Source organism: Anarhichas minor, unplaced genomic scaffold, assembly GCF_050575085.1.
Source record: "Anarhichas minor isolate MPS153535 unplaced genomic scaffold, ASM5057508v1 ptg000040l, whole genome shotgun sequence".
Classification (NCBI taxonomy): domain Eukaryota; kingdom Metazoa; phylum Chordata; class Actinopteri; order Perciformes; family Anarhichadidae; genus Anarhichas; species Anarhichas minor.
Window position 1 is genome coordinate 2,245,271 of NW_027466486.1, and position 1,147,899 is coordinate 3,393,169.

At 42.5% G+C, this 1,147,899-nt stretch overlaps 54 protein-coding genes, 2 long non-coding RNA genes, 1 pseudogene and 3 gene segments (V, D, J or C); 36 read left to right on the forward strand and 24 right to left on the reverse strand.

The window, feature by feature from the left end:
* The first annotated feature begins 5,519 nt into the window (after positions 1-5,519).
* actn1 (actinin, alpha 1) lies at positions 5,520-55,290 on the forward strand. 3 transcript variants are annotated; one of them, XM_076107776.1, is made up of 22 exons: positions 5,520-5,960; positions 29,536-29,650; positions 30,447-30,566; positions 33,322-33,408; positions 34,072-34,159; positions 37,643-37,721; positions 38,040-38,121; positions 38,923-39,008; positions 44,023-44,115; positions 44,980-45,210; positions 45,840-45,987; positions 46,227-46,377; positions 46,851-46,959; positions 47,228-47,368; positions 48,114-48,296; positions 49,107-49,241; positions 49,658-49,837; positions 50,683-50,829; positions 53,202-53,282; positions 53,597-53,662; positions 54,017-54,175; positions 54,696-55,290. In XM_076107776.1, the coding sequence occupies exons 1-22, from the start codon at positions 5,850-5,852 to the stop codon at positions 54,852-54,854; spliced, it is 2,751 nt and encodes a 916-aa protein (XP_075963891.1). In that variant the 5' UTR covers positions 5,520-5,849; the 3' UTR covers positions 54,855-55,290. The 3 variants fall into 3 exon arrangements, with proteins under 3 accessions (XP_075963891.1, XP_075963889.1, XP_075963890.1); XM_076107774.1 differs by lacking the exon at positions 53,597-53,662; XM_076107775.1 differs by lacking the exon at positions 53,202-53,282 and having other exon boundaries at positions 5,522-5,960.
* A 1,126-nt stretch (positions 55,291-56,416) lies between these two features.
* cox16 (cytochrome c oxidase assembly factor COX16) lies at positions 56,417-60,672 on the forward strand. The gene is made up of 4 exons (XM_076107919.1): positions 56,417-56,562; positions 57,913-57,990; positions 59,620-59,688; positions 60,110-60,672. The coding sequence occupies exons 1-4, from the start codon at positions 56,503-56,505 to the stop codon at positions 60,221-60,223; spliced, it is 321 nt and encodes a 106-aa protein (XP_075964034.1). The 5' UTR covers positions 56,417-56,502; the 3' UTR covers positions 60,224-60,672.
* Positions 60,673-76,667: 15,995 nt separating this feature from the next.
* On the forward strand, positions 76,668-167,116 carry slc8a3 (solute carrier family 8 member 3). Of its 11 annotated transcripts, none has more exons than XM_076108524.1 (10): positions 76,668-78,262; positions 135,140-135,251; positions 135,765-135,769; positions 144,909-144,935; positions 148,324-148,352; positions 160,090-160,130; positions 162,764-162,871; positions 163,247-163,364; positions 165,642-165,914; positions 166,740-167,116. In XM_076108524.1, exons 1-10 carry the CDS (start codon positions 76,683-76,685, stop codon positions 167,114-167,116), a joined length of 2,670 nt encoding a protein of 889 aa, XP_075964639.1. In that variant the 5' UTR covers positions 76,668-76,682. The 11 variants fall into 11 exon arrangements, with proteins under 11 accessions (XP_075964639.1, XP_075964635.1, XP_075964636.1 ...); XM_076108520.1 differs by lacking the exons at positions 135,765-135,769; positions 148,324-148,352; positions 160,090-160,130 and adding exons at positions 155,902-155,918; positions 160,489-160,513; positions 160,960-160,976 and having other exon boundaries at positions 144,868-144,935; positions 162,756-162,871; positions 163,247-163,346; XM_076108521.1 differs by lacking the exon at positions 135,765-135,769 and adding an exon at positions 137,716-137,740 and having other exon boundaries at positions 135,140-135,246.
* Positions 167,117-173,784: 6,668 nt separating this feature from the next.
* On the forward strand, positions 173,785-189,168 carry map3k9 (mitogen-activated protein kinase kinase kinase 9). Its single transcript, XM_076107979.1, has 11 exons — positions 173,785-174,175; positions 175,406-175,819; positions 179,925-180,105; positions 181,966-182,114; positions 182,456-182,631; positions 182,749-182,989; positions 184,199-184,321; positions 184,507-184,648; positions 184,853-184,965; positions 185,373-186,122; positions 186,323-189,168. Exons 1-11 carry the CDS (start codon positions 173,785-173,787, stop codon positions 186,772-186,774), a joined length of 3,132 nt encoding a protein of 1,043 aa, XP_075964094.1. The 3' UTR covers positions 186,775-189,168.
* A 1,681-nt stretch (positions 189,169-190,849) lies between these two features.
* On the reverse strand, positions 190,850-195,248 carry ttc9 (tetratricopeptide repeat domain 9). The gene is made up of 3 exons (XM_076108487.1): positions 194,753-195,248; positions 194,169-194,351; positions 190,850-191,705 (listed from the first exon to the last, which is right to left on the reverse strand). Exons 1-3 carry the CDS (start codon positions 195,246-195,248, stop codon positions 191,623-191,625), a joined length of 762 nt encoding a protein of 253 aa, XP_075964602.1. The 3' UTR covers positions 190,850-191,622.
* Positions 195,249-196,997: 1,749 nt separating this feature from the next.
* Positions 196,998-200,483, forward strand: med6 (mediator complex subunit 6). Its single transcript, XM_076108299.1, has 8 exons — positions 196,998-197,064; positions 197,880-198,039; positions 198,283-198,374; positions 198,683-198,765; positions 198,872-198,980; positions 199,185-199,300; positions 199,431-199,458; positions 199,763-200,483. The coding sequence occupies exons 1-8, from the start codon at positions 197,043-197,045 to the stop codon at positions 199,891-199,893; spliced, it is 741 nt and encodes a 246-aa protein (XP_075964414.1). The 5' UTR covers positions 196,998-197,042; the 3' UTR covers positions 199,894-200,483.
* Positions 200,484-201,389: 906 nt separating this feature from the next.
* On the forward strand, positions 201,390-233,173 carry pcnx1 (pecanex 1). Of its 5 annotated transcripts, none has more exons than XM_076107640.1 (36): positions 201,390-201,737; positions 203,161-203,387; positions 205,299-205,404; positions 206,797-206,833; positions 207,702-207,767; positions 207,873-209,603; positions 211,873-212,002; positions 213,472-213,665; positions 215,470-215,563; positions 216,173-216,230; positions 216,915-217,147; positions 217,878-218,031; positions 218,220-218,252; positions 219,260-219,431; positions 220,399-220,509; positions 220,725-220,816; positions 222,014-222,123; positions 222,471-222,576; positions 222,742-222,834; positions 223,522-223,672; positions 223,948-224,089; positions 224,709-224,886; positions 225,087-225,195; positions 225,565-225,694; positions 225,791-225,849; positions 226,075-226,290; positions 227,353-227,606; positions 227,696-227,926; positions 228,159-228,259; positions 228,545-228,695; positions 228,795-229,025; positions 229,109-229,383; positions 229,550-229,728; positions 230,143-230,564; positions 231,516-231,656; positions 231,914-233,173. In XM_076107640.1, exons 1-36 carry the CDS (start codon positions 201,585-201,587, stop codon positions 232,052-232,054), a joined length of 7,011 nt encoding a protein of 2,336 aa, XP_075963755.1. In that variant the 5' UTR covers positions 201,390-201,584; the 3' UTR covers positions 232,055-233,173. The 5 variants fall into 5 exon arrangements, with proteins under 5 accessions (XP_075963755.1, XP_075963756.1, XP_075963757.1 ...); XM_076107641.1 differs by having other exon boundaries at positions 216,930-217,147; XM_076107642.1 differs by having other exon boundaries at positions 201,390-201,646.
* LOC142967972 (uncharacterized) lies at positions 219,494-234,958 on the reverse strand. Of its 2 annotated transcripts, XR_012959004.1 has the most exons (7): positions 234,656-234,958; positions 231,836-231,982; positions 225,782-231,634; positions 225,526-225,688; positions 222,763-222,828; positions 221,497-221,581; positions 219,494-220,810 (listed from the first exon to the last, which is right to left on the reverse strand). It is a non-coding gene; the product is annotated as an uncharacterized LOC142967972 (long non-coding RNA). The 2 variants fall into 2 exon arrangements; XR_012959005.1 differs by lacking the exon at positions 222,763-222,828.
* On the forward strand, positions 234,301-241,878 carry lgmn (legumain). Its single transcript, XM_076107645.1, has 14 exons — positions 234,301-234,456; positions 234,771-234,922; positions 235,095-235,192; positions 236,883-236,964; positions 237,082-237,164; positions 237,270-237,345; positions 237,695-237,757; positions 238,177-238,243; positions 238,907-239,025; positions 239,974-240,063; positions 240,190-240,399; positions 240,521-240,691; positions 241,056-241,123; positions 241,309-241,878. The coding sequence occupies exons 2-14, from the start codon at positions 234,782-234,784 to the stop codon at positions 241,349-241,351; spliced, it is 1,311 nt and encodes a 436-aa protein (XP_075963760.1). The 5' UTR covers positions 234,301-234,456; positions 234,771-234,781; the 3' UTR covers positions 241,352-241,878.
* A 1,686-nt stretch (positions 241,879-243,564) lies between these two features.
* On the forward strand, positions 243,565-249,022 carry chp1 (calcineurin-like EF-hand protein 1). The gene is made up of 7 exons (XM_076108251.1): positions 243,565-243,964; positions 244,296-244,368; positions 245,431-245,511; positions 246,089-246,216; positions 246,345-246,406; positions 247,033-247,155; positions 247,504-249,022. Exons 1-7 carry the CDS (start codon positions 243,898-243,900, stop codon positions 247,555-247,557), a joined length of 588 nt encoding a protein of 195 aa, XP_075964366.1. The 5' UTR covers positions 243,565-243,897; the 3' UTR covers positions 247,558-249,022.
* A 786-nt stretch (positions 249,023-249,808) lies between these two features.
* On the forward strand, positions 249,809-254,048 carry LOC142968098 (uncharacterized). The gene is made up of 2 exons (XR_012959018.1): positions 249,809-250,126; positions 250,509-254,048. It is a non-coding gene; the product is annotated as an uncharacterized LOC142968098 (long non-coding RNA).
* Positions 254,049-254,592: 544 nt separating this feature from the next.
* oip5 (opa interacting protein 5) lies at positions 254,593-257,328 on the reverse strand. Of its 2 annotated transcripts, XM_076107847.1 has the most exons (5): positions 256,369-257,328; positions 256,018-256,084; positions 255,508-255,630; positions 255,209-255,290; positions 254,593-254,815 (listed from the first exon to the last, which is right to left on the reverse strand). In XM_076107847.1, exons 1-5 carry the CDS (start codon positions 256,529-256,531, stop codon positions 254,723-254,725), a joined length of 528 nt encoding a protein of 175 aa, XP_075963962.1. In that variant the 5' UTR covers positions 256,532-257,328; the 3' UTR covers positions 254,593-254,722. The 2 variants fall into 2 exon arrangements, with proteins under 2 accessions (XP_075963962.1, XP_075963961.1); XM_076107846.1 differs by having other exon boundaries at positions 254,593-255,290.
* On the forward strand, positions 256,761-260,565 carry nusap1 (nucleolar and spindle associated protein 1). The gene is made up of 12 exons (XM_076107842.1): positions 256,761-257,152; positions 257,325-257,393; positions 257,501-257,716; positions 257,924-258,095; positions 258,244-258,336; positions 258,470-258,582; positions 258,692-258,742; positions 258,825-258,997; positions 259,241-259,404; positions 259,500-259,616; positions 259,696-259,801; positions 259,894-260,565. Exons 1-12 carry the CDS (start codon positions 257,033-257,035, stop codon positions 259,979-259,981), a joined length of 1,482 nt encoding a protein of 493 aa, XP_075963957.1. The 5' UTR covers positions 256,761-257,032; the 3' UTR covers positions 259,982-260,565.
* Positions 260,394-263,593, reverse strand: ndufaf1 (NADH:ubiquinone oxidoreductase complex assembly factor 1). 3 transcript variants are annotated; one of them, XM_076107845.1, is made up of 6 exons: positions 263,249-263,580; positions 262,503-262,640; positions 262,101-262,346; positions 261,371-261,556; positions 261,098-261,172; positions 260,394-260,939 (listed from the first exon to the last, which is right to left on the reverse strand). In XM_076107845.1, the coding sequence occupies exons 2-6, from the start codon at positions 262,611-262,613 to the stop codon at positions 260,799-260,801; spliced, it is 759 nt and encodes a 252-aa protein (XP_075963960.1). In that variant the 5' UTR covers positions 262,614-262,640; positions 263,249-263,580; the 3' UTR covers positions 260,394-260,798. The 3 variants fall into 3 exon arrangements, with proteins under 3 accessions (XP_075963960.1, XP_075963959.1, XP_075963958.1); XM_076107844.1 differs by having other exon boundaries at positions 262,101-262,637; positions 263,249-263,593; XM_076107843.1 differs by having other exon boundaries at positions 262,101-262,640.
* Positions 263,594-263,735: 142 nt separating this feature from the next.
* Positions 263,736-272,158, forward strand: rtf1 (RTF1 homolog, Paf1/RNA polymerase II complex component). The gene is made up of 18 exons (XM_076107840.1): positions 263,736-263,896; positions 265,546-265,656; positions 265,761-265,911; positions 266,598-266,799; positions 266,964-267,081; positions 267,367-267,478; positions 267,563-267,701; positions 267,794-267,971; positions 268,124-268,206; positions 268,306-268,393; positions 268,546-268,653; positions 268,746-268,823; positions 268,942-269,063; positions 269,378-269,435; positions 269,968-270,048; positions 270,163-270,264; positions 270,498-270,612; positions 271,084-272,158. The coding sequence occupies exons 1-18, from the start codon at positions 263,813-263,815 to the stop codon at positions 271,188-271,190; spliced, it is 2,037 nt and encodes a 678-aa protein (XP_075963955.1). The 5' UTR covers positions 263,736-263,812; the 3' UTR covers positions 271,191-272,158.
* A 465-nt stretch (positions 272,159-272,623) lies between these two features.
* On the forward strand, positions 272,624-277,878 carry golga5 (golgin A5). 2 transcript variants are annotated; one of them, XM_076107838.1, is made up of 13 exons: positions 272,624-272,819; positions 273,387-274,034; positions 274,312-274,575; positions 274,664-274,883; positions 274,975-275,098; positions 275,198-275,401; positions 275,500-275,670; positions 275,910-276,038; positions 276,195-276,293; positions 276,387-276,609; positions 277,042-277,141; positions 277,262-277,325; positions 277,401-277,878. In XM_076107838.1, exons 2-13 carry the CDS (start codon positions 273,395-273,397, stop codon positions 277,479-277,481), a joined length of 2,319 nt encoding a protein of 772 aa, XP_075963953.1. In that variant the 5' UTR covers positions 272,624-272,819; positions 273,387-273,394; the 3' UTR covers positions 277,482-277,878. The 2 variants fall into 2 exon arrangements, with proteins under 2 accessions (XP_075963953.1, XP_075963954.1); XM_076107839.1 differs by having other exon boundaries at positions 274,366-274,575.
* A 1,274-nt stretch (positions 277,879-279,152) lies between these two features.
* trip11 (thyroid hormone receptor interactor 11) lies at positions 279,153-297,833 on the forward strand. The gene is made up of 21 exons (XM_076107837.1): positions 279,153-279,778; positions 282,386-282,462; positions 282,686-282,796; positions 283,424-283,726; positions 284,238-284,306; positions 284,516-284,681; positions 284,891-285,217; positions 285,396-285,436; positions 285,532-285,630; positions 285,893-286,096; positions 286,661-289,690; positions 290,148-290,288; positions 290,544-290,737; positions 291,307-291,470; positions 291,612-291,715; positions 291,882-291,981; positions 293,088-293,169; positions 293,554-293,668; positions 294,636-294,758; positions 296,124-296,268; positions 296,362-297,833. Exons 1-21 carry the CDS (start codon positions 279,640-279,642, stop codon positions 296,574-296,576), a joined length of 5,949 nt encoding a protein of 1,982 aa, XP_075963952.1. The 5' UTR covers positions 279,153-279,639; the 3' UTR covers positions 296,577-297,833.
* Positions 297,834-298,207: 374 nt separating this feature from the next.
* Positions 298,208-308,210, forward strand: fbln5 (fibulin 5). Its single transcript, XM_076107848.1, has 10 exons — positions 298,208-298,634; positions 298,836-298,884; positions 299,063-299,332; positions 303,177-303,299; positions 304,677-304,793; positions 304,979-305,095; positions 305,607-305,729; positions 306,266-306,392; positions 306,494-306,689; positions 308,025-308,210. The coding sequence occupies exons 1-10, from the start codon at positions 298,557-298,559 to the stop codon at positions 308,184-308,186; spliced, it is 1,362 nt and encodes a 453-aa protein (XP_075963963.1). The 5' UTR covers positions 298,208-298,556; the 3' UTR covers positions 308,187-308,210.
* A 2,572-nt stretch (positions 308,211-310,782) lies between these two features.
* Positions 310,783-320,849, forward strand: tc2n (tandem C2 domains, nuclear). Its single transcript, XM_076108453.1, has 11 exons — positions 310,783-310,849; positions 310,940-311,134; positions 312,325-312,495; positions 313,110-313,189; positions 314,770-314,839; positions 315,771-315,871; positions 316,601-316,717; positions 316,955-317,146; positions 320,121-320,235; positions 320,341-320,540; positions 320,739-320,849. The coding sequence occupies exons 1-11, from the start codon at positions 310,783-310,785 to the stop codon at positions 320,847-320,849; spliced, it is 1,419 nt and encodes a 472-aa protein (XP_075964568.1).
* A 4,932-nt stretch (positions 320,850-325,781) lies between these two features.
* Positions 325,782-329,536, forward strand: plek2 (pleckstrin 2). Its single transcript, XM_076107579.1, has 9 exons — positions 325,782-325,835; positions 325,953-326,117; positions 326,813-326,997; positions 327,116-327,207; positions 327,357-327,544; positions 327,710-327,811; positions 328,313-328,396; positions 328,651-328,729; positions 329,409-329,536. The coding sequence occupies exons 1-9, from the start codon at positions 325,782-325,784 to the stop codon at positions 329,534-329,536; spliced, it is 1,077 nt and encodes a 358-aa protein (XP_075963694.1).
* A 2,045-nt stretch (positions 329,537-331,581) lies between these two features.
* LOC142968625 (galectin-related protein B) lies at positions 331,582-334,778 on the reverse strand. Its single transcript, XM_076108597.1, has 4 exons — positions 334,722-334,778; positions 334,325-334,410; positions 332,789-332,969; positions 331,582-331,725 (listed from the first exon to the last, which is right to left on the reverse strand). The coding sequence occupies exons 1-4, from the start codon at positions 334,746-334,748 to the stop codon at positions 331,582-331,584; spliced, it is 438 nt and encodes a 145-aa protein (XP_075964712.1). The 5' UTR covers positions 334,749-334,778.
* Positions 334,779-335,557: 779 nt separating this feature from the next.
* zfyve26 (zinc finger, FYVE domain containing 26) lies at positions 335,558-359,442 on the forward strand. Of its 2 annotated transcripts, none has more exons than XM_076108747.1 (43): positions 335,558-335,687; positions 336,605-336,892; positions 337,039-337,114; positions 337,386-337,472; positions 337,654-337,806; positions 338,023-338,362; positions 339,289-339,413; positions 339,583-339,747; positions 339,833-339,921; positions 340,009-340,160; positions 340,256-340,474; positions 341,440-342,048; positions 342,253-342,417; positions 342,538-342,683; positions 342,908-343,151; positions 343,507-343,770; positions 343,963-344,082; positions 344,234-344,404; positions 344,532-344,765; positions 345,071-345,176; positions 345,419-346,260; positions 346,737-346,936; positions 347,294-347,398; positions 347,511-347,633; positions 347,898-348,074; positions 349,265-349,514; positions 349,867-349,965; positions 350,223-350,410; positions 350,597-350,736; positions 350,915-350,943; positions 351,136-351,272; positions 351,528-351,748; positions 352,906-353,053; positions 353,396-353,605; positions 353,773-353,988; positions 355,070-355,267; positions 355,528-355,608; positions 355,686-355,813; positions 355,962-356,136; positions 356,477-356,536; positions 356,719-356,901; positions 357,064-357,114; positions 357,300-359,442. In XM_076108747.1, the coding sequence occupies exons 2-43, from the start codon at positions 336,702-336,704 to the stop codon at positions 357,510-357,512; spliced, it is 7,830 nt and encodes a 2,609-aa protein (XP_075964862.1). In that variant the 5' UTR covers positions 335,558-335,687; positions 336,605-336,701; the 3' UTR covers positions 357,513-359,442. The 2 variants fall into 2 exon arrangements, with proteins under 2 accessions (XP_075964862.1, XP_075964863.1); XM_076108748.1 differs by having other exon boundaries at positions 337,657-337,806.
* A 140-nt stretch (positions 359,443-359,582) lies between these two features.
* On the forward strand, positions 359,583-370,694 carry vti1b (vesicle transport through interaction with t-SNAREs 1B). The gene is made up of 7 exons (XM_076108757.1): positions 359,583-363,971; positions 364,070-367,339; positions 367,441-367,499; positions 368,151-368,348; positions 368,744-368,917; positions 369,198-369,259; positions 369,885-370,694. The coding sequence occupies exons 2-7, from the start codon at positions 367,243-367,245 to the stop codon at positions 369,976-369,978; spliced, it is 684 nt and encodes a 227-aa protein (XP_075964872.1). The 5' UTR covers positions 359,583-363,971; positions 364,070-367,242; the 3' UTR covers positions 369,979-370,694.
* Positions 359,999-366,749, reverse strand: rdh12 (retinol dehydrogenase 12). The gene is made up of 7 exons (XM_076108755.1): positions 366,221-366,749; positions 365,479-365,597; positions 364,227-364,382; positions 364,017-364,121; positions 363,706-363,915; positions 362,408-362,597; positions 359,999-360,967 (listed from the first exon to the last, which is right to left on the reverse strand). The coding sequence occupies exons 1-7, from the start codon at positions 366,295-366,297 to the stop codon at positions 360,865-360,867; spliced, it is 960 nt and encodes a 319-aa protein (XP_075964870.1). The 5' UTR covers positions 366,298-366,749; the 3' UTR covers positions 359,999-360,864.
* Positions 370,695-371,683: 989 nt separating the features above from the next.
* arg2 (arginase 2) lies at positions 371,684-379,145 on the reverse strand. Its single transcript, XM_076108754.1, has 8 exons — positions 378,076-379,145; positions 377,883-377,955; positions 374,272-374,446; positions 373,918-374,077; positions 373,216-373,310; positions 373,004-373,108; positions 372,703-372,839; positions 371,684-372,582 (listed from the first exon to the last, which is right to left on the reverse strand). Exons 1-8 carry the CDS (start codon positions 378,187-378,189, stop codon positions 372,392-372,394), a joined length of 1,050 nt encoding a protein of 349 aa, XP_075964869.1. The 5' UTR covers positions 378,190-379,145; the 3' UTR covers positions 371,684-372,391.
* On the forward strand, positions 372,832-391,258 carry rbm25a (RNA binding motif protein 25a). 4 transcript variants are annotated; one of them, XM_076108750.1, is made up of 19 exons: positions 372,832-372,848; positions 373,930-374,031; positions 381,329-381,452; positions 381,936-381,985; positions 382,233-382,400; positions 382,811-382,868; positions 383,091-383,251; positions 383,354-383,548; positions 383,650-383,733; positions 387,077-387,351; positions 387,783-387,894; positions 388,017-388,106; positions 388,238-388,311; positions 388,388-388,538; positions 388,867-389,272; positions 389,362-389,666; positions 389,843-389,941; positions 390,091-390,138; positions 390,779-391,258. In XM_076108750.1, exons 2-19 carry the CDS (start codon positions 374,005-374,007, stop codon positions 390,869-390,871), a joined length of 2,520 nt encoding a protein of 839 aa, XP_075964865.1. In that variant the 5' UTR covers positions 372,832-372,848; positions 373,930-374,004; the 3' UTR covers positions 390,872-391,258. The 4 variants fall into 4 exon arrangements, with proteins under 4 accessions (XP_075964865.1, XP_075964866.1, XP_075964868.1 ...); XM_076108751.1 differs by lacking the exon at positions 372,832-372,848 and having other exon boundaries at positions 383,653-383,733; XM_076108753.1 differs by lacking the exons at positions 372,832-372,848; positions 373,930-374,031 and adding an exon at positions 380,876-381,032.
* An 823-nt stretch (positions 391,259-392,081) lies between these two features.
* On the forward strand, positions 392,082-398,661 carry slc39a9 (solute carrier family 39 member 9). Its single transcript, XM_076108756.1, has 7 exons — positions 392,082-392,679; positions 392,903-393,011; positions 394,279-394,482; positions 394,757-394,831; positions 395,224-395,309; positions 395,594-395,728; positions 395,926-398,661. Exons 1-7 carry the CDS (start codon positions 392,584-392,586, stop codon positions 396,160-396,162), a joined length of 942 nt encoding a protein of 313 aa, XP_075964871.1. The 5' UTR covers positions 392,082-392,583; the 3' UTR covers positions 396,163-398,661.
* An 862-nt stretch (positions 398,662-399,523) lies between these two features.
* plekhd1 (pleckstrin homology domain containing, family D (with coiled-coil domains) member 1) lies at positions 399,524-409,971 on the forward strand. The gene is made up of 13 exons (XM_076108758.1): positions 399,524-399,810; positions 401,620-401,713; positions 401,922-402,011; positions 402,403-402,479; positions 403,342-403,433; positions 403,517-403,569; positions 404,186-404,280; positions 404,380-404,473; positions 404,857-405,059; positions 406,859-406,991; positions 407,100-407,244; positions 408,387-408,530; positions 408,990-409,971. Exons 1-13 carry the CDS (start codon positions 399,656-399,658, stop codon positions 409,145-409,147), a joined length of 1,533 nt encoding a protein of 510 aa, XP_075964873.1. The 5' UTR covers positions 399,524-399,655; the 3' UTR covers positions 409,148-409,971.
* On the reverse strand, positions 409,437-415,354 carry ccdc177 (coiled-coil domain containing 177). Of its 2 annotated transcripts, none has more exons than XR_012959070.1 (2): positions 414,811-415,354; positions 409,437-410,001 (listed from the first exon to the last, which is right to left on the reverse strand). XR_012959070.1 is itself a non-coding variant. In XM_076108749.1 (2 exons), the coding sequence occupies exon 1, from the start codon at positions 414,073-414,075 to the stop codon at positions 411,547-411,549; it is 2,529 nt and encodes an 842-aa protein (XP_075964864.1). In that variant the 3' UTR covers positions 409,437-410,001; positions 410,722-411,546. The 2 variants fall into 2 exon arrangements, 1 of the variants encoding a protein (XP_075964864.1); XM_076108749.1 differs by lacking the exon at positions 414,811-415,354 and adding an exon at positions 410,722-414,075.
* A 9,261-nt stretch (positions 415,355-424,615) lies between these two features.
* smoc1 (SPARC related modular calcium binding 1) lies at positions 424,616-465,405 on the forward strand. Its single transcript, XM_076108007.1, is given in 17 exon segments — positions 424,616-425,101; positions 438,100-438,265; positions 438,750-438,833; positions 440,609-440,721; positions 440,934-441,033; positions 442,832-442,882; positions 443,396-443,443; positions 444,011-444,059; positions 444,339-444,370; positions 446,494-446,550; positions 447,010-447,090; positions 452,632-452,824; positions 455,209-455,291; positions 458,208-458,313; positions 458,884-459,128; positions 459,966-459,999; positions 464,607-465,405. Coding segments are annotated over 17 exon segments (1,584 nt in total). The 5' UTR covers positions 424,616-424,999; the 3' UTR covers positions 464,647-465,405.
* Positions 465,406-473,121: 7,716 nt separating this feature from the next.
* Positions 473,122-477,749, forward strand: slc2a1c (solute carrier family 2 member 1c). The gene is made up of 10 exons (XM_076108165.1): positions 473,122-473,136; positions 473,518-473,616; positions 474,386-474,546; positions 474,627-474,867; positions 475,341-475,503; positions 475,686-475,870; positions 476,159-476,260; positions 476,432-476,533; positions 476,886-477,089; positions 477,570-477,749. The coding sequence occupies exons 1-10, from the start codon at positions 473,122-473,124 to the stop codon at positions 477,747-477,749; spliced, it is 1,452 nt and encodes a 483-aa protein (XP_075964280.1).
* A 1,742-nt stretch (positions 477,750-479,491) lies between these two features.
* Positions 479,492-481,307, forward strand: LOC142968013 (T cell receptor beta variable 29-1-like). The segment is given in 3 exon segments: positions 479,492-479,594; positions 479,727-480,022; positions 480,955-481,307. Coding segments are annotated over 3 exon segments (408 nt in total).
* A 24-nt stretch (positions 481,308-481,331) lies between these two features.
* On the forward strand, positions 481,332-482,735 carry LOC142968234 (T cell receptor beta variable 24-1-like). The segment is given in 3 exon segments: positions 481,332-481,398; positions 482,303-482,607; positions 482,703-482,735. Coding segments are annotated over 3 exon segments (405 nt in total).
* Positions 482,736-495,333: 12,598 nt separating this feature from the next.
* LOC142968012 (T-cell receptor beta-2 chain C region-like) lies at positions 495,334-519,007 on the forward strand. The segment is given in 8 exon segments: positions 495,334-495,382; positions 495,531-495,825; positions 497,310-497,319; positions 514,981-515,023; positions 517,809-518,171; positions 518,275-518,298; positions 518,404-518,510; positions 518,694-519,007. Coding segments are annotated over 8 exon segments (918 nt in total).
* On the forward strand, positions 505,638-507,571 carry LOC142968208 (uncharacterized; annotated as a pseudogene).
* Positions 519,008-539,988: 20,981 nt separating the features above from the next.
* Positions 539,989-547,772, forward strand: LOC142968239 (M1-specific T cell receptor beta chain-like). The gene is made up of 8 exons (XM_076108039.1): positions 539,989-540,025; positions 540,120-540,500; positions 541,903-541,927; positions 542,656-542,720; positions 546,708-547,034; positions 547,138-547,161; positions 547,267-547,373; positions 547,474-547,772. Exons 1-8 carry the CDS (start codon positions 539,989-539,991, stop codon positions 547,498-547,500), a joined length of 993 nt encoding a protein of 330 aa, XP_075964154.1. The 3' UTR covers positions 547,501-547,772.
* A 4,036-nt stretch (positions 547,773-551,808) lies between these two features.
* Positions 551,809-571,027, reverse strand: paplna (papilin a, proteoglycan-like sulfated glycoprotein). The gene is made up of 26 exons (XM_076108186.1): positions 570,741-571,027; positions 570,382-570,485; positions 566,853-566,913; positions 566,620-566,722; positions 566,325-566,455; positions 564,543-564,666; positions 564,305-564,385; positions 564,011-564,183; positions 563,530-563,653; positions 563,273-563,399; positions 561,309-561,513; positions 560,678-560,854; positions 560,389-560,539; positions 559,937-560,017; positions 558,898-559,093; positions 558,592-558,676; positions 558,350-558,476; positions 557,211-557,682; positions 555,312-555,470; positions 555,100-555,227; positions 554,173-554,227; positions 553,853-553,999; positions 553,477-553,604; positions 553,170-553,278; positions 552,420-552,595; positions 551,809-551,976 (listed from the first exon to the last, which is right to left on the reverse strand). Exons 1-26 carry the CDS (start codon positions 570,795-570,797, stop codon positions 551,816-551,818), a joined length of 3,642 nt encoding a protein of 1,213 aa, XP_075964301.1. The 5' UTR covers positions 570,798-571,027; the 3' UTR covers positions 551,809-551,815.
* Positions 571,028-577,899: 6,872 nt separating this feature from the next.
* Positions 577,900-587,654, reverse strand: psen1 (presenilin 1). 2 transcript variants are annotated; one of them, XM_076107942.1, is made up of 11 exons: positions 587,537-587,654; positions 586,923-587,008; positions 584,477-584,838; positions 583,884-584,025; positions 583,134-583,201; positions 582,801-583,021; positions 582,216-582,314; positions 581,110-581,205; positions 580,851-581,021; positions 580,125-580,243; positions 577,900-579,896 (listed from the first exon to the last, which is right to left on the reverse strand). In XM_076107942.1, the coding sequence occupies exons 2-11, from the start codon at positions 586,956-586,958 to the stop codon at positions 579,741-579,743; spliced, it is 1,470 nt and encodes a 489-aa protein (XP_075964057.1). In that variant the 5' UTR covers positions 586,959-587,008; positions 587,537-587,654; the 3' UTR covers positions 577,900-579,740. The 2 variants fall into 2 exon arrangements, with proteins under 2 accessions (XP_075964057.1, XP_075964058.1); XM_076107943.1 differs by having other exon boundaries at positions 587,541-587,653.
* Positions 587,655-587,857: 203 nt separating this feature from the next.
* LOC142968462 (enhancer of rudimentary homolog) lies at positions 587,858-591,202 on the forward strand. Of its 2 annotated transcripts, XM_076108329.1 has the most exons (5): positions 587,875-587,967; positions 588,061-588,182; positions 589,215-589,302; positions 589,947-590,067; positions 590,927-591,202. In XM_076108329.1, the coding sequence occupies exons 2-5, from the start codon at positions 588,099-588,101 to the stop codon at positions 591,027-591,029; spliced, it is 396 nt and encodes a 131-aa protein (XP_075964444.1). In that variant the 5' UTR covers positions 587,875-587,967; positions 588,061-588,098; the 3' UTR covers positions 591,030-591,202. The 2 variants fall into 2 exon arrangements, with proteins under 2 accessions (XP_075964445.1, XP_075964444.1); XM_076108330.1 differs by lacking the exon at positions 588,061-588,182 and having other exon boundaries at positions 587,858-587,967.
* A 3,702-nt stretch (positions 591,203-594,904) lies between these two features.
* Positions 594,905-605,012, forward strand: LOC142968483 (BRD4-interacting chromatin-remodeling complex-associated protein). The gene is made up of 12 exons (XM_076108359.1): positions 594,905-594,945; positions 595,158-595,200; positions 595,411-595,476; positions 595,695-597,224; positions 598,219-598,452; positions 599,558-600,161; positions 600,288-600,421; positions 600,932-600,993; positions 602,394-602,542; positions 602,744-602,838; positions 602,974-603,076; positions 604,280-605,012. The coding sequence occupies exons 1-12, from the start codon at positions 594,905-594,907 to the stop codon at positions 604,999-605,001; spliced, it is 3,783 nt and encodes a 1,260-aa protein (XP_075964474.1). The 3' UTR covers positions 605,002-605,012.
* Positions 605,013-608,667: 3,655 nt separating this feature from the next.
* Positions 608,668-615,293, reverse strand: exd2 (exonuclease 3'-5' domain containing 2). Of its 2 annotated transcripts, none has more exons than XM_076107571.1 (10): positions 615,160-615,293; positions 614,346-614,415; positions 613,799-614,247; positions 613,235-613,491; positions 612,903-613,029; positions 612,219-612,529; positions 611,848-611,954; positions 611,512-611,647; positions 610,741-611,109; positions 608,668-610,053 (listed from the first exon to the last, which is right to left on the reverse strand). In XM_076107571.1, exons 3-10 carry the CDS (start codon positions 614,204-614,206, stop codon positions 609,837-609,839), a joined length of 1,932 nt encoding a protein of 643 aa, XP_075963686.1. In that variant the 5' UTR covers positions 614,207-614,247; positions 614,346-614,415; positions 615,160-615,293; the 3' UTR covers positions 608,668-609,836. The 2 variants fall into 2 exon arrangements, with proteins under 2 accessions (XP_075963686.1, XP_075963687.1); XM_076107572.1 differs by having other exon boundaries at positions 613,814-614,247; positions 615,160-615,292.
* A 538-nt stretch (positions 615,294-615,831) lies between these two features.
* On the reverse strand, positions 615,832-650,728 carry numb (NUMB endocytic adaptor protein). Of its 4 annotated transcripts, none has more exons than XM_076107574.1 (10): positions 650,592-650,728; positions 631,690-631,826; positions 627,385-627,459; positions 621,835-621,867; positions 621,112-621,186; positions 620,355-620,495; positions 620,045-620,249; positions 619,594-619,890; positions 619,300-619,443; positions 615,832-617,989 (listed from the first exon to the last, which is right to left on the reverse strand). In XM_076107574.1, exons 2-10 carry the CDS (start codon positions 631,813-631,815, stop codon positions 617,247-617,249), a joined length of 1,839 nt encoding a protein of 612 aa, XP_075963689.1. In that variant the 5' UTR covers positions 631,816-631,826; positions 650,592-650,728; the 3' UTR covers positions 615,832-617,246. The 4 variants fall into 4 exon arrangements, with proteins under 4 accessions (XP_075963689.1, XP_075963688.1, XP_075963693.1 ...); XM_076107573.1 differs by having other exon boundaries at positions 619,594-619,893; XM_076107578.1 differs by lacking the exon at positions 621,835-621,867.
* Positions 650,729-655,149: 4,421 nt separating this feature from the next.
* On the reverse strand, positions 655,150-686,114 carry galnt16 (UDP-N-acetyl-alpha-D-galactosamine:polypeptide N-acetylgalactosaminyltransferase 16). Its single transcript, XM_076108637.1, has 15 exons — positions 685,908-686,114; positions 677,499-677,680; positions 676,462-676,560; positions 676,305-676,372; positions 672,969-673,034; positions 669,528-669,649; positions 663,820-663,907; positions 663,609-663,693; positions 662,649-662,752; positions 661,575-661,701; positions 660,801-660,893; positions 659,864-659,947; positions 659,071-659,197; positions 658,087-658,203; positions 655,150-655,293 (listed from the first exon to the last, which is right to left on the reverse strand). Exons 1-15 carry the CDS (start codon positions 686,112-686,114, stop codon positions 655,150-655,152), a joined length of 1,713 nt encoding a protein of 570 aa, XP_075964752.1.
* An 8,361-nt stretch (positions 686,115-694,475) lies between these two features.
* Positions 694,476-717,075, reverse strand: vps39 (VPS39 subunit of HOPS complex). 3 transcript variants are annotated; one of them, XM_076107834.1, is made up of 24 exons: positions 716,496-717,075; positions 716,212-716,277; positions 716,060-716,124; positions 715,646-715,688; positions 715,424-715,518; positions 714,897-714,995; positions 714,688-714,780; positions 713,920-714,103; positions 711,604-711,724; positions 710,802-710,922; positions 710,371-710,497; positions 709,947-710,089; positions 709,588-709,728; positions 708,237-708,378; positions 705,846-705,932; positions 704,567-704,640; positions 704,165-704,381; positions 702,749-702,877; positions 702,314-702,416; positions 702,129-702,174; positions 701,527-701,676; positions 698,697-698,831; positions 697,038-697,129; positions 694,476-696,594 (listed from the first exon to the last, which is right to left on the reverse strand). In XM_076107834.1, the coding sequence occupies exons 1-24, from the start codon at positions 716,566-716,568 to the stop codon at positions 696,513-696,515; spliced, it is 2,628 nt and encodes an 875-aa protein (XP_075963949.1). In that variant the 5' UTR covers positions 716,569-717,075; the 3' UTR covers positions 694,476-696,512. The 3 variants fall into 3 exon arrangements, 2 of the variants coding, with proteins under 2 accessions (XP_075963949.1, XP_075963948.1); XM_076107833.1 differs by having other exon boundaries at positions 710,371-710,500; XR_012959017.1 differs by having other exon boundaries at positions 696,470-696,594; positions 701,462-701,676; positions 710,371-710,500.
* Positions 717,076-717,407: 332 nt separating this feature from the next.
* On the reverse strand, positions 717,408-728,785 carry LOC142968047 (transmembrane protein 87A-like). Of its 2 annotated transcripts, none has more exons than XM_076107767.1 (20): positions 728,665-728,785; positions 727,660-727,717; positions 726,513-726,610; positions 725,430-725,546; positions 725,258-725,305; positions 725,082-725,123; positions 724,557-724,683; positions 724,365-724,426; positions 723,768-723,951; positions 723,557-723,656; positions 723,329-723,422; positions 721,960-722,033; positions 721,710-721,816; positions 721,236-721,294; positions 720,990-721,093; positions 720,822-720,898; positions 719,850-719,914; positions 719,681-719,733; positions 719,370-719,400; positions 717,408-719,243 (listed from the first exon to the last, which is right to left on the reverse strand). In XM_076107767.1, the coding sequence occupies exons 1-20, from the start codon at positions 728,773-728,775 to the stop codon at positions 719,202-719,204; spliced, it is 1,653 nt and encodes a 550-aa protein (XP_075963882.1). In that variant the 5' UTR covers positions 728,776-728,785; the 3' UTR covers positions 717,408-719,201. The 2 variants fall into 2 exon arrangements, with proteins under 2 accessions (XP_075963882.1, XP_075963883.1); XM_076107768.1 differs by lacking the exon at positions 728,665-728,785 and adding an exon at positions 726,346-726,361 and having other exon boundaries at positions 727,660-727,720.
* Positions 728,786-729,296: 511 nt separating this feature from the next.
* On the reverse strand, positions 729,297-733,810 carry LOC142968530 (E3 ubiquitin-protein ligase TRIM21-like). Of its 2 annotated transcripts, none has more exons than XM_076108432.1 (2): positions 733,179-733,810; positions 729,297-731,367 (listed from the first exon to the last, which is right to left on the reverse strand). In XM_076108432.1, the coding sequence occupies exon 2, from the start codon at positions 731,356-731,358 to the stop codon at positions 729,715-729,717; it is 1,644 nt and encodes a 547-aa protein (XP_075964547.1). In that variant the 5' UTR covers positions 731,359-731,367; positions 733,179-733,810; the 3' UTR covers positions 729,297-729,714. The 2 variants fall into 2 exon arrangements, with proteins under 2 accessions (XP_075964547.1, XP_075964546.1); XM_076108431.1 differs by having other exon boundaries at positions 733,032-733,809.
* A 2,302-nt stretch (positions 733,811-736,112) lies between these two features.
* On the reverse strand, positions 736,113-761,010 carry mideasb (mitotic deacetylase associated SANT domain protein b). Of its 4 annotated transcripts, none has more exons than XM_076108542.1 (13): positions 760,538-761,010; positions 754,322-756,124; positions 752,444-752,713; positions 751,517-751,856; positions 751,274-751,340; positions 748,671-748,813; positions 747,866-747,969; positions 744,878-744,953; positions 743,750-743,838; positions 742,804-742,947; positions 742,098-742,220; positions 740,692-740,891; positions 736,113-739,402 (listed from the first exon to the last, which is right to left on the reverse strand). In XM_076108542.1, the coding sequence occupies exons 2-13, from the start codon at positions 755,858-755,860 to the stop codon at positions 739,162-739,164; spliced, it is 3,336 nt and encodes a 1,111-aa protein (XP_075964657.1). In that variant the 5' UTR covers positions 755,861-756,124; positions 760,538-761,010; the 3' UTR covers positions 736,113-739,161. The 4 variants fall into 4 exon arrangements, with proteins under 4 accessions (XP_075964657.1, XP_075964658.1, XP_075964656.1 ...); XM_076108543.1 differs by lacking the exon at positions 760,538-761,010 and adding an exon at positions 758,460-758,556; XM_076108541.1 differs by lacking the exon at positions 760,538-761,010 and adding an exon at positions 758,074-758,549.
* ptgr2 (prostaglandin reductase 2) lies at positions 757,852-766,641 on the forward strand. Of its 2 annotated transcripts, none has more exons than XM_076108548.1 (8): positions 757,852-761,466; positions 761,592-761,710; positions 761,989-762,180; positions 762,269-762,439; positions 762,776-762,985; positions 763,219-763,465; positions 763,571-763,610; positions 763,703-766,641. In XM_076108548.1, the coding sequence occupies exons 1-6, from the start codon at positions 761,430-761,432 to the stop codon at positions 763,459-763,461; spliced, it is 972 nt and encodes a 323-aa protein (XP_075964663.1). In that variant the 5' UTR covers positions 757,852-761,429; the 3' UTR covers positions 763,462-763,465; positions 763,571-763,610; positions 763,703-766,641. The 2 variants fall into 2 exon arrangements, with proteins under 2 accessions (XP_075964663.1, XP_075964662.1); XM_076108547.1 differs by having other exon boundaries at positions 757,859-761,466; positions 763,219-763,428.
* On the reverse strand, positions 765,265-773,752 carry tmem62 (transmembrane protein 62). The gene is made up of 14 exons (XM_076108545.1): positions 773,552-773,752; positions 773,182-773,424; positions 772,691-772,802; positions 772,454-772,591; positions 771,988-772,033; positions 771,402-771,543; positions 770,948-771,072; positions 770,550-770,672; positions 770,106-770,261; positions 769,476-769,635; positions 769,147-769,345; positions 768,939-769,034; positions 768,641-768,759; positions 765,265-767,774 (listed from the first exon to the last, which is right to left on the reverse strand). Exons 1-14 carry the CDS (start codon positions 773,567-773,569, stop codon positions 767,454-767,456), a joined length of 1,998 nt encoding a protein of 665 aa, XP_075964660.1. The 5' UTR covers positions 773,570-773,752; the 3' UTR covers positions 765,265-767,453.
* Positions 773,753-775,505: 1,753 nt separating this feature from the next.
* ttbk2a (tau tubulin kinase 2a) lies at positions 775,506-794,871 on the forward strand. Of its 2 annotated transcripts, XM_076108149.1 has the most exons (16): positions 775,506-775,867; positions 779,737-779,914; positions 781,259-781,406; positions 782,750-782,823; positions 783,318-783,458; positions 783,794-783,898; positions 784,154-784,219; positions 784,382-784,474; positions 784,578-784,703; positions 784,903-785,060; positions 785,218-785,425; positions 785,536-785,759; positions 785,862-786,402; positions 787,203-787,544; positions 788,350-789,335; positions 789,736-794,871. In XM_076108149.1, the coding sequence occupies exons 2-16, from the start codon at positions 779,846-779,848 to the stop codon at positions 790,181-790,183; spliced, it is 3,729 nt and encodes a 1,242-aa protein (XP_075964264.1). In that variant the 5' UTR covers positions 775,506-775,867; positions 779,737-779,845; the 3' UTR covers positions 790,184-794,871. The 2 variants fall into 2 exon arrangements, with proteins under 2 accessions (XP_075964264.1, XP_075964265.1); XM_076108150.1 differs by lacking the exon at positions 787,203-787,544.
* A 3,254-nt stretch (positions 794,872-798,125) lies between these two features.
* cdan1 (codanin 1) lies at positions 798,126-808,434 on the forward strand. Its single transcript, XM_076108015.1, has 29 exons — positions 798,126-798,231; positions 798,737-799,470; positions 799,554-799,754; positions 799,997-800,187; positions 800,296-800,412; positions 800,544-800,622; positions 800,745-800,865; positions 801,342-801,451; positions 801,571-801,660; positions 801,786-801,861; positions 802,009-802,214; positions 802,324-802,456; positions 802,615-802,758; positions 802,908-803,074; positions 803,248-803,329; positions 803,438-803,527; positions 803,617-803,671; positions 803,867-804,003; positions 804,097-804,200; positions 804,454-804,603; positions 804,759-804,822; positions 804,936-805,014; positions 805,938-806,167; positions 806,264-806,371; positions 806,472-806,535; positions 806,660-806,871; positions 807,230-807,337; positions 807,464-807,553; positions 807,853-808,434. The coding sequence occupies exons 1-29, from the start codon at positions 798,154-798,156 to the stop codon at positions 807,919-807,921; spliced, it is 4,089 nt and encodes a 1,362-aa protein (XP_075964130.1). The 5' UTR covers positions 798,126-798,153; the 3' UTR covers positions 807,922-808,434.
* A 474-nt stretch (positions 808,435-808,908) lies between these two features.
* On the forward strand, positions 808,909-834,119 carry LOC142968240 (stAR-related lipid transfer protein 9-like). The gene is made up of 24 exons (XM_076108040.1): positions 808,909-808,955; positions 811,035-811,104; positions 813,604-813,720; positions 822,608-822,724; positions 822,870-822,902; positions 823,012-823,073; positions 823,558-823,670; positions 825,213-825,355; positions 825,447-825,514; positions 825,704-825,801; positions 825,953-826,015; positions 826,055-826,183; positions 826,795-826,892; positions 826,983-827,060; positions 827,354-827,428; positions 828,324-828,503; positions 829,502-829,553; positions 829,934-830,059; positions 830,838-830,920; positions 831,148-831,185; positions 831,632-831,825; positions 831,954-832,434; positions 833,085-833,880; positions 834,012-834,119. Exons 1-24 carry the CDS (start codon positions 808,909-808,911, stop codon positions 834,117-834,119), a joined length of 3,369 nt encoding a protein of 1,122 aa, XP_075964155.1.
* Positions 834,120-836,445: 2,326 nt separating this feature from the next.
* On the forward strand, positions 836,446-845,799 carry LOC142968241 (stAR-related lipid transfer protein 9-like). The gene is made up of 11 exons (XM_076108042.1): positions 836,446-839,261; positions 839,542-839,745; positions 839,850-840,033; positions 840,304-840,444; positions 840,599-840,698; positions 841,129-841,289; positions 841,450-841,514; positions 841,659-841,861; positions 842,727-842,806; positions 843,227-843,385; positions 843,742-845,799. The coding sequence occupies exons 1-11, from the start codon at positions 836,446-836,448 to the stop codon at positions 843,865-843,867; spliced, it is 4,239 nt and encodes a 1,412-aa protein (XP_075964157.1). The 3' UTR covers positions 843,868-845,799.
* Positions 845,800-846,780: 981 nt separating this feature from the next.
* On the forward strand, positions 846,781-889,247 carry sptb (spectrin, beta, erythrocytic). Of its 2 annotated transcripts, XM_076107581.1 has the most exons (37): positions 846,781-847,095; positions 851,447-851,706; positions 862,187-862,338; positions 862,487-862,660; positions 865,088-865,185; positions 866,366-866,446; positions 866,604-866,719; positions 866,859-866,971; positions 867,062-867,249; positions 868,045-868,162; positions 869,000-869,158; positions 870,011-870,313; positions 870,403-870,553; positions 871,038-871,908; positions 872,118-872,255; positions 872,505-873,264; positions 873,490-873,692; positions 874,333-874,423; positions 874,837-874,983; positions 875,271-875,537; positions 875,953-876,177; positions 876,746-876,835; positions 877,416-877,706; positions 878,053-878,183; positions 878,439-878,643; positions 878,874-879,097; positions 879,394-879,544; positions 880,226-880,470; positions 880,784-880,922; positions 881,287-881,371; positions 882,042-882,238; positions 882,380-882,462; positions 883,319-883,382; positions 883,661-883,869; positions 885,030-885,203; positions 885,717-885,759; positions 886,272-889,247. In XM_076107581.1, the coding sequence occupies exons 2-37, from the start codon at positions 851,559-851,561 to the stop codon at positions 886,467-886,469; spliced, it is 7,032 nt and encodes a 2,343-aa protein (XP_075963696.1). In that variant the 5' UTR covers positions 846,781-847,095; positions 851,447-851,558; the 3' UTR covers positions 886,470-889,247. The 2 variants fall into 2 exon arrangements, with proteins under 2 accessions (XP_075963696.1, XP_075963697.1); XM_076107582.1 differs by lacking the exons at positions 846,781-847,095; positions 851,447-851,706; positions 862,187-862,338; ... (6 more) ...; positions 868,045-868,162; positions 869,000-869,158 and adding exons at positions 869,607-869,638; positions 869,823-869,916.
* Positions 889,248-889,384: 137 nt separating this feature from the next.
* Positions 889,385-901,689, reverse strand: snap23.1 (synaptosome associated protein 23.1). 2 transcript variants are annotated; one of them, XM_076107584.1, is made up of 8 exons: positions 901,532-901,689; positions 897,879-897,993; positions 895,279-895,320; positions 894,810-894,858; positions 893,830-893,947; positions 892,409-892,582; positions 892,160-892,304; positions 889,385-891,717 (listed from the first exon to the last, which is right to left on the reverse strand). In XM_076107584.1, the coding sequence occupies exons 2-8, from the start codon at positions 897,933-897,935 to the stop codon at positions 891,655-891,657; spliced, it is 648 nt and encodes a 215-aa protein (XP_075963699.1). In that variant the 5' UTR covers positions 897,936-897,993; positions 901,532-901,689; the 3' UTR covers positions 889,385-891,654. The 2 variants fall into 2 exon arrangements, with proteins under 2 accessions (XP_075963699.1, XP_075963698.1); XM_076107583.1 differs by lacking the exon at positions 901,532-901,689 and adding an exon at positions 901,348-901,506.
* A 5,625-nt stretch (positions 901,690-907,314) lies between these two features.
* efna2a (ephrin-A2a) lies at positions 907,315-980,313 on the reverse strand. Its single transcript, XM_076108048.1, has 4 exons — positions 975,317-980,313; positions 913,980-914,272; positions 908,934-908,999; positions 907,315-907,439 (listed from the first exon to the last, which is right to left on the reverse strand). Exons 1-4 carry the CDS (start codon positions 975,457-975,459, stop codon positions 907,315-907,317), a joined length of 627 nt encoding a protein of 208 aa, XP_075964163.1. The 5' UTR covers positions 975,460-980,313.
* Positions 980,314-980,442: 129 nt separating this feature from the next.
* Positions 980,443-994,625, reverse strand: LOC142968243 (polypyrimidine tract-binding protein 1-like). Of its 2 annotated transcripts, none has more exons than XM_076108044.1 (16): positions 994,554-994,625; positions 993,758-993,811; positions 993,533-993,563; positions 989,894-989,954; positions 989,540-989,712; positions 989,041-989,187; positions 988,670-988,849; positions 988,246-988,356; positions 987,888-988,068; positions 987,518-987,595; positions 987,150-987,307; positions 985,687-985,720; positions 984,563-984,655; positions 984,098-984,314; positions 983,734-983,811; positions 980,443-983,538 (listed from the first exon to the last, which is right to left on the reverse strand). In XM_076108044.1, the coding sequence occupies exons 1-16, from the start codon at positions 994,559-994,561 to the stop codon at positions 983,406-983,408; spliced, it is 1,737 nt and encodes a 578-aa protein (XP_075964159.1). In that variant the 5' UTR covers positions 994,562-994,625; the 3' UTR covers positions 980,443-983,405. The 2 variants fall into 2 exon arrangements, with proteins under 2 accessions (XP_075964159.1, XP_075964160.1); XM_076108045.1 differs by lacking the exon at positions 994,554-994,625 and adding an exon at positions 994,019-994,080.
* Positions 994,626-997,468: 2,843 nt separating this feature from the next.
* On the reverse strand, positions 997,469-1,020,647 carry palm1b (paralemmin 1b). Of its 2 annotated transcripts, none has more exons than XM_076108047.1 (6): positions 1,020,296-1,020,647; positions 1,007,201-1,007,243; positions 1,006,132-1,006,212; positions 1,001,808-1,001,945; positions 1,001,161-1,001,231; positions 997,469-1,000,910 (listed from the first exon to the last, which is right to left on the reverse strand). In XM_076108047.1, exons 3-6 carry the CDS (start codon positions 1,006,161-1,006,163, stop codon positions 1,000,531-1,000,533), a joined length of 621 nt encoding a protein of 206 aa, XP_075964162.1. In that variant the 5' UTR covers positions 1,006,164-1,006,212; positions 1,007,201-1,007,243; positions 1,020,296-1,020,647; the 3' UTR covers positions 997,469-1,000,530. The 2 variants fall into 2 exon arrangements, with proteins under 2 accessions (XP_075964162.1, XP_075964161.1); XM_076108046.1 differs by having other exon boundaries at positions 1,001,808-1,001,923; positions 1,020,296-1,020,646.
* A 10,897-nt stretch (positions 1,020,648-1,031,544) lies between these two features.
* LOC142968412 (phospholipid phosphatase-related protein type 3-like) lies at positions 1,031,545-1,042,855 on the reverse strand. Its single transcript, XM_076108268.1, is given in 9 exon segments — positions 1,031,545-1,032,525; positions 1,033,076-1,033,900; positions 1,034,765-1,034,938; positions 1,037,197-1,037,254; positions 1,039,046-1,039,241; positions 1,040,389-1,040,518; positions 1,042,191-1,042,313; positions 1,042,315-1,042,377; positions 1,042,775-1,042,855. Coding segments are annotated over 9 exon segments (2,631 nt in total).
* An 11,117-nt stretch (positions 1,042,856-1,053,972) lies between these two features.
* LOC142968507 (glutamate receptor ionotropic, NMDA 3B-like) lies at positions 1,053,973-1,118,053 on the reverse strand. Its single transcript, XM_076108395.1, has 12 exons — positions 1,117,056-1,118,053; positions 1,083,924-1,084,624; positions 1,078,036-1,078,532; positions 1,076,854-1,077,125; positions 1,075,915-1,076,151; positions 1,073,074-1,073,220; positions 1,072,589-1,072,734; positions 1,068,011-1,068,126; positions 1,059,872-1,060,023; positions 1,058,293-1,058,457; positions 1,056,759-1,056,826; positions 1,053,973-1,055,735 (listed from the first exon to the last, which is right to left on the reverse strand). Exons 1-12 carry the CDS (start codon positions 1,117,587-1,117,589, stop codon positions 1,054,760-1,054,762), a joined length of 4,011 nt encoding a protein of 1,336 aa, XP_075964510.1. The 5' UTR covers positions 1,117,590-1,118,053; the 3' UTR covers positions 1,053,973-1,054,759.
* Positions 1,118,054-1,147,899: the final 29,846 nt, after the last annotated feature.

The window sequence follows — 1,147,899 nt, forward strand, 5'->3', positions numbered from 1 at the left end:
CTATTGACCACAATGCTAAAGCACGCTGGTTACATTAGGAGAGAACCCATTAGTGAACTTACAATGGACTTTTTTATCTTTATTTATTCAGGGAAGGTTAACTGCTTCTGTGTGCTCTTTTGCAGCAACACCCTCCTAGATACAGTAGGTCACATTCACAGCTGGGAGGGGCCCAGCACAACCACAGACCTTGAGGACTTCCACCAGAGCGAGCGTGGGTTTAGTGGGTTTAGTCAAATGCACCATATTGGTTTGGGAGGAGACTCCCTAACTTTTTCAGTTTCTTAAAGGCCCCGAAAAACCCCATTTATCAATCGGCTTCTTACTATGAGTGTTGTGAACCTACACACATGCACTATTTTCTGCCTAAGTTACAGGAGTTTTGTTTGTTATGTTTGTGTTTTCGACCTTGCTTTTCACAGTTTGGTTTGTGGTGGTTGGGGCTCGGTTTGAAAAAAGGTGATAACATGTTTTTCCCTGCACCAATCAGGATTTAGCGATATTTAATGAAAATGTGATGGCAGTTGTAGCAGTTGCAATGAATTTAAAATTCCAAAATTGAACTTTTTGTGCATATTTAGTCATGAATATCTTTCGTTGCATAGACCTACTTCATAAAGAAATGTAGCATTGCACTCTTATAACATTGGCAGACTCACAATGGACAGTTAAAAAATGTATCAAAATGAATCCAGCAGAACCATAGATATCTTCTTCAAAACCCAGCGCCTACATTACCCACAAATCAACTCAACCATCAGTTCTGTCAAAGAGTCAGCTGTGTTATGCTAGTAGCGGCTAACGTAGCCTTGAGCTGCTAGCCTCCAGCAGAGATGAGGAGCGGGCTACGGAGGTCTGTTCAGCTCACTTCTTCCTAACGCTACACCAACAGATTGGATTTTTTTTTTAAACTTGTAGTTTTCAGCGCCAAGCCATGCTGACTCAAGTGACATCACTTGAGGCCATTTTTCCGATTTCAATCAGCTTCCTCTGTGGCCACAAAAAGCTTTCTACGCCTTTTTTTTTTTTTTTTTTACATATTCAGTAGCACTGTAGAGGCTGCTAACTGACTTTTAATACTTAAAATCTGTGGAGTTTCCCTTTAAGTTTTGAACTCCAGATTTCAGGGGCTTGAGGTCAGATCCTGTGTTTGACTCCAGCCCTCCCCCACTGCTGCATCATATTCAAAAGAAGGAGCAAAACTCTCCTTTTAGACTGAGTCCTCACATTCTTTATCCCGTGCCTACAGTATGCTCCCTTCGGCCCCAGATGGTGTTTGACCACAAACCCAAACACACGTACGACTCAATGGGATTATCCTGTTTGTTCCGCAGTATCCCATACATGGTTTAGCTTTAACAGCAACGACAGCTATTTAAGAATTCCCCACCCTACATGACTGGAATACCTTGGGAACTTGCCAGAGACCAGACAGAGCCCAGTGTACCGGCTCTTCACATGACCTGTGTGCCTCAGAACGAAGGCCCAGAAGTTTCTTTGCACCACTGACTCTTCACAAGATATTCTGGGATTCTGCTGAATAGTATTATGTTGACGTCAACGAGCTGGACCGGGGAGAAATTACTCCGGTCTCCCCAAACCAAACTGTGCGGCTCTGGAGTGTGCCACCGGAATAATTATACACATTTCAGTGGCTAATTATAATGAGTTAATTGATGCGTTAAATAAGTCACCATTTGCAGTGTTGAGAGGAAGAGACTATCAGCTGGCCAAGTAGAACTCCTGTTGCTGCTTCGTGGGTTGGACCTCTTTTTAGATTTTAGTGCGGTGTGCTGGCTGCGTTTAACTGACAGAATGGAAAAAACTCATTAGCAATTTAAATCCTAAAGTAACAATTAAAAGCTTTTTTTAGCCACGCTAGAGGCATGGCTCGATATGGCAGTTGGCTACTGACGTATCTCAACAACTATTTCATGCATCAACACGACATGGTGTCCACATTGACTTTGGACATCCTCTGAGTTTTCATCCAGTGCAGCCAGCAGCAGGTTGACATTTGTGGTTTTCAGCGAAATGTCTGAACTGTTGTATGCATCGCTTACTTTCACGTTCCCCTCTGGATGAATTGTAATAACTTGTGATCTCTTAAGTACTCCAACATTTTAGTGTTGTGCTTCCATGTAGTTGGGAACTCGCAGACGGATTTAAAAGATTGAAGCAGCAGGGGCCGAGATATCCTGACTTTTAGTCCCTTATATGGTCAAGCCCCCAAAACACTGAATCCTACATGTAAATAAACTCAATGGTGTCTTGTATTGGCTCCTAAATGCCCCATTCTTTCAAACCCCACACCTCCAACTTTCACTTACAAATGTCAAATCTCGAGTTCAAGCCCAGTTTTAAACTTGTTGATGTCATCGGGGTTATTTAAAAAATAAAATCTATTGAAAGCTTCATCAGAGCAACATATATTAACCTTGTTTTTTTTACCTGAACTAAGGCGATTTAGCACAACTGTTTTTAAGCTTTTAAAGAAGCTGTTATTAAGTTTTAGGCGAGAAAGTAACCATTTAGAATATCCGATCAGTTTATCTAAAATAAAGCCTGGAAATTGACGCGGATATTTTTGGAGCTGTGAGTAGCTGGCTGTGTGAAGAAGAAAGGGTCAGGTCACACAGGTCAGCGCTGCATGTTTAATACCCTAAAACCCCGTAAAGCTTCAACATTCAGAAGTGGGATATTCACTGTCGTATTTTATGTCGTAGAACAAAACGTTGAAATCTCCTAAGCTTGTGCCACAAACTTCAAACAAAAAACAAATGCTGACTCATTTACGCGTTTCAGGACTCATTCCTGCAGCACTATTTTATGAGCAAACACCTGAACTAATGACATTCCCATAAACCTCAGTTGTGCTCTGTTTAGTGCTAATTAGCCAATGTTAGCATGCTATCATACTAAACTGAGATGGTTAACATGGCGACCATTGCTATTTAACTCAAAGCACGGCTGTGCCTGAGTACAGCAGGAGCGTATCTACTCCCAGGGTCCTTTGCTCCCCGGCTCAATATCCTCTCAGTATGACACATTCAGGAGACCTTTCAAAGTGTTTTATGTTCTCAGCATGTTTCTTTTCCCCCTGGGCAAATGTTCAATATATGTTTCTCTGGGTCAATATGTTGAAATCACACTCTTCTCAATATGCCCTCAAATTTGCAGGCAAGACTTCTCTTGACTTCAGCGATATCTCCACAGTGATTAAACAGATTTTTACCTTTCAAAATGCATTTTAATCGACCGTCTCCCTTCGTTCTTTTGTGATTTGAACCCTTACTGATCACTTACATTGTTATTTATATGAAGAGACACACATGCCCTGATCCTAGTACAGCTGCTAACATGGCTGTAGACTCATGGTTCCAATGTTTTTTGCAAATCCATTTATAAGCTAATTAAATCATTCATTATTTAAAGCCACAATAATGAAATGGAACTACTAATTGGCACATATAATGAACATTGTATAATCTTTTAGCTAATAGTTTAATTTAAATGTAAAGTTGAATCACTTTGTTTTTCAAACGACTGTAGCTTAATTAGTTAATGGAGAGAAAAAAAGCAAGTGTATAATTATCTCCAGACTCCATTACGAACCTGCTGCAGTCAGCTACTTTTGGTTTTGTTCTGTGGCTGACTTTCATCACCACCACCAGGCTGCCGTTGGGACCTGGGCGGGCGGTGAGCTGGCAGTCGGCTCCCGGTCCGTGACATCACTTTCCCAAACATTCACCCTTGGAAGTTTGTCCATATATGGAAGAGCGCTCCACTTTCTCCGGACTGCCGGGGCTATCCCGTGTGTCTTTCCTGCTCTGTGCGAGTGTGTGTGTGTGTGTGTGTGTGTGTGTGTGTGTGTCAGACTGTGAATATGTGTGTGTGTGTGTGTGACAGACAGAGAGGGAGAGAGTCGGTTTACCTTACAAGGCAGACAGACCTGGCATTCCCTTCACATGGTTACAGGAGCCTCGTTGACTTACCTTTCTTTTCTGAATGACGGAGTCTGTTGTGAGCGTGTGCAGTGCAAATGCTGTATTTCACACAGGATTTGAAGAGCTCAATAATGGCCTGTATACATATAGAAATCAGTGGTGGAGGAAGTACTTCCATCATTTACTGAAGTACAAAAAGCAATGCCACTCAGTAAAAATAATATGTTACGAGTAGTTCAATATTTCATTATTTCAAAGTATTTACAGCAATATACTTAAAGGTACAGTGTGTAGCATTTTCCGGGATCTACTGGCAGAAATGGAATATAATCACCTGAAAATAAGAATCGTGTTTTCGTGACCTTAAAATGAGCCATTTATACCGACATATGGAACTGTTCTTCTTCACAGCGCGGCCAAACCAAACACTGGCTCTAGATGGGGCCTTTCGTGTTTTTCGTGTGGGCCACCGTAGTTCTCCTACTCGCTTGAAACTTGGAAGAAGTTTCAGTTGGTTGCAATCTGGAACCTCACCACTAGATGCTGCCGAATCCTTCACCTCCTCCTACTGCACCTTTAAAGTAAAAGTACTTGTTCGGCAGAATGGTCCTTTCTAAATAGTTTTATTATTATATATAGCATATCTGTGAAATGTTATTCCTGATTCTTCAACCCGTAAGTATAATATTAATGTTGTTTAACTATATACTGCTGGATAGTTTCATCACAGTATTTTATGTAAATGGATCATATGTTTTGTTTATCTGTAAAGTAACTCCAACTGTCAGATAAATGTAGTGGAGTAGTAAGTACAATATTTGCTTTTGACATTTAGTGTGGTATAAGTAGCATACTATTAAAATACTCAAATACATTCCAAGTATCTCAAAATTGTACGTAAGTGCACTTTGTGAGTAAATGTACTTCGTCACTTTCCAGAGATTTATCTGACCCCCAGTGTTGGAAAGAAACACAAGTACAATTTTGAAGTACTTGTACTTTACTTGAATACATTTTCTGCAACTTCTACTCCACTACATTTCAGATTACTCCAGTACCTTTATGTTATAGCTGTAGTTACTTGCAATATGTTTCGATTAATGGTACAAAATATAACAAATGTATGATGTAATATTTTAGATTAAGACAAAACTTCACTTCACCCAGCAGATGAAGGTATATCGGCTAAAGCAAAGTACACATTGATGCGTCAATAATTGTTACCCATAAATATAGCCTAGTATACATTACTCTCAACAGTAACCTACAGTACTTGAGTAAATGTTATTTTTACTAAAGTAAAGAACAACAACTCCTCAACTTAAAAAAAAACACCAAACATTAACATTATTTTTCTTTTTGTTTGTTCTTAAAAACTTTAAGAGATTTACTTACACCGCGTAAGTAACGCGTTACAGTATCCTCGGATCAGCCTAAGCAGGCAGCCTTGGATATTAAGCCTGCGCACTGACAGCCGAACCAGCCAATCCACGCATGGAAGGCGGTTCATGTGCGCCCGCGCGGCGTCCAATCAGATCCCTCGGTCGGTTATCGCTTCCATTTGTCTGAAGCAAAGTTTTTGCGTCCGTCGCTCCTCTCCGCTAGAACCTGCTTACCCACCGCGGAGCACTGCTGCTGGGCGAAAACTAGAGCAGATAGAGAGAGAAAAGAGGCAGAGTTGGAGGGTGAGAGAGAGAGAGAGAGAGAAAGAGAGCGAGAGCGAGCGAGAGGCCGGGGGTGGACCGTTAATTTCATCCACACACCGTCTTGAATGCGTGGCGGAGAGTAGACCGAGCTGATATACCGCTGCAAAACATCTCCGCGCCGAGGACCGGGTGGACACAGCTTAAAACAGAAGCAGAGAGCGTCTATATATATATTATATTAAAGCTTTAGAGATACATGTATAACATGGAGCAGTATGATGATGACGAAATTGATTACATGCACCAGGAAGATGCCTGGGATCGGGATCTCCTCCTGGATCCTGCATGGGAGAAGCAGCAGAGAAAGGTGAGACTGACTTCCTTCTACCTCCGGTGTAAAGGTGCGGAAGTGCGGCTGTTGCTTGCGATGCTGATACTAACGATGGAGCTGATTAATATTATTATCGTACATTGATTACAAGTGATCACTTTGGCCGCAGATTGATGAGTTCAGAGGCAGCAAACCGGCTGGTTCTTAGCTTTAATGATTCAGGTCATTATCGCTTTGGAGATCACCTGTTGGGGTTTCTCAGCTACTTTTTATCTGGTGAGCTCAAAACTTTTTCTCGCCCCCAGATCTCGCACTCATATCCTGTGTAGCGTTATGAAATAGCCTGCAGCAGGAGGGACAGAGGAGAATAAAGGGGGGGGGGGAGGTGTAACAAAAAAAAGAGGGGGTCAGAAAAACGACTAAAAACTGGACTGGACGCCCACCTTTTCCAGCGCAACAGATGTCAGCCATGCGCTTGACTGCATATGGTGTGGGACTGGCCCCTCCTGTCATCTGGCTCATGATGCGACGTGGATTAGGCCATGCTTCGCAACCGGGGGATTGGAGTGTGTGTTTGGGTGTGTGGGGAGGGGGTTAAACCCACAATAACTTATTTTACGTCTCCTTTATTTGGCTGTTTTGGCGCATTTACGCGCGGAGTCTGCATACATGTTTAATGTGTGTTTTTAATTTGGGAGGTTGTTTGATGTATCATGGCTACAGTCTGGAGTTAGTTGATTCTTCTTTAATCTCTGAACATATTACCGCGTTCATTTCCCCCACTGGATGAATACCAGCTCCATAACCCGGCGCGCCAACGGGTCATCTTTATAACAAAGCGCTGAAGGACATCCATACATTGTCCTTTACGAGCCCAAATCACCTACACGCGTCCAACAGCTGCTGCTCTTTTTGTGTGTTTCCAGACAGAGTATGAATGGTCTGTTTCGAGAAAGGGGTGTTACTTTTTCCCCTCCCTTGCTCTCCAAACGTTTGTCCTGCGCTTTTGAAAAACAAAAAAAAAAAAACGGGGAAGAAAAGCGCTGTGGAATCTGAGTATGCGCTGCGGTTTGGGCTGGGCTTGCATGGGAGCAAGCGTGCCCAAAAATGGTAATAATCAGCCCCTCTCGCTGCCGTTGGAAAACTTCCCCCCCCCTACAAATTTCTCCCTTTGCTCTGCAAGCTCTCAGCTCCTAGTTTCCTGGATTATGTCATCGGCAGGCTGCTACCGGTCGAAGGCGAACTGAAAGGAAATAAAGGGAAAGGTATGCAGCGCTGATGTCAGGTGTGGACAGCAGGCTGGGCAGTGCCTTAAACTCTTCATGCTGTGAAGAGAAAAGTGTGCACGTGACACCTGATAGTTTAGCTCACACTTCCCCTCCAGCCTGGATCACAGACCTTCCATCATGAGTGAAATACTTTCCTCTGATGACCCCCTTTGATCTCACCATCCTGCAGAGAGCGGGGGATGTTTTATTCATGTTTCTCTCCACAGAGAGCAGCGATAAGTGTTTATGTTGAGATCTGACGAGACAACACATTCAGAGTCTGAGAGGGAAGACACACACACACACACACACACACACACACACAGCCACAGGGCCAGTGGAGCTCTACACACACACTCGTCCATATGCCTCCAAGCATCAGCAATCAGCTTCTTGCTGCTGATGAGCAGATGACCTAGAAGCCTTTTCATGTTTGCTGATTGTTTCCAATCAAGAGAAGCATAATTATCATGTAGATATTTTAAATTCTGACATGTTTAAATGAATCAACCAGCTTCTTTGAGGCGCTTCCTTAGAGTCGGTTGGTTCGGTTGGCTTCTGTGTGTGTTGCTTTACTTGTAGCCTTAAGACTATTAGGTTGTTTGTCAAGAAGCAACCAAATATTTGATCACCAAAGTAAACCTGTTTTAACCAAGAGATGAACTAGACTGTCAAAGAATGAAAATAATGGGGAAAAAAGAAACTAACCGAGAAGTACAAATTGCACAGGTGAGGACTTTTTGCTTGGCTCCATTTTGCAATTCACTTTGACGCACGCAACCCCGGCATGTCAGAGGGTGTTTCAAATATTTTTGGTGCAAGTCTTAACCTGACCCCCAGGCATAGAGGCGCTGGCATCCTCTTATCTTGGAATCTGAATGTCTTTGCAGATCCAGGTGTCTCAGGTACACTCCGCCAGATGTTATGTAAAGCTGCAGCTCACACATAGTTCCACCGAAACAAACAGGGGATTTTGTTTATGTATTAGTCACATCACACCTCTGTTAAACAAACACACACGTAGTCTCTATACATTTCTTTCTGTTTTCACAGCTGGAAGGTGGAGTTCAGGTGTTAGCTGCCGTGGCTAGTTTGTCCAGGTTTGTCCTTATAAGGATATATGCTGCAGCACCTTCGATCAGGCCCTGCCTGTGAACCTCCCACTTCCCATCACACCCCAGCCCCTGTGTTCCCAAACACTCCCAACACACACCCACATTCCCCTGCTCAGACTGTGCGAGTCAGGTCACAGATAAGATCCACTCGCTCCTCATCAGTCTGATCATTTGTTGTTTTTTTTCCCCAAAAAACTTTTTGTCCCCCTTTTCGTGCCTTTGAGTCTCAAATGAATCAGTTGTGACAGACGTGGTCCGGACCTCTTTTCTGAGTCTCTCTCTGACACACTAAGTGGAGAAAAAAAATAAAAAAGAAGCAAAATTATGAAATAACAGTCATTTTTCTTTTATTGGAAACCAATCAAGGTCTGGGCCAACGCCCAGCAGAAGTGTGCTGGTCAATACATTTCAAGGAATTGTGACGCAAGACTAGAGAAGGCTGTGCAGGAACTTGTGTTTTTGTGTGACCGATGAGCAGGAAGTGTCCACTAAGCGACTCCGTCATCAGCCTTGTCAACACTTAACACTCCCCACTTTGACTAATCAGCGCTCCCTTTGGGCGGGGCTGTCTCTGGCCGCATGCGTCCAAACTGAGCATCCTGAGTGACCGACATCTAAAGTGAGAAAATACCACTTACTGTATCTGCGTACATATTCATATCCAGGAAGGAAGACAAACTGTTCGGAACCTTTTAACGACTCAACGCATGAACGAGTGTGTGACGGCAGCTGTTTACTGAATTGCATAATAGGATGTGTAATGTCAGCTCCTGCCACCTCACAAAATGCTTCCCGTCATCAGATTCCTCTGTTCCCATGATGCACCTTGTGCAGCTCTCTCTTAACAAAAGAAGAAGAGCGTCACAGAGCGGCTTTGACAAAGCAGGGAATGTGGAAAGAGTGAATCTCCCCTCTGTCTCTCTCTCTCCCCTCTGTCTCTCTCTCTCCCCTCTGTCTCTCTCTCTCTCTGTCTCTCTCTGTGTGTCTCTCTCTCTGTGTCTCTCTCTCTCTCTGTCTGTCTCTCTCTGTGTCTCTCTCTCTCTCTCTGTGTCTCTCTCTCTCTCTGTCTGTGTCTCTCTCTCTCTCTGTCTGTCTCTCTCTGTGTCTCTCTCTCTCTCTCTCTCTGTGTCTCTCTCTCTCTCTGTCTGTCTCTCTCTGTGGCAGGTGGCTCTGCTCTCCACCCTGATAAAGGCGTTATGTGCTGAAATGTTGCTTCTTTTCACTACATAAAACATGAGCGTGCGGAAGAGTGTGTCACCCCCCCCCCCCCCCATTTTCAATGAACTGTCTGGCTGTTTTTTCATGTGATGTTTTCCATTATTATCTTGAGCCCTTTATTAAACTCACATTATTTATTTTAAGTCACTAAAATTGAATCTTGGACATGTATTGATGATACAAGCAGTTTGGTGATCTGCAGGTCATCAGTTCAGATCTCCTGGGAATGTTGAGAAAAATGTTTAATGCGGCAGAAAACGCTTCCTCTTCCCTAATTTGCTGAAAACCCCCCTGACAATATTCAGAGATGTTTCTATTTAATATTACGTATTAGAGTTACAGTTTTGAAAAGACATCCTCAGTTTTAAGAGTTTAAACAGTGAAAACTTGGTGGGTCTAAAAACCCAAGACTTTCACCCAGGAGACAGCTGTACGTGTCCCGTGTGAAACCCCAAAGTAAATGTTGACTTAATTGTCACATAGTTTGTTGCCTATGATCGCCCGTGTTGCTGGACATTTGTAGGAAAACGTATTCGGAATAACAAAATCATTTTTGGTGTGATATCGTAGAAACCTTCAGTACGAGTATATGTTGCTGGCTGTGACCTTATATTCAGCGTACAATGTCTAACTCTCGACAGGAGAGTGAATGAGCGTATTTAAAAAAAAAAAGTCAACGTATTCCTTTAAGGAAAAGTGAGAACGTGAAGCAGCCTTGTGTCTCAGATGCCTCCTCTGTCTGAGCAAGACGCTTCAGGGAAATGAGAAACTTTCTGTCTGTGTCTCGGCCGGAGACGACTCGGTATTCATTTCTCACTCCTAGTCATCTGTCAGGGCGGCTGATGTTGTCTGTGAAATAGTAAGAAGTAAGAAAACTGAAAGATATCTTAATAGAAGTCTCGAGTGCTGATAATCCGGTGTCCGCTCGCTGTCGTGGTTAACGCAGCCGGGCTATAAATCCCAACAGGAGCTCCCTGGCGAACCGATCGTCCTGCCCCGGTCACGCTGTCAGGGCCCCGTCTCGTTTGTCCTGATTGATGGGGTCACGGGCTGACACCACAGCTGAGAGGGCCCAGGAGCATCCAGCCATCCACTCGTCCCATCAGAGGAAGTTTTATGCTTGTGCTCACAGCTCAGCCAAGGGAGGGAGGGAGGGGGGGGGGGATTAGAGTTGGAGTCCAACGATTTGAAATTCAGCAATCGTACAATGAAGATGCAGATTGTCTTAAATCAGCATTTAGTTGACACCGTTGTGGACTTAGACTAGCTTATAAAAGTTTGTAATCAACGATAAATGTTCATGTTTTGGATGGAAATGTATTATTTTATTAAACATGGAAGCCAAGTAAACTTTAAAATGAAATAACACCAATCAGAACTGAGCATTTTAACATGATTAATTAAGGATAAGCCCATCATCAAGACTCAAATTTAATGGCTGATGAAAATGGGGTGACCGGAGCACTTGAACGGGTTTTCCTTGCTACATTGGTCCCAGTTGGGATTCGAACCTGAGTCCAGCTCACTTTTCGAACCACTTTTGCCCTCATCCTATCCCTTCTTCGTTTTCTGTCCGTCAATAATTCAACCCTGCCTGAACACGACCGGGGTTCCGATCGAGCACGTTTCATTACTAACCGAAACATCTTGTTATGTGAGTGAGAAGCTTTCAATCGGGAGGAAACCGTCTCTTTATAGCCTGAAGCTCCTGGCTTGATGTATGGAGTCCCAGAAGATACTGACCTGTGTCTAATGACTCTTACCTTACACGACTCCACATCTCGGAGAGGGATAATGTCCTCCGCTGAGGGTTTCTAGTTTGAGAGCTGGTGGCAGTGTTTACTCAAGAAAAGTCAATGGGAAGGCAGCTTAGGATTTCCCAAAACACTTATCCTACAGGTTGTTTTTCATCTTTAGCAATTCAATAGTCGAGTGCAACAAGTTTCACATCCATGACACAAGTTTCCATTCTTGTTCTCTTTGAATATTGGTAAACTGCATCTCCTCAGAGTTTTGCGCCACCACTCTTTTTTGGGTTTAAATACTTGTTTCAGTGCCAATGACTAAGAAAGCAAGTCCCAGCTGTAACCTTAATGTCCGGAGAGAGAAGGTTGAACTCCTCATCCATTCTCGGTCTGGAAAGCATTTTCCCGCTTAAGTTACAGTTCTGAATAGTTTCCCCTTCTATTTGTTTGGGGAAGGTGAAAGCTAATTCTTCCTCATCAAGCTGCACAAAGCATCTGTTTTTTTTCTTTTTTAGAATTCGCGGTTTGAAAAGTTCTTGCATAGCTTATTTTCTCAGGCTCGAGCTCCAAATTTAGAAACGTATACAGAAATCAGCTCCCAGTTATAGGTCATTAAAGCAGGCCAATAGTGCGATGAAATTTAGTTCGGGGTTTGGATACGTTTGACTGCGTTGCATCATCGTCTCATAATGAACAATTCATCCTGCACACGCTGGAGTTTTATATTTGCTTGGTGGCAGATTTGAGACTCCAGAAGGGGAGGTTTTTTTTGGATTCTACATCCACCATGGGATTTGGGGTCAAGGTGCATTTCCTGTGGAGCAAAGAGTGTTGTGCAAAAAAAAAAAAACCTGCTTAATAATGCTCGAACATATCTGGAACCGCTACACACTTATGGTCACATGTCTTCAATCGCATACGACCCAGAGGGGGTTTATAGACGGATCTGTCTGCATGTTCCCAAGGAATTTTCCTGCACCACATGGGAAGGATGTAGCCGGGTCTTTCCTCCGCTAATGCTATTAATCAAGCCACATGCATTCTCAAGTGCATGCGCTCGCTGCGAAGCCTCTCTTTAAAGCCGGAGGGGGGGCTCGCTCTGTAGTCGGAGGGTCTATGAACATGTGAGTGTATTAGCTCTAAGCCTCCTCACAGGAGCAGCTGCGGCGCGTCTCATGTAGGTTTGAGTAAACGGATACGGGCAGGCAACAGGCACACCTTTCCATTCAGTAGCTGTGTGGGTGGAGCTCCGAGGAGGGAGAGGGAGAGAGGAGAGGGAGAGAGGAGAGAGGAGAGGGGCGAGAGGAGAGGGGAGAGGGGGCAGTGAGTGGAAGAAGAGGTTCAGACAGAGGAGCTTTCAGGTCGCTGCACAAAGAGAGCGTGTTCAGGAGGCCATCCTTTGTCACGTTGTCAACCGGGAGTCAATAATTTATCATCACCGAGCTATCGAATGACTCTTTACTCTAAAGTTGCTTCAGGGTGTTTCTCTCCTGCAACATACCTGCTCTGTTAACAATGTAATCCATTACTCTTGCATATTAAAAGTAATGACATAACTTTACTAATAGCCCAGTCAACAGAAACTTAAGGCATCCATACCAGTCTGTCTGTTAGATATAAGGCTAAAACCAGCAGCTGCTTAGCTTAGCTTAAAGGAAACAGAGGAAAACAGCTAGCCTAAACAGCTAATTGTTATTTTTACACTGATTAAGCAAACAACATATAATGTATTATTTAGTGAACTTAAGAGATGCTAGTAGTTTGATTTACTTTTTTTAGTTACCTTTGGATAGAGGTATGCTAGCTGCTTCCATCCGTTTTCAGTCTTTATGCTAAGCTAAGCTAACCTGCTGCTGGCTGCGGCTTCATATTCAACGAACAGATATGAGAGTGTTGTTGTTTTTATTATCTAAATCTCTGAGAGAAAGCAATTAAGCCCATTTCCCAAACATCAAAGGAAAAAGAAAACAAGACATTATGTTTCAACAAGAAGTGATGCCAACGTTTGGACATATTTATTTAGTGTCCGTCAGCGAGAGAGGACTTTTTTTAAAGTGGAAATCTGTGAGATCAAAATCCAAACAGTTTCTTGTATTTTCTCTTGATGAAGTTTGACTTCTCTTTGCCGTGGTGGTCGTCACCGCTCACACTAATTACCCAGCTCTTCTTCTGCTGTTTATCCAAAATCAGCCGCTGCTTATGCCGGAAACTTATCAATGCATCACTTCCCATGCGGCGCAGGAGTTCTTCCCCCTCCTCCGGACGAGTTAAGTCGACTCTTGGAGAGTGGAACTGTGAGAGCTTTCATGACACAGACTAAGTGGAGCTTAAAACGCTGTTATGTTATGTAAATTAGTGAAAAACATTAAGACCTGTTAAAACAAAAGTACTAAAAATGTTTCCTATGCCAGAGATTGTTCCTCTCTCATCAGTTTCCCCCCCACTCTTACCTTTCTTTTTGCTCTTTCTCTCCGTCTCTCTGCCCCCCGTCTGCCCAATGTGACTGAGTGGGCGGCGATGGATGTAAGGAAAAAGTGTTTTCCTTGCTTCAGCGTTGAAATCTCCCTCCAGCCTTATTAGGAAGCCGCCCGTCTTCCACTGCGCACAGTGTGGTGCGTCACTATTATTTGCTCAGTGTGTAATAAATAGGTAATTGCAGCATTTGAACAATAAAGACAGGATGGTTCTTGGGGTTTTTATTTAAACTGCAGGCAATTAAGTCTAATTCAGAGGGAGTTAAATTCAATGTGGTGAATCAGCTTCCTAGGTGGCCTATATTGCAGGCGAGGAGTGAGTAGAAGGACGATTAAAGCCACAGAGTGCACAGAAAGGAGATGCAGCCAAATGAATGATGATAATGTTGGAAATAGATCAATTTGTGTTGGTGAGTCCTTGAGTCCTTGTGTTCGGATGGACTCCGAGGCCAGAGGCTATTTGTTCTGCTGCACTCTTCCACTTTTCTAAAGTGGGACAAGTATTGAACGTCTGACTTTCAATCAGAGGCTGCTATCGATCGCCCGATTCCGTCTGCGCTCATGATCAGTTGGAGTCTGACTCCCTGAAGGCAAGTTGCATCGCGTGCCAATGGCTCCGTGCTGTTTGTGAGACGGTCCGCACAGTTCAACTCTGCAGAAGATGCTGACCTACATCTCTTTTCCTTTGCACTACTTTGTTTCATAGCTGCAGGATTAGTCAGCACGCTCCCGACGTCACTTGATTTGCGACGGTAAACAACAGCGTGAAGTGCTCGTGGCAGATCTCGTTACAAGTTGTAACAGACACCTCCCCTCGGACCGCCCCCAGCCCTGGTAACCCGGCACAAGGTGCAGAGGCGGCCTGCTGCTTGTTGTGGTGGAGAGCCCTTGGCAGAGCGGCGGGGTGGCCGAGTGGTTTGAGCTGTGTGAAGTGCTGGCAGGTGCTGCAGCTGGTGGACGGACACAAACTGGTGGGGTACAAACTGCAGCAATGCCAAAGCAGCCGGTTTAGCCGCTCGTTTGTAGCTGTGGTTCACTCAGAAAGGCTGCGATGAGCTCGACAGAGAGCTCTTCTTCTTCGATTCTTCATGACTTTGCCCAAGAGCTTCCTTCTCGCAAGTCTTAATTACAACCTCTGTGACCTTCCACTGAGCCAGCCCAGAGAAGCCAGAGAACAAACACAGATGCCTGCAAGATTTTTCTTCGCACAGCACAAAATACAGTTCCCCTTTCACAACCTTAAAAGTTATGTCACTATGTAGCTCAGATCATATTTGGGTGAAGCTGCAACTGTGCACCTTCGACACCCTGCAACATGGTCTCTATTGTTGATTAGCATGAATATTGGAATATTCCACTTACCTAAAATAGTCCAAGCTGCACAGGGTTTCCCCAAGGAAGCGGTCCAGCTGAGGTGGTTCTTCTTTCAGAAGAAAAGAAGTAATGTGCTGCTCCGACTAATTACTGCAACACAAACATTAGATCCATCGATCATTCATTCGCAGAGCTGAACTTGGACAGATCCTCCAGCATCTCTTCTCAATATCAATGTAAATGATGCTTTAAACAATGGTCTCGCCCATTAAATGGCCTTTGCTGTGTGAAAAAGCACCGCTGCTTGTTTTCCTTGAAAACGTTACTCCTGAATGTGATGGCACTCTAAAATATATTGAGACTCTGCATGAATCAGTTTGCACAAAAGCAACATACGATCATTTCTTCGTCAGAGTTTGATCTCTGCATCTAGACCATATTTCTAGAAGCAGAACAGCTTTTTGCTGCACTTTAACCAATCGGTTAGCAAATGCTGATTCAGGAGTTATTTTTCTATATTATTTTTCTATTTTTGGCTACAATTGTCTTTTCAAAGTGACTTTTGTGATCAGGTGCGCCAGATCAGAACTCAGCTGTGTCTTCATGTGTGTCCACACTTCAGTTTAACCTGATCGGATAGTGATCGGATATATTTTGGTGTCAAAGAAGTGGCTGTAAAACGGCAGATAAATACATTTAATTTCCTTTCGATTTTTCACAATAAAAGCCCCCCGTTATTTGTTAGGCTTAATTTCCTTCCTGCAGTATTGGTGTCTTATGGTATATTTCGTATTAGTATACTTGTTTTATTGAAGAATAGCCGCTAACAAAACTTCGCTAACTCGTTGATGAACATATTTATTTTCCTTTAAATTCTTCACCGTTTTTTTATTTTTTAAAAATGCTTTTATTGAATTAATGAAGCAGCTAAATCAGGAAATGTTGCGTTTTTTCATCAGCAGTCTAACACAACTCAGACAGTGGATCTCTAGAACAACCTCTACAGCTGTGTCGATCTTATCAATCTCATCCACGTTTGATTGTCACCACTCTTTGTGGATGCAGCTAGATACATAGCGGACTGTAGAAATATAGCATCCCTATTCTTAATCCTGCATACAAGGCTCTGATTGGTCTACTGTTTCTCTGTGTGTTGATATGGCCAGTGGTGTTGGGCATAGAGCATATGTAGTGACTCATTCAGTGTATTTCCAGTTCTCTTGCAGATCCTTTTTTTTTCTAGCAGGAAGTAGGAACACCATGATAATTCTGTGAAACTAATTTCACGTTGAGGTCAGAGGAAGTAAAATGGCCACGGTACCTCGTGATGAAGGTTTCAGTTGATGTGACACCTAGATGCTCGTCTCTCCTGAAAACCGACTTTCATGCGACGTTTATTTGCTGAACTGAAAATGTTACCGCTTCTCTCTTTGACTCGCATGTGGAACTGATGATCGGGAAGATGAATTTTTTTTGGTGTTTGGATCTCCACGTATAAGCAACTCTGAGGCCAAAGCAACAATCCCCAAAAGGTGCTCAGCTCACACGGGCTTACAAGGCACGGCAGACATAACGAGCTGGAGCAACAACATAATGATAGAGAGGGAGAACGAATACAATACACCTCCTCAAGAAAAGTCCAACAATGTCAACGCAAATATGAAAAACAATCCATTTTCTACATTTGAGCTAGAAAACATAGCTTAGGCACATAAAACGCCCTCCTACGCTGATGGTAACCATTTAACACAAACTGATGTGAAACACTTTGTCTGTAAACAGACTGCCAGAGACGAGATACCACATCTAAACTGGGCACCAACAGACCTCTGTGTTCTGGTCAGAATATAGAATGAGCTCCACCTTTTTAGCAGCTTCAACATTAAAGAAATGAACACATTAATTCATCAGTTATTATAATAAAATATGCATTCATCTGAAATGGGCCTTTCTGCGTCTGTTTTGACGGCAATTATTTTACTGAAGGAAGATTTGAATGCAGGATTTTACTTAGTATTTTCTTTTTTACACTTTTACTTCAGTAAAAGGTCCGAGTACTTGGATATAGAAAACGTAGAATATCTTTTCAGTAAGTTTATGGACACCATCAGAATTAATTATCTTTTTCCATGATACAGGAAGTGTATTTGTTTTTAACAGAAAATATTGCTTCTGTGCTCCTGATAATGTCTATCCTGGTGGATGGAAATGTAGCACATGCGTTAACAGTTGGTACACTCGGTGTGTAAATGTGTTGAAAGCGTGCTTTGTTCCAGGGCAGCGTCGCTCCTCCCAGCTCAGCATTTCTCTTGAGTCAGGTGACGGTCAGCAGTGAAAAAACGCTGCTCCGGCACAACGCGGCACCTCGACCGGGCCGCACACTTCCCATCACACGACCACTGTGGGCAAACCGAGCTGGCGCTGACTCATGACTACTGTGTTATGACTCGGGTGAATATGCCACTGTACTTCCCATCATACTGTTTAGATTGGCATCTGACTGTTTCATGACTCAGGAGTTACGGCTCTGCTGAGTCGCTTTATTCCAGTTAAGGGAAAAAATAAATTCCTTTTCTCTTTGTTTTGTGCAGATCCATCTGTCCATCTTTTTAAATAAGGTTCTGTTGTAAAGTTTCATTTATTACATCTAATAAACAACTTTCTAATCGACGTGCTGTCTTTAGAATTTACTTTACTTGATTTCCCTTGCAGCCAACAATCTACATTGGGCTGATAATATTGAAGTAGAACTTCAGGTCTATATAGTGCTCCATGTTTGTTAAGGACCATAAAGCCGAGCTGGAGCGTCGGTTTGGACACTTGCAGTACAGAGAACAGGGCTCTCTACAGACTGGCCTTTGTGCAGCGGGACACTCGCACTTTAAACCGGGGAGATACATGCTCACACTGGACTTTTAAATGACTTGTTCCTTGATGCCTGGGCTCTATTTGAATAATATCTGCACATGGATTTGCATCCACTTTGTGTGTTGTGAGATCAGCAGAAGTGCTTCATCTTCTTATTAACCTGTGTCATGTTCAGTTAGACATTTGCCACCAAATAAGGAAGCTTAACGGAGGAGATAAAACATGCTGAAGCTTGAAAATCCTCAGATGTGAGAAAAATAAAATGAAGAGTACTTTGTTTTCAGTGGTGGTGGATTCCTTGAAATGAAGTAATACAATGTAAAAAGTATTATCAAAATGTACTCGCAGCTAACGATGCTAACAGCGCTAACGGTGCAAACAGTGCTGACAGAGCTAACAGTGTTTTCCTGAGGGGGAACTGGAGGTTTGTGCTACTGTGTCCGCGCCGCCGCCGCCGCCGTGAGCGGAGACGGCGTTATTGGGTGTAACATTACTGTATGAGAGCCGTTACATACAAAACAAACAGTATGATCAGTTTAAAATATATGATTCATTATAATAGATTTAGGACAGTAAAGTAATATTTGCTTCAGTTAATCCATCAATAATATAATCTATAATAATATAACACTCTAAAAGGGGCTATTATGCATAACATGTACTTTAAATATTTAAGTAAATGTATTTAGTTACACACACAAGTCGAAATACCACAAACACATCCTTTTGAAAACCCAAACACGATGGATATTTGAATCAGCGGCCGTTTCAGAATGCTTTTAGTAACATTACTTGAACTACAGATCCTTGACTTCCACCAAACCCTCCCTTGAAAGTCGTTGAATTAAGCTCCGGGCGAGCTCTCACCGTCACAGACGTTTTCGTGGTAGTAAACTTGTGATGCGTGGGGTGTGTGTGTGTGTGAGAGCGCTTGGGGAGCCGTGTTCGTGGGTTTTTAAGAGCCAAGCTGTTTGTTTGCGGGTCTCTGGGCTTGTGTTGGTTGTCATAGCAACCGCCCAGTGTTGGGTGCTCTGCGGCATTTTCACAGACGAGCCGCTCTTTGTCAAATGAACTCTGCTGAGGAAAGAGCTACTACCACTCTTTGACTTCTCATTGCAACACACACACACACGCATGAATATGCATCAAGGCCACGAGAGAGTAAATATCAGTGCACTGATAACAATGGCTGCTATTCTTTGTCAATCTGCACTTTTTGGCCGTCTCGCATGCTCCGTCAGCACGAGCTCCAACTGTGGAGTGTGTGTCTGCATGCACGTGTGCAAGTGCACGTGATGGAAGTGTATTTGCTGCATGCAGACAAGCTGTATGTGTGTGTCTGTGTTAGCATATTTTATTCTCTGTGTTCACACTCCGGGGTGCATTTTCTTCCACACACTCGCCCTCGTGTGTGTGTGTGTGTGTGTGTGTGTGTGTGTGTGTGTGTGTGTGTGTGTGTGTGCGCTGAAGCAGCAGCAGCAGCCAAGGCGATAGATAAGTGTAATGGGATGGCTGTGCTGAGTCGGCAGTTTGCAGTAACAGCCTGTTTGAGTGCCTAGTTGGGTGGATGCTGCACCTGAGAGACTGTCGCACTTCATCATAACTGCAAGCTGGAGGAAAGAACGCTTCCACTTCTCTGGTGGGACTGTGTGTGGGTGTGGGGTGTCTGGTCTGAACTGAGATGAGGGCAACAACAATGCAAGAAAGAAAACAATATCAACAGCTTCATCAATTCAGCCATTTTTTTTTTGTGAATGAAATTGAAAATTCTAGATATTTTGTTTCCAATTTGATTAATATTAAATGTCGAGTCGGTGTGACATATTTGCTGTAGTTGGAAACCTTGAGATCGTCACTACAAATTCAAATTAAAGTCCTATGAGTTTGAAAAGTCCTTGAGTTGTTTACAGGGCCGCCAAAAAGTTCTGCGAGGTTCAGTAATTAATGAAGCATCTTACGACCCGTAAATACTGTAGAAAAGCTTGGTCACCTCTTTAGGCTTGTGTTCTTTCTTTTCTTTACAGTTACTTCCTGTTTTTAATGCTGATGCTTTGAGCAGTTTGTCAGAATTTGTTGAATTTTAAAAAAGGGTTGAAACTCGCTAATATAAACTAAAGTTTAAAAAAGTATATTTTTGTTTCATATCGACATGAATATCTAGAAAGTTCATCCAAATTCGTGGTGGAAACTGAGAGAAACATAAAAGCGAGTGAGACGTCCAGCTGAGCAACTCTGAATAAGGTGAGCCATAATTACACTGACGGTGTCAGTTCAACAAACCCGACCAGCTGCAGTGAGCCAGTACAACGGTCCGTCCTCCTCTGTATACACACACACACACACACACACACACACACACACACACACACACACACACACACACTAACACATTGGCCTGGCAGCCTCTTCTACTGTTTTTGGAGCCAGAGAAGTGTGTGTGTGTGTGTGTGTGGTCAGGCTGTACTCTCCAGTGAGCTTTAGAGGAAGGAGACGGAGGGGGATGAACAATGACCTTTGACCCTTTCAGCGCACTCCCCTTGCTAGTTGGCAGGTCCTCAGACTCCTGTCCTTCCTGTGAGAGAGAGACACAGAGAGAGAAAGAGAGACACACACACATAGGGACAGAGACACAGAGAAAGACACACAGACAGACTCCTGTCCTTCCTGTGAGAGAGAGACACACACGGAGAGAGAGACAGACAGAGAGAGAGAGACACACACACACACAGAGGGACAGAGACACAGACAGAGATAGAGAGACAGACACAGAGGGAGAGAGAGAGACATTTCCCCTTCATCCCTCCAGCAGGTTGAGGAGGCAGAAAGGTCACATTGTTGTGTCCATGACTCACTCTGAGCAGGATGGATGGAGCGGTGGTGTGCTGTTCGGGCTCGAGGTGTAAGCCTCTACATGTTGGGTTGTCTCCATGGCCTGTCTCAGGGCCACACGTTTATTCCCCCAAAAATACCATTGAAAAAAATCGAATATTCTGGTTTATTGCAACATCGGCCATCATTTTTCATCGCTTATGAAAATATTGAATGACAACTAACTCCATCAGGGCAGGAAACATGAGCGGCGAAACGATCCGGCCGGTTGTAAACAAGCCGGTGTGTAGGCAGATTATCTAAACCACTTTATTTTGAGGTAAACTGAAAGCAAAAAGCATATTTATTACAGATGGTGATGTGGTGGGTTTAATCTTAGTATTGCTGATAGGAGTGATGGCTGAAAATACAAAAATAAGTGGGTATACAATGCATTATTTCTGTCCGCTGTGAGCCACCGTAGGAGGTGATTCGTAGAAGACTCATACCATTGTTTCAGCAACGCATCAGTTTGTGGTCGAAAAAGAAAAAGCATGCGCAGCCAAATGGCAGTTTTGCGCCCTGTTGTTACCCGTTTTATGTGACGCTATATTATGATTTAGTCTCGGTCAGAAAATTGCACGACAAAACTCATTTGCGTCCTCACGAAACAGGCGATGGAAACATGGTGACGTAGTGACGACTTTTGCTCTCTTTCGCTTAACCAGACTATTAGACAACATTGTTAATTCAAGAAGCATATTTGTACCATCTCATGACTGACTGCAGTCCGTGCCACATCGCTCTTCAACTCCTGCACAACAGAGTTTCATGAAATCGGATGGTTCTCCGTTCGGCTCAAAAGTCAGTTCTGTTGAGACGGTTTGCAGTCGATTGCTCAGAATCACATGTCAGAGTTCACAGAAATAAGTGCTTATTTGCAAATAAAAAGTGCAAATATATGATATATAAGCTTAATAACGCTCAGATAATGCTGGGAAAACACTGCCTCAGAAATATCTATTATGTACAGTAGTTATGCCCTCTCAGACTTTGCATCATGCCTCTTTGCTCTCTCGCCTCCCACTCAACTGCTGATGTGGAATTTGCGTTTGGAGTCTCTCTGCTTGCCAGATGCACGGAGCCCCAGCACAGCGGTCTGCAGAGCATCCAGACAGCAGCTCACGTCCGCTCCGTCCACCGAAGGAAGCAGAATCCTCTTCTCTTCAGTCCGCCAGACTTTCAGTTTCAATTCTGATTCCCCCTCTCGGTTCTTTTTCTGGATGACAGTTTTTATTTTAGGATGTTACACATATCTACATCAGCTGTCACTGCTGTCAGAAATGCGAGCATCAACACATCTTCTTTTTTTTTTTTTCAACACCTGCACTTTTCTAGCTTGTTTTGAAAGTTTTTGTTTATGTTTATGTACCAAGTTGAGGCGTCACAAATCAAGTTATTCTGTTTCTGGCTCAGTGACGTTGCGGTAGGCGAACTTTAAGATTTACTTATTGTCATGGCAACACTGACAAACTCCAGATGACGAGTGGTATGTAGGTTGGACGCGTTGGATTACAAATGTGTATTCTGTGCTGCTTGGTTACAATTCTTCATATTTGTGCAGGTCTAAAGAGGCGGATTTTTGTTTTAGTGCGACTTCCAGGACTGTCTAAATATACCACCTGTCTATATACCAGCAAAGGGGGGGTCAACTAAAAGTAGGTGGTTCAGCACAGATAATAAGCTACAATAGCTTCCTCCATTGTAGAGACTCCTGCTCTCCATTCCCTTAAAAGTCAGCACTCCCAAGACGGCTTGCTATTGGTCAAGAGTGCAAATTTGTGTCGCATTTATCGCAAAAGATTTCTGCAAATACTTCCACGAGTAAATCCACAGATTGATTTTTATGGAAATATGTTGATTTTTTGCTGCATCATTTTTGCTGTTTTGAATGCTGGCATGACTACTGGCTACAGATCAAATCTCCAGAACAGTCTGGAAAGTCTTGGCAAGAATAAATGCCTGTATTGTTTACCATTGACGCCCATGAGCAAGGCATGCACAGCTCCCCCCTCCCTCCAGGAGGGCCATTTTATATCATCAACGCGATGCCCACGATCCATCACACATCAGGAAATCATCTGGGAGTCTGAGAGGGAGGAAGGTGCCGTAGCTGTTAGCAGCTCTGTTTTCCTGGCACCACAGAACTCTTTCCACCAGCACTTTTTCTGGCCCCCACGATCCCGAGTGAGACGAAGGCAGCCGAGATAGACTTAACAGCCGAGAAACGACAATCTCAGAGGCCCGTTTCCCTCATCAACTCATCCAGACAAGTTTTCAACCTTGCTCGAGCTGTGTGCGGCGTTAGGATTTCATGTTGTGGATTTGATTAAAGAGAAATGTTGTTTTTTTCCTCTTCAACCTCTGGAAAGATGTAGACGTTTTTCTTGCAATATATCTGCCTGTTTGTGGGGTTGCACCGGGACATGAGAGGTCCTCCGGTACCCTGAGCTGGAGACTCGGGCTGGAGAAACTGGCCGCGGTGTTGAAAACCGCCTTCCTGTGTCGGACGCTCTGCCAGCAGTATCTGCTTTTCCTCTCGGCCTTAGACTTGTCGGCCTGCCCGTGTGTTCGGATATGGCAGGGACTCGCACTCATGAGCTGGCTTGTTTCAGTTAAAGGATTGTACTAATATGGACCTGGCAGAGAAGGAGGAAATATTTTCCGAGCTGAGGTTGATTAATGGAGTGGGGAGGCTGGGAGCTGAGTGAGAGGTGGGGGAAAGGAACAGGAGAGTTTTAACAGAAGAAAACTGTATGTGATGGGTTTAAGGCTCCTTTTACGTGTCAGGAAGCTGTTTTCATTATCAGAATTTATTCAGATTAGGTGGTTCAGTACATGCAGAGAAAGTTTACTTTACCTATTTTTAATCTGTGTAATAACTTGTGCCGACAGTCAATGTTTAATTTCACGATTAGTTCACTTTCTAGCTATATCTTGGGTGTCACATGTCATGGTGGTTAAGATCAAGTTCAAATTTCAAAAACAAGCTGCTTTCCATTTAAAACAGAAAATCTAGAATATATGATACAAAATAACATATAAATATTAAGTTAACAGTGTATAAAAGATGTCACTGACATATAAGCTTAGTCGCCATTGTATTATCCACAGCACTATTAGTACTTCTGGTATGTGCAAAGCTGACAATCAAATCAACCTAGCAGCATCTCTAAATATCACTAATGAACATTTCATAAGTTGTTTGTTCAATTTGTACAAAAACAACGTGTTTGTGTGCAAGTTTTTAAGTTAAGATAACTGACTGCTGGCTCTAACTTCATATTCAGCACACAGACATGGGTGGTGATGGGTGGTATCTCATCGAACTCTGCAAGAAAATGAATAAGTGTATTTCCCGCAAAATGTTGAACTATTCTGTTAACTATATTGATAATTAAATAATGCCAAACAACCACAAGTTTCAGCTTCTCAAATGTTAAGACTTCTTGTGTTTTATATAATTGCATATTAAATATTTGGGTTTTGGACTCCATCACCTTGGCCTCTGGAACATTGTGATGGGAATTTGATAAACTAAATGGTATAATGATAATGTGTTAATAAATACATTATGGCAGTCTGACAAACCTGTCCATAGAAATGCAGTAAAACCCACTCGTTGTCTCTTCAGGTAGTTTGTTTGCTGAGCTTTGCGTCCGGTAGTTGCCATGGGAGAAATGCTGCCATAATGACGCTGACTGGCAACTTTCCCTAAACTTGATGCAGAGCAGATTCCTCTGCCTCTTGACCCCCGTTGTTTTTACAGCCCGCCTCGGCTCTGGGAGGCTGAGACGAGTGAAGGAGGAGGCAGACGAGAGCAGAGGAGAGCAGAGGGGCTCTCAACATTTACGACCCTCCGGCTCCTCCCGCAGACAGTCAGTCAGTCAGTCAGTCGTGCTTTCACTTTGCTCCGTTACGAGACGTGTTGTCCTGAAGCCGAAACAGACTGTGTTTACGTCACAGCTATGAGAATGATTCTCACTGGCACGTTGTTGATGAGCAGGAACTGGTCTCCGGGACTCTAGAGCAGACATTTTAACAGCTTACAGAGATTCACAGCACATACGGCTCAGACACAAATTTGTACGCGGAGAACACGATCACATAGAGTTCACAGGGATCGTACGGCACACACTACACACAGTAAAGTACTGTATTTATACAACAAAGAGTCTGTAAGCTGCTCTGATGCTTTCGAAAACACTTGCACACTATCAAACAGCTGTTCGTGATGTGCATCACATCCTGGCGTCTGTTTTGCTGTTTTAAAACTGGGTTCCATTCTTTTATAGTTGATCCAAGACAATATGTAAACGTTTAGTGGCAGTCCCCTTAAGAGCGGTTACGAAACCCGCCATTTTGCACCCACCTTTGAACACTTATACAGACAGAAATCTATTGAAAAAGAGGCAGAGAGATGGATTTCTCCGCCAACAGCAGCAATGCAGCTTCGAGACAACTTGGAAAAACACTCACTTGTGCTCTATAGGGGAGTCCTTTTATATCGCTAATACAAACCCACAATACTCACTTAATGCTGATTAAATATCAACATCTGCATCTGACACATTGAACAGCTGTAGACTTTTTAATCCGACACACCTTCTTCATCCAAATAGAGGAGGAGGTCCTGGTTCCAAGAGTTTATAAACTTAAATTATTGATATGATATGAATGGAAGTTTAATTGGGAGGTTCGAGATCCGCTAGAGAGAAGACGTTTCACTCTGTTGGAGTTATTGGAACTACAAACACAATTCCAAAATTGTACAGAAGTAGATAATCTGTCCGATTTAAGATAATAAACATCTTAAATGCAATAATTCTCACAGGTGATCGTTACTTACACTTTATCTGATGATACTGTTAGAGCAAATGATGACAAAGCTTCACTACATCTTTGTGATGATGCTACACATCTTGCCACCTCCTTTGGCGATAACTACTTTGGCCCTGCACACACAGGGAAAACCCAACGGCAGCAGCTTAATTGGAGCGATGGCAACCGATGACAACACAACTCGGGCGTTTTTCTCTGGTAGCTCCTTCAGCCGTTCATCACAACAATTATGTTGTGCTGAGTTACAAAGGCAAACTAGAGTCATGTGTAAAAGACTTGCCCAGTGGTCCTGTCGTCACTGTCCTTGTCCATCCCAAGCTAGTCATTAGCTAATGCTAAAAATATATTGCAAGTCGGTATTCCAGACTTCTGGTTTAAGTGTGTCCCAGTGCAGCTGCTCGGGAAAGCAGCAAGAAGACCAAACCATCTTTAAACTAACAATCCTGTGGGACCATATTTCTCATGCAAGTAGGCATCGCCTCAAAATGTAACACCTACCATGATTAACAATAAGAGTTTTTAAAGTAATTTTATGATCTTGAATTCAAAAAAATCAAATATAAGACATTTTAGGGATTTGCAAGAGCCCTGTTAAAAGAGACAAGAGGAGTAGGCTGTAGTACAGCGTGCTCCATGAGTTGGTTGAAAACGCATATTTTTTTTGTTTTTGTTTCCAGACAGAAGACTTGTTTTAAAACAAGTAGCCTGTAAAAAGATATTAAATATGGACTTCATGGCTACATGCGTGATAACATGCTAAAAGAATGAGGCTAAAGATGCATGTGCCAGACAAAAAGTCCTCTCCAGTCAATTATTCACGCAGAAATATCGGAAATAAAAACAGCATTTTATTTATCATAGGTTTGATAATGAAATACTGTTGGATCAGACAATTAAGTTGTTCTAACACTGTTTGGCAACTTTAGTGTAAGTCGTTTGGTTGTATTTTTGCACAGTATGTTTTCACCTTTAACCTTATTAAACAAAAGGCTTTTAGGAAGAGGACTAACCAATGTGTTTGGCATATTTAACTCTACTTGGGGTAACTTTGCTGGCATGAAAGTTAACTTCCCCAAATCAGATAAAAGAACCTAAAACTCTTTTTTTAATTTTTTTTATATATTCACACTTTTTTGCACAAAATGTCTAGATTTCTAGATTTAGTGAGATTAGACTGCTCATGCATTAATCTGCCGCTGCAACCAGTGGACCGGTAACTCAGCGTTGTGACCTGCCAAGAGCCCCAGAACACCTGAAGGGCCTGTGAGTGTTGACCAAAACACAGCCAGTGGGTCATGTGACGGTGCAGGTGGCTGCCAGCCTGCACTGTGAGCTGCTGTGCTGCCAAACTCCACAGTGACCCAGAGAGTCGGAGGAACTTGCAGGAGGGCCGGCTAATTCTTGTCAGGAGGAGGCCTGTCGCCCAGCCCCAGAGCAGCCAAACTTACCCTCCTTCCAGCACATTTAACAAGCTAACATTCCTTCTGTGAACTTTTAGTCGTTTTCACAACTGTGCTATTTATGGGTTGACTCAAAGCCTTTTTATCTTTTTCAGCTGTCTGGTCCTGTTGAGGCTTCACTAAGCAGGAGTTTTAAGTAAAAATGTGCTCATTTTATCTACTTAAAACACTATTGTATTACAGCGTCTCTTTGGCTGTGTGCGTTTTACTGATTACGTGTTAACAGGATATCAGTATATTAAAGGTCAGTTACCCCTTGCTGCCATTTGCAAAACTCCCTACCAGCACTTTGAGTTCCTCTTCTGTCATTCCTTGCAGGTGTTTGTGTTAAGTTAAGTGGTGGGAAAGTGAACCATAAAAGGGAAGGGAAAGAAAAGGGGCTGACACGTGTCAAAAAATGACATCCTGGATAACAAAAAAAAAAACCTTCAACATTGTGAGAATGTGAACCTGCAGAGCCAGCAAACATCCTTAACGTAACACTTTGATTAAATTATAGAGTACCCACGTTAGCTGCTGACACCACAGCCCTGCCTCAACAGTTTAAAACGGTTGGCAAGCCTCTAGTCTATTGATTAGGATTAAATGAAATATCTTAGTGCTTGTTGGAGCTTGACTTAAATCATGACTGAACTCGGAGGAATACAGTATCTTATAGTCTGCGGGCGTGTGTCTGCCCGTTGCACAGAAATCCTCAGAGCTGGTCTTTTCCTGTCAGTTCTACCCTTGGAGATAAAACAACATATAATCTGCGCTTCTCCCTCCACATCTTTCACAGTATCCTTTGGCTTTTTCATTGGCTGAAACTCCCACCGCATGCCAGCAAACTCGCACACATCTGAAAAACCGGCTCTCGAGTTTATTGATAGCCGTGTAAACCTCACGCCACTCCATTCTCAGAGTGATCTCATCGCGGAAGTTCCACGAGTGCTCCAAACCAGCTCACCAGTGACTTTTAAATGGCTTTTGTTCCCTCGTCCGTTGAAGGCAGGCCAGCGAAGGACAGTGCAGGCTTTCATAAACGCCTGGCTCTGCTCCTGCAGGTCCTCCTTCGGCTCTCTGGTGGAAACATGGTGGTTGCCATTTCGGGCCCTGGGTGTAATTAACCCAGGGAACTCATAAAGAAGTGTTCACAGCAGGGTGCATGGCGGGCCCACTCCTCATTTCCAGCTCCTGTTGGGCGGTTGAGATCCTGCTCCAGATGTTTTCCATTAGCGTGTTTGCATGCCAGCGATGCCAGAGAGTCCAAGGCCTGCTACACCTACTGTGTACAGTACACAATGCTCCAGTGTGCCGCGGCTCCAAGGAGAGAGTGCAGTACGTAAGCTTGTTAGCATCACAGTTCTCATGAAGGGGTGGTAGTGTGTGAAGGAAACTTATTTATTAGTCAGCAGGTCTGGTTCAGCTACAAAAAACACGCACATGGAGATTACAGATGGCTTAAACACAGATTTATTAGCAGCATTACTCAATGGATGGCCAATTGTTGGTTCGCCGGTCCAACACTTTGGTCCAGACAGAAATATCAACTTTTGGATGGATTATTATGAAATCTTCTAGACATTCATGGTTCTCAGAGGATAGACCCTACTGACGTTGGTGATCCCCTCACTCTTCATCTAGCGCCATCAAGATGTAGACATTTGTAGTTTTGATTGAAATATCTCAGGTTGGATTGCAATTAAATGTGGTTCAGACGTTCATGTTGCAATAACTTTAATCCCTTCACTTTTCCTCGAGCGCCATCGTCAAGAGTTTTACTTTGTCCAATGCTTTGGTTTGGTTTACGGCTAATTAGCATTGCTATCATGCGAACATGCTAAACTAAGATGGTGAACATGGTAAACATTAGACCTGATAAACATTAGCATTGACAATGTGAGCATGTTGCTATGCTAGCATTAGCCTTTAGCCTACAGCCTCACAGAGCCAGTTGGAGCCAGGGGGAGCGTTTTTTGAAACAAGTGACACGTCGCTAAGCATGTTCGCTGACGCACAGAGCGGGTTTGCACATCTTCATTGGGAAAAACTAAAACAATCTGATGTTCGCTTGTTTGCATCGCGTACAGTTAGGAAGAGGTGTTAGAGTTTTTCAACATTGAAGGACAGAACCTGCATCTTCCAGTTGGTAAAAAATCTCACTTCTTCATAGCCTGCTGCCGACCTAAATATTATCCTGCCTGTGACGATGTTAGCCCTGCAGGGTTTAATGCATTCGACTGGTGCCATTGTCAACAGATTGTAAAATGGTGCGAATTTAATAACAAACGTAAAGAAACTCCGGAGGCATCACAATCACAGTTGCTTACCCAGCAAACATCTGGGTGGCTCATGTGGACTCATGGACTGCTGGCTGCTGCAGAAACGGACAGTATATGATTATGGGTGTAGAAGTGCTGTGACTGATGATTTTGTTCTCGCTCTCTTCCATCTCTACAGACGTTTACAGCTTGGTGTAACTCTCACCTGAGGAAAGCAGGAACACAGATCGATAACATCGAGGAGGACTTCCGGGATGGACTGAAACTCATGCTGCTGCTCGAGGTCATCTCAGGTAAACAGCGTTTTACTTAACAGGATTACCTGACTGCAGACAGTTTGGACCGACCGCACTGTCACATGTTGAGTTTAGATATAAGGATCAGACTTAAAGGAAGAGTTTGACATTTTTGGGGACACATGCTTACTTGCTTTCTTGCTGAAAGTAAAAACAAGATTGATACGACTCTCTAATGTCTGTTTTATTAAAGTAACAGTAAAAAGTTAGAACATCTTTATATATTCATACGTGTGCAATCTTTACAGTCAAGAGTGATTTTATATGACGGGCAGAGTTAGATAGTTGTCCTAAACAATTGATTGGAGAAATGAATATACACGCGTCAGATTTAAAGATGTGTGCTCACATTTTTTACAACCAACAGCTGGTTGGCTTAGCTTAGCACAAAGACTGGAAACAGGGGGAAACACCTAGCATGGCTCTCCAAAGGTAAAAAAGATATGCCTTCCAGCACCTTTAAAACTCACTAACATGTTCTATCTAATCCACAAATGTGACAAATTTAAGAGTGGCTTCTCAGCTTACTCTCGGCAAGAAAGCGAATAAGAGTATTACCCAAAATGTCAAACAATTGATTTAAAAGTATAAGTAAAGTCACGAAATGTTGAAACACTTTTAGTTGTTGTGAGGAAATCTGTGCTCCAGAAAAGCTTTCAACCCCATGTGTTTGGCCCTGGCACAATCTCTCTTCAATTCTATGTTTTGTAGATTCCAGGACAAATAATTATTTATTTCAAATGAGAAACCAAACATTTCCATCTTCCTCGATCTGTCGTGTTTTCCCGTCTAGGCGAACGCTTGGCCAAACCAGAGAGAGGCAAGATGAGAGTCCACAAGATCTCCAACGTGAACAAAGCACTCGACTTCATCACCGGCAAAGGAGTGAAGCTGGTGTCGATCGGAGCCGAGGGTGAGTGATGCCGCATCTCTGTCTTATAACGACGTTTAAGCCAGAAGATGAAGGTCGGGTATTTCTCACTAAGTCCCCTGACCTTCTCCAAATCTGTTTACATCTCAGATTGTCACCAATTGGTTTTAATTAGACCATCAGCCAAATCAATAGCTACTATTCTGCCTGTTATGGCTAATGTAGTCTGTCTCTCTCTCTCTCTCTCTCGTTACCATGGCAGTGCTGCTGGCTGCTGTGCAGTTTAATGAGATCCTTATTCCAGAGTGTTCCGGCGGAGGTTGTGCTTCGCACTGCATTTTCTGAGTAGATCTCAGGATCAGCAATCCCCTCAGGGGCTGAGGCTGCTCATTGTTTGGCCCGAATAACTTGGGGATGTCCGTCCTCCTCCAGTCGGAGAGTAAACAACTCTTTAGCAGAGTAAACGCTCACTCTCTCACTATCTATCTCCCTCTTTCACAACCACACACACCCCTCTGGCGTTTTCTGGAATTGACAGAGTTTGCGCACGTGTGTTGTGAACTTAAACTACAAAATGTGTCCACTAAAAAAAAACAATACTTAAAGGCTCTTAAAAGGTCACATCAGTCAATATACATATTTTTCTACTTATTATGTAGATTGTATTATGCCGTTCAGATATTGTAGGTTTTGAGATATTCTTCTCGAGAACATACATTTTATTTTACAGGAACTTGTCTGTCCAGAAACAATATCCCGGTTGCTCTGGATCATACATAAACCTTACTGTCGACGGTTCCTGCTGGAACTACTTTTTACAGAAAGAATAGTCCTCATTAAAACTGTTGACAAATGTAATTTCCTCCCTGTGAACGCCCGTTGTATTGGGATGGCAACAGAGATTTCATAAAACCCAAACTTCCTGCATGGCCAGACGCCAGTAGGGATAATTGCGAAAAATATGTTATGTTGAAATTTTTGGTGAACTGACCCTTTAAAGAATATGATCCCTTGTAAATGAATCAAATCCATGTTAAACACACCTAAAAGGTTAACCTCTGACCTCTGTAACCCCAATGTTCAACCCTTTCTCCTCAGAAGCTTTTTCTGTGTCTTTCACTGTCTCACACAAACATGTTGAAATAACTAAATGTTTCATTAACAAACCCTAAACTGTAACTGAAAAAAAAATCAGCTGACTATTGCTTAATCCTGTTACATCTTCATGAAACGTGGATCGATAAAATAACGATTTCACATATTTTACCTCACTGTTCTCCCCCTGCCTGCTCTATGCAGTTGGGTTTAAACGCCCACACGGCACAAATATCTATCGATCAAGTCAATGTTGTCTGTTATTAAAGTTACTATGAGGAAGTGTTAACTGGTTAGAAAACAGTCTCAATTTAATACCGATGCCTCAATACGATGTACGTAAGTAAAAGAGCCCATCAGCGAGAAGATCCGGCTGCGCTGCCGCCTTCGACCTGCAGTCGGAAGCTCCAGCAAGAGGAGGAGAGCTCGGCACCCGGGAGCAGCAGCGTCTCCTCCTCCGACCAGCGCTTTGCCTCATTGCTCTGCAACTTAAAACAATATTATTTACTTTGATCATTTTGCCCATTTTAGACATTTAATTAAGGCAAAGTTCTTATAAGATAAGATAATCATTTTATTAGTCTTGTTTTAAGAAAACAAAATTATTTTGGCTCCAAAAAGGACAAAATGTTCTCGATAAGATGGAGATTTGTTTTGCAGTGCACAGAGGCCGGTATAAAAGCTCCTAAACCAGACCGGCATTCCAGACAGATTAGCCTCCTGGTGGAGCGGCCTAGCTCGCTGTGGTGTCAGGATGGGGCTAGTTGAAGGGTCAGATCCGTGCGACTCATCGGAGGGGGTTTGTTGTGGGTGAAGGATGAAGGAGCGGGGTTGGGGGGTTGCATTCAAAGGGAATTAACAGGATTTGTGTTCCTCCCCCATGTTGATCAGTCATGTTCATTAGGACTAATCTCAACATTTATCAGCGTGTGTCAGCTCGAACAACACAGCCCGACTTTTTCTGCCTCCCTAATTCGATCCGAGTCGTCTTTCACACTGCGTTACATGTGCATGCATCGGACTGACATCTCGCAGTCCGAGTTTGTCCGTCACAGTCGGGCGGCGGTGGAGCTCGTGCCCTGCTCCTTATTGGATTACAGGGAGAAATAAATGATTATTCAAGGAGGTCAAACAGGGTAACCTGTTGAGAGGGATTTTCATTATTGACAAAAAGGGCTGGACAGAGGCACTTCATTCACAGCCACCAACTGATTGACAGCCCCACAAGTCCAGGCTGTAATTATTGAACTAAATTGTCACAAGTTTCCTTCATTAGAGCTTCAGTGTTTCAGCTTTAAGAAGTACTGTGAGCTAATCTGAGCCTGTATGGAAAATAATATAATATATGATTGCAGGATATCATGTTGAGTTTCCTGACCTCAAAGGCCTGGGAAAGGTGTTCAAAAAAACACAGCATACTGTTTTAAAATACATAGCAGTCATTTTAGAAAAGATGGCCGACAGTCATTTGCTTTCCAAAGGTTGTTCCGTGGCCATTTTTGAGCATCAGCACGGACAAAATTCTTTCAACTTTCAACCATACTTGGCCCAGTTTCAACACATCTAGACAGCTTTTTACCTTGAAATGACCAAATCAATGCTTCTAGACATGTCGAGAAAGATGTGAAGAATATAGATTATGAGTGGATGCTAAATATGTAAATCCTGAAATATAATTGTTATTGCTTTGCCCTTCTTTCAGAGATCGTAGATGGCAACGCTAAGATGACCCTGGGAATGATCTGGACCATAATCCTCCGCTTCGCCATTCAAGACATTTCTGTGGAAGGTGTGTGTGTGTGTGTGTGTGTGTGTGTGTGTGTGTGTGTGTGTGTGTGTGTGTGTGTGTGTGTGTGTGTGTGTGTGGAACATTTCCACACGCTTCTTGTTCATTCACTTTATTGAAAAGAACTGCTCGCTGTCTTAATTTGCAATTGAAAACACTTCATTGACACAGTGTCTCAGGGTAAAGACCTTTGTCACGCATCTCACCGAGCTTTAAAAAAAACAAAACTGCACAATACCACTTATAGACTGGACGAGCTAATGCATGTGTATTAGAATATGAATGAGTCAGAGACTGCTCTTTCCCTATGGAGGCGGACACGTTCATGTTATGGTCCTCTCCTTGGTTAACATATATAATGCACTTAAAATGTAATCCAATTTAAATGTCAGAAGTGGTCAGCATTGATTTTGTTCAGCTTTAGATTCCAGGGCAGCGTGTTTTAAAGTATTTAATTTAACTGTTTTGGGATGACACAATAAACCAGACGCGTCTCGGTATCCACTGGAAACAAGAGAGCCCGAAACACCCGAGCAATCGCACATGATTCCCATTCACCTCACCTCTACTTAATCCACCGCTAAACAGGGATTAGTCGAGAGTTGGACAAAGTAAAAGCCTGAGAGTTTCTTGAACTTCACAATGATCCCTTCTCCCCGACCGCAGAGACATCTGCCAAAGAGGGCCTCCTGTTGTGGTGCCAGAGGAAGACTGCGCCCTACAAGAATGTCAACATCCAAAACTTTCACATCAGGTGAGGATCACACCGTAAGAAACATAAAAAAAGGTGTTTTACTCAAATACCGACATGTAGTAACAGGAAATCGGATGACGCAGATTCCCAGTGTCAAGCAGGGGAAATTAGGCCGAAATAATGTGAAAGAGCAGTGGTGCTATCATCTCACCTAAAGACAGGTTTGGTGTAAATTTGGTTCGTCACTTTGGTTAATTTTTTTTATTTGGCTCTTAAAAGATTAACACTGCCAAATTGTATCCGAGCCAGGGCTTGTAAACAAAAGTAAACCGTCCACAAGAGTTTTTGGTTACTTGTCGTACTTCAAGTTTAGAGATTTTGCTGAAATCCAGTTATACTGTAACTTAAGCTAAGCAGAGTTAGGACGTTGCCCACGCAATCTTTGCAGCAGTGTTCTATCGCCGGTGTTCATGAAGACGACACGAGGAAAGAGTTGAATGAGAGCCGACTGTGGTTTGTCCTCAGGTCATTGTTGTTCTAGGTTCAGGGCACTTCACATGTGAAGTTTGCAAAAGGTCAGAGGTCATAAACAATGCCATTAAAATACACCGACATAGTGTGTAAAAAAAAAAAAAAATAGAAAGTCAGTCAGAAAATCTGCTTGTAAAGCAGTAGCGAGTAATAACACAGTAATAACCAGGCGGCAACCTCCGGGTCTGAAAATTAAGCCAATGCCTTAAACTTGCATTCTCTCTAATGGCCGTCGGGGGGGAAATGACTCTACTTCTCACTTTATTTATTCCCTCAGTAAACATTGTAAACATGGGTTTATGGTCTCAATCTCTAGTTTCAAGTCTTCTTCAATACAGCATGATGTTCATTTAGTAAATTATGTTCCTATTTAGAGTAAAATAGAGCATAAAGCAGAGTATGTTTTAGGGCGGGGCTACCTTGTGATTGACAGGTCGCTACTACAGCGTTGTCAGGTCTGGGAGTTGCCCGTGTTTTTGTCTCAGAACTTTAACTTTTTCACAGCGTGTTTTCAGTTCATGAAAGTTAGTTGTAACCTTTCGGGCGCCTAAAAAAGTCTTATTTAACGATCTGTACTTGGCTCCACCCTCTCGTGTCAAAAAACAAGATGGCGACGACGAAAATGCCAAACCCAAGGTTTTAAGACCTTAGTCCACAAACCGATAGGTGACGTCACAGTGACCACGTTCACTTCTTATATAGTGGACTCAGATGAGTATTTTAACAATTTGATCAACTCGGCGCTTCTCCCTTCTGTATGTGGAGTTTTGTGAAATCTGTGTAAATTCAATGAAACATTTTTATCGTCTGGTTTTGGTTGTATTCCAGAACCTGCATTTTCTAGCATCTCTGAACAGATGAGAACTAAAAGCAGACAGATTTAACAGAGAACAGACCAGCAGACATGCTCTCATAAACCAGACCAACAGAGAGGGAGAGGATGTGCCAGTAATCAACCAATGTGTTTGAAATGATATCAAACTGCATAAAGAGTTAGCATCCTCTCCTAGCCTCCTGGTTTCATCCGTCTGTTCCTGACATGAGTGGGTTCGTTTAGGCCTCAGTCCACGTCACAGGATGCCTTCGCGCGTGTTGAATTATTGAAAGAAGACCACTGTGATCCTCAGATGTGGATGAAAGCCGAGGCAAAGAGAAAGGTGGAGGGAGGTTATTCCAGGAGAAGGTAAAGGGAGAGGCCTGATGATCCCGGAGCAGGGGCCTTTGATGTGGTTTCTCTGTGAGAGACGATAGCTGTACATGAGATGAGAGGCAGACGAGAGAGAGTACTGCTGCTTCAGGTACACAACGAGTCACCTTGTAAAAGCCGCTCTCGTACGTTACGGGCACTTAGTATGGCAGGTGATACATAAAATTACCCCATCTCGCTAATTTGTTACCCTGCGAGCAGAGAGCAGCAGTAAATCATCCAGAAGTCTTCTAGTGAGATTGCACTGCACCATCCCATCATACTGCATTTATATAGCCTGGCAACGTTCAATGAACCTCAGAGGGCCAAACTCAAAATATGTCTTCCAGCTAAGTGAACACATGATCATTGATTACAGGACGAAGATGTGATTCAACTATAGCAATTTAGCAGATTTGCACTTTTAAGTACTTTATTTATTGTGTCAGTGCATCTTTTTAACCTGCATGTCCGCAGATGGAAATCTTAAAGCTGCTCGAACAACAGTTTTTATATTAACAATAGATTAAATCACCGTGTGTGACGTGAAAGTTGTCACCCGACTCTGCAGTTCCTCTTAACTCAAACTATTTTAGCTCTTTTGGTTTGATGGTGCAAATCTTCAGTGTTTGGGTTCAGTCTCACCGCTCACAATGGGGCTTTTGTATGATTCCTTGTGGAGAAACTCAGTTTGTCGATTAAATCAACTAATCGATTCAATGACAAAATCGTTTGAGTGTTAGTCGAGGACAGCATGAGCACAAATGCTTCACTGAACACTACCTGCTAGCACCAAACGGACAGATTTAGGCAACTAGTTCCCTCAGGAATTGGTAGAGGCCGAAACAGAGCTTAAACAAGAGTGAAATATAACGCTAATGGAACGCGAATGCTGCTCTGTGAGGCAGCTGTTTGTTTTGTCATATCAGCTTTATAAGCTTTGGTTATCGGTGTTGTGGCCAAAAAAAAAAGCACTTTTGGCAAAATGGAGCTAATGATAGCGAATGAAAGCATTCATGTCTAACATGGACATGGTAAAACCATTATAAATAAACCAGGGAAATAAATGAATAAACTTGAAAGGCTTGATGAAAATGCTGCAGCTGCAGCATTCTGTAAAACTTCATCTTTAAGTCAAAGTGAGACCACTTGCTAAGAAAATTATTCTGGAAAAGTCAAGTAAAGCAGAACCAAAAGTGCCGTGTCTGTTCAGTGTATAAAAGTAACCGAGCAGGGGTTTATTTTTCTCTGAACTTGTTCCAGAATCTGTCCCTCTGATGCTAAATATAATGACTGCTATTAACAATTGTGTCCTTGAAAATCATTCGATGGGTCCCCACTTTCTGTTTTCTTCAGAGAGGCACATGACATCAGATACTTTCCAATGATTTTGTTCCAACACACTTTGCCTTATCCGACATTAGAATGAAATCTTAATTAATCTAAAACTCATAGTATGTCTTATAACGGTAGTTTTTCTTAAAATATAATAAATAAATCTATGGAGTGAGCAAAGTGTCTGTCCTAAAATAACGTCATGTAGGATCTCAAACTTCAGAAGCTGTGGTTCAGCTTTAATTGGAGACTTGGACCATGTGGTACATTAGATAATGTATCCTCCCTGTGTGGTCGGGTTTCTGCTGCGTTACAGTAACACACCGCGCTGCTGGGAGCATGAGGGTGTGTTACATGAAACGAATTAGGGAGTCCGATGGAGGGGAATGGTCTCCATCAAAGATTAAAGTCAAATTCCAGTGTTTTTTTCTTCAGCTTGTTATGTTTCACCTCACTTTCACCCTCATCTCAACTACTTCTCTCTGTTTCAGCTGGAAAGATGGTTTGGGTTTCTGTGCACTCATTCATCGACACCGTCCGGAGCTCATTGACTATGGAAAACTGCGCAAGGTGAGCGAGTGTTGTCTGACATTAATGTGACAAGAGAAGCCACTGAGAACATGAACCTCAAACATTAAAGTTCACCATATTTCAAATGTTTCTATGCAAAATAGACATAAGCACCGAGTGAAAGGAGACGAGACAAATTAAATTCTCATGATCAAAGCACATGAAGCATTAGTTGTACATTCTCAAAAGAAAAAAATATAATAATTTATCATCGATGTTTTTACATTGTAGATGCACATATCCTGGCGTTTTTTTAAGTAGTGATTGTTAGAAGTAATTGTAAAGGTCTTGATGGTCTGCTGTGTCTGCTGTTGTTAGGACGACCCCATGACCAACCTGAACACAGCCTTCGACGTGGCAGAGAAGTACCTGGACATCCCCAAGATGTTGGACGCAGAAGGTGAGCAGGCGGGGAGGAAAATAGTGAAATGATGATGAGGAGGACCGACTTTTTCCTGTGTTCAAAGACCAAAATATTCTCTCTCGGAAGTCTGAAAGTGACATAGACGGCGTCTGCACCACCCTTGTTTTTATAACTTCCTGAAGACCTACAATCCGACAGCGGGTCTGCAGAGGTGTGAAAAACTCCAACTGTTTTCTTCACATTCCTTTACAAGGATACTGCTGAATCGCATCCAGTTGCCTCTGTGCTGGCAGAGTTGAGAGTCAAAGCGCTTTTAGAAAAGAGAGAAGGGGAGAACCAAAAAGGACCAAAATCCGGGTGAAGTTCTGAACAGCGAGATGGACTCGTCCTTTTCCATCTCCTGTTTTTTGCAGCCGGGTTATTGATCTCTAGGGACCAATGTCTCTGAGAGAATTTATTTTGGCCTTAACACTCACACACGCAGCTGTGCACAAAGAAGGAGTCACGGATCCTCTTTTCTATTGAATGTGAAATATGCTCTACGCTCTACAAATATGTTAGACATCTTCAGATATGGTTTCTGTTTATTTATTTCTGCACCTGTAGACGTCTAAAATCTGTGTGTGTTGCTGTTTTTAAGACGGACGTTTAAATCAAATCCTCCCTGTTCAGCACATCTGGACAGTGACACCACATGTTTTTCTTTCCACTCTGGATGTTGTCCATGTGAAGAGCTGAACCCCAGCTCTACTTCCTGTTCCTTCATCATTCTGTGCTCTGTTTAACAACCTCACCTCCACCCTCCGTCCCCTCCCTGACCTCCTCTCTTCCCCGCAGACATCGTGGGCACTGCCCGTCCGGACGAGAAGGCCATCATGACCTACGTGTCTAGCTTCTACCACGCCTTCTCAGGCGCCCAGAAGGTATCCTGGATGCAGCGTCTCCTTCCTCTTCCTCCCTCCTCTCCTCCCTCCTTTCAACGTCCGCGTGTTTCTCCTAACAGTGCCCTTCTCTCTCTGCAGTGCACAACGCCCCTCCCCCCTGCAGGGGTCACTCTCCTTCACTTTCCGCATGGTTCACGCCACCAAATGCATGATGGGAAGACAACTCTGTTCTCAGAGGCAATAAGCATCTCCAGTCTACCTCGTTGGTTGCGGCGCCGCAGGTCGGCAAATTCGCCCCTAATTAGGGTTTTGTTTCGCTTAACAGAAGCCGAGCGGGGGTGGGAGGCGCGGCGAAGTTGGTCTGATAGATGATGATGATTGCCTGTGATAAAAGCCGCAGTTGCTGACGGAGAGAAACAGATTAGCCTGAAGTGTTGCATGGTGGGGGGAGACATAACCATTTAGAAGGATGGTTATGTTCAGGCTTGAGAGTGACGGCTTAAATGGAGGGTGGAGGAATGAATGAAATTTAAACTGGCACTTCAAAAGCGAGCAGCAAGCTGTCTTTTAATTTTAATGGATACGTCTGTTTCCTGGTGTCTCTGGGAGATGGAATTGTCGTATCGGACTTTTCCCTGTTGGGTAATGAATGATTGTCCGTTAGTTTGAGAGCTACCTTGAGGCACAACGGGGTCTCTGGGATTGTGCTGCGCCTCCTCTCAGACAGTCGGGGAGGAGCAGAGCATCAAAATGCTCAAGTTACATAAGAGTCAGGTTCATTTGAGAGGCCCGGCAGCAGAGAGGGCACTTCAACACAGCTGTGTTTAAGCAACTCGGGATAGAAAAAAAAAAAATGTCTGCGTTTATAAGTGGAGAGCGTGGAGAGGCGGAGTCTGCCTCACTGAGAGCAGTGAGACCACAGCTGGATTCTGAGAGGTGACCAGGCTGCTTCTTTAAATAAAACTTGACTAAGAAAGATAAAGTTTAAAAGTTGAGAAGGTTCCTCCCTCCATGCAAAGTTAACGTCACAAACTTTAACTTTGCTCTCTGTTTGACCGCCTTTATCCTCCATATTTTACAGTTATTGGCAGATGTTTGATACCAAATCTCTGCCTGTATTTCTGGATGATCTGCTCGAGGCATACTGCTTCAATGTGTTGATTCATTTAAACTGCATATTGAGCTGAGCCAGAGCTTCCCAGCAACTTTATTTTCACTTCGTCTGCTCACTTCCCACATCAAATTCAGTCATTTTCAGGTAGAAGTGAGATTCCCCTACAAACAAACCAACTTGAACCTTCTAGGTGGATTTGAGATGACTTAAGCTCCGGCTGTTGCCTCCTCTAGTGATTGCGCCCCCTGCTGGCCCTTTTTGTCTCAGCACTCTTTTACTCTTGTGCATTTTTCTCTCTTCTCTGTCCTCTCTCCCCTTCCTCCCTCTGTTCCCTGGGCAGATATCATTAGCACCTTGAGGCCAGATGAGAAAGCCGTCATGACTTATGTGTCGTGTTACTACCACGCGTTCTCAGGCAAGCAGAAGGTGAGAAATGAAATGGAAAAGGAATTCTCCAAACAATAACTGGATACCTGCCAAAGTGCCTGGCAGAGAATTAACAGTCATTTTTGCCAACGTTCTTTTGTTGGCAGCTTACATGTGACTCTAAAACACCGAATGACACCAAAAAAAACGACAATATGAGCGATTGCAATACCTTTTTTATTTAAAAAAGTAAAAAATGTTGGACCAACATTTATCAGGTGCACACAAACACGACTCCATATGAATGATGATGTTCCTCTGTAACTGCTGGATATGCAAATAAGCGATTGTATTTCTGGTCAATTCATCATTTTAAAACATTAAGCAGCCCGAGAAACTCAAATGTTCACATAGGTAACATTATATTGTGTGCCTTGAGCTGCTATGACTTCATACATTTTTGTTATAGTGGGCGGGAAACCAAACCCTCAGTTATTCAGCGCCTCCTTATCTGCCCTCTCTCAGCAGCGTATTGATCCTCGATAACCTTTCTGCGCTGCCAGCATGAAGTTCTTACGCTCCCGGTGGAATACATTATGCCAAAGACGAGCCAAATCCACTAGAGATCTCTGCGGAGAATAATAGAGACTTATCACACACACACACGATATCCGCTAAGTCTTCTGTACTTAAATTCTTTATTAGGATCCGCTTCTTAATGGAGCTGTTGAACCTCCCGAGGAGCAGGAGTCCGGAAACCACTGCAGGCTGGCACACAGTTTTACAGCGCTGGCATGGATCTCGCATAGAAACAGCGACTCCTCTTCCGTCTAACACCTCAGATTTTTCCCTCCAGGGCAGAATTTACCCATAAACACCTTCACTCTTATGTTTCCTTGTTGGCCAGACTTGGACATGAAAATCCTAACTTTGCCTTCTAAAAAATGAAGTGTTTTAGTTTTTAGATTTAGATTTTTTAGATTTAGATTTATTTTGCCCATGTTGTCTTTACAGTTTGTTTAAGCTGCCCCCAGGTGGCAAACACATCTGTTATTGCAGGTTTTAGTGCATAAATAAAATGTAAGAGAAATTACTTTTTAACTTTGTATCTGTGACACATAGATCAAGTCAGGAGATGTCACTTCTGTCGTCCATCTTGGTTTGGATTATAGAGTCAAAATTTGGTAAAGGAGTACATTTTAATGTGCAGTTGACAGAACTGAAAGTAATTTGAAAATAGATAAATAAAAAACGAAACATATTGACGATAATACATGAGAGAATCAGACTAGAGCTGCCGTCGGTCCACTTCGTCTTCACCGATCAACTGTGATAGTTTTTTTCCCCCTTAATCAATCCGTCCACTGTCCTCTCTCCTCCACCTCTGATGTCAGGACAAAGTTATTTCTTGAAAGAGGTCGTGGCTGTCAGTAAACAGAACCAGCGTGCAAACATTTGCTCACAGAAGCACGACCTGCACATCCTGGCTCTCCTTTTAAGGCAGCCCGCCCGCTGCTCCTGTTGGAGGCCCCCGCAGCATTTCTCCCGCCGAGCCAAGTTTCCCCCGTGATCTTTTGACAAAAGCAGACTGGAAGCAGTCCTCTGTGGGGAAAGCCAGTCTCTGAGTTATGAGAATGGGGGGGGGGGGGGGGATTCAAGCCCGTACGCTCTAAAAGGACACCGCCGCGAGGTTATACCCCCTTTTCAGTCAATTAATCTCCTTGTCAAGCTTTCTTTTTTTAGAGGGAAATCGATAATGGTGCAGTCTGGGTTGATTCATGACAGTTGCTCGTGGATTTATTTTGATTTTAACTTCAGCGCTTTAAAATACTGCAGGAAAGTTTTAGATCGAGCTGAATATGCAACTTTTCCCGAGCTCAAATCCACCGCATATCTTCCAGACTTTGTGCATGTTTTGCTTAAATTTTCTCTATTTCTTTTCTTTATGTTCTCAATGAACCTTCCCGACCACATCTACTCGTCTTGAACCCAACGGGTTAACGGACTACATGTTGTCATGGAAACTCTGCTTCGCTCATGCATTGCCAGGCCAGTGATGAAGACTGACAGGCCAATGTTAAGGAGGTGTTGTGTCATGGATGAGTCCGTCCTTATCCCCACGGGGAACCGTTTTTATTCTCAGAGGAGCCTCGCTCTCCTGCTGTATTCCCCCCGGCTCTCTGTATGTAGGCTGAGAGGCTGAAGTAACACACTGCACTCTATAAAAAGACTGCGCTGCCCCTTCACCTGACAACAGGTACAACATGATACAATCAGTCCTTGTCATCAGATGATTCATCTTAAGACATTTAGGTCACGTTCACACAATCCCAGACAGTTTTACATAAATAACATCAGAGTTTTTACTTGCTTGCAGCGTCGTTGCTGATCCATTGCTTCATTTCCAAAATGACTCCTGTGGGAAATCTCTTGTGCTTGTGTAGGCAGTGCAGATGGATGGATGTTGTTATAATGACGGAAATTAATGTAAATGTAAAAATAATGTCCTGCATTGAATGTTCTGCTTTAGTGAAAGTACAGAAGTACTAGCAGCAAAATGTACATAAAGTACCAGAAATAAGTCCTGTTACTGATATGTAATTTATTTGATATGACATTATTAGATCGTTGATTCTGATGGATAAATGGGTAAATAGCATTTTACTGTTGTAGCAGGTCAAAGGAGCTGCTGCTTCACATACAGCTGGTTAGTTCAAGCTGGCGGTCGAATCCCCTCACAGGGTCTCAAGAAAAAACACACGAGTTGTGAGATGATTGAATCAGTAGGAAAGAAGTTTTACCACACACTTGTGTAATTCTTTGGAAATTTAAGCTTTAGCGTTTTACTTCTTTGAGCTATACAATGTAAATTAAATAGAAGTATCTAAGAAGATAAACTTCTGAAACCTGACAATCAGCCCAAACTAGACGGTAATATATTTTTATTTCTGCCGTCACAAGCCATAAAGCTTGGGAGGCTGTCGTGGCAATTTAGTAATCCCACTCTGACAACAAGGAAAGCGACAAAAGTCTCTTCCAGTATTGTCACATTATTAATGCTCAGAACATGTTGGGGTTAGTTTTTAATATTTACACCGATGAGAAGCCGTTCTCTCTCTTCATACTGTGGCTTGGTCCTCCCCCTCTGATCGAGGTTGCTTCTTTAAGTTCGTATCCTTCATGCCTTTTGTTCTCATGGCCTCATTGTAACTCAAAGGTCAGGATCTTCTGGTGACATCCAGGTGGGCAACAAGGCCTTAGTTTAGGCAACCAGGCCAAGATTCAGTCAAAGGTTTCATAGCACAGGATTCAGCAAGTTTAAACACAAGGGAAGTTAATTATATGATCAAACGTAATCTCCCTCACAAGCTGTTTTAATCTATAACAATGTGCTATATTTTATTAGATCATGTGTTTTAAATATAAAAGATCTAAAAAGTAAATACAGCCGTCATATAAAACTAAAAACTACAATATTTAAGTAGAAGTATAAAGTAGCATAAAATGGAAAGCCCAGAACAGAAAGTGCCTTCACTCAGCTCTGCGTCTCACACCGTTTCCCTCATCTTCCAGGCAGAGACGGCGGCAAACAGGATCTGCAAGGTGCTGGCTGTCAACCAAGAGAATGAGCAGCTGATGGAGGACTATGAGAAGCTGGCCAGTGATGTGAGCACCCCCGATTGTTCCTATAATTGTCCTGCACCTCCTCTGCCCTTCTTTCTCCCCCGTTCTCCTTTTTAAGCCGCTCCCTTGCCTCCCAGCCCTCGGGGGGGGGGGGGGGGGGGGAGAAAGAGTGCTCAGTGCAGGTGCAGGGTCAGGACTGGAAACAAGGTCGATGGAGATAGAAAGGCAGCCGGGGAAACACTGTTGGTTTGAGGCTTAAGCGTAAAAGACAATCCTGCAACGAGTCTTCATAAGACTGTGTTTTTGCCCGTTTTAGCTCACTTATAACTGTAAAATGTCCCGTTCAAGACATAACTTGGTCACAATTCTTCAATAACCAAGTTTAACAGATCTATGTTAAGACTGTTTGTGTGATATGTTTATCCAAAATAAATTTGCTGATCGGATTTTTAAAAACACCTCAAAACCTCATATTGGTCAGGCTTTATTACTCTGACGGTAGTTTTGTGATTCTAAAAAGTTTAAGATGGAAAATGGTCAGCAGCATTAAAAATAACATATTTTAAATAAGATAAAACTTGCAAAAACACAAGTATGGTCCTTTTTGATTCAGACATAAAATGTTGTTCGGGTTACATTTAGTTGCGAGAAATGAACAGCAAACCAATTATCTCAATCTGTATTCTTTTTTCCCCTCGTTTCACACATTGATTACATCCACTACACATCATACACACATCACTACACATCATATATTTCCCCTTTTCCTTTTATCTGCACGGTTCTCCTTTGCATCTACATCTTCTTTCCCTTGACTGGTACTTGTTTTTCCTCCATCCCCTCTCTCTTATTCTCACCCTTCAACACACACACACACCACCACCCACACCACCATCAACACCCCAGCTGTTGGAGTGGATCCGTCGCACCATCCCCTGGCTGGAGAACCGCATGCCCGAGAACACCATGCAGGCCATGCAGCAGAAGCTGGAGGACTTCAGAGATTACCGCCGCCTCCACAAGCCGCCCAAAGTGCAGGAGAAGTGCCAGCTGGAGATCAACTTCAACACCCTGCAGACCAAGCTGAGGCTCAGCAACAGGCCCGCCTTCATGCCCTCGGAGGGGAAGATGGTCTCGGTAGGTCACACAAAACAAACACAGAACACGACTGTGATGGGCTTCAGTGGCCAAAGATTTACCTCAGCTTATATGAATCATGGAGGCACATGAAGCGAGGGAACATTTGATCCCATTATTAAACCCGTGTCTCACTTGGTTGCTTGTTTGCTTTAAAATGTCCATCTACAGTGCAGCCCAAATATAACCTAGAGTATCATGACCTCTATAGATGAATCTGTAGAAGGTGTGGCCTCCAAAACTCTTTTAATGACTTTAATCATACAAAGTCTCTCATCAGAACTCTGTTTTAGTTTCCATACATATGTGGATAATTGCAAAAAAAGCATACGATTTGCAGATATTTTTTTGTAGCTTCCATCCAATTTAAAGCTACGTTAATCAATATTTTGATGTGTATACAAGCAACTCTTTGCTGTCGAGTTCACAGTTCACAGCCTGTTTCCTGCTGCTCCCAAGTGGCCAAAAAATCTGTTAAAGCAGGTTGAACTTCAGCGATCGTGTGACGTATTAAAATGCACAGCATGAACTTGTACAATTAAAAAGTGAGAGAACAGATAAAAACACCAACAGGAAGGTTGATTTTTTGGGTTGCACTCTCATGATTGTTTCTCCTTTGCCTGGTGCAGGACATTAACAATGCGTGGGGAAATCTAGAGGGAGCCGAGAAGGGCTATGAAGAGTGGCTCCTCAATGAGATTCGCAGGCTGGAAAGACTCGACCACCTGGCGGAGAAATTCCGCCAGAAAGCAGCCATCCATGAAGCTTGGACTGAAGGTACTGAGAGGAGAAATACTCGCTGTCTGGATATAAAGATCCAGCTCCTGTGTTTTAGCCCCATGTGCCTCAACCCGGCTGCTAAAAGCCACAACAAAGTCAAATAGAAATAAAAGCCTTTATGTAATTGTCCTTTTGTTTTAGTATCACGAAACCAGCATTATAAACAGGTAAATGTCATTGATGATAGGATTGAGATGCATCTTTTTAGCTTTACTTTTTGATGTCTCCCCCTGCAGGTAAAGAGGAAATGCTGCAAAAGCACGACTACGAGACGGCCTCTCTGTCAGACATTAAGGCCCTGCTGAAGAAACACGAGGCCTTCGAGAGCGACCTGGCTGCCCATCAGGACCGAGTGGAGCAGATCGCTGCCATCGCTCAGGAGTTAAAGTAAGATGTGATAAACAGGTTTATGTTGAAAAGATTGCGCCGCTGCCTTCTGTTGATAAATACAAGATGAAGTAGAGTGAGTTAGGATGAGGTCTGTTCTTCCGTGGTTGAGTGATTGTTGTGTGTGGTGATCTTAAATGGTTTTCAGTCAATTATTATCTTCAGAATTTTCCTCGTAAACATCAAAAGTCACTCTCTTGATCTCCGGTTATGTAAATGATGAAACACTGCAAAAGTGAAACACACACCTGACGAGTGACTCAAAGAAATCCTTTAGGGGCTTATAGAAATGTTTAACACCATAAAAACAAAACACAAACAAAGACACAACAGGATCATAAAGGCATTCAAGTGCATCGAAGAAAGACAACGGCAGAAAACAACCAAAGCTTAAGTAAATTATGTAAATGGAAACCGAGGTGATGCAGGTAATGATAATGAATCTTTTGTTCCCTCGTCTGTTTGTGCTCCAGTGAGCTGGACTACTACGACTCCCCCAGTGTAAACGCTCGCTGCCAGCGGATCTGTGACCAGTGGGACGCACTGGGAGCTATGACCCAGAAACGCAGTGAGGCTTTGCAGGTGGGAATAAATTAGCTACTGAGTTTCTAACATCTAAAATCTCTTTGTTATCCCTGTTTTTAAGTTCCTTCTGTCCTTCTTGGTGCTGGTTAGAGCAGAAATAATAACACATTCTGAGATGAAAGTGTTCTCCCTCACAGTGAGAGGCTGCGAGGAGATTTGAATTTCAGGATTCGCTTTTCGCCTTGAAAATGCAGTGTGATGCTAAATCCATCTGTTTATGCCCCAATGAATTTGTGTGGTAACCTTGTGTTTTTACGCTCAACAGAGAACTGAGAAGCTGCTTGAAACCATTGACCAACTGTACCTTGAGTTTGCCAAAAGAGCGGCTCCGTTCAACAACTGGATGGAGGGCGCCATGGAGGACCTGCAGGATACCTTCATCGTCCACACCATCGAGGAAATCCAGGTGAGAACAGAAAGGACTCGCAGGGACCCCTAGCCGGCTAGCTGTTTCTCCCTGTTTCCAGTTTATGCTCAGCTAAGCTAACATTTACCTGACAGATATGAGAGTGATATCGATCTTTTCATTCAACTCAAATGTTCCCCAAAATGTCAAACTTTGGTTCAAGTTGAATGTAAAGCTTGGAAACATGGGAAAGACATACAGTATATTACTGACTTGTATGTAGCTGTTACATACATGTACTAGTCTCAGTATGACACCAAGGCAAAGCACTGTAGGTTTACAGGATTAAATACAGTGTATATAAGCGAATACAAGTAAGTAAATATAAACTATTGTTGCTAATGTGTAAATACATTATGTATAAGATGTGAAACAACAGAATAACAAAGAAAAGCTTCAGTAAATGTTTGAACAGCACCAAACTGAAGATTTAAATTATACATGAGCTTAGTCTCTTTTCCAAAACTTCCAGAAAATCGCTGTAATTATTATCTGGGCACAATATCCATACTGTACTATATAAACCGTACCGTTGTCCTTGTGATCTCTGGCACCGGATGCTGCAATAAGAGCAGAAACCAGACTCTCCCTCCCTCATGTTCTAGTTAATGTTTTCAAAAAGCACTACGTTTAAGTTCGGAAGACGGAGGAAGTAAATTGCTCTTTTAGAGAAATAACAAAGCCTTTATTGTTGATTTTGTGGTTTAGATTTTCATTTCCTGTGTTTGTGTGCGTTGTGCCTCAGGGGTTAAGCACAGCCCACGAGCAGTTCAAAGCCACGCTGCCAGAGGCCGACAAAGAGCGCCAGGCCATCCTGGGCATCCACAATGAGATTGCCAAAATTGTGCAAACCTATCATGTGAATATGGCTGGCACCAACCCCTACACCACCATCAACCCACAGGAGGTTAACGCCAAATGGGACAAGGTAATTAAAATCAGTCATGAGCAAGGAAAGACACACTTCACGATGGTTTTTAATCTTCATTTATCCGAAGAAGATCTAATGCAGCAGTTTCGAGTCTGCACATTGCAGACAGTTCTTTGGTTTGTTTGCCACAGGCATGACTGGTATTGATTCTCTCATCTAACTCTCGCCAAGAATAAGCGTATTTCACTAATATGCTATACCGTAAGATCTTACAGCCTTTAAAGGGACACATCATGAAAAAACCAAACATCTGCGTATTTCCACTCAAAGCTTGAGATCTACTTTTGCAAATGTGCACTGTATGTTTTTTGCAAGCCAATCAGAGCAGACAGGGCTTTTTTTTTAAGGAGGGTACCGGTATATTCAGACAGACAGTATGAGAAAAAGAGTGTTTTTTGAATATCAAAGCATATAAACATGTTCTAGTAGAAACCCGAAATACAGGTGGGAACATAAAAATGTCCCCTTTAATGTTTGTCGGAAAATTTGATATTTTTCACCCAGCTATAGTATTGTTAAAGGAAGCTGTCTCTGTCGTGGGTTTAAGCCACTCACGCTGGTCTATGTCGGGTCTTACAGTTACATTAAACGAGGCTCGCTGCTACAATCAAACCTGTTTCTGCCAGCCCAAACTTGGCTGTATTAACGGCACAAGAGTTTTGTTTTTATTTTTAAAACTTTAGCAAGATCCTGTTCTACTGTGGAGAGAAATTCAGTGAATGCATCATCCTCGTTTCAGTCTGCCCTCTTCATTAAAAGTCACATTAATAACACATTTGGGTTTTTTCATGACTCTGCCTGCTGTAGGTCCGGCAGCTGGTGCCTCAGCGCGACCAGGCTCTGATTGAGGAACACGCACGGCAGCAGAACAACGAGCGTCTGCGCCGACAGTTTGCCAACCAGGCCAATGTCATCGGGCCGTGGATCCAGGCCAAGATGGAGGTCAGTGCGAGCAGAGCCGACGGTCAAATGACCAGGTTAAGAGGTCACAGTGAGGCCGGCGTCAGTGCAGCCTGTGTGTAACTTAGTTAGTTTGTAAGTATCAGTGCATGTTAGTGCTGACTTTAGTCTTAAACTTACCTGTCTAAGTTTAAAGTAATGTGCTCACCGATCAAAATATTATATTTACGTGAATGAAATTCTTTTAAACACATGCGAAAACAAGGCTGTTAATACTCAAAGTGGCATCACAGGATTTGCACTGACTGCAGCTACATGTAACATACAGCATACAAGTAAAATACCATCATTAGATATGATAAGAATATGTCTATGACAGGTAAAGAGGTCAATCTTATCGTGTCCTCCACTTTGCAATGACTCATTCTTAATAAATAATCTGTATTTGTCTCTTGCAGGAAATCGGCCGCATCTCAATCGAGATGCACGGCACCCTGGAGGACCAGCTGACACACCTACGCCAGTACGAGAAGAGCATCGTCAACTACAAGCCAAAGATCGACCAGCTGGAGGGAGACCACCAGCTCATTCAGGAAGCCCTCATCTTTGACAACAAGCACACCAACTACACCATGGAGGTAAAAACCTGGAGCCAAGCTTTAAATACATCACCAAACATTTGAGATTGTTGTTGGTCTGTTTGACGTACTCATCTGACCCGACTGGTTTTGTGTTGTGTTGGTGTCAAATGGCCGCGGTTTGCCCCAAAGAACAAAGCAAAGGGTGGCAGAATGTTCAGACGACCACAGGACAACCTTTGAGAGTTTTAATGCTGAACTTTCCTGACGTTGCACTTTTCCATCCAGTCGCCAGTGCACGATATTAACTTCTTGGCTCATCAGCCAAGTGCTGGAAAACTGTAAACCCCTGCCTGTCTGCCAAGAATTATTTTTACTGGCCAATAATTCATATGAATCTTGCTATTGAAATTCTGCACATCAACTGACCCATTTGCAGAGCTATTATGTAGGTGTGCTTCTAGAATCAGCCTCTGTGCAGAGGGTTCGGTAACAAGAGCAGATTTAAAGTGTTAATACAGATTTTGTTCTTGTATTTATACAAATTATATATTTTTTTTGTCTGCATCTCGGTTTTTGCTGGCCATGTGCACCATTTAGGTTGTGGTTTAACCAGTGTAACTATAGTTATTCAGACAGAAGAAAAGCGGTAGTGATTCCCAACCTCCCATAAGGTACTTCTTAAATATGAATACATTTACATCGAACTGTTTGTGTGAATGTGAGCCCATTCAAGGGCTTATGTAATTGAAACTACATAAGAATGATATTCTTTAAGAAAAACTAAGACTAAACTGAAAAACATTTTATTTCCAACCTCTGTTTGACCCAGAACCAATGCCTCTGAGACTCTTTTACTATCTGTCTCCTCCTTAAACTTCTTGTTGCCTCTCACTCCTCTGCAGCACATCCGCGTGGGCTGGGAGCAGCTACTCACCACCATCGCCCGCACCATCAACGAAATCGAGAACCAGGTGTTGACGCGAGACGCCAAGGGCATCACCCAGGAACAGCTGAACGAGTACCGGGCTTCCTTCAACCACTTCGACAGGGTCAGTACTCGTCCTGAGTCACGGTGCAGACACAAAGCAGCAGGCGGGTGAGAGGTGCTGCAGGTCCTACGCTGCTCATTTACACAAGAAAGGTTTAGTGTTATTAAAAGAATAGTTGGACATTTGGGAAATATGTTTATTTGCATTATTGCTGGTAGTTGGATGAGCATATCGATCATATCTGTCTGTTACATATAAAGTTAAAGCCAGCAGGTTGTTAACTTTAAACAGCCAGCCTGGCTCTGTCTGTCCAAAGGTATTAAAGTTGACTTATCAGCACCTCCAAAACTCAGTAATTAACACGTTGTATTTTGTTTCTTTAGTCGTACAAAAACCAACGTGTAAAAACATAAATTTTCCATGTTACGGGGGTTTTGTTGCCAAAACTATTTCCTGGTCGGGAGCAGTGACTTCCTGGAGTCTGCTGATTTATCAGTGAGCCTTTTGAGTGCCAAGTGTTAAGCTAAACTAACCGTCTGCTGGCTCTAGCTTCATATTTAGCGCATGAGAGTAGCGTCAATCTTCTCATCTAACTCTCAGCAAATAAGTTTATTTCCCAAAATGTTGGACTTAAATGGGTTTGTCTCTTATGTATTTAGACTGCATCAACAAAGCAAAGACGTTCAGGTGAGAATACATCAGTTTGTCGTGTCGTGCTGCCAGACCAATCCTTTAACGACCCTTCAACCAGAAAACATTGAGTGTACAGTTTGAGTGTGTGAAGCATCAGGCTGTGTATCGACCTTACTGCTTGGTTGAAAAGGGACTTTCAGTTCGGTGACACAACATTCATCTTTAAAAGCTCGGGGGCTTTCAGGGAGATCAAGGACAGTGGCAGCCAGAATCAGCCTCATGCACCAGCGGAAATCTTTTTATTGTGTAATACAAGAAGGTTGGCAGTAAATCAAATCAAATGAAAACAGAGCAGGTAAAATAGGAATGGAGAATCTGTCCATTGAAGGCTGTTTCTATACAACCTGCTTTCTTTACCCCCCCCCCCCCCCCGCCTCCAGAACATAGTGTTTACACTGGGGCTCACCGTGTCAGAAACAGCACCAATTATGGTGGAGTTTTTATTTAGCTCCCCCTCCTCCTCTCCCTCTCCCTCTCCTCCTCCCAGCTCCCCTGCTGACTCCACCATTACCTCATGCATTTTTCCAGAGCTGGCCTATTGTTAATCAATACCTGAGGTTGAGGATCGGAGCCCACAGGAAGCCGACTGTGGACGTGAACTTGTGCTTTTGTTTCATATTTCATTAGGATTAATGCTTCCCTCTCCAAGGCTTTCAGCTTGACATTTGATGGTTGGTTGGAGTGAGGGGGAAGGTGTGTCGAGCTGCAGCACCAGATTAATCCGATGCATTGATTAGAAAAAGGACTGATTTTTTTACTTTAGTATGATGGGGGAAACATTTAGTCTGTACTATATTGGTTTATAGTCAGTGGCAGTGCTGAAACAATGTTTCAATTCATCCGTTAGTCCATCAATTAGAAAACAAATCAATTTTGAGTTTATCAAGCAAATGAATCAAACATTTGTTTATTTTAGCTTCTCAAATTCTAGGATTGGCTGTTTGTCACCTTAGTGCAACTTGAATACCTCTGGGTTTTGCACAAAGCAAGTTATTTGAACAGGTCTCGGCTTCCAGGGAGCTGGGACTGTTTTATCACATTTTATAGATTAAACAATGAGTAGAATAATCAGGAAGATAATCCACAGTGAGACATTTTTTAACGCCTTAACTTTGACTATTTGCTGACATCTTATCGGCCGTACAATTAAGAAATAAACTGAGAAAACAATCAGTAGATCAAATGATAAGGAAAATAATAATTAGTCGCAGCTCAAGTCTGTGTATTTACATTTACGTGATGTGAGTATGTGGTGAAATGAATTGTACATGTTAAAGGAAGCATTTTGCATTGATGCTGTATACAAAAAGGTAAAGAGATGTGATGTTCAGTATGCGTACCATCGGCGGTATGACTAACCTCACCACGGGGCCCCGTAGTCTGCCTGCCACACTGCACATTAACTCCTCTGAATGCCCTCGCCCAGCATGGCAGCACTGCTGCCACCGTGTGTTAACCTGCCACATCCTAATGAATATGCACTGTGTTCTCTGTTTTCTATCTTCATGCATGGCCCTCTCCCTTCACCCCCCCTCCCCCTTCACCCCCCTTACCTCCTTTTACCCCCACGTGCATGGTGCACTCCCTCCACCCTCCTCCTCCTCCTCCTCCCCCAACACCACCTCACCTACCTCCCCCTTCACCGTCACTGACACCGCTGTATGTGTTGCTGCATGGCCTGTGGCCCCCCCCCCCCCCCGACGCCTCGCCTCGCCTGGCACTGGCCTCCCACACCCCAGGACCACTCGGGCACTCTGGGTGCGGAGGAGTTCAAGGCCTGCCTGATCAGCCTGGGCTTCGATATCGCCAACGATGCACAGGTACTTCATTGTAGCCACGACCCCGCTGTGAGAGATTTAACTGGTTTCTTTTTTTTTTCTTTTTCTTTTTTTGTACCCCCCCTGTACTTCCTATTCTCCCTCTCTTCCCACCTTTACTCTTCATCCCTCCTGTCTAAATTTCCATTTTGATTTCCCACACCTTGCGACGTCCACGTTGTGGATTATTGCGGCTTTCCTCCTTAATTCTACTCTTTGTTCATCCTATTCTCTTCCAATCATTTCCCTCCGCTATCCCTGCCACTCTACATCTTTCTCTTCCTCCTGGTTTCCTTTGTCCATCGTTGACCTTGTAGAAGAGATCAGGAATCATGGACGCTGAAGACTTCAAAACCTGCCTTATCTCCGTTGGTTACAACCTGGTAAAGCCATGAGTGCTCCTCGAGAATGAAAGTTTGTTTGTGTGTGATTAATGAGAGCAGTTGGAAATGGTAATGGATGGACGGAACCTTAATTGTTTTTAGATTTTATTTTAGAATTTGATGGATGTTTTTATTTTTTTTTCATAGAGCTCTTAAATAAATGGAATATATTACAGAATATAATATAAATCATGGATAATTTAAATGAATTTAAAACTCACTTGTGTAATGTGTATTTGTGTTTTACAGTGAAGTCGTTAACAGAACCAAAGTTCTATCTCTGTATGTAGAATATATGCCCTTTGCTGTGTGTTTTTGTGACTGAGCTTCACAGTTCCTCTCTGTTGCCACCAGGGTGAGAACGAGTTCTCCCGCATCATGAGCATAGTGGATCCCAACCGGATGGGCATGGTCACCTTCCAGGCCTTCATCGACTTCATGTCCCGCGAGACGGCCGACACAGACACTGCCGACCAAGTCATGGCCTCCTTCAAAGTCCTGGCGGGGGACAAGGTACAGCCGTGTGTTGTAGTAGAAATTCCTAGTTTCAGCTCCATAACCACCAGAAAAAAAGGAGATCTTAAAGCCAGTGAACTCTTCAGCTACCAAATTATTCATTAAGTCATTGATATCCTACAAAAATGTATTTCCGACCACTAGAAAGAAATAAGAACCCAATTATACGTTCTGTTATGTTACACATCCAACAGAAATGGAGCAGCATGGACATCTCATTGCACTTGTTTCCTTGTTACCTTGAAATATCGAAGTCTCTTCGGCTTGCTAGATGTTTGAAATATGTTGAAAGTGGCTGAAAGCTGCAGACACATAACAGAGAGTCTTTTGAATTCCATGTCCACATATAAATATTCACGTATCAAAAGGAATTCTAAATCCAGACACTTGCTTTTTATATTAAGCTCATTTTATTTCCCTACGTTCTCACCATCTGCTACATCTGAATATAGAATGTATTGATTGCATAAAGCTGCTATTCTAACATAAACATTTCATTTTTCTCATCCTTTGACAGAACTACATTTTAGCCGACGAGCTGCTCCGGGAGCTGCCTCCAGACCAGGCGGAGTACTGCATGGCCCGCATGGCCCCCTACACCGGCCCCGACGCTGTGCCCGGAGCCCTCGACTACATGTCGTTCTCTACCGCTCTGTACGGAGAGAGCGACCTCTGAACACTCTGTCAGTCGTCCTGACTCGGGACCACCAGCCTACCTGCTCTGATCACCGCCACATCCTCCGCCTGCCCCTTCACCAAACTCCTGTCCTACTACGCTCATTTTTTGTATGTCTCTGGCCTTATCTTTTTGTCATTATCCTCTGTCTCCTCCTCCTCCTCTTCCTCCTCCCCCCCACCTCTCCTGCTTCCTCACTGCTCCCTCACACTCTGTCTCCGTTGTATTTGCTTCCCACGCAATGCAGCAGCTCTCCAGGTTTACAAAGAGGGAGAGAGAAAAAAAATGTTTTCTGTTTTTATTTCCTTGTCATTGTTTTACTTCATAAAATGAATAAAGTTAACATATTTTATTATACTGAACAAAAAAAAAGGTATTTTTCTTCACCTGATTGAAAATAAGATACAAAAATTGTAATAAAGAAAAAATTGCTATACTTTCTTTTCTTATTCTCTCTATACTACAGGGATCACTTATGGTTTTAATGGATGTACTTTGACAGTTTGTGCATTTAGCTGACTCTCTGAAAAGTAAATGCCTATATCATAAAACTGTAGGCAGTATGTGTATATCCCTATGTCCCTGGAGAAGCAAGCAAGAACAGAACCCACACTCATTAAAATGATTATGGTGGCCAAATACTCCCACATGAAGTTAGTTATTACCTGCGTGACGTGGACTTGAGGAAACTAGAACCCTGAGTATCGCGGTGGTGGTGTGTTGTACCCTTTTTTATTCCTTCTGAGTTAAATCTGTGGGGACATTTTCTTCAGTCCGGGACTTAATTCTGTTCAGGAGTTTATGATTATGCGAGTAAGGATTTGGTATGTGGTAACATACCACTGTCGTTTTCATTTTCTGCAGTCCAGATACGCAACATTACTTTACACTTTTGACCTTTTTTTTTTTAAACCAAACCTAAGGCTTTTTTTTTAAACTTTGGACTGTGGTAAATGTCTCATAGAAAAACAAGACTTTAACTTTGGGCCCCTCAAACAAATCTGAAATTAATTAAGGTACAAAAAACTAATTGTCACAGAGCCTGTGGTATGAGGGTCTCCTCACCAGAAGCAGTTTCCTACTTTGCTCAGTTGGTTTGCTCAGTTGGTCCACCCTTGGTTCCTTGGTAGTTCATGCACACACAAGTGCTGCAAGGCTCTACTCGGACAAATTAAGTGGAAACACCTGAATCGGTCAGCAGGAGTGTGGACTGAAACCAGTCGCTGCAGAGATGGTAGGGAAATATAAAAAATGTTATATGTCATGTGAAATAGTCGGCAGAGGTTTACAGTGTATGTGCTCGCAGAAAAACGTTAATGTATAAAGTTGAAGATGCAATTGTTCAAGAGATACTGCAAGTAACGAGAAGACGCAACGAACCGTGTGAAAAGAAAGCATCACAAGGAGAAATCCGCAACAACGAGAGGAGTTTTGATATTTATTAATATTTTCTGGTATTTCTTTCTTTATTTAATGAAAAAAAAATGCATTTCCCATCGCCATCACTGAGACCGACACACGCACGGGAACCTTCGGTCGCGTCTTCACAACTCTACGGACAATTTAGGGCGTCGGACCTATTCAGGAAGCGCGTCCTGGCTTTGACCTGCTCATCTGTAAAATGGACTTCTAGCTGGAAAGAAGAGTCATGTTTAGCCTAAAGGCATTGCAGAAAAACAAAACAGTCAAATATGGAGTCCCTATGCTCGTAAGTATCTTATATTCTACGTTTCAACATCTGTACTAGCGTTTTATAAGCTTGTTAGCTAACACTTTTGCTAGCTAGTTTCGTAATACATAACGCTGCTGTCAAACGTCAAGGCGACTTATTTTGCCCGTTTCCTGTTGATATTAAAGTCAAAATGATCCATAAAGTTAAATTATTTTGTACTTTTTAAATCCTTGTTTCAAAGCACAATGTGTCACTAGCTAGTGCTGTTCCTCACCTCATAACCAGCTTTTAGTATTGCAAATATTGATTGTCTTGTCTTAATGGAAGTTTAAGAGTATGTGCTAAAGGGTAAAGTAGAGGTTATCCAAACTGATAAGCACCAGGATTTATTTGTTGTGGCAACCTGTGAATGTGTAATAGCTTCAAAGCAATAGGAAGTTATCCATACACACGTTCAACTAAAACGGTTGCTGTCAAATATTCATAACAACCTTCCACGATGCTGACGCACGATGCTGAAGTTGACAATTTTGAGCGACCAATTCTCTGTTTTTTGGCACAACCTATTGTTATGAAAGGGTTGTAGACACCCTAGGTAAAGACTTTTAAAACAACTTTTAGATTTGTGAAACCTTTATTTGTGAAAGCAATAAAATGTAAGATTTCACAGCGTTTTCTCCACCCTGACAACAATAGACGAGGTCTATCCTACAAACCCAAACATGTGCACTGGTCAAACCTGAACGTGATAAACAACTCAAAGTAGAGTTGTTATTTGAGTAGACTCAAATAACTCATTAAAACACAGTTTCTGATTTAGAAAACCTTTATTCTACTCGTGAAAACTCTCCAAACTGTTACTGTGTCAGACCAGGTGTTTGTCAGACCTTGACTAGATTAACGAAGAGAAGCTAAAAACTGTTTAAATCAAAGTCTCAGAATTGAGATTGCACTTGTTATCTTAGGTAAAATAAAGGTTTCACAAATCTGAAAGTGTTTTTTAAGCAGCATGAAGGCTTTATCAAAGACGTCTAACACTCCTTTATAACAACAAGTGGTGCAAAAGGAATCGGTTGCTCACACTAGCCAATAAACCAACCGTCATTTATGAAATGTTCAGTTTTTGTATATTTTTTTTTCGATGGGTCATTTTTTTTCTGGACGGTAAATTGTGCTGCATATATTTGAGCTAAAGAATCTTGTTCTTGGATAAATAACGCTTGAATGACAATTTAGTAAAAAGTTCTCATGTTTAACTGAGTGTTACTGTGATGTCATGTCTTCTTACAAACTTCTTTGAATCAAGTGCTCTGCAATGCCCAAACATCAGTCACCAAAGTATTTTGGATTAAATGAACTCACCATATGTGCTCAATCTTTTTTCAGTTGCTCGTAGTTGGAGGTTCCTTCGGCCTGCGAGAGTTTACACAAATCCGATATGATGCCCAGAGGATCAGAAAAAGGGTTTGTAGTAAATTAACTCTTACATTACACATATTTGATGGAGAGTTTCTGTTGACTAATGTGACTGTAGATTAAGTTTCTCCCATTTCCACCATCACAAGAAACCAGTGGACAGTCACTTCAGTGATCAAAGGACACAGACTCTGTCCAGCCGGTGTGCAATGACTCCTCCCAGTGGTTACACACATAGTTGCACGTGAGGATCACGATTGTATCTGAGAGGAAAATGTAAAAATAGCACTCGTAGAGATGTTTGGGACTGCTGGGATTTCAAAGAGCTATGTGGTTTATTTTGGGTTATTCATCATCAGAATTAGATGCATTGTCTATCCATCATTTAACACACTGCAGGCACACAGGCTTTTCTAATGCATTTCGTGAGAACAAGCTCTAATAATTCATTAAATGACAGACACAATGCATTCGAATGACAGAAGACCAGCCCTTGATTAGAAGGCATCGCAATCTGATGAGCTGGCTGCGAGGGGAAGTAGCTGCTTTGTGCTATTTCACTCTGACAAACGCCGATGCACGTCATGTGGGTGGGAGCCAGATGGCAGGGGCATCTTTTCTTATTACTGTCCATGTGAGGCAGCACTAGACTGTGGCTGACGGCGGTGGAGGGAGGCAGCGTGCCGCTGGCAGCGAGCCTGTGCAGCTACCCCCACACGGCTCGCTCTCTTGTGACGGGCGGCCTGCGGCGGACCGAGCCTCTCTCCTCTCAGACCCCGTGGAGCAAAGATTCAACTCGGCCCAGCGTGTGTGCGCGTGTGTGTGTGTGTGTGTGCAATTTAATGCATGGAATATCTAAACGGTTGTCGGAATGCGCATGATTAAAACCACTCTTGCACGTCTTACTTGGAGCTGTTTGGAGCTTACTTGGAGCTGTCAGACGATTCCACTATTTTGTTCTCAAATATATTCACCCGTTTAAATCATTAAAAGCGCTGTCTGAGGGTTAAGTCACTGTATGATCCAATTAGTATTTTCTCTTCAACGATCTAATTTAGCCTGCAGGAAGAGATGAACTTCAAGGCCTTTTGTCCTCCCTGTCCAGGTTTGGATGCTCCCAGTTTGGTTTTGAGGTTCAGTCTTGTGGGAGTCGAAGAAAAGCTAATAACACCTCCATAGCAGGTATCACACTAATAACTAAGCTATAAATTCCCCCGTCTGAAGGCTGCAAAGTATTCTATATATTATTTATTTGCTGTAGTAATGTAGGTCTAATTAAAAATCAATCATGGAATTATGGAACTCATCAGTTACCCGAGTAACTGCGGCATTATTGCTGTGAAATATTAGAACTCATTAAAAGTAATGATTCAGAATGGGATTCATTTCAGTCCTATTCTCGGGCAAAATCAATTTGAATTGCAAAACCCAGATAGCACCATCGGACTCTCTCTCCCAAAACCCTTTGACACATCATTTCTGTCTTTAATTAAACTCAATTTATACATTAAAGAAATAACACATGAAGAAGAGGAGGGGGAGAAGCTGCTTCAGTCGAAAGTTGCAACGACACAAACCCCTCAAACTGTTTTATTATTCATAAATTCACACAGTGAATGCGTGACTTTCTATCAGAAAGCTCTGTATCATAACAGTCCTTCTCTCTCTCTCTCTCAGCTGGATCCTTCACTGGAGGCCAAAGTGGACATCCAGAAGCAGTCAGTCATGCTGGAGGAGGAGTACGAGGTAAGGAGACAGAAGGCCGGACGCCCTGAGGGAGAGTAGGTGAAGAAGACACTCTATCGTTTAAATACAGGGGAACTGCACGCAGTCTCTGCTGGATGTTGGATTGTCTGTTTCAGAAAGTTCTTCTCCGACTCAGTTCTACTAATCCAACGTCAGAAAGATTAAGATATTCCTCAATCTGAGGAGGCGTACTGGCTGCTTAATTCTTACCTCCTTTCCCCTGTGTGACCACACAGATGGTCAGAGTTCTCTACATCTGGACATTTCAGAGCACGTCTTGTGTTCATGCATGAGCACATGTTAATGTTTTCAGAGTTGGAAATCCTGTAGAGTTTAATCTTTGTCTGGTCCAATATTGAATTATTGCCGTCCTGAAGTTTAAACCTCATCTCCTGCTGTTGCATTTCTGTCCTTTCTGCAGAAGATGAAGCAGGTGAATATGGAGGAGTGGAAGAACATCCGTGGTCCTCGTCCCTGGGAGGACTCCAAGGAGTACCAGGAGCAGCAGCGCACCAGGCAGAATAAACAGGACTGAGGACCAGGCCCGGCAGGTGGAGCGGACTGAACGCACACCGCAGCAGGGCAGAGCAGAAAATAACGGGCGGAGTCTCGGGGCGAATGCCGCCGCTGAGACCCAATAAGCCCTGTCGCTGCAGCTTCAGGGCATGAACCCGACTCGTGTGGTCTTGGTTTGCGTTGAACTTTCGTACAAGTTGTGGTCCCTTCTGGTTCTAACACATTCAGAACTACAAGTGGTTAAAATGACAGCACATGAGCCCAAAACCTTCATATAGGTTCAAGGATGCATTGATCTCTATTGTGTTGTACTCACCTGTTGGTAGGTTATTCTCCAGTCTGGTGATCAGGAGTTTGTAATAATAACTACCAGTAGGTGGCACATCTGTGTGCTGCTGCACCTTACCTTTCACATGGAAAATATGTCTGTGTATGATCTCCATGTCTCAATAAATTATGTTCCATTGATCCAAATTGTTACTTTTACCTTTTTTATTTAGTTTCTGACAAAAGCTCGTAGTCTTTGTTTACACCAGTGTTGCATTGATTTACCAGTTGAAAGTATAAAAGAATAAATAACACAACAGTCCAGCCTCTCCTCAGGCTTTATAGGTCTCGACAGTAATCTGTTTCTCTGACAGTTATTATTTTGCAACGCGGTGGATTTATTACGTTTATAATGGAAATGGTATTACCTTTTTGCTTTTTTTTTTGTTCGACAAAGCAAAAGAACATGACTTTTGCTGCAAGTCTTGTAAGTAATGTGTGTGTGACTGACGGATAATGTATGTACTGCCTCGCCTCGTTCAGATTGGGAAATAGGACGTGATGAATATTCTTCAGGTGGAGAGGTCTGTATGAAAATGTCCTGGGATACATTTTCTGTAATCACATTTTTTATGTTCATGTTTTTTGAGTCACTTTAATACCCAGTGTTTCTCTGGAATTGACGGGACACAAACAACAGCTCGTATGTGAGGATTATTCTATTTTTCATGCACGGATTGTGCTGATGGAAATCTTCCTGCTTTGTCGTCGTGGTTGTTAAAGAGTTTCAGGCCGAGCTGCCGTGAAGCAGCCTCTAATCCACCAAACAAAGTTAATCAAGTAATTTGTCACAGAATCGGCTGATCAGATCTAACCTTTTGTCGTTCTGTGTTGATAGAAACGTGTGGTGTGTGTGTGCTTCTGTTTATGAAGAGGCCACTCTACAGTTGGAGTAGTCACATGTTGGTGCATCTGTAATCTTAGAGGTCAATCACACACTGATTCCAGACGCTCCACAGGCCTGCCCCCGGGCTGTTTGTGATTAGATCGGTACTGTCTGAAAATCAAAACTGCAGCCAAGACGCTGCTGTTTGTAACTGGGAAGTAGAAATACTGAAGCTGCATTCCAAATAGCATACTTTCTACTTTTAGTAAGTGCTGCAGCTGCCCTCACAAAGTACATACTGTAGCATGCAGTATGCATTCAACAAACTACTTCCTCAGAACATGGCACCTTGAACTTTGACTCTCTTACTCATATATCTGCTGCATTGGCTGCTGCATCCGTAGTAGAACATCTTGGTATTTTTGACATACTATGTATTGTGCAGGCTGGTCCAACAAACCGCCAGGAGAGTCGGCGTTTATTTATTCGTCACGTACCTTGCATACTTCAGTAATGGCACTAACGTAGTTACTTTAACTCAAACGGCGATATTTTCCTCAAAGTAACAAAGTAGTTTTGTTGCCTAATCCTAACAGTTGTTTCCTGTGAAGACGGAAGTTCATTTTAAAAAGATTGTAAGCATGTAATGAGCAAAAAATGTTCACGCGTTGCTGGCTTTTGTAGGAAAACGCACAAAAAATGTGTAACTTTTTGTGAGATATCCTACAAACGTACGTTGGCATTGGGACATACTGAATCTTTTCCTGGCACACTAAATGGTGTGGTAGTATGTTCATGGAACGCACAGTGAGTGTGATGATGGTCTAAGACTGACCTGAACTTTGGAGGATGTGGCTTCTGTCAGCTGCAGTGGTTGGACTTCTACATAATACCCAAACACTCATCTGCTCTCAAAGGGACTATTTCTTTCGTATAAAGTAGTTCCAATGAAAACGGTTGACAAGGTGGATGTTTATTTCTCTTTTGATGATTTGAGTGAACTGACCATTACGCTAGTTTTTCCATATTCTGCAGAGGATTTGGTGTGTAGAATTAGCTTATAGGATGGCTGTGTATTAAACTATAAACTAGCGTAACCTCCCTAGTTGTGCAAAGCCATACCGCCACACGGCTTCCCCAGTGAGCCTGCTTCAAATCAAGCATGTGAAGGAGACTTTAGAGCGCTGAAGCAGATGATATGTTACAGCGCACTGCGGTTCTTTTATGGAGATGCAGCACGGGTGTAGTCGTCAGAGGCCAAAATGGGTCAGTCCGGGGGGCTTTGCTATCGTAAGAGAGCTGTCGGGATGCATGATGAGCTCTAATTTGAGGAAGGTCCAACCCCTTCACGTGCTGCTAAATCTTTAATTTGAAAATGCAAGAAAACGCCATCAAATATTTATTGGACACGGCTAAGAAAAGAGGAAATCAAATTCAATATTTACTACTGCGTTCTACGAACGGGAGAACTAATGAGCTCTTAGAAACAAGAACCATGTAGCCAGTTGAAACACTGAATCACTATAATAATCCCTTGCATTTTTTCCAGGGCCCCCTTCTAGCTCCGGGGCCCCTGAATCAGTCAGATTTTCACTTCTAATTTGCGGCCCTGCGAGTCAGTTTTACTGCCGCCAGATCATCACAGCTCTGATGTGGAAACACTCGGCAGAAGAACCAGTCGGCTCTCAGTCTTTTTGGCCGTTGATGAATGAAAAGTTCTTCCTCCCAAACAAACTCTCTCACACACTCCAGATGAAGATTAATTACCACTAGTGTGGAAGATTACAGACATTATTATACAGTTCCATGAGAGAAATACAAAATCTTTGATTCTGTGAATGGACGGAGGATCCCCCAGTGAACCCTGACACCACGTTGATGATACCCAACGTATTTGGTATTTATTTAGTTAATTGTTCCTTTTGTAAACCTCTGGTTTGAGTGTTGCAGTTGGTTCTCAACTCCCACTATAAAAGTGTTCCCTGTTTGTAGCAGCTCTCTTGGTCCATACACAGTGTGAGGCACAACATGATGGAGTAACTTGTGTGTAGAATTACGATTTCAAGAGTTTACTACGAATGTGTGTTGTCAGTTATTTAGCACTGTACACCAATTAGTTGATTCACTTCACCGTCAAGTTTGATAGTACACCCAATCTGTCCAGTTTGATCATTTAGAATAATGTATTAATTGCTGGTTCCAGCTCCACAGATCTGCTGCTCTCTTCTGTTTAGATCATCGTAAATGGAATATCTTTGGTTTTTAAACTCTTAGTGAAGTTGAAGACGTCACATTGGAATTTGGGGAGTTGTGATGGTCATTTTTCGACATTATCTAAAATGTTATAGACTATGATGATTAATTGGGTAAACTAATTGGTCACTGAAGCTTTAACCTTCACTACATCTACTGACTCACGGAGAGCTGCACAATCAAACAACAAAAAATAGACTTCTTCTGCATGGAGGGAGGGAGGGAGGTGAGCGGTGAAATGGCCTCTGTGCTTTCTCTAGTCAGTCTCTCCCTCTCTCTCTCTCCTTCTCTCTCACTCACTCTCTCTCTCTCTCTTTCATTTCATTTCTATAAATAGACAGACGCTTGGCAGCTGAGGGGTAGTCCACGCAGAACAAATGCACCCCCTGGCTGTTTCACTTCATTCCCCACATAATGAGCCATACGGAACGCGCACAGATCGCCGCCGTCACTTCCACTTTCCCCAGGACCGAGGCAGGGGCCACACGTTGCCATGGAGACGTGGCTGTTGGGCAGTGCCCACCCCCCCCCCCCCCCCCTTCGAGCTGACCCCTCCGCCTCGATCTCTGTCTCATCCACGTCTTCCCCTACTTTTTGATTCTCTACCCTCCTTCCTCTCTTCCATTCAGCACCATAAGGCACGTGGGAGATGAGCAGATGAGTGTGGAGTCCAGTGTGCTACACTCGTCTTCTGCGTGTCTCTGATGTAATGGAGTCAGTGCGGGTATCCCTCTCTCGCACATCTTCCTCGGCGAATATATTCCGGACCAGTGAACCACTGAATGCTCAGCTCCAATGGCTGCAGCTGCAGAAGGGGCACTCTCCATAGACCGGCGATGCTATATGTGTGCAAATACTGGTCTCTATGGATCTCATTTGAGCTGAAGGCGCACGCAGTGTGAAAGCCTCACACCTATCTGCATTGCACTCTGTATATCTATAGCGTGTCAGGGTTTTATTTGAGGGGAGGATTTATTAGTGCAGGGTAGTCAAGGTTATTTGGCGTTATATGAAGAGTACCGAGCTCTTCTTCTTACATGATTATGTGTGCCTGTATGTCTAGATGATGGGATGACAGTGTTTGACTGGATACAACAAGCATAGTATTGTTTTCACCTTGTGAGTCTGTGTGAGTGTTTTTATATGTCTGTCTGTGTGTGATAGTGTAGCAAACGCGCAATCCCGACACTTTACAGGTGTGTTGTTGAGATCACAATGATGTTGGAAGATGTGTGTGGTCGGAAGTAGCGCCCTTGGCCTGGATTTGGCGCGTTGGTTGGTCTGATCCCATGTCCAGATGGTCTGTAGTTATTAATGCAGCGGCTCCCGGCCTTTTTGGCTTGTGGTCCTGTAAAGTGAAGCAACTACTTGCTTGACTTGTCTTGCTCAGGCTATTTGATTTTAAGGATTTTATGGAGTGATGAGGTAAACATATTCAATATTACAAAAGAAGTCAGAAAAAGTAAACATCATTTTGTGTGACATAATTATTTCTTTCCCTAACCATCCCTTCAGATTTAATTTAGGACCCTGTTCTGGGGTGCCTATCCCCATGGGGTCCACAGCTCTAGTGATCCACTGCTATGATGGTATCTAGTTTTATTTTCATTACCAGCCACGACAGCGACGCTGGTATTGTTTTCACCTTGTGAATCTGTGTGTGTGTGTGTGTGTGTGTGTGTGTGTGTCTGAAGTTGCCGGGTTGGAAGTGGGGATTTTTCCCATTTTGCTCCCTTTGCCCGATGGTGTGATCCCATCGCAAGATGGTCAGTTTGTTTTGATTTTATTCGTCCAGGTTTTGTGATATCTGTCTAAGATTTGTTGGCATCCCAACACTAGATAAAAGGAATCTCCTCTGTGGTCTTTGTAATGAAAAATAACATTTAATGCGATGCATGTTTTTCCAGAAACAATGTCCTAGTTGGCATTAGTTTACACTAAAGAAATTGTCCCTATGAAATCTGTTGACAGCATGTCATGGGGATTACTCGGAGCATTGTTACTCCCCAACTCATCCAAGCTGTGACAAGGAGTCGCAAGTACACATGGCTTTGTATAAACGGGTTTACAGACACAAAACTATTGCTCCAGAGTAACGGGGGACACCTTTTGAAAAGACATTTTGCTTTTGAGAATTGTGAGCTTCACAAATGAAATACCATTCACCTGCATCACAATGTCTCCAAACCTGGGCAAATAAAACCAAAACCCATATGCATGACCAGATAGCACCGGAGGTAATTGAGTTTTTCTTTTTTTGTAGTTTGGGTGAACTAACCCTTTTTAAAGAACGCAGCATTTTCATTTAACTTGCTGTGTCCCTACACACTCCATGCGTCGTTTAAAGCAAGTCCTCAAGGGGCTGTTGGTGCGTTGCTCTGTGTCTGACCCCCACCAACACACCACCGTCTAAACACACACATTCAGCGGTGATAGGAAGTGGCCCTCCAGCTCTGAGGTCTTTAGATCCTGATGCGAGGTGACGCTTTACCTTTCTCATTTCACAGCTTCACTGTTCATTACTGACCGTCATAAGCGGACGTCGCCCAGGGTTGGTGTCAGTGTTAAGTCCCCCGATGACCCTCCCCCCCCCCCCCCCCCCCCCCTCCCTCTTTCTCTCACCAGCCGGGCCCACTGTGTCACCGCCTTGCCTTTACTCCACTGAAGTTGTTGCAACTCCAGCCTACAAATTATCAGCATGTGCAGAGTGCCGAGCGCAGCGTTGAGAGACAAAATACAAATCACAAAGTGCAAAAGCAGCACTATTCTCTTGCGCTGTGCTGTATCGTTCCCTGCTCCAGATTCACTACTGCCGCATGCCAGACGTTTTGATGAAACGGATCTAGAGAGACGCGGCCGCCGTCATGTGAGCTGTGGCGAGAACAGGAAAGGAGGGAAATACAGGAAGGAGAGGTGACGTTGCTCTGCTCCCAGAGGATCAATGCAACCAGTCTGTTCCAGGGCCACGGCCATCAAGCCGCCCGCCCTTGTAAGTGCCGCTGCTCTCAGTGGGAAGCACAAGCAGGCCTGGTGTGTTGATTACGAGTATAATCCATTAATCATCACTGAACGCTTGGAGGACTTTGATGAGAGAGGCCAGAGCAGGCATTGAATTCCAATCATGTGATGCATGCTGGCTGCAGGTACACTGAAAGAGCTGGCGTGCACCAGTCTGTCCTGTGTGTTTCACCGCCTCCACCCTTTCTGCTGCAGATAAGAAAACTTCATTAAAACATCCAACCATATTCTCCATACTAATTACGGCATCACATCGAGAGGGAGTGGAGGATGGCGGACCGGAGTGGTGGGGGCCACCTGACCAGATTGGTCCGTCTCCTCCCTCCCGTCCATTTTGGGAAGCATTTTGTTTTTTAATTTCATATTTGAATTTAACAAGCATGGAAATCTGAACACGCTAATACGATTCTGTACCACAGTGCCGGACTATGTAATTAAAATGGGATCCAATTGATTTTTTTTTCTCCTGCTTTGCATACAGGCTCCATCCTTAAAGGAAAGGGACTCTGCATACTGCAATAAGATGTCTGCTCCGATCTATCCATGTTGTTTCTGCGTGGATTCATGATGATTCATTATTGATTAATCGCTAATCAGTTTTAAATACTTTGAAATACTTTACATATTTGACTTACAATTTGGTTTGCCCTGTGACTTTTAGGACTTACTTCCACAAAGCTTCAGGCTTGTATGATCCTGTAATCGGAGGTGGTAGCAGTGTCAACATCCTGCTTTGCTCCTGTCTCTGAGGCTTTGTGTGTCTCGTCAGCAGCGGTTATGGGTGATGGTGCTGCATCAAGGACTGTGAGCCCAGTGAAGCTTATTATCTACTGGCTAGTAATGCATCTAACTGGGGAAGAGCATTGGGTTGTGCAATGCAACTGCAAGAAGAGAGATGATAGCTGTGTACCAAATCTCACGCTATTTTTTATTTTGTTTTACTTTTAGGACGTACTGCAGCTGCCCCTTACAAGTACGTACTGTTGGTATCTGTCAATGAGCTGCCATCAGGCTGTCTGTCAGTCTGTGTTCTCCCTGCTCAGTCAATGAGATATATCTTCTGCTGCACTGAGGATTGTGGGTCAGAACAGCTAGAAAAGCATGCTGGCTTTCATACTGCAAAGTGCGACCGGATGCAGTATTCTTTATCCTAACATCCTGGTGGTTTTGGCATACTGCATTTGACATATTACGTATTGGGACAGTAAATACTTACTAATACATACAAATTATTTTTCTGGCATACTAAATAGTATGGTAGTATGGGTTTGGGAACGCACCCAAAGAAAGACGGGAGGGGAAGTGTGTTCAGTGACTCTGACTCTGGGGTTTAAAGGAATAGTTTGACATTTTGGGAAATACTAATTTGCTTACAGTTAGCTTAGCTTAGCACAAAGACTGGAAACTGGAGACAGGGCAATTTTACACATTAAACAAACAAGATATAACACGTCACTAAGTAAATTTAGAGGTGCTAAAGGGTGTGTTTTGTTTTTTTAACCTTTTGGACAGAGCCATGCTAGCTGTTACCCCATGTTTTAAGTCTTTGTGCTAAGCTAAGCTAACCGGCGACTGGCTCTAGTTATTTAATGGACAAACTGGAGAGTGGCATCTTATAACTCTGAGCCAGAAAACAAATGAGTGCATTTCTCAAAAATTGTCTTTTAAGTTTAGAGTGTGTAGCATTGAGGGGGAACAATTGGTAGAAATTGAATATTATAGTAGTATCTTTTTTTAAGTGTATAATCACAAAATATGAACCCTTGTGCTTCCATTACCTAACGAGATGTTTAGATCTACATACGATGTGGGTCCCCTTCATGGAGCATGCCGCCATGTTTCTTCATAGCTTATCCTACATGCTTGGCACTCGGGAGAAGTTTCAGTTGGTTGCAATGTGCAATCTCACCGCTAGATGCCGCCAAATCCTACACACTGCAGCTTTTTTAACGATGAATTGCAACACTCAGCCTTCTACTTATCATCTTTGTAGCATGATCAAGTTTTGCACCACAGCTTATAGCTTCATATGTCACATTTCTAACACTTGAAAGAGAGCTAACTTGGTGAATTGGCACTAGTGTCAGTATTACTTTGATATTATATTAGTGTTGTGAAATATGTCATAACTTCTTGAATGCAGCACTCATAAACTCCTGAGCTTGTGACTTTGCAGATGGTTACTGGTTCTGTGTCTGTGCATACACATATACATTTAATACAAATGTAATATAATATCATGCTTCTTCAAGCTGCAAACATGTTTTTTCTACTGCAATTATAAACCCATTTTTCTCATCTATTGTGTGTTTGGTATTTGTGGCTTGTGGCCAGAATAAAGGTCAGCGACTCAGTGATTCTCTTCCTGCTGTTGCTAGATTTTGTGTCATATATTAGCAGCACGTGACCAAAAGGGCAGACTCACTCACTCAGTTTGTAGAGGTAAATAAGTGGCTGATACTTTAACAATAAGCTTTTCCTGCTTCCTCCTCCTCACTTCTCCCTCCTGTTGTGAACCCTCGACATGGTGGGCTGTGGACCTGGGTGATATTCATGCTTTGTGGTGCAGGTTTCTTCTCTCAGCCTGTGGTGACGTATTTGCGCGCCTGTCGGTGTGACTTTTAAAGATGGGGGGCGGAGGGATGGGGGGCGCAACCATTTCACACCTCCACCGCGTGAGAATTAGCCCCTACAAATATGAATAATTATCTGCGAGGATGACAATGTGTGGATAAAGCTCGTCTCCAGCAACCAGCTCCAGAAACGAACTCGGCGCAGAGGAGAGACGCGCCGTGCTCATTCCGATGGTGCGCAAAGTCCATATGACAGCCTGGGTAACTTAAACGCACAGCCCGAGTGCGTTTCTAATGTAAGACGGTGGTTAATACTAATCGCAGTGGTCCGTTTCTGTAGAGAAGACAGCCGGGAATAAGGAGCTTCACGGCGGTGCCGATCTACAAGAGCGACATCATCACAGATTTCCTGCGCTATCGCAGCGGAGCGAGAGAGAGGGGGAGAGGAGGAGAGCGCTGATTCACGGCTTGCAGGAGGAGGGAGAGCCGTGCGGACGGGCTCTGAAGATCCATCTCTGATCTTAAAATACCGACTCCCCCCCCCCCCCCCCCCCCCCATCGCTCACTCCCCCCCTCCTCCGCCTCCTCCTCCCTCGTCATTGACAGCTCTGCGACCCGGTCAATCCGTCAGACAGGGAGGATCTGGGGAGGAGGGCGCCAAGGCAAGAGAGGACGAAAGGCGATCACCTCTGGCCGGTTTGATCCAATCCCCAAAACCGAGCGAGGCTGGGGACCTGCCTCTCCGTGCATGAGGACGACACAGTGGCTCCACCGGGGTTTTTTTTTTTTTTGGTCCGAGGAGCACGTTTGACTCAAGAGATCCAAACAGCGATGTTGCGCTGAGACTGTTGAGAGAGGGCGATCTGAACGGCGAAACAGCCATACAGGAGGTGGACAGGAGCTATTTCGCAGTTTCTACATAAAACTCCCGGAATACAAATCCAGGTAGGTTACAATGGATAACGCATGATGCAAACTCAGTGATGTTTCAATAACCAGTGTGTTACTGAGTGATGCAACCCGGTAAACCATCGTTGATAAACAGCAAGGCACAGGCGGGCACCTCTAGTTTAATACATGACAGCTTGTAGTAACCACGTTAGATGCAAAGCTGCAAATTCACTCGATAAGTGATGTGGTGTGATGTGGTCCGGCACTCCGGAGCGCTTCGTCTTGCCCGGGTTTTTAACCCGCCTATATGCTCCTCATCACCGTGCAGAGATGATCCATTGCAACGGGGCTGCAATGGATTCGTGATACCGTCTAATGGGTGTGCCAGTAGATTAATTGGCGTCTGTCAAAGCAAGTATCGGATAGCGGTTGTTACAGTCCTGCTGCTGTTTGGCTGAACACCTGGATATCCAGGTTTTTTTTAAATGTATGACTCTTTAGCTTGTGTTGTATTGTTGGCTTCTTCTACACGGCCCACCTCTGTTATGAGTTGATGGTGTTTCCTGAGGTCAGCAATGGGTATTAGTTTCAGAGAGAAGGGACATATAGCCTTTTATATCATCTATGCATCGTGCCACGTATAGGCCTGTACGCACCCTATAAGTTAGGGCCTCTGGGTGCTCCAGCAGGGGATTCCCCCCTCAGGTACCGACATAAGTGTAGTGCGCGAGTCTGCCTTCTGATGATTAATCAGCAACAGCTGGGGCTCTCCGTGTGTCTGCTGAGGCCATGTTTACGCACGTCTCAAATAGCCTCCTTAAACAAGACCCTCTTCCCAAAATAGGGAAAGCGACCTGAGAGCAGAGCAGCCGCTCTCCTCTCAGCAACTGTCTCACCCATAATGCATGTCTGCATCAGTCAGGGGATTAAACAGGGTAATCACTTAAAGATGCACGAAATCAAATGTTAATATTGAATCTACTCATTTAAATCCACTATTTTTGAGGTCAAGTATTATTTCATCAATTAGTTAATCGTTTGATCCATGACATTTCAGAAAATCATGAAAAATGCACACACAAAAAAGAAAAAAAATCACAATGCTAAATTAATAGTATTATATAGTCAGCACTTATAGTATGTTATTGTTCTACATTATAAATATTAAGACATTAAGTCTACTTTCTTTCTCTTGAGTTCATGTGCAGTTATTGTGAACAACTCTTTGTCTTTTCGGTGGATTCTTTTAATACTTTTTGGCGGCAGCTGAACAGTCTTGATTAAACTCCAGCGTCAGTCCTCCTCTACATTCACAATGTGAAATACAATCCTTAAAATGGTAATTAGTATGCAAATTGTTTTGTGTAGCTCCTAATTTTGGGGTCACAGCTGTAATGTTGGTACACAAAGAGAAATGGAATCGTTCACTCTGCAGCAGACAATACACTTTGTGCTGATAGAAAATCAATATTTAAAATGCAAAATCCTTGTGAGGTCATACACCTGAACCGTCTGAGAGCTTGAATGTAATCATTTTAATGAGTTCTACATTATTGCCTATGTAGCTACTATGTAGCTATGTAGCTGTGTGTCTTAAATGGGTTCTCAAACTAACCAATCAAATCAATGCATCCATATTGCCAGCATTTGTTTTGCAATATTAAGATTTTGTTAAAGGGACACTTATGAAGTTCAGTTTACTCGTCAAAGAGACTGTACATCCTGTGACAACAGTAGATGTCTTTTGTGCTTCTGGAGATGTGTAGTGGACATTTACCAGTCAGGGATAGACCAATACACCACATTATGGAGGTGCATTATGGGAATTGTTTCCAGCATTTTCAGAGCTTCGAGGGAATAAGACCCCATTTACAACTGACATTGACATGCGATCTGTGTGTCTGCAGAAGGAAAAAACAAACGGTAATTTAATGTCTAAATGCAGGCAGGACACATTGTGGTCAGAATGTGATCGATTGGCCACATCACATCTGGACATCTCTGGTGTTACTGCAATCCGTCCAACATAACCTCGTTCTTAAAAGAAAATCCACCCAGTAGCTTCAAAGGTCACCAAACTCCACCTCTTCCAGCTAGCTTAAGCTACCTGGCAAAAGCTACATGTAGTAGCAGTACCTGGGAGAGGACACTTACTAAAGGAATACTTCTCCCCAAAAAGACCATATTTATATCAATTATTCATTCCGTGTTACCTTGAATTCTTGAAGAAAACTATGTTTTTCTCGCATGCCTCCATGTCAAACGTGGAATGAAAAACCCTCATACAACTTGCGGCATATAATCCAAGTCTCATTTATCCAGTCGGTCAGTACTTCCCAAACACATACATCTGCGCTAAAACCTTACTATTTCAACTTCAGCATAAACGTAATAGCAGTCGTAGTAGTAGCAGTGGTATACTGGTGGAGGTGGTAGTTGGAAGCAGTTTCGTAGTGTTAGTGCTCCCTGTATAGTAATGCTTTTGGTAATAATATTAATAACAGTAGCAGTAGAGGAACTAGTAGTACTAGTAGCAATATTAAGGGCTTTACAAAGGTTAAAATTCAGGGATGAGGAATTAATTTAGAAATGCACAGAAACAAACAAAAAATAAAGTACTACTTAGAATAGCGCAAATATTTTACGTGTGTTTTGGGAGATGGGCAAAATATGGTTTACAATAATCTTTCTGACGTTATTCAGCTGGTGAAGTGCATATGTCTGATAGTAAAAGTCAGGAGGTAGTTAGCAGAAGCTGTCCGCTGTCACTGTATGACTTTTATATCTAATTCTCTGTGTCACTCTGGTAGTTTGCTCTTGGATTTATGGGTATTTGGCTTTTTGGCCATTTTGTTGCGCCTCCGTTTATCCAGGGTGGGCTGACTGAGCACATTCACTCTGTTTCATCACTTTCCTCCTTCCATACTCTTATAACACACATTCACACATACAGTAGAGACACCAGAGTCTCCAGCTGTCTGCATTAAAGCTACAGTGAAGCATTGAAAGGACGACACATTTCAGCTCATTTAAAGCTGCTGCAATCAGTATTTTTGTATTAACAATGGATCACATCACTATACCTGTTTGGGAAAGAGGTTGTTTGTCGTGATGAAACCACAGACAATTAATGTTTTAGATTTTTGGTCTGCATCTTTGCTGTTTTGGTTCACTCTCCCGGCTCTCATAGCGTTGTTTTGCACTGTAGCAGACACCTGTTTTTTAAGCCAAAAAAAAACTACACTACACTACATTCCCAGCACCAACCCTAGACGGTCAAAGTTAGCCAGCTAGTTAGCTTGCTAGCTGGTGAACATAATATAGCATTTAGCAGCTAAAGAGGCGGATATTTCCCTCAGGAGTTGGAGACCAAAACAGAGTTAATAATGGATTTACAGTCAATCATGTTGACAGAAACACGACTTAAATGAATGCTTATGTTGCTTTGTGCTGGATGTGTAAATATAGATACTTGTTTGCCATTACAGTAAGATTGTCATATCAACAATGGAGTAATCTTGAATCATGTTGCTTTTTTAAACGATTAGTTTAAAACAGTGAGATTGATCCAGGTTACAAATGATGATATAATCGTTGTAAGTGTAAAATATGTGAGTTGATTTTGACTCGACGCTTTGGATTCAGGATGCTCTTCCTCTTGTATATCACCTTACAATTAAATGGACAGTCATTCAATCATTCCCGTCCCTGCGTTGTAACATACTGCGAGTCTCTCTAGCCTTTAAATTCTGGATGCTCCGTCTGTTTCTGCCTCATTGCAGTTTCTGCCCATCCACCCCGGCGAGCCACCATGCAATAAAAAAGACGGGGCGAAGCTAGCGGGTCAGCAGTGCTGCTCTGATTCTAAAACAGGAAGAGGCCCTTCCTTCAGCCTCCTTTTAAAAACGTATCCCTGCTTTCACTTTTCCAATGCAGGTCATTTTCAGCACAGTTGAAAGAGGTTAATGACTGTAATCTAAGCATTGCACACATTTTCTCTCCTCCTAAAAGTTCTCTCTTGTAGGTGAGTTTCTGTGTTCAACTTTAAGACTGTTACAAAAGTCCAAACAACTGCAAAATCCATAGTTTTCAGATTCAACTTTTCTCTCATTAAGTTATAACTTTGTCACTCAATTATTTCCCCGTTGTTTTTGTTTGTGCTCAGCGCTGTCGGTTCTCGCAGGGATTGCATTGCTGGCTCCTGTCCATAGAAATGGCTCTGCTGATTCAGTTAAATTTAAAGTTCCTTGTCTCCCGCTTCTGCTGCCGTTTGCTGTCAACCCTCTTTCCCTCCTCCAGATCAGCGTGCTGCTCTGCAATCAACGTCTTTTTTTTCAACATGTGAGAAATGTCATTTCAAGCTGAGATATCCTGCATTTTTAAGTTTTATAACCCTGAAAAAAGCACTTCTGGAAAGCCATATCTTTCTGAATGTTATTGAGGTTATGATCCCTTATTAAAAGACATTATAATAATACTGATAGTGATGCAATTATTTCTATCTATGAACCATTACATTTGAAATATTAGGAATAATTTATTCCAGACTATATTAATAGGTTTTGCTAAAGCCGGAGTTTGAACTCAAGATGTTGATAGAAACTGACAGGTTTTTTTTGCAGACATTATGTGTGTTGTCACTGCTCAGGTTCCAGAGAGAATATTTGGCTTTTAAATTGGTGTGAGTGCTTCAAATATGCCAGCTCCTGTTTGAGTATCCGCACTTCCATTGAAAAATTTGTCAGCTATCCAAACTGGCCAGTGGTCCGTCTGGAAGATGGATATGACTTCCAAAAGTATCACCTCGGAGTTCAAGTTGGAGTTATTTTAAAAGTGTTCAGATCCAGTGTACTGCACAAGACTTAAATCAAATAAGAAATCTGCATTTCACAGCATAACATATGCCATTTAATGGATGCTTTTATCCAAAGTGCCTTTAAGTGCCATGAGTTCAAACTGTACACATTTTAGTGTGGGCGGCCCCAGAGGTAATCAGCCCTTTAACCAGGAATCAGAACACAAAAATGCACTTTAAGGTAGAAAATGTAGAAACATTCAAACTACATTTAGCTCAACAAAAGCAAAGGGAAACAAGTGTGACTGAAGAGCTAATTGTTATTCAGACGAGACTGTCACAGGCTTTCTCAGGGGCCCTAAAGGTGTGGTGAAGGCTGCAGAAGGGCCCCACCCATCCTTCTCAACCACAGAATAATCACTGAGAATAAGCCTTTATAATAAATCCCATGTGTTATGTCTTCAAAGTAGCTCACATCTTCTAAGTTTTGGCTGGTTCACTTTTCTTCCTGCTCCACCGGCCTCAGCATCAAAATAATTTTCATGTCCTATCTCATAAGAGCTGAAGAGGTGCATAAGATGCTTAGCCCGAGCTTTTATGAATTCGGACAAAGTCTGCATTGTTATTGTAACGCTGCTCTCTCTTGCGGAAGTGGTAAGTGTGCATTCGGAGCTCAGTATACAATGAATTTGGACGGGACATCTGTACCCTTTGTTTCGGTTTGCCTCTTGACGGTCTCCTGCCTCCCCTCTGCTGTTTTTTTGCCAATGCGACATTTCGGACAGTGCTTAGTTTGGCAACATTGCACGCCTGCTGAGCGAGCTGTTTGGTTCAGAGCTGTGTATTACCCCCGAGATCTCAGACAATCACGCTCAAATCCACATTATCGGGCGCACATATCCACATCAAAAACTGACTTTATGATTAGAAATGAGCCCACAGGCTATGATTTCATTAAACTAATGTTATCTACATTGTTCACATAGAGGTTTACAGATCTGAAAATCTCATGAATTCCTAAGCATGGAGAAGTATTTTCCAGCCTGCCTCTCATAAATAACATAAGGGTCTCATGACTGCTGTTTGTAAAGAAAGAGGGAGAAAGTCATTGAAGTTTTACAGAGGCATAGTGGGATCATTTGAATTCTTGCTTCAAAATCGGTGTGTTTTTCCATGTGAAATGCAAACACACACTTGTGCTAATACTGCACCTCAAACTTGGGATTTAAAACAATGTGAAAGTAGGTTTGATAACTCATCCATTATGTGATACAGTAATTACTGAGTTATTATGATTAATACATAATTAACAAGTATTATCAAGATGCTTTCATCTATCTAGTAAAAAGATGCAAACGAACATGAAGCAATTGTGTTACCATCGTTCTCCCTGTCTGAAACCTGTCTATCATCTGAGAGTAAACTCTTTGTGTCTTTTGTCTTTTAAAAAGTAAATATAAACAGTATAACATCAATACCATCTCTGTTGTTTCTCTGTTGTGTTCAGGTGGTGGGTGGAGAAAAAGCACAGCCCAGTGCTGGATCCCAGGGGGACTGTCAGTGTGGTAAGGACCCTTGAGACGAAGGAGGGTGCATGGAGGGTTCAAGGCCTGTAAAGCCGGGGTCGTCAGTCTGCCTCTGGTTGGGGCTGGTCTCTGTGGCTGTAGCCTTCCTTTGTACAGAGGCCCGGACCACTCCGAGCCCTCTGCTAACCCCCAGCAATGGCACCTGCGCGGGAAACTCCAAGTGTAAACCGGGGATCATCCTGCCCATCTGGTATCCCGAGGATCCCTCCATGGGAGACAAGATCGCACGGGTCATTGTGTATTTTGTTGCCATGATCTACATGTTTCTCGGAGTGTCCATCATTGCCGACCGCTTCATGGCGGCCATTGAGGTCATCACCTCCCAAGAGAGGGAACTTGTCATCAAAAGGCCCAATGGGGAAACAATCACCACCACGATTCGGGTGTGGAATGAAACGGTCTCGAACCTCACCCTCATGGCCTTGGGGTCGTCCGCCCCTGAGATTCTGCTCTCTTTGATTGAGGTTTGTGGACATGGATTCAAACCTGGCGTCCTCGGGCCCGCCACAATTGTCGGCAGCGCAGCCTTCAATATGTTTGTCATCATTGGCCTCTGTGTGTCTGTCATTCCCCAAGGAGAGGTACGCAAGATCAAACACCTCAGAGTGTTCTTTGTCACTGCGGGCTGGAGCGTCTTTGCTTACATCTGGCTCTACATGATTCTGGCTGTGTTTTCTCCCAATGTAGTCCAGGTCTGGGAGGGTCTAGTCACACTGGCCTTCTTCCCCATATGTGTATTTCTTGCGTGGATAGCAGACAGACGGCTGCTCTTCTACAAGTTCATGCACAAGAAGTATCGCACCGACAAACACAGAGGTGTCATCATCGAGACGGAGGGAGAGCGCTCCAAGGGGATTGAGATGGACGGCAAGATGGTCAACTCTCACTTCATGGACGGAGGAGCGGCAAGCAATCTTGTTGGTCTGATCGAGAGCAAAGAGGTGGACGAGTCCCGGCGCGACATGATCCGCATCTTGAAAGACCTGAAGCAGAAGCACCCTGAGAAAGAGTTGGATCAGCTGGTCGAGATGGCCAACTACTACGCTCTCTCGCACCAGCAAAAGAGCCGTGCCTTCTACCGCATCCAAGCTACACGCATGATGACAGGCGCTGGAAACATCCTGAAGAAACACGTCGCAGAGCAGGCGAAGAGGAGCGTCAGCGTGCAGGAGGTGCATGTGGAGGAGCCAGATGAGTACGTGTCTCGAATTGCATTTGAGCCTGCCGTCTACCAGTGCCTCGAGAACTGTGGCGCCGCCATTCTGAGCATCATCAGAAAGGGTGGCGACATCAACAAGACGATCTACGTGGATTATAAGACGGAGGACGGCTCGGCTAACGCTGGGGCAGACTACGAGTTCTCAGAGGGTACAGTCGTGTTCAAACCAGGAGAGATGATCAGGGAGATAAACATTGGCATCATAGACGACGACATCTTTGAAGAGGACGAGCACTTTTTCGTGCGGCTCAGTAATCTGCGTGTCCTGGAGACGGAGGACGAGGTGCTGTCCCCCAACAGTCTCCCGTACCCAAATGCGATGCTGGGCTTCCCCACTGTGGCCACCGTGACCATTCTGGACGACGATCATTCGGGCATCTTCACCTTTGAGAGCAACTCGGTGCACGTCAGTGAGAGCATGGGTATTATGGAGGTGAAGGTGCTGAGGACTTCTGGAGCAAGGGGGACGGTCATTGTGCCTTATCGCAGCTTGGAAGGACTCGCCAAAGGAGGAGGGGAGGACTTTGAAGACACCTACGGAGAGCTTGAATTCAAAAACGACGAGACTTGGTAAGACAGCTACTCTTTTCTTTTTTTCTCACGGTTGTTGCTGATTTATTATTGTCGAATTTTAATCAACCAAGGTTATTGCATCAGTAATACGTTATTTTCTTTGCATGATTATTTTTACATCCCATTGATTGTATTTTATTTTTTAATTGCACTTTGAAGTTGATAAACCTGTCAAGAAATGATAGCTACAGTATATGAGATATGAACGCTAGCTTCAAAGCTATTCAGTAATCTGCCAGACTTGCTCCTTATTCAGGGTTTTGCTTTTGATACAAATATCTCGTCTTCTTTGCCTCTTGACATTATTTAATTTAGAACATACTTTGGTAACCTATTCATGTGCTATTTGCACTCATCACTGTGAATTTTAAACGCTTCTTTTCTTCACATGGTTAGACAGCGTACCCTCTCATCTGAGCGTGCACTCTACATCCCCTTGTTTTCCTGTCGAGAGATTTTGCTCTCATCAGAGCGTTTTGGTAGCAGCTCTGTGTGCGTCGCATGCAATAGGGATTCAACTTTGGGATTTGTCACGCAACTGTGGAAACAGGAAGTCCTTAAGTAACACCTCCTTGCATCTGTAATCCCTGCCGCTTTTGTTTTGTGGAACTCTGAATTTTTGCTCTTTTTCTTGTTATTGTTTCTGTGTCGTGTCTGCTTCAATTGAAAGAAAGCAGCATGGAAGAATAGGAGCAGCGTAGCAAAGAGAGAGAGAGAGAACATTACAACAACAAAGGTCAAAGGCCAGGCTCAGTCCCATGTAATAATCAGTACATGGCAGTCTTTTACTGGAGATTTGATTCCTTGTGGGTGCAGTCGTGCTGACAAAGCTTTGGTAGTAAGCATCTATGAGAGTAATAGGGATGTTTCATGTGCATTGCGCTTGTTATGCAGCCTTGCCAGCTGTACCATCTGTGTACAAAACTGCACTACAAAACACAGGCTTACAACGGAGTGGGCATATTTGGCACAGTTGCAAAAACAGCTTCATACTGTATTGTAGCACAAAATAGCAACGGGGCCGTGTATTGAATGATACTACAGCTTTTTGTCCCGTGCATGTAAGGCAGTGCTCTGGGATACTGGAATGTGTGCCTGAGAAATATTGATTTGTTTATTTCACAGCTTGCATCCGCTTGCATCTCACACATTGGTCTGCAGGCACTGAATCAAAGTGACATGCCTCTGTGACATTCTCTTCCCCCACGGACCCTCTCAGCCGTGCTGTGGCTCACTGGCAGGGTCCGTGCTCCGGGGGTGCGGGTTCCTGAGGGCTGAGGCAGCCCAGGAGACCGGCAGCAGGGAGAATGAGTGTCGGGGTGATCAGCATGCTCTTGGGGCCCGCTGAGCTCTCAGGGTTTTGCTTGATTTATGTGAGAGATGCTTTATGGGCCAGGCCTGAAGGCTGCCAGGGGAGTAGAGGGGAGAGATGTGGAGACGGACTGTTATTATGAGACTGCGGTGATGTTGTTGGCATTGTGAGGGAATGCTGGTCTATCGATCTGCTCATTGTGTTGCGCATCGTGCTGCGAGTTAGATGTTCTTACAGTGCAGCACCGCTCACATGCTGTGAGCTGATGCATGCTCTTGGTGATCTGGGAGAAGAATCTGACTTCATGGTCAAATAGTTATCGCTTCAGAAAGTCTCAATAAAACCGGAAGAACTGCAGTTGAAGCGATCTGGGAGAAGAATCTGACTTTATGTGGCAATTAATAATTCAATAATTGCCTCAGAACATTCAATAGAAATGTTTTGCTGAATTGATAACATCAGCAATCAATCAATCAGAATGCATGTCGAAATAATAAGTGCTCTAAAAGAAAACTACCACTGTCATCAGTGGCATCAATCTCCTCGTCAAACTCTGAGCAAGAAAGCAAATCAGTGTATTTCCCAAAATATCAAACTATTCCTTTAAACCAACTCAAACCAGCAGCAGTATGCGGTAGACTTAGGCTGAGTATCATCTATATCCTTCTCTATAAACAAACCTCTCTCATGCATGACGGAGGTTAAAGGGCGAGCCGAAGGTCGTACTGTGTGCTCTTTGCTGCTATTTTTAGCAAGAGCTGAAATCATATTGTTTTTAAATCAGTTGTAAATGTAAACACTGACATTTTCAGGGACATTGCAAAGAAGAGGCCGTGTGCTTACAAAGAACAAAAAATATGATGACTGAATAATAAGTGTCAGAATCACCGCTTGTAGAATAAATGTCAAGGAAAGGGTCTCGTTGATGTACGGTATGTGCACACTGACACGCAGGGGGCACCAACGAGCAAGATGTGGAGGGAACTGCAGAGGGACGGCACAAGACATATTGTGGATATTAAGCTAAACTCACACAGTCAGCTCTGATTAATGCACTAACTATAGAGTAATGATAGATATATCTAAACATACAGGACATTATTCAGCAGTAAGCAGTTAAAACAATGGAAATTGTTCATATGCATGAACACGCTCGGGTATTAATATGAAAATCTTTCCATCCCCCTTCAGAGGCTTCTGGATCTTTTTGTAGAAACGGCAGACTGCTGTTACAGAACTCCCAACAAATCTCCAGAAATTTCCATAATTACACTCTGATAGTGATGAATTTGATTCTGTGTGCATCCATAAAAAAGACAAAGAGGAGCAGTGGAAGTGACAGCTTCATCCAGAAGCATACTAGAAGATTCATGAGAACATTTCCATACACAAAACAAAAGGGATGAATGTTTAGAATATTCGCTAAAAGGCATAATTACAATGATGTTTCTTCCGCTGCCTTGAAAGCTCTCCTCAGGGTCGTTTTCCTGCTCGCGACATGAAAAAATACAGAATTTATTTGCCTCCGTTGTTTTCACATTCATATTCCAACTGAAATTGACAATGGAAATGTTGTGTTTATTTCCATTTTGCATAAATGTTGAAATAACAGAAGGATTCCCTCCTCGGCACACGGTTGAAGCAGTTTTCCTTCCTGCTGCTAATTCAGCGATAATTGTGACGGCTAAATGAGGGCAGGGTGTGCTCCCTGTCTAAAGGGCAAGGGTTTTCTCTCATGTCCGTTAGGACAATTAGACCACATAATGCTTCAGCTCTCATGCTCTTCCTTTTCTCTCGCCATGTTTTACGAGGCATTGACTCTCAATCTCCTTTGACACACTTTGGGCCCATTGTTATCAACCAGAGATACTTAGCCAGACAATAGTTCTCAGCACGAAGCATGACGTTTAATAATTTTCTTGGTGGCACTGCCTCTGCTCTGAGCTAACGGATATGAACCTCATCACGCTTCTTAAATCTACACTTAGTGCTGGTCAAAACTATGCAGGGACACAAGTTAAAGAGTACTTACTTGTGCTGGTTTGGACCAGTATTTCTCTGTAGTAGTTTTTTTCTGGGGACAATTACTTGATTTCTATCGCTTAATGTGGCAATTATTCTTTTGGTTAACTTATTGTTTTAGAACATCAAAATGTCAGAAAACAGCGAAAAATGCTCCTAATAATTTCCCACAGCTCAAGGTGACGTATTCAAATAGCTTGTTTTGTCAGACCAACAGTCCAGAACCCAAAGCTATTTAATTTACAATAAAACAGTCAAAAACGGCAAATTCCTACATCTGAGAGGCTGAATTAAATGATGAATTGATGATCAAAATTGTTGCTGTTTATTTTTCGATCAAACGACTTATTGATGAATCGACTTGTGCTATCAGCATAACGTGAGTGATTGATTTGAAGACATTTTTTAAGGTTTCAAGTTTTGCAAATATCCAGTATTTGGTTTGTGTGAAAGAGTACTGAGGCTACAATTATGACTTGTTCAATCTATCAGTTGATCAACAGCTATTCTGACAATTGTTTTGGGTTATTAAAAAAAAGAAGGCAAGACTATCTGGTTGCAGCTTGCTGGTTTCCTTGGTCCACTATGGTTGTAAACTGAATGTCCCGGGGACTGTTGTTTGGACAAAATGAGACATATGAAGTCGTCATCATGGACATTTCTAACATTTTACAGAAAAAAAAGATTAATCTAGAAAATAGTCAGCAGATTAATCAGTAACAGAAATTATTTTTAGTCGCAGCCTAAAACGTCACTTATAAATAAACATTTTTAACCCTTCTTTGACCACTTAGATTTATATAGAGACCCTTTTAAGGGGTCCCGACCCCCCACGTTGGTAACCACAGGTATAGAGCCGGTTTGCTTCTGAGAATATTAAATGGCTTGAGGTTGCCGGCTGCTGTTTCCTTTTGACCCGGAGAAGATAACACAGCTGCTAGGTGGAGAAGCTCCATCCCTGGAGACGCTGGGTGTTTAACTAGGCGCTGATGGATTCATAAACAAATGAGTGGTGTGCAGCGGACAGACCGGAATCCGCTAAAGTAATTGCCACTGTGGTCACGCCTGTATGAGCATGACTCTCCTGTGCTTGTAAACCTGCCTTGTGTTTTTATAAATAGCATCACGCAGGGGGTTGCATTCTGCTCATGATACGATGCACGGATTTACCCTTTCCTCTGCTATCTGTGCCACACCTCCTCCAGCTCACACAGCCCTCATCCCGACCTTTTGCCTTAATATCTCTTGAATGTATAGCTGTCGCCCCTCTGGACGTCATGATTGACGGGGCACATGTCCACACTGGTCCTCATCCTGCTGACCACTCAGCTTTCCCCCTGCCAGCACTTCCCTTACTCCTCCCCCCCCCCCCCCCCCCTGCAGCCAGGACAATCTCAAGCTCAGCTAATCCTATTCAACGCTGCACTTGTTTTATTCATGCGAGCCTCGTACTTTCTGTTCTCTCAATAATTGGAATGCGTCTCTGTATTTTTTACTGTGCCTCAGGGTGCTTTGTTTTCTTTTTTTGTTTTGTAGTATTTTTGTATTTGCTTAATTACAGTTTACGTCAAGTTACAAGTAAACCAGGGCTTGTAAACAAAAGTCAAACTGACTCACACGTGGCTCTTTTTTTGGACAGTTTTGTGATGCGATCAGGTCTGAGATTTTGACAGACAATTGAATTAAAAACCAAATTATTCCAGTTGTTTCAACTTAAGAAAAGCACGACGTAATGATTTGGTGACTTGCAGACGTCAAAACATGTGTAGACGTCTTTGTTAAAACCTGGCAAAATATGGTCTACAAGTGAACATTTAGCTGACGTCTATGTTACATATTAACACAGTACACAGGCACAGCGGTGCACTTAGCTTAATGCTGACATCAGCATGTTAACACGCTCACAATGACGATGCTAACATGTTGACGTTCAGCAGGTGCAATATTGACCAAATTTACCATCTTAGTTTGCTAATTAGCATTAAACACAAAGTACAGCTAAACAAATCCATAAGATGGTGCACAATAAAGTCACAATTGTGGAGACTAGACCACAAAGTGATGTAGTCATATTTGGGGGGGGTAGTAATGGTTACCACGGTTACTACAGGAATACCCCCCCCCCCCCGATGGAGAGGAAAAGAGTTAAAGAGCGTTAGCTAAACATCTGGATGATGGGATGTGGAGCGGGACTTCGGATCAGCTGAGTGGAAGGAACGTTGAGCACTGAACTGTTTTTATTTTAAGTTTGACAGCCACGATATGATTGGCCCCTGGAGATTGTGGCAAAATCTGATTGGTTTAAGTTAGTAAAAGCATCCTTAGTAAGAATTACTGGCTGTAAAATGGCATGAAATAGCTTTCCGTACCACTAACGTCTTTCCCTCTGCTATGATATCAGACCAGTCTGTTATCACACTTAAAAACACAGGTCTAACACATCCACTGGAAGATTCATGAGAACATTTATTAGCAAACTCATTGTGGCTTTTGCACTTTAGCTCGTGGTTACAAATATTGTACAGAAATACATACACATCCACACACACACACACACACACACACACACTAACTCACACACCTGGGTTGAGTGGCAATAAATATGCTGGCCCTGCGTTTGTTCCTCCCAGTTGGGGGAATGCAATTAAGTTAAAGCTTATTTATAACAGGATTCAGTGCAGGGCGTGTCGCCAGCTCCGAGCCTCCCCCCGAGTGTTTGTGTGTAAATCTGACTGAGGATCATATATTCAGGCTTCCCAAACTTTTGACAGTGTCTCCAGCCTAATAGAGTTAAGGTGGAGGTAAGTGCATCAGTTTGACCCACTTGACTGTCGAAGCGTTTAGCAACAATGTTTTAACAAATAAACACGTCACAGTTTTATCATTCAGTTTTATTCCGAAGAAAAGATGGCGTGGGGCCTGTTCCTACACGATGAATGATGGAGCAAACTGTAAACACTTTTGTTTGTAAACTGAGTTAATTTAAGTGAATTATTTAAAATGGTTATACTTTCACAGACTGGATCCTCCAGAGATACTGAATGTTGCATTTTAGGGATCTTTTCCCCAAAATACATGCATCAGCATTTATAACATTCAAAACTGTATTCAGCTCCGGAGGATATTTCTGTTCATTTTCGAAAGGTTTAAACCCTATTTTCTTAATTTTGACCTGCTGATTGATTATTATCCTAAAGCTCTAATGCGAAACACAAACAAAACCCAGATCCTCCCAGAATTCATATTGAACACTGAACCAACTGCAGGGTAAAGGGAGCTGCTTCCAGCCTGAAACCTCAGTGGTATTAGATGCGTTTCTTTAATTAGTGTGAGCTGGTTTGTGAGTAGACGGCTCAAGTACTCTGATGCCGCCTTCAGTCATATCAGATGTGCTGTAAATAGGGACTCGTTGTCCTCCTGGAGGTGACGAGTAGGATAATGTGGGAACTTTTTATTGGCTGCGATGTCGATGTTGTATTACAAACTGGAGGTGTAGTGTTTGGAGGACATGGGTGCTTATCAGGCAGCAGATGCTTTCGAGTTGCATTGTGGGAAATGTAGGATTTAGCATTGTGGGAGCTTTACCGATACAAGGGAACTAACACCGAAAAAACACACCAGAGCAGCGACGAAGTGCGGCCTGCTGGGAGCTGTCATGCAACGTCTATGGAGACGTTTTGATTCTGTTTTGACTCCTGTGTCATTTTAACTTATGTTACAAGTAAGAATATTTTCACCTTTGCTGCTTTCATTTTGACTTAAAAAAAAAGAGGAAAGAAAATAGCAATTGTTAGTCCCCCAACACTTCTTCTTCAAGTAGCTTGTTTTATCTGATCAACAGTCCAAAACCTAAAGCTTCGGTTTATTTTTGTTTTGTTTCACTCAGTAAATTTCATTTTTTTTTCAGTTTACTTTTTTTACATATGGCAAAAAGCAGCAGATCTTTTACTATTTTTTCCAATAAATAACCTAAACCATCAAATCGACTATCAAAATAGTTGCAGATTATTTTTCTGTCAATAACCTCAACCTAATAATCAACTAATAGTCTCCGCTCTCATCGGGACTATCTCTCTACTACCTGCGTCTCCACACAGCAGTTCGCTCTGTTTGCACGTAGTTTTGGATGCACATGAAAGAGAGATGAAGAGTGGTGCGTTCAATACAGGTCGCTGCTCTCATTTCATCTCTGAAGGGGTGGACGGTCTGGGGTGCCAGTGGAGGTGCCCCTCGCTGCCCCTGCACCTACATCCAGCATCTGCATACTTTGATAAAGGTCAGTGCCGCTCCACAGCACCTTCCACCATGCACAGTGCAGCAGCGTCGAGACTAGTAATCGATACAGCTCACAGCGAGAGGAGCTAAGGTTGCACCGAAATGCACAGCGAGTGGGGTTTTAAAGGAGATGAGAGAAGCTGTCGGCTTTGTTTATTTATTTTTAAACCTGCCGTCGTCTTATTTTTCATGCCTGAAACAATAATAGAAAAGCATATGAGAGTGTGTTTGCTAATGTTCAAATGTAGAATGTGGGAATTCGGCTAACAGCACTTGATGTCTGACCGATATACGAAATGCTTCACTGAGCAACCCTGAAGGCTGAGAGTCAGTAAAGCTGAATGTATGAATTCGAATGAGGATCTTTTTAAAAAAAATAAATGAAAGTCTGCTTACTTTTCTATAAAATGATAATCTTCATCCTCCCCTTTCACTTATGGTGGTGGCATCTCTGGTGCTCACTGCTGATCGCCTGCCATTCAAACAGCATGACGGTACTGTGCCACCTTCTCCGTATGATTACTGGTTGTGACACGCTTCTCTTTTTCTTTGTTGACAGAAATTGTATCTGCAACAGTTTTGATGAACGATTGTCCCCGTAGCTCATTTATCAAGCAACAATGTGAAATATTTGCCGGTTCCAGCTTCTCAGATGTGAGGATTTCCAGCCTTTCTTGCCTATTTGATATCATTGAATTAGAAATGAATGATCTAGTATCACGGGCGATTTCATAATCAATTAACCATTTAAGTCATTTTTCAATCACAAATGTTTTGTAGTTCCAGCAAATGTGGAGATTTCCTGAATTCATGAAAAAAAAAGCATTTTCAACCTTTTATGTTTTGAGAACTTTTGTTTGACAATTCTTTTCCATTTTTTTGTACAGCCAACAATTAAATATATTAAATTAATTCAATTCAAAGTCATACAAGACCAAGAGAATAAGTAAATCCTTTCATTTAAGAAGCAATTGACTAATTGGTTAATCGAGTTCATTCAGCTGATTCAGCTCTGGATTAATCGATAATGAAAATGGTTGTTTGTCTCAGCACTGATTTGTTACCTTGAACTCATTGTTTTCTGAATCGGTAACAAAATAATCATTAGCATGTGCCTTCATTTGTGATTATTGTATGTTCCTTCATATGACTAACAGGCTAAGAAAAGGAGGGATGGAAGAGATGTTCTTCTAACCTTTATCCATCCTCTAGATAGAAAATACTTCTCTGTTTTTGTCAGTCCTGTCTAATCCATCACTGTTCTCATCTGGTCCAGTCAGTCAGTCAGTCGGTCGGTGACACACACATTAGTGCTGTGAACCCCTGACAGAGCTTCAGCTGACACCCTCCTCTATTTGCCCTTTGACTCCAGACAAGTGCTGTCCCGTCATGAGTTGGTGCATCCGTGCAGATTTCTAGCATTTAAGGATTTCTTTTTTTTTTTTCTGTTTTGTGGAATTGACAAAACCGTGGGTTCCCAAGTCCAAGAAGTCAGTGGCTCCTCGCGTAGTTCAGCTGTATATCACAAAGTGTTTTCTTCTTCTTTTCTTTCTCCCGTCCTTGATTATCAGGCTTGTAGCAGCCTCCTCTCTCCATCTCTGCAGTGGGGGTGTTCTTTCTGTCGAAACAGCCTGAACCGATTCTCGCTGTCGTTTTACTCTGTACACTCTCCAAAGTCCCAGGGCCTCTCCTCTCCTCTCCGCGTGTCAGGCCAGACCAGCATGCTCTGCGGGCAGCTCAGGGGACCTCCTTTAGGGGGGGGGGGACTCACTTCTCCATGTTTTTCCCAGGGTGCTGCAGCAAAAAATGCGCCAGAATGCATCAGTAGTTCCTCACTACTCTTCTCTATCCTCTTCCTGCACGTCACCCCCACCCTTCATCCCTTTTCCCATGCCCCCTCCTCCTCCTCCTCCTTTGTTTCTCAGTATTTTCCTGTTGGGGCAGCAGCTCTGTGGTGCAAAAGCAGACATGGATCTTAACATTCATGTATCAGCTGTTTTCAAAAATCGCTTGATTTGTGTTTCAGAGCTAAATTAACTTAGGCAGCGGCTCTCGCTTTGCAAGGACCTTTACAGAGCCAGCTACATTTCTGAGATGATCTTACTTTTATTTGCAATGTGGTTTTCTATATTTAGATGGGATGTCTGGTTTCAGATATCCATATCATGGATTCTGTGTATTTGCTGAGCAACATCTCCCGTCCTAGAAGCCGGTTGCTGATTAGTGGCGTTCATGGCGCTTTGGTGAGATTGTGTGATGGTGTGTCTTAGAGAGATAGAAGATGAATCTCAGTGCAGAAAGACTCGTAATCAGTCGAGGGAAATCCTTATTTTGCAACCCTCGACTTCTTCTTTTTCTCAGTCTGTCTCGACTTTGCTTCCCCCAGCGGAAAATTCAATCTCCGAGGCACGAGCTAGCCAAATGCTCGACACATATCGGATGCTTATGTGTGTGTGTGTGTGTGTGTGTGTGTGTTATTTCTCCCTGATGCATCTGTACCGGTGGGAGAAAAGGTTTCACCCAGGAGAGGAAATGGATCTTTTGTGTTCCTCCTAATCCTCCCTGTTGATACTCGAGTGGCAGACTTATTAGGCGACTTAGTGTACGCTCTGCAGCAGCGTGAGAGTCACTCTCCGGGCGTTCCGTGCTCTCCTGGATGATCATATTTACATCAAACTGGAAATGCTGGGTGCATAAGGAGGGGTCCTTTCATGCAGAGTGTGCCACATCCCTTAAGAGGTTGAGAAATGAATGTGGTAATAGCGCAGCAATCCCTCCCCATTTGCACTCACAGCGGGGGGAGTGCTGTCTGATAACTTCCAGCCCTGAGGATTTTGGCAGACAGCACAATACAAATAGTGGCAGGAGACGTTGAGCACGGGATGATGTTCATGGCATCTTGACAGGAAGACGTAAGCAGAAGCCACAGGGCGGCGTAAACAAGCTGAGGTTAAAGGTCAGCCGAGAGCTCTGCGGAACAGGAGGAGGATGCCCAAATCCAGGAAACTATTCTTGTCTTAGCCTTAGCTTTTATCAATATATTTAGTTGGATTTCTATTCATCTTATGGTTTTGTCATTTTGTTTTCCACCTACCATCTTTAAGTCTATTCTCTCTTTCATTTTATTTTATCTCAGTATTTCTGTACATAATTTAGTCTCAGGATCCTTATTTTGTTATAATAATATAATAATGCAAGTTTATCAACCTTTTTCCAATCGAAATCAACTTGTTTCAAGAATTTTCTAGAAAGTTTTGTATCTTTTAAAAGAAAAAAGTCATTGATTTACAGCCCTTCAAAATAGTTTGACTTCTTTCAGAAAAAAGGGTTTTTATTAAGCTGCACTAATCAATATTTATGGGTCAATGGACTTTGTGCAAAGTGTAAGTGTGCACTCATAGTTATGACCGCACAGACAATAATCACCCGACTCTGCAGTTCTCCACAGCTCCATAAAGAGTTTTAGCATTTTTCGGTTTTGATTGTTTCGAAACCCCCACCAGCGTCATTTCCAGCAGCAGACTTTCAGTGAAACATCTCAAAAATTCCACTATATGCTACCAGTTCAGCACCAAACAACAGACAGACAAAGTAAGTAACTAGCTCTGTAACTGCTGGATGTGCAGCTGTTTGCTATCATGTTCACCACAAAAGCTTTATAAGTTGAAAATATGTCGAAGTTGTGTTTACAACTTGTGTGCATCCAAGTGGCCAAAACAATCATCTAATGCAGCTAAGGACTCAAGAAGCCTTTAGTGCTTGAATATCAAATCTGTATATGTGGGTTGGTGTGTGTCCCTGTTTGTGACTTTAGCTGTAAATAACTATTAAATGACAGATTCTGGTACATTTATTGCACATTGTCAATGCAGTGGTTTTGATCTGGACCCGTGCTAGCTGCCGGCCAACCTTGGGCCCACGTGGATGTGAGAAGGCCAGATATGCCAGAGGCCTGGTGATGGAGGTGGAGGGTGGGTAGGGGGGGCATGTAGGGTCAGTTTGGCAAACAAATGTGCCCATGCTGCCCCTCTGGGGTCCTAGAGATGGGTAGAGCTGTCATGTTGAGGGAGCTGGCGAAAGATGAAGAGGTTACGCTGCTTGGATCACAGCTCTGCCAAGGCCTCCGGGACCTCTTTCTCTTTACAACACTCAACCTAATCTCCTCCACTATCGCCCCTTTCATTTCCCTCTCCTTTTCTTCTTTTCATGTTCTTCTGCCTCTTATCGTGTCGGGGGCCCTTGTTCCTGGCTCGCTTTCGCTCTTTTTTCCCCCCTCCCCGCATTTTTTTCCTCTTGGCTTTATCTCTCCCAGCCTATTTTCAAGCAACCTTTCTCGGATTTTTTTCCATTCTTTCTTTTTTCTCTCCATCCTCCTCCCCTTAATCTCAGACTTTTCATTTTAATGGTTCTAATATCATTTCATCTCTTTTCACCCCACCACTGTTCATATTTATTATTTAAACCCTCTGCAGTGCATCCGTATGTGCCTTCCCCTCTTTGTAGATGTTGGCCTACTTCTGTCTCAACCTGTAATTGTGATTTGGATTGAGAACTCTGAACTGACGTCCCTCAGAGTGCCACGGTGGCGACGGCTGAGGCGTCAAACCTGTTCCAACTGGTTATGTTCACGTAATGGAGTGCATCGTGATCACAGTAACATGCATATTCTGCTGAATATTTTATGGTTGACACTGATGTATCTGAAGTATTTTCAAGCTGCAGCTGTATGGATTAATATTCATTACGGAGTAATCTGTGTTTATACTTTTTGTCTTTGAAATGTCAGAAAACAATAGTTTCCATAGCCCAAGGTGACGTCTTAAAATGAGTTTCTCAATGATATACTGTATAACAGAGCAAGCAGCACATTTAAAAAACACGAATTGCTTAAATGATTAATCACAGGGCTGAACCAGTTCTATTTAATTGCAATTTTTCTGAAATAATAACAAGTTTGTACTTGTAGTCTAGTTACAAACAAAATAAGATTCAACCAAAGCTGTCAGTCAGAGAAAAGTTAACTTCAAAGTAAACTTGGTTAGTATTATATCGATCTAAACTGAAAAAGTGAACTGACATTTATTAGGACAACATACGTAACAGTTCTCTTTTAAATTTGTATAATGACTTTCTAAATGTCATATCTTCTGATAATGTCCGCAGGGTTAGTCCATGGATGTACAAAGAAAACTGAATAGAGCGCTCCATTCGTTCCTTTAAAAGATGCTAAGTGGCACATGAAGCAAAATAGGTTTGACTTCCAAGTGTAAAATTCAGATTGAATTACATGGACCTTCTGCCTTATGGGGCCCATAGAGCAAACGCACTAGCGTTTGCTCTATGGGCCCCGCCTCCCAGCCCTGAGTCCAGCCTTGGTCTCGAGCTCACTCGCATGAATGGAGGAAAGAAAATGACTCTGGATTCAGATACTAGTGCATTTTACATCTTTTAGGACCTATTTAAAGAAGGGCTATTCAAGTGTTCGTACTCAGGAGTTAATTTACGAAATCTCAGGAATGCTTGAAGGGAATTTCTTCAAATTTGGCACAAACGTTCATCTGGACACAAAAACACATGATTCGATTTTGGTGGTCAAAGGTCAATGTCACTGTGACCTCACAAAAAAGGACTTTAACGCAAGAAGTCATATGCTAATTATGACGATTCCATACAATTGTCTCATTGGACATGTTGGACAGACATGGTTGTAAATGTTGTTAGTCTTGTCTTGTATTTTCTGTCTTCTCATAAAATGTAAAAAAGGAAATAAAGCTGCTGACACGTGACGTGCCAGGACAAAGCCCAGGTAGTGCAGGCTGTTCCCATCATGCATTATTTTTTAGCCGCATGTATTTATATAGAATAAAACCTTTCTACCCGTCAGACCAATGTCAAAGGAAATGAGAGGGTGTCCTCAAGATGTAAACTCCCAAAAAAAACATTTGCCTCCCTGCTGCAGTTGTGGAACCTGTCATGTTAGATTTCATCCAACTCCGTGTAGCAGCGCTCTTCAGCATGCCACCAACCTAGGCTACAACAGGACAGCGGGGAGGAGGAGGAGGAGGAGGAGGTGGCGAAATGAAACATGCGGGGAGCGAGAGGAGATGGGAGACGGATAAAGAAGGAGGGAGACAGCTGAAGAGGGAGAGGAGACGGAGATGGTGAGGCAGAGAGGAACAGACGGCATCAGAGGGAAGAAGGTGCAAAAAGATAATGATGGAGACACAACATGAGAGTCTGAGAAAAACAGACGGAGAGAAAAGAAATGAATGTGGAAAGTGTGTTGAAAGAGAGGAAAACGTCAACCGGGACAGACGGGAGAAAATGAGAGGAATAGAGCAAGTGAGACGGATAAAGAAAGGTAGAAACAAGTGGAAGTGAATAGGTGAATAAAGTATTAGAAAGAAAATGAGAACCGAGCCCCCCAGACTTCTGTGTCTGTATAGTTGGCAGATTTGATGAGGCTTGACCAGGTGTGGAGAAGAGGAGGAAGGAAGGAAGGAAGGGGCCTGACTAGATGGGATTAAATTTCCTCACGACAAGCATTGATTATAGGAGCCAAGGCTGTGAAAACCTCCAGTCGTAGAGATAAGAGAAGGAAGTCAGGCCAGATCTATGAGAAATCACAAAGATAATGTGTGGGAGATAGTTTGAAACAAACTGAAAACAGATAAACAATACACTGAACACCAGACTGATGCGTGTTTATTCTGTAACTTCTGTCAGACTGTCAAACAGACTATAATAATATATCTTCTCTTCACCGACTCTAATATCATGACTCATGGAACTTTAAAACAAATTTGAGCACTTTATATGACATCAGTATCTTAATAAAGCCTTCGGTAACATTAAAACACATATTTACGGTGGCCCTGAGACACATGCAGATAGACAAAACACAAACAAAGCAAACCTAACATGACGCAACACGTCCACAGCATTTAGGAAAAGAAACGCTGCAAGTAGCGGCGACGACAACGGAAGCTAAAAAGTGATGAATTTCCATCCATCCACCACCTAAACTCCGTGGCCTCATCTCCCATCACCCTAAACTGCATGCTAGCCGTGTCTCCTCTAAATATATCCTTGCTGATTACATGCTTACACAAACAAACAGCTGTTTTTAAGGTTGACATTTTTATCCACAACACGTCGCTGCACCGTGAGTGCGTGCGTTCATTTGCACCACGAGTAGCTCCGGTGGGAAATGAATGCTGCTCGCTTTCCCATTGAACTAGGACCGTATATCTAAGTGGGTGTCAGAATGAGCCAGGTCTTTGAAACCAGCAACAGACAGGCGGCACGTGTCTTCTTCTCATTGTCGGAGACCTCAGGAAGAGAAGGCAGCGAGGCTTTAGACAGGCCTAATTAAAACTTCCAATGCTATGATTTCTCTTTGATCTCTCTATACAGTCCCAGTAGACGGGCCTCAGTGTCCCATTTCCCTTCTGTACTTCTATCCTATAACCCACTACTTCCTTTTGTTCTAGTCTTTTTGTTCCTTCATTGTCATTTTCGTCAGAACAATATTCACTTTACTGCGTTTCATGGGTATGCATGTGTGGAAGGTTGTTTTCCGGGGAAGAGATTTTATAGGAATGAGTTTTACATGCGTTAAAACTATTTATATTATTCTTTTACAGAGAACTGTATCACATTTTTTTACCAGTTTGAGGAAGACCCCTGGGGATACGTGCAACATCAAAGGGCCATTCACACTGTAGATCTGTTAACATTAGCTTATCATTTTTTTTTTCTTCTAACAAACTTTGTTGGATTGAGAGCCTGTGACTTAAGGCATTAGTTTGGCAATTTTGAAAATTGCTGATTCGCTTTCTGGCAGTCTCATATGTGTCTGTTAAATATGAAGCTATAGAGCCAGCAGACGTTAGCTTAGCTTAGCTTGACACAAAGACTGGAAAGATGACATAATCCACCAGCACCTTGGTTATTGTACGGATTAAACAACCAAGATATAACATGTTAATTATGGAGTTTTTTGGTGCTGGTGGATTTTGTTACCCTTGGACTGAGCCAGGCTAGCTGTTTCCCCCTGTGTCCAGTCTTTATGCTAAGCTAAGCTAACCAGCTGCTGGCTGTAGCTTCATATTCAATCGACAGATGTTACCAAACGTCTCATCTAACTCTGCACCAGAATGCAAAGCAGAGTATTTCCAAAAGTGATCTATTGCTTTTAAAGTAAAAATCTATTTTGAAGTTGTCAACGCCTTCGTTCTCAATAATGTCTTTATAGATTAACGATAATAATTACAACTTCAGGACTTTATGAGTAGATGGTCATTTACTTTCTAAACAGCAAACTGAACTGAGTCCTATCCTGCTTTATTGTAATGATGCTTATTTTCTTCTGTGCAAAATGGACATTTTAAACTCACTATGCAAATAGACTTCAAACTCTCTATATAATAAGTCTGAATACAAAATAGTTTTTGAAATAAATCTGAGAGATATTTTAATGGCTATTATTCAGGGATCCAATTTCTGCTTTATGATAGTGAGAGAGACGGACAGGAAAGAGAGGAGACGACATGCAGCAAGGAGCTGGACTCAAACCTGCGGCGAGGACTCGGCCTAATTGATACGCGCTCTAGTGAGCTACCAGGGCGCCGCTGTCAGGGATCACATTTGAGAAAAACAAATTGTTATTTCACTTCTAGATTAAAAACTGCAATTTCTGTTCTGACTTATAGATGTTGAAGATCAAAGTGAGCAGAAACACAGGCATCTCTCGCTTCCAACATGTTGGGGCGGGGGGTGGGGGGGGGCACGTCCCCCCCACCCCCCGCCCCTCCTTCATCCTTCATGTTCCCTCCCGCTCTGGTTTGCGAGTGTCAATCCTCTGAGATGTTTAAAAGAGCTCGTTTTGAAGCCTGCGTTGTTTTTCATCTATCCTCTTGTGAAAATCCGTCCTTTGATGTTTCTACATCCTCAAAATTCCTCTAATTCCCTTTGCCACTATTTATGAAACTGTTAATTTAGCAATTACTCCAGTGTCGATCTGTAAAAATTAGCAGTTGTAACGCTACACTGTTTATTTTTTCCTACCCTAAGTTTAAAGGGATCTGGAACCTCATTTGAGCGAACAACCAAGCGGACTCTGACAAGGTAATTTGGCGTCAAGATAAAGGCAGACGCAGACACTTTTAATCTTATGATGTTTGAAGTTTGGCCTGTTTCTGAGTCAGCCCTGATTAAAGATGGAGTGCAAGTCTGTGTGTGTGTGTGTGTGTGTGTGTGTGTGTGTGTGTGTGTGTGTGTGTGTGTGTGTGTGTGTGTGTGTGTGTGTGTGTGTGTGTGTGTGTGTGTGTGTGTGTGTGTGTGTGTGAGAGTGAGAGAGGAGACAGCTAAAGGTGGAGGTGCTCCTCCGTTGATGGGTCCTGGTTAAACATGGTATATCTTGTCTTCAGGAAGCAGCACACTGCATGGCAGCCCCGGCTAATGGGAATCTGCTGCCTGTCATCTATGGCCGGGCCATTTCATCAGAATGTCAATAAGGTGGGGGTGGGGGGTGGGGGGGGGGGAGAGAAAAAAGTAGTATAGAATTTCTGTTGCCTACTGATGAATGCAGCAATGGAGGAAGCAAAAAGGAGAACAGAACAAATGTGGTGCCCGAAGGGGAGGGAAGGCCAGCTCTCCGACTTGGGGGAGATATAGATTGATGAGGGATTGTTCGCCGGGAATAAGATTTCATAAGAAGCTGTAGATTTTCTCCCTCCAGCTGCAGATATGAAACAGAGTTGTGTCACAAGAGCAGTAATACAACCCCCCCCACCCACACACACACACACACACCTGATGTTTACCATTCAGCCACACCGACGGGGCTCGGCCACGGAGGAGGCTCAGACGTTTACTGGTTGTGTGTGTGTAGCTGATAGGGCTCTTTTGCCCATGACTAATAGATGAAAGCCTGAAAGAACTGCAGCTGAATAATTGAGGTCTTATGTAATGATAATTGCGGCCCATGAATAGGGATTCACCTTTGGCAGAGCGCAGACTCCATTTCCACGCCGTGTCCTCCCGATGTAAAGCTGAAGAAACTGTTTCCGAAAGAGATCTTTCTGGCTAGACTCTCCGTCTCTCCTTCAACTCCTCTTTATGTCTCTCTCTGGCTGTCTTCATGTCTTTCAGAGGTTTTTTTCTTTTGGTCTGTCTCGGTCTTTGTCAGTTACAGACAGACACACACACACACACACACACACACACAGTGGTGACAGTTTCAAAGCAGCGTCTTGTGGAGGAGCCGGTATTGAACAGGAGCCTTGGTGAGATTGGTTGCTTTAATTGCTGTCGGAGGAAAGATGGGAGTGGCAGTGAGCTGGAACAGCTGAAAGGTTTCCTTCCAAAACGGCGTTTTGTAAAAAAAAAAGTCTCGCCAACCTGAAACTCGCATGCGAAGCTTGAAAGCACAGGAGGAACGACTCCAAACTTCAGCATTAAATGGTTGATTCACCCGGAATACGATATATTTTCTCACATTATAGGGAAATCTAAAGGCCTTCACACACAAATAAGCATCATCGTGCTTTTTGTAATCATTTTGTAGCAGGAGATTTCACGCCTTGTTTTTTGGCCTCTCTTCGGCCACAGCAGGGCGGTTGTGTGTGACCGGACGCCTGACGGGTCACTGGGTCTTTACCCATCATGCCCCACTTTCTGGAGCTGCTTGGCTGTGTGGCAGGGATGCTCCTCCCAGCACTCACTTTCTCGCCAAAAAAATAGCAGAGACGGGGCCTTGATGAATGTCTGGTTCATAACGTTGATGTGACTGAGGGACGGGGGGTGGGGGGTCGGGGGGGGGGGGGTAATGATTTAATCATCGTATAATGGATGGAGGACATCATTCAGGCCTAGATTAGTGCAGGTGTTTGCCACCCCAAGAATACTCAGGCTGATGAATCTCATTGTCAGCGCTGAAAGTGATGGTGTGGTTTAATCCTCACTCTGAACTGCAAACACAAGCTATTTTTGAAGTGTCAACGATTCATTTCCAGCAGCAGATGCATGAGAATTAGCTCAAGTATTCATTTGTGGAAGCGTTTTGCTTTTGATTTTTGCTCGTATACACTCGACTCAAGATTTTTATTTCTTTCTTTCTATGGCTGCTGCGAGTAGCGATTATTTTCACTATTGATTCATCTGCCCAGTATTTTCTCATTTAATTGATTGATTGTTTCGGAAATGTCAAGCAGTAGTGGAAAAATGCCCATCACAGATTCAGAGAGCAGAAGGTGATGTTTCCAAAGGTCTTGTTTTGTCTGATCTCAAACACAAATACATTCAATGATATGCAACAGAGAAAACATCCCTTTTGAGATGCTGAAACCTGAAAATACTTGACATATTTGCTTGAAAAATGATGAACAAACACATACCCGATTAATGGACAATCATTTTTACTGTCTCAGTTGTGGGATGGAGTTGGGTAAACTAAGCTAATCTAAGAAAGGATCCACATTAAAACTAACTTTATGTTGAATTTCAATCAATTTATTAAAGGTTAAGATTAAAGATCGTATCTCTTTTCCAATAGTGCATCTGCAACCAAAACACAAACACATTATAAGGCCAAACGTGCAGAAAGAGGAGGCTAAAACCACCACATCCCCCAAATACTGAGGACGTGGCCTCACTGTCTTAAAAAAACAAAACAACTGATAAGATTATATAGAAATGAGAATAATCGTTAGTTGCAGCCCTATTAAACACACTAATTCAAGTGCCAGTATTTTCAAATTAATGAATGCAGTCTGCATTTATTTATTTGCGAGCAGGTATAATATAAACAACATAAACTCATCATTATTTTTGACATTCACACTTTTCAAAGATATTATACCATCCAGAAATTGGGATGATTTCCTTCTCATTTGAGGCATCCTGCAAAAAACAACAACAACAGTACAGTATAACATGCACTCTTTCTTTCTCTGAACACCCACTCGCTCTCCATCTCACACAGGAAAAAAGAAGAAGAAAATAAACATGTGAGACTCCCAGTCAATTCTCACGGGCCTCAGAGTCGTTTTGGATAAGAAATGAAGGGAAAATTAAAGTGTATAAAGTGCTCTTTGTCTGAGAGTCCGGTCTTTGAACGAGGCTATAATTGGAGAGCTCAACAAAAGGGAAGGAACGACAGGGAAGAGCTCGTGGGACTCTCGAGCCTCTTGATTTGGTTTGGAGACGGGCTTGTGTGACAGAGTGGGAAACACTGGGAGAGAGAGGGAGAGAGAGAGGGAGAGATAAAGATAAATACATGATGTGATAGATGCACACAGAGAGAAAAAACCTGCTGGTTTGGTACGAGCTTCCTCCTCAGCTTGAGGTTTCCATGCCAAATCAGGTATTTTTAGACCGTCTGCGCATAAAATCGAAGCATCTATTTTCTTTCTTTTTGTCAATCTGTCATGATGTCAGCCAAGCCACGTCAACGTATTCATAAATGGCTGCCTGCGCCGTTCACAGGCTGTGAAACAGTCTGAATGAACAGCTTTATTCTTTAGGAGGAGACGAGCTGTGTCCTAGATGGCCTGAGAGTATCCATGTCCGTGCCTACTGCCGTGGCAGCGTTTTACAGACTGGAGAAGTCACTTTGGGATGAGTAGTAAAATGTGTAGACGGCTGGCCATGTGAGAACGCCTTTGGGAGGCCGTCCAAGCCTTTGCTGGCCACAGGCGGTGATGAGGATTTTTTGCAAGGCGAGCTACACGGTTACAGTTACACGGTCTGTTCCTGTAAGAAGAGGATACGCGTGTGAACGCTTGTGCATATTTAGACGACGCTACAATGTGTTTGTCTGCATACCGTATCTCCATGCTTGCGTGTGCTTAAGTGAGGCCCGCAGGCTGAAGTAGTAAACTCAGCGCATTCCACAATGAAGCAGGGGCCGCCCTGGAGGCTATACGGTTACAAGCCGTCCAAAGCCGCCCCTCTGACCAAATGTGGACGAGTTCTCAGTGCGGTTTCTTGCCGAGACTTAATCGTGTCACCCGAGGATACATTATACACTACGACTATCATCTGCGCTATGCATTGAGGAGCTAAGAAGTGATGGTTTTTAAAAATAGCCTTCATATACTGCAGGCAAGGCTATATCACAAAATGCAGTGTTTTTCTTTATACAGTAGGGGGGGATTTCATATTCTGATGTAATGTCCCCTCTGGGGGCCACGATGGAGGGGTCCTGAGGTCTCGGGCAACTGTGACTGCGATTGTCAGATTGTGTTTCTGAACTGAAGATGTGGCTGTCTGAGAAAATAGTGTTTGACGTGGTTAATTTCTGTGCTGATTCAGCCGGAAGCTGATGATTTAGCTGCTCACACAACTGATCAGTGTTGATTTGATCATCTCACCCTGTTAGCCTTGTTAGCTAACTACCTAAGATCAACATTTATATTTTCTCCTCATCACCTGATTCACTAATATATCTAAATATTTGCAGTACCAAACACTCACCACCTGTATGGCGAAAGGTGGCTTCTAAAAGTTTGTATTTGGCTCTTTAACAGAAAACTTGCTTTTCTTGGACTAACAGCAGTTAGAACGGATCCTAAAAGTGAACTAAAGTTACTGCACAACAAAAGGTATCCAAGCACAAAGAAACCCCTGCAGCATAATCCTATTCTTTGCCATTGATCTGAATGTTCAGTATATTCTGTAAACACATGAATTCCTTGTCGCTTCCTCGGTGCTCTGAAGCTCCGCCAGAAGAGGCTTATTAGGAAAGTCCAGATTGTTTTCAACACACTGAACGTACAGATCAACAGCAGAGAAGTGGATTCTGCTGCAGAAGTGGTTTCTACGGACGTTTCGATGCTTTATTTGCTGCAAAACTTGGTCTCCTTTGAAATCGGTTGTACCGACTGTGAACCTATAAGACTACAGTTGCCGAACTCCCATAAAAAGCAAGCTACAAACTTTTCAAGCCTAAAATGGGTGAATATCCGACGCACAAGAGATTGTTGTGAGCAAGTCCCATGAAAAGACCAAAACCAGCAATGTGTTAGTCCGTCTCACAATAGCTTTAAGTCTGCTCAGTGGTTCTTTCTTCATGGCTCACAAATATATAGTTTATTTTGTTTAAATAGGCTTGGTTCTTTCTCAAAACAGCTGAGCACTGTAGTTTTTAGAAACTTTTACTCAAACAGGAGTAAATTGTGCATTTCTAGGGGACTATTCTCTGTTTGCTATTGAGTTTTTACTACAGCAGGATTGTGAGGGATGGAGTGAATAAACAGTGAAGGAACATGTCACAAGTGTGGTTCATTGATGTGTTTCTAATCATTTTTGGACGATGAAACTGTACATTTGATCATATCTGTGTTGTTGTTTTTTGTTTGACAGTAAAACAAAATAAGTAGAATATCGCTAGACTTTTCCTTTAATGGGTTTCTTTCCCATTAAATTATCTGACAAAGCCACAAAATGGTAAACAAAGCAGACTCAAACTACATCACAACAGTTATTTAGAGGCTTTATATATTTAGGCATTATTTAGCCAGTGGACCTCCAGGATAGCAGCAGCTGTTGCTAGGGAATCTGTGATGAAACTGCCAACTTTCTATAAAGCGAGTGTGTGTAAATATAGGCTGTGTGTGAGGAAAAAAAAAGAGTGTGTACAGTATACACTATTATTATTTTGGGGAATGCACATGCAGAACAGCACTTGTAGTGATGTGAATGTTAGCGTTTGTATGAAAGCCCTCGTTTTTGTTTTTGATATTACTTGAGCCCCGGCTAGTGTTTTGGTGGCTGCTCTTTCACCACAGCTCCAAATGTCAGCGGGATGGATCGCATTATTTCAGTAACAGTACCCTTCCCACGCAGCCTTTCCCTCCACGCGCCGTCGCGGTCCCCAGGCGGCGTCCTGATGGAAGTCGATGTGATGTGGTCCTCGGCCGCGAGGAGTGGCGCTGCTAAAACGGATGAAATCGGCTCTAAGAGGCCCTTGTTTCCTGCCTGCCAGGCACTTATAGAGATGGATGGAGGGGAGCACATCACGAGCAGCACATGAGGAGATTACTGATGAAGTTGTGGAGGGGATGAGCAGCAGCCTCAGCACCCTCATCCTCAGCAGAGCCAGCAAGGCCTCTTTGGAGGGCTGATGATGGGATTTATGAATAAGCGTTGGAAGAAAATAAGACGAACAAACCGCCGGTGAGGGCTGGGAGGAGGGAATTAGACCACAATGAGAAGAGAGGAGCAGAAAAAGGAGGGAACATGGAGAGTGAGGGGAAGGGCAGGGAGGATAGTGTGATGCATGCTGGTTGTGGGGAGCGCCTCTGCTCTGCTCTGCCTCTCCAGGAAGTGGTACCGCTTCTCCTCTCCCATCTGAAGGAGGCTACGCCGCCATGGCAACCACGGAGAAACCTGCGCCCGTCTCCCGGCCTGCCGGGCTGGGCTGTACATGTGCGTGCATGAATGTGTTCGGCTCATCGCCGTTGCATGTGTGCGCCTCGGCCTAATGCGTCACTGTCATTCGGTCGGTGTGTGGGTAAATGTGTGTTTTTTTTTTGGTTTTTTTTGTATGAGCGCCAAGTGCAGGCATGCGTGTGCGAGAGTGTGTGTACACACACACAGAGAGCCTCACATTCACAGTTTGTACTGCAGGCTTTATTTTTAGCACGTGGCACTTATATAATCAGGGTGACACTGGGGGGAAATAAAAGGAAGGGGAAAAAAACATCTCCTGCATTTTCTTTACTCTCGATCTGCTGCTTTCACGCTCTGTTTTTCCTCCTCTACATTTTCCTTCTCTTGCTTTCTATCTCTCCTCTGTTATGTTTTCTTGTTTCCACACCTGTCTTTTATCCTCTCCGGTCTCTGCCTCTTCTCCCCGTTGCTCCCTGCCTCATTATATATTTGACTCCACATCCTCTCTTCCCTTTCGCTGCTGCTCGCCTCGTGCATTTCTGTCCGTTCCCTCACCAGTCATCTGTCTTCCTCTTTTTTTTTCTAGCCTCACCTCTATCTCCCTCTTCGCTGTGACGCTCTGCAGCCATGGCAGCGAAAGAAAGAGAAGGAAAGAGGGAGGGCAGAAATACAGAGGAGGGAAATATGTAAAAGAATGGTGGGAGAAAGAATGAGAAAGAAATTTCGGAGCAGAGAAAAGACAGAGAGAGATAAGGGATAAGAGGTTGAAACACAGGAAGAGAAAGAGGGATGTGAAGAGTGCACAAGAGACAGAAACCCACAGCTCCTCTCTCCTGAAGAGGACACCAGGGATCCTCTCAGACAGGCTTCCTTGCTGCTTTTAAAGACCCAGATCCCCAAGTGGGCTGTGCTCCACACTCTCGCTCAGCCCCTCGTTTTCTTCTTCTTCTTCCTCTGTCTTGGCCCATTCTTCAAGGCAATTTGAGAACAGATGACATGTCAGGATTACTTAGTGGTATCAGTGCAGAGTGGGCTCTTGGAATCCCCGCTGCCAAGGCGGTGGGAATAACCCACTCGGCCTTTCTCCCTTTACATTCAGCAAAATCACAGCTTCACTTGTAAAAGGCCCCTCCGCGGATTAACGTCAGGCTTCGCTCTGGAAACAGCCGACACTTGCTGCGCAGTGTAGCCGAGGGGTGTTTGATGTGATCGAGTGCTACACAAGCTGAATGCCACATCTGAGGAGTCATCAGAAAGGAAATGGTTTCTACTGTATGTACAGCATCCTTCGTACCTTCTGTGGGAAATCGCTTGCGCTATCAGCTCCAATTACTTTTGCTTGACACACAGTGGTGCCAGTATCTCGCATGAAGTAACTCAAACACTGTAGCTGGGGAAACACTGTAAGCAGCTGCTGATGTGCAGCAATTTAAAACAGCTAAACTGCATACCAGTTGCATTTGGTAATGAAAGATCTCTTCACAAGTGATGTGGAGAGAGGTCTGCGCTTCTTGGACAGAGTTGCTGCGGGTCTAATCTGTCTGTGATCTCAAGTGTCTGCGTTTTGATCCGTAGTTAAAGAATCGAGCTGGCAATATTCTATATAGTTATTACAGTCAGCATGTCCCATAAAAAGACCACAACCAGCCATGCGGAAATCCACCACTTGATTCTTTCTGACTTCCCCAGCCGGTCTGTGCACAATGGTTTCCACTGAAGATGTACTGAGTCACAAATGTATTATGTCATCTTTTAAAAAGGCTCAGTCACTTTTAAAAACAGCCGGGCTCTGTAGCTTTCAGTGAACGTTACCCAAACAGGAGTAAATGCTGAATTTGTTGGGGACAGTTTCCATCTGCAGATTAATATTGAATTAATTGGTTCTCTCATAGTATTTATTAGCAGCAGGAAGGTGAACTGTATGTGGAATTGTTTCAAAATAAAGAGCGGTGTACCAGATATTGTTTGCTAAATAGTTTCCCACTTCTCATAAAATGTGACTTACTGTTCTTTCTAAACTCCTTCACTTGATTTTAAAGTAACTATGTTGAATGAAATTGATTCTGTAATTTCTCGAAATTCTTGAACAATGTTGTGCTGCATATGCACCTTGCAACCACAACTGATGACCCGCTTCCTACAGGCTGGAAATACCTGGGAAAACAGACATTAAATATCCTCCTGTGTGTGGTTGCAGTTGTGTATATCAGCCTGTGTGTGTGTCGACCCCTGTGTACATTCATGTTTGTGTTTGCGAGTGTGTTTGCGTGGGCTTTGTCCAGCACCTCACAGTTCTCAGACAGAAATGTGTCGGTACCTCAGGGAGCACGTTTCACTTCACTTCTTCAATGGCTGCCAGGCCCGGCCAAACGCTGCCAGGCGCAGAGGGAATCCTCCGCTACCTGCCGACCCCCATACAGCACAGTATCTGCAAGATGAGCAGTATGATGGACGTGAGAAAATCTGATCCAACTGAACGCAACAGAACACAGCCTTTACCCAATTCATAAATACGGTTCTCAACACAATGGCCTTGACTTTTAGAGTGGTTGCATTAAAGGTTATCGGCAATGGAAACAATGGTTGACACAGAATACAGCTTGAGATATTTAATATATAAAAATATGAATAGGCAATGACACCAGCCATATAACCTGCTTATATCATAAACTTTCATAACAGTTTAACATATTATTTACATATGTTTGTGTCCATATCAAATACACGGGACACAATGTGTTAATTACTAGACGTTAAGCTACAAGCTAAGCTAACCGCCTCCTGCCTGCAGCTCCGTGATGTACTTAACTCGCATACATGAAAGAGGTATCAACCCTCTCATCAATCCTCTCATCGAAAGCAAATATTATTATTATAAACCAAAATGTATTGCATGTAACTACACACTAAATTAGTGAAATTATAAAAATAGAACATATAGCCATTGCATATAAATGAATCTATCTAAGTTTGAAGCAAGTTTAGATAATCGTAGCTGTTGAGATAAAAACATACATTTTTCAATCGGAGTTTGGTCCACATTTATCTTCGACGTCTTCTTACCAAGTCAGTTGTGCCTCATGAAGCGCAGGAACACTTTGAATGCAGATCCTGCAGATAGTCCTGTTGTGCACTGGGCCTTTAGAGAGGTAAATAACACGTGTTCTGCTCCTTTGAACATTAATTCATTTTTCTGTTTTGAGTAAATTCAGTTTTAAGCTGGTTTAAAACCGCAGCCGGTGTAGTGATTGCCAAACTTCAGCATCGCTGGCTCGGAAACCTGCCTCTTTCATCATTGCTGTCTTGACCCTATCCAATGTACAAACCTTGCATGCATGTCCCAAGCTCTCCAATCTGATAATAGGGAAAACTATCTCAGGTCAATCAGGAAATTACATCTGGCACCCATCCAGGGATTACCATGGCAGGCGTGGACAAAGCAGCGTGGGTGTTATTGTTGATCTTGGATTACAGAGCGAGGCAGCAGAGCGACGACCTATCATGCTGTTGTTGATACAGCTTTTTTGGTAACGCCGGTCCTGCTCTGGCTTCTGTTGTACACACAGTTATTTCATCGGGCTCAGTCATTGTGTGAAGCCGGGTTTGATGTTCGCTGTTGCAGCGAAGTCGAGGGAAACCGCCAGTTAGCGGGCGTCATGGTGGGACTGCTCTGCTGCTCCACAGCGATGTTTGGTCACAGGCGGCTGCAGACGGGGGTTGTGTTTGTTTACATGCACAGGAGATTGAAACATTACTCATATGTGAGTTGAGTTTGCATTGTGAAAAGCCACGTGAAATGCATGAATGTGTACGTGTGTGTGTGTGTGTGTGTGTGTGTGTGTGTGTGTGTGCAGGTGTTGTGCAGCTCAGCCGTGTCTTTTTGGGGGGGACTGACAGCCACAGCGAGGGTTTTCCAGTGGTTGTAGTTTGGAGCCTGACAGCTCAGTGACACATCATTACATATTGCTCAAGGCAATGCAAGCTGCAGTGACCTTTTATGCTGCTGCTGAGTTCCCTGCACATGTGTTCTTGTGTTCATGTGTATGTGTGTGGGATATTGCTGTATGTGCTTATGTGCATCATGTGTTATGTACTATCTACTCTTTAATTAACTTTCCCGGTTCATACCTCCTCTGACATTCACCACTGTTTTGGTGGTGTGTATTATGAATGGTTTGTGCACACACACACCTACACACACACACACACACACCTACACACACACACACACACACACACACACTGTATATTTCCGAAGCAACTAAATCCTGAAGCCTTCTTGCCCTCCTTTACTTCTGTTTCTCTTCGTACTGCAATTCAAAGCTGCACATGTGGCTTTATAAGGTGTAAAATACAGTACCACTAGATAATTATGTTAATAACTGACAGATTCTTACCACAGTAGGCTGTCTGTCTTCTCTTTAACACAAAACTACACGACTAGCTCAACTAAAGATGGGTGACAAATTAAAATGTCTTGAGCTACCACGAGAACAGCTTCAGTGCTCTTTGTCAGAGATGTGACACCAATGTTCCAAAAGACATTCCCTTTTTGATGATTGTGGTGGAAAGCGGTGTCTAACATATTAGTACAAAATCTTCAAGGTATCCCAATAATAAAATGTTTTCAAAGTAATTTACAATTCATACTTTCCTCTTGATCCCAAATCCAGGTCAGTTTAGCCTGCTCAGCCTTTTTATACATGTCACAGAGCATGGCAGGATGTTAATTGCTTAATTGTATTATGCGCTACATCTGTATGGAGGCATCTGTGTTTGTTATGTTTCTCCAGTCATTTGTTCAGGTCTTAACTGGCTGCAGAGCTCCGAGGTCTAAAGAGGTCAACTAGCATCTGACTAACATTTCTGATGCTATAATTAAAGGAGCTGTTATCACCATTAGCTGTGAGCTGTTGAGAGACATTTAGAAGCAACCGGAATGCACCCAATCTCGTATCTTGCACCTTAAATAGGATTAATAAAGTTAACAGCAAGCAAATTCAACTCACTTTGTTGCCATAATGTAAACATGTTCTTAGCATGTTACATTTGGTCAATTGCTGGTTTAAACCTCAAACAATATGTAAAAAAAGGAAGATACTATAACACACAAAATCTCTTCCCTGAACCTAACAAGAGAAGTTACATATTTCATGAAATATGCTTATTAGCTTTCCTCAGAGAGCTACAAGACAAACACAATACCACTCTCATATCTGTAAGCTTAATATCAGGTGGCAACTTCTGAAAAATGAAGCCAATATGTTTGGTTGAGTTGGTTGTAGTATTTGGTTTTCGTCTTACAACTTTAACCCTTTCACAGTGTTTTCAGTTCATGAAAGACAATCGTCCCTGAAAAAATGTACTTGGCTCTATCCTCTTGTGTCACTTCTGGTTGCTAAAAACCAAGATGGCGACGACTAAAATTCCAAACTCAAGGCTTCAAATCCGTAGTCCACAAACCAATGGGTGATGTCAGGGTGACTACACCCACTCCTTATATACTGTCTATGGACAATATGACAGCAAAAGCTAGTTATTTTAGCAAAAATAATGGAAAAAGGGGCACATGAATCCCCAGTAAAAACACAATGTGTTGTTTTTACATTCATGTTTTTGTACATATTAGACAGACGAGATGTAACGAGTTAATTGGTTGGCTTTAGAGGTGCCTTAGAGGCTGATTTTGTTGCTTTCAGACAGAGCCAGATGTTTCCCCATGTTTGTAGTTTTTAATCTAACCCTAAGCTAACTGGCTGCTGACTGTAGCTTCATATTTACTGCACAGACATGAGAGTGGTATCAATCTCCTCATTTGACTCTCATAAAGTAATATATTTAGCATATTTCATAAAATATCAAACTTTTCCTTTGAAATACCACAAATTGATGCTTATGGCGGCCATGGGAGAAACAGCAGCACTTTCATACAGGTTTCTCTTTGCTCTCACAGGCTTTCTCTCAAGGACATTATTGTCTTTTTCTTTCCATCCTTTCATTCAAACAGGACTGTCCTAATATTTTGGACGCGACTGCTCTGGGACGGCGTCCTTTGTCAAAATTCAAAGCGCATATGTGTGTTTTTCCCCCCTTGTCATCTGGCTGCGGGGCGAGGCAATATCGAGAGAAGAAAGTGTCGATTTAGGGGAAAGGGAAAGTGTCAGATTAACAACGAAGACAGGCCATGAAAAATTAGACAGGGTGTCCTCCTAGTTCAGCCGTCTGAGGCGTGTGCCATGTATTTGCAATGTTGCAAGTTTAAATCAGGCTCATAGCTGTTTGTCATCCTGTGTCGCTCTTGTCTTTTTTCTCACTGTGTACTGTCTAATGAGAGAAAAAAGGCAGACATTTACATTTTTAATGACAAAGATGGTTCATGACAGGCAGTGGAGGAAGAGGAGAAATGAGACGGTGAACGAGTCCCTTGATGAGGTGAGAGGGAAGGAAGGGATTAAGGGAGAGAGGCAGGTGTGTTAGAGCTGCAACCAGTGAACATTTCCATTATTGATTAATCTGTCTGAAAGTATCAAAGTTCATTCACTACAGTACTACAGTTCTTAAGTACAAATTCCAGGTACACATACTTGATTTGAGTACTTCCATTTTCAGCCCAGTCGCCAGGAAAGAAACGTTTTGCATTGTACATTTCTGCAAACCACGGATACGTTGAATGTTGGCGTTTTTGTAGCGAGTGACATAGTATATAAAGTAACCTTTATTGAAAGTTATGTTGTATAATAACGGATATAACAAGCAATAAAGTCCCCTAGAGGCCGGTGTGAAGGGTGGTGGAAACAAACACATGACTTTCACTCAGGAGACTTCTGTTTGTGTCCCGTGAGAAAACAAAAGTAGACGTTGACTTTACGCTTGTTATATAACATTACACACAAAAGTCTGCTAAGGCCGGTTATTTATTTACGCTAGTTACGTTACATTACTACGTTATTATTTGAACACAAACCATGTCATATTTTACTAACCTTAACCAATTAGTTTTGATGCCTAGACCTAACCAATTGTTTCACAACCACGAGGCTGATATGAAACATATATATGAAACGTATTCCTGTGGATTACAATAACGTTAAATGCCAACATTTTTCTGGCGACTGGGTTGTCATTCTACAGTAAACTACTACATTTCACAGAGAAATAATGGACTTTATTTTGTTAATCTTTCAATATTTTAATCTATGTAATATTGAAAAAAAATATTCGGAAATATGGAAAATCTCCATCACAAGTTCCAAAGCAAGGTGACCTCTCTGAATTGCATGTTTTGTCCAACTAAACATCAAAAATCCAAAATTATGAATTGTACAATGATGTAAGAAATTCCTCACATTGAATAAACTGGAACAGTGGAATATTTGGCTTGATAAATTACTTATTATTATTATTAATAAATGATTTATTGTCCTTCAATCAATCAGCCAATCAACTAATCGTTTCAGCAGGATGGATAGAATGAATGTACAGAATAGAAGGACAGACGGAGCGGAAGACATGAAATAAAACAGCAAAGATGGGAGGGGGAGAGATACTCTATGGACTAAAAGGATACTGGGTGTGTGTGGGTGTGTGTGTGCGAGCATGTGTGTGAGGTTGAGGGGGTTTGAGGAGGGACTATGTGACACATACCATCAGACAGGATCCAGCAAAAGCAAATGAAGTACATGTCATCCCTCCTGCTTCCTGCGTTATGCTAATGAGCCTTCTAATGCTGCTGCTCCTCTCTGACTTCATGTCGTGAATGAGAGCACACACACACACACACACAAGAGTAAAAAGGTGTGCGAGTACATGCACGTGTATACTGGCAAAGATATATGTGCACGCACACACATGTTGGCCTAAGCAGGCAGTCTTATATAATCCTGCATGCACACGTTTCGCATGGTTGCACAGAGTTTGGGCAAAAGAAACAGCAGCCCACCTCCACTCCTCCACCCCCACCACTTCAGTCAGTTTTTATTTGGAAATGTCTCCACGTCCGATGATCAGATACGCACTCCATTACTCATGTTTGTTAATAGAAAAGTCATTGGCGGTGACATTATCCACCTCCTCCTCCTCTTCCTTCTCCTGCTCTTTACCATTTTGCTGTTGGTCACATGACATTGTGTCACTCTCTGAGTCAGGATGTGCAGTCCAGAGCCAGATTTGTTGCTGGTCAGAGGCCAAAAAAAAGATGCTGTTGCTTACTGTGATGCGTAACTTTAGCAGCAGGAAAAAGAGCAGCTTTAAAGTACAAAAACACAATATATTTATACTGTACAATAGGACTAATCTATAATTTGTACATGCTTTCCCTTAATTCACCTTGTCCACTGTACTTCTTCAATTAGTTTCCAATGATTTCTTACATTTTCCAGGGTGATCTTCAACAGCGTTCTGTGAAAACGGTATGTGACATGTTAGTGGAGTGAGCAGTACTAAGGGAAATGGCAGACGAGAGTGGAGAATTCATTTTGGCACCCATTTCGTTTGTTATCAGTCGATTGATTAGGTGCTATCAGTGGTTATCGCTTTTTTATTTTAAGCACTCAACTTTAGATTTAGCCATCAAAACTGCTTTGTTTGGGTTTAGATTGGGGTTTGAGTTGAAATAATTACTCTGCGTTTGTTACATCACTTAAGTATGTGGCGTTAGTTAAGTATGTAGGTTTTCGAACAAAACTACGGTAAAATAAGTCAATGTTGACTTTTGGGTTTCACATGAGACACGAACAGTGAACTCCTGGGTGAATGTCCAGCTGACTCACTTCTTTGCTCCCGTCATAATTACTACAGCCACGACAGGTCGGCGTCCTCGTCTTGTATTTGTATCAGTGATCAACGATGTGAATAGATGACGGACCTCTGAACTTCCAGTAGGTGCAGCAGCACCCTTTTAACCTGTGTCTGTGATGCTGTAACCCGCTGATAATTCCTATCCAATCGGCTGATAGCATTCGAAGCGGGTGATTTGCGGGTTGGCTGCAATTCTTGCCATTTAGCCTTTTTTTAAATTTTCTCGTTGAAGTTGAATTGTTTTCCTCCATTGTAACTCTTCTGGAAACATCTTTTTAACATGATGTCATCAGTATTTATCCATTTATTCGTGGGCAGAAAACTAGGTGCATTGGCCATGCTTGTTGACTCCTAGGTGGGTGGGAGGCCAGTGAGCTTGTACTATAACTCTTCCTGGTTGGTCGCGTCGCCTCTACAGAGGATGGTTGGGTAGCATGAGCCTCTGCAGCCCATTACATCCTCCTGGTCAATGCTCCCCACTGTTGCGTGAAGAGAAGCAGCTGGTGCGGCTGATACACACGACTCTGCCTAACCTCCTCAGGACAATGTGGAGAGTTAGCAGTGACGAGGACTGAGGCGAATTGGCCGATCCAGATAGGGAGAAAAACGGGGGTAAAAATAAATGTTTTAAGGTTGATTTTCCTTTGAAAGTAGAGTAATCACTCCTTTTATAAAGTGCATGGATAGACTTGAGGAGTCATAAAGTGGGTGAGCCAGATAGCAATAAAAGATTAAATGTTGGACAATTTGCAACATAAACTGTGGCATTTAGAAAGTTACTTTACTATGACTGACGATGTGTACTGTGCGCACACCCAGAATTACTTGTAAAGCGCTTTTACATACATTTACGCCCTACATTTTATCCAGACTTTATGAAGGCGCCGTTATTGAGATGCCGTTCTGTTTGTGGTTTCATGGAGGCCAGAGATTAGAGTGCTGGTGTGGTCATGGTGGTTTGCTCAGATCTTGGTCGTGTGGGCAGTAGCGTTTGTTCAGCTGTCAGAGGGAAGCTCCCAGTGAACGTTCATTCATATCTCGTTGGTCATATTAACAATTTATGCCAGGGCATTTTTTTTTTCTTTTGCTTTCTCAGGCAGAAAAAGGTTGACATGCATATTGACGATAGGAAATGTGTTGTGTGTCTGTGTGCACTAGAGAGAGAAAGAATTACCAGGCGTGTTTGAATGAATGAGTGGAGTCGTCCTACTGAAACGTGTGTGGATGTGCAGTGTTGTGTGAATGGAGCCGGCTGAACCTGCATCACAGCGGGAAGTAGAGAGAGCGGAGACCGGGCCCGGCCAATCACTGTGTCTTACAGCCAAAATATGGACGCTTTGGACAGCTCATCAATCACAACCAGGTTTGTACTTAAAAGTTTACCTCAATATCTAAAATACCTAGAATGTTAACTATTAACTCACAAAAAGAGTGATGCAAAGGATAGATTTCACAAATGTTGTCATTGTTCCTCTATTTTAGATAAAAAATGGGGCTTGTATGTCAGCAAGATTTTACAATAAAAGTGTAAAAATGTGTTATACATTTTGTTTTGAGCCTCTCTGATACCTTAACTCAAATATGAGCTTTGGATATTGTTTATGAAGATATATGTGTATAAATGACAATAACGTGATGCAAAATAACTTGATCTATCTTTTCAAAACAAACCACATGAATGACTTGACCCCATGTAATTGTCATTGACTTACACTCTGCCCTCAGACCCTCATCAAGTAAAAGTCCTTCAGGAAAACAGAAAGGTATATACAGCCCTGGACAATTCCACCAATCAAACATTTATATTTCCTGTTGTGACACGATAACTTGAACCTATTTGGTTAATCTTTTGACACTGTTTTGGGAGCGGGACAGTTCATTTCTATTCCAAATCAAAATCATTTTACCTTGTTTTAACTTTGTGTTACCAGGTTTAAAAAGTACTATAAGGTACACTGTTATAAAAATGATGTTAAGATAATTGGTTAATTAATTAATTATTCCTAAAAAATGGATTCCACTGTTATTTCCTTCGATAGATGTATTCAAGCCAATGTGTTAAAGGTCAGAGAGTTTGTTGAAGAGGTCATATATTTCCCTCATGCTAATTTCTCAGATGTTGCTAAGCTATTTGTTCGGTGTGTAGATTGGGTAGAAGGGTTGAGTAAACGGACTGATTATAGTGTTACAATCATAGACTGTATATAAGAAGTGGACGCAGTCATCGAGGCGTCACATATTGGTTTGTGGACTAAGGTTTCCTCGAGTTCAGCATTTTAGCAGCTGCCATCTTCTTTTTTGGCGGTCACCATCTTGTTTTATTTAGCTAAACTTACGTTTACAATGTTTACTGAGGTAATAAATCAAGTGAGAAGTAGAGTCATTTTCTCATAGACTTCTATACAATCATCATTTTTGCAACCCGAGGAGTCGCTGTTGAAGTGCTCTTGAGCAGGGCCGGGAGCATTTACCTCCTTCAGGGTGCCCTGCAACTGCCACATTAGTGTTAACGGTGCATGGGGAAAAGAATACATTTCCAGTCACACATGAGTAATACAAATAAGCAATGAATGTGTTTTTAGCAATGTGATATGTGTTTACCACACACTACAATACAATGCTACCATTGTCTGGGTTTGATTCCCAGCAGCCACAGTCATCAGCATCAGCCCGCTTCTTAAGTGCGTTTTTTCGGAAGAATTGTTCACTGAATAGACTCGACATGTTTGTTCAGAATCCATAGAGCTGTTGTGTCCGAGAGGTAAACAGGATTGAAGGACAAACTCTCCGCCCTGATCAGATGACACTCATTTAAAACATGTCAGCCAGCTCTTCCCTGCGGGCCACGTTTTTTAAAATTCTCATGTCGTTTCTTTCCTTCCTTGTCACACGTCATCCCTGTTTGTGTTGATTTGCATCAATCTATGTCTCGCGGCCTTCCTGCGCGGGAGACAAACAGATAACTCTAATGGTAAACTAACTAATGACGCCTGGCTCAAATTGAATGAACGAGGGTCCGTGTGCGACGAGTAGAAAATCCAAGCGGCCGCTGCATGCCAGACTGATATAACAGGCAGGCAGACCTCCCCGGCAGATTGGAAGAGGAGGAGGAGGTTTGGATGTGTGAACAGCTGGTGACTGAACAAAGAGGGGCTTGGGATGATGGGAAGGAAACAGTGTAGAGAGGAAGAGATGAGAATTCAGGAGAACTACGCAGTAGCCTCGAGACCAAATTATATTGGCCTGCTCTGTCTTGGACACAAGTCTAACATTCTTATGTCATCCCTTTTAAGTTTATTTTCCATTGAGGTAGTGATTAGCAATAACTGAGATAATAGACCTTGAAGCATCTGAGGTGTAGTCATGAGAACCGCTGGTCAGATTCAGAGAAAAGGTGCATTCTTTCCCACAATCTTTCTCCAGGCTCCTGCATCTTTCATGGCAGTATTGTTGTTGAGTTGATACTAGTTACTAGTAAAGCAAAAAAAAAAATCCTGACTTCTTTCTGTGAAGTTTGCGCGGGTCAGGACGGGTTGGGACTCTAAATTGCAAATGCCAGCCTGTGTTAGTTCTGTGCTGCACAATCTATCTGAAATTCCCACCTGCTTCTTAGTCTATGAAAAGGATCAAGCATGCAAAGAATTGCATTTGTACTTCTAACATGCTATTGGGATTTTCATATCTAATATGACATTGTTTTGGTTGCCTTACGCATATACTTTAACCATGATGCAACTGTAATGTCTGAGTATTGTAGGAATGATTCATTAACATCCACTTTGTGGTTCTGTACTCAGGCACAGTGGTGCTACGTCAGCATGCTAACATCTTCACAATGACTATAGAAACATGCAGATCTTTAGCAGGTAATGTTTACCACGTTCACCATCTTAAGGCCTTCACATACTATAAGTCTGTATCTTTCGTATGCCGTTTTAAAATCCGTCCTCCAATAAAAAACGCTCTGCACAGAAACTTACACGCTGAGTCTGATGCGTTTAATTATTCTATTTGTTGCCAACATTTGCTAATTTGACCCCAAGCTGCTCTGCAATCACCTGCCACAATCTATCTTTGAATTCTGAAGGAGGTAAATGCTCTCGGCCCTGCTCAAGAGCACTTCAACAGCGACTCCTCGGGTTGCAAAAATGACGCTTATATAGAAGTCTATGAGAAAACCTCCAAGATTATGCCTTTTAAATGTAGTCAATGGTTGTTTACATTCTGAATAATAAATGTAATGGGTGTGAAGGGTTTCATACATAATAGCAGCTTTAAATTGTCTGTTCAAGAATTCTAGTCAAGTCTAGTTTTGTCTTACGATTTCAGTGACAAAACCCAAATACACACCTTCGGTTCAGACTCTTGTCCTTGTTCCAGTGGCTCCGGCATTGACGCCTTTTTGATAGAAGTTAATCCCTCAAGCGTGCACACTGAATCAACCGTCTCCAGCTGAGTGGCAGGTCTCACTGTGGGGGGGGGGGGTGGGGGCAGCTGGAGGACGCCAACGTACTCTCCTCTTCTTCTCCCAACTACTTTATTCCTTCCCTTCTTCCTCGCTATCCCCCCCCCCCCCACACACACACACACCTCTGTGTTCGGCCCAGTCGGTACACCTAGGGGGGCTGTGAACAGGTGTTATTTCCCGCACTTTAAGGAGATAACGGGAATGAAGTTGGCATGGAAATGACTGGGAAATCAGGTCAGCATCCTCAACTCACACACACAAGCATAGCTGCACACCTCCAAGAGTGTCTAAATATAGCGATGTCACCGACGGGGGGGTGGACAGGAAAATAAAGTAAATGAAAGCAGAAGCATTTGCTGAAGTAGAAGATGTGATGAGCGCAAGGGTGGCCTGGAGAGAGACAGATATGGAGGTAGAAGATATACATAAAATGAGAGAGTGGAGGATGAGGAGTTGATGGGGAAAATAAGGCAGGGGATGAGGATGGAAAAGGAGAAGCTAGCTGGACGAGGCAAACCATATCCCCCATGATTGTTCCTGCCACACCTTGTTAAGGCGTCCTGCTGTGATCTCCCCACCCCGCCACTTTCCTCGGGTGCTGACACACTGTGTTCCTGACAACCACAGTAGGGGGGACATGGGGAAAAGCAGAGGAACAATCGGCTGCAGGAGGCTGCGCCGCATTGTTCTGGCTGAATTACACGGTCACGCAGGGTGGGCAAAGAAGGAACTCGGTGAACAAGAGAGGAAGGAAGACGACACATACTGTAAAGACGGATTAGCTCAAACAGAAGGGGAGGGGGATGAATATGAAACAGAGTCAGACCCGGGTCAGACGGTATTTGCAAAAACTTCTTAGAGTTTGCTTTAACTTGCCCAATGCGTGGGAGGCCGCTCAAATATTATGAGAATACATTTATGCAGAAAAGAGCAACATGAAGCTGTAACTGAAACAAAAAGAGGCTGACAACATTACGTTCCCAAACAACTAAACTGCATTCTCAATTAGATTTCGAGGGAAATTCTCTCCCAGATCACGGTTGTGGTTTTAAACACAGGATTAATGTCATGAATTGAATCAAAACTACCAAAATCAGCATTTAATTAAATTTTCTGCAACTGCGGAGGAGTGACATAGAGATGCCGTATATGGCGCTGGTCGCGGTAGTGACTTGTCACTCACAAGGTAGCTTGCGCTGAAGCATACAATGCCATATGGTCTATTTGACTCTAATGGAGCATCATTTAATAAAGGAACATCGTGCTGTATTGAAGAAGACTTGAAACTAGAGTTTGAGACCATAAACTCATGTTTACAATGTTTACTGAGGCATTAATTCAAGTAAGAAGTAGGGTCATTTTCTCATAGACTTCTATACAATCTGACTTTTTTTTTTGCCTCCAGAGAAGTCGCCCCCCGATGGCCATTAGAAAGAATGTAAATTTAAGGCACTTCAACATTGGCTTTACCTTTCAGAACCCGAGGATGTCCTTATGCACAACCACAAATAACAAAAGCAATACAATGATGCGGTTTTTATTTTGTATTTCACCGTATCCTCAGTTCCCTCCGATGTAGCCTTGTAGAAACGCAAACAGCTATGTACAAATGTGACTATTTGATAGAAAAGGGCCATGGGAAAGATGCGGGGATAGTGAGATGGAGATGGGGAAACGGAGCCGAATGAAAGCAAAAGATCAGCCAGGCATCTTAATTGAATAGGCATGTACAGCTGTAGAGCCCGTCCTCGGGAGGTTTTCAACAAATGTCACAGTGAATGAGGAGAGTGATGGAGGACGGGATCGATCGTTTTAGCTCCCACTGATTCTTCCACCTCTCCTGCCATCCGTGCATTCCCTTTCTGTACCAGAGGACTTAAATGCTCATCGACTGTGAAGCCAAAACGCCATCTGACTGACTGACTGACTGACTGACTGGCCAGATGATCTCGGTCTCCCCTCTTTCCCTCAGGCAGGGAGAGCAGCATTAGACCTCTTCACCACCCCTCACTTCCACCAGTCCCTGCCCTTTGCAAGTTCCTTCTCCATCTCCGACTGTTTTAGACACACCGCTGCACAGCTACTCTTTTAGTGCACTTTAGCAGCAGCAAAAGAGAGGTTGAATGGCTGAAATGATCAGAATTTTAGATGCAGGGCAACGGAACATAATATTGAGAGCGTGAGGAATGAGAAAATGTAACGTTTGTAGCTCAAGTTGCATAACAGACGTGCTTATTTTAACCCAAACCATGATCTACGTTAACCAACACACAAACCTTCTGCGCCAAGATACTATGCAAAGCTTCTGCAAAAGCAGCAAAATATGACGAGTAGATATAAGGTCACGTTGCTTATTACTTACAAATTGCTAAGCTACTGGCTGAAGTTATTTCTAGTCTAGTATAAAAATGATAAAAATGCAGAAATTTGCACGTTTTAGATTAAATAAACCACTACTAAATATACCTATTTGAGTGTATCGGACGCACGTTTTCTTATTTAAAGATTATATTGCACCCTTTGCTCAGATGAGACAATGCTCATGTGATTTATTTTGTCCAGAGGCTGATGGGTCTCAGTGGTGAAGTGAATTGTTACTAATTTGACATGGCGTCATGATAAGCCGTGATGATATCGGTAGCTTTATCAGCCCACGCAGCTCATTATTTTTTTAATCAGCCGGTAACGCTGATGTCTGTCAACTGCTCACACCTGCTGATAATGTTAAGCTACGAGGCCCCAGCCTTCCCTAAAGAGGTAAAATACCACAAAATCTCCTCCTCGCGGTCTGTGCTTAGTGGAGGGATTGTATGGCACCAGCGTCCAATCCGATATCCTGCACCGTTAGCTAATGGTAATGAGGATTCAGGAGGACGGATGATGGCAACACGCTCCATGGGATGGAATTAGCGCTGAGCATTTCAACTTTCCCTGTGAGGCAGTGGCCCTTTTATCCCGTCATTATTGGCGCAGACAATGATGTGGTTAATCTTTTTAAGACAACACAGCGGAGGGCCAGGAGGGAGGGAGGAGCCGTCCAATAATCTCATCAGAGACCAGAGGACATACACTGTGATGGAGGAGAGTTCCTCCCTTACATGTCGAATCATCCCCATGTGTGTGTGTGTGTGTGTGTGTGAGAGCAAGCTGGGAATACACCATGCAGCCATGTTTCCTCTGCCTGTGTTTGTGTGTGTGTTAGATAGCATCCTGTGTAATGTGTCGGGGGAGCTGTCAGATGTGCAGTGTATATGTAAGGTAAAAGTGTGAAGGGAATTGAAGATGTGTTGGTGCACAAACTTTTGGCCGTGATGCCCTGAAGGGAAGCCGGAGATCAGGATTGGGGCACATATACAGACGAAATAACCAGGAAACATATTCTCGATTCCAGAATAGTGTTCATGTGTGTACCGATCCATTCACATCTTTATCTTTGTTATATTAGTGTACACTATGAATAGCTGGTAGGTTTTCATGCCTCCGAGCTGGCAGCCGTTGTGGCCGGAGGCGTTATGTTTTCGGGTTGTTCGTGCGTCTGTCCGTCCGTCCCATTCCCGTTAACGTGATAACTCAGGAACGTCTTGAGGGAAATTTCTGCAAATTTGGCACAAACATCCACTTCGACTCAAGGATGCACTTAGTAGATTTTGGTGGTCACTGTGACCTCACAAAACACATTTTTGGCCATAACTCAATATTTAATTTGCTAATTGTGACAATTTCACAGTAATGTCTAATAGGATAAAATGATGAGGGACATTTTGGATAGACATGGATAAAAACGGCAACTTAACAGGTTGTCAGAGGCATACCTATCCTAGTTTGTTAATGGTACCTACAACAGCGTTTTCTGACTACAGAGGCCTTTATAACGCTATAAAAACGTTCTGCTTCTTCATAAAAATGGCAAAAAATGTGACCCTGACGTTCAAATTATTTAGCTTTGCACCTCACAAGTCAAGAGTCACAAAGTTTAAGAATAATGTTCAGAGTTGGAACAAACTCATACAATATATATTATATATGTGACACTAGCACACTGTGGATATTGTAAGATAATGAGTAAATGTATGGGAAAAGTTTAAGAGGTTAAACTGCACAACCTCTCATGCTCTCTCCCTCTTGGAAAATAGTCTTTGCTGCCTTTTTCGCTTAGCTTCCAACATGATTTCTTTTCTTCCTGCGGGTTCATGTCTCAGCACCTACTGGGACAAGAATATATATAATATGGAGAAGATTGATTCAGAGAAGGTTAACCTTGTTGTTAGCACCCCATTCCTCCACCCAATCCTCTACCCTGCCGACCCAACAGTCAATCTTGCACCTGCTCGCCACACTGGACTACAGTTTAAGGAGTGGACAGCAGGGGCGTAAATTAATGTAAAGCAGGAGTTCACAACCTTTGTTTTTGGCAATCAGCCCTGTGTGGAGGCCAGAACATTCCTCTGATCCCAATAACTATAGAGGAGATGTTTAGGTTGAGCCTTTACTCTACATGCAGCGTTTTAATCCTCCATAGGGCAGATAGGAAACTGCTCTCATAAGCCGGTCAGTGGGAATTCATTGGCAAGCCGTGTGACGTTTATAGCGCTTCTATGCAGCCCAAAGGCCATTGGAAGATGCTCCACAGTCATTTCTGTGTAATTAGGAATTTATCAAGGGACCCATTTTAACATCAGAAGACACTACATCGGTTGCCAGCCCGCAGGTTGGGCAACTGTGATGTACTGTAGAGAAGTGCAGCGTAAAACCCAGCCGTAGGCGTGATATGTTTGTGTGTCGTGGAGCATTATGTGCACGGGACCCCGGGCTAGTGATCGTAATTTCATGGTGTGTTTTCCAGTGTCTGTGTCAGTGTGTGCTAATGTGTGTGGCTGTATTATGTGTGTATATATGTAGCCATTAAATGTCAGAGAAGTCGAGGTCTCTGGCTGACACACACACACACACACACACACACACACACACACACACACACACACACACACACACACACACAGCCCCCTCCAGAGAAAATCCATGTCCCTGACTATTATTAGAGCTGTATGCCTCTTCCTTATGCCATCCACTTCTCTCTATCAGTGATGCCTTTCTGTCTCTGCAGCAAATCAAATGCACCCCCCATCGCCAACCAATCACGTACACAAATACACACACATTGACCCACACTTCCTAGACAGTTCTTGTAAGGACCCTGACTGACATAATGCATTTCCCAAATGTGGTTCCCAACCTTTTTTCCCTGTGACCATTTGATACAAAACAATGTTCTGTATGATTTATGTCGTGATTTTCTCCTGCCAGATCGTTTTTATCATTATTTGAGGCCTGCAGAGGTAAAACTATACAATATTTCACAAGATTAGAAAAATATGTCTATAAATTGAGCACAATTTTGCATATCAGAATTTTTGTTCGTCATGTCCGACCATTAGAATCATATTGAGAAAACGCATTCACAATCGTATTCATCTCTCAACCCTTGTGATGGTCCTAAACCCCAAGAGGGAAACCACTGACCCATAGCCATCGTTATATAATGTCTGTAATAATACCACGTTGAATCGGAAAATTGGGTCTGAACATTATGTTGCCAAGCGAATGGTGCACATATTTGAGTTTTGGCGAACACATTGCATTGCCAGATGATGTTGCAGCAAAAGTAGAGCTAGCTTCAACTTTTTTGTACCTTAATGGCATCAGGGAAATAAATGAGGATGCTGCGGTGGAGGAGTAGTGCTTATACTTGTCTAAAGATGGCCTGACGCCATAACCTGAACCCGAAAGCCAAGTACTGGGTTGAGATGATAACGGTGTCAAACAACTCAAGACAGTTTGAAGGTTTCAAATACAGTGTGTTGACTATAAGCAAACAAATGTAGGTTTAGTTACCTTATACAATGGACTTTGGCAGAAGTGAGGCAACCATGTTTGTTTGGTTTTCAGGCATTGGGTTGGCATTGAGAGTCAGATATTTGAGTTTGTTGTTGACATTAATGCTATTTAGTCGGCAGCTGGTAATTAACGAGGACCTGTCACAGGCCTTTGAACAATCACCAAACCAAAATATACTCACTCGAAATCCTCGCTTTCCAAAATGTCCTCAGTCTCAAGGTCTAAAACCCAAATGGTCCTCACAGAGATAGCAGTGTAATGGCTCACATGCGTACAGTAACACACTCCGACCCCTCCCCCACACCTGCTCCTTCCACTGTAACCGCTAAAAGTGGTGACATCCACAGAATGCACAAAAAGACATAACGCACAGGAACATTTGCACCAACTCACATACTCGCGCTCATGAATGTGCTCTCTGTTGCTTGATTAGAGACTCACTGAGGCGTGACACAGGGTTGTTGTTTTTTTCCGTATTCGTTTCCCTCCTACGTTCCTGTCTGCAAATGCAGAAATAATCGAAGCATGTGTAGTAACACTAATGTGCATGGCAGATGAAGGGCTGCCTAATGCGTGAAACATGGTCTGTGGGTGGGTCAGCTGCCCGCATCCACTGGAGAGCAAAGAAAAAGCCTCAGAGAGCCAAACGTTACAGACGGATGAAGAGATGATATTAGTGATATTAGTAAGCTCTAAATTAGACAGAATAGGTAGTAAATATACATTTTATTACAATGACAGGGAGACCAAGTAATCACAGAGAAGAATTTGAGGTTTTAAACTCATTGTTTTTATATTTTATTTTTTTTAAATCCTGAATTTTAGACCCGGTTACACCATGAAGGGGCAGCAAACTCCTGGGTGAAAGTCCTGTCTTTGTTTGACCCGTCGATCCAACCTGCTATGCCACTTGCTCTGCACGTCACTCGTTGTATTACATCCGTGGTTTGCAGAAACCTACAAGGCCAACAGTTCTTCCTGGTGTCTGGGATGTTTCATTCATACTGTGAATTGTCATCAGTGCCTTCTTGCAGCAGGAGGCACAACCTTGTGTGGACACACAATCTGGGTGAAAATGTAAACCTCTTTGGCAAAATCTGTCTATGTTTTGTGATAAAGTCGCAATAAAGTGTTTATCTGTAGCCGACCCTGCGCTGCGCTGTGACCTCCCTGGAGAGGAGGTGAAAAGAGTATTTCTGCACAGGCATCAATAATGTATCACATATGGCCCCTGTGGACTGTAACATGACCTTTTATGTTTGCTTTGTAAATTGTGGTTTGTGCAGTGGAGGTCAAACATATTGGTCCAGTGCTGTTTTATGGACATTTATAGTCCATTTCAATGAAGAATTGTGGTCCAGAATGAAGAATGAGACAATATTTTACCTTTTATCTGGTCCGACAACTTTGATGCTAACCGCAACAGTGTGGTGACGTGATTCTCAATCAAGTGGAATTGAGGCTCAATGGCCTTCAAATCTGTATTCCAACAAAACAAAACAGCAGCTCATTTAACTGATTACGACACCTTCAACCAGAAAAAAAGTAATTAATTTGTGAAACCAGCCACCGCACCATTTCGGTGGAGTGAACCTCCTCAGCCATGGTGGAACATGATGTTTGAGCATTTCTATATCTTAATCCATGGAACTAGCTGACGGGCTTCAAGGCGAATGAACAGTGAGACTAAGTTAAAGTTATTACTGTTCAAATATAGCTCGTAGGATAGCGAGACAGATATGTATATATATATATACGTGGGATGTGTGATTTAGAAGCAGAAGGCTCTAGACTTTAGACCTGCAGCCACATAAACGAAGAAATAAAGTTCTGAAGAAATAAAGTCTGAAAAGAGATATGCATGGAGCGAAACTACCAATGCCTTCCAGGAAAGTCTGTTCTCCGTAGTTTGAAAGACAAACCGTACTCCTTACTTCAGACGCATCTCATCAGTGAATGGAGTTTGTTTAGTAGTCATGTAAATACATACTTGCTCAATAAATCTGCTAAACATATAAGTGTTTCATAATGTATTCATATTATAAATACTTAAATCATATGCTTATAAGAATGTATTTTTAAATCATTCCACTGTCTTATATTATAGATGTATTAACTGTTTATTCTCCTGGATTTGGTTCCACCACTTTTTTGTAAATCCATCAGGTTTGTTGGTAAAAATCTTAGTGACTAGCTAGTTTCAAAATGAGTTCACAAAATCAGATTGCGCCGTGTATGTTAGTGTGTGTGTAAGCTCTCACGACGCCGCTCTTCACTGCAATCACGCTGCGTTTCACGTCATCTCAAAATCGTACTTCCACCCCTCAGGTTCCCACTTAGATAAACACTGCTTGTTCTGTCATCACCGCTGCCATTAATTGTAGCGTTTGAGCTGTTAGCAATGTGAGCTGCTGGACGCCGGCTTAGCCGTCGCCATGTTGAGAGCCGTGTGGAGGCAATCCCTAAATCATAGATATACCCTGAAGTTTTTAAAAAGTAAATTCCCACCCAATAAAGAATTAAAAAGGTTGTACTAACAGAACCTCCAACTGTCCATGTCGAACACGACACCCAGAGCCAGCTTTCTATTTCTGGAGCTTCAACAGTTTGCGTGTTTCTATGCATGACAAGAAGGCTTATGCTTTATTATTTCAGAGCACATAATGTCTCTGATTTACTGTTCCCTGATGCAAAGGGGGGCTTGTCGTTCTCCCCAGTCATTCATATATGATGGTGTTTGTCATTTGGCTGCAGGCGGTTTGACCTTGGCTGGCTCCGGCTCTCTAAGCTGTCACAGACCCACGTCCGACACCCAGAATAGCCCTCGTGCATTTCTTGCCCTCGGCCCAACCATACCCCCCCCCCCCCCCAATCACCACCACCAGCGTGCTGCTCCAGCTTTCGTTTCGGAGGCCCGACTGCATCCTCTATCCTCCATTACTTTCCTTCTCTTCTTCCTTTCCCTCTCTTGTCACCCCCTATCAGACACTTTCATCTCTTAGTGTTTTATTGCATTGTGTCCTTGTAGAGGAGGACCTTTGGGCCCGCTCCAGACATCCAAAAAAATATAGCTCACTTCCCCCCATCTCTTCCTGCTCGCCTTGCTCTTGGCTCAGAAAATATGGAGCATGGCTGTCTGTTTTTTCAATTGCTCCCACGTCCTCTCCCTTACCTTTGACTGTCCTCTCCATTTTTTCGTCTTTAGCTTTTGTCTTTTTCTCCTTCAGCACTGGCAGTCAGTATGTTTTTATGGAGACAGTGTTGCAAGGGTGCATGACAAGTGAAACCGACCAACTCCACTGCTCCTCCCCCCCAAAGCCAGGCCTCTGTTTCGATCACTGACAGTCTCCTGTCTCTCCAGAAAGTACATTTTATTCTCAGCGGTGTCCCCCATGTCCTCGGGATTCCTGGTTTCTCTGGGCTCTGTGATTCTCTACTTTATGCCCAAAATTCTTACTGTGACCTTCTTGAATTGTATTGAAAAATAATAATTGTTGTTGTGTGAATCAACGTATTTCATATCAGATGGGACGTATTTGCTACAGGACATGAGATTTCATTTTTCATGATTTAAGCGGCTTTTTCGAACCCCAAAAACAGAGGTTTTTGAAAACGCTGCTGACACTTACAAAGCTAAATGCTGTTCATTTACATCATTGATTAATCATTCAAGTTTGACTTACTCAATTGTTTGATCCATAAAAGGACATAAAATAATAATAAAAAGAAAAATTACAAACAAACTGCTTGTTTTGTCCAGAAATGATTCAATAATGCTAAAAATAAGAGACGAGCAGTAAATCCTCATATTTAACAAGCTCGAATGAATGAAATTTTGCTTGATAAATTACTTAAAAGATGACTTTATAATTCACACAAAACACAGCATGCCAATTGGGGGGTTGTGATCACTGCTCAACATGGTTTTTCTGTCCAAATCAAGTCATGAAGACATCCTCAGCCTCCCTTTGTGGTTCACTGTGTTCTCCGCCTTTGGGGTGAAAGGGATGTCCCTGCTGTAAAAGGAGAGAGTTACAGTTGCAGCACAAAGCCCTTTCTCTCCTGTTATTGGTGTGTTTGGACAATGGGTTTAAGGGCTGGAGTAGCAGCGTGTTATCTGAAGGGACACAGGAAGCGAGCTGCCACTGTGTGATCTCCTGCTCGTCCCTTCCTCCACCTGCATCAACTGCTGTGGTTCATGTGTGTGCGTGGCTTTGTCGGGGGAAGTGTGCAGATGGAGTAATAGACTGTGTGTCAGCAGACACAGTTAAACCTGTTGGGACTCTTTACTCCCTCCAGGGACAGTTTCATTGCACTGTTCAGCTCTGTGCAGCCGAATAGAATAGAAATGAATGGAAATGGTTAAAGTGTTTGTTTTTGTTTTTTTACCAAAAGTGGTCGCGTGTCATCATGTTGTCGCATTTAGAGAGGCAGCCCGGCTGGTGGAAGGTTTTTTTTGTGTCCATGGCAACGACTAGGAGAGAGCGAGAGCAGCAAATGGGAGCGGGTCCTTTCGATATTGGAGTCCTGAGAATGTGAGAGATGCGCGGGATCAGGGAGGTGTCTTGTCACCGAGGGGCACATTCGATCACGCTCCTCGTCTCCTAACGCGCTGTAACCCGACCCAGCTGAACCACTAGGTGAGCTCAATGAGGGATTTTTCAGGTTGGGTATAGGCCCGCGAGGCTATACGTCGAAGAAGGTGAGAGGGCTGAGGAGGGCCAGCTGCAGTCCTGCCTTGGCCTTTCGGATAATGTGCCTCCTTGTCCAGCTCCCCATGATTCCTCTCAGCAGCAGTAATAATAAACCGGGCCGGATCCTCGCTGTGAGCCCTCATCATGAGTTACACGTCCGTCAGTCGCAGGAGCGTGCACCTCACCGCGAGGCTTCGCCTTTCCATCTGGTTTTGTGTATCTGTGTGTGTGTGTGTGTGTCTTGTTATAACCCTGATGAGACATCCACCGCCTGTGTCCTCTAACTGATATTGTAGAGTCATATAATATTGTATTGATCATTCTGCTGCCGTGACCCCTCACCCTTCCTCCAGAGTCAAATACAGCTCTGTGTCCCCTTGAGCTCTAGTGATTTAAGGGTCGATTGCTCCGAAGCCGCTGACAGTAAATAATGGTGGACGAGGTGAATGGGACTTCAACCACTGGTTTCTAACTGGTTGTTTTGAAGCCAGCAGACGGCACAGTAGATATAGTGAATCCAGAGTGGACCTCAATGAAGGGCTAATGATTATTTTCATTGTCAGTTGTCAGAAAATAGTCAGAAATGGCAAGTCCAGAATGACTTTTATGTCTTATGTAAAGCTCTTTGAGTTGTCTTGTAATGTGCTTCATATGTAGCAAGGCAGAAATTAAGTGTAGCACATCTGACTTTAGTGCAGAGCTCGTCTCCTCTCAAAGACCTGCTATGAACATTATGAACGTTTTTATGAACCGTGACTACGATCCTTCCTTAACCTTGACATTGGACAACTAAATGTGTTTTAATTCTAATCTTACCATAACCATATTATATTTGGGACGTCTCAGTGTACACTCGTAACATGCATAGTGTCTTTTCAAAATAAATGTCTGTGTTCGCAGGAAGCTTACAGTTTCTTCTCAAAAGAAACTTCCAATGTGGCTTTACTTAGTTAGTTTAGGTTTACGTGCACAACAAAAATACTTGTTTAGGCAACAACAGCACTTAGTTAGGAAAAGATTTTGGTTTGGGTTAAAATAAGTCCATTTGTAAATGCAAAATAAGTTAACGTTACTTTGTGTCAAGTCTGTGTTTGTTTGACGCATCCATCCATCGTGGACTTGCTCGCTCTTAATGTCAGCTGCTCTGACTGTCTATTATTGATGCGTTTTTTTCATTAATGATTTATATATTTCAAAATGACTGGTAATTCATTTTAAACTAACTGATTGTTTCAGCATTAGGTCAATGGATAGGCAGTCAGGAAATGAATGTGTCTTTCTATGTCAGTGATTATAATGTCCAGTAGAAAATCACGTAATAGCTCCATACATATTTAATGAAAGTTTGGATGGTTTGTTTCTGTAACTCTCTGAATGCACAGACTTACAAGGAGTGAGATAATCCTAAAATGTGAACATTAAAACACTAGATTTTATGGTAATCGCTAACATCGCTAACATTTTTGATTTTTGATTAATCTTGCTTGCAAAGCACTCTCGAATCAACTCCACGCCTGCTGTTTTATTAATTTCAACTTCACTTTTTGCCACCATCAAGTGAATGTTTGCTATTTAGTTAAATTAATGTTAATGTCACTAATGAATCATCATTAACAGCAACTCAAAATCTGTCTTCCATTTGTATTATTCCTAAATCACCATGACTCCCATCTGTCGCCTGCTCCGATTGGACAGCAGATATAAAACAAGAGTGATTGTAAATTTATTCATTTCTTCAAAGTCTGGGCGCAGAAACGGCCCACAAATCAATCGATCTCTCTCTCTCTCTCTCTCTCTCTCTCTCTCTCTCTCTCTCTCTCTCTCTCTCTCAAAAAAAACCCCCTGCTTCCAAAAATTGCTTCCAATGTGATCGCACTCTTCATGAGCTGCTCAAGGACACTTCAGCAGGGAGGATGTTTGCCAAAACGAGGGCTTGAATTTGGGTCCTCTGGATGAAGGACGGTCTCTTTCGGCACAAGGCCACCCCGCCGCTTCAGCGAGATTGAACATAACAAGGTGTACTTCCATCAGGGCTTGTATATTGGTAAATTTGGGAATGCAGTGCGTGTATCTCTTATTTGATCTTTCTAGGTTGAGTGTCCAAACTGGGACTCACTTTGGCAGACATGTACAATTCAAACTAAATCTGGCACCGCTGCACTTACTCTCATGCTCTTGCCTTAAACGACTTGCAATCACAGCTATTGCATCTGGCTCAAGCTTGGCCAGAAAATGTGCAAGTGGCCAAGTGGAGAGTTTTTGTGTGATTGCGTGACTCATTTTGGTTTGGTTTATGTAATATTGATGCCTGACTTCAGCGGGCCGGTCGCCATTTGGAAGGGGATTTTACTTCCTTGTTTATAAAAGTTTTAGCTCTTTGTCAGCTGGTCAAGTATGCTTTGATTGGTTTGCCTCGCTGGGTGAAAAGAAATATAGGAGACGAGGATGAGGGGAGGATGGGACATGTACGGGGCCTTGTGGGTGTGGAATATTAAATCTGATGTGACTTTGTCTTCAGATTGGCAAGAAATCATTGACAAATGTGTTTACTGGCTTTTTTCTGTGATTGCTGGGGAAAAGCAATAATCAGGACTATAATGAGCGAGGCCCATAATCCCTGCGCTTGGTGACAGAAACCAGGCCTGCTTAATTAAGGCACTGATTTCCCATGAGGCACTGGGGCCTTTTTTCCCCTTGTCCTCTTCCCGTCTTTATTGGCTTGACTTTATTCAGGATTTTGAGTGGAGGCGTTGCGATGATCTGTCAAGGCTGAAATGGTGGTTCTAAACCTTGTTTTTTGATGATTTTCACTCGCGTTTCACGTCACGTTTTCTCGTCTGTGATTAATTTGCTTGCCTCTGTACAGGTCGGTTTACTCCTTGCAAGATGCACACGAGGGTTTCTACTTAAACTTTTGAGGAACAGAACTCCTCGTAATCCTGCCGCCATCGAGGCCTCCGTACTGCGGTGAAGTGAAAATAATGTGTGCTGTTTAAAAACCATGCTCCAGTCCCTCCACACGTGCGTTAGCAGTGGTTAAATGCAGTCTTGCGTAAGGGTGCAAAGCAACTGAAAAGCACTCAGTAGATTAAGGAGAGAGGTGGAGGCAGGGAAACTTGAGAACTTGGAAAGGTTGTGTTTAGTTCAAACCAGAAAGCCCTGGGCCGGGGTCAGAGGCAGCAGGTGTTTTATGCAGAGGACCAGGGAGAGAGAAAAAAGTTGTATTTAATTAAAGCACTTTTAGCTGCTGCTCCTTCTCTAGCCTGGAGTACATAAATCTTCCTAAATTTTCCTGAAAAAACAGACTTTGCAGAGTGAAAGCTGAGCGGTTCGAGGGTCAGTCCGCACTGACGGAGAAGGGGAGATTGGATATCACACACATCGCATATCACTTTCTGTTGATGTGGTACTCCACCACAGTGGTTTCACACTTCTAGCGGTTACACAGTATTATTTAGTGTTTGTGGAATGAGAGCCAGAGCGGAGAGCAGAAACAGTAAATCTGCTGTCGAAGAAGAGGCATTGGAGAGTGGAGAGGAGGCGGGCAGCGAGAGCAAATTTCAGCCGCAGTGTGGTTTTTGGCCGCAGAACTGAGGGAGAAAGAAACACTCTGCATCTGCCTCTCCATCGCTCTCTGGCTCCCTGCACCGCCTCCACTTTCATGTCTCACTCCCTTCACAGTTTTCACCTCGTCTTTCCCCTCCTCCATCTGCTTTGGACTCGGGGAAGGCAGAGGCCGCTGCCTGCAGGCGGCCCAGTGCAGCGGAGGTGTGAACCCTCTAATCGCCTGTCATTACCCAGTGGCACTTCCCACACTAATACTCAACTTAAGGGTGCTATATCTAGCATGTTAGCATCAATAAATCATTATCACATTAAGTTTGACACATTAGTGTAATTCAATTTAACAAATGAGATCACTGGTGAGAAGATTGACATACTTCATTGTTTTTTTAACTTTCCTGCAGGCCGGGTTCTGTGGGATTTTTCTAGTATTGGATTTTTCCACATCAGAAAGGGAGATTGCTTTTTGCCACAAAATATTGTAGTTTCATCAATATGTCCGCTTATTGTGTTGAATTTTATATTCTATCTTTTCGAATGAATTTTACCCTTCAAAGCAAGTACATTTACCAGAGAGGAAGAGACGAGAAGGAATGAATCGAGAAGTAATAATTAAAGCTTCTCAAAAAATGCAACACACAGCATCCACAAAGGAGCAGTTTGGGAAATACGCTATATTGACTTTCTTGCAGAGAGTCGAATGAGACGATGGATACCAATCTGGTGTCTCAGTGTTAAGTACGGAGCTGATGCAAAGAGATGATTTGGTTAGCATAGCTTAACATAAAGACTGGAAGCAGGGGGAAAGAGTTAGCCTGGCTCTGTCCATTCTCCCCATGTACTGTAATGCCTGCACTGTGCGTCAAGGGAAACATATTTTCTCCTGGATTATGTTTGTTTCAGACATTTTACAAGTGAGTTTCCAATCAATGCCCAACGTAGGGAAGAGATCTGAGTGATTGGGTGGGTCAAACTAACACAGAACTTTTATAATTTTGGTCCATAACATACCCTTTTTTGAGCCAAGCCTCGATGTTTTTACTAAAACATAACCGAGTAATTTTGTTGCCTAAAAATTACCAAGTCATTTTCTTACATTTTTGTTATGTTTTGTTTCAATTTACAACATTAACCATGTGTATAAAACGGACAATACACAATTAGAAGTTTACAGTTTAGTTGTATGTGATCGTGATTTTTTTAGTAGATAGGGTTGCTCATCCACAGTTCCCTCTTTACTCCAGAGCGGTCATGTTTGGCCCGGCTCCTGAAAGTGTTACACCTGTGAACCAATGCCACAGCAGCTCAGGGACAAAGGTACCATCAACATATCAGAACACTGTAAATAAAAACAGTGGAGACGTGTAAGCATGCAAACATATACCTGTGAGTCAGTGTGTGTGTGTGTGTGTGTGTGTGTGTGTGTGTGTGTGTACACGAGAACACCATCTGCAACGCACTGTCACACCCTCTGTGTCTTTTCTGCCAACACACCACAGTGTGACCATTTAAATGACGCCACCATCCACTGCACCGGCAGCAGGACAATCCCTGTAAACACTGCACTGTGATTTGTGTTTGTGTGCACAGCAGGTGTTTGATTGTATCACTTTCACTCTACACACACACACACACACACACACACACACACACACACGCTCCTGTTTCGTTCAGAGTGGCTTTTTGCAGCTTCCACAGCGGCTGATGCCAGATGTTTGAGATAGATGGATGAATTATTGATGATTGCCATAAACAAATGTAAATGCTGCTTAATGTTCCCCTCACGTGTGTGGCAGTAATTGGTGTGTGTGTGACTGTTTGTAAGAGGTTATGTGTATGAACAGTATTTCTTTTGCGGTCGCGTGTGTGTTTGGGTCGTCATTTTTGTCCGCTGTGAATCTGAAAAAAGGGTCAACTTATGGATGTATTTAAAACATATCATGATGAAGACTGATCATCTCTTCCTTATCTTTTCTCCCTTCCTGTTCCGCTAACTATTACAGTAGCAGTGGCGTAAGGTACGGCGGGCCCCAGTGCACGCTATTATGAGGGGCCCCTTAATCACTTACTGCCTCTTGGGTGTTTGAAAGGCATGACTGCTTGCTCGGTTTGCAGGTGTGCTCAGCTTGTCAGTCTCGACACATTTTACGCCAAAACTAGCCACCGCATTTTATAATGTCATCACATCACATGATCAAATAGAGATGTGACATTGGACAACATCAACAAAGATATTACCCAGCATTCATGACAAAAAAACAATGAAAATATCAATTTGCCCATTTAATTAAATAGTTTTATTAATAGCTTTTATCGTTTTTGTAGAATAAGCATATCAGATTTACTTACTAATTATTTTTTTTAAATGATAACCATTATGAAGATGGGTTTGCCTTTTTTAAGGCAATATACAATAAATAGCACCAAATGAAGTTGCATGTGATGAGTACTTCTTTGATCTCATGAGGTTTTGATCTCTCCATGCCCCCCCGTCAATATGTATGCCACTGTACAGTATCTTCCTTGTGTTTATGAATGACATGCTAGTGCAGGCTGTGTTTACGGCATATGGGAATATTTACTACAGCGTCACAATGGCTCAAAGCAACAACTTGAAAGTGTCATCTCAAACAAACAACGCAGGCGAAGCCTACGCTAGCTTGTCTGGATCTCAGTATTTCATTCTTAACACACATGAAATCAGATGTACTGAAAATCTAACTTTGCGGTGTCAAGTAGAAACAATCTACAACTACAGTCTGTCACATTCTATTCAAATTACAGAAACACTATAATTTCCACAGCAGCTCTGTTAACTTGCCGTATATCACGAGGACTGATAATTGCAGGTGCTGTAGCTCAGTCTGGGCGAAGTGGAACACCGGACTGTAAAATGTAGGTGACAAGTTAATTTATGTCGTCAAGCTCCAGAGAAATATCACACAGAGGTGCGATACGTTGGTGAGCTGTGCAGCTGCTCAAATATTTCCATGATGCAAACATGCCTATTGATTATTACATGATTGGTGTTTATTGATTTCCATAGGACCCGTGTCAAATTAGGGTTATACATCCAAACTACAGAATCAGATCTAATTGAGCTTAAAATGGTGTCAGATCTTTCGAAGGTGTTGATTATTCTCTCAGATATTGTTATTAAGTTAGTAAGCATGCAGCTGCCCAAGGATCCCAGAACGCTGCGTGTCAACTGGTTTGTGCTATAATTTAATTGACAGTTTATTGTCACTAAAGCACAATATCAGTCGACATGACTAAGGCCAGGTAGGCTCTGCTCTATTACTTAATCTTGAGGCTTGTCTTTTAGCTGCGCTAGTTCATATTTTGATATCAACAATGGTAGAAATGATGTATAATGTGAAAGGGATCAGTCGTAGTGACAAACCCACAGATAGTTATCAACCGACTGCAGTTCTCCTCAGCTCTACGTAGCGCTTTAGCATCTTTCAGCTCATTGTTTTGGTTTTCGGTTCATTACTTTACTCGGTTCACTGGTTCGCTGCTTCAATCGCATCAGCATCGTTTACAGATGCAGGAGGCTTTCGCTTTCTGCCAAAAGCTTTGATAAACTCCCCGTTTGCTCCCTGCCTAGCAACAAACTGCAGACAGACTAAGTAACTTGTAAAAATTGTGGAGAATTTAGCAGCTAAAGAACCAGATGTTTACCTCAGGAGTTAGTGGAGACCATGAACAGTACTAAAAGGACTGTGACTATTGCACAAACTCTACTTCAAATGATTGTTAATCTTGTATCTGTGGATGTGTAAAGATATTACTGCTTGCTAACTTGTTAGCCATATTAAAAGCCATATTGAGTATACTATGTAGCATTGTAGGTTGCTGTTTGTAAACACGCAGCATTTAGAGTTGGCCAGAGAGAGAGAGAGAGAGAGAACATAGATTTTCTATAGCAGCAAGATTGTTTATGAAGAAAGGGCGGGGACATTAGCGGGAAACAAGCTGTAAAACACACCCACAGCTCCACACAACCCTGTGGGAAGATGTCGGATTTTGAAGGAATGCAGCGGAAGCGCAGGTTTAATCCTGTAGCTGTGGCCAACCCATTGGTCGTCAGACGCCACTGCTTTATATCATAGATGCTGAAGGGTGCCTCGGTATCGGATGCGTGACAGTCGCCTTGGGATGGGAACGGGCTACACACCCTGTGCTCTTCACACCCATGTGGGGTCCAAAAGCTCTTTGCTGACGTCCAAAAACATCCCAACCACAGCAAAATAATAAGAAAAGAGAGAATACAGGCAGAGGGCAGGGTCTCTGCAAATACAGACACAACTACACACTTCTAGTCAAATGATTGTGATTGTATCAGTCAAGACATTGTTTCTCAAGAAAATGCTGCAAACAATACCTTAAGTAGCATACAATAAGGTGATTATATGTCAATGTTGTTTTTATGGTTTGCTGTGCTGCCCTATATTGGCCAAATACATTCCATTATTGCAGGTTTAAAGAGGGTGTGCAACAAAATGGTAGACCGTCAGTTTTAATCAAATTAGCACACAGCAAAAAAAAAAACTGCGCACTGCACAAAAAGGGAAAGGGGCAGCTTTATTTCCCCCTCAGGTTAATCGGCCATGTTGGTAAGCACGTGGCTGCTTGGTGGTGCAGTAATTTACAAGGCGACGTGTGTTGTCTCCGTGCCTGCGTGCATGTCAAGCCTGAGAGCTGTACCCAACCACAGCCAGGCGGCGTGTCTTTGCCAGATCCCACTTGTCCATTAGACTCCAGTGCTTCCTCCTCTCTCATTTCTGGTGAAAAAAAACAAGGCGCCTTTCCAGCACTGCAGACATCTCGCCCAGCAATCTGAGGAAAGCCCTGCCGCTGGGATATGAAGAGAGAGAAAGAGAGACAGATTGTTCTGCTGTCTGTAGTGTGCTAACAGGATCTTAAAGTAGCATGATTCACATCCACAACTACATGTACTCCGGCCAGAAAAAGGGATTTAACTATGCATTACTGCAGCTAAAGAAATGCGTTTTAATTCCTCTAGAGATGCTCGGATTAATGGTTTTATACACATGGTGTGTGCAGTGTGAGTGTGTTTGAGTTTGTGCGAGTGTATGACAGCAGACAGTTTGTGATGTGTGTGTGTGTGTGTGTGTGTGTGTGTGTGTGTGTGTGTGTGTGTGTGTGTGTGTGTGTGTGTGTGTCAGGGCTTTGACTGGCACAAGCCACGCTATATGTCACGGTGCTGGAAGCACATCAGCGGGATGTCAGAGAACGAGCTGCTTTTTGACTCTATACGTGATACACGAGCAGCTATCCATTATGAATGCTGCAGTGCCACTTATTTTATTAGCTGAACCCCTGCTTTCCAAATACTCTCCCTAAATAACATGCGTAGAAATTGCGTTTTTGCTTGGATGAGGAGGAAAAGAGTCCTCCCATGAGATGTCAGACACGTAACAAAGTATGTCATCCCTATTGCAGGGCTAGCTGCGCCGCTGTCGACTATTGTTGACTTGTCTGCTGCTTTCAGGGAATGCTTTCTGAGGCCTAAGAGAGCGGATGCAGCGAGTGTCATGACTTGTCTTGAGCATTGTCGGTTTGTTGTCATTTGCACGAGTCCAATTGAATTCAACACGGCTATTCCTCGAGGAGTTCCCGCTGTGATATGGCGAGGCACAGAGACATCTGGGTACCTACTGACCACTTAACTGCCTGCACTCTGTCAATAACTCTTTAAAAAGATCAATTAGGGCGATCAGTGGCGAGAGCGCCGCCGGGGCTGAGGTGCCATATTGAGCTGTTTCTGTGAAATGATGTCACACGCAGCTCTTTCCCAGAGAAAGAGCCTCACCCCTCCAGACATTTGACTTCATTAAAGGGGTGTTCTCCTCAAACCGGAGCAATAAACTCAGCAATAAGCTGCTTCTCTCTTATCTGCCTCGTCTGTGCCTCGAGAGGCGGGGAGTCCTCGCAGTGTCCAGCCAGCCGTCTCATTGAAAGTGTTCTGACTGAAACATCGAGCCATAAAAATCGATTTAGATAGCGACAGTTTCTTTCATTTATCGTTCGCTCACCTTTTTGCCCTTGTGAAATGTCCGTTTACACATTTTACAACCTGATTGATTACATGCTGCTGTTTTCAGTCCATTGTGTTCTTTTATCCTCACTGCCATCGAGTGCTTTTTCGCCCTCCGTGATAAATGCGGTTGTCATGATGCCCGTGGCAGCCAGTGAGCTCAGGCGGTGACGGACAGGCCCGGTCCACGGCAAGCTGACCTTTCACCTCCTAACCTTTCTTCCATGCTGATTATTAATCCTACTTACAGTGCACTTCCTGTGTCCCTCCATCGCAAATTAACCTTTCTCTTCTTGTCTCTCCCTTTTCCCCCTTCCTGTCCTTCTCTGTCCCTCTCCTTTCAACACCCCCTTCCTGTTTTCCCCCCCTCCTGTTATTCCTCCTGCAGCAAACTCATTCACGTGAAAATTATTGACGATGAGGAGTATGAGAAAAACAAGAACTTCTTCCTGGAGCTGGCCGAGCCTCGCATGGTAGACATGAGTCTGCAGAAAGGTGCGGTAACTGAACCTGTTTCTTCTTCTCTTATCACTTTCTCTGTCTCTCGCTCTCGCACGTTGTCAGTGTCTTTTCTCTCGCTGTTAGTAGCCTCCGTCCCTCCCCAGGCCTCTTTGTCTCGTCTTTGTCCACTTCTTTTACCTGAACTCTCACTCTGCTGTATCCACCACCGCCTCCCTCTACTTCCACACACACCGCCGTGCACCAAAGGACTCTCCGTCTCACCGCCACGCTTTCGCATTACACCTAAAACGTAAACCACAAATGCTCCATCACCATCATAATGACAGTCTCCCCAGACGACATCTTCATCTGCATAAAAAGAGAACAGAAAGTCTAGGAGCTGCTATCATTTACCATCTCCACGGAGCAAGTACAGCCATTATCATGTAAAGACACGTTTTACCTAAATGCAGAGTCTAGTAGCTATTTTTAAGTATGCGCCTGCTTGGGTGAAAAATACAAGCAAATTGCTGTTGGTGAAATGAGATTATTGATTTACTTTTCGCTATAAGACCGTGTAGCTCACAGGACTGTTTGAATTTAATAGTTTGTTTGAAAGTCTAACTTTCTGAACAAGCTCCTTTTCCTGATGGTATCTTGTGCGGCTCATATTGAGGTCATGTATTGTTACGATTGTATTCCACTGCACACCGAGCTTGTCTTTTGGCGTCTTTTTTTTGCAGCAAGGTGGATATAGAAATAAAAAAGTAGGACGCGGAGGTATTCAAATCAGAATGAGTTTTCATCATAAGTTTTGTTTGTTTTCTTGTTGTTAATGTCTGCTGAAAGACGCCAACAGGCTTTTTGCGCACCGTTATCTAATGCGGTGTTATCTAACCATGCTCAAGGCCAGGCGACGGGAGAGGCTCACAAGCTGGTGCGGAGGGTGCAGAATGTTATTGGGTCTGGCAACGCTGTCTGAGTCGCGCCGGCTCCCTGTGTTCTCAGAGTAAGAGTCATGATGAAGAGGAGTTACTATGCAGGTGTTTATGAGTGACAGCTGCATCACTCCAAACACCCCTCTGCTGCTCTATGATGCTTCTCGGTTTTCTTTTTTTTTAATTTTCTTCCTGCTTTGGTGCAGATTTTACCCACACACACACACACACTGGTAAACACACACGAAAGCTCTTTATAGCTGTTTGTAATATCAGTAAACTCGGATGTTAAACTTAGGTGTTTATTTCTCTGAACAGGAGCTAAACTAAATGTCTACAACGTAAAATTCAATGTCAACGGATGCATATATACTCAGACAAATGCACAATTGCATTCAAAATGTCCTATTATATTGGTTGGCATCTTCATTAACTATTTATTTCAAACAACAACATGTAACCTTAAAGCAAAGGCTAGCTGTTTCTCTTGTTTTCAGTGTTTGTGCTAAACTCAAAGACTGTATTTAAGAAGTCGATGTACTCACCGTGATGTCAGCCATTGTTTTTTTTGGCCTTTTGTCGTCTTGGCCGCCGCCATCTTGTTCATTTGCAACCAGAAGTGACACATAGGGTGGAGCTAAGTACAACCGGACACTTTAGGCGACCAAAAAGCTTTCGTGAACTGAAAACACGCTGTGAAAGGATTAAAGTTGTAAGACGAGAACCAGGACAACTCCCAGATGTCGTTATAGCAACCTGTCAATCAGAAGGTAGCCCCGCCCTAAAGCATACCCTGCTTTATCTATTTTACTCTTAATGGGAATATAATTTACGAAATGAACATCATTCTGTTTTGAAGAAGACTTGAAACTAGCGATTGAGAACATAAACTCATGTTTACAATGTTTACTGAGGTAATAAATCAAATGAGACGTATGGTGATTTTCTCACAGACTTCTATACAATCAGACTTCTTTTTGCAATTAGAGGAGTCGCCCCCTGCTGGTCAATAGAAAGAATGCAAGTTTAAGGCTCTTCCAAATTGGCTTCACCTTTCAGACCCCCGGTGGTTGCTGCCTTGACAAACTAAGCTACATAAGCTGTCTGCTAGCTGGAGCCTCATATTTAACATTCAGATATGAGAATGTAAGTGTGTTCTGAATTCTTCCAGGAGGAGATTTTCCTGCCCTTGTGAGAACATATATGCAGTGGTTACTGGTTGATTAGGCCTGCAGTCTCTCCCTAGTAACCCCGAAAATCCTCCAGAAATATTTTTCAGTCCACATTTAACGAGTGAAACAGTCATTCACAAAAAAAAAGAACCATACAATGCAAACACACATGCCATTCTTCATTCCTGGCAGCCGTCGCAGGTTTCTGCAGCGGGATTGTTGAGTTCAGTGCACCGAACACGAGTCAGGATTGTTACAGACAGAATAGGTGTAGAGGAAGCGTAGGAAGAGAGAGGTATCTGCTCCGACGGAGGGAGAGATGGAGATAGGTAACGACGGCTGGAGCTAAGGATGACACATGCCAATGGCCAGGTTTAGTCTGAAGAGATCAAAAACAAAGCTTCTTTGTTGAGGTCATACCCTGACGGGGAAAAGAAAGTGAAGCCTTGTGTGTGTGTGTGTGTGTGTGTGTGTGTGTGTGTGTGTGTGTGTGTGTGTGTGTGTTATTTCTGGCTCCAGGAGCTCAGAGCATCCTGGGATTCCTGCATATGTAGACACACGAAACACTGTATTTCAAACTACATCCAGTTGAGGTTGTTTTTTTCTGTCATCGTGGAGCGGGACACAGTGAAACACCTTTGCACCCGTTTCCTTGTCGTCGTATTTGTGCATATTTATTGCACAATCTGATCAGAATGTTTCTCACTCTGACACCAGAAAGATGACAACAGAACTGTGCCGCTAATGAAAGTGCAGACAGTGTTGACAATGAGTAATACGTGGACTTTCTTTTTTTAATGCAGGAGGTAGTGAATGTTTGATCAAGGGTAATAAATGTGTGATCCATATATGATGAGGAGGTAATGAAAAAGCTTTTCTGCATTATTTCCCAAGCAGGATCATCTTTTATGAATGTGCTCGTGCTGATGGAATTGCTTTGATTCGAAATAATAGAAAAGGCGAGCCGGTGTTTAGCAGAGGGGTTAAATATATTCTCCTGTTGCCACAGTAGGTGCTGCTGGATCGCAGTGATGTGAATGATATGATAATTTCTCACTTTTCATATATAATGTGGCGATTATATTGTTGTTCATAACCGCTGATGTGGGGCTGATTGGGTTTGTTTTTCTCCTTATTAAAGCCGGAGTGGAGGAGCAGAATTGATGAATATTCTATGAGAGTCTTTGTTTTATTTGGCTTTTCTTTTCATATTTAACAGCCTTGCTCCATTTTCCGTCGCAGCCTTTCCATCAACAGCACGATGCAACAAAAGACTTGTTTTTTTTTACAGATTATTTCTCTATTATAGATGACCGAAATAGAAGCACCAAAATAATTCTCAGATCTCACTTTAACTCTCTGATGTTTTTTTTTATGTATTACGAGCAGTTGCATCACTTATTGTAACTTTTTACAGATTTGTTGGGATGCTGATAGCAGAAGCTGGCAGATGTGAGCGGGTCCTAAGGCGACAGGTCTGACTTTGGACAGTGTGTGAGTAATGAAAGCAATCAAGCCAACAGTCACCCCGACCTGTCAGTCTGGAGTTGTTTACTGCCGGCTCCAGCTATGCCCTTCTCTAACATACTGAAGTGGTCAATACCATTAGCACCTCTGGTGAGGTGGCCACTCAACTACTGCTGCTGCTGCTGCAGCAACACATCACTGCAGAGCCAGAGTGAGAGGCACTTCCAAGTCTGCACATGGCAGTACAGGACTTTATTCTGGAGACATGTTGATGTCCCTGCCATGATGAGTTTGAAGAGTTTTATTCAAGCGGTGAGACATTTCTTTGATTCTTTTGGTTCATTTGGGCAGGTGCCAACATTTCCACTCTCACTTGACATCAGTCAGCTAAACAAAGACCCGTTTTCCACCAAAATGAACACGTATACACTTTTTTCTTTTCAAACAACGAAAAGACAGACACAAATAATCGATAGACTCCTTTCTCATTGGCAGCAGACGAGTATGCCTTTCGCTGGTGGGTCACGTTCGTCGTCACAAATGACCCAGAGAACAGAATGTTGCAGTGGTTATTTCTTATTTATATCTGTTACTCATTCAGTTTGTCTTTCAAACTCTCAAACTAGAGTTGGTGGTTGTTGGAACAGTATAGAGGCTAGCAAAAACGATTTTGATGAGTTATATTTTGTTTCTCTTGAGTTTGAGTCGTGTGTTTTACTCTCAGTGGAGTCTGTGAGGAGCACATATAACGGCGGTTCCTTTTCATATCTAACTCGGTGAATAAAAGGGTTTATTTAAACTAAACCAGAGTTGGTCATTCTTAGAAAAGCGCAAAGACTTTCAACGTGCGTCATATAGCATCACGACGGAAAAGGGGTGAAAATGAGCGTGTCCTCCCGGGTGTCATGTTTCCATCACTGCAGATCGAGGTGATAAATACCTGTGACTACTGCAGAGTCATTTGACCCTTCGCTTAGCCCCGCCCCAAGCTGTCAGAGCTACCGAGGAGCCCACACTATCACTAACTGCACTCCCTGAAGAAATATTATAACATACACTACAATATGTGTTTGACCCTGATTGGACAACTATCCTAAAAAGATTCACAAAACCCAAAAAGGATTCACTTGATAATAGTGTAATAGTGTAATAGTATGTCAGGACAAACCACAAATCCTCACATTTGAGAAGCTGAACGAAGTGAACGTTTGGCATTTCTGCTCGGTGCTGAATGACCCGTTACTTATTTTTGTAGTTTGTTCTGAGTAAGGGATATTAAGCAGAATAAGATGCAGTAAATAAATGATGAGTCTTCTTCCTGAGGCTGAATATTCTCATGGCAAGGTCTGAAGTACACACACTTGTGCTGAAAACGTGTCAAGAATGGACAGAATGCGGAAAAAAAAGAGGAGAGGGAGAACCGAGTGTCTAAAGAAATCAGTAGATCAGCGGAAGTGTTGGTTAGGCTCTGAAGTGTAGGACCTTCAAATGACACTGCAAAAAGTGTGCTACAAAGCAGTCGTTGGCAGCATCATCATTCTTGTATGTGCGTTAACATCGTGTTGTGAGGCCTCGTGCACCTCGGTGTGTTTCTATCCGCGTGTGCATGAAACTGAACGAGAAGCAACATGACAGTGAGAATTCTGGAAGTGTTTTATTAACACGTGCGCGTGTCCACATGTGTCAGTGTGTTAGTGCATGCGTGCGTGGCTGTAGGATTAATGCCCCCGCCCCGCGGTAATCCATCCCCCACCCTGCCACTTTCCATTCAAATCATGCCTAGCGTGGGGAAATGTGCCACCCGTCAGCCTCCTCGCTCAGAGTGAGCTTTCGTGGCATCTAAGGGCACTTCACATGCTGTTGTTTGAGCTTAGCTGGGTCCTTCTCACAGTCCTCATCTCACACACACACACACACACACACACATATATATCCATTACCTCCAAATGAGCTGTGAGTCATATTGTGGAGGGATGGTGAGCCAAAGCAACTCCAGTAGATGAAGTTTGTATGGATCACTTCAGACTTTATTGAAAACAAACTCTAAAGGCCTTTACACAGCGGGGGTGTTTTTTCCTTTTCTTTGTGTGATTAATTCGCACGTCAATATATCTTTTCAAATTGTAGTTTCTGGCATGTACTGTATACCTTCACACGGAATGCAAATTCAAGACTGTTCTGAAGAAGGTTGATTTTTCTGAGATTTTGCACCAGGAATAGAGGCATCAACCAATCACATTGCGCAGAAGGGATTGAGTTGCGTCGAGAGCGCTGCAGGATTGAGTCCTAAATCCTGAAATGAGTCAGCATTTTTGCAGTTCTGTTTCCCTCATCTCGAAGAAAATGGGTTTTTATGAATGTTTTTTTTGTTAGAAGCCTGAAATAAGGTCTGTGCTTAACAAGCTTAAAAGATTTTAATGAGTAAATGCCCCACGCAAATTTTGTAAGCTTCTACATGTCTTAAGAAAGGAGGTTGCTAACAAGTGGCTAAATGAGATTTCTAAACTTGACCACGCCGACTAGTCCAGCTCGCTGTGTTTATACTCACGCTCATGTGACCGTGGTGTAGGTCATTACATTACATTACAGTCATTTAGCAGACGCTTTTATCCAAAGTGACTTACAGTTCAGATTCTATCATACCGTAGGCTCAGCTACGGGAGCAATTTATGTAGTTCATATATAGCCTAGTGTTAGCTTTTTACTTCTGGTGATTGCCTTCATGATTCAAAAAACATAAAAGTGGTGTTCATTTGTGAAGATTATCTTGCTGAACAAAATGTAAAGGTATCATAAATGTTTATTTGCCACAAAGCTTATTTTCTGCAATGACCCAAAACCCAGATCAACTCCTTCTGTTCTTACCTTTCAGAATAAAAGCCCTGACATATGATATTTACAAGCGACTATTTCTTCGAATTGTATATTCGTAACGTTCCCGGTGTGTAAAGGCCTTTGATCTAAAATCCTCCTATAGAAAAGGAAGAGGTATTGGACCAGGTTTGTAACATTGTAAATGATTGTAGACCAAAATGACTTTCAATCATTTAGAGACACAACTGCAGACCTAAAATTTCAAAACACAACAACCTAAAAACGTCTTCTTAGACACCTTTCCGTACTCTCAGATCCTCTTGTGCTATTCAACTCACCTTCTGAACGCCTGACTACCATCATGGGGAACCTTCAGCTGCTCTGCTCCCCGTCTTCACCTTCACATCCCTTCTTAAAATCTGTCTCCAATGGCTACGACTACACTGAGCATTGATAAAGATGTTATAGTAATTTATATATTATTGTATATTACTGTTTTGTTTGATTTTATAATGTCTTGATACATTGCTGCTTCCTTTTAACTGTGCCTCTAAGGTGTCCTTGAGTGCCTTGAAAGGCACCTATAAATAAAACACATTATTATTAATAGAAGTAGCTGCTGCTATTGTTGGAATAAAGCAGAAGTCGTAGTTGTAGAGCAGCGGTAGCGGTGTTAGCAGCTATTCAGCCCCATGATAATTATCCAAATGGAAATGGTTATTTCTCACAGCTCATAAACATATGCAACCTGTGACTATGGGGGTTTTAAATAACGGTTGACAACCTGTTGCTACTGTTGAGATTAAATTATTTCTGCACTGCGTCTAGGTGTGATTTTATGAAGCTTCTCTTCTTGTTTGTGTTATGTTGCATGAGTACGTGTGTCTTTGTGTAGAGCAGGAGCTTCGCATGTAACACCATTATTAAATATTGATTACATTTTAAAGAAGCAGCGTCCCTCTGAGGTTTAGTTTACAATCACATGAAACCTGAAGTAACCACTTGAGGATTCACGCGTGCCTCCACACGAACCTCTTTTAACTCTTTAGCTTATGAATAAAGTCGGTCTTCTGCGTCGTGACGGAACCAGGCGAACACAGTACCACGGCTGAACTTAGAGTTCAGTACATTGCCTTTCACTGAGGTCACGTGCTGCATATATCTCTCTGACTCAGTGAGTTTCGTGAACCTGCCTTTTGTGTTGCTTTAAAAGTCAAGCTTATCATCCCTTTGTTAGCAGTCAACCCGGATTTGACCTCAAATGAATCTCTTCCTTTCAGCGTTGTCTCCGTGTTTAAGGGGAAAGTGTGATTTGCTTCCTCAGAACAGTGAAATGGAGAGCTAGAGGCGGCGTAGGATTAGCACCATGAGAAATGAAAGGCAGCGTCCACCACTGTTCATAGTACGACTCCTGTGGTTGAAAATAAAGCTTTTGTGCTTCATCGTAAAACCTAAAATGTGCGATAAAGTGTTTAAAATTAATTGGTTGGTTTTGTCGATAAATTTGCTGTCTGGAACTTTGTCTTTATTTTTAAATCACACTATATCAAAATTACAAAAACAATGTCACATGGGTGTGTTGAGCAGGTCGTCCTGTTGCCACAAGTTTGGCAGCTCAATCCCCGGCTCCTCGAACCATAACTCTCCTGGAAATTCACTTAATGGGGATGTCTGTTTTAGCTAATCTTGTGATTTAAACATAAGAAAAATCAGGAACATCATCATATTGATACAAACGTCCTGTAAATCCAATATGGCTGATTGTTTTTGGCCAGATAAAACCAGTCAATAGGATGATTAGAGCTGCAAAGATCAGTCAGTAAATAGGTTACCTGATTAACAAAAAACTAATCAGAAACTATTTTGATAATTATTTATAATTTTTTTAAGCAAAATCAAATATTCTCAGTTTGTGTCCACGTTGTGATGGGCATTTTTTTAAAACTATTTTTAGACATTTTATAGACCTAACAATGAATAGATTGATTTGGAAAATAGCCACTTTAACCGCTCTGAAAATGATACCTCAGTATACACACATATCACACTTATCATATTGCCTACACCAATAGGTTTGCTCGTTAATTTAAATCTGTTGTCCGGCTACAAAACTTTGTGACCATCAATAAATGTAAGATTTTTGGTCAGATTTATCCCTGATGTAATCTTTTACCTCATTAAGATTCTTTCCATACAGATTATAATCTACAGGCTTTGTGGGGTCGAACATACTCCCTCGCCTCTGGGGATCTCACGTCTGTTCAAAAGGCTCAAGTGCTCAATCCCGAGGCTGGAGGAACTCTAAATGACTGGTATTGAATCAATTAGCTGCCTAATTGGGCTGAGATAAAGAGCCCATTTTCTTATCGCCAGCCCACCAGTCATTACAGATGGCACTGGGGATCTCCCAGTGGATGTGCCAGTGGGTCATAGTGAAGCCGCCGATGGTTTTGGCAATCTCACTGTAATCCAAGTAGGAGGTAGTGTGTACTGTATGTGAAGTATACAGAAGTATACACTGGAAAACATCATATAGGGATTTAGTGGAATCAATCGTTTGTCACTAACTTCAATTTTTTACTAATTTCAAGAAAATTGCATTTAAAAATTCTAGTTTTTGTTATCAGATCACTTCAGAAGTTATGAACATAAATTGACTTAATGAGTTTTTAATTTTAATCAACTGATCGAATTGAGTTTCTAAATTAACATGACCAGCCATCAGCAGACTTCCCAGCATGCATTGTTTGAGTGTAAAAACTCTGAACCCACAATTCTTCATTGATTGAAACTTGGTGATTAGTACATAACACATATAGGTTAAGAAGTGTCATGGTTGTTTCTGATAATACAACTTTTAATTACATTCTTATCTTTAGTTCACATATTTTGAGCTCATGTAGGAAATTCACTTCACATTACGTCAGCATTCAATACATCAAATGCGGCGATTAAAATAAAGTTAAAAAGAATGAAGTCCGGTATCTGTGGCTGTCGCAGGACTTTAACAAGCACCGGCTAATTTATGTTGGTTATGATTAAGATTGTCTGGCTCGATTAAGCCACTTTTAAATGCTACTTTCATTGTTAAAGAGTTGGCAAAACTGGGCTGATTTAATTTGGTTGGATCCTTTTTGTAAATCTAGCCAACTCATGCTGGTTTCTCCAACGTTACCGACCCCAGCTTTAAGGCAGCAGGAAAAAAAATACTGCTTTCAGCTTCAAACATTTACAGTGCAGAAATGTTGAGGCAGCAAAGGACAACACAACAGACAGTGAATTAGATTGTTCAGCATCATTTTGACCTCAGTCAGTTTGTCTGGAGGACAGGACGGCCGGTCTGGAGGACAATGTCTACTTTAGCTTTTGCAGAAACGCTATCCCTCCTTTTTTGTGTTTTTATGTTCTGACTCTGATTACAAACCGAACCCTCGACTGTAGCAGCCGTTGTACTGTATAAGGGTGGGTGGGGTGGATTACACTGCCGTTTGCTTGATTGTACAGTGGAACCTCCCACAGCAATACCGGCATGTAAGGACACATCTGTTACCCTGAGTCCCCTGGGAAAGGTATGCAGAGTGAGTATTTTTTACCATTTGAACAGACAGGCTGAGAAGGAGCTGCTGCAATCTTCTCAATGACAGATAGGAAGCGATAATCTGAAAATCTGTGGATTAAATGCCATTTGCAGATCGAATGACACATTCTACGTGGGTCTGAATTAAATTTAATTCAGTAGGGCTTGTTTAATGAGGGTTTATACCTTCATATGCATCGTTGGCACAATGGAACCTCCCACAAAGCAGTTCATTATTACCTAAACTAATGACACACAGGAGCCAGTAATCTGCTAATACCTGCCGTTTTAACTATCTTCTGGTGCTTGTACCATCGGGTTTCCAGAGGCTCGCCGAGCTTTGCCCTCGTTTGGGCAACTGAAGCGGCAGAAGCGGTGAAATCTCGGTGAGTGAGCGATGGGGAACAGCTGTTGCTCCCTGCAGGGGCCGCAACCCCGCCACCTGTTGGCAGACGATTCAGGGACGTGACCCTGAAGACCTCGCTCTCGTTTTGTAAGCATAGCTCAGTTTAGGAAGAGCAGCAGAAGAAGAGGATGGTGGATGGATGGTGACAGTGGGTTGACTTTGAAAACTTCAGAAGATATCTAGAAAGTTAAGCAACATTTTACGCTGCAGCCAAAAGTGTCCATATTCATTTTCCCCCTCACATGACACAGATATCATGTTTTTCTACATGCCGTCATGTTTTCAGTTTAATGTGGACCAAGTAGATATGAAACCGATCCTAGAGGTGAGCTAGAGCCAGCTTGTTTTTGAATGTGCAATAGTTTGACATTTTGGGACAAACAAAAAAAGCAAGTCTCTGAGCTTCACAAGCATCTACATCGGAGCTACCACAGCGCCATTAGCCAAAATACGAGTTTTGAAGACATTTAATGACATTTCAAATTCTGAAATTTTAATTTAAGCATCCACAGTAAGCCTGTTAGAAGAGACGGGAGGAGCAGGCTCGTAGCCTATCGCATACAAATTGATGAAAAGCCAATTGTGCTTACAGTTTACTGTGTGTGCCGCCGTGTTGCTGTGACGTCAGCTTTCTTTATGGCGGTGACTCCAATGCGCTTTTCGTGTTGGAGGATGTTGTTTATCATAGTTTCAGAGTACAATGGGTTGCAGCACATTTCTGTCACGTCTTGGAGTCTGCTGGTTGCTTGTTTTCCAGTCTTTATGCTATGCTAAGCTAAGTTAACTGGTTGCTTTAAGCCATTTATTGCCACATTCGTTAGCAGGGAGAACAACGGATAAAACAATATACCATATAGCAAAAGCAAGATAAAACACAGAATTTTAGGTGGATATCTAAATTTAGTCAAAACAGAAGAACATACCATGAAATTAAGTTTAAAACAAGCTGCAGGCGGAGAAAAATGCCTCTCATCATTGTTGCTTTGTCTCTGTGTTTGTCTTTTGATCGTTAACGTGGTTCAAATTGATGTCAGATTTGACTTCAGATATGAATGAACATGAACAGTGCGTTCATTTAATGATTGTGAACCACAATTTGGAGTTACATATAAACACATCTGTGGCGTGAATGATGCCTGGAGTTGGTTGCTTGTTTTGAATGTGAAATATCTGCACACACAGCATTGATAGAAAACACAACTCACTTGGGTGCGGCGCGTAAATAGTGCTTCAAATTGAGTCAATTAGCATTGATGGCAATACAATTCAGTGCTTTGCATAGCGAGAATTTCTCGAAAAGACTACCTTGACATTTGAGATCAAGCTGTGAATATCTTTGATGCACTATATTTTCTCTCGTCCTAATTGCCGGGGATCTGTCTTGCACACCTGCCTCATGAACTTGCATCAGTCCTGGTGTGGGGGGTTGGCAGTTTGCTCCCAGTCAAAAATCTGTTCAATCCCTTTTCTGTTGTCAGCAAAGTGGACAGGTTCGTTCTCTGCTTATTTTAAAAAGTGCACAGGGCCCTCTTTGAATACAGATGACATAATTAATACTGAAATCTGAGAGGGATTACCTTAATATGTCAAGAGACTTCTGAAATTAGAGTGGTGTGACACTGATGCTATTCCCTATGCAAGAAATGGATTTAAGTAAAGATTATTATGTAACCGTAAAATGTGCCCCGAGGACTCTGAGTCACAGGTGACCTGCGGGATTCAGTCAGTGAGCCTGAGATGTGGTTACAGGTTTGTTTGCGTATGTGAGTCTGTGTTTGAGAATTGGAAAATCTAACAGGGGACATGTGTAAATGTCTGCAGACAAACACATCTGACTTTCACTGTATGCTTTTCTTTGAACTCTTATCTTTCTCAGTCCAGTCAAAGCCTACGTATTGCACTGGGTTTGGAATTGGTGGTAAGGGATATCGGCAGATGAGTGTTCACCTTCCCGCCTGCTCCGCCAGCCATGGCACAAATGTCACGACTCAGAGGGCCTTCGGTTGCCTCAGTACCACGGAGAAATCACACTGGCACGGATGAATAGATTTAATTCAAATGGGAGCCCGGCGCTATTCATGCATTCGCAGACCCCGACTTCATTAAAGCTCCACTTCTTTCTGAGGTCACGAGGAGGAATGTCAGAGGCAGGGTGGGACATGATAATGAAGGTTATGAAGTGTTAATGCACTTTCTACATTACTGGACTTCCTTTGATTGAAAAAAATAGTCATTTAAAAGTTGGGAAGTTGAGTTATTAAAGTTGTAATAGTAGAAGAAGACACTGGCATGTCTTTACAGTGCAGGCAAACAAACTCCATCCACTTTAATAAAGATGTCCGTCAATAATTGTCCCTTTTTCCGTCAGCTGTGGCCTGCTATCAGGTGGTTTTCTACGCGATAGCGGGAGAGAGTTGGTTAGCTTGCTGAGGATTTGGAGGTGTGAAGCTCACAGCTCAACTCTTGTTTCATTACTCTCTCCAATATTCAAAATGGATTCACTTTACGAGATATATGCTGAAAATCACCTTTTTTTGTGGATACATTTATGATGAACGATTGCAGTTAGCACTAACGCGGTCACGAATACATTGCGTTTCCTGTAGCTTCTTCACAATAAAAGTCACTTTTGTTGTGTTTTGCCACAGCAGCAGTAAGATGTTCCGTTGTTAGCATTTGCAAGAAATTATTACAGCTCTGCTGTGGTGTAAAGAAAAGTGCACTTTAAGACCGATGTCTGACGTCAATAAGATAAAGTTTTGCTGGATTACATGCTATACTTTCCTGTGAAGGCTATTTGAATCCAACACAAGAATGGCAATAAATAATGCATTTACATTAAATGGCTATTGCAGAAAGAATATCCTTAAAAATAGTTTCAAAAACTGGTTTTGATTTCATAAATATATTATGAATTTTGTGTTTAACCTTCAAAAAAGTTTTTTTAAATAACTTATGACCTCAACTATATTATGCGTGTTGGGCAACACTAGTTTTGCAGCATCATTCCATACAGAGAAGATATAGAGGATGCTTTTCCCCCTTTGCTAGCCCTGAGCTTCCTGTCAGAGCAGCATTGATTGTATCAACATGCAATTAAATGGTAATTCAGTGATGCAGTGTTATTGTGGGAAGCAGTGCATGAGCGGCCCCTTTCATTATCCCTGATTGTGATTATAACGTCGACGTGCGTCTTTATCTTTATGTGCATTGTTTGCCCAACTGTCCATGAATCAAGCCTGCGGTGTGTACGTACAGCACCGCCTCCTAACTGTGGAGGTCAGAGCTGACTTTCTCTGCTGTGATTGCTGTGGCGTTGTACAGTAGTTGGTGTGGGATGTGCGACGACGTGTTGGTGATTTACTGTGTCTGTAGTCTTTCTTCAAGGACAGAGCCTTAAGGCAGGGCTACTTCAGCCGCCTCTGCTGCTGCATTCTTATCCACATCCTGCTGGTGTCGTCGGTTGATAGGAGGGGTTACAGGGGCAGCTGTGCACAGGGAATGGCATTAGAAAGGTTGCCGTGTTGTTGTCAAATTAGAGTCATCCCTCTGCTTCTAATCGCCGTGATGCTGCTTTTAAACAAATACGTTTCATTCCTTCCGCCTCTTTCTGTCCCAGATTGGGGTCACAGTTGAGGGACGGAACCCGTTGCTCAGCAAGTGACACAAGCGTTTACGCCTTCAGCGCATCTCCCCGCCACCGGCGGCCTCGTCGTGGCTGCGGAGTCACAGATTGTTGTCTGGTAACGGTTACCATGGATGCCACGCTCTTGTCAGGGGCTTAAGTGTAATGGATTTAAATTGAACTGTTGAATTTGGAGCCGTGAGAGGCCGAGAGGGAAAGTGGGGGAGGCGGACTGCTGAGGGAGGAGAGAGCGACAGAAATAGTCTGAGCATTAAAAAAAAAAAAAAAAAAGACGGAGAGGTGGAGAGAGAGACAGACACAGTCAACCAAAGAGACAATGAGCCACAGATAGAGAAGAGGAGGGAGATGGGGGAGGGGGAGGGAGTCGCTCTTAAAGCCCTCGCCATCTGTGACGAGGAGCTGGAAGAGCGGTAATTGTTCCTGAGAGGTGTGTGGGGGCTGCTCTCAGCACGGAGATATGGATGAGCCGCGCTGCTACCTGCCGTGCCGGTGGCACACCACAGTGTCAGGAACGTCTTAACGCACGGGTGAGGGCCAGCCTTCTATGTGGGCTCTCATTAATGTCGATGTCGGTAATGACCTTCTCAAATTCCCCCCCCGAGTATAACTTTGTTCCACAATGACACACCTCATGCTCTAAGGTGCAAGTCATGTGCTTTGCATTTTTCTCACAGCGGTGAAAGTCCATCTCTTTGATGCCGAACAGCTCCCTGTGATGATCTGATTTATTTGGACCAGAATAGATTGTTGCTGGGTGGCTCAGCAGTCGCCTCAGAGTGTTTGTCCATGTTGCTGTGAACAGCCATGGATGGATAACTGAATGGGAGGCCAGAGCTCGCCAGAGCTCAGAGTTAGCATTTCACAGAGCTCAGTTAAAATTGGTGATGTCCTGATCACATTTGTCAAACAAAACAGGATTCCATGCAAGCCTCATATCCCACAAATCCTTTGTTCGTGAAGACAATTTTAATCCTGGATAGGAGTGGCGGACTCCGCCACTAACAATGAAACTAATGTATAGAGAGGTAATTACTGAATTTAAATACATTAAACCTAAATCCTAAAAATATGTGATTTGATGTCTAGAAAACCTTGAAGGTTCCAGACAGCTGTGGAGCTGTTTTTCTATAAGTGGGTCGCCATTTTTCTTTATCCATATGCCCAAATACTGCAAAACTAACATTCCCATCAGCCTTAGCTGTACTTTGTGTTTAGTGCTAACATGCTAAATTACAATGGTAAACAAACATTATCCTGCTTCCATCAACACGTTAGCATTGTCACGGTGAGCATGTTTGCATGCATACTGATGTTAGCATTTAGCTCTGTTTGGGTGTGTTGCTCCTTTGTAGGAGGGGCGAAGGGCATTCGTCTGTGCCAGGAGCTTGTTGTCTCATAATCCGTCGATATGACAGCACTAAGTGGGTAAAAGGATGAATGAATGAGTTTATTGCCCTTTATATTCTTTTTTTTTTTAGAGAACAGTCACATGAAGGTCATTGTTCAATATTTCCAGAATAAACCGCAGATGGTTAAGTTTTGAATGGGGTTATTATTGTGTCAACACAAGACTTGCATTACTTAATCATTTGTTTTAATTTTGTGTTAATTCTGGAGGATGTCCCATTTAGGAACAAGATTCTTTAAATACACATGATAAAATATTCATACGCAGGCTGTCTCATACCCAGAGGGCCAGACATGAAAGTATTAACAAAAAAAAGTTACTTCCACTGCTGCTCTCTGTGGAAAATGGATAATATTGTTGAAGTTATTAATGTTGCGTATGATAAGTGGATATTGAGGGCTTCAGAAGGATCCTTGGGGCTTCGCCTCTGTGAGAAGCCAGTGAGACGGCTCGGAGTCGGCCGTGGCTCCGTCGGTGCGCCCTCGGCTGAGCAGGGCAGTTAATCAGGGCTCAGGGTTACATCAGTGATGTCAGCACGGTGGGCTACGACCGAGAGACGCTTCCCTCCTTTGTGAACTCAGCACAGCGTCTCCAGAGAGCAAACCTGCATGTTTACTTGCGTGTCTGTGCGTGTCTGTATTTACACATATAAGAAGATATATCAGAAAATATCAAAAATAAAACTGGAAGACAAATGTAAGAAAAAGCTGCTACAATAAGGACATTCTTACTAGTGAAGCTTTGAAGAACTTTGGGGGGGGGGGCAGTTAAATTTCTTTCTGTTAAACAGTTAGACATTGGATTAAAGTTAGTGGAAGTCCTCACAAGTATAGTGATGCTAATAATCAGTGGAGGATGTAGCATTCAGATCCTTAAAGGGAACATTTGACACTTTTTATGTTGATGTCTAATCAGTGTTGATGGTAAATGTAGTCAATTAAAGCAATAATCCGCAGTGCGTGCTATATTGACAGAGAAAGCTGAGTTCTCCTACTTGGGAGCCGGGCCGACAGTACCTTCATTTACCAGGATGCATTGCTGCACACAAGCCTCTGACTCCCAGACTCCCCCGCCAGCCGCATCCTCCTGCTCATCCAGCCTCGCCCTCTCTCCCGACACACTGTAAAATGTATCCTCGTCCATAACATCCTCTGCCCTCATATGTTGGGATGACATTTTCGCAGCTGTGATAGTTTGCAACACAAGCAAAAAGAACACAGAAGTTCTGTTTTTTTAGCGGCATCTAGAGCATGCACCCCAGAGGCAGAGACCAGAAATGCAAGCTGAAAAAGCACCTGGAGTTCTTCCTTGCATCCAACTACGTCACTGTCACGTCAAATGACGGCGCTGGATTCAGGTTTGGACATCCACATAAAAGGTGGCGAATTTTCCCTTGAAGTAAAAGAACCACTTCAAAAATACATGCCGGGGCTGCATTTATGTACAAGTTTAAAATAATGTTTCACTCTCGTCCCTGTATTCATATTAAATAAAAGTTGGATGTGACTCTGTCAAACTGTGGTAATTATTTAATGAAAGTCAGTATGTAGTCAATTTTAGGTGAAATTAAGAAAATTAAGATGTTAATCTCGAATATTGCCTCATCTTTTATTAACTGCTCATGTGTTTTGAATGAAAAATCTCAATATGCAAACTAACTGCAGCAGTACTGAAGATTAGTTCCTAATTTCTTTCCCCCACCGCTAAAAGTGTTTGTGTGAGAAAACTCTCAACATGTTGTTGAGTAAGCAGTGAACTTGTGAACTGTGTAAATACGTGTCTTTATTTTGTTTGTGTGTGTCCACTGAGTGTGTGTTTGTGTGTGAGGCTTGGTCTGATGACATTATCAGGGTTGGTAATCTGCTCTGTAATTGCCTGCTGCTGACACGGCAGTGAGGCTGATATGGCTGCAGAATAAACAGACTGTTAACAAGTAGAGGGAGCTCGTCTCCACTTGATCCGCACGGCACAGCGTGACATCTGGACTGGACGAATCAGAGAGAGAGGAGAGAGATGCATAAAAAACAGCAATGTGGAGGCAGAGAGAAGAGGGGAGTAACGCTTGTGAAAGACGGAGAGAGATGTGGGAAAAGGAAACTAGGGCCGGTGGAGAGATCTAGAAATTTATTGTGTGAAGTTTCCCTCATTTGCTTTTTTACTCCATGTCAAAATATAATCATTCCACCAACTGCTGCTGTAAATGTATTTTTTTAATCACTCTGCTTTCTCCAAGCCTTTGTCAAATCACACAAATTAAACCAATTGCATTGAAACAGGAGCGAATTCGCAATAACTGCAGCCACCTACGCGCATGCATCCACACGTTCATGCATTCCCACAGACACAACCTCACAAACACTTGACGTCCGTGCCAAATTTCAGCCTCCTAGGGCGAAAAACTGTGGCCGCCAAAGGGTGGGGACATTTTTGTAGACGGACCAACCGACAGAGTGAGACCGCAGCTAAAACAACAAACACATTGAATGCCTTTCTATTAGTTCATTGTGTATCTGCGTGTGCTGTGAAGGAAGTCTCTTTCCAGAAGATGCACACAAATACACGCTACAAAGTATAGATGGTCCAATGCAATTTGTTTTTGTGTAAAACATGAACAAATACATACAGTACGGAGAAGGAATGCCATTAGCCAGTCTGACAGATTTTCCAGTGTAAAATATTGCCAAAATGATGACATTTTGCTAACTCTGGCTAATGTTTCACTCTCTGCTAGCACCAGAGATGAGAAATGTGCAACTCTCGTCTCTTGTTGAGAGATGAGTTGCACATGCCCACTACCTATCGGGCAGAATGTACAGATCGGGGAGCGAGTGACACATTTTGTTGTTGTTGTTGTTGTTGTTCCAGTGTAGCATGAATGAGCGGATAAATGAGTCGACCACCCAGTCAACCAAAGACGATGAACTTGCTGAAATGTTCACACATGTCAGTAATTGATTTGGGAATAACTAGTTCTTCTTCTGCTTCTGAAATTTGATAGACCAAACAACTAATCGATTAATCCAGAAATAAATCTGCAGATTAATTAAAACAATTGTTAATTGCAGTATTAGCTGACAAGCAGAACATTCATCTAAAATATCTTGGAGGTGATTCTTTTGGGACAATTTGAGGACAATACATTGCTATAAAACAGAAATGAACAGTACAGGAAAGTTTCAGATATTGTTTAATGCTGATATTTTGGTGCATTTTATAACTGTTATTAATAATTTGACAGCAGATAGATGGCAGGGAGAGAGAGACACACATTAGGGAATGAAACAGGAAACAACACAAAATAGAGGAATGAGTGGAGAAGTAGAAAGATATGTGAGAGATAGTGGCAAACAGAGACGGGGAGAGATAAAATAAATGAGACAGAGGCTGGGAAAGGATAAAGGGAGAGATTCAGAGTGAAACAAAAGGCCGTGGAGGGAGAACCACCAGAGATTCAGGGAGACATAGCGAGAGGAACGAGACTCTGGTTAATATGAGAACTGTCCCATGTGAAATGAAGCATATGGGCCGATTAGGAGCGTCTCTTGTGAGTCCAGAGGCAGGCTGTCTGGGGTTTCTGTGCTTTCCTAAACCAGCCGTCATCAGAGATACAGATTAAACCAAATATGGAACCTAATGGTGAAATGATTTGTTTTGGTCCTTCTTAAAGTAACAGTTTATTTTGGGAAATATGCGTCATTACTTTCTTACAGAGACTTTGATGAGAAGAACAATAACAAGCTCACGTCTGCACTGTAAATATGGAATGACAGGCAGCGTCCAAAGACCGAAATTGGGGGAAACGGCCAGCTTGGCTTCTTCCAAAGGTAACAAAACGTATACTTTTCACTATGTTACATCTTGTTTGTTTAATCCGGAATAAAAAGTGGTGCTTTCACAAGGGGTTATGTGGGGAAATTGGCCAGCGCAGGGTCATTCTTGCTAGCTGTTTCCCTGTTTTCAGTGTTTGTGCTAAGGTAAGCGAACTGACTGTAGCTTCATATATAACGGAGAGACATGTAAGGGGTATCAATCTTTTCATTGGACTCTTAGCAAAGCAGAAAGTAAGTTTTCCCAAAATAACAAATTATTCCTTTAACATAGAGGCCAAAAACAGAGAGAACAGCAGCAGAAAAGTCCTGAAAGAGAACAAGAAAACAAGTATTTAAAAGATCTGTCTGTCGTGTTGTGAAACATCACAAAGTAATTTTAAAGGTACTTTACTGAGAATAAAAAAGGCTAGACGGGATCAAGCTTTAGCTCCGTTTGTTCTGAAAGAAACAGATCTTATCCTGCTTTGTGCTGTAAACGTAGCACTCAGTCACATTATATAAAAATAAAGTGTTGTGACTGGTAGAAGCTGCCAATTTTCTTGGCAATGATTGTATTTGTTTACAGTAATCACCCTAATATCTCAAGATGAATGTGTCAGAGATTTATTGATGTCAAAATGCTACACGTAGCGACTTTAATTAGCTCAGCAAGATTAAAAACATGACTTTTCATCCGTGAAAGACGTCCATCAGGATGCTCGAGTGAAATCATCCAGCATTCAGTTAAATCATCAGTTCATTCAGTCTGGCAGCGCTGCCTCGGAAGATGAAGTATGGCGTGTACTTAGCATTTTGACTCCTTCCGATTCCATTGCCGTCAGAAACATGGATAGAGCATAACAAGATGATGGACGTGTTACACAGCCTGCATATTGAAAGATAATAAAGGCAGCTGAAGCATTCGTCTTTGTCATCTCGTTTCTCTCCGACATTGTGTGTGTGTGTGTGTGTTTGGTGCGAGTTGAGTAGCGGTGCAGACCGGCGACGCCTGAACCGTTATTGTTTAACACATCACTCTGAGCTGCAGGAAACACTCTGATTGGACACAGTCTGGGTGCCAATATGTCTGTAGGTGGATGTACAGCCTGTGTATAAATATCCTCATGCATTTATGTGTGTGTGCACATTGTGGACAGTGATGACTTATCATTGGTACAGTAGATTATGTCTTTGTAATGAAGCTCCATGATTGGACAGTTGAAGGAAACATCAGTCGTCCCTCCACGTCTACATGTCTGTACCTCTCCCATCCATTCAGTACTGCATGCATAAGTCAGTTCTTCCGTTTCCTCATTTACTATAACTACAATTCCTTTCATCCCCCTAACAATCCATCAGTCCATCCTTTCATCCATCTATCCTCCTACCCATTAATTCATTAATTTCTCTACTCCTCTACACCTTTTCTGTCATATTCCTTGCTTTGGTTGTGGCCATAGACTGTATATAAGAAGTGGACGTAGTCACCGTGACATCACCTATTGGTTTGTGGACAGCCGTTTTGAAGCCTTGAGTTCGGCATTTTGGGCATCGCCATCTTGGCTTTTTGCATACCCTGCTTTATGGTCTATATGACTCTGAATGAGACCATAATTTACTAAATGAACATCATTTTGTATTAGAGAAGACTTGAAACTAGCGATTGAGACCATAAACTCATGTCTACGATGTTTATTATGGTAATAAATCAAGAGAGAAGTAGGGTTTTCTCATATACTTCCATACAATCAGACTTCGTTTTGCAACTATGGAAGTCACCCCTGCTGGTCAATAGAAAGAATGCAGGTTTAAGGCACTTCCAACTTGGCTTCACTTTTCAGACCTGGAGGTCCTTGAGCAAAAAACTGAACCAAAACTCTTAGAAATAAAGGTGCTAACTAGAACCATGCAGGGTTCTTTTAACACCTATGCTTTTATCAATCATTAAAGAACTCTTTCTTCCAAAAAGGGTTCTTTGGATCTGAAGTAGTCTTACAAAGAACCCTTTCTTCAGAAGCAAATGGTTCTGGATAGAACCCCAGCCCTTCAGGAGGAACCCTTTTGGAACCCTTATTCCTAAGAGTGTACCGTCCACTGTAGCTCTGCTGCCTAACATGTGTGAATGTGTGAAGCTCTTGTCCAGAGCTCTATAACAGACGCCATTCCTCCATAACTCAGATTCCTTCTTTACCTCATGACGTTATTACTCCATCCCCTTCGATTCATCCTCTCCTTCCTCCACCAATATCTGCATCCTCCCCTCTCTCAATCAATCATCCATCCATGTTGCTATTCTTCTTTCCCTCCATAAATCCATTTATCATCGCTCCACTCTCCATCCCTCCACATCCCATCCCGTCTTTAATATTCCTCCTGTATTCTTGCTTCCTCTATACTTCTTCTGCTCTCATGTTTCTGACAATCCCCCCTGTCAGTCCATTCCTCTATCAATCCATAAATCCATTCACAAATTCATCATTCATCTTTCTTGCATCCCTCCATTACTTTTGCCATCCTTTCCATCCATTCCTTCTCTCCTTTGTCCACCAATCCATCCATCAGCCCGTTACTCCATCTCTCCAGAAATCCATTCTTCAATTTATGCCTTCACCTTTCCTGCATCCACCAGATTCTCCATTCTGCTGCACCTCTTACACCCATCTTTCCATCAATTCCTCCTTTCAAAATGTCATCAATACCTGCATCTCTGTCCTTCCTTAACTCCTCACATCTACCATTCGTTTCCTCCCTCTTTCCCTTGTTCCAATCTCCACAATCTCATCCTTTCATATCCCATCCATATTCCTCCTCTCCTTCCTCCACCAATCCCCCAATCCCCATATATTTCTATCCCTCTATCGCTCCATAAATCCATTAAGCCATCTCCTCATTCCTTCCTTCCTGCATCCACCAGATTCTCCCTTCTTCTGTACCTCTCTCCTCGCGTCACGAATACATGCAGCTCCAGGCGTAGGCCCAGATCCACCTCCGGGCCTCTCCAAAAACCAGAATAGCCCTGATAAGTCAAATGATGATTCTGTCTTAATGAGCTGTGGAGAGAGAAGGCGTACATTAGCGGCTGTATTGACGCTGTGACTCAGAGCCCGGCTGTGTGTGTGTGAGAGAGCCAGAAAAGGACTCACTCTTTTGTAACGAGACAGATCTGATTTGGCCGAGTGCGCAGGAGAACACGCTGATGATGACAACGGTTAAACACACACACCCCACCCCACCCCCCCCACCCCACCCACACTCTCACACACACATGCGGTCTTCCACCCTTCCAATTACATCCCTTTGGTTAATCTTCCCTATCGCAATTGTACTGCTGGCAAAATGACAACCTTCTGGGCTGTGAGCGTGATCGGTATTATGAGTCTGCTTTTGAAAACACCTCTGTTTGTGTGTTTCTTTATCAGCATCTTATGTGTTGTTTGTGTGCATGTGCAAGTCTGTACGTATTTGCACGTTTGCATCTGTGTGTGTGTGTGTGTTTGTGCTGTATGCAAGTCTGTTGTTTTTCTGTTGCGCTGAGATTATTAGTTCATTAATCGTTTAGTGATTTGATTCAAATTCAAGATTAACGGTACCCTGTGGAGTTTACTTGTACTCGGATATGTTTACGTTCTACATTCGGTCCCCTTGAGGCTCAACAAACATGTCAAATGCGTTTCCTTCCTGATAATTTAGCAAAGACTGACTTTTGGAGGCACACTGCTACAATTCTTAGCGTATAATGCTGCATACAGACAGACAGCAGCACTGCACACAGTATTTGTGAGTATATACCAGTATATGTTGTATGTGCTTATGTGGTTTGACTTTGTCTGCTGCTGTTTGTGCGTTTTATATGTATTTATCTGAATGTGTGTGTGTTTGCCGCTCCCTCACCGGCCTTTACTAAATGACACACTGTTATCACTGACTGGGGTACGGCCACTCAGACTCACCACAGCTGGGTTTTACGCCACACTTGGCTCCAGATCACCACGGCTCGGCTAGTACTAATGATAATGAAGCAAGTCGCCCACAGCAATTAATGCACTTAGCTACTTATGATGATTAACTGTGGACCGCATTGGATTGAGGAAGTTGATAAGCTGCCTCCGAACACAAACAGGTTAATTAGTATCTTCTCTCGGGTTGAAAGAGGTTTCAGAAGGAGTTCATGGAAGAAGTGAACAGCTTCATTTTGTCCTTCAAAGCCTCTGATCCCTTCAAGAGTGTGAACATTTGTCCTGGTTCTATGCATGTAAGGAGAAATTATGATGAAGACATCAAAATGAAGAGTTGTCAATGTGAATCTCTGGAGGCTGAAACGCACAGGAAGGCTTTCTCCTCTCTCTTCATCCACTTATGACGTATCCTGTCATGTAATTATCTGCCTCGCTGGATGACTTGTTGAGCCTCCTTTTATTCTTAATCATGTAATTTAGTTACGGTTTACACTTTCCCGAAGGCGTCTGAGCGCGATGTGCTGTGTCACTGATCTGCTCTGCAGCTACAGCATGCAGATAAACAATCAGGCAGAGCCGTAATCAAAGTGCTGAGAAAGGGGGCGTGGTAGTCCTGAGCATCTGCATGAGGCACCTTCATCATCAGCGTAGTTTGTTATACATTGTCTGGGTGTTTGTGGTTGGTTGTAACTGGATGATTAGCTGCCTCGTCCCTGAAGGATTCTACCAGAATACCAGATCTGACTGAGTGAGGGAATAGAAATGTGTTTCCTCGCTGAAGTGCATCTTTTATTCACAACCTCAGACTGTGTAGCTCAATACCACATGCAATGTCTTAACAGGCTTCTAATCTCTAAGATGACAAGAAGATCTTCTTAAAACCCCTGAGGACATGAGAAAAACTGTAAGAAACCTCACAGGGGAAATTCTAAATGAAAATAAAGAAACCCTAAACTCAACAGGGGGAAAGAATGGAATTTTAAAAAGTCCAATAATTATGTAGCAAGTCTAATATAAGAAATAGGATAAAAACAGAAAATAATTGGGGAATGGTTGAATATACAACAGCATGAAATCTCCCCAGATACTAAATACATAAAATAAAATAAAATCTTCGTCATCCTCAACCCCGCCATATTGACACTGTCACCATTTATATCCCACCAACTTTTATATTTCAATGTTTGTAAAGAAGAATAAGTTTCATGCACAGCAGCAATCTGGAGGACATGCAGACAAATCTTACTATTTAAATAGGTGTTAAAAATATTTCATTTTATAAAAGCAGGAACCAGAAAACAACAACTGTAAATGTTTGTTCACTAATTCTAGTCAGATAATTTCATCTTCTAAATCTCTCAAATCTTTTCAATTATTCATTGTTGAGTTTGGAAATGACCTAGAATCTATTAAGCTTATTATTAATAATAAATGTGTATTTAATCTACTTGAATTATCTGAGTAAGGTGATCCACTTTGTTTAAATTATTTATTTATTGCTTCTGACTTTTAGGGTTAAGTTTATTCAAATACGAGCATTATGTCTTTTTTTCTTTTTGTATTATGATAAGGATGCAATGCATGGGAATTCTAAGTTTTATATTATTATTGATAAAAGAGCAAGTTCAACACTATTTCATGCTAGTTAAATTAGAGTTAATAAGGGTGTCATCTGACAGCAGCTGGGAGTAATAAAGTTGTGAGTTAATGTGCTCATAGCTGGAGATCATGACGCAAAATATCCTGCCATTTTTTTTAATTAGTATTTCTCATGCACATTTTTTCCCTTAATAAACCTCGATTGTGCCTTTGTGGTCATAAAAAGATAGAAAATACCACATTCCTTCCGCTCCCTCAGCCAAGTGAATAATCAGTGCTGTATATATTACACCTCAGGGTCAATACCCAGCCATTCTCTGAGGTCATTACATTTCTCTCCTCCTTTCGTCCTGATGCAAGTTTCTTCCATTTCTGCTGCTCATCCTCTTTCTGTTTTCTCCATGCCTTCCTCCGTCCTCCTCCTCCTCCTCCTCCTCCTCCTCCTCCTCCTCCTCTTCTCTCCTCCACAGCCCTGTTGTTAGCGGACGGTAAGCTGCCCATAAGCATCTCCACTAACCATCTTCTCTCTGTGTGTGTGTGTGTGTGCTGTGGTTTAAACATCAGCCCTGAATTTTAGGGTCTCGGTTGCATGATGTGAAATCTCAGAGGACGACAGTTTAGATGGTTTATTTTGCTGCCGATGAAGATTTTGAGTCATTACTTAGAGAGGTTTGATATAAATAAACTGCATGCCGGCGCTGTTATCCTCCTCTACTGTCACCGTAACAAACAACACGCTCTTTTGCTGCTCTCTCCCGCACTTAATGATGGATTTTCACGCTAATCAGCGGATTTAATTAATCATAAATCCATAAATCATGTTCTCCAGTCAAGAGGAAGGTACAAACACCTGATAACCGTCAAGATAAAAAATCTGCAGGTCCAAAATTAGAAATGTAATTACCTTTGTGAGATTGTGTTATTATTTTTTTTCTCCTTCCTTGTCAAGGAATTTGTGTCATGTAGATGGTGCAGCACGGAGCAGGGGAATGGCTGGATAATACATTTTTAAACATGAGCAAAAGAAGTCCTGTCAGGACTTGAGGGTGCACACTGTCTTAGGTGTGTAATTGATTTAGCTTAAAAGTGTGTGTGTGCCGGAACTCATGCACTGGTATATTATGCATGCCTCTGCATGTGTGTGTGTGTGTGTGTGTGCGTGCTTGCGGACACTCGCTCCTATCAAGGGGACCGGGCTGTGATCTTTAATGGCAACGTTAATATTTAATGGTAAGCGTGTTGTCAGCAAAGAGCAGCAGGCTGGGACTCGGGGCTCGTATAAGAGATGACAAGGTCTCTGCACCAGGTGGCTCAGTGGGGGTGTCACACACACGGAGCGGGATGAGAGGCCCTTTGGATGCACAGACGCTCCTTCTTGATAGAGTTTGACAGCACAGAATTTATGTTGTGGCGCTCTTTGTAGTGTGCGGTGCACTCAGTAGCTCTGTGAAGCATTGTGGCTTCCTTCTACAGCAGAGCCACCCAGGACACGTCTGATAGGCAGAAAGAGGGACTGATCAGGTCTTAAAGAGTACTGACGTTGAATGGAAGGCCTTGAAAGTACTTGATTTGTAACTGTTGCTTCAGCTCCGTCATACAGTCAGCCCTTTACATCCTTGTTGTGAAACCTTATGATGAAGATTTTGTGTTGATATAGCATTTAAAGGGTCATTTCACCCAAATCACAAGAAGTAGTGGCACAAAAGTTCATTCGTGACCTTTGAAATAGTCCACTTACTGTTTCTTTTCCTGGAGCTTTTAACCACAGTTTGCTCAGTTGTCCTGGAGATGGATCTGTTGACATGAAAGCTCAACAGCTGATTCCCGTCAGCAGATCCAATGCTCATGACAACGGAGCAAAGTCCGTTCGCTGATGAAGACAGTGTGATAGAGTAGAAGGCTCCCGGGGAAAAAACTAGTAAGTGGACATTGACATTGAGACATATCCCCCCCCCCCCCCCGACCAATCAGAGTTTAGTTGGCGGGATTAGGGATGAGTCTTCTTACCTAGCTACAGTCATGAAAAGTACTGACAGAAAAATGCCGTGGATGAGATTTAAGTTGTTGTAAGTCATCTCACAGAAATAAAAACTCTTAAATCAACATACTTCTTTTATTAATGTAAAAGTATTCGCAAATAGTTTAATGTGAGAAACATTTTATAGCTTCTGTTTCCACTGAAAATGACGTCAGCGGGACGCTTCAGTCACTCACTGCTGATTGGTTGGGGCATAACAGAACAAGACAACCCCCCCGCCCTAAAAGAAGTCGGCTGACATGAACACAAAGTCATGAGGTTAGAGACGGGTATCTAAAAAAAATGGGAAAATTACTTTTAGAATTAAGTATTTCTTTACAAAGTCATATTTAATACAACCGCTGTTTAAACTCAAACACTTTTGGATAAAAGTAGAACAATGGGAAATGGTTAAGAATAAATAAAGTAATATTTGCCTTTGCAGTGTTTTTTTTTTTTTTTTTGATCAGGCATGAAAGTTTATCTAACCTTTAAATAACAAAGTTGGAAGACAACATTGCACTGATTGAGTGCGACAGACATGACTGCAGATAATACTCCATATAAAACAAATCTTGTCTCTCCGTTAAAGCCTGAAGTTTATAAAGGCTGAATACCCTCTGATGTTTTCTTTGTATGCTGCGAAGTACAACGCAACATGCTAATCAGCTGAGCATCCTCTTATTTTCATTGCCATCTTTCCCACTGTGATACCTTTTTTCATTTTTGCTCCCTCTGCGCTCAGATGTAACAGACAGGAAGATGACATCAGACGAGGAGGAAGCCAGGCGGATCGCAGAGATGGGAAAACCGGTGCTGGGGGAACACTCCAAGCTGGAAGTCATTATTGAGGAATCATACGAGTTTAAGGTGGGAAAGGTTGCTCGTCAAACGCAGCTCGATATGCCTGATTATTGCTGCTTGCACGAGTGTTTTCTATGCAGTCAAAACAGATAACAGATACATATTTCTAATTTTAGCAGTTGCTCTTTAGAGGCCTACCAACCCACAGTGATGCATTTCTGGAGATGTGGTTCATATGCATCCTCTAACCTCCCCAACCAAACGATATACCCACCATATTTGTTTCTGGCGTGTGGTTTAATCATGCATCAAACGGAGGTTTCTGCTGCCTGGGACTTGATGCCACTGCCATCATGTGGCGAAGCTCACGTATTCCTTTTGTTGAAGCAGCTTCTGAACATAAATTACAGATGGATTTCATTCTTGTATTGTTTCACACAGAGCACAGTGGACAAGCTGATCAAGAAGACCAACCTGGCACTGGTGGTGGGAACCAACTCCTGGAGAGACCAGTTCATGGAGGCCATTACAGTCAGTGCAGGTACTGTAGACACGCCGTGTTTCCTGTGTGAAAAGGATTCTATTTCATTTCATTTATTTATTCGATTTATTATACATTTTTGTAAACTACATTTATTCATCATTGAATTCAGTGTTTAACCTTTGCCTGATATTTAATGTAGGTGATGTGTATTTTTGCTTTCAAGAGCTGCTAATTATGACAAATTTCATTTGTGGAAGGTTTTAATATCCCACAGTCTAATTTGGAGACTCTTTAAAGGGGACGTGTTATGCAAAACTTGTGCACATATATTTGGGTATCTAAAGTACCTACTAACAATCATTCAACAAGCCATTCAGATTCCTCTCCCCTTCTTACGTCACAAGTAGGCTCATTAGAATATACCACTCACGGCTTGAGAACTTATTACATATTTTTCTGGCAAACCAGTCAGAGCAGACTGGGCTTTTTCATGGGTGGGCCTTAAAGAGACAGGCGACAAGAGAATACAGGTGTATTCAGATAGACAGTATGGAAAAATACTGGGTTTTTTTTACATTAAAGTATGTAAACATGTTCTAGTAGAAATCCAAAATACAAGAATGTCCTGAAAATTAGCATAATATGTCCCCTTTAAAGGAATCCTTTCCTTTTTGCTAAGCTAAGCTAACTTTCTACTGTCGGTAGCTTCATCTTTAACAGACGGATAGATGAGTGGTATCTAGTATCTTCTCATCTAACTCTCAGCATATTGAAAATCGTCGTCTCAAATCATCGGCTGCCACCGACATGCAGTCCAAAATAGTCGGTGTCAGTGTGAGCCTTCCGGAAAGCAAAGCTCTTGAAGCTCTGGAATAATCTCATGTGCGTTAAGAGAAAACTCATCCATCATGGCGGGCGACAGCAGCATCAGATCAGCCTGCAGTGCAGTCACAGCCACCGCGTAGTGGGCGCCGCGATGGCCTCGCTTCGTCACTTTGGAGCTGAAATATTAAATCCAGCGGTGCTCTTTATTTTTTGATGATCCACCCGTGGCTGAAAAATGCATGCGACTCACATGGCCTGACACTTTGAATCAGCACAGTGTCCCTCCTGTCCGAGTGAGTGTCCTGTGAGCTGCTGGGACACAGAGGACTCCCTGCTCCTCCCCCTGAGGAGGGGGACCACTTACATATTACATATTTAGCTGTTGCAAGATGACACTTTTATGAAGCGGGGCGCACAGGGAGCGCGGTTCACTTTGACAGAACAAATGGCTGGTGACCTGTGACCTTTAGGTTACGGGAAAGTCTCCCTTCAAACTCAGCCAGAAAGCCAGAATGAAATAGGTCCCAAATCTATGCTACATGCTAATTCTATACAGTAAACTATTATCATAGATACTGTTTTAGCAGTAAGTGTAAAAAACTATTATCTATACTATTTTAAACAAATACATACGTGCAGCGTCACACATTAATCACACTGCAACTGTCACTGCCAATTATGTTTTCCTAAGATTTAATACTTCTTTCACGGTGCTTAGTCATCACTTACCACTTTTTTTCCATCTGTTAGCAGCTCTTCCATTTCCTTTGTGCAGTGCATTGTGGGACTATTGTGTCCATCGACAGCGCTCTCTTAAATCAACCTTATTTATTATAGAATGCTGTCGGCCTTGAGTATACTTCATTATGTCACTTCTCCAGTGTGAACACACTACAAACTGAACAATGTATCTTGGATTTTTTTTTTACCCATAGAGTCGGTTAACAGAGATAAGTTTGGGAAATCAGCTTATTGACTCTGCATTATTAAATGAGGTAGAAATATTATGTCTGGGGTAAACTGCAGTCTGCAACCTACTAACTAAAGCAAAAGTAAAGCATATGTACAGACTGTGTACATTGTTTTTGTCCTTTGTTTTCTTATTATATACACAACAGTAACCTCAGGCTGAAATGACGCGACGTCTCACACTGAAAAATAAGTCAGTGTGCCATTTTAAGAGAATGTTGTTCTCTCCCCTCCCCCTCTCTGTCACCCCTTATCTCCTTTATCGATCCTTAATCTCGCCAACGTTTTCCAACTCTGGCTCTTTATCCTCCTCCTCCTCTTTGTGCTTCATCATCTGTCTTTCTTTTTTCTTTCCCTGTCCTATTTTCATCTTCTATCTCGTTTCTTCTTCTTTTTTTTGCTCTCTCCCTCTTCTCTTAATATTGACTTCCCCTCCTTCACCCCTCTCCCAAATATTCTGCTATGTCTTCATCCTTTCTGCTGCTTCACTCTCTCCTGTCCTCCCATTACACTTCAATCTACCCCCCCCCCCCCCCCCCCGGCCCCACTTCTCCCAAGCAGATGAGGATGAAGAGGACACAGGGGAAGAAAGGCTGCCGTCCTGTTTCGACTACGTCATGCACTTCCTCACCGTCTTCTGGAAGGTGTTGTTCGCCTGCGTTCCTCCCACAGACTACCTGAACGGCTGGGCCTGTTTCTTCGTCTCCATCGCCATCACCGGCCTGCTCACGGCCGTCATCGGCGACCTGGCGTCTCATTTCGGCTGCACCATTGGCCTCAAGGACTCAGTCACTGCTGTGGTGTTTGTGGCACTTGGTACATCTGTCCCAGGTGAAAAAATGATGACTTCTCTTTGTCAATATACAGTTTGTAATGTGAAAATCTGTCCTCTGAAGTTTTGTATATTTATGTCAGTTGATGGATTATAAGATTCTTTCATAGTTTGAGGAAAATCTGTGGCTTCGTGAGCTTTTGAGACTCTTTCCAAACATGCTTTGTCATCAAGATGGCTGATATTCTTATTTCCTCTAAACTGACATTTTCACCCGACAGAAACAATATGTCGCCAAAAACTTTGACTCTGTCAGCATATTTGTTATTAAAGGTCCTGTGTGCAGCATTAATAAATCATCACTGCATTCATTTTAAAAATAAAAAAATATATATATATGAATATGAACATTATAAACAAACAAAACCAATACAGAGAAGATTGCCAGCCTCCACTAGCCTCATTTTATATTTTGAGTGACAGGCGGATTTGGCAAGAAATTGAAGATTTGCTTCCAGCATGTTTATCTTCTTCAGGAAACTGAAAGGTCTCGGGGGAATGAGGTGCAAGGTAACGAGGAATTGTGGGAGATGTAGTCTTCATTTCTTTAAACACTGACAGACAGAACTAGATAGCACTAACGATAACATTGAATTAGACAAGAGTATTGTGGTGTTGAACGGCCTTGAAACCCTTTTTTTGAATCAGCTGTGAACGATGTATGTTCAGATATATAAAGTTTCATCAGTATTATATTATATGGTTATTTTAGATGAGACATTTCTGGGCTTTTTTTTGTTTTGTTTATACTTCCCTCTGTGGTTCAAAGTAGGCAGGACAACATTTGATTCAAAATATGATGACATCTCGCTCTCTCTCTGCAGACACCTTTGCCAGTAAGGTATCAGCAGTCCAGGACACCTACGCAGACGCCTCCATCGGGAATGTGACCGGCAGCAACGCCGTCAACGTCTTCCTGGGAATCGGCTTGGCGTGGTCGGTGGCGGCCATCTACTGGCACATGAAGGGGAAGCCGTTCGTGGTGGAAGCCGGCTCTCTGGCCTTCTCTGTCACTCTCTTCACCATCTTCGCCTTCCTGGCCATCTCGGTGCTGCTTTACCGGCGACGGGCCCACATCGGAGGAGAGCTGGGCGGGCCCCGGGGACACAGACTGGCCACGTCCGCCTTCCTTTTCGGCCTCTGGTTCCTTTACATCCTCTTCTCCAGTCTGGAGGCCTACTGTCATATAGAGGGCTTCTAAACAGAAAAAGACAAACATACAGGGGTTCAAAGTACAACTTCAGAGGTAAAAGAGTGAATTCTCACTGTGGAATTTGGGTCAGTCTTGTATGGTATGAAAGGACAGGAGAGGTAGACCCAGGGTTTTCCCAGACGCCTCCCTTCCTTCCTCTCTCTCTCTCTCTCTCTCTCTCTCTCTCTCTCTCTCTCTCTCTCTCCCTCAACCCCTTCTGTAAGGATGCTTGGAGGTGAGTATCCTGCCCTCTAGTGCCGACAGCTAAAGAAGAGCCGTCCTGAGCCTGTGCGAGTGTGCTTACAGTTGGGATTGGGTTTCCACCGAGTCCAGAAGATGCCGATGTCGGAGTGGTCCTGCATTCCACTGGAAGAGACTGCAGTCTAATACCCGGAGAGAGCTGAGTTAATCAGAGGTCTATATTTTTCTCAACATCTGACAAGAAACGACTTTTTAAAAAAAGTATTTTGGGGATAAAAATGAAGAAAAAAAAATAAACACATACACACACACACACACACACACACACACACAAAGAGGGAATAAAATAACTATTTTCTGATCTACGTTAAGGAATAGCAAAATATTATATCGTAAATGGGAATATGTTGTTGAGTGACAGTGGGATGGAGTCATAGTATTTATTTTTATTTGCATAGTTTCCTAAGGAGCACTGTAGAGTTATCAGAAATCACACAAAGAGGAAGAAGAAGAGGAGGAGGAGCGACAGTATACTGGCAGACGCATCACACTTCAAACAGGCGAGGTGGACACGGTCAAACTGCCCTGAACATTACTTCCGTACTCTATACGTACCTATATATAATATATTTCCATGTTTTCTGTATATTTTGAATATTTGTTTAAATGTGGTCACCTTCTGCTCTGACAGAGGATTGCTGTGGCTAAGTGGGAGGGGAGAGGGAGGGGGGGGGGGGGGGGTTAAACTATATACTGGAACGATGTCTTCACATTTCTAAGAGTTATGTATCTTGCCTAGGTAAAAGTATGACATTGTATTTTATTTATTTACTGATATCTTGCTCTCACTCGAGTTTTCACCTTTTCAATCAGAAAAAAAAGAAGAAAAAAAAACGTGTTGCTGCAGAGGTAAATTCAGAGGTATTTTTGTACTCTTCCTTCCATGCACTTTGCTGTATAGTTCTATTTATGGAGACTTCTACTTGTACACGTGCAAAAGGCCAATATTAAAGGTGTCACTATGGACTGAACAGAGTGCCTGTGGAGGGAGAGGCGTTGGCTGCAGCCGCCCACACTGACGAGCTCTTCGCTCAACTCAAGAGTTTCTTCCTAAAATGGTGCATAACCATTTTTAAAGCTGCATTAATAGATTTCTGGCCGCTTGGGGGCAGCTGAAACCTTATAGACCGGCATCACATCGATGTGTCAGGCGCCTTGATGTTTTGTGCCGGTGAGGTCTATAGAAACCTGAAGTCCTGATGCTGCTAGCTGTTGTTTCGCTAGCCCCTGTATCTCAGCACAAAATGTAGGGTTTCTCTCATCTGTATGTCTGAAAAAGGTTAATCATGTTCCTGGGTTCCACTTTTTGAAAATATATAAATGAGTATCTACAAAGTTCAACGCTTCACGATACCTTCAAATTAAACAATTCATTTGTTACAGAAAGCTATTGCCCCGACAAACATTTTCCTAACTTTCTGCCATAAACATGATATACACCAACACTATCTCATAATGTAATTTTTCCGACTATTTAGCTGTAATTTCTGCCGTCAAAAATCTGCTAACTTTAACCATTCGAGGTCAATGCTTAACCTCGACCATCTCGCGAGAGTTTCGCAAATCAAGGGTTACCATCTAGACAAAACCGTTCGGTGCTTTCTGACTACTATTGTTACAGCTAGCCGTTCGTCTCGCCTGCGGACTATAGCCTCATTCTGTCGACCTGGTGACATTTAACTTGCAATGGTCCGAGGTTTACGGAAGCATGTTAAATGCCACTGAAAACAGATTTATACTTTTTATTGTTATTATTGTTTACCTTAATTTCCTTGTGCTTATTTACACCTCCAGTAGACACACGTCAGTGTTAGCATTTATTTGGAGTCGTGTTTTTTAAAACCTGATGAATGTTAGTCCAATTTGACCTTTTAGCTTTGTTTTGTTGACTCCTGATGGAAATATCTGTCTCTTCAGCTGCTAAATGCTCCACTTTGGTCACAAGCTGGACGCTATCTTTGATTGATGTTTGGTGCTGTGAAGGTAGCGTAAACTGCTCAAAAAATTGGAACTGAGGAGAACTGGCAGACTTTGGGGTTTTTCAATTAGTGCAGCTTTAACAAAGAAAAATCTTAATTTTCTTGACATTACATAAAATCAAGGTTGTTCCTATATCAGATGTGTAGGTGTTTTGTTGGCAGCACTTCAAAGAAAATGACTCAAATTTGGCTTCATGTTTTTCCGTAACAACCTTTGCTCATTATGTAAAGAGTGGGTGTCAGTGCTGCTCATTTTGGATTGAAACTCTTCAGTGAAGAAGCAGGTGTGGGTGTCAGAGCAGCAGATAGCTCCAGGATGAATATGAAGGTAGCCTGATACTGAATGCTGTTTAACACACGACTGGTGCTTTTTTAATAACAAGAGTAAAAAAAAAAAAAAAAAACACAAATTACACTTTTAAAACTCCCAAGAAGCAGCAGAAAAATATGTTTATAACTTAATTTGAATAAAAGTGTATGTTAGTATATAGTAAATCGATTCTTGGCTAATTTAAAAATCACCCAAGAGATTACCAAAGAGGTGTGATGAAACATCTGTTTAAAAAAAATGAAATAAAATCAAAAGTAAACAAAAAAAAGAGTAACAGTAAGTGGCAGTAACACTGTATTTCCACGAGGGGGATGTCAATCTCCAGTCCCTGTGGTCATCCCTTCTTCTATTTCTCTACTAGCACTCTTCCTCCTCCTCTTCCTCCTCAGTGTTCTTCCTTTGTGGTGGGCAGTGTTGTAAATACGTCTCGTGGCTGAATCGGATGCCCCTTTTCCTGGCCCTGGACCACACCTGCTCACCCCACTCCGTCTCTATCTCTCTAACACATATATAAACACACACACACACATTAAGAGTAGAGTGAGGGGTCTACTGCTGCACAAGAGGGAGGACACTAGGCTGACTGTCCCATTCAGAGGCAACACAAAACCCACATTACATCATTTTCAGTGTATGTTTACATAGACACAGCATAGGTGTACAGGGGGGCATGTCAACACGACTCACATCTCATCTAACAGGATATCTGCAGTCGCTTCATCTCAGCCAGTGTCAGTGGAAGTGTGACGTTTTTATTATCTTCTTTTTGGGGCTCACTGTTTGCCCTTTCCCTTGTTCAAATCCTAAAATATTTTCAATCTCGAGTTCAGCAGGTATTCATGATGTCAAGGAATTGCCAGTGTTCTTAGTTTTATCTTCGCCTTTAACGGCTATTTGTATATTTCATTTGGTTGTATTTTTTTTATCTGTCGGGGATGTGTTGAGCTGAACGTCAACCAGTGTGTGATTGTGTGCTGTGTATGTCGCCAGGCTGTGCGTCCTCTTCGCACTCGTGTGTGTGTGTGTGTGTGTGTCTGTGGATGTGTGTAGGTGTGTGTGTATGTGTGCGTGTGTGTGTGCATGCACAGGTGGGGTTGTTCTTCACAGGGGCTCTAAATTGGTTATGTCATTGTGTCTTAAAAATACATGTCTTAATTCTGTAAAAGATGAAAAATATTTATCATTCACGTCACCTCTCAAGGCACCAGTCTACCTTTTCCTTTTGTTTCTCAGCCTGCGGGGTAGAAGTGAAATATCACCGTGTAGGAATTGGACGAATGAAGTTGTGAAACACTGAGGAAAGCTTAATTGATCGGGTGAATACTGTTCTTTTTAACTTCTTTGTTTTTTCTGGCCTGCGATGAGATGTCAAAATTTAAAAAAAGCAAATTTCCAAAGCTGACGGTGTTTTGAGATCAACCCGTTCTGTTTCTTCTACTGTGGAATAAAAGCAGCTTTCTGGTTCACAAGTAAACTCTAGTTGCACTGACTAAAATCTAAAAACTATTAATCGTATCGTCACTGTCCACAAATTATCTTTTCAGGAATGAATAATAGTTTTTTTGAGATTATATGTTTTAAAAGGTTTCCACAAACAAACCAAAATCCTCAAAACTCACGATAACAGTTAAAAAAAATCTCCAAAAAATGATGTTATTTGGAGTTTCACAAAACAATAGTAATGGGTTGCATCAGTGCATGCTGTTATTTAATTATGTGGCAGTGAAAAAGCACAAGCGTGTCGTCCCAAACTGGTCACATGGAGGTGTGGATTTCTTTTTGTGACACACGGTTCCTGGCATGGATTAAATGAAATATGTTTATTTGGAAATGGCACGTTTAATTTTGCTTTTCCCATCCATTCCAGACACTAAGTGAAACAAGTATTTTGTCCCATTAAAAACACATTGTTCTCATTTTGTAGATGCTCTTAGTTCATTTCTGTGAAACCAGTTCTCTGTCTATTATCTCATAACTTTATATCAATGCTCTCCATATCTGTTGGTTGCACTTCACTGCATATCTTAAATAAATTGAATTGAATATCTGCATCAAAATCCAGCAAAGCCTCCTGGTAGTGTTAAATCAGACCACATGTTGCCTGCTGTGGGAGGTTTTTGTGTTTTTCATAATGCTGTTAAAGTAGCTGAGAGCAGAACGGCAGAGGAACTTTGTTTACAATTTGCAAACTGCTAAATATTTAGTTGTTTTTTTTCACGGAGGCAATGGTCCTGTAAACTGCAGAAAAGTAACAGTGAGGTTTTTGTTCAAATCTGAAGTTTATTCTGGGATTTCCTGGTACATAAAAGCTCAAATAATTATCAAAGGGTCCTGTCTATCTCACTTTAATACACTCTGTCTTTCTCTCACCCTCACAAGATATAGCCTTAAAAATGCCCTCCATTGTGCCCGATATCTAATAAAAGAGCTTGATCTTAGAAGAAAAAATCTAAATGCAGAAGAAAGCTGTCACATGTATGGAAGAACATCTCCGCGAGAAAGAGAAAAAATATATATACAATAAAGATCATAATAAAACAAAACAAGTAAGAGATAAAAAGACAAAACTTTGACTTCTCTCATCATTTTTACTTAGTGAGCTAAAATGTAGAGTTGTATTGTACTTTTGACTCACTGTTTAAAAAATGTGACTGAGTTAGCAAGATTTGACTCATATCTGATAATTTTTACTATGTCATTATTTTATCTCACACTTTTGACTTATATTTCATAATTCTTACTTTGTAAATTAAAACTTTCCCTTTTTCTCATCATTTTGACTCATTGTTGGCTTTTCATAATTCTGATTCAGTATATCATCATTTTCATATAGTATGCATATTGACTGGCCAACAGTATTTTTATTTTTAATGTGACTAACTTTCCATCTGGTTTTTTTTCTTTCACTGGCACAAATGGGCTTCCATACATACGTTATCTTCTCTGTCACAATTTCCCCAAATACATTCTTGTTTTATTTACCACCTCTGTGTGACTACTCTGATGATATCCCGTATCCATAAATACAAACCCTAAAAGTGCAAAATCCTCATGAAATGTGTCAGGAAGTGGACTGAAGTTGAGTTGGATTCGTCACTCGTGCTCTTTGGCTCTTTGGCTCATTGATCCATTTTTGCAGACCAAACACTGAAACACTGTTATTGCATCTGCACTGTTCGTACAGGACAGGTTTACCTGAACTGTCCTCAAAGCTCAAAGAATATTCCTGATGTCTCACCACATCACATTTAGGGTTTATTTCCTTGTGTTGTTTCTCACGGACAGGATGGAATTTAATCAAGTAAAAAAAAGAAATTTGAGAATCTCTGAATCCTTTTTAAGAATCTGTTTCTAACAGGAGGGACTTTTGTTTGACTTTCAACTACACACACACACACACACACACACCTGATCCTGTCATCACATCACTGAAGTAGTTGGGATTGTTCATTTGACTGTTTGTTATGTTGACTGTTTTTTACTCCTTTCTATGGATTCTGTTTTTATTTCAGGGAATTATGCATGGAATTTAACATTAGTTGAGTATTTTGTTATGTTTTGGTAATTTTTGTTTTTTGAGGGGGGGGGGGTGTCAATAACTAAATAAAGGAGACAATTTGAAGAAAAGAAAACGCTTCCTTGTGTGTGTTTAATTGGCGTGCAGCCGGTTCACGCTGTGAGGAGAGAGGGGGACCAGCGTTTGACGCTGAAGAGGGCGGGAGCTAAACTGTTGCTGACGTGTCCGTGCACCAATAGGAAGCCGGGGATGACTCGCACGTTGGTACAATTGGCTTAAAAATAAAGACGACTGCGTCCGATGGGTTGCAGCGATGATTGGGTGAAGGATTGTGCATTGGAAACCATCAAGCTGGAGCTGCGTGTTTGTTAGCAGCCAGCGGCGACTGAAAGACAGACGATGCTGCAGAATGGTGCTTCTAGTTTCCTGCAGTGTTTGGGTGCGGGATTAGCCGCTACTTAGCGTGTGTGTGTGTGTGTGTGTGTGTGTGTGTGTGTGTGTGTGTGCAGACGCTGGGCGCCCCAGAGCTGCCAGCCGCGTCAGGTGGATGCGCCTGCAGTGATCCAGGTCGCCCCTATGGATCGCGTCCATGGATGTCTTCAAACCCGCTTTGGACAACAGTTTGAGTCCCAAGGCGTCCGTTTCCTCGTCGGAAGAAGCAGAGACAGATGTTTTTCGCTGGCCGAGACCGGATGATGGCATCAGCGCCGCGCCGGATGCGGTACCCGCAGCGCCGGGCTTCTGGACGGCCGTGTTCGACTACGAGGCGACCGCGGACGACGAGCTCAGCCTGCGGACGGGGGACCTGGTGGAGGTCCTGTCCAAAGACTCCCTGGTGTCCGGAGACGAGGGCTGGTGGACCGGTATGATAGCAGACCGGGTTGGCATTTTCCCATCCAATTATGTGAGCAACGGGAACGGCATACCGGAGGAAATACGGGACACCTCGGAGCAGCAGTACTCACTGCCTCCTCTGCACCGTGAGTATCCCATTGTGCTAAACTAGCACAGGGCTGCTGCTGCTGTGTGTCTCCCCCCCTTGTCTTCTGTCAGAGGGCCAGAGACACAAACCCACGTTGAGAGTGCTGTGTCATGGTAGGCGCAGTGCACTCTGGTTGGCCTAGAAACAGGCTGGCCCAGGCATCCTCACAGCTTCTGGGCCGTTATTCATCACACTGCCTGTCAGACCCAACAGCCAGCTGTGATGCACCCCACCTCAAATTGCAACGCACAATGTTGGTTGCATCCTCAGCAGAAGGATCATCTAACTGGACATGCAAGTCCTGTGCGTGCAATATTACCATTAGATATTGTATAAAGCTATTATTAGGCTCTCAAAGGAAATACACTGGCATGGTATGCATGCAATGTCACGGTGACTGGTGGTGTTTGCACCAAGATTGTGCTGCAAGAGAGAAAATGCTCCTGCAGCTAAATGTGCAGCCAAGGCCTCAGACAGATCCAGTAAGCAGAATCAAAAGCAAATAAAATGCACTGCACTGTGGGATCGAAAGTGAGAACCCTTTGGTGCCAGCTGTGTGCAAAAGGATGCTCTTCAGCAACAAAACCCCGCCACAGATGATTACAAATCTCATATCAGCTTGAACAGGCAAATAAAAGTTGCATTTTAAGGTTGAACACCATTTGTTTTGTCGGACCGGACCACACCGCCTCAGCTGTCTTTGTTGGCTTTCATCTCCTCATACTCTGCAGCAGCTGGCCTATTTTCACATCCCATCCCACCTGAAATATTCATCAAGGTCAGTCTGCTTAGTAGACTGTTAGGAATCCACAATATTGGAGTTTAAAGCCACAGACATAAAGGCTGCTGTTCACAACATCACACACACCTTTTCATTTAAACTCTTTCTTTCTTCCATCCTTCTCCTACCGTCCCAGCCAGACTTGAGGACAGATGCTCACACTTGTGTAATAGCAGGAGGGGTAGTTCCACCACATCCTGTATTTGGGGCAGCGGGGTGGCTTAGTGAAAGCATCCTTCAGCTGAATGACCTGGTTTTGAGGTCCTTGTTGGCAAACATTTGCCTTCCTCAAGAGTAAAACCGTGACCGACCCTGACCTTTTAATGTCATTGGAAAGGCTTGTGCAAAAAAAAAGTACCTGCCTTATAAAGACCAATGTTGAGTGATGAGATTGTAGTTGTTTTGTCTCTCTAAATCTTTGTCTTCTATTCCTGCATCCCTCCTCAGTCCTGGAGATTGATTTCTCGGAGCTGACCCTGGAGGAAATCATCGGCGTGGGCGGTTTTGGGAAAGTCTACCGCGCAGTGTGGCAGGGCTCAGAGGTGGCGGTGAAGGCGGCACGGCGGGACCCCGACGAGGACCCGGAGCAGACTCTGGAGAGCGTGCGTCAGGAGGCCAAACTCTTCGCCATGCTCAACCATCCCAACATCATGGGTCTGCTGGGGGTGTGTCTGCTGGAGCCCAACCTGTGTCTGGTCATGGAGTACGCCCGGGGCGGCCCCCTCAACCGGGCCCTCGCTGGGAAACGCATCCCTCCGTGCACGCTGGTGGACTGGGCAGTGCAGATCGCCCGGGGCATACTGTACCTCCACAGCCAGGCCATCGTCCCCATTATTCACCGGGACCTCAAGTCCAGCAACAGTAAGATTCCCTCTCTCTTGCCATCCCATGGTTGTTTCTGCTTTCTGTTGAGAATTTCTCCCAAAATTACGCATGATTTTAGAGCCAACAGAACATCAATTTTGATTATTTTAATAGGAATTGTTTGTAAGGTTTGGTGATTTAGTTTTCGGATTTCTTCTAAAAAAAGACAAACAAAACAATTCTAAATACAATTTCCTAAAGTCCAATGTGACGTCTTCACGTTGCTTATTTTGTCTGACCAACAGTCCAAAACTCAAATATTTAAAGTTTACAATTGTATAAAACAGGCAAGAGTGATATTCCCTCACATTTGAGAAGCTGGAACTAGAGAATGTTTAACATTTGTTTTTCTTTAGAATTTGCTTAAAATGATAAATCACTTCTCAAAACAGTTACTACAAATTATTACATCTTTTTTTTTTTTATTATGGGTTTTTAGTCAGAACCATCTTTGAAACACCACTGTGGGTTCTAGCAGCTTCTGTACCATTCAACGTTTTTGTCAAATGATAGGCTACACTAAAAACTGATCAATATGAATAATACTTGTTATTTACAGCACTAGTCCTTTGTGTCCTTAGTGTGTTTTTTGCATAGTTTCAGGGTGAAACTTTCATCAACTTGATGGGGAATCAAGAAATTGCAGTATCATCAGTCTTGTGGCAAAACCTACAGTATCCTGTAATATAATTATGGATACTCATGTTTCATCCATGCTTTCTGGTGCACGCTGTGATTTGCAGTGATAATAATCACTGTTTGGAAAAGAGAGCAGAAAAGCAAAAGGAGTTTGCATGTATGTTTGTGGAGCAGTTGTAATCTTGCATTTTACCCAACTGGATCCCCTAAATCCCAAGCCTATTACTGAGGATTTGTCCAGCGCTCGGCCCCAGCCTCCTCCCTATTGGTGGCTCCGACTGTACACACAACCAGCTTCTTGCCTGCCATTGGCCCTTTCTCTGATGATCAGCTCAGGCGCTTCACTTCCAATAGGCTGCTTTAAAGTGTTAAGTCAGGCTAACCAGTTGCCATCCTGGGCTCTCAGGGGAAAACCCATGCCCGCTTCACAACACAGGGCAGTGCATCATGCCAGTCCACTCTTTTACTTTTACTTTTAATCCTTGCAAGGGTCTAATCCAGAGTTTTTCTTTCCTTTCTTACCTATGAGATCACATTTAGGTTCTAAGAAGCAGTTTTTATGTGATTAAAAACCAGTATGTTATTCTTTTCGAGGGGTTTTCTGGAGCAAAGAAGGAGTTCTTTGTCCATTATATATACAATAAAATAGGATATATTAGGACATAACAGTTTAAGAAATCTACATATGACCTCATTTTCTTGTCAAGTGGGACCTTGTGTGGTCTAAACCACTGCGTTGAGAAACTCTAATCAGTGATTACAGAAGTTGCTCAGGATGTGGCACACTGAGACTCCACACTGACTCCACCCTGTGACGCATCCCTGTGGCGATGAAGTGGTTGGTGGCGATATGAAGCTCGGTCCCTAAAAAAAGACACAAAAGTAAACGTTTCTTTCCTGCAACTCTATAGCATTTTTGTTTTCTCCAAGGCTCATAAACTCTCTTTACAGCTTAATTTCCAGCCACATTAGCATTGTGGTTCCAGGGACGACAAAGACGGTCAGTCGGTCCACCAATTGTGTCCAGACTGAAGTATCTCAAGTATGGGATGGATTGTCATTGAATTCTCTACAGATACCCCAAATGAGTTTGGTGATCCCCAGACTTCCCTCTTGCATCATCATGAGGTTCCCTTTTTTTAAAGATAAATTTAACAGTGTAGAGACAAAGCCTGGAGATGGGGAGAGAGGGAGGGGTATGACAACTGGAATCGAACCTGTAACATTGTGGCATACGCTGTAACTGACTGTAACCACTATAAAGGCCCACTTTGGTGATTTTGAATAAAATGTCTCAACAACTAATTGATGAATTACCATTAAATGTGGTACACTTGTCCCACACAAAATTACTGGTCCAATACTTTGTTTAATGAACAAATATCTGCAAAACTATTTTTCATATAGTTTTCAAACATTCCAATCAGCCTGGGATATACTTAGTATTTAGTGCTACTTAGCAAATGTTAGCATGCTAACTAAGATGAAAACCATAATAAACATCAGCATGTTAGCTTAGTCATTGGAAGCATGTTGGCACGCTATCGTAAGCTTTCATCTCAAAGCATCCCGGTGCTGAAGTACAGCATCATGGTGCAGCTAGCATGGCTGTAGACGGTATTGATTTCACTATTTATGGAATACACCTAATATAAAAGCCTGGTTGTACACCACATCTTGGTGTTTCTTTTTCCACTCCTGGTGAAACAGCGGCGGTTGAGGTGCACCAGAGACCGCTCAGAAAGGAGACTGAGAGTCAGCTTCTTGTTTCTGTATCACATGGCTTTCTTTTATCAATTAACTCCAATGGTAGAAGTGAATATGTCCGATTCTTTTGCTTCATAGTCACCAAAAAAAAAAAATTGACCCATTTAGTACAAGCTACATATCTTCAGAACAGTCTGACACTGAAACAGGATTTTTCAGACATACATGTCCGGGGAAAATTGACTTTGTTCGAGACCTTTCTCTGTCTCAGCAACACAATCTCGTGTGATCTGACAACTAACGTTTGCGAACGCCCAAGCTAACTCATTTTGGTCATGCTAAATATGGCTGTTGGCTGTGTAAATATCTAATTTTAGCAAAAGAAAATATGAATACATTATGCAAATAGAACCCGATCTGCTTTTATCCATCCACACGACGTTCACAACTTTCCAAACGAGGTGTGGGGGATGAGGAGGCGAGGTGAGCACGCCATGGCCACGCCCACTTAGGAGACAGGAAGTGTAAATACCAATTCAAACCATTGGTGGAGCTTGTAAAGCTTTTGTATATAGAGCATCTGTGGGTGTGCTCTGTACATCTTTCCCTGACTTTAATTAATGTGATCAATATGTGACACCAGAGCATGGACATTATTCTTTCCATAAAAAAATCTTTTGGCAGCATCCAACAAACTCTACTTTTGCTGACGTGAACGTTTAAAACGCTAAATCTTGCAGCAAACCTTCAAAAACAAAAGGTGTGATAGCACCAAACACTACTTGTATTTTTATTTGTAAGCCACTCAGTAATTTGTCATTTAGCAGTCTTAATCACTTAATCCGCAACAATTTTGTTTGGTTTGTACCTTCAACCTTTCAACTATCTCTGCTGCCTCACACAACATGCCCTTTCGTAGATGCTCTTATCTAAAGCACTGTGCATTACAGTGAGTGCATATGTTTTGCCTCAGGGGGGGAGTCAGCCGTGTTTGTCTCATGTTCTGCCTCCTGAGCTGCACAGGAGCAGGATTTACTTAAGCCACACGTCTGGGTTTGGGTTTCTTTAGAAAGTGCCTCTGTAGCATCAGAGCCGCATGAGCAGCAGATGAAGGGGTGCTTGATGTGCACCGCAGCCTGCAGACACACCCTCTCCACTGGGCACAGCCACAGCAGATGGCCTGGCATTGTGGATCTGAATGGGGGAGAGAGAGAGAGAGAGAGAGCATGTGGTTAGGAGGAGTGCTGGTTTGTGCATAGTGGGTTGTTTTTTAGAGCCTATCAGAGCAGATGGGTGTGTCACAACAAGCTATTTCTGTAGTTTAACTGTAGTATTGTTGTTTGTTTGAAATGTCCTGTTACTCAGTGAGATCATTAGCATTGATCAAAGCCTGTTTTTTTTCTTTCTGCTGTTGTAGTGGCTCACTGTCTTTTCATTTCTCTTTTTCTCTACTCTGCTTTCATCCTTCCAATCCTTTCATCATGGCCTCTCACCAACCGCACCCTGTTTTTGTTCATCCACCATGTTTTTGCGTTCCCCCATGCGTTGTGTTTTCCCTTCCCCAACGTTACAATCCTTGTGATGATGACCTGAAACCTTTTTACTTTACCGTCAACCCACCTGCCAACTTGCATCCTCCCCCCCCCCCCCCCCCCCCCCCCCCCCCACCACCACCACATCCTCCCAACCCTCCTCCCCATCCTCCAAACAACATCCCCACATCATCCTCTCGCTCCACCGTCCCCGACCACCTCAGTCCTGATCCTTGAGAGGGTTGAGATGGAAGACCTCAGCAACAAGACTCTGAAGATCACAGACTTTGGGCTGGCTCGGGAGTGGCACCGCACCACCAAGATGAGCGCCGCCGGCACCTACGCTTGGATGGCTCCCGAAGTCATCCGCTCATCTACGTTCTCCAAGGGTAGCGACGTTTGGAGGTGGGCAGAGGAAGAGAAACAAGCTGCACCAGGTGGTAGAACTGGGCTGAGAAACGTCAGACCAAAGAGAGAAGCAGTTTATTCACCCTGCACAAGGAAAAGTTCAGCTCTGGCAGCAGTTGCTGTAGTAACAAAGCACAGATGAGGCTAAAGAGTACATGTAACTATAAATATGCATTCAACATTGACTTTATCCGTGCAGCACGAAAGTTCATCTTGTGTAGATTTATGTTAACACAGTCTGGTACAATACAGTGTGATATAGCACTGCATATTTCAATTCATCTTTTTCTTTTCTATTTGAAGATTTAAAGACTTATTTGTCACATGCTCGTACATTAAAAGCAGTGAAATGCAGGTTGGCATACTCTTGAGTCTGTGCTAAACGGGCTAGTATGCAATAAAGAAATCAAGAGTAAAGATGAGAATGAGGAAAATAAATATAAAGGATGAAAATTTCAAGATGACACATGTAATATCTAACGGTTGAGCTGTATGTTGGCTACGTAAAGGTGCTCTTTTAGTTGATCCAAAAGATCAATTATCGAAATAGTTTGATTCATTTCAAAATGATAATAATAAAAGTCGTATTTTGAGCAAAAATGCCAAAACCTTTAATGCCTTTAGCTTCTCAAATGTGAGACTTTCTCTAACATTGTATAAATCTTTGGGGTTTGGACTGCTGGGAGTACTAAACAATCAATTTAACGACATCACCCTGGACTCTGAGAAACTGACTTTTCTATGGAGCTAACGATTCATGGATTCAATTGAGAATACCAGCAGGTTAATAGATAACGTAAATAATAATGTCTCGGCTCGAACTGCAGGGTAAACCTGCTTTAGAACACTGGAGCTAATTGGCTTTTGCTCTGTATATGAACCTCATGATGTTTGGCAACTTTTGAAATGCAGTTCTTGCTATTGTAAGACCACAAAATCAAAGATGACGCAGCATACGTGAATATCCTAGTATGTGATTCATTGTCACAGTGCAGTGATGCTTTGGTGTTGTCTTTTTTTCAATACATTTTGAGTTTTGGACTTTACAACGCTCTGGAGTTATTGGAAATGTCTGGACCAAAAATCCAGAATTAACAAAGTGAATAGACAAGTAAAAAGAAAGAAGCAACATTTGAACAATGATTTAGAGTTTGAAGCTTCCTTCAGTACGTTGACATTCAGACTATTCCAGACAGCCCTAGCTTAAAGGCAAGTGTAGAATAAAAGTTGGTCAAATGATGATCCTAAATAATTTCAATGGTTTGTTTTGACTGGTTTAATCGTCACATGATGGTTTGCATTAGACAACACAGTCTGAAAGGTTCATTTCTTCAAATGCTACCGCTTGCGGTATTTCCAGGTATTATTTGATCCCTGTCTGATGTTCATTTGGGTTTATTGATTGATAACAGGACCAGTGACTCACTAGGTAACTAACAACAAATCCATAACTCTTATCTTAACACACTTCTTTCTGGTCTGTTTGATTTGTTACGGGTCTTTTTCTCACAGTGCATCAGTGTGTGGTTTTGGCAACAGTCTCACGGATCTGTTAGCTGCTGCGCTACTCTGTTGAGATTTTCTTATTTTGACCTTTTCTGTCTCGCCTTGGTATTTACATGAGTGAAAAATAGTGCCATTCTAATCCCCTTTTGACATTTATTTTCAAACGGCGTGCTTCGCTGTAGACTCTCACTATATTTCAGCAAACATCCTGCTTGACATTCATATATTCACCCACACATTTATTTTCAGAACCAGATTGTCAATTGTGCAATATTGAAATAGTATTTCTAAGTATTTACAGATTAATTCAGCACCTATATTTATGTTTTTCTCCCTTTTTTAACGGTAAAGTTTTGGCGTGCTGTTGTGGGAGCTGCTGACGGGAGAAGTTCCCTTCCGTGGTATCGATAGTCTTGCAGTGGCTTATGGCGTGGCAATGAACAAGCTGGCTTTGCCCATTCCCTTGACCTGTCCTGAGCCCTTTGCACGTCTTCTGGGAGGTAAGAGATACTAAGTACTTTTATGCTCAAAGCCAAGAATCCTCCTCCAAATAAGATGGAAATTATTTGAACTGTGTCCAAACATTTTGTACCGGAGAGCCACGGGCAAACATAAGTGTCTGTTTATGTGCCAGAAAGATACCGTTGAACATTTATTATTAAAGTAGTAAAGAAAAGTTAGTTCAACAACTGCAGCTAGAAAATCCTCTGAATTCTAACCGAGTAGCATCGTATAAACAGAATATTCGATCACTTTCTGGAACCATTTGAAGGTCCAAAATATTTTTTTGCTGAGGCAAATTTGGCTCACGGTTTTGAGACCGTTTCATCATGTGCCACAGAATGCTGGAGCTCAGACCCTCACTCCCGGCCGCAGTTCCCTTTAATTCTGGACCAGCTGACGGCCATCGAAGAGTCCGGCTTTTTTGAGATGCCAGCAGAGTCCTTCCACTCTCTGCAGGATGACTGGAAACTGGAGATCCAGGAGATGTTTGATCAGCTTAGGACCAAGGAGAAGGTAAAGATGAGACATTCTCTACTGACATACATGGTGGAATATATTTGCATTGGGACGTTTAAGGTTGGGAGTTCATTGCAGCTGTTTCACAGGTTCCATCGATTTTTGTTCCCTCAGGAGCTGCGATCGTGGGAGGAGGAGCTGACCCAAGCCGCGCTGCAGCAGAAATGCCAGGAGGAGGCGTTGAGGAGGCGCGAGCAAGAACTGGCCGAGCGGGAGATCCACATCCTGGAGCGAGAGCTCAACATCATCATTCACCAGCTCTACCAGGAGAAGCCCCACGTGGAGAGCCGGCAGGGCAAGTTCCGCCGCAACCGCCTTAAACTCAAGGATGGGAACAGGATCAGCTTACCTTCAGGTACTGCAGACAAACTGCAGTGTATGTCAACAGTATGCACAACATATCATCTGGAATATTGGTCATCATAATAATCAAGATTTTTTGAATTGTATAGACGTAAGCTATAGAGGCTATTACCTAGTTCATCATCTTCATATTAATAATACTTTTTATCTCATAAACATGTCACACCCACCTCCAGTTTGAGTTGAACTTATTTTATCAGTATCAGCACCCATACCTCAAATAGTGTGATGTCATCAATATCAAGGAAACTGTCAATCAAACATTGTGATATTTGAGCTTGTTGGTGTTGCCAAGCCTCGTCCCAACAGTTCACTTAATTTGATGAGCTTTCTGTCCAGCTTGTAGGCTGATTAGGTGACTCAATTGTAAAATGCACAAACAAAAAAATGTAGATAGTGTGAATGCAGGCAATTTGTCATTGTAGATGGGAAATTGACCTTTAGCTAAGCCCCGCCCCCTGCTGCTACTCCTTAAAGCTGTCAGAGCTGCCATGGAGCCCATACAGTCAATAACTTCACTCCCTGAATAAATATTGTCTAATATTTGGCAAAACTGAAAAACGATTTCAGAGAGAAGCAGATAGAAGGGTCTACAATAAACATACGACGGATATGTCCAGGATATCAAACTGATGTTAAAAAGACAAAGCTAGAAGCTAAAGCCTATAGAGGACCTAGAGGATCTGTCTGAAATTCCTCCAGTCTCCTTCCAACCTCTCCGGTCAACGAGTATCTCTCTAACACAACGTTTAACCATGACTGTCTTCAAATTATGCGATCGCTTGAGTCTATGGAGCAGATCCGGATCCGATGCTACGCTATGATTGGCCAGTCTGAGTTCGAGGGGCGGGACTGATGGACTGGTCAATGGACAATTAGATAGCAGATTAAAAAAAGGCTGGTTAGCCAACACTAGAGCACAACAGAAATGTTGATGAACATATGTTTAATGTCAGTACTGTATTTAGGCGTGTGATTAATGTTTAGCTGTGCTGTACCATCATTGCTTTGGTATATTGTTGCTATGACTTCCCTGCGTTGAGGATATCTGCCGAAATTTGAACAAATATAATATATGCAATTTGCTTATTGTTATTTAACTAGAAAGTTAAATACAGCATCTTTAGATATTGTTATTATTAGATTTTCATAGCATCATATTCCTTATTTAATGTGTTGTGTTTTTTTAATCCTTATTTAGATTTTCAGCACAAAATCACAGTGCAGGCGTCTCCCTCACACGATCGGCGGAGGAGTTTGCTCAGCAGCGGTTCCAGTCCACCGAGCAGCCCGCCGATGCTGTCCCGCCTGAGAGCCATCCAACGTAAGCGCCGTCACTGTCTTGTGTTTAAAATTGTATTTGATTTAATTGATAGTTATTACCATGGAGCACAGAATTTGTGTATTCTCCAATGATGTCTCAAATTAACGTGGTTTTCTCCGTTCAGTTATTCGTTACATTTAATGTTTGCCCTTGATATCCGTTCTCATAATGTTTTATTTTTCCAGTCACTCCAAGGGAGGGATACACAGCCCGGGGTTGCAACACAGGTTTCCATCAGGATGAAGACGAGGGTGAGAGGAAGGGCTCCAGGGAAAAGGGCAGAACCCGCGGGTGTGGCCCGTACAGGGAGCACAGCGCTGATGCCACGTGAGTCCAGAAATAGTCCCACCTTCTCCAGATAACCGTAATGTTTTCAGTTAATGTTTTTATGCCTCTGCGTCGATGACAGCTGTGGCAGGAGGCATCATGTTTTCAGGTTGTCCATCTGTCTGTCTGTCTGTCATCCCGTCAGGCTGTGTGTTTATTTGTAAACTACAAAAATATCTGTTTTCCATCCTTTTAACCTGACAGTGTGAAGCCTCCCCATGAAGGCAGCAGGCAGCGGTCCTGCAGTGCCCCAAACCTTCGCAGATCCCCGAGACACAGTCCAGCAGTGCCTGGAGTGCCAAGCCTTGTGGAGATGGGTAAGCAGGGCCATCTCCCTCTGTCTGACATACAGTTTGCACACTCCACATGATAACACAGCTGCAGTCTAAAGGTTAACGCAGTGGCTGACTGGCTGGGAAAACATGGAAGGAGGAAGCGAGAGATAGATAGTTCGCTCACACACGGCTCTTAGTGGTTGACCAAAGCTCACAGATGTGCATGTTTGTGGCTGTGTGACTGTAAACAAGCTGATCCCGAAAAAGCATCATGCACACTCGGCAAAACAAACTTGGATACGGAATTCAGGCCTTAAGATTTCCGTGGCTCGTCCACTGTGCAATATCAACGACATTCTCTCTGTGAATATATCTACAAATACTGGTTTCCTATGTATCTGCTTCAGTTTCCATGCTTTATAAGACAATATGAATGATCCTGTTTACAGAAAATGAAGACTGCTGCTTCACTACTGAGCCAGGAGCAGCACCTGATCAGTCCTACCTCTGCATCCCCTTCCACAAGGAGGGCCACACGGCTGCTGCTGCTGCTGACGGTGATGGAGATGAGTACTGCCCCAGCGGCCAGGTTCCAGGAACACCACCATGCAGGAAGAGTCCCGGTGGGGGCCGGCGGTCTGAGCTTGTCCTGCTGGGCTGTGGAGCTCTGCTGGCAGCCGTCGGACTGGGCTGCAACCTGCTGACTCTGGCCCAACCAGAGGAGAGCATCAAATCAAGATGGGAAGGTTTCTTCCACAGAACAGGGGGCCAGAGGCGGAGCACCAGCCCCCCGACTCGCAGACTGTTCCGGCGGGAAAGCCCGCTGAAACCTTCGGCGCCCTCGCTGCCCGAGCGAGGCTTGCCCTCCTCTTATACCCTGCTGTCCTTATCATCGGTGTCCGACTGCAACTCCACCCGCTCACTGCTGCGCTCTGACAGCGAGGAGCTGTTGGGCTGCCGCCCTGCCTCACCGCTCAGACAGCATCCGGCCGTCCAAACTCCGATCAACCCGCTGGTCAACACCCACCTCGAGAGCTTCAAGCGTAACCCCCGCCAGTCTCTCACGCCCACACATGTACCATCTGTCCCCAGTTCCGCACGTAGCCTGCGTCGAACACCATCAGACGGCGCCATCAAGAAGAGCTGCCCTTCTTATAATCTGGAACCATTGCCAGAAAAAACAGCATTAGAGAACGCAGGTAAAGTCTGGCGTCTTTTTTTAATTCTAACATGTGCAGTCATAGGAGTGTTTGTTATGTGACATTCAGTTCCCTCATAGGACAGCCTCAATCATACAGTATTATTGGCATGATAATAACCAACCAAAATATTGGTCGAACCCAAAAGAATTCAGTCTGGAAATATTGTTATTCTTCTCTCTTCCTCTTCACAACAACAGGCTTCAGAGGTTTAAAAGAAGACTGTCCAGAGGTCCCCCGGCTCCCCGATCCGAATCTTGTGTTCCCTCCAACTCCCCGTCGTCGCTGTGCTCCTGAACGCCCCAAAACCCTTGACTTTGTGGCCCGGCCTCGGCCGTCACCACGGGCGCACTGCGATAGGTTTTGGGCGGACGCGAGGCCCAGGGGAAACGGACAAAACCTGGGTAACGGCGAGTCCCCCGCCCACACCTCCAGCACAGAGACTCCTCCGACTGTGGAGTTTGGTAGGGACCCGGCGGTCCTGCCCACCCCCATGGAGGCCCCGACGCCCTACTCCCCCCGAAAGAAGGAAAACCTGTTGGATCGGCTGGATGAGGTACAGTGCCGGGATGGAACCGTACCACTCTGCAGACCGGAGATCAGCTTTCCCAAAGGCTCCCCATACCGCTACAGACCTGGATTCTGGTCCTAACTCTGCCCCGTACAGCCCTTCACCGGTCCAACACAAGGAGGGGACTGTCCCTGCTGTTAGCCTTTGGATTCCCACAGTTCTGGGTCAATTAGCAGTGACGGAATGAATCTGTTCTAGCTTTAATCAGGACTCAATGGGGGTGGCTCACCTGTCCACTTCTACAATATTGCTTTTAAATTACAGAAAGTCATTTACTGTGAATATTTTATCTCACACTTACTGCAATTTGTGATAATAATTCAGATACCCAGGTTTTGCATTAGAGTGACAGAACTTTCTTGATTTCTCTCACTTACACAGAAACCGTTCAAAATTATTTATTTAGGAATAAGCCAACTATTGGCTTTATGGCAGAACAGCATTGACAGTTTCATAAAGCTTTGCATACTTTTTTTTTTTTTTTTAATTTCAAGCTTGAGTTCCAGATTGTGCATTCAATGAAGTGCACTTTTGGAAAGCGTCATGAATGTAAAGCTTCAGGTTTCTTCCATCGTCAAAAAAACTCTGTCTCTGATTATCCGTAACTTGTCGGTAAACGCATCTTGTTATTTGAACTCCTATGTATAGTTCACTCTCCTGTGCCGGTGGCTGATGGATTTCGAGTACCTGTCATCACCAATCACTTGTACACAGCAATATCCCAGGAGATGGAGACGGGGGATGTTGTTGTATAATATCAGCACCTCCTTTAACCCGCCGTGTCAGTACAATAATGTCTGACACCGTCTCGAGCCCTGCACGGTGAACTTTACTATAAAGAAGAATGTCGCTGCTGCATCGGGTTTAAACTGGGACCGAAATGCTGTCAGGAAGTTACAACCAAATATATGAGAGAGTTAAATTCCCCGTTGAGTCCGTTCTTTGTTTGTGACCCTGTCGGAGCAGCTTGTTTGGGTCCCGAGCCACCAGTTGAGAAACATTTCTCCCAAACTAAAAAGGGAACGTTGTGTTTGTAACTCTGTAAATTGTCTGCCTCATAAGTTGTTGATGAAGATAGAATGAGGGATGTAAGTTAACGTATGAAAGTACTGTTGAATGGCACACAGGTGAAGCAGGCCCTGGTTGCGTGTGGAAGTTCATTCCTGATTATTTATATTTATTTAATTGTATTTATTGATTAATTATTTTGTATTTATTATACTTATTTATTTTTATAATTCATTGCATTTGCCTTGATTTTTGACACTTGTTAATGTCTATGAATGTTCTTAGAGTTAAATGTGGCTTCAAACGAGATGGAGCCACATTTTACTTGCTTCATATTGATTTGTCAGTTTCACGCATTTAAAATAATCGGGTTGTTGTTTTCAACATCTTTAACAAGGGTGCGACTAGCTTCAATCCTACTATAGAACTAAAGCTGACGCGATGAGTTGCTGAATCAATATTATGAAGCGAAAATATCAAACATTCCCGATTTCCAGCGTCTCAAATGTGAGAATTTGCTGTTTTTGTTCATGTTTTCTCTATTTTTCAGACTGTTATCCTGAGAAAACAAGCAATTTGATGACTACACGAGCTTACGTGAATTGTGAAGGGCAATTTTTAATTGAGAAAATAATCAACAGATTAGTCAATATCTAAAATAATCATTAGTTGTCGCTCCAAATACAAAAAACATCAATCAAATCAAAAAAGTTATTTAACTGAGCCTAATGCATTAAAACTGGTCTTTGCATTTGACTTGTGTTTGTCTGGACTAGACTGGGATTGTTTGAAGGGAATTCACAACACTGGAGGAATTTCCGGAAGTGCCAAGTTACTGATGCAGTCACGGGTGGGAAATCCCACCTGTCGACTGTCAAATGTGTCAGGAGCTAATTAATGATCAATTATTAGAAAATACAAACATGACTCTGGTCTTCACGCCTGTTTCTCTCTTTTCATTTTCAAATGTTAAGTGGCCTCTCAGCCTGGCGGACGGCATCCTCTGAGATTTGATCCGTCCTTATTCCCGAGAGTGACCCGATGTACGTGTAAACGCGAATGCTTTTTTTTGTTTTTTCTCTGAGGACTGTGCAGAATGTGAACATGCTCGATGTACAAACACAGTATTTCAACTAAGAGTGCTAGTTGAAACAAAGCTTTCTTGTCTGAGGTGTAGCCAAGGTGTCGTTATGTCTGAAATGTTACCACGAATAAGCTGATCTTGCTGTTGCTGATGGACATTGTTCAAGTTGGGAATAATACCGTTATTGACTGACTTGTATTTGCACTGGAACACACTGATTTGAGTAAAATCATAGTAAACAATCCAACTGGGTCACCTTTACTCTTATAAAGCTCTGTGTTTCCTCGTTGAATTAATGTGTATAAAATCTATATTTTTATAACATCAATGAATCACAAGAGAGAGCGATGTCTCCTATGAAAGAGGTCTTTCACAGCGATGAACCAATCACCTGACTCCCGTGTTAAAGCATCTTTCAGCTCATTGTTTTGATTTACTGGCCCGAAACGTTACTGTTTTGGTTCGCTCTCATTGAGTTGTTTGTCACAGGCAGCAGTTTTCAGAAGGAAAAAATAGCTACAAATGTCTCTGTACGCTACTTTCCCAGCACAGTGTAGCATTTATCAGCTAAGGAGCCGCATATTAACCTCAGGCGTTAGTGGAGAATAGCAACAGTTTGTTCTTATTATGCGTTAGCGTGAGATTTCAGTCACGGGGCCAAGCACAAAGATAGTTACCCGGTGTTTTGAAGAACCATGTAGGTTGTTTAACAAGACTTACTGCTGTCGTGGTGGTACTTCCAGAATCCTCAAAGACTCTTCTAACCATCTGGATGAATTTTTAAATCTGTTCTGTTTCCTATCCAGGTAACTAACACACATTGGAGATTGGCTTTCTGACATAAAGGGTTTATTTTAACCCAAACTACAATCTTTTCCAAAACCTAACCAAGGAGGGTTGATGGCTAAAATGAAGATTTCTGGCAAAACAATCCCTAAAGGCAAACTTCTCCCATGTGCATAACTGACTGGCTGCCATCTTTGTTTGGATCAGGAAACACAGGTTCAGGTTCAGGTTACTTTTATTGGTACCCGTAGGTAGACTTGGTTTGCAATAGAGGGCGAGGCATCCATCTCAACACACATTGCAATCAACACAGACAACAAGACAAATGTGATAAAAGTACACAAGGCTACAAATCAGTCAATCAACAAATAAAATAAATAAGTACACAAACGTTTCTGTAGCATCTGTGCACTGTTTGTTCACCTGAGTAGAAGCTGAAACGCCCTGTGCAAAGGGTGGGGGGAGTCCTTTAAAATGGAGCCGGTTATCCGTTGCAACTGTCTGGTGTTCAGGGACTCTGGGTTAAGCTGTGACTCACCATTTCACAATTTGATACAGAGAGTTTCTGTTCTTTAAAGATAGGTTTCCAAACCATGACACCAAAGAAAAAGATCAAATCGATTCAATAAAAGCACGATTAAAATAAGGTCATCATGGTGTTAATGTCAATGTGGAAATAGGAGAGTTTCCTCAAACAAAACTAACGCTGGTGCACCTTTTTGCACACGGCTACACAGTTTGCTTCAAAGTTCAGTTTTGAGTCAATAGTGTCCCAAGATATTTGTATGATTGCACAGATTTCTCTGTCTGACCCTTAATGGATATGTGTTCGTGTGTGGGCTCGTCTTCTAAAATCAATTGTCATGTCTTTGGTTTTAGATATGTTTCATTGAAGATAGGACTCCTCACTTCACAAAGTCGTCGATGACCGGGCCGTGGCTGGTCTCATTGTCCTGTAGCCGACTAACAATAACAGAGTCATCTGCATACTTTAAGATGGTCTTATTTTCATACCTGCTCTGACACATATTTGTAGACACGGTTAGTTCTGCATTGTGACACCACGCTTCATTGTGTCATTTTCTTGGAAAATCAACTCCATGACTCAACTTATTACTCGAGCCTCACCATGGCAGCTACCGAAGGTGAAAGGGTACAAAATCATTTCAGTCACTTTTGGTTCACTTATTTATTTACACATGTCGCCTTTCGGGAACATAGGAAATCCACTGCTTCATCACAACAACAAAAAGTACTTCAATCAATAAACACATTTATTACACGCAGACCTTTACAATAAACATACAGTATTTGTTGATATAGTAATGCTGTGAATGAAGTGCTTTGTTTTGGCATCAATAAACACAAATCGCTTGTCTCTCCATTATATTTTTCATGATTTATAGAAAGTAGCCTATTTACATGTTGTGATATGTCTCTTAAGTTCATACTGCAATTAGCACCCATGTGCTCTTGATGTTCTTGCCCACAGCTAGAAACCTACTTAATGAAAGCACCTTTACTTCAGATATAATTGAGAGTATCAAAAAAAGTGTCTTTTGTTGTACTTTCAAAGTCAAAGTGTGTAGGTGGTTGTTACTCATTTACTCTGTGCCATTCAAGAGACATCTTGTGCGAGGGCACGCGCTAATTGGCAGTTACACTCGCCTGCAGACATGCTGGACTCACTCTGTGGAACTTGTTGCTCCTGTCTTTATCACAAGTGTTGGCCTGTATGTGCAATGTTTGGACTGGCAGTGCATCAGTTGGTAATGGTTAAAAAAATGCTTGGGATGGATTCATACTCGATCAATTTGGCGGTTTGGAGACAGACACTCGGCATCAGGTGCGCAAAAAAAAAAAAAAAGAAATGCTTCAAGCACACAACAATGAAGTTCAATCACATAACTGGCAAACCGGATGTTGTGCAAGGCAAAAGCAAACAAATATATTTTCACACCAAGACCTCTGACTCATGGTGTGTAAGGTCTGGGTGGCACAGAATTGGGCTGAAATTAGTGACGGGTGAGAAGTCATCAGACAGCCAGTCCTTATGTCGCCTCTTTCTTTTCCCTTTGGGCATTCCGGCGAATCTTCATCTCTGTCAACTGGATGTAGCGGATGGCATTGGTGTCTGGAAAAACAAAGACAGGAAAAGGCTGATTTATTTCCCGCTCCGACAGGAAATGGCGCATCAATATGCACATAAATCCTCCATGAAGTGAACTCAGTGTGACATAGTAAAGTGGATGCAGGAAATAACTTGTGGAAATGTTTTTTCAGGAACTACGACTAAACATGTTTTTGTCTCCAGATACAAGGCCATGCTTTTTCTTCTAATTTATCCTGCGTGTTTTTAAAAGGGTCTCACAGAACCAATGCTGGCAAACAATTATGTTGTTTGCAAACAATTATGTTGTCAATCAAGTGCAGTTATTGATCAACAGTAAAGCGCTCAAATGCAGATGAACCATTTGAAGAAAACAAAAGTTGAATCTTGAGAATAATTTATCATAGATGTTTTCTCTAAGGTGATGAATCCCACCTTCACATTTAAAAATGATGTTAATTAGTCCTACTCTAATTCTCTGAACAGACGGATTAGTCTTTTGTTGATCTTATTCAATCTTGTGAATGGCTCATTGAATGGGTAGAACATGGTCTCAAAAAACAATATTTCACATGGCAATATGTATTTAAAATAACCAACATGCAGCGACAGTCATGGGACTTAATCAGGGTTTCTTTGATCATTTAAAAAACACATACATGTACTAGAGAACTACAAAAGAGACCACATCACAACGATATTTCTTTTATAATAATCAAATGGGACACTGTGAGGGAGACCAGCAAGAAGCTAAGTTTGCTTTGTTGTGTTTCTCATAGCTAAGGTTCCTGAAATGAGGCCTTGGGACCGCTGCAGGTCCCCGACAGGTTTCCAGGAGGTTCCCAGAATATTTTAACTTCTTTAATTTCTCTCCCTCGATGTTACAGTAGAAGAAGAGCATAATAAGTAACCCTGAGGAGTTTTTGGCCGCTTGTAGTGATATATGGTTACAAGCACGCAGATGACGCAATGTGCATACCTGCCAATGGTCTCACTTCATTCCACTATTGTTCAGGTGGCAGTAACACGCAAAGAAGCGTAGCAATGCACAAACAAAGGCAGGGAAGAAGCAGACTGCAAGCTAGACAAGAACGTAAACAGCGCAGATGAATCAGCTCCGTAGATGATCTTTGAAGACAGAAATGCATTCAACACCGTTTTTTAGACCTCAAAGATTCACACAATGTGTTTTGGTGAGTAAGACTGAAAGCAAACATGCATTTTGTTTGTTGACAACAAAACTCCACAGGGCACCTTTAATAAGAGGTTCCACTGTCACGGCTGCAAACAGCTCTTAATATTCTCTGAACATCATTTTTCCTGCCAGTCACCAGCTTGCTATTCCTCTCCTGTCCTGCAGTGGTGCCAAGTGTTTCCCACCGTCAGTCGTCACCTGACTTCCACACCCACCTGCACACCTGTTTCCAATCCCGTAATTAGCTCTCCAGCATATTTGGGCACAAAACCAATGTCCCCCCCCTTTTGGCCTTAAACCCTGAACCCTCAGGGACCTAACTGACATCGCCTGTTAAATGTTTGAGTGTGAGGCTTGAAATGGTATAAATACAAATGGGTCTGCACTTTGCTGTGACAAATCCCGTTACCATACCACCATCATAAAATGTCATGTATAATTGTGGGTATTTATTTCATATTTTTTACTACCTTATTTGAATGTCTTCCAGGCTTCTGCTTTATGAGATGAGCGGTAACTGTTAAATAATCTATTTGTTTTTGTCAAAACAGCTTCAATGACAAAATTAAATGGTTGATGAATAAATCTGTGTAATATAGTCTCTGCTTTAATGTGTTTTTATGTTCCATCTTTAACTCTTGATGTTTCTAAGTAAATGTAATATGCCAGGCTTACCACCCATGTGCCGTCCTCTTTGTTTATCTTTTTATCTTACATTTCCGGCTTCCATGCTTCCACTGGTAACCCTGTGTTTAAGGTCATATTGCTATGAATTGTGGGTAATTCCCTGAGGCAAAGTGAAGTGTTCATAAATAATGGCTGAATTCCATTTATCTGCTTCAGTTTCATGGTTCTGGTATTAGGCATGCTGGCTCACTGACATCTCTTCTTTTCCTACTACGACAAATTAAAATGTCTACTGTGAAAAAGGCCTATATACTATGCATTCTATTGAAGCTTTATTTTTATTATGACATTGCTGGATTGTTGTCCCTTAAGCAGCATTTTGATGTTGTCGTCAGGTTGTGCTAATTCTAACAACTTGATATACTGTTTGGCAGTTTAATCTATAACAATGCATGTTTTATTTGTTGATCCTATATTTTTGTGTAAAATCCTAATATGTAAAGTGACCAGTAACTACAGCTGTAAATAAATTCAGTGGAGTAAGAGGTACAGTATTCCACTCTGAAATGTAATGAAGGAGAAGGTGCCCGTAAACCAAATCAAATCCCCAGGTATGCACGTTTGTTATTAAGAACACCCCCATTGAGACGGCACTCAGTCCTGACCTGATGGTTCCTGTTTGTGTGACTCCTTCAGGTAGTGCAGGGCCTTCTGGAACTCTCCTAGGTGGTAGTAGGCCACACCGGATCGGTACAGAGCCTTGAAGTTCTTCCCTTCCTTGTAAAGCACCTTCAGACAGTATTCCTTCACTCGCTCGTAGTTCACCAGCTCCATTTGCAGCAGGCAGGCTGGCGTGGGGAAAGAAGAAAAGACAAGAGTAGTGAAAAAGTTACTGATAATAATGCACGAGCCAATGTTTGAATTTCATTATACAACAGAAGTGCTGCTGTGTGTTCTGTCAGGCAGCAAGCAAAGATGGGTTCTTTGGTTAATTCTTGAATGTATAACAAATATAATAACTGAATTTGCTGAGGGGTGAATAAATATACCATCAATATGAAGTGGATATCAAAGGAAAGTGAGGCGGATAGTGGGGTAAGCCTGAGAATGACTCATACTCATCATGAATCATTCATGAGCTCAGGACTATTCCCAGAATCTTTCTCTGTTGAAAATACAGCAGATACGTGTAGTGTGTGTGTGTGTGTGTCTGTGTGCGTGTCTGCGTGCGTGTGTGCGTGCGTCTTACCGGCCAAGCTGTTGTAACACTCCAGCTCTGCGTTCTCCATGTCTCCCTTCTGCTCATCCGTCAGCGTGGTGGACTTGCTCATGGTTGGCAGGAGGGGGGACGGGGGCTTGGAGCCGGTGTCCGGATCCCCCAGCACCCTGCACAGCCCCTTGATCTCCAGCAGAGCGCGGTGATACTTGCCGATCGCCTCTCGGTACTTCTTATCCTTGTAGCACTGGGTGCCTTGGCACTTGAAGTCCAGCGCTCGTCTCACGACGTCGGCTGGCTCGTTGAGCGACGGTTGTTTGAGCATGGACCCACCATGATGCCGCTGCTGCTGGAGCTGCTGCTGGTACCTGGCATCTTTGGTCCGGCTGCTGCTGCTGCTGCTGCTGCTGCTGCTGCTGCTGCTGCTGCTGCTGTTGGGAGGCTGAGCGCAGTGCTGCAGCCTCGGGGAGCCGCCGCCGTTGTCGGTGCGGCCGCCTCTGCCGTCGTGCCCGGGCTGGATCACGCTCATTGTCGTCGATTTTATTTTAAAACTGCCCTGGCGCCCGGCCGTTAAATTAGCTGAGGACTCTGGAAGCTCTTCTTCACTGCATCCTCTCGGCTGCGGCTACGTCTTCTCTGTGCTCAACCCTTGCGCGATGCGCGCTCCTCCGTTGCAGCCTGTCCTCGTATTTTTTTTTCTCCCCTCCGACGAGCCGATTGGTCGATAAATCTAAGCCAGTGGTCCTATGAGGGTCCTCCAGCAGGAAGAGGAGAGGGATTGATTTCATTATCAGTTTATTTGGAGATAATTCCATCATCAGTTTGTTTGCAACTGGACCCAATATCTTATTATTCTAAACCAGATTGACATTCTTTATAGATAATTGGAAATTCCAATCAGCCTTTTTTGTTCTGAATTGACACAAATCACATTTTTATCACAGAGTTATTATTTTTTAATTTATAATTATTTTCAGTGAAATAAGATTTGCTTAATATAACTTCATATATTTTATGTTCCTTATATTGTGTCTTGTATCGTTTTGTATTCATTATAGCCAAACAAAGGCCAAATAAAACCTTTTTTTATCGGAGAATGTAATTATGAATAATGGCTCATTTTATCAGATTTCTCTGAGCCAAGTTCCTTTTGAAATTACAATATTTCATCCCCCTCAAACTAAATACGATCTACAGTAAGAGGAGCATTAGAGGACCGTGAATAACAACCCCCTCCTTCCTTATACACTTAAATATCCCTTTCAGTCTCTCGCCCTTATCTCAAATCGGAGGAATGCAGTCATCTCCACTCAGATGAATCAGATCATCCAGCCTGTCGTCTCTCGCTCGAGCAGCCCGCAGCCCGCAGCCCGCCTCACCCAGACTGCTCGCATTCTGCGCAGCCGCTTTGAACACACTCTTGACAGACTCCAGCCCCTATAACGACAGGCTATGATGTCATTCAAACCGGGGTTTATTCGGGGTAATGTCGTTATGGGCCTATGTTATGAAGAGGGGAGCAAGGTGATGAGTACGGCCGTCCCTTTTGCCCTGACAAAAGAGCTTTTCATGTCGACTGCCATTTGATGAACAACACTCTGTTTGTGTGTCTGTGTGTGTTTGTTTGTGTGTGTGTGTGTGTGTGTGTGTGTGTGTGTGTGTGTGTGTGTGTGTGTGTGTGTGTGTGCGTGTGTGTGTGCGTGTGCGTGTAGTTCGTGTATTCACCATGCTTAAATCCATCTGTCCTGTCACAGTTACAGGGCAGTAAACTCAGCTGTCTGGGTGTGTCTCTGGAATTTCAGCTCTCTGGAAATGCTGCTGATCAGAAATAAAGACCACGAACCATGAAAGCTGTTACATTTGACTGATTGCGTAATGCTCAAACTGATGCTTGTTGTTGCAATATCACGCGCCTTTAATTGGGATCTATAGGCATGCAGTTGTTGTCGTGTAGGATGCACTCATGCACAAACCCTTTCTACGTCTCTAACACAATTGAATTTAAGGGTGTTTAAAAAAAAATAAAAGTTCAAACACAATATTGCTAAATTAGGCAAAAAAACTACAAATCATTCAGATTAATGATGAGATGTTTGCGTGTAGCCCATGGGGGTATACAATAATACTATAATAATAATAAACAAATAATAATAACAGTAGTGTCTCTTTCTAAATCATGTTCTTGTTCATTGAAATTAATTAGGGACACTTTATTCGTGCCCTTTTATTCCAATTTAACCAATTAAAACGTTAAGACGACGTCATCAAACTACGACCGGAAGCATAACAGAAGACGTCTTTTTTGTGAGACATTGTTTACATCATGGCGGCGTTGGATTTCAAAGGTAGCTAAAATCGGCGGTTTATTATTTGTCAGTTATCTTTGCAGTAGTGATATTTAATATAGCAGCAATATTCTGTTGAGATATGCTGCTGCGTAGATCTGCTGATGGCAGGTTCCAACTATATGTGTTAGTGCTAGAAGCTAACTTTAGCAACGATTAGCATCTCCTCCGCTTGTATTAGCATGTCGGCTAACTTAGCTAATGTTGACTGTCAACAATAACTGTCACTACAGCTTTTTAGTTAAGATAACTTAACTCGTAACGTTACTTAAGGGTTAAGCCGTTATTAGATAACAGGGGAGAAATCAACTGTTTGTATCTGTATGTTATACAATACTACATGGCATTCTATTCATTTTAATTTAATACTGGTATGAACTGAAATACTTCCAAACAACAGCAAAGGCAATCGGGACATTAGCTTTGACTTGATTTTGTTCCGTCATGCAACATAAAGATAACACAAAATATTCACAAAACAAAACAAAACAAAAAGCTTTTAAACCCTGAAGACCCAAAGAAATGTGTTGGTGATTAAGCTCTTCTGAGATGCTTACAGTCCTGATGGCAAATTCCTGATCAAAGCTGTTATTCATTATCCTCTTTAAAACAGAGCCGGACATTATAACCTGATGATGATGATGATGATGATGATGATGTTGTGTATAACATTAGTGCCTGCTCCGTCCATGCCTTAAAAGTGCTCAGCAAAATCCTGATATCATTTTGAACCTGACATATAACCAATGTAAAAAGATTGGACTGCCCTCAGCTTAGGACGTTAGTTACATTTTTTTTTTTGGTTCAATTTGCAGACAACCTTCTTGGGATTTCCTGGGTGGACAGCGGCTGGGTACCGATTCTTAACCCTGGAAATGTACTGGACTACTTCTCTGAGAGAAGTAACCCCTTCTATGACCGAACCTGTAATAATGAGGTAGTGAAGATGCAGCGGCTTACTCTGGAGCATCTGAAGTAAGTTTATATTACACAGTGCAATTTGGTGCTATAAATACATGTGAATAAAGTGTCACATTGATCTAGAGTGTTGATACTGAATGCATTGTAAGATTCATGCAAATAGACAACACCAACACAGATATTGCAGTTATTAATACTGTGATCTGTTTTAACGGTCAGAGAAATATTCACTACAGAGCTGCTAGTTGTAGTGATGAGTGTCAATAAAAATGCTAACATTGTTTGTCTTATTGTCAGTCAGATGGTGGGAGTGGAGTACATTCTGCTTCACGCTCAGGAGCCAATTCTTTATATAATCCGGAAACAACAGAGACAGTCGGCAACACAAGGTGAGCAGTGTAGCGTCTGATTGCTACTGATGCTCTACATAGTGCATGTATATTACTGTTTGATAATGATACAGTTACTCATAAGCAGCCTGGTGAATTGGAGTATCGATGATGCAGCTGACCACACGTGTCCTCCCTATCATTATTATCCAGCAGCAGAGTTTATATGTTTTTAATTTAAATGCCAGATTTGTGATTATATGAGCTAATACTCATGGCTGTCACACAAAAAATACACACAATTGTTTATTTTAGGCTCTTTTTTTAGGATATTATTGCCACTTCCACTTTATGTTTTCATCTTCCAGTGATTCCTTTGGCTGACTACTACATCATAGCAGGAGTGGTGTATCAGGCACCAGATCTGGGAACAGTAATCAGCTCCAGAGCGGTGAGATAGTTTGATCCTCTTAAATACACTTGGAGCGAAGTATTATAAATGTTGTTTATGGTAGGTTTATATAACACAAAAATCCTGTCACATGAATCTGTTTTAGCTGTCTGCTTCCCATGGAATCCAGTCTGCTTTTGATGAGGCCATGTCATATTGTCGCTACCACCCATCCAAAGGATACTGGTGGCACTTCAAGGACCAGGAGGAGAGAGGTTCGGTTTTTTGCAGTTCATTTAAATGTACATTTGACACATTGTCGTGGTAGTGTTATTCAAAGTGAGATAGTTCCTGTAAAGCAACAGGTAGTGAAGACTACAAGAGCCAAAGTTGTGGTGTCCTGCAATCCCAAGGTCTTAATAGTAGTGAGTTCAAGTTTAATATGAGCAAAAGCTGATTCACTTCTTCTTTTTTTTTAGAAAAAAACAAACCCAAGTCGAAGAAGAAAGAGGAACCGAGTTCCATGTTTCAGAGGCACCGTGTTGACACGCTCCTTTTAGACCTCAGGTCAAAGTTTCCACCAACATTCTACCAGGTACATGTTACACCGACTCACAACACTTATTCATGTCAAACTTTCTCCATCTTTTCTTTAGAAACATCCGGTCATACAATTATTTTTCAAATTATTGTCTCTAATAATGTTTTTCTTTCTGTGATTTCAGCCCAAGCCTGGTGAGAAGCCAATTCCAGGTAAGACCTTAAAATAGTTTGATTATATTCAGATCCTGAAGTTACTTAAAAAATAAACGCTGATAGAGCTGTAAATTGGGTTATATTATATGGTTTTGCATTTTTATTTTGTGCGGCGCTTGTGGTGGTATTATTATTAACCTTAAGTTTATGTATAACCGTCAGTTTAACATTGTCTCAACATTCAGAAATTTCACACGTGACATCTAAATTTCAAAGTAGACGTTCAGATTTTGATGATGTTGTGAAGATATATCCACAAACTCCACAACTTTTCCTCTGATCGTATGCTCTTGTATCGCAGTTGAGGTGAAGAAAGAGCCCGAACCCCCCGCAGAAGCTGTTAAACAAGAGGAAAGGGAACCAGCCACAAAGTCCTCCGCCCCAGCTCCGCCAAGCAAACCGCCTCCTGAGAAGAGAGCAAGGCTGCAGTGAGAAGAACAGTTATGCTTCTCACAGTCTTGGAAGATGGAGCAAGGAAACGTAGAGTCCTACAGCACTAACCAGCTTGGGAGTATTTCTGTTCTCTTGTCAAATTTGAAGATCGTCTGCCCCTCTGCTCATTCGATCAGTTTACAGGAGGCTAAGAATGAACTGGCACAAAATAATGCCAGTTGCTTGTCTCCGTGCCAGTACTACTTTTACATCGTAACCTAAGTCTTGTGCACGTGATTAGTTTGGCATCATGGACATTTCGGGCAGCTGTGCTACAAACAGGGCTTAACTGCTTGATGTCAGCAGACATTTAGCAGTATTCACAGAGGATGAGGGTTTTTTGATGATGAGCTGACATCAGCATCAGTGCCGGTTTACTGTCGACGTGAGCGTAATATTTGTGTTATAATCATTTCAGAGGACAGTTTAGTTCCCAGTGTGCTTTACAGGGTGATGTGTCAGAATGCATCATCTCATCTGTAAAGCACAAAGCTTCTTGACTTCAGCACCTCTTCAGTTACAAATACTTTCATCTGTTGTTTTGTAAGGACTATTTTTGTTTGTGTTTTTGTATTAAAATGTATCAGCTACTGTATGGTTTGGTTTTTGATTGTTGACAAGTAATCTCGCTTGATCAGTGTTCTGAACAGAAGATCTATTTCTCTCTCTCTCTGTCTTTATCTATCTATCTATATATATATACATACATTTCAGAGGCAAATATTGTACCTTTTACACCACTACATGTGTCTGACAGCTGGAGTTACTGGTTAATTTACGGATAAAGATTTTACATTAAAAGCATATAAAACACAATGCATTGTAAATAATTAATCCAGTGATTACCAACCTTTTAAACTGGTGACCCCTTAAAGAGAAGATCCGTGTCTAGTTGAGAACCGTGTCACTTTTTTTTAGATGTCTGAGTTGTTTGCAGTTCCACAAATTATGCTCAGATGGTTTCTTTCAAGGTACAAAGACACAATTATCAGTATTTCACAAAAAGGTAAAGATTAGGGAATGGAACAAATAAAAACAAATGTGTGAATTTATCTTGACTTTTAGGACCTTTCAGTATCAAACTACCAACCCTTGTTATGTTTATTTAGCTGTATTTGTAATTCCTGAGTGCTTCCATTACGTTTGGTTTTGGTTTATTCTCTAAAAATCAAAAAATGAGCAGCAAGTGAGATAGAAAATGGGAGAATGTGTCCAGCAGGTGTCACCATTTGGTCATATTTAGTCCGAGCTCCTAATTGCCCGATGATGCATTTGATTTCATGCATTTGTCTTTTTAGTCACTCAGGATATAATATTTCACCAATGGGAAAGAAAGAGGGCAACAAAAGATTTAAAAGCACAAAGCAAGGTGTATATTTTCTTTTAGCTGTTAAATAGCTGCTCCCATGCGTACTACCCATAGATTGTTGCGACTATCGCTACTACGTATTACGGAGGCCACGAAGAAGAAGTTTCTCGCAGGGCGTGGTGGGATAGCAGTCTCGTCACAGTGGAGGACTGAGAACAGTGCCCCAGCTGGCTGGCTAGCAGCAAAAGAAGAAGATGGCTGCAGAGGGGATTCTCAGGCCAGTGTCTGAAAACAACAGAGCACCGTTTGTCATGTTCAGCGACGACTAGCCAGCGTGTCACCCCGGTTCCGCCCGTATATTCGTCGGAGGGGACAAGACAACATGGGGTCGCAGACTCTACAGATCCTGAGGCAGGGGGTCTGGGCTTCAGTCACAGGCGGATGGTACTACGACCCCGATCAAAACACATTCGTCAACGCTTTGCATCTCTACATCTGGCTGTTTCTGCTATGTTTCCCCTTCACACTTTACATGGTGAGCCGTGCTGCGTTTGTTTGTTTTAACCCCTTTATAATCCCTTTGTTTATGTTTTTTTGTCTTGACTGTTGACACCGTTAAGTTACCGAGGCGAAGGGTCCGTTAAAGGTTAGCTGCCACGGGGATACTAACGGGTCGGTCCCTGTCTATTATCTGGAGCGGAGACAATGTAACGTCTCACCGAACTTAACGAAACGTCACGGAATATTTCCACGACACTCAAAAACGTTTCGTAAAACCAAAAAAGGTTGACGTAATTACACGCAGATAAAACCTTATTTTGCATGACACAAATGGCAAAAAATTATCTGTAAATGGCTGCTCCCCCCCCCTCCCCCTGAAGTGAACCGTCCACCACATAGATAGGACCAGAATGCGCTTTTGTGTTAATTTCTGTGGTGCAGTTCAGATCCGTGAGGATATGATCAGTGGATTCCACTGTGTCAGGCTGTAATCAGTGAATTTAACCCCCCCCCCCTCTTGTATCTGGTTGTTTTCCTCCTGTCGGTGGTGATTTGCGGTATCACCAGTACTCAGGAGCTCCCAGCTGTGAACTGCAAAGAGCACCAGCTGACCAGGATGTAACAGTAATCTGGCAACTTCAATGTCCAAGAAGCAGACTCCATTGACTGGCTGCTGGTTGCTCACTTCATTTGTCACAAGGTGTCTTTGTTTTTGTTTTAAAGGCACTGCTTTGTGTTTACTTTTGCACAGCAGTAGCTCGCCCTCTAAACTGTTTAAGGACCTGACACCTCCACATAAGTTATACTCCACTTGTGCCTGTTATTTATGGGCTGTTTGTCCAAATAGTTCAGACTCCAGTACAAGTGTAATGGCAGTGCACTTATTGTGTTTTTAACACAGCTTTTTTTTATTTTTTAAATGTACTCAGGTCAGGAAGTGGTTGTTTGCTACGCCTGCTAGCTTCTATATTGAGAAGCTGGTGTTTCAAAAAAGGTTTGTGGTTTCCGTTCTATTCCTGGAGTGGAAATGCGCTGGTCAGCTCTGTGGTTTCTGTCGAGCCACAGATCTGAGTGGTGCTTCACAGATGCAAGCGGTGGGATGTCTCAAGGACAGCAGAGATGCAGCTCAGGCACCTTGTGGTAAACGCACAGGTGTCTCCTTCCTGGGCAGCTTCACAACTCGAAAGAGACATTTAAAAGATGATTGAATGCTGTAGTTTTTTCTTAACAATTGGCTTAATGGTCGCGATAATGCATTCAATCATTCTCTCAGCTGTGGTTAGGGGAGCTAACTTGGATGCAGTAGTTGGTTACAGTTTCAAGATTATGAATCCTGTCGGCGCTTGATCTGTCTGCTGAGAGGAATAATTTAAGAGTAATATACAGTCAGCGTCATCCTATTCTTCCTACATTATCAGATACCTTAAATTAACTTCTACGTCTTTTTCTAATGCCAGGCACTGCAACCGAGCATGGTGATAGTGGGAATCTACTGTGGTGTTATTGCTGCCATGTTCCTGCTGCTGAAGACGGTGAATTTCCGCCTCCACCATGCCCTGGATGAGGGGGAGGTGGTGGAGCACCAGGCCAAGGAGAGTCAGGGCAGCAGAGGTGGCAGCAGAGGTGGCACCGAGGGGGCGAACGATGTCGGCGTCACCCGTCGGCAGGACAGCAATGGCCCGGGGTAAGTTCATGTCTCGCTCGGCCCAATGGGGGGACGCGATCTCTGGCGACGTAGGACAAAGACGCTCCAGGAGTGTGACTAAGCTGCTCGGATGATGAGGCAGAAACAATTAAGGCTGTGTAGGAGTTTTGGAAGATGTCATGCTTCCTGACCAATGATGGCGAAGAGTCACATGGAGTTATTTAAAGGCGATGTCATCTGGAGCTGAGGTGAAAGGTCTGGTGCTCCAGTGGTGAAAAGACACAGGTTAAATAAATCGAGCTCAGCTGTAACGGCAGAAAGGATTGCTACTTTTCACCGTTATTTAGTAGAATCACCTGCAGAAAGGGAGAGGTATTAAAGACAACAGACATTTCAATTTATTAGATGAGACACACCATGCGTGCTTGATCACCAGTGCATCCTGTGGGGAGTTTACGTCCAAAGTATTCAGTTATTCCCTTGTTCAGTCACTTTTAGATTTTAAAAAATGTGTGCTTTTTAGTGTGTTGTTGATTAAGCATACTTGAAGGTGCCCTGTGGAGTTTTCTTGGAAACAGTATTTCTTTTAACATTCAGTGTTAATGTTGCATTGTGGGATGTTTACGTTAGTGTTGTGGCCGGTGTCTCCAAAATGTAGTATGTCACTAGAAATAGTAAGCAGTTCAGCCATTGTTTGTCTTTGAGGCCTAACAAACATGTCGATGCGAATGCATTTCCTCCTCGATAAAACACTTTCAAAGCCAATTTTTTTTGTTTTTAAAATGTTTAAAACCTGCATGGTTTACATTCAGCTTTACTCATTTCTGCTGTGCCTCTTGTAGGCCACGTGTAGACCAGTGATATACCGTAGTGTGAAACAGTTGGCAGCAACGTGCATCACGTCACCCACATTTATGTCTGGGCCCACTCACAGAGCATCCCTCCATTTACCTTCATTTCAGTTGTAAGCATGCTCTTTTACCCAGGATGCAGCTGGTTTTTCATATATTCTCACTTTTTTTTTTATGCTCCGCTCCGATGCTATGGCACATGCGTTGTTAGAGTGGTATTCATGTGTCGTATGTATAGACGCATGAATACCGGCTCATAAAATGTCATACCTCTTATGCCACCGCTTCTTTTGGAGAGCAAATGATCTGACTAGATTTTTGGATCATCTTACTGCTTACATTGATATCTGATTGGGGACATGAATGAGCTCATAAGTATGAGGGTTATTAGAAAAGCCAGTGAGGTTCCGGCGTTTTACTGCTGGAGATGTGACTCATGTTCACATTCCAGAGGGAGTGCTTAGCGGGACGCTGAGAGAAGGGAAAGGCAGCGAGAAGAGTGAGAGCTCCCGACCACAGGGGCAGTCGCAGCTTTGCCCACACATCTGGAGTTACATTCCGGGTTGTTTGAGTTTACAGTGGAGCAGACGAGCCGAGCTGAAGTCGATTAAGGTGTTTTTTTTGCACCACCGCCCACCCATGTTCCCCTCACTGGTCCCTTTTTCTAGTCTCCGCTCATCCGCTCTGTGCGTTCTAGTTCATTACTTGTTTGTGTTGTGGTTTGACCCGTTATGAAATGTTTTTGGCAAATAGAAATGATTTATCGACCATCGCTGGCAAGTTGCTTGTTTCGACATACCGAATGGTTAAACAAGCACGTCCGGGCTAAAAATAGGGCGGGACAAAAAATCTACATGGATGCTTTCGTCTGTTTTTGCTCCTTCAGTTGATTTTCAAAACCCACATAACAGATGTAAAATACAGGCCTGTGTAATAAAGTTACACGATTTGTTCAGCTCTAAATTGAGTCAGGTGTGAGCCAACTGTACGTCATCCGAACAAGATGAATTGCACTCTTCAGTCTGTGCCGTCCATTCACACTGTGCCTGTACTGGTAATACCAATGTATACGTGTGTGTGTGTGTGTGTGTGTGTACAGGGACCCTGGTGGGGGTATTGAGATGTCAGACTTCATCAGGCAAGAGACTCCACCAGTGGACTGCAGCTCCAGGAACTCCTATATTGGATTGGAGTCTAACCAGCAGGTAAGCAGAGCACTGATCTGCTGCGTACCGAATACTGGGCTGAATATAAGATGATTGTGATTACAAGACCCACTGCTCTGCTCCTTCTTTTTAGGGAAGAGAAGATAAATATACATGAATATATATATATATATATATATTCATGTATATTTAATTGACGTAAACAAATTAAAGTATTTGCGTTTTGCGATTTGTAAAATGGTGCAATGGTGACTAAATGGATAATCGATACTCTTTAAACATAATCAACGGATTAATACATATTTAAAAAACAATAACTACTATATAGTGCACTATATTTACTGTCCACCATTTTATTTGAGTGTCCAAATTCTGAGTATGCACTTCACTGCCCTCAAAAAACTCCCTCAGTGAAATGAAGAAGTATCCTTGGCATGTAACGATCCTGCAATGCTTTGAATTGTGGGGTTGTTGATGTACAAATTGCAGTTGTACGACACTACAGCACGCTGTTGTAGAGGGAGTAATGACTGTGAACAAGGGAGACGAACTGTCTTTTGGAATACGATGTCAGCCCCAATTAAGCAGAACAAACATATACTTTGTGATTGTAACACACACAATTTAGAGTCCAAAAGTAGTAATTTAGTTTGAGACGTATATACATACTATTGTGTTTGCATTTAACAAAAATTGTGTCTACGTGTCAAACTGAACTACGTCTGACTCGTACGAAGCCAAAAGGAGCAGTTTATTCACAAAATGGTTGAATCACTGCTTGTGTTACAAGTGATAAATAATCAGTAAACTACTGCTACACGCTACAGGGAACACACTTTAATCTTCCCACAAACAAGCGTCATCTGCTGAGTCCTGACTGCTTTCAAACCTCCTCCCGTTGTACTGTGTTTACTGTAACTCATCCAAGATGCACAAAAACAGGCTAACTCAAGGAGTGCACGTTTAAGATAGACTTTTGTTATTGCTGGACAAGAGGAAGTTGCTGTGTGTGTGTGTGTGTGTGTGTGTGTGTGTGTGTGTGTTCATTAGGTATGATCCTCACGTAGCTTGCCGTCAGCTAATATTTCCATAAATATTCAAAGTTATTTTGCCGTTTTGTTCTGTGAGATATATTTAACCTCTGAATCCCCATGGGTGCTGTGCTCTACGTCTTTGTACCGCGTGTCCTTGAGTCGCTAATCAGCCCGCATGTTCTGCTCAGCTGCTGTGTACCGACTGTGGAGGGGACGCCAAAACTTTTCTTTGCGATGACAGTGAAGAAGCGCCGGCTGTTTGCATTACACAAGCTGTGTCTTCTATTGGATGTTGTGTTCTCGAATGATCACACGTCTCTGATGGACATTTAACTCCAGAAATTAGCTTTTGATATCCCGACAAAAGGCTTGACTTATCTTTTTACGCAAATTTCAGATTGCATCCACCCATGGAAGATCAACAGGAGCTAAAGGTGACTATGATTACCTTTTCATGTTTACTAAAAATCATTGTCCTTTCTGTCTATGTAAGAACTGACTTGTTACCAACATGTTACTTTGGTTTTACGGTCTTCTTTGTGACCCTGTGATGCATTTTCTTTTCTGCGGGATCACCACATCCCTGACCATGATCACCTCAGCTGCACGGGAGATGTGGTCTGACTCAGCGTTACTGTGACAGTCACACTTAGATGAGGCAGCTTCAGACAGGAACTGTAATACACTCTAATAACCAGCATGGGAGTCATTTTTCAGGAACTATTGGAAAGCTGAGAAGAAGACAATAAATATACTTGTAGCTTTGCTGTTGGGTCCAATGTACTGTGTTTGAGTGAGGCGGCTGTGTGTCGTCTGAATAATTCAGCGAGTCTGTTCGATGGCATTCTAATTAGCCGGCCGTTTGGGATGACAGGAAGTGGTTGTGAAGTGGGGACAATGGCTCTGCTGGGGTTTTGCTTTTTAATCTTCTTCCCTTCAAGGATTCCGTCCGCTCAGACTGTCTATCACAAACTCCCAGGAGGTATCACCGAAGAAAGACTTGCAGGATTTAAGGAGCAGTGTTTGCAAAGAACAGTTACATCTTTATTCAAACGTTATCTTGCAGAGCCATCAGGGCATTCAGGGGATCTATTCAGACGAGGTCGTGATATTTGGTTGTTCCAGGTATACAACTTGTAGCACCTCCCAGAAGTAGTGATTGTGAGAATAAGGCAGGGCTTTCTATTTCTTTATCCTCCTTTGACGGCAGTTATGTGTGGGTGCCCAGGGTTAGTGGTTGTGAATGTATAAATAATTGATTCAACTTGTCATCTCTTAATTGCTTTCTTCCCATCTTTGCAGGAGATGTGGGAAAGACTTCAGATGACATCAGTTTGACTCTTGTCGAGAGCTGCAGCCACGATCATGGTAAACACGCATGGCATTCGCATACAAACAAAAACCTTTCTCATGCTACTGGCTGTGGCATTTCAACATCGTCCTCAAATGTTTCTGTTCTTTCTGTCCGTTCAGATCTGCTATCGGACACAAAGATGTACTGCCTTGTTCCCAATGACTCCTTCGCGTCCTTGCAGCCGTCAACCTCCTTGTGTCCTTCGGAGCTGTCCAGGGAGCCTGCTGATCTCTGTAATTCTGCTGCTTATCACTTCAGCCTGTCACACTCCTCCTGTGACACCGAGGTGACCACTCATGCATCAATGCAATCTCAGAGCTATAGGAAGGAGCTCCGTTCTCGGGGCCTGCCCCGGACCTCTAGCTCGGCGGGTTCTGCTTTCCCTGACCCGTGTCTACCAGACTTCACTCTGTACCCTCCACCCAGGAGAGGTGGCCTTGACCCTGTGTGTGAGCTGGAGGCCGCCAGACCACACAGGCCAGGGGTGTGTGGCAGAGACGGGGCGGAGCGGCTGTACCAGCAGGACCAAGCTGTGCCCTCCACCTCGGGAATCGAGTGTTATAGGCACAAAGAACCACGCAGAGTAGCCCGCTCAGCCTCCAGGGAGGCCGGGGAGGGTAGCTCAGGACTCTACCAGGTGGAGGTGAGTGGTGGTGGGAAAGGTTCTGTTGGAGGAGGAAAGTCCCAGGGAGGGGAGCGCAGTGCTGATAGCCTGAGGAGTTTGAGTACTCGCAGTAGTGGCTCCACTGAGAGCTACTGCAGTGGCACAGACAGGGACACCAACAGCACTATCAGCAGTTTTCACAGTGAACAGACCAGCTCGACACATGTGGAGAGTCTGCTCTCACTTTCAGGGGATGAGCGCGTACGGGACAGAGGAGATGCCGCGTCTGCACCCGCAGACGGTAGGACTTCAAGCCTCGGCAGCAGTAGCTCTCGAGGTCTCAGCAACCTCCCCTCGAGGGAGGCCAATAAAAACCCTCATGCCAACGAGCTGACCGCTAAACAACCTGCTGACACGCCGTCGTCTGCAACCCAAGAGCTGGCGGAACCTGGCAGGTGCCAGGAAGAGCCTGGCATCAGGACCAATGCTGACGGCTCGACAGGTGTAGCTGCCCCCGAGCAGGAGCAGGTGAAAGATGACGGTCAGCCAGAGTCAGCCACCATTGTTCAGAGGACTTCCTCCCTGTCAACAGGGCGCAGTGGACGCCGGCGGACTGGCAAGAAAAGGGCCAGCAGCTTTGATGCCAGCCGTCACCGGGACTATATGTCCTTGCGTGGTATGGCCAAGCCTTGTAGTGCTGTGTTTACTGGGGGTGGAGAGGAGGACTCCAGTGACCAGAGCGAACTCAGTTATGCCTCCAGTCTCCACTCCACCCAGCACCTAAGCACAGACAGCTCGTCTAGCGCCACTTCCCGCTCCTGCCACTCACCAGAGGGCTGCTACAGGGCCCTGAAAGCCAAGCACACTGCAGCCAATGCAGCCGCATCCTCCTCCAAAGGAAAAGCCACGGCAGCGTCCGAGGCAGGGGTGCGAACCGAAGGGAAGCGGCGCAACTCCCGCCGTACCCCCAGCACGGGCAGTGCCAAAACGCATGCCAGAGTGTTGAGCTTGGACAGTGGTACGGCCGCCTGCCTTAATGATCCCAGCCGCCTCGGAGCTCCGGCTGGGCCCCGGCCCCTTACCACCTCCAAGTCGGACCTGGAAGCCAAAGAAGGGGAAGTCCTAGATGCGGCATCCCTGCTGGGTCGGGCCTCCCAGCTGGAGTCAGTGACCCGCTCCAGAAACAGTCTGCCCAATCAGGCAGCTTTCACTGAGCCTCAGGATGCCACTGCTGCTTCCCTGCGGGGTACGTACCACACACGGCGCTCTGACATACTGTACACATTGCATTCTGTCTGCTTTACTAGTAGCGTTTGATGACAAGTCCACATTACAGGTCTTCTCTGAAATGTATCACAAGAAATGTTTAACCCAAATCCACATTTAAAAGGCCCGATTACTACACTTGACATGCACTCTATTTTGTGAATTATCAGCAGAACTGTATCGTACTGAAATGACTCCAGACAGAATATAGTCACTATTAGCCTACGTTTGATATTTGTGCTTGCTTTGCCGATTCAGATTGTTTAAAGTGGTAACTGGATGATGCTTGTGTATTGAACATACTTAAACTTGAAACCATATATCCTGCTCACTTTACTGGAAAGCTGCTTTCTGACCTATTACCGGGAGCATACGCAGAGAACTGCCGAAATTGAGTGTTTTGGGTGTAGTCCCCCCAGACATTAGGCTTGCTTTATTATTGTGTGTGTGTGCGTGTGTGTGTGTGTGTGTGTGTGAGAGAGATGTTGTCTGCCTCTCTCATTCAATGTAACCATGGTGAGTTTCCATGGGGTCACAATTCTGACCCAAGTGTAGTCTTCCTTGTGTAGATCACTATTAGCATGACGGCACAGTGTGCGCTTTGTGCTGAGGTTAGACAAACGGCAGCTCTCTTATTAGTGTCATACACACCGAGTCACACATGGACACTTCTTCCCCCACATTCTTCGTTTCTTGGGTCTTGTTCTTTGGCTCCTGTGTATTGTGGACATTTTACACAACGTTGGTTGTTTCTTAGCTTTCTAGAGTTTGCACCTCCTGGGATATACAGTATGAGAGGCAGGATATGCCCGGGCATGCCAACTGTTGGTTGGAAAGATTTCATAATTAGTGATTCTTGCTGTCTGGATGTGTGGTTACCTGACTCTAATGGTAGAAACCAGCATTGGTTGTTTGGTTAAATCTTTCTTTGCCTTTACTTGAAGTCCTCAGTAGTGGTTATTGGTGGGAATTTGCTTTGCTTACTTGGTATTGTTATGCTTAAGAGTTAATTTATTGCCGAGAGCCTAACAATCTTTTCAGTGGATAAGTAATGCATTTTAAAGAAAAGTTAAATTTGTAAGTAAATTCACCCCTGCTCAGTTTAACACACTTGAGGGTTTTGCCACTAGAGCCTGACTTGTTGACGTAAACCCAGTCACTATTGTTAGCTAATTATAGCTAGACTAAGCTAACTTAAAGGACCCGTATTGTATAAAGTGAGATCTTCATGTATTCTTTCTATTATATAGCAGGTCTAGGTGCAATATAAATACAGTGAGTATCAAAACACTCAATCCACGGCCCGTATTCAGAAACTGTGCCTTTAAACGAGCCATCGGGATTTCTGTAAGGTTGTCACCGGTAGACGTGACGCTCCGTCTAGTTAACACACGAGAGCCCGGCTGCAGTGACGCTGTGAAGATGGCGACAATGCAGATGCAGAAGACCAGAAAACTGACCAATCTGGCCCTTTTTGGGGGGGGGGGCTTAAAGAGACGGGTGGTAAAACGGAGCGTTTCAGACAGAGGATGATTAACGCTGTATTCACATAGACGGGATGAGAAAGATCATTTCTATTTTGTACATTGAAGCCTTTTAAAACATTTTGTAGTAGAGAAGAGTTATTAAGTCAGCAGACTGACTCAGCAGTTATTGAGCAATATCTCTTTAAAGTTTGCTAACATTAGGCACCATGAGCTACTAGTCGTACCAGACCATGTACAGCGTTGGCAGCAAAACCCCCTGTGTGCAATGAATTGAGTGAGGCTGTGTTTTATTACGTTGTGAATTCAACTGTTGATTTGAAAGAGGAAGAACGTGTTATTTCATCATCCAAAAGTTACATTGTCTTGCTGTGAAGCAACTGACTCAAGAGGATCTTTGGGAAATGAAGTGTTTCATTATCTTTTATTCACCACTTGTGGCCTCAGTGGATCCGGTCCAGCAAAAGTTACGAGGCTGGCTTTGAGTGCTTACAGTACGTCCCGTTCCAGTGTTGTTCTGTCTACCGTGTTGTAGTGGATGTCTTGTTCTTAAATGGTTGCTCTCATTTCGGAGGACAACTCCTCCATTAGTCATCCAAAGTTCAAGCAGCAGGTTTTGTAATTGTTGTTGCTTTGTTTTTTAAAATGGACCTGAAATCCAGCATAAACTATGGAAGTATCACCTCATACTAGTGTCCACATTAAGCTCTCAAAAAAGGAAACGCATCCAAGCTGATTGGCCAATGATGTCTCTCACCATGACAGCCCCGGGGAGCGAGGAGACGGTCATATTTCGCCGTGAACGTAGCACATTTCGTCGGCAGGCTGTGCGGAGGCGACACAACGCAGGGAGTAACCCCACCCCACCCGCCTCTCTCATTGGATCTCCTCTCAGGTACGCCGTGCATGGAGCAGCGACTCGTTTCTGTCGCCGTGTTGCCTGGTATGAGCATGCTGCCAGGTGGCCGCTCTCTCTCCTGTCCCACATCAACACCAATGTGCGTCTGCTGCAGTGCATGACATCAAGCAAGATGTCATCTGTCATGGGATGGGTGTCTCCACTCTGCATGCGATGTCTCTCGTCCTCTTTTTCTCAAGACTCTTGTCACCCTGTTATAATATGCTCTATAATCTTTTAAGTTCCACATTTTGAGCATGGATCAAAAAGAAAAATGAAGTCCTTTTAAACTCAAAGGCACAATGCCTCAAGGCCTGACTAATCTACTTGACTGACGTGCCGTCTCTCTCGGTCGATAAGACACGTAGACGTCCCAACGGTATCGCATTGCTTTGCCCTTTTGAGAGACCTCTCCAAGGAGAGAGATGAAGATGTCAATCATTTTAAAACTCGAGGCTTTAAGTCTGTCCCCACCAACTGTTTATCTTGTTTTTAACTGTAAGAGCCCTTACAGAAGGTTTAGAACACCTTCTAAACCAGTTTTGCATACGTTTAGGAGAATTTTACTAAATTTTACTTTTTGTTATTTGCATCTGCCTCACTGCACCGTTTTAGTGTTGGGCGTGTGTCCCTTCCTGTCAAATTAGCAAAGAATAAAACCCCTCAGAGATATATCTCTAATAACCGACCGCATTACCGTATCTAAAGTGGCGGTTTTAGCGTTACAAACTAAGAACACGTAAAAGCTGAATGTTCATGTTCCACTTGTGCTGTGGATATACATCAGCTCCTGGGGTCCGTAGAAGTCTTTCAGTTCTGTTGTACGACTGCCAACAGCTATTCACACCTCTAGCCAAGACTCAGTATTTTCCTGCATCTTTCTCGCAAGGTCACATTTCGAAATGCTGAGCCTAGAAAAATGTTAAGCAAGGAAAACAAGTGTGCAGCCGGCCAGCGGTCAATAAACCTCCAAATGTAACATCGTTCCCTCTTCCACCGATCCCTCCACCTTCCTCTGTCCCTTCACTCCAAAACACTTCTACAAGTGGTGTAGTTAATCAGCATTACTGAGGATTATCTACAGCTTTATAGCTTTTAAAAGTCTTAGAAAAGGCTTTTGAAAACATTAAATATACACAAAGACGTCCATAGCTGGTACCATGATGGAGGTCCACCTGCAGTGTGAATGTGGAACATGAAAAAGAAAAATAAGCTTGTGTTGATAAAATCAGGTGTAAAAGATTATATATTTGTGGTCAAACATTCTTTAGACACCAAACTCAACACCTGGTGACGGCCATTTTTGCCCTTGACTTGGGGACCTCCACTATGACAAGCAGCATCTGCATCACATCACCTGAAATCCCTCTGTGTCCCCCCCCCCCCGATACCGCTGTATATCAACAGAACCCCTCCGGCCTCCATCACTTCTCATTTCCTCCCCTTCTCCCTTCTGCTCCCAACAGTCTTCAGGAGGCTCTCAGCCAGGCCTCCCAGCCTTCTGCTTCCCAGGTGAAAGGTCAGCCATCCAGAACCCCGTCCCAGGTGACCGTACTGAGCGCAAGCGCCTCCCTGCTGGCCAGGAATGGAAGCACACACCTGGAGGGTTCTCAGGACAAGGCCTCAACGGTTGGCGCTACCAGCTTGCAGGATGACTTGGGTAGGGAGCGCACGAGGACAGCCGAGATGTTAAGATAAAGGAATTTCTGATGGAAGAGAGTTGGATTGGTGGTTTGTGAGGAGGTGGATCCGTATGACAGATTTTTCGGGGGGGGTTTTCTGCTGTATTTTCCTGGTTTAATTGAAAGTGGCAGCGAGCACGGCTCCAAATATTCGACAATATCGGGTCCACAGAAGTGGCAAGGACCGAAGAAACAAAGGTCTTTTCTGTTTATTGTGGGCAAAAAACCCCAAATAGGTTTCACGTCGACGATGCCTTCTTGCTGAAATGGGTTTTGCCCTCAATAAACAAAAAAAAGACCCTTTATTTGTGAGTGACGGTGGTTTGTTTCTTCTTTTATTGTTCTGGTTTTCGGTGCTTTGGTTAGAAAAGTTGGCTTGGATGGTTTGGGATTGCTTGAAGAAAGCTGGTCACGGATGTGACTGTTGCAGTCAGTCACATCAGAGCACAATTATCCTCGGTCGTTGGATTGACGCAATTGGTCAAAGCCGGGGCGCAATTATCCGTGCTCCATTTATCACTGTCTGTGATATTGTCTGTCGCCAATACTTGACCTCACTTGGATGTTACCCACATGGCTGACAACAGAGTGTTACAGACTGCTGTCGCTGCCTATACATTGACATGTTTCACTGATATCCATATCAGGTCAATGATTGTTTGAAAAGGAAAGATGGAGGTTTTATAAGAGCTGTTTTCTGTCCTTCCTCTGAACCGGTGGTAAATCAATTACTGCTCCTCCTCATAATTTGACCCGGAGCAGATGGCTATTATGAGAGACTTGGTGGTCTGAGCGTCTGTGTCTGTGATCTCAGAGCAATAATAATTCTTGTCTAATTTCATATGAGGTCACTACTTTGACAATATCTGAATATATGTTACAAACCTTCAGCAGCATAAAGAAAATATGTAGACGTCGATGATTTGATGAGGAAAAAATGCATTGCACAAATTTAACTTGCGTCGTATCCTCATCAGATTTCCTTGAACAAATATATTTTTTATCCTGAAGCACATTTCAAAGCTTCAATCGATTCGTCGTAGTTCATTTTCAGTTGCACGGTCGTCATTCAAAATAAGAATATGCTTGATTTTTACTTGTGTTCTTGTCATATGTGTTGATTCACACTGAATCATTTTGGTTCATACTTCATGTATCGGCCTCATTCCAGCTCATCTTTCCTCTCATTATCATTCAGCATCTTTAACAAGCAAACTATTAAAAACAGGAACGGCACACAGAGTTGGGATTTGCAATTGAGTTTTCATTAACGTGAGCGGGAGCCGCGTTACCAAGGCAACTTTTCTATACTCCTCCTGGACTGGTGGGTATAATCATGCAGTATTTTAGGAATATATTTAAGGTATTTCTTGCAATACCCATAAGCGCAATAGATTGGAAAAAACATTGCAAGAGAAGCTCTATTCAACCCGGCAAAGGCTGTTAAAGTACGTTTGTTGTCATGGTTCTATGAGCTATATAGGTACTACATCTATATCCTGCTTTGATTCCTCATCACAGGATGAAGTACATAAAGCTCCACTGAAGCAACAGAAGAACATCGGGAACAACCTGACTGCTGTGAAGGAAATGACAGACTTGCTTATAGCCCCTTTGGGAGGAAACACATTCTCTCAATGATCCCATCAGCTTAGATGAACACAGTGAAATGACCAAAGTTATCTAATTCCCGGGAACAAGGGGCCGTGTAGTGCAATGAAATTATTCCCACAGACAAAGTCACTCTTTGCTTCTCTCTCTTGTTGTCGTTTCTTTTTCCAGGAAAGCTCACGCCCTCCTTGTATGAGGCCGGCGGGTGTGACATGTCCCTGGTCAATTTTGAACCTGCAACCAGACGAGCCTCCAATAACATATGGTGAGTGTCGAATTGATAATTCATCTAATTGTTTTAGTGGGATTTCAAATGAAATTTTTCTCACAATTTAGCTGTCGCCACAAAATGTAATCTGACTTCTGTATTGACTGGGAACAGATAACTGAATCGCTGATGCATGGCATTTTGTGTGGAGATAGTGACCAAGCATTCTTGGACTTCTGCCTTTTGAATGTGAATTTGAATCTGAGAAATGTCTGTTTTTTAAATTATACAAAGTGCAAGATGAGTCATTTGTGGATTTGGAGACCATACTTCATGTTTAAATGATGCTTGGTCAACGTGTTTTTAAATGTGCTCTATAAAAAGTTATTTCGTCATATCTTGTCCAGTAGTCGACCTGATCTTTGTCTGGAGTTTGGTGTTGCATATTTTGCCATTCTTTTGTGCAGTCACTTCTCCACTGGCTCCATTGGTGTCAACATGGCTCTAGCTTTTAAAAACAACATAACCGTACAGTACAAAAGCCAAGCAAATAGCCCATTGGCTATTTAGTTTGAGGTCACCGGGAAATGAATCATGATTTAATACAGTAAGTGCAGCAGATGCTTTTCTCTCATCACCGTGCTCATTTTGTCTAATGCCCTGCAGGGACACCGACTCCCACCTCTCCAGTTCTACCTCAGTTCGCTTCTACCCTCATGACCTGGTGAGTACCCAACCAGTAAGTGTGTGAGTGTGAGTGTGAGACAGGGAGAGAGCTAGACTTGCAGAGAGAGACAGAAGACTGACAAACTGAAACACACAACATACAGAGACAAAAACAAACTCTCTTCTGCATGTCTGTTTTGCATATTTCTGCATATTATTTTTAGCATTCATGGTTGTCAGTTGGAACAGTTATCTTGCTGTGCTGGCTGTTACTCCCCTCTCCTTCTTTCGGCCCTTTTCTTGTTACCTCAGTCCAAAGACATAATCTCATTACACCAATTTTGAAATCGCTGCCAGTTGGCTCCTGAACAAGATTTAGAAAATGTTTTATTGGATTTCAAAACCCTTTACAGTCTGGCACCTCCCTACTTCTTTGATGTGCTTGTTCTATATGAGCAAGAAAGGTGTCTTGATCATCTGTTGCTGGCTTTTTAACCATTTCTGCAACAAGAATCCAGATGGCTGGGAGTGGGTGTGGCGGTGGTGTAACAGCCAAAATCCAACACTCTCAGTGGTATTTAGAGAAAACATTTGACTTTAATACTTTTTGTATTTGTCACCGCTTAACTGTATTAACTATCTTTTGATACATCTGTGTAATGTTCTTATTTAAAATCACATTTGCGAAATACGTTGAGTTGTATCAATGCAGCATGAATAGGTTTTACTGACCGTGAGACAGATCTCCCTCCCTCAGATCCGTCTGAACCGTCTGCTGACGATGGACCCAGAGCTGCTGGAGCAGCAGGACGGAGATCTGAGCCCGGAGCTCCAGGACGCACCGCTGGGACAAGAGGACCCCGCAGCAACAGCTGCCGCCGGCAAAGCCAGGCAGTACTACCGCTTGTGGCTTCTGCCCTTCCTGTGGGTCGGCCTGCACTTTGACCGGCTCACCCTGCTGGCACTATTTGACAGGTAAGAAAAGTCATCGAATCTAACCTGAGACACTATAACCAACAAAAATCCATTTAATGCTAATTAGGTAATGAGAAAGTTATCAGATACCGTAGGGTACAACACTACTACTTTGCTGGAACCCCAATTTCTTAATTAGAATAATAACACAGGTGTATCTACAGATTAATATTCTGTCCATCACAGCGTTAAGCATGTATTTAATCAGGTCAGTCCCACTGAAAGTAAGGACAGTCCAAGATGGCTGCGTCACAGATTCCTACTGATAAAAAGCAAGAGAAGCAGAAGTCTGAGACAGCAGCGTAACGCCTAGAGCAATCAACTCCTAACAGACTAAACATGCTTTTAACTCGCAAATATGTTCACGTTCTTTAAATGTCACATTTCATAATATATCATCATTGTTTATGAAATTAAATGTCACAATTTATCTTGTAAATCGTTTTAGAAGGTGTGACTGGTTGCATTTATGTATAAATAGTCTAAAGATGTCACAATACAACCAAAATGTTTTCCTCTTGATTCGTCTGCTGTGGAATACCACAAGGTTCCACCCTGGGCCCTATTTGTATATATTATTCATATGTGTGTGTCTATATATACATTTATGTATATATATTTTTTACATTCACTATTTTCTTTTTTTTATTTCTCTTGGTGTTTATTAAACCTGGTTTGGGTATTACACATTAGGGCAGTTGAGTCTTTGGCTGACTTCTCTCCGTTCCAGGAACCGTGAGGTTTTAGAGAACGTGCTGGCCGTACTGCTGGCTGTTCTGGTGGCCTTCCTGGGTTCAGTGCTGCTGGTCCACGGCTTCTTCACTGACATCTGGGTCTTTCAGTTCTGCCTCGTCATTGCAAGTTGCCAGTATTCCTTACTGAAGGTGAATACTTGAGTTAACAGCACGTTGTGGTTGGACTTGACCTGAAAAAGTGAAACAAAGAACCATTGTTACAATTGATGCTCCAAAATTATTTGATGCTTAACTTACTCTGAACTATTTGTAATAAAGTAGTAATACTTGTAATACTTAAGCAGAGAATTCACCTCTTTCTCTTTCTTTATTGACAGAGTGTTCAACCAGACTCCTCTTCCCCTCGACATGTAAGTAATTATAACTCATAAATCATCCATGTATCCACATTTTGGGGAGTTTTGGGCTTAAAGGTGATGCTTGTATTCTGAGTGATGGTCATTGAAGTCCTGGATAGGGTTCACACAGTGAACACCCAAAGGTCAGAAGTTTAATGTAAATAAATAAATGGCTCTTAGACAACAGAAAATGAAATGGCCTTTACACCTTAATGGTGGTTGACAAATAGAGAATCAATTTCCTTTCATCTATAATATGACCTGTGGTTGTTAATCAGTATTTTTTCTGTTTCTAGTTCTTGAAAACGATGTTGTTTTTCCCCTGCGAGTCTGTGTGTTCCTCCCTCCCTTGCGTCAGTAGCCTGCTCTGAAACGGCGTCTTTTATTAATGCAGCTCCTTCTCGGCTGCAGGCACAAGCTTTAAATAGCCGGCCAGAGTTTAGACCACACTCTCTCACTCTTTGTCTGTACCTCCCTTCCTCTCCCTCTCTTCCCCCCTTCCTTCACCTTTTCTTTTCACCTCATCTCACCTCGTGGACTTCTGCCCTTCCGTTTTTCGCGACATCGTCGACACATTTTGAACAAACACGGCCTATTTAATCTGATTGTTGGTGCGTTGACTTCCTTCGGTGAAAAAGCAGGACAACTCGTAGCCTCTCGGGTTGAAACCTGCTCACTGCAGATGTACATTCTCCCTCTCTTGTGAAACCTAACACTTGATGCTATTTCTGTTTATACCTGTGTCACTGTCCCCATGGCTCATTTGACACAGATACTAACTGAATTCTTTCTCGTTGGAATGATTATTTATTTCAGTTTTGAAATGAGTTTTATTTGTTCTACGCTTTTATCCACAATTTTATCACAATGGCTCAAGTTTTCAATATTGTTTAGGGCATGGCTTCCTATTTAAAATGTACAAGGCTGCCTGTTCTGAATACTGAGCTGTGCGGGACTGTAATGGGAAAGCCCGGATCCTATAATGAACCATTTGTATCATCATACCCATGTCCCTGCAGGGCCATAATCGTATCATAGCATACAGCCGGCCTGTCTACTTCTGCCTGTGCTGTGGCCTCATTTGGTTGCTCCACCACGGCAGTCTGAGGACCACTTCATCCCGCTTCACCCTGTACGGAGTCGCACTCACCAACTCCCTGGTCCTCGCGTCTGCCAGGGACCTTGTCATTGGTAAGTACACACCCCTGTGGCATTAATCGACAGTAATATTACTAATAACAACAACCTTCGTTAGTATGGCTTTATTTCAGAAAGCCGTACATAACAGAAGAAATAACACGCCAAAACAATAAAATAACACAAATGTTTAGGACTATACAAGTAAGTTAAAAGTGAGTTGGGGCTGCTGGCAGAGTTTACGGTTTGGGTTCATATGCGCACAAATGCATGCGCGAGCTAGACTGTGACCTGCCTTAGAAGTAATGAGTAAAAACTTCAAATCAATTCTAAAATAAAACATGCAGCCAATGCAAACAGGTGAACAGAGAGTTACAATAATTCATTCTGGAAAAGATAAAAGCATGACTAATTTCATAGATGATATTAAATGATTTTAAAAAATGTAAACGATACAAAGTAGCTGTAGTACTTTATCAACACGACAATCAATCATCGTTATCATAATAAAAATAACTCGTACATTTCTGGTATTTGGCCTAATCACAGTTTAAACATGGCTGGAGATTTGTTGTTCCATATTTTCTGACTATCAGTAAAAAGTAGGAATTGTCTTAAAAACACACAGACATATAATGATACAGGAGAGAATTCACTGCTGCACTTTCATTGATTCCCCAACACAGGAGACAGATTGAGCTGTACCGAGATGAGGCACGCATCCACCAAAACATTTTGTGAAAGTGCAATTTGTGTATGAGCCTCAATCTCTCTTCTGAAAGCAATGTTTATTTGTTTCGAGAGTAATAAAGCCACCTTTCATCAAACAACAATCAACATTAATTGCTTGCCTTGGAGAAATGCCAATGTGCACCAATATGAACAAATGATATCTGTAGCTGACAGTCAGAGATGCAGAACAATAAACGTTATTATCATCTGCGTTATCTAAAGGAAAACTGCAATTTTAAGATGGAAAACGTGTAAAAGAATCAGTGTTTAATTCTGTGTCTCCCTGCAGTCTTCACTCTGTGTTTTCCCATCATCTTCTTCGTGGGGCTGCTGCCACAAGTCAACACGTTCGTCATGTATATCTTTGAGCAGCTGGACATCCATGTGTTCGGGGGCAATGGTGAGCGACTTGTAGATGCACAACTTGCATTGCAGGGGTGACTTTAACCTCTGCAGAATGAGACAACAGACACTCACACACCCTTGCCTTTTATATATTATGATATGGAAGGCTTCATTAGAGGCCAGAGTGCTGATTTGCATTCTGCCTGGCCTGCTGCCTGTCTGGTTGAGTGGCCTCATTGCTGACATCCTTCTCTGTGCTCTCTGCTGCAGCCTCCACAAGCCTTCTGTCAGCGCTGTACAGCATCCTGCGCAGCATCGTCACCGTCGCTCTTCTCTATGGCTTCTGCTACGGAGCTCTGAAGGTGAGAGCAAATCCAACTTAGCATTTAATCTAATCTAGATGCAATGTAATCAGCTGGAGAGCATCTAACTGTCATCTAAAATGAATCTAAGGACAGAAATCCAGTCTGAATGTACTTTAAAACGATGTCCTCTACAGCTAGTAAAAAGTACTGTATTTTAACCATCACTTTCAAATTAGACCTCAAATTATAGCAGCAAAAAAACTGTTGGTGTTTAAAGACTGTGAGAGAGAAGTGTCTTAGTATTACTGCTTTATTGATGCAGTAGAAACTTAATATTCTTGGCAAAGAATATATTTTTCTTTTACCTAACTTTGCTTGCTGTTTTGGACTGCTTCCAACAGTTTATTACTAAACACATTGCAGAGCCCTTATCATCTAAAACCAGTGGCATCTGCTAACCAGCAACAGCTGAATTAATTAAAATGTCTGTATTGCTCAGCTATTCAAACTGTAATATATTAAAAGGCATTTTAAACTCACTCTTTCAGTGCTTATGCACATACATTTGGGTATCTGGAGTGCCGACCAACCCACAATATGAAATAAGAAAACCCAGTCAGTTTTTTGTGGGCTGTCTAGATCACAAAACATGTGATTCAACAATACATTCAGATCTGGCTCATTAGAATATACAGATCCCCTTATCTGAGTATGTCCACCCACGGCTGGAGAACTACCTTTGCAAAGGTGCGCCATATTTTTCTCACAAGCCAATCAGAGCAGACTGGGCTTTTTCGGCACGGGGGCTTAAAGAGACAGGCGCTAAACCAGAGCGTTTCAGACAAAGAGAGAACACAGATTTAGTCGGACAGACGGTATGAGATAAATATTGTGGTTTTCTAACATCCAACGTTGTAAGGAAGTTCCAGTAGAAACACAAAATACAAGTATGAACTTCAAAATGAGCATAACGTGCCCCCTTTAATGTTCACTGTTCACAAGAACAAGAGTCGACAGTCATGCTAGCAGATCTATGAGTCTGTATTTAGGCACAGTGGTGCGTTAAGCTAAATGCAAACATCAGCATGCTAACATGCTCACAATGACAATGCTAACATGCTGAAGTGTATCAGTTAATGTTTACCATGTTCACCATTTTAGTTTAAACTCCTACATGTATCGGAGTTGGTGGAAAAATAGACAATATTGATATTTTTTAAATATATTAAAAGGTTGTCGTTTTCTGTGTTTTAGGAGACCTGGGAGCCTCATCACATCCCTGTGTTGTTCTCTGTGTTCTGCGGCCTCTTGGTGGCAGTGTCTTACCACCTGAGCCGGCAGAGCAGTGACCCTTCTGTCCTCATGTAAGTCCAAGTTAAAATATTTGTGTGTGTGTGTAAAAATTCTGGCACTGATGGTCATGGGTGGTGAACTCACCCATCTGGCACAAAAGCAGGCAAAAACAGATCAAAAGTATTTTCCATGAACCACTTGAAAGTGACTTTTCTACGCACACATATGCTGTGGATTATCTCAGATGAGGCTTTTCTACGCATTTCAAAAATGCTCAGTTCAAAAAGCCTGAAACTGCTTCACACAATGGTTGTAGTGTACGTGAGAGTGAATGATTATATATTCCCTCTGAGATGAATCACCCTCAGGAGATTCATGGTGTGCGAACCAGCTAATATTTTCTCTTTTTGCGTCATAGCTCGCTGATCCAGTCCAAGATTGTGCCCAATTTAAAAGATAAGAACCCAGAGGACCCTTTGTCAGAAGTACAGGACCCTCTCCCCGAGAAGCTCAGGGCCTCAGTGGTGAGTTGGCTTTCATCATTTATCTGATTAAAGATGGGACTGAAGCTAGGATTGTTGTTTGAAAATATCAGACATGCAATTCAATTTGTTGAAGCTGCTACGGTCTTTTAAAGGGTGGTTTTATTCTTTATTTCTAATCCACATTGTTTGTTATTGAATGCACAGAATGAGCGTCTGCAGTCTGACCTGATCGTCTGTGTGGTCATTGCTGTCCTTTACTTCGCCATCCATGTCAGCACAGTCTTTATTGCACTGCAGGTACAGTAAATATGTTCTTATCAATGAAAGGCTGACGCCAGTCTCATTCTTGATGATACTGAGGATTAGTAGTGGTGTAAAGGTACACAAAAGTCACGGGTCGGTTCACGATCCCAGTTTAGAATTCATGGTTCGGTGCGAAAACCAGTACAGTGGGATAAAAAAACAATGCAACAGGTCGCAAAAGACTATAAAACTGAAAAACATCTCTTATGCAATGAAACTGAAAATACAATATACATAGAATAATAAATTAAACTCAAAGCACCCAAACGTTTATCATCCGGGTGATCGGCACATGATGAATGAATGAGCATGTTGGATGTGTTTCCATTCACATCTCCTCAAACGGTGGAGCCCTCCTCGTCTTATACACAACTGTCTCTCCGTTGCTGTTGTAGCTGACCGGGAACCGTCGGCAGGTCTTCCAGCTGCGGCGTTTCATTTGCATTCGCCATAGTGTGACTGACTCGCACACCAATCCGCTCGTTGTGCTAACCTCGGCATAAGTGTTACAGCCTTATTAATGAGACAATTTGAAAACAAGAATATGTGATGTCTTCCGCTTTTGGGAACAAAAACGAGTTAATTACAAATAGTTGCATAGTTGTTTTTCTAAGGGCGGTCTTATGCGCACCGGCAGAGTGTGTATAAAGATTAATTTCTACTGTCTCTGTGCTCCCTCAGCCTTTCCTCAGTTATGTCCTGTATGCACTGCTGGGGACGGTGGGGTTGCTCACCCACTACCTGCTGCCTCAAGTCCGCAAGCAGCTGCCCTGGTACTGCTTCTCCCACCCTCTGCTCAAAACTAAGGAGTACTATCAGTTTGAAGTCAGGGGTAAGTACCCTGAAGGACATATAGCAACCAAAAACTGTTTCCAAATCATACCCTTCAGTAGTGATACCAGAAGTCTGTGTTTTGTCTTTGTCTCTTCAGCCATGGTGATTATCAACATATCACTATAATCCATTCATTTGATGTTGTGTGTCGGTTGATAATATCAACAAGGAAGATAGAAAACAACATTTTTCTTTTGTTTTTTTGATTCCTCCAGAGTTTGTCCTCTCAACTATGATGTTGACTAAAGAAACGTCCCCTGTCTCTTTCCTCAGATGCGGCTCATGTGATGTGGTTTGAAAAGCTTCACGTGTGGCTGCTGTTCGTGGAGAAGAATGTCCTCTATCCACTCGTCATCCTCAATGAGCTCAGTGGCAGCGCCAGAGAGCTCGCCAGTCCGAAGAGACTTGACACAGAGTGAGACTTCTTTCTATTTTACAACATCTTTGTCTCTCTCTCCTTTTTTCTCTTTGATTATCGTATTCTCTCTTATTTTATAACTTAATATAACCCTGAGTGGCGGATCATGTTCTCCACTAGCGTACTGCACTATACTTGTGCACGATTGATACATTAGCTTGAAAATCCAGAACCTGTAAAGCAAATTCATTTAATAACCTTTTAAAGATGAGAATCGGTTCACCTTGCAAACTTTTAAACGATAAGTCGACATTTTGACAAACACTTTTATTTGCTTTCTTGTAAAGAGTTGGCTGAGAGGAATGATGCCACTCTCATGACCGTACAGTAACTATGAATGCAGACCCATTAGCTTAGCTTAGCACAAAGAATGGAAACGGGGGGAAACAGCTAGCCTGGCTATGTGAAGGTTATAACCTGATGCTTACTGATAAACACTCATTTTTCCATACAAAAAGCAAATTGTAAAAACAAATTGGTTGCATGGTTTTGCTTTTGTTAACTTTGGACAAAATATTTAACTGTTCCTTTATTCTCTAGTATTTTTTTTAAAGCATGCTGGTTTCATCATGATTTAAGTGTCTACCATGTTTGACTTGTTTAAAATGTCCTCCAGGGTGGGCGCTCTGATGATCACAGTAGCTGGCCTGAAGCTGCTCCGTTCCTCCTACAGCTGTCCCACCTACCAGTATGTGACCATCCTCTTCACCGTCCTCTTCTTCACCTTTGACTACCGTCATCTGTCAGAGACGCTGCTGCTCGACCTCTTCCTCATGTCCATCGTTTTCAGCAAGGTGAGACGAATACATATGAGTTGTACGTCTTGCACCGTTCTGATTCGTTCTGAACAGACAATCTGCATGTATTTAATATCATCATGATTACATACAAACGATTCATTCTGCCCAGTGTTTTCTTTACTGGTCAGGACAAAGTATAGCAGTATTTTTATTATTAAATATTTTATTATAATGGGCCGCTTGTTTTTTTACAGATGTGGGAGCTGTTTTACAAGCTGCACTTTGTCTACACCTACATCGCCCCCTGGCAGATCACATGGGGCTCAGCATTCCACGCCTTTGCTCAGCCCTTTGCTGTGCCTCGTATCCTTTCGCTGCTGTCATTTATCACAACCTATACTGTACACCGTGTCACCAGTTTCTTAGGTAGAAACTGATAATAGATGGTAGCATTGACGGTGTTTCAGAGAGGTATTTGACTCAAATCTGTTGTCTTTTTTGAGGCCGTAGTTGTTGATGTTGAGATGTTTGTAATGTTGTGTTATTGTTCCCCTGATGTTTGGAAATGAAGGTGGGCAAAGCACTAGAAAGCCTTTTTTTGGCCAACTATTATCAGTGTATGTAACTATATGGTATTTCATCGAGCTCATTTTCATCACAGGGACAGCAGATGTTACATACAGCGAAGCTTACATATTTTTTTTGAGTGATCCTTGACCCGAGCCCCTCCAGACTCGGCCATGCTGTTTGTCCAGGCTTTGGTGTCAACAGTCTTCTCCACTCCCCTCAACCCCTTCCTGGGCAGCGCCATCTTCATCACATCCTACGTCCGTCCCGTCAAGTTCTGGGAGAGAGACTACAAGTAGGGAAAACATATCTAAAATACTATTCCATGTTCAAATACGATACTATTTCTGTGAATATGCGTCTGAAATGTGTGATTTTCAACCTTTTGCAGCACCAAGAGAGTGGATCACTCCAACACTCGGCTGGCCTCTCAGCTGGACAGAAATCCAGGTGAGGGCATAGCAATATAAAAAAAGAAAAGTTTGTTTTCCCTTAAAAGTTTATCACAACAGTTCTCCGCTCTGTTTAAGTTGAAATTCCCAGCAAGACATCCTCTTATCGAAGCCGTATTTTGAGATTTAGAATGATAGAACAAGTGTATTTTTAATCCTCAGTCTATTCCAGTGATGTCAGCGAGCAAACGTAAAATGCAATAATGTATTTTTCCCTCCTCAGGCTCTGATGACAACAATTTAAACTCCATCTTCTACGAGCACCTTACCCGCTCCCTGCAGCACAGCCTGTGTGGAGACCTCCTCCTGGGCCGATGGGGCAACTTCAGCACCGGGGACTGCTTCATCCTGGCCTCCGACTACCTGAACGCTCTGGTGCATCTCATCGAGATCGGCAACGGCCTGGTCACCTTCCAGCTCCGAGGGCTGGAGTTCAGAGGTGAGAAGGTCCACGTGTGGCACAGAAGGAAGAACGCGGCACCAAATGAGACACGAGTTGTGATTATATTACACTGTACTGTAGCTAATGCGATTAGTGTCACTATGTATTTGCAAGTAATTATAAGGATTGATTTGCACCATCTATTAGTTTGTGTCTTTCCTACTCTCTTAGTAACAGCTATCCAGTTTCAAACTACTAGCTTTAAGGTTTAGTAGAGACATAAGTAACATCTGTAGTACCTTCCAATCAAAAAGCATCCAACTCTATAAACAGGAAGTCACTGTTGCATCTCAAGCTGCGACATAACTTCCAGAAATAACAGTTTTACAGTAAAATTAAACATTAAATCATATATTACCTGCCAATCCCTTTTTAAATGAACATATGACTTTTGTATATATGCATACATGGACAGATATGTGTGTTTTAGATTTATTAGTGTTAGCTTGTAACTTAGCAAGCTAACGTTAGCTTTGTCTGTTGTAGCTAGCTACATAACAGCAGTTACTGGGTGTGAATATTTAGTTACAATTTTTGTTTGAACTTGCCGGTCCAACCGGCTTCTGATGTTTGTGGTTTTATTTGGCAACTTCAAAGTATTTGAAAATCAAGTCGGCATAATATTTTCTCAGTGACATCCTCCTTCAACCGGTTGCTCAGTATTTCCATTTGTGACGGGAACTTTCCAGCATATTAGTCCAGCTGTGCTTTATCTTCCTGTGAAACACACCTTTGCACTCGTTACCAGCATGACTCAGCAAACAGTGCTCAGAGCATGTGACCGGCTGTAAACCTTTTACAGATTGGAGGCACTCCTCAGAGCATGATGCTCATCACCTGTCTGTCAGCACTTTTTCACTGTCACAACACTTTTTTTTGTGTCAAAAGTGGTATTTAACCAGTTTATATATGTGTGATTCAGAAAATTAGACTTTCTCTCAATGTGCCAGTTGTCATAGTTCCAGTTCCACATTAGTGGTCTCCATATTAGTTTTGATCTGACTTTTGTTGTGTATACAATAGTATTCTGTGTATATTAATCTGTTTTTCCCGCCACAGGAACTTACTGCCAGCAGAGGGAAGTGGAGGCCATCACTGAGGGGGTGGAGGAAGACGAGGGCTGCTGTTGCTGCGAGCCGGGCCACCTCCCTCACATACTGTCCTTTAATGCTGCCTTTGGACAGCGCTGGCTGGCCTGGGAGGTGCTGGTCACCAAATACGTGCTGGAGGGCTACAGCATCACTGATAACAGCGCCGCCTCCATGCTGCAGGTGTTCGATCTACGACGCATCCTGACCACCTACTATGTCAAGGTTAGTGGGATGCAGCAGTTAAAAAAAGAAGGTGTCACTATTATATTATTTACATATGATCTAAATGTATCATCCCTTCCTGGTCTCAGGGTATCATCTACTATGTGATCGCTTCCACCAAGTTGGAGGAGTGGCTGGCTAATGAGACCATGAAAGACGGCCTGCGGGGATGCGGAGAGAGGAACTACGTCGACCTGGATCCCACCTTCAATCCCAACATCGACGAGGACTATGACCATCGACTCGCAGGCATCTCCAGGGACAGTTTCTGTGGAGTCTACCTGGGCTGGATCCAGTACTGCAACTCTCGGAGGGCCACGGTAATAATGGATTCTTAGTCCCTGAGTCACAATGGGAACTAAAACGGACAACACTCAGTTGTTGCAGTTTGATTTTAATCAAATGTTAAGGAATGATGTCTTAATAAGTGAAGAAATGCAACGAAGAGTTTCCACCCATACTTGACATAAAAGATTTTTATGTCCTATGTAGTTTAGCACCAGTTGGGATTGTGAGTTTCATGAATCTTCCTTGTCTCCACTGTGTTTGTAGCCACTTGACAGCGAGAAAGACTCTGCTCTGGTGCTGCTCTGCTTCGGCCTGTGTGTGCTGGGGAGGAGAGCTCTGGGAACAGCTGCCCATCATATGTCCAGGTTATTTAGTAATCCTCATGATAATAAGTTAACCTTTTATAATGCTTTAAGTGCCGAGAGAGAGTTCACTTATGTAGGCCAGACAGTGTAACACATGTAACGGAACAACCAGAATTATCTGGGACGTTCATGTCTTTGATGTTTCCTCTGTAACTTTTAAAAGCATAAAGAAGCATATTTTATTAGATAAGTAATGTGATGTAGTGTCTGTGCTCTGGATAAACGTATTTGTAAACCTTTTGAGTGAGAACAAAACTATATGTTCTCGATATCTTTCCATCACAGCAATCTGGAGTCTTTCCTTTACGGACTTCATGCACTATTTAAGGGAGATTTCCGGATCTCCTCTGTGCGGGACGAGTGGATCTTTGCAGACATGGAACTCCTCAGGAAAGTTGTGGTGCCTGGAATCCGAATGTCTCTCAAATTACACCAGGTGAGACGCTGCAGGTGTCATGTTGTCGATACCACATATCTTTGACCTCATTCTCTGTCAGATGTGGTCTGTAACACAATGTTGCACTTGTTCTTTTAGGACCACTTCACGTCCCCAGATGAGTACGATGAGCCGGCGGTTCTTTTCGAGGCCATCTCCTCCCACCAGCAGAACCTGGTCATCGCTCACGAGGGCGACCCAGCCTGGAGGAGCGCTGTGCTGTCCAACTCGCCGTCGCTGCTCGCCCTGCGCCACGTCCTCGACGAGGGAACCAACGAGTACAAAATCATTATGCTAAATCGACGATACCTCAGCTTCCGTGTCATCAAGGTGAGAACTGCGGCAGATGAAGAATTAGCCTTTGATTATTGCTGACACAATTACTTATGAGACCGTAACCTCTTGTGCTGCAGGTGAATAAAGAATGTGTCCGAGGCCTTTGGGCAGGGCAGCAGCAGGAGTTGGTGTTCCTGAGAAATAGAAACCCAGAGCGCGGGAGCATTCAGAACGCCAAGCAGGCTCTGCGAAACATGATCAATTCCTCTTGTGACCAGCCCATCGGATATCCCATCTATGTATCGCCGCTGACCACCTCCTACTGCAACTCGCACCCCCAGCTCGGACACATTCTCGGAGGCCCTATCAGCATCGGGAACATCCGAAACTTTGTTGTCAGCACCTGGCACAGGTCTGTTGGCGCTCTCAAAAACACAAACTAAGTGGTTGATGTTGTTAAATAACATTTTCACGCTAGAGCCGATTTGTGATCTGTTCATGTTTTCTTTTTCTTTCTCTGTGTTTTCTAATCTGACTGTAGTTTATCAACGGATGATATTCAAATTATCTTTTTTTAGGTTACGGAAAGGCTGTGGTGCTGGCTGTAACAGTGGCGGGAACATCGAGGATTCCGACGCAGGGGGGATGTCCTGTGGCAGTGGGAATGGGACGGGGGGTGACTCTCAGCAGAGCTCAGTGTCGCAGGGTGGCACCTCCGGACCCGCCCCCTCTCATACTTACCAGCCGCACACACTGGGTGAGAACTAGCGAACCTGACAACCACTAATATTATGAATACTATGACGAATTCATATTTTTGAGTTCGGTTTTGAATTTCACCGGAGCTGCCTTTTAGAAGAAGAATTTAGATATACAGTAGTTATTTTAGTTTTTGATATGCACTTGGATGTGTAGTTTAGAAGATGAAGGTATGATAGGCAGGGAGGGTCTAGTATAGGGCACTATTGAGTTGCATTATGGGATATGTAGGATCCAGTGTTTTTGGAGCTTGACCCATACTAGTGACTGAAATCCAGGATATCTCGTCCACCTTACCATTTACAAAATCTGTCTCTCGTAAGTCCCCACATTTTATGAGATTGCAACACTAAATCAATCGGAGTTCTCCTTTAATTATGGTCTGCGTCTGACTTCACCACCCTGTGTCCAGGCACCAGTCAAAGTTCCCAGTCTGTCCAGTCGGGTTTGGTACGCCACTCTCCTGCTCGAGCCTCTGTTGCCAGCCAGTCATCCTCCTACCGCTACAGCAGCAGCCGTCACTCCTCCCTGCGCACCTCCACCACGGGCCTGGAGCCCTGCCGACGTTCCTCCACCAGCCAGCTGTCTCTGCGCACGCTCCCCACCTCCCTGCAGCTCCGGCTGGGCTCCACCTCTGACCCCTCCGCCTCCCTCTCCAGCCACAGCATCCCTCCCTGCAAACGCCACACGCTGGTGGGCCTCTTGGGCAACGACGGCATGTGCAGCACCGTGACCGATCCCCTCAGCCAGCATCATCACCATCATCACTACCCGCAACAACACCACCCCATGATCTCCACCGTGCGTAGAGATGACATCTCCTACAGAGTGCAGGTTGGTAGACATTATGTACAAATGAGCAGGAAAGAAATCATGTCCACATAACAGACAGTTGGCGAGTGAAATTTAGAAGCAGACTTTCAGTTTCACGCATTAATCTACATCAACAAAGTGTTTATTCTGTTCCCTTAGTTCTGTTTAGTCTTTCGGCCTCAGATCTTTAGCTCACAAACGGATAGACCTACCTGATATAAAAAAGGGCAACGCTTATATTATTGAATATATTTTCAACAACCATCACAATATAATCCTGTTAATGCACCTTATAAACTATTTAGTGAATATCAGCACGCTGACACACTAAACTGACACAATGAACATGGTAAAAATGATATTTGCTAATCATCAACATGCTTCCATCCTCATTGAGAGCTTGTTAGCATGCTGATCTTAGCATTTAGCTGAAGTACAGCCTCACCGAGCCGCTAGCATGGCTGCAGACTCCTAATCTTGTTATGCATGTAATTTAAATATCGACCATTTATTGACTTTTAGAGCAAATCATCTTCTTCTTAAAACTCTGTAATTACATTAATACTCTACTGAAATGACAATTTGTTACAAAAAGTAGAACTTTTACTCTTTACTGCTGATCTGGTTGCATGCCATGTCTTTCTGTCGCTCAATTTTCATTATTTTGATGGCATGTTGCCTTTTTCTTTTTCTTTTTTTAACATGGAGATAAATATATGGGGGGAAAGAGTGATATGACATGCAACAGGGGTCCTAAAGTTAGGGTCACATCTTGACCACCAGGCTGCCAGGACATCTTAAAACAAAGTTTTAAAAGACATCAAATCTAACGTATGAAGCATCTGCATTTGATTCCATGCCTCTGAATTTGATGTTTTAAAAAAAACTGAATTGCATGTCAGTCATTTCTTTGACTGACGACCCCTCAGTCCTGCTGTGACGTAAATATAATTCTTCCGTGGTGTCGCTCAGGTTGCGGATGTCGGTCAGGTGCTGGAGAACATCAACTTATCGAAGCGGAAGGAGCTGCAGTGGCCTGACGAGACGATGAGACTGAGGGCAGGACGGACCTGCTGGAGGGACTGGAGCCCCTTAGAGGGCATGGAAGGACACGTAAGTCTTCATCAGCAGCCTTATAATGCAAGTTAGATTTATGAACAAGCAAATATTGCTGTGTTTTGTCACATCCTGTCAGCTCACACTCTCACACTCTCTGACCTCTTATGCAATGACTGTGATTTTGCTTGTACTTGTGTCCTATTTGTTGGCGTGTAACACCCTCTGTGACCTACTTGCTCTGTAATAAACGCCTCATAAATTTGATTGGAGGATTCCTCTCACAAAGCCGCCTCCTCTGTTGCCCTCTGCAGGTGATTCACCGGTGGGTGCCTTGTAGCCGAGACCCAGCCAATCGCTCCCATATCGACAAGACCATCCTGCTGGTACAGGTGGAAGATAAGCTAGTGCCCATTATTGAGACTGGGGTCATTGAGTTGGGTGCAGAGGTTTGAGACAAGCAAGCACACGCATCACACAAACACAAACACTTGTGTGTGAAGATGAAGCCAGACCTCCCTGGCTTTCAGCAGGACGCAGGAGCCTGCAGACAAACAGGAAATGGGAGCTCTCCCCCCTCCCTCGTTCCGTATCGCTGAGGGGGAAAGGAAGCCAGGGAAAAGTGCAAGCTGAGGCAGAGCATACGTTCATCCAACATCCTTTACTGCATCGACACACATTAATAATATCTGCCTTGCTTTGCGTCTCAGAAATGCTGCATGACAGTAAACAACCCTTAAGTTAGTTCTTGCTACTGATAATTCATTTCTATGCATTTCAGACAATATTTTGTTGGCAATTCTGACAGTGCTGAGTGTAAAGAGCGTGTGGAGATTTTTTTGTGTTCCGTTTGTCTTTAAGTAATTTGCCAAAATAAGCCTGGTATTGAATATCTGCCATGGTTTCACACATGTGAAAGCTGTTTTTTTTTTTGTTTTTTTTCGCTGCCAAGACTGCAGAGGAAGTTGTGATGCAGAACAGATTGAAGTCAGAGACTTGACGTTGATGCGCTCAACAAACTCCTCTGGGGTTTTTTTGTTGTCATTCCGTTTGGATTAGTTCGAGATTTGCAAGATTACTTTGCGCTTAAAAAAAAACTTGCACTATAATTTTAGTTTTTTTAATTTACAGTGATGCACTACACTCTTTAGATAATGTCACATTTTATTTATTACAGACTCTGAATGGCCATGGTTACCGATGCCTTGGGAATGAAAAAAAATGCAATCATTCTGTTTTCAGCCATTTTTATTTTAGTATTTTATGTTTGATAAACTTGAAAATAACTTTTTACTGTATATGATTATATATCTATATAAATATATATATATTTACTCAAATATATATATATATAATGTCAATGTATAAAAGATTTTCTTTTCAATATTTATTACTGTGAACATGGTATTTACACTTTGTTACATCTTTTTTTTTCATTTTGAGACAAAGGTTAATGTATTAAGGACCATTGGTTGAAAACAAGATGCCGAATTTTTGATGGACTGTTTCACTATTTAACTTGATTCTTTTCTATATGGAGAAATAAAAGTTTGATTTATTGCCGACATCTTTAATGCACCTCTTCTGATTGTTTGTGTATTTTTATTTAATTCTCCGAATTTTTTTTGGAGTCTAACCCACTAAATGAAAGGATACACAACCAGTGCACATGTAGCACCGTGTAAATATTTAGTAAATATACAAAATGTTGCAGGAGAGACCAAGTTTAAAGGTGCTAAATCTGAAATGTAAGGCATTAATATAGCAGCAAACCACTATTTGCTAAGTAAAAATGTAATGGAGTAATGTCTACCTGAGCAGAGAATGAAATCACTCTCCCTGTGTGTGTTGTTAACCGAGCTTTTCTGTGCTTTGTTTATGTAGCCGGTCCGGCTGCACGTGCACGTGAGTCCCTTTTTGTGTGCCCTACTGGCTAGCTTTTCGCTGCCGCTCTGCATTGCGCTCAAACGGCAGTTACAGCTGATGATGCCGACGGCGGTGTCATGGAAGCGTAACGCCGACCCTCTGTTTCCTCCTCAGGTCAACGCTGTTAACTCTGTCAACATTGTTGCTGTTGTTTGCACCGTTTGTGCTGCTAGCCACCGGCTCAGCCATCGGAGGCAATCCCTCAATCATACATTTGCTCAGAATTTACAATTCAGCACCTTTTTTAAATGAAACTTGTGATTTGCAGGTGCAAGTGGTTTGGGATTTTATGGGTTACTTGCTGTAAAAGGTTATGGCAGAGTGAATCATATCACATGTCCTAACTGCCTGCTTAAACAGGTTCGAAAGAATTGTGTAACATGCTGCAAAATGTGTGTCACATGCTGTTTGTGCGAATAATCTTTAGGAAAAATGACATTCATATACAGTATGTACTCTAGTCCTATCTGTAAGCTATTAAATAAATGTAGTGGAAGTATAAAGTAGCAAAAAATTAGAATACTCAAGAACAAGTAACTCAAAGTTGTACTTTAGTAAATGTACTTGCATACCATACTGCATCAAACTAATGTTAGTCAGGGCAAAATGCATTGGTTTATTTCATAAGTAAACTTTGTTTGTTTAAAGAATAGATTGTTTTTCTTAGAAATTATAATCCACAGGAATCTAGTCAATCTGTTTCACTTGAACCAGGAAATAGAGGAGCTCATACATGTTTTGTTGCTCTTCAACCACATGACTGTTTACAGTGACGCCCCGCCCCCCGAGCCCTCTGATTGGCTGCTGCGCGAGAATTCCTATCGACTGTTTTTCCCGACGTCATATATAAATGTCCCCGCTGACTCCTGCTGAGGACTTTCACGTTAGTTCGTGGGCTGCTTTCTCCTTCGCACACCACAACAAAGGAAAGGTAAACATGTCTTTCTCTGTTTGTAATTTACCCAGGATTAGTTCGGCGTATTATAATATTATTATATAATAATAGCTAGAACAGCTCCTTAAAAATACAGTTTTTTTTGGCTTGTTGTGCTACCAGCTAAGCTAGCTCTGTGCCGATAACATCACGTGACATCCAGGCAATCAGGTGGTGTGTGTTATTTCGTGCTCACCTTTCGTTGTTTTGTTGCCACCGAACAGTCCAAAACAAACCGCTTTATTCTAACAGCGAATTTGACATTTGAGATATTTGAATCATCCCTGTCGTTCACTTGGGGACTTCCACAGAAGGCGAGGACATGTTGAACCAGGTCTTCTTCGCCCTGCTCGGCCTGAGCCTCGGGCTGGTAAACGCGTTCCCCTCCCAGGACCCAGACGGGGGCAAGAACTGGGTGGTTATCGTAGCTGGCTCCAATGGCTGGTACAACTACAGACACCAGGTGAGAGAGTGAAACTGCTCCCACAATCTCAATGCATGAACAAGCGCAAACTGTGCATGATGTGACATTGCTATTTTTATCATTGTTTCTTGATAAGATCAACTTTCCTCTTAGATACACTCAGAGTTTTTCCAGCAACTGACTTCTCCATATTGCTCTTTCTCGCTCTCAGGCTGATGCTTGCCATGCCTACCAGATTGTGCACAAGAATGGCATCCCGGATGAGCAGATAGTGGTCATGATGTACGATGACCTGGCAAAAAATGAGGAGTGAGTTGACATTTTTTGTTTCTTTGTCATACAGAGACTTCTTCTTTCCCCGAAGCGTTCAAATCCACAATTGTATCGTAGTTCTGTTATTTATTGACCCTCATTCTTCCCTGTTTGCAAGTTAGTAGACTGTGCAAAGAAACGTCAGAGACTATACTGTACACCGTTCCTAAATGTGACACAACATTCATGTTTATGTATGCTGTGGTGCACGTTTCAGTTTAAAGTCCAATTACAGGATTTGAATCTCTAACTTTGCCATCAACATATTACTGTATATAACTGTTAAAGAGTTCCACACTGTCTTAGATAGTGTTGTATAGAGCTAAGCATTAAAGGTGATGAATAATGATGTCAGCTATGTATATTTCATTTAACGTCTGCTCATCTTCATGAGCTACACGATCCAAATACTGGAGTTCCTGGTTCAAAACTACTACGTGTATCGTCTTAAATGAGTGACATGAAGTGACCGTTTAGTCGGGAGGACGGGCCTCCTGAACTTGATTAGGTGTAATCTGCTAGAGAAAAGAGGTCTCACTCTGTCGGCGCTGTTGGAACAACAGAAACATTACGATTGTACAGAAATGTAACCGAGTGGAGATTTGTAGCTGTGAGCCACACAATAATCGCACGCTCGTGTTGACATTTCTCGTGTCTCTGTGGCGTGTCGGCCCGGTGTGGTTCATCGTCAAGAGCAGCAGCACTCAGAGCAGCAGCACTAACAGGCCGAGTTAAAGAGGTCCACCGAGAGGAGTCACAAGGAACTCATTTCAGGGCTCCTCTCAGTGGATTGGAGTTAAATTACTTCCATGGTGATTGGGTGAAGGAGCAGTGGTGAAAGCAGACCCGTCAGTTTCGCTCAGAAATAGGATCACTGTTACACAACGTGACATGCAGCAGTGTTAGACGGCAATGATTGTCCACTTGCTCAGGAGCAATGTTGGCGGCTTTCTTGTAATGTAAAAAGTTGCTGGAATGTATGAAAAGGGTTCTATGTGTAGACCAAAGCTTAAGAAGGGAAACTACGTAAACTCTGCATGTTAACTATCTCAAATGGTTAAATAGAGCTGCAACTAAAAATATTCTTATCAATGTTTCTTAGTTATTTTCTGTCCATATGCTGTTTGTACAGTACTAACATCTTATATATGTGTGTGTGCAGAGAAGTTGCAGATAATGGATTATTTCCACTGCATGTTAATTTAATACTAATAACCAATGAAAGCTGTCAACTATTATTAGCCGTCTACACACTTTAGCGTTGTCCCATGAGTCCTTGCGTGAAACTCTCTTGTCATAATGTAGTCGGGTTGTAGAGAGAAGTCGTCCAACATTTATTGTTTAATATCCGTATCGTGCTCTTGCATGGCTTACAGGATTATCACGTATTGGATTTGTGGTTAATCACTGACGTGTATTCAAAGTGATGCAGGAAAGAGTGCAGCTTGCACGGTTACTCATACAGACTGCAGAAATCAATGGCCACGGTGCACTTTCTCACACAATAGAGCCGCTGTTGTTGTTGAGAGTAGCAGAAAACCTGAAGTGCTGTAGTTCTCATCAGATTCTGACATAATACCGGATGAATGATTCACCGATCAAGTGACAACATGTTCTGTCAGCTGTTTTTTTTTTTTTTAAATTAAAACTTCCTTCTGCTTATCTGACTCATATTCTCTATTCCCAGAAACCCCACCCCTGGGATAGTGATCAACAGGCCGAACGGCACAGATGTGTACAAAGGAGTTCCTAAAGATTACACCGGAGACGTGAGTGCTTCAGTGCAAATAATTGTACAAATCAAAGCTCTGAAATACATGTTTTTGATGTTGGAACAGATTTGTTTGGAGAGACTTTTTGATTTGTGTCGGGGTGTTCTCCTGCAGGATGTGACCCCACAAAACTTCCTGGCAGTGCTGAAGGGAGACTCCTCAAACGTCAAAGGTGGCTCTGGAAAGGTTTTGAAGAGGTGAAGTGATGGAATGAAACCAGTAGAGGCGTAGTGAGATCAGAGGAGCACAACTCCTGCTTCATCAAGATACCGTTTCTGACTTTGCTCTGTTTGTTTTGGCAGCGGCCCCAACGACCACGTGTTTGTGTACTTTACCGACCACGGGGCGCCTGGTATTCTGGCCTTTCCCAATGATGACGTGAGCACTTTTTTGGCTTCCTGCTCTTGCTAATGTTCACTCCTGAGCTCACTGCACCAAACCAAAATGTTGTTGACTTTGTTTCGTTTGATAGTTATCTCTTTGTTTTGTTTGCTTATGTATTTGAGCACGAATTTAACTTCTGATCAATATTGTGACATTAAAAAACCAATAAACTGATCAAGAGCAGCATAGCCTTTTACACTTTATGAGTATAGTTTAAACATGGTTTCCTGCAAATTTTCTATTTTATGTCTATTAAGAAATGAAGACTACAAAACCGAACAAACCGGGATGTGCACAAGTTTAACACGTCTGTTTACCAATGCTGTCCTCTCTCTCTGCGCAGCTCACCGTGGACGATCTCCAAAGCACCATTACATACATGCACGAAAATAAGAAATACAAAAAGGTACGCAGCAACATTCTGTTGATTTTAAATGAAAAATCGAATTGCATTGTTTTTTACTGACATTGCAATTTTCAATGAAAAACATATTAAACAGATTGTGGTGGGCTTTTTGAATGGATCTGTAACAAACAAAGATGTTTTTTTTAAACCTGTAGAATATGATGTGTGGGCCCAAACATCTCTGCAGCACCACAGTATTTATTTAAAATGGTAGTTTGACAAACATTTCACTTCTAACAAATATTGCACCTCCTGCTATTTTAAAATGGCAGTAGGCCATATTGAGATTTTGATAACAGCCCTGGTGTTAACATGCCTACAGTATCTAGGTCAGTGATAAAAGGTGCATCAGGTGGTTGTGTGTCTGAGCTGTGAGAGCAGATCATATGACTGGTTTTTGTCCCCACACACATCCACAGATGGTGTTGTACATCGAGGCGTGCGAGTCCGGCTCAATGATGGAACACCTGCCTGCTGACATTGACGGTGAGTTGAACTCTTGAGATTCACGTTCCAGGAAAACCAAGAGGTAATGAAGCGGCAGCGATCAACAGGAAGCGCCAATCCATGAGCTACTTAACTCCTCAACAACATAACACTTGACTTTTCCACGTGACCATTTCACTTTATCTACATTTGCTGAACTTTTAAGAAAGTAAAACTGCCAACAATCAAGAGTAAAAGCTCATGTGATTTATTGTTTTTAGCTTTCACCTCCTTTTTTTATTTCATTCTTAGTCATGTCTGGGCTGAGCTCAGCACTGCGGTCTGGTTTGGGGACTTTGACTCAGAGTCAGTTTTTGACTCTTAGTCCTTTGATGTGTCAGACAGTGCAGTCAGCATTATTGCCTGTGTTTGTCATGTGCTTGGCCTCATGTGATGAATCAAGGTTCTGGTGTTACATCCCTTTTTTTTTTTTACCGGACTTTCATCTGTAGTCTAAATCGGATATCTTTATATTTCTGGAACATAATCACTCTTTAACTTGCATTTACCTCTGAGTGAGTTCACAAACTGTCCTTCAGTTTCAGCAGACATGCGAGTCGTGTTTAGGTCTCTACAAAATACTACACAGCATAACATGAGAGTTTATATCTTTTTTTAATTATTTTTTTTAATTTTATTTTATTTTTTATTTTTTTTTTGTAGTGTACGCCACCACTGCCTCCAACTCGCACGAGTCCTCTTACGCCTGCTACTATGACGAGAAGAGGGACACGTACCTGGGAGACTGGTACAGTGTCAACTGGATGGAGGACTCCGATGTGGTGGGTGATGTGTCCCCCTGTTTTATGTCATACAAGTTATTACAATCTGGTTTAGATTATGAAAATTGAGATGGAAAATCGTGCGTACACCGTGATGAATACAGGGCTTTTCCCGTGTCGGCTTCACAATAAGCTACCCCCATCGTATGCTTTTTAATGTTACCGAGCAGCAGAGGAAAGTGTTTGGTTGTTCAGCAGTAACTTCTACAGCTTCGATACGAAGTAAACAGTGAGGCTGATATCAATTAGATACAATTACAAAAGGTATTGCTGAGTACAATCCCTTGAGCGTGTGAAGGTAATTTGAATCCCCGATACATAAACTATCAAAAACATGGTTTTATTCCATGAACATCTTACAGATGTTAACTTTCACACATGGAGTGACATTTCATCTGCTTTCAGCTCTTACTTTTCAAGTGTTGGTTCAACTACCTTTAGTGCTCACATACAAACATAAAACTACATATTTAAATGCCTTCAGCAATTTACAGTTCAGCTGTTTTTCAGCTCCTCAATGATTTGCATGCAAAGATATATAACATTTTAACTTGTTTGACTTTTATCAAAAGTAAGCAAGCTAAACTTTTGCCTTTTCTCGTTAACTTTTAATTCCTACATTTTTAATTGTAAGTTTACAACTTTGTTGTCGACTTATATTAAAGAGTACAATAGAAACTGAGACTCTATAAAGTCCATGAAAGGTTTATTTACTTACTGTTCCAAACACCTGGTCTTAACGGGACAGGAACAGGAAGTGGTGAACGTTTCCAACAGCAGCTACAGTAGAGTAGTAACACCTGTGACCCCTCAATATACAAGCATCCCAAAACAGAAAGTAAAAAAATAGAACAATCAAGGAACAACTGCTCTGTTTAGTCTGTGATTTTCTGAAAAATCTGAAAACCTGTTAATGGTAATAATGTTTTTGTCACATTGTGCTTCCAGGAGGACCTGACAAAGGAAACTTTGGTGAAGCAGTTCAAGATCGTAAAGAGCCACACAAACACCAGCCACGTCCAGCAGTTTGGAAACAAGGTGAGAGAAAGAATCAACACTGCTGAGGAGGGAACATGTCGACTTGGCTGTGATTTTATGCCTCTTGCTGTGGGGTTTCCTGCTCATATTTAGATACTTATTTTGAGTTTCTTACTCTCTATACAGACGATGGCCCACATGAAGGTCATAGCGTTTCAGGGTAACCCCAAGGCCAGCGGCCAGACCGCTCCTCTGATGACCCTGCAGCCAGTTAAGAATCTGGATCTGACCCCGAGCCCTGACGTTCCTCTGGCCATCCTCAAGAGGAAGATGATGGCCTCTAATGACATCAGAGTTGCAAGAGGGCTGCTGATGGAGATCAACTCCCACCTCAAGGTGAAGATTGGCAGAGTGCTGTGGTGTTTCTGCTGTCGCAGCATGTCGCGTGTTTCAGGTCCTCTGTGGAGGACTGTTCACGTCACGTAAATCTCATCTATCGTTGTGTGTGTGTGTTCAGGTCAGGGAGGTGCTGGCTGAGACTATGCGCCGTGTGGTTGAGAGGGTGACCGGCAACAAGCTCAAGGCCGACGAGGTTCTCAACGAGCGAGCCGAACTCTCCCAGCATCAGTGCTACAAGGCTGCAGTCAACCACTACAAGTACAACTGCTTCAACTGGCACAGAACTGAGGTAGAGCTGCACAGAAGGGTCACATTTAGAAAGTGTTTGTGGTTAACGTAACGGTGGACTGGTAGGGTATTTTCTTCTTTTTTTTTTTTTATATCCTACCCGTTCGCCCACAGCTAATACTTGTCAGCCTAATGAATGAGAAACTCTGGGTCGTAACTTGATTACAAAATGTTCCCGTGCACTTTCATACAGCTGTATGTGTTTATTCAGAAAAAAGGTTTCCTTTCCCTTTTCTCTGGAACTGTTTGACATTTGGAGCGCCACAAATACGACAGCGGGGAAATAAACTTTGGTCATTTGCATTTCATTATCACCGACTGGGGGGACGTTTCTTTGACACGTGTGATGTCCTCTTGTGTTTCAGTATGAATACGCTCTGAGACATCTGTATGCTCTGGTGAACCTGTGTGAGAGAGGATACTCTGCAGACCGGTAAGCGCCACTTCCCACTGAACAAACTAGTTTATTAACCTGCCTAGTTTAGGCAAGAAGTAATGTGATAGTGGTTCAATCTGTATAAAACTACATACAATTCTAAGACGCAAAGGAATACTTAGTTATTTGTCCTTAATATGTGAATATTTGATACTGAAACCCATTGTGTTGTTGGTCTGCAGCATCCAGCTCGCCATGGACTCAGTGTGTCATTACAGCAAGTAAAAATCCATGAACGTCTCCCATCAAACTGCTTCTTCCACGTGTGATGGCCCGGGAAGGCGGAGCTTCTCTTTGGACTGCTAAAGAATCAATCTGTCGTGGAATTGACGTTATTGTTTTATCAACACACTAACACGTTTCTTTTTTTACTCGTGATGTTTTTTTGATTTTACTGAGAACTTTTAAACTTGTTTTATGATGAGTTTGCACTATCACTGTGAAAGGCTTGTGGATGATATTTTACTGCTTTTGATTATTTTTAGAATGTAGGATTGACAATTATAACATGAAATTCATGTTAATTTGTTTTGCTCATAGCTGTATTTGTGGTATGGACCGCCTGGCATGAATGGTTGATTGAGATGTAAAGGACGTCCCACTGATGTTGAATGTTTCTTGAACGTCCCACTGATGTTGAATGTTTCTTGAACGTCCCACTGATGTTGAATGTTTCTTGAACTTCAAGAGACTTTGTAACACAGGAATCTTGAAATAAATTGGAAAGAACAAAACTGCTATAAAAATTAAAAGACTTGTGAAACTTTTTTCTCTCTGTGACCATTCAGCACGTTTTTTATATTCGTTAATATCACGTTTTTGGGATAATATTACACTTGGTGAGATGCGTGCTGTTATTAAAAGACTAAGTGTGGACTCCTGTCTGACGGGCAGCTAGACCCACACGGACCTCCTTTAGAATAAACCACTGTCAGCTTTATCAGAGCATGTTTTAACACCTGCTACGTTTTACAGAATATTTCTCTGTGAGAAAAGATTTTAAGAATATTTAGCGTCTGAATCTTTGCCCACATTGCCCTCTTCTTCCTTCCCATTAGACTGTATGATGCCTTGATTACGTCCTAGCTAATTACATGTAACTATACCTAAAATAAAATACACACAGGGCCTCCTGTGATTGGCTGGTATTAATGTTAAAAAACATCCATGTCAGAGAATTTGACACTGCAAATTCTTGATGTAAATGCCAAAAGTACTTTGACTTTAATTCAGTTCGAGTGATAATGTGCATAACCACCAGAATTAACAAGATGCATATTTAATTAATGTGAAAATGGTTTATCCTGTGAAGTATGTCATCTACTGGATTAATTGGCTCATGCACAGACATTCATGGTTCACAGACAAGAAATCCTATTGACTTTGATGATCCCCTGACTTCTCCTCTAGCGCCACCATGAGGTGCACATGACCAGTTACTTGCAAACCCAATTACATTATCTACTGTCATTAGTCCCTGTGCCACCGTTTGTCTGACTGGCTTAGATAGATTTTTAGTTATCGAATGAATTGACAGATAGTACAGCATCACAGAAGTCAAAAAATAAATGCTGCGTTAAATAATAAAACTCCACGTGAAGTAATGAAATTGCGCTATCTAGTGGATAGTTTCTGATTTCTGAATCTTACAATTTAAAAAAAGTATGATGAAGCTGAATTGAATTTGTGTGGAGGTTCTTTATTTGGATTTTCTCTTTTATTGATGTCCGGCTGTATTATTCTGCCCCTTTGTTAATTATTACGGCCTTTCATTATTTTACTATTTATTATATTTGCCTTTTAATTACCTACAATGTGTATATGTTCATTTGTATTTGACTTCACATCAAGTCCCTCAATTCACTCAAAATATGTTTTGACTATAGTTATAACACTTTGACGTTTGAGCCGAATTAAAAAATGCACATTCATAGGTTTCTGTGATTATTTTTTAATTAAGAAAAAGGAGTATTTTAAAGATTTTTATTTTGTAGCTTTTTTTGTGGAAAAGAAACACACAATATACAGATCATATTATTTATTAAAATATGTCTAGAGGCGATGTTAATATCATTTGTTAGTTTTTATCATTACATTTATCATTTAGCATAGCTAGCCAATACCCTCAACAGTATTTCCACCGCTGACTAACTGTTACGGTTGAGATGGTCACCCTAGCAGGACGGGATGGGCCTCCCTCCTGTAGCTAGCTGTTCTTTGCCTGACGGTAATATATCTATGAACTTTCAAATATCCACTGTTTTCTTTTGAAATTTGATTGTTAACTTTATTTGATCAAGAGAGTGGATAATGTGGTATTTGAAATTGAAATGGGATTATATACAAGACATTAGCTTCGAATTTTAGGAAGGCAAGAATCTCTGATACCCAACTCCGTGGAAGCCGTCCTGGTAGGGAGGTGGCCTCGTTTAGGACCCGCCCTCTACTTCCCACTCACGTCATAAAACAGGAAGGTAACTTGGCCGTAACCCGTCCTGGTAGAATGAAAACACGACAGACCGTAGAAAAGCGTAACTAGCAGACAGACTATAGCGATACATCACTCAAAGAACATTAAACGGCTGGTCGTGTTTAACGGCTTTGTTAGTTTCCAACTGCTTTCACGAGTGAAACAGGCTTTTTAGCTCGCTACGTTAGCTTGTTTGCTAACTTTAACATAAATCCGGATTGAGATTCTTCCACAGCTGGCTAGGTTGCGCAAGACGTCTATCAAGTCCTCTCGTTTATTTAACACCTTTTAACACTTCAACATGGGATCCAGAGCGTCCACGTTACTCCGAGAAGAGGAAATTGAAGAAATTAAGAAGGAGACTGGCTGTAAGTTGAACTTGGACTAATGGTGGTGGAGATCATAAGTGTGAGACATGTTGCCTTTCACTGTAACGTTACTTAACCAGCTACTTGTTAAGCCTAATATTTCTTCAGTGAAACCCATAAACCACGTACTTAAAGGAACTTAATCTAATAGCATATATAGCAGGACTCTCTACTGTCTAACAGGGAAAGAGTGCACACACACAAGCTCTGAATATGACTCCTGGAAGTGTAATGAGGGCTAGTATTTGGGTGAAAAGAGTTATTTTTGACTGAAGCGATGAATGCCTGTTATCTTCTGGTGATCTGGACTTGTTTGGTGTCCTCCCCACAGTCTCACACAGTCAGATCACTCGCCTGTACAGCCGCTTCACCAGTCTGGATAAAGGAGAAAACGGCACCCTCAGGTAAGCAGTAACACAACCACCACTGTGAGAATAAAGACGTTAAACAGCAGCCAGTTGCTGAGGCTGATTGGTTTGGTTACACTTAGACAGGTAACCAGACAAGACATTGTATTTATATAATACTATTCTGGAGGACAGATTGGGTAGTTACATGTCTGAAGTGATTGCATTTTGGAAAAACCTTTCTTGTGTGGGTTGTGATCCAAAGCAGTTCAGTGGTAGATCAAACATGTTAATTGTCTCACTTAAAGCTTTGCAAAATTGTCTTAAACAAAGACGAATGTACTATTTGAATAGAAATTCAATGGGGCAGCGACACTGCATTGTCATTAAATAGCGTTGTCAGTCACAATGTGTTAGGAAGTCACTCACTCTCAGATGGGGATTGATGATCTTTATTATCTGAGCGCATTGAGATTTTGAAGTTGAGACCTCAGTGTGACATTTCAATGGTTTGTGATTAACCTCTGGCTCTTGCATTAGTCTGGACAAAACAAACAATGGGTAAAGAAAAAGGTAATCATTAAAGCTGCTAAAATATTTGTTTCAAACTTGGTGTCGCACAGCCCTCCGATTTGGCCTCGGGGGTTTATTTGCATATCGGTCTACAGGGTAAAACAGAAATACATCCCTCTCTGGATTCAGGGAAGTCGTTCTTTTGAAAGACGTTGTGTTTACACATCACACGTTCTTGGTTCTGCTTGTTCTTGCTCCGGTGTTTTCAGTTGCAGCACACGGTCAGGTGACCTTCTTATCCTCCATTAGTTGCCACAATAGTGCGATTTTACAGATATCCTCGCTGACCAACTTCTGTTTTTCCCAGCCAAAACTATTTTCAAAAATGTTTATGTGCCATCCTGTTTTCTGTTCTTCTTCTCCTGTTTTCATATTTCAAATCAAGTCAGGTTTTAAAGAATAACGAGGACATTGCTGCATGAGCTTTGTACCGTATTGTATCTTTTTAAAGTTGACCACAGTGTGAAATCTGTATTCATTTGTGGTATTGTCCTAAATGTACAATATCTAAGTGTGTTGTAATCTCATATCTCCTCATGTCTGCAGTCGAGAAGATTTCCAGAGGATCCCGGAGTTGGCCATCAATCCGCTGGGAGACCGGATCATCAACGCGTTCTTTCCTGAGGCGTGAGTCGTCCCTGTTGTTGCTCTGCTGTCTTTGAAGATCTTGTTTTTTTCCGCAGGAGTTTGCATTATAGGTTTGAGTCACAACCACCACAAATCTGAGCGAGGCCGCCGGGCTTTTCAGTTGTGGCTGTCTGACTGCAGACTTTTCTGCCAATCCTGTGTTTATGGGGGAAACAAATCAACTCTTTTTTTGACCACCGCAGGTTCCTTCTCTATATTCTGCAGTTTGTTTTTGCTGTTTTATCATTCTGAAAGTTGAAAACCAGATGTTTCCAAATGTATCATTAAAATCCCAAAAAGTCAGATGTGTAGGCATCTTATTTGAACCGTGGCTTATAGATGCGTTCTTGTTGCTCTGGTTTTGGGTTGTTTGCTTCAGAACAACTTGAGGATAGAGGTGGGGAGAGTGTCTAACTCTCTAATATGGTGTTAGGTTTTGACCAGTTTGAGCTTTCATTGTGTTGCCACCGCAGCTAGAATGAAAAGGCAATCTGAGCCGCGACAAACTTTGTAGCAGATCCTTTTTTTCCTCTGCTTTAATGGGCTGTGTTATAATATTCTGTGTCTCTGTTTTTAGAGAGGACCAGGTGAACTTCAGGGGCTTCATGCGGACCTTGGCTCACTTCAGACCAATCGAGGACAACGACAAGAGCAAGAACGTGGCTGTCAGCGAGCCACTCAACAGCAGGACAAACAAGCTGCTGTGTGAGTGTAGAGCTCTCTCACACGCGGGCGTGTCTGGGCTGAGCCGGTGACCAGTATAATATTCACCGGATTTAATCGTGAGATTAACGCTGTCTGACATGGCTTGTACATTTCTTCTATTCTTCCAGTTGCTTTCCGTCTGTATGACCTGGACAGAGATGACAAAATCTCTCGGGATGAGCTGCTGCAGGTGAGTGGTTTGGTTTGTCATGTAAATAAGACGCTGAGTCACGGTACGGTTTGTGGAAACAACGTGTTCACGCAATCGGAAAATCAGCCAGATACCTCTGAAAATACTTGCTATTCAGTCTGTTTAACAAAGGAACCAATGCTATTGTGCAGCATGTCAGAATGCTCCGTAGAGAGGGGGATTTGTGCCAATAATGATGTGATATCTTAACTACAGGTTGATTCTTCCCAGACAGACTAATATCCTGTATTTGGTCTCTGTCCGTGTTATTTGTTGTCCCTCTGTGAAGCCGTTTCGGTGACATTGTGCGACCTGTAATTGCTCTAAGCTCGGAGTTAAATGACTCAGACGGATCTCTTGTTTTGCGCAAAACACCTCAGTGTGTCAGTGTGAGCCTCTAACGCTCTAAACGTGCAGCTCGCAGTACTGCTGCCTGTTCTTCAGTAAATATGTGTTCGCTGTGTTTATGATCGTGTAATTCATACAGTCATGTGTGGCTCCTGTTTTACTATAACTAAAAATGATCTTGTAACAGCACCATATTGTTTGTGCAAACATCACGACTATTGTTTAATCTTTGCCAGCATTCATTAACCATGAAGGGACTTGTTGTTCATGCCTTCCAGGTCTTGCGGATGATGGTTGGTGTAAACATTTCAGACGAGCAGCTCGGCAGCATTGCCGATAGGACCATACAGGAGGCTGACACCAACGGAGACAACTCCATTTCCTTCAGTGAATTCATCAAGGCAAGTCGTGTGACATTTTACAGAGAACAGGACAGAACTTTTCTGCGTAGTTACAACACACGGGATGAATTCTTTGAGGTTCATCTAAGCGTTGGTTTTCATTATTTTGAGCACACGTTTCTTAATTTGTGAATCAAATGGATTTAAATATTGAAACTGATTCCACATCCTGATACTGTTATTCCCCCCCAAAGTGCATGCTTAATGTTTTGTGTGTTTGAGTTAATATTTAGCTAAATGTTTTTCAGCCGATGTTGAGCTATGTTTGAACCTGACTGTCTATTACACATTACAGATCATGGAAATATGTTTAGCATCTAAACTTACTCTTTTTGATTGTTTCCTCAGGTCTTGGAGAAGGTGGACGTGGAACAGAAAATGAGCATCCGGTTCCTACATTAAATAAACTTTATTATTATTATTATTTTGGTTAGAGCTTCAACATATCGGTTGATTTCAGAACACGGCCTCATGCAGCTTGTCATAGCCCACACTACGAGAACACACCGTCAGACCGAGCGTTGGGTAGATCATGTTACAGATCTGGAGGTTCTGCCTCTGCACTGCTCTGTCAACAAAGGGGAACGTTTCGTGCCTTGGGTTGTTCTATGCAATATGAATCTTTTTTTTCCTCAATCATGGAGCATTATTTATTAGAAAACGTTTAGAGGGTCCCGGTTAGTACCACTGCTGTTCCACTTTTCACATGGATGTGACAGTACGGTACATTAACGCTTTTTGCTATTGCAGTGAGTACGTTTATTTTAGGTTTAATCATGCAGTTTAATGGATAGATGGCACAGGATGTGTCCTCCGTATGAATATGCAATGGCTCAAAGTGAAACTTGTTAGATGTTTGATTCCACTTCTAAACAGACAGTGTTTTCAATGCTAACAAGTTGTTATGACCCCTTTTTTATTTTTTTTGACTTGTGGCAGAGCAAGTCAGACCAGAGCAAGTGGAGATCTGCTCCACAGATGTTTGTGTGTAACTCACTGAAGTGCCATGGCTTTGGTTCCCCTTTTATAAGTTATTATCTCAACCGTAAACCAGAACCTATCGCCGAGTTTGTGTATTTTTATTTTTCATAGGGGTTAACGTAGCTACTGCCAATAGATTGTAATTACCTGTTTCAATTGTTGGACTCGAACCAAAGTGAGTTTGACCCTCTTTCAACCACTGATTCATCACGTGTGTGTGGTGATGATTAAAGAACTCCGTATTCAGTTCAAAACTGTGGCGTTAAGAAGATTTCACAAAAACTGCAGCTATGTCTTTGGCTAGTGTGTGTGTTTCTTCCCTAGCACCTGTTCTTGCTCATTTGCTGAATGGTCTCGCTAGGATTCAGCTGCCACCGTGTCCTGCTTTCCAGATTGAGTCTTAAAGCCCTGGCTAACAGTGTCGGGCCCTGTGAGGGAGTTTGTGCTGTGGATTAGTTAGTTTGTAGACTTAGAACAGGTAACCCCATGATAACGTGCTATGGTTCTATATATCTGATCAGTTTTCCTGTGGCGAAGAAAAGTGTGTGTTGATGTATGCACTGCTTCAACATTTGTCTGGCTATTTCTTTTCCCATCGAATAGTTCCAGAGATAAAAAGAATCAAATGCTTTAAAATATATATTTTCTGTACAGGCTAGCGTACATGAACTGTGCAAATGGCTGACCCTTTAATCTTTAATGTGAGTTTGTTAAATCATTAGAAGATCACCTTCCAGCAGCTGAGTGCAGGAAATACATGGTGACCATTTTATTAATCATTATGTGATTATCAATCAGATATGATTCACACGTTATGTGACGTTGGTCTAGGTATTATCAAAGTGATTCATAAATTTGATTTGAATAAATGATGTGCCATGCTTAATTTGTGTCAATTCATTGGTGAAGTGGTTGTTTTTAACCTTCTGGTTTTAATTTAGTCCTTAGTCTCTATGAACACTTATCTTAGGCCCAGGTCAAAGTAAACCAGGGCTAACGATGACGAGCTGACTTGGGCTACAATGTGTGCTTTCCTTTGTTACTGCACCTATTCTCATAAGAGATGATGTACTTAATACTCTGTAATAGCCTGCTGTTACTAGCTAGTTAACTTTGCAAAGTTTAATTTTACATGAAGAAAAAAACCCAAAAGAATTAGAACAGGGTTGCAACTGGCAGATATTTCCATTTTGTTTTGTCAGTAAACAGAAAGGTGTTGGAGAAATTGTCCCAAGATATAAATTTTATTATTAGGTTTATACAGTTTAGCTTTATGAATAATAAAAGCTACATAAATATACAAAATATATATATTTATTCTGTCGGTTGATGCTAATCAATCAAAACAAGCTACTCAACTAGCCCATTTAGCTAGACCACCTAGCATAGCATTAACAGACCTCTAACTATACATTAATTTACTCTTTAAAAGGGCTGTACTTCAGAATTTGTGTTTTTAATGCTGATGTACATTCTGGGTTTGATACCCACACACTAACCTACAGTTAAAATAATTAAATCATGCCTTTCTTGATTATTCTGGTCATACTTGTGCTGTCAGTTGGCGGCAGTAAACGCACCACAAAGCTGATTGGTAAATGTCAGACGTAATGAAGAAGTACATCCGGGGCGGGCTTTTCAGTTTGATTGACAGGTCATCGGCACAATCGTAACGCTCTTCCGTTGGCTGGTAGTAGCAGAGCGAAAATGGCGTAGGGTTGAGGGTGTGCGGAGACTGAGGGGACGAGGGGAACCTTCTCCTCTCCGGGACGCAGGGAGGGAGAAAAAGAGACCTTCTCCGTGGTTTATCGGTTTATTCTTCTCTAAATGTGTCCTCACCCGGCGCGGCCCCATAACCCGGCGTACGTCCAGTTTGGGAGAGCTGAATGTGTCACCGTAGAAGAAGAAACCCCTCTGGCTTTTGTTTACCGTTGTGAGCTGCAGCAGCTCGAACCCCAGTGGAAATACCTCTGCATCATTCCGGACCAAGGTCAGTGCTCTTCAGTCATAGCCGGACCCTTTCTGCACATTTTCCTTGTTTTGGGAATTGGCAATGTATTTTAAAAAAAGAAAGGAAAATTCACTCCTATATTAAATATGCATTTTGCTAATCGAATGATTACTAGTCACAACAATCAGTATCTACAAAAATTAGACAACTCTCTCTTAGCTGAACGTTAAAAGCACTTCAATGTGCCCATATTCCATGTTTTTTTTAGGCTGTAAATTAGAGCTGTTTATTGAGAAATAAGCAGATTTCTAGATGATATTATTAATATAATCTTGTCTTTCAGCTGCTCATCTTTAGAAGCGACTGATTCAAATTAACTAAATTCTATAATAATGAAATTACGTGTACATTTTTATTCTAGGATGGCTTTTTCCAGGCAATGCAGTTGTGAAACCAGCCGAAGCCCCGATTGGAAGAGCGTCTCCCTTCAAATTAGCACCATCGACGGATCACTTCCACGACCACCCAGACCTCTGGAGGTAAAGGACGAGGAGTCATTGTGAAGATGAGCTCCTTTGGGCTTTTGGGACACGGGTGCCCTCCTTCCTGCTGTTGCTGGGACATTGGCCCCGTCTCCTCCACAGCATCCCCCCCCGTCCTGACCTGTTTCTGCCACGCGATCATAAACGTAGTCACTGACGCTTCCTAAATAGTAAAAAAAAGATCCCCACCCGCTTTGTAATTAGATCAAAGCAGTTTGATAATGAACAAACTGCTGGGAAGAGAGTAAAGACACAAGATACTGTAGCAAAGATCAAGGCCTGTGATGAAATTACTCATAGGATGTGTTTTTTTTTTTGGGGGGGGGGGGGTTTGCACTACCTCATCGCCATCAGTGCAAGTAACTTAATGGTTGTCAAGCGCCACAGCAGTTAAATGTTGTCCTGGATATGTTTAGTTTTAGAGGGTTAATAAGTGAGGTTGTTGACCGGTGAATAGACGGCCGAGCAGCCCAGAAGCACATGATGCGTACTGTCATGTACTGTAACTACAAGCATTATGAAGACTCACTCAGACTGAGCTGTCCTATGCATCTGTTCTAAAGGAAGGTCACGATGTAGTATTTCTACTCCACGCTCCCATTTTTGCATTTCGGTGCTCTCCTTTTGTCAAGTCTGCAGGTTTATTCACAAATTTAAGGTCGAGACAGAATTAGAAATATTCCCCTTGTGACTTTATCCTTGATGTCACTAAACTTTGGCATTTTGCAGTGTTTAAAGTTAGTCTTTTATTCTGAAAGTCCAGTTTTCTTCCCTAACTGTTTTCTTCATTTTGTCTTTCCGCCCCATGACTTACTTTTATTTAGTCTTTCTCAGTGGATTTGTTCTCTTATTGTTCTTTTCCTTTTCAACATGAGCTCTCATATCAGACACGGATGAACATTATTTAAACGCTGCAGGTAGAGACAGACTTCACCATTTGATTCCTCTTGTGTAGAGCCGGGCGACAATTCAATATGTCTATTTATCGTCTTTCAATGGAATCATTTGGTGATGAAATCAGTTGTCGTGAAACACAATTACGTCGTCTAAATTGATAATAACAAGGACGTACTGACTCAAATTTCTAAGAAAATCTGATTATTTTGCACTACAGTTCTTAATTAGATGAGAAAATAGTCTTTGAAAATACTCAATATGTGAAATACTCTCCATATATTGTTATTGAGATATGAAATAAGACAAAATAACTCAGAAGTAAGTGAATGTGTCGTCTCAAACATGCGGCTTGGTCTCTGCCTGCCAGTAAGACGAGAGACACCAGAGCTGGAATAGCAGCTCCTCTGATTCATGCTTTCCGTGGATTTGTCCTTACTCAAAGGAAACCCTGCTCTCATTTCTTCAACTTTTACTTTCCTTACTTTTTATATATATAAAAAAAAAAGAAAAAAAAAATCACATTTACCGGGATTTGTGCAATATTTGATCTTAACTGTCATGTTGTTGACCAAACTGTATATTGTATAAACAAGTGACAAGTTGTTTGAAAGCAACAAAATCACCAATGTCTTCCATTAAGATATGTATAGACTCATGTGCATTAGCTTATTTAGCGGGACTGTGGTGCCAGCACCACAGTAGCCATGCATGACCAGTAGTGACGCTTGCTTCATGAAGATAGTGAAATCCAATTCTAGACTAAACTGGAGCTCAAAACTGTGGAAACCACTTCCGTAAAGTAGATGACGGTAGATTTACGTACTCAACCTTTTTGATGAAACTACATTTAGATACAGCTTCGCTCTACAATCTTAAACGAATGCAAGGTCTCCTTTTTATTCCACGTTTAGGCTGTGGAATAAGGAGCGTAATAAAACATATAAAGTATGACGCAATCAGGATATGCAGTTAATAAGTGTTAATTCAAGTTTTGTATAGGCGGATATGCTCAATATGAGTACGTTATTTCTAACAGGACTGCTGTAGGATTCTTATTAGGACAAAAGCTTGAGAGATGTCCTAAATTATCTTTATGAACTCTCAAGCACCAAAATAATTCGATAGTAATCATGCGACAGTTAAATAGCTCCCAAAAAGTCCCAAGTCTCAGCTGTGACATTGATAGAAACCTTTAGAGGAATGTTCTATAAGAATCGATCTTTAATCTTAGATTTGGATATAATTGGTTGTGGTCCGACGTTACGTTTCAGTCTTAGAATTAAGATCTCATCATGACATTGTATTGTACATAATACCTCACAGTTTTGAGATTCAGAGCGAGATATTTTAATCCATAAAATTGTATTTGATTATAGTTTTAGAAGCAATAACCTACAATAATGCATGAGTTTAGTGCCAGGGTGTACGTGTTAAAAGGAGTCTCTCTCTTTTTCACGCCTCCGGGCGGTAGCTATCTTTTAGTCACTTTCTTTGGGAGCCGTATAATATTTGGCTTTAGAATACAGTATCGCTTGTGAAGGTCTGGGGTACTTCCTGCAGAACAAAGTGTGTGTGAGGGCAGCTGTAGCATCGTGTTTTACACACTTACATGTTTCTCCGCCTTGTATTCTTTCAACACCAAAACTATAATGTAAACCGATCGGTACATGAGAGATGCTTTGAATTTAAAATCCTTTGTAGCATTTTTATCTCCCCCCCCTCCCTCCCCCCTTCCTTTAGAAATGTAGACTTTCAGTAACTCTGTGGCTGCAAAGGACTTACTGAATGAACTTGACACTTGTTTGAAAAGCACTTTCTCTCTATGTACTAACTTGCACTGTCATCACCACCATCCTGTCTTGAATACTGTGTTCTAAAAACCCCGTAATGCTCTTTGTGGGGATTTATAATCGCAATTTATAAACAAGTAGCCGTCTAGCAACATGAATATATGGGGGTTTAAAAACAACAATAATATGCATGATTTAGCGGAATAATGAATGATTTGTATTGCATGCAATAATCCAACTTTGTAATGTGAATGAGTGTAATTAATTATGTTCATATCAGATGTTCTGTGACAAGGTGACAGCCTGGGGACGGTTGTTTGACACAACAGCAAGCGTGTTGAAGTAGCTTTGACCACCACTCGTGGTTTTTACAGAGTAAATTGCACCGAAAAAAGAAGTAACGGAGAGTAGTTTCAAGTGTTTCTGCTCTCTCTGTTGTGTCGAACATGACCATGGCAGTACAGCCACAGTGCAGCTGAAATACACTGATCAGCCTTCGTTCCCATGAAGAAAACAACTATACAAAAGCTTATAGGTTAAATGATTAATGACTTATTTTGTTGGTGAACTTGTCCACCGAGGAGGTGGACTGTGTAGAAACTATGCACTCCAGAGGGAGGACATGGGCATGCTTATTACGTGTGAGCCTCTTGTCTGGTTTTGTATGAACAAAAAAAAAAAAAAAAGAATATCAGAAATTCAGCAATAAAATGCAGCATGGTGCCAATTGGAGGGCTGGGTGTTGATGTTTACTTACAGTTTGAGTGCTGTTGTGGAGTGAATGACATAATGTACATCATCAGCAGTAGAGTAGAAATGGTAATGAAAAAAAGCTCATTACCACTCTCAGGCTGTACGCTATGGACCTGGAGGCAACTGGCGTAGCTTAGCATAAAGACTAGCAGCAGGGCCAAACCGCTAGCCTGGCTATTATAAAGAATAACATCTTGGCTACCTGCACCTACAAAGCTCTCGAATTAACAGATTGTGTGTTTATTAAATCTCCTCAAAAGAAGAAATGGGAAATCAAAAGGGAGACAGTGAAATATAAGTGATACAATAGTTCTTGGGAGTTTAGTTTATGAGACAGTTTTTCATATACTGTATATAGTAGATAGTTTTAATGGCCTAGTGGTTCTGACTAAGTTTCAGGGTAGCTATAAACACTAGATACTAATGGTGGCCGATACATTTACGTTAGTTTTAGAGTGTTTAAACTGCACCACAATAAATCTGCAGACATTGATCCAAACTAATGAATGAGACCCAAAGAGCATTTATGTGTATCAGCGAAAATTTTTAATGGAAACACAAAACACGGAGAACAAACAACGACAATTTACAACCCAAACTGGTCTACAAGAGGGACAGAGTAGAGGACACATGGACGAGGTTGTGTGTGCACACTACTTTATGAATTCACTGCCAACACTCCTGTCAGCCAATCTGCTCTTCATGAGTGACATCTGATCCAACTGTGCTTCAAACTGCTGCCTCACCTGCAACGAAAAAAAGACAAATCTTCTTACATACAGTCTGTATAAAATATTGTTTTTTGGCCCAAAGCATCCATCATTCCTGCCTGGATTTACTTTACACAGTAGTCCTTTGACCCACTACAACATGTAGGAAAAGTACAAACTGGATTTGATGAAATGCTGAGTGCCACTTAATCAAGAGGCTTCCTCAGAACAGCTGGGGCTGATGGGTAATAGCGCAAAATTAGAGCTCATTCTCTTCAAGGGGACAAAATGTGTCTTTTAAAAAGGACTCGTCGTTTACAGGTATTTCATTAAAATGCATAAAAATATCTGGATCAGTAGTATTAGATTGAAGTGAAGCACTGCAGTTGTAGGTACAGGTATAAACAGTATGAGATGTGGTTGTGTCACCTTATTCATGCTTTCTCTGAGAGGCTTCATATCAAATGTCAGTGAGGATGCCGTCACCATCGAGCTGCGGTTGAGGATGTAACTGCGGAGAGAGAAAATACATTCATACCAACAATGTCCATAAAATGAATCATTGGAAAAAAAAAGAAGCATGAATTGGCTGTTTTGATCCCCAACATGAGCTTTAAAAAAAGCAATTCGTGGGATGAGCAACACTCATAAAGCACCCGTTTACTTTAGCCATCTAGACACTGAAGAAGTCAATATGCTCGTGTGCTCACGGAGGCAGCGGAGCTTACCAACTGATGTTTGCTTTGTGGAGGAGAAACATGGAGCGAACCGTGGCCAGACGCCACGGGGCAGAGTGAATGACTTTCCCCACAGCACAGCGGCAGCCGCGACATTTTAGGGAACTGTAGATGCTGAAAGGAAAACCAGGACACAGACAGAAACCGTTAACCTGTAATCACAGTCAACAGCATGAAGAGGTTTTATGTGGGACTACTAGAATTTAGAGCCTTTCAATATTTTAAACCTAAATCTGATATTCCATTATCGTGTATGGGGATGTTATATGCATTACTTTATTGTTTATATATGTGTGTGTGTCCTTCGAAAGGTTGAAGACAACAATGCTCTAAAGATGTATATGCTAATTTATTTAAATAATTTTATAGCGAGTAAGGTTCAGGCAGGAAACATAATAGTAACAAATAGTATTTTTTAAACATTATTTAACTTTCCCCACATGAGTTGGCTACTGACACTGTTTTTTTAAGTATATTTTGGAGCTTGTTTTTCTCACTCACCAACTAGCCATTTCCCCTTTGTGTCCTGACTCCATGGCATCACTGATGACCACATCGTTGGTCACTCCTGAGGGTAGACAAGCAGCAAAGTATTGATTAGTATCGTATTGGGATGAAGCATGTGATAATCAGCGATGTGGGGAGGGTACAGGAGCACATATTAGACGTCTCACCAGGAAACAAAGTGGCAGAGATAAAGACAAAACTACATTTCTGCAGAATGTAATATGTTTTTGCATCTAAAAAATAAAACAATCAAAATAAAATGATTTACTACAAACTAACTTTACTGTTATTTGTAACTTTAGACAACCAGGCCAACCTAGTTAATGTAAACTGAAGCAAACTTACTTATACACACGATGGAGTCCATACATTTAATCTCCCCACAGATGCCGAGGGAGTCCCCCAACACAGCGTGGCATTGCTGACAGTGGAGAGTCATCCGCTGTTTGTGTTCAGCCATCTTTGCTGCGTGTGTACGTTGGATTATAAGGCTCTCGTCAAATTCCATGTCAAAGGAGATTTACAGAGCAAAAGCTAGCTGGCTCGTTGTCCCGCTTGAGAATTTGAACTCGGCTGCAGAAAGCAGGACGTCTCTTCCTCGTATTTTACCCTCTTTGACGTGCTGCAACGTCAGTGTGCTCGATGTAAACACCGCCACCACGTGGAGTAATGTGTAAATGCCGATATACTGGCAAAGAAAATCCGTTTCAACAAAATCAAGTGATTAAAAAAAGCACAATAAAAAGTAAAAAACAATATCTGACTTATCTTACGCGTCAAAATTCAAGCGAGAACGTTAACGTACTAAGATAAGTGGCTCAAATGTTACATTACGTTAACAATGGGCGGAACGCCAAAAAAAAAGTATCTTCGCTCTGATTGGCTGCGAGGTACATCCGGTCACGCGCAGGAGCCAATCACACGGCTCCCGCTGCTGTGTTTTGAATCGGAGTACTTTTGAACCGTTAGACAACCACAGCTCGCGGTGCGTGACAAAGTAAACGCTTGTATGCTGATTTCTTCCTCACAAAACGGAATAAACTATCACACCGAGATGGATTTGGACTCCATGAAATATGCAGAGTTGAGGAGCCTCGCTAAGAAGCTCGGGCTCAAAGCGAATATGAAGGTACGTTTACGTAGGTTTACTTATTTCTAAATTAATTCAGAAATACGTGCAGGTTATTTTCCAACTGTGCTAAGCTACGCTAACGGTTACTCTAGTTATTCTAATTAGCTAGCTAACGTTTGCATTTGGTGAAATCTACTCAACTAGCTAACATTGTTTTCTTCGAAAACAGGCCGATAAACTCCTGAACGCGATCAAGCAGCATTATAAACGAGAAAATGACAAGCAGGAGGAAGGACAGGTAACTTAATCATGGCCACTGGTTCTGTTTCACTGCTAAAATCAATTTTAAATCGTGTCCTTTTTTAATTAATACCTGTACCGGTGTATTGTTGTGGTGTTTTCCAGCTACATGAGACCGATGTTACTACCGTTCAGGAAGACGAAAGTGTGACACAAGACTGTGCTCAGGAAAATAAAGACTCATCTGGCAATGAAGACGTTTTCAGCCGCGCTGTGTTTGTGAACACACGCAGAGGCAAAAGAAACTGTACCAAGAGAAAGAGCTGGGATACTGCAGCAGTGACTGAGAGTGATGCCAGGTCACCTCCAAGTGCTACAGAGGTAGAGATCATCATAACATACTCACTTTTATATATATCACAAACAATGTCTGCATCCTGGCACGTGTTATTGTGCATGTGTATTCCTCGTTGGCACCATATTCCAAGCTTGGTACTAAGATCCCTATACACAGGGTTGCTTTGCTGCTGTGTCAATGATTTGCATTCAGGATGTTTAAAGACTGAACATCTGTTGTTCCTTTTTAAGGGTGACACTGAAGTGGCTGCATCTAGTCCACCCCGTGGTGCTAAGAAGAGAAAAGTGTCCTCGACCAAGGATTCTGACAAAAGTGAAGCTGAGCCTCCTCAGGAGCCCCCGGCCACAGGCAGTGAGCAGCAGCCTGACATTCAGGATGAAGCACCCGTGCAGAGTGACACAGGTCAGTTGTACAAATGTGTAACTATTGATTTCTTCTGCTTTGAATAGCCTGTTCCTTCTGGAGCCCAATGTGTTGCTGCAGCCGTCTTTCTTCAGATGTGATCAAGTGCTAATCTTTAATTTGACATGCATTTTGAATGTCTGTCCAGAAAAAGCACCCAAAGTGGCCAGAGCCGGTAAAATCCCTCGCTTCCAAGGACGCCAGCAGAAGAACAAGCCGTTGTTGAATCCTGTCACCCCAAGTAAGTTCTTTGTTTGTTGCTCTCTCCCAATCTTCTTTTAAACCAATGATTCAGAGACCACATTACAGTAAGGCAGTGGTTCTCCCACACTAACTAATCAAAATATTTTTTGTAAATTACGTCTCTTTTATAGACTTTAAAAAACTCCACGAGGCACAGTTTAACAAGATGGAGTCGATTGACACCTATGTCCAGCGAAAGACCAAACAGATGGAGACTTCCAGAAGTTCAACTAAAAAGCTGAAGGTACTCAAAAGCTTCAAACCCGTTTAGGATGATTTAATCCAAACATATTTAAGTTCTGTTTGTGAACTCGGTGTTTTGGTTTGTTTTTTAAATTTATGTTTCATTTTAGAGGCTTTCAGACAAAACTAAACTGCAGCAAGTTGAGGGCAAAACTCAAGTGGTAGGTATCCTCACCAGCTGCAGCATATAGACCACATCCAGAGTGTAGTGAAGGTGATGGACTGAATTCATGTGTTCTACAGAAGGCGAATCAGAGTCGTGCTTCAATGTTCAGCCCTGTCTCGGTGACCAAGAGACCAGCTGAGGACAGGCGCACGTTGCCCTCGGCCATTAAAGCTCCTCCAAATAAACCTGCAGGGAAGGAAGACGCTCCGTTCAGACCGTCTGTCCTTTCCACTCGCAGGATCAATGTTCGGTGAGTCGCTTTCCTTCTCGGCCACTCTCTTATGGAGAAATTGTTTCATAACATTCTTACAAGGAACTTTTCAGGATGTATTGTTTTACAACATTGCGTCAAATGGCCTTTTTACACCCTAATCAACAGAAACATACCCTGTAATTTAGATTACTTTGTAGAGATCTATTCCACTGACATGAAATGCATCTCTTTGCTATGTGGTGTTCAATGCGACGCTTTAACAGCCACATGTGTTTGCAGGTTCTCAGAAGCCACTCGTGACAACAAGAACAACGGGTCCTATGTGAAGACGCCGGCACGCAGGACGCTCTGTGTGACCTCCAGCACCCAACAAAAACAGCCCGCTGATGGAGGAAAGCCCAGAAATGCCAAGATTTCAACTTTCTCTGCCCCAAAATCTCCAGGTACCTTTGCCTTTTTAATCCTTGGAAATGGATCTTCATTTGCCTAAATATGTGCGTAAAGTGTGATTTAATTTCTCCATCTCTTAATTCCAAAGGAGCGTTTGTTTTCATCGGCAACACAAGTACTTCAACAACCCCCGGAACACAAAATAAGTCAGGCTTTGATCTGAAAGCCAGTCTTTCTCGTGTCCTCGCCTACAAGCCTCATTCAGGTACAACGCCACGTATTATTTCTGTTTCTCTGAAATATAGTTTCAGTAGACGGACAAATCACAGTTCTTATGTTTCTAGGTAAACTCAAGCCGTTTGGAGACATCCAAGAAAACGCAGCAGCCAACAAGTCACTGATTGGCAACTCTCACCAGAAGAATTACAAACAGCCCAAAGTCCAGACACGGTATGTTTAAACTGAAAGCACACACTGGCTGATATAGATTAGTCTCCCATTGGAAATGACTCGTATAACATTAGTCTCTTATCTTATTTTAGGGGGGACAGGAGAGCAAAACACGCCGAAGACCGGAAGCAGAAGAAAGCGAGTATGCTTGGGGCAAGAAGAGGCCTTGTCATGATGTAAAAATATCGTGCTTGTCTGTAGATGTTTTGTACAGCCTGTTTCTCCACTGTAAATATTTTGACGCTTTCATTCCTGCAGTCTCTTTTAGTCTGTCAGGAAGCTCTCGTTTTCTGCTTCTATCTAACCTACCAAACCGTTTCTTTTAGATTTGACTCATGGTGTAGTGTTAACACCTTACAGCTCTCACTGATGCTTTTTATGTGTTTTTGTAGAGAATCAATATCCTGTTTTGCTGCATTTAAAACTGTAATTTTGTTCTTATAATTTGATGTGCTTTGTTTTTACCTTTTTGGAAAGACCGATAAAAAGAGTCCCTTGTCTGCGTTCTCCATTTTTAAGTTGAAGTTTCTTTTGTGGTTTAGTCTGGATGATGTAAGGAAATCTGTTCCACAAAAAATGTTTAAAAGTCACATGAGATGTATTTTTTTTTATTGTTCTGGTTTTAGATCTGGTTGTTTAACATCTGTTGGAGGAAAATGTGTCTCATACAAGTCTTGGAACAAGATAAACAACTTTTTAATTTTTTTTAAAGCAGCAAGATGGTCTCAATTAATGTCTTGTAATAAAATATCATTTTATAACCAGTAACTTCCTCACGGCTTTTACTTCTGCAGGTGGCACACAGTTACTAAAGTACCCCAGTCCATGTGCTAGAATCCAAATATACAGTGTCTTAAAAAAATAAGTGTTACCAGGAATGATGGATGGGATGTAACTGATTGTCCCCAAGAAGGTGATGGACTTGTTTATTGGTAGTTTCAGTATAACCTGGCCATTATTGAATAACCGTTCATCTGCAGTGTTTCAGCAGTTGCTCTCAAATGTCTGGATTTCTCTTGTACACCTCGTAGGCAAACTCCTCAGTGTGAGCATAATCTTTGCAGACCGCAACAAAATCAATCTCCAGCTGGAACGGACCGTCTGCTTTATCCCCCAAGGTAAATCCAATGGTGTTAACCTGCAAATACAAAAAGCTGTGGTAAATATAAACTAATCGGCACATGAGGTGAACAAAATGTATTTGAATGATAGTCAAAGGTTGAAAGATATATTCAGGCAATTGTTACTTTGCCTCTCTCTGTATTTGATGCCACGTTAGTTTGACTTTAACTCTACCTTGTCCAGCCAGAGAGGATGCTGGTCGTCTTGTATCCTCCCACGATTTGTAAGGAAGAACTTGGAGAAAGGTATCTGTAGATGAGTAACACACTAGGGTTAGAAGGACTGCTTACATTTCATAATAGACAAAAGAAAAAGCATCAAACTGCTTTAACTAAAAGCATAATTGTGGCAACACCATCTCCAAATTCTGTGCGATTTCTTCTGGTACATCAGTATATATCATGGCACTAGAACCCTGACAAAGCATTTTATTTAGCTTTTGCGTACCTTGACATCTTGCCAGTAGGGGCCTCCCCTGGTGTACAGGAAATAATTGTATATGTCATCTTTCTGGTGCGAGAAGTATGTTTCTGTGGCAATGTTGACCATCCACGGACGTCCGTCACCGCGTACTCGCAAATGCAGGGTGTTGAAACTGGACAAATCATTGTGCTTTTTTCTATCGAATGAAACCTAGGAGAGACAAAACGTTTTGGGGTTCAGTGCAGGTCCAGAGCAGCTGTATCTGCCAAATAACTGCCACTTCCAGACCTTGGGTGTGGACAGGTTTTCATTGTAATACAAAAGCCAAAAAATGATCAATATAGGATGAGGAGGAGGAACTAGTCAGTATTGGGAATTAATAATGATGGCAGTTGGTAAACAGATTTCTGGCTCCCTGCCAAAGTGGCTAGATCTAGGTGCATGCGACATAGAAGATCCACAATTATCAATAAATGTCTAAATATGTTTACTTGGAGAAAATTACCTATTAATATAAACATGATCCATAATGGTTGGGAAATACTTATGCTTATATTTATGTATTTATTGGGCTAAAGTAGGCATATTTAAATATATTGAGTTGTGAAATCAGCCTCTGACAAGAGAGACATTTCCAGAGAACATGTTCAGTATCTTCAATGGTGCAGGATTCTACAGTAACTCTCCAACCTCATTAGAAGTGAGTGTATGATTTCTAAACCTTCTGGAAGAAAAAAAACAGCAAGGCACTAACCAGTGATTGCTTTGAGCGCATGGTGCAGTAGCCACTGTAGCGCGTTTCTCCATCCCTTGGAGGAGTAGAGCTCAGAGTCCCATACAGGAAACAGGTATTCATGTTTTTGCCGAGCTTCAAGTGAGCTTCACTTTGGCCTCCTATCTCACGATCTGAGGACACTGTCCACTGGTCCAGGCTCTCTGGGCCTCTGAACTCCCATATCACTCGGTTCTGCTCCAACATGTGCTCAAGGAGGGGTTTGCCCTGTGGACCAACCCAGCGGTCAGAGAACTCCTTCTTCAGCAGTGTGAAATGCTTCTTTATCCCCTCAAAACCCTTTGAGAAGCCAAAGTTAATCGGCTGCCCTGGGAACTTGTCCTCTTTGGGCTGGCCGGGTCGTCTATACTCGCCCTGACTCACAGCTCTTCTGGGCACAGTGGGAGGAGTGATGGAGGGGAGCAGCAGCTGGTGGTGCTGGATGGAGTTCAGCAGCCTCACTGAGGGGAGACATGTGATCTTTGGCAGAGACATTTCCGCAGTGATATGGACGGTTCACTGCTGGGATACATCACACAGAAAAATAGTGTCATTACACCCGAGGTTTCAAAGTGGTTATGGATTATCAACGTTAAGTATCTTGAAATTACAAAAGAATAAAATGTAATCGATTATGATTTTAACTAATAAATTGCACTTGCCGTTTCACTTAGACTTTCTACACTAATTCATACACTGATGTCCTCTTGGCATATGTGCTGTATTAGTAGCCTATGTCTTCACATACAGTGCAAACCAGTTTCTGGTAATGATTAAAAATATCTATGTATTTACTGAAACTCTGACACTTTAAATCTTTTGCAGTTTTTACTTAATTGTTACATTTACATACATTATATAAATAAATACAAAATATTTGCTGGTCTGAGCTTCACACATGGCAAAGAGTTTAAGTTAAGATTTGCTCTTATTATATAGAAGAATATAGCAGTTTTTGCATTCTTCATAATGTTGAAACCTCTAGTTAGTACATGAATGAGTGAGACCACATTTTGAGAGCATTTAAAAACATAGCTAACGTTGCAATGAATACGGTCTACATTAACGTTACTCTGAAGAATAACAATGGGATATTGAATAAATGTTTCGTAAAATCTGTTTCTACTTACTGTGATCATGCTGTAACAAAGGGTGACGATGGATATTTCCCCGACTTCGGTTCTTGGATTAGTCTGACAAAACCATTACGTTATCTCTTTAAAACACTGTTATGGATTGAAAACATGTATAAACTGGTCGTGTGCTGATCTCATTTACAAATACAAGAACTCAACTCACGGAGCTACAGATTTAAGCTTCAACAGTAAAATGTTGATTTATCGTGGACCTTGAAGATCGCAGTAGTGCACCCAAGATGTATGTCCTGACTGACACACTCACTATCAGTATGTCGTTCCATTCTTAGCTAACCGTCAATGTCCTCGTATTCATTATATCAACTATATCAATAAAGTAATATGATAAGTGTGCAAACATACATATCATTTTTTATTTCTCTGGAAGAGCCATAAACCCCAATTGTAGCTATGATATAAGTGCGAGCGCGCATGCTCAGTACTGCCTTTGTGTGACTGACTGCAGAGCCAACTAGCTCGAGACTAGCAAGCAAACGGCTAGCCTCAAACATTTAGACGCCACAGAGGTAGCTAGCAGGTTAGCTAGTGCAGCTAATCATGGTGAATGTAAAGAAGCGGAAAGGTCGAGTCGTGATTGACTCTGACTCCGAGGACAGTGCTAGCGACGATAATTTAGATCAGGTAGGTGCGCATTTTTTCCCCAGATTTTGTTACAACAGTTCGCTAATTAGCTAAGTTGTGAGCACTTTGAGGGGAAGCTAACGTGTGCTAACGGACTGTGGTTTGCCTCGCTTGAACAAGCTGAGAGTTGGGCCTGTGTTATTTACAGTCCTCGCTTCCTTTCTTTCTCAGTAAACACCCCTTCCCGATGACAAATAAAAGTGTCTCTCTAAGGTATGCAGGACGGAGGAACGTGTGCGGTTGTTGTTCAAAAAGCAGTGTCTTTGCATTAGCCTGCTAAGTTATGCTAACGTTAAAGGTTACACTCCGAGAGATCCCCTAAACGCAAGCGATCATCATCAACCACCAAAATGCCGCGCCATGGGGCCTTTCACTGATAATCTGCTTGACAACTGCCCGTACACCGTTTGGGGGGGATTTGTTTGTTAGTGTTCAGATTGTGAACGAGAGCGGTAACGTTTGCACACACACTGAAGTCGTAAATGGAGAAGGAGTCGCGCTTGAATTAGCGAGAAGGAAGAACCCAACAACCTTATCTGCCGAATGACGTCATGGGCGCAGAGCTTGTAGGTCTATTTCGGTGTTGTTGTCAAACAAGCTCTTGGCTGAGCGGCGGGAAGGAGCTCTCTGCAGTCTAACGTGTCAGTCTGAGGAGCTGTAATGCACGTACAGCTTCAGTAAAACTGATCACCATTAAACCCCACATGTGCATTGTACCTGACAGTACACTACCAAAGAGTTCAGCTCACAGACACAGGTAGTGATAAACAGAAGAGTGTTTCCCTTGGTTGCCCAAATCATCAGTAGGATTTTATTTGTGTGTGTGTATATGGGCTGGTTAATGTTCTACGATTGTGTTTTGAGATTACATTGATGAAGACAGCTAATGCAGAGCAAATGTTTGCAGTATTTAAAACACTGTCTCTCCCAGTTTTGATTCTGATACTTCGACTTTGCCGATACAAAGAACTGATCCAATACGAGACGAGCTGCAAACCTCTATGCGTTTTTATGTTATGTATCATGAGGCCAGGGGTGTATTTGCAGCTATAAACAGAGTGTTTCTGCCATCAGCCCGCTGCGACTGATGGCAGAAACACTGTATTCTATAATGACATCGACATGTGAATCGGCCACCGATGCGGTCCACTGGATCAGTGCATCCCTACTTTGGGACCATCTCTACGGACTGCAGCGTTTCCACGATCGTACAGCAGAGAAGGAATTCAGCTATTAGCACATACACTTTTGTTATTTAGCTTCACATTCTTGCTTCGCTGTAGGATCTGTCTCAGGGATGAATTCATATATTCATTCTTGTTTGCTCACATGTTGTTTGTTACCGGAGGTTTGTCCCTCTATATGCGTATTACAAACTAGACTAGTCAGTCCTTAAATATAACCAAGGGCCGTGTGCGTCTAACCTCTGCATGTGGCTTGAAAAATGAGATCCCAATGCACCTTCCATGCGGTTTGGGTTTATTTTCACCTGTATTTAAGATGTTCACTCAGGATTGGATCCAAGACACCTTTTATTAAGTATGAGCAGGGCTTTACTCGCAGGAGGCATTTTCCTCCTTTTTTCCACGGGTGATTATGAGTTTACTGGGTGCTCTTTCTGAACCACATCGCTGCATTCTCATTTTCAGGAGCTCCTGTCTTTGGCAAAGAGGAAGAGGGTTGATTCTGGTGATCAGGAAGAGCCGGTCAGCAAACCTGCAGCTTCTACAGACTCCGAGACATCCGATAGTGACGATGAGGTATGACAGTCACTGTATTCACTTTTCTTTTTGGGACAGAACAACTTGTTTGACAGCTACAGCTATTTGATGAATCAAACTGAATTTTTCACCCCTTTGTCTAGTGGACCGTGGGTGGCACCAAAGGCAAGAAGAAGGTTAAACCAGGGAAAGGGTCTGACAAGAAGAATGTGACAAAGAAGAAGGTTAATAAAGCAACGGCGTCTGGCAGCTCAAATGGAGACAGCTCAGCTGAGAGCTCTGCACCAGAGGAGGGTACGTCTTCAGCTTTTAATGGGGGAAAAAACTAGAGTCAAGGAACTCGCTGTCAACAAATTGACACACATGTCCTCGGGTTAATGGCGTCTTACATAAAGTGCAAAGCAGAGTGGCGAGACATATTCTGAACTTTAGATTACACACATCACCAGGGTGCCATGTCCACGGGTATCAGGTGGCCTGGATTGGGTGACTCACTCACTCATCCCTTTTATCCGAGCTGGCACGCAATGTAACATCTAAGCTGTTAATTGTATATTTACATTGTCAAGCTATATAGTGGGTCCACGTGTTTATGGAAAACCGGGACAAGTCTTTGAGAAATAGTTCTGGAAACGTGGTCAAAATCCAGAGCAAATACTGAAGATGATTTAAGATATAAATGACAAGAAAAAAAATTATCTTTAATTGCTTCCATTCAATTTAATAAAACAACAAAGTAAACAAATACAAATATTTCTTCTAGATCTAGCAGTTAGATTTCAGCTGCTTAGTATCCACTTTTTAAAATGCATGTCTCACGGCTGAGAGTTGTACACAAAGTCTTTTAGGAGACATGTGAAATTGGTGTATGAGGAGCACATTGGGTTAAAATACATCAGTAGAATTCGGTCTGCAATCTGGATAGGAACTGAACTCCGCTGATTGATTTGTATTTGTGCCGATGAATCGCTCTTTATCAGGCGAGGTGTCTGATTCCGAGAGCAACAGCTCGTCCTCCAGCTCCGACTCGGACTCCTCTGAGGACGAGGTGTTCCGGGACGGTTACGACGACGACTTGATGGGAGACGCGGAGGACAGAGCTCGCCTGGAGCAGATGACGGAGAAAGAGAGAGAGCAAGAGCTGTTCAACAGAATCGAAAAGAGAGAGGTGCTAAAGAGACGGTGAGTGGGAAAGAATATTACATTTATCTAAAAACAGCATTGGTTCTGCTTTTACTCAAATGTTCCTAAATTAATAAACATGCATGCAATAAGATTAAGATTAAGGCAGAGTCTGGCACGTTAACATTGACCGCATTATTGAAGACGATGTTTGTTTTTGACAGTTTTGAAATCAAGAAAAAGCTGAAGACGGCAAAGAAGAAGGATAAAGAGGAGAAGAAAAAGAAGCAGGAGGAAGAGCAAGAAAAGAGGAAGCTATCTCAGATTCCAGACACACAAGTGGTGAGTCCAGTTTCAGAGACATTTCTACAATATTAGACAGATATTGTATGACAAAAATGTGTTTTACTGTGCTCCACTTCTAAGAATCATGCACAGTAAAGGTGTTTGGATATCAAAATAGTGCTCAACAGCCTCTGCACAAAACTATTTTGTCAGTATTTTTTTATAGATTCTATTTTGTGTTGATTTTGTTGTTCTTTAAATAAGGTTAAGCTAATGCAGTGGTGGTGTTACACGTTTTCTTTATGCTGAGTGTGTCTGATTGTAATATCCTCCCGTCTCTAGGTTATGTCACACAATAAGGAGAGACGATCCAAACGCGACGAAAAACTTGACAAAAAGTCTCAGGCCATGGAAGAGCTCAAAGCTGAGCGCGAGAAGAAGAAAAACAAAACAGGTTGGTGTGAGTTTTACTTCCTTGTGATTTTTGTGACAGTTCAGTCGGTATCAAAAGATGACATTTCATCTCTTTGGTGAGCAGCAGAACTGTTGGCCAAACGCCAGCCCCTGAAGACCAGCGAGGTTTACTCTGACGATGAGGAGGAAGAGGAGGAAGACGATGACAAATCATCCGTCAAAAGTGACCGGAGTTCCCGTTCATCGTCTTACGATGACGACGAGTGAGTTTTCTTCTGCTCTTATTGACAATAACACGTAACACTTTTCTCTGGATTTTTAAGTAACGTCTTGACGTCTTGTGTTCCGCTAACAGTAAAGAAGAAACTCCACCCAAATCGCAGCCTGTTTCACTACCCGATGAGCTCAACAGGGTCCGCCTGTCCCGACACAAGCTGGAGCGCTGGTGCCACATGCCCTTCTTTACTAAGACCGTGACCGGCTGCTTTGTGAGGATAGGGATCGGGAACAGCAGCAGCAAACCAGTTTACAGGGTAAGCCTGGGCTCTAGGGAACGTGTTCAATATCAGATGATGTGCTCTTTTATAATGGTGATAGTGAAGAGCCGCAACTCTTCAGAAATGGATTAAATGAAGTCTGATTTGTGACGTTTGATTTAATTTGAGTCCTCCCTTGTTGTTGAAAGGTTGCTGAAATTGTGGACGTGGTAGAGACGGCGAAGGTTTACCAACTTGGAACAACGCGAACAAACAAGGGATTACAGTTAAGGTGGGTATAGTTAATACATATTAAAGTAGGTCATCAAGAATCTTTTCCATCGTCCCTGCTTACCTAAAATGTGACCTTTTTGTTGTCCGTCTTCCTCAGGCATGGCGGTGACACGCGGGTGTTCAGGCTCGAGTTTGTATCAAATCAGGAGTTCATGGAAAATGAGTTCATGAAGTGGAAAGAGGCAGTGAGTGTGTTTTTGAAAAGCAAAACTATGAGATGTTGCATCAGTTTAAGTAGGATCTTGAATTTCTTCCAGAGACACAAGATGAGCCGTCTGCTCAGCCTGTGAAGAAGGATTTCAAGTTTGGGGGTTTTGATTTTAGTTTTGTTTTCCAGATGATTGTTGCTGGAATGCAGGTACCGACTCTCGACGAGATCACCAAAAAGGAGCAGTCCATCAAAGAAGCTCTGAACCACAAGTTCAATGACAAAGACATAGAGGATGTAAGTCTTCTTCTCCAGGTGTTAATGGATTTTCTCTGGTCTCATGCATCATGCAGTTGAACACAAGTATGTTTTGTCTTTACTCGCTGCAGATTGTAAAAGAGAAGGACAGATTCCGAAAAGCGCCACCAAATTATGCCATGAAGAAAACGCAGTTACTCAAAGACAAGGTAAAGGACGGTTTGCTGAAAGCAACTGTCAAAGATTTGTCCGAGAATCTGTAGTGACCCTAACTCTTATCTATCAGACTCTTTCTTACTCATTTGTTACCCTCATTTTGATTTGAAGGCCATGGCAGAAGAGATAGGAGATGGTGACAGAGTGAAAGCGATCCAGGATGAGCTGAACGAGCTTGAGGAAAGGGCCGAGGCTCTGGACAGACAAAGGACCAAGAGCATCTCTGCCATCAGGTACACAAGCCACAGTTATAACTGTTGTTATGTCTCTTTTTAATAAAACAGGGGCTTCCTGGATTCAGACACATGGTTCTAAACTATTAAAAAAAATGTTTTTATGGCTGCAAAAGCTTACCTAAAATATTTCATCCTGGGAAGGAAATAATGGAAATTTCAACTTTCATTTAAAATGAAGTCCACAACATCAACATTCAAACCATACAATGCGTGGTTATTGTTTATGTCATATTTATATACACGGTTCTTAACATTATGGAGCCGATTGTGTTTTAACACAGAATTATTTTTTGGTTGTATTTATCATCCAGCTACATCAATCAGAGGAACAGAAGCTGGAACATCGTTGAATCTGAGAAAGCTCTTGTGGTAAGTGTCCTTCATCTATATGCTGCTTTGACTGTGATGATTTCTGATATTCAGGCTGGGACGGTGAAAGATGTTCAGGAATTGATAAAGGGAAAACTGTGCTTCAAAATACAAAAATGTGAAGTGCCAGAAAATGTATTTGTTTGAAACATCAATATCGCATCCTGTTGACATCCCGTAGTTTCTGTTTGAACTGAAGAAGTGCGACACAAGCACTACAACAATGTTACTGAAGGATTGGAGGGGAAGGTTCCTTTCTTATTTACGACCCACCAAGATCTGGAAACATTACGCGGATGTTTTTCTAATGTGACAGAGTTCAGATGTGCTGCTGTTAACTTAAGCCCACTAACAGCAGTGTGTGTGGGGAGACAGCAGTCCTGTGTGCCCCATGCTGTAGTAACATAAAGCCCCCAAATGTCCCAATAACATTGTGTCGATTTTACTGCAGTTGTTATCATTACAGATCAGTCAGTGTACCAACTGCTGTTAAGATAACCTCATTTGTATTTACTTCTTTATTTTCTCACAGCTTGAAGGACAAAAAAATGCCAAAAACCAACAAATGGACCCTTTCACACGAAGACAGTGCAAACCCACCATGGTGTCTAATGTAAGATTCCTATGATTATTTCATGTAACATGTCCACTATGTACAAACTCATAAACACTGCTGAATCTAATGTTGTTCATCTCTTTTGTTCACCTGCTCGTTTCGGTTCTGCAGGCCAGAGACCCTTCAGTCCACGCAGCTATTCTTGCTCACCTGAACCAGAAGTACGGCTCTGGGTCGGCAACGGACGCTTCTGGCGCTGACATAAACGAACTGGTAAGCAGGAGAAGCAATAAGAGACACTCCCAGTGCGTTCACATAGAAGATGCTTGTGTCCACATTGTTGTTTTGACGGGAAGCTGCGTGCTTGTTGCACCATTTCTGTGCTGATGCTCCGGCTGTGGGGCGTTTCGTTTTTTTGTCAGATTTTGATTTGTTGATTGCAGGAAGATAATGTTTTATTCAAAGTATCTAAATGTCTAATCGTTCCTCTGTTTGTTACATTACAGGGTCAACTAAACTCAAAAGACAAAGATGGCCCCAAGCCGAACACTGACCTCTCAGAGGACTTGTTTAAAGTTCATGATTTTGACGTTAAGATTGACCTACAGGTTCCCAATGCAGGTGAGATTATCTTTTACCAATGCTTTTTTTTATTTTTTACTTGCTCAGCTTGCGTGTATATTTTACCAGGGCTGGTAAATATGGAGAATATTACAATATTTTTCACTGTACACCTTGATATTGTGACGATACTGTAGGGTTGACTATTGGTGCTTTCACAAAATATTCACACAATGAGATGTTTGATAAATAATCATCAGTAATGTGGATACATTGACTAGGTGGGTAAAGGCAAATTTAAAAAAAACAGCTTTAACAATCTGGTAAGTTCAGGAAATTGCGTCATTTTACTGTAATGCATCCTTTAAAACCAGGAAAAGAACTTCTAAGCCAATATCTAGCCTCGTATCATGACATCGATATATTGCCCGGCCCTATGCTTTACTTGGCTGCAGCACAAGGTTGGTTGTGGTATGTTAACCACAGCACTCTAGAAACGAGACGTATCAATATCACCTTTGTGCTCTGCAGAGGCGAAGTCTTTGTCCGTGAGCTCCAACGCGCTGCCTGTGAAGGACGGAGCTCCTCGCAGGTCCCTCAACCTGGAAGACTACAAGAAGAGGAGGGGCCTGATCTGATGTGGTAGTCCGTCATTCAGTGACCACATTGCATGTGTAATTGACTGTGCAAGAGGGAGCGAGAGAGAGAGAGAGAGAGTGTGTGTTTCTGTGTGTGTGTTTGTGTATATGTGTGTGGTTGAGAGAGTGGGTGGGTGTGTGAGTGACTCCCAGAGGACGTATGTTTGAATGTTGATACAGACTGTTTATCTGAACACAGGAAATACTGATTGAGCAAAGATAACATTTTTCTCAAAGGATCTCTCGGAGGAAACTTGTCCAGATATTTGTTGTTTTGTTATTTTTGCATTATCACACACAAACTTGTTTATTGAGTTGTGTTTTTTTTTATGTATTTAACTTCTTCCCCCCCCCTTTTTTTGGGATCTTCTGGCGCCCACTCCATTTTTTTAATTTGTTTTTCCTGAAAGGACAAAGCGCTTCATTACCTTGAACAAGGACACTATGCTAGAAGACTTAGATTGTTGAGGTATTTTGAAATGACTGGACTGGATATCTATTGGAGCTGACCAGCTTGACCTCAACAATAGATTTACTGTCCAAAATATTTTCCCCGCTATATGTGTGATCATCTGCTCTGCCCCTTCCATCCTGATTTTTTTTAACAGCCTTGTGAGTTTTGTTTTTGTTTTGCGGAGTGTAGATGATCACTATCTCTGACGCGCCCGTGGCTCTGGCCCTCCATGACAAATGTGAAACGTTCTGGACATTTATCACTTTTTAAGTCTTTGAAACGACTCTATTTCAGAGGAACCCTTTTCTATGACTGGTTATAAAAGTGTTGCTTCCTTTCTGTTATCTCTTTGTTGGTTGTTCATTGGATAACTATTCCTGCCCTAAACTCCCAGAGCAGATTCTATGTGTTATCGATTGTGTCCATAGTCAGTTCCTGTATTGATGTGGCATGCCATGTAAATATGCATTTTGGAGTGAGTGCGGGAAATAAATAAAGAGGCACTGTTTCATAACGTCTGTCAGTTTGTCTATTTTCCAATCTAAAGGTGAGACACGAGCCACCAGCTGAGGTTATTATTAAATCAGATTTAATTAAACAGACTGAAATTACATAATTTCATTTACTATTGTTAGTGCAATTAAGTACTTTGAGTTTAAATTGCTTACCTACATTTTTTTACATTAATATATATATATGTATATATATATATATATTTTTTTTTTACTTCTGCCATAGAAGTAGATACAGAATATTATTACACAGTCTTGTTCTCATTCTTGTACTCCATTTAATGGCTCTTGATAGAATAGTTTTTGTTAAAGGGAGAAGTTGGTGAATACAGTATCTGCTTGCTATTAAACAGCAAAATATCTAAATACGAAATCTACTTTTCTTATATTTATATTCACAGTACACAAATGAGCAGGAGGTGGCTGATGTGTTTTGTAAAACTCATTTTTGATCAGGCGTCTCTGAAGGCGCTCTGTTGTGGGGTCCTTCGTTGCAGCGCTTCCTGCTCCACGTATTGAGAAGATCACCAATATCCTCTTTGACAGATATGACATTTGATCGTGTTTATCCAAACGGCATTTCTCCTCCATGTTCACCAGTTGAACCCCGGCGGTAGCCACGTGACCCGAGATATTTGGACATTTGGGACGTCGTGTCTGACGGTACGTGAGAGGCTTTCCTCGTTAGTAGCCAGCTAGCACGTTAGCTTTAGCACTGATGGAGCTCATCCTGTACCAACTGTGTTTACTTTATGATAACGTAATTCTAGCTGCTGACGACTCCTGTAATAACTCTAAATCTCAACATTAACTGTCCATCAGTTGTTATTGTCATCCTGTTTGTTCAGAAGAGATAACGTTGCACTTCCAGTTTTGGATTATTTAGCTCTTGCTCCTAGAGTACGTGTTGTAAATGCACCTGCTGCAAGTTGCATTGGACAGCATTTGCCAAATGAATGTAATGGTATATTAGATGCAGGGAGTATCTATACTCTATATCTATATAGTATCGTGTCTATATATATATATATAGACACGATCAATACAAATGGTTATTTCACACCTGTAATGAACATGTTTCCTGGGTTTCCATAAAACGTACTTGTGTTTTAAGACATAGACGAAAAAGGGCTCAAACTCAAACCACAGCATGTTGGTACCTGTTGGGACACAGTCAGCAAAAAGGCCCATTTCATCCTCAAACTGTGCTGTTAACGTTTCTGTCATTAGGATACAAAATGTCCTGGTTTACTGACTTTGCTGGGAAAGCGGAAGACTTCCTGAATAAAGTGGACCAGGGAGCTGCCACTGCCCTGACCAAAAACGAGAGAACATCTTCCTTTTCATCGTCCTATGAAGAGGAATCCGTTATCAAACCCGAATACAAGACCCATGCGGCTGTGACGCATCATGCCTATGCATCCTCTGATGATGCACCGAGCTTTGTCGCTGCAGCTGCTGCCAACATCAAGAGATCCAGTGGTCCCCTGCTGGCTGGTACTGCCAACACGGCCAATGTTCCCTCTGGTTCTCTCAGCAGTGCCCCCAACTCTGCCAAGACCTCATCTGGCTTTGTGAGGCCCAAAAAAGCGAGCGAGCAGGATGTGGACGACGACATGCTCTTTGACTTTCTGAACAGCTCGGACCCTCCAGACAGCAACAGGAGGGATTCAAGAAGAGAACTCGTGAAAGTGGCAGTTCCGGTTACTGAGGCCCAAAACCCAACACCTCCTCCTTCCAGCACTCCTCATACCGTCCCCTCGGCCCCGTCGACGCCCCCCTCAACCCGGGGTGTATCCAGAGCCTCCAGCATGAGCTCACTGTCTGCTCACAGCTTTAAAACATCGGAGGAGAGCTCTGCTAAAGAACAAAGCCACGGTATGATTAATACCTTACATATTACAGTTAATACTAACATGAATATTACTCTGGTAATAATAACAACTATGTGATTGATATCTGTGATTTCATTTAGTTTGTAATACACTAGATCTAAAGTGTTCGTTGCTCATGAAAAATTGTGAAATGAGAGAAGAAGTTGATGATCTGTTTATAATGCCACCCTATTGTGACATCAATATCAAAATATTATTTTATAGGACATCTGGATATTATGAATGTGTTATTAGTACTCTTTATTATTGTCCACCTGTAGATGGACAGCTGCTCAGCACAATGTTTTCTCTTCACCCCCACCTGGCCACCACAGACACACCTGAGAGTTCAGACTCGGGCTTGGCTGTCCTGCTAGAGTCCAGCAGGCAGGAGCCTCCCCCTCCTCCTCCTCCCCCCATAGAGGAGCCACAGAGCCACATCCTGTCCAGTTTGCGTCTGGAGAACCAGCTGCTGCGCAGTGAGGTGTCCTCCCTCAACCAGGAGATGGCTTCGGTCATCCAGAGGGCAAAAGACTTACAAGATGGTGAGAAATGAGGCACAACAGGAACAAAGATGACCTGCATTTCTGCACCCGTCCCTCTGAATGATTAAGTGGTTTTCTACTCATGCAGAATTGAACCAGGCTCGTCTACGTGCAGACAGATGGAACTCGGATCAGTCTCAGACCGACCGGATGGTGCGGGAACTTCGGTCAAAGGTTGATGACCTAACGCAAACCCTCGCTGCCAAAGACGGTCAACTTGCAGTCCTGAAAATCCGGCTTGATGAAGCCGATCAGATGCTGAAGTCCCGCTGTGCTGCGTTAGAAGACGCACAGATGGAACGGTCAAGGTGCACTTTAATAACCACCTTTTTGAAATAGAGATCAGATTCAGCTTTTTATGAATTGGTTAAGATATAATTTTCCTCGTCTGGTTTTTAGAATAGTGCAAGACAACACAGACGGGAGCAGCATGCATTCCCAAGCTCTTGAAACGATACAGGAGAGGCTGCGAGAGGCTGAACTGGCCCTCAGGAGGGAGCAAGACAGCTACCGGCAGATGCAGGTGCACATGATGCTTTTCATCTTCATTTATACGTGACAGTTAAGTCTAGACTGAACACGTGGAAATGATTAGACTTCCTGAATCTGTGTTCTTGTGTAGAATGAGTTTGCCGGCCGCCTGTCCAAAGTGGAGGCTGAGAGGCAGATCCTCGCAGAGACGGTGACTGCAGCAGAGCGGCGAGCCGCAGAGGAGAAGCTCCGGGTCGACGACAGCCAGCTGCAACTGAAAAGTGCCAAAGCTGCAGCTGAGACTGCCAGACAGGAGTTACAGGACTACAAGCACAAAGCTTCACGCATCCTACAGGTAAAACTCGCTGTCTTCTTAGTGTCAGCACTTATTTTCCGTAAGGCTTTTTTTGCTAAACTTAAAGGTTGTTGATAACGTTTTAAATGGTCCTCTAGTCCAAAGAGAAGCTGATCAGCAGTCTGAAGGAGGGATCTGGTCTGGACACCCTGGACGGCAGCGGGGCCACGGCTCTGGAGCTGGAGGACCTGCGTCACGAGAAGGAACTGCATAGGGAGGACATCCAAAAACTACAGGGGCAAGTGCACACACTTCGGATAGAAATACAGGTGAGATGCTTTAAATGGCAGAAAAAGTGGTAATTCAAATGAATGTGATGCTGTATTGGTCCCTGTGTGGTTGATGGCTACGCTGGGAGGTCTGTAAATGCATTTGACTGTATGATGTGAGGAGCGTTTATGTTTTCTTTCTGACTTTGGTTTGAGGTTATTGTTTGTATACATTTAACATCTGCAGTTGAGACGTTGCTGTCGCAGCTGTACAAGTGAGACATGTTTTTATCTGGTAGGATTTGGAGAATCAGGCCCTGACGGAGGCAGAGACGTGGCGGGAGCAGCAGATGCAGTTGGAGGAGCAACAGGCCTTACAGAACAGGGCTAAACAGGAGGTGGAGGCTGAGGTTGAGCGCTACAAACAGGTACGGGGGCGGTGATGATTTCTTAAAATGGCAGATATAGCAAATTACAAACTGTCACAGATATATATTTTTCCTGAAACTTCATTCATAATTTCAACATATCTGATCCAACTCCTAATTTGCGTGGGATGTTTCTGTATTCTTCTTAAATCACAGGAGCTTCAGTACCTAGAGGAAGAGCAGCATCGAGCTAAAACCACTCTGCAGAGCAGAATCAAGGACAGAGAAGATGAAATCCAAAAACTCAGGAACCAGGTCAGTCCCAATCCCAGGGATGGGCCAACATCTGCTTTATGACAGACAGAAGCTGGGTAAATTTGACAAACGGTATTGATGATGTACTTCCAGTTGACCAACAAGACTCTCAGCAGCAGCAGCCAGACAGAGCTGGAGAATCGTCTCCACCAGTTGACGGAGACGCTGATCCAGAAGCAGACGATGCTGGAGGCTCTGGGCACAGAGAAGAGCTCCCTGGTCTTTCAGCTGGAGCGTCTAGAGCAGCAGCTGAAGAACACTCAGGGAGGACAAAGTGGAGGGCCGTCCATCAACATGAGCGGTCTGGAGGGACCAGGTATGAGGTTTAGATAAGGGTCAAAGTGTTTCTTATTTTAAAGTTACTGTGGGGGACTTTTAGCTGGTTATGAAACAGCCTCTATATGGCCTACATAAGTAAACGAGACCATCAGCGAGAAGATTAGCTGGTTCTGTATAGTTATTTTAATGCTTGTCATCGGTGCTATCGGGGCCTCCTTACTGTAATGTACTGCTGTGGATGGAGGCAGCAGCAGCATGTATCTATGCCCCTGCTTTATTGTGTGTGTGTGTGTGTGTGTGTGTGTGTGTGTGTGTGTGTGTGTGTGTGTGTGTGTGTGTGTGTGTGTGTGTGTGTGTGTGTGTGTGTGTGTGTGTGTGTGTGTGTGTGTGTGTGTGTGTGTGTGTGTGTGTGTGTGTGTGTGTGTGTGTGTGTGCGTGCGTGCGTGCGTGCGTGCGTGTGTGTTTTCAGTCGCACGACAAAGAAACACACCCGTGCTGTTCAGTGATCAGGACAGTCCAGGAGTGTATGGCAAAGTACGCAAGGCAGCTAGCACCATTGACCGTTTCAGGTAACATTTCCCAGTAGTGTTATTGTTTATTTTTGTCCTCACCATCACTGCATTGTAATTCCACTGTTTCCTGTGTAAGATATGATCCCCAGTAATAGATGGAATGTGTTGTCATTTCAGCATCAGACTGGGTATCTTCTTGAGGCGCTACCCTGCGGCCAGAGTTTTCGTTATCCTGTACATAGTGAGTATTTATAAAATGGTATGCCGTTTTTCCATCTTGATGAACCGTGGTTTTAATTTCAACTTCTGTTTACAGGCCCTACTGCACCTGTGGGTCATGGTTGTTCTCCTGACTTACACACCAGAAATGCACCATGGTCATCCTGATGGAAGATAGAAGGCTTGAATTTTAGAGTTGGGTGTTTTAAAATGTGTTTGTTCTACAGCCTTCAATGTAAGAATGGTACAAGCTGCTGGAATATGGGCTCTGGGTCCGGACTCTCCCTGTTTTGCACAGAAATGCTATAAATTAAAGACATTTCCCCTGATTTATTCTTTATTTTTTACAACTAAAGATCAATATCTGACAGCTGCTTTGAGTTTTAAAATAATTACAGAGTGATATATTATGTATGATGTATTGGTGGTCTGCTGAAAGGATATTAAATCTAACATGGTCGCACATCTGTTCTTCTCATCATCTGCTTTCAGACCTCTGGTCTCTTGGGAGATTGTATTTGACACTATGTAAAAAAAAAAAAAGAATCTTTTAATAAACGAGTTTGAAGAACCAACACAGCCTGGCACTTTTCTAATAGATTATGTTTGTTCTGTGGCTCAGATTAAGAGGATCTTCAAAGCTCAAGTCAGTTTACTGGTCATGAGGAGTGTGACTCAGTAACGCCTTCTGTGGTTCTGGAGAAACTTTGTTAAAAAGCGCTGATCAATAACCTCATGAGGGTTATCACAACGCCTGTGTTACAATCTGGAGCTTAAAAGATATTTACTTAGACTGGAGTGTCTAGCAAAAAGATGCTATGGTTGCACTATGGGAAATAAATAGGGACTAAAAGTTAGGATATATCTGCCTCTACCAATTTGATTTGTACCGTTCTATCTCTCTTTTGGCTCTGCTAAATTCATGGAAGTGCAGTCCTAAATTTCTGATGCACTCCTTTAATGATTATGGATTTAATTTTAACTAGTTATTGCATTGCAGGTAATGTCTGTGTCTAGAAAGTCATAATTCACATCTATAACAGAATTTAAGACACACAGGCCAAAGCATACATTTCTGGCACGGTTTCATGTAAATATGTTAATGTTCATGTCATAACAGAAGAGGAGGGGACGGACTGAATAATTGTATAAGAATCGTTCAGTGGAGCAATCGCTAAGCATTCATCTGAGGACTGCTGGTACTGTTATTGCTAATACTTCACTACTTTTACTTATTTAAAACCCTTGTCACCCGTATGAAACAAATACACTCTTTTTTATAATATTCTCTTCATACAATATATAATATATTATAATACATTTTATTTGGATAGCACATTTCAAGACAAACAGAATCCAATAATGTGACAATAAAATAATAGCATTATAAAAAGAAATACATACAAAAACAAACAAACATAAGTATCAAATAAAATGAAGTGTACAATAAGATATTCAAATAATAAAACAATAGAATGTATTATTAGACATACAAGGATGTGGCTTGCCTGATGTAAATATGATGAAAAAGAAACATACTCCAAGTCTAACATTGGTATATTTGTCCAAATCTGTAATATAAAGGTTATAGCTCAAAAATGTACACTGTAAATATTACATTTAGCTTTAAGTATTTTTTCTAAAAAAAAGTTTAATTTACAAATATTTCCCATTTGTCATCTTAGTAACCTTCCAAGAATAAAAACGGAAAACGAAATATAAGTATGAACACACTGTAATATTTACCTGCGGAAGACTGCGCCTGACTTTCAGTTGGTGTTCTCTTTGGTTCCTGAACGCACCTTGAATCTGTTGGTCCTCCAGTATCCCACAATGCACCGCTGCCTTGTTCCGTGTCCACGTCAAACCTGACAGCCATCGCCGCAGCCGAGCAGATATGGCTGCAGTTGAGGTGGCACTTTCTGGACGCTGTGTTGTATAGACCGGCGAGAAACTGCTAAAAAAAAAACACCCCTCGCACTCACCATAGACGACACAGACCTCACAGTAAGGACGTAAGCTGAGGTATTAGCTTGTTTGACTGTGATACAACGTCGCTTAGCTTAGCTTTAGCCTGACACATTCTTGAAGGCAAAAGGATCAGCTGTTATTAGCCGAACCGGGGTCTTTGCTAAATGAGCGTCTGTCAGCCTGAAAAGCGACTTTGTTCCGGAAGATTAAAGTGGATTTTGAAGTTAACGAAGTCCCCGTGGTGTAGAGTTTACAGTTCAGCTTGATGACCGAGTTTACTGCACCACCTCTGGAGTCAAAGCTAGGCTAGCCCCCCCCTGGTCCTCTTCGGCCCTGCTTTGTTTTGGTTTGTAGTCCTCCTCAAGATGTCATCCTGGCTGGGTGGAATCAGCTCCGGCCTCGGTCAGTCTCTGGGCCAGGTCGGCGGGAGCCTGTCGTCTTTCACCGGGCAGATATCAACCTTCACCAAAGACATGCTGCTGGAAGGAGTGGAAGAAGTAGGAGGTAAGTTTGTGTTCCTCTTTTTGTTTGTATCCCTTTGTTAGGAAGCCACATCGTCAGACTCAAGGTTTTCAGTTAAACAGCTGTAGGAAAGAGTGTTTTGTACGCATATGCGTGAGCTGGTTGATAGTTCCAGTGTATCAACCTTAAATTAAGGCTGCCTTTAGGTTCCCAGGTCCTGACATGTCAACAATTTTGTTCTTTAGTAAGATTGTAAACATATCTTTGTTGTCTTGGGAAGCAACAGAGAAAAACATTGAGAAGTTGAAGATTTCTTTAACAGAAAAATATCTAAAAGATTTATTGCTTACGTCATCAAAAAGTACCCGGTAACTGGAAAACCACCAACAAGGTTTGGCCGACTTAATGTAAGTGATGTGAGAAACCAGTAGACGCGTGTGTGTATTGGCTTGTTGGTGTTTCAGTGTATTAGCAAAGCCCTGAAATATAAATATCTTGGTCTTAAGGAACACTGTGACACACTCCGCTGTCATAATCAAAAGCAAACATCAGCTCACACGAGAGAAACTTAAACATATTGTAATAATTAGATGGTGCTAGAAACAAATACACGTATACACCCAGTTGGCAGTTTACCAGGTACGACCAGCAAGAAGTAATCCATAAATCAATAAGACGTCTCTACAACACAACAATATCCCAGCCTTCCAATAAGTTCAATGTTCTGTTTTTGTTGAAACTGTTTTTAGGTGTGAGTGGTTATATCCAGAGGTGTTGTTAATATTTTGTCCATCCTATTTCTATCAATGAGTGTAGACTAAATATCAGAAACACCTCTCAGTAAAACACAACGCAACTCAACAGCTCCACAAACTACATTCTCCAAAATGACCGTTAAGTTAAATCAACACTTCTTTGAAACAGTTTCAACAAAAAGAGCTTTCTTGACCCCGATGCAGCACTCCTTTATTTTTATACATTGTCTTATGTTTTCAAGATAATCGTGTTCTCGTGTGGAAAAGTGGATATATGTAAACAAAACTCCCCAGAACTTTCTATCGCTGCTCTGTTGACACTGAATGAGAGTTGGAGTACTTGAAAGACAATAGAGAGCTGCAGAGATGACGAATGTCAACGCAGGAAGCCAACAGGATTGTTCGGTTGGATTCCATCCGGAAAAGAAGCTCTGTGGCAATCAACGTCAACGTCGACGTTCTTCAGTCTCATTCAGCCACTTGTTTGCAACCGCCTTCTTTAAGGCACGTAAAAGCTTCAAAACTCTTGAGAGGAGTATTTACTAACGTATTTTATATCGTAGAGCAAGACTTTAAAACCTCTGAAGCTTGTGTTAACCACCGATCTTATTTCAAGCATCAAACCAAAAACCCATCGACTTCGAGACGAGGGAACCGGAAGTGCAAAAATGCTGACTCATTTTCTGGTTTTAGGACTCATTCCTGCAGCACTCCATAATGCTTGTGTATAATTTAAAGTGTGTGGTGCCTTTTAAATACTCTGCCTTTCCACATCACTACTGCACTGCATTTCGGTGTCAGTCTTCAATGTACCATGCAGATGTGTAGAAAGAGACAGCTACTATTTCACAGTTAATTCCACTTCTGTGCTTCAAGCTAACTGAACAAACAGGATTGTAAATAGCTCTTTGTTAAACACAGAGGAGAGTCCGGCTAATACCAAGTCTGTGACACCTCACCATGGTCTCACTCTTTCCAGTCAGGATCACATTATAGAATGACAATGAACTTGGAAAACAGATTGAAGACCTCTTACCGGGGTCAGCAGAGTTAAAGTGCTTTTAAAGGATGCACACAACACAAACTGTTTTGCATGTGCGACTGTAGCGTGGTTAAATTACGTGTGTTTTCAAATCACATTCTAGTAATGTTGATGCCAGATATTGAATTAAATTCATCTCTATACCTTGCTCTGGGCTCATGAGTATTTTATGAAGACACAATGCGATAATTATGGAGTTTCTATCAAAGAAGGTCCCCATCTCATTTGGCCAGTTAAACCCCAAAGTACCATCACTCTGAAGCGAACAGACAACGAGTGATAAAGTATTGACTCGACGAGAACTTTGACCGCAGACCTCCAACTCACAGCTCTACTCAAACACCAGGAGTATGAATTCTTATCACTGAGTACGGAGCACAGCTGTGACGCTCTGTGCATGTCGGGCCTTACATCCATGGTTTAAGTTAATTTTATCAAAAAGAAAATGACCTGGAGCTAGATTTGTAGGCTTCAGTTTAGTTTGTGTAGTAGTGGTACACGTAAGTGTTGGCTGAGCTTCGTCCAGCTGTTAAGGTCACATGACTCCGATATGATCTGCAGAAAGGTTTGGCCTGCTCAGCTTGTTTGTTTGTCATCTGAGCCGGATAGAGCAGATCTGTGTGTGAGACCAAGATGGAGAAGAGAAGTCAGCAGTTAGTATCTCTTGAATGTGCTTGCAAGATAAACATGGAGATAAGTTCTCATTTTGAAATTCATGTTATCAGAAAACTGATAAAAAATCTCCTGTTTCTCTTTCTGTGTACATGAGAAAATCACGACGCTATGTTTGTGGATTATACTTCAACTGTAAACTGACTCGTGTATATTTTGATATTTTTCATGTAACTGCAGACGCTGCCACAGAACTGCAGGTGTCCAATACCAAGTTGGTCGGCATCGAGGCTGCATTTGCCTCTCAGAAATCTGAGGTGAGATTCTTTGTGCGTTTATTCAGAGTCGAGGAGTAAAACTATAAAACCTCTCTCACCGTAGACGTGTTGACTTGTTGTAGCAGGAAAAGCACATCTATAACTGCTCTACTTCACCATAACCTCTGACCCCTTCATGTAAAGTGGACAAGAAAAATGTTAATGTCCTGCATATATATTTATTTTTGTGACTGACTCCCCCGCTTCTCTCTCTTTGTTGCAGTACGACAGATTCAGAAAGCTCCACGCAGAGCTCGAGGAGAAGCTGGAGGCCTCAGAGATCCAGATTAAAGGACAGTCCGCAGAGTACAGAACCCTCCTGCAACAGAGAGATGTGTGTACAGTTGTGTTTGTAATAAAGCATCTACATAGTATTTGTGTTAAACATATATCCTCATAAACTATTTTTAGATAACTAAATGGTAGACACATGATCCATTGTGTCAAATTGTGTTATTAAATGTGAGCATGCCCCTTCATACATAAATAAATAAATATATATATATATATATATATATAAAACATACTGTAGCACCAGACATTATGCACACACATATGGCAAATACAATTTTTATTTGATGAAATTCTTAATTGCTCTTATTAAACACATTTTTTGTATGAGTGTATATGGGGAGATGAATATCAGATTTCCATTTTGCCCGATTTTTCCAAAGGCAGTTAAAAGCACATTTGCCCACATTTAGTTTTTCAAATCCTCATGTAAAACCTACATTCATTAAATGATCTTAATCATAAAAAGTCTGTCAGAAATCAGCCAAAGTCTAATAAGAAAATTTAAAAAAGGCAAAAAAGAAAATGCTTTTAAAAGACTTTTGGTTTTGACAAAAAGCAGACCAGTATCACTTTTGGTACTGTAACATACAGCTCAGCCTTGTCAAGACAGAACATGGATGTGGAGCTCGTGTTATTAAAGAGTTTAATGTTTGTTTGTGTCTTCCAGGTGGAGATCAGTCACCTGAAAGCTCGGCAGAGTGGACTCCAGGAAGAATTCCACAATCTGCAGCACTCGGCTCAGTCTGCCGCCGTCGGTCCGGCCATGCTGCCCGTCACCACTTCTTCCTCGACCACTACCTCCTCTTCTGTTTCCTCCTACATGTCCCGGCCCTCAGACTCCCACCAGGGATTCCACGGCGACGAAATGGACCTCAGCGACGTGATCTGGTCGCAGCAGGAGATCAACCGGCTGTCGACAGAAGTCATGCGTCTGGAGGCAGAGGTGGCACACTGGAGGCGAATGTCTCAGGTAATGATGATGATGATGATGATGATGGAGCAGGACAGATGGTTTCTGGTACAGGGAGTAACTGGGTAATCCAGTTAAAGGAATAGTTCCACATTCCCATAGTAGATAATCCCTGTTTACACTTTTATAGATTCACAATTTTATATGGATTTGCTCGGATTAAACAAACAATATATAATGTTTAATTTATGCCCTGAAATCATGGCTTTCAATAAATGCTTTGGTTTTATTTTAGCAGTTTTTGGTACCACATACACGAGGGTTGCTACATAGAACAATGTGCCAGATACTAAAAAGAAGCAAGAAACCTTTTTACATTTATTTGAGTTCATTTGTTTTCATCGTAATTGTTTTGATTTGTTAAACACATTTCTGGCACAGCAAAAAACAAATGATATTTAAAGAAATGCTAATGCACAGCCATGCAGTTTCCATAAAAATATAAATATATAAACTAAACTTTATTCTGTGTTTGTTTCTGAGGAGATCTGATTTATTGTCTTTATTTCAGGCATCAACAGCAGGAGCAGCTGGTAATGGGGACCAGGGAGAAGTTCTCAAACTTCAAAGAACTGTTACGGTGAGTTTTTCATTTTTGCTAGAATATTTTATGGATGAATCTACATCTTAAAACTGCTATAATGAATATTTTATATATTGACATGGTTTAAATGACAAAGTCTATGTGAAAGTGGTTGTTCGTATTACCCAACTCTGGTGCACAACACCTTGCACAGAGCGTAGTGACACTGAGACTCTAACCTTGATGTTATTGTTGCTTTGGAACAGGAGCTGCGTGAGGAGATGAGCCGTGAGGTGGATGAACACCAGCATGAACTGGCAGCTCTGCAGGACGCTCAGCGGCAGAAGATGGCCGACATCACACGGCGACATCGAGAGGACTTAGCAGAGTACGAGGAGCGGATAGAGGAGCTGGAGGAACAGATTCATAGTGGTTAGCCTAACTTTGGTATTTGTTGTTGTAACTTGTGGAAGCGATAGCAAATCAGAGATGTTACCGAGGAAATTATGGTTTAATACCAAAAATTCTTGGCACCTTTGCCAAATGCAGTACGGTAGTTGTGACAAATCTCTTCAACTCAGTGTTTCTACTCGAGACACAACACACCGAATGAACTCCCTCCTCTGAATCCTTCTCTCCAGGTGGTGGTCCTGCCACTTCCCCGTCAGATGCCTCCAAACTGCCTGAACTTCAGAAAGCCATAAGCTCCCTGCAGGAAGCGGCAGATCAGCGGGAGAAGCAGCTGGCCGAGCTTTCTGCCAATCTGGAGGAGGCGCGGACGAAGCAGGCGTCGCTGCAGCTGGAGAAGGAAGAGGTCCAGGAAGAAAACACTGGGCTGCTGCAGAACTACACGCGGCTGCAGGCCTCCGTCACCGAGCTTCAGACACGAGTACAAGAGCAGGAGGGGAAGTCTCTGCAAAAAACCCAGCTGGACCACGAGATCCAAGTGTTGAGAAAAAACCTTGCAGGTATACCGTTATTCATGCTGAATACAGCTAATTAATGCTGTTAAATTAAATATTGAGCTCAGACTTGGAAAAAGAACCACCAGATTTGTTTTCTCATTGCCCTCTCAGGGCTTCCGTATACATTGGCTGTTTTCCTTCATTATTAACCTTCATATTAATTAAAGTTTCTGCTTTTCAGCTGCAGAAAAAGAAATAGAAGGACTGAAAAGCATGGCTGGGGTTAGTGTGATTATAAATCATTCACCAAACATCATGTTGAATATTTATAATGTATGTAGTTTAATGACGTCTCTAACTCTTTTTTTTATCATTAGGCTGAACCAAAGGAAGAAGTTGAGCACGCAGACATCTTGGAACTGAACACCATTATTGGGACGTTGAGACAAGAAAAGGAAGTCCTAGAACAAGAAAAGGTTTGTTTATCTGGTGCAATCTGAATATTTTAACCACAGGCTGCTTACATTATTTAGTATATCTTTATTGATACATTTATTGTAAGTGTCTGTGTGTGACATAGACAGCAGCAACATAGAACCAGGTGGTGGATTTACACTTACATGTGTTAAGGTGTCAGTAAGACAGAAACGGTCAGAACTCGGATGGAGTAACTGAGGTCTATTGGATTATATAAACAATCCTGAAGTGTTATTTTTGTTTTTATGTGTCTTTTCACAGCTCAGTCTCCAAGAAAGACTAGAAATGTCAGAGGAACAAATAGTTAGCAATAATGAAGCTGAGTCTGGTGACACGGAGTCAGTGGAGGATCTGAAGGCAGCGCTGGAGAGGAGAGAAAAGGCTCTGAGAAACACTGAGGAGGAACGAGACACCCTGGTGTCTGAGCTGGAGGAACTAGACCGGCAAAACCAGGAAGCAACACAGGTCTGAGTGACCGCGGTGGCCAGCTTTCTTTGTTATCATATAATAATAATGCTAAAGTGTATTTATGTAGACCTCATCAAAATCAGCCAAAGTGCTTTACAAAGGGCCGGCTTAAAGCAACAGTGTGTAGCATTTAGAGGGATCTACTGGCACAAATGGAATATACTATTAATAATGTTTTCTTTCGTGTTTAATATACTGAAAATAAGAATTTATATATACATAAGGAGCGGGTCCTCTTCACGGAGCTGACCGCCATGTTTCTTCAGTAAAACAGAACGGTCAAACCAAACACTGACTCCAGATAGGGCCAGTTGACCGCTGTAGTGTGTTGTTTGTGGTAATATTAAACTGTGAAGTACACAATGCACTACTTACTTGGGTTTTAATCGTCTTCAGATATTGTAAGGGTGTCATGCTGAACAATAAACAAAGCTAAGATATGGATATGTATTACATTTCAAAAGGAAAACATGGAGAAACGCAAGACGACAATAAAAAAAACAATGAGAATAAATTTGTACCGTTTACTGATTTTTGTTTTTCTACTTTTTCTGTCTCTAGCACATGATCTCAGTGAAGGAGCAGCTCTCTGGACAGCTGAGGGAGGCCGAGGCGGAGCTAACTGGACTGACTGCAGAGCTGAACACAACCAAAGACCAGAAGAGGGCACTGGAGCAAGAGCTGGAGACCCAAAAAGAGAAAGTGAGCCAGAGCGCTTTCACCCTCAACGACCTGCATATGGGCAAACAGGAGCTGGAACGGACAGTGAAGGAGTTGAAAGACAAACTGGGACATGCACAGAAGCAGAGCAGGGAGGCACGAGGGGAAATCACAGAGCTGAAGAAGACTTTTCAGGAGCGAGAGGAGCAATTATCTGTTGCCAAAGCAGAGCTGGATCAGGCAAGGGATAGAGGAACTGAGGCACAGGGATCTGAAGAGAAGGAGAGGGAGTTGTCAGAGCTCAGGAGAGAATTGGATGAGATGAGGAGCTCCCAGGAGAAGGCGCTGTCTGAGGACTATGAGTTGAAGATGGAGAACAGGAGGTTGAAGGGGGAGAGTGAGCAGGCTGCGGGTGAAGCTGAGGAACTAACCAAGCAGATACAGGAAAGCCAGGCGGCTGTGAACAGGACAGTACGGGAGAAGGACACTCGTATCGAAGCTCTGAAGCTTGAGAAAAGTCAACTAGAGGGTGAACTGGAGCAGGCTGAGAGGACGCTAACAGAACAGGGAAAACAGTTCCAGCAGACCCTCGAGGAGTTGACCCGAGCCCGCTCCATGGACGCCTCCGCTTTACAGATGGAGCACGAGCGAGCCATCAAACTCAACCAGGAGAAAGACATGGAGATAGGTCAGCTGAAGAGAGACGCGGAGCAGCTGGCGTCCGACCACAGAGACACCAACGAGATGCTTTCCATCACAGTCGCAGGGCAGAAGCAGCTGACAGATTTGCTGCAGGAGAAGGATGTCTTCATGGACACGTTGAAACAAAACGCGTCAGATTTGCAGAAGGAGATGGAGAACAGTATTTTAGTCGTGACAAAGGAAGCGGATGCTCTCAAACACACACTAGAGGAGAAGGATAAACAGTTGGGGGGTATGAAGGAGAAGAACAGTCATTTGAAAGAAGAGATCGACCGACTCAGAGATCAGACCAGCAGACCTCAACCGCTGTCTGAGCCCAGGACCTTAGACATCATCACGGAGCTGGAGACGGAGATCACCCAGCTCAAGTCCTCCAGGAACGGTCTGGAAGAGGAGGTCCAGTCTCTGAGGAGAACCATGGAGGAGCTGCAGGCCTCTCTCCTTCTGTCGCAGCAGTCCGTCCAGGCTCAGCAGACTGAGCTGGAGCAGTCTCATGCTCGCCTTCAGCAGACCACAATGAACTATGACAGACTCATCCATGCCAGAGATGAAGAGATATCCGGCCTCCAGCAGGCTGTAGATCAGCTCAGCGGGAGTCGAGTGCGTGACTCCCCACCTGTGCAGGGAGAGGTCATCCTGCAGGAGGAGAAGACCCAGACTCTAAATCAGGAGAACGGCAACGAGAAACACGACCTGTCTAAGGTAGAAATAGACAGACTGGTGAGAGGCATCAAGGAAAAAGAGACTGAGATCAGCCTGCTGAACGAGAAGAACCTCTCACTGACCAGACAGCTGGACCAGCTGGTGGTGTCCCGTGATGAGGTGGGCAAACTGTCACAGATGATCCTGCAGAAGGATCTTGAGATCCAGGCGCTTCATGCCAGAATGTCCATGGTCGGAGGCGGTGGACACAGCCAGGATGTCATGTTCCTGCAGCAGCAGCTGCAGGCGTATGCCGTGGAGAGAGAGCAAGTGCTGGCCGTGCTCAACGAGAAGACCAGAGAGAACAGCCAGCTTCGCTCCGACTACCACCGTCTCATGGATATCATGGCAGGGAAGGAGGCGGCCCTGTTGAAGCTTCAGCAGGAGAACCAACGCCTCTCCAACATGAGCGATCCCTCAGGAAGCCAAGAGATGTTCAAGGAGACCATCCAGAACCTGTCCCGCATCATCAGGGAGAAGGACATAGAGATCGATGCTTTGACCCAGAAGTGCCAGACCCTGGTGACCGTCCTGCAGTCCTCAGCAGGGGAGTCTGGAAGCGGCTCCGGAGGCGTCAGCAGCAACCAGTTCGAGGAGCTGCTGCAGGAGAGGGACACACTGAAACAGCAGGTGAAGAAGATGGAGGAGTGGAAGCAGCAGGTGATCACCACGGTCAAGAACATGCAGCACGAGTCTGCTCAGCTGCAGGAGGAGCTGATCAAACTGCAGGGTCAGGTCTCCGCCGACAGCGACTGCAGCTCCAAGCTGTCGGTGGACTACACCGGACTGATCCACAGCTACGAGCAGAAGGAAAGGAGGCTGGGAAGTCTGAGTCAGGAACTCGCCCATGTCCAGCAGACCATCACCCAGCTCAGCACCACCAAGGATGTCCTGCTGGGTAAGCTGGACAGCGTAGCACAGACTCCTGAAGTCGTAGCTGCTCAGGCTAGTGGAGCTTCTCTCACAGCGGATGCTCCAAGCCACCAGACGTCTCCGACAGCAAACTATGAGAAACTCCAGGAACAAATTGTCCAATTGCAAATGCAGTTGGCTGAGAAGGAAAACATAATCAAGACCCTTCAGGAGAACAACCACCGGCTCTCCAACTCAGCATCCGCCACAGAGAGCGAGCAGAGGAGTCAGGCCGATGAGGTTCGGCTGGTCCGAGGGAGGCTGGAGGCCCTGCAGAGGTCCGTGAGGGAGAAAGACCTGCTCATCAAAAGCAAAGGCGACCAGCTGAGTCACGTCAGCGAGTCACTACGGAACCGCGAGAATGACAACGAGGTGCTGAAGCAGGCCGTGACCAACCTGAAAGAGCGCGCTCTCATTCTGGAAATGGACGGGAGGACGCTCAAGGAGGAGAACGAGCTGGTAGCATCACGCTCTCGAGAGAAAGAGTCCGAGTTCAGAGCGCTGCAGGAAACCAACATGCAGGTTTCCCTCCTGCTGAGAGAGAAGGAGTTTGAACTGAGTGCTGTGAGCGAGAAGTCTGCAACAGTGGAGAGGATGCTGAAAGACAAAGAGCAGGTCAGTGGGCAACTAAGACTTCTGAATCATTGCTTTTATTCCTCTTTAATTTAATTGTTGTTATTGAAAGACATTCTGATACTTTCAGTTGGGAGAGGATTTTCCAATGAAATACATTTTTTTATAATTTACCTGTCTTGTATATTTCTCAACCAGTGTTACTTTAATTCTTGATGAAAATGTAGTTTTCCTCACATGCCTCCACATGTTAAAGAACAATCGGAGTGATGGAAAGTCTTGATGAATTGAAAGCCACATTAACAGCAAAACTAATATATTCCTCAAATGCAAGATACCAACTTTTTAGTGTTATTGGTTGTATTAGAACACATGCTTCCTGTTGAAAATAAAAATGTATGCATTAAAGTCATTTTAGAGAGGAAACAGTCTTTTCCTTTTCTCTTTTATTCTTCAAATTGTCTCATTTCTGATTTACTCTTCCGTCGATGTGATGCAGGGTAAGTCTGGTGAGCTGAATCAACTCCTGAATGAACTGAAGTCCATGCAGGAGAAAGCTTTTGCGTTCCAGCAGGAGAGGGATCAGGTGATGATGGCACTCAAGCAAAAACAAATGGCGACCACTGCAGTACAAACTGAGGTAGGAGGATGGATACTATTCAGTCTCCAGCCTTTCATTTTAAGTGTTTGTCTGTGTTTGCTCACTGCTGGGTTTTCTGCATACGTCTTAGAACAATATTGATGATTACAATACATATAATAGATATTTCATACTGTTAAACTTCCTTAACTATAAAAATAAATACGTAGAAACGGTTATAGTTGAGGATCCAATGTTACTGTGGTATATTCTCGTAGCTCTACGCGTGTAACGATGTTTCTGTTTCCTCCACAGCTTCAGCATATGAAGGACAAAGAACAGCGTCTCAACTTGGAGCTGGATAGGTTACGTAATCACCTCTTGGAGATTGAGGACTCGTACACGAGAGAAGCACTCGCTGCAGAGGTCAGGGAGACCGAGCTACGCAGGAGGGTGGCACTGCTGGACAACAAACTGGCCACATCCTCGAGTGCGGTGGAGAATGCCAGGTTAGCATGAACTAGAACTGCAGCGCTTTAGACAAATACAAATGAAATTATCAGGGATATCACTGCTCATTTTCACCAGGGTTTAGGTATTGAACAGGAAAAGCATAACACATCAAATTGAGAATAGGTGTCGGCAAAGGAATAAAAGGTGCAAATTGCCCAAAAAAGAATGATCTGAAATGTATTTCAGCTTTGTAGATTTTGACCACTAGTGGGAAATCATCTCTGCTCAACTGGGAAGTTGTGTGATAGAGGAAGATCTTTTTTCTCTCTCTTAGGTTTTCTTTTGCCTCCAACTTAGCTCAACCTTTGACCAAGGCGACCATAATATTCATCAGTGATTTAGTTCTGCATTGGTTTTGTTCTTACCTCTCAACTAGGGTTTGCTTTGGTGTCCCACTCTCTAGTGGGGTCCCTCAAGGCTTTATCTTAGGTCCCCTATCGATTTACAGTTATATGCTCCAGCTGGGGCATATCAAGTCAAAATTGAATTCCAATGTTGGATACCATATAGCTGCATGCCCTGATATAGACGTGTGGTTTCGGCTCACCTGGCCCTCTGCCTCCAGCCAACAGGCCAGCATGCAGGTGGAGTCTCTGCAGGAGCAGCTGACTGGAGTGGTGAAGCAGAGGGATGAGGCTCTCATCCGTCTCAGAACCTCCCAGGAGCAGGTCAACCAGTACGCAGTGTCGCTCTCCAACCTGCAGATGGTGCTAGAGCAGTTTCAACAAGGCAAGTCATCTGCTTCTACATGAAGACTCAGGTCTTAGTAGTATCTACCCTGGTGGTACTGATAAGGCAGTTTATGCCTGCAGTTGTGCAATAAAACATCCATATTATACCTGTAGTAATTGTCTCTTCTTCCCCCATCAGAAGAGAAAGCCATGTACTCACAAGAGCTTGATAGGCACAAGAAGGAGAAGGACGAGTGGAAAAGAAAAGCAGTGAGGCTGGAAGACCAAGCATCCGCCCTTCAGGTAAACCAGCAATGAATAACTGATCAGAATATCCATTCACTTTATTTATATACGACATGTGGCACCAACAGCAAGGCCACAAAGCGAACACATATGACATATTTCTTGATGCCGGTTACATTGACATGAAAGCATTAGTAACTGAGGGTGTTGCGCTCTCTGTCAGATTAACCTCGATGAAGCCACCGCTGCTCTGGAATCGGCGTCTCGCCTCACGGATCAGCTCGATCTAAAGGAGGAGCAACTCGACGAGCTGAAAAAACAAGGTGAGCCGCAGCAGAGCGTCGTCACCTGCCGACTTCTAACACGTCTTCTGAGGGAATGATGAGAATGTCAAACTATAAATGAATCTTCACAAGGTTGCAAAAAAAAAAAAAAGCCTTTAAAACCATTAAAGATCATTAATGTTTATTTTAGATGTTGTGGAATGCAACTGCCATCCTCTGCTGCCTTTTTCTGGCCCAGGCAGCATTCAGACATCAACTTCTTTTTTTAATTTCTCCCAGGCTCATGTTTTTATTTTAGTGTGCACATGTCCTTATAGTCTGAATAACGGAGCACGGAGCACGTGGCACTCTGGTCGCCCCCTGGGTGAGGTTCTCCTGTGCACACTCAGCAGATTTCACTCTTATCTCGCCGGCAAATTCTCAGACGGCTTCTTTTTTTCACCCCTCTCTGGCTGTTCAGACATTGTATTGGTTCAGACCTGATTTGAAGCCAGATATTTACTTTACCAATCAGTCACCGATGGAAAAATGTACATTGGGTCTATTAATAGTTGGTTAGCCGTGAGAATGTCTCACCAATGAGAGGATGGCGTTGGTATGTGCATACATCTCATGTGTTAACACTGATCTCAAGCCACAGCACAAAGAATCTGATATTTTGATAAATAAATACCCGACGATGAAACACTGAACAAAACTTACTGCTGTTCTGAAAGTATTTCCAGATTCTTCAAAGACTCTTCAAACCATCTGGATGAAAATAACATTCTGTCCGCTGCACAGGATTTTAGCATATTGTATTATCATTGTTTGTATTGGTTAATACTGATGTTACTTTCTATTATTTCATATTTCCATTTGAAATGGAGCATTCATAGTTTGCTTGTGTTTTACATTAAGAGCAAAGTTATTTCCGCAACTTGAAACAGGTTAAAGTTCTTCTTTATCATATTTGTTATATTAGCATCCAGATGGTTCAGAAGTCTTTGATGCTTCTGAGATACCTTCAGGCGTTGTGACATGAAAGGCACACATTGGGGTTATGTGCAACAGGGACTTGATGATTAAAACATCTCTTCACTGTGTGTGTGTGTGTGTGTGTGTGTGTGTGTGTGTGCGTGTGTGTGCGTGTGCGTGTGTTACAGTGGAAATTAGACAGGAAATGTTGGAGGAGGCGCAGAAGAAACTGATGATCCTTCTAAACAGCACAGAGGGGAAGATAGACAAGTAAGTTTGGTCCTGTCTGGGTTAAATATTACATTTTGTATTCATCTAAATGAGATTATGTTAAGAAACGCATATGGTTTTCATTATTACTCTCCCACAGTTTCAAGGGATTGTAGAAAGTCATTTTATAACCATGCAATTAAGAAGTGTTTGAATTCCTGCTAAAATGCATTGTCTCAAAACTGACAATAGAGCTGTTTTAGCTCAACATGAGTTGGAGATGCAGGGTTTTAACGGGACAGCTACAATGATGGGAAAGAGAAGTATTCCCCCTGCCCTGTACAGTGATTGAATTGATATAAATATATCTTGTGTACTGCTGTATAAAAATGGTATTGAGGTCTTGAGTTACGTCGTGCCTTATTATTCATGTTCTGTTTCCAGAGTCCTGATGCGTAACCTGTTCGTGGGATACTTCCACACACCTAAAACCAAGCGGGCCGACGTGCTGAGGCTCATGGGAAGTGTTCTGGGACTGAGCAGAGAAGATGTTGATAAGGTGAGAGAGTCCTTGACTCATATTCAAGGAATGTTTGACTATGTTGAAGTATTTACTTCAGCAATCACATAATCACGTTTCTAGGAGAGAATTGGTATTAATACAACATTAATACAGCAGTTTCACTTAAAAGTGACTGAATCACAACTAGAGGTCTTACTTTCATTTTCAACACAACACGAGTTAAGTAGAGCTTCATCGTCTGTGTCCGAATTACAGATACTTTTAGTTTTTTTTGAGAAAGAGAGCAGCATGGAGACGCCTGGAGGAGAAGGACTAACAGTTGTCCAGTATTTAGACACTGTCACTGTTGTCCTTGAGAGAGTCTGTCCTAAAACTCGCTATTCAACTGTGAAAATCCTCTCTGTACTCAGCCCAGAAAAATAAAGCATTTCCATACACAGATCTTCTGGCAGGAGTCCTGTGGGACTCCGTCCAACGATTCCAAAGTATATTACCCAATACTCCTACAGTAAAACAGATAGGATGAGGGGCAAATGCGATTAGAACCCCTCAGAAGAACGATTTTTATTGTGTTGGAGGTCGTTCTACTTATCTCTCCCTCATCTAATGATGATTAGAGAGCATGATTGATGGTCAATAATGAATGTGTAGAGTGGTCTGTCAGCAGAGACTCTGCGTGTCTGTATATGAGCTAAACTAGTGATTGGGTCCACGAAATATTTTTTACAGAAAGTGATGGCAGGTAGAAAGAAAGCCAAAAACAATTCAAACTAAAATAATCTGACCGCTTCTTTGAAATAGGAAAAAAAAAATAAATAACTTTTCCAAAATAGAACTCTAAAAGACTGTAACGTCAACTGTACCTGCACTCTTCATCCAATGTTAAATGACTTATTTCACCTACTTGATCATAAAATATTAGGTTTCTCTGATGATTTGAAGACATTGTTCCTTGTAAGAGTCCAACAGTATTTGTCTGCACTTCCTCACCGCCCATCTGCAGATGTTAGGAGAGGACGGACGGCACGGTGTTACTGGATGGATGTCGAACTGGCTGGGAGGCAAAGGAGCACAGAGCGTTCCAAACACTCCTCCGAGGCCCACCAGTGGCCAAGGGTTGAACTCGGTAAGAAACGCCACATTGAGTTCCTTTAACACAGACACACACAGTTTATATTTTTTACAGTGTGCTGTGTTACAGAGCGCAACTTGTCAACCCTGAAAACCACGCCCACAGGAAGGGAAAACAATCAACACCACGATATACAACCCAGTGCTGAAATGCTAACAAAATGCCTTTAGCTAGATTAACAAATGCCAAAGGATTATGTCAGCACCCTTTGTCTACCTTGGCTCGCTCCAGACCTTTGAATCCGCAATCAGGCAAATGTCTACCCTCGGGTGCAGTTGACGACTAAATTGATGATGGGTAAAGTTAGCTGTTAGCGAGCTAATGTTAGCTATGTGTTAGCAAGCTACTGTAGTTAGCTAAGGCACTTTTAAACATAATACTACGAAGCTTTCTGATTCATCCACATTCCACTAAAACACAAGTTGCATACTGTCATAATACTTAAACCGGACGTAGAGAAATATGTTGAGCCTAAAACTGACATCTGGTCAACGTGTGCTTGGATCCCACAGTTTTCCCATTCTTCCTGCGTCTGTTTGAGTGTATCCTCTGTTTTTAGGTTCACTTGAATAGTTTTCCCCTCTGTCTCTGTATCCTAGTCTCCCATAACCAGACCTATCACCTTTAATTCAGTGCTAAAGAAAGGTCTGCCTCCACACATTATTATTCTGTGATAGGGGAAAAAACACTCCTTTCAAACAATCACAATCATCTAGGCTGGCGCTAAGCACAGGATGCAGAGAATTGGAAGATAGATTGCAGAAGGGGAGGAGAATGACGGCTGAAATAAGCGGCCATTCGTAGACTTTTAGTCTACATCGGGCGAGTCAGACTATCGGTAGACCATGCAGGAGAGTGTGCATGTAATAGTTCTAACTCTGCTCTGTGTTGTGTAACGGGCAATGACTACACTTCCCAGGACTGTCTTTCAGCAAGTTATCACAAGGCACAAGACATGGCATCAGCGTAATCACAGAGAAGCAAAGCAGTCACTGATATATTTTATGTATACATGTGACCTTCAAAATACAATTCTCAACAATACACACACACACACACACACACACACACACACACACACACACACACACAATTTAAATATCGTCCAGCAGCATTATAACTACATTTGTAGGGATACAGATTTCTGGCAGCAGAGTAGCTGGTTAAAAAACAATTATGAAACTGGCAAGCATGTGATCTGCTGAAGTGTCCATGAGCAAGACACAGATTCCCTACCAGGATGCTTTTCTCAAGCTCACTCTTCCCCATGTTTAGGGTGTAAAGCAGAAGTTCCGTGCTAAAATACATCAGTAATTCAGCAGTAATGCACGCTGTTATTGTGTCCTTTTGTTGTTGCAGTCCTTCTCAGCGATGTTTGTGAAGTTCCTGGAGATCGAGTCGACCCCTTCGCTGCCCGCAGCAAAGCTTCCAGCCCATGACATCAAGGCTCTGGGCGTTCCGCCTCCGAGACGAACCAACAGTGCTGCTTCCAGCGGCGCTGCAGGTAAACCACCTGTCAGACGGGAGGCGTCGTTCTCCCTCTTGCGTCCCCAAACACATCGAACCTTATTTAAAGTTGACGCCTCTCTCTTCACAGGAGCTGCGGCGCACGGCAAGCGACTCGGCGATTCCAACCCTTTCCTGGCCGCTCGCTCTGCCGCGGTTCCCCTGCTGGCCGGTTCCAGCTCCGGCGGCTCATTAGGTCACCTGCTGATGAAGCCCATCTCCGATGCCCTGCCCACCTTCACACCTGTGCCGGTCTCCGCTGAGGCCAGTGCTGGAGCTGTGCTCAAGGACTTGTTGAAGCAGTGATCGGCCCCATGAAGAGTGCCACACAGCCATATTAATTCATTCAACATGAGGTTTACACTACACAGACTGAGATACTTATTGCTCCTCTTTTTTAAGATATCCTGCAAAAATAAATATCAGAAGTCATTCCTTTTTTTTTGTGAGGGGACGGAGACTAAATTTATTTGTATGCGATCACTGTTCTATGCAACAGAGTTTCCCTTTACACATCAGTCTCAACATCATTGTTATGTTTTGATGCACAAGCTGAAGATGATCAAGAAGTGACGTCACATGCAAAAAGGTCGCAGGATGAGAACATTTTCAGCAACATCGTGGATTTTCATAGAAAGTGTCTTATGAGTTACGTCTTACATTTAGATTTTTCTTCATCGCACAAGTTCTGAACACAAGTGACCTTGTTCACTCGCTGTGTGCAGTTCAATCCATGCGGGTTGAGTCTAATCCTCACCTCCGTTTGCAAGAGGAAGCATCTCATGTCCTTCAGTTTTCATCCTTTGACTTGCAGGACAACTATTATTTTCTTGCCTTCTGGGTCTTTTTTCTTCTTTCTTTTCAACGATGCAGTTTTGTTTCTGATCCAGGACTTGCCTAAAAACTCTGGCAGCAGTAGTCTGCGTAGAGATTTATGTGGTTCAGTACATCTGTTCAAACCATAAAGACATTTTTTGCGAAATCTTGTCTTTTCCAGACGGCAAGACTGTGATATGCAACAAGCGTAGTAATTATGGCTGTAACTGCGGACTGTGGTTGATCAGAGGCTTGAGGCTGCTCATATGTTAAAGTACACTACTATTATATAGTTATATGTATGTAAATGGGTGGCGTTGTTTCCTATTTATAGGCACTATGGAAGATTTTGAAGTTAAGTGCCTGCATTTTTGCTAATTAGATAGTTGTATAATCAGGATTGTAAATGGTTAATATAAATATATATTTACAAAATGTAAAAACTGCACATTTAAGACGTTTTACCTGACCAGAGCTGGCCAGCGCATAACTGAGCTGCTGTACATTTTTGTACAGAAGTCAGTCAGCCGCTGCAGAGTATTACAGGGTTTCTCCAGGTGTATTGTTAAAGTGTAAAAACTGTAAATCCTCGCTGTAAAATAAATTTTGTAGATGTAAAATCTGAAACTAGGACGTCTCAAAAGGGAGTTGGGTTACCTTGAACTTGGATGATCATTACTGATGTAAGTACCCGTGATTTAATTGGAATTTGAAATCAAATAAAGATACTGCTGTGCTGACCCTTTACTGTTGTGCTTTTCTTTTTCTCTCTAACGCGCATTCATGCAAACCAGATGTGGCTACTACAGCGTGGATGGCCTGCGTTGCCTGCGCCAGATGTGCAGTGTCATTCAGCTGTGGTCCTTATAACTTTGGAAACAGACACCCACTGTGTATGCTTTGTGCCCCCCACAGCACAGGAGTCGCAGCTTGTTGGCGTGAACGCGCCGCTGTCTCTGGCCGGAGGGGGCTGGCTCTCCCTGATTGAATCCAGCTGTTGTGAGTGCGCTCGGAGGGGGCCAGTCAATTTGCATTGCTAAATAATCTGTGGAGCCTGACAGAGCGGAGCAGAAACGGTCCATTTTGAAAAAGGCATTCCTGCAACACTTGGTCAATGCGCCGCAGCTTCAGCTCGACCAGAAGACAGCGGTTAATGAAAACCTAGTGTCGGTTTTCGCGTAAAGGCGCATAGTTGGAGGGGTGGCGCGAGCCCTGCTGGGTAGTGGTGAGGGGATTTGGGGAGAATTTACGGGTCGTCTAAATCTTTCCTTTGAGAAACCATCAACCATGCTTTTTGAAGTACGTGGCTTCAGGTTCTGCTCTTCTGCAAAGTCAGTAAACTTACCTTTTTTTTTCTTTGCGTAACGGAGTTATTTGTGCTTTACTTGTGTTTGAATGGATATGTAACGGGATGCTTGCACCGATTTCCTTCCTTTTTTTTTCAGCGACACTTTCTGACAAAAGTTTAAAATGTTGACATTCCCTCTTTGCAGGATGTTGGCAGCTCTGGTATTTATTCTGCTTTGTATCCAGCCTGGACACGGACAGGTAACACAACAGCACCATCCTGTGTTTTCATTCATTTTAAAACCAAGATCATGGTCAAGAGTGATTGAACTGTCACTATGTAAAGATTGAATAATGCATGGCAAATTGTAACGGATACAACTTCTCATTAAAATCGTATTTCAGGAATAGTTTTGTAGTTTGTCAGAATTTTCAAACAGCCTCTTGATCATCTCTCCACAGACCTGCACAGAAGGTTTTGCTTATGACCGCATGTCGAGACAGTGTATAGGTGAGTGACATGACTTCTGCTCACATAATGTATAAGTTAAATTGTGGGCATGTCATTAAGACCCGTATGTAGAGTGTGAAGTAGAATAAGTTCCCAAATTCCCATATGTTGAGAAGTAAATGAATCACAAGCTGACAGATGTCCTGGATGCAGGAATGATCTTATCATTGTATTCCAGATGAGGATGAGTGCCGTACCCAGCCAGATGTTTGCAGAGGAGACATGCGCTGTGTGAACCAGAACGGAGGCTACCTGTGCCTCCCGAGGAACTTGTACAATCAGCCGTACAGACCGGAGATCCCGGCCCTACCCGAGCCTGTTTACCGGGACTCATCGGACCAATTCCTCCCAGCTCCACCGAGATCTGTGGAGCCCAGCTACCCCAGAGTGAGGACCACTGCGCATTGCATCCTGGGATATAGTCCTGCAGAGGATGGCACCTGTAATGGTGAGTAACTGACCAACTGTAAGTAAAAGTACTATTACAACAATGTACAAATACTCCACTATAAGTAAGTCATGCATTCAAAAAATAAAGAAGTATCATCATAACAATGTACTAAAGAATTAACAGTAAAAGTTGTTGTGAATTTTATATTATAATAATAATAATAATAATATAACATTATTTGATTGTCAATACTGATGAATATGTGTAATCAGTACTTTTAACTACTTTATTTAGTTTGGTAGTTTAGTCCAGGGGTTCTCAATCTGGGGGTTGTGGCCCCTCCAGTAGGTCACATGACAAATGTAATGGGTCCTGAGATAGTTAACGGGCAGCAAAGAAGAAAAAGAAAAGTTTTGAATCTGTCTCCGCCCACCCCATCGAGTTTGAGTTGACAATTCTGATTCTGCCTGGGCACGGTTAACGTTGTCAACTGAAGCGAAACAAAACAAAAAACACTACAAAATGAATTGGTTGGATTTAGTAAAAAACTTTATGCTTTGGCTTAAAATGACACATGAAACAAAACAAAAAAGTTAAACGCAAGTACTTAATTATGTTTAGGTAAGTAAACTACTTGGTTATGTTTTGGTAACAAATGGTTCGCCCGGGACACAAACACCACCAAGAATGGATGGTGTCTGTCTCTTACTGCAGCTGTTTGCAGTTTCTCCTCCATTCGCTGAATCTCTGCGCGACAGATGTGAACGGTCTGAGAACGACAGGCCCGACATCTGCCGCCTCCTGCTGTGTATCAGATGTTAGAGTGAAACTATAGACGAGGGACACGCGATAGAGGCCAGAAATTCAGTGCAAGTTACCAGAGATTACGGTTGAACTCCAGGGGGAACGTATGAATCCGGTCAGATCACAGGGACAGATGTCGTTTGATGCCCGGTGCAGCGACATTTCTGCCGTCACCCAGCCGAAGCAGAGCAGCGTTCAACTCCTCTCAGTGAAGACATTTCTGCTTTCTGATTGATTCTGTTGAATTTCACAACCGCAAGAATTCCCAGCTGTTGGATAAACACTAAATGTCTGATGCTGCATTTCCCCAGTGCGTCCAGCCGGGACAAGCTGTTGAAAATGGCCTCCTTAAAGTCCATGTGGGGTGTTTTGGATAAATCAGCCGTGACCCTGTAATGAGTGGAAAATGTGCACATATAGAAGAGTTTTCTCTGAAGAGAGCTTTAGAGTTTAGCTCATGCACAAATACGGACTGTTTGTCTTTGTAGGGCAGAGGACCTGTCAGGGAATCGGCTCACAACCTTGTTTGGGTAAACTACATCATCACAGTGCCAAAGATGAGGTCATGTGTTGCCAAATCTGTTTCATGGAGAACAGGCATGCCTCTGTTGAGGCCATTCGTAACCAGTCCTCAGACCCTGGTGGGTGGATGTGTGTGGTGACGTAGTGGGTTATTGATTGATGCTGCTGTGGGGCAGAAATTAAACAGACTGTGACTTCCCGTCTGAACCTGCAACAAACATTGCTTTGTCTTTAAGTTAAGGCACTACACTCCAACAATGTCACGAATGGCACCAGTGTGGGAGACTAATGGAACAAATTAGGCCTTGCGTTTATGCATTTGTGGGTTTTGTTTTTTAGGTCAGATACTACAAAGGCCTTTTACAAGCAGCGCTATGGCGTGTAGTAGTCTTACCTGTGTCTTAGCTGGTTTCTTGCTGCACCAGGTTACACACTTTACAAATAGACTATTATTAATCTTCCCTAGTGGTATCTAGCTAAGCAGATCCACTATGTGAACACCTGATTGTTGAACATCTTATTGCAAAACCATAAGCATTAACAGCCGCCAATGCGTCTGTGAAGAAACTCCACCAGATTTCAGACCCTTGGCTGCAGGAATTTGCTTCCAATCACCCGCAAGATTAATGGAGAACGTTTGCCGTGTTGAAACTGTTTACTCAGAGTTTACTCAGAATTATAGTCGAGAGAGTCATTGTGTGCATTAAGATTTTCCTAAAAGGAGTGGTGTCGCTTTCTTGAAAAGCATCAGATGAGAAGAATGATAACTTGAAACTACAGCCAGAAGCCAATTAGCTGAGCATAAAGACCGGAAACAAGGGGAAACAGCTAGCCATAACACGTTCTATCTCGTTTGTTTGATCCAAACAAAAACGAAAGTATTAAAAGCCAAGAAACGGTCTGGCACAACTTGCGACCACAACAGTTTTGTTGTATGGATTAAACCAACAAGATGAAGTGGTGATGGTATGTGGATTTGTTATCTTTAGATAGAACCAGACAAGCTGGCTGCCCTCTGATTTCAGCTAAGAGAATCGTCTCCTGGCTCCAGCTTCATATTCTCAATATTCTCATCAAGAAAGCGAATAAGTGTGTTTGACAAAAAGTTGAACTATTCTTTTAACTAGAATACAAAAGGGCATCGCCCGAACCGGACACGAGACTTCACTGGGAACAGTTTTCACTTAAAATAAAAACTAATTACAACCAGATTTTAAAATGACCCCGAATAAAGAGGAAAGACATGTTGCTGTTGGGTTTTTCATTTTTCATCTTTCATGGATTGCTCAAGCACACTTTCACACACACGTGAACGTCATATGACCCAGCAAGCCGAGAGTATTGTAGGTCAAATGATGACACTTCACTTGGGACTGTGCAGTTCATTTCCGCTCGTAACTCCGATTTTTGGGAATTTTCATGTTCTACTCGAGTTGAAGGATTGCATGCTCCTCTGTGGCTTGAGAGAAAAACGGCCAATCTTGTAGGCTTTTGAAAACCACAAATGCACAATAGCTGATCTGAAAACAAGACTGTTTGTGGCATTTCACAGTTACAGCTTGCTGATGATCACATTCAGTGTATTTTCCATTTGATTTGATAGCAGATGATGAACAAGAGTACATGGCATCAACAGCCACTGGGGGTTATTTTGAAACAGCTTGTGTACAAATTTGAGGTCAACTGGTTCAAGTTTTTTCAGTTTTCCTACATGTTCAAACAAACTCCATCGGTCTTGTCTTCCCTGAAGCTGATCAGGGTTGTCAGCGGTGACCTCAAAGCTCGTGGGCAGCTCATGAAACAGTCTATATAAGGAGCTGAACTGAAATGATCCTGCAGCTCGTGCATGTACGTTGGAGATCTGCAGTAATGCTACACATGGGGTGCAGATGACGATCATTCAGAGAGGTTTTGACTGGTAACTGCAAGCAGGTGTCAGGGGGGCCTTGTAGCTGTTGGCCGGTGGCCCCCTCCACCCCCGTGAAGGGCCAGCGATCAGTTGCCACTAAGGGCGACGGTCCCACCGACAGACGTTATAGCTTATCAAAGCTGCCTGTCCAAACAAAACGCTGGGCTCCCACCCACTTCCCCCAATGCTTTTCTAGAGATCGGTGACTTCATGGTCTGAGAACCAGAAACAGAGGTTGGAATTTGTGATTTATCACATCCTCATAAGGAAATATGGCTATTATGATGTAGTGTGTGAGCTGCTCCAAAGGAATTCAGATTGTAAGCAGTCTAGTGGACAGGCTTTCGAGCAAGGCCTTTAACGTTACCGTCACTCGACTGTGTAGCTTTTATGACCTGCAATTTTTGTTTTTGAAATATAGCATCAGCAGTGTAAATCAGAAAAAGGACTTTTTTCCCAGATTTTACTTTTTTAAATGGTTTAATCGCACGCAAAATTTCTTGTCTCTCTCCATATATCCATCCATCTATTTATCTTGTTCCTCACATTCTCCACTCAGGATTGAACTTTTCTTTTTTGTTTGTTTTTAACCACAAAAAAAAGGGGGGAAAAAACAATTATCAATAATAACACCCCTCTCTCCCCTGCTGCTTCTCTCTGTTCCAGACATTGATGAATGTGAGACAAACTCTCATCACTGTAACCCCACCCAGGTCTGCATCAACACAGCAGGCGGCTACACCTGTTCCTGCACTGAAGGATACTGGCTCATTGGAGGACAGTGCCAGGGTGAGTGCACATCTGCACAGCATAAGAGTATAGAGTGGCTTTACGTGTATGAACATTGCATGAACTTCACATTAGTGCTGAATGTTTTCAAAAGTATACCAATCAGTTTATTCAAGTTTTGGAAAATCAATTAGCAGAGATGTGAGATGTGTTTAAGAAAGCTAATCCATTGGTGAACGTTGTTGTTGTGAATTGATGACGTTGCTTTCAGAAACCTTAAATTGTGGTGCGTTCACAGTCTTTAAAATCTTTAATGCAACCAGCGATCAAACATCGGGACCAAAAAGTGATTTCAATGATTTCTGGCGTTATACAATAGTTGATTGTATCAATTCTGTGATGTTTTCCTTAGAATCACCAACGAAAAACAGTGATCCGACATCAGACATTTAAGTCCAGTCATTGAGCTGGTTTATTTCAAGCCAAGCAGGTTTCTAGTTTCTGCATTTGAAAAAGATACTGTAATGAATGTGATGGCGGCCGTGAAGGTACACAATTGATCTGGCAGTAAAGTAGATTGCACATGATGTGATGTTAATGGCCTAAACCGTTCAAAACCAGCAAATATTCCATTCGGTATAGACATGGTGTGTTATGAGACGATGGGCTGCTGGGCACAGACATGCAAAAGCTCACCACATCTCCCACACAGAGGCAAAACACATAGTATTTATAGTTGTTTAGTCTCTATTTGTTGTCGCTTTGTAGTTGTTATGCATCTCTGTAGTTTTGTGTGTCTTTGTGGTTGTTTTGTATCATTTTGTAGTTTTATTGTGTCTCTTTGTAGTTTTATTGTGTCTTTGTGGTTGTTTTGTATCATTTTGTAGTTTTATTGTGTCTCTTTGTGGTTGTTTTGCACCTTTTCATAGTCGTTGTGGGTCTCTTTGTGCCTCTTTGCAACTACTTTGCATCTCTTTGTAGTTGTGTTAATCATTTGTAGTCTTTTGTGTCTCTTTGTGGTCATTTAAAGTTTCCTTGAGGTCATTTTGAGTCACTTCCTGGTTTATATGTGTCTCAAATGACTCAGGGCAATGGTCAAGTAGGAATATCAGTGCAAGTATTTCCTAAACTTAAGACCATATTGCTTGTAAGACTGTTGGATAATATAGAAAAGACATTTCTGCTTCCTGTCTTCATTTACAAAATGTTATTACGTCTTAAAGCTTTCACCCTCCTCATGGAGAACAGCGCCCTCTTCATGTTATGTGCAGCAGAGCAGCTCAGCAGACTTTTTGCCAAATCAAATCAATAAATCATGAAGAAGCAGTGTCTTATTAAGCTGGGTTTTTAATTTATTTTTAATTTAACACAGTAGTCAGACCTACAGTATGTCTATATTCTGAAACATAACCAGTTTGTCTTTTTCTTTCTGAACAGATATTGATGAATGCCGCTATGGTTACTGCCAACAGCTGTGTGCCAACGTCCCCGGCTCTTATTCCTGCTCCTGTAACCCCGGCTTCATCCTCAACCCAGACAGCAGGACCTGTCAAGGTACACACACACACACACACACACACACACACACAGGGGCATAACACTTGCCCTGTGCAAATAATCACATGCACATGCACACTGTTTCTTTTCCTACTTTGCTGTCACACAGTTAAACACTCATGCACACCTCCATGCTGTGCACCAATGTTGCGTTTAACTCCCGTCAACCGTTGTTCCTCCAGATGTGGATGAGTGTGAAGATGAACCGTGCAGTCACCGCTGCTTCAACACCTACGGCTCCTTCATGTGCAACTGTGACGAGGGATTCGAGTTGGCGTCCGACGGAACTACTTGCATTGGTGAGACGAGCTGGTTCTGGTTTTTATATTTTTTATATCTAGAAAACGGCATTTTTTGACTTTGAAGCCAGTCTGTAGAGCATTAAAGTTTTACATCCTATGGAGTAAAACTGATACTAGACTTTTCCCAACTGATAAACGTGGAATGTTATCATTCTAAATGAGCCAAACTATATATTAATCAACTAGATATACTTTAGATTTAATCTTGATTTTCTTAGATAATGTAATATATCCTTAACACTGTCTTTCCATTCATCTATTTTCTATAACTGCTTATCCAGTGCAGCATCACAGGAAGATGGAGCCTGTTCCAGTTGGGTATCACAGGCTGCCTTCTATACTGTTGACAGACAAACATATTCACACTTAAAGCCTCTTTGATCCACAGAACTGGTTGAATTTGAACCCAAGACTTTGTCGTTAGGCATTAGTTCTGACCGCTGAGCCAGTGAGCGGCCCTCACAATCGTTATGCGATCATCATTAATTCTTTCTTTTATTCCCTGTAGACTTGGATGAGTGCAGCTTCTCTGAGTTTCTGTGTCAGCACAGATGTGTGAACACCCCCGGCTCTTTCTCCTGCGTCTGTCCGCCGGGATATTATGTATTTGAGGACGGCAGGACTTGTGAAGGTAAACTTCAGGACAGAAGACAACTGAATAAATGTCTTTCTGGCGGGCAGTTTAGATGCAGTGTCAAAGAGGGGAAATATTCGGCCAACTTTGAATGAAAACACAACTCACAAAGCTGCTGTGAATTGTCTTGTTGTGTGTTGTAATCTTTATTTTATCAGGAACGTTTTAAATGTTATTTAATCCTGCTTTCTTTGATCACATTTTGCTTGGAATATTTTTTTCATCTGTCACCTAAAATGTGTCTTATTTGAGATTTGTTTGTGTGTGGTTACAACGCACCCGCAATGCTACACTAAAGACATTCAAGCCAGCATTTGGAAAAGTTGCACATGTGTATCAGCTAATGTTTAAAACAAGTGTCCCCTTATTAAGTATTATTATGTGCTCTCTTTGTTCTTTGTACCATTTCCAGCCATTCTCAAATACCGTATTGTTGACGCTCTCTAAATGTTGTTTCTCTGATGATGATGATGATGATGATGATGATGATGATGATTTAACTGACTTTGATTGTTGTGTGTTTGATTTTAAAGATATCAATGAATGTGACACTGGTAACAACACCTGTACAACAGCACAAGTATGTTTCAATTTCCAGGGAGGCTATACATGCCTGGATGCTTTACAGTGTCACTCTCCTTACGTCGAAGTTGGTGACAAGTGAGTACTTCTACCGTTGCATTTACGTATTCGTTACCGCACAGAAGTGAAATGTTATATGTTGCATTATATCTTAAACTGCCCCTGTGTGTCCTCTGCAGTCAGTGTATGTGTTCTGCTGAGAACCCTGCCTGCAGGGACAAACCCTTCACTATTCTGTACCGACACATGGACTTGTCGTCGGGGCGCACTGTGCCTGCAGACATCTTCCAGATGCAGGCCACCACGCGCTACCCCGGCGCCTTCTACATATTCCAGATAAAGTCGGGCAATGAGGGGCGAGAGTTTTACATGAGGGTGAGTACGTCAGAGATCCATAAAACTGGAGACACCAAGTATCACATTTTTAACGCTTTAAAGGGGCAGATTTTCATTGAAATAAATGCCTGTTAAGTCACCATCGCTGAAGGAGGTAACACGATGGTGATGGAGCCTATGGTCCACTGATGTGGTGTCTGTGGCGAAATAGTTTTAAGCAGATCCTCTAGTGAACAAAAAACAAGTTTAACAGGTTTTATGTAACTGACATATGGTCAGTCATATAATAGTTTATTTACAAAAATAAAGAAACAGCGCCACCTACAGAAACTCAAACTCTATCACCAGACAATCCAATGAAATCGCAGAATTGAGCAGGAGAGGAGATACCAGTACTGTTTGACTGAAACACCACAGCTGTGATTGTTTAGTTACCAAACATGTTGCTAAAATAATAATTAAGAAGTCTTCGATTGATCTGATGTGACCGTGGTGCTCCTTAGTGAGGTGAACAGTGAGTCAGAATCAATTCAAAAATAGGATTATTCTGCATCAGCATCAGACTGAATTGGCATTAAAGAAAGAAAAAAAAACATGGGGTCCTTTGATAATTTGTCATAATTTAATTATTGTGATTTGTTATATGATATATGAAGGTATGATTTGGGGATAATAACACATTGTTTCACTCCTACAGTGTGCCACACTGTGAATAAAACTGGGTTTGCATGAAAAAACAAATGTGGGGGTGCAATGCCAAATGTGAGGGTTATGGGGCTTGTACTTTGTATTTAGTTTAAGGTCATGTGTTTGATCCATACAAACCATGAAAACATAAATTATTCAGCTCTAATGTCATTTGTTGACGTGTCACAGTAGGGAAAAAAAGTCAAAATGTCTCCTGTGAAAAGGGGCTGTACACCAAGTAAACGCATACAGTGTGTCGGGCACAATGCCTGTAAAGAAAGGGGAGGATGAAGCACCTGACCTCGTCCAGTAGATGGAGCAATAACTTCGTGTAATGTTTTTGTGAGGGTGATTTTTCTTTTTTTTAAGATATACAGTCTTAACAGAGACTCTTAAGGAGGATATATAAAGATTATCTGCTGCATGAATACGTGACCACATGAGCTTTTACAATATCTTTCGAAAGTTACCTTCTGCTGTCCTTGTTTAAACAAACCCTAGTCTGGTCCTGTATGCACTACGGAAATCACATTGACCTTCCTTGACTCTGTGCCCGTGTTTGCTGGTTGTAAATGATACGACAAAGCCCTGAGACTTAGATTTCCTCCATCGTGTGCAGCTGTCACATTCGAAGCGTTTCCTGCACTTCATTCCTCACATTCCTCTCCTGTCGTCTGCATCTTTCAGCAAACCAGTAACGTGAGCGCCACACTGGTCTTGTCGCGGCCCATCAAGGGGCCCAGAGAGTTGGTGCTGGACTTGGAGATGGTCACGGTCAACAACGTCATCAACTTCAGAGGCAGCTCCATCATTCGTCTGACGGTCTTTGTCTCAGAGCACCCGTTCTGAGCGCCCCAAAATGAACTTTGACGCCCCCCCCCCCCCCCCCCTCTCTCTCTCAAAGAATCGAGCTGCCCTCATCTGCAGCTGATGTCATGGTTTGTTTGAGACAGTTCATCACCTTTTTTTTTACATCATTATGTCATCCTCAATAAAGACACGTCCGATAAAGACTCCAAAATCAGCTGATGGGAAAAGCATCCCTGTGCTGGAATCCCCACCCTGGTTTAATGGACGCTGGGCTTTTATGGCTGTGATATGGACTTTCGACACATAGGGGTATTTATGGTGTACAATTTCTGACATCCTCTATTTAGAAAATGATGGGAATTACCCTCACTGAATGCCAGCGTATACACAATACAGTTTTTTCCCCCCAGTTGTCTGTGAATTTTCACCCCTTCAGATAAACTGTGAAAGTAACTTTTATATGCCGGAAATCAAGAGCTGTCGCTGTGTCATCGTCGTGTTTTTTATTATGAGCCAGTCATTAACTGAATTATTGATCACAGTTTCTTTTACACCAATAAATGCCTTCACCACACAACTGTCTCTGGCATGAGCTGGCCCTGACAGCACACTTTATTTTAGGATTATTAGGTAATGTTTTCAGGAGGACTTTAACAAACTGTGTGATTATGAATATCAAATGTAGGGACACAAATTGGGGGTGCGGTCACAAATTTGTGGATTACATAAAATGTTGATAAAAATTTAAAAAATATCACCACATTTTTCAACACTACCAATTTTTGGCAGTGGGTTGCACAAAAACTAAATTTGGGATTATATCAATTATCAGATTTTGGAGGTGCAGGCTCTGGAACACTAGAAACATGTGGGATTATAATGTAATGTTGTGGGGAGACTATAACAAATAGAGGGATCAGAACGAATAACAAAATCAGGAATTATATTGGATATTACATTTTAATGTAATATTTTTGGGGAGCTATTCCAAATATGGGGGATTTGGGGATACATTTTGGAGCACCATGCCAGTGTTGGCAATGTTTAACACAATTTGGGATTATATTATATCCATTAACACAATTTGGTGGTGCTATACCAAATATGGAGGATTTAGGGACCATAACAAAATGACAATCTTTGGGGACATTACATCCAATTGTGGGGGATTTGGGTGCACAATAAGACTTTTTATAACAACGAATAAACTCAATTTGGAGGATCATGACAATCTTTGGCAATGGGGGACATTTGACATTAAAAATAATAACTAGTCTGTAAATACAGACATACTGGACCTGGATGGTGTAAACCGTGTTGATACTGTTCGGGAGTAGAAAACTAAAATGACACCGAGCAGCTAACAATCAAAACAGAGAGCGAGGCTGTTCGGGGAAGGAAGCGCAAACACGCATGAGCCATCCGGGAAGAGAGAGAGAGAGAGAGAGAGAGAGGGGAGGAGGGAGAGAGAGAGAGAGACCGGTTACTAAAGTGCTCCATAAACCTGCAGAGCTCTCTGGCATTTCTCTCCAGTCGGCCCGTGAGAGAACTGCACCGCCGGATGTGCAAACTTTATCCTATTAAAGTGGAAACATCGCACGGGTAAGTTCCCTTTTTGACTGCTTTTGTTATGTGAAGTTATTGTTGATTAACTGCAATTTGATGTGTTCAGTAAAGTCAAAGCGACGCACATTCCCTCATATGTCCGCAACACAAAGCGGTGTTTGTTGACTATTGGTTGAGGAAATGAAATAATTCAAACTCAATTAAAATGTTATTTAGCTTGTTATTTTTTTGTTATTTAGCTTTTTAAGGAAAACGTGTTATTATAACACAAAAATATCCTCCCAGCCATGACGGACTATGTCAGCACTATGACACATTTACAGCTAAACTGTGATTGGGAGGATTTTATTTAATCAATCACTAACGTTGGGGTTTATGGGTACAATAACGCTTTTTAAGATTATAACAATATGCAAGGGGTTCAAAACAGTGTTACAACTAATCATTTAATGAACACATTTTGTGTCCTCAAGAGCTGTTTTATGAGGAACTACAACTATTTAGAGGATTATATCGATATTTAGAACAAATTTGGGGAATATATGAACACATTTTGGGGCACCATAAAAATGTTTGGTTGGCGCTATACCATATTTTGGTGGTTTTGAGGACCTCTAAAATACTTTGGTATCATTCATAAATAGGGGGAGGGAAGTAGGAGCATTTTACCACATTTGTGGGTTTTATCAAATTCTATATTATTGGCGTGCAATGCAAACTTCTGTTGTGGAAACTAGATGACATTTTGGGATCATGAAGCCACATTTTTGGTACACTGTGCTAAATTTGTCGATTGGGCCACTCTACAACAATGTATCAAATTGTATGGCAAATTTGGGTGATATGGGGGCTTAGTGACCAAATTTGTTATTAAACAAAATAACAAATAGTGAATTCTATGGACTTTTCCCACTTAATTCATTACTTAACTCATTTTAGTATTTTGAGTGTTATCAACTCCTGATTAGATCCAGAAAGGTTTGCTCCAGCCCTACTGGTATCACTGTTTACTGTGTAAACTCTAACCTCCACTTACTCTTTCATCATTTAAATATTTCCAGTTGCAGCTATGGAGTGCCTCAAAGACTGCTGCAAGAAGTTCATGAAGAAGAAGGGGAGGGAGCAGGAGGCCCAAGGTAAACATGGCATCCTGCACAGCTGCATGTCAGACAGCTCTGACAGAGTGTTTCTGTTTCTGATTGTGTGATTTTCCGCTTGCTTTCAAGTGATCGCGCTGAAGATGCCTCCTAAGGCATCAGGATGGGAGCCGGAAGGCGGGAGAAGGGAAGTCGCAGAAGACTACCTCCTGTCCAAGCTGCCTCCGGACGGCAGAGAGGTGCCGTTCGTCCTGCCAACCTTCAAGGCCTCCTACATCCAACCCAAAAACTCCCGCTACCCCAATTTACAGTCTGGCCCGCAGAGTACGTACCCACTGAAAGATAACATCAGCTGGTTGTTCTCCTTTTGTTTGTATTAAATAATCTTGAAGGATTACATTTGTTAATCTCACCATCATATACAAATGAACTGCAATGACCAATGATGTAGAAACCTGTCTTAGATCTTTGTGTTGACTTAAAGGGTGGGTGGGCTGGCAAGTTATTACGGTGTCTCTAACCACATTGAACACACAGCATGAAAGAAATTATATTGCAAGTGTGGTTTCTCATGTGCTTCATTTGGTACATCATGGCTGACAGGATTGGCTAGATTTTGAAGGTGTGGACCTGAGGGTGGAAATCTGTTTAGCAGCGCTCAGTCAGACCAGCTTTGGGTTTACGTTCACATCGAGAACCGGACGACATCTCGGCTCATATTTGGCCAATGAAATGGCTGTTATTGTTATGCGTTTCTTTTTTTAGAAAAAATTTAGAAAAAAGAAATCATGGAAATGTTTAAATGTAAACATGTCTGTCTGCTTTCGTAGAATTCAAAGACAGCTTTTCTTGTGAACTATTGAAGACCTGAGCTAGCTAACATTTGGTCCTCCACTGCCAGAACAAAGCTGAAACTGTAGATACTCATTTGCAATCGGTTGGTTCTCTGTAACTTAATTTCTGTCTATTTCTTGAAGATTTTTTCAACCTGAATTTCTCCAGATGTTTGCTTGACGTGACAAAGATCGTATTCAGGAAAATTATGCTTGTGCGATATATTTTCACTTCAACAGCGCCCCCATCAGGCCACTCATCAGCAGGAAGTGTGTAGAAAGTTCCCCATCCAATATATGGTATAGGTATTTTTACAACATTTAATTCCTGTTCAACAGGTCAGTGGGCAAGTATCCCCCATGCTGCAGCCTGAAACACAAAGACAAAGGGTGAAATAACGTGCAGTCTTTCCTCGACATAGGGTTAGTTTAGGTCAAGATTATGCTGACTGACACATTTTACTCCACCCACTCCACAGAGCCAAGGTGCCACAATGCCTCATGTGTCGAAGTTTCATTAAAATCAGCTCAGAGGCTGCTGCTGTATGACCTGACGTTTGATTACACAACTACCAGGATGTCCTGTTTCTAAATGAATGGCTGCAGTCCTTTAGTTTACTGAAACAAACAATTTGGTGAAAAGGCAGCATGTTGACCTCCAGCCCTGTTGTCTGTCTGCAGGTTCAGCCCGGTGCACGTATGCAGAAAGGAAAGCAGAGCTTCTGGGCTCCAGTCACTTCACCTACAGCCCTGAGTCCAGCTTCCATCAGGGTCAGGTGGCCGAGTACCTCTCCCCCAGATCAACCCGCCGCGGCACACTGAAGAACAGAGACTCCGGTCCCCAAAGCCCAGGTAGCAGAAACCTCATCCATGCTTCGCTTACGTTGTAAATCAAAATGATTTCAGAAATCAATCTGTGTACATTTATAGCTCATAATTCTGCTTACCGTCTTTTCTTGTTTCAAAGAGCTTATGCTAGATATGAAATCAGGAAGTTTGTGTCTTGATATCAACGTGCATATTCATCATTATATACCTATTCCTGAACATAAAATAGACACCTATTTGTGTTATAGTACAGGAAATATTTGTGATGGAAAAAAGGACTTCTTCTTTTAAGAATGAAAGAAGAATAGTTTTACAGAAAATGGGAAAAATGGATTAGGTTTAGGAATAAAGACATAGACACTGTTTAATTCAATTAAATTAATCATCGTGTAATGTCAATTGTTGTATAAAAGTTTTAATAAACAAATCGTACCGTATACTGCATCAGTAGTTATATTTTTGTTTTACTTGTGTACGTTTTAAGGCAATAAAGACTCAAGTGATAACAAAAGATTAGACATCCATTCAACAGTTAGTCCTGATTTACACTTTGCCTGCTGTTCAGAAAGCATTTATTGCTGATTTAATGACAGATACCTAAAGACAAACTGAATTGTGGGTTGATGTTTTGCTTCCAGGTAGGACGCTGAATGTGGGCGACGAGCAGCGACTGAGCGGCTCAATGTTTGATCTGTCCAGCCCTCAGATTCACATGCAGGTGAGACTGTTCACTATCTAATCTGTATTCAGTCAGCGTTTCTCACCCTGTGTCAACCAAGACTAAATATAGTTTTACAGTTTCCACTGTCCTCAGCAGCAGAGAGAACATCTGGCAAACACGCCTCACAGGCTGGCGTTTTGATTTAAGCTACAAAGTTAGAAGGTCATTCCTTTCTGAAGAGTTGAAAAAGGGAGACAAACTATATTTAAAGGGGAAGTTCACCCCAAAATCCCAGTGTTTGGTTTGTCCGTTGTGGGCTAGAAAAGAGGACCAGTGAAATCTAGTTATTTCACACTAGATAAGTGAAATAAATCCAGTTTTAATTTTGTTCATCAGCTGATTAATGGTAATTCATCTTAGTAAAGTAATGTATAATGCCATTATATGTCTTTTTACATTCCAATTTATTGTTTATAACTTTATTAAACCAGGATTAGTGCCTCACTGAAATCAAAATCTCTTTGTGTATGTTATTGGTTATGTCTCATTTGGGCCTCCAAGTCTTTAAAATAACAAAAACACCTCAAGAGATCCTCTATGTATTACAGGAAGTGAATGGAGGTCAGCTTGTGAGTCATTCTGAAAATGATCTTACAGGTAGTTGAAATCTTAAAGTGATGATTAATTTCGGCTTCAGCACTTATTCCTCCAGCTGACCCTGAATGTATCTCTGTTTGCTGCATATGAATCATCCATTGATTATCTTGGACGAAGTGCTATTTAATCAGTAATCCAATAAGGAAAACAAAGAGTAAGTTGGGGCGTGTTACAAACAAACAGTCTAACGTCTCGCCCAAAACCGTGATAACCAATGTAATGTCTCATTCTGGGCACGCACTTTGCAAAGAGCAACGTTAAAGCAATACACTCATTGCCTTGCTTATTGTGAACCGACACAGAAACATTTTCTGTTCACGGTTCATGTCTGTTGATGACTTTAATATCCAGAGCAACATGCAGTGGGTGTATGATTACAGTTCAATTAACCCAAATGTTTAGCTTGGCAGCGTTATGAGGAAACAGCATTTAGTAATGAAAGTGTGAAAGGCACAGCACCGTGGCAGAAGATCTAACGGTAAACAAATAAACCCGGGTTTCCTGAATAGGAAGGTAAAGAAATAAGAACCAGTTGAGATGGTCCTTTCAAATTTAGGAGACGAGAGAATGTTAAGTGATTTTCATTACGGATGGCAATATCCAGACAGAAATATCTCAAAAACTACTGGATGGATTGGCATGAAATTTGGTTCAGACATTCATGTTCCCCAGAGGATGAATTGCAATAACTCTGATCCCCTAACTTCGCATCCAGCGCTAACTTAAACTTGTCCAATACTTTAACAAATTACTTTTTCATCAGCCTCATCTATACTTTGGTTTTATTACCAAAGATAAACATAATTAACATTACACCTACTTAACATCATTAGCATTTAGCTCATTTAGCTACAGCCTCACAAAGTCAAAAGCGTGTCTGTACTCTTGTAAAATGATAAAGTTTTGTGATTCAGTGGAAACAGTAATGACTATGTCATGCAATGCTAACCATCTTTATGTGTGTTTGTTTTAACCTTCAGCGCTTCGACTCCGTCTCCAGCGTCCTCAGCAGCACGTCCTCCATGATTGGCTCCATTGAAAGCAGCCTTGGTAACTTAAATACTTAAATATTTGTTTTGTCTACAAACAATTTCCCCTTTTCATGCTTTCTAGTAAGTCTGATTAAGATCACTCTGCATTGTACAGTCATGAAAGGGAAGGCAGTAATGACTTGCAAATGTTTTCACTAAGGTCCACCACTGAGCTTCAGAGATAAGCCTTGTTACATAAAGATTGTATTATTTCATAAGGAGAGACGGCTTAGTCATAATAAGAGACAAATCATTTATATGAAGTTGTGTTTTTTTTCTTTTTATTGAAAGTTATGTCACAAATATGTTAAAAAATATCCAAGAAAATCTTCTGTCTCTATTACGGACTCTGTTTACGTCAATGATGCTCGGTGCTCAAACGTAGTCAATGTTGAAGGAAAGTGTTTCTCTGATGTTGAATTTTTTTTTATATCAAGATGTCGGCCATATTGCCCTGAGAATTGTTTTGTTGACGCTGTTTACGCTCCTTCTATGTACTACTGTTTTGTTTGTCATGTTTTTGTTGTCTAGCAAAAGGGGCTACAACTGCATTTTGTTGTGCAAGTCTTTTGTTGTGCAACCCTGTGTTGGATAAGGACAATAAATTGTCCTTGAATCCTTGCAGTATATTCTTTGCAACAATAAAACAGTGTTGCTTTTCATGGATTAATAAGCAGCATCACATGTAGCTCTGCATATTTAATGCAATGCAATGGACAGAAAGCATCAATGAAGTAGATGTTATAGATAACAAGAGCAGAACATTTGATGTACTTTGTAATGTTATTCACAAAAAAAGAAGTGAAATAAATGACTCTTTGATTATGGATTTAATTTGGCGTAAAAGCGTATACATTTCCTTCTATGTCCGCTTATAACACTCGTATAGCTCCACCATTACATCCCATAACATCCAGTAATGTGTTCATGTTGTGCTGCTGATGTTACAGACTCCGTCACACTGTCTGGGGACGAGCGTGATTTGGGGAAGGTGTGCGTCCGAGTGAGCTACCAGGAGGCTCTGGAGCAGGTGTGGATCACCGTGGTTCAGGTAAGGTTACGTGCTGTGAGAGGAGGAGAGCCCGAGAGCACAAACGGCTCCAATGTGCTCTGCTGCAGCATTTCTCAATGAAACCTTTGTGTGTCAGTAACACAGGTCTCTGTTAGCTTGTCTCAGCGCTCTATTAACTTTGGCTCAGACACTCGGGAGAAAAGGGTTGTTTTCTTTAAGACACAGAACTTTCCTCATTGATGCTGAAACACAGTGATCAGTGTGTGTATTGCACAATCACTCTTTTTGTATTATTTTTTGTTTTTATTTTACAGTTTTCAGGCTTTAATGCAGATGCAGAGATGTGCACTAATTCGTCAATGAACAGGAGCAAACTTAAAAAAATTGGGCACCTCTTTCCCACCAAATTCTTTTTTTGGTCAGCGCTGCACTTGAACTATCCTTTGGGACATTTGGATGGACAAGTAGAGCGGCGGGGTCGCACAAAAATTGAGTCTTTCCTGGAGCATAAATTAAGCATATCATGCTTAAATAGAGTTTCCAAAGAAAAGAAAAGAGTACTTTGAGCATTAAAACATTCTCTACAAGTATTTAAAAAACGCTAAAAATGAAGACATGTACTCACACATACAGGATTGATTTATCTGAGGTTTATCTTGTTTTTGTATTTATGTCCTTTTTTGCTAAGTAGAGCAGTTTGTTTTAAGAGCGTATAAATAGATTTGACCTGCCTCGACTCAAACGTTATTTTCCTTCTTTCGTTATCAGTGTTCAGACCTCAACCGTGTTCCAGATGGAGTGGAACAGCAGAAGATTGGATTTAAAGGGATCATCACCCTCCCCAAACCCATACAGTTCAAGAGCTCGATCAAGGACTACTGTCAGGTACTGACCGCTGCCTAAAACCTGATATTTTACGTTCATGGTTACAAATTGAATTGTAGCTCAGATTTTATTCTGCTACATTTTAAGTGAAGGATTATTAATAAAACAACTTTTGTACGCAAAGTTGAACTATTCTTTGCAGGGTTTTTATTCCAGTTGAATGGTTTGCATCAGATGGATTTATTATTTCAGATTGAGTTGTGGAAAAACATCACATTTCACTGTCTACTCTTTTAGGACGTGTCCTTCATGGAGACCTTCGTGTTTGCGCTGCATCTCCAGCAGTTGCGCTGCAGTGCTTTGATGTTGCGACTGCAGACGCACAACCCCAAGAAACGCACGGTGGCCGAGTGCGTCCTCTCCCTACGACAGCTCGGCCCTCAGGAGACGGAGCACTGGCTCGAGCTCAACTCTCCGTCCAAATCCTCTGTGAGTGTTCACTTCACGTCAGGCCTCTGGCACTGGTCTTAAGGCTGGTGTTCGGTTTTTGTTTCCATTACATTGTTTGTCACTGGTAGCACAGTTTGAGAACATTTACAGGATAATCAGGAATTAAAGAATTATTATGTCAAACCAGAAGCAACTCGTAGAATAGATTTTCTTTGTACATTAGTCTAATCATTAGCACGGTTTAGCAGTTGCAAAATATCCTCCAGGTCACATACGATTTCCATTTGTTCAACTCCTCGTATATTATCTATAATTAAAAACAAAAGTACATTGTTTATTGGTTATTTTGATATTGGTGATATTTGAGCTAATATTAGCATGCTGACATGTGCTCAAAGACAATGCAATATAAGTAAATGGGGTTTTTTTCAGGGGGTTTTTGGTTAGATAACTGAAATACGGGATACGAGATTTTAACATTTTGTTCTACATTACAAACAAGTGTCTAAATAAGACTACCGAACATCATCACCGACGAGTCCTCATAGTCACATAGCTTATTTTCCGCAGTAATCCAAATCCCATTGGCTTTTTGTTTGTGGAACCAGTGCGATGCTCACTTCCTGGTTGGCCTACAAAAACTTGTCATCCCTACGGCACTCTATTTGGACATACGCCAAAGTATTGGACGAACAGAAATTTTGACCCAATGATGTTGCTTGGGGAAGAGTCAGAGAATCAGCAAAGTGATTACAAGTCATCCTGAAGGGGACATGAATGTCTATACCAAATGTTTGACCCCAAATATCTCAAAGTCCCCAAATGTCAACCCTAATGGTGGCACTGGAGGAAAAAGTCAGCGGATCATCAACGTCAGCAGTGTTAGCTGAGCGTGTCTAACCTGCTGTCCAGCTGTTGTGGCCAAGAGGAAAATCTCGCAGTGTGGGAATACCTCAGACTTTTATTATTTATTCTCCACCGTTTCCTATGTTGGCTGCTGTCTTTTATCGCCCCTTTGTAAGAGTACAGTCAGGACAAAGCACCGTGTGTGCCTCATAAAACTGTCCCCATGATGCATTGTAGCTCACTGGCATGTACCGTACTCTTGGCCCCAACAAGGGAAACGTTGAGGCGGACTTTATGCTGTTGCATAATCACAGGAAATAGAGAAATGGGATTCATTATCAAGGGAAATTGGGAAACATGCTTCTATTGGAGAGAAATGTAAGACATGGAAAGTAGGTCAAACCGCAAACCATTTCAACGGCGAAGAGTGGTTTTGTTGATAAATGGATGCATGCTTGGCCAGTGACAGTAAAAATGAAGTGTTTCTGCACTTAGTGGTTCGAACGGTGAATCATCTTTCAGAGAGTCGATTTGATTCAGTGAGTGATTTTACCCATCTTGTGGACACAAAAGACACAAATGATCCAAATCACTGTCAGTCAGTCGAAGCGCATAAGGTTCAAGACAGCTGAACTCGTCAAAGTCTTGAACAGGAAAAATATCAGCAGCATTTTGAGAAAAAGCAGAGCAGCTGGTGGTCCAAGATGAATCAAACATGCAACAACAGCAGCTCTGTGAGGCGGGGAGCTAAATGCTAACATCAGAATGCTAACATGCTCACAATAACAAGGCTAACAAGCTGATGTTTAGCAGGTATACCGTTTAACATATTCACCAATGTAGTTTAGCGTGTTAGGGTTCAGCATTTAGCTCTAAAAACTAAGCGAAGCTGAGGCTGATGACAATGCCATTAGTTTGTCAGGTATTTGTTCACCTGATGCTGGCGCTAGAGGAAATGTCAGGGGATCGACAAAAGTTATTACAATTCATGCTGAGGGGAACGTGTCTCTCTAGACCAAACGTTATGGCGACCCATCCAATATTTGTTGAGAGTTCACTGAAGGAAAGGAAAGTCAAGGGATCACTAAAGTCATAGAGTGCTACAGGGACGGTCAACACAAAAGTCGACAAAGTCACTTGTTAGCAACTGCCTTTTTGTTAAGATATTAGGATATTTACGGACATATGTTAACCACAGACCTTATTTCAGGCATCAAACCATAAACCCATTCATACTAACATTGACTTCGACACGGGGAACCGGAAGTTTCCAAAGTGTCAACTTATTTCTGGGTTTTAGGACTCATTCCTGCAGGACCATATTAGAGTTCGTCTGGGGACGCATGGCTAAAATCAATATTAGAAGGATTAACACCGTGTTTATCTGCTCTGTATTATGTCTATGAGTCACGACAAAGTTTTTAAAAGTGAAATTCACAAGGAAAGTTTCTAAGAATGTACCTTAACAAATTACTGTACAGTGTAATTCTCAACCTTTTCAAGTCAAATGTAATATCTCTGACTTGTTGAAGGAACACATTTCTCCACTTACAATAATTGTCCTGGTGGCGCTATCTAAAGGTCAAAATATTAAACGCCTCAAACTACTGGTTCCATGTCACAACCCGGACGGTTGATGCACTTTGTACGTTCTTATGGCCTTTATTTTTTATTTTTTATTATTACATCTTTTTAGCCAATAATTAAAGGTCAAACTGTTGTAGCTTTGAAGACATAAACTCTTACAGTGAATCTTAGAAGTCTTTTTATTCTAGGAGAACATGCAGAGAGCACTGCCCTGCTTGCTATGTGCCAAAGGGTAATAAATGACACGAAGGCGAGTAATAAATAAGTAATAAATGACACGTATGTTCATACCTCGTACAGTTTCCTTGTACAATTACTGGATGCTTGGGGTCACAAAAATGTTGCCTTCATTCATGTCGTCTTCATTCATTCACAGCCTACTTACCTTTAAGATCTTGTTAAAATCCCTCACTATAACAAACATCCATTGAAGATTTAATATTTTGTCATTTTCACAATGAACACTTAAAGGAAATGAGGACACGAAAACTGATATCTGTGTCATGAAAAGTTCAGAGTTTATACATATCTGAATATACTATTATAATTATAGAGATATAATTGAATATTTTTCTTTCAGGTGTGCCACTCTGAGTTGCATCTCACCACCTGTTTTCAACCAGTCAACGGACGCATCCAGCTCCAGGTCCTCGCCGCCCAAAACCTCCCAACCTCCTCCTCACCGCTCACCCAAGGTACTGCAGGTGTGACTGGAAAAAGTCTAAAGTGAAATGCTTTACAACAAGAAGGAAAAGAGTGATTCCCGTGTGACTAACATGCTGTTGTTTCCACCTCTGAAGCCTTTTTTGTCAAAGTGGAGATGCATCAGTTGGGGCGGGTGGTGATCAAGAAGAAGACTCGCGTCCTGAAGGCCTCGGGGGGGCAGTGTAAGTGGGCGGAGACTTTTCACTTCCTCTTGGCCTCGTTAGACCAAGCGTGCTCGCTGTCAGTCAAACTCTACAGCCGGAGCTCGGTCAGGAGGAAACACTGTCTCGGACAGGTGAGTTGTTCTGACACCAGGTTTTCTGTTAGACTTTTCCTTTAATTGTTAATTCCCCAAGCTCTTTTTTTTTAAGGTGGGAAAAGTTCTCGTTTTAAAAGAACACTCCAGGCCTCACCTCAATACACACACATGTTGTGAAGAAAAGATGAAATGCAACAAGCTGAGGACTTATTGCTTTCCCAATGTTTCTGGCAGGTTCAGCTGGGATTCGACAGCCCCGTCCCAGAAGCAGTGGAGCAGTGGAAGGACACGATGGCTAACCCAGAGAAAGTGGTGTCTGCGTGGCACCGGCTGAGCGCTGCCTGAACCTCCTCTCCTTGCGTCTTCTTTACGCTCTACGGACGTGACGCTCTCGTGGTGCAGGTCCAGCTGTGCCGGCCTGCTTCTCCACAGATGGACACAGTCTTGTACACTAGCTGAGTCGTCCCTGACGGACGGGACTGTAAACTACTGAACGTGCTCTGAACGCCCTGAGACACCAGATTTCCACTGTTCAGGTGCTCGGTTGTAAATAGGGGTTTCGAACAAAGTTTAATCGCTGGAAGTTGGGGTTGTTTTTGTTTAGACAAAATTGAACAAAGTCAGCTTCATAGCATTTAGCCGTATATAAGGAGGAATTTTGTAACTCACATGCCTTTTTAGGGGAAAAACTTGTCACTCTGTTTAAATTAGATAGAAAGTTTACAAGCAGAGAAAGTCACCATAAAGCCAAACTCACTTTATCAGTCTGTACTTAAGACCCATTGTAAAGGATAAGGCTGACAGTATTCTATACTTTTCTTATTGTCAACAAACCAAACATCGATCAAAACTAACCATTTCTGGGTTCTTTTTTCAGCCCCATTGGTTCCACTGAAATCTTTAAATACTACTCATGACCACAGTTTTTTTTAAGTCTCTATAATTTCCTGAAACAGCCAGGCACTATAGTGTTCCACAAACATTACTTAAACATGCAATAACTGAATGTTTTGGCCACTTGTTTGCTGGAGAAACAAGTTGTGAACACAATATCATCATCTTTTAAGTTGATACGGCAAACAGTTATGAACATAAGTCCAATATTGAATCTTTTTTTTTAGCTTTGTTTTAGGTCTCGACCAACTCCCGAGGGATAAATCTGACTCTTAACCTGTTAAATGCTCCACTATGTTCACCAGATAGTTGCTAACTGCATCTGTCTGCTGTTTAGTGCTGAGAAGGTTGTGTACAGTGGGTTTTCAGAGCCTCTTATCTGAAAACAGCACTACATAAATGCAGTCCATTTACCATTTGTAGCCACTTTAAACGGGAGTAAATAGTGTTTTTTCAGGGACTATTTTTGATGTGGATTTATAAACATTTGGTATGTTAGCGAGTGATATGTTTTAATAGTTTTTGGATAACAATGAATTGAGGAATCCGTGATGTATGACTTTGTAGTAAAATCAATTCACTGTTGGTTTTGGTCTTTTCATGATATCCGTTGACAATAAGAGAAATATAAATATCACTCGATTTATCTTTTATTTCCCATGTTACTGTAGAATACAAGAGTATCAAACCTTAGCTGTAACGCTTCTGATGAAAGCACTTTATTTTTGATGTATTTAATGTATTAATGTTGAAAGTTTAGTGATTAAAAGTAGATGTCGTTTAAGTTATTTTGTGTGTTTATTGAAAGAAAGAAGTAAAGAGAGAATTTATGAAAAAATAAAATGCATTAGTATTAAAAAAAAAAAAGTAAAAAGTATTAGTCTGTAGGTGACATTTCATCTCAGCAGAATCCGAAATAAGACGAGGATCTCTTTAAATTTGCACAATAATTCTGGGATTATTGTGCGAATGATGGGAAGTCACTTGAAAGGAAAACAGGCCGAGGCCTTCAGCATGTATATTACACTCATTACACTGAGTGCAGCGCCTGTTAAAATAGGTCAACAGCCATAAACCACAGTGTCACCCTGTCACTTTTTATTGAAGAGGCCACTTGTTGAGAAATCTCAAGGCAAACAGCAGGAGAATCTGCCACGGTGCTTCTCTTCCTCCTGGCTCTGGAACATCCTGGTTTTTCCATTTCACCCTTTATTATAAAGGCAATTTAATGTCACTACTGTATGTGGGCAATCGCAACCGCAGCATTTGTGGAGTGCCTATAGAAAGGTTTATCATTTGTGTAGAGAAATCAAAACAATTTCCTTTCAGCTGCAGCACTTTGAAAAGTTTCAGTGCCAACACTTAAAAATAAATACAAATCTTACTTGCCAGTATTAAAGGGAATGTGTGAACGTTTTGGGGTTGTAAACATAACTATTCAAATTATCATTTGGAACATAAAGTAACATTTTCGTCAGGCAAAATTATACTTTTTGGGGAATAAAAACTGTGGTTTATCATCCCAGATGGAATCCTGTCTCCATTTCAGTCTCATATAGCATGAGATTGACTGGCGATGTGATCTGTGTAACCAGCTGTAGACGTGGACACGCAAACACACACCCAGTGAACAATAAGGCTGTGGATCAAGGAAACAGACTCCGGCGGGTGTTTGTGTTTAAAGTGTGTGTGTGACCAGGACAACCGGCAACCCATGTGACCTGGCCTGCGTCAGAGCCCTTCATATCCTGGCGTGCCAAAACACCATCATCTTTATTTTACGTAATTAATGTTTGATTTATGGTTAATGTAATACAGAGGGCATTCCAGACACACCTTAAACCTGTGACTTGACTTAACACCCAGAGGAGCTTGTTTGACTTTGACTCAGGAAAGGAGCTTGAGTCTCACAAGCAGGATTTGGGGTTTATTGTTCCTCTTTGTGCTGAACAGATTCTTTTCCCGACTCTCATTTGGCCGGTTGCCACAGTGAGTCTGCTGCACATTCCAGTTGTCTTATAACCTCGTGGTTGTGTGTGCAGGTTCCTTCACCTGGGAGACACAATGGAGGGTTTACATGAGTCCTGTAGCAGAGAGGAGAGCTGGAAGAGTCATGCTTCTCTCCTCATATATGAAGGCACTTCCTCTGGTTTTCATTCAAAATAAAGGGTTGTGTAACATTACACGACACACGACACCCTGAACTTATTAAAACGTGCTGACAACCTGTTGAAAAGAACTCGGATGTCCTTGAAGGAATATAAAAAAAAATCCTGGAAAAAATGTGGAGCTCCTTTAGGAAAGTAATCCTGCAGGATTTTTCAGCTGGATTTAAAAGAATCCTGAAGAAAAGCTGAAAGCTGAAAAAGTGAGCACATCAGTTTCATGATCTGTATTGGAATGTCAAATTGCATCGTCCCCATCAAATAGGATGAATTAAAAACTATGAACATTGAAACTGTAATGCCTTTTAATTCAATTCAATTTCAATTCAACATACAACATCATGCTGATGGAAATACTCACTAAAGCACTAAATGTTTATTAATCCGCTGCTGAAAATAACCAGTCCCTAATGAATGTAGTGTTTACTCCTGTTTGAGTAACGTTTGCTAAAAACTACAGTGCCCTAGATAATTATTTAGCTCTTTTAAAAAATATGTAACTTTATAATGATTAACCGTTTATCGTATTATTTAAGATTTATGGTTACACAAGGAACCAATGGGCTTGAGGTCGGGTGCCACAGACAGGGAAGGGAAGTCAGAAAGTATATAGAGATGTAGTAACACAACGATGGTTTTTGTGTTATTATAGGATTTGTTGAGAACAAGACAAAATGTAGAATATTACCTGCCTCATCCTCTCAGCATGCTAGAAACTGCAGAGTAACAATACCTAAATGACGCCACATGGACAACAGACATTTTGTTGAAGTGTGTGATACTGCCACCAAGGGGCGCCAAAGTCACAACATTTCAAATCCTGCACATGTTGGCTTCAAATCAGAGAAATATTCGTTCTAGCACAATCAAAAATAATTCAACATAAAGAAAAGTCTAATTAATATTCTTGTAATAACTGAAATAAATGAATGTGAATGGCGTTGTTCATAGTAACAACATAGTAACATAGTTGTACTTACTCCTGCCAGATAAACAGAAACAAATGAAAGTGGATGTTGCTTTGTGACTGCTGGAAGTGGAAATTGGTAGCTGTATGCTAACATGTCACTTTTTACATGAAAAAATGCTGAAAGAATTAATTACAGAGTGAGAGCAGTGGAGAGGTTTATTTTGAAGGCAGCTATCCACTCATTCATGTTCTTTCAGGAGAAGAAGACGGAGCAGAGTAATGCCCAGCAGGGCCTCATGTGGTCGCAGAAGCAGGAGTCTCAGTAACAATGGTGCACCGACCACATTACTCACATTAACCAGTAATATGTGCACTTTGTCCTGCTACTGGGTACAGCTGCTACAAAGCTGATTAGCTGTGGTCGACCACCAGCTGCTGGTTTTTCATCAAAATGGGATAAAAAATAACGTTCATCCGTCAGCAGGATGTTTCCTACAGCTTTATCTCCTGGATTTGAATTCTTCACATAATGAATTTGATACAGAATCTAAACTTCTTTTGAGCTTTGGGTTAAGAAAGATTTTTCCTTTTTCTCTCTCTCTCACACACACACACACACACACACACACACACACACACACACACACACACACACACACACACACACACACGCACACACACACACACACACACACACACACACACATAGTGCAGGTAAACTGTAATTACATTTAGCTAAATGACAATCCTGTTCCTTTGGACAGAACATTATGGATATTCCTAATTCAAACAAGATTCATGAGCTCATCACTTTTGTCACTTTACCTTTATATACTTTTATTTACTGTTTTACTTACTGATTTACGGCCTACATGTATACTTCTCATTATGCATAGCCCAAATATTTGTTAGATCCCTGTTTGTGTTAGTGTCTTCATTTTATGAGCATTGTTAGAGTTAGTCTGAGGTCTCATATTCTTATTACCATGTTGTGCCCATGACAATAACTTGAAACTTGAGTCTTTACTAAACGATCACCTGTGCTGAGACTCTGAAGGAGTCAGAGCGCCCTCCTGTGGCAATTGGCAGAAAGCGCAGGATTGGATTGGCCTCCCAGTGTTGAGCAAAATGTGTGTGTATTGAAGTGTGTATGAGTGTGTGTGTGTGTGTGTGTGTGTTTGTATGTATGTATGTATGTGAGAGAGTGTGTGTGTGTGGGTGTGAACAGGGTGACGCACTTTCCTCTATTTAAAAACGTGAGCAGGCAGGAACAGGCAAAGCTCAATTGCCAAGATCACACTGAACAGAATGGATACAGACAAGAAAAACACGACTCTAAGAGAAGGATTCCTGGTGAAAAGGGTAAGACATTTTACTTAAATACATATAATGAAAGATATATAACAGCAAGAGAGAAGAGTATGTTGATTTTCTGAGAATGTGACACACTTTTGATCATTTCTGATAATGTGATTTCAGGGTCATCTTGTTCACAACTGGAAGGCGCGCTGGTTCGTGTTGATGCCAGACAAGCTGCTGTATTACAAGTACGAAGGAGGCAAGAGGGACTCGTGTCAGCGAGGGAAAATCCTTCTGAAGGACTGTGTGATAACGTGTCCTTTTCTGGAGTACGAAAATCGACCGGTGAGTTACTCCAGACCCCAGTGTTACTTTTATACTTTTCAAGAAGTTCCAAAAGTTGGACTGTAACGATATCAGATTTTCACTGCACGATTATCGAGGCCAAAATAACTCACGATAACGATATTTTCGCGATATCTAGAGAACATTTTTTAAATATTGCGGTTACCGGTATATTGTGCCACCCCTCATTCAAACCTTAAAGAAATGATTCTTATTCTTAGTTTAAGTAAAGCTTGTCCTCTTTAACTGATGGCATCTTTCTCCTTGTGAATTATGTGGATTAAAATGAAAGTGTTATGTTTTTTTTATTATTTAAAGTTTTCTGTCTGATGTCCCCATTTATGAAAGAAAGACCCGACAGAAGGGTATAAAATCATAAAAAAGCAAATAATTAATTTGGTTTGACATAAACATAAATATATTTGCAGAATTATACACAAGACCCAGTAAGATTAAACATGTAGACAACTGTTCTTTGTACCATGTCTGCTGTCGGTCACACGGATGTACTACACTTTCTATTCAGTGCTTTCCTTTGTTTATGTTTGTATTGCTAGAAACCACATTGAAGGTGTGTCTTTAGCCGAGGCTGAATGTTGCCTCAGGCTACTGTTTCGGCAGAATCTGTTGGTTTTTTTTGTCTGAATTTGTCATCAGAACTGAACACCAATCTCCTCTCTCTTTATGTTTCCTAGTTGGTGTTAAAGCTCCAGACAAAGAATGGGGCGGATCATTTTTTGGAGGCTTGTTCCCGGGAGGAGAGAGATGACTGGGCCGGTGACATCACCGCTGCGGTCGGCAAGCTGCGGACGTCTGAAGGTGTGAATGTGACAAAGCAGCAGGACCCTGCTGGATCCCACTTACACAACATCAATCTGAGGTAAGTCTACATGTTACCCACACAGGCTTTTACCACATGTTAACGGTGTGTTCACTGTCTCACCCTGCAGACATCTCACTTCTGTCTCTGCTTCTTTATCTCTTTGTCTCTTTTAAAGCAAGGTGTTGGACTCCATGTACGACGTCCACAGTGGCATCAACATGAGCAACCACGTGGAGCAGGGCAACACTTACAGCAACTGTTTCTCAGGTGAGCCTTTAACAACATCTTTAGTCTTCTGCATCATCTCAGGTGATGTTTGCTTGGAAACATTTTTAAAGGCATCCACCTTTATAATATTTCAGTTTGGTTGTGATCCCTGCATGATGCTCATGAAATCAATGGGGATGTCCCTGCAGGTTCAGCGGTGGTGGACTGGCTGGTGTTCATGCAGCTGACTCTGACCCGTGTGGATGCCATGACGCTGGCCTCGGCCCTGCTGGAGGAGGGTTTCCTGCGGACCGTCGGCCTGAAGAGTGTGGAGGCTCTCCGCACCGCCGGCCTCAGTGAGCAGTTCATGGACGACTCCACCGCGCTGTACAGCTTTGTGAGTACCAGGAAGTCTCTGTGTGCTGACCTCCAGCACTTTATTGCTTCATGATGCCACACTGAGAATATCCACATGCATTATAGACAGATTTTCAATGTTGATCCGTTTATTAAGCAGGACGGGGTAGTATTTAATCCATAGCACGTTTGTGTTTTATCACAGTCTGACAGCTTAAAGAAGAGAGGAAGTGTGAAGGCAGAGTCTTCGCTGTCTGCAGTGGAGCTGAGTGGAAAAGTGGTCAAGAGAGGATATCTACTTAAACAGGTAAGCACACCGAAAAATAACTGAGTTATTATTATTATTAATAATAAATAAAGCAAAAGCCCTGACAATAAATACATAAGTAAGTAAGTAAATGAATAATAGTAAGTACCAATCGGGCAATGTTATGTCTAATTCCTAATTGTATTAAATCAACCATTGACAAAGTCCATTAATGGTTGATCTGCACCAAAATCGTTTTTATGAACAACTTATTAACATTTATAACTGCAGGCTTGAGGGCTTATTGCAAAGTGAGGACCCCACCTGTAAATGGATTACCAACATTTATAAAAGCAGTATAAACACCAGCCAAAGAGGGTGTTCACAACCTGGCAACGCCAAAAGTGTTCTTATTAGTATTACAACTTAGAAGCCTTTTATATATATTGTCTTTTATGAAGTGGTACTATTTATGTCTTATGACTTTGACAAATTCCTTCATGCGTGATGTGATGAAATAGAGACTCCTCAAACTAACCCTTGGCCTTCTTTCAAACACAGGGACACAGAAGGAAGAACTGGAAGGTGCGACTGTTTGTGCTGCGTTCAGAGCCTGCTTACCTTCACTATTATGATCCCACCAAGGTGAGTGTACAATAAACTATGATACTAAAGACATAGGTGATTCAATTACCTGATAGAATCTAAAAGAAATCTGATCAGTGTAATTTACTTACAAACACACTAGATACAAGAGGAGACGCAAAACAAAGCAGTTGTTGTGCTTTCCTGAGCCTCGGGCCAGTTATGACTCTGAACCAGTCATTACTTTAAAGTCCCTGTAATTCACTTCCACAAATCTGACTCTTCCTTCCTGTCTTTCGCCACTCACTCATCAGGATGACATCAGCCCCGCTGGCGGCTTCTCTCTGCGCTCCTGTCTGGTGTCGTCTCTGCACGATAACGGAGTTCCCTCAGGTGAGTCGCTGTCTGCAACTCCAGTGACCTCAGAAGCTTGAACACTTCCAAACAAAGTTATTCAAGCAAATAATTGCAAGACAGGACGAGTAATGAGAAGCAATGGTTTTGTTTTCCACTTTTTTATCTGACTACTTTATTTTCTTATTTCATGAATTGATGTCAACAACTATTGTCTGTCCATTCAAAACCATATATTTCTGCTCCCTCGTCAAGATGAACATGGTCACTGTAGTTTAATTTGAGTTAATCCCACGTACAAAGTCCTGCTGCTGTAAATATATACTAGAGCACCAAACTGGAATTGTTCCCAACTAATGCCTCATTTATTCCTGTTTGAGTAATGTTTGCTAAAAACTACAGTGGACCGCAGGCTTAGGAAATGATTTGCCTTTTATTTGCAAAAGGAAAGAAACATTCTTAACCCTGAGCCACAAACAGGGACAGAAAGTCAGAAAGTACTGATACTGATATACTGATAAAGTAATTATACTTGTATTTTGTGCTCCTGATGAAATGTGGTGTATTTAACACTAAAGTTATTTATATCATTCATTTCGTTTACATCCACACATCTTCCTTCAACACTTGGCTTTCCATATTGAATTGTGACTGCACTGATTCTGCTTTGTCTGTTAGTAGTTCTAGTTTACTAACTCTGATTTTTCCTCCCACACAGGTGTGAAAGGCAACATTCAAGGCAACTTGTTCAAAATCATCACCCAGTCAGACACACATTACTTCATGCAGGCTCCGACTCACCAGCAGAAGATGGACTGGATAGATGCGATCAGGAAGCTGACGTAGAGCGGTTAATACTCTTTAAGATATTAACTAGTTCAGTTATTCAGCTATGAAGAAAGAATTACACATTCCATGAATGTATACTGTAGCAGCCAACTGGGATCATGCAATTTAAATTAATTTAAATGAAAGTGTTAGTGGTCACAAAACGTTTCTCTAAAATATCAGTGTCTTCAGTTTGATTATTTTGTACTTTTAGGTTTGTGCTCAGAGGACGTTTAAAAGCCCAACTAGCTCAAAGTTTTGCATGTGTTTTACGAGATGTTTTCATTATTAAAGCATAAATCATCTTGACTTTATTCTCCACATTCATAACTCCACACACTAGTGGTGAAAGTACATTTACTCACGTATACTTCAGTACAATGTTTGATACTTGTACTTTCCTTGAGTATTTTCATTTTCTGCTACTTTATACTTCTACTACATTTCAGAGATAAATATTTCACTTTTTGCTCCATTACTTTTATGACAGCTGTAGTCACAAATATCCAGATGGATATTTGATCCAAACCAACACATTACAGGCTTGTAGAATATATAAATGAATTATTAGACATATTCCAAACCAATTAGACTATCTGTATGTCCCCTCACAAAAATAACAGTGTGGCCTTTGTCATCTTTCAGATGTCTGTGAGATACATTTTCCTCTAAACATCTGATAATACTTATGTACTTTTACTTTTTAACAGGATGTTGATTTGTAGGTGACGGCGTTTCTGCAGGTCTTAAAGAGTCGAAAGTGTTGGATTCAGTTTCCTCAAAAGAAAAGAAAAAAGTCCTTAGAAGGTATTAAAAAAATCTTTAATTCACAAAGCTCTTTTCTTTTGCATGCCATTGGCAGGCGTATTAGTTCTGAAATGTTTCTGTATCGGACTGCGGGATTGTCAGGAGACTGGGATTGTCATGGCGGTGGACTGTTCACACAGGAGGCTGTGTAAATGTAATCTAGGTGGTATTAAAAGGTCTTAAATTGTTGGTGATTGCTGCAGAAACCCTCGGTGGAATATTGTTTTATGGTTTTATATGATCCTTTAACTTAAGTAAAATGATCTGACATCAGGAAGAAGTCCAAGTAGAGACAAGAAAAAGGCCTCAGGAAGTATTTGTCCCACTCATCCAGTTCAGACCTGCTGCTCCCAGAAATCGCAGACGGGCGCTCCCAAGCTGAGTCGAGCCTTTATCAGCTGAATGACTCAAGCTGAGCTGGTGTTGGTTTACAGGCTTGTTCCAGTGAAATCATAAATGACACAACACCTTAGTGATATGAGACGCTGTACAAGTTAACGCTGTACAATCCAAGTACAAGTTACTCGACCACAACGCGGAAAAACAGCAAAACAGTTAACAACAAAAGTGATTTATTGCAGTAAAGTTAAGTCAATATGAAACATTCACACAAAAAGTGCTCGGGGTAAAAGAAAAGTACATGAACCAGTGGGTGTTGGTGGCTTTTGATAGTTGATAATGGTACAATAACAAAGTGTGACGTAAACCTCTGCAGCTTTGTGTTTAATCTGGAGGCAAACTGAGAGGAATGAAACAAACAGTGTGTGTGTTACTGGCATGCACTAACGTAGGCTACGCAAATCGCTTTACATTATTATATACTGAGTTGGGCACAGAATGACAATCAGTTGATTTCAGAAACATTCATCTTCATGCAGGCGCTCGTAAACGTAAGTGCTTTCAAAGGTTAACTCCAGAGGTCTGAGATTCGAATGCACACAGACGGATGCAGCACTCCTTTTATCAGCGACGCATCACATCTGTGCAAATGTTCATCAGGAAGGGAAAATAGTATAGTTTAAACCACAAATTGCTTCAGTTCTAATCACATTCCTCAGTTGATTTAAGACACAGACGACTGTTACATTCAGTCTAACTTCAAGTCCCCAAACAGGTAATCTAGTGAAGGCACTTAACTCGTGATTACGGGGCAGGCGTCACTTTGTTCCCCCACATCCCCATCATGGGTTAATTCACTCAAAGTAGCTCTATTCTAACCGTTTGTACTGTTGTCCCCACAACGTGAGGCGCTGGTGCTAGGCCACCTTGGTGAGCTGAAAGTCTCCAAAGACCCGTAAGGCAGTGAGGGAAGCGAGCCGGGTGAGCCGGTGGGTGAATCCGCACAGAGGCTGTCCGTCCACCAAGATGCGAAACTGCTGGTGCTCACAAACTATCTCCATCTGACGGTCAGAGAAGAGAAGTAGAGGAGGAGACAGTCAGGGTTTGTGTTTAATGCTAAAAACACACACATTGTACTGGCCTAAATCGTGAACAGAGAAGTCACAGATTTGCCAGCAGGGTATGAAAAGCTTTATATTTATCCATTAGAAGTTGGTCCATATTTTCTCAATCTGTTTCTATGAAAAGTTTTGGTTATTTTACTTGAGAGATTTCTGTATTTGGGATTTTTTTCCCCCCTTCTGAACTATGTGCTTGTAGAAAAATATAAAAAGATATATAAAAAAAGAAATGCTTAAGATTTGAAACCATGTTTTTAGTGTCTTTAAGGGCGAATCTGAAAGCGTCTTGAACAGAGCAGCGAGGTCATGATCCCTTCAGGGTCAGATGAACTCGATCCTAATGGATAATCTTCCTGTTATTCTCTGCAGCATGAATTCAATTCACAGTAGGTCTTGTTTTTTTTGATATCAGGTGATTTCTGGATTTTGAAGCATCAAAAATTCAATCAATGGCTGATTATTACTTCCTGTTGTTTGGAGCAGATTTGCCTTTAGAGCATGTTTAAAGATGGTTTTGTAATTCAGAGTGTATCTGCAGAAATATTAGCTTACAGTAACTCCTGGATCACAGACATTACAATCAATAGAAAGAAGTGCAGTAAGTGCAGCTTTTTTTTGTCTTTTTCTTTATTCCTGATTATGTATTGTCATTTTCATGTTTGTTTGCATTAGTCCTGCTTGATCTTTCAGCAATGTTTAATGCGTCTTTACTGCATTGCTGACCAGGATAGGAGGGGAAGGGTTGATGGTGATTGTTCAAACTATAACATGAGAACATTTCTATTTTTGCATTTGTCTTCCATTAAAATAGCTTGCTCTGAACTACAGGAAGATCTCCAGCAACTCTCCAGGAAATCTACTTTTTATAATCTAAGATCATGCAGAGATCAGAGAGGTGAAAAATAAAGGCAGGACAGATATTTTCCTTTTGACCATAATGAAAATCTCATGTTCAAGTCTATTAAACTGTGGCCCTCGCTGTCAGACACTAGTCTAAACATACCTTGAAGGATTCTCCAGGTGCAAACGGAAAGTAGGAGAGAGTAGTTTCAGGTCTTCCCCACTTTCCAGCCAGGCGAGCGTTGCGTTCGACGGCCTTATCCATGAAGTTCACATTTAACTGAAGTCCCACATCACCGTCTGCGTCCTCCTCCTGAGGCTCACTGGACAGAATCACCTCGATGCTGACATCAAGGACGGGACAAAAGTCAAGACATGAAGCTTTAATGCATTGAATACTTGTAATACTTTAAGTAGATTTTCTGAATATATCATACATTATTTTACTTAAGCAACATTTTCAATGCAGGACTTTTACTTGTAACAGAGTATTTTTACAGTGTGGTACTAGTACTCTAGTAAAGGCTCTGAATACTTCCTCCACCACTGCTGATATCGTGTAGCTTTTCTGTTTGTCTGCCTCATATTTTTCATTATTTTGTATTCTTTACTTCTGGTGGAATCAACTGAATTTTAAATCTAGTCGTTTTCTTTGGAGAACAGTGACATCTTCTGGTCTTTATCACAACTGTGCTGTTGTAATAAGACAATTTGCACACAATTTTCAGTGGTTGAAGGTACATTTACTCGAATACTTCAGTACAACTTTGAGATACTTTATTTGAGAATACAAAAACTGACAGGAGCCATTCTGCATAAGTACTATTACTTTTGATGCTTTAAGTATTATGTTGCCAGTACTTCAGTGCTTTTACTTAACTTTACTTGTATTAGAGCATTCTGGATATTGCTACTTGTGAATGATTTGAACATTTATTTTTACAGTCATCATATGCTCTGCCTTTGGCCCTGATTACACGGATACAACAATATGCTGTAACAATCTGGCATTTTGCAGGGAATTTTGTATTACTGGCTGCTGGCATTGCATTATTATACACGTTTATTGTATTATACTATACGTTTTATAGTTGTATTATATTATATGTTTGATTTGACCTCATCTGACTACCAAAATGACAAAGAAACATGCTTTTGGCAGCACATTTTAAGCTCTGAAAGCTCTGTCACATTACATGCAGTATTTAGGAAAATGGTCCTTTGAGAACATTTGTCCTTAAAACCTCCCTGATGTTTCTTTAAAAAGATCTGCGTCACAGTTTATTTTTGCACAGAATATGTTTTTTTTTTTTGTAAGCAGCCTAATTGTCATATTTTATTGGAACTTAACTGATGTCTGAATGAGTAAATAGCCAATTGATGTTATCAACCCCAAAACAATTCCAGTGTGACTCAGATTTTCAGATTTCATGGGATTTTGCAGCTTTACCACGCACGTTCACATACCAACCTATAATTAGGAAACGCACTGGCATTACAAACATATTTTCCCAAAACAGGGACTCGCTGGGTGGTTATGCACTCAAACACAGACTACATCTATCTGAAATCCTGTTTTATAACCAGCCACAGCATGTTTTCCCCTCATAACTTTAACTGGCTGCCACATCATGTGTGCAACATAGGCTATATCAATAATTTATAATCCGCTTTTTATTGCAAAAAGGTGTGCACTTACCTCTTGGGTTTTTTGTTAATAATTCCCATGACAACCAGTTTCATTGAAGGCCGCAGTCCACCCTTTATCTCTCCGGTGTACTCCTCCTGTGAAACAATAGAGATGTTTCACGTAGATGAGCGGTCACACACAGGATGAGGCCTGTAGCTAAACACACTAGATCATTACTGCATGATGCTCTGTGATCATGCAGCCATGCTGATGTCGGAATCTGCGGTGAGCTGCAACCTATATGGCACCGCTGGGAACAATAGCGTTATTGATCCACATTCTAAACAATCAGTGACTCGAGCTGCACAAACTATATTTCTGTATATTTATTTCAGTGAGCCAATGCCAAAGTGAGATATTATACATTATCAGAATTTCAAATCATAATTTTCACAGCTATACATACATTTTCTTTCTTGTCCTTTTCTTCCATTCCACTCAGGGCGTGATGCAGTGTGGAGGTTTCGAGCGATGCCAACTGAGGACTGATCGACTCTGCCTCCAGCTGGCAAACCCCGCCTGTAGTTGTCATAGAGACAGGCTCCGAATTTTTTTTTTGGGGGGGGGGGGGGGGGGGGGATATATTACAAGCTGAATATTTCAGTTCAATACAAATGATTTGGATAAAAAGTCGGTTAAAGAAGAGGGTTGTTTTGGGGGATGTGAACGTGTGGGTTCATCCTTTCACATTTAGCTCAATGCTTTTCTGTCGCTGGTTTGCAGCGGACCTGCTACATATTTCTATAATAAATATATATAAATATATATAATACACTCTGTGTGCTTCCCTTTAAAGCCGTAGCCGTCCACCTGATGCTGCCTTCACTGGTCACGGTTCTACTCGTTAAACTGGTACCTCAATATTAATAATAATAATAAAAATAATAACAAGTACAATGTCAATGTCTTCAGACTACTTTATCTATGTCTACTGTCTTTTGTCTTAATTCTGCAATTAATTCCCTATTTAATTATAATAATAAAACTGATAACAACACTAGGCTACTACTACTACTACTACTACTACTACTACTACTACTACTACTGTATTTTGTATACATACATATATATATATTTAAATATATAATTGAATATGTGTATATATATATTATATGTGTGGGGTAAATAATAATCAGGCTGTATGTAAATTACTGTTTGAGTGGCAGTATTTCCGATAGCACCTGAAGGCACCCGTAAAAAGAACGCCCACCTCGTGCCAACCTTTGACCAACCAGCGTTGGAGAATCAGCTGATTTTGTCACATGACCGTCGTTAACACGCACCTAGCCTCCTAACATAACAGGTCAAGAGAAAACAGTAGCTGGGAGTGTAAATAGTCCCCATTTTCGGGGGAAACATCACAAAGAAATGAGTAAGTAACTTCATTAAATACTCTCTAACTTGTTATTGATTTATGTGTGTGCCTGCCAGCTGTTACGGAAGTTAGCTAACTTAATGTTTCAGCTACAGCCAGTCAGCAAGATTTTGTAGCTAATGCTAAAGCTAGCTAACTGGAGACATTAAGGTAAGTTAGCTGTCAAATCTGAGAAGAGACGATAGAAACATTGACCTATTTAAAGGCTTATTTAGTTCCGCTGACTGAGCAGCTCACTGCACAGCTGTTTTGATTTCTTTCTCAACTTTCGTGGTTTGTTTGAAAAGACAACTAAAGGTAACGTTAGACTTGCTGTAAAACATCCCACATCTATGATTCAGATCTTGCCTCTGAGTGACGTGAAGAAAATATGTAAAATATTGTTAACAAGCAAGTTCAGTTAACTATTTTTAGTTTACAAAACAAACAAACAATAGATTATGATATTAACAGTGTCAGAAATATATTTTAGGGAGTGATCACATAAAATAAATGATGCTGTAAACCATATAGCATGTGTCGATGCTAATTAAAATACATAGCAATACTGTATAAAATGAATGACATTAAATCAAACTCCATTATACATGTTGTTCACTGATACTGCCATACATGACTTACTGTGTAGAAACAAATCCAATGTGTATACTTCAGTAGAGAGCTGCTTACCCAGAACCAACAAAGCCCATTGTTTAATAAATTAATGGCTCTAAATGACAAAGACTTTGTAGATTATCATACCACACTAATCATCTGTAAAGTAAACAACAAATTAGCACCTGCATGTATCCAAAAGTTGTGAATGTATGATTGTTTCCAGATTATATTTAGTTTAAACAATTATCCTTCTGTATATATTGACTTTATATCACAGAATATATGCATTTCTTTGTTTTGTCAAACTTCCGTTTCAGGTGAGGAAAGCTTGAGCGTCCTCCTTGGCTATATGGAAGTAACGTTGCTGTTCCAGTTGTGACAGCTGATCAGAGGAGTGTCCCAGTGAAAGTGGCCATGCATCCCTTCGGCCGTGAGGCTGAGACCTCTCTTCGGGACCTGTTTGAGTACTTCAAGAGGTGCCTGCGGCATGGAGAGTGGGAGTTGGCCAATGCCTGTGTGCCACAGCTGGTTAACTCAACGGGAGGACTTTCAGAAAACCTACGAGACATAATCAAAGCTATTGTCTGCCATCCTTACAATTTAAAGTGAGTCGCGCAGCTGCATGCTCACAAGACATTATGAATTCTTAGATAAATCAAATGTAAGGCAGTACTGTTATAAGTCTGCAAAAGTCCCAAAACCAAACTCTTATATTTGAGCTGTGGATTTAATGACAGTGTTTATTTTGCAGATGGGAGTCTGTGGGCAGTCCACACAAACTGGCTTGGTTTTGGCTTCAGGTTTTGGAGAAATGGACAGAAGACCAGGTAACACCATGAAGAATCCGGTATCACAGCTCGCTCTATTGTGCTTATTTGAGTTACTCTTAAACGACATGTTTAGTCACTTTATCCTCCAGCTGTATGTTGGTATCTGAGAGCATCTCTGTTTGTGTTAACTTACTAAATATGTCTTGGTCAAATCTTTTGTTGCGACCCGAAAGACAATCTCGATAATTGCGCTGTGTTCTTTTACATTTCATTGTGTTATGAAATGAATTGACAAAATAACTCGACTCTTGTTTACGATCCACTTCAGGTCCCTCTCGACGTCAGGAGAGAGCTGGAGTTCCTTCTCCTCCTGGAGGAGTTGGGCTCAGAGAACATACCAGACACTGTTCTCAAGGTTCTTATCATTTCATCTCATTTTACAAATGAAGTTGTAAAAACTAGATGGTTTACTAGATTACCTTTTTAATTAGATTGAGACAAAACTTTCTGTTCGCACAGGCTAAGTGTACTGAGATTAACTTGATGTGTTCTGTTTTACATGTTGTGACTATAGACTGAGATCAGTTATCTTTCAGCAGGAGTTGCACACGGCCTTCTTGGACACACAGTCTGAGAAAAGAGCTCCAGAGGGTTCCAGCTCAACAGATGTGGCTGTTGAGTCTTGCCTGCGGACCTTATTGGAGAAAAAGAAGCCCAGACTCGCCCAGTCTTTAACGCACTTCTTACAGGTAGAGTCACGACAAAGCAAAATTATTAAAATCTCTATATATTGCTAGACATAAATGTAAAAATAGAAAGAAAGAACCTCTTTTATGGACATGTCCATTGAATTTATAAAACTGATTGGTATGGATGTCAGAAGAGACGGAACAATACATTCCCATTACTTGTATAAGTTGAAATCAAACTTTTGAGTCTACGTATATATTCTTCTCCTCCGACAGGACGAGTCATGCACAGAGGACCACACTCTGCAGCACACTTTCATCCAACACCTGATGAAGGTACTGGGAAAACCGGAGAGAAGGCCGGAGAAGGCGGAGGAGTGGGTGGAGGAGATCTACGCCGTGTTGTCTGTGATGCCATGGAGCTCCGGTCGAAGCGGCGGGCAGCTGGAGGCGCTGTGTGAGGCGCTGTGGGCCGCCAGAGACAAGCCCCTGAAGGAGGAGAGGATCCTGAGCTCGCTGCTCCGGCCCCGGAGCGATGCCCTCGTCTCTGTTTACTGCTCCGCCGCTTTGAGACTTCAGAGGGATCATCTGCTGAGGAGCGCGCCCGATACACGAGGTAGTCCGAGTGTGTTCAGCTCCGATAATAACAGAAGCCCGTTGATTATTCTGATATATACAGGTTGTGGTGTCTCTTTTTTTATTTTATAGTACCAATACGAGTATAATATATTTAAATAACCTGTTTTTTTGCCTTCTTTGCTTCCAGTTTTAAAGAGCAAACGTTTGCATCACTTCTTCTCTTTAATCACACTTCTGCTTCTGTGGTTGCGAACGCTCAACAGATTTTACTTAGTGTTTTGAAAACTTCACACGTGACAGCTTTTCTTACTCTGCAGTTTTGTTAGCGTCTACATAGATTTTCTTTAATTTTTTTTAAGGATCTGTTTGCTTACAATGTGGCATTAAACCAATAGTGGAGATTGATGGGTGCTTGATGGTTTAGCTTGTATGTAATGATGACATTTATTATTCATATTTGACTAATGACACAAACCAAACTTGTATCAAGGAAAACCGTAAAAAAGAAGAAGACACACAATGTTGAGCAATTGTTTACCCCTAAATGCCTCCCATAATATCTTATTTACAGAGTCTGTGTAAATATGACGATGGTGAAACTAAGTAAACTTTGTTTGAACCACCAAAACACAATTTTATTGATACAAAACTCGCAATATTACAGTCCAGTCTAAGAGGAAGATGGCCAATTCAGGATCGGTTTTGAATCCTTTTGAAATAGCAATTCTCTCCATTTGTTGACCACGGTTGACTCTTGTTTTCGCTCGTGCTCCATCACCATGTCTTTTAGCTTTGTGTGCCTCTCTGTCGGCTACAAACGTTGCCTGTGAAAATGTAAACATCATTATTTAATTGAGACTGTTTCATAACCATTTGAAAACCCGTTGTTGTAACTTTAGATAATAGCCTGTTATGGATCGTAGTGCTCAACTTGTTTCCACTCTTATCATATCGCCCCCTTAGTGGACCTTCCTGAAGCCGAGAAGTTGGCCCTCAGTTTATGTTGCCACAAGGATCGTCCATCCATCTGGAAGACCATTTATTTTGAGTGCCTTAGTAGTGGAAAGCACTTCCTTGAGCAGGTCCTGGTAAGTAAACCACTGGAAAAATAGTCAAACTAGTTTTGTAATCCGATTTAAATTAGAGTGTACACAGTCTTCTTTCAGTAGCATCACGACTCTGATCGTCAAGTGAAGTTGGTTAGTGATCACATGTGATGAAATGCAGTAATGTAATAAGATTGGTTGCTTCCTGTAGGTTACTGCACTTGACCTGATTAAACACGAGGACTTTTCTCCGCTGAAAGACTTAGTGAGGTTGGAGTTCCAGCCTTTATCTCGTCTGCTGTTGCTCCTCGGGTGGACTCAGTGTCGCCGTCTGAGCTCGGCTCAAACGCTGCTCAGCATCCTTCACCGAGAGCAGGTCAGACATCATCTCGTACCTCCACCTCTACAGCTGTTTTACAGCTATTAAGTGTCATTTGCTGATACACTCTCTTTCTTTTTAGGCCCCAGCCAATGACTCTGTTCTACAGGAGTTTTCTGATCTTCTCTCCTCTCAGCTTGGAGTACTTGAATGGTGTAAAAACAACAATCCGTAAGCATTTGTTTGACCGGCATTTAACTCCATCTCAATCATTATTTATTGTTAATGTTTACATCTTTTATAATTGTGTCTGTGCAGAGGGATTTCCATGGAGGCATTGCTGGCACAGCTGCACACTCTGGACAATCACTCTGCCCTCTATATTCTGCATTCTCTGACTCCTTTGGCTCAGTTTGAGGAGCGCAAGATAATGGATCTGCTGCAGCAACTGCCAAATTCACCAAGAACAGGTCAGCATCGTCATCGTCCCCTCTCTTTTTGAATGTCACATGAATGTTTTTGGGTCGACTGCCAAAAGAATAATGTCATTTTCTTTTCCCTGCAGAAGAAACCGAGGTGGTCAGTAATCTCAGCTCTGGTGTGCAGAGGAACATAGTTTTGTTCCAGGGCTTCTGTGCCATGAAGTATGCCATCTATGCTCTATGTGTAAATGCACATAAGTACTCAAATTGCACCGAGTGTGAGCCTATGCAGCAGCAACAACAGCAACAGCAGCTCTCTGAAGCAGAAGTGGACCAAACCAAAACCCCAACGTCCTCAGAAGGTACGAAAGCTGTCTTTCTTTTCGTTTCAGTTTAATGACGGATGTTAAAAAAGTTTCCGGTCTGATAATTGAAGCTGATTATAATCTTGTTGCAAAATAAGTAGACACTGCTGTCCTCATGGATAACCTGTTTAAATATACAGTATTTGAAGTTAGTTTTGGAATTTGCTTTTATCAGCTTCTCAAATAGGAAGATTTCCTGCTTTTCTCCATTTTATATCATATTCAACTGAATATCTTTGGGTTTTGGACTGACAAAACATTTAAAGACATTTGGTAGAGCTGCATATAAGAGCCATTGTATGTTTAAAAAAAGAAAGAAAAACAGAGCTGGGGGGGAGGGGGTAATATTCAGAGATACAATTCTAAATATCCAAGATTCAATTTAGAAATTCAAAGAAAAAGAAAAACAAATTTGTGAGAAAATAATTCAAATATTATCTGAGATTATAAAGTCACAGCATTGAAAGAAAAAAAATCTCAACAAAAAAAAGGAACCACATACTATCACTTTGTGAGGTTGGATTAACCTGATCACACCACAGACGATGCCAGTAAACAGGAAATGCCACATGCACACCCTGGTGTGGAAGTGCACCGTTATGAAACATGGTGATATCCTTGCATCTGTCCATTGCGTTGATGCACCAAAGCTATCGCGGCATCCAGATCATTATTTTGTTTTCGTCTGATCAGAGCAAAGTGTGGATACTTATGATATTATGGTGACTCTGGGCTAAAATCACGAGTATTTCCTTTCATTTTAAATCCGATTGCAAAGTCTAATTTGATTAGGTCATCCACTGCAGGGATAACACACAGCAAGCGTCGCGTCTGTAGTGGGAATACGACAAGTAGAATCTTGTTGTTTAAAGCTGACACGGTTGTCTTTGTTTATCGACCTTTTGTTTTCTTATACAGTTCTGAACGACAGCCTGATCTTCTCCGTTTGTTGTGTTTTCCAGGTTACCATGTGCTGTTCCAGCACTACCTGTCAGAGTGTCAGCTCTATCTGGAGGCCGTTCCTGCCATGTTCCGCCTGGAGCTCCTGGAGAACATCTTCTCCCTTCTCTTCTTGTCCACCACTGACTTTTCCCAGCAGATCCAAAAAGAAACAAACTGGAACCAGAACACAGGGAATGTCACTCAGTCAGAACTTTTAGCGGATACAAGAAACACAAATGCAGAATCGGGAACCGAGGCAAAGACGGATGAGACCGAGTACAGCAGGAAAGAGAACCAGAAGCTGCGTTCAAGTTCACCATCAGCAGCCCACCGTAGTCACCTGGAGCTGGGGCACTTTATCCAGGGCTGCAGGGGGTTTCTGTCCGACGTGACGGCCATGACGGGTTTCCTGAAGCTGCTGAAAGAAGGGTTGGAGGGCATGCGTGTGCTGGGCCAGGAGGGCCAGGAGGCGGGCGGAGCACTTCTTCGAGAGGCCGAGGCGGCGGAGAACCTCTGCTGCTCGGTGACGGCTGAGACGTTCGGGCCTCGTCTGCAGAAGTTGTCCAAACGCACTGCAGAGGCTCAGTGGAGGCTGCAGATCATCACCAGCAATCGGGGCAGTGGAAGTGGTGAGATGGACAAGATATTTCTTTAGTTCTCTCTGCATGCAAGACATAGCAAAGGAAAATCAACAACAACTAAAATTCACAAACATTTGACTGGTGTCTCATCTTAATTTGTGTGGTCTTTCTCATTGTTGCGTCAGTGCTGGATGAGTTCAGATAGAATTGTGGCATTAATTCTCTCAGTCTTGACGGCAAATTGACTTGCAGGTTCAGAAAGTCCTCTCCAGATGTCAGCGGTCAGCTCTCCCGTCACTTCTCTGGGACGCAGCAAGAGCTCGAGCCTGAGGAGAAGGAAGAGACCAGGGAGACGTGCTACAGAGAGACAAACCTCAGTGGAGAAACACAATGGAGAACTTAGCACGAGTGCATCAGGTAACGCATACACAACAGCCTGTCATTTACATGACTTAAATCCAGGCTTTTGTCCCCCGAAGTTTGAAAGCCTTTTGTTATTTGTGTGGCTTTTTGAAGTGTTTATTTGTCCTTTGTCAGATGGTGGAGGAGGGACAGGTTGTGTGGAGTTGGAGGTTTGTCCATGCGGAGGTCCACACAGCTGGCTTGTCCCCGCCTTGTTGTCTCCTCCAGAGTCTCTACTCATGTCCTGCATCCACCGAGGAAACTTCATGGAGGCTCATCAGGTCTGTGCGGCAAGCTGGACTTTTTACAAAACCTATTTGTTTTTTAGCAGCTTAAAAGTCAATGTTCCTCATTTTGATACACAAAGTACATTTTATACTGTTGCTACTACTAATATAGTATTACTATCACTAATAACACCTCCCACAACTCGTATGCTAACTGCCTAATTATGCTTTAGGTAAACCTTTATATTTCCATGGTGTATTTTGTGGCTTCTCTGCAGGTGTCTCTGGTGTTTGATCTGGAGGCGTCTGCCTGTTGTGGTGAGCTGGTGTTCATGGAACACTACCATGAAGTGCTGGTGGAGCTGGGACGGGTGGAGCAGAAGATGGAGAGCCAGTCCAGGTCTTCATCCTCATCCTCCTCAGAGGGTTTGGGGACAGCAGCTGTGTCGGTGGCAGGAAGGAGTCGGCTGGGCAGCAGTGGGCTATCAACCCTGCAGGCCATCGGAAGTGCTGCTGCTGCAGGTTAGACATCTTTTTTCCTACTTAAGATTTTATGTTTCTTTTAGTTCAAGCAGAATGAAATAGTCTGCAACACTGACCTTCAGGCCTCCCTCCAAAGCTGCTCCCCCAAAAACGATTATGAATGTAAACAACCAACATGGCCGCTCGTGAAAGACACTGGTGACGCACAATGAGTTCCCAGGCAGAATACGCACAGGCATTTCATTTGGGCTGAATGAAATTATTGGTCGGGCTTATTACAGTTCTGCGCAGCCAGATATACCAGGTTTACATTTTCAATGGTTTTATTACCTTTTGTCTTGCACAGTAGATAACTCAGGATCTGACTTGTGTGCGTGTTTTTTTTGCCCCGCAGGAGTGGCTTTCTACTCCATCTCAGACATAGCAGACCGTCTCCTCAGCACCCCTGCTCACCCGATGCACTCACTGGAGGACGGCTACTGGCTGAGCCGCTGCACCTCAGACCCCTCTGGCCTCCTTTACACACTGCTGGAGGAGCTCAGCCCGGCAGCCATGGCGGCCTTCGACCTGGCCTGCTGCCACTGTCAGCTCTGGAAGACGTCCCGACAGCTGCTGGACACCGCGGAGCGCAGACTCAGCAGCAGCCTGGAGGCTCGAGGTCTGCAGTTTTTATGAGTATTAGGGTCTTTCTTGGAATAATTTTTAGCGATCATGATGATTCATGTAGATGGTGCAGGTTGCAGAGCAGATTTACTTGAACATGGAAATTGAAACAAGACCAACTACAGCGTCATGTGTTTATTAGCAGCTTTGCACATGTAGTAATTTTAATCCCTGTCTGCCTCCCCAGGAGTAAGAGTTGACCCCAAGGTTCCACATTCTGAGGGGATCTGTGGATTTCCTGTTGTATTACAGCAGATCAACAAGATCCTGACTCATTCTGCCACTAACAAGAGCTCTGTCAAAACAGGTGAATACAAATACTCAAACATTTTCATTATGGGAAAAAGAAAATGTGTAATTACATCTTAAAATGACCTGCAGACAAAATGACTTTAATACGAAAAATAAATGAAATGTGCATAATTGTTTCTTTGTTGTGGATCCTCTCTTGTTCATAGAAGCTGTTGGCGAAGACCAAGTGTTCACCAGCCCATTTGGTTGCTGCATCCAGGAAGTGCTCCTGTGTTGCTACCCAGCCCTGAGTGAAGAGTCCATCGCTGCTCGGCTCGGTCTAGCTCAACGTTTGGAGACCACCCTGCACATCTTGAGCACCGCTACAGATGGCACAGGTCGGCTCTTTGATTGTTTGTCACGCCTTGTGTAATGTCAGATACAATTAGGTACAATCTGAGCTGTACCACGTTGGCATTCTGTGGGAAAGTCTGTATGATTGATGATTACCTCTCGTTTGAACAGAGGGCAGCGTGGGCAGCGCTCTGCTGGCACAATTGGTTGAACAGGCCAATCTGAAGCAGTCGGAGCTCGACGCCCACCCCGTGCGCTCCAGCATGAAGCAGCTGCTTCGTTCTCTGGATCAGCTTTGCCCCTTCGAGCCAGGCGGAGATCTCGCCAGACCAGATTACGTTCGCAGCTTCCTCGACTACGTCAACACACTGGCATCTGTGTTAGTTCGCAGCCTTGGTTCAGAAGGTAATTTCTCTTTGAGGAGTTGATGTGTTTTGGAAAGATGCTGATCTTAAAATACAACCTCTAACAACAGCTCTTTAAAAGTATCAATAGTTTAAGAGCATAGTGCTCAGACGTCACTATCTCAGTGTCACAACACTCACTCATTATCCCAGTTGGTACTGGAGGTGCTTAGTAATACGCTCACTTTTTATACCAAACTACTGCAATTCTAACCTAAATACTGACTTTACCGTGAGCCAGCAGGGACTCTTCTGCTTGTTACACCTGGTTTCATTCTGGTTTGCCTCTCTTACTGTGTCTCTTAGATCAGAGCAGCGAAGTGAAGCTCGGGAATCCACTGCTGGTGTTGCTTCAAGCCCCGTTTCAGCTCCTCTCCTACCTGCTGTTCGACAGACAGGTGTCTCCTGACAGGTAACGCACAGTCAATGTGAACACGCATACATAAGGCTGCAGTTCTTGTTAGACAAGTTTACCTGAGCTGCAGCTACGATGTGAGCCTCAACAGCTGGTTTGCTGTAGGAATGGTCATACATTGTGCAATTATAGTTTCCCTGAATAAAACTGTGACACAATAGTGGCTTTGTTATCTTTAAGAAGGAGTGGTGTGAAGGCAACAGCTTAGTTAACTATTTCATGTCCTGTTTCCTCCCCAGAGTGCTGTCCTTGCTGCAGCAGGAAGGTCTGCGACTGAGCGTCCAGCAGGTGATTGTCCAGCGATGCTGTGAGACTCTGCCTGTCTGGATCTCCTATCCAGCTGATGACGGCGACTCTAATCGGGCCAAGAAAGATGACGGAGTGTTCGGTGTGGCCAGTTTGTCCGTCCTGCTCCAACAGCATGCTCAGGAGCACGTGTCGACTCTGGGAATCACAGAGGAGTCTGAGCTGAGCTCGGAGTCTGAGGACTCTGTGGAGGACCTCTCCCCTACACCCACCAACCTCTCCACCTCGCCACCATCCTCTTCCTCCTCCTCCCTCTCTTCCTCAAGCTCATTCCTCCTCACACCGTCAGCTCTGTCTTTCCTCAAGTCTCACTCCCCTTTACTGGCCACACTGGCGTGTCTGAGTGCCTGCAAAGGAGAAACCGCCCGGACACAAACCTCCGGATGGTCTGGCTATTTCCGTAGCAGCCGTAAAGAGGTCGCCCTAGATGGAGAGCAGATTTCTCGTGAAGCAGATAACCTCCTGAAGGAGTTCCCTATTCTCCGGTCCTACCTTCACACCATGGCGGAGCCGCTGCTGGGCGCCCTCCTGTTAAGTGAGGGTGAGGAGGGTTCTGCCGGACTAGGGGCGGTTGTTTGTGGGAAACCCGTCGTCAGTCTCCTGCTCTCTGGGCCTCAAGATGAAGTTGCCCAGGCCGTGGCTGCTGAGGCCTTCCAGCAGGCTCTGTCCTCCAGAGACCTCAGCAGAGCCCTCAGTCTGTTGGAGCTGTACGGGCAAGGCTGCAGCCAGGAGGGGGCGCTAAGAGACCGCCTACTGGCCTGTGCTGCCTTAGAAGGTGAGACATGATGAGAAATTATGCATTTTAACAGAAGGCAGCATATTGAAGCTCATCTAATGCTTTGGTGACACTTGATGTGCTTTTTAATATGAGCTTCGACCTAAATTCCGTCTGTAACAAACACATCATTGTTGCCCAGCTACATGTATATGCAGCACGTACATGTAGTCGCTTTACGTTGATCAACAGTACATTTTATATTGACAACAATTAACGTAATTTATTAGGCAAAAATGCCAATCATCCACTGGTTCCATATGTGCAGATTTACTTATTTTCTGTGTTTCACATCACTGTAAATATATATGTACAGTACATTTATATTAAGTTTAGAACAAAACAAACACATTTAAGACATTACCTTCCAATTTTGTGTATTCCTTAAAACAACATATGTTGAGTGCAGCAGTTACTTTACAACTGTTATCAATGCAACTAAGATGTTTCTTGTTCTTCTTCCTGTTTATCTTCAGATGGAGATAAAGGTATCGGTCAGCTGTTCCGCGTTCGGGATGCTAACCTTCGAGCGCGCGTTGCCCTCCAGGCTCTGGAGCGCTGGCCTCTGTCCGCCTGCCTGGAGCTGCTCGAGTTCTGCCTCAACGACCTGAGCACAGACACCTCGCTGAGGACGGACTTGGAGCTCAAGAAGAAAGAACTGGACATCTATCACTGGGTAATTAATAGAGCTCAACTGAGACTAAGTGACCTAGTTTTAATCTCCAGAGGAATCCATACAGCAAAGTGGTCATGCATGCATTCAAACCAAGTAGATACATGTAGAAGCTGTCAAAACAACAGAAAGGAGAGTGATAATTGTTGATATAATGATAAATATACGCTTGTCCTTGAAATCAGGCTTGCTTTTGGCTGACTTTAGTTCTTGTCTTGCACCTGTGTGACCTTTTTATTCAAGTTTGGCATTCACTACATATTGTTTTTGTCTGGTGTTGACATAGTTTGTCATGAGTAGACTGTCATGTGACATATTTTGACTTTACATTGTGATTGTTTTCTTCTTCTCTTGTCGCAGATGCTGAATTTACAGCCTCCGTTTCCTTGGGCTACTTGGCAGGAGCTGAGGACGGAGTCGAAGACTAACTCTGAGTCCCTGTTATCTATGATGGTGGAGGCAAAAGTAAGTACAACACACCTGCAGCAGTTTGCTCATTGCTTCTGGGAACAACCTAATCTCTAAAACACATATTTGTTTAGACATATGATATAAGTCATCTATTTATTTTTTGCAGGAGTTTGCTCTTTGTGCACAGTGGGTTGAACTCTATCCTGTATCCGACCAGCTGAGGCTGCAGCTACAGACTGAGCAATTGCTTCATCTGCTGGAGAAGGGACAGACAGACGAGGCTTTCCAGGTCAACTCCACTGAACATCCGGTTAACTTTAGACTGAAATCCATTTTAGGCTTTACAATAACATTGTTCACTTTGTCAGGGATCACTAATCTGATCCTGACTTCAGGCAGATGCTTACAACATACTCTCATCGTTGTAAATGTGTACTCCTGTGTGTAGAGGACAGAAAGCCTTATAGGTGTTTAACTAACATATTTAGTTACTACTGTGACAGTTCCTCTCTCCCTTTGTTAATGTGCTTCGTATCTTACTTATTTTCTTTAGTTACTGGAGGGCCTCTCGGACTTTGTGGTCGGCCTAGATGTTTGTGAGCGCGCTCTGGACCGCCGCCCCGGATTGGCTGCCTGTCACTTCCTGGCTGACTACCTCACTCTGCATTTCCAGAGGCAGGTGTCTCCAGCACGCCGACGTCACATCCACGCCCTCCACCTGGGCTCCAAGGTCTGTCAATGCTGCACCAATGTAATTCTTAATGGTGATTATCTGACAGAGGATTTAATTCATGCTGTCTGTCGCAGACAGCCGTTTTCCTTTGAGAGGTTGTCGTATCTTTCATGCGACAGTTCTGTTGAAGTGATGAGGAAGGATGCTCCGTGGACACTGTTCTTGCTGGTATAATAAAGTTTATTACAAACAAGCAACACATGCCATTACGGACGTCTAGATCGTCCGGAGGTCTCAAGTCGAATCCGAAAGTCCCTCCTTCTAGGGCGCTCGCTTCATCTTTATATAGGATACATGTTATGTTTACATCTGGGCGGAACGTAAGAGAATGTATGTGGCCCCCTCATTCTGCACATCCACCCTTCTGCCCCTGGTCTCCTGCACATCTGGTTTTCATCTAAGACAACTACACTTGGGGTCTTCGCTGTATTGTGTAAGACCTGAAAATATACCACAAGGTCAAAAGAAATCCTCAGTTACACACCTAATACTTGGTGATTTTAACATGTGTGATTGTTGCCCATCACATGCGCTTGTCACTGATTTCATGCAGCTTATTGCGTCTTTTAACTTTATTCAATCTGTCAATGAGCCCACTTATGTAAAGGATCATACTCTTGACCTAGTTTTCTCATTTAGCTTGACAATCTTGTGACAACGTGTGTGTGTGTGTGTGTGTGTGTGTGTGTGTGTGTGTCTGACCACAAGGCAATTATATTTGAGGCTCTGCTTATTCCTTTTCCCTCAAAGCCATCCTCTCTCTGCTGCCAAATTCTCTGAGGCTTTTTCTTTTGGCAGCTCACAGTGATATATTCATAATTCATGCTGTTATTTCCTCTCATTTAAACTACTGCAACTCTCTCTATACCTGCCTCAGTCAAAACTCAATCTCACGTCTCCAGCTTGTTCAAAATGATGCAGCTAAAAGTTTTACAGGTATAATTGTGCAGAACAGGATGAGCTCTTCCATTTCACCTGCTGGGAAATGTTTTGTTATGGAGTATTATCCACAGAGAGTAATACGGCCAATTTTAAAGTCCTGTACTCTTAATTCTTCAAGTATTCAGCAAATGACAAGATGAGTCCTAGTCAAACATGTTGGTTTCATACCATTAAACTGTGTTTTTGCTGAATTGCTCAATATCTTCAGGTTGTGTTAATACCAGCGGATGTGTTTCATCCTCCAGGTGTTGCTGACTTTGCCTCCAGCGGCCAGGCAGGAGTACTTCCCCCTGCTGTCGGAGCCCCTGCTGATGCTCGAGCAGCTGTTGATGAACCTGAAGGTCGACTGGGCAGAGGTGGCGGTGCGAACCCTGCGGAGCCTCCTGGTTGGTCAGGAGGCCGGCTTCGGCGCCGAGGACATCGATAAGCTTCTGGCCGACTATGCCGGCAAGGCCCTCGACTTCCCCTGCGCCCCGAGAGCGAGGTCTCGATCTGGTCAGTGCTGAGTGAGCTTTGTGTGGTGACGGTCACCGACACATGCAGATATGTGTTTACAAAGAGTGGGTACGACTGCCTGTGGTGTGTTATGTGTGTAACATATACATAACTGAGACAAACTCATACAAATTAACACACACTGACGAGGCCTTTGTTGCCCTCAGGTGCCATTTTGGTAACCTATTTGGAAAAAGATCTTTTAAAAAATTGTTCTTGGCTTGGAATCAAAGTTTAAAACACAAAATGTCCTTGTGCTGCTAAAGATATTGTTGTTGGGACAAGTTCATGTTTTAGCACAGCCAGTTAGTACAGCAACTCGTGCCAAAATATTTGACTGCTTGTTTTTCAGACTCTGTAATCAGCCTCCAGGATGCGCTGATGCAATGTCCTGCTCAAGACAGCTGCTCCCTATCTTCCAATCGAATCGAAACTCCAGCAAACTCTGCAGGTGAGACAGTTGCACTTGTTCAACAGTAATAATATGATACACATATTGATCCTCCACAGAGAATTTCCCTGCATGGAGAGTCACTGTTAAGGGATTATAGGTTCTTTCCCCAGAAAACATAAATATTGATTTTAAAAAATGGTAATTGAGTTATTTGTTTGATGGCATTTCTTATGCGAGTGTTAAACTATTGATTGAAGTTCTTGGTTTAAAACTTGTGATTTTCTAAATGATTCCTTTCTTGTGTTTAATTCCAGGCAGCACGCCAACACACACCTCCTCCTCAAACAGCACAGACAGGGAGAATGATCGAAGCTCCGCAGGGAGAAAACGGCGCTCGTCTGCCAAGTTCCTGCCTCCGGACCAACCCCCGGCCCGCAAAGACTGGGTCCCTGACACCAAGCGGGACGTGTGCATGGTCTGCCAGCGTGAGAGGTTCACCATGGTGAGTGGGCAAAACACTGGGTGACACACCGATGTTGTCATGAGTTAAAAATAAATACTTGCCGGCATATAAACACATTTCCCAGTTTGGACAAATAAAGAAAATCAAACCTTGCCTCACATTAAATTACCTCACCTCTGTCCCTTAATATTTCACAACCAAATGAGCGGGCTGTTGCTTTTTCAGTTCAACAGGCGGCATCATTGTCGGAGATGTGGCCGCCTGGTTTGTCACTCGTGTTCAGAACATAAGATGTCTGTCGATGGCCGCCCAGGAGATGAAGAAGTCAGAGTCTGTGACCAGTGTTACGCCTACTTTCACCCAGAGTAAGACGCTCTAGATTTAAGTGCTGCAAACCTCAAATTAAAACTCTTTCTTTAGCAATGGCAATATCTTGAAAGAACACAAAAATGAGAAGGTTTTAATTTACAATTTACAAAAGAAATCAGACATGTTACTGTGTTTATTGAATTAATTATTTATTTATTTTTTTCCCGTGTTCAGTTCTGATGATGAGCTGGAACCAGCTGAAGGTAAATTAAATAAAATCAGAAATGGCAAGTGAACTATTTACTCTGATTGAGAATAAAATGTGTCAAGAAAGGATGTAGGATTGAAGAAGCACACCGGCCACTTGGAATATCCAAAATGAAGCCATTCTCAAATCAGTGGTGTATGGAGGCCATGATGATGATGTCTCTCTCTGCTCTTCTGTCTTCGTGCAGTGGCTGGAAGCCCCGCGGTCACAGAGGAAGCTCTCGACGGGATGCTGCATCTGCCTGAAGTGGTCCAACGACGGATCCAACTCAGCACAAACCCTGCAGAGAACCAGCTGCTGCGGAGCGAGTTCTACTATGAACAGGTCAGTCATTTTCATCTCATTGCAGGCGACTTGCATTAAGTGCACCAACCTGTAATAATATCCTTGAATGCTACTCTACTTAACATTATGGATTATTTTACGTAGAATTTCTGATTCAGTGCAGTATAACAAGCCTAAAGTTGAGTTTATTTCTAGCATTTTACATAGTTGACAGACCACTATACTGTTATTCAGTTGTCTTACGGTTGAATTAACCTACTAAGACTAATTATTGTCTTTTCCTAAAACTCCAAGGCTCCCAGTGCGTACCTCTGCGTGGCAATCTTGTCTCTGCACAATGACCAGACGGCATGTGGTCATCAGCTCATCAGCCACTGTCGATCTCTGTCTCGTAAGCTGACCAATCCAGAGGTGGACGCCTGCCTCCTCACCGACATCATGCGGCAGCTGCTCTTCAGCGCTAAGATGATGTTTGTTAAGGTTGGCCGCAGCCAGGATCTCGCCTTATGCGACAGGTAAGATGTTACCCATTTCTTTCTGTTGTTAAGGACCCTGTGCCATCAGTTATATGGTGGGAAAGTGAGCGTGAGACGGATCAAAGGAGATTCACTTCTATTAGATATGAGTGCGACGCTATCTCTGGCTGTGGAGGAAGGGTGAGGCTTCAAAGCCTGGGAGTTAAACACTTAACTATTTCCTGGCATTCTCTTAAAGGCCCTGCAGAGCCACACAGGGGTTTTTATTGACTCTGCTCACCTCAAATTACACCTTTAGTCGGGTTGGAATTGGCTGCAGCTATTCTAGGAATGCCACGGAACCCTGATAACAGAAGTCTTGCCAGAAAGGAGGAGTGGGCTGTCAATCAAGTGCACTCTGTACATGCCCAGACAGTGTCAGTGGACACATAAGTTAACATAAGTTAAAAAACACCTGTGTGGTTGGACAACGAGTATGTACAGGTTTTAAATCAATATTAACCTTCAGGCCTTTTCCCACAGAATGTTTTGAACAGAGACAATGCACAAAGAACATTAACCTTATATAAAACAAGGAGAGAAGTAATGTACTGGGTCTCAGCAGATTTGCTGGGCAAGTAGGTAGAATAATAAAATAGTAAGATTAGATCTTAAATAAGCACACACACAAGCTGCGAACTTTAAACAATGAGCAAGTGTTGGGAAAAGGAAGTCTTCACCGGACCTCGAGAAATATATCCGTCGTCAGACCGATAGCCGATGAGTTCAGGGACTGACACAGTTTTTATAGCAAACATCTTTGTTCTTACGTATCCAGCAGACACAGAGCAGCAGTACCATCACATATGAATTTTTGGCCACCCGACTGATATCAATCCAATACTCAGTCACTCACTCGCACTCTTTGGCTTCTTGATGTTCAGCTTAAGAAAGCTGTGGCTGTAAAAGCAAATCAATGAGCTGAAGGAGACTTAGAAATCTTGCCCTACTTGTTTATCTACGTTATCCCCCCTCTATCTTCACCTGGGCTCCAAGACCGCTTTACTAGACATATGACAATGATACCGGCCATTATCACAGTATGAATGTTATACATGGATACATTTCAAATTATGGATATGATTGATTTTACACAAATATACTTCAAGACCCAGACAGTTTTGCTTCCTCTTTTATTGTATTCTCTGTTTCCACAGTTACATCAGCAAAGTAGACGTGCTCAAAATTCTAGTAACGGCCAATTACAAGTATATCCCGTCTCTGGATGACATTCTGGAGACATCTGCTGTCACACGTCTCCGTAACCAGCTGTTGGAAGCAGAGCACTACCAGCTAGCAGTGGAGGTGAGGCAGTTGGTGGTTCATTTGTTTTTTTAAATGGATCTTGTTTCACAGTTATTGTCACACTCACTCATACACCCATCTCTCTCCAGGGCTCCGTTTTAACAAGTTCGCCTGTTGTAAGATTTTTGTTTGGCTTATGAAACCTTGAATTTGTATATCCCCGTGGTTCTTCTGTTATAAACATCTCATTTTATTAACAAGTAGAGCACCTTGAGGTTAACATTCAGGTAGTTAGGCAGCTTATTAACCATCCCAATCAATTCAATGATTCAGTGAGATAAATGCAGACATTAAATTCCATAGCTGTTCTTATTGAGACTGGTTGTTTGGCTGCTATGCCAGGTGTCTACCAAGAGTGGCCTGGACCCTGGCGGCGTGTGGCAGGCCTGGGGGATGGCATCTCTCAAGGCAGGTAACCTTTCTGGAGCGAGGGAGAAGTTTGCCCGCTTCCTGAAGGCTCCAGTGGATCGCAACCAGCTCAACCTGGGTCCCGTACTGCTGCAGGAGGTTGTCCAGCACCTGGAGACCACTGTGCAACCCGGTCTGGCCACGGTAGGAAAATGGTGGCAGTGTTTTTGTTTTGTTTTTCTTTCCTTTTTAAAACAATTTAAAATGTAACAGTGAAGCACAGAAATCATTGGTGAATCTGCTCGCTTATGTGCACATATAAATCCTTGACCTGTCGTGCGATGTTCGTGTTGTCTGTGTGTCTCCGTCAGTCTCTTGGTGAGGACATCTTGGCGTCCCTGCGGGAGCTGGAGGACGCCCTGTGCGAAGCCGGTCCTGTGGATCGACCAGAGGGTCCGACACAGAGAAGCAACCTCCACCAGGAGTGTCTCTACTACCTGAACACATACGGCACTCACATGGCACTCATCAGCTTCTACATGCGTCATGACTGCATGACGGAGGCTCTGACATACCTGCTCAACAAGGTGAGGCGTAGTTGTTGTTGTCAGGGGCGTTTCTAGGATTCAAAGAAAGGGGGGGCTTAGCCCCAAGGGGAGTGGCATGTTTGCGCGCGTAGCACGCTGCAATTTTTTTTGGAGCCCATTTGGGGCCGTGGATATCCATTGTTTCAGACAGTTCATAGATTGGTTCAGTCAGAGAGAGTGTGATTTTGCTCTGTAGTTTTGCTTGCATTCAGTATATGATAACACAAGAGACAGAATTTCAGGGTCATAGTGAAATTTGACAACACAAATATGAACTTTTCTCACATAAAGAGAGAGAAATAATTTTCCTGCTTGTAAAGGAAAGACAGATAAACTAGCTTTCATATCCGCGTCACTCCCAAATCCTAATTCTTAAAGGGACCGCACACAATGGATGGAGAATGGACCTGACAGTGCCAACTTTATATCGTTAAGTATCATGATAGGCTATTGGATTGTAATTTGAAGGGGGAGAAAACATACAAACCAGAACGCACGCACATATGTAGCATGTTAGAGTTATAAATAACTTGTCCTGTCCATGTGAGAAACAATAGTTTAATTTAATAACATCAACCAAAAAAAAAAAATAATCTTTTTTATTTATTTTTTTTATCCAATAATGCCAAATTATTTGGGGGGGGCTGAAGAACATTTTAGGGGGGCTTCAGCCCCCCTAAAATAGGCCTAACGACGCCCCTGGTTGTTGTGAAGAACATTCAGGCATGCTTTGAGGTTTTAATTAAACCAGCGATGCGTTTCATTTAGGAAATCTTAATCCTCTTTTGTTGTGTAGTTTGTTTGAAGTCAGAAGATAATCCGACCCCACTTCTGACTTTAGACACATCTCAAATCTGGCCGATGTCAACCTAAACACTGTCTAGTCAACATCAATGCAGTAAAATTACATTTTAGTACCCTGTTTGCACCAAAGTAAGGTTTAACAAGTAGCAGAGTAGCGAGTGTATCGCTACAGTACAGAAATTGAGTAAACTGACCAGAGTACGACTGCATCTTCTTCTTCCAAGAAGAAAATTGTACTAAAGTTCGACGCATGTTTTTCTGCTTTCTCGTGGCTCAGGAGTGCCCAGAGGAGGTTTTTCTAGAGGGTGTGTTGCAGCCCAGTCTGGAGCGGGGCCGTCTGGGCATGCTGCAGGGCATACTGGAAAAACTTGACCCTGGCCTGGAAACATGCAGCCGCTACCTCATGGCCTCCTGTCAGTTCCTGCAGCGGCGGGGATACTTCAACACGCTCTACCAGCTCCAGCAGTTCATGATGGTTAGACTCTTTAATGTTCTTTTATCTCTTGAATTGTCATATTCTTTTTAGATTTTAGAGAAGAAAAAGAAAGACAAATTTTCCTCTGTGCCTTAGCACCAACTGACTAAAAACAGACCTTTAGATTATATACCAAAAAAGTCCCCAAAAATAATTTACATTTGTTTAAAGTTTATAATTTTACATCGGGGAATGATGTTGTGGTGATGTTACATTTTTTACAGTTATTGTAATATGTAAAATGCTGTTTACCTGGACAGGATCAGGTGCGGGCGGCTATGACCTGTATCCGATTCTTCACTCATGGAGCCAGTTCGTACCTACAGCTGGGAGAAAATCAGGTATGTCTCTTGTTATGACTGCAGTTTGCAAAACTTTAAAAAAAAAGTACCTTAAATGTGACCGTGTCGTTGTACAGCGCTGGCTGGTCAAAGCTAAAGAGCACCTGAGGACATACCTGCAGGAGCAGCAAGGTCGGGGAGCTGTGAGGAAAAGATCTTCGGTCAACTCATTCAGGAAGATGATGTCGTCCAGTGACGTGTCCAGGTTATTCAATACATCTTTATTTCAATTTACATGATAGAAATAAATCAACACGTTGGTCTTTTTTATTATTATATTTGATTCACACGTTTCCTACTTGTCAAATACTCTTTATTTTAAAGTACGGACGTCTTCTGTCTTATTTTGTCAGGCATATAAACACAATTGAGCTTCAGCTGGAGGTGACCCGTTTCCTCCAACGCTGTGAGACGGCGGCCTCCTCTAAGGCACCAAAGACCAGTTTACCTTCCCCCAAGTCCCCCGGATCCACTTCACCACCGACACTGTTTGGAGGAAGCCCCGTGAAAGTTGAGGTTGCCTGCAAGGTGAGGTTCCAGTTGTATATATCGCAGTACTTAAAAATCTATAATCTACTTTAGAAAGATTAAGTTTGTTAAAATGGCACACTGCCTAACTGCTGACGTTATTCATAAGTTAAACCACTGGATCAGAGATCTAGGAGTTATGTGAAAAGTATAAATATATATCAAGGCACTATTAGATATTTGTTTAAAGGGTATTAACTCCCAGTCATGGATATTTAATCCAAAGTCTTTGAATGCACTTAGTTTCAGTCTCTTTGAATGAAAGCATTTGCAAAGTGAATGTATTATAAACCTCAGTTTTATCTTTTTGAGGCGTAATATGTCTTTTGTGTCATTGCAGGTGATGCTTGGAGGAAAAAACATAGAAGAAGGTTTTGGCATTGCATATAGAGTCATACAGGTATGTTGTGTGTGAGGAGATCTTTGCCAAATATTTGCTCTCATTTAGTATTTAAGAAAGCATACCTCTGCCAACATGTCACCTTTGTCCCCATATGTCCTTTCCTCTTCATTTGTCCTGGTGACAAATTTTCCCACAATTGTTTGCTAAACTCATTCATTCTCGCTCTCTTCCTGCCTCAGGACTTCCAGCTGGAGGCCCAGGCGGTCTACGTGCGGGCCGGCCAAAGGCTCGTCCGCCGGAGGCAGTATGGAGCCGTACGGCAGCTGCTCAAATGTGTCGGTGAATCTGGCACCGCCACCAAGAACGACTGCGACGCCCTCATCCTCAGCTGTGTCTCCATTGCAGATAAGGGACCAGCTGATGTGAGTACGGACAAGGAAGAGACACAGAGTGTACTTAGATGACTAATCATGACCGTGACTTGGCTCTATGATGTTTGTGTGTTTATTTCTGCCAAGTGCTTGCAGGCAATTTCCAGCACATTAGTCATGAATCATTTTTGCTGTCCTTTTTATCTGATTTAGGCCAAGGAGCTGGAAAGTCTCATTCTGGAGACCAAGAGCACAGAGAGCAAGGTAGTGTGTCTAATGTTATTATCCCCTGCTTGACACTATCATGGTTTTTCTTTCCTGAGGCAGTTTTTTTTAAATGGATATAGAAATCACAATTACCTCGTTCTCGGGTCACTTTGCTATTCCTGTTGTCATACTTAACTCTTAAAAATACTCAGGGGTCTAACTCTCATCACATCCGTCTGCAGATCAAAGCCTACCTGATGTGCAGTAAACTGAGACCAGCGTACCTGCTGGCGGTGAAGCTGGAGCCGAGCCGAGCCGGCCCGTTGGTCCAGGAAGTCCTCCAGGCCGCCGAGGGAGCGCAGGACTCCGTGATGCAAAACATCTGTGGCCAGTGGCTGTCGGAACACCACAGCAAGTCATCTCAGCAGCGCCAGGGCCGACCCAATGCCAGGTAAAGGCATGACGAGGGATTACACCAACAGCACTTGAAAACAATTGAGCCCCAAATAAGAGGATCCAGGGTTTCTAATGTTACACAGTTATAGAAACGCAGGGGAAGGTGGAGGATTAGTAAACTTTCAGATAGATATGACTGCACATTGGGTGTATCAGGAGAGCAGCTGTTGCACATGTTACATTATAACAATCTGCATGTAATGTGATATACAGCACACTTTACACTCAGTGTGTGCTGAGGAGTGGATGTGGGCCACAGGAGTCAAAAGGATTTTGGTGTCTATGCTCAAATGTAGTTGTTAGAAATATGTTTTTCAAACCTCCAAGAGTTTAAATTCTCCTCTTGCTACAGTTATGTACAGCTGTACTCCCTGAACCTGTGATGTAGCTTTTAGGTGTGGTGATGCACCATTGATACCTGGTGTGGTCAGAGGTGACACAGACGAGAAGCTTTCAACGGGACAGGTTAGTGAAACACTGTTTCTATTTCAGTGGAAACATCTCGAAACCCTGACGATCACTTTCTCTTAATGTTTGTGCAGCCTTCCTGTCCGTAAAACTGACGAATCACCACCGTGCTTTATTTCCATTCTGGAAATAGTTTGCTGTACACTTTTTGAGAGGGAACAATATCACTGGACCTGAGTGACAACAACTATTGCAAACTGCAATGTAAACCGATACAGTCTTTGTTACACAATATGAACTCATCTAAGAACTCAGATTAATCTCCTACCTCAGCCAAAAGGGAAAATATCTTGAACTGACTGGAGGGCCTTTGATAAATGTGTTGCCTGTCTTTTGTTTATTTTTATTATTTATGTGTCCTGACTGTTTCAGAGTGTGAATTTAGACGTCAATGCAATTGGATGTCCTCCGCCAAGAACGGTACATGTTTAAACCTTGTAAAAACTGAAAAAAAATGAAGTATCTTCTTTTTGTAATCCTGATGAAGCTGTTTACCTGTTTTACCTGATATTGTATAGCATATTTTATGGCCAGCTTTCAGCATATATTCCCTTTTGGTAAGGGAAATTAATATCAAACATGATTTGAGGTATTTTAGGGCATTTAAGATGATGTTGAGCAACTTACAAGAAATTAAAAGGTTTTAGGTTGGATACAGAAAGGGACCCGCTTATAGATCATGTTATTGATGAAGTTTGATTTGATCCAGAATATCAACTCATTAGTTTTGTCTCTGAATGTCTAGTTTTATGTCTCATCTTGTGTCTCCTGTTTTGGAAATAATTTCCCAGAGTGTTGCTAATTTTAAATCATGCTTTTCACTCTGTTCTGGCGGGAGACCTGACAAATATCTGTTTGAATGATATAAATCCACAATGATTAACTTGCACAGATAATCAATCAAATAATGTTGGAAAAGGGATTTCACTTTTGCCATATCTTTCTGTTTAATTTTGTTTTTGCACATTTTGTTCACTAAGAAACACCCTGGCCAACTCAAGATAACAGTGCAAAAACATTGCCACCACAAAACATGTTTTCAGTTCATTTACGGGACAATCAACTATGTTGCTGAAGCTGCCTTTTCAAGGATACGACTCTTGATACATGGTCAATGTCTTCTTTATTTAGAGCAGATACTGTGTTGTTCCTTTGTCTTGCTTCCCTCTGCTGCACTAGTCTGAGGACTGAGACTAACGGATCTTCCTATTAAGTGTTGATCAGCAAGAGATGAAAAGAAGCCAGTGTTGACATTCTTGCACTCTAATCCTCCTTAACGTCGACTGTTGTCTCATCACTGCCGCACTTTATACTTAGTGAGTTTAACAAAAATAAACCTCTTTTGGTCAAATATGTAATTCATGCTTTCATGATGCAGGGACTAATGATTTTGAAATGTAATTGATTTCTCTATCCCCTGTAAAATGAAATGAAATAATAAAAACAGATATTGAAAATTGAGCTTAATGCTGCCAAGTTTCTTGAAATGAAAGGTAAAGTTTGACATACACTTATTAATTTACTTGTCATTAGTTTGCTAGCTAGACTAATGACAACCTGATGTTTGTATGCTAAATATGTAGATAAGGCTAGCAGCGGGCTGACTTAGCTTAGCATAAAGACTGGAAGCAGGGGAAGCAGTTAGCCTGGCTAACTGCAACTTGTGTTCCCTGTGGGCTGAGCCAAGCTAGCTGTTTCCCTGTTTCAGTGTTGCTAGCTGGCTGCTAACGTTAGCTTCATATATATTTAGCAGACAGACATGAAAGTGGTATAATTATTGTATGTCTCCGCAAGAAAATAAATAAGCCCATTTCCCAAAATGTCAAACCTTTCCCTCCAAAGTAACACTGTGATAGAATCTGACTCATTTGTTCTGGGCAATAATTCAACTTTATCTGACGTTTCACAGCTTGAGATGAACCATTTCTCTGTTTTTGTCTATTAATCCAGTTCACACTTTACTGATGGCATTTTGTTGATCTCAAACTGTAATTTGAAAGGACTGATACAAGCACCCTTATAGTAATATCTGTTTATTTACATCAAATGTAAACATTCAACTGTTAACATGAATGTAAGTGTAGTAAAAGGCATGTTTCACTTGTATAAAACACAGAATGTAAACTCTTGGCAACCTTGCATGTGAATGCTGAGAAGGAAACATGACGAGGGAGATCCTAAAAATGTAAAACTGTAGTTCCTCTAGGAATGTGCAATTTTTGGCAATGCAAAAAAACTCTGCAAATATTGCAACGACATGATTCTAAGTCGGATTTGGTTAATATAGAAAAACCTCCTTATAACCTACATTGACTACAATTATCACAAAATACATTTATGCAATTCAAGCGGTAATCGTGGCTCAGACGGGCGCTGATATTCGATAATTTACGAATTTATTTTATCAACCTGGAAACACTGTAAAGAACCCCTGCAATTGTTTAGAAATGCTGGCACAAAAGTCGAGCAATTTAACTGCAAATTCTAGAGAAATCAAAAGAACGCGATATTCGATAAATATGCTGGTCGTTTACCCTGGCTTGACCCTTCACAGTTTCCTACAGCATTACAATACATCAAGTTGCTTTTTTGCCTACACTGTATTCACATTGTCACAAAAATATAGTCAAAAAGTTATTTGTGGTAACATGATAATACAGTGAAGTTTGGTTTGAGGAGCACCAAATACTCAAGTTATTATAATGTAATTACTGCATTATTACACAAAAAAGCAACTTCACCTTTATAGTACCTCTTTCAGTATTACCTGACTGCTTAGTAGGTAAGAAACGCTCAAAGTACAGAACATCAAAACCATATTGAAATGAATGATCAAAGAAAGACTAAGGACTCCTTTGAGAACTGAGATGGTTAAAAGTTGAATCAGTCCCACTCGATACCAAGAAGCTCACAGCTGATGTCCCACAGTCTCCGAGCTGTCTCCTCACTTCTTCCCTGTGGGGCTACAAAGGCAGGGGCGCAGTCACTGAAATGAAAGAAGGGGTTATGATTACATAACGGCTAATGACGCTGTGAGTCATCACTCTGGGTGCAGTGATCTCATTTCTCTTTGACCTTGAGCATGATAATGTTTAGCATCAAAGTATTTTACGTGTCTGGAAGGGCTGGACCCATGCAGACACAAGGAACTTATCTCCGTCTTTTTTTTCCTCTACAGTAAATTAAACGTCCTGAATCTTCACTTTGATGGCTCTTTTCACAGCAGCCATTTTAACAAGTCATTGCAGGGTAAACCCAGGTGTAATGAGTGCTAGTATACTATAATCATGTCAAACTGGCTTCTGTGAAAAGGGCCAATTCAAAAGGAAAACTAAGAGAATCCGACTGCACTTACACTAGCTTATGTAATTACGCAATGCCGGATGTTATTGATGTGCGTCCCTTTTAAATGTAGCTGCCGCAAGGAATTGTGGGACGGCATTATCTCCTTTTCTTTCGTACAGGATGGTCCAGTGTTCCCTATGCTAAAGGAGATAAGAAAGGAAACATTTAGGCACCTTTCCCAGGTCTTATCATGGCTGCCACTTAGATACTTCTGGGTCATTTCACTCAGTAAAAAAGCCTTTTTGACCGCAGCCTATTTTCAGTGGCTCTGGTTCCAGAGGGAAATCTCCCCAAATCATTTCAGTTTACCAAACAGCCATGAAAGTTTAGTGCCGTGTGTCTCGGGAAGTGACTGTGTCTGTGTTGGTCTGTCTACCACTTTGGCCCGGACTGTCACTCGTTTCGTTGTCTGTTTTTTACACTCGTAGCTCTGCCGGGTGGCAGAAGTCCCTGTCGTACTGGAGAGCATTTATACTTTTGTTCATTTACAGTTTCTGTGTGGACAAAAATATGCATTAATAAGAAAAGGAAAGTCGTCCGTTTTGTGTCCATCGCCCTCCTCAAAGCCGCTAACCGTGACTTCAAGCGTCCGCTTCGTACGCCGCTCGGCAATCGCTCCATTAGCAGCTTGCTTCCTCCGCATGTCGGCAGTAGTAGAATTATAAAATGCAGAATTTAACTGCACAACAGCTGTTAGTATTGACAACAAGGTCAGCGACACCTGTAATCCGTTATCCATGTTGAATTTATATACCAGTCTAACTAATACTAGCCGTGGCATTCCTTTACCTTCCCCCCCATTCTCAAGAGTAATCGTACATCATAAAATTATATTTAAAAAATGACAAACTGTCTAATAGGCAAACCATGATGCAGTCAAGTTTTGAAGCAGGAAGCTTCTTCATGGTGACACTAAAGCTTGTGGGTTGTGTCGTTGGGGAGCGAAACATTAATAAAGAAGATGAGATGAGGTTATTGCATAGCTTCTACGGGAACCCGTGTGTTGCACAATTTAATATATCATGGCACATTCCTTTTCTTTGAAAGGAACACAATAAATGTCTAGCTTGTTGTCACCTACCTGAAGTGTTTCCCAGAGATTGAGTGCAGTTCGTCTGCCACAGCGCAGTAGAGGCTGGTCTGCGCTCCTTCCCGTGGAGTTTTTAAGAACGTGGCGAAGACGGTGAAAAATATCGTCATGAGAGTCGAGTGTCTGGTCAGGTCAGAGTTCACCGTCCCCGGGTGGACTGAGTTCACCGTCACATCGGTACCTGTGAGGACAACAAACAAACATCACGACGTGTGACATCTTTCTTTTTTTTAATCCCACAATATTTGTATTTAAAATGAAATACAGCCTTTAACGTTCATATCATATATAACACTAAATTGCATTAAATTGCATTAAATTGCTGCATAAAACAGAGACACAAAAATACTCATAACAAGAATGCTCCTCCCATTTTAATAAATTATAATCTTTACAAAATGAGTATATTAATTGCAATAGATGCTAAATTTATCAAATATTAAGAAGAAACAAAAATGTCTTTAAACTCATAAATTGCATCACTTGATCATTAAATCTAAATCATTAATATCATTAATGAAGAGCCGCTATAACTTCTCAAATGTACGCTGTTTGTCCATTGAGTAGTGCTCGGTCTGTGAATCTTTTCCATACATTTTTTGTCGTAAAGCAAGCTTGGGTCTATAACTCATTTTTACTATAATTATGTATAATTATATGGATATAAGCCCAACAGTAAAACCATAAGATTTGCTTTGAAATAATCCTGAATAACCTCTTACCTCTTCGCAGAATGTTTTATTCTTCCTTCATTGCCACATACGATGAAACAATGTTCCTCTAGTTTACATACATTTTGTGCATATGTCTGGTATGTTTTTGTTATATCGATTGAATTACTCTTTTTCCTCTTTCTAATCGGCGGTATCAGGCCGATTATTACGAAACACTGTTGTTATAAATTGCCTGAAAAAGAGCTCAAGTTCTTGCTTTTATTTTTCATTACCTGACATTTTAGGCAAAAACATTTATTCTTTTGTGGAATTTAAAATTGTACTATCTTCTAAAAAAGACTTTTAATTACAAAATGCAAGTCGAGGACACACCATCTGTGTGTTAAAAAAAAAAATACTAAGCAAACATAAAGGGGTGTCACATTTAGAACTGAGCTCTTTGTGCACTACGAGGTCTTAAAGCACCAACATTTCCCCCCACAAAAGGGCTGGTTAAGACGAGTTGTTTGTGTCCTATTCTAACCACTAACCCTCTCTGTTACTACTCTGTTTGCCAGCGTGGAGCAGGTCACCTGCTTATTCTCCCACGTGTTGGTGTGTTTGTTGTTCGTGTACCTTTGAGTCTACGCGCCAAATCTCTGGTAAAGAGCACGTTAGCCAGTTTGCTCTGGCAGTATGCTAATCCACTGTTGTAGCTCCCCTGGCTGTGAAGGTCATGGAAACGGATCCAGCCGAAGTTGTGAGCCAGAGACGAGACCACCACGATCCGGGCCGGCGCACTGCGCTTCAGCAGCCCGATCAGGAGGGACGTCAACAGGAAGTGCCCTGCCAGACGTAAGAAAGGCATACAGCATTCCATCAAGTTTTCAATCCAGTTTAAGGTTTGATTTATTTATTCATTAAAATACATTTAAGTGCGGCCTCACCCAAGTGATTGACTCCGATATGCATCTCAAAGCCGTCGATTGTTTTTGTGTAGGGGCACATCATCACGCCGGCGTTGTTGATGAGGATATGAAGATGGTTGACCTCTGAAGAAGAGAACATCACAAAAATATAAAGAAGAAACATGGCCGCCGTGATACCTGCTAAACAACAAAGCCGGGCTCTGTGGGTAGATGTGACTCTGTGCTCACCTCCGAGGAATTTCTGAGCGAAGGCTCGTATCGAGCAGGTGTCTGCCAAGTCCAGCTCTCGAACCTCCACTTGCGCATTAAGACACGCAGCTCGTATACTGTCCGCGGCCTCCTCTCCTTTGGCTACATCTCGGCACGCCATGATCACCCGCGCCCCTGTCGTGTGGATAAACAAGCAGCAGCTAAGCTATGGACAAAACTGCATTAATTCATAGAAGGGAGGAGAGAGGGGGCTTCTGTTGGAGGTCTCTGGTTTAAGCTTGTTGCTCAGTGATGCAGGACAGTGTTTGACAAAGTTAACCCACATCTTATGTCACTCCTCAAGCCAAGCATTACCGTAATAACATGGTCAACCAAAGATCATAAACTACAATATTTGTGTAAAGGTCTTTGGTTGACATTATGGAGTTTTTTTAAATCTCCTTTAAAATTGCCATGTAAGTTCAAAAAAATAAAAGCTTGAAAAGAGCCTTTTTACACTTTATATTATACAGTACATCTTAGCAGGGTGTTTAAACCAAAATGAAGGCAAAAATATTAAAAGTCATCCAGCAGGTCACCAACAACATTAGCCAACCAGCATCATCTCTAACTGACAAAGGCAACAGATGTTTTAATGTGACATACACAAATATAATATAACTTTAGTAAGATCCATATAAACTTTCTCACAGCAGACATTTTGACTCGTCATAGTAGGAAAATCCCAGCTGTCACTAACAACACTAATGATGTCTCTGTTCTATTCAAGTGTCCCAGTAAGTCGAGACAGTGAGCCAGCGTGCACAATACCAGGACCCTGAAACTGAAGCAGCCAAATGGAATTCAGCCATTTTATTACTTGGAACTCTGATTTTCCTGACCTACAGCCAAGAGATTAGAGCTGGGCAACAATTAAGAATCATTTATTGTGTTGTGAAGATGTGATGATACCATGACATCATTTTATTCTGTTGCACAAATTAGTTTTCTCCAGCGAATTGTGATTTTAAAATGAAAGAAACGTGATTAACTAGTGGAACAAGGTTAATTGCACTTAACATCTGTGTGATTGTCATTATATGTATTTTCCATATCATTATATATAAATAAATATATATTAATGTATAAGGATATGGGATATAAAATATACTGATTTTAATCTTATTGCGTAGCCCTACAGAGACACCTGTTTTCTCTTATTGTCCGGGGTACATTATGGATGTAAAGAGTCTCTGTGCTGTGTGTTTGAACGTAAAAACCAAAAAGTCACCTCGCACTGCCAGGTCCAGGGCCGTCTCCTTCCCGATTCCCGTGTTGGCCCCTGTGATGAGGACCGTCTTGCCTTCCACACTAGCTGAGGGCCTGCACACTCCTCCTGCTGCATATTTCCTGTTAATACACAATGACCACAGATTAATACTGATGACATTGAATCACAGCAGACAGCTCACATTTGCATGACGAGTAGCCCCCGTTCTGCAGGCAGTTATAGTCATGTCCTCGTGAGGATTGGACATATGGACAGCCTGGCTTAATTATTCACAGAGAAACTTGGAAAACGGACAGTTTTGAGCGTCAAGTCATACGACCCACGCCACTGAGCAGGACGGCCCCATAACCAATCGCTCTGTAGGAGTAATGCATACAAATATAACTCCTCCTACGCTCAGCCTGCTGATAGGCCCGAGCCGCTCAGATGGACTCCCGGTTCATCTCTGTGCAAAGACTCCCACAGCTCCATCATTGTGTTTCATTGATTTCTTTCTGCTTGAAATGTCAGTCAGCGTCGCGTGAACTAATACGTGATGAAAAAACAACAACCCAACAACCTTTAAAATAACGATCAGTTGAGTTCAGCGGACGGACAGTATTTTATATGATGTGAATGAACCTTCATCGCAATGATTACATCAGTGCAATGTGATGCCCTGTCAGCCAAGCAACAATATACGTGATGTGTTAGACGCTGGATTTAAATATGAGAATAAACGAGTGCGTTCATCGCTGCTTACCTTATGTGTGGTGCAAATAAAATCACCAGTAGCGTCACCACTCCGAGGCCCGCGACAATTAATAAAAGCAACATCATACCACGGATGTGCGCCTTTCCTGTCTCCTCCTGCAGGATGCTACTGCTCTGTAGGCAGAACAGCTGATGTCAAAGCATAAAGGGGTGCAGAGCGTAGCAGGGGTGAAAGCTACACCGCGAACGGCATCATGGGAAATGTAGTTTTTACAGCCTGGCAAAAAAAAAAAAAAATAGTGAAGGTTATCTTTAGTATTTTTACGTTAAAATCATATCTATGTTATGAAAAAGTAAACTGTCATTCGAATTATTTAAATGTGTTAATTTATATAATATAAACTATTTTAGGCAATTCAATTACCTTATCTTAACGGACTGAATAAGACAAGTATATTATTATGTTTCTAATTGTTAACTTTACCTTACGATACAACTGCTTTTAGGAAAAATAACTAGTCACTACTATCAAGAAGAATACAAACACACAATCAAAATAAAAAAAAAATAAAAAAATTACATCAATGTAGAAATTGGAAAATAAAATAAGATAATACAATTCCCCAAAAATAAACTACGTTAAAAGTTGTTGTTTTTATCCGCTCAAAATTAACTAAATTATAGAAATAAATTGTTTTAAGAAGAAGAAGTAGTGTCTCAAAACGTCATTTCCCAGAAGGCGCAGTGAAAGCTGTCTGCGTAGTGCCTGAATAAAATTGTTGTCGGGGTGATTTTTAAATAATCTTTTACCATTATTTGGCTTTTTTTTTGCATGTTGTATTTTTATCTACAATGTTACTTTCAACCTGTTATTAAAAACAAAACAAAGACATGGTTGTTTGATTTTTGATCTGGCGTTTTAGGCACTGGATCACGAGGTCCATCATGCGGAAGTTCCGGGAATCTGATTAACATGAAAGCAAAAACAGTAGATTAACTTAAAGTTGACGTGACTGTGATTAGTGTTGAGTAGTTCCTCCAGAAAAAGGCAGCTTTAAAAAGGCATCAAAAATGTCGTCGGAGGAATTCGAGAAATTGCACGAAATCTACAAATCACTGTGTGAGGAGCTCAAGCTGATGCCGGAGAAAGCTCTGAAATGCCACGGAGGTAAACAGTTCATGTTGTTTTACCAACTTATGTTCGCTAACTGTATTACAAAGTCATCAGAGCATGTGTTCTGAGCTGTGAAACTCGCTTTGTATCTACAGAGGAAAGGAAGAGGCTGGTGAGGACCTTCGATGAGAGGCATGGGGAGGCTGAGGAAGTGGTGAGTCCTGTCTGTTTGTTTGTTGTGGAAGTGATATGTGCCAGCTAACAATAAGCACTTTAATTAAAGCTTAAATGTTTGAAGTTGTTCTCAATGTACTTCCACACAGTTCCAGGAACAATTAACAGGAAGACATCAATAGACATGTAGCTAAAAACAGGGACAACAAAGATAAACACATGCATTTCTGTTCAAAAGTTTGTAATCTGAGACCTGCCACAAAATCACTGACGGCTCTATATGTTTGAATTGTCTTTCATGCTTTTAGGTAGCTGTTATTTGGGATTTAAGGCTTGCAAAAAAATAAAAAATACTACAAACTAGATCAAAACACTGTAGAATGGTTCAACTAGACGGACAATTTAAAGGGCAGAAAGAGTCAACAGTTGAAGAAACTGGAAGCTTTGCATCCAAATGTGTGCAGATTTAAAAAGGACGAGGTTCCTGTTTCAGTGTCAAGTGCACAGTAACGCCTCTAACATGCTGGAATGTGAACAGGTGGGTTGAACTGGATCAGGGAATATTAGCTGACCATACTATGGACTGACAAATCACAGTTTAACACGAGTCAATCAAACCAGTGAGTCGACTGCAGAGGGCCTAAAGAAACACCGGTTCCCAAAATTACACTATTTTCTTTTCTATGTCCAGTTACAGGGAATGGAAGAAGAGCTGCGTGCTGCACCTTCCTCCTACCGAAATACAATGAGTACCAAGCTGCGCATGTACCGCCGGGATCTGGGCAAGCTGCAGAGAGACATGAAGAACTCTCCTCCTGGCTTTGGTTCGTCTTCCCAGACGTTGGAGGGAAGTCATCATGGCATCTATTCATCACAGAACCAACAAAGTGTGAGTGTGTGGCTGTCGACTCTGACATTTTGTACATATCTCATCTCATTATGAGGGTTATCAAACTTTAAAGAAAAGGAAACATTTCAGCTGTCCAAAGTATCAGTAGAAAATGTATGTTTTGGTTTTCAGTCTCACAGATTGAAAGCAAGAAGTACACATCTCCTTTCGGATTTTTGTAAAAACAAATTCTGTGGAAGTGCAGGAAATCAATAAATTGATTTTGTAGAAGTTTGAAGAAAGGTTGGCACACTAACATGAATTTTACTGCCAAATAACCCCAAATGGTTCTCTTAGGAAGTCAAAATATCTGAGAATGGATTTTCTTCCTGCTCCTCGGTCACAATAAGGGATATTTACTCTGGTTGCTTTGTCATTTTTGCCCCCCTATGCAGACACACGTGCAGTCCCAGAGAGCGTTGCTCCTCCAGGGCTCAGACTGTCTGAACAATGCCAGCCAGAGTATTGAACGGAGTCAGCGCATCGCCGCTGAGACGGATCAGATCGGCACAGATATCATCGAGGAGCTGGGAGAGCAGAGGGAACAGCTGGACCGCAGCAGAAACAGAGTGAGCTGTCAATTGTTACTCTGTTACTGTACGGGATGAGATTGTGATGCTCCATTAGTTTTAATCCGTTTGGGGGTAGATCCTGTATGGTTAATATTTAGTTTCTTATATTTGATCAAATGTTTAGGGGCAAAAGCAGGTGGTACAGCTCAGATTTGGGTCAGTATAATCTATATTTGTTAGGTTTATTTTATTACTTTAATATAAGGAGAAGTAAAAAGACTGTTGTTTGCAGGCCATGATGTTGTTAAATCTAATCCGTCTTTTGTTTATTTTGAAGTTGGTGGATACCGGAGAGAACCTCAGTCGAAGTAGGAAAATTCTTCGTGCCATGTCACGGCGGTAAGTTCTATTCCTGAGGAAGTCGTACGTTTAAGTTATCTTGTTTTAATTAATTCACTAAATGATTGAATACTAAAAAGAGTTGTTCTCTGTCCTTTTGAATTCCTTTCTCCGGATGTGAGGTCTTTTTGTCTCTCTAGCGAGCTCTTAGTATATTATACTGTATTAATTAGCCAAAATGCTGCACATTGATTATACTGAAACATGGATTTGGTGAAAAATAAATATTCTGATTGGCTGATTAATGTGTTTCTGAATAACGTGCTGGTGATTAGGGCTGCAACTAATGATTATTTTATTTATATATTGAGGAGACTAACCTAATTATTCTCAATTAACCAAATAATTGTTTAATCCATAAAAATGTCAGAATATAATCCTAAATACCTCGTAAAGTTTTGTCGTCAGACAGTCTTAACCTAAAGATATTCAATTTACGATCGCGAATGACAAAGAAAATCATCAAATCCTCACTTTGGAGAAGCTGGGACCAGCAAATTATTGGCATTTTTGTTTGAAAATGTTCTGTCGATCGACTTCTCGATTAATCATTAAGTTGATATTTCATGAAATGGAACAATGACCCTCTGTTTATTGTTGACTTTCATCTTGTGTTGTCCTGTAGGCTGGTGACCAACAAGTTGCTGTTAGGTGTCATCATTTTAATGGAGTTGGCCATTCTGGGTGCTGTGATTTATCTGAAGTTCTTCCGACGATGAGCAAACTAAACAAAAACAATCTTAAGCTCTCGATTCAGAGCAAACCCAGACTCTCTTCATCCGTCTCCACTGACCCTCCAGCAGCAATAATGCTCCTCTGCTGTCTGCAGCCAACTGTTTCTGTGAGTAAATAAGGACATTGAGATGGTTCAGTCCTAAAATGAACCTTTACTGACAGAGGATTCTGTCCATGGGCAGGTGAAGTATTCAAGAATGACTAATGATGATTGTTGAACCTGCTAATGGACCTAACCTACAGAAACTTCACGCACAAACCTTTCCCTGAGATTTGCACAGTTTTATCAGACTGTTCACACCAGTGATGCCCTGCAGGGTGATGTTGTGGACGTGATGTGATGTTGGACTTTCTCCCGCATGTGTAGATTCTCCATTCACTGCCCCTGTGACATGTTACTGATAGACATTAGCTTTGATGAAGTGGCACTAGTTGAATGTTGTTGTTGTGTCATCATGCCCCGTATCCAAATACTTGTATTTAGCTCATTTTTCCAATTCTGAGTACTGAGACCTGAGGCCAAATGTTGTCGGTCAGAGATGTGAATTAAAAATGGGTGGAAACTCTTAATACATGCAACTTAACTTAACAGTAAATAATGTTGTCTAATCGCTGTGTAATACAACAAACAATCTTAGACAAAGCTTCAGCATTCCTGATTTGATTGTCTCCACATCATAAAAGCTAATCTTTAACCTCGCTCTACATTGTATCTGGTATTTTCAGGGTCGGCCGCTGTGGACCTGACGGCACCAAAATGTGTTACAACCAGACCAGGGTAGTGCTGGGTGAACAGCACCTGTTACTATAATCATAATGATAAGGTTATTTTTAGTGCCATGTACTTGAACACAATATTGCCACAATATTGTTCTTCCGCATAGATATCAAGTGGTGCAAAGTACAAAAACATGTTTGGTGACCTGCTTTTGTGGATCAGGTCGGGGAGGGGCCGAAAGAAATGTGTGAATCTTTTCTGCTTTTGTCTGAAGTATTGCTTTCACGTCCCCTTAAAAAAACAACAATTAAAGTACAACTTGTGCTGTGTCTAACAGTACATACTATGGTTGTATAACTGCATGTACATTATGTTATATTTAATGTGATATAAGTGGAACTAATCGTTAATGTAACTATGATGCCAGCGACACTGATAACAATTTATACCAGTCCAAACATTGGCCATTATTTCTTTAATGTATCTGCATCATTTTTCAGCTATATGCTCTACAGATAGCAGTGATGGTCGACCACTTTGGTCCACACTGAAATATCTCAACTATTGGATGGACTGCCGGGACATTTGGTACACAATCAGCTTCACTTCAGGATAAATTCAGGGCACAACTCTAACTTTGTTTAGTGGTTGCCAACACGGAAAATATGGTTGCCATTTTATTGATTCCCATCCCAGCATATTTGTTTTGTGGTGCACTTTTGACTGTTGGCTGCCGCTGATGGAAATCAAGGCAGCTCTTTCCGTCGAGCCCTAAATTTGCAATAACTTTGGCGATAGTCTAGTTTTTCATCAGGTCAACGATACTTTGTCTAACTTTCTGGTTTATGACCATTTACTTGCAGAACCAATGGCATTCCCATCAGCCTTAGTTTATTTTGTACTTAGTTGTATGCCTTGAAAATAAAATGAAACGAACCACAGAGGAAATAAGACACATTTACACTAACAAAAAATGGCATCACATTTATGGAAGCCCAAAATATTGTATAAACTCTTTGTTACATAGACAATAGTCGTTTAGTGGCCACATCAAGTCAAACATTAGTTCAGATCAAACCTAAATCCAAATCCATTTTGAATCAAAGCTGGATGCTAATACATGTACTGCTAGGTTCATAGTGAAAATACAAAAGTAAACTCTAAAGAAAATACATTAACCACAGCTGGTCCAAAGTGCAAACACATCATTTCTACCTTTTAGTAACGGACACAGCCACAAAACAGTTGAGTCCACGTTAGACCGTGGGCTTGAAAATAAGTCAAACTTGGTTTATCATACCTCTGAGGCAGGTTCATTCTCTTTTAAACCAAACGCATAATAAATATGTGGCAGCTGTGTCCTCTAACACATAACTTATTATACATACAGGAGCCAAATAAGTTGGCATTGCTGTTTCAATTAACAGTATTGGCATCAATCATTTTGTCTGAGCATTATCAACGTGAACTTTTTACCTCAAATATGTAAAGTCCTTTTTATAGATGAAAGAATTCAGACATACGTTCGTTTTCTTCATGAAACATAACTCTAAACAGCAAAGAGATTAGAACAAAACCGTTAGCTACTATTAGATTCTGTCTTTACAGTCTTGTATTCAGAATTGTTGTGGAATGCTCAGGGATGATGTCGGTAAAGTTCAAAGCTTTGCTTCGTGCTCTCAGAGGCGAAGCTGCTCCGTGTCGTCCTTCACAGAGGGAATCTCATCGATGGATGCGTGAGCGCCTTCTCTCGTCTGTCCCAGACACGACGCGATGACGTCCACCGCTAGAGAGGCGGTGGCCTCCACCGCTTCACGGCTGGCCCCCAGCATCGGATTTACCTCCACCAGGTCCATGACTGACAGCAGACCTGAACACATTCACAAGTTGGATACTAATACGTGACGATAAAAGATATACAATAGACAATATAAGGTTATGTGACGCTGCCTACATAGGATGTTGCGACCATGTTTGTAGTCATCTGTACCTGTGTTATGGATTTCCTCTGTGATGTAGATTCCTTCCCTGTAGGTCAAACCGCCGTTCACTGGTGTTCCTGTGGCCGGAGCCAGAGACGGGTCGAACGCATCGACGTCAAAGCTCAAGTGGATCGGTCGCTGTTTTCTGTCCAAGGTGAGACGATTCAAGTGTGAATTTGAGGATCACTTCAACTCAGACGTGAGGAATAATTTGGTTTTCATCATATATGAAAAAACTAAAACTTTCAGTAGAAGTTAAACATTTAAACATTTTAAAATGTTTAACAGTCAGGGAATATAATCAGTTACCTCGACAAAAGATGGTCAAGAGTGACTTCCATGACCCTTTGGATGCCGAGTCTGTCGATATCCCTCATGGTGAAGTACTGGATGCCCAGGTCCTTCAGGATGTGGCTGTAATAAACAGGATCAGAAACATCAAGAACTATTTCCACAGTGCATTCAGGGAGAGTTGAGTTCATTTCAGCCACATATGGTAAAGGTTGATGTTGTGTACTTACTACTCTCCGGGGTCAACATCCCGCAGTCCGATGTAGACCAGGTCCCTCGAGGAGAGGAACGGCTTCGTCCAGGAGAACCCTGGGATATCTGGCATCTGTGGTGGACAGATAGATATGTCATTTGGAATATATATATCGATATGTATATCGATATATATATATATATCGATATGTATATCGATATATATATATATATGTGTAGGGCAATGTTTTGGATCTCATTCAGTCTGACTCTCTTGCTCCTATGTAGTAGGGCTGGGCTGCCTTTACATCTCTGTGCACAAAGGTCCATTATCTCATAATCTGTCCATGTTTGCACAACAGGAAGTTACGTCAGTGCTGCAGGCTATGTTGTGGTTATATCACAGCTAAAGGGCGTTATCTCTGACGCAGGTTTCTATTGTTACATCACAATGTACATTAGATATGCTGCACCTTCATCAAAACAAGTCAAATTTAAAGCCCTTAAAATACACTTTTTCAAGTCTGCTTCTAACCGTTTACTTGTCTGTCGTAATTGCGTTATCGTCTATTTCTGTGATCTATGTTTTTAAGTATTTCTCTCTATTTTATCCCCTATGGTAAAGTGTCTGAGTTTTTTGAAAAGCTCTTCCTAAATAAAATGTATTACCATTAAATGATATGATTTTGAAGATACAGTGCTCGTTCAAAAGTTAGCTGCTTGTATTAATTAGTGTTCACCTTTTCTTGCAGCTCTTTGAGCATGAATGCGACAGGCTGGCCGTGAAGGTTTCCCGATGGAGAAGACATCGGTGTGTTTATATCGGCATGAGCATCGACCCAGATGAGACACAGGTCAGGACACTGCTGGGCGTGGCCTGCCACCGATCCAATAGCAAGGCTTTGAAATGAGAAGGACAGTCTGGTGTTTATATCAGTTCAATTCAGAGGACGAGAGTATCTTTAAACAAGAGTCTTACCGTAGAAACATATGGTAAAATGACATTCAGTAAGTAGCCTTTGGACACCTAAATACTGTACTAGCTGTATACTGCTTGATACAGGTATTGTTCACAAACGGCACGTTCTTTATACCTGTGATCACCTCCGAGCATGACAAGGGTGTGTCCTGCACCGACGGCTCTGCTCACTGCGCCAGACAACATTTTATTTGCTGCACCCACAGTGCGAGGGTACTTGACGTCCATGTAGGGTTCGTCCTTCTCAAGGTGGTGGAAGTTGAGGTCGCCGAAGTCGTGGACAGAGTAGTCTAAACACAGTGACAGAAAGCGGCCATCGATGAAAACACTTCGCTATCATTACATTACCGTTACAGTTTAGTTCAAAAGTACAATCTATTTGATGCACACTGAATCTGTTCATAGTGGGGAAGGCTTTTAAGGCATTTAGCCGAGTCACTCTTTTGATGAAGTTTACGAGTGACGGAGAAAGAGTTCCGAGTTTTTACACCAGAACATATGACTGTTGGTGGACACACTGGCTGTTGCATTGAACCTGCAAACTGTTGATTTAGGACAATCTGTCTAATTGTTAGGACACTGCCCTGTTGTCTGTTTTGACAAAACCTCTGTGCTTTAAATACTGCAGGTGCCAGTTTCAGTTGAAAAGCCTACATAAATCCGTAGCCCCTGACGTCTGTCTACCTTTCAGTCTGGGGAGGCCGGTTCATTCATCGCCAGTGGAACGTTAGTGACTGAGCACTTTCAACATTTCCCACGTCAGCTCAGGTTTCAGCCGCTCAGTCGCCCTGCGCTAAGCAGTCCCAGCAGTAAATACCAAAAGAATTTCCACTTGGGTTTGGACACGGACTGCGAAGTAAACAAGTGATGTGATCTACCATGTTGGGGGTCCATCTGGCAATGTGATCCTTTATGGTAGTGTAGTGTTACTCTGCTGATCTAAGGGGAACCGAGATGGTTCATTACCATTCCTAGCCAGGACAGGAATAGCCCTCGTCTTAGTGCAATAGGGAGCCTCTATTGCATGACAATTCAAAAAAAGTCTGTTATAGCAGCGACAGGCTGCTTCTGCTTTATGTGAAATGCAAGATTGCTGCTGTGTTTACAGTTCTGTGGTTAAACCGTACTGGTTTGATTATATGTATGACTTTACTTTTTACTGAGACAGTTTGGACAAACTGAGAGATTTAAGGTGTTTAGTTCAGTTGGGGTTCGGTTTCCTACGTTGGGCTCAGCTAGTGACACGGCAGCTGTATATTTCTTCACCGCTGCCAAGTTGACACCACTTTACCAGAGAGATGATTCCTCGTCAACTCATTGCTTTCAACTTCAGCAGACTCGGGACATTTCTCAAACCTCTCATTTTAGTTTTTTAAATACGAACATTCTATATGAAATCCTATGATTGCATGCTGCAGTAATGTTACAAATCTTATTTGTAACTTAATATATTTTTAATCATTTGTCTCCACTTGTTGCCTCAATACATTAACATATGTGCCGTACACCAGTACTGTACATGCATATATTGTATATTAGATACTACAGAGCAGACTAAAATGACCCCTGACTGAGATTTAGTACTTTCCTATAATAGAAAGGGTTTGAAAAAAATTCTATTTGAAATCAAGGAGACAAGATCAAGGAGGCAAAATTAGTGACATGATGAATTCTTCCCCATGCTTTAAAGTACAGTTTGCATAGATCTTAGTGTCTGAATAGTTCTTAAGTTACTTTCAAAATACACCAGGAATCCAAAATGTCCTTAATAAATGATTAATTGGATTTGAATCACCAGAAACACATTTTCAATCTGTGCTGTTTACTGTATTCTGAACCAAGTTTAATACATGGGACAGAACTGTAAATACATATTTTAACACATTAGGTGCTGTTATCTTCATGCAGAATATCTTATTCTAGTTGAGTGGCATACACTGCAGGAAAATATATACATTTCTAATAAATGCATGCATTAATAACGCTGTGGCTTCTGCCAGCAGAATAAAATAATGTCAGTTGCGTAAAATAAAACCCCAGATGTGGAAATATCCTGTGTGAGGAAGAGAACGGAAGGGGGGGGGGGGGGGGTGCTGCGACTGTTGCTCAACATCTGATGTTTGCAGCTGATGATCTCGACATGCCAGTAGAAATGCTGTGACGCTCCTGGCCTGTTTATTTGGCTGCAACACGGGACAGGTCCTGCCTTTCTCTGTCCTGCTGTCACGCACGTAGATGATCTACTGTATTAAGAGTTGCATAACGCTGCTATTATTACTTCTTTCATTTTCTATATGTCTCATGGAAGGTGCAGCAGTGAGTTTAAAGTGACCTTGTGTCTAGTGTAGTGATGTGTATACGTAGACTGTGGTAAACTATATAGTGAGTGTATTTATTGTAACCTTATCATACATATGGTAGCCTAGTTTAAATCCTCTGTGGAGTCAACAGGCACCACTGACTTGACCTCTCCATAGGTCATGGTATTTGTCCTTTTCTTGTGGTATAATTATACTATTTTGTTGGATAATCCTGCCTGCTAGTAGATTAGTTGTATGATGACACAGTTTTGATTGTGTTTTATTAAGGAGAGATGTAGATAAACTACTTTGGGCTCACTTAAAATGGGCATTTGTCAGCATTATAATTGTATATAAAAGAAAGATTTGTGTTACTGAATTAACATAAATCATAATATGAGTAGTCAGTTAAATACCGTATTACTTTATTGTACACAATACCTATTTCTTTATGATATGTTGTACCATATCAATCTTCAGTGTGTCTTCAAATTAGAAATATGTGTGTGTGTGGACTACAAATAGACTTATCCTTGGCAGGCTGACTTTTCTTTTTTTTTTTACATTATTCCTGTCCTGACTCGTCACCGGTCTCTTAAATCTCCTTTTTTTTGTCATGTGTGTGAGCGTGACATTTCAATCACAATGCAGCCTCAATGACCTGCCGAGCCAACATGAATAACAGATTCTTTCAGTCTGAGGTGTCCTTTTTCAGATTCAAAGCAGCTCTCTGTCTCTCTCTCTCTATGTTCCCGCACCAGACTGTGTTCCCGCAGTCTACGTGTCCTTTGAAACGGAAGATTTTAAAAAGTTGTTATTTGGCAACATGTTGTGGGGGAAAGTCTGTGGTGACGAAGGAATGGAAATACATCCGCAGCGTGTCCTCTTCCTGCGCCCTTCAGACCATGTGCCGGAGGCAAGAATGACTAACCCAGACTGAATAAACGAATGTAATGTCCTCTCACGTGTGTCGACTCACAGAGTGACCCTGCGGAAGGTCTACTTTATACTATTCTTGCCCTTTTATGGACAATCGTTTTAGATGTTCCCGCGGGGACTGAATGAAACTAGTCGCCATTGTTTCATCGTTCTACTTCTTGCAAAAATATACACAAAACAACAAAACACTGTTACTAAATGGAGATGTATAGTCCATTTAAAAACTTCAATGTCCTGTTGTCTCATAATATTACCCCACAAAAAATAAAAAGGGATCACTTTGTTCTCTACAGCACGTGCGCCTCTCCCCGGCTACATGTCGGATGTTTATATTTACAGCCTCCGGATGATGTAACGGGCTGGCTGAGAGAACAGCTAGACGGTAAATCTATCTAAAGCGGCGAACCTGCGTGTTACACCCGTCCACTGTTGCATAACGCCGCTGCACCGGCTGCTCCTTTTTATTATCCCCGCGTTTGTCACCTACCTAAACCGGAGAGCCTCTCGATGAGCCCCGCATCTCTGATGACTTTAGGGCCGTGCTCCACGCCTCCTCTTTTCTGTGTTGAAATAAACAAAGGAGTTTATTCAGTGCTGAAGATGTTATTTGAAAATGAAGATTAATAATATATATATATATATATATATATAGATATATAGTGGACAAAATAATTTCTTACCTGTCCTCTTGAAAACGGAGCTCCCAGCACAGCCACGGACTGAGCTCTGCTTTGTTGGCACGCGTGGCCGAGTTGAGATCTTAGAAGACGGGATAGAGGTCCTCTCAAAGCCATTTTTATTTTCTTTAAAAAAAGAAAAATCCGAATCGTCCCAGTGCAAATCAGTGCGATCCCAGACGCTGCCCCAAAAAGTCTGACGAAAGCGCTGTAGATGTTGCGCTGGTGGATGCTGAATGTGACCTGGTTGGTGCAGGAGGCTGGTCTTATTGCTCCTAAAGCTACTTAATATTCATGAGCGGGTGAAGAGGAGGACTTGGAAGAATAGTAGAGGTGATCTAACCTTACTTTTTTTCTTAGAAACTTTGTATTTGGAATTATCAGTGACGCTCAGCATTTATGACCAGTTATAAACTTGTATTGATGGCAGGGTGTCCTGTTTCATGTACAGCGACTGACGTCAGGTTGAGTGACACAACTTCAGAGTAGCCAATGGGAAACGGCGAAATATGTGGGTTCGCTCTGTGGGCGTGGCCTGCGTGTCAGATTATGTAACCGGGAGTTAAAGACTTGTTTACATGATCGCATTTGACCTGGTTGTTTGTCTGTAATATTCTGTTTCTGTACTCTAAGGTGTCTTTTCTAGTGTCCCGCTATCATTGGCGAAAGAACAACGCCTATTTAAACCTGTTACATAAAATGTAGCTACACCACACTATAACTCCATTAATCCCTTCAATTAAAGGTATTATCAGCTAAATGTAGGCTACTTGGCCAGTCAAAAGTACAACTAGGCTACTCATCATGCAGAATATATGTTACATGTGTATACATTATTATTACTGATGCACTAATGTGTACGTTGGGTTTAATGGTTATCTGTTGGAGGCACAGCTAATTTGAACTAGAATCTAAAATCCTGTAAATTATCTACCATTTAATCAAGTCGGATACATTGAGTGGAAAAGGCCTAAATGGCATCAATATGTAATAACTCATATATACACATTAAAAGTGTGTACAGTACAGCTACGCACACGTCCGGGAAAGTAAAGCCCTATGGGTCTCGCGCTTTAACAATAAAGAAAAGCAAGTCAGTTCCCGATCCGTTCCAGCTGCTGGATCTGCTCTGCGCATGTGCGGGACCGCCCACCCAGAATCCTTGTTAGAAGACCCGCCCCTACTCTGCCTCTGATTGGCTACTTGCTGCTAAACGCTAACGTTAGCCTAGCTATGATGCTAACCGGCGCTTTGAACTAGATACGCCGGGTAAGAGCGACTCAGCCACGGCAGCTTACGTTTTTGTTCCCGTAGTAGGCTAAAATTCAAGCTAGGGCCCCACAGAGCATGTTGGAGAACCAGAGGGAGGGTGGTAGGTGTGCACATGCGCGGAACGGATCGGGTACTGACGATGCCTTTGGCGCCACCAAGCGTTGGAAACGGAGAATTCCATAAGGGCATTAGAATTTTATACCCTCAGTGAGCCTGTCAGGCAAAGTTTTCTTCATGGTGTATACAAATCTCCCCCTCAGACTCCAATTTAGTCCAATCTAGGTCCTAGACATTACTATTTGATTTACAAAGTATGTCAGGGGTTGCAGTCTGGGTTATTGTGATTAAGCATATGGACCATTTTTCTTTGAATTAAACCTCACAGATTGTGTATAGCCTGCAACATCTACTCATTTAGGTTATAGATGGTTAAAGGGTCATCATTACAGCGTTGTTGTTGTATTTCTTTGGTTTTTGCATGTTAAGTCTATTTATTACAAATCCCATTTTCACGAACAAATTTCCATGGCATGCTGTGTGTTTTTGATACCTTCTATTTATAATTTGTCACTTTGAATAAACGCATCTGCCAAATACATTTTTAAGGCAAATTAAGGAAATATAATCAGCCATCTTTCGTCTTTAGACCATTTGTTTTGACTTGAATTAATCATTGACACTTTATTGCAAGTATTTTTCAATAGTATATTTCACTCTATTAATAGATTTTTTTTAAGGATACAAAAAAGCTGATTAGACTTTAGAAGTCCCTCAGGAAATCTTGTTCAGCTCAAGTGCTACAGGGGAAGCACTTATGAACTAACTAGTCACCAACAGGCCAAAGACATACCAAACCTGTGAGGGGGGCTGCATTACCAGGATGTAATGGAAGGTCTACTTTGTGAGCGAACTGATAGCAAAGAGGTGCCTGAGACTGGAAAAATATTGCCATGGAGCATTATTTAGATAACAGTAAAGAACAAGGCTTGTTTCTCCTGAATATACCTACAGGGCAGTTCTCTTTATTTCAAGGGACAGCTGACTTTTATGGGTAAACATATGCTTCTAGCAAGGTGGTGCATTATGTTCAAGTGGCTCAAGTAGAGAAAGCTCCCTCAGTCACATAGTGTTACAGAGGTTTCATGATATTTGGCAACCCTTCCTTGATTATTTTCCTGGTGGTCTTGTTGGCCTGCTGCAGAAAGGGTGCCCGCTAAGTCATAGACGCTGTTTTTTCTTTCCTTTGACATTGTACTAATGTATACAGAAATGTATACAATGTAATTCATATGTATGTTTTGTAACCCATTTACTCATTTTCTTATTTTTGTTCTGTAATTTGGCAATATCCGTGCTGTCTGGATCTTTGTTTGACTGTGTGAAAAATAATACATAATAATATAATAGATTATTGTATAAAAAAGTGCCTGTGATTGCGTGAGTGACTGCCTGACAGACCGAATTTAGGGCAATAAAACCAAAATGTGAAGCTATGGTATCCCATGATTCATTGCGAAAAGAATAGGTCCCAGTTATTTGTATCCATAGGTGTTCTTGCTGCGCGCCGGTGGCAGTTATTACGCTAATCTTTAGTGTAACGTTTTTCTGTTAACCGTATTTAATGGGCTTTTACTCGGATAAACCATAGTATTATCAGACGCTGGGCTTTATTTTACACTTGATAACAGGTGAGTAAATTCTCACATGACCGCTGCAGCTAACGTGAACTAGCAAGGCCACACAGTGAATGTGCTAAGCTAGCTTGAGCTAATTTAGCTAGTTAACGTCAAACGTGGAGGAAAGCCCACTTTTCGACTAAGCAAGGATCACACCTAGTTAGGTTGTAACGTTAGCCAGTCAGCTGCGCCATCCATGGTAAACATGTTATACTATGATGAACTTGACATTACCCAATTTAACCCTGAAAAGCGCCAACAGTGTTTTTCCTGTGGTCTTTTGGTTGAACATCCTTTCTTCGTTGTAGGTTCCTGTATATTTCAGGATGTCTTACCCTCCTCCGCTCAACCGCCAGCAGATCGGCATCCCGCAGTTACCTCCCAGGATCCCACCTCCTCAGTATGCGGGATTTGCCCCGGGTGTCCCGCCAGGTAAGAATCCCTCACATCAGCAGAAACAGCTGTTTGTGTGTGTTTGTAAATCATCCTGTGGATACGTGACCCGAGGTGTAAGGAGTTCCTTTTTGTTGTCTTGCACTTCAACAATTCAGACTAGCTCTGTGAGAGTGAAAGAACAGAAGCAAGGTGACATTGTTTCTGTAACAAAAGCTGTGGCTACTGGGCTTCCAATTGAATTGGAAAAACTAAATGGACCAATAAACTTATAAAGGCTAGTGAACTGTACCTGTAAATGGTAAGGGAACGATATAGATACATACCTATAGGTTAAATATAATACCTAGAATCACAAATTATACTTATTACAAGAGCAAATAGCAAGACAGCTGCCAGCATTTGTTTGGTAAACCTAGTTGGTTGTTACCTTGGGTAATTACACACAAAATAATGTATGATTTTCTGTAGTGGTATGCTTCAATACATGGTTCAGTTATTGTATTTTGTTTCTATTTTCAGGTACTCCCATGATCCCGGTTCATATGGGTGTCGTGACCCCTACAACCACAGTGAGTCAGAAACAGGACTTCCTACTAAATGCCAATTTAAGCATCAGCTGTTGTGCATGACCTGCTAGAGAATACATAATCCTTACACATTATCAGTTTAGCTCCGTTCATGCAGTTTGTTCTGGGCTGCTCAGCCAAGGCAGTTTAACTCACCCTTAAAAGTATTATCAGATTATTGTAATGGTTGCACTGTTTCTTTTGTTGCTTCAAACTACTTCAATACCTAAAATGTAATGTCATGTTGCAGGTTCTTGTCCCGACCACAGTCGCTGTCGCACATAAACCGATGCTTCTAAAGAAGGAGCCTAACATCAGAGCGAAGGACATAGACGACAACAGCGGCCCCACCACCACGGTTTTTGTAGGAAACATCTCTGAAAAAGCATCGGACATGTTAGTCAGACAGCTTCTAGCGGTGAGTTGACAGTGTGTGTTCCCACTCTGCCTGTTTGTTAATCAGAAAATGTTCAAATGCAGTTCAAGGTATAGATATTGTGAGAGTGGAATGGCAGCAACAGTTTGTACAATTCAACCCTCCAACACATCATCAAGGTATGCAGCACCGTGTATCATGAAAGTCTTATATAGTGACTGCCCTTTTTCATACAAACCCTTTTTACAGCAGAACATTTGCCGACATAACAGATTTTGATTATAGCTGCTCTTGACTCATCTCACATACCCAGTGACAAATCCCAGGGAACATATGCCTCAGAGATAAACAAACCCTGTTGTGTCAACTTCTGTATCAGCGATTCATTGATCATTAATTAAATATATCTGTTTTCTGAAATAAAAAATAACTCCTGTTTTCTTTCAAAACAGAAATGTGGTATCGTTTTAAGCTGGAAAAGGGTCCAAGGTGCCTCTGGGAAACTTCAAGGTAAAAAGGGCTCAACACATTTAAACCTTCTTATGATGTGAATACACGTTACTGTACCAGATACTACATTATAGAGACACTGTAATGCCACTTAAGAGGACTCACCCCACCACGTTTTACAGTTGATATAGTCGATATTTTTTCCCTGTAGATAAAGTTATCTGTTTGTTATTTGTTATCATCTGTCAAACTAACTTTCTGTCCGCTCTCCTCTCCTGGAAGCCTTTGGGTTCTGTGAGTATAAGGAGCCTGAATCAACACTACGAGCCCTCAGACTTCTGCACGAGTTGCTCTTGGGCGATAAGAAGCTGTTGGTGAAGGTCGATGCCAAGACCAAGGCCCAGCTCGATGAGTGGAAGGCCAAGAAGCGGAGTGCCAATGGGGTATGCCGTTCACCTGCTGAGTGAAAGACCAACGTTTCTGATACGGTGATACTTTTGTTATATTGGGTTCATAAGCCTAATTCTTCTGGCTGTAACATATAGGGAGCCGGTGGTGGGTCAAAGAACGGGGACGACGATGAGGAGGAGGTCATCGATGAAGAAACCCAGCGCCGAGACCAGGTTGTGAAGGGGGCAATAGAAGTCCTCATCCGAGAGTATGCGAGTGAGCTCAATGCTCCCTCGCAGGACCCTGACAGTCAACCTCGCAACAAGAAGCGTAAAGAGAAGAAAGAGGAGGTATTGTTGTCCTAAAGAAGATGTTGTGTGATTTGTAGCTTTTCATAGTAACTGTTGAGTTCTTAGTGTGTGTTTTCTTGTCTTTCTTTCCTTCGTGTAAGGAGGATATCAATGCCATGGAGATGGAGGATGACAAGAGAGACTTGATTTCCAGAGAGATCAGTAAATTCCGGGACACGCACAAGGTAATGTATCAACCTGCTGTTATTACGCTGTAATTTAGGTTTCCGAGAAGAAATCCTCCACATTTGTAATTAGAAATTCCTCAACAGCAAATGGAGCTGCAATTTATATAACTTCTGGTAATTCCTCCATAAGGCTGTTCTGTTACTGTCAACTATAGTAAGGAGGTAGTGTGTTAATATATAGATCAGTTAGTCAAATACAAACATTAAAGGAATAGAGAGTAGTAGATGTTGATACAAATATTTTATAGTATCTATTTAAAGTGTTCAAATACTACATCAACCACTCATAGATGGTTTCATAGTATCTGTCAGTGTTTCCAAATTGGACAAGTTATTCTTATTCATAATACTGATTTGAGACTAAAGGATTTAGCTCTGCACAAGCGAAAGTCATCACACAGAGTGCATGGACACAATGTTAAATTCCATCCAAAGCTAATCTATTGATTAAACCCCACCAATGTGGTAGAGTTCATTTGGTGACTAGAGCAAGATGAATCTCAGAATCTCAGCTTTGGAAAAAGTTGCGAGGATAGGATGTAAGTATGACCTTTCACTTCTTCTTTACTCTTGTTGGGCGCTCCCTTCTGGAGGGTTTGCAGAGGGGCAACTGGCTCTCAGTTCACTTGCAGTATTTCTATTTACATGTAGACTCGGGGAAACAAAGTGGTGGAGTTGGAATGCACACATTGCCAGTGATGTCCGAACGTAGCATGTTGCACTTGCCCTCAGTCAGGTCTCAGAAGGCGGGGCAGCTCAGTGAACCTCTGCAGGTCCTCGGGTGATAAATTATGTGTTTGAAGAACACACACACAGACTGAATGAGCCTAACCACTGCAGTGTTTTGAACTGCAGCCTGTAGTATTACTAAAGCAGGGAGCGCCCCTCCACAGCACTCTGTGGTCTGAAGACATTCAAGGTAAGTGCTTTTATTTCTTATTTCTCTTCTTTTGTTTGCAAACTTTTTTTCGTCTTTTCTGTGTCTTAGTCCCCCCCCACCCCACCCCCACCCCATTAGGTAAACAATAAAAGAAAAATAAATTTAATGTATGACTCACATTAAATTATTAGTGTTTACGTGAGGTTCAAAAGAGGCCAAAACACATAAACCAAAACTGCAGGTGCCCAAAAATGAATTGAAAATACACGATGCATATCACATGCCAAACACACTGCCATCAACAAAGAGAAACCTGGAACTTGAAACCATACGACAGGGATATCTCGGACATGCAGTATGGTGGTTACCAACATCTGTTAGTTTGCATGTGACTTGATATAGTCCACCTCTGTAACAGTGTTTGAATCTTTGATTTAGTTTCTTAAGTGGTTTCAAACTAGCCTCAAAATCAGCGTTTTTCCATAAATGGAATTGTAGAACAAGAAGTGAGTTGCAGGATGGAAAAAAGATAGAAAACAATACAATTAGAGCCAGATAGTTAAATGACAACTTGTAAGTTACTGTGGCTTTGCTTATGTGTGTCAAAGCTCTCCCTCCAAATCAGACAAAAAGCTAAATAATGTAGAACATAAAGCTCACATACAACAGGCAGTTCAGACCTCTCCCTTTCTTTTTCTTTTTCACTAAACTGTCAGACCCACATTTCCAACAGCTCGAAACACTAACGGCTCGTAGACATTTGTTAAATATGTGTGAAATGTGGGCCTGACTCGGCTGAGGTTTTTATATTACTGATTGGGTTGGAGAGGCCAAATAGACACTAGAAGACAACCTGCAGGTAAGACTGTTTCACTCATTTCTTTGTGGCATAATGAAATATCTGACTTGTTTCAGACATGACTTTAAAGTTGTTATTGATGTTGTTTATGTGGATGAACATTAGATGAACTGCTTCACAGGTATCGTTTGGAGCTTTTCTTTCTTTCTGATTATTTTGACTTTACACATGACCTGCTTTTCCTCCCACACGTAGCCTGTAGGATGTGTAGGGGCAGAGAAGTGCTGAAACCGTAGTTCATCACCTGTGAGTTGCACACCAATAGCTCCAAAACGGTCTGTAGAAAATCCCATGATTTCTATGTCAACCAGTTAGAAAGCAACGATAATACGATACGAACTTTATGGTCCGTTCACACTAAAATTCATTTAGCATCTTTTGGCAGTTCAAATACATCCAGGTTAAACATCCAGTCACACATATGACACCTTCAAACATCTGGATCCAGGTCTCATTTAGCATGAAAAACAACGAACACAATGTGCTCCCAGTTCCCGTCTGTCACTCTGCTGCGCACAGGACTCCCACACTGAGGGAGCACTTGAATTGCGGTCTGGAGCTCCTCCCTTGCATCTTGTATGACCATGTAGAAAACACATGGGAGTAGATTATGTAATTCACTTAGTTGGGCCATTTGCCATGTTAAGCCTGGGCTTGTTTTAATCCACTTGGCACCTAAAGGTAAGACCAAACCAGGGCTTTATATAGTGGTGATCTTAAGTGTACAGTTAGAACTTGTTGACCTAATGGTTCAAAGCTGACTCAGCACTTGGTAAATACTTTTATCTTAAGTGTAGTATTAGTAGCCCCACTTTGAATGAAACTCATAAACGTATGGCATCATGTAAAGCTGACTGCATAACGCATTACGTTAATGTGTACCATTAAACCTCTACGTGTCAGACATGATGCTTTTAACCCACAGCATCTCTTGCATCAGGTCAAATCTATTACAGTATGTTACATTGATTTTGAAAGTGGGCGGATATGGGTTTCACCAGTATGTATAGTTTTTATTGGAATGGCCTCTTAACAGAGCGTAATCTCAGATCACCATAGAGCGCAGAGGAACTGCAGAAGTCAAGTTGACCTGTTGCATATGGGAAAAACAAATCAATTTGTGATAAAGGGGACGGCTGCCAGGACAGGAAATAATCTATGCACCACGAAATACAATCGTGTAAATGTTTAGAGCTAAAAAAACAAAGGTGTAGAAAAGTTTAACTGGTAGATGGTTTTAACTTCCTCTCTTGCCGTAACTCGGATAACCTTAAGTTTATTGGTGTTTTTCAAGATTGACCTGTAATTTATGGGTTGAAGTAAGTGTGTCCTGACTTGAGCAGCATCTGTATTAAACCTGCTCAAACAGAGGACCACTCTTCCTGGAGGAAACACCAGAGCTAAGAGGACTTCCTCACTTGCAGCAGCCAGCCTCTCCAAGGCAATGAGTCATGGCAGTATGTGAGCATGTCTGGCCAAGGGAGTCAAAATCATTTACAGTGCTGACAACACGTGTACTCATGTATTTTAGTATGATGTTTTCGGTATTGACGATCTGTTAACACGTTCTTTTCCTTTTTCTTCCTGTTGGGCTCCTGCAGAAACTTGAGGAGGAAAAAGGAAAGAAAGAAAAGGAGCGACTGGAGGGCGAGAGGGATAGGAGAGAGAGGGACAAAGAGCGGGAGCGCGAGAGGGAGCGCCGCGACCGCGAGAAAGAGAAGGAAAGGGAGAGAGAGAGGGACAAGGAGCGGGAAAGAGACCGAGATCGCGACCGCGAACGGGAGAGGGATCGCGAACGGGAGAGGACGAAGGAGCGAGAGAGGGAGCGGGAGAGGGAGAGGAGTCGAGACGTCAGTGAAGGTCGCAGCAGATCACGGTCAGTCGGAGAGAAACTTCCTCTAAAACTCCTCAATGTATTTGTACTGCGATAGAGACTGCATCAAAAGGAAACTAATAATGAACTAATCCATATGATAATAAACGGATAATTATCCTCTTTCCTAGCATTTAGCCTCTATCTGCACTAAAAGCACACAAGTTTTAGTGCTAAGTTCTGGAACTTCTTGGTTTAGGTATCTTACTCTTACCATTTTACTCTTGCAGCTGTACGAACCCTGAAGAAATCAAGTGTGCTGGCTCATGCAAATATCAAATCATTAAACCAGTGTAGTAAAAATACAGCTTTGGCTAAGACCAGATCAGTAAGACTGTCTACGAGTGAAATAAGTGCTTGACCTTTTGTGTTACTTGTTGTTACTTTAACATAAAGTGTTCCTGGTGTTCGACTCATTTAATTGTCGTTTGCAGAGAGAGGACTAGAGAAGATAAAAAACGAGACCGCGAGGAAGACGAGGAGGACGTTTACGAACGGAGGAGACTCGAGAGGAGGCTTAGAGACAAGGAGGCGGCCTACCAAGAAGTACATATGACATCTCTTCTGTCATTTTGATTTTCATCAATTAAACAAAAGTTCAAATAATTGCACATCAAGAGAATTGATTTGATGTCTGAGTGATTGTTGAATTGTTTTTCTTCTTAAAGCGCCTGAAAAACTGGGAGATCCGGGAGAGGAAGAAGGCTCGTGACTACAGCAAAGAAACGGAGAGGGAGGATGAGCGGCGTCGTGAAATGGTGAACGCACACCACACCATGTCAAATAATGAATCCTATTGGTTGTTACACAATTTCTATCGCCAGATATGTGAGGATGAGTGGCTGGATTTATACAGAGACACTAATTGTTAAACTGTGTTTACGTTCAGATGAAAGAAGCCAAAAGGCTGAAAGAATTCCTTGAAGATTATGACGACGACAGAGACGACCCAAAATACTACAGGTGATTATCCTGCTACACATTTAGAAGTGTGAGGTGCACACTTGTTCGTTACTTGACTTCTCATTCTCATCCTCAGGGGCAGCGCTTTGCAGAAGCGACTCCGTGACCGAGAAAAGGAGACGGAGTTGGACGAGCGAGACCGGAAGAGGGAGAAAGAGGAGCTGGAGGAGATCAGACAGAGGCTTCTGGCTGAAGGCCACCCTGACCCCGATGCTGAGCTGCAGAGGGTGAGTCAGTCATTCCGTTCAGTAACCGCGTTATACTCGGCCTTCTGCAGCAAGTTGATGTCTTAGCTGTGAACCAGAAACAAGAATGCGTGTCCAGACTAAAACAAAACATTGGAAGTAAAGGAGCAGCTGGATGAAACCATAGATCATTACACTGAGGGATTCGTCCTTGTATTTAAAATAATGGAATCCAAAGTCTGACTAAAACCGAAACAAACACAAAGTAGCTTCTACCTAGTAGTCTTGTTAAAATGTCACCAAATATTGATTGCTGACACAGTATGAAAAGCAGGACGTCATCGTTAGTGTGTCGTGTATGTTTGTGCAGATGGAGGAGGAGGCAGAGCGCAGACGGCAGCCTCCTCTGAAGCTTGAACCCGAGGAGGACGTGATCCAGGAGAAGGCTCACAAGGATCGGGATCGGGAGAAGAGAAGTTCAGGGAGGCCCGCGGAGCCGATGCCCCGAGTCCCCCAGCAGCATTCGGATGATGAGGAAGTAGGCGAGGAAGATGACTACCACGATGGGGAGGACTCACAGGAGGCCAAGGCGCAGCTCAAACCCATCATGCGACCAATCACCACCGCTCCCTCAGTGTCCTCTGCCAGTGGGAACGCGACTCCAAACACACCCGGCAACGAATCTCCCTGCGGCATCATCATTCCCGGCGAAAACACCCCTGAGGTCCAACCTCCGGAGGAACTTCGGCCCAAGATTGGTCTCAGTCTCAAACTGGGTACGTACACAGTAGCAAACTGAGGACACAGAGGAATCTACTTCTTCAGCTGCTTTGTGCTAGAAATAACTGGTGTTTCTCTTCTCCAGGTGCCACCAACAGTCCCAGCCAGCTCAGCGTCGGAAAGCGAAAGAAGCTGGCGACCGTGGAAAGTGTTTTCAACAAGTTTGATGAGGAGGAGGCCGACGAGCAGCCTCGCAAAAGGAAACTGGTTCCGCTGGACTACGGCGATGACGACAAGAGTCTGGGGCTGGATGGGGCTGAAATTCCAGGGGCCAAAGGCAGCGTCAACACAGAGGAGAAACGCAAGCACATAAAGAGCCTTATTGAGAAGATCCCCACAGCCAGGCCCGAGCTCTTCACCTACCCTCTGGACTGGACCATGGTCGACTCGGTAGGGAGCCTCTGGCATTTCACTTTGCAACAATTTCATTAACTTTAAAATGTAACAATATTAAAAAGGTCAAATAAAGTGTAGTAATCTGATATTCTGCCCTGTTTGTTTGCTGCCATAACATGATCAATAATAGAAAATGAGGCCGTGTGTTGTTGTGAATTTTCTTTCTTTAGACTCTGATGGATCGTCGCATTAAACCGTGGATCAATAAGAAGATTATCGAATACATCGGCGAGGAGGAAGCCACGCTGGTTGATTTTGTCTGTTCAAAGGTTTGTGATTATTTAATTTACAACGCTGGTTCCCGTTGAAAATATGAAAGCTACTGAATATATTCGTTAGTCATTGATATTTTTGCGTCTTGAAACTTGTTGCGTTGCTCAGCTGCTTATTTTAACCGTGTTTTTTCTTTTCTTCCCAGGTGATGGCACACAGCACCCCTCAGGGTATTCTTGATGATGTTGCGATGGTAAATTAAAACACAAAGACAAAGTGTTTTTCAATGGATCTTTTATGGGAGTTGCTGATTATTTGAATCTGAATATCAGTCACTAAAAAACACACTGGCGTAATATATTAACACACATCAAATGTGTTCCGATAAATGAGTTTATAAAAATGAGATAAAAGTGAAGCCAATGCAGAAGAGCCTTACACTTGTATTCTCTCTACTGGCCAGCAGGGGGCGACTCCTCCGATTGCCAAACAAAGTCTGGTTGTAAATAAGTCTATGAGAAAATGACTCTACTTGTCTCTTGATTTATTACCTCAGTAAACATTGTAAACATGAGTTTATGGTCTCAATCTCTAGTTTCAAGTCTTCTTCAAAACAGCATGATGTTCATTTAGTAAATTATGCTCCATTTAGAGAAAACTTGACAAACAATTGGGTGACGTCACAACGACTACATCCACTTCAGTAGCGGGGCTGCAGAATGTTGGTCTTAGTCGGTTATTATTTAAGGTGAAGCAGCTTAAGCCTGCTACATTGTTACACAGTTGGTTTTAAGTAATCCATGTAACTTTCATGTAACAAGTCGGATTCATTGCGTATATTAATCGAGCTGTTTTGATTTAAAGTTTGTCTAACCAACCTGTTTGTGTTTTAGGTTCTTGACGAAGAAGCAGAAGTCTTCATAGTAAAAATGTGGAGGCTGTTGATATATGAAACAGAAGCAAAGAAGATCGGTCTGGTGAAATAAAGAACACGTGTCTCTCCGTCTGACTTCCTAAGATCACAGTTCTGCTGGCGACAGTTTTCTGGTCCAGCAGACTGTAAACAACGTGCCCATACGCCCTCCATTCCATCAGCAAGGAGCTGCTGCCTTGAGTGTGTGTGTGTGTGTGTGTGTGTGTGTGTTTGGAAGGGAAAGTCTGAGCTGTGAACAGAAAGGGTTTGCACAAACATATTGCATGATGAAACTTTGGTTGTATTTTTTTCCTTTGTTGAAGCTGTTCAGGCAAAAGATGGTTGCTATCCCCCCACCTGTTCTCCAAATTGTTGGACTCAGTCTGCTTTGATTTACTGTTGTCATGTCGAGGCACTGCTCCATTGTGTGAACTAATAAATATGCTTTTTTTTAATAAAATATTGTTTGTCTGTCTTTCTTTAATGTATTTCTAACAATTTAGTTTATCTTCATTTTGGTGGATTTTTTTATGCATTTATGCTTGAGAAAGTTTATTTTTTCTTCGTTATATTCCCCCCTCACTGTTTTTTGTATTTATTCTCCAAAATAGGTTCTTTACAAAACAGTAACTACAATATCGAGTAACTTCTCAAGTTATAAAATCTCCATAAATAGATTTGATTAGCATAATCTCTCATTTTACAAACTATTGTTCTCCCTGCAGGCACCTTAATTGAAACAACAGGGAAAATGTACCAAAATAAAAGTTTAGATTTTGTAATATTCGTCACTAAACTGGTCTTTGTTTTACAAATTTTTTTTATACCTGACAAATAACACATTCATGCATAATTTACAAAATAGAAGCATTTGTTTGTATTTAAAATTAATTAAAACAGTTATTCTATTATGACCTCATAAATATACTGAAACAGTTTATTCATTTTCTTTGTTGAATATTTCCTAAAATGTTCTTCCAGTTGGGGATTTAATTGTACTTATACATTTAAACAGCTGTTACTAATGTTTTTCAGATTTTAATCCAGGTTTAGTCCACGAAAAATGATATATATTATATACATTAATTAATATAAAATAAAAACAAACTATATAAAAGCTAAACACGGCCATGCTTATATCTTGTTCATTTTGTTGTTTGCTTCTGTCTCTGTTTATTATTTTTTAAGCAACAAAAACAAACATTATTTGTCATTCTACTTCCTACTGTCGGATACGTGGCAGGTTTGCGTCGACAGGTTGAGGGTTCAGGAGATGAGTTGTGACCCGGAAGCACTTTATTGCAACACCAAACAAGCGGATGTACCGTGAGCCAGTTTGTTAGCTAGCCGCAAAAACCAAGTCGGTTGCAAGTTGCATTATTATTATTATTGAGTGACAGTTGAATCTGGAATAGACAGTGCGCGGTGACGGATGTTTGCAATCATACGTTAACGTGTCAGGATTCATCATTTGTGAATTTTGAGAGCCGGACAGTTACCGAAGCTAGTTAGCTTAGCATTGCTAACGAGGCCAGAGGCTGTAGCGTATCAGTTTAGCGTTGGTTGGTTAACGTGGATGTTTTGCAGCGAGCTGAACTGATACCAGATACAGAGGGACGTGTATTTATGTATTTATTCAACAACTGTTCTTAACCAACAGCTACAGGTTGAAGGCATGTTATTAAACTTGTCGAGCAGTATATAAAAGACCGTGTTAAAGGTACAGCTGCAGGTTTGTTTTTGATGGTTTAGAAGATTAAGCTGAAGATAAAAAAAAGTGCAGTCATGGACGATTTTAGCTCGATCAGCCTGCTGTCTCTTGCGATGTTAGTGGGATGTTATGTGGCCGGGACGATACCTTTAGCAGTCAACTTTTCAGAGGTAAGTCTAAGACACAATGAGCTTTAAAAATGTGCTTCCTGGAAGCTTGCAGTAACTTTGACCACGTTTCAAAACTTACAGGGAGGTAAAAGTTCATCTCTGTCGGTGCCTGTTAATCTAAAGAAGCTGTGATTGCATGAACTCTGTGCTGTCATCAGATCATCCATTGCTTAAAAACAATGAGACTTATGCTGATGGTTCCTCTGTGCTTGTGTTTCTCCAGGAGAAGCTGAAGCTGATCACTGTGCTGGGAGCAGGGCTGCTGTGTGGGACTGCTCTGGCTGTTATTATTCCTGAGGGGGTCCACGCACTTTATGCAGAAATACTGGAAGGTAGACGTCACCAAGACACTGATTCACAAATGTATTAAAGGACTACCTAGGAACTGTTTATCTAACTCTCTCGGATGAAGATGTTGTTGCATTTCATTATGTTTGAACCAGTAATTTGGCGTAATTAGGCTACGATTTGATTGTTTTAGTCAATAAATTGTTAGAAAAACATGAATAATGTCTGGCACAATATAACAAAGTCCAAAGGAACCTTCCTCAAATTGCTTTTTTTATCCAAAATACAAAAATACCATGTAGACCAAATGTATAGTGATATATCAAAGACAAACCCAGCAAATCCTCACATCATAGAAACTGAAATGTGCTTGATAATTAACTTAAACAATGAATTGATAAACAAATATTTTGCTGACAAATTTCTGAAGTTGCCTAATTGATTAATTGACAAATCTTTTCAGCTGTCAATCAGATCTCAATCACCTTTATTAAGGATAATTCACTCAGCGTCAGTGCTGCTCTCCAGTTATTCCCGGGTACATGTAATAAAAACAAACAATGAGGCAACTAAAGTATGTCAGTGGGAGCAGCAGTCTGTCCACATTTAAGTTTGAAAGCCTGAAGACTAGTTTGTCATCTTGTAGATCTGCTCCACTGTGTTCAGATGGTGTCACAGTAATACTGAAGACTACTTTTAAACACAGTCGGTTCAGTTATTCCAAAAAATACGTGGAATTGTTTGCTGGTTTAACATCAGTTAAAATCAGTAAAGCTCTGTGCTTGAAACTTATTGGACAGCACTTTGTACGTCGTCTTTCAAAAGGCACTTTAACGATAAAGTTTACTTATTTACTAAAACTATTTCCGGCCGGGCGTCCTGGTGGCCTCGGGGGTCTTCCTCCATTTCCTGTCAGTTTTCTACTGTGTACTGTCTAATTGAAGAAACTTTAATGTCTTTGCCTCTTTTCCAGCGTTTTAGACGCATTCAGAGGAGACACCAGAAATAGAAAATATATAATATGAAGACATTCGTCTGAGTAGACTGTAACTGTTTGAGTCTTTTTCAAACAGAACAAAGTTCAACAAGCTGTAAAGAACAACTAGTGGACGTCTGTTCTTGCACAACAAACCTAGTCAAACATAGATGTTTGTTTTGTGATCATTTGTATTGACACGTTCCTCTGTGTCTCAAGCGAATGCTCTGTGGATTAGTGATGGATTCTGACTGTATTCAGCATAGTAATCAGGTCTTTTTTAACAGCCCATGTGCCTGCCTCCTCCTGCTCTCTCCCGACCCGTGTTTCTGCAGGTGCACACCACAACCACGGCCAGGCTGGAGCCGTGGAAGTGTCCGAGGCGAAGGGTGAAGCGGACGCGGCCCTGAGTGTCGGCGGGAAACACGAGCACAGTCACGAGCAGCTTCACGCCTGCATCGGAGTGTCTCTGGTTCTGGGCTTCGTCTTCATGCTGCTGGTGGACCAGATAGGCAGCTCTCATGTGCACAGCACAGAAGGTCAGTGTTACAACAGACAGCAAGCACAACTGTTAGGGCACCCACAGCCCTCGTATATGTGGAGAATTAGTCTGTGAGGATGGTGCTTGGTGACAGCAGCTTTGTCATTAGACTCATCAAGTGGTAATCTTCTCCAGACCAAACTCCCAGATGCACCCAACATGTGACGCTACACAGTTCTTACTCAGTGTGGAGACTTTGTTCTCTCATTATTACTTGGTTCTACTTTTATATATTTCTTAAACCTAATATACACTTCTTTTTTTTTTTTTAGGTTTAGATCCCGAGTCAGCAAGAGTCGCCTCCTCAAAAATCACAACCACCCTGGGCCTGGTGGTCCACGCTGCAGGTAGGTCTGCTCTTGAATATTTATTGTCTCTTAAAGATGCTTTATAATACTTTTTATGTTCAAATCATCCTCATTAGTCTAAATCACAAATTGGTGCTGTGATAGAGAATGGCCTTCTTAATATACATAGATGTGATCAGACAGATCTTGTGTAGTTACATTTAATGAACACTTAACTGTTATTCTCTGCTACACCTGAGTTTACGTGTTGAGAATCCCATTTTGAACTGATCTTAAGAATTACTGCTTTATGGAAAATTAAAAAACAGAGCGTTTTTGAGCAGTAACAGTTGCTCTCTGTCTTATTTTTTTGCGGTTTTCGCAATATTAGAACCTCGTAGATGTTGTGCAGATATGAAAGATGTCTCGTTAACTGTGCCTGTTGTCTCCAGCTGACGGAGTGGCGCTGGGAGCTGCTGCCTCCACCTCTCAGACCAGCGTTCAGCTCATTGTCTTTGTAGCCATCATGCTGCACAAGGTAATAACGGCTCATATCTCGTACAGTAGATCAACGCTTTTCAAGATCCTTTTTAAATATCTAGTTTTATTGGATACGCATTTATGTACTTTACCGTGTAGCAGCAGTAGAGCTGAAACAAGGTTATTGTGATCGGCACTTTAACCTATTATTTAGACTTTGTATCGACCAAATGATGAATCGAGAATTTATTGGCAGATCAAAAGATAATAGAAATAGAATTGTTAGTTGCCGCTCTAAGCACATGTGAGCCTGTGTGAACTCTACTGCTCTGTCGTCTACAGGCCCCGGCAGCGTTCGGCCTCGTGTCGTTCCTGATGCATGCTGGTCTTGAGAGGAACCGGATCCGCAAACATCTCCTGGTCTTTTCCCTGGCAGCGCCCGTCCTGGCCATGCTCACCTTTTTAGGCCTCAGTCAGGTAAAAAAATGATGCAACCCTCTCCTGGAGGCAGTAAGTGTATTTGTTGTTTACTTTGAAATTTAAAACCAGTTTGACCGGTGAGACTTCAGGACTCTCTACAAGAGACGGAGGGAAAACCTTTCTTGGTGGAACACATTTTTAACAATTCCTTTGACATTTTCCCTCACACTGTCTTTGTGTGTTCCCCTCCTCAGAGCAGCAAGGAGGCCCTGTCAGACTTCAACGCCACCGGCGTCGCCATGCTCTTCTCTGCTGGCACCTTCCTCTACGTGGCCACCGTCCACGTCCTCCCTGAGGTCGGGGGCGGCGGCGGCCACAGCCACGCCCCCGCAGGGGGGAACGGAGGGAAAGGACTGAGCAAGGTGGAGGTGGGAGCTCTGGTGCTGGGCTGCCTCATTCCTCTGGTGCTCTCTGTCGGTCACCACCATTAGACCCAGACTGCAGGACGGATTTAAGACAGGTGTACAGGGGGGGGAAAGCGGAGACAGAGACTTCAAAAATTGTGGATCTAAATGTCTTGTTGCTTGTTGTCTGCTGATGGACCTCGCGGACCAGACTGGTGCTCGTTGCGGGGACATCTCATGACTTAAACAGGGACTGAATGACGGTAGGGAAATCAAGAGTTGCTGCAGAGACAACGGAGGATCACGACAATGTTTTATCTGACGGCGAAACATCTCACAGCTGCTGTATGTGTCCATTTATTCCACCAGAAAGCCCTTTTTAAGAGACACCAGTAGCTGTTTATTTCGATCATCGTGGAGTTTTCAGTGTTGCATTATCGTTCAAAGTCGTTCAAAGTCAAAGAACCAACCCGGATTCATCACAGGGATGTTTTACTAGGTGGCAGTTGCCCAGTGAGATTTAGATTTGAAGAAGCCGCTGATATCAAGAAAGCAAACTCTCTTTTTTAAAATAATTGTACAAAGTGTAAATCTCTTTGCAACAACTCAGATAGATGTGAGATGATTTTCAAGTGCCATAGTAGGAAGATGAAAGCGATCCCTGAAGAGACGGCGCCATGAGGACGTCGCCACAGAAATAGAATAGGAACGGTTACACATAAACATGGCCGCCCCTCTGACCACCCTGCTACGTTGATTTGAATGTCCCTTCTACTACTCTTATTTCTATTGACATTACAGTTAGTCGTCAACGTTCCCGACTTATCTTTCTGACCGACGGAGATCTTTTTCTGGCAGCCGACTATGAAGCAGGATGAGAGATCAGCTCGAATAAACACCCAGATGTTCGTCACACACGTTTCTTTGTCTCTTGAGTTTGCCTTTCGTTTCTTGGCCTGACGGGAAGCTTTTCTACGATGCGGATCCTGATGATGTGTTTCTAGTCGGTTCAAAGCCGAGTCCTGAACGAGGAGAAGACACGACCAGCGGCGCACACGGTCACTTTTATTTTTAGTTTCTGGACGTGCTTGTCTTTTGTTCTATTTTACTTTGAGAGTAATTATAAATAGAAGTCGGAGGGGAAACAAATCTGTATAGAATTGTCTTAATTGATTGTATAGAGTGTTACTAAGATTATCTGGAGGCGGAGGGATACTTCAGCTCTGAATGAATGGTTTGCCTGACAGAAGGCATTAAGTGGATGAAACCGTTTAGGGACCATCGGCTCAGGAGAACAAACATATTACAGATCCAGGCAGGAGGATTTTCAACAAACTTTTTTCTTCTTTTTTTTGGTTTACTCATTAGTTAATCATACCTGAGCAATAATCATACGCATGGAATCGGGGCAATGTTGCGGCAGAGTCTGAAATGGCTTCATATGGTTTGCCTTCATCCTCAAAGCGCTGGTCATGTGATTCAGATCGACTCTCTGGAACGCAGCCCCCCCCCCCCCCCCCCCCCTCATCTCTGCCTTGGTACAACTAAAACAGTAACCGGTTGATGCATTAAAGCCTAAGTAGGGACAGGACGGGTAGATAATGTGTTACTGTATCACTGTGCCTGCTCATGTATATGTATGTATGTATGTACGTACGTGTGCTGTACGGAGTAACTGCTTCTTTCCACAATCATCACCATCATGATCTCGTGTGAGACGGAACTGCTGACTCACAAACACATTGTTTCTTTTAAATCTTACATTTTTGGACATGGATGGACGGCTCTGACACGAGGCGTCAAACGGTCTGAGGAGTCTCTGTTTTATGTATAAATTGAACGTTTTCTACAAATGCAACTCTTCAATTAATTCCAAGTTATAAGAAGAGAAGAAGAAGAAACCTGCCGCGGTGTTTTAGAGAGGAAGGGTCGGGGTCGCATGCAGACCAGCAGCTGCATGACTGTTTTATTTGTTGTGGGACGCTGTGTGTGTACAAAAGGGAAAGAACTCCACTGTGTTGCTTCACACACAGAGCCCCATCATGTGCCAGTTCATCTACGCGTTGCATCAGGATCCCTGCCGAGATTTGGCTTTTACATCTTCCCATGTCTTTATGATGTGATTCCAGTGTCACTAACTGGAGCATCGTGGTTATGATTGTTGGTTAAAACTTTTTAATGAATGAATATGAAGCTTCATCATGAACAGTTAAAATACTGGACCATCACATTTTGAGTGTCGGCACTAAACATCTTTGATCAAACATGCGTATAAAATGAGAAAATGTAACTGTAGAAACTGGTTAAACTGCCCGATATCTGCAGGCGGAGTTTGATGCTTCGTCTCCCACACAAACGGGAAGAGGTGATGGCACATGTTGGGGCTGAGTGGAGGTTTTGGATCAGTGGAGTTTCAGGATCAAGTCAATATTTGTAATGGTTTCAGTGGGGGTGTATCTTTATTTCCTGTCTTTTTCTGTCATTCCAGAATGAGTCTGCCTTATTTCCATACTTTTGATTGTGAAAATCAGTTGTAAAGCGATGTGTTTTATGACGACTAAATTAAAGTTTTTTAACTGGTGAAAATGGTCTCCTATATTTTGATTATTTAAGCAACAAATGTTGCAGTAACATGTCGGCTACCTGTTGATTTTAACAGGTAGAATTCATCAATTTTTTTTTATGTATTTGATGCCAGTTTATAGAAAGCAGTTTTCCCATGTATGAAGATTTCTTGTATTCATCAAGGTAAGAATTTATGAATTCCTATCATTCCGTTCGGTCACATTTTTAACAAATTGTGTGTTTTCCCTTAAATTAAATGTTGATTCGGAGTCATTTCTATCCTGACGGGATGTTTTTCACATGAAAAAAAAAAGTCTGCAGGCTCATCCTCTTCTCTGTTGAGGCTGAGCTGTCAATATCTTTATAATCTGCTGTCCATCCACTCCAACACATGTAAATTAATCTGATACTCAACAAAGCTGAGCTGCACGTCAACCGCTCTGACTCTCCATCCTCTTTAGCAGGAAGTCGTGCAGCCCCGCCTCTGCCCCAGATGTTCTACTAATTCGCTGCTGGAGCAACGGATGGAGTGAGTGATGGACTGATGGAGTGATGGACGGAGAGTTCATACCTGCCAAGAGCTGGAGACCGCGGCGACTCCAGTAATCTGAATAACAGCTTTTACCGGCTGGAATGTATTGACCGGCTTCAGATTTAGCAACTCACTCCTAAAGCTGCCCCCCCTCCCCCATCGCCTCCCAGTACCGCTCCACTTCCTCCCTCCCTCTTTCTCCCTATCATCCCTGGTTTCATCTCGCCGTTGCTGTGCGGTCAGTCTGCCTCCGGCGTGGTGAGCGTATTGACGGCCGCATCATTCCACCCTGCTGAGTTATTGGAACAGTTACTTTTCTGGCTGTGTGTTGAAGCTGTCCCTGCAGCTGTCCGTGCACCTCAGTGCCTGTGCATTGGGTGTTATCCAGCTAATTGTTATTGACTGACTGTATTATCCATTTTTTCTGTTTTATTCTGCTTTTTTGTTTTGCCCAACCTCCCAGGGCGTGGAAATCCAGAGAGGATGTTCTCATCTTCGTCCAGAAACTCTCTGTTCTCGCCCTGGTTGTCCATGGAGCAGTCGGACTCTGAAGCGTTGGACATCAGCACCAAGGTGCAGCTGCACGGGGTGCTGTGGAAGAGGCCCTTCGGACGGCCATCGGCCAAGTGGTCCCGCAGGTGAGGGAGAGGTGTGAGTCACCTGGTGGTCTTTATCTTTTAGCCTCAGACTGAGCACTTTACGCTGCAGTTCTGGGGAGAACTTCTGCCTCTCTGCTGCGTATTAAAACCTCGTCACAAGCTACATTAACTTTAAAAACAATAGGTAAAGTTTAAAGGAAATCTGCTTTTTCTTTAATATTTAAAGAGTTGACATTTATGGTGGAGAACATTTTTCTCGTTCCGGACATAAAATGCTGAATATTCTTAGAGAACGGTCATATTTTCCTTCCAAGGAGTGTCACACGATACTAAATAGTGAATCTTTGCTGTGATATATTTCGAAAAAAAATGCTTATATTGACTATTGATTTGACACCACAGGTATAAAATATTGTTTTTTCTACTTTTCTGAAGGCAAAAACTATTTTATTTGCTTTACAGCTGCAGTTGAAAATATCTGTAGTGACTTTTCCTTTTAGAAAAATCTCACAAATTACAGAAAATTCTGATTTTTGTGACAGAAGTTTAGATTCCACACAGTTCTTTTCACATCCCAGTGTCGGTGTGTCCTGATACGAGTGTAGCTCTGGATGTTAAAATGCCTGGATTATGTCATGATCCATAATCATGACATAATGTCATGTTTACTTAGTTTACGTAACAGTTAAAATGACAGTACACGGTGGATCCAGAGAGTCCATTTGCAGAATTTGGTTTTGTTCGGTAAACGCTCATTTGGTTTCTCGTGCCAAAGAGAGATTTCAGGGTATTTACTTTTGTCACCAGCTTTAAAAAAAAAAAAAAAGGAAGTAGTTTAAAACAAATCTGCCAATCAGTGCGATGACATTTAGATGTGCGTTACCGATTGAAAGACTTTGAATGAGCTGAATAGTTAACAGCCGTCCCTGATTTCACACATTAGGGTCAGTTTACTCGTCGTGAAGAGTAAAACTCAGCCGTATAACGTCTTCCTAAACAGAAAACCTAAGTTATCAACTGGAGGCACTGAGTTTGAGAAAGAAGAGAGACAAGAGGGTCTAAAGAAAGATGCTTTTGAGGTGCATTGTGGGAAATTAAGGATGCAGAGTTTTTGAAGCTGGAACTTAGAGTCAGGATATCTCGGCCTCTGCTGCGGATCATTTGTATTTCTTGAACTAGTGCTACTTACTAACTTTTTATTGTTTCCAAGTTAATTCCAAAGTTCCTTTAAAACGCACAATGACAGGACTTGGATGTGATGAGTAAAGATATAAATATGTTCAATAAATGTTATAGTTTATGTAGTTAATGTAGTTTACACATCGGGGTCAGGACCTCTGCAAGGGGTCACAATATGAATGTAAGGGGTCTTTAGTTGATTACGGATTCTGCAACAAAAATACAAAAAATGTTTTGTTTTGTTCTTATGAAATGCGGCATAATTTTACCTTTTTAAACGTCTGAAAACAATTCAAATCAAACATTCTGAGAAGGTAAAAGTCACTCTTCATTACTCATAGACATGCAGATAACGATACAAAGCAAGTGCTGCTTTGTATTCATTTTTGAATTACAAGAAATAAAGGTTGGGGAACAACTGATCTAAAGAATAAAATACAACCTCAGCAGCAAAAAGCAGCTCGTTCACAGGAGGAACTTTACAGGTCACTTGTTATCGATGAGATGAATCAAATAATTACATATAAACAGAGCCAGGAGCATCGACTAAAACGTATCAGGGAATCAAACAAGTCACCTGCTTTTGTTGAGAACATCGGCAGACGTTGGTTCCTTTCAGCCCCTCAGGATTCACTCACTGCTGCTTTCATTGTCTTCCTCGGTACAAAGATTCTTCATCATCAAAGACAGCTTCCTGCTCTACTATGCGGAGAGCGAGAGGAAAAACTTTGAGACCAACCGGTACTTGAACATCCACCCCAAGGTGAGCCGCTGCATCCTCTCTGAACGCCTGTAAGATGGTGGACCATGTGTGGCTGTTGTTTTATTGGATGACTACGTGCACATAAAGATTTAAGAGGATTTAGATTAATAATTAATCTGTTTAAATCACTTTTTTCTTTTAGGAACAGAAGGCTTTGACCTGTATTATCCAGAAACATTATAAATAATGTGTTGTGTTTCTGTCACAGGGGGTCATTCCTTTGGGAGGATGTGTGGTGTCAGCGAATGAAAACATGGGCATGCCGTTCGCCATCGTGGTCGACCTGGAAGACTTCACTGTGAGACCCTGATCCTGTCACATATTCACTCCATTACTGTATCAGCCTCACAGAGGTTTAAAGTATCATTATTAAGACGGACCAAGGCATAACGGTGCAGACAGACAACCAATTTATGCAAACATAGCAACACACAGTGTCACAATTGATTGCATGACAAAGCAGCTTGCAGAGCCAAGCGGAGTTAGCTCTTTCTAAACTGTACTTTTACATCTGTAATGGGGTGAGACATCAGCTTAACCCTGCAACAAATGGGACACACAATGGAGTGAACTTAACTGCACACAGTGTTACATACATTTTTACTATGTCAGCAGCCTAAAGATATTTTACAGCCTAAGATCTTTATTGACAATCTGCTGATGTATAATGCTGTGTATCCGTCCCCCAGGGCACCATCGTCCTGGCCGCTGAGTCTGGGGAGGAGCAGGTCCAGTGGATGGAGATGCTGCAGGAGTCAGGGAAAGTGTGAGTAGTCCACTGACGCAGACAGAACATGACTCTAAAAGCTTCTTTCTTTGAATTGTCATTGGTTTATAGAATTATTTTGATAGGAGAAGTTTTTGTTTGTCGAAAAATCAGACGATCCCAAAGTTGTCGGTAATTTTCAGCTCAAACTCGAGACTTTAAGTTGTAAATGTTCGAGATAACGGCCTGACTCAACCACAGCTGTCACTATAATGTGTAACGGTATCTGATCCTTAACAACCAAAATAAGAATGTTCAACAATTTATTTTTAAATTACGTTTCACTTTGTCTGCTGCAGCTTTTAACAGTACTAAGAGTTCAGGCTTTGAGCTAAATGCTAACAGCATTACATGTAAACTAAACAGTTTACTATCTTAGTTTTGCGTGTTAGCATGCTAACATTTGCTAATTAGCACTAAACACAAAGTACAGCTGGGGCTGACGGGAAAGTCATTAGTTTTCCAGGTAATTGGTCATAAATCAAAGTATTGGACAGATTGAAACTTTCACTTGATGATGGAGCTTGAAGAAAAGTCTGAGGATCAAAGTGTTTATAATCAATATAATTATAAATTATAATTCATCCTCTGGGGAACATAATAATCCGACCAAGAGTCGACATGTTTTTGAATGGAAACCAAAATCTTTAGGATTCCTCCTCAGTGAACCATGAATGTCTGGACATATGTTCATGGCAAACCATCCAGTAACTGTTGAGCTAGTTCACTGAATACGTGAAGACTTTGACCTGCTGGTGGAGCTTGAGAAGAAGTCAGAGGATGGCTAAAGTCACGTGCTCACTGTGTTTTCATTTACAAATCATCCCTTAGTTTTGTTTAAATCTCTGCGTTCACCCAACAGCACGTGGAAGAACGCCCAGCTGGGGGAGGCCATGATCGAGAGTCTGGAGGCTCAGGGGCTGCAGCTGGCCAAGGAGAAGCAGGTGTATCTGGGTAAACATGGACGGAAGTCACCGCAGCTTTTTAAAGGCTTAACAAGCTCAGACCGTTTACAAGACGTTGTTTTCTTTCTCCAGATAAACTGATGGAAGAGACTGAGGAGCTCGTTCATCAGAGAGCACAGAGAGAGGTGAGACCATCATTTACTCCACTGGTGTCATCGCATATCGGCAACAGTATGTTAGGTGGAAAGAGTTAAGTTGTAAATTTATGAGAACAAACTCAATTTATGAGGAAATAACTTGAATATTCTCTGAGATTAAAGTCAAATTTAACAGAAAAAGAAAAAAACCTCACCTCACCACAGCTTGCTGTGTGTAATGCCTGCAGTGGATGATCCTAATAGAATGACACTTTGCAATCAGATAAAGCAATAAGGAAATGCTCAAACTCCAGAATCTCCAAATAATCATAAACTTCCATTAATTAAATTAATTGAAGTCATTATTTCCCAGAAACCAAGATGACTTCTTCAAAGATCTTCTTTAATCCAACCAGCAACCAACCAAAAGCCAAAGATATTCAGTTTACTTTGATATAAAACACAGAAACACAAAGCAAATCAAAGGTTTTTGCTAAATAAATGACCTAAACAATTAATAAATGATCAGAACTGTTGTAGAATCATTTTCTGTCTAACAACTACTTGATTCATTCTTTCACGTTGTACGTTGTCGCTGAATCCTTTTTCTTTTTAAAGATTTGTCCCACTGCTCTTGTTTGGTTGATCATTAACCTCCACACAGGAGCTGGAGCGTCTGAACCAGGTTCTGGAGGAGGAGAAGATGAAGTTTGAGGAGGTGGTGGTGGAGCTGAAGGCGGAGCAGGAGCATATCAAACTGTAAGAAAATATGTTCCAGTTAAGGTGAACTGCTACCGATTACAATTCACAAGTCTGTAAATGAATGTGATTTATTTTCTGCTGTGTGATTGGCGGCAGAGACCTGGACGGCACGGCTCAGTCCCTGAAAGGTGTTGAGAGTGAAAAAGAAGAGCTGAGCAGTTTAACCGTCATGCTGCAGAAATCCATCGAGGTATGATTCAAAATAAAAGGAGCTGTTTAGGTGTCGGTGGTGTTTATCTAATCTAACTCCCGGCCAAAAAGCAAAGACGCACATTTACTAAAATGTCAAACGATTCCCTTAACATGAAAATATCATGACTTATTCTCTCAGAATAACAAAATGTTACTCGTTTAGAAATGTAAGCAGAGGGGCTGCAACTGAAAAATAATTAAAAAGATAATTTGTGATCATCGTTAATAAAAAGCCGACAAGGTTTCCAGAGCTTTCAAGCAAGTCATGAGTGAGATACAAGATTGTTTTTGTTCAAATAGACAGGAAGGTTATTTATTTATTCATTATTATTGGACATTTTCCCAGTGTAAGGAATGAATGCTGAATCTGCTGTTTTGCAGGAGCTCTCTCAGGAGAAACAGAGAACTCTGGAGCTGCTGGGGGTGAAGGAGCAGAAGGAGACCGCGACGGCGGGGGGGAGCTCAGCCTGCAGGGAGCCCGAGGTCGGAGAGGATCCCGAAGAAGTGCACCTGCTGCAGGACCTGAAACACATCGAGGAGCAAATGAAGATCCTGCTGAAGGAGAAGGAGCAAGCTGTCGTCAAGTGAGTGACGATTTAGAGACAGAATCAAACATCAACACTGGTGATCAAAATCTTCAGAAGTCCTTTGTGTTGATTTCAAGTTAAAGGCTTCAAATTCTCGGAGTCGTTCGGTTTTTCAGGCTGAAAGCTTCTTAAGAAGTGTTTTTCTCACAAAAATGACTGTATTTAAAGTGTCAGGGTCTCACTGGTTACCGCATCAAAACTGAAAGGAATTGAAGGTGATATCGGCTGACAAGAGCGCTGCGGTTAAGTTGTGGCACCCAAAGGGTCAAACACTATGTGCTAATGGCACAGAGGATGTTACTGCTAGTGGAAATGTGCATTGATCCCTAAACAACCAGCCACATTGATCAGCACCAGTAAGTGGGATATTACAGACAGCTGCTATCGACTGTGCAGCTCTAATGTTCTGGTGCGAACACTGAAGTATCCGAGCCATTACGTTGTGTTTCCATGAGCTCTGCTTTCACTCTCCTCCTCTGACTGACACGTACAGCTGCAGCTGCATGGACAAATACAAACATAAAACTGTACAGAAGAGTTTTCTTATCAAACTGATGCTCACTTGCTTTGCAAAACAACAGTCCTGCAACAAATACTGGTTAAAATATCAGTTTGTGTTGAGACTATGACTTTAGTTTGCATTTTGACTCAAATCTATGAGATGTTTTTGAGGCAGTTAAATTAGACTCTATACAAGTATTTTTATTGAAAACACATACATCCCCTGATGCAATGTATTTAGTGTAAAACAATATCTTTTGTCCTTGAAAGGTGTTTTTTTAATATATTTTGTTCAGTTATTTACATTATTGAGGAGCAAAAGTAGCAGAAAGACCAGAAACTGTAGTTAAAGAAATGATGGTAAAGAATTTATCACAGGACCATTTTATTGGTTTATTATATTATAACTGACATTTCTTTATTTTCATTGATTTATTGCTTTCTTTATTATCATTTATTATCATTTTTTACATATTTTAACAGATGTATGAGATCTCAATTTGTCTTGAATTTTCATGATCAAAGAATATATCAATTTAAAAACAATATATATATATATATATATATAAATAACAAATACATATTCTTTTCTGTTCATACTACGTAGAATTTTGTCTGTTGTATCTGACCAACCACAAAAAGCAATAATTCGACAGTTGGATGAGAAGATCAATACCACTCCCATACTTGTCTGTTAAATATGAATCTACAGCAAGCAGCTGGTTAGCATAGCTTAGCATAAAGACTGGAAACAGGGGTAAATAGCTAGCCTGGCTGTTTTTAAGGCAAGAAAATCTGCCCAGCAGCTCCTCTAAAGCTCACTAACTAACACGTTGTATCTTGTTTGTTAAATTATTTCAAAAAGCGGCGTCTAAAATGACTCTTAGTTGTAATACCATGTTTACAGGACGCAAATAAGTTTCCAAAGAGTCAAACTATTCCTTGAAGTGTCTCACAGAAAGCTCTGTGGTTCCTGTTTTAACCTTGAAATCAAATGCCAGGTGTGTGTTTGTGTGCATTCCTCTGTGTCCTGTAGAGCTCAGTGAGCACAGCATGGCACCCAGCTCTGCAGTCCTGACGGTGAAGGCCACCAGAAGCACCATTTACAGCTTTTTAACGGCTTTACGGCTAAAGCTTTGAGCTTTGAAATGGGTTTAAATAATGCCAAAATCATTTACAATTGCCAAATCTGAGTTATGAACATGTTGTCATTAGGATAAAGATATGCATGACGTGTCTCTATGTCGTTATGTTGTATATGATGATGATGATGATGTTGTGTGTTTGTCGCCCAGGCTCAGGGACAACGATCAGCGGGCTCATGTCCTGCAGCAGGAGAGGGAGTACTACTCTTCTCAGGCTCAGACGCTGCAGCAGTCGCTCTCTCAGCTCACTGTGGACAAACAGCAGACCGAGGCCGAGCTCAAGGTAACGAAGCATGACTCAGCTGCTCTCAGCTTGCATTACTCAGCAAGTATATCGCTGTAACCCACTCAGTTGAATCAACATCCTGTGTGTTTTCCCTGTGTGTGTTAGGCGGAGATAGAGTCTCGGGTGGAGCTGGAGAAGAGACTGAATTTGGCTGAACAGGCTCTGCAGGACCTGGAGAAAGGCCTGGACTCACTGGAGCGGACCAAAGAGACCGACGAGAAGATGAAGGGCGGTGTGACTCAGCTGAGGAGTGAGTGCATTCACCGGGACCTTCATATCCCATGTCTAATATGTGCCCCAACATTGCATTTAGTTCACATGAGGACGGCAGCCAGAATATAAGCAGTATGTCCCAGTAAAATAGGTCAATTAATCTGCATTTTAGCAGGTTTATGCATATTATGCTCTCTAACGGGGTTAGATACAGCTTTAAATGTTAAACACACACAAAGTACATCATCTGATCTGAGACTTGCACCTGTGTGACTGCCCTCCTCTGGATGGAGTTTGTATCACATGTTGATCATATTTAGCAGATATCAGTCAAAGATAATGAAATATGTTTAATGTTCTTAAGTCCACAGAACATTTTGACTTTTATTTGATGTAATTTAATCACTAGAAATGACCAAGCATTACCAATGCAACTAATAATTATCTAGAGTCTATGAAATGTCACAAAATGCCTGCTATCATTCCTCGAGGTGATCTCTTCATATAGTTTCTTTTATTTTGAACAAATGTCCAAAGACAGCTGCAACAAGCTATTTCAGCTTAAGAAAAGATGACTAAACTTATTGATTGAATTGATTATCAAAAACGTTGCTAATCTTTGCAGCTCTAAAATGCTAAACTCTGAGTTTACTCTGGGCTGAGCAATAATTCAATATTCCTATTTTCATGTCTCCATATAATCGTATGGTAAAGCTTTAATATTGAGCTAATGGTTCATAGTTCTAATGTCAAAATATAATAAAAGTCACACAGACTGACTGACTTTTTGGCAATATTTCGGATTTTGTTCCAGTAAAAGCTACAATTTCAATCAATGGGATGAACACAAATGTAACTGTTTTTCCATTATTTCTAACACTTTAACTTTAACACTTTAACATATTTATATCTGTGTCACATACTCTAAACGCAAGATCCGCTTACATTACTTCTCTGTTCCCATACTTAAGTCGCACAATGACACAGAAGTACACAAAAGTACACAAAAGTAAGTGGACTTTGCCTTTAGAGTATGTTTATATTTTATATCAAATTATTTTTGTCCATCTGAAAATTACACATTTAGGTTTTGCCACTAATAATAAACTAAATATCAGGCTGTGGCCTGAAAACGTGTGTATGTTTATGTGTGTTTGTAATGTGTGTGTGTTTGACCAGGATTCTTTGAGGAGTGCATCTGTGCAGCGGAGATCGAGGCGAAGCTTCCATCGATAATGAAGAACGCCGTGTATCTGCACAAAGCTGCCGCACGCAGGATCAAGAGCTGCCGCATCCAGAGGAGAGCCTCCAGACGCCACTGGTGTAAGTCTGGTCATCACACAGGAATGAGCACAACATGAACTCCAAGGACACTCCAACATAGCTGAAGACTGAATTCATCCACATTGCCAACAGACATGATACACGAGGCAAACCTTGGAGAGAACCTTGTTTATTTAGGTCGCTTACCAAATCAAATGAAATTTTTTATTTTTTTAGTTGAATTTGATTGCTCTTTTTTAATAACATTTGGCCATTGTTTCTCTGTTAATGATCTATGACTTTTTTCAACACGCTATACTTTGACTTTTTGTGATTTTTTTTGTATTTTTTCAACATGCTATACTATGATTTTCGACAGTGGCTTTTTGTTTGCCATGCGATTACTTTGTTTTACATTTTTCCACGATATATTACGACTTCAAAAAAAGCATGCTATACTAGGCATCTATTAATAGCTATGAGTATCTAATTGTTTTTTTTTTCTCTCTGCTGTTACAGTAAAGCACTCAAAGTCTTTTGCTGCAGCCAGTCCTGATGACGACAGCATGGAGGAGCTGCGGGAGACGGCCCGTCGACTGACCTCCGACAGTGACTTCAGAGAGAGCGTGTACAAGATCATTGCTCGTAAGGACGCCACGAACAAAACAGAGGACTGAGAGGAGAGACGGCATTGTTAAGGGGGGAGTGAGTGATTTAGAGATCCTGATCCGAAACCCCCTAAGATACTGTAGATGATTGTACACAGAAATCTGTTAAATGTCATCAGCCCTTTTCCACCGAACAGTTGCAGAAACTATGGAGCCAAAAGAGGAACTGTTTTTGCACATTAGTTTGTGGTCCTGTCGAACCTGATAGATAGAAGACCCGATTTGATTTAGCAAAAGAGTAATTATGATAAGTGTAAACTACATGAAAGTTAGGAACATTGCACTACAGTAGTGGGACTCTAGACTCCACCTGATAAGATAAGTTGTGATGATACTATTACTATTGAACAGATAGCACACACAATGCAAATCCATCTTGTAAAATTGTTTTTATTCTCCTGGTTTTGACTGTATGCAGATTGTATCATTTACATGAACAGAGGCTTTTTGAAAACTACTCACATATTTGTGTTAAATCGACCATTTCATTATTGCTACAACTGAAAATCTGTCCTTGACGCAGCAACTCAATGTAAATCACTGACATAAGCATTTTGGGATAATGTACAAATTATAACTTAACGGCAGAAATGATACAGAAAAGAAGCCCACATGTTAGGGTAAGGTGAGAGGGTTCATAGGGACCGAACAACATGCCTTGATGCGAATAAAGCTGTTTTTGAACCTTGTACATGTCATGTCATCTATGCATCTAAATAGATAGCACTGTTACTAGTTTCAAATGAAAAAAAACTCTTGATATGGATGTGTTTCCATGAGAGGAAAGGTTTGGTGTTTTCCACTCAGTGTGGGAAGAGAAGGAGGATTGTGGGTTACATCACCAGCTCGTTCATCACCAGCACCTGAAGGAAATAAAATGAGAATGTGATCAATACAGTATGTCGAAAAAATGATAATGAACAAACCTAGTATAGCATGTCGAATAAACGTCATAAAATTCATAGTTTAGCATGTCGAAGTCATGAGTCATGGCATTTCAAATTCAGCCTGGCTTTTATCTCAGTAGTTAGTGACGTTAGCAGGTATCAGGCTGTCTGAAATGCTGCGGTCCAGTCTACTTCCGGGCTACAGAGGTGCTGCAGGAACAGCGACTGACTGTGTTAGGTGACAGTTTTAAAGGATTTCTGCCTTAATGAGGAGAAGTAATGCTGCTAAATGTTCCCTGCCCAGAAAACAGAATGAGCCACCAGAGAGGCAGGCAGTTCCCTCATATTCCCGGCACTCTCTGCTCACTCATTCACCTTTTGCTGCTCCATCCTGACTTCCATTGCTATGGCAATGCCTCCGTACGTCTGAAGGCAAAACCCCATGTCTATCTCCCTTTCCTTTTAATCTGTGAGATTGTAGGATTAGCGCAGCCAGAGGCCTTTCAAGCCTGTTGTTGGCGTGCATGTTGGCTCGTCATGAGTAGATTGATGCATTTTTTTCTCTGTCTAGTCGGGGTCAGTGTGATCGAGGGTTGTTGTGTTTTTTTTTTTTTTTTACTTCAAGCGCTGAAAGAAAACAGTATGTAACAAAACAGAAGGGATTGCATAACATGTGAAAGCAATAACAACTCGTACCTGTTGACCTTGACTCGGTCACCAGGCGGTTGTGTTGGGAGCAGATCGGTGGCGGTCTCTCAGAGCGCTTTACTGTGTATTGTAATCTGACATGAAGAGGGGAGACGGAGGGAGTCCTTGAAGGGAAAAAGACGGAGAGTAGAACAACCCTGCAGCAGGAATCTGTGTCCTCTGATGCTTCATCAGCATGGGGCTCGTGCACACGGCCCTCCTGCGCTGCATTGTCAGCGGCACAGACAAGTGTCCAACCCGGGGCTTTATTTCTATGCTCTATCTAGCTGTGTCACAGTGCGAGGACAAAAAGATCCTGCATTTACTTTGGGGGGGGAGTGGAACCATTTGCGCTCGATTTCCCCCTGCAGGAGCGCTCCCTTAAAAGCCTCTGCAGTTGTCATGGAGTTGTGCTTCCTGGTAAACAATGAGTCTTTTCATGACTGCACAGCTTTCAGTCCAGTAGCTGAGATAGACGGCACAGAGGGCAAAGAGAAAGAGCGGGGAGGGGTTGTGTCGCTGCACAGGGCAGCTCTCTTCCTCTCATCTAATATGAAGTCCACTCTACGTCCCATACAGGTGATTCAGCTGATTAAGTTTGCAGTCTCATTACATCCATGATGCAAAATTTGGTTTGCTTTGAAAGGATCTATGATAAAAAAATGATGGTCAAAAAGGTCATCGAACATCGATAGGGTGACGATATGCAAGGAAACAATAACACTGCGGGTCTTTATGAGAAGAAGGGTAAAGCTGTTGGGTGATGAGGGCCATGATGAAGGCAGGAGTCAAGCACATGACCACAAGGAAGGGGTCCACAGCAGAGCCGTGGGTTTATTTCTCATCCAGGCTGGCTTTGAGTAGAGCTTCCAGGGCCATTTTATCAAACGTACGCATGTTGGTCTCCTCGCGCACTTTGTCTCGCACATGAAAGGAGGCTCGGGCCACAGAGCGAGCGCTCTCCAGCACCGCCCTCTTCTCCTTGAAGATCTGCTCGCTCTTCTCCAGCTTCCTCTCGATGGACTGCAGCAGCTCCAGACGCCTCTGCTTCTCCTCCTCCTCCACTCGCTGCCTGTTGAGCCTCTGGAGTTTTTCCTTCTCCTGCCGGGTGTGGACGGCCCGCTGAGCTTTCTCTCTGGCCCTCTCCTCGGCCACCAAAGATGCCTGCTGGGCCCGTTTCTCCGCCTCCTTCACGCGAGCTTCCAGGAGCTGCTGCTGCTGCTTCTCGCGCTTCTCCGCTGCCTTGCGTGCTTTCTGAATCTGCTTCTCCTCGCGCTTGGCCTTTTCTTTCAGCTCCTGCCCTCGACGCTCCACTATCTGTTCATAATTCTCCAGGGAGCGGCTGAGCTTCTCCTCTGCTGCCCTCCTGGCCTCCTCCCTCTCCTCCTGCTCTCTGCGGGCGATCTCCTGTATCAGGGCGGCGTGGCGTCTCTTCTCCGCTTTGTTCAGACCTCGTCTGTCCTCATGGCTCTGGTGCTCCTTCTCTTGCCTCTTCAGCTCGGCCATGGTGAGCTTCTCTTTCAGCAGCAGCCTCTCCTGCTCCAGCATGGCCGCCCTCTCCTCCTCCAGGGCCTTCAGGTTCTGCTCCTGAAGAGCCTTCTTATGCTTCTCCTCTCGTGCCGCCTGCTGTAACCTCAGCAAGCGATTGCGATCTTGCTGCTCCGCGAGCTCCCGCCATCGCTCCTCACTCTCCTCGACCTGTCGCATCTTGGCAGCCGTCGACAGCCGCTCCTGCTGGCTGAGTCGTCGCTGCCGTATCGACACCTGGGTCTGCCACACCCGCTGGCACTGGAGCACCGCGCGCTGCTTCTCCCTGTCCTCCTGTTCTCGCCGTAGCTCGTCCATTCTGCGCTCACTGTCCCACTGAAGGTGAGCCACGTAGCGGGTCTGACTCATGATGTCCTCCTCCTGGTATCTGGCGAGCATCAGAGCTGCGATCTTGCGGTCGCGCTCGGACACGGCCTTCAGGCCTCGGCGCCTCACCTCCCTCACTATGCGCTCCACCTTCTGCGTCGTCTGCAGGGAGTGGCTCAGGTCGCCGAGGCTGAGGCTGCGGCCCATCAGGGAGTTGAAGGTGGCCATGGTGCGAGCCCGAGGACTGGAGACTTTAGCCCAGTAATCTCGAGCGCCGTCCCAGCTGTAAGAAGAGGAAGCGCCCGACTCTGATGAGGTGCATGCAGTAGTGGTTGTGGTGGTGGAGGTGGAAGAGCAGACCGGTTCCATCCTCCGCTGTAAGGACTCCAGCGAATGGCTTTTTCCTGGCACCTTGGAGTCAAGGCCAAGGTGCCCATTGTGCTGAGAGAACAGAGCTCCTGTTACGCCGTTCAGAGGCGTCCCAGAGCTCTGAACTGCCGGCTTCTTCACTGATGATGATAATGTGGAGTTGGCTCTAGGGAAGGCGGGGGTTTTCGGTGTCGATCTGGGGAAAGTGTTAGAAGATTTACCGCCTGAGGACTTCATGACTACTGGTGGAGGGCCGGACGAGAGCGGCCGTGTGGTTTTTACTTGTTCGGGTGAATGCTTGGCAGATCCTTGGAAACCACCTTTAAAGGATGGTGTAGAGGTTGTGGAAGCAGTTTTTGAGGACTGAGATTTAGGGGATGTACTTGAGTTGGGAGCTTTAGATAACAGAGCCGAAGCTGCTTTGGATGTTGGACCTGATGCTGTGGCTCTAGAGGCTCTATCAGGGGGTGAGCTGGAGGTCACCGCCCCAGATTTATTTGGCTGAGAGGAGCCAGAGGAGGCTTTGCGCTGCTGCTCCACAGCAGAGGGTGACGCAGTGCTGCCGGTATTGACTGTCGCCTGCAGAATCCTTCTTTTTTCCTCCCTAACAATCCTCTCCCTCTCCTCCCTGCACTGCCTCAGTTTGCCGTGCCGGTCTCTCTCGTAGACTTCGAACAGGCCCGTCGCAACACGCATGGAGCGGCCGGGAGCCTCCCGGGCGAAGTCAGCCAGCGGGCGGGGCAGGAGCTCCACGGGTTTGACCCCACATCGCGCACACGCCTCCAGAGAGTGAGGGCTTGTCAACACGTAACGGCTGCCCTCTGCGACTGGTGAGTCAAAGTTGTACAGGTCCAGGTGCAACTTTGGCGACGGATCTCTTTCAGTCGGAGTCTGTGGTTGCTCAGGTGAGGGCGGCCCCTGAGAGGCGCCGTCTGGCTCCGCCGGGGATGCAGTGTGGCAGGGGCTCGGCTCGGAACTGCCGGAGGGCGGCGTCTCGAAACCGGCATCCCCATCATCCTCTGTTGTCGTGCCATCGGCCTCTTCTGGCAGACGAAGGTCTTCAGTGGCCACAGCTGGCGTGTCGAGCTGTGGGCCTTTGCACTTGTTGTTCCACTCCTCAGCCTCCGAGGGGTCGACCATAGTTGGCTGATACTGCAGGTAGAGAAGAGGGTAGGGGTCGATGTAGGGGGGGGGGGGGGGGTGTTGTATGATATTTGAGGGGATGTGAAAAAATAGTGGAAAGAGGTTTCAATTAGAGGATTATAGCATTCAGTCCAGAGCGTAAGAGAGATGCAGTCTGTGGGGGAGGGTCACAACGCATGTTCAGAGATGCATGCATGCATGAACACATATTCATGCACTGATTTTTACACCAGATGAGACATTTCCCCTTCAGGGAAGTGACATAAGACACGAAAAAACACCAGAGTCCTTTAATAGAGTCTATTTTTGGCAGAGTTACTAGGCTGTGAAGAATTTGATTACTCACTGCCATATTTTTCACTCTACATCACACAATCGACCTAAGAATACCTTTGAAATCAAACCAGGTCCTGCAACATATATACTATATATATATTACTCATCAGTGTATAAAAAAAGCTGGATTTAAGATCTACTCTGCTCACCATCATGGACTCACACCTCACAAACAGTAAAGGCCTCGACTTTTCTGTATCAGCAGCACAGAGGCAGAACACATCTGAATATCACAAACAACTCAGGGTCAAATTCTAAAGACGGATTATATTAGACCTGTTTAGCTGCAGTTTGCTGCTGTGCCTCAAAACAATATTTACTATATTTTACTGTGGTTTCATCCCGTGGTTTGGTTGCATTTCATGCGGCGTCGCATCACAGAAAACACCCACTGACCTGCCAGTTTGTAAGACGTTTTCTGAACCGGTGCTTTGTTCCCCTTGAATCCGTGCAGTGCCCCTTGTTCCCTGCATAATATCAGGTTTCAGGGAAAAGGCTGCGGCCGTCGACCCAACGATGGAGCTTCACATCGTCGCGACCTGCAGCGACTCGACGGACAGACGGAGCGTTTCACAGCCGGTCGGTCTGCTGAGCGGCGGGGAGTAAATCTGCGCTCTGCAAGATTAAAAATGGCAAAAAAAAAATACGGTCCAGAGAGAAATGTTCACGACACGTCGAAAATAATCTGCTATCCAGCTTCCTCTGATCCTCCCTCAGCAGAGCGCATCGCGTAAACATCAGCGGTCTCCACCTGCTATTCAGCAGCATCCCTCCATCTCAGCCTCCTTAGCTCCGCCTGCTTCTGGCAAATATGCTTTAACGAAAAATAAAAATACGGTCTGCACGCTGCAATTAACCGAGCGCTCATACACTCAAATGACATGCTTTTAACATGTGACAAAACATTGGCCTAATGCGATAGCCTCGAGCACAGATCCTCCTATAGGCCTGTGTTTCAACCAGAGATGTATACATCTGACGTGTCTTAATTATATTGTTATTCAGTTTCCTATATTATTCACCGCTTTAATATTTGCATTTGAAGCACTATACAAATACAAATAAAATATATTATATGAAAGTCGAATCCATCTATAAATAGATGTTTAATCTGTGCAGGATGGTCTATCAAAAGTCACATCACCGCATGTAACAGCTGCCATCTGCCACCCTGCTTTAAGTGTAAAATAAAATATACTGCAATTACTCGTACCAGCCACGAGAGGGCACTATAATATAATAGATACCATGCCTTCACTTTCTCTGCAGACAAAGGAGGTTTAGCGGCCAATCAGCATCATCACAGTTTATCTGCGGTGGAACAAGTTTTCAGATCCTTTAATTAAGGAAAAGCATCAATACCAAAAAAGAGTTACAAGTATGTATTATCATACTTATATGTAAGTACTATCACGTACATTTACTTAAAATATCAAAAGTAAAAGTTCTTATATTGCTGTGAGTGTTTTACAATTATTCATAGTATTATTAGATACTTATTACTGATGCATTCATGTGTAGTTTGTAGCTGATTTGAACTAGAATTTTGGGTAATTTTGTATATTTTTTCCGAAACAAAAAATACAATCTACTTCTTAAACATGATGCATTGTTATGTTTTCTACGTATAATCTTAGTCTGCAAAGTAACTAGTAACTACAGCTGTCAGACAAATGCAGAGTAGAAAGTACAATATTTACCTCTATAATGTAGTAGAGTAAAACTTTGAAATAGCAGTAAATGGTAATACTCAAGTAAATTACAAGTGCCTAAAATGTGTATTTATGTACAATACTTGAGTAAATGTACTGAGTTACATTTCGCCGCTGGAGCTCATAAGGATGGAACAATAGATTTGTATGAAATGTGACCTGCTGTATGGAGGCCATCAATGACTTCACTCCAGGCTGCTGACTATTTACCTTCTTTTCTTTTTCTTTTTTTTGCTAAAACCCTTCACATTAAATATTAACATTTATTATTAAAGACAAGCTAAATATATATCTTTTAACTTTCAAACTCTTGTGATGGATATTATATTGAAGACACAAAAACATCACAGCAGTTATAGTAGTAAACATGTACTTGTAAATAGTGTGCGTTATTATTACCATGTATGTATTAATTAATTATGTATGCATTTAATTCTCTCTCCTCGACATACCTGCACATTACTCTAGTCACAGTGATTCATTTAATACGACCCACAAACACAAACTTGACATCTGTTTGTACTATGCCATGCTGACAAAATAAAAAAAGAACTGTGTTTTACTGTTTCATTATCTGTATATATGTGGTAGAAGGAGTAAAACATAATGGTAATTGTCTCTGTGTATCTGTGTGACCATTTTCTTCCACCACTACTACATGAATGACTGTAGTGTAGTTATTGAGGCAGACTGGTCTGGTTCGGTCCAGTTGGAGCAGTTGAATCAGGATTAGATAACTGAGTGAAAATCACAGTGATGATGATGACCCACTAAACTCCTGACCCGGTGTGGGGAACAGTGCGAGTTTAATTGGCCCCGCCCGTGAGCCGTATCAGGAGGAGAGCGGGTAACAAGTGACAACAGGGAACGTGCTGGCTGGCTTGTTAACCGGGGGTCTGGGATGGGGGCCAAAGGGGAGCAGGGCATGGTGTGGTCGCTGCACAGTTCACTGGTGCGGGGGTATGCTCGACAGAATTTTTTGTGTTTTTGTTTTTGGTAGGGCATGCTCCCCACCACCAAAGCTGGACTGGGGGGTTCATCGAGAGGTGAGCTGCTCTGTGCAGTCATGGAGACCACTGCAATGCCCGGCTGGTGGTTGAGAGCCTTTGAGGGTGCCCTTGTATTCTGGTTGTAGTGGGAACCAGTCTAGAGGTGCCAAAACCTTCTGAGTAGCAGTACATTTTAAAGTACAACATGTGAACAGGGGTTTGATACGTGGCACTCAGGACTCCAAGTACATTTTAAGGACAAATATACGTTTATTTGACAGATAATAGTTGTACTTCAATATTTTACAAATTAAACCTAAACCTAAACCATACTCACACCCTAAAATATATTTTTAGGCAAAAATATATTTTATAATGACAAAAATCACATTCACGTTATTGTCAACCCTGATGATGCAGCAAACAACATATTACAGAGTAAACTGTTATCTAACTAATAAGATAACAGTTTACTTAACTTGTACTTTACTGTGTTATAAACAGGACTGTGACTGTAATGATTTATATTTTCTCTAAAATATAAACTCAAAACGGAAAATTACTGCAATCAATCAATAAATCAATCAAGGAGTCAGTCAACCAGTAAATACTTAAGAAAACAAATTAACCGGATATGTTTTTACTCTTCTTTTTGTGTTTTGTTAATAATGTCTTTGGAAAAACCTGGAAACTTAATAAATATATTCATCAAAGAAATCAGTCAATTCAATTCATCAATATTTCCTTTTTCATGCTTTTTTGTTTGGCTCTTCAAAACTGGGTTCCTGTCACGTTGGTAAACTTTAAATATAAGATTAATTGCTGAGAGACTGGTTGAAACTGAGTACATTTACTCAAATACTATACTTAAGCACAATTTTGACGTACTTGTACACATTTTCTGATACTTCTACTCCATTACATGAAAGATATTGATTATTAATGCAAAATATAACAAACTAATACAGTACGATGTAATGTTATGGATAAAGACAGTACTTAAATGCTGAAATTCAAAAGTTTATGTAGTAAAAAAACATTATAATAAATAATTGTAAGTCAATAATATATTATACATTATTCTGAAATAGGCCATTCTGCAGGAGTATTTCTACATTGTGGTAATGCTACTTTTACTTAATGAAAGGATTTGAGTATTTCCTCTACCACTGACTAAATACATGTACTGTTAAAAAACAAGAACATGATGACCAAAGGCAGCAAAATAGACTATTCAAATGTAATAAAGCTGAGTTTTTAGTAAATAAGTCTGTCTGCTAATGCACGTGAACATTGTGTACAAGTACAAGCTGATTCTATATCAGCTCTCCTCGTTTGGAAACTCTGCTGGAGTTCTGGGAGATCTTGCAGCAAATGATTGATTAAGAGGTCTTGCGTTAGAATAACAAAGTGAAGGCAGAATCTGTGCAGTTAAGAGGATCTATGTGCCGTTCACTCCGATGAACGAGGCCTATTTCTACACAGAGGCAACAAATGAATCCAGCCAAGAGATTGCAGACAGACAGACACTCTGGCTATAACCACCTTTGGCTACATGACTCAACAGCCTCAGCTGAGATGAATTCACCCATTTAATTTCCCTCCAAGAGGCCGATCTGATTGTCAGCTCTACATGTGTGCTGAACTTTGACAAGAGCGGATAAAGACATGGCAAACTCTCTTACAGACCTGGAAATAAAGAGGATACGGTCGGTCTATGTGCACTTCCACATTATTATGTTTTACTACTATTGGAGTGGCTCGTGCAACACTTTAAAGTGTGAGTGATGCTATTCTGATAAGTTGAGTGGTAAGTCACTTTATACAAACTGTTTCTGCTATTTTTCTGCTAAGACAGAAACATGTGAATAATATATTATAATCTATAGTTTAAGATATTGGTCATTCACTTCTAATGTGTGTATTTATGTAGGTTTCTGCCGATCCAGAGCTAACGACAGCTGCAAGTTGCAATAACATATTTTCTTCTACTATTCTACAATTTTTTGAATTAATTCTCCATTTATTATTTTTATATATCCTCAGAGTTGATTGATCTTTTAAAATTGTTGCAGCAAATTACTGGGTTAAAATCATCATATAAATTAAGTTTTCTCAAATTGCTTTCCCATCCTGTCAAGAAACAAATTCAATCATAATTCTTAATTCTTTGGTCATGTGTAAATATATTGATTATTGGAACAAAATAGAATGTTGTATTATGAATAAAGCTTTATTATACAGGTTTTTAATTTACCAATTTTTTAAATTATGAATGTTCAACTGTCCCACTGAGAAAGGACTCTAGGTTACGCAAGCAGTTAATTGATGTTAATTAATTGGAAGGTCAGCTTTTTTCCATATAACTGCTACAAAATTAGAAAAATTCCTTCCAGGAAGCTATGGACCTGTCAGATTAGGTGTTACTGTATTATACAGAACAGCAGAAGTCTAACTCTAATAATTCATATCTGCGCTGCAAACCAGAACAAAAGAAGAACAATAAAGCAAAGAAAAACAGACCAGAATGTGAGAAAGTTAGAGGTACCAGATGATCATTTCAATGCAGTGCTGTAGTACTGTAGGCTGATGTTGTGTATGTTCTCAACAATGTCCTGAACACTCGCTGCCCTGCAGGAACTCACTGGTCCTGTGAAGACCGAGACCTCTGGTTGCCCCCAGTTCACATTTCCAGCATCGGTTTGCAAACAGAAAAGGACACGTTTTCTGGACAGTTTCAACAACTCCACCTTTTGACCCTTCGCTTTCTCCAGCCACGAAGCACCCCCTCCACTCTGCCCTCTGTGGGTACACGGGTCCCATGCGGGTGTGGAATAGACCCCCTCCTCGGTGGAAGGGGAAAAGGTCCCCGAGACGGAGCTGTTAATTCAATCAGAAGAGCGGTATGCTCAATTAAGCATCCATAAGGGCTCTGGATGGGTCTGGGGGCCCCGGAGAGGGCAGGCAGCCCAGGCCCCATGAGGTATTAATTGTGGATGACAGTGTGTAAACAGTGGGGTGAATAGACAGCGCAGGTGCGGGACACCCAAGTCCAGACTCAATAGCCCTTTTCACACCCTTTGCACTCTGTTGCCATTTTCTCTTTCATTCTCTCACTATGTAAAAATCCCTCGAATCTCTGATTAATGTCACAGATAATTTGGCTTTGTGGGGCTTATTTATTTGTTGCTGTGCGTTTGCGTCACTAGGCATGCTGCTACATCAGCCTCAGTGTGTGTGTGCGTATGTGTGTGTGCGTTTACGTGCAAGTGTGTGTTTGAAGAGGGTAATAAGAGGCCAGGTTGCTGCTGTCCAGACCTGTTGGCCAGCTGAGGGCTATCTGCGGCTCCTCGTTTTCAGGAGCTAATGAAAATTGCGGCCAGTACATGTAAAATATGTGGAATTTATTAAATGAAATCCAGATGACCCTTTAAAAGGAGTGGGCTTTGTATCTGAACTCCGGTTTTTCCACAGGACACCACCAACCCCCGTCCCTGTCTGTCTGTCTTTCATTCAGCGCTCATGTTTGACAACATTAACTTCACTAGAGCCGTCATACACACAGACCGTTAACAGGGAACTGTAGAGGAAGACGTGTGCACATCAGTGCTTTGGTAACAAGAAATAAACATTTACTCAGGTAAAAGTACAGAAGTATCATCAAAATTCAAAGTACTCATTATGCAAAATGGCCCCTTTCAGAGTGTTATTATTGATATTATATTCCTGGATCATTGATGCATTAATTGAGTTGCATTAAAGTTAAGGCTGGTGACAGTGGAGATATACTTTAGGTCGTTAAATAAACAACATATTTTACAAACTTATATGTTTTGCATGTAAAAAAAATATTTAAAAAAGTAGCAGAAAGTCTCAGAAAATGAATTGGAGAAAAGCGACAATATTTCACTCTGAAATGTAAAGGAGTAGAAGTACAAAGTCCCATAACATGGAGTGCAAGTACTTCAATACTGAACGACCCCGGTGGTCGAAGTATTAACAGAAGTATTAGTATGCTGAAAAACTATGTTTTATGCAAAGTGGGACTTTTCAGATATTGTTATCTTGTAGAAAACTGTTAAGTTAGTTATTCTTTAAAAATATTAAGAGATAAGATAATAGTTGCTTTTAAATGTTGAATATTAATAATTCAATATTTAATCTGACGTATAAATTACAGCTGTCAAATTAAGGTAGTCTGGACAAAATTAAAGCAAAATTAAAAATATTTAAGAATTGTTCTTTGGTACAGCACTTTAATTCATGTATTTGTTACTTTCCATCATGGTTTAATGCAAAGTTTCCTATCAAAGAGTTTATTATACCGTGTGGATATGTCAGACATTTAGTGAAGTAACTCATACATACAGATGTAAAATAAATGTAGTGAAAAGTAAAAAGTACAATATTTCCCAGTAAAACATGTGGTTGAAGTATAAAGTTGCACAGAATGTAAATACTCAGGTAAAAATAATAATTATGAAATGATCAACAACGAGAAGCTACTAAAACAACGGAAAAATGTAAAAGGAGCTTTTACTTTGAAAAGTGTTTGGTTCACATAGTATAAAACTGTGAATACCTGTAACATTTAATGGGACCACTAACTAGTTAAATGTTATAACTTTTACCCACGACATTAAGCATACCGCGTCTGAACTCTCTGTGTGTGTGTGTAACATTTCGTACATGTGACATCATGGTTGAACATCTGTGCCCCCCCCCCCCCCCTCCCCTCCCTGGCCGTCAGATCTCTGGGTGGCCTCTGTCCTGCTCCGTCTGTTTCTGTGTCTACAGACACCTGCTAATTTTCGGCCGTATGTAGTTGGTGTAAGCTGGCGGGGGGACTGCGGCTGGGGGGCTGCAGTAATTGGGAAATACATTTCCTTTCAGCATGCCCATTCATTCCTTTTTTGTTTTTGTTGTGAGAGGTTTTCATTCATGCTCGGCCAAATGACAACAGAATTAAAGTGTAGAGCCATGCTTTCCCTACAACAGCTTTACACCCCAGAAAACTTTGTCTTCTTTGTTAGGGGGGCTGAAGCGAGAGGGAAGAGCAGATATAAACTGATCTCGTTAACATTCCAAGAGACACTCCTGTTCCCCCCCCCCTCCCCCCTCTACTCCTCATCTTCACCTCCCACAGCATTTCTACACTCACACCAGGTCATGAGTGGACCGGCTGGCACAGAGCAGAGAGGAAGGGAGGGGAAGACGATGCCCCCGGGGTGAGAAACAGCACCCGAGTGAGGCGTATCCAACCTCTCACAGCTCTGATAATGATACTACTCGGGCGCTTTGCAGAGTCTCTGCGGTGGTCCGATAAAGACGTATCCAGACAATTCACCGTCTCCAGTTCGTTTAGGCCTCCATTTTTCCTCTCCTTTATGTCCAACTTCCTTTTTCAGAAGCCTGACCCTCTTCACAAATTCTCTCCATCCTCTCTGAGAAAATAGTCCTCCTGAAACCGCCCGGTGCTCACAGAAATCGTTAATGCTGACCCTAATTGTGCCAATTCCAGCAGCTCAATAGCTCTAATTACAAGGTTCTTCACTGAGGCACTCAAAAAGCCGCTGAACTGTCATCGCCAACAATTAAAAAATATCTATAGGGACAAAGACTGAGGGAAGGGGATTTGAGGGGGGGGGGGTCACCCATTCCAGCAAAGGGTGACCGGATGGCCCTTTTCAGCTCTTAAAAGCCCAGTTTCTGAAGCCGGCCACCTGCACTCAACACTCGGCTTCCCTCGCTCTCCCTCTTCGGTCTCTCCTCCTCCTTTTTAGCTCGCTCTCAATGGGCCACACAATTTATCTGAAAGAGAAAAGATGGAGAAAGAGAGCGTGCAGAGAGAAAGAAGACGTGGGAGCAAGAAGTTGAGAGTTTGTAGAACGACTACAGTGCGGAGCCAGTTTTATGAGTCCATTTAAGGTTGTTTTTTTCCAGTCAGGATGGACATCGATGCAATATGATCAGTGTTGGAGACGTATTCAGATACTTTACTTATGTAAAAGTACCAATACTGCACTATGAAAATACTCAATTACAAGTAAAAGTCTGAAATCGAAAAGGTCACTTCAGTAAAAGTTGAAAGTATTATTAGAAAAATGAACTTGAAGTAACACAAGTCAAAGAACCCATAATACAGAAAAATGTTTTTATTCATTTATTATTGTCGATTATAACTATTTTGCATTATATTGGTTGGTTTAATACTTAAAAGTGAGTCATATTTTAAAAGATCATCAGGTGATTGACGTGTAAAATCTTAATCTGGAATCCAACTGGAAAGTAAATTCAGTTAGTGGAGTAAAAAGTGCAATAGCCCCCCCCCCCGTATTTAAAAATATTAAATAGCGTGAAATGCAAATACAAAGTTATGTACAAATACATCATATTTGTCAGTATAGTAAAACTAAAAATGTATTTATTACACATTTGAATATTTTAGATGTACTTACATACATCTGTTTTATTGAAATATACACTCAGAGGCCACTTTATTAGGTACACCTGTAAATTATAATGCAATCCAATACACCAGCTAAGCCATAAACGATATGTTCACTTTTCATTGACATTGTCAGAGGTCTTAATTGAACGAAACAGCATTATAATGAGAAGGGTTGCTGATGTTTTGTCAATATAGTCCGATAAAACACCAGCACTAAGTACAATCTCAGAGGTTAGAAGATAATCGAGTTAACTCTCGGAAAGTTTCACAAAAAGTGAATACTTTAAGCTTTGTAAAAGGTATTTGTGGCGGAGAGGTTGTACTGGTTGCATTAGATTGTGTAGCTAATAAAAGGGCGAGGAAGTGTATCATTACTTTGGTATTTTTCAACTGCAAACATATGTATTATGTATGGTTGTATTTTTCATGAATTTAGGCAATTATTATTATTAATATATATTACTGCTGCTTTCTTTACAGTGATCAGCCACCATACTCTTCCAAATAATAAGGTTTACTCTTAAAAACAAGTTAAACCACGAACAATAACTAGGGATTAAGTGTCACAAACAGACGTTTTTGCCCAACCAACCTCTGAATCCCCATCCTTTCAACACACACACACACACACACACACACACACACACACACACACACACACACACACACACACACACACACACACACACACACACACACACACACACACACACACACACACACACACACACACACACACACACACACACAGAACCCCTGCGGTGCTTGTGACAGCTATTGACTTTACTCAATAGATGTTTTCTATTGTAACCCAAGTACACAGGCTAAATGTCACGGCAGCAGGATACTCGGCTATTATAGAGCATTATATGTCTCTGAATGGGGATGAGAACCTAAAATTTGACTTCACAATTGCTCGGCCATTGTTCCTGCTCTCAAAGACTGATAATACACTGAGTGTCCCTGCAGCTGCTGCTTCTCCTGACTGACTGACCGACCACAGCAGCCCCTTTCTCCTCCGTGGAGAGTTAATCTTGGACCAGTGTAAAGGTGGGCGTGGCTTTCTAACGCCGTCCCTCGCTGCTATTGGACGGTTGTGGGTGTCAGTCAGCGCTGCTTCTCCCTCCTTTGCGTTTTAAATGAAGCCGCAATGGATACAAGCGCGACTCAACCTGTGGAAGCCGCCCGTGATGAACAGCTGATCCTCCCGCAGTGGATAAAAAAAAAAAAACGAAGACCATGATCACGGCCGAGTCATGATTTCTCATCCCACGCGCGGCACTATGTGATTAGTTATTGGAGAAGTAGACAAAAGGGAAATAACTAGAAGGAAAGTAGATTGGAGTGCGTGAAGGAGTGTTTTTTGGACCTGTTGATCATCAGTGTGACGGACGGACACACAGAGACTACCTGCAGCTCACCGACCATCAACTATGTTATTGTCAAGTTTGCTTCTCTTCACCTTTTCTCGCTTTTGGGCGCCTCTGTTCCTCTGCTACCTGCCTCAAGTCTCCGCACAGAAGCCGGGCTCACGGGTGAGTGCATACATACCTGAGTGGCTCTTTTGAAGATATACTGTCGGACAGGACTCCGGTTAAAAGTGACGTGACGAAATACACTGTGTGCCAAATGTCATACTGTGCGAATATAAGCCGTAGTTTATCAGAATATATCAAAAGTGTGATCGTGCTTTTGACGGCATGATTAACCGCTTTGTTAAATTTACTGGAATTCAGGCAATCCGCAGATGTTTAAAATGCAATCTATCGACGTATGTATGAATGTTATTAGAAATATAGTGCAGAGGTGTATTATGCAGTTCACGTGAGACTGTTCATAACAGCGTTTCTGAGCAGACCAGGTGAAAAACGAAGGGAATCATAGAAAGGAGCCCCACAGAGTAATCAATAAAGTCAACAGATTCAAGGACTTTCAAAACAGACAGTCAAAGACTCGAAATAACATGTTTTGGAAGGTGAAACATAAATAAATTCAGCCAAAATACGAATTAAATAATGTTTATTACTGATTATCTTGTCAAGTAAATAAAGCCTGCTGCTGCAATAAGTTATAAATGATAAGTAATGTTTACAATGCAGCTTTTTCATCAACATTCAAGACTTTTCAAGGCCTATGTTGTATTTATTTTTGGAATAAATTCTTCATTATTCTTAAGTGTAGTCTATTCAATGGGTTACATGGTTATAAGCTGCCTTACTCTTCCAGAAAAAGACATCTTGGCTGTTGATGGCTGCAATTTTGAGACTTGTTCTCTCTTTTAGTCATCAGAGGAAGAACTGAGTCCCGATCTCTGTGTTTAAAGTACTGCAATCAGAGTGTAAGACATGATAAAACACTGTTTTTAAAGATATGGACCCGCATTTTGTTCACCACAGCATCTCTGATCCCTTCTACTTTTCTAGGACAGATCTTTGTCACCGTCATGTCCCTCCATCTCTTTTTTTAAACTCTCTCCCCTTTCTGTCTCTCTCACACACACTGCTTTATTTGTTCCCCCTTTTGTTGCAGTTTCTTTTAAACAAATACCTGTGGCACTGGCCAAGCGGAGAGGGAAAGAAGTGATGGAGAACAGCATTGTTTCAGCTCACAGATGCAGAGTAATACTTGTGGTTAGAGGGGTGGGTGAATATGCAACAGTCACATATTGGACCTATTTCACAATGTCTTTGAACCCCTCCCTCCCTCCCTCCCTACACGGGACACAGTGGTCAATGCGGCTCTGTGGAAAGAGTCGTAGTGAATTATACTTTCCGTAATCACTTCTTTGCTACCCACTAGATAATTGTTTTCCTACTGCCCAAATAATTTCAAACATGAGAGTGGAGTGACTGGTTTCACGGTCACACGAGTGAGTTCGGAGTTTGCTGTATATATTGCGTCTGATTCAGCTGACAGATCTTTGGTTAGCCACAGGGGATACTACAACAAGTGCTCGGGTGTCTAGGAAATCAGAAGAAAGGTGATCTATCTGAACTGAAATTTTCCAAAACCGCTTCTACTTTCTGTTCAAACTTTAGTTAAGAGGATTTCAGGCTCCTCTGCAGGCCGGGAAACTTTCAAAACCACACTGGATAAAGTCCAAAATAGAGGGTGATGTCAATTTGAAAAGCTGACGCTTTAGAGACAAAAACTTTTCGGCAGAAGGAAACGCTGAAAACTTCACCGAGTTTCGGTGAGCAATCGTAGCATCTCTATCTCAACTTTACCCCCCCCCCCCCCAACAAATTAAACACTCTCTCCACATCCACTTCATCCTCCTCCTGGGCCAATCCAGTCCCACTCGGCCTGCTGCACACCCCCACTCACACCACAGCAGATACTTTCAACATTGCTCACAGCTGCCGTAATACCATAATTCACACCCCCACTTTCCACGTTGATATCAGGGGCGAAAGCCTGAGCTAACTTCACCGCATAGCACTGCTCCTTCCTCATTTCCCCGGAGGCTCCATGATGCAATAAGTGCAAACGTCCAACATTTCAATAGGAGTGATTGGGACACTAACAAAGCATTTGACAATTTGAACTTTTTGCCTTGTGATCGTTGTTGTTGCAGCAGTTCAGATAAGTCTGTCCATCCCACTCTGTCCTCAATCTTGAAAGAGTAACTTTCGACTTTGTCTCCTTTATTGTTTTAGCAATGTGTCCATCGGCTAGAGGGAGGGCAGCACCGCTCAGATGATAAGGATGTGTGATGATGGTTCAGGGTGGGGATCACACATTTTCCTATGGTGATATAGGAACACAGTCTCTACATAAGGCAAAGTCTTGTTTCCTCTAAATGGTTTTCACTTCAGGGAATCTGTTTCCCAAGGGGGGGGGGGGGGGGGGGGGTAATCAGGAGTTAGGCCTAACAAATGGGGACGCCGTCCACTCTTACTCATCTATCCTTAATCTCCCTCATCAAATCAACCTGTTAGCGCCGGGGATGGGATGCGATGAGCCGTCGACCTGCATACTTTGGTGACGGCATCAGTGACGAATCATAAACTCATTAAAAAACAAACATAAAGAGCCAGGCTCGAGCGGCGAGGCAGCCAAGAGTACATACCTCCAGCTTGGGAAAGCAGGAAAGCCTTTGTATTGGTGTGAGGTAGATCACAGCGCAGGTGTGAGTGGTCTGCATGTGTGTGTGTGTGTGTGTGTGTTGATACATGCAGTGTATGGGTGCAGGTGTCTGTGTGTGATTGTTGCATGTTCAGCCAATGACTTAATTATGCTGACAGTGCTCAAAGGAATGGAAGTCAGGAACTAGACTCTTTAAGAGAGAAGAAAACTAATTTGAAAACATCATATTTAAAGGTGAAATGATGCGGAGAAACCATACAAGAGAAAAGAATTGCAGAAAAGCACTGCTGAATACAATGCATTTACTCAACTGGAAAAGCTCATAGAACTTGTGTTTTCTCTGACACTTAAAAGAAAAAGAAAAGAGCACAGAGTTCACATCTGTTATGTCAATGGGCATTTTGGGAAGAGAAGAAATCAGGAACTGAAGATGGAAAAAAGATAGAAAAATGAGTAGAATAATAAAAAAATGGAATGTGTGACATTTTTTCATTTGAGATGCAATGAAGTTGTGTTATGTACGCTGGCTGTAACAGATTGGAGATTTATTTATTTATACGAAGTACGCATGACCATAGAAGGTGAATATAAAACTTTATATTGCGTTTTACATTGGAGCATATGTGTGTCTTATTAAGTGGAAGGATACCTAGTTGTTAGGTAGTGTTCAAATAGTCGAATGGGGAGAGACCGTTTTAAGGGGACAGAGTGAGACGGTTGTATCCTAACAATCAAACCACTGAGATGCACAGAAGAAGAGCTGTTGGCCATAATCACGCAGACGTGCAGTGCACATTTCACCATTTAGTCTTTATGGGGAAAAACATTCTTGGCAAAGCGATAAGGTCACAGTTTAGCATCGTCGTCTTCTGTGAGGAGTCATGAAATACAAACCTTTCAGATTAAACTTTGTCCTGACTTTCTGTTCAGCAGCAGTTTCTGATTAGGCGCTTACAGGGAAAATCCCTTAACAACTGTTACTGGTGACGAAGCTTGTGGTTTTGGGTTCTTTTGTTGTTTAGTGGTGTGATTTTTAAAATGGACACAACAGCAGACATATTCTTCTGTTCTCAGAACCTTGCTGTTCTCACTTAAAATGTGTGTTTTTGAATAGATGATGGATTCGTCCTCTGGGGAGCTTGTGGGGATTCTTGTGCATAACTTTGGCTTGAAGGGACAGCGTGTAGTAACATCTAGCGGTGTGGTTACAGATTGCAAGCAACTGAATACCCCTCAGCTCACTCCTCCCTCTCCAAGACTGCGGTAACGTGAGTGCAAAACCGTGGTAACGCATAAGGGTTAGGGTTAGAATAAATCCTTGTTGGATTAAGAATATCTACGGCAAATTATGTGAATATGGCAATTGATATTTAAAATCTTATCATACATAACTAACAACATGGCTTCCAACAAGATTCCACTTTGTCAATTCTTAGTCGGGGACGCCCCTAAAGCTCACTGTCTTTGGATATTTCCTCACTTTTCATCCGCTCAACCAGCGACCAATCAAATTGCTTACATATGTCGATTCCCTCCGACAACTGCATAATCAGGGAATGCATTTCATGCTCAATTTCGGGTCTTTCTAATCAGTGTAGTGAAATGCAGTCAGCGTCCTGCTCTTTGATTTCAGTCCAGTGAGCTTCATGCACAGATCATCACAACTTCCCGCAGCATTTTCCCCCTGCAGATCCTCCTGATAGTTGTGGTTTATGCGTTTGCTTTTACACAATTGTCTAGTCCACTATGGGAACTTGCTCTATGTAAATTTGCTGTGTTGGTGACATGCTCCGGTTTTTGTTTGAGGGGAAGGCTGCCTGTTAAAAGAGTTACAGCTCTCTGTAATCCTTCAGATTATCAGGACGGCAGAAACACTTCCTTTTTTCTCTCAAAGTAGCTCAGCAGATTAGCCTCTTATCCCACACATATTTAATCGTTTCCTTTGATATGAGCGAGTGTGTGGTCTCGGTCAAAGTACGCAATGGTGGCAAAATCTATTGAAAAGTGTGATGGACACACACACACACACACACACACACACACACACACACACACACACACACACACACACACACACACACACACACACACACACACACACCCTGGGAACTGCAGAGACAGCCGACTGATCTGTAGCCAGGATGTAGCATTAGTGACAAACAAGGAATGCTGTTAATCAGATTTAGAGTCATTTCCGAAAAGGAGGAACACCTCCCTCTGCCCCTTCACTCACACTTTCATTTTGATTGCTTTACACCACTTCAAAAAGAAAAATAAGGAAGTCATCCTTCTCATTTATGTCATATTTAATCTTCTGAACATCATCTAAAAAGGAAATCTGATTTAATAACCATAGCAAGACATTAAAGCTGATAAAATGAAAACAATAAATCAAATCACTGTGTGAACAAGAGCCGTTCCAAGTGATAAAGCCACAGATAACTATCACCCAACTCTGCAAATCCCTTGAGCTTTACGCAGTGTTTTAGTGTCTTTCAGCTTATGGTTTTGGTTTTCAGATCAACAACTTTACTGTTTTGGTTCACTGATCTCATCAGCGTTGTTTCCAGATGCAACAGCTGGATGCTATCAGCTCAGCAAACAGACACATTCGGCAACTAGCTGGTGAACATAGTGGAGCATTTACCAGTTTAAGAGCCAGATATTTCCTTTAGGAGTTGGTGGAGACCAAAAACGGAGCTAAAAGAGAGTGAATGTAAAACTGTGTAGGACTGCATTTGACTATGTTAATGTGGTCGAAATCATCAATGGCAATGGATTTTCGGATTGCCAGATAGACTAAATGACAAACAAGGAATGAATAGTATTTAATAGTATTAAAAAGCCAAATCCGATTTCTTTGCATCCTTCATTTCTTTGTCGATTCAGTCCGGTGGGAGAGATGAAAGAAAACAAAACTTTAGAACTACGTTACCTGCTAAAACATGACAGTAATTACATAAATATCTAATTAAAAGAAATAGGGGACGACACTTTAATGTCTTCAGCACAAGTCCCACACACTTTGCACCTCCGATGTGAAAGTTGTTCAGCTCCTTTAGCGCTCACGACATGCTACAACTTTGTTTTAAGGGTTTTAAAGGTTTTAAAGGGTTACTTTGAACATTGTTTTTCAAGACAAAACCCAATTAGAATTTTAAAAGGAAAAAGAGGATGGAGAAGAAGTGAGCAACTTTCCATAGATTCCTTTTTTATTTTCTCTACTTTTTTTCCAGTAAAGTGTGTTAATGAAAACAGCATGAGGGATGACATTCCATTTATTTCCTGAAAACAAAATGCTAATTATCGGACAAAAGTGTTTACCGTGGCCCGTTAAAAGCACAGTATACAATTAGCCCCGACTTTGGTGGACAACTTTCATTGGCTTCTTTCCTCTGTGGTTGACTCACTTTTATTCTCCTTTTTCCGCCATTTGAGTAATCCACTTGTTGGCTATTGAGCGAATGCCAAAACGCCTGTTGATTAATGACACAGAGATGCATTAGATGACCAGTTATGTATGTATTTATGTACGAGTTGGTGTTGTTGCATTGTTTGTTGTTGTTGTGCCCAAAGGGGATAATGAGCGCGTCACACGAAGCGTGGAGCTGGCACACAGCGTTCCCTCTCGCCGTCTCACACTCACACATCCGCACGCAAACCGATGTAGCCGATCTCCGTCTGTTCATGCAAACCCCTTTTCCGTGGAAGCAGTAATGTCATTAAGCACAAGGAGCATGTGATATATCAAGTCAGGGTGAGAGCTTCAGTCAACGCGTGTTAGAACAAAGTGGAGGTGTCACTACAGTGGGCTTCTCCAACTAAAGATGTTTGACTAAATGGAGTTTCAATCATCAGAGAAATCTCAAATTCGGACCATTGCTTTGTATAACGACGACCATATTGCAGCCTGTATTTGAATTGTTCAGCATCCAGTTTTCCATAGCAGCAAAATATACAGCTACATAACAGCCTCTCTTCAAAAAATGTCTTTAATTGACGAAGGAAATTGTACTGGCAAGCACGGATCAAATCTAGAAAAGATGCCAAATCATGCTGAAATTTCTTTAAAATGTGTGTGCCACAAATGTTCTTGTGTCATTAAGAAATTAAGATGTTTCAGTAACAGTTATCTGGAGATGAAAACTCAGAGCTCTGGCAGTAAGATTTTAAAACTAACCAGAGGTATGAATTAACTCTAATGGGTGTGGACTGGGGTACTATTGTGAGTTTTAACAGTGACAGCAATACAGTGATTTCCAAATGCAACTTAGCTAGCCTACTGGAAGGCCTTGCTGCAGGCCTTGTATTTGTCCACACTCCTCTTATTCCTGTCACCACAGCTCTGGTGCATCTGGGATATAAATCAGGTAACATGTTGCTAAACTAAATTATAGCAAGCTTATTCCCGACAAAAAAAAGGTTAGATGATAGGTGAAATAAAGGTGAAAAGGGGATCTACTGTTTATATTGTGTTATATGTGTGTTTTTATAATAAAAAAATCTGTCCAAAGAAATTAGCTCTACCCTACACACAATGAGCCAGTTGGAAAGTTTTACTTTGTTGCATTTACTGTAGGAGACGTAATCCACAGATTTGTTTATTTACAACCTTTGTTCCGGCCTGCTTTTCCCCCTGTAAGCCCTTTAAGCGTGCATATATAAAAATAATCATTTTGTAATCATATTCTTTGTTCGTGTTCCACTGCTGAGGCTCAGGCTGGACTAGATTCGCTGCCAGCGACGGTAAAAAAAAAAAATAAAAAAAGACCACTTTGTTAATGCTGTAACTGTTGCACAATGGGGGTTGCATTTCACTTATTTTATGAGTGGTGCAGAGAGAGCTCAGGGCTCAGTGTGCTTCTGGCTGAGATGTGTGTGTGAGATTGTGTGTGTGTGTGCGTGTGTGTGTGTGTGTGTGTGTGTACGGGGAATTTGGCTTGTTAAATGTGAGAATCTCAGTGCTCATTGTTTCCCGGTCAAGATATTGGTACCAAACTAGTAACTTCCCTGGTGTTTTAGGTTTAGGGTCAGCTCATCTTTGACTTCATCTCTTTGGTTCCTGGGTGTCCAGGATGCCGTGTACTCACAATGTTTGGGGATTTCTATTTAAGCTGTCTCTCTAAAAAATACATTTCTTCTTTTTCTACTTGTGAATTAAAGAAAGGGTCTCTGAGCAGCTGTTAAAGTGAGATTAATCCTTCAGGGGTGCTCCGTAAATCTGTGATGTGCTGCCTGTTGCATAACGATCTGCAGGAAGGGAACATGAGCGAACTTCTCCCCACAGGTTTAGGTAATTAATGTTATTTCGAGCAGCGCGTGTTCCTCAACAGATCCAGCAAAAGCTCCTGTTACATGTTAGTCTGTTTAATTTAGATGTGTTTGTTTGGTTTTGATTATGGGACGTCGGGCGGGTCTCAACCCCAGCCATTATTGGCCTAACATGAGGGGCTGTTTTGCCTCAGGAGATAATGCCAGGTCCCATCATCCCGGCTAACACTGTAGCAGCTGATTGCCGTCAAACAGACCTGGGTCAGACACAGTAACTGAAAATAACTCGTATTTGTTTTAACCTCCTTAAGCCGCCAGATGGGTGCGGTTTACCACATCAGGATAATTCAGATAGTATTTGGTGAACTAGGAACCACAGAAAGCGTATGAATGGTGTCAAATGCTTTGCTGATTGCCTACAAACTTCTTTGTGTGGTACTAAAAGACAAACCTCACTCCTCTGGTGTATCCTCGCAGGTTAACAGTTGTTTTTCACCATGTGATCCAGGCTCAGTGTCATTCACTGCTGGTATGGGTGAACTTTATTTTGGCAGGATTGAAATGTGAACCACGTGCACATTTATTGTAGTGAGGAAGTCATGTAAAGCAGTGGTGCCGTAGAGACTGTTGTGGGACTTGATCCGACCTGAGCAGTGGCAGGGATACAGTGCAGAGAGTCTGAGTCAGAAGATTAGATTAGATCAGATTCTCTCATTAATTTAGAGGTTTTTGACTCGGCTGTTATAATCTGAAACAGTTCTTTGGCAAGTATAGTTACACAGAGTGCATTACACAGCTCCTTGTAAGAATTGCATCAGTAACTGACCAGTTGTCATTAGCAGGAATAGTTCCACATTGACAAACACGCTTATCCACTTTCCTGACGATAGCATGATGTGATGATCAACACCTCTCTCTGTTTGTTAGATATGAAGCTACAACCTGTTAGCTTAGCATAAAGACTGGAAACCGGGGGAAACTGCTAGCTTGGCTCTGTCCAAAGGTAAAAGCATTACCGAGCACATCTAAAGCTCACTAATTAACTCTTTATGTCCAGTTTGTTTAATCCATAGGAACAAAAGACTGTAAAAACAATTAGTGTTTTTTCCCCAAGAAATAGTTTTTATTTCAAGCTAACTTTCAGCAACGTTACTTGTCTTTTAATAATTAATAACTCGATAAATTCCAATGGTCTAATGTGCACATATCGGAGTAAACGAGACTACCAACGACAGCCACCAGCTTCACCTTAAAAGCTGAATAAAGAAGTCAAAATGGTCCTATCAGTATTTATGTACCCTCAAGCATGCATTCATTGTTTGTTTTAAATCTTCAACTCAAGTAACAGAACTTCCAACTGTAAATTGGGAAACTTTTTCTGAGTTTCGGGTTTCACCTTTACGGGAGACGAGTCTGTGGGTGGGACAGTATGACTAACAAATGACTACGTGTGGGAGACTTGGTGGGAGTGTTTATTTCCACTTACTGGACAATGTCGTCTCAAAATCTTTGATTTAATGTTTTATTATGACAGAGGAGGTAGAGTGGTTGAATCCATTAAGGCTGTGAGTCAGGGATGGAGAGGACGGGTCGGTCCGTGGGCAGGGGCGTCTCTGTGGCTCTTAACCTGGATGAGTGGCCGGATAAATCACTTTTTTAAGAATAGCTTGCTTTGTATACTGATTTACACATTTTGAAAGTTCATCACGTAGACAAACTGCTTTCCATACACACTCCTGCTGTGAGGGGAACGTGTGACTGCTTGCTTCTAGCCACATGCTACTTCATTCTAGGGAGGAAAAAACTGATACAACACAGATACACGTCTTTTTTCCGACTACTGAATTGTTCCCGTCCTTTACCAAAGCCAAGAGGACGACGCGCAAGTTAAAAATGAAATGATGTGCTATGTTTTCCTCTCTGTCTGCACTTTCTCATAAAGAGGCACATCATGATTTAGTTTTACTCTGAGCTGTCAGACGAGAGATTTTCTACTATGCTTCAATGCCAAAACTGAAATCTCATTTAACCGTCTGGCTTGTTCTGGACATATTGTGACGGAGAGGCGAGTTCAATTTGTGTCATCTAAAGTATTATTCTCGTTTGTTTAAATATCCTTTCACCTTGTCATACAAGTTTTTTCATGTTTCAATTTATGAGAAGCATTTCAATGGAGGAGTTAAAGCAGCCAAACGACTCGCTCTGTGCTCAGAACTTGGATATTCTAACAGACATATTGTTTTATGTGGAGATAAAAACCTGTAAACCTCTACAGTATGTTCAGGACACTTTTTATTTAAAACTCTGGACCACCCGGTTACCTCATCTCCTGATTTTATCTGGAAGATACTGAAGCTCCAGTGTCTTTTTCTATTTCAGGAAAAGTCTAATCTCTTTCTTTGCTCTTTACAGATAATGAAGTACCTGCCTGAGCTGACAGACACGATACTAATTTCTCTACGGCAAAAACACTTCCCAACCAGTCTACCTAATGTTATATTTAATTGTAAAAACATGGCCTATGGGGTGAAATTATTCCACATTCTTTCCAATAGGTCTTCATCTGTTTCAGAACTAAAACAAGCTTGAAAAAGGGCCAAAATCTTCACTAATATGAACATGATCCAAACCAATTAATTTGCATTGAACACAGGTGATATTAGCTCACCAGTTGGCAGATTGTTCACCTCATGAATTTTGGACTCCGTTTTTAGAAAAGAATGTCCATGACCGTCACAACCGTCAGCGCTGGCAGATACTCTCTGGTAACAGCAAAGTAAAAAACCACAAGTGATTATTTTCTGACCTGCGTCTCGTTTACTTCCACCACATTTTGGATTTGTAATTTGTGCTACAACAAGTTTAAACTCCTGTGACACTTCCAGGTCATCATAGAGAGACATATTAGCCAGATTGTGACAAAGAATATCAAACTCAAGTGGTAAGAGTGTGCTGCCACTGTGGCTGAGGGAGTCTGCATCATTTGTAGCCATACCAGAGGTTTAAGGGTTGAGCTAAAATATCTCAACAGATGTTCATGTTCCCCCAGAGGATGTATTATAACGACTTTGGTGATTGCCTGACGTTTCATGCCACAATGCGGTTCATATTTGTGGCTTTGAGAATATCTCAACAGTAAATGGATGAATTGCAAAAAGACAGACATTTATGTTCCTCTCAAGATGAGTTATAATGACTTTGGTTTTGCCCCGACTACAAATCTAGCGTCACCAGCAAGTCAAAATTTGAATTTGTCCAATACCAAATACCTGCAAAACTAATGGCATTCCCTTCAACCACGGATCTACTTTGTGTTACGTTTAATTACCAAATGTTAGCATGTTAGCATTAGATGGTGAACATCATAGACATCATACCTTAGCATTCAGTGTTGAGCATGGCTGTGGAGTCCTTTTACGTTGTTTCTTTTCTTAAAAATCTAAATTTAGTTTTGCTTATTTATAGTATGCAACATGCATTGTTTGATTTATTTTTTTGTGTACGACATACCCTAAAACACTTTTTCAAATATTAAGTAGAATGATTTTCAGATAGTGTTCACGTTGAGCTGAACTCCTTCAGTAATGAGCAGATTATAGGTGATTAGTGCAAGTGTCCACTGATCTGTGACAGTCAAATTGTCCAGAAGAACAGTGTCACTGGCGGATACTTAAAAAGTCTGATGTTATTGGCAGTCGCTACGGAGCAGAATGGTTAGAGGAGCAAAGAATTCAGACAGGCTGGCTGTGACGGATTCTGGAGCCTTTTTATAATAATAATAGTGACGCAAAGGCATAAATGGGCGCACAGTGCTGCATTGACAGAGTCAAAATACACTGGCATGCGGTTAATCCGTTTAGAGCAGTAAGATGAAGACTCCTGGTGATTCATTTGTATATGAGATCCAGTTGTACACCAGCTCATTCATGACATCAGTGGTTTGGCTTCGTTACCATCTACACTTTGTTCAGGTCCGTCTGATTGCTCTTTATATGTTTGGAGAAAATCTGTCTCCAAGCAACAATTTTGATGTTATTCAAAATACAGAGGGGCATTGGGATTAGGGGGGGAGGGAGAATTAAAGTTGTGCTTGTATACATGCAAGCTCCACACACGCATTTGTGCTGTGGATCGTTTTGAAAAGATCGTCTGATAGGAGTTGGCAAGTGAAGGATAGAAACTGTGCCTTTTGTTTCTGGCTGCGTTTTATTTCCCATCACCTTCTTCCCTCCATACCTGCCCCTAATGACATCTCCTGTGTCGGATCTGGAGCTCCAACCGACACTATGCTGATTGCTTTGAGAGACCTTGGGTCAAAACTGCATTTGAGAAAGGTTTTCACATGCACGTCCCTACTTGAGAATTGTTAAATTCTTTTCTTTTTTGGTCTTTTTCGAAACAGGTGTTTGAGCAGCCCACACAGTTTAATCATTACATGCGAGAAATGAAGAACTAATCAAGAGCTCCTGGTGTTATTTCAAATAGTTGAAACATTTTCAACAAGAGTTGGCTCAGGTACGCTGCTGGGACACATTTCACTGCAGAGGATTCTGGTGCTCCTCACTACACACCTACTCTCTCTCCTCACTAACCCACAACTCCATCTTCCTGGTAAAGTTTGTGCTCCCCTGAAATCCTTTAGACCTTAAATATATTTAAGGGCAGCTGCAAAGCCAAGACCCATTACTGCTGTCAGAGAGAAGGCCGACTTCCAACGGCAGAGTAGAACCGACTCACTAATAGATCATGAGTAAAGACCTGGGGAGAGAGGGAGAAGGACTCCCATTGCTCTGAATGAGGTTTGGCTCCTTTGAAACTTAATCAAGGTTCAAACTGTCTTCAGCCAAAGATCAATTAGATAAACTAGCCTCTAGGTTGAGCTTCAGAGCAGAGCCGCTCACACCCTCGTTACAGTAGCCTAAACAAAAAAAGGCAGCGACCGTCAAGTGCTTGAGGAGGAAAGAAATATTTTGCGCAAAATGGGCAAGTGACCCATGTGTCCAATTTGTACGTAGTTTGGCATAATCTCAGATTCAGCTGAATGCAGCCTTTGTTCAAACACGGTGAAACTAGAAAGAACGTAACGGAGTCAAAAGGAAAGCAGTTCTGTGTGGAAACAGCTCAATATCTTTCAGATGCAACTGTTGTGTTATGTGAGTATTTCTCATTGCAGTGGCTGATCGGAGACAGGGACAGTCACTGTGGGGTCATCTGCTCTCGGACGCAGGGGAAACCGGTGTGCGGCTCGGACGGCCGGAGCTATGAGACCGGCTGTGAACTGCAGAGGGCGCGCTGCAAAGATAAAACACTGACACTGGCACACCGCGGCCGGTGTCGAGGTGAGGATTGAACTCTGGTTTTCACTTGATGCCAGTAATTTGTCAGGGTGCATTCAAGGAAACTCAGATTTGTGAGTCATCTGTGACTTTTTAATGCTAGAAACTATTAACATTTTCATGACGTGCATGTTTGCACATTGTTTCCATGAATGCACTAACAAGGATTTTCTAAACAGTCTGTGCCTACAACTGCAGCACTACTTGACAGTAATATAACTTGGAAAGATGAAATATATAATTTAGTCTTTTACAAAACATACCGCGATGAATGGAAGAGAGGATTCCAATTAGAGGTGAATGATGGATAAATACTTATTATAACGCCATATTGCCTGCTCCTGCCTCTACGGCCAACGGAAAGGTTCCTAAGAAAAACTGCCTAAAAATATTGGTTTGATTTACAACACAGTTGCCAGTTGCATGCTAGCATCCCTTAACCATGCCACGACCCCACAAAGCTTCAAGTGACTTTTCTGTGTTTCAGGTAAAAATTGGGTGATAATCGATCAGTTGCCGGTGGCTCCGGCACCAACTTCCACATCTGAGACGAGAGACCTGGAGCTCAAAGGTAAGGCCACTAAACACCTTTTGAATCTGATCACCAGGTCTACAAACGAGGAGATGGAGCTCAAATGGTAAGACTGTCCTCTGTAGCAAAGACAGCACTAAATCTGAGACTATGTCTTGTAAACTTAGAAAGCAATGCACTGGTTTACTTGAGACGAAAGCTGCTGCAGCTTTGAGTGAACGCACCCAGACAGAAAAGTAGAACTGAAGAGGAGATGTCTAAAGTGGAACTAAACTGAAGATGTCTTTCATTTTCCGCCTCGCTGTAGGCGTGTAAGTCTTTACAGACCAGGATCACACACTTCCTCAGTTTCTGGATGCCAGCCACTCAACCACAGCAGAGATTGATAGGTCTAGAGTCAAGGTTGGAACCTGGCATTTCCTCCCTTTTCTTTTTTTTTTCTCAGCCCCACTGTCCATTAGGAAAACAGCATTCCCCACCAAATCCATGTTTGGAGTGAATTTTGTTCTCTCTGTATGCTAATACAAGGTTTTGTTTCATAATAACAGCGGTGTGCCAAGGAAAGGAGAGCTGGGCAAAGCTCACAGTCTTTGTAGACGGGCAGGCCTGTTTTGTTGTAGTGAAACTGTTGCTTTATTTAGGCAGGCAGCTCATGAGCAAATGCCTGACGAACGCCTATTGAGGTATGCGTGAGATTCAGATGAAAACACAACTGATAAATGTGACTACAAGAGGTATAAATTACAGCAAAACTACAAACACATAGCTACGCCTATTACAACAGGCAGACCTGCTTGTTCATTATTTAGCTGTCAATCATCAAGAAACAGCTCATTATTCAAAACAAAGTGATTATAAAGTGAAGGTTTTCTTCAGCCAGGTTATGTAGTATGTGTTTGGCAGTCAATCAAACTCTCCTTACAACAGAAATAAATAAAGAAACAAACCTTTGGATGTTCGGTTATTTCTGTCTCGTCACAACTTAAAAGCACTGACTTATTTAAATGATTTATTGAGGTCTTCCGTAGGACATTGGACTGATTTAGCTTGTTCTCTAAACGACACAAGCGCCACAAAGTTTAATAAGCGTCTTTCTAAAGTAAGACTGAATGTACGTCTGTCCTCTTCGGTGACTTCATCAGCCAGTTCTGGCTCTGTCAGTCTTTGACTCTGGAGGAGACAACATGTCTGTCTCCTTTCAGGTCCAGAGACACGTTTTTTTTCAAACTTTTATTTATGCAGGGAGAATGTTTGCCAAAAGTGGAGGGCTGCGGTCGCACCGGTCAGCTGCCCGGTGTGAGCGTGTATACACAAACAGTTGAACATGAAGCTCAACTCTACAGGAGCTGTGAGTGCAATATAAACAGTAGTTACTGACGGGATTTTGAACCAGTGACCAGCTGGTGTGGAGCCCACTTCAGTCTCTGACCTTTCAGCCACTTCCATCTGCGTCCCCTGAGAGCAGGAACACAGTCAGTCACTCAGTTTCCACTGACATTTCTAAATATCAGTGTGGAGTCCATGACGCACTCCTCAGCACTAACAATGTGGTTTGGAAGGAGAATTTAAAATTAATGAATAAATAATGCTCCTCTCACTTCATGTCTATCACAAAGGTGTCCTTGAGCAAGGCACTCAAACGTCAGACGGCGCTCAGTGGCCAACAGTAGTAAACTGTGGTCGCACTGGTCAGCTCCTCCCAAGGTGTGAACGGGGTGTTGTTGACACAGAACACACGTCTTCAGTGAAAACACAACAGCAGTGGTGTTTGTATACAGTGTGTGAGAGCGGGCTGTCCTGTTAATCTGTTACAGATGCAGGTCAGTCCAAGTGTCGCGTTGAGAGGAACCAGGCTTTGGAACAAGCCAGGAGACCTCAAGAGTCCATGTTTATCCCAGAATGCAACGAGGATGGAACATTTGCTCAGGTCTGTCTCGCTACCTCCACAGTTTTTCTTCCTCTTTATCCTTCACTTTACCAACAGTCTCTCGTGAACTCTCCCCTTCACATCACCCAAGAGATCAGTTTCACTTCACTTAAATAGAAAATGTCTATTGTGCTCTTCACCTTCTGTTAAATACACCAACTAAATCATGTATGTTACAAAGCTCTGTGTGTTTTACCTTTTTGCATATGCAGGTCCAGTGCCATACTCTGACAGGTTACTGCTGGTGTGTCACCAGTGACGGCAAGCCAGTGAGTGGCTCGTCTGTGCATAACAGGACCCCGGTGTGTTCAGGTACTGGGGGAGGGGGGGGGAATCAAGCCCGGCAACCTGTGGATGAAATGTTTTTCATAAGAATCTCATCTTAACATCGGCAACACAGCTTGCATCTGTTCTGCCTCGGCACTGCTCACGTTGGTGATTAGAGTTATTTGTGCAAACAGCTCAGCTCTACTTCAGAGTAATGTCGAACAGGTTGTATGACTTAAACTCCTGTAGAAGGGTTGGATGTTTCCCGACAGTTCTTTATTAGGGTGGAGGGGCAGCATAACGAGCATTTAAAATGTTTCAATGGTGGTTGCCTTTGTAAGATGTTGGAGCCAGCAGTGCTTGGAAGCCAAGTCACTGAGGTTTGAGCCAATTATCTTTCAGTCACTTTAGGAATAGGAGTTTTTGTCACAATTCAAATACAAATGTTTTTAATATATAGGCTTCAGTTCCTTATCAAACAAAAGAATCAGAATGGATGCAGTGCATCCGAGGCAGAACCTACGTCTGGGCCTTCGGGTTACAGTTAAAGAGGGTCTGTCTTGCATACTGTGGGCACATGTGTATTACATGTCATGTGGTATACAGCAGGTGCAGGGTCAATGAGAAGGCTAATGGCCATACATCCAGGGGCCTCCCGCTCCCCCCCCCCCCCCCCCCCTCGTCTAACTGCTCTCAGCAGGCCGGAGGAGAGGGAGCGGCGCTCTGAACACTCATCCTGGATGGGAACACTTTATGATAATCACCATAATTTTCCCTCAGAAGATAATACACAGGGGTCTTTGCCAAAATTGGATTGCACAGCCACAAGAGCATATGGTGCAAATTTTGTGTGGAGAGTGTGGTGAGAGCGGTCGCATGCCCCTCTGAAGCTGCTCAACAGACCGCCAGAGGCTTCCCGCTGCCTCCGTCTTATCCTCCCTCAATTTCCTCGTCTCCCTCTCTCTGCCTCCTTCTCTCTGCATTTCCCCACTTGTGCCACTAATCACCTGTATGGTTTCTCTTGGCACCTGCTGAGTTGCAGTCTTTTCAATAGAATCAGTAAATGGAGCATGGTTGCGTATCCATTCATACAAAAAAAACAAAACTCCACACTGCTTTTCCCATTTACTCTTCTGTGCACAACAGGACCCTAATGTCTATTTGGTATTGGTGGAAAAACAACCATTAACCATTAACACTCTGTAAATTAATTAATCCATGAATCGTTTCAGTAATTTTTCAAGCAAAAACGGTAAACGTCTATTGGTTCAAGCTTCTTAAATGTAGGAATAATAGGCAGCTTTTCTCATATGTGATGGTAAATTAAATAACTTTAGGTTTTGGAACATTGCTTCAACAAATGAAGCACTCTTAAGACGTCACTTTGGGCAAGTTGTGATGGCTGTTTTTCACTAGTTTTGACAAAGACCATCCAAATTCTCAACAATCTGCAGATTAATAGATAAAGAAAAGCAGTCCTAATGTATTAAAAAAAAACACATATTTCATGAAGAAATTAATAACTTCAGTGAATTTTTCCTGCCCTCCATCAGCACTATCAATTTCAGTAGTCCAGGTTTAAATAAAGTTGATTAAATTCTGAAATGTAGTTTATGGAACAACAATGTCTCCAGCAGTCTCCTTTCTGTCCTGCATAAGATCCAATATCTTCATTGTTTCTTGCAAAGGTATGTTTGACACTGGGACCAGAATCTGGGCACAGTAAACCTGAACCTGTATACAGCTGCTACAGTCGTACCTACCCAACAAATAGCCTTTACTGACATGCTCAGATGCCCCCGTAAACTATGACCCAAATCAATCATCTCACATACATTTGCAGGAAACTTCCGTGAATTTATGGGAACTCATGCTGGGACAAGTGGATTGTCAGGTAGTAAATTTCCTTCCAGTTGCCTTTACTCAAAATATCTCCACTTTGCCCGTTCATTGTAATTGGTTGCACTGTCTAATCATTTCCCCCCACGTGCATCCATGCATGCATGACTGCTTGCATGCGCCAAACCAGAATGATATTTGCAAATGTACTCCTTAATTTTACTGCATATCCACAGATGGTGCAGATCACACAGGTTTGCATTAGTCAGCAATAAAATAACGCAACGGGCCTAATGTTTCAATGTGTGCCTGCTATCATGTACTAACAGAATATAATCAGCAAACGTTGTCTAACTAAGTCAAGATGTCAGTGGGTTGGGTAAAGCGTGAGAGTTTTTCTGTTTAGTTGGAACAATCACATTTACATTTTAAGTGTTTCTTTTTGTTTCTAAAATGGATAAACAGCATTTTGGAATCAAAGTCTTTAAATGTTCCACAGGAGTTGTTGCTGCTGTCTAGTCTTCGCTTTGTACATGTTATGTTTTTTTTTTTCTTTTTTTCTTTACAGGGTCAGTAACCGATAGACCACCCGGGCCACCGAACTCTGGTAGAAAAGGTGAGCTGAGATCGGCTGTAAGTCTGTGTGTGCATGCGTGCGAGTGTTTCCATTTGTATGAAAGACACAGAAAGAGTTCAAAATATCTTTTGACCTGGTTTTGTTCCGTCTGATCCGTGCAAAGTCCATATTTGTGCAGAGCAGAAAGGTACATGACTGATGTTTTACTTAGTGGATTTGGATTTAAATGCTCTTTATAGCTAAATAATACATCTTAAAACTAGCATTTTTTTCTTTGGCATGAAAGCCTTACCTTCATATTGGATCTGTTGCTGAAACTGTAAATTATAGAAATTATATAGAATGACTGTAGTTCTACAGCTTTCCTGTGGTTTCATCAAAGTAATTCAATCAATTGAACAAAACTGAAGTGAAAACTAATGCAAAGATTCTTTTTAAACCCAGAAGAGATGGACAGCCTCTCAGGGTTTCTTTATTATTAAGCACTTTAGTTGTTTCCAAACCGGGATGTTGTTCTATACAGGAGAGAGTTCTTGTTGACGTGACAGTCAACTTAAGGGTTTGCTGTCGATGCTTCCATTAATTGTTTTTCCCCCCCTCTAGCAGTTTGTAGCTCACAGTCCAGACCTGGATCAAACAATAATTGACAAATACTGTAAGTTACAGAATTTGTTTTAACATGCAGCTCAGTCTACATCGAAATTGGAAATTTTAGGAAGTGTAAAAAACAAGATCAAACAAATACTGGTGCTTCTTTCTGACTAGTGTTTGACCCAGGTTTGCACTTGTCTGAGACCAACGCAGTAACCGCTGTATTTTGTTATTCACAGTTTGACCAGGTCAGGTCAGTTTGTCCTTCTGATTTAAGGACTTTAGTGTTTGTAGAATGACTCCAATTCTCTGTGGTTTGCTGTTGATCACATTACTTCCTAAGGAATTTTCCAGATGCTACGACACTGCACATGGGTGAGTATTCTCGGTAGCTGAATTCACAGCATTAACTCAGATCCATTACAACTTATCGATTTCTTAAATAGGACATTGACTCTTCTGTCCTGTGCTACACTGTAAAATGTAATGCATGGGCCATTTTTAAATCAAATTTGACTGAATGTTTTTTTTTGTCTGATAGCAAAACTCAACCTTGTTACTGAATATGAACAGTTTTCATTCAGTTGTGTCATCCTACGTGTGCGAGTGCCAAACACCACAAATGTTTGTTCTTGTTACACTGGGATCAAAAGATACAGTAGCAACTATCACACATTTAATGGTATTAGGATATTTCCTTTTTCTCATACAGTATGACAGCTGTGGAAAAATGTTAGAACAGTGAGAATATGCTGTTAACTGGTTTGTAAACACATTTCATCAATATGTAGTGACACATATGTAAACTAACAGATTAAGACCACTTCATAGTAACTTGTAAACAAGTTTTGGGTGCCAAAATGAGAATATTTATTGAGACAACACTATAATTTGAAAATTTTAAATACTCAATTTGATCAAAATCTGATGTTTTTTCCCCTAAGCCAGAAAACTGACGATGAAAGTAGGGCTGTCGCGGTGAAGTAATTTCCGCGCCGTCATGATTGGCTCAACAGCTCTATATGCGATATTATTGCCTCATTTATATTTTTTCTTGTGCATTTATCCTGAGTTTAGAGCAATTTAAATAGGCATTATTGTTAGGCTATTATTAGATATATTGTTGCTTTTTAAATGACACTTTTCCAACAACTCAACGCTTGTTTTTTGTTAAATACAGAACGCAGAAGGGAAAGAAAGTTCAGAAGACGCTCTGCACCTCATCACGCTGCTGCCGTTTGTAGCATAGTGTAAACATGCGGCGTATCCGATGCAAGAATTACAAAAATTTAAAACGTGAACATAGTGGTTGTGGCTGTTGCTCGTCATCTCCTGTGGTTGGCTTGTCGATAGCGCAGTATTGCAATATTGTGGTCATCGCGATAGCTCTAGATGAAAGAAAGAGAATGACAAATTATTCAGCCTGGGAGCAAAGAAACTTGGGAGGGATTCATTCATTTGAATTGTGATGAATAGTCGTAAATATGGTGATACAGTGATCTTTAAAAATACTACTGTTTTATACACTATGTGGTTAGTACGTTATGTGGTTAGCATGTGGCCAAATCGAACCGAGAACCTCTGTATTAAAGAGGTACTGCTAGAACGCTTGTTGGTGCTTTTCTTGAGAGTATATAATATTCATCTATTGCTGCATATGCTAGAAACACACCTGAATCAGGATCAGGTTTATCCTGAGGGTGATGCTGAAGGAAAGACCATGAGGTAATCATGTGTTCATCCGGGGGAAAACCGAAAATAGTTTTATTTTGAATGACATGAATATCGAGAACAAATTTAGGCAAAATGCGGACATGTCAATATGAGATGCTTCGCATGGACCATTGAGTGAGTTCGAGGGTGATTTTTGGGGTGGAGCCAGAATAATGATCAGATCGTCACTCATTGGAAATTACCCTTAGAGGACCACCAGTATCATTGCCCAACGTCACTTCATACACCGGATGAGCGTTTTTGTGCAGACCAACCAATCAGACGACGGACCGAATCAACATCCGCATCATCTTATTTTGAAACTCAAGAAAGAAGTTCACTCTTCTTCACACTCCTTCCATTGTTCAGAGGTCCGTTCACCTCTGTGTTTGGATTGGTTGTGAGTGAGCTACACCTGCACTGCACTCATGCAGGTCCTGTGATGAGGAGGGTGGTCCCCTCATGTGTGTGTGTATGCGAGCGTATGCATGTGTGGTTTACAGTGTGATTGTGAGGAAGTGTGCTGAATGTGCAGCCTGATTGGTGTTGTGAGTGTGTCAGTGCGAGAAGTTGATTCATGTGTATGTGAGAGATGTGGAGCTACATGTGGATGATCGTTCTTCTATTATTCTGTCTCTCTCTCTCTCTCTCTCTCTCTGTCTGTTTTTCTATCTGACTTGGCCGGGCCATGTGCAAATCCCAACCATTCAACAGTTATGGAGAGTAGATTGTATTAACCTCAATAATGGTAGTCTCTTTCCGTTTCTTTCTCACCCTCAACCCAGATGATGGCTCCAAGCCCACACCCACCATGGAGACTCACGTCCCCCTTGAGGGTGACGGTAAGTCTGCTGTTATTACTCATCCACCTGTAACTCGGTGCTAAGATCGTCCCTTAGTTCGCTGAGGTGCATAGGATGTTGTCATAGCGTTTCGGCTCACCAGGGTTCTCCTTTATGTACTTTAAACCTGTTGATCCTCAGATTGTTCCGACACCTCAGCGAAGCTGCAGTGAGTCAAGATTTTAACATTCAAACTCAAGACGCCATCTCTTAAGAATGCCCTGTTATATTAAATGGAAAACTCCAGCTGTTGAAAATACCAGATGACATATTTGATGTTTTTGGAAAAGCTGGGATCTTGACTGCAATTTAAATTTTGGTTTTGTGGGCAAAGCTTGGCTGTGCTAGTGAGCTACTGGCGGATCGTGGCTAAATAAAGCTTAGCTGTGGTACATTCTGTGACGATCATCTAAAAGTATGGAAGTTATTGATCTGTCCTCTGTCATCCTGTCATTGCAGAGATAACTGCTCCAACGCTGTGGATAAAACAGCTGGTTTATAAGGAGAATAAGCAGAACAGCTCCACTTCCAGGAAGCAAGGTGAGACAAAGAAACTCATCCTTATTCTGAGACCTTTACGCATTAATTCTTCCTTGATATGAATCTTTAATAACACTTGAAAATGGTTTAGAACAATAGGGCATCGAGTCACTATCAACGCAGTACCCATCGATTGCCAAAAGAGAGCCGTATCAAACACAAGTGGAAGTTTAGCGTGTGGGAGGCCAGTGAGGGATCACATCCCTTAACATATCACTGCTAAACCCACCTCTCCTTCCACCCACTCAAATATCACCCATGCACTGTTTTCAGGATACAATTATTAGCCTCATATTGATATCGAAGATGAAAACTACACCAAAAAAGTAGGCTAAACCCTAACTATAGTCAACACAGTGAAAGTATCAACTCGTCTCCGGTGTAACCGGTTTCAAAGCCACTAGTTTAAGATGAAATGTAAAACAGTTTGAGGACAGCGCTGTGCTGCCGGTATTATGTTTCTTGTTTTCTTTCCTTCGGTGTAATTTGTTTAGCTCTCTGTCTCCTTTTCAATTACGTCTCGGCATGTTTACTACCCTCTGGGCAGCTGGACGCCTTTCGCGCTTCTGCAGCAAGTCAGTGAGTGAATGTGATGGGGGGAGTGTGTGTGTGTGTGGACACATTGGTTCGCCGTTATATCGATTGATGTTTGTCTTTTATTAAAAAGTCTGCAGAATGTGCATCTTTTTTTTTATTTTCAAGTTAATTTATTCAGTGTTCTGTTGTGTTTCGTCTTCTAACTTGTCACTGTGGTGAATTGTTTTAGAGCCCCACAGTTAAGGCTAATCATTTTTTTATTTCACCGATGTTTTCTGAGGATACACAGGTTTTTGAAAATGAGCAAAATAGTTTTAACTTATTCTCAATCAAATGTTGTGTCACCAGCATCAATATGTTATAGTAAGATTAGTCTTCAAACTCATTGGTCAAACTTCATGTTTATCAGCATCTGCACATATGAATATTTTGAATAAACATATTCACCTTGTCTGCACGTTATATATTATGATGCAAATTGATCTCTCTACCACACAATAGGGTACACAAAAAGTTGATTGTGGTATGGGCCTTTAGAATGATGGCGATGTGGCGGGGGGGGGGGGAAACTATATTCAGGGCAGCATTAAAGATTGTATTTTAGATGAGAGATTCACTGTGACAGCTCTTTGAATCTTCTGTGGAAACACAAGTTTCCTGTTTCCAATTAGCATCCGGTGTACGAGCGACAAGGCCGACTGAGGGGGACATGTCATCACGTTTGAGAGAAACATGAGCAATGTGTGTGTCTGCCACTGCATCTGTATGTGATTGCATACAGTATGCGTGTGTGTGTGTGTGTGTGATTTTGGATGTGTGTATCAAAAGGAGATTCAATGCCTGTGTCTGTGAATATTTGTGTGTTAGTGAAAGAATGTGTGTGAATGTACGCATGTTCCCGAGTGTGTTTCAGAGTTTGGCAGTAATAAACAACAGCTAAGTATTGCACTAAGTTAGGATGTTATTGTACTTAAGCATTATACATTTTGATAGACCTCTCTACTTTTTCTCCAGTCCAGTAATTTATGATAGCTGTAGTTACTACAGTAGTTACTTCAAAGATTCACATTTCCCATCCAACATAAGATAACCTGAACATATCACTAATATAATACATTCTTTCTTTTGTCCTTTCTTTCCTGCTCTCCCTACCCGGGTACTTTCTTTGCATTCTCATCTGATTTGAAAACATTCTAGTCACAGAAACTTTCCTGCGATATATATATTTACAGTATTTTTCTCCCTACACGCTGGAAAACCTGAGTACTGAGAAGGCCGCCCCCCTCTGTGCACACAAACTACCTTATTTAATTTACTGGCTTTCTGGACACCCCATAATTATGATTTAAAGTGATGCGGAGATTGTGTTAGTGAAACGTGTTTGCTTGGGCAAAGCGATGCAAAGATCATTTTTCAAAAGGATGCCTTGTTGCCAGACTTTGACATGCTGTTGTTCCAATGCTGTAAGGAGGGGGAAGCGCTTTGTCGTGCAGCTCATTTATAAAAGTGTGGAGAGAACCAGAAACTCGCTACCCCCCCCCCCCCCCCTCCCCCCTTGCGGCGAGCATGATTTTGAATAAAAATCTGCAGTCTTAAAAAGGGATTTTAATCTTTATTTAAATACTATTAGGTTTAAGGCAGCTTGAACCGTTTTACTTTTCAGCACGATAAGCGATGACAGTAACACGTTGGTACCGAACAAGCTAACGAATGATGTGTTGAAAAGTAAGACAACTGTGTTCAAAATGACGTAATCATTTTGTGAGTGAACTCTCCATCATCTCTGGTTTTGTTTCCCTTTAGGTCATAAACACACATGCACCTACATACCCACTCACAGAGTTCCCCTGTTACTAATACTTCCGCTATTTTAACTGCAGAGAGGGTTTGCTATAGACAGTATTGCAGTGATTACCCCACAGCTGAAAGCCATTGGAGTGAAGTGAAGAGGAGAGAGCTCCGGGTGGGGTGGGGGTGGGTCCAGAGAGGGAGGTATTAGGATAGAGAGAAGCAGAGAGAGAAAGAAAAAGAAAAGGAAAGTGAAGGCAGGAGACACAAACGCTTAGAGAGGTGGGAGGAAGGGATTGGAAGAATGATAAAATGTGTATCATAAAGAAAGACACAAAGAAATTTAACAAAGAGAAGACGATTTTAAAATAGTCTTGGTTTGGAGCCTGGATGACGAGGGCCAAAGTGAAAGACTTGAAATAAGTCTGAACTCATCAAAGATACTGCAGATGTTCATCTTTTGCCCATTATCAGTTTGCCCTGAAGAAAGGTTACCACAACAACGAGTTCCTGACATCCACTTGTGTGGGCTCCCTTTTGTTTTTCAGGACAATATTTGTTTTCTGAGGGTTTGTGTTTCTAATCATTCGTTTCCTTCCAAGGGAAGAGAAATACAATTGAAAAAGAAACAAAAATAAAAAAATAAATAGAACAGAAATGCGGATATCCAAGGCAGGCAAAGAAGTCGTAGATTCAATTTCAACTCCACACAAAACTGAGGACTACATTACCAGCGTCCAGCCACTTTCCATTTATATGTATGAAAACAATTTTCTTTTGGGATTCCTAGCGTCTGGCGCCAGCATAACCTCTGTATAATAAACACTGCTAAATAATTTGGATGTGAAGGAACCTTGGCGAGGACCAGAGCCACGGCACAGCGCTAAGAGCACTTGAGTGTGAGTCTTCGCAGGAGAAAAACGTCTTTGGTGTAGGCACACGTTTAGTTCTCTGTTGGCAGCCATGCTCAGGAAACATGAACACACACACACACACACACACACACACACACACACACTTCCCAACCTCCTCAGGTCTGCTGAACCTGCCACCGCCATCATCTTCATCCTAATTCATTTTATATATATATATATATATATATATATATATATATATATAAAGAGAAAATTACGTGTACTCTTAAAGTTACATTGATTTATTTTTCTCGGCCATTGGGGGCAGCACAAAAAGCTAAAAATTGCTTCTTACACAGAGAGCATATATATATATATATATATATATATATATATGCCAACCCTTTTCACACACATGCAGTAATTTGATTCAGTGTTTAATAGACAATTAAACAATATGCAATAGACAAGTTTTAACTTTATCATTTTTATGAAGTAAATGTTGATTGCACAATGTAAAGGCTTAGAATAATGACACCATCGACGTTTAGATCGGTTCCCTTTAAGTCCGGCTTTCACCATGTAATTATGTCAGCCACAGGGTCTCGATCTTCCGGGAAAATGAAGCCTCGAGAGCCGCCGATGCAAAATGTATATAACTTCAAATTCTTACAGCTGTTTCTTGCTTTGGACATTAAACCAGGCTGCTAGCGGTAGCCATGTTGCTACCGCTAGCAGCGTGAAAACAAGCTAGCAGCTCCAAGCAACTGTGACGTACTGCACTAGTTATGCTTTCGTTACTTGGATTGTGTGCGCTACCGGCACAAATGGCTACTAAATGGCTCTAATGAGCTTCAGGATGTGAAAATACCATTCTGAAAAAAAGGCTTGAAACGGTTAGTGTGACCCTCCTATCGTACCTCAATGCTTCACAGAGCACTTGAATGTAAAATGAAGACTGGATCAGGAGCGGTAAAAGCACACTTCATCGCCATGCTCACAAGTTTAGCATGCAGCTCTGTTGAACTTGGCTCAAGAGTGAGCGATGGACTAAATGGATGTGAATGTAAATACAGTGTGGTGGGACAAGGTGTTGCAGGAGCATCTCTCGAGGGCCGAGAGGCTTCTGTTGAAGAATTTGAAATGACAGATCGTGGTGGGAAACAACTTCCCGATACAACCTGAGGAACGACTAATAAAGGTTTTATGGCATGATCAGTCAAACTTATCGCTGTATACAGAATATTTGATACAGCTTGGTAAGGTTTGCTTGTGTCCATGGTACACACACATGGTGGTGGATACCAGCCTTTCTGACATAACGCCAGGTTACTATTTTTTTACATCTTCAATTGAGATCCACTTAGTTGCTTTTTCTGGTGCTTTCACCACACGTCTTAGTCAGCAGATGGAGTTCTCTTAGTTGTCACAGAGATGGTTTAGTTGCCATCTGCTTACCATGGCATTTCTGTCATGTGATAACATGTTGTTGTATATCGTTGTATATACAATTTTGTACTATTTTGTACAATTTTGTACTGAGCTACAAAAAAGCTTGTAAGAGGACCGTGAGTTAAGATTTTTATCTCAAATTGCTACAGTATTCCCAAGGCCAATAATTAACGTGCATGCTCAAAATAGCCACATTTAACATTGTTTAACAATGCGGTGGATGATGCCTGACAGTCAGTTACATCATGGGCCAATAGAAAGCCCTAAATATGGTCAAGTTGCTCTATAAAGTGACCTGAAGTACGCCTTTTACCAACGAGTAGCTGGCCAATCACAAACAAAGGATTGAAATCGTGATGTTAGCTCCAAATAGTGACTTACACCAAGTAAAACATACAGAAGCATACCACTATAAATGATTTTTTTGCTGTGACATGATTACCCTGAATCAGGTTTACGTATAAACGCCTTGGTTGTCTACATTCTTTAATCTTATCCAACACAAACTGTCTATTTACATCCAGTCAAGTTAGCAGCATTTAAGAGTGGCAAAGTATGTGTAGGAAGTAGGTTGAGGTAGATGAAGCGGTCAAACTCAGGGTTTTTAACCAGAAGCCTATTTACAGTTAGTTGACTTATTTTCTATTTCGCTGTTGTTATTTTCAGTTGTCAGTCGCAGTTTGGTTAGGTTTAGGCAACAAAACTACTTGGTTAGGTTTAGAAAAAATATACATAGCCTACAGTAGGCTACATACATGCATACAGTATCTCATGTGTGCCCGAGTTGGGTGCAAATAGCATTGTTGGATACCGACACCTGGGTGCTTATAGCTTCTGCCTTATCTTTTTGTGTGTTTCTGGTTTCCCGATTGTGGTGCCTCTGTATTGAGTGTGTTTCTCATGGTTTTAGAGAAAGTTCCCTCTTGTGACCAGGAGCGACAGAGTGCACTGGACGAGGCTCGGCAGAATCCTCGCGAGGCCATTTTCATTCCTGACTGCGGGCTCGGAGGCCTTTACAAACCGGTCCAGTGCCACCAGTCCACAGGCTACTGCTGGTGTGTTCTGGTGGACACGGGACGGCCCATTCCTGGAACCTCCACCAGGTAATATCCTTTATTATAAAAATCTCTTAACTTTAACTTAAATCAAGCAAGACTGAATACTTTAAATTAAAGTGTGGTTACTACATACAATAGGCACAGTAGTTTGCTTTAAGGAGTCTCTCATTTTAAGTCTGTGAATTTTATTTTAACTACGACTAAGAGTCTACAACTATGGCAGCTCTATGAGGCTTTACTGAAGTGCGTTTCTCAAAGCTAAATGCTAACATCAGAATGCTAACAATGCTCACAATAGGTTGTGACCATCTTAATTGTGTGTGTTAGCATGCTAACATTATCTAATTAGCACTAAACACAGATTACAGCTAAGGTAGATGGGAATTTAATTTAATTTTTTATTCCTGATGATTGTGCAACATGAAAAGTTAAGGGATCATCAAAGTCATTAGAATGAACCCGGAGGGGAACATGGATTTTGTGACTAATTTAATGGCAATCCACTTAAGAAACATTACACTCAAAACAACAATTGTGAATCTCTTGTTGGCGCCAGAGTAAAAGTAAATTATTTACCAAAGTCAGTAGGGTTCATCCACTGGGAACCATGAATGTCTGAAAATCTCGTTCATTTCACAGGTATTGAGATATTTAAAATGGAAGAAAGTTTGACCTTCCGGTGGAGCTAGTGGAAAGATCAGGGAATAGCCAAAGTACCGTATTTTCCGCACTATAAGGCGCACTTAAAAGCCTTTAATTTTCTCAAAAAACGACAGTGCGCCTTGTAATCCGGAGCGCCTTATATATGGATCAATTGGTTAATTGGTTGATCCATACTGGTTGTACACGGCGCTCTGTCAAAATGTTTCAGTACGACTGGTAAACTACAAAGCCGCACCGCGGTAAACACCGGTACTGTGCTTACTCCTAGTCCAACACCACTTGTGTGTATAAAGACCCCAAAATGGCACCTTTCAAGAGACACGCTTACGACGCTATTCTATTCTATGCGCCTTATAATCCGGTGCGCCCTATATATAAAAACAGTTCTAAAATAGGCCATTCATTGAAGGTGCGCCTTATAATCCGGTGCGCTTTATAGTGCGGAAAATACGGTAACTAGGATTCATCCACTTGGCATCATGGATACCTGTACCAAACTTCATAGCAATCCATCTAATAGTTGTTGATATATTTCAGTCTTGACAAAAATTGTGGACCGACTTTAGCTAACGGCTAAAATCTATTTTCAATGGCAATGGTGAATAAATGATGCCCATTGCTCATGTTTTGGTTGTTTAAAAACCTTTCATGGATTGTATCTGGAACGTGACTATTACAACTTGAAACACAGTGACGGATAAAGGGAACGAGATTGGATGTTTAAAAAAAACTGTCGGCATGCACCGGTAAATAGATGAGCTGTTTTTGTTTGAGAAGAGGCATCATCATTCTCTCACTACAAGAGGGTTTATGTTTTACAGGATGAGGCACAGACTATCAGAGAGAGTTGGTTTGTGGTCTTACTATATTTTGAATACAGGACAATGCAGGTTTACTTCTAAATCAATAAATAAACGTGTATTTGATATTGAAAGCCCCCAAAAATACTCAAATATATCACTTACACAGACCAAATTCTCATCCGCATTTCAGAGATATTGAATGACACCATTGAGGCGATTATTTCTTCACATAAGAATTATTTATTTTTTGGTCTAGACCTCATGTCACTCTTCTGAATTTCTTTCCTCTGGACAGAAATGTGCATACTCATGCATCAGACATCTCTTCTTGGATCAGTGGCTCTGCAGACTGAAAAAAGAAATGACAACTTGCTTTTACTTTGAAAAAAAGAAAAGAAAAGAAAGGCAAACGAGACACACATGCTCAATTTTCCATCCTACATGTCTGCAAGAACCACTGATACAACGGCCAGGAGAAAACGAGTCATGCATAATGCCGAGCAGTTTGTTATGACTCTGAAACAACTCTTTGTGCATGTCAAATCTAATTTAGAGAAGCTAATCACTGTCAATAATTCTTTGCAGATCAACAGTGAATACACAGATTAAACAGCAGTAGGTTGTACAGTAGTTTCATGAAGCCAGAACGGTGCGAATGCGTAAAGATCCTTGCAATGAAGAGATTAAGAGAGCATGTTTTCATAATGAGGATGGACAAAGATATTTCTCCGGCATCAATAATGTCTCCTGGTTTTAAACTCCAGCTCAGATTGTTCTGAGGCCTGGAAAGGAAAATCTTTTGTTGTGTTTTTGTCTTCAGATAAAAAGGTTTTTTAAATCTTTTTTATCAAATTGGACATCATGGACGAGCCTCTGTTTTGCTTTTGCTGTTCACACATTGCTAAGAAAGGTTTATTCTTTCCTTCTTCTGTCTCATGCAGCCATGTCCTCTCTGTGTAACAGGTACCAGACGCCAGAGTGTGACAGCGCTGCGCGATCTCGCATCTCAGACGCTGAAGATCCCTTCCAAGGCAGAGAGCTGACAGGTTTTTTTTTTCTTTTTTTTACTTTTCACTGCAGTTCAATACATTTTGGGGCTTTGGGGACTGCAGAAATATTCTTGGATTCATTTTATTGTCTTATTTTTTAACAAATGAGGAAGCTTTAATATTCAATAGCAGTCCTTGTTATGATAATAACGAGACCTAGAGAAAAAAAATCCAGTTCATTACTGGTGTTTGCTAAGCCTAATGGCTCTTTAGTTACTGTTGCTATGACTTTCAAGCTTTCTGATCTCGCACGACACATGCAGTTTACGATATTTTGGGGCAGATTAACCTTCTAAATTCTTAGTAGGTTTTTGGCAAAAGCAGCTTGTCATTTCTAGCTAACCCTGCTGGGCTTACATACGCTTGGACCAGAAACACAAAAGGTTAAATTTATGCTTTATCGTCCACATTTTCAAACTGTATGTTTCACATTTACCCCCCAACAATAGATTTTTGTAAGATGTGGATTTGGAGACGTGTTTGGCAAACCAAAAGCTATCTCGGATAACGATGTTGGCTGAAGTTGCTGGAGTGTAAACCTTTTCCAAATCCAATTAAGAGCGGGACAGAGCTGCCAACGTTACCCTAAAACACTGATAGCATCAACATACAGCGGATGTGCTAGTTTTGAATGGGGGGGGGGGGGGGGGGGGGGGGCTTGGCAGAGGTTCACACTGGTTAATCCACTTCAAAACACCTTTTTCTTCCGTATTTTCTATTTTGGAAACGCTTTTTAAAAAGTGTATATACGTCCATCTCTTTTAGTACAGCTTCAGCATGCGGCGGAATCCAAAGCTTGACCTGCTGTGTTTAGTTAAAAGATCAATTGATAGGATCGTAGCTCAGAGACTTTTTTCACCTTCACACAAACTGACCAGATTGAGGGTTTGGATTAAGAATGGTCTAACGCACACTTTGTGCCGTTGGATTCCCTGGCAGCAAAGATCAGAGACCAGAGGTCGACACCTCGGCTCATACTCCTCTGCCCTTGTTACTGCTCACTTAGTTTAGCTGCCCTTGTGTTTCCCCATTCTTTAAGGTTGCATTGTAACTCCATCTGGTGAGTTTACAGAGTCGAGCATGACTCCTGACTGTGCAGCAGATGTGTGACATGTTTTATGGAAAGTGCGAGTGTGCTGGTGCGGCTGTGGGGGGGCTGCTGGGGGTGTTGGGAGACCACAGGGTGCTGAGTGGAGATATTTTTTATGTACTGGAGAGGGATGCTCTGAACCAACACAACAAAGCAACAACACTTCATGGTCGTCACATGAGGGCACGAAGAGAGGAGAATGTCTATTAACAGCGTGCAGCTACAGGTTCAATCCCACTGCACACAAAGTGGCACAATACCACCTCTGTCAGGAGGGCAGATAAGAGCTCCTCCCCCGAGACCAAAGGCTCGGATCTGATAACTTCTAGTTCAATCAGTTCAGGAACTGTTTTTTTGTTCAATGTCATCCAGTCCATCAACAAATAAGTTAGTCAGATGTGACACACATCCACATTTGCAGACACCCAATGCAGAAATGCAAACAGAGCTGTGTGTGTGTGTCTGCTCTCCTGTCTATGTCAGTTTTAGAGTATATCAGGGATTAAATGTTGACTAAACCAGCTGCTTTGTGATCAGTTTATAAAGAGAGAAAAGATCATTATGTTTGTGAACCCAGCTTTATCTGGACAAAAGTTTCTAATTCATTTTTCTGTAAGCAGAAAAGTAGGAACTTAGCTCCAGAATTGAGTTTGGACCTAGAAGCAAATGTCGTGATCCCAACCCGACAAATGTTTGCTGTGTTTAGTTGATGATTGATTAATGTGCTAAAACAGCACACACGTACTTAATCATTTCTGGCTTTTCTCTATATTTGCTTTTGTTCGTGTGAAATGAATAGTTGTAACTCTTACAGGCGTTAAAGATAATTCAGAATAATCTCTGTACTTGAACCACCCACGTGTTATAAACATATGCAACCTGTGAAGATGTGCAACAGTTAAACTTTGCTTTCTTTTAATGGTTTAAAAAACAAAAACAAATTTGATGACCGTGTCGGAGTTTAATGTGTTTAAAGATCAAATCCAAGAGGCTCAGAGCCTGTCGGACGCTGCCAGACGTCCCGCACCACGCCACATAGGCGGCATACAACGTAACGGTTTGCGCTTCATAACACCCCAATTTAACACTTGGATTACGGCACAGCAAGGCAGTGCTGCTCAGAGCTTGTCATGTCCTGGAAATGCTAATTGGATTCACCTGGCGGCAGCAGACCACCTCCCACAGAACCCCCTGAGCCGGCACAAAGGGAACGAAAAGACATGAACAGAGCAGAGAACAAGGAGGCCACGGACGCTCGGAGAAAGGGGAGGAGGGGATCGACTGAGAAAGCTTGAGCGAAAGACGGAGAGACTGGGGGGAAAAAAGAATGAGAAGATTAGTTTACTATGCAGCTGCGTTTGAAGTTTCCCTTTAAGAGACACAATTAGGAGGGAAAAATTTGCACTGGTTTAGCGTGCTATTAAAGGCATACATCTGGGCAATTAAAAAAGAGGTGTTCAGAATTGTGTCATAAAAGTTAACAGGTCTGCACTGCTCAACACAACTCTCATCACCGCGCACTTCTGTTCCGCCTCTCGACATGTGCCTCAGCTCTGCTTTTCTGAGCACTTACAGAACAGCCAAACTACGTATGTCACCTCTATTGGTTCAGCAGTAATCATGAACATTAGCAGACAGATACACCTGGTTTGTCATTAAGCTGTGGACAAGGTTTGCATGCTTTATTTTACTGTGTAACGGTTTCTGTTGCTCTGGTTCACTGGTGTCGAGGCTTTGGTGGCACTTCAAGCCTCACTGTGCCGTAACGACTCAAATTACTTGGAAGGTAAATTTGGTGTATTCTTGTCTTTGATTTGTGCCAGGCTGCCCAGAGGGGAAGAAAGTGGAATTCATTACAAGCTTGTTAGATGCCCTCACCACAGACATGGTTCAAGCCATAAATTCACCAGCCCCCTCCGGTGGTGGGAGGTAAGTAATGTCACACAGCGTTGAAGACCTGACAGTATTGTGCCTGATCAGGATACCTCATGGCTGATCCTTCATGGAAAACTTCCCCCTCATCTGGGTTTTCTCAAATCATCCCTCCCTCTGGTTTTCTGAATTGAACACTAATATTTTATCTCTGACATGCAGATTTTGGCACAGACGCCGACAGGGTTTGTGCTCACTTTCCGTCAACGCTAGAACTTTACACACCGATGGGACTGGAGGGCATTTGGGATTAATGCTGGTGTAATCTATAACGTGGAATACGTAATGCAATGTCCTCCTTGATGTATAACATACGCTGTCAGTTTCTGACATAAAACATGACCGCCTGAGGTATCCAGATTTACATCTTTTATTGCACAAAAGATGTGATTTCATTAGAAATCAACCAAATGGACCAATCATTTTTAAGTGAAGTGATGTCATACAGGATTAAGAACTGCTTATCATTTTATATGCAAATTCAAAATTCTAATTTGTATTAGTCTTTATGCCAGATTTTGAAACATCAATGTTTTCACTCCCATCTGTGCCTCTAATCCTAATCAGGTTTGTTGAGCCTGACCCCAGTCACACTTTAGAGGAGCGGGTGGTGCACTGGTACTTCGCCCAGCTGGACAACAACGGCAGCCATGACATCAACAAGAAGGAACTCAAGCCGTTTAAGAGGTACCTGAAGAAGAAAGCCAAACCCAAGAAATGCGCCCGCAAGTTCACCGACTACTGTGACCTGAATAAGGACAGAGCCATTTCCCTGCAGGAGCTGAAAGGCTGCCTGGGCGTCAGCAAGGAGGGTAAGAGGAAAAGGACCCGAAGGTTGAGAGTCTGTTGGCAGGGTCATAGAGGAGGGTCATGACCGCGGTATGAACCTCAGGCCAGCTGGGTCAAATCTGCATCGAGTCTCGTCTCCTTCAACGACGTATGCCCTTTGGCATGCCGTTTCATGGCTACTTTAATAAAAATAAAACTAATTCTCTTATAGACATGTCAAATTGAAGAGGTAGTTGGTTGTGTTACCATTTTCTGTTAGTTTTTTCCCAAGTTACAAGCGTAAACTACAATAAACATAACCATTTGTTTCCATAATAGATTTTTACTAATGACTTCATCATGTCATAGTTTTAAAAAGAGTAAAGGATGAAGTAACTGCAGTGCATGTGACAAACAGATGTGGTGGCAGTCTGAATAAGGTGTCGTGCTCCACTTCATGATGAATATTCAAACGAGACTAACGTATTAGTGGATCCAGACACAGTCTCATCACTACTATTACTCATCATCATGAGTGTAATAGAGGTCATTAAGTAAGCTGCTCCCAGTGAGAAGCTGCTTCTACAATCCAAATGAAAACGTATGAATAAATGTTTAAGTAGTTACGAAATGCTCGGAGGTTGTGAAACACATTTAACACACAAATTACAATTTTCAATTTCAAAAAAATAAAAAAATACTTACAGGGACAAATATGTTTCGCAGGTAGCTGTGCTGATGCATATGAAAAGTAATGAACACATATTCTGCTTTATTTAAAGTGTACTATAATTATTTCATCTCATGGCATATTAAAAGTTCCAGTAACTTAAGAACAAGACATCCATCAAGTTCAAAATTTGTTTTTTTCTGTTTTGCAGGTAGCTCAACAACAAGTGGCAACCAAGGGCCAAGGCAAGGGACAAAATTGTTCAGTAAGGCAAACTAATACGCTTTCACTAACTGCCTCTGGCTTTGAGTGCTGTACTGTCGTAGGCTTATTGTGTAATCCATTAACATTCACACTGGTGAAGTACATCAGTCTGGAGTAGATACAGCTGGTTGACACAGCAGCGTTTGATTTACATGCAAAGCTTTTGTGAGTAAATTAAGTTTGAGGTGTATGTTCGTTTTGTTGTGCGTGGATGTGCAGTAATGTGTGTGTGTGTGTGTGTCCATTGTTAAGATTGTGTATTGTCATCTGTATTTTACAGAGTGGTTCAATAAGAGTCAGATTTTGCCTCAATTGAGTCTCATCTCAAGATAGAAATGATTGAGTAATTATTGGTCCCGTTAATGCTGTTGACTCTAGCCGGTTCAGCGCCACATAGCACTGAGGTCATGTGTTTACCCTGGCGCTGCCCCGCCTCACCCGGAGAACAGTGGCTCTGAGCGGGCATAACGTCAGGCCTCTCGGACCCTCTGGGCACAGCCAGCCAGGATAAACAGCCCCGGTGCTGGAGCAGCAGAGAAGGAGGCTCGGCCGCTTGTTTTCCCTGTGGTCAACAAATCTCTCACCTTCATGCTTAAGAGCTGGAGGCAAATAGCCTGACAGTTTTATACAGCTCCTCATGCAGCCACTCAGGCACTCTGAGCTGGTGATGATTGTGGAGAGACTGAGGTATGTTCAGAGAGGAGACAGAGTCTGTAAGAACATATGGCAGCATTCTGCCTCGACTAAGATAGACGGCCATTGTGTTCAGGTATGCCTAGCTGATCCTAAATGACCTGGATCGCTTTAGGTCGAGCGGCCTTTGCCAAACATTACATCTTAGCATGCTCTGTTGCAGCTTTGGGTCGTCACTGGAGTGTTGTTGGACATATTTACTGTTTGCAGGACGTGCTTTTTGGTGGAGGATTGTGAGCATGTGGGGCAGAGTGGGAGCACATCTGTGTGAGGCTCCTCGCTCTCCACACGTTGACAACGGCAAAAGAAAACATCTGAATACCTTGTGTGAGTTTGGAAGTGCTGCAGAGGGTGGCATCCATCCTCTGGAGGGACTGGAATCCTCATTATAGAGGAGATATGGAACAGAAGCACAGGGCAGCAGGTCTGGTAGCTCACACGGCCCAAGCATTGTGTCTCCTTCACTGTAATGAACAAAACACAACAAGGTTTCACTGTTAAACTTGAGTTTACGATGTTCTTTTCAAAAATCTTAATTCCATTTAGAAAGACATAAACATGCTTTTGAGTAAGAGCAAACACATGCGGGTGTGCATGTACTAATGCTTGCACGCACAAGGACACACCAAACATGGGCATACACCATTATAAGATATTAGGGGATCTATTGAGTGCTCACAGTGGTTGCTTTTTGCAGGAGGCATCGGCTCTTGTTGAGCATGAGTGAATTTTTTCTGCAAAATATGGTGCGTGCTGCTATGCGCTAGTGGCAGCATGCACAACTTCATGCAGAGTCGGCGCTAGAAGTGATTACGTTACATAGAGGTTGGATGGATGAAGGATGGACCACCATCCTTTTAGCCTTGTGAAGGTCGATTTTTAATACAACCTATTTTCATTTGTCAAAATCGACACCGACGTCCGTTTTCCCTCCAGTCTACAGATAACAAAAATGTGTCATTCTAGCTGAGGAAATTATAAAAACGTCCAAGTTATTTATGAATAAATTATTATTATTTATGATTAAATAACTTGAGATACTGACAACTTGGCCTAAAAGAAACCTCGTCCCTTTCACTCGTAGTATATCTGGCCAATTTTTTCCCGCACCCCATTCACCAAAGTTTGCTCGCTGTATGTTCCGAAGAAGTGTGAGAATACAGGATAAACACATTCTTCATGAGAAACAAGTCCTGATCCAGCTTCAATTATCGGGTTTCGAGGGAGGTATTCAACCTGAGTTTTGTAGGACCGTAAGAAGAGAGAGTTAGCAAAATTTGAAAAGAAAAATGTATACTTTACTTATTGAAAATTTAAATCAAAACCTATTTTTCAGTTGTTTTGACGTCATTAAGCACTGATGACGAAGAGGGAACATGAGGAATATTGCCACCTGGTCACAGAAAGCTTTTAGGGGCTGATTTCACCTGACAAAGGACATTTTAAACTTCCTGCTTTGTTCAGTCGGTGAAGCTTGCATCGACATAAACGGTCAGAACTGCAGATGGTGTTATTGTTGAGCTCCTCTCTTCCTTTCTCATTTCCTCCCCTGCTCTCTCGTCTCTTCCTCTCCCGTCCGTCATTAGGCGGGAATGAAAGGAGGGCATTATGAGGCAGGCCTGGCACCGAGGCTGCGGGACCATTAGAGAGCCCAGAGCCCCGTCCTCTCAGAGCCAACAGCACTTGTGTTTTAATTACTGTGACATCAGCCCGACACACTGTACTGCGTTGAAGGTAACCGAGAGGACTGTGACAGTTTGATGAGCAGTGCTTTGCTCACCAGTTTGGAACCATAACCCTGAGCCGACAGTAAACTCAGGCCTGTGAATCCTTAGCCAAGTCGCTGTCCCCCGGTTGCCACCATGTACAGGTGTACCATGATTCCCAGCTCGTGAGCCAAGTGTCTTTATTAGCTGGTCCCAGGCGAGGCGATTCACTGCTAGACGGGATCTGCTTTCAGCTCTTTATCACAAGTGGGGCCAAGGTGTCCAGGGAGAGGCCGGGTGAGCTTTGTGTTGTTAATGGCGCAGACAGTGTCCTCAGTGACTGGGAGGAGAGAGGAGGGAGAGGACCATTCGCTGCTCTGGAGCCCCGTAATTGCAAAGCCGATCCATCAGCGCTACTGTGGCTCGGCGTCTTACAACAACGACGACATTTATATCTGAGCTAAAGAGAGGAGCAGCATGACTTCACTGGAGAGAGGCATCAGGAAATAGTGTGGAGCTGCATAGTTTTAGAGTTGGAACATGTCACTGACGCTGCCAAGGTAAAGGGCTTATGACACTGAATGTACAAAAAATACTTCAGTTGTTGTTTTTGAGTTGCACAGTGTTGCTTGAATGTTACTTTTAAAAGCCATTAACATCACAGAGGCCAAACCGCAGTCAAATAACAGCTGTTCTGAATCGTAGAGCTAAACTATCTTAACATTCAAGTATCGTTCCAGGATTTCTTTGTATCCTGTTTTCACTTAAATTAATGTTGCCAGACCTAAAGATGTCAACGTCAGCTGGTCAGTCCTCCTATCAAATGATATGATATGATGATATTCAAAGTTTCTGAAAGATAGTATTCTCTTTACATAGTGTTTGCCATAACTGCTTTAGTGGTGGCTGGTCATGTAAGCCACACCCCTTCTTGTGCAGAGAGGTTTCTGTCCGTTTGTGTTTAAAGTAAAGAAAGAATATATTTTATGAACTGGGTGAATACAAGTTGATTTATTGTTGTGTTTTTGTAACAGAAAACCGACATTTAGTCCCATAAAAATGTCACAGCTAAGACTGCAAACAGTCATCTGGATCCCACTGGTGGTCATGGTAGAAATAGGTGGCCGTAACATTTATTTCATACACTTAAAGTAGAGGTGAGAGCACTGCGGGACTCATATGGAAGATAATCTGTGATTTGTGGAGCGCTGCAGGGATTGTGATGCTTTTAAATCTGAACAGAATATTTGAATGTGGAGCGAATGCATCGTCTGAGACCTGAAGCTGGACTAACATAACCAGCACTGACAGAGAGTGCACCTGCACATCCCCCCCCCCCCACACACACCTGCAAACATAACATAGATAGATGGAAAGACGTACACACATATATACACAAACACAACCCCTGTTTGAATGCACCAATATGCTAATAAGTACACACACACACACACACACACACACACACACACACACACACAGGGCTCTCACAGGGCTCTGGAGGACCTCTGCTCCCCTCTGACAGCCATCTGCAAGCAATCTAAGCTCTTTACCCATCTCCTCCTCCCTCCCCCCCTCCCACTCATCTGATTGATGAGAGAGCAGTCCATCCCTTGTGCAGAGCACTGACTGTCCCAAGCAGTTTCAGCACGAATGCAACACAACACACAACTGTTGAGTTACAGCTCGGTTGTCACATAACGTCAGCACATGTGACGGTCCGTTTGGTCCGTTTGAGTGTAGGTGGGGCACAGCTGCTTAGCAGTCAAACTTTAGTTAGTAACCACTGACTTTGTCCTGTAAAAAAGAAAAACAGATGGCAAAGAAAAAAGCTTACATGCTGCTGATGGAAAAAATAAATAAAAATGATGCTGGTGAGATGTGAAGGAAAGGCGCTGGGTTTAAGAGGAAGTCAAACATCAGCTTTCCACATGGTCACTTAGAGACACACCATGCATCAGTTGTGATGTTTTTTTAATCAAACTATATGAGATGTTACATATGTTATTTAAATTGTGTGTTAGTCCGTGTAAGTGAGCTTCTGCCTGTGGAGTGGAGAGAGGTCATTGTCTTGTCACGCAGCAGCTATGTGTGAGTGCATCTGGATGCCGGATACTAAAACAGACGAGTGAATACATTTCCCCCCCCCCCCCTCTTTCTTGTCCGTCTGTCTGTCTTTCTGTTCCCAGTAGGTCGTCTGGTGTGAGAAGAGAAGGATCCAGAAGCTGAGACGAGAGCAGAGGGCACAGAGGGAAGGCATCTGTACGCTTGCTGACAGGAAAGAGAAAGATGGAGCAGAAAAATGAAGAAGTTCCTGAGTTTCAAAAAAAAAAAAAAAAGAAAAGTGAACAGAAAAAAGTGAAAAGAAAACGAAGCGGCGCCAAAATATTTGCACTTTCTCCTCCCTATGTTTGACATTTTATCCGTTTGTACGTGTTTTTTTTTCTTCTTTTGAATTGACTACAACGGTCTAGGTAAGAATGAGAATATATTTGTAAAAAGATCACCACTGGAAGATGTGTATGATACCACATTTCCCCTTGTGTTTTAGTCTGCTGTTGTGATTCATTCTGTCCTCGCGGAACAGGAACAGGCACTAACACACATTTTGTGGCTACTAAATTAAACTTACACTTCCCCTGTTACACACAGCAGCCCACAGGCCAGTGGTAAGTCACTAAAGAGGAGCTTACAGTCAAATTCAGCCCAAATGTTGCTCGATACTCAAAAGGAGGAACTATGGCAATGTAGGTCTCGTCTAATTTATCAGCACAGAATTAGCTGATGACTCCCCTTGCACTGCACAGAACTCTGCAGACAGATTGACATTTTTGGCTTCAGAATCAGATCTTTGTGAACAATGTGGTCTGGTTTTTGTTCAGTACATACAGTACCACTGTTGGGGAACGCTCGCTGTAAGAACTTACCACACGATTACTTAAAGGTATACTTTTAGTGCAACCCAAAACCAATGCAATGCCCATCAGGTTGTTTGTAGTTCTCTCGGTTATCAGCATGTTGTCTGCACAAGATGCCTTGAGGTTTTCATTGTTTTTCTACTTTTGTGTATAAAGTTTGTGCTAACAAAAAATAAATCATTTTAGTTCAGAAAAAAACATTGCAAAAAGCTAACAGTAACAGATTGTGGAAAATGTGTAGCAGCTGTCAAATACTGGTATAGAACATACTCAGTCTGAGCAGCAGTATACTAACACAGCTAGACACTCTAGCACACAGCAGGCAAAACATTTCTACAAGCACAATTAATTGGATTTAATGTTTTTATCTAAAAAATGTTCAAACCACAATGAAGGCCGTTGGTTTACACATAACTTTTGACATTCTGTTGTTCAATGTGTAATTTTATGCGGCTAGTTTTACTACCCTACATGGTTCATAATTCATTACTCAATTTGTACACAATCAAACAGCTAAAGACTATTTCCAGTGTGTTATTGGTGACATTTTTTTGTTTTGTTTGGTGATCATAGGTTCATAGGCCTCCTTTACAAATTGCAATAACATCAACAAATATCTGACAAAGACCCCCTGGTGGGGATTTTATTTTTCCAAAACAGATTACAGTGCAGAGATGTTTAAATATTCGTATTAGTGCCGGGAAAAAGAGGTGGCAGAGATGACTAAACCCAACCAGTAAACGGAGTAAAATGTTTACACGGCTCAGTATCCCGTTAATATCAGCTCATTTCACCCGTCACACTCACGTTTATTCCAGTTCTTGTAAACAAGATGTGGCTTTGACAAATGTCAGTTCCTAAAATAAATATTTGTGTCTCCCCAGTAATTTCGGAGGTCATTTTGTGTATGTAAACACACGTATTGTCTGTCCTCCAACAGTTGATGTCAGTCCTGCTCTGTGAAACACTTACCACCACACATACTTGGAGCTTTGCCACCTAACGCAAGACAATGCAGCAAGTCTTTTTAAATACCCACAAGGGTATGAGATGAAGAAGAAAAACACCCGAGAAAAGACCATACGAACAAGTTTTGGAATGAAAATAAAATTTCTTCCTCACATTTGGGAACAATTGAGTTGGAAAATTGGAGAATCCTGAGTTTGCTATAGTGGTCTGAATGCTTGCGCATTTGTTGTGGAGTTGTGTATTTCTTATATTCCCAAGAGTCACTGCAGTGGCTCATGAACATGAGACAGAAAAGGCTCCCATTGTAAATATGTACAATAACCTTTGTTTGTTTGTTTGATTTACTAAATTTCACTTTGGGGTTTATTGGTGTTCACTTATTCACTGACATATATATATATATATACTTCTCTCTGTTTTTACATCATGTCAATCAATAGGCTATTACAGTAGCTAATTCACATTGAAATGCTTGGACCAGACTGTATGCCATAAGCTCTGAGCACAGTTTATTGTATATCTGTGGTGGGGTTATTTGACTATTTCAGCTTGTGTTTTACGACTCCCGTCATCACTAAACGCCGTCAAGAATGTATACAAGTGTCTATCTGGTGCTTAATCCACTACAATCACAAGTCCAGTCGCGTCTAATTTGAAGTGGGCAGTTGTGCCAAGAATGAGAAAAGAAACGTCTCTCTCAGACGGCTGTGCAGTCTCTCCTCCTGAGTGGCTGCTTCGGTCCAGGTTGGAACACTGGCCCTGTGTGTCTGCTGAAGTGCTTCCAGACGCCGCAGAGCTGCAGATCACATGAGAGATCTAAAAACCAACCTAACAGGCTGGTAATCACTGCTAATCACGATGGGGGACGTATAGTGAGGGAGGCCTACAGACGACTGTCAGTCTGACGGGGAGAAGCCAAGATTGTCTCGCCGCTCACCGGCAACTTTTCCACTGCAAAGCCCCGACAGGCTTGTCGGGACCATCTCAATGTGTTTTGACAATATTTCTTGTTCATAGCTGAAGAAACTAGATCTGTTGGGAAACAAAACACTGAGACGTGTTGTCTTTGGGTGAAATTGGTAAATGATGTGGCTTGAGGTGCAGATGTTTGGCGACGCAATTGAAAACAAAAATACTTTTCCACTTATTACACAGGCCTTATTTCTTGAGTTATGGGAACCTGTGTCACAATAGTCTCACACGAGACTAAACAATAGACGGGACCAAAAAGAAAAAGATGTTGTTTGGAGGGGAACCCACACTGATAGAGTTTACGAAGAGCATCTTGGCACACAGCAGTGGCTTACACCTGGGTTGTATCACTTTTCTGGGTAGTTTGTGTTTTTCCCCACCTGAACTGAGACATAAATTTAAAGCGGCCATAATGAGAAAAAGGCCTGCAGATGCCCTACATTCAGGACAGCTGAAACCCAAACATACCAGTTCATTCTTAAAGTGGCTATAATCGATATTTATCAAATGATAATATGAAGACAAATGTGAAAGGTGTCCCCTCAACTTTATGGAGCTTCTTAGTGAGTGTCAGCTGGCTGCAATTTTACTGTTTTGGTTCATTCGTACTGCTCTCAAAGCATCATTTTTGGACACAGCAGGCAGCTGTTCTGAGCAAAACAAAAAGCTCTAAAAAACCCCCACTGTGCACTAGCACCAAACATCAGACAAAAGTTATCAACTAGCTGGTTGACATGGTGGAGCGTTAAGCAGATAAAGAGACAGATATTTCCCTCTGGAGTTGGTAGAGACCAAAAAACAGAACTAAAAGAGAGAGAATATCAACTTATATCATCACCCTTTCACCTGATGAATGTGTCAGTGTTGTGATATCCTACAGAGCTAAACTTGGGAAAACATATTGGATATATAACAATCACTTATCCTTTGCAGGAGCGTATGAACGTGTATATATTATAGGGCTACCAAGCACCATTTTGCTAGTAACTGTTTTGACTCAAGTAGTCGTAGAAGCCTATTAATTATGAAATAAGAGCAAAGTTCAGAAGGATTTTTCTTGTCCAGAATTTCAATGTTCCCCTCCTCTTCCCACGGTCTTTACCCACCATAGTTGCACTACATTAGGTACAATCATGCCAGAAAAACAACAACAAAAGTAAAGATAATATAGAACTGATCCAGATACAGTTTTATACCACATCTACTCAAACTATGCTCAGTTTAGACTCAGTGTTGTGCAGCAGAAAGGCATTTAGAGCTGGAGCACAGGACAAGATCTCTGTGGGGGGGAGGAGTTCAACACTGCCCCCTAACGGTGAAGATGGTTCACTGCAGACTGCAACTCCACATATTGAACCCTGTTAGCCAGGTATGCACACACACACGTCTATTACACATTATCAGCCAAGCCAATTCAATTCAATAAACTGACAATACTTGGTTTTAAAGACAGGTTATGTCCTGCAACTTTCTAACTTTAATGGGGACTTATATGCCACTATTTGTTTAAAAGTTGGCAGGTGATATTGTAAAACTAGCTTACGGTGGACTCTCTTGTTGCTTCATAATTTGCTTCATAACTGTTTTGACTGATAAAACTTGACTACAAAGATGCACTCTGCTTGGCCTCATGATTTGTGTGCGGTGTGAGATTCTTTGATTTAGGGATGAGACTTCAAAGGTACGGATGTTGTCAGTGCATGATGGGAGGCGGAGGGGGGGGTTATCACAGATGAAATTGGAGCCAAGAGGCAGCTGCAGTACATCTGTCTTGTACTGACACATGTGGCATTTGACTTCCAGTGTGAAGTTCAAAAGAGTTTCGTAATGACGCAGCTGCTTAGGGATGTGTGTGTGTTTTAGAGAGTGTGTGTTTTCTCCTTTGTTGAAGGTGGGGTGGAGGGGGGGTTGCTAAAGGGGTTTCATAGGTGAAGACTGGAATTTGGGGTTTTAGAAGGGATGTGTGGGCAGCACAGGTGCTGCATGATGTTGTCTCCACTAAACATATACTAATCCAGCATGTCTAGATAGAGGGTCCAGTCTCTTTTCACTAAAGATCTTAATTAACAAAATGGAGAAATATAGGACATCTGTACCCATAGTAGTCTGTTAGAGCCCATAACCACATGTTTTAGTATTGACATGTCACTTTTATTTTCTCTGTTGTGTGCATTGAAACACTTAAAAACAGATCAAACAAATTACAGGTAATTATAGAGGGCAATTAGTCTGTGTGATAGCTTAACATTAGCGGTGGGGGGATGACGGTGCACGCTGCTCACCATTTGTGCCTGATGCCCTCTGTTCCTGCAGCAGCACCTGCCCAGCAGGGTCAGGGGGGTTGCCTGCCAGGAGGCCAGGGCTCAGGGGTCAGCGGTCATGTTCCAGACAGGCGTATCCACACGCTGATTGAGAACTCAGCTGCAGGAACAAAGCTTGCAGGTGGACGACGCATTTTGCCCCCCAATGCTAATTATTCTTTCCTCTTTTTCTTTTTTTGTGCTCTGTTGTGCTGCAGGTTTGTGTTAAATACATTCCTGTGACATCGGGGTGGTTTTGTGGTTCGATTTCCATCACAAATAAAGATTGAAAGTCAACAGCGTGCAAGCACGTTCAGTTCTAATTCCCAATTTGCTTTCAGTTAAATTCATTTTCTTGTAGGTGATTCAAAAGCACAATATGTTCTGTTCTCTGAGGTCTGAAAGTAAATCACAAAAAGTTACACAAAGTACAGAACAGGAGATATCTAATATTTGAAATTGGTGACATTTATCAGCAGTGTGGAAAGTTGCTTTCCATAATTTACAGCGTTAATAAGAAATAAAGATTTAAAATGTTGCCGGTGAGAGGGAGGTCTGGGTCAGCCTGCTTGGCCTGCTGCCACCGCGACCCGACCCCGGATAAGCGGAGGAAAATGGATGGATGGATGGATGGATTTAAAATGTGAAACTAGCACTGTTTTATAGCGTAAAGTTTAAGTTTAATGGGAGGACTTCTGTTTTCCGTCTTCAACACAGCTCAAGTGTTTCACATATGAGTCAGTGCAGCGCAGGTTTTTCTGTGGATTGGAATTATCTGCTTTTCATCACCTCCGGGGCCCTCAGGGCCACACGTAATATTTATTTGGACATATTTTACTTAAGTTTTACGATAAAAGATCATTTTTATGCACAAATGATGTGGTTTGTGGCGAGGCCGGGGAATGTTTCCTCCCCCAGCATTGTGATTAAGTTCATCCCTCTTCTTCATGCTTTTATTTATTTGGCTCATGCAACTTGGCAGCGAAAAGCGGTTACTGCCTATTTGGATTTATTCAAGAGGCAGGCATGTGTGCATCTATCATGATTTCATTTTCATTTCTCTTGTAACCTGTATTTTACTCGTGGAAATGCCTCATGTGCACACATGCAGCCTTTACATTATGTGTTTGCACATACCAGCATGCAAACAAAAAACAGCCAAGCTAACAGTCATTGGATAAGACTGGGTTAGATTAAACCTCAATGATCCATGTGAGGAAATGAACAAAGAAACACCGGACGATGCAATTCATCAGCTAAAACTAAAGCAGGAAAACAGTAAAACTGAGGTAATACGATTTTCACGCAAGTATGATTTTAAGTTTTCCATTACATCATAGGTGGGAAACACAAGGACGATTACACATTACTCACATACAATATATGGATACGCTATTAAAATATACCAACCACGTAAAACACCCACAAGCACATGGACAAATTTGAACGCAAACACATGCAAGTGCCAATGTAAGTACAGATAATCCCCTTTACTATAATGAACATAAATTATAAGATTATCTAAAAACTACATCAGGCCTAGATGGCTTTAGCCCTCAAAGCTCCATTGCGTCCTCTTGCGTGAGCTATTTGATCAGGATCAGTCCGGTTCAGGGATTAATCTCTAATATGTGCATGTTGCTGCGGTCACAGCTCCAGGATGGAAACCGATACCTCCAGAGCTTCAGACTGACGGAGAGCAGGGAGCTTTTTCGAGCCAATAGCAGGCTTGTTGTCGCAGGAGGAGGACATTTACTTCTTCCTGGTACTGTCAGTTAAATCTTTGAGGCTCTAAATTGTCACAGCGTTGTGTGATGGGTGTTGCCCGTTAAGGGACTATCCTTGAAAGCAGCACACAGTGTCTCTGCCTCGGTCAGCTAATCTTGACCCACAAGGTGCAATCAAGTTGTTACCATTTAAATTCCCTAAAAAACTAGTCGTATTCATGGTATTATAAAGCAAGCAGGCTTTTCCAATTCAATTCAGGAGTGAAACTGGGTGAAGATGTATTTGCTTTATTTTCTTCCTCAGAATGAAATCATTTTTCTGTAATACTTCCTACCAGTTACAAGAACAAAGATGTATGTGTTGAACAGATTCTGTCATAACAACTATGCCCGTGAACAGATTATCCATTGTAATTTACTCACATCAATGGTGTTTAAATATGTTTGTGTGAAGAGCACTAATGTAAAAACAAAGTTGGTTATTTAACCGTATTCAACACAGTGGCTTTTCTATGTTTACATGATCGTAAACTGTGACATGATATTCATCGTCTTTGAGTGAAAACATTACTTTTCACATGTCAGTCAGTTGTAAGGTTTCCTGCTCTTGTATGGGTTTAGAAAATCTTATTAGGCCTTCCATCCATCCTTTAACTGCTTATCGGTAGACTATCGCAGAGCTGACACTGACTGACAGACATCCATTCATGCTCACATTCACACCAACGGGGAATTTAGAATCATCAAGTTTCATGTCTTGCCTCTGCCAGCCACTACACCACCGTCTCATGCTGATAAAATAATCTCAGTTTTTAGTTGGAGAAATAAAGAAATGGTTCAATCTTAAAACCATTTTTTCTTAGTTCCTAGAAAGACACATGGAGATGCGAGGTCATCGGACACTCGTGAGTTTTCCATTTCACTGAACATCATCAGGACAAAGTCACCGACAACACACACTCACACAGCTAAAGCACGTGGCCGTGTGATTGCCAAAATGACAACCCAGTGCTCCAACAAGGAAACAATTTGCATTTTGGTGCTGACCCGGGAACAGTTGCGCTTATTCCACCAGAGTTAATTTGAGGGTATGGGTGCAGAAGATAAGCTGATCCTCAGTCAGTTAAAGCTCAGGACGTCGATCAGCTGGTCCATGAGAACCAGAGGAGGCCCGCGGCTGCCTTTCTGTCAGGCCTGCCCCACATTCACCAGCTGGGTGCGACTTCATCACTGGTGCACGTGTGTGTGTGTGTGTGTGTGTGCAGTTTTTAGTAGTGGTGTGTTCACTTTACACAGTCATATCTGAAACTCAGGAATAAAGACAGGATCAACATACGACACTTAGGATCAGTGGTGAGTTTATATAGATATTAATATATATATATATTGATATAGACTTGCATGCAACATAGTCAATAAACTGCCTACAAAGGTGTAACTATGTATTAATGTCAGATTTTGCTAAAGCTGTTGTACAAGGGATAGTGGTAATTATTAAATAAAATAATTTAATCACTTTTTTCATTTTATTTTTGAATTCGATATGTGAATTGTTAATGTCAGAGTCTGAAAGTTACATGAACATAATTTTCCTAACTGATTTAATTTCAGGCAGTATTTCTAGACATCCTTTCCTGTCTTCAGGTCCAGGACATCTCTGTTTTGATTTAATGCTAATATGTGATTTAGTCAAATTTTCATTTTATCACATATAAAATCCCATGTCAGCACATAATTTGTGTTTTTCACAGCAGAGAGTCAGACGAAGATACATGTACCCACATCTTGAGGGAGTGAAACCCCGTCTCACCTGAACAAATGGCACCGCAGGAGGTTTGTTTCTTTTAACCCTTTAATCTACAAATGAACAGACAGAAGGAGCACTAACACACACTTGTGGTCATTACAATTCTGTACATCTTGCCAGTGTGTGAAAATACTGTGGTTGCTATCCTTGACCTTTACAAATAAGCCAGACGGCTGCTTTTATTTGTGGAACCATGTGGGGCCACTGAGCTCAGATCACACTTGTTTAAATATGTGCAGCACGTCTGTGTGTTGAGAGTAACCGTTTTGAGGTGCAAATAAAAAACATCTCAGGGCAACTCATTCAGAAAAATACTCAAAGCATTTTAATGTTCTATGAAAACCAGTTTCTGTTTAAGATAAGTTAAAAAGGTAAAGAAATAAAAGTCACTAACTTCATTGTTGCAGAGCCATCTGACCGCCACACTCCTGACCTCCATCCTGGCAGCGGTGCTCGGCTCCCTGCAGATCGGCTACCACACGGGCAACGTCAACGCTCCAGCCAAGGTGAGCAGGACACACGGGAGAGACACGAGGACGTGATGCTGACACCAATCATAAAGTTTTTACAGTCCCCGATACTAAAAAAACATCTTCATATTTTCCACTACTGTCACGTATTTTAGCTTTAGAATTCTGCTTTGTAAATATACTGCTTATCAAGATCCATTGAGAAAAGAATATAGAAGAATATCTTTCTCAACAAAGAAATAGAAAATACCTTCATTTGATATATCTTAAAAATTACACTCTATCAGGATATGCAGAAAGGTCACAAAATGTCCAAGCAAAGAAATAGTCTTACAACTAAAATCAAGCTCAGAACTGCAACAAACAAACCATTGTATAGACCGAGGACAACCCAGCCCAACAGTATCATGCAATGGCAGATCCTAGAAAACCGTCTGACCGTCAAACAAATATCTCACAGACTCAATAAAACACTAAATAAACCTAACAAGCCCCAAAACTCTGGCTCAGCTCCAGGTCTGGCAGGGTTTTGCTAGTTCACAGGTAGACTGCACTACATGTTTGCAAGTGATTCGACATTTAAATTCCTCGCAATACTTAACCCGCAAAATATTTTTTCTGGAATAGTAACAGTACTGACAGTAAAAGGGACTTAAATTGGTGTTGTTTGATTGGTCCAGTCCATCCCAAGGAACTATTACGGTTTTAAATAAGTTGTACCCAGTTTAATGTTAAACAATCAAACCCACAGTTTGAATTTCTACTGAGTTCCCTGGTCGTCTTTTGCCGTTTGCTCACTGTTTAGATCATTGAAGAGTTTTTCAACCACACCTGGCGAGTCAGGCACAACCAGACGATGCCAGATCACAGCCTGACTCTCCTGTGGTCGCTCTCCGTCAGCATTAAAGACTTCGGAGCCCTGCTGGGCTCGCTGGGAGTCAAATACCTCGCAGATTCTTACGGGAGGTAATAATAAAGGCCAGGGAAAAAATCTTTTTCTCATAACTTCCATCGTGTCTTTTAACGTCTCTCGTCTTCCCCTCCAGACGAAACTCCATCCTCATAGTGAACTGTCTCTCGGTTGTGGGAGCGTGTCTGATGTCGGCCTCCAAAGCCAGCCAGTCGTTTGAGGTTCTCATCCTGGGACGGTTGGTGTTCGGCCTCTTCTGTGGCCTGGTGATGACTCTTAATCCGCTCTACATCCAGGAGGTGTCCCCCACAAACCTGAGAGGGGCCTTCGCTACACTCAACCAGGTGTCCTTCGCCTCGGGCATCCTGCTGGGAATGGTGAGGAAAGCCCTGGAAATCTTCAGTTTTGACTGGAAAAGTTAGATGAGATTGATGTTTACTTTCTTTATGCCTGCTGTTACGACCCCTCCTTTCCACTAGGGGCCCCTCCTTTCCACTAGGGGCCAACCAGGATACGATAGATAAAGTCCAAGGTTGGATTGTAGGAATTCAGTTACTTATTTTGTCCTAAATCTCTGACTCTGTTGCCCAAGTTACCTCCCATTTTCTTTTCCTATCACACTAGAGTGTTTAGTCGTGCATCCTTAGGGCCTACATTTAATGTTGATGCTGATACCAATAGATTAGTTTCAGTTCCTGATCTCGAGTCAAGATCCATCCAGAGAAAAATATCCAACAATGTCTCTTTCAACGAAGAAATGTTTAGAACTTCAACAGTAAAACATTATCATAGAGATATTGGGCAAGAAAGATGCATCCATGAACGAGGTTCCTGTATCTGTCTGCTGCAGGTGGCTGGTCTGGAGACAGTGCTCGGTACGGAGCATAACTGGGCCTTGATGCTGTCGCTCTCTGTCATTCCGGCCCTGGCGCAGTACCTGGTCCTGCCTTTCTGTCCCGAGAGCCCTCGCTACCTGCTCATCAACCGGGGAGAGGAGATCCAAGCCGAGGCTGGTGGGTCCCACTTTTAGGTATTTTATTGTCCTGCAGTCACCGATTAGAGAGAAAGGGACGAGCTGAAGACCTTTTCTCATCAGCTTTTAGATTCAGGGCTGACCTGCTTTTAAAGCACTCTAGTCTCTCAACTCTGTGGATGCGCCACAAAAAACAATAAAAATGGGCTTTTAACCCTGCAGCCCTGCTGAGGCTGAGAAGACGCTCAGACAAGGTGTTCGCTGAGCTGGAAGAGATGAAGGAGGAGGCCGCCCACACTCAGTCCGGAGTCACCATCCACGAGTTCTTCAAGAAGCGCCGATACAAGCAGCCCATCATCATCGTCCTCGTCATCAACCTGGGCAGCCAGCTGTCCGGATTCAACGCGGTCAGTCTTATGAAATTTATCTGTCAAAAGTTTTCTGGCAAAACTGAATTTGAAGGAACACTGCCTTTTAGAGTTGTTGATCATTTAGTATGGCTTACTCGCCGTCTTATGAATATTTCACTTGCAGCGTTGTAGTATTTCTTCGATGCATTATTCAGAGCTCAGCTCTTCTCTCTGACTCTCAGATTCTGGCGCAGTGGGTCAGGACAATACCCCCGTCCCTAAAAACACACAGAGACGTCCCAGTAACCCAGTAATCTAAAAGCAGCGCCTGCTCTTTTCTTCCAGATCATTAATTATTCCACCACAATGTTCCAGGCCAAGTTTGATCAGGCCGAATACCTGACGCTGGGCGTGGGGGCCGTCAACGTCACCTTCACTTTGGTGGCAGTGAGTACAAAATGTAGTGGGAACCTTTGATATTTTAACTCACTACTTCATTAACAGTATTATTCAACACATTATCATGTCGACTGCTCAATACAAAGCCAACAGTCAACACTTAGAATACGAGTGGTGTCATATTTTGTAGATTTTGAGATGTTTTTTTTCTCTTTCAAGTTCTTCCTGATGGAAAGGGCAGGAAGGAGGAGACTGCTCCTGACTGGTTTCATCTCCATAGCAGTGTGTAACTTACTCATGACCATAGTGGATTCTGTCCTGGTGAGTTCTTCTTAGTGGGATTGTTTTTTTTCCCCATTTGTGCACAAAAAGTATCTCCTCTGATACTGGATTTGAACAAAATATCTTATGTTTGACAAACCTGGAATCCACTAAAACAAACTAAAGTACATTTTGAAAAGTATTTTAAACTGAAGTCTCCAGTGTACAAAACACAATCCTACCTTTCAAATGTATTACAATTTTGAAAACTGAACACATTTACATTATAGGCTAACCCTAATAACATACCCATTTTTGCACACACATTTCAACACAAATGAACCCTCAAACTAACAATGACTCGACTGTACATCGACCCTTTCAACAACAAACGTGTCCATCCACCGTGCAGCACCTGGTCCCAGAGCTGCGGAGCCTGCAGGTCCTGCTGGTTTTCGGCCTGATTTCAGCTTACGAGCTGGGCCCCGGCCCCATCTCATGGTTCATCGCTGCCGAGCTGTTCGACCAGCCCGGCAGACCCATCGCTATGGCCTTCACCAGCATGCTCAACTGGGGCGGGAAGTTTGTTCTGGCACTCCTCTTCCCTCCATTACTGGTGGGTGTGTATACTGTAGGCCTGCATGCTGTACCACCGAGATAAACTTTAGAGGTGGATTTCTTTGCTTGCTTTTGTAAGTTCCCTTACACCTTAGAGACATGACTGTTAAATACAAGCTATAAATCGGTTCAATCATACTGTAAAACAGACATGAATCAGAATCTTAAATATGTATAAATCTATCGCTAACTCCGTCAACATCGGGTTGAAATAATAGTAATTAAATTAACAGTTAACAAGGGAAACATCTGTTGGTTATAGTGCTGCAGAGATGGCAGCCAACCTGAAACTAAGACCAAGACTTTGTTTTTCTACCTTCTTGTGTAAATCAGTTTTTTCTTTTCCTTTTGTGAATGTTACTCTTCTGTGTGCGAGTGTGTTTGCATGGTGTAATCATCTTAAGACACCACGCTTGGTAAAAGACAGATCAAGTACCCAGGTGAAGATAACCCCCGTCTGTCTCTCCCACACACACAGAAAGTGTGCGGTGCGTACATCTACCTCCTCTTCATGACGGTGGCTCTGGTCGCCTTCACCTTCACCTGGATCCGCCTCCCGGAGACAAAAGGACGCACATTCGACGACATCGCGGAGGAGTTCAGAGGAGCGGAGGGCATCCCTTTGCACAACAAGACTGGGTTCAACACGTTCCCCTGAGCGAACTTTCAACCCTGACTGAAGCTGCTCACAGTCACTGTTAAAAAACGTTCAGTTCACCCAATTTACCAAACAATGTTTTACCAAATATTAGCAGTACATAACCAAAACGTTTTGGTTTTATTTGCTTAAGTTTTGAATGGAAAAAACACCAACACATGTTCTTAAAAAATAAAAAAATAATGTCTCTTATCATTCTCAAGTCTCCCTGTCAGCGGTTTCCGTTCAGAAGAATCTACCTAAGGCAAAAATAATTTGGGAGTTATCCTGAGTAACACTATTGTTTCTGGAAAGACATCTGGAAAAACCAAAAGAGCACCAAAAATAAAATCCCGTTCAATAATCCGGGTGAACTGACACTTAAACCTTCCTATTGTTTATGACAAAGGACCAACTGTTTCACTTGGAGTGCACCGCTGGGTCAAAGTGCAGACTGTGTGCGTCTAGAAGAAGCTGGCGGGGCCTCACTTATTTGGTTTTCCAACAAACAATTGTTCTGATGACAGTATGAGAATTGAAAGTGTAAACCGATTGATATTTATATGTTTTGAGGCATTTTGAAACCATTTTTTGTTATTTTGTGAAGAGATGGAGCCTTTTGAGGGGCAGGTGGAGGACACTTTCAAACTGTAAAAACGTGAAGCCTGCAGGACCAAGGATTAAACTGTTTGTCACAAAGAGCATTATGACGCACTGCAGACCATAAAGTCATGAAGTCATTGTGATGAAATCCTCATGTTTGTTTGTGTCACCACCACCTGATGTGTAAATAAACATACTGTTAAATCCTGTTGATCAAGATCTTCATTCTCTTAAATTAAAGTGGCTAAATTTATCAGATTGTTTTTATGTTTTAACTGTCATTTTGTGATTGCTGTTTAAAGTGATCTCATCAGACGTAAGAAGTTGAATGGCAGAGTGTATTTAAGACTGTATTTGAGTTATACAGTCCCGCCATAGAACGATCTTCCCTTGAATGTGGGTTTACAGCAGCCTTCCAGTTTATTATTGGTCTGTGAAATCTCACATATCTCTGAAGTGTGTACATTAGTGAGATGTCTGTGAAAACCAACCGCAGCTGTGTGAATAAATATTTCATCCCTGATGATCTACTGTGACCTGCAGGAACCCCAGAGGAAGAGGAAGAGGAAGAGGAGCAAGAGTTTGGGTTTGAAAACACTAGGGGGCACAATTAAATTTGCATGAAAATGACTGTACTGGTTCATTTAACGTCAGCGTCTAATAACCAAGACATTGAGTCTGGGTCTGAACTCAGTTTGTCACGTGTTAAGATTTAAGTCTGCCTCTCTGTATGTATGAAAACAGTGCCATCTACTGGAGGAGATGTTGTTAATCAATTAAACTACAGTAGAAGAGTTACCACTAGCAGCTGAAGACAGTTCATTTATCAGTATATGGTTATGAAAAGGAAGGTCCTTACTCGCAGAACTACTCATTACAGTTAAAAATAATAATTATCTAGGTTACTGGTTCTGTTTTATAGATCAGTGATCTCATTGTCTTCAATATACTGATAACAAATGCATCAAAATAATCAATCTTTCTGTATCCTTTACTATTACACACACAGACTGGTTTGCACCACTGTTTCCCAAACGAACTACCTCATGTACTGTAGGGGGACCTCGAGGACCACACATTCTCTCAGTAACACTTTGATCACACGCCACACAATTATATACTGTATCTGACACTCCCACCTGCAACTCTTTATCTCTGTAACCGTTAACACTGACAGCTGTGCGTTTGACTCAGACTTTCTGAACATGGACATCATCAAACACGGTCTCCTCAGCTGGTTGATATTTCTTCTCTGGATAAAAGGTAAAGTACAAAAATATCAAAACACTGCATTTAGAGGGATAACAAGCAAGAAGTTCAAAATCACTGTAAAGCTTCTGCTGTATGCACGTTAACAAGTTCGCTTCTGGCAACGTTCACTGTTGTTTCACTCAGGTCTTACTGATGGGAGTGATGTCACCCAGCCTGACATACTGTGGAAAGTCCAGGGTGACAACGCAACAATAAGCTGCAGCCACACCAAGGGTAGCGGCTACTACCAGATGTACTGGTGCAGACAGCTGCCAGGAGAAACCATGAAACTAGCAGTCTTCACTTTGGCAAACACTGAACATACGTTTGAACCAGACTTCAGAGGGGACAAATTTTCAGCCACCAAGCCTGACGCTCACAGTGGGACGTTCACAGTGAAGAACCTGCAGCCAGGAGATAAAGGCTTGTACTTCTGTGCTGTGAGTGAGCCCCACAGTGGCACAGTTAACTAGCAAGGCTGAACAAAAACCTCTGTGCTGCTCTTTCTCCGAAATGTTGTGTAATTACCCGACAACACAGAAACTGTATTCTAACACATACGAGATTAGATTGTTTAACATTGTAAAAACTCAGTTGTTGAGATATTTTCAAGCTCCATGAAGATTTTCTGTTTACTACAGTTGGGTAGTTTTGCTAGTTATTTGACTACGGTTTTGAAGTCTTGAGTTTGCCATTTTGGCCATCGCTTTTTTGTATTTTGGCCGTCGCCATCTTGTGAACGGAAGTGACTATATTTGGACAGCGGTGGAGTGACGTTGTGGTAGAGAAGCTGTATACGGCTCTGGAAGCAAAATATCAATCACAAGGTAGCCAAGCACTAAACCATACCCTGCTGTATTGTCTATTCTACTCTAAGTTGGATCATAATTTTTCTAGAAGACTTGAAACTAGCGAGTGAGACCATGAACTCATGTTTACAAAGTTTACTGAGGTAATAAATCAAGTGAAAAGTAGGCTAATTTTTCTCATAGACTTCTATACAATACAACTATTACACATACTAACAAAAGATAAGTCTGTATGCATGCTGTACGTATGATGTAAGGAGACCAAAATACAGAATCATGTGACACAATCTGCAGCACTGTTCTGAAATAACTATCAGCCGTAGTATTTGTAAATATCTGCAAAATGGAAGAACACCACAAAGCCATCACTGAGGCAGCTTACCTTACTTTTGACACCAGCAGGGGGAAACAAACCTCAACAAATGAAATGAGGATATCTACCACCTCCATTGATACGCAAGATAACGCTACTACTCCCTCCCTGCTGAGTGCTGTGATGTCGACGTCTTTCTGACACCAGCAGTGTTCATTAAACTGTAACAGTGATGCGTTCTCGTCCACAGGTGCCGAGCTGTCGGGTCAGGGAAGAAAAGCTGATCGTAGAGTTTCAGATCTAAAGTTCTTTACCATGATATTTACCGTCTTTATATTTTGTTTTCTTCATCTGCCGGGAAATAATGGTGAGAAGCGCAAGAATATTCCAGAAAGAGTAAGACGCTGCACGGCTACTCATTTCAGTATTTCAAATCTTGACTGCTATTTTCTTTTCACAGGTAACCCTCTCATCAAAATGGTCTTCCAAACGCCTCCTTTCATCATTAAGAGAACTGGTGAATCTGTTGCCAGTGAGATCAGCTGTTCACACAACGTACCATTTTATGATATTGTTCTCTGGTACAAAAGAGAAGAAGAGCACAAAGCTCTGAAGCTGCTGGGATATATGAATAACATCTTCCCGTACCCAGAGGACGACGTGAAAGAAAAGATCAGCCTCGATGGAGATGCCCGTAAACATGCACGCCTCAGCATTTCTGAGCTTGCATTAAATGACAGTGGTGTGTATTTCTGTGCTGCCAGTACGCACAGCGCTGCAGGTTCCCCTCAAGTCAATACAAAATCTCTCCTTTATCTGTCTGACAGACAAACATGTTGAGTCTCTTGAACACCTGCAGACAGCCGACATCTAAGCCAAGCCTTTGATGATTTTATCAACTGTTTTGACACAATGTTGGCCTCTTGCTCTGACACTCTTTGTGACGTTCTGTATGAAATAAAGATTGTTTTAGCAACTGATATGGTTGTGAACTTTTCTTATTAACTACAGGAATAATGATTACGTAATAATAAAGAAACATACCTGTAACTTTAAAGTCTGACTTGGTCACCTTATAATTTTCCCTCACTGTTTAGTAAGGACATAGAGGATGATCGTCCATCTTCCGTTTTAAAAACATCTTTAAATGTGTATATCACAAATAGATCACATCATCAAATCTTTGGTTAGTCAGTGTTACTGATCTAAATACAGGTAATCTACGGCTGAGTGATGTACTATAGGGGGACCTCCAGTACTTCTTATACTACACCTTGAGTGTAGATTTGTACAGTGACCCGCCCACCTGCAGCTCTTCATGCCTCTGTAACTACACGAGACTCTGACTGTTCGCGTCTAACAACATGGAGATCATCATCACACAACACCTCCTCAGAATATCAGTCTTCTTGCTGTGGACAACAGGTACTTTACAACAAAAGCAACTGTGAGCCTTAATATTCTTCGGTTTCTTTTTAAACAAATTCACATTTCAAGTTTGTCTCATTAGAATAGCTCATCATTTTGGAAATGATGTCAAAGAATATCACAGGAATTCAAAAGATTAGCCGTGATCCCCTTTACTGCTTCACACACAGGTCTAACTGATGGGAGTGATGTCAACCAGACTGCCACACTGTGGAAAGACCAGGGTGACAAAGCAAAAATGTACTGCAGCCAAACGAAGGGTGCTCAGTACTTCCAGATGTACTGGTACAGACAGCTGCCGGGAGAAACAATGAAACTAATAGTGTTTACAGGAACCGGCATCAAAGATCTGGATTTTGGAGACATTGGAGATTTCAGCAAAGAGAAATTTTCAGCCACCAAGCCTGATGCCTACAGTGGGACGTTCACAGTGAAGAACCTGCAGCCAGACGATAAAGGCTTGTACTTCTGTGCTGTCAGTGAACACAGTGATACAGATGCACTCAATAGCTGAACAAAAACCCCAGTGCATTGTTAACATAACTGCTACAATGATCCCATGTGCTGTAGGGGGACCTCGAGGACCACAAATACTCCCAGTGACACTTTGATTCACCGTGTGGGTTTTTATAAAGCAGCTTTATCTGTCTGACAGACAAACATGTTGAGTCTCTTGAACACCTGCAGACAGCCGACATCTAAGCCAAGCCTTTGAACATTTGTTGTTGTTTTTTACACAATTTCGACCCAATCTGAGGTCATGTTTTAGGCCCAAAGCTCAACAATATATATTTGTTGCAATCCTAGCATGTGCAGAACATAATGTTTGTGATATCGTCATGTTATATTGTGACTGATGGGGCCTGAAACTACAGACAGCTGCAAAGCCACACATCCAAACCATTGTGCTTCCTACAGTCGGCCTCAGTTCTACCTCTTGGTAAAAAACAAACATCCGTATCAGGAATTTAATTATCAGACTTAATAGTAAAATGTACTTTACTGCCATGCCAGTACAGACATATATTCTATTTTAAAGATCATCACAAAATATACGACATCATAAATCAGTCTTTCTTGCCTTGTCAGTGTTGCTGATCTGACTTACAGGAACCGTTCATGACAGTGATGAAGTGTAGGAGGACCCTACCTCAGTACCACTGATCCTCCCATCTGTACTTCTACTGTTACTAGACTACCAACAGTGTGAATGCAGTGACACTCACACCTACAGCTCTTCATGTCTCTGTAGCTACATGAGACTCCGGTAGTTTGTGTCGAACAGAACATGGATATTATCGTCATCAAGCGAGACCTCCTCGTATTGTCAGTCTGTTTGCTGTGGACTTTAGGTAATTTTACAATAAAATCAACTGTTAATAATTACAACTTGACATTAAATGAAATCTCACTATAACTGTTGTTTTGTTGGAAGCGATTTCCGAGAACAGTGCACTACAAAAAGAGTGAAAGAGTATAATTGGTAACTATTATACACACAGGTCTTATTGATGGCAGTGATGTCACCCAGACTGCACTGCTGTGGAAACACAAGGGTGAAAATGCAACAATGAGCTGCAGTCACACGAAGGGTGGCAGCTACTTCCAGATGTACTGGTACAGACAGCTGCCAGGAAAAACAATGGAACAAATCGTGTACACAACAATAAGCACCAATGATCATGATTTTGGAAATTTCAGCAAAGAGAAATTTTCAGCCACCAAGCCTGACGCTGAGAGTGGGACGTTCACAGTGAAGAACCTGCAGCCAGACGATAAAGGCTTGTACTTCTGTGCTGTCAGTGAACACAGTGATACAGATGCACTCAATAGCTGAACAAAAACCCCAGTGCGCTGTAAACATAACTGTTACAATGATCCCATGTGCTGTAGGGGGACCTCGAGGACCACAAATACTCCCAGTGACACTTTGATTCACCGTGTGGGTTTTTATAAAGCAGCTAACGGGTTCAGAGAACGTCACAGGAGATATTGACGCTCCCTCCTGCAACATGTGCTTGTGTCCACAGGTGCTGAGCTGAAAGGACCTGAAGATAAAGCTAATAGTGGAGTCTCACATTTAAACTTCTTTATGATGTTTCTGGTCTTTATATTATGTTTCCTTCACCTGCCGGGGAATGAGTGTGAGTAATCCAAACAGAGTAAGACGCTGCCCTGTTAATAACTTCAGTATTTAAAATAGCATCTGCTCTTTTTCCACAGGTGCCTCTAATACCAGCAGTGTCTCTCAAACACCTCCTTTCATCATTAAGAAAGCTGGCGAATCGGTTGCCAGTGAGATCAGCTGCGTAAACAACTTAAATTATGAACGTGTTCTCTGGTACAAACAAGATGAACACAAAGCTCTGAAGCTCCTTGGATATATGAATCTGAACTTCCCGCACCCAGAGGACGACGTGAAAGAAAAGATCAGCTTTGATGGAGATGCCCGTAAACATGCACGCCTCAGCATTTCTGATCTTTCATTAAACGACAGTGGAGTGTATTTCTGTGCTGCCAGTCAGCACGGTGCTGCAGGTTCCCCTCACTTCAGTACAAAAACTCTCCTTTATCTGTCTGACAGACAAACATGTTGAGTCTCTTGAACACCTGCAGACAGCCAACATCTAAGCCAAGCCTTTGAACATTTGTTGGTTTTTCTTTTACACGATTTCGACCCAATCTGAGGTCATGTTTTAGGCCCAAAGCTCAACAATATATATTTGTTGCAATCCTAGCATGTGCAGAACATAATGTTTGTGATAGCGTCATGTTATATTGTGACTGATGGGGCCTGAAACTACAGACAGCTGCAAAGCCACGCATCCAAACCATTGTGCTTCCTACAGTCGGCCTCAGTTCTACCTCTTGGTAAAAAACAAACATCCGTATCAAGAATGTCATTATCAGACTTAATAGTTAAATATACTTTACTGCCATGCCAGTACAGACATATATTCTATTTTAAAGATCATCACAAAATATACGACATCATAAATCAGTCTTTCTTGCCTTGTCAGTGTTGCTGATCTGACTTACAGGAACCGTTCATGACAGTGATGAAGTGTAGGAGGACCCTACCTCAGTACCACTGATCCTCCCATCTGTACTTCTACTGTTACTAGACTACCAACAGTGTGAATGCAGTGACACTCACACCTACAGCTCTTCATGTCTCTGTAGCTACATGAGACTCCGGTAGTTTGTGTCGAACAGAACATGGATATTATCGTCATCAAGCGAGACCTCCTCGTATTGTCAGTCTGTTTGCTGTGGACTTTAGGTAATTTTACAATAAAATCAACTGTTAATAATTACAACTTGACATTAAATTAAATCTCACTATAACTGTTGTTTCGTTGGAAGCGATTTCCGAGAACAGTGCACTACAAAAAGAGTGAAAGAGTATAATTGGTAACTATTATACACACAGGTCTTATTGATGGCAGTGATGTCACCCAGACTGCACTGCTGTGGAAACACAAGGGTGAAAATGCAACAATGAGCTGCAGTCACACGAAGGGTGCCAGCTACTATCAGATGTACTGGTACAGACAGCTGCCAGGAAAAACAATGGAACAAATCGTGTTCACAACAATAAGCACCAATGATCATGATTTTGGAAATTTCAGCAAAGAGAAATTTTCAGCCACCAAGCCTGACGCTCACAGTGGGACGTTCACAGTGAAGAACCTGCAGCCAGACGATAAAGGCTTGTACTTCTGTGCTGTCAGTGAACACAGTGATACAAATGCACTCAATAGCTGAACAAAAACCCCAGTGCGCTGTAAACATAACTGTTACAATGATCCCATGTGCTGTAGGGGGACCTCGAGGACCACAAATACTCCCAGTGACACTTTGATTCACCGTGTGGGTTTTTATAAAGCAGCTAACGGGTTCAGAGAACGTCACAGAAGATATTGACGCTCCCTCCTGCAACATGTGCTTGTGTCCACAGGTGCTGAGCTGAAAGGACCTGAAGATAAAGCTAATAGTGGAGTCTCACATTTAAACTTCTTTATGATGTTTCTGGTCTTTATATTATGTTTCCTTCACCTGCCGGGGAATGAGTGTGAGTAATCCAAACAGAGTAAGACGCTGCCCTGTTAATAACTTCAGTATTTAAAATAGCATCTGCTCTTTTTCCACAGGTGCCTCTAATACCAGCAGTGTCTCTCAAACACCTCCTTTCATCATTAAGAAAGCTGGCGAATCGGTTGCCAGTGAGATCAGCTGCGTAAACAACTTAAATTATGAACGTGTTCTCTGGTACAAACAAGATGAACACAAAGCTCTGAAGCTCCTTGGATATATGAATCTGAACTTCCCGCACCCAGAGGACGACGTGAAAGAAAAGATCAGCTTTGATGGAGATGCCCGTAAACATGCACGCCTCAGCATTTCTGATCTTTCATTAAACGACAGTGGAGTGTATTTCTGTGCTGCCAGTCAGCACGGTGCTGCAGGTTCCCCTCACTTCAGTACAAAAACTCTCCTTTATCTGTCTGACAGACAAACATGTTGAGTCTCTTGAACACCTGCAGACAGCCGACATCTAAGCCAAGCCTTTGAACATTTGTTGTTGTTTTTTACACAATTTCGACCCAATCTGAGGTCATGTTTTAGGCCCAAAGCTCAACAATATATATTTGTTGCAATCCTAGCATGTGCAGAACATAATGTTTGTGATATCGTCATGTTATATTGTGACTGATGGGGCCTGAAACTACAGACAGCTGCAAAGCCACACATCCAAACCATTGTGCTTCCTACAGTCGGCCTCAGTTCTACCTCTTGGTAAAAAACAAACAAACATCCGTATCAAGAATTTCATTATCAGACTTAATAGTAAAATGTACTTCACTGCCATGCCAGTACAGACATATATTCTATTTTAAAGATCATCACAAAATATACGACATCATAAATCAGTCTTTCTTGCCTTGTCAGTGTTGCTGATCTGATTTACAGGAACCGTTCATGACAGTGATGAAGTGTAGGAGGACCCTACCTCAGTACCACTGATCCTCCCATCTGTACTTCTACTGTTACTAGACTACCAACAGTGTGAATGCAGTGACACTCACACCTACAGCTCTTCATGTCTCTGTAGCTACATGAGACTCCGGTAGTTTGTGTCGAACAGAACATGGATATTATCGTCATCAAGCGAGACCTCCTCGTATTGTCAGTCTGTTTGCTGTGGACTTTAGGTAATTTTACAATAAAATCAACTGTTAATAATTACAACTTGACATTAAATGAAATCTCACTATAACTGTTGTTTTGTTGGAAGCGATTTCCGAGAACAGTGCATTACAAAAAGAGTGAAAGAGTATAATTGGTAACTATTATACACACAGGTCTTATTGATGGCAGTGATGTCACCCAGACTGCACTGCTGTGGAAACACAAGGGTGAAAATGCAACAATGAGCTGCAGTCACACGAAGGATGCCAGCTACTTCCAGATGTACTGGTACAGACAGCTGCCAGGAAAAACAATGGAACAAATCGTGTACACAACAATAAGCACCAATGATCATGATTTTGGAAATTTCAGCAAAGAGAAATTTTCAGCCACCAAGCCTGACGCTGAGAGTGGGACGTTCACAGTGAAGAACCTGCAGCCAGACGATAAAGGCTTGTACTTCTGTGCTGTCAGTGAACACAGTGATACAAATGCACTCAATAGCTGAACAAAAACCCCAGTGCGCTGTAAACATAACTGTTACAATGATCCCATGTGCTGTAGGGGGACCTCGAGGACCACAAATACTCCCAGTGACACTTTGATTCACCGTGTGGGTTTTTATAAAGCAGCTAACGGGTTCAGAGAACGTCACAGAAGATATTGACGCTCCCTCCTGCAACATGTGCTTGTGTCCACAGGTGCTGAGCTGAAAGGACCTGAAGATAAAGCTAATAGTGGAGTCTCACATTTAAACTTCTTTATGATGTTTCTGGTCTTTATATTATGTTTCCTTCACCTGCCGGGGAATGAGTGTGAGTAATCCAAACAGAGTAAGACGCTGCCCTGTTAATAACTTCAGTATTTAAAATAGCATCTGCTCTTTTTCCACAGGTGCCTCTAATACCAGCAGTGTCTCTCAAACACCTCCTTTCATCATTAAGAAAGCTGGCGAATCGGTTGCCAGTGAGATCAGCTGCGTAAACAACTTAAATTATGAACGTGTTCTCTGGTACAAACAAGATGAACACAAAGCTCTGAAGCTCCTTGGATATATGAATCTGAACTTCCCGCACCCAGAGGACGACGTGAAAGAAAAGATCAGCTTTGATGGAGATGCCCGTAAACATGCACGCCTCAGCATTTCTGATCTTTCATTAAACGACAGTGGAGTGTATTTCTGTGCTGCCAGTCAGCACAGTGCTGCAGGTTCCCCTCACTTCAGTACAAAAACTCTCCTTTATCTGTCTGACAGACAAACATGTTGAGTCTCTTGAATACCTGCAGACAGCCGACATCTAAGCCAAGCCTTTGAACATTTGTTGTTGTTTTTTACACAATTTCGACCCAATCTGAGGTCATGTTTTAGGCCCAAAGCTCAACAATATATATTTGTTGCAATCCTAGCATGTGCAGAACATAATGTTTGTGATATCGTCATGTTATATTGTGACTGATGGGGCCTGAAACTACAGACAGCTGCAAAGCCACGCATCCAAACCATTGTGCTTCCTACAGTCGGCCTCAGTTCTGCCTCTTGGTAAAAAACAAACAAACATCCGTATCAAGAATTTCATTATCAGACTTAATAGTAAAATGTACTTCACTGCCATGCCAGTACAGACATATATTCTATTTTAAAGCTCATCACAAAATATACGACATCATAAATCAGTCTTTCTTGCCTTGTCAGTGTTGCTGATCTGACTTACAGGAACCGTTCATGACAGTGATGAAGTGTAGGAGGACCCTACCTCAGTACCACTGATCCTCCCATCTGTACTTCTACTGTTACTAGACTACCAACAGTGTGAATGCAGTGACACTCACACCTACAGCTCTTCATGTCTCTGTAGCTACATGAGACTCCGGTAGTTTGTGTCGAACAGAACATGGATATTATCGTCATCAAGCGAGACCTCCTCGTATTGTCAGTCTGTTTGCTGTGGACTTTAGGTAATTTTACAATAAAATCAACTGTTAATAATTACAACTTGACATTAAATGAAATCTCACTATAACTGGTGTTTTGTTGGAAGCGATTTCCGAGAACAGTGCATTACAAAAAGAGTGAAAGAGTGTAATTGGTAACTATTATACACACAGGTCTTATTGATGGCAGTGATGTCACCCAGACTGCACTGCTGTGGAAACACAAGGGTGAAAATGCAACAATGAGCTGCAGTCACACGAAGGGTGGCAGCTACTTCCAGATGTACTGGTACAGACAGCTGCCAGGAAAAACAATGGAACAAATCGTGTTCACAATAACGGGCAACAATGATCATGATTTTGGAAATTTCAGCAAAGAGAAATTTTCAGCCACCAAGCCTGACGCTCACAGTGGGACGTTCACAGTGAAGAACCTGCAGCCAGACGATAAAGGCTTGTACTTCTGTGCCGTCAGTGAACACAGTGATACAGATGCACTCAATAGCTGAACAAAAACCCCAGTGCGCTGAAACATAACTGTTACAATGATCCCATGTGCTGTAGGGGGACCTCGAGGACCACAAATACTCCCAGTGACACTTTGATTCACCGTGTGGGTTTTTATAAAGCAGCTAACGGGTTCAGAGAACGTCACAGGAGATATTGACGCTCCCTCCTGCAACATGTGCTTGTGTCCACAGGTGCTGAGCTGAAAGGACCTGAAGATAAAGCCAATAGTGGAGTCTCACATTTAAACTTCTTTATGATGTTTCTGGTCTTTATATTATGTTTCCTTCACCTGCCGGGGAATGAGTGTGAGTAATCCAAACAGAGTAAGACGCTGCCCTGTTAATAACTTCAGTATTTAAAATAGCATCTGCTCTTTTTCCACAGGTGCCTCTAATACCAGCAGTGTCTCTCAAACACCTCCTTTCATCATTAAGAAAGCTGGCGAATCGGTTGCCAGTGAGATCAGCTGCGTAAACAACTTAAATTATGAACGTCTTCTCTGGTACAAACAAGATGAACACAAAGCTCTGAAGTACCTTGGATATATGAATCTGAACTTCCCGCACCCAGAGGACGACGTGAAAGAAAAGATCAGCTTTGATGGAGATGCCCGTAAACATGCACGCCTCAACATTTCTGATCTTTCATTAAATGACAGTGGAGTGTATTTCTGTGCTGCCAGTCAGCACGGTGCTGCAGGTTCCCCTCACTTCAGTACAAAAACTCTCCTTTATCTGTCTGACAGACAAACATGTCGAGTCTCTTGAACACCTGCAGACAGCCGACATCTAAGCCAAGCCTTTGAACATTTGTTGTTGTTTTTTACACAATTTCGACCCAATCTGAGGTCATGTTTTAGGCCCAAAGCTCAACAATATATATTTGTTGCAATCCTAGCATGTGCAGAACATAATGTTTCTGATAGCGTCATGTAATATTGTGACTGATGGGGCCTGAAACTACAGACAGCTGCAAAGCCACACATCCAAACCATTGTGCTTCCTACAGTCGGCCTCAGTTCTACCTCTTGGTAAAAAACAAACATCCGTATCAGGAATTTAATTATCAGACTTAATAGTAAAATGTACTTTACTGCCATGCCAGTACAGACATATATTCTATTTTAAAGATCATCACAAAATATACGACATCATAAATCAGTCTTTCTTGCCTTGTCAGTGTTGCTGATCTGACTTACAGGAACCGTTCATGACAGTGATGAAGTGTAGGAGGACCCTACCTCAGTACCACTGATCCTCCCATCTGTACTTCTACTGTTACTAGACTACCAACAGTGTGAATGCAGTGACACTCACACCTACAGCTCTTCATGTCTCTGTAGCTACATGAGACTCCGGTAGTTTGTGTCGAACAGAACATGGATATTATCGTCATCAAGCGAGACCTCCTCGTATTGTCAGTCTGTTTGCTGTGGACTTTAGGTAATTTTACAATAAAATCAACTGTTAATAATTACAACTTGACATTAAATGAAATCTCACTATAACTGTTGTTTTGTTGGAAGCGATTTCCGAGAACAGTGCACTACAAAAAGAGTGAAAGAGTATAATTGGTAACTATTATACACACAGGTCTTATTGATGGCAGTGATGTCACCCAGACTGCACTGCTGTGGAAACACAAGGGTGAAAATGCAACAATGAGCTGCAGTCAAACGAAGGGTGCCGGCTACTTCCAGATGTACTGGTACAGACAGCTGCCAGGAAAAACAATGGAACAAATCGTGTTCACAACAACGGTCAACAATGATCATGATTTTGGAAATTTCAGCAAAGAGAAATTTTCAGCCACCAAGCCTGACGCTAAGAGTGGGACGTTCACAGTGAAGAACCTGCAGCCAGACGATAAAGGCTTGTACTTCTGTGCCGTCAGTGAACACAGTGATACAGATGCACTCAATAGCTGAACAAAAACCCCAGTGCACTGTAAACATAACTGTTACAATGATCTCATGTGCTGTAGGGGGACCTCGAGGACCACAAATACTCCCAGTGACACTTTGATTCACCGTGTGGGTTTTTATAAAACAGCTATCAGAAGAAGAGAGACTCCCACCTGCAGCTCTTCATATCTCTGTAACCACACTGACAGACATACGAGACTCTGACTTCCACAACATGGACGTTATAACTCTCATCACATTTTTAATATCTCTAATCTGGATGAAAGGTGAATCATGAACTCATAGATTTACAATGTTTATCTATTATTTATAACAAAGGATTATTATAAAGGATTGCATCAGATGGTAGAAATGGTTTTAAACTGACATCCTGCTGAAAAACAAAGGCAACAGTGCAACAATAACCTGCAGCCACACCAAGGGTGCTCAGTACTTCCAGAAGTACTGGTACAGACAGCTGCCGGGAGAAACAATTCAACTAGCAGTCTTCACTTTTACAAAGACTGAACATACGTATGAACCAGACTTCAGAGGGCAGAAATATTCAGCCACCAAGCCTGACGCTCACAGTGGGACGTTCACAGTGAAGAACCTGCAGCCAGAAGATAAAGGCTTGTACTTCTGTGCTGTGAGTGAACACAGTGATACAGACACATGTGGAAGCTGAATAAACTGTTGGCACATCTGTTAGTGAGTCTATTTATCTGCTGTACTGTAGGGGGACCTCAAGCACAATCACTGAACATCGTACAGTACAGAGACACTCCCTGCTGTAACCGTTCATATCTGTAGCGTCACACCTCCATCACACTGACTGACAGTGACTCTGGTCTCTAACTTCATTTTGTTCAGAGCACAATCATGATCACAGCTGGTCTGATCGAACTCTCTGCAGCTCTGCTCTGGATTGTAGGTACTGTACATTATGAGGAGAAGCTGGTACTTTATCTTTACATTCATACTCATGATTGTATGTTGTTGTTGTTGGTGGTCCTGTAACATGACATGTGATATTTTCTACCCTCACAGGTCTAACTGATGGGAGTGATGTCACCCAGACCCCTCTGCTGTGGATGATGGAGGGTCAGTCTGCCACAATGAACTGCAGCCACACTAAGGACATCTCATACCGACAGATGTACTGGTACAGACAGCTGCCAGGAGAGGGAATGAGGCAAATAGTTTACACGACTCCAAATCCTCCACATGCATATGAAAGTGACTTCAGTGTGGACAAATTTCCTGCAACAAAGAGCGACACTCACACTGGATCTCTGACAGTGGAGAAGCTGCTGCCTGGGGACAGGGGAGTGTATTTCTGTGCTGTGAGTCAACACAGTGATGCAGGTGACTTAGACAGCTGCACAAATACTCATGTGAATAGAAGAGAGCTGTTTCTTTGGTGCACTACAGAGGGAGCTCTGGACTAACGCTGAGGCTAATAACTGTTAACTGCACTTAAAGACTTTGTTAGCATTGTATTATTAGTAGCTAATTCAACATGTGGCCGCTAAATGTTTTTTACAGAATTGATAATGTCATAATGTATGTAACACTACATCCAAATTCCATTATCGTGAATATTGTCACACGAGTGACTTGAAAAGCTGTCTAGCTCACCATCACGGTTGAGATGTGAAAAATAAAGCCTACTTTAGAAGAACAAACTTTCTTTGTTTATATTTATTCACCTTTTACGTATGTAGGGATACCTCATGATTGTTATTATTATCTTAACGTAAAAATAACGTTAAGTGATTCCAGTATGTTTGAGTGCCATTTTAAGTGTTTTTAATCATATTTTGATGATTAAAAAAAATATCTTATTGTGATATTTTAGTATTGACCCAGGCCTACTCTGTACTCTAACTGAACCTATTTCCTGACATTTGTAGACATTTGTTTTATTCTAATCATTTTCTTGTTGGTTTCACACCGTGTTAAATTCTACATTAACTCTGTTGTAATTCCAATAAACATTCAAACCTATACCTACATTTGGGCTGGAAATGGAGAGTGCTGGAAAAGCTCAATGTTAAAAATAAAAATAAAAAGTTGATTCTTGACAGTGGAAACAGTTTTAACTCAAGGCCCACTAACTGGACCCTCGGTACATTACCAAAGACAATGAGATAAAAGCTCCAGAAACAGCTAGTAAGTAACATTGAGTTAAGATTATTATGTCAAACTTCCTGTCATCATTCCTTATTACTCAAATAATGAGTGTTCAAACATTGCCAAATATGTATATAAAACTGCTTATAAGAATGCAACTGCTACAAGCCAACATCCAACAGAACAATACAACAATAATCAAAGATTTGGGATTCCAATGAACCATGGTAATGTATAACGAATGTATGAAGAGGCAAAAATCCAAATATGAAATGTCTTTGGCATAGTTTGTCATACAGGCCAATATTTTGAATTATTACCAACATTTCTTACCTTCATACATACTATGTACTTATAGTATTTGTGCTTTGTTTATGTGATCAGACTGACTTTAATAAATTGATTAATGCATTATGAACAACAGATTGTAATTTGCATTATTGGTTTATTCATGTAATGTAAAGCGAACACATTAACTGTCCGAGCCCTAACCGTCTCACGTAATAAAATACATAAACATGTACTGCTTCCCTCCATTAAAGCCAAACGTCTGCTGTACCACCAACACACAAACATAACTCTGTGTAATGATGATTTATTGTTACGCCTGACCGTCAGGGTTCATCTCAGGTCTTTGTTATCTTGTTTCCTGTCATGAGGTGGCACTACAGTACGTCTGTGGTGTGTAGCGGCAGTTCACGGAATATTATGCGATACAACACCACCCAACAAAAAACATGTTTCCTGATGGGAGGGCTTACAGCAATATTCAGTAAAAACTGCATACACAGTGATAAAAACACACTACCAATAACAAAGATGCTCAGTCATAAAACAAGATGATCACTGTCATCTGCATAGCCCTTAATGTCATAATGGTGTCAGGTAATTCTCACAGGTTCATCATCTAAAACGCCTGTTGAGCGTTCTTTTACATTTATTTACCGTGATTGTAAATTGTTTTTTGTTGATGCTGTTTCCACAGGTTCCTCTCTCAGCGACCAGGTCTACCAGACTCCAGCTGACATGTTCACCAAAACTAAAGGAACAGCCGAAATCAACTGTTCTCACAGTATTCAGAACTACGATCAGATCCTCTGGTACAAGCAACTCAACAATATGCAGCTCCAGCTCCTGGGCTACATGTATGCAACTCACGAAAACCCAGAGGCTGGACTGGGTGTGAAGATAGAAGGGAGTGCAAATAAAAATCAGGACTGCACATTAACAATCGAAGGACTCGCCCTGAACAGCAGTGCCGTGTACTTCTGTGCTGCTAGGTTGCACAGTGCTACAGATCACTGCTCCTCAGTACAAAAACCTCCTCACACATCGTTTCTTCTCCGTCAACAATTGGTAATATGCACAATGACACCGCCCACTAATGACTTGGGAGGGTTTACTCAACGGAGGAGGTTGGAGATTCTCTGTATAACTGCTTCAGTCATTGCAACAACAAATTGGGGATCTTATTTATTTAGATCTAATTTTCTGCAATATCACCAAACGTCCAGAAAAAAACACAAAATGTACATCGTCTTCCTTTGCATTACTTTTAGATCTTTGCTGGTGTCAGGTAACGCACTAATAATTGTTTAACGAACATTTAATTCAAGTTTTCTTTAAAATCTGTTTACATCTGTTTACATCCAGTCTCATTTGCTGCTGCCATTTCAGCTGTTTTTGCACTGTTTCACATTTTATATTATTCCATTTTACCACAGGTTCTTCTCTCAGCGAGCAAGTCCACCAGACTCCAGCTGACATGTACAACAAACCCAAAGAAACAGCCAGAATCAGCTGTTCACACAGTATTCAGAACTACGATCGAATCCTCTGGTACAAACAGTCAAGGGATAAAAAACTGCAGTTCCTGGGATACATTTTTAAAACCAGTGGAAACCCAGAGGCTGGACTGGATGTGAAGATGGATGGGAATGCCGATAAAGACCAAACCTGCACATTAACAGTTGAAAGACTCGCCCTGAACAGCAGTGCCGTGTACTTCTGTGCTGCTAGGTTACACAGTGCTACAGATCACTGCTCCTCAGTACAAAAACCTCCTCATCACACAGTCTTTTATCTCTGTATTAAAGCTCACAGCCCTGTGCACCTGGAATACGCCTTTCTAACCAATGTTCTGATTAAGATCAGAGAATTTAATGGGAGGTCCTTTCAAAAGAGCAATGTCTTTAACCTCCCACCCCCCACTATAAAAAGAGACTCATCATGTCTGTCGTGGCTGCTTCTCATGTTAACAGGATCACTACGATGACTCAAGTTCTCATCACATTTGTAGTCTCGTCTCTGTTGCTTCAAGGTACAACAACACAAACTGACATGTTTGTACGGTGTGTAATGGTTTATTGGTACCTGGTGTATTTACTACCATGGACACATGGGCTGATGGAGACCCACTGTGTTTATGCTGCCGACTATAACACGGGGATGATTGTCTTTCAGTGACAGTGGAACTAAGTCAAATATTTGTATGTTTTCTGCTGGTTTTGCGTACATGTGATTCATAAAGCAAACTACTGTTAGCATTTTAAAAAATCCAGAAAAAGGAAATACTGACTTAAATGTTTCACCCTGTAAATTACAAAAAAATGTAACTTTTTGAAATGAACAGAATTTTTGTATTTTCTCCACACAGGTCAGTGCCAGGATGTGACCCAATACCCTGAAATCAATTGGAGTTATGTTTCCAAATCCGCAGAGATGAACTGCAGCCACAACAAAGATGCCGGTCACAACCAGATGTACTGGTACAGACAGCGTCCAGGAGAGACCATGACCCTCGTGGTCTACACAGTTTTTGGTGGACAGCCAGACTATGGGGGGCTCCCTCAAACCAAATATTCAGCCGTCAAAGACAACATAGCGAGCGGGGCTCTTATTGTGAAAGACTTGCAGCTTGACGACGGCGGTGTGTATTTTTGTGCCGTCAGCAAACACAGTGATGTGACAAGTATAAGCAGCTGAACAAAAACTGGTTGCCAATACATTTGAGTGTATTAGAAACCAAATGTTGAATTTTATATCATTCCAGTAGGTGGAGCTGGAGCTGCAGAAATACTCATTCAACGCTGTGAGATTTAATGTAACTGGTTGACAGAGGAGGGCATTGATAAAAGAGTCCATAGTAAACTGTGCAAGTCAGGTTTCTAAAGCCATTCAGTGTTCTGTGTTCATTCAGACAGAAGGTCAACATGCCAACATTAATCCATTTATCTTGGATCATTGGTAATCCCTTCATTCATCCAGAAATAATCATGGCATCCATAGTTTCCACACGGTTTACTCATTCTCTTTCTTTCTAGGTGTTTGTCTGAGTGTTAAAGTCGACCAGACTCCTCCAGAACTTCTCAGGAGACCCGGAGACAAAGTCCAGCTGGTCTGCAGCCATGAAAAGACAGACTACACACAGATGTACTGGTACCAGAAGTCCCCTGGAGACCGAGCTCTGAAGCGCATCGGACATGTGTATTACAGCACCATAGAACAGGAGGAGTCCTTCAAAGAACATTTCAATATCACCGGAGATATGAGTGGAGAAAGAGCAAAGAACGGTTCTCTGTTTATAGACAAGCTAAAGGCCCCTGAGCACAATGCACTTTATTACTGTGCAGCTAGCTATGCACACTGACTGCAGAGCCCCTCTACGCTATACAAAAACTCTGAACCAACTTTTATCAATATTTATGGCTTTGAATAAGACCCTGAACAGACCCCTCCCAGCCAGCTGCTCTTGGTTTGATGCCATCGTCTTTGCCAGTGATGCAGTTTCATCTTCACTTCCCTTTCCACACCTCAGTGGAGGAATCAGTTAGATGTTGCTCACAGTAACAGTCAGGTTCATCTGAACGTCAGCAACTTAAACTTCTGAAACTCTAAGATAACTACTTTGGATAATCTATTTAAAGGCTTTTTAGTAACTGCATCAATTTGAGGAAGTCAAAATGATCCGTTTTCTTCTTTTATGTTGCCTAACAGGTAAAAACTAGTTCAAATACAATTGGCTCTTATGAAGGTGAAAAAGGCTTCATCTTTTTAAAATGCATAACCTATCACGATGCACTATTTCCTGTCTTTATCCAGGTGGTTGTCTGGGTCTAGACGTCCGTCAGTCTCCCTCTGATCTCATCACTAAACCTGGGGACAAGGTGCAGATCTTCTGCAGCCATGATAAAACTGACTACAGGGTGATGCTCTGGTACCAGCGGTCACCTGGAGACACCGCTATGAAGCTCATTGGATATTTGAATTTCCAAGCTGTTCAAATGGAGGAGCCATATAAAGTCGAGCATTTCAATATATCTGGAAATTTGGGGGGGAATACGGAAAAGAAGGGCTTTCTAACCATCCAAGTCATTGGACTTGAGCAGGGTGCAGTTTACTACTGTGCAGCTAGCAAAGCACACTGACAAAAAACCCCTCTGAACTTTACAAAAAGTCCACACAACTTTATCAGAGAAGCTCCCTAACACCTGCTATTGTGGTTGTATTTTCGTTTGATAAAATCACATCAACATTAATTACTGTCAGTCTGTTTCTATCTTATTGCTTCAGTTTCATTTAACTAGTTTTGTTATTTATCCAAAAAACAGGAAAGAATGATATATTATCAACTTACTGAGAAACCACTAACATCAGAGGCTATCCTCCAGCCTTTACACAAGACAACATGTTCTCTCTTCTGCCACCAGGAGTCGCACACACACATTCGTATCAATACACAGTGCTGGTTAAGTAACCATAATCTGTTAAACACATGAGTTTATCTGTCACCTTGTTTGGTTTGCAGCCCATCAATGAATCTATTTTGCGTTGCAGTGTGTAGACTGTTAATGCCGCTCCACAAGTCACAGAAATATACAGATGATTCTTTACTCAGAGGGAAAACTCCTCCCAGTAAGATGCTTTTACTTTGAAGTTCTCATCTTTGCCAACTGGTGCAGTCAGTGATGGTGTTTCTTCATCACTTCCTTCTCCTCTTTAAACCTCAGTCCTCTCAGAAGAGCCATCAGTAGATTCTCATCACAAACAGTAACAATCAGTGTGATCAGAAACCGACATCCACAAAGTCCTAGATGTAATCTATAGACTTGATATCCTCTATATTAATGAAGATACAATGATCTGGTTTCTAGTTTTCTGCTGCCTGTCAGGTAATTACTCATTATTTGGAAAATGGAAATGTTTTAACTTTAATTTTCTATTCATCCTAATGTAAATAACATCTTTCTCTTCCCAGGTGGTTGTCTGGGTCTAGATGTCCGTCAGTCTCCCACTGATCTCATCACTAAACCTGGGGACAAGGTGCAGATCTTCTGCAGCCATGATAAAACTGACTACAGGGTGATGCTCTGGTACCAGCGGTCACCTGGAGACACCGCTATGAAGCTCATTGGATATTTGTACTACAAAGATGTCACAATGGAAAAGCCATATAAAGATGATTTTAATATCTCTGGAGATTTGGGAGGAACAACAGCAAAGAGTGGCTCTCTAATAGTCCAACCATCTGGATTTGAGCACAGTGCAGTGTATTACTGTGCAGCCAGCTTAGCACAGTGACTGTTCTTTCTTTCTCCTTCATACAAAAACCACTTCCTTAACTTCCTTTATCAATATTTATGGCACTGAAAATGTAATGAGGCCCCTCCCAGCCAGCGGCTCCTGATTTGATACTATTAGGTTTGCCAGCCAGCATACAGGAAAAGTGATATTCAAACACTTTCTTTTTCAAACCTCCGTCAATTCCGCAGACTCAGTTGATTTCTACTGCTGATGGTGAGAGTCTGTGTGGTCTGATGCCCGATCCCGACAACTCCAATCCCTTAAACTCTGTGACACACACATTGACATATCAGCTCAGGACTTTTGAGTAACTGCTTTATACTGAGGAGGTCAACATGATCTGGTTTCTCTTTTTCTGCTGCGCAGCAGGTAATAACTAGTTCAATAACAATTAGGCCTAGCTCCTCTGAATGTGGAAATGGTTTAATTTCAATGAATGACTTCTTTCTTTTCATTCTTTGTCCAGGTGGTTGTCTGGGTCTAGATGTCCGTCAGACTCCCTCTGATCTCATCACTAAACCTGGGGACAAGGTGCAGATCTTCTGCAGCCATGATAAAACTAACTACTATGTCAGTGGTTCCCAAAGTGGGGGTCGCGACCCCTAGGGGGGGCGCGGTGGTACTACAGGGGGGTCGCGGCTTCATCACCAACCCACACACACAGACGCACACATACACCGGTAAAACAATATAAAATAACCGACGTGACATGCACTGTGTTCCAACCACGCCACCAGAGCGGCTCATGTCACAGACCGACTGTGGCAAAACCAGCGAGAGCGAGAGCGAGCGCGCGCCCGAGCGAGAGCGAGCGCGCGCCCGAGCGAGAGAGCGCGAACGAGCGAGGGAGAGAGAGAGTGAGGGAGCGCGAACGAGAGAGAGACACACAGCGACACAGAGCGAGAAAGATACGGAGCGACAGAGAAAGATAAAGATAAGAGAAGGAAGTATGTACAAAGATGGACAGATTTGTGACTGGTCTAAAGCGCAAAAATATTTTATACAGTTCATGCATTATAATGCAATTCATTAAAAACCAAGACAAATTTGGGGTCGGGTTGCGGGGGGGGGGGGGGGGGGGTCGTCCAATGTTCCTATATCATCAAAGGGGGTCTTGACAGAAAAAGTTTGGGAACCACTGTACTATGTGATGCTCTGGTACCAGCGGTCACCTGGAGACACAGCTATGAAACTCATTGGATATTTGTACCACAAAGCGGTGACAATGGAAAAGCCATATAAAGAAGATTTTAACTTCTCTGGAGATTTGGGAGGAACGACAGCAAAGAATGGCTCTCTAATAGTCACACTTAAACAAGAGCACAGTGCAGTTTATTACTGTGCAGCAAGTGAAGCACGCTGACAAAAAACCCCTCTGAACTTAACAAAAACTCCACACAACTCTTCATCAATGGTTTTGAATGAGACAAGCTCCCAAACACCTGCTTTTGTGGTTATATTTTGGTTTGATGCAATCACATCAACAATAACTACTGCCAATCTGTTTCTACCTTATTGCTTCAGTTTAATTAGGTGTGTTTTTCATTCAAAAACCAGGAAATAAACATATCAACTTACTGAGAAACCACTAACATCAGAGGCTATCCTCCAGCCTTTACACAAGACAACATGTTCTCTCTTCTGCCACCAGGAGTCGCACACACACATTCGTATCACTACACAGTGCTGGTTAAGTAACCATAATCTGTTAATCACATGAGTTTATCTGTCACATTATTTGTTTTGCAGCCCATCAATAAATCTATTTTGCGTTGCAGTGTGTAGACTGTTAATGCCGCTCCACAAGTCACAGAAATATACAGATGATTCTTTACTCAGAGGAAAACTCCTCCCAGTAAGATGCTTTTACTTTGAAGTTCTCATCTTTGCCAACTAGTGCAGTCAGTGATGGTGTTTCTTCATCACTTCCTTCTCCTCTTTAAACCTCAGTCCTCTCAGAAGAGCCATCAGTAGATTCTCATCACAAACAGTAACAATCAGTGTGATCAGAAACCGACATCCACAAAGTCACATGTCCTAGATGTAATCTGTAGACTTGATATCCTCTATATTAATGAAGATACAATGATCTGCCTTCTAGTTCTCTGCTGTCTGTCAGGTAATAACTCATTATTTGGAAAATGGAAATGTTTTAACTTTAATTTTCTATCCATCCTAATGTAAATAACATCTTTCTCTTCCCAGGTGGTTGTCTGGGTCTTGATGTCCGTCAGTCTCCCTCTGATCTCATCACTAAACCTGGGGACAAGGTGCAGATCTTCTGCAGCCATGACAGAACTGACTACAGGGTGATGCTCTGGTACCAGCGGTCACCTGGAGACACCGCTATGAAGCTCATTGGATATTTGTACTTTAAAGATGTCACAATGGAAAAGCCATATAAAGATGATTTTAATATCTCTGGAGATTTGGGAGGAACAACAGCAAAGAGTGGCTCTCTAATAGTCCAACCATCTGGATTTGAGCACAGTGCAGTGTATTACTGTGCAGCCAGCTTAGCACAGTGACTGTTCTTTCTTTCTCCTTCATACAAAAACCACTTCCTTAACTTCCTTTATCAACATTTATGGCACTGAAAATGTAATGAGGCCCCTCCCAGCCAGCGGCTCCTGATTTGATACTATTAGGTTTGCCAGCCAGCATACAGGAAGAGTGATATTCAAACACTTTCTTTTTCAAACTTCCGTCAATTCCGCAGACTCAGTTGATTTCTACTGCTGATGGTGAGAGTCTGTGTGGTCTGATGCCCGATCCCGACAACTCCAATCCCTTAAACTCTGTGACACACACATTGACATATCAGCTCAGGACTTTTGAGTAACTGCTTTATACTGAGGAGGTCAACATGATCTGGTTTCTCTTTTTCTGCTGCGCAGCAGGTAATAACTAGTTCAATAACAATTAGGCCTAGCTCCTCTGAATGTGGAAATGGTTTAATTTCAATGAATGACTTCTTTCTTTTCATTCTTTGTCCAGGTGGTTGTCTGGGTCTAGATGTCCGTCAGACTCCCTCTGATCTCATCACTAAACCTGGGGACAAGGTGCAGATCTTCTGCAGCCATGATAAAACTGACTACTATGTGATGCTCTGGTACCAGCGGTCACCTGGAGACACCGCTATGAAGCTCATTGGATATTTGTACTACAAAGCGGTGACAATGGAAAAGCCATATAAAGAAGATTTTAATTTATCTGGAGATTTGGGAGGAACAGCAGCAAAGAATGGCTCTCTAATAGTTACACTTAAACAAGAGCACAGTGCAGTTTACTACTGTGCAGCAAGTGAAGCACGCTGACAAAAAACCCCTCTGAACTTTACAAAAACTCTGCACCATCTTTTCTCATCAGTGGTTTATAATAAGACAAGGAATAAACTGCTGCCAGACACCTGCTTCTGTGGTTGTACTTTGGTTTGATGCAATCACATCATTAACAGCTAATACAACTGTGTTCCTCTTTTACTGGTTTAATGTATTTTAACAAGGCGTTTTATTACAGTAAAAGATTTAAACATAATGAAATCTGTTAAAAGCATAACAAATTGTTTAAGGAGGAGCGTATACGTATTAGTTTGATATGAAACTTCATGAAGCCACGCCTCCTTTCTACCTCCTGTTTACTTCCTCATTAAATGTGACTCAGTTCAGTGACTCTGTCATAACTTCACTAGTTATGCATTTTATGTCCTTTAGAGTAACTCACACTCCATGTCAGATCTCTACATGATGATTAGATTTCTCTTTTGTTTTTTCCTCACAGGTAACAACTGACTCATTTTGAAGTAAGATGTCCTCCATGCTGTTTACCTGTTTTTAATTTCTCAAAGCCAAAGCCTTGAAGGCTCTAAAAAACATGCCACTGGAGCTGGAAATAACTATTATTATCTAGATTAAATCGATTAATAAATAAAATGTCCAAAACCCAAAGATATTTAGTTTAATATGAATATAAAACAGAGAAAATCAGGAAATCTCCATATTTGTGAGGCTGAAAACAGCATTTTCTGCAATTTTTTCGCATGATAAATTACTTTAACAATTAATGGACTATCAAATCAGTCTGCGATTTTTTTTCTCTGTCAATCGATTTATCGATTAGTCCACTAATCATTGCAGCTCTAAATGCTTCCCTTCCTATGCTTGAACTGAAGCACCCTCAAGTCAGCAGCCACCTTTTCTGGGCAGTCCTATGTATCAATATGTCACATGTGTCAATATGTCACATGTGTCAATACGTCACATGTGTCAATATGTTGAGTTACTTTCACAGGTTCCTCCTCTTCCTGTTGTTCAGGGAACGCCAGAGAGGAAAATTTCTCCTCCTAAAACACAAACAGACTGAATGAAGTGTTGATCTATGCTCTGACTTCCTCTACATCACTTCCTGTCCCTCCTTCTGATCCACAAAGCTCTGCAGAGATCCCCGTTGGTGCTTCACATTCAACATGATGCCGTCTCATCTTTTTGTTACCGTCATCACTGTGTTCTGGATTAAAGGTATTGTACATTCATGAAGACACTTATTCTACTTAATTTGGAATTAATTCTCAAAAAAACTGAACACATCAAGGTTAAATATTTCAATGGTCTCATATGCTTTAATGTTTTTTTTCCACTGTGTAATCAATTCCCAGTGCACAATGATTCAATACTGTTGTGATCTCTTTACAGGAGTTTACCTCAGTGAAGTGTTTCAGACTCCAACTGAACTGTTTTGGAAACCAAATAATGAGGTCACCCTGAGCCTCACGCATGAAATCACAAACTACAACACTATTCTCTGGTATCAGCGCTCAGCAGGAGACACTTCCCTGAAGCTGATTGCCTACATGTATTATAAAAGTCGTACGGTTGAGCCGCTGTTTAAAAGCCGCTTTAACGCGAGTGGAGATGGAGCGAAAACAGCTCATCTTCACCTCCTGAACCTGAGTCACCCTGAAGACAGCGGAGAATATTTCGGAGCAGCCAGTAGGCACAGTAATGAAGACAGTGACGCTCTCATACAAAAACCTCATGACGATCCAGCAGATATCGTCACACCAACAGGAAACCAGTGAAACCATGTGACACTGTCTCAAACTGCTGAAAAATGCCTGTGATGAAGGTTAATTCATTAGAATATTTTAGGGGTCCCTTTCCTATGTGCAGTAAGAAGTAAAAGTTAAAGAGAGAAATATCCCAGTCGTTGATTAATGTCATCTTCTGCTGATCAGCTCTCTCCATTCTACAAATAAAGTCACAAGAATAGATTTTTCACCGTCGTAGGAGTGTTTGAACGTCATGTTTAACGGATTCCCTCAGGTCATCTCTGTATGAATGAGCAGTGAAAACACTCTGACATGAAGACAGCGGTAAGCTCCTCCTTCCTCATTACAAACGTACAATGAAGGCCGATTTCACACCAACGTATTTTCATTGATGCCTCTGCATGTCTCTGCTTAAGTCACAGCTAAGATTTGAGTCACCACGGAGAACATTACGTCTCCATGAGGATGTTCAAAATGCTCGTGGTTTGGTTTTTGTCTCTGTCTTTGCTCTCAGGTAAGAGTCATAAGAAGTTTGTAATTCCTCACGACACGAACAAAACTTTCTGTTCACCTTCACTTTTTTCTTTTGGGTACGTCTAGACATCGTGATATCATCACTTTTAATCCAACAATCACCAGTAGAAATGTTGATGAAACCTGAACAAGAAGAAGCCCGTCTTGGCTGTTATCATGGCGACAACAACTACCCCTACATGCTCTGGTACCGGCACAGGTCAGCAGCCATGGAGCTGATCGGACTGCTTCATTATGAAAACTCAAACCTCGAGAAGAACTTTGAAGCCCGTTTCAACATAACGGGCCACTCAAAGGGCCGAGCTCAGCTTGTTGTCTCCAACATCAACCCAGCAGACAGTGCAGAGTACTTCTGTGCAGCGAGTCAGCACAGTGGTACAGCTCCTCTGGCTCCTTTACAAAAAGCTGGTGAACCAGAGTATCAGACATGCAGCTGCATCCAACCTAAGCTCCATAAAGACAGCGGCATTTTTCAGCTGTCGTTGGTTTCCATCTCTGAGAGGACGAAAGCAGAAAAGTAATGTGGGAGACAACTAAGGACGTATGAATCGAACAGATCGACTGAACACTGACATAAAGATCACAAACACAGCTGCTCTTTAATGCTAATGAGTCTCATCGGTAAAGGTATAACAATTATTGAAGTGACTTAGCAGATATAGTTATCATGCTGGTAACAGCTTTTGTCTTATTTTCATGCGTTTCTCAGTCTGTGCTGATCCCTCAGTGGACCCACTACATCTCCAGTCTTCCCAGTGGCTCTGCAGAAATGCACTGCCACACCGATTATGAGTATCTGTCCTGGTACCGACAGCTGAGTGGAGGAGGCTTTCAGCTTATGGTGTGTATAGTAGCTGGCATTGCAAACTATGAAGAGGGATTCAGATCTGGTTTTCGGGCAGTGAAGTGGAAGTTCTCTGACGGTAACCAGCGTTCAGAAGACAGACGAGGCTGTTTATCTGAGAGCTGCAGGTCTGCACAGTGCTGTAGCAGAACTCAGTGACAAACACACTGAGGAGAGAGGCTGTTTATTGTTCTGACACCTGACTCACATTAACAAAAAAATCATATGAAGGAAGTCAACCACACTGTGGAGATCATATCAGTGACTTTAACGATAGATGTTAAGTTATGTCAAATGGATACGAGGAAGGTGAAAGAAAGGATGTAAATAACCTGCTCTGAAAAAGATAAGAATGTATTATTGATCATGTGTTTCAAAAAAACAACCTTCGTGTTTTTATGAAAAGCGACCACCTGCAGTTGTGCAAATGAACTGTCCTGAATAGATTCCACCAACAGGTGGAGGTACAGCACCTGGCATGGAGCTGTTAGAGAACACAGTGATGCACTAACAGACGCAATGCCTTCCCTCATTACTCTGAGCCTTACTTTATTCTCAGAGAAGTGCTTTACTCACAGTAGTGTCTGACGATGTTGTCACCTGTGCACACATTGGGTTTTCTCTTCATCTGGTTTTCATGTAAGATCTCAAATTTTATCAAGAATCTGACAGGGAACTACTTGTTTAAAATGCTAAAATCATGTTGCATAAATAATATAAATACTGTACGGTCTTTTGGTCTGTTGCTTCAATTACAGTTCCGTCCAAAATCTGCTTTCCTCCACAGGTCAGGTGAGCGCTGTTACATTTCATCAATCTCCTCCCCAGATAGTGGAGGAGAGCACTGAGGTCCAGATTAAGTGCAGCCATGATGATGCTAACCTTGCAGTAATGCTCTGGTACCAGCAAAGACAGGACACTATGTCCATGATCCTCATTGGGTACGGATACGTGAACAGCCAGAACTATGAGGGTCAGTTCAAAGAACAATTCACGCTGACAAGAGAAGACAACGTGAAAGGAGCTCTGACTGTACACAAAGCAAACCTGTCAACCTCGGCTGTTTATTTCTGCGCTGCTAGTACACAGTGATGTGGTTTGATGCCACTCCCTCACTAAAAACCCTCTTCACATGAGGCAGCGTGTCTCTTTACAGACTCTCACTGAAGGACGGGAGGATGTCTCCAACTGTGATCGGATTTCTTCTCATCTTGCTTCCATGTAATGTAATTAACTGTAAACGTAACAAACAAAATACGGCAACTATGTGAATGTTTTTTTCACTGTGGCTTCTGTATCAACTACTTTTTAAATCTGTGTTTTTCCCCACAGATCATGCGGAGAGTGTGACGTTTGAGCCATCTCATCCCAGAATAGTCAACGACACAGCCAGGGTAGAAATTAAATGCAAACATAATGATAACAGCCTGACTGTTATGCTCTGGTACCAGCAAACAGAGAGCGGTCTGATTCATTTAATTGGATACAGCTACACTGGCAGTGACCCCACCTATGAGAAGCAGTTTGAAGATCGGTTCAAGATGACAAGACAAGACGTCCAAACAGGAGCTCTGATTGTTCCCACTGTGAATCTATCAGACTCGGCTGTGTATTTCTGCGCTGCCAGTACACAGTGATGTGGTTTGATGCCACTCCCTCACTAAAAACCCTCTTCTTGTTCCTGCATACACGAGAAGTGGCGTCTCTCTTAAAACACCTTTGGAGGAAGCTGTGTTCCTCCTGCTACAGCATCAACCTGAAGGATGGCACCAGTTGTGATAGCATTTCTTCTCATCTTGCTTCAATGTAAATAATTTAGCTGCAACACAACAATATATGAAAGTTTTTTTCACTGTGGCTTCTGTATCAACTGCTTTTTAAATCTGTGTTTTCCCCACAGATCATGCGGAGAGTGTGAGGTTTGAGCCATCTCATCCCAGAATAGTCAACGACACAGCCAGGGTAGAAATTAAATGCAAACATGATGATAACGGCCTGCAATTAATGTACTGGTACCAGCAAACAGAGAGCGGTCTGATTCATTTAATTGGATACAGCTACACTGGCAGTGACCCCACCTATGAGAAGCAGTTTGAAGATAGGTTCAAGATGTCAAGACAAGACATCCAAACAGGAGCTCTGATTGTTCCCACTGTGAATCTATCAGACTCTGCTGTGTATTTCTGCGCTGCCAGTACACAGTGATGTGGTTTGATGTCAGCCCCTCACTAAAAACCCTGCTCTGTTTCTTTCTCTGATGTTTTCTTGATCCTGAGACTGAAAGTTGACTCAGTAGCTCTCGTTATGCAGAAGAAGAGCAAATTTGCACAAGAATACAAAACAAACAGAACTAAGCAATACTTATAAACTAGGCAAATAAGCAAACTTAAACATATATGTAAACAGGCATAAGTAAGACAAACTATGACCTGTATAGGCCGATACAGGTCATTTGTAATACACCTGCATTGCAAAAATGTATGCATGTAAAAAGTACTGCGTGGATACAATGTCCATCTATGACAGAAGGGTTTATGTATACAGCCAGCTGAGACTTGAGTTCTGACAATGAAAGGCTTGGCTACTATTTACATATTGCACAGTGTGTGTTAAATTATAACATTAATTTATAGAGCGATCTAATATTTTCGTATTGCAGTGCTATTTATTTATTATTAAAATGGACACAAACAACTATTTCGTCACCTTTCAGAACAAAGTTACCCTAACCCCAAAACAACTGCCTTAGAAATAGCCATGAAGTTGAATAAACACCTCACTTCTTTCAACAACAACCAATTCAGCCCAAAACACTTCGACACTCACACAGGAGCTTTCATATTGTCACCAAACCATCACCACTCAAACCAAATAAAAATGATGTTCAGCAAATACACAATCATTGTCAATTCCAATAAAAATGTTGCACATAGGTCGACGTTAGCTTTGCCACGTGTTAGTTAAACCAAGACTACAAACACAGTAAACAAAGTAGAAACATCAACTCACATGTCAGTGACTTCCGTCATCTTTGAGAGGAGTAACGTCTGTGAGGAGAACTGACTCACACAAACTGTAGTAAATGTTTGTGGCGTCTCTTTGGAGGTTTAATACACTAAATTATTCCTGTATCAGTCCTGGTAAGAAGTGGACGGCCAGCGTGGAGGAACAGAGTGGGCGGGGCAAAGTCCGTTTATGAAGACGGTCTAATCAGGATTGACCAATCACGTTCCACCAACGCCCACAGGTGTGTTCATGGAACCTCATTCATTCATACACCGGAAAGATGCACATTATTAAACCAATGTTAGGAAATAATGTTCACATTATCAATCAATGTACAATTTACAAAGAGATAACATAGTCGATCCTCATGTTGAAGAAGCTGGAACTGAAACATGTTTGGCATTTTTTCTTGACAATTAATTTATACTAATTATCAAAAATGCTCCTTTTGATTAATTGTTTTAGCTAGAATTGTTAGATCAAAACTATTTGGCTATACAACAGTTAAGGGTCAAGCTGCAACTAACTATTAACGTAAGATAGAACTTAATTTATCCAGAGGGAAACTGTTATAAAGGAGTTGCTGTACAAAGTAGGAACACGTAAAAAAATTAAATATCCCCACGGTGCGAATTGAAATATGCACAATAAATAAAAAAATATTTTCATTATCAAATAATCTGTAATCTTAATTAATTGTCAATTTCTTATCTACAGTCCAAAACACAAAGCTATTTAACTATGACACAGTTCTGAAAATATTAATATTAATCATTTATCAATATAGTTGTCAGTTAATTTTCTGTTGATCAATAAACAGAGTAGTTGACTGTTTCACCACAAATAAAATCATGTTCAAACATTCTATTACATGATTAAAAAACTGTTTCTCAAATAGATTCCTGCGTCGTCATTACATTAACTTAAAAAAGGACAACACAAGAGATTAGAGGACACAAGACAATGAATTATACTTTTAATCTATGTTTTGTGATAAATTCATGATTTAAAAAGCATTTATACATAGCATAGTAACATAGTAGCAGAGAAGCATCACCTTACCATAAATACTATCAAAAGAATGTCTCAGTTTTTAAGGTAGATTTTACATTGAAGATGATGTTCTAAATACTGTTTCAGATGCTGAGCAACCTCAGTCTAAAAGCACAAGACAGACTCCAAAGTCTCATCTCATAATCAGTGATTGGGAATAACAGTCGGTCCCAATTATGTCATGTGATCACGTGACCTCGTGGTATATTTGTGCTGAACAGAGTGATGTGTGACTCATTTAGCTGGGAGGAGGCTCATCGCTGACATGTTTACCACGGTCCTTTATATGTCGCTTCTTTTACACTCAGGTGGGTTTTGTGTGTTAACTCATAATGGACGTGCTCACTAACACACAGTACCTACACGTCATACATTTCTGTGAGTTTACAGTTCTGCACATCGAGGTGAGGCACAGTAAAACATCATCCTTCGTGTGCTGCAGGTCTCACGGTTGAAGTTCTTCAGTCTGGAGAACAGACGTCCCACCCGGGACTCACAGTGAACTTCGTGTGCAACATGGGTCCAGGGTTGGTCATGAGCAGCTACACCATGTTGTGGTACCGACAAACCCACTACGGAGGTCCACTGGAGTTCCTCACCAAAGAGTACGACCGAACCGCGGGGCACTTCCAGTCGTCTATCGAGACTTCCAAAAACAGCTTCTCTCTCCAAATCAGCGAGCTGCTCCTGAATGACAGCAGCACCTACTACTGTGCTGCCGGTCACAGTGATGCACACGGAGCAGACAGTCATACACATATCACGCCTGTGTGGGTGTCACAGGTGGCTCACAGGCAGGAAGGAGCTGTGGCTTTTTTTCCATTAAATTAGTGGAACAATAAAGAAAAAATAGTGATTGATCCAGTAGGGTACGACACACTGGGGCTAGTTTATGTCTATGTATAGGGCTGAATGATATGAGCAAAATATTGTTGAATATCGTGATAACGATATTGTTACATAAACAGATCTTAAAGTGTTCTCAGTTCTGCCTTCTAAAAGGCAACAAATTGCTTGTTGAATTAAAAAAGTAAAAAGGGAATTCATTTCCAACATCGTATTAAACAAATTGAACTGAACACAAAAGGAACCAATAAAAATACAAACAAAGACATTTTAAAGTGCAGTTGAGTGCAATCATTGAGTGTTTATTGGGAAAGTTGACATTGGATGCCTAACTAATGCATGACTCATTATTTCCTCATGTAAAAACTATGACACCAGTTTGTTTCTCTTTTATGCGTATTATGATAATAAGAGAGGGAAAAATGCTGAAAGTTGCAGTAATGATACGAGCAGAACAAATTCCCTTTCAGCCAGCTTAGCTTGCTGGTAAACAACAGAGTGCAACAATCTTAGAAGCTTTTCTCCATTTGTTGCAGCAATCTGATTGTTTTATGTGAAACAGGTCTGTTAGCAACAATTGCTTTAAACTCTCCTGTAAAGACCTCTGAGAACTGCCGTTACAGGAACTCTGAACCTGCAGTTGCTGCTCAGTGTCCACTAGAAGACTGAGGCTCTGTATGAACTGTGAAACACATGAATACGTTCCTGGTAAAAGGGGAGGATCAGAGCATATTTCAGAAGTTTTGATTGTGGCAGTACAGCGAGTTACACCTGCAGCTGGTCAGCCTGATAGAAGACAATAGAGTTTTATTTACTCTGAATAACTATAAAATCACTGCGACAATGACCGTCTTCTGGGTTGCAGTTCTAATCTTTTTAAGTAAGAACATTTAAATTAAGTTAAATGAAAGATGTTTTTTTTTTGTTATGGTGTGTTTACTTTTTTTTTTTCTTGTTTCCCAGATTTCACCTTCTGTGTAAAAATTCAGCAGCCTCCATTTGTAATCAGCCGTGACGGAGACCCGGCTGTAACTTTGCAGTGTGAACAAGATGCCACGGATAATTACTACATGTACTGGTACAGACAAAGCAGCAGTGGGAGAATACAGCTGGTGACATATTCCCATGGTAAAGACACGGCGAGCATTGAAGCTCCTTTCAACATATCCAAGTACACCATGTCCCGGCCTGCGGTGCTCAGCTCCTCTCTGCAGATCCACCCTGTCGAGGCCGGAGACTCAGCTGTGTTTTACTGTGCCTCCAGTATAGCACAATGCTTCAGAAAGCCTCAGCAGCTAAACAAAAAACTCAAGAAGAAACCAGGAAGAGATGACAGGGAGGAGGGATGAACGAGGAGGGTTAATGTCTGTAGCAGCATGACAGGCGACTTACATTAATGTGACAAGAAAATAATGATGGGGAACATCAGCTAGAAATGAAAACAGCATGACAAACTCCACTGATGAAAGGTACAGGAACTGCCTCTCCACAGATCAGTGACGTTCCTGCAACACCACAAATCAGATAAATAAGCAGGTGTTCACATTTTAAGGCTTACACATCCCCGACAACATTACTTTCCTCTTCAGTGTCTCATCTGTGTCAGACTGTGCGCAAGTCTACACTCTCATGTTATTCAAATCTGTGTGCAGCATATCAAGTTGAAGAGGTTATCACGCACTGACCTCTACAGGGTCCGTGTGGGATTGCACTTACATGTGGTAGTTAAAAGTGAGGTCAACACTGTAGAAGGGGAGGCCGGTGTTATTAGAGCGAGCTGCTCGTGATGTCTTTTAGCATGGTTACTTTCATTATTTTTTATGTATTGGTTTATTTGATAAGGGACAGTGCACATGAATAAAAGCATTGCTGTAAATGCGCCAGAGTTAAAGCCAAGAGGCTGTTTTTCATCTGTAGTCACAAAGCAGATGTTACAAAGTAAACCTAAAAACAGAATATTTACAAAGTTATACGATATTGACCCTTTACAATGCGTGCACAAACAATGAAAGAAGAGAGAATATTAATATAAATAGTATCATCATTCAGGAGACTCTTATATTGTCAAGTACTAACAAGACATGCAACACAGAGGCTCTCACATTCAACACACACAAAGCAAATCAAATGATTGATAACTATGTAAAATAGAAACATGGACTAAAGATTATGCTGCATTATTAGACACTAAAAAACATCCATGTTAAGTAGGATTAAAGGGACAAAAACTATTATTGATATTCATGTTGTTTAATGATACTATTAATTAAACTTCAGCCATAACATTTTTCTCTCTTATTTGTTTTAGGGAGTGATACAACACAGTGAACAGATCCATGCTACATGTCATAGCATTTAAGCTAAATGTTATCTGCAAAGATTGTCAAGTAATAATTATCTGTAGGTTCATCATGACAAAATGACACTTTTCACATTACACAATGTTAACCAATGAATGTTACTCAGTAAATGTGTGTCTCCCCAGTTCACTGGTTACTGGGTGGATAAAGAGGTGTGACCAGCAGAGATGTCACTCCCTCTGAACATCTTCAAACAAACAAACACCAGTTTCCCTTTTCCTTTCCACCGTTCTTGCTTCTTTTCTTAGCTGTCCCAGAAATAGCAGCAGTCAGGTCGGAGGCCGCTCAGCCGTCAGTCAGCCCGACCTGAACAGCTGCTCTCTCACACAGAGAGAGATGGAGGCTGAGATATGGAGGAGCTGGGTGGGGGAAGGAGAGGGGAGAGAACGAAAGAGACTTCAGGTTTTTGTGTGATGCTTTTTCACCGTGGGGACAGGGGGCCACGGTGATACAATCCTATAGAGCCGCTGTACAAAAACCTCCTCCCATTGACGCCCATTGTGTAGACTGCTACATGCTACCTGGGACACTTGGAAGAGCAGAAAAATCAATAATCTGAAGGTGTGTAAGATGTCAGGCCGAACTGGAACTGGAAAGTCAACATTAATGGACAAATTGGCTGAAAATTAGTTTTTAAAAAACAAGTTTTAAATCATATGTGGAGCACTGGGATGCTTCTTTTATTCATCCTGACAAAAGCAACATATTTGGACATCATGAAGCTCATCCTGCATGTTGAAACCTTCTTCATCCTCTGGATTATTACACTGTGCTTCAACATGAGGGTTATGGAAAGTTTTGAGACTTTTTGGTAGAGGAGACATTCAGTGTGACTCTGGATCTGAAGCTTACTTTGGAAAGGGAACAAAACTCACTGTTTTGGGTAAGTAGCATCTCTCACTGCTGCAGTGCACTGGTACACACTTACAACAGTTGAAATGTTGGAATGAAAGTGAAGACAAAAAACTGTTGTTGTTAAAAGCTGAAATATTGAGCTGAAGTGAAAACACTGTGACCTACAATGATCCTGCTTACTTTGGCCAAGGAACCAAACTGACTGTTCTAGGTAAATATTTCAGTTTATTATTGAGTTTTGTTAAATGTCACATTGCTGTAGAGTCTTAGTATAAACAGAAGTATTGGTAAAAAACCTTCCAAAGATAATTGTGGTAGAAAGACTCAGGAGTTTCATGCTCAGTATTTCTGCACTGTGACAATGCAAACGAGGCTTACTTTGGAAAAGGAACCAAACTGACTGTTCTGGGTAAGTCAAGGATGGTTCAGATGGAACTAATGTAATAAGATGTGTCATTGGGGTGGTGCATTAAGAAACTCAATGTACTTTTTAGTTCAAGTTCAGCTCAGTGGTTTTTGATGTTAAGCTTAAGCGCTGTGCCAATAACGAAGCCTACTTCGGCCAGGGAACTAAACTGACTGTTCTCGGTGAGTAAGACTTCAAACCTTCTTCTGATTAATTCACTGGTATAAAGGTCTGGTGTCTGGGGGGAAGTTTTGTGTTACATTAAAGTTATAAAAAACAGACTGCAGTGCAGTAAATGTTGGTATTTCAATTTTAACAAACAAATACATTTAATACAATAAAGAAAATTTGAAAGCAACAAAATTCAAAGACGCAAAGTAAAAGCAGCATCTTGTGCTGTTTTGAGCACTGATCAAGTTCACTGTGACTCTGGTGGTTATGAAGCTTTCTTCGGTGGAGGAACTAAGTTAACAGTTCTAGGTAAGAAATACATTTTCTATATACAGTCGTTGATAAAGTCTATGGCAAGACATCGGAACAAATGTAACAAGCTTTGTAATCGGAGTCGTTCCGAAACAAACTTTATGTACCCGACCTTCTGTTAAGAGCTTTTTGCTCCTAAGCTTATACACTGTGTCAGTACGAAGCCTACTTCGGTCAGGGAACTAAACTGACTGTTCTCGGTAAGTAAGACTTCAAACCTTCTTCTGATTCATTCACCCTGTAAAAGAAGTGAAACCTGCACAAACAGGTGGGTTTCTCAAGTTTAATGTAACACAAAAAAAGTTCATCCTCAACAATCAGACTACAGTGAAAGAAATATTGTTTTTTTGGATTGAAAGAAAAGTGACGTTAATATAATAAACACTTAAAAAGTAACCAACAGAAGGAAGCAAAGTAAAAGCAGCAACTTGTGCTGTTTTGAGCACTGATCAAGTTCACTGTGACTCTGGTGGTGGTGAAGCTTTCTTCGGTGGAGGAACTAAGTTAACAGTTTTAGGTAAGAAATCTAAACTTTTTCTTAAATTGTGGATTTAAGAAACTTATTTCACTCAAGTCTGGCTTGAGTTTAGCTCAAAGTTGTGAGGCTTGACATGGCAGTTTAAGCCGAGGAACAAACCTGACTGTTCTTGGTAAGTTAACTTCACTGTTAGACTTTATGTTATTAAAAAAAATTGTAAAAAAAAACAACAAGATTGTAGTTGTTGGTTCTAAAGAAAAGTTGCATTGATTATAAAACTAAAAAAGTAATGAAACAAAGTAAAAGCAGCATCTGTTTTAAGCACTGATGAAGTTCACTGTGACCCAGACTACAGAGGCTCACTTTGGTGGAGGAACAAAGTTAACAGTTTTAGGTAAGATATCAAAACAAATGGGAGAAAGTCATTGTGACTAAAGTCTAGTTTAAGTTCTGCTCGGAGCTTTTTGTTCTTAAGTTTGATTATTTCAGCCAGGCAACTAAACTTGGTAAATTAATATTAATTCCAACAGGAAGATAATTGAGATGTCCATATTGCATACAGCTTGGTGAAAACAGACTGTAGTTGTTGGTTTTAAAAAGGAAATCTACATTTATTACAAAACTAAAGTAAAAGCAGCATGTTGGGCTGTTTAGAGCACTGATCAGGTTCACTGTGACTCTGGTGGTGCAGCAGAGGCTCACTTTGGTGGAGGAACAAAGTTAACGGTTTTAGGTAAGAAAACATTTGAAGTTCATTAAATACTGCTCAGGTATAATATTGTTCATATGTCTCGGATACTGTTAATTCACTCCAAAGCTTGATTGACTCCTAACAACCAATGACTAAACCATGATTATTGCTGTTACTGGTATAAATAATCCTAAAATAGTCTCAAATGCATCTGGATGTTTAAGAGGTGAAGGTTAGTAGAGGAACATTTGATTCTTTGGCAAACTAAAGTAGATTCAATTCTTGAAGTTGTCAAAAAGTGACAAAGTTGAAATAGTGGCACAGACAAAGAGGCAGCTGGAAGAGTTTTTGTATCAGTGGAAAGTCTCTGTGGTCCTACTCCGAGGCTTTCTTTGGAGCTGGAACTAAACTCACTGTTTTAGGTAAGAAAACCTGCAAAAAACGTCTCAGAGAAGAAGATTATCAGCTTGTTTATATGTTAAGATTATAGTCAGTACTAAGAATTTATTAAATAGACATTATATCTAATAGTGAACAAAAGTGTACAAAGTTTAAAGTGTGAAAGAAGTTAACTTAGAAGTTAGTTTGTGCCAGTAAAAACCAGCGTGGTCTATGTTCTCCAGTGAAAGTACAGCAGCAATGAAACATTTGGCTCTACGCCCAGATTATTCCTCTAAAGCCAGTTCTTATCATCTCTGTGAAGCACTGTGAGCTCACAGTCTGAGGCTTACTTTGGAGCTGGAACTAAACTCACCGTTCTAGGTAAGACAGTTAAAATGATTTGATGTATTCTGACATATTATATCAAAAGATATCAGAGATAATGATATCAAATTAAAACTGCTACCAGTTATGTTTGTTTAATCTTATGCTCTTAAATGGACCTTAAATTAGCAGTTTAATAATATTGAGATTTCATTTGGTGTAAGCCTTTCTTGTTAAGTTTTGTGCACACAATTAAAAGTTTTTAGTTAACCTGAAAGAAAGAGCACAAAGACAGTCTACAGCTTTCAGTGCTGGAAGCCTGAGCAGTCTTTCTTGTATAGCCTCGTATCAGTGTGAACAACTACGAGCCTGCTTACTTTGGCAGTGGCACCAGACTGACAGTGTTGGGTAAGAAAATGATAAAAATAAAAAAATCATATGCATAAATTGTATTTTCCTGAGCTTCATTGATCCTAAATCTGCTGAATTATTGAGTAAATAATATCTTTAATATTTTATTCAGTGACTGCTGTGTAGGTTTGTTGTCAAAAGTAGCAAAGAAAATGTAAAATATTCTCTTGTACAGCAAAAAAAGTTACATTAGCTCCAGACACCTACTTTGTTATGTTAATTCATTAGTGACTAAAACGTTTGCACTAAAAGTATTCACGACAGCCAACGTTGTCTCACTCATATAACAGTGCTTCTTTACTTGCATTGGGCAAGAAGTAAACAGAAAAAAAGTATTTTTTTATAACTGACATAAATGGCGATTGTTGTACTGTATGTGTACTGGTTGGTAAAAGAAAACCACAAATTAAGTTAAAAAAACAACCAAGCTCAGTTTAATCAGCTGTTGTAGTCAGTTTTTTACACGCCAGTCAGCGGTGTGCTCCAGCAGCTTTCCTGCTTATTTTGGAGAGGGAACCAAACTGACAGTTCTTGGTAAGATAATAAAGAATTGTTTATTGCTTTCAATACGAGTACAAAAACAGCCATGTTGTTGTGGTTATTAGATGTAAAATGTTTCAGGTTTCTCTTTGGATCTGCAGGACTTTGACCGTGTAGCTTTAATTGAGTGATTCATGTCCTTTTGTCGTTGCAGAACCAGGACTTGATATCACTGAACCAACAGTCACAGTGCTTCCACCTTCTCCAAAGGAGTGTAAAAACCCAAAAGACAACAAGAGGAAGAAGAAGACCATTGTTTGTGTGGCCAGTAGATTCTACCCAGACCATGTCGGTGTAACCTGGATGATCAACGGGGAGCAGATCAACGAGAGCGACTGGCACGTCACCAGTGTGGCAACCGACAGCGTTGCCCTCCGGGAAAATAACTATTACAAAATCACCAGCAGGCTGAGGGTCTCTGCCAACGACTGGTTCACACTCAACAATGAGTTCACCTGCACCGTCAGCTTCTTCAATGGGACGCATACTGAACATTATTCAGAATCAATTTATGGGGTAAAAGGTAGGTTTCATTTGAAACTCAGAAATGACCTCAACGTGTTCTCTTTGCAACTGCAAATACATCAACAACCATCTGTCTAATGCTTTTCTTCTTCTTCTATCAGCTAAAGAAGGAGTCCTGACAAGAGGTAAACATTATTCTGTGTTTATGAACACCTCAATGCATCATCACTACTATTTAGAGTCCCGTTTGGTCTTTGAATCGTGTCACTAAATGTTTGAACTTTCTGCAGAGAAATATTTGAGGGTCACACAGAGCGCCAAATTCTCCTACGGTGTTTTCATCATCAAGAGCAGCGTCTACGGAGCCTTCGTGGCGTTCCTGGTGTGGAAGCTTCAGGTTTGTTCCACATGATCTCCATGTTGTTTCCTGTCCCTTCACCTTTGATCAAACATGCACACACATTCTATTACTTGTCCTGTAAAAAAACAGGCCTTGTACATTTTAATATGTGAATGAAGGAGTAATAAAAAATAAAGAGCTTGTGACGTTATGACATCGTGTCCTTTCTGTCTGTTGCAGAGTTCAACCGGGAAGCAGAACAACTGAGAGCGGAGCTGAAGCCTGAACAGACCATCTTCATCTTTCTGTAAATAGAATTTATAGTTGCATTTGCACGGCTTTGTATGTCACAGCATATTTGCGTTCATATAGAAATTAGCCAGTAAAAAGTTCCTCACATTAGAGGAACATATTCCTATTTGCAGTATTAAAGCCATCACTGGCATGGAAGAATATTAGGTGTAAATTCTTTTACAAACACGTCTACTGTACGTTTGTGCTTGTGAATTATTTGATGCTTGATTTTCTTCTCAATAAAAGTACGTCAGATTGAATGACTTATTGATTTTCATCTATATTTGTCCTAAAAATGACGAGTTTACATACAGTATCAATCTAAATCAGAAAAGTTTATGCATTAACCTTCATTTCAGACTAAAGTTTTAAACAAGCTAGGATTAAGCAGATCTATAGCGGCATCAGTCAGTCGCTCCAAACCGTGCTGATATGCAGCTATGATGCTCTCACATCTCCTCAGACACTGAACATCACTTTTTCCACAAATGGTTTGAGATATTTTTAGCTGAACGCCTTTCTGCCTCTTTTCTGAGAAATCCGTTATTTCTTATCTACATAATGTTGAAACATCTCAGCTCAGGGAAACTTCAAAAGCAGGTTCATTTGAGTCATAACATTTTCCAACAAGCAAACAGAGAGGTGACTCAAGTCTCCGATTACATTTACTTCATCAATTAAAGCGACAAATTCATTTTCTAGAAATCATTTGACTTCATCAAAGTCGTACATCTAGTGAGAGAAGCTTATGAGGGTTTACGTTCTCTTCATGAATAAAGACGTTGTTCCTTTAGTTGAAACACGTTCAGCAGGAAAGTAAATGTAAGAGTGTGAGGCGACCACACGACAGCAGGAAGTCAGCGTCCTCATCCGAGAACAGAAGGAGGTCAGAGCTGTTGTTGGTGAGGGAGACAAACCGGAGCTTGAAAGCCTGCAGAGGAGCAGAGAGCGACAGCAGAGGAGAGGATGTGGTCACAGAGCAGCCTGCACATCGCTCTCTGTGCTGAGAAACGACGAAGGTGCAAACCTCCACTTCACCACAACCTCCGGCTCTCAGAGCGCAGCTGCACCTCTGCACCGACCCCCCCCCCCCCCCCCTCACTGCAAAGCAAGTCTCTGAGCAAACAGCTGGAAAAACCTCCATTTCTGTGTCAACTGAAGCTACAGAATGAACATAAATGTGTGTTATATCTGTTACAACAGCTGTTTACTTCTGTTTACAACATCTGGTGCAGAAATATGCATTTGAACCTTTTTGCTTTGCAGTAGATTAAAGATGTGAAATACATTTTTCGGCAGTCGCAGACTGAATTATCAGGAAAAAAAACTAAATAATGAAAAAACTGAGGGTGTTTCAAAGTCAACTCCTCTACAAATCATCTTCATATGAATCACTACAAAAAGACACAATAGAACACTATATTTGAATGACTCTGAAAATGAGATCTTATTGGTTTTAACTAACATAAGGTTTAGTACCACACGCTACCAGTCCCAGCTGTGGCGACATTGGTACAGCTGTCTCTTTGTAAGGCATTGCTAGGCCTATGCACTTATATTGTTTGTGTATGTCATTTTATGTATTTGTTCTTTTTTAAGACTCCAGTGGGACTCAAACTGAGGAAGAACACGTTCGACTTTCTCCAGTTGTTTCCTTGAAAAACATGTTTGTGCTTCATCGAGTCACATAAACAGGAAACGATGTGTGTGACGATGCAACAGAAGCATGGTGTGTGTGTGTGTGACATCTGTGAGCAGGATAATTATATCTCCTCCTGCAAAGCCTGATCTTCAGAAGTTGTTGCTTTCCATCCGTTAGTTAGAAAATAGAATTTCACACTTTCTCTGCATTGTTTGTAAAGTGTCAGAAAAAAGCAAAACTACCAGTAAATATAAAGACTCTCACCTCATGGGTTCATAATAAAAGATCATAAAAGCTATAAACCATATTTTAATCTTCTGGGTATATTTAAAAACCATCATTATCACTATTGTGTTTATAGACAATATAAATTTAAGTCGATCAAAACAAAAACATTTGATGACATTTTACTTCACATAGAAGTATTTTTTTCGAATTTTTTTAAAAACCATATAATCATAGGGGTCTGAAGTTAGCAAAGAAAGAAGGTGTGCACATATTTGCATGAGGGTTAAGTGCTGAAATATAGTATATCAATAAAATTAGCTTGATATGTACAAATTATTTAATGAAATAATAAAAAATGATAAAGTTGAACAAACATTTATATATATATATATATATAAATATAATCTCTATATGTGTGACATATGTGTAACTGATACTGATCGTCTGGCACACCTGGTATCATCAGCAGTAGATTAGAGCAAAAACAGAACTTTAAACAGCAACCGTGCCTCTGTCATTATTTAGAGTAACCACATCTGTATTTTAGGAAGTTTAAATACGAGGCAGGAAGGTCTCTCTTTAAGGTGGATATCAACTTCTTTGACTGGAAAGATGATGTTTAGTACAATAGATTGAGACTTTATTAAACTGCAACAAGAAACAGGTGTTAGATCTTGCCGATTGAACTGGTACGTTTATACACTTCAGCAACCAAACACAGCAGAATGAGACATTTCATCTGTCGTGGTGAACAACCCTTTGTAGTGCAAACCGATGTGTAGCATTCATGCAGTTATTCAAGCAAAAACTGGTTTTGTATAAAGTTTTTAAAATACAAAATAATTATATCAAACCTAAATAATACAGAGTTAAAGTTAAAAATAATTCTTCTATGTGACAGAATCAGCAACAACAACAACAACAGCCCTGTATCAGTGAAACGTCAGAATATTGAGGTTGAGGTTGAACAGCAGATTATGGAGAAAAGTCACATGATTTACATCATGTTTAGTAACCTGAAAGATAAATCTTTATGATTCTACAGAAGACAGAACAGGTCCACAAGGTTCAGTGAATTACATTTGTCGGATGGCTAATGTTGATTTTATCACATTTAATAGACTTCAGAAGTTTACTCCAAAATCTCCTCAGCACCATACCATCAGTTCACATTTCCCAATTATTCATAATTAATTAAATATTAAACACCAATATTCTGCATGTCCAGGAGGAAGTGAACCTCTCACACAGTTTTATATTGAGATACGCAGAAATACAGGTAAATATTTAGTGATGCAGATATTCAGAGAATGCGTTCTCTCTTTATCCAACATGTGAAGCAACACACACACACACACACACACACACACACACCTACATTGTTACCACTAGTGGGGCTCGGACTCATTTTGTCTGTCTGAGCTCTTCACTGTGACTTTGTAAAGATGGTGTTTATCATGAGGCCAAAGAAGTGACCAACACTCACCTTGGACTGTGAGCTGCTGCTGAGTGGAGGCTGTTTATGTGTCGCCACCAGAGTCTGCAGACTTCAGGGAGCCATCTGCTGGATAAACCTGCAACACACAAGTCACAGCTTTAACACAATCGAGGTACAAGCCAGAGAACTTGACTTACTAAAGTACTACTTTACTTTGAATCACAATCAGACATAAGAGCAGAATAAGAATTCAATGTAGTTTACTCAGGCTTACTGTATAATTGCATAAAGTCAGCAGTTGTAAATATCAATAAGATGATCTGCAGGTCATTTCCAGAGCGTAAGAGATCCAACTGTCTATTGTTTTAGAATACAATACAATAAAATTCCTTTATCGTCAATGCACACGTCAGCAATCGTTTCTGTAAATTTCGGTGAAATGGAAAAAAAACTAACGACTTTTTATGTTTAAACTTCACAAAGCTTTTACTCACTGAATGCGCCAACAGTATTTTTCACAGCAGCAGGGGGAGACATACCTCAACACACAAAACAAGGCTAACAACTTACACTGGAATGCACAACATCCGCTTCAGTGTTACTCCCTTGTGATAAAGTTAGCTGTGATGTAGATTACTGACACCTGTTCACTATAATGTACCAGCGCTGCGCTGTCGTCTACAGGTAAAGCACTCACACGACCCGATAATGCCACTTCATCTTTAACATGATGTTAATGGTTTTCTTATTTTGCTTCTGTCGTCTGCCATGATGGAAAAAAATACAGCAAACAAAGTAAGACACCGCAGAGCTAAAGACTATCGCAGGGCCGTGTTAATACTAGGGAATCTCGTATTATGCACCTTTATGAGTGAATCTGTTGCCAGTGAGATCAACTCTTCACAAAACACAACTTATGATCACATTCTTTGGTTCAAACAAGATGAACGCAGGCCTCCAAAGCTTTTATCTGAATGTAAACTGTGTAAATCTCGAGGACGTGCAAGGAAAATTTAATTTGTCGGAACAAAATAGTGCACATCCCATGATCAACCCTGGCTTCTACAGCTTCTCATTGTTTAGTGGAGTTCTCACTGATCAGAATGAAAGTAAATATACTGTGATGTACTGCAGGGGGACCCCCAATACCATGTAGTACCATCTTTGTACGATACTGAAGGCTCTGATGCAGCTGGATGACATCACACGATGCACTGACCCTCCTATCTGCAGCTCTTCACATCGACTATACGAGCTAGTTTCTGTCAGACAGAACATGGATATAATCAACAATAAACAAGGCCTCCTCAGATGGTTCATCTTTTTGCTGTGGACTACAGGTAAATTACAATAAAATGATTGATGAATATACATTAACGTTACCTTATTTTCATATTTTTGCAGTCATTGTAATTGAAAATGATGTTGATGTGACGTCAGAGGATATAAGTAGAATCCAACAACAAACTTATATTATGCTTTCTTTTATCACTAAACACTCAGGTCTAACTGATGGGAGTGATGTCATCCAGACTTCAATACTTTGGGAAAACAAGGGTGTCAACGCAACAATGAGCTGCAGCCACACCAAGGGTGCTCAGTACTTCCAGATGTACTGGTACAAACAGCTGCCGGGAGAATCAATTCAACTAATAGTGTTCACAACATTTGGCACAGAAAATGATTTTGGAGGTCTTAGCAGAGACAAATATTCAGCCACCAAGCCTGACACTGACAGAGGGACGTTCACAGTGAAGAACCTGCAGCCAGAAGATGAAGGCTTGTACTTCTGTGTTGTGAGTGAACACAGTGATACAGATGCTCTCAATAGCTGAACAAAAACCACAGTGCACTGTAAACATAACCGTTACAATGATCTCATGTGCTGTAGGGGGACCTCCAGGACCAGAAGTACTCCCAGTGACACATCGTGGAGGACTGAACATCCTACATGTGACACTCCCACCACCTGCAGATGTTTAGATCGCTAACCCCACTGACAGTTACATTAGACCTGTTGACGTCATCAAACACGGCCTCCTGATCTTTTTAACACTTCTGCTCTAGAGAAAAGGTAACTACACTATAGCCTTTAACCGTTGCTGTTGAAAATCATGTTAAATCCTCTACAGTTTCAAATGTTGACTTGCGGTAACTTAATGTGTTTTACACACAGGTGTAATTGCTGGTGATGATGTCACCCAGACTGACATACTGTGGAAAGTCGAGGGTGACAGTGCAACAACCTGCCGCCACACCAAGGATCTTGGCTATTTCCAGATGTAATTGGTACAGACAGCTGCCAGGAGAAACAATGAAACAAATAGTGCTCACAACAATGGCCGATAGAGAAAATGATTTCGGAGATTTCCGCAGAGACAAATATTCAGCCACCAAGCCTGACGCTCACAGTGGGACGTTCACAGTGAAGAACCTGCAGCCAGAAGATAAAGGCTTGTACTTCTGTGCTGTGAGTGAACACAGTGATACAGACACATGTGGAAGCTGAATAAACTGTTGGCACATCTGTTAGTGAGTCTATTTATCTGCTGTACTGTAGGGGGACCTCAAGCACAATCACTGAACATCGTACAGTACAGAGACACTCCCTGCTGTAACCGTTCATATCTGTAGCGTCACACCTCCATCACACTGACTGACAGTGACTCTGGTCTCTAACTTCATTTTGTTCAGAGCACAATCATGATCACAGCTGGTCTGATCGAACTCTCTGCAGCTCTGCTCTGGATTGTAGGTACTGTACATTATGAGGAGAAGCTGGTACTTTATCTTTACATTCATACTCATGATTGTATGTTGTTGTTGGTGGTCCTGTAACATGACATGTGATATTTTCTACCCTCACAGGTCTAACTGATGGGAGTGATGTCACCCAGACCCCTCTGCTGTGGATGATGGAGGGTCAGTCTGCCACAATGAACTGCAGTCACACTAAGGCTGCTACTTTTTTCCAGATGTACTGGTACAGACAGCTGCCAGGAGAGGGAATGAGGGAAATAGTTTACACGACTCCAACTCCTCCACATACATATGAAAGTGACTTCAGTGTGGACAAATTTCCTGCAACAAAGAGCGACGCTCAGACTGGATCTCTGACAGTGGAGAAGCTGCTGCCTGGGGACAGGGGAGTGTATTTCTGTGCTGTGAGTAAACACAGTGATGCAGGTGACTTAGACAGCTGCACAAATACCCAACTGTTGCCGTCACAATAAATAAATGTGTTAATTATCGGTAGGGGGAGCTCTAGACTGCGTTTAGATTTTTGGTTAGTATTCAGTAATTTGTGATAAGCGGCTTTTACACTGAAGTGGAGCAACATATAGCTGAATTGTTGTTTTTCAGATGTTAAATGAAAGGCAATGGATACAGAAATTGTTACACAAAATGTACTCAATACTATTCAACATGTTTTCTGACATTTGTAGAATATATTTTAGTGCTGAATTAAATATTTCTAGAATATATTTCATTCCTTTTGAAATTGTGTACAACCCGTTTGAAGGTTACCAATGACTGTGCTGTATTCTGTGATTGTCTGAATCTAAAATAAAAACATCTTATCCATAAACCACCATCACCTCTGTAGTCAGTGCCAGAGATAGTGACTTGCTCCTGGAAGCGTCAGGACACAAACACAATCAACGATGTTTCATTACACTGTTTGACTACCAACACGTGTTAATTAAGGAAAAACGTAGACAGATTACCGGTTAACTGAAAAGTATCACAACAAGTGTCTTGTCTAAGTGTAATGACACCTTTTTACAGAGAACGCCATCATGTGACAGGATGTCTGACCCTGAAAGCAAATGCTTTCAGGGTCAGAGCCTTGTTTAGACATATATCATCGTGTACTGTCAACAGAACGTGAAACTACTGAAATAGAGAAGACTCGATTTAAAAGGTTGAAAAATAAAATGTATTTACGAGCATTTCAAACCCTGATAAGAAAATATACGATACATTCTAGTACACTCACGTTTGTTTTTGTCTGTTTGCAACTGACTACCATTTTCATTATTGACTGACATTATTTTTTTTTCCAATCAATCAATTATTCATTTTGTTGATGTTAAAGGTAAGTGAAAATCTGCATTCATCAATCTCCAGAGCAAAGCAAATCTATTCAAACCAAACGTATTGAAGTTACGCAGATAAAAAATGACAGATGAAAACAGCAGAAAGTCCTCACAGTGAATGTGTGGCTTAGAAGAACACTCTTTTGATCAACTTATTAATAAAATAAGAAATACATTCTCAGGAGGAAGTTGCCATAAAATAATCACAATCTCCTCCATGTCTCCTCCCCTCTGAGTTGATCCCATAACATCTGTTCAGTCTGTCAGTCGCTGCAGAGACAGAGGACGATAAAGACATCATGATCAGACACACCAACAGGATCGCTCTGCTGCTTCTCTGCCTCTCCTGTAGGTTTCAGCTCAAACCGTTTGCCAAATGTAAAATCTTTTGTTACCATTTCTGTGTTCTCACAGCTTTTCTCTTTACATGCAGGTCGTTCACTGAGCACTGAAGTTCATCAGGCTCCATCATCAATATTAGGGAGTCCTCATGTTCCAGCAACAATCAGCTGCAGCCATTCAGTCAGTTCATACAATATGATATTGTGGTACCAGCAGCCGATGGGTGACACTAACCTGACACTCATTGGATACATTCAGTTTACGAACCCAACCATTGAGGATCAATTCAAACAGAATTTCAATATATCTGGAGACGGCTCAGCAAAATCTGATCTCAATGTGCTGAAACTCAGACAGCCTGAAGACAGCGGCGTGTATTACTGTGCAGCTAGTAGACACAGTGACTCAAAGTCGCTCTTGCTTCTACAAAAACCCGCTCTGATAATCAGCCACATAAATTCACACTGAAGAAGAACACACCTGCATCTAACTGCAGCCTGTGGCAGGAAATCAACACTGATATCATCAGGATATATATGTGAAGAGACACAGCAGGATACTGTTCAAATACACTGATGAAGACTCCTCCTCCTCCTCCTCCTTTACACCCAGGCAGCTCTGTTCAGTTTGCAGTCATCATAGTTTTGTTTTCATCTGCATTAGGATCATGTTTACACTTCTCGTACATTTAGCAGCTCTGCCGTTCTGTTTGACAGGTAATATCACATTAACTCAAAGAAATTGACCTAAATATTTCCACGTTTATTCTTTAAGCTCATAAAGTTTATTTTCTTCACTAAAGCTGTATGTTTGAAACGTGTCTTGCAGAACTCTCAAAGAACAGTGTTCATCAGAGTCCCGGTGCTCTGATCAAACATCCTGGAGAAGAAGTCCAGATGAAGTGCAGCCATTCAAACACTGATTTTGATTTGATCCAGTGGTACAAACAGTCTGCTGGGGGAAATGACATGGTGCTAGTCGGCTATGTACGATTCACTTCTGCAGTCGTTGAAGCTCAATTCAAAGACACTTACAATGTGAGCGGTAATGGGGGAAGTCTGTAATGACACCTTTTTACAGAGAACGCCATCATGTGACAGGATGGATGATGGGACGTCACATCCGTCTGTTCAGCAGATCTAAATGATCTCAGATCTCATCTTTACTGTTTCTCGGTTCTGTCCTGCAGGATTTTGCTTTTGCATTCACATCTTTGAATTAGTTTTAGTCAGAAATGTATTATGCAACTGAAACTCTTTTATAAACACAGCTCAGTGTCCCCTGCCGCTGACTCTAGTCTAAACCTATTGGTTAATGGTTTATGGTTCCAGGAACTACCGGGAGTATTGGAGTCCATGACCTTAAAGTTACTGGTACAGACGGCTCAGTCTGCTCTGATGGACTGCAGTCGGGATCTTGGTGGCAAATGCTTTCAGGGTCAGAGCCTTGTTTAGACATATATCATCGTGTTATTACTGTTAACAGAACATGAAACTACTGAAATAGAGAAGACTCGATTTAAAAGGTTGAAAAAGAAAATGTATTTAAGAGCATTTCAAACCCTTTGATAAGAAAATATACGATACATTCTAGTACACTCACGTTTGTTTTTGTCTGTGTTTGCAACCGACTACCATTTTCATTATTGACTCACATTATTTTTTTTTCCAATCAATCAATTATTCATTTTGTTGATGTTAAAGGTAAGTGAAAATCTGCATTCATCAATCTCCAGAGCAAAGCAAATCTATTCAAACCAAACGTATTGAAGTTACGCAGATAAAAAATGAAAGATGAAAACAGCAGAAAGTCCTCACAGTGAATGTGTGGCTTAGAAGAACACTCTTTTGATCAACTTATTAATAAAATAAGAAATACATTCTCAGGAGGAAGTTGCCATAAAATAATCACAATCTCCTCCATGTCTCCTCCCCTCTGAGTTGATCCCATAACATCTGTTCAGTCTGTCAGTCGCTGCAGAGACAGAGGACGATAAAGACATCATGATCAGACACACCAACAGCATCGCTCTGCTGCTTCTCTGCCTCTCCTGTAGGTTTCAGCTCAAACCGTTTGCCAAATGTAAAATCTTTTGTTACCATTTCTGTGTTCTCACAGCTTTTCTCTTTACATGCAGGTCGTTCACTGAGCACTGAAGTTCATCAGGCTCCATCATCAATATTAGGGAGTCCTCATGTTCCAGCAACAATCAGCTGCAGCCATTCAATCAGTTCATACTATGTGATATTGTGGTACCAGCAGCCGATGGGTGACACTAACCTGACACTCATTGGATACATTCAGTTTACGAACCCAACCATTGAGGATCAATTCAAACAGAATTTCAATATATCTGGAGACGGCTCAGCAAAATCTGATCTCAATGTGCTGAAACTCAGACAGCCTGAAGACAGCGGCGTGTATTACTGTGCAGCTAGTAGACACAGTGACTCGAAGTCGCTCTTGCTTCTACAAAAACCCGCTCTGATAATCAGCCATATAAATTCACACTGAAGAAGAACACACCTGCATCTAACTGCAGCCTGTGGCAGGAAATCAACACTGATATCATCAGGATATATATGTGAAGAGACACAGCAGGATACTGTTCAAATACACTGATGAAGACTCCTCCTCTTCCTCCTCCTTTACACCCAGGCAGCTCTGTTCAGTTTGCAGTCATCATAGTTTTGTTTTCATCTGCATTAGGATCATGATTAGACTTCTCGTACATTTAGCAGCTCTGCCGTTCTGTTTGACAGGTAATATCACATTAACTCAAAGAAATTGACCTAAATATTTCCACGTTTATTCTTTAAGCTCATAAAGTTTATTTTCTTCACTAAAGCTGTATGTTTGAAACGTGTCTTGCAGAACTCTCAAAGAACAGTGTTCATCAGAGTCCCGGTGCTCTGATCAAACATCCTGGAGAAGAAGTCCAGATGAAGTGCAACCATTCAAACACTGCTTTTGATTTGATCCAGTGGTACAAACAGTCTGCTGGGGGAAATGACATGGTGCTAGTCGGCTATGTACGATACACTTCTGCAGTCGTTGAAGCTCAATTCAAAGACACTTACAATGTGAGCGGTAATGGGGGAAGTCTGGCATATCTTGATATTCCAAAGTTGAGTCGCTCAGAGGACGGAGCAGTGTATTTCTGTGCTGCCAGTAGAGCACAGTGCTGCACGAACCCTGTGTCTTTGACAAAAACCCTCTCTGATGCAACGACACAAATTACAAGATGAACGACAAGTAAACCGCTTTGTGAATGACTTTTGCAGAGAAAGAATTAAAAAAAAAAAAAAATGTGATCATGTAAAGTTAGTATCCTGGTATGTGAAGTAATAATAAGGGTTATATATGAGTGTATATGTTTAATAGGTGCACACTATGACCGCAGATGTGATCTACAAGGGTTAAAAAAGACGTTTTCCATTTCATTTCGACTAAAAGAAAACTTCTGAGCATTTTATTAGGAACTTCAGTGCAAAATGAACATCACCGTTTTGAAAAGAAATAAAGAGAAAAAGAGAAAAATGTAATAAACATGTAATAAACATTTCCATCTAAACACAAACATGCAGAGTGATCAGATTAAAACAATAGTTTGATATAACAATGCTGGTGCATTACCGTGAACAGAATTCTTATCATTTCAGATTGTTTTGTTTTTATCATGATAATCGGTTAGTTAGCGGTTAATGGGTGGAAGGCTATCAAAAGCAAAATTAACAGAAACTCAAATCCCTAATCACGATATCTCAAAATATGATTTCATCCCGATACGATCATGTAGTCAAACATGTATCAAACATATAGTTCCTTATTATTTTCAGGTCTTTGTGTCACTATTAATGCTATTTGTTGCTTTCCTTCTAAACCAACACATTTGGTGAGTGTTTTAGAAACTACATTTTGACTATTGTTATTGTTCCAGTAGGTGGCGATGGAGCTGCAGGAATACTCTTCAGTTGGACACGCAGCACTATGAAATATATATATGATGTAGATTTAATAGGAGGGTGTTGATAAAGAGTCTACAGTAAGCAGAGCCACTAAGTGTAGTGTTGATCCAGGCAGGAGGTCAACATCCCAACATTATTCTTTTTATCTTGGCTCATTGGTACTCACTTTCACCATTCAGTAATACCACTTTATCTTTAGTTTGATTCTATCATTTGTTTCTAGGGGGTCGTCAGCAAAGCACAGTGATTGTAGTTTCCTTCTAATTCAAATACAAACTATGCTCATCAGCATTTACGGTTATAAATGACACCTTGTACTAACCCCTCCCACCCAGCTGCATGTTCTTTGGAGCTTTCGTCTTTGCCAGTTAATGATGCTGTTTCCTCATCACTTCCTTTCCCTCTTCTCACCTCAAAGTCAGCTCAGTGGTGTGAGATCCACAGCGACTTGCATCTGAAAAACTCTCATATATGCAGTCTGACATGTCATAAAAAAGGGTTTTGAGTATCTTTATTTTAGTCAAAATGATCTGCTTTCTCCTCTTCTGTTGTCTTGCAGGTAAACGCCTTTTCAAATAGAATTGGCAAATATGTGGGTGGAAATATTGCTTTCCCTCATAATCATTACGTGACCAAGTTTGTTCTCCATTGTTGTCTTTGTCCAGGTGGTTGTCTGGGTCTAGATGTCCGTCAGTCTCCCTCTGATCTCATCACTAAACCTGGGGACAAGGTGCAGATCTTCTGCAGCCATGACAGAACTGACTACAGGCAGATGCTCTGGTACCAGCGGTCACCTGGAGACACCGCTATGAAGCTCATTGGATACTTGTATGTTAAAGATGCCACAATGGAAAAGCCATATAAAGAAGATTTTAATATCTCTGGAGATTTGGGAGGAACAACAGCAAAGAATGGCTCTCTAATAGTCACACTTAAACAAGAGCACAGTGCAGTTTACTACTGTGCAGCAAGTGAAGCACGCTGACAAAAAACCCCTCTGAACTTTACAAAAACTCTGCACCGTCTTTTCTCATCAGTGGTTTATAATAAGACAAGGAATAAACTGCTGCCAGACACCTGCTTATGTGGTTGTACTTTGGTTTGATGCAATCACATCATTAACAGCTAATACAACTGTGTTCCTCTTTTACTGGTTTAATGTATTTTAACAAGGCATTTTATTACAGTAAAATCATCATCTAATGAAATCTGTCAAAAGCAAAATATCTTTTGTCAGGCAATCAGGTTCAAGAAAGAGCATATATAGATATTTAGTTTGATATGCAAATACATGAAGCCACTCCTCCTTTCTACATCATGTTTACTTCCTGTTTAAAGGTGACTCAGTTTAGAGAGAAAGCACCAACAACGAGAGCCTGTCATAACTTCACTAATACTGCATTTCATCCATGACTTTAGAGTAACTCACACTCCATGTCAGATCTCTACATGATGATTAGATTTCTCTTTGGCTTTATCCTCTCAGGTAAAAACTGACTCGTATTGAAGTAAGGTGTCCTCTACCGTTTACCTTTACTTCTAAAATCAACAATCTGTCCAATTCTGTTTACAGCAGGTCTTTCTCTGGGGGTTCAGGTCCATCAGACTCCCTCTGCTCTCATCAGACAGGCTGGTGATGATGTGCAGCTTGTCTGCAGCCACGGACAACCAGACTACACCAGGATGCTCTGGTACCAGCAGCCGCATGAAGACAAGGCTCTGAAACTCATCGGATATGTGGAATACAGTAGTATAAGCTATGAAGAATCATTTAAAGAGCATTTCAACATCACTGGAGACTTAAGTAAAAACACAGCAAAGAACGGTTCTCTGTTTATAGTGAACCTGAGAGAGTACGAGCACAGTGCAGTGTACTACTGTGCAGCTCAGTACGCACGTTGAGGCAGATCTCCTTTCAACTACACAAAAACTAAACATCAACTGTGGTTTTGAGTAGTTTCGAAAAGACCTCCGCCAGCCACCTGCAGTCAAGTTTGGTGTCATGTGATTTCTACCTCACTTCCTCATGTCTCTGCTGGTTGTTTTTTTTCCCACATTCAGTCTAGTCATACAGCCATAACCTTCATCATCATCCTTTTTACAGAGAATTCAATCTGCATGGGACAAAGAGCTAAAATGATTTGTTTACTACTTTCTTGTCATCTTTTAGGTAATGTAAACGGATCTCTGGATCAACAAGTGTGTAGTTTGTTTTTTTATATTCAAGCAGATAAACGGAAGTTTTGTCTCTTTTTGCAGGTCTTTCTCTGGGGGTTCAGGTCCATCAGTCTCCCTCCGCTCTCATCAGAGAGGCTGCTGATGATGTGCAGCTTGTCTGCACGCACGAACAAGCCGACTACAGAGTGATGCTGTGGTACCAGAGGTCCCCTGGAGACAACGCGATGAAGCTTATTGGATATGGATACGCGCAGTTCAGAAACGACAGCGTGGAAGAGCCGTTTAGAAAGCATTTCAGATTAGCTGGAGATTTGAGTGGAGACAAAACAAAAAATGGTTTGCTTTCCATAATCAATCTAAAAGCACGTGAACACACCGCAACGTACTTCTGTGCAGCCAGTCAGGCACAGTGCATCAAACATCCATCTGCTCTTGACAAAAACCTCTTTACCACTCGATGTGGGTTAAAGAGTACATCATGTCCCCCGTGTGATTATTTGAGTTTTTACTTTGTTTTGCCAACTTTTCACCCTCTTTTTTTTAACGTTTATAATCTGTAACGACTGCCCTGCCCGCCCTCAACAACAACAGACCGATTTTAAATAAGTAGGTCATCAAGTCACAAGGTAACCAGTCAGTCATCACCAAAATGTCAGCTGTCAGCGTCGCATGACATTACCTGCATGTGAGACCATTATCCAAGTGTTGCTGGGGAGATCTATCTGTATTTTTTAAATATATTTCATAATCAAAATGAAGCACAGACCAAATGAAGGTATGTTTTTTGTGAAATGGTGTACTTCTGCTCAGAAATGATGAAGTGTAATTGTTGTAATGTAACAAAGAGAAAGGCAGAGTTTTCCTGCCTTTCAAGAAAAGGCACACTGACTGAATTAAAGAAAGTTTCTCGATGTCAACTTATTCTGATTGCTCTACATCACTTCCTGTCCCTCCTTCTGATCCACAAAGCTCAGAGACTCAAGCTGGTTCCTCACATTCAACATGATGCCGTCGTGTTTCATCGTTTCCATCCTCACTGTGTTCTGGATTAAAGGTATTGCACATTCATGACATTTAATCAAATTAACCCTAATATTATTATCCACCAATCATTGATTGATTATTTCTTACTGCTGTTTTTCCAGTAGTTTAATCCAATCACACAACAAGGTTATATCCACTGGTGTGTAGGCATTAGAGCGCTACTTAACATTGTCTCTCCATCTCTTTACAGGAGTTTACCTCAGCAAAGAAAAACAAGTGTTTCAGACTCCAACTGAACTGTTTTGGAAACCAAATAATGAGGTCATCCTGAGCCTCAGACATGAAATCCCGAGCTATGACACTATTCTCTGGTATCAGCGCTCAGTAGGAAACACTTCCCTGAAGCTGATTGCCTACATTTATTTTAAAACTGTTCAAGTTGAGCCGCTGTTTAAAAGCCGCTTTAATGCGAGTGGAGATGGAGAGAAAACAGCTTATCTTCACCTCCTGAACCTGAGTCACCCTGAAGACAGCGGAGAATATTTCGGAGCAGCCAGTAGGCACAGTAATGAAGACAGTGACGCTCTCATACAAAAACCTCATAATGATCCAGCAGATATCGTCACACCAACAGGAAACCAGTGAAACTATGTGACACTGTCTCAAACTGCTGAAAAATGTCTTCATTTTATTAACTGGTTGATTAGAAGATATTATTTTGTTCTTTTTATTTTACTGTACTGAAGTGAGGTAGAATTTAAGTAGTAAGAGATCATAATAATAAAGATCATGATAATACATATATTTACAAAATGGAATAATAATACAATATATGCCATCAACTGTCACAGTCACACTTAAAGGTTGCCTTTAACTGCTCAGCACTCTCCACCGTGCAGATAAAGTCAAAAAGGATCTTTTGAACTGCAGAACAACTTTTGTTTCAAGACTAATTCTACTGTTAACATTTAAGCTCACACATTTAGGTTCTTGTTGACTTCGCCTTGTTTTCCTGTTGCGAGTTACAATAAGACTGCTTATCAGTTGGTCTAGAATAGATCAAGGAAAGAAAGTCATACATTTTGGTTCTGCTCTGTTCTGTGTTCACATTATAGAGCTGCAACTCACGATGGCTTTCATTATTGACTAGTCAGCTAATTATTTTCTCAGTTAATCCTTTGGTCTAATAAAATGTCTTAATATGGTCCAATTGAAAAATGATTAATTATAAGTATTTTGTTTCGACCGACTACTCAGTTGATCAGCAATTCATAACTCAAACAAACAAAGAGGTGTAAACAGGAAGTATACGTGGACCCACACAGTCTGCTGAAGCTCAAATAAGTATAATTAAGAAAGCAACCAACAGGTGGAGGCACAGCACATGATATGAAGCTTTTATCATGAGGATGTGATGATGAATTAACACACACCCACACACACATACACACATACACACACACACACACGCCCTCTTTCACCCTGAGCCTTATTTTGCTCTCAGGGAAATACTTTTCTCACATCAGTGCGTGATGATGTCTTCATGTATGCTGATCTTTTTCTTCATCTGTTCTCACTGTAAGATCTCATCCTGACTTACATAAAAGTAGTCACTATTTATATTATTATGTATATAACACGCTAAACAATCAAGCTAAGAATACTTCCCCCTTTTTGTTTAGCATCATTAACATTTTCTAAATCTGCTTTCCTCCACAGGTCAGGTGAGCGCTGTTACATTTGAACAATCTCCTCCCCAGATAGTGGAGGAGAGCACTGAGGTCCAGATTAAGTGCAGCCATGATGATAATAGCCTTCTATCAATGCTCTGGTATCAGCAAAGAACTGAAAAACTGTCCATGACCCTCATTGGGTACGGATACGGGACCAGCTCTCCAAACTATGAGGGTCAGTTTAAAGAACAATTCACGCTGACAAAAGAAGACAACGTGAAAGGAGCTCTGATTGTACGCAAAGCAAACCTGTCACACTCGGCTGTGTATTTCTGCGCTGCCAGTACACAGTGATGTGGTTTGATGCCACTCCCTCACTAAAAACCCTCTTCTTGTTCCTGCATACACGAGAAGTAGCGTCTCTCTTAAAACACCTTTGGAGGAAGCTGTGTTCCTCCTGCTACAGCATCAACCTGAAGGATGGCACCAGTTGTGATAGCATTTCTTCTCATCTTGCTTCAATGTAAATAATTTAGCTGCAACACAACAATATGTGAATGTTTTTTTCACTGTGGCTTCTGTATCAACTGCTTTTTAAATCTGTGTTTTTCCCCACAGATCATGCGGAGAGTGTGACGTTTGAGCCATCTCATCCCAGAATAGTCAACGACACAGCCAGGGTAGAAATTAAATGCAAACATGATGACAGCAATCTTGACATAATGCTCTGGTACCAGCAAACAGAGAGCGGTCTGATTCATTTAATTGGATACGGCTACACTGGCAGTGACCCCACCTATGAGAAGCAGTTTGAAGATCGGTTCAAGATGACAAGACAAGACGTCCAAACAGGAGCTCTGATTGTTCCCACTGTGAATCTATCAGACTCTGCTGTGTATTTCTGCGCTGCCAGTACACAGTGATGTGGTTTGATGTCAGCCCCTCACTAAAAACCCTGCTCTGTTTCTTTCTCTGATGTTCTCATGTTCATGATCCTGAGAGGAAAACTGAATTACAGATAAATTACCTCTGACATAAACAACAGACCGATTTTAAAAATAACATGCTTTCTCACAGTCAGACTTTCTCAAAGAATCATGAAAGTGAGATGGAATTTTGAATGCAACATACAGGCAAACATGTAATTCATTTCATCAGACACATTTCAGATTTCCACAATTTTATACAAAGCAGGTGCTGCAATTTACAAAAAACAGCTGACAATAAATAAAAACAACAAATGAGTCTTCAGGAAAGTGAACAGACCAGATGTTGAAAATAAAGAGTAAGTTTTAGTGAACACCATTCATGGCACAGACAGGTAACGTTAAATCATGTTAAGAAATATCAAGGAAAAGCAGAAACAACAACCAAAACAAATACCAGTTCAGCCTCAACACACTCAATACAATGTATTCATATTTCACCAAATCAACGGCATGAAAGGATCATAAAAATGCCAAACAACCAAAAGAAAAGCTCAGTCAAAAATAAATCAATTGAAAGAGTCCCAAGAAGCGAAAAGCAGAAAGCAGAAAGCTAGCGTAGCCAAATGCACTGACAAAGCAAATGCTTACCTTGGTGAAGTGAAGCTGTGATTTCAGTCCGAATCAGACAAAAGCAGGACAGGAAAACTCCGGTGTGCAAAAGTGTCCCCAAAAACAGTCGGAGTTTGCGCGTGCATCAACTGGCGTGGGCGGAGCTAATTAATTAATTAATCAATCAGCGATTAAGAAATTAAGTGGTGGATTTTCAACAGTAAAACACAAAATGATCACAAGACGCATTAGAAGCAGACTTCAAATAAACAAGTTTTGTTTGTTTTTGTTTTATTCAAACTAAAATAAATGAAAAGGCAAGAAGCAAAGACTGAGAAAAAGATAAATAAATTAGTCAACATAATTAAATTATCATCAGGGATAAATTGACATTCAGATTTTCTATGTAAACAAAGACATTGGAAACATAAACTGTAAAACAAACAAACAATGAGACAATATGTTCAGATCCATTGCATTGCTTTTATTCTAAATTCTAGGAGTTCTGCTCGTCTTTGGTGGGAATGAAGATAAGATAACTGTCTTAATTGCAAACGGGCACTGCATTGTTGTGGTCTGCTTAAACTTTTTAAATAACATTGTTTACAAAACTGGCTTAATACTAAAAAGAAAGACTATGAAAGGAATTCAAAAAAGGTTGTGCACTGGAGGCAAAAGTATGCTGGATGCATTAAACACACAAAAAATGTAGGCCTGCATTTAAGAGAACTACAATTTTGGGAGCAGGTTTAGAAAACTAATCAAGCTTTAGTTTCTAACATTCCTTAAATGTTTCCCGAATCACAGCAGTTTACAGTCAGACATTTGTATTCTGAGACGACTTTAAGCCTTAAAACCACTACACTGAGAAAACCCATTAAAAAGGAAAGTGCACCAAAGAAGCAGAAGCAGAATATTTTTTTTGATAAGATCAGTTGCAAGCAGAGGAAGAAGGTGACGAAGAGGAGGTGTGATGTGTGGAGAAGGGAAGTCATCTCTCATTTCATCTGTAATAGGTTTGTGAGCAACATGTGAATGCTCCACCTCTGACAGCTGATCTCAGTAGGCCTTTATGCCGTAATTGCACATTTAAGATGAAAACAATCTTAATTGATTTGTCACTAATGCACAGATCTTGATTTAAGGATGTCTCCAGCTTTATACACGTTTGGATTGTTAGTGCTTGTGCTTACAAGTAAGTCTGATTCGGTGTTTTGTGGCCTTTCTTTGAATGTAAAGTACTGTTGTCTCTGTAACATCTGCACCACAGTGTGTTTATGGTATTTCTTGAATTCAAACGTTACAACACTAATGAGATGAATTCTCTTTATTCACAGGACAAGTGGAGAGCGTTTCCTTTGAGCAGTCCTCTTCTCAAATTGTGAAGGTCTGGACTGAGATGGTCACAATCAACTGCAGCCATGATGACAACAGCCTCTCGGTTATGATGTGGTACCAACACAGACAGAGCAGTCGGTCCATGAGCCTCATCGGGTACACGGTCGAGCAAAGTCCTCCGAGCTACGAGGAACAGTTCAAAGAATCCTTGTTCCGGATAAGGAGAGAAGACACATTGAGAGGATCTCTATTCATCCGCATAGTGAACTTTACAGACTCAGCCGTGTATTTCTGCGCTGCCAGCACACAGTGATGTGGTTTAATACCACAGCTTCACTACAAACCTGCTACGACTTATAACAGCTGCTGCTCAGGGGTTTGATTGAAAATATGATGGTTTATTGGGGTATTGTTCAAGTATTGCTTTGCTAATAAAAAGCAACTGAACATGTTGTAAATGTATTCACTGTAAAAGACAAATATTTTAAAAGAATTAATAAAAATAATCATGGACCAAAATGAAATCCTGTATATATTAAAGTTGCATTTAAAATACAAATAAATGTACTCAAACACAAATAATGTGAGTCACTTAATTGCATGTTATGTTATCATGAGAGCTGTTTTGCATTAAAGAATGAAACATCTTGTAAAGGATACAATGTAATCTATTACATGACTTAATTGATCGTTTAACATTTCATAGATTAAACAGTTCATTGAGAAAATAAATGCCAGATTGATTGAAAATTAAAATTATTATTTATTGAAGCCCTAAACCAAAGTATTCGAAAAAAATAAAAATTTGACCTGATGGTGCTCGACTCATTTCTACACTTCATACTGTGGAACAAGATGCAGAAGCAACAGGAAGTAAAGAAAATACTACTGTATTCAGCACTTAACTGTCGTTAAGCCTGACAAAGAACTGGCAACATCTACAAACACGGGGATACATTGATCACCAACCGACAAGGAACAATGGGAAACATGTATATACACACACACAAGAACAAGACACAGCTGCAATAGGCAGGAGGGAAACCAAAGGATGGGCAAACAATGGAGACGAGTGTGTGGAAGGCATTGGTGAATTACTAAACGGGCCTAAACCGGATCTTCTGCATGAAGTCGCTGTTGATAACTTTGCATTTTTTGTCCCAGAGTCAAAGGCCTCAGTCAATCCGATCAATGACAAGGCCCTGAAAGTGAAACTGAACTTCAGAAAGTCATTCATTCCTGCTGATGCAAATTGTGTTTAAATGCACTAGAGCAGCGGTTCCCAAACTTTTTAGGCCACGCACCCCCTTCTACATCCCGACCGGGTTCACGCACCCCCAATCCCCCACACCTTAAAAAAAAGCAACAGAGCCTATTTTTAGCCGCATAAAAATCGGACCAATGAGAGAACAGTTTGCTCGCGCGTGGCGTTTGAAAAACAATGCAGAGCAGAGAAAGCAGAACACCCAAAACAAAACCTCAAAAATCAAGCGATAAACACAAAACAAAGTAGAACTGGAACTAAACAGAGTCCAAAAACCATGAAAACAAATAGTCGTCCTGACATTGCACTGAAAAAAGTCAGGGGAGCATAAAAGTCATGATATATAATCCTAACATCTTCTAAGAACCACCGTCACAGAGCAAAGCATTTGATCCTGCAGTTGCAGCTCAGTGTCCACCAGGAGACTGTGACTGTACTCAGAGACTCCTTCACACTTCTATTTGTCAATGTTTTGACTGTAGCAGAACAGTGAGGTCCACCTGAAGACAGAGTTGTGATTTTAAATATTTCGTCTGATTGATGTCGAAATGAAGCTGCTCCTGGTTGCTGTTCTCATCTTCACCAGTAAGAACATTTAAATTCAGTTGAAAGAACATTTTATTTCTTCTTCCTCGTTGAAGCTGTTAATTCATATGTTGTTTTTTTTCTGTTTTTCCAGATTCCTCTGTTGGTGTAAAAATTCAGCAGCCTCCATCTTTATTCAGCCGTGAAGGAGACCCGGCTGTAACTCTGCAGTGTGAACAAGATGCCAAGGATCATTACTACATGTTCTGGTACAGACAACGCAGCAGCAGGGAAATGCAGCTGGTCACATACTCCATCAATATTAACATAGTGAGCATTGAAGCTCCTTTCAACAGCACCAAGTACACCATGTCCCGGCCTGCAATACTTAGCTCCTCTCTGCAGATCCACCCTGTCGAGGCCGGAGACTCAGCTGTGTTTTACTGTGCCTCCAGTATAGCACAATGGTTCAGAAAGCCTCAGCAGCTAAACAAAAACCTCAAGAAGAAACCAGGAAGAGATGACAGGGAGGAGGGTTAATGTGTTGAACTCTGCAGGATTCTGGGTAAAATCAACAGGCCGACAATGTGAAAAATATGAAACATGTTTTTATTAAAATCTATTAATTCATTCAAAAAAAGTACAAGAATGCTTCCCCATAAGTCACGATGTTCCTGCAAGACCACAACGCTGATCGGTTCAGATAAGTGAGCAGGTGTTAACGTGGTAAACATGACTAGTCACATTCAGTATTATTGTCCTACAGAGATTCTCTGATCTGTGTCATTTAGTGCTTTAGTCTGTTATTTGACTATAATTCTGTGTGCAGCCTGGCAACACTAAAGTATATCACGTTTGAGAGGTTATCACACGCTGACCTCTACAGGAGTCACGTGGGATTACACTTAAATAACAAAACAAAAAAATCACCTTGAGCTTTTCAGAAGTCAGGATATGTCAAAGTGAAGCCAAATCAAATATTTAAAGTTGTATTTGAGATGGAATCTTAGTGAAGAATTAGGCTGAATGAGCTGCAATGTACATTTAACACAGACATAGGGTTAGGGTGATGTATCATAGAAATGCTTCATCTCACAATTAAGTAGATACAAGATCATAAAAAGGTTGCATTTTGAATATGAGCACTCTGGTTGTTTTACCAATCATTTAGTTGAATGCTAAACTTTTTTTTTATTGTAATACCTCAACAGACTAATATCTCAATTTAAAAAAGTTACTCCAAAGTTTATTTCAGAGGAACAGATGCATATCATTTTTATTTAAGGTCACTTGTCTAACATTTAGCCAATTTGCATTGGTTTAATGTAACTACGTATATTTATTCATGTACATAAGAACAATTTTGAGGTACTGACACTTTAGTCGAGTATTTCTGTTATAAGCTACTTCATACTTCAAAGGGAAATGTGTTTTTTATTCCACTATATTTATTTGGCAGCTTTAATTACTTTGAAATTCACATTATAAATACAAAATAAAATCAACAATTGAATTATGTATTATTATTGAGATTTAAAAAGTAGGTACGAGGCTGCAACACTAAAGTGATGCTGATAATAACACATGAATAATTATGAGCCAATTATGATACAATAATTATGAGTTTTTATGTAACTTTTAAAAACGTTGCACTGTAAAGTTATTATAATTTGTTGCTGAGGAATACATTTATTTCATGCCACTTTTGAGAAGTCTGGTAATATATATTTTACACAGTATCCTTTAAAGACTGATTAAGAAAAGAAGAACAATTCAAGGATCACAGTCACATCTGTCAGTAAGCGTCTCCCCAGTTCACTGGTTACTGGGTGGATAAAGAGGTGTGACCAGCAGAGATGTCACTCCCTCTGAACATCTTCAAACAAACAAACACCAGTTTCCCTTTTCCTTTCCACCGTTCTTGCTTCTTTTCTTAGCTGTCCCAGAAATAGCAGCAGTCAGGTCGGAGGCCGCTCAGCCGTCAGTCAGCCCGACCTGAACAGCTGCTCTCTCACACAGAGAGAGATGGAGGCTGAGATATGGAGGAGCTGGGTGGGGGAAGGAGAGGGGAGAGAACGAAAGAGACTTCAGGTTTTTGTGTGATGCTTTTTCACCGTGGGGACAGGGGGCCACGGTGATACAATCCTATAGAGCCGCTGTACAAAAACCTCCTCCCATTGACGCCCATTGTGTAGACTGCTACATGCTACCTGGGACACTTGGAAGAGCAGAAAAATCAATAATCTGAAGGTGTGTAAGATGTCAGGCCGAACTGGAACTGGAAAGTCAACATTAATGGACAAATTGGCTGAAAATGAGTTTTTAAAAAACAAGTTTTAAATCATATGTGGAGCACTGGGATGCTTCTTTTATTCATCCTGACAAAAGCAACATATTTGGACATCATGAAGCTCATCCTGCATGTTGAAACCTTCTTCATCCTCTGGATTATTACACTGTGCTTCAACATGAGGGTTATGGAAAGTTTTGAGACTTTTTGGTAGAGGAGACATTCAGTGTGACACTGGATCTGAAGCTTACTTTGGAAAGGGAACAAAACTCACTGTTTTGGGTAAGTAGCATCTCTCACTGCTGCAGTGCACTGGTACACACTTACAATAGTTGAAATGTTGGAATGAAAGTGAAGACAAAAAACTGTTGTTGTTAAAAGCTGAAATATTGAGCTGAAGTGAAAACACTGTGACCTACAATGATCCTGCTTACTTTGGCCAAGGAACCAAACTGACTGTTCTAGGTAAATATTTCAGTTTATTATTGAGTTTTGTTAAATGTCACATTGCTGTAGAGTCTTAGTATAAACAGAAGTATTGGTAAAAAACCTTCCAAAGATAATTGTGGTAGAAAGACTCAGGAGTTTCATGCTCAGTATTTCTGCACTGTGACAATGCAAACGAGGCTTACTTTGGAAAAGGAACCAAACTGACTGTTCTGGGTAAGTCAAGGATGGTTCAGATGGAACTAATGTAATAAGATGTGTCATTGGGGTGGTGCATTAAGAAACTCAATGTACTTTTTAGTTCAAGTTCAGCTCAGTGGTTTTTGATGTTAAGCTTAAGCGCTGTGCCAATTACGAAGCCTACTTCGGCCAGGGAACTAAACTGACTGTTCTCGGTGAGTAAGACTTCAAACCTTCTTCTGATTAATTCACTGGTATAAAGGTCTGGTGTCTGGGGGGAAGTTTTGTGTTACATTAAAGTTATAAAAAACAGACTGCAGTGCAGTAAATGTTGGTATTTCAATTTTAACAAACAAATACATTTAATACAATAAAGAAAATTTGAAAGCAACAAAATTCAAAGACGCAAAGTAAAAGCAGCATCTTGTGCTGTTTTGAGCACTGATCAAGTTCACTGTGACTCTGGTGGTTATGAAGCTTTCTTCGGTGGAGGAACTAAGTTAACAGTTCTAGGTAAGAAATACATTTTCTATATACAGTCGTTGATAAAGTCTATGGCAAGACATCGGAACAAATGTAACAAGCTTTGTAATCGGAGTCGTTCCGAAACAAACTTTATGTACCCGACCTTCTGTTAAGAGCTTTTTGCTCCTAAGCTTATACACTGTGTCAGTACGAAGCCTACTTCGGTCAGGGAACTAAACTAACTGTTCTCGGTAAGTAAGACTTCAAACCTTCTTCTGATTCATTCACCCTGTAAAAGAAGTGAAACCTGCACAAACAGGTGGGTTTCTCAAGTTTAATGTAACACAAAAAAAGTTCATCCTCAACAATCAGACTGCAGTGAAAGAAATAGTTTTTTTGGATTGAAAGAAAAGTGACATTAATATAATAAACACTTAAAAAGTAACCAACAGAAGGAAGCAAAGTAAAAGCAGCAACTTGTGCTGTTTTGAGCACTGATCAAGTTCACTGTGACTCTGGTGGTGGTGAAGCTTTCTTCGGTGGAGGAACTAAGTTAACAGTTCTAGGTAAGAAACTAAAACACGTTTAAAAATACAAACGTAATTCGAGTGTTTGAAATGTGCAGCACTAAAGTCCAGATTAAGTTCTGCTCAGAGATTTATACTCTTAACCTTAAACATCAGTTCGAAGCCCGTTTCAGCCAGAGAACTAAAATGACTGTTAATATAAAGTCTAACAGGGAGGTTAGTAAAAGACTGATGTAAAGAACAAAAGAGGCTGTAGTCATCAGCTGTAGAGAACTAAAAAGTAACAAAAAGTAAAAGCAGCATGTTGTGCTGTTTTGAGCACTGATCAAGTTCACTGTGACTCTGGTGCTAATGAAGCTTACTTCGGTGGAGGAACTAAGTTAACGGTTCTAGGTAAGAAATCTAAACTTTTTCTTCAATTGTGGATTTAAGAAACTTATTTCACTCAAGTCTAGTTTGAGTTTAGCTTTTTGTTGTGAGGCTTGACATGGCAGTTTAAGCCGAGGAACAAACCTGACTGTTCTTGGTAAGTTAACATAAAGTCTAACAGTGAAGTTATTTAAAAAATTTAAAAAAAAAACAACAAGATTGTAGTTGTTGGTTCTAAAGAAAAGTTGCATTGATTATAAAACTAAAAAAGTAATGAAACAAAGTAAAAGCAGCATCTGTTTTAAGCACTGATGAAGTTCACTGTGACCCAGACTGCAGAGGCTCACTTTGGTGGAGGAACAAAGTTAACAGTTTTAGGTAAGATATCAAAACAAATGGGAGAAAGTCATTGTGACTAAAGTCTAGTTTAAGTTCTGCTCGTTGCTTTTTGTTCTTAAATTTGATTATTTCAGCCAGGCAACTAAACTTGGTAAATTAATATTAATTCCAACAGGAAGATAATAAGATGTCCATATTGCATACAGCTTGGTGAAAACAGACTGTAGTTCTTGGTTTTAAAAAGGAAATCTACATTTATTACAAAACTAAAGTAAAAGCAGCATGTTGGGCTGTTTAGAGCACTGATCAGGTTCACTGTGACTCTGGTGGTGCAGCAGAGGCTCACTTTGGTGGAGGAACAAAGTTAACGGTTTTAGGTAAGAAAACATTTAAAGTTCATTAAATACTGCTCAGGTACGGTTTAGTTTAGATTGTTTTTTATACTGTTGAGATACTCTAAGAATCAAATGACTTCTAAAACAACCATGTTTACCCAATATTTCATTAGATAATGATAAAATAACCAAAAGCACAAATAGATTTAAATGGAGACAGTGAGTTTAGCAGGATTTGACTGTTTGTAAAATACGAGTTAAAGTCTTCACATGTCAAAGAGTGACAACGTTGGAACTAAGACAAAGAGGCAGCTGGAAGAGGTTTTGTATCAGTGGAAAGTCTCTGTGCTCCTACACCGAGGCTTTCTTTGGAGCTGGAACTAAACTCACTGTTTTAGGTAAGAAAACCTGCAAAAAACGTCTCAAAGAAGAAGATTATCAGCTTGTTTGTTTGTTAAGATTATAGTCAGTACTAAGAATTTATTAAATAGACATTATATCTAATAGTGAACAAAAGTGTACAAAGTTTAAAGTGTGAAAGAAGTTATCTTAGAAGTTAGTTTGTGCCAGTAAAAACCAGCGTGGTCTATGTTCTCCAGTAAAAGTACAGCAGCAATGAAACATTTGGCTCTACGCCCAGATTATTCCTCTAAAGCCAGTTCTTATCATCTCTGTGAAGCACTGTGAGCTCACAGTCTGAGGCTTACTTTGGAGCTGGAACTAAACTCACCGTTCTAGGTAAGAATCACAAAACTGAACATAAACTATTACAATGGTGCATATGGACAGAACAGTAAAGTAGTTGGTAACTTGCAGGTTACGGGTGAGGGTTGTTTTTAACATCATGCTCTTAAATAGACCTTAAGTCAGAAGTTGAATGCCGTTCGGCACTAATTTTATTTGGTATGAGTGTGTATTGCCTCTACATTTATGTGTGCATAAAAAGGTTTTACTTCCTAAAAAAAAAAAAAAAAAAGAGCACAAAGACAGTCGACAGCTTTCAGTGCTGGAAGCCTGAGCAGTCGTTCTTGTATAGCCTCGTATCAGTGTGAACAACTACGATCCTGCTTACTTTGGCAGTGGCACCAGACTGACAGTGTTGGGTAAGAAAATGATAAAAAAATGACATGTATAAATGTTTGTCTTGTGACCTTGTCTTAACTTAAACCTGAGCCTTCAGTTTAGTGTTGTTTTAATGTCTTGATTAGTTTTTTGCTGAAGCAGCATCGTGTTGCCGTGCGTCAAAAGTGCAAAAGAAAATGTAAAATTTGAGATAACCAAGATGATCTCTATGTGATAAGTCTAGGTACGAGACTTAATGTGCTACGTTCAAGCCGTAAGAATTGGCATTCAGAGGATATTATAATCATTTTCTCAGTTGCTAAACAGAAACTTAGTTTTTCCTTTCTGCATCAAAAAGTAAATGAAAAAAATCTATTCAAATTACATTCATGAGTGGGATTCGTGATATTGTAGTTTCTAGCTTATTTGTGAGAAACCCACAAACGCTGCGGAAAAAATAAACTGGACGTCATCTCAGTCCAACAGCTCTTGGTAAGATCAAACATTTTTCTGAGTAACTTAGACTTTAATGTCTCTCAATGTGACCTATAACCTGTGACGGTCATGTTTTATTTGGTGCAAATGTTTGTTGTGAAAAGGTATTTCTATCATGTCTACATTCTTGTGTCCAGAGGTCACACGAATGATTAAGGATCCAGGATTGCAGATAGGTTTGCTGTAGATCTATAGGCAGCTTTAATTCATGGTGCGTTTGTTTGTCCTTGCAGAACCAGGACTTGATATCACCGAACCAACAGTCAAAGTGCTTCCACCTTCTCCAAAGGAGTGTAAGAAGAAGACCATTGTTTGTGTGGCCAGTGGATTCTACCCAGACCATGTCGGTGTAACCTGGATGATCAACGGGGAGCAGACCGACAGCGGTGTGGCAACCGACAGCGTTGCCCTCCGGGAAAATAACCATTACAACACCACCAGCAGGCTGAGGGTCTCTGCCAACGACTGGTTCACACTCAACAATGAGTTCACCTGCAACGTCAGCTTCTTCAATGGGAAGCATACTGAACATTATTCAGAATCAATTTATGGGGTAAAAGGTAGGTTTCATTTGAAACTCAGAAATGACCTCAACGTGTTCTCTTTGCAACTGCAAATACATCAACAACCATCTGTCTAATGCTTTTCTTCTTCTTCTATCAGCTAAAGAAGGAGTCCTGACAAGAGGTAAACATTATTCTGTGTTTATGAACACCTCAATGCATCATCACTACTATTTAGAGTCCCGTTTGGTCTTTGAATCGTGTCACTAAATGTTTGAACTTTCTGCAGAGAAATATTTGAGGGTCACACAGAGCGCCAAATTCTCCTACGGTGTTTTCATCATCAAGAGCAGCGTCTACGGAGCCTTCGTGGCGTTCCTGGTGTGGAAGCTTCAGGTTTGTTCCATTCTGTTGCATTTTACATAAATTAGGCTGAAGGAGTAATAAGAAAAGAGCTCGTAACGTTGTGACATTGTGTCTTTTCTGTCTGTTGCAGAGATCAGCCGGGAAGCAGAACGACTGACAGCGGAGGTCAGAATAAATAAATCTAGGAGATCAATAGTGTTTGATTCTGTAAATAAGGTGGACAAGTTATACATCCACGTCGTTGTATGTTGCAGTGCATTTACACTCTGCTAAAATAGAGGAACAGTTCTGTGCATATTGTTGTTAAAACTGCCATACAAATATTTTGGGTACCAACTTTTTACAAGTACTTATAATAATAATTCTGTGTTTGTGCTCGTGAATTGCTTGGTTGCTTGATTTTCTTCTAAATAAAAGTATTTCAGAGGATCTTTGTCAATCATGTGCTTTCATTTCTCTATATGAAAAAAGGTTTGTTTGTTATTCTCATGACATCTTCAGACAGTTACATTCAGTTTATTTCTAAAAGGGCATGGGTTCATCCTCGTATCAGATGTCGTTCATATTATAATGGTTGATTTAAAATCAAAGAATTAGACATTACTCTCACATTTCATCCGACACTGAACATATATTTTTTCCGCAGACAGTGAGGTATTTCTGCCTGTTTTCTGAGAAAGAAAGTATTTTTCACCTACATGCATAATGTTGAAACATCTCAGCTCGGAAAATCTTCACAAGCTGTCATTTGGGTCTCGACAAGTTTTTCCATTGAGCAAACCGAGAGGTGACTAAGTTTCTCCAGTGACATTTGATCTGATAAAACTCCATCAACTGATCTGCGTTTTAACATTTTAAAAGGAATCATTTGACTTCATCAAAGTCGTACATCTAGTGAGAGAAGCTTATGAGGGTTTACGTTCTCTTCATGAATAAAGATGTTGTTCCTTTAGTTGAAACACGTTCAGCAGGAAAGTAAATGTAAGAGTGTGAGGCGACCACACGACAGCAGGAAGTCAGCGTCCTCATCCGAGAACAGAAGGAGGTCAGAGCTGTTGTTGGTGAGGGAGACAAACCGGAGCTTGAAAGCCTGCAGAGGAGCAGAGAGCGACAGCAGAGGAGAGGATGTGGTCACAGAGCAGCCTGCACATCGCTCTCTGTGCTGAGAAACGACGAAGGTGCAAACCTCCACTTCACCACAACCTCCGGCTCTCAGAGCGCAGCTGCACCTCTGCACCGACCCCCCCCCCCCCCCCCCTCACTGCAAAGCAAGTCTCTGAGCAAACAGCTGGGAAAAAAAACTGCATTTCCGTGTCAACTGAAGCTACAGAAAGAACATAAATGTGTGTTATATCTGTTACAACAGCTGTTTACTTCTGTTTACAACATCTGGTGCAGAAATATGCATTTGCTTATGTTGTAGGAAGAGCATGAGAGCAGTACATGTAGTTGCAGTCAAAGAGATTTAAACTTTATCAGGTGGACTTGAGACAACAAACAGTTTAAGAGTCTATACACGTGTTACTGAAGTCTCATTTTAATATGAACCATTATTTGAGATATTATTGTTACTAACTATATTTAAAACATGCTTCTGACCAAACAATCCCTCATCAACAGCGGTGATCAGAAATAAAACAGTAGTAGAAGTACTTTGCTACACGTAGAAGTCCTGCATTCAAAATTGTACTTTATTAAAACCAACGTACAAAAGTAGTACAATTAAAAATATACTTAAAGTACCAAAAGTAAAAATACACAGTATGCAGAATGGACCATTTCAGAATAATAACAGCTGATGCATTAATGTGTTCATCTCTTCAATGTTGCAGCTGATAAAGGTGGAGATCATTTAAATTAGTTTATATTCTTCTAGCATTCTTATTTAAATCTGTAGTAATGTCAAAATTTGATTTGAAAAAACAGATAAAGGCCGTTCCTAAATTGAATAAACCAAGACCATTGTGGTAGACATTCTTGAGGGCACAAAAACAACAGCATTGTTATTAATTTAAGATATCTTATGAAAACAACTCAAAAGCAGTTTAATTTAAAACCCCTGGAGCGCAAACAGTGTATTCAGAGAAAAGGCAACATCTGTTTTTGCAAATGCACCATTCATTTATTTTTTGGTAGTATTTTGTATTATTCATCTGACTCTGCAGTAATAAATAAATGCAGTGCAGTACAAAGTACAATAGAGTAAAAGTATGAAGTTGCAGAAATTGTTAAGTACAAGTAGCTCAAAACTATAACCAAGAACAGTACACTTGACTAAATGTAGTTAATTTCCAGCAGTTCTCATCAAACTATAAATGTATTCTTTATCAGTTAAGAGCCCAGTGAGGTTCAAGCTACTGCACAAGCATCACTACAAACACGTTCTATTTTCTCCATTTGTTTCCTTAAAAAACATGTTTGTGTTCACCGGAGTCACACAAACAGGAAACAAAGTGTGTGAGACCGCAACAGAAACGTGGTGTGCGTGTGTGTGTGTGACATCTGTGAGCTAGATAATTATATCGCCTCTTGTGAACCCTGACCTTTAGATTTATCTAGAAACTGCTGTGAGGAAACAGTTCAGTACAGGAATAAAGATCTTGTGCTTATTTATAACTCAGTATTTGTAAGTAAGTATATTTGTATCAGTAAGTATATTTCCAAAGTTAGTTACAAACTGTCTGATGAATTAAAAGACACCTGTATTATTTTACATTATCAACTTATACTAACAGCACTAAGTGCAGTACAAAAAAGGCCACATTATATAGAGGACATATAGAGGACAAAATCTCATCAAGGGAGTTTTGTATTAGACTAGAACTCTTCATGCAAACACCAGATCAGTCTTAATGAAAAGTACAAAACTACAACCTGACACCTCCAGTAGATCAGAGCTCTCATAAAAAACGTTCCCTTTTCACTGATATTCAATAAGTAAACAAGAGTAATATTTCTACAAAGACACATGTTTGGTGTTTAAAGCTTCCAGTTTCACCTGAAACACATCATCATCATCATCATCATCATCTTCATAGTAAACAACAATCTGAAAAATATCAATTCATGAAGCTAATATGTGACATTTTACTTCTTAAAGAGGAATTTTCCAATAACAGACAAACTATTTGAGACTTGGCCTGAAACTTTTAAAATAAATCAAGTTGTACATTAATAAAAAAAACTGCGCTTTTCCCACTGTGACGTGTAAAAGAATGCAAACAATGATATAAAATGATATTTAATAACTAAGAAGAGTAAACTAATCTCCAAACAAGGCTCCCAGTTTCACCATCAATATTATTTACAAAAAACGATATACAATAAAACTAAAAATCATGTCACATGTCTGTAATGTAATTCATAGTAATTGTCTTAGGTTGTTGTATTTGTTGTTTTAAATGGTACTTTATCTGAAGCACCGTCAGACTGTTGTGCTGCTGTAACATGTGAAAGTAAAGTCTTACCTTCTTTTCTCTCATCTCAAAGCTAATATTAATCTCCGAGGAGGCATTTTAACAGATAACTTTTGAAAGCAATGGAGTTGTTCATATAATCATGAGTGAAACAAACCACCTGTGTTTAGACCTGTGACATCAGCAGCCATCAGCTGGCACACCTGACGTCAATTATCAAAACACCTCGAACCTCCTGATGAAGGTTTCAGAGTCAAATTGAAAACTTGCAAACAGCCACAGAGAACAGCAAAATACCGGCCTGCTGCTATAAAACAATGGAAATACATGAAGGAATGTAATGACCATTTAACACAGTTCAGAAACGACATGAAGCTGAATGAGACATGCCATGTGTCACGTTGAGCGCCCCCTTGTGGTTCAAACTGGAACATCCAATGACACAATAATCCAAATCCAACAACCGCTTTTATCAAAATATTATTTTTAATATCAAATAATTACATAAAAATAAACATTAGGAAGAGAAGATACAAGCTCTTTTTTTTATCAGTGAAATGCCAAAAATATTCATTAAAAACAGAGCAGTGGTCAAAACATTTTAATTTCACTGGATTTACATGTCAAATCCTTTTAATGACCTGCAAGTAAAACAATTCTCTAGAAAACAGAGAACACGTACAGTAGGTCCAAGGAGAAAATAACTTATTTTAAAGACGTGGCGGAGGAAGAACGACAAAGAAAGTTCGACTCTTGCGTCATCACATTCAACAGACTCTCCAGGTTTACGTGGTGCGTTTAAGGCCCCTATCCAGTGTCTCCATATTCAGTGTTTAATGCAGCAGTGTACAAACAGACTCCCTGAACTCCAGGTTCACAGATTCAACAACATCTGCTAGTAATCGGTCCCTTTTTCCGTTGCAGTTTTGAGTGCTTTTGGCAAAAGTTCAGTATTGGAAGGTTTTTTCAAAATGCAGCTGCGATGTCTGAAACACTAGCCCTCGGTTGTCCCCTCTCTCCCACCCGTCCCACAGTTTTTAAAAACCCTCTGCAGCTTTAGCCCAGACGACCGGACCTGTCGTTCCTCTGTGAGTGCCTGGTACAGCTGGCACAGCAGAAGCTGGAGTAGTACGAGTTGGAGCAAAGTCGGGCGTAAACTATCAGGTCGCAGTTGGCAAGATCAGGCTGGTCCACGCATTCTGGAGGCACATCGTCATCTGCAACAGAGACAAAAGATATTTAGTTGTGTACATTCAAGTCAATACACAGAATATTGTGTGGTGTAAATTCATCTCGAAATGACTTCCTCATGTCAGTCTTTTACACTGTGTTCACCTGCATGGAACAGATCTGAGTTTTTCATGTTATGTTGTCTGAAAAATATATATATTTTTTTGTTTTTTGAAAATATCGCCCTCGTCGGCCCGGTTCCAGATCCATAAATTGCTGCCCACATCTCCAATTTCTTTCAGAGATTCAAATAGTAGAAGTCGTAATAATGAAGTGAAACGAAGTGGCAATTCAGTCAGAGTTTAAACCGTTTTTCTTTTCTAATAAACCAAAAGCTAAAACTAATTCTCATCTATGAAAGCTCACAAACAATCTGTTGATCACATGATGTATACTCTGGAGGATGGCTGTGTCAGATGATCATCCTCACCTTGCTGTGTGTCTTTAATGACTCTAACTTCAGCCGTGGCGCTCACAGAGTAGATGCCGGTGTAAGCGTTACAGGTGTACGTGCCCTCGTCTGAAGGCTTGACGTTATTCAGGATCAGGCTGCCGTCAGAGGACGTCAGGATGTTACGACCGTCTGGACGCACCGGTACACCGTTTCTGTAGTAAAAGAGGAGCGAGACAGTTAAGGCCCGTGAGCTTTGTGCACCTTCTTTTACCAACTCAACTGACTATGTCTACCTTGAAAAAGTCACATTTTTGTAGAGTAAAAATAATACAGCAATGTTCTTATGAATCATTTTAGATTTTCCTTTTGAGTAACTCAACAGAAGACTATATAACTTTTTATTCTTTTAAAACTTTTTTTATACTTATTCGCCACGAAAACCCCCCAAAACAATCAATCTGGATGAATAATCTCTGACTGTGTTACAGAATGAACAAGCTGGATAACTGTTGAACTGAACATCTAAGTCAAAGTAATTAATAAATGAATCTGGAACTGAACATCAAACTACCTACAACAAATCCTAGGTGAGAGCATTTTTAATTCTATCTGCGCCTCTAGTAGGAGTTATGTACTTGTTCATGAAAACAAATAACCTTTAAGTCACTATATTGTGCTGTATATTGTGGTGCACGTGTTGCTCCCTGCTGTGCTGGTTTTTCTTGGGCTTTCTTGGATTAAACAAACATTCACAATCACGTCTAACAGATGATACTTGTGATTTACCTGGACCAGCCTATGTTGACGTTGTCTCCTGACACCACACAGGAGAGCAGCGCTCTGCTGCCTTCAGACACCTGGATGTTGTTGGGAGCTGTGGTGATCTTCAGGTCGGCTGGACAACAGAAACACAAGAAAAGAAATCGGATCATTTTTTTCAACCGAAAGAATCCTCACAAACTCCCAGCTGCATGTCCTTTGTCTATTTCATGACATTCACAAATACCGACCTCTGCTGGTGCTGAAGTGAGATTACAGCATCAACAGACGCCTGAACAGAGGCCCAATGATCATGCAAAACAATAAAAGTCACCTTGGACTCTGAGCTGCAGCTGTCGCTGCTCCAGCTGCTGCTGAGAGGAGGCCGTGCACGTGTAGACGCCGGAGTCTGCAGACTTCAGAGAGCCGATGGTCAGAGTGCCATCTGAATGTTGGATGAACCTGCAACGACACAGCAGCGAGTCAAGACGCCTGTTCGCACTGCCGAGAACGTCACAGCACAATACGTCTGATCTGTGTATACGTCTACAATAGTTTTTAGATAAACCTTAGATAAAGGTGGCAATAATACGCCGTGAAAATACTAAGTAAAAGTCCTGTATTCAAAACCTTATTTTAATATTATCAGAAAAATCTACTTAATAACCTCACAATTAGTGCATGAATCAGTGGAGCAGTGTGACATTTACCTGGAGTCGCTGAGGGCGTGTCCATCTTTGGTCCACTGGATGCTGACGGACCGACGTGCTGACGGAGGGACGATCGTGCAGGACAGTCTGGCAGTTTGTCCGGCTCGCGTCTCCAGCAAAGACGAGCTCGACCGCTCGATACTGAAGCTGAGAAGAAATAACAGAGACAGTGGCTGTTTCATCATTTAATACCTACAGAGGACATTGGAAATATTAAGCTTTACTGATTTTGGTGTTTTGTATCTTTCATCTTCAATTTCTCTTCTTTGTATTTTCAGGGAGACAGAGTTTTGTGTATACAGAGAAAGAGAGATTCTTACCGAGGGAAAGGACCGTCTCCGGGCGGTAAGCTAGGAACCGGCTGAGATGATCCCACTATGACACACACACACACACACACACACACACACGATTGGGTCAATGCTCCTGTCATAATTCACTTACATAATGTCACATCATGCATAAAGACTGGCTAACTTTTTCAAGGTCAGCATGTTCTGACACCACCTCTGACATCATCTATGACATCAGCGTCGCCCTGATCTTCGGGATTTCCGTGTGACGGACTAATTGGGGTTAAAGTCGGTCAAATTAAGGTTTTGACCGAATCTGGCCCCAATTAGCCGAATGCACACCGGGAGAAAGTGTTTTTCCTCAGAAGCTTTCTTTGAGTCCTCCGTTTACTGGACAATCTACACACTGTTTATATCCATGCATGCCTTGTATTTGTAAAAAAAAAAGTGTATTTCTTTAGTGATTGACAAAAAAACAAATGAGGAATGATTAAAAAAATGTTGACAAAGCAAATTACTTCCACACTACAGGTAAAAACTGCATATTTTTGCTTTACTTCACTTCACTTTAGAGGAATTTTTGTAAAATTAATCTCCTGTGGTCTTATTAAATACATGAAATGATCTAACAATGAAGCAAGGAATCTGTCTGTGTGCTTTCTCAAATTTGGTGCAATTTGGACATGTTCAATATGAATAAACTTTGAATAAACAAGTGAACAGCGCATGTGTGGAGTTTTAGGGCCCCTCGGACTGAGTCCAGCATGCCGTTCGCAGTCTATTTCACCGGTGTTTATGATCGAGTAGCTGTGACTTGTGTGTGTGTGTGTATTATGTCATGGCAGCTGTATTACTCAGGACTCAAGAAAGCACAATGTTGAGGGTGAATTTGTTTGTATGAGCGGTTCACGATGTTTTCAACTGCACTAGTTTCATACGAATGCACTGCATTACCTGAGACAGACAGGTAAATGTAGCGGTGGTCTCTCTCCTGTTCACGAGTAGCCACACACAAGAACCAACCAGAGTCCAACTTAGAGAGAGGACCAACTAACAGGGAGCCGTTGGGCTGCTGGTGATGCCTGAAGAACATATAGATAAAGAATAATCACAAACATTGACAGAAAAATGAAATACACTGCGTGTGTGTGTGTGTTTCTACAGACCTATAAGTTGACAGAGGGACGCCATCTCTTCTCCACTCGACACTGACAGTGGAGGACGGCAGCGGGCTGACTCTGCAGGGCAGCACAACTGTCTGGCCCACTAAAGCTTCCACTGTGGAGGGGTCAGACTTATCGATGGTCACTTCTCCAAGGGTCAAACTGAGGAAACAGGAGGATACAAGCACAGAAGGAAAGAAGGAAGGAAAGTAGGAAAAAATAGGATGGAGGATCAGGAGGAAGTTGGAAGATTGAAGGGAGGAAGAGAATGAAAGAGTCACTTTATGCTCCGCTGTTGGTACTTTTATTAGTAGTCACCAAAGCAAGCATAAAGATCGCCCACAACCTGGCTTCTGAAGTTCATCAGAGAGAAAAGACAGAGGGGAAACCCAGCTTTGGCAGACAAAGGGCCCATGCAACGTGAAAAGTGACGAGACAAAACAATGCAACCTTCACCCGCAAAACAGCTAATTATGTGCGCTACAAATCAAAGACAAATTTCCCAGAAAGAAGTAGACTAACAATGTCCCCCAAAGACGTAGCTAATACACCAAACCACACGGATGTTGAGGTGGAGAAAGACAGAGTTTAGTCACAACACAAAACCAACACCATGAAGCATCACAGCAGAACCTTTATTAGTTTGATCTAATTGACATCAAGGTGACAACACAAAGCACGCAGGTGGTGGACACAGTGAGGTAGCGGGCACAAATAAGGAAAAGGACGACGACTAACGTGAACTCCAGACAGACAGTGAAAAAGTCCCAGAAGCATTGAAACAGAAGAGACGTCCATTTTAGGGTCGCTGTGAGGTTGTCGACTTCTCCTGACATTTTGACGAGGTTAAAGGAAAAACACAAGGTGTTGCAAGCGTGAGAGTAAAAGTCTGTGGAGCTCAAGGTACAGTAGCATGGATGTGGTTGAACTTTACATAGCAAGGGGTGTAGATTATATCAGCGTCACAAGAAGGTATGTGCGTTTACATATAGTGGAAAGAGCATGAAGCATAAAATAAAGCACATGTATATAATACAATATAATAATATATAATGTGTTTAAAGAGTAACTTAACATCAGACAGTTTCACGGCCCTTCCTGGTTGAAAGTTTTGGGTTTGTTGCACCTGTTACCACTAAACAGTGATGTCATGATGTACTGACACACCCTGAAGTACTTTTCTACATCAACAAGCCTGTGGCTGTGTTCGAAATCGCATACTTACGTACTACATACTTACGTACTACATACTTACATACGAGATACTCAATCAGTGTGTATAACAGCAGACTGTTACCTAATGTGTGCTCAAGCACACTTCGTAAGAGTAATATGTTAGTATGCGATTTTGAACGGAGCCATCCAGGGGCTGTTAAGTTACACTTCAAGTTTGTTAATTTAGTCTTAAAAGCTTGTTAAAGAAGGCAAGATTGACTATTTATCAAGTCTTCACTTTGATTTCTCAAATTACAGATGCTTAGTAATTGATACATTTTACTGCACACATAAAAAAAATAAGATTCTGTGAATTATGTGAATGAAATCCTTAATTTTTTTAAAATTATTTTTGTTGTATTATTGAAAATATCCTAATAATATCAATTCTGGATCTGGTTTGTATACATTTGTCATGCATGTAGGCTGGGAATATTTAGCACAATACATTGATTCATCATCTTATTTTGGGGGGTAAGAGAACGATGCACGTGATTTGTGATCTGCGGATGATGTTTCCTTCAGCTCACTCTTTGGCCCTCCTCACACTCACAGCAGGGCTGAGTGGACTGGGGCTCCGTCAGCAGGGGGAGGAAGGCTGTAAACGGCATTCTGGGGCCAGTGGAGCCGGTGCTGGGGCAGGGACTGAGCTTTTCGCCGTGCTCCCTGGGTCTTTTGGGGTCTTACCTCGCTGCTGGGCCGGTGTGCTGTGCATCGGCAGCAGGGGAAGGTCGGCGAGTGCGCAGTAAGACTCTGGCTCTGTGGGCATGGTTGGCGGCGCTTGTGGCCTGTCTGCCGGTGTTGCTGGTCGATCCTCCCTGGACCGTGAAAATCCTCCCCATGCTGCGTGACCCCCCAGACATGGATCCACCTGCTCCAGATGCTGTTCCTGCTCCAGATGCGGTCCTTCCAGCGGTGGACTCTCTTCTAGAAGTCGGCTGTGCGGCGGGAGCGACCGGCCCCGGGCCCTGCTGGCTCGTTGCAGCCCCCCGGCAACCCCTCTGGCACTCGGCCCGGGTCATGAAGTTGTTGCTGTTGCCGTGGCAACCTCCGTACCAGAAGTGCACGCACTTGGAGGCGATGACGTCGTAGTGGTAGCGCGGCACCCAGCCGCTGCAGGAGCCGGCGGCGCGAGGCAGCGAGCAGAAGGAGCGCTCAACTGCAGCAAAGAAACAGAGCAACATGAAGTCTCCAGGACTCATTACCAACTTTACCTGCACTTTCATCTCTATCACATGGTCTTCATCCATGGATAGAGTTTGCTCAGTTGACATCATCATCTGATGAAGGACGTATGATTCAATTTAAAGCTACAGAACAAGCTAGTGAGGGGACCTGAGGTGGGATTGTTTTGTTAAACTACTACTTTTAAGATCAAGAATGAACTTTTCTAGGAAGAAAATTTTCGTTCATTTTTCTTTTTACAAATATAAATTGTATCCGAGTCCATGACCCGACAGACTAACAGCCCTCTGACGCAACAGCTTTCATTACAATCAGCTACATTTCTTTGGCACGGCCAAGACTACAAATAGAAAACTGAATATATATTGATCACAAGCATTAAGTTGAAAACTAGAATTCCTGGATCAACTGGGGATATTTGTGCAGGAACCGTGAAGAATTTATATTTCCCCCTGCTTCCATTAATATTACTCATTTCCTATTTCCTCAAAAACAAAAGGCTGTGATTATACTGAATAAATTCACATGTGGATTAATGTAGCAAACCCTTCTCTTCACAAATACGAGTTTAAGAACACACACACACAAAGAAAACTGAGATTAATGTGTAATAATGTATTTGCAACTGCTCAGTCTCTTACTGTGGTTGGGTGGGTTGGGGCAGCTCTCCCCGTTGGGTCCTCCTGCAGGTGTGGTGCGGTCATAACAGCACCCGTAGGTGGTGATGCGGCACTGCGCTCCATTCTCAGTGGGAAGAGAAGGAGCAGCCTGAGGAAACGTGACATCACAGATTAGAAGAACGGTTCATAGCCCGTCTGGTCACCACAGTAAAGAAGAGTTTGTCAGCGAGCATGTGAAATAAATGAATTTGATGTTTGCTTACAGTAGGTGCAGGGGCCGCGTACTCCATGCAGCCCTCCCTGTTGGGGCCACGAGCCGCCGTCACTCTGTCTTGGCAGCATCCGTAACTGACAGGAACAAACAATAAAACACTTTGTACTGAAGGTACAAAAATAACAAAAATGTGCAACTCTAAGAAAAGAAAACCTCTGGTCACTTAGTGGTAACCGCTGTGGTCACTTAGTGGTAACACCAAACAATCTCTGGTTAGAGGGCCATAAAAGTGACACCCAGACTCTAAAACAGGATTCATGTTCCCTCAGCCAAATGACAGGTTGGAGCTGGATACCTGGTCTGGACGCAGTGTGGCTGGACAAGAGTGGGAGCTGGGACATGTGGGCAGCCCAGACCCTGGGGGCCCCCGGCTGAAGTGCGTCCGTCCGGGCAGCAGCCATAATGGGACTGGCTGCAGTGGAGGGCCGGGGCGGAGCCGTGAGAGTCGTGGACTGTGTTCGTCTGGCCCGGGTCCGTCTCCGGCCTGCGAACTGTGATGAAACCAAGCGGGAAGCGAATTAATAACATACACACAAGACGACGCAAAGCAAAAGAGAAGTTCACACATCGCTTTAGAAATGTACAATGGAGTCTAAGCTTTTGTGCTGGAGGCCACACAGCGAGCCCTCACGGGAAGCTGCAACACAAAAGACCACAAGAAGGAAAAACATACATACAATTAACCAGAAACATTTGTTGATGGAAAGATGAAGCAGGGGACAGAGGGGAATGAAGTGGGACAAGAAGTTCCAGCCATCAGAAGAAACAATCTCACAGGAAATGAACACTTGAAATTCTTGCTGCAGAATGCCAGAACATACCGAAAGCACAACAGCCAGCACTTGCACACTTCAGTGCTTTGGAAATATTTTAATCAGGCAAACAATGCCCATGGACCCCTGAAAACATGTCAATCAGGCCTGGATAATTAGTGCTGGGACAGGGGCTGGGAGGGGGGGGGGGGGGGGCTGATGGGCACAAAGTGACAGGAGTTATATCAGTAGAGAGGATGGGGTTCAGGGGAACTGAGGGGAAGCAATTATTAGGGTGCTATCACACTTTTAGCTTTTTTTGTTTGGTTTTAACCGTAATGGAAAAGTTTTTTTTTTTTTTTTTTAATAAAACTTGCTGTTATAAATATCTTGTTAACACACATATCATTTGGTCTAAAATGCTTCGTATTTTTATTTTTTTCAGAGAGTGACTGTTATAACCATCATTAGTGGGGTTTAGATTTGGCTGCTAAAATATTTACACAAATGTCGATTTTTAAGAAAGCAAGTATAAACCAAGCTTTATAGAGAAACAGATCAAATTTAAGATTTGAGTCCAACCTGTCGCGTGGTCTGGCACATAAGGCTGGAACACGGTCTGTGTGTTGTCGTGTCCTCGTGTGTCCTGGATGCTGGGAACCACTGCACAAAAAACACAACAAACAAACACAAAACAATGAGAGCAGCTCAGCATACGGTGAAGGTGAGAGGTTGAATTGTCTCAGTGAAGGCTGACAGTGACAGAAATTAAGACAATGTGAATTGTTTTCTGCTCATCCGAACTAGTTCTTATTGATGCAATAATTTATTCTGAACTTGAACATCTGTGTGTACTTTTATTTAAAGACAGAGCTGCAGGAACCGGGTGTGTAGAGCAGTGAAACGAACATTTCGTCTCGTTAAAATGCCATGTGATGTACTTCATTCAGTCAGACAACAATACAGATGCAAAATGATGAGGTGTGAGCAAAGAAAACATGTCTACTTCAGGGGCACGTGTTGCATGTTCTCACCCTGTGGGCTGTAGCAGGACTGGGTGTTGCAGCGCTCCACGGTGGAGGGTTTGGGGTTGGCGTTACATTGAACCACAGGGTACAGGTTCCTCTCTCGGTCGGAGCAGATCACCTGTCGCTCTCGTGAGCCGGAACCACAGCTCTTAGAGCACTGAAGGAAAACCGAAAGAGATTTTAACCAGTGAAAACTGTCTACCTGAAAGAGACATACATGCTTCACATTCAGCCACAATAACTGCACAGAAGCGTCCCAGTGTTGCTTGTGTCTGCTGGTCCCTATCACACTCACCAGCCCCCAGTCCCCGACGTGCCAGCTGATCTGTCTCAGGCAGGCCGCCATCTCACAGGGTCGGACGGCGGTCGGGCGGAGCAGAGCGCTGCAGGTTGTTTCCTCCAGCCGCATTCGTCCTGAACCAACACAGGTGACTTCTCTGGTCTGCTCGCCTGAACCACAAGTCACCGAGCACTGCAGACACAACAGCACAGATTGCTCTTCAATATGGAGGACCGCAAAGTCGTAATGTTTGATGTCATTTGAATAAAGTGCAAGAAAAGAAACTATACTTTATGTGAAAAGACACATCTGGACTTAAATCTGCAGCTTGTGTTTCTTTTTTGTGTGTTTGTGTTTGTCTCACATGACCCATTTATTATCAGGTTCATTTTTCTATTTTCACTTATCTTCACTTGATCAACCACCTTCTAGCTTTTTAAATAAAGGTTAATTAAAGGTTCTTTATTTTGCAACAGATGGGAATATTTTTCACTCCAGTTGGAATAGTGCTTAAACTGTGAGCTTAATATGCTAATAAATGTAGAATTGTTGAATTAAGTGTAAATAAAGCTCGTTGATCTTAGAATCTTGTGTTTGGCTCAAATTGTTTCGTTTCATTTGACCTTCGGTCTGGTGTTTCACTCACCGCGCTCCATCTGGTCACTTGATACTCTGCACACTTCTGCATGTTGCAGGTCTGCAGAGAGGGCGGTGCCTCGGCGTAGGTGGCGCAAACGACATCCTCCACCACGCGGGGGCCCGCGGCATCATGGGAGACGCACTGCACGCTGCGCACCTGAGAGCCTCCCCCGCAGGTAACGGAGCAGGTGTTCCACTCTCCGGTTTTCCAGCTGGGAAAACCCGACGTGAGGAAGACGAGAGAGAAGAAAAACAGAAGTCAGGAGACGTAGTAATGTAGAGCACAGAAAATGAAGAGGGCTTCATTGTGTAGTACAATGTGGGATGGAAATGTGAAAATCTGGGCAATCTAAAGCATCTCAGCCCCACTTCTTATTGTTCTTGTCAATGACATGAACTTTCACATACAAATTCTTGGCAGACTGCAGCATTAAAGAGCAACTTAACCAACAGTCAACAGTCTGACCAACAGTTATGATGTAAAATAAGAAACAACTCTTAAAACTTGAGAAGCTGGACGCAGATCAATTTGGCATTTTTGCTCGACTAAAAACTTTAAATGATGAATTGAGAACTAAAAATGTATTTCACATCCCATCAGCAAATCGATGACTCGACTAATGGTCCCAGTTAAGCATTCTTTAGATTTGGAACAAAACCCTTTAGGGTATAAAAGGATGCATCGTTTTAACAAAGCTACTAAAATAACTTTTAAACTACTAGATGCGATCATGTTAAAAACAACACATCCTTTTTTGGAGATTGCAGCATGAAAGAAAACCCAGAAACCAGCAGCTGAAGGATAGAAAGTATTTTTCACCTTGTGGTTAGTTTGATGACTAGAAGCATTAATCACAAAGAAAGAAAACCAGCAAGCTCAAGTGTTACCTCTGCCCCGTCAGCACACATATACACCAACATCAACTGTTCCTGGTCTATATCTTTCAATTGAGGGATAAAGAGGGTGCAGTTAGCGTCCCCCGAGCTTCTTAAACATCTCAGGTTTCTGTGCAGCAGCATCAAAGAAAAGAAGCAGGAAATACCAGAGAGTCACTGACTGAAGCCCCGGCTATTTACTACCACACTCACTGCTGCTGTGTCCCATTCAGATGTACACAATCCCCAACACCCCCCCCCCCCCCCCCCCGCATGACGACCTTTAACCTTTAACGAACACCTCACAACACACCAGCTACACTAACGCACAGAGAGCTTTTATACAGTTTGCTAAAGCGATCCGGCAGCAGCCCAGCTCAGAGATCTGGTACAGGGGCCTCAGGTTGGGAGGTTAAAGGAGGAGGAGGAGGTTTCTTTGATGGAAATCTGCTGTCAAATCACCACCTGGTGTCCCCGGAGAGAGACGTCCAGTGTGTCCAAGACGAATGAGGATCATTTAAAGGCTGAAAGGAGACCTCTGAGCTGGACAGTTGCCTTCGTTCTCAACGCACATGGAGGAACGAGGATTTGCGTTAAACACAGATGTTATAGAGTCAAACACATCTGAAGGGGGAGAGTTTGACATTTATTACACTTCTGAATTATTTTTTGGCACATAGCTAAAGATTTTTTGCATTTTCCAGGTGTCAATATGAAGTATAGAATGGATATTATTTAAGAGAAATACTAAAAAATCGATCATGCATGCTCAGAGAAAATAATGACTAAATGATTAAGATCTCCCCCTGTGTTTGCTAAAACTCTAAACACTACAACTACAGAGCCTGAGTTACCTGAACACATAGGCTCTGGGCCTTTTTGAGGATCTCCACAACTGTGGCGGATACAGGTACGCCATCCTTTCAGACAGTCACAACACATCAACAACAGTCAACATGCTGCTGATTGTTCCACTTTTACGAGCACAAACAAAAAAGCAACACTCCCAAAGGAACAAAATGAAATCTGGATGCTGTTGAAAATTCTGCCACTGAAATGTCACATTTTTACAGGTGAAACTTGAGTGCAGTTTACCTGCGGATCTGTGGGCATGCATGAGGGTTGCATGTACGGTTGGTCTGTGGCCTCGGCAGAGATGCACATAGATAGTCGGGGTAGGACTCGTTGTCAATGGTGCAGAAGACCAAACGAGACTGGTAGCCTGATGACGGTAAGAATGAGAACTGACTCGTGTCATTTTACAAGTAGCAGGTTAAGAAAAGCATTAAACAAGTACTGGTCTGCATTCGGGGATGTTTAAATTATTGACTGTGTTTGTCTGAGACTCTGACCTGATCCACACTCTTTGCTGCAGGAAGACCAAGATCCGAAACTCCAGTAGTAGCCCTGTCTGGAGCGTCCATTGGGAAGATAAAATTCATACTCCACTCCTTGGTTTGGCTCCTGGCTGATCAGCTGAGAGGAGAGGGTTGGACATAAAGATTAAACTCCATTTATAAACATTGAGATCTGTTGCTTCAGATTGTTTGCTAGTCTGTCCAAAACTTTGGTCCAAAGGCCAGATTCCTGGTCCTTAGAGGACGAAACCTCATTTTTTTAATGACTCTTTCTCTAATGTCACCAACGTCTTGAAAAATTCTCTTTGATCCCTACTTTTGTCCAAGACAACGTATTTTTCAGGTCTCCCATGAGTGTACTACGTATATTATTCATGGTCCCCAGAGGTCGAATCCTAATGTTTGTGAATCTTCGTGAAATTAGGCCCAAATTCGAGCGAAACATTTGACAGACAAAGAAAATAATCAATGTTACCTCAATAACGAGGGGTTCAGTAGTGGGGCCACGGCCGATGATGGTTTCGGGGACGTTGTCACCCTCAGCTCCTCGCTGGTAGTACAGCACAGTCCCAGCAATGGGTGTCGCCCTGGAAAACTCGATAACCCAGTGGCCATTGAGGTAGTACTCACCACGCAGGTTCTTGATAGCTGGCCATGCACAGAGGTTACAGTCATTGTATGTACAGAATACAATCAGAAAAGTACGTACAGGCTGTAAACTATTTCTCCTGATCTTCTAATAGTCTGTTTTCTGGAAACACAAACTCACCAAGGTAGTTGCGAGTGGCCACAGTTTCTCTGATGCTGATGGTGGTGGCTCCAACAGGGATGATGAACATCTGGTTGTAGCCTGAGATGAAAATGAGACGCAACTCATTTCACACACACACAATCTACGAAATGCTGCAAACTCAGACAAAAGAAATCAGAGCTTTCTGGTACCTCAGCAACAGATAAATCAAATGAGATGATTGAAAACATCTGGTAGTAATAAATGTGCAGCGTACCGGTTGGCAGGTCGCGTACAGAGAAGCTGTTCTTGACTTGGGAGCAGGACTGTCCGTTCCCCCCACACTGCAGGCAGGGGTCTTCCTGCTGAAGAGACTCCAACGTGTTGTCACAGCCGAGACGCTGAGGAGGGAAAAAGTAGGGAAACATTTTATCTGTAGGTATCGTGATGATAATACACACATGACGTTTTTTTAGTGAGTAAAGAATACCAACACTAAAATAAAATGTGCACATAAAAAATGTGCTGAGACAACTTTACTACATAAACCCTCAGAAAGGCAAGAGTCCAGTCCCAGAATTGCCGGTTTCCGCAGAACAAGACCTGATTTAACAAGATGTAAGAACCTGCGTTGCACAAATGACTATGCAGATATGTAATATCCAAACTTTCTAAACAGTTTGCAGAACCTTCAATAAGAATCTGTAAGAATTTATTTCATCTTTTTTCCCCTCTTCAGACTCAAATGCAGGAGAGTTTTAATGTGCAGTGATTTGATGGAGAACCACTTAGTAGAAGTGCTGTGTGCATGAATATATTGAATTCATCAAATGTAATCTGTTCTAACAGCTGTGCTTTTAAAGGTATGATAAAACCCACATAATGTTTATTTAAGTGGTGGCTGAGCAAAGAATATAAACACAAAAATAAAAACTGCACATAAAAAGTGTGCTGCATCAACTTTACTACATAAACCCTCAAACGGGCAAAAGTCCAGTCACAGAATTGCTGGTTTCAGTCGCCAAACTAAACCAATACAAGACCAGGTTTAACAAGGTGTAAGAGAAAAGTAGACCTGTGGGAACACGATGTTTCTGTGAAAGTAACAATCTCAAAACCACGCAACAAAAATCTGGAGCTGGAGGTTAAATACATGAAGGTTTAAAAAGCAAAGGAACAATAAGGTTCAGAAATAAGACATGAGAACAGAGTGGGTTTTGGACAGCTGCTCCACACAGAGGAGGTGATGAAGACATGATGTCAGAGGTTAAATAGTGGAGGTGTTTCATGAGGAAAAGGTCGCTGCGATAATTACATGAGATCAGAACAAGTGTTTGATATTACCACAAAGTGAAACTAATCCTTCATCCTGCTGCTCGCTGTGTCCACTCTGGTTAATGAAACCCTCTGAGCCCCTGATATGTTTCATTCCTGTGACTTTGATTTACTAATAAAATGACGGATGGACACACTGATCGCGTCATTGGATCAAATCTGCACCGCTGATAAGGCGAGCGGTTGCATTTCTGTTCAAACCAAAGCTCTACGGTAATGTAATCGTTGACATGCACTGCTTCACCTCAGCGTTCCAGTGCAGGTTAATCTGAGCAGCCTCCTACGGGGCCGAGGACAGGGTCAGACGGAGAGCAGCATGCATGGAACTAAAGTTCTGTCACAAAGGTCTACTGATTAATAATAATGATACTTATAAGGAGATTAAAAAAACCTAGAAAAGTTTGTAAATAACTTATTGATCAAGGGTCACGAAATAATGATGCGCTACTGAGAGTTACATATTGTTAATTTGCTCTTTTTGCCACAAACATGATCTCGGGAATCACTCAAGCTTTAGAGAGCTGTAGGGATGACGTATTGTTGTAGCCAAACAGTTGGCAGCAGAAGTTGATAATGGCTAAAACTGAAAAAAAAAATGATGTTAGAAAAAGGTGGAATTAATTAACAGCAAGATGATAAACATAAGTTTCTTAAAACTAGCAGACGTTGCTCGTCTCACATTTGATCTAAATTCGTGTGCGTGTTCGTTTTCTGAGCAGCCTACCTTGCAGACTCCCTCCACACAAACGTCCCTCCGTCCAGGGTGACAGGGCGTCCCATCCACCACAGAGCTGCGGTGACGATAGAAGAAGTTTTCTCCTCTCGGCATGCAGTTCAGCTCACAGGGGTTCTCAGCTGTCAGAGACACAAGCTTCAGTTTAGAGTAAAGGTCATTTAAACAATTTGACCTCAATTCATTTATGTTACACAGCCGTGGCACCTTAGTAAGATGTATGTTTATATGTATATTAGCGGGGGTTTGGAGCTCTTGCAAATACTACTTTTACTTTGCTTCTGACCTCCATAATAAGGCAGCCACTTGTAGAGTTTCCCCTGGAAGTCAGTGCCATCAAACTGGGAGCACTGCTCTTCACGGAAATCCTTGGATCCCTCAGGACAGTCCTGACGGGAGAACAAAGTTAAATATCCTTTAATCAAATATAATCAAAACAAAATATATCTGTTTTATTTAATTAAGGAAGACACACAATACAAAAGTAATACATTGTTTCTGGTTCGTTTGTTTGTTCACCTGGATGTTGCAGGTGCGGTAGGACTTGTCTGGTCCCACACAGTTGTGTCCTCCATCAGCCCTGTGTGTAGAAAGCAGAGCATCAATATGAGACACGCCTGGATGATGTTTTTACAGATTAAACCTGATGCTTGACCTGATGTGGAGGCAGAATTTTCCACATTATCGTCCTAAAACAAAGAGACAAGAGGAAAGGTAATCTGTGATGTCTTGTGTGATTTATCTTTGTGAGCTTTAAATGATTTAAAGAGGTACTCCAGAGATTGAGTATTGCACTTTCTATAAAGTTGGGGGATCTGATCTGTTAGAGACATATTTAACAAAGGAGGGTGAACAGTGAAGCAGATATCCTGACTTTTAGTCCCTAATATAGGTAAAGCTCTAAAAACACTGGATCCTACATTTCCCATTATGGTTATTTTTTTCAGATTTTGGAAAGCTCGTTGAGAGCCACAGACGACATTTTAAAACTGCTTTCACGGGTAATGCCCTTTTAAGGCACAAATGTGTGTTTTCATTTGCCTTACTGGTGCGGCGCTGTCGAAATCCCCTTTTGCATCTTTTCTAACTAAACTTTCATTAAAACTTCATGGGTCATCGCTGTGACACTAACATATAATGACTAGGTGAGGTTTGTATAAAAATGTCAGCTCAGACTTTCTAAATGACAAGTTTCAGGCATTAAGTGGCATTCCTCTTTAATCTCTGCATGTAATAAAAAGAAAACGAGCTCTCAGCACCAGGAGAAGCCTCAGCATCGTCACCGTTGAGCCCAAAACTAGCACAAACATCCGTGCATGCATTGCTGAACCGTGAGACAGCGGATTGTTTCGCCATCCTCCCTAGCAGCCACGCTGATAACTCATGATTAAGTCACCTCAAAAGGTACCTGCCCTTAAGCTGTAAAAACAAGACACGCTCCTGTCAGCACGCCAAACCCAAACTTAAACATGTCCAAACACTCAGCGGCAGCATCCAGCCTTCAACTTTTCAATTTTGGAGTGGAAAATAAACATTTGGAGCATCAAACTGTATTTTTTAATTAAAATGGCACATAACAGAAAAGCTACATTATTGATCGTAGACAATTTAAATAGATTATATCCCATGAGGTGAGGTCATTTTATGCTAAAATGGGAGTTCCTGTAAAGCACCCAACGAGTCAACAGAAGTTTAATCATAGTATTTAAAGGTGTGATTCTGGCAGACAAGATATGACAGAGTTCATCCGAATAGGTAGCAGTGGGCGGGACTCCTTCCCTGTTATTCATCATTCAGCTACAGACGGGAAACAGACTCACTGACAGACAGTCTGAGTCATCAACTGACTGACTGGACATGTTGGAAACCAGCATCTTACACAGATCAATGGGAAACACCAAACATCACCAACCCGACAGAGATCTATCAGAACAAAACTGCATTGTCCTACAGTCTCTCCTTCCCATGAATGCAACAAAATGTGAATCAGAAAACTGTTTGGACACGTTAAAGAAACAGCTCATTATAGACACGTTCTGCCTGGTGGGCAAAACAAATCATCTACGTTCATCAAATTCCCTCTGAGTTATTGCTCAATAAGACACACCTATATTTTAGTGAGTATTTTAGGGTCATAAAGGTTGTAAACACAGCAAACAGAGGATGAAGGATGACAGATGACATGTATCTGAAATCTGTAGTTATTGCTTACATCACATCCAAAACACATATTTAAAGATACCAGAGACTCCCAAACTAAAAAAGAAATGTTTTGTCGGAGCCTCTGGTCACATTTCAGATGTCTATGAGTTGTTTGCAGCTCCAGAATTCTCCTTTAAACTTCTCTGATTGTTTCATTTATATTAAGTTTGAGTTACAACATGTTACAACAAAAGCACAAAAAGATTAAAGAGAACGTGTTTTTTATCTTTCAATCATCTCTTGACTCTTCAGAGTTAACTTGTGACCCACTGGAAAGAGCAACTGGACCACACTACCAAACTGTATATGAACTAGTTGAAACTAGCTCCAACTCAACAATAAAAAGCTGCTTACATATCGAAGCATCAGTCATTCAAATCTAATAGTGTCATACATAATAATATATCAAACACATTGGACATTGTTCAGCAGAATAAGTACATTTACTTTTGATGATTTAAGTAGATTTTGCTATTCTCTCGTATATACTACAGGATTTTGAGAGACTTGAACACACCACTTCCCCCGTCATGAGCACAGATCACATTATGTGTTACATGAGGCAACACGCCGGCTGGATTCCAGTTCTGAATATTTACAATGTAAGCTGACAACAACACTCCTCACTCTGTCCTGTGCAGTCAGAGGTTACAAAACAACCTATAAATGGACAAAACCATATTTAAAGAAATTATACTTTAAAAAAAACATGTGCAGCAGAGTGATCCTCACAAGCAGCCAACACCCAGGAAAGAGAAGTCCTTCGAATATTAAAGGGCCCCTCCCTGCAGTCTGCTCTGGATGCAAGACAAGCCCACGTCCTCCTGACTTCAAGGCATTCTTTTACGATCAAGATACGTTCTGTGAACCACGAACCTCTCAATTAGCTTGATTCACAACCTGTGTGTGTATTCAGGCACTCACAATGAGCTGAGAGGGTCAAAGAGAGTGTGTTTATACATGCATGTTTCTGTAAATGTAGGTGCATTAAAGATAAGAAGGTAGGTAGGTAGGTAGGTAGGTAGATAGGTAAGTAGATAGGTAGATAGGTAGGTAGGTAGGTAGGTAGGTAGATAGGTAAGTAGATAGGTAGATAGGTAGGTAGGTAGGTAGGTAGATAGGTAGGTAGGTAGATAGGTAAGTAGATAGGTAGATAGATAGGTAGATAGATAGGTAGATAGGTAGGTAGGTAGGTAGATAGGTAGATAGGTAGGTAGGTAGGTAGGTAGGTAAGTAGGTAGGTAGGTAAGTAGGTAGGTAGGTAGGTAGATAGGTAGGTAGGTAGGTAAGTAGGTAGGTAGATAGGTAGGTAGATAGGTAGGTAGGTAAGTAGGTAGGTAGGTAAGTAGGTAGGTAGGTAGGTAGATAGGTAGGTAGGTAGGTAGGTAAGTAGGTAGGTAGGTAGGTAAGTAGATAGGTAGATAGGTAGGTAGATAGATAGGTAGATAGGTAGGTAGGTAGGTAGATAGGTAGATAGGTAGGTAGATAGGTAGGTAGGTAAGTAGGTAGGTAGGTAAGTAGGTAGGTAGGTAGGTAGATAGGTAGGTAGGTAGGTAAGTAGGTAGGTAGATAGGTAGGTAGGTAGGTAAGTAGGTAGGTAGGTAGGTAAGTAGATAGGTAGATAGGTAGGTAGATAGATAGGTAGATAGATAGGTAGGTAAGTAGGTAGGTAGGTAGGTAGGTAAGTAGGTAGGTAGGTAGGTAGGTAGGTAGGTAGATAGGTAGGTAGGTAGGTAGGTAGGTAGGTAGGTAGGTAAGTAGGTAGGTAGGTAGATAGGTAGGTAGGTAGATAGGTAGATAGGTAGGTAGATAGGTAGGTAGGTAGGTAAGTAGGTAGGAGACGTACCTGTGTGTGATACAGCTTCTGGTTCTCATAGTCACTCCGCTGCCACAGCTCCGGCTGCATTCTCCATAAGGACCCCATGAGTCCCAGTGATCCACACCGGGCACCTGGACACAACACACCAGTTAACCTCTCATCACAAAGTAAACAAACAACAACATTAACCTTGTAATAATGCTTTATTGCTTTCAAACCAAATCTCATTCAGTTTCAAACACATTTTTAAACTGAATTTTTAATCCAACATGGACATTCAATGTTTTGATTGTTTTGTCAACCAAATCTAACTTATAATACTTGTATATTTTCATTCATTCAGTGTTTGTTATTAGTGCAAATTTCTTCATCCACTGGGAGTTTACCATGAGCACTGGAGCCAACAGCAGCTGGAGGGTTACCAGAGGCAGGAGCATCTTCATTGTTCCCTGGAAAAGAAAAGAAAAGAAGAAGAAGAGACATCAAGAGTTAGTCACTGTGACTAATCAAGTCTTTTACACATTGAGCAACAAGCCAGGGCAACAAGAGTGGAAACTGTAACTGATGGGACACACAAACAGGATAACAGAATCTATGAGGGCAGAAAGACACTTCTCTCCTCATCTGATCCAACAACACAAAACAATAAAAAAAACACAAAGTATCAGCCTCAGTTTTGGCTCACAGTCAGTTTTGTTGCCCTGCAGCGTTTCCTGAAATATCACCACGTATATAAATCAGTTATAAATCAGAGTGTGGTAATGATTTTGTTTAAGCAGCTCATCAAGCTGAAGGAACACACAGATGAATGATTCAACAGTGAGTTCTGTGGTTTGGTTTGCAGCCATCGACCACAGCAGATAATCAACAGCTGCATCTGTGGTTGCAGTTAGTAAAGTATATGTCTGATGAAAACCTGGAGCTTTGGGAGCGGGGAATATACAATTTGCAGATTTTTTTATTCAATCCACAGAGGAGAGAGTAATTTAAGGCTGAAACAATCAGTCAATTAATCAACTAGTCGTTGAAAACAGAAATAATCAGCAGGAATTTTGATCATTTATTCATATTTTTACCTTTTCACAGTACTTTTTTTAAGCAAAAATGCCAAAACATTTACTGACCTCTGTGTATTAAATTTGAATATAAGTTGGTTTTCTAAGTCCTGTGTCGCAATGGACTTGGAGAAATGTTTATTTTTCAATATTTTCTGAAATTGTATGGACTAAATGATTAATAAAGGGAGAGAGAGAGAGAGAGAGAGAGAGAGAGAGAGAGAGAGAGAGAAGGGGGGCGGCTGGAGCTGCCAAAATCACCTCTGACCCCGTCTGACCCCGTCTGCCATGATGACCGGATGCCCCGGCAGTGAGGACCGTTAAACCCCACCACCAACAGGCAAGAAGTCAGAGGGGAGGTTATGTCAGAGAGGAGAGAAGACAGGCAGTCAGCATGTCTGATCCGTCTCAAACACAAACACACTCGCTGCAACAAACGCCCAGAATTGAGCAACATAATGGAGTCATCCTCACTGGGTGGTGGTGATCTTCTGTGTGGGCATCTCAATAACTATACAGATAAAGTATTAAGGCAGCTAATGACCAGAGCTGCCCTAATACTTAATACTAATAACTAATTCATCTGTTGGCTGTTTTCTAACATTAATCAATGAATCTTTTAGTCCAAAAATATTATAAAATTGTGATAAATGCTAATAAATGTTTCTAGAACCCAGGGTGTTGTCTTCAAATTGCATGTTTTGTTCGACCAAAATCAAAAAATGTTAATAACACAATTATATAAAAACAGAGAAAGGTGTCAAATCCTGAAATTTGAGAGGAACATGTGACATGTTTACGTGTTTAATGACTTTAAATTAAATTGAAGGCCAAAATTGTTCATTTTATGCCCATCAACAAATACACTAATTGAAAACTGTCCTTAAATGTCTGAGTTATATGTTTTAGTTCAGATACAAATCAGTGTTTGGCAATGAAACCCTTCAAACTCCAGTGCTCTTAAGAAGACACTAAAATGAACGACTGAACTCGTGCTGCAGACATGTTAAAGTCATCACATAGTTTGAAAACTTAAAGAATACATTAAAGAAAGTCGTGCTAAACAATAAAACCACATCAAAGTCACCAGCTCATCACATTTTAGGCTGGAATCAGCAAATGTTTGGTGTTTTTTTTGCTAGATAAATGACATGCATTAATAATCACCTATCTGTCCTCTCATTTCAATGATATTCTTCACCCTGCGCACAATCAACATTTGAACAAATCATTTTGGAGATTCCTGCATCTCTCACCAACTCATAACGCCTTTCTCCTCAGGCTATACAAGCTTTTATCCACCCAGATTACCAATTATTCGTTAGTCAGTGAGGGCAAGCAGAGTCTTGTGTTCTGTACAAACTTTATTAAATCTCTATAATATTCCAGGTTAGTTTATTTTTTCTTTACACAATTGCTTTTGTTATTTATCGTAACTATGAGTCAGTCAGTCTATACACTTTCTTATTGACCTTGTGTAAAAGTGTAAAACTTATTTCTCATCTCCTCTAATGAATATTTCCATCTTCCACATTGCAACAAAAGGATTAGTCTGTTATTTAAAAGAAATGAGACTTGAGAAGAAACATCGGAACTACTCACCGTGTTTAGTGGCTTTAAATGCGGTTACTTGGAGTCCAAAACCGCCGGTGGATCCTTGCGGAGGACCGTGCGTGTGACGCAGCAGGACTGACAGCTGGTTTCTCTCCGGGAGCTTTGACTTGAAGTCTGAAAAGTTGTGCAGTGGTCCTGGATATATGAGGAGGGTTATCTGGCTGCAACCCTTTGTCTCTCTCCCTGCCTCTCTCTCTCTCTCTCTTTCTCTAGATCTGTCTTGCGTCCAACAGGAAACCAACCAGGAGCAGCAACAGAAGAGAAAGTCCTCTCTGTTGAACCTCCTCCGCGGCGTCATAGGCGCGCTTTTTGTAACCAGCAGCTCCCGCGAGCCCCTCCTGACAGAGGTGGGGATCCTTCACGCGCAGTCTGTAATTTCAGCCTGTAAAAATAACAGTTAATCAACGTGGTCGTTTGTTGTAAGGTCCCCGTGAGCAAACGTCCTCCATGGTTTATTCCCACTTTGCTATATGTCATTATAATGTTCTCCCACTCTACATACGTCCATGTAATACCAGGGTAACCATCCAAAGACATCTCCTTTAAGCGTCTGGGTCTAATGCGAAAGGAAAGGTTGTAATTGTTAGCTGAAACGGGCCCCAAATGTTAAATTACTTTGTCAAAAGAAAAGATTGTGTTTGGTAGCACTCAATATGATGATTTCCTTGTTTACAGGTGTTCAAACAAGAGAATACACCTGAAAAAGTTGTTAGTTTTGCAGGTATTTAGACACAAACCAAAGTATTGGACAAAGTGAAATGTGTACCTGATGAGTAGGGCATCGGTTCACCAATAACTGCCCCACATTTTACAGCAATCCATTCACTAGTTGGTCAAATATTTTCATGAAAATCAAAGATTTTAGACCTAACAGAGGCGCTAGAGGAGAAGAGCTAAATCTGTAGGATTCATCCTCTGGGGACCATAAATGTTTGTACAAGATGTCAAGACAGTGGTGACCAACCATCAGGCATCGCCATTCCTGCAGCCGTGCGCTAGCGTGGCATTCAATAACTATGATAATTGCAAAATCAGCATTGTTTATCCCTTTTTAAATATTTTTCTTGGTAGATTCTTCCCTTTGACGTAAACTGGGTGTGCTAACTGCGCTAACAGTGCAATGCAACAGTGCTGAGAGAGCTAACAGTGTTTAACCTGAGCGGGAACTGGAGGGTTGGTGCTACGTGACGACACCGTCAGTCCGGATGGTGTTATAAGCTGCAACCGCCGCATGAGCACAGTGCACTGCGGCGACCATTAGCCAGTGCAACAACAGACAACACCTGCGCTAAAATGCACTTGGATCAGCTCCATTATGTAAACAAGACACAGAGAAGCTTGATTACAACACACACAGAATTCATTTTCTTTGTTTGCTGCTTTTCTAAAACCCCAAAAAATGTGGGTTAAATTTAAAAAAGCAAAAAACAAACAAACAAATTAAATCAATCCCTGAAGTTAAATCTTTCATTTTCTTTTCTAAATAATTTAAAAGACTGATCTCAAATACACAAAGGCTCTTTGAAGAATTTGGCAATTTAAATGTTTGAGAACAACATAGAAAAGTGATTATTTTGGGTTTTAAAGAGGAAACCGCCGCGGCCACTACCAAAGCTGTGTTTAAACGTCTGCCTATACCTTTCCCAAACAGATGTAACCCCTCCTCTCTCTTCTCTTTTGGGGGTGAGGTTTTAAACAACTGGCTTCTAAAAACGGACACACAAAACTGCTGAAATAGTGCAGCGTAATGTAGTTGTGGGCTGACATCTTGGGTGTAATGTGTACTTGTCTTCAGCTAACTTTCTACTGTTTCATTCATTCTTAAGTGTGTGTGAAAGAGCCAGAGAGCCACGCTGGCTCCAAAACGTTTTTCTTCACATGTGAATAAACCAAAGAAAAGGTTTAACGCCACCAAAACCTATTCAAGCCACATGTGTGTGTAAGGATTATGTTCCATCCTTAGGCCAGACTGCATGACTCAGTCAGTATAAATGTTTAAAATCACAGAACAGGTAACTAGAACCTTTCCAAAGGGAAAGAAAGTCCAAACGTATGTGAGTCCAAACACCACTCGAGTTCAATGGACTCAATGCACTTATTATAGATCTTGAATATTAAGATATTTATACATTTTGTCACGAAAGTGTAAACCCACATATAAAGGCGTTCAATATGATTCAATAATGGATTCAGGTTCAATGAACATCAAATCACAACCTTCGTCTTTATAGTCTTCAAGTCGTACGTGGTGCAAAAAGCCAACACGAGTGATTGTCAGTTTCAGAAATCCACTGAGCATTTATCGTTTATTGGAGTACATGAATAATACACTATTATCTAAGTGTAAAAGGAGGCCCCTTGAAGTCCCCAACTTTACAAGATTAAGAGTAGGGAGGGATGATCAGGTATTTTTAGCACTTTGACTCTACAAACACCAGAAATAGGAGGCCATCCGCCTCTCCTGGGCACTTCACAACTAAAAATAACAGATCATCAAATAAAATCTTTACCGGGGCAGTGCAGCCTGGCTTAGGCATGCTGTTGTTTCAATTATAGAAACCTAATGAGCACAATGCCTTTTGTAACCCCCCCCCTCCCCCTTTTTCAAACAGAGTCCACGTTTTCCCACATCTCTGGGAGACTTCCAGTTTTGATTCCTGGTCATTACGTCTAGCCGTGGCTTTAAACAGAGGCCCTAAGCCACAGGATTTAAGTTAACATTCAAATTACTAAGCTTTACATTCATCCCCTCCGAACCTAAAATGTACACACATGCAGACGGAAAAACACACTTTCTATATGTTAAAGAAAACAGCTGTGCCCAGTTTAGCCTTCATGCCCACCCAGTATTTAGAAATCTGCAACAAGCTGCTTTTTTTTTTCTTCTTCTCCATCCGCCGTGTCCAGTGTCGTTTCCCTCCAGGACTCCAGCAGGTCACATCCACCGTGGGCCGTGTCTTCATCCTCCTCGTGGGCCTTCAGAGCTGCCGACTGAGCTTCTGCGCCTGCCTCTCCTTTGCATTAAAGGCATGTTTTGTGTCCATGAGCTGTTCTATGATCTCCTTGGCCTCCTTCATCTCCACAGTGAGCTGGTTGTACTTCTCCACCAGCTCCTGGTTCTCTCTCCGGAGCTCCACCACCAGCTGGCTCAGCTCCTCGCTCTGCTTCCCGCAGTGCACCTTCAGCTGCTCCATCTCCGAGAGCGTCTCCTCCATGCGCTGCACCAGGCCCTCCAGCTTGTCCTTAGACATCTCTGAAATGTTTTATTCACCTTTTGCAGGGGTTTTTTCTTCTTCGTGTCTGAGCTTTAGCTCTTTTCTTCTGTGCCGTTGAGTGTCTGTGCTTGTTGCCAGCGATTATTGAAGTGTAATCCTCAATTCCTTACATGGAGCAGACATCCCTCCCATGCACAGTAATCCCCTTAGCAGAGCTATCCTGGGAAACCTGTAATGCTCAAGGTGTGACACACACACACACACACACACACACACACACACACACACACACACACACACACACACACACACACACACACACACACACAGTTTCCTGCTTAAGTCAACCCTATAAAGAGGATGCCAGTGATTGACAGGCTACGTCAGTTCACTCTGTAGTCCCATCAACTCGTCAGGGAACGAGCATAAAGGCCTACAAAGAAATGCAACGTCTAATTTCACATCTGCAAGGAAACAGAAACAGAAGGTTCAAATTTCTCTCAATGGGGATTCTTCGTCTTTGGGAAAGTCTAGAGATGGGGTTAATCTTTTTCTGGGAAAGGATCCCAAACAGCTTCAAGTGTTAGGTGTAAACTAATCTGAACAGAACAGGTGTCTGGAGTCAATGCAGGAGAAGCCTTATGGAATTAACCGTGTAGTTCCCTGGCCGAGCAGCAGGACCCACATGAGCTAGAAAAGAGGCCTCGCTCGGGGCTTGTTAGGTAAGTCACAGTATGAGGCTAAACATTCTGGGTAAACTGCCATACTGTGCCACTGTCCCAGCCGGCGGAGGCCAAACGGTCCCCATGGTGACAGCTAATGCGTCCAGCGCGCCAGGCAGAGCGCCAGCAGCGGGATACCAGCGCATCAGCACGCCGAGGAATGTCCACAATGTTCCCACCGTCTGCAGGGATGCTTTTGCGTCGATATCCGGGAGGGTTGAGAGCAGAGCAGAGGATGCAGGACAGACAACAGGAGTTTGTGAGAGATAAGTCCAGCTTTACAGAAGTAAAACGTCTCATCACACAGGTTCAAGTTCAACTATCCAGTGGTGGAAAGCAACTAGATGCATTTATTCAAGTACTGTACTAGTAGCACCATTTTTGAGGTGTTTGTACTTTGAGTATTTCCAGTTTCTGCAACTTTATACTTCTACTCCACTACAATTCAGAGCGAGATATTCTGACAGTGACTAGTGCATGTAATCAGTATATATATAATACTATCAATTATTACAGATTAAACTAATTTGAAAACATTGTAATGTTGTTTACAGATGTATGCATCAGTGGTAATGATCTAATAAGAACAACTCTAGCAGGCCCTAGTACTAGCACTAGAGTACTATCACTATTTAGCCTATTCTGCTAACAATATTTATGTACATTTACTTCGGTTCAGCACCGTTGAATAAAGAATTTGCAGAATATAAAAGACAATTGTGGTGGTACATTGTTGTACTGATACGCGTACTTAAGTCTCCATGCTAACTAGGAAGTAGTACAACATTAAGTTCAGCCAATAATTCGTGAAACTCCAGAGATTTACTATTTCACTCGCGAGAGGCCGAAACCTTGATGACATCATCCGTGTTATTTTAAGACATTATCAACTGTTGAATCCGTCAGACTCAATCAAAAAAACAAACCAAAAGAAGAGTACTACTTTCATTATTTATTAAAAAAAACAAAATCTGAATTGAATAACCTTGCATAACACACGTTATGCATGTGAAGGACAGAAAAAAGCCAGTCACCCAACACATTCCCTAAAAACAAAAACAAAAAAGTTTCAGGGCAAACTAAACCTCCTGGTTTCTTCTCTGAAAGCATGAAGAGCAACCAGCGCCGCTCGTCCTCCTCCATCCATCTGCATCGTCTCATATATGAGAAGCCAGAGTTTGGGTTCATACACATATCAATATTTCACAAAACCATTATTTAACCATTTTGCTTTGTTTTTAACTTGATTAAAATAGACAATTAAGCAAATACTGCTTGATAACTGGAGATTGTTTTCAAACTAGATTTACAGCTCCCTCATTCATCAGGACTCAGTGTTTTTATCTCAAAACATGCACATCATTTATGTCGAATTTCCTGATCTGTGAAGGAACCCCGTTAACGCTCACACTCATGTTTCAAAAAGTACAAAGTCCCTCTTATGCATTTCTAGAAAAAAAACACAACAGGTATCTGTGTATAGCTTGGAATGGAGCATAGTTCCAGACAGCACCAGGCGAGCGTCATGAGGGCAGCTAGAGCCTAAAGGTTCAGAGCTCGTGACCAGATGATCACAGGTTACAATCCCTGGACAGACTGGAAAACAAAAACTAATTAAATCTCAGTCAGGGAAGAGAACGAAAAGCACATTTCTGTCCCACAACAACAATAACAACAACAACTACTACTGAAATGCCCTTGAGCAAGGCACTGAACCTATGACTGCTCCAGCAGAACTGCTCAGTGGCTGACAGTACGTGACTGACACGGCAGGCAAGTCTCAGGTGTGAGTGTTGGTGGGAGCTTCCCTCCCTCTGCGAGGCTCCGACTTCAAATGTGATTTGACGTAAAATTAACGGCGGGAAACACGGTGACGAGTCAGTGTCACAGTTACACTCGTATCTTAACTCTAGAGACGATAAACGTGTCCTCTTTTTTCCCCCGTGAGAAAGATTCACACGCTCTAAACATCCCGCTCAGTGTAAATCTTTCAGGGTGTGAATCGCTCTCCGGCTTCAGAGTTTCGGTTCTCATGCGTCCAAAGTGGGAAAACAAAAGACGTCTTAACCATTCTTAACAGCGGTGAGGAAAGCACGTCTGGTGACTGACAGCTCAAACACAATCAAACTACACATTTACCGATCTATTATCAACATCATCGCAGAGTGTCCGTTAGTTTGACGAAGGCTTTTTAATCTTGGGTTTAGTTTTGGGAGGGGAGGGCGGCGGCAGCTCAGAAGTCGAAAAAAAAAAAAAAAAAATGAAGATGTTTGATGAAAGTCTTTGAACGGAGATTCAATGAAACGGTCTCCCCACGCTCAACAGCTACCACCGAGGTGTCCCTGAGCAAGGCACCTACTGTAAAGCCCCAGTTGTAGAGGGCTGTGATGGGCGACTCCCAGATATGATTCTGTGTGAACGGGACGCAGGGTGCTGCTGAGAAGAAGCAGACGAGCTCTTGTGAAAGCGCCCCTGGATAAATAAAAAGGTAAAACACTCCGACTAACTTCTCGGTTTGGATTGAGGCTGGTGATCGACGGTTTGAAGATGACTTCCCAGGCCGAGCGAGAAATGTCACTTCTTGGTTTAAAACCGAAATAAAATATCTAAGAACAGCTGTGGTGGGGAATACCCTCCCTCGGCGCCGGAAAGAAAAAAAGGCAAAACAAAAACGTGTGTCCCCATCATCGCGAGTTCTTAGGAGGGGCCCTTTGTTCCCCCGGCTGTCGTGTTGTTGGCCGGAGGGCTATGTGGGTGAGGGTTATCAGGGCAGCGGCCGGCTAAATGTAGAACTGGTGTAGCGCCAGCCTGTCCATGAAGGGCTGCACCAAGTTGTCTGTGGCGAAGTAGAAGACTAGGCCGAAACAAATGGAGATGGGCAGAGCGGGGAGCGCTTTCTTGAAGATGGCGAGGAGGATCAGAGTCAGACACAGGCCCTGCGGGGGCAGAGGAAGACACAATAAGACACAATAAAACACAAGAGGAAGTAGCACTTTGAAGAGATTGTGTACTAAACAAAATCAGCCCTGAGGGGGGGAAGGAAGAGAAAAATAAACGGCCTGTTATACAATCAAGTGGTTGGCGTAAAGCGGGGTTAGATATTGTGCTGAGAGACAGAGGAGAGGTTTGCGGTGACACCAAAATAAGCAGCTGCGGTCACTCACGATGAGGATGGCTACGAAGCAGGCGAGCGTGGTGTTCCAGTCGCCGCTGGCTGTGGCCGAGGCCTTTCCCACCAGCATGCTGTAGAAGATGAAGTCTCCAAGGCCCAACTTGACGCCCCCTGAGAACACGGGAGGACACCACATTCAGGGTGGAGTCAATTCAGACACGAGATTCGCCTCGGCTCCACGCCCTCCAACCCCCATAGAAATCTTTTCTCGACTGTAATTACTGTACAAACAAGAGCTCCGACCCCATATTTACCCAAGCTTTAACTCCCAGAAAGAGCTCGGACGTGAAACCTAGCAATTTCCATGAATAATCGCTTCCTAATGTGCTTCGACTAAAAACAGTCTAGGGCCAAACATGTTGTCGCAGTCACATACGCACTAATTTCACAGAAAGGGGAACACATGAAAGCATTCCCAAAATGTTTTATGTGTTTTGAAGAAAAGTGAACTGAAAGATGATGATTACACACCGAGTCAGACGATCTGGGGATTCACAAGTTTGAATTACAGAGCTCGGCTTCGTATTAGGGCTGTGAGGAACATCTAAACGCATCATAATGTAGTTATTACCCTCGTGTTGGATGGTGTAACAATACACGACACTGATGATAATGCTGGATTTCTAGTGTATGAAGACATTTATGGACAGAAGCACAAATGTATAGGAAAATTACTAAAATAAAGCTTTAATATTCCATGTTATATATTTGTACTCACTCTCCTCATCGTCGTCTTCAACAGGAGGGCGATCGGAGGGCAGCTCCTGGACCTCCCGTCTGGTCTCGTCGGTGGTCTGGAGCGGGCCCAGCTGGTGCTGCTGCTGGTTGACCCACGACGGGTTGAAGCCTCCGTCGTCTGACAGAGTGGTGGGAGCCGGAGACGCCACGGCTGCAGACAGGTGACACCAGTTAGACGGAACAACGAGGTTTAAGAAGCTAACCGCTCTGGGACCAGATCACTTTGACCACACGCTCACCTTCTGGAGCTTCTTGTTGAGGCGCCGCCGCTTCTGTCGAGTTCCTTTTTGGTGGCCATTCGGTGTCGGCCATGTTGACGATCCACACCATTGTAGCTGTGGAAGGAGTCAGAGAGTCAACATATTGAAGGTTTTATTATTTGTGTTACAAACAGAATGCAAGAAAAATAAATCCCTCCCCAAAAAAAAGTGTGCTTGCTTCTACTACAATTAAACGGCCACTTCAACTTCTTTCAGTGCTTCTGTTTCAACCTCCAATTCAACTCATCTGAGGACTCTGAATCTTTTGAAGTTCAAACATTTGAAACAGCTGAAATGACTTTTGACATATGTATATATTTATGGCGGTATCCTCCAACTTAGACCGTGAGTTGAAGTAGGAGTTGAGGTGTCATTACTGCACTGAAAGAAGATGAAGCGTCAATTAAAGAGTATATGCTGAGAGGAGTTTAAGAGTCGATTGAATTGAAAGCCCTGAGAGCATTTTAGACGTCTGAAAGGAGGTGACGGGTCAGTTAAAGCCTCAGAGTGATATTCTAAGTGTAAAAACATTGAGCAGTAGAAATGTCAGATGAATGGAGTTGAAGTGTCATTTCAAGTGACCGCACTAAAGGTCATTGAAGTGTCCGATGAAGTGAAAGTGCTGAAATAAGATGAGTTGACAAGTGAAGGTGCTGAAAACGTTTAAAGAGTCACTTAAAGTGAACATGCTGAATAGAGCTGAAGTCAAAGCACTGAGAAGTCAGTTGTTCCAACCACTGGGGAATCAAAGTGAAAGCACTTTTTTTTAGCACTGATAGAAGTTGAAGTGGAGATTTAATGGAGAGCACTGAAGCGTTTAAGCAAGAGTTAAATGCTGACAGGAGTGGATTTGTCAGTTTAAAGTGAAAGTACTGAAAATAAATGATGTGTCAGCACAGTTTACTTAAAGGAGTTGAAGCCTCACTTGTAAGTGAGGACTTTTAAGCACTGATAGAAGTTGAAGTGGCAGATTAATGGGAAAGCAATTTTAGCGTCTTTATGTTTTCTTTAAAACTGGCGTTTAATTTCCCCACCTCTGTTTTATTACAATAAAACGTTATGAATACAATCAGTGTCCGTCTTACAGGAGTAGATGAGAGCTGGAAAGATGGGCTCGTTCCTCTCCTGAGCCGTCTCCACCAGCATCCTCAGAGGCCCTTTGGGACAGAGCACCGCTAACAGATCTGTGAGAGGAGAGAGAAGCCAGACGAGTTAGTCTCCGAACAGAGCGCTCTGTGAGAGACCAAACACAGCTCTCTGACGGCGACATGACATCTGTGATGACAAGAAGCAGACTGCAGGGAAACAGAGATCCGGTCCACATGTTTCATCCCTCTTTGTTCTCTAAAGGGTTTTCTTCCACGAACAATTAAATACGTGCGCTGATCGAATCACTGCGATCTAGGATCTATTTCCACTAAACTCCAGTCGCCAGATATTTCTTCGTGGAAAAGGAATGTCCCTGCCATTTCAATTAGAAACTCATGGTAATGCGACATCATTTCAATATGTCTTTGTCCCTGATGGCCGGTGTGCACCTTCTTCTGGAAGATAAGCAGATCATTGTGCTGCATTTGTACACCTCAAACATAAGGCACTAAATAACATGTTCAAAAGGTAAAAAGTTCATCTTTCTTCTTAAAAAGAGCAGAAGAGAGCGGAGGATTTACCGTAGACGGATATGGCGGCTAATATGAGCCAGGCGGTCCACTCTGGCAGGTACTTGATGAAAACCAGGGCCATGAGGGCGCTGATCATGATGAGGTAGGCCTGCTGGAGCCGCAGCGGTCCTGTCCAGTGAATACACATCATGCCCACCACTCCGAAGTTCCAAATTATTATCGCCAGGGTGAAGTAGTCCATCGCCAAATTGTAGGTCTTGAAAACCTCTCTGACAGAGCAGAGACAACGACAAACATCATTGTTGAGAAATAAACGACGCCACATTTTACGAGAGTGTGTGTGGGAACCTTGGAAGACGAGATAACATGTTTATGGCTTACTTGAGGTAGATGAAGGAGAAGAAGAACAGCATGAGGAGGGAGGAGAGGAAGAGCCAGCCTTGGATCACCTGTGAACGCAAAGATCAGAGTCGTGGAGATTTCATGTTTCAGCAGATCAGTACATGCAAATACTTAATAGTGTCTGTTTCAAACTACCTGGGCAACCAGGTGGGGTGGAGTTACAACAACGGGAAAACACAACAAGCATCCATTACACTTATCTTTTACACTGAGGACAGTGTATTTATTTTACAGACTGTTGACAGCTTGTTGCAGCAATTTGTCAAGAACAACTTTCACACATCTGTCATTCTCAACACTGTCTCTTCTCACAGCAGACGTTTTTTACATGACAGGAAGAAAAACCACACGTAGATGGAGCTAATAATACTAGCATTGGCTCCGTTACAATAACGTGACCCGGTAAACCATTACATTGTGCCAACATGCAGAGAGAACAGGGTGTTAGAACACACCTAAGTGTAATGAAGCCATTTTAATGGCAGGTACAGCTGTGTTCGGCAAGTCCAAACCTCGAATGATTGAGAGGGAAACACCCTGGCTGTGTTTGAAATCACTCCGCATTGTACTGCATGCAGGCAACATGTGCTTCTTCCTACCATAACGAGTCAAAATGTCTGCTGTGAAAAGGCCGTTTGAACCTAGTTCAAACAAACAAACACTGGTATGTTCTACGGCTGAGGTGTGCAGTGAATGGGACTGCAGCATGCGACAGGTTCCGGCATGTACCTTGTAGCAGCGGTACTTGTACAACAGCACCAGCACCAGAGTCATGACGATGATCACGGTGATCATGATGGTGGCGTTCAGGATGGAGTTGAGGGCTCTCTCTCCGACCGTGTCTGTGTCTTCAGGGAACGGTGTGTAGATCCTGTGAGGAGACACACAGCTCAGTCCAAACCGCAAAGAATAGAATGTATAATGAATGCAATAAAGAAAATACTGGGCTTCTTGTCAGAGCTGGTTCTTAGTGAGCTTTATGTATACAGCGCCGAGTCATAACAGAAATGATCTCAGGGCACTTTTCCTACAGAGCAGGTCTAGAGCGCTCTCTTCATAATGTAATAGAAGCTTGCTGTTATTTCAGGGAGGTGAGGTTGCTTTGGAGAAGATATAAAATGTTTAAGAGCCCTCAGCCAGATTCAGACTCTGCTTTAATGATCTCATGCAATTACAGTACTGTCTTTGTATTCCAACCATGCAGGTGTGACATATGCATTGCATTAACTCCACCTAGTGGCTCAGCGGCTGTACTGCATTTAATTCAAACACCAGATCTAAATGAGCTTTGGATCCTTCTACTAAAGAGTTATAACACTCACAATCTTTGGCCGTCATTCTGGGTGTAGAAGCTGACGGACTTTATGGTGGCCACGACCACCACCATGCAGAGGGTCACGGGAACGAACAGCATGATGACGTGCTTCGCTCCGTATTTCAGGGTCAACTCTTCGTCCTCGTCCTCCTCGGTCTCCACCACACGGGGAGGCCTAGCAGTGGGGGGCTGTCCGTTCTGCTCCGGGCCGCTACTATTGCCACCTCCACCATCGCCTCCTCCTCCTCCAGCTCCAGCTCCTCCTCCTCCTCCTCCAGCTCCTGAGCCTCCTCTGGACCGGGCTCTGGTCCCCGCAGCCTCCTGTGGCTGCTGGGTGGGTTCATAGGCCACATTGGTCTCCTGCTCATCCTGAATGTCGAGAGGAATCACTTTATTTATATGCTAGGAATTTGTAATATAATACATACAAACATTAATTAGATTACAGTTCAAAACATGCAGATAGTAGACCGAGCAGAGCACACACAACTCAGGGATGTCTCAGAGTCAACACGAACATGCCTGTTGATCAAATATTCCATCTCGGCGTGGTCCAATAATCCACAGCAATGATAATCTATGAGTAATTAAATGGTCTAAAACATACAGTAAGACACAGAGTACATAGTAGCTGTGATGCAGGTTCAATCTGTGTCACTGCTCAATTGTAAAAATATACTTTTTACAATTATGAAAGCACTTGCAAATCACAAGGTACTACAAAATGTAAGCCATACTTTGGTGTTCTTTTTTTTTTTTTCCCCTTTTGACTTTTTTTTTTTTTTTCTATGAACAAAATGTACCAAAACACTGGCAATGAGGAAGATCATGATGACAATAAATATTAAACTAAATTCAAATGACCCCCCCCATGTTTTCAGTCACTCCCTACTGTGAACTATCTAATAAAAGGGGAAAGACTGAATTTAAAATAATAAAAAAAAGATCAATCTTGCAATTAAGATATTTTTGAAGTATTTTTGGGGCTTTTAAAGCTTTTATTTGAGACTAGATAATATGGAGATGACAAGAAGTTGTTGGTGAGAGATCAGGAGTGGTGTGCAACAAAAGACACCCAGCCGGGAGCCAATTTCACCAAATTTGCCAAAGTGCAATCTGTGATTTGCAACACAAGATCATTTCTTGTTTCTCTCATTTCGATCAATTTCACTAAAACAAAAAGCCATACTTGTGACTCACACATGAGCACGCAGGAGCATTCTTGGACTCGCAAATTTACCAATTTGTTTCATTTGTGAATCGTGATGGTGCCACAATTTGTGTTAGCGGTTCTTGCGGACAATGTTCGCTTTTATGAAATGAGCCCCAGACTCAAAACAGGGACATCGTGGTTCACAGTGTGGTTCACAGTCGGCCCCTTAATCAATCTCGACTATAAATTCTATCTTCAGAGACCATGTGAGCTTGAGAAACCAGAGGTCTTTCTGAAAGTCTGACACTAGAATTTGCCACAGAAGTAGTCTAAATCTATCTTTCCTCGCCTATCTTTCTGTAGAGCTTGTGGTGTCAACAAGACCATCATATTATCAGATGAAACACTCAGCTCAAGCGTTTTAAATTGTATTTATTGGCAAAAAATTATAGAAATTAAACGAGCGTTTAAGCAAAGTGTTTACAGACAATCCATGTTTGTATTTGATGCTCACTTGATCAGTTCCTCCAAGGGTTACAACACTGCACTCGTTTCCACTCACCCAGAGGATGTGTCTCGTCAGGACTAAATAAAAATGCAAATCAAAGAGACTGTGTGAACTAAAGCAGTTCAGGCCAGTCAAGACATGCGGCAGCACCAGACATGAAGCAACCTCAGCGGGTACACGGAGACGGCTGTGAACGGTGAAAGCCGCCTCCGCTCTTAAACGTGCGGCTGTATAAAACGACCCCACTGTGTGCTACACCACAGTCAGGATCATTCATTTCTACAGCACAACGGTGTTTCTCAGTCCAGGGAATAAGGACACGAGGACACAAGAGATATAGACTACTCTACTGAATTTGTGTTGTATTAACTAAGGGTTGGGATACTGTAGTAATGTATTAAACTAAACGTGTCATACTGGCTTGACTGAGCTGTCTGACCTCATTGATGACCTAGCTGATATTTTACTGACCATAATATGCAGTTCAAAGACAGAGAAACGTTGCTGACATCTGTTATGGGGTAAACAAGGCTTATGGGTGTAAAGTTGCCTGTGACAGTAAAAGGAGACTTTGACTACTCGACTAGGCCACGCCTTTGATTACAGTAAGAGACAAATGCAGACAGCAAAGTAGAACGCTGGCATTCTCCTTCCTCATTCAGAGGTCTGTGTGAGGCATCACACACACTGCGGAGGAAACAGACGACTCTTTCATCACTGACTAGTCAGCCATTTCCCAATCGATCGACACGGATAGACACAGATGCTCTGCTCCCATTCTTTCATACTGACCATATTGTTTTTGATATCTTCTACATTGTTCGCCATGGTTGGCTCGGCAGACACTTGTCCTCACATGCAAACCAACTTCTTTTGCCCTGATGAAAGAGAAAAGGAGACAATATTCAGTTTAAAGCACAGGAGATGAGTACAACAAGTATATCAGTGACAGCAATGAATAAAATCGGGTGTTTCCTATGTTGTCCAGATTACAAAGCCCTGTGGACTATTTTCTTAATGTTTGCAATAAAATATATCATCAGGCATCATTATATTTACATTAAAATGACAAATACAGATCAGAAGTGAGATTGGAGATGTAACGTTCACGGGAAATAATAAATAATTATTATCTGGTGAACTATTGACTGTTAATTAGGATTTATAACTAACGTTTCTTGGTAACTACTTGAAAGCTCGCTGGCGGTAACATTAATTAAATAACTGGTTTATTACTCATAGAGGTATTTCATCATTAGAGAACGGCTAAAATGGCTAGTTAGCCAATAATGGCACATAACGGCAGAGCAGGCAGCGGCCGCGCTGGGTGGCTAACAGCTACATTAATTGCATTGCTCAAACTAAATATGGTTCCTGGATAGCGGGTTTAAAATAAGTAAACTCACCTACTGTGAACGACAGCTAATTTCCTCGATTTTGGTATTCAAGTGTGTTCTGAAGCAGGTTTAAAACCCGGGCGCTTTCTCCTCTTTTTTGTTCCTGTCTTCACACAGAACATCCGGTCGCTTCTGTAAACTACTTCCGGTTCTCTCTATTCACTCGGGGAGCGTTCAGGATCAAAACGTTGTCGGAGATTTGTTTTTTTATTTTGTTTACACTAGAACACTATTGGTGGTCTAACGATATATAAATATATTTTTTTCGATTCAATGTTCGCTTTCAGACACCGCAGACAAAAAAACAAATTGCGACAAAAAGCAGAAAAAACGGAAGTTGGCAAGTTGTTCTTCCGGTGTCACAGGTCAACTCGTCCGCGAAGAAGCACGGATCCAAAAAAATCGACGGACACCGACTGGAAAAAACAATTAAAATCATGGTTAGTACGTCGTGATACACAGTTTATACTACGCGTGTTTGTGTATTCATTAATACCATTAGCACTCAAAGCCGTGTGTCGGTTTTATTTCAGCGGATTGGGTGTTTTGATAGCTCTCTGCTAACGTTAGCATGAATGTGCGGACGTTTACAGTCGAGCAGCTGCAACCTGACGGACCGACTCGGACAAATAAAACACAGATGTCCGCTAAGCCCGTAGCTATGAGTTTTTTTTGTTATTTAAACCTCTGCACTACTTATTTATCGCTTCAAGTCGATGTTGGCTAACACAACTAGTCTACATAAACGTTCAGCTGTAGGCTCAGGGTTTGCATAGTATTTGATTTAAGACTTCTTTGGCTTTTGTAAAAAAGAAAAAAAAACGTTTTTGTTTAATGGCTGCAAACTGATTATCTTAGAAATAAAGCTACATGTTAACATAGAGATATTACAACTAAATAAGACTAAGTGAGACTTATTAACTACTTAACTGCTAATATTCCTCCATCATACCTTAAACATCATGACAATCAGCCATCATTAGTTTACTAATCTTTCAACTGGTTAGTGTGTACAAACATCTCAAACTACTATGTTTATATTGACATAATATGGAGTAAAACAAGCAGGTCACACCTGTGAATGTCCGTTTCATTATTTGACCGTGTGACACATTTGCTGTCACACCTGGAAGCAAGACAACCAAATTAATCTGCCGTCCCTCCAGGACCTGTTCGCTTCAAGGACCCTGAAGTGAGCACGAAAGATTGTAGCCGACCCCTCTCACCCTGGACATGATCTGTTTGTGCCCCTTCCATCTGGCAGGAGGCTGCGGTCCATCAGAACCAAGACCTCACGCCACACAAACAGTTTCTTCCCGTCCGCAGTCGGGCTCGTTAACAAAGCCCGGGTCCCCCACTGACTGTCATCCCCAGGACATTTCCTTCTGGGCTCTCCCCTGCACATCCCTGTTTCTTTATTTAAACACTCTCGTCACTTTTAACATTTCACTTACACTTCACTTGTTTTACAGTCCTGTTATCTGTTTTGTTGTGCACTTTATTTTATATTTTATTGTAAATTTAATATGTTTCTATTTCTCGCACTGTGTTGATTGCTGATAGTTTAATGTTATTGTTAAATGTTACGCACCAACCGCCACGACAAATTCCTTGTAGGTGAAAACTTCCGTGGCAATAAATGGTTCTGATTCTGATTGTATGCATCTCTTTTTTTGTTTTTTCCCAGTCTCACACCATTCTGCTGGTGCAGCCCACCAAGAGGCCAGAGGGAAGGACGTACGCCGATTATGAATCTGTCAACGAGTGCATGGAAGGTAAGCTGATGGATTCCTCATGCTCTGTTCTGAGGGACACTCGTACTACTTGTACATGTCTTCCCTGCATGGGTGCTGCATGTCCCTCTATTGCAACACTAGCACTTGTCAGTTACAGGCATGCACTTTATTCCCTGTCTTTTAAAGTCGCAATGGCAATCTTACTGTAAAATTTCCATTCTAGCGTGAGTCTGTTACAGTGAAGAGTTGACTTGTATCTGTTTATATTCACCATTGACATGAATGCAGTTTGTCTATATGAACATCAGGAAATTATTTTAATTCTGGGTAAGATGGTATAAATAAACCACTCACCATTATTCTCATTACTGCTAACAGATATTCACAAATATTACAAATCTAGCAGTACTTAATTTAAAGCTGTTTGTGAGCAGCTGTCAAGCTTATGTAATATGAAAGATGAAAGTTAACAAACTATCAATATTAAGACAAAATGATATGAAATGCCTCAGATGTAATAATTATTGGTTATACACATTGTCATCAATATAATATAGAATCTGCCTGATCATAGATTTTAAACTACATTTGTCATATATATATATATCTATATATATCTATATCTATATATCATGTTTCATATCAATGAGTATAATTTACTGGATCTTCTGTCTCCTGCACAGGTGTGTGCAAGATGTACGAGGAGCATTTAAAGAGAATGAACCCCAACAGTCCGTCGATAACATACGACATCAGCCAGCTGTTCGACTTCATCGATGACCTGGCCGACCTCAGCTGCTTGGTGTAAGTTTGACAAGGAAACTAACTAATGACATGAACGATTTAGAAAACACTGTCACGAGTTGTTGTGTGTAATACACGTGTCGTAATTTAAATGGTGCCCCCGACCGTTTCCACTTATTGTATTTTAATAGGAGTCATGAAGATGGTTACATTTTACAAAAGGTCCTCCATTATTAGTCAAAACGAATGCTCTGCATTTTGTACAGAAGCACACTTTTTAGTTACATTTCCTCACAGGATGACAAAGTAATAAGTATAAATGATATCTTAGAGGTTTAAAGTCTCTCACTTCACATCGAGGGTTCACCATGTGGGCCGTCCCAGACCAGAAGTTCACTTACAATCCTCTGACGGCATTATGGTCCTAAACAGGAGCACACATGCAGTACAGTTAAAGTTAGGTGTCAATAGTGAAATATATTAAATTAAGTTGTGCACATAAATCTTTGCTCCATTGTCATTGCAGCGCATTTTGTGTACTAATAAAATAGGAACATATTTTATGTGCGCGCATCAGTTTTAAAAATTATACAATCTACACAGTTTGCAGGGAAATGTCACATAAGACAACAGCAGGCTGAGCCGTGTGTTTATCAGTATCCATGCTTTATCATATTGTTCAAACATATGATGTCTTGGGGAGGATAAACCCCTCGTAATGTACCATCAGGTTCTTATTATTGTTACAATGATGCAGAATATCGCTCTCGTAGAGATGTAGAACAAGCCAGGATTCAGCCTGGACTCCCGTTAGGCCCATCCATCCAAACGAGCAAACAGAAGCGTCTCATTAGAGAAACTGAGCTTCCAGAGCAAAAAGAAACCTGAAACTGAATCTAGTTTTTCATGTCTGTCTCAGGTATCGGGCCGACACACAGACGTACCAGCCGTACAACAAGGACTGGATCAAAGAGAAGATCTACGTGCTGCTCCGCCGCCAGGCCCAGCAGGCCGCAAAGTGAAGTCTCTGACGAGGGGGGGGTCCAATATGATTTACGATCTGCAACTTGCGTTCAAATGGTTTGAGTAACTTGTTCTAAGAAGTTTTTGACAACTTTTGTTGTTTTGTTTTTTTACTCATCAAGGGGGGGGTGTTTTAATGTTTGCCTTATTAATAAAGTTTCCTTAAAAAACGTTTCTGAATTAAGTTTCTCTTTTTCCTAAAATAAATGAAAGATTTCTTTTTTTAAAATAGCTGTGCCTTGTAAGAATTAAATTATCCTTCCATCGGTTTCTGTTTTTTTATTGTTTCATTCCTCATTTCTGTATTTATTTTAATTTTTTATTCTGTCACCTCTACTGTCGACTGCAGAAAAGTGGTACGAATGATAAGTTTGTTTTGCAGCCTCGCTCAAGGTAATTTCCACAGTTTTTGAAAACGAGCATTTTGAAATATCGAGCATTTTATTTTACTACCTTGATAAATTATTTCCAGTTTCCTGGAAATTTAACCTAAAGCATGAAATGTTCCTCCCTCCACATTTTCCTTTCTGTTCTGTCTTTTCTCCTTTTGCTCTTTTCTTATTTGGCCCTCCTCAGACCGTGTGCTGTTGACTGTAAAGTGTTACTGAGGATGTTAATTTGCTTTGGTGTCGTGCACATTTCCTCATTTTTCAATCAATACAGCGGCAAACGAGCGTGTTTCAAAATATTGATTTGGATTTATTCTAACTGTCCCTTGGAAGAATGCTTTTTGGTTCCTGGACGTTCAAAACTGACGGTGTGAGAATGAGATTCAAAATTAAATTCTTTCTTCCTTTGGTTTCAGTCCTGTCTCTTCTCTTGTTTTTACTTTAGCAATTTTTTGATTTTTCTTTCACCCTTTCTTCCTCTTTGACAGTTAAGTGCCGACTACAGAAACTTGTTCAGGATGTGAATATTCTTTGCAGTTTTCCCTCAATACAGTGAAAAATAAGCAAAATAATTTGGGAATCTTGTTTCTTTTTTATAATTGCCTGGAAAAAATATATTTGTTTTCCGTCCTGACTTCTCATTTTGTTTTTTAAAGTGGTTACTGTAAAAAAGTGCTTAGTTGGCTTTATCTAGTGCACATAATCCTCCCTTTAACACTGATAAAGTGGTAGATTGCCTGGAAATATTTGGTTTGCTGAGCTTTCCAAATAGATGAGACTTGTGGGATTAACATTTCAAATGTATTTATTTTTCTTCCCGAGCTGCCTTTTCTCGCTTAATTCTTATTTCCTGATTAATATATTATTTCTCATTCCTATGTCTTTTTTCCCCACCAAGCAGTTTATAGTAAAGTGTTATTTAGGATGATAATGTGCTCCAAATGGTAATTTCCTCCTTTAGGCATGCAGTACAGTGGCAAATTAGCACAGTCTCTAAATATTGATTTATTTTTTATTTTTACCACCCTCCCTGAGAAAGTATTCTCAGTTCTCTAGAGAAAATCAATAAAATGTAGGCAAATAAAACATCTGTATCGGGGATGAAAGAGCTCCACACACACACACACACACACACACACACACAGACTGAAGTGCGGGGACATGTGCGGAGTGTGAGCCGCCTGACGCAGCGCAGGAGGCGGCCAGCGTCCTCTCCTGAATCTGGATCTCTCTCTCCAGCCAGTTGTATTTATTCTCTCCCTCTCCCTCTCTCTCTCCACCTTTGTGTTGTGATCGGCTCTCCCAGTCTGTTTCTCACACCCACTCCGGTACCCCCCCCCCCCCCTCCCCTCTCTCTCTCCACACCCCTACCCTACCCCATCCACCACCCCCTCTCCTCCTTTTAGCATCTGAAAAGACCACTGAGTGAGAATCGATGGCGCAGAGGCCCGCTTGACAGGACAATAAACCACAAAGAAGGGGTGAGTTTTTTTTCTCTCCCTCCTCTTGGTTGTTTTTTTTTTTTGTTGAATTGCGGAATTACTCTAATGGCACACCGATAAGGGAATCGCTCGGGGCTGGCAGCGTGGAAATGATATTTTAACACAAGGCATCTTTTGTTACCGCGATATGATTTACAGCAGGCGTCAGCTGCCGTGGTCCCGCTCAGGGAGGAGGACAAATAATAATAATAAATAAAAAAATAATAAATAAAATCAGAAAAACACCACAAGGAGCAAACAGCGGCTCCGCGTCCTTCATCGTCTGGGACATTCATTTCACATGGACACACATTCACCTTACGTAACCTGCGAAACGCATCAGTGGATCCCGGTCCTGTTGTCGCCGGAGAATAGCATGCACTTGCCGCTGCAGGTTTAGATGAGGGTCGTCTGCCTGGATTTCATTGGGCGATGCGGTACCTCGAGGGTGTTAATGCGGTTGTCGTGTTGTAAACAAAATAATAATGTCAGCGGGATCGGAGAGGGAGGTTTGTCTTGTTTATTTAAAAAAAAAAAAAAAGGTACCTCCCCTGGAAACTGAGCGCGAGGCAGTGAGTAATGTTATAATTGGCTTGAACTGTTCCGAGCTTTTTCCTCCACATCGCCTCTTGTTTCTCTCTCTCAGCCATGAGGACAGGACGAGTCACATCCAAGACGCAGGGGGAGCCGTCTATTTACAGCCGAGGCGTTCATGCCTGCGATATACACAACAATAGCTTCCATTTTTCCCTCCTCATCGGCATCAAGCAATAATCAATGCGATTATTGGTAAAGATTCGGTCCCCCCCCTCCAGTTTGTCCGATCACACCAGCAGCAGCGCTGCTCAGCCGGAGGAGAAAACTGATGAATCATGTATTGATCTTGTGTCTCACCGCTGAGATGAGAATGTGTTCTGGCTGCTGGTAACCTCAAGTGACCTGACAGCATGTGGTGGTGTGTTTGTGCCTCCCCTCTCCTCACCCTCCAGCCTCTCCACGTTGAAGACGCAGCAATGCTCCAGCAGCAGAGGGAGGACCCGTCTCCGTCCCGCCGCCTCGGTCTGGAATCCCTCCGCCTCCAGACACTGAAGCCCGGCCACGACTTCCCATGAGGCCACCACCAGAACTCAGCTCGACCGCTCTGTATGGGGCCTCTCACATATGAAGTAGGTTCATGTTGAGGTGTGGGACGTGGACACACGAGTCATGAGGAGATAACTATAGGTGGGATGATGACAAGCTGGTTCAATTTTGAACTTTAAAATGTTCCGTCCAGTGATTCCCATCCTCTGGTTTGGGACCCACAAGTGTCATGATTCCACAAAATAAAATATGTTTTAAAGATTTTAGTTTCTTGCAAAATGCTGGATACGTTCACCTCTTACTTCAAATGAAACAGACAGAAAATCACTCTTTTGAACTTCTCAAGTAGCTGTATTGGGTCAAAAAGGTTGGGAATCACTGACCTGAACACAAGTTAATACTGAAGCAGTTTCTTTTCTGATAATCAATCATGTAAGTTAATTATCAAGCAAAAACTCTAATCGATCCCCGCTTGCTGCCTCTCAAACGTGAGGATTCATCATTCGTCTCTGTCCATCGCAAATTGAATTTCTTTGGATTCTGGACTGTTGGTCGAACACAAAAAGCTATTTAAAGATGGCACCTCTGGTTTTATACAAACTCAGTTTAGCTTTAAGTCTATAGAAGAGAACAGGAGGGCAAATATTGTACAAACCTCTATACACAGACATTAATAAGTCACAAGTAGATGCTTTAGAAGACTGCTAATCCAAATCCAAATGTATTTAAGTTGTTTTTAAATGAACTTTGTGTCAGTGCAGTCCAGAGAGCAACGATAACCAATAACCAACATAAAGATCATTTAATCGATGATGGATGTAGTTGCAGCCATAACAACGCGTGCTTTTCCTTCACTGATTCATCCTTCATCCTAATAATTGAAACGTGATTACATTTGTCCTCCTCTTCCTCTTAGTTGACATGGAGGATGAAGATGGGACTTGTCTACTTGATGTTTTGTGGTGAGTCTGTTTGACTCTTACTTGGATCCAACAGAATAAACTTTGTCCAGATGATCAAAAGTAATAATTATTATTAAATAAACTGGACAGGGTCTAAGATTCAATGTGCTCTAATGTCCTCTTATTCTGGTATTTAACGTGCAAAATACTTGGTTTGGAATATTCAAAAAGGATTGAACTGATTTTAATTGTGATTCTCTTCGTCTTCGCAGTGACCCCCAAGCCCTGAACGACTTCCTTCATGGGACCAATGAGGTAACAGAAGAGTCTTAAATAGAGAGGGACTCAAATCCTATTTTTAAAAAAAATCAATAGTGCAAATGATAATTTCGAGGTGGGAATTTTTCTTGGCACACAGTCGTGTGGGATGAGTGGAGGACCGAGAGTCGTAATGTAACACTGCGTTCATTTGTCGCCGCGACTTTGTGAGCCCAACCTAAAAACCGACTGATTTCATCCCACCAGCTGCAGACTGAAGACCTGCTCATTAGCTCCTCCTCTGGGGAGCCCTCCCTCTTCACAGATGCCCCGGTGAGTGTCTGGATCCACAGCCAGCAGCGTCACAACAACCAGCATTTTCCACCCAGAGAATGATTTTTTTTTTTCCTTTTCTCTCCTTCTGTGCCTGAAACAGCTTCCTGTTAACTCCTGATAATCACACAATTCTCCCCTCGTTTTCACTCTCTCTCTCCTTCATCCTGTTTTCTGCACCTCTCTCTCTCTCTATCTCCCACTGTTTCCTCCTCCAGAGCCCCGTCTCTCTGCTGGGAGACGGCAGGGATTCCCCAGACACACGTCCACCTGAGTGTGTGGACCTGTCCTTCCTGGAGGAGGCCCTCCTGTCGTCGCCGGAGGGAGGAGAAGACCAACAGGTGGTGCAGGGTGGGACGCCCGTGGAGGCCGCGTTTGAGGCAAAGAAGGGGGAAGTGGAGGAAGCGGAGGAGGCAGAGGTGGCATGTGATATCCTGCAGCAGAGCCTGCAGGAGGCCGAGATCACAGAGCAGACCATGGCCCTGGAGGCAGAGCTGGCCCAACCCGGGGACAGCCTGTCCCTGTACTCACCTGCCCCTCTCCTCTCCCCACCCACCGTGCCATTCATACACAAATCCGTGACCTTGCCCATCACTCAGGCGTTGCCCAGAGACACCCAGGCAGCGGTGGAGCCTCCCCAGCCCTCCCTCCTGGCTGTCGGGCCGGGCTGCCCTTCTCTAAAACCTGCTGCCCCTCCTCAGCTGATGGGGCTCCTACCAGGGAATGTGTTCCCCGCTGCCTCACCAGAGACCTCCTTCTCTCTGACTCCTGCCCAGGCGTCCAGTATGATCATCCACAAGGCCGTTCCCAGTATGACCAGTCGCCCCCTTATCACCCCATCCCTGAGAGCAGCACCGGGCCTCATCCTGCAGCGTGCCCCTCTTCCCATTCAACCCAAGCTGCCCATCAGCATTCAGCCCAGACTGGTTCAGATTAGCCCCAAGCCTTCTGGGCAAAAGCACACACCAGGTCTTACGTTTCTCCCTGGGACTGCCTCACCAAATATTTTACTCTCCCAACCTCCAGGCCAAAAGCCTGCGGCTCCACCACCGCAGCCCTCCCGGCACCTCCACAAACAGGTCAGCCTGCAGCTGGTCAACCAGGGTGGCTCCTTTGTGCTCCAGCCTCAGGGACTCTTCCAAGGCCAAAACCAGTTCCTTCTTCCAGGCCAGTCCCCTGTTACGATCTCCCAGTCTGCCAGTGCAGGTCGACCGCTGCTGACCCCCAGTCACCACGGCCCGTCGCTCCACAGTGTGAACGCCTCCACTGGGCATCTGGTAGAAGGCTCTCAGATCCTAACTGTGCCCCAGAGACAGCTGAACTTCAGCCCCGTCTTCACCACCCCTTCAGGGCAGCTAGCGCTCCGCCAGGCCACTGTGCTGTCAGGACCTTTGCAGCTACAGTCAGCGCCCCCTACTGTCTTCCAGATGCCAGCACAGCTGACTGGAACCTACACTCCAGGAGGGCAAGGGCAGCGTACCACCCTGGTCCACAGTCCCGCTCTTGGAAACCACATTACCTTGATCAACAGTTCAGGGGTGCTGACCCCAGATCTCACTTCCATCTCGATCGTCAACGGCCCCTCAGTAGTTCAGGGTCTGCCTTTTGCCGCCCAGGCTCCGGCTCCTCAGACAGGAGTGACAGAAGGACAGCTGAGCCTCCAGCAGGCCTCCGTGGTGCTGCTGCCAGAGAGAGCCATTCAAGAGGAGAGGACCGGCTCAGAGGAGACGTTCCACCAGCTATCGCAGGTGAGCTGCCACTTCTGTCCCGGGAAGTTGCCCAATCAGATCTTCTATATATGTTATTTTACACGGTGATAACAAACCATGCTGCTATTTCAGTGGTTTCAATCTATTTTGCTCAATGCTGCAGGCGTACATTGGTTTCCTTTTATTTCTGTGCAGCATGAAAATCTGTGAAACTCATGAAACTTGCTTGGATGATGCAATCGAACGCAGTGAACATCAGTGAAGTCTGCATTAAGGCAGGGTTGTTATAGCAAGAGTACACTATAGATTAAAAAATGATCCAACTAAAAAATATCTTGCCCAGTGTTGCCAACTCTTTTCCAATGAAAGTAACAAGCAGCACTTGCTCCAAAAGTTGATAAATCTAGCGAGAGAGTCGGCAACAAGCCACGCCCCAAAAATCATCATTCGGAAAGTAAACATCTTTGCTTTTATCTGCCTCTTGCAACTTTATGGAAGCGCAACACTAGATCGCTGAAGTTTCCCCGTCAAATCCGTCTGCGCCTAAACTGCTTTAAACACGCTATGATAATGCAATGTTGACAAAAGATAATCATGCAGACTTGATGGCCACTGTGATGGATTACACAAGCTTCAAGTGTCAATTAAGTGATTTTTATTCTCAGAGGAAGTATCTAATGGTGGAAAAAAAATGTCCAAAAACTCTAAACTGTTCACCGTGCATTTACAAGTGGACAGAAAAAAACAAAATATACTGGATTTGTAGTTAAACAGCTAAATCTCACTAAATATACTGGTGGTGGCTCAGTGGATATAACAGGCTGTCCTTTAACCTCAATGTTGGCCGTTGGATCCCCGGCTCCTACTGTCCGTATGTTGAAGCATCCTCAAGAGAAGGAAGCGTCTCTAGTGTCCTTTAGAGGCATGTTGCACTCCTGGCCACACCTCAGTCTGTGATGTTAAAACAGGTGTTTTGCATGTAAACTCAGCTTTAACGACTCTACTCTGATGTCTATTTGTTGGCTTGCTGCAGCCCTATGGACATGTCCTCCAGCATGTCTCGGTGCAGCCCACCTCTGCAGGGCTGCAGTCCTCCCCTCCTCCTGTGGTCACAATCCTGCAGCCGCCCCCTGAACCACCTCTGGCCCCCGATCCAGCTGTGGAGATCCCTAAACTCTTGATGCCCCCAGCAGACATGACCCAAGTAGTGGAGGAAGTGACCCACTCGATGAGTCAGAACGAGGCCTTTATGCAACATCTGCAACAGGTTAGAGCTTCGCCACACATTCCTGCTGATTCAGTGATGAAGTGCTTGTTTACATTCATATGTTGGTAACAGTGCTCTTCCTTAGTGTTTCTAATAGTATCAGTAAGATATATCGGGAAGATATGATCCTTATTCCGTCCTCACTATGTGTGCAGTTTCACAGCTGTGCAGCAAGCTAAACACATCTCCAACAAAGGTTTAAGACGTGAGTTAGCTTTTGAAGTTTTTACTGGAAACAACTGTGAAGAAGGCCGATTGGGTTAAAAAAAAAAACTCACAACTTGAATGTTAGTGATTCAAAACTAAGAAGGTTGAGATACCATAAACAAAAGTTATAGATAGTAGAAAATCCTCACACACCTCAGTGAAGGTAGAAGGTCCTCAGCAAATGTCAAGATCACACTGGAGGGTCACCAGGAGCATTTAGCATGATTGCATGCACCTGTTTGGTCGCGCATTATCGAGGGTGTGCTTGTTTTGTGTCACTTCGCGTGCTTGCCGGGTGGTGCATTAAATCAGTGATTGAGTTAGATGTAGGCCTAAACTTTTTTTTTTAACCATGTTGAAGTACAATAATGCGAACTTTAAACCAAAATGATGTGATCCTTATTTTTTTATTCTTTTTTTATTTAGTTCACAAACGCTAGCTCTGGCAGGGGGAGAATTAAATGAACGATGGCTGAATTCCATTTAGCAGCTTTGATTTCATCTTCTTGTGAATCATCTTGTGCATGCTGGCTCACAGTCACTCTCACTGGGACACTTGAATTGTTATTAGTAATATCTGTGCTTTTCCTGCTATGATAAGTTAAAAAGAGAAAGACCTTTTGCCACTGAGGGCAAGGCGAGTTCATTTGTGTCACGACTTCCAAACAAAAAGTCAACACAAAGTGCTGAACAGAAAGCATGAAAACAACGCTTTGACATACAATAAAGAGGTTAAAGAAAAATGGTTTGAGTGGGATAAAGTTCAACAATAAAAATAAGTTTGGATCATATTTGAAAGTTGGTTCCATGTCTGTGCAGCACCATTGATCAGCTGACCGCCTCCTAAAGGAACTATGAGATTTATCTAATTGTTGTTCATTCATGTTTTCTACCACAGCAAGCACTTAGTTCTCCTATCACATCTGAACTGTTGGTCGGATCGCTGCCAGTGGTGCCGATGGAGTCGCTCGCCTCCCCGGTGTCCAACGAGAGAGAGACTCAACCACAGACCCAGGCAGTCTCGGGTCAGGACGCCCGCACCGCGATGTCCGACCAGTGTGTCGAGGCTCCTCCGCTTCACTCGGACTCAGTGGACACTCCGCTGATCTGCTCCCCCTCTCCCATCCCGGACACGGAGAGACCAGCTCCGACCAGTTTCTCCCCTCAGATCCCTCCGCCTGGACCTGAGGGTTCAGTCACAACTCCCCAGACTCGCATCGAGCCCCAAGTCCAGTACCAGGTCCCTCATCAGCTGCAGGTCGCACAGGCCTTATTTGCCCAGAACCAGGTGCAGATAGAGCCGTCTGTCTCCCAGCCTCCGCCCCAGCTCCAGGTCCAGTCGCCCGTCTCCCATCCTCAGTCCTCGGTCAACGCTCCAGTCCACAGCAGCCCCCCCACTCTGCGTGTCTCGGTGCCTCAGCAGCAGTCTGATCCCACAGCTGCTTCTGCTTGTCTCCCCAAAGGAGGAGACGACTCCGCTGTCCAACAGCACACACAAAACAGTGAGTGTCAATTCAAGTGTGACACAGAGCGGTTCATTCAAACAATAATCGCTTTACTCTTCACCATCACATTATTATGATCTGCAATACAATCATCGTCATCGTCCCTGCGTCCCCCTTTTTCAGAGCCAACAGCTGCCTTGGTCGTGGAGAGTAAAGCGTTTACTCTCGATGTTCATCCACCCTCTCCTGCAGCCCCGGGTGTCCAGGGCCACGGGCCCCCCGGCCCCATCCAGACGAGCCAGAACACCGGCACCAAGGTGAGAAATACAATATGTATGTCTCATGATGTCAAAAATGTAATTATATATTTTAACATGTCATTTAAATGTTGTAAAAGAAGTCCTTTATATCAATGTAATCCAAAAATAACAGAATATAACACATGTTGTATATAAAGATATCTTATTTTCCCAAGTTAGCATATTTAAGTGTCTTGTTTTGTCCGACCAAAAGTTTAAAACGCAAATATATTAAATTTACAATCATAGACAGCAAAGAAAACCCGGAACATATTCACGTTTTAGAAACTGAAAACCTGTAAACCTCACTAGTGTATTTTGTCTTACACCGAGAATAAACGGGTTTTAAAATGTTCGTAATGAGTCAAAATGATTTCCCCTCCGGATGAAACTGAATTGGCTCCGGTATTGAAACAGAGCTTTGAAATGATTATTTGTTAAATGCAGCAAACGCATCATTAATGACTTGAAATCGCACCCTTGTCTCCCGTCCTTTGATCTCATCCAAAAATGTTTTCTGGCTGCCAGCTGGCAGATCCTCTGGAGCAGCAGAGAGAGGAGAGGCTCACACCAGCAATGCGCAGGCACAGGTAAGACTTTCTGTAATGCTGAAGGAAACCGTGGACGAGAAAACACCAGCACAAGTTCAGTCTCAGACTCACATAATCGCCTTCTAAGGAGTAGAAAAGTAGCTGGAATAGAAGCGAACCAAACAATTAAACATATATTAGAAAGAAAGCGTGTGATAGCATGCGTACCACAGCCACGTAGGACCCTCACAGAATACTTTTAACCACTACATTTAGGAGGATTTGTAAATCAAAGGAAATGTGATAAATAGATTGTCTTTCTGTAGTTGGCAAGTAGGATTTAAAGTAAAGGATTTTTACTCATGCTTCCCATTTAGCAGGAAAAGATGGAGCCCAAAGCCGACCTTCATTTTAATTTAAAACACAACGACTCTTCAACAACTGGAGGGATTATTCAGTATTGTACTTCTGGATATAATACATACTACAAAGAAGCTTTCTGTCCTCGGTAATAATAGTTTATTCATTTATCAACAGCTGGCTGGTTTCACAGACATGAATTAAATCTGATCCTTCAATAATGTTTTTTTAATCTGAGTCCTTGAGGATTTCTTTTACCGTTTCTACACCTGCTGCCATTTACTGCTGCATCTACTACAACTACTGCTACTGTGGGTACTACTACCTGTACATTCATAGCAGGACTTGTACAGCTTCTGATACTACTAGCACTACTGCCAAGGCCGGATTAACAGCTGGGGAAAGACACGGGTTCACCGTGTGTCATTTCATTTCTGAAAGTTTTATGTGGAAATCTCGATAGATTTTAAATTTGAATAGATGTCCCTATCTAAGTAACCGTCGTTGAAAGTATCGTTGAAAGTATTACAATATTTATAGATTTGCAGTATTACAAGCTGGGCGTCTGTGGCAACATTGGGGGAAAAAATGGTATTACAGTTTTTCTCCATTAGATACACAACAAATGCACATCATTTTAATAAAACTTGAAGCTTAAGCACATTTAAATAGTTGTCACTCAAATGATAATACTAAATAAACCAGTACTACAATCTTAAAGGCCACATATTGTAAATAAATGAGTTTTGTTCGTCTTTTCATTATAACGCAGGTCTAAGTGCTTTAGAAATACTGTGAAAGTAAAAATATACACAGCCCGTGTTCGGAAACGGTGCATTTAAAATATATGTTTTTTAAAGCATGTAAACAAATTCTAGCAGAAACCAATATTGAAATGAGCTTGATCCCTTGAACCCTTTAAGAATTACTAATTAAATAACTTAAACCTTTTTTTCAAAAGATTTGCAAAACTAAAAGTACAAAATCAGCTGGGACGTGGATTAAGTCTATTTCTAACACCTTTATTATTTTATGTTGTGCTCTCCTAAATAAAGTTGTGTCTCACACTTACACCGAATCCTTTCATTGTGTTCCTTCAGGTTCCAGCAGCAGATTTGTTTGGACCACGCAGCGGTTCAGACCCCCTTCACCGGCCCGGCCTTTTCCACGCTGAAGGACGCCGTTAGACGCATGCTGCCATACCACACCTGCGCCGGTCACCTGCCCACTCAGGAGGACTTCAATTTAGGTCCGTGAGCTTTGGTTGATGACCGACAATGATTTAAAAATAAATAAATTCATTAAAAAAAAATTAACAATCTGTTGTTAAACAGGCTAAACAGCCTCGAATTTGGTGGTCAAGGGTGAACCCTAACCCTAATGCAGAAGATATTTTGTATTTTTGCTTGAAAAGTAACAGTTGACGATGATGATGTTTCTCTGCTCACAGTGGACCAGGAGTTTGACACTGTGTCCGGTTTCCTGCTGAAACGCACCAAGGACATGGTCAACAAATACAGGCAGCTACTGGTGAGAGAAGCCCAGGTGAGGAACGACACACGGCTTTCTTTCTTTGTCCAGTAAACTACTTCTGAGACCAGGCGTCTCTTTTGTTTATGAGGCAGCATTGATTTGTGTTAGTGTGTGTGTGTGTGATGGGAAATGAACTGGTTTCCACAGCAGGAGAGTCCGTCAGCAGAGATGGTGATGCTGGAGCGTCTCTTCCTCCAAGCTGAGCGATGCGCTTTAGCAGAGGACAGACGGAGAGTCCGCAGAGACCCAGGTCAGTGTAGACCACCATCAACGCCTACTTTATCACGTGTGTGTGTGTGTGTGTTTTTATGCCTTTTCAAATCCCAGAACTGAGAGAGAAAATGAATGACGTGAATTAGCGACACTCCCTTAAATTCCTTTCTTACGAATTAATTTATTTGTGCCTCGGAGCGCGGCACTTAACCTCCATATTTGCTCCAGAATAGCTCCCAGGTGTGAATGTGTAATTAAGCTGTGCAAATGTGGAGCGGGGTCGTGCTGAGTGAGACTCTGCATGGTGACGAGAAAATTACACGTGTGAGGTTAAGATCAAATTAAAGCAGGGTTGTTATGTTAATTAAAACAAGTTGGAAAAGGGGAGGAGAGCTCTTGAAAACTGTTAAATGTCAAGCTGAGCCGCTGCTGGACGTCTGAAGGAATAATAATTATACAAATGGAAAATGATAGTTAACGTGAGCTGAAACAAAAACATTTGTTTCATTTGCGGTGCATATTAATAAACATTGGTGCAAATGTGTTTCTTTTGTTACATAGTCATTCTAATACAGCGCATGAAAAACAACAGTTTTGTTGAAAAAAATAATAGGATTTGAGAGCAAAATGCTAAAAGAACAGGACTCAACGTAGAGAGGCAAGTTAATCCTCATCCACAGCAGGAAGTAGAGGCCAAAATCTTTAGGTCATTTTCTATCACCAGCATGTTTTCTGGTAATTTAATACAAAATACTCTACATGATGAAAAGTACTGAGTATTTTCTTATTTTATTAAGAATTTAACATTGTCTGAGAAACGTGATTGTGTATCTTAATATCTCAATATTTGATTTCATCACAATATGATTCACTTGAAAGGCGATAACTTATATTGAATTATCGACTAGCTCTAGAAGAGGGTTTGAAAATGTTTATATTTTTAAAATATATAATAAATATTAGATTTGAGTCTTCGTAAATTTACCCTGAAGTCGCTTCGGCATTACATAAAACATTTTTCCACACATGACAACATGTATGATAAAATCACACATATTCTCTGTCTTTTTTAAACACATTTCGCTGTAATACAGCCCGCCATATCTGAGATTGTGACTGACCTGTCTGCATGGCTAGATTAGGGAGTTTTAAAACCTGCTTGCACAGCGTGTGTTTGTAATGATGACGGCTTTAGAACATTAAAAATGTTTAATCTATTCTGTTTTTTTCTTCACTCCAGAGTCTTTTATGACGGCCCTGGCTACATCAGCGTCTTCCCCCCACGGTGCCCCCTCCTCCGGCTCCTCCCAGCGCTGCTCCTCCGGCAGCCCCTCTTCTCCACCAGCCTGGACCAGACTTTCCGACCGGCCCCCAGGACTGAAGACGTACCGCTCCAGCTCCCGCGGGGCTCTCAGGCTCACCATCAAGCAGGAGTCCGGCTCCCGCAAGGTGGTTCACAACTCGGCCTGCGACCCGGGACTCAAGAGGGACCACACGGGGCAGCTGACCAACGGCGGCGGAGCTGTGAGCGAACGCCACTCTCAGGCACCCAACGGAGCACCGCGGCGTCCTCAGCACGACGAGGAGGGCTCCAACGGAGCTCTGCTCTGTAACGCTGCAGAGGAAGTCCCACAGACAGCACCCCATTCCAAAATAAAAGCCCCAAACCCTCTTTCTATGCCAGAGCCACAGGTCGGTTGCTTCGAGTTGCCTCCCAGAGATGTCAGCGCCCCCAAACTGAAATGCTACAGGTTGGACGAGTCGCCTCGGCCGGAGCAGCGGTTCAGTCCGCCGCCTCCCCCCCTCCAAGAGGACAACATGCTCAGTGAACATCTACAGAGTGCCATCGACAGCATCCTGGAGCTCCAGCGCCTGCAGGGCCCCTCTGCAGCCCCGACCAGGGCCACGTCAGGCCCTTCACTGGACCAGGCTGTCACCAGCATCCTGGAGGGACACCTGTGAGGTAATCTGTCCTGACAAGACGTCCACACAGATGCAGAAACATCTGTCTGAGGTGGGATGAAAATAACAAACTTTGTCTCTAAAAGAGATTTTGTTTCTGGGTTCCAGAGATTACTTTTAAGGGACTGATTGTTTGAAAGAAGAGGGAGGAGGAGGGGGGGGGAAAACGAAGAGGCACTATAAAGAGATGCATACCAGACCACAGCACTATCTGTAGTCCCATAGATGTTAGATACTTCATTTCGATGTACGTTTGTGGAAAAAAAAAATCTATTTGAATAGGAGCTATATTGTTTCAGTGGTAGTTACGTCATTCAGAGGTTTACGACACTGGTGTAACCTTCATCAGCATATAGTATATAAGTAATAGTGAGGATAACGACAACGTGGAGTAGACTGAGATTATTCAATAGTTTTTTATAAGATTTCTTTCAAAAATGTGAAGTTTCTTTTGCATAGTGCCAAGCTTCCAGGGTATTTATTTTGATAATCTGTGCCAATCGTGTTTTCCATCGAGAATGGCAGCGAGTGTGTGCGACGAGTGTGAGTGTGTGCGTCTGTCTTTATTTGGATCTGAAGCGAGTGTGTGTGAAAACATTGCATCCTGCGACGGGACCGTACATAAAGGTCCCGCAGGCTCCATCATCTCGGCTTATCGAATGAAACTCCAAAGAATTTGTGACTTGCTACATCCTGAATACACCAGCAAACGTCCATGTCGTGAATCTTCCCACAAACTGGAGTCTGTCCTCGTTAAAGCAGAAAGAAACCCGGGGGGGGAAATTAGGCAGAGTTGTGCTGTTTTTGTTGTTTTTAAGTTTGGACCCTTGTTGTCATTCATGCTGGAGTCTGACTGTGAAATTATTCTAGTTTTCAGAGAATGTTTTTCTCATACTTTATGTATTAACACGCAAGCAATAATGAGTTGGGGTTGTTAGGAGCAGTGGTGCAGTGAGGAGGAGGAGGAGGAGGAAGAGGAGGGAGATCTTTGCCTGTCTTGCTTATCGACGGGAAGATTGTTTTTCAGCAAAGAGAGCTGCTTGTTTTCTCATTGAAGCCCGCGTAGTTTAGAAATCGTGTTTCAAACATGTCTGAGGGTCGATTAACGACATAAATCATCACGCAAATGTCCAGTTTGAGAAAGAAAAAACTGCAGTTGTGTTCACTGTACAGCCTCTCTGCATCATCAACCAGCCTTTGACCAAAAAAACCACAGAAAACTAGAGGAATCATCCGCTTCACTTAACATTCCCTTTATTTATTAATGCATCGGTTTGAAGGTTTATTTTCACACAGCCATTGTGGAGCAATATGATTTTTGCAACATCTTACGTTAATGTGACAATCTTATCGGTCTGTGTGGAGATGTGAATTCCGTTCTTATGAAGATACGCGAGAGAGATGAGGTCATGCGTATCGGCTGTACGACTCTCCCTCACGAAACGTGTGCAAAACGTTCTTTGTAGATGGATTTTTACCTTGAAGGTCAAAACGTTAAAAGCTGCAAAATGTCTTTCATTTTTGTAATATAAATTGAAAATGTGCTTCAAAAATGTTAGCTTTTGAAGATACTGTTAGTGGTCAAGGTTTGACCTGCAAATTGGAAATGTTTAGAATATGCCTTATTGTTAATTCAGTGTACCTTTAAGGAAATGGAATCTGCAAAGAAAAGATTCATAATGTGATGTTTTAAATGCTGTAACATCTGGTGTTCTGAAATGTTAAAGTAACCCGTTCCTCCAAACAGAAAGAAGAAAAAAAAAAATAACTTCTAGAGATTTGGGGCTAAATCAAACAGGCCTTCTCATTTCTTTGGATTGCATTGTCATTTTTTTTATATGTAAGATTGTCTTTTGTTGGAATGAACAAAAGGAGTTATAATATGCAGTAATTTAGTGTTGAAATCCTCTGCAGTAGTTCGGTTGGAAACACACTAGAAGATTTATAAAGTATTAGTTTGATATTTTGGGAAGTAAACTCTGATACAACTCTCACGTCTGCATGCTAGATACAAAAGCTAGCAGATAGTTAGCTTAGCATAAAGACTGGAAACTGTTTGCTAGCCTGGCTCAGTCCAAAGGTCCAAGAGGATTGTGGGCCAAAAAAATATGCTGGTTTGCATACTGCAAAAATGTGACCGGATGCAGCAGGACATCGTCGCCTTTTTGGACATATGTATCGTGACACTCTAAATCTGTTTTTGGCATATCAAATAGTAGTATGGGTTTTGGAATGTACCCAAATTTGCCAACCAGCACCTCTAACGGACACAATTTAAACTGTAAAAACGGCACAATGCAACATTACAGGGAAGTATGTTCCATATCTTGGCTGTAAGAAGTGACTTCCTTTAAAGGTGCAGTGGTTAGCATCTGGCGCCATCTAGTGGTGACGTTGCAGATTGAGTCAGCATTTAGTTTGACCTTTCTAGGCTACTGTAGAAATGTGGCGTGTGTAGATATAAACAGCTATTTCTAAGCTTAAGAAAACAATTCTTTTTTTTTTAAAGTAATTATACACTAATGGAAACATACTTATTAGATTCCATTTCTGCCAATAGATTCCCCTAAATGCTACAAACTGTACCTTTAAAACGGCAACAATCAATGTTGTAATGTATCAATAGTTGTGATTGTATTTATTGTTCAAAGGGGATTTAACATGGGAGCTGGATTTCTTTTCCCTTCGATAAAGGGAGGCTAGCTGTTTCCAGTCTTTATGCTAAGCTAACCAGCTAGTAACTGGCGCTAACGTTAGCTTCACATTGAACGGACAGACGTGAGAGCAGTTTGAATCTTTGACGCAAGTATTGGCAAGAAAGAAAATTAGAATATTTCCAAAATTGTCTATTCCTTTAACAGAATTTGTCCTGAAATAAATACATAGTTTGAGAACATTAAATCTTCATGCGTGTTTCCACTCAGAGGTTTCACTGTAATGCAGTAAAGATGTCAGAGTGTCTTTCACGACACAGGATTGCACTCCTCGTCACCGCTAAACTTCTTTCAAGGGGAATTCCACCAAAATGTTTCTTTTAGAAAGTATTTCCCCGACATATTTCTCCTCTTTAACTCTTTAAAAAAAAAGACACTCGAGAAGAAGAAAACATTAATTCTCAAGTTGATGGAATCCCCTTGGATGAAGCAGCCTCATGTGCCATTGTTATTGATGCATTTTATCTGCAGTGTCAAACACTGACCGTTGGAAATGTGCTTCGTTTTGTCAGCATTTTAGGACAAATGGATTACATCTGCATGTTGAGCCATGTCGGTATTTATTTGTAAATGTGTTTATTTATTTTTTTCCTGACTGAACTGTGAAACCAGGGGAGCTCATAACTCTACACTAATTCAACTTCAGATAAAAAACATTTGAATGACAGATTGTTCTGATGCCAAAATCAAGAGGCCTTAATTCAGCAAAACTAGATTGTAAAAAAAAATTTAAAAAAAGAAGTCATTCCTGACAAAAAAAAAAGTCCAACTGAAGACTCCTTTGACCTGAAAGTCACGAGTGATTCATATATGAAATGTTAAGAAAACAGCTTTTGTACTCATTTTTACAGACTATTTATTAAACTGTGATTTTGTAAGAAATAAAAAAACAAACAGTGAACGTGGTTGTGTTGTTTTTAACTCGATGTGAAAATGAACAAGTCACAGAAGATTAATAGAAACATGACTTTATTTTTTTGCATCATTCACAATTTAGGAAAAGTGAACAGCTTCAGGGCTTACATCCAGAACAATACGAAGACAAAGCAGCTGCATTGTGAATAAACTCATCACGCTCAAAAAGATAAATCTGCTCCGCAAAAGGGTTTAAGGTGATTTTCTAAATCGATAAAGTTGGCATCTTTTCTTCACTGTGCATTTTGGATTCTGTAAAAACGACGTCATGGGTGACACGGCTGTAAAGAGAGAACGAGATGCTGCCACGAGTCTCCGGTCAGGTTTGGGGATTAAGAGGCTCATTAAAACATGAGCCAGGAGGTCGTCCTCAACCATCAGGAGAACCAGCAGCAGGACGTTAACATCGCGAGTGTGACATGATAAACCAGAGCAGCCAACTTTACCGAGACTAGCGTTCGGCTCCACTCTGCAAAAAGAGACAAATGAGATGGAACACATTTTCACCCCAGAAGCTTCTGGGGAACTTTCATCTATTGACTTAAAACAGACAATAGACTGAAAACAAACGCAGGGTGGAGCGCTGAAATCACAGGTCACTTTAAGACGACCCTCTGTAAAGCAAAGCATTTATTCTCAGACCGACAGCTGCGAACCTGCACGAGGGGAGGGGAGGGGGGGGGGGGGGGGGGGTAGTTCAATTTAGGGGGAATTAAGAGCAGGCTGCAGCTTCTTAAAAAAAAAAAAAAAAAAAAAAAAAACAAATCATCACGTCTTAAATTTCATTATTTTTTTAACCTTTCATAAATAATTATACATTTTTCATGATAAAAAAGTGTTCATATGCAATCACATTATGTTTAGTGTTCTTCAGATTCAGTACTGGACTTCCTTCCATCAGTGGAGTCTCAGGGTGGCGACCTAGCAGCATCACACCGGCACAAGAAAGAAGAGTGAAACGGCGCCCGGCGTCCATTAGAGATCGAGTGCATTTACACACACGCACTCATCTCGGGCTCTTCAACATGCGGGCACCGTGACGGTCTCCGCTGGTAGATTAGTTCATTCATCCGCTCACTAAAACAAAAAACAAAAAAGCGATTTGGCTTGTAGAATTAACGGTCTCAAATCCAACCGGCAGGTTAACCGGCAGATGAGGAAACCCCGTTTCCCGTCCTGGTCGGCAGCAGCAGCAGCAGCCTGTGGTCAGTTGAGCTTAATGGGCAGGTCCTCTCCGTATTTGCGGAGGAACTTGCTGTGGTTGTGGTTGACTGACCAGAGAGGAGGGAGGTGGCGAGGCCGCATGGCGATGAGGAAGTGCTGCCTCCAGCGGCACTCCAGGTCCATCAGGCCCCGCAGGCCCTGCTGGGCACTGGCTCGCACCACCTTCAGACCGTGAGGCACGTACGTCTCGTTGAAAATCCTTCAGAGGAGAGAGGCGCAGTCAGCGGGAGGCTCGCTGCCGGACTCGGCTCTTTAGAGACCGCATGCAACGATTAGAGCTAACGCATGAACTGGCCGATATCGTTACCCGGCATTAGCCATCATCGATATATTAATCAAACAAAAAGTAACAAGAAATGTGGAATTAATGACCAAATGTAAGGAATTTGTGTCTGAAATTTGATGGATTTACGTGAATTAATGATAAAAACAACCAATATATATCCGCCTATTTCTATTTACTCAAAATATGGATATTGGTATTTTCATAAATAATAAAGTAATTCAGTATCAGACAGGATCACCAACTGCAGCGACGTTACTTAAACATAATGTTTGTATATTTGGAAGTTTATGAATTCAGTACTGCTCATTTTTTTTCTGATTAATATTCGATCTCGTTTTGAGCACCTCCTGTTCTGTTGTATCAAGCAACACTGCTTGAGGGTATTTTGAATTTTTGGTTCATTCCCATCTTTGTTTTGGACTCTCACTCAAACTTGTGTTCCCAGTTTTATCTCTCGAGTGTTTAAGAGGTTCAGGCAGTTTTGTTCAGGAGAGAAAAAGTAGTTTCAAACTCCGATGGGACCAAATAACCACGCTGATATAAACGAAACACTAAATAATCGAATGGTTCTGTTTGGTCTGAGCCCGAGTGGAAGCTCACCTCGTCTCCAGACCGGCGGCCTGCTGCAGCGCCTCGTCCGTCAGCTCCTGCTCCTCGTTGTAGCCGAGGAAGCTCTTGATCACGGCCTGCAGCTCTTCTCGTCGCTGCTCCGGCAGCTCGTCCCTGGCGGTGACCAGAGCCCGAGCCGCCGAGCGCACCCGCCGTCGGCCCGAGTCCTCCAGCAGGCGAACCCCCTCCTCGCAGCCCTGAGGGGCGGCGAACTCTTCGGCCAAGCGCTGCTTCAGGATGCTGTCGTGCACGTTGGAGGCGGCGTGGCAGGCGGTGCAGAGCAGCAGGATGTCGTGGGAGTTGTGGTCCTTCATCTCGGTGGGAAAATGCCGCCTGTACTCATGTGGCACTATGTTTTTCCTGTGGGACCAAAGGGAAACATGAATGAATCATGTCCGTCACGTAATTAAGTTCATAATGAATTATTAATCTTTAAAAGCATAACACTTAAGTGTTTTTATGGTGCTGTTCGCCACTCAGTTAAAGGAAATGTAACTCGGCTAACGGGCCTTTTTAAAATGTACTGAAATAATTTATCAAAAAACAAAAAAGTGCCGGTTCAGGCTTCAGAAATGTGAGGATTCACAGCTTTTCTATCACTGGAAATCATTGCACGCGGACAAAAGATAACAGATCAATAAACAATGAAAGGAACTGTTAATTACATTCCTCGTCGAATATAGAAACGTAGCATTATTCCTTAACAGAAAACAAAAGAAGAAAGTGTTTCAGACGAAGTGATGTTAGTGAAACTTGTCAAACCTGATGTAGGAATCGGCTTTGCCGCAGACCACGCAGAGATTCTCCTTGGCAGTGAGGTAATAGTCCTGTTGGGAGTCGGGACGTCCCGACGGCTCAAACAGCAGCCTCACTGCAAAAGGCTCCTCGCTCTGGAGCACTGGGTCACAAACAGAGATTATGTCGATCATATCTTCACAGATACAAACGCAGAAAAGATCACAAGCTAAACAAAGTGGAGAGCAAACGCTTGTCAAATGGATGAATGAACGGAGATATTTCTGAATGTTGTAGCTGACACCATGAAGACTTTCTGACATTGTGTTTTAATGTTTACACGTTGGGCGTTATCCAGTGTACCTCCTATTCCTTTATCTAGGTACCATTTGGCTTTCTTCTTGTCACAGGTGCACAGAGGCTGACCATCAGGAGCATGGAGGAAGCAGTTATCGTAGAGAGGAGACTTCCTGTAACACAGAGAGAGAGAGAGAGAGAGAGAGAGAGAGAGAGAGAGAGAGAGAGAGAGAGAGAGAGAGAGAGACACAGACAGACAGACAGACTATTCAGATAAAAGAAAAGAAATTCAGAAGATTGTGTAACTTGCATCTAGCCTTTGACATTTCATTCCCAGAATCAGTTGGAACGGTTTAGAGACAACAATAATCATAAGCAGATTCATTTCCAGCTGTTGTGGAGAACCGTTTTCTTGGTTTCGATAGCGCCGGCCTCACCTGGCAGAGTAGCCCACACCCAGTGGTTTCCTCTTGTTGTTCTTTCGAGGGTCTGGGACTTGCTGATCTCCAGACTCCGGGCTTTCAAATGTGGGCGTTTTCCGCGACCTGCGCCTCCTCTCTCCATCCGACGCCCTGTCTTCTCCGTCTCCTCGGCCCCTGAAGGGCACGTCCACCAGGCCCTGGCAGCGGGCGGCCAACTCCGAGTGAGAGCCCCCGCTGGAAGATTCGGGACCGGCTTCAGCGCGGAGGCCGAGGAGATGGAAGAAGAGAGCGATGGAAACTTGGGCATCTCTGGCAGCGTAAGTCATCTGGAAGGAACGGACGACACAAACAAAAATTAGAGGAAACCAGTTTGATCTCCCAGATAATGTCACGATGCTTTAGGTTATTAAATATGTCATTAATTCAACCTGGGGAGTCTCATAGTTTATTCCTCAACTTGTTTGTTTATGTACACATACTCATTACTTTTCATTTTACATGACAGAACGAATATTTTAAAGACGCATTTGTCTATTTCTTGTACCGATTATTCAACCGGGACAGTTTCCTGATGGTCTAACTTGAGGCACCACCACCTCGCTGCTCTTTCCTTTCTTAAAGCTGATTTATCTTCTAAAGCAGACGTGAACAATGAGCTATGAAGAATGTGGAGCTCTCTGTGTTATAATGAATCACCACCTGCTTCAGCGTCAGTTGATCTGCCTCCCAGTCACTGCAGCGCAGCTCCAGAGATTTATCCAGAGACACGTTCAACAGATCTTCTGCCAGAGACTTCAGACTGAGGCCGTTATTCACCGGAGTCTGCCTGAAGATGGAGACACAATTTGAGAGGAGCATTTGCATTTTACATACATTACTTTTGGATATTACATTTCAATATCATTATTTTATCAGCAACAACAACAATTTCCAGGATTAATAAAATCTCATCTGACATATCATAATGTGACTAACAAACAAGAGGAAGAAGTCTGCTCTCTATGAACACGTGTAACAGAGACAGCCGGTACCTTTGTCTTAAGGCGAGGTAGCGCAGGTCGACTGTACACGACAGCGGCAGACCGTAGTCTCTCGTCAGACGTTTGCCGTCTTCATAACAGCCGACGCCGACCTTCAGGACGTGCGGGTCTCGCAGGACTTCCATCAAGCTGAGAGGGAACGGCTGCTGGGCGCTGCGAAACGCCAGCAGCCTCACGAGGACGCACAGACCCGAATACGTGGCCATCTGTAGCAGGGAGACCACAGACACTCGGCCTTTCACCGACACCTGCAACAGGAAACGGCAGCCGGGTGAGACAAAACCACGAGCACGACGGAAATGTTACAAGAAAATTCCACCCGTCTGATAATCTCTCTCTCTCGAGGAGAGATCTGCTCATTTGATCTTAACTGCTATGATGATTTTCTACTGACTGTATCCCCTCAGACGCCATTCTTCATTAGCTGTGTGTTGTGTGTTGTCTGATTCAACATAGTTTAACATATTGAGCGTATTCCTGTTGGTAACGGGCTTCAAACATTCAGGGTGGATTTTTCCTCTTCTTATGTAAAAACATGCAAAAGGTATTTCTTACGCCTTTGATCTTTACCCATTCACAGTCGAGCCCCAGCACGGGGAACACCGACAGCTCCTTCTGCATCAGCGGCCAGAGCTGCTGCCATTCCTCCTCAGAGCTCACCGTCACCGGATTCACAGCCAGCAGCTGTTCAGAGGACGGGATATGTACGGGAGGCAGCAGCTGTGTGGTGAGACGCTCCGCGGCATTAAACTCCTTCTCCAGAAGACGTGGCGGTTGGTTGTTTTGATGCTCCACAGCTGTAAGGTCCTTTTCCACGGGCCACGGAGCCTCCACAGGATCGGCCACCTTCTGGACGGAAGGCAGCCTCTTCCTTTTCGATCGGTAGACTCGCCATATGAGCAGCCCGCCTAAGGTTGCTCCCAGTACTGTTATGACAGCAGTTAAATGCCCTCGATGAGACATGTCGGCTTGAAGTGATCCTCAGCTGGCAGAAAAGTGAAAATCTAGAGCCCATAAAAAAAAAAAAAAAAAAAACACAAGTGGCCGGATCTGCATGTGTAAAACCTTTAGTTTATTGATGAAAAGGTGAGTGATGTTTTACCTTTCTGTGTCAGTGGGATCCCATGTAAACCTGACTCTGTTTCTGGGATCTGGACAGGCACTGCATCTCTCTGCAAGAGAAAAAAGGCAACACCACACGTCATAAATAAATAAATATCCAAAATCAAGTTTTATTGTCATCTATAGAATGCACACAGTGCAACATATCAAGTGTGAAATAAGTGATACACAGCCAATAAGTAAAGTATGCAGTGGCACAGCTGGCAGTGCTAAATAGGTCACAGAATTAAGTGCAACACCGGTCACAGTATTAAGTGCAACACCGGTCAAGTTGTCACGTTAGCTACCTTGTTAGCTGGCTTGCTGTTAGTCGTTTCGCCATTGCGGTCTACTTTATTCTAATTTAAAAGGCTGCATATTGACAGTGATGCCTGTTTAATTAAAGACATAGCTGCTACATGTATAAGCTGTAGGGTTCATACGAGTTCATACACAACTCTTGCGTGAGCTGTCATTCAGTTGAGGAGGTAGCTTCAAAGCTAGCGGTAGCATCACATTCTGCTAGCTCTGACCATTAGCTGCGTCATAAACTGAACCAGGTTTCACGTTTTCACCTCAATTGGAAATAAGCTTTTAAGAAAAGACTGATTAAAACATTAATTTATTAAGTTATTCTGGTTCTCTTTCCTTGTGAATGTTAAACCGACTGGTTAGCCTGGTTAGCCACTATAGCTAGCCGGTTAACTTGCTAGCATGTTAACTCCTCTTCTGTCGTTGGGCAGAATTAGAGATGTTACTGCATAGCAGCAGAACAATACGTCGGTGTTACTAAGATATGAACCTTGAAGTCTTACCTCTACGTGTTTAACCAATACACCGCTAGTTTCACGAACATCTTATTCTTGCTTCATTTTACTGAACTGATCCAAGTCTTCCGGGCTGTATTTATAAGGACGCTGCTGCACCGGGACGCGGCTCTCCAGCCAGCGCCACCTGCTGGACGGGCGGATAACAACAGGAAAGACCAATCCAGAAGAATCTGCTCCACTGGGGAAGTTACAGCATTGTTTATAAATGCATCCTAATACAGGTCGTCTTTGTTTATTGTATAAGTGCAAATAATTGTCAGTAATGTCAACTATCAGCTGTAAAATCTCCTGGAACCTGCTGTTCATTCTTTTATTCATAAGCATAATGTGCATGCGTTTGCACTAGGGCTGCAACTAACCATTCTTTTTTTATTATGAATCATTTGACTGATTATTTTTGCCTATTAAACGCAATAAATAATGAAAAAAATGGCCATACAAGTTTCCCAGTCCAAGGTGACATATTGAGCTTTTGTCTGGCACTGTTCAAAACCAAAATATATTTAATTTACAATCATAACAGCAAATTCTCACATGTGAGAAGCTGGAACCAGTGTTTGTTTCAGCTTGTTCCCAAATAACTAGTGCCAGTTATATTATAATTATTATCAATGTTAATGGATTTCATGACAGTATTTACTCAAGAACACAAACTACTTTTTCCTTTACCACCATCAATTTATTCAATCGTTTAGCTTCAATATTTCTCCAAAGAAGTGGAATAAAGTAATGAAATAATTACAAAATGGAAAAATAGATCCGATAATAGATCATATTCACAGGTTTGATTTAAAAAATAAAAATATAAATCAGACAGTGAGAGATGAAACCGGTTTTTTTAATCTCCCGTAGTTTTCTGCTGACAGTCAAAACCACGGCAGGCTAACGGAGGGCGGGGCAGGTCACCTGACTAACTCTGATCACGGTCACCTGTGAGGTCGAATCATCTACTTTAGTGTGTGTGCAAAATAAAAAATAAAAAATCTACTTCTTAAAAAAAATAATATAAGAGGTGGAGAGACAGGAAAAGACTGTTAAATTAAAAAAAAACACACAAAAAAAGAATGACAATGAAAACAGAAGAAGTAAAATGTTAAGTACTGATGTGTACTATAAACTAGTAAAAACTGAGCACAGGTAAGAGAGGCAACCAGTTGGGCACCGACACCATTGCTAGGTCCACATTGATTGTTGCTGCAGTGATACCTTATTTACAGTGAGATGCTTCACATCCAATCACAGGATGCAACAGACGGCGATAAAGAGATCTTTCTTCAAAAATAACACAAAACACAAAAGTAAAGCAGCTGTCCCTTCACAAAATCTCTTTACATCACATTAAAAATTAGCACTGCTGTGAGTTGTGTGTACAGTATAGATTCTTTATAGATATATATATTTATGTATAATATATACGGTCATTTCTTGTATACACGAACATAAACTTGTCTCATTGTAGCTAGCCTGTGCCTTTGGCACGATTACTTACAACTCTTCTGTTAAGATTCCAAAGCTATTTAAAATATACTTAATGCATAAAAATAAAGATTTTGGCATTGTCTCACTTTATTCTTCTGACTGGGAAGTTATTAATGAGAACTTCTCATCTGGAAGCTGAGTTCTCTCAGTGCTGCAGTTCCTCTGCCAGGTGAGGGAGGTCTCGTCCTGTCCACTGGGAGCGCTGGGAGCTTGACCGAGTAAAAGTGGGCCGGCAGGGGGGCTGACAGGGGGTTAGGTGTGGTACAGATTCTCCACCGGGTAAAGATGAGCTTGTGCTGCACAGCACAAACAAAACTATACAGACAATGTTAATGAAATGCCTGGGGAGCTGCACCCTTGTGAACAGCAACCGCTTTTGTTTTTTGTCCTCCCCTCACTGCTGTGCAGAGTTCGGCTCCCTGTTGGTTCACCCGTTGCTCTTCTTTTCGGTCCTGCTGAGCTCGTCCACTGACACTGAGATGAAGAGAGGCAAGGGGGACATTCCCCTCTCTTCTTTAGTCAATCATCCGTCTGCTCCCCCGGCAAAAATGGCCTCCCTATTGTCCAGTACTTTCTAATCTCAAACACAGTCTTCAGAGCTGGATCTCAAAGGTCTTGTGCAGCTCAGTGGAGAAGGGATTTGTCGGGGAGGGTGTGGTGCGCTGGCGCGAGCGGCCCTCCAAGGCTGCCCACTGGGCCTCAAAGGCATCCTCCGGCGGGTCTGGGGGCGGCTGGGTGAAAGGGGAGGAGGGAGCGAGTTGGGACGGAGCAGCCCAGTTGTCTGCCCCGTTAAAGGTCACACTGCCGTTGGACGGCTGGACGGGAGCGAGGGTCACTGCGTTGGATTGCGGGGGTTTGATGAACGGGCTGATGTGGCAGGCGGCCTGGGGATGGTGCTGGGGTGTTGTGGAGGCCGGGACGGGGAACGGCTGGGGCTGCGTGACCGAGCCGAACACGTTAGCCACCATCTGTGAAGGAGTGATGCCGACCACGGGCATGCTGGGCTGAGGGAACGGCAGCCCGTTGGGCATCGGGTAGGAGGCCGGAGCCTGAGCGTGGAAGGCGGGCTGGCGAGGGGGCAACATGGGCACGGTGGAGGGCAGAGAGGACATGAAGGGCACCGGGGTAACAGAGGGAACGGGCGCCACAGGCATCGCCACAGGGGCAGTGAACTGGGCGGGTGGCATGATTGGATTGGGCTGCGGGCCTCGGACAGACATGGTGACTTCTTCTAACCACCGGTCGGCTTCTGATGGGGTGCGTCTGTGGGAGGACATGGACGGGGAGGACGTGGGCGGGACGACTATCACCGGAGCAGGCGATGACCAGTTACTTCCTGTTTTCAGAAAGTACACAGAAAGGCAAAACAAAGTGAGTGATTACTTATCGGCTTGTGGCGGAGAAGATTGATACCTCTCTCATATTTATTTGTTAAATATGAGGCTACAGCCAGCAGCCGGTTAGCGTAGCTTAGCTCAACATTTAGAGGGAAACAGCCAGTCTGACTCTGTTCACAGGTAACAAAGTCCGCCTACAAGCACATCTCAAGCTCTTTAATTAACACGTTATATCACATTTGTTTAAATCATACAAAAACTGACGCGTAAATTCACCATATTGCAGAGGGTAATGTGCGGTAATATTTCTTGCTGATAGGCCGAATATGTTACATTCAGGCAGATCTGTAGCGTCATATTTATTTACACATATTTCGTATTTATTTATTTCCCAAAAGAGTCTTTTTTCATGTACAATGAAGGTACAGGAACTTGTCTTGGTGTCCCCAACAACTTATTGACACCCAGTTATTGTGTATCATCAAAAAATGATGCAAGGATAAGAAGACCTTCAACTCAAAGGTGCATGTCCCCATCACGTATTTGTGCCTATTTAGCCTCTCTGATGTGCTGCTTACCTGGCTGTGCTGAGGCCGGGGCTCCTGTTGGAGTTTTAGCCCAGGGGTTAGTGTCTCGAGCAGGCAGAGCGGGGGGCAGAACTGGGGGGTTAGCAGCAGTAGCAGCAGCAACAGCAACAACAGAGAAGGCAGGAGACGTGCCGTTCACTACAGCAGATAAGAGACAGAAGCTAGTACGAACAAGCTTGTGCGTCGGCTGGCGTGGACCGATCTTTTGTTAGACGAGCACAACATTACCGTGCAGTTAATCAACAGGTGTTAATCACACGCATAAAATGTGAGCGAGTGCATGTTCTTTAACTGCAAATTTAAAGTGCAAGCAACACTATCTTCACTGGAAGTCTCCATTTCCTACAGAGCTGAATGCCAAATTGTGGGCAATGACAGGCTGTTGGCCAGATAAGTTGGCCACAGATGATGGTTCTGGCGGTTATCTGCAGCAAACAACCAGTGAATTAGTGTGCAATGCCTCATTCCCCCTCTGATTGTGGTTTTGACTGGCAAGTGCAAAACTGATAACAACTTCACTACAGTCATTCTAAGCTAATGTCTCTAAACGTTTATTTGAAGAGCTACAAGAAGCTAAAACCTGCATGTTTGTTTTTTAATTAATGCTACATCATCAGACATGATAGTTGATAGTAGAGCATGTGATTTGTCTATTTAAAATCTAGTTGAATCCAATCAGAGAACCCAGTAATCGACTGAGTTCATCACAAAGCAGATGTTACCTGGTGCTACAGGAGACTGAGGAGATGACGCTGGTTTGGGCATTGGTGCTGAGGAGAAGGGGTCCTCTGGGGGTCCGCTGAACGCCGAGGTGATCTGAGTGCACAGCGAGCTGATGCTGTCATTTTCTCCCTCTACTTCAGCGACTGGAGGGGAAACAACAGAGACAAGGTATTAGAAGCAAACATAAAACACGTAGAGGAGAGGGCAGATTTCATCTCGAGGAATCTAGATAGGTTGTGTAGAACAACAAGGGAGCCGAGGACACGGAGAGCTGATCAGGGTCCCAAACTCACCTGTGTTCTTCATGGGGAAGTCAGACTTGCGCTGCATGGTGGAGGGCAGCTCGTTCATGCGCAGTGACATCTGTCGTTTGAAGGGAGACGTCTTCTGACTGAGGACCGGGAAGCCTCTGAAGGAGCCCTGCCTGGCGAGAGCCTCGGCCGGTGCGTGTCGGCGCGGTATCACCTGAGGTCCCAGGGTGGACATGGAGAGAGGCGGCGAGGACGACGGCGAGGGGGAGCCTCCCGTCGGGTGCGCTGAGGAGTTCGTCACACTGGTGGCTGAGTTCCCAGCAACCTTCACGTCTGTCTCTGCTGTTGGAGAAGGGCAATGTTCAAAAAATGAAGCCACGATGAATAAATGAAGCAATAACTGCAGCTGGAAGTTTTTAATGTTTCTTAAACTTGCTGAGTCATTTCCCGGTTCAGGGAATAACAGTGTCTAGACGGCACTAGATATACAGACCGTTTTTAGCATCCTGTAGCTGCCTCATGACTTCCTCCCGCTCTGCCGCCTCCGTTGCTGTCGTAACACGAAATGAGCCCTCCCGGGTGAAAGTGGTTCTGTTGGCGTCGAAGGTTGCCGTGACCCCACACTCCTTCTCCCGTTTCTGTTTTCGCTCCAGACAGGCGGCGAAGGCACAACCCACAGCATGGCTGAGACGCTCTCCCTGAGAGAGAAACCATGCAAAGAATAAAGTATGAAACTAATATAATGGTCTTGTTTACTCAAAGCTCCTAGTAAAATAGTATTGTGGTATTAAATGACTTCTTACTGAGTCTTTAATGGCCATGAAACAGTGGCAGATCCAGCGCCGCGTGGTGCCGTCTCTGCAGATGTAAGAGAACGCCCTCTCAAAGTTACGGTCCGGAGCGCAGAACGACACCTTCTCTATTGTCTGGTCCAGGATCAGGTCCTGCAAAAACACACATTTTCACCTCATTACTATGAGCTTAAACAATATGGTCGGAGTCAAGTGACACTCAATCGAGACAGTTCAAAATGTGGGCTGAGTGATTACATAGTGAATAGCTCTTCAATGTGAAGGCCTGGCTTCAAGAGCGCTCGAATAAAACTACCACCGGCTCCAGAAGCTGTAGTCTGCACCCGTCGCTGCTCTCTGAGCAAACCATGAACCTGACAAATAACGTCTCACTCACGGAAATAATAATAAAGCTTAAAGACAGAAGAGGAATTATAATTTCTTTCTTCTTCTATTTAATAACCTACAGCTGCCGTGAAACGTTAGCATCAGCCTCTCAGAAACCGTAGAACAGGGTTGGTGCAGTACCAGAGCTTTCCAGCAGGTGTCCCTGTAACCTTTACTGGTGACTCTACTTAAATCTACTCCTGCAGGTGCAACTAGTGCATATCTACAAAGAGGGCCTCTTGGAGGTCACTAGAGCAGAAGTAGAACAGCTTCACCACCGTTATCAGCTGCTGGAGCTCAGCAGCTTCCACCTTCAAAGCTACGCGTACTTCCTGTGACAGCGCTGTCTTTTTGATGGAGGCCTTAAGAAGGGCCTTCTTACCTTTGTTTTGTCATCGACAACACGAAGACCGTCTGCTGACACCCACAACACGGCGCGCACTGGCTTCTTTCCAGCCTGCAAACAGAGCACAACAGGGACAGGTACGAGTAAGAAACGAGGAAACCGTTGAGTCTCTCCGTGCCCCAGTAAATTTCCTCTGTGCCGTTCATTCCGTGGTACCAAATCATAAAACATCAGTCAACACACACACACAAACCACACCTGTAAACAAAGAGAAAGCACCAGGAGAGAAGAGAGAGAAGACACAAGTCAGGAGTGGTTTTTCTGAGTGCCCAAATTTGAATGAAAGGAACAAGAAGGTTGGTTTGAGAATTGGTGCTCAGATGCAGTCGACAGTGTTTGGTTAGAATAAAAACAATAACAATATTTGTGTGTGCACAGAAAGTAAACGTCCAGTCACACAAAATGCTCATTGTTCCATTCTCGGTTCATGGAAGAAAGCTGAAGGGAGAGAAGGCCTGTTAATACAAAACACACACACACACACACACACACAAAAGTGCCCCGCCTCAGCCTAAACCACCCCACCTGCTCAAAGACACATGCATCATTGTGTTTGTCTCTCCAGACAGATGCAGACAACCCCCCCCCCCCCCCGTGTATGAGTGTGTTTCTTCCCGACTTCAGATGTGATCAAAAGGAGGTGTTACGTGAAAATGATAATGCTCATAATAAGGAGACACACACAACGCAATAACTTACTTTTGCAAAGAATCCTTTGAAGAATTTCCTGTCCTGGAATTGGATGTGGTAAAAAAAAAAAAAAAGGGGGGGGGGGAGGGTGAGAAGGATGGAGGAGACGGGGGAGGGGGGGGGGAGGAACAAGGCATGAAAATGTTACCTAGGAAGTCTAAAAATTGTCTGGAGCCCACAGGAGGGGATTCTTTATTTTGGAGTCGTTTGTTTGTGGTGGCGGTGAAGCCGGGTTATGAGTGAGTGAGTGAGTGAAGCAATGGATCAGGTAGCTCCACATGGTTCCATACTGAGGGCTGTTTTGATGGGTGATGCTGTGGTTGTTATTGTAACTGTTAGTACCGCCACACTGGACGCCTGTAAACCTCCCCGCAGCAGGAGGAGACACCCCTCTGTTCTTTATATATCATTTAAAGAAGCAACATCAACCCTACAAGACCACAGCAATCCCACAGCGGAGACATCACACAGAGGTGTCTGGACACCTTCAGGTGTGCGTCTGTGCGAGTGTGTGTGGTGGAGAAAATCTCAAATCACATTTCATTCTTTCCCCTCTGATTCCTAGACCGAGAGGTGGTCCTTCCATGGTTGTTCAACAGACAAACAGATTCCCTCAGACGGCAGTTTGAGCTCCGAGTCGTGCCTGTGACTAGACTCGGGGGTCAAGTTTAGGCCGCTGTAACCACATAAAGAAACCACTACCACCAGACCCGGCCTAGTCCTAATAGGCCGGACCCGGGCCCCCCCCCCCACACACACTCCCTGAGAGCTCCTCTCCTCCCCATAAACTGTGAAAAGGAGTGCCACTCCGCTCCTGGTGGAGACGGCCCTCCGAGCACCATGTTAATGCTTGATTTAACGTGTTAACCAGCGCTGGAGATTCATTGGGAATGAGCTAAGTGCTTGCTAGTGTGTGTGTGTGTGTGTGTGTGTGTGTGTATGTGTGTGTGTGCATGTGTGAGAACCACAGAGACATGCAGATGGTGGTAGAGCCTGCACAGCTAGCGTTAGTGCGCTACGGTTAGTGGAGAAGAGTCTCTACAGGGTTTCGATAGCTAGAATGGGAGGGCGTGTGGGGGAGGGTTAGGGTATCGGAGGCATTTCTCTGCAACATCTCAATAAAAACCTGCTTAAAAAGACAAAAAATAAAATAAAAATTGTATAACACGAACAAAAAGGTAACACAATATCAGATACTCAATGTGTGAACTGGGATGACACTACAGAAGGGTAAAAAGCTTTCTGGGCAGAAAGGATAGCCGAGTTTTGAAAGGTGAAGCCAACGAGGCCAAAATCAAACAACTGAAGCAGGAAACTTTGAAGCCAACCAGACTTACTTCTGATGATATAAATGTTGAACATACTTTACCTCTTTTTAATAGATAACCTTGCAACGCAGAGCAAAGACTGTGTGTAGTGGTGGCACGAGTCATTTCTGAACCACAGAAACAAGGCTAACCACCAGCAGGATGTGCAACACGTCTGGTGTAACGTTTGTCACCGGACTACTTTGTGCAACAACTCTTTCAACATTTTATACAAACGTATGACAGTTACACCTACTACAGCAGAGAGAGTACTTTATCACTGATAAATAGACGTGTTGGTTTACCACCACGCTGCACAGGAAGGAGGAAGTTCCTTATGAAACACACTTTGACATGATTGGTGAGTATTCTTTATTTTTGTGTTTACTGAGGGAATATCTCTCGTAGTCGGGGTGGAAAGGCATCTAAGGCAGCTTTTCATAATATGTCTAACTAAACGTCTTAATTAAAAGCCCCGGTTAATATGCACACTGTCTGATGGACTTAGATATGTTGTCAATACAGAGCTGCAGGAATGAGTCTAAACCCAGAAATGAGTCAGCATTTTTGCATTTCCAGTTCTCTGATGCCTGAAATAAGGTCTGTGGTTAACACCACAAGCTCCAGATTGTTGTTTTTGTCGAGGTAATCAGTACGATGCTAACTTCCCGGGTTGGCATCCATAGAGCCATAAAGTCAAAGTCATCCTGCAGCTCTCCATGCAAGACCCTGAGGCTACTGGGAGAAGCTCTCCTGGTGGGGGTGCTCCACCCAGTCTACACAGACGAGATACTCCAGGTCACTATGAGCTCCAAAAACATTTCCACTGCTACACAGAATGCACCTCTAAACCTCGGCTATCGGCCAACAGCACCAGGAAGCGATGTCATGATTACAAACGCAAAAAAAGGGCAGTTTGGAGGTTGGTGGTGCTGCAGTGCAGCCTCCTCCTCCTCCTCCTCCTCCTCCACCCGCCTCCATCCTCCCCTCTGAGTCATGGGTCGCAGAGCTGTGAGAAAACTCTCATTACTCTCCCAAAGGCTGCTGGGAAAACAATGGAGTCGGCTCAGACCTGTAACTGTCACACACACATCGACTGACGGCTGGACCACCAACAGGCGCCCTCCAGGCACACAGGGAGCATACGGGGAACATTATTTCATGTTCTTCCTCCTTATTCATCAGAGAGCATCTTCATCTCTCTTGTTTCAAAACAACAAAAACACAAAAAGATGCTGATGCTGCCAGAATGTGCTGCTGATTTTAAGGAAACGGCCCTCATCAGTCCTTAAGTGCCTACAGGTGTGGGCCTGGTTCCTGACCAATTTAATCATTAGCTTCTGGAAATAGAGTTTACTGCCGAGCAATATTAACTCACAGCCTCTCCGCCGGTAGGTATTGTATTTGTTGCCTGGCAACAGTTAGCTTTTTAAAGAGTCAGCGAGGATGAACTGGGATCTATCGGGGCTAATTGTATATCTGCTTAAAGGCCGGCCCTGTTCTAGTCTGGACAATCTAGCTTTGACAGGGGGCCGTCCCACTGTGTCCTGAGTCTATAGATGTGGTACAATAAAGAGATGTCCATAAAACTGTTTACAGAGACCTCAAATAGCTGTCGGGCTGTCGGGCTGTCCCCGAAAACCTCCATGATTCGAATTATGAGCAGAGAACCCCCCCCGAGTCAGACCTCATCTTGTCAGTTGAATCATCTTTGTGAGCTGCGTCATTGTAGACAGAGCAAACACAGAATAACAGCATGGTGGACGGCACACGTTACAACCCTACTCTTGTCTGAGAATCGCGACAAAACTAGTCGGAAATGAAGGTCGGCTCGACTCGTCTCCGTTTGCAGCTCCACTGCTCTGAGCGCTGGTGCTGAATGTTAATACTCTTGTATTATGAATTTTTAAATTGTGAAGATTTAGTGTTTCCACAGCTTCACCAGGGAAATGCTTTTGTTCCTGTGTGACGGCATCTCAATGTCAAGTCTATTCAACAAGCCAGCAGACCAAGGAAAGGACACAACAATACTGATTTGGGGGGGGGGGGGGGGCACACCTGGAAGAGAGGAAAATGAATCTGCACTGTGCAAAAGCTCCTTTCATTAGAATGAATGGGCACCATCTTGGAACACAGTATGCAACCTACTGTGGTTGTTTTCAGGCTTATCCTGTAAGGTGAGCCTCTGGGGCACACAGGTGAACCGCCACGTCCGGACCAGGGCTCGACTTGAGGCCACTGAGCAGGAATGTAACGGCGGCGGTTACTAGAGGTCGACCGACGGTGGATTTTAAAGGCCGATGTAATGACGATACTTTGGAGCAGGAAAAGCCAATCGGCGATTAATCGTCCTATATCCCCGGCACCTCCCTGTCTGCCTGTCTGTCTTTATCATGGACACAGAGCCAATAGTGTTGCGTGACATAATTTAGAGGTAATCACAGGAAGCCCACCCGAAAGCATACTCTGCTTTATGGTCTGTTTGACTCTAAATGGAGCATAATTTACTAAATGAACATCATGCTGTATTGAAGAAAACTTGAAACTAGAGATTGAGACCATAAACTCATGTTTACATTGTTTACTGAGGTAATAAATCAAGAGAGAAGTAGAGTAATTTTCTCATAGACTTCTATACAACCAGAGGAGTCGCCCCCTGCTGGTCAGTAGAGAGAATGCAAGTTTTTAAGATACTTCCGCGTTGGCTTCACTCATCAGAACCGGAAGGTTGCCTTCTGGTAAAATGTAAAGTCTTGACTGCCAGCAGCACTGACTCGCATTTCAAATGTGGCAAAAGTTCATTTTTCCAGGCTACTTCTGAACGGGGTTCAATAAAGCCACGTCCTTGCTGGCTAACACAGAAGGCCTCTGGGTGGAGCAGCGGAGGAGACTGAGGAGGAAACGTCATGAGGCCGAGGAGGTCAGATAGTCGCGGCCCGCAGGAGGACAGAAGGCAGAAGCACCATCTCTCCTTCCGAGTTGGCTCCATTTTGTCCGCCCTGTTAAAATGACTGTAACTCAATAAGACCTCACAGCCTGAGGCTCCGTGTACACCATGTGACCTCACCAAGCACCAGCGTGTGTGTGTGCGTGTGTGTGTGTTCATTAGGCTTGTATGTGTGTGCTCAAGTTACTGTGTTTTCTTTAGGAGCATGTATGTTTACAGGTGTATACAGTGCGTCTGTCTACTGTGCTGCCGGGTTCACTTCTTCCTGTGTGTGTACAAATGTGTGTGTGTGTGTATAGATGTAAGCACTGTAGGAAAACATAGTGCTGCATGTGTGTGTTCTCTCATTTGCATTACACACCTTCCGTTTTATTATAGTGTTCTGCCTTAACTGGTTTGACAATGGAAGCGTTTTACTGTCCATTACATTGTACTCATAAAACACTTCATTATTCTCAAGCATGGTCTGCCGTGTAATCAAACTAACAAATTGCTCTCAATAGTTCAAGTGGTCTTCAACGGCTCGTTGAGTCGAACATGCAAGAGGTCTTAAAGGCCCTTCACACAACTTTATGAAGAGAGAAGAATCGGTATCGATAACAGCAGGGGGGACTTCTCGATGAGTCGAGGTCATTTAAACTGAAACAGAAAGCTAATCGCAGACGATTCAAGCAGGAGTATTCAAATTCAAATTTAGACCGTAGACTCAGATCTGACGCACTTAATGGACTCCTGCACTCATGACTCAGGTTTGGCCCAGATGACAGAGAATCAGCTTCATGTACTCACAGGAGTTTAAGACTTGGGTGGAGTCTTGGCAACTCACAACGTGGAGAGCAAACCCTTTTACCCCTTCCCCTCCCCTCCCTCGCTCCCCAAACTGGAATTTGTTCTTTTTGCGCAACTCAACCGGAATCTCCTGCAGAAGGAAGTACACGGCGGCCTATCTCCTCTGGCGGAGACATTGTGCGAGGAGAGCGAGAGAGAGGAAGAGACGTTCAGAGGGTCACGATGGGTGGAGACCCTCACCGACAAACGGCAACAATCGGCCACACGCAGGCCTCGATGTAGAGTAAACTAGGCCGGAATAAACAGCGAAACAATGAAAAGAACCAAACGGCTTAGCGACAGATGAAGGAGGGCTGCTGAGAAGTAAAGGAAACGTTAGAAGGAGTCAGTAGGATGTTGGTGGAAGAAGCACTGTGAAGGACACTACAGGAAGAAAAGATAAAAATGGGAGTAGGATGTCTGGTGTTTAGCCGCCTTGTTCCTGGAAGTACGGAGGGGTTTTCTAGTGAAACTTACCGTCTTAAGCCGCTTCACTGCATCCTCGCAGATGTGCATGCCTCGGGACTCCTCCACCTCCACATGTCCCAGGTACTGCAGGGCACAGAGACAGAGAGAGAGAGTGAGTAATGCTGGGACAGACCTTTCCTGTGGCTATCTCTTCTGAAGTAAGGTTACATTGATAAACTCTGCAGTGAGATCGGGTATTTAAATGAGTCAAACCGTCTAATATGCCCTGGTAAGCTAGTGATTTATACACCTCATTAATTACCATGTTGAGGTCAATCGCAGTTCAACTGCTCCCTAGTTGATCTCTAATTTTGTCCTCGGAGAAAACCGCTAAACACTTCCCTGAGAAATGTAAACGGACGACTAAATCTAACAGCAAGTGTGTAATTCTATGAGGAAGAGATTACACAAGAGATGAACCATGAAGAAGCAAAAAGAAGCTGCCGTTTCCTCGTATGACGCACATTACAACACAACTAAGATCAGGCCACTTGATCACTTTCTGCGGATTGTGTAATCGTTTTTAGGTCTCAACAATATAGTACTCCAAGGCCTCCCGCTGTGCATCCAGGTGGGGAACAGTAGAGTAACGGACCGTAGTTGATCTGTGAGAACGTTTTTTCCGGCCGGTATTCAGTAAAAACATGAAGCAGATCTGCATTAACGCTTTCTGGCCGCTGATCCCTGATGATGCTACGTTGTGAGCGACAGATCCGTGTTGAAATCGGCAGGAGGAGAGCTAGTAGCACCGGAGCTAACATCCAAGACGCGGAGGTTCCATTGAGTTACATTATGTATGTTACATGTTTACACAGAAATATATAGATATTAAAGAGGGACTTATGACCTGTTTAACTTCCTAACACTAGCTCTAAACAGCTAACAATACATCATTATAAATAAAAGTAGTGTAAATAGTGTGTTTTTGTGCAAATAGCCACTATAGATGATGATAACAAAGTGAAAGGAGAACATTTAGAACATTTGTACGGTTCACACTGACTTTGGGATGGCAAAATAATTTTTGGGGATGGGTGTGAAACAAATAAATAGTCTGGAGCCTCGTAAACTAGTTGCTATAACAAAACAACAACACCAACAAAAACGATCTGTATCGGCTGATACGGTAAAGTGACGATGGGCAATCAGAATCGTGCACCTTTCCATGCACTTTGTGCCAGAATGAATGGCACTGCCTCCACCGACGTCAGAGGAAATCAGTACACTTTTAAATATATACAGTGTATAACATTAACCTTCAAGGATAAAAAAAAGCATAGGCCCTATTTCAACACGTGTGCCGCATAAATAATAACAGCCATCTAGAATCTAATTAATAAAGAGGAGACGCATCAGGATCTGTCAGACTCAGCTCAGGGGGGAAACCCTGAGCTCCAACCGTAACAGCCCACATGAGGACATCAGGACAACTGAATGAACGGAAAAGGCTGCCGCCTCCTCCTCCTCCCTCCCCCCCTCCCTCCTAGACCTGAAGCAGCATCACACCCTGCTGTGTGTCACTCCAGAGTCACAACCCTGACCGCCCCAGTAGCTATTGTGCGTTTGGGGCAGAGGAAGTCCTTACCCTTTCCTTATATACATATACACACACACACACACACACACACACACCAAGTGACACTGACCCACGCCTTTCACCCCCCCTCCGCCCCTGCTATTTTAAGAGTGTGACGCCACAGCTGTGAGTCACACTGTCGGCGTGTTAGAATACACACACACACACACACAATACTGATGCACGGCGGCAGCTGGGGGATGTGAGGACATTGAGAGCAGCAGCGTCGCTAATAAGGGATCAGGAGACGAGAAGCTGAGGTGAGACGAGCCGCAGAGGAGGCTCCAAGTGTCACAACAGACGCTTCGTGTAGCATCTTACTCCAGCAACAATCTGGAGGCGGAAACATTCACATGTACACAGATGCACTCAATCAAAGCAACTTTTAAAGAAATAAAATAATGAATATCTGCTGAGCTGTTTGTTGTACATGTGAAGGGTAATTTGGTTCTGAAATACAGGTCGGTTTGTGGGCCCACTCCAGGATTAGTTCTAATCCCACAGTGGGCCAGGATTAGATTCAGTTTATACATCATGACGTTTGTGTTCTTGTGCTGTCACTGCTTCTGCACCGTTTGTGTTAGATGAGGAAAGACATGAGGTATTGTAACAACATGTGCAACCCTGGGATGCTCCTAAATTCACAATTTGTAAACATTTGGAGCGGCCGATGATAAGGAGGACAAGGGTCACGACAACGGCCTGACTAAAAAAAAAAAAAGAACAGCCCTCTGTATTGTTTAAATGCAAAACAGCAGTTAGCTTCATACGGCTTGAAACTGCTTAGCTGGCTCCTTCTAAAGGTAACACAACACATGTCGGCATACAAAAAAAGCAAATCAACATTTTTACGCCTTTGACAATCACCTTGACTCATGAATAATTGTCTGTCACTGCAATTTCAGCTGGAATGCAACCGACGCAAGCAAAAACGTACATGTAAGGAACGCAGATGTGGATCAGTGGAGTATTGCGTCAAAGAGATAGTGGAGGAAGCCCCCACACCACAACATTAAAGGCTCATTTCGCCCCATCGCTCCACATCCCCCCCGTTTTCCCTCCACACCACTTTGAAACAACTGTTCTTCTTCTCCTCCTTCACTGCATCTCCTCCCCTCTATCGGCCGCTCTTTAGTGCGGCAGTCGGTGATGATTTTACTGCAACTGTTCCAACCCACACTCGACTGGGCTCCTCTGAGGCACCTAAGAGCAGGAGGGGGGGAGGAGGGACACAGAGGAGTAGCATGGTAGGTTGCACCTGCACGAAGAAAGCCAGTGCAGAGGTAAGAAAAGAAAAAGCTGGTGGAGGAGCGTGAGAGGCTGCAGAAGCATGTGAAGGAAGGACAAAGAGATAAAGCTCATGTTCTTTTTGACCACAGTGGCTGATCTGTAACTCACCGACTGCTTACGAGACTGCTTACGAGACCCTGAGACCCTGAGACTAGACCCTGCAGCTATGATCAGTTATCCGAGTGCAAGTCACACAGCAGTGGTTTGTCTTTGGTCTTCTTTAAGAAAATGAAAGGAATGTGCAGTACTTTAATGAAACCTCTTTACTTTGACCATTGTGTCTCTTTAATTTAGGACAAACACCAAAGACAATATGCCTGCTTGAAGAAAGAAGTGTGAGAAAACAAATCTAGCTCTGAGAACAGTGAAGGGAGACAATTTATGGGAAGCAGGTGGGGGAGGGAAGGTGTGTGTGTGTGTGTGTGTGTGTGTGTGTGTGTGTGTGTGTGTGTGTGTGTGTGTGTGTGTGTGTGTGTGTGTGTGTGTGTGTGTGTGTGTGTGTGTGTGTGTGTGGTGAGGGGACATTTGAAATACAGCTTACAGGAGATCTTGAATCTAGGGTGTTTCACACCGGTTGAGATGAGACTTGAAGCCATGAACCGTCGCACTTCGACACCCGTTCCACATCACCTTACCTCCCTCTTACTCTCACGGTCACTTCCACCTCCCTCCGCTTTTAATATTTTTAACTCTCGCTTCTTGCTCAAAGAAAACAGGATAAAGCAAACACACGGGCGGCATCGACACCATAACCTGTACGCTTTCATGTAGTGCAGACTACAATCCACATCCGCTGACCAGCCACAGCGTTCATATATTGGAAGGAGAACTTTCTCTTCCTCCACTCTGTGGTTTTTAATTCCCCTTTATTCTGAGTGAGGAGAACATTTCGATCTCTTGTGTTAAGAGGAAGTGTACCGTTGCAGTTCTGTTTGCAAAAGTGGAAAGTTTTGTTGCCAAAACATAGCAAACCTCCACTCCAGCACAGCACCGAAGATACATACTGTGAGTAGAAAGATACTGCATCGCCTCCTGAGTCGTCGTTCTTATCGCAGTGCCCCTGACTTTGTTATTTGTCAGAGACAATGAAACATTTTCTTTAATTCTGCACAGTTCACTCGATGATTCAAGTGGTTTTGATTAATCTCGGAAGGCAGAAATCCATTATGTGTGCGCACATCCCACAGGTTTGGAAGGCTACAGAAAGAGAACCGAGATAAAAGCTGTGCTCACTGTCTCTGAATGCTTGTGATTAATCACAAGCGGCGTCCTTGGGGAGCCCGGCAGCATGCTCAGAGGTGCGAGTGTGCCACAATAAGGCCAGCACTGCACTCCGTGTGTGTGTGTGTGTCTGTGTGTGTGTGTGTGTGTGTGTCTGTGTGTGTGTGTGTGTGTGTGTGTCTGTGAGGTTTGGTATGCAGGTGTGTTTATGTGTGAGGGAGACGCACCTTGACTGCAAAGCTACATTTGCCGCTGCGGACGGCCTCCTCGTCCGTCTGCCACTGGTGCGGCCGACTCGACTCCGGCACGTAGACGTCTTTCTTCCGGCGGAAGCTCTGCCGTAGCTTGTTCATCGCTGAGCTCCCTGTGAGTGGTGAGAGACATCTGTATTAAACAATGATAACAGTCTCTCTGTCTGGGATATGTACCAATTCACGTGCAGTCAACAGCGTATGTCAACACAGAAATTAGTCAACGTCCCGTGTGATAGGACAGACCCTCATTGCTACCAGAGTACTGGCCTGTAAATAGGAACGCTTCCAACACACACATCAGCGAACAAGACAATGAGCTGCTGTCTCTCTGACTCACAAGGAGGAACAAAAGAGGTTAAGTCTTTGTAGCGTTTGGAGTCGAGGCAGCCCAAATAAAAGGGAACAAAATACACCGAGGGCAGTTTGCTGCTGTGCTGAGAGAACGTTTTACCTGTTGAGTTTACCAGAGCTACTGTTACATATAATATATATATATTATATTACTGTTACATGAAAATCCAATCAGACCTCTTTAATTTCTCATCTTTTGATGATTCTGTGTGAAGAGACACAAATCTGTTGATTAAATCAACTAACCGATAAATCAACAAAGTCGTCTCATTTGTAGTCGACTAAGAATTCCTTCGGTCGAGGCCTTAGTCATAACCGAGTCAAGGACTCACTTCAGTGCAGGTTCAAACACTCTCTCCATTCTCTGAAAATCTTAAGACGGCACAATTAATTAGGCTAAAAGCACTACTTTAGAACGGTGCATGTGTGTCTTCTTGGCTTTGGGAGGAGATTAGGCGGCAGAAAAAAAAAGCAGAGACCCAATTAAAAGTTGCTGATCCAAACTAGAAGTGAGAGGTGCATCCATCACCGAGAGCCGGGCTCATGTCTCTCTGAGCAGAGCTCATAACCGAGGACCAGGAGTCAGTCAGCCATGCAAATCGGACTTAACGTTGAGCAGCACATTCTCCTCGACTAACAAGTTGCACCCATGAACTTCAGAGCTGATGAGGATCGGGCGGGATTAAAGGTCTTTAATCCAGGAGAGCGGACTGTCCACACACGCACACACAAGAACAAGCAGCATTCACTTGCACACATGCTCAGAGCGACCGCACACATATGCACTGACTTAACCACACACACACACACGCGCACACACACGCACACACACACGCACACACACACACACACCTGAGCCGTCTGTTTGCATAATGAAACCTGTCCCGGGAGCCGGTACTGGCCGGGGGTAGAAAGTATGTTTGAGGTGAGGCGCTCTTATCTGTCCGTGCCAGGCTCCAGCTCTGTGGGCAGCACACAATGGAGCTTTCAGCGCTGACCAGGCCGCCGACAACACACACAAACACATCAAACTTCCAACTGTCACTAAAGGGGCGACCCGGAGTGGACCACGGACACCGGAAAACTCAAAGAGCCTGAATCTGCCATGCGAATTAGCCTGAGTGCACTTAAAACATTTTTTAAAAGTTAACTCACTTGATGAACTTGAAGTACGACTTTAAATGGCGGTCACTTCGTCAAATAAGTGGTAGCACAGCTAGCCTTGCAAGGCAAATTCAAGAAGAGATTTTGTCTGTTGGTTGGGGGATTTTTGTCGCCATTTTTCCACATGTTGTTCTATGGAAACGATTGTGTGTTACATCTAATACCTATTTTTCTACTGCGTGTTCTCTGCGGCATCACTCATAGAAAGACAATCATGACTGTAGGTAGAGACACAAACCGACCAGCTGAGCCGTCTGTAAAAACGGGCAAAAGTGTCACCTTACCAGGTGTAAAGCAGGTCGCTTGGATGTGTGAAAGCACCTGTTTTGTAGTAAGAGCCAAGTGCCTCTGCAAGTGTCACGATAAAAATGCTCCCAGTCCAACTCTAGTGTGTTTATAACAGTGTGTATGTGCAAGTTGTAGCCTGCAGTAGAGTGAAGTGTTTGAAAACAAGACTACTCGGTGAGAGGAAAAAAAAAAAAAAAACATTGCTTCATCCCTCCGTCCCGCTCTCTCGTAACACACTGGTTTATTTAGGTCATATCATGTTTGGGCTCACTGCAGTGCCAGTGACAGGCGGCATGCTTCCAGCCTGCAGAGGGAGGAGGAGGAGCAGCAGGGAAACACATTTGTCTGCTCTGGAGCACCTCGTCTCTGGTGCAAGAAATTAAAAGCTCTTGTTTCCAATGTGTTACGCAGGCTTTTTCATTAAATGTTGTCGTCGTCAACTCAAACACATCTTCTAAATGTATAAAAGGGGCTTGTGTTGTTGTTGTTTCAAACACATCTTTAAGACACCTTGTTTGTTTGTGATGCTGTAGAATGATGATTAGGGAAGTGGTACTTTTAGGTAGGCAGTCTTTTATTAACAGTCATCTCTATTTCGTATAGCCGTTCCAGAATTTAAAACAGCTGTGTTCTGGTGCTGGAGAACGAAGAAAAGTTTGCCACACATTTAAAAAAATAAAACAAAAGAAACGCAGCAAATCTTCACATTAGAGAAGCTGGAACCACAAAACGTTGAAGCTGCACTAATCGCTATACAAGCAATGGATCAAATGACTACTTGTATGTAAAGGCTTCGGTCACAGCGACAAACAGCTGAGATGAATGTCTTGCAACATGTGTTTTTCGGTTTCCAAAAGATTTGTGTTCTATGCATGTTTGTAATCGGAGGGGTTAAAATAAAATCTACCCAACGGGCCAATAGCGGAATAGTTCCACTGATGGTAACTTGACAGCTTTTTGTCCCGTGCCTCGAGTGTTTGCAGGAGAGCAAGTGTTGTTTTTGCAGTTTGTGCCAGCTGGTTGTTGCATAACTTCTCTAAAATAAGTTTTTGACATGAGGGGTTGGTGAGGAAAGCCTCTCAAATAACTGGTGGTACATTCTGGGATGGAAGAAGCCACAAGCTCAGACTGAAGTGCAGAACAAAAGGACATTTCGTGCCAGGAAATCTCATTTTAGGAAAAAGTCTCTTTAAACTGATCCCTGGGACAGAGAGATATACTATTACTAGGCCGATGTCGGAACATTAATGCCTCTTCTCACAGCATTTTACTAAACTCACCTTCTAAATCACTTAACACTTATGCCAGCTTACAACCCACACACCTTCTCTCCGCTGCAGAGTCGAGGAGAGACGAAGAAGAGGAGAGCAGGAATGTAAGTGAAAGCACATGAACTCGTGTGCGTGAGAAAAAGAGCGTTTGTATTTGTGTATATACGTGTACCAACGTTTGTGCTCAGCCAAGCATATGCACCTGCAGCGCGAGAGTTCAACATGAGTAACCATTTGCAGGAATGTGATATGAACACCCCAACAACATGTTAACATTTTCTTCTCCAAGAAAAGGCCTCCAGCTCAGGGCGTCCTATTCCTACAATCTCTGTGCTTTTTGACCCTTTCACCTCCTTTCAGGCTGACACAACGGCCGTGTACAGATCCACATTCTCATTGATTTGAACTCGCTCTGGATCCGTCTGTTTATGGACTGCTTTCAAATGAGAGCATTTATCAGGAAAAAATGTAGATGGGAAGTGAAAAGACTTCAGTGAAACCTTTTCATAAACTCAACAAGTGAAGTACTTTTGAAAATGTGAAGTATTAAGGTCTGTGTGAAACAGGGACAAACAGAATTAAGCTGTGAAAGCACATGTTCATTATCCCACGTAAAACATGGACACATGGTGTGTGTGTGGTGTTGGCAGCAAGGTGAGCAGTGAGGGGGAAAGTCTGGCTGTTGTCTGGTGCAGCGTGTTTGGGTGGGTGGGTGGTTTGATGGGTGAGTGGTTGGATGGGTGTGGGTCATGTGAGGTGGGTTCAGCCCCTTGTTTTTAGTCACGAGTCACAAAGATGAAGGCAAGGAGGGAGGAAAGGTGAGAGGTAAAGATGGAGCACCAAAATCTGACAGGGTGAAGTGAAAAGAAGGGGAAAGTTAGAAGAAGTGGCAGGAGGGACAGATGGAAGTAATAATGAGGATGGAAAAGAGTTGGAGGTTAGGATCGGGAGAGAGAACAGCTGAGAGGAAGCTAAAAGGTTTGTATTTGTAATACTTCACAGATTTTATGATCTTTGTGGGCATCAATGGCACCGGTGTTATATATCAAGTGAAGCAGACAAATACAGCAACAAAAACAACTTCTACATGTTGCTGTTTGTTCATCTACAAAGCAATAGCAAAAGTCACTGCGGTACACAACACACCGTTTTCCCAAGTGAGCAGCCCTCTTTATGCAACATGCAATGTTTCGTGTCTTTGGATTTATCCATCTGCCTCTTCAATGACTGACTTCTTACTGTTGTTGAACAACAAGGCAAAATAAATCCTGGCAGAATACCGATGTTAGGCCAACTACACACTGGGATAGAACAAATAAATAAGCCAGAAATGAAAGGTCTTTACTTAGAGCCAACGGTTGCATGACTACTCACTGACACCATTGAAACACATTCAACACGTTGTCTCATTACCGTGTCAGAAGACAACAACATGTCCAAGAACCAGCCGGATTATGAAAACAATACTCTGGCAGTTTTAATGTACTTATTCTAAACTACAAAAATAGATGGAGGGCAGAGAAGCATGGAGGGGGTTGGGAGAGAAAAGGGGGGAGAAAGGCTTTGGACCTGAACCCTGCTGGAGCTGTCACAGCTCCTCTAGTCTGGTGCAGCGAGGATCTCTGGCTGTTCTCCTACCAACACTAATGAGGACGATTACACAAGGACCATGTATACTCTGTGTTCATGTACACAGAAAGGAGCGATAGGGAATGACTAAAGACTCACATGCAATATCATCAACGGACTCAGTGGAGGATAATTATGGACATAAGCACACAGAGTCAACAATGGCGGTAAAGTGTAAAGACAGAAACACAGAGGAGGGGAGACACGGGACAAACAGGAACTAAAGTAAAGAGATAGAGGAGGAAATGGAGAGGAAGAGCAAGACTTTTCCTTCAGTCAGTGCTGTGCTGCTGCTGGCTGTAGATGTAACAGTATTTGAATAATCTCTCCAGGAATGGTAAACTGATTAATCCTTGCAGAAGGATCCTAGGGATGAGTACTGCGGTTGGGTTACAAAAAAAGAGACGAGGAAGAGGGAGGGAGGGAGGGAGGGGCTAAGGGAGCGAGTGAGCGTGAGAGAGAATGGGCAGCAATTCAAGACAAAAAAGGCCCCACTGTCTCCTTTCATGACTTGTGCCAGCCGATACTCTTCAGCCTAGTTTATTCTGCTCTGCTCAGGGAAAGCCATGTTATCTGTGTTCAGACCGGGTTTATAGGTTGGAGAGCAACACAGACGGGATAGCCCTCGATCAATCAGGCCGGCCATGCGTAACGCAAAGCACGCCCGGCATATCTGCTGAGCCCCGTTATCGGCCGACTAGAGGTGATAGTGCGTCTGTTCTGCTCCCAAAAATGGCCGCATGAAGAGAGAATTTGAAAAATGCTGTTACTGTGGTAATCCAATTTTCCAGCCCCTGCTTTGTGGCTTGGCATGCTGATGTAAAAAAAAAGAAAAGAGTGTGCAGTGCATCAAAAGGGAACGAGGAACCCCAATATCCAGGACAGACTGTGGGGACCAGGATCAGGGTCAACAGTGACGGCAGACGGAAGTCAAAAAGCCCATCTCGGTTTGTTTTTACTACCGATTACTGTACAACAAATACAATTAAATTCCCAGACATGTAACGGTATTGCTCAGGGCTGCAATAGATTTAATGACATGTCTGATATTGACATTTCAAGTTCAAGAGAACAATGTGAGATGGGGCGTCCGGCTGATTCCCTTCATTCAATCGTTAACGCTAACCCCTGAATGATATAGTCTGGGTCACATGCATTAGCACAGAAATTAATTACTGCATCACAGTCTGAAAGTCAGGGGGCAGTTTGACCTGAATGGAGTCTTTTCAGTGGCATTATATACATCCAGTAGCGGCACATTGTCTTCACCAAATAGTTGGCATCACTGCTGAAAATGTGCAGACTTTATCCCCCGGAGGGTATTTCTCTGGCACTACTTTTCACCAGAGAATCCAACTTTTGGAATAACCAGGTTTAATTTGTTTCTCTCAAGACAGCCACTATTGGTCCAGATGTCTCATATGAGCTGTGCATGCGTGGCACCGGTAACATTGCTGGTTTGATCACGTCAGTGATTAAGCCGAATCAAAACCACCCAAAAACGGACAAATGTCAGGCAATGTACTGGTCGTAGTGTTGCTTTAATAAAATGATCTTTCTCAACATGCAGCAGGTGAAGCAACACTATCTGTGGAGTTTGAGTCAGAATTTAAATATTTGTTATAGGCTAGTAGTAATATAAGATGATCTTTCTTCGTATGCGTTTTGTAAAGGTTTCTAACTACTTTAGTTTTGTTTCTGTTCAAAGATGTTTTGCTGTTATTGATCCCCAGAGGAGAAATGCAGGTGTTGTAGCAGCACAAGGACAACATACATAAAGACAGAAATGTGGATCACCCCTGCCTTCATCACAGCCAATTACTGTAATTGACTTCAAAAGGCTGGACATAAAATAACTAGCATAAAAAGGAAAGAAGACAACTCAGCAATATAAAACAGCAGCAGTCACAGTGTGTCCAAGCGGGTGGAAACAGAGACGGTCGGTAAACAAGTGTAACTCATCGCCAGCTGCTCTCTGCTTCTATGATCTGAACACTTTGCACCGTCAGTGTCCCGACAATAATCAGAATCACTTCATCTGCCAGGTACAGCATGTGACCCGACAGTGATCCACAGACACAACCTGACACCATGATGAAGAGATGGACGCTCATCCAAAGGACAGCTGCCAAACAAAGGACGATCAGCAGACTGTAATGTCTTGTTCTGTAAACATCAGCCGAATGTACAAAAGCACAACTAGCTTGAGAAAAACCTACTGAAACGTGCCTAAGTCAGCAGGACGCCGTGTCCTCTTTATTCCTGAAAAGCATCTATTTTAGGAGGTTCAAGTACGGACGGAACAAGAGCCAGAGAGAGAGAGCGACTCGAGGTACAGATGGGTGGTTCTCCACAGAGGAAGGAAATGGTGGGAATAGGAGCACTGGCTACTGTTTTGCGCGACTCACTCGCTTCCCAGTCTGCCACTGAATCATTTCAGAGTCCTTCAATCTGTTCCCTGCCCCCAGCAAGACACAGCGACCTCTGCTTCCTGAATACACATGGCTGACCGGGGTTAGGGTTGAGACAGAGAAAGAAAATAGAGCCCGGACTGCTGCACGGGGGATATTGAGTTGCTCTAATTGTGTGTGTGTGAGTACATCAGTATCTGTCTTTATGTGTGCTTCTGTTTGTGTGTGTATCTAGGAGCGGCCAGGCGTGGTAATAAGGGAGCCCAGTCCAACAGCAAGTCAACCAATCAGCCGTAGCGCCACACATCACTTTGGGCAACAGCTGAGGCCACATTTAAACAGCCGGGGCAGTACCCTGGCACCAGGGAGTGGCAAATCACTGTCACTGTGTCGGCTCCCCTCAGGCATGCCCCGGCGATGATTCACAGACTGAATCAATGGGCCGGGTCTCTGGCCTGGTTTCCATCATAACGACACACATCCAAGAGGCATCTTTAAGATTTACATCTGCTGCTTTTGCCCCCCAAAAAAACAGCCTTTTTGTGATTGTTTTTCAAAATGTCTTGCCAGAGGTGCTGGTATGTCAAATGGAGTGGAGTTTCAATTAAAAGAAGAGAGCTGTAAACACTATAGTCGTGCTGACTGAAAGCCTGCTAGGGGGGGGGGGTTTGAGTGCCCCAACTCCATCAATCCTGGTCACTCTTTACGGGAGACTGCTGCTCAGAGCACAATAGGTACCAACTAGCATGGCCGCCATGGGAAGATGTCTTTATCAAGTGGCTGTGAGGTTTGTACAAAACAGCCACGTGCTCCTTTCTCTTAAACTGAGAAGAATGGCCGTCTTCTTTATTCGTTGTGCAGACTGTGGGACAGAAGCTCAACCTCCTCACAGGCGATCCACTTTGTCCCCGACTCCAGAAGTGACCTCTGCTCGGAAACTTTGAGTAAACCTCGGAGCGAAAAAGCTACTCATGGAAACCATGTTTACTTTTTCCCCTTGACATCACTGCATTACACACACACACACACACACACACGCACACACACACTTGCATAAACCCAAACCTGCCATACACCCACAAATGTAACTCTCAAAAACACAAAGCTTGTGCATACACATGCATGCAGAAGTGAGACGGACGACCACAGCGCCTCATGGCCCCAGAGCCAAGATGGCTCCATTATTAGGTTTTTGCTGTTTTTGAGAGGAGTACGGTGCCATTAGTTAGAGTTGCAGCAAGGTGGAGAAACCAGGCCAAATACTACACACTGGGTATTCTACCGAAGCACTGCACCGACCTGAAGAAACACCCAGATGACAATGTTACATATTCACCAGGCCTCAGTAAAGTGCTGTTAATACATGATCTATTAATCCTACTTATGGCTGGCTCACAACAGCCAGCGTTAGCACATTTACAGAGTCTCAGAGGAAGAGAGGCGATCTAAGATTGCAGTTTATATTCCGGGGCTGTGCCTGTGCTCATATATTAACAGAGATATTCAATATTCATATAAACCGATAGCTGAACTTCCTGGATCAGTGTTTCTACTGTGAGTTCAGGAAACCTGAGTAAGAGACAGTTGCAATCTTTGGTTAAAGTCCCATGTGTCAACATTCACTTTACAACCAACCAGAGTAGATGTCTAAAGCTAAAACCCTGTTACGGTGAGCAAGCGGAAGATTTCCCCACAAACTCACACACGGTTTCCGTCAAGTTAAACAGGTCTGGTTGTCTCTGGTATCGACCAGCTAGCATGAAGACAGACTTCCTCCAGAGCGGCTGACTCACAGGAGAAAAATGAAATATCAAAAGATGATGTTATCAATAGTTAGGCGATGCGTTTCAGGCAGTCTGTGGCGAACGTCATGCACGCCTGTTAGTTCATGGGCCTCAGCCTTCACTCAGCTCTTCCTGTGCACCAGCAGCACTGTCATGTCTGGTTTAACCACATCGGGGAAAGTAACAAGTGTACGGCGGAGCTTTTGAAACACATTCATTACTGCTGACATACGCAGCACGCTGCCGCCTTCCTGCTCCTAAATGTAAAAAACGCTTTCTATTTAACCGCCGATCCAAAATACGGTTTAAACCTCCAGGAAGTGATCAGGATCACAGGAAGCAACAATCTGATGAAGTCTCTCAAAAGAGCTGAGTGACCTTTAGCCACTTTACTTTATTTAAGTACAAGTTTAATTAAATTAACAAAATAACAGTGAGGTTCAAATCCCTTTTTATACAACTTTTACTCGACCACATGTTGATCTTTAGGCCAATTCTGACACCTTCCAGTGAGTGTAAACATGCTGCTTAATGGTTTCTTTAAATGGTGAGAAGTCATAGGCACCTGTTTGCTGCTTATCCTCCTCCCTAAAGTCCTCCTCTCTCATCCTTCTTCCTTCCCTTCAGTTAAGGCGACCCAGAGGAGATGTCTGCTTTAAAGATGTTTATGATTATGGGGCACTGACTCGCGGCAATGTAACTGGTCCGACAGCCGCAGGCAAACGCTCACTTAATATCAACGTTTATCCATTAAACAAGGCGACCGTTTTGCGATTCATCGTTCACATCAAAGACAAAACCGCAAAGAATGAAAAGTGATGCAGCGATCAGAGCCAATTAGTTTGCTCCCCAAATGAGCTTCAGAGGCGATCCAGGAGGAATTAAACTGCATAGGGATCATTTTTCTATCCTATAAGTGTTGCGATTGCATAAAGAGAAACTTAAAATCAGGCTGTTGGTGATGGTTTGTAGACTCTTTATAATACGCTTGTATTTGGACGTTATCCTGGCAACTAAGGGATAACTGAAAGATGGCCATTATTATTATGCCAGTTTCATAATTACTATCCCTCTTCTTGGTAAACAGACATTACAGAGCACACAGACACTTTTTACAGTAACGCCACAGTGCCACTACATATGATGCAAACCAGTCTGTGCCTGTGTGCTAATATGAAAGCAGAGCGATGTGGATGCAAGATGCAGAAGGAAGGCAAAGAATATGTTCCCTGCTTTGACAATTAAGGTTAATAATCACAATTTGAAGCTAAATAAATCACAGGAGCAGAAAACGTTGAGCAAATAAAGTCCATATACCATAAAAGTGTCTTTAAGTTGTATTTATGGGGCTGGACAAATCATTTAGGCGGGCTATGTGAGTGTATAAGAGGCGAGGAAAGCCCCGCAGTGAGGAATGGTGTCAGTATGCGTGTTCACGGTGCTCACTGAGTGAGGAAGGCCTGTCACTCTTCACTGCTCTCCCAATCAACGTCTACACATCGCTGTGGTGGGAATGTATTCGGCTGTGGCTTTAAACGCGGCACTGCTCGCTTGACACTTAACGATGCATCGCATATACCAATTAAGAGCATGTGTGTCACTTTGATACGCAGAAACACAGACGAGTAAGACGGAGAGGGCAGCGCACACACACGCACAAGTGACAGAGACAGTTAAAGGCAGAAAAGCTGAGACATACAAAGCGGTGACAGCGTGGAAAGGATTTGAAAGAGAGTGAATGAAATACTGAAAGTGAACAAGAGACGGAGATGAGTGAAAAAAGATGGGCAGATAGACAGAAAGCAGATTACATGGAAGAATCAATATCACACAGACAACCCACTCCATGGTTCCAGCTGCTGAGTCAATGTGTTGTCAATAATACAGCTTTTCATCCCAACAACACTGTCGGTAAATGGCAACACAGTGCCATTGGTCTGTGTGTCAGTAGCAGTGTTTTTCCAGCAGCAGGAGTGATGAGAGGATGGAGTGGAAAAGGAACTTCCTGCTGAGTGAACAGACATGCAATCGCTACACTGCCCGCCAGGCCAAAGCGCACGCACACGCACACGCACACACACACACACCTCCAGGTCAGGTGAGCTGACATTAAAACATGAATAAACAAGAATGACAACAGATTCCTGTGACCACTGCGTTTTTAGCGACTCTACAATTATCTTCAAAGGGGAAACAGGAAACCGACTCACGCAGTAACCGGAGTCCACAAGATGCAAATCGGGTTGTGTTGACGTCAGGAACCATCCGACCAAACTGGTCTTGTGAGCATGAATGGTAATGGAGCGGTAGCATTCACCGGCAGCTGTCACTTCAGGAATTCCTACCACGTACCTGAGCTGGGCTCTGCGTTTCCTGGTTTGTCAAGCCGAGGATGACTGTAGAATACCAAGTTACGCAACAGATTAGGCCAAACTACTGGTGCTACCTGGCTATTTACCCAGCAGGTTTATAGTGTGGCTCACGCAGAGGGTGGACCAGGGCTTCCACGACTACTTTAAGCCTATGGGAAGTCTTAATGGCTGAAATTGTGTTAGCTATGTGGTTGGATTAGATTAGTGAACACAGCACTGCCTCTGGGAGTACAGATACAGGGAAATACATTCCCTACTAGAAATAGTTCTGTGGTGTGTAAAACCTAGCTTTAAAAGGTGTGACACTGGACTATGAACTCAATTATATCAAGTTTCGCTTCTACGATTCTAGGCTCATAGAGACTCTTGTTTATGGAAGCAGTGCTCTCTAAATGGAAAGCCATTTATTCCATGGTGTACTTTTATTTGAGTGCCAGGAATGATTCAGCAGTTGGCTGGTCATGGTAGACGCCTTCCTTTTTCCCCAAAATGTTGGACAACTCTTTAGTAAAAGAGTCCAAAAGTAGAAGGCTGTAATATGAATGTGATGTCCATTCACACACAGACAATCCAGCTCGTTCTCTGCAGCCAAAGATGGATCCCAGGCCGGCAAGAACATAATTTAACCTTTAATGAGCGAGCATGTGAGGCAGTATCGTTTGATCAAACCTGAGCTAGCATCAGAGTTATGAGTATGCAGGTTTATATTCCGACCAAGAACGAAACCAGATGATGTCACTGACCACCACAGAAACTAATCAGTAAGTATAGAGTTCAGATGAACAGAAAAATCTGCCAAGTCACATGACCGAAGTGGAGGTGAAGCTCTGCCAAGTCACATGACTGTAGGACCCACAATGGCTGCAGGGCTTGAACTTGTGACCTTGTATATTGATTTTGAGTGCTTAATTTAAAGAGGCACGGAAAGGACAGCCCTGCCTTGCCATGTCTTATGAGAAAAGCAGGTATAATAAAGCAGGCAGGAGGACAGACGAACAGGCACTGCAGAGCACCAGAGAATGGAAAATTACCAGAGCTCTACAGTCAGCTGGGCACCTTTGATCAGCCAGAGCCCAGGCGCCAATTACTGTGGGATAATCGGCAGCCCTCAGAGGCCTGACGAGCTGCACAACGGGTCAGTGACCAGCCGGCGAAGGCCTGGTCAACAAGGCTCACGGAGCCAAAAGCCGACGGTGCCCCTTTCGCTGAAAATGCCGCATGAAGGCGGCCAAACGGACGAGCAGCACAGCGAGGCGATTGTTCCCCTCCTGTCGACTCAGCACAGTGGACAGACGTCCCTCTCCGCAGACCGCTCGCTGGTGGAGGATTGGTGCAATGGTGGAGAGTGTGTGCAAACCTGCCACTGCAACATGTCTCACATTTTTTAACATACGTAGAACAAATGTGCACACGCAGGCTGCTCACACACCTGTCCCTGCAATTCTGTGGTAAACAAAAAGCTGCAGCGCTTGCTGCACAGTGATGCAACACACAGGAAACACTCGCTCCTCTCCACTGATAACCCCGTCCTACCCAGGAACAAAGGGGGATTAACTACCTGTCCAAAAATGACTGCACGCTATCTAGGAGGAATGTGGACCGATAAAGTAAAGTAACGCTAACTGCGTGACCTCTCCAACAACACAGTTTTTCTTCTCACTTTTCCCCTCGCCGACAGTCTGGTGTGTGACAAAGAGCCGAGCTGGCAGCACTGATTAATAAACAAAAGCTTTCTACTTGAGGCAGAACATGATATTCAGCTCATTAATAATTGACATCGTTCTCATCATCGATTAGGCTGCGATGTGGGCTTTTCTGTGCTGCTCCTCTCTCCTCCACCGTCAACAACACAGTGATCTGAAAACCGTTCACAGACCTCGACAAAGACTTCTTCTGAAGTCGCTGCTGCGATGACAAGATGCCTCATCGCTGAATCCTCATATCGTACATTATTATCCAACAGAAACACAGTAGCCAGTGGACTTTGGATCAGACACACTACAGTTACACAACAGGCAGGGCCGGTCCAAGTAGACCCATGTGGGCCAGCGTACAGCTCCCCTGTAAACCACGAGTCAGCAGAAGAGCTTGTTTATGAGGCCATTTTGATTAAAGATGGATATCAATTCAATTTGTTTCCAGACTTGTCTTAATACCAAAGCTGTATTTCCTTTGATGCATTATTAAATGAAACAGATTTTCCTACAAAACCTTTTTTTTTTTTTTAACATAAAAAATAATTAAGCCAAACATCTGAAATGCACCAGTGTAAAACGCTGTCTCAACACTATTAACTCCATGAAAACTTAACGTAATACAGCAGTAAAACTGATGAAATTATCATTAAAGTCATCTCATTAAAGAATATGTAAACATCCCCAAAAAATCTGACCAACGCCTTTCAGTAATTGGCGTGTTTTTTGACTTGTTCTACGGACAAAGTTCTGTCTGCACACCAAATGTATTGAGATTCATCACAAAGACAAACTTCTGATTCTAACTCCCAGAGCTTCATAATACAGTTTCATCTTTAACAGTTTGATGCCACGGCACAAAAAAATATGTAAATGTTATCTGTTAACTATACGTTGCACATGTGTGAAAGACTTATTTTGACTTATGCAGCATGCTGCCCGAGGAGCTTGAAACACGGAGTCTGCATGTTTTCAGACATGTTCTGCGACTGCGCTGTGTGTGCTTTTGTTAATGACTGCGCATCAGAATCTTTAATAATCAGGTTCACATTTAGTTTAATTTTTTTTCCCTTTTCTTTTTGACACGGAGTACAAACTCTGAACATTTTTGGTCGGGTCGTATTGTTCTTATCGCTGAATCGCAACGTTGATACACGTCAAGGGTGACGACAGTGGGCGGGGCTAAGGAAAGGCCAGGAAGAAGCAACATGCAGACCGTCTACTCAGCCAAGTGAATGGGATTTGTGCACTGTGTGGTTGAGGGACTGGTGTCAGTGGGAGTCATAAACACACACAGGTCACTTAGTTCTGAGACAGGGAGTTATTACACCAACAACACACCGAGATGTTCACTGACATCTGACACTGTCTCCCACATCAGACAGAGTTTGTAGTCATATTACAAATGCAGCTGCAAGTTAAGTCTTGTACATGTGACTATGTTTAGGTAATACAACAGGTAACTAACAGCTGGTAGTATAATACAACAAAGCTCTAGACAAGATCACAAATATATCAAAATATTGGTGGTATAAATGGTATTGATGGGCTTGAGAAGCCAGACCAAGAGGGACCAAAGAGGACCAAGAGGAACGAGGAGGGGTGGGAAGCTTTTTTTCTCACAAGCAAAACTCAAATCCAAAAGCGAGACCACTGGCAGTGGCAGGTGTAGAAAGCTGATTACTCGTTTTATACCTCATTCAAAGTATGTTTTGGGGTCAATCTCATTGTTTTGGTTTATAAATCTAGGTGTCAAAGTCCTCAGCCAAAAGTCTTCCACGTCTAACACTCTTGTTGGCACTGGTAGCTGATAGATTCCCACCCAGTGAGATACACACCACCAGTCGGTTTGTCCTGGGTCACTGGTAATTACAGCAGAGATCAGAGGGATGAATAAAGCAGGAGCTGTTCCTGCACAGGAGGCTCAGGTATCACTACATAGGGGCCCAGAGAGACAAAAGGAGTCCCTGAGCCCCATACCGTACCCAGGGAGGGGCGATACCGACGCAAACCCGAAAGGCAAGTCCATGTCTACAGTGACGCAACCCAACCACCCCAGCCTTGATCCACAGTGTAAACAGTAGAGCAAAATGAGGCGCTCAAGGCCCCTTGGACCCAATTAGGAACTAAAGATATTGTCCTAAATGTGGACGCTCGAGGAACATCATGCACCACCCACTGTTGTTTTTGCTGACAAAGCCAAATGCTGCCACTAAGAAAGCCTACATATACTGCATGGTTTGTATAAAACCAGTGAGATTTAATGCACTGTTTCAGTGACAGCATGATTTGAAAAACATTAACAGGTTGTTTGTCGGTAGAAATGCAATTTCTTGCCAATATACCCCATAAAGATTTGTTACAGGTTTTTAATGTCTGAGATTGAGCAATAAAAATGCCTCAGACAAAGAATGTAAAATGCTAAAAGTAATGCGAGTGGAGGAAAAATGTTACAGGGCTTCTATGGTTGTGACTGCTGGTGTTTGCCAATATAGTGAGTTGCTTTTTGGTTTCTTCTAATGGACAGTCACCTCATACAGTCCATGTTACATTGCATAAATGAATATAAACATGTCTTGTTTCCTAAATGTCCTAACCTAAAACACAGCCAAAGACGTTCCTTAGTCTTCATCTCGTGTACGTCTGAGTACAATCAGCTTTTGAACAGATGATCCATTATGTGAAAAGGTCAAGACTTTCCCTCTGTGGTGGAGGATAACACTGCTTACCAACAAACACACAAGTTCAATCCAACTCTGCGGCTCCACAGAACCTATTTTAGGCTACTTATGTTGAAATGGGGTCAGCTGCACATTTGAGATCGTGATTCTAAAACCTCACCTCTGGTTGAATCTTCTCTGAGTGTCTGTTGGATCCGGTCCCAATCAGCTCAGAACATGGAGCTCTAACGAGTACAGACAATATGCTTTTCTTTCTAATGATGCAAAAGGTACCGATTCTTCCTGCACGGAACAGGATGTCAACGATGCTCATGTGGACCGGTCGTGCTCTTCAGGGATCATTTTACAGGTGATCTCTGTGCTTAGCCAGAGCAGAAAAGGTTATTTTGGTGTATTTTTGTTCAGGGTTCAGCTTGAGTCTTTTTGTGCACTACACAAACCTCCAGACTCCAAGCAGCTCTTTTACCGAGCAGTGTTTTGGTAACTTATCGGCCCAAAAGGTTAGAGTGTTCGCCAGAGGAGAGTTTCAAAACAAATCCCACTCCAGTTCCTGCAACTTGTCTGCATTATTTGTCATAATCTCTGACATTTGGATTACATTCTCACTCCTAATGAACAATAACACCATCAACTTGGACCAGAACCGGATTGTCAGGCCTCTCGGTGAACCTGAGTTTGCGTGTCCTTATTCTCACCTTCCTACCCGAACATATGAGCCTGTTATTAAATCACTACAAATATGCTTGGGGTGCCCACACTCCTGGTGAGCTGTGATGACTTGACAAAAAAAAAAAAAAAAAAGCACACGTTGTGGATGACAACATGAGCCGGCACATTCATTGGCCCACATCAAAACTGCAGCCAAAGGCAGTGGTGGAAGATAACTAAGAACATTTACTCAGGTACTGTATTCAACAATAATTTTGAGGTACTTGTTCTAGTTTATGGTATGTTACACTTCTACTCTACTACATCACTATGTTTTTCAAAAAGCTTTGGTCACTTTTCAGATTAAGCCCTCTTGGATCAGCTGGAAAATGCATCATCACGAAGCTGAAAACAGGGCTGTTTTTCTGAGCTCGTGAAAAGTTGACTTTTTAAGAGATATGAGGTTCTCACAGGAAACAGACATATGATGATCATAGAGAATATGTTGCATTACTGAAGATTAAAATACTCAACAGTATATAAAGGAGTTAAATTTAGCACAACCTTAAATATCTACATTATTAGAAAAAGCAGTAATATTAATTTAAAAACATATAAAAGTAAAATAAAGACGGCGACCATTTTACGGGATATTGGGTACATACTTTGGGTAGATTTCGCTGAACATAATGACATACTTTTACTTGGGTTTTGAATGCAGGACTTTTACCGGTAGTGGAGTATTTTCACAGTGTGGTATTCGAACTTGTTCATAAATAAAGGATCTGAATACTTCTTCTACCATTGGCCAAAAGCAAGGATTAACATGTCAAGTACATGGGACAGGTGAGCAGTCAAGAGATGGACACAGACAGACTGTCCTGATCCAGACCGCTTGATGTTGTAAAAGAAGAAAAGACATACAGACGCACACCGCCCAGCAGTGTCATCTCATATCTATTCAGCTACCGCTGGACTGAAAGCTCAGCGGACATCGACGCTCACTCTGCTTTCACCACAAGCAGCAAGAAGCTCGACTATCTCGCTGCTATCAAGGTACAAAAGTGAAGCCCTTTGATTGCGTCGTCATCGCACGGCAAGTTCGTTCACCCGTGTTGCATCACTATACTCAGCATTCACATGTGCAGCTCACTGCCAAGAAAAGAGGCCTCTCCTTTGAGGAGTGAGAGAAACAGTGGTTTCTCCCACAGTGTGAATCACAAAGCTCAGGAGAGAGACTCGCTCTTGCATTCTCCTCCTCTCTCTCAAATAGCTGACAGGACTTGCACAGTGGGTTTGATGGCAGATAGCCAATCTCGCCTCCCTCTTTCTGTGAGATGAGTTAAGCCACGAGTTACTTACAGAAGTTAGGGGGGGGGGGGGGGGAGACATCAAAATCCCTTTCAGAACACATTTATAATTCTCAAATGGTTCGAAACCCTTCGTACGAAATTACAGCTAGTGAGTAACTAGTCATTTGCATCAATTAGTAGCTAAAATACCAAATATGCGCTGGGTTGAGATTCCAAGATGGGTGGATTTTATGCTTTATTGTATTATATATGGTAAGAAATAGAACATATTAAGGTTTTAGTGGGATTAACAGTCATTATGAGTGCCGCACGTTGTACTGCATATTTCACTATCTTGTAATATGTACTAGCCACAGCTATTAGATAATATAATCGTCACATTAGTCGAACATTTAAATAATCATGACTTGCAGCCCTATATAACATACAAGTGCCATCAGTTTTATAAAGATTTAACCGTCTGTTTCTAGCTTGGATTGCGCCTCTTCACAATGGAAAGTATAAAACATGCTGCCAAAATAGATGAGTCAGTTCATATTATTCAAGTCACAAACTTCATCACCACCCAATTAACAAAACAGTAATGACCTCAATAACTATGGCTAATGAGAGCACCCAAATGTGGTGTTTGTACTGTCTGTCTGTCTAAGAAGTAATCTCCAAGCTATGACACCATATAAGAGAATCTAGAGCACGTTATCACACTGAGAGTTAGGTATATGAGTCACAGTTATATTTAAGGTAAATCAACATGTTTACAAACTTAACCAGTCACTAAACTTAATTGTAAAGGAATATTCACGCCTTTTAATGCGCATCCTATATTAGTAACAGTGACATAACACAAGTGTGAAGTCTGAAAATGATATGACTGAATGGTGTGCTAGCTGAAAGCCTCCTCTAGTAACGTCCACCTCTTAAAGTTAACCAGGTAAGTATCATTAGCTTCTTAGCGTCCACTGACGTTAACGTGAGCTAGCTAAATAACCTCTTAGCTCATTCTTTAGGGGAATACCTTTTGAAGGATGGAAAACATTTATCTTTATCACGGCTTAACATGTAGCTCGTCCTGGTTTCTAGTCAGTTAGCAAACACGCTACAAAAGCCATGTAATTGGGTTCTACAGTGAGCTTTTAAGAGTCGTGGAGCTATAACGTAGCTGCGTGTGCCGCATCCACACAAGCTAGTGCTGCTTAGCTTGGCGAGCTAACAAGCATTACCCGGCAGGCTCATTAAAAACACACACATCCATCAAACCTACAAACCAACCTGAGATCCCCGCTGCGACCCAGAAGATGCCCCGTTGATGCCGTCACCTTTGTACCACGAACCGTGCAGAGCAGAAATAATTCAAATTCCACAGAAAGTGTCGGGAGAGACGCTCGCAGTCCAATCGCTTCAGCCACCGCCGCTGAATGGCTGCTGAGCGAGGACTCAACCGAACGTCCTCCTTAGCAACGGACCGCCTCCGCGCGACCTCATTGGACCTGCGCGTGCGGAGTGATCGGTAGGCGACAGAGCAACCTGTAAGCAAACCGGAATTTCGCTGCATTTATTTCATTTATGATTTATATATATATATATATATATATATATATATATGTATAAGTGAATAAATAAATATGTATTTAATACATATATATATATTTTCTTTTTTTTAATATATATATATATATATATTTTATATATATGAAATTCATATATATAAAATAAAGCAATTATGGTACAGGTAAATAAAATAACAGAGTAAAAAATGAAATATCAAATGCAAATATCAAATGCACAATACATACAATAAGAATAACAGAGTAAAAATATTAGATATACAAATGCACAATATATACAATGAAATAGAATAATATTAAATTAACTAACTAAACAGTAGTGCAAAGATTTAACCAATATCTGTATATTAACCATATCTGTAGATTTATCACGGCAAGAGATCCGCTGCTAGATTAGACAAGTGCTTCAAATGAAATTATTCAGATTATTGTAGTGTGACCTGCTGATAGAGTCTAAACCAACAAAAACTCTGTTTGATGCTCCCTTAAACGACTTATCACGGTTCTTCCTATCAGGCTGTCCTATCTTCAAAGTGGGAGCAATTCCACTGAATTCCTTAAATTAAATTATGGGATCATTTCTGTCTTAGCTCCATGCACAGTGGAACATATACAGATGTAATACAATGCAGTCAGTGGTGGAAAGTAGGTTACATTTACTCAAGTATATTGTACTCAGGTACATTGTTGAGGTATTTTTACTTTACTTAGGGTATTTCACCTTTCTTTATACTCGTACATTACTACATTTTGGAAGCTGATATTGTACTTATTACCGCAATACGTTTAATTGACAATTTACCATCAATAATAATCACTATTGCTTTGCGGATTCAGATTATTAACACAACATTTATATCAACTAATACATCCTGATATATTATATAGATGGAGATACCCAGCAGTACATAAAGTAGTTAAGATTAGACACTCATTTACCAGCTGCAACATTAGCGACGCTTACACATTAATGCATCACAAATTATAATCCAGTGATATTCTGAAATGAGACATTCATAATAAGTACCTTTGCTTTAGGTACTTTAAGTATATTTTGATGCTAGTACTCTTGTACTTTTAATTGTAACAAGAGCATTTCTACAGTGCAGTATACTTTTATTTAAGTATAAGATCTGAGTATTACTTCCACCATTGAACACATTGAGTTGTGTTTGGCCAGGTTGCCCTATCTTGAAAGTGGGACCAATGTCACTGTCTTGTTTTTACTTATTTTAAAGTACATAGATAATGTAATACATGCAATGAGTGTAGACTGAGTCTCCAGCAGTGGTGGTGGAAGTATTCCCATCTATTAGATCTTAACAGTGCGTTGAATGTCATGTTTATGTTAACATTAAGTGTGTGACTAAATGTACTTGTTAACATTTAGTGTCCAGCACCTGTCTGTCTTCATTATATTCTCTATCTGGCTGATATGCAAACATGAGTCGCTGGAGGAACTTTTAAAACCACAGAGTTTAAAGGGCCATTTGGATAAAACCACAGTATCCACTTCCTGTTTTACATGAGTTTGAGTCCACTTATCGTCTCTTACACCATTTGTCAAGACCAGCCACTCAGTATGTTATATTTAAAAACTGCTCTGACTCTTCACATTCATTGTCCTTTGTCTTTTCTCAGGTTTCTGCCATGTTTGCCCCCCCCCCCCCCCCCCCACCCTTTTTCCTCCCCTGATGATGAAACCTCGGCCCCTTTCAAAGGCCAGAAGTTTATCAGCATTAACTTGCATTCCTCACATAGCTACGAAGCCTGCTGAGCTGCAGCGTGGCATGCTTTGTGGCCTGGAAGGTTACAAAACCAACGAGGCAAAGCAAACTAACAAAGTTGTCAAGCCTGTAAAGCTGGTGAGTGACATGCCAATGTATTTATTTGCAGCTATGAACATCGCTCTCTCAACCACACACACCACAAACATATTGTCTCTATTGTCCTTTTACCGCCACCCTCCTTTTATTCTTAATTATCTTAAATCTAATCTTCTTCATGACTCCTTTTTTAAAACCAAGCCTTCATTCATCAACCTGACATGGTCAGAGTCATAAAATATTGCTGGACAGCCTCTAATATATTTGTGAGGTTATTCTGCACCCTTGTGGTCACTATATGTACATTCAGCTACACAACTCTGGCGCACCCACTCAGGTGTCCACGTCATATGTTCCTCATTTGAAAATCTGTTTTCATCGTTTGGAGGAAGTACTCAGATCTTTCACTTTAGTAAAAGTACCAGTAAGACAGTGTAGAAATAGTGTTACATTTAAAATTTTACTTGAGTAGAAGAACAAAAGTTTTAGCAACAAAATGTACTTTAACTTCCAAAAATACTATCTAATAATATTATACAGAATTATACAGAATGACTCATTTCAGAACAACATGTGTTATATAACTGGATTATATTTATTAAGACATTCATGTGTTCATAAATGGTGCTGCTGGTAAAGGTGGATCTAATTGTAACTACTTTATGTCCTGCTGGGTAGCTTAACCTATAATGATATTAATGAATTTATGAGTTGATTATATTTTGTATTAATAACCTGAATCTGCAAAGTAACTAGTAACTAAAGCGGTCAAATAAATGTAGAATGTGGAGTAGAAAGTACAATATTTCCCTCTGAAATGTTGTGAAGTATAAAGTAGCAGAAAATGGAAATACTCAAAGTTCAAGTACCTCTAAATTGTAGTAGAGTAACAGTACAGTTCTTGTGTAAAAGTACTTAGTCACTTTCCACCACTGGAACAGGTCAAATATGTGCCTCAAAGTAGATAAACTTGTGATTATAGACTTCACTCATGTTTGTGGCGTATTGGAAAGAACGCAGCAATAAAACGTCAATATTTCGAGTCAATTGCAAATCACAATGAAGCTCTTACTCCAAAAGCTTCTTTGTGGGTTACAGGCGATGACCGATTAACATATCCACCACTCTTCTGTGTCAAACTTCCACCTTTATTTCTTCTTATATCTTTCTGGTCTTTGATGACTTCTAGTGCGGCTCAAATTCAACCTGAGCAGAGGTAATCATGCTCTAATCTGACTAATTCTAGTTAGTCTAGTAAAGCTAGCTTGCTTTTAACAGTTAGGATGTAATATTGCACATGTTAGCATGTTAGCATGATGATATATTATGTTAAATTAAAGCACGTTTTAGCCCACATTCAGTCCAGTCTACACTTCCTATGTTGAATAGCACGCTAAAGTAGTCTTAATATGAATCTCAAAGTACTGCTGAGGCTGACATGTTTTTACTTATCCTGCCATGAATTAAATAACCAAATTCATTCAGATTCATCCTCTAGAGGTCATCAATGTTTGTGCCACATTTCATAGAAAATAGATGTTGAAATATTTCTCTCTGGTTATCGACACGACCAGCATTTAAATTACACGGCTAAAATACTCAAAATTGTCTTTATTACATATTTCAAATATTTGTTGAATACATGTCTGAGTGGATGAACTTTTAAATATTTTGCTGTCAATCATATTTGTCGTGAATTAGAATTACAGGACATTCTGACTGTAAACAAGTGTCTTTTCCAACTTATCTTGCAAATAATTAGAGCAATAATTCTTTTGTTACCACATTTTATTTTTCAAACAACATATAGAGTACTTGACACAAAAAAACCAAGCCATTACCTGCTTCAAATATTTACATAAAACTTTGTAGAGAGACAGAAAAAGAAAAACATTCTTTGGGTCTGACCATGCAAAACAATAAATAATGTTCCTGACAGTGCTTTGCATGGTGCGCTCTGAAATAATAAAAAAAAAAGCTCTCAGACTTACTTGGCTATACATAAAGCTGCCCTGGTCCACACAGGCATCAGAAGGATGCACTCATCTGTGTTGAGGCAACCCTCACTACTCCAAATATAAGCAAACTGCTGACCAGGATAGATACGGAAATGAAAACGTGAGATGTGCAACAGTTTTCAGTGAAAAGCTTAGATTACGTAGAAGAACTGCAGCATCCTTGAAGGATGGAGCACTGTACACAAACAGACCTCAGATGTTTTGCTCGACAAGGCCTTTCGAATGTTTTCAGCGACGCTCTTGTCACCGGTGAGCAGGAGCTTGACGTCGATATCACAAATGTACAGTCACAACACTCCGTTCATCGCCCCAGCGAGGCGAGCACACAGTGTGCAGATGTGATCCCCATGAGTCCCTCTGCAAGGCCGGGTCCAGAATCCGCTCCCTCTCCTCTCCCCCCCCCCCACACCGCCGTGGCTCAGGTGATTATTTGTGGCTCCCAGGTCTGGCTGGCCATCTGGGGGCGACACTGCGTGATGACCAGAGGGCCCGTCGGGGTCTGGCTGTCCAGACAGAGGCCACTGACCATGTGCTGCAGAGCCGTTCCTTTAGGCTTCCACTTCTGCACACACAGAGAAAAAAAAACAGTTCGTTTTTTAGAAAGTGCAGAAGTCCTCCTCTGGTTTGTGTTATTTCCTGATCATAAATGATGGTTCATGTTAGTAGTGAGTAATGGACTGAGTCAGACCCAGATAACAGAGATCACATGAATGATTGACTTGTTGGACACGGAGTGGAAAAATCACAGGAGAGCCAGCTGTAGACAGACTATTTGTTTTCACTGATAAAATGTTCTGTGCGCCTTTTGTTACCGAGTCCAGCAGCGGTGGAAGGAACCATTTAATTTAATACTCCTTTATACTTTTACTCCACTACATTCCAAAGCTAAATATTGTACTTTTTACTAAATTACATTGAGTTTTTAGCAGTTTTAGTTACTTTACAAATAAAGATGTTTAGATACAAAAAATATGAGTTAAAAAAAAGAGTGTTATAGTTTTAGAGATAATAGTTACACCAGTAAAGTGCTACTTACACAATAACATCAGTACACAAATCCAATAATAGAATATTTAATAGAATAACACTCTGGTACATTTTTACTTTCAACTTTTCAATAAAAGCACATGTTTAGGGTAGATTTCACTGAATACCCCTCGGCTCACTCCTTCCTCTGCAAGACTGAGGTAACATGAGCCGTCGAGTGTAAAACCATAGTAACGGCTTTGTGTTTTTGTTATTTACTTCTCCCTCATTGATGTCAAGGGGTTGGACGTAACATTGAAGACAGTATGGTGCTACATATTTCAACAGCACCACAAACTGCAGCCTCCGAAATGACCATAAAGTTGAATCAACAGCACTCTAAAATGGGTCCAAACATAAACTGAACATTATAACCTTCATGAAAGAAGAATTAACTGCAGGACTGTTGCAATAATTTTAGCAAGGTGTACCTAATAAACTGGCAAATAACTGTATATTGCGGTACAACTGCTTTTACTTTTACTTAAGTGCAGGATGTGAATATGCTAAAGTCCAGAGGAGTCACAGGCTCATATTATCAGCCTAGATGGAAATCAATAGTGTTGTATTTCGCTTTTATTGTTGTACTTTCTCCTAATATCTATCTATGGTCATCATTAAATCACTTCCACCCCTTCACCTTCCTACAATCCATTCACAGGTCACTCCGATGAATTCAAACTCCTGTTCTTGCTTTGTTCTATTGTAACATGATTTCCATTCAGTAACATGTCGGCTGGTTTTCTTTGATTTTCCATAACCCTAATATTCTGTTTCAACACAGACTCCCCAGGGTCCAGTCACTTTGTGTAGAAATGCCGGAGCGAGTTCGACAAGTAACTTGAGACTGAAGTAAAGTGAGAGAGAGAAAGAGCGCCCCATAAACAGGCTGTCCACAAACCACCGGGCATAAGTGATTTGTTCATCAGCTTGCTGATTAACTAGTCAGAGCTGAACTTAAGGCGACAGCAGAGAACGAGAGTGCCAAGAGCAGATTTCTGGAACCATCTGGAGGCTTTTCAAAGTGTGGAGGTGAATGAGGTTAATCCTAAAGTCCCAGAGGATGTGTTTACGTGTGTGTGTCACATACTGTAAACATGTACTGTTATAAACATGTACTGATATATGTGCCTCTAAGTGTGTGCATGTTTGTGCAACAAAGACTTGGGGAGGAAATGAAATGTCAGAATGAAAATGTTAAGAGTTGAGTAACAATGATTCGCACATTAAGTGCTTCACATGTTTTGCAACATGAACCAACGGTAAACAGATATAGATGACATTATACTTTTTGATCAAATTGTAGAGTTTTCTGTGTCTTGAAATATGTCTAATTCATGCCAATAAATGTCGAAGTATTTTGTTATATTTATCCTTATTGGACAAGCGTCTAAGACAGCGTTTGAACCAGCGTTGGGCATAATCTCTCCAGTGAAACCCAAACTTTTTATTGAAAACGCAACGTTTCAATAAAACATTAATAACCTAAGTTTGGTTTAATATCATACAGATTCACATTTCTTTTTAAAGTTATCACCATCACTTGTTGCTTTACGAGTTAATCACTTCAGTACTCAAAGAGCAGAGTCAAAAACACAAGTATTTCTTTTTCCTTTCTTGGGGATTAAACGCTCAGGACAAAGAGGCCAAATGTCTCCCACAGCAAGAACTGGTTTCTTATTGATGGGCAGGTTTCCAAAGAACTCTCAAGGGATCGCGACGGGCCTGCAGAGAGATGAGAGGATGGCCTGGCCACGCACTCAAACACATGGTTCGACTTATCAACTCCCTCTTCGATGTCATAACTCAAACGTAAAGCCAATGCGGGTCCACATGGGACGACGTGTTCGACATTCACAAAGGGGAGAACTAGGAAGGGACAGGGTGGGGTCTGAAGTTATGGGAGCGCTTGTTCTGCTGCATCTATAAAACTGACTGCTCTTCCTTTCCTTTGCATCGGTGCAGCGAGGCCACTCGGCTCGTCTCCTGGCATCGTCACCAGCAGGCGGGCAGCTTTGCATCTGTGCCTGGAGCCGCCTCTCATCTCCACATCTCTCATGTCAGAGTTCAACGCTGTGAGTGGCACATCAAGGACAAATGAACCGCTTGACTCCAACATGAGATAACCATTTGGAAAAACCGAGACCGTCTGTTAAAATGACTGATAGTGTAAGATTAAAGCGGATTCCCGTCTCTTTTGTTAACCCTTAGTTAACACAATAACTCCACAGAACACCTTGTTTCTTTTAAAGAAAGGCTTTCTTTAAATGAGTTGTGGAACTTAAAAAATGTAATTGTTTTTTGAAAGGCGAACACTATTTCTTCTTACCTGTCTGGGCTCTTTGTTATTGCAGGTCTCCAGCTTGACTTTTGACCCTGCTGTGAAGGCTGAAATGGCCAGGCAGAAGTCCTGCTGTCGGATCAGTGGCTCTATTAGTTCCCATCTCTGCAAAATACAGAAAAAAAGATGACTGTGGGTGGCTGTTATCACCTTAATGAAAACACTGAGTCGACATTTTCGGGTTCAAATTGAGGGACTTTTGCTTTCATTTATTCTTTTATAAAGTACAAGTATTCCATTTAACATTAGTGCTTTCACGTTTCTTGCTACATTCACCATGAACCAGATATCTTCACTATGTGTTGCAAGGTTTGTGTTTCCAGCTATAAGCTACTAACTCAAAAGGTTACAACTGTAACCCTTATTACAGATTTCCACAGCTGTCAATCAGAAACCCCAACTGATTTAAAGAGATGCAGCCTGAAATTGACAAACGTGGCTGTGTTTACTTCCTGGAAAAGGAAAAACTGTTCCAAGTTATTCTCACACCGAACCACATTTCCTTCTCAGCAGCATCCTCTGGAATCTCTTTGCATAACCTGCCGGCTTTATTCTGAGCCACAGGTGGGAGGCTTCCTAATAATACCTCTGATATCCAGCTGAGCTCATTATGAGTAATACGATGGTAAAAACTCAACAGTGACTAATGTTGACTACCGTGAATAAACTTTAATTAAGCTTCGGCATGCAGTTCCTCATGTGATGATTGATAACACGGGTTTATCAGCTCTGCAACCTAGCAACAGAGGATTAAAAAATATCTATATACTGTATATAGTCTACAGAGGTTAAAGACTGAAGGATTGTGGCATTAACATAAATATTTACTCCATTACATAAGTCATTAAACTTTGTACGAATCGAAGCATCCATTGTTGAGCATTGTCAGGTCAAACAACTGCACGCTTTCTGACAATAATTCAGACTTTAATTGTACGAGCCAGAGTCTCGCCCTAGTGTCAGAGTCCTGACCTGCGACTGCGGCCTGATGCCTCCGACTCCCCGGCACTCTGCCAGGCCGAGGGTGTCTGTCCCACGGGCCTCCAGACACAAACCGCCTTGTCTCAGCACACTGGACACCGCTTCCTGCTCGGGGACCCTGAGGGAGCCAATGAGAAAGGGGAGAGGGAGAGGCCTCATTACGACAAGAAAGAACAGATGGATTGAATTGACTGGTTTCCCTATTGAGGATTTGGATCGCACCGCTAAGTAATGTGCCCTATTACAACACGCTCTTATGAAAATATACAATTACAAGTCAAGAAACCACAGTTATTTGGAAGCATGACATGGAGCAACTAGCAGCGGCTTAAGAAACAAGCTGGTGGGATCAACTCTAATACCCCACTCAGATGTTCCCATCCAAATTGGATGTATTAACATCATTGGTTCTGAATGTGGGGTCATATTAATTCCAAGGATTTTCGCATATTTTTCTAATTTAGGTGCTCGGGAAGAAGAGATTTTGACTGCATTTATCATTGTGTCTTTTCTTTCTCTAAACATGGCTTTTTAGTTCTGAAATTAAATCATTTTTATCTCATTTCAGCCCAAATCAAAACAAACACAAACAAACACAAAAGTATTTTATATTTGTTTGGTTTTTAATGGTGTTTGGAGGAACACTTTGGCCCTTGTTGATGTTAAATAACAGTTCAAAATAAGTACTACCAATTGTATCCACAGGTCAGGCATGCCAGGATAACCTGCAGTCCTACCATATGCCTCCATTCAATAATTATATTTGGATTAAAATGTGTCGTACCTCAGCTCAGGATAGACGTTCTCCATGTACCAGCGGAAAGGTTTGCAGTTCAACTTCCGCCGCAGAGTCAGACGGTCTGCAATGCTACAAAAAACAACAACACATGAGGATGCAGAGACAAACAGAACGAGAGATACAGTAGAGAGAAGAAAACGGGAAAGGGAAGGATGGAGAGTAAAGATAAAAAGTGAGATCTTAATGCAGAGATCTAATTATTAACAGTGTTGAACCTCTTTTCCACTAATACCAAAGAGCGCATTCTGTTGTAATCAACAACCACAGCACTGAGTGCTCTCTTGCGTTTCTTTGATTCAAACATAGTTTAGATCAATAATCTGTTAATTAATCAACACAAAATAAATTTTGCTACAATCTTGCTGATCAGTTTATCGTTTCAGTAATTTTGCAAGTAAAAACTGCATCATTTTCTGGTTCCAGCTTCTTAAATGTGAGGCTTTGCTGCTTTACTTTGTCATATATGACAGTGAACTAAATCGTTTATGATTGGATAAAACAGGAAATTCAAAGATACCACCGTGGGCTCTGGGAACTCGTCATTTTTCATTCATTTCACATTTTTTCTATATTTTCTGATATTTTATAGACAAAATGATTCTGTAATGAATCAAGAATATAATCAGAAAGTGAATCTATAATGAACATAACTGTAAGTTTCAGCACGAGATACAAATAGCCTTAAAAAGTGCATGTAAGAAAATGGTGAAATACAGAGATCTTGCATACTAGCTCTACTATCACAAGAGTTTGTATGGCGACAAATGGTTTGTATTGGAAATGATGAGCATGGGTAGAACAACTTGTTTACCACATTGATTGCCTGACTGAAACATTAAAGAATTCATAAAACATGGAATCTGAAATATACAATAAAGACAAAATCAGTTGAGAGAAGAAGGAGAGAGTAAAACGGACAAACCTGCCAAAGGCCTTGCCCTGGGCTGACGGCCTCGCAGAGTAGTAGTACTGTTTATACTCGTCCATCCACACCTCGGCAGCCCGCCGGGTGTTCCTGCACGGACACAGACACACAACACCTGCTCAGACACAGTAATGACAGTGCTGCTGGCATTCCTGGGGGCAGCTCTAATGACAGTGTCACACACACATTGGTGTTCAGACACCACGAAAGCCCAACGTCTCCATCAGGAATGTCATCCTCCTTAAATTCTTTGTGTATTTGCAAGTGAAGACAAACCGGCCAAGGAGACAATTTGGTGTGTTTCAGACCAATCCAACGTGCAGCAGTATCTTTTAGACAAGATTACACAAAACTCGATAGTATTTACAGCCGAAGTTGACATTCTGTACAGCACATTGGTGGTAAATATTGTCTGTGTTCAGATGGAGAGGAAAGAAAACTAAAGAGTGAAATAAACACACAGCATTAAGCCTTTAATCCAGGAAATCCAAATCTTTTTTTGCCCCATATTTTATAATAACTGTATAGTTGAGATATTTATTTGCTCTGTATTTCACTGTGGTTACTTACTCAATAAAAAACTAAATACAAATAGACCTTTAAGAAACACTTTGGTGATTTGTACAACCAACTGTAGTTAAAAATGATGAGATAAAATGGAGCAAAATAACCTATGAAGTTCTATAATTATAATACATTTTTGTTGCTGAATCCCTGAGTTTCTTTGCAGGCTGTTCAGGCCTCACAGGTCTCACGGGTCAACCCACTCACTTAATGTAGGTGAGAGCATTGCCTTCTGGGAAGTCGTAAGGGTGCCGTTTCCTGAACACGTGACCCACGCGGCTGCAAGGAAGAATCTCCAGGCTTCCTCCGCACATCCACACCCGGAAAGAAAGCTCTGCAGGAGGACAGACAAGAGGATGAGGTCAAGTATGCAGGTAGGTAGTCAGTCATATATATATATATATATATGTGTGTGTGTGTGTGTGTGTGTGTGTAAATTATTAATGGTCTGCATCATCACAATATCGACCCGGCCATGTTCATCCGATATATTTTTGATGCAGTAGATGGATATAAGCTGTAAATCATCAGTATAAAAGCTGTTGTTGCGGATAATTTAATGCTCTGCTGCAAATTCCAAGGACACAATTGGCATCTACAGAACAGGCTGCTGGGCCTCTGCAGCATCCAGAAGCATCTGCAGTGGTCCAGAGCCAACACGGCTCAGTACATTAAATGTAAATGAATGCCAGTTTCATGACTTGAATTGGACTTTTTCAATATTATTTGTGTATTCATGACGGCCGTGTCATTGGATACAGCAGGTTATTTTATTGTTTTACAAATACACATGGCAGTCAAGAAGAGGAATAATCATTGTTTATTCATTTCAAATAGTTCCAAATTATTGATATTCAGCAGAAGAGAATCATTGTTCTTCTATTTTACTGTAAGTATACTAATGGGTTGCAAGCAGGTAAAATCCATGATCCCTCATTGATTTTCCTTTTAATACAGTGACTTGTGCGATGTTGAAGTTTAGAGAAGCTACGTATAAAGATTTGGTTAAATATTCAAATTCAGTATGCTTTAAATCTACTAAAGTACGAGTGTGATCTCCTGCCCACCTACTTCTCCTCTACCAAAATGTAAACATCTTTTAGAAAAAGGAAGTTTAAGAAAATAATTAGAATTAAACGATACAATTAGGAATATTTACCATGTTATGATATGATATGATAAGTTTTCCAGCAGGGCAGAGTAAAGCTGGGTTTTGCCTCAAAGACATTCTGAGTAGGACCCCTGTGAAGGATGATTCAGGTAAAAGTTGAGCGAGCTCACCAAAGTTCTCCCCTCCCCAGATGTCCATGTGGGTGTCATACTGGCCCAGGTGGTTGAACCAGCTCTTGTCCATGACGAAGATCCCACCAGCGATGACCGGAGTCCTGCAGAGTAGAGCGGAGTCATTTCATGTAACTCACTCTCTTATTCGGAGAGACATTTTCAGTGCAGCCAGAGGAGTCTGGGAGGTTTGTATAGGATCGCGTGATGACGATGATTTCTAATTCTGCAGAGAAGACTTCATGCTTCAATTGAAGTTACATTATAGCTCACATTCTTAGTTCATAGTTAGATGTATAATAAGTTGTCCAAGGGTGCAACTCCACAGGCCGTGTGAGCTCCAGGCTGACTGTGTGTTAACTGCTTTGTGCTAATTCAACTAAACATTTGTGTGGAAGTAAAGCACAACATCCACTGACAAAATAAAGGCCTTAAGGTGGTTTTGTGGAGGGTCCTTGTGTCAAATACTAGTTTTATGATTTGATATTTGTGCTAACATGTTGTGTATTCCTAAATAAATTTGTGTTACATCATTTTACAATTTCGCAAACTGGAGAATCGTATTTTAGGGTAGAAAAACATCCAGACACAAGAACAGTGGGTTACAGTAAAAGGGGGCCAGCAGCTTATTTTTCCTGCCATGGGCAAAGGAATTTAATCTTTAAACAAGAGACACCACAAAGGTTCCTACGTGACAGAATAGAGCAGACAGGCAGAAAAGGTTTTTAAATGGTTAAAAGAGAAGTTTTACCCATTTAAAACCCAGAATTGAACCATTTTGGGGTCTAGGATCACTGAGACGAAAAACATCAGACAAATATATCTTTTTGTATTCAAGCGTGTGTCGCAACATTATGTTCATGAGGAAATGTTCAGGTCTGAAACGTTTCCAAAGGCTCTATGGATCCCAACAGCACAAAGGAAGAGGAAGAGGGATGAAGACGAGCAGTGTCGACAGACCTGATTGCCTGTGTCGGGTCGCTCCTCGCCATTTTCTGCTCGATTGGAATCTGCTCCCATTTGAAGTGGAGACTCCAGTCAAATCCTGAAGAGAAAGAGAGCACAACGGGTCAGATCCAGTAACAAACACTTATTCTACAGAAGAAGACAAATTAGAGTATTTTGCAGATTTCAGCCGTCACTGTACATGATTTGTGTGCTGTGTCCTGACCTCCTCTCAAGTCAGCAGAAGCAGCCAAATAGGCGAAGTTATCCAGGCTGATGACATCAATGATGGGGCTAACCACTCGCGTATGGTCCTGCATGAGAGGAGAAGGACACATTATTATTGAGACATGATTGAACATCTACGTTTGAACTTATATGCCGTTTTAAGTCAGTGTTTTATGCATGTTTTATATATTATAATCCATTACATTTAAGTTACATAGGCGATGTGGTGGAGAGATTGTCCACATCAAACAGTCACGTTTATCCATGATACAGCAATTATTTCTATGTTAAGCAGATTGTCGCGTAAATACCTCGGCAGCATTATGTGTCTGAATAATTAGGACGGGGACTCTTTTTAATAACTGATGAATGCAGAGAAGGGATTTGTGGCACAACGTTAATTGCTAAGCAGGTGCATGGAGACGGGAAATAGTGAAAAGAGGTCAAACCCCTTCAATCAAAGATAACTAATCCTGTAGAAAGACATTTTAATGACATGAAGCATCTCATTTCATGTTTGTTTTTCATTAGGCATATAAGCCAAAGAGGTGGAAATGTCAGGAAAAAGAGCAAGGCGTGGATTTTTATCTCGAAGGTTTATTCCCAAGTCTGCTAACTTGTCGCTCTCGTTACCAATATTAGCTGCTCTGTTTCATGATGATGGCCAATGTTACAGACATTTCGGTCTCAGACTTTTGGTCTCAGAGTGACAGGAACAACATTCAAAAACAAACGGTCAGCAACCAAAACAAGCGTCCCAAAGGCCTTGGTGCTGGAACATTCTCATACAACACAGTTATATGTGAACAGAGAGGGAGGACTCTTCTTTTGCACAACAGAGACACGGTGAAGTTCAACAAAGTTCAGAGCAAAATGACTTATGCATGAATACAATATACTGAGTAGAAATATATTCTAAGTACGTAGAAATATATAGGCCTACTACGTAAAAAATTACCATTACACAACACACTGTCGTGTAGTGACTGTAACTATAACTGCTTTTGTGCTGCACCTGTAACTGCTGCTTAAACAGATAATGTTTGATATCACAATATAACACTTACGTAACATATGTACATATTTCTTCTGCATGACAGAAGGTTCAGCTACTGATAGTTTTAGAAGTAATTAAGGGTTTTTATACTTCAAATAAATGCTGAACAATTCATCTGTTCTATTAGTTCTTAATTTTATTTTGTGCTTTTATAATCCTCTTTATAATGCGTTGTATGATGAAGGCCAAAAATAATTGGTCTCAAAATAACATCGTTCTTAATACTACATGTGTTGCTGGAGTTGGATGCGAATGACAATACATGAGAAATTCTGACCTATAGTCAAACTATAAAAAAGGTCTAGAGCTTGCACGACTGAAACTTTTTATTGAAAAACGTTTCAGACGAGAATCTCTTTCAGGATCAAGTGAAAGTTCAGCAAAGTAATTAAGTTTTCTTTGTGTGTATGTCAAGAAAATAAATCAATCTATATCACTAATGAGTATTAAATGTCAGATTGTGCTCTGGGGGCACTGAAGTAGTCTCCCACTGGAATATGTGGCTAAAAACAGGTTTATTTATTGATTAACTGCCTGTTCTAATAAAAAGAGATGATTACTGGTTACAGCCCACCTCCCTCTTTCTAGTGAACTGGAACAGAACACTTTACAAATTCATGTAAGCTCAAAGCGGACTTTGAATATACTGCTGCTTATATTGTAAACATAAGCGATTCTTCGCACAGCAGCGGACAAATAAACTCTGAAAAGCTAAAACTACCTCCGGCTGAGGAAGTAACATGAACCTTAACGTAAAGTAAAGCACAAGAGAACTGTTGACTGCTGATAGCGTGTGTGTTTGTTTGTGCGTGAGTGTTATCTGCATCTGTCTGTGAACATCCATCTGTGCCAACACTGCTGTTTGCCCATGAGGCATCTGAAAGTGTTCGTGTAGTCGCGCAGCTTAGCATCGGGACAATCCAACTGGCTGTCTCTAATTAGAGCCGTCCCTCTCTTTGCTCAGAGGTTGAACCCGTCGTGAACTTTGTGTTCATTGGACCAAAGAGTGTGTGTGTGTGTGTGTGTGTGTGGGAGGGAGGGAGGGAGCGGGTGTGAAAAGCCACTGCCAGAGAGCAATTTGGAAAGTGATGCTCTCAACAGCTTTAAGCAATAGACATTTATGGGGCTTTTAATGAGCGTCTGTGATTTGATAATACATGAAGAGGCTGCACTTGCAAAATGGATGATCTCTCAATATCTCGACCCTCTCCCACTCTTTTTTTATTCTCTCGTTCTGTGTTTGAATTTATTGCGGAGTGCTGTCATTTTGTCCCTCACATCTGGCTGTTTTTAGTGTAGCCAATGAAGGAATTTAGGCTTATTCTTCTACTGGATGCTAATTTGGAAAAGTGAAACAATTGACATGATGAAGTGAAGCGTGTTTTGTGCACACTGAATTTCAGTTTTCAAATGTCATTTGGCGAGTGTAGACCTCTATTCCTTTGCTTCATCGCTGAGTAATGTCACATCTGTCTCTGAATAAGAGACCAACAGAGGACGCACTGTCTAGCTTGGGCGAAAAGGTCAAGAGACAGAATTTTTTATTTTTTTTTGCCTTGAATCATGTTGTCACTGTACACGCTTATTGCTCATACACTGTGTGGAACTCTCATTGTTTGTGGTACTTTTGACTTCACAGAAAGTATTCTCTTGAGTAATTAAGAATGCAATATGAGATCTCATGAATATGATTGTTTGCATTAGATAAAACTACCAAACTTCATATAAAATAGTTGAATTTAGCTCCATCTCAACCATAGAAAGAATTCACTTAAAGATAAAGATTTTGGCACCGGATTTCACTGAATCAATGAGGCTGTTTCTGTTCCATTTCTGATGAATGTGTCTGAGCTAAAATGCAAATTGTTTCTGGTGTTTTAGACAAATGGTTCCCAGCCTGGCGTCAGGTCCAGAGATAAATAGGAAGGAGCAGAGGGATTGCACGATGATTAACAGGAGAGGAACGACATATAAAAAAGGATCTTCTTCTGGATCATTTTACTTCTTCAGGACTCTTAAATTATTCATATAAAACAGAGAAATCAAACATTTATGGAGTCACAACTTAAAAAGGTTTGGGGGCCACGTCATTAGTTATGGTCAGTGAAGAAAGGCAAGAAAAAGAGGGGAGAGGGGCATCCAGGAATGATACATTATTATCCAATTGTTAAGTGTACAACTGCTGTAGCTAAATTCATTCGGCACATTACAATTATTCTCCATGGTCTAAAAAAGGTAATGACTTTTAAGAAGGTATTAAATGTCGCCCCAGCCTTATAAGCTATATCTTTGACTGAACTTAAATCTCTAATCCCTGTACATTTATGAGCGGCGAGCTCATTATAAGTACTTCATTTCGAATTACATTCAAGTGGGTTCATTTGCTGCTCTAAATTAACAAATGAAAAGTGTCATTATGTTGCATTAAAAGGAGATAGACGGTGATCCTTCATCAGTGTTCCTGCCCTCAGAGGCCTTCGTGAACCCAGAACTGAGGTCTCGGGAAAACTGATGAATCCAGGACCAGGTGCAGCCGGGCCGAGGAGCTGGTGAATTATCACTGAGCCCGACGCTCTCATGAATGCCAGACTGAAAGATTGTAATGCAAGCTGGATGAGTCACAGCCGCCCAGAGCCACGATGTGCACACACTCACAATGTGCAGAGTCTTCTGAATAACACATTGTACAGTAGAGACTTCTGAATATGAGTTTTGCTGCATGCAGCGTTTCAGTTTGGGTTCTTGTCTGGTGTACTTTCTGAACAAACAGCAGAGTTTTGTCCTACAGCAAAGAACAAATACTTTATTTATTGCTCTTTTAAAAGGAATCATTCTACATTTTGGGAGATATTCTGGCTCTCTTGCTGAGGGTTAGATGAGAAGATTGTTACTATTCTCATGGTTGTGGGGTAAAGGTTCAGTACAGCTCCAGTCAGGAGAAAGTTAGCGTAGCTTAGCATAAAGGCGACAAATTGGGGGAAACAGCTAACGTGGCTCCGTCCAAAGTTAACTAAACAGAGCTACCAGCACCTCCAACACTTACTAATTTACACGCAATAGCACTTTTTTTTATTTCCGTCAGCACAAAAAAAGTGTAAAAACACATAAACCTGTGAAACTGTAAATTGAACGTGTGTACAGATTAAACAACTGACGTGTTAATTAGTGTGAGTTTTAGAAGTCCTGGTAGGTGGATTTTTGTTATTCTTAGCCATGTTAGCAGTTTCCCCCTGTTTCCAGTCTGTTTACAGTACAGACATGAGAGCGGTAAAGATCTTCTCAGCAAACTCTCGGCAAGAAAGTGAATAAATGTATTTCCTAAAATGTCAAACTATTCCTTTAATGTATGTCAATGACTCTTTGTGCATCGAGAGGATTGGAGAAGCTGCTAAAAAGCAGAGGAGGAAGAAGAGAAAAAGTGGAAGAGAGCTTGTAGACATCGAGGCAGCTGAAACAAACGCAGCTCTTCCTTTAAACCAAGAGAGCGGATGAAAACTGAAGCACACCTGGAAGCAGCTCTCTCCGAGAGTCAGACTTCAGTGGGAGCACACGAGAGAGGAGAAGGGAGAACTGACGAAGCTCCTGTTGCACAGTCAGTGGGAATGTTTGCCTGCGATGGGGGATGGCAGAGGATTTGGGAGAGCAGCTGTGCTGCTTAGAGCCCAGTCGCAGGTTAATAATGTCAGCGGAGGAAAGACACTGCCAACAAACAGCCTATTACTCATTAGCAAGTGATGAAGGTTTCCACAGCTACATCTCTCTTTATCAAAATACCTGACACTCATGTCTCGGTGAGTGCACACGCACATCTCTGCAGACGCTTCTAATCATTTATTTACATTCCCCGTGTGCGCTTTTCTTGTGTGACTTTGTTGAATTGATAGAGAAAAGCAGACAGAACCGGTGAGGGCTCAAAGCCAAAACGCCCTTGAAAGTTCACATGAAAATACCACTGATACTAAAAATGACGGAGAAAAAAAAATGAATAAATCCCCCTGATAATAAAAAGTGTCTGGTTTTGCATTTCATCCCGGTCGCATTTTTGAATTGTGAAACATTCATGCATGAATGTGATGGTAGTGTCTCTGGTGGGCTGCATAATCTAATTTGTAGGATGCGGTGAAAGGGGGAAACTCTTCCCACTGCATTAAAGAAAAAGAGAAAGAAAAAGTTTTTGATTAGAAATGAATCCGACATGCAGCCTGAAGCGAGAAGAAACGCACAACACAAACCACCGCATCAAAACACAAACCAGACCAACTGAACTCATGTCGTAAAACACTCCGGAGTCAAGTGGACAACGGATTGGTTGGGAATATGACTACATACTGTTTCCAGCAGCGGCAAGGTGGAGTGTGATTTCGGGTATAGTTTGAATTCAATCAAATTAAGTGTTTATTCAACAATATGCGATGCCAACGTATTACATTGCAGCCAATCAAATCTACCAAGAAAAAGAGCAAAATCCTCTGAAGCTTTATATCACAGCCGCAAAACGCACCTGTTCACCTCAGAAATGTGTTGTGTGTGTGTGTGTGTGTGTGTGTGTGTGTGTGTGTGTGTGTGTGTGTGTGTGTGTGAGCTGCACGTCTTGAGTGTCTAATTGGAGAGTGTGAATGAAGGCAGACTGTGCGCCTGACGGTCTGTACCTCCTTGACTCTCTGGATCATCGGCTGCAGCCAATCAGCGTTGACCTCGCAGTGGCTGTCCAAGAAGGTCAAGATGGAGGCCGAGGCCGTGTTGGCTCCACGCACACGTGATCGGATCAGACCTGAGGGAGAGCAGGGGGGGGGGGAATGACACGGAAGTCTGAAACCGGTCCAATATCTCCAATTTGAGAAAATTGGATGCTGCTTCACTGCAAGTAGGGACTTCAATATTTCAATGCCTAATGTGGCGAAGTGAGTGCCAGCATGAAACTAAAGCACATTTATGGGTCGCTATGGAAGGTGGACTCTACTGATTTGACATGTCATTACTTCACTTATCACAATGACAAGGATTCTACTCCTCCATCTTCTGTTTTGTCAAGTTTGAGGAGAATACTGAGTTGTTGAGTTATTATTAACGTCGGATGTGTTTTCTTAGTATTTGAATTCTGGATATTTCAACCTCAGATGCATACATTCTTCACAGTTAGTTTTATTAACCGTCATTTGAAAGTCCCTCAACTTTATGGAAGACTAATATTTAATGACTGGAGTCCATTTCTAAAAGGAAAAACATTGTTACCACTGTTAACACAGTTGATTAATGCACTCGCTCTCTCTGCATCGCCTTGTCTACTTCTACTTTAGTAAATGTTACGTTAATTCCTTTGTTTTCCCACAATGCCTTGCAAAAGCTACAAGTGAACAGATGTGCTTCCGGTATGGATTGCATAGATAGGTGAAGAGAATGATTGCAAAAGTTTTTTTTAAAGTTTTCTAAGTTGCATTCTAGTCTACTGAGGCAACTGTTGACAGTGAAACATGCCTCGCTGCCTCTTTCTCAACGTGTTTCTTCTTGTTTTATTAATGGCCATCGTTTCAAAACAGAAAGCTGCTGATTAATAACTACAAGTAACTCATGTTTACAAGTGATGTTGTTAAATGCAGTCAGACTCTATTGAAAAGGTTTTCACGTGTCACATTATCTCGGTTTGATCAGTTTTCTGCCTGAACGAGTTAGAGGCCTATACTAGCAAACAGCACAGTGCAGAAATGCAGAGTAAAGTTTTAATCAGTGTCAATTTACCTTTTAAGTTCTGAACTATTTGAAGGACCTTGACCTTGTTAGGTGGAAAAGATTCTGTGCAACCAAAAGCTTTTTGAAACGGAGCTGGATAATTGGATTAGTCTGAAGTAGAAGCCAGAATGTGTCTCTCTTTTAGCCCCAAACACAAAGTGCTTGTCAGAAAAAAACAGTGTTAATGTGGAGCCAAGAGTCAAATCTATTTTAAAACAAACCAAGTTAAGAACAGAATTGCTACAGGCAGGAGGGGAATAGTAATAAAGGTGTCTTTCCTCATCAAAAGTGTGTCTACAATCCCAGTAATTTGCATTTAGCGCAGACACGTGTGGAGGAGGTTAATTGTCTTTTTTTTCCTGCGAAATCTTCGGTTAATCAAACAGATGCATCTCATCATCTGAAGAGTTTTGTTCCAAATTCAGAGATCGTTAAAATAACAGAAACTTGTGAAGCTGTTTGTGAAGATAATTGTGTTTTGTTTTAAAAGGCAAAAAAAAAAGCAGCCTTGAAGTTTAACTTTCAGTTCATTATTTGATCCTTTTAAGTTTACCTGTATTAAACCTCGCTGAGGAGTTCATGTTTCTCAGATTAAATCATCTATTTCTTTTGTTCTCTGCTTGCGCAGCTCACGGCATCAGCAGGGGTGGAAAAAAGAATTGATTTATTTTTGTTATATAGAAATATGAGTCATACTTGTTTTTTAAATTAAATTCCTCAGAAGTGCACTTTGTAACAAGGCTGTTCTGACTCAAACATCTTTAACCCGTTTGATTCGGTTAAAACAAACTGTTTGCCTGGTGAGTACGGGAGCATATTTATGGGAGCATATATGTGAATATTCTTTTTTAAGATATATTTTTCCTTTGGACATTTTGCCTTTGTTAGATTGTCAGGGGTCGACATGTAGCTACTCTTACAGAGAGGGTTTGTTATTCTATACTTCGCTGTGTCCAGTCCAATGTGAGCATTTACTGCTTTTTTGTTTTACAGTTTACAGTGTACAGTTCATCTGTAACAACATTAGCCTGCCTCCTCATGCTTGCTTGTTGTAACTGTGGGTACATTTTCTGCTCCAGTGCTTGATGGCCTCAGGCAGCAGTTTGGCACATTAAAGGAGAGAAAGTCAATGATGCCTGAAGGTGTGAAACCATTAAGAGCTGCGTAAAGAAGGAATCATGTCTTAAAATCAATCAAAAACTCACTGACAGGGATGGCTTTCTTCTGCTGAAAGTCTCTGTGTTTGTTGGGTCATCCGGTTTAAAAAATAAAATAGAGATTGTTTTCTGACATGATGGCATGGATTTGGAGCTCACTCCGACTTGTGTACCTCGGCTGCCAGTAGGGAACTGCTGGCCTAAATTCAATATGCTTATGTTTTGTCAGCATGTGGTTCGTGAGCCCAAACAAATCAGCACCATGGCTCTCTGTTGGCTCTTTTTAGTTTGGCTGATCTTTCTTGTTTTGAAGGTCGAGGATTTAATCTAATTCCAGGGTTAACTTCATTCAAATCAGAATCACGTGGGCGATGAAACAAACAATGATTTCATGTTTTTATACCGTTTTTTTAACATTTCCTGGTTTTGAATATAGGGATGAAACGGAAAAAAACTCATGTCAGGGTTATGCGTCCGTCCACAGGAAGTAACAGGTGCACAAAGAGGTTCTTTAGTGTAGATTATGGCTCGATAGTTAGGCTAGTCTGGCTCAGTTATGTGTAGAGCTGAAATTATTAGACAATTGATTGATTGATTGATTGATTGACATCAACATAAATCTAAATCTATTTATCAAGCAAGAATGACTTCTAAGGCTTCTAAAGTGTGATTATATTTGTCTTTTCTCGTTTTCATTTAATTGTGAATTTAATAGTTCGGGGTTATGTTCACACAGAATGGGCTCTTAGTACTTGTGATGGTTATTGTTCACTATTCTTTTACATTTTAACTACTAGACAATTAATTGATAAGTCAAAAAAAGAATAAGAGTAATGATTGTTAGTTGCCACAGAATTATTCCGCGTGGAAGCGTCCCTCAATCATAGATATGCTCTGAATTTGGAATTTAGCACCTTTAATTGATTTAATTAAAGATTAATCATTTTATTTTCCTCCTCATTTTGTTTTTTAAATGTAGTTCTAATGCATTTATTTGCATTATGTAAATCAGTTTGAGTTGCCTCTGTCTGTAAAAGATGCTGTACTAATAAACATGACTTTCATTTTTCGTTATTGAAGATACAATAACTTGGACGGCTTAAAAAACATACCACATACAGCACATTTAAGGCCGCAGTCTCTTTTCCATTTAGCCAATTTGCCTCCCCCCCGTCCCCCCCGTCCCCCCCGTCCCTCCACACTCACCCTCTCTCCTGCCGTTTCTCAGGCAGCGCACTTTGGGGATCTGAGAGAGCAGCTGGCAGTCCTCAGCTGGAGGAGGAGAGCAGAGGAGATGGGATGTTATGGTGGAACAGCAGAACACACACTGAGAAACACATACCTCCTCATCGCAGATACACACCCTCAGTAAAAGCCACTCACCCCTCAGTAAAACATGACCTCAACACATTCAAACACAACATCCATCAGTGGTCCATCACAGTCCTGAAAATAATCAGGAACACGTAAACTCAAAAAGCAGTTCAGAGTGACTGAGTGCTCAAACAAAACAGCTTAATTTCACTGGATAAACAAATTCAAAATCCCTTTTCTATAAACAAATCCAGCGAGCAGCTGATTCCCATCGTCCACTCCCTTTTTCTACATGAGCAACCTCTGGCGCAAACCTTTTGTTGATGCACACGGATGGACATCATTACAAACAACACACAAATACAGGTACACAAACACAAACACACACACGCATCCTTGAGAGGATTAGCATTAGCAGCAGAGAGTGTGTGTGACCTTGCTGAGGGATTGTGGGTAGATCCCCCCCCCCCCCGATACAGCCGTATGCTCAAGCATGATGAATTGATTTAATTGGCTGTGTGTACAAACGTGTTTGTACGTGTTTTCATTTAAGCTGTTCACATCGGACGTGTGTTTTGAGAGCAGGCGTGTATAAGTTCTTTAGTGATGCTCATAAGGAGGGGACAGCTGGTCTGTGTGTGTGTGTGTGTGTGTGTGTGTGGAGTGAGGATTTAAGGACTCAGGGAAGATGAGCACAAAGTCATAGATCACACCCACTGAGCAGATGTTGTATACTTGTTGCCAGATTGTGTGTGTGTGCGTGTGTGTGTGTGTGTGTGTGTGTGTGTGAGCTTGCATACATTATACAGTTACATGCATGCAACTGCATACTGTGTGCTACAGTTATCCATGTTTTGAATATGACCTATTTTAACGCAGGGAAAATGACTAAATTAAGTGAAATTTAAAATGTCGGACTCTTTTTGGTCAATGGGAGCTCCTGTCCCAAAATGCAGTGCACAATAGAAATAAAAGAGCTTCTCTCAACCAAAAAAAAACAAACTGATGACTGCTGTGATTTGTGCCTCACTATGTGCCTCACTCCTTTCAGTACAACACCGTAAAGACCATTCATTTCTTGTACACCAACAGCCAAAATAGAGCACGTTACTGTTACACGAGCACGGGGTGTATGTTCTTGTCTCGTTGCATGAGTCACATGCTGTCGTCCGGACTCAGTAAAGATCACTGTACTAAACTGAGGACTGTGCCCTTATCATTAAGGCAAGCCTTAATTAATGGGATTACACGCGCTCGCTGCCTGCTGACCAACATCCTCCAACACCTCCTTCGGCCGTCTGCCTGCCGGGTCGCATTCTGACCAATGAGCTCACACTCTCACTGCCTCAGCTGACTCTCTAACTCCCTGACTTAAATAGATCTATTTGTGCTATTATCTCTGGCTAGTTATTTGTCTGAATATACAAGAATATTCTTCAAAAGAGGACAACAGAAAACAAATACATTACAATGTATAATCTTAGAATCTAGTAACATTTGTTTATAGTTGAAATTAATTTATATTTAAATAAAAAAGCCTACTCCAGCATGTTTTATTTCTCTAATGATTTCAGCTATTTTGCCAACATCTGGGTGGCACAACTGTGTGTGCAGTCTCAAAGAAAATAATATTTAGCTGTTAACATCATGTAGTGATTTGAGGTTTTTGAGAACATGCTCGACCTCCTGCCTTCAAACCCCAACTTAAACAGCAGTTTTATTTCACTTTTCTTAGCAGGGATTACTGAGACATTAAATAAAACGCAGCATTAGAAAGTTGCGCCACAGGGAGACCGCAGAGAAGAGCTGGAGGGAGCAGAGCAGTCGACTAATGGGAGCTCATTTTGTTCAGTCAGAGTGAGGCTGAAGCCACAAACCGGAAAGAAATTATGTTTGAAACGGCTCCACATGATAACGAATGCTGAAAATATAAAACCCATGACTGGGAGGAGGTTAAGAGTCTTGTTCAAGGACAGGAAACAGACAGCCATGTTGGCTCTAACGTCATGATGCTGCCGGTTCAACGTGGGTTCAGGTAAACCGGCTGCAGCAGAGTGGAAATAAACAAGGCATTAGTGAGCTAATAGAGCTCCCGCTGCTACTGACGCTGAGACACTACTGTTAAGATGTCTGGCCAGCTCTGACACCTCAGAGTCAATGTGTGTGTGTGTGTGTGTGTGTGTCAGTGCTTGAGTGCACAGTGAATGTAGGTCACCGTGCAGTTCCCACAGACAGAAGATGCATGTGGTGGTCATTACAGAAAGCGCTGTGGACAGTGTGAAGCATGAGCTCATCTCATTCTTCTGCCTAATGCTGACAACGGGGAATAATTACTAGACATGTGGTTATCCTCTAAATCCACCGTCCTGGTCAGCTACATAAAAACATAACCAGCACTTTATGCTGCTATTAACTGATTTGTTTTCCCAATATCAAGGTCAATTAGACCACTAATTCACTTTTTACATATGGTGGGAAAGCTCCAGCTCATTCCTGCTATTGCTTTGTTGCTGATGTATTTTATCCCCTCAGCAGCATCACTGATCAGTTACATAATAAGTGACAAAATCCTGAAGAAGCTCTCACCTCCCGATTTCTGATTTTCTGTGATATCAGACGTCAGTGTGACTCATCTTCAAAGCCACTCCTGTCTCTTGACATTATGCTCGCCCTACATTTTCATATTATTTTGGACTACTCGTTCGTTGAAACATTTATGTGCAGCACACACACTCTTATTTTAATCCTGAGGAAATATCTGTCTCTTTAGCTGCTAAATGCTCCGCTATGTTCACCATCTATCTTTGTCTGTCTGACTTTACCTGCTGAGCAGGTAGCATACAGCGCGATTTGCAGAGTATTTCACTGGAAAAAGCTGCCTGCTGCGGCTGAAAGTGACGTTAACGAGAGCAGCGAGAGTGAACAACAACAATGAAGTTGTCATAAAACCCAAATAATGAACGGAAAGACACTAAAACATTGAGTAAAGCGAGGGCTGCTGAGTCAGTGGATAAATCTCTGTGGGTTCATCACCGTTCACAAAGGCCCACAAGTAATCATCTGATCCACTGTTAAATTATGTAAAAAGTAAGAATCATATGTAATTTGTGTAAATGTAAAATTTGTACTCCTGAAATTCACAGAAACAATATAACAGTGGACAAAACCTCAGTTTGCTCAAAGGCAGCTACACCAGTTTGACCAAAAAAGAAAAGAAAAGAAACTTACAGTCAGAGCTGAAGTCATCTATCAAGATTATTTCTTGGATCAGCGATGGAGGACTTCGCATCAGGACGCTGGGAGGGAGAAAAAGAGAGATGGAGGTCAGAAAGACACGACTCAATGCCGTAGTTCTTTGGCTTTTTCTTGTGTTTGACCTCGTTACCTTTTGATGGTGCGAAGGAGAGTAGAGCGAGCCTCATTGTGGAACGTGATGATGATGCTTGTGGAGGGAAGGTCTGTGTCATAATTCAGAGAGGCGCACCTACAGAGAGAAGAACGTATCACACATCGATCACACAGCAAGAGAAGGCTTACCTCTCTCGAAAGAAATCACATGTACGTCTTTAAACACAGCTGTGATTAGCAGCGGTGCCCCGTGGAGCCCGCCTCGGCCTCGTTGCTGTAGTGATATGGAAATGTTTCGTTGCCAAGCAACAATTGCACAGACGTCTGATTCCCTACTTTATTCTGCTACCTGGGAGCTTTAAGCATGGGCCAGGAGCACAGATTGTATAAGTGGACGTCGCTTTATGATATTTTTGAAGCTTCGAGTTCGTCTTGGTTTTGTTTTGCAGCCAGAAAGTGACACGAGAGGTTGGAGACTAAATACAACCGAGGCTAAATAAGGTATTTTGGGCGGCCATGAAGGTTACAATGAACTTTCATGAACTGAAAACAAACTGTGAAAAGGTTAAATCTGTAAGCTGAAAACGTGGTCATTGTTGGCGTTTAAAGTCTGTGTCTTCATCCAAATCCCTCAGAAACCCTAATCTCTTTTAGATCACCAAAGACACGTGTATCATAACATCTTTTCTCAACATGTGAGGAAGTAATTTCATCACCAGTTGTCGAAAACCGGGCAGAGAAGCAGTTCTTAAACATAAGCCTCTTTGTATCTGTATCTTGAAATCAAAGCACGTGTTTATGTTATTTTGTCCACCCGCTGTGTCTGATGGATACAGCCTGGAGTGAAGCCAGCAGTCTGGACGCTCAGGTCTGGCTAATGCTGTGTTCCCATTACTGTCTTCCAATAGCACCAGGAGCTGGCTAACGGGATTCTATTAGATGGAACAGGCGGAAACAAAAGCATATGATTGTTTTTTTTCCAAACAACTCAAAACCCATGTGCAGCTCAAGCCAGATTAGTCCTCAATCTCCTCGTGCGGATCAAAGCAGACAGACGTCGTTAACCCTGCTCACCTGTAGTGTCGGGTGTCCCTGATGGCTCGCTCGCTGCCCAGCCGGTCACTCTCCTGCAGGTTGAACGCGTGTTCTCTGTAGGGGTCGTCCCCCGGCTTCAGCTGCTTCCCCGCCAGGTAAGCCTTCTCATCGAAGCCGCCCAGCAGCTGGCCCTGCTGCTCGGGCCGCGGGGGCTGGGTCACCTGCAGAGGACACAACAAGGTGTGTTTACGTGTTCATTTCCGCCAGAACAACAAGGAGACACGTTCAAAGCAATGTCTTACTGGAAATAAATGATAGAAATTCAAGTCAAAAAAAGAATAAATGATTATAGAATGTGGGATTAAATGACATACAAATGCAAATACACTCCCTGTTGCTCATGTAAACACGCAGAAGTGCAAACAAATTGTTTGTAATTGAATTGTTTTTGGTGTCAACACTCCACTCCCTCACTTTGCAACAGATTCTTCTTCTGCCACACCTATATTGTCATGTCTGCATCCTCGTTATCATGAAGGGATATCTTTATATGATGTTCTATCTGTCATATAACTGTCAGACAGCATTTCGTTTTTTTTAAATTTCGCTGTTAGTTTCGAATAAATTTCATATTTCATCTTCGAGTCACAAATCTTTCTCAGCAAAAAAAACAAGACTAATTAAGTAGAAACACAACTATTGTTCAAACATGATAGTTAATGAAACTGTTGTGCTACTAATACATCTTCTTTGCATCCAATGATTGTTTTCATCATTGATTAATCTCTTGATCATCTATTTTCAGTAAACGTTTAGTTTATAAAAAAAGCACATCAGCTTTACCAAGAGCCCGAGGTGACGTCTTCAAATTGCTTGTTTTGTTTTACTAATAATCAAAGATCTAATGATATCAGACTGCAGAATGTGAGATGTGGTGCGAAGCCCCGTGTAAAGCTAGTAAGTGGGTCCTTGAGTTAAGATTGTTTTTTAATTTAAACTTCTACTTCTTAAACAATTCATTCGAGGGAAAATTAATCTTCCACTATTTTGATAGTTCATGCGATTTTACAACCAAAAAATGTCGAACATGCTCTGGTTCTAGTGTCTAAAATGAGCTTTCACGCTCCACAAAGATGTTCAATGAATATTGTTGCAAAACACAAGAAGCTATCAAATGTTTGGTGTTTGTTCTTGATCAATGACTCAAGCGATTAACAGATTATCAAAATTGTTGCTGATAAAATTCCTGTTGATCAACTAAATGATTAATGGTAACTGGACTAACATAGAGCTTTTCCGCCTTTTTGTTTACTCTCCTTCCCACACACATACCAAAGTGCTGGCCTGGCCTTTGGGGTTTAATGTCTTGCTCAAGGACACCTTGACATGTTGACAAGAGGAGCTGGCAATCAAAAAACCAACCCTGAGATTAATGAATAACTCACTCTGCCTCCTGAGCCTCAACAGCCAATAAATTGTTCCACCTCTATATTCAGGCAATGTCTGAAATGTCTTAAATCCATGTACAACAAGTCCTCTGCTCTGCTGTGCTGCTGCCCGCACTGCAATCCTGCTGCAACACTGCTCATCTGAGAATCAAACCATGTGTCTCTATTGCGCTCACGTTTAAGCCAAGTCTGAGGAAAAGTATCAGCCGAAATCATTAAAATGTAAATGCTACTTTCTTATTCAGGTCTCCGTGTCAGCGCTAACGAGGCAAAAAAAGGGGATGGCCACTCACCAAAACTAAATACACAGTCTATAAAATCCTCAGTAATTAATGGATTCTCCCTGCAAGTGGGAGGTAAAAACAGCCAAGGAATCAATGAAAGCAGATGAGAGTATAGCTGCCGTCAAAGAGAAGCAACGGTGAGATGGACAGATGGAATATAGAAAAGGAGAAAAGAGGAAAAGAAATGAAGGGTGACTCTTGGTTCTGTGGTGCTTTGTTAAAGGTCGGTGTAGCTGGAGGATTTATAAAAAGCTCCTGACCAAGTTCAGGTGAGAGTGACCTCATTTTCAGTCTCTCCGGGGAAGCAGCGTGAACGCTTCAAGGATTCACACACAAACATGTCCGCAGTGCAAGATCAATGCTGATACCGCTGTGTTACCTTCGCAGACTAAAGCTCTTAACTCACTGTACACTACCTCCACAACTGGTGGAAAGTAAATGAGTACAATTTTGAGATACTTCCCTTGAAGTAGTCCCATTTTCTTCTACTTTATACTTCCAATCCACAACATTTTAGAGGCAAATGTTGTACTTTTTACTTCACTACCTTTGATAACTTTATTTACTGGTTAGATTTAGATTTATAATACAAAATATTATCAGAAATAAATGATGATGTAATGTATTGTTATAGATTAAGATACGATATTATTGGGGATAATTCACAGCATATGAAATAGTTACACTTTGCCCTACATTGACAAGCTTTAACATTGAAGTGATTGACAGATGAATGCGTCAATAATTACAAATCAACAACATCACATATACGTTTCTGAAATGAGTCATTCTGCACGAGTACTTTATATTAATGCCAATTTTCCCCTCATCAATTTTAGATCACAGAATCAGTAAAAGGTTTAAATCATCCTGACTTGTACAACAAACACTTGGCGTCTATTTCTTTGGTAAAGGAGGATTAAGAGACGCCTTCATTCATGAACAAAAAGGTTAAGGTTAGGCTACTTAATCCCAGTGTTAGCAACATAACACCCAAGCTACTAGCTTCATACATTAGCACTTTAAACAAAGACATTTTTAAGATCTCCTGGTGCGTTTTCTTAAAGAGACAGGCACACAAAGCATTTCAAAATCCACTACATATAACAGGATATTCATATATCCTATTATAAACACATGATAACATACACGTATAAACAGATTCACCTTGACATTTATAACAGTTACATGACCAGCTGATCCCAGTGCTGTGTGGGAAAAGAGATCTAATTAGCGCCGCTCTGTAAATAGCAGTTGATGTTCAGCAGACTGCTGCAGAGGAAAGTCTCTCTTTTGTCAGCTCCATCAGTCCTTTATAATAGAGAAACTGGTCAGATGCATTGCTAAACATGTTGGTGGATGATGATGATCACAAGCAGCAGATGTCGACACTTTCTCACGTCCGCGGTATGCGTGAATTTAAAAGACAAATAAAGCTTATTATTCCAGTGGTTTCATGTTGTTTTTCTCATATTTAGTTTGGCCATTCCCTGACATTCTTCTTGTGTTTGATGTGCACCTGTGAAGCACCTTGCGACTTTACTTTTTGGCTCAACAACACCCTGTGCAAACCGATGGAGCAGCAGATGCTTGGTCTAACGCTAAGGTTGACTTGGGAATTAAACAAATAAAGAAGAGCTACACTTAACTTCTTAAAATAAGGCTTCTTGGGCGCCACTGTTTATTTCAAGAGCCTCTCCACTTAAAGGTGCAGTGTTTCGGGTGGCAGACACGGAAATGTAAAAAACGCCAATTTGTTTTTTGTCTGTTTCTGTGCTACTGTAGAAACATGGCTGCGAGGACCCAGATATAAACCGTATCTTATTCACTAAAGAAAACATAATTCTTTATTCCATGTCTACCAATAGAGCCCCCAAATGCTACACACTGTAGCTTTAAGTACAATTAAGAAATACAATTTTCCATCTACTCAGATATAGAGAGATGTCTAATTACGTAAATATTCTGCGTGCAAAAAAGGGCTAATTATAATGTTAAATTACCAAAAGACAACTTTCACCATCAATTTACCGCCTGCACATGTCACCAGTACAGCCTTATATTTATCACTGTATCACTGTATATTTATCACTGTATATTTATCACTGTATTAACTTCAGTTTTATCTTTTCTGACAGCAGCAAAGAGCACTAAGGCAGCAGAGTCCGGCTACTGTGAAGCCTTTAAAGAAGACGAAGTGTTTAGCAGTTATGTGATTAGTTCCTCTCATCAAGCTTCACATTATCATCAACAGTAAACACAATTAAACAAGTCATTTTTTTCCACCATAACCTACATTTCCTCACAGCCACTCACACCAGCCATTTGAGGTTTTCACTGCTATTCATAGTTATGACTCTCTTTCCAAAAGCGTGTACTTCACATCCCTCGGTAATCCGCAAGTATCATCATGACTAAATATTTAAAGCTACAAAAAAAAAAATGACACTCCAAGGATAATATGAGAAACATTACAAAAAGCACGTCGAGGCTCGGCCCACTGAATTAAATATGAAGCTCGTCTGGAAGATGAACACGTCTGCTGGCTCCTTCACGCAGAATTAAAAGAGAAATCACGCACAAGTCAAATCTACCCGATAGGCTGGAGAAGAAGCCCTGCTGTGGCTCTGAGTCCTATTAATGATTCATAGACTTATATATATCTCATGCCACAGTTACTGTAGTAATGTGTGCAAATAGACACTTTCATTCGCAAGCTTTTAAATGTGTTGTTTGGCAAACCAACAGCTAACATTAATAAGACACAAACACATTAATAACTTCAATGAAAAACAATGTGTTATATTTCCTCTTAAGTGGAAAAAAACTGCATGTTAGGTTTTCATTCTCTACTTTCATTCCACTAAACTTCAAAGCAACTACCGGACAGTATTTACAGATCTCCTCCTTGAAACACATCAATGCATTAAAGAGTCCATTCTAAGATAACAAAGTAGAAAAACAAAGATACGCTTGGATATGAGTACTTTAAGTACATTCTGCTGATCATACTTTAATGAATGCAGTACTTTTACTTTCTGGAGTATGTTTATGTTGTGTACTTTTACTTGTTAAAGGATCTGAACAATCCTTCCACCACTGTTTCTATTTTCTAAACTAGAGGACGTAAAAACTTGATGCCAAATAAACATGATTATTGCATTAAAATAATTAAAAACTCATAATAATCAGAGCTTAAATGACTGAGAGGAATGATGTGTTTGGGTACAACAAAGTTACCATGCCAATGCTCCTCCAATGAGGAGGTTTAATACATTGTTCATAAATGACTGAATCGCCTAATGGAAAATATAGCTGAGCTAATCCTTGTTCAGACACAATTGTTACGGCACATTTAACCCAATTATCTTGTGAAGTGCGTATATTGTTATGTCGTATTGATTCAAAAATTGTTGCAGAGTTAGTCAGAAAAACAGTTTGAGCAATAAAACCAGCAGTCACACCCAGATCTCAAGATCTCAAGACGTGAATGCAAACAATAGATCCCAAAGTTAATGTATAACCTTCACAGTAAGTTGTATCAGTCCTGGAAACACCAGGGCAGGATTTCTACAAGCTGACAACCTGATTAGCTGGACGAGGATCTGTGGTCCGGTGTTTACGACATGTCCACAGCTGATGTAGAGACAGCCATGACAGCAGATGTGCAGATCAGAGAGACGGCTGATTACTGTGAATGTTTCACAATATAGAGTCCGACTGACAAAAGTGTTCACGCTCACTCTGTTCCTGCAGAGAAAGAGGCTGAAAGAGCTGTGGTGGAGAAATTAGACCACTCAGCGCAGGAAATGAGGGGGAAAACGGGGAGCCAGTGCAAACAGATTTCACAGATGATGTCATTAGTGAATCAAATGCTGCTAATGAACGGGCTTTTGGGAAAAGAAGGAGGGAGAGAGAGAAGAGACAGGGAGAAAGGGGGAGCGAGGGAAGGGCAGACTGAGGAAAGTAAGGAAAGAACAAAAAGAACAAAAAGAGAGAAGGGAGGGACAAAACAAGGGACGGAGACAGAGAGAAGAAAATCAATAAAGAAGATGAGGATGGAAAGGAAAGGGAAGAAGATGGGAAGGACAGAATGATAGAGGAAAAATAAAAAAACAAAGAGAAAGAAAGAATGAAAGGGCAGAGGGAAATGAAAGAGTAAAGGAAGGGAAAAGGACAGATGGTTTCATGAAAAAAAAGAACGCAATGCGCATGGATGGAAGGAAAAAGGAAAGAACAGGGGAAAAGACAATATAAGGACAGAGGGGCAAAAGGAAGACATAAAGGAGGAAGAAGGAAATCAGAAATACAGAAGAAGAGACAAACAAAGAGGGACAGACAGAAGGAAAAGATAAGGGGGAAAAGGATGAAGGAAAGAGGAGATGAGGGAGGACAGAATGACAAAAGAAAGAAAGAAAGATAACAAAGAAGAGGACAATGGAAATAATGAATAAAGAAAGGATAGGAAGATGGAAAGATAGAAAAATAAAAAGAAACAAAGGACATAGAGAGACAGAAGAAGAAAAGACCGGACAGAAATAGAGTCCTTCATGAAGCCTTCAGTTGCTAGTCTTTGTGTACCAGCCTCCTCTTGTCCAAACTGTTGGACTCTGTGCCGAGCTGGCAGCCGGAGAGCTGCAGGTTCAGATTACCAGAACAAACTACAGCCAGGAAATCTCAGTTAGGTGACGAAGGTCAACGACCCCGCTGAGCAAATCACAAGAAAAAAAAAAAGCTCAACTTGGAAACACTCGAGTCCAAAGTGCACAGTTCAAATAACGATCTGATTAGAAGTCGTGTCTGTGTGCGGCTCACCAGCAGAGATGATACACTGATTATTCAAAGTGCTTCCACATTTGTATGCATCTTCTGATCATATTGTTGGCCTCCGTTCCGACTGCGTCTTCCAGCTTAAATACCGCAGCAGCTCCAGCGTTTGGTTTTAACCCTTGAATTATTAAATCCTGTGAACAGCGTTTTAATGACTCCACTGAAACATCCTGACACGTTGACACACGTCCTCGGCCACAGCTGAGATGTGTTATTGGTCTCGTAAACTGAGAAAGAGGCTCCAGTGTGTTGTGCTTCCACAAGAGTCTCCTATTGGATATCTAATTGATTTGCCCGTCAACTTTGTTGCAGCAGAAGGAAAACAGCGAAGAATTGATTCATGTTTTTTACTAAATTATCTTCTATTCTCATAGAATTTTAATTGGAGTTACTCTCACTTTTACATTCAATGACTCTCTCTGTCTCACAGATTTATATCCGGCTGAAAAGTTGGATTCAAAAGGTAAAATAAGGTTTATTCGACAACTGAAACAATTCAATGATTAATCGATCAAGCAACAAAGATGGCCAAACACACTGGTTCTTCTCCAATGTGAGGATGTGATGCTTTGTTTGTCATATGTCACAATAAACGTATCCATTTATTTGATTTTTGTTCCAGTCGTTGAATAAAACTACAACGCATCACCTTGAGCTGTGGGACACTATAACAGAAATTTTACACGACATCTTATTGACAAAACTATTCATCGATAATGAAAATGATCGCTTGTTGCAGCCATAGTTTACAGTAAGGATCCCACTAACTGTTGTGTTCATTATTGGTTGTTCAGTTAATGCAGACATAAGCATTTAGATCATTTTGTCAATTTTGAAAATGTGAAAAATATGGTCCAACTGTCCAACTGCACATATTCAATAAAAAAAATGATATGAAACAGCAGAAAAGCAGCAAATCCTCACATTTGAGAAGCTGAAACCACAAAGAAAACTTCAATTTCTGCTTGATAAACGACTTAAATCAATGTTGACTGTCTGTCCGAGAACAAATCGATTATCTGTCAGCACAGGGGTCTTCTTCACTTCATCTAAATGACTAAAAGCTACACGCTATGGGTCTGGTATCTCTTTCCACGTAATGCCTCAGAAAACCCTGCAGCCAGGTAGACCAGATATCCTAATCTGAGCTGGCGTGGACCCAGATACACACACGCACACACACACACACACAGACTGTGTGTCTCTGTGCTGTGTTGCAACCTGGCAGGATTACTGCCAGCCGAGCCTGACGACCAACACACCTCCAGTTACAACATTTACCAGAGGTGCTTTTCACCGCTCCGCCCTGGAGAAGGCAACAGCGGGCGGATACAGACCTGACAGAAACAGGCCTTTAATGACAGACCGGGGAGCAGAGGACGCCTCCTCTCGTGCCCTGTCCGAGCTGGAAAAAAAAAGAAGAAAAGCCCGTGTTTTTACACCTCACACGTGCCATCCAAGAAAGCTCTCAGCATATAGCGGGGTTTACGAGGCGTTTGCGCACTGACGCACTGGACTTATGGAAAGCCTCTTACGTGAGTGCTTGAGGTTCTCACGGGTTCGTGGCAACACCGACAAAAACATAAGCAGACAGCCTGTAGAATAATGGGAGAGGAACGGTGGCTGCGCAGCGGGAGGTACGAGGTGATTATGATGCGCGTTAAAGCCATACGTGTCCTGCAACATACCCCCTGCTGTGACACCCAGCTGATGTGCATCCTCACCACCACCATCATCATCATCACCCTAAGGTTTCACACACACACACACACACATGCACATCAACATGCAGCACACACTCTCCTGCAGCTCGGTGCCTCCAGCGACAGCCTCCCCCCTTTCTCTCTCTTTATCGCCCCCCCCCCCCCCCTCTCACGCGCACTCACTATCAGCGGGATGGTCCTGTCGTCCCGGTGGATCTCCAGCCGACCGGAGACCACCTTCTGCCCATGCCCCCCCCTGCCACGGGTCTGCGACGCCGACGACGACGGCGACGACGACTGTGGCTTGTTGTCCTGCCACAGGTAATAAAACGTCCCCAGGATCCACGCAACGGTCAGAATCGCGATGGCGTTGGCCCGTATCCTGCGCATGGTGAGCCCATACGGAGGGCTCTGGAAGGCGAGCCCGGCTGGTTCAGGTGCGTCTGCGGCAGAAGGTGCTGCAGCCTCCCCGCCGGTGGATGCGTTGAGTCGCAGGCAGCTGCAGACAGATCAGCGTCTATCTTCTCCGCGAACAACCGGAGCGCTGCCTCTCTGCTGGGATTTGCGCACCGACAGAGCCACGGTCCTAGCGCCGAGATATATCATCCTCATCTACACACACACACACACATACATACACACACACACATACACTAGCCATCCATCCATTGGCTACATTGTTCAATCTGCATCCAGCAGCTGAGGTCATTTCAGCCTCACATAGGTGCAGATCAGACGGGAGATGATGACAGATACATTTATCCACTTCTGCTCGTGAGTACTTATGAAGCACGTGATCCCTCTGCGCGTCACTGAAGGCTTGTGTTAGGTTTTTAGTCACCGGAACATCACCTCTTTCCCTGCAGAACACAGAGACCTTCTCTAAATCGAGTACTTCCATTTTCTGACATTTGACTACATTTAAGAGAGAAATTAGGTACTTTTTGCTCTTCACATTTATTTGATATTGAGGATTTTACACACAACACATATCAGTTTATAAAGTGCATTGTTAGATTAAAGTATATAAAGCAGTTAAACAATATGGAATTCATGCTTATTTCTTATTGCAAGTAATACTTTTGCTTTCGATACTGTAATTAGATTTTATTACCCTCTGAAAATTTACTTTTTGAATGCAGGACTTTAGACTTTAGGATCTGAGTGCTTCTTCCACCATTGAATGGAATTGAACTTGTGGTGCTCCAAGTTTTCAAAAATCACATTCAAAAACTTACTGGCAGCATCTCTCTCTACACGTGTCCCTGTTACCCTTCTCAATCCTCAGGGTTCACTGTGAACAATTTTAAAAAGGGAATATTTCCTCTGTAATGAAATTAAAACCTTGACTAATGAAACTAAAACAACCTGCGTGTCTATAGACACCACAGAATATATTGATTTCAGTGAACTGACCCTTTAACTTCTTCCATACTGCTCCCCCTGCAGCATGCATCTAAATAGAAACTTATTTATCCTCCCTGTATAAGAAGACCCATTATTCTGCCTATGCATTTTGAATTATGCATTTAAATTAAGAGCCTGCAGCTCACACCGAGCATTTTAAGCAGCTGAATTGATCATGAAGAAAAAAGAAGGATACGCAGTCTTTGAACATCAGCGTCATGAATATTCAGCTTCTCCTGAGATAACTCTGGATTTGCGCAGATGACCTCTGCAACTATGACTTATTCAGTGTTCGAATGAATCAGAGGCGTTAAAATAAAACGCCAGAATACATTAGACTGAGATCCCCGCTCCAAAATCCATAACGGCCTGTAAATGGCTGCACGGAGCGGTAACACCCCAGAGGCACAACAGAGCTGAGGAGGCTGAAATATTCTCATCTTATTCTGGTGGAAGAAACATAAAAACAGCTCAGAGCATGAGCTCATCCAGCTCCACCTAACAGCTATACACTGAGTGTGTGTGTGTGTGTGTGTGTGTGTGTGAGGCGTCCACACAGCTGGGCCCACCAACACAACATCAGGAAATAGGAGTGCCAAGTTTTCCCTGATCAGAAACATCAAGGAACCTGATCCAGAGTCAGCGGGGGGAGCAGCAACACTGAGTACAGGGAAATCAATAAATGAATGAATCCATCTGCAGCTGCACACTGTTGCGTCATTCATCTGTGATGCATTTAGGGCCATTATTTTCAATTTCAACCTCTTTATTGTTACATGCCCAACAGTACGAGAGAAGCAGTCGTTGTGGATGAACATCTTGGATCTCAGGCTCCCTCTAACAACGTTGTTCGAGGGATGTTACTAGTAAAAGTAAAAAAGAAAATGAGAATCTAAGACATGGTGCAGAAGTTTTCTTGTGATGAAACACTAACTGGTTTGTTTGTAACATTTTTCATAAAAATTGCATCATGCAATCCAACACCTGTTTCATCTTCTTTTGAAAAGCAAAGGCCTGGGAGTGAGAATGATGTGAGGGGGTCTAATGAAAGACAATATGCATCATGGGAAATGTAGGATCCAGTGATGTTGGAGCTTAGGGACTAAAAGTCACGCTATCTCAGGCTCTGCTGGTTTAATTCTGACCATTCCCCTTTTTTTTGGTTTAAACCTGCCTCCTCTGAGTCCCACAACTTTATGTAAGAGAAATACTAAGTCGCTGGAATTCCACTTCAACTTTTGTTGAACCCATTTCCAATTCATATGACCTAATCTCTCTCTTCTATAAGAACCTTGAGACGTTTCATGGATCGAGCTGATTGTCAGTGAGGTCGATCAACAAGTCTCCCCAAGCAAGAGTTGCACCTTCAGGGATTTGGTTTTCTGTTTAAATTGTGTTTGAATGTGACAATGGTATATCGGAGGTTTTGTTTGCGTGTTGTATTGTTTTGTCTTCATACCTGTAAAAAACAGAATGAAAACAGTGTTCTACTTTTAAAAAGTGCGTCGTCTGGTGAAGGAAATGAAGCATCTCAAGATGTCGCACTGCATTCTGGTCTATTGTGGCTGCGGTCCAAGTTGTTCTCTACTAGATGTTCCTTCTCTTATTGATTTCTGCTTGAGTGATTATTGAATGTTGGTTCAAACGGTTGAATCTTGAATTTAACCTTTTTCTCTTTGATTCTGACGTTTGTTTAAAAAGTAAACGGAGCTTCCAAAATAAAGAATCAAAGAAAATGTACAATGCATTACAACGTAATGTAAGTAATTCAAATCTGGCTATGGGATACTGAAGGTGACAATAAATAAATGTAAAAATATATCCTCAGTTACATGGTCACAACCTGAAAAACTCCTTTTATATCGAACTCCTTCGCTGCTAAAAACACATTGATGTGACATGTTGTTGCCTTTATTTCACCAGTTATCATCAGGAATCAGAATAATGCAACACCAAGCAACAAATTAGGCCCAGAAATGAAGGACGCGTCATCAATGACGATGTAAAAATGGTGGCTGGTTTCATATCAAACGTCATCTGTTCGAAAAGAGCCTCGTATTTTAATCCCCCACATACAAATGCACTGAAATCAACGAGTCCAGCCGGCTGCAGGCGGAGGTCTATCCACTGTCTGCTGTCTCTCTGAAGCTCATGCACTTGGAGGTTAATCTCATGATACATGTAAGCTGCTGTTCCATCCCTTCCATCCCAACAGCATCCAGCTTGTGTACACAGAGAGGGGAAGGTCACTGGGGTCTGGGCCACATCTGGCCGGAGGCTGGGAGATATTTGTCTTCATTCGTACGGACAGAGCTGAGCCTCTCGCGGCGCTGCTGTCACTGTTATCTTTGGGAAAGACAGTGACGCCCCAAAGCAGAGAGGAAAAGTCTCCGCACACTCAGAGACGAGGGGGGTGAAAGCACACAGCAGTCATGGCGAGGTGTTGGTACTGGCAGCTCTGTGGGGAATCCTGCACACTCTAGACCTGGAGCCCTTAACTGGCTTGGTCATGTCTAGATTGCTGGGTGCAGGAGAGGAAACGAGGGCTGCACGCAGCGTTTCCAACCGCTCGTGTCAACAATCCCTCTCCTGAGACTCGTGGAAAGACAAAGCTCCACATTCCCATATCGGCCGTGGAGAAGAGGAAAGTACTGGGTGGGAACCGGGACTAGAAAGTTGGCCTGTTGTTACTCAAGTTTAATCAAAAATCAGCCCACTATTCACAACCAGCTGAAAATACAGAATATCAAGATGATTGTATTTTCTTTAGCACAAACAAACTGAAAAAAGGCACCACGTTATTATAACTCACTGTTTATACTGTATTTATTCATGTAATAAATCATTTACTACTGCTTTATAGATCAAATATAAGGAAGTTTTAAATCATGAGGTCAAGAATGAGAAAAACTTTTGGGTTACCAGATTGTAAAAAAACAAAACAAACAGAAATTATATGTGTTGATAAGTCATTAATATAAGACAGTGAATATCCCACTTTCTGATAAGCCAACTGCAAATGTTAAGTTCTAACTTTCTTATTTTGTATTATAATGATAACAAAAAATTCCAAGTGTTTCAAATGTTAATAGGCTGTAATTAAATATAATTTGTAAGCAAAAATCTCACATCTCAAGGGTTTTTGAGGAGGTCAAAGGAAAAGGGTAAAAGAATATTAGAATATAAAGAATATATTTTCTGTGTGTGTGTGTGTGTGTGTGTGTGTGTGTGTGTGTGTGTGTGTGTGTGTGTGTGTGCGTGCGTGCGTGTGCGTGCATGCGTGTGTGTTTTCTGCAGACTCACACACTGTCACTAGCTTTTTTGCTCCGCTGAGAATCACTTCTGGCATTTCAGATAACTATGCCAAAATGGTGAATCCAGAAAAGTGAACAAAGACACGAAACCCCAGCATAGAAACACACACACACACAAACACACACACACACACACACACACACACACACACACACACAAACGTGCACTTTCTTGCTTCCAAACAGCCAAAAACAAAGACAAACAAGAGGTCGCAGTATGTTCGCACAAACATCTTCCAGAAAGATGAGAAGAAAAACACACAGAGGTCCTGTAAGCCTCTATGGAATTCCTCTGTGATAATAGTGGAAACTCAGCCAATCGCCTCGCGGCTGTAACCAGTGATCATCAGGCTTGCCGATGCACATGCTCAGTCTTGTGTGTGTGTGTGTGTTGCGTGTGAGTGTGTTCTGCAAACATCGAGTGTCAGAGAGCACACACACACATACACACACACACTAACACACAGCTGCAGGAATTTATCTAAGCTTCTGTCCTGATGTGGTGGGAAGGAGCACAGGTTTCCCATGCTGCTTCACTGCAGACCAGAGGGGGCTGTTAGCAGTGTTACACGTTTAAAGTCACTTGGACACGAACAGTCGATTCAATGATCAAAAGTTTTCACAGCAGGAAAGAAAAGTTGAAGCTCAGTTTGTAGCAAACACCCCTTGGGGCAAGTCACAAGTCTTCATCAGCAAATGGCAAGTTAAGATACATGTCTTTTATAACTCTGTCTTTTTAGTGCATCGGCCCAACAATCAAGCATTCGTGGTGCTTGAGGAGTTTTGTATTCAGGTCTCAAAACTACCCGAGTCTTAAAGAAATTGTTTGGAATTTTTGGGAAATAAGTTTATTCGCTTTTCTTGTTGTAAGTTGGTTGAGAAGACTGTTACAACTGTCTTTTCTGTTGGTTAAATATGAAGCTACAACTAGGTTTGTTAGCTTAGCTTAGCATAAAGACTTATTTGTTTAATCTGCACATAAACCAAAGTGTAAGTGGGTTTATGTGCCCTGTTAATACGTGAATTTTAGAGGGTCAAAATATAGATTTGTCCAATATTTTTGATCATGACAAAATTAGTGATATTGCCATCAGCCTCAGCTGTACTTTAGGTTTAGTGCTAATTAGCAGATTGTAGCAGGCTAACATGCTAAACTAAGAAGTTTGGTGGACAGAAAAGAACAATAGATGTAAGTTGGTAGTTTGAGGAACCTGGAGGTTGAACAATGACATCTGTGTCTCTTCTTTGATGGACCTGTGTGATTCCTGGTTAAGAGGAAGTTTTTTGTTTTTTTGAGGAACTTGACACCAAAATGTGACACATAGACTCCATGTTGTAGATCTTTGATACCAAACGTATGTCCATCTGCTGGAAATAACTCAATGCGACCTTACGTCTGCATTAACCTTACGTTGTTTTTTGACTACCAGCACAAAAAAAGAAAAAGGGACCCAGAAAACTCAAACCACATCAATCCCAGCTGTCTTTCTAAGAATTAAGTTTAATTAAGTCGCTGCATCATATTCTTAAATAAGAACAACTGGTTTCTTCATCAGTCAGGAGCTTTTTTCCAAGTGACGTCTGAATGGAACAAAGCATCACTTGTGGTTTGTTTTTCTACAAGTCATACCACCAGATCGCTGGAGCTACAGGATACAGAATGTTGAACAGGAAAGTACACTGACTAGATATCAAACCACACCCGGCACTCACCTGAACCGCAACGGCTACAAACCATGAGGAAATATTTGCAGATAACATGAAACCCTGTTTGCTTTTGGAGGTAAGCGCACCCTAATGTGAATGTCAAGATGGGTGGAAATTGGTGAGCCGACAGGACCGACTTGTGTTGTCACAAGGCACATGGTGGATTAGGACGAAAGAAAAGAGGCAGCCCTAGTGTGTGTACACACACACACACACACACACACACACACACACACACACACACCTACTAAACTCACATCTCTGACAACGTAAAGAACAGATCAGATGACAAACAGAGAAATAGTTTCCCAGGGAAATATAGTTTTACGATGATACTTTCTATGAAACGGGTAATAATACACTTTTTACTGTATACTTCTGCAGCTTAGCAGCCAGCTGTCAGTGTGTGTGTGTTTCACAGTAAGTCTGTGATTGTATAATAAGCCACAGTCAGCAAAGAATAAGTCCAGAAAAGAAAGCTTTTCTACAATCCTCAAACTGTGAAAATCACAGCTGAGGCTGATGGTGAAGTCCATTTTGTGTTTGGTGGAACGTTTGTATTCTTCTCGCTTGTCCTGGAGAACCCTTTTAGGTTCCCGGTAGAACCTTTTATAAAAGATTCTACTCAGGACCAAACATAAAGGGTTATATACCTAGAACCACCTGTAAAAAGGTTCCACCCTAACGCCCTATGAGAAGTTCTACAGAGAACCTTTTCGATGGTGTAATGGTTCCACCCAGAACCTTTCCACCTTCTGATAGTGTCATCAAGAACCCACCCAGGGGGTTCTACCTAGAACCATGGGGACCATGCATGCCTGAACCAAACTTTGGGACAAACCATGGAGTAAATGTTGAGATGTTTCAAGTGAAAGTCACAAATGTGAACCTCGTGGTTGAGCCTCACTCACGGAGCCTCAGCCAGTATTGAACAAACGAAGGTTTCAGCATCTTACGATCACTCTCAGATCATCTTCATCATCGTGGTCATAATTTGCTCAGTATTTACACAAACAATTAAATCCATAAAAACCCAGGAGGTAATGTTCTCCCTGCCAGCTTTGCAGGACATAAAGCCTGAGGTGGGCAGAGTTAAACCGGGCAAACTCCTGCCCGCTGGCCTCACAGGGTCCAACAGGAACATCTTTTCCATTTGCACACTGGTGCTCCACTCCAAGACATTACAGCATCCCAGTATAAACACACACACACACACACACACACACACACACACTCATAAAGAGAGCTACAATAAATTGGAGCATGATGAATTATTCAGAGTTTCTCTCAGCCTCATCATGGACACAGCTTTTTCAAAGTCACAGGGGACGTTTGTACGATCACGTCGGAGGTCTCCATGTGCTCCAGTGAGGCGTTTATTAGCAGATAATATTCTGCTGGTTTTGGGTTCTCGGGCTCAGGATCCTGCCCAGACGACAGAGTCATCGGGATCCAGCCAAGGCCCAGATGCAGAGGGCAGTTGGCAGTCTTGGCTCTCGGGTGTGTGACTAACGGCGTTGCTGAGCAGTCGGGCTGTTGTGATTCTGTTACTCCAGCTGGCTCGGCTCAGTGGAGGAAGTCCATTAGCAGGGACAGTATTCTCCGGAGCCTCGGCCCAGAGGATAATGGGCCTATCTGGGAAAAAAAGGACTTCCAGATGAGAGACGTGGAAGCTGACGGTCCATGAATAGATGAGTGGAGTTGAGCCACTCGTCTTCACTTGTGGGAACAGGAGGAGGAATTGCATCAATCTAAAATGTCACACACATTTTTTGGATACTGTGACGATTTTATAATTCTTTTTTATATTTACGACTTATTAATTTAATTTTCATATCTATGACTCAGTATAGATATGTACGAAGTTAAAATACTTAGTCAGTTATGAGATATTTAGTTATTAAAATAAGATATTCTTAGTCAAACTTATGACATAAAAAGTTTGATTTACCAGAGTGACCATTTATAAATAAATACTTAATATTTCATAAATTTGAACAATTAAATTATTTGACTTAACAATTCATAATTAATTTTGACTTCAAATCTAAATCTTTATTTAGCACCTATAATCTATTTGTAGTAGTCATTAATTTGACTTTTTGTATTTTTGATTATTTATCTCACAAATTTGACTTCTACTTATTTATTTACATATTTTCTTCCTGGACCATTCTCACACCGACATTAGTTTTGGCCTTTTATATCCAACTTAAAGAAGAATCACCTTTGCATCAACGAAATCTAAATGTGAGCAACAATAAGATGCAGTAGAGTAAACAGCAGCAGCAGTGTGAACATCCAGACAGTGTGGTATCACATGAACATTATGGAAACGCTTCTTTATTATCGATTAAAGCCAAACGGACAAACAGACGGACACGTGGTACCTGCTGGGTCGCCCCTCAGAAGCAAATAACTTCAATGAAAAGTCATGAACACGGTTTACACAGAACACGAACACACACACACACACACACACACACACACACAGCGGGACAAACGTTCCCACTTTAAATTCAGAAACAGTCTTAGCAGAGAATGTGTGCAAACCTTTCAGGAGCAGAAGAAGAGGGTGAGGAGGATTTCAAGAAGCAGGCGATGAAGATAATGCTACAACTTGTGGGGGAACTTCAAAACGTTGCAAGACTTAAAGAAACAAAAGCTTGAGTCGTGCAAGTCGTCTGTCCAGAGTGTCACCGAGCATCGACACCGTGGACTCAGATCTGAAAACATTCACCGCTTGTATTTCATAGATAGTAAACTGGGACGTCCTGCTTCTTGAATGACCTCCCATCCGGACGGTAAACAGAAACATCTTCTAACAATATTGCCTTTAAAACGTACACATCAGTCATACTTTCAACTTCCAGTTGTCGTCACGCGGACGTGTGATTCGACAATAAACAGAACAAGATCATCCGTCCACTTTTAAAGTGCTGTACGTTCGTTTGTGATCCGTCTTTAAGCGAGACGATGTAACTTTTGAAAGAAGAAATAACACAATTTTGTACAAATAAAGGTTGAATGTTTAAGCAATAAAAACACACAACAGAGACAGCTGTTTAGCTGCTACTTGGTCTGGTGTGACCAGTAGCTAAAGGTGGCTAATATTAGCAGAATCATCTCCACTTGTACTTCTGTAACACTTGTATGTAACACATCATCTGACGTTTTATGTTCTTAATTTATGAGTTAGTCTATAAAATGTTTAATAGAAAGTCTCAGTTATGTCTTCAGTTTGCTCATTTAATCCAATCAACAGTCTAAAGTTTAAGACATTATATTTGCTGTGACAAAGAAAAACAGCTGGAAGCAGAGAATGTGTGTATTTCTGCTTGAATGAATGGCTGAAAACAATAATCAATTATCAAAACAGTTGTAGATTGAATAATTGATTAATCACTTCAGACCTAATTAAGGGAAATTATGTGCGATTATTCTGTAATTACCACCTCGGCTCAAAAGTTACAAGTCTCACTTTAAAGCAGTTCCACTTCGTAAACTTTTAATGTCTCGGAAAGAAGAAAAAAATGAATTCAAAGACGACAGATGAGTCAAAAAAACAAACAGAGAACAATGTCATTGTGTGGGAATCATTCACACACTGTAAAGACACTAAATAATGAAGAGAACATCTCTATGAATAATGTTAGTCGCCTCAAATGTTTAAATAAAAATACAGAATTGTCAAACACACGGTGCGATGAATGCTGTTTGGCTTAGTCAGTACCAGCACATGCTAACAAAAGATCCTGACAGACATCCGACTCCACTGTAAGTACAATCTTCAGAGTCGCAAAAGGCATTTAACTGCACTCCTGCAGAGCGTCTATGGCATATCAAGCAGTGGTTGAGGCCTCGCACAGTGTTACAGGAGAGGTGGGAGACAGAGCGAGGCAGGAGGAGGAAATAAAAAAAACACAACCAAGGCTTGTAATCATCTCATGGTGAGGACGAGCGTCTGTCAGCAGCGCCTCTTCTTCTGCCGAGGCGGCGTGACGGGACACGAGTCCCTTCTAGCGTTACAGTGACACATGCTTTTCAAATGTCAAGACTCTCCCCTCTTTATTTCTCCCCTCCTGCGGAGCGACGCCGGACATTCCTCCCGTTACTTCATGCACAGAGAGAAAGAAAGTCTCGGCCTCGACTCCGAGGTTAACTCGGGTTAACAAATGTCTGCGCTCGTAGTTGTGGAAGGTGCCGCACAGCCTGCACCTCCAACCTTCTGATGCACTTCTAGTTCAACGATGTCCGAGCATTGAAATCCACAGAGAGCAGGAGGGAGGTGGGGGTGGGGGTGGGGGTGGGGTGGGGGTGGGAAGTTATTGATGAGTGAACAGTCAAGTGGAGCGCTTCTTCACTGCTCGGTGGGACACACGTTTCGGTCTTTGCAGCAGAAGTAATGCACCACCACGCCGTTGGGATACCTGGCAAACGCACTGAGAGGGAAAAGATAAACACAGAGAGGACGGGATTATGACTCAAAGCTGCAGCAAAGCAGATAAACAAGCAATTCATCAACATGTAGAACAGGGAAACAAAACTGAGCGGGGTGTGAAATGAAGTGCAGCTCAGGGCAAATAAACAACTGAAACTGCAGACACAAAATAATGTGATAAAAAGAGATAAAAGATGCTGTTGCTATAAACTGACAGCGTCATAACACCCAAATGAATGAGGCTTCTGATGATAACCCTCAATAACTCTCCACAGATCCACAGATGTATGACACATAATAATAAATAGAATAAGAGCAAAACATAAAAGATACCATTTTAACACATAAATACAACAATATTAAAAGTATTATGTTCATACTAATGCTCAGCCAGAAACAAGCCTGTCTTTTGGGGACCATGAATGACTTCACTGAGATCGTTACCTGGTTCCTATTTTCTTCTTGCAGACTCTGCAGGTCTTCTCCTCCGTGACGACACATTTAACCTGCTGGTGGAAGATCCGCTCCTCCTGCACCTGAGAGCAGAGAACAGGTGAGCAGAGGCATCTCTAACATCCGGTGTCTGTGGCAGAGTTACCCGTGTGCTAGATAACGAGGTGAATACCTCTTTAGGCCTCTTAAAAAAAAGAGTGTCATGCCATAAAATGTGTTATTCAAACGTATTGTTGGATGTACCAGATATACTCGTGAGCAAACGTGGGCGTCAGGTTACACGCGATGGGCCGATACTAGCGTGTTGTAAGTGGTGTTAAAGAGCAACCGCCACACCAGCATCTAAACAGATCGAAGTGACATGCGAGCTACGTGTTGGTTAGCTGAGCAGCGAAATATCGCTGTAACCTGCAGACCGGACGTTAGCCGTGCAGCTTTCTGCTGGAGCACAAGATGATGTCAGAGGAAGTTTGATAAGAAGGAGACTTTAGCAGGAAAGCTAATGTGATGGTTTTTCAAAGCTATGCAACAGTCGGACTGTGTCGTTTCTGCAAATTACTTGTGAAAACGTTTGATGCAAACAAGTTCTCCCTCCACGTCGACACAGAATTGATTTGTTTCTCACAGAACAGAGAACATGTAATTACAGAGCAGATAAAAACAGTTTAATTTCCGTTGGACTTCATTCAATCAGGCAGGAAAAATCAATCTTTAATTGACCTGCTCTTAACTAACAGACGTGCAGCCTGTGGCCAGAGGCAGCAGACACTGCTGTGCGTTACAGGCTGGGAACCACTGAACTAAACAACTCAAACATGTCGGATTCTCTGCTGATGAAAACAAAGGAGGCCGTCCCTGTCCATCCTCTGGGAAAGGAGTTTTCACTGTAAAACCAACTTTTGTATATTGTTCTTATGCTAAATCACCTGGAGCACATTTTAGATGAGTTGAGTGTCTTTAGTCAAATTTATCCACACAATTCAAATCTTCAAATTCCTCTCTGATGGTTAACACGTGAATGGTGACGTAGTTCTGGCAATTCGTCCTTCAACCTGAGCTCCAGGTGTCCCACAGCTCCTGCACAGAGCTGGAGATGAACTCTCTCTCTCTCAGATGAAGGGAAGCAGTTTTATGTCTGACGCTGCTCTCTGACTTCACCAAAGGAAGACCATTAAAACACCATTTCTCTGAGGGAATCGATAAAGTGTCGCATTATCTCAACAAGAAAGGAAGACAGAGGCCTTGATTCCTTGTCAGCTCGCATTAATCAATTCTCACCACCTTTTCTTAAAAGGGTGACGTCGGTATTTTTCAACATAGAGAAGATGCAATTATAAAAAAATCCAGTATTGAGTTAGAACGCAGCAGCCACTGAACAGGCTGAAATGTATTCACTCGTGACGACTCCTCACGTCGATATACATCCACTAAAAGTGCTCGTTTTTACCACCGACAGGCTCAGATTGCTTTAAATGTCTGACATCCTCATGGAAAGGGAAAAGTTGTTATTGTCATAGGACTTGTTGCGGTGGAAAAGGCGAGTGACATTTGGAGAGCAAAGTGTCGTGTGTTGTCAGAGTTTGTTGTGTTGGAGTACAGAAAGAGTCGCTTAGTGTTATCCGTCATGTAAAGAAACCCTCCAGGACTCACTCTGAGGAACTCGGCCTGCAGCAGACTCTTCAGCACCTGGTTGCAGCGCTTCCTCTGAGCCCTCTCCTCCAAGACGCTCTCCAGGAAGACCCGGATCTCTCGGATCTGAGTGTTTGCTGGGAGCAGGTTGATGGCCTGGGAAGACAAAAACATGAATTATTACAACATTATGAGGAAGAACTTTGAGCAAATTAACACTCATTTTAAAAGTATAATGTATAGAAATGAGCAGAGGCGGTGATCTTCATGTCGTGGTGAAGAACAGTTGCTGAACTGTATTCCAGAGGGAAGCGTCGCTTCCACATTCATGAGATGCAGAACATAACTCATTAATCATTTCCAAACGATAATACAAAATGAGATGACTTCCTCTCGGGAAAAGTAATTTGCTGCTACATGACTTCTCTTACCTTTAGAAATAAAAAGGACTCGCCTGTTAGCCGCTGTGTGAATGAGGCTAAACACGATCAAGGCCAGCACTCTCGCTGTCCTCTTGTTCAACGTAATTAAATTAAATTAGCACATACAGCCTCGTTACACTCAGACAGCTCAGAGTGAGAGTTTCCTGCAGAGAGACAACTGAGAGCTGGCATTCAGCTCAACTTATATTCTGCATTTGTGCTGCATGTTCGTTTAAATAAACGATACAACATGTACAATGTGGAACTGCACTACTATACACCAAATAAGATGCATTAGTTTGATTATTTAATATGACATGAGCTCTCTGACAGTTAGCCAACTCTGCCTCAGTCTCAAAATCAGTCGGCCTTTAGTCACACTGTTTATCAGGAGGAGGATCCGGCTGCTGAAAATGTTCGTTACTGAAGAGCTGCAGAACTTTAACTCATCTCCATCCTTTGTGCTGAAGGAGCCTGACCCTGTTGCTCATGAGAGTCGCTTATGCGAGTAGCTCTTACTTACTTCCTTACTTGGGAGTTCCTATTTGTTCCCAAAAAGCAGCTTTTCCTTGTTTACCGTTTGTAAATAACATACAAGTATTGATCTCTTTGTCAGTCAGACAAACCAACAATACGTCACACCACTATATTTAGACATTTATAGACTAAATGACAAGTTGATTATTCCCAAAAAATGATTACATACAACAACAAAAAGAATGTGCTTCATGTTCGAAGTTTTTCCAGAAATATTGGCGCAGTCTCGTCTTGTTTTCTTGGCGAGGCAGAGTCTGGGAGCGAGGCCAGGGGAAATGAAGCAGGTTGCCATCAAGTCAATGAGGGAGCGCAGGGAGGCACAGCGGCACAAAAAGACAAGATGGAGAGCTTCCCGGTTGTGGGATCCAAACCTAAACACTCACATAAACCTGCAGTGTTCCCCTTGAGACGCTCCTAATTTGACACGGCTGTGGCTGAGCAGACGAGCGGTGCCTTTCACACACAATCGCTTCCACTTTAAATCACAGCAGCCTACAGCGAGGATATAACTGAGAACAGATAAACTTTGTTTTATGGATTCAAATATTTACAGTGACAGAGTGGTGGCGTTTCAAAGACTCCGTCGCTTTGAGATAAGATATGGAGAGAGAGAGAGAATCTACGATCAGCTGAGTGACTTAATGTGGACTGTGTGGAAAGATGCGCAGCAGCTGGATTGAACTGAAAAACACAAACAGCTTTATAAAGCCCAGAGTCTCGCTATCCAGCTACACTACGCCCAAGTCCATTCACACATGTGTTTTTGTGACAAAACGTAGTTCAGAGAGCTCATCAGGGATTCCTCCAGGCTAAGATCTTGTAGCGCAGTGTCATGCAGTGTGGAAACTACTTCAAGATTCCCAAAAGGACAGCGAGTTGTGTAGTGTGAACAGCACAGCAATCTGACGACTTTCAAAGTCCTGTAGTGGGAACTGGGCTTTAACCGTGAAAATGTGGCACCTTTTTACGTGGATGTCCTTTTGAATTGAAGCAAAATCTATTGTTCTACCTGCATCCAGTGCCGTCATTGACATAGTTGGATGCAAGAAGGAAATACAGGCCGCAGCTTGGATTTCTCAGGCTGCCATGGGACCTTGCACGCTGCGGAAATGGCTTCCCAAAATACAGAGGATGTTGTGGAGGAGGATACTTTTTACAGTGTTTTGGCTGACTTGAGCCAGCGTATACGGCCGATGAATGCGGTGCGAGTGGACGAGGGAGCGATCGCAGCAGATAACAGTTGAAGTTTATCCTGGTACATGTAGGCACATGTCAAAAAACAGCTTTTATTCAATTCTTTGCTATTCTGATTCTGGGTTCTGATAGTTGAAACTGTGCAAACCCCTCTCATCTCGCTCTAAAAACAAACTAAAAATCAAATCTTTAAATGAGCGTTCAGTTCAGTCGCTGCTCTAATTTCACACCAAATGACTCATTTTGTGTGTGTGTGTGTGTGTGTGTGTGTGTGTGTGTGTGTGTGTTATCGTAAATCATGTTATTCCATCTCATTGTTATGCAGCCTAAACAAGCCGACTCTTATCAGTTCCACGTCTTGTCTGAGCTCGCAATGATCACTTAATCTGAGCGATGGCAAAGAGTCAACTCACAATGATAAAGCCCCGGGTTGAATTAGAAAGTAATTCCTGCTCTCTGATTGAATGAGCAGTTTGAAGCACCAGATGAGATTGGCTGAGTAGAAAAGTAGAATTCAAGTGCAGCCTGATTTTGTGCACATGTCAGAAGACTTTTGCAGCCTTTTCCGTGTCAACTCACAGTAAACACATGTTACACTCCAAGGAGATAAAACAAAGAATGAGTTGCGATTACCAGACTGGGGTCAGGTGCCAGGTCACCGGAGAGAGGAATGTGCGTGCCGCTCTGTGGTCGTTTACCTTGGTGGTGTCGAGTTTGCTGTGGTGCAGCTCCAGGACGTGCAGAGCCGCCTGGAGGTTGGCCTGAGGCTCCGACAGCTCCATCTTGATGGGCCCCAAGCAGTGGACGTCAGGAGGGGACAGGTACATTCGCAGCAAAGACAGATAAACCTGAAGGGAAGAAATACAGCCGCTAGTGCTCAATGTCTCTGCTTCACCATCGTTACGGGTTTGATGTCGAAAGTAGACTTAACACACAGGCATCAAATATTCAGTGTCCAAACAGAGATCTTGTATATTTCTGACCTTTACAGAAACAGCAGTGATCCGTTAATAAATCTGATGATGATTCATGTATTTTCATTTAGATCTTGTTTGGTTGCAGAGTCAAGTTCGTCATAACAGACAATGTCAGCTGTCCTTTCTGACAAAACACGTTTCATTGGGAGCTTGAGCCGTAAATAATCCATTATATTTGTGTAGCACTTTCTGCAAACCCAGAAGCACTTAACAGACGGCAGCCGAGCGTACAGAATGAAATAATTGGTCATAAAACAACAACTACATCCAGGAGGAACAGGCAGAAATTATTTTAAATTATTTTTATGAAAAAAGCCACTTACATCTTTATTCCCTTCGACCGAACTGTTGTAATGGCTGTGACAGTATCTGCAGAGCACAAGAAGGTAAACCATGAATTTAAATGGATTCTTCATCTTTAGTCACATCAGCTGCTGGACTTGGCAAACATTTGGCAGGTGACTGGTGTTAATTATCCACGCAGTCGTTGTTGTGCAGGAGTACTCACTCTTCAGCCATGCGGGTGTCTTTCAGGATGTGCACATAGATGAAGAGCGCCTGCTCGTGTTTACCCATCCGACCCAGAAGCAGAGCCCGCTCCTCCAGCAGGCCTTCAGCATGGAAAACAAGTTTCACCCTTCAGCTTAAAACGTATAGAAGTTGGCTAAAACATTCCTCTATAACTGAGAACACATGTCCATGAGGTAATGGAAATGACATGAAATACTTTGTTTTACTTAAGTGCATGTTACATAACGTTACATTTAGCCCCTTGAGGCAAATTTATGGTTATATTAAAACTGACTGGAGATATAAACTGATAGTAAAATATGTGGTTCAGTTTGAATTTCTACAGATTTCTGTATCAAAAACAACAGATTTCCTTCCATCCTCAGTGTGTAAATGCTTATGGCTGATACTTATTTTCGGCCACAGTTCTTACCATCAAAGGGGAAGTCACTGACGAGTCTGGCTGGTTCATAGCTGGTAGAAATATCCAGGAAAGACAGCAGCTTGTTCCTGAACTCTCCCAGATCACCTTCCTCTTTCCCCGCAGACACAGCTGGAACTCCTACAGCAGCAGAGTCAAGGAATTGTGAACATGATTGACAGATAAGTTAATAATTCAAATAATCTAGGTTACAAAAGGTAATCATAACAATGATCAAGTGCATCAAATATATCAGAAGTGCTTCAAAGAGCTACAGAAATCCTTTAAAAAGGGAAACCGTATGGTTTAATTAGTTTTATAACTTGAATCATTATTAAAGGATCATCCTCGTCTTAATCGTACCCTGTGGAGTTATTAACCACTCGCAGCACTACAGACTTAATATCTTTATCCCGTTTTGTTTGTATTGTGCACGCCCACGAGGACGCAGCGTGCTTCACATCCTGCCAATGGCTTTAACACTAATCTACGGATTGACAGTCAGTGGGAACACGCCAACAAAGGCAGTGAAGAAGAAGTAGAAGACTGCTGGCAAGCAAACATGGACGTAAACTACACAGGTTCTAACCGTAGGCTTTGCAATGGTTTGATTCAGAAGGAAATGCACCCTGCATGTTAGACCTCAAAGATACACGCCATGTGTTTTGGTAAGAAACACTTGATGTAAACAAAACTTTTCTTTTTTCACAAGTCCAGAAGAAAACTCAACGGAGCACATTTGAGGTGGACCTGAAAAGAGAGCCGATAGAGGAACAATAAATAATGGCTGTAGAACTGAATGATCTCAGAGAAACAATATCTTAATATCACGGGTCGCATTCTGAAATGTGCTTCATAGCGAGACCTGAAGCAATAACCTGCCCCAAGGACAGATGTATTTATTTAATTAGTTGTTTTTATTACTTTATTTCTCAGACAGAGTGCACATTAATGAGCATCGCTGGAAGTGTAGCCGTCTGACAGGTTCATGTCAATACACGGTCCGTGGATGGTCATTAAAAGACACGGAGAGAGACAGATGGACTTCATAATAAATCCTGACACAGGATCAAGCAGTGAGAGACAACTATCTGGATGAGTAGGCAAAGGCAAACCGAAACCATATGCAGTGATGTAATCACATGAAAGTCCTCCGATAAATTTGGATTATGTTCTTTTGGCATTAAGAAGATATTAAAGCCCAAGGCTCATGTTGCCCTGCAGCTCAGATAGAAGAATTCACTTCACTTTGTAGCTTTGCTTCAGGTAGAAAGGAATGAATGTTAAGTATCTGTATCAAGATGAAAACAATAGTTTTTAAAAGAGGCATAAAGTAGTTCGTATAAAACTTTTCATGACTTTTTAAAAGGGCCTGCAGATACTCTGAACTTCACTTAAATTAACTCTCAAGTATTCTGTTGCTCGTACCTTCTGGCAGTGAGTTGAGGTACTGCTTCATGAGGCCTTGGACCCTCTCCAGGTAGAGCTGGATCAGCACATTGTGAAACTCAGGGCCCTTATCGTCCCACACGTAAATGATGTGCTCCAAATATGGGATGGCGAGCTCCTTAAAGCCCTCCTTCAGGAAGTTCAGCACCTTGTCTCTGGGCAAAGTCTCCACCTCGGTCAGGTCCTCTGTGAAGATCTGGACAGGAAGAGAGATCTTTAAACCTACGGGAGAGCTTTCTTTACGCCGAGTGGACATAAAGTACAAAAATAGAATGAGCTTCGATCTATGACCAAAGAAATACAAAAACGTAAAGCAATTTACAACATTCATATAGAACTAAAACGAATAAGTGAACCGTTGTGTAACATTTTGCGTCCCACCTTCAGGCCGTCCTCAGAACAGATCTTCAACACCCAGGGAGAAAACTCAAAGATTATTCCCAAATTCTCCTCTCCTGTGTGTGGGGGAGATAAGGGGGAGATGAGGGAGTTTAACTTCTTCAGAAGGTGCTCAGAGGAAAACAAGTAAAGATGGAAACAAAGCAGATGATCGCGCTACATGCTCTTTCTGATATTAAAGAATAGAGCCCAACGTAGTAGAGCTGCAACAATTAGTCAAATATTGAAGTAGACAATCAACTGCCAACTATGTTGATTACATATTGAATAAATAGCCAGGTCCAGAGCCTCAATTCTGATTGTTATGACAATGCTGACGTTAAACATCATTTTGAGCCAGACATCCAAGATGGCCACAATCCATCGGGAGCTGGCCGGACTCTGGGCCACAGTGTTCACATGTGTGGAGTGAACCAGCAGCTGCTTCTCATTCCGGAGGACGGAGACTCTACTGGAGTACAGGCGTGGATTTCTGGGTCAAAATGATGTCAAATTGTCAAACTGATGTCAGAATCCTTGAGGTTGCCTTTCACGAAAAAGGTCCTCTGGTTTAAAAGTTTATTTTTTCAAGATGGAGTCAGGGACCTGGGGGCTACATTTATTTGATAAAAAAGTTCCATAGAAGTTAAATCTATCATCAAAACATCTTAGCCAGACAATGGTCACGGATTTGAAGTTCTAGACCGAACTAGAACAATTGAAGTGCACTTTTCCTGCAAATAAAATTAATTTAAAGTCAAAGATTTCAATTTACACATTTATAGACCAAACGATAATCATGTTAAAACCCAGCAGATTAATAAATAATTCAAACATTTGTTATTAGTGTAAAGTGCTGTCGTAGCGTATAAACACAGTGCTAGAGCCACTTGACTTGAATAACTTTATGACCCAATGTTGAACACATTGATATTGATATGATATTTTTGTTTTTCCCCCCACTGGGTTTTATCTCACAGGCAATTTACTGGATTGTTCTGGAGTTTAACCACATTGAAAAGGCTGATAGGAAGAAACAGAAAATCCCTGGTTCACAGATTAGTAACAGAGTAAACAGTGACACGCATGGAGCAAGATCCTCTCGTTTAGTCGGTGCCAGACATATGAGAGACTGCAGACCATGACATTTACATTTCATCCAACATCCACCATCAATCAGGGTGAATGTTCCTCTCAGAGCCTTTCCCAAAATCACCCCAACAAATTGAACATATCTAGTCGCGGTGACAACTTTGACGCCAGTTTAAAACAGACTCCTTACCCAGTCTTTGGAGGTACTGCACCGTTCGCTCGTGGCCCTTCAGCGGAGAGTTGGCCTTGGTGGACTGGTCCAGCAGCACCTGCAGAGCTGGTGAGGAAAGATGAAGGGAGGCGAGTGAGAGGGCGAGCGAGAGCAAACGTGAGATCAGTCTGACTGATGGAAAGTAGCAACATGTCATCTCCTCTGTGGTGCGCACTGCGTTACATAACTCCTGGATGGAGCACAGTGCACAGTGTTAATTGGTGGACGGGAACAGCTGGTTTGAATTGAGGGGCATCGACTCGAGCAGCATGACATCAGAAGCACAAATTGCAGCAGCGGGTCGATTGAAACCAGCCGCGCTCACAGCGAGAACAGCCCAGAATCTGCCGCAGTATCCCGCCAGAAACCAAACAACATCAAGACAGCCGTGATCTACGAGGACGACGAGCCGACCGCTGTGATCTACGAGGACGACGAGCCGACCGCTGTGATCTACGAGGACGACGAGCCGACAGCGTGCAGGAAACCTCCTCCAAGATAAATTAATATAAAACATAATGGAACAATTCAGAGTACAAAGGCTCTCGTTTCTGAATTGGGAGGTAACGAGGAGGCCGCTGACAAAGGCCAAGGAAGGTCTAGTGTCAAGTGATCCGTCATTTAAATACTAAACCCCAAACTCAACATCCAATTTAAAAGTGAAATTGGGAACGGATGTTTCAGTGCGTTTCATTGTTGTGTGTTCAGTTGTCATGCTGAGGCCTGCAGACGATAAAGCACATTATGACGAATAAAACGGATCATCCGTTTGATTGAATTATCTTTTGTCTGCTGCACGAGAATGAATTTCCCACTCAAAACATTTTTTAAATCGCATCAGAAAGTTAATTTAAGTGAGTTCATTTAAGAGGAGTTTTCCTGTGAAAGTTGAAAGAAAATGTAACACTGGCTGCAGCATTATCTATTCAAATATATCTATTAAAAGTCCTACTTTCATCATTTTACACCAGTAGAAGTACAAAAGAATTAGCACTAAAATATACTTCAAACAGTAAAAGTAAAGGTACTAATTGAGAGTGTTTTATTATACATCATATTACTGCAATATTATTACTGATGTACTTACACTTACTGAACATGTCAGCAGCATTTCAATGTCACACCTGGTCGAGGTAAAGTCAATTCCGGCTAGTTTAATCGACATCAATGCATCATATTTTATAAATGCATCATATTGATGTAAAATATTAATCTGAAAAGTAACTAGTAACTGTAATGTAAATGTTGTAGAGTAAATTGTACAATATTTATACAACTATAAAGCAGCATAACTTTTAAATACTCGCTCAAAATAGTACTTCCGTACAGCTGTGGTTTTTACGTACTTTTAAACTCAATACAACATTTAGAACATATAGAGACACGATCCCCTTTAACCAGAGCAGCAGAATTCACACAGAGAAGAATACATTATGTGTATCTAGTATTGGCTATGTATCTAGTATTCTTTACTCAAACAATATTCAACATTTGTAAGAAAACCAAAGATTAATCTTGTTCATTAAGCCCAGTTCTTTGAATTTGTTAAACATGTAAAACACTTGGAGGGAATGTTTGCAGTGAACATTTCTTTAGAATAATCACAGATTTCAGTCGACTCATCCAAATGAAAGAGAAAGAAAAACAAAATAAACTATTTAACGAGAGCTTAACTCTTACTGCAGGTTTATCCTCTTAATGCTGGTTCCTGTTTCTCACCGTCATGTTTCTTTAAAACAAGTCGTGGCTTCTACTTGCTTATGCAGCTTAAAATGTCTTGTTATCCATTCATGCGTAAAAGCCTATTTGAACTTGCACTTGAACTCGACAGAGCAAAATATCTGACGGTTTTCCAGGAAAGCCACAACAGCTGAAGGAGGTGTATAACTCCACACCGTGTTAAATGAATCATTACGCCCCAAATCACACAAACGGAATTCAAACTGTCTTTGCAGAGAAGCACAGATGTACAAATACACAAATAAGGACTAAAGTATTAGGCATCCCGTTTTGGGACAGAGCTGGATGAAAAGTGAAAATCACTTGAAGTGAGACAGATTACTTCTATTGCTTATATCACGAAAATGCACAAAATGTCCCCCACATACTTTGATGAGCATTAAATAAAAATAGTGCAATCTTAAACTGCTGACAAAAAAAGCTGATATTTAAAAGTTGAATCCCTAAGAGTAAGGAGTCCAGAGACAATAAAACATCGAAGATATCTAAATGTTGAAAAAACACGGTTGTGAAGTTGCAACTTGTTTAACTTCCCCAAACAGTATTCCAGCAGGAAGATCAGATCCCCACAATCACACGCAGCTCACGTCCGCCCCGGTGGGTGAGCAGCGAGCAGCAGAGCCTCCTTACCTTTCTGGTGCAGGCCCTTCTTCTCATAGAGGATGATGAGCTCGCTGTACTTGTGGGCCTTCTTCAGGACGTACTCGCTCTCCTCGATGTGGCAGTGGTTGTTCTCCAGACGAAGGAGGGGAGACACCATGGCCACGTTGGTCTAAAGAGCAGATTATAAAACATCAACACCACACATTTACAAACGTTAATCCGTTCACCCCTTTAAAGCTCGGGTTGTGTTTCACCCAAAGACTTCAGGAACGGTGACCTCACTGATTGGTTCCTTTCTGCTTCACAGATCATTATCGATATCATTTAAATAATGTGGTGCAGGTGTTAGCGCTCATTGTAAGAGGAGCTCCAGTCGCTCTTCGGTTATCCCTCCAGTGTGATCTGCCCTTTGAGTTACTCGGATTAAATGGTGCTTATTATACCTCCACAGAGGAGCACCTGGTGGCATTTCCCCTGGATGCCACATGGACCGACTCGTCTAAATGTTGAAGAGCAGCAGAGACGCATTGAAGACAAAAGCCAGATCTCTCTGTGGAGGAACTTACTTTGGCTGCTTGTATCTGTGATCTCATACTTTCTCTCCATAGATGAGGTTTGACACAGTGTGCCTGGTACATTGAATAGCTGTCCAGGCATCTACCTCCCTGAATCAAACCCCAGACTGACGTTACTGCAGCTACACCGAGAGGACGCTGCTTTAAAACTGTGACTTCAAAGTACATCTGCCAACGCGCCGCCTGACACAGAACCCATTTAGCTACGTGGGAGGTAAAGTCAACTGCCTCATGTTGCTGCCAATTCCTGCAAATGTTTGGATTTACATCCTTGTGATATGAAATAATTTTTCTCTAAGCAGACGATCAAAACTGCCAAGTTCATTAGAGCCGAAACAGTCGTTTATCCTGAAATATAAAACAGCTGGATTAGGTTCACTGTAGAGTGGTTGTTGATCAGAAAGTACGACATGAGTCATGAGTGGCATTAACGAAAAGAGAATTATAAAAATAAGCTTGTTTAAAAAAATGTTTCTAATGAAAAAATCATAATCCATTTTATGAGGAAAATATGACACCTATTGGCAAAATGACTGCATGAAATAAAAACGTTTATTTTATCTTTGTCAAAACGTATTTTTTACGTATTTTACTTCCTTTAGTATTAAAATCTTGGTTGAATAAAAAAATATTTGAAACAAAATAAAAACAACTTTTGGAGGATAGTAAATCAATAAAGAGCAACACACTGAACTGTTTTCTGTATATTCTGCAAGACATTGAATTATTAATATCAAGTAATAAATGGCAGTTTGGACTGTAATGTCTCCATTTGTTGAGAAAGAAAAGGAAGGTGGTCTTACGTGCAGGTAACACTTCAGCAGGGTGGTGTCAATGATCTGCAGGAGCTTTTTTCGGCTTTTGATAGTAGGCGTGCCCTCCATGAGCGGAGACGTTATAGAAGGGTCAGAGTCATTCAGCTGTTTCACAAGGTGGCTACGTTTCTGTGAGGACAAACAAACAAAAAGGTTAATACTGTGCCTCCTTTGATTTACTCCAACTATCTTGATCTTCACCCGTAACATGCTTATCGACTCTTGTGTTTTTGGTAATCCTCCTCCAAGTAGAGCCTCGTTCAAAGTGGGGTCTGACAAAATGCATCACTTCCATCATGGATTCATACATCTCACACACACACACACACACACACACACACACACACCTGTGTGAGATAGTCGATGAGGGCGAGATGAGCCTTCTCCAGCTCTGCCACGGACAGAGTAGGCAGAGGGTTGGGGTAGTGCAGCTGTTTGCGGTAGTCTGCCGGGAGCAGGTCTGGGTACAGCCCGATCACGTGGGTGGGATCTGCAGAGCACACGGGGGGGGGGGGGGGAAATCTATCACATTTATATTCCACGTGTATGATACTTGAGTTTGTTTAGTAGATGTGACATCATTACATGAGAATGTTATTTGTAATAAAAACATTTCCATCAATACACACAATAAGAAACATGTGCAATGAGGTGAAGAAAAGAGAAAGAAAAAGTAGACTTAATAAATTAAGGCCAGTTTCACCTTAAATAGGCTCCAATACACAAACATTGATCATGAGAATACAATGAGAGGACGTTTATCACACCTACCTGTGCCCAGTTTGGCAAACACCTGCATGGAGTCATCAAATCTCTTCTGGCAAAACAGATTGAAGGCATAGAGATTCTGGATGTGATGGATCTGCTGCTTCTTATCACCGTCGGAATCATCCTTCATCTTCTGGCGGAAAACAGAAATAAGAGAAATAGAAGCAAAAGAAAAATGTATCAGGCTACAGAAAAATGTCTCCAGTTAACTCCTCAGAATGTGGAAACCACACGAATGGCCTTTATCATTCTCGAGGATACTCCTGGATAGCTAGACAGCGAGATAAGCTGACAATGAAGCACAAAGCCGTTTCAACATGCGGCTCCTAATCAAGATAAGTGATGGTCGGGTTCCATCCGCTGAGCTAAAGCACCAATTGAATCCTGAGGAATAAATGAGGTTAAATAGTGAAGTGAGTGGTTGTGCTGCTCACCGCCAGCTGAAGAGCCAACTCAAACTGTTTGTCCTGAAGGAGATGCCGGATCTGGGTGGCTATCGACACGGGAACCAGGCGCCACACAAAGTGGTTGCTGGCGACGTACACAATATTTTGCCTGTGAAAGATAAGAAGAGAGAAACAAGATGAGAGAGGACAGGTCGGAACAAAAGTGTTTTTTCTTTGTAAGGAGGGAACTCACTATCATGAGAGATAGAAACTGGTGAGCGCAAATCATGCATGAGGATGTTATGTGCAGGAACCAGAGTGGTATAACGTAAAAGTGTCACCATTCGTTATTGAATCTGTAGCTTTAAGCCCTGAGTCTTGCAGTAGCCACTGCAGCCTTTTTCATTTTTTTTTTTACATCAAACACACTGCAGTACTGAGCTGTATTGCTGCCAGCATGACGGAAAGAAAATCTTACTGTTACAACACCCTTATAACAAGATATTTATCATGTTAGGACATATTGGAGTTCAAATTATTCAGTTTTTTTCTTGTTATAACAGCATATTATCTTATAAACAAGAAATTGTATTTTATTATTAGTAATTATAACCGGATAAGTTGTTATGATCATGTTATGTGTTGGTATGTTGTTATAACAAGACACTTCCATATGGCAACACAAAACTCAATATTCTCAAATTCCTGGAGCGGTGCAATAATGCAGCCAGTAAAATGTTGAACTTATACTGAAAAGTAAACAGCTAATGTCCTAAAACAATCTTTTGGTGCTGTAGTTGGGTCAGAACTATGTGTTATAAAATCACATCTTCACAGAGCTCTGCCTCACCCGGCTGAGGTGATGAAGCGAGGTCTCTGCAGCTCCACATTCTGCACCAGTAGCCTCGGCTCAAACGTCCGGATCTCCACGTACCGAGGAAGAACGGCTATGATGTACGGAGGCTGGTGCTCTGAGAACGTGTGAAACAAAGAGGCGAGAGTGTAAAACGTCAACCAAAAACCCAACCGCCACAGGTGGGTTTAAGACATAAAAATATCAAACATCTTCTGCACGTCACTAAATGTCTGTAGGCTTACATAGAGATGTTTTTTCAAGTTAATACACGGGTCAAAAAGTTGTTTTTGAGGGAGAAGAGGTAACTCTGACTTTATTACATTTTTCATTTATTGGACAGTTGACGGAGAAGAGACGGACAGGAAATAAGGAGAGAGAGAGCAAGAGAGAGAGCGAGAGAGTTGATATGCAACAGAGGTCCTCTGCTGGAAACGTACCCGGCATGTTACCGTTACGTGGCATGTGCTGTGACCATTTGGCGACCAGGGCTCTCCGACAATATATTTTGTTGCAGAATGGACGTACTGGATTCATTCCAACATTGAGAAGACAAAAACTTTTACTTTATAGCACCTAATCTACCTGTATTTATTTAATCGAGCGATTAATCGTGAAGTCTATTTAAATATCAGAAAATAAAAACACCCACTACAATAGACATAATCGTTTCAGCTCTAATAAGGATTGCGTGTTTTGAAATCCACCTGACCCAAACTCTGTGTCTTGACGGCAGGTGCATCAGCTGCGATTATGGAGGGAAGTCTTTGAGGCTACTAGGGCAGGAAATCCAGCCGGAGACGGCCGTCCAGACAGGCCTGAGGTGGGACTCTGGATGTGGGACAGACTGTGCCCACAGGCCCTCTGGACGGTCAGTTACATGCATTTCAAACTGACCAGCACCCATCCTATGCTGATGCACGCACATCATAGCCACCATATTTGTCTATATCAAAACAAGGAAATTGGAAACTGTATGAAACCACTGCTTCATTTCCCCTTCATATCGTTTCCTCCTGCGTACCTTCTACAGGAAGAGGAGCCTTCAAAAAGAACATGAGACCTTCATCTGCATCACCTCTGTTCTAAAGCTCATTAGTAATCCAGACATGTGGTGTCTTAGTCACGGGGTAAACAATGATGTATTAAGTTTCTAAAAAAAGGATGTTTCCTCTGCTGCCATGTGGGAAACAGTAGCACAGCTCAGACAGAGTGGAAAGCTTGAGGAAGAGGGAAGAAAAGTCAGACAGCAGCTGGATGGCAGCAGATGACGGTGGCAGTATTTAGGCCGTCAGGTGTTTGTTTTAATAGTTGCTATGTGAACAAACCTGTTCAATCAGTGTCACAAGAACTGTTCGGTCACATACCAGTCAGTGAACTCAAAGAGCAACATACTGAACGCTTTATACAGATGAAGTAAAAAAAAAAAATGTATTGATGGAAAGTTCCTCAAAGAAAGAGGAAGGAGTTAAATCTCAGACTACGCTCACACTCGTGTTAAAGGAGTTCCAATAAAGATATTTTAGTTGCCGACTGTGTTTTCTAATTTGTGTGTGAAACAAAAACCTGCAGGTACATTTTATGCCATTCCCTAAATCTAACTGTCATAATTGTGTTCTCTACCGCAGCTTGTCCTCTGTCCTGAATGCGCTAAAATGCTGAAAAACCGTTTCTCCTTCTGGCATTTCCTCGTTTTGTCCTCTGATGTTATTTGCTCTCGCCAGTGCAGAACGGTATCATCATGGCCCAACTCTTTAATATCAGTAGTCTAATAAGTTGTTGGAGAGAATGTCTTCAGCAAAATCAATAGATGCTTACTTTAGACTAAATATATCTGTTAATCAAGCTGCGTCTAAGACGGTGTTGCTCAGTTTGTGTAATGCCATGGATTTTTTGAAGGTTTTAACTGTTTAGAAAGAGTGATAAAAAAAAAAAACAATGAGCTCATTTGGTTTCTGTCCATGAGTGAAATGGACTGCCAGAGGTGACACATTCTGGCGAACGCCTTCTGTGTTATCTGGAAACCAACCCACAGAGCGCCGAGGGAGGGTTTTAAGCTCTTGTTAGTCTACATGTGTGTGTGTCTGTTTGACTTTGCTGTCAGTTCTTGTCAATATCGAAAACAAGTTAGCTCCAGCAAAAACACACAGACTTGTACTGGGTATGTAGTAGCTTGTTTACCATATAAGCAGAAAATAGAACGGCTTGAGCAACTAGTAATTATATTTCTACAAGAAAGTGGACGCATGTAAACATAACTCAGTGTAGAATATTAAATGTCTCACAGTATCAGCTGGTGTGCATCTCTCTTACCCATTGCTATTGGGATGTCGGTCCAGTTCAGGGCACACTTCTGGGTGCAAACGCCCTCTTCGTTCAGCACTACGGTTAGGTCATCCTGGCCAACGGCCACCTTCCCATCAGCCAGTGGGGTAACCAGAGGCTCCAACTGTTTCCCGGTGGGGAAGAGCTCCTTGATGGAGCCCCGGCCATCCATCTGATCGACAGGAGAGGTTCAGAACAGCCCATCAATAACATGTTACAAACTTTGTCTGTACGGTCAAGTGAACAGTGCTTCAGACAAACAACTCCAAAAAGATACGAAAAATGAATACTAAGGCTGAAGCCTCAAATAAACACGCAAATTCAAGACGAACATAACAGACAGGAACTCATTAAATAATAGACTACTTCTGAACTTTCCAAAACATGTCCATGAAACACCCCCTAAGTTACATGCTAAATATTTGTAGTTTTCCCCTTCACAGAGAATAAAAGCTGGATCACGACAGATCCACTGATTCATGAACTGCAGAAGAAGACTTGTGCTGTGATTTTTGCACTATTTGGGATAGTTTAGAACAAACTAAGCCTTCAGATGTAAAGAATGAATTATGCTGCAGGAGTGTTTTATGTGGTCTATTGATGTTTTGATACTTTATAACATCTCTCACCGTTAAGGAACACACTACAAACCTTTTACAGACTTCTGGCAGAGTATCACTTTAAGTTGTAGGTAGCTAGAGGTAAAGTAAAGCTGAATATAAAAAGCTTATTGTTATCCATTCCTGTGGCACATACCCGAATGAGGTAATAGTCTCGCTTGAAACCAACACATATGGAGTTTTCACACCAAGCCATGGACTTTGGAATGTCTGGTGCACCAAAGTCCGCCTGACAGACGAAAAGAAAACATTAGGATGATTAAATGCATCAAAGGACTGAAAAAAAAAACAAAAAAAAAAAACCCGTCCTGTTGTGGGTCACATCTCAAGTTTATTTCATTTTACCTGCAGCTCGTGGAACTCTCGGTCCTTCCAGTAATACAGCTGGAGTTTCTTTTTCACCGCAACACACATTCTCAACCTTTCCTCTCCTGTGCTGGTTTGCTGAAAAAATATACAATTCATGAGTTCAAAATATGAGGATAACACAGACATGTGGAAACAAAAGAAGAAAAAAAGTGTCTCGGACATAAGATTGTATGGAAATGATACCTGTTTTTTGTATGTTTCAGCCAATTAACTGTTAATGTTATATTAGTATTACTGTTATATTAGTGTGGAACATTTTAAAAACATACTGCCTTGTAGTCAATTGGTCAAGAAACACCAGTTATGATCCGCTCAAAACCACCTGATAAATCTGAATAAACCAGCTCAGTCAAAGCTGCCTGTTGGCTCTTAAACAGTCCACTAATCTATAATTGTATGTTTGTAGTACTTTACATATTGTATGAATATGATAGCAGTGCTGTACAGTAACAATACAGCAGGCATTGTGTCTAAAAGCTGCAAGTGTAAAAGGACTAACTGACCTGCAGGTCACAGGTGAAGAGCGTGGCGCCTTTGGCTTTGGACACCACCGTGATCTGCTGGAAGGTCAGGAGATCATGGACGTGGATGTTGTTCTCTGGAGGAGAAAATAGATTAAGAGAATGACGATGAACGCTCTGCTTTGACGCAAAAAGATTACAGTTTTATCAATTAACAGGTGAAGACTAATCAGGAAATATATACATTAGGGAGAGAAAACGTACCTAGAAGACTGACAAGAATTTTGTACTGCGAGACAACGTAGAGCTGTAGAAAGAGAAAGACACCCAATTAAAAAGGAGGTTTGAACCAAATGACAGGCTGAGAACACACTAGAGCTTCTTTGTTTCACCCACTGTTCCTGTGGTTTTTGCCACTATCTGTAAAAATGACTAGTCTTAACTACACTGATTCAATTTGAATGTTGTTCTGAGTCATCAATCATCTTTGGTAGCCTATGGTGGCATATGGATGGGTCTTAAAGCATGTGGGATTAGCTGAATCATTCCAAGAGAGGAAGTTGGCCATTAAGAGCTGAATTTAGTGTAAAGTAGTCCTAGAAATCTGAACGTATTTGAGTTGTGACTCGCTCACCAGACTTCAAATGCATCTCAAATGCATCTTACAGCCTTATCTACCTGCTGAATCTTCTTTGAGAAGTTCTTATTGGATTTTTCCAGTGTCACCTCGAACCGGTTGGTGCCTAAAGAGAAAAGAGGAAGCAGGAAGCATTAGGTCTACAATTACACAAGGGATCAGATGCACCACACATCTCCTCGGCTCATCCTACCTGCATCCTTCTTTATTCTGTAGAGAAGAAGATGCCCTGGCTTTGTTCCCACGAGCAGCCAGTCCTCTGTGGGAAGGAAACGTAAAAGAGTCAGGGTCTGACAGTTGAGAAGGATGCCGTCATTCATCACTTCACCTGAGACTGTATTTCAATAAAAACCCAGAAGAACCACTTATAATACCACAGAACAAAACGAGTAGCTGTGGGATAAGATACATCAAAGTGTATCTTATCACTTTGATGTAAAGCTTGTAAAAGCTTATCAAAGTTCTGTAAAAATTTACCCCAGGCCGCAAGACAGTCGATCTGAAGAGGAAGCTTCTCCAAAATAGGCACCGGCTCATACGCGTCGTGCATCTTGAAGCAATACTTTTGACTCCAGTTACAGACCGCTCTGATGGCTCGATTCCACAGGGAGTTGTTGACGCCTGTGCCGGGACAACAGCTGACTGACTGGCCGCTGATTAGTCTGTCAGGGGTGGTCCGCCTTTATGTGCCGCCATTAACCGACTGAGCAGCTTTAAATGTTTCCACAGGGGAATGAAGGAAATCTTGGTTTGGACTTCTGTGAGTGCTATGTAGCTCGGCTTGTTAGCCAGCTAGTTAGCTCTCCAGACCAAAACAACAGCTGATTGTTAGCCTGCTAGCTTAGAAGTTAGCGAGCAACGGCTACATTGTTCCCTCTTAACTCTACGCCAACTGAAACCCCAACAAAGACAGTCCGTTACTGTGTCGATAAAGACAAAACACAACCTTTAATTAACTTAATACAAATAGTATTAGCCGTAGCGGTTAGTTTTTGTTAGCTTCTTGTTGCTACTTCCTCAGTTGTCTTGCGGGTTGTGTTGACGACGGCTGCGCGAGGGTATGGGGTTTGACAGGCACGTGACAGAAGTCAGTGCACTCACGAGGACCGCATTAAAGGTGCAGTGACCACATTTGTGCTCATGGCTAAATAGTGCTGTGCTATTCTCGCGATATGTTATTCGTGGCACCTTAAAAAACAGTTGTTTACCTGTCAAAAATAAGAATAGATGTTTTTTGGGGGAAATAATTACAGTACAGTACAGTAAAAGGTAACACAAATTGCATTAAAGAGCATTCTAAACCTCAAACAGTACATTATGCTTACAAATAGGCACCTACACCTTAAATTTATTTGTGTTAAATGCCCACACAAAAACTGACGCTGTAACCATGTTTCAATATAAATTTTATTTGCAGGACATACGCAAAAAGCCATACAATATCATCAGCTTAATATTACATTGCAGACTCACATCCAGAAATAGGGCTTTAGTCTCTTAAAAATAAGGTATCCTCAACAACACTTATTAAAAAAAAAAAAACATAAACTAATACATTTAGAATATCCACACATACTGCAGTAGGTTGCACACGGACGGGGATATAATCCTGCCACATAAGGCAAGATTACTTTTAGTGTGAATGGGATAAGCTCAAAGGAATCTGTAATTGCAGTGAAATGCAAATGATAACTTTAAGCATGTACCCTGTGCTACTGAGAAAGAATTACATACATTCAGTCAATGAAATGTGTATTTGAATTTAAGCCCATACCACATCTGTGAAGCTTATCAATGGATTCTGTGATTCAGTAGCTAAAAATGAAGTGGACCTAAAACACTGCGGTTATGTGAGAAGCTAAATATGTCATAATAAATATTCTTAATTCTAGACTCGTGACTGTGTGAAAACACGGGTCTGGAATATATTTTTTAATACGGGTCATACATTTTCCCTCACTCGCTGAGGACCGAGCAGTCTTTCATTTGTCAGTAAAAGCTTGAAAATCACCAATATTAGAGTCATATTTTCAGTAGCTTGAACTGATCTGTGTGAAGATGACATCTCAGAGAAGTAATCTGGTGCAACTCTTCTGACGACGCTGTGTTTACGATAGTATAAAGTTACATTCTCCCAGCCGAGAAAACAATGCGTTCTTGTGAACTCAAGACTCCCCCAAAACACAAATGTAGTGTGTTTTTACCCCGACAACTGTGATACGCTTCAAGTATCGATATCCACCGATGCAGCCGTGTTTCCATAGAGTAACGGTAAGTTACTGAGGATTACTCAGTTAGCCAGACAACAACGTGTTAGTCATGCGTTAACAATAAGACATGTATCATTTGTTGGTGCAGCTATAAGAAATGAGCTCAGGAAATCTTCACTGACTAAGTAAAAGCATTGTTTTTAGTTATCTGGCTAAATGGTTAATCATACCATACAGTCGCCTGCTCATTTGTATATTAGATGCATGTCATCATGTGACCCATTAGATATGTGACGCAATAAAACACCTGTTGACAACAGCATTGTTTTTCTACATTTACAGTGTATGGCACAGCACATCGCTGAAGATAACTTTGAGTCCAAGTGTCCGAAGCTGTGTTGGTTTAAATATAATCTTATTACGCACAATAACTTGGGGTTTTCAGCCCGTGTTTCCATTCGTACAAACATCCGAATCTCATCTCGAAACAGATTTAGAATCAGTTCTCACAGTCCCACAAAGTAGACCCATCAGGTTTCTGGAATTTAAAGCGTGTGGGGAACGTCTGAAACAATAAGACATGATTTTGACAAATATTCTATTTTCCACAAGGGCATTGTGTAAAATTGCCTAGTTTCTGCTTGATTTTGGCCAAGTTTGTGAAATTAAAGAAAAATCTTTGAAACAAGTGTTCTGCTGTGTTATTGCATTAGTCACCCTCCTCCAAGCCGACCCATCCAACTACGGGTTGCACAGATTTGCCTTAATATAAACACACTATTCAAGCTTCTTTGAGCTCATTACAGTGTTACACAACACGTGTGAAATAAAGATTCAAATGTAAAATATCTGGAGAGAACAGTTGGGTTTGCCCACATTTTTCTTTTTTTTTTTGGTAATCACTCAGAACGCATTCATTGCTGCCTCAGTGAAATTTGCTTTCTTTTCAGTCTCACATCATCTGCATTCACTTCTACTCCATTTTAGATCTCTCCAACTTGGTTTTCAGGATTTCCTGGAGAAAAAGAGAGATCACAGATTATTACATGTCCAGTAATGTGACTGTGGGATGATTTTAAACACACACAAATGTGATTGGAAATCATGGGGCTAGCAGGGGGAAAGTAAAAGGACCCTTTACCTCTTCTTCATCTAACATTGCAGGGAGAGCTCTGTATAGAGAGGAGAAAACACAGAGAAGGAGGCAGTGAATGCATTCATAGAGTCAAACTGTATTAGAAGATAATCTATGAAGCTTGTTTGTTGCAATGTGAGTATTAACAGTATATCTTGATCCGGTACTGTAAGCTACTTTAATACGCTGACATAAGCTGAAACAATGTCAAAGTAAGAAGGATTATTGTTTTAAGACGATACCTTATTCTCACAAATTCCAGGTAACGCAATATTTGTTTTTAAGCAAATGTGAAAGTTTTAGTTGACTTTACTTACACATCAGCAACAGTTGTAGGAATGTTCTCCTCAACCCATTTTAAGTCTTCATCCTGGCAAAGCAGAGTTTAGAAATAACAAATGATTAAGTTATGTGTGTGTGTGTGGGGGGGGGGGGGGAATAAACGGCTAAAAGAAGAGAGATGTTGACAGAAGACAGTGAACTCACCTCTTTACTCAACAGTTTCTGGGAGCCATTAGAGTCCGGCTTTGATCCTCTCATCTTCATTCCCTCTAAAAGAAATAAAAGAAAATGATAGAAGTCCAATGTCCAATAATAAGACCATAACATAACAAGGTTATTCAAATTCCCATTCATACTATATAACATTTCTCAATGAATGTGTCCTCCACATATCGGAGTGATTCAGATCATGGCCTCAGTAGAACCAGTAGAACCAGGTACTACAAAACAAAGCCCCAGTGGTTAAATATGGAGGAATACTAAATATATTCACTTAAGAGTTTCCATATTTAGTGACTTAATGTGACAAACATCCCTGCAGCCCTTAAGGCCCCGGGATCTACAATAAACCAGTCACACTAAATAAAACCTGGCTTTTGTCTTCAGGCAGCTCTAAACTATATTAACATACAATAACTAGCTCTATTAATGTTAGCTTCTACTGGATATTTTATGGGATACTGGTCCCATTAAGGCACATTACTAACTATGCTTCTTCCCCAGAGTCTTTGTGCTTTCTCGTGATTTTGGTCTATACAAATTAAATTGAATTGAACTCAGCGTGCATATTAGATATGTTTACAAGAAGACAGTACTGGTTAGCTGGCTGGACAGTGTTGGTTGACATTGACAATAGATGACATTAAACAATTGCTCCATCAATCATAATTACCAGAGACTCTTCAGTCAAAAATAGCAAAAGAAACAGGATGTCCTTTGTCGCTAAATCACGGATCCGGCTATGGCGAAAGCATGACCCGCCCTACTCTGCCTCTGATTGGCTAAGACTCGCTGCCTTCGTTGGTCTAAAGTCAATATATTTCTCTGCATCTGAACTGTACAGACGGAACAGCCCACCCCGTCTATTAGTACTGTAAACACTGTCTCACTCAAGGCGTACGCAATGATAAGCGACTGTTAGATAACCCTTGGCTGGTCTGGCAATGAAAGTCTTACCAAAAGCGTCACTCAGCATTGGCTCCTTGGCCTCTTCCTCGTCATCATCTTCATCAATCAGAGGAGAATGGGAGAACCTGAGAGAAAAACAGAACCCCCCCCAAAAAAAAATTAAACACTGTCAACTTGGTTTTTGGGCTCCAGGATGTGCTCCAGCTGGACTCTGACCTCTGGTTGTTAGCAGAGGGCCGCAGCAGCACCATGATGACCAGCAGAATGGTGGAGAACAGGAGACGCCAGAAGGCATCGTCTACCCACAAGTCCCTCCAACCCTGTGGAAGGGATACAAATAGAAAAGAGTGATGATGTTGTCAGGTTGGAAGGCATAAACAAGAAACAGAAACCTCAAGGTGGGAACAGGACAGGACACGCAATACTAGAATCAATCAATAACAGAGCAGAAAACAAACTGACCGTCTGGCAGTCTACCAGCTTGAAGACTTTGGTGGTCCAGATGATGAATATGATGGAAGCTGTGGACACAAAGTAAACACCGGTCTTGTTTTGATGTCCGTAAACAATATGCAAATGATGGGAAACAGCACAGGAAACGTGTCAATCAAGCCCCCGGCAAGAGCGCTGAGCTTTGAAGCAAAATGTTCATAATGGCCAAACAGTGGAATTACAATCTCCGGGTTCGTCCTGTGATACTATGAGCCCCAAAAAGACTTTCCCCATAAACGTACATTTGGAAAGAGACATCTGTAACTTAGCAGATACTTACACAGTCCGCACAGTACAGGACAAACTGTGCGTGTTAAAGGAATAGTTAACTACCTTACACAACTGTTTCACATATGCAGAAGTACTGTAAACAACAAACTAACCCGTAATGAAGCAGCCGTTTCTGAATGAAGGCACAGCTCTACTAGAGCCGTTGCTACTCACCGACAACGGAGAAGATGAGGGTGTTGGTGAAGTGCTGATACAAAGAGAGTTTCACTATATTTCTGCGGAGCTTCAGGAGACGAGTGGTTTGAGACAGACTGATGAAAATGTGGATGCAAGTTAAGGAGAACACACTGGATATACATTCAAGTAACCACAATCAAAAGCTTATATCTGCAGCGCTTCTGAATATGCAAATCCTGGACTTGCTCTGAGTGGTTTGGTGTTCTGCTGGTTGGGGTTAAAGGATATCCACCACATGACGCAGGAGTCAATAAGGGAGAGGCTGAGATTAGCCACCAGGGCGACCGTCCCATAGAAACCCTGGAACAACAAGACGAGAGTCAGATTCTACAACCGAGACGCAACACGAGCCCAGAGCGTGAAGTCACATAAGATGTGGTGAAGATGTACGTCTCCTCTCTTTGAAGCTGCCTCGTTAAACACTCACCGAACTGCACAGCCTCGTTCCTTTGTTCTTACCGTCTTTCTTATCTCATGTGTGCTTGTATACAACTGTGTTTCCATATCTTTTTGAAGTTGCTGCAGTGTCTTTGGCTGCTTTTGAATACCACTCTCCATCAATTAGGTCATTCCCTATTACCATCACTTGTCTGCCTCCCAGAGAGTGCATCCCTGCATAACCTTCTCTCTCTCCACTCAAATCCACTGTATTTATACTGAGTGCCTTGAAAGCTGCACCAGGCAAGATTTTTATGTAAAAATACACCTCCGCTATCAGCTTCAATGAATCTGTGGAGGCTGCAACAGCTAATGTCCCATCTGCAGTAGTTGAAATGCAGTGGGCTCATTATATTCTCCTGGATGAAAGTCATGCGCAGCCACAGAAGATCATGAATTAAGAGTTAGAAGTGGAATAGAAATGGTCTCCTAAACAGCAGCGAGAGAGCGCCGCCCAAGGAAAGCGACACTAAGTGTTGAATCTCTTTCCTCTCTCATCCAGAGGAAATAGTAAATCTTCGCTGGGTGGTTTGGTTGATATAGATTAGTGTTTCCTGTGCTGCCATTTAAAGCCGACACGATGCAACTGTGCTGCCTTTAAGTCGTAATCATGAAACTAAACCTCGCTGTTTGATGCTGATTATGAATAATTATAATTATTACACACACACACACACACACACACACACACACACACACACACACACACACACACACACACACACACACACACACACACACACACACACACACACACACACACACACACACACACACACACACACACACACGAGGGATTCACAGGAAATGATGCAGCATGTAAATCCGACATTTACCGTTTTTAATTATTTTCACTCTTTAGCTACATTTCCTGCTTCACAATAAAAGCATTAAAATGCTAAACACTTTTATTGTGAAGCAGCCCAAAAAAAAGATGCAATATATTTGTCATAGATGTTCGCGCTGACAGAACATGAGAGGAGTTACAACCGGGACAATTTAGACGGTTAGAGGATAGTTACCTTTTATGTATTTGTATGAATTATCTGAAACTGTCACTGCGTCCTACATCGCATCTGATTCTCAGAGTATGCTAAAGGAAATATTGAGAATAACAGCTGTTTATTAGCTGGAGTTTATTAATTAATGATACTTACGCCTGTCACTCTTAGCACACCTTCCACAGAGGAGAAGAGCAGGTAGAGAAGCCCAACAGCTGCCAGCCGGTGAACTGTGGTACCTAACCTGGGCCTAAAGAAGTGAGCGTTCAAGTACACAAACAAATGATTGAAACGAGAGTATAAGCAGCAAGTCCCCTACTGGGTTTTATTTGGTAAAGAATAATGAGAACTATCAGTAGTCAAATAATAAAAGTCTGAACTTACTTGACTATGCCATAGCCAAGACTGACAATGAGGACCAGGATTCGGGCCAGAGATCTTTTAAGAGCAGAAAGCAGCTCAGCAAAAATCACAGCACCTTGAACTGTGAAGAGATAAAAACACGTAAACAAAATGATGATTATATATCCGACTGAAGTAAACAGAAAACAACATGGCTGCACAAACAAGCAGATGTGAAATGAAATACACCGACCGTAGTCTCCTTTGTAACGGATGCTCTGATATTCGGAGTAAAACACAGCTTTTTCCAGCATGCCGAGGATGATGACGGCACCGATCCAGAACTGGATCCGCAGCAGATCCCTCCAGTAGCAGGCACACCAGAAGAGCCAGAGAGCCCCGAACAGCACGTACACGATGCACATGACCATGAAGAACTGCGACGGACGGGAGGGAGAGAAAAGTCTGGTTTGAAATCACAGTTAAAGCTGCATACCGAGGTCGGGGTATGATGTCACCAATAACAAGACGGTCCAATTCACGCTTATTTATTTACAATCAGGATGAAATCAATATAGATAGATGGTAAACATTTACACCGAGCACTTCCACTGAGGAAGGCCACAAGATGTGATTGAAAGCTTACGAAAGAGTTGGATGTTGTCTTGAGATTTGTTGAATGTTCAGTCTGTTTCAATTCCAAAACTATTATTACGTCTGTTTTCCCCAGACTGTAATGTCAGTTATTAATACAATTTCTGTCCCTGATTTAGTAATAACCATGTCAATTGTGTTCAAGACATTTTCTGAATCTAAAAACCCCTCCCTTTACATATTGTAGTGTACATACCATCATCAGGGGCCAGTCTGCTGGAGAAGAGTAGTCATGTGGTCCCTTCATCTCAACTTTCACTGGGAAAATAAAAATTCACTTTTTAAATTCTCAATTGTCAGATTTGTATTCCCTTTTGTCCTCACTAATCTATCTCCTGAATAACTGTGAGAGCTTCTAAAGGCTCCGGAGTGAAACGTCGTCTCTTACTTGTGAAAGCAAAGCCGAGCTGCTCGGCCACGATGTCTTCATCATCAACCGAGTGGAACAAAGGCTGCACCTTCACTATGAACATGTATGGACTGTCGTCCCAAGCTTTGGCCACTGCGCTGATATCCTGCAGAGAATCACAGCGGTTATGGTACTTCCTTTATTTATAATCTTTATGTTCACACACACCGAGCTCAATATCTGGTCGTTTGGTTTGACATCGTAGCACGAAGCCCCTGAAAGATATGAGATCCGTTATGTCCGATAGACGCACACCGGGTTCCTTCAAATGCTTCTATTACTTTAGTAGTCACAGTGCAGCTGACATATTTAATATCCTTCGTAATAACCACGTTGATGCCGGAGCCACCAAAGCTCAACCCACAGCCAGCAGAGATAGCTGTGATCACAGCCACGAGGAGCCTACCGTCACAAGAGTATTGAGAGAGAATACAAAAAACAAAAATCCCACCATGATATATATTTAAAGACCTTTGCATAAAAAGTAATAACAACATGTCTTACCGGCTTGTCCGGCCAAATGAGGCTCTGATTGGAAGGGTCACTCTGAACACAGAACAAAGAACACAGTGAGCAATGCTTCATAGAGTTTGCCAGAGTTAAAGTCACACAAATACATTTTTGAGATATTATGCTCAGCACGGTCAATCCCTTTTACATCAGCTGGATCAGTGACTCACCTTCGGGCTAGTGAGGGGCTGATACGGGTTGAAGTCTGCATAATACACCTAAGTGAGAGGATGAAGACATATGAATGTACACACTGTATTTACATAGCGATGATTACCGGTGCGACCCTTTGTGTTAATGTGCCATTGGTAGTGAGACAACGCTGTTGTCTCGGTCACAAACCTTGGGTAAGAAGAGATAGGAGCAGTTGTCGAAGTACATGTAGCCCTGAGTGTAGAAGCCATTCCAGCCGTCTTTCAACATGTGGTCCATACCAAACATGTTCATGGCTTTGTTGTCCTGCAGAAGGACAGAGAGGTGGAACATCGGTCACGCTGAGCAGCCAGTTCATTCCCTTGAGATGTGGCAACATTACACATGACAAGGCTTGATATGTGTAAAACGTGTGGGCGGACAAAGGCGGACTTGTGGATAAGCTTCACGTCTGATCAGCACATTAGCTCGTCAGTGCACTATTGATGACAGCTGGAAGGTAATGTGCAGATGTTTGAGTGATGACAAATGAGTTTAAATTAGATATTTGGGTCCGGTAGAGGAAAAGTAGTCAGTTTGTTGATTAACAATTCACTAACTTTACTGTATTACCATTCAAATTTTAAAAATATTATTAAATGTATTTTCTTTTTTGGAGCCTCACAGAAGAAGACACTGAACTTCCAACACACATCTGAATGAATGTGGTCGGGCGACAGGTGACCTGGATGCAGCTTCGCTGTTTGACCCCCTGCTTCGAGAAAGACGGCGACAGCAATGAGGCTCATCAAAGCCAGAAGCAGCCGCTGAGTTTGAGACGTTTCTGGAGAAAGAGCGAGCGCTGGCTCAGAGATGGAAGAGGAGCCCGAGGCCAAGAACACAGCAGCCGCTCTGACTGACAGACTGCTGATGCTGAATGTAAAGCCAGAACCACTGAACTGGCGAAAAGTCCAGGAAATTAACTTCCTGACAGTGAAGAGAGCTTAAAAGCTTGAAGATGCAGATTAACGTTTCCTGCACAAAATCCACAAAGCCCAATTTCTATCTACCATATTATCTACAGTACCTGAGTGTGCAAACGAGTTTTCAAACTGATTCAACTCACAAAGAAGCAGATGCACCTGAACGACAAACAAAAAGGAAATATGTGAAGTCTTTGGAGTATCTCGACATCTCTGAGCTGGACGGAAAGCCTTTACAACATACACATGTGACATGTATACACATGTCACATTTTCATTCAGACATCAACAGCCAAAAGTCACTACTCACGGGTGTGTTGAAGACCTCATTGTAGCAAACAGAGGAGCGCAGGTACCAGCTGATGTTGAAGGCCAGGCTCTTATCACATGACGCTGCGTCACCCTGGACTGCAGGGAGATAAAACAAAGGGAGGAGCTCTGGATTATTAGACAATAATGAGACCTTACTAATAACCCCAGCTGTTACAGGACTTACTCAGTGTGTCGTCATCTACTTTCATTTGTGTACATACTTCCCCCCCCCAAACCTCCGTCATCTAGTTCTATTTCAAAGGGTGACTTTTGCTATTTCCTTAAGTTATGTTGCAACATTGCATCCTGGTCTAAAGTGGGAGTAGAAATAAGCGTCTCTTCCTCCTTTACAGTATGAAGGATTTCTCATTTTATGTCTGGTGGATGCTGATGCAACCTGACATCTCTAGCCAGAAGAAATTGTCTTTTATTCTGAAGGGCAGATAACAAAATCTGACATTTACTATCAAATCTTATAGATTGTGTCTTCTCTCCTACCAAACTCCATTGCCAATATGCTGACAATATCATAATCTAGGTTATGCCTGGTACAGTTTAGCAAGACTGCTATAGCACTAAATAAAAGGTACATTGTGTTTCGGAGTTTAGGGTGAATTTTTACCTTTAAAATGTTAAGATTCCTGAAACTAACCAATAAAAATTGTAAAATTACTAAATGACTGTAATGTAATGTTTGGCGTTTAGCCATTGAGAACCATAAAAAGATGCTGTAGGGCTTGAATAAGAGCTGACATTTCAACCCAATATTCTTGAGTTCTTGTGATAATCGAGCTACTGTTTTTTTAATTTTGCGCGAGGTTTATTGAAAAAAAGAGAATCGTCCCCACAGGAAGTTTGAACTGCATAAAATTCAAAAGTAAAGAGACACGGAGGACACAAAGTCTGTTTGTTTTAGCTTTTTAATTTGGGAGTCTGATGGGTGGAGTTTGCCACTGAAAAGACAACAAGTGCCAGAATAAACACCTAAAGGACGGGTGCTACGTTCCTGTGACTGTCTGTCAGGGCCTGAATGTTACAGTAAATGTTCCACTTATCAGACACATGTTCTTTGTAAATAGCAGTTATTTATATAAATCATGCAATGCTTCATAAACAACACATGATGAAGAGGTCAGACTACGTACACTTCATGGATATGGTGGTGTTGGTGTACAGCGTCTTGCGAAACACAACATCTTGAGTCTGAAAACACAACAAAGACAAATCAGTTCTTATCAACTTATCAAGTGAGTACAACAATTTTAGTTTTTTAAAGATTGTTCTGCCTTCTTTAAAACCACATCACATATTAGTTTGTAGCAGAGGTGGAAGAAGTACTTAGATATTCTATTTAGGTAAAAGTAGAAATTAGTCAAAGTAAAATTCATGCATTGAAATTTGTACTTATGTAAAAAGTACAATACTGTTGGCTTCAAAATAATACTTAAAGTACTGAGTAAAAGTACTTATTGTGCAGAATAATGTATATTATGCATGTATGTATATTAATGCTGAAGCTGGTAAATGTGGGGCTAATTTTATACTACTTTATCTGCTGAGTAGCTCGTGAATTCATAATGTATTTGTTGATAATATTTTGTATTATTAATCTTCATATGCACCGTAACCAGTAACTAAAGTTATAGAATACATGTTGTGGAGTAAAAGTACACCACCTACCTCTGGAATCTAGTGGAGTAAAAGTACAAAGGAGCAAAGTGGATGTACTCGTGCAACTACTCTTAAGTACAGTACTTGAGTAAATGTACCTGTAGCTTGTTCTGATAAATGTTTCCCTTTCTGTCAAGACTAGACTATAGTTTGAGTTTATCTTAACCATGTTTTTCTGACAGAATGGCCTTCCTTTCTTTTAATAACATGTCTTTTTGTAGATGCCCTTTTCCTTTGTAACACGCATGCACACAACGTTGAGACAGATTACCTGCAGCTCATTCAGAATGAGAAGTTTATATTGTCAGAAAAGCAAAACCAGAGCTGTCAAAGAAGAATAGAGTGACTACAAGGTGGATTATACAGCGAAATATATGCTAGGAGCTAGTTAGCTTCCTCGGCTAACAGCTGCTATTGAAGATTGTGTAATAACCGTAAAATAAAAAAGCCCATGTTGGAGGTGTAACGTTAATACTGACCGAGTTGATCTCCACGTTCCACACGGAGACCTCTGCTGCTGTGCCGAGACAGAAAAACAACCCAAAAAACAGGAGACATAACGGATGCGACTGTGCATCTGGCATCTTCATCTGCGCATCTACTACCGTAAACAGGTCAGACTCATATCCGCCTCCAGTTCCGTGGTGCGTCCGGATGGAGTTCACAGCGTCACCACAAGATGGCGACAGAACACTCAAAAGGCAACTAGCATGTCGCTTTACTTATGTTTATTTATAGTGTTAAGAAACAGACATTTACAAAAATTAACAAGAGATGAGCACAATGAACAAGGTGTGTGTGCGTGCGTGCACTTGTGTGAGAGAAACATGGTGGGAGGGAGTAAGAAATACTTTGTCTCACATTTTCAAAGAAAGAAATGGTTCTGATTTGAACCTTTTTTTTAACGTTGATTACACTAATTAAGACAAGCAGAATAAGTTTCATACAGATAAAGTAGTAGAAAATATTTTTTCTAAATTTTCAAACGGGTCAATTTGACCCGCAACATAAAAAGAGGGTTAAGGAATGTTCAAATGCTTCTTATTCCTGAGTACATTTGTAAACATGCCCGAGTGGCCATGGAGTCAAATGAACAGTTCAGGAGTCCAGAGAGGTTTCAGAAGACACTTCTTTTATTTTTAAAATTCGACCATCGCACCAACGTTGACACCAGTGTCTAGTTGCCTCCACTAATTCTTCCCACACAAACAAAATGAGGCCCTTATATACACCTGGTCCAGCTAATTGGACCAGCCCTGCCATCTACGGGTAAGTATAGTGCTAAACATATATGTATAATAAATATTTACATGATTTTACCCACACCACAAGTATCCATATTAGTTAACATCTAATTATAATGCCTATAAATAAAGTAAATTATAAACACCATCATTTATCTAAATAAACACAGCAACACATATCTTCACTTCCCCCTACCCGCTTCCTGTAGTTGGTATTTCCCGGAACTATAATATAGATTTGTTACATTAAATGAAAGAGTCTCTGTAGAAAATCAAGTGTTTGTTCTACTTGGTGTGATTGACAGGAGAGATGATCAGAGGAGCAGAGTTTCTACCATCACTATTATCACATGGACCAAAGAATGGGTAGAGTTTCTCAGTGAAGCAGCAGCCAGTAAAGGAGTAGATCAGAGCTGCAGCATGAACGTCATAAAAGGAGACCAGACCCTCCTCATAATCCACAAACACCCCCACCTTCTGAGGCTGAGACTTCAGAGAGAGACGGATATCAGGGCCAGCAAGAGCTATGTACTCATTCTCATTACTCAACCATATCGTCCAGTAACCATTCTGAGGAGTCAGTGTGATGTGTCCCTTCCTGTTGATCGACTCTCTGGCCACTCCTAACTCCCACCTAGGCTTCCCTTTAACCTGAACCTCGAAGTAAAATCTTCCTGAAGAGAAACTCTTCTTTGCTAAAAGATTAGCCCAACGATCAAATCTCTCTGGATTGTTTGGGAGTTTCTTCTTTACATCACCAGTTTTAACTTGTTTTCCATCATCAGACAGGATGAGGTTGGGATGTGCTGTATCAGGATCAAGAGTCGCATCCACTGCAGACTGCTGGACCCTCTTCAGCTCGACCTCGAACAGCTTCTTCATCTGTTTACTAAGCGTCTCTTCCAGCTGATTCAAAGCTCTCCTCACAGTCCCCGCATATGAAGGTGGACTGACTCTGACTCTTGTCCAGTTCTTGGTGGGTGGAGCAGTGTTCAGGGTCCTCAAGCTCTGGAGGAGGTGGAGGTGGTCTTCAGAGCGTGAGAGCTGCTCTACCTCAGTGCTTCTCTTCTTCAGCTCAGAGATGTCCTGTTCCAGCTCTTTGATGAAGCCTTCAGCCTGTTTCTCTGTCTTTCTCTGCTTCTCTTTGATTGTGTCGATAAGCTCGGCCTGGCTTCTCTCAACAGACTCCTTCAGAGCGGTGAAGACCTGAACACCATCTGCTATCTCTCTGTCTGCATCTTCCTCACTGAGCTCCACTGAGTGTTTGATCTCCTGAATCTTCAGTCGTCTCTTCTGGATCATCTGCTGAATTTCAGCCTCAGTCTTCCCCAGCTTGGCCTTCTTTCCTTCATATCCTTCTTTCAGAGGAACAACATCATGGTTCTTGTGGTCTAAAACAGTGCAGAGCATGCAGACACACATCTGGTCGGTCTTACAGAACAGCTCCAACTGTTTATCGTGCTTCGTACACATCCTGCCTTCCAGGTTCTCCACAGGGTCGATCAGCTGATGTCTTTTCAGACCTGACGTTGTCAAATGAAGCTCCAGGTGAGTCTCACAGTAGGAGACCAGACACACCAGGCAGGACTTCAGGGCCTTCAGTTTGGTTCCAGTGCAGACGTCACAGGGAACTTCTCCTGGTTTGGCAGCTTGTTGCTCTGAGCTGCTGCTGCTGGCTTTCTGTTGAGCTGACTGTCTGAACTGAGCAGCCATCAAAGAGATGAAAGTATTGACCCGCAGCTCAGGTCTATAGTTGAACACCTCTTTACAGTTTGGACACTGAGACTGGACATTAACGTTCCAGTGTTTAGTGATGCAGGTTTTACAGAAGTTGTGTCCACATGGTATGGCGACTGGATCAGTGAACACATCCAGACAGATGGAGCACAGAAACTGATCTTCAGTCAGCAGACAGCTGGCAGCAGACATATCTACACTCTGAGGACAAAAACAATGAAAAAACAAAACTGTTATTACATCTTTATCAGCAGCAACAGAGTGTGTCAGGTATTGTTTTCACATTGTGGGTCTCTGTGTGTGTCATCATCGTAAAATGTGTCCTGGAGACGCCTACTGTAGAGGGAACTATTACAGAAGAGGGTTTGAGTACTTTAGAAAGGTGCTTACAAAATAGAATTTTAATGTCTGTGGACAGATTTTGTCACCGTGACACCTGAATGCAGTTTCTGGATCATTCTTTCTTTTCTTCCTGTGGTTTTGCTGTTTTTTTAAGGGTGCCTGTGTCTGATCCCTGACTATTAGCTGCTGTTACTGTAGTTATTTAGATAATAGTAATAACAAAACAATGATACACTTACTGTTGGTTTAAGCGTTGCAGTGATTACATCACAGGCCCTCTGGTTCTTGTTAATGTCACAATTTAATAAGTAAAATCATAATAAATTAAATTTGAACCCTGCTGCTTGTATATTATTGGAGTGAATTCATATAGTTTGTAAGTAGCCTTAACATTTTTAATTCCTCTTTAATATTAAACACTATTTACTGTGACATATTTGGACCTCAGTCTAAATGTTGCTCTTGTGGCACTGAGTTGAACTTCCTGTGTGAGTCGGGTCCGTGCATGAAGTATAATCCATGTTCATTGTTCAGTCAGTTTGAGTATTAATGATCTCATTGGTCTACTTGTGTTCATGTAAATGTATTCTGCTACGTGTGAGTTCCTTCTTCAGTAGCCGATGCTGCCTGAACGCGGTTAACTCTTTGTCTGTGTTGTCTCATTGAATGAACACGTGCAATGAAACTCTGCGCAGCAAAACGTCAGCTTGTTCCATTCTCCAACTTTAATAATGAAAAGTGAGGAAAGGAAGTCGAGAGCTTTTTCAAAGTAAAAGTTGAGCGTTTTCAAACGTGTTTGCTCCAGAGATCAATTTATGGAAAGCTAAATTAAATAAACAAATATAAATAATAAACATAATAAATGACTGTTATAAAGTCATATTTCTACCACTTTGGCTGAGCTGCATCACGTGATGTGATTCACTACCCATCAGCCTCTGCTGGCTGTTAAATTTCGTTTCACGATAGTCACGTGCTCGCCCACTGACCAATCACAGCACACTCTGCACCTCGCGGCAAAGCTACAGACACTGAGCGGCATGTAATGCTGACGTCATTATAGGCCGGCACGCAGGCTCTGATAGTCAAAGAATACGCCCAACATGTCAAACTAAAGATCTGATTGGTTGAACACTATGACAATCAACAATATCGTCCCCATTTACTTTAATCTGCTCTGAACTTCCTCACAAACACAGACAGCAGGAACTACAGAGACAGAGAAGTTTAGAGGAAAGGCTTTACAGTTCAAGGATATTTACCAAAGTATAGAACAGTTATGTAAGTTATGAAACATCAATGTTGTATCTCTTTAAAATCAATCAATACATCCACACATTACATCAGATGCTGTTCTCTGTGTTTGGACAATCCAAAGGGAGTAGCAGCTAGGCTAGTTAGCTTCTAGGCTAGTTAGCTTCTAGCAGGCCTAGTTTATCTGCTACTTTGTTCTTTGTTGTGGATCCTGGTTTGAACTCACTTTTCACCAAATGTTGAGTTTCTCTGTAGAACAGTGTACTCACCAGAGTTTGTCAGAGACTGCTGGATTCACTTGAATGTTTATTTAGAGAGAAACAGAGAGACTTGTCTCGACTGCAGCTCTGCTCAGACTAACTTTCACTTTCACTGGCCAAATAAAATCCAGCGTGTGAATTTGGTTAAACACGCACCCGTACAACCTCCTGCCTTGAGAAATGTGAACTCGGGGAGCGGGTTCAGTCCTGTTGGAGTCTGGCTGAACGCATCAATCCAGAGCCTCCAGAGAAGAGCTTCATCCGTTGCAGATGACCAGCCAGGCCTTGTGGTGGTTACTGAGCAGAATCTGGTCCTCATTGCTCTGGTTGAATATGCGTGGCTGCCTCAGATACTCCCTCTGTTCGCAATCCCTCCCCCTATCATTCCTTCCTTCTTATCCTTCCTTTCCTCCTTCCTTCCATCCTATCTCATTTGCCATTACTGGGCTGCAGTTGATTAGTGCTGCTGGATGCATCTGTTTCCACTGCAGCGCCGCATCTCAGCACATGCGTATAAATAGGCCCTCTGGTGCTGTAATTGCTAATAAGGATCCAGTGTGTGAGCAGAAAAAAAAAAAAAAAGGAAGAGCTGCTGCCATAAGCATTTGTATTCACCAGTGACTCCAAGCCCAGGAGGAAGCCTCTGCGCTGGGGTAGATAATGAGGCAGCCAGGCCTCTGAGCCTGGGCCTGGATCTCCGAAAATGATCTTGGTGAATCAATCATGCCCTTTTTTCCTGTTTAAGCCAAAGGGTAACAGTCTGGTAAACTCCCTTCTCCTCAAATGCTTCCAGCAGCTTCAACAACATAAGGGCATTTAATAACTCCCTATTATAGTGCAATTAAACATGAAAATTAGTCTGATGTGACACTTTGCACCCTCTTCTCCCTGTGTCTATGATTAACGTATATAAGTACATTCTTTTTTTTTTGTTAAAACCAGCACTGAAGTGATTGGAGGATGAACAGAAACCTTGAAGAGTCTACAGACTTGCTATAGTGTCTCTGCGAGGCTGTACTGAGGCACCGTGGTGCTTTGAGCTAAACGCTACCACCAGCATCACAATAACAATGTTAGCATGCAGATGCTGTGCGGGTAAAATATGTACCACGTGCACTATCTTACTTTACCTTGTTAGCATGCTAACATTTGCTAATGCCAGTATTTTGTTACTTAATCAAAGTATTGGAAAGATTTGAGCGGAAAGTGGCGCTACACATAAAATGTAAAATTAAGTCAGCACCAAAGTTATAATAAATCCGAATGAATACGAATATGTGTATCAAATCTAATTGCAATCTAATTTCAGTCAAAGTAGTGGATCAGAGTCAATTTGATAGTTCGGCTAAAAATGCTTATTTTTCTCTGTTTCATATCATTTTTAATTGAATACCTTTCAGTTTTATGACTATTTTCCAGACAAAACAAAAACCTCTGGGTCTGGAATATTGTAATAGCTGGTGTTCACTATTTTTTAGCCTGAACCGCTTTGTGGTAGAAACCACCTCTTGGACTTGGCAGGATCTTGAGAGCCCTCATATCACACCTCCTGCTGGTCTCAGATCTGATGTCCAGGCTTATATACAGTATCGAGGTTGAGCATAATGACAGGTTGATGAGTGTTCTTGCATGTGTGAAAGGGTAATTTCCTCTCTCTACCTCCTACACACACACTCTTGTTCTCACAGCACCTGGGGCCAGGATCACCGGGTTTCCTCTCGACACATGTTGTGTGAGCCCAGAGGGATTTGTTGACAGTGTAATTTTACCACGTCTGTGATAAATAACCTGCGGTCTTCTCCGTGTGTCCGAGTGACGGATGCTCAGCAAAACCATCGCAAGTGTAAGTTATCATTAAGCTGGAGGAATTTCCTCAGAAGTGTGTTTCTAAATGGAAAAGATGAATGCAGTTTTTCAAACTCATGCTTTCATGCAATTTTGTGATTTCCATTGAAATCCTGTGAGACCTCGCTTTGATCTCAAATTTTCTCCAGCTGTACGATAGTCAGATACAATTGTGTTCTTGCACTCGTCTCCTCCAATCCTCTCCTCCCTTCCTCAACTCCCATCCCTCCTATTCGTCTTCCTCCTACCTTCCTCCTCCTCCTCCTACGGTTTGGAAGAAGCAAAAAGAGTAAACGCGAGGACACATCTGAGCCGCATGCTGTTCTTGTTTGCCTTTCCCAGATTGCCCTGCTGCTGGCCCTGCTGCTGGTGGGAGTTGGCAGTTCCCCTCATCATTTTATCTCCAGTCAGATGCTACTGAGCTACAGTGATCTCTCACAGTCAGTCATATACACACACTGACATGACAGGTATTTAACATTTTCTACACTGTAGCTGCTTCATCGACGAGGTAAAAACACACCGGGGTATACAAAAAATATGGTGAAGAAAACAGAATGTAGTTTAATGATAACTTGATATATAGAACGATTGCCCCAACTCTATTTGTTTCAAATGCCAGATATTCTTTTGGGCAAAATGTATAAGGTCTTTACCGGGTTCTCTCTTCCATACTGTATTTAAACCGATATAACGGGAGTATTTTAAGATAAACTCTTGCCTAGAACAGCCTTAAAGACTTGCATGGTGGTGATACTGCAAAGAAAGAAAATGAGCATGCTGTCCCACTGCCACAGGAACAGAAATGTTTTGAGGTATTCTCATAAATAAAGTAAATGAAATGCAATGAAACAGATGCGTGGCCTTAGCAACACATCTACAACCAGAAATTAATTTTGTGAATTTAAAATTACAGTAGGAAACAAGTTCTGTAACAAGGTGACTTTCTGTACGTTGTGCAGATAGCAGAGCCATCTGAGACGATCTTGTGGTCATGAGCTGCATACATACCTTTTACTCCACACCTTTAAGCCATCAAACCACTGCATGACAACCACAGGGCCCCACCAAACAAACAGCAGCACGGCGTGGCTCTCGGCTGCTGTTACAACGGCGCCCTCCTCTGCTATTTGCAGGTACTGGAGTGCTCGACCTGCTGCAACAATGTGCAACCCCTTGTGCAGCTTCTTCTCTTGCTATATTACATCATGTAAAGAAATGAAAAACACACTCGCAAGCTTCATGAATATTTTAAAACTTTAATATACAGTGCTTTGTAAATCATTACTAAAAACACAGGTGGTAAAAATCAAATCGAAACAAATAAGTTACGCTGTAGTAAAAAGCACTTGAGATTCCTTTCCATTGTTCCTCATTAGTGTGAACCCCATATATGAAAATAGCATAGAAAGTATGCAAACATAGAATTTCATTCATATATAATTATTTTCTAATTTTTAGCTAAATAAACATTTTGTCTCATTAAATTCCCTTCACCAGCTGGATGAAATAAGGAAAGTTTACAGCTGTGCGTTTATGTCGACAGCCTCCATTTCATCCATAATTCTGCTTCTTTTTTTGTTTAAAAACAGCTTGAAAAACCTTTTTCGTGTCGACAACTCCCCCCCCCCCCCCGTGAGAACCTCAAGACAAGCCCAAATAAAAAGGAAATATAAATTAACATACTAAACGTGGACAGTCTGCAAAACCTTTTTTTTTTTTTTTTTCAATTGACTGGCGTACAGTTTTTGACCACACACACACACACACACACACACACTCACTCTCTCTCTCTCTCTCTGTGCATAGACCCCGGTTTAACTTGTGGAGTAACTGGTAATTGGAGCTGCCCCCCCGACAACTTCCTCACTGTGGTTTGTCCTTTAAAGGAAAATAACCCTTTAACCCATTTGTTGCTCTGGAGACAGAAGCTGGCTCCGGGCCGAAGGGCTTAACGTAGAGACACGTAGAGACAGACGGATCAAAACATGTATTTTCCATATTTAAAATCTGTCCCATCAGCAAGGTAAACAGAAGTCAACCATAGATACGCATAGGATATTTACAGCCAGGCGGTTTGTCCACCGCAGATGTTGTGAATTATTTCCAAACCACCACTAACTGCATTTAAATGTTTACTATATTTGCACTGGGTTTGTTTTCAGTTTGTGTGCCAAGTCACGCTGTCCTTCAGTAAACTGCTGACCCACATAGTGGAGGTTTCAACAGAGCGTGTCGGTGTCACAACGACTTCAACACAGTTTGAGACACAAGACAGAATCCAGCCTCCAATACTTTCTGGCGTAACATTTTTTAATTTAAGAGTCAACCAAAAATCAGCAAACTGGGATTTTAGCGTGAATGTATAAGTCTCATGACAGCACTCACAATCCCCTGTAAAAAAAACCTGCACAATTTGATTTGCAGAAAAAGAATGATTCTTCCTCTCTTAATGCATGTTTGCCGAGGACAGTAAATCATTTACTGAATTATTAAAAGTCCGTGGAAAAGTGAGAAAAAAGAAGAAGCATATATCAAAGATGTTGATATCTTGTTCTAAAAAAGGAAATATCTTAAAAAATTTGAAATCTAGGTTAAGCTGGGTTTACAAAGAATGCTTCAGTTTCTCTTAATGCCCGTTTGTCGATGTCGGTTAATCATTTAGTGACATTTGATGTATGGTTCTCAAAAGAAAATGAAATATCCCGTCTTATGTCGGCTGTTAAAACCTGCAAAATCTGGGTTAAGTTTGGTTTACGGTAGAGAATGCTTCTGCCTCTCTCAGCAAATGATTTACTCTCGCTAAAATCTCAGGGTAGTAAGCGTGTAACCTGCATGATATCCGTTTCCAAAACGTGCCTTGAATTTGTTTGTGCCGTTTGTTGTATCTATAGAGACCTGCGGTTTTCAACAGTCTGAGTCAGAACCTCCTATCGGTTACAGGGCTGACAACAAGGCATCCAGAGAAGCCAGTCGTAAGCATGGGGGGGGGGGGGGGGGGGGGCTTTGCACACTCTGGTAACAGGGGGTCAAATTGTTCTATTGCACATACATTTCTGCCTGTTCTTCATTTCTGGCGTCCCAAGAAAAAAAATGTCACAGTTATAAACAGGCAGCAAGTAGCATTCTTTTTGTTTAAATAATAAGAAAGAAAGAAAAATAGGGAAAAGCGCTCAATTCAATTGCAGCCCAAACCAGGATGATATAATAATAATAATAATAATCATCATCAACAAGAATATCCACAAAAACAACAATAACCATATATAACGACAGGCAGTAAAAGTAACGTTTACCTGTATGTATGTATGTATATATATATATATTTATAATAAATATAAATTTATATATATATTTATAATAAAAAAAAGCAACAACAACAGTGTAAAATTGATTGTCATTTCAAGATAAAAAGCATCAAAACATCCAAGGCATCAACAGTGAGGAACAAACTGGGAACTATAAAAAGTAACGAGGGCTGAGGGGGGATTCACAGAACTAAAGCCCAAATGAACAACGCTCACAGAGAGAAGGGGGACGACGACTCATTTGGTGCACATCATGCGTCTGAGAAAGCTTTTGGCAGCCTTGAGTGCAGGAGAGCGTCGAAAAACAAAAGGCAACAGTTTGTACATGCCATCAGTCCGTCCGGCCATCTGTCCGTCTTAGAGCAGAGACACCAACAGCACGACCCACAGTTCGTTCGCCTCGCCGCACTCCCCCCACCGGTCAGATTTCAGTGTTCATATTGCCAAAACATCCAACTGGGATACAGCTTAAGCAAGCGCGTGCTGTGGCTCATACAGTATATCGAGATAGAGAGCGAGAGAGAGAACAAAAAGGGGTCCCAACAAGTTCCTCAACCGTCGAACGAAACAGGACGAGACTCGAAGTGCTGAGGAAGGCCGCGGCCTGGCGTGGAGAGCAGGAGAGCGCCGAGAGAGGCGGCATGGCTTTGATTTGACCGAGCCCTGTGACCAAGGGAGGTAACGCTTGAAAAGCTTTATAAGCAGAGTAAAGGGGGCGTTTTGAAAAGCACATACGAACTCATTGTTGCGCACACGCACACACACACACACACACACACACGCTCAGTCAACGCATTCACTAACACACATACACAGGAGTAAATCTGTCCCTGAATGTGCCAAGCAACGGAAGTCTTCTTGTTCCACAAAGATATTCACAAAGTTCACAGGAGGGATTCTTCTTCTCTTTTTAAATATCCCTCCTCCCGTCCCAGAGAGTGAAGCCACGCTGCACAGTGCAGTCAGTGTGCGCGGCCCTTTTTCTCTCACTGCCAGTCCTCATCGTCTTCGTCATCGTCCCCGGCCGACGAGTCGTCGTTGGTGCTGTCCCCGCCCGTTTGTCTCGTCCCGTTCAGCTGCCGTGCGGCGAGGACCGCGGCGGCCTCGGCCGCCGCCTTCGCCGCCGCTCGCTCATCGGCCTCTTTCTGCCGCAGCGCTGCGGCCTTCTTCTCCTGCTCGGCGTGGCTCTTCATGTGGGCGCTGCGGCTCTTCACCTTGTAGAAAACCCTACAGGAAAACAGGGAAGAGCTTATTGCTGAAGCCCTTTTAACTCACGCGTCGGTCATGCTATATTTGCCACCTGGTGCGCCAGAGGAAGCCGCACCGCTGCTGAGGTTGTAAAGAAACAACGTCAAGGTTTTTAAAGCCGTTGGGAAATGAATAATTAATGAAAGACCACTGTGGGCGCAGAGCTTTCCCCACTTTTCATTTTTCACTTTAATAATGTCTCAGATGGGTAATCATGCTGCATGTTGTTAAGCTGGGACTCTCACATCATTTCTATTTACTCACAAAGCATTTTATCAGCTTATTTCATGCAGTTTGCACAGATAAAAATTAAATATATAAAAAGAGGGACACAGCCGGTCTGATCATTTTGAGTTTTTTTGCCACGCACGACTTTAAAGGTTGGCTCGTCCACAGTCAGGCTTATTAAACTGATTTCTATATTTTTGTAAAGACGATGACAACTGATTGATACAATTACTACAGAGCTCTTAGTGGAAGTTAAACCTGACAGCATTCAATTCAGCTTTGCGCTGTGTTACTTGGAGACACGAGACCGACATGTAACATTAATGCAAAGAGGCGCATGTCTGAAAGGAGAAAATATCAGTGTAGTGAAGGAAAAAGCAAAGAGGAAATGCACTTAAGGAGTTTTTTTTAACCGTCTGTAAACATCACTCTCTTGGTCTGTCTTCGTAAAGACTGGGGTCAAAGTTCAGCATGATGTACGGAAATAAAGAGATAACATAACAGACCAATGAACATCACAGCATGTGACTCAGCAGCGGGTCTGTGCAGCCATGCGATACGATGACTGCAAGACGGCTAATAAGCCCCGTTGAATTTCCCATAAACACACATTATCAGACTCTGAAGTGCTGGATAATCTATAATGAGCGTACTTGGAGCAGCGCGAGTACTCAAGAGGACCGAGCGAAGCTCTTGTCAAGTCACTGGGCAGAGCTGCGTTGACGAGAGGCACGTTGTGCCGTATCTACTTTGTGTTTCAGTTGCTAGGACACAGTTGGCAATAACAGGCCGCGCTGTTACTTAATCAAAGGCATGACAGGACGGTTTGATTCTTTCAAACACCATGAGACACTTGCCTCTGTTTGCCGATACAAAATCCAAGTGGGCAATAGCAGCAGAAATGTTGTATTTCATGTCCAGCCAGTTCAGTCTAAGGCCACTTGTGTAACTGCTGCCGTGAGCTTTGTATAAGTAAACAGAGCCGTGCCAACGTCTCCTATACAACAGCGGTGACTGATGGGATATTTCTGATCACTGACCTGCCACATTTCTTGCAGGGAAACTCTCCCTCCTGACCAGCTGAGCCTTTGTTGACCGTCGACGGGCTGGTCTTGCGTGCGTTGCCGTCGTAGCGGGATTTGGAGCTGGGCGGGGGTGGCGGAGGGGGGTGGATGACCCGGGACAGCAGCTGGTCCCTCCCAACGTCCTCCTGGCCTTTCATGATCAGGACGGTCCCCGGCTGCACGCACAATAAAAAGTGAGAGGTGTAGTTTAAACATGAGAGAAATGGTCGCTGAGAGCGATTAGCAAAGAAAATCGTGAGCCCAAAGCTACTTTATGAGCACCTTTTATGTAGGATACTGTTACAATGGCATGCAGACATGTGGCAGTTAACACGCACACACACACAGTTTAAGGAAACAAAAGTACACATAGCCTTTATAAGCAACCTATTATGTGTGCTAAAGGGCAAAATGCAATGCATTTAACGAGGATAAAGGTTTCTCGTCGAGTCATTGTTTGCTGACGGACATAATGGGGTTACACAATCCAGGAAGGTGGACGTCAGCCAAGTTATCTCCTCTAAAGTATCCAGCAGGGGGCAGCAAATCAAACTCCCAGCCGCCGGGGACAAGGCGGGAAGAGTTCAAAAGGTGAGATGTGTGTCGAAGCCTGGTGAGTTCAAGTGAGGATTTTAAGCAGTAACACCCGGAGGATTACTGCGTTAGCCTTTAGCTTCATACCTCCCCTGCACAGGCTTTTGTTTACCTTAAAGTCATGTATATCTGAGTAAATGTAGGTGTGAAAACTAAATAAATAACTCCTATGATCAAAGTACTTTCATGGCTTTGAGAAAGTACACTTTTTGACCGAACACAGTATGGTAATTAGAATATAATCACCACAGTATTAATTAACACATACAACAATGACAGTAATCCCTCTGGAGTACTGACCTACTTCATGATTTTGCATGCTTATATTTTTCAATACCATTATTATTCCATCTCTTATTATACTCACAGTGAGGTATTCACAACATTAGATATCTTTTAAACACTGAACTGGCTCCTACAGAGAGTGTAGTAATTTACTTTTTCTATTTTAGTTGAATTTCATTTTCTATATTTACTTATTTTGCACTAGTGTCAGTAACACTTAATACTCTATTGTGCATGTATATTTATGTTTTCACTATATTGTTTTTTATTCTTCTTCTGTAATCTTTGATCAAATACCTGGCACGGGAACAGTTAATGTTGGAAATTACGAACCACTGATGTTATGATGTACAGTAATGAAATCATATCCTTCAACATTTTTCCACGTCATCTTTGAGTGCAAAGACACACTCCTCATGTGGGATGACCATTCCTCCCCCCGATCTACTGAGGTTATTTCCCTTCCGTTCCCATGCGGAGCTGATAATGCAGTTCACACTCACATTGTCAGCGGACTGCAGCGTGTGAGTCGCCCCGGCGGGGCCGACTTCCTGCTTCCTGTCAGCTGACCCCTCCCACTTCCTGCTGTCCTCCTCCTTCAGTGGCTCCGATCTGTGATAGCCCTGCTGGCCCAAAGAAGAAGAGTGTAAGACACAAGGAGAGAACCGTACAGCTAGATGCTCGTGTAGAAAGCTCTGTGCTGAGTTTTATACAGAATATAACGATCAAATCTCTTTAACATTAGCTCTAAGGTATTTCTATGTGAAATGCAGTCAACACTGACTTTGCACAGTCACTATAACAACCACCATAACTGTACCTGTAATGTTTCCGTGGATGAAATAATTCTCTGCATCTACTATTAACGCGGAGGACAATATGGTGGCGTAGCCGGAGAGCGCTGCAGCCGCTAACACAGTTCATTTTAAGACTCCGGTGGTCAATGAAGATATTCTGAGCGGTGTTATTTCTGAGTTTGGTTTTTAGTTTCACATCTAAATAAAACTCTGCTGTTTCGTGTTTAATCAGATCCGCCTACAGTCATTCAGATCGGTCCATTTGTCTACTTGACAAAATGCTCCAGAAGCACTTTTGGCGAAAGCTTGGATACTGTTCTCAGAAACAAAATCATTTCAAATCTATATTTTAGGGTTAGCAACACACATCTGTATCTGCAGCACAGATACTAAACATGGCAACAACACTGACCTTGTGGTCCGTCTCCTCCTCGGTGGTCTTGCTCTCAAGCGGCTCCACCTCGCCGTAGATCAGCATCCCGTTGCGGCCCATCTTCACATGCTTCTTGTACGTGTAGTAAAACTCCACACACTGCGCCACTGACTTAGTGGTCACCTGTGAAAGAAACACACACACACACACACACACACACACACACACACACACACACACACACACACACACACACACACACACACACACACACACACACACACACACACACACACACACACACACACACACACACACACACACACACACACACACACACACACACTCTTTTAATAGAGTTTCTCTCTCTCTTCTTTACTTTTAAATGTCACATGTTACTGAGCACATAAGGTCATTTTTTTTTTAGATCATTTCGGAGAAGACAGAGCAACCTCAGATGATGTGCAGCTTTTTTTTTTCCATTCATCGTCTGTTTTCATTCTGTATATCAAATGTCCTTCAGATAATACAATAACATAGGATTTGTTTTGAGAAGCTTCATCGTGGCTACCCGCTACAGCAAAGACAGGGCCAAGCACAACAACAGCCTAAAGCACATTCACAAATCAAATGTGAAAAGCCTTTAATCTGATGGTTTGGCCAATGAATACTGAGAAACTCTAAATCTTATATACTTCGGCCTCCCTCTTGATCAATGAAGTGACGAGGATAAGAAAGTGAAATAGCTTTGCAGTCTGGAAAAATAGAAATTGACTGCAGATAATTAAACGAGAAGGAAACATTGCTGCAGAGTGACTGGACTTCCCTTCTCAGCCCACCCATTGTCAGGAAAAACATTGTGTGCAAATGTTTTTTTTTGGTGTTTTTTTGGGGGAGGTTTATCAGCCCACAGCCACGATGTGGCCTTCACTAGAATAGAGAGCTGCTATGTTCCTCTTCTTGTGTTTTGAAACCACACACATACCTGTTTCTGCACCAGGAAGAAGTCCTTCTTGTATGCAGCGATGCCTTTGTTGAACTGGCGTCGCTCAGCTGCGGTCCAGCTGTCTGATCCTGAGCGAGACATTTAAAGAGAGAGAGAGCGAGAGAGAGAGACAACCCTTTAAAAACACTCAAGTATCTGCTTGCAGACTATATTCTGAATGGGAGGAGACCCTGACAAGTTCAATCCCAGCCCCCCACCCTTAAAACCACACACACACACACACACACACACACACACACACACACACACACACACACACACACACACACACACACACACACACACACTAGATAAACAATGGCGCTCCTGTCTTCTGCTTGGGATTAACCACATGCTGTAAACCCCCTCCTTCCCTCATCGCGTTGACCCTGACAATCCTCCACAGTCTCCCACTACCCCCCACACACCACAGCCCCGACACTCTCACTACTGCAGCTGCCATGGCTCTGAGGCAAAGTCACTGTTGGATGGTTGACACACCCATTATTATGAACCAGAGCACAAACGTAGTCAGAATTCATAAGCGCTGAAATCAGTATTTTCAACTTATAATGCGCGTTTGTTTTGGGCGTCTGAATACCAGCTGGGTGGGGTTCATCAGATAAGGCAAAACATTTTCTGGACGCCAGAATATTATGGCAGTTATTAAGAATTCAGGCTACTTTCTGTGATAGTTTACTCGTCACTACGTTAGTGCAGTAACTCTACGACTGCAATTAAGGATTATGTTCATTATCAAATGACTGTAAGGCTGTCACATTATCAGATATTCACAACACGATTATCGTAAACTAAAGAGAATTAAAAATGAATAATGATATTAATCCTATCAGTCTAATTCATCTTTGGTCATTGTGCACTTCAAAAAATGAGTGTCGGGATGTAAAGAGAGAGCCTGTAACCATAACTGTACAAAAGCACGATATTATACAATATTATAATATTTGTATTGTAAACATGTTTTCAATTATACATTTTTATACAGAACAAATTGACCGTTGATATCTTCAAATAACTTTTTTTTTGTCCGCCCAACAGTCTAAAAATCCAAATATGATCAATTTATCGTCACATAAGACTAAGAAACACTATTTGTTAACGACTCACCTGAGTAGTGATAGTTTGCCAGATTATGAGACTTGGGGAAAACCGGATTCCTCAGCATCAGGAGGGACAGAGCGGCCTGAGAAACAAACAACACTTGAACAATGCTGGAAAGTGAACAAACATTGGCGGCACAGCGGTGATTGTTATGAGCCTTTATACAGCGGGTCACTCCCGACTCTTGGCTCCATCAGACGCTCCAGTTGAGCTTTATAAACCCGTTAAAAACACACTGAGCCAAACACTGACCCAGTTGCTTACAGGTAACCAGGGAGAGAGAGAGGGAGATAAGCATCGCTCTCATTTCTCCTGCGTGTATCCGGTATCAGAGTGCATCACATCATGATGACACTCATTACACTGTGCTCTTTGAGAAGAAAGAAAAGTCTTGACCGTGCATGAATGTTGAAAGAAGGCAGTTTGAGCTGGACTGCTGCAGAGAGTGGGCGCATTGACACTCCCCCCCCCCCCCCCCCTTACTAGTAGTTTCCTTGACAACGTTGGACCAGTGTTGGTCTTCAGCACTATAACGCGCTCCGACAGCTCTGCTGCTACATCTTCAATAACGGAAGTATTGATTGAGGATCAACGTTTAAGTCACTGTGAACACAAAGTAATGCACAGTCAGCACTCTCAGTGTAAAATAATTCATCTCTTAGATCCGCTGTAACTTCATTGTTAGGAAACAGCTCTTCTTTACACGAGACAAAAATGGGTTAAAAATGTGACTTCGTTTTTTAAAAAGCTAATATTCAGGAAGATTAATTAACACCATTAATGTTTTTGCACTTGTAAAAAGCCTTTTGCAACATTGCTTTACGTTGATATTTGCCTTTATGTGGTAAAAGCTTTGTTTAGAAAAGTAATCTATCAATAATAAAGCAAAAATGTCGAGCATTTGATAGTTGCAGCTTTTCCAGTGTGAGATTGAAATTGAATAAGTTTGAGTTTGTACTGTTGATCGGACAAAACAAGATATTTGATCTGCTGGGACTCTTTGGAAATTGCGACAGGTGTTTTTAAAATTTATTATAATTAACTATATCGTCATCATTAATGAAAATCATTGGTAGTCGCAGCCCTATTTATTATCATTATAATTATTTAAATTAGTCACATTAACTTTGAGGATACAAGCCGGTCACATGCAGCATGGCTATTCTGGGATGCTAAGCTTTAATATTTCCTTTTTATTATCCCAGCATCCCTCTGCTTCTCTTAAATAATAATAAAAGTGACTTTTGGTATTTCAATGTGACGTGACCAGGAGAGAGCCACTCGAGATGCTGCCTCATAACGTTTCACAGTGCTAAGAAATATGTTTATTTATTATATTATATAGTATAATTACATGAATCAATTAAAGGCAATATGCTTTACAATGCTGTACATTTCCCCTCAGGACAAAACAAGATGGAGCATTGGTACAACACTACAGCACCATCACAGTTTCCCAAAGCATCTTCCAAGGTCTTGTTTTGTCTGACAATCAGCCCCAAACCCCAAATATTCAGTTTATTATCACATAAGACAAAGAGAAGCAGATCTAAGAAGCGGGTAGTGGAACGTTTTTGCTTGATAAACTATTAATCGACTTCAAGAATAGTTGACATTGAATGTTCCGTCTATGGATTAATTGCCTCTTTGTCTCAGCGCTACAGTTAACTCTGTGCATCACACCTCACTGACAGCATGTGCAGCTCCACGCTCTAAATAACAAAACCGTGTCGCTATCTCAGTCATCTCAGGCCACCACACCAGTTTCCCTGCAAAGCATACTGAGAGTCTGCAGATCACTCACTTCCGTTCAGTAATCACTGACAGCTCAGATCAATCACTACATTTACCTGCACATGAGAAACCCCGTCAGTGGGAGATAACTTCAGGCAGGAAGTCAGAGGACACCGCAACAAACTGGCTACTTTAAATGTCACGTTTACGTGCTGCTGGTCAGTAATCAATGTTTTAACTAAGCCTGGCATACTTTCAGTGCGTTAGTGAGATATGAAGCTACACTTCGACATGTTTTTGGGATTTCATTATTATGGATACAAGGATGCACCGCTACGGTTAACGATGCCCCCTCACAACACCACTGTCTTGGAGCATTTTCACCCAGTTAGAACAACATTAAGACCAAAACAAATCAGGATTTACCAGCAGTTAGTGAGATTTTATAAATCCCTAACCCCGATTAAGGAAACTAAGCTTCTCCTTCATACGACGAGAAACATGAAGAAATCAGGGTAGAAATAATCCAGTTACTTAAGTGCATATAAACGATCTGATTGGTGAATTGCTGTAGTCTGTTTCTGTGCACTAACTGCAGCTGAGGCGGGTCATGAATTATATTAATGCTACCATGGAAATATGGAATATAATTATGTTCACGAGTTTTACATTTCCTGTCATTCAAGACAGGAACACTTTAGAACGAATGATTTATTATTTAATTTATGACTAAACTACTATCATCCCTTTCACTTCAATAATTCTGTAAAAGCCCTCCTTCTCTATAACATTAAATATTAATGACTATATAAAACATATGTATTAAGAATTTTACCACTCAAATCAGCAGCTTGCGTTTTTGATTTCATCAGATTTGATTGACAGAGTGTCCAAACAAGGCATGTTGCTAAATCCTGATGGGTGCACAGAAGTACTTGACATCATCCGTTTCACCCGCTCACTTCAAACCAGCAAGAAGAGCAAAGAGAACAACACAGCTTCAGAGGTTTCTCTCATGCTAAATATAAAAGAAATACTGTGTTTATACAAGATCCCATCACTCAGGGAAAACAAAATGTGCAGCTCCTTTAAGTCTTTCCAAATGGTAGATCCCTCAAAAATATGTAAACTTTGCGACACCAAGTGTTTAAATAGGAACACAGGTTTGTCTATGTGTCACGGCGATCTTTACGGGGAAACCCGGTGTTTGGTTTTTGTCCCTGCCTTGTCAGTCAATATGGATTGTTCTGTTGTGCTCACCATTATCTCCCCTTTGCACTCGTACAGACAATGGTGGGCTAACTCCTGGTTGGTGCCGCCTCCACACAAAACACTGGAGCAGGCCAGGTGCATGAGGTCTTCCACTGTAAGACACAGAGACGGCGATCGTGAGCACGGGAAGAAAAAACATTTTGTTTTTATCGTTATTATTTTGTATTCAGTGGTGACAAAATGTTATTCTTGTAAGCGAGAGAATAAACGTCAAACTAAAAGATAATCGATTCAATTATGAAACGGCATCTTGCATGTAGTTTTATCTACGTAAAAAAGAAAAACATCTATTTTTAATAATGTGCGATCAGCAGTACACCGAATCCAAAACAAAACTTCCCCCCGCAGTGACAATTAAGTTATTTTACCACATTAAATTGCATTTCTATCCCTGGAGAAATAAAATTGCCTGCATCTGCTCACTGAAACCCATGTATCTAAATGCAATATAGGAAAATAAAGAAGTAATTTGCTGCTGGAGACATCTTAAATTGCAACAACTCGATAATGAATTATTGAACACACTCCAGTGATGATAACAACAAAAAAAAAAAATCACTTCATAAACAAGAAAATGCTAAACAAGTAAGCTTGGAGAAAAAGAAAGAAAGGCTTCCTGATTTATAAACAAAAAGAAAATAGAAAATTAATTCTAGGAACAGAGGGTCAGCTTCACGGTAAATAATCCCCCCACATGCACGTCAACAAATCCTGCTCCTGCAACAACAGTCTGACCGTATTTATACTTTCAATTTCAGGTGATGTAACAACTGTGAAATACTGTGTTTGGTACCTCTCTGCTGGAGGTCAGGCTTTTCCTCCAGCTCATTCAGTGGAGCCCAGGCCAGCTCCGCTCGATGATGATCCAGCTCGACAGCTGACCGCCGCCTCAGCTCTGGCACCTCGGCCTGGTACCGCGACCCAATATTTATCCGTCTGGGAACGGGACATCAGTGTGAGCTACGCGGCTTTGAATTTGATCGATTCAAAATTCATCGAGTGGCTTTGCCGCTAAGACACATTCGTTCACTGTTATATATTTAAGACATCATATATCAATATCAGATTACTTGTAAGAGTAAATGCTTGCTTCATTTCTGAGATCACATTTTGATTACTTGGGTTTTCTCTCTGCTGTGATCTTTAAATAGACACAGGAAGATTGTTGAGGCTCTCTGGCTCCGAGCACCACAATCCTTGCACTGTTTTGATTTCCAGCTCGTTACACAGCTCTCTTTTGTCCTCTCAGCATAATGAATAAAATGCTAATTCCTTTTCCAATTTAGTATTTTTAAAACAGAGCGCACTTCTTCAATTCACTGAACCAAAAGTAAACGGATCGTCGCTGTGGTACAAAGGTCGCGTTCAAGCAGGAAGAAAGGCTCATAATTCAACAAATGCGTGCATCCCTGTAGGCCTACATGGCAGCTGAAAGCAGATACCTCGGTGTTACAGTTGTGAAATTCATGCTGTGTTACATTACCAGACAACTCTGTTCCAGCATGCCCCCTCCCACCCCCTGCATTTCCAGGAGGCCTGCAGTATTTCCAGCTGAGTATGTCTGTGTGTGTGTATTCTGGCAGCCTCCATCAGGGAAGGTGGGCTGCTAAAAGTTGAACTGCGCTGGCTCTCGCGTGTTTGGGAGTGCAGCAGGCCCGGCTGAACGCATGATTTATGGGAAGCCTCGCTGGCTCGTCCCTGACTGACTGCTGAGCAGCCCCAGTCGGGGAAACAGCTTGCACAATGCAGCCCCCATGAACTGCACCTCACGGTTGACGCAACTCCAAAAAAACACAACAAAAAAAAAAAGCCCAGACTTATAGTTTAAGGGTTAAACTAAATGGAGCCTCGGTGTCCTTAAAGCTCCACTTTCTCTGCTGCTCTAATTTTCATAAACATCGAAGGCATCAGTGGCTGTGCTTACATTTATGGAGTAACTTGGCCGTTGGCCGTGTTTCTACTGAAGGTCTTCTTAGCTTCAAGTTGTTTACATGCACCGTTGATACCCTGCAAGTTTAAAGGTATAATCCTTAAGATTTTCATGAAATCAAACCACGTTTCTGCTAATGTTTATGGTCAGTATTATTATTATTATATGTATTCAGTAATAATGACCTCTCTTTTTTATTGTTATTGTCAGATTGCCCATCAACCAGAGTACGACGGCTTCACTGTTTACAGTGTGAGAGTTGTGTTAAGTTACTGCTGTTAATAACAGAACATCCTTCTGCTGCTGCTTCACGTTGAAAGAGTTCAACCTGTAAAACACAAGATTGCTTTTATTGTGAAGCAGCCGGGGGAAATGCATATTTGTCATAAGGTCAACCACGATCACTTATGAAAAATGCAATCTCAGAACCCCATCGGCTATCGGTCTGACGATGGATGAGCCTCCGGGGGGGCGAGGGGCCATATTCCTGGGATAGCGGGTGCATGAAGCAAATATCCGGGCCAAGACTTCCTTTTCCGTGCACTCGCAAAATCCAGATAACAAGCTCATTTTAAACCAACAACAAGCAGAATCACGGTATGACGATAGCCGGTGGGCTCAGAGTTTGAATTTTGGCAAAAAGCGTTCCGCCTCTTTTGCTCTCCACACAGACGTTGTGCCCGCATTCAACCAAAGCCTGCTCGAACGTGATTGGTCAACTCGAACTACAGACGAAAAGCAAAACGCTAACACCAACATCTTATCCTGTTGTCCACAGATTCTACATGTGAATGCAGAATCCGTTTATCAGGATGATCAAGAACGCGTCAACAAACGACCAGACGACGAGCAGTTTTTTACTTATTCCCCCCCCCCCCCCCCCCCCGACGGTGAACAATTTTTAATTTCCTCCTCAGCAAGGTTGCTGGAATCAGATTGTCTGACTTCTTAATTAAAACAATGCGACATACAACTTTATAACCAAAACGACATCCTGTTCAGTACGTACGACATTAAAGACCACCGGCCTCTGATGCACTCACCGCCATTATCTTTCTAAAGGTTTCATTTGACAGTTAATACGGAGCAGTTATGGGCAGGATGCACTTCCATTGAGAGAGACATTAGACTGCATAGTTAGATCAGAGGGCGATTGCTGGCGCTAGCGCTAGCTGCGGATGACAGGGCAGAAGATTCCAGTGGTAACAGCGGCGGAGAGGAGGGCCGCCTAAAAGGACGGGTTTGGTATTTCAAGAAGTCTGTGTCCTCTGTGAAGACATTTCGTGATTCAGCCCAGTGTTGTGGTTTGAATAATTGATTTCAGAGCTACTACTCTGGCTTTGGTAATGCACGCTCTGCTTTGAGCGCCCTTCTGAAAATGACACACAACTGCTCCCCAAAACCCCAAAACCTTTCCGCAGTGAAAGAAGATATATTTTGGGGGATGTTGAGAGCGAAATACTCACGGTTCTATGCTGACTGGAGTGGCCTCGCCTATAGCAGACAGAACTGGTGGTGTGATGTCGCAGCTGTCTGAAAGAGCAGCAACACAAAATCCACTCAGTGACATTATCAAATATATATAGTCAGAAATCGCACAGTTTGTGCCAGATGCTTCTTACGAGCATGCGGAGCTTCATATTTGAATTCCCACAGTTTAGATGTCCTGTGGATAATTCAGGGAGGTCTTATGAGCTTGTCTTACTTACTGGAGCGCAACAGGCTGCGTGTTGCCGACTTGGGCGTTGCAGGAGGCGGCAGGCCCTGGCCGCTGGCTGCGACAGAGGACAGGAAAGTGGAAAAGTAGAGCCCGGAGCCCTCGCGGACGGGGCTGAGGATTGGCGGCGGCGTGTAAGGGGGAATGGAGAGAGGGTTTTCGGCGAGGCGGATGGGGGATCGTAGGTGGCTCTGGTAGGGTGTGATGCTGGAGTAGACAGAGGGGGTGATGAATAAACCAGGTTTGGGCGGCGGGATGAAAAGGGGTTCCGGCCGCGGACGCCGTTTAAACTTTTTGCCTTCATCGTCTTTCTCCCCTTCGGTTCTTCCATTCTGGTGGAGGGAAAAAAGTTCATGAGGTAGATTTATCAAAGTGCACCGTGATACATGCACCTACAAAAACTCGACAGTATATATGCACGCTTATAAAGTCGGCTTCTTGTGAATTTATCCTGATAAATCCTAAAGGGAAAGAACAAGGCACCCCAACCCTCTACTGTATGGTGCATAATGTACAGTATGGCAGCACTAAACCCTGATAATCTGCCTGATCTGGGACAGGGCAACCAGTTCACCAAATCCACCCCCCACCCCCCAAAATGAAACAGGGAAAGGGAGAAAAGTGTGGAGGACTGAAATGGGGGCAGGGGAGACACGGAGCATGATGGGGGGAAGGGAGCGCATGTTGGCGGGGCGATGTGGCACAAATGCAAGGATTTAATAGCTGGAGTTTAGAAAGACTGAAAACAGAATGAGGAAGACAGTTGACACCAACCTGCAACCTTCCCCTCCTTTGTAAATTAATTCAAACAGTTTAACAAATAATGTTTGTAAAAGTATGGAAATCTAACAATTAAAAAATGGCATCAAAGTACACCAACTGCAAAAACAAAAGCATCAACGAATGAGTATGTAGCTACCTGCTCCGAGCTCTCCGATGCGGAGTTCCTGAGTGAGCGTCTCCGGGTGACGATGACCGAGGGCTTGTGGTCGGGGCGGCCGAGGTCCAGGGGGTTTGAAGGCCTGGGGGGCCAGTTGGGGGCCAGGGCTGCTTCATCTCTGTCGGGAGGGGAGGCACCCTGTCTTCGCACTGGAACAGAGACGGGGATGACGAGTGGCAGGAGCTCGTCTCGAGGCCGCTTGGCGTTCAGACCCCCTGTTCCAGTGGGACTCCACGGCCTGTGGGGCTCCTAATAAAGACGGAGGGTGAGGTGTTGCTGTGATGGTTAAAAGACTGATTTGTCAAAGACACTTCCATCTGTTGCTGTTTGCAACACTTACTCACAAGCTACTCACATTAAGACTCTCAGGTGACACATGACTCAGGGGAAAAACATCAACTTGTGTAGCGGATACAGTGCACCACGCAACAAGTGCAAAAAAAACCCAATCACAACCTTTAACAACTTCAGTTATTGTAGCTTAGCACAACCTGGCACAATACATCTCAACTAAAATGTACCTGTGTGGTTACATATCTGTTAATTCTGCCAGGGCAGGCTGCCAAATTATAATCGATAAGAGTAAATCAGGAACCCTAAAAACCTCGTTCCTTAGCTCACACAAACACACAGATCGAAGAGAAAATGATGTCAATACTACAATGGAGTCAATACAGTATGAAACAAGCCTGAGCTGCATTCCTAATTGACAGAATCCAAAGACAAACAATGAACACCTTGATGCAGCATTCAAGTGACAGACCTTAGATACACGTGAAAGGAACCCTCAACAAAATCTTTGACAAAACCATAATGAGTGGGAATGAGCAGCCCGTGTGCTTTAGAGCAACTCTGGGGCAACTTCAAAGCCATCTGAACCACCACATCATTGAAGACAGATGCATTCCGTCACTGCACAATGCATCTTCGTGGGCAGGGAGGCATGCAGCAATGTGGCTACGCTGGATCTGCGCTCATTACTGCTGGTGGAAAACTCCAGTCCCTCCACCGGAGCAGTGGAGAGATATTCTGCTGAGCACTGCAGGCAGGGCAACCCTGCACCCCTCCCTGTATAGGGGGTGGGGGGGGCAGTTGAGGCCAGGCTGGAGTTTCTCTCCTTTGATGGGATGGGGGGGAGGTGTGCAGGCATGTAACTAAACACAGTGCCTGTATGATCAGCTAGCCGTGAGGCGGATCCAGGGCACGGCCATGCTGAACTACAGACACACTGAGTCAGTGCTGTTTGGCGACAGAACGTGTTGCACAATCGACACATTCAGCACCTTTAACACAGACAAGTATTGCTATGTCATCAGGTTTGTTCACCGATTCGTCTCGCGAGAGCTGAAAGGCACATATTTGTGAAGTACATATTTACCTTGCGACAGCATTCACAATGCAAGGTCTTGTTTTAGCAACAGACTTTCCTCACAAGGCAGAGCTGAGCAGCCCTGTTCTGCGGTGCAAACTTCGTAGGGCGTTGATTACGTTCAGCATCTCTTCCAGCAACACGTTAATCACAAATAACACAAATTCTGGCACAGTTTTCCCTGGCAGTTTGTTCCAGTTCCCGCTCTTGTTCGGGGAGCTACAGTCCCACTGCAATTATACCCTCGGATAACACTAAAAAAAAAATAGATTTTTAGCTCTTGCTGAGATAATCACAATTAAGGCTTACAGCCAAGATATGAACTGATACGCAATCATAGGGACTCGGAACACTCTGTCCTTTTATGTTAAAGGTTATCTCGCTTAAGAGGAAACAGCTGAGAAACACATGGGAGAGCAAAAGAACGAGGAAAGAAGAAAGACAGAAAAGGAAAACAGAGAAAGACGAATGGTTCTCAAAGTACATACCTTTACAATATGTGGTGGTAGAGACTCCATTTCCGAGGCCTTCTGAGCGAGAGTCTCCAGGTTGACCTCCTGGGACACCCTGCGTTTCCTCCGCGTGCTCTGGATGACGCCTGTCGGGGCTGCCTGGACGTCTCGGGCCCCGTTCTGGGAGCCCTGCGGCCCCGGGGCAGCCTGATCCGAAGAGACTGAGAGAAAAGGGTTGTCCGACGGCGCCCCCTCTTCCTTTGAGAGCCGCCGTGATCTGCGAAGCTGTGTTTGGGAATGAGTTTGGGGTTGTGACTGGGACGGGGCTTCGGGCTGCAGAATGGGCGGCAGCAGATCCGAAGGCTGCTGGGGTTCTGGGGTGATGTCCTGGATAATTGGTTCCTGGATCTTTGGGAGAACTGGAGCCGAGGACTCCTGGGAGTGCACCACCACGGGCTGTGGATGCGGGTGTGCATTTTGTGCACCGGGGTAATAGTCAAGCACATGAGGGTTTTGTTGTTGCAACTGCTGATGTTGCATTTGCTGCTGAATTTGAAGCTGTTGCTGCTGCTGTTGTTGCTGTATCTTTTGTTGTTGCTGCTGCTGCTGCTGCTCGTGCTGCATTTGTTGCTGCTGCTGAAGCTGTTGCTGTACATGCTGTTGATGCTGAATGATTTGTTGCTGCTGCAGTTGTTGATGGTGCTGCTGCTGAATTTGCTGCTGAAGTATGTGATGATGTTGCTGGCGTTGTATTTGCTCTTGCTGCTGCAACTGGTGTGGGGGTTTCGCTTGCATTGGGTAGTTAGGTGGGTTGGGTAGGGTCGTCCTGTTGCCTTGAAATGCCTGGTAGTACGCTGGCAGGTGCTGCTTGGGCTGACCAAAGGCCAACTGGAAGGGTTGCAACACTGAGCTTCCTCCTGGATGGGACGTGCTGTGCTGCTGGGTGTTCAGCGCCCCAGGTTTCAAGGTCTCCTGAAAGGCCTGGGACTGCTGCTGCTCCCAATCCAGCCCCTGAGCCTTAGACACATCCCTGTACGCTTCAACTGCAGGGTTTGGCCCCAACTGTTGCTTGTCTGCCGCTCTGTTTGGGGGCTGTTGATGTGGCTGTAAACCAGAAGTCTCGTGCATTGACTTCACAAATGTATTCTGGGTCCTTGAGTCCGTTACGTTGACTCCCCCCATGTAGTTAGTAAAGTTTTGTCCCCAGTTAGTCATGGTATTCCAGGAGGCAGCTCTCTGCTGCTGGGACACGGATGGCTGCTGCTGACTGGGCTCCTGGTGGGCCCATTTCATAGGCACAGTCTGCTGATAATGACCCCTGCTCTGGTCACCCTTCTCTGGGCTGAAGATGACAGAGTTCAGGTACATGTGAGGGGCCTCTGGATTGGAGGTCACAGTACTTGCAGCCTCGCTCTGTCCGGGGTCTGAGGCAGGGCCACCGGGGACATAGTAGGACCCTTCAGGCTGTTGAGGAGTCTCCTTCATTGCTGTGGTTTGATCGCTGAAAAATGTGATGCGTTTGCCCGTTCTTTTGGCGCTGGGTTTCTGCTGAGCTGGTACGCTCATGACGGGCATGAAGAAGCCGAGTCAGGTGATTGTTCTCAACCAAACCAGCTACCAATGACTGGATGACTTGAATATATATATATATATATATATATATATCAATATATATATCAATCCAAAAACAATTGTGAAGTAAAGCTGTAAAACTACATCGACATCAGAGATAATCTTCTCTTCCCCTCTGAAGTTCTTTGTGGCCTACTCAGAGGTCCCGGGCCTGGGGTGAGCAGATCTAAAGGAGTCCGTGCGTTTCTCTCATTCATGGGCAACACCCTGTATAGAGAAAGAGAGAGAGAGGTCAAGCACCAGACTAAAGGGGTCCCCACAGGGGCGTCTCATTATCACCCCCCGCCTCAGCCATTTAAAAACCTGCTGTTTGCGTTTTAAACAATGGACCTCCACTGAAATGTATCGGGTGTGAGAATAGAGGAGGGGGGGGGGGGGGGTCTAAACTGTGTCATCATTCACTAAGCTCACGTGACAGGGATAAGGTCCAGCATTCAGGCCAACACGTATACCGGACCTGCTGGAAGGTAGTTGGTGGAGATCGCTAAATCAATAGTTCCTGTAAATGTCATTACTGCACAACGTTTAATCCTGGACCGTGACATCAGCATTCAATGACACACACACACACACACACACTGAAGAAAATGTTCCCCATGTTTCTGCTCAACTGACCCGTAACATGCGCTCTCTTTCCCGCCAAACTACAGGACAGACAGCAGGTTGAACGAGATGAAAACCTCATTCTTTACAACCGCGTGACTCACGAGAGGAGAATAAAAAGAGGGGGAACTCGTGCCCTTTGAACCGCAGCTGCACACTCAAAACAGGAAGGGCAACTGAAAGTGAGCAAGCATGACTCATGATGAAAGGACCTCTGGGAGAGGAAAAAAGTCAAAATGGCCTTGCAGGCCATGATAGCTTGCTTTCTTGACAATCGCCATGGTAACCCGTGGCGATTATCAAAACTATTATCTGAGGTTTTGGAGCAGATTTTTTGACACGGTGCAGTCTGCCAAATGTCCGTGAAGCACACAGATCCCGACTGTTTCTGTTAAGGATTTCGATCCCCGCTCCATCTGTATAAGATAATAAGTCAGAAAAAACATTTAGAGTTTTTATTGCTGCGAAAATCACCATAACATGCAGGACAAAAACAACTATGTCATGCTGTTAACATAAAATACTAGAATCTCTACATATCCGACAACCCAGGAAGTGAATGATGATTGTCACCCTTTACTCTGGTGGCCTAGTAAAACACAGGCTTCTTAAAATAGACAGCTGCAGCTGTTCAGATCCTGCACTGGCTCAGGGGCATCACTGGATGACCATGCTCTGTGGCAGACCATGTGCATACGCGTGTGAGCGCACCAGCAATGCCATGCGAACTTGCACATGCCCATAGCCATGTTGTCAAAAAACATATGGGACATCCTCTATGGGGGGGGGGGGGGGGGGGGGGGGGGGGGGTAAAACAAGATACGTGTAAAACAAGATAAAACAAACAAACGTGTGAGCGAGCGGTCAACATCCGAGGTGAGGGATCATCGTGACGCATCACCAGTGCAAACCTTACACAAGCCTGGGGTTTAGCCCAGTAGACGAAGTAACACGTTTAATTGGCTTAAAATACACCCCCGGGGCACCATCACCCGCCCTAATCCATCGCTGTTTCCTAATTTAAACCAGCCCCGTGTGGCACAGCTATGCACACCAAGAGAGGCCTGCAAGCGTGCAAGACGCGACAAATAACAGAAGATATGAGAAGAAAAAAAACATGCTGAGTCCTTCCACGAGAGTCTTCCTGCTGCCCCCCCCCCCCTCCCCTTCCACATCACTTTCTGTGGCCAGCCAGCTCAGCGCTATTTACGAGAAGCCCTTTGTTGCAGAACACAGCTTATCCAGTTACTAATGCCATGTCCCGTTGCAAGCAGCCAACCATGCAGCCCTCTCTGCAACATAGGAGTGTGACGAGCACAGCGCGCAAAACAAATGCCGCGGATGGACTCAACTTGTCAACAGGGGGTTTCAACGCGTCACGTGTCTGTTTCTGTGCTTCTATTGCGACATATAAAAAAAACAACATCCTTCGGAGCCTCGATCGACAGCAGTGCGTCTCGATCGAGGTGAAGAAAAGTTTGTCCATCGAGCCCGTGGCAACAACAACAACAACATGCACTGTCGACAACAACAACAGCAGCAGCGATACTTACTGTGTTCGTCATGAAAGCTGCTACAAGCGGCAGCTCAGCCCGCAGGATCGCACACTGGCAGCGTTGTGCGGCCAGCAGCAGCGGCGGCGGCGGCAGGCCCGCACAATACAGACATGCGATGATGACTGCATACATCCCCAAGGTTGACTCATGCTATGCTGCTGACCTCACTCACTGGTACTTTTTTTCCTCTCTCTCTCTCTCTCCTTCTCCCTCCCTCCTTTCCTCGCTTTTAAAGTGAAGATGAACAGAGGGGGGGGGGGGGGGGGGGCGATGCGTAAACACAGTCCTTCCCGGTCGGAAAAAAAACGGAACGCGCTTAATGTGCAGCAATGCCGCCGCTGTCTATTGTACGTTATTGCATTGGGATTGCACAAACAACTCACAGTGGCAATGCGGCCTTTTTTGCTGTGCATCGACTCTCTCTGTGTGTCTCTCTGCTCTGTCTTGTGATTCCTCTCCCCTCCGCCGCCACCAGCTCGGTGGCCACACCCACTTCCATGCCCATATAAGGCTTTCCTCTGACACGCAAGCCGCTGTAATTTACGGGGCAAGATCCCTCACAGTCCATGCGGGAAATTCCAACACACACTTGGAGGAGAGACCGCGGGGATTAAGGGGGAGGACGCGCCCGGCTACTTTCCGTTTTACGTGCACTTTTCATTCCAGGTCACACACTTGATATCACTGACGACGTTCCTCCTGAACGGCATGCGGTGGTTATTTGCATGTGACACAGCAAGCAGAAGCTACAGAGAGGCCCCATGAGGTGAAACAAATATGTATGAGAACACGTTTGTTTGTGGTGGTGGTATTTTTAGCAGGAAATAGGATTTCCAAATAATTGCTGAAAAGTCTAAAAAATGAAAAACATCACATGTTAACAGATCCCGAATTGATAACTTTTTTAGCAGACAAAATTATAAAAGTATTGACCTCTGGACCTTCATCAAGAGTGTTTTACACAATTCATACCACACTGATCTTAAGCAGACATTAAACTTAAAATGAAAGAAAACCGAGATAAACAGCAAAGCCTGGCATTGACCCAGATAATAATAATGTCTTATTTCTGCATGAAAAATGGTTTTAAATTGATTATCAAAATACAACATATTGTTAAATAAACACAAAGTGTCAGTTATTATAGTTACAAACAGCATTATCTTAGCGTGAACTGGCCTTAACTTGAGTTCATGATGTTTCAGGATGAAATAATACCGAGTGAATCCTTAACAAAAGCCCAAATGTTGCAAGGTGATCTGTGGACTACTCAGTGATGTAATGTCAAACAAATTAAATGATGAACAAATGACAGACTGCTGCATTGGTCTTTTTCACAGCATTTTTGATGTGTCACAAAAGGAAAAGCACAGGTGTAAATAATAAAAAATCAATGATGGCGGTTTAATTGGGCTGTTTCAGTGTCGGGGTCCTGGTGTTGTGCATGCTGGCTCACTTGAGAAGAACCAAACCATCGTTATTGTTGTTGCTTCCCATGACAATGCAACATTTCTGCTTATAAAAGGAGCTATTATAATGGGAAGGTGTTGTAGGTGTAACTGTTGTAGTATCATGGCATTGGACATGACCAGGCATGTGCCAGGCTCTGCAGGGCTGCAATCTGACTCTCCAAGTCTCTCCGACCCTTAAAATAACGTGCAAAGCCTGAAAACATTCACCGATGCCGTTGACAAGAAGTCGAGTCAGACTGACATGTCTGCCATTGATGACACTGCACTGGAATTGTGGTGCGAGTGTGTGAGAGTGCAAACAGCCTTTTCTCGAGGCTGCACCAGTATGTTTCCTTGAAGCTGATACCAGTAGTGCTGGAAGGATTATTGGATCAATTGCTTAGTCGACTGACAGAAGAGTGGTGATTGGATTATTGAATAATCGTTGTTTTTCAAGCAAAAAAAAGCCAAGTATTAAATGGTTGCAGCACAGATTTGCTGCAATTCTGCAATTTGAATTGCTGGGGCACTTTTCTTTTCTATATTTTACGACATGTTATACAGTCCACACCTGTAATCAAGAATTGAATGAGCAGATACATTGATAAGAATAAATAGCTGCAGCCCTAGACACCAATATCCTGTATTTCACCAAAAATCTCCCTGCAAAATAAAGTGCAACAGGTGATTCTTTTTAAGACATGCCAATTTTGAGGTAATTAAAGGTCACTGTTACTATTGACTTGCACTATTTTTATTTTATTTTAGAGTTGACATTTGAGTTAAGCACATCATTATATACTCAGCTGATTGTATTGAAGACACAGTTTTTTTGCACAACAGATATAACGGTAAGTACTTTAGCTTCAGGCAATACATGATGGCACACGTGTCTCTCTGGTATTTTGACATGGTGGTGGAGATCAGGTCAGGTGAAGATAACGTTAGCTCTATTCTGTTACTAAGCCATCATGAACTAATTAAATGTTAGCATGCATAACTGTACTTACATTAAGCTCTGTCCCTCCATGATGGCACATACGCCTTCATTTGCCTGTGTTGACGATGTCGTGTTGCAGCTACAGTTGACCGTAAACTAATGCAACGGCAGCGTTTTACTCATGAAACCCCCTAAACTTTTTTTTATTTTTTTTTTCAGATTCCTCCACAAAGCGTCACTTCCCCAGTTTGAAACACTTTTAGCTAGCAATCGATCCTGCAAACCAGTCTATGGGACCTGCCTGCGTTTACGATCTTTGATTGCCAACATCGATTGTAACTGCAGTTAAATTAACTGTCGAGTATAGTTAACAGCAGCACTCGGTGCTAATGAGCTGGATTAACAATAGGTCGTTGAGAGCTGCTGTAGCGGCTCAACGGGGGCACTCAAAAGACAACATATGAACGACGAGATAGTAACTACCCGCTATACCGGAACATCATGTCGCATCTGCGTACAATACCTCACATTGTCATTATTTTAGATCTAAATTGAAGACATATGGACAGTGGATGTCACGCGGGGCCCGTCACTATTTTGATTAAATGTGTTTAAAAATAAAAACGGATACAGAATCAAAGACGACATGCTAACTCCAGCTAAAGAAGATCGGGTCTAACTGCCAAAGGGAATTTAAACGAAGACGGAAGTTGGTAGCAGGGAACTATCTTGCTGTGCGCTGAGTGAGACCATTACAGGGGTCTGTTGACTTTCTGCTAGCTCAGATTCAGAAGGAATTTATCCGGTGACGTAAACACAGTGTTTATTTAATTGGTCGGCAATTTGCATGAGGTGCACACAACTCTTTGCACCTTTTAACACTGAGACTTTAGCGCACATAAAGCCTGATGTTTGTTGCCAGGTCCGGTTGTACCAGTCAAAGCTAACGTGACTTTTCAAGGATGCAGGTGCAGAGAATCGTCCTCAACTCACGACCAGGTTGGAAACTTATTATTATAATTCATTTAATAACAGAAGATGACATTGTTCTTTGTGTGTCGTGCTGTAACATTACTGCACACGTGTGTCTTACGTTTAATCAAACTACTTATTTATGCATAAAGGTAACAACGGGGCGCCAGTTCCTGAAAACTTCCGTCTTGAGGAGACGACTTTGGCACGTGACCTGAAAGATGGGGAGGTCCTTGTTCGGACGCTTTGCCTGTCAGTCGACCCTTACATGGTATTAATCTCACATTCTATAGTATTGGTGCAGTCAGAATGGTAATCAACTTTAGGTTATTGTATCTGCTCATGCATAAATAGATTCCAAGCTAAATGCATGTTACAAAACAAAAAGGTTTTCAGTGAAGAAGCAAGTACTTAAGCTTCTTCTTGCCACTGCAGTTACACAACCACAGTTATATCATACAAACTAGTCCACCTGTGTTATCCATAGAGAGTTCAAGACAAGAGTTGAGCATAAAACCTCTTACCCATCTTCCTGTTTTTGCTTCTCAGCGGTGCAGAATGAACGAAGACACCGGTGTTGATTATGTGACTCCGTGGCAACTGTCTGAGTGTGTGGACGGCGGAGGTGTCGGCGTGGTCGAGTCCAGCCGCTGCAGCGCTTGCAGTGAGGGAGATGTGGTCACTTCCTTCAACTGGCCTTGGCAGACCAACGCTGTTATGACAGGAAGTGTCTTACAGAAGGTGTGGCATTTGAAAATGCATGCATGCACTAAAAGTTACCTGCATGAATAAATAGCAAATGTGATAACACCTTCTGTTTGTACTCTAGGTTGATCCACAGTTGGTTGATGGGTGCTTGTCCTACTTTTTGGGTGCAGTTGGCATAACAGGCCTCACTGCTCTGTTGGGCATAAGGGAGAAGGGTAATGTGACCAAAGGGGCCAATCAGACGATGGTGGTGAGTGGCGCAGCTGGGGCCTGTGGCTCCATAGCTGGACAGGTAACCACAGCACAATTCAGCCTTTTGTCCATTCTGGCTTTAATGTAGAATACACAGTTATAGCTATCTGAGATATTGGCAAAATACACAGAAACAGCATTCTTAAAATTGCCTTATTTCTAGTTTTCTTGGAGTGAATTAGTATATATTTTTTATCTTTAAAATGTTTAAATGTAAGAAAGATAAAGGCAAGATAGTTGGTGATAACTATAACTGCTATTTTTTGAAAAACCACACTCAGGGTAGCAGATCTAATCTGGCTAACTATAAACAGAGATGCGATTAAGAGGATGTGAATCCTGATTGTATCACTTCACCCTGCTCTTATTTTTCCAGATTGGCAGGCTGGATGGCTGTGTGAGAGTGGTTGGGATTTGCGGCTCTGATGAGAAGTGCAGAGCTTTAGTGGATGACCTGGGCTTCTCTGCAGCCATCAACTACCGCCAAGAGGACATCCCTTCAAGGCTCAAGGAGAGCTGCCCTGATGGGATAGATGTTTACTTTGACAACGTGGGAGGTGCCATCAGTGATACTGTAATCACACAGGTACTGCTCGAGTTGTGTCTGCGTGCACAGAACATAATGTAGTGGATGTCGTACTTGTACATTTGTGGTTTATTTAGGCTTGAAAATATGTGAATTTTGAGGCGTTAGTTGTTGTTTTTTTCCCCTGTGGCTGTGGATTCTGAAGTGCTTCCTCCTGAGTTCCAACAGTGAGTGTTTTGTGTCTCATGAACTCGACGTCACACATTGACCTCCGACCCTCCTCCTCCCTCCAGATGAACAGCAACAGTCATGTGATCCTGTGTGGGCAGATCTCGCAGTACAACAAGGATGTGCCGTATCCTCCGCCGCTGAGCGATGAGATAAAGGAAACGCTGCGAAGGAAGAACATCACACGGGAGCGGTTTACCGTGCTTAACTACATGAACAAAGCTGAAGCTGCCCTCTGTGAACTCAGCCAGCGAGTTCAATCAGGCCAAATCAATGTAAGGAGGAAATGCACGATGATGCCTGGTTGAGTATGTGGGTGTTCTTGTTCTTTTGCAAAATGCAAACCTCTTCTCTCTCTTTGTCTCCTTGCATAATTTAGTTAGTAATAATGTTAGTAATAATGCTTTCACTCTGCAGGTGCTGGAAACTGTGGTGAATGGTATCGAAAATATGGGAGGTATGTAAGATTTAATCGTTGCATGTTTCTTTATTGTATGCAGTTTTGTTAACTTGGGAGGAGTTGAATCATTTGTGTTCATTTTCTTGCAGATGCATTTTGCTCTATGATGACAGGGGGAAACATTGGCAAGCAAATTATAAAGATATCAGAGTGAAGAAAATCAGCTGCTCTCACCTGGCAGACGCCTGGGGAAATTAAACTACAGTTTCTATCACTGCCATTAACATTAACTTAATAAACTCAAATGAGATATTGCATTAATTAGCTGATACCAGTTGATTACAATTATGAACCATGAATTTAAAAAAACACACGGTGTTATCTGAAATTGTGTGCTTGTGAAAAATAAATGTAAAGAGTGCTTGGAGGTTAGATACGTCTTGAATTTTAATACTAAATAATGATTTAGACTTTTGGATATTGGTGCAGCAGTTTAATAATAGAGTACAACATTGTAATACTACCTCATTATGTTAACTTCCTTCTAAATTGCAACAGTATGTCATGGTTTTAAAATCTTCCAGTGAAGAAAATAATAATAATGCCATAATAAGACTTCAGCTTATTTTATTGTATGGAGCCCCAAAACTGGCAAAAAAGGCTGTCAAAACATGTCAAAGACAAAATACCGTTAGTGTAATAATTAAAATTGAGTGTAAAAGAAATGCCTCCAATCAGTTGAAAAAAAAAAAATCTTGGTAAAACAAACATCAGTGGAATACGTAAGACAACTGTGGCTAGTTAGCTTTAACTGAAAACACTGCTAGCTTAACCCACATTACCAGCTACCTCAGCTAGCTACCTAGCCTAAGCTAACTGTCTTCATAAAACCACAGCTAGTGCACATGTTGTATTAATGCATATTACTTAAGCATCACTGTCTTAACACGTAGCAAAGGGCTGATAATAATAACAAAAGTTAGCTAGCTAACAATACTTTGAAATAGCTTCGATCTTAAAACCTCATTGTCGTCTAAATTCTATTATCTTCAACACAATGGAAATAAGGCTTTGGATTTTATTGTGTAGATGTGATTCATTTTTTAAATTAAATAAAAGATCTTTAGGTAGCTTTGCAAGCTAACTAGCTTGCTGGCTAAATTGCTTCAAGCGTTTATACAGTGACACCAGCAGAATGCACACAATTAACATTACGGGTGGCTTAGTATTAAGAAGAAAACTAGACTTTATTGTGTCATTGTGTAGATGTGACTTGATGTCTCCTGTCTCATACTATTAAACTAAAGATTTTAAAGTAGCATTAACTAAATTTGTTTGCTTGAGCTTTCCAGCAAAAGCTACAAAGATGCCAAGAGCAAAGCTTCAGCAGTACAGATAAACATGCACTGTTTAGAGCTGCGAAGCGCTTTAGAAAAGGCTACTTAGTGTGTTTATTTTCTACCAATGTTTTCAGTTAAGCTACATACCAATAGCAAACTCATTAAATGTGTACTAAGATTAAACAAAAAGAAAAAAGATAAAGAATCGTGCAGGTGAAATATAAAGCTTTTCTTTTCACTCTCCGTTTTAATTATTTAACTTCTAGTTTTATTTATTGACATGATCAGTTTTTGTCAGTGTTGGGCTACATATTCTCGTTCACTCCCTTTTGTAACATCGTGTGACAATGAAGTGAAGACAAACGCAAAAGTATATGATTTACTGTAATGAACATTTTATTCCACAGCACTATAAACCATTAATAAAATAAAAAAATGTGATTGGCTCTAATTTTAGTTGTCACCAAAAAAAACATGTGGCAGGTGTCAAATCGTCAACTTTTCATTCATATACTTCAGTGTTTGAACATAGGAGGGATGCAGAATAAGTCAATAAGTGAACACTTAGTACATCACTTCTCTCAGACACATAGTGGTTGATGTCTGTTGTTCTCGTCAACAGTCAAATCAGTGTACGATACAGAACAATCAACCAGATAAACATAATGAGCGAGAATTTATCAACTATCAAAATTGTCTCATCCAGATATGGTTTTGCTGCTTTTCTGCAAAAAAAAAAAAAAAAACTGTTCCAGGCATGATTTGGAGGGTGGAAGTGAAATGCAACACAATACCGCCTCCTTGTGGACAGATTACACAACTTGTACTGAGAATCCTGAGAGAATAACTGCAGTAACAGAAGTCCATACATTTATAATATCTGTCTTTATGGTGGAATTATACTTTTGGTAGTATGAAAGACTCGTCTATGCATAGGGGGGAGTTATTAAACCATCGCCAGCAAGAGTGCACATAATCTCATTGTCTAGCAGCTGTTCTAATATTAAACTGCGTGTCTTATCACAGCACTGAGCAATTATTCTGCACTCATGCTGGGTGTTGTTCTGAAAAGAACAACAACAACCCGGATCTAACTCTGTTGGAACATTGCTTCTATTAAAAGACTTGATAAATGTGGTCTTCACCCTATTTGTCTTTAAATCAGTTTGCTCTGGTGGAATCCAGGCACCTGCTACCTCCGAGGAGAAAGGATTGAATTAAGAGTGCAACAGACACGGTTTACTTCACTCACACCTTCACAAAAAAAAAAAAAGGAATTAGGGAAAAATATAGACAAACATTGTTTTCACACACAAAGCTGTCAAATTAACTTCCAACGCAAGGGATGCCCTTTACTAGTGCAGATATATAACATGAAGAGAAAAAAATAAATAAACCACTCGATACAATCAGGAAGAGTAAATAAAAACAGCATAGTACTGCTTCATCTCATTTCACCACGTAACACATTCATTTTGTTGTTTCTTTTAGCCACCACACATCTGGATTGTTTAACATGATTTTTTTTAGTTGACTGAGCTACTATGGAGTATAAAAACATTGTCCTGAAATACATCTGGGACCAGCCTATTGTTCAAGTGCTCACATTCCTGAGAAACAAACCGCTGCTTTCTGTAGTCACGTTTGAAGGAGCACGGAGTCGGACCAGCTCGTTGTGTTTTGGTGAAAACCGGCATTAAAGTTTTTCGTATGACTATTAAATGCAAATATAATTTTTTTATGTGGCAGTTGTGTGCAATGCAATTCTTTTCTCATTAACTACTTACACACAGATCGACTACAGTATTTGATTGATTTGTATTTTCATTCATTTGATTTCCTTTAATCATGTGTAGAATAAACTTATAACATAATCGTCTAGGTTGCATTACCTGTGTCATCTTCACCAAAGTTACTGTAACTACCGCGCTCTGTCAGCCGCGGGGCGTTAGGAAAGCTTACAGTGTACAAAATGACGCTTTGTCATCCACACAGTTTGTGTGACGGACGTTTAAACACGAGGTTTGATTTGGCACGTCCAGCCTTCATTAGTGAATGAAAATTATCTTCAGAGGGAAGAATAAAAGCTGGTATCTTTCTTATTCATCCTTTGGCAGTGGTGAAGTGGCATTCGGCCAAGGCAACACTTCCAAAAAGTGCTAAAGCTCAAGTACATGAGTCAGCTTAAACCACAGCAGGATAGACCATTAACTGTGGCATACATTGGACTAGTTCACATAGCTCAAACAGGCTATTTTACCCCCAATGTATCCAAGGTGTTGTTTCTATTTACACTGTACACATTGCTATGAATATGGCCAGAAATATGCTCACCGGTGTTTTACAATAACATGCATATTAAGCAAACAATACTATCTATAAACAGGGTAGTGAGTGATGTACTGTGAAGTGGCTATTTGAAGGAGGAGAGAAAGAAAGGAGGAGGGGGGGGGGGCTGCTGTCTTGGGAAAATTGAGGCTTTCAAGGTGGGATGAGAGACAGCAAAATATATCTGTGAGTCAGGCTCCAGAGGAGTCGCGGTGGCACAGTGAAACTACTGTCAAGAGGGAGAGACGCTCTTGCTGTTGTCGCAAACCGGAGGGGCGGGGCCTGTCCAGGCGCGGTAGACCAACAGCAGGCTGAGCCCCAACGCCCACGTGCGGACCGGAGATAGGAAAAAGGCCATTAGGCCGTAGGTCTCCAGGAGGAAGTAGCAGGAGTGGACCTGCCAAGTGAGCAGCAGCAGCATGAAGAGGTGAACCGCCAGAGTCCGCCAGCGGCAGCCCGGCCGCAGGAAGTGGGATCGGAAGGTGTTGCCTCTGCCGCGGTGGTGGATGCTCCAGCAGAGATAACAGGTGAGGGGCATGTTGAAGAACAGCATCTGGGGGGGGGGGGGGTGGCTCCAGTTAGATGTGATTAGTACTTGATTATCACTGCGGGTTGTTGTACAACAAAATACTACAACAACAGAATATGAGCGTATAGTTAGAGACCATGTTAATGTCTAAGTGTCCGGCAGTGGTTCACAACCGGTTTGTGACCCTTTGAAATGAATACAAATATTTGCCTGTGAACCCTTATCACAGGTTGGAGTGAACGTGCTCAAACAAACAGTGATTTGAAATAAGAGGTCAAAGTATTCAACAAAAGAAAAAGGAAGCTAAAATGTGATTTTCTTATATATCTTATGACCCCCTTATTCTATTTTAGGAGCCCCTGAAGGGTCCAGAACCCCATGTTGGGAACCACTGAATCCTACACAATGTTCCTTTAAGGTACAGATAATGTGCAGGGAATAAAACCGGACTAGTATGTCAGTGGAACATATAAAGCAAAAAAAAAAATTCAATTCATAAAAAATACAAGATTAAACAAAAGTTAAACCGCAAATAGATTATTTTTGGACACTTGTGGGCAGTGGGAACAAGCTGTGAACACTGACATAGCACCACTTTTTAAACTTGACAGCCAACTTGTTAGCAAACAGTTACCTAATTAAACAAATGTTGAGCAACATTAGCATTCATTTGGGGTTGTGCGTTTCACCTGATGAATGAGAGTCCGATATGCGCTTCCCTTTTAGCTCTTGAGGGAAATATCCAGCTTTTTTTTAGCTGCTAAACAATAGTATTAATTCTCTGTTGGTTTATGACCACGAGTCACCCCTTTCACATATCTGCAGAAGGTCTTCCTCATGTACACACATAACCGAGATGTAGACGTGCTGGATAAAATGCAAGTCCTTACTTGAACGACTCCAATGATATAAGTGAGGCTGCCCTCCAGGAAGTGTCCATCGACGAACACCCCAAAGGCGAAGCAGGCACCACTATGGCCTTCTATCAGCTCTCCTATGAACCACGGACCTGAAGGGAAGAGAGGCGGAAACAACACAGGAGTTATTCACACAGGAACAAACCAATATTTTAACCATGTCACAGTAGATTTGAGTCTTAAATTCGGAGATATTATGATTTGCAAGAACATTATTCTAAAAGTAGAGGCATGTTCTGCCTGAAGCACTAGACAAAGAGAGGAAACCCACCTAAGGCTGTGCACAGGTTAAACAGCAGCAGAGAGTAGTAGAAGGTGTCCATTGTGCTGACCAGATGGAGCGACATACATGCTTGAGAGGTCAATCCTGTAGGCGATAAACAAAACAAAAAATGCATGAATATATGAAGAACAATTGCTGTTATTGACATAATTACTTAAGCCTAGAGTAGGATCGTGGACATCAGATAATTGCTCACCTCTGCCAGCAGGAACACGCAGGAACCTGAAGGTCAGCAGCACCCCGACATTCAGCAGCATCATGAAAATGAAGGCCACTCGGGCCAGGACGTAGTGGTCTGTGAGGAGGATGAAGGACTGCACAAAACCAAAGCTTGGAGTCAGGTCCTCCTCCAGAGTAAAGTGCTGCTCCCGCACTGATGACCGGCCTGCCGAGTCCTGACTCGCACAAACAAACACACAAAACGATAAGAATTATAGTTGAACTCAAGCAAAATAAACCAAATTGAATTAAGACCTATGAAATATTTAACACTTTAACGGGAAGATAAATGATGGCTGTGCCGACCTTCACTTTAACTCTGATGGTGTGCAGTCCAGTGAGGTAGAGAGACGGATCCCACAGCAGAACATAGAGGGGACCTCCAGCTGAGTGGCCGGTCCCCAGAGGTTCCCCATCGACGCTCACATGCACCGCTGTGATTGGGGCCTCCGAGAAGGCCAAGATCCTATCGAGAACCACGGAAAAGGAATGTTTTCACATTGAAAATTAGATAAAGGCTGTGTGTATTGTGCTTACTGGTCGCCTAATAAAAAACACTTTATGATGAACTTTTGCCAAGGTTGCAAAAAAAAAAAAGAATCTGCATCTAGATGTGCATCAGGAACACATGAACAGATGTTATTTTCATTTAAATAAGTGCACTAGTTTGTGAGAAATAGCCCAAAAAAAGGTAATTTAAAAGATCAACTTCCTTACTTGTTGCTAACTTTCTACCAAATGGAATCAAAAGCTACTGCTACTGACCTCTTAGGCCAAAGCAACCGCAGTTTATTCAACAGTGATGTGATATTAAACATTGCAAGCTGGGTATATGACGCATCAGGTGCTCTGTATGAATTAGTGTTGTGGTCTCGTGTGTCGTCGAGGGGGTTTATGGTTCAACAAGCAGTCAACACACACACACTGAACAGACACCTGATGTGTGTCGATCTGCGTATTCGACCCAGCGGCTCCACTCCGGGGTGCAGGTACTGTGCGTCCTTGGGGTTGGTGATGAGCACCGCCGGCCACTGCTCGAACCTCAGGTCAGAGAAACTCAGCAGGTCGTGGTCTACGGCCAGAACCCTGTACCTGCAGACAGATGCGAGATGTGAGGTTTCTGCAGGTTTTTAAGGCCTTTTTAATACCACATAGAGTGCAATTCACAGTATGAAAACCAGGGACGATGTGCCGAAAATTATTTATTGGTATGACATATTTTTTCAGTACTTCTTAATCCTTTATAACAATACTTTTCAAGGAAATGGAATTTTAAGCCTTTTAAGACTTTTCAAGTTCTGCAGATGCCCTGTGAGAGCTGTGTGTGTGTGTGTGTGTGTGTGTGTGTGTAATATTTTGCGATCCTGTTGTTTTCCGTACCTGCGGTTCTCCATCCAGTCGCCCAGCTCCAGCTCCAGGGTGCCTTGAGGATGTCGGCTGTGGAGGACGGGCATCAGGCCGCCCAGTGTGTGCAGGTGGCCACACAGATATGCAACAGCAGATCTAAAACACAAGGAGTCCCAAATATCAGAGAACTGTGATAACAACACTGTCATAATTTCCCAAAATAAAGGAATCTCCCATCACTCAGATTAAACTCTATATAACAGGATGAAAATTAAAACCAGCTGCCGGTCAAACGCTGCTAGTTTGAGTGATAAAAATCGACTTTGCGTGTCAAAAGAGCAGCCCACTGAACGTCAACGAGACAATACGTATTCACACACACACACACACCCTCTTCAAGCAAACTGGTTTGACCTCCAGCATTTTCTTACCTCATCACGTCCCGAACTCCCGGAGACGGGGAGACGACGGTGGAAGTGGTGTAGTGGCCAAACCAGATCGACTGGTTGCTTTTCAGACTCTCAACTCTGAACGTGTCCAGCAAGTCCATTTGAGTCTGTCACATATTGAGTAACAAAAACACTATAATAACTATCTGTTCCACTACATTCATTTTCTACAGTGTATGAGTGCTTTGAAGACACATTTACAGCTGTTTATCCTGTAAAGTACGAGGATACTGTACGTCTTGTTACATGTGTCAGTACAACCTTCTGTTTGCCTATTTCTGAATTTAACATTACTATTCAATGGCCACATTTCATTATAGAGGAATATGACCGTAAACCATTTAAGTCTCCTCTAACGAGTGAGTATTCAAAGCTTCTCTGCTTTGTGAAGTTTGAGTCTGAGTTCAAACTCAGTGAAGGTGCCGGACGGTTGTACCTGGTTGAGAATACCAAAGAAGTTGTACGGCCTCTTGGGTCCCGGTGTCAGAGTGGCATCCGCACAGACAAAGGAGTAGTTGCCAAAGGGTGTTTTGTGAACATAGTGGAAGGAGCCTACTTTCTGATTAGCCGAGTATTTCCTGGAGAAAATTGGAAATAAAAAAAAAAAGGTCGATGTGAGCAACGAGATACGGCGGTCTGGGACGGAGCCAGCAGCTCCAATTGAGTCCTGAGGTAATTCGATGAATTTCAGATAAATAAATTAGGCGAGACAGATTGTGTCTGGCAGAGGAGGACCACAACATTAAGAATATTAAAGGAGATAAAAAGATCAATCAGCATTAACAGGAGCAGCAGTGTCACATAAAACATCATTTGTGGCAGAAGAAAAGCGAGTCGGCCTCTGTTTCATGCAGATTCTGCTTCTATTTTAGTCCTCAGGAAGCTCGGATTATTGTCGATAAATAGGTCTGCAACTACTGAAGCTACTGTGTGCTCTGATCCACTTCACACTCAAGACATGCCGGAGTAGAGACTGGGTGACAATCAGGCATTTACTGTACTGTTGACCAATTCATACTGACCCGTAGTAGTTGTTGACGCTGTCCAGAGAGAAAATATTGAAGGCATCTGTCAGGAGAAATTTTAAAGAAAATGGTGAGATTGAGCAGAATACAAACGATGAAAGAGGATACTGAATGTCTAATGAATGAATTCCCAATAGACCGATACATGTTTATTCCAGGAATCAGATTTCCTCGTGTTACGGGAAGATATAGAACAAAATCACCGACAAACAGTTAAACCGACATCAACAACTGCGATCAATAAGAGCGGTCAGAGAAACTCCAGATCTAATAACTAGCTCTCTTTTTTTCCGACAGTTACAAGATATCTCCTTTCACATCGAATCTAATGGTGGAAGCAGCAGTGAAGAGGAGGGGTGGGATGAGCGCCGCAGTTAATGGGTTCTTCAGAAACTCTTAATTGTACTCTGGGATGTTTCTATTGGAGAGAACATAGCGATAACAAAGTGCTGCGGTTAATCACCGTGATTTCCTCGGATGTCTATCCACCTGGTGCGCTCCATCACGCGCGACCTCTTCAGGATGTTGTGGTAGGCCTGCCACTCCACCTCGTGCTGGAGGGAGCCCACCTTACTCTCTGTTTTGGCATCTGTCAGATCCCCTGTGGAGTGGGGGGAGGGGGGAAAGAGTCAACGTGGCCACGCCCACATAGCCTCATCGCAAGTGGCTTTAGTTGAAGATGGGTGGCAGGTTACTGTACCTGTCGCGAGCACTAGATCCGGCTTGATCACTTCGATTGTGTCAGTGCAGAACTTTTCAAAATCGGGAATGCGTCTCGGGTCATGAAAGCGGCTAATGTGAATGTCAGAGACCTTGAAGCAGACGTCAATAAAGACAGAATCAGTGATAAATAAATCATAATAAAAATGGTCTTAAATCTGGCCTTTATCTAGTATTAGTATAAGAGTTGTAAAACAGAAGGGTACAAAGTCTGACTACAAATTACAGTGTTGCTGAAGCACCTTTTTTTTTTTTTTTACCTGACAATGACACACTTCTGTGGTCAGTGACCCCTTTCTGTCAATCATTCACAGTTCAGAGTTCAGCTGGTGAATTACAACAGCAAAAGCCAAAGGTAGGTCGTCTACATTTATGTTAAATGTAAATTGAGGTATTGGTTAAATGTAGACAGCATCATTCTGTTTGTGGCAAATGACTAAAGACTAGCTGGTGAGACAGAATAAAGCCCACCTGTATAAACCAGAATATATTGCCCAGCTCGCCGCCGGGGAATGGTGGAGAGCTCCCTTTGGATCCATCTCCATCACCGACAGTCGGCTGCTGATGAACGGTCCGTTTCAGGTGCAACGCCGTGTCGTAGCTGTCCAGCACCCAGGAGGTGATGCACGCCAGGGCCAGTCCGAGGAGCACCAGCGCGCCGAACAGCTTCAGCATCCTCCTGTAGCGACGAGAGAGGCGGCTAGCTGCCGCCGTCTGTCCCGTACAGGGAAAAAAAAAAAGCTAGCTACTGGTGGAAATAGCTAAAGGGGCACGAATCACACTAAACATTAAACTACAGATATAATGTCAACCATCTAGCTACATAGCTAAGAGCTCAGACCGTTTCTGTCGCTGCCATCGCGGCCACGGGAGACGCATTGAGGCGACGGGTGTTCACAGTCACGGCTCTCCGCTCAGCTGCCTTCTGAAGGCGGAGGAGGCAGCTCCGGCAGGTGAGCTAGCTAGTTAGCTTAGCTACCAGCTACCAACACGGCACACTGTGACCGGTTGGATGTGGAACGTCACCAGAGAGTATGTGTGGAGGAGGAGGAGCTCTCACTCTGACGGTGTTTTCCGGGTACCGCGAGCGACCACAACACCACTGCTTCCTGTCATCGCGAGGATTTGCGAGAATACAAAAATAAAATAATATATATATATTTTTTAATGAGTAACAATTAAATTTTGAAATAAGTATCAAATGTTTATAATTGATATATATTATATATATAAAAATGTACAGGATTACAGGATATATATATATATATATATATATATATATATATATATATGTATGTACTGTATATGTATATATATATATATATATATATATATATATATATATATATATATATACATATACAGTGGATAGTGCAAACAAGAGACATAGTAAAAAAACAAGTTCAAAACAAGTATTATAAATATGTAAATAAGTAATAAAACAATAAATAATTTTAAATAATTAAAAAATCCACAATAACTAAAATATTATATATACAGACAGAATAATTGTTGTATTGCAATATTATATATACAGACAGAATAATTGTAGTATTGCACAGTGTATTTATACTGCACAGATTTTTAGTGTGTTTAGTGTTGTGTGGTCTACTGGGAGCAGAGCTTAATATTGCAATCAAATGAAATATCATACATAGAATTATATAGTGTTTGTTTATATATAGTGTAATGTTTATCTTTTGTTTAACATTTCATAACCTCACAACATATATAATCCATGATTTTATTTCATCAATGCAAACTCAATCCAACATCTTACTATTTACACAATATCCCCTTTGTGAGCCAAATGTGCAGTGCATTACTGTGGCACTATCATTGTGAAGTGTATTTCCATATACTTACTTATAAGGAGGTGCATAGTATATACATACACACAGAACAGTACACTTATCCACCTACCTCATGTATTTGAAGCAACCTGTGACATTAATCATTCCATATTTATTCCAGCACCCTTTTCACTCTGCACCATTGCACTGTTGTCGTAGTGTTGACGCATTTGTGTCGTATATATATAAACAAATGTTTATGTTGTCCCTTTCCAGCTTGGTTGTTGTTGTTTTTCAACTGTATGTCTATTTCTGTGTAAGAGCAATGGAAAACTGCAAACAAATTCCTTGAATGTGTTAATTCTGATTGTTGAGGTCAAAATTGTAAACTGTATTAATGTTCCATTGCTTTTTACTGAATGTAAAAGATAATTTACTAAACCACATTTGTGGTCTTGAATATATTTCATTCATTAATGTCAATGGGAAAGCAGTGAGATTGGGTATATGTTACTGTGTTAAACACCCAGAAGTAATAGGCATATATTTGCAATCATGTTTTTTAAACAGCTGTGTTGAATTATTTTTGTAGTAATGCATAAAAAAAAAAGAAAAAAAGAACAAAACAACTTTTAAATTTACTGATGGATAGAAATTGAACACATTGCAAAGTGAATTATTATTATTATTATTTTTTAAATCCCTGTGAAGACTACGCCATCAGTTACCAACGACATCTTTAACATAATGTCGCCTCCCAGTGGTCTTTGTGAAAAGTGTCATATTATATTCTAAACAAAGTATAATTCTCAAAAAAAAAATTTAACATAAAAAAAACAACAACAACCTTTAGGGAACATTCCCTGCTGGCTCTGTAAGTGTTATTTATTTATCTATTTACTATAATAAATCGACAAAATGTTAAAACTGTGAAAAACAACAACTAATCTGTGACTGTGAACAGTTCGCGCGCGTCGCCTGCGAACGAGCTTTAAAAAACAAAAAAGACCCCGGTACGCGCGTTCCCGGGGCTTGTTGCGAGGGGCGAACGAATCGGGCCCGCGCGCGCAAGGAAAGGCTGATGATCATCACAGAGACTCGTCACGTCACGGATCCGCAGCGACCGATAGAGATGCTGAGGTGACAGGCAGAAGGAGGAAAAAGGGACGGACGACCACACACGGACATATTTCACCCCTCCGCTCTTTTTATTTTTTAAACCACCATCTTCTTCTTCTTCATGCACGGTTCGCTCGCGATGGGATTCCGCTCGACGTCGTCCCCGCCGCCCTCAAACCTAGAGGATTTTGTGTAACCACACCCGGCTCTTCTTTTGGATCAAGGATTGGCAGCAAAGACCCGAGGTGAGGATTCAAAAAAAAAAACCTGGAGGCCGACCCATGTTTCGCCCCCTTTCTTTCCCACCCACCCATCTTCAACATTCGTTGTCGCGTGCAGCAGCTACGTGCGTGGAGTTTGGTTATCCTGCATGTTGTCAGAGCTTAACCTCCTACACACACACACACACACACACACACACGGCACACAGGCAAAGATGAGGTCGCGTGGTCCTGTGTGTGTGTGTGTGTGTGTGTGTGTGTGCGTGCGTGCGTGCGTGCGTGTGCGTGTGTGTGGACGGTCAATGTGCGTGGACGCGCCTGAGTAAATCTGCTGTGGTAACCAACTCGCTATGCAACAAGCTCTCCACAGCAAAGCCCAACCAGCCCGTCCACTGCAGGCAGGATAGGCGGCTTTGGTCACAATATTGCTGCAGCTTGCTACCTGTCACATCCCATTGAAAACAACGTACCAGAGGTTTGTATCCTTTTTAGAAACCTGTATTTGTTTTGCACAAATGGCTTCTAAATTACAGGATTTTAAAGTTGCTCTGGAGGTGAGTGCATCCTTGATAAGCAGCCATTAATGCCAGATAAACACACGCTCGTCCTTCACAGATTCTTCAGACTGGATCAGTTTCATCCATGCTGGAGGGGCCTCCCCCTTGTGCTGGCTCCTCTCCAGGGCTTGTCCTGCAAACAGAGTTGTCAGACCAGACACTTTATTTCATCCAGCAGCAGCCCAACAAGTCTCCCTGTCTTTCTACTGAGCCACACTGGGATCAGACAGAAAATGAAGCAGACGTTTGATTTTACAGTCAAGTTATTCTCACTCGAGTGTGTGCACCCATAACATTGCTTTTAGGGTCAGTGCGTTCTGGTCAATATTTACACACAAAACATCTCCAGGAAGCAGCAGGAATGCTATGTGTGTTTTGGAATCACTCATTGACATTTCATGATGCTTTTATGGAGCTGTGAAAACTTCCAGCTAGACCACAAAAAAGGGCAGAGGCAACGACAAGCTGCAGTCAGCAAAAGAAAAAGGCACTGCAGCAGCATCGTCGGCGTGTGGAGATGCGGGGGGTCAGGAAGTGTGATTCATCAGGATGAGACGGGAGCGGGGTTGTCACAGATTGGTTTAATTTCTGGTCCGAAGTCTGCTCCTCCTGAGCTGTTTTTTGTATGTATTCATTGATGGTGGTTCGTATGGAGGAGGAGGAGGAGGAGGAGGAGGAAGAAGAACCTCTCTGTGAGGTGTGAGATTATTCACAGCGTGAGGCGGCCTGGCTGGTGCATAGGTGTCATAGCAATGTGTGTTCAAGCTTGTGTTTGAGTGCATGTGTGTTGGAGAAGTGGCTTTCTGTTTGGGCCTGATTGGCAGGTAGTGTCTCCTGCTATTCTGACACACTTGCGCTTTTTTCGAGGGATGAAAAGCTGTGAGATGGTTTTGACTTCTCCAGACTTTTAACCGAAAACAAGGAAGCAGAGCCCTTTCTTCTACTTCTATGTCAGAGGCTTATGTGTTTCTCACATTCACACTAGAGGTTGAATGTCAGCCGTCTCTCCCAAATGACTCACTCATCATTAAAAGTAATGTTCTCATCATGTACGACGGCTCAGATGGGACAGAACTGTTATTTTTGTCCATAAAAGAAGGAAAAGGCCGGGACGTGGGGTGACCTTGATGTTGGGACAGCAGGCTCACAGCAGAGGTTATTGAATCGTCTCTCAGCGCTCGGTGGTCAAAAGGGTTTTCTACGGTTCATGTGTCCTCTGTGGTTTCGATGGCGTGCTCCATATGTCTGCGTTAATCACTGATAATATAATATCAAGAATCCCTCTACTGACACACATTGTTGCCAGAAAGAGACGTTTACAGAAGTTTCGTTCAGTTTTTGCTGAAAAAAAAAAGCTTGATTTCGTTCCACCGCTTTGCTCCAAAGTCAAATGTCTTGATAACAGTTTGAAGGATTTCCATGTCGGTTTGTACAGCGATTCATGATCCCCAGAGGATAAATCCTAATGATCCCCCCCCCCTGATATTTCCTCCAGCACCACCGTGTGATTTTGAGTGAATCATTTGGACATTGTTGTCTGGATTGCTCTGAGATTTGGTGCACACAGCCATGTTCTCCAGAGGATGAACGATACAACCCCCCCCCCCCCCGACCTTTTATCAAGTGTCGTCAGGTCTTAATTGTGCTTTTGTTTTATTTGCCAATACCTACAAATACTAATGATACCTCAACTGTTCTGTTAATGCTAATTAGCAATGCTAATTAGCATTAACAGAACATTAATTCTCTTAATGTTATATTGGTTATTAAAAGGCTCGCTGAAACTCCACTAGGATAACATGAATTTAACCATATAGTGAATTTTTTTTTAAACAAAGTTGCACAAAAATGGGAAATATAAATACATTACATCTTAATATTGGTTCATAGTAATTCACACACATCTATACATTAGGACAGTTCAAAGACTATCAGAGTGATAAAATGGTTTCAGAAGAGATTCATAATGACGAGACATCTCGTCCATCTGTGTGTTAGAGTTCACCTCACTCCTGACTCTCAACCCCGGGTGACATTTCAATGCTCGTCATTTCACCGTTATCTAGTCCAACCACGCTTTGCCCTGCTCTATCTCCCCAACCTCGCCCCTGATGCATGATGGGATTGATTGCCTCCTTGATGTCGGGATCATGGCCCCCGTAACCAAATAGTGTTTTTGAAGGCTGGTTACATAACCGTACAAATGCCGGCGCGCCGTGTGCAGAATGATGAATCAACGTTGGGTTTGCTGGGTTCGCTTTGAGCGTTTTGAAGCCAGACTGAAGTTAGCAGCGTGTTCTCTCCGGAGGAACACTCATCTGTGACATGGATGTTGCATAATACAGGAGCATACACAACGTCTGCAGGGGAAACTCCATGTGATCTTCACTGTACAGACAGCCTGCCTGAACCACATGGCAATGAATGTATTGACAAGTCTGATGGAGATGTTTGTAACTCATGACTTTATTATGAGAGGGATTTTTCACAATCTGGTTTTTGTCTTTAGCTTATAACGGATCTATAAAGCATTAGTAAATTATTTATTACCATTAACAATAGCATTGACCAACTTACAAACCTTTTAGAACGGGAGACTTTTCAGAAAGTGGTAATAACTCATCTTTAGGCATCAGATTTATTTAAGGTGGTGTTCCTGGACAGCAACTTTTACATCTTTGAATTAAAAAAAATCTTGTATTTACAACGTAACCTCACCTAAAATAATCATATCAGTCACATTTATTATATCAAGTTCTTGTGATGCATATTTCTGCAGAACAAAAGTAAAACTGAATGCTGCAAAAATCTGAAGCAAGTTAATGAAACTTAATGCAGTATTTGATAAGATCTTTTATTTCAAAGTAATATCATTATGCTTTATTACACAACCAGAGCTATGGCAAAATGAGGCCTAATGAACAGTCTCATTATGTCTCACAAGACTACTTTCTTTATAAGAGCTCCGTGGTTGTTGACACAGAAGATACATATTTCTGTGTAAAGTGATACTAACATGAAGCCTTTTTGTAATTTAAGACGCTGGACATTTGCCTGCGATTTGTTGGGGCGAGTTTGTCTGGAAGGACAGCTGCTGGCAGCAGGTGTGGCAGCTGCAGCGATAGTCGAGTATCAGAAAGCTCCAGCCATTAAGCCAAGGGTTTAACTTTGCCTCTCAACTGGGGAGACTTTCAAACTTTAACATGTCCAAAAAAAACTTTATGTAACCTCCTTGTTCAATCCCCAAGAAACATGATCTCCTGGCCTAAATACACTGATTTCCTTGGCATTTGTCCCATCATTTCTGACAGTTTTGTGTGTCTTGTGCTTCCGTAGGGTTCTCCATCAAGGCCCAAATGCCCGGCCCAGTCTGAGGCTGCTGGTTCGAGGGTGGGGGTGGGGGGGGGGGAAGCAGTGAGGACAGCGTCCCGGGTCCACAGACGGGATGAGCGGGGGAGTGGAGCAAGCTGACATCCTAAGCGTGCTCTCCCTGGTCAAGGAACGATGGAAAGTGGTAAGTGACAGCGACAATGGGCGGTGTGTTTGTCCAGCCCCATCGCTGACTGTCCCCGGTTCACCCTCTGTCCCACAAACAACAGCTCTTTGTTCCTCCAACAATGCTTTCCCCTGCCTATGAGTCCCGCCTTCCCTCTATCTAACCTGTGGCTTGGACAGTTTGGGGTTGTGTCTCTCCGTCCAGGTCGGGCTGCTGCAGAATAGGGGATCCAAAAATAGCCCGTGTAGCTATTTGCGGCGGTGCAGTGTGCTATAGGCTGCGGGAGGGCCCAGTGTCTCTCCCTGCTGTGCCATCCTGGGTGCCATGTGAGGCTGTTATTCCTTACTGGCATCACTTCCTGTCTTCCGAGGAGCAGAGTTACATAAGAATGCTGCAGCTAATCCCACGACTTTAGCTGCTAGTGCGACACAGGAGGACAGTGAAGGACACGTGGGAGAAATTAAAGCTCTGCTAGTACCGAGAGGCGACAGGGAAAAGGTGGAACTGTTGGGGGGGCAATTTGAAGGAGTGAAGTGAGGAAGAAAGCGCTGTGAAATGAATCGCATGCAGTTCTTTGTGTCATATTCATGCAGAAAAGTGTGCAGTGGTTTTGGCCTGCTTTAGGCCTTCGTCAGTGCAAATGCTATCAGCACCAAGTAATGTTTACAGGTGAAAGGTAGAGCTGAAGCGATAAGTCAATTTATTGATTAGACAGAAAAATAACTATTCTGATCATTTATATATTTTATATTTAATCTTTGAAGTAATCTTTCAAGCTAAAATGTCACACAATACTTAGTTTTTGCTTCTCAAATGTAAGCATTTTCATTTCTTTGTGATGGTAAACTGAATGTTTTGGGGTTTTGGACTGTTGATGATGAGCAATTTTCTGTTTTTCTGCCATTTAACAGTTCAAAATATTCATAATAACAAAGAAAATAGTTGTCAAATTAAAGCAAAATGACCAAAAACCAAACTCAACCAACTTAAAACTTCTTGATATTTATTAAAATAAGGAAGAACATATTGTTTATAGTTTTTTCTGTACAGCTAGCCCTTTCTTTATTTTAGTTTTTTGCGTTGCCTGCATTTGACTGGCGCCTCACTAAATTGTCTGCTTTTTTAAAAAAACTCGAAACAATACAAATACAACTTGAAATAAAGTTCTAAAAGGGTTAAAAGTACAAAAAAAGGTAGTTTTACAGCGCATGCATACATAATCACTAAGATGCCTAAATCAATGGTATCACATGGTTTAAATTGTGCTAAACGTGTTCATTTTGAATGTACTTCTCACTGTCCATGCACATTACACTCAGGTCATAAATGGGATTTGTTCTAATGCAGTGTTTCTTCCTCCAGGTGAAGAAGATCGGGGGCGGCGGGTTCGGGGAGATCTACGAGGCGGTGGACCTGCTGACGCGGGTCAGCGTGGCGCTGAAGGTGGAGTCGGCCCAGCAGCCCAAACAGGTGCTCAAGATGGAGGTCGCCGTGCTCAAGAAGCTCCAGGGTGAGTCCAAATGGATTCAGTGGATTTGGTTACATTTCTGGAATTGATTGATCCTCCAACTCCTCATCCACGTTGACCTCTTGATAACAGCACACCTACTGGACGCTTAGGAGATGTTTTATGTCAATAATTTATCCTGGATTATTCAAATATACAGAAGTAAAACAAAAATGTGAAAGAAGCGGGCCAATCCAGGAAATATCATGCTTGTAGAACGTACAGGGATAGCCTTTGTGCATTGATAGAAGAGTATAATAATCTCTCTATAATACAGATTATCTGACTCATCTGAAAGCACAATTGGGCCCAGGGTTCAGCTCAGTTTGCTTCATTCTCTGCAGAGCAAAACACACCGTCATTCGTTCCACATTTTCTTTTAATGTAAAAGTTTCAGATGGCAGTAGCAGCAGTGACAAAGTGCCAGTGCGACATGAAGTACATGTTTGTGTGCCCGGACACACCCAACGTCTCACAACAGAGACACGCGATCAACACGCTCCTTCAGGGGGGGGGGGGTTGTATAGTTTTACTCGTATCTCTATTTTTCAACGTGTCTTTTTCCCTCCGCTCTCCCTTCCTGCCTTTTGACCACTATGCCCTTCTTTCTCTCTCTCTCAACCTGAGAAGAAAATCAATGGGCAGGGATCGTGTTTGCTGTCTAATGGCTGCGTCCTCGGGCATCATGGGTTTGTTGCCTCCCGAGGGAACCAGCATGTAACTTGAGACGGGGCTGAACTCCAGTCCCCCAAAACACTGCTGACCTCGCCCAGCTGTGAAGAGTAAACATCAACCAAGGGCCTTATAAGAAGTCTAGGGTCATATCGAGCTAATAATAGCTTCTTTGTTTTTTAATTTTGTCTCTTTTAATTGGATTATTTCGGCATATTGTGTAGGAATTTGGCGACAGTAGGCGATTCTTAAAAAGTAGTGTTTGTAACATGGAGGTTTTGTTAGAAACGGTTTGCATTCACAGCGTGCTGAAGGGTTTGGGGTGTGGCCGCAGTCCAGCTGCCAGCGCAGCAATGTCCTTTCAGAGCACACACACACACACACACACACACACACACACACACACACACACACACACTTAAAGGCACAAACACACAAGGCAAGTTCATGCACATTAGACCTGGTGTTGGGCGCGATAGCCTATAAATCAGCAGGGTAGCTGTACGCTGGTGATGGGAGGGCAGTGAGCTGTAGAGGGGAATATGAGCACGCACGTCATCATGATTCACACAGCATGCCGCCGCATCTTACGATGGAATGATGCGGCTGGCGTTAGGTGACCTCATCTTCTCCTCCCGAAAAGCATCCTGAAACTCTCCTCTCCTCTTTCTCAGGTAAAGACCACGTGTGTCGCTTTGTGGGATGCGGCCGCAACGACCGCTTTAACTACGTGGTGATGGAGCTTCAGGTTGGTCTAAATGCAGAAGACTTGGTATCTCCATATAGAGATTCCTCTACCGAGGCATCAAATCAGTTGTAACCACTTCATCCAGCACACAAGGCTGTGATACTAAAGTCATGATCTCAAATTCACAAACACTTAATCTGGGCTTCGATGTGTTCTGGTTTTGATTCATACCAACACACCCACAGGAATGGTACATTTTGGTTTACTGCACCGACTCCCGACCGCACCATGTCTTTAATTATAGATGATCGGTCCAGCTGAATTCATCGTTTTTCTGTCCAACACATTTGGCAACATTTCAACCAGTAAAACCTTTAATAGTGATTCTATTTCTATTCTTTTTCTTGTTACTGGGTGTCGCATCCAAACGAGAACCAGATAAATACGTTTTTCCTTTTATGACATGTTTGTGAAGACACACAGAGGTCCTGCTGTGTTTCTTGAATCGGGGGAATTTATCAGAACTAACCGATCTCGTACATGTGCTCTCTCAGGGTCGTAACCTGGCTGACCTGAGGAGGAGTATGACCCGGGGAACCTTCAGCATCAGCACCACCCTGCGTCTGGGGCGCCAGATCCTGGAGGCCATAGAGAGCATCCACTCCGTGGGCTTCCTGCATCGTGACATCAAACCGGTGAGTCACGGTTAGCTGGAGGCAGCGGAGGATATATACTGCTCGGTTCTCATTTCATTACCAAGCTTCAACTGTATATATTCCCCGACAGATGAGAATACTTTTTATTTCTTCTGTCTGGGCAGTGTTTGTGACTCCTGCACTTTTTTTATTACTGGCTGCTAGTGTTGTTGCTGATTCAGTATTTTGTTGCACTCACAGTAAGCTGGCCCATTATGTTGCTGAATGTAAATATCCTCTGTCTTCTGAGCTACTGTGTTAAATTATATTCTGGCATAGGAACACTTTTATTTTTATTATTCCTTTAACCGTTGCCTCCTCTTTTACTGCCTCAGTCCAATTTCGCAATGGGCCGCTTCCCGAGCACCTGTCGGACCTGCTACATGCTGGACTTTGGTTTGGCTCGTCAGTTCACCAACTCCTGCCAGGAGGTCCGACCTGTAAGTGTCCTCCTCTGTTACCGAGTGTGAGTGTGTGCTGAGCTGAAAGCTGCACTTATCGATGCTGATGAATTGGGGCTGGGCGATAATTCAATTTGAGGATTTGATATAATGCACTTGAAACTGTTGGGACCATTTGAAACGTTTTAAATTAAAATGGAAAATACTTTTACTATGTTATCTTTGGTTGCAAATCTGTAATTCAAATACATCTATATTAGCATTTTAATGCCTGTTCCTGTCTTTGTTTGTCAGCCCCGGCCCGTGGCAGGGTTCAGGGGAACGGTCCGCTATGCATCCGTCAATGCACATAAGAACAAGGTCAGTATCCACCCACCCTGCTCCACAGCGCTTGTGTAATCAGTGATGCTGTCCCACACGTGTTCTATTGAAGTGCTTTACACAACCTCTTTGTTTTTGTCTTGATTTGTCCATTTTAATATAATTGATTAATGTTAACTCAGCCCTGATGTGATCCTGCAGGAGATGGGCCGTCACGATGACCTGTGGTCTCTCTTCTACATGCTGGTGGAGTTTCTGGTCGGTCAGCTGCCGTGGAGGAAGATCAAGGACAAAGTAAGGACAACCAATAATCGTTGTCCTTCACGGAAACTAAACAGCCCTGTCCATGCAGCTGTAGGTGATCAGATGTGACAGGTGTGTGTGTGTTTGCTCCCAGGAACATGTGGGGAAGCTGAAGGATACTTACGACCATCGCCTGATGCTCAAACACCTGCCGGCAGAGTTTGGCGTGTTCTTGGAGCACATCTCCAGCCTCGACTACTTCACTAAGCCTGACTACCAGGTGAGACAGGGCTCATATTTTGATTCTTTTTTTCTGACTATAACAAGTGCAGCATGTTGTTGTTAATGTAGTTTGATGTTTTAGTAAAATGTGCAGTACATGATCTAGAAAGGTCTACAAAGTCAATTTGTGTTCAAGACCTATTTTTTGTAGAAATCTCACAGAATAAAAACCTCACCTATAATGTTTTTTGTTACAGCTGCTGATGTCAGTGTTTGACAACAGCATGAAAACCTACAACGTTGTGGAGAATGACCCTTATGACTGGGAGCGGACCGGCACCGATGGCACTCTGACAATCATTGCCGTTGCCACAACGCCGCAGCATCACACCCGCCTCACTCCGGCACACATGGGGTACGTTTGATTGAAATAAAAAACACTACAAATATTCTGTAGCTTATATATGTAAGTATGGAATGTATAGACTCCAGCTGTGGTTGAAGTTCCACACTTGCCTCTAAAAGTCTTTCATAGCCTCAAACATAAAACAATGTTCTTGTTGTTGCCCCAGTATGGCGAATGCCTCCCTGATACCTGGCGACCTGCAGAGGGAAAACACAGACGAGGTTCTGCAGGACGAGCAGCTCAGCGACGTGGAGAACAACCCCGCTCCGGAGCGCCTGCCGGGCTCTCCCCTCCACCCGCACCGCAACCAGGAGGCGGATGTCTGGGAGGAGCTGGACCGCAACCGTAACCGCATCCGGACGGCAAACTGGAAGGTAGTATAGTTTCATCACCTCAAGTGCTCTCAGAGAAGCGATACCTTCATTGAAATATAACAGTTTTTTATTTTTAGTAACTCACTAACAGAACTAACTGCTTTCAAAAGGCGGGAACGGAGGAGGAGCACAGCAACAACCAGGGCAACCATGGACACCAGAGCCCCTATGCTGGGCCCAGCCTGGGTTCCCCAGTCAAACTGCAATCTGAGGTGGTGGCTTCAGACCGCGATGGCCCGCTGCTGAGGAAGCTCCGCAACATTCACAGTTTTGACCTGGAGAGGAGGCTTACCCTGGAGGCCAAGCCCAGTCCAGAGCGCTTCCTGGAGACCTGGTATGTCTATCAAGTAACCGATCTGTGTTAACATCAGTTCCTCTCAATGTTCCTGAGGTTAGAGCAGCGTCGATTGTTCGCATCTGTCTTGTGTCTGTCCAGCTCAGGAAAGCAGCAGCTTGGCGCCCCGCACCAGGAGAAGGAGGCCGACGGTGCTGCAATCATCCCAGTAACTCAGGGTCAAGCTGAACCAGCCGGGGAGCGTCCCGATAGGGTCTGGCACTATGATGAGGAGTTCTTGTCTGGTGGTGGTTCTCCTAAACCAGCATCCTATGGATCTCTGGAGCAGGGAGAGGGGGCAGCCATTAGCGGGGGCTTTGTGGCCCTCAATCTGAGCTCTGGGAGGCAGGACATTGACTCGAGGGAGTGGGTAATGGTGGAGCGGCCCAGTGGCTCTCCAGGAGCCAAGGTTGCCTCCAAGGAGGAGGACGAGGAGCCAGAGGTGCTCCAGCCAGGGGATCAGTCTCCTGGATGGGAAAGGGGATATCCGGGCCCTCACTCTGGCAAAGCTAAACAAGAGAGCATGGCTTCCTCCAAGGGAAGTGCAAAAGTGGACAAGTTGGAGCTTAGCGTGGGCCCTGCAGGGGCTCTGCCCACCGTCACTCCATCCAGCCCAGCTCTGGCTGAGGGAGTTCTCACTCAGGTAAGCCCTTTCACCTGAAGGCCATCTCACAACATGGCATACATGATACTGACTGTAGTCAGCATTTTACAGAGTCAGAGTTCTAGCTTTAGGACCTCAATGCTTATACAGTCAGGGTTCCACCAGCTGCATCTTGTTTAAAGCTAAATGTTACTGCTTGATGTTTTCTGGCTTATTCGCTTGTGTTTATTGTTAGTAAAAGTATATTTGTGTCACAACTACAGAGCTTATCAGATCACAGCATGGGGGGGGGAAAGAGAGCGTGTGGCTTTGAAATGCACATTGATTTGCGTTAAATATCATGCAGAATTTGATCTTATTTGCAATGTATTTAATTTACTTCACAAATTCAATAATTTGATTACAAAATATGGTTTGGTTTCCTCAGTTTAAATTACTTTTTTGCTCCTTTATTTTTTTTAAAACCTTCAGCCAGCCCACCGAAATCCTGCTCAATCTACAAGTTCAGCATAAACCGCCTTTACACAGTTGAACAGCTTGTTTACACTACAGGAGGAATAACCTTCCCCTCATTCTCTCCTTCAACCAGAACAACTGCCTCCAAGTTGATAATGTATACGGCCTTCCCAAAATCTACCTACCTCGCCTCTTGTCTTCCCTCTGTGGCCTAAGATCATCCCCTTATATTTAGAAACCCCCCCCAGTCGCTTCACCCGTTCAAAACAACTCAACAACGTGCTCCCCGTCTGCTTGTCCTGCATCAAAGCCCTTCCGCCATACCTCCTCCATCTTCTCACTCCCTCACCTCCCACTTCTCTCCTCCCCCCCCTCTCTCTTAGTTCCCCACCTCTCCTCCATCCCTGCCTGAGGAGGTCGCGATGCGGACATCCAGCCCCATCCCTCTGCGCTCTCCCAGCCCTCACACACTCCTGACCACCTTGTCGGACCCGTTGCACCTGCGCCATCCGCCGGGCATGAGGCGCAGCCAGTCCGTCGACCCGCAGCAGCAGCAGGAGCGCCCCTCCTCGTCCTCCTCCTGCCACGCCTCCCTACCGCTACCGCCACACCCCGCCCCCAGCACCCGCTCACCCGGTCGCAGGAAACTGCCGGCCATCCCGGCGGGTGCCGCCAACGCCAAGTTTCCCTCTGTCATACGCATCACTCGCGCCCAGCTTCAGCAGGTGATGAGCCCGATCGCAATCTCCTAAAAAAAAAACCTCCATTCAGCTTCCTCTACGTCCGTAGCAATACTCCGGCTGTCACCATTTTTTGTTCTTTCTTTCTTTGTTTTGTTGTTGTTGTTTTGTTTCAGTTGCTTATTTCAGCTTCTTTGTTCAGTTGGCTTGCTTATTGTGTTGTTGTCAGGCAGCTCTCTCCAGAAACCATGAGGGGCATTGTGCAGGCCAGACAGAGCATGGGTCAGATGTGTCCTTGTGTCTGGACATGTGTCCTTGTGATCTGAATAGGGGACGTGTGTTTGTCTGATTGTGGCATGTGTGTTTGGAATGTCGAGTCATGACTACAGGTTGCATGGTCTCTTTTGTTTCAGATCGTCTTTGTCCTCTCTATCTTTCTCTTTCTCTCTCTCTCCCTGTATTTGTTCCTCACCCTCTCTTCGCTGAAGCCCCCTGCGAAGTTGCGTGAACCTTTCCTGTCCTACTTGCTGGTTTAGTACTCACAGCTTGACTGACACTGCCATAGCACTTGTGTGTGTTTCGGTCTGATAATGGTAGCTATGGTATTGCATGCAGTTGCCAAACTAATCACCATTTATTACCCCACATTATACAACACTTCTCTTTTCACACATCTGCATCAGGCTCTTGCTACAGAACTACAGCACAACTCGACATGTTGTAGTCTATCAGCAACAGGCCTTTGACAGCTAGAATATTATTCCCACTCTTAGTAAGGTCGATCCTTTAAATAACACCTGTGTGTCTTTCTCTTCCCTACCGTGTCTCCACCTCCCCCCCTCCCCTCCAGTTGACGGCTCAGCGTCCCTCTGGGCTGTCCTCCCAGTCAGGATCGGACAGCGCGCCACAGTGCCTCCTGCTGGAGAGCCGTGGTGAGGCTGAAGCTGAAGCCCAGCAGCTCCAGGAGCACACAGCGGACATCAGCTCCCCCCAGGACCATGTGCTCACCCATCCAGGGACACCCACAGACCCCCTGGCTGAGATACTGGTCAATGGAAACATCCGCACCAAAGCTCAAAGTCCCGCTCCGAACCGCGCGTCATCCCCACGCTCCCCCCGCTCTCCTCACTCGCCTCCTCTGCGCTCGCCTTCCTCTCCACGCTCTCCACACTCTCCATGCTCTCCTCGCAGCCCTGTGTTTGCCAATGGCCACCTCTCCCCTCCTGTTAACAGCCAAAGGGATTTAAGTAACGGAGCATTCCCCAAGCTGAAAGACCCTGAGAAGGACTCTGGCTCGACTCTCTGTGCCACGGAGCCTCAGCTGAGGGGGGAGGTTAGTAGAGAAGTGAACCACGCCCCAGATCAGACCAACGGACCAGTCTCCTCCTCCTCCCCGGTTGCCCTCCGTAAGGACCCCAGCCGTAGGCAAAGTCGCATCCCAGTCCTGGAGCCCTCCAGCCTGCTGGAGCTCCCTCCTGCGGGGTCTGCGAAGGAGAAACTCCTGCAGAAGAAAGCCAACCACCATGGCCCGGTCCCCTCTCCCACTGCCTCGCCGTCGCTCTCCGATAGGCGTGGCCCCATGGTGGCCTCCCTTGCTCGGGACCCGCTGTCCTCCGCCTCTGACCGCTCTCAGGACGAGGACTCTCTCATGGGCTCCCGTTCTGACCGCCAGGGAGACGACGCTCCTTCCCTCTCCTCCTCCTCCAGCCCTCTGTCCCGCAAGAGCCGGATCCCTCGTCCTGTTCACTCATCTTCCTCCGCTGAGCATCTGGCCGCCCAATTCCTGCCGCGCCCGCCGCCTGGAAAGCCACCGTGCCGCCCCACAGCGGAGGGCAGGTAATACGTTGATCTTCATCTTTTGCTTTTGAAAACCAACATTTTAATAATTCACCAACCAACATTTTAATAATTCACCAAACATTATTGTTCTCAAACATTTATGAGAACGTAACAAAACCGATTACACATTAATTCCCTTTGCTGATTGATTCTTTTGATATATTTTTCACTTATTTGCTTTCTTGCAGTAGTGAGAGTAGATAGCTACTGCTCTAATGTCTGTATGCTAAATATGAAACAAGAGTCTTCTAGTCTTAATGCTAAGCAAAGCTAACCGCCTACTGGCTGGCTGAGCTTCTAACTCTCAATTTGATTTATCACCCTTTATCCTGGTTTGCTTTGAAACATGTGACTTGGCTGATATTCCTAACCTGCCCTGCATTTTGTGCCCACTTAGGCTGAGGCGTTTACGCATCCGGGCGGGCAGCAACAGTGACTCAGACCTCCTGACATGCCTTGCTCAGCTGATGCACGGTTCCCGTGGCTCGCCACTTCACCATCGCTCCTCAGCCCAGCACGGGGGCTCCAGGACGGGCGTCTGCAGCCTGACGAGCTCTCCGCACCACCACCGCAGCTCTAGCGCCTCCCCGCGCAGCTCCTCCTCCCTGCAGCGCTCCGTCAGCTCCTCGCCCTCCCGCCACGAGCACCGCGGCGGCGGGGGAGGGGGTTGCCTCGGCCGCAGCCGCTCGCCTCCCAGCTTCTCGGGCTCGCCGCCTCCCCGCCGCTTCTACACCCACCACCAGGAGACGTGCTGCAGCCGCCAGGCTCGCACCGGCCCCTTCCACCTGTCCCGGGGAAAAGGCTGTAGCCGAGACGGCAAGTGCTCCAGCAAGCTGAGCAGATAGTTGCCCTCCATGTTGCGCTGCCAGAGCAGAGGATGGGAAGACTCTTATTATGATGGGGTAGACCGCAGTGTCCTTCCTGTATAAGTTCCCCTTTTTTCGCTGTCAGTCCGAACCTTACACTTGTCCCGCTGTCCCCCACTGTTCCCGTCAGTCCTTCTATTCGCACACAGGCTCATTCATTTATGTGCCCAGCTTTAAAGGGGCACTCCGGCAATTTGATAATGTACTTCAACAAAGTTGTTCGGCCGAGAGACGGATTTGAAAAAGAACGATCAACATCTGTGCGGCAGAAACTGAGATATCTCCACGTTTAGTCCATTAAGCTCCAAAAATGTTGGTTCCTACATTTCCCATAATGCAACTCAATGTGCCGACTTCTTTTTTTTGCAATGAAGGCTTTCTGTTAAAAAGTCTCGAGCACAGTCTGACGTTCACAGGCTGAATAGTACTCTTGATGACGAGTCAGCTGAACGGAGTGCCCCTTTAAGGTAACTTATTAGACGATCGATATCGACATGTCAGGGTCCTCATTTTATTTATATTATCATGTTGGAGAGTGAAATAGTACAGCTGCAAACTTTAACCCAATGCAGCCAGTACTATGATATGTAAATCTATAGTTAGTTGGGCCAGTGGGCACATAAATAAATCAGTTCCCTGTTTAGTCATCTTCATGCATCCTGCACCACAGTATAATGTAACTTATTTATCCCCAGTATTGATGCACTTGGATGATACTGATGGAATATCAGTGTAGCTGATCACAACTGAATTAGATATTGGCCTGGGGTTGACTCCGTTGTCTCCTCTGCATTCGGAGATTGCAGGCAGGGTATGCTATTTACTTTATGCTACATGTGAATGCATAAAGCCTGAGTTTGTGTACAGTTGTATTTATTGAGATATTTATTTTGATGCTTAGCTTTCGACTCCTACCCTCCTCGGTGTGACAGTGGACGTGTGGTTTTGTGTCACTCACATTAGTTTTTAAACGTTTAAAAATCAAAGGGGTGACTCCAAAGTGACCCTTTTATACAATCAATCATGTCAAGTGCGTGAGGACACACACACCTTTTTGTGCCTACTGTGTTGCTGAGAAGGGAATCAAAAACGCCCCGACGGCTGAAGGCTTTACAGGTTAGAATGGTGGTCGTTGTTCAGTAGTAGCAGAAGTATCGGCTTAAGCAACACAAGGTGCATTACCGATGAGTAATGTTCAGACACAGATATTTGTCTCAGCGTGTGCCTTGGCACTTTGGGCAGCTTCAGGATTCACTTTGTTTGTAACGAGACAACAAAAAAGGAGCCAAAAACTTGTGCCAGCGGTTCAAAGACGACCCTTTTCACCAGTATTCTTTCAATGTAGAAAAGGTAGCAACACAGATGTTTGTAAATCAATTTGAGCCACAGTTTACTGGAGTAGCTTTTATTTGTAAAGACAAAAAAGGAAATATTTGAAGTACAACCTGTCTTTGCTGTCCTGTGTGTACACACCAGGTCAGTGTTGGAGATAAAACTTTGAAAAACAAATGTGAATTTCAGACCTCAAACATTTTGTCAAATGCTATTGAAAATGGAGGCCATATGTACATATATATTCATCAAAAATGATGTTCCATGCTTCCATGTGCAAGAATGTTTTAGCTTTTTTTTTTTTTTTTTTTGTTCCTCCTTGCGCCGCAGAATGTCTTTCATATGATGACGTATGTTTGTGCACAAGGGGAAGGAATCAGAGTATTGTTTGTGTTGTATTTAGTTAGGATTCCTCACTGAAACGCTCCTCCACACCCTCCTCTGCTTGTAAGATACTGTATAATACCTCCAGCTTCCTTCCAATGCTACTATTTGCATGCACAACAGAGAAAACACAGAATCAACTAGTGAGTAAAAAAAAAAGCTGCATACCACCTCCCGCTCACACGTCGTCTTATCTTGTAAAGATTTTAACCCGGCAGTGACTTCATCACTTTTTTTTAAAAAATCTACATATTTTCTCTTTCCCATCTCCGTATTCTTTCACTGTTCCTCTTCCCACCTGATGTACGAGTAGTTTTCTGCGCTTCCTGCACTTGACCCGGGATATATTGTGTTGCTGGAATATGATAGACTGTATTTTTTACCAGTGCAACTAACTGACATGATGCACAAAATAATTAAACCAGAAAAATAATAAAAGGAGAAAAGTCTTCGCTGTGTTTTAAAGCACTTGTATTGTAGGAGAAACGCACCGGTTGACAATAGCAGTTATAACAAAGACATGGCTGCACATTGCCAAATATTTTGATAGATTTTGCAGATGTGGCTTGAATTGAGACGTGATAAACATGGGAGCGTATAGTGATTTGAATGGGCACGTTGCTTTGTACATGTATAAAGTGTGCTGTTTCATGCAGCTATGATGACTCATCCTGAAGGCAGACAGCGTTCAGTCAGTCAGTCGCCTTAATGTCTCCTCTCTGCCCCTCTGTGCATAGCGAGGGATGACTGAGCCTTGTCTGTGTCGGACATCATTCCACTATTCGGCCAAGCCTTCCTGTCACTTATCTCTCTATCGTGTGTGTGTGTGTGTGTGTGAATGGGCATGTGCTACCATGCCTGTATCGGCGTGGTCAATATATCACCAGTGAAACCAGTGCTGTCGGACTCTTGTGCTTACACAGCTGTGCTTCTACCGGAGAGCTCCCTGTTCTTTGCTGTGAGAATGAGCGGAGGCCATTTATCGAACGACGAGCTGGAAATGGAAAATTTGGAGATGGAAATGGAAAACTGTATGCCCTCAAACAAGGGGCGGGCAATTTCTACACGTCGCCAGCAATCAGTCCCTCTTTTAACTCACTATTTCCAGATATTTGCAAGCTTTCAAAGTTCAGAGCGCTGTTGCGCAGACTTTTAATATATACCTGTAAAATATGAAGTAATTATTTAAATACAATAGTTATTGTAAAACCATAACTTATACGCTAACGGGCTTCAGTGGAAGGGAGGAACAGACGCTAAACTGTGCTGCTGGGTCTAAAAGATAATCAGATTTCCAGGTTTTTTAAATCATTATTGCACATAAGTGGTGTGAAGTTGTAGTACTATTGTTACCCTCCAGAAGAGATTTTCTTTGTCACGTTTGAAAGTGGCCTGCTCAAAGACAAGTATTTGTGGTTACAGATACCCAAAGGCCAACAGAACAAACCCAGCTGTTTTTATTTTATTTTGAAAGGTGAGAAGGAAACTAATGGCATAACATCAGATTACTTGTTAGTAACTTCTAAATACTTGACAAAGATTGTTTATTGTGACAGTTGCTAATTTGGCCATCCATCATTTTGACTTCAATTGTCAGAATTTTTTAATGGTTGATATTTTGTGTTGTAATGTTTGTCATGGTTTTGAAATGTAACTGTACAGTCTCAAGGAAAGAACGTAACACGTGGGAGTTTTGCATTGTATATAACTGTAATTATTTATGTTCTATCATTTGTATCATATCAATGCCTTGTACAGTGTTTCTTTTTTCTTTTAAAATTATTTTGTATTTTATTTTTATAAACTGGTTATAAATAAAATACTCATTCCGCATGCAGACAGAATCTTGTGAGAGGTTTCTGTTGTTAATCCTGAAATGATGGCCGCTGGACCACGACATAAAGGTTATAATACTCAATCATCTAGGTTTTTTTATTCATTCACTGGACTGTTTTGTTTGTCATCTGTAGACATCACAGATTGAACAAAAGGTGGAGGAGTTAAATATCAGATTAAGATTCAAAATGAATACAAAAGATACAAAATACCACCAAACATGGCAGAAAAGCAACAACAAAAAGTCTAAAGATTTAAACCATTTGATTCATGTAAATTAATTTTATTTATATAGCCTAATTACAGAAATTTGCCTCAAGAGACAGGAAAAACTCCCCCTAAAGAAAACCTTTAACAGGGAAAAATATAATAATTTATACCTAAATCATTTTACATTTCTTGAGAAAATGCTTTGCAGGATAAAACTTTCGTATAATCTTAAAGGAAACCTCTCTAATCTTATTCCTAATACGTAATATTTGGGCAATGACCAAATTTTTATCCAAGGAATATTCTTAACAAAGTCACCCCACTAAACAAACATCACCTTCAACAAATCTAGATGCCTTCAGCTGTCGATACGAGGACACTCTCCAGGGACAGACCTCTTTGTAACCAAAGATTACATTTAACGAAACTTAACAGCAGAGGCTCAGACAGCCAACACTTGTCCCCTGGATCGGATCAGTTTTGTTTTCATCCACCAGAGAAAAATTCAGTTGATGTTGCTTTGTACGTTTTGCTTTTGACCTGTAAAAGATGACCTACCATAACATTGGTGTTAAGAGTCTGTAAATTATTTTATATTCAACATCATCTGTTTTGTGTGTTTCACAGAGTTAAAGACAAGAAGGAAGCGATCTACTTGAGCTCCTGACACCAAGAGAGTTGTTTATGTGTGTATCATCACTTCCTGATAAAGGCGCTCCTGTCATACATTACCACATGGTGGCAGCAGTGTGTTATAGACATGAACCTGACCAGAGGAAGAAGTTGTTTATTTCAGTAATACTGTTTTATCTTAAGTTGAATGTTTTTGTTTTACTTTTGTTAAAAGATAAGCCTGACATTATTCTATACTTTTCTTACTGTCAATAAATCCCATGAAAATACCATTTTCCACCTCTCAATACTGTATAACTAGCCGACCCTGTCTGTAGCATTCAGTCCATTAGTTACTACCGAAGAGGTAAATCTAACAGGAGTAAATAGTGCATTTATTTTCAGTGTAGGATTAATACTCATTGAGTGCTATAGTGAGTATTTATGGCAGCAGGATGGTTAAAGTGGGATTAAGCCAAACTAAACTGCAGTGTGTGTGTGTTCATGTAAATGAAGCGACCCACTGCAACATTGTGGCTCACCACCAACCACTACGACTAATGTACGACCTGCTGTACCTCTTCAGCCATAGCCGCTCACTTTTTAAATCAATCGATTTTTTGTTGTATAATTAAAATAAACTTAATTACCTGCTTTGTAAAATGAGTTCCTTCAAAGTAAGCCACTTCCACTCTGCAAAATGCACAATCATGTGTTAGGAGAATTTTCATATTGTTTTCCAAATTAGAAGTGGAACGCAAGCATTTACAATAACACATATTTTTAAATACTACATTTTAGAAACATGACTAATAGTCTACAGCTTTCTGTTAGCATTACAGTGTAACAGAGCCACAAACATGGCTGTAGTCTTACTAGGCTAGCTGTTTCCCCATACTTCCATTCTTTATGCTAAGCTACCTAACCGCATGCTGGCTTTAGTTCATATTATTTATGAAATGTATCATTCTGCTCGTCTCAGCCCCCTGTGTCACGGTGTGTGGTACATCTCACTACGGTCAGGAAACTTGTCAGAATGCCCATATTTGATTGGCTGAGCTGCATCACGTGATGTGATTCACTACCCGACTATGAGAGTCAAGACGGAGCAACAACATTTCTCAATTTCAGACAGAGAAATATAAGGGAATGGTTCACCCGCCCCACCCCCAGGAACATTGAGAAAAGATATGTAATTCGATGTCGGATGAATGACATTGAAACAGTAGCAAAATTTGATTCAGGAGCGGGATATTCCTTGATCGGTTCTCGATGGGTTCAAACACATATGCCCAACGAGATTCGACCTCTGGTGGATTTGTTCAGAGAAGAATTCAAATTGCAAGCAGCTGACGGCAAGGAGCTGAATTTGATTGGATGGGTACAAATACAAGTACAAATGCCTTCACTGGCTATTCCCCACGTTAATCTGCCAATGATTGTACAGGTAAATCGTGGGATGGCACTCCTTGGAGCTAACGCGTTGAACTGCATTGTTGAGCTAAAGCACAGAGCGTCTGTCAAAGACAGCTGCATCCGTAAGTTCTTGTCTCGTTTTATGTGAGTGAGTCAGACAGACAGACAGACAGACGTATGTACTGAGTGAGTCAGACAGACAGACGTATGTATTTACTGAGTGAGTCAGACTGTTTTATGTACTGAGTGAATCAGACAGACAGGCAGACAGTTTTATGTACTAAGTGAGACAGACAGACAGACAGGAGGTCTAACAATGCCTCCAAGTCTTGTGTGTGTGTGTAGAGAGACAGACAGAGCGTGCGTGCGTGTAATTGGTTGCCATGGTGAGGACGCACCAGTTGGAGAGTCTGTGAGTCTGTGTGTTTGTCAGCTTCACTAATTAGCTCAATCATGAACAGCTGTGTGCCTCCAGCCTTTTAATGGAGATAAAACAGGGAAACACCTCTCAAACAAATCCTCAAAACTCCCATAACCGTAGCTCCTCTTGCTCCGATATTAATAAATGAGAGGAAAGATGAGTTGAAGAACAGATCGTGTGAAAATTGTGTCTGTAAAAAAATGTGGCTTAACTGGCGATCTAGAAATGGGGTACCGAGTTCTGTGGGAGATGTTCTTGAAGTAAAATTTAACATTGGTCTCTATGGAGCAGAAAGTTGGGTTTCCTCTCAATTAAAAGCTTTTGTGCCAAATGTGTAAATCTGTGGGATTCCACAGTCATTTGTCTACGACAAGGACAAGATTAGCTACTTTTACATCCAAAAATTATGCATGAAGAGTGAAGATTGTGGACACAGTGGCAAAACACAAATCTTTTTTTCACAAGAATCTCAAGCTGCTCTTCACTCTAGCGGTGACATCACGCACTCTAAGCTCCGCAATACACACCCATTATAAAGTCAGAAAAGGACTGAAAAAATCATAAAAGTTAAATTGCTGCAGTTCAAAAAGTGTAAAAGATATTAAAAAGCTCAATCATGCGGCAATATCTCATTGCATTGTTATATCAAACTATTGTTTTAATCTGATCACTCTTTTATTTTAACGGTTTAACGGTTATGTTCATTTTGCACTGAAGTTCCTAATAAAATGAGAAAATACTCAAAAATTCGAGATATGCACAGAAATACACTGCTCCGTCCTCTGAGCGACTCAACTTTGGAATATCAAGATATGCCAGACTTTCCCCATTACCGCTCACATTGTAAGTGTCTTTGAATTGAGCTTCAACGACTGCAGAAGTGAATCGTACATAGCCGACTAGCACCATGTCATTTCCCCCAGCAGACTGTTTGTACCACTGGATCAAATCAAAATCAGTGTTTGAATGGCTGCACTTCATCTGGACTTCTTCTCCAGGATGTTTGATCAGAGCACCGGGACTCTGATGAACACTGTTCTTTGAGAGTTCTGCAAGACACGTTTCAAACATACAGCTTTAGTGAGGAAAATAAACTTTATGAGCTTAAAGAATAAACGTGGAAATATTTAGGTCAATTTCTTTGAGTTAATGTGATATTACCTGTCAAACAGAACGGCAGAGCTGCTAAATGTACGAGAAGTCTAATCATGATCCTAATGCAGATGAAAACAAAACTATGATGACTGCAAACTGAACAGAGCTGCCTGGAAGTAAAGGAGGAGGATGAGGAGTCTTCATCAGTGTATTTGAACAGTATCCTGCTGTGTCTCTTCACATATATATCCTGATGATATCAGTGTTGATTTCCTGCCACAGGCTGCAGTTAGATGCAGGTGCGTTCTTCTTCAGTGTGAATTTATATGGCTGATTATCAGAGCGGGTTTTTATAGAAGCAAGAGCGACTTTGAGTCACTGTGTCTACTAGCTGCACAGTAATACACGCCGCTGTCTTCAGGCTGTCTGAGTTTCAGCACATTAATATAATGTTTCAACCAGCGATGGAGATACCCATTTTATAACAAAAAAGACCACGTGACACTGGCTCGTCTCAAACGAGCCTAACGAACCAATCAGCTCCCGTTAGCTGAAACACGTGGTTGACATACGTCATACGCATTACGCGCATGCGTACGCGCTAACCCCGCCCCCCTCCCCATCAGTCCTTCAGTCGCGCAGAATGGCGGCTCTTTTGGAATCTCTTCTGTGGAAGAAAGTGGACGTTAAAACGGTCTTGGACTGGCTAAAGAATGACGAGGTATTGTCCGAAATGATTACGAGTCACGTGACTGAGACATATTATGCGCGCGCGCCCTTATATGCTGTGTTTTAAGAGATGACACAGCTAACAAGTGATTGTAAACAAAACTTTTAGCCTATCGAGCTAGGTTAGCTGTAGCCTTGACTAGGATGGACTGCAGACGAGACCGTTACGTTGTCAACTATCTTTCCAGAAAATGTACTATTAAAACATCGTTTACCCCAGCCGTTTGTTCCTCTTGTAATTATTATTACTACCTGAAGAGGGCTGCGCAGTTTAGCGGATGTTAGTCCGTGCATTGTTAGCTAATGTTGGGTCAACAGGCTACTTTCTGCAGCAATGTCCTGGAGCTGAGCAGCAAAACGTGTACTGACCTCGTTATTCTCTACTTTGGGTTCATCACGCACTAGATAGTGTCGATCATGTCAGTTATTTTAGATTTATGAATTATATATCTGTCTCAGTTCATTGTTTTCTCAACACCTATGTCTCTTTTCAACAGGAAGGCGAACGGCTGGCATTGAGAGAACCTGAGGTGACAGTTCACAAACAAGAGTTTGTCCCATTTCTTCTGAACTTCCTGAGAGAGCAGAGCAGTCGAGCACTAACTCATGGCCCCACCACGCCTGCCAAGACCCCCAGCCGCCCCAGACCTGGTGCACAGACTCAGTGTGCCACTGACAGAAGGGGCTGCAGGTCCGCTGGTGGTGGTGGTGGTGGTGGAGGAGATGGTTCTCGGAGTGCCAGCCGGGTCCAGCTGTTTTCTCCATCCGCCTCAGTGTCACCTGGGTCCGAGTGGGATGCTGCCGGTGAGTCAGGGTCCCACTCTCTGAGTGGGGTCAACGCCTTCAGCAGCCCCTCCTCCTTTGCTACAGGATGGAGCCCCGCCTCCAGGCCTTCAGGCTCCGAACGCCGGTCGGGCCAGAGGATCAGTCTGGGGGACTACATGGTTTCTCCTCCTGACCTCCAGAAAAGCCCCAGCTTCCAGTCCCAGAAGGGTCGCAGGAGAGGTGGTGGCAACATGGCAGCGGGGGGACAAGGGAAACATGGAGGGTGGCGGGGAGGACATCACAGTGATGAGACTGGGCGATGGGAAAGCGGGGGAAGAAGGTCAGGTAGAGGAGGAGGAGGGAACAGTAGGATAAGCGAGCAGGCTTCACCTCCATCTGTGGGGCAGCTCAACTTCAACAACTTGGAGGACTTCCCTCCTGTTGGGTCTTCACCCATTTCACCCGCGTAAGTCCAAACAACTCAAGTCAACACCGACTCCATCATTGATTTTTTTTAGGTTTGTCTTAACGGTTTCTATTATCCTTCAGGGCATCCAAACCATCTAGAAGAATAAACCCAACGCCAGTCGGTGCAGAACGGCCTCACTCCAAACCAAAGACGTGCTTCACCTCCACCCCGTTCAGTGAGTCTTCTAGTCCCTCGTTAGCTGTGGAGGCGCTCGAGGGGTCGATGACAGTGGGCAGTCCTCTGAGCCTGCAGGAGGAGAGGGAGCTGCTAAAGAGAGAAAAGTGAGTGCACATGCAGGATTAATCTGACATGAAAGTGGACATTATTTGACGATTGGACTAGACTTTCTAGTCTATACACTCATTATGATGCTGGTATTCTTTTACAGTTTTCTGCGTATACGTCCCAATATATACTTTCTTTATTTTCCCATCATTATTAACGATGGCCTCTGCTGTTTTTGGCTCCACTACATGTTATTTTACCTCCGTCGCTTCATAATCAGAGATTTCTTGTCTTTTAGGACAAAGCGAGCTCAGCAGGTTGGCTCTCCTCTGCTCTCCTCTCTGGACCCGTGCACCCCCACCAAGTTAGGGCTGAGGACGGGCTCTAAAGTTACACCAGAGCTGCAGGCACCCTGTCCTGAACCATCCAAAGTCACCTTCTCTGTGGAACTGGATCTCCTAGCAGAGCTGTACTGTACCTGCATTTCTGGTTAGTGACCACAAGGTGGTGGTAATGTGCTACTTGGAGGAAAACTGTTTAAATTAAATATATTTTTTATATAGAATACTTTCTTGTTTGCGTTGTCGTGTCTTACAGAAAACCTTGTGCCAAACATTTTCCTGGAGCTTTTCTTTGTGGTGCAGTTGCTAACTTCTCAATCCTCTCACACTCATGATGACGATGAACAGGAGAGTTTGTGTGCAGTGAATTCAGGTGTGTAATCAGTATGCTTGTTTACTTTAGTCTGATATAACATCAAAATATTAGGGTTGTTCAACTTTTTGTTTGAATTCAAATGGATATTGAGCCCCTTTTTTTTTTTTTTTTTTTTTACACATTTTCAGAAATTCTGGAGAGATGTTACCTGAGACAAGTACACAACTGTGTGTATTTTGCAGTGAAGGTTCTGGAGAATCAGTTTCAGTGAGTTGTTTTATACCACACAATTTCACCAGCAGGGATTTATAAGCACATTGCTCCCTACTTAAGTGATACCGCTCATCCGGTCTCCCTGAGTTGATCCCTAAATGCGTATTCTTTGGCAGGTTGGTAGCTCATTTGGACAAGTGTACCTTGCGTCTACTGGCGGAGAACGAGCGGGTGGCGTCTTTCTCTCCGGCTCTCAGGGGCCATCTGACTCAGGCCCAGGAGGGGAGCACATCCAAGGTAACACACTCGTACTCTGTTGTACTGCCATAAATGCTTATTAGTGGCCGAGTGTTACTGAATATGATAACATATTAGTACAAATACTTCATGCTTTTTTTTTTTAAGGACGGCACCTGTTTTCAGATTTATTTCTATCTTTATTAGATTATAGTGTTTAAAGCTGGTCGATTCACTGATTAGTCGATCGGCATTACATTAATCTGCAGCTATTTTGATAGTTTATTAATCTTTTGAGTTGTTTTTCAAGCAAAGATACAAAATATCAGCTTCTCAAAAGGGATAAATGGCAATATTTCCTTGAGCTACATTATATTAAGTTGAATATGTTTTGGTTTTGGACTGTTGCCAGGACAAAACAAGACGTTTTAGTGGGCTCTACAAAAAAAAAGAATACAGTAACTACTAACACAATCTGTTTTTAGGAAACCACTTCCTGTTTATTTGATGTGTTTTTGTTCCTCCGTGTGTTCCAGCTCTCTCCTTCAGTCTCCACTTTCATCCACTCTGTCCCGTTCCAGCCTGCTACTGACAACCGGTCCAACTTCGGTAGTGACAAGGCCTTCCACACCTTTAAAAAACAGAGGTATACCACAATGTATTTGTAATGAAATATTTCATTATTAGAACCGGGCTACAGGCGCCGCACTACAAGAAACTCCTGAGTTAGACTTAATGTATTTGTTGTTTTTGGTCTTTTCTCAGAGACATTTTTTACGAGGTGTTACGAGAATGGGAGGACTTTCACAAAGAGCAGAGGTGGAACTTTGACGCTGCTCTCGGCAGCAGGATAAGGCAAGTCCAGTTGACTTTCAGTCTTTCTATAGCTCGTGGAGCAGGTGTTATTTAAATGTTAACAAATAGTTTCTATCTGATCTATTTTTATATTTTGTTGCTTTCTTTTTTTTTTTTTTTTTTAGAGGAATGATGAGTCAGCTGACATCTGCAGGAAACCATTCCCATTTTGCTCGTCTGTTCCTGAAGCAGCTTGTTCAGGTATACTGGCACCTCATTCTCACCGAAACTATAGATCTTAACAAATACTTTGTATTCTGTCAAATGGGCTTTCATCTTTCTCCTTTAAACAGAATAGTGGCACCTTGCACACTGTTGGTACACTAAATCCATTTCTGTGTTTTGTAGACGTGTAAAGGCCCCCGTGTGAACAGCTCCCCCGGGGATACTCCTGATGCGGACCTGCTCGGCATGCTGGGAGCCGACAGCCTCGGGCGTCTGAAGCGTCTTGAGGAGCGTCTCATCCAGCCTCAGGGAGTCGTCGGGCCCTGCCCGCCACCATCCTTTCCTGGTCACCAGGAGTTCTTCAGGGATTTCCTGCAGACGGCTAGCTGGTAAGCAAATACTAATTACACTAGATCATATCAAAAATATATATAATATATGTAAAGCTAGAAGCTTTTAGTCTCTATGAGCTAACATGTCTAACATTTTGTGTACCAGCTGCCAGCTGAACCAGCACCTGCAGGACAGCCTGTGTCAGCAGCTCCTCCAGCTGGACGAGGTGTCCATCCTGAGTCCTCCTGCTTCCATCGCGGAGGTAGAGGAGGACGGAGACGGGGACATGGAGCAGCAGGTATACCCTCACAGTCAGACGAAGGGATGTTATTGTGTGCCCCGTCAGTTTGTTTCAGCGCGGATAGTCCATAACATTGCAAACGGATTCAGAAAAGACCAATCTGACCAACACGCCGTTAATCATTATCTGAACCTTGTGTCTGTCCGTTCCATCAGGATGAGAAGCAGCGGTTCACCTCGGTGCTGCTCCTCGCTCGTCTTCTGGCGAAGTTTCTGGGATTCATTTCCTTTCTGCCTTACCAAACGTCTGAGAGACCATCCAGGGAGATACAGGACACTGCCATAGCCCTGCGTAGCAAGGTGAGGGTTTATAAACTACTTAAAATAGAGCAGATAAAAGCCAAGCTAAATGCTTATTTTCCTCTCAGTGGTGTGTTGGATCTCATTAGGGAAACTCTAAAATGTCCCCATTAAGATAAATGTGTATTCACATCTCTTCAATCCCTCAGAGTGTTCCGGTGCTGGATGTTTGTGCTGTGCTGAGTAACAGCATGAGAAGGAGGCGCACCATCCTGACCGTGCCCTGGCTGGTGGAGTTCCTCTCCATGATGGACTTCATTGGTCCCCTCCTGCTCTGCTATAGGACGGCACTGGGCAAACTGCTCCTCCTGTACAGGTCCGTCTCCATTTCTGCACATTTGTTCCACAAACGTTTCCTAAAGAAGGGACATTCGTGGTAAAATGTCAAATAAATGCACTTTTAGGAGCATAGCATTTCCTTCAACCTGTAGCGTAAAAAAAAAAACAGAGTTTCTTATTTCTTTCTTGGTTCCTTCTGTGTGCTTGTAGGAGAATGCTGCTGGCCAGATGTGGAGAAATGTGTTACCTGAACAAGCTGCTGATGGTGTCTGTGTTGGGCTGGCTGTTCCAGGTGAGACACGACTTGTGGATGTTATTTGATCGTAGATTGAGTTGTGAAACATGACCTGCAGAGTGCACAGAGTTTACAAAACAGTCAAATGTAACTGAACGTGTGTAGATCCCGGTGATTCCTGAGGATGTTTTCTTCACCAATGAGTTCACTGAGGTGGCCAAGCTGGAGGACAGCAACACGATTGCTGCGGGGCTCGTAAGTCAAATATTCATTTAAGTAGCTGTTTCTCCATAAAATGATGCTGGTTTCTCATTTACACTGAGCTTTCTCTTGACATCTTGTAGGACTGCATGCCCCTGGTGGATCAGCAGCTTCTCTACACGTGTTGTCCATTTCTTGGTGAGTGGAATGTGGAAAGATGTCTTTTATGTCCCCTCAGGGATTAAGGGGACGTTTTTACATTTACATTTTGTAGTTCAGGAGCCGGATAGCTTCGATCACATTCGGTATGTTCACTACAAATGGACCATGAAGCAACATGCACATATTTAACAGTGCGTTTTGACGTTCTGCCTCGTTTTTTTTTTTTTTTAGGTGAGTTCCGTAAGCTCTTGGCTGCCTTTGTGTCCGGAAGCACCGCCAAAAGTGGAGGAATCATCCGCAAGATCACTCCCACTTCTGCCGAGCTGAAGGACACGCCGACCGCCAACAGGTCGCAGCAGAAGCTGCAGGTGAGTCGACAGGAGAGGCCGGTGAAGTGAAATATGGAACGACGTCTCTGCATTGCCTTTTGTGCCAGTATTTAAACCACTTACGTGTGACAGGTGGACCTCGAGCAAGCCTTCTTTCACAACCAGCCGCCGTCGCTGCGTCGCACCGTGGAGTTCGTAGCTGAGAGAGTTGGATCCAACGCCGTCAAGCACATGAAGTTAGTACCACAGAGTGTTGGAAGTGCACAGAAGCAGAAACACATTTCTAAATGAACTGTTTCACTTTCCTTTACTTTTGCTTAGAATAGCAGTTAATCAGCCTGCAACTTTGGTTGGTTGCCTCCCTAAGAGGCTCGTGACTGTGTATCAAAACTCACATCATCAAACCTGAACTGTATGTCATTTTAGTAATCTTTGTTTATCTTTGTGTGTGTGTGTGTTCACTCCGTCTTATTTGGGGATCCTCATCAGGGCCACTTTAGTGAGTGAGTTGGTGGAGCGAGGTGAGAAGATGCTGCGAGATGGTCTGAAGTCGCCAAACTCCAATCCTTCAAAGCTGAATGACTCCATCTGTGCTCAGCTGTGTGTCGCCGGATTGGAGGCCCCGGCAAAAGCCACCAGGTATGACTTGTATATCTTTTACAAGCAGACTGTGTTCCTCCAAGTCCATAGATTTAATAGGATATTAGTACCTGGTCCATATGCATGTATGAGTGAATGGCTAGTGGATTGTTGGAGGTTCAACACACACCGTAATCTCGATGTGTTTTTTTCAGATTCTGCTGTGAGAAGAGTCCAGATGCCGTACGGATGCTGCTCTCCGATGAGACGTCTCCTGCTGTACGTCCTGTTTAAATCACCGTGCAGAAATGATCCCCACTAACACATCTAACGAGGTTTTTTTATTAACAGTAAAGAACAAACACTGTGTGTGTTGCCTCCTTGTTTTTTAGGTCCTGACCACATCTGAAAACATCACCAAACGTCTTGCAACAGAAAAAGCCTGCAGCTGGCTCTCCGCCAACATCACAGGTAGCCGCTCGTGTTTCTGCTTGTTTTCACTGCGTTGAATACAAATCACACGCTAAACTGATTCTTTCTGTGTTCCAACGCAGGATCCAATCTTTGTTGTTGCTTGAGACGTGCGACCAATGAGACATTGTCGTTGTTGCTTGTTATTTGTATTCCAAATAGATTTCACAGTCAAGTAGTTTATAACTTGAAACCAGACATTCTGTAATAATGTGTTGAATAATTAATTTTGCGTGTTAAGCAACTTGTCTGTAGGGAGGTACCGATCCAACTTCTTTCTCTGGATTCTGACGCCTCAATTTAGGATTTTTGCCGACACCAAACAGTGATCGAATCTTTTTTTCACAAATTTAATTTGAAATCATTCATATTTAAGGCAGCAGGAGGTCAGGGGTCGTTGGTGGCCCGCCGTGACTGAATGAATGTTGAATGAGCAGAAACACAACGTTGTCAAAAATGTATTCAATCCGATCTGCTTAACGCGGTCGGTGTTTGGGCCAAAGAGGATCTGCGTCTCGGGTCGGTGGATCCATATTTTGATATCGCTGCAAATTGATTTTCATGCCACGATGAATAATAGCTGCTGGCTTCCATGAAGGCAGGAGAAAGCATTTAGTTCTCCAAAGTAAAACACTGTTACATGCCTGGGTTCCAATGTAAAAACTCTAAATATTCTGTTTTTTATTTTTGCAGGCTTATTGCACTGGACTCATTTAAATTGTGCAAGGACGTCTTGTTTTTCTGCTCACTAAAACTATGCGAGGATACATGATACTGTTATGAAGTGAACATGCAAAAACTCTTTACAGCTCTCGGCGCTGCTGAGATCTTGTTCCAGAACATCATTGTAGATGAAAGGAAAAACGATTTTAAGGTTCCCTGAGGACATCCGTCTAAGATTTTCTCTCTGTTTTTCTTCTCAGCCCTGATAAGACGAGAGTGGAAGAGCAGGTGTGATCGTGTGATGAAGGCCGTGGGCGGCCCGGTGGCTCCGGACTCGAGGGACGTGGAGGGCGCCGTGCTCGAGCTGGTCCCCAAGGACGAGCCGTCGACCACTCCCAAGAGGAAACAAGGAGGCGAGAGAGTGACATCCTGCCCGCCGCACTGCGACCACAGCGCTTCACTGCCCTCTGACATCATCGTTGAGATGAAGGTACGCCTGCATGAGAGGAGGAAGTTTAACACGGAGAATTAGCTAACCTCTTACTGGAATAAAGATGGATTATGTCTGTCTGAAATTTTAATTTAGGAGTTGCTGAGCATCGCGGTAGGCCCCCGGTCTGATGAGGAGCTGCTCACCGGCTCTCAGGTGACAACGCTGCTACAGAGGGTGGTCGACACGCTGGCCTGCAGAAAGGTACATGAAGCACGCAATTGCAAAAAATGTGGTGGATTTACTGATTTTTTTTTTTTTGCCAGTAGTCATCACACTTTGTTCTTCTTTTCTCTTCACTTAGTTCTCAACTGTGATGTCGGAGCAGATGCTGCTGAACTTGACTGTCCTGCTGGCCTGCAAGCTGGGTAAGAGAGTCTGAATGGACTAATACCAGGGGAACTATGTCTCGATGTGTTCACCGTTTAGATATAAGCTCATTAATAGCAACGTAAAGTCTCGTTAACGTACTGTGTGCATCTGTCTGCTCAGTGTCTGCAGAGCTGCCCGTACTGTCTCCACCAGGGTGCAGCGGAGGTGAAGGTCTTGTTGTGGGTCCTGGTTCGGGATCAGAGCCTCCTGTCAGAGCGCTGCTGGAGCAGCTTGCCGAGCTGTGGCAAGACGACCGCTGTTCCTCCGCCCCCCTCCACCTGCTCTTCACCCCACTCACCGTCACCGCGGTGCTGAAGGCCAGCGACACTGAGGTTTGTCTACCGCTGCGACGACTGATACACAAGCATTAATGATGCTACTACAACCACGTCTACCTTTTTATATATATGTTTATAGGCTGTACACCTGTAAGCATTACACATCAAGGATTTAAAGCAGCAGCAGGTGTGCAAAACACTTAAAATGATGCCATCGTCTGTGTTCACAGACATATGAAACTTGAATGCTTTTACACATATTTTTGAGCATCTTTATGAAGTGATCTGGCATCGTTATGGCATGTTTTGCACTAGATTTAACCTTTTTTTTTTTTTTTAATGACTTAATTTCTTTGAAAGTTGTTTGGCTCTGTCTCTTAACCTTTTGTAATGCATTCCCCTGTCTTTTTAGTGGAATAACTACCTGTTTCTGGTTCGAAAGCTGGTTGACGGACACGTCTTGAGCGAGGAAGAGGTCGTATCTCATTGGAAGAAGCTAACGAACTTGGCCTTGCCAGCGGTGAGGGGTTCGCTGCATTCCTGTCATCTTCTATTCCTTGAAAATCCATTATTTTTGCTCGCGATTTGACCCCTTTCAACTCGTTCCTGCTGCTCACTTTGTTCTCTCAATTCCCTATCATTTCAGGAGCTGATAGAGAATTTCCAGCTGCAGTCACAGAGTATTAAACCCCCCTTGCCTCTGGCGGAGTTGCAGAGCCACTTGGATATACTGCAGGTCTCACAACAGACAGTAGAGGGAGCTACATGACGGCAATATTACTGCTCGGCGTCCCCACAGCATCTTTTTCTGTTATCCACACTGTGTTTTATGTCACATCTATCAGTGTGTTATTCAGGAGAGAGAGACAGACCTGGGTGACTTCTTGTTGTTGACCATTTTATATATATTTTTGCACAGCCCATCAAAGCTGCACCACAGTCAGCCTCTGCACAGGCTTTGCAAGCTTCAGACTTTTGTTCTCCTCCTGTGAAGTGACAGCAGCCTTTCATGAATCCCTCTGCTCTTTTGCTAAGGTGACAACCAGAGAGCCCTGCCAGTCAGACGCAGCTAGAGGACGACACCGTTACACACCTTTTTTTTAGATCTGTTAAACTTTCCTGCAAGCACACCTGGTATACGTGATTGTGTCCGAAGGGAAATACTAGTACAGTAGATGAAACATTTCAAACAGTTGAGACCATTGCAGAGAATTGGCAAAGACATAAGACGGGTCAGCATCAAACTGCCGAGGACTCAAACGGAGTAGCTTCAGTGTCACCTTAAAGACTGTGACTCTTTAAAACATGCAGTTATATTCCCAATTTTTACATGAAGTATTCTATCAGACAAGCCATAGTTTTTAAAGGAACTCTTGGACTTTTAGACTTACCAGAGAACATAGAAAGTCTTAATTTTAGTACAGCACTTTCACACACTGCCTTTGACCGCCACTACTAGTGATTGCATGTTTGCTCTATGAATGCAAGACTGCAGTTTGTGATTGGTTTTTAGTTCATGTTGAACGAGTATTCGCTGTATTCCCTGCTGCTTTTTTAAAGTCAAATATTTTTATGTTGCCACAAAAATAATAATAAAGTATTCTGCTTTTAAATGTTCTTTTTTTGTGTTGTCATTGTACTGATTTTATTTCGTAATGGCGGGAAAATGTATCACTGAAACGATCCACTAATCAGATTATGAATCGTTATCAGCCAACAAAACAAAGTGTAATCTCCAGTGTAACGCTTTCAATGGTAGATTTAAGTAATAACTAAAAAGGGGATTTGAATATGGAGTCGTAGGAGGAGTCGTAGGAGGAGCGTCTCTCCTCCCTTTATGTCCAGCAGGAAGTTTAACTTCTCCGGTTGAGGGTTGAAATTTAGCTGTGACGCGGCGGGCGGTTGAACCCGCGTTCAGCCGGGTAGAGGTGACTTGGAACAGCGGATGGCTGGATGGTTACCTCCCGCTCTTTGAACTCTTATGGGATTAATATGCAAGAAGACTCAAAAATGTCCACCCCGGAGCTGTTGTCGTACACCAGCTCCGAGTTAGTCGACTGTTGAGAGAGTTGTGTTCGTATAGAAGGCAACATGGCAAACGTTAAAGTTGCCGTTCGAGTCCGCCCTCTCAACGCAAGGTAAGTTCTAACGGGAGATAACGTTAACGGTAATTAAAAGGCTATTTTAATTGACATCATTCGAGTGTTTTAACGTTAGTTGCCTCCGCATCTCAATTCATATCAGACCTGTTGTTGCCAGTAATGGGACTTTGGCTGTTAATGCTAGTAACATACAAACATATGAAGCTTCTCGTGTTATTGTATTATAGCACTAACTTGCTTTAGCGAAGTAACAACAGAAACGAACGTTAGGCTAACTAGCTTAAACACTCAGTGGAGTGGTTGCACATGGTGGGTGATGACAACTGTGGCTGTCAGTAGTGTTGTCTGACTGAGCAGCTTGTGTGTGTGTGTGTGTGTGTGTGTGTGTGTGTGTGTGTGTGTGCTGCTGAGTAATGTACACCAAAAGCTGGAGCTAGTTAGGAAAAGTGATAAAGAAAATATTGTGTACTCCAATGGCTTTGAAATTAAGCAGTCAATATGTGCTTAAAGTGTAGACTTTCAGCTTTAATTCAATGGATATAACAAAAAAAAAATCACAATAACCATTTAGGAATTACAGCCCTTTTTACACAGGGCTTTTTACTACATTTTCAGAGGCTCAAAAGAAATTGGACAAACTAACACACAGTATGTAACAAAGGCCTTGTATGTGCTTCCTAATATATTATATTGGTCAGATAATGAACTCTGTAGTCATACTTTTAATATACAAAACAGACTTAATTCTAATTTGCTCATTATACTTTTAAGCTATTCTCTTCGTTAACTGAGAGGCATTTATGGAAAAACTATTTAATATTTAATGTGCTGTGAAATCTGCTGTTTAAACACAGGGAGGTTGTAAAGTGACTTGGCTCCACTGGAGGTAAATTGCTTCAACATGTTGAATAGCAGATATTTAGGGATATAGTAAATATAAAGTGCTAGTAGTTCATTGAGTTAAATTGAAGCCCTGCAGGATGGTTTGTAGGGGTGCTTACTACAGTACCATAACAAAGCATTATTCAGGCTATGAAGGGTCGGACAATGATTCTTTCAACCCGTCTTCCTGGTATTTTGCATAACAAAAGCACGTCTCATAAATAATCTTCACTGTCATGCAAATCTCTGCGTCCTGATTTCTGATTCTGTCGGTCTCACTTTCCTCTTCTCCTTTCTGAAGGATGTATTTCCTTACTTGTATGTTTGAATGAGGGCCCGCTGTGAGACGGAGATAACATTAACACCAGACCGGTCAGCAACATTTCTCACTCGGCACAGAAGTGTGTGTTTGAAAGATGCCACTCACATGTGCTTAAACAACATGTCGGGGCTGATTGTGCAATTGCTCGTCTTGGGTTTGTATCGACACACATTTTTTTACGAGGTTTACTATTTTCCACCACCAGCCTCCTCTCCTCCGTGCTACTTGTGGCCTGAGATTGAAGGTTGGTGGTTTTTGGGTTGGGTTGGCAGAATGAGTCCCGCATGGTGAAGCACGATTACGACAGCCTCCTAACCCACCACACAGAGAGAAGGAGCGTTTTGCACTGCTGGAAGCATCCGCCGTCATTATCGCTCCTGGAGATCGAAATTCTCTCGGCTCCAATGTTGTGATTGCCTCCAGTTTCGCGTGTGTTGCATCAGATGTGCTCGGTCCAGCTGCTGTAGCGCACATAGCTGAGTTGACCTTGTTTTACACACACACACACACACACACACACAAACTTGCACACGCTCTCAAATTTGTGGAAGCAGACCAGGACGACCTCATCAGAGTCAAGTCTTCGGCGTCTGTTTTCATTTGAATCTGAAGCTGGTCGTTGGCGACACACACAGATTCATTGTGTTAACTGTCACGTGACGGCCTCAAGTCAAGTGGTCTAAATGTATCTGAACACCCTTTCAATTGCATCTGCATCGGCAACAATATTTGAATCTGTCTGATTCATACTGATAGCGTCGTCCCCCCCCTTAGACCCTCTCCTCTCTATTGGTGTCTTAATGTTTTCTCCGATCGGATCTCTCTCACTTGTCCGAAAGATTTCTCTACGCTTCCAAATTTTGGATGTTTACAGAGTTTGACTGGAGCAATGGTTGTCTTCTTGCTCACAGGGAGAGGGCGGATGAAGGAAGGCTGGCGGTTCAGGTGGAGGACAAGCTTGTAAGGGTCAAAAATATAAAGGTGAGTGTGTTTGGTGTGAAAATGTTGCATTACACATCCAATGTTGTTATTATGTGTGTTTTAGGACTAGGACTGGGTGAAGTGGGAGTAGTGTGTGTAGAGGCTATCTGTCACAGCGACAGGATGTTTACAGCCTTGGATCGGCCACTTCCTGCTTGATGTTACTGTTGTTTATTATATGTGTTGAGCTCACACACATACACTGATGGACACCCCAATATATACAGCAACACGACTACAGCAGACTTCAGATACTACAGACTGAATTCCTTTCATTATTTTTGGATAGAGAATAAACTCTCTCCAAACCAGGCCTTATTAATAGTTAATAGTTTTTTGCTTGTTTTAGTTATTAGTTTAGGTTTCACGGACACATTTGGAAATAATTCTGATGTGAGTTCTCGTAAGCTGACACTTTCTCTAACTTACCGACCTGCTGCGTCAGACGGCTGAGTAGGCTCGCTTGATTGGTTGAGCTGCGTTGCCTGCAGAAAGCCTGCTGTTGTTACACCACATTTTTCCTTGTGAATGTTTGCTTTAGCTCATTCTGACAGGATAACACTTTGTGTGTCTGAAAGGTCTTATACGTTTATATAAACGTCCATCTCTAATGTGAAGCAAACATAGAAAAAGATAAAAGAAAGTCGGCTTACAACTCCTTGAGTTAGAACCTGCTCACACGTATATGGAGACCTTTTGTCCATCACATTGGTAGTTCCAGAGCTGTTTACATGTTAAACTCTGGTGTATGGAGAGAAGTCGGGTGGGGGAGGAGAGAATCTGTTCCAAATGATGTGACGGAGACAGACTCCCTCTGCCGTGGAGGATCAAGGCCCTTGCACGGGCTCATGGGAGTCTCATGGGAACAATTATTTATGGGAAGTCGGACCACTTTGGAAGATCCAAGACAGAAAGAAAAAAGGATGGATTTTAAAGGACAATAAAACGTAAAGCAAAGTAACAAACCGCAAGTAATACAAGCTATAAAGAGCTACTGAACTTGATTAAAGAGTGTGAAACAATAAAAAGACTTGGTTATGAAACGCGGGTCTTTATCAGCGGACGGAGCTCTGTTGCCTGTGGCTGATGTTGCTCTTGGCGAATCCTTTACACTACGAGGCCGCTGTTGAATGTCCTAAATGTGCTGAGGGGTTAAATAATCATGCTTTCAGGCAAACCAATTGCTGTGAACAACGTTGATACCCAGCGCTTAGTGTTGCCTTGTGCTGCAGTTAGAGAAAGAAAAGGCTATTTACATGACGGTCGGGTGGATTCATCATTTGGATAATGAGTTAGTTGATTGACTTACCGCTTGGTTTGAAGTACAACAGGGACTAAATAACTCCTTGGCATGAAGCTACCACTGAAGTGGACTCGAGCGTGACATTTAACGTTTCCCCGCTCCAACGATGAACCTGCACTCGTCAAATGTAAACACGATACCTTGATGGCATCGTAAGCTGTTTTGTTATAATTGCATTGGAATCTGAGAGTAGCACAAAATCTCATTTGTCAAAAATGAATAGTAAATGTCAGGTCTTCAGAATTAAGGAGAAAGGGCTGAAGAGTCTTAGCGCTGTTAAACACGAGCTATGCGATTCAATACTTTGATAATGTGATGGTACACACATAAAACCTAACGAAGTAGAGCTCACAGATAATCATTTTGGATGACCAATTTCAATCAGATCGTTACATTAATTAGAGTTAAAGCTGTTTTACCAAACTACAACCGAATAGACACAGAATATTGTAACTCTAGAGCTGGAATGATGTTTTATTAAATTACAACAACCGGTATATAACCCAGCTGATATATTGCCTTATAATACTATTATATTTGTATATTGCCCAGCTGTGACATCCTTTCAACCATTTTACCTCAACAGACCACGATTCAATGCAGCTACAATACATCTCGTGTTTACAGTGAGGTCACAGTCACATGCACGCCCCAATGCGCACAAACCTGTTGTCTACTTAGAATGCATTCCTCTATAGGTTCCAGGTTGAATGCAGTGATTTTAGAAGAAATGTGTTTCCAGTGCAACTGTTGTCCAAATGCTGCTCTGATGTATTTCCTCATTTCAGGATCCACTCACAGTAAGCAAAGAGGTGTTTACTGTTAATGCACTGAGGCGACTAAAGAACTGGAGGAGTGATGGCGTTGTTAATGAATGGAAACAACTTGCTTGCAATTTCACCCCACAGCGGTCCAATAAGCAAAACCTGTTGTACCTGGCCTTTATCAGTTGATTATTTATTTATAGCTCATATTTCTTTTTGCAAAATTTTGTCTGTTATTAAATGTAAGCAGGTTAAAGCCTCTGCCTCTTAAACGATTAGTAGACTTGTCGCTTGTACTTTAAGAGAAACTCCTGATTATTTAATAAGTATTTATGCTGCATTTCTTGACTTGTTATGCCCGGATGTTGACTGTTATTGGATCATATGATAATAATCCCTATGTGCTTTGTTCTTCTGCTTTCCCTTCTGAAGCTGGATGGACGTTGGGATGGTGCTGTGGATTCGAGGGAGAAGCTTCTGGAGTTTTGTTTCGACTACTGCTACTGGTCGGTGGACCCAGCAGAGCCTCACTATGCCTCGCAGGAGGAGGTAATCACCTAAAACCTGACCTTACTCCAATGATGCTGCGTGAACTAAGACCAAATTCCCTTAATTTTCTCATTTACATGCTATGGGGCATAGCCTGAGTCATGACAGAAGGGGAACCCTCCATACTATGTCACAACATCAGAGTTCACATCCAGTGTTCAGCCTCAAACCCAACGGTTCTGTGATGTTGCTGCTGTGGTTCCTCCTTGTGGTTATCTAAGTGGAACCATGGCAAAATAAACAGTGCTTTGACAGATTCTCTTACAGATATACACACGGAGAACCAGAACCTACATTGCATTTTCTTAATCTGACTGTTTTCTTGAATATTGCAGTCAGTATTAGTGTCGTGAGTGAGATTATTGTCCGCTTCATGTCCTTTCTAACGGATAAGTATAGTTTGACACGTAGCCATCTCAAGATTGTTCTTGTTCCCATGCCATGTTGTATTCCCTCTTGTGTGCGTGCCAATCCAGGCCTTTGGCCACGAGTTGACACCGGACCAAACACAAGCTCTGTACCAAGAAAAGAGCCCAGAGGAAACACAGTCCTTGTAGACAAACCACAACAAGACCTGTGTGTGCGTGTGTGTGTGTGTGTGTGTTGTGCATGTGTTCACAGATGGCCACTCGGGGTATATGATATCAGCTCCATCTGTTACCCAGAAGTCTCTTTGCCTCAGACATGGCATAGCTAGAGTCGGCTCGCTTTTCATGTCCTGGCTCTGATTGGGCTGTTAGATATCTTTGTGTTGCTTTGATTGGAGGGTGTTGCTGGAACCCGAGACAGGCTCCGGATCAAGGGGAAGTGGTCCCCGAGTCCATTACAGGAAATCTCTCCACAACCTAGTCATATAGAGTTCTAAGTTTTCTTGTTATTAATTTGTCTTTCCATCGTGTTTTCATTGTTCAACACAGTAGCCGCTCCCTTAGTGTTACTTTTCCTCTCCTCTGCCACTCCCTCACTGCCTCTCCTCTTGTCAGAGATGCCTTTGTATGTGTTTGAGAAAGACCAGGCTGAGAGACGGCCTACACACTGCTCAGAGACAACACAGCACGTTCTTCTTTTCATTCCTCTCTTGCTGGCTCTGGCTTTGGCTGCCGCTCTCCTCAGCAGAATTGTGTCCAGTCACAGCGAACCCGGTTGCCACAAGACATTCCTCTGTTGTCCCGGGGGCGGGGGGGGGGGGGGGGGGGGGGGGGGAGAAAAGGACACCACTGAAAGACAGAGGATTTAAATCTGACCTCTTCTTCCTGCACCAGAATGCAAAGAATTGCCTCTTTTAACAAAGAATCTCGTAGAAGACCGACGTCAGCCGTTAACTGATCACATCACACTTGAGTTTATTTGAAAAGGGCATCTCTCTGGTGGATCTGAAGACGCGGTGCTTGATGTGAAAAGCAGAGAATACCGTGTTTGTGTTGTAGGGCAGCAGGCCAGATGAATGGAGCACAGTGGCAGGTGGACACAATAATCCAAGAGCCACTCTAACTATTTTACCAGACAAATAGCTGTTTAGCGCAGTAAGAACCTGTCTCAGATTTGTTATCCACAACCAAAACTTTACAGCGATGTTGGGACTTGATGTTAATTCCCCCACTACTGTGGAGTCGCCTCAGTTCACGTAGTGGCATTACGTTCAGGCAGTAGTTCTCACGTATGGGATTTGTCCTCTCTTATCTGGGATCCACATATATTTTTAAACCATTAATGAGTTGGGGCTTTTTGCCAGCGCTGGATTTTCTCATGGTTTCTACTTTCAAAACATCTTTTAGCATGCTTTGCTTTTTTTCAGACCAGGAAGAGGGACGTGCTCTGAATTCGTCTCGCATTGTAGTCCCCACGAGACGAAGACAATGTGAGCCAGTGGTGGAATGAGACACGGGGGAAAAGTGGATCTTAACTCTTGCTTTCCCGGTCCAGCGCTTTCCCAACACACCCAGCGCCTTCCATCAGGGATGCATGTACCTGTCCATGCATCGCTGATGGTTTACACCAGATACACGGTTACAGCAGAGAGTGTAGACAGAACTGTGGTGTCTAACTATATGTTGGGGCGCAGACGTGGTTGTATTCTTGTCGCTGGAGGCTCCCGACAAGAAAACCAACTTGTTTTTAAGTTGTATCTTTGAGTGAAAAAAGTTTCTCGAAGAAAGTTGTGCAGAGAGGAAGGAGTAGGGCTCTGCCAGGTGAGAAGAAGTAAGCTTTTTGGAAGAGAAACATAATCCATAATGTGAGCCAGCTGTTGGGACTGTTTGTCTCAATGCTGCCTTTATTTTGAGGCTATATATTAAGCTAATAAAAAAGCTTTTTCCCACAATTTAATAACACAAACCCCTCAGCTTTGTTTATTGCTTCTGATGGTGAGAAACATGGCCGAGTAAATTGAAAAAAGCAGCGGAGGATTGAGACGGGGAATGGTGAGAGAAACTGATTAGGCACGAAGAGAGAGAGAGTGCAAATGTGAATTCCTCGGGTAGAGGAGGAGCAGGAGGAGGGGAATGGGCAGGAGGATCCACGGTGCCTCCTCAGCCAAACTCACAGCTGCCTCGCAAAGTAATGTTTCACAGTTAAATCTCAGCGCAAAGACGTCACTGCTGAGGATTAATCTCAGAGCACAATGCTGTTTTTTATTGCCAAAAGGAGTTGGCTTGCTGGGGTTTTTCCCTCTTCTCCTCCTCCTCTTGTGTGTGTGTGAGTGTGTGTGTGTGTGTGTTTGTGAGATTTGATTATGCTCTCACAGTGTTTCTAGGTCTGTGTGTCAGAGAGAGAATAGCCTCTCTGTGTATGAGAAGAATCCTCCAAACACATGTGCGTTTGCTCCCCCTCAACGCAGTCCGGCCTGGTTTGAATTAACCACAAACAGGTCAGCGAATAACACATGCAGTCAGTGAGGAAATACGAGACCTCCTCCATATGGGTACAGGAAAAGCACCTGTGATCTGTGTATGGACTTACTGGACTTACTTGTTTTAACCCCTCGAGATCACAAACATGCTTAAAACGCACCAAACCTTTTGGAAAATGTTTTTTATTCAATAACAAATAACGATACAAACACATTTCTAAAAAATTAAACTGACAGACACATGTTGCAGCGCTACGTCGTCCGTCTCCGGCTCATTCGGTCCCGAGTCATCATGTTATGTCATGGAGACGGTCAATCGGCAGTCTGGGTGCCAAAGTTGGATCTTTTGTTCACTGATTGGTGAAGATCTAACTAGAAGCTTCTCTGCCTTGTTATTTCATTATCTGACCTAATGTGTATTAAACATCACATGTTTTTGATAGCTTTGATATTCATGGGGTAACTGATGGCTGTGGGTCCTCACACAACACACTCACAGAGTGTAGGAATAGTAGTTGAGCTCTGTGGTAATACTGCTCCAGGTTACCCCCCTCTATGGTACCACTGTACCCTGTGGATGTCACACACAGCTCCCATCAGTCTGAAGGCTGAAGAAGTCATTTTCCACAGCGTTGTGCTTTGGCCCCTTTAACGAGGATTTGGGGGGAGGAGCAGCAAATCCCCAAACTCTCTCCAGATATGGTGTTGTGTATTTGTTTTAGGTCCAGCCGTTTGCCTCATGCAGTCGCAACAAGAGTGTGTACTGATAAATGGAACGCTCTGCCAGAGAGACTTCTGCCTTCACTTTCCTGATCTCTGTTTCTCTTCCCCCCCCCCCCCCACACTGGAGGGAGGCCTGAGTAATGAAGAGCAGCCTATCTGTTTTGGCCTGCACATCCCTGTCTCTCCCTCCTCCCGCTCTGCCCTCCCCATACTAATTTGACCTACAAATTCTGTCCGAGTGTGACAAACGAGATCATTGTTGAACTCGGGCCAAACAGCTTCCTCCATGTCTCCTGTTCTTTCCCTGTCTGTGTCCTCCCTCCCTGTAGTCCACTCTACACATCTCTCCCTCTTTCCACCTTTTGATTCTCTAACCCAGATTCCTAGCGGGAAGTAAGGACAAGGATGTCTCCAGTGACATTTCTTTTCCTGTGTCTAAACCGAAGCGTTTAACTTTTGCTCAGAGCCCAGCTGTTTGTCTAACCCAGTTGGAAATCGTGGGAAGGGAACCGAGCGACCCTCGCCTCTTCTGCAGCTGTCCAGTCGATAGCTTTGTTTGTTGGATATCATGTTTGGGAGAAAGTTGCATCTCCTTTTGCACTTACTCTTTCACTCTGAGGTCCTCCCCGTGAGAGCAGTGGTGGAGGGGAAATTAATCTCGGCCCTCTAGGTTGCATCAAACCTGGCAAAAGCAACGAGAAGCTCAAGTTTTTAAATGTGGCGAAGTGCTTCACTGTGCTTGTCTGGCCTTTTGCCATCACCCCTGACGACATGTTACATACATTTACTCTCACACACACACACACACACACACACACACACACACACACACACTACACATAAATACTTCTCCAGGGTTTAGTGTAGAGCCGGCCACATAAAACCAGACCAGCAATTGGCTTTTTCCACAGCCAGTGATTACAGGACTTGTCTCATTACAGAGCCATTACACCATTACTTCTTCACTCGTTTTCATGCTGTCCTTCTCTTTCACTATTGCTGCTCTTTTTCAACATTTCTTACCCACTCCGCTGCCTTTCTCTCCTTTTTTTTCTGTGTTACCAGGCCACCAACTAGGCTGCCACTTTGGGGGGGAAGAAGTGTTTCAAAACACCGTTTTTATCCCGGTGCAGATCTCTGGCATGATGAGACCCAGCTGGTTCCTTGTTTTTCAGAAGAGAGGTCTGGGCCAACCCTTTCCTTTTGAGATCTGTTGCCAGTAGGATTTTACAAGATAACAGCGTCTGTTTGTATGTCACCACTTTATTTTAAAGTGGATGTACAGTATATCATGTGGCAGTACCGATTTAAAGTAGTTAAACACTTTCTCCTAGATCTGCTTAGATCCCTTCTAACCCTAAAGCCTTTTTTATTCTTCCTTCCTTTCGCTCCGTTTTGACCGGAGGAGTTTGAGCTGCTTTTCCTGTACAAGAATGAAATCTATATTCTGCTTTTCCTCTTTCATTGTTAGATTGTTTGTTCTTCTTTTTGTTCCCCAGAGAGGGAAGCTAACTCTGAAGCTTTTGTCCTTGTTGTGGATGCTGTTTCCTCTAAATGGCTTAACCGAGCTGACACACACACACACACACACACACACACACACACGTGCAGCGGCGTGCTGATGACAACCGCCTTCCTGTTAATGTAGGTGTTCAGTCTGTCCCCTGTGTGTTCTGAGGCGACCAACCAAGCCTGCACGCTTACTATGGCTGTGGCCCAGTCTCTTTATCTCCAGGCTGTTTTTCTCCTGCTTCATTTGATCCTGGAGTACATTTTCATTCCCACAATGCAATCTGCTTCCTACCTCAACTGCTTTGTTCGTCCAAAAATACCTCCCAATGCTGCAGGGAAACTGTGAAAGTAGGTTGTGGCAGACGGCCTTCATGTCCATTTAAGCAGTCAGAGCCCAAATTACAAACTTGTGATTTATATCGGTGTGACAGAGATGACAAACAACAGGATTGTTTTATAGTTGCCCGACATGATCGTCTAGACAAACTCTAGAGGTTGAAATAGGGTTATGCTTCCTATTGTGGTTTTATTCTGCTGTTATTTTAAGTATTTTGCCGTTTTGAAAAGAGATGGTGTACAGAGAGAAAAGAGAGTCAAGTTCAGAGACGGAGCACACAGTTGAAGTGAAGTTCCTGGTCTTTGTGCTCAGCCTGGAGGGACCCTCAGCCTTGTCGTAGCCCCCACAGAGTGACTTTAAGAGGGTCAGTTTTAACAAGAGCTGTATTGATTCTCTGTCGTTGAGGGAGGACAGGTTGTCTGAGTCTGTTTTTGAATAGTAGGATGAGCACAAGGCCGGGGCAGCGCTGCTTTTTGTCTTCATGCTTAAGCCTCCATTCAGGCGGCAGCTCCAGGTGGTCTGGACTCCAGAGAGCTGCACACTTTGTCACATCACTGTTTATTGGGTAAACGTTACGTAACACACGGTTTCAATGTTCTTCTTAACAGGAAAACTCAAATTCAGCTTTTCTCTGTTAGTTTCAGTCCCAGTTGGGCTAAAAGTCTTAATTCCCAGGTTTATAATGGGTTCCATACGTAGGAATAACGTTGTGTTAGATGTCTGCACCACGGTGCCTGTTGGGTGATTTATATAAGGTCACTGAGTGAGACAGCCGCTGTGGCAGCACTTTTACTAGTTGCACGTGGCGGTTGTCTGCACACGGTTGGCTAGGCTACAGAGCAATACGTTAAAATAAAAAATGTGTTTGTTGGGCTGCAGCTAACAGCTATTTTCTGTATTGATTAATCTGTAAAGGTCTTTTTTTTTTGGTAAATAGTTGTCTAGTCTTTAAACTGTCAGGAAGCGGTGACACATGTTTCCAGCGCCGTAGCTGCATCTTCACATGTGTTGTTTGGTCTGCCCAACAGTACAAAAGACACAGATACTCAATTTACAATGATAGACAATGGAGAGAACATTTGTTTTTTTTATACCTTATGAATTAATTACCTTTAACATCTTTAATATCCTTTTCAGCACTTGTAGGTTTGTGAAGGAAATGAAAAAAAGCAGATTAACCTTATTGTTCTTTTTGTTGTCTGTAAATGATCTCGAGATGAAAGGATGAGACAATAATTCAATTAGACGATTGACAAAAAAATGAATAAGCAATGATTACAGCTTGTTGTTGGATAGAACAAGACATTTGAAGACTGGGAAATTGTTATGGACGTTTTTTGGACATTTTCTAGGCTAAACTAGGCTTTTTCTAGGAAAAATAATCTGCAGAGTACTTAATAATTGAAATACTAGTTGTTAGCCCTTTAATTGACAAACTGGTGTTTCAACTTCATATTCTTGAGCTTTTGAAAGCAGAGTGACTGAAAATATTTTGACTAAATTCTAGTGACTTAAACCTGATTTCAAGTCTCTGTGCCAGACGGGTGTTTTTTGCTTCATCAGTTGTGGTGAGATAAGACGCTGGTCTCTGTGTGAGCTTTACTCCACAGAGTCAGTGTTTAATATTTTCCTTTACGCAGAGAAATCTCAAGGCTGATGAATATCAACACACACAGATTCACACACTCCTGGGAACAACCAGATGACCACTGAATCCTTTTCAGATTGCTTTTACAAGGCCAAGAGCTTTCAACCGCATCACACCTAAAACCTATTCTTCCCACCGTTGTGTAAGCCCAGAGTATACACAGGCTTAGCTCCAGGTTCTCACTTCTCCTGACAGCGGTCGGTCGTCACACACGCACACACACACGCACACGCACACGCACACACACACACACGGGAGGTTTGTTGAAATGATTCCTGTGTTTGATCCGTGGAGGTTGTGGTGGCTTTGAGAGCATTCCTCCCCTCTCCGCTGTGTACTTACCCACCAGTATCCAGAGGAGTAGACCCCTCACTGATCCCCAAGGTGTGTTGTGGTTCTCAGGTCTGATCCAGATCAAGTTGCTACCCACAGATATTATTATTGCATTTCTTTCTAAAATGGACACCAGTTAGTTAATTTATCTTTTGTACATTTAATATTGCTCCTTAAGTATTTTATACCCGATTACTCGATTGATTGATGTAATAATCAATCAATGGCTGCAGCTCTACATGCTTTAGGCGCTGATGACCTATAATAAATAAGAAACACCCACACTCGTCATTCACAATGTGTCGGGTGCAGCAAGGTGTTTAATTAATGATCCGTTCTTATCACGGGATACTTGACTGACTCCCATAAGAAGATAAGTATCTGCAAATGTATGCCTGTGTGATGATACCATGGAAAAACAGGTTTGTTAGGGTAACAGGGAACATAATATGCTGGCTGGCTTTTTGTCAGCTCTGAAAGTGAACTAGGTCCATATTTCCCCCCCGGCAGCAGAGTAAGTGGCTTCTAGACGTGGCACACTGTTTGACGCTGGTGCCAAATACAGAGCTGAAACGATTAGTCAACAGCACCCCAAAGTGCAGCCTCCGAAATGATCCTAAAGTCGAATCAACATCTTTCTGGAACAGTTTCAACACAAACTGAACATTACAATGGTCGTTTAGGTAGACATTTACTGCAGGAGTACCAAGTAGTACCTAATAAACTGACAACTGAGTGCATATTCCAGTAGATGTATATCTTGATCTTGTATTTATATCTGGGTAAAGGAATGTTATACTTGTCTGATATTGGGATGATGGAGTTTGTTAGTGGGTACAGTGGTTGTGATCTGCCCTCGTGCTAATAATCTCCAGACTCAGCAACACAGACGGAGAGAAGGAAAACAAAAGGCCTCAGTGGATTGTTTTCAGTCCGACTCTCCCCGATCCCACGTCTCACCACCGTGCTTTTATCCAACGTTTATTTTCCTGACCCGGTCACTTCTCAAAGTCTTTTCACCCTCGCATTTGATTCTCTCACATACGCATTCTGCTGAGTTGTTTACCCGGAGTATTAACTGACCTCCCTGCTCCTTAGCCAAACACCTCAGCAGGAAGCTACATTACCTCCCCACCACTGGCCCGGTGCCACAGCATTGTGATCGTGAAACCTCGGTGTAAATCTACACTCGTGTAAAAAACACAACGCAAGTAAAATCAAGGTCGTCGGCTTACACTGTTTTGCACCCCATCAGCCCACGAGAGCACCTACGTTTCTAGTCAAACATGCCTTCAGATGTGTTTGCAGGCATTTCCAATCTTACTAAAAAAGACTTCTATCGCTAACATGTTTATTTGAAGTCCTGAATCAGCACCCTTATTAATTATCTCGACATTTTTCTACTCCACCCAGTTATTTATAGCCGTCTCTTAGTCAGTCTTTCTCTGTGTATTTGTGATTTAGGGTGTGCGTTAATGTTCCTCAGGTGTTCCAGGACCTTGGTGTGTCGGTGCTGTCCGGAGCCTCAGAGGGCTACAATGTGTGCCTGTTTGCGTACGGACAAACGGGATCTGGAAAGACGTACACCATGATGGGGACACCGGTGAGGAGCACACTGAAATCACTGCATGGCATTGTATACATACTCACCAGCCACAGTTTAGGCAACTGTTACACAAAGTATGAACCCAGATCAGGCTGCACTGACAATAAGCAAACATTCATTGGTTTCTTCTGTATGATGTCAGGACTCCATTGGCTTGACCCCTCGGATCTGTCAGGTACGTCAGTGGATTGAACAGTTCAATGTGGAGAACGTGCTGATGATTGAAGTGCTTGAGTATCTGTCGTTGTGGTGTGAAGTCATGTTGATTTCTCCTTTCCTTGCAGGGTCTCTTTAGGTCTGAAGACACTTTTCCTAATGAGCAAAACTCGAGCAGAGTGGAGATCAGGTATTGCGTTACAAACGCCTGACTGTGTGCGACTGTCTCTCCTTTTCGTTTTTTTTAATCACCGCAATTTTAATTGGTTTTCTGATGTTGACATTCAAATTACACGGGTACTTACGGAGCAATTATGCTGCAAAGCTGCAGGCAAAACAATGCAAATCACAAACTGTGTATCCTTGTCGGTGTTGGAGGCATCGTCAGCTTCTTGAAGGCAATGTTAATTTGACAAAGCAGATATTATGCTTTATGTAATTACAGGAGTAGACTGTGTGTCTGGGTCGTTTGGTTGGACCAGCACAGACCCAGACCATGTAACCATGACTATGACCCGGTTCACATAAAGCCAGGGTGTATTGTGTTATGTCCCCCCCAACTCACATAAAGCATAATGGGACAGTACATATGCATATTGAAGTTGAATGATCACCGTTGACGTCACATCAAGTGTGTGTCCTGATAGCAGTGTGTTGTCTCGTCCCTTCTGCAGCTTCCTGGAGATCTACAATGAGCGTGTGCGAGACCTGCTGAGAGGAGGAGAGCAGAAGAAGAGAGCCTCCCTGAGAGTTAGAGAACACCCTGAGAAAGGACCCTACGTACAAGGTTAGTGTTCAGTTTCCTTCTACCGTCTTTGTAAAGTGGTGGATATTAAACATGTACTTCAACACTGTACATCCCAGAGCTGAACTCAGTTTACATTCGAAAGGCGTCCTTTCTTTGCTATTTCAGCAAGAACAGGATACAGAAGATGCTGATTCTCAACTCTTGCCCCCAAAAATAAGTTGTTTTATTTAATTTTATTAACTTTACTTCTTTACTATATATACACACACCTACATATGCGGGCATAAAAACCCTGTGCAGAAAAGGTAAAGAGTTAAGAGTATGTATAAAGACCTTTTTAAATACATTATAATTCCAATTCAATGTTCAAACATGACCCCACACTCAGCAATGGATCATGTCGTCAAAGAATCTGTCTGAAACAATTTGCAATAAGAGAGTGAAGATGAGAGTGGAAACCAAAGGTTCAATCTTCTTTGCTCTACACTCTCAGACACATCCTTTGGTCAAATTATGGACTTGGATGTGTAACATCCGCAGTATTCTAAGTAATGCTCATGTCTTGTAAGTTTAGTTTAGTCACTGTGGTGTGTGGTCAGGGAGGGAATCGTGTTCTCTTGATAGAGATTTTGATCCGGTGCAGACTTGTCGGTCTTGGGCTCGGACTTTCTCTCTCTCATCCTCCCCCCCCGTCTCTTTCCTTCTCTCCCTCTCATCCGCCCCGTCACTGTGTGCGAAGCCCCACATCCACTCATTGTCAGTATCTGGAGAAATCCCAGTAGACCAGAGGAAGTGAAGTCATTTCCTCGTGGTTCCAAGGAGAACACGTCACCTCCCACAAAGAGCGCATTAAAGGCTTCCAGCTTTTACTTCTTGTCCATCAAACAGTGTTTCATTGTCACTCTTATTCTTTTGGAATAATATAAATATTTAAGGTAAATGTTCTTATTAGAACAAGGAATAAGTAACCACATGTTATAGCACCATGTGCCTCTGTGGTAATCTGTGTGTGCATGTGTTGAACAGCCTCCTAAAATGTATGATTCACACCTGGAAGTAGAGTTTTTTTATTGTTTTATTTAAAACAAACGTTGATGACTCACATTTCCTGTTTGTGTCTTTTTCACATTTCAGTTTTTTTTAATTTTTTTATTCTTCTGCCTAAATGTCTTTTCCATGTTTCCTGAGGAGTTATCAGTCTCTGATCATTGTCAGTTTTATGTTGTTTTTTTCTTCTCAGATTTATCTCTCTACACCATGTTTACAAAAAGTGTCAGATGGTCAATAATGTTTTATTTATTTTACTAATTCCACCAGTGTAGCCTTATTCCTCTGGCAGCCATACGAAAGCATAAAAATCCTTTCAAAATCTTTAGAAGATTCTGTAAAATAACATATTTTTTTGTATAATGTGCACCTTGATACATAACAATGTATCTGGTCTTACTCTGACTGGGAGTTTTCCACCCCAAGTTTCACACAAATGACTTCCCAGTGTGTCAGTACATTAACAAAGATTTTGAGGTTGATATAAAACGTAACCACTCTTAGTTAATTCTCATTTCTTTCCCCTCTCGTCAGACCTCTCCCAGCACGTGGTCTCCGACTGCAAGCAGGCCATGGACCTTTTGGAGGAAGGCATCGCCAACCGAATCACCGCAGCGACTCACAACCACGATGCCAGCAGCAGATCCCACGCCATCTTCACCATCCAGTACACACAGGTCATCATCTCTCTCAGCCCTCCAATCAGCGTATATACAGCTACACTTACTCGCAGATTCCCGTCTGATTACTCTTGTCTTTTCTCCAAAGGCAATCCTAGAAAATAACCTTCCTTCAGAAACTGTCAGCAAGATTAACCTGGTGGACTTGGCTGGGAGGTGAAACTGTTATTTCCTTCTGTTGTGTGTGTTCTTTTGAGTCAAAGTCATTGACTAAACTGCCCCCTAGTGGGCTTTGGCTACTGCCCTGAGATTTTAAAAATGTTCGATTCCACACTTTTTTTAATTGTATAATCTGTGTTTTTAATCATTGCGACTGACATGTTGTTTTCATGATGTGTCTGACAGTGAGCGAGCGGACCCCCACTACTGCAGGGATAGACTGACAGAGGGCTCCAACATCAACAAGTCGCTCGTCACTTTGGGCATCGTCATATCTGCTCTTGGTAAACGGAGGCAGTAGGAATTAAATCTAGCATGGACCTCCATAAATTCCTGTTTACCATTCCCTTGATCCTCGCAGTGTTCCCTTCTCTTCTGTAACACTCTTCATCGATCCCTCAACCATTGTACTTCTTCTTCCCAATGCCTCCACAGCCCAGAACTCCCAGATGTCCAGCAGCTGTCAGAGTATCAACAGCATGGCCTCTGAGGGGGATGGCAGCACGGTGGGAAGCCACAGCAGCTCCCTGTCTGGAGGAGGAGGAGGAGGAGGAGGAGGAGGAGGAGGAGGGAGGAGGCACTGCTTCATCCCCTACAGAGACTCAGTCCTAACCTGGCTGCTGAAAGACAGCCTGGGCGGCAACTCTAAGACCATCATGATCGCAAGTAAGTGGAATAGATGTCAGTATTGTGAAAAGGACCATGGAAGAGATTTTGCACGTTTTGGTTCATTAACTATACATTGCATGTGTTTATATGTAAAAGCTTTAACTGAAAGTTTAGAGTTGAATGGTTTGCAATCATAAGCTGTTTTTAATATCAATATCAAACCCTAAAGGCAAACTTGGAAAATAAAAGGAATAATTGTTCGTGAAAAATGAAAATTACTTTTTAATTTTTAATGCCGACCAAGTCTTAATTCTCTTTTTAGTGTTTTAGCAAACACTTGAACTCACTAACATTGAAGATTTGCATGAAACGTATTGTAGCTGCTGCAAAACAAAATAAAGTAACGGTGATAAAGATAAATGTCTGCAAGGTTTTTTAAATATGTTTTTGTATGTAATCTAATAGCTGGCAGGGAGGTTGGAAATGAAATCTAAAAATTGATGGTTATAATGTGATGTAAAATAGTTTGCAGTAATGTGACCACCCTGGTAAAACCACTGGAAAGGTCCTTTAAGTCTCTCATGAAACGAATTTTCCGTGATGTGAGTGCTAATTTCTGTGTTTGTGTGTCTTTACTTGTGTGTTTTTTGTGTGTGTTTGTGTTGCAGCGGTCTCGCCCTCCGCTAACAGTTACAACGAGACCCTCAGCACCCTGCGCTACGCCGCCCATGCCAAAAATATTGTCAACACGCCTCGGGTTAATGAGGTCAGTGGCTGTTTGGAGTCCCATGCCAAGACTTTAATGTTTGATCTAAATGTTTTTAGCAGGTTGGTGTGAGCTTTGCTTTGTGTGCAGGATGCCAGTGTTCGGCTGATCCGGGAACTGAGAGAGGAGATTGACAGGCTGAAGAGCATGCTGCTCAGCTTTGAAATGGTATGGGAGCCTTTTATCATTAGAGTATAGCGCTAACTCTCCTTGGGGTACTCCCTACGGTGTTGTCCCCCCTCCTCCAAAAAAATCCCTCTTAGTGCTGTAAGGCTTTGAATAAAAGAGATCCCCACATTACAAGTTTTTGTAGCAAAGGCTTAATAGAGTGCTTTGTGTCTTTGTGACGTTTTTAATCCCCTGGATGGTAAAGATTGAATGATTGCATTGTAACGCATGTGACATTTTTCTTTTGCACAGTATTTTCACTGATAATTTTTCACCCTCTCCATTGACAGCAGCGTAATCTCAGCCCCTCCCTGAGCGATGAGAGGGATGGAAATCTTTCTGACATCGTGCTACAGAACGAACTAAAGGTAACACAGGGTGGACACACACACACACACACACATTGTTACATCTGCCTCACAGAGACAGTGGTCCTTCACACATCACGGATCATCCGTTTGACACTATAAAGAAATACAGGGCAACATTATTCAGCAGGCTGAGGAACTTGCGCCCCGCATAAAGTCTCACCCTGCAACGACTACTCTCTGTCAGGCGACAAGGTTTTAGAAAAGATAGAAATAAGTCATGTAGATTTATTTGTAAATGTGCATGATCTAGACTTAAAAGATCAGTTCACACAAGTTACATTAAACAGTTTCCCCTTGCTGTATCTAAATAGCTGTTTCCCTCTAGACGTTGAGATTGTTGCCTTCTATTTTGTCGACTTCTTCTGACTTGATGAGGGTCTTTCTTATTAGAAAATATATCTTCTCAGTGAGGTCTGTGGATTATCCTGAGTAACTAGGACATTGTTTCTTTAAAAAAAAAACATCCTATTTTCAAATGTAATTTTTCAATGGATTGAGCTCCATAAACAAGATTCCACTCACCTCTGTTGTGCTGGGATGGCAGCAGATGTCTCAGCAGTGGATATCACAAAACCTGTGTGTAGAAATAATAATAATAATATCTGTGACAAGTTGTCACGCTGTATTTTTCTTCTTCAGACTTTGAAACTTGTTGGGAAATGTAAGGGAAACATTTGGGTTTAAACTGTACAATCATACCTTGTAACACAGTTACATTTTGTAAATAATGTTCTTGTTTTTAAGTAGTAGTAGGAAGTGGTAGTTGAAATAGCAGCAGCAGCAGTAGTAATAATAATTATTATCTCCCTGACCACAGATTTTTACCCCCCTGGTGTCGACCCCCTCTCTTAATTCCCTTCCTTCATAGTCTTCATCCGTGTCTCCTCCTCAGGTGGAGCAGCTGACGAAGGACTGGTCGGAGAGCTGGAGAGACAAGAAGGAGCTGCTGGAGCAGTACAGTGTGGACATCAACCGAGACCGGGCCGGATTCCTCATCAACTCCCTCCAGCCACACCTGGTCACGCTCGATGGAGACGTTCTCAGCACCGGGGTCGTCTTCTATCACCTCAGGGTATGACGATGAAATAGAAGTGTTGTGTCCATAAAGAGGAATGTTTTGTTGTATTCAATTATTATTTAATTGTCCATCTTCATGAAGTCTATTCTTTATGAATCTTGTGCGGTGCTTTTTTTAGTGTAAATATTGGAATACACATTTGTTAAGTATTGAAATTCCTATAATAAGTGTAGCACTCCATATTAAGATAGTGTTGTGCATGTTTGTTGTATTGGATGCTGTTAAGTTTGTGCTTCCACTCTGTCTCGTTCTTTGTACATTTCTCTTCATCCCCAGCGACACATCACTCATTTCAACAACATGATGCAAACTCCCACGAACTGATATTCTTTGCATTTGCTCTACTTTTCTCCAACTCTTGAGTTACTGATTTGTCAGCTGTCTTGACTAAACCAATTTCTGTTTTTTCTACTAGATTCTTCCTCCTCCTCCTCCTCCTCCTCCCACTATTTCTCTTTGTTCTGCTAGAAAAACTCTTGAGAAAAGGTGCGTTTCTACTGTCTTTTCTCTTCTCTCTACCCTCCAACTGTCCTGTCGATCTCCCATCTCTGCGTGTATGTGTCTTCCGCAATGCATGAAGCTCGGTTGGATAAGAGGCTCTTAGTTCTAAGGCTAGGACTCGGGGGAGCTTAAGCTGTCCTGATTCTGACAATGACAAGCATACCCTTAGGCCTGACAATTACACTGTTTCCTGCATGTGAAGAGCCGAGGCCACCTGGGAACGCATGTGGTCCTGACACCATATAAGAAAGCCTTTAATCCCGTTAGATAAGACTTCAAAGTAAACAAATGATAAGTGGGAGATTAGAAGTGAAAGGACAATAGTTCCCTTAAGATCATTGTGTAAAATTATTGTCATTATATCCACTATTGTTTGTGTTTTGAGCACAACCAGCTAATATCCGGAATGCATAAAAGTTGTTTTGATGTTTTTGTTTATGTAGATTTTAAATATATAGCTGCCATGTTTACACAATGCCTTTTTCTAACAGGAAGGAGTTACCCACATAGGACCTCAGGAACAGTTTGAAAAACCACAAATAGGTATTGTTCATTGGTCTCCATGTTTCCTCATCCAGCTGCAAATATAAAATTTTAAAACTGCATAACATTTTGTCTTGACTGTTTGTACATTAGAAGAGTGGAAATTCTTACAATAAATTACGATAAAGCATCTTACAACCACGCATTATCCCAGCGTAGATATGCAGCAAACTGCCAGCTTTAGACAAAACACACAATATAAAACACTGCAGAATATATGCAAGAATGCATAATACAACATTTTACTATACATCATAAAACGGACTGTTGACTTTTAATTAAATGCTGCACTGAGTGCTGAATATATTTTGAAGTACAGTAGCTGCACGGCTTTCTAACTTGGTATGTGTGATTGTGTTTCTTCTGCATTCTCTTCCTAGTTCTGCGGGGCAGTGCCAGCTGTGAGATTGAAAACCACGGAGGTGTGGTAACGCTCAGACCGCTGCCGGGCTGCGTCTGCCTGCTAAACGACCGAGAAGTCACCGAGCCCTGCAGACTGGCTCAAGGTCTGCTCCTGTCCTCAACTAAACAGTTTGCTCACACTGCATTTTGTAGTCAAAGAGAACGGCAACAAAAAGAAAAGTTGTTGCATGTTTTAAAAATGTGATCTGAGTGTTAACACTGAGTGTTGACTGTTAACACTTATCTGCAACTGTTGTCCCCTTCATGCCTTTAAAAGCTTATAAAGAGAAAGTAATGATCCGTAATATTTCAATTATGATTGATTTGGCGACACCAGTTGTTTATTATTACTTGTTATTGTAGTATTAAGACACTGAGAACATCTAAATTAATTTCAAAATGACACCTTAACGGTCACTGCACGGTAATGGCGGACTCTGCTGCTGACATTGCAAACTACCACTTAGAGAGTTAAATGACTGTAAATGAATTTATTGCGTATAGTAGAATAAATGCCAGAAAAAAAAAGTATCAAAATCTTGAATGTAAGCAATTTGAGTTGTAAAGACGAGTAAATAGAAGAGCATCATATCACAATATCATCTTTTTAGCATTGCTGATGTAGCAGAATAGACATCATGCATAAAATCAGACCTGAGCAGCACTTGACACTGAGCATTAAATATATATATATATACACAATGAACAGATGAGATTTAATTATTGACAATTACAGTATATATGCACATACACTTAAAGGTTCTTCCTAAGGGTAAACGTATAGACACACTCTCATACACACACTGCACCGCATACACCCACAACACACTGCTGCAGGATGAGGACAGCTTGTGATGAAGGAGACGTCTCTGTTGTCTCCAGGGACGGTGATCACCTTGGGAGGAGTGCACAAGTTCCGCTTCAACCACCCAGCCGAGGCAGCCGTCCTCCGGGAACGCAGACGGGTGGGTGCCGCTCGGCTGGAAATGAAAACGAGGCCGTTGGTTGTGATGGCAGCGGTGATAATATTGATGATGAGCAGATAAATGAGATGCTGTAATTGACATACTGTGAAGCTAGTGATACACAATATTGTTTCAGATCATTTTCTACAATATATTTGTTCTGAGCATAGTTGTGATTGTTTATTGCTGGTAAATATTAAAGTTGGTCTTCTCTTAAATGTTCTCAGGCCAGCGATGGTGACATGACCTGCACCTACAACCACAGGTAAACTTGATATCGTTAGATGGATTTATCACCCAGCCCTATATATTCATCCCTCTGTGTATACTGTGTGTTCTGCACAGAGAGCTCATTCTGCCAACATGCAGCATACATATTTGATACGTACATGCGTTGTGTCATATTCATGCAGCAGAAATAGATGGAAATTCAGAAATTCAGTGGTTGGAGATGGCATGTGTTTCCAGTAGCCCCCACCCTCCTGAACAATCCCAGTTAGCTGTTTACAGGACAGGCTCAGCCGTTGCTTGGTTACTGCTGAGACGCTGAACTGAAAACTAACAACAGTTGCATTTACTTCAAACCTGCCACCACCTCACTGCTAAATTCTAGACGTGAAATTGTACCTAGGTGGGGTAAAAATGATTTCTTTTTACTTTCTGGTTTGCTCAATTTGTATTTTACCCTGTATCTATGGGTCTGTTTCATAGTGTCGAAGAAGTGAAGCTCCAAGGCCAGCTGGGTGCCTGTCTCTCCCCTAGCGAGGAGCCCTCTGCGAGGCAGCGCATGGAGGAGCAGCAGCGCTTCGTGGAGAGTCTGCGACAGGAGATTCAGCCGGAACAAAGGAGGGCTGAGAGAGAGCTGGAGAGGGAGCAGGCCCACCTCCGACAGCAGCACCGTGAGAGTAAGTCGTCTTTCCACCTACACAAAAAATGTCATTGCTCAACTGTCAACTTTCAAAATTCTAGATAGCTTTGAATTTGTAAGATATCCACATCTAATTATTCCCTTCTGTAAATCTTAACCCAACAGTCCAGCAGTGGATTATGCAGGAGAAACATCGCCTAACAACCGCAGAGCTGAGAATCACCCAAGAGTCTGGAGTTCAGACAGATCTCATCCCCTCAACCCTCCTGGAGCGACAGGCAAGTCATGCGTGTGAGGATCCTGAAGGTGAGACAGTGGATCAACCATCCCAGGTGATACGGGCCAGGAAGAAGGTGGTGCAGGAGGAGCTACTAAAGCATCACGCCCTTTGCCGCTCCGAGAGCCGCATCCGTCGGAAAAAGTTGCACTACCAGCTGGAGAGAATCGCCCGCAAGCAGCATCTGTTGGAAGCTAAGAGGGAATTGCAGCGGCTGGAAAGGGCCCTGCCTCCGGGACCAGACAGCCCAGAGTCTCCTGATCTGGGCTCCCCCACAAAGCTCAGAGGAAGATCATTCGTTTCTCGTAGACACTCGTTCTCGGCAGATCTTCTGTCCCGGCTCTACCCACAGAACACCCCCATCTTCAGGTAAGCACATAGAGTCATTCAACCTGTACAGTTAATTGGGCAGGAAGCAAACTTCAGGGGCTAGTCCTATACTAATACCAAAATGTTTCAGCTGTTTGGTTGCACCTCCTATATATACAGATCTTAAAGTAGTCTTTTTCTTTCTCTCTCTACGACAGACACTTCCTCAAGAGAAACGGATCCACAGAACAGACGTCAAATTCCTTCACAACCTCTGATTCCATTGGCAGCAGGAAGTGGGTTTCAGATGAGTGTCTTCCTCGGGAAAGAGCGCAGAGTTGTTCCGGTTCGCTCTTCTCAGGACAAAGTCAAGCCAGCCGGACAAGAGTAAACTCCTCTGAAAACCTCAGACCAACTGCCAAAGAGGAGCCCCAAGCACAGCCCTTCCGGGAACGACCAGAAAGAAAACCTCTGCTGCCGAACCGAGAACTGTCTTTTAAGAACCGATCGGATCAGAACTCAGGGGTTACTCTGAAGTCACCAGTTGGAACTACTTTGCAGCCAGTCTATAAAGAGAATATACAAGGACCCACAACTTGCAAAACTAGTTCTGAGATTGTGCCTTGCATGAATGAGATAAATCAAGCCCATGCAGGTAACAATGAACTGGAAACCATTAAGAAGACTTTCTCTTGTTCTGTTGGGCCCAGGTTGAAAACGGCTCTGTCCAAAGTGTTCAGGAAACCACCATCAAGTGTGAATGGAGGACGAAACCCCAAACCTCTGGGGAGGATAGCAAGCAAATGTCACTGGAGACAAAGAAGAGACCGGAGCCTTAAAGATGCCAAGATGAGCCGAAGCAAATGTGTTGTCAAAGCAGCGGTCTCATGTGAGGAGCTTGACCAAAGGACTGTGTTTGAGGACGTTAAACAGAAGCGCTGGCATAGTACCGAGGCTCTGATGAGCAAGACCAGCAGATGGGTCGAGAGACAGCAGGGATTGATGGGATGGGAGGAAGAGCAAGAGGACAGAGATGAAGTAACATCAGACGGTGAGAGCCTTTTCTCTCTCGACTCGCTGTCCTCTGCTTATGTGACGGCACTCGCAGAGCAGCTGAGGCGCGAGGAAGCAGCTCAGAGTGAAGCAGAGAGCGAAGACAGTCAGATTTCTAACGATTCCTTGGCTGCGGAGAGCAATGGGAAGTACTCGGCAGTGGAGGAACTTAGCCAAACAGTGGCGCCAGCTTACTCATTGGTGACAGAATGCTCCCATTCATCCATGCGGCACAATAGATCAGCAGAGGACAGTTTAGACTGGGACAGCAGTCGGAAACCTCAGGTAATCCCAGCAGAGGCGTACTGGACCCAGCAAGGTTCCCCAAAATCGAGACACGGTGGTGCCACAATGAAGCCTCCTTCCCACAAGTCATTAGTAGCAGATTCCAGAGGCAGCGACACTGTACACAAATTGATTGAGGACTTTGGGAACATGCAGACCACTTCGACCGTAAGCCCACGCTCCCTGAGCAGCTGCAGTGTGCGGGAGCCAGACAACATGCTGGCACTCACCGATGCCTGGTCCTCCACTGACGCAGCAGACAGTCCCAGGATTCACAGTGATTCTCTGCCTTTCCAAAGAAAAATAATGTTGAGAGGTGTAGAGAGCAGCAGCAGCAGTCCCAGTCCAAACAGTATGAACCTCTCAGACTGTCAGAGTGGACCTGGCTCAACCTCCACCAGCACTGAGGGTGTAAATGTAACTGTGCAGGAACACGGTTGTGACATTTTAACGGGCACATCAGAAACATTCGATTCTCAGATTCTAACAACACCAGAGGAAGCCCTGAAGCAAGCAGGATGTTGTGTGGAGCAAGCAGAAGATACAGGGACCGCAGTTATGGATACTCCAGACTGCAGCATCAAAAGTCCAGCACTCTTACTGACCGTAGAACCTCAAGCCGCTTGTGTGTCACCCACTGAGATCCACTACACTAAACAACAAGCATCACAACCAAAACTGCTTCAGGTGTTAACAGATGTACCTGACATGGTGACCGCTGACACTACAATGTCCTCTGACACTGAAATATGGTCGTCAGGTTGTCAATCAGTAAAGCATCTCTCTAACACTAGCCAAGGTCAAGTATTAAAAAAGATGTCTGACCCTGTAAGTCTCCTCCAATCGTCCACTGAAGATGAAGTACTATGCAGTCTAGATGCTGCAACGGAAAAGTTTACAAATATTAACCAATGTGAGCTTGGGAACGCCGAACATTTATCTTCTACACGGGACAAAATGTTGGATGAGGCTGAGACCAAAGGAGCTCTGACTGAGCAGCACATTGCACTACAGCAGGAGTTTGTTAAATCATCCTGTAAACATTCCAGGAAGAGGAACAAAGACCAGCAGGAGGCTTTCGTGGGCAGCTTGAAAATTCCAAAAAGGAGCAACGGCAGTGAGTTGGTAACTTTCTGCTCCGCACCAGTTGACAATCAGGAAGACATTTGGCCCGATGACAATAATAACAGCAGTGACTCAAACGGGGAGCAATCAGCCGTGGAAGATAACAGCTCCGGATTTGATTCTGTTTGTGTTGATGGCAGCATTAGACTAGACACAGTGGCTTCAGAGGCGTCGCCAGTTTCTGATCCCACGAGAAGGAAACTTGGACAGATCTTTGAGCTCTCTGAATGCGGTGACGATGTTCCTCAGAGTGGATCCTCTGCAGGAGAGAGGAAAGTAGCTGAAAAGGGAGATGTAGCAATAAAGGAAGTAGCTGCAGAAACAAAAGGGTGGGAATCACAATTTGATAAACACAGAAAACATGAAGAAAGTAGACAACACATATGCAAGTCAGATGCTATTTGTAGCGCCATTGACCTGAGAATCTCCGAAGTGGTCAAAGAGCACATGAGACTGTCATTGATTGTCAGCGAGGATGACAGGAAGAGCAGGAGTCAAAGCATGTATGTCTTGTCGTCTTCTGCGTGTCATTTTGGCTGTAAGAGTGATGAAAATGAATGGCAAGAAAAACAGCGCAGAGATAAAATGAGTGATCAGGTGAAAAAAGGAGCAATCCTTGAAGGACACCTTGCACTTGAAAGGACGAAGACAACAGTGGACAACAGGGAACACCTGGCATCAGAGCTGCCAGCTGAATTAAGCACTAGCCAGGAGAGCAACATGCTTAAATCTACTGAAGTAACACAGAAGATTGACCATGTGCATAGCTTCTCAGATGTGACATCAAACCAGCCAGTAATCCATCATTGTGCGTTCCAAATGTCCTCTGCCAAAAACGACAACGTCCAATCAAATGTGACGCTGAGCAGCCAGAGAGAGTCTGAGCACTCCACTGGCAACCCCACTCTGCAACCGGTTAGCTTGTCCTCAATTAGTGGCTCCTCCACTGATTCTGAAGGAAACACTGTGGAGAAAGATGCTTTGTGTCAAGAAATCAATGATTCAGGTAAACATCTTAATCCTGTCATCAACGATACATGCTTGAATGAAGTGGACACACAGAGCTCTGAACGTCACCTAATACCCCGGGAAACACCTTCCACCATGGGTGATGCAAAAGAAACCTGTGGCTGTAGTCACGAAAAGGATGTCGGTATGGAAGCCACGTCAACACTTCAATTCAAATCGCACGGACGTCACAGCAGCCAGAACACACCCGCTGATGAGAGCGCCTCTACGAAAGGGTTCACTGTTTCTCCTGGCCGTGATGGAAACGGTGAAACGGACAACACAAGAGGAGGTAAACCTTGTGCCACAGCACAGGGTGAGTTCAGTTGTTCACAGACTCATTCAAATACCTTGACTCAGTCGTGTGTCATCAATATTAATGCCCACAACAAATGCCAACATGTTTCAAATTCAGTGTGCAAATTTGTTACGGATACTCAAGTTGACAGCCAAAAAGATTGTATTATGAAAAAGAACAAAGACACTCCAAAGATCTTCGCAGAGTCAAAACATGAAGCAAGTATTTCTGGTTCTATGCAGCCGCAGTGCACATTACATCAGGGGAATGCCGTCAAACATACAGAATGCTATGTATCTGTGATGTCAAAAGAGGTTCAGCTTAACACACCTGCTGACGGACAGAACCGATCTGCTCTTACGTCTAAAAAGGCCAAGTCAAAGAGGTTGAGAAAGACTAAGATCCAGACTCATCCCATGTCTTCCACTGAGTCCTCTCATAAGTCGTCGGATGAGGATGAGGAGGAGGACAAAACCACCAGAGTGCATCACTGCCGGCTCTCGTCTAAATGGGTAAAGCTTGGCGAACAAGAAGTCCGACAGGTTAGAAGTAAAGATGCAGATATGTCTACGACAGTGTCAGTGAGCCGATCTAAGATGAAGTTTTGCTCTGCTGGAGCTCAGGGTAAAAGCGAAGTTAACGCCAGTAGAGATTACACCCAAAAAAGACTCTCTTTACAAGTTGTGTCACAAAGGACCAATGTAGAACTAGTCCTCCCGTATGCAAAGAAAAGTGAATCACAACAGGACTCCCCGATGCATTTTGCCTCCAGCGACATCAACCCTTTCGTTCACCAGTGGCAGGACGATGACTCAAACCACCACTGTTATAAGAACCCTGCGTTCGGGAGTGCTGCTGACCTATCCTGTAAATCTCCACTTTTGAACAGCGCTGAGAAACGCATAACGAGATGCTGCAGTGTTGACAATGGTTTGAACGGGCAGAACTCTCCTTTCTATTCCCATCTGAGCACTTACGCCACCAACAAGGGGCTCTCCAGCACGCTGAGCAGTATGGAGGATTATAAGGAACAAGGGAGCAAATCATCTCCGCTCACGCCCTGTCAACAAGCATCTGCTGCTATTCACAGTCATTTAGCAAATCTGACAGTGACCGGCAGCTCTTCAAGTAACGATGGGCGCAACTCCAGTCATATGGATGAAATGATGCTTGTGTACTCGCCTGAGCAAGAGTCCCAGGGAAGCAAAGTACCTGCCCAAAGGAGGAGGACATGCGAGTATGGCACTCAAACCGAGCATGGCCTTCAGACGGTAGATATCGGCAACAGCAGTAGCGCTCCAAAGAGGAGAGAGCGGCACAAAAGGAGCAACACCGATGTACCTGCAACACGGAAAACCAAAGTGGGAATAAAAGAATCTCAAGCGTGGGCGAGTATGGAAAGCATGTCGGCTCACATCTCAAAGCTGATTGACAGCACCTCCGACCTGCTGGGAGACGTCCAGGGAATGAGAAAGGGCGACGCCCTCAAGTCCAGTCCGAGGAGGAGTGTCAACATGTCAAATATCAGCGTCTGTTACAGTGAGTCTAATGACTGCACACAGAGAGACTGCTCTACTCAAACCGCCGTCGATGTCGGGATCCAGACGGAGAGGTCTTCAACACCAGCCGCGAAGGAAGTCGCTGCTCATCAAACACTCAGCGAAAGGTCCAAATCTCACGAGGTCAATGTGATCGTCAAAGTGATCGGCTCTGAGGTCGTCGCTGGGTCCCAAGACAAGAATGTGCACTGTGTGGTGAAGAGTACAGATGAAAAGATGCAGAGCATGCCTGACCGGAGCTTTAACACCTCTGCTGCAGCACAAAGGCCCGCCTCTCAATCGGAGAATAAAACGCCTCCTTTGAAGACGGCGGGCGAATGTCGAAGACGTGTAAGATCTGCTTCTTCTAGAGGCTCAAAGCAAAGCACGCCCGAGGCACTGTGTCACAAAAGTGTTCCAATATCTGAAGTCTCCCGCAGGTCGTCGAAAAACAGCCATGAAGAAAATCACAGTCCCTCTTTAAAGAATGACCCAACACTTTCTTTAAAGAAACACGCCACATACACAGACCGTGCTTCATCTCCCATTCGTACTGTGGGAACAAGTTTACGTATGAAGCTGAGAGGGGAGCAATCAACACTAAATAAACACCTTGACTCTGAGAAAGACAACCTGACTGTGTCGTCTAGCAAACAATCCGCTTGCACAACTGTTTCAGAGGAGGAGCAGATGCCTAGACACAGTTCTGACATTTCCTCTTGTGCATCAGAATCTGTATCCCTTGAGAAGGTGAGTGAAATGAGTTCCTCAAGCCCTAAAGGCTCTATAAGCGTCAGTGCATCACTGGATAGAAATACAGACACTGACAGGAGAAATGTTATCGACTCCAAATGGCAGAGTTCCTCTCAGCAGTGGAGGGCTTCTACTTCAACAAATGGTTTAACGTTGCAGAACCACATCTCTCCCATATTAAGACCAGCTGCTGTGCACAAACAGCAGGCTAAAGCTACACATGCACAGACACTAACCTACTCGAGACCTGCAGTAGATGCTGTCGATTTTTGCGTTGATTCATACAATCTGTCCCCGGTCAGCAACAGGAATGTTGAACTCCAAGAGGACGACACGGTGTCCCTGGCGCCCAGCGAGTGCAACACCGATGTCCTCGTGAACATGGAACCCGTCACCAGCGCGTCCCCGTCTCAACGCCACCAAATAGCCCCAGAGGACCTGCCCATGCACAACAAGTTCACCAACTGGTCGGGCATCAACCTTCAGCAGTCCAAACACTCCAACAAGCCGGGCACATTTCCTTCCAAAGACAACGGCGGGAGCAGAAGCCGCGCCGAGTGGGGCGAGATGGACTCCAGCGTGGAGTCCACGGCGCAGAGCGACAGAAGGGCCAGAGAGATAGAGAGGCTGCGACGGGAGAGAGAGCAGGTGATGGCAACGGTCAGCCTCAACATGAACCCGACACCTCTGACTGTGGAGCTGACGGAGGCCAAGCTACACTACGGCCTCGGAGAGACGGATACCCTGTTAAAGATGCTGTCCCCGAGGACCGGAGACGAGCTGGAGCCACCGACCTCTGCGTCCACAAAACAGCAGCTGTATGATAGGTGAGGACACAAATGACCCAAACGCTCTTTATTTTGATATGATGCAAAGTAAGTGCATCAGTGTCTAATATTGTTTCAACACAAGCAGCTATACAAGAACATTGCCAATTTTAGACTGTGTTTTTTTGGCAAAGTTTCCTAATTTAGAGCAAGAAATATCTGATCACAGTGAACAAGTATTGAGGTCCCTGCTCAGCCCTAAAACATGACCTGAACTCCCTAAATGATTGGCCTTATTTGTGTTTTTGTATTTATTGTTTCTTTGAATCTCTCCTCTCAGACACCGCAGGAGTATTGAGGGTTTGAGGCAGGAGAGGGAGGAACGTCTCCAGACTTACCGGAGAGCTCGGAGTCTGAGTCCCAGCCAACATCCTCGCTCATCTCCACAAGAGGCTGTTTCCTCCTCCAAGGTGTCTGCCGCCATGCCCAGTCGGCGTAAAGAGTACCAACAACAGCTCCGCCAAGAGGTGACAGATAGCACCAGGTAAGACTCTATACCCCTATCAGCCCTACATTTTAAATATTAATGTCTTCAGGCTTAGTGTTGGAAAACGTGACTGAGTTCTCACTAAATGATCTAAATGACAGAATACCAGACCCCCCACGAGGAGAGGGCCACTGTCCGTCTGACATCGAGCAGCTGTTGCGCGACTACGGCCGAGCCCGAGAGGAGGCCCGGACAGAGATTGCAAAGGCACGAGAGCGACTGCGAGAAAGGACGGAGCAGGAGAAAAAGAGGCTTCAGCAGCAGGCCCTGTCTCAGGAAGTCACGGTCAGTTCTTGTATCACAAGATAAAATCTGTTTCTCAATATGTCGATTATTTCTTAATAAATCTCATTCATTGTTGCATCGATTGTTTCATCAATCACAGAATATAATATGTAAATATCTTGTGTTTTCCTCTGATTAAATAAGAACACCTCATTTGCTAATACTTTGAATATATTACAAGATAGGAGAAGTGAATTGTTAGAGACTCTCTGGGTTTTATTTATGACACCACTGTATAATTTCACTGGTATCTCCCTTCCCCCTGCTCAGGATGACCTGAGACATCGGACAAGAATCAGTAACAGCACCTTATGCACAGGATCCAGCCTGAGTCTGTCCTCTGGACCAACATCGGGGTACAACAGCGGAAACACGCTACAGCACGGCAACAGACCACTTCTGACTGCACAGGTCAATAGATTTGAATAACTGAAATGAAAATCCAGCAATGTATATATACATATTTTGGATTATTTTTATACTGCAAAATCTCATCTTCATGTATTTGTTGTAATGTTTCTTTTGAAGCAACTCAGCGGGTAATTGTGTCGTTGTTTCCCTTCAGATCCCAGGGTTCCAGGAGGACGGGCTGAAGCTCAGGACACGTCCTCCTATATGTGGTCCTCAAAGTGTGAAGTCACAGAGAGCCTGGCTGTCTGCCCATGGTGAGGACTGGACTGTGGTTCATAAAACAATCTTCAAAAGTATGCTACATTTTTAGAATAAGAACACCTTCAAATACAAAGAATTTCATTAAAATATCAGTGTCAGTGACATCAAACAGTGTTAAACAGTCCTCGACAGAGGGCTTTTCTTTCATCCGTTCACATCCTCACATTTAAACAGTCAAGTCAATAACTGGAGTCCATCTTTGTTGAAAAATGTCCATCTTCATCTGCAGTTCTGCTGTCATTTATTCCATTGTGTAGATTATAGAACATTGACATATTAAAAAATGTTAAATGTAATATAAAGTATGTTTCCAAAATAGTTTTTCCCCATGTCTGTCACTGGTGCGGCACTTAACTCCCCCCCCCCCCCCCCTCTACATTCTCTGTGTTGAAATTCCATGTTAACTTCTATGTGTTTCGCTAGATGTCCGCCTTGAGCCTCCTGTCGCCATGTTTGAGCCACTGATGACTTCATCTCCATCAACTAGTGCACGTCAACGCACCGCCTCCTTTGGCTCCTCCTCTTCCATATCCACAACCTATCAGGACATCACGTCTGGTCTCCTCGGTCGAGCTCTGGCTGAGGTAACTCAGAAAACAGAAAACCTGATTTTAAAAACACAAAAATGCATATTAGTAAAAACACCCAATGCCACTGTAATTGACTTAACATTACGATTGTCACAGTTTTTCTGCTCCTTCAAACGTTTGTATCCGGTTGAATTGCAAATGTCTCCCTCCACAGGTGCGACTGGCTTCCTCTGGGGATTTGAGCAACCTGCTCATGAGCAAGGCCACAGCAGGCTGGAGGTGAGCTCACTCTTTAATACACTCATCCAAAGAAATCATCTACCCTCAAGATAAGGACTTCGTCACTGTCTAAGATTAGTGAGCTGCAAAATCACATAATCACAAATATTCATTTGCTAATGTGTTAATTCTGTGTATATTTAGGTACCAGGGAGAGGAACAAGGTGTCCAGGCTTACTACAAGCCCTCCTCCAGCCCGTCTGTCCATGGTTTTCTTGGAGCCGCGGAGCTGGACAGACCTCTGGACAGTCTGTGGACCACAATCTGCCAGCTGTCCAAGACTCACACGTATAATCAGTCAGTCCGTTCTGTCTGGACACGACCACTAGATGACAGCACTCAGCTGGGTGAGCGAACATGTCCGCTTCCTCCTCGCACGCTTTCTTTCCACCACAGTACCAGTGGTGGAAAGCAACAAAGTCCAGAGCCATACCGAAGTGCAGACTTAAGTATTTCTATTTCACGCCACTTCTACTCTACTACAATTCAATTGACAAATATAGTTACTACTTACTTTATGAATTTAGATTTTACAGTAAAACATAGAACCATTTTATAGAACATAATGCTGAAACAGCATTTTTTACATTGTGCTAATACTACTGACTTAGTTAAAGGATCTGAATACTTTCTCCACCATGTTAGTACTGATGCTAATGCTAATAATGTTGACTTTAGTAGACCTGGAACAGGAAAGTAGCAGTTTATAAGATACTGATAAATTCTAGTTATTTGCAAAGTGAGCTTCATGTGATGGAAGAGTTTACCTTTGCAAATATCATTTGTAGTGTTGCAAGAATATAAATAGAGAAAAGTATTTGTATTTTTGTCATTGCTGCAAAAGCGAGGCGTTTATGGATCCTGCAGATGTATTTGCTTCAAATGATGAGTCTGCATCCAATAGCTATGTTTAGCACAGTACAGTACACAGTCCCATTCATCACTGACTAGCTCATTGTGTTAGTGCATGACCAACTCCACTCTCACACCTGCAGTACGTGGCATTTAAAACCTTTTGCAACATCATCGGGCCTCATGCGTTTATATTATTACGTTGAATTTAAATAGAGGTAGAAAAATAAATAGCTTTCTCACCTCGTTTAGCAATACCATTGAGTGTGATTGCCGTAATTCTTTTATATTTTCTTTTATTTCCAGGTTTTCATCAGCTGTGCTTCTTATCTGACACGTTGTCTTTGTATATCTGTCTAGTTTATGTCCTAACGGATCCGTCCACCTGCCACCTCAGCCAGCCGCGGGACTTCTGCTGCATCAGCACCGAGTCCAAACAGGTGAGCACAGCTGCAAAACCAACCAGGCGGTCCGGATGATTACTGCTTATCGCCCTTGTGTAAGGTCCACTGAGCATTTGCAGCGTGGTTGTTCACAAAATCACACTTTGGAAGAGAAAATTCCATTTACTGTAAGATTAGTGTTGCAGGAAACCAGGACCAGACAGTGCTGTCTTTTTTTTAATGAACTCCAATTTATGATAAACAGCGTGGCTTTCAGTTTGTCATCCACACAATGTAGAACATGCTATTTAGACACTACTCACGCTCACAGAAACAACAGTGAGCGTAAACAACACTGACCCAGAGGCAGTGGGTGTGGAATAAACCTGTTCGGTTATCACTCTTGGCTGATCAAAAAGGCTGCACTGCCTGTTTTATTGATGATTTATGATTTATGACTTTTGCCCTCGGCCTCAGGGTGGCTTGTGCGTGCTGGCAATGCAGTCTGTGTTCGAGGAGTCCCTGCCTCGTCCCAGTGTGGATGCCGTCCGGGGGGAGATGATGCCCAGTTGCTGGATCCTGCAGCCAATTAGACGTAGCGGACAGGAAGCCACCAGGGTCGTCTACCTGTTACAGGTGAGATGCTGTTGCTGTAAACTAATCCGAAATACGTGCTGTTCACACTAGCAACACTTTTACCTGCCAGTAAAAGCAAGGCTGTTTGGGCTGATGATAGACAGATGAATGTGTGAATGTGGAAGTTTCACAACACGTGTGTAAAACGAATACAGCCTATATTGTATCACTATTTCTGACATTTAACACGTTTTACAGGATCTCATGGATGTGTTTTTGTTTTTTACTGCGTGGGCTCACAAGTGAGATACCACAACAGTAATGTCAGTTTCGTTAATTCGCCCTTACAAATATTGGTTTCCAGGCAGCGCTACATGTGAAAGAGTTCATGGCTATTTCCCTTCGTTTTTCTCCAGGTGGACTTAGGAACGCCGTCCTTCCCTCACCGGCTGTTGAACACTGTTGCCAGAAGACATGCAGCGGTCATCGCTGATCTTGACGTTTTCCTCGCCAGATCCACAGGACTCACGACGACACATTAGCAGTGAGCACTTAGACTGAACTGTCTCCAGCACGGAGTTAGTCTGTCTTTTGAATTTGCACCTGAAATTCATTTACTTGACTTTTTTTTTATTCCAAGAGCAGTTATATTGTTTCCCAGTCACAAAGTTGAAGCAGCTTTTTTTTATATATATATATATATATATATACCGTATTTTCCGCACTATAAAGCGCACCGGATTATAGGGCGCACCTTCAATGAATGGCCTATTTTAGAACTGTTTTTATATATAGGGCGCACCGGATTATAAGGCGCATAGAATAGAAGCTACTACAGTACCGGTGTTTACCGCGGTGCGGCTTTGTAGTTTACCATTCGTACTGAAACATTTTGACAGAGCGCCGTGTACAACCAGTATGGATCAACCAATTAACCAATTGATCCATATATAAGGCGCTCCGGATTACAAGGCGCACTGTCGTTTTTTGAGAAAATTAAAGGCTTTTAAGTGCGCCTTATAGTGCGGAAAATACGGTATATATATATATATAAAAAGGTATTTTTTGATAACATATTGAGACTGTATTTTTATATTTGCGATGCACATAAATGCATTCAACAATAACAATCCTACTGTACCAAAGATGAGTTAGAAGTCCAAGGGAATGACTTTCCACGACACCTTTAGTGGACTGCGTTTAGCTTTAGACCGCTTAATAATTAATTATCCAAGGCTACAAAGCTACCTCACCTAATCGCTTCATCAATGTGACGAAATAGGTTTAAAATACACTGATGAGTATCTGCCATTTAAGTCCCTTAATACCTGTTAGCCGTATAGTCTCTATTGATTTCTACCGTATTGTAAAGTGGACAAACAAATATGTCAAAGTCAACCAGGTCAACGTCACAGCTAGAAAACCTTTTTATATCAAATTTAAAGAGTCGATCAACAGATAATCGGAAGGTTACATAAAACATTGACAACATGAACTTCAAAGGTAAATATATGTAAGGGACTGTATGAATACTTTTGGGTGTTGTACTTTTTTTGGTCCTGAATTTTTATTTCAGCCTCTCTTTGCGATGTATATCTTAGTTACATCAATTGTTACAAATTAAACCCAAACCCTTTACAAACAGGGAGATGGTGTTGAGAACCTTTTGGGATGTAAAAAGTCAAAGTAGCCAGATCGTCTGGCTTGCGGAAGTGTCCTTGAGCAAGATACTGAAGATCCAGAGATGATGCTCTGTAGCAGACCCCCAACCTCCCTTTTATGCATTATTAAATCTGCACTAAGACACAGACACAATATGGTACCCCAAATCTGCATAAGCTCAGTTTTAAAGCCTTTTGTTCTCACCTGTTTTTGAAGTATGTGCTATTTATTTTGTCCCTCTTGCCTTCTGTTTGAAATGCTGTTGAATGTGTATTGTAGTTGTGATGGGGTTCATTATATTTTATGAGCAGAGCACGGTGCTGCATTTACGGCCGCTTGCACAAAACTGTTAATGCCGTTTTATTAATGTTGCATATTAAAAAGTGATTTTGTTTTTGTTTGTACAGTGTTGAAGCTATGCAGACGCTGATCAAAGGCAGGCCTGTGCTCAGTCAGCCGTCGATATGAAGCCATAATTATTTACAGTAGTTGAAGGTTCACTACTGTTTTGTCAGCGATCAGATTGTGACTAAAGATGTTCCCGGGGGAACCAAAGAGAAAGAAACACAAATACTGAAGACACGGAGTGAAGGAACATACCCAGCTTTTTGTACTGATCTATTTTTTTTTGATGTGTTTCTATATATTTGTGTGTGTTCATTTTGTAAAAAGCATTGTTATTTATGTTTTTGACGATGTGTTGTAAGTGTATTTTTTTTATTATAAACATCCTGCTTCCTGATGCTAATAAGATGTTATGTGGCCCGTGAGTTTGGCCGTTTTATATGAATACAATACATATTTAAAGTGAATTGTTGTTTTGCATTTTATCATCTGTGTGCGTGGTCTGGTCCAAGAATTATCCTTAAGCATCAACAGTATATCAGAACGTTAAATTCCTTCATTTAATCACTTGCAATCAGACGAAGTATGCTTGAGTATTGAGCCTCTGTTCTTCAGACACATGTACATCAGCACTAAAGATACATAGTATCGAAAACAAGGACCAAAAAATGCTTACACCGATTTGTATTTTCTTTCTCTATTTTACTTTCTTAATGCTTTTGTTCTTCATATTTGTGAAGTGGGGGAAAAGGTATCTATACTTGCAAACAATAGCCAGCCCTCATCCTAAGCAATGGGCCCCTTTTGTAAATAACATTTTGGTTTTATTAGTCAGAATGTAAACCCAACCTGTTACTTTTTGTAACTTTTTAATTCTCTTTGATGCACCATCACATAGTTTCATTTGAATATCCGATCAAGGCACAAAGAGGATTATCCAATATTTCACAAAAACGCAGTCTTTGGGGGAACTGCTGACAGCTCATAGACATGAATCCTGCATGGCAAGGATTTAAACAATGCTTTATATTTTATAATTGTAGGCCCATGTTCTTTTAAAGTACAATCTTAATCTGAAAACTGTCAGTCAGAAACATGTAATGCACTAAAAAGTAAATATTTCCTTATAAGATGCAATCGAGGTATAAAGTAGCATACAATTGAAGTAGCCTAAAGTACCTCAAAACACTTTAATAAATGTACTTAATTACTTTCTACCACTGCTGTCACATTACCTGACATGTGTTTTAACTCTGGTGTAAATTAACATTGTAAGGCTCTTTCTCCGGGACGTGTTTCCATGCGCAGGCCTCTGTTCTCTGTGAATGGCACGCAGTGGAGGTGACATTTCTGAGAGGGGTCTCGGGGGGTGTTTTGTGTGCGATTAGAGCCCGGCCGGGGCGGGGTGGAGTGGAGTCCGGGGTGGTGTACCACAGATCACAAGTGTCTCTGCCATTTAGAGTCACCGGCTCTTGTCAGGAATGTCTGTCCCCTGCGCGCACAGATCATGTATGCGCCCACTTTATTTTTAACCCGGCAGGGTGGGTCAGTCGCTGGCTTTCGGGAATGACCGTGGAGCGCGCGGCGCCTACAGCCCCATTCCCTAGTCCCCCCCGTGCAGGACCGTGCCCTCCTCGCGCTGTGTGGAGACCTCCGCCTGCTCTGACCAGGACCCCCGCTGCTTCAATGGGATTATAATTGGTTTGTTGGCAGGAAGAAGACTCAAGATAAACACTTTCCGACAGGATATCATCCAGAAGCAAGTAAGTGTAAATTGAAAGCAGAGCTGCGACAATTGTTAAATGAAATGATTGATCTTTAGCCAAATAGTTTCTGCCAGCGGTCACCGAATGGCGCTCATTCCATTCAGGCTGCGATTGTTTTGCCGTTGTTTGTAGTGGAGTTAAAAGTTTCCTCCGGTCCACCTGTTGGACGCGGCTGCCACGTTAAACAATGACGTCGTTGTCATAAAGCTCTCACGCTAATTGTGTTTTTTTTAAATGAATGCACTCTGCTATTAAAACGACTCTCCAATTTTAGTCAAACTACATCTCGAGTTATCAGTTTGTTATCTTTCAGTGTAAACCAGCAGCGACTCGTTGGAAATGCGCACAATGACGTCACTGCGCATGTTTGCGCGTGCAGAAGTGCTCCCTCCAAAAGTTTTCTCTGATCCTAAAGAGTGATGGAGAAAGTATTTAGATACTTTACTCGAGTAAAAATGTCAGTGCTGGAGTATAAAAATACTCCATTATATATATTAAAAAGTCCTTAATAGGAAATATCACCTCAGTAAAAGTACACAATTATCAAAATATACTTAGGAGTATCAACATGAGAGTACTACACTCAGAAAAATGTTACACTACTATCATCTTGTTTATTATTATTAATACTATTTGCTATTACTGATGCATTTATGTAGCGGAGTTTAAACATGGCTATTTCCCTCTCAAATGTTGTGCATACAATGGGAATACTCAAGTAAAAGTACCTCAAATGTGTACTTACTTAGCTACTTGAGTAGATGTATTTAGTTATATTTCACCACTGATGTGAACTTTAGCCCAGGTACTTTCCACAACTTCATAACGTGCTTATTCCATCCTTGATCAGATAAAGTTTGGTGGCTTCTGGAATAAAATGTTCCCATGAGTAAAAGAGACGCTGCCCCTCGCTCCCCTTAAAAGGACACGTTTGTGAGTGTGCCTCCATGTCTGGACGAGCTTGTAAACACACTCCAGAAACGGTTTACTATCGATTCATTATAACCAAGCTCAGCATTGTTGCAGTCAAAACATTATTGACCACGACAAAGGAACTTATTTTCCTCACAGCCTGTGTTCATAATCAATATACAGTATGGAGTATGGAGTCTTATGGAGTCTTTTTATGCTCAACTCCCCCGTTTTCTTTCTTACATCTTGTTAAAGTACATGAGTAGTGGTTAGTTCGATGCCATTGGCAATTTGAGGAGATTTTTTTTGAGCTGCAGACTTTGATAGTCAATCAGGCCAGTACCCAGCCCCCCCTTCCTCCTCTCCTTCCATATTGATCTCTGTCCACTCTGTATTTATGCCTCAGATTTACTCTCTGCCGGACCACAGGCCTCCCTTTCCTCAGTCCAGTTGCTGCTACAGTTTCACACACACACACACACACACACACACACACACACACACACACACACACACACACACACACACACACACTAGGTCATTCATCTCGACCCCACCCGTCTCTTATTTCATCCTCTCCATCTGAATCCGTGCTGCTCAGAATAATGTGCTCACAGCTTCATGTGCTGTGCTCCTCAGAGTGCATGCATAAACACAGAGTACTTACACTGTAATTACAGCTGGGAGCAACGTTTCCACAGTTATTATTCATCTCAGGTGCTGATTCGATGTTTACGTTGTACATATTTTGTTTACAGTGTAGTTTGGCAGTAACAACGAAAGAGGACAGCAGGTGCAGTCAATTAAAATCACAAGCAGTGGAAAGGTTATCATGAAAAAATTGTTTTTCTTCTCACACCTCAAAATTTTTTTGTTTATTCTAACTCGAGTAAAAATCTCATTCACACCTTTTAACCATTTCCCCCAAAAAACGTTATGTGCAGAGCTGCATCCGCAGATATCAAAACTCTTGTGGCATTATTGTCATGCCACATGAGTTTTGATTAAAATCAATTTGAATCCCTGGAGAAATTCGAGCCGACATTTTTAATCATTCCCCTTTTTGGCATTTAAATAACTTCTGAAAATCATCCAGAGCGTTTGAGTCATCATCTCACAATGTGGAGCCACACAAATGATGAAGTACTGGCCCGTGTGCTGAGGCCTTTTAGAGGTGATGGAAAGCAATACAAGAGGGTGCCAAAGTATTACATGATTTGTCTTTCAGGCCAATAAAAACTGAAAAGTTTGTTATTTGTATCAGCCTCATGTCAAATGCCTCATAGTGTTAACAATGATAACATTACTTATAATAGGATTACATCATTTATGTGTTAATGATCTTCTCTTTATGGAATTCTGACATGTAGAAACTAGGGCTGAAGGGATTAGCTATTGATGAGCTGGTTGGTTGCCAGGATATTTATTGTCAAATGTTGATAATTATAATCGTTATTTTAAGACAAAAAGTGGCACATTCCCTGTTTTGAGCCTCTTAAATGTGAGGATTTCCTGCTTCTTTTTCCACTGTATGACATTGTAAATGGCATATATGCTTTTGGATTTGAATTGTATATAGCAACTTTATTTAATTATTTTTTATCATATTTTATTTTTCTGTTGATCAAGCTGAACTGATCTGTTAATCCATTAATCCTTACAGCTTTGCATTAAACCTAATTGGAAGGTTAGTCGATAAGGAAAATAGTTGTCGTAATGGAAACTAGTTTTCAGTAATCGCAGCTGTTTCTTAGATATCTGTGTTGGACGCATTTGCATATCTAACACTTCCTCAGCACTTTAATTATGGTGATGTCATTTTATTTTTAGACGTTTTATTCTGCGTTACAGAGGCTTATAGCGGACAGGGTGACCTACTGTCAGTGAGGTATGCAAGAGTTCTGTCTCTTGCTCAAGGACACCACAAGAGGACAACTATTGACAGACACACACTTGCTGTGGCAGGCGGTGAACTTCCCGTCACAGGATTGACTATAAGTAGGAGGCCAGCTTGCCTTTAATACAGCTCTAAATGGAGCCTAGTGCCGTCTCACGGAGTACAAGTCCCAGCTCACACACCTAATTTGCTGCGGGTTTGTGTTTGGAGGCATGCAGTCAGTCAGCCCTTCGACACGATTAGAGTCTTATAGGTTCTTTTGAACAGCTGACGGCTTGTGGATACGGGGTTTTGTACGGCGTGTAAAGAGGGTTTGTGCAGTTTGAGTGTGTTGTGCAGTGGCCCTGTTCAGCTTGTGTGTGAGGTGATAAGGGGATCCCCAGTGGTGGGTGGAGCATTCGATAAGAGCCCTCTGCAGAGGACTGATACTGAGCAGGAGGAGGGAGACCTGTAGGGTGCCCTCATTGTGCTTCACTGAGGGCCTCTTCTCTGAATGCAGATCAGTAGTGAAGTCAATCAGCAGTGATGGAAAGTATATTTACTCAAGCACTGTCAAATACGTACATGTTCTGCTACTTTGTACTCCATAATTCAGAGGCAAATATTCTACTATTAGTTACTTTGCACCACTGTAAACTCAGAAATATGTTGCAGATTGTTTGCATTATCTCTAATTGTAGTTAATGTCCTCACTTAAATTTCTGATGACAAACAATATGTGGTGTTTAGTGACAGTAGTAGTGCCACATAACAACACTTCTTTTTTCTCCACCTTGGTGTTCTACAGTATCAACGCAAGTTGTATTTCCCGCCTCATTTCACCTCACGTGCTTATCACAAATGGCCACCAACGGAAACACACACACACACACACTCGCAGTTCAAACTACGTGAGCTGCAACATTCAAAAGACGGTGGTTTTGTCATGTCGCGCTGTCCAGAGGGGGTTGCCCTCCCCCCTGTGTGGCATGATAAGAGAGCTATGCTGCACCCAGATAGACAGCTATCTGAGCTGCTACCCTTCAACCCGCCATTCCACACAAAGAATACACAGACACACTGCCGGGGTGGCGGTTGAGCAAAGGGACACGCACACAAAATGGAGATTGTGAGAGGCACAGGAGCTTGTGGGGCCAATTTGAAAAGCTATGATAGGCGTGTAAAAATATACCTGCGCCACATCTGAGATCACATAGATTTCTTCAAATTGCCAAAATGACATTCTCATTGCCACGTACAGATACAGCTCCTCCCCAGTGGGGTTGATAAATTGAAACTTAACAGCAAATTACAAACCAAATGGCAGCGAGATGGTGGTCCTTACAGAGAAAGCTGGATTCACAAGTTAGCATCATTTCCCCGAAAGTGGGGCTTTAAATAGTTACTTTTTATTTGTATTTGTCTTAGTATTGTTGTTTAAAACATTAGAAAACAGTGAAAAATATCCAATACGATGTTTTTGAGGCCAAAAGTAGTCTCATTTGAACCCCAGTTATTCATCATAACTCCTCTTCTGTCTGTCTTTCCTCTCTGTTTCAGACTACCTCCAGTATTCGAGGTCCATCCTGTCGTTTCATTCCCTCCACACCCAGACCACCTGAGGGACGCCGCCAGACGTCCCTCTCACCCGCTTGCCACGCTGGCTACCGCCATGACTTCCACCACAGACTTTGACAATGCGGAGATCACGCAGCAGTACAGCCGCATCAACACCCGCTTCGGCCTCACCGACGAGGACCTAGACCATGACAACACCTCTGCCAGGCTGTTTGAGCGCTCGCGCATCAAGGCCCTCGCAGGTGAGTGCATGCATAGTAAACAGGCTGCGCCCTGCCTGAGGCATTTGTGGGGCACATTTTTGAGATGACAGCGTCTTTTTAAGAACGTGGGAAGGGCAGAAAGGTTGAGCTATAATGGGGGTCTGTTTAACTTTGGCAGGTTTGAATGGGCTTGAATGTGTCACTGACATTCACTGAGATTCATTCAAAAAAAAATCACAAAATCACTCTCCAGTTGACCCATGATTTTACTCCAAAGCTCTAAACTAGAGCTCTGCAGGTGTTGTTGTGTGTGTGTGTGTGTGTGTGTGTTTGTGTACATGTTACTCGTGGTGTCACACACCCCCAGCAGCTGAGGCCTGACAACCGCTCCGCACCCTCTGCAAGTAACTGGGATCGCTTGCACATTCCCAGAATGTCCAGCGTCTGACCGATCTGGACAGCTGCCCCGCCCGTCTGCCTCCCATAGCACACATCTCTGGCATTTCAGGCTGAGCTGGTGAGCCGTTACTCCACCTATGGAGCGACTGCTCTGGGTTTTAAAATAGCAGTGTTTCTGCGGTGGACGGAAGCGTAACAGAAACAGGGAGTTGGGGGGCCCCACCGTGAATATTTTCGTAAATCCATAGTCATAAGAGAGGTCAGCCACAAAGTGGGAAAACATGAATTCGGCTCTGTGGAGACGGCACGGAAGGGGGGTTGAAGGTGGTGAAGTCTCTAGTGTGTAAGGTGTGATTCTATCGCATGATGGTCTCTTGTTTAATTTAACAAAAGAAGCTAACTGTCTGAACACAAGCAAGAACACGGCCTGTATACAATAGGGTGAAATCTTTACGGAGTAAGTCTGGTGATAATCTTTATATTTCTCACTGTTACCAGATCACATGAAAAGACCAAAACCAACAATGGCTTGAAACCTCCAGCGGGTATTGCCTGAGCTCCATTGTTGTCCTATAAAAACACATCAATGAGCCACACTGAGTGACATGTTCCTTCATTACCATGAACATGGGGACTGTAGTTTATTTTGAGTTGACCTCAAACACACAATCCTGTGCTCATGGGAGAGGTTTGCCTTCAGGGCTTTCTGCCAGAAATCTCCTTATGTTTACGCAACAAACCATCTTGGTAAGGTTTAGGAAAAGATCATTGTTTGGGTCAAAATAAACCCTTTCTGGCAGAAAGCCCTGAAGGCAAACTTCTCCTGTGTGCTGTAAATAATCACCAGAGCACCAAATGTGTATTAATCGGCAGCAAATATTCCCCTCCAAAAAACCCTATATTTATTGTTTGAGTAACGTTTGCTAAAAAACTTCAGTGCCCAGCTGTTCATATCACTGGTCCCAGAGATTGTATTGACCACTGTGGTAAGCAAAACAACCTAAAGTGACTACTCTGTCAGAAATGCAAGAGAGGAAGAGAAACTTTGTATCCCCAAACAAACCGTAGTACTACACTTATGATCATATGTTGTCTTCCACACACATGAAATCTGCACATGCGCTTAGTCCTCCACATCGTGCACTGTTTCCTGTGAGTCCCTTGTGGTTTTGGTATCTCTTCAGTAATAATCAAACATTGAATATGGAGCATTGCGTCAGTACAGGCGCTGATACCGCTGAATGGCGTCTTCATTCATGCCTCATAATCATTGGCTCACACATCAGTTGCTTGGCTACCAGCTGACTAGCAGCATCCAATCATCTCACAGGTGCACGTCTGCAGGTCACTCCACCCCCCCCCCCCCAACTTTCTCCTGATGTGCTTTAAGTATTGTTGACTTTTGTTGCTGACAATGAGATCAGTCGTGTTAGTGAGTGAGTGTGTGATCAAGGCTATTCTCGCATACTGCTGCACCAAACTGCCTAATATCTTTGGGTGCTCATTCGTGGCTGCTTGTTCAAGGCCCTTTCTGGGTTGCAGTGACTCACACTTTCTCAAAAACACCTTTCATTGCCTGTTTGATACTGCCGTTGATTGACTGCTGTCTGCTGACTCCTCACTTGCTAATGTTAACCGGCCGGAAGGGGCCGCACGTGGGACACGGGGAAAACAGTTTTCTCCCTTCTGGACGGTGGTTATGTGTTTGGCTGACAGCTGACAGCTAAAAGAACTACACACACTGCTGACTGCATCGCCGCCGCAGATGCTGCTCTGTGGCCGGAGACACACTTATTCTGAACCTTTTTATTGGGCATCAACCTCGCGGATATACTTGTAGTCTGGACGAGGGAGGGGGGGTTAACCAATTGTGTGTTGTATTCATTCATTCAAACATTACAGCAGTGGCCGTTGCAGACACACCTGGCAGAGATCTGCACTCTATTGAGTGCACCTTCTATTTTTTCTTGTATTCATCTGTTCAGGGGGGGCAGTAGTTCCTCCTCTAAGAGATCTGCTCTAAATGGCCAATACCTTGATGTATAAGTGTGTCTGACTGAAATCGAGAAGCAGTTTGCAGACTGCAAGTGCATTAAATATCTATTCCTGAAAAAAGTGCTGGCCATAAATTGTATAAAAAATGGGGTTTGATATAATGAAAGGAGGATTACTAGTTCAATAACTGATTTGAACATTTGATGCCAGCTTTCAGTACTTGATGCTACACACACATTTCTGTCTATAAAGACCCAATACAAAGTTTTGAGGTTTGATATCCAGCCCAACATCTGGGTGGCATAAAATATTTAGTCGTGTCCACACCGTTTATTGGGCAGTGCTCTCACCACTTCTCTTGCTGTCTCTTTCTGTCTCTTTAAGTGATGAAGGCTTCTGCGTGGGTGTTGGTGATATTGTGTTAGAGTGCTGCTGCACTGATGTTTCTGTAATGCAATCAGTGATTCCTGTTAGAGAGAAAGAGAGAGAGAGAGAGACAGAGAGAGAGTGGTAAAAGAGGGAGGAAAGTCAAGAGAGAGGCAGAAGATGAGAGAGGCTCTGAATGACGCCCGCTGCTGATTTACAGCCTGTGAACCTAGAAATATGTACCCAGCTTGCCATCAAAGCACATACATAACATATTGAGTAGCCATCCATTTGCACTCCTCCTTACATAAACCTAAAAAAGACATGTTCCTTTGAGATAGACAGTTTCATATTGGATTATTGGCACAGGAATTACACCTCACATTCAGTGATGTCACGACTGAGTGGGAGTGCTGCGTAGAGGGAGGGAGTCTTGTGAGCACGTGGACATATTGAAACATATTGTATGCATGGATGGGGCGAAAGAAACCACTCTGAAGTGAACCAAAGGCTGCCAGAGAGTGGAGGCATAGCACCATCACGGCAGCAGTGAGGAGAGAGTGAGAAAGAGAGAAGAAGGAGGGAGGGAGGGAGCAGGAGTGAACACAGGAGAGATCTGGAAAGGAGGACAGAGAGCCAAGAGACAGAGAAGAGGAGAGACGCGGAGTGCCAAGCTCCTCTGCTGGCTCCAGGCTGTCTTGTTGTTGTTGTTTGGGGGGGTCAAGATGAGCAGCCCGTGCCTGCTGCGCGCTGCCCCTATAAGCCAACCCCGGCTCCGAGAGGTCAAGATCAGCCTGAAGGCCAGCAGCAGGGAGACCACATCCATCCGGGGCAGCAGCGGAGGGACCAAGGAGGCTGCCAGCCGACCCTATGCCCCGGCAGAGAAAGAGGCCCCCGTCCGGGTCGGCATGAGCATCAGCCGGAGCAGGAGCACCCCGCCGGTCCACCGGACCCAGAGAACCGAAAGCAGGAAGGCAGCGAGGGGAAGCAGCAGCAGCAGCAGGAAGCAGCAGGAGCCTGAACACCACCCAGAGAGCAACGGCTCTCTCCTGCACATCCCGGTCGCCGTGGCGCCCGTGGGACTCTCCCCCTTCTCTTCTTCATCCTCCTCGTCCTCCTCCTGCACCCCCAGACGCCAGCGGCCCTCTCACCCTCAACCTCCCCCTGCCCTCCTCTCTTCCTCATCCTCATCCTCAGCTAAAAGTATGAAGCGGGCGCGCTGGCTGAGTTACAGCACCTCCAACATTTGTTTCAACTCCATCCTGGATGGACGCTTCAGGCAGTTACAAGGTACAGGGTCCTGATGGAAGAGCTGTGTGTGTTTGTGCGTCTGTGATGTGTTTTCGGAGAGAGTTTGTCCACCCTCCGCTGCCTCTCTGATGAGACAGAGAGAGATAACACTTTTCCAATCATGCCCCTCCCTTCCCCAACTTGTGTTTGTGTTGAGACCGGGTCGGGATCGCTGGGAGCTCGAGCTGTGATGTGAGCAAGTGTTAGTTTCCCATCCTGGAAAAAGGTGGCAGCGAGAGTCTGAGCTTACAAAGCGGTGTCCCTTTTATTGAATGTATAGGGTAGTCATTTATTTATTTCCAGGAAGCCGTAGCTCTGCCCCAATTGTTCACTGACTTGGCTTTGAATAATTCATAGGCAAACTCCTCAAAAGGTTGTGATGTTTTCCCTTCCAAAGGTAGTGTCTTGCACTCTTAGCTGCTCCTTTTTCTTAAAATAACTTACATATTCATCATTTCAGCTTGTCACCTACACTCCATATGGCTCTTACTCTTCACAAACTGTTTCAAAGAACAAAGCATAAGTGTGTTTTCATCCTCACCTCCTTTTGTACCTGAATGATTGCGTTGGCGGGTGTTAAAAAAAGAATCCATTTCTCTGGCGGTTTAACTTCTTTCGGAGTATGTTATTAAGGTTTTAAGTGAGAGGTTTGCCGTCACTGTGGATTTCTGTTAGCTTGCACTATGCTATCAAACTCCCCGGTGACAGGAGTGCATTAGCGAGAGGAGGAAAATGGAGGAGACGATGCAGGAACAGAGAGGGAAACGTGCTTTTTATTCTGCCTCTTGCTAGATTTCAAGTAGAGACTGATTCTGAAGACTGCAGAGTCAACTGATACGTGAAGCGGTAAACTTCTGAAGCTCTCCCAAATTAGAGTGGTTGCTCGGAGCCAAGTGTATTGATCCACCGATTGCATGTCATGGAATTTTATTTACTTTTTCTTTACTCGTTATTAGGGAGATCCGGTCAACACTGCAGCAGAATGAAGTTGGACAGAACAACAATAGCAGAAAAACACGAGTAATAAATAGAGGAAGACAGGGAAAACAGTCAGTGCTTTGCGTTTATTGATTTCAACCATTCACCCGTTTTCTTATGTCTTTCTTGGAATTTGACACACTCATTTGTGTTGACTATTTCTGCTGCCCTGCTTGCAAAAAAAAAGTTTTTTTTTCCATCCTGTCTAGTTGTTTTTTGTGACATGTTGACCTTTAACCTTTTGGCTTTTACCTCCTCCGGGTCTGGACACCTTTTCTTCCCCTGTTTACTACAATCCCTCCATGAGTTTGACCCTCAAATTATTGTGGACGTATATGTTCTTTAAGCAGTTGTCAAGTTTTGCAGTTCATACGCTCCTTTTGCATCTTTTTTTTATAAAAGAGTAATTTAACATTGCACCCCTTTAAGATTGTTGAGGTCACGATGGACATTTATCAAAATCGATGCCGCAGAAGCAGAGATATCGTCTTTTTTTTATGACACGCATTCGTCCTCTTTCTTCATTACCCATAATTTAACTCCACTGTTGAGAGTTAGGTCGGAGGGTTGGGTGTGTTATGCTAGTAGCGGCTAATGTAGCCTTGATGCCGCTATTCTCAAGCAGAGGTGAGGAGCAGGAGTGGCCTGCTAAACTCACTTCTTTCTGACTACACACCAGTGTACACACCACAACAGTTTTTTTTTAAATGTTCAAACTTGTAGTCTTCAACCCCAACTGACTCAAGTGACATAATTTAAGGCAGTTTTTCAAATTTCACGCAGCTCCCTCTGAAGATACAAAAGTCTTTTTACAACTTTTTTTTTCACATTTGCAAAAGTACTCCCCAACACCTGTAAACAGGCTTTCATGGAGCTCAACTTTAATCCTTACGAGTCAAAATACTGCTATGTTTTGCTCTTTACGTCATCAAGCAACCTTGACGGCCTCTAATGTGCGTTAATCTGATGTTTAGCTGCTGCAGAATGTGAGTCCATTTCGCAAAAGCTCAGGCAATTCATCTTGAGGAAGCATGTGAACAAAGCCGACAGAGGAGATGTTTCATCTAAACTTTGGGACAGGCTTATTAATAAAGACATTGTGTCATGGCTGCAAGACAGGTAGCTCCGGCAGTTCCATAACTCAGGTAGCATGTAACAGGGTGCTGCGGGACCCACAGGGCCACATCCAGTATGAGCTGACTGTGGGAAAAGACGGATCAGGCAGCATACAGGGAAAATCCATCAGCATGAATAAGTCATTGGGCTTTTTACTGGAGTCAGAGAGTGGATGAGGGACTACACAGTAAAATCATGGGAAACAGAGGAATGTTTAGTAAAGCTGGCATTGATATGCAAAGAGAAGAAGTTGGAAAAGGAAAGCCGCAAAACAGTGTCAGGAAGGTTGGAAACGGTGTGTGACTGCTGCACTTGCTCAAAAATATTTAATTCATGTGAAAAGGCTGTATGACAATGGTAGCTTCTGTTGCAGCACCACAAAGTACAACCGAACATTAAACATACAGTAAAGTTGTGGTCGGACCTTCGTATGAAATATTCCTGCTCCTTTCATATTTATGAACTTCACCTAGATGTGCAATGTGTAAAAAAGCCAGGCCTCCGTTTCAGCGCTGCCATGACTGAAGTAAAAAACCAAGTTAAAAAACATTTTAGCTTTCATTTACATTTCATTTTAATTAAAGACTAAATACTTAGAGTACGCCCAATGTGTGTGTTATCACTCAATCACTCAAATAAGCTCAGAAATGTTATCTCGTAATGGGAAGGTACCGTCATATGTTATAAAACCCTGTGCGATATTGAATCTTGCAAGATTCATAGTTTGGATATTATTTCGATTTTACTGCAACTGGAACGTTGAGGTTAAACAGAACTTCGTCTCCAGACTTAACGCTGAGGGCTTTGTTCAGCAGCGAGTGAACACACAGAGCTGTTGTCACATTGAGCTTGTTGAACTACTCATCTGGAGACGGCTCGGCGGGATGCATGCAAGCAGCAATCCTCCTTCCTCTCCTCCCCCTCTGTTGTCTCCTAAAAGGCCAGGAGCATCAATGTGCACTCTGGCTCCTCTCAAGGTCTTGTGATGTGAGACGATACGGGAGAACCGTGTGCACGTTTCGGGGATGTACTTTAATTGTCCTCCACTGTCTGCACTGTAAAGTCCTCTTGAGGCAGCACCCTAAATGGTTCAGAAAGCATCCGGCACACAGAGCTGTGTCTTGTTGATTTTTTTTATTGATTTTTGTTGTCCTTGCTGACGGATTATGATGTGACACTTTGTGGTAAATCAACACTGACACTCCAGTTGGAGCTTTGAGTTATTTGCATGTTTTTAATTGACATTACTTTTTCATGGCGTGGTGATCCGTGACGACGTAGCGGAGCGGTGCGTGCTGTTGTTCTGCTGAGGGGAGCAGAAAAAGCATGATTTATTTACTGTACTCTGCTGCACCATGTGTTTTACATACAGTAACCCCTGGTTTCTTCTCTTTGATGAGGCTCAGAATGGAGCTGGAGCTTTTTTTGGTGCTTACTGTGTCATTTTTAGATACTGTAGGTAATATTTCTTGTTCTATTTTCCTAGTTGGGTCTCTGCAGATTAAACCTGAAAGCCTGCATCACTCTCACTCTCCATTACTTTCTTGCTGATCCATCTTGCCCTCGATTGCCTGGCCTCTTTTTCTCTTCCTATCCTTCTTCACCTTTGCTCCAGTCTCTCCTCCTTCCTTACTCTGCTTTATTGTCTCCTTCTTAACCTTTAATCCCAGATCTTTAACTCCTTCTCCCTCTTCCTCTTCTGCTCCTCCTCTTTAGCCTGTTCCTTGCTTGTTCTCCACAGCCCCGGGGCCTGAATCATTTATAACACAAGTCATTAAGGATGCAATCCTTTGCACTCGCGTAGCTTGAAAACATATTTGGGTTGAGGAATAAAGAGGGCAAACTGTAGCAGGCAGACCAAGGGGAAGTCACGTGTTGCAAGATGGGACGACTGAGGGTAAAATGTCTCATCACCAGCGGTTGACCTGGTAAACGTTAAGGAGCAGTGAGTCTGTGTGTATATGTGAGTGTGAGGGGCTGGAGCTGGAGCCGTGGGTGCGATCCTGTAGTCAGCTCCGTCCTTCGGTCCTCCTTGCTCCAGATTATTCTAGAACACTCTACTGAGAGCTTCAATGAAAAACTACTCGGCCTCATCGAGTGATTATTGCCTAGAATCAATTATTTGGCCCTACAAGATGTCAGCAGGTTGTTAAAAAAGCCAAAGTTGCGAGAGCCAAATGTGATATCAAAGTCCTGTTTGTTATGATCAATGCAAAAACGTTTGTTCACAGAGATGCACTGACAAGTTGATTTCATTGTAAAATGTCATGCTGCTTTATATTCTGTGCTTAACTTTTAATAAGAGAAGGTTTTAATCATGCAGGGCTTTTTATATGCTTACTTAATGCAGATACAACCCCCCAGTCACAAGCACACACCCACTCACACCACCCCTGGTCCCATTCACATGAAGTGTGTCCACAGACAAAATAAACAGTGTATAGTACATCGGGTCATGCTGACATGCGGTCCCGTCAAAATTGGTTTTATTTTTTGCTGCTGAGTAGGAGGCACATCTGCCGAGCGCCGAGATATCATTTCTAAGTGTGAGCCCGGCGAGATGTGTCACCATGTGGGCAGCGCTCATCCTCCCAAAGAAGGTCTGACGCTCGTACTTTCCGCTTGTCTCCGCGCTGTCATTCCTGAGATTTCAGTGGAGGAATTTCTGCATACTGTACACCTATATGCTTAACTATGCAGAGACCTTGTTTACTTTTTATGCATGTGATGTTATTATGCAGCACCACTTCTCCGTCTACTCTGCGAGGAGGATGAGGAGACTTGGATCGTTCAAGTAAAGCTTCTCCTCGGGGAGTGTCTGTTTCGTGAAGACATGTATCACATTTGCAGCAGGTCTGTCTACAAAAATACTGAGGTCATATTAGCAATCCCGTCAAGCATCTCATACAAATGAGGGCTCCACCGCCTCCGATAATCGAGCTAAAGGTCAAAACCTTCTGCATTTTAACACAGTAGTTTATTGATTGATATATATATAGCTCTGATTCCAATAGAAGTGATGCGATTTGCAAATACACCGCAGGGATAACGTGACCAGATCTTTTAAAGTGGCCTCATTTTTTAACGTGTATTCATTTGACACACGTTTAACAGTCAGGCTGTCTTTGGCAGCAGGGCAGCACTGTGACGAGGTTGACCATTTAATTGACTTCAACTGAAGTTTAAGTTATGGACATAAATTAAACTACTGGCCTAGGGCCCTAAGTAGGGCTGAGCAATCATTCAGTGTGATAATTTATCTTCTGTCAATGGACTCATATATGGTGATACAATTATACATATATTGATATCTTGATACACTATTAGATCGTCTAAATTGATAACAACAAGCGCATACTGACTCAGAAAAAACAAGTATTTAATTCAAACAGGAGTTTACAAAAATAGGCTTTACAGAGTGTTTACTTCTTCTGGACTATTTATTATTGAACTACAAGAAAACATGCTATTCCATGATATGTATTTTGGCCAAATCGCTCAGCCCCAAGTGACTGTTAATATTTTTTGTTGGAAGGTCCCAGAGCTCAGTAGAAACTAGGGATGATCCTGGTCAGAGTCTTTTAATATTGTCATACAGTATTACAGCAGCACAGCATGCTGAGGCTACCGTTACAGTGAAGTAAGAACAGCGGAGTAGCTCTGCTTTAAGAAAATATCTCTTGTCCATCATGTTTCCTTTGATGGTTTCCATTCATGCTTTCTATAAGGTTCTGTAGTGTTTTGTATGCTATCTGTGTAGAGAAGTGTCAGCGTGGATCTGCTGTGTCAGACAGCTTCTTATCATCTCCAGCGTGAACTAAATACTTATGCTACGGTGGAGTTTCTGAACCAGCAGCAGCATCTCGGAGTTCTGGCTTGTCTTCTAGATGTCCCCCTGGGGCTCTTGCTCCTGTGGTTGAGTGGTTGGGGGCCTTTTAAAGGCCCCTTGTCTCATAATCATTCCATGGTTATGTAAACCATATTTCTTGGAGGCAGACCTGATGTGAAGTTAGAAATACTATTATTGGGTGAGTTGGATTAAATGAGTGGAGCCACAGAATAATTTTAGATTTTATGTTTTTGCTTCTGCCAAAACTCACCGGCTAATATACATAACTGCTTATATCCGGGCTGTATTTTCTCAGTAAGTGGCAAGAGTGCACAGCTTAACTCTGCACTGGGGATTAATTTAACCAGTAAGATTGCTCTGTTTCCCGAGTAAATTCAGCCCAGGGTCCACCATCTATCTGAAGAGCCCTTGAGCATGACAGTTAATCCCCAACCAGCTCCAGTGGTGCTGTTCCGTAGATGTGAAGTTATTTCATTATTCATGGAGCTCATGTTTTTCTTTCTTTAACTTTCTGCTCCCTTCCAGATGAGCGCGAGGCGGTTCAGAAGAAGACCTTCACTAAATGGGTCAACTCGATCTTGTCCCGGGTCGGCTGTCGCATCTCTGACCTCTACCTGGACTTGCGGGACGGACGCATGCTCATTAAACTGCTGGAGGTGCTGTCCGGCGAACGCCTTGTAAGAAGCTCCCTGGCCAAGTCTTACATTTTTATATTTTTCTCTCCTTTTTTACTCTTTGTACTATCTCTCTCTCTCTCTCTCTTGTGGTCACTCTTGCCTTCATAATTTTCCCTTTCTATGTTTTCTTTCTCATTTCTGTCTTTAGCCAAAACCCACTAAAGGCCGAATGCGTATCCACTGTTTGGAGAATGTGGACAAGGCCCTGCAGTTCCTCAAAGAGCAGAGGGTCCACCTGGAGAACATGGGCTCCCACGACATCGTCGACGGAAACCATCGCCTCATCCTCGGCCTCATCTGGACCATCATCCTTCGCTTCCAGGTAAACTAAGACCTCGGCTACGCTGAACGCTCACATTTAGCTTTATTTCCTTATTTTTGCTGATTTGAATCGCTCAAAGCCTGAAGATGTTAAAATAGAATTTGTGTAATGCTGGGTGCTTTTTAACCACTAAATATGCAGTGCATTGACTGCATTGATTTTTTTAAGCTGTGGGTAAAAATAAAAGTCAACTTAGTTCACTTTTTTATTGACCTATAAAAAAAAGAAGCTATTTAAAAAAACATACAGTACAACAAATGAATGATTATAATTATTATATAAAGCACAAAATTCACGGTTCGGTTCCATACGACACAGTGGTGCCACGGTCCGGTACGTTAGAAATTCCAGAGAAATTTCCTTGATTTTAAAATATCTTTACTTATTAAAACTAAAATCATGAAAGTACGTTATTTTTGACTTTGAACAGCGATGGATTCATTTGTGTAACGGAAGCTGCAGCAACTCCTGTTCTGTCTGCAACACATGGGGCTGCAGTTGTGCTTCTGTAGAAGAAGGTTCACACTCTCTCTGATCTTTTGCTGTGAGGCCAGAGATCTGCTGCACTGCTCTCTGAGAAGCTGGATTAATGACATGCATAGCAAAGCATCCTGTCTGTGGCCCTGAACCAGCAGCTCCAACGGCATTCACTATATTCATGGCAGTGTCAGTAGTCACAGGTATATAGCTGCATTAGCTCGCTCCACCTTCCACTACTTCTGTCATCTCTTGGGCCAAATCCTCTCAAGGGGGCGTGTCTGAAGAATGGCTCTTCATCTCCCGTTCAGTGGGGAGGTAATGTGCTGTCAGGTAGCTTTGTGTAGCCCGTGACGTCCTGCCGGCTGTTGTTGTCGGACATTTGATGCTCTATTTGGGCTTTTGTTTTCCTGTACATAACAGGAATGGTCCGGCTGAAATGGGCTCGTGGCGGAGTAGTGCCACGGGGCTCAATAACATTACGCATGTTCGTAAAGCAGCTGTGTGTTCCACTAGAGTAGGGTCTCATGTCCGCGGCTGTAAATGTACCCCTCCGCCGTGAAGATTGCTTTACGCTGCGGGGAGAGTTTGTAGCGTGTGTGCTACTCTTGGTTTGTTCCTGGTGAGCTAGTTCAGCGCTAACGTGCATCACCGACAATGTTTTTCTTCCGTGGTGGGAGTGTCGCACAGCACGCTGCCTGTTACGCTGCCTTGTTGAGCGCAGTGCCACAATTTAAGCTGTATTTTATTTTCAAAATGCAATAGTATTATTGCATGCGTGCCGAACCGAAAACCTCGTGTATTGTTACACCCCTATTATATTTATATATAGTTGTGTATATATATATATATGTATATACTGTATATATTTATTTATTTACATTTATATTATGTATCACATAAAAATATGTCACCATTGCATTTCTGGTCTGAAAACTCACAATGTTATTTAACATGTGTATCACAATCCTCATAACACGAGGAGCTGGTCGCCTGTGCAGCCTGACCGCAGTTCAAATATGACTGTAATATAGTTATTATGATTTGGCTACTATAGACACTTATATACATTAAATCAGAGTACATTAAAACCTGTTTTTATTTACATTTAGTGTACAACCTGCTGTGTTTGATAGACCAGTCTCCGACTAACTGATTGGTCTGATTTGGGTGTGTATGCATGCAGCACAGAAACAGTTTCAAATGGCAGCCTTGGGATGTTTTTGACTTTATTTTTCCTCGAATGAGATCGCTTCAGGTTCCAGAGCCATTATTATCTGCTGTAAGAAGCACATCCAGAACATCAGAACATGTCTGTTTGACTGATTTTTATCTTCCTGGAGGGGGCATATATTTATTTTTAATTTGACAGCAGCTCCGTTATTTTTAGACACGTTAGTTCAAACAATATGGCCTCCTGCATTATTCAGCCTTTTCAAACAAAAAGAAAATAAAAAGACAGGAGTTGACTTGGTCTTGTCTGTATCTTTTCATTCTTTATAAAGCAAGGAGAATCAAAGCTGGCTAAATTTAGATCTCTCTCAGGGCCCGTCTCTCAGATCACATCACTGCTCTAATTACTGGTCCACTGTGTGGGAAAATAAGAACTTCAATAATTACCACCCCTCCTTCTATCAACTGGATCTTTGGTTTAGATTTGTGAGAATCTAGTCGGCTAATAACTGATGATTTATCACTTGATAACTTTTGTTGTGCACCAATGAAAACCTCCTGGTATGGCTGTAAGCTACAATAAATCATGTATTTCAAAGGGGTATTTGTGCCACTTTGCCTAAATGTTTCCCTGCTGCTGCATCCTATTAGTGACATGTTACTATCAGTTAAGTTGTTGTTCTCTGCGGTGAATTGTTCTTGTTTGATTGCAAACCTCACAGTCATTAGTTACGTTTCATTATTCATCATCCAGCTGTGCTTGTTGTTTTTAATCAGATCCAGGACATTGTTGTGGAAACGGGCCAGGCGGACCAGAAGGAGACGCGCTCAGCCAAGGACGCTCTTCTTCTGTGGTGTCAGATGAAAACGGCAGGGTAAGTGGAATTTGTGAACTTTAGCTGTTGTGAATAACCTTTGGGAATTAGTATGAGAATCAACTCCTGTGCACAGCTGTACAACTTTTAGTTAAAGATATTATTGTGTGTGTGTGTCTATACCTGCACCACTCAGTGCTTGTATTTGTGTTCTGGGTTCTTGTTTAAATGATTAATTTGTTATGTAAAGAATATCTGAGCATCTTGAAAAGTGTTTTATGAATAACATTGGCTACTATTCTTATTATTCATGTTTTAAATGGTTGAAAATGGGTTTGCAATAAGCAGTCACAATTACATTTTGTTATACTGTTTAATTTATACAAATTGTGAAGCAGTCTTGATATGAAGATTCAATGTAATCAAATAGGTCCACCCAAAACCACAGTTTAGGTGTTTTTCCTTTTTTGAACATATTACATTACAGAATATATTTAAATAACAATAAAGCCATAAATTAAGATTTTCTTCAAGAAATAGTTTGGTGTTTTTGGAAATATAATTACTGGCTTCTTTTTTTTTTTTTACAAATAGTTAGATGAGAAAATCAATGTGAAGGTACTGCTAGGAGACAGTTAGCTTAGTTTAGCATAACGACTAGAAACAAGGGCAAACAGACTGTCCAAAGGTAACACAATCCACCTCCCAGCACTTCTAAAACTCACTAATTAGCATAATATTTGTGTCATTGTGTCACAAACAAATGTTTTACGAGAGGTTCTGTGCTGTTGGGCTGATTTTCTTACCCCGGACAGAGCCATGCTAGCTGTTTCCCCCTCTTTCTAGACTTTATGCTGACCTGAGCTAACCGGCTGCTGGCTGTAGATTCTTATTTACCATACAGACATGAGAGTGATATTGATCTTCACATCTAAGTCTCTGCAAGAAATCAAATCAGATGTTAAACTATTCTTTAAGGTTATAGGTCGTCGTGATTTGCTAGCATCCAGTTGGAATCTGTCATATTTCAGAATCCATGTCTCTAAAATTTGTGATCTTTTGAACAAATCACAGAATTCCACTAAATGTCTGAGTCTGCTCGGGCCTGAAGCTGCAGAAATATGCTTGTTGCACATGTTGAGGAGCAGAACAGATCCCAGACATTGATTTATGACAGGAGCTCTTCCCAGCAATGTCCCTTATGTTCAGTCAATGACGTCCCCTGCCTGTTGTTTTGCAGATATCCCAACGTCAACATCAGAAATTTCACCACCAGCTGGAAAGACGGCATGGCCTTCAACGCTCTCATACACAAACACCGGTAAGAAGAGATGAATGGCCAAATCCACTCTCACCAGCTCTGCCATGTAAACACTCATGAAACCCGTCTGTTCAGTGTCTCTCCTCCTCATTCTGCTTCATCTCTTTCACTGTCTCATTTTCCTCTTTTGCTCTCTTGCTCCATCTTTCTCTCTCAGGCCAGATCTGGTGGAATATAACAATCTGAAGAGGTCAAACCCGTCCCACAACCTCCAGAGCGCCTTCAACGTAGCTGAGCAGCAGCTTGGCGTGACCAAGCTGTTGGACCCCGAAGGCGAGTGACTGCCGGAGGCTGTGCCTTCATGTAGAACTAAATGTTTATGAGCTTTAAGCCTGGTGGAAAAAAAGACCTCAGGACCAGATATGGTCTCTGGCTTGGCTGTGACTGACTTGTCTGCCGTTTTGTTTTGTAGATGTGTTCACAGAGAACCCAGATGAGAAGTCTATCATCACGTACGTCGTGGCATTTTACCACTACTTCTCGAAGATGAAGCAGCTCGCTGTCGAGGGCAAGAGAGTGGGAAAGGTAAGATGGAAAGATGACGCACACTTGTGCCGGATTTGTTGACATAAAATTGTTCCTGCTTCTCAGATTGTCTCTGACCTCCTTCTTCAGGTTCTGGATCAAGCCATCGAGACAGAGAAGACGATTGATAAGTATGAGACGCTGTCGTCAGACCTGCTGACGTGGATCGAGCAGACCATCGTCGTGCTGAAGAACCGGAAACTTGCCAACTCGCTGACTGGAGTTCAGCAGCAGCTTCAGGCCTTCAACACCTACCGCACGGTAGAGAAGCCGCCCAAGTGAGTCGAGCCGAGACACCTTCCCATTACATTGCACTCTGTTCTGTTTCTGTTCTCTTCTCTTTGTCCAGTGCTTTTTAATCTCCTAGAAAAAAAAGAAAACGCAACTCACCGTTACAATATTAAGAGAATTTCATAAAATATCAGAGTTTCAATAACAAACAAAAAGAAACACAGAAAGCCGCCACAGAAAACAACGTCTTCTAAGCAAGTGGATTAGAGTTGTCTGGGAAATCTAGAAAGAACCCCAAACGTAATAACTTTTTCATTTTATATTCAGTACAATCCATACGTCTAATGCATTTTGACTTTTGAGTTTTTACTGTTTTTAAACAGATGTATTTCATTTATTTTGTCATCTATAGACCAACAAACAAACAGGAAACAAATGTTAGACCCATTGCTAATACATAAATAAATAAATAAATAAGTAAGTAAGTAAATAAATAAGTAAGTAAATAAATAAATATTAATATAATTAGACATTAGATAGAAGTGAAACAATTACAAATAAACTACTTCTTATTTTTATCATTATTATTTTAATAAATTGTACAGTTATAATAATGAAGATTAGAATAGACATACTTTGATAAATATGTTTTGGAAAAAAATAATAAAAGGGACAATCAGCAAACACATGGGTCTTCAGATTAAGGTGGATGTGGTTTATACCTCGGTGTGGGCATCATGCAGGGATTGTACAAGAAGAGAGCTCTTCCTCATATGTAAAAACAACACGTGTACAGCTCATTCGTACCTTTTTGTGTGACTTGTGTTTTTGTTTTTTTTCAGGTTCCAAGAGAAGGGAAACCTTGAGGTGTTGCTCTTCACCATCCAGAGTCGTATGAGGGCCAACAAACAGAGGGTCTACACGCCTAAAGAGGGAGCCCTGGTGGCAGATATCAACAGGGTGAGAAGGATGTTTTTTCCCCTTATCGATTCATCCTCAGTATATTTTCTTGATTCATCATTTGGTCTATAAAATGTCAGAAAATAACAAAAAATAGCAATTTATATAATCCCAGTGAAATGTCTACAAATAGCTTGTTTTGTCCAACCAACAGTCCAAACCCCAAAGGTATTCAGTTTATTATCACGTAAAATGAAGAAAAGCAACAAAACATTCCCCAGAATAAAACAATTAATCAGTTATTAAAAACAAATGAACTAATTGATTACTTGACTAATCACTTCAGCTGTTTTAATGTTTGGATTTTCGCATGAAGTCTCTTTTGACCAGCATGTAAACATTTGTGGTTTGAAGCTCAGGCATACAGCTCGATTAAATGGACAAAATTCGTTCATTTAGCAGCCCAAAGTCCCGAGGCAACAATTAAATCCCAAATGAATTGAATTATACGGGTAATATAATATTGCAGTTCAGAAACTGTAAAATAAAAGCCATCTCTTCCAGAAAATAATGGCCTGACAGCACCACAGGCACAAAGACATAAAGCACAGGACAGGTTAGGATCTATCTCCCTCTGATAAGGCTCAAAATTAGATTCATCATGCAAATATATTCAACATTTTCTATATCCAGTTTTTAAGATTTGCTGATGCTATAAATCATTTTCAATGTAATACCAGTTCAGGAGCTGACATTAACCTCTTACGTCTTTATGGATGGGATCAATCAAAGAACTTCTTGACTGGGAAATAGGAAGGAATCACATTGCTATTACCCCCCCCCCCCCCCCGCCAACTAGCAAAAAACAACAAACATCATCTCATCATCTGTGTGCAGGCCTGGGAGCGTCTGGAGACGGCGGAGCACGAGCGGGAGCGAGTCCTGAGAGACGAGCTGATCAGACAGGAGAAGCTGGAACAGATGGCGAGAAGATTCGACAGGAAGGCTGCCATGAGGGAGACCTGGCTCCAGGAGAACCAGAGGCTAGTGGCTCAGGTAACACATCCACCACAAAACCGTGGATATTATATGATGCGGTTAGCTGACATTTGTTCTGAGGTGTCTCTTGACAAAACCTTGACCTCAATTAGGCTACCCAGTTAAATCAAGTTAAAACCTGATTATTGGTGATGAGAGATAAACAGCTGAGACAGGTTGCCAGACAAAAACAGAGAGATGACACCAACTGAAAAGTGTCATTCGCAAGTAACAAATAGCTTTTTTTTAGCACAAAAAGTTAGTTAGAAGAAAGTAGATATTTAGCAAAAAGATGAAAGTTAAAATCATCACAAGAATTATAAAAGTATTGACATTACTGTGGAGTCTAGAAGCTCTATGTAACTGTTTTTCAATGATTTGTTTATTGTTTGTCTCGTGGACATGCAGGAGGATGCACATTCATGATGCGTCCTGCCATTGGTTTCACACTGTTACACAGGTGGCGGTAATAAGCCAAGATATGCGCCAGCACAGACGGTAAAAAGGGTAGAAGAAGACTGGGAGCTATAGTAAACATGACTGTAAACAATGACAGATTAGAAATACTTAACTATCAGCTTTGCAAATGTTTTGTGAATAACACATTCAGCACATTTAATGGAGCTTAAAAAAACATGAACGTTGGTGAGAACCACTGAATGTAAACATTTTGTTTGTTTAGAAGAAAAGTCCACAAGGCACCTTCTAGTAGAAGCAGCAATGTAAAAAACACTAGTAAAAGATACTCCGCTTCTACTTTGATAAGTACAATCAAGGTATTTGCAAAATCTACCTACAGCTTAAAGTTTTAACCAATAAAACCATAAGGTTTCTTGTCTAATGAACCGCTCTCTGCTCCCCTCTCCTCAGGATAACTTTGGTTACGACCTGCCAGCAGTGGAGGCAGCGAAGAAAAAGCACAATGCCATTGAGACGGACATCGCTGCGTATGAGGAACGCGTTCAGGTCCTGGTGGACATCTCAAAAGAGCTGGAGTCAGAGCGATACCATGACGCCAAACGCATCGACGTGCGGAAAGATAACATCCTGCGCCTGTGGGACTACCTGCAGGAGCTGCTGAAGGCTCGCAGGGCACGTCTGGATAAGAACCTGACTCTGCAGAGGATCTTCCAGGAGATGCTGTACATCATCAGCTGGATGGATGACATGAAGGTACAGCACAGGAGGCATTATTCATCAACCACAACATTTATTTTCTAGACACTAAACTGATCAGATTGCTCTTTCCTCCTTTTCTTCAGGCTCGACTTATGTCCCCTGACTTTGGGAAACACTTGTTGGAAGTTGAAGATTTGTTACAGAAACACGCTCTGTTAGAGAACGACATCGCTCTGCAGGCGGAGAGAGTGCAGGGCGCCAGTGCTGCTGCTCTCAGGTTCGCCAACGGAGAAAGTGAGTGCAGTGGCTCATCGTGCACCTTGCTCCTGGTCTTGTTGGAGATGAGGACACTAAATGGATTGCAGGCCATGGACTTTGATGTTGAACCTCAAAAGTTTTTGAGCACCTACCAAATATGTCTGTTGCACTGAGTACAACTGTGCAAAAATACTGAAAGTTATCATAGGATGCTTTGTCTAGTCATGTTTACATATTCTGTGATCGGATATTTCCTGCTTGTGTAAGAAAACAAGAAAACATTTCAACCAATGCCCAAATCATAAATGTGTGATTTGCATCCTCAGTTTGAAAAGGCTGGCAAACAGTACTTACATACAATTATATTATAATAAAAGAATGATATTATTAAGTGCAATTGATATGAATGTTTTAAACAAGCTACTCTATATAACAAACCTATGAAAGGTTAACATTGGCTCAGCAGATATAATATTACATATATGTGTACTGATTCCATTGCCCTTCATTTTCTCCCCAGGCTACAAGCCATGTGATCCTCAGGTGATCCGGGACAGGGTGCAGCACCTGGACTTGTGCTACCAGGACCTTTGTGCCCTGGCGGCCCAGCGAAGAGCCCGCTTGGAACAGTCTCGGCTCTTCTGGAACTTCCTGTGGGAGCAGGCGGAGCTGGAGAGCTGGATTAGAGAGAAGGAGCACATTTTCTCCTCCCTGGATTATGGCAAGGACCTGACGAGCGTGCTGGTGCTCCAGAGCAAACACAGCGCCTTCGAGGACGAGCTCGGAGCCCGCCGCGCCAACCTTGACCAGGTCTTGGCCGAAGGAGATAAGATGATCCAGGCCAAGCACTTTGGCTCCCCGAAGGTTCAAGAAAGCATGGACGACATCAGGAGGCAATGGCAACAGCTGGAGGAGCTGGCTGCGTTTCGGAAACAGAACCTCCGGGATACCCAGAGGTTCTTCCAGTTTCAGGGAGACGCTGATGAACTCAAGTCCTGGCTGCTGGACGCCAAGAGGCAGATGAGCAGCGATGACATGGGCCACGACGAGTACACCACCCAGCGGCTAATGAAAAAGCACAAGCACCTGAAGAATGAAGCAATGAAGAACGGAGCCACCATAGATGCTCTATCCAAACAGGCCAATGCGCTGCCAGAGGAGCTACAAAACACCCCTGATATCCAGAGACGTCTGAAGGACATCAGGGACCTGTACATGGAGCTCATGTCGCTGGCTGACCTGAGACAGAAGAAGCTAGATGATGCTATGGCCCTGTACACCATCTTCAGTGAGACGGACGCCTGTGAGCTCTGGATGGGTCAGAAGGAGACGTGGTTGGTGGGTTTAGAGGTGCCTGAGAAGCTGGAGGATCTGGAAGTAGTACAGAATAGGTACACAGAACAAATGATGTCACTATGCAAAATAAATATTGTTTTACCTTTAATATTGTAATTCATAAAAATCTGGAAACAATAGTTTCACCAGAATGTTCCAAAAGCCCCAAAAAAAAAGCATTTATTTTTCTCTAGGTTTTGTGTTCTTGTGTTAATGTGTCATCTACCTGTTGCTTGTTTTTAACGAGCACTTTTCTTGTTTTCAGGTTGAGCATTCTAGCTCAAGATATGGCAAATGTCCAGTCGAGAGTTGATGACGTCAATAAAGCCGTGAAACAGCTTGAGGACAGCAGACACCCTCGCACCAAAGAGGTCAAAGAATGTCAGACGCGATTGAATAAGAGGTGCTTTACATATATTGTCTATTCATTATAAGTATCAAAAATACAATACATTTCTAATCAATCAGTCAGTGTTACTATATTTTTTCATATGTTTTCTGTTTTCCCCTATCAAGCTACAATTTAGGAAATTATTAGGAAATAACAAATCTGTAAAATAGTATAAAAAGTGTTGGCTCTTAACAAGATATAAAACATAAACTGAGATTACATTAAAGTGGTGCAAACATTCAATACATAATTCTCTTTCAGGTGGGAGGCCTTCAAGGCCATGGTGGAGGACAAGAAGAGGAAAGTGGATTCTGCCGTTAGTCTGAACAACTACGGGCTGGAGTGTGACGAGACAGAGTCCTGGATCAAAGACAAGACACGGGTGATCGAGTCCACACAGGACTTGGGTAATGACCTGGCAGCCGTCATGACCATCCAGAGGAAACTGTTTGGCATGGAGAGAGATTTGGCCGCCATCGACAACAAGCTTACCTTCCTGAGGAATGAGGCCGATCAGCTGGCTAAGGACCACCCGGAGAACGCGGATGACATCTTGGCCCGCGGAGGGGAGCTGGACGCGGCCTGGGACACGCTAAAGAAGACCCTGAAAGACAGAGAGGACTCTTTAGGTGAGGTCAGCAAATTACAGACCTTCCTCCAAGACATGGATGACTTCCAGTCCTGGCTTTTCAAGACCCAGAAGGCTGTGGCTTCGGAGGAAATGCCCGCCTCTCTGCCGGAGGCCGAGGAGCAGCTCAGCCTTCATGACGCAGTGCGTGAAGACATAAACAACCACGAGGAGGACTATCACTGTGTAAGGGACACCGGTGCCCAGGTCACCCAGGGTCAGGAGGATGATCCTCAGTACCAGCAGCTGGAGCAGAGGCTGAAGGGGCTGGACCGTGGTTGGGTAGAACTGCAGAAGATGTGGGACAGCAGCAAGAACTTCCTGGACCAGGGTCTGGGCTTCCAGCAGTTCATGAGGGATGGCAAAGCTGTAGAGGCCATCCTCAACAACCAGGTACTGATAAAGGACTACGTAAATTAGGATTATGGCTTGTGTCCAAATTGTGTCTTTCAGTGGAACAGTCCATCGAGTTAGTGTTAGCTTTCTAACGATGGGGCTAGTGATGCTACAGGTATTTCAAACATGTGGTACGGAGGAATGCAGCATGGTCAGTTACCACAACGCTGGTTGAGTGTCTCAAGGGTGTTTGTCCTTTTCTTTCTTTTGCTTTGTTCGCAGGAGTACACCTTGGCCCACATAGACAGGCCCGACAACTTGGCTGGGGCAGAGAAAGCTTTGAAGAAGCACGAGGACTTTTTGAGCACCATGGAGGCCAACGAGGACAAGATTGACGGCACTCTGCAGGGCGGACAGCGGCTAGTGGACGGCAACAACCTGTACTCTGGGAAAGTGCAGGACAAAATGGCCTCAATCCGAGACAGGTCAGTCGTTATGGTTTTTGGTCAATATGATTATATTTAGGTTTTGTCAAAAGCGTTATTGAACAAGTAGAAAATGACGATGATATTGGAAACTGGCTCCTACTTTGTTTCTGTACTGCAGTCCTCTAATATCGAACCGTAATCAACCGTTAGAGACTTTTGCTATCACATAGTCCAAAATTTAACTTTTAGCAGTTTGATAAATACCGTACAAGCCCTGATCTTATGTAGACAAATAGAAATCTTCTTCTTTATAGTTTGAACCAGCTCAGCAGTGAAACAGCTTTCTTATCACTCTATCATTATTGACAGCAAGAAGCAGTAGAGAGAGCATGGGAGCTTGTCCCATTAACTCCCACAGTTCAGCTCAGCAGACGGGCGCCCCGATAATGGATATTGATCTTCAAGTGAGAGCTATTCTTCACGGTGTCGCAGAGAAACCGATGATGTTTTGGGTTACTGTGTCAGGTATTTTTCTGTGTGGCGGAGGAGCTCATAACGATTCACCCTCTGATTCACCACCCCCCCCCCCCTCGTTCAGCATGGTATCCTGTTATGTCACAGAGACGGACGTTGAATTAAAACGTGGAGGAAGATGAGTTGTATTTTTTTATGTATTTTTCTTGTGTTTGATCTTCAGGCAAAACAAAAATAAGAGAAGAGCCCAGGAGGTGTCAGAAAAGCTCAGAGACAACCGCGACCTGCAGCACTTCCTGCAAAACACTCAGGATGTGAGTTCACCGTTAGTTTACTGTTCATGTAATCACTGGGTAACATCAATTAGTACATTCATTATTAACTTAATGATACAGTGTTGATTATTGTAGTCAATTTGCAGAACACACTCTGTGTTGTTTATAATAACACAGTGGTACTTGTCGAGACATTTAATTGACTCAATTTATATCTTCCCTATTTGGGATCGGGGTCCCATTTGGCTAATTGGTAAACGCTCTGTTTTGAAAAGATAAAGAAGTAAATCCTGCTCAAAGAAAGTCACCTCTGCACAAATTAGAAATGCTGACGTCTCCATGACTTTCCCAAGTTTTTGAACCGTGCGTGCTTGAATCTTCGTGGTTGATTTTAATCTTTTTTTTTTCTTTCTACTAATCTCTGATACTCGCTCTTCCTCTCCGTGCTTCAGCTGACCGTGTGGATCAACGAGAAGATGCTGACAGCTCAGGACATGTCGTACGATGAGGCCAGGAACCTCCACAGCAAGTGGCTGAAACATCAGGCCTTCATGGCTGAGCTGGCCTCCAACAAGGACTGGCTGAACAAAGTAGACGAGGTTGGTAATGCTAAGCTTATAATAAGAGATACCTGAAATATATATGACACAGAATAACAAAATATAATTTCCTAAATGTCATTGTTCCTTTAAAGGTTCTTGTATTGATGAAGCATTGAGTATTGATGAAGTTGTAATGTAAAACCTGAAGATTATTTGCTTAGTTGACTCAAATGATGCGGTTGTTAATCTTATTAACATTTTCTTCACCCACCATGATATTTTTTGCCCAGAGGAGTATTTTGGAAACATCATCATCTTCTCTGTGTGTGTTTTTGTGGATGCAGGAGGGTCAGGAGCTCATGGAGTCCAAGCCTGAGTTTGAGCCCATCGTGAAGGAGCGTCTGGCCAAAGTCCACGAGCTGTGGGACAAGCTGGAGTCCACAACCCAGGAGAAAGCCCGGCTGCTGTTTGATGCCAACCGCTCTGAGCTGTTTGACCAGAGCCTGACTGATATGAAGAAGTGGCTCGGTGGGCTGCAGCAGCAGCTACAGAGTGGCGACAAGGACGTCAAAGACCTGACTAAAGCCAACATCCTGCTCAAGAAGCATCAGGTCTGTCTCTTCAGCACAATAAAAACTTCAGATCTGTTTGCTTGTTGTGTCTGCAATGCACTTTTCAAATCACGTGTAGTTGAATCTCCCCATGAGTGAATACATTCAAGTTTTATCTTTAGCTTTTGTGCTTTCTTTGGATTAATTTTGGAGTGAGTGAGCACCTGTGACAGATCAGCATTTGTGTTTACTGTAAAATCTAAACATGAAAAAAGCATTATAAATGATATCACAGTCCGTGCTGCATTGGTAAAAGTTTCATGAAATCATAAGCTGAAAACAGTGACTAAGCTCAGTTTCACACATAAACGGCAAGACAAACTAACATTTGGTTCGTTTACCCTCCACCATATCCTGATTAGGCTCTTGAAAGGCTGTTCATCTTCTTGTCTGTAATCGTATCTCCCCGTGCCAGATGACAGAGAACCAGGTACGTGACCGGGCGCGGGAGCTGGAGGAGCTCCAGGAGGCCTTGAGGAAGCACAGCGGAGGCAGGGAGGACCAGGCGGAGCTTGAGGCCGAGCAGCAGGCCCTGCAGAGGGACTTCCAGCAGCTCCTCACACCACTGGCCCAGCGCAAGGGCAAGCTGGAGGCCGTCAAGGCTGTCCATCAGTTCTACAGAGACCTGGCCGATGAGCTTGTAAGCATGGGTCCGATTTCAGAGCCAAATTGAAGTGTTGAAACTCTGCGCGCTCACAAAATGAGTCATAGCACACAATTTGAATAAAGGATGTTACATTTGAAAGGAGCAGGATTAATGTTGGCTTTTGAGCGACAGCAAGAGAAAAGCTTTTGGGAAATATTGAAACCTGAATTTCAGAGGGTATTTTTTCCTGCAAAAATGATAACTTCTTCATTTGGAAATGAAGTTTTCAATTATAGTCTATATGCACTTAGTATGCAAGACAGTAAGACCATCAGCTCTCTCCATGAAATTGACTCTGCAGGTGAATCTGGGTAAAAAGCTTTAATCCCTTATTGGTTTCTCTGCTTAAATCCACTTAGAAACAGCTTAAAGAAGGATTTTTGTTGTTTGAGAAAGATTGTATGAAATTCAGTATAAGAAAGGCAGTCTTAACATTTATTTGATATTCTGTGTGCATCTGAGATCTGTAAATCTGTTTCTCAACATAAAGCAGTCCCTACCTTTTTCTCTTTTCATTCAGTCATAATCCTCTCTTCTTCTCCTCCTCCTCTCTCTCTCTCAGCTCTGGATTGAGGAGAGGACGCCCCTGGCAATGTCACAAGAGCACGGCCACAATCTTCAAACTGTGCAAATGCTGCTGAAGAAGAACCAGGTGAGGCGTTTGTCTGCAGGAAAAAGGGTTGTGGGTTGCTTTGACATAAATTGCTACCTGTACATTCTTACTTTATTACATTATTTTCTTGATCAATTGTTGCGTTTAGGGTCTATAAAATGTCAGACAATAGTGAGAAATGTCCTTCTCAATGTCCGAGAGCTTGCTGTGACTTCTTTAAATTGCTGATTTTGTCCCACCAGCAGTTAAAGCCCAAAGAGATTCAGTTTACAATTATTTATGTCAAAAAAATACATTTTTTATTTTATTTTGAAATAATTGATCAATTGTCAAACTATTGTTAATTATCCCTCTGTCGATTGTGGTATACTATGCAGTAAGTTTCCATCTGCCAGTCAAGATAATATTGACTACTTATACTGTAAAACCAAAGAAAACAACATATCCTCGAATATACGTAGTTTGTTTGTTTTTGTTTCTTTAAATATCACAAAAGTATGCATGATTGATGTGTGAACGTCTTTTATAAAAGCATGGGCAGAGCCTCTTGAACGCCATCATTTGATCATCATCTCTACCCCGATGCTTTGCACTCACTGTCTCCTTTTCTGTACATCAGACGTTGCAGAGGGAGATTGAGGGCCACCAGCCTCGCGTTGACGAGGTGCTAGAGCGAGGAAGGAGGATGGCGGCGGCCGCCAGCGCAGAGGGCAGACCGGAGGCAGAGCAAATCACGGACCAGCTGAGGGAGCTGGAGGAGGCGTGGGCCCGGCTGCAGGACGAGATGGCCAAGCGCCGGGAGAGGCTGAGCGGCTCCAGCTCGGCCCAGCATTACTACAACGACGCGGATGAGGCCGAAGCCTGGATAGGGGAGCAGGAGCTTTACATGATCGCGGATGAAAAGGCCAAGGTGAGGAGCAGAGGAACTGCTGTGCGTTAACAGACAAGGAAGCAGGCTGATTAATCACGGATGAAGCCGCAGATGTCTGAAAACAGATCTTATTATCTCGATCAAAAACAATCATGTTGTGCAAATAGCAAATGGCACTGAATGCATTAACATGATTACACGGTTAGGGTTTTCTTCAATTAAGTTGACACGCTTTTTTATAAGTAGCACCCTCTATTGAGGACTTATTTGGAGTATTTTGTTGTGCTTTAATGTGCAGTCTCCCCTTCTCACATGATTGAATTGCTGTTTTTCTTCTGCCTCCTCCTCCACTCCGCCTCCTCCACCTCTTCTTCCTTCTCTCCAGGACGAGCAGAGCGCCATGCTGGTGCTGAAGCACCACATGATTCTTAAGCAAGCCGTGGATGACTATGCTGACTCCATTCAGAGGCTGGCTGACCGTGCCCAAAAAATGTTTGCCGAAGACCATCCTGATGGGTTTGTGATTGGATAATTTGCTGCAAACACAGAAAAGAATTACATCTCAGGAACTTAATTTACTCATGTTGTCTCAGTCATTTGTGGTTTAGGGCGATAAAGAGAGACAAGCATGTAAAGTGAGATCATTCCTGTTTCCTAATCACACACCTCATCTAGAGTAAACCCAAATCCAATCTCTTTGTTATTTTCTCATTTTCTCCATCCTCCCTGCGTCTCATTTCCTTCCGTCTTCTCACTTTTCTTTGTGTGCAGTGAGGAAATCATCAGGCGGCAGGGCCAGGTGGATAAGCAGTACGCGGGGCTGAAGGAGCTGGCGGAGGACCGCAGGAAGAAGCTGGACCACACCTACCACCACTTCCTGCTGAGCCGAGAGGTGGACTACCTGGAACACTGGATCGCAGAGAGAGACATGGTGGCCTCCTCCCAGGAGATGGGCCAGGACCTGGACCACGTCACGGTATTATTCACACAAAAAAAAACATGCACACACATGCGATCATACCGTATAAGCAAAACATTAACATTAGAGTGCATACAGAGAGAGAGAAACTGAGAGAGACACTGGCCACAAAATGCCTTATTCAGGTAAGAAAGTTCACCCAAATCCCCCAAAAAATACAAATATTGTTACTATTGTTACCTGTTATTTAATTTTTTTTTTTAAACATATCTGTCTTGTCTCTTCAGCTTCTGAGGGACAAGTTCCGAGAGTTTGCGCGGGAGACGGGGATGATGGGTCAGGAGCGAGTGGACCTGGTCAACGAGACGATAGATGAGCTGATCGAAGCCGGCCACGCCGAGGCAGCCACCATGGCAGAGTGGAAAGACACCATCAATGAGAGCTGGGCTGATCTGCTGGAGCTCATCGACACTCGCGCTCAGCTCCTCACTACTTCTTACGAGCTGCTCAAGTAAGAAAAACAGTATCGACGTACCAGACCGCGAGCCGAAAGAAGGCCTGTTATCTGGATTGATGCCGTTAAGATCTCACGTGTAATCCTGTAATGCAACGTAACGTGTCCAAACAAGGGAGAATGATGTTGATATCTGGAGGAACTAACAGCATCAAACCAGAAAACATCTGGTTACAATAGCACTGTCAATTTGAACATTACAACTTTACATTGATTATAGTAAGTAGGATTGTACATGTGATGATAATACACACAGACCTAAGAGACTGAGAGGTTGAACCCTTTTCTTCAAGGTACTTTGACGATGGGAAGGAGCTCGTCGCTCAGATCCACGAGAAGCAGAATGAGCTGCCCGATGATGTGGGAGAGGACTTCAGCAAAGCCGAGTCCTTCCACAGAATGCACGCCGCCTTTGAGCGAGACATCACCGCTCTAGGCAAACAGGTACAACACAGGGGATCCGCCCTTTTATACTGCGGGAACACAGCAGGCAGCGGCCCAGAGGCAAACTTTGATGATTCATTTCTAGAGGGAGGAGAGAGTGCTGCAATATTTGGGCAACTGTGAACAGTTTTCTCAAAGGGTAGGGAGCAATTAACGGTGGTCCTGTGGGGGGAGTTTTAAATTTGTTTCAGCCTCTTAATCCCATTGCTTTGGGATGAAAAACCTATTGATAAATTTAAAAGAAATTAATAATAATTGTAAAGCACTTTATAAGGTACTCAAAGGCACTTTACATGGTTAGAACAGAAACAGTAAAAGCAATAACAAAACAAACAAAGAAAATAAATGAGATTATAACAGTAAAAAAGCTTCTGTAATCAATATTATTTTTTATTCTTGTTAACAAACGGTACCCACTGTTTATACTCTGCTGTTTCCGTCAGCTCTATCCTTTAAATATCTTTGATTAACACTTGTGTAGTTTGCATATTGGACCCCCCTTCAGCAGATCAAGGTAGAAACAGCCTTCTAGTATCAAAGTCGGCACATACATCCCTCTGCACAGTGGAGGTCAAACATCCATGTAAAGTAACACAATGCAAAACACAGTGTTGAATGGAGGTAGACTTTAGTTTTTATAAATGACTTTAATGATTTGACTCTTGAATCTCCTTCCACAAGGTTCAACAGTTCCAGGAGACGGCTTCACGGCTTCACGCCCAATATGCAGGGGGACAAGCGGACGCCATCCAGGTTAAAGAACGAGAGGTGGTGGAAGCCTGGAAGGGCCTGCTTGACGCCTGCGACGGCCGCAGGGCGCAACTGGTGGACACGGCGGAGAAGTTCCGCTTTTTCACAACGGTGCGAGACCTGATGGCCTGGATGGAGAGCATCATCCAGCAGATAGAGACGCAGGAAAAACCCAGGTGAGCACAACTCGGACAAGGACTTCACCGTTTAATTAGATATCCATTCAGTCAATTTCAGCTTAAAATCAACATTGATTTCTGCCATTTACAAAGGCGGGTTTCTCTTTTTTTCTGAAGACATGAGTATATTATCTCTTTATGAAACGGTCTATCTTACCAGTAGAATGTATAAAGTACAACTACACTATTTATTTGACTAAAGGACACTGTCCTGGTCATTACTGTTGCAGTTCCAGTCCCTACCAACAGAGGTAGATAAGCTTCACACATTGCCTGTTATCACTTTACATCCTTCCCTACTCTGCATTAGGGATGTCTCATCCGTGGAGCTCCTGCAGAAGTACCACCAGGGGATCCGCTCAGAGATCGAGGCCAGGGGAGCAAATTTCAATGACTGCGTAGACCTCGGCAAGGCCCTGCTGACACGCAAGCACCGAGACTCTGCTGAGGTAAGGCTTCAGTAGCAAAGACAGCTTCTTTTCATCCTCAGCTGGGCCTCAAATTGCTGCTTTCATTAGATTTAATTACTTTTCTGGGAGCGATTGTTCTTGTCTGGCACAATGGAACCAATTGGATTGCCACGAAAGAAAAAAATTCCACTCATCTTTCACTCATCGGGGAGACTATAAAGCAAAACACTAATTAGAAATGGAAAAGCCAAAAGAATTTAAATGAGCAATTGACCCCGGCCTGAATTTAATGTGCGGTTAATTGCTCCACAATACAAATTCTTAGAGGATAATAACCAGTCTTGGGGCTGAGTTGTTTAATAATGCTGATATGTAACTGCGACTGTATAACTGCTTGTGTCAGATCAAAGAGAAGCTGGTACAGCTGATGGAGAAAAGGAAGGAGATGATGTTCAAGTGGGACGACAGATGGGACTGGCTCAGACTCTGTGAGTAAAACCACACTAACCTCCAACCTAAAGGCAAAACCTCTACATGTATATTCCTTTCACAAATCTATACTAAACTGCTAAATGACTAACTAATGTGGAAGCTCATAAATGTACCGACCTTTGCACATGAAAGAGCAGCATGGCTTTTGACTCCAATAAGCACCTTTTGTTGCAGTCTGAGACAAGAACAAAGTCTATTATCGTGTTTCTGTTAAAAATTGTGTTTTCTCAAACATCGGGTGATTCCTTCAACTAAACTAGAATTTTATTTTCAAGTTTAACATTCTGTTTTATAAACCATTATATTTTGCCTGTACAGATTTAAGTCTAGAGAAAGTGCTGCTTTTTACGAGATGGACAACCACATTGAAAGCCGATCGTAATATTTCAGAAAATGTCCTGACTTTCTACAATGTTCTCCACGTTGTAGAACAACGTTCTCCAAAATGACCTCAGTTTCTAAAAACTTTTTTTTTAAATGACCCCCTTTTTTAAATTTTCTCACTTTCCCAAAAATGTCTTAACTTTGTAAAGATGTCTTCCCTTTACAAAACATGTCCTCACTTTCCTCACTTTCAACAAAATGTTATAAATTTTACTGTAGCATAAGTATTCCTGAAGAAAAAGGTTCTAGTCGTGATGACCCATTGTCTTTGTTGCTTCCAAGTGCTGGAGGTGTGTCAGTTTTCCCGGGACGCCTCGGTGGCGGAGGCCTGGCTGATCGCTCAGGAGCCCTACGTGTCCAGTAGAGACCTGGGCCACACGGTGGACGAGGTCGAGAAACTCCTCAAGAGGCACGAGGCCTTTGAGAAATCCACCGCCACTTGGGAGGAGCGCTTCTCTGCACTGGAGCGCCTCACTACGGTTTGGACAAAAACATCATCATAGCTGCTGAACAATATATATATACGTTATGGTCGAATGAGAAAAAAATCTTACCTGCAGGCTTACGCCACAACTCGCAGTAACGTGTCAGTTATTGATTGCAGTTTTACTGTGTTGCAGCTGGAGCTGTTGGAGCTGAGGAATCAGCAGCAGGAGATGGAGCAGTTAATTGAAGAAGAGCAACGCTCAGATAAGGACAGCAGGTACACACACTCCCACATACATGCAGGCATACCTATTATGTACATCAGGGTTTCTCAAAGTTTTGATCACTGAGTGCCAATGAACAGAGCCATATATGATTGAGGGCCACACAGGAAAGGTGCACACAAAAAAAAACTCTTCCATCTAATTTTTCAACATACTAAACTATGGCTTTTTCATGCTATACTATGGCTTTTCTGACTTTTTGCTACATACTAGACTGACTTTCTTATGGCGTTTTTTCTTATGTTTGTCTTACTTTTTTCAACATACTATACTATGACATCCTTCACATTCTATACTATGGCTTTTTATCGATTTTTGCGACATATATTCTATGACGTTTTATATATTTTTGCAACATACTCTACTATGACAATTTTTGACTGACTATATTAGGGCTTTTTATAACTTTTTGGGACATAATATACTATGACTATTAAATAACAATTTTCGACATACTATACCCTGACTATTTCATAAAATGTTTCGACATACTATATTATGACTTTTCCATCACATTTTTCGACATACATATATATACATATATATACATATATATATATATATATATATATATATACATATATATACATATATATATATATATACATATATATATATATATATATATATATATATATATATATATATATATATATATATATATATATATATATATATATATATATATACATATACACACTATACACTGTTCAGACAAAGACAAAGAACCTTATCCTTTAAACTTGCTTCCAGGCACACAGTCTCTCCCTCTCTACAATAAACATTGTTCTTCACCCGCTGCTCTTAAAAGTGTCTCATGCAGACCCCATGCTGTCCTCTTTCCTCCAGGAGAGAAGACACAGGTTTTGGAGATGAATCTTCGCAGCTCTGCACTACTGAGAAACAGACACTGGTAAGTAACTCTGTTTAAGCATGCTGAAGTTTTTTTTTTTAAAGAAAAGAAAATCAAGCTCTCTATGCTATTTTCTTACTAACTCCTGCATTTAAAAGAGCTCCTTTACTTACTCTAAAGCAAACTACATTTGACTCTGTTGAGAACCTCTTTAAGCGCTTCTAAAGATAGTCATGGATTTAAACATCAGCGGTACACTCTGCTCTCCAATCCAATCCAACGTGCAGGTTGATTCATCAATGATCTACTGTCTCATTCTATTTCTGTCTCTCTTCCAGTCTGGTTCTGGAGCAAACGAGGCCAGTTCAGATCTGCTGGAGCAGAGAGTGCCCGAGATGGAACCCTCTGAGTCAGCGGTGGCCCCGAAAGAACCAGAGAGGGCTGCCACCATGCCCACCGAGACCCTCGGAGCCCAGACTGTGCTGCAGGAGGGCATGCTTGGCCGCAAACATGATGTGGAAGGTTCAGGAAAGAAGGCTTCAAATAGGTAGATGATAGATCATCCATCACTGACCGTTCCAGACATCCAGAAAAATCTATTAGCACACTTGAAAACTTACCATATATATGTTATCCATCACAGTAAACATCTAGTCTGCATTCATCTTTTTGATTATTATTCAAATTACGTCACATATTACACTCAAATCAATATGCGTCTAAAGAGCAAAATCGCATAGCAAAAAACAAACAAAAATAAATGTAGAGGTCATTTTCTTTGTGATGGATTTAACAACGCAAGCAAGTTTCAAGAGTTTTCTCACTCATGTTCACATTGTAAAGAAATGACAGGAAACCAACAGCTGCCTTGAACGTTAGTTGAAAAACCAGCGAGAAATCTACAACTGTAGAGCAATATTATACTGAAGAAGATCTATAATGTGATTTGTGTTTAAGACGCTGAAGCTCACACACACACACACACACACACACACACACATAGTGTTGTACTGTCCCTTTTTAGATGGCAGGTGTGGGAAGAAAAAAAAAAAGTAAAACAGGAAGTAAAGGAAAATAAAAGATTTTTGCACGAGCTACATGTTCGCCAGCTTTAAGTTTTAAAAATAACTCACAATATAGCAGCACAAACTTAAGTTATATTTAACATACGCTCAACTGTACACTAGAGAACTTGAAGTAAAACACAGACACGCACAGTTCAACAAGGAGCTAATGAAAAACGTAGGCATACATATATGTATATACTGTACATTCACAGCTGGCAAAGTGAAAAAAGTTTTAAAAAACTCCTTCACTTCACAAAGTGTAGATTATGATGTGTTGCCTTCTTTTTAGCCACCTGATTTCAATATGATTATGCATCTGTGTTTTAATATAAAAATTCCAGCTACTCATGTAAATGTGTTGATGCCCAAGCTACCCAAAATGTTTTGTTGAACCCGACTGCTGTCTTACAGAGGCTCTGGCTGGGTCCAGCTATTTACAGTTGTTACAGAGCAGTGAGCTCATTACTAATCCAACTCATTACTAATTAACTGAATTAAGTCTTAATGGAGTGGTGATGTTGTTGTGGCTCTCTTAATTGGAATTCAATTAGATTTATTTTTTTCATTATCGCCGGAAATTAGCCTCCTGAAGCGATCAATATGAAGGCCCTTCGTTTCTTACCCTTCCTCTTCCTCTCAGGTCCTGGAACAACTTGTACTGTGTGCTGAAGCCCGGTCAGCTGTCGGCTTTCAAGGATGCCAAGAGCTTTGGCCGCGGGGTGACGTATCACGGCGAGGACCCTTTGTCCCTCAGTAACGCCACCTGGGAGATCCTCACCAACTACAAGAAAAAGAAGCACGTCTCCAAACTACGGTGAGAATTCTGATCCAGCTTCAGGGTTTTCACAGTTGTCTCGCTAATTAAAGGAATAGTTCAACATTTCGGGAAATATGCTTATTCACTTTCTTGCCAAGAATAAGATGAGAAGATCAAGTGTGGTTTTATGGGGGATTATGGGCCAAGAAATAGTCCTACAAATAACCCTCTGTAAAACCACAACCTGGTATTTTATGGTTTTTATATACAGATGAGATATAGCATTTATTAATGATATTTCTTACCTTTGGTCAGAGCCAGAATAGCCATTTCCCTGTTTCCAGTCTACAGGCTGAGCTGAGCTCGCCCACTTCTGTCTTCAGCGGCACTAATTGCCTCACTTTGCTAATAGTTGCTAGAAGAGAGACCTGCTGCCAGTGTTTACATGTCACGAAAAAGAGTTAGAGCTTTGTTGTTTTGTGGAAAACAGTTTAGCCTTTGTTACTCTTTTTTCTGTGTGCACTCCTCCGCACAATAAGTCCTAACTTCACTTTCCTTTCCCTCTCTCAGTCTTGGAGACGGCAGTGAATATGTGTTCCAGTGTAAAGACGAGGTGAGCTTCCTACCATCGAGAGATAAACAAAAAAAGCTTTCCACAAATCACACGAGACTGAATGTTCTGGACTTTGTATTTATATAATCTTTGACCTTATGTACTGTAAAGCAGCAGTCACAGGGTGTTGCAGTACATACATATGAATATTATATTTTAAAAGCTGTTTCAGATTGACATGGCTACATTATGTCTCAGTCATTTGGAACGGATTATGTATGTAAGTAGCTGACATTAATGAGGTTCCTCTGTTTCTCCATCAGTTAGTGAGACTACCCTACGGGGAGCATTACGTTTAAGATGAGATGATTCACGATGAGGTCGTTATCATCAGTACTCCTCTCATTCAGCCTCACAAACACCTTATTTAAAGTTTCATTGCTAAATGTTTGAACCACATCACACTTTATAATTCACTCAAATAGAGCAAGAGCCAAAAACACACACTGCCCCTCTGGAGGTGGACTTCCCTTTGTAAGCCTCCGTGGTGTGTGTGTGTGTTTTAATTTCAGGAGGAGCTCCAGCGTTGGAGCCAGGCCATGGAGAAGGCCGTTCAGCCCCTGGCAGTGGAGGAGGCGTCGGGGCCCTCAGGGTCCAAAGCCCACAGCCTGCCTCCTCCACCTCCTCCCTCCTCCTCAACTGCACTCCCGGAGCCCAGTTCTGCCAAGAAAGACAAGGAAAAGAAGTTTGGCTTTGCCAAAAAGAAGTAAAAAGAGATGGAAAGGCCATCAAAAGGGGAGGGGGAGGGGGTTGCCTTGGCAACCTGGAAAGAGAACGTAGTATTGGTGTACAATCAGTCAAAGACAGCTTTTTAATCACTAGATTTTTTATATTATTTTGCAAGAGTAAACATACATTTATTGTAGTTTAGGCTGAAGCCATCACTCGTTTGCCTGTATTTAAGCCAGTGTTTCATTGCAACGGTCCACTTTTTCTTCTTCTTTGTGTTGTTTTTAACAAATGCCAAATTCAAAGCAATTCAATTAAAAGCACAGGAATGCTCCTTTCACACTCAACCAAAGAATGTTTGTAAAACTTTTTCTTTAGCTGCGTTTTATTTGCTTTCGTATGGCATGCTCTGATATAGCCATGTACAATATGAAGGCCTGTAATGAACACGGGGTGACACAAGAGTACGAAGGAGTACTTTTATTAATCTGCCTTATACAATGGTTGTGAACTGTAATACTGTGCTGGTTGAATTTGGAGCGCTCAATGCTACTTACAGAACCAGAGTGAGTTTAACAGACTTTAAAAAGCTTTGTAAATGCGGAGTAAAGACTTGGTGAAGAGCTAAACCGTAGTACAGTGCGCGCACACACACACACACACACACACAAGTGTAATTGCAGGCATGCAAACTAAATGCTCTATGCACTGTGAAGGGTTCGACTGTTGAGATTTTAAAATGGTCACCGATGAAATATGATCGTTCACGAGACACCATTTGTGATTATTGATCGTATTATTGTGAGTACGGTCGTATTCTCAACTGAACTGTGGCGGTAGTTATTTCTGTGAACTTTAAATATATTCAACACTTGTGTATTGAACCCTACATTTCATATCTATTCATTAACATATATACACAAACAGTATATATATCTACAGCTGCATGAAGTATGTTTTACGTTGGTTTGATATGGTGCTATTGTGATATTCTTGAACCCTCAGTCAAGACCACACTTGACCCGCCTTATTTGTCTTCAACTTTGGCTTGTAGGGACACGCATTAGAACTTGTATTGTGTTAGCAGATATCTGAGGGGTGTTTCTTAATAAAAACAGCTCTTATTGTGGAAAGCCTGACTTGAAATGAACTGGACCAGGATTAATCGGTTTCCTAAAGTCAAGTGTGTTTTACTTTGAAACACAGACCCGAGACACGAAGCACTGACGACATTCTTTCATAATGAGGAAACTGCGATGTTTGCTGCCACAGAGCGCCACATATTCTACATAATATGGAGAGTAAAATATTATTTAAAAAATTAACAAAACCACTGCCGGACTCGGACAGTAATGTGAACTTTCTTTGTATAATAAGTGCAACACATTAACGTAAAGAGGAAAGTTGACGTATAAAGATGCACGCAATAAGACTCCAGCCAGGTTACTTATGGCAATAGTTGGATAATGCTACTTGGTTTGGACGAGTTAAATAACAGCCTCCATCTGGTGAACGACCGTCAGATTGGCTGCCGGCCTCAAAAGTTATTTAAGTGACATTTAAAGAGGAAACAGATGGTGAAGAAGCTGCAAACCACGAGTACAGTCATGGGTCAAAGTTGTTTTTTAGCCTTCATACTAGTTGCAGTGCATTTAAATGAACACGTGTTAGCTGGAATTGTGACTGAAGAATATAAGAGTTCAAATTTTAAGTATGCAAAAAGAGCAAAATGTGTTAAATTTAACAAGTACTAGCGTACAAAACACTGGGTTCAGCCTGAGGTGAAGCTAAACTAAGCTGACAAACACCAGGCTAGTCTGGAAGGTAACGTTTCCATGGTCCCCTAGGTGAGAATTGCTTTATTTAACTGGTAATCTTGCTTTATGAAACACCCCTTGGATATCACAAACTACATTTTATGTGCCACAAAAGCAGAGTGTTAAATTAGAGCCAACTAGAAATTAAACCAGGCGTTCTTGTAAAAGCAGAAAACCAGCCTGGACCATTATTCAACCAGATTTACGTAAACGGCCAAAGTCAAGGACAATCCGTGGGTCGGCTGAATCACACCACACAGCAGGACCAGGCACGCTCTTCATCTAAGGCGAGGATCATTCAGTAGCAGTATGGAGCTGAGGGAATGTGTCTTTAATATGAATGTAAAGGAGGAAGTGAGAATCTGGTACTTTTCCACAATAAAGCCATTATAGAATAAGACAGTTGAGTCGATACACGGGGAGTATAGAGTACGTGGAACTGCATTTATCGACGTTAACTTGTCACATTCACTCACCCACTGCCGTCTTGCCTTGTACTGTGGGCTCCGTCCCCGAACCACGATCCAACTCAAGTGACCTCATAGGAATGATGGAAGTTAGGCGTAGAAAGATGGAGACTGTTCAGCTCAAGAGGAAATATGGTAGCATCATGATCTCTGTCTAGATTATTTACATATAGAAAAGGAAAAATAATGTTACATCTATAACCTTCTTGTGGCCATCTTAACAAATACAGATGTTTTTCAGCTTCCAGTACCAGTAATCACATCTGTTATAAAAGCACATTTAAATGGTTTGGGGAAACCTTTATTCAGTCCTGTTTTTATTGGTCACTATCTACAGGAAGTCAGATTCCAACACTTCCTACTCTGTCACCTCCACTTTGTTTATTCCTCCACTCCTTCCTGCTTTTTCTGTTCAGTGGTTTTTAATCTGCCTTTTGTACTCTAGCTATGTAAAATATCCAAAAGAATGATGTTATATGATGAAATATCAAATACATTTTGAGAGAATAAACTTTAAAATAAACTTCTGAATCTATACAGTTTGGGTTTATTTATTGTCATTTGAATCCCTTTCCTTAATGTCAAACTCATGTCCACAGTTGTACCTTTGCAGATGTTTAATGAATACCGATTTCATTCTAATTGTTAATGCATTGAAAATGTCCAAGAACGTTCATTTCAGAATAGATTTATTGAATAAAAACAACTTAACAGAGGCAGGTGTTAAACAACAGGCACTTTGTTAAACAGTCAACTGCTAACCGAGCTAATTTCAGATGATACGAGCTGCATATGAACATTGTGAAAATCGACAAAAAGGTTGGATTTACATTCCAGTGGCTGTTTGTGAAACAATGAATAAACGGCCTGAAGACAGCGAGTCGGCCTCGGGCTCGACTAATTACATCTCAGCTGACAAGTAACAGGCGGAGGATGATCACTTGCAGCAATACAAAGCCCTGAATAACATAATTTCAATCTTTACAAACTCAATAGGTGCACGACTGCAGCGGAGCATACAAATCATCACTTTTCTTCAAAACAAATAAGCCAGAAGAAGCATACAAGAGATATTTCCAGCATTCTGTATTACTTTATTATAAGCCAAATTTGCACAGTGAGGCCTAAACAGAGGCCGTCAGGACATATTCCGCGTCAACATTTGCCTCTGACATTCATTTACGCGTATACTGTAGCATCTCGCTGCCAGCAGTCATTTCTCCACCTGGCTACGGCTTCGGCAAAAACAAATGATGCTTTCCATCACTAGATATTATCATTTTACTGCAGCTCTGCTCCTCTTGTAGCCAGATTTCACAGCAGTTTGCGATACAAACGGCTGTTACAACACAACCATGGATCATCTGGGAGGCATCGACAGGGTTCCTGCACATTCTCACATTTCTAAATTATATTTTTTTCCAGACTCATTTCTTAAATTTGTAACCTTTTAAGTTATTTTCATTATGACAAAACTACCGCATATGCCATAATGACAACGACCTAGTGCGCATGAGAAACGATAGCGGATTAAACAATGTGTTTCACAACTGAACATTTGTTTTCATACTTTTAAAGACTGCAATTATCAAACTTGAGGAAATTCAATTTTCCGCATATTACCAGACTTACTAGGAACCCTGCGTAGGCTGTTAAATCTCCTCCTGGGTGCCATAAATCTCTATTAACCCGGAGATGACGAAGACAGAAGAATGAATTTAGATTAAAAGAATGACTATGGGCAATTAATATAAACAGCTACAATATGTTTCGTCAACACGGGCTGATAAATCACAAGAGACACTAAGTATGAAGTACAGGAATTGATCCATTTATGAGAAATCTACCATTATGTTTCAGATATCCCGCGTTATGAAATATACTCGATGCTTAATTAATGATGATCATGTTCCTCATGGTGCCGACTGACCCTCCTTCACATTTGAAGGACACGTGATTACTAGTATATATTAAATCTCTAACACCAGTTCAGCACCATTTTCTTGCAGTAGTTACTACAACCTAGACTTCTCAGTCAGAACATCTTCTTAAATAATATTGAATTGCTCTCATTCAGGGGTTATGTGCTTTGAATTGTAGCATTAAAGGATTTGCAGTGACTCACTCCAAAGCACAACATTTCTTATCTTATGAAATAGCTTTTACATCTGAAACGGCATAAATGACATGAGAACAAAGTGTTGAACAACTTTATTCACAAGTCATTTCTGCTTGATAAAGAATTATTAAATAAGCACATCATCTCAAAACACACATGGTACAATAAACCTAATTACACGCTGAATCAATAAGGATTTGAATAAGATGCATTTGTTTCAAAGTCAATGTTTTATGATTAAACTCGATGTAGCTGTATCAAGATGGGACCGACAGAAAGGGATACGTTAATTAATGCGAACTAAAGGTCAGCTAGGCATGTATCCATGACCTCGCACAGACAGAGACACGGTTCATACGTTTAAGAGAAAGGCTAAACAAAGAAACAATAGGAAAGACAAGCAGCTGACCTGTGCTACTTCCCTTCCTCTGAATGTTGAGATATTATACATATTTGGTATCGACCAGCAGTGACAGGCAGGCAGTCAGTCCCTTCCTCTTTGGTGCAGGTGCTGATGCCCTTCCTGCTTCTCAAAGTCCAGCATGACTATGAATGCGTGTGTCAAAGATGGCGGCCAATTTGTAAAATATAGAATGTTTGCGTATTATATTTACATCTTAGTGCAGTATAAGGCGAGCACGGTGCTGGCAAAGAGATTCTTCCTGACTGAATTTCTTTTTTATGTCAAAGATGCATGTGCACAAGTATGCAGAGTGTGTGTGTGTGTGTGTGTGTGTGTGTGTGTGTGTGTGTGTGTGTATGTAGGTGGTGCAACAGAGGCTCAAGGTTGATGGATAGAACTGGCAGAAGAAGGGTTCGTTGTCTACTTGATGAGCTTGTTGGCTCTCTGGTTGGCTTCTTCGATACGAACCCTGTTCATTTCCGCCTGAAAGAAAGAAAAGGAATCAATTAAAAAGGGTGAATATGCATCGCATGGACTCTTCACCTCGCAATTCACCGACTTCAAATGCAGAAGAAAAACGCATTTAAAGTTCCCTGTGGAGTTCATGAACTCTAGTGCTAATGCACAGTTTTTTTTTTTTTTGAGCGGGTAAGAAGACTGCTGCCTAGTAAAGATGGATGCCAACGAAAGATTAAATTAGCTTTGCAAATGCTTCATTAAATGGATTCAAACAATGGAACATCCATTCCATGTCAGAATTTGGGTTCTAGTGCATTTTGTCACAACAGTCTGTAAATAACTATTCATATATGAAACCAACCTATTCCTCACATATAATTTTGTTTATTATTATATATTTATTGAAAGTAAAAATGCGCATTAACAGGCCGAAACGATTGCAACGTCAATAACATCAGACCGCTACCTTATCGCCGATGCTGTCAATGTGTTTGTTCTGCTGGTCTATCTCGGTGCCCATGTCCTGAGCCATCGTTTTCAGGTTGCCAATGATGCTGCCCACTGCATCCAGATTCTCCTCCATCTCATCCTCACGAGCATCGTTGGTTATCCTGTAGATGTTACGCAAGGCTCCGTCAGATGCGTCTCACTACGTCAATTGAAAACTACATGCAACATATAAATTAAAAACATGCTTCCGATAAGGTTCTCGTACCTCTTGATGTAGGGGCCGGAGGGCGCCGAGGCGTTCATCTGGCCGGCCTGGCCGTTGCGAACACCCGAGGGCTGCCTCGAGACTATTTTTGAGCCGTTCGAGTCGGTTTCTCCGTCGGCTCCTCTCAGACCCCAGGTACGCTTGTATTTTGAGTCGTGCTCGATCGACGACACCCTGGAGGAAAAGCGGAAAGTCAACACAAACCAGGAAATCCACAAAATAAAAAGCATCCACAAAAAGGTTAATAAGGCTACGAGTCGGCTATAACTACAGACACAGCAAATTCAAAAGATCCCCTACCTTATCTTACGGTACTCATCAAAGAATCCTCTTCTCCAAAGGGAAAGCATTTTGGGGAGATTTGTTTTCCATGTTTAGAACCAGATATGATCTTACTATGCACACACACACTGCAGACCAGTTTGGTTTGATGGAGAAGGTAAAGTACGCTCTGCAGTGAGCAGCACCAGTCTTGTTAAGAACCGTCACGTTCCCTACTCATCCATAAGCAGTTGGGAATGCTACAAATTGTTTAACAATCTTTTCACCATAAGATTCACATTTGACAAGAAGATGTGTATTTCACTCTCTCCTCGTCCTACTCAGTGTGTGTTGATGTGAAATCACACACACGCCGATCAGTCATGGAAGCGTTACATCCCACGATGATAACCTGGTGAAGTGGTGAACTGTTTGCACAGCCGTGTACTCCCATTTCAATGTTTTCTATTAATGATATCATCAACGTTACTTAACATAGACACACAGGACTCCTGGGTATTGGAACAATCCTTTAAGTTTATGGAAAAGCCACCAATTTCAGTTTGGCCTGGTGGAAATTGAAGCGGTAGAGAATTCAAAACCACCGCATCATAGTTGCTGAATTCATTCAAAAAATTGACCCAGAATCCAAAAGTGAATTAACTCAAGCTGCTGATTACATATTTAGTTTGTATCAGCACCATAAGTCTTTAACTTTCAACAGCTGTTAAGGGCGTTTTTAAGAGAATTTCAAACCAACAACACGATGCTTTGACTATATTTTTTGGTCTAAGAATCAGATAATTTGTATCACAGTTGGTGAACTATTGTTCCGATGATTCAACCAGAAGAGTTTCATGCCTAACCAAGTCGTAGAAGTGCTCCAACTGTCAGTCATCTAACAGTCTATGGAGAACATCAACGGGAATAGCCCCTCCCACTTTACATAACATAAAATATATCAAAGTAAAATATGCAAATGCACACAAACCTGTTTAATAACCCTTCCTTATACTGGTATTATTCATCACTGTGAATTTCCTTCACAAACCAGCCACATACCTGTTGCACATTATCAAACACGCACAGCACACACAGAGTAGAGGAACGCATGACGACACACAGCAGTGATGTGGAGGCTTCGGTGGTTCACAGTGTACCTGTCACAGGGGCAGACACAGAGGCCACAGCACTTGGAGAGGTCAGTCAGGTTTTTCTCAGCCTGTCTCATGTCCTGGTTGATCTGGTCCATGCCCTCGTCCACACGCCTCAGCTGCTCTGAAACACACACACACGCACACAAATTGAGATTCTTCTTCTCTATATCTAGGAACATTTCATCATTTTATACACCAGGAGTTGTTGGCTTGGAGTCATGAAACTTGACAGGTGTGTAGCTGAAATCAACGAACCTCCTCCACCCACCGGGTCTTCTTGCTACTATGGTTCCTGCTAAACCTGAGCGGAGCAAGCTTTAAGCCAACACCACTCGTAAACATTACACCATAGCAGTTCTATTTGGAGGTTTTTTTTGGGAGGTGGAGGAAAAACTGCCCCCAATCTGTTTGGAGCTTGTGGCCAGCCATTACACATCGCACCTTCAATGATCACTGTGAGGAATCCTAAACTGGGTCAATAACTGGGTCGTTGCAGCAACAAAAACATAACAAAAAATAACAATGCAGGTAAAACATCAAATAATTACAAATGAACAATCATAAAACAGGGAAGGCATTAAAGTTACAGCCAATAAACAACACAAGAAAATAAAAATGGGACAAATAGTTACCGAACACTGGTTTACTACAACAATATTTCGGGATGCACGTTACAGAAATAACAAATTAGTTCCATGATCATTCAGGCTAATGCTGAAGCACACTAAAACACGGATACGTCTTAATCCAAATATTATTGGAATAATGCAATTTGTATTGTGGCACAAAGACATCTGGTTGATTTTAGCCGATACAAAAACTTGCAAAATAAGTGCGATAGCATGACGAACATCCCAAAAATGGGTGACTATGGGTGACTTTTTGCACTGAACCATTAACATTCACTCTTTGCCACAGACAAAGAGCAACACAAACATCTGCATCAAAACTGCTAGCAGTGTTGTTTTTGTACGTCTCCTCACCTCCTTGCTCGTCCAGCATCACCAGGGTGTTGGTGCCGGTCTGTTTGCTCTGCAAAACACAAGAGTAGCAAAGATTCAGAACCAACGGAAAGATTACAGACAGATGTATGCTTCATAAAGGATGAAAAACATCAGGCTTTGATACATTTAGGAATTTAGTAGGATATTGGCTTTGTTGAGAAAACAGACAGGCTAGTATAATAAACACAAACTTTCCATATGATACTATGACTTGTGAAAATGACTCCTCGAAATACTAGAACCTTAAATTATGAACATTTAATTATTAACAGTATTAACTAATACTTCCTTGTAAAAAGGAGAACATTAACGTTTCAATTTAGAGCATTAAAAGACTATGCTATTAATAAAACGTTCCTAATCCTCATCCAGGTATGGGCAGTAATAGACAAACATGAACCTGGTAAATAAGATGCTTTTGTGTCAATACAAACTGTCAGAGTCTCACCTCCTCTGCCATCTGCAGCATCCTGCGTGTGCTTTCCAGTGACTGTGAAGGAAAAAACAGCAGGTGTTAGTGAATAAAAAGGAGGCGAGTAAAATTAATAAAGACAATCAGGTAGATTTCAGGTGGAGGAAACTCATCATACAGTCTGTTCGTGGACATAACGTGTATTACACCTACGACGCAAAACAGCATCGACTAGTTTTTCACAAAAGAACGAGTGGAGTCTTATTCCAAAACTGCATTAATAACAGAATACTAGATTTCAGCCATGATTATCGTTTATGCAACACACACACACACACACACACACACACGCACGCATCACACTCAAAACTCAGCGTTTAGTACACTTCATTTTGCCATTTCTCCCGTGTGAACACGCCACACATCTCCTTTGAATCTGTTGTATGGATTTGGGACACAGCTACAGTGTTCATGGGTCTAAACTCTAACTGTACACGAGTACGGCTGGCACAAAAGTTAAGAATCTACAGTAAGACAGACAAAAACACACATGCGCACACACACACACACAGAGACAAAAAAGTTGACGACGAACTGGAATGCAGTCAGTTCAGGTGAGTCAGGCCTTTGTGTCTCTATTAATAGCGAGAGCTGTACAGAGAGCAGAGCATCCAAAAGGAGGAAAGCACGGAAGTGACTCAGGGCATGACTCCATTGTTACCATCCCTAATTAACTGTTAACAGGAGAGAGCGGGGAGCCGATGCCTCATCCTCTCCCAGTTATGTTTGCTCTGAATACATTAATCAGCGAGTTGAGAAACAGACAAACATGGAATTGGCGCGAGGGACGCGTTGAGCTCAGCCATGTTTCCTGTTGGCTTAGCCAGAACATCACTTGGGTGGATAAACATTACGTTGTGCCTCCTAAAAATCCTTGAACTTGCCTAATTAAGCCCGAAATCGCTGCCGTAGCCAGATTTTCCAGATTGGGGTGCTGCGACAGATCTTTGAGATACAGACAGTGGCGTGGTATTTTTATCATTCGTTTTGGGATGGCTTAAATGGAAGTACAGTTAGGCGAGGTATGTGCAAGGCTCCAGCAAAGCTACATGTAAGGTTTGAAAAAATAAAATAATAAAAACACACAATTCAAGTCTTATTCATCCACAAAAAAACAAAACATAAAAAATGCACTACAGGTACTAATTGGCTGCAATGTACCAGGATGATGAGGAAGTAGCACACAAACATTTTAATAACTTTGCCACAATGTTGACGGGCGTAGAAGCCATTTTAACGACTGGACATGGTAAACAGCTTGTGTGTGTAGACTTCCTAAACCTTATCATAACAAATTCCAGCGTTGCCCTGATACATTGACAGCCATGCTCTGAGTGTTTCGGGTACGAGCGGTTACCCAAAGCCAAAGTGTGAGGAAGCATTAGCAGAAGGACCCTCCCACGCTCCGTCCCTTCTACGAGCTGCTTAGTCAACCAGGCAGCAGTAAAAAGGAGGAAACAGAGAAAGAGAAAACCGCAAGTTAAGTCAGAAAGCACAAATGGAGAAAAAAGTCAAGAAAGAAGAAGAAGAAAACACACAGAGACGGGTACAGTCAACAATACAGGAAGTTGAGGTGCACAGCTACAAGCCCAGCTAGAGTAGGTTCATTTGAATCAGATGGCTGATCATATCGTGCCCCAGAGTGCTGATGAACCAATCACCTCCTTGATAATAAAAACGCTTAGATATAGCTGACAACATTCAAACTCTCAAAGCCACAGAGGGGAAAGGGAGCCATCCGGCTAAATCAGGCATAAAGCCTCACACGCGTCCTATTAATGCTTAGCTTAATAATCAACTGTGAACACAATGAATCTAATTACCCCCCCCTCTGCTCTTTCAGTGCTACTGTATATTTAAGCCCAGCAGTACGTGTGTATGTTATTGTTTCGTCCTATTGATGCTTTTCTCGCTGAACCAAAACGTGCAGTCTTCAATATGGTTATTTCACCAAAAATAATGGTAAATCCTGATGATTTTCAACTATGGTTAATATTTAAATAATACGAATACACAAATTACACGAAGAAACTGAACATGCTTTCGACATCAAACGAGAAGTTCATACTCACGTCTGTGTGTTAATTAGTGAGCTTTAGGAGATGCCGATAGGTGGATTTTTGAGACAGACCATAGACCTTTAGACAGAGTCAGGCTAGCTGTTTCCCCCAGTTTCCAGTTTTTATGCTAAGCTAAGATAATCTTATTTGGCCTAAAGACATGAGTGCAATTGAATCGCCCATCCAACTATTCACAAGAAAGCAAAATGTCAAAGTATTGCTTTAAGACTTTGCATTCTCAGCTCCAGCAGCATTTGTTTACATTCATATAATTTTGAACAACTGCAGTTTTGGGGATAATTAGTATACGTGTATTTGTTTTGTTTGTTGCTTGAATGAAAGTGATAATGAACCTAAATCTTCTTTTTCAGTGTCACATAGTTGAACGGTGTCAGTCAAAGGTTGTCAAATTTTGGACAGAATATTACTTTAAGGAAGTTTCATATTCAAACAAAGAAAAACACAATGAGAGGAAGAGCTGTGTGTGTGTGTGTGTGTGTGTGTGTGACTCAGTACCTCGTCAGTCACTTGGTTGGCCTTAATGGCGATCTGCTCCACAGTCATGTCATCCATGTTGCTGCTGTCCTGTTTGGAGGTTCCCCCTTTGGCGCCGAGCTCGATATTCTGCGGCCTGGAAGAAAATCAAATTTAAAATAAATTCGGTCACATCAGAGGGCATCAATTATCGTGAAGCTCTGTGACTAAAACAGATCTGAGACCTTACTTTACTGCAGGCTAGTATGAAAGACAACGCAAAATACTCTCCAGACCAGGGACTGAAGTGAGAGGGAATAAAGCATCATATTGATTCCAAATACAATTAATTATCCTACAAGTTTGGTTATTTAAAATGTGACCAAGACTTCTGCTGAATTAAGACTTTTTCTGGATCTTTCTAATTCATATAATGTACATCGGGGGTCAGTGTTTGAATACTTAATGCTGCAGCACATTATTATGCCAAGAACTACTTAGTGCTCACTGCTGTGGAATATATTTTCAGAGTGAAATCATAAATATAGAAAACACATTTAAGGACCAAACATCTACTGCATGAGGACATCAATGTGTTCATGTCACATGGAAAGGGAAGAAGATGCAAAACCTAAACAAAGCGGGCTCTTTTAATGCCCCCGGAGGAGTGTCGGGAGTCTGAACACATACAGACGGCCTGCTGGTAAAAGGAAACAAACAACGTTTTCAATTATGAAGCAAAACTCCGTTTCTTGTGAGCCTACAGCAGCTCCTTGTTGGCGTAAAGTTGAGCTGCAGTGTGGCTAGTAGCAGGATGGTTGATCACAATAAGAGAACAGAGATGAGGAGGCTGTGAAATCAGAATTAAAAGTATGTAAAACCAACCAAAAGGTGACCACAAAACCAATACTTGACTTAAAGTCATAAAAATAACAGTGTGATGAAATGATAAAAGTTGAATTAATAAACCAAACCTGTGTAAAAAAAAGCATGTTACTCTTTTATATGCAGTGTCAAAAGTGTAGGCCTTTTCAAATAAGTGGTCTTTAAAGGGCTAAAATGACAATATTAGCGTTTATGGCCTAAACAAGGAGCAATATAGACGGATGATTGTATCTGCAGGTTCCTCATGCCGTAATAATAATCATATAATTTGCACAATAAGATTTGGGGATAATTTATAATAAAAAAAAAAAAGTATTAATGCAACCACAATAAATTATTGTCCAACAGTGCAAACACGACACCTATGCAATGGGCTGAAAGCGCGGTAGAAGGTTTACAAATACAATGCTGTTAGGTGTAATACATAAATAAAAGTTTAACTCCTCATTGACGACGTTCTTCGTGTCAGTTAATGGATCACAAAAAAAAAAATAATAATGCTTCATTTCAAAAGAAACAGATAATTCAGTTAAACTACTGATCTCATGTGACTTACTGAGATCAGTAGGACAAAATTCTGATTTCATGAGCTTCCAAAATATGCACAGCAGGGCGGGCATGATGTCAGGAAGTGTCACTGAGAGGCTCTTATTGTAAACCAGCAGCAGGAAGTGGTGATCGTGGTTGGCCACTAAGGGCCACCGCTTGTGAAATTCAACATTTTCCGATGCTTTCAGTTCATTTTTATGTAGAGACAAAGCATAGAAAAGAGGAGGGGATCAGAATTAAAAGGCCGCCATGTGTTAGAGGAAGGCAGGACGACATGAGAGACTTAGCAAAGAGTCACCACCACAGTACTTTCCATGTTGTAAACACTGGTTTCCCATGGGTACAACTACACAGACAGGCAGAAGCCGCAGAACATGAGTAATAGGTGTGGTTTCACTGGGTTGCGTAATCCATTTGGACATACGTTCTGATCACAACATGAGCGAGGCTACTCCGCAGAACGTTTTAGCAGACACAAATCCGAACAATATCTTTTATTTTGTGAATCAAGTGACCTTCATGCCGCCCAGCGTCACAGGGTGCACTGACATGAGCGGTGTGACGGCAGCCTCAGACAGCCTTTGGTGCACAAGGTAACACAAGATCAAGATCTTCGTAAGCCAAGCCGTAAGCTTGTTTTCTGTGATGCAGAAACTCTGCACTTTAAAGAGGAGGAGGACAGCCATAAAAGACAAAGCTCCATCTTTTTTTTGTTTTCAAAAGATACCATTCAGGAAACAGCTTTATCCTCTTTTCCTTTAAAGTTCAAGTGGCATTTTCTTTTTTCTCAAATAACCCCTGAACTTCAAGTTCCCTTTCAAACCTGCAGCAAACCAAACATCCTGAGATAAAAAAAGACAGGGAACACAGATAGTCTACTTGGCAGACAGAGCAGAGGATTTAATGTTGTTGACTCTGCATTTTTCTCTTCTTTTTGGAAAGAGGGCAGTTAGGGCATTTGGTTCACACAGGCTTGACTGCTTTTTCTAACTGATCATTGGGACTTGGCAAGATACTACAAGTTTACAACTGACGGAGGACTCATTCACACACACACACATCGCACACTTTAGAAAGACCAAGCCACAACACAAGCAGATGAACGTGTCAACGCCAAAAGATCGATTATATGTGCCAGGAAAACAGACCTGAGATTAGCTGGATATTGATTCATCCTCATGACAGTGATTAGAAGGTTACACCCAAGCCACACACAATATTCTATTTTGTATTTGAGCCCATCATCACACAAGCGAAAGCCCTATATTTCTTTTTTACACCTCACACTCGATAACAACACAAGACTGTGACACCACTCTACATGTATTCACAGCCTAAAAGGACATACCCATTCATGTTGCAGTTTCTTCACAGCACCAACCCCCCCCAAGTGCTACAGGGAAACATTTCTTGTTAGTCTACCCAAACCTGTTCCTCCACTTCTGACTGCAGCGCACACACACACAAACACTGACGTCTTTTCTTGATCCCCATCATGTTATGTTGATATCCTCCTTCTTCATAACGAAAGATAAGAGGCGATATTTTCTACAATTCACCCTACATTGTGTCCTCAATCATAACAACACGTTTTATTTAGGTTAAGTCTGAATTGTTTTGGGCTAGGTGACTTAAGCTGACCTTAAAACAAAGAGCAAGGAGGGTCGATGACATCATGCTGTACAGACTTACCCTAAACCATGATCATGTATGTATTTCACAGCATGATTAAAGAGAATAAAAACAAGGTTTTCGCCCATTTTAATTTAAGAAGTAGGAGAAAATACGATATGTTGTTAATCATTTGCGTTGTGGAAATTAAATAGGTCAGCACACCTGACTTTGGTTATCTCAAAAGCAGAGGAATAAAGTGAAGTGCTGACTATACAACGAGGGTCACTTGATCAACAGGTGACGAAGGAAGGAAATAGATATTTTCTTCAAAGCCCCACACCCAAGTTACCAACGTTGTGGCTGTATACTCCCCCAAAATAACACTTTTAAACTGAATAAAAGAGTTGAAACTCTGTCGAAGAGTGTCGAATAGTCTGTTAAAAGCAGATTAAAGTTGTCTTACATTGTCGGAAAGGTTGCAGCAGTGTCGTAAGGATCGTAAACAGTACAGGATCCAACTCGTTAACCTAGCTGATGTGCTACTAGCTAGTTAGCTAGTTCCGCTTTCTAGTCAACTACCTCGCGCCACAAACACAAGCAAACAACTATGTTGAGAGAGATAAGTTTATCTGGGAGTTAATACTTACAGTTAACCCTCCTTGTTTAAAAAAAACGAGCTCGTTACTCCTCCTTCTTTACGGTATGTGAACTTGGTAACTTTTGGATTCCTTCAGTGGTTTCACCGTCTGGCTGACTGAAGTGTGTCGGGTGGTGCTTTTAAGTGCTGTCGGAAATATCGAGATTCCTGTTTTTCTTTCCTGTTTTAAAAGCTTTTTTTTGTTTTTACAATCGTAATCCACAAAATAACTAGTTTATATTGCTGTCAAATAAATTTAGAGGCGTATAAAGGGAAATATTTCACTGCTGTTCGAGCAGTTTTATTTCAAACTGTAATTCTCAGGGGGAAGGGGGCTTTCTGGGGGCATTTGAACGCAGCACATGATGGTGGCGGATGTCCTGTCATAGGACTCCAGAGAAAAAGAGGCGCTGCTCATTTTCCCCACATGAGTGCAGCATTTACCCTTCACCCAGACCTCCCCCCCCCCCCCCCCCCCACACACACCTCGGAATTTTACATGAACACAAGAGTGCTGAATCTTTTTCATCGTGTTTCTGAGAGATGCTCTGAAATCTGAGCCTCTAGCATTGAATCTGCTGTGTAATTCCCAAGTTTTATGGTTTAAACCACAAAAGCCTGTTCAAGGTGACTGCAAAGACACTGGGCAGACTGCCAGCCCAACATATCAACTGACGATGTCTAAAAGGCAAGTGTTTTTTCCCCCTCTCTAACTGCAGCTAAATATGTTTCCTTCTTGGGTCACATATAGCAGAATGCATGCCAAAAACCTACATGCTGAACATTTTGTAACAACCCAAAATTTGCACAAGGGACGCTCCGGAACTGCCCTCACTGAACTGCCCACGGTGCATGAATGGTGCCCAGCTCTCTCTGCCCATGTATCTTTTATAGAGTCTACATAGCATTCATTATTCAGCAATAACACATGGTCCATCTGGACTCCTGTGACTGTGTGACTATGCATGGGTGTGTGGTCCATAGTTAACTTTCCTGCTGTGTGATTTCACCATTTAACGCCACATCCAACAGCGCTTGAAGAGCTAAGTATTTCCTCTGTAATTACATCTAAGGTATAATGTGAGTGTGTTTGACATAGGATGTGTGTGTGAGAGAGGGAGAAGATGAAAGGAAGAGAAAGAATAGAAAGTAGTGAGAGGAGAGATAGAATAAGTGAATGTGTAATAGTGACTACAGATGGCACGTTCAGGATCAAGCTCTTTCATCATGCCGTTCCTCATTAATAGAGATGGGAGCGCTGCCCTAATTCCATAATTCCTAAATCATGCCTGTTAGTTGAATACGAGGAGATAATAGTACAGGGGAGAGAGGAGAATAGATCAGCCTATAGTGAGCCTGTGAGAGCGTGAAATCAACAGAAGAAGAGATGAAGAGAGGAAAAGAATGGAGAGGGGTCGCCATCTGTATTTCCTGGCTTTTCTTTTTGGTTGTTGCCAAAACCAACATCATATAGGCCAAATTTATTCTTGCCAATTATTCTCCCACATGTACGCCAGCCAATGAAAATAGCTGAAATAACCAAGTGATTAATACGATCGAGAAGGGAATACAGGGGGATATATAAGTGTGTGTGTGCCAGTGACAAAGCCCAGATCACTAGTTTCTCATGATTTCAAGGAGCACATCTGTTCAATTCTGGCTCTGTTCCAGTCGTATCACACATTCATCTTTCCTCTCACAAGGATTGAGACATGGGAAGGTTTCGAGGCCTTGCTTGATCGGGCTTAATTTTACGTGAGGCTAATTCCGCTGGTACCTGGTACACTTGTCAGGACAAAGAATTGGCTGACCAAGCGTGCGTTTCTATATTCAGAGATAATTTAATTCCCTTGTCTCCTTTTCACTGGAATCTACTCTTCCTCCGTTTGAACTGAGCTCTCATATGAGGCAATTTAATGGAAACTAGAGACATCGATAGCCATTAGCCCGCTTTGCACAGGAGGGCCAAACACGGCAAGCAAAGGCTCATCTATTATTCATATACCTCAGTTTTCCCTAAAAACAACTTTTTTTTTGTATTCTTTTTGCACCACGCTGCCAAAAGAGGCAGTCAGTAGTTTCAAATAACGCTTTTAAAACAAGACTGATAAATGTTTCAAGCTAGCACTGGCCCATACAAGCCCGCTGGGGAGGAAGTGTCTGTTGTCCATCTGTCTATTCATGTCCGATCTAGAGAAAACCCGCTGAGCTCAAAGATTAGAGGAAACATTTCAGATTCTTTTTTTTTTTTTTTTGATATTTATCCTTTAGGCATCACCAGCATGAAATGGTTCCATGTCTTGTTCTAGGACATGTTCTGTAGGAAAATGGCCTTTGAGTGGTCTATCATTATACATCACATTAATAGGTTGTTAATACAATGCGTGATCAATGTGTAAGTAGCATTTTACTGTTGAAGCTGGTGGAGCTAGTTTTAACCACTTTATGTACAGTCCAGTGCTTCCCAAACTAGGAGTCGGGCCCCCTCCAAAGGGTCATGAGTAAATTTGAGAGGTTGTTAAATGATTTTGACATAAAAAATAAAAAAATAAAAAAGTTCTCCTGCAAAAATATGCATACATTTTTTGGGCTTTTTTCTAATCTTTGTTTTTTTTAAATGAAATGTTCGATAACTAACTACTTCAGGCCTCAACCATTCATTTAAATAACCAAATTTCCCCAAATCGGCAGAAAACAACACCAAATGAATGCACATTTTCATTAACTACTGCTATGCAAATTTTAGGAAGTTGGGCGCATCAACAAAAACAGCTGTAGGCACCATTTCTCCAGTTAGGTGCCATTGAACTACTGCATAAGATAAGGGCGTATTATCTATACATCAACTGTGAAACCTCAGCCAAGCATAAACTCTTTTTTTGGTGATATTATGACTTTGATTACGTGTTTTTCTTTTTAAATATGAAAGTAACTATCGCTATAACATGGTGGATTGGAGTAGAAAGCACAATATGTCGTGGTGCAGAAGTATAAAGTAGCAGACCATGAAAACACTCAAGTAAAGTACATGTACATGAAAATTGTACATAAGTACAGTACTTGAGTAAATGCACTTGGTTGCTTTCCATCACTGGAAGGCCACACTGCTGTGAATCTGATGGAAACCAGGGAGGAAAGGCTATCAAGCTATTCAGTCTCCATGTTGTCAGCAGTTCAGATTAGCTGTCACATCGCTGAGGGAGAAACAGCTGAAGATTGGAGTGGGTGATTTCATCTGAATAATTTCATGCTTTGACTGGCAGAGCTCAACGCTCACCGTCCCAAGACTTTGACGTCAGAGGAAGATAGACCGGGCAAAATAAAGACCCAGGTGCAGTTTAATACATGAATACAATCATCTGTCCTTTGGGGGGGGAAAAAAACCCATCAAATGAAAATTAATTCACATTTCCACTGAAGAAATTCCACTCATTTAGTTTTCCGAGTAGACAAAAAGACAATCTTTATTTGTGTGTTTCTCTCCTTGCTCTGACTTCTGTGTTTACTTTTGACTGACTGACTTTAATGACTGAGGTCAGCTCCCACAAAAAAACACCACAAACAGAAAAGGAGACAAACTCATACATGACGCTCAGACCTGGAGGCATCCTACCACTACCAACCATGGATCACAAACCAGAGAAGAAGAACGATAGAAGGACAGCATCAGTGGAATAGAAGAAGAGAAAACACATTTTTTTAATCTTCCACAGGCTATACCCCATCACTGCATCCCACACAGGAGTAATTAACAGTGATTTTAAATGCTACAAAAATAAGATGAAACATGGAAGGAAGTGCTTCCCCTTGTTTGTGTTTTCTTGTGTGTGTGTGTGTGTCTTTGTACATGTGTGTATGTGCATGCCATGTTTTTGTAAATGTCTAGATCTGCATGTGCTTTTCTACATATGTCTGTACGTGTGTGTGTGTGTGTATCTGTACACTGGTCGTCATGTGTGTATGTATGTGTGTGTTCACAGTGCTTACTCATTAGGTTCACATCCCAACATTAAAGAAGACTCGGTCCCATGATACACACAAACTCTCTCTCCTTCCTCTGCTCCCTCTCTCTTTGCGCTGTTCCCTTTATAGTCACGTCCACGAATGCTCCCAAAATCTCAGAGGAACCGTCCCGTTATCAAAGACTGTGTGCGTGTGCATGTATATGTGTGTGTGTGTGTGTATGTGTGTGCGTGCGCATGTGTGTTTTTGTGATGCTACCCCACACACACACCTCGCCTCATTTGCCAGAGTCTATGCGCTTCCCTTATTGGTTTAACTCTCAGACCCAGGACCAGTTTCAGTCAGTATTTATGTCCATTGTGATCTGGCCTGGGCTCTGAGGGCTGATTTCCAGTCAGTTTCACCCTGCGGGTCCATTTATCTCCCGGCCCAAGCTAATCCATCAACGACCGAAAGCCAGACAGGAGAAACAGTGTGAGGAGAGCGGCTGGATTTTTTTTTCCTTTTGATGTCTGAAAAAAAAAAGTCTCAGGGAGAGCAAGAGAGCGGTAGCAGGGTGTTTCTGATTTTCCCCATGAAAAAATATATCATCATTACAAACGAGGTTGATCTGAAGGTTTCACAGTGGTCATGCAACTTGAGTGTCGCCTCCTTTTGTCACCTGTCCTCCATTCATCCTTGCTTCGCTCTCCTCCTGCCCCCGGCACCCACCATCCCTCCAAATCCCGTTAAACCTTGCCAGTCCTAGAGAAGGTACTGTAAGTGACCACAGTCATAATAATACAGAAAGACAAAGAGGTGGGTGACCAGTGGTACATTCATACATGAGAAAGTCATGGTTCCAAAAGTCACCCGACCCAGTCGACATTAGACAGTGCCGAAGACGCCCGTGCTGGCCAGGCTGTGATAAATGCTTTGTTTAGAAACACGAATAAGACAGAACACATCCCACCTGAAAATATACACCTCACCCAACCCACCCAGAACACCCCCCTACACACACCCCACCCTCCCGCTGAAACAGCCTATGATTATACTTGTCATTAGAATGTGGTATCTTAGCTTCTCATAGAAAAAAACAAAACAAAAATCAAACTGTAGGATTTTTGTATCACATTGCTGTGAATCTACACCGTGTCTGAAAATATCAACACATATAACATTACATTTCCGATACGGTCGTATTTATTTAAATCTGTGCTCGCATTGTTTTCCTTTTCTTTTCTGCACCGGCCGGGTCACTTTTCTTCTCTCCTTCTCTACGTTTGCTCTCATTCTCCTTGCAGTTGGAACTGGTCCAGGTAGTATAGAATTCCAATTACAATGCAAGCTTGACGATGGGATAGCAATGTGAGAAAAATCCAATTTTTGTGCATCCAGGCCTATCGCTTAATGCATCCTGCCGTGATTGGATGATAGGAATTGCACTGGAACGACAAGTTTAATCATAGCCGCGGCTACATCTACCCCATCAGTGGCCAAGAGTCAATAGACAAATCAAAAGGACCCCCTGATATGAGTGCAGAGACATTTCCCTTGTGTTTTTCAGCTGCATCAGAGATGAAGCGAAGCTTCCCAGACAGCTCAAGACCCAACCCTCTCAGCCAGTCCGGGGAGCAGTGTCCGATGCTGGGCAATGGAGGGGGCTGGCAGTGGGTGTGGTTGGTGGTCGTATAGAGGTGGAGGTGGGAGAGAAGGGGAAGGGGGGGGGGGGGGGGGGGGGGGGGGAGGGGACGGAGACAGAGGGCTTCCCTGAGGGGTGGTGGATTTAGAGGGACAGCCAGCCCAGCCCAGCGACCCTGGGTGGGAGCTCCAGGACGGGGAGAGGGTTCACAGCCAGGAGAAGAGACCCAGGAGCAGTGAGGCCAGAACAGCAAACAGGACCATGGACCCTGGCCTCCAGCATGGACCTCCATCAGTGAGGAAGGGCTCTGGTGAATCATATCCCGACCCATCTGAAACGGAAAGAAGAGAGAAACGACAAAACATCTGAACTGAGAGGGACACACACAGACTGACACAAAGACAAGACAATCTAAAACAAACTGGATGAAGGAGGGAGAGGATTTATGGAAAGAAGACGGGTAGACAAGTGGAATTATCACCAGGGAAAAAATGTGGAAAGTGAGCGACAAACCACAAAACTCTCACAATTCAAAAGCCAAGGAAAGGCAGGGAGAAGACGAGGGATGAGGAGAGGAAAGAGGGAGGTGGAGAAGACGACAGCAACTGAGCTCTGCAGGGGGTTTAACCAACCTAATTACAGTTTAATCACAGAGACTCAGAATCTGGAGCAGCTGACACACACACACACACACACACACACAAAGACATTCACACACATGTGCAACCGCTCACAGCTCACTCTGGTGACAGTATTTCACAGATGAGATGGAAGTTGCAATGTCAGACAGATTACTTTAAGAGCAGCAAAAAAGGCAGAAATCAACGAGGAGCCGCCGCAATGACAGAATAAAAGAACGTATGTTGTTTCAGTAATTATGGAGGAGGAGAGAAATTCCTTCCCCCTCTTAGCGATAGATGGAATGATCTCAGTCTGGAAAAGCTGCGAAGGCCGACTCTCATCCTTGTACGAAGATCTTCAAAGCCGTGTCATTATCTAGGGAGACGCGTTACTACCCAGGTTTGATTCTTTAGTCGGGCTTAGCCGGAAAACTCATGAGGTAGAATCCGCCTTTGAAAAGACATACAGGTAGATCTTCAAGATAACGCAAGTGTAGTGTAATGGCCGCTGTAACCTGCTCCCTATGTATGTCGACACTCTGTTGAGTTACTTTACGGCAGAACTACATACTCTAGTGAGCACTGCATCCTGTCTTTGCCGATCTATGAGGGAGCTATTTTCAAAAGAGTATATCTTATCAGGTTGCATGCTGTATAACAAACTGGGTATTATGTGGCGAGCAAGTCGCGCTTCATCATTTACCACAAGGCTGAGGCGTAATGGGAATTTTATTAAGAAATACGAAGTGTCTATTATTAGATTAGACTTCTAGAGTATGCGATGGGTTTATTATTAGATTGCTCTCTTGTTTCTTATGAACAAATCCAGCCAGTAGAGTGATGCGGAGGCTCGGTAACATTTTTAGAGAGCACTTTCAGCCTGCTCTGTTCTCTTTCTACAAGGACAGAAGGTCTCCCTCACACCCAGTGTGATGTGATGTGATCTGATGTGAAGTGCGTATGCCACTTTGTGCCTGCGTGCATGCGCGCCTGCGCACACTTGTGTGAGCTTGTATGTGTGAATGTGTCAGAATGTGTGTGTGAGTAAAGGTGTTAAAGTGTTGCCTGGCTGGTCTGTGAATCAGAGCAGAGAGTGTTGCCGGGGCATTCCATCAGACCTCTTATTCCCCACTAATTTTTACTTTGATAGCCAATCTAGACCTTTGCGTGTGTGTGTATGAGTGTGTAGTTAAAGCGTGACTTACCTGGAGGTCTGACATACACCTTCAGCTTTAGACATGCTCGCCCCACATGGTTTGGGTGAGGAGACGCTGTAAAAAGATTGAAAGAGGAGATTAGTTGAGAGATGACGCGATTTGTGCTGCTGTTTCAAATCATAAAGTAATTGAGATCATTTAATAAACGTTTTATTTATTTATTTATTTTAAATGTTGTTCTGCCTCAGAGTGCTACTGGAGGACTGGACTGGAGACAGTACTGTAACAATGGCAGTTTTGACCTTTTTTCAAAGATGTATGTTTTCAGTAGGAATGAATAGATAGAGATAATATAGCCAGAAAGTATTGTCAAAAAAAGTATTGAGAGACAGACTACCACACTGGTTTTGGTATTTTCATGGGATTTGCTTACAATAAGCAAATATAGTTCTACCACTACACCAGCCGTATCCTTTAGGTCAGTGATTCTCAACTGGTGGGTCGCGACCCAAAAGTGGGTCGCGGACCGGTTTTCAGTAGGTCGCGGGCCTTTGCCTGACAAAAAAAAAAAAAAAAAAAAAATGTTGTGATTTTATTTTGAAGGGCATTTTTTATGCAGCGGAATTATTCCAGCATTTACGGCACTTGTTCAGCGGTGCAGGAAAAACACCGACCAATGCGTTGTGAATCACATCACGTGATGAAGCTCAGCCAATCAAATATGGGTATTCTGACAAGTTTCCTGACTTGAGTGAGATGTACACACACCTTGACAACTGAATTTAAAGCTGCAGGGCAATTCAGTGAAAATAATTTTGCTAAAATGAATTTCGTTAAGTAATTTATTTTTTAATCCAGCCTTTATTTTACTTGAAATGAGAAGAACATTTATTCATGTATTTCTATGTATTATTTATAATCCATCCAGTTAAATTTGAAAAATGAGAATAATATTTGTTAAAATATAATTGATGTGTACTTTCTTTATTTGATTTGACAGTTGTTTACTACACAGAGACGTTACTACTACTAGACTTCTTGAATATAGATATACCCAAATTATATATATATATATATATATATATATAATTTGGGTCGTGGGTCCCGGCTTGTCATTAAGGGGTGATGGTGGGTCCCGCAGCCAGACCAGTTGAGAACCACTGCTTTAGGTAACCCAGCTGAATGCCTTCATCTGTTTTAGTATTTTAATTTAGAGGCGCCTCTTCTCAAACTAATTTGAAATTATTCCAATTACCACAAACTGACACACTGTGAACGTGGCCGTTTCATGGACCCTTCACCAAGCCTCAATTTAACCCCAATTATTTGAAGTCACCGTACCTATTTATGGGTTGACAATACTTAAGTTCATAACAGATACAGTGGACATGATTGTTCTGCTGACTTTATTCACTGGTGCATGGCTTTTGTCAGAAACTAGTATGTCTGTGGGCTTTAATGTTTAATTTTTCATACATTATTATGCAGACTTTTCTAGACCTTTCTTCTTGTTCAGCAAAGTAAAACACATACATGCTATAATTAGGTTGAAACAAAAATGTCAGAGGTGGTAAATCAAGGGTAGGCATTATAAAGAATTTGTTCTCTCATTTGTTATAATTTGACATTAATGTAGTCATTAATGCAGCCTAGAGCTTTCCTGATGACATTTATTGCTTCAAGCCGTTGGAGACTTTCTTATATTATGTCCTTTTAAGTTCTCTTAAACCCATGCTCCCAAGCTTATGAGCTCCCGTAAACATACTGAGCACTTCAGGCAATGTAAACAAGTCTGTGAGGGATCAGCCCGCACACTGGGATTCAGTCGCACTCACATTCACACCTAAATGAAACACCAGCTCTCCAATCGACCTGACTTGAATGTCTTTGGAATGGGGAAGGAAATCCATGCAAATTCCCCACAGACGCAGGTCCTTCTTGCCGTTAGGTGACAGTGCTAACCACTGAGCCACCGTGCTGCACTGGCTGAATGCCAATTTTTTTTTGAAAAATGTTAAAAAGTTACTATGACTCAAACTTCAATGTGGACTCAATTAAATTGAATCTGGGTTTTTAGTCCCACGTCACTCTGATGTGAAATAGAACTGAAGACCTTAAAGCAGATGGTGACCAACTCTCTGACCCCTCGCACACACACACACACACTCACACACATACGAGCAAAAGAATGTGCACACACACTGGTGCTTGCAGAGGTTTGCGTGGAGACCTATTGGCCTTCTCCCTTGAGGATGTCTGCATAGCCAGAGCCCAGAGTGACCCTGGAGAGGACCATCATCAAGATCCACAGCGCACAGGAAATAAATCTGACCCTTCCTATGCCCTCTCTCCTCCCTCATTTTCTGCCCAGAACTCCTCCCTCCCTCCCTCTCTGCCCTTCACCCTTTCATGCCTTCCCTGTAGCCCACTTTCACTGCCTCAAATGTCTTCAAATGCTCCATCTACCCTCCTTACAGTGCCCAGAGAAAGCGCATCGCGGTCCCCTATGAAGCCCCCGCCAGCTTTGTATCGAGCTATCTCTCCTGTTGTGTGTCTTTGTTTCGGGTTTCCCACTGTTTCACTGACAAATGGCAACATATCAGGGTGAAAGGGCTAGAATTCCTTTTCTTCGTGCCCTCCAAAAAATGTTCACTTTTGTCATTTTTCAAAAGTCTTATCAGCTCTCCCAGCGCCTCCGTTTCCCAGCACATCCACAATCCGGCGTCTCCTGAAAACCCATTGAAAATCACTCAACCTCATCAGATGGCAGCTGGGAGAAGTAAGGGGTGGAGTGGACCTGTCAACATGTCAACCACATGACAAATACACACACCAACGTGCACACATCGGCGCACACTCATACAGGTCTGGCCACGGATCACCATCAAAGATCGATGTGTTTTACTTCGTGGAGTATATACGGCTAGGAGACACACACACACACACACTCATCTGAAGGGCTGGGTGGTTAAAAATGTCAAAATGCCTTCGTTTCACATCAATACTGACCTGTGTGTGTGTGTTTGTATGTGCATGTGAGAAACCATGCGAGACAAAAACGTGTGTGGCTGTCAGTCAAGATGATGGACATGGTCTTTCACGGACTCACAATCGCTTGACAACTGACCCCACAACCAGCCCTCCCCCTACAATACATGTGCACACACACACACACACACACACACACACACACACACACACACACACACTCTCTTTTGTTTTCAGTCTCATGTCAGGATGGACAGGGCCCCTCCATAGTTGTATAGTTGCTGACTATACTATTGTGTTTCTGGGACCCTTGAGGGGAATGTGTACTCTACGAGATTGGTGTGTGTGTGTGTGTGTGTGTGAGTGTGAGTGTGAGTGTGAGAGTGCGTGTGCCGACTGGGAAAAGTGCAGTAGGACATCGGGTGGCTGTTATCTTTGCCGCTTTAGCTCTCTGACTCTCGCCTGGTGTGTGACAACAGACTGGGGCAAAGAAATATTTGCAGATACTTAGTGCTCATTATTAAAACTTACTCTAAAAACAAATAGTGTGGGAGGAAACACATTACTTTAATCTCATTATCTTTTAATTCAGTAGTGCAGCACATTGGTTCTCAGTGATTGCACTATGTCACAAAATCATGTTACCGCATTAGAAATACCATCCGAACACAGTAATGCTACAACACATTGCATTAAAACCTGCCAATATCTATCACGGAGTGTTTTTTTTGCCTTGGCTGATCGCTCTGCCCGTTGTGTGAATGAGAATATCCCTGTAAGGTCAGAATCTCTGTCCAAGGCCAAGAAACTAAATCAAAAAATATGTCGCAGCTGCATGGCGACCTGAAACTGATGGCAGACGAACCTCATCCCATTATGGGTCATGGTGAGACTGCATCATCTCCCGCTGAAAAGGTTAAGGTCAGCTGTGCAGCGGCAACACAGCGAGGTAATAAAGAGACCTGTGCTGGGCTGCATCGTGGCAGAAATGCTGCTACAGAATCATTCGTCTACGTGACAAATTCTGATAGAATGACAGTTCAGGTTTGGTATGACGTTTAGAGAGCTTAGAGATCTAGTGAGATAACTTTGCTAATTGGTTATAAAGCAAAGTCATCAAGTTACAAGAGAAATGAATAATTACAAAAGGATTACTTTTTGTAAAGTCATTTCACACACGGCAGCTCGAGACCGTCCTTGCCAGACAAACAACAGAATAAATTGTTTGTTCAAAAAGTTACGACAACCTGTGCGTACATTCGCCTGACGTGTGACCTCTTGTGATCGTGTGAATTATGACCGTCTTCTTCTTCTTTCAACATATTCTCCCATCTGGTCGGTGGTTTCAAACAGTCAAATGTTTTGTCACAAGCCGAGCAGCTCTCGCAGCCTCCGCACAGAGAAAAGCGGCACTTGTCTGTGCAGCTGCAGAAAGTTTGGCCACTGACAGCAAAGCTTTTGAAAGTCAATTTAATGTGCTTTTCTGTGATTACCGACTGGTCTTGCACTAAACAGTCAGGATGCGGTAAATCTCTCCTACCAATCTGGCCCACCTAGCAGCTGAAAACAATGTTTAAGAGTAATGTGAAGCTACTATTTGTCTCATGCCTGATGAGGGAATGATACCTTTTTATACTCTGTTCAGAAAAACAGTCTCAGGGGATAATGCCCATCTGTGATGCTAATACATCACTTGTTGGAGTGAGGAGAAAATCAATACAGCTAATATAAAAATGATTACAAAATACGCCTGGTGACATTTTTACCACTTTGCTGAGCACACCACTTATGACCTCGACAGAAGCAGACAGACACATCGAGGAATAAAGAGAGTGAGAGAGAAAGAGTAGGGGGAGCGAGTGAGAGATGGAAGGTGTATTTGATGCGCCCCTGTGGGTGTGCGAGCGACATCGTGGGCGATGTTTGAGAACTCTCTCAATCAGCTTCTGTTGATTGCATATTTAGATATCGTTTACAAATGCATATTGAACAACTAACACGCAAACAGAGGCGCGCGCGCTCGCATGCACACGACAAACGGACAAATACTGTTTGCCTGCACACACACAACCTCACACACAGAAACACACACTGCTGATAACCCACAGATGTAGTAGTACTCGTGTCCGGGCCTGAACTCAAAGCCCAGGGAGAAGGGAGTGAAGAGCTGGAACTTCTCTGAGAAGCGCAGGGGTCCGTCAGGACCGCTGGGACGGTTGCACTCCCAGCGCTTGAAGCCGCGCATCCTGTGCTGGCAGGAGGTGTAGCCCTCGTGGTTGACCATGAACAGGATGTAGCGCTCCATGCGCCCGTGGGACGGAGGACCCTCGTAGTAAGGACAGTAGATGTCCAGATAGTCATTAATGTTCACTGCCACCCGGTACTCCCCGTGCCAGAACCTGCAAGACACAAAGGAAACAACGAAATTAGAATTTCTTCATGAATAAAAAGAGTCACAAACAGGCTCCGGAAAAGACGCACAGAATCAGCGTGCAGGGGTGAGGAGGCTTCAGGAATAGTTTACAGAGGAGAAATGAGATAGAGTGAGACATCTATTTTGAGAAAAAAAACCTAATCTTCTACAATACCATGAATATTTACTACCTATATTAAGTTTCTGTATGATTGCACAGCATAAAGGAAACTGCGGTGAGTGTCCACTTAGTTCACTCATGCTGTGCACTGTAATTATATGAAATTGTATGATCGCTGTTGGGATTTTTCTGTCCGTACATCTCCACAGGAAGATCCAAGGTCGAGTGAGCTACAGAACAGCAACCCTCAGAGGTGCCACGCGTTGCTCAAGGACACTTCAACACACGCTTTCTGATAGAGGGGGCCTTGAAACCACCTGAGTCATGTGGTAGTTTGTAGCAAAAAAATATCCTGAAGGGTGTTTGCAACTATTTAATAAACAAGAGGAGGCCAAAGAAAATCAATAATAATCCCTCGGGTTTCCCCAAAAGCCTGCATAGTTACCAATGTTATTCTAATAAAGCTTTCCGAGCTATGCTTCATGGGAGTTATTAGCATGTTTGGAATATGTTCTTTTTTTCCAGTCCGAGTGCTTGAATGAGCCTTCTCAAGAGAAGTGGGTCATGCGATGGTAGAGAGCACACATTATTATCCCGCCGCCCGAAGCAGTGTATAGAGTCGCTGGTGAAAGCCCACTTACTTCCGTACACATGCGGATGACTGAAGGTGGCATGATGAACTGAAGTAGGCCAGAGGTTACCGAAGAAGAAATATCAGTGTATAGGCACATTGTAAAGGGGATTACTTTGCGGTATTTACCCATGCTATATTCCTTCTCCTGGCACTGAGTCAAAGAGTTCGTAAATAATACCAGATAGCATATGGAAGTACAAGATGGTGCTTGAACACTCTCTGCAAGGCAGTCGGAGTACATTAAAAACATATGGCTGCATTTCCCCCTACATTATACAGGCTCTATTTATGTTTATGTTTTGATGCCAACGTTGCTCATATGGCAACTGAACTTCTGTTTACAATCTGAGAGTCACTGGAGTGAAACAGTCTCTCTTAAAGGATAAAGCTGCCGATATTGTATATTTTTGTTATTGTCAACAAGTTCCCTTGAAACACACAAAAAAAAACAACAATGGTCTGTTTCTCCAAACTTCACGACTTCTCCGTCTTGTCCGTGGTTCTCACATTTGTTCTAAAGAAACTAAACTTTAAAAACGAATCCATATTTTCATTTAGTGAGTGCCCAGGTTTATGGTTATGAAGACTTAGATACGTTAATCATCTTTGGACAACAGAGCACAAAGGAATAAGCTACTTTATATCTGCCTTTCGGCTACACCGACAATATTTGTGAGGAAAATCAATTCATTGTTGTTTTGGTATCTACATGCATTTTGTTGACAATAAGAAAAATATAAATAAAAGTATCACACAATTTATCTTTGTTAAACAGTTTTAGATTACTATGCTGGAAAATCCACAATATGAGAGCTTCACTTTAAATTAATGGTATCTATTAGCAAAGGTTATGAAGCTGAAACGGATCAATCAATATTTATCGTCTATTGCTGAATCAGTACTCTAAATAGTATTTGTTTAACCGTTGTCTTAAAATACATAACTTTGTTTCATGAATAACTTTGCTTTCATATCAGCACTTTACTGTGAGAAAATACAATACATCGGTTTTTAAATATTTGATATTTCAGATGTTTTATTTACTAGCACTTCATAAATAATATGTCCCAAGAGAATGACTTGATAATCTTTTTGTTTTTGCATCTTTACCAACCCACACTCATTTCAAATACAAGTTCCACATCGAGCCAATCTTCAGTAAACCATCTCACATTTTGAATGGCTGTTCAGCATCCTTTAGTGGGATATCGTAGTGTTGTCTCTTTGTGGGCACGTGCACACGTCTGTAGCGGACGCTTCTTCTTCTGGTGCTCGTCATTAACATCACTGCTCGCCACGGCTACAATCAATTTAATTTCAGGTGTACCCCCTCAAATACATATTTTAAATTCAGCTGCCGCACATTATCAAATCTTGTTTTCTCGACGCTCAGTAAATTTGAGAAGCAGGAAAACGTCTTCGATCAAACGAGAATAAACAACGCCAGTTTGTCGGGCAATCTCAACGTCTCAGATGGCGCGCACACAAACACAGACTGAGCTTTTTAAACAAATTCATCATTTTCCCCCCCTCACCTTGGCAGTAATTGATTGCCTGGAATGAAGACATTTTGGTCTAAGCACTGTTGGTTAGCGGGATATTAAGCTTTGAGACAAATTATCCCTATAACGGCAGTCCTATCTCTCTCCCAGAGGGCAAATCAGGAAGTGAGTTAGATGTGAAATGAGCGCCTTCATGCTTCGGTGCCCTATCAGAGCGAGTTTTGCAGGTTCTAAAGGGATCCTTGAACAGATCATTTAGAGGCATTGATCCACTAGGGAGCTCCTCTCAGCTCTCTCTGCTCCCAATCAGCTCTGATTAACAACTAAAGGGGAAAGGCAGAGAGAGAAACAGAGGGAGAGATGCACAGAATGAGAATATAACAGCTAAAAGGAAAGAAGAGAAGGAGGGAGACAGAGAGAGAGAGAGAAAAGGTAGGGGAGTAATGGCGATACGTGTGGAAAGAGGACAAAAGAAAGAGAAAGACAGAGAGAGGAGGGGGACGGAGAGGGATAATGAGATTGCACAAAGTGAGAGTAAAACAAGACGGAAAGAAGAAAAAAGGGAGGAGGAAAGAAAGAGCAGAAGAGGAGGAGGAGGAGGAGGCCAGCTGGAGGAAGAGCAGATGGGGGAGGAGGTTCTTTTGTCTTTCATTTCAATTTGTACAACTGTGGTTTTCCATCTGACTCAAATGTGCTTTGCCTATTGATTGTGCACTGATACATTTATGGATGACTCCCATCAGAGCATTAGTACTTTGGGCATACACTGTATGTGCGTGTGTTTGCTTGAATGGACGCAAGTATGTGTGTGTGTGGTCGGTTAAATGGTAGCCTGGTAAAGTGGGTCCCGATGAGTGAGGATGCTCAATCCAAGAAAGGGCTAATGTGCCAGGATACATTAGGTTGTATTAAGCCACTCAGCGCCCTGCTCTGCTCCTGTGACACTGTCTGCATTCCTAATACAGCCAGGCATGAAGAAGCTGTGTGTGCAAGTGTGTGTGTGTGTGTGTGTGCAGGTGTGTGCCACCGAGCTGTTAAACAGTACATGTTGGTGTGCAGTTAAGTGTGGATGAGTGTGTCCCTGCATCCCCTGCTCTCAGGCTGTGTGTCATTAGGAATTAAACACACACACTGCGCTGGCCAAAAAGACACGGGAATGCTCTCACACTTACAGCCCACCTCTTCCTCATGGAGCTTATGTGCACGATGTGTGTGTGTGTGTGTGTGTGCGTGTGTGTGTGTGTCGTTAGTGTAGGTATCGGTGTGTATTTCTTTCAATGTGCATATTGGTGATCACAGTTTGCAAATGATTAAACCCTATCGCACCTGTTAGAGACATTACAAATATTCTGTCACACTTTATTTGAAGGGATCTGCACGAAGCCGTCATGACACTAATAAAAACTGACATTAATCAAACTTCATGAATGTTTATGATTACGAGGTTGCTATTAAAGAGTACCTCAACACCTCCGGAAAGTCTTATTTTTGCAGCGATGTGGCAGTGTACTCCAGGATGTGTCAGTTCACCGTGACATCACAGTCGAGTGTAGCTACAGGTACAACGGAGCACACTGATGGGTGGGGTCAGAGGTGCAACGCAGCTTTTCAGGCTGGTGTTAAGACAATCTGATGATTTCCTTGGTCTCACGTTAACATGTAGTGCATCATAACTTCCTAGTCTTAAAGTTTCAGTTCACCCCCCCCCAAAAAATTAATAAAATAAACACACATTTGAGACTTCTGTCTCCTCCCAAATACAGTGGAAGCGAATTGAATCTCATTTGTGTCACACACTTGTCAACAGTTGCCATAGGGACTATTGCTAATGTAGAAAGTACTTCCAATGAAAACGGTTCACAGTGTAGACACTGCTACTCTGTGGAGTATCCAGAGCGGAAACACTGACATTGCTGTTGAGTTATTAAGTCTTTTTTCAATGCTGTGAATTCCATTCGCCTTCACCATATTGAAGACGGCAGCAGAAAACTCAGAAACACGTCTCACAGGACTATCTGCAGGACTACATACCATCAGGGGAGAATATAGTTTATAAACTGACCCTTTTTTTTCACTCAAATCAAATTGAACCAGCAATAAAAGTTTAATAACACCATTGAATGGTATACTGAAGGTACTTTAAGCTTCAACAGTTGCAGCAATTAAGGAGCAACGGCATTAATGTGGAGTTGTGTCTCTGTCCACCTGATGAATGTAATATTCGTTCTCTTTGTGCTCCTTTTTTCTTGGTCTTCATCAACTCCTGAGGGAAATATCTGTCTCTTTGGCTGCCTGTTTATTGTTTGGTGCTGAGCAGGTATAGTGTACAGAGGGGTTTTAGAGGTTTTTCAGCTGCCTGCTGCGAGAGTGAACCCAAACATTCAGAGGGCTAGACAACCAGCTGAAACTCACTGTAAAGCTCCGTAAAGCTGCCGGCAGCTGCAGATTCAGGTGGTGATTCTCTGTCGGTTCGTCACTTCAAGCGGAGCACCTCGCATTCCACATTATCATTTGATACATAAAATAACGATTACAGCCGGCTTGCTGGCTTTGGTGATCCCGGGTTTTACTGCAGGATCAAAATAGACAATGTTGCACAAGCTGCAGACGACGCACTTCCAGCCTCAATCAATCCAACCGGAGGACATTGTGTATGTGTTGCTTTACACCCGCACATTCTTAGGCTGACGAACAAAAATATCTCCAAAACTTAAGCCAATACAGTGGGCTTTAAGGTATCTTACAACAAAGTACAGCGCAAAATGATAAAAAGTTTCACTAATCCTTTTACACATTCTTTGTAAAGTCTGATCGTCAGACAAGAAATAGTGCACACACTTCTTATTTTCCGGGTGATAAAACTTGATTATCTTTTATTTCCAGAGATAGATAGCTTTTTGTACTTCTGGCATATTAACAGTCAATATCATTTTGAAACGTAACACTACCAAAAGGAGGAAAACTTGATAATTTGTTTCAAGGATGATAAGAAGATAGATCTTCAGCCGTGTCTTCATGAAAAAGACATAATCTTAAAATATGCCCATAAAACAGATTGTTGTTGAAGGGCATGATGTTCCGTACACGGTGTTTTTTTCAGTTTTCTGTTCCGCAGCATTTCTTTTTAATATCGTCAGAGTGTAAACCTGTGCAATATGATATGATGGTTTGCTTCGTTCCTAATCCCCTGATGTCTCACAGATTCTCCTCACTCTTTCAGTGCAATTGAATTGTCTGGTGAGGTTAGCCAGATGCAGCTGGAGGATTCGGATTTTGGCTGCTCGCTCGCAAATGGATGTAAAAGGTTCATTCAGAGGCTTGGACCACAATCAGTAAAAAATAAAAAAATAAAAAAATAAAAAAATAAAAGGGTGTAAAAGGGTTTTATGGTATTGTGCGTACACGTCAGGATGAAAAGAAAATAGAAATTCAGGAGTTTAAAAGTTTAAATGAAAGATTAAAGAGAAGAATGAAAGCTTATGTCTTAGTGTGTGACGGGATGTGTGTTTATGTCCTGTAGATACACTTACAGTAAAAAGTGTGTGTGTGTGTGTCTGTGTGTGTGTGTGTGTGTGTGTGTGTGTCTGTGTGATGTGGCCACATCTCAGTATTCTGGCATCACTGACTCATCAACATAAACTCTCAGCATGGCTGTGATCAAAGCTGCTTGGAGAAGCCTCGGATGTTTACCATACCTGCCTGCGTCCTAAACAGCAGGCCGGATCAACCAGCAAACATCAAAGGACGCTCACTATGTCACCCCTTCTCTCCATCCACAACTTTCTCTTTTTCTCCATCCATCACTCTTGCTGATGCGGGCATTAGCAAGAGTTTCAGTCACGCTGTGACCTGAAATATATATATTTTTTAAAAATATCGCTCTTGGCGCGGGACGTCAGTCAACCATAAATGCTTTCCGTGCACCATCTTGTTTTTGGTTCAAACGACGCTTCAAAGAAAAGCTCCAGAGAAATTTAATGATGCAACGTTTCTACCTACAAGATCGAGCAAACCACCATGTAAAAAGAAAAAAGACGTTATGACAACCTCTCTCCTTTCTTTGTATGCTTTGTTGTTGTTGTGCCATTTGTTGGCATTTCATTTGGATACATTATTAAAGGTACTCTGTGGAATATTTAACCCTTAGTAGCACTACGGGGCAACGCTTTTATGCTGCGCGCACGGAGACCGACCTACAAGAAGAACGACAGCATCAGCTGTTTCAGCAGGAGCCCCAAAAAAACAAATGTTTATGTTCGAGTGACAAAGTTCTGAAGTGGCTGTGGTAATTATCACGGGAGAGAAGGAGGTAGTCAGGTGATTATAGAGCAACAAAGTCTGTGGAAGGAGGAGGTCGAGGTGGAAGGATGGATGGGTCAACAAAACATCACTTTAAGACGGGAGACAGCTCAATGACGTCAATCATTTCCAAACCACAACCACTCCAAAACCATTATCTTTCCTCAAACCTAACAAAGTCATTTCATGTGATTAAACCTAACCAAACCTCAACCATAGTGTAGTCACGTCATAAAACAGATTTATTGGTTGGCCCAGACAAATGACGTTGTTCAGGTGATAGGAGCGTCAGATCAGAAAATGTATTTTGGTGTTTAATTTGGAGGATTTGTTGCATATTTGTTGCATGCATACAAGGACGCACCTGCGCGAGTGTGAGCACACAACTGACAGAATTCACATTCTGCAACGATCATGACGCTATACAGCTGATCAGGTCGCCAATTAAATGAAAATGAAATGTAAATGAAAAGTAAGGCAAGCATCTCAATAGCGAGAGTAAATAAAAGAAAAAGAGTTGCTTATTCCCCACATCGCTCCATGTTTCTTGGAAAAAGGGTCAAGAAGAACAAGTGGACAAATCACATGTGGATCGATTTTTCAATTTTTAAACATCCAATTCATCCTCGCTTATCCAGCTGAAAGCAAACGTTAAATCTCAACTTCTGTTGCGAACTTCTCTCTGCAGTCACAGACAATGAGTGATACTTTCTGCCAGCACTGAGTTTATCACGAAGCGCATTAAGTCTACTGCTGTCGTATATGAACTGTGATGCATAAATAAACTTGACTATCATCACTCTCTTACTAACGGTAATGAACATCCTGTTTGCTCTCTTCTGCATACAAACAAAAGAAAAAATTGAGTCTATTAAATGTGAAATTTTATATTGAGCATCTGAAATGTGCATAATTTCACCTAATTTTGTTTTTTTGCCAGGAAGAAAGGTTTGTCTGTAAGTAGCCTCAGTTTAAGTTACGTTGCTGTCTCAGTCTGCTGCGCTGCAGCTTCAGTCACTCTTAATGTCTCTCCAATTAACTCCACATTACTCTCCGTTTCTATCTCTCCGTCTTCATCTACTCCTGTCTTCACTCTGTCTTTTGCTCCTTTTCTTTCCTTTCTTTCCCTCAATCTTCATCTCTCCTCGCTTCAGATTCATTTGCTCGCTCTCCTCTTCTTCCTTTCTCTTCTTTTCCCCACTTTCCTTCCAGGAGCACAGCAGCATCTTTTGACATTGTTACTTTCTCCTCTTTTCAGTCTTCATGGCTCCCCTTCTGTTTTCTCTTCCTTGTTCTCTCCTCCGTCTTAACTTCCCCCCACCCCCATTCGTGTTTTTCTATTCCCCACGCTCTGCTTTCGGCTTGTTCTTTATGCATGTTTAAAATTATTCCTCCACACACACAAACAAGCACACAAACACACACACACACACCTTCCTCTTGCTAAGACTCTTTAGCTGCTTTTCTCTCAGCATGAGCTCTTCCTTTCTCATGCTGTCGTCTCTGCCTGCGTCTCCCGCTGCATTGCTGCCGATGCTTATAGGTATGTGGGGCAAAGTAAATACTTTACCTCCTCCTATAAACGCATGCACGAGACACACGTACAGTACATTCACTTATATGCATACAAATATATGATGCTGGGGCACATGTAACCATATTAACACGCTAACCCTAAGCACATTGTAACACGTTAACACACACACAGTGAGACATCCACGTTACACAGGGAAATACTGGGGGTTCATAAACACTGATGTTTAATTATGTAAATTATCTCTTGATCCTCGCTTCAAAGTAAACGCACGCATATAAATAATAATAAGAAGAGATAGGCACAGCACAACACACAAGAATATCGTACTGTACGTCGTACGACGCAGCAACGAGCACACACTCACACTCCCCAGCTCAAGTTGTGCTGTTTTTGAGTTCCACATCTGTCACTCTGAATAATGTCGCCCATAGATCACCGTGGTGACATTCAGCACATCTGAAAGGTTATTATGTATTTCTTCAAGACGGGCAACATGGACCCCCCACGGGTTAACCGCCGCCTGTGCCAATCCCTGGCACATTCACACACACACACATATATATATGCACACGTATGCCCACACTGTCAGACACAAACATGCTCCCCATCATACTTGCAGACACATACAACCAGAGACCCAGGGGACTGATATTAACATAACAAAACCTGTCGGAGATCCCCCGGTAGGGTAATTGTCACCTTGGTGATGCGGTAGCTGGAACACACACACACACACACACACACACACACACACACACACACACACACACACACACACACACACACACACAAAAAGTGGAGACAGAATAGAGCCAAAGCCACAGATAGATGGACAAGCAGGATGAGTTCGTCAGACAGACGAGATGAGAGCTCGGGCACACGCGGCGCGTCTGACAAGCTGACAGACAGAGTGCATGATATGCCGATATCACTCTCCTTGTTTTCTGAGGGGCGTTCGCCACGATGCAGGACCGGCTTTGGCACCTTTCGACGGCGTAAACGGCAGTGGAGCTGGATTGGTATCGACAATGTTTGCCCAAAGCGAAGCGCTAAGGAGTTGATGGCTGGTGTCCGAGTGCACCAATGGGAATCTCTCAACACATGGGGGGGGGGGGGGGGGGGGGGGGGTTGTCGAGGACAAGAAAGGATTTGTGTCAGTGCCCTGCAGAAATGTCACGTAGCCACAGAGTCAATGTTTAAAGAAGGGAGAAGAGCCGCACTGATTTATTTTTCATTCCATCTATACTCACGCATTCTTTTGATGCGATGATGCAGTTTTAATGACTTTCTTTTTCTTTTACAGATTGCGACACACTTTTGGGATGTCAATCAACATGACCACAAATATTTTATATCACAAAACTTTTTTTTTCATTTCATTCTTTGTGGATTCGTTTCCACAAGACATTCACCCCACGTTTGGCCGTGATAACAACTTTGCCCTCGAAGGACAGAGCTGCCAGATTAAACCCTCCATTGTTTGGCTCTCTTACATATTCATGATCTTTTAGCCTCATACTCTGCTCCAATAAAGCTCCACAGTCCAGGTCCAATAGAAAGAAGGCAAGGCTTCTATTGTTAGCTCAAAATGTGAAGAAAAATAATCCACCCTTTAGTTTATCCAATTGTTTTATGTTTGGATTTTATTTTGTCATACACTTAGTTGTCAGTTGAATCTAGATGAAATTAATTCAGTCTAACTGTGAAGCATCACTTTAGAAGATGCTCCAGAAAAACATCAACTTACTTACAAGGATGGGTTTAGGTTTTTAATCTTTGATCGACAGTCTGACTGACAGATTGATAGACGGACTGACAACACGATTATGTAACTGACTGATCCGTCCAGCTAAAAGGCCATCAGGCTTGTTAACTGACCACCTGAATAACTGACTGGGTGAAAAAAAAGTGGCCAGCTGTCTGACTGACTACTAATCTTTCACATGAACAAGTGTGTCACACTGACGGGCTGACTGGCTTATTAACTGCCTGTCTCGCTCAGGCTTCACCCCTCCCCCCTCCCCGCCCCCCCCCACCCGGCTCAGGGATTTTTCATCTCATATGGATAGGTTGATCCAGATTGACGAGGTGAACTAATCCATGTAGTTTGGGTCAAAGCGTTTGAGACTCTGTTGGTTGGAAGTCACAGAGGGCAGAGGGAGCGGGGGGGGGGGGGGCTGGTGTATGGATTGCTTTGCGGCATCTCTAAAGAGTAATTAAACACTTGAATGGAGTCCAATTAAGATACACACTGTGTTTGCAGGCACACACACACACACGCACACATACACATACGTGTCGACACGCAAGTAAACATCGGCATGTAAACACAATCAAAGGCACACTATAGGGAAGCATGCACGCTCGTGCTAATAGTCACACTCCTGCGAGTAAATAACAAATACACACACACACGCACACACACTCTCTCTCTCTCTCTCTCTCTCTCTCTCTCTCAAGTCTCGCCACATTAAGTGGAGCCATATGTGCTGAATGTAACGTGGTTCTGGATGGATTGAAGGTCAACGCCGTCTGACTCTAATAGCGAGCATCTCCTTCCCTCCCTTTCGTCTCACTTTCTCTGCTCGCTGCGATTGTCTCTCCATCTCAATCTCCACCTCTGACTCTCTCCAACGTTCTGTCCGTTTCTCTTCATGTCAATCCTTCGTTCTTGTCACTCAGTTCCAATTCAATCTCGGTGCCGATTCCAAGCTGCAGAAGCCCAAAAAAGAAAAACAACAAACAGATTCTGAACCGAGATTGTCCTCACAAGGAAGACGACTACGTTGGTTGTTTGTTCTCAAATTTGATATGAGCTCTGTTTGCGTTAACCTGACTGGAACTCTCTAATGGTCTGGTGGATTCTGCCTCTCAGGATCAATGGGCTGAAGCAGCATGTCGTTGTTAAAGCCAGGGTATTCTTGAAACTGAATAGTTTGTCTAAAGTGTTGTCTGACCCAGCGGTGTGGCACGAAACAGGACTACCACCCCATTATCTATGATTGGCTACCTGGTCAGAGGCCGGACCTTATTTCGAACAAACAGTTTGAAGAATAAACACGCTTTCATTTATAGGTGCAATTCAGTCTTAAACCTGAGAGGCTGCAATGCGGTGGAGTAGCGCCTAGCAAGCTCCAAAACCCAGAATAAGAAGGTGTGATTTGGAGCGGATAAAGTATAGAAGCTTTATGGATGCTTCCTTTAATTTAATTTAATTTACTAAAGAAATAGTACACGCATTCGATCAGCACAAATATCACAGGAAGTAACGTAAAAGCACTTCTTCATTTTATATATAATCAGCTTTATGTGGCCTACAGCTTAATATTTTCATTTACATTTTTTACATGTGTCATTTGGGAAACTATCTCCTAAATTGTCACCTATCAAACATCACAAAGTCTCTTTCTTCCTAATTCTTTTCTACAAGTGATGCCGTCTCTCTGTCTTCTCTTTCTGTCTTTCTGTATTCCTGTCTCCCCCTCACCACATCTTCAATCCCACTGCGCCCAAACCTTCCTTTTTCATCTTCTTCCCTGCCACTGATCTCCCAAAAATTCCATCCCCCACCCCTCTTCCCTTCTCTCTCCTCCAAAAATCCCTCCTCTGCAAACCTGACATCTCCAACTCGACTCTTAACCAAAAAAAAGAAAGAATTATTCTTAAGGCTTGTACCACATCTTAGTGAGAAAATGAACACTTTTGAAGATGCTCTTTGTATAATCATGCTCAAATAGCTAGCATAGACCCTTTACAGCATTGTCAAAGTCTTTCAAATGATTGCAATGCTACAAAACCAGCACATTGAAGCACATTCTAAAGCACCACACTCTACCCTGTTGTTTTAAAGTCAGATTGAATTTAATTGCATGATTTTTCTGTACTGCAAGGATTACCCTTGGTTGTCTTCTCTGCATACAGTCGATCAAATCACTGAATTTCACTGTATTTTTATAAAGCAGTAATGTCACTGTTTTTGTCTAATTTACACTGAGCAGTTGCAGAAAACAACAGGAGCCATGACTTTGAACTGCAACCACCGTTATCTCGCAAGCTTATGTTGAACAAGAAACCAAACAAACATCCATCAGGAGAAAAGTGCATCGCTAGCATCAACTTGCAAGCTGGATATCTACAAGCAAGAACAGCTCCGTCGTTATTCTGCTAACAAAACGTTAACATTCAGTGAATCTACACAAATTTACAGCAAGTAAGAAGCTCGATTACATTTCTGCACTAACTTGATTTCTTAAACGTCATGCGTACAAGTTTTGCAATCAAAGTAGTGGAAAAGAGAGACCTGATTTCCCCTACTAGGTTTTTCCTGGAGAAAGCTGAATTCTTGTGTATAGAAGTCACCAGAGCTGTGTCTTTCATATTTGTATATTAGCTATTTTGAGTGCATAACACTGACAAGTATGGCAAAATGCAATGCACTATGAGTAACCGAATGGTGTACTCATGAACGTCAAAAAGAGTGTGGAACGCTGGACACTACTCGCCCTCAATGGTCGCCATCTTAGTTACACAGAGGACGGGGAGTGACCACCAAACTTGTGGAAATGACGGACGAGGAAGCTGCAACGGTTGCGGTTGCTCCGGTGAACACTGTACTATGCAAAAGTAAAATCACCTTCATTCTTATTCAGTTTAAATACAATTGGTCAAGTGATCAAACAAGCAGGCAGACATTTTGGCAGGCGACAATCGCGATCAAATGTTGGCGGTAATGCTCCGTCCGGTTGCAATTTGACACTAAAAAGAAAAAAGGAAGAAGCAGCGGCCAAATGCGATTATCACTTTCGTAAGTACACAACAGCCATGTTCGATTTAGACAAGTTTAGACAACACTACCGGCTCAGCTGTCAATCAAACACATACACCCACTCAGAGATTTAAAGGCTAAAGGAGCATTTATTATCTACTCCAAGGACCATCTCCCTTCCTGTCAAGAATAAAACATATATATTAATAAAGACTTTGAAATTATTTTTTTAATGCAAAAAAGGGTTGAGTAATTATCATTTCAGGTCAGTAAAGAACCACTGCTGCTGTGACCAAAGACCTCAGAAGAATCCTCTTTTTTTGGAGGGATGTAAATTCCCTTTCTCTCATCATCTTCATGTGTTAAGAATATCCTCTTTTTTTCTCTCCACCTCCTGCCTCTACCATCTCTTTTCCCTCGCCCTCTCTCTGATCATCGTCTTCAACGGCGCTCTTCTCTCCAAATTTTCCTCCCCTACCCTTTCATTCTCTCCCTCTCTCTCTCTCTTTCCATCTGGTGTCTCTCTATGAACATTAATCAGAGTGCTCAAGCACCATGACCAAAACAACTCCACAGAGATTCACTGCTTCTCTCTCAGAGTCTCTCTTCCTCAGTCTTGCTCCCTTTTTTTTCCTCAAATAGTCACAGATAGCCTCCACCCACCACCCACCACACACACACACACACATATGATTTCAACCTGGCCTGAAGCTACGTTGGTCGTGATGGTATAGAAGTCTTTCATCCATCTTAAAACTTACTGTTGTGTGCAGAGAGCTGATTTTCACAGAGTACGCTCAAACTGCGGGGGGACAAATTGTGCAAAGATGTCCTGCGGTAATGTTTTTCATACGCTTATTTCGGGGGCCCCATCCTTCACCGCAGAGTCAATGCAGATTCATGAATTCACGTTATCAAACGGACCCTCGATCTTTTTCCACTGGCAGCCGGCGCGGCCACGAAGGAGGCTGCAGCTGATTCTGCTATTAAAATTCACAGTTGGGATCACATCTGGATGCTGCGAATCCCTTGACATTCTAAAATGGTTCTGTTCAACAGCCTGCGGCTTGTTGATGAGGACGTTGCCATTTAGGATGACATGGCTGGGATCAATATAGTACAGCATTATGAAGAAGCAGAAACACACAAAGATATACATCTATATACTATGAGAAATGTGCCTTATTAGCCATGCTCCGGGATGAAAATCTCTGAATCATTATCTTAGTTGTCGCTGAAATACGTCCAGGACTCTCACTGAACTCATGCCATGAAATACATCCCATTAAAACACTGCAGCACTGCTCAGTTTTATGGAGCATTAAGTTACGATAGTGTGACTTTTAAAATTCTCATGAATTTAGGCTTTTTTTTCCGACATGCCACCCACAATTATTTCTGTTGAAGATATCTGCCAGGTGATGCCAGTGAGAGGGCTGGGGGCGATGACTTTGCATATTCTACACGGCGTCACAAAAAGTTGTCACTATCCGTCGTCAAAATTCTGCTTAGTGTGTGACTTGTGTAGCATTTTAACAGCTAGAATTTGAGGTCCTTTACCCCTTCCAAGCATATATGCCATATGGCATATATGCTTGGAAGGGGTAAAGGAAAATATATATTTATTCAATGTATTCATGTATTCATTTGATTATCGCTTTTGTTTTTGCATTAATCGGGGGTACAAACAACATAATTTTCTTTTACAATCACTTCACAGGCATCTTCACTGTCTGCTGGTATTACATTATCTTGATTCCTCTGATACACCTCATCCTCCAGCAGCAGAATGTCCTCTCCATTGCGCTTTTCCTTATTTTATTTTGTATGTAAACAGGTTATTCTTACACTCCACTCAACCTAAAATAACCTGATAAACGTGTCTTATTTTATCACACTCAGCACGGAGCTTCTTTACCCCCAAGTTGGCTCTTTAAAGTATTCTTAAGTGTATTTCTTAAAAGTTGAATAAATATGGTGCAGGACTTCCAGAGTTCCCTTGAGAAACCTTCAAGTGACGTCACAGAAGATAAAGCCATAGCTTTCTACAGCCTAATGGATTTACAGCCTGTGCTAACCTATGAGTCAGAGTCTGAGTCACAGTGATCATGCTCTCGCTTCACAAGAGCTCAATTTAACCTTCTAATCCAGGTGACCAATATGAGTTTGAATAAAGCATGCTGATTATAAATCCCCACCTGCAATACTAAATTCTATTAATAAATGAATTTAATTAAAGTCACTTAGTTTAGTCTATTTGCACAATAATGAAGATATAACAATAGAAAAAAAAAACAGTAATACAGTGCAGGAGACACAAATATAAAAAATGAAATTGTTACTCATTAAAAATGAAAGAAAACAGCAAAAGAACAAAGAAAGAAGAACACATAACAAAAAGAACATCTATCTACACAAAACACACACAATAGCATAAATCGTAGTAAAATTAACAAGCAGAAGTAGTAGATCTAGAATAAATATGTACAACCAACTGAAGTATCTTGCCATAGGCTTCTAGATGAAATGAGACATTTCTTTAACTGTGTCCTAAGAGCTGGAAAAGGAAGATATTGATTTCAGAGGCATATTGAGTGAATTTCATAACTGTGGGCCTTTAAATCTGATTAAAAAAAATGTATGTCTTGATGTACAACAACAAGGTTAAATGGAAATCTTTTTTTTTTCATGGTTGAATGTGAGTGAATGCCTGACGATAACATAAAAAAGAGCTTATAAAAACAGTTTTGCGATGCTCCATAAATTCCACTAATAAGCTGCAGTGTTGTAACAGTGATGTAGAGTGATGCAGAATGTGGCACATTGGCCACTTTTTCTGGTCGGAACTACGAGGCAGGTGAAAGGTTACAGCTCGGATGAAATCACTGCAACACCAATTACTTTTGCTCGGTTGCCTCTGGCCGTTCTCATACAGAAATGGATTTGAATTGGAATCGAAACAATTTGACTTAATGGTCAGTTACATGTCAGAATGGATGGATTTTTTTTATTTTTTTTATCTCTGTTGTTTTTATCCCGGATCTGTTAGCATCAAAGCACATTTGTCTTGGGAGGATGTGTGCTGCGAGGAGCGATATGGCAGATCAAGGGTTAAGGCTTTAAGAGGATGATGTGTGTTCAGTCTTCTTTTCATTGTGAAGAGAGAGAGAGCTTTCTTTCCCTCTTAAATGGGAACACAGCTTTTCTCCACCGGTGGCCAAACCTTGACCCTCAAACCGTTCTAGAAATAGGCATTCGCTAAGGGAGGAAAAAGAAAGAAACACACTTTCACTCACACTCACACACACACACACACACACACACACACAAACATAAAGCCTCCAGCCTTTCCTTTCACCACATACACACATTTCCCACTACCAGAGCATAAATGCGTATCGTGCAGAGACACACACACACCAGCATGGTTTTCCACTTTTTCACTCTGGGGAGAAGGTGAACTCATATTGTCGACTGCTGAGTAAAATACAGCAAAATACACACACACACACACACACACACACACACACACACACACACACACACACACACACACACACACACAGACCCTGTAGACAGAGACCCAGACTGTTGTTCCAGATGTCTCCTTTTCCTTTTTTTGTTGTTGATATGTGTCCCAGGAGATTGGTTGGGGGGGGGGGGCAAAGATTTCCAAAAAGGAATTGCACTTGTGTGTGCATGTGCGGGTGTGTACTTTACTGTCTTTAACTCACCAGTAGGCTATATGTCTATATGTTTGCATCTTATAGCACAGTATGGGTATTTTCAGATCCGATCAGAGCCTCAAAATGTAGAAAACAAGATATGAATAAGTAAACTTTTCCAGTGTTGCTTTCTCTCTCGAACCCTCTCGGTTCGGCTCTACTGTCGACCATCGACGCGGCCTCTCTCCTGCAGCGACTCGACGGCTGAGGATTGAGCTGATAAAACATTTAACAAGTGAAATGCTGCACAGCAGAGATGTTTTGGTATGTCTTCAACTTCAAAGTTCACAAATACTGCTTCAGCTACAGGCAGTGAGCCCGTGCCATAAAGATGTGATTCATGCAACAATCTGGTTTTGATGAGACTGGCTCTCAGACTTCTAAATGGATGCAAACAAAGTCCTGCTGCTTAAGCTCCAGAGTCTCTCCACATCCCACCCCCCCCCCCCCCCCCCCCCCCTTTTTATCTTCCCAAATCTCCTCTCCTACCCCACTTCTCCAATCTCGCCTCCTCCTTTGCTATCCCCTTGACGCCAACGGTAGCACACGGGGCTCTGCTTCTGGCCGGCGCGACAGGAAGTGAGTCCAGACTGCGACAGACTGCCTCTTGCTGGTCGACGGAGTTCGTGGCTCACGTGTGGCCCCGGCGGCTGTAGCTGTGGTTACCAGCTACACATAGATGTAGCCTTCAACTCTTTTTACTGCCTTCGTTTCAGTTGATCCGCTCCCCAAGAGGAGGTGGGAGTAAAAATTTAAATTTTGTTCTGTTTTTAGCCGTCTGAAGGCGTACATCATGATTTGACAATAAGCAAGTCAAGCTTTTCAGTTGAGTTGTAGTTCATGACATTGTGAAGTAGGATATTGCATTCTTTCAGAGCCGTGATTGAGAGATTGATGGATGCCTGATGACAATCTTCTTCACCCGCAGCCAACCTCAACAACCATGACTCACGGACAGTACACAGCGCTTAATACATGATTAAAATGTGTATTATCTCAGCTTTAGTTCACTGTGATGGGGGCAGATATTCAAATTACAGTTAAATAATGGAAAAGAGAATGGATATTTCACTTAGGTTAAAGATCTCCTCATCTCAGAGTTCAGCAACTTTTTCATTTAATTGAAAACCACTTCCTCGAATACAATTAATTGAAAAAGGAATAGAGCCTTAATTTGGAACTAAGGGCCCGTAACTGTGGTCAGCAGTGAGACTAATGGCATTCTGCTCCAACACAAGAGCCTGAAAAGTGGACTGAGAGTTGTTTGCCTGGGCAAAGGCAGTCATTGATCCTCAGCAGCAAACTTGGTACAAACAGAGACTAAATGGGGGCACAAGGAGAAAAAAAAACGAATCTAGATTTTAGTTCTTAATAGAATGTTGGGCATCGGGGTAAGCTCCACGCCTGAATAATTCACTTTAGCCAAACTGTTGCTTCGGGTTCCATTCATTTTTAATGCCGTCTTTTGATGTTGATTAATTAAGCAGTGCTAGCGCTGCTGTTTCTCCGCCGTCGCTGCCTCTCGCGTGCACGCAGCGCCGTGCACGCACACAAACACGCTGCTGCTGCTACTGCTTCTCCCTCTGTTCCTCGCCTCCCCTGCCTCTATCCCTCTAAACCCTAAAGCCTTAACACCACCCCTCCTCCTCCCTGCTCCCCTCTCCTCCCTCAAACACACTCACACACACACACACACACACACACACACACACACACACACACACACACTCATACATACATATGAGTGCATACACTCATACCCTGGAATACGCACAAGCACCAAACCACAAACAAGCACACTTTGGAATCGGTCTCTGTCCCACGCACACATATTCAGTGTTGCACGCACTTCACAACCTCTAGCACCCTTAAGCCAGCCCCAAAAAAGTGCTTAAGTCTTTTCTTTCAAGGCAGTTTGGGAGGAGGATGTGTGTGTGTGTGTGTGTGTGTGTGTAATGGGGGAATGATGAAGGGAAGGAGAGATGTGAGCGAGAGAGGAAGGTGGAGGAAGTGGGAAAGGGGAATGCCTCTCAGCAAACACATAGCGGATTAGCAGAGGTGTGTGTGTGTGAGAGAGAGAGAGAGAGAGAGAGAGAGAGAGAGAGAGAGGAGGATACATTTATTGTTAGAGGCTTGCTGTACTGTTACAGCTTCGGGGTTGGATGCTAATTGGAAGACATGCATGCCTTAGCTGGTGGTGGTAGCTGTGCATGTTCGAAGGGTGCGCGTGTGTGCATTTGTGTACGTTTGAGCATGTGTGTGTGAGTGTGTGTGTGAGTGTGTGTGTGAGTGTGCGTCTCTTTCATGTGTCTTTAGCCAATGAAGACGAGCGCAACTGTGCACCGTCCAATCAGCACCCCGAGGTTTATAAATAGAGTTTAGCTGACTGGATTCTTACTTGTTCTTCAAGCAATCTTCTGCTCAAATTTGCTCCTCAAATGACACTTAGTAGCAGCGACTTGGTGAAGGAAATTCAAAGAGAAAATTTAAACTAGCCGTCTGTTAAGTTAGCTAATAAATGTACAGATTTTCTTTGAAACAGGGGATGAAGATGATTTTTTGTGCAGACACGGCTAAGTACTGGTGAAAAATTTAGATGGAAATTGTACTAAAAAAAGGAGTCTGAGAATGATAGGAAGATGTTAATGTGTGACCACATGTGCGCGCACACACACACACACACACACACACACACACACACACACACACACATACACCATAGTGCACAGTCTGACCAGGGACAGACTGGAACAGCAAGTGAGAGACGCTGACATTCTTTTCCACTTTCCCTGACTGGCTCCTCTACATCCCTCAACAGACACACACACACACACACACACACACACACACACACACACACACACACACACACACACACACACACACAACCACACAACCACACAACCACACACGTGCACACAGTGGGAGCGATTTGATTTGCTCCTGATAATGAAGTGTCCCTGTAAGAGAGAGGCCATAATGCTGGAGTCTATAAATACCTGGCCAAAAAGCCCCCCTGTCATGTTACATTGATCTTGGCATGATGGTGTGAGCCTTCCTGATTCCATCAGTATCTCTGTTACACGGCTCTGCGCTATAATAGGGAGATAAAAAAGAAGAGAAAGAAAGAGCTATGTTTTACCTCTGCTTCTCGAATTTGCCAAAAAGTAAAGATCTCTCACAGTAAAGGTCTCGTTTATCTGGGCCAATAATTAGTGCAGGAAGAAAAGGAAAGAAAGGAAGGGAAAGAGAGCATCTTTTCCCCACTAAATCTTATCTGCAGCTTTTCTACCAGCACATACTTTACGAATACGTCGTGTAAAACAATCGGGTATCTTTACGAAATCAACTCTCTGAATCCGTCTGTCTAAGGTAAATCGATGGCCATCATTTCAGTGAGTCCTCTTCACCGATTGTCCAAAGCATACAAAACCATAAAACATCATCAGAGCAACAAATACTTTAAATGAATCAACACTCATAAAACCACAGAGCAGAAGGTTTAACTATGTATCTATTCCAACTCATAAGTGCATGATATAAAAGAAAGTACAAAGGCGAGGCACGTGGTATAGGACAGAATACTAAACAGCACCTGTTCCGAGCTTAAAGTGCAACTACTACCTGCAGTTTATCCAACAAGTGACTGTGCACCAAGTGAGATGATCCCTTATCCTTTGTACTGGTTGTAACACTCCACACGGTCTGACCAGCCTCACGCTATGTGTGCCACAATTTCAGCCATTTGTTAACCTGACGAAAATGACAACCAGGCTTTTTTTTTTTTTTTGCCAGAGTGGAGGCTTTGTCAGATGACTGCCATGGTTACACTTGTTATTTTATTTTGATGTGTTTCTGAGATCATGTCTCTGAAAGTCTGGACCCTCAGGAGATCCTGTATTCGGCCTAAAAATGTCTTCTGTGCGTCTCTCCAGGATGTACAGTATTTATTTAAATCTCTGCCTGCATTACTTTCTCCTGCTCCTTCAATCCAACACTCCACTATACCTTCTCTACTGACCTGTCTCTGCACAATTACATGTTAAATGTCTCATCAAAGCAGCTAACGTTACCATAGCATTTGTGTTTTTTTATTTCATTTATGAAATATAAAAATCAACAACTTTCAACCAATTGATGATCGTATAATATATGTATTGAAATTGGAGGTTCTGCCAAAGGGCAGGGTTGTCTCTCTACATGATTTCTGTCCGGTCCGCACACAGTCAACTGTCAACAGTGTCTGAGGTATCATAGCTCCTCTTCTCACCTCACGGGGAAAAAGCTGTTTGCTGCCATTCATACTTGTACAGCATGAAAAACAACTTCCAGAGATGTGAAAATTGCCTGAGCTGGATAATCCAACGCTGTAAATCCCTAAATTAGTTTTGTCAAATTCGCTGTCTTACTGTTACTTCATTGTGCTGCATCATGTAGTCCTCTTCTTACTGTCAATCACCTGAAACTGCTTTTTTAAGCCTCTAAAATGTTAAAAAAAATAAAATGACAAACGTCGGTAACTTGGTTATCCGTCAATAATCTATTGAATCAAGTTAATGCATATAAGGCATACAATATATTTGTCAGCCATGTTTTGTCTAGAGGGAAACCTTATACGCATTTAAACGCTGGCTTCTTTTATTGCAGTTTAAGGTCACAAAATGTTATCGCTGTCCTTGTCGTGTGGGGCAAGATATGCGCCAATGAGCCATGAATGGGTCCAGACGCACAGTTTAGAGTCCATGAATTCAACGCTTTTAAAACGCACAGCAAGAGCGGGAAACAACCCAACTAGTGTGTGAAAGACTGCGTGCAGAACCCAGGATGAAACAAAAAGCTGTCAGGCTCACAGAAATAAGTTGAAATGCTTTTAATGGAGCGGAGCGTGCCGTATCTCTTCGGTGCATGCCAGTAAGAGCTCCTTTTTGGGTTTGCAGTCGGAGTATCTCGGAGGGTCCGGTGGGCCACTAATGGTGTGGCTTGGGAACAGAGTGTATCAGAGGAGAGTGAACAGAGAGAACATAGAGATCACACGGGGCTCACACTCTGTCACCACAGACACACACGCACGCACACACACACACAAGCACACACACACACACACACACACACACATATCACTCCGAGACGTGACTGCAGGAAGACACAGAAGTACACTGCTGACTGATAATGTTGAAACAGAGAGGGTGTGACATGTGAGCACGTAGGTGTAGCATGTGTGTATGTGCGTGTGTGTTCGGCCCCTCAGCAGGGGATAACAGCTGGCATGCTGAGAGCCTCAGCATAGGCGAATGATCATTATGCAAACACGCAAGCTCGCCTGCACACACACGCACACACACACACACAAACACGCGCACACACACACATCCCTGTTAAATTAAATCTAAAAAGCGGCACCTCTAAACTCGCATGTTTGGAAAATACTGTCACAACCACTTAACGCCTGAGAACTAATTACAAATATGCGTAAAATGAATATGCATAATGACTATACCCCACTTGCACTGATAAAGGAAAAAGCTTGGAGAGCAAATGCTGCCTCGCTGAGTATGTGTGCAGGTGTGTGTGTGTGTGTGTGTGTGTGTGTAAGGGAGCAGGAGTGTGTGTGTGTGTGTGTGTTTCTCTCCTCTCCCTTTAATCTGCGTATAGGGGCAGTGGTGGGAATCTGCACACCATGCTAAATCGATACACTCCTGCCTGCTTTAGTATGCCTCTGTGTGTGTGTGTGTGTGTGTGTGCGTGTGTGCGTGTGTGTGTGAGTGTCTTAGTATGCAGCTCAGATACAGAGAGGGGGAGAGCGAAAGGGAGAGAGAGAGAGAGGGGGAAAGAAAGAGAGAGAGAGGGAAAGAGAGAGAGAGAGAGAGAGAGAGAGCGAGAGAGAGAAAGAGAGAGCGCGGGGGTTACATAAGAAGAAAGAGGGACACACTTAAGTGGTTTTGACCTTGGGTACACCCCCCCACCCCCCCACCCTTTACCAGCTAAATAAATAAACTTTTTTTAAGCCTGAGGTGCGGACATGAAGGTTCAAAGTGTGTGTGAACATGTAGCCGATGCGTTTGTTCATATAGATTAAGAGCCTCAAAGAGAAGCGGCATCAAACCGAGGGGACTCTGGGATTCTTTCTCCCCTCCATCTCCATCTTTTTCTCCTGTCTTTTGCTGCCTCTCCATCCTCCCCTCCTGCCAATCTCTCCCTAACCTCCTTTGTTCTCTGCTTGTCGGTCCATTCTTCTGCCCTGCTTAGTTTGGCCTGCTTCACTCCGCTTAAATCTATCTCTCTCCCCCCCCTCGTGTATCTCCTCATCCATCCAAATCCGTCCTTCCCTTGCTTAAGATTTTCTTCGACTACACTTCTCCTTTCATCTTGCATTCCTTTTCTGCATCCCTCCTTCCGTCCATCCTCATCCCTCATTCTGAGTGACCGCTGGTCCCCGAGGCGGTGAGCACATCAGACTGGCAAAGCTCTATCTTCCATCACCCGCCATCCCCCTCCCCTCCACACTCTCCATCTCTTTCACTCGCTCTTTCGCTGCTGGCAGCATTGGCAGCATGACAGTGCTTTCCCAGGGCAAGGCCTTATGTAAACAGCCCCATAGCACCAAGCAGTGTGTGTGTGTGTGTGTGTGTGTGTGTGTGTTGTGTGTGCGTACATGTGTGTGAGAAGGAGCATCACATTTTCTACTATGTGTGCTTGTGAAGAGAAAAACAAAGACAGGGACAGAGTGCATTTGTATGTGTGTTGCATCGTGTGTGTGTGTGTGTGTGTCGGAAATGGCTGTTAATAGCTGTGGAGGTCAAAGTCGCTCAAGTCGCTGATAAAGTATACAGATAGAGGTTAGGATCTCTCTGTACCCACCTTCTGAGAAAGTGAAGCGCGCTCACTCGCATTTCCTTTCTTTTATTCCGCAGGCGCGTTTTGTCGATTGAAGATGATACGGTGCCTGCCGTTTGATTGGTTGACAAAGCTGTCTTTGATTGGCCCTCCCCCGGGCCCGTCCCAGCCACGCTCTCCGACGACCTTCAGGAAAGTTTACCAAACTTTGCTTTGATTTCCCCCCCCCCCTCCCCCCCTCCCCCCCTCCCTCCCTCTCCTTGTCTCCTCCCTCCAGCCTCCCCCTGGATTCCCCCAAACAGTCGACAGCCTCTCCATGATAATGAACAGCGGCTCAATCGGTACAGCTGATAAAGCGCAGGAGGAAATCACAAGGCTTCGATAGCGAGCGCTGCTTTATTGCAATCTCATCTCAATCAGCGGCAATCAGACCGTCTAGGCCTAAAATATTAGGGTCGTGCTGCCCTCCCACCGCACGGGACGCAGCAATCCTGAGCGCGCTGCTCCAGTCTGGAGTTGAATGCAACGACGCTGATGACTGAGATAATTTACGGTGCTGTTCTGATGATGATGATGATGATTTTTCGTATTCTAGAAATGGTGTAAAATCCTTGATGAATTCATGCACATCATTATAACTTTCTCCTGACAATGCTGCCAGCCTGTCGTTTGAGAATATATGCTCCAGAAAAACAACACAGTCCCACGCACAAAATTCATCTCCGCACCAAACCCACTCAGCCAACTTTTTCTTTTCCCGCCTGTGTTGGTATTTTTAAACGCGGGACTCCGTTCATCTTTGTAATGATGCCAATTACGAAGGTGATTCTGACCTCTGCAGATTCTACTGGAAGCATTTGCGAACAGCCCTCCGTTGATTCTCCAACAAACTCCCAACGTCTTTTCTCCCTCGACGGCAACTTTGAGGGTTATTGACAGAAAGGCAGAAGGACGCCTACTGGCTTCTAAAGATAGCAGGAGAAAACCCTTATGCCGCTCTTTGAAGTGCTAATTGATGCTATCGTAGTTAGAATCAGAGAGAAGTCCTCGGCTGCCGCCAATTTGTTGTGGTTTATTTTCCAAGAGGAGTAATCTTGATGTAAGACTTTGATCTGTCTGAACCTGGGTCTCTTGTGTGTGTTCTAACAACTTCTCACCCGGAGCTTATTAACCTTACCCTTATTTACCTTACCCCTTATTATCACATTTTATTGAAGCTTATAAATTACTTCTCTCTGTTGTGTTCAATGTCAAAAACCTCAGTGTCCTCTAACCTGGAGGAAATAAGAGTGATGCTGAGGGGCTGCCATGCGTATAAGAGTACGTGTGTGTGTGTGTGTGTGAGGCTTTTATGTGTATATTTGCCTGTGTTCCTGCATCAATTACCCATCTGTGAGCAATTGGATTTTTTTGTGTGTGTGCAGGTTTGTGTAGTAGGTGTGTGCCTTTGTGAGTATACGCTTGCGTTCCTGCCTCAATTATCTACCTGAGCAGAATTTGTGCCTGCAAATGTCTGTGTCTATACTTGTGTGGGTGGTGTATGAGTGCATGCATCAGAGGATACGTGAATACCTGTGTGCATAAATAAGAGAGGGTAAGCATTAGCATCTGCGCGCGTGTGTGTGAGTGTGTTAGTGAGTGTGTGTTTGTGTGTCAGAGAGCGGCGCAGTGTGGAGCAGAGGGCCGGCCCTGTCTGAGACTGGCAGGCAGAGTTATTCACGGATCACGGCAGACATATGGGCAGACTGGGACTCACTGAAGACATGCCCTTACTGCTGGGACTGATACAATGAGATAAACAGATGTGGAGGAGGCCACACACACACACACACACACACACACACACACACACAGACATTTGACAGACACGCTCCGAGATGTTTGACTATCACACACGCGCACAGACTTTTAAGAGGCACTCATAGACTTTGGAGAGACTTTAACACAGGCATGAATGCGCACGTGTGGTAATACACGGATGCCAGCAAAGCACACGCAAACAAATACACGAGTGTGAACCGCACGAGGAACATAAGCACACCAGATCCACTACTGTGCCTGCACGCCGACACACTCACAAAACCATGTGCACATAAGCATTCGCCGCGCACACAAACAAAAAAACCCAAAGCTCAACCCTCATGGACTGATAACTCAACGGGGAGCTCTTTATCAGAGCGAGCACGACCTTATCGTCTGCTGTTCCAGCTCAGTGGCTCCTGCACACTTTCCAACTGTAACCCCTCACTAACAACCCTATTTCTGCCCGCTGCCCCCGGGCTCTCTCTGTAGGTGCAACCGATACGCTTTCTTTCTCACAATTCCTCCACTAGCTTCCCCCCTCATCGCCCCACTCTCCCCCATCTCTTGTTGCGTCTTGTCTCCGTGCCAACTGTTGAGGGGTGGGGTGGGGGTGAAGGATGCAGCCAAAAGGAGCGAAAGGGGAAAGCAGGAGGAGGCGTGTGAGGGTTGAGGGGGTTGGTGATTTCTGCAGAGGCTTCCATTCATTATGCCAGCTGTCCTGAGAAAAATACACACAGCACTGACTGGGGGAACATTTTCTCCCAGAACAAGCATCTCAGATGTCCACCATGCCAGTGTTACCTGTCTGCAGGCTTTACAGAGGATGCATGGCGAATAGAAATAGAAAAGGTCTCGAGTTCAGTTCACCTACATTGGAAAATAGGAAGGACTGGTCATTGGCACGTAGCATAACACGATAGGTAGTAAAAGAACTCTGTCACGGATCAGTGTCGACCCGTGATCCATACGGATTGCCCCTCACGGTTCGGCATGCACTTAAACCGCGGATTAATTGCACAGTTTAACTTTAATCATCACAGTGTGAAATAAAGTTTTACTGACGATCGTTATCCTCCATTGTTCAGTAAAATCAGGACATCGGCATTTATGCTTTTCTCGTCGCCGATCTCCAACAATGTTACATTGTAAACAACCAATCCGTGTTTAAATTGACTGAAGGAGAACAAAGGTTCTGTTCAGTTACATTATGATGCGTTCAGGCTCTGTTCAGTGAAAATGAGTATTGGGCGAAGGTAAATTATAGCATTATCATGATGTGTTCACATGTGATCTCGTAAAATGTAGTGTTGATGAGAAATTTGAATAAATCCAGTTGTTTGAAGGAGATGTTTTCACAACAACATAAATAGATAATAGAGAGGGAATTATGAGCTGTTTACACCAAATCCAAGCAGCTTATAACACACCATTAAAACTACTAATGACAAGATTTGTTTCAATCCATAAAAATACAATCTTTTATTTCCTTATCATTTGAATAGTGTGTTTTTATGAAGAAAAAAGGAGTCACATCCTGCTGGCCATTAGAAAGAATACCATTTAAGGCACTTCCTCACTGGCTTCACTTTTCAGAACCAGAGATTTCCACCTGGTTAGTAGAACTTTGGAGCGAGACAGGCGAGCAGTTTCCCTCTGCTTGCATTCTTAATGCTAACTAACCGGCTACAATTCGATACTGTGAAGACATGAGAGTGGTATCAACTGTCCAATCTAACTTTTGGCAAGAATGCTAATAAGTATATTCCCCAAAATATCAAACTATTTCTTTAAGGTCAAGGTGTACTAAATGGTGACACAGTTGCCACTGATGTGCGTTGGAATAATGACTAGCTAGAAAAACACACAACTGTGTTTTGTCATACTTATGGAGTATATTTGAGAAAAACTAAATCATAACAACAAATAAGCAGGTCTCCTTAGACAAAGAATCCTAAATGTACCTCAAGAACAATTTAAGAAGTTTCTCCCATTTTAACGAAACATCCACAGGAGACGATTTTTAATAAAGCCAAAACTTGGTTTTCAGTCGTACTACTACAAAGAAAAGAATTTTGAAAAAGAGTTGAAGATGAAGAATTGGAAAACAAAGAGGAAAAAGGAGAAAATGGCAGCTCGCTGTGAGTAATTTGTCAATTTCAGCTTGTGGATTTTTAGTTTCAGCTTCTCCCAGACAAAGAGAGAGGAAGAAGTAAGAGATGGGAAGAAGAAGGAGAAAAAGAAGAGGGAGTTTGTTTTGATGCCGAGTTCTGCACCTGGGAACCCGCTAAGGAAGCCAGGTTTGGAAAGCCTGTTTGAGTGTGAGAGAAAGCCTGTGAGAGGAAAAACACTCAGTTGTGTTTGTGTGTGTGTGTGTGTGTCTGAGTGGGTAGGGCACGTATGTTTGTGGAACTTGTGCCTTGCTGTGTGTGTGCAAATGTTTCTATTTTGGTATTTCTGCTGTGTGTGTGTGTGTGTGTGTGTGTGTGTGTGTGTGTGCTAGAGATAAAGTTTGTGTGGGAGATTGAGGAACAGAAATTGAAAGACAGAGTGAGAGAGGTGAAGATAGACAGATATAGAGGGAGGTGAAGAGCCAGCAGAGAGATAAACTGATGGAAATAGACGGCTTTAGAGAGCTGGAAAGATGGAGAAAGCGATAGACGCGGGGCACAGAGGGAGAGAAAGAGAGACCTCTGGGAGCCACTAATTCAAGGACCAGCTAATGCACACATCCATGAAGACCTGGAGCTTCCTCTCCAACTACAAAGGAGTCTGCTCTGTTTTCCTCTGAGGATGCCCAGCAGCACTCCTAACACTGTGAGGTCTTTGTTTCCCTGCTTTCCTTCCCCCTACTCTTCTCTCCATCTCTCTTTCTCTCCCACTCTTTTTCCGCATCTGTACACCTCCTAATCCTCGCTCCTTTCTTCCGCAGAATTGGCGAGCGCATCTCTTTTATTTATTCATTAGCTTCTCACCTCCTTTTTTTCCTTCAGCCTCTCTCCTTTTTTTCCTCACCTTTATCCCTCCTCTCTCTCTCTTTCTCACACTCACCCACTCTCTTAGTCAGTTTATCCGTGTGTTGCATTGTATCGCTGTTTGGATTTGGACTGTTTGCTGTGTAAAACGTCTTGCTGCTTATTCTGTGCAGCGCAGACTGTCAGAGTTAATGACTGTTTACTTTGCTGCAATTAGTCATGTACACCAATTCGCCAAGGTAAACTCCTAATGGATAACCTACAGGAAGCACTTATTTAAAGCATGTGTGGTCAAAAGTATGTGGACACCCATTGTGTATTGAGTTATCTTAGTTCCAATTAAGGGAAATTATGGTAAAACATGTAACGATATCTTACACAATAGTGTGGGGAAGGCCCTTTCCTGTTCAACATGGCAATGCCCCCATGCACAAAGCCAGGACCATAAAGAAATGGCTTCCCAGGTTTGGTGTGGAAAAACCTGACTGGCCTGGCCATTAAACCTCTTTCCGACAAACTGGAACGACTGAAAGCCGGGCCTTGTTCCTCAACATCATCGCTCATCCTAATAATGCTCTTGTGGCTGAATGGGAGCAAATCCCAGCAGCCACGTTCCCAAATCTCGTGGAGGTCTCCCCAGAGGAGTGGAGGCTGTTTGAGCAGTACGCTAATGGGAAGTATCTGGGGATGAGATGTTCAACGATGACATATAGGTTGTAATGTTTGGTTGTCCATATATTACACGTCCACATATGTTTATGTGGCTCTAAAAGGAGGGCAACATCGGTGGGTCCACCACAGTCGAATCCAGTAAAATATTTCCAAACATAATTGATGCACAAAACTTTGCACGCACATCCATGATCTCCAGAGAATTAATCCTATTGACTTTGGTGATCCCCTGCAATTTCCTCAAATGCCACAATGAGGCTGACATTTGTGGTCTAGCATACTAAACTGAGAATGTTAACAGGGTAAACAGTTGACCTGCTAAACATCAAAATGTTGGCTTTGTCATTGTGAGCATGACAAGTCAGTTACACCTTGAGTATGGATGGACAAAGTAGGTTCAAAAAAAGTTCTCCAAGATTTTCTTCTGGTCAGTTTTTCTTGTAAACCAACCTGCTGATTAGTCCGATTCAGATTCCCAACTTCCGCCTCGATTTGTATTGCTCAGTTTAATTCTCTCGGGCCTCAATGTTTCTGTCTACATCTTTAATTCCTCTCTAGTTTCCCTCTTCCTCGCTCTCTGTCATTCTACCTCCTGTTTCCGACAGCCCCCCTGCTTTTCTTAGTAATCCTAAATCGGGTGAACAGAGATTGAGTTTTTCTCATTCTCTCTCTTGGCCTCTCTGCCTTTTACCCCCCCCCCAAAGTAAAATCAAAAGCTTCCTCTGCCCTGCCCTTCAATCCAACAGGAACACTCATGTGAAAGAGCAAGCGCACTTGAAGGGGTGCTCTAAACATACACACTAGACGCATCAACCTGAACCTACACATAATGATTCCCCAGAAGAGTCCTGTAGGGGGGAAATTTGCCCAAATTCCTGCCTCATCCCAAACATTCCCAGCCAAGTCCGGCCCACTGCCTGCTCAATTCCTGCCGGCATCGTCCAATCCTGCTCTCCTTTCACCGTCGGAGCATCAGAGGAGCCAATCAGATTAGCCGTGGAGAGGAAATTGGAGAAGGTTTGGCAGCGAGTCATTGAGCCTGCTTTTACCTTTCATGTTCCTCTTTCACTTGCACTCCTCCTCACTCACACACACACACACACACACACACACACACACTTATGTACACACACACACACACACACACACACACATATTCAGAGAGATATACACACATGCAGGGGACAAGAAAGAGAGTTGCCCTGGGAGACAGAGGCCTGGGTGAAAGAAGGATGCTGGCAGTGAAAGGGCCTGACCCATCTTTTGGCAAAGAAGAGCCTCTCACCCCCCTCTAATGCACTGAAAGGAAGAGCTCAACAATACGGGGCAAAGCATTCTGGGTGATCCCTGGACCCCTGCACGTGCCTTCATGGGGGAAAAGACGATAGGCATGTGCTTATGTTGGTGTGTGTTTGTGTGAAAGTATTGGGGAACTTAAGCCGTGGGATCTGCTTCTTCTTCTTCTTCTTCTTCCCTCTCAAGACAAAGAAGAAAAAAACAAATAGCAAACCTCCCCTTCTTGGTTTCTCCTCCCTCATAATTACGGCCCAGATTGTTACCAGCAATTTATATGCAAACAGTGTCATAATCAGAGTAAATTAAGAACTTTTTGTGAGATGTCTCGCGGAGGATGATGAATAGCGACGACGGGCTGTAAGTTGTGCGAGTCAGAGGAAATGATTAGGAGTTTTAACTGAGTGCCGACAGCTCTACCCCTTGATAGCTTCACTGGGAGGGAGACTTCACCGTGCCGCTGACACCTGTCCGATCCGCTTAGCTCGCCACATGTACACGGTTGATTTGGGAGTAGGGGCATCTCCCTTCTGCCCCTCTCGCTCCCTCTCTTCATATACAGTAAATATATCTTTCTCATTTCTATCTCTTCTGCTAACTTTAGCAGGTTGGACAGGGCTAATCAGTCAAAGCCTCAGAAACAACTGAGCTTTGCCACTAAATCCATACGGGAGAACAGGGGCCATATGTAAATGTATATCGGAGAGAGCATATCTGCCGGCGCTGAGCCCCGCCCGTGTCATGGATCGATACAGCGTCTGTGTTTTATTAATAACTCTAAACGATGCTGCGCCCAGTCAGCCATTTATCAAACGCACCTCACCTCTGTGCAACCCAGTCTCTAAACTCATCATTTCTCCACCCCCACCTCCTTTTTCATCTGACTGCGTTAATCAGCAACTCTGTTACTTCTTATTGGATAGGAGGTGTTTTTCTTCTGTAAGCACCATGCCAGCTGTTTTGCAATGTTTCAGCCGACATACAGCAAAATAAAATCACATGGAACCATTTTGCAAACCAATTTATTTTGTTTTACCGTTCCAGGCATCCACTGGTTTCTACACATTTCCATGAATCACGAATATCTACTATCAGAGTCATGCAGAAACTTGCTTTAGAAGTGTGAGATTAAACATAAACTGCATCGATATTTTGTCACATTATGGCTCTGCTTAGGTGGAGTCCACCTTTCTTGAATTTTGCGTGTCAAAGTGTATTTAGTACTACACACCCTGTGCCAAAAGTTGTGTAATGTATTCTGTGGCTGTGATATTCAGAGCTTTGTCAAGTCAAGAAAATAACTCAAGTTGCATCACTTGAGTAGTTTCTCTTTGGTCATTTTTGGACAGAAAGCCTGTGTTAAATTTGGGCTGTGTTTTAAAGACAAAGAGAGTCTAAAGAAAGATGCGATCAAGTTGCATCATGGGAAGTGTAGGATCCACTGCTTTTGAAGCAAGAAAGTCAGAATATCTTGGGCTCTGCTGCACCAGGTTTGACCATTTCTTACAAAATATGTCAAACCCCTCCAAATGTATGGATGTAAATCTCGGGGGTACTGTTTCACAAAAGGGATTTGCGAGCACTGCTCACACTGATCACAAATAAGTGTCGCTTGCAAATTGCAGATAATACATCTGTGAGAACTACAGGGCTCTGGCATGCTTGTGCATGTGTTGCAAGTATGCGACTATGAAACTATTTCATCATGTTGCAAATGGCAGCTTGCATGTTTTTCAGCTTGCCATTTTCTGAAATGGCCCCAAAAGTACTTGTTTCACTATGTCTCGGTGCAGTGCCGACTCTTCAGCTCAAACTCATAAAAATGAATGCAGACTTGATGGATCCAGGGTTTCCAGAGTAAGTGCACGGAAATGAAAACTATGTCCGTCTGGAATTGTTGGTAAAGTACAAAAATAAATCTCTATAATCTGCATTTTAAAGATTGTCTGCAAACTGTTATGGCTAGATGTTTTGTAAAACCCAGGGCACCAAGGTCCCTTAAGTCATGAAGATTTTGCCGCTGCAAGATACATCTGTGCAGAAAACAGGCTGTTTGTGAGTCGAGGGGGCCTGACATTACGTTTGTGGATCCGAAGAAGCAGAACATGAGATGCTGGAAAAAGTGTTTAGAGGGAATATTCAATTTGTCAGAGTGGAGGAGCGGCGCAAAGTGCATTTGAGAGCAGGAGATGATGGTACGGTTTACCACCACCTGACGCCTACTTGTGGCTCTATGGAAGGAAAGGAGAGAGACGGGGAGGGAGGTAGGGAGGAGTGAAGGCAACAAAATGGTGCGAACCACAAACGGGAGGTGGAATGAGAGCAAAGAAACATAAGGACAGAGAGAGACAGAGTGAGGATGAGGAGGGGGGAGAAAAAGGGAGGGAAGAAGGTGGGAAAGGAGGAGGGAAAGACAAATTGAAAGAACAAGGTGAGAGGTTTTCTATCCCTCCTCTCCCAGCTCTAAGACTCTCATTAGCAGTATTGATTCATGGCTTTTCAGGTCTTTAGCAGTCAAATGCTCATTGCATGCACGCGCATTCTGCTGCACTGCCGCATACACAGTCAACCTCTCCTTCTCACACACACACACACACACACACACCCACAGGGATATTATGGTGGGACAGGTTATAAAGTACCTTGTGGTCCGCCCTCGCATAACACTGAAATTTCCGCCCCATAAATAGCAGAGTATGCATTTTTAATTGCACTCTGCACCGCCGGCACACGAACGCTGCATGTCAGCCAGTCTTAGCTGTTCACACATGAAACTTATTTCATAATTATTGCAAATATTTTATGAAATACACTCAGAGATGTTTCTCTTATTTAGCCGACCCTCATTGATATAAATGGGGAAGACAAATGAATAGCAACACCCGACAGTAGAACACTAAACAGATCAACAGCACCAAAAACTGCAGTCCCCAAAATAATAATCATACAGTTGAACCTTTCTAAAACAGTTTCAACAAAAAATGAACCTTATAACCCTCATGAGGGTCAGATTTATTGCAGGACTGTTTCATTAGACTGTATAAACGAGCAACTGCGTGTGTTTTGTTGCAAGTGTTTTGTTTAAGATATTTGGTGTTTGTCTAAACGTTTTTTTTTTTACAAAATTATGCCTACAAAAGTACATATATTTTAAGAAATATGTAAGTGTATTTTTGAGGAAATGTATATAATGTATATACACACACACACACATGCACAGGCACACGCACAGACACACACACACACATGCACATATTGGCAGCTACACTAAAAGGTTATTGATGAATTTGCAACATGTGAATTCAAGCAGCACCATTTGTTAACAGGAGCAACACCTTTTTAAATGCTTTTCTTGTTCTCCAAAGCAGCGAGCGCGTGCGCGCGCACACACACACACACACACACTAACAGTTTCTATCTTCTTAAACAGCTCTTGATTGGACATTGTCGCTGACTGGGTAATTTCTCTGGCAGCGTAAATGCGTTTGTGTGTGCATGCATATGTTAGGCAGCAGCTATTGTGGATCGATTTAGTTTAGCAGAGCTACAACAGCCTCTAATAAGACTCAAAGTGACAGAAAGCACAGTAAAACCTAATGCCTTGTTAACCAGCCTTTTTACTTAGGATGTATATACACACACTTGTGTGCACACACACACACACACACACACACACTCACACTGCAACAGACATTTGCATGCTCTGCTGAAGAGAGGAAATGAAACACACATACACAGAAATACAGAGACTCCCACTTGCATTTTAAACACCAATTGCTCATATTTTTCACCCTAAAATATCTTTTTTTTTTGATTTTTATAAAAAGTTTATTTTAAGGCTGCCCCCTCTTAGTTGATTAGTCGACTTATTGGTCATTTTTGTGTTAGTCGACTAAGATTTCTTTAGTCGATTCATCATCTTTCATGCTTTTTCATGCTGGATGAAGTTATAAGCACATCTCTGCGAAACACAAGATATAAAATGGTGACTTTGGATGATTCTTTGTGCAGAAACTCTGTTGATTAAAACAATTAAACAATTAGTCTACAAAATTGGATTTTGTGTCTCTGTGCACCCCAAAGCTATAGTTTCTTTAAACCACGGTCCTTTTTGACAGGCACAGCTCAGGAAATGCTTCTCGAAATATAAAGTGAAGAGAAAAATGGGAAAAATATGTAAGGAAACAATATTAGAAAGCAAAAGCTATTTTTTAAATCAAATTTTCAACTCAATTTTGCTTTTAGTGCCTTTAAAAAAAAACTAATTTCTGTCCCTTTCGAAGTTCAAAATAAACACAGAACAACCTGGAATTTAAAATAAACAGTTAGTCTCCTAACTTCACAGATACCCACAAACATGCACACAGACTAACACATGCCCAGACACACACACACACACACACACACACACACACACTTTAAATGCATGACATGTAGTTAAAGTACATACACACACTCCCCTCCAGAGGGGTCCAGAGGTAGCTGACAGCTGTTCTGGGTGTCGAGAGACAGAGGTGGTGGTAGCGTGTGTGTGTGTGCTACAGTGTTTGCTCTGTAGTGGTAGACGGCTCTGACTTGAAGGTCTGGAGGAAGGCTGGAGTTGTGGCTCCCAGTGGAGAGATGCATGGATTGTTCTTCCTCTGTTGTCTGAGCTTCGCTTCTCTACCCTGTTTCCCCCTCCTCCCTCGCACCTCCTCCATTTATCTCACACCACATCGCTCCCAAACCAACGCGTTATGTTCTCCTGTGAGTACTTTCATTGACAAATTTTCCTACACTTCTTCTTTTGTGTGTGTGTGTGACATACACACACACACACACACACACACACACACACACACACACACACACACACACACACACACACACACACACACACACACACACACACACACACACACACACACACACACACACACTGTATGAGGAGCAAAGACTGACAGGATCAGGCTGGTTTGAACTTGGTAACCTTGCTGCACTGCAGATGTGCTATAGTGGTCTCTAATATAATCATAGCTATAGAGTGAATGTTTTGTTTTGCTTTATTGATTCCATACTAGAGTAACTACATCAGACAGTCCTGCAGAGCCCAGATTCCCTCTCAAAAAAACAAAAAAACACACGAACTTTTCTAAATGTGTGGGTAAACAGGACAACTCCTGCGCCAGTGGATCCCATACACTACTGGCATCGACTTCCCATCAACATCCCTTTTGTTCAACGTAATAAAATGCTAATTAAGGGGATGTAGTTATCATGTTATGTCTATGTTTGTTTTACAAATCCAACAATTTCCTAGTAAATTTCCTGGAAATAAATATATAACACTATAGAGTTCAAATTGTTAGACTTCAAAATAATAAAGAATAATAATTAATTAAGTCTTTTAGTCTCCTTGAAATTACATTTATATATAACAAATATGTCTTTGAAAGGAACGTAATGCCACATAAAAGAATGTAATGTTAGTAGAAACTAAAGCATGATTTACGTTTGTTTTCTGGATCTTGCTAGGCGCTCACGGCACTTTATTTACAATAAAGCATGATTGTTTCTCCTCAAAAGATAATTGGTCAAACAAATGAGTCGTGTAACTGTCATTTCTAAGAGACGGAGATGATTGTGCCTGAAAAAGCAAACAAACACAATCGCTTACATTAGCCACGGCCAAGGTGTTTAAATGCTAATTTTATAAATGTGGTTCTCACACAACCAACTCTGCAAACAGTAATGCAGGGTCCGTTATTTCTGGAATGAACTAAGCAGTACACAGTTGTACTGCTGGGGAACTAGAGACAGTGGTTAAGCGGTACAATTCATTCATTGCTTAATTTTTCTAGTCAACTAAACATGCACAACTTTGTGGAACTTGTTTACAGGGAAGCATCCATGAAGAGCTTTGTTTAGAATATGAAATGAAGAGTGAATGAATAATATAAACACCAATCTCTATAATTGGTAGAATATCACATCGGTTTTTTCCAGGACACTCCTTGATTGGACATTGAGAAATTACAAAGCTGTAAAATAAAGTGCTATCAGATGTCCGAGGATGTGAACACCCATCTTTCACCACTTTGATGTGAATGCATCATAATACTTGTCTGCACAGTCATGCAGTAACTTCCGTGTATATGTTTAAAAGGATTTCTGTTTGGTAAATGCATTGGAAGGCAAAACAAATTGCACATTTCAGTTTCTAATGAGACGAGTGTTAAAAAAAAACAGCTGAAACTCCCATATATTTCTTCTCTGATCACTATAGTTGAACATCTACACACATACAGCATCACATTTCCAACACTCTCATCACTCTTCTCGTCTAGTGCGAGACACCAGCTACCCACATACTGACATTAAAGTGAAATATATGGCTAATACCTGCATAACAAAAGAAAGAAAAAAAATGTTCTTGCTCCAAACTAGACGTGAAGATATATTGAACATGACGCGCTGTTTTAAACAACCTAATTAGTCGTCGGAAAGTGTCAAACTGGAAAGATAGAAGCAGTGTCTCCAGGACAGTGATGATTTAATAATACTCTGTGAGTGGATGAGATAAAACGACTAGCCTCTGTGATCTGCCTCTAATCCTCATCCGATAGCGGCAGTAAATACCAGAGCTCACAAATGAAGTTGAGAGGATTCCTTCGTCTCCAGCGACTCCTTTTTCATTCGACTCATCACTCTTGCATCGCTCTGTTTCTCTCTTCTATCCTACCCTTTTTTTTGTCAATAAAATAGAGAGCTATTTAGTTACAGTGGCATGGGAACACTAAATTGACTTGGAGATACTTTTTTCTTTTTTCCAAGCATCTGCTGTGTGTATCCTTCTGTTTCTCTCTCACCACGTCTGCTTACATTCCCTGATACAGAGAGCCGCTGTAGAGCGAGCGGCGCAGTACTAGGTATCATTTTTCAATATCCAGCCCTATTCCGACGTGTCTTCTTTTTCCGTTCTCCCCTCTGTTTGCCATCCATTAAATAGAGCGCTATTTAGTTACATTGACAAGGGAACTCTAAACTAGCCGGGGGACACTTTTTTTCTGCTCTTCGATGCATCCCTACATGGATATTTCTCTCTTTTCTCCCCCCCCCCCCCTGCTTCCTGCCAGGAAAACAAACAGTCAAGATGTTTGTTGTTGTTGACATCACGGTTTTGGCTGCATTGTGCTCCTTACTTCCAAGAGGAATTGATTGTTTGGATTTATTCTCAGGTCGTGGATGCTGCAAGGTGTAGTTGGTATGAGAGTATTTTCTGATATCCTGGCAGACAGACAGACTTGGGCTTGATCAAGACTTAAAAAATAACTACACACTTAAACAGGTTTTTTAAGCTATTTAACCAAATGACGACTGTAGTTTGATGAAACAAATCAATGCCGGTGTTAATATTCACACTTCTTACCAAATAATAAAAATCAGCATTTCACTTTTTTTTTATTTTTTTAAATCAGCCCTTATCGTGCAAGGCCAATTCCCAGATGGAGTCGATCGTTTGAAACTAATCTACGTCATGAAATAAAATAATTTGAACGCCCACTAAGCAGATCCCCCTCCTCGCCTCTACCCCACAGCATATATCCTTTTTACTTTCTTTCCATTACCAATGTGTAGCATTACAATCACAGCACAGGCTAAGCCTGTTCTCTCCTTTCCGTGCACTGGATGTTAAGCTATCGGCGCATTACAAAATCTGTGTTAATGACTGATTATCTGGCGATTTGCTTTCCTACACTGTAACAAGAGTGTGTAGATGAAGCATTAAAATATCTATTTTTCCTCATTTAGCGGCCGACTGGTTAGCTAGCTAACACTCGTGTGTTAATCCCACCATGTTTTCATGCCAACGTTACACCGCTTACAGGAAATGAGCAGAGCAGCGGGCTGGTGGCCAACAGCGAGGCTTTCGTCACATGGAAGTGGGCATAGTTACATCTCTCGGCCCCTTGCCCACTTTCTTTTGCCTTTTTTCAAAATGATGCATCGGGTGGACCTATAGGCTCAGACCTGAGGGTGAAGTCACACTTTATGGACTGGAAACTCGACTTGGACTTGTCTGTTGCTGTGAGGCATCATTTACTTGAGATTGACTGACTGAAGGCATGAACAAATATTTAACAAATATTTAACAACAAAAGCGGAGATGCAGGTTTATGTTGCCCAACTAATTATGCCGCTGTTAACCATGTAGAACATTTGTTGCAGGTTCTTGTAAATATATTGCAACCATTCTAAATGATGTGCAATTATCATTGTGTGTCAGTAACTGTGATACAATTTATGATAGTCCTAAACATATGCAGTGGTAATACACATCTGCCAGCCCCGAGGCCGGATTATCATTCAGGCAAGCCGCACAGGTTGAAAAGAAATGCTTTGTGGTAACTTTGTTTGGGAATACGGGAATATGCATCATTTAAGCACATTATGAACAGACGTTTATTATCTAATCTTGAGGCCCTGCAGTGAAAAGACCCTTTACCAAAATATACTTCTAAGACTGCTTAATTGATGCATGTTGCTAAATTAATGTATTTAATCAGATTACCAATAAAAGAGAACCTTGGGCCAGGTAGTATTCCACATAGAAATACTGCACACACTACATAGAGAGTGGGATGACCGCGAGTACATTTTTGCCATAATCATGTATTTTGTTGGCACTTAAAAAAGATGGACACATGGTATCAACTAAAGAATGACATTTGGCGCTCCTGGTAACGTCTGGACTACAACATTAATGTTTGTGTAACAGCTTTTAAACACCTGTTCTTTCCTTTTGCAGCAGAAATCTGCAAAACAACACAAACGACCTGAGACACGAAACACGTGCATGATTTGATTTCACTTGTGAACCCTCGACTTGGACTTCCTTAAAAGGACTCTGATCAAGTTTAGACTCAAGTTGGATTAAAAGCTTTTACCACTGACTGTCTGTTCCTACTTATAGTTTTAAGTCATTTCATCTATTTATAACATGCCTCCAAGCTTGGTTTATTAGTTACAAGTTAATCCCACTTGTTCCGAATGCTATTTCTTATTTCAGGCATTTTCCAATATCTTAAGACACAGTTTGCAGCAAGGCAGATGTGTGTTTAAAAATGACCCTTGGTTACACAAAATAATCAAGACGAACTTCACTAGGATCAGGTTGAAATCATGTAACCCTACTGCCAGATTTCTGCTACTTTTAATACATTTCTTATTGCAGGACTCAGTAAAAATCCACCCTTTGCAGTCCCCCTGCCTCCCTGTCCATTGAAGTGAGCACTAACAGCCGGTGAAAACACAAAATTGGCTTGGAGACGCTTCCTCCCACTTCTGTCTCTCCTCGCTTCGCTGTCCATTAAACAGAGAAACTAGGCGCTTGTAGTGCACGTGTCATTTGCTTTATTGAATAGAATCAGCCACGGTCACCCGCTCTCCTCAGCAGAAAAACACCCTCAAAAGTAATAAAAACAACACACCAAGATCTCAGGATAGGAAGCAAAAATGGCGAAGCTTTGAAATTCCAAACATCAGGGCAGTGCTTATATCTTATGCATTTCTATCACCAACAGCACTTTGATGTAACTTTCCCTCTCCTCACTGCCTGCCATCTATTAAACAGAGCTACAGCCGCAGCAGTCAGTTACCCTAAATGAGTTTTGAGTTTTTTTTAATCAAAAGCATCTCCCGTGTGTGTTTCTTCTTCCTGCTCTGTGTGCAATTCATCAGATAGCGAGCCAGCCGACTCCATCACTGAATCCAGCTACGTACAGTAAAGAGCATTAAGAGGCGTTTTTGACTGACTGTTCCCAAATGCTCACTCACCCATTAGAGGGAAAAGAGTTGATTCTCCCTCTCCCTCTCTCCCTCTCTCCATCTCTCCGCTTCTCTTTTTGTCTCTACGTGTTCTCTTCTTGGCGTGTGCCTACAGCGCTTCCCTTTTGCTCTCAGGCTTCGCGCCCCCACCAGTGCTGCTCTTATCTTCTTTCCTTTACATGCTTTTGGTGCCTTATAGCTCTTTTCTTTTCCATCCCCCATCTTTTTTTTTTCTGCTGCTCTACATGTCCGCTCTATTACTTTTCATTCTGTACCTATAGCTCTCCTGTGTTCTCTCTCTCTTTATCTATCCCCGCTCTTTCTGCAGCTGCATCAGAAGTAGTGGAAGACGTACTAATACCACAATTTAAATACGTTTCTTTTACTGTAAAAATGTTTCCTCTGTTAATGGAGTTCATACAGTGTCTACTGTATTATATTATTGGATAATAATTATGGAAGCATTAACATGTAGGCATTATAATGTTGTAGCTGGTCACGGTGGAGCTAACTTATAACTATAACTAATTTGTATCATGTTTGGGGGTTAAATCGATAGCAATGTGTCATACCGAATTACTTTAACTAAGGACAAGGTTGTTGTTTTTCGACATTTTTCTTTCTGTCATCCCCAAAACACCAAAGCAAAGAATGCATTAGTCCATCGACTCAATGCTTTCAAATTCCCCGCCCCACGTCCAAAGGTTCCGACTGAAGACGTAAACCTTTAAAGACGAGTAACAAATATACATTTTTAATAAACTTTCTACAACAGCCAGGGACTGCAGATTTTTAGGAAATATCACCCAAAGTAAACAATGCATTTGTTGGGAACTACTTTCTGACGCACATTAATACACATTTGATCCTCAAAGTAAACTACGGTGCCCATTTTCATGATAATGAAGAAACATTACCTTTGTTAAATTAAATGGATTTTTTATTTTGGTCTCTTCATGCGATTTGTTGACATTAAGAAACTGGATCCCTTAATCAGCTAAGTAATTAATTACTATAACAGTGAAAAGTACAGTATTTCCCTCAGAAATGTCATGAAGTGGAAGTAACTTTGCATTAACTGGAAAGACCGTATTTAAATATAGGGTTGGGCAATATGCCGAAAATCAAATATAACAATATTTTTGACCTTAATATCAATATTAAACCGATGTTGTAGGTTTGGTGCTTTCACAAAATATTTACAAAATTAGATTTTTGATGAATAATCTGTAAAGGAAAATAATGGTCTGGTAAATTGAGAAAATTACCACACTTAATGTAATGCAGCCTTCAAAAGCAGGAAAAGATAACACTATCGATATATTGCCCATCCCCGACTTGAGTGGATCCACTTTCCATCACTGAGCAGCCGTCACCCTTTCCCAGCCACCCTCTCTTTTTTTTCTCGCCTTCCTCACTTCCTTCTCTCTTTGGCCATTACCCGTTTTTCTCCTCTTCCCTCCTTTGCACTTTACGCCCCTCTTTCATCCCTTCTCTCGCTCTCCCTCCCTTTCCTCCCACTCCTGTACCTCGTTCTCTCTCCCTCTCTCCTCCCCAGAGGGAATGAGTAAGTGTATGCTTGAGTGGAGAAGAGAGGTGGGTCTTGCCCTCCCAAATTCTATTTCAGAGAAACTCGAGCTCAGAGAAGCATGTCTGCCTTCAGAGAGCCAACGCTGGCCTGCTTTTACAGTTTCATAAGCAGCGCAGAAGCGCACGCCACACGGAGATGAATACGAATCCCTAAACCAATAAATACGGCAAAAGGAAAACAGACGTCAAATGTTTTGCCCAAGCTCGCTTCCTTCTACCCTGAGCAACGTAATGAAATGTGTAGAAAAGTCAGCAAGCGGAGCGTTCCCACGCCTATACATCATTTACAGCAATGTAAAGACCCGCAGAGGTAAACACACATGTACACACGAGCATTCACACACACACACACAAACTCAGATGACCTGTTCTTTCCGCTTTGCTTCCTTGGGTGAGGTCTGTCTCTTCGGCCTGACAAGTAATGGTGGCAGCATACACACACACACACACACACACACACACACACACACACACACACACACACACACACACACACACACACACACACACACACACACACACACACACACACACACACACACACACACACACACACACACACACACACACACAGCAAGAGGAGCACGGCTGGCAGAGGGGGTATGAATTATACATCCACCCTGTCTTTATGCATTAGATAGGAAAAAGGAGAGATGGAGGGAGAGAGAAGAAAAAAAGAAATGTAAGTCGATAACGTGTTCCAGATACATAACATGTTCTCCTGTGGTGATGAAGAGGAGAGAAGAGGACGTGGAGGAGAAGATGGTTACATCCGCAAACTGTCACCTTGACAGTATGGCCTTAAGTCAGTCACGTTTTGTTTTGGGTGTGTACTAAACGTGTGTTTTATGCACGCGTGTTATGCACTGGTCCACAGCTGGATGTAGGAATTGCTCCTAGCAACATCTTTCTGCTGCTGTGATGCTCATTGGTTCACAGTTCAAAGAGTTCTTCCCTCTGCAGATGGGGGATGCAGCAGGGAGGGAAATGCACACATGCATGCATGCACGCACACACGCACCCTCACACACAGTCAACTGATTTGGGAGGATTTTCTTCTTTTTTTTTTTTTTTTTTTTTACTTCCCGAAAGCACCAACCTTGGTTCAGATTTGTCCGTTTGGTGGAAAGAAAACGGCAACAGTTCGAAGCTAAAGTGCTTCGGGGATGTGAGAGAGAAACCTGTATTTTTTCCGACGGCGATGCCAACCCAATCGACCACGGTGAAAACGCAGGGAAAGACTTCCTGCCTGTCGCTGCGTCTCTGAAGAGTCAGCTTCTTAGGGATAAAAATACATTTTCATATTTTCAGATTGAGAGCTGTCCAGTTTTCGCTTGCAGTGACTGTGATGCTGGCTGGTTCGCTACAGTTTTAGAATCTTGTTTGTCTTTTGATTTTATTTTGTGTTTTGTTCATGTTTGCCTCATTAGTTCTCTTTTGGAGAGGGCCTTTAATCAGCTTGTTGTTCCTTTGTTTTTATCTCAGCCGACCAATTTGGTAATTTTTTTTTTGTCACATCTGTTTTAATCAGGGCCTTAAAATTCACTCCCTGCATAAAGTATAATATGGACGACAGACAAAAGCATCATGCATTTTAAAATAGGTTTTACTAAATACAACAAACATCCCATTAACGCTTTCTATTTCTGGGGTTACTTGCTTTGTGTTACTCTGATGTTTTTTACTCTATGTGGTCTTTTGTTTAGTTTCAGCTTCTGATATCTGATTCAGTCATGTCTTTGCTTGTTTTGGGATTCTGCTTTGAGGTGAAATAGGTTTTTTAATCTTTAAACTACATTTTTGTCTTGTTTGTTTTTATTATATTTTTTGGCGGGTTTAAAAGGAATTCAGTGAGAAAGATGAATAAATCAGTGAAACAGCAGTGAGGAAGACCAAAACAGAAGAATCTCACAATGTAGCTTTTGTCGTTTCGTCTTATTTTGAAGACCTTTGTAAATCTTCACGCTTGGACATCATCGCTGCTGCTGTAAAACAATCCTTACACTCAGAATACCACATTTCTTCATGATGCTGATGCAGCTGCAGCCTGCACTGCATCTACACGGTGAAGAGAGGAGAGTTTTGGCTTCTGCAGGAAATTTAGATTGATTTGTAAATCGGCAACTATAATGGAATCGTCATGGGTTTATCGAGTGCTCGCCGCAGTTTGCACACACACACACACACTTAAACACACACACACTTATTTGTCCATGTCCACAGGCAACTGCACAACCACAACCACAGCCAATTCATTCACACACATTTACATTAGAATAATTTCTTTATTTCCACATTTTCACAGAGAAGTGGAAGCGCTATTATTGAGGATGTTTTGAAAGACTGTCGTCCTCACATGATGGAGGTGAAGAGGAAATCACAGAAAACCTCAGAACCATGGCGGAGGTAAAGATGTCATCATTATAAGAGAAGAAAAATTGGAAGTTTTGGGATAAAAAAACAAGGTTAACTGAACAAAAGACCACATCACTGAAACAGACAAGCATACAGCACAATGGAGCCGATTTATACTTAACGCTACAGAAACTAAGCCTCATCCACACCTGGCTTTTGTCAATAAAAAGTAAAGACAAACCGTAACTTTACATCTTCTTCCCTCTCATCACATCAGTCTTCAGAAGGCAACTTCAAATTCACCCATAAGCATGGCCTAAGGGTGGGCGCCCAGCAAGCAAGCCCTACCCGGGAAGGATTTGATCTGCACTGGTTGCCCAGGGCTATTTGAAATGGATTATCCCAGAACTTTTCCTGGTAGGCACACTAGTTCATATTCTTCTCAGAATGTGAGATTTCCGATTACTCCGTTGGCATATAATTTGGATGCAGACGGTGGCATTCGGTGGCACCGAGAGACTCGGCAATACACAACAAAGGCCATCAACAAACAGGAGGCTGGGACTGAGGAGAGGGAGACGCTCTGCCGAGAGTGAAACCGCCTTCCTCATTACTGACTCAGAGTTGTTTGCTAAGTAGCTCCCCAGATGCTTTAGTGAGAGTGTGTTTAGGGCCAAGCGGCAAAGGGGGCTTCTAAATAAAAGACCAGTAACTGACACTCATGGCCTATTTGTTTCCTTTTCACAGGGATGAGGTGAACAGCGGAGTCCTAGGATTCATTATCCGGTCACCACTTGCACTTACCAACCGTTTTCTTGTTTACTGAAACTGACCAAGCGTTTGCCGCCAAAATAAAACTCTTTATTCTTTCATTTACGTGGTAAACCTAAGAATTTAATGTGGATGAAGAACAACACCAAAGCATCCCAAAAGGCGTAATCTTGGATTAATTTACACATAAATTAAGGAACATGAGTGCAATCACCCAAGGAGCATTAAACTGCTCGGTGTAAAATGGTCATATATGTGAGTGACCTATCAAGCAATTATCATGCAGTGAGCACGCAGAGCAAAACAAAATGGAGAAAAAATGTCTGCTCCAATCATGAGCATTGAAGTGGAATAATTGGCATAATTATTATAAGAGAAACAGTCGCGAAGAATAATGTTCCTATATGGAGAAAAAAAAATCAATATGTCCAACCAAAACGAGCTGTGTGCTAAAACCACTGGTTCAGTCAAACTCAGAGACAATCACTTGAAATGACTCTTGTCACAAACAAGCTGTAGGAAGCTTGTGCAGCTTGCCTCAATATGCTGTTATGCACAAATTCTGAGCCACAATAGCCACATTTATGGGAAATACACCAAAAAAAACTGAATTCTCCTTTAATAGAACGGTGATGTAATCATAGTGTGTCTTTATATGGGATCTGTGATGTGTTGGTATAGCTGAGTTGGAAATGCATTGTTTGCGTTAAAATTACTCACAACCAATGCATAAAAGGCTCACCAAGGCTCCACCCGTGCTCTGCCTGGTTTTTCTGTTTCCCGGCTACCTGATGAGATGGTGCTGATGGGCACCTGTGAGCCCCTGGCTTCAGAATGTCCTATATATGTGACATCACAGGTACTACTCCAATGTCTTTCCACCGTCTGACTCTGCCAAGACAGATACTCTTATATCACCGTCTCTTTCTGGCTCTTCAACTGCACACCATTTTATTTTCACATCATCTAACACCTATAGGAAACATTATTCACACCTCCAACCACAGCTGACTAAACTGTGAGTTTTGATAGCAGTTTTTTTTATTTTTATTATTAATCTGTTAGATTGATTTTCTTGTAACAAATCTGAGGTTTGTCCAGGATTTGAACCCAGCAAACTCTCACATCTAAGACCCCAGGAAGAGTGACGGGCTTTAAAGCAACATTTACAAAGAAGCCAAAGGGTGGCATTACAATTTCCGGGTTGGTCACGTGATGCCATGAGGCCCAAAAGGACTTACGTTGGGAAATAGATGTCTGTAACGCAACAGAGTCCGGAGTTATTTTCCTATACCTTCGTTCATGTGAATGAGAAAGAGAACTAGGCCGGACCAAGGCGGGGTTACAGAAAACGCTAGTGCGCATGTTCTATGGGCCCCTTAATGCGGAACTGAGCAACTTTCATAGCAAAGAACGGTGCGCCGCCTCCGACGCTGTATCCAGTTCTCTTCATACATCCATGCTCACACACATGCTCACACACATGCTCACACACATGCTGTTGTTTTCAGGAGATGGAAAAAAAAAAATGGGTCTGCAGTTTGAATTTGCCTACGCGGAGCAGTTGACGTCAGGTTAAAGTGTCTACTGTAACATCAGAGCGCATTCCAAATTATCTTCAAAAACAGAATAATTACTGAGTTACCACCAGCTCCGGGCGGAGTTATCACTTCATGTCATGCTCATGAGCGCGCTCTCACACACACACACACACACACACACACAGTACACTCTCGATAAAACACACGAAAACACACACTCGCATGCCCTTGATCACACCTCAAAAGCACATCACTTGATCTCTCACACACACACTTGATCCTTCATAAGCATACTCAACTACACACATGCTCAACTGCACACGTGCAGATACAGTCCCATGCATGCATTATAACCACACACTCACACAGAGACACTTCCTGGCCCGTGTCTAATCTACTCCCCACAGACTTCCCACCTTGCCGATCAATAATTCATCAATCTGATCTTCAATAATGTTCGCAATCAAACTTTCATGTGTCGGGTGTTTGAGAGTGATTTTAATAGAGGAAAATTAAAGAAGTCGTAGCGAGACGCAGTATGCGCCTAATGCAACATGCATGAGGAGGCGAAGGTGAAGGGAAAGCAGATTTTACTGGATGACTTAAAAGGTTGTTGTTTTTTCCCTGCATGGAGCTGTTTAAGCGATGGGAGAGCAGACAAGAGAGAGAGAGAGAGAGAGAGAGAGAGAGAGAGCGCGCGCTATTCTGTGACTCCTCTCCTCTGCTAATGGCTTTAATGAGCTCTCTGGAGTCGTGGCTCTTTAAGACGCAGAAATGCAGCGGAGATCCACAACGGAGGCAAACGGAGAGAATGAAGATATGAAGTGAAGACGATGTAGAGAGCGATTAATGGCGAATAACTTAATAAAGGTGGGGGGGGGGGGGGGGGGATAATAGAGAAAGTAAAGTAGTGCATAAGCTCACACAGGCCCAATCTCCCTCTCTCTCTCTCACACACACACGCGCGCAATAGTCATTCATCAGCATTATTCACCCATTTGGGCGCCGCGAGGAAGCTCCAGTTTAGAGCAGTGAACATCGCAGCTACTGTAGATATTGTGCTTGTTCTGTTTAGGGTTGACCCATTTTAGATAAACAAAAACATCAACAACGCTTTCCTCAGCAAACACCAAGGCGTGTAACGCACGGACACAAACGCGCGGGCGAAAAACGCAGCCGCCCGTTTCCCGACTTCTCTGCGAGAGGAAGTCAGCGAGGGTGTTTGAAGTGCGTTTGATCAAACAGAGAGTATGCAGCACCAATAGCGGATGCCACAGCCTATACTCCTCACTGCACCCACAGACAGCAATGCCCGCCTCCTGTCAATTTCCCCTCTTTCTCTCCATCTCTCACGCTCCACTCCTCATCGCAATCTTTTATCCTCCCCCGTTTTCCTCCATCTCTTCCTGCTCGTCTGTGTCCATCCCATCCCTCGTTTCCCCTGTTTTAAATTTTGGCTTGGTTAAAACACTTTTTGTGCTCATTGCCTTAACACATCACATAGTAATTGCTTCAGACACTAATCTCATTAAAATACAACTTCTTTTTTAACTTTATTTAATTTGGGCCCTTTCTTTTCTCCTATTTCATAACACACCCTTATCACAAAAAAAACCTCCAAAAAACGAGGAAGCTCCTCACAGCCATGTCTCTTGTTAGACAAATATAATTCACCACTGTGTATAAACTACAAATATATCCGTTACTATCGCTCCCTTCCTTTCCTCTCGTCTCTGGCTTCACCTCAGGCTTTGGGTGATTGGTGCCACAGCAAGCTTCGTGTCTCCCGCTTGTGTCCACGCTTCCACGGAGGGAAATAAAAAATGCAGACAGTCGCAGCCTCTGCAGAAACCCTGCTTGTTCAGAGGCTGATACCACCTATAAAGAAGCATGTTTTTTCCCCACTGTGCAACAGATGAGGGACGTCAACACAAAGCCCGGTGGAGAACAGAGCCCTCCTGCAGCCCCTTCAGTAATCAGGGACGAGAGGAGGGAGGAAAAAGGGGGACGCCGAGAGAAGGAGCCCAGCAGTTGCTTCAGAACTACACAAGAGGCGAGGAATATTTGCCAGCCTTTGATTAAGCTCTTCAAACCGGTGTAAGGATCTTTTTTTCTTTCTTTTTTCTGAAGCAAACACACTTTACACACTTCTGAGGCACACCTAAACACCCACATAAAAAGGGCAAAGGAATACACGTGTATACACACACAGTTTGGCAGGTAGGTTCCCACACACACACACACACCAAACAAAACAAAAAAAGAGTGGACCGCAAAAGGAAGGAATGAACAATATTCCCCTCATTTGTGACATAACACCTCTCTGCAGCTGTGTGAGAGAGTTAGAGGTGACGCCTCAGAGAATGGAGCAATCTCATCAGCGGAGAATCTCCTCATTTTCTATTTCCATTCAAAGAAAAGACAGAACTGCCAAAAAAAATACAACTAATAACGTCTCATCCCAACTCTCATCTGCTTCATTTTCCATAGAGGCAACAGACGGGCGAGAAGGAGAATCTTAATGGCGAGCTCACAAACCTCCTCAAGAGACAGAGAGAGAGAGAGAGAGAGAGAGAGAGAGAGAGAGAGAGAGAGAGAGAGAGAGAGAGAGAGAGAGAGAGAGAGAGTGTTATGGAGGAGTTTGGGGGGTTCTTAGAATTGAGAGAACAGCACAGAGTAGGTGACTCATCATGGTCCTTTCTTCACTGTGAATATCTTCCATTACTATTCACACTCTTTGACATCATCATAATAATCATCATCATCATATTCATCACCAATACAATCACTGTTATCAACAATATCATCGCTATTAGCATCAGTGTCATTGTGCTCACTGTTAACAAGCATCAATATCGTCTCTTGACGGTCCCTTTCAGGATTTGATGTCCTTTTCTCCTTCTCATCATCAACATCATCACAGTTGTCATTCACACTATCATCGTCTACATCCTCCTTCTCATCCTCATCTTATGCACATTGTCTTCATCACATCAGTCTTATCATTAGGGTTATACTATCAACAACATAGCCGCCATCATGATCAACATCTTCAACGTTAAACCTCCTCATCATAATGCCATGATAATCACTTTCACTTATTCTAACAAATGTTTCTCATTTTCATCTTTTCTCTTACTCATCATCTACACCTTCAATCCCCGTCCTCCTCCTCATACAACTGTTTTGTATGTGGTGAAAACCACAGGATCGTCATCCTTTTTAATCCTCCTCCTCATCATCATCATAGCAGAATAATCACTCACGCAGTCAAATCATATCCACACAGTTTAACACAGTTGATCATTTGAATGAGAACATACCTGTTTGGTAATCCTCTCAGGACCCAGGTACCATCCCCTCCAAATGAGGTTAACACACACCATCATCATCATATATCATGAGGTCAATATCAACATTTTAATCTTTCCCTCTCTATCCTCGTCATTGCCATCACCACCACCATCATCTTCAGTATCTTTATCATACCAGTGCAATAATTTCATCCCTATCATCACGCGGCATGATAACCCCTATAACCACATATAGTGTCTAGATGACATGATAATGTGTGCAATTATTATGCAAACAAACAGCACTAAGCACCCAGTTGTATCCACTTTTGCAAATATATTACTGTATTTCTGATTTAAAATGTTTGAATATAAAATAAAATATAAATTTAGAAATATTTCTTAAGTAACATACATACATGTGACTTTATTTATGGTCTTTGTTGGTGAGACAAACACATTTCCTGCCCTAGTTGGACAATACGCATCTATTCGAATCCTCCTCCTGATCACCACCATCATCATTACATCATCATCGTCATTAATACAATCAACATCCAATGAAGACATTAACCATGGCCGCCATAATTCCCATCACCATTACTGTCACCAGCCTCATTTTCCTCATCAAAAATGCAATTACTATAGTTATGTTCCCCGCTGTTTTCATAATACTTATCATCATCATCATCTTAGTATTCATTAGCAACATGATCAACACTGATTATATATGAGCAAATAAATGCCAAATGCATATTTCGAACTACGCCACCATGTTCAAGAGAGAGAGAACACTAGCTGGTTTGGAAGCTTCAATTCTTAAGGCAGAATTAAATCAAAAAGCATCGTCAATAAATCCGCAGAGGAGAATAAACATGGAGCTAAAATAACAATCCAGGTGTAGAAAAGCTCTGAAAATAGTTACCCCAACATGAGTTAGAGATCCTGCTTTAAAATGCAGATGGCTAAGAAACAACCTTTTTGTCCCCGAGGCTGTCAGCATCCACGACAACACCAGATGAACTATTACAACTGCATTGTATTGAATCTCTACCTGTCCTGAATCTGAAATGTAGAAGGTGTCGAGTTTTAATTTACGGGTCTGAGCTGAGATTGAAGACAAAACAAGCCTGGATCAGACCTTAAGGACGACAGATTCCATCATCTTCGCCGTCATTAACACCTCTGCCGTCATCCTCATCCACATGTTCATCACCACAAGTGCCATCGGCTTCATCCTATCAGAGTGATCGATATCACTACCACCGTCATCATCGCTTCCTCTCAATCTCTCCCATCAGATTAGAGGCTAACATCAAGGCCTCAGAGTCTTGTTTAGAATTAGCCCTGGGTTAGGCCTGAGGTGAGGATTATTCTGCAGGTCAGAGGGAATATTGCTGTAGAGAAGACACAACACACACACACACACACACTGAACCAGAAGGTGGCATACACACGGAAACCTCGGGGAGTCTTACAGGAATCAGGAGGGCTGAGTCAGTCAGCAGCTTCAGGACCAAGCAGAATTAAGTGGCGACAAAATTGTGAGAGTGCTGCAACATCTGTTGGTTCTGCCTTATTATGTCCCATTAGCATAGTTTAAAATGAGAGGTTTGTTGACGGTGGCCCCCATTCTGGATGAAACCATGGCAGCGAGGCGTCCGTAGCTGGCTGGGAATTAGTCAATTTCTCTCTGCCTTGTCTGATGGATTACAATGCAGATGATTCACTCGCTCCTTCTTTTGTTTGACTTTCCACTCCTACTGTTTGAAAATCTACTGGGGATTTTTTTTTATTTTGGACGAAGATGAAAAACTGGTTTTCATTATTGCTCCAACACATGCATTGTAGTATGTGCACACAAACACACACACACACACACTCAAACCCAAGCCAAGATTCTCTTGATGCTGTTGTGTAGTCTGACAAGGAGAAAATAACCGCGTTGTTCGTAAAATACACGGTCCAAATATATTTAGGGCGAACTCCAAAATCGCTTTGTAACAAACAACAACATCCCGGCGATTGTCAGCGTGAAAGTTACCCGGGTCAGCTCTTCATGGAGTTTAGTCTCACCTGCAATGATGCCAAGTGGAAAACAGGGAGGGGAAAGCATGCTTCACCTCACCCCTCCATCTTCTCTGCCTCTATTTTAAATGCCAACTTTCTCATTCTAAAAGCTGCGTGCGCCAGAGGGCATATTTAACATTGGGCGAGGCTCCATGCTAAAGGCCAGTGTTTCTCCTGTAATACCAGCCCCTCGACATCCACCTGCTGGGACCATCCAACCATGCGCTTGAAGTTGCTTCCTCTCCAACCACGCTGCTGTAAGTCTGCCTTCATGCTTCCAGAAGTAATCTTCCTCTGCCTCCGTCTTCCTCACCACTTCCTCACCCTCTCTTTTCCCACCTAATTTCTCTTCCCTCTGCATCTCCGCTCCTTTGCTTTGGTTCTCTTTCCTCCAACGCAAACTCTCCTCTTTCTTCGTCCTTGTAAAAAAAACGATATCAAGTGGCCTTGTCTCTCTTATACACTCTACTTTTTGTCCTTCATATTCATGGTAATTCATGCTGTCCCTAATCTTTCAAATAGATCTCTCTATTTCTCACTTTTTTTTTGTCTCTCAGGGCCGGTCCAAGGCGTAGCCCGACAGTGGTGTCTGTGCTATTATCAGTCTCCAGCTGGTCTATATGAGGACTGAGCGGCCGGCGGTCCCATCTGAGCATCAGGCAGACAGAACTGAAAGAGACCTATTCTTTCGCTCGGCTAACACAATCAGCACGACCAGCCGGGACCTGAGAAAAAGTATTAGAGGGGAGCAGAAACAAGGATGGAGCAGGAATGACAATGCCCATTGTTCGCTGTGTATGGAGCGCAGTCTGGCACCTTTCATATTCTGGGCTAGTATCTCCCCATTTTGTCCTCTGTTATTCATCCCTTCATTCTTTCATCCATGTCTGTTGGCCTCTCTTCTTAAAACCCCCGGTTCACTGACTGTCTCGAACAGCCTCTCTCTCTCTCTCTCTCTCTCTCTCTCTCTCTCTCTCTCTCTCTCTCTCTCTCTCTCTCTCTCTCTCTCTCTCTCTCTCTCTCTCTCTCTCTCTCTCTCTCTCTCTCTCTCTCTCTCTCTCTCTCTCTCTCTCTCTCTCTCTCTCTCTCTCTATTAAAACAACAACTCCTGGGATCTCCCCAGGTTGTTTCGGAGCGCTTACATCATCATCGCCACCACAGCCATAGTCATTACCATCAACAAACCTCATTAGTGGAAGGTAGCAACAGAAGCAGCATCTTCCTTGGTTCTTCAAACCTGCTCCCATGCAGGAACAACCAAACGTTGGGGGATGTTAAGTACACTCATTGCATATTGCATTACAGATTCAGTGCCACGCTGCCGACGTACCGAACACAGAATTTCACTCCTATGGGCAGATCAAATGATGATGATGTTTTTTGCAGCGTGCACAGACACTCGGGGCAGGATTGAAATCTGAAAAAGGCCACCTTTCTGTGAGGAAATGCATGGCAGAGGGCTGCTTTCAATCGCTCTGGGGGGGGGGGGGGGGGGGGAGAGACAATTTTTTGCTTTGACAAATAAATCATTTCTAAGACAAGGATTATGATTCTAAGCCACTACCTTAATAAGAGAAAGAATAAAATCCTTAATCCTGACGGGAAGGGAAGATATCGCTGCCACTGAGAAATAGAATCGCAGGACTGGAGATATTTCTCATATCTGACGTTGACTTTCACTGCTAATTGTTACATTCACTGACAGACTGCATGACACATGATTGGCAGTGCAAATTAGCACAGGGGCACGGGTTGCCGTCGGCTTGTCACGAAGGGGTGAAGATCAAGTGTCATACATGGCAGAAATAGAAGAAAACAAGGCGTTGTCACCAAAAAGTTACAGAATATAAAATCAGTTGACAAGCCAAAGTTTTCTTCAATCATTTTGCAATACGATGTATTTTTAATCTATGTGCATTTCATCGCACTTTGTTAGTACCCGGCTCATTAGGAATACAACATTTAAGCCATGAAACACGGTATCTTATATCTGTTCATTTTAGTGCTGACAGTGTGCAGGAATCCAACATTCAAATGTGCACGATTTAACCTCCCCAAGTACGTGTTTACTGTGTGTGAATTAGACAAGAGTTAGTTGGAATTGATGTACTTAAAGAAATATATATAAATTTCATTTTTAAAATAGAATGACAAAGACCCTTAACAGGAAACATGGATGAGATTGTTTATGACATTTCCTTGTAGAGGCTTCCTACCTTCCCGAGGGCATCAGCTGACTGACAGTAGAACAACTAATGCAGCAGTGATGAGAAAATGTCAACTCCTTGACAACGGAAAAAGAGATAAAAGTGAAACTCACGGAGACTTGTTTACTTTGATTTCATTAGCAAACTACCATTTGGTTTATTTTAGGGGGGTTGACAGTAAAAGGCAAGATTTCATTCTCAGTCAGTTTGTCGAGGTTAACACAACGTCGTCTACAACTGCAACTAAGGAATACAACTAATCAAAATAACCTGTTAATTAGATTCTTCTTAATCATTAGGTCTGTAAAAGGAAAATATGGCATAAAATATAGTACGAAATCACTCTGACGTAGAACTCAAGTTGACATCTTCAAACAGGTATTTTTTCACAGCAGATTTGTCATAGCAGGTGTAATTAATCACATTAACGATGCTGTGCCGGTGGAGCCGGCATGCACAGTGAACCTGGAACACCTGCGTGGAAACGCTGCACATCATTGATGTAATCAGCTGCACCTGACAGTTTGAAAAGCCCATAATGTTTGCTGTGAAAATCACTTGCTTTGTTTAAGTCCAAACATCAAGACATTCATTTTATAACGATGTATAAAACAGTGAAAAGCAGCAAATTCTCACATTTGAGAACCCAGAACCATTGTTTTAAATGTTTGCTTATTGACTAAGTAATCTTTACAACTTAGACTTATTTCCATTGTAGCTTTTAATACTATAAACACAGCACCCTATAATGTGAAAATGTGGTGGAAATTAGCTTTGACCTGTTCTCATTGTCCAGCGTTCCCCAGCTCAAAACCGCCTTAATGCGACACATTAAGGACAGTTTTCTCGACTTTAGACATTAATATCTCCACAAGGGCTCAATGGATTTTTACCATTAAAACTGCACTTGAAAAATCCATCTCCCTTCATTATTTTGCAATTAGCCCTTACTAATGTCTTACAATGAGGACCCTGAGGACATCGGACCTTGGGAACAAATGGACGACCCTGTCTTGAGAAAAGCTTGCTCTCATGTGGTGGGACTCTGATAAATCTGTTCTGCAACATGACAAATATGTTTTTGTCAAAATTGTTGGATTTGCAGACTTGACAGAATGTGCGACTATCAAAAAATATTTGATATTTTGTTCCATTCTGTCATGTTTATATCACTTCTTTAATCCTACATTATACTAATAAATGTGCGTCTTCTTCAGAAGATCCATGTGTTTCCTCTCTCTTGATTTAAATACAGAATTCAGAGTTGTCTTTATTCAACAGAAACAAAATAACACCTCTGTGGTCAAGAATCACAGAGGCATTTTGTCAAACAACCTATTTTTCTTTTTGTTACTTTCATGCCTTTACTGAAGGAATCGGCAGTGCATTTAACATCAGCAGGTTAACTGTTCCACTCTGATGCCCCTGCATATCTAGATGACCTCCGCCTGTCAATCATTGCATTGAATCTGCTGATGACTAAGATCAGCAACACTAGATCCCGTTATGTAACGGCCTCTCCTGCTGAGCTGGGAGAAATCACTTGCCCCGACTTTAATTACTCAAAGTATCATTTTTAGCTCGACGTGAGTCACTCTGGACCACACGGACGACTCTCGGGACTGGCTTCTCTCAACATGAACCATAGCAGTGCTGACATTTTGAACAAACACACACACACACTGTCCAATCATGTAGGTCACAGCGAGAACATGTGACCTGCTGTACAGCAGCTTTAAGTGTGGAGGTATAGAAAGAGGTTGCCTGAGGCAGTGTGTACAGTTCGGGGTCCTGCAGGAGAAAAACATGCTAACCCCATCCCGACGGGGCGAGGGAGGGAGGAAGTGAGGGAGGGAGAGAAGCCGCGATACAAGAGAAAGGAGATAAGAGAGAGTGGAAGATGAGAGCTTGATAGGGAGACACAAAGACAGAGAGGAAGAAAGGATGGAGTGAAAAAGAGGAGGTGGTGGTGATGGTGGTGCTGGCGGCAGCAGTGGAAGATGGATTCAACCCAGGGGCAGGTTTGAGTCTGACAAACTGTCAGTAACTGAGTGGGGGTGACTACAAGTCCCCATGTAAATTGGATGCAAATCTGTGCGTGTCTGTATGTGTGTGGTAGGGCTGAGGAAGTGCTAGTGACGACTCGTATCGCTGGGCGCCGCGGGGGACGCGACAGAAAGACAGCGTGTGTGTGGGGGTTTATGTGCAAGGACGTGTGCAGCGCCGACTGTGTGTGTGTATGCATGGACGGCGTGTACGTGTCCGGGCATATGAAACTTTCTGTGTGACAGTATATGAGTTTGAGTGTGTGGGTGATCCGTGCATAAGACTTCCTTAAAAGGATGTGTGTGTGTGCGTATGTGTGTGTGTGTGCGTGTGTGTCTCCAAGGAGATAGATTCTGTCCCATAGAATGAAAGTGTCGTCAACCATCAGCGCTTCTCCCTGACACGGAGTTCCTCAAAGACGCAGAGATGAAGAGAGAGGAGGAACAAAGGAGAAAAGGAAAAGAAAGTCTTTTGAAGGATAAACCATGGGATTAGATAAGGTGCTCCTTCTGGACTATTGAGCCAGTATATGTGTGTGTGAGTGTGTGTGGAGGAGGAGAGCCCATTGCTCTGAGCACATTAGCTGCTCGGGGTGAACAAAGCCCCTCACCTGCGAGCTTTATAATACGGGGGGGCTCAGTGTGTGTACGCTTGTGTGCCCGCCAACAAGAGGAAAAAGGATGGGCTTTTACTCAATAGAGAGCCAGTCTGGGTGGATGTGCATTTGTCCCATATCTAGCTTCCCTTGTGTGTGTGTGTGTGTGTGTGTGTGTGTGTGTGTGTGTGTGTGTGTGTGTGTACATGACAGTAAATAGAAAAATTGAAGCCTGGACAGCCATTCCGGTTGTGTGACTGTGAGTTTGTGACCTACATCGAGAGCCGCCACTCGTGTTTGTATGTGTGTTTGTGCACACACACGTGTGTGTAACTACTGTACTCAATTCCTGCGTGTGACTTAGATCCCTGTATTTGGGTCTGGGAGATTTCCAGATGCCGTTCCAGTGTTGCACTATTGTTGTGATGATGTGCGTTGTGGTACTTTGTTACTGTGCGGCACCACGTATCTCATCACAACGCGGGGACGGACAACACTCTGAGAAATGATGAATGAGAAAACGGCTTGAGTGTGTTAGTGTGTGTGTGTGTGTGTGTGTGTGTGTGTGTGTGTGTGTGTGTGCTCCTCCCCGCCGTGACCAAAAGTGGCCGGAGCTGTTTGAATTGGATTATCTCATACATTTTCTATTATCCAGCAAGACCTTGAAAGAGATAGGCCTGCTGAGAGCCAGAGCCCTTGATATAAAGGTATGTAGTATGCCTCCTCTCTCAAGAAGGAACATATGTTTCACTCATTTTATTTATCTGGACTTATCCAGGTTAGTCTCGTGGAGATCAAGGTACTCAGACAGACCTGGCAGCACAGTTAATTGGCAAGTCAAAAAACAATTAAAACACGTCATGGTGGATGGTGAGTAGTGTCAGAAAAGCACGCGAGAGAAAAGTAGAGCAAGGAAGACCGAGGTTGTCAGAGAGGAAGTAGACAAATATTAATGGAAGTAACTGTAAAATATTAGCAACATTGGTGAAATATGTAGCACCAGTGTCTGCTGTGGTCACTGGGAAGTGTCAGTCCTTGATGGGTCAGTTCACTCAAACGACATTTTCCCGTTTTTCTTACGCTGAGATTTTAAGATATCCGTTCCTGAAATTTCTCATGTCATTCCCAAACGATCGGGATGATTATAATTTAATTTGTTGCTGATGAAAATGTCTAAATGTCATTTTCTTCAATGCTCTGAGCACCACAGACAAAATTAAATTCACCGAGAGAAAGACAAATACAAGACCGCATCTTGCTTTTTATAATACAACAAAAAGCAACAAAAAATTGAAAAATTGAAACACAAGAGTAAACCTCTCTATTTTTAATGAACTAACCAATAAAACTTTCTTCTGTACTTTATTATAGATAATGTTTTTGCATATTTACTAGAAATTTCTGCGTGGTTTTGCGGTTCAGGACTGGTGTTTTTAGGAGAATATTAACTGTGCATTAAAATAACAATTAAATAAAACGTTAGCGCTCGGTTCCAGTCGTGTCTCTGGCCACCTGGCCAATCTAAATGCAATATTCACACTCCTGTGTTTTGGTCTTCACCACTCATATCTGGCTCTTTAGCTGCTTAAAGACTGAGCTGAAAGATGCTAAGCACTCTGTGAAGCTGAGAGGACCTGCAGAGTCAGATTACAATTCTCTGTGTGTTCATCACTACAAGAGACCCCTTTCACATCACATGCAGTGATATGATGTATTGTAAATACTAAAATATTGATTATGGCTGCTTATAGAGTTGGATTAAGAGAATGACTGCAGTAAATCTGACGTCGCCAGCCTTATTTCTGGAACTATCTCTGGAAAGTTGCATATCCCTCCACTGTGTTGTGACTTGTCACTTCAAACAGCTTTCCTCTCTACCTTCCTCAAAAGAAAACACAGAAAGTTTTTTGCCGGGAGTACAAAACAGCCAGCGCTTATCAATTCTACAAATCAAGTCGGTACTTGTGTGACCTTGCAGCGAACGTCCTTTCTCAAGCTGTTTTTTGGTGGGAGCAAAACTTTTGATGAACACAAGAAGAGACGACACATCCTGATAGCTCAATACAAGCTGCGTGCTTGATGTTCTGTGATCAATTAAGACACACAGCTGTTCATTTCCCCAGATGTTTGTGCCATTTCACCGCCTCAGACAATGGCTGCAGTCTGGATGCGATTCATTATTCTTGCATAGTCTCTGAGCTTCTCACCAGTCCCCGGTGCCTAAATCGCCATCCAGTGTATTAATAGGTTGACAAGTAAGAGCTTTTAGAAATATTTGCACTTCATCTGTAATATATATTCGTTAACATCAAATGTGCCATGGAAGGATGCACGCACGAAAGTGCACTGAGTTTAATATTTTTGTATGAACTTTCTACTCCCAGAATACTAGACGTCTGGCACCTCAGCGTTAGTGTGATGAGTGGTGTTAGTCCTACCTTGAAGAACAGATGGAGACACACATCTTTCCAGCAGCATTTACTGATCCTCCACACTTCCATCACAACACTAGAGTTTCTTTCGGACGTGTGATTAGTCAGATTAGTTTTGTGACTATTCGGACCTCTAGTTTGGGAGCCAATGAACTACAGTATACATATATATACATACATATAAGTAGTTAAAACTAGCTCCACCTCGACCAGCTACAACAGTAAAACATTGATGCATCAGTATTTACAATCTAACAACGTAATAATAATATATCAGTCACAGAGGACATGTTTCTGCAGCTCCAGTACTTTTACTTTTGAAACTTTTAAGTACTTCTGTGCTTTTACTTTGGTAATATTTTGAATACAGACATTTTATGTTCTGTATTTGAAGCCTACTGGATGTTACTTCCTCCACTGATGCAATTTGGGGAATAACTTACTCATTTTTTATTGCTTGTATCGTCTGGTGGTATATCTGGCTCTATTTCTTTCTTTCTTTTTTGCAATTTTGCAGTATTCCCAGATCACAGCAAGAAGCTTGGGTGAATGAAATCATATATTATGTTCAAAACCTTTTAAATAAAACTCAGGTTTTAATAAACCAGACTTGTCCTCTACATTTAACATGAACTGGGATGATGTGTCTGTCTTATCATCTGTTTTTGCCAGTGGGCTAGTTTAAAAAAAAGAAGAAAAAAAAAGAAAGAAAGAGAAAACTTGCAGTAATCCTCAAAGTTTGTAGAGAGAATTATCTTTAGATTAAAGTTGAGGAATGAATGTTGTCATTGGAAGGTCCTCACAAGTGCAGCGGGACGGAGTTGTGTGTGTGTGTGTGTGTGCAGAAAAAGGCGCAGCATGAGCAATGACAGTGCCAGGGTCTAACAGCGAGAACCAACCTCGCCAGGGCTCCAGAGCCTAGATTCATTGCTTTAGTAGCAATGCATTTTTGATGTGCCCCCTTTCTGCTTCAGCTTCTCCGTACGACCCTGACGGAATAACAGCGCCCCCAGCAAGCATCCATATAGCTTTAATTTACCCTGTGACGTTTGCAACGTGTAGGTGTTTGTGTGTGGTGTGAAAGAAGGATCACATAGAGACGAAAAGAAAGAGAGAAAGGGAAAAAGAGAGAGAGAGAGAGAAAGAGAGACAGCGAGAAAGGGAGAAAATGTTTCCCCTTGCCTGTTAAATATTTGAGAAGCCTTCTGTGGAAGTGATGCAGTCAGAGGCAGGCCTGTTAGCTCAGTGTGTGTGTGTGTGTGTGTGTGTTTGGTTGATGCAGAGAGAGAGACAGGGCCGTTAGCTTTGACTAATTCAGCTGTGAGCGAGCGAGAGGGAGCACTTTCACTGTTTATTTATCTACCTGGGAGGGAGAGGGAGGGTAAAAAAAAAAAAAGAAGGGAGAGAGAGCAGAAGAGAAGAAGAATAAGGGGAGAGAGAGAGAGGGATTGGCCAGGTTGTCACAAACTATTAGCCAGACGGACCCAGTGTGCTTTGCCCCATGTCAATGAGAGAGTCCCAGCTAAAGACAACCATGTGTGTGTGTTAATGCATGTGCATGTGCAGCCTCGTGCACGTGTGCGAATGTGTGTGTTTACATCTTGCTTTGTGTTTATTTCTGTTTGGATGTGGTTTTTGCACATGCAAGTGCTTGCAATTAATGTGCACTCATGTTTACTGGCACAAGTGGCTGAAATTGAAAGGAAAAGAAAGGTAAAGGCCGTGTGCATGTGTTTGTGTGCATGTGTTTGGGCGAGAGAGAGACAGAGAAGAGAGCAAGAGAGAGAGGAAAATCTCTAGACATGATGAGAAGAGGAGGCAGGCTGCCCTCATTGTCTAAGACAAAAGGAGCTCCATGTGCCACAGAACAAAATATCTACTTGCACACACACACACTTCCACTTGCGCCTGTGTGTTGGTGTGTGTGTGACTTGTTTGCTCATTTGCAAACGACATCAATATTGCAAAAGTCAGCCAAAACACTGCTGAAACTGGAAGAAAGAATAAAATGGAGGGAAAACGAGTGATGTGTTCAGACAGTCAAAAAAAGAGAAAAGGCTCAGCCTGCATGCTGGATATGTTTATCATTATTTGAGAGAGGGAGATATATATACACATATACACACACACACACACACACACACGCTTAGGTGCACTAAAACTCACTTGGGGTTGGAGCTGTTCCAGTAGACAGCGTGTCTGTCAAATATGATCTTCTCCTCCGCCCACACGGACACCCAGGACAGGATGGTCAGCAGCACCACCTCCATCACACACCTCTGCCCGAGCTGGCACAACATCATAGACATCCAGGGGGGATCTCTCTCTCTCTCTCTCTCTCTCACTGGGATCGGGCTTTCACTGCGCCGCTGCTGCAGAAATCCTTCTTTAGATCATTAATGTCCGTCTCCGCGTTTTTCGGACAAATCGGTTCGGCGGCTCATGGGTCGTTAATTGGCTTGGTGCGAGATCCGGTAACCCCAAGGCTGTTTCAAGTCATACTGAATGGATGGAATTCACTTTCAAACTTGGTCTGCCGCGGAAGGAAGAGCGGGATTCACATGTTATTTACAAGCGCGTCGTTCGGCGGGATGCTGCGAGTGCGTCTCTCCTCTGCAAGGTCCGAAACTTTTCTCCCATTACGCGCAGCCGGAGAGATAGATGCACCACCTGGATTAGACCCCTCTCTTTCTCCAAAAAAATTAAAATAAAATAAACATCTGTTATAATTACACTCCAGAATTCACCAGAGGTTTGTAATTATGTCAGCGAAATCGGTGCTCACCAGCAGACACGAGACAACGTCAAAATCGTCCGTCATATTTGTTTACCCAGATTTGTGTTGGGGATCCAGCCTTGCGCACGCTTTGTTCCGCTCCTCTCACACCGCAAATCTCTCCGCCGCCTCAAACTGCGTCCGCTTGACCTTTTTCCCCTCTTATTGCAGTTCAAACAAATACATCCACGATGCTCATTTCCGTTGTTTTCAGTCCATCAGTCCAAAGTTATCACACAAGAACAACGAAACGGGAGCATCCTCCCCGCGCACACCGCGAGCTCTTACAGCATCTCAACTTGGTGATCCCTCCGCTGTCACTGGCTCTAATCCAATGCGACTCCAGTCTGCGGTGCGCCTCGGCTCTCTGTGCGTCACGCTGACCGGCGCAGCCAGGGAGACCGTTAATGATTGCAGCTTCAATCCGTATACGCGCTCCCACGCAACCTCCACCTATGGCGGCAACAACACTCACCGGCACCCTGATTCGGTGTGAGTAACCTCCACCCCTCCTCTCTCCATCTCGCGCTCGCTTTTTTTTTTTTTTCCTCTCTCTCCGCGCGGGCGGGGTCTGTAGCCGTGCCGCGCACCCTCTGTTGTGGCAAAATGACGAGAAGAGACGCCGAATTGAAGTCGCAACCAGCGGAGAGTCTTTTAATGCAAACGAGCCAACATATTACAAGTTCAACAAATCCTAATACAATTCCAATAAAATCCCCCGTATTACATTTCACAGATTACTTTTATAGTCAAACTTTACCCCCCTTGCATCACTTCCCACCAATCAAACAAGTGGGTTGAACCACAAACAGAGCACATCTGATTTCTTCACTAGGTCATGCTCTCCTGACTTCGTTTGAGTCAGGATAACCTTTTGGCAGAACACACGATCCGTTTACGGGAAATGTTTGGATACAAATAGGGGTGATCGATTACAATTTGTCTGGTGCTTTAATCTCTTCCTACGAATGTTCTTATGAAACCCAGTGTGTTCAACATAATAAGTTATATAAGCTGTTTACTTGCGAATCCAAATGTGTTCAGTTCAATCCTAAGTTATATGATGGTTTTCTTCAACACCTCCGGGGACTCAGGGTTGGCTGACTCACTGCGTCCCAGTGATAGCGTACACAACCGGGGATGTTTGAAATCCTCAACTCAACGAAACGTATTGTTTGAGGAAAACTGACCCTTTTAGTTTGCTTTGACATGAATTATAAATTACGGTGCGAAAACATACATTAGGATGAAATATTACAGTTTACCGGAGAACAACTGAAAATCATAGTTTTGTTTGTGGTCGTTTACTTGTTAAGCTTATTAATCACCCTCACAGCCATCTGTGTTGACTGAAGGCGGTATATTTACATCGCAGCTGGACACGTAAAGCGCCCATAAAGTTCACTGTGGTGTTTGAAAGCCGCGGCCTGATGGATGGGCTCAGGGAGAGGGAGGAAGAGGGAGGAAGAGGGCGTCTGATGGATCGCTGGAACAGTGGAGTCATTTTCCATCAGTGTCCATTAGGCACAAAGGGCAAGCGACGGCAGCGCCGAGTCTAAAACCTGTGAGCCATAAACCTCCAGATAGCCCATGTCTGACGGAGCGCCGCCACCCCTGCTGCCTCTGTCCTGCGCGCGCGCGCGCGTACGTGCAGACTCCTAAAACATATCCATCTTAGGCATTTGGTCTCAGCACCGATGGAGGGAGATGCAGTAACTATGTTGTTTCCACAAAGCGCTCCATCATTCTTTTTTTCCTAGCGTGTCGATAACTCTGTCAGAATGAGCTCCAGTGAGGATCAATCCACTCTCAGCAAGATGGGAATTGATTCGCAGCAAGTTCATCTGCATTCTTTAAAAAGAAAAAGCATCACCACGTTAGCAGAATGAACTGAGAGAAGAGAGTGTTCTGCAGTGTACAAACTCTCTCCACCGCCTTGTCTCACCCTTCAAAAATCCGAACAGGCCCGTGTAATGATTTGAAACTGAACCTTTTCTGCAGCTCCAGCCTTCACATCTTCTTGTGCCTCTCGGTTGGATCCTTTATGCAAAGTGTTCTACTTTTGCCTTTTTCTTCCTGCCTGCAAAGTAATGCCTATAATTTGGGCGGCGTGAATTCAGGCAGGGAGAGAGAACCCCTGCACCCCCATAACCCAAATACAGCTGCGTGTTGTCCGCCTCTGTGGATGAATAATTCAACATCTGTCTGAGGCGTGCATATATAAACAGGTGGATCGTCTCCTCGTGGCTTTTTTTTGTTTTTCAAGCAGAGCCACTATAGACCAAAAGACATCCTCCACCTAGGCTTCAGGCCTTCTCCCTCCCCTGCTGTGTCACCCTGAAAGCGAGTATAAATCTCACGTATAACCGTGCGGCTACATTGGGTGTATCGAGATATGAAGGCCTCTAGATATGAAGTGATCCTAAATCTGAAAGGAATGTGGGTCACAGAGCCAGTGTACGGAGACATGACTCCTTAAAAGGGTGTTAAATCCTTGAATTTATAGCCGGTTAAGTCTGTGATTGCTCTGCAGTTTAACTCAAGAGAGACACATGAATTATCACCCAGCTCCAGATCTTAAAACATAAAAACAGATGAATATATATTTTCAAGATGTTCACTAACATAGCAGCCATTCACATTCAGCCGACTTTCAAGTCTCACACATCCACATTTCTCCCCTCCCTCCCCTCGGTGACTAACTGGCTTTTGTGGGGATTGAACGCGTCACAAATGATATACAGGACGGTCTCTTGAACCACTTAGGCCCCCATTCAGTCCCCACTGGCCTCGCATTTGTGTGTGGCCTTGGCGTTTGCCAGTATTTGCTTGATTAGAGGTCGCGGTACTAATGTAAATAAATGTTGCCAGATGTGGAAGGATCCCTTGCCCCACATGGTTTCGTTTAGTCCCTTGCACACAGCGCTGGATGAAGCCGGGATCGTCCCGAGGGTCTGGATCCGGCAAAACAACTGGAGAGGTGGTGGGGTACGGTAACACGGACACGCTGGACTAGTTAAACGTGCAAATGTTGCAACAGAGCTCATACAGTACGGCCTCTTTCTTTGGAAAATAAACGTGTGCCCTTGCTGTACATACAGTGCCTGCCCAGTTTCAGCTTCTAAAATGTGTCTCAACAGATAAGAAATGTATTAAGTATACCATATTTTGTGTGCCAGTGACTTCTGGTATTTGATAATCCCCCAAAACATCACAAATCCATGTTTGGATCATCCTACTTTTGAGTTACCCTTCCACCCAATTATGCAATCTCTTTGCATTTCAGTATATTCCAAAGAGGATTCTGTGCACACTGCTCTAAATTACTCTTGGTGCAGAGTGAAATACTAAGATGCTGCAAGTAAGCAAGGGTCTGAGGCATCAAAGCAGCATCAAAGAGTAAAGTTGCTGCCACAGAGTTCCCTGACTAGTCGGGATACACTGAAGATTTAAAAAAACAAAAAGTACCTGAACATGTCTTACCAGAAGTGACTGTTCCAATGCCTCAACAGGCAACATTCAAATACATGATCTGCTCAAGAAGCTTCTTGAGCAGCTTTCTGTCATGCTGGTAACACTCAGCAAGTATGAGACTGTATTATATTACCACCTTCAAGCATGTTTTCTGATGCGACGCAATGAGAGAAGAGAAACAAGTGCCTTCACACCAAGTTGGACACTATATTTAAAGACCAGTCTGCACAAACCGCTGGGATTACAGCTCCTCTCAGCCACAGATACAGACACCAGTGGACTCAATTCTCCTCTCATTTGTCGTCCTCTCACAAGGCAAGAAGATCTGAGGTTAATCCTCTCTTCCACTCTGTAGGGAAGTCGATGGAGGAAAAAAAATAAATACTGTATAATGCCAGAAAGCTCAGGCAGGCACTTGAGATTAAGCCACTAACAGTTGACATTGTGTGAGTGGCAGGTAAAGTCACCTCTGCTCAAGGGCCTCGGATTACCAGCAGAGAGCAAGACCTCCCCCTAGTGGCTCAGAGGGTGAACAACTAGTTTGTCATTGAGGGTTTTCCACTCGCATCCCCGAGGAACTTGGTGCTAAAGGATGTCAAATATGCCCGATAGCTTATGTTTGTGTTTATAATCTTAATTATTCATTTTAGGAGACACAGCGACTTAGTTTCCACAGCAACCTGGCTCATCTCCTCCGAGTCAGACGGACCGGCTCAACTGTAAAGGTCACAGCGGAGCGTAGGATGATGGCGGATTATTAGGAATAAATCGAGAATAGCAAGTATCCAGCGTTTCACACCAAATTAACCCTCTTACCCGGTCAGCATCATAATAGTGTCTGCGAGGGATTGAGCTGAACCCAGATTAGCAGTCAAGTCAAGATGGGATGAGTACAAAGTTGGAAGTATAGTAAAAGGATTAAAAACAACCCACCAGTAGTAAACGGGATGGGAAACGGGGGAAATGTTACAAAGCGTTAACTGATACAGAGCAGCAGCTCCACAGGACAGAGCGGAAGAGACAGAAACCAAATGAGGCCGGAAAGGAGGAACAAACTAAAGATTTATTGAAGGCAGCAGAAGATGCGAGAGACAAGAACAGAATGGCAAAAGGGGGGGGGGGGGGGCACATACAGAGACACTTCTGTGTTCAGATAAGTTTAATGTCTTTGTTACAAAAGTTTTTTTTGTTATTACAGCTCCGCAGAGCTCAATAGGTCTGTATTGTTTTATCAAAATATACATGTTTTGAACGTAAAGTGGATATAATCCAAATGATTGTGGTACAAAAACATGAATATATACAACCATCAATCCCGCTTCATACAATAACCCCACCCGCCCCCATATAAAAGAGGAGGAACATAAAAGCTTTAACAAAAAAAAAAAAAGGCATATAATCTTCTACACCATCAACAGCACAGCTAGGACTGTGGTTCAATTAAGTATCCGTACTAAAGCAAACTACCAAAGTAGACTCTTTGTAATGTCAATCCAACAAAAAGGGACACAATATACAGTATAGACTGATTACCCAAACATACTTTAACTTCATGTGACATTTGTCCAAGGCATCTGAGAAACAGAAAGAAAAGGAAACTGAAGCCTTGTGTACTTGTGGAAATGTGAGAAAAAAAAAAAAACTTTAGAAATCACAACACTACATAACAGCAGGGGTAGAAGATACTTTGGTCCTTAACAGCAATTACCGCCTGTAGCTACATGAAGCTTCGTTAAACCATGCATAATAATCTTTTACAAAAATAGTGACAGAAGTGAATCTGCATCTGGTCCAAAACTACAGTGGTCGAGGCTGTGGAGACCGGTGCTCGAGGCACGCAGGAATGAGACGACGTTTTAAGACTTGAGCGTGATGGCGCCAACTTGGACCGATCGTTGAGGAAAAGTGCACTAAAGAACCGGGCTGTGGCGTAGAGGTGGCGACAGACCGGAGCGGGTGAGGGCTAACCCACCATGTAATCCTGTTATCCTGAATTTAAGAAAAAAATATAAATACTGGGTTTAGGATTCGTTTTAAACACAATCCAAGACTGTTGTTACTTTCAGTTGACAAATGACTCCAAGCGGCTCTCTCACAGGTAGGTTTACCTGCACGTAATGGGATAAAGGCATCTTCAGAGACCGGAAAGATAAAAACACCTGAACGAGAGGTAAACAAAGTCAACCGACCGGGCGCAAAATGCTTCGGCCTCAGATTAAAAACTCAAGGCACTGCGATAATGATCAAACCCAGCCACTACGTATAGGTATCAGAGAAGCGTAGCAGTGATACACATGTAAATACTAACATTAAAAGAAAAGATAAATGAATATATAGGCGTCCACGTATAGATGAACATAATATGGTTAAATGACGCCCCAAACACCGCGGCCCTGCCTGAGGAAGGACTACGTGGAGGTGGATGGGGACTGGAAGACAGGAAGGCCGGCTACAGCTCGGCCTCCTGCCACAAAACAACACCTAACAGAACTACATCACCTAGCGAGGATATTAGGCACCTAACTGACATACATTCGTAGCTTCTACAGACATATAATGGGGATATGCATACAAATCTCTAGAAAAAAAACAATTGTGTTTTTAAGATGAAACTGAAGTTTGAATGAGCCACTTTCACCCCCCCCACATTTTAACAATGCTGGTACATACCACAAGGCATGAAAAAGGCATTTCGAGAGCCACGTCTTCTCCAAATAAAGCCAGAGCGATGCTTAAGGCAATCTGGTTTGGGGTAAAGGAAGGCACAAGACTGTAGATACAGATGTAAGAAAAATGCATCCTTATCGAATGACTCCAGATAGTGGTATGGAAACCCCGAAGCAATTAAGCGGGTAGTTACAAGAAGATAAAATCAAAAGGGATACTGGGATATTAATTGTTTGGTGGTCTGTGGGCCAAAACAAAATCCTTTCGTATCGAACCGTTTCTGACTGGCCAAACAGGGTCAAAGTGGCATTTCAAAAAGGCGCACACACACACACACACACACACACACACACACAGATATATCCACATGACTATCACAATAAAAGGAATGCTGAAGTGTGTCTTGTGTGGATACGATTCATCCACATGAGCATCTGTGGTGGAGGGTCTTTTTTTTTTTAAACTTTTTTTTTTTTTTTTTTTGCGATTTGGTCTAAAGTGACAGTTCATGGGCTGCCTCTACTTCACCTCCAGTATAACATGTTTCATTGCAGAATGTTGCCCCCCTCACAGGACCCCCACTTAAGAACTAAATTATGGAACAGATTGAATTTGATGGTTTGGGTACAAAGAACCGGTCCTGACCTGGAAACAGAAACGTGCTTCGATTCTATTTACCGATTCCTGAGCCAAATTGTGACCCACTCGTTTACATCGTCTGTCACACTGCATGTGAATAGTGTTTACATCATTACGGGCGGGACCTACCGCTTACAAGCGGAACAAAAGAGAGCAGTGATACAGGGAACTGTAATCGCAAGCGGAACGGCTTCCTCCCGTGGAGATGTCTGTCCAACATGCGGCACGCTACAAGAACGCATGTTTTTAGAGGTCCTCGGTCCAAATCACAATGCCCCAGAGTCCGCTGATGTCAGCAGGACCAACTCAAATACAGACTAGTGTAAAACCGCCAACAACCAATCTGTGTGTGGCATGAGAAAATATTCTAATTTGTTTACGTGTTAATGTAAAATACCGTGTATTTTATGGTGAATTAACGGTTTTCCGACATCGTAAATCAAAAAGAAAATATGGTTTGATTGTTAACATATTTTGGTAACGTATGACAAAAATTGGAACCAGGAATCAGAAGCACAATCGATTAAATGTGATACCAAAACCTATTAACGAGGGGAATGATTAAGAATGGTGACGGGAGCAACAGTCTACAAAGAACCACAGCCATCAAGATGTAACGGTGGCCATCTCCACTGAAGGCAACCGTGACAAGAGGAGCATTCGGATGGCGGTACACTTGGAGGGAGGGAGGAACGGCACTCAGATGGTGGACTTTGAGAAGGACACTCGGAGGTGGTGGTTCTCTCCCAGATCATGGTTGTGGAACTCAATGAGGCACTCAATTGCCTCCTCGACTGAGCCCATCTGGATCAGGGCCATCTTGCGGTCTTTCCTGTCAAATAAAAAGAGGGAACAATGTGTTCTTAAAAGGGTCAACAACTTCTGCCATTTGCTACGTTATGATTGATTTGTCTCTGTGGTCTACAAGACATGTTATTCAGACTCCAAACGACAAATAGAAGAAAGTCAAACACACATAAGGACCTAACAATTTAAGAAAATGAAACGTGACTGGACTGAGACGTACTGAAAGAACTTGAAGGCCTTGACTGTAGCTCCTGAGCTGGCAAAAAGCCTCTGGAGGTCGTCCTCCACCACAGAAGGCCTGAAAGCAGAGAGAAAAACAGAGAATTTACATAAAGCTTTTATGTTCCCTTTACTTATTAGCATTTTCCTGTTTATTTACTGGTATTGTGAAACAAGAGGCTTGATTAGTTCGAAAAAATGCACCTCTAGAGTAGCATGTTTACAAAGTTCTGTCACAACTACTTAATCCCAAGCACTAAATATAGAAAAGAATGAGTCATGACTACAAAGGAAAAAGCTTACAGCCCAAAAGCTGCTCGGGGAGAGAGTGGGAATGAAAACGAGGCTCTCGCGGCTGAACTCACGGTATGTTGGAGAGGTGGAGTGTTGCCGAGGGTGGGAAGATGTTGGAGTAATTTTTGGAGCCGGGCTTCTTGAAGCGGTGCAGCGGGGAGTTGCCGTAGTCCTTTGTGAGACCCTGGTCCTCGTGGCCTTCTCTGGGCAGCTGCACTGTGGTGTGTTTGGATGACGTCACGCGCATGGCCCGGCCATGAAGACGCTGACCGTTCAGGTGGCTCATAGCTGAGAAACATCAACAGGATTAATTAATTTCCATCCGTACCCTCCTCGATTGAGCGTCACATTTCTGGAAGTACTTTCTAGATACTTGTGGCGTCCTCATGAATGGTAAAACAAATGAAACGAGTCAACTATGAGAAAAGAAAACCTGTCCCGTGTGCTCAAAGGGCTCTACAACGTATGGTAGGATTAAGAGGAGGAAGATACACAAGATGAAAGAAAAATGACATCTAAAAGAAAACTGTAGCTACCTAGCTGAGCCTGAGTGCTATCAGACATCTGGATCAGAGCGTTCTCCTTTTTATTAAACAGGATCTTCACTCTCATCACGTCGCCGTACACACCTGGGGAGGAAGAGGAAGGGGTCACGATACAGGTGCAACAAAGAACACAGCCTTAACAGGACCTACATCACAGCAACAACTAGTTAAGCCGTCACATCAGGGACAGAGATATCTACGCTGCGACTAAATGACCACTGATTAATAAGTCATTCTACTCATTTTCTGTTCAATTCTGCATGGGACCTCTAGAACTAGTCCTACGTAAGCCCTCTTAGGTTACAATTAGACAGATGCTCGAGAAGGGCGAGGTAGTGATTCGAAGGGGAAATCAAAGAGTAGTAAAATGAGTGGTTTGGTCGATTTGATCGCTATACATTCAAGAAAACGTTGATTACTTGAGCAACTCGAGGGCTTAATAGAGACACATGCAGGAATAAACTAAACATGCACATACCTACAGGAGAGTAACTGCAGAGGAATAATATGGCGACATAATCTGAGGGATATGTCAGCTCACAATTACTAAAAAGCAGCAGCATTTCATCTTTGTATATACTATTGCTGAGTGACTCAAGGCAACCGTAGAGAAATCTACTCAGCAAAAATGGTATTGGCTGAAATTTCATGGGTTAAGATTGGACCGTGCAGAACCAAATAAAGTGTTGACTTTTCATTCTCTTCCTGAGGGTAATACTTTAGAATTTAGATTGGCTTCCTGCCTCATTCCCAAACAAAATGATGCCCACAGTTCTATCGAGTTAGGCAACGTTTCCATTACGGGGCTGTGCTCTTTGAAGATGAAAACAACGTTTTTTGCCCCTGGACAGTAAACCTTCTGCTGTTAAAAATAAAATGCTGCAGCTTTGTGCGGTGTTCTCACCTTACTTTCCTCACACAAACCCACAACAACCAAAAACAAGTCATACAAACCCCCAAAAACAAACAGACACCCCCACCCTTCATAGCCCTGTAGCCTGATGACGAGCCATCAGGGGTCAAAAAACACAAAGCCAACAACATGAGACAAGACATGCCCACCTTGCCAGGTAACAGTAGTAATAAAAAAAGGAGATGAAAGGATGATAACGTACCGAAAAGAATAAAGAGGCAGTGTGGCGTAACGCTCTTTAGAGACAGCAGGGGGAGTAGCGGGGCCAAAGGGGGATAGGGAACAGGGGAAAAGAGACGGAACGGAGGACAGTGGAGTGGAGTCGGGACATGTCCGCAGGCCACAGGCAGCGAGGTCCACAGGAAGGCCACAGTACCATGGAGGAAGGAGAGGCATGAGGGACGAAGAGAATGAAGAGAGGAGGAGAGGATTCAAAGAGCATGAGAGAGAGAGAGAGAGAGAGAGAGAGAGAGAGAGAGAGAGAGAGAGAGAGAGAGGGAGAGAGAGAGGAGGAAGATGAGAAAAGAGATGAGGATGTAGAGGAAAGACAGAAGACAGTGGAGGGCCAGATGATGACAAAAATCAGGGAGAGACCAATGGAGGTGCCAATGTTGTGTTTTTTTTGTTGAGTTTAAATTTGTGGGTGGTGACCAAATTGGGGCATGATGGATTGGGTGGTTGTAGTAGTGATAGAGGAGTGGCAGAGGGGGGGGAGGACAGAGGGAACAATTGGTTGTGGGGCGTGCAGTCAGTTGGCAAGAGTTGAGGTGGGGGGGGGGGGGGGGGGGGGGGGGTTTAAAACAAAGAGGGAGAGGGGGACAGAGAAAGGAGAGAGAGAAAAAAGGAAGTAAAAAAACAAGGTCAGTATACACAAAGAAATGTAGTGCTTCAGACAGTAGAACTGGCTAAATTAAAATGCACTGTCACTATGGGAACACTAGGAGAAAAAGAAGAGAAAAAAAAGATTAACAATGAAATACAGAAAAAGGCAGAGACAATATGTACTTTGAATTACAGGCTACGTTTGTTTTATTCTAATGTAACTAAATAATCGAAACAGTCAACTCTGAATGTCAACTACCAGCTGATCTTTAAAGTAGCATGCTTAACGTGATGACTACATAACTACAGTAAATGTAATGAGTGCGACAGACTACCAATACAGTGTACACACTATATAAGAAAATAACCTAAATCCAGGCATGTTTCTTTACAAAATACAAAGAAAAAAGTAATATTGTCTCTCCAACAACTCAAGAATGATTTCAACTAATGGACAAAAATGAAGATATGAAATGGTAGGTTAAAAAAAAAAAAAAAAAAAAAAAAAAAAAAAAAAAAAAGGAAGTTAGTGTTTTGAATAAACTTAAAATTCACAGTGAGCAAAGTGGCAGGTCAGAAATGCAGCAGGTTTGGTCAAACAGAGAGGTCCTGAAAGAGAAGAGGTTTGACTCCAAAACCCCTTTTCATTAAAAACGGTGGTACGGGTACTCCAACATGGAGGTGGTGGGGAATGAGAGGGGGGGCAACCAATGCAGCGCTTATACAAATGGATCCAGGTGAACCGTAGTGTAAACAAATGGCACCGTAAGACTTTAACGTTTCTCAGCACTGTACTGACAGAGACAGAGCGTACAGCTGTTTAGGCCTAGTGAGTGTACTGACCTCAGGGTTCAGATTGCTGACCAGCAACACATGGTGTCCCACAGCGGCACCGAACCCAGTCAGGCCGAGCCGGCTAGCGGCTGCCGCGGCAGCAGCCATGCCGCCGTGGCTCACGCCCAGGGACGCCAGGGCACCGGGCATACCGGGCATTGACAACCCTAAGAGGAACAAAATATTAATTTCATTGATATGTCACCATTACTTGCTGCTTTCTACACACACTGAAGAGATCTTGTAAAAAAAGGAGAAAATACTGGGGAATATATCCAGTATGTTCACGTCAAGGCCAATTACACACTACATGTAGCGGGCAAATATTTGGACAAGAGATACAGGGTAGCGTGGTAAAATGAAGTTTGTGTACGGACCTGACTGCTGGATGGCGAAGGCTTGAGGGAAGCCGTGAGCTGCACCATAAGGAGAGGCTGAGATCAGGCCCGGAGCAGCTGGGACAAGAAGCAAAAGAAACGGAACAAAAATAAGAACAAAGACTTCTTCCCCCAGGTGCCCCCAGGGTTCTTCAAGTTTAATTTAAGACCTTTTTAAATATGTATGAATGTGACACGCATAAAAGATTTTATACATTTGATAGTTATTTATGATGTTACGATATTCATCTAATACTACAAAAGGTAAGTTAGAACTTACTTTCAAAGCCTTATTTTGACAATATAAAATTCAATGCTTTTATTAAGACCCCACGCGTACCATGTTCTTCAAATCATGCCCCAATCTTACCAAATGCAGCAGCTGCCATGGTCTGGTGGTCCAGGGAGGCCTGTGAGTCTGCAGTGGGGAGGTCTGGACGGGTGTAATCCCGGCTCTTGTCGTTGTTGTACTTGACATTGAGGCTGGTGAGCTTGGAGAAGCTGATTCTCAGGGTACAGCAGGCATTGTAGATGTTCTGTCCATCCAGAGACTGAGACAGATATTGGGAGATTTAGACTTAAGATAACTGTGTGATGTGTTTTAAATACAGTTTCATTAGTCGCTCCCACGATGTTTACACGGAACTGAATCTCAATCCAACTGAAAAAGTGGTGGCAACAACGTCAGACTGAAACATGACAAAGATTATTAGATGTACCAGTCTTACCAGTTTGGCGTGCTGAGCCGTCATGCCATCGGCATACTGGATCAGAGCCTGGAATTGGTTGTTCTTGGTGAATGTGATGATCTTGAGCACAGTGCCGAACTTAGAGAAAATCTGGAGGTGGAGACAGCACGATTAGGGGTGAAATCAACACACATTTTCATTGAATCTGTACGGGAAGCTAAAAAAAAAAAAGGGAATAAATTTGCACATTTTCTTAAAACAAGAGTTCCACTATTGCCAACATGCATCTTTTGTTGATTTGTAGCACTGCCACACGCTTGGCTGCAATCTGCATCCTCACTACTAGATGTCGCCAAATCCTACACACTGGCCCTTTAAGACTAAAAAGGGACTGGTAAGCCTATAATATGTGCGAAACAACTAGATAACTGTAGTTCAAACAAATAACAAAAAGGGTGTGTACCTGGTGAAGTACATCCAGGGTGACGGGGTAGAAGAGGTTTTCCACAATGACTCTGAGTACAGGGCTCTGGGACCCTAATCCTCCTCCTCCTCCCATGCTAGCCACATCTGCTGGAATGGCCATGCCCCCCATCCCACCTCCATGCAGAGCATTGACTGCCTGCAGAGCTGCCTGAGCACGCTGAAGAAAAATAGGAACTTCTTAGCATGGATGAAGAAAAGTATGCAGTAATAAATGAACGAGTGATTGTAGGTGATACGGTTTTGTTCAAGGCAATTGCCATATTTAGACAACACCATAACTTAGTATCTAGCCATGACTACAACGGTATTTTGAGCCTAAAATACAAACATCAAGTGTGTGTCACTTACCACTTGGTTGGGGGAGTTGTCGGTCTTCAGCTCCTTATGAGTCGAGTATTGCATGTAGATGGGGTGGTTTCTGATGACGGGGGTTACAGAGGAGTAGTAGCTCACCATCGTCTGTGCACACTCCTCGCTGGTCATTTCTAAGAATGCCTGCAGGGGAGGACCAGAGAAATGCATTTCATTTGATACGGTACCACACTAAGGCAATGTTTATTAAGCGTAAGCGTAAATAATCAGGTGTCTTATGACCATTTTTTACTACCCATCTCTATCTACGTTTAGCCAAATCTCATTTGACATCTTTATTGGTTTTGACACATAACAGCAGGTAATAGAAAACGGGAGATAACAACAAGGATTTGACAAAAGGGTCAGTCAAAGTTTTCACATCAGGACAGAGGGCTAGAAAGCTCTCTGGTCCCAGCCCCTAAAGAGAGGTTTCACCCAGGAGGGCGAGTCACACGGGTTTGGCGAGAACACCTGCATATACATCGGTCCTTACCTGGTTTTTCCCTTTCAGCATCAGCAAATTAGTGACCTTCCCAAAGGGCAGTCCCAGGCCGATAACTTCAGCCTCATTTATGTCATTGGGCAGCTTGCGTACGTGGACCACACGTGACGGAACACCAGGACTGCGCACGTCACCTTTGAATTTTTTGCTGTCGTTGCCATTGGCTGCAAAGAAAAGAAAAACAGACGCAGATACAATCAGGGAGGGAACAGAGGGCTCTGGTTCTTCTTGAATAATGGATTGATCGTCATGGCAACGCAAACCAACACAAACGCCAAAGCACTTCAATAAAAATAAAATAAAAAAAGGATTCAACCCTCCATGGCAACCCCCCCCCCCCCTTACCTGAGCTCATGATATAGGGCCCGTTGGCTATGCAGGAAGAAAAGAGTTCGTCGGATCCCCTCTGCAGAAAGAGAGACAACAATGGTTCACTTCAGTGCATTCACCAACGAGGGCACAGCGTAGCAGGTGGAGAGCACGGCGCTCATATTACCGAGCCATTGTGTGATACAGCAGGAAGTAATCTGATAACCAAAAGAGGATTGAGCAAGCTCGCTCGAAAAGAACCCCACCTCCCCCACTGGAAAAGATCAAATGACCCGGCTTGTCAGCAAGGATATTTGACTCCTCATCATAACCATGTCTTCCCGTACCATTTTTAATATTGTTCCCAACAGTAATTTCTTGTTCCAGACCGTAGCCACAGTCAAAATGAGCCATTATTTCTGACCGTGGGGTAATGTGCCAAATTATCAATTTATAAACACCAATCACACTCATGGAGAAAAGGCTACTATTCAACATGAAGCATAGAAGTCAGCAGCAAAATCTTAGCTTGACAGCAGCTGTCAGTCGGTGCAACCCATCTTCTCATAATTCAGTATTAGGAGGAAGGATAACACACCAAAAGCCCTCTGGATTGGAAGACAAGATGGGGAGACTCCTAGTCCACACTAGATTACTGTCTGCTGAGACAGCCTCGTCTGTCCTCTCTTGCTCTCTCTAGTAGATATAAAGTGCTGTTTCGGGGCTGTTCTCGTGGTTGTGTGTGTGAGATGAAGTACAGCAGTCACAAGAAGTGGCTCAGCAGCCTGAGCTCTACAACACTCGACAATGAATGTCCTGTTCCAGCTGAGACTAGGGGCATTGTTACACGGCAGCGCACACGCATATGGAGCCCCGAGGACTCTCTCGGAGTTGAAGTGTCCTGGAGCGCTTTAACGACAACCAGTCATGCAGGGTTGCTAGAATTCTACTCTACCTTGTGAATCTTGGCCTTTAATTATGCACGGTGGCGGGGGGGTTACTGCAAAGTCTACTCAAAAGGCGGGAACAAGGTGATCCGACGGAACACTTTTAACGGGCGGTGTCGGGTACAGAGTTAGTTGCCATGAGAGCACAACACTGTACGCAGTAGAATAAACTACCCTTTGACTTCTAGATGGTTGGGCTGAGTCGCTCACTCTCACTCTGGGGCCCACACAAACAGGGTCTGCTATCTAAATTCAGCAAGAAACATTCCTATGCCTACTTAACTGCGGCTTCGGGATGAGGGGCCCTCCTACTTTGGCAAATGTTCAAATCTGTACGTAAATGGTATGCATACATGGCAGGCAAATACTGAGCTAAGATTACAAGAGGTGCAAAGTCTGACAAGACAAGAGGAAAAAAGACTTTCAAGTTTGTTTGTTTTTAAATGGGAGGGACCAGTTAACTCACACCTAATGGCAAAAATAAGAATGCCAAACGACGAGTGGCGTGTTCTAGTTGGGAGGGAAATGTAGAAAAACATTTTTTGCTTTTTGTCTGATAAATGGGCCACAGCCAGATACAAGCCACGAGAAATGAAGGAAGTGGCTCCAGCCTGACTCCATGCTTGTGGGCGGGCAATGTCGCATTGTCAGTCAGGAGACCGACTCCAAACAGGAAGAGCAGCATAATCAGGCCTGCTTCCAGGGTTTGGCTAAACTTCCTCTTGGGGACTGATGGTTACTGTTCCGTGGCAGGACTCTCTCCCCCCCATACTTCCTCATTCTAAAAATAACCACAGAGCTAAGACCGTGTAGTACAGAGCAGAAACATCAAAGTCACATAAAAATCAGAGGACTGTAACAAATGAATGCATAATATAACTACAGCTTTTGGAGTGAGTGCAGTGCAGCACAAAGTTAATTTACAAAGCTAAGAAAAAAAAAGAAAAAAAAAAAGCATATAACTGGTTTACTCAAGTCTACTCCAGGACCATGCCAAACCCACATTTCCAACGAAAATCCGCTAAATGAGTATCGACATGTTCACATCCTTTGTTTCCACAGGATGTTGACAATATAATAGTATCCTTCAGTTAGGAGACGATGACACATTACTGGCAAACATGCTGAAACCGATGAGCAGCTTCCTCTCACCAACAATGGCAGTGGCCTACCGTTGTATTATTTTAAAGGGGGAACATGGACTGCAGGCAATTTCCCTGCACACCTGGTTTGCACTGCATCAAAGCAGGAGGAAAAATAACACGGGCTCTTAAAGCATTTAGGAGCCTTATTTTGAACTATGTTGGGGGGGGGGGGGGGGGGGGGGGGGGTTGGTAAATGGTAATCTCCCAGGAAAAACACAAAGGGGAAGAGCACAGGTAAGGACATGTTTGTTCACTGTGATCAGCCTTTGTCAGTGTAGGGGGTGGGGGGGCAGGGAACAGTGCCTCACCATGGGACCAGAGGGGGGGGGGATTGGAATGTGGCCGCGGAATGCCAGACACTCTGCCCAGACAGAATAATTACAGATTCCAGCAAGGCAGTGCACCATAACTCAGCATTATCATGACCACAGTACATCAAACCCAGGAAAAACGAAAAAGTTAAAGAATTACATTAGGGACCCGTTTAGTTCAAATGTTGAAAAACACGCCTTACTGAAATGAATAGAGGGGGGTGGGGTAGCCCGTTTACAGGCATGTGTATCAGAGAGCTTGTTTAAACAGCACAAAGACCTTTGGCCGGGACGATGAAGACGGTTGAGACAGGAAGGTTACAGCCCTAAGTTGAGTTCAGTTATTCTTCCTACACATATCTGCCCGAGGCACCGTTTCCCAGGATTACTACGTAGGAAGGCATTTTTATTGGGTACGCAAGTTAACAACCAGAAGTTTGCCAAAAAACAACTGTGCTCTTCGTTCAACAAGTTTGCACACACAAAAGGGCTGCTATTCCAGTGGCATAAGCACAAAACAGCTCTGGAAATGATAAGAACAGATGCGTGCATAAAGATTAACATTGGACAATACCTTGCTGATTTATTTGTCTTGTGCTAGAAACAAGGCTGAAAAAATACCAAGCGCCGGGGCAGGATTCAGCTGCTTTCTTAACATTCCAACAAGGCCAACATGCTATTAAGGAACACACAATAAGCAGCAGGAAGTTTCATTTCCCTGCAGCCGCACAAACCAACAGAAACAAGACAGGAAAACAAAGCCCCATATTAATCTATTCTAACTGAATTATCAAATGACCCATGTCCACAGTCTTAAGAGTTTCTGCAAACTAAATGCGCCGACTATTGCATATCATAAATCTTTAAAAAAAAAAAAAAAAAAAAAAAAAGGGAGAGCCAGTCTGCAACTGAAAACTCATTACACATGAGAAATGGCTTTGGACAGCAGTTCTGTAATTATAGAGGAAGCTCTTGCAAACCGACCGACTACGTGTATCAAGTCCCCGGTGTCGGGCGCAGTTATTTTCCATTTTCACTGAATTGTAGAATGCAATGAAAACTCTCATGATCTCAAAGCTATTTTGATTGTGTTGCTATTCCAAGTGCAGTGTTTACTTAGCATCCTGGCAGATATGTAGAACTCCTGGCAAGACCATGCCAGGAGTTCTACATATCTACACACACATTCTAACATGTGGCATTCGTTTTGTAGTCTAGACAGTGAAATAAGGGAAAGTGAAAAGAAGATGACGAAAAACAAAAAAGGCCTACCTTTGTGCCAACTGATATGTCATGGACACTTCTGTGAAAGACAAAGAAACTTCATTATTATACAGGAAATGCAAGAAAACACCATAATTTAACAATTATTATCACAACGGCATAGACGTCTGCACTCTGGAAACTCTGTATTTACAAAAGTATCGACATAAACCTAGTACGGATCAAATAAAAAGGACATCCTTATTAATTTACGTATAATAAACAAATACTTACTCAATTTCAGGGACGTAACTGGTTCCCAGGGGGTACAGTTCAGCGTCTAGGCGGCTGTAGTGGAAATAAGAGCAAAGTTTAGAGTGGAAACAAGTAATAATAAAACAAATCTCTTAAATATACGTCGAGCGTATTGTTGACCGAGCTCGATGCAACGTCGTTTCTGTGCAGGAGGTCCTTTTAACTTAAACTGTCAGTAAATTCAGCTGGTCAAAGTGGTAAAATACGCTTTGATTAAAAACACGATATCGTGTATCCTACCCTGAATAGAAGTCTCTGATTCAATCAACGCACAATGTTCAGACCAGATATCTTCAACATGGCCCTCTGGCACTCCGCAGACAAATGAATGCGGAAATGAGACACGTTGCTTTAGCTAGCGCTCGAGACACCAAGTTACCAATAGTTAGCCAGTGTTCAATAATGTTAACAAACGGCTGACTGTTTCCTGACTGTTCCTAAAAACGAAAGGTGCATTCAGACTCTACACATCGTTAAGTAACGTCTGCTTTGCGTTAATTTCGTTAATACAAAAATTATAATGTATGGTTCACATAACTAACGTTTGTTAGCGATGGCTAGTTAGCGGCTAGTTAGCTTCCGCTCCTGCTAACTGTTGCATGTTTTGATGAAAAAAAAAAAAAATGTTTAAAAACTTTCCCGGTCTAACGGTTAGGAAGAAGCAGCCACCGTGGATCAAACCATTCTAATAAGCAACGTGTATATAAAGATGGGTAACACCGCGGTGTGTTTGCGTTAAATAAATAAGTCTAAAGTGTGGTTCTTTTTCACTTACCCGTCCATTGCACAAGAAAAAAACTGCAGGTCTGAAGCGAAGGTAGGGCGGCAGACTTGCTTGATTTTCTTACAAAATGGCTGAACACACGGAGGCGAGCGCTGATTAGTCCAGCCACTTTCAAGAGCCCAAAACAGGCGGGGACGAGCCTCTACTCGAGTCGCGATTGGACAAGACGACTATCATTTTGTAAAAAATAAAATAAAATAAAAAGAAGGCCACGGCAAATTTCCAGAACATCATATATCAAGTGGTCGGGTTTGTTTGAGTTTATTTGTGACAAAAAAACGTACTTTGAGTCATCATGATGACACAATAAAAGAAGGAGGCCAGCATGTCGAGTTTGTCCTAAAGACAGGACTGAGGGGGGGCAATATGGAGTCGCGCTCTCATCCAATCTTATGATTATACAGCACATGTCTGCAGCATCAAACACACCTTCAAAGATGAATACCAAGGAAGTGTCTTTTGTGGCGCATTTAAATGAGCACCAGTGTCCACAAACATCGGTATTGTGTTCGGTTTAAAAGGGCTCCTTTACTTCAGTGAAAGTACCAATTCAAAAATACTCGATTATAAGCAAAATTCATAGCCTACACTTAAAATGGTACTACAGTAAGAGGACAGAATAAGCTAAATTATCTTGAAGTAATCTACTCACGCAGAAAGGTGGCCCATGTGAGTGCTTATTAAATTAGTATTTAATAAGTAATATACGTTAATATGTGAGTAGCATTAAAAAATGTATTGATAAGTTGGGACAAACTTGTATATGCTACTTGTATATAGTATTGGATATATGAATCTATAATGGATCATATATATAAATAAGATGGTCATATGTTCTGTAAAGTATAGGCTTACATTTAGCTGTCAAATAAATGTGGAGTAAAAAGTACAATATTGGCCTCTGAAATGTAGTATAAAAAAAGGAATAGCCCCGCGTGAAGTACCTCAACGTTGAATGCGCAGTACTTGAGTAAATGTTCTTAATTTAATTGATTTCACCACTTTAAATATGAGATCCCCTAATATTAGAGTCAAGCAAATTTTTGTTTACTGGTGAACCTTAATCCAACACTGGTCGTGTTGGGAGAATTATGAATCCAGTCACATCGTCATTATGACCAAAACGTTGTGGATCCATTCAAATTCACTGGTGGTTTGAGGTATTCTGATTCAGGGCACACATGGGCTGCAGTTCATCACCACTCAGTGTGATGCGTGAACAACAGTACTGGTTTTGGTGGGGCACAACACAATCAGGATGGTAATTGCCCTGATACTGTTTGATACTGTATCGTTTCAGGAAAGAGTGCTGTGGAAAACACAGTTGTTTAAAATTGCAAAAGGAAAGAGTTCTGGTGTGACAATAAAAGAAGGAGACAACTATACAAATACAATACAGCAAATAAACCACAGGTAGGTTGCCAACATAACCAGTTTAAAGTTGGGATGCACAGCTCAATATGTACACTGGTATCATCACAGAAGGAAGCACAACACAAGTGGGAGGCTGTTATGTTCACTCTGGCTTGCTAATTTATAAGAAGAAGAAGAAGAAGAATAAAAGACCTTCATATCAAGAAACATACAATTCTTTAATTCATACAGTTGTCAGGCTTACCGGTTTGTATTCTTTTTTGGGAAATGAGGTGAAAGAAGTGAATGATAGCTCTGTCTTAAAAATGTAAAGTTGAGAAGTAACAAGTGGATAACTACAGCAGCACAAAGAGTCAAATTGTCACAGTTGGTGATGCGTGTGAATAAGACGTGTGTGTACAGTAACTTGTTCCTGGACAATATTAACAACTGGTGCTGAAACACTGTTGCACCACCAAGGACATCATGTTGATTTCACTGGTTCGCACAGGTATTGGGCAATATATAGTTATTTTGTAGTGGATGAGGTTGGATTTGAGGAAAATTAGTTTTTTTGTTTCTGTTTGGTTGCCTATCCTAGTTTGTGCCTCATACTGGGGTAGCAGAGGCTTACGTTTAACAAATAATGACAGAGGAAAGGTAATTATATGTTGACATAGCAGCAATAAGACTTAGCTTCGTCCTCATAGGGCTGATTTCTGTGTTGGGACTTCTTATCCTACCTTTGGAAGTCATTTTAAATGATAAAACATGCCACCTCCTTTTTTATTTCCAATGACTTCCCAGGACAGTTTTGTTTTTCTCCTGTGTTGTGTCTGCGAGAGCGTGGAAAAGCGTAGTCAGGGTGTGACCTAAATAACGGAAAACAACATATTCTCTGTCTCGTGATGTGGAACACTTCTGCCACTTGTATTGAACGGTAAAATCTGTCTCATCACAGAGAATGTGTCAACAAACTGAATCTGCCACGTTCATATTGGGCTCACGTGAATCTATTAATTGTTGTTTATCGGAGGCTGCTGCAGCATAAAGCAGTATAGTTATGTTTTGTGAAATAGTGCATACCTGATCTCCATCTGATGAATGCCCTGTTTAAATGCCCCTCTGCCTTTGTCTCCCTCTTTCACAGTATATTTGACAATTTTCTAACAGAATTAACTTCCACTACAGAAGACGTATTGCTCTCTAGTGGCATGTTTTGGGTACTGCACTTCACAAAATAACCTAGGCCATTTATGCTCATTACCACTGGTGGATCTGCTCTTTATAGCTCTATTTCATGTTTCTATAACATTTTTAACACCTCTCCCCAAATTGCACCTTACTTATGATTCATTCTTCATAAATGAGGGGTATAGTAATTATTTTCCTTATCATTTTTACCAGACAGTTGCATTACTACAGAAGGTCGTCCATCTGTGGCTCCATCGGCTGAGAGGCCGAAACCACACACATCATTAACCGTGGCTGACATGTACACTTCTATCTACAATATGTGTATGTTTGGTTGATTACATACACGCTTATCTGACTTGCTGTAAACAAACAGTAGTTTTATTCAAGATTAAACATTTAGACGACCACAGAATAGATGAACAGGCATTGGTCTAACACAAGGTTGCTTTTTCTGCTGCTGTCCCAGAGACCCACAATCAAGCAAAGCTTTAGCTCAACAAAGTTACATGTATTTCTATGTATACAGATGTATGTACGCATATAGATACGCACACATGTGTATACACTGCACATTGACTAGTAGCCAGTTAGTCTGCTGCATTAAGTTTGTACCCCCAAAATTGTTTAAACTTTGAATGTAGTAGATTTTGTTAAGTTTCTCAGATGTGTGGAATAAAAAACGTAATCTGTCGGTTACAGTAAAACCAACAACAGGATCCAAAGTTTTTTTTCAAGACACCAACAGTAGTCTGCATATTATCATATGAGCTGCATTCACTTATAGTTATCATGAGAAAAATGAGAATGATATTCTACCATAGTTGTGAAGTACCCCTCTCGAGTAGAAGGCAGTGTTTACATTGGGTCATCATGACCAGGAGCAGAGCAAGAAAAACCCCGGCCTAAAAAAATGGCGGCAGACAAGACCAGTCCAACCAACTGAACCTGACAAAGGCACCAACAATACACAGATGGTCATCTTTTCTTTTTAAAAACACACACATCAAATACAATATGCCGCCTCGCAAAGGGGCCATAGGAAAGAAAAAACGAGTCAATATCAGAAAGAAAGTGGCAAGTTGTTCAATTACAGATGGAAAGCATAGACTATAATTCATCTGTCCACGCCTGTTGACCTCCCTTTGGAATGTTAGAAAGGGATCATTTCTCTGGTGGTAAATGTAGGCAGGACATGAGATAATGCATCTGGCACTGAAGGTTGCGAAAGACTCTTATTCAACGAATGCAGGAGGCAGTAGATTCCCACAACCCCCCCTCACCGGCGGGTTGAGTAAGACAGAGGGAGGGAGAGTTGAAGAGTAGTTGGTGGATGAAGAGTGTTCGACGAGTCATGAGACTCAGGGCTAGCACCAACTTCAGAGGTTTTTAAAAACTGCGTGTCTCCAAGCATAGACGGTGGGGCTGTGTTTGTGTTCGGCGATGATGATGATGGTGATGATGGTGATGGGTGAATCAGAGACGGGGGATGAGTATGGGGTGGGGGGAGGGAAGGGGAAGCATTGGTGGCGTAGCATCACCGACCCAGCACGTCAATGGCCTCTATGTCTGCCAAACAAATGAGTAAACTAGGGCCAAAATGTTTTTCAAATCGGCTTTCAGGGCTTTTAATTGCTATAGTGTACATGTTCGGTTTATCTTGCGAGCATCTTGCACTTTTTAAATGGTTAGACTGGATTTTCTTATAGAATATGGCCTGTTTCTTATACAATAATTACTAAAAAAAAGCTTGGGGACCTGGGCACAACCAAATTCTTTGCATTGTGTTTTTAGACTGAAAAAGATTCAAGGCCCCCAGAGAGTATTATTATTAGTGAGAAGTGCCCCAAATCTTTTTCCTTTTGCTGCAAATCTATTCAAGCACTGTCGGGCCGGCGTCTACAGACAAAGAGTCAGGGGTTAAACTGGGAGCGAGCAGGACAGAAACCAGCAGCCGACCAACACACAGTGAAATTACAGTATATCATCAGATGTTTATTTGATTCATAAAGAGACAAAAAGCTTCTTATTTTTATTCTTTTTTTTTTTTTAACGGTGAGCTGAGCAAGCCCGCCTCTTCTCGTTATGGTAGAACTAATCCCAATTTAACCCCTGGATTTACATTCATGTGAACGTGATAGAGTATAAGTAAGACCTAACAAGTGACAAGACAGTCAAAACAGTTGCAAGGCTTCATGCAGTGCTACCTCATAAGATTCACATTGACTCTACTGTTTAGAGAACAAAATTATTCAAGCATTTCGAATCGTTGCGCAATGGTTCGTCATGACTCTATCGATCATAAAGTATAGTATCCATCTTATTTAAAAAATACAAAAGCTGTGATCTTCATGTACACGTGTCACATATAGTATCTATGAGAAGCTAATGCGGTTCGCAATATGGTCGCTGTTCTAATCAGCCGCTTTGTCTCCGTGCTGTAGATTTCTTTTTAAGTTTAATGCACATCTCTAACGCTGCCAATTTTTATCAACTGTTACTGACAGAAAGACGCGTGTGACTAAATATATGAGCACATATGAGGCTAAGAAAGCACAGACACTTGTTATGATTGTAACGCGATTCTGGTAGTGCTTACAAGCCTACATGCAGTTAATGGTTGGAGATGATATGGAGAACCAAAAACAATAAATACCTTGTAGAAAACATAGTTTCATATCAATATATTAAAATACTATTTAAAATAATATCTTAGACAATATTGCAATATGAAATTGACCGATAAATAGTTGGTAGGGCTACACAGAGAAATATATACTGTATATATATATTTAAGTATCTGTGTCCTTCATAGTTGGCTGTTTTGACTTAAATTATTTGAAGTTTCCAGATTTCCTCCAGTTGGTAGCAGTACAATCCAGAGAGCTAATACATTTTCTTTTTTTCCAACAATAATAACAACGAACTTACAGTACACAGTCCCATAATAAAGATATACATACTGAATACAATATAAATGTCAAGACAGAAAAATAGAAAAATATCAATAGAAATCAAAAGTCAAATACATGTCAGAGAAAGTATACAGAGTGAAGTGTACTTATGAGTCTTTGTGGTTCTTGTTGTTGTAGCCGGAGCTTGTATTGGCTCTCATTGTTGGTATATTGGCTGTGTGACTGTACTTCGGATTTTTGTTTTCCCCCCCCATCCCGTCCCAACACACACACACGGACACAAAGTTACACACTTCTGCAAATACAGACACATGCCATAGCACACAGGCCTGCACAGGTGCAGGTGTGTACTCACCCACACATTCGCCCTCACACACACACACACACACACACACACACACACACACACACACACACACACACACACACACACACACACACACACACACACACACACACACACACACACACACACACACACACACACACACACACACACACATAGCTCACATGACCGTGCAGCACTTGCAGGTCAGTTTCTTCTCCTTTCCCTTCTCTCCTTCCTCTCCGCCGCCGTTGGCCTTTTCTTTATCCGCCATGCTCCCGTTGGGTGGAGCCTGCTCTTCTGAGGCCGCCTCTCCTCCAGCCTTCCCTTCCCCATCCTCGATCACGACAAACTCAGCCTTGACGTTGCCGTCAACACCTTCCATTCCCAGAGCCGTGCGGGACTCCTGCTCCTCCTCAATGGTTTTGTAGCCCATGAACACCAGGGTGACGGGGTTGTCCTCGCTAGCTTGGTCAGGACTGGGACCCAGCAGCTTGGCCTCGATCCCCGTCACCTCTCTCTTAGGGGTCTGACCCGAGCCCTGCACTACTCCATTCTCACCTAGAGGTGGCACCAGAGTGTCATTGAGAGACGAGGGGAGAGCAAAAGGGAGAGAGGGTGGTCGGGGAAAGTCAGAGAGATGGAGAAAGAAAGGGAATAGTGTTTTAATGACCTCCGGCGGAGAGGAACAATTTAATAGAGCAAATGAAGAGGCCAACATTAGCTCGCTTTCTCTTTCCGACACAGGTATCCAGGCTGCGTTGCTATGGTTTCCCATGTGATCATATGCTGCCATGGGTACTGAACTTACCTCCATTTTCTTTGGCCACACCCTTATTGGCTGGAGGGTCTGTCTCCAGTTCTTCAATCTCTTGCTCCAGCCTGGCTCAGAAACACACACACACACACACACACACACACACACACACACACACACACACACACACACACACACACACACACACACACACACACACACACACACACACACACACACACACACACACACACACACACACACAAACACACGCACGCACTTTGAGTAGATGATCAGTTCTACAAAAAAATATGACCATGTGTCCCTGTAATGACCATCACAGCCTCAGTGTCCATACACGATTTGATCTCATTTCTAGTTAAAGCCGTTATTAAAATGGATAAAAATACTGAGTTATTTATGAACTATGCCAATGCTTAGACATGGCACTCAGACATGTTCAGACTGGAATCCGGTTTCTTTTAGTTCTTTAAGTTCAAACACCACATAGATAAATAAATCACAATTATTTATGGCTTCAATGACCAATTTCTCGAGATTTGTCTGAGTCTGGATACTTAATTTGGATTATTGCACTTTTAATTCAACATATGCATGCCTACATTTTTTCCATGACAAACACTTAATAAAACACTTTTCTGGACAAAGATCGGACACGCGGGGGTCTTTTAGATGCTGACCTGAGGATGACCTGCTCCAGGAGTTTGGTCTTCACCTCGTCCTCATGCAGACGGTTCTGAGTCTCCTCCTCCGCTGGAGCTCCATCTAACAACCAGCGCTCCCTCAACGCCTTCGACTGCAGGAGTACATCACAAATACTAACATGTTGTTGAGAATGAACACGGAGAAAAAGGCATATAAGAGAATGATTATATTTGTAATTTGTGGCAAAAAGAAGAACACATTTCATTATGATTTCCCCCTGTTTGGTGTATGAGTGTGTACATCAGCTATGATGAAAAGAGCATAAGCAGGGAGAGTGCTATTAATCATGCTTCTTTCATCAGCAGCTGATTCATTCATTAACAGGACTTCAATCACCCAAAATGCAACACGTTCTCACCCGTTCTCACTTGGAAGAGATTAGTAGTATTTTGACTGAGAACGACGAGCCGCTTAGCTAATCTACAACAAAAATCTACCAGCGATTGTGTCCAGCACTCCTCTGCTGACTGCTGCCACTCAGTGATTCTGTCACATACTTCAACTGCTGCCAACTTGTTGTTGCCAAGTGGACTGTGGCACATAACCAGGGCATCAAAGAGCTAGTTCCATTCCTAAACCGCATCAAACACCTTCATGGGCAAGTTGAGAGCACCGACTGTGACTAAATGTACTTGTAAACTGAGTGTCATTATAATTACTGTAAAGTTAATTCTAGGACAAGATCATTTAATACCCCCGTATGAATTATAATGAAGCATGACATGGGAATACAATGTAGCCTATAAACTTTGTTCTGAGGTGGATTTTTCACTCTATTATTCTCTTACCTTCCACTTCTTTATCTGTTCCTCAGTCTATGTTTATTTCCTCTATCTATTTCCAAACAGCCCTGTATCCTTATCTTGACCCCCCATCCACTTTCCCTCCTGTAGATAAGCTTAACTCAAAGCAAATACTTGGCATGCTTCGAGGTAAATATAACAGTGTGTCTTACTCGCAGCTGTTATTAGACCGTGCAGGGCAATTCAACCCTGCATGGCCATATGGATAAGCGTTGGAAAAAGCTCTTGCTTTCACGAGTTGGACTGAAAATCTGGACCTGTCCTTGATTTGAATTCCTCTCCAGTGATGCAACAAGAATTTCTACAGCAAAACCCCCTGTTTGTTTTTTTCTTCTTCTCTGACTCGACCCCCGCCCATTCCTCTCTCTTATATGCATCTCTATCCATCACGAAGTTCATGAACTTTGTGGTTTTGCGCATGTTATATTGGGTAAGGTTTTACATGTCAGAGTGTATCTGTTTGTATCTGTTAAAGGGCCTGTTGTTCTGTTTTAACTCTTACTTTCCCCCATTGAGTAATTCAGCTCCAGACATCCAGCTCAACAGAGCTTTACAGCACACAGTCTCTCACGGTGTAATTCAACACTCTTCATACCCCAGGCCTGCATGGTCTCCAGGGCACTGAATCTTACCCTGCTTCCCTCTCTGTCTCTCTACTCTCTCAATCTTCCTCGCTCTCTCGCCACACCCAACTACCCCAGAGCCCGACATCACGTAATGTACTCACTCATGTGCACGCAAACACACGCGCGCAGACAGACACACGCATACACACACGCACACACACACACCAGTCTCCACGAACAGTCGTAAAGCCAGAGCACTGAAGTTACGTCTCTCTCCATTGTTCTTTGGAGTAAAAGCTGCTAACGTAGCAGACAAAGGGCGGAACAGTGGTACACACAGTTACACGCACGCACGCACGCACGCACGCACGCACGCACGCACGCGCGCGCGCGCGCACACACACACACACACACACACACACACACACACACACACACACACACACACACACACACACACACACACACACACACACACACACACACACACACACACCTCCAAATGTACTGAGCAACTGCAGGGAAAAGAGCTTTATTGCTTAATTAATTTAGCATCTTTCCTTCTACAAATTGAAATCCCAAAACTTCTTATCCTTTGAAAATATAATACATTTTCTCCAAAATGATTTGATTTTATCCTGTGTAATTCTTATTATTTTATCAACTATTGTCTTCCTTTAAAAATCGTTTAAAGGAATAGTTCGGCATTTAGGGAAAAAGGCTTTCTTGGCATGAGCTAAATGAGAGAAGATTAATACCACGCTTGTGGTAAATATTAAACTACAGCAAGGAGATAGTTAGCTTAGCTTAGCATAAACACTGGAAACTGCTAACCTAGCTCTAAGTATGTGCTGGTCATTTCATTTTGGAGCATTGCTTTACATATGCTCCCCTATAAACTGTGCGTTTTACAGGTTATAATTAAAGAGACTGCCAGCTGCTGCATGCATAATCATATCTGCCATGGCTGCTTAATTAAAAACAGAACTCCTATTAATGCTTTCTGTGTTAACAACATTGTATTAGTTCATCTCGCCATTATGTCTGCACTGTGAGAGTATGTATGTTTGCGTATGTTACTGTATTAGTGTGATTTAATGGTGGGGCAGGTACACCCTTATAAAAAGGTGCTGTGTAAACGGAGACATTTATTGGGTTTTCCACATGAAAGCCGCCTCTGGAAAAGCAATACCTGTTGTGGTTTGCACAAAGAGCCTTCTAATGCTCCTGTACAGCGCGATTACACTCCATGTGTGTGTGTGTGTGTGTGTGTGTGCGTGCGTGTGAGACGAAAGCGGGGAGTGGTGAGTGTAAGAGCCCTTTCCTGTTGGTGGGAGTGGGACAAAAATCTGTTTCCTCTGCCAAAGCCCTCTGCATTGTCTGAGGCTTCTGTGTTCTTTCATGAAGCCACGCACACAAAAACGAATACACACACACACGCGCGCGCACACACACACACACACACACACACACACGCACACACACACACACACACACACACACACACACACACACACACAAGGTTTGCTCTGAAAATAGAAAAAGTGGGAGCATGCAAGGGCAATGGCGCAGGTCACAGGCACTGTTGCCACAAACGCACGCGTCTGCGTTGGCGCACACACACCGCAACCTTTGCTCGTATCTGTGACCTGCCAAATTGTCCAGGGCTGAAATAGCTTTGATAGTGCTGACACATACGCGGACAAAAGCCTTGGCTCTGATATAATGAGTGTGTGTCTACATGCAAGCAGATTTGAATGTGTTTTTTAGGGAGTGTGTGTGTGTGTGTGTGTGTGTGTGTGTATAAACAGCATGTGGAGGAGCTGCTGGTGTTATCTACGGACCATTCTGAACATTCCGTGACAGCAGCAGTTGGGGAGTATCTCATTATGTGGGACTGATAGATTTAAAAGGAGTTGCTGAGTTTGACTTTGTAATTTGGGTGTGTGACACTCACACATAGAGCTTAATTCACAGAAAAGACAGAGCTGACCGTCAGTGTTTCTGGTGAGGCATGTATAGGGGTTCATGTTATACCTGGAAAGTGTTCTCAGAGGATGTTGAATACAGTGCTAGGTGCAAATACACCCTTTCACTCAAATGACCTCTTTCTCGGCCATTTGCAGTTGCGCAGCCTGTTATTTGCAGTAGTTTAATTCATTTTTTTGGGTTCAGAAGGGTTAATGGTTTGAACTCTAATGTGGATGTTTTCACAAGGATGGCAGCCTTCTTGTATAGTGCTCTCATTTATAATTACAATGTCCTGGTCAAAGGAGACAAATGTTGCTATGCACTTTGTCTATTGAAGGACTAACATTGCAGATCTGTTGGAGATTAAAATGCTGATGCGGTGTCATAATTTAACTTAATGTTCACATTAATGCTAATATGGCTCACTGATTAACAAGAAAATGTAACATTGGCACCTCATATCAAAAAGGTTGCCGACCCCTATTGCTTTTGTACCTCATCCAAACAGGATGGACAAGAAAAATAAACTGTTTTTTACAATGTTCACGTTTGATTCCGGGACCCTAGAATGGATTATTTTCTGGATCTGCCTACTTAAGGTGGAAATAACAGCTAAACTGGAACCATGTTTCAAATCACTGCACACTCCTGCAGCGCAAAGATCTGGACACTCTATGATTGTGTCCTCTGTGCACACTGTGGTGATCAAAGCTCAATATGGTGCAACTTTTTGGTCTCAGATCCACAATTTTCCCTGTGAGAACATCCCAGTGTTTTGTTGTGTTTGTTGTAAACGGTCTGCTTAAAAAGGTTGCAATAAAGAAGAGCATCACAACTGTGCTGTAACTAACTCAGTGACTTCTAAACATTAGCAAACCTCTTTTGAAAATTATTCGTACAAGTAGGGCATGTGCATAATGTGAGCATGTGTTTGCATGTGGAAGTGAGTGTGTGTGTACCTTGAGATGCTGGAGTTGCCGTCGGTCATCATCCAGCTGCCTCCTCTTGTTTTCAATCTCTGTCTGCCTCTTCCTTTTCTCCTGTTACAACACACACACACACACACACACACACACACACACACACACACACACACACACACACACACACACACACACACACACACACACACACACACACACACACACACACACACACATTAGAACTGAAACTCATGGATCTGATCGACATCAAAAGATACCCCGCCTTTGTGTAGTGCTGATGATTTAATGGTAACTTTTGATGACTGAGTACATTATGTGTCAGTCAATGTTTATTGCTTAGTGTGTCTGAAAAGTAAGAGTGAATGAGAGGGAAGTTGGTGTACAGTTACCGTATGTGCTCTTTATTTAAAGGCACATACCATTCACTCCGTATGTCAAGTCAATTTTCGGGGAAATGTCTGAAATGTTGAGAATTGAATTGATATTGAAGTTGGTGTTTTGTGATCCTGATGTTGATAATAGAAGCTTTATTTATCATACTCGATGAAGTACCTTTATTTCTTTTGCCGGACATTTCAAAGTTTTGACGTTTCAGCAAATTCAGAATAAATCACTGCGTAAATATCTGTGTAATGATTTTCTAAAACCGCTCAGAACAAACCAAATGTAAACGTGCTTCAGTAACTTTGTCTGCCATTCATTCTGAATGCTTTGTGAAAACGTATATCTCTCAACAAACATAATTATACAGAGAACCTAGATATTGTGTGTCTGAAAAGACAAAGAGAGAGAGGATGAAACAGGCCGAAGCGATGAAAGACCAATAGAGCGGGACACAGGGAAGAGAGATGCTGAGAGACGCTGCATTAGCTTTCTGTGTCCTCTAATGGTTGAGGGATATGGGATCTAAAAGGTTGAGTCATTACGACGGGCGGTCAGATCCTGACAAGCAGCAATGATTTGCTGTTTCTACAGCCATCACTGTGTCCTAACGTGCACTCTGTATGTGTGTGTGTGTGTGTGTGTGTGTGTGTGTGTGTGTGTGTACAAGAGAGAAAGGAAAAGACGTATACAAATAACTTACAGCGATGGCCTGGAGTTTCTCCTCTTGGGACACCTCAGCCATCCTGAAGGAGAGAGAGAGAGAGAGAGAGAGAGAGCGAGAGAGAGAGAGAGAGAGAGAGAGATTTAACCACACATGACCACCGTCATCAGACATGACCAGCCATTTACCTTCCAAAGACTTCCCGGTGACTGAGGTTAAATATGTGTCTGCTCGCGCTAAATCAGTGTCTCCTTCCTGTCAGGGAGAGTCAGTGAAGGCATGCTAATGCGCTAGCAGGACACTGCTGGAGATTCCTGCTCTAATAGGTTCCAGACCAGAGCTCCGGGTTGGAAGATGGACAGAATCACAGCTGAGGCTAGAGTAGCAAGAGGACTGGTTGCTCGACTGAGACGGGAAAAAGCTATATATCAGGCTCCCTTAAAAAATCACATATCTTGCATTAAGTTGTAGTTTCTTTCCTGTGGTTAATAGCTGACTTTATCTCTTTCAAGCAGAAAATTGTTCATGACTTCTGACATCAGTCATAAAAAGAGAAGATGTATTTATAATAGGGAATGGCATATCATCTGAGATGACATTCATATATATGATGACCCAATATGCACTTGTGTTGTGTATGAATTCATTTAAAAGGTGTGTTATTTTCATTTCGGCGTTGGAGGGGGGTATTTACTGGGGAGACCCCAAAGTCATAGTCCCCCTCAGTAAAGGCTGTGTGTTTTTAAAGGGATACTATATATAAGCGTATAATGCGTATAATACATATAATACATATAACCTTTCCTCATTCAACATGAGAATTGTTAGCTGGCAAAAATGAATTTCTTTTTCAAATTAAATCCAATTCAATTAAGATTAAGATTAGATCTAAAACATTTACTTGATTAATTGTTTAGCAGTAAATTAATTTGACAATTTTGATTATCGACCAATTGAAAAAAACCGAAGATCTTTGGGTTTCAGACTGTAAGAGACCTTGGAGAGGTTGTCTTTCTTTTTTTTAACAGTTTTCTGGCATTTTATAGACCAGAAGATCCATCGATAACTCGAGAAATCAAATGCAAAACAATCCATAATGAATATATAGAACGAATGACTCACATAAAATAATAAGGGATGACGTGTTACCTTAACATAGATTTAATTATTTTGTCATGATACAGTAGCAAGAGCCTCTATGAACATTACAGTGTGTGACTTGAATGTGTAAAGCAATGTAGCCCCAAGAAGACGCTCTTTCTACAGATCGGAGGCGGTTGATGAAGCACACCAAGCGGCTGCAGCATCTTAACAGCCGTGTGCCTTTTCCAGCCCGAACTGAAACTGTATCACAAGGCATATGGGATTCTGATTTCTCTGCACTGGTTCAAACCAAACTCTTACAAAACAACGATGACACAACTACTCTACATAACTCCCCACCCACCCCTCTCCACCGCCAGTAAAAGGTGTTAAAACCGTTTGATCGTGTCACTCCTCCTGATGAGTGGCCAGGACACCCACTGTTACTGTGAGTTTGCTTGCATCATTTCCCAAAGGAATACGAACAAAGCTTGAATTGTGAACATGTCAATAGAGAAAATTGTTTCTATCTGGCCCCTTGCTGTAGGGTCGGTCACATTGCTACCCTCACAAAAGAATGCAAGGCAACAACACTGGCTCCTCTTAAAGCATAAAGAGGCATACATTTTCGGTCATGCATGTGAGCCCACCATCGGATCACATGTAGCTGTACGACTCAGGGGTAAACCTCAGGGGTTTATCATGGGAGGCCACTCTGTAACATGGACAATTCATGCACACACTCCCAGCACACTCATTCAAACACCCCACTGATCTCTGCTCTTCTGCCAAACCACATCACCATCACATGGGGGATTTTTTGGAGAACAAGTGAAACCACAATCATCTGATCACCCCCCCCCCCCCCACACACACACACTACTGTCTTGTTCACATATTCTTTTAATTTTTTTTCGCCTTTAACACTGATCCAGCACAAACAGGAAGAATTAAAAAAAACATCTGGAGATGCGCTGGGTAAAAGAGGCTGAATAAGGGAAGCCAGCACTGTAAACGAATCAATAATACAATATGTTGTGATGAGCTTCATCCAGGTACTGTTTATGCTGTTTGTCGACAGTGTTTTATAACTTATTTTCTCCCATCATTTCCATCCCTTCCCAGCCCTCGGGTTGCGGTGGAAGCAGGGCAGTTAGCCGACTGAGCATCTGGATCAGTTCATCAGTGGTATGAAGGGGGCCTGGAACCGCCGGCTGCCCACCCTGGCCCCCGAGAGGTCACTGTGAGCACCAGCTGAGACGAGGCAGAACACACCCACAGCGTAGCTATGACGTGTTTTTACATTATTTTAATTACGTCTGTTGGAAACATCAGTTGTGGAAAATGCAGGGCACGCGTGAGCGAATCCCAATCCGGGCACGCAACTCAAAAGTTTATTGGTGACAGCTTGCATATAAAACGTCCCAACATGAGAGTTACGTACATCCGAGACAAAATATATGTCACAGGGCTCTTACTTTTTCTTTCAGTTCAACAGAACCTCTTTACCGTCTCATTTGTGATTTTTGAACACTTGATTATATTTCATAATAACAGGGAATACATATTTATATAGATTTATTTGTATGTGAATTATACATAAACAAAAGTCTTCAGTCAACATAACATAACATTGTCCTGCTACTAATTTGTCAGTGTAATTAAACAAAATCCTGTTGCAAAGCCCATCGACATTCATGAGCATCTAAATGTAGCTGGGTGTTGTTTTAGAAATTGGATTTACTTTGAAGACTATTGACATGTTTTTCTTCAACCATTTTTAAGAAAATAAGACAAACTTCTAATATCCACTGGTGTTAAATTTAGTCTTGACACAATGCCATTACATGAGATATTTGGCTAAATAAAATAGTCAAAAATCAACAAAAAGAAAGTTCTTCCCTGATTTTGGGACATGGTTAACTGAAGGTCCACTTACTAGCTTTTTCCAGAGCTATCACCTGTTTTAGCTGCTATCTCCTGACTAGTTCCACAGATCACAGCCGAGTCATCTCATGACAACTGATGAAGATGAAAACATTTTCTTAGTTTAATTCAGTTAAGACTACTTTGTCAAATCAAAAGTGAGAATCAAATAAGGAATTATATGTTCAAAAAAGAAGTTTGCAAGACTAAAAATCTGACAGTTTTGGTGCTACAGAGATTCAATACCAATGCCTAAACATAAAACAGTCCATCTCAAAGCAATCAACGCTCAAAAACAGTGGAAAATCTGCTGTGTGTCTCTGAGTTATGATCAAAACTACCCAGTTCGTGCCAAAGTTAACAACAGATGTCCACTGGACCGACTGAGTTAAGTGCTCAGACCTTCAAAGCTTGTCCCACCATTCAAACCTAAATTTAAATGCTAGCACTGCTTCTCTAACCTCTGGGCTACAGCTGTAATGAATTTTTAAAGATGTGTTGGAAAAAAAATACGTCCACCTTGTCGGAACATCGTGGGCCTTTGTCTTGCTGCCTCCCTCATAAATTATGGACAAACAAGGAGAAAGGAAAGCAGACTCAAAGACAAGCATCTTTGCAGCATTGGTTAGAAGAGTAATTACATTTTCTGACCGAGAAAGGAAGACATCTAGGGAGGCTGGCGGTCGCTCACAGACAGGCCAGCAGAAACATATTGAGACAGGATACAGGTCAACAGGACTGAGGGACAAAGCCGTCTTAGCTAGCAGTCTACATACAAACAACAAACTAAAACTAGGGATGCTTTTTGTTGATATCTCAAGGCCGGTGCAGGGCAGAAGAAGTCAGGAAAACGGACTAATGACCAGCCCTATTCCCTGTTGAGTGCACTGCTGCTGTAGCATTTCCAGGAACACATTATCTGCCTGCATAGAGCACCAGCATCCTCTTCTAATAGCATCACGGTCCTCTGGCACCAGCAGTCACTTTACACACTCTCTATCTGGACTGAAATGCCCTAAAAGTGATTACCTTAATGTCCAAGGCGCTCAATGAATGATAATCCTGCTGAGCGTCTTTGTTTGGGGATGTCATGATGACCTAAAGCCCAACATGGATTTAAAAACCCTCCTCTCTCCAAGGTGAGAAGAAATGGTTTTACAAAATGATTGTCCTTGCTGCAACTTTTAAAAGCTTGTTTTTTTGTAAAGGAACCAAGTATGTTACATCCAATTGCATAATGTGTTCTGAAAAGTCGATTAAGAAACATTGTATTCATTATTTCCGCTACAGAGTCTGGAAGAAAAAAAGTCAGCAAGTACACGCTGTACTGATCTGTACATGAGACCAGTCACACTGTGTGACTCTGGGACAGCCACGGGCCATCCACATGCGTCTATCTGTCGGGGCAGATTACACTGGCCTCATCACAGCTACTCTAGGATTAGCTTAAACAAACACCACAACAGCCTTGAATTGGACTGATTCTGATCCTGCCTCCCACACTCACACAGATTTTTTTTTAGAGCTCGTTTTCTTGCATCTGTGCTTCATCAGATAGTAAACAATTGACCCAACACAATGTTGCAACCATAGGGGATGAAACAGAATGATAAATAACAAAAACATGAAAAAATAAACAAGAATATAATCATTTTCACAAGGAGAGTCTTGTGATGTTCCATGTTTCTGTTATTGTCAACAAATCTCATGGGACCAAAAATAAAGCAAGCATCATGTGTTAAAGCCCTTATTGTTCTGTTCCAATGACCTTCACTGTTGAAAAAAATATGCTGAACATTAATAAGTCACACTGTTGATGTTAACATGTCCCTTCATTAAGATAAACTTGGACAGTGTAGTTTGCTTTAAATCAACCCCCAAAAACACCATCCCGCTGCCTTAAAAGCCCAATAGAGCAACGAATCCGCTGCTGAAAATAGCCCCCATTAAATCCACAACTTTGAGTAATGTCAACAAAAAAAGTCAAGATGTTTTTTTATTTTCTTTTTAAGTAAAAAAGTATATTTTCATGACATGTTTTTCAAGATTATGAATCTGTATAAATGAAGGGGCTTAGGGCCCAGAGCCACAGACAGGCGGAGGAAGTATTCTTTTTATAAGTTGACTATGGCAAACATATAAAATATCACCGTAAAAGGAAAGTCCTAGCACCACATACTCAAAGAACTGTTGGAAGCTTGTTGGCCAGTTAGAAACCGTCTCGTTCACCAATCAGAGAATAGAGAGGCAACAACTTAGAGTCATAGTAACAGGTATGTTATGAAGACAAGACAAGTAGCCAAGTAGTAACAGAAAAAAAGATGAATGACACTGGGAGAATCACACTCATTTCACACTGTTCATATCACGTAACAAATGACAACAAATACCCTTAAAAGTAGCCTCTAATGGTTCCAGTTATACAATACTGGCACGCAGCATCTAATAACCTATTTCTACAGAGCCCTTCTTGCCGTAGAAAAGGGAAATGTGTTCACTCAGCTGTTAATTCATAACAGCAAGGAGCTTTTAACTGATACTGTGCAGGCTGCCATAACAATAAAAAAACACCCACACACACAAGCACACTCACACAAATGAACACCTGTAGAAATAAGATGGAATTGAGAGGCCAAGGACAAATTTAATTACTTACGACGTACTATTATTTAAAATCTGGACAGATCGTAGCTGTGAACTTGATTTCTGGCTATTCTTGAATGAAAAAAGCATGTAGAGACACACACAAAATAACACTGTAAAAACACCCAAGTGTTGCTAATGCAAAAAAAACAACCTAATGCTCAATTACACTATACAATCAAGTCACACACACTGAAAAAAACGTTTTCTCTTCAGAAAGAATGATGACTGTAAAAATGACTCTTGAGCTTAATGATCCAGACCCTAGAAAACTATAAGAGAGTCTGAAAGAGGAAACTAATCTGAAATCTCCTTCACACTCACTGAGTTGGAGTGGCACTTCTTTCTCCTCCTCTCTACTCCCCACTTCCACAGCTTCCTTCCTTCGTGCCAAAAGAGCACAGGGACAACACTACTCCTCCCTGCCTTTCTGCCCAGGCCACAGACACACACACCCCCCCACACACACACACACACACACACACACATACACAATCGTCCCGTCCCGGGTCAGCACACATGCAGCTCTGCATCCTTCTATCTAAGGCACAACACAAATTCTGCCAAACGTAAACAGTGCACTGCCAATAAAAAATTGAGGAAGTCCGCTGAGGTCACATGTTAGTGTTCCAGGGGTCAGAGGGGAAAGCTCCTTTTACCCCCCAGAGGTCACCGATGAATAACGCTCTGTCAGTACAGAGGAGAGACATAGTGTGAAACGTCCACGTTGAGAAGCCAAAAGAGCAGCCACACACAGACTGAGACACGCGGGGTGGGATGAAGGGGTCAGAAAGAAGTGACAGTCAGTTCTTTACTGTAATTTTTATCATTAGTCAAGCTCCAGAAACGCTGACTACCCATAATACACCTACGGTAAACAGCGGTTTGTACACAGCCTTTGTGTGTAACCCTAACACTAAAAGTCTTCGTGCCCAAGCTAAGTTAACTCGGTGACATCAATAGGGTTATTTCTTTCCCAGGTTAAACAACTGTTGTCACATGCTGAGTTAGACTGTCCACGACTACAGAATTGATTTGATTGAGTAAAATCAGTGTTTTCTGGCAGAGTTTCAAAGTGGTGAAAAGATCTGGTTTAACTGTCGGACAGGGATGGTCTGCACCACCTCATTTTTTTGCTACTTTGACGAGCAAACAATCATGACGGCTTTTGGTGTCACGGGTGTGTAGAACGTGATTTAAATTTCCACCAATCTCTCCTTGAAGGCAATCATAACGTTGCCCTCGTTTGTCCACATATCATGTGACAGTGGTTGTGTAAAGAATGAGAAGGAGAGCTCGAGAGGTCAAATCCTGCCCACTTTGTGAGCTGTGCAAACCTGAGCAATCGCTGCCTATAAAGTGGCCGCGATTGTCGGACTTTTGGTTTCGGAAAAGTTACAAAAGTGACTGGACGAAGCCCCGTAAACCCCTGAGTCAGAAAGGTGTGGGGGAAAGGGGATTTCAGATGCTGTTTGACCATTTTTATGGTTCTGCATTAAGTTCTTTATCAGCTCCTAACCTGACTAAACCATGTCTTGTTCTGCCTCTCTGTAAGTCCCGTCTCCTCTCTCTTGATCCTTCTCATCGACTCGCCTCATTTCTTCACTTGACCGCACTCAACCTTCATTACTTCCACGACAATAAACCTTTACACTTCAAATCTGTTCAGTCGTTGTGTTTGCTTGTTAATTTTTATACTTCCAGGGAATGCACGCCGAGTCTACAGCTCTTGTGACACTTTATCGATTGCTACCGTTTTGATTCCAGCCACTGCATGGAGATGCAGTCACAGATGTCACAGATAGGCCTGTGGTGGAGGTTTGAAAGCCTGGGGTTCGGTTCATTGCTCAGAGAATCCAAATTTGGGCAACAGGACGGAGCGACAACCAATACGCCTGAGTGATATAAATGGCTTTTAGCTCCCCAGCTGGTAAACAATCTGTTCTGATTTGCAAGTTGCATCACAACAGAAGACAACAGATGCAGAGGTTTCTGAGCTTCTGGACACAAGAGGACAAGATGACATAAAGTGAGAGGTAATAAACAGCATGCTTGTGTGTAGCAACATCACAAAGCTGCTAGAAGACAACAAACAAAAGCTCTGAAAAGAGATTCCACAAAAAGTCCATGACCATAATAAAAACAATGCAATGGAGAGGGACGTATGCACTAGCCGTAGTACGATGTGGAGCTGCAACAATTAGTTGTTAGTCAATTAGTCAACTGACTGAAATTTAAGTGCCAACCATTTTGATGAACAATTATTTTTCAAATGACAGATATTTATTATTTCTTCTTCTTTAATGTGTGGACTTTATCCTTTTCCTGTCGTGAATGATAGCAAACTGAAAATTGTTTAAGTTTAGATTTCTGACATTTTATAGACACAATGAAGAATCGATTAATCAAGGAGATAATTGGGAGGATCAATTTAAACAAATAATTAGTTGCAGCTCTAAGACAAAGCAATCCATTCACTTCAGAACAGACATTTTGGAAACCGGCTTCTAGCGGCCATTAACAGGCCCTTTGCACTCAATCTTATCACTTGGTTTAGCAACTAAAACAGCAGCTCTACCACTTGCAATCTTGACAAAAAGGCTTGAATCCTCCAGAAAAAGGGTCAATCTCCCTGCGACTGCTTCTCACGACACAGCAACACTAGAGCAACTGGATTTATGAGTGGAATGGGGAACAGTTGAGCAGGCGGGCGGGGAGGGTCAGATGATGGGAATGGCCGGAAATGGGTTGCTGTAGAGCAGGAGGGAGTGGCTGGATGTGGGGGTGTGACTGGGACAGGTGGGAAAGTCTGAGGGCATCTGGTGGACAGGTAGAGAAATGGCAATGAACAGGCAGGGAGGCAGAATGAGCAACAACAAACACAACTGAGGCAGACATTGAGACGACGTGTCCCTGGTGAACATGTTAACACACGCCTTAATTTGAATGCATGTATATGAGCATTGCAACAAAACATCTTGGGTGAATAAATACCTCCTTTGATACAACATTAGGAATGTTGGCAGATCCCAACAATGTTGCACAAAAATGCTACAAATGCCTTTTTGTGTCTCGTTACTATTAAGGCTTGGACACATTTCAAGAAGCTGAGAGAGTTGAAGCAGAATGCTAAAATAGGTTGGTGGTTCTAAGTATTGATTAGCATCAACATTACCTGCTGACAGCTTTGCTTTTGTGTTTACAGACAGTCTGTCGGACAGCGTCCTGGTGTACGCTCCGCTCAATCAGCAAACTCTACGTATCCGGATAGCGGAAGCCTACGGACCTGCATTACTGGAGCAGCCTCTCAATGTTAACACAGGAACCATTAGGACAAATAGGGGCCTTCCCTTATGGCAAGATCCCAATCCCCACTTAAGGCCCTCAAGAGGCTCAGGAATTGCTAATGCTAAGTATGTTTGTCCAATATCACCCTGTCCAATCTCTTCTGAGATCATATAAAAATCAACTATGCGTTATTTATAAGGGGACAAGACCTTCTATTCATTCTCCTCTTTCCCCTTAAACCAGATGTGAATGTGTGTAAATGTGTGTGTGGTGTTAGTTTCAGGTTATCTACAGTGCAAACAGATGGATGAACTATTTCTTATCAATAGTGCCCTTGATAGCATCTTTGCAGCAACACTGGTGATCGTCATATGAGCGCGCGGGTGCGCGTGTGATTTAGGGAGGGGTGCATAAGACACACGCCGCTGAGCACATTTCCCTCTGAGATTAAAATGACTTAGTGGCTAAAAATGACAGTTTATCAGAAGAAAGACCATCTGCTGGGAAGAGAGAGAGGAGAGGAAAAAAAACAAATCCTTTCTCGCCTTATCTGTCAAGACAAAGCAGCAAGGAGGGGGGTTTGTAATAAGAAGTAGTCCGAAAAAAAAGTAAAGAAAAAGTGACTATCCAGGAAGAAAAGAGGAGGCAGAGATTAATAGAAAGAGAAAAAAAACAAAGGAGGCAGAAAGGCCAAAGCAGATTATCAAATAAAATATCACAACTCTACCATCTGCCCAGATGTTACTCCTTATCTGTGCACTTGCTGAGCAAGCTTTCACTTCCACTTCCTCTTTTACCCGACACTCCCATCGTTGAGCTCAAAAACAGTAACCGTAAGGGCTTCTGTAATGCATAACATACATCTTCGACTACCATGCTGATGGGATTTCATCACCACTGCATGAATTGTTTCTTAATGACAGTAAGGTCATTTGAGGATAATTAGCAATATCAATCACTCTGGGGCTACTCGCTCAGGGCAGGACGTGAACCCGGGAGAGGCCTGGCATTTTCTGCTAATGGCGTTGAACCAACCACTTCTGCCACGGGAATTTTAGCAAATTGCAGTCATGCATTAGCGGTCTTGGTACTATGTTGACAGAAAAATATTAGTTTTGTGTCACTTTTAATGGAGAAGTTACCGTGAACCCCCTGGCATTTTCATTAAACCTGCATTAGGTTGTGAAATTGTCACGAATATCGATCTATTGGTTTTGTGTGCAGGGACACTAATTGTCATTTTGTGTCGCTCAGCACAAAAACAATGCCAACGGAAAGACAATTGGGATCCTTTCTCATGGTGGACACACAAACTCAATGCATCCACGTGACTATGCAACGGTCAGAGTGATGTAGTTTTAAATATCGAGAAAGACCACTGATGGTGGGGAGGAGGAGAGGTGGATTGGTTTAACACGAGACCGGTGTTCAACAGCACCTGTCCCTATGTTGTGTTGCCTAAACATAACGTTTGTGACAGTTTACTAAATCTAACTCATTGGTTTTGTTGCCGAAACCGAACTGTTCATAGTTATTTTAAGCCGATCCATGATGTTTTTCCTAAACCTTATTAAGTGTTTTTGTTGCTTAAACCTAAATTTAGTTTCGTTGCTAAAGTCGTCATGAAAAAAAGAAGTTGTGCCGAGTGACACGAAAAAACACAATTCCTGTACCTGTACACAAAACCAATAGATTGCAATTTGTGACTTCTGCCGTGAGAATGTGTTGCCCTTTCACATACATAGAGCAATTTAATTCATTGTAAATACAAAGACATGTGTGGGCGACTTGACTACTGTGGTGTAAGTGAGCATTAGGTTGTTTTGTTGCATTAACATCAGCAACAAAACTGTTACGTCACTTGGTGTCCTTTGCCCGTTGAGCTGTGTTTATCAGGGTAGTTGGTGAGCGTGCTCTTTTTGGCAACAGTTTCACACTTTCACGCCAACATGACCAGTTTGTCTCCTAGTTATCTCACTGAGGACTTCTGTTGGGCACTTTGACTGTAGTTGGTTGGTAGAAAAGGGGGTCACTCATTCACATTTCACCTCATTTTTCATTGACAGTCCAAAATTAGGATGGATGACCTTTCCGGTTACCAGCCCATTTCCCCGATCTAAATTGGTGAAAACAGATCCATCCCTGGTGCCCAGCCTCCCGGGCCAGGAGACAGCCATTAACACACACACACACAATCCATCTTTTTTTCTAGCAAACAAGCAAAGACAGACTAAAATGCACACACAAAGCTGCACACACGCGAACACACACAAGCACACAAAACCTGACACACGCATGCCGCAATGCCGCATGATGATTGGGTGGACAGGACAAGTGCTGTCAGCTCTACTGCCAGTCGCTGACACAACACAGAGCAGCCGACCGGATATAGACCCTCAGCTCACACACAGATGGGCTGAGGCCTACGGGGGACTTAACATGTCTCGCTCATGCAATAAAATGACAGAACAGACAACAAACATGTGCTGCTCATATTGTAATCCCTCCTTTTATTAAATATTTGCGCCAGTGCAAACATGTAATCATCATCGATAGTCCTAATTCTAACAAATTCAGTCTTTGCTTGTGATTCTTGAAGGCCACGTAGTGCAATTACTGTGCTTTTTCTGCCAGATTTCTAAAAAGTAAGTATAGCTATAACACAGTACAGAAAAGGGCAACAGAGAGCCCAACATATTGCCAGTGGTGAACACTTTTCTATCTAATCATTGCACCGAAACACATCATTCCTTGCAATTTTCTTGACTAGTTGGTTCTGCTCCTTTTTGACATTATATTAACAATCAAATCTACACCTGGGCTGATATGACAAATGGATGAGATGTATTCCCCTCGGAAGAAACTGTCATGAAAAAGGGAGTCAATCAAACAGGTGTCACTGTAGCTAGATGACTGAAACAAAGAGTCTCTGTCTTGTCCTTCGAGGACTCACTCTCTCAGAAATGCAGTGGGTGTGTTAGGTTTGCGGACTCTATCGTCATGAACTTGGTGGTATTGTCAACAAAGATGTTGTGCACAACCGTGACGTCTGTTCAAAGGCCAGAGACCCAGGAGAGAAACAATGGTCGCAAGACCAAACAAAAAAAACGCACTCTTTGTCTGGTGTCGCCTGCTGTGATCGTAATAAAACGATATTGTTCTATTCAGAGACTGGAATAGAAACAGAAAGATGAAACACACACTCTCTCACACACACACACACACACACACACACACACACACACACACACACACACACACACACACACACAGAGGATAATATGATACTCTGGGAGGACAGAGGAGCCAGCCTCTATCACTAGTAGCAACCTGAGCTGAAATTAATTTGAGTTAAATGTCAAGCAGTCAGGGATGCTCACTCTCATTCTCTGCTATTCAGAAAAAACGAAAAAAAAAACGGCCGCCTGGTCGACTGCACAGTGTAAATTCCAGACAGGAGTATGTAATGGCCAAGGTTTTTCAGCTCATGAGCGCCATGTTGGAGCAGACCGCTCACATCACAACACACACACACACACACACCATGAATACCCTGTTACTCTCCTCCACAGCCCGCGAGCCAGTCAGCATCCCTCACCCCACGGGTGGCGCCGCTGGAAATTCACCGTCGAGGCAAAAGCAGACATCCTGAAACCCTCCTCCTCGCCAAACAGATCGATAGGACATGATGCATTATCAAAGGCGTTCGCGTAAACATGTCGTCCCGATTACACCTGTCGTCCTGGCTTCAATGTGCAGTACAGTAAAGCAGCCCTCTGGGCATCCAACAGGGCTTTTGGTGACATGATCATGCGGCTATTTGTTTTCTTCCTCTTCTTCTGTTTTTCACCCGCAAACCAGCGCGTGACTTTATTGTGAGCTTATCATCTTACATTTGCAATTCACGTCCCCTGAAGGATGCTGCGCCTCTTGCGATTACTAGTTGTTACCTCATATTAGTGCAGCGGCCGTGTTTACAGAAAGGAATTTCACAAGTGCAGATTGATACCACCAATATTTGACTCATTTATTCCCCCCCCCAACCCTCTCCATCCCTCTGCCATGTCTCCAGCCCGAGTTAAAATAAGGATGCTGCCGGTAAATATTGCGCCGCTGCACAGCCAGCCGCTGGACGAGCCACCAAAAAGCAGGTCAGCCACAGAAAAAGGACACACGCTGTAAATCACGACTTACTCAGTTGCAGATCCCTTTCCCTTCCCGCCACGGACGTCTTCCAAACAGGCTGTTTATTTCTGAGCGTCAATTCGGAATACGCTAACACCCCTTCCTCCTCTCCTCCGCCTCTTCTTCCTCCTCCTCCTCCTCCTCCTCTTCTTCTTCTGGCTGGCACCCCTTCTGTTATTGCTGAGGTGATGCCGTGGGCAGCGTGAGCGCGCAGCCCGACAATAATAAGACCCCGATTGTTTCCTCTCGAGCGAAAACGACGCACGGCAGACTTGGCTCTGCCCTAAGTGGAAATCTCATGGGGGCTGGGGCGTCGTCTGAAGCAGGTTGTAGTGTAGTTAGTGTACGGGTGAGAGAGCGACAGAGAGAGAAAGTCAGAGTGGTATGTGAAGGGGAGTGGGAGAGGGGGAAAGGAAACGCCTCCCTGCCTTGTGGAGATAAAGGGGGCCCTGACTGCGCGCGTTGACTGAGGTCCTCCTTTCCAAATGAGGGCCCCGCTGGCTCTCCTCCAGCCTTATCATATGACGTCCAAGGAACTGGGCTGTCTGCTTCAAGGCTGCAGAAGAGGAGTGTACTTGCGGCCTAAAATTGGGATCAAATCCAGCCCTCCGACTGGAGGAGAAGGGACCATTCTCTCAGCTGTTCTGCCCCACTCCTCCATCTAGCGGTGGACAGGCTCAATATGAAGACTTCTCAAGGCGTGTTTTCATTTGGTTACATAAATAACCTCGGGCTCTAAGGGCGAATGGCTTTACAGCCCCAAGCAGGGATTTGGAGCGAGGCTTATTCGATTATTAATTCCGATTTTTTTTTGTATTTCATTTATTGAGTCAGGAATACACTAAATGAATGACCGTGATACAAATAAATAAACACATTTAAACTATTTGGGAGCCGCCTACTATTGTCTGACCCAAATGATTCTGTCACATCTGCATCCAACCAAAATACGTTGCACCTGCCCTCAACATCCAGCAGGTGGTGGTCGTGTTCCAGACATGTTCTCTGGTGATGGGCAGACCAAGAAATAGTTTTAATTTTTAACATCCAAGAGGACTTTCTTACATGTATAAAATGTCACGATGGTAGGATTTATTGTAGGATTGTTGTATTAGATTACATCAGTTTTAGATATCCTTTATAAACTGGACACTTCCTCTCAGGGATACAACTAACATTATGTCACAAATGTGTGTTCTCTGACATTTCAAATGTATGGCTAAGTAAGAGTTTAGCATACTGAGCTAATCTTCTTTGTTGGGATTGTGTGAGCGGGTTTCATCAGATTTGTGTCATCAGATTTTCACCTCCGATTAAATGCTGCTAAATTCTGACAACAAAACAAATCGTGTGAAATAACAAACACTGTTCCAACAGAAAATTGTGTGTCCATGCAGGACCCCGTCTCTCATAGTACAGTACGAGGCTGCTTGAGGAAATATGTTTTCAGGGTATATAAGAGTTGTTTACAGAGGTCACCTACCAATAAGCAACGGTGATTTGCAGGTGAAAAGACATCTACACGTCTACATTAAAACTGGACTAAAAGTGAAAGTTATTTTTCGGCATCCAGGTTAATCAGAACTGTAACAACAGCTCAGTTCAGATGTCTTTCACCTGCAAATCACCAAATCAATGCATGCTTGTTCTCAAAATAGCGTAGCAAGAGCTGTTAACATGGGGGCATGGGGAGTTAATACGTATACATCCTCGTCATCCCTGTGGAGAAAAGAAGACCGATAGGGTGACTTATTTAAAAACGTGTTTTAGTCTTTTGACACAGTCACCCTACAGTCTGTGGAACTCTATGAAACTAGATGAAAACCTGCAAGCGTGACTATAGTTATCTTCGGGAGAGAACTGACATACCAAACACCAGCTCAGACTCCGTCTCTGGCTTCCCAGTAGCATTTGGAATAGCGGAAAAGGTGCAGAAGAAGAGAGAATCGCAAAGTGATCAGTGTGGCGTGTATTTTTCTTGAGACTTTGAGAAAGGTGTGGCAGTAGGAAAGTGAGCATATTTTGGTGAGGGAGAATAAGAAGGACATTAACCAACTCCTCATTTCCAGCACAGCACATCTCTCATCCACCCCCCGAGACCATTTGAACTGCAAATCTGTCTACACACTCATGCATGCATGCATAAACAACATCACCAAGTAGGCAACATACAAATACAAATACACTTACAGGAGGGGGTGGGTTTGGAAAAGAAACACAGCCTCCCTTGTGGTGTGCGTGTGTTTGTGTGTCATGACATCATGATAAACACTGCTGACAGATGAGGGTCAGACATGTTTAGGCACTGACATCTCCAAAAAGGAAAAATGATTTTCTCCTTGACAAACAGAAACAGCAAAGGGATTCACCCGGCCGAGTCTCAATATGATGACAATAGCGGTGATTCATGAGCCAAACACCTCAGTTTAACTGAGAAACCCAAAACGCTGTTGTTTTTTTGGGAGGGTTAGCGTGTGTGTGTGTGTTTGTATGTGTGTGCGTGTGTCTTCAGACTTGAGTGCAAACATGTGCTTGTATGCTCCAGTAGTGTTTATGCACATGCCCTCCCAGCCCCCTCGGGGCCAGCTCAGCACTTGGCTTCTTATCTCTCTCTCAGAACCTTGGTCATGAATAAACATCGCGGGAATCAGAAATTACCCAACATGAAAATAACTGAGTGGAATTTGGAGGAGGCGTGTAAATCCATAGCAGGGGAGGGGTGCGGAGAAAGTGAATGGATAAGAGAGGGTGATGGAGAGAGGGAGCTGAAAGGCAGATCGAGGCCTGGGGGGGGGGGGGGGGGTAGAAAGAGTTTCCTCCTTGGTGCGCTGGGCCAGAAAAATGCCAACATGTTTCTCTTTTTGCTTTCTCTGTCTACCTAACTCCATCTCTGTCTCTCACTGTGTGCTTTAGAATGTCAATTATGCCTCTGTGGGCTCCTGCAGATTGTTTTGTATGCAGTCATGCCTGTGTGCGTGTGTGTGTGCGTGTGTGTGTGTGGGAGTTGGAAAATGTTTGCACTTTTCTTTTGTTGCTCTGGTTTGTAATGAGCCGTTTCACTGGAGTGCATCAAAAGACAACGTTTCTCTCAAACCCCTTCTTTTTTTATACCTCGTCTCTGTCTAATGTGTGCCATTTAGTCATTCTCCCTCCCTTCTCTAATTCCTCCCGTTTCACTTTTTACTCCCTCTCTCCACAGTGGCAGAACACCGCCACGAAAGCAGACATGAATAATGAAAGATCAGCGCTTGGTTCTTAGTCTGAATCCCTTTTTTTCTCTCTCAATACCGTTCTTTTAATCTGGCTGTCCGTTTGAATGTGCATACAAATGCGCATCAGTCTGCTGCTGTAAATCCACAGGGGGATAACGAGGGTCATGCAAGGGAAATGTGTGTGAACCGATGTCTCGGGCCTCATTATGAGGCCGCATCATTAGTTACACACCTACTGTCACTGACATGCACACGCACACACACACACGCGAGGCTCATGGTACAGTAGCTGTATTGCTATTTTATTCTTCTCTCTTTCTCAATAGCTATCTGTCTTTCTGTCTATCATACATGCCGACACTATGACCCCCCCCCCCCCTCTGGTAATGGATGAAGTTGGCAACAGATGTGACAAAGTGTTAATAGCTGTTAAGCAGGTCAGCGTGTATCCATTCATAGGCTCAACTGGGAGTCACAGTGGAGTGACGTCTCTTTTATTTCTGTCTTTCAGCCATAAAGTCACTTCACCCTTTTCACTCCCTTGATTTAGTCCATTTTCCGTTTCTCTTTCCTTGCTACCTTCTTTCCTTCTGTGCTTTATCCATTTCCTCCTCTCTCTCTCTTTTGATTCTTTCTGTTTCACCTCCCGGATTCTTTTTCTTTATTCCGTCATTCATACTTTTTTTTAGCTTTCCAACCTTCATTCCTTCTGTACATCCCTCCCAGTCTACTGCATTCTCTCTTTTGTTCCTTCCATGCCATCCATTCATCCCTTAATCCCGTCCCTTATTTTTGCCTCCTTTTCTTTGCTTACTTGATACCCTTTCAATTCTCCTCCTGTCATTTCATTTCTTCGGTCCTTGTGGCTTGTTTGTTAATTCCCTTTTTTGATCCTCCCGCTCCGTAAATTCTTCTATTCCCTCCTTCTTGTGCATTTGTTTGTTCATTCCTTTCCTTTTTTTCCTAAATTACCCCTTCTATGCCTCCCTGTTCCTCTTGACCCTGGATTAGGGTCTCCACTCTTCATTACTTTATTCATTTATCTATTAATTCCTTCTTTTGTTTCCTCTTTGTATCAGTCTGTTTTTCTCTCTGTGATGTTTCTCTCTCTGCTTTCCTTGCATTCCTCTTTCATTCTTAACCTTCATTCCTGTCCTCCCCTCCCCAATATTTTCTCTGTTGTTTGTGTGTTTCTTTCCTTCCTCCTTTGCCTTTTTCTTAGCTGTTCCATTTGTATCAATCAGTGCATATTCGTATTCGTGCTCTGGTCAACCCCTGATCATCAGTCACCAATAACAAGATGTAGCACGACTACCAGGCTAGAAAACACTCAGAAACAGTCAGACACACTGCGACGCAGTCAGATACATTTAGATGCCGCCTTTGTCTCCGTCTCCTCTGCTTGCAGCTGATATGAAATAGAATGCATCACAGTCATGAGTGCAGATGAGTTTAGTGCCGCAGCGCTCTAATTTACTCATTACATTTAGGCTCCCAGACCGACTTTAAAAAAAAAAACAATGTCCCTGGATTAGTTGCTTTGGTGCAACACTTGTGCGTGCTATACAGTACAAATGTGCATGTGTTGCAGATGTGATAAAGTGTACAATTTGATTGTGGCCTTATCTGTGCAATGCTGCAGAACTAGCTAAATGTTTGTGTGTATTTGTGTGTGTATAATGTATAATATCCCTCAGCATCTTAACCAAAACTGGGTCAGATGGTTGCATGAGTGCGTGATCACCTGCCAAGAGCTCCCTCAGAAAACTCTGACACATCTGACGGTTTATTTTCCCGGCAGCGGAGGTATTTACACATTTGAGAAGACGTACGGGAGTAGAGGTATAAGCGCATAAAGGGACGGGGTTCTTCACGTGACATATACAGTCCTTGCAGATCCATCCACATTTGAGAAGAGGTGAGAGGGCAATGAAGGAGAACAAACATAGTGTGGGTGAAAAGAGTGTAGGTTCCACAAACCTAAATGCATGAAAGGGTCACACATATATTATGACATACAAGGATCTCCTACACACACACACACACACACACACACACACACACACCCAGACCAAATTAGTCCGGTCTGATAACTGTGTCAGTGTGGTACTACCCATTGCTAGGCCTGTAGGGTATCGAAGCCATGTACAGTAGTCTTACTCATGCATGTAAGGGCACAACCACATCAGCCCACTCATGCTCACATACACTGCACTGTGCCCCCTCACCTGCCTCTACATGTAGACAAATAGCACGAGGGCAACAATGTATGGCATGGACAACAACATGCATGAACGTGAATGTAAATTTTTATGTGATTGTGTGTCTGTGAGCAGGGTGTTTGTCTTAAATCTCCAGATCTGGTTTTTAGTGAGTGTGTTGCTGCCTATGATCACATGTAAAATTGTGTTTATGTGTTTGTGTGCGCGCCCATGCATGTGGAGTAAGGGGGTACGTCGTCTCCATCTCCATCTCCATCTTTATCTGCTCAGTTCTCAGAGGAAGGCATGAGGAGACAGCCAAGCAGACACATCAAGTACAAGTGGAGAAGCAGAGAGAGCGGGGACCGAACCACTGGCATACTTTCTCCTGCTTTGTAGACTGTATCTGTAAGCTGTCACATGAAAGCCGTGCATCTTTGCAAAGTCAACTTTCGAGGAATTTTTAGAAACAGTCTTTTTTACAGACTCTGAGCCGGGTCTTTTATTTCTATTCTAAACTCTACCATTGATGAGTTTCATGAACTTACAGCCATGATAGCGGTGGGGTTCTTGTGATGGTATGTCAGTCTGTTGGTCAGGTGGTCACCTCTTAGGACCACACAAAAATATCTCAACAACTAACTACTCAATGGATCGGCAAGGCAGATATGCATGCTCTCTATAGAGGATGGAGTTGTATACGGCATTGATTATCCTCTGACTTTTTCCTCTCTAGCACTACCAGTTGACATTTTGTAGTTTTGTGTGAAATATCAATGGTTATTGGATTAATTGCCATGAAATTCTGTACAGATCCCCCCCCAGGATGAATTGTAATCACTTTGGTGATCCCTTAACTCTTCATATAGTGCCATCATCAGGTCCAAATGCTAGCATAACTAAGGACAATCCCTACAGCCTCAGATGTACTTTCTGTTTGCACTAAAAGATGGTGAAACCTGCTTAACATTAGCTTGTTAGCCTGCTGACATTAGCATTTAGCTCAGAGCAACACTAGGCCTAAATAGAGCCTCACAGAGCTGGTAGAATGTCTGTACACTCTTGTTTTCTAATACTTGCTACCCTGAGTTCAGTTGAGAAAATAAAAATGGTCCACGTAGGGAATATCTATAAGGAATCAGTGTGGATGAAAATCAAGCTCCTCTAAAGCAGCAGTGGCCTTGTGAGGTGAAGACAACTCAATGAAACTGCAAGGCTCCCAGCTGAGCTGAAACTGTGTAACATGAAGCTTGTTATAAGACATTTATCACCTTCTATAGCCTGGGGGATAAAGAGTGAGCGAGCTAGCAAGCGTACGTATATCCTCAACACCAAGACTATATCCACGGAGGGAAATCATTCTTCCCAACAGCAAAATGTCGGCAAATTCCTGTTGTGGATGTTGTTATATTACCATCAAATCTGACAGGTAAGTACATCATGATTTTATTGTCTGTTTGGCCTCACACACAAAAATGATGAAATGTAGATAATAAAAAAAGAAAAGAAAAAAAGGTACTTTGTCTTGGAGCCCGAGAAAGAAACATGGAAATACAGCCTCTGACTCAGTGAAGCCAGCCTCCTAGAGATGTCAGTCCTAGCCCCCAGCCCTTGGCAGTAGATGGCTGACTGGCACATTAAGGCAGGTCATCATATTGGATCCGAATGAGCTCTCTCTGTGCCTGGTGGGTCGACAAATGACAGGATTTCTAACGTGGTTTAATAAGCCCTCGTGAGACTTAACGTAATTTACTGTGGGTCCCGGGCTGAGAATTTTAACAACCGTTACGCTGTAGGAATATGAAACCATCACGTTCGTCTCCTTTTCATAATTGACGAAGCCCTTCAAGAGAGCTGTTAAACAGGGGTTCCTGAACCGTTCCACCAGTGGACCCTGAGAAGGAATAACCTTTTAAGGGCTGGGGTCTATTGTCAATCCCTGTACATATGTTTGATATACAACAACCTTTTCATGCAAAAAAAAAAGAAAAAAAAAAGAAAATCAATACCCGATGTTTTAGAACAATTACGCCCTGTATTGATCGGACTGAAAGCAAGACGATCCCTGCGACCCTTTGGAATCCTAATCCCTCATTCAAGAAACTGAGAACTGCAGGAAAATCAGGACATAAGCTGCAAAGCTCCAAATCCCCTTCGTCCATGTGTAAAGGTTCATGAGGAGCCGGGTGAGATGGCAGTAGGTAGAGGGATAGTGACAAAGTGAGTCAGATAAAAGAGGAGCTGCGGACAAAAGGCCTTTGTGCTGTTCTGCAGTGGTAAATCAGTCCTGAAAAGACTGTCAGCAGCTTCCCCTGGACAGCCACTCTCACACAAACACACACACACACACACAGATATAAGCATATACACCGGCTGGCAAAAATAGACGCATGCATAAAGACAGCTCAGTCCGCATTTTCTGTTGCCTCCTGCCGTCACACACAAATACACACTTGTTGTGTTGCGCTTTCTGGGACACTGAGGGGGGAGAGAGAGAGAGAGAGAGAGAGAGAGAGAGAGGGAGAGCTGCTGGCTTGCTGGGTGTGAGTCATGGACAGGCTGACTGTCCTCAGGCCTCAGTACACCATCTGCACCCCCACTGCCTGTACGGCCTCATCACACAGCTCAATGCTCCGAAGCACTGGACACACACACACTCACACAAACACATATGCATACAAGCCGAACCAAACACTCAAACATGCATACAGATAAAACAATGCACAAATATGACACATCTGAATGGACACATAACCTCATTAAATCTGGACCACGTACTAAAATGTACACATCTGCATCATCATACACCTTAATGCACCTGAATCATGCTATAATTTAATTACCAGAATAAACTAAGGGGCACACTTTACCATAACACAGCCTGCGCACATGCTCAAACACGCACACACTGCAGGTCATCAGGGATGGGCCAACACTCTCGCAGAATTCATTATGGAAACCTGACACTAGACCTCAGGAAAAGGAGCAAATGTTGCAAATGTTGCGTGTGCCGTATCAGTCTGGCTGTGTGTAATCATGCGAGTGTGTATGTCACTGTGTGAGTGTACAGTATGAATGAGCAAGTGAAAGTACAAGAATCAATGGAGAAGATCCTTTTCATTAGAGTGGCGGTAAAAGCCGCCCCGGCATTGACCCTCTCTCTATTTTGAGGCAGCCGATGCTGTCAAGTAACACAACATGACATCTCAGTTAAGAAGTCTTCGTTTTTTATTCAATCGGGGTTATCAATGTTACACATCACCACAGATAAAAAACATTGGCCCATAAAAGAGGACTGCGGAATAATAATAGTATTAATAATATTAGGTAATATCAAGTATTTGTACAGTCAAAATTGGGGGATGAAGTAGGACAATAATCACCAGTACTGAAAAATGTAGTCCGTTTGTCCGTCAAAGTTAACGGTGCAGACTTGAACCACAGAAGTAACGTTTTAAAAAAACACGCTCGTACACACATGCAGCACTAACCGACAAGCAACATCATCTACCAGCTCCTCATCTGAGGAGCTCCGCTACAAAACACAAGCTGTTCCACTGAACCCGCCCCTTCCTAGCACGACTTTACAAAATCAGTAGAAGTGCCCTTCAGATGTTGGTGCATGGCTTAAGACCAACTCCAACATGTTTGTGGGTCTTTCAATAAAATTTGACCAAGGTACGATCGAAATTAAAGCTCGTCATTGGACGGAATATTTTCTGTTAGTTAGTAAAAACTTGGATGTATGAAATGATGAAGCACCAGATAACGACTTTATACAACGCAGTTTAAATACAAGTAGCAGGAGGGAGCAGGAAGAACACACGCACTTCCTCTCAACTTGGGGATTCGAAGCGTGTTTCTTAGGGCTGAGACTACTGATTATATTCATCATCAGTTAATAATTAGATTAATTCTACGGTTAATCATGATTAATCGTTTTGTCGAAAAAAGTCAAAAACTAGTTGTAAACCTTTAAGGTGTAAGCACTTTCGTGACCTACTGTATAAAAACAGAAGCCGGCCCAACAAACTCAACTTGAGGCTTGGAACTTTTGACTGCATCACATGATCCTCATCAGCAGCTGCAGTTTTCCAATGGCAACTGAGGAAACAAGATCTGCTGATGAGGACCGTGTGATGCGGGTCAAACGCTTCAGAGCAAGCGAGCAAGTGGACCTTCAGTCGAGATTGTTTTGTCAACATCTTTTTAAGGTTTTGCTGTCCCGTCGCGGTGTCGGTCGGCTGTTCGCTGGCATCACTTTCTAACAAGGCATACTTAATTAAGGGCAGCCCTGTGACAGACTGCCGATCTCTCGTGATGAACGGGTACAGCTAATGGGTGGACGGGTGGATGAATAAAGGATTGTAAGTCTGTAAATATTGTATTAGCCTTCCTGAGGAGCTCTACCTGAAAAATTAAATAGCTCGATAAAAAGACAATGAAAGCTATTTTTGCAGATAAGAACACGTTAATACAATATTCCTTATTTCTGATCTATAAAGCACAAATTGACAATCATTAACAACTTACAAACCCCTAATAAGGTATGCATGGTTAGAAAGTGGTACCAACATCTTTCAAATTCTAACAGGTATAAACAGAGACCGTTAGTCGCACTCGTCCTGCTTGAGGCAATGTGCATGTGGCTGATGATGGCGGGCTGCACTGTCGGCTGGGCAGCTTTCCATTAACACTCCCGTCACCATTGTGATTTGCCAGGGAGCCGGCCAAACGCGAAGGGCTACGGAGGGAAGAGTGCGCAAGTTGATAAACAAACGCTAATCTCCTGAGCGCTGCTTCAGGCTCCGTGGCAGGTTTTGCACACAGCAAACACAGACTGGCTGGCTGGCTTGTTGTGCTGCTCAGCCCAGCCACCCTCTTCACTTTCGGGAACAATTCTCCTTCCATTCCACCGCCTCTCATGTTTACAACAGTAATCCATTCGGTGACGTCTGTATAGGGGTGCCCAACTGTGCATGATCCTCCTTATGCCCACCCCTCCTCCTCCTTCTCACACCCCAAACCTGAAAGCGACGCTTCCTAAGCCGGCTCAGTCTGGTGGATGCTGACAGATTTACTTGGTGTGAAACATACATTTCCCCATTTGGTTTGTGTATTGAAAGACGCTCATGCTTTTGTGGGTTGTGGCTAGCACTCTTCAACCTGTGGTTGAACTTAACGTTACTGCATTCTTTTCTTTATCAATTGAAGCACTGAGTGTTTCAGCCGGTTACAACGGCAAACTGTGTATTGTGGCTGGCAATCTCAAACAGCTGCGCTGGGTTTAAGGAGAACTAGTATTGCCTGTAGTTGTTTTCTTTCCTCAGTCTTATCCCCCCTCTCAAGGGAAACTTGATTTAGCAAATCCCAGGCGGTTCATTGTGATATCTCTCTTTCAGCTGCAGCCTCTTCCACTCCTCCCCCTGAATGTGTCGGAAAGAAACGCGGAGGATGTGCGTGTCGAAACTAGGTGAACAAGGTTTTTTTTAATTCTTCACCCTGCACTTTGTGACTTCCCTTTCTTCTCTTGTCTGTTCTTTTCCCAGTCAGAAGCGTTGAGCCGGCGCTGTGGGCAGTACGTGTGAGCAGGAGTAAATGAGATCCCCTGCTGAGTGCGTGTGAGCTGCCAGACCTCCCCGTGGTCCTCTGCCCCTTGCTGCCTCTTCATTTCCAGCATTTTGACCAAAAACTGCTGCTCTGGTCTCAGAGTCTCTAAACCTTTTTTTTGTCATTTTTCAAAAGTCATACATTTCTCTTCACCTGCCACAACCTCCTTTGTTTCACTGTCTCTTTCAGCTGAGTCTCCTGAAGTACGATCATTGATATGACAATGATGTCTTGACTATAACATCCGCTCGTTCTGCATGGCCTTGTAGTAGTGCTCCTGCTCCGCATGGCTGCGGGCGGAGGGCCGACGAGGCAGGGTGGAGGAGCGGGACAGCGCCTGGCTGTGGCCGTCCATCAGTAAGTCGGGATGGGGAGGAGGGGGAAGCATGCTGGAGCAGGACGGGTGAGGAGGTAGAGGCATGGAGGATGCGGGGTGAGGCGGCGGTGGCAAAGGGGAAGAGGACGGATGTGGAGGCGGGGGCATTTGACAGGAGAACGGGTGAGGAGGTAAGGGCATTTGACAGGAGGATGGGTGAGGAGGCGGGGGCATTTGCGAGGACGATGGGAGGGGTGGCGGGGACATCTGAGAGGACAGGTGAGGAGGGGGAGGCATGTGAGAGGAGCCAGGGTGAGGGAGCGGGGGAAGCATTGGAGAGGAGCTTGGGTGGGGAGGGGGAGGCAAGGGTGAAGGAGACGAGTGGGGAGGCGGCGGCGGTAGAGGGGATGACAACAGCTGAGGAGGGTGAGGCAGAGGGGAGGAGGAGGTGGGGAGAGGCGGGGGAGGCAACTCGAGACCTCCTTCGGCGCTGCCGCCAGCCGAGGAGGAGCAGAGCAAGTCCGCTTTCAAGGGCAGCGTCCGGTAATCCCGGTAGTGGTTGACATTGTCCTGCCGCTGCATCGATGCACGTTGTTTGTCCCCCGCCGTGTCGGCGGCCATCATGTTGCTGCTGATGGTGTTCCTCCACTCCCACGGCTTGCCGTTAGCGGCCGACACACGCACCACCGGGTGGTGAGGGGCGTGAGCGTCGATTGTGACGATGCTGCCGCTGCCAGCGATGCTCCCTGGGTTGCTGCCCGTGCAGCTGTCTCGATCGGATGGGATCCGGTAATAGGGCGACTCGGAGCAGTTGGACCCGCCACCGGAGGAGGAGCCACCTTCTGACGTTTTAGTGGACGAAGTGGCTCCGTGACCCTGCTGCTTAGACATGGCTATCACCTGGAGGACAGAAGAGCAATCTAGTCAGAATGTACAAAGGAGAGAAGAGTGCTCAAGCGGTTGATCCAGATCAGTTGGCAAATGGTAACTACCTGCTTTGTCAACTGCTGTTTCCAAAGTTAACAATAAAGTTTCAATCTCAAGAAAAGCAGAGACTACAGTCATTTGTATTCACAAAACAGCTGAACATTAAAGTTCAGGTAAATTATTACGGTAAACACTGTTAAAGGAAATAGTAACATATTCAATATTCCTCACAGACATTTTTTTGAGATGTTATTCCAACTATAATAAGTGTTTGAACCCTTGTGAGAGTATTTTATGTTGTAAAGTAATCAGTGAAATTGCCTCCACGCTTGTTGTTCTGTTTTGATTTCATCAACAAAATAAATCATCTGGGGTTTGCCAGCTATTAAATCTCTTCTCCTGTCTAAACTATATTTTTCAGAACTGGCAGCATGCCATTCGAAATCAAAGAATGAAAAATGACTGCTCAAAACAATGTAATTATTATGATTTGCAGGCACTCATTTTCGAATTTCCCCCTCACCTGAGTGACTCTTTGCTGGTTGGGCTGCGTGTTGGGAACGCGGGGAGTCGACACAGCAATCGGCCCGGCTCCCGGCTCTTTCCCCCCTCCTCCCTCGGTGAGTGACAGCCACTTGGCGCGGGTCTTGGCACTCTTTGGGGAGACAGGCGGCGGACGAGAGGCCTCCTCAGGGATGTAAACGAGTGGGGGTGCCACCACCATCCTGGCTCCAGTCGGTGTGGCGGTGCCCTTGTTGTTGGCTTGCACTGTGGGATAAAGAGACGAAGGCATCTCCTGGTCTCCTTCTCCTGCCGCTGCTCCTCCTTCATCTCCTCCATCCCTCCCGTCCATTCCCTCCTCCTCGTCGTCTCGCGAGCTCTGGCTGCGGAGGTCCAGCGAGCGCTGCCTCCACTCTGACACCATCTGCCGAGACCTCTGGGGGTCAAAGGGCACATGGAAGGTCATGTGACGCTGCGTGGCAGGGAGCTCGTCTGAGGGGGAGATGGGGCTGTTGCCGTTTGCGACTCGGGGCAAGGTGTTGCTGAAGGTTACCATGGTTTCTTTGCCCATGGGACCGCGGGTCGCCAGGAGCTCCACATCAGCACTCGCTCGTTTAAGTGAGGCCAGGGAGGCCTTTTCCCTCCTCACCTTACAGCGGGCCCCGGACCCGAGCCCCACCCCCAGCTCCTCTCTGCTCTCAGACACCCTGGGAGTCTTCCTGTACAGGGAGTCGTGGCTCCGCTGGCTCAGCACCCTCAGGCCGTCCTTCTGCTGAGCTGGGGCCAGTCTCTGTAAAGAGGGAGCATCTTCGTCTGATGCTTTGAAGTTTCCAACTGCAAACACAGCCTGACACAGAGATGGGGGGGGGGAGGAGAAACAAATGAGGAGATAGAAGTACCCAGCGTGAAAATGTGTTTTCTTTAATCTTTGGGAGGGAATAAATGTATATTCCTTTTAGTGGGATGCAAGTGCATGCATGAGCATTTCTCTTCCTTCTGTTTAGTCTGAGGCCAACATGATTCACTCTCATCCCCCTTTCTCAGAACTCATCCTTTAATGGCAGGAAGAAACGCTCCCCCTCTTAAAATGCGAAAGATGAGAGAGGAAGAGAGTGAGAGGAGGAGAAAGGGAGCGTGGAAAATGGCAACGACAAGTTTTCTTAAAATGAAGTGTGAAATTGTTCCAGAGAATTCTTATCGGATTAGTCATTCTCTCTCCCTTCCCTCCGTAATAGAAAAAGCTATATATAGAGCCTACCAAAAAAAACTGCTAGGAGAGAAATGTATGAAAACCACACAGACGGGAGCGGTGATTCAAAAAAGAAGCATTTGTTAGCACATGCTGTGATAGCGTTAGAATAGCACAATGGAACAATTCAGTCACAGCAAAACAACTAAACCACTTAATTAGCAAAACAAAATCTATTTATGTGTATTTGGTCATTCCCACCACGCTGTGTGCCGACTGTTAACTACTCCCTGGGGACAAAACTTATCCCCAAAATGCCTACAAACATATGCAGGTCCCTATGTCACAAACTAAATCCTGAAACAGGAAATCCATTTCAAGACAATTTCACTTGAGTTATATTGGCATAAAAGATAACTACCTTGAAACCAGCAATGTAAATTAGGCACTTAAATATATTTTTGCAGACAGGTTTTAGTCTGATAAATCTTTTCTTTTTGTGTGCACTTTGTTTTAACTAACCAGGTAGACTCCGATGCCGGCTCCTATGACGTATCCCACGTAGACGTCTATCGGGTGACTGCGGTGCTGAGTTATCTGCGTCAGCCCGGCGAGGCCCGCCGCCATGCAGAAAGCAAAGACCAGCAACGGCTTCAGCAACTTGGTCGTGCTGCTGATGCTGGTATTGAAATACATCTGCGGAGAGAGAGGCACACATAAATACGCCAGCCGGACAAGGTGGATATGTTATTAAAAAGCCATAACAACACACTGCAACACAAGTAGAATGATTTTCAATTTAGAGGAGTGTAGTACACTCATTTTAAACTTTGTTATAAAAGGAATAACTTGGGCAATACATAGTTAAATGAGAAGATCAATGCACACTTATATGTGTCAAATATGAGGCCACAGCCAGCAGCCGGTTAGCTTAGCATAAAGACCAGAAGCAGGGGGAAACAGCTCGCTTTGTTCGCTCTCTCTTTCTTTCCCCCTGCTTCCACCTTTTTCGCTGAGCTAATCTATCTGTGTCATTTCATAAAACGACCTGTCACGCGTTGTTTTTGTTTCATGACAATTCTGTAAATGATACCAGCTTAATTGATTGTTACAGCTGTTTGAAGAAATAAAAAAGTGTGCTACATATGAGGCAGAGAGGAGACAGAATATATTTATAGATTTACATTGAAATTCTCTGCATGCGCACTTTATTTCGATTACATAAAGTGGAGGACAGCTGAGTGACAGAGGAGCAGGCTTTGCAAAAATATCCACTTCAACAAGCTTGTCCATCTAGTCGTGAGCCTAAAAATCCAGCTTTTCTTCAAGCAGGAATCTGTCAGAAGGGTGACATTTACAGTGCAATTCAAATGTCTATTTTATCAAGTGGTCGGCTTTTTCTGCCAGGTTTCAGCAAATAACAAAAAGAAAAGAGAAAGTATGGAAACAAGTGAAAATATTTCATGTCATTGTAACAGAAATACATGTTTTAATGTGGTGGGCAGTGTAGAACGATACCGAAGAAATGATCTGACAGCAGTGTTAATTGGCTGCTTCTCAACTTTGCAGCATTTAGATAACATGCTGTAACTCCAGCAACTAAAACAGCTGCTTTCCTCCTCCTCTCCCGCCCTTTCTCTCTCATCAGAAATCGGTCTGGTGAGTTTTAATGAGCACACTCTGGGCTCAGTGGATCAGCAGCGATATGACCAGTAGCTCAAATAGCCATTGGTGGAGGAGGGTGTGTGTAGGAGGGTGTTATCTCATAGGATAATTACAGTGCTACACTGCTGTACAGTTCACATACTGCCAACGTCATCACCGGACAACAGAATAGCAGAAAGCTACGACCAATGTGCGTTAGGATATAACAGGGAACAGAAGTCTGTTGTTCTCAGTCCCTGTTGTTTTTTTAATGTGAGATTTGGATGACTCTTTGGCCTGAGGGTACTATAGTCTGAAATACGGAAATCTCTCAGTGAGTAAACACCATAACGTAATTGTGATTTATATATGAAGTGACAGTTATTTCATTGCAGCTAGAAATCCTCTGATATGCAGGAGCTAATCTTACGTTGCCAGCAGCATCATAATAAGCTGAAGAACATCTGGGTAGTTATCATGAACACAGGTAATTGAACAGATACATTGTCAACGGCACAAACTCATGAAATGAAAGAAAATTTCTAAGGATAAAGAAATGTAATGCAAAAATGTATTGTTACGTGTGCTAAATTCCAAATTCAAAGCATATCTATGAGTTCGGGATTGCCTCCATACGGCTCTCAACATGGAAACGGCTGAGCCGGCGGCCACCGGCTAACGCCGCTAACAGCACAAACAGTGCACACAACAGCAACAGTGCTGACAGCTAACAGGGTTAACCTGGGCGGGGGGGCGGGGGGGGGGGGGCGTTACGCCTCTGCGACGACGATGTTGGCTCGGACGCCGTTTTTAGCCGTACCGGCTGTACGAGTGCAGTGCAGAGCAGTGGTGATTAGCTAGCCAGTAGGACACACACTAGGACTCACATGCACGCCTGACCGGACCGGCTACATAAACAAAGCACAGAGAAGCTCAGATTACAACACACAGAGAGAGAGAGAGAGAGAGAGAGAGAGAGAGAGAGAGAGAGAGAGAGAGAGAGAGAGAGAGAGAGAGAGAGAGAGAGAGAGAGAGAGAGAGAGAGAGAGACTTTCTCTGCTTACTCTACTATATCTTTACAAAGCAAAATAGTTATTTGCTGCTATATTAATGCTCTGAATTTGGAATTTAGCACCTTTAATATATTACAAAATATTTTACTGAAATGTAAAACAAAACAGGATTAACTATTTAAAAGTTACAGTGACACCCAATAAACCACACACACACACATTCGCAAACACATGCAAGCATATAGTGCATGATGCAAATCCATCATAATCAGTGGACACAAACACAAAAGAGCTTACGGAGATATAGACAGCAGCGAAGCCAGAGAGTGTTGCATGCTGGGATGGAAATGTTTTCCTGGGGGGGGAGAAAAGGGGATAGTTAGGTGTGAAAGAGTGAAGTCAAAGAGACAAAAAGAGATTTATCTTTTCACAAAAAAAGTGTTTATTGCCTCTTGAATATACCTGAATAAAGCACTTTGTGGTGTCGGAGTCGTATTTGACATTGAAACCTGTGCGATTGCTCGACTGTGTGTTTGTCAAACTGAGCGTGCATCCTTGGATGTGAGCGTTAATAAACACAAACAGAATACAATGGGGCATTAGTGGGAACATTAGGGGAGAGTGAATGAGCTGAGGTCAAAGCCGCTAATTTACAGTTTAGAGAACTGAATCATAAATCTGATTTAATTTGCCTCACTAATGCACTGAGTTTGAGTGTATTTACCTTCTCCCGCTTGTTCAGGGCTAAACCTGTGTGTATGTGTGGGTTGGTTGGCTGGTTGGGCGTTCTGCAATCTTTGTGAAATAAGACCAATCTGAGTACATTTTGGCTGGTACTTATTTTTTCTAAGGTCTGTTTGAGGGTCAAGACTTGGTTTTTGGCTTCAGCCTTACAATTACATTTTAGGTTGACTTTATGTTAATTGTTGAGGTTATGGTACGTGTCCACAGGATCCTTAATTTCCACGCTTCCCATTCATTGTACATGTTAGTAGCCGTGCAATGCATTCTGGAAGCAATGTGGCGCATTTCAAGAGACGGCGCATCACGTTGGCCGCTCCTCATTTGCATAAAGTTGAGGTCGAGGCTACACTATGCAAATCAGGGCCGTTCAGCCCAACTCTGCTTCTGGAAACTCCCGAAAAATGTTTAACCATTGTTGATCTAAAATTAAAACAGATTTAGCGACTGAATGGCTTATTTCTTGCCTCAAATGTTTTTTAGAAACACATTCCGGTGTTTTCGTAATATAAGAGAACGTTTCCAAACGAGCCGTCATGTTCGTCCGATTTGAAATCAGACAGCTTACAAGTAAAAGCGTTCGTCCAATCAGGTGCGGCCAGGAAGGGGTTTGCGAGGTTATAGGAGGGCGTATAATACGTGGATTATCTAAAATGTTGAACTATTCCTTCATGGCTAGGGTTAGAAGCTAGAGATAGCGTTACGAAAATATGGATCCTCACAAGTATAGAAGTACAAACATGTAGGTGTTTGTTCTTCTGGGATTATGCCTATATCAGTTATATTCAGCTGTAATCTTTTCTGTCTGTCTGCACTTATTATGTCTGACACCCGTCTAATACCTGCTGTAGCTTGTTAGTCTGTTTGTTTCACTCTGCGCTGCTAAAGAGTTTTCTTCAGGAGTCATAATGAGCTGCTGCTGCTGGCAATTTGTAAGGGCAGTGCAAGTCTTGTTGTACAAATAAAACACTTAACTTTACTAAGCAGCATATCATCAACAAGAAAATTATTATTATTAGGTATTATTTAAAAAAAATCCTTTTGCTATTTTAATCTCCTGTAATCCTATTCAAATGCAAATTAATTTTGATGACTCCGCGTATATACAGTACACTCCTTTGTATATACACTCCTGCAAGAGAGGAATGTGTAGCAATCAGGGCTATCCCGATATTAGATTTTTCACTACATGATCATCATGACCAAAAGAATTCACGATAACGATATTATCGATAAGAAGCTAAACTAATATCCTGTAATGAAAGCACTGTGTATCTGTGTGTCTTCATATGTTTTCTATTCTTTTGTACAAGCGGATGCAGATTTTGAATTCAGACGGACGGAGACCTTCTGTGTGTCCATGGATGCTGTTTTGGCGCTCTCTGCACGCATCGCTGTGTCTTACCTGGCTGACATGATGGCATATTGGTCTTTCCCCATACAAATGTCCCGTGTGATGTAGGCACTGTTGTCACATGACACCCCCGGAGCCGTGTAATTGGGCTGGCAGACGGTGAGGAAGAAAGGGGCGTGGTAACCGGTAGCTAACTGGATGACATCTGTCACCAGGGCTGTTGCCAGGAGACCGAACACATGAACACCTGAGGGACAGAGATAGAGATGGTAAGGCAGCCTTGGTGGATGAACCGAAAGGCCCTGGAGGTTTCTTCACTATGAGCTGCTCACTTATGAACACCTGCAGTTATACGAGGGAAAAAACAAAAAGAGAGACACTGAATTTGAAGCAACAACCAGAAGTGACACCGAAAGCCTTCAGTTTGTAATGTTGTGAAGCTTTTTACGCACACAGTGAAATTTGGCAAGGTGAATTAATTACTCTTTTCACTTCAAAGCTCAAAGTTTGCCTCGAGACATTTCCCGTGGAGTGTTATATCATGCCTATTTCTTTTTAAGTCACCCTTCACTTAATTAATGTAATTAGCTTATTTCCCTTCTCTAAAAAGTGGAATCAAGTTGGGGGCTCAGCTGGTAAACGGAGCAATTTGTCTGAGCCAAAACTGATTTCCATCTTAAAAACAACAGCATTTCGTTCTTTACAAAGTTAACTCTGTTGTTAGCCCGGAGGACCAAATGTGAGCTACACGTGGAGACATGATAATCTCCCACTGACCTCACTGTGAAGGATTAGTCCTCTATCAATGGCCAATTAACTTCAATGCACTACATCAGTTTTGGTTCATGTGATTTAGAAACGATATACAGAAAATATGCTTTGTGGAAAACTGCCAACACCAATAGCCACATGAGCAGAAACGTAGCCCTTATATCTATTCACTAACCGTTAGATATTCGGGAACATAATTGACCTTAACTACCATATTTCAGTTATTTGGACAGTGTTTCCTCAAAGAAAAGGAGTGAAAAACAAAGGAGGCAAATATGTGGTGATTAAGCTGAAAAATAAGAAAGACCTAAATCCAAACACACTTGCTTCTGCAATGCTGTCACACTCACGCAGTTACCAATTAACTTAAATGCACCGCATAAGCAATCACTTCAGAGAGGCACTTGTTTTGGATCATGTAATAAAAATGCTTTTTATATGCAATCACCAACAGAATAAGCGTCCGTGGGAAAATAATGCCGTTTGACAAACCACGCGGTTAATGAGACCCTCTAAAAGATGGACCCTGAGGCCAGCTGCACCTCAGCTATTGCTAGGTCCACAGCAACGTACCCTCCAAAATACGCCCCCCCCCCCCCCAAAGGATTGGTAGTTGGACATACCGACGAAGCGCACGGTTCTGCGTAGGAAGGAGTTGAAGCTGCAGCCTCCAGCATTGATGCTGCTCTCCGACTTGGGACACGTCTTCAGTTTGGACTGCAAGCAGTACATCAGGCCCTCCCCCATCATAATCTACAGCCAGAGGAAGAGAAGTAGGTAAAATGTAATAAAGAGTAATAAACTCTAGTAGACAATGTGAGGCAGTGAGAGAAAAATATAAAAAAGAACAACAGAAAGAAACATAACAGAAAAGAATCAGAGAGGAAAAAGAGTAAAAGTGCTATTAATGTCAAATATCCATTTGTGGGATTGTGATCTACGGTGAGCGAGAGCTACGGCGGGAGAATGGAGGCAAGGTGTTATCGAATAGTGATCACTTCCAATCTGAGTGATAGATGAGTGTTGGAGAGCTCTGCTCGTTTCCATGCCGCTGATGGATTAGCAGTGTGTGTGTGTGACTGTGTGTGTGTGTATTGATTGGCGGGGCCTGTGGCATGCTTGATGGGGTGTGTATTGGAATGTCAGGTGTGTATTTATCAAGGTGTCCATTGACTTTGCATTCCTGAGGGGGGGATTGAATTTGCTTTGCAAGTGTTGGAGGAGCTGCACGTTTGCATATTTGTGTGATCTGTGTGTTTGTCTCACAAACAAACCCCCAAAACCCCGACACACATTAGATAGCTGATCCTCTGAGACAAGATGTATCCTTCTGACTCCAATATGGGAAGATTTTGTTCTTGTGAAGCCTCACTATACAACATTTTTACATAAACAGTGTAAAAAAAAAAAAAAAAGGCTCAGTGACAAAACCACAGGGAATTATTTCTCAACAAGCTTTTTAGTGAATTCACCTCTCATCAGTCCAGTTTCCAGCAGTGAGACAAGGATCTAATAAATCAAATTCATGCCACCTAATCAGCACCAAACGTCAATGTAAGCGACTAGCCAGTAAAAAGGTTGAACACCCAGCAAGCTAAAGACCAAGATATGTTTCTCAGAATCTGGTGGAGGCCAAAACCGAGCTAAATGGAGAGCAGATTTTGACGTAACACTCACCAGCTTTATATAATTCTGTATGCTGCCTGCCTAAGCTTCATTTTGTTTCTCTCTATTTGATCAAGAAGCAGCTCCTTTTATGAGAAATACACATCCTCTGTAAAGACCCACTGCGGACGGCATGCTCGACTCCGCAGAGACTTGAAGCCCCGCCTCCACTGTAGCACCGAACGCTGTTCGCTTATTTAAAGTTTATTAATATCGATCGTGTCGCTTGTCCAAATTGCATCAAATTTGACACTGTTGAGTCCCCCACCAATACAGGTTTTTCTTTGCTTTATAGTTAGATAGGAACAAATGTGAATACATAAATTACCATGTAGTAGCTATCCATCTTTGAGGAAATGTGTCCACTTTTAAGAGAATTTAGTACTTGGTTCCATGGACATCCATGAATTGAACTAAGCTAGTCCAACATCCCCATTTGCACACATGAGTCTTGGCAACAAGGAAGAAGTGCAAAATTGCCTCAAATTTCATTTGGGGTGACCCTGAGCTCACTCGATGTAGGCTGAGTCCTTGGCGGCGGTCCGGGCTTAATTCTGGCCCAAGGCCCTTTGCTGAATGTCATCTCCTCTCTCTCCCCCCCCCTTAACCTACCATTCTCCAGCGACACTAATAGAGGCATTAAAACCCTAAAAAATTATCTAAAAAAACCCATAAAAATGTCCTTTTATTTTGTGTCACATCTGTGTGTGTGTGTATGTGTGTGTGTGTGTGTGTGTGTGTGTGTGTGTGATGGACTTACAGATGCTGCAGGACCAGCGAAGGCCAAACTCAGCAGCATCAGCAGAGGGATAAGCTCATCACCCGTCTCCACGTAGGGCATGGACAGGTCACGGTCATGGCAACGGAAGCCCACCATCGCGGGGGGACAACACATCTGTCAGTTCCAGGAAGTACAGGGACACCAAGGAGGACAGGACGATGGGCAGCTAGACCGTCACACACACACACACACACGCACACACACGCACACACACAAGGACAAAGCAAAGAGTGACTAGCATTTAATATTTGCCTGGAAAGGGGTGATTCATCCAATGTCTTATCTCAACTCCCACCACAACAACTAACACTCACCTTCAAACACACAAAAGGGACGAGAAGATAGTGATGACACCATACTATTTGCTTGTGAAAAACATCAAACTCTGCTTTCAGTAGAGGTCAGACGCATCCAGATGCAATTTACATAAAATAAAAAAAATCACGACTGGTATGACAGCGTACAGCAGAGAGAGTGATTCAGCTAGTGATTGATTCAGTGAGTCACGTTGACCAAGCGTTGGTATATCAAATACGGTGATTCATCAATCTATCTCCACATACCTCTACAAAATAAAAGCATGGCAGCAGCGTCATACTGTCTTTGGGTTGTTTCTTCTTGGCTTTGTTTTTGGGGGAAGTCATCTTGGGGTGGGACCAGTCCAGGCCTGTTGGGGTAACAGATTAGTTGTCAGCGAGGAGGCTTCAGAGCGCTTTTCATGGATTTCAATCAATATTTCTGAAAGCATCAAAAAGACGTTCTAACTTCTGCCAGGCCTGAACCTGATTAATGAAACATAGGTTGAAAAGGTTTTCAAAGGCTGGTTAAAGCGGAAGTTCATCCCAAAATCAAAAATACATATTTGTCCCCTTAGAGCTATTTATCAAGTCTGTTTTTGTGAGTTTCTTGTAGGAACGATGGAATTGCTCACAACAAGGTCTGTGGGCTTATCTTGAGTAAACTGGGTCATGATTTCTAAAAAGAGACATTGCTGTTGAGTTTTTCAAATGTCAAAAGTCCCATTACATTCAAGAAGGCAGACATCTCAATGGCCCGTATCTCCAAAACTAGGCAACTCACACCAAAACCATCTAGATTGATAAAGATCCCTGCAGATAAGAGGAAAAAGACGTATTTTTTGATTTTAGGGTGAACTGTCCCTTTAAGGCTGAAAGGTTTTGCAGTGCACAAATTAAAGCGCATTAGTTTGAAGAATGAGACCTCTTGCTAGTAAAATGTATTCTGAGCAATTTTGATGTAGTGTTGTTTGTTAATGAGTTGCTGTATTAGTGTTTCTACACCCATGCACAAAGGACACAGACAAAACACGCACAAGGTTATTAGGACGTTGGAAAGTCATTGCTAAATCTGCAACCAGAATATTAATTCAAAAGGAAGCTTTTAACTTCCAAATGTTTTTTTTACAAACTAAATTCATCTTCCTCACAAACTTCTAGACGTACACACATGCCGCCGTCTCCCGCCATCAGTAACCTGTAGGCGATTAGAAGGCATCAGAGAGACGTGGGAGCCAAGGGCCCGAATGGAAAACTAAACAGAGTTAAATATTCACAGCTCTCCCTACAGCTCCCAGTTTCTCTCCTTTCTGCCTGTCCTTCTATCTCTACATCTGTCCTCTGCCCACTTCATTCCTTCTCGCTCACTCAATCTCACCCCATTTACCTCTCTGTGCCCCATTTTACTTATCACTTTCTCAATCACCTTCCATATATCGCTACCTCTTCCTACCAATCTGCCTTCATTTTACCAACACTTTTCTCCTGACTTCACTTTATCTCCTTTTCTACCAACTTGCACAGCTGTCCTGATATTTTTTTGTTGTTGTTGCTTTTGTTCTTTAATAGCAATTCCATACTAGCCAATATGATGAATGTGGGAATCTGCTTTTTCCCAAAAGCCCCAGGTGTGTGTCACTCTCTAAAACACGCACTGAAACCTGCTGCACATTGTGTCACCGACCTGCTGAGCAAACTAAAAATGAATTACACTGTTAAGAATGATTTTCTGGAGAGTTTTGGTCTCCCATTATTGTGTAAATTACATTTTCTACTTGCAATTTCCCTTTTTTTCTGGCACACAAATTGTCAAATTTCCGGCAGATTGAATATGAGCAGAAAATCAGCTGATCTGAGGCTTCGATCCAAAAATACTACCTGAGAAGAAAGTCGTATTGGCTGAAAGCTGTCTAGGCATCTCTACCCCTTTCATCTACAGTCTCTCCATTTAATTGTCGCTTGCTCTGTGTTTGCTTAGCTTTGCTTATTTCTCTCTCACTGGCACTTTCTCTATTGTATCTATTGACGAATTCCTATCTCTGCTTCTTCGCCTTTTCTACACTTTCTCTTGCCACCTGTCCTTCTGTCTTAACACCTCTCTCGCTACCTCTACCGCTCCCCCTTCTCTTCCTCTCCATCCATCCTCTCTCCATTTCTGTCTCTCTCCGAGATAAGAGGGCTTGACCCTGAGGCGCTGAAAGGCACAGAGAATCAAAGACTTCTCCAGTCTAATTTCCATGACTGCTAGAAATGAAGAGGAGAGGAAAGGAGAGGAGAGGAAAGGAGAATAGGAGAGAACTGGGTACAAGATAAGCGGAGATCAAAGACATTAAATAGAAGAATGATGAAAGCAGAAGAGTGTGGCTCCAGTTTGTGTATGTCTGGTAGTGTTGGTGGGGGTAGAGGGGTTGGTGGTGGTGGTGGGGGGGGGGGGATCAGAGAGAGGGATGGATGGATTCCAGTGTAGCTGAAAGCAGCTTAGGAAGACGCACGATCCTGGGTCTCACTCTCCCAGCCGCTTGGTCTCAGTGACCTACTCCAGTCAGCACTTAAACCTCACTCCAACACACACACATACACACGAAATGAGCCTCTTTACTGAAGAAGGAGGCCTTTTTATCTATCACACCAGCATTTGTCCTCTGGGGCACTACATGTGTGTGTGTGTGTGTGTGTGTGTGACTGCAAAATGTATGTGCTGTGTGCTTGCAAACATCACAGCAGTGTTTGCATGGGTGTATAGTCCTAGCAACGCACATCACTTCTGCGTGTGTGTGTGAATGAAGTGGGTTGTATAGCCTGCGGTGGACAGAAACAGTCTGTCACTCTGTCAGACAGAAAGGAAGATACAAGACTCAGTGACCACCAACACAGGAGTGGGGGTGGAGGTGTTAGAGCTAGACTGGGACTGTGTTATGGTATATCACAGTACAGTGCAATGCAGGTTTTTTTTTGTACGTCAGGCTAGTGCTGTTGAGTAGCGTCACTGACGATAGAATATGGAGATATGTAGTTTAATATATGCGTATATAAGTACGCTACAGGTGACAAATTGAAAGAAAACCTAATATCAAGTGTCTCAGTAAGGTGTTAAAGCTTCAGCACTACTTGATATAGATTCTCCAAGTGCCTGGAAGTCTACTGGAGGGATTAATTAACGTCATTCTTCCAAAAAAAATGGATCTCTAATTCGATGTTTTTATGATGGTGGTGGAGACATGCTGTCGAACATGCCAGTCCAACATTTCCCATAGTTGTTTAGCTGAGTTGAGATCTGGTGACCACGAAGGCCATATTATTTGCTTTACTTCACGTTAATACACAACAAACCATTCAGTGATCTCCCATCATGCCCTGCTGGGAAGCATCTACCTTTCTTAGGTTTCTCTGCTCATTTATTTTGGTGTTTCCTAAATTAGTTTTGCCCATCTATATACTACAGCATATATAAATATACTTTAGTGGAGTATTATTATTGAGTAGCATTATAAAACATTTGAACAGCACTGAATGACGTTGAGCAAAAACTATCAGATAATCAATTTGTAGGCAGCAAATGAATCTGCAGCTCTCTTCATAACTATTTAAGTCATTTTTTAAGCAAGAAAATGCCAAACATGACCTAGTTTTAGGTTCGCAGATGTGACTGTTGCTTTTCTTTGTCTTATGTGATAGTAAACTTGACATATTTGGGTTATTTCATGATATTTCTAAAACAACTAAATAGTCGATTAATCAAGAAAGAGATCTTTGGCACATCATTCAATATAAAATAACTATGAGTTGCAGCCTTAGCATGGAACGATAGAGTAGAGAGTCTGAACTTAAAGGGGCTGTAAAAACATGTAAAGGAGAGGGGAAAACATGCCGATCACATCCATTTATTCTGCTGATTATGTCTTTTGATGAACAAGGAAAATCTTTGCGTGTGATGGTGGTACTAGTGAGCGTGTTCTTAAGAATGTATGTTTTTTTGTTATTGCTTTAAGAAAACCATAGTTTTTATTTGATCATACAAGGAAAAGTCTTATTTACAAGATTATAATGAAATTTAATTTTGGCAAATTAGAACAAAAAAACACCCAATTATTTGCAATAAAAATATGTTTTGGTTGATTCCACAAAGGTATAAGAAAAGATTCCTGTTATGATATTACCATACAGTATATAGCATAGTATGGCACAGTATGCATGACATGGATCCATGGCCATTGACTAAACATTAACATCTGCACAGCGTAAAGTCTCCGATCTTATGGCTGACATACATGAACTTGAAAATGAATTCATGAACATAAAGTGTAACAAGTACAGTTTATGCATTTCCCATTCACCTCGTACTCATCCATCAAGAAAGTTGCAGTGCTAGCTGCGAAGCCACGATGTCCACTGCAGGGCCCCTCACAGCCAGAGGCACATAAAGGGCCATATGCTCAAAGAGACGTGGAGGAGGGTCCACACAACTTAGCTCACCTACCTCTACATACAACCATTACTTTTAAGCTGATTCCAATCATTTAATATAAATTCAATAATTTATTTAAAATGGTCCGGATGGTTGCATATTTCGTGGAGGGGGAAGCATGTTTGTACATGCATTTGGTTTGAATAGCTGTTTTTCTCCCCCCTCTGGGTTATAGTTTAAATTTGCTACAAAAGGAGCCGCGAGAAAGGAACACAATGCCGCGAGGGCTATAGATAACATAGCTGTTACTCCAACACAAGCAGAAAATCAGCAGATTGCGTGAGATCATCAATTATGAACGTGAAAACCATGTGCTGCCCCCCCCCCCCCCCCCCCCCCCTGTGCTGCCCCCCGCTCGCCAGGAGGAGCGATGAGGTTGCTTGGAGGGGGGTGCATGCGGGGGAAGAGAGCCACGCTATCGGACAGCCTGAGACACTCACCTCTGTCCCGGGGGCTCCGTGAATTCACCGAGTCCCGTCGCCCCCTTCCCCCCCGGCGTGCTCGCGCGTGCTGCTCCAGTTTTGCGGTGCACCGTCCCTTTAATCCATCTCCATAGTCTCTCAAGACACCCCGAAATCCAAATCCCCCCCCCCCCACAAGCAATATTCAGGGAGCGCTCCGGTGTGAGGGATCCCTTACGGAGACTGGGAGAATGAGGCTGGATGGGAGTAAGTGGGGAGACCTACGGAGGAGGAGCGGGGATGGCGCGAGAGAGAGGAGAGAGAGAGAGAGAGAGAGAGAGAGAGAGAGAGAGAGAGAGAGAGAGGAGGGTTGCTGATGGTGGAAAGTCCAATTTGCGGCACTTGCTGGAAACGCGTTTCTTCCTTTCTATTTCCTGGCAGTGGATAAGTGAGAGACTCACGTGCGTCCGCCCGGTTTCTCCCCTTCACTTTCCATCTGCAAGTTTTTCGTATTTTTCCAAAGAATATATAACAGGGATAAATTTGAAATGTACCCCCCAAAATAAGCTTATTTTCTATGCAAGGCATCCGTCACACGGTTTTCGGGTACGCAGTCAGCTACACAGCGGACACATACACACACATACACACAAAGAGGCATGGGAGGCGAGCAGGGGTGTGGAGGAGGGGGGGGGGGGGGGGTACAGGGGGAGGAGAGAGTGTGGTGGTGTGTGTGCGCGTTTATGGTGGGGGGAGGAGACAGTCTGGTCCATACATACACACTTCTCTCCTCCTTTCCCCTGCTGAATTCCTGTGCCGGGGCTACGGCCGAGAGGCGACCAAGACAAAGGGGTAGATTTGGGAATGTGTGTGTGTGTGTCGAGTAAAAGCAGCCTGCGCATGTGTGCGTAAAAGCAGGGGGGGGGGGGGGGGGGGTCTTTCGATGCTAACCTCTCATCTATAAGCAGCAGCCAATTTTCATTGTAATTATAATATTAGGCTCGCCATCAGATACGCCCCGTGCTTCTTTCTCACCATCAGATTGGTTTGTTTAACCCTCAACTTCTGTATCTTCCCTGGGATGATAAAGCTCACATGTCCCTGCCCTTTGTTTACTCCAGAAGGGTGTGGCACGCGTCTGACCACTGTGGTGCATTTGGATTCAGGCGAGGAGCTCCTGGCCAGTTAAAAGCCCCCGCTATCACACCGAGCATCGCGTTCATACACACACACACACACACACGACATTGCGAAAATTAACATCAGAGAGTCGGCTGTGCGTCGCTGAATACGTTACCTGTATAGAGGTCTACATATTTTGCTCCCACAGTTATCAATTCTTAATGGGGCTTTAAACTGAATTTAAACATCAATTTAGCACCCACGTCTCTCTCTCTCTCTCTCTCTCTCTCTCTCTCTCTCTCTCTCTCTCTCTCTCTCTCTCTCTCTCTCTCTCTCTCTCTCTCTCTCTCTCTCTCTCTCTCTCTCTCTCTCTCTCTCTCTCTCTCTCTCTCTCTCTCTCATTGTTATAACCGGGTGGTGTGACACATTCTGGGACACTGCCACGTTAATAGCTGCGCTGACTCATTTGAGAGGGTGCAGAGCAGGAGGAAGCCGCCTGCTGACCAGCCTCCGATGGTTTTACACTCATTCATATATTGGCACACAGGAGCACCCACTCCCCCTTTCTCTCAATCTCTGTGATTTGGCTCTGTGTTGCTGCTCGGTGCTAGATGAATTGAGGTGTGTGGGGGGAGGGTTGGGGTGCCCCATTTAGTGTTGATCCCGTCTCTGGTTGCCAGGGAGTTTCTCTGGTTCTCATGGGGTACTCCCTCAGTCTCTGACTCCCTCCCCATGTTCCCCCTTCCTCAATCCCAGAGCCCCCCCCACACACTGACAACATCAGGCACACACCCCACCAATATTACCCAAGGGATGGTCACAGCTGGCAGGAGCTAATGAACTCATCACTCACAGGGCATGGCTCCTATTTACCTACTAGACAAAGCATTACAGAGAGGGAGGGAGAGAGCCATGTGAGGTGGAGGTGGACGAGCACTCTTGCCTGCTTCCTACAGACTACCCACACTCCTCTCAACATGGTGGATTTGGTCACAGGAACAGTACCTCTGAGATGCAGGAATTGCCACAATTGGATTTAATGAAATATAGAATTAGTGTATTATCAGCACTCTTCGCTATAAACCCCAGTTCAAGGGAATTGCCGGAGAGATGTACATTGGGGATTTTTGAGTTTGATTAAGATTCTTCTTGATTGCTTTTCACAATTGTGACCCAATTACTTAGTCTGAGCAAATTGCCAACCATCTCCATTCAGATGTGTGCGAACCACATGCAGACGCCCACACATGCAGCACATGTGCATGTGTGCATTGGTAGGCATTCGCCAAGGGACACACCTACTACATCCATGCACACATAGTAAATACAGATCTCCAGGCGGAGGCAGTGTAAGGCACACACTCCACATATGTATTGCATTAAAAGCAGCTGCATGTCGACCCATCCATCCATCCATCCATCTATGAGAGCCCACACAGTTCTGTGATTGGATTCTGATTGATTTTTATTTATTTTTTTTTTAACAACCCATTCAGTGCATCCCCGTCACCTGACAAAGAGCCCATTGTTTATTTTATTACAACAAGGAGAATCGAACTTTGTGCGAGTGCAGAGAACATGTGATTGATTGGCTTTATCACCGTGTGATTATCTTCACTTTATACAGTCCGGTCGATTCACCGGCACTAAATCATCAGCATGCTACACACCTCTCTCTCTCATCCTCTTCAAACATCCCACAGGCTGTTAGCTCTCACCTGCTCTGAAGAATCATATTTTGCGGTGTCTATTTCTATTCTTCATTTGCTTCACCAAGTGTCACGTTTCACATAAGCACTCAGTTTTCAGTGTTAGACAGTTAACTAGTCTTTTAAAAGAGTATTAATGTTATTATGTGGTAAAGAAAACATTCCACTGTAATATGAAAGACAAGACTATAGATCAATACAGATGCAATGTGTAACAATGATTTGCTCTGCCATGTTATCTAGGACACCGCTACATGGGGTAACTGAAGTGTGACTGACTAGCAAATGTATGAGGGGCGCAGACAGACAGACACACACACACACACACACACGACTCACTATCTTTTTGATAAAATGATTGTAAAATGAGCACACTCTCACACCGTCACTCTCTCAGTAAAATATCCATAACGTGATTCTCTGCAGGTATCTCCACTCCACACGCTGCATTCATGTGCCTATCCCCTATAGGCACATGAATGCAGGTTCAAGTGCCTCTGTGCGGTTGAAAGCTGTCATTACACGACAAGTTAAACAATACCATTATACCCTCAGGTGGAGCAGTGCTCACAGCTCCTCCTAAGTGGCCTCGGGAACAAAGGCGTTGCTTAGAGAAGTCTCTGGGCTTGTGCCACAATGAGGCAACAGCAACCGTTATTCCCCACCTCTCTTTGTTGTGCTGCAATCCCACATGTTACTTTGACTTGTGTAACGAAGATCTTTGTAAGATGGATTTCAATAAGTGACAGTATCTGTGCAATATCACTATCTGATTGCATAGTCCTATTTTTGTCAAAATGTTCTCATCTTTATTTCTTTTTTAACCTGAAATTGCATGAGATCGTTGCAGGTCTTTAAAGTAAACTCAGCTTTAGAGCGGCTACAACCCGTCATTTTCATCACCAGATGTGATGCTAATCACGCTAAAGCATCAGCGTGGAGCAGAGGATCTCCCCTTTAGAAGCTGCATTATACAGAGCTTTTAAACAACAACTCGGCAACACACTGGTCATTCAGTACTAGTTTTTCTGCTGGAGACCCAAGTGGTGTGCAATACTCCACATACAATGGCTGTGCCCAAATTATGCAGATCTATCAGCCCACTCTGATCCTCACAAGCGCTAAACAGAGGAGGAGCACACTTTCACATTTTATACTGGATCAGTAACAGGTGTAGGGGAGGCATATCCAAAGTCCATTTAAAATCTAAACTACATATGTTCAATATGGACACCGTCATAATACCAGATATAGAAAAAAATGTAACATAATATGATTCATGTATTGTTGTATATTTATCTCAGGTTACTATATCTACGTGTCTTTTTTTAGCTGTTTAATTATTATTATTTCTTTTAAATCTTTTTGGTCAGCAAACAGCATCATGTTGCTTTAAAAAGCTGATTGCCCTTCTCACACCTGTAACTCAAAACCAATTAAAGCTCATCCAGTACAAACACTAGTGTTGGGGGCAGATGCTCTGTTCTACACTCTTTGTGAATTAAGAGGTTGAAACAGATTTGAGCTTGCACATTTAGCAAAGCTGCAGTTCAATACGTGCGTAGTATGTTTTAAATTGGCACTTTTGACTTTAATACCAGGGTCATTTGTGGGAAATTTGTGTTTTTGTACTCACATGAAGTGGCCTTGACAATTTTGGATGAACCTGCAGAAAATAATTAAAACATTTGATTAAATGTTCACACATATGCAATTAAATTGGTGGATTAATAGATTTCAAATTGCTTTGAAAGTGATTTGGACGATGTGCTCATTGTGTTCACTTACAGCAGTTCACACTGAAAATACGAGATAATGCAAGTAAATAAGTATATAAATGTTTATTTCAAAACATGAGAATGATCATTATGATAAAATTCAATAATATGCTTATACACTTTTTTTTATATAAGGGGTAAATTTAAAAGTATTTGTTTAAATATCCAATACCACAAGCTCTTTCTCGTTAAAGACCTAAAATATATATTTTTTTCTCTCATAAACACCATGGCATGTGAACACAACCACTTCACACCACAGCAACGTTTGAAACGTTTAAATGTACATCAGTGCCATCATAGAAGCCTAAAGTTCTGTTTCAGTAACATCAGTGTCTCCGACCTGTGAAATCCCCAACACCTGTTCAAAGCGTTCTCACACAAGTTTGAGTATTCCAATACTACTCGGTGACATTGCAGTGTATAGTGCTGGAGTGATTTCATAAAGGCCTTATTTCCCCAGGTCCTCTGCTATTGCATGAGAACAACAACATCAAATGCAGCTTCCATCTGTCATATTGATTTAAGTTGTTTTGTTGGAATAAAACCTCCATCCATAAACTCTCCACTGTCCATAGCCGCGGGAAGCGGGGATGCAGCGCCCTCTGGTGGCTGACTGAATAACTGCACAAGAGTCCCAATATATTCATCCTCTGAAGAGCCTTCTCTCTTCATCATTGACATGGAGCATGAAACTTACTTCACTTTGTTTTATTAGAAAGTAAAAAAAAAAAAAGGCTTTATCTGAGTGGAAACAGTGTAAAAGAGTACATCTATTTTAATGTTTAATAATGATAAAAAGCAAAAACAGAGTTCTCACTTATAGGAGTTCACTCACATCTGCAGGGAGCTAGTACAATGTAATCAGTGTGAATTCATGCACATCACACTCACTGAGCGCAAAATCGTTGCCAGATAAGTTCCTTCAGTAATGATATGGTGAACAAATTCATTGCAAATTGACGGCACTTGTTCACTGGCTGGAGCCACAATCCAAACAGATGTGTGCAACTGTTCTGAGCTGTTTGAGTTGATAATTGATGGTTCGGGGAAATTACTTTGAGATTGTAATTTTTCATGGCTCCATAGAAACACAATGTTGGATTGTTATTTCTAACAGTCTGAAGGAGAGCTCCATCTTTGAAAATATGCCACCTAGACATCAACTACAGCACTTAAGCCAAATAACACAACTCTGACCCACGTTGCTGCAGCTGGAGATGAACACATGAAATGTTAAAGTAGTCCTGCAAGTAATGGGATGGGTCCGCTTTGTTTTCCAACCCCCCCAAAAAAAAACATACTACAAAGGAAAGGGTCTCCACTTGATTTCCACTTCCATAAAGTTGCAGGAGTCCTGATGTTTTGTCTCTAACTTAAAAAATACTGGATCCTACATTCCCCCATAGAATCTTTTTATTAGACTTGGTGTGGAGGAGGGTCCCCCACCTCTACGTTTAAGTCCTTCGCTGTCTCCAAATGATTATTCGTCACCAGGTATTATTCTCTCAGACTTGAAGCTCTTGTCAGAGCTACAGAAGACATTAGACTATTGCTTTCACAGGCTGAGTTACACCCCCCATGAGCATTTAACATTATGTGTAATACAGGAGTCGCCCTTTATGGAATGCAGATTGCGACTTGCTCATAATAGGTAACAACGAGGACAAAACAATTGAAGTGGAATGGTACTTTGAGTTAACTAAACCTAGCTGCCATGAAATGGGCTGGAGGTGTGTATTTGGGTAAATGTTTTCCGTTTATGTGTATTTTTCTGCCACAACATGGTGATTTTATGCAGGAACCATCAAAACACCGGGGTAATTACCATCTCAAAGCATCTGTTTGGGAAGAGCGCGCACCTTTTTAGTTTTGACACATTTTACGAGGGCTGGGTTTTGCTATAAAAATATCCAAAAATGTGTTTTTCACATAGCAGTATTAGTGTTGTAGTGTTGATGGCGGGGACAATACACACAAGGATACAAGGTGTCAACACACAAAACGCTTGTTTTTTTTATTTCATGGGATCTTTATGGACATGATTTAGGGCTGTACCACTATTTCTTCACAGTTTTCTTCCTTTATCATTCACATTTTTGGGCAATTATTACTCAAAATATATAGATTTTCTGCATCTTTCTCTCCTGCTCCTGGCACTCTGTTAACACAGATGTTCCAAGTGTATTTTCAAATAGTTTAGTTCGGTGTTTTTTCCACATTGGGCTAACTTAAGATTTCCCTGTGCTCTCTTCTCAATGTGCTTGTAGGCCTCTTTAGTCAGTGAAACAGGCCATATATCAATATTCAGCTGATGGGCTTCTGTTTGTCAAACAGCTGTGGTTCATGGTTCCTAATGGAAACCACTGGTCTCCTCAATAAACACAACCATTTGATTGACCACTGGGATTTTTAGCATTGCCAGATTACCCATATCGTCATGGCTATTCCCAGATTTTTCTGATTTGTTTTTTTCTGAAAATATACTGAGTTTTTGCTGAAATCATATTGGCTTTCATTCCACAAGATTACATTGCTTATTAATGGTTTTCATGGATAATGTAGACATTTTACAAGTTCTTTATTTGCAGTTAAAGTTTTTTAGTTGGAATTTTAAGCGAGTGTGAAAATGATTAGGTTGTGGTAAGTAATGGTGTGAGTTAACATATACTGTCATTTTCCAGCAGGTGTCCCTTAAACTTCACCCATTCCAACAAAGCCATCTTCCCACGGCTATGCAAGTACCAACTGCACTACTCTTTCCACAAGCCTACGCATCAAGTCTCGCTGCTTACACTTGATTGGCTGGCTTCTGTCCTCTCAGGAGTGTTCAGAGTGCGTGATAGGTTAGTCATCTGTCTGTCCAGGCTAGAAGTGTTCCGTGATTGGACAGGTATGTTTCCAGCTCCTGGTTGGTTGACTCGACTTCGCTCCAAACTGGTGGAAGTGCGCGAATGGACAGTCCTTTCTCCCGTCAAAGTGTTTACAGAGCGTAACTGGTTAGCTCTCCCTCTGTCCAAACTGTTAACTGTGTTTAATTGGCTGCTTCTCCCGTGCTCCAGAGTCCAGGGACCGCCTGATTGGTTTTCCCTCCCTGTTTGTTGATTGTTCAGGGTTTGCAGCTGGCTGGTCCTGTCTCGCTCAGGGAGTTTGGGCTGAGTGGAGCTACTTCTGTCTGTGTTAATAGTTTGTATCCTCTGTCTGTCCCTTTCCCTCTCCAGACTGGTATCCCTGCGCACAAGGCCGCACCTCTCTCTCTCCAGGCTGCTCTGGATCTCTGCTCTCCTGGCCAGAGCCTCTCTCAGCTGGGTGCGGAACGTCTCGATCTTCCCCTGCAGGTCCTGGAGCTCCCCCTCCCACAGGCTGGTCTGAGCGGCCCGGTTCGCCAGGGGAGACAGCACCAAGCCTGTGGAAGCCAGTGAAGAGACGGGTCCCCCGTTGGCATGGAGGCTAATCTGTGGAGGGGAGGTAAAACGCCCCAGGCTTCCCAGCCCCCAGCCTCCCAGGCCTAGCCCGGGACGGCCGACCATGCCGGGCCTGCCGCGCACCGAGGCGGTGTGTGTGCGCAGGCGGTAGCTGTGGAGGGTTTCCAGGTCAAAGTGCACACGTTTCTCCTTGGGCTCATGGGAGGGTGAGGAGTTGCAGGTGTCTCCAGCTGTAGTGGAAGCAGGGAGGGATGTGGGAGGAGATGGGGGAGGAGGCTGATACTGCTTCCTGTGTAGGGTGCAGTTCTCTGAGATACAAGAGGAGGGGCTAGTGAAAGAGAGGAAGATCACAGCAAAGGGCATATATCCAGTGAGATATACTGTACAGCAGTATACATGGATACATTTTACAAACACAAAATATATACGGTTTATTATCAAGTGCAGACTAAGCAGTGTGATCTGACTTAAAGAAGACGTATCATGCTTATTTTCTGGTTCATACTTGCGTTTCTACTAGAACATGTTTACATGCTCTACTGTTTAAAAACACAATATTTTGCTCACACTGTCTGCCTGAATTAAAAGCAGAGTGTCTGAATATGGGCTGTGCGTTTTTCTCTGTGGATTGAGTTTTTGGTATTTATATAGCACCTATACCTGCTTTATAATAAAAAAAAGACATGGAAATCTCAATATCTACATTATAAGACCTTTGAATGCTGATTATGCCACTTGTTTTGCCTTGATTAGAATTTTTCAGTTTGGGTTACACATACAACTAAATAAAAGGTCATGTCTGTTTAAGATCTAACGGGAGGCAAGAAATATCCATCTAAAGTCACTTTGTTTATCAAGTTATGAAAGTGAAAATAATCTGCAAGAGTGGCTGTTTCAACCTGTTTCTAATACAATTCGACTTGTTTTAAAGTTAAAGTTTGACATTTTGGGGAATATGCTTATCCGCTGTCTTGCAGAGAGTTCGATGAGAAGATCGATAACAGTCTGTACGTTAACGTTGAGGTGTCAGCAGCTGAGAACGGATTAAACAAACAAGATATAGTGTGTGAATCGGAGAGCTTAGAGGTGCTGGTCGGCAGATTTTGTTATCTTTGGACAGAGCCAGGCTATCCGTTTCCCAAACTGTCAAACTGTTCCTTTAAGACTTTTAATATTGTTCGAGGTAGTTTCTTGACAGAAGGCAGATTTTGTTTTTTTGCACTGGCAACAGGAAAGTGACATTTGATCCTATAAAAGTCTTGAAACAACTTTGTGTATAACTTATTCTGGGTGTTTCAAATGGAAGGTGACAATCAAGTGTGTAGATGAAGTCAGTCAGTGACTTCATTACTTTTGGTCGAGGTCGGTCAGCTCCTTCCCATCATCCTCATATGTGGTGTGGAGGGCTCTGTGAATTTTCTGCAAGTAGAGAAGAAAAAGAAACAAATATAAAAGAGAACTACCGACTATTAATGTGAAATGTGTTATCACTTCATCAGCTCCAGCTCTCAAATAAGCCGGGAGAGACGACGCATTTGAATTTCTGAGATTATCATTATTCCACCCAGTTGTACAGAACATCAGTGACAGTTATTCCTCGCATATCCTGCTGTGGTGCTGCTCTGAATAATTTAATTAAATGATTGTAAATTCAGTGAGAGACAGCTCTTTTATGCTTAAAACTCTGAGAGAGGTTAAGGCACCAGTAAAGCCTTTTTTGATTTACGTACCCAAGTGCTTTGGTTAGACTCCCAACCAACCTCTTAAGGTAGAAGGGCCGACTCTGCTTTAATTCTTTCTTCCTGATATATATTCGCCTGAAGATATCGGAGGGAACGAGAGCCTCTCACTTTAGGTAAGGATTATCCTGAAGGACTAGACTCAGATGTCATCCTCTCAGATAACCGAGCTGGGTTGTGATGAATGCTAACGGCTGCCCAGGAGTGGTTGCCCTTTTAGAGGGCTGTAACAAACAGCAGTCTTGAGATCCATTATTCACTCGTAAATATCGCCACGGGCACCTCATTTGGTAACGGCTAGACTTTCGTAAAAAAGCTAAATATGACCTTTAAATCCCCAATTTGTGTCTCTCGTGGTGCACGTTGTCATAAAGGCACAAATTGTCAAACAGCTTTATTGCAAAAAAGATCTTCTATAGATCTCTTATTATTCTTTTTCTTTGTATCCTTTTCTTTACAAAACTACACATTTGAATTGCATGTTAAATAAAGCATATTTTAAAGTATGTTGCATGCAGTAAAAAGTGATAAAAGATAAGAATTTGTATAAGAAGGTTGATTTAAAAGATATTTAAACATATTTAATATTAAATATATTTAATATCTTAAATTTAGATACATGTGAAATATATTTACAAATCAATTGCCTCACAATAGAAAAAAAACCAATGAATAAAGCGCTGCAAATGTTAACAGTTTAATAACCTTGAACTTAATTAACTCATTAATTTAAAGTATTAAGGTAACGTTATAAAGCACAATTAAAAAACTAATTAGTTAATTAACAAAGGGCTTATTAGCGAAACAGTTAGCTTAAAGTTTCAAAACTTTGAAATTGAAATCTGTCCTACGAAACATGATATGATGAGGTTTTAAGTAAAATATGAGTCTTGTTCTTGAATGTTAGTTTCCAACAGTAGAGGGCGCAGGTTACCTACAAGATGAGAGTTAACTCCAGGGGGTTAGGAAGTCTCACCAACAGCAGTATGCTAGTGTGTGTGTGTGTGTGTGTGTGTGTGTGTGTGTGTGTGTGTGTGTATGACTGCTCTCATGTGACCTGAAGACTGCTGTTGTGCATCCTTTCTGTTGTGCGCTTGAGCACATGAGAGCATGTGCACGTGTCCCTTGCAGTGCGGTTTCACTCACCTGGCTGGTGTGCAGCCAGTACTGCAGTGTGTGCGTGCGTCGGAGCCAAGGGATGACCAGGTGATAGAAGGTGTGTTCACCTGCCAAGGTCAGCAAGGCTCCACACACCCCCATACAGAGCAGCACAAACAGCCCTGAAAAATGCTGGATCCCCATCTGAAGAGTCTGAGAGTGTGATGGCGGAAAAGAGAGAGAGGGGTTTGGGGGAGAGACACTGATTAGTAAAGTCTCAAGCCGACAGAGGGAAATACAGGGGCGATTGTGGGGCGATTGTGGCTAAGTGGATAGCAGGGCCGTCTTTCAATCAGAGGGTCGGCGGTTCGAGCTCCGGCTCCGCTAGTCGCATGTCGATGTGTCCTTGAGCAAGACACTTAACCCCAAAATTGCTCCCGTAGCTGTGCCTACGGTGTAGAAATGTGATAGACTCTGAATTGTAAGTCGCTTTGGATAAAAGCGTCTGCTAAATGACTGTAATGTAATGTAATGTACAGGGATTGATGGTTCGTATTTACATAATTGCCATTTAGGCCACTTTTTGTGAACATGCAATTGATATTCTGCTGCTGTATATCTGGTTTGCCTGTGAAAGCACACAATAATAGAAAATAAAGAGGAGAGGGCAACGCCGTTAAAAGACATGTTTGGAAAAGAAAAGGATCTGGAGGAATGAAAAGCATTGGGAGCTGAGGGGGAAGCAAAACTGAGAGTAATTGAAAGAAACAGCAGTTAGAGGGGCGACGGTAAAAAGAGAGGATGGTTAATTGAAGAGCAGTTTGTTCCCATTTGGTGTCGCCCACATTCCCTTTGACATAATGTCTATCTCTTATGAGGCTTTCACGGGCCTGGAGGAAGTGGAAGAGACAGTGGCGAGCTTTTCCAATACTCTCTAATTATGTTTCCTTCACCCGGCTCATTTCGGCATTGCCTCCGATGGCAATTAGCCCCATGCTGACTCGGCAAATCCATCAGCGACAACACTGACCTCCTTTTGCTCCCAATCCAGAGGGCAAGATCGCCCACATTGTTTGAGAGCGGCCCACTCTCGGGGCTTCAAATGGGATGAATAGTAATAACTTCCTAATGCAGGTTGAAGTTAAGGGTTTTTATTTCACTGTAGACACCAATGACTGTTTAATATTGTTTATTGCTGGAGTGTGATTTAACTTTGCAGTGGGTTTTAAAAGGGACGGCCAAGGGGAGTTGAATGGCTTGTCTATTCACAAACAAGAGATATAGACACAGACAGTGTGCTCCGTCTAGAGATCCCCAGCTCTCTAAAAAGAGAGGGAGGGCGAGAACTGAGAGTTCTCTGCTGTAAGACACAAATAAGTATGGACACTCAGACAGTACGTGCCTGTAACTCTGGTTAAAGTCAGCAAAGAGGCCCGCGTTCATGCGTTTGTATGTCTGTCCGCTTGCGTATGTATACGCGGCGACGCATGTGTGCTTAGCTGGCAGGCAATCCTGTCCCGTGTCCCAAAGGGAGACTCATTCGCAGGAGTGCAGTGGCAGAAAGCTTTGCTTTACACACCATACACGTACAAAATACACTAACAACCCTCTCTCACCATTGACTTACCTCAGTGACGGCAAAGACTCGCTTCCCGCAGGGCACAACCTTATACCATTTGTCATGTAGCATGTCCATGAAGCCATCAGACTTGTAGCGACTCATGAACTCTGACACATTACGGGTTAGAGGAGAGCCCTGGGGCAGGCCTATCCCGTAGCCTAAAAAGAGGAGACACAGACACACACACACACACACACACACACACACAGGCGTAAATACATATGCCACATGCAAGAGAATCTGAGAGCCGTGCCTGAGGAAGAGAGTTGACACTAACTCGGTTTATATGCGTAAGGAACCACAGTCAGCCAGGTGCGGTTAGCCAAAGGGCAGATGCCCTCTGGAAAAAGGAGATTTATGGGTTTACAGGCTTCAGAAGCAATCAGAATCAACACTTTTTCTGCCAGGTACAGTGCATAATATACAGTGCAAATACTATTTGCTGGGTGTAGTATTTGTGTTGGGAAACAAAGCACAAAACCACTAAAGCTGATGGAGGTTTCCCTTGTGGCACAGGAGTACATATTGTAGTGGATCAAATTCTGGTATTGAGCTGTTATTTCCTCCCTTTATCACTTTCAATACTTACAGCTTGAGAGGCTCCTCACAACAAAATTGTCAGAATATTTACTGCCAGGATGGGACTAGAGGACACCCTGCTGTCTTTTATGATTCGCAAGGCCCGCAAAGGGGATGCATTAAGTGGATCAGGTATTAGCCAGATGGGTCCACATTAAATACAGTGTCTCTGTCAGTGTCGTTATAAACATTGTTTACGCTATCAGATCCATTTAGTCACTTTCAGTTCCCTGACCTCATGTTACCTTCTATAAAAATGAGTCCAAAAGATGAGGCTTCCATGCAGTGAGGTTTAGAAATCTTCAAAGCTGTTAAAAAGAGAGCACTGGTATCTGATCGGTACCTTGAGTTGAGGTATTGGAATTGGTATCGGGGGAAGGAAAAGATGGATTAGGTGCATAGCCGGGCTGGAGATAGACTTCTGAAATCAATGTCAACATCTGAGGCATGTGAAGCATCACGGCGCTTACTGTAGACCTTGTCAAACTACCAGTATTCTGTCGGAGCCTTGTGGGGAATCAGAGACTTGGATCAGAGTTGTCCTACACTATCAACACTTCAAAAGATAAAATGACAAATTGCCGTGCCCGATGCTCACTCCCATTTCCCAGCATCTTTCAGATTCTTGGGCTGATATCATTTTGTCTCCGGGGTTGTAGTTGGATCAGGTTGGACAAGACACCCCCCCTGTTCGTCACCCTATGTGGGATTCAGAGCATTAATAAAGATTTAGTGGAGTAATGTCTACCTGAGAAAAGAATGAAGTTGCTCTCCCTCTGCGTGTAATCAGAGCTTCTCTGCCATGCATGCTTTTTAGTGCATGTTAGTGCATGTTTAGCTCACATCCGCTACTCTGCACTGCGCTCATACAGCTGATAATGCCGCGTAAGCGTAGCACCCACCCTCCGGTTCCCCCTCCGGTAAACACTGTTAGCTCTGTCAGCTCTGTCAGCTCTAGTTTGTATGTTAGCGCTGTTAGCACTGCTTGTGGCGAGCCGCCGGCTCAGCTGCTGCCATGTTGAGAGCCGCCGAGAGACAATAGAAATGCTCCCATTCTCGCATTCACCCCCTTTCATGTAATCACTTTTTTTTTAATCTTTCCTGTGTGATTGGTAGTTTTTAATTTGTTCGTTGACTACATTTCCATTAGTGCTTTATGTCAGGGTCTACTGAAACTCGCCTGGATAATGTTTAGAGGTTTATGACACTTCATACTAGTTCAGGCATCAACATATGAAAGATATAGAAAATATGTTCTATTTTTACTGGCAGTTTTATGACATACTTTGAGGATAAAAAAAACACATAAAAATGTGCATGCGTTAAAAGTCTCCATATGTCTCCAGCTTTGGAATCGGTTTTGTCATCACGCCTCCAGTTTCCATAAAAATCACCCACACATTTTCAAAAGAATACTCGGACCTCCTACCTCTCACCTATATACCCCGACCTCATCACCACAGCCGTCAGTTGCAAAACACTTATCGCGGTCTATGACGCAGAGCATCCACTCCACGCTCACTTCACAACCATCCCCTCCGGTTACAGATACAAGACTCAGTTTTCTACAAAGGTCAAATAAAGGTCAGTTTCACCACATTTGCAGGAGAACTTAATAGCATGCTGACATTAGAGTGCTTTTGTGGATCTTTTTTTTTTTTTTTTTTTGTTCCTCTGTTGTTGCTGATTTTTATTGAATGTTGCTGCTGTTTCCTGACAGGATGTGTAACAATACAACTCATTAATACTAGCTTTACAGTAGTTTAGTTTACATTTATATTGATAACAGGCATGGTGAAGCACAATATTTGAGTACAAAGTGTTGCGAGGCTTTCTTTCAAATACCAGAGGACCATATTATACCATTCATCCATGTAATTGACAGCTGCAGTTATTGATTACTTTGCACCGTTTGTTTACATGAAATAAAATGCAATTAAGAGTATAAACCTGCCGCTGTCCCAGATAGGGATTTAATGGCTTCAAAGACATTTTAATTATGCGCTAATGCAAATCATTGTTATAGTACATTAAATATTAGTCTCTGCTTGATTTGAAGAAATTGCTGAAGCATCACTTGATTGGTATTGCCTCGGACTTCCTTATTTCCCTGTTGTTAAAGATAAAACACCGGCAGTATGTGGAGAATTGAGACCAGACAGCAAAAATAAATACATTTTTATACCAATAAAAAGGATAGAACTATAATATTATTAATTAAGCAACAGATTTAAGTACTTTCCCCACCGCTGCTCATTGCTTTAATTTCAAAAGTGGCACCCTCATGTATCATTGCAACTTGAAAGCCTGTGAGAAACGTTGCTTAAATGCCTGTTTCACTTTGTTTAATTCACATTCCAGCAGGTGCAATATGATAGAAATATACCCCTCAGCTTAGAATCAAAAAGACCCTCTTGGAGATTTATTGCAATACACGAGACCTCCTGGGGTTGTTTGTTTCATTCCATCTGTAGTGCAGTGCAGGGCACAGTCATGCCAACAGCGTTTTGGTGTGTGCGTGCATGATTGTCGCGGAGTTGGCAGCTGTTTTTGATTGAGTTTGTGTGTGTGTGTATGTGTGTGTGTGTTGGCTGTCAAGGTGTGTGAGCCTGACGGGGGTTGCGCAGAAACAGAGAATAGCTAAGGTTCACGTAACTGTCACACTCCGCTTCCTACATGACAAAGACTGTCTAAGCTTCCCTCCCTTTTGCTTTCACCCTCCTTTACCTCCTCTCCTCATTTTCTTCCTCTCTTGTCCCTCTCATCCCTCCTGTGTTCCTGCCCGAGGTCATTTCTCTCCCACCATTGCCGCTCGCCTCTTCCTCTGTTAGTCCACTCCTTATCTCTATCATCCCTTCAATTTCGTTCAATTTCTGCCTCACTCCATTCTTGTCTTTATCTTTCGGCTCCTCTCCCGAGTCCATTGCTTTGTCTGCGTACGCCTTTTTTTGTTTTTTTTCCTCTTCTCCAGACAGACACCATTTTTCTGTCATCAGCCTATCGCCATACGCATTTCTTCAGAGCACTCAGTCAAATACAAGTGGGCAGCCACTTGTCATTTGTTTTGATTCTTTCCCCCAGACATCCACCTGCATCCATCACAAGTCCCAAAGCTGTCGCTGAAATCCTCCACACACCTACTCTCTCGCTCACAGACACACCCGAGCACATCAAGTTTTATTCCAAAACACTTTTTATAGGCTATAAAACATTTACTACCTTATTTTGAAGCACAGATCACTTTACTAAGCAAAGAAGTTATGATCTTTCAGAACTTTAAAATGATTTGTAAGACTACTTTTTATGACATCTTTGCTCCTAAGCACCACTTTCTTTATTGATTTGTGCTGTAGTTCTAAAAGATAATTTCATAATTTAAAACACTGGCAAATATTTGTTGACTCTTTCTTTTAATAATGTTTGACTGTCTATATGTAACATTTCTTTGGTCATTCATTAATTGCTGCTAAACGCTGTAAAAGTAGGTTCCCATGTACTTGCATGGCATTTTTTTGTCACCTGTTTTTTTTTGCAGCTGCATGGGAAACTAGTTCTCCTGCTCGACTATAATGATGAAATCAGTGATTGAGCGGTTTTATATAGTACTGTATGTGTTAGGGTTGGAGGATATAACCAAATATCATATGAAGATGAATCAACAGATTATTTTCAAATTACAAATGTAAGAATTCTTCTTCTCTCTGATGCGTTTGTCCTGTTTAATTACAGCATGAACCATAAAAGATAGCGAGCATGTGGCTGATTTGTTGTTGTAGCCATCAGCAGCTGTCAGCAGACATGTATTAAACATTGTAATATGATTAAATTAGGTTGGTAAGAGATTCATAATATCTGTAATTCAATACATTTGGTATGATGTCCAGCACTAGGTGACATCTTCACATTGCTTTTGTCCTACCAACAATCTAAAACCAAAAGATATGCAGCCAACTATTTCTTAATACAGAAAAATGTACCACATAACCACAATTAGGAAGATTGGGAGATTATATTAACTTTACATACTTTTTACAGTGAGTTCAGTAAAGCATATTTTTTTAAGGGAGTTTATCTACTTTGGAATTCAACTCTTCACACACACACACACACACACACACACACACACACACACACACACACACACACACACACACACACACACACACACACACACACACACACACACACACACACACACACACACACACACACACACACACACACACACACACAACTAAGCAGACAAAGGAGTCCGTACGTCACCGACCAACAACAGCCTCACCCCGGCAACAAACTCTTCTGCCAGCCTCATTTTGATCTTCAGACGCGCTCTGTCCTGCTTGACTGAGCTTGTGCAGATCATTTATGCACACAGACACACACACACACACATACAGACACACACGTATACAAACAAGCCACTGAACTGCGTGTTCAGTGGCAATATTATTAATGGGGTGTGCCAAGGCTGTCGTAAACATCTCCTAACAGCACTCAGTGCAAACAGACGCACAGCGACACTACCGCATCTCTCTCCACTTAAGTAGCCTGAAGATTTCAGCAGAAGCACCTCGCCTGCAGCGTCTCCACAGTCCTAAATCCTCCGTCTCCCTGTATGTCCTGACCACAAACCACTCCATAAATCCTGCCTCTATCCCCATATGTACCAAATAACACTTCCTCTCTTTTTTCCCCCCTTCATCCTTTCCCTCTCTCTCTCTCTGTCCTTTTCTCCACTCCCTCACTCCATCTGCTTGGGGTGAAGGTTTGTCTTGATTAGGGGACTCTGTTGGCTGGCTCTTTTATCACTCGCTGTGCAGAAAGGCGCAAACTGGCAGTGGGCAAATGAAAGCCCTCTATCTCCTTCTTGTGCTCAACTCCCACCTCGCTCACACCCCCTCACTGGCCCTCCCTTTCTTTGCCTTTGTTGTGCTTCCTCTTACTTTTTCCATCTTGTGTTCTCTCTTTTTTTTTTCTCTTCCCCATCTCCTCTCCTCCTCCTGTGTTTTTCCTCTCACACATTTCCTGTCTGGGCCATTTCCTGGTCTTTCTTCGCTTTTACCATTCAGACTTATTGAGTTATTCACTCCCATCTCATTCTTCCTCACACAGGCTGTGGGGGTGAATAGCTACCGAAGGCATCTTGGATTCTTCGACTGCCTTTTTCATGTAGACAATGAATCAGGTAGTCATTGTCACTGACCCACTACACATACCAATGAGACCTGCTTTCTCATCCTCACAATCACGAGCAATGCTGCGGCGATGTCTCTCGGCTCATTTTGTCTTTTGCAGTGAAGAAAGCAGTAGATAATCTCCAGCGAACAAGAGTAGTACAGTGAGTAGGGAATGTGGGAGTGGGGTCTTTCTGAGGCTACGCTTTGACTGACAGAGAAAGGGAATCAAAGTTAGTGTTTGGTCCCATGTGGCACCCTTACTAGTATCTATTTACTGTCTGTATCTGTCTCAGAAGTGGGAGGGGAAAAGAAAAGGCTGAACTGAAATATAGACACACGGAAGTGTACACAATCACAGACATGTAATATGCTTGCACTTTAACGTTCGTCAGCGCCAGGCACGAGTGCACACACTAATTCTATACCAGTAAAAAACCTTCCAGTCCCAGGGCTGGGTTTGGGTTAGAGGTTAAATGCTTGTTACATTCAATAAATGTGTTCTGCCAGCGGAAATTTCATTTCAAAGTCACCTTCGGATTGGCGTAGATGACATGTGACGAGAATACAATAAAACTGGCAATAACGGCCGGAACCTTTATTTTCCTCAATGGGAGGGAGCACCGGACTTTTATAAGAGCTAAGACATAATTTCTTATGACAGGTCGTCAGCTGCCTTTATTTGTAAAAGTGATACAAAAAAAATCCCACTGCTCATATGTATTCAGTTCATAGCATCCAGGAAACTACATCTCCGATACTAATATTACTGCTGTAATTACTGCTGCTACTAGTCATAATAATACATCTGGCTTTAATGGTTGTGCAAAGCGATTAACTACTTGAGCAAAAACAAAATATATTACTGGTAATTTATCATTAGCTACTGAACACATTTGTAATCAGTCTTGGAACCAAATGCATCCATAGCTCAAAACAGAACGAAATAAAACCTTATTGACTTACTGACTAACAAAGCAATGCTGCAGTGATGCAAGTTTTAGTTATGTTTGTCGAGTAAGAGAAGGATTTCATGCCAGCGCTTGCAGGATATCGTAACCGAAGCCAGCACATACGGGTCAGCATGTTCCACTACATGCAGACAATATATTTTGGTAATATTTTAGAACTTCTTTCACAGCTATTAATAATGTAAGAATTTATACTTTTTTTCCCAAGTAGTTCTAGTTTTAACGTGAAAACATCGCGGCAGGGTAAAATGTTTTTTGCAAGCTTCTTGTCTCTATTTTGTGGCTTTTCTTTTTTCCTCGCTTGCCACGTTTCATATGGTGATTTTTTTTTCAGATAGAGGAAGAAGTATGGAAGCAATAACTTTGCTTTCAAAAAAATGTCCTCCCCACTGTAATTCTAAAAAGGAAAACGATTTCCTTCAAGCATAGCACAAGAACACAGAATGCAACCATCGGTGCTCTCACACACATATACAAACCGGCATAAGCTTGCTTATTCATGTAGAAATGTATGAAAACTTGCATACAATAACTCCCTTAGTGGATCATTAGCCGTTTTCTGACTGGCAGTGGATCTGTGTAAATGCTTCATGACTATACTGCATTTAATTTGACCTGCAAACGGTGATTCCAAAGTTCTCTGGGCATTGTTGTTAATAATTCATGATTGAGTACTTTTACCTGCAGCGTTGTAAGTTCATCCAGTGAATCACTGTGTTATTCTGTCAATCATGTAGCTAACAGTATTTGATCCCCTTTCTGCATGTGTGTGTGTGAGTGAGTGAGTGAGTGAGTGCATACTGTATGTTTCTTTATACGTATATGTGTGTGTACACATTTGTGTGACGTAGATGTCCATGCTTTAATGTGTATATCCTATACATGTTGCATGAAACATTTCATGGTACAGCATTTCTACTGTGCGAGTGCATGCACAGGTGTGTATGTATGTATGTATATGTGTGGGGGTTAAATTAAATTATCGCATCTATTCGCGTCTGTGCATTGACTTTGCATGTAATCTACTCACGCAAAAAATGTCAAACGTGTTTTGTGTAAACAAGGCATTAGTCTGTGGGCAGATTTTGAACTTTATAAAAGTGTGAAAACAAAAGACCGTTGTATCTTTTAACGTTATAGTGAATCTTAATTAAAGTATATACCACTGTATTGTTCTATTTCATATATTTTAACTTCTCGGAGGATAGGTTTTTTTAATACTGGTGTATGTTGAATGCTGAATCAGCATACCAACAATAAGAGGAAATAAAGACACAGGCTGGACAGTGTATGAAAACAAGAATACAAAATGTCGTAAGATTAGGAAAAGTTTTTGGTAAGATTTGGTAAGGGAATGACAGCAAATCCTCACAAGTAATATCAACACGTGTGTCTTTGTGTGTGTTAGCCAGCGTGCGCACCTTCAATGGCGAAAGGCTTCCCCACAGTGAGCAGTTTGCACTCTGCGTCGATAGAGACCTCAAAGTCCAACAGGGCTTTGTCCATGATGAACGCATCCAGGGCAGGAGGATCTGTCCTTCACCACCAACACACAAACACAGTACACAGGAGTGAGAGCAAAGCATTAATTGAAGATAACTAAAATTTTACTTTTGAAGACCTTTTAATCAGATTAACTTTCCAAACATCCTCAAATTCCCCAGACCCATGCACGAACCCTGTATTTGGGTCTGTCATCCTGTTTTGTCATTTATACAGGAGGATGAGATTAACTGCATTCTAATACGCTGTGTAAACACATACATCATTACAAACAACAGCCTCTGTGGCCGACTGATAAGGCATTATACACACTGTCGAAGACTCTTCTCCTCCGGCAATATCGATTTAATTGACCCTAATTGACCCCTAATTATAGAGTGTTCGTCTGTGAGCAGCCTCTGCCGCTGACGAGAGATAAGTTTCACAGCACAACACTGGATTTGAATAATAAACCTACACACAAACACATTCATAAAGAAGAAAAGGTACACTTTTCCTGACACACACATTCCGATGTATGCACAAATTGCACAAACATATTTGTGAGCACACAAAAATAGGCAGATGGATAAACAAGCATAAATGCTTGTATTGGAAAAAGCATGCTCACACACACAGACAGTCTATTGGAAAAAAATAGAGCAGACTGATCAAATTACCTGAAACTTCTTGTTATTCAGGATGTTTACTGCTCTACAAAAGGTTAACTTTACAAAGTCTTTGCTGTGCCGGGGAAGCACAAACATCTCTTTTTCTCTGTCTAGGCCTGTCAAATACAAGGCACAGGGAGAAGAGAGAGGATAGACTTCTTTTGGGACTCTTTTGGGACTAAAGAGAGTTGGAAGTTATCCGATGCTGGGCCAAAGGATAAAACTGGAGTGTGTGTGTGTGAGCGTGCACGTGTATAGGCATGACGGTGTGTCAGTACGACTGTAAGTTATAAACCTGTGTGTAGGTTTGTGCCTGCATTACTTCCCCTGAGCCTATACATTTGTGTTCATTGGCAGCTGCCATGTGTTACCCGAGGCGTTCTGTCTCTCCAGGAGAAGGCTTCTCACCATAAGATTTGAGGACAGTATTGGGGTCAGTAGTTCTGCCAACATAGTATTTTACTGCCTCACTCTGGCTCCCTGCACTGCTGCAACTTCCACTTCTGCTTCACCTCACATGCCAACAAACGCAACCTTCATCTTCCCTATTCTCATCCTCTTTCTCTGAACAAGCACTTTGTATCTTCCCCCTTGTATCACAAAGTCAGCACATGCACTATCTCAGCATCTCTGCTGGTGCTCTATTCAGTAGGCACTGTGTCTGAGAAACGTACGCTGTTATAGCTGTGAGTGTGTTTGCCGTGTGCGGTACTTTTGTGAGCCCGGATGAACACATTTTTGTCCTTCTAGTAGAATTCCAGTGGCGGAATGTAACTTATTACATTTAATCAAGTGCTGCACCCAAGTACATATCTGAGGTACTGAAGTACTTAACTTGAGTATTATCCATTTCATGATACTTTATACTTCTACTACAACACATATTAGAGGAAAATATTGTAGTTTTTAACTAACTGAATCACTAACTAGTTTTTTTTTTACTTTACAGATAAAGATTTGACATTATCCCTATATTGATATCGATTTTTTTAGGTTAGACTTTCTTTTAGGTTGCTAAATACGTTTAGCTGCTGCTCCCATCCACAGCAGTACATTGCTTTGCTTCCATGTTGGTGCTCCTGTCTATTTTTCCAAACTGGGGGCGTCTGGCTGCCATCCACGGTAGGTAGTACACCAAAATATACAACCCCACTTCAAATAATCCCAACTATGCCTTTAAGCTGATCAATGTCTGTAGTTTTGAGGTACTTGCTTTTAAAATTAAGTTGGCAAAATGGTAAAAAAGACTCAAATAACAAGCACTTTAAACGAGGAAACTAACTACATTTTCAAGCCAGAAATAATATACCCAATTCCTCAGACAGAGAAGCTGATGAATGACTTGAACCTCCTTTGTACATTCTCTTGAAAATCTTTGGCACCTTTTAAGACAAGAATTAAACGTAGAATAGGATTGAAACCCTGGATGATTAATGACATTCAGACTCATAAAGGAGAATGTAGAAGGGTGGAAATGGAGGTGGAGGAAGATGCCGCTTCAGGTACATTGTCAACAAACAAAAGAGCTGATGATTTGATTTAACGAACAGGTTCGGAATGTATGGCCAACTATTTCTCTGTTTTAATTCATACTAATAACCATAGCCGGGGAGCGCGTTTTAACACCGTCGGCACTCTTTTTAATCCTGCACGTTTTATCAGTTAAAGTCATCTAGTGAGGAATGACTTAAATTTGTATCTTACAATATAACAAAGTGTGGCTCCTGATTCTTTTATTTATTCTACCTGCACCAACTTTAAATCAACTCATCATCACCGTGGCACACCTTAAATGCTTCCCAAGCCCCGTAAGTGTAATGCCTCCTAAATTTCTGTGTGAAGTAAATAGATGTTACTGCCCCTTGGTTGCTCTCAATAATTCAGTTCTTTATCCTTTGGCTGCATCCCAGAATATTTGAAGAGTGCCTGTGTGCAGCCACTCATTAATAAATCTGACCTCAATCCATCAGAATGCAGCAACTTGGCCACATTGTACATAGACATAACATTTGATTCCACTGCTACGCTGATGACACAGCTGTATCTCCTCCAGAGCCTACAGAGACTATAAACCTCTCCAGTCACATCTAGCAGATACATTTTCTTTAATTAAACTCTCCATCATTGGTCCTGACAATCTGCATCCAAATATCTAGTCCTCTCTTGGTGTTTAATTAACAAAATGTCAGGAACCTGGGAGTGCTCTTTGACAATCACTTTTGAGAAACACACTAACAAGGTCATCCAGTCCTGCTACTACCATCTGAGGAATATTGCTACGATAGAACCACGGATAGAACACTCAAACTATGAATCATTCTTTTATTTCCTCATTATCGGACTGTTGTAATGGTCTTTAAACAGGTATGAATACTTGTGTGCATGTACGTATATGACATACTAAAAGAACTGGTTAACCCCATCCCAAATCTCTCTGCCCTGTGTTCCTAAACATGAGCTTCTTAGTCTCTCAGATCATCTGGAAGCAGTCTGCTATTCATTCACAGAGTCAGAACTATTTATCTAATTATTTAGTCCTCCAAAGTGTTGGAGAAAACTTCCAGAAGATATAAGACTTGCCCTAACTTGAACTCCCCTTTAAAACCAGATTCAAACATTTCTTTTCTCCACTACCGTTGAAACTTAACTGCTCTTTGACATTCTGAACTAGTTGGTAATAATTTCAGATTTTTTAAAATTTCTTTAAAAACTGTTCCAGTCCCTTCAATTTGTGTTTTTTATTCATATTTTAATGTATTTTGTAAAGTACTTTAAAGTGCTTTTGTGAATTAATTGTGTTGTATACATGTACCTGCCTTGCCTTCCTGCTTTCATATTCTCACGGCCCCCATTGGACACCCGAATCATCCATTCATCCTCAGCTCTCATTTCCTTAATTTGTCCCTTGCCCCCATTCAACACTTTTAATGAACAAAAACATAATTCCCTCAAATGTGGGAGGCTTTTTTTATGTATTTCATAGGCTTTCACCTCACTTAAACCTTGTGCTAAAATGTAGTGAATCTGGATGAGGAGAAGCTTATACTAATGCAGAGCGTAAAGATATGCAGCACTCAAAGTGATGAGTCTGTGATGGTATCTCTGTCAGATGCAAAACGCAAACAACGTGTTCACTATAATAAGAAAACATCCCCCGATGGGTTTGACACATTAACGCAGGTGGAAAAAAATCAAAGGAAAATTCAACCCTGAAACACAAATCACATTGAGCTACACTGAGTTATTGCATTGATGTTTGACAGAAACGTCAGTGGGTACAAACATTAAAAACAGCCTCCCTGAGCTGCAAATCAGAGCATCCAAAATCTGAATTGAGGATGATGACACATTTTTGGAGATGGTACCTTGACTTTTCATTTGTGGGCTTGTAGAAGTTTTGATTAAAATATCAGATTCAAAACTAATGGAAGGGTGTGCAACTGGAGATTCAGATAATATGGACGAACTCCAGAATGTCTCCAGGTAACATCGTGAACTGCAGTAACTAGGATATTGGAGAAACAGCACAAGAGAATTCTATTTCAGGATTTTCACACTAGCTTCTGTATAAAAATCGCCTCTAATGGCTTTAAATCTGCCACGTTTGCTCTTGTTGCCAGTAGAGAGAATTGTGATGCACAGTGAGCATGAAAAATAAGTGCACAGAATACAGACAACCACAGATAAGAGATGTAAACGTGACTGGATTGTTTAAGTCTGGGTTGCATTTTAATGAGGTTTAAATTGAGTTTTTGGGTTAGGGTTAGCCCTTTTTTTTTTTTTTTTTTTTTTTTTTTTTTTTTTACAAATGCACACCATGTGCATGTATGTGTGTTTGTGTCTTACTTCAACATATGTACGCCTTCCGAGGTGGTGGGCTGATTGAAGCGTCTCATGTAGTCGTGCATCTCCGGGAAGCTCTTCTTCATGTAATCCTCAGCGCTGCTCTCCCTCACCGTCCCAAAACGGAAGCCCAGTGATGGATGGTGCAGCTGAGGAAATAACACAGGAAGACATGGTTAGAAGAGAGGGTGGATATAGTGGTGATAAAGAGAGAGAGAGAGAGAGAGAGAGAGAGAGAGAGAGCGAGAGAGAGAGAGAGAGAGAGGAGGGTATAGACATCATTACGGGGTTGATATCAAATTCACTGTAGCCCTACAGCATTTAAGGATATGGAATAATCCTCTAATAATAATTCCACTCTATACTCATTAACTTGTCCTTGTGTAAGATTAGTTTGTGTGTACATGTAGCTGTGGGTCTTTGTGTGTGTGTGGGGGGGACTGACATGCATGCAGATGCAAGTTTTGTGTCCTTGTGTGTCGTCTAACCTTGTCGTCATGAATTCCCGAGACCTGCTCGAAGGTCTTCTCCCCGACCATGACAGCAGCTAGGTTGGCGGTGTAGCTCGACAGCACCAGCAAGCAGAAGATGGCCCAGAGGTTCATCAGAAAACGTCCGGTCCAGCATTTAGGTGTCTGCAGAGTGGAGATTTTTCTGTTTGGGTTTGTTTTGCTTTTCGTCGTATTATTAAAAATAATTACACAGATCAAAAAGAGAAAACAGTAGCAGCTCTTGATGAAATGTGAATTCTAAATATATCTGGACTCAAAACTGAAAAATGTCACCATGTCAAGACAAAAATGAAACAGATTTGACAACAAACAACATTGAGAAAACTACCTGGGCTGAAACGATTAAAAATACAAGTGTGTTAGGAAAGGTGCTTTCAGGTGTTGACATAAATGCAGAGCACCCCCGAGGCTTTCTCTCACTTTCATCCTCCTTAAAAATCACAATGTAACCCCGAGTAAGGGTAATCAAGTTAATCAAAACAGACCAGGAGAGAAGCTAATGCAGAGGAGAAAATCTAACATAGCGTGACTGTTTTTGAGGCACATCAGAAATATCTTTCCCTGAAATTGCCTGCCTAGGGGAATGATTCCACCTGCACACTGTGATCATTTATTTATTCCACCAATTAAAACCCACTTAACTGAAGAAAAGAGATGAATTGCTGGTGTTGTAAAAGCTTGGGATTAATGAGACATTAATTATACAAACAGGTTGTAACCCATTATTACGAAAAGGTTCGGTATGTTTTCAACTCTTTGCATAATTAGTTACCAAACTGAAAGGGGAGAAAGGGAGGCTGGCATGCACACTGTTAGCAGTGTTGTGTGTTTGAAAAATGACCAAAGTAAATTCTTTTTTTTTTGCACTGGTGCTTAGTAAAGGATATAATGATCAGGCTAGATAAAAACAGGCATGCCATTTCTGGCCTCTAACTGTCAATTTGTTGCCAGCTGACATGACACCTGTCACTGGCAGATTTAATCAGCAGCAGCTAGCTAGCTCATTAAGCTAACGTTAGCTTCAAGAAATGATTGACGACACTGTCTCCGGATTAATGTTTCCAGCAGACCCGTTTTAAATGAAAGCTCTTAATTGTACACTTGATGGCTAAGTGCTGTATGACATGCTGAAATAAGCTCCATGTGAAAAGAAAAATGTAAGATCAATGATTATGATTAAAACATAACTTGACAGTTTCACTTACATACTATTCACACAGTATGTATTAACTTAACACCACAAGAGAAAACGCTTTAGGATGTGGACTAACTTTTGGCAAATGTACCAGTATTTCAGGTAACGTTGGCTGAAGTATTAAACCAAATCCAATCCAGAGGAGGACAGCGGCTACATATCCCTCTGCTAACATCAAGGACCATCATCCACACAGAGGGCAAATACTACACAGTGAAAGCGCAAGTTCCCCCCCCCCCCACTTCTGAAATGAATCCTGTGACCAATAAAAATGTTTGGTCGTGCATGACAGAATTTTGGTCGCATGTGCCAGCCATGATTAGCAGTTTAGCAATACCTATAAATAAACATGACTTTTTGGCTGTGACCCGTTCAGAGTGTTGCTCAAGGGCATTTTAACCGGTCACAAGGCTGCTAAACAACACAACCTGTTAATTGACACATTGCCAGTTGTGAGGATCAAACCAGTGACCTTTCAATTATGGAAAGGCCTCTCTAATCACTTGGCCTCTGTTCCACCCGAGTCATTTGCACTGCTTCCCTCTAGGGACAAAAGTGTGATTAACAAAATGTTATGATGGTGTGCATACTAACTAAGAGCAGTTACTGCAATAATTCAAGCAAATTCAATTTTCTGATATTTATCAGAATGTGCTGAATACAAATTTGAAGAGCAAGCAGGAGTTATAATGAGGATTCTGGCTTAGCATAAAGCTGTTTTAATAAAAAACAGAATGCATAGGACCGCTTTTTTTTTTCCGACTTGCGGTTGGGTGTGTGCGGCAGTGTGACTGTGTGTGTGACACCATCAGTCAAATCTGAAGAATGCTGTTACTGCAAGGGAACATTTAATCTATTTCTGTATTTATACCAAACAAATTACATGAAAATGAAAGTGTTTTCATATTTTCTATCTTTGAAGGGCAATGCATTGGTTTTCATCTTGCTACACATTTTTTTAAATGGGCAGATTTGCTGATCACTTGTCTCACACATTTCTCTCTCGCACTACCCGCCTGTCCTTCCAACTCTGCCCACCCACTTGCTCATCCTCGGTCTGCCCGGCTCCACGTCACCTTCATTCTGATCCTGTTCTCTGTTCGCCCACTTACCCTTTAAACCCCATCTTTCTGTCAAACTTCTTTTTGAAGCCCATTTCCCAGTTTGCACTCTCACCCCCCCCCCCCCCCCCCACTGGTCCTCTTCCGCCTGCCTTCTTTCTTGATTTCAACTTTGTGTCGGCTGACTACTTGGGGGAGTTAACCTCTACTCGCTCCAGCTTTTTCCACCTTCATCCATCCCCACCATCCTCTCCATAACTCCTTCAATCTCTGTCGGCCCACTTACCCTCTCCCCTCCCTGTATGTGCATTATCCTCCCTGTACCTCTCTACTTCATCACCGCCTACCGTCTTAACCTCTCCCCTATCAATCTTTTCCCCTCTCTCGTCATTTCTATTATCTTTCTCCATGCTTTTTCCCTTCTAACTTCCTCTTTCGACTTCCCCTTTACTGGTTGTTTACTCCTAATAATGCATATCCCCTCCCCCTTTCTCTGCAATTTCTATTTCAGGCCCCACCCTGCATGATGCCCATTTATCACACAGGGGAGAGCTGCTTTACCTTGGTGGCGACAGTCCGTCCAAACAGTATGGCGTAGCAGAGATTAAGGGCGGAGGAGTAGGAGAACACACGCAGCCGGTTCCTGCCATGGGGTGTCATACCGAAGGGGCTGTTCCACTCGTACAGGGTGAGGAAGAGCGCGGTGAGATGCAGCGTGACAAAAATACCCACCCACATGGACCAGTGGAGAGGCCACATGAAGGCTCCGATGGGGGCTGCAGTGTCCACGCTACGAACCTGGTGGGTCGAAAAGAAAGGAAAACAAGACGTCTTTCTCGATGCAAAAGTGTTGGATTTTGCTTTTACTTGAGATTATAATTCATCCTCCAGTTTGTAGGATCTCATCTGTAAAGTTCTCCTAGGCATAATGTTTTTACAACAAATGCATACATTGATTTTATTTTGTGCTATCCATCATTTTGTAAGGGAAAGAAATCACTTTTTCAGATTGGAACCGTATTGTCAGATCATATTATGCACTGCAGTTTGTCAGCCACAGAGGGAGATGTTAACAAATCAAAGAATAACTGCAGCATGTTTGAGGACTCTGCTAAGACAGCTTCTCAAAACGCCTTTCAGGCTCATTATGCACTCTTAGACTGCCTTTCATTTTGAACTTTCGTAATTCAGCAAACTAATTATTCACAACTAATGACTCTGTGTTGCTCACCAGAAGACCGGTTGAGCGGTGAAATTAAGTAGTTGCAGACCATATCGTCAAATCATACAGAAATAGTGTCGAAGAGAGAGAGAGAGAGAGAGAGAGAGAGAGAGAGAGAGAGAGAGAGAGAGAGAGAGACTGACAAATCAAAGTACTGAATACGCTGCCACTGACTGACAATGCAGTATATTTACCAGAACATGCCCCATGCCTTCTTCAATCATTAAAACACAAACTCAAAACTCCCAAAAACTAATGATGACTTCAAGCAATGGTACCAGAATGCCGAGGCTGGTGGAGTAGAAGGGCGAGGTGAAGTCGATGACTCTGCTCCTGGCAGAGTTGATGGAGAAAGAGGTCACAGCCATGTCGGCGGTTCCACTCAGCAGGTCCCCGACCAGCCCCGTCCAGCGCCCCGTCCCGCTAAATGCGCCGTACTTCCCATCTCCCACGATATAAAGGTCAAAGGTGAAACCCATGTCCTCTGCCAGTTTCTCCAACAAGTCGACGCAGTACCCGTAGCAGCACTTCCTCAGGTCCCCCGGTAGGTCTGACAGAAAAGAAGGGATGATAATGTGAAATGAATCTATATGTATGCTGTGGAAGTGCAGGGGCTGAACATCTGGGAATTGGTCCGCAGCTGTTGACTATCATGGAAAAATGTTCATGGATCCTCACAGGACACGCGTGCTTGTGTGTTTTTAATTACCCTCGAGCCTAGACTATGAATATATTTAGTCACACTAAACCTGGGCTCAAAAAATGTAACAAGCCTTGAACTTGGCAAGATGGATAGGCTATTGTATACATTTTTACACTTGATTCAATTTAGATTTTTCTAGCTAACTTCTTTTTGCAAACTCAGTCAATCAATATTCTGCAGAATGTAAGTATTGCTCTTGAAACTTGCAACAAAGGTCTGCGCTAGTTCTGCCTAAGCACCAATACAAATTTCTATTAGCTGTATTCAATTTGCCATCTGCTGATTAAAGTCAAAGGAAATTTAGAAGGCTTTATATTTTACTGCAGTAAGCTGCCTTTATATGTGGCCAATAGTCTTCTTGCATATAGTACCTGGTATTTCTTCGACACGGTAGTCTTGATCTGTCATTGATTTAATGCCTTTCAGCCGCTTTATTCATGAAGCAGAGATGTAGTTGAGCTGGAGAGATGAGCCCTCGACATTGCATCTGGTATATTTTTGAACTGGACTGACCAGCCATGATCCCTAATAGATTTTACTTCTAAAATCCACTTCAATCTTGAAGAGGAGCAGAAGAGAAATGGCCAGTGATACAGGAATGAGATCTAAGCCAAGAGATCTAACAGTTTACATAAGAGAAGCTTGGAGTTTTCATATTTCAGAACAGATGCTTCCCACAAGTCAAAATGTTTTTGACAAGTATTAGAGTGCTCCACCAACATAGTATTCGAAGCTCAAATGACAAAACAAAACTCACCATTCCCCTCCCAGTCTGCAAATGTAGTGTTTGGGTTGTGCAGCTGGTTGAAGAGGCTCTGGATCAGGTCGGACCGGTTGGTTCTGGGGTTCAGACAGAGCTGACCAGCTGGACACAATCCATCTGCATCCACCTCTCGTGTGAAGACAAACGGGTGCTCCACCAGTGTCACCACCCTCAGCCGGTGTCCCTCAACGGATTCTCCCGGCCTCCAGCGTCCTCCAACTTTACTGTCCCCCTGGCCGTCCCCTCCCCTCACCCCAGCTCCATGACCTTGTCCCTGGCTGCTCCGGAACCCTCCCACCAGTCCCAGGATCCCCCCTTCTAGCTCCAGCCTGCCTCTGGTCCACTGGCCTACAGTCACCCAGGCTGGCTGGCCAAGAGCGCCTCTCTTCAGGCTCCATACGTGGAACAGCTGGGAGGAGAGGACCCGAGACAGGCCAGCATCCACCTGGATCAGGCCTGTGGCCCCGGTGAAGGAAGTGTTGGACAGAAACCTTGAAGGACAGAGAAAGACAAACAGAAAATAATAATACTCTTTTTCCACCAAAATGGGTGCATATATGCAAGCTTTTAAGCACGGGAAAATCTGTTAAAAATAGGCGCCAAAAGCGGTGAAACATTACTGTGGTTAAAATAAGTTAAAATAAGAGTTGGTGATTGTTGGAAAAGTAGAAAGACTAACAATTTTGAGGGGTTTTAATTTGTTCATATCGAGTTTGAATTAAAAGCGTTTTTTTAAGATGATCAGCATCTTTGTCTGACTGGAGTCTGGTGGCTTGGAGGAGTTATAAATATTGTCCAAATGCATGTCACGTAGCATCGCACCGGAAAAGGGGCGAAAATGAGCGCGTCCACACGGCTGTCATGTTTCCATCACTCCCGATCTGAGCTGGAGCCGATAAATACATGTGACCACTGCAGAGATATTTGTCCTGGGAATGAATGCCAACTGTAACCTTTCGCACTGAAGACAAAAGCCAGATGTTAGTGGGTGATAGTGGAGTTTCTGTCGAGTAGGAAAGGGGCTTAAATGAGACATAACAAAGACCCCTGCTGGTTTAATGCAGTTCAGAAATATTGCCTGCAGTAATGCACAAACAAAATTGGGGAAAAAGCAAGAAAAAAGTTACAAACGATGGTCCAGACGGTCATGGTCTGGTTGTGGAGCTTTAGCAAGTCTGGTCCCAGATGGGTAATTGCATCTCCCAGGGAGTCATAATTAAAGTTAATGCAGTGCAGTGAGGTCTCCTCCTATCCGCCAGTCCATACAGTCATTGCTATTCGTCTCACTCGCCCGGGAGCCCCACATTGGTCTTCATGGCGGAATAAATTAAGAAGAGCAATCCCCGTTCGCACATAAAATCTGCCCTGGCCTCTTGAACCATGCAGGGATTGTTAGCTCACGTCTTAGCATTTGATCATGTGGACATCGTCAGGTGATGTCTCAATGGGAAACCATTCAAGTACTGTTTGATCGTGTCTTGATTGGCGGGGGATTGCCAGGAGGTCACTGCGTATCGTACGTTTAAATGTTAAAGTATGCAGGGATCACTGCATCCGGTGCTGGGGTGTTGAACCGTGCGAGGACTCTTGATTATGTCTGGGTCAAGGATAGAAATGGCAAGTTTCCCTCCCTGTTAATGGAAAAGGTTGGCAAAGCCGTATCCTTTTCTCAGAGCCAAAAAATAGCTTTCCCCTTTTGTCTTATTCTCTCTTTTCTTTTCCTCCCTCTCTCATCTTCCAAGTTATATGTCAAATTGATGAGCTGGGAAACTTTCTCCATTAAATCCTGGATATAGGAAGGAAAATGAAAAAGCCTTAATTGATCATGAGGGTCATTAACCTCCCCTCCAAGCCAAGGCTGGACTAAAGCCGGTCTACGACACACAGAACGATGCAACACGCAACAACATATTCTGTTCATTACCCTGTTTCTTGACATTGCGATTGACTTCAACGGCACAATATCAATTTACAAACCCATTCCATGCACAGTAATTCTAAAGAGCTGATTAAAAATGCCTCTGATTTGAAAGTCATTCCCATTCCGTTCCACGTTAACTTATGTTTCCTCATCAGCAGCTCCCTCTGTCTCTCTGACCATAAAGAGGAAGTGCTAGGCTTGCCTTGAGCTGAAATTACTCATGGTAATAGCACGGCTGAATCATCATATCCCATTGACAGCAGATTCATCAAGCCAACCTACTCCAGACTCGTATACTATAATGTAATGGCTGCGGCTGGCCACAATTTTTTATTTTTTTTTTTAACCAAAGGCTTCACTTCTCTTCTGCCAGCAGAGATGTGTAAAGTCCCCTTTCCCGCAGTTTGCAACATTTCTGGATTCGAGCCCAGAGAGAGAAGAGTGTGCGATAATACAGAGATAAGAGCAGGGGTGTGAAAAGCAAGGCACACTTTTTAAGCAGCGCCACCTTCTAGTCATGGCTTCTGTTGTGTTGCATCGGGCCAGAGGCTGCATTTAAAGAATGACTATCCATGTCAAGGCAGGATTGGTAAGTCAGCCAAGTGGTGTCAGAGAGGGATGTTTTCCCCTCACTAACACCTGGCCCCGGTTTACACACACTGAAAGTAAATGTCAGCAGAGTGGCCGTTAAATGATGACTCTATAAGAGAGTCCCAGGCATGTGCCTCACTTCCTAATCACTACATCTCCTTTACTTTAGTTTACTCCCTCTGTCTTTGTCGGTCTGTCTGGGAGGAGACGAAGCGTGCTCGTTTCAATAGTTTTAATCTCTTCATGGGAGATGGAATCAGCGTGGCAGCTGTGTCGAGTGAGATGGCACTGACTGGCAGATCTCACTTTGATAACAACAACCCTCCTTCTATCCAGTATCTCCCTTCCCTTTTCTCCACCGTCACACCCTTCCATCCATCTCACACAAGTTACTTCTTCCTTTGCTTTGACTTTATTCCTATTTCCCTTTAGCCGTTTCCTCCTTCCCCTGTCTTTCATCTGTTTGTCTTTGACTACTTCATGCTTCTCCAATGTATTTTTGGGAATAAGCACCCTGGGATTTTTTTTTGATTCTGGACATTTGGAAAAACAACATCAAAACTTTTTCAAATTCTTCCTGTTTTTTTTCCTCATTGGTCCGCTGCTTTGAGTCGGAAACACTAACATTGTTCAGGTTTTGCTCTTGTTCTCCCTCACACCTTCCTCTCTTTCTTATATCTCTAGACAGGCTCTCTCCCCCCCTGTCTTCCCCACTCTGTCCCTTGGGCATTGAGCTGTTAATTGCCTTTTCCATGTGGAAGTCTCTTACTTTCTTCAGCTTTGTTAGGGCTCTCTGGAGCAATGGCATGTATGGCTGTTGCAGTGGAGGGATAAGAATCAGGGAGTACACTGGAGGGCATGGAGTCTAACTGGACCGGTATGAAAAGTGCGATGGAACGACCTGTTTTATCTGTCTCTTACAGGGCAGAAGCAAAGGTCACCGACACTATATTGTCGAGGACTCTATTATAAATAGTCTATTCGGGTAGTCTAGACGAAGTCCTAATTGGCCCTCCACAGATAGATTGTGACTTTCCCTGGTGTCCTGATGAAGTTTGCGTCAGTTTCAAAGCATAACTTTTTGTTTTCTTTATTGTACAGCCACTAAGGCTGTCCTTAGGATCAGTATTGTTTTGCTAACATCAGCACTCTAATATGCTCATGATGACAATGGTAACATGCAGATTTGTTAAGCATAATATTTGCCATGGCTACCATCTTAGTTTAGCATGTTTGCAGTCCGAAACATAAAGTGCAATTGCGGCTTGATGGGAATGGTCGTTCATTTTGCAGGTATTTGGTCGTAAACCAAAGTATTGGACAAATTAAATTTAATGGCGCATGATGAAAGGTTAAGGGTTCACCAACCGTATTATTAGTCATCCAGTGTGGTCCATGAACACGACATTTCATGGCAATCCAGCCCGTAGTTTAGATAGAGGTTTAATTTAAAAACTGCAAATGTCAACCTCACGTTGGCACTAAAGGATCACTAAATAGTAAGCATCATCCTATGGGCACCATGAATGTCTTTTAAAAAAATCTAAATCAATCCATCTAAAAGTTGAAATATTTCACTCTGAACCAAAGTGGTAGAGCGACTGACACTGCGATACACTGCGATACATAAAAACACTCTGCTAGTGTGGCTAAAAATGAGCAATTTAATCACATTAAACCTAATCAACTTGTTTTAACTCCGGTAATGAATGTCCAGAAATATTGCTTTGCAACCCAACACCCAATCCTTTAGTTGTAGCCTCTGGCCCTCCATGCCAAATTGTTCTGGCATCCCAGTGCTTAACTTAACTGCAGTAGGAGGGAACACTGTGAGAACCCATCTTGTGATTATGTGGGTGGTGTTGATGATCACTCTCAGCTGGCAGGCGCCGTGTGTGTCAATATTTTTCTGTGGGCCCCACTCAAACCACAAATCCTTGTCTCACCAGTACCACATGAACACAGAAGTTGGATACATGCTGTTTTAAAATATCCATGTCACCCGACAGAGCACAGATACGTAACTTCGAATTGAGATTATATAGCATGGGGCTTCCGTGCATCACTCAGTACCATGCCACATAAAAAGGGGTTGTAATGTATGTGAGTAGGTGTTTTTTCATTTTGCTGTGGACAAATGTGAGAATTTAGATTTTTCTGCTTTAAGTGAAAACATTTATGTATTTCGATAAGCTTTTTTACTGCGTGTGTGTGCGCGTGCGTTATCACAGACCGCACCTTGACAGAACCCGTGAAAACTGTCAGAAGCCCATTAAAAAAGCTGCAGGGATTGAAGCAGCAGCAACGGCGAGGAGGAACAGACAAAACTCCCTGGTGTCAGTCTGTGAATCTGTATGCCATAAAGACCTCCTCCCCACCCAGAGTATGACAGCTCTTTTCAGAAGGAGCCACCCCCGCGGTGCAGAGGACAGACAAGGGCAGCAACCGGAGCGTACGTTGCCACAAGTGGAACCAGCAACTCCTCACAGAAATGCCAAAGTGTCCGTCAGAGAGCTAACGAGCTGGCAGACATTTAGTGGAGTGACCTGAGAAATTTAATTGCACTCATTGGCTTCCATATATCGTTTGGTGATCTTAATGTGTTTTGGACTTTTGGAACCTCGGCTGAGCATTTTTAAATGACCAGCCAACCACTGGCTACAGGGGTTACAGAGAGTAATAGTGGCCCACTGCTGACCAGACCACAACTAATCCTATGTCGCCTGAAGCGTTATATTTAATTTTTGGAAGAGGAATAAGTTTCTCTATAGTCCACTCTGCTGAAGTTTTATCTCCACCACCTGCAGGGTACTGCTCTGGAACTGACCTTTCTCCTGGCCTTTAGCAAAGTGCCATGAAATTAATAATGTTCTGTGTGAATTCGTCTTCAAAGGTTGGTTTACCTAACTTGCACAAAGACATTTAAAAACTACACTTTATCAAAGAAAAAGTCCACACTAAAAGTGTTGACAATAAGGTCTGTGGATTATCCAGGGCAACAGGGACGCTCCTGGAGAGAGGTGTCTCTGAATTTTTTATGTAAATATGAATATTATAGTGGGGTGGAGGTAGAAATCTCACAGAAATCACACAAGCGAGCTCCAAGTGGAAGCTTGTTCGCCTCCCAGGAAGTAAAGGTTAGCTAGCCTAGCCTGCTGTCATTAACAGCAACTGCTGGCTCATCGGGCATGAATCCTGCATTATACAGATGAGCGGGGTCTCACTAACAGTAGCCGTGTCTCTTCACAGGCCCGGTATCTATCTACGATCTGCATAGATTGACACTGCTAGAGGTAAACAAGAACATTGTGTTTCTTCTCTTCTCCTTTTTTATCTAATGTGCGTATATTCAGTGCATGTGTGCATTTACCTGGCCAGATATTGTCCTGAAGAGGGCAGCTCATGTCTGTTTGGTTTGTCGTAACAATTCACCATGTTCTGAATCAGTGCCAGGTCCGGCCTCACCATGGTCGCCGCAGTGACCGCGCGGCCAATCAGCTGCAAAGCATCCCGGATGTAGAAGCTGATCGGCTTGCGGCCCACCTCCCCGTAGGCCAACAGTCCAAGGGGACCTCCTAGAGTGTGGAGCGAGTCTGGAGACAAGGGATATCCCATGATCCACTGCAGTGCTGGTAGTGACAGAGCGAGCCGCTGAGCTGCCCGCAAGACGGCGGAGAGACACTCAGGGTCCGATCCCAGGAGGAGTACAGAGGAGATAGGAGAAGGGGAGCGCAGGAAACGGGCAGAGAGGATCTTCAAAGCCTCCTCTTCCCTCTGTTCTTCCTTGTTCTCCTCCCTGCTCTCCCCTCTTCTGTCCCCGCCCCCGGAGACGAGGGTCAGGTTGATGATGTCCCACAAATGCCAGTTAGAACCGCTGTGTGTCTGCAGGTGAGACAGCAACCCTTCACCCCCTTCCTCCCACCCGGGGCAGATTACAGCTGCTCCTCCCCAGCTGCTTCCCCCCCGGCTCCCTCTGTCCCTGTCCCCCTCTCTCCCCTGCAGGACCGCCAGCAGCAGGCTGCCCAGGGTCGACGGGGGCACACGGGCCGACATCTGCAGGTTGAATCGGTTCTATCAGAGAGGACAGGAAGTTGAAAGTGCACAAAAAGAGGAAAAAAAAAGAGTGAAGTTAGAAAGTGGGGTGGGGGGTGGGGGGGGAAGGGAGAAGAGAAAACAAGAACAAAACAAAGATGAATAGATACAGCCAAACCCCAACACCTCCGGGCTGTATATAACGTAAAATCACATTAAAAGCAGCTTTTTACGAGCGCCCGAGTGCTGCATGCTAAAACAATCCCTGTTGCTGCAGTAATTCACCACAACACTGATCAGAAACAATCAGTCACATCCGTTCATTATCTCTCACTCCGATAGAGAAGAGCCGCACTGATACAAATAAGGAGTCAATGATTCGCATCTAATCTGCAACATCACAGTTGACTTGGCAAGACAACAGTAGCATCCACAGTTCATCCAGAAGCGCGCATTTCCAAACCCCACTGAAAACACTGGCTTGTTTCATACTGTTCCAAAGTGGATAACACTGTTGTCCTTGAATGCAGCTCACAGATGGACCTCCCCCCTCCTTCCTTTGGGGCTTCTATCCATTTTTCATCCCATCAGTGCTCCAGGCGAGGTTGAGGGGGGGAGCCTGCTTTTATACAGAGAGCCCAAAGTTTAGCTTAACGTGACTCAAGATTTGCACCAACCTCATTGAACTGGGATGATAGTTATGCACTACACACTATGCTCATAAAAAAAACCTCAGGCATACATAATTTTAACATCTTTATTACATAAGCAAAAGCGTGTGTGCACACGTACACCACACACCAAACGGCATGCAAACAATACTTCATTAAATATGGACATATACTGTAAATCCATGCAGGTACATGCAGTGTTTATAGAGAAACTTCTGGAAGACACTGTCTGTAGATGAGATACAACCAAGGCCACAGGCACTCATTCAAATGGAAATATCCCACCCGGGAGTACAAAGTAAACAGAAGGACCCTCTGCTGAAAGTCCTTGAGTCCCTTAAGAGAGTAAAAAAAAATATTTGACTGAAGTCTGCAAAGACACGGCTGAATTAATGCAGCGTATGTATTTATCCCCCCTGAGAGAGGCTCGGAGTGTGTGTGAAAATAGGCCTCTCTGTTTGAACTCAATGGGGGGGCCAGAAAGGTGGTGGTGGGTTGTTGGTGAGACGGAAGCAGGTGGCAGCGACAAATAGAGATAGGGAGGAGGTGCCTGCTACAGGTGTGAGCGTTATTCAGCATAATACCGCCAGGAATGAGACAAACATCACGCATGCTTTGTCAAAGTACCCCGAGAGCCCAAAATGTGACGATAAAAGATCAAAACAGAGCCTGAAGGCAGCTGGAGGAATTAGCAGGTAAATATATATCTGCCCTTATTCTACGTTGCTCTGTGTAAGATCCATCTACGGCATCTATCCTTTTAATATTAATGTAAGGCCATAAATCAATGTATGCTTCTGAATAAAGTATGCATAAAAAGAACGAGGCATCGTGACAGGTGTAAACAGCAGGTGAGTGTGAACCATGTGCAAAAAGCTGTAAACCGTGATCCTAGTGAATACAGCTCAGAGGCGCAATCTTACAAAATATATCATTGTCAAATTAATTGTAATAATGATCGTCTGCGGTACATCCCAGAGCTGTGTCAGCTGTTTTTACCAGCGTCATTTCATCATTTCTCTTTCACTCACAGTAACTGTAAACTTGCTTGACTTTTACAGAGATTCTTTTACAATTTCATTTGCATTTGGGGCGTTTAGCCAGCGTCTCTTATCCTGAGTGACTCACAATGAGCACGACGGTGGAATTACTTCAAGAGTGGGGACGTGAGAATAATAATAAGGAGCAGTATAGAAGTTGTATTTGTAACTTGCTGCTGTTAGGACAGGAAGCAAATCAGAGTGACTATAGGAGGACGACGTGGGAGCCGTGATGTGATTCTGAGGAGATAAGGTGATTTTCGTAAAGGCATGAGTTCCAGCACATAAGATGAGGAAGCACTCAGCTATTTTGGGGGGGGGGGGGGGGGAGGACTTTTTTCAGAAGTTCTGTGGGCAATCAAACGTGACAGGCACCAAAGTGGACCCAATGAAAAAAAAGCACTGGAGTTATTGCCTATTACAACTGCAGTCCCTTCTTGACTGCATCTGAATGTTTTGGCACAATTAATTCCAATGATGTATTAGAGCAATAACTCCCAAGAGAGCATTTTCTGCTGTGCTTATAGGTACTTGTGATGCACTTAAAAAAAAAATAAAGTATAATAACAACTCCAAACGGCATCAAGTATGAAAAATCACTAAAATGTTTCTGAGTAAACACAAACCTCTGCATGGGAAATTCTCTGAATACCTTTCAACTCGTGTTGGGTTTAATATCAGGCTCATATGGGGTGTGTTACGTCCTGCGTAGCAGCGTTTTGACTTTGTCGAGCTGCTGTTTGGACTGAGAGAGAGCCTGCAACTGTTTGCCAACTTGTATTGTTCATTTAAATGAGGCCACTTCAGTAATGCAGCGCCGGGGGTGTCAATGCTAGAAGTGCTTTGGCAACAAAAACATACACGGTGGTCAGCCAAAAAAGTTGAACTTGCCAGCCAATTGCTGCGTTGATAACTGGTGCACCGTGTTTAGGCAGTTGATAAGCCCATTGTTTGTTTGATTTTTAACACAGGGCTGTTTTTGGTATGAACGCATGCTTTAAACAGGTGCAGTGTGTAAGCTTTGGTGCCATCTCGCAGTGAGGTGGCAGATTGCAACCAACTGAGACTTCTCCCCGGTGCTAAGCATGTAGGTGAACTACGGTGGCTGCCGCGAAAACGCAAAACCACGAAAACCAGAATGGCCCAAATTAGACCCAGTGTTTGGTTTGTCCGCTCTGGGCTTCTGTAGAAACAAAGCTAACTTAGCTATTTATAAGGTGACGAAAACACAACGATTCTAAATTTTAAAGGTGATTACACACCAAAGACAGCATACTTAATAATATCATTTTCCATTTCTGCCACACTGTACTTTTAAGCTGCTAATCTCAAGATTGCCACATTACGGACCAATCACAAACAGGACGCCTTTGACTGAAGGTGACTTGGGCCGGCTGCTCACTTCCTGAGCTATAGCCACTGATGCCAGCTCTTGCAAAGCCCCAAACAGCCTACTGACAGCTAGCTTCTGTTCATTTCCCGTAGTCATTGCTCGTTCCTTTGACACACATACTCACACTTTACGTTCTTTATGCCGTTTGCCACTCACTCTCAAAACAGACTGAAACGATTTCTAATCAAACAAAATCCTACATGTAGCATCCTTCAGTATTTCAGTGCAACAAGAACAATGAAATCCCTGCCAGTCATCACTCCAGCTTAATCCAGCATGTCTTAAAGAATAAGCTGGCAGCATCAGTGTTTATCCCTGTCACACACTAGATATAATGCATGCGTGTGTAATGTATGCATATTTGTCTGCATACTTGCGAGAATGCTTATGACAGATCTTCAGGTCCGCTGAGGCCGTCTGCATGAATTTGTATTTGTTTTTGATGACAGTCTGTGTTTTCCCCTTGGGTCGGGGTCAGGACCGACTTTGTGATCGCAGTTATCGGACATTTGAATTTAGAATGTCATTTTATGTTCTTTAGCAGACCTGAGGGAACATGAGTCCAGTTTTGCTCTCTAGAGGAATGCTAGTAGTATATCTTTTTTTATGATGTCACAGTCTAGACAAGATGAAAGGGTGGCTGGGCTGTCTGGAACTGGAAAGTTTGCAGACTATTGGTACTTTCCTCTGAAACACAGTAGCATGTCTCTTTTCATTGTTCAGGGACTAGCTGGACTCAAACAGGCTGTCTAAGGCCAGCTTTACTGCTCAGGTCAATCTAGACCCAGCTTGTTCTTCTACACAGGTCTTTTTCAGGCTTGGTTAGGAATGTAACTGATGTTTCCTCCAAGCAGCGAGACATTTTCAACCCGTAAGGACCTCCAGTGTGCTTACGTGTGTGTGTGCGTATATGAGTGTGTGTGTGTATTTTTGTTTGAATGCTCTTATCTTTTTTCTCTTCCCAGGTAAAAGCTCTATCCGTAAGCACGGGTTTATAAAAGACTCTGAACTAAGGATGCAAGATAAGCACAGCTTAAAGGACTGTCAGCATTATTCCGGTATGAAAAATAAAATCCATACCTCTTCTCACACATCTGCAAATTAGGAGCCTTGAACTGAACCTCTGCGTCTGCTAAACAAATCCGGAGTGCTGTTTGATGTTGTGGCCCTAAGATTTTCAGGCCTTCAAATAAACTGCACGTGCGCACAAACATGCACCGAAAGTCCCACAGACTGACAGCGGACAGGCCCACATGCGGTACGCACCGGTGCGAGTACACACAACTACAGTACAAACACACCATGGTGTGAATACTGGAGCATAAACCCAGAGGGATCTGTGAGCAATGTGGAGTAAGCAAACCAACAGGAGTGAGTTGAATCAGAACAGGAGGGAGCAGCTCCCAGTTTCTAAGCTCATTCCTTATTTAGGCCTCCATAAGAAAAGCATCAACACTTGGAAGGTGTGCAACCAAATGCACGATGCCAAAAAAAAAAAAGATTTCCCCGTACAAAGAAGGGGGCACAGAGAAAACAACAGCACCTGCAGTTTCAGAGCTTATTAGAAGTTGGAGGGAAAAATAAAGAGGTGGGACTTGTGTGTGTTGGAATGTTTGGGTGGTTGAGGGAAGCTAAAGAGGCCAAAAACGTAAGCTGAAAAAAACTCTCCTCACATCCTTCCTCCACAGCTTCAGGCTAGGGATCGCTTTAACTCGCTGCAGCTTGACTCATTGCGAATGCCCCCTTTAGCCCCGGTCGGGCTCACTATTGCAATCGTTTGCATCAAGCAAAGTGTCGGTGGAGGCAGCGGGGGCATGCTTCGAGTTGTCCTCGCCAACACCGTGGCGTGGACCTCTGCCTGAGCCTCCGAGCGGCTGCTGGGCTTCCTATTCGGTCCAGGAACAAAGCTCACCGTCAGGGCAGCACTCCAAACAAGAACACTTCACTGAACGCATTAATATTTCACCAGGTGAGTTGGCTCTGTGTTGGGTAGGATGGAGGGCGAGATAGCGAGAGAAACAGATGGAGGGAGATTGGTGAGTGAATGTGAATATATGTTTGAGATGAAAGACGGGAGAGAAATTGATATGTGGTTTAATATCCGTATTTGTGGAAGGAGGGTTTTTGCATCTGAATGCAGGCGGAAGGAGCGAGAGAGACAGTGATGGTAGTGTGTGCTTGTGTTTTGAGGAAGACAGAGAATGATTTCCTCAGCAGGGTGCAAGTCTTATATTTCAAACACCTGAGATGAAAACTGAGCCTATCGTAACCTGAATGTCAGACTGAAATGTCACAGCAGATGAGGGCTCACATGCATGCTTGAAATGATCTAAATCCAGCCTGAGCAAATTTGATTTAACCTGCAGTGCAAAAGTGGCTTCTGTCAAAGGAGTAAAAACATACAAAACTCATACATCATGAATAGAGAAACTGTTGAACGTGTGTACCTTTTTCTGACTTTCCCTCGCGGTCCAAATAAACACCTGTGATTGAATAGGGCCAGCCAGAGCTGTTTGCATAGTTAAAGAAAGCAACACTGGTTCAGCACTCTTTAGCTGGCCAGACGGTGGCTAACCAAGCTGTTTTGCCGTGCTGTGTAATTGTATGCAAATAGCATTGTTTCATTTTCTCCCAATTTCCTTATGTCTCCTGGCGCTAAGTGTAATATGGGTGACTTTAATCTTCTCAGCCATGCTGCCAGGGACTGGAGCTAAGCTTTGTGGGAGAAAGAGGCTGCTGCTGGTAGACACATCTGCAGCACAGGCGCAAACCACGCGCACACACACACACACACACACACACACACTCACCAAATCGCAATAAACACAACGGCAGGCCGGGGCAGAAAATCACATTTACGTGCTCACACATGCATGAAAGTATGCCACACACTCGCAAACGCACACAAAACACAACTGCGAAGCAATCAGCCACTTAACACCGCAAATTACTGTGGTTATCTAAGCATAACATCCTGTTGGCTCAGAGAAACAGAGTGATAAGTAGTAAGATACACACTATTAGGCGCCACCACAGGACTGGCCACAGATTGAAGGAGGGGCTGAATCTTGTTTCACCGTTAACAGTTGACGGAGATGGAGCCGATTGTCACCACTAGATTACATTTGCAAATACCTTGACTAGATCCGATTCCGCCCACCATCTCAGTGATGGAGTGGAAAAGTACGCAGGAGATGACGAAGCACGATGAAACAGCAGGCTTATAAAAGGTATAGCACACTTTGAATTAGGTTTGATTACAGGGAAATTGTGGCTTGACGGTTACGCTGCTCGAAGCTGTGACAATTTGGTGCCTGCCGGAGGCATGAGTGTGTTCAGTCCATTAAACATAAGGACCTTGTTAGTTTTACCAGTGGTGTGGCAGGTCGGGAGAGGGGGTTTGTACAGTAACATCGTAAAAACACCATTGTAGTCCTGAGCGATTGTGGGAAAAGCCATAAAAGACTTGACGGGCCATGTTTCCTCTTTTCCTCCAAGCTCGGAGTTGATGGGGGGATCATTCCGAATGGGAGAAAAAGGCTGAGAGAAAATGGGATTCGCTCATTTTGCACATCGGCGTCGAACCAACCGTAACGACGTGGATCTGTTTGTGTAGCTGTGTGAGCACAAACGAGCATTTGTGAATGCGTTTACAAAGTATTTGTCCGCCCATGAGTGTGAGAGTTTCTTCAAGAGCATTTGTGTGCTGCGTGTGTGTGTGTGTGTGTGTGTGTGTGTGTGTGTAAGTGTGAATGCCTGTGATTTACAAACCATCTGATGGAATATTGTTCTCAGCATGGCTTCAAATTAATTTGAATGATCAAGGCACAGAGCACAACCAGCATTTTCCTGCCTGCAGCAATGCAAGCAACTGCAGAACAGAGAGAACCAGTTAACTGCACACACAAACATGTGCACACACACACACATATAAAGACACACTCAGACTGACTGATCACATAGTCAAACCAGCCAAGTGCTTTGGGCTTTGTACATTATGGGGAAGTATTTGCCACACAATTTTCAAGTCACAATCAAATGGCAATCTGGAGGGAATTGATGAAATGCAAGTGCATATCAAAGCATACTTCCCTGCTACTCTGTAGTGAAGAGTAAATGAAGTAATCCAGTGCAGAGTGCTCACTTTCATTATCAGTTGACTTCTGATTTAATGAGCCTCCGCGGGCTTGCGAAAGTCCTGATGTCATCAATAATAATCAGATAGAGGAAACAGCGGGGGGACTGAATATGCTGTTCTGGACTGGTTAGGCAGGTCTCTAGTCAGCCAATGTTAGTGCTGAGTGCACTGCTAGCATTGGTGAAGGCTGTCATCTCAGCACGCTGCATCGGTGCCTCTTTTGTCAGGAGCTCCTTTGATCCCCTCAGCTGCAGAGATACAGGCCCACAGCAGGAATATGCTGAATGGATTCATGTATCGTCCTCCCCCCTACAAACAGCCCCTGGCCCCCCTCCCCCCCCCCCACACTATTTATGATCATAATAGCTGCCGTTATTTATTAAAGAGAGCGATTGTTGTCCTTGCTCAATAGACAATGTTGTTTTCTCTGCCGGAGAGAATATTATCTGTCCTTTTGGTGTGGCCCTGTGTGTGATATGAGGCTGCGTACTGAATGTGATGGTGATTGATTCCTGTGTTGAACAGTGGAGAGAGGTACAGCGGTAGACTAATCTGAGTTATGATTGCCACTGTGATCGCATTTTCTCCCCTGACTCATCCATCCACTCCACAGTAGCACATACATGGCGTATTCTGATTACGCCGCACATCTGTCAAACACAAATACTGCACGACGGAGCGGCGACGTGTGCCTGTTCCTTTCTTGAGCGCCTTCCGCTGGTTTTCCATCACAACGATTTTCTAGATCATAACTCTCTCTCCCTTCCAGCGGCGCAGTTTTATCTTCCTCCCTCGCTGACTTGCTAACCTGCTGGAGGTGGCGTCAAGCATTTGCAGTAATCACGCCATCATGTTGGAGGTAAAATAAGCTGTTTCGGGTGGCGCAGAGGCTGTCTGGGTAGAAAATGGCCTCTTGCTGGGTTGTAATTCGACCAGCAGGCAGCTGGACCAATGAGACGGCGACATTATTTAGTTACCGATAGAATGATACCGACAGTTCCCTCAGTGCAGATGCAGAGTGGCGTGATGTCATTAACAGTCAGCCCACGGGGAGCATAGCCGCAAACAGAAACAACTTCAGGGGGGACACATTTGTTCAGAACACCCCAGCGGTGAAAGCACTGCCATGCCAGTAATGAGGTGTCTAGAGCTTTGGGCACCTGGTGCGTGTTAGAGTACGTGTGATATTTCTTCGTCTTAGAGTGTGTGTGCATTTTTTGTGTGCGTTTGTTTTAGCGAGTGCGTCCGATCGGATGTGTGACCGAACAACTTCTTAATGGAAAAGATCTCTTTGCTCCGGTGGTGTTGAATACCAAATCTCAGAACAGACTTCCCAGGAGTAAAATAACACACCTAGAGAGACGGAAGTCATTTAGGGCCAGGTGTGTTTGTGCGAGAAGTGTGTGTTGAGGCAAGGATGTGTGGGCGTGAGAGGGGGTATGTGGGTTTAAGGATGGATAGGCTTGCGGTGAGTAAATGACCTGCCTTGATTTAGCCTATCAGGCTGAGCTCTCCACCCAGACTCGCTGATATCCCCTTTCATCCATCTCTATAAGAGAGAGATGACGGAGAGATGGAAAGGCAGGCCGAGAGAGACCGAAGAGATGGTAATGCACAGATGAGAGTGAACGATTTCAAGTGCAAGAGTGAGCATAAAGGGGCTAATTAGAGACGAGGGAAAAAATTTGGGAGCAAGAGTGACAGAGACAGAAGAAGTGAACAAAAAGACTATTAGACTCCAATCTGAATCTGGGGTAATATGTATGACAAACGGCACCCTGTCAACGCCAGAAGTGCCTCTCTAATGTGACTGTGACTGCCTGTCGATTCGGGGGCCATTTGGGGTGAGTTGATTTGGGGCAGAGATGAACATGTTGTTTGGCCTCCGCCCACTTCTGGTGAGGATATGAGCAGAATATGTAGAAATTAAGAGTTTCCTTCCAAAGTGGCGTACTTAAAAAAGGATGATGCCAGGCATCAACGTGAGGCCCATTTTAGATTAGTATTATCATAGACATGAGTCATCTGAATACCTTTTAGCAAATTGTTTTGCTAAATATATAGCATTTTGCAGGAGATGAAATGCAACAGTAAAATGTCCTTGTGGTCTGCAGTTGTTGTATCAACCCAATCCCCTCCCCTGTCCTGTGTACTGTACCCCACCCACTCTCGGGGGAATCGCTTTGAGATTTCCGATTTGTTCTCAGCGCCAACTTTGTTTTTTGGTAAAAGGCTCGAGGAAATGGCTCAGAAAGTAATTTTAAATGACATGAGCTCTGTATTAGAAAAGCGGGGACAAGGACATAGATACAGATGCAAGCGGTGTGGCTGCGCTAAGATGCCACAGAAGGAGCCTTAAAAGGAAAATCCCAGCTTATTACAACCTGGGTCTTATTATTGTAGTTTGGCCCATTATTTCTGTTAGTTATAAGAGTGACCCTTCGCCAATTCCCGTTCCTCAAAGGAACACTTGCCAATCATAGCGTAGCATCGGCCAGCAGCTTCAGCCAGGGTCTGACAACTATCCCGCCCTGCTTCAAAGACTCTAATGCAGCCATTTTAGATTTTGTTCATCTTCAGGCTGGTTTTGTGGATTTCGGGCTAATCATGGTTAAAGGTTTTGTAATAGTGATACTTATTACAGGGAGATGTTACTTAAAAACCTGAGCTAACACTTGCGTACGTTAGCACATCATTAACTAGCGTTAGCATTTGTATGCTACACTAGCTACTGAAGGTATACTGAATGTAAAAAAGTGCTGCTTTTGTTTTTTAATAATTTTAACGGTGAATAAAGAACTACCTGGCTTTACAGGAAGTGTTGCTTATATTTTCATTTTCTTCTGTCGCCAGGTGGTTCACTTTTACACTGTGATCTGCAGGCTTTAGCTGCCATCTTTAACTTTTTTACCTGTTTTCGCTGCTAAAAATGCATATTCTGTCTGCTTTTCTCTGAAATTGCCTTTTCATTTATCCAAAAATGAGACAATATTTCTTCCGGGAGTGCCGTTAGTGACAGTGTGGGTCCGTAGAAGCTCTAACAGCTTGACGGAGTAGCCGCGGGGGCAGGGCTTAGTGAAGGGTCAATATTACTCTCCAAAGTAATGACGGAGATCGGTTTATACCCAATACCACAGTTTAACCCAACCGACTATTTTGTTTGGTCAACCTGACCTGGCAGTTTGTTGGAAACCTATACGATCGACCCAGGTTGTACGAAAACAGAATTTCCCTTTGAGATTAGGCTCTACTTTACTGGCTTTCCCTTCCAGACACATAGGAAAACACAAGGCATGTGTCCACATGAATTTGGTGCATCTGGGCCAGTCATTCGCTCAGTCTGCCAATAAACTGTGCTAATGTTGTTCTAATTAATACCTTTCAAGAGAGGATTACTTGCCGTTGCTGCTGCAGCACTAATTCAAGATAGATGTGAATATTTTTCTACAACAGCTACCATTGTACTATCTATATTTAAACCTTTATTAACGGCATGGTTTGCTGCGCATGCATGTTCTTCTACAGCAACGCACTGCTAGATACACAGTTATACATTTACACAGTCAGAGCCGCACGGTGCATCCTAATAACCTTGACAGTAGGAAGTGCCTTGCCCAAGGACAGTAAAGTGGACAATTATAAGGGTTAGGAAAGTGCACATTCACACCATCATATTGTGGGATTCAAACAGTGACCTTGGCTGCCAGCTGTTTGGCCTGTAAGCTACTTGACTATGATTATGCATGCCTCACACACTATGTTTTTCATCAGAGCCCAAACTGCAAAGCATAAACAACAGCAGCACAGCTGTCAAATGCAGATTTCAAAATGCAGTAAACGCTTCTCAGGAGGAAATGATTTGGTCCCGTTTCCCTTCCTTGGTGAACAGTCATATTCTTTGCAGGTTGCTTGATTATTCATCCAAGAACAGGGAGGAGTGCAGCTCACTCACGGCTTATGTTAATCTCCGGGTCAAACCTCTGTAGAATAAGGTTCCCCTGCATGCTATGTCAACCTTGTGATGTTGTTAAGCAGCAACATTATACTTTCTGTGGCTGTAATAAAATAGTTGGCCAAACGCCCCAGTAGTTACAGATACTATCAGATAACTAAAGTACAAAATTTCCATTTTTTTGCAGCCACAGTTTTGTGTGCTCTTATCCTCCTTCCTGTCAAGAGCAGAGCAGTGAATCCTTGCCTACTCATGTGCAGTTCTTCCAGTAAGTCACACCAGATTTGTGCACCATCGAAATGCATAAATGGTAAATGTATCTGATTTGTTCAACAGGATAATACGCTGTTGCTATACTCGCTTAAGGAACCCATTAAATAAACAAGGATTTTTTTTTCTTCCAGGGCTTAAGTGGTGTACTTAACATACTCTGGGGGGATGATACAGATTTTTTTTACATTTTTTTTTTTAAACACAAGCAATATTACAAGAACGTTGCACTTAACATAGCCCTTGAGCCCTTTTTTCCTTGTAAATATGCCATTAGTCATTTTGATGACTCATCCACCATAGAGAGGTCGAATTGTATACAGCAACGTCTCCCTTCAGACATAACCTTTAAGCAGACTTTAAGAGGCGCATGCATGGGTTTTGACAAAAACGTACTATTGTTTCATTTCCATCCATAACACCAGAATCAAAACGCACATATCTACAGTAAAACTGCCTGTGTGAAAGCATTTAAGAATACTGCCTCCTCAATGTCGATCTGTTTTTAAATCCAACCCTGTTCATTGGCCCTTAGGTATACACTCATCATGGATAAAGCCCACTAGGGGGGCTCTGGGCAAAAATGAGCTGTGGCCCCGTTTTGATCCACAGATACACAGAGAGAGAGACTCTCCTCCGAAAGAAAAACGACAGCATCAGTTGTTTCGGCAAAAACCCCGAAACGAAATGCGTTTGCACTCAAGTGACAAGACTTCTATAGCGGTAGAGGGAGGAAAGGAGGTCGGGGTGGTTAGACGGGTCAACAAAACACCAGACTTTCACACACTGGAACACTGCTTGCTTCTATTCAACGTTTCTTTTAGCCATGGCCATGATTGTTCTCCAACCCCAACCATGTTGCTCTTAGTGTAACCCTGTGTTATTTTCTAGGGAACAAACAGAAGTTGTATTCTTGTATTCAATGCCAGCTCACCAAAATGCATCGTGTGTACCCTCGAGGTCTAACAAACATGTTCAACGTATACAAATGCGTTGAACGTTTGCTAAGTATATACGTCCTTGTGCGTGTGCATGTGACAAACAAAATGGGGACCCACTCGTAAAAAAAGACATAATGCTGACTGAGGTCAAAAACTCCACAGTGTACCTTTTACCAAAACCAAAACCTCAATGTTTCCTTAAACGTAACCTGCTAGTTATTCTCAGCCAATCCTATTGTTTTTTTGTCTGAACCTTACCAAACTTTGCAACAGTGATTTGTAACGGTTTTTAAAGCAAATGAGCAACATTGAGCCCCATAAACCAGCTACTACTCCTGTTACTACCTGGTTTGTTGTATGTTTTGGTAATTTATTAAAGCAATATCCCCCATGTAAGCATAATATTAGCGTAATTAATAAAAAGGTACTAAAACCAGATTCACATAAAGCCATTCAATGAAAAACGGCCTCAAGACTGATACAAATTCAGAAGCTGCTCTATGACCTTTTTCGTTTCATAATATTGTTTAGTAGTGCAAATTTGTCATCAGTGAAATTGCCAAAAACGATGTAATCTATAAACAGTTTCCTGGGGCAATTGGAGACCCCGGAGGTTTTAGCCAATAAGCATATTTGCTGATTAGATTTTGTACAGTACAGTCCAGTTGCCTTTTTCAGTTTCTTTTTTTTTACTGATATACGGTTTTGGAAGGCTGCATTGCGTTGGATGCAGAGTCTAGAAAACACAGAAGAGAATGTTCTGGCAGAATCTACATGAGTCTAAGCCAACAGCAATTGAAGACCCCCTCATTTATTTATAAATGCAATGACTATACCATTGTCGGGCATTTGGGCTCTTCCCTTTGGGCTGTGGAAAAACTAAGTCTGTAATCTAGCTCTCTGCTACCTCAGTTTCAGTATTAATTGCTACATCAAATAAATGGGGCACATCTCTGCACTAGGTCCTAATCACTTATCTGCCATTAGTGCTTCTAGCCGGGGGGTATAATTGGAGCAGTTCACAGTCGTGGAAAATAACTTGATGTTGGCATCAACAAAGGCGTAAGGGTGGCCCACTTAGAGCGAAGCAACCATTGTCAGCTCAGATCAAAATATAGGGATTAGATGGCAACTGATCTAGTGCTGGATGTTGAATGTACAAATGTGTATGACTCTGTGTGAGTGTGTGTGTGTGTGTGTCAGGGTGTCTTTGATGTTTGTGTGACTGTGTGAAAACGCGTCAAAACTCTATGTGGAAGCGTGTGCGATTCTGCTCGGGCGCGTACGCTAAAAGGCAAGAGACATTATCCAGAAACAAAGTCAGCCAGCGATAAGACCCAGACTCGCCTCGGAGCCAGAGACCCAGTCCGCCTCTTGACAAAACCCAGTGATAATAACTACAGCATGGCCGCTCAAAGCTGAAGAGCAGCAAGAGAAAAGGGGAAAATAGAGAAAGCAATAATCCTTCTGTAAACGCCAGCTCAGAGTTGAACACTCTACAAAGTCACCTCCAATTTAGATTCATAAAAGAGATTGCCTGCGTCAGATCTTCCTAAGTAGTGGGACATTTAGGAGCCAAACTTAATTTCCTTAGTTGGCAAACACCTCCTGAATGTGTGATCCTTCAATTAGGAGGGAGCAGACGTGTGACTTGTGTGTGTGTACGTGCGTGTGCTGTGCGTAGGTCAGCGAAGCTACTGTGGTCTACGCTGACATTTGACCCCATTCTGTTCTAACTGAATGAAAGCAATATTCACTGATCTATGGATGCCCCCCCCTCCTCCCTCTCTGCAGCTGCAATTTTCAGTCTCAATTAATATGAAGAGCTGCATTGCAAGCGTTGATTGATGTTGATTGAAACATGTAAAGGGCATCAAAGAGCAATGAGCGCTGGCTTGAGAGCCAATACACACACACGCACACACACACACACACACATTGGGCTGTGTAGATTGTCTCCGCTGTGTGTGTCTGTCAGCTTGTGTGCATGCCAGATTGTGCGTCCCCTTCCACTCAGTATGCCCGAGGAGCATCACATAATTTACAAAATATCACAGATAATCGTGTCGAGATTAATGATCTCATTTTGATTAATGCTTAATGTTTAATTAACTCAACTTTAGGTCTTCGGCTTGTCAGAGGTTCCGCTGCATAGCAAATAGGCTTCTTGTTCAGTGTCAGGTACAGCTCGTGTGCATGCCGGTGAGGAAGTGGGACAGATACATTTCACATTAATCTCCTGGGATGATATTTGGGGCGATGAATAATTAATATTACCCATACAAGATGAAGAATAACAAAATAAAAAAATAGCAGAGTGCAGAATGTGAGAGTGTAGGTTTTGAGATTGTGTGTGTGCCTTTTTCTGCCTAAAAACATGTCTCTGCTACCCGTATCGTACATGTGGGTGTGCGCGGCACGCTCTGTCTAACATGATGCATACACAATAAAGGTGGGAGCACTTCTGAGTGTGCACATCCACATGCCAAAAGCAGGGGAGATTATGCCAACACTGTGTATAGTACGCATGAGCATGTGTGAGCGCATATTATGTCGGCGATTATACGCTCCTCTTTCTATCTAAGGCATTTCTTTGAAGCTTAGGTGGGTGTACAAGACAAAGTAACCATGAAATTGACACCCAGTCCTGTTGGTCGGTCCACATCCAAACGTAGCACTTAAAACAGTCCTGGACTCAGAATGAGAGCCTTTCCAGTCATAATTCATCAATAAAAATTCCCCGCTTTTCAATGTATATTTAATTTCATAGCCAGGTTATGAAAGCAAACAGTGTCTAACATTTCTCCCCCCCCCCCCCTCCTCCTCATGCTTCCTTCTCCCAGCTGGCATACCCTGTGTCGGTCTGATAACATGATTTCACGCGAATGTGAAATGCTGCTTGTGTTCTGATGTGTGCATCTCGCACTCAATTCCCATCCATCCATCCTTCTTCTTCTTCCTTCACCCGCACACCGACCCCACCTGACATTTGTAGGACGGCTGTTCAAAGGGAAAATGTGCTTCGTGGCAGCGGCAGGTCGGTGTGTGTGTGTGTGTCTGTGAGGGGAAAAGGTGGGGAAGAAATCAATGTCCCTGTGGGTGTGTCCGTGTTTAGGAAAGACTGAAAGAGGAGGGAGTGTCATTGGCAGATACACATGTGTCTCAGAGGTAAATGGGAGCTTTGAAGGGTAGTGTAGCATTTGGGAGTACTTTTAATATCAGATTAGGCATCTGACAGATGAGAGAGTAAGAGAAAAAGTGTATGTGTGTGTGCGCGTGTGTGTGGAAAACTACACCCTTAAGAGAGATACGGAGTGAAGGATTTCTTGAAAGTTTGCCAAGAGATAAAATGACATTTATGGATCAGAACTTCACACGCCTTACATTCTTGAACATCAGGCAGTCTGTCCTTTCCTTGGGACCGATCTGTCACCTAAGCTGGGCCCCTGAGCTTGAAAAAACAAAAAAACCAACATGCAGATGGTAATGGTGCGCTGTAAGAGTATTTTTGTTCCCGCAAAAAAAAGCCATTTCAGAAAAGTTTCTTTCTTTTCAACTGTGAATTTTTCCGGGGAATATCAACCAACCATGCACGAGCTTTGTCGTATTCACCCTGCATCACGTTCAGAGTTTGGCACTTTCACACCAGTCCTCTTCCATCCTCCGCCACCTTGCTTGAAAATAACCTTATAGTGTAGCCTCCCCACATTTTCCCAGCAGCAACCATCCAAACCTGCTTCTCCGACCTTTAGGCTACAGCAACCACTTCTTTACGGAAGCGTGGGCAAATCAATCCACAGAGGGGTTTAATGGTACTAGGGCCGATATGGGACCCTTTTCAGAGGGAGTGAAAGGTTTTGAATGAAATATGAGAACACCACCACCACTGCTTCATTTTCTGTTTTTGGACAAAACATGGAATGATGGGAGAGCAAAATCCACCATTTTCAGCTTGAGAGGTGGGGTGACCATCTTCCTCGTTACACATACACAGACTGTGTGCAAGATTCTACACATGAGAATGAAGAATCCGAGGAGGAAAAGCATAACAGACAAACGGCCTTTGGCTGCGCCCACAAAAGCTATACTCCACTGGCTGATCCGATGTAATTTTGGCCACATTTCAAATTGATCAAGGCTATGCCTCGTCTCCCCCCTTTCATTTTTTACTAGAACTCAGTGAGTATGACACAATCAGAGGCATAGTTTTTCTGGTTGGAAAGAGCTTCACAACAACAGCCCACAGAAAATTGTTGCCACAGATCTCAGGGTGTTTTAGCGAACAAAGGTGTGGATTTACGAGATTGTTTTATAGTTAGTTTGTGTCGTATTTTGTGGTCCATAAACTTAAAAATCTTATGATTTGAATTTGATTTTAGTATGCATGTCCTTCGATCGCCATTTAACTATTTTCACACACTCTAGAACAATAGGTGGATTCTACAGCCCCGCCAGCAGCTCTGTACCCGTAGGCGCTGTGGTGCTTTGAGCTGAATGGTAGCATCAGCAGGTATAATGTTAACCGTGTTCTCTCCGTCTCAGTTTAACATTTGCAAATGAGCACAATTAAATACAAAGTGCAGCTGAGGCTGATGGGAATGTAATTAGTATTTGGCAGCAAACCAAACTTGGGCAAAATCAAATTTTATGTAAATATGCTATAGGAAAAAAAGGGGTATTGGGGGGCTGTTTGTATCAAATTTCATGGCAATAAATCCAATAGTAGTGAAGACAAATACGAACGTCAACCTCATGGCCACGGTAGAGTGAGTGTCAGGGGACCACCAAAGTCAATGGGATTCATCTTCTCGGGAACACGAGTGTTTGAACACATTTTCATGGCAAGCCGTCCAATATTGATTGAGATTTTCCAGTCTGGATCAAAGTAGCCATGGGCAGACAGGTGGACATTGCCGTCCCTAGAGCAAAGCTGTCACCATGGCTAAGAACACACATAAGTCCTTCTCCGAAGTAGTTATAAAACCATACAGACCATGCAGGAGGCCAAAACACAACTGCAGATAACGATATCATTCATCAATCCCGCCATCATGATAGAGAATTTCTGCCTAAGTGAACTTCTGGTGGTCGGGTTTTTACAAGCCAGTGAGAAGGTGGCAGCCGACTAAAAATAGCCCTGCAGCAGGGTCTCATAAATGGGAAGGAGAAACAGTAAAGGGGAACGAAAAGAAAAACACGCACACAGCCAAGTGGTGATTTCATTTCCCTACCTGTCATAACGCGGCTAAATAACTCTGGTCAGGGTATTACAAGCGCGGGGCTCGCCCGGCTCTGAACAGCAATCCCATGCAGGTGGGAAATGAGTCGGAGGAAAAGAGAGGGAAGGAAAACGATAAGAGGGAGAGAGAGAGAGGGAGGGTGAGAGAAACAAAAACGGAGAGTATGGTGAGACTGATAGACCAAGGAGTGGATGCGGAGGAGGGGAGAGGAAGCGGGAAAAAAAACAGAGCCAGAAAAAGGCGCGAGGAAATATGGACAGGCACAGGAGAGAGGACAAGTCTTAATGAGAAAAAGAAGGATGGAAATGGGACGAGGGATAGGAATGGCTGAAGGAACAGGAGGCGGTCCTGCTGTGTGTGTGCTCTTTGATGAGCGCACACACACACACACACACACACACACACACACACACACACACACACTGTATCCCAGTGAGGTAGCCTTTGGCAGATGGAATCACACACTCCTATAACTAACTGTCCTGAAACACACACACAGGTGACAGTTGACTTTCTAAAGCGAGAGTTCATGGGCAAGGTTACTTCCTCAGCAAGTTTACACTCTGTTTCTCTCTCTCTCCACCTCACACACACAGAGAGAGAGAGAGAGAGAGAGAGAGAGAGAGAGAGAGAGAGAGAGAGAGAGACAGAGACAGAGACAGAGAGAGAGAGAGAGAAATACTCTTCTAGTGATTGCAATCTGCACCATTTGCACAGTGTGTGACAAACTGCAGTGGTTTCCTGCCAAGGGAAAGATAGATACTGTGAGAGAAGGAGAAAGAGAGAGGTGAAAAATAAAGGTGTGGGAGGGGATACAACAGAGAGAGAGAGAGAGAGAGAGAGAGAGAGAGAGAGACACAGGAGAGCGACAGACAATGACCAAGAGGGGAAAAAAAATGTTTTCGTATGTGCGCCGGAGCAGAACCCTGACAGGACATTGTTTGCTAATAAATGACAGCAGTAGAGTGACAGTCGTTAAAATCTGTGCACATAATGAACAGTTCAGGTATTATAGTTATAAAGGTATCCCAGCCTTCCAGCCAGGATGAGAGAGCTGATCCGAGTATATTTAGGCTTCAAGGACACTTGATTGAAGTCATAAAAATGAAAGATGACTTGTTGGAACGGAGTCACTGCGGAATCTCTCCCTCAACTTCTCATCCCCTCCCTCCCCTCCCGCCTCCATCTTTCCCCCCCCCTCCCACAACCCTCTCCCTCTTTCCCCTGCGGACGCTTTATCCTGCCAGAACAGTGCCTTCGTCCCTAACCCACAGAGGTAGAGGCAGGGATAATTGAAAAAAGTTCTCACGATGGGATTTCGGTGAAGCAGATAAGGGTAGAAGCCGGGCGTTAGTTGCACAACAAATATACCGGAGAAAAATGTGTTTGGTCGGTGAGAGTGTTTCTCAGGAAGACGGAGGAGGAAACGGAGGAAGAGAGACGGTTTCTGTCCTGAGTGAAAGATGGAGAAAAAAAAGAAAAAGAAAGAGAGCAAGCAGATAAATAGAGAGTTTGTGTGTGGTAACAGGGTAAGGGAGGGAGAGGACGAGAGAATGAAAGCTTTATCTTATCTACTTTAGCCATCGCTACTGTCCAATGGCTCGGAGTATAATACCCACTTATGCAAATACATCCACATCGCTACTCCCCTGGTACTGTGGAAGCTCCAACAACATTGTAACCAAGTGTGTTTTTGTGTGGGCTCGTGTGTAAATGTTTCTGCGTCTACGTGCGCTCGGCTCAATGCAACACCCCAGGTCCGTGTGTAGTTTGTGTGTGCAGGAAAGTGCTGTGCCAAGAAATACACTAGCATCCCCCCCCCCCCTCTCTCTCTGTCCATCCCTCCAGCCATCCATCCACACATCATCCCTCACTCTCCATCTCCCTGCAGACATCCCGCACCCTGTGTCCTTATTTTTGCTTCCATCTTTCTTCCCTCCTGCCTCCCCCCCCCAACCTCCCTGCCCCCTTCATCTCCCCTTCATCTCCCCTTCTGTCTTTTCACGGCCACCCCAAATGGCTTCAGATCAATCAAAGGCACTCAACGGAGTTTGTTAGCGAGCCACTGTTGTGAGAGAACGAAGCCACGCACCCAAGGGGTCTGGCTGCCCTCATAATTAAATAGCTGGAGGAATGAATGCTTTCCTCCCGAGGACCTCCTGCACTCTCCGCTGACAATCTACCTCGGAGCCATTTGTGCCGCTGCAAAACTAATCACTTAGGGTTGTGCAATCTCAGGCATGCTGCGGAGAGACAACCAGCAATATTGTTTGGTTTTGGAGAATATCCACTGTTAATAAATGCTCACGGAGAAGCAGCTGATGCTGATTTGAAAGCAGGGTTAACCCAACTGGTTGCCTGGAGAACGGAGGGGTATGCTGACGAAATCAACAGTCGATAGGACGACAGCTACACGTCCGGGCACCGTCAATCACAAAGTGATTTAGATGAAGCAGGAAAATAAGTTGTGTGTGCTGCGATCAATATCTCATCCTTTAAGTGCCAGCAAGGAATTACATTTGACCAGCACTCCTTATAGCGTACAGTTAGACATGTAGAGTACACTCAACCAGACCAGGTCACCAATGCAGACCTCAGTAGGATTATTAATCGCCAATGCTTTTTAATCCTTTATGAAAAAGGGTTTTGCTTTCAACAATTTTAACCAAGTTGTACAGTTAGAAATAAATTAAAGCTCCAACTAAAATGACCATGTCAATCGTGACAAACCCACAGAGAATCATTGTCTGCAATCGTCCTGAGCTCTACGGAGCTTTTTGGCCTTTTTTAGCTCATTGTTTTGGCTTTTCAGACCCTCTTTTATTGCTGAAAACAGTCAGCTGTTTTCAGCAATAAAAAGGTCTGATAAACCAACTGTACGCTACTTGTCCAGCACCAACTGGTAAACATAGTGCACACATCCAGCATCTAAAGAGACACATATTTGTCTCAGGAGTTGGGTGTAAGCAAAGACAAAACAATACAACAAAAGTGAATATTGGAAATATATTATAAAACACAAGATGAACGCTAATGTTGCTCAGTGTTTGCAGGACCAATCAATGCAGCAATAAAAACCTACATTAACATAAAAAAAAAAGATGTGATAAAAGATTTGTTACACTTGGAACGAGATCCAACCTTTTACACAACAGATGGAAGACACGACTGGAACGCACACACTTCTAAACACACACGGACCACACCAAGCATTTGTCGCATACAATATTATGACAAAAGACACACAAGCCCACAAACAGTAACATTGGCAGAGCACCGCCGCTGCTGGGAAAGCCTTGGCTGTCGACCCTAAGCTCAGCACTGCTGCAGTCATGATGGCCTGATTGAGAGTGACAAAGAATGGACAGAGAACTGGAACGGACCGACTGAACACGTCCTGGTTTGTCAGGCAGCCTTTAACCAAAACTGACAAGGCTGCCAATGAATGCTGCAACTGTAATACGCTGCCATTTGGAAAATTAGCACTATTAAAGTCTGGGAGTGACTGCTGCTGGAATGTCCAAACCAATGATTGCTTTGCTGAGTCATAAGCTTCTGCCAAACAACAAAGAAACCAGAAAAATCACACCATAACTGGACAACCATGTTCACCAGTGGCCGGATGAGAGGAAGTCCCCAGTCTCCAATTGACTTACATGTAAAACACTATTTATTCAGTTGTAACAATAATTCAAAGCATGAAATATTATTTGAATGCTTAATCTCTTAAATTCTTTTTAGCTGCTAGCTGGAGAATTGGGATGAGTATTCAACGTTGAAGCTACGTCGTGCAGAGTAATGAATGCATAATGTCTGATGTAACTTCAAGCATCAAGCATGCAACTGACTTACAGTGTTGATAGATATTCAATGCATTTGGTCACCTGGACCCACGGGTGGTCATTTGTGTTGGTCCCCAATATTATAAATTGTTTTGGGACAAATATCGAAACTGTATGAATCCAAATTAACATTTTATAATATGTATAGTTATATATATTTTTCAGAATCTAAAAAGAACATTTAAATGTGACTAAATCCATAGAAACCTAAATAAACTACCGTATAAATTCCACAGTTTTTATGTTTTCCTTTCACTCACTGCTGAACAAATTGGGGTATAGTCTTGCGTGAGAAATGTACACAGACAATAAAAGAAAATGCTTATTTCGACCCGGGGCCTCCCCAGGACAGTAAATTATCAGTGACCACATGAGTTTATTTACCAATATCAAGTTTGCAACCTTGATTGTTGAAATGAGGAGTGGTGTGGATGCAGTAAGGGGAATTGGTCTCTCCTGTGATTATTGGGACTGTGAACACAGCATCTTCTCCGCGCAAGATAGATGCTCAGAGGGTCAGAACACGAGCACTCCTCAGTGGATCATTTCTTTTTTGACAGCACGGTTTGTTTTCTTATTTTCTATGATGACGAATGTTGTTCACAATGTAGCATAGTGAGTTTACTGCTTACTGAGGACGCGTAACTGGCAACATCATTCGATTTACTGACCACTAATAATATTCCAGCACCGTGGCCCTTTTGGACATGGAGAGGTGTGCATTCTACATCGAAAAAGTACAAAGATGCTTTCGCTGAAGGCTGAAAAACTTTATTTTTATACTTTTTTCCCAAAAACTCAGCATCGAAACGGATGGAAAAAAATATTTTTAAACTACTGTTCTGAATGCCTTTTCTTGATGTTGACAGCTGGGTGAAGAAAGTCACGTGGGTGACACTCACAGCGCAGCAATTTCTTTCTATGCTTTCTAATGTCTGTTCCATTATCACATCCTGTACGGCAACCATTTTACAAGTCCCACTGTTAAAGTATAGATTTGAATCCCCTAGTCTGTGACCAAAATTGAGATATCTCCTCCGTAGTTCAATTTCATACCTGACAACTCTCTCTCAGTAGTCCTCACCGGCGAGCAGCATGACAAAGATATCACCATCCAACCATTTTGCCCTGCTGTCCTGCTTGAAAGGGACCTTTCAACCAAACTATTCCACCTGAATGCCTCAAGGCCAGTCCACTCTGCCAGTGTGTCACGACTGAACAAAAAAGAAACAGCAAAAACACAGTCTGACACCAACCTGTCATACCCTCATGTTAGTCCACTCAACTGCTCATAAACAGAACAATAAACACACATTGCCTCCCAGCTGTTTCACAAAAAAAAAAAACAATCCTGTGCTTGTCCGTTCCCTTTTCCTCAATTAAAAAATCTTCACCACTCTGTTTTCCTCGCCTGAGGTAGTTCAGAACTTATTGATTCTGTACCGTTTCCTGCTGCAACAGCGTCTTTACAACACCAGAAACACTACATTCGTGTTTCTCATCCAATATTGTATCGACAACCCAAGAACCCAACTAACAACTTAAGTTGGGTAGCTCAATACGGCCTAGACTTGCAGGCATTCAGCCATGAAGATATAATACTCTCCTTTGAGACAAAAAGAGATGTTACTGTCCCCATGCCATTTGTCAGAGATGCCTCCTTCTTTCCAAATAGTCCGGATCTCGGTCGTAGCATAAATCTCCAAAAGTGTTATAAATAATTGTAATTTTACGGTTCTAGTTTTAAGAAAATCAGAGTGAACGGGGGGGATAGGTGCAAGATATATGCATGCTGATGACCTGAATTATAGTGAAATATTGCTCGGCTCTCTTGCGTGACTTGGCATGAGGAAAGTGCGACAGGGAAGCTGTTTTAGCGCTATCTGGAGGACGGTCTGTCCTCAGTATGAAGGGCAATGAGGAAGGAAAATTGATCTCATCCCATTTCTCTTCTCTTTTTTTACCCTTTACTTCTCCGTCTCTTCTTTTCGCCTCGTGTCACCACACCCTTAAGCTCTCATTTATTGTCTCCTTGCCTAATTCACCCATCCATTGCCTTCAATCCTCTCCCCTTCAAATCTCTTTCCCCGCTGGCCTGTGTCTCGCAGTCACTCTCCGTCGGTTGTACCGTGTCTGCATGTCTCCTTTAAGCCCATAAACCCATATAAAGTGTTTATATGTTAGCTGTTGTGCATATGAATATCCGTTTGTCTTTACCTTCTTCCCTGCACCAGCAGTCAGCCTGGGATATCACTTAGGATTTATCTCGCGTTCCGCTCTGTTCTGCTTTACGGAGGAAGCTCGAACACAGAGGTCAATACAGAAAGATAGCGGGGGGAAGAAAGAAAAAGAGAGAGAGAGAGAGAGACAGAGAGAGAGAGTGAAAGACAGAACGAAAACAAGACCAACAAATGACAACTGCTTGTTTGTATGATGGATGCTCCCCGATACAATCTGACTGAGCGTGGGTATCCATGCATGTGTCAGGTAGAGCTGTGACTGTCATGTCTGAGTGTGTGTAAGTGTGTATTTTGCTGTGTTTTATGCAAACTGGTCCAAGTTTGTGTGTGTGTGTGTGTGATTGCATCTACAGCAATACGTCTATGTAGTATATGGCAGTTACAGGAGATCCCCGTGTGTTCCATGAGCAGTGCGTGTTTCTGCATCGTCATGTGTGCATTTGTCTATGTGGGAAAGCGTGTGAAGTGTTTCAGTAAGGTCAGAAAGCAGGTGGTGATATTCTTGAATAATCATCCATAAATCGAGAAATCATAGCAAAGAAGACGCTCCTCATCACCCCAGAGCTTCCCAGAGAACTGGCCCGTTTTAAAGTTCTCTTCAGTATCAAAGTTATCCAGTGATAGCTGTCAGTACATCTATTGGTATATTGCAGGAACTGCTAATAGCTAATTCGGGAGACATTTAATGGTGCCAGTTTCCCAAAAATGTAAAACAACAAAGGCTAAAGAAAGGCGGCTTTAGTTGTAGCCCACAGCTTACTAACCGACTCTATGGCAACATCACATTTCCTCCTGATAACATCTTCCAGAGCACTGCTGGAACTCTAGTACCAGAAACTTGAGCATGATTATCTCCCAAATCAAATAAGAGGAAGTATAATAATAAGGGTGACAAACTCTATGTGTGAGACATCTTGGCAAAGACTGTAGCACAGAAGCCGTTTCCAGTACTTTGAGTTTGTTTTATCCTCTTTAAAAAAATTAATTAAAAAAAGTTAGTATTAGATTAGTTTATGCTGATTTACACAATAAGTGAGGAGTAGTTTCTTCCTTGGTGAGGTGGTCCGCTCTGTGCTGCAACCTTCTGCACTTCACTTTTGAGAAAATGTTGCCCTCTGTCTATTCCACTCTTTCGCCTGAAAAACCCGTTGGTTGCCCGGTCTGCATGTCTGGGATCATTGCCCCCCCAGTGCGTTGTCGTAAAAGCCAGCATTCCAACCGGATGGTGATTATTTCATGACAAATCCAACGAGCTGGACTACAGCCAAACGGGGCAAAATGGCTGCATTTCTACACATGTAACTCATGTAAGCGAGGCAACGCTGCGTGCGAGCGCCAACGGTGCACTGGTGTGTGTCTCCTTACAGACAGCCTTTCCTCTGCGGGCAGGTGGTGTTGATGCCCATCCAGATGGGCTCTAAATCATCCCCGTTTTCTTGCCAACTTCCAACATAAATATCCCCGAAGGAACACAGAAGTTACCATGGGGTCGAACCATCTTTCAATCCCGCTATCTGCTCCTCGCCCAACTCTCAAATAACTTCATCTCTGACAGCTTGACACTCCGTCACATTTTCTTTGCCACCTCCTGTTCCCCTTTCTCCTGCTTTTATCTCTTACTAGCTTGCTCACTTTACTGTCTATGTCTCAGTTTTTAACCTTCCTTTTTTTTTTTTAAAGGAAGGTTCAACTTGTCTGAATCGCTCGCTCCGTCTCACTAAGCCTATTTCGTTCTATGGCTCTCTCTCTTGCTTACTCTTTATCCTTTGTTACTTTCGTTTCATCTTCCCCACTTTCTTTGTCTTCAACCCCAGGTGTTTCGGCTAACCTGTCGCTTTGGCACTCGTTCAGCCGTGTCCCATAGCCATCTGTCAGCATCTGTTTAATCTCACATCAGCACATGTCTCTCTCACCTTGTCTCACCTGTCTTGCCTCCCGTCTGCCTGCCTTTCACCTGTGACCTGTGGGAGCTTCTATAAGACCCTATATGTGTGTGTGTGTGTTGCCTCCAAGTCTGCCCTTATCGCTAAAGCCCACCTGGCCTACATTTCTGGTGTTCTGCCTCAGTTGCCACATTAAGTAACACAAAAACACACATTTCCATGTGTGTACACACACACACACACACTCACACAACTGCTGCACAGTTGACAGCATTAGTTCTATGGAAGGGAAAGATGAGAGTAACTTTACGAGGATGTGATAAGTTTGAAAGTATGCAAACGTGTCTTTTCATCCGTGTATGTATGTGTTTTGAATAAGTTTGGATGAGGGTGTGCAAGCCTCACACATAATGTGTGTGTGTGTGTATGCGTGTGCCTTCACTTATCTCTGTGGGCGTGTGCGTGTAGGTGTGAGGGGTGTTTTTTCAATCACAGATAGCTCGAAGTTACCACTCACTAATCCTCTAATGAACCGGCACAGTTTAGATAAAACCGCCTCCATCAAACTCCTCTATGGAAGAGAAAGCACAAGGCCCGGGCCTCCTGTCATCCCTCCCTGCATTCCCTCAATACCCTCATCCCATCCATCTTTCCTTCTTCCATTCCTGCAACCTTCGATCCATCCTTTCCTCTGTTGATCCCTTCGTCCCCCATTCCACACCAGATTGGTAGCATCCTTCCGGGATGATTTCACTCTTTCATCCTTCCTTGATCCCTCTTCACATTCCCCTCCCTGCTTAACTCGTTCCTTACCTGATTCGTCACGTTATCTCTTCCTTCCCATGTTAATTATCAGATCCATTTCTTTCTTCATTTTGTTCTCCTTCCCTACTATCTGATCTCCCTTTTTCTTTCACATTCCTGACCTCTACTTTTTTCCCCCCTTTCCTGCCTTAGTCCCTTTCTCCTTCAATGCGCCCTATCCCTTTTTTCCTATCAACTACTTACTTTATTTCCTCATTGATTCTGCCTTACCTTGTTCAATACCACCTACTTATTGTTTCATCCTTTATCCCTACCTCCCATGTGTCCTACAACTGGATTCCTCTTTGTTTTCCAAGATCCCTCTTTCCCTAGTTTTCCACTCCCTTAGTTCCCCCTTCCTTCATCCTACCATCATTCCCTGCTACTGTATATAATCCCCTCTTTCTTTTTCCATATATTCTTCCCCCATTCTGCATCAGATTTCTTCCTTGATACCTTATACCCAACTGCTGGATTCCTGCTATTTCTTTTTGATCTCTTCTTCCATTTTCCCCCAACACCCTTTTCTCCCTGAATCCCTCCTTTTAACATTTCCCTACCAACGGATTCCCTCTTTCTTCCTTGATCCCTCATTCCTTGATCCCTACATACCTCCCTTAATCCCTCTATCATATCTCCATAATGACAACCACACCTCCCTCTCTCCCTGATACGTGCAGCCCTTCATTTCCATTCTGCCTCTATCCATCGCTGGTCTACTCAATCTTTTTGAAAATTATTATTTAGAAACTGGTTTGGAGTCACTGATACATTTGTTTTACCAGAGGCGAAAAAACACAAGCCAAACCATTCAAACACAAACTCCGATGCCAAACAGAGCAGCTCAGACAGGCCCACAATCCTTTTGGAAATACACGCTCCGCTGTTTCTGCCCTGCTCAATTAATCTGGCTCAGTCAAGACCGCGCTGAACTGTCATCATAACACTAATAAAGAAAAAGCTTTGAGCTGTTTGCATTAAGTGGCCTGCTTGTCTCAAACTGTCAGTTTCCCTGCGGCTCTGGCTCGGCACGAGTTTTGTCCCACTCTCTTTGCACTCGTTCATTCCACTGTGATCTGGGCACAAATCCCCTCAACGTCTCAAAGAAAACACTAAAGGCAGCATGGCCTCGTAAAGCCTCATTAGGCTTGATGACCTTTAGTGAGCAGAGAGCCGACACTGCGTGAATCATATGTGCAGGTATACATTGGTGCGTGGCTTGTGCTTCTCTGCATACAGTGTGCGTGCATGAATGTGTGTGTGTGTGTGCGCGTGTGTGTGTCCTCTGGGAGCGGGGCTAGCTCAGAGCCACAATGCGTCTTATTCAGCAGGGTCCCTGGATTAAAATGTAATTTCATTCAAAGTCGCAAATTGGGTTTTTTACTGTACTAATCTTCATTTTACTAAGCAGAACGAGGTATGTCATTAAAAAAAAAAGGGAGTGACTTAATGAAAGAACGCAGGATGGATAGATTGCAAAGGGGAAAGCAGTTCCCCATGCGAATGATCAAGGTTATTCCAAATCATAAACAGTAAAATAAATCATGAATAATACACTTGATGACTGTTGAGTGTGTATTGTAGTGATTATAGTTTAGGGAAAAGGCTAACGACAATGGCATCAACATTTGTAGGTGTTCAGCTAATGCTGTGATTCAGAGGGACTCAAATTGCAGCAGCACAATAAGCTAAATTATGAATATTTTCAAATCCAATATCAACATGACTAATACAGCAGCACAGGAACAGGTGAAGAGGACTTGAACAAATATGCCTTTGTATTTAGAATGAGCATTCGATCAAAGTCTGGTTTAAAAAAAAATAATGAAATATGAATAAAACACTCTACTCTTTTGTCTTTTGTAGGGAGCACTATCAAAGAACATTTAAGTGGCAATAGGGGAGCCAACTGAACTACAAAGGTGTTTCAGAATCAGACTGTGTGAAATATAGTTCTGTCCATATATTGTGCTTTTTGGAATGAATTAGCTGGGAGTGAAGAGACAGTTACTGAGCTGCACGAACACGGCTTCCACTGTGAAGAATGACAAATAATGAATTCACACACCATACCACCGCTCTCACCTAATCACAGTCAGGAATCAGCAAAACCATTCCCTCCAGCTCTCCCTGCTAATACATTTCCGCCATGGAAATCATGATCCACAAAATAATTTCCGTGATAAAATCAGTGAATCTAGAATTGTTTGGTAAGACCGCGCTTTATAAAAAAAAAAAAAAAAAAAGGCTGGCTGCGTCAGTAATGGACTGGGATTGCATAGATGTTCTTTTTCTTTTTCAATTAAATCCGTTCGCAAACAAAAATGATTTCATTCCATAATGACTATACGCTTCCACCAACACGTCCTGGTAGAATACCAATTTTACAACCCAGATCATTCATTTTTTCGGGGGTTAATTAAGGTTATTTCTGAATTTCTTCACTTAGCCATCAAATATCCTCAATTTCATTTCTTTTCACTCATTCCATGAGAGGCTACTGATGAACAAATCACCTGCCCAAATGCCCATAATGGCACTGATGGGAATTACAAGGCCATTTCCTTTTTCTTTCCCCTCCTCCCTCTGCTCCTCTGCTCTCCTCTCCTCGCCTCCCATCCTCCCTGTCATAGATGAACGGGAGAGATTTACAGTTAGGGGTCACACACTGGTTCTAATTAGCTTAAGTAGGTTGGGAGGAATAAGCACTTCCTTGCTGAGACGCATCACCAAGTCCCACAACTCGTCTGACTAAGCAGAGAGGGGAGAACGCAGGCAGACAACCGACCTCTGTCTCCATCTGCCTTTCCGTCCTCCTGTCTGTCCGCGTCCTTTCGTGCCTCCGCCGGTGCTTAAATTTCCCCAGTGTTGCAATACCGGAATGTTTTGACAACAGCAAACTTGTGATAATAAGAAGCGATACACTCGTCAAGTGCATAATGATGACAACCCATCAGCAGAGGTTTTTGGGTGAACTGAACAGTATTCTGGGAAACATCCGTCATCGCAACCTCCAAGAAATGTCACACATGCTGAATGACACCCCCATCATGACTGTGCCGAGCTCATGAAATGTGAAATATGGCAATAAATAAATAAATAATACAGAGCCAAATATTATTTAATCCCTGAAAGACTGTGTTCTTTTCTCATGGGCATGTTCTTTAAACCTTGAAGTAGTCTCTTTAGCCTGCGATAGAAACACACCCAAAAAGTACTAAAGTAAAGGGATTTTAAAATATGTGTAAAATATACTTGACAGTTGGAGGGAGGCACAGCAAGTGTTTCCTGCTGCATGTGGAAGTATCTCTCTTTCTTTCCGCGTGTTTACCTACCTCATCCATGATGTCCAGAGAAGGGATCTGAAGACGTAGGTTCAATTCCCAATGCCCTGCAGAAATATCTCCACTATTTCAAAAACACCGGGGAGAAGCCTCTCCTTCCAGAGACAAACAAACAAACAAACAAACAAACAAAAAAAACTCTATTTGGACCAATGTGTGACGGATCCGGCAAATTTTTTGGCAGAGGCATTTGTTTTGTCTCTGCATTTCTCCAGCCCTCCTCCCCCCTCTCAGGAGTACTTCTCCTCCCGCTGATGCTAAAATGTAAATAGCATTTTTAATTAGAATTATATCTTCCGTTTGTGTATTTTGTTATCAGTGGAGAAAGCAGTGTACTGTTCACTGTTTGTACAGGGTAACAATTTGCCTCCCTGTTGACCCAGCCCACTCGTCACTCGCCCTCTCTGTGTGTGATCAAGAACCCGTCCCGCCTCCTAGCAGCCTCCTTTTAGTTTATTTCTCACATTGCTCCCCATCTTTGGAGGTGGAAAAATGTCTAATTTCTAATGTTACGATGTTAAATGGAGCAAGGCTGCAAATTCTTAAATATGAGATTATGAAAACAAAGTTTGCAATTTGTCGATTATTTTCTTTTGATTGATTAATCAATTAATCCAGCAACAGTTTCAGATATATATTGTTTACCAGAGCAATAACATGCACCATTACAATAACTGAAATAGAGCATTCTTGATATTTAATACTGTATTATGGAAGAGTCTATTCAAGTTTCTTACTTCTTTAGTATTTTATTATATTTGTGGTTCCAGGCGGCAGATTTTTCAGCACTTTATTCTCCTAAAGATTCCTCCTCCTTGGTCACAAACTGTAGTCAGTACTATGGCATCTTAATAAACCATGTTTAATTCAGAGTTTCTGCCCCTGGTCTTTTACATGTGTGCTACTCCTCACCGTGCCTGCCCTGTTTTGCCTCTACGGCTTACAAACAGATGTTGCTGCATGCTGCCAGACACCTCGAACATGTCACCTTCTATGAAGCATGAAAGACTAGCCTGGCACTGAGAAAAAAAAACCCAACATATTCCATGAGTTGAATATAAGGCTGAAGCACTTTTTTGGAGCATAAACAGCAAAGCTAACCAACAAACAGGCATCCGTTTCTATGAAAATGCTGAAATTATTGCAAAAATAAATAAATCGAAAGAACAGAGGGCACAGAGAAAGAGAGTGATGGTTGTTTCTCTTTTGGCTGGCACAGTTCTGACGAGCTCAAAGGCCTCCCACAGCTACAAAAAAAAAAAAAGCCTCTCCTCCTTCCCAGCCTTTCCTCTCTCCCTTTCCTTCTGCTCTCCCCTCCCCTGCTTATCTCCTTGCATTGCCGACACATTCGTCAAGTGGTGTGACTTCTCATTCATGCAAGCTTTATTGAAATCGAATAAGCAATCCATTGTTGACAAAGAGACGAGACGGGACAAAGATTTCAGACTTAAACTATAGATCTTTTCCTCCCTCTCTCTCTCTTTCTCTCCCCTCCTTCTCTCTCTCTCTCTCTCCCCTCCTTCTCTCTCTCTCTCCCCTCCTTGTCGTCGTCCCCCCCGTCTCCCTAACACCGCCTCTTAGTACAGCCTGTGTGTTAAAGTGTGTCTCAGATGAACCTGTAAAAGTTGAAACCTTCTTTATGTGCCTCTCTGTGTGTGCGGTGTCTTGGTTGCCCCTGTGTTTGTGTGAGTGTGTGTGTGTGTGAGTGTGTGTGTGTGAGTGTGTGTGTGTGAGAGATGCAGTTGGCTGCTCAGTGGGATAGAGGCGGGTATGACTGGAGCTGGATTGACCGACTGGCAAGCAGCTCGACTGCTGCTGGGAATACTAACATGACACGTGCACACACACGCACACGCACACACACGCACCTCTCCGTAGCATCCATCTATCAGTATCTCAACTGTTTGAATGATTTACTCTGAAAGGTGCCAAAACACAGCTGTCTTCAATCATACATGCACACACTCCCATCCAGGTGCACGTAAATACACACTCACTCACAGTCTGTTAACACACACACACACACACACACACACAAACACAAGAAGAGGGCTTAAAAAGAGGAGAAAAAAGCATTTCATTTTTAAACCTCATGCTCGAGGGCTGAAGTGTTCAGTCAGATACTAAGGCTGAGCTACCAGATATTAAACATGCATGTGAAGGGCCTGCAGGTTCACCAGCTGAAGCTCAGTGGAGATCAATCTGAACATCAGACTTTGAAGGAAGAAGACACTTATTGGTGCAATTTAAGAGCCTGGGACACTAAATGCTCCTTTAATCTACTCTTCAAATGATCCATTACATTTTATACTACTATTGTTACTAATTGTATTATTATAATTATTCTTAAGAATAATTGATCGTTTTTATCCCCGTTACAATTACATTTCCTTGCACTATTCCCTTGCCTTTAGCGCGACTTAAAAATGTGGCTGGTGAGATGAGTTTTGCACCAGCTCAGACGCCAAAATCCTTGCTACAGGCTAGTGCAGGCTAAGATTCATCCGCGAGTGTCAACTCTGTGATAAAGGTCCAAACGAAAATATGTTTGGCCAGAGGTTGCATCTGATTGAAGTGCAAAGTGCAGAACGCATACAAACAATCACATATACCCGAATAACCTTTATTGTTTTCTGCTCCTTTAAAGAGGACTGCTACAGGTGCATTGGGGAGAGCACACAGACACACACACACACACACACACATGCATACCTTAGTCACAAGAGGCTCTGTGTCCTCCAGTATGGAGATGAAGGGGATCTCCAGGAACGACGAGAGGAACTCCACCTGGATCAGCTCCTCCCTGGAGCGGGGGAAGGCCAGCACGGCGGACACCCCCCTGACCACCAGGTCCTGGCAGGTGCTACGGGACAGCGACTCCGGGTCCCCCCCCGCGGGCGATCGAGCCACCATCTCCAGGCTCAGGTTGTAGGGCATCAGAGGAGGTGTTTGGGAGGCGGTCGTGGTGGAGTCTGCCCCTACGCTCTGGTGCCGGAGGCTAGCCAGGGCGCGGTTGAGAGCGTTTTGTATCCGTGCCGGCTGGCGGGTCGGCAAGAGCGCGCCGAGGCGCACGGTGTGTCCTATCCGGGCGAGGATGTGGCAAGGCTGAGGGTGCGGGAGGCAGGACTCGGGGGAGCAGAGGACGGTCAATAAAAGCAGCAGCAGGAGCGGTCTGGCGGAGAGGAAGAGGAGATGAGGTCTCCCGGGGGCGAGGCAGTAGGTCCAGAGTCCGGAGAGAGACACCATGCTGCAGCTCCGACACACAACAGAGGAGGACTGGGCTCTGCTCGGCGCGAGATGGCATAGCTCCCTCTTTCTCCCGGCTCCGGCGCTTTTCCTCGGACTTGATGGTTCTTTTCTTTCCCTCCTTTTTTTTCTTTTTTCTTTTGTCAATGCGCGCTGTCGACGCTGATTTAGCGGCGTTTGAACGTTTCGGATCTCACCTCTCCAAAGTTGTTTTTTTTATGTCAACAGTAAAAGACGCGCTGGTGAAGGAGACGAGAGATGAGCGCTCGCAGCTTAGAGCGGTCGCCCCGCTTCTGTCAGTCTCTGCTGGAGGAAGGCGCACCAGCTGTGGTGTGTGTGTGTGTGTGGTGTGTGTGTAGGGGTGTGTGTGTGTGTGTGTGTGTCCATGCGCCTGCCGGCCAATAATCTAACCTCTCACGGAGACTGCCTCTTGTTGAATTTTAATGAAAACTCGTCGGGTAACATTTCCCTTCGCAAAGAGAATTTGCACTTAATGTTTTCATTCAGAATTGAAACTACGAACAATCAAAGACGTGTCCTTGTGATTATTTTATGACTCGTTGCATGAAAGACAATGCAATATAGAGATTAGTTTGCTCCTTCTGGAACCATGGTTTTCTCTTGTACTTCTGCATTTAAGAGGAGGATAAACTACCTCAATATTCTTCCTTTATACTTTACCATGGCACACGTCTTTTCTAAAAGATGTGTGCCATCTTTTTCAAATAATTGGGGAGGGGGGGGGGGGGGGGGGGGGGGAGAATTGGATGGATATAAATGGTGGCCATTTGTTTTCTGAGGTAATGGGACACTTATAAGCCAACTTTGCAGCTTTGACCACAATGTCCCAGCCAGGTTGGCCAGCACAAAACTAATAGCTTGCTGAAATCTCAATTTTCCTCAGAGATTTATTCCCACTCACTTCCTGCCATCCAAGTAGAACATTATCCGTTGTGGAACCACATCTTTTCAGGACCATGGACAGCGCCAGCGCCATAAAAGAGATCTACGGTGCATGCTAATTCGCCTTCATGCAAGGGACAGCACTCAGTCCTCCCTTCGTCTGCACTCACTTCTCTTTGCCCCGATCTAATTTGTAATTGTTAGAGCAGAACATTCAGTATGTGTTAAGCAGAAATCTGGGCAGTGGTGTGTGTGGCCCTTGGTGTCCCCACATTCTCTTTTTCCTGATAATTCCTTGTTTGTCAAGACACCGCTCATGCTTCAAATGTCTAGCTCGCTGTTTTTCTGCCTCTGCTCTTCTTCTTCTGTCTCGCTCTCTGCGGTTTTGGCGTGGGGTGAAGCTGCGGGGCCGTTTCGGTGTGAGGTCTGACATACCTGCAGATAAAGCTATCACTGCCTCTTTCTGTCTCACACACACACACACACACCCATTCCCCGGGATCAACAAGTCATTTCACAGCCTACTGGGTGACCTGGTGTGATACCGGTACGGTTTACTGACAAATCTGAGTGTTTTCTAACCTTTCCTCTCTCTCCTCATGCTCGACTTGCTCCGTATAGAGAAAGATGAAAACCAACACTTTGGGCTTTGTTCTGCTGCAGAAACCAGCAACATTAAACTTGCATAGCTCCTCAGACATTCTCCCTCAGGTACCTGTTGAAGCTGGGCAGGAACAGGTACAAACTAAGTGTTTCCAAATGTATTATTCTCTATATGTTTTACACTGTGACTGTTGTTGGGCCAAGTCAAGTTCATCACGAGGTGCCTTACTTCAAATGTGCAAATGGTTGAATGTACCAGGCTGCTGAAGCTATTTTCTATATCCAAGATGTCAAATTGTTTCCATAAAGACCAGAAAATACCCATAATCAAATGATAGCGGAACAGTTTATTTCCTTATAATCATATTTGGGGTCACATTGTATTATTATCTAGAACTACCATATTATTTGAAGGCACAAAAAAACAGGGGCTCAGATTAACACTTTTAGCTTTATGCCAATAACAGGATGATTATATTTTATGCTGAATGCAGTTTATCACTTAGATTAAACAACTACTACTCTAACTGCTGCTACTACTACTACAGCCGTACAAGATCTTAAATAACATAGAAACACACATTACAGTCTAAGGGCAAATAACAAGGATATAATCATATCATGTTTCAATGAAAAGCATGTTTGCTCAAAAGGAAAACACAATTATAAACTATAAACTTCAATTGGTTAAAAAAACAACAGATTATTGAAGAATAAACCCTACTTTAGACACAGACCTCTCTTTGAAATAAAGATTTGGTGACACAATTGAAATACTGTTTATTATTGTGTTTCTTTATTTGATGCCTTAACTCTAACACCAAACACCACTAAAGTAGCCTATCTAAATTAACGTGGCCTTTTAAAAACAGTTTTACTCTGTAAATGAGAAATAAATAAAGCAATTATCTTAATGAGATAACATTCTTTATGTAAATTATAAAATCTATAGACATCTAAAATCAAAATGACTCCCAGGGCAAGATGCCCCTTTACAGTGGACGTGCATATTTTACCCCAAACTCTTGAGTATGCTTATGCATGTTAACATTGTATGTACTGAGGGGGGCATCTTTCCCTCATAGCCACCTGAATGCACATACCGCTCTAAAAATATGATCAAAATCACACTAACAAGTCTTTTTTTTTTTAGTCACTAAAACTCGAGAGGCTGGTAAGTGGCTGTATGACAAATTGAACCATTGGGAGCAATGGGAATAGATTTCCTTCAGCAGTAGGCATAAACAGAACTGAGAGACAAAAAAAACAGTAGACCGAGATATCATTTTATTTTTGGGCTAGATGACTTGTTTACACTTGTTGCTCTCATGCATGGATATCAAGCCGTGTTCAAGAATAGAATGAGCGTACGTTTACATTGCAGCAGCACAGCACATTCCGGAGGAGGATGCTTATTAAGGGTCTCAAGTGTGATCGCAAACCCCCCTTCGGCTTCCGATCACTGCACAGGGAGAGCGATGACTGGGACATGTCCTATGTTTGTCCCCAAAGGTTGTATACAGGTGTCCCACATGCACACACACTATCTGTATTACTGTTTCCTATTAACAGCTTTGCCCCCATGGGTGTATTTGTTTTGATTATGTACATTGTAAGGGATTAATATGGAGAATAGGATTAAGCAGTCAGAAACCTAATTAAAGTAGCCCTTCATCTTTGCTAGCGGGGGCCACGTCTCTGTAGCACTCTGCGAGATCCCTCCTCCTGTTCGCCCGTCACCTCCTGCCCTCTGTTTCTTCCACACCACTCTCTGACTTCTGTCTTTGCATGTGAAACGTGCACACGTCCGCTCTTCAGCCGTTCCCTTTTTCGTTTATCTCCTCGGCTCCACCCACTTGGTCCCGCCTTCACCTTCATCCCCATGTCCTCTGATATTTTCCTCACACTCCCTCACTCTCCATCTTCCATATTTTGCGTCTCTTTGAGGTACACGGCAAAAATAGCTATTTGCCCCCAAAAACACAAAACACACACCATTTTAAACCACATCAGTGATTAATTCCTGAGCCGAAAGCGCAATTACACTGGTAGAAGTCTACTGGAGAACATAGCGGTTCAGCTGAGGGGTGAGCCAACAACAACTGCCAATTTGAGTAAGGGTGAGTGCTCCTCTGTGAGGGGGAACAGTCTGTCTATGCATGCGTGCGTCTCATTGTTTGTGTGTGTGTGTGTAAATGTAATCCTAAATAATCTGGCAGTACAAACCCAGGTAGCACAGAGGCTGTTGAAATGCCAGCGAGCTGTGAGTTAGTATTCCTGGCACAGCACTAAAAGGCACTAATATCATCTTTTAGCACAATGCTCGCTAACAAGGGGCAAGACAGAGGGCCGGGAGAAAGAAAGACAAGGAGGAAGGAAGGGAAGAAAGACGGCCAAATAATCACGTGCGGCAAAGCTGGAAAGGGTTGTAAGGAGCAGGACAAGTGAGAATGTTTAGGGAAGATTCGGCGTTGGCACGCGTTCTGTGTTTAGAGTTGAAACAAATTGACAACATGAGTTCATTCCTCGCAATTCCTTTCACCCTTTGCTCCCCCTGATGTACAAAGACACTGGTCTATGGAGAGAGACTTATCGGGAAGCAACAGCAGCACTCTGCATGTGTGGGTTCGTGACTGTACATGTGTGTGGCAAAGTGCACGCATTGTGAGGGCTTATGTGTGTTCCATTTTCTGCCAAGATTTCCTTTTTTTTTTTTTTTTTTTTTAACCCACTGCTTCTGTGGCTCTCAGGTGGTTACAGGTTTCATTACTGTGGATTTGTGGAGGCTGTTTAAAGACACACTACGATAGTGTGTATATAAGATGTGGACATAGTCACCGGGATGTCACCCAATGGTTTGTGGACTACGGTTTTGAAGCCTCGAGTTTGGCATTTTGGCAGTCACCATCTTGGTTTTTGGCCGTTGCCATCTTTGTTTTCCGGGAGCAGAAGTGATACGAGAGGGTGGAGCAGAGTACAATAAAACGGCAGCCAGAATTTTAAAATGAACTTTCATGAATTGAAAACACACTGTGAAAGGTTTAAAGTTCTAAGAGAAAAAACACGGACAACTCGCAGACCAGACACCTCTGTGGTAGCGACCTGTCAATCACAACGCAGCTGGAAAATGCAAGCTATCTTTTACATCTATGGCAGTGTCTGTTTTGGTCCAGAGTCCAATATTTGACTAACTATTGGATGGATTGTCACGAAATTTTGTACAGGCACTCGTGTCCCCCAGAGGACAAAGCCTCAAATATCTGCAAAATGAATCTCATTCCCCTCCACCTCAGCAGTACTTTCTGTTAGGTGTTAATTTGCAAAAGTTAGCTCGCCAACACTGAAATGGAGAACATTATTGCAAACATTCAGCTAAACATCCGCATGTTGGTATTGTCACTGTTAGCCTGATGACGTTAACATTCATCCCAAGCTACAGCGTCACCGACTGATAAATACACATACTAACAACATCCCCAGTTCATTCGAATTAGCTTAATTTGCCGTTTTCGTTCCGCTGGCAGGATAGAAAAGCTTTTGAAACTGTTGAACCACGGGGACACGAAAACTCTCCTCAAGATCATAACAGAGAAATGCTTTTAGGTTGTAAATTATTTCACACAAGAAGCTCTTAATTGAATATGATACTGAAATATTCAGAGTAAAGTAGGCCAATGTTGCATTTTAGTCTTACTTACACAATGTACCATTCACGGATCCATGTGCAAGGGCGAAGGTTTCGTTTAAAAATCGGTGGCGACACAAATTAAGCATAATCAAACATTTAATTTCCTGAATTGTGGTGAAACTTTATGCACAAATTTCTGTCTTTTTTGCATCAATTTATGGTAGAAATGTATTAATTTATGGAAAACACAAACTTTGGGTGCCAAATGACAATTCAAAATATAAATTATAACGGAATATAATGCAGTAAGGCTCCAAGGTATTCCGTATTGCCTTCAGATATTTATTCTCCTGTATTCTCCTGCATGTTTTCATTTTCATTAAATGCTAACCCTATTGAGTAAATATATAAGCACAATTTACACATCAATGGTAAATGAATAAATATTCTCATGATCTCACGTACGAAACTTTCAGCACATTAAAATATACACGACATATGTGTGTTCTTACAGCCGCAGAGACAATGACAGAGGTACCAGTTAGAAGACAGACGCCAAACTGAAGTCCAACTTTTTACGAGGGATGCACCGATTCAGATATCGATATCTGACCTCTACGGACTCAGCCGGATGGGATATTGATGACAGAAGGGCCGAACTATTCAATTCAGATCTATGTTTATGTACTCTACAATATATAAACTGTAATGTGGATTCATGTTTAAGTTTTGACCAATTTGTTGCTGCATTTAAAAGTTTTACACTTAAATTGTAAATCCTGTCCTTTGTACGATTTATTATTTTAATAATTAACAATTCAGTAAATGCACATCCATGTATTTATGTATTACATTTTTTTTTTCCGGGGGGGGGGGGGGGGGGGGGGGGGAATACTCCACACAGTGAGGCATACAGCTTTTCAACTAAACACTGGCCAAACCAACCTCCAGGTATCAGTATTGGGACTGAAACAGTCGGATCAGTGCATCTTTACTTTTTACAAACCTACGCCCTTGTCAGTGTACTTTCTGACCAGCTGTCCCTCTAATCTTTCCCAGTGTTGCCGGGAAGAACTGTGGCTGATCAGCAAATTGAGTTAAGTTGGAGTCCTTAAAAAGACCTTGGACCCTCAGACACAAAACAAAAATACATTCAGATGTAGCTCTACACAAAGAGTTGCCACACAGTCTCACCATTGCAGAACTACAAGAAATATATACCGGAAATATACAGTAAGTTGATGTTTTCATATTTAACAGATAGTCCTCACTATAAACTGTCATCTTTTTTCATAGAAAAAACCCATCAACAACACATCTCATTAGCATCTCGCCTGGAGTAAAAGAAAAAAAAAAATCTTCTTAAGCACTCCTGTGACCACACAAGAGGTTCCGATTTCATGATTGAATTCACAAACCCATTAAAACCCAAACTGTCAAGGTAAGTTTTGGGAGGTTTACATTGTTGTTGTTGCATGGATAGCGAGGAGAAGGCGAGATGACTAATGTCAGGACGGTAGTGGATTCAGTCAAGGACCATCTGTGGTGGAGAGCTGCACTGATTAGCACAAATAGTCTCCAAACGCGCTGGAGGCAAAACCAGCTGCAAGCACGTATCCTGTCTCAGTGAGCCGGTGTGTCTTAGCATGTACGTGTGTGTGTTTAAACAGAGTTTTACACACATTCCAAACAGAGCGGCTGTGTTTGCAAGAAGAAAAAAAAAAAAAAAAAAGGAGAGAGATAGAAAGTTTCTTTTTCTGTGAGTGAGTGTATGCATACAAATGTGTGTGTGCCTGCTAAATCACCTCCCTATGAGACATTGTAGGTTTGTGCAGGTGACTAGGGTGAAGCGTTAATCACAACCTCTGGCAATGTTTCTGTGAATATATGTGTATGAAAGTGGGAATATACAGTCAACACCCAAGGGAGTATGTATTTGCTTAGTTGCATGCTTGGACATAACTGATTAATATGTGCATATTATATTGGACTGTGCATAGCGTTCTCCGAGATGTCCATGAGCACATGTTTTTTTTGGCTTTGTACTGTAAATTACACTCATCTAGTTGAGTAAAAACAACAGTGTCCATCCAGAGGATTAGAAAGGCCTAATTTGCTTGCTGTTTTCTTTCCTACAAGGGTCTCAATTGACATTCAGAGAGGAGAGGAGGGACTAAGCCCTAATTAGGTTGGCTCACACATTCCAAGATTCAACCAATCAATGGCCCTCTAATGGGCTGTCAGTCACACGACAAGGCCTGGGACAGGTCAGGGTCGCTAGAGGAATGCCTTAATTTCTCAGCAGAATGGGACAAAATAGGCCAGATAGGAGCCCGGCCAATGGGGGCAATTATAGAAAATGATGAGGTCCAATAGTGGGATACGGCGCATAATGAGCTGCAGGATGGTGAAGGGGGTTACACTGTTAGCCTTTTAATCATTTAAACTTCCCCATGGTGGAAGTGTGGGCTTGCCCCGTGGCTCTTTAGCTGTGTTTCTTCCTCTTTATGCTCCTCCTTTTACGATCACACTGTGTTAGGAATACAGACTCATTACGAACTTGTAATAATCATAGGCAACGATGAAAAGACGCACGTGTAACGACTGACATCTGCACATTTTCTCCGTCTTTTATCTCAGTTGACACATGCACGGAACACCTGTCGCTGGTGTAAAACAAAAGTCGCAAAAACCAACAGATGCTGTTTGTGGTACAGGCCTGTTCTTTAACAGCTTGTTTGTTCTGTAATTTTACACAGAAGACACAGATTATGTGGTGCTGAAAAAAACGGATGGAAATGCAGAACTATCATGGATAAAATGGCTTTGTATCTGGTGAGAAAGCTATTTATCATTTTCTAAAAAAAAAACAACACAACAACAAACAAACAACTAAGCTTCTTGTCAAAGTAGACATATTTTGTGTAACATGACAGAGATTGTTTGGGGCACAACACTGACATCAAGGCTGTTGACATTAATTGTATTCCTCCTTACTTTGTCACAAACTCCATTTTTATTGGTGACTGAATTGAAAATTCCCATGGCGACTCCAGTCTTTGACAATTGCACACCACCGCAGTATGACAACTCTGGCTCAGACGGAATTAAACGTTTTTATTTAATCATGACATTGCTGGTGGGGATTGAATGACAGCTCCTGAATAATTTACTCACACACAAATGCAACAATTACAACGCAAACACCACTGGGAATAGTGTTTTTTTTTTATTTTTCAAACATTAATCAAAGGACATTTCAGTTGTGTTTTGAAAGCGTTTATTAAAACTACTATACTCAATATTTCTTTATAAAAACGTTCTATCAAATGATTGCATCATGTGACAAACCCACTGAGAACCACTTCAGCTCTACAGAGCGTTTTAGCTTCTTTTAGCTCGCAGTTTTGGACTCTTTTGGACTCCAAATGAGTGCTAATGTTGGTCCATGTTTGTTTGATGTGTAAAGAGGCAACAGTTTGCTAATGTGTTCACCATAACAACTTCATAAGGCATGGTCAGTGTCGTGTTAACAGCTTGTTCCACTGTCTCAAAGTGGTCAAAAAACAAAAAAATAGGAATGAATGTTGATTGGAAAGCATTTAAAAACCTTTGACTGGAGTCAGGCATGGTACGATATGAAAATATCATGTCAGGATCATCCTGGTCAAAATATTTGCGATTCACAATATTGTCATCAGAATTTGCTTAAAACTTAAAATGGCACTAAAACATACTTGAATCACTTTACCTTACATTTGCATTGTATCACAGGGGCACATCTTTGTTTTTAATGAACATCCTTTTTAGTGAAAACCAACAATCTTAAATAAGGTAACCATTATACACATAGGGCCCCCCTGCATACATGATAAAATAAAAAGCAACATTGGCTGCTCCTCTATGACAAATCCTGTATTTCTGTATGTCACGCACGTATACAAGACACAACGTTTTAGAAATTAGACTCATTATCTTGAAAATCAGGTAATAATGTGCAAGAAAATTGTATGCATTTTAGATATGTCATTGGGTCAGATTGACAGACAGCTAATTCTACCGCACATAACTGAAAGAGGCTAAAACGTAATTAAAGCCTTCAGAGTTTCATGAGATGGCAGATGGCAGAATGAATGAAAAGCTTAAGAATCACTTCCAACATATTTATCCTCTTAAGTAAAACATAAAAAAAAAAATGTGCAAGGAAGAGGAGGAGGAGGGACAAGTCGCAACGCCGCTTTACTGCAGTAAGTAATGAGGTTTACGGAAAATGTGAAGTTAATTTAGAGAAGCACAAGCACGACAGCAACAAGACTAGCAGCATGAGATAGAGTCTATACAGCAATCCTCTCAGCCGTGATTTCATTTGTGTGGGGTATATTTACAGCTCACAATCACATACAATCTCTAACGTTTGTTCCTCATGCAGCATTGTCTGCATATAAGATCTGGTCTGAAAATGTTACGTTATCATTTTGTGAGAGTCCACTTGGTCTAAAATTCCTCAAGTTTCATCTTTTGAAAAAAAAGAGCTTGGCTGTCTTGAGTTCTTGCCTTATATTTCTCCAGGAGTTTAATTTCTTCATTTCAACATCAGGCTCTTCATTTCATCATCACATTCAAGCCTTTGATCCATCCAATATTTACCCATTTCCATACAATCTTTACAGATTGATTGAGCAAGTTAAAGTTAAGCTTTTTTTCAGTCGGGAACTTGTATCTTTAAGATCGGAGCAAACAGCGCAAATTGTCCTTGATCAACCCGATGTGTTAACTAAGTGTGTGTGTGTGTGTGTGTGTGTTTCATTTTATGCTAGAGGGTTGTGTGGGTTAATTACATTTTTGTTAAATTACAGGGTAAAAAGATTAGCTCTACCTTGCAACTGTTTATCAACCACAATTTTCTTAGCTGCGCAGAAATAAATGGAGCCAATACTTTCTCTCCTCGATAGAGAGTCCCTCGGAACAGCAGTAAAGATGCAGCCTACATTAAAAACAATCCTGGATCAATTTCGTCACGCTGAGCTGAAAAAAAAAAAAGAGCTGCAGTAGACTGTCATGGTTAGAAAGATGTACATGTTGAGTTCCACAGGTTAATGTCTCCCTGGCGAAAAGTGAGCGGCGATAATATGTAGGAGCCGCACTACCCATTATTCCCCATTGTCGTAGCGGAGGCTGCACTGTGCTGAGCTGGCAGTGCTAGGTGCAGGAGATTACATTAATATAGGCCACTATGCCTCTCCCTGAGCGTTCACAGCACTTTGCAATGTGCAGAGGGGAAGAGAGGAGGAGGAGGAGGAGGACGGTGGGTGTGTGGGGGGGCGAAGCTCACCTCAGAGCAGGAGCACAGGCCAGCTGGGTAATAATGAGAGGTCCTGTATGAGGCTAACATCAGCTAATCTGTGTCTTCTATGATCTATTCCAATCTAATCAGCCTCTTTCCCATGTAGGCCATTTGTCAATGCATTAACATGGGACCTGCTAATGAAGTTGACGACAGACAGGCTGCCTTCCTGGATGTAGTCGGATGTAATTATACCTTCACAGAAGCCCATCCGCTCTGTCCAGCTCCTCTAAATTCTTCTCCAGACCACTGATTGGTTCTGAGTCCTATGTTTTAGGCTCAGGTATAAGTGAAAAAAGCGTTCTCATTAGCCAGTAATAGTAGCCTTGTATATGTTACTGTATAATCAGCAATCTTTGGCTATTTAGGATATATAAAGAGTAACTTTATCTCCTGAAAGTCTTGTTTTTCCTGTCCTCCGGTGCTCGGCCTGCTGCAGTGATGTACAGGTGAACTCCAGAACCCAGAGACATCACTGTTGGGTGAGATGTGAGGTCCAACAGAGAAGGAAGTGAAACACTGCTTTCACTCTCATTTTAGCTCTGTTCTAGTCTTCGCCAACTCCTGAGAGAAACGTCTGGGTCTGTAGGTGCTAGATGCGCAACGAACCCTCAAAAGTTGGTTCTTATGATATCTTTTGAAAAGTTATTCTTCTTTTTCTTGTGCATTCTCCTACGAATGTAAAGTAAGACGTGTCAATTTCCGCTTGTTGCATACAGCCTTCCAAATAATTTTCGCAGGAATCCATTTGGTTCGGTTTACTTGGTTTGATCCGGGTCAAAATAACTACGGAAGTAGCGTTGAGGTCCTGTGGACTCCAACCTCCTCCTTTACGCAAGAGTTTGTCACTCTTTATAGTTCCTGGTTAAAAATGACGTGGATTACATCCAAATTGATTTTGTGAGTTATATATGAATTACTTTTCGTAGCTATAGCTACAAACAGTGCATGAGAACAGCCTGAAATGCGCTGCATATGCTCACCAACTAGTTGCTAACTTTGTCGACGTTTGGTGCTGAAAACACCTGCTTAGTACAGTTGGAAATAGATTGAGAGTGAGAATGAACCAAGAACCAACCCCTTTCACATTACACAGTTCATATAAAAAAAATATTGATAAGAGCAGCTTTAAAGATTCATAACACGAGGAATTGAATGTTTCATGACTTCAGCTATGATGAAAGCTCTGTACTAAACTTGTAGCTGGGTTTTTACTTTCAGCTTTATTGTATTACATTTATTGCTGCTCGAGCGCTCTGATCTGCCATGTTGACACGAGCAATTACATGACAATTTGATCCTCTGACGTAATAAAGTGTCATTCATGTACAGTATATCGTAAGTCGGACAAAACTCGATTGCAGGGTCACTCTTTGTCTCACATAATCACTGGCTCACTCAACCGCTCCTCTCTTCTATCATCGCCTTTTTCCCCTCCGGTCTTCTTCCTTCTTTATTTGCTCACTCAGACTCAGTCATTCCACCTTTATCTCCTTTTTCCTTCCCTTCCCTCACTTTCTTTATCCACTCTCCCTACCTCCTTTCTCCACCTCCCTCTTTTTTTTTTTTTACTGAATCACAGACGGATTTTCTACTGTCGCATGCTTCCTTCTTACCTCTCCACCTTCCCCCCCCCTTCACTCACATGCTTTGCTTACTCACTCATCCATTTTCTCCCTCCCTGTTCTATTCCCCCTCTCTCCATCTGGTATACTTTCACTTGCTTCCTTCATCCATCCTTGTCACTTTGACTTCAGCTTCCTTTTGTACTCCTTTGGCTCAAACGCCGTTGCCAGCTGCTTACTCCACTCCTCTTATCCCTCTGTGATGCTCTCCTGCTCTCACTCCCTCTAATGATGCACTCTTTTACTCACTTTTCTGATTTTCCTTTCCCCTCCTTGGTCCGGCACTGCCTGACATCCCCTGCCTCACATCTATTATTCTCCCTCTCTCCCACTTCTTTCTCTACACCTCCCTCTCTACCCCTATATATCTTTCAATGTCTCTCTCTCTCTCTCCTCCCTTCCATTCACTCTGAGCGATGGCTCTATTGATTCTCTCTGTGATGATATTGCCCAAGGACAACCACAGGGCAGAAAACCTCTTTAACTTATCCGAGTGTCTGTGTGTACAGTGTGTGTGTGTGTGTGTGTGTGTGTGTGTGTGTGTGTGTGTGTGCAACCACAGGCCAGTTTTACTTTTAGGAGTCATCGCTAATCACATGTCAGAAAACAGCCTCTGGACTATTTGTGTTGTGTAGATTTGTGCGCGTGTGTGTTTCTATGTAGGTGTGGAGATTTTAAGCCCAGCTAAGTGTCTGCAGGTATCGTGAAGCCAGCAGATATATGTGTGTGTGTGTGTGTGTGTGTGTGTGTGTGCTTTCATGGGGTTGAGAATAAGTTAAAAGAGGCTAAAAGTTGTGTCTAGCTGTGCCAGTCTCATGTTGGGGTGTGGCCACGAGTCTCCAACTGGCTTCATGGCCAGACATCAGAAGCTATCAGTCTGTTTCTGTGATAATCCCCCCCCCTCCCCCCTCTCCAAGCTCTTGGAAAGCCTTCTGTACTGTTGGCTTGAACAACAGGTGGACGACTGCCGTCATAGATGCAGATGCTTCTAAAAAGTAGCCAGATTGCTAGCGTGCGCTTCTTGCAATCTGCATAACACACCCTAAGTCACATGCGCGCACACAGACACGCACACAAGAACCGAGGCATGATGCATAACCAGACCCTCACACACGTGTGCGCACTCAGATCAGAAGAGATACCAAGAGAGGGAATAAACGATAAAAGAAAGCAGAGTCTGCAAACTGTTTTTTTTTGTTTTGCTCCCTTGGTGTACATTTATTTAAGTTCCCTGACATTTTGAGCTGCACAGCAGATATTTATTCAATTCGCTAAAAATGAAGCTGCAGTGGTGGCTGTTGTAGAAATCCCGCCTTGCGTGCAGCTATCCCGCATTTGTACTGCAGGAGAGCTACAAGGAAGCAATTTGTTTTGGTTACAGCATTCACCCCGTAAGTACAGCAGTCGAAATACGTCTTCCCCACTTTATCCGTATTCATCCCCAAGGGCTGCATTTAATGTATGTGCTCTGTAATGTTAAGCTGTATAAGTAACTGTCCATAAACCTCGAAAACCATTGAAAAAACATTATGCAAATAAGCCGAATAAGCTAGAAAGAATTCCTATCATTTCACACAACAAATTAAGAACATAAAATGAAGAATACGGCACCATTTAATACACAGAAAGGAATAAGTATTCACGTCACATGACCAGTTGTACCTGTTCAGTCCCCAATTACCGTGGAAGATTTCACTTGTGATCTTCTTCACTGATAAGCTTTCACAACATGTGAACCACTTGCTAATGGGGAGAAAATCCTTCTTTCTTTAATATGTCAGCCTTAATGTAATCAGAAAGTATTGTTGATGAGTTCACATGATGTTCTTCACTTATTTTTAGTCTTGGGGGGTTAAAATCAGTCTTGACCACCGAGTGGGAAATAAGATTCTATAAAATAGCTTCTAGATGCAACCTCCGGTTCTGAAAAGTGAAGCCAATGCTTCAGTGCCTTAAACCTGCATTCTTTCTAATGGTCATCAGGAGGCGACTCCTCTGCTTGCTAAAAGAGGTCCGACTGTATAGAAGTCTATGAGAAAATGAGCCCTACTTCTCACTTTTATTACCTCAGCAAACATTGTAAACATGCGGTTATGGCCTTCAAGTCTTCGATGCAGCATGATGTTCATTTAGTAAATTACGGTCCCATTTAGAGTCAAATAGACCATAAAGCAGGTAATGGTTTAGGGCATGGCTACTCAGGGTTACTTTAAACCTTTCAGTGTTTTCAGTTCATAAAAGCTAATTGAAACATTTTGGTCTTAACATTCAGTTGTACTTGTAGCTCCATTCTCTTGCGTCTCTTCTGGTTCCAAAAGAACTCAAGATGGCGACGACCAAAATGCCGAACTTGAGGCTTAAAAAATGTCTAAAAACAGAGTGGGTGACATCATTCAGACCCACTTCGTGGACAGAAATGCAATCATTCTTCTACCGGCTAACTGTTTTGAAGTGTTGAGTAGACTATTATTCACTCACTATAACAAAATTGTCCTGAGGCCGCCAACGCCTCACCCGCTGATCTTTAGTCTGTATTTAACAATACCTTTCGTCTGTAATGATTCATGATTGGGTTTTATGTAACTCCATTAACATTATAAGATGACCTTTTCTTATACTCTACACCTCAGGTGCTGACAACTTCCTGCTTGTATGACAAATGGAAACATTTCTAAGACGGAAGTATGCACAGCCGTTGAGATCTGATACTTATGAATGCGGGTGATACGGTAGGCGCGTTACGGGATGAACGTTTGCGTGTATGCTTTGCTTAAAGCTAAAGAAAAAAAAAAAACGTGCACGACCCAAGCCATGTTTAATTTGTGACACCTCCTGAGATACGGTGTACAATAATTGCTCTGAACCGCAGGCGATTTGGCAATTTTTCCAGGGTAAGATAACACAGTGCAAGGTCTAATGGAGTTCCCGCGGAGAGCAGAGAGAAATAGGGCTGCAGAGAGAGAGAGAGAGAGAGACAGAGAGAAAGAAACAGAGAGCAAAAATGGAAGAGAAGGACGGAGAACGTGTGTGGCGAAGGGAAAACCCTCAATCTTTACCTTAATCGCGCTGCGGCCCACACGCAGCTTCCACACACACTCATCCTCATGTGTTCGCTCGCACACTAAGTTTCTGTCACGCACATATGGCCACGCGGGCCTGCATGGCTGTGCACACATATACACTCTCTCCGTTCTAAGCCAATAATACAAAGTGAGAGCATGCGTAAATTCTTGTCGGTGGCAGCAGCTTGTCTCGTGAAGGTCAGAGCACAGTTTCTCAGCGAGCCTGCCGTTTGACAGATCCCCGCTTCCTCCACCTACATCTGTGCACAGCCCGCTTCTTCCTGTTCCGTCTTCTTCACAATTTCATTTATTGCTTCTGGTTTTCGTTCATTCTCCTCGCCGCTTCCCTTTCATTCATTCATCTCCCAATTTTCTTCCTCTTCCCTGCCTTTAAGTTCTTCTCCATCTTCGGCCATGTGACTCTCTCCTCTGTCTCCTCTCTTCTTGTACAGCGTCTCTTTGATCTGTACCCAGCTTCTACTCACTGTCTCGCCCCTCTCCGTGTAGATAGGGTCTGTGATTTCCCCCCCGTCTTCCTCTTCTTCTGTCACTTTCTCACTCTGTGTCACAATCCTTCTATTGAAGACCGGGATAGTGAAAGTTTACCTTTCATGATAAAACGGAGAAGTACACAAACATGTTTGAGCCGCAAATGTAAAGGCTCTTCTTCCGCTAATCCCACCGTATCGACCACTGCTGTCCCCTCTCTCTCTAAACTATATCCCAGTGTGTGCATGTGTGTGTGATCTAAGGTTGCGTGTCTATCAGACGCAGAGCTAATTGAGGTCATTCGTGGAGCACATGCCGAAGCAGGGAGACGGGAAAAAAAAAACAGAAAAAAGAAAAGAAGCCCGCAGCTTTGAACCATCTCTCTGCTCAACACACTGCCAAAAAATATCCCCCTCTCTTCATACACTAATAACACACAAACGTGCACGCAGGAAGGCACACAATTTGTGACCAAACAGAAGCTTTTAATCCTCGGATTTTAGCGAAGCTGTGCGTGCGTGTTTGTGCACGTGTGGCCGTCTTTGTAAATTAATCTAAGGTACTCCTATGAGGTATGGTCTAGAAATGAAAATACATCAGAGAATGCTTCCTCTTTTAACCTGGGGGTGTTTCTGTCCTTCTGCTGGTGTCAATAACCACACAGACACGCACACACACACCAAATAAAACCTCTCCACCCCATCACATTGCTCTAGGGACAGCTGATGGGGACTGATAACTCAGCGAGACGGAAGAATAAACCAAACGGTCGGTGTTCATTTGAAGACCGGTGCTTCCATTCAACCCAGTTCAGAAATCTCCCAGGACGCTTATCCTAAGCGAAGCGCCATGTTGGGAAACACAAACATCAAGAGCTTTGTACACGTATTGCAGACAAATAGGATTTCAGGTCTTTGTGCTGGAGCTCCAGGAAATTTGAGTCAAACGATAAAAGCAGTGGAATGAGAGGAGAGCACGACATGAACCAACACCCATGGGTGCTGGTCTCATGTCACCCCATTAACGTTTACCTCTCAAAGTTAGTCCGCCTTCCGAATACTTGGTCAAGGGACACATCCGGAGGAGGTTAATGTTTTTGTTTTCCCTTCAACACTTGTTGGGAACGGAACTCGGGCAGAACAAATATGAAGGCGGTAGCGTTCCTCCTGTTTATATTTCATCTTTTTTCTACCGTGGTTCTTTCTAGCATTGTAAACCTTGTACAACCCACTTTGGCAGCACCGTATTTAATAGAGCTGCAACAAAACGCTGCACCATAGCTGTTGAGTTCATCCAAAGTTGACCCCGAATCTTAAAGCGAAATGATGCAGACAGCTGAATGTGACATCAAGTTTCTGCAAAGTAATCCATATCTTTCACTCTTCTTCAGCACTGTGATTGGATGTTGCCAATTGTATTTGACTTCTCTCTTTACTTATATAGGACACAAGCTTGTACCCTTTAGGTAAGTGGACCCACATACTTACAATTTGTTTTACTTTGGTAAATAATATCGTATATTTGATGAACATTCACGGATGCCTGAAATAACTCCTCATACTTAACTCTGTTATGGTCCTGCCAATATAGAACGTCTAAATTAACAAATCTGAATTCCATTGACAAGCTCCACTCATGATGCATCTCCTTCAGGCACCGCTGCGTCATTTCTTATGTATAAGACGATTTAGATCATCGATTTAACAGTCTGCAAAGGGCAGAAAATGCATGGGGAGCACGGGGTCACAGGGTAGCCAATAGCCTTTGGCTCAGAGGAGAAATTATTCTTGTAAACTGCTGTCGCCGCGGGCACGAGGTGCCGCCACACACAATGATGACCATTCATCATACAGGCAAAGCATTAATTATAACCATTCACAATGAAGCCATAAACTGACAAGTAATGAATATTGATCTCACGGGAGGAAAAAAAAAGTAGTCGACACTCTTCACACATGACCAGCACAAATACGTCACGCTTACTTCTGAGATCAATACCATGACTCACGTTAGCTGTGACTACTGTCCACACGTAAGTCAAGGTCAAGATTTTGAAAACAGATGGTTGGTTGTTGTCAGTGGCCTAATATTCCTCATATCATTACCGTCGCTATGACATGCTACAATGAAGCAATAATCAATTTCCAGGCATCGGGCCAGCTGGAAGATGTCCATGATGTGTTTTTACTATCACACTGAGGGATGGAATAATGGCCTGCTGGGTGTGTTTTGTTTTTTCACACAGTAAACAGAGCCCTGTATTGATCTGCTGGTGTGAACTCACTCTTGTCAGACAATCAGGAAAACACTGATCCCAATGGAGAAAAGTTGCTTCTAATGAGAAACGTGATTCCATCCCGGTAAATCTAATTTGGAAATCCTGCCTGCTTGAAAAATTGTTTGGTTATGGATGGATTGAGAGGCATTAATATAAACGCGTAGAGGTGTACAATATAACCGATCAGGAGATTGAGTTGTATTGAAAAGTTCTTTGTATTTCATTCATGAGTCTCCCTCCACGCTGGACCCGACTCACAGCTGGAGTTAAAGGGAATCAATAATCTCGCCATGGAAATTCTGACATCAAAGACAGAAATTTCTCCAACTGTAAAGAATATAAAGTAGATATCCGGCTGACGTGTACTTTAACTATTTTGCAGCAATCCAATTAATTCCTGCAGTTCAGAAATAGTTACAGCCACTTTGAGACTTGCTTCATTAACCACAGGCATAAATTTCCACTATTAAACCCTCATGTCGCATGCTGCTCCATAAAGCTGTGTGTTGCTATACACGTATAGCGTGTTTTGTGCCCCGAGGACACTGCACTAGATGATATTTATGCCCAGTGTTACCAAACAGCATGCAGTTTAGGAACGATTTAGTTTCAGCTCAGCCCTCGTTACACCTTGATAATAATCCTTCCAGAATAAGGACACTTGAGTCTTGGATGATTTTGCACAGTAAATTATCTGAACGTACAAGGAACATTTAAGTGTGTGGTAAACAACTTTTACACAAGATCCGATTGTCCTGCAATACTATAAAAGGGAAACTCTAAATCATCTAAAAGCCATATAATTTCTTTACGACCACTGATGCTTCTCTTTCTCTTGCTCTCCATTAGATTATGAAGACCTCTCCCCTCCACTCTCCGAAGTAAAATAGAGAACTAAATTATCTCCTCAAATCCCTTTATTTCCACATTTTGAGAAATACGCTTGTGTGCCGTCTTGCAGAGAGTTGATTAGAAGATTGATGCTCTCATTTCTGCACGGTAAATATGAAGCGGCCGGTTACCGCTTCGAACAAAGATTGGAAAACAACTTTTTAAAGGTTTCGTGTGTACGATTTGGTGGCATCTAGCAGTGAGGTTGCAGAATGCAACAATCTAAAACATATCCCGCGTGCCTAGCGTGTAGGTGGGTGATGCAACAACGCAAATGGCCCTATCTTAGAGCCAGTGTCTGGTTTGTCTGTTCTGGGCTTCTGTAGAAACATGGCAGTGCAACCTAGCGGACTCCGTGAAGAGGACCCGCTCCGTACGAAGATATAAACGGCTCATTCTAAGGTAACAAAAACACAACGATTCTTATTTCAAGTTACACTAAAGGAAAGCATACCAATAATATATTTCATTTCTACAAATAAATCCCCCTAAATGCTAAACACTGGACCGTTAAGGCTCTAAACTCACCTATATCCGCACTTCTAAAGCTCCTTAATTAACACTTTATACAGTATCTCAATTGTTTAAAACGTACAAAAGAATGTGATATACTTTGTTTTTTGGCCATGACCAGTAACTTCTGAGTTAAGCCAAAAATTGGGGTTGAGATTATTTCATGTATCGTCAACACAAATGAACTTCATGAATGATCATCGTGCTACAATGAGCAGCCATGATTTTAAATACATATTTGTAAAGTAGACAATTCTTAAAACATGGATACTGCATTGTGAACGAGCTAAATCATTTAGTTTTACTGAGAAAACTTGCTACGCCGGGTGTTTTACAACATTTACCAGACTAATGTGAAGCAAAGTAGAGTGCTATTGAGCAGATGACAGTAAAGCAGAACACAGTACAGCTTGGTGTCTTTACCCCTTTAAAGAAACATTTACAGTACTTGCAGCTCCCGTCACAGGCTGGTTATGCACATTAATAAACATCTCAGACATTTCTTCTTTACAAGTTGCTTCTTCACGTTAATTATCAGAAAGGGACTGAGGCTGTTTTAAGTCAGAAAGAATATTCTTAATGATTATCACTTGATGATTATATTGAACCAAATGTTAGGTGACAAAAAGTAGACCTTATTAAAACAAAAAGGATAAGGAGACCTAAGTTAATAAGCTCCTCCATTGCTGGAAAAAGCACAAAGTGGCGACTGTTCCCCTGCGCGTCTGATAACTTCCTCCTCACATAATGTTAATGGTGTGGCATCAAGACAGCCAACTGTGTCTCTGCCCTTTTCGAACCAACTTTTATGCTTAACTTTATTCTGACCTCAAACTAAACAAAATCAAATCTGCTGTCTACAAGCAATAAAAGAGACCAAATAAAAGCGTAGCATTTGGTCTCAGTGTGGGCAGGCTGGCCAGCACAACACATCAGAGATGTTTTCACCACCTTGTTCACAGTTATCATGTCATCTACATCATCTTGTTAGCCCCCTGATTGAATTTTGTTATAGGCTGAGAGACATGGAGGAAAATAAAAGAAAGAAAACAGAGCAGACTGAAGAACTAACGTCAGAACAAAATTAGAGTCAAACAGATTAGAACACAGAAGAACTTATCACAGTTGAATAAAATGGTGGAATAAGGAAACTTAGAGTAAGCAGAATTAAAAGTTGAGAACAGTTAAGTAGGGTCTTAAAGCGCAGAATACAATTACAGTAATATGGAGGAGTGCACACAGCAGTAGATTTCAGGATACTTTGCCAGCCATAATATCATTTAGCTGTATGACCAGATCTCGGTGCAGGTGCAGTATATAGGATTGACCCCTGAATGTGGGAAGAATTTCTTATACAGAGCTGAGATAAAGCAGATCCCAGGCCTTTCTGAATACCTCTGCACATATGCGGTGCAAACCTGCACCGCCGACAAAACACACAATGCCCTTCCATATGCTGGCACCAATGTCCACTCACATACATGCACGTGCAGACACCCAAACATGCGCATACTGCATCATATTGAAGTGAAAGGATGCACACATCCATATATGGACACACACACACACACACACACACACAGACAGGCTAAGCAGCTGATGACCCTGGGCTAGCTTCTCTTATCGGTATAAGCCGGTCCTGGCTTAAGGATAAGCAAAAGGAAACCACTGGAACTGACACTTTGGATATATTTAGAAAAAAAAAAACTGTAATGTACAATTTCTGCAACCATGAATGATTAACTCTGCTATTTCACAACGTATAATATAGTTGCCTCGTAAACACATGGTGTTAAACATTGGTGATTCAAGTATGCGGTTTGGCCGTGTGTGCACGCTTTATGATATTCAAATATATTGCAAATTGCACCCCGCAGGGCTATGGAGAGTATTCCCCCTCACAATGACACTTTTTATTACAACCCGCTGAAAAGGAAGTAGTCGAGGGCTTCTTTCGCCCCTGAGGTTTTAAATCTTACATCCGTGTATTAGGTTTGCCAAAGACCGATCAGTCAGTGGATTGAATCAGAGGAGTAAAAACTGTCCTCGAATTTCTCAGCCACTTAAATCCCACACAGGCAGAACTCGCCAAAGCATCGCAGTCATTTCAGCAGCCAGTGGTGAACTGGCAAATCCTTTTTTCTTCCACCTCCCACAGCTTAGGGCTGCAGAGCGAGCGGAGTGGCGGGCTATGGCGCGTCTTTGAGGTATTCACACACACACACACACACACACACACACACACACACACACACACACACACACACACACACACACACACACACACACACACACACACACACACACACACACACACACACACACACACACACACACACACACACGAAACTGGCCTCTGGGGTTGTCTGCTCGCAGGTAGGTTGTGTGTGTTCACGCGTGTCTTCCTGTGTGTCCATGTGGGACTGCATATGAACGGACTGGTGTGAACATGCGTGCACGCCTGCGTGCATTAATTTGTGGGCACACACTTATCGGAGTGTGCTTCTGTGTGAGACTCCAGCGCCATTTCCTGGTGCCTGGCTGAGCGCTGATAAGGACGCGATCCTCTCCAGACTTAAATGCATTGCAAATTGAAGAGACAATTAGTGCTGTGTTGTTTTACAATCAATAAAGTTGCTACAGCACAGTGAAAACAGAGAATCCTATTGAATTAGTATGATAACCTGTTACAAAGGCAACACTTAAGCGTATGCCTTTGTAACAGGTTTGCCAAGAAACAATTGAGGTGTTTTTACTGATTCGTGTGTTTGTCCCACTGCCATTCAGTAATTTATGTGCTTCAAACTGGCAGCTTGACGCTTGATTTATCCACCGCGAGCCTGAATATCCAACATTAATCTCCTGTGTTGGACAGTCCTCCTTGTCTCATTAATTGTCAGCAAAGGCCACACTTTTATAACAGAGGCGCACCAAATACCCTGGCTGCTTGCTGTGGTTCTGACAACAACAGGGCCCATTTGTCATCGGAGTTGCACTCCATCAGATACCAATCCATCTCCCCTTCCTAAAATACCAGCTTGTTCCCTCTACTTCGTCAGCCCCATGTAAGAGTGCCTTCCTCCTTTTCCTCCACATCCCTCCTTTGCTCCCCTTCACATTTACTTAATTCGTCTCCCCACGATCCCCCCTGGCCAAGATCAAACTGTGAATTACAAAAGTCCTTGAGAAACCCTGATTCAGACGATTCGGTGTCAGCTCCCTTTGTGATCCCTGCCCGTCCATCTATTACTTCCCTTTAGACACCTCCCCCTTTGGCTCCTTTACTTCCTCCTCACCTGTTCCTCTTTCACAAAATCACCTCCCAACATTTATCTCAGCTTGCAGGAGGGAGGGTGAAGAAAGTCCAAGGCAAAAGAAAGAAAAACTATTTCAATAATAAAAAAAATTTCAGCTGCCACCATGGATGGTAATGCTCATTTCAAAGTCTTCAGGCTTCCACATTTTTGCTCTGTGGTGCACCGTAGACAATGATCCTTTCACCTGCCACCCTATACAAACACATGAGAAGTAGGGAAAGATTCAACTTCATTTACATACATTTTAAGTCACTAACAATTTTACACATTAGAATTTAAACTGTAAACCTACGTATGTTGACAAAGCCTTGACAAAGAGTAAAATACGCTGCATGAATGAGTCACATCTGTAAAACAAAGGCAGGCAACCAAGATGCTGCAGGGCCTCAGAGGTATGGGTCTGATAAAAAGATCAGAGTGCCAAATGTAATTTCAAGATTACATTTTCCAGGACGAGAATTAAACACAAACTCTGTCGTCTTATCCAAGAACACATCCGGCCTCTATATGAAATAGGCTTTGAGCCAACAGTGAACTGGTCATACTTGGTCAGCATAATCTATTACACAGACAAAAAAAAATGAAGAGAGGGAGGAAGTTGGCAGCAGAGTGAAGTACAGCGAAAGAGAGGAAACGAAGAATCGTAACCAACACTCTTTCCATTCCCCAGTGGGTTTTTCCACTCATTCCTCCTCTCTGCAGGTTGTTTGACTGACAAGCCTCTGCAATTATATAAAGGTGTAGTGAAATGTGTCGTCCGTCTTTCCTGGTGGACTGATGTCAACCTCGCTCTGATGTGAGAAGCGGTAAGCGTGACAAACGGCCCCGGGGCGTGCCAGCCGGAGCAATGAGGGGCAGAGGGAGGGATCGGGGCCATTTTGATATTAAGATGATGGAGACGCTGCTCCGGTTTTCCACACTACGGCCCGGAGCCAGATTGCTTCGTTAGAGAAATGAATTAAGCTCAACGTCCCTCTACAGGAGACAGGAAGTTAACAGGAGTGAACAGAATGAAAACAACACACACACACACACACACACACACACACACACACACACACACACACACACACACACACACACACACACACACACACACACACACACACACACACACACACACACACACACACACACACACACACACACACACACACACACACACACACACACACACACGAAAATGATTGATGAGATGCTAGATCAGGATTTCCTTTGGCTGAATTACTCAGGCCTGTCCTGAAATGACAGTATAGCAGCTCCTTGCTGCATTGTTTGGTATTCGCCTCTGAGCTTGGTATATTTCACATAAGACCTGGCAGGCGACTGTGTGTGTGTGTGTGTGTTTCTAATCTCCATTTATCCAGGGAAGGTTTGCTCAGCACTCAGGCTATTTTTGCAGTAACCCTCTGCTTCACATTTCTATAGCTAGTTAAACATTCACATCGAGGCATTTTCAAGAACAATTAGAGTTATAAACTGTCAAATACACACCTGAAAAAAATGCTTCAGAACATTTTGACAGTAGCTGTTTTTGGAAAGGAGAACATATACTTTTTCTTTTTTGCCGGCTGGGTATCCCAGCTCATCTTGCAATCTCAAGCGGTGACTCTCCAAATTCAAAATGTGACATTACGCAATCATTGCAGTCACTTCGGTGCGGGCCTGAAGGGAGCATGTCTTTATTGGCTGGAGCTGGGTAACAAAGCCAGTCTGATCTTAAAGCGTGTGGTGGAAAAAGTCATTAGGATTAAAGGCCCAATCAGATGCTAATCGGCTGATCGTGGGGGACAAACCGGGGTCTTGTTTGCCTGTTACGGTCGGAGCTAGACAAATAAGACAGGAAGGAGGAGGAAACTTCATCCACACATGCGCACACTGTGTGCATGCACACAAACGCTGACGCACACAAACGGCATAAGAGGGCAGGTGTAGTAGATGGCCCGCCATGGCTGACTGACTAGCTGACGGACAAGGTCACACAGATTTTGGATGAGTATGCTGGGCATCACTGAACCCACTGCTGACAGGGGAAGAGGAGGATGCATGTGCACACTTGTAAACACACACAAGCCTGTGGGGATCGATCTCTCTCTCGCTCACACACGCGCACACACACACACACACACACACACACACACACACACACACTTTAACTTTCACTATTGTCATGTGTAACATGTGCTTTGTTAGCTGTATAAGTCAGGGAACAACCACTGATGGCAACAGTGTCCAGTAGCTCCCATGAACTACATTTTTGTTTTAAGTTAGTCTTTTCATGTCTATTACTGGAGTATTGTATGGCATAGGCAACTGCAGTTCCTTGTGTTACAGAATGACAATAAACTATCCTTCAATCCTTGAAGCATTTAGTTCTAATATGCACTCTATAGCCTGAAAATATAAGTTCTCTAGTTAGGTTGGCTCAGATGATTTTATATGTTAGTCCAAATATTGTTTTGAGTTACATGTTGGTAATGCAAAGAAAATAATTAAATCAAAAACACCTTTTCCGCAACATTTTTCAGGTTTATTTAGTGTCACAGCACCTTTCAAACACAGCCGCAATTCAAGTTTTTAAAGTAAAGAAATGCATACGAATATTTGAAAACACATTAAAGCTGCTCACACCTCACACCCTTAAAACGACGTGTGTAAATGAGTCGTTTAAAATCCCTGCTCCAGCCTGCAGGAGCAGTGCTGAGCATGGACTTAAACACTCACATGTTCAAGTCCCCACTTGGGTAAAATAAAAATAAAGGTTTTAGACGTGATTTTAGCTTGATTTATAGCATGGACATCAGGGGACTTCCAAAATGTCTCCCGTTTGTGACGCAGTCCCCTGTGGGTGGCTGTGTGACGACACCTAAGTCCACTGTTAGATAGGAGGGTAAGAGCTCACACACACACACACACGCACACGCACGCGCACACACGCACACGGGCACAAGGGCAAAGAAGCCTCCATGATTAAATTGGTTTATTTAAGAGGGGGAAAGCGGGGTTGGCAGTAAGGGAGTAAAGGCAGATAGGGGGTAAATACATTTAAATGCATTTCTATGGTGAAGCATGCATATGGAATAGGTTTGCAATAGATGCAAGTCTTTAAGCAAAGAAGCAGGATGAAAGAGGCAGAGGAACATAGAAAAGCACCACGAGAAAGCGCTGATAAGAAGGTGGGCTGTAAAGTAAATATTTGCAAGTAATTTAACATAAACAGCTCAAGCACATTACAGTAACATGTAGACACAAGCAAACACAAACACACACACACTGAGATACACACATACCAGTGAGAGAGACACGCTGGTGGTTAAGATTAGAGCGGTTCCCAACTGCCTCTTTGACAGGCAGCTAAACCGCATTAGCAGAAACAATGGAGCACTCAATCTCTTCCACGTTCCCCGGAGAGTCCCAGAGAGGGGTAGCGGGGTGAGAGGAAAGAGATTTTGCCTAATATACGTTGGGAGGCTGGGGCTTTGGCATGACCTGGTTTCCAACGCGGCTGTCTGTCAGCTGGTAATTGAGGAATAGCAAGGTATAGGCCGGTGCCTGAGTCAGTGGATAAGTAATGATCTTCTTGGATCATTGACCCCCCCCGTCCATTATAGTTAATCTAATGTGAAAAATAAATAATGAAATTCACCTATGAGGTGATCCCGGGAACGGATCAGCACTCTTGCCAATGTGTCAGCGCTCATTCTGAGGAGTGTCTTAAAAGGCGGCAAAAGCCAGTTGATTCCCACAGACCAGGCACAGCTGTTGTAGGAGCCTGAATGACAGAGGGATCTGTCCGCCAGTCCTGCCGTCTGTCCTCAAAGCACTACTAACGGAGTTTTTTTTGCAACTTGGGGGCCACGGAATACACTCTAAACACTGGCATATGATAATTTGCCCATTCAATTTTTTTTATTTTCCATTTCATTTCACTGCAGTTCTTTGAAAATGCTGCACTTATGTATTTTATGAATCCATATGTGAATGCTACAAATATGGATTCTGAAGACTTTGGTGCGTGTGCTCTGGGAACCCCGACAGCACCACACTGGCCGATTTCTCCGGCTGTACACAACACAGAGAAAACCTGCTGCGAGGTTACACTCCTGAAGTAAATTTGTGTCAAGTGGGAAATTGGAAGGGTCTGCGTTTGCCTCTGGACTCAGATGCCTAGGAACCGAATATTAATTGTGCACAAGACAAGTCAAACTTTCGGCGTTAACTTCTAATAAGCCTCAAATTACCTCCGCTGAAGTTCATTCTATGTCTATCTTCCCTTATTGTAAGGGAAGATAGAAGATAAATGCTTCGTTCTGCATTTCTTGTATAAAAGACATATTCCAAATAAAGTGTATTAATATTATTATTCAAGCCACTCAGCAGACATGCACTGACTGTAGCACACGTTTGTCTATTGCATGCCTGACTGTTGTTGGGTGCAGGGAATTCGGCGCACAGTGACTTTAGTCTGGCCGCAACTGATAATGAGATTGATGGGAGCAGTGAGAGAGAACCAAACAGTAAAGGTGTGAGCCATAAAACCAAAGCAATGAGCTGAAAGAGACTGAAACACTTGATAGAGCTGAGGGGATCTGCAGAGCTAAATGATATTCTTATGATAGGATATTCTTAGTGGGTTCATCATCTTTCACATTACATAATCCCTTGACCCATTGTTAATATGACAATATTAATTGAAAGAGTTCTAATATTTAAGGAGATAGTCCTGCACTTATTTGCTCTCCGAGATGAGATGTGTAAGAATTAACTAAAGGAGCTGAAGTCTGTGTTAAGCTTAGCTTAGCATAAATAATGGAGGCAGAAGGAGCCCCTGACCTGGCTCTGCCCAAAGTGTCCTCTGAAACTGACAAATGTAAGTATATTGTCTCATTTATTTAGCCTCCAGGTAAACAATAGATAGACGATTTGAGGTTTAGGGATAAGTTATGTGCTGGAGCTATTTGTTGGCGAACAACAGCTGTATGCCTGACTGCACAGCATCTCAACGTTTTGCTGTCACAGCAAAGTTCATGCTTGTACAGAGACGACAAACGGAAGAATTGCGCTCACCGTGTCTGGCAACCTGTGGCCCAGCTACACAAAAGAACAAACTCGCTCTAAAATCACAGTTTTTTTATTTATGGCTAAACAAACACGATCAAGTGTCTAAATAAGCTTTAGAGTTGCGGCTGTATAGGCATTTTTATTTTTATTGTCAAACAGAACAGGGTTAGGCGTTACCCCCCCCACACAGACATGAGGTTAATATCAGTCTTTTCAAATCTTTCTCGGAAAGAAAATGAATACGTGCATTTCCAAAAATGTTGAACTATAGTCCACATTTGGCACACATGGCCCAAGCTAAACTCGGTCCAGTACTGCAGAGCCCCTTATCGAGATGATATACAAGTTATGACGCAACTCCCTCCCTCTCTCCGTCTCTCTTTCTCTCTCCGTCTCCCTCTCTCCGTCTCTCTCTCCGTCTCTCTCTCTCACTGCCCGACAAATTCCATCTCCTATATTAGATAATGCACAGCCCACCATGTAAAGAGCAATACATTGTTCTATTCTTGGTGACAACAGAGGAGAAAGGGGGAGTGAAGGAGGATTATAAAGAGCAGAATGATGAGGAGGCTAATTCAAGCAGTTTGAAAATGCTGGAGTGAGAATAAGAGAGAGAGGGAGAGAGGGAGGGGCAAGGCTTAATGGAAATAAGTGTATGCGCTAAGGTGCCAACTGTCGGGAGTTTTGAAATACGTTTATAGAGGGGAAAAAACACGTTTTAGTACATGTATTTTGGAAAACAAAATGCCCCTTTCCTAATCCACTCTTCTCACCCCGGCTACCTACATAAATCTCACCCCAGCACTAATGAACTATTACGATTACCGAGAGTATTTACTGTGTTGACAGAGGCTACACACCTCAGTCCCAGAGGACCAGAATGAGTTATGTATCACCTTCCTTTTCACTCTCCTCCCTTGCCTCCGTCTGTCTCCCTTGTTTCCACTTGTAACTCTCTTTCTCTCACTTAGCCATATGGGGAATGACACATGTATCTCTCATCCTCTCCCACAGAGCAACGGGGCTGTGCGACTGTTATGTTCTGTGCGGTACATAGTTAGCAGAGCCTGTGGTGATGTATTGAGTGTAATGGCCAACAGTGTTTTGTTGAGATTAATTGATCCTAATGGCTAACACAGTTAGCGGTGAGTGATGGCTGCTCCGCTGCAGACACACTGGAGGATTGGACACAAATCAAGTTGCGACTCGGCTTCCACTGCAGCATCACGCTCCGTCTGTTCTGTCATCTACAGAGCCGTCCGAGACAAAAGAGATGTGTGAGGGACCAGCACTTCGGTCAACAGTTAGCCGCTTTGCTGGAGGCTTCTGTTCTAAATTGGGACATCCACAGTTTGACAACTTAATTGCTAAAAATGACTGTTCAAGTTAAATTAAATCTTGAGTATTAGCTCCGTTATAAAGTGGTAAACTGAGATGCACCCAGTAAAAGAACAAAACAAAAAAAATGCAGGGCATCATCGAAAAAGTTTCCTCTTAAAAAAAGTGAAGATGTCATGCAAGATTTCACATACAAATGCTCACTTTTACTTTAGTGTGTGACAATGCCTGAACATTCAAATATCGAAATGTCAGCAAAAACCATGCCAAAATTCCTCTAATACGCAGCCTTGGGTGTTAGTCGAGAGAAATGATTGACAACTGGGTCTTTCTATGTGAACTACATGCTGTCGAATGCCCACCAGGCCCACAAAAGCCCAACAGAGACCTGCAGGTTGAAATGATTTAGTTTGACATTATGAAGAAAAAACTAATAGCAATTGCGGGTACATGTTTTGTTGTGTCCCTAAATGAGACACCAAGCACTATAGAAAAAAAAAAGTACCTGCTTGATAACACTTTTCCAAACTAGAGGATCTTGTGTATTCTTCCGCATGTTGAATATATTGCTTTTTTTCTCAACGGATCAGCCGTGCAGCGCTTCGACAGAAACCTCATTAGTTCAAGTCACGTCCCCGTTGCACTGTATCATAAACTGATCCTCCTCTCCTCGGCGTCTGCCTCTTGTTAATCACCGAATGTGACTTGACAACTATTTGAAAAAGTACCCATCATTCCCCCCCCGAGGCCGGGATGACTCATCGAGTATGGCCGCCGCTCCATCACAGTGGGCTGGCCTAAAAAAGGTTCCCTTCTTCTCTCTCTCCAATCACTTCATCATTGCTCCTCTTCACCTCCCCGCTCATAACTCATTCTCTTCGGACTGCGCCCCCACCACTGAACTGGACCGCTAAGTCCCGCTTTGCAGAGACAAAGAGTGTGTCATTGCACCTCATCTCTTTCAATTGCCTGACTGACAGCTCTGACAGCATGGAGGGTCGGAGAGGAGTCAGTCGGCCATGCTTCCTCCCTCTCCCACACCACAAGGTTTTAAACTTTCCACCGCGTTCAGTGCCTCATCCACCCGCACACACACACTTACATTCCCCCGCCGCCTCCTCTTTCTAACCCCAGGAGGTCTAAAATCCCATCATCCCTCTATGTCAGCGTCGCTGTAGCAATCCCCCCCTCAATTTGCATAATATTTCCATTCCCTTGCCGCCTCACTCCTCCTGTATCAGACAAACTGCTCTGGGAA

What these genes read in the sequence shown, in the direction of transcription:
- actn1 (XM_076107776.1), top strand. Translation starts at nt 5,850, where the DNA reads ATGTATAACATGGAGCAGTATGATGATGACGAAATTGATTACATGCAC. An exon ending in ACTATGGAAAACTGCGCAAG is followed by an intron (nt 37,722 to 38,039) that starts GTGAGCGAGTGT and finishes TGCTGTTGTTAG; the next exon opens with GACGACCCCATGACCAACCT. An exon ending in TTAACGCCAAATGGGACAAG is followed by an intron (nt 48,297 to 49,106) that starts GTAATTAAAATC and finishes TGCCTGCTGTAG; the next exon opens with GTCCGGCAGCTGGTGCCTCA.
- cox16 (XM_076107919.1), top strand. Translation starts at nt 56,503, where the DNA reads ATGTTTAGCCTAAAGGCATTGCAGAAAAACAAAACAGTCAAATATGGA. An exon ending in AATATGGAGTCCCTATGCTC is followed by an intron (nt 56,563 to 57,912) that starts GTAAGTATCTTA and finishes ATCTTTTTTCAG; the next exon opens with TTGCTCGTAGTTGGAGGTTC. An exon ending in TGCTGGAGGAGGAGTACGAG is followed by an intron (nt 59,689 to 60,109) that starts GTAAGGAGACAG and finishes TCCTTTCTGCAG; the next exon opens with AAGATGAAGCAGGTGAATAT.
- slc8a3 (XM_076108517.1), top strand. Translation starts at nt 76,683, where the DNA reads ATGGGAGACAAGATCGCACGGGTCATTGTGTATTTTGTTGCCATGATC. An exon ending in CGGCCGGTCTGGAGGACAAT is followed by an intron (nt 144,936 to 148,323) that starts GTCTACTTTAGC and finishes AATAAGATAAAG; the next exon opens with TTTTGCTGGATTACATGCTA. An exon ending in ATCATGACGCAAAATATCCT is followed by an intron (nt 160,131 to 162,763) that starts GCCATTTTTTTT and finishes ACAGACAGGAAG; the next exon opens with ATGACATCAGACGAGGAGGA.
- map3k9 (XM_076107979.1), top strand. Translation starts at nt 173,785, where the DNA reads ATGGATGTCTTCAAACCCGCTTTGGACAACAGTTTGAGTCCCAAGGCG. An exon ending in CTCACTGCCTCCTCTGCACC is followed by an intron (nt 174,176 to 175,405) that starts GTGAGTATCCCA and finishes ATCCCTCCTCAG; the next exon opens with TCCTGGAGATTGATTTCTCG. An exon ending in AAGGGTAGCGACGTTTGGAG is followed by an intron (nt 180,106 to 181,965) that starts GTGGGCAGAGGA and finishes TTAACGGTAAAG; the next exon opens with TTTTGGCGTGCTGTTGTGGG.
- ttc9 (XM_076108487.1), bottom strand. Translation starts at nt 195,248, where the DNA reads ATGAGCGTGATCCAGCCCGGGCACGACGGCAGAGGCGGCCGCACCGAC. An exon ending in GTGTTACAACAGCTTGGCCG is followed by an intron (nt 194,352 to 194,752) that starts GTAAGACGCACG and finishes TCCCCACGCCAG; the next exon opens with CCTGCCTGCTGCAAATGGAG. An exon ending in ACACAAACAGGAACCATCAG is followed by an intron (nt 191,706 to 194,168) that starts GTCAGGACTGAG and finishes TTGTTTTTCCAG; the next exon opens with ACACCAATGCCATCCGCTAC.
- med6 (XM_076108299.1), top strand. Translation starts at nt 197,043, where the DNA reads ATGGCGGCGTTGGATTTCAAAG. An exon ending in TTCCACCAACATTCTACCAG is followed by an intron (nt 199,301 to 199,430) that starts GTACATGTTACA and finishes CTGTGATTTCAG; the next exon opens with CCCAAGCCTGGTGAGAAGCC. An exon ending in TGGTGAGAAGCCAATTCCAG is followed by an intron (nt 199,459 to 199,762) that starts GTAAGACCTTAA and finishes CTTGTATCGCAG; the next exon opens with TTGAGGTGAAGAAAGAGCCC.
- pcnx1 (XM_076107640.1), top strand. Translation starts at nt 201,585, where the DNA reads ATGGGGTCGCAGACTCTACAGATCCTGAGGCAGGGGGTCTGGGCTTCA. An exon ending in GCCAGTATTCCTTACTGAAG is followed by an intron (nt 218,032 to 218,219) that starts GTGAATACTTGA and finishes CTTTATTGACAG; the next exon opens with AGTGTTCAACCAGACTCCTC. An exon ending in TGTCTCTCAAATTACACCAG is followed by an intron (nt 228,696 to 228,794) that starts GTGAGACGCTGC and finishes TTGTTCTTTTAG; the next exon opens with GACCACTTCACGTCCCCAGA.
- lgmn (XM_076107645.1), top strand. Translation starts at nt 234,782, where the DNA reads ATGTTGAACCAGGTCTTCTTCGCCCTGCTCGGCCTGAGCCTCGGGCTG. An exon ending in CTAAAGATTACACCGGAGAC is followed by an intron (nt 236,965 to 237,081) that starts GTGAGTGCTTCA and finishes GTTCTCCTGCAG; the next exon opens with GATGTGACCCCACAAAACTT. An exon ending in TCAACTGGCACAGAACTGAG is followed by an intron (nt 240,692 to 241,055) that starts GTAGAGCTGCAC and finishes CTTGTGTTTCAG; the next exon opens with TATGAATACGCTCTGAGACA.
- chp1 (XM_076108251.1), top strand. Translation starts at nt 243,898, where the DNA reads ATGGGATCCAGAGCGTCCACGTTACTCCGAGAAGAGGAAATTGAAGAA. An exon ending in AATTAAGAAGGAGACTGGCT is followed by an intron (nt 243,965 to 244,295) that starts GTAAGTTGAACT and finishes TCCTCCCCACAG; the next exon opens with TCTCACACAGTCAGATCACT. An exon ending in CCTTCAGTGAATTCATCAAG is followed by an intron (nt 247,156 to 247,503) that starts GCAAGTCGTGTG and finishes TTGTTTCCTCAG; the next exon opens with GTCTTGGAGAAGGTGGACGT.
- oip5 (XM_076107846.1), bottom strand. Translation starts at nt 256,531, where the DNA reads ATGGAATTTGACGAGAGCCTTATAATCCAACGTACACACGCAGCAAAG. An exon ending in GGACTCCATCGTGTGTATAA is followed by an intron (nt 256,085 to 256,368) that starts GTAAGTTTGCTT and finishes GTCTACCCTCAG; the next exon opens with GAGTGACCAACGATGTGGTC. An exon ending in AAAGGGGAAATGGCTAGTTG is followed by an intron (nt 255,631 to 256,017) that starts GTGAGTGAGAAA and finishes TTTTCCTTTCAG; the next exon opens with CATCTACAGTTCCCTAAAAT.
- nusap1 (XM_076107842.1), top strand. Translation starts at nt 257,033, where the DNA reads ATGCTGATTTCTTCCTCACAAAACGGAATAAACTATCACACCGAGATG. An exon ending in CACCTCCAAGTGCTACAGAG is followed by an intron (nt 257,717 to 257,923) that starts GTAGAGATCATC and finishes TTCCTTTTTAAG; the next exon opens with GGTGACACTGAAGTGGCTGC. An exon ending in GTTCAACTAAAAAGCTGAAG is followed by an intron (nt 258,583 to 258,691) that starts GTACTCAAAAGC and finishes GTTTCATTTTAG; the next exon opens with AGGCTTTCAGACAAAACTAA.
- ndufaf1 (XM_076107844.1), bottom strand. Translation starts at nt 262,613, where the DNA reads ATGTCTCTGCCAAAGATCACATGTCTCCCCTCAGTGAGGCTGCTGAAC. An exon ending in TGCGCTCAAAGCAATCACTG is followed by an intron (nt 261,557 to 262,100) that starts GTTAGTGCCTTG and finishes TGTCTCTCCTAG; the next exon opens with GTTTCATTCGATAGAAAAAA. An exon ending in ATCCTCTCTGGCTGGACAAG is followed by an intron (nt 260,940 to 261,097) that starts GTAGAGTTAAAG and finishes TTGTATTTGCAG; the next exon opens with GTTAACACCATTGGATTTAC.
- rtf1 (XM_076107840.1), top strand. Translation starts at nt 263,813, where the DNA reads ATGGTGAATGTAAAGAAGCGGAAAGGTCGAGTCGTGATTGACTCTGAC. An exon ending in CATCCGATAGTGACGATGAG is followed by an intron (nt 265,657 to 265,760) that starts GTATGACAGTCA and finishes CCCTTTGTCTAG; the next exon opens with TGGACCGTGGGTGGCACCAA. An exon ending in AAGAGCATCTCTGCCATCAG is followed by an intron (nt 269,064 to 269,377) that starts GTACACAAGCCA and finishes TTTATCATCCAG; the next exon opens with CTACATCAATCAGAGGAACA.
- golga5 (XM_076107838.1), top strand. Translation starts at nt 273,395, where the DNA reads ATGTCCTGGTTTACTGACTTTGCTGGGAAAGCGGAAGACTTCCTGAAT. An exon ending in GCACAGATGGAACGGTCAAG is followed by an intron (nt 274,884 to 274,974) that starts GTGCACTTTAAT and finishes TCTGGTTTTTAG; the next exon opens with AATAGTGCAAGACAACACAG. An exon ending in AAGCTTCACGCATCCTACAG is followed by an intron (nt 275,402 to 275,499) that starts GTAAAACTCGCT and finishes ATGGTCCTCTAG; the next exon opens with TCCAAAGAGAAGCTGATCAG.
- trip11 (XM_076107837.1), top strand. Translation starts at nt 279,640, where the DNA reads ATGTCATCCTGGCTGGGTGGAATCAGCTCCGGCCTCGGTCAGTCTCTG. An exon ending in AACTTCAAAGAACTGTTACG is followed by an intron (nt 284,307 to 284,515) that starts GTGAGTTTTTCA and finishes GCTTTGGAACAG; the next exon opens with GAGCTGCGTGAGGAGATGAG. An exon ending in ACAGAGGGGAAGATAGACAA is followed by an intron (nt 293,170 to 293,553) that starts GTAAGTTTGGTC and finishes TTCTGTTTCCAG; the next exon opens with AGTCCTGATGCGTAACCTGT.
- fbln5 (XM_076107848.1), top strand. Translation starts at nt 298,557, where the DNA reads ATGTTGACATTCCCTCTTTGCAGGATGTTGGCAGCTCTGGTATTTATT. An exon ending in TCCAGCCTGGACACGGACAG is followed by an intron (nt 298,635 to 298,835) that starts GTAACACAACAG and finishes ATCTCTCCACAG; the next exon opens with ACCTGCACAGAAGGTTTTGC. An exon ending in CGACGGAACTACTTGCATTG is followed by an intron (nt 305,096 to 305,606) that starts GTGAGACGAGCT and finishes TATTCCCTGTAG; the next exon opens with ACTTGGATGAGTGCAGCTTC.
- tc2n (XM_076108453.1), top strand. Translation starts at nt 310,783, where the DNA reads ATGGAGTGCCTCAAAGACTGCTGCAAGAAGTTCATGAAGAAGAAGGGG. An exon ending in GAGGGAGCAGGAGGCCCAAG is followed by an intron (nt 310,850 to 310,939) that starts GTAAACATGGCA and finishes CTTGCTTTCAAG; the next exon opens with TGATCGCGCTGAAGATGCCT. An exon ending in GGAAACACTGTCTCGGACAG is followed by an intron (nt 320,541 to 320,738) that starts GTGAGTTGTTCT and finishes TGTTTCTGGCAG; the next exon opens with GTTCAGCTGGGATTCGACAG.
- plek2 (XM_076107579.1), top strand. Translation starts at nt 325,782, where the DNA reads ATGGATACAGACAAGAAAAACACGACTCTAAGAGAAGGATTCCTGGTG. An exon ending in TTACACAACATCAATCTGAG is followed by an intron (nt 326,998 to 327,115) that starts GTAAGTCTACAT and finishes TCTCTTTTAAAG; the next exon opens with CAAGGTGTTGGACTCCATGT. An exon ending in CGATAACGGAGTTCCCTCAG is followed by an intron (nt 328,730 to 329,408) that starts GTGAGTCGCTGT and finishes CCTCCCACACAG; the next exon opens with GTGTGAAAGGCAACATTCAA.
- LOC142968625 (XM_076108597.1), bottom strand. Translation starts at nt 334,748, where the DNA reads ATGGAAGAAAAGGACAAGAAAGAAAAT. An exon ending in AAAAGGACAAGAAAGAAAAT is followed by an intron (nt 334,411 to 334,721) that starts GTATGTATAGCT and finishes ATTGTTTCACAG; the next exon opens with GAGGAGTACACCGGAGAGAT. An exon ending in CACCTGGAGAATCCTTCAAG is followed by an intron (nt 331,726 to 332,788) that starts GTATGTTTAGAC and finishes TCTGACCGTCAG; the next exon opens with ATGGAGATAGTTTGTGAGCA.
- zfyve26 (XM_076108747.1), top strand. Translation starts at nt 336,702, where the DNA reads ATGCATCCCTTCGGCCGTGAGGCTGAGACCTCTCTTCGGGACCTGTTT. An exon ending in GAGCGCGCCCGATACACGAG is followed by an intron (nt 338,363 to 339,288) that starts GTAGTCCGAGTG and finishes TCGCCCCCTTAG; the next exon opens with TGGACCTTCCTGAAGCCGAG. An exon ending in CAAGAGCTCTGTCAAAACAG is followed by an intron (nt 344,083 to 344,233) that starts GTGAATACAAAT and finishes TCTTGTTCATAG; the next exon opens with AAGCTGTTGGCGAAGACCAA.
- rdh12 (XM_076108755.1), bottom strand. Translation starts at nt 366,297, where the DNA reads ATGATGTTGCTTTTATTAATTGTCGCGGGCCTCGGAGTGGTGACGCTA. An exon ending in CGCTCAGAAATTCCTCGGAG is followed by an intron (nt 364,122 to 364,226) that starts GTGAGCACAGAG and finishes TCTCTTCTTCAG; the next exon opens with AGGTCAACCATCTTCATATC. An exon ending in ATCTCTGGGAAACACTTCAG is followed by an intron (nt 360,968 to 362,407) that starts GTAGGTGACAAC and finishes CTTTCATTTCAG; the next exon opens with TGACTGCGCCCCTGCCTTTG.
- vti1b (XM_076108757.1), top strand. Translation starts at nt 367,243, where the DNA reads ATGTCGTCGGAGGAATTCGAGAAATTGCACGAAATCTACAAATCACTG. An exon ending in TGGACCGCAGCAGAAACAGA is followed by an intron (nt 368,918 to 369,197) that starts GTGAGCTGTCAA and finishes TTTATTTTGAAG; the next exon opens with TTGGTGGATACCGGAGAGAA. An exon ending in CTTCGTGCCATGTCACGGCG is followed by an intron (nt 369,260 to 369,884) that starts GTAAGTTCTATT and finishes GTTGTCCTGTAG; the next exon opens with GCTGGTGACCAACAAGTTGC.
- rbm25a (XM_076108750.1), top strand. Translation starts at nt 374,005, where the DNA reads ATGAGCATCGACCCAGATGAGACACAG. An exon ending in AATTCCGGGACACGCACAAG is followed by an intron (nt 383,734 to 387,076) that starts GTAATGTATCAA and finishes GGGCTCCTGCAG; the next exon opens with AAACTTGAGGAGGAAAAAGG. An exon ending in TTGATTTTGTCTGTTCAAAG is followed by an intron (nt 389,942 to 390,090) that starts GTTTGTGATTAT and finishes TTTTCTTCCCAG; the next exon opens with GTGATGGCACACAGCACCCC.
- arg2 (XM_076108754.1), bottom strand. Translation starts at nt 378,189, where the DNA reads ATGGCTTTGAGAGGACCTCTATCCCGTCTTCTAAGATCTCAACTCGGC. An exon ending in TCAAAGAGCTGCAAGAAAAG is followed by an intron (nt 373,311 to 373,917) that starts GTGAACACTAAT and finishes TGTCCACCACAG; the next exon opens with ATGCCAGATATCCCAGGGTT. An exon ending in GATGTTGACCCCGGAGAGTA is followed by an intron (nt 373,109 to 373,215) that starts GTAAGTACACAA and finishes TGTTTATTACAG; the next exon opens with CCACATCCTGAAGGACCTGG.
- slc39a9 (XM_076108756.1), top strand. Translation starts at nt 392,584, where the DNA reads ATGGACGATTTTAGCTCGATCAGCCTGCTGTCTCTTGCGATGTTAGTG. An exon ending in TTATGCAGAAATACTGGAAG is followed by an intron (nt 393,012 to 394,278) that starts GTAGACGTCACC and finishes GTGTTTCTGCAG; the next exon opens with GTGCACACCACAACCACGGC. An exon ending in TAGCCATCATGCTGCACAAG is followed by an intron (nt 395,310 to 395,593) that starts GTAATAACGGCT and finishes TGTCGTCTACAG; the next exon opens with GCCCCGGCAGCGTTCGGCCT.
- plekhd1 (XM_076108758.1), top strand. Translation starts at nt 399,656, where the DNA reads ATGTTCTCATCTTCGTCCAGAAACTCTCTGTTCTCGCCCTGGTTGTCC. An exon ending in GGAGAAGCAGGTGTATCTGG is followed by an intron (nt 403,434 to 403,516) that starts GTAAACATGGAC and finishes TTCTTTCTCCAG; the next exon opens with ATAAACTGATGGAAGAGACT. An exon ending in ATCAGAGAGCACAGAGAGAG is followed by an intron (nt 403,570 to 404,185) that starts GTGAGACCATCA and finishes ACCTCCACACAG; the next exon opens with GAGCTGGAGCGTCTGAACCA.
- ccdc177 (XM_076108749.1), bottom strand. Translation starts at nt 414,075, where the DNA reads ATGGTCGACCCCTCGGAGGCTGAGGAGTGGAACAACAAGTGCAAAGGC.
- slc2a1c (XM_076108165.1), top strand. An exon ending in CGGGCATCCTGCTGGGAATG is followed by an intron (nt 474,868 to 475,340) that starts GTGAGGAAAGCC and finishes TGTCTGCTGCAG; the next exon opens with GTGGCTGGTCTGGAGACAGT. An exon ending in GGAGATCCAAGCCGAGGCTG is followed by an intron (nt 475,504 to 475,685) that starts GTGGGTCCCACT and finishes TTAACCCTGCAG; the next exon opens with CCCTGCTGAGGCTGAGAAGA.
- LOC142968239 (XM_076108039.1), top strand. Translation starts at nt 539,989, where the DNA reads ATGAAGCTGCTCCTGGTTGCTGTTCTCATCTTCACCA. An exon ending in CCAGAAATAGCAGCAGTCAG is followed by an intron (nt 541,928 to 542,655) that starts GTCGGAGGCCGC and finishes ATTGAGCTGAAG; the next exon opens with TGAAAACACTGTGACCTACA. An exon ending in ATCAATTTATGGGGTAAAAG is followed by an intron (nt 547,035 to 547,137) that starts GTAGGTTTCATT and finishes TTCTTCTATCAG; the next exon opens with CTAAAGAAGGAGTCCTGACA.
- paplna (XM_076108186.1), bottom strand. Translation starts at nt 570,797, where the DNA reads ATGAAGATGCTCCTGCCTCTGGTAACCCTCCAGCTGCTGTTGGCTCCA. An exon ending in TGTTGGCTCCAGTGCTCATG is followed by an intron (nt 570,486 to 570,740) that starts GTAAACTCCCAG and finishes TGTTGTGTCCAG; the next exon opens with GTGCCCGGTGTGGATCACTG. An exon ending in GGAGACGGTCCTTTCCCTCG is followed by an intron (nt 554,000 to 554,172) that starts GTAAGAATCTCT and finishes ATTTCTTCTCAG; the next exon opens with CTTCAGTATCGAGCGGTCGA.
- psen1 (XM_076107942.1), bottom strand. Translation starts at nt 586,958, where the DNA reads ATGGCGAACAATGTAGAAGATATCAAAAACAATATG. An exon ending in AGCCGCCATATCCGTCTACG is followed by an intron (nt 582,315 to 582,800) that starts GTAAATCCTCCG and finishes CTCCTCTCACAG; the next exon opens with ATCTGTTAGCGGTGCTCTGT. An exon ending in GCTTCGTAGCCATCCTCATC is followed by an intron (nt 579,897 to 580,124) that starts GTGAGTGACCGC and finishes CTGCCCCCGCAG; the next exon opens with GGCCTGTGTCTGACTCTGAT.
- LOC142968462 (XM_076108329.1), top strand. Translation starts at nt 588,099, where the DNA reads ATGAATGTGCGGACGTTTACAGTCGAGCAGCTGCAACCTGACGGACCG. An exon ending in CACAGATGTCCGCTAAGCCC is followed by an intron (nt 588,183 to 589,214) that starts GTAGCTATGAGT and finishes GTTTTTTCCCAG; the next exon opens with TCTCACACCATTCTGCTGGT. An exon ending in TGTCAACGAGTGCATGGAAG is followed by an intron (nt 589,303 to 589,946) that starts GTAAGCTGATGG and finishes TCTCCTGCACAG; the next exon opens with GTGTGTGCAAGATGTACGAG.
- LOC142968483 (XM_076108359.1), top strand. Translation starts at nt 594,905, where the DNA reads ATGGAGGATGAAGATGGGACTTGTCTACTTGATGTTTTGTG. An exon ending in TCAGGAGGACTTCAATTTAG is followed by an intron (nt 602,543 to 602,743) that starts GTCCGTGAGCTT and finishes CTCTGCTCACAG; the next exon opens with TGGACCAGGAGTTTGACACT. An exon ending in TACTGGTGAGAGAAGCCCAG is followed by an intron (nt 602,839 to 602,973) that starts GTGAGGAACGAC and finishes TGGTTTCCACAG; the next exon opens with CAGGAGAGTCCGTCAGCAGA.
- exd2 (XM_076107571.1), bottom strand. Translation starts at nt 614,206, where the DNA reads ATGTCTCATCGAGGGCATTTAACTGCTGTCATAACAGTACTGGGAGCA. An exon ending in AATGGGTAAAGATCAAAGGC is followed by an intron (nt 613,492 to 613,798) that starts GTAAGAAATACC and finishes TTCCTGTTGCAG; the next exon opens with GTGTCGGTGAAAGGCCGAGT. An exon ending in CCTAGATAAAGGAATAGGAG is followed by an intron (nt 611,648 to 611,847) that starts GTACACTGGATA and finishes TTTGTGACCCAG; the next exon opens with TGCTCCAGAGCGAGGAGCCT.
- numb (XM_076107573.1), bottom strand. Translation starts at nt 631,815, where the DNA reads ATGAACAAGCTACGGCAGAGCTTCCGCCGGAAGAAAGACGTCTACGTG. An exon ending in TCATGGCCATTAAAGACTCA is followed by an intron (nt 620,250 to 620,354) that starts GTAAGAAGTCAT and finishes TTTCTCTCTCAG; the next exon opens with GGAGAGCGTCTCAGCCATGC. An exon ending in CTTCCCCATGAAGAACACAG is followed by an intron (nt 619,444 to 619,593) that starts GTGAGTTTGGGA and finishes TTTCCCCTCCAG; the next exon opens with TCGCTGAAGTAGAGGGAGAA.
- galnt16 (XM_076108637.1), bottom strand. Translation starts at nt 686,114, where the DNA reads ATGCGCAGGATACGGGCCAACGCCATCGCGATTCTGACCGTTGCGTGG. An exon ending in TTCTGCTGACTTGAGAGGAG is followed by an intron (nt 663,694 to 663,819) that starts GTCAGGACACAG and finishes CTTTCTCTTCAG; the next exon opens with GATTTGACTGGAGTCTCCAC. An exon ending in GACCCGACACAGGCAATCAG is followed by an intron (nt 662,753 to 663,608) that starts GTCTGTCGACAC and finishes TCTACTCTGCAG; the next exon opens with GACTCCGGTCATCGCTGGTG.
- vps39 (XM_076107833.1), bottom strand. Translation starts at nt 716,568, where the DNA reads ATGCACGACGCGTATGAGCCGGTGCCTATTTTGGAGAAGCTTCCTCTT. An exon ending in TCTTCACCTGTGACCTGCAG is followed by an intron (nt 714,996 to 715,423) that starts GTCAGTTAGTCC and finishes ATATTTTTTCAG; the next exon opens with CAAACCAGCACAGGAGAGGA. An exon ending in GAGACTATTACCTCATTCGG is followed by an intron (nt 714,104 to 714,687) that starts GTATGTGCCACA and finishes CCTGTCGATCAG; the next exon opens with ATGGATGGCCGGGGCTCCAT.
- LOC142968047 (XM_076107767.1), bottom strand. Translation starts at nt 728,775, where the DNA reads ATGAAGATGCCAGATGCACAGTCGCATCCGTTATGTCTCCTGTTTTTT. An exon ending in AGAAACTGTTGAGTAAAGAG is followed by an intron (nt 719,734 to 719,849) that starts GTGAGTTCACTG and finishes CTGCTTTGCCAG; the next exon opens with GATGAAGACTTAAAATGGGT. An exon ending in CAATGTTAGATGAAGAAGAG is followed by an intron (nt 719,244 to 719,369) that starts GTAAAGGGTCCT and finishes CTTTTTCTCCAG; the next exon opens with GAAATCCTGAAAACCAAGTT.
- LOC142968530 (XM_076108432.1), bottom strand. Translation starts at nt 731,358, where the DNA reads ATGTCTGCTGCCAGCTGTCTGCTGACTGAAGATCAGTTTCTGTGCTCC.
- mideasb (XM_076108542.1), bottom strand. Translation starts at nt 755,860, where the DNA reads ATGCCCGTCATGAGCGTACCAGCTCAGCAGAAACCCAGCGCCAAAAGA. An exon ending in TACCACCACATATTGTAAAG is followed by an intron (nt 752,714 to 754,321) that starts GTATGTACTTTG and finishes CGTCTTTATTAG; the next exon opens with GAGCCCCACAGGCCGTGGAG. An exon ending in CCCTGCAAGAAATGTGGCAG is followed by an intron (nt 739,403 to 740,691) that starts GTCAGTGATCAG and finishes GTTTTCCTGTAG; the next exon opens with GGTTTTCTACAAGGTGAAGA.
- ptgr2 (XM_076108547.1), top strand. Translation starts at nt 761,430, where the DNA reads ATGCAGGTGCAGAGAATCGTCCTCAACTCACGACCAG. An exon ending in CGTCCTCAACTCACGACCAG is followed by an intron (nt 761,467 to 761,591) that starts GTTGGAAACTTA and finishes TTATGCATAAAG; the next exon opens with GTAACAACGGGGCGCCAGTT. An exon ending in TGGTATCGAAAATATGGGAG is followed by an intron (nt 763,611 to 763,702) that starts GTATGTAAGATT and finishes ATTTTCTTGCAG; the next exon opens with ATGCATTTTGCTCTATGATG.
- tmem62 (XM_076108545.1), bottom strand. An exon ending in ATATATTCTGGTTTATACAG is followed by an intron (nt 772,803 to 773,181) that starts GTGGGCTTTATT and finishes GTCTGCTTCAAG; the next exon opens with GTCTCTGACATTCACATTAG. An exon ending in GCGTGTTCCTGCTGGCAGAG is followed by an intron (nt 769,035 to 769,146) that starts GTGAGCAATTAT and finishes TATCGCCTACAG; the next exon opens with GATTGACCTCTCAAGCATGT.
- ttbk2a (XM_076108149.1), top strand. Translation starts at nt 779,846, where the DNA reads ATGAGCGGGGGAGTGGAGCAAGCTGACATCCTAAGCGTGCTCTCCCTG. An exon ending in CGTGCTCAAGAAGCTCCAGG is followed by an intron (nt 781,407 to 782,749) that starts GTGAGTCCAAAT and finishes CCTCTTTCTCAG; the next exon opens with GTAAAGACCACGTGTGTCGC. An exon ending in CTCACTCCGGCACACATGGG is followed by an intron (nt 785,061 to 785,217) that starts GTACGTTTGATT and finishes TTGTTGCCCCAG; the next exon opens with TATGGCGAATGCCTCCCTGA.
- cdan1 (XM_076108015.1), top strand. Translation starts at nt 798,154, where the DNA reads ATGGCGGCTCTTTTGGAATCTCTTCTGTGGAAGAAAGTGGACGTTAAA. An exon ending in AACGCCGTCAAGCACATGAA is followed by an intron (nt 804,201 to 804,453) that starts GTTAGTACCACA and finishes GATCCTCATCAG; the next exon opens with GGCCACTTTAGTGAGTGAGT. An exon ending in TGAAGGCCAGCGACACTGAG is followed by an intron (nt 806,872 to 807,229) that starts GTTTGTCTACCG and finishes CTGTCTTTTTAG; the next exon opens with TGGAATAACTACCTGTTTCT.
- LOC142968240 (XM_076108040.1), top strand. Translation starts at nt 808,909, where the DNA reads ATGGCAAACGTTAAAGTTGCCGTTCGAGTCCGCCCTCTCAACGCAAG. An exon ending in GTCCGCCCTCTCAACGCAAG is followed by an intron (nt 808,956 to 811,034) that starts GTAAGTTCTAAC and finishes TCTTGCTCACAG; the next exon opens with GGAGAGGGCGGATGAAGGAA. An exon ending in CATCGTCATATCTGCTCTTG is followed by an intron (nt 825,802 to 825,952) that starts GTAAACGGAGGC and finishes ATGCCTCCACAG; the next exon opens with CCCAGAACTCCCAGATGTCC.
- LOC142968241 (XM_076108042.1), top strand. Translation starts at nt 836,446, where the DNA reads ATGTCAAAAGAGGTTCAGCTTAACACACCTGCTGACGGACAGAACCGA. An exon ending in CCCTGTCTCAGGAAGTCACG is followed by an intron (nt 840,034 to 840,303) that starts GTCAGTTCTTGT and finishes CCCCCTGCTCAG; the next exon opens with GATGACCTGAGACATCGGAC. An exon ending in AGATGACAGCACTCAGCTGG is followed by an intron (nt 841,862 to 842,726) that starts GTGAGCGAACAT and finishes ATATCTGTCTAG; the next exon opens with TTTATGTCCTAACGGATCCG.
- sptb (XM_076107581.1), top strand. Translation starts at nt 851,559, where the DNA reads ATGACTTCCACCACAGACTTTGACAATGCGGAGATCACGCAGCAGTAC. An exon ending in GCTCTCATACACAAACACCG is followed by an intron (nt 866,447 to 866,603) that starts GTAAGAAGAGAT and finishes TTTCTCTCTCAG; the next exon opens with GCCAGATCTGGTGGAATATA. An exon ending in GCCGAAGACCATCCTGATGG is followed by an intron (nt 878,184 to 878,438) that starts GTTTGTGATTGG and finishes CTTTGTGTGCAG; the next exon opens with TGAGGAAATCATCAGGCGGC.
- snap23.1 (XM_076107583.1), bottom strand. An exon ending in TGCTGCAGATGGCAGAGGAG is followed by an intron (nt 894,859 to 895,278) that starts GTGAGACTCTGA and finishes TGTGTTTTGCAG; the next exon opens with AGCAAACAGACCGGCACCAA. An exon ending in TTGACAGCATCGGCGATAAG is followed by an intron (nt 891,718 to 892,159) that starts GTAGCGGTCTGA and finishes TCTTTCTTTCAG; the next exon opens with GCGGAAATGAACAGGGTTCG.
- efna2a (XM_076108048.1), bottom strand. Translation starts at nt 975,459, where the DNA reads ATGTCTATGATGTTGTGCCAGCTCGGGCAGAGGTGTGTGATGGAGGTG. An exon ending in TGGAACAGCTCCAACCCCAA is followed by an intron (nt 914,273 to 975,316) that starts GTGAGTTTTAGT and finishes TGTGTCTTGCAG; the next exon opens with GTTCTGGCACGGGGAGTACC. An exon ending in ACACGAGTACTACTACATCT is followed by an intron (nt 909,000 to 913,979) that starts GTGGGTTATCAG and finishes ATCTTTTTACAG; the next exon opens with CGTCTCCTCACCCAAACCAT.
- LOC142968243 (XM_076108044.1), bottom strand. An exon ending in TGCTGAAAGGGAAAAACCAG is followed by an intron (nt 989,188 to 989,539) that starts GTAAGGACCGAT and finishes CCTCCCCTGCAG; the next exon opens with GCATTCTTAGAAATGACCAG. An exon ending in CTTCGCCATCCAGCAGTCAG is followed by an intron (nt 987,308 to 987,517) that starts GTCCGTACACAA and finishes TGTTCCTCTTAG; the next exon opens with GGTTGTCAATGCCCGGTATG.
- palm1b (XM_076108046.1), bottom strand. Translation starts at nt 1,007,242, where the DNA reads ATGGCTGAGGTGTCCCAAGAGGAGAAACTCCAGGCCATCGCT. An exon ending in AGAAACTCCAGGCCATCGCT is followed by an intron (nt 1,006,213 to 1,007,200) that starts GTAAGTTATTTG and finishes GTGTTGTAACAG; the next exon opens with GAGAAAAGGAAGAGGCAGAC. An exon ending in GGCAACTCCAGCATCTCAAG is followed by an intron (nt 1,001,924 to 1,006,131) that starts GTACACACACAC and finishes GTACTCCTGCAG; the next exon opens with TCGAAGGCGTTGAGGGAGCG.
- LOC142968507 (XM_076108395.1), bottom strand. Translation starts at nt 1,117,589, where the DNA reads ATGGTGTCTCTCTCCGGACTCTGGACCTACTGCCTCGCCCCCGGGAGA. An exon ending in TCAGGACAATATCTGGCCAG is followed by an intron (nt 1,078,533 to 1,083,923) that starts GTAAATGCACAC and finishes CTGTCCTTCAAG; the next exon opens with GTTTCTGTCCAACACTTCCT. An exon ending in GACGGACTGTCGCCACCAAG is followed by an intron (nt 1,073,221 to 1,075,914) that starts GTAAAGCAGCTC and finishes TCCACTCTGCAG; the next exon opens with ACACCTAAATGCTGGACCGG.